This window comes from Mesoplodon bidens (genome assembly GCF_964165515.1).
Source record: "Mesoplodon bidens genome assembly, chromosome: X".
Lineage (NCBI taxonomy): Eukaryota > Metazoa > Chordata > Mammalia > Artiodactyla > Ziphiidae > Mesoplodon > Mesoplodon bidens.
Genome location: NC_138163.1, coordinates 108,608,034 through 109,761,466, shown reverse-complemented (window position 1 = coordinate 109,761,466; position 1,153,433 = coordinate 108,608,034). Strand labels below are relative to the sequence as shown.

Sequence of the window (1,153,433 nt, the reverse complement as noted above, 5' to 3'; positions counted from 1 at the left end):
TTGGGAAATTATGTCTCTGTGTTGTATTTAAAGTCATGTCACAGAATTATTTATCTATCACCAAGCATCTCAAAATGCAGCTGTAATATAAAAGAAGACAACTAAATTCAGAAGACTACATTGAAATAAAAAGCTAAAATTTACTAGCTGATTAACTTTGAAAATTAATTAGGCTTCAGTTTCTTCCACTGAAAATTATAGATGATAATTCCCTTTTACAGGATATTATAATAATAATTTGAGGTTGAATAATCATATAAAATTGCTGATATTGATCATTTTTATCTACAAAAATAATTGCATTTAGATCAACTTAATATTAATAGCTTCACATTTACTGAATCCTCTGTCTTATATGCTCTTTGCTATATTTTACATATTATAGTAGATTATAATGATGGCTTCAATTTTTTACCCTTCCCTGTATTTGTGCCCTTTGTAATATACATCTTTAGTGTCCTCCCATCACGAGTGGGCTGACCTTCCCTGTCTCTTGAGTCTGGGTCCAACAACTTTACTTATTTTGCCAGTGGGATGTCAGCATGGGTGAGCAAACAGAGGCTTGCAATTAACTTTAGCAACAGGGCTTCCCTCTTATGCCATGAGAACATGTCCAGGACAGACTCCTGGAGAATGAGACACATCTAGAACAGAGTCAAGGTCACCCAGTTATTCTAGTCTAGACTATCCTAGATCAACTGACATGCAGCCAACTCCCAGACTTGCTCAGGAGGCCAGGTATGATTAGTATAACCAAACTCTAGCCAACCTTCAGCTATAAACTTACACTTGTATACCACTGAGGATTTATATCAGTGCACATATTACTGTGGCAATAACTAACAGATACAAACGATGATCTCATTTCATTCACACAACACATCTATAGGCACTATTACCATCTCACTGAACAAAAGAAGACACTGTGACCCAGAGAAAAGTTCAGTAAACTGTCTTGGGTCATATTAACAGACAGTAAATGACAGAAGAAGGGTTTGAAATTAGGGAGCCTCACTCCAGAGGACATATTCCAACCAGTACACAGAACAGCTTTGTTCTTGTAAAGATGAAGTGAGATTATTTTTTGAAAGTGCTTTGTCAGTGTTAAAGCACACTAAAAATATAAGTCATTATTATGAAACTGCAAAAGATGCTGTAAAATTCCAGCTAAGTTTTTCTTTGTCTCATAAATAAAATTTAAAAACCCCAGGCAAGCACTAGCTGATTTAAAATGCACTGTTCTTTGATATGCCAGTTACATAGGAAAAACTGATAAATGGTGAAATTTAACATGCCACCTTTTTTCTGAATCAGTGATAGACCTCTGCTATTTGCTAGGCAACTACCAAGTAAACAGAAAAATAAAGCCACCGTTTTCATGGTAAGTGTCATTAATAATAGATTAAGTTTACAGTAAATGTAATCTGTAGCATAGATCACACAGACAAAAAAATCTGAAGGGGAAATGAAGGCATTAATAAGATATTTCTTAATTTTATGAAGCGTTATACACATCAGACCACTGAACCAAAAAACCTAGGGAAATAGCAATGAAACAGGGCATTTATTCCTCAGCTTCGAGGACGCATGCAAGTGTAAATGGTGCAAAACCAGAAGATGATTATGCCTAGAAATTGGAATAAACATAAAGAAGAAAAGTCTGGAGATGTTGATAGGCATTAAGTTCATGAGGTGTGACTTTATTTACGTGGAATATTTTCTATGGGCATGAATTTTAAAAATTCCATTAATTTTTCATTTTTACATATATTGAACCCCCCAAAGTTATTATTTTCTTCAAAAATAAAATAAAACTAGATGCTGCACTGGGTGAAATGAATAATGGGGAGAGGGCTTCCCTGGTGGCTCAGTGGTTGAGAGTTCGCCTGCTGATGCAGGGGACACGGGTTCGTGCCCCGGTCTGGGAAGATCCCACGTGCCACGGAGCGGCTGGGCCCGTGAGCCATGGCCGCTGAGCCTGTGCGTCCAGAGCCTGTGCTCCGCAACGGGAGAGGCCACAGCAGTGAGAGGCCCGCGTACCGCAAAAAAAAAAAAAAAAAAAAAAAAAAATTGGGGAGAATTGAAGGGAAACAGGACTCTGCATAGAAGTGTGCACCTAAGCTGAGTAAGGCATGACCCGAAGAGGGACTTCTTGATTTGGAAGGCTTTTGTCTGCAGTATTCCTCTTTTTATAAAACACAGAGATGACACTTTTTAAAAAAGAGAAAGAAAAAATGAACTTAATAGAAGAAAAGAGAAGAAAAATAAAAAGAAACCCCAAAGAAATGGATTAAACAGAATAGGAAAAGAGTTCTGCTTTGGAAAGCATAACTAAGACTTAAATGATTTATACAAAACCCATTGTTTCATAAATATCTCCCCCAAATCCTAGGTTTGATTTAACTGGCTCTTATTTTAATCATTTGCTTCTCCTTTGATGATTATCATCTAATTTTCTTGGTCCTTCTTTGAATAAAAAGGAAATTTAGAGGGAAAAGAGAAAGGACACTCAGAAGAGTTTTGCTCTTGAGTGTCTCTACTTTCTCTAGTATTCAGCTTTGAAAACAAACCATTGAGTCGTTCATTTATTCACTTATTCATTAACTAACAAACATCTAGGGAGAAAAATGATGACTCCTTGTTAGGACATACACAATTCTGCTAAGAGAAAACTGATTGCGCTTGATGTAGATTTGGAGAGCACTTATTTTTTCCTGACAACTACACCTTCATAAGATCCCACCATCTTTTTCATGTAAAATTCTGTAATACTTAGTCTCTTTATATTGTGCTTGCTCAGAAGATGTAGCTTTGTATAGTTCCTGCTCAATTTTACCTTATTGTCACTGCTTCATTGTCCTAGCCTGTCAATAGTTTTGAATCCTGACACCATAATCCTACAATGCTATTTGCAAATTTTTATGTATTCTTAGAAGTCATTGAAAAAGTTTTCTACAGGCCAGATGACTAAAAAAAAATCTGAAAAAAAAATTGGCACTCTGTTACATGGCAGCTGGGCATGGAAATTGATACCACTGCTTTGGAAAACTGCTTGGAAGTACTTATTAAGTTGAACATGTGAATTCCCTATAACCCATCAATTATGTTCCAAGTTATAAATACACAACAGAATTGTGTGCACAGTTTTATCAAGAGGCCTGTACAAGAATAATCATACCAAAATATTTGTAATAGTCCAAACTGAGAGCAAACTATATGTCCAGCTATATATCCATTTATGTATAATGGAAAAATAAATTGTGGCATCTTCATATAATGGAATATTATACAGCAATGAGTTGAATAAAGTACAGCTTTTTTTTTTTTTTTTTTTTTTTGCGGTATGCGGACCTCTCACTGTTGTGGCCTCTCCTGTTCTGGAGCACAGGCTCTGGACACGCAGGCCCAGCAGCCATGGCTCACAGGCCCAACCGCTCTGCCGCATGTGGGATCTTCCTGGACCGGGGCACGAACGCGTGTCCCCTGCATCGGCAGGCGGACTCTCAACCACTGCGCCACCAGGGAAGCCCCAAAGTACAGCTTTTATGCAACAATTTGAACAAATATCAAGAACACAGTGTTGAGCAAAATAAGACAGAAACAAAGCAAATACTGCATAAGTTCACTTTCCTGAGTTCAAAAATCAGACTAAATAAAACTATATAGGAATGAGTCATTAGGTGGTCAAGCTACTTTAAAAAAAAGGGCACAAGAAATGATTGTCTCTAGGGTGGAGGAACTCAGGGGACAGTGATGAGAGGAGCATGAAAGATCTCTGAAATGCTGGCAATTCTGTTTTTTGATCTTGGTTATGATTATATGGTTGTTCTCTCCGTGATAAATTACTGAGCTCTACATACGTATTTGTACATTTTTTGTGTGTGTTTTATTTGACAATAAAAAAGATTAAGCAAACAAACAAGCAATTATAATTAGAATGTCATGTTTGGAAGCACCCCTATAAGATCATCTTCTGGTTCATCTCCATTCCTTTAGCCTAAGTTGCCGTTAAGCATCATACTTTTTTTAATGGGTGCTTTTTTATAGAGCAAATCTTTCAAATAAACTGCTTAAAGTCTTCTCTAATATTTGTCACCATTATTATTTTGTAAATAAGTGACGTATTAGCCTGGAATTGCTAGGCTGGAAACATATTTCAGAAGATATATAGATATCTCCAAAAATTAAAGAAACTGAAAAATAATAACTGTAACATATGACAAGTAACTCTTCTTAAATCTCAGATATTTTAATCATAACTAAGAGCTAATTCTGAAGTGAAAGTCTTTTAATCACTTACAAATAAGTAATAACCATATTTCCTTAATCCTAAAACATATTTTTTCACACCTATGAAATCAAGTCCATCTTATAATCAACTGCATCCTCAATCTTTGTCAGCCTGGATCAAAGTTAAGGTCTTCCAGAGAGAATTTTCACTTACTTTTGCCAGCCAACTTCCGGCACTACCCACCTGAGACCATTTTAAATTAAATTCTCTGCCCAAAGTTTTTTGGACCACACTGGAATTGTGAATTCAGACCTCAAACTTGCATGAGTACCAACTAGTTGTTCAAATTCTCCACCCAGTGCCAAGATTGAGATGTTAAGCTTCCCTTGCTGTTCTTTTCTCTGTGGCCACTGTATTGAGTAGCCTAGTTTTAAGCTGAAACTAATATAGCCTTTAGTGACCCAGTTTTATTCAACGGACTCCTGTTAGACCATGCCTCCACCCAAACTTGGTTGTGTTTTTTCCTTTCTTATTAAAGTACATAAATTCTTACAATCCCTGGTATCTTAGATTATATAGGTAGAGATTTTCTTTTTTTCCAAAAGAAAATATAGTCTACAAGTGCACAGAAAAACCCAGACTGATTCTTCCATGTATCATTCTGTTTAACCACATTTTAATTTTGGTCAAAATCTTGCTACATACTCTATATTGTTAGTAAAATATTAGGTTGCAATTAAAATTAATGAACTTACTTTGAGAACTGTAAATCATATCACCATGTGAGGCAGAATTATTGTTTCTATGTGCACACTTGTGTTCCCTACTTGAATTATAAGACCCATGAAGTCTCAAATTATACCTTTAGTAATGTCCCATTGCCTTGTACGTTATTGGGCCCATATTAAAGATGCAATAAAACTTAGTTTGGAGGGCTGAAAAACAACATGAGGTTAGCAAGAAACAACAAAACTTCCATAAATAGGGTGTGTGTGTGTGTCTGTGTCCATGTGTCTGTGTGTGTATGTGTGTGTGTCTGTGTGCACCTGAATGCAAAGTAAAAGTAAACATCTGGGCACAGAATCAAAGAAAGCTTCTTTGTTGGTCTTCATTATGAAAATATTTCAGCTTTGTCAATATTAGATATTATGGAAGAGTGCTTGGGAGGGGATTGGGACTCCTATCTACAATACTTGCTCCAACAGATTCAATTCACAGCCTTAGCAGGTAATAAAAGAACTTTGCCTCTGGACCATGTAAGGGATTGCCCAGGCATAGCTAGGTGCACTGGCCATTTTATGTATTAATGCCAATCTCAGATAAATCACTTTTCTGGTCTGCTGTGGAAGGAAAGAGGATATTTCTGTCAGTAAGTGAATGGAGGATTACTGACTTGCCGACCTTTCCTGACTGTGATAAAAGATGACTTCTTTCCTTTTAGCAATACTTCAAAAATGGAAATTGCTCTTTTAAACGTACAATGTGAGAATGAAGTAGGGAGCCCGCTATTATTCCATAAATAGATCGTGGCAGAGGGCACCCCTAGGGAAAGGGAGAAATTCTCATTAGGGCTATTTTTCTGAGAGCTGTCAATATGCATGCGTTTGCATTTAAAGAATGGAGAAAGGAGGAAGCAAGTCCTGACCGGATGTATTTTTAAGACTCTATTCTTATTCCTGCAGCATTTAAATATAGTGTGTAAAATACAGCACTCCTAAATGCCTCATGCTATGTTTGTTCTGCGGATTCTTATGTCATTTTCCTGATGAAGGAGTCAGGAATGCAAAATTATTTTGCCTTGCATTGTTAGATCCAAATAAGAATGGAAATAACAAGGCATGCACTTTCCCTTGACCCAGGATATGTGACAGTTGCCTGGTATTTCAAAAACAAATGGCTTTTGCTGCTCAGGCCACAGGAAAAAAGAATGTGCTAAAGGACTGGACTTTTTGTTAAATGTGTTTAAGGGTCTTTAAAGGCCTGAGAAATTTAAACAAGTGAGAAAATAATGATGCAGAATATTTAGTGATATCAAATACTAAAACAACTCAAATGGCCCAGAAGTCACACCATATCTCTGGAGTGTTCTATCAATTAAGTCTTAAGTGACCTTTCTTTCAGTAGTACCAGTTGTCAGAACCACTCTTTTGTTTTATGTTCTGTGTGCATGTGGCTTCTCTGGACAATTTGAAGGTATTGTTCACAAAAAGCAAGGATCCTGTGTTATACCAGTGGATGCTTCTGGTGATGAATCAGTTTGTCTCAAGGGCTCGAGGCCACCTGCTGTCATACAGAATCACAGAAAAATGTGAAAGCTAAAATCCACATCAATCAATAGAACTTTGTTTTGAAATTAAATAGGAAAAAAAAAAAAAAAACTCTGAAAGTGGATGACTTAGCCCCTGGATGAAAGCTGTGGAGATGACAGATAATTTGACTGCCTATAACACTTTGCTCTAAGAACTAAAAAAAAATCATGCTAGCATATTATTTAAACACCTAAATATTTTGGTCTCATCACAAGAAAGAATAATCCTCTTTTTGAAGGTATTTATCTGTCACAGTGCATCTGATATTGAAATACATATTACATCAGTGAATTTTCATGAACAAGTAATGATCTTTTCTTAAAACACACATGCACACACACACGCACGCACACACACACATTTGCTTTTAGGAGGATACAATAGCAAGAAGCAGGAGGTAGGGTTTCTTCCCATCTCTTGTTTAATCCTAGGTTGAGTTGGAACACAAATGTGGAGGAGATTAAGTCCTTGACCTTGGGCTCAGTTGTCTGAGCTTGTGTATAACTGCTTTTTCATGTGTGGAGCCACCATCTTAGCCAAAGGATGATCCAAAAATAACTGGAACTGTTAGGTTGACTTGCTTAAGCAGCCATACAGATCAGGTCTCCAGAAGAGTTGGATGAGTAGACTCTTTTACCAAATACAATTAATGCGTACTCTCCAGCATGCTTGATTCTAATTGGTCCTGATTCACCTGAGCCAAAAAAGCACCAGAGTGGAGGCAATAGAAACCTTGGTTGATAGTATTGTGTGTGTGAGATATTACTCTGAAATGCTCAAGAGAAGCCGTAAGTGCAAAGAAACAGGCAAAATCAACAGGACCAGCATTCTTGGAGAATGCATGTGAATGGTGCTCTCTGGAGTTGTGCAGCACGACAGCTCTTATGGGCTAAGGTAGATTGCCAGTGCATTTGTGATGTAAGATGGGGGAGAAATTACCATGAGTGGCTTCAGAGATTCCAGGACAGTTTTCATGCCATCTGATAATTATTGATCTTTCCCCCTTAGCATATGACTTTGATCCTGGGAAAAATATACACACAGAAGGGAGTGTTTACACTAAAATATTTTCACTTTGTTATATTTTACTGTGAATGAGAGAACTGGGAGCAACTCTGATGGGGAAATAAGAGTGTTAGGCACGCTGGGGTGGGATAGGAAGTATGTCAAGAAATCTTCATGTACTTCCCAATTCTTTTTTGGAGATTTAGCACAACCTGAATATTGAATCCTCTAACAAAGGGTGCTTTGTCTAACAAAAGGTTCTATTGGCTCCAACTAAAACTAGTTTAATCAAAACAGGAAATTATTGGAAGGACACAGTATTTCAGGGAACACAAGGCAGCTTGACCTTACTAAGAACTGGGACCACCCACTGTTATTCTCTCTGCGTCTTACAGGGTCCCTCTTGACTGCTTCTCTCTGCATATCTATTTCATTCCTTTATTCTCTGCAGTTTTTCTTTGCCTCCCTGCACATACCCCAAAACTCCATAGTTTATGCATTTTATTACTAGCTACATGCAGAGACCAATTCCAAATCAATGGGCAAGAGAAACAGAGGGGACTAGCTTAAGGCAGGAACCATCTCTGCTGTATGTAATCACCTCTGACCAGGGGTGCAGGGTCATGTGGTGCAAATATGGCTGCCTGCCAAGTCCTCTATTGTTCTCAGAAAAATCATTATGGGTGAAGCCTAGACTCCAAAGCTAATCAATTACATCAACCTGTCAGGTTTCTACTCTCATAACTGCACAGTCTTATACCACATAGTTATGACTAAATGATAAAACTTGGAAGATCCAACTGTTAGATCTCCTTGTCCTGTATATATTTTTCTCCAATCTTTATGCTCACTTTAACTTTGTATTCCATAGATTGTAAATAATTCTAAAAATGCTCTGGTTCCAAAATAAAAAACATATATGCAAACCATTCTAAATATAAAAATGCACAAAATTTGTACTTATTTATACTCGTAAATCAATACGAGCCTAACTTTAGGAAAAGAGCATGTCACATGTATTTTCCCCATCCAGAGAGCACAATAGTCCAACAAGCCTAACTGAAGTCAAACAGTGCTTTTGATTTGAATGGGCATAAAAAGTCTTAATTGTTGCCTCAACTTTTAGAGCATTTGTGATTCAAACATGTCATGCAATCAGCAGCAGCAGGAGGAGGTTGCTGTGTTTAGGCTCATATTTGAACTTCATAAAGTTCAAATACCTGCCCAAATATGTCCTAATATTTATTGACTTTCTGATACAAATGGGGAAAAATAATTTTATCCATGCCTGAAAAGAATGCGGGAAAGAAACTCAGAGCATTCCATGTCTTTAAAGTTGTCTGGAAAGATGTGCTAAATATTGAGGTTTGCAAAGAAATATTCCAAGAATGGATTTTCCAGAATTCTGCTTCATTAAGAAGCATTTAAAAATATCAAGGTCTTCAGAAAATATAACTGGAAATTTTATATGAAACATTATGCCTCCATATGGATTTCTGTATTATATCAAATTTATGCCAAATTTGTTCCAACAGTGAACAGCACCCATAGCTTGGAGTTGAATGAGAAACATACTTTTCATTCCTACTGTATAGCACAGGGAACTACATTCAATATCCTGTGATAAACCATAATGGAAAAGAATATGAAAAAGAATGTATATATGTATAACTGAATCACTTTGCTGTACAGTAGAAATTAACACATTATAAATCAACTATACTTCAGTAAATTTTTTTAAAAACATACTTTTCATGATCATTAGTGTTAAATGTTTTTTTGCTTCTTTCAGACACACCATGGCTCAAATAAATGACACAACCATAATGGCTAGATAATGTTTAAGAAGAATAATCACCTAAAAGTTAAAAATGGTAAAACTTGTTCTTGATGTCAGGAATTGCCACATTACCACTGAGCAGTGAAATGGCCACAAAGAGGAACTTACTCTCCAAAAATGCTTTGATCCACAAGTTTCCCACAGAGAGGCTGCCAAGCATGATAGCATTATCTGTATTTTCAGTTAACACACAGTATCAGAGGCCAGCGAAGCAGTGTTTCTCCTCCATTTAACCCTTAATAATTTAATTCCTCATTCATAATCATCTTTTGTTGTTGTTGTTGTTGTTGTTGGGTTTTTTTTTAAACATCTTTATGGGAGTATAATTGCTTTACAATGGTGTGTTAGTTTCTGCTGTATAACAAAGTGAATCAGCTATACGTATACATATACCCCCATATCTCCTCCCTCTTGCGTCTCCCTCCCACCCTCCCTATCCCACCCCTCTAGGTAGACGCAAAGCACCGAGCTGATCTCCCTGTGCTATGCGGCTGCTTCCCACTACCTATCTGTTTTATGTTTGGTAGTGTATATATGTCCATGCCACTCTCTCACTTTGTCCCAGCTTATCCTTCCTTAATAATCTTAAGAGAAATGTCTTCTGTTCAGTTTTAAAACAATTTCTTTGAACTCTTCCTCGTGAACTACATTTTTATCAAAAAACTAAATAGGTTGTATGATATTAATTTCTTATTTTACCTTTCTGATGATAAATTCAAAGCAACCAAGGGGCCGTCTTCAGTACCATCATGTATATGCAGTGTTTGAAGTTCAAGTCTATGCCTGTCTCTCTTCTGTGTATAAGAAATGCTTTCTGGTCACACAGAACATCCTCACCCATGCCAAAATTAGTATATAAATTATGTATATAGTTTAGATACTATTTTCTTCATTAATCCACGTCACACGCAGAAATTGAAGTATTCAAGGTTTTTGCTGGTTTGATGACATGATTTTCCAGTATTTGTTCCAAGCTTCTTTTATAATCATTATTTCTATGAAGTCATTCAACTTGGAAATAATTGCTTGCCAAAACTGAGTTTCTCTGGTGAACCACTCAACACAGCGTTAGTTTTACAAAGAACACCATTCTTTGTATGCTGTTAATCTTGGCTTACAAACACCACATATTATCCTTCCCACTTGAACAGTTCAGCTCCTGTTCTCTTAGTTATACTTTGGAACCATTAGACTTACGGCTGGAATATAAATGCGTGAGTCACCTAGCTGGGGAGTCTTTGAAAACAGATTTTCCAAGTATGGATATATGGACCCTCTGCTCGTGGCAACATCTAGTAGTTGTTAAAAATGTGAGGACTTCCCAGTCTGCAAACCTGCCTTATATCAGAAAAATTGTTGGCATTTTATTTCATAGAGTTTTGTTACTTAGTCTGATTTTAACTTTGACATTAAGTATCTATGACATTGTGTTCCCAATACTTGACACAGAAGTTATTCAAGTTAAATTACTCAAATAAATTAGTGCTTCCTGTGAAAATACTAAGCGCTTAATTCTCATTTCTATTTGCTCCTTTAATCTTATCTCATTTAAGGTTGCACTTCTGAAAAGCTATTAACAGAAGGTCATAACATGAAAATTTGACCAATAAATTAAAAATCCAGGTATTCAGTGGATTATTCTACAGAATACAAAATAATTTCGCTATCAGTTAATTTTCTAACCAAAATGACTTAAAGACCACCAAAATGGAACATTGTGTTGACAAAGCATGGGCCTGACTTAATAAAACAAACCACAAACTGACTATATAGCCACTATGGCAAAGCAAATTAAAATTGTTTTCCTGTTTCCTGTTCACAATGAAATCTCTGAAGGCAATGGATTTTCCCTTGTCTAATCCTAGTGAAGTTATCTCTCCGTGTCTTCCAAATTCAGAGAAACTGGGTCATGGATAATTACCAGGCAGGACATGACTGTAAAGGTGTTTTGCCCATGAGAATTCTGTATGAAAATGAAAGTACCTTATACTGAAAATATAATACATCAAATGAATGATGCTGCTCCATCGAATTAGAATAAGGTCATTGAAAAGGAAAATTTCTACGATAGAAAATTTGTGAAAATGTTAGAATTCATAACTTAAATGTGCATACTTTTGAACATCGGATATTAAATACCTCATAGATTTATGAATGATTTACAATATTTTTTCAGCAGAAAAATATACTGTGAACCTGTCAAGATTTGAGCGTTCATGAGAAATGAAAGGCATGGCAAAAAATATATATTTTATATTCAAACTGATTTTATCAACACAAGAAAATTTGCTCAATTATATATGGCTCTATTTCTACCTTCCAGAAAATTTTCTGACAATCATACAAGTGAATTTTTTGCTCTAATACAAATTTCTTTCCAAGTATACTTAACATTTATCTAATACACAAAGGGTGATGGGAAATTTGGACTTTATGAATTTCTACACATACACATATGCACATTGAAAATTTAGTGTGTAATTAAAAAATAGAAATAATGCAGGAAAGCCTGCTTTAACATACCTTGCAACTACTGAAAACTAAACAAAAACCAAAATAGAGTATCAAACCCTTCACTACTCCTCTTTCTACTTGGGTGATTAGACAATAGGAAAAAGGAGAGCCTACACTATATCTCCTGTCTGTGCCTTTTAAGATAGAAAGTTAAAAAAGACACTTAATATTCTTTCTTTTATTGTTCATATAACTCAGCTGCAGAAGATAGAAAGGATTTGGGAGATGATTTGAAACAAAATATAGTTTAAAAATTTTTTACACAAAATGAACATGTCATATCAAGCTATGTTTTCTAAATAACATATACTTTATAGAAGAGAAAATGAACTGAAGACATTTAATTTAGAAACCTGTTAAAGAGTCCACACAGTAGAGAAGACACAAAGTCAAACCACATCAGTGAAGCCACTTTTATTTTTATTTTTTCCACATAGATAACTTCATGTCAGCTACAAAAATCATGAAATTAAGAACTGATTGTGAAACTGCAAACTCAAAACCACTGGAGTGAGAAACAGGTTCCTCCCAGAGGACTGTTAAAAAAAAAATAACCAGAATAGCATGAATTCATATTTAAGTATTAAACATGTCATATATTTTAAAATAATAAATATATAACAGCAGTAGAGAAACTAATAGCATAAACAGCGTGGAGTATATTTTATTTTTTAAGACAGATGAAATTTCTAGGCACAGTTTTAGGCATTAAAGAGGACACAGAGGCATAGGTTAGTGTGCGCTGCTCTGTACAAAAATACAGTCTGAATAAATTACATTGCTAGCCATACAATTAGACGTCACTTACCAGTCAGTTCATTGCATGTTTAATAATATACAGGTACATGCTAATCCATATATATCATTTATATTTCAAACACATAGGTCTCTCTATATTTATGTCTTTAAAATTTACATGTTGAACTTACAAAAAGCTAAATTGTTGTGCAAGAAATCCAAATAACTAGCCCTGCTGAGTACTTTATGCTATATGTATGTATGTATATCTCTCTCTCTCTCTAAGATAAACAATGGGATTGCAGTTAATAGTTTGGCTTGTAAGAAAACATTAAACAAACCTAAAGCTGCAAAGACATAATGTTATTGTGGGTGAAAAATTCACTTGTGTTGATTCTGATAGACAAAACAGTATTTTGGATGAGCAATGACAACTTTCATGTTATATTGAACTTGTTAGTAATGAAACACTTTCAAATATTAGTGATGGTAGAAATATAGCATAGGGCTCTTCACTGGGAGGGGGAAAACGTTATATAAGAAATCTACTTCTGGGCTTCCCTGGTGGCGCAGTGGTTGAGAGTCCGCCTGCCGATGCAGGGGACACGGGTTCGTGCCCCGGTCTGGGAAGATCCCACATGCCGCAGAGCGGCTAGGCCCGTGAGCCATGGCTGCTGAGCCTGCGCGTCCGGAGCCTGTGCTCTGCAAGGGGAGAGGCCACAACAGTGAGAGGCCCGCCTACCGCAAAAAAAAAAAAAAAAAAAAAAAAAAAGAAATCTACTTCTCAGTAAACTGCAAATATGTGTGCCTTAGCCTATACTATATTCTGTCACTTTCCAGCTTTTCATATTGACAGAGAATGAAAACTTTGTAAGACTCAAGATATGATATTGGTCTAACAGCACACTGCATCCTCTACTAGGACTAAGAAAAGTGCCTCATTGATGCCAGCACCAAAGTACTGTTCTTCCATTATTCAGGAATAAAGAGATTCTCTCCCAGTAAAGAGTGTTTAGTAGCTGAAATCCCTTTCCAACAAATACCGTTATTTCTCATACTGCTCTGATAATATGCAATTAACTGCAAGATAGTCTGGCCCAGATTTTACTATTTCTCAAGAAAATTGCTTCAAAAGATTCTATAATAGTAATATCTTTCTGGAAAATTTCCATTCATAGTTTCTTATGATTCTATACAGAATTATATACTTTTATAAAGGTTTCTCTCTAGGATGCATTTAATCATTTTTGTCTGTCATTGCTAAAATAAGAATAAGCCTGGTTCTTCAAATTTACTTTATGATTCCATAGAAAAGTCACAAGATAAGAGGGTTTTTTTTAAGCCTTTGAATAATAAAATAGTTTTGTTTTTTTCCTGTTGTTTTGGCAACAGTTCTTAAGACAAGCTGAAAGCAGAACTCTGCTTTGGGAGGTAAAGCAAATTATTAAATACTATTGATGTGGTCCTGCTCTTAACAGATTTTGCAATATAACAGAACACAGGTACATTTTAAATGATTCTCCAATGCTTCTTTCTGCAAGAGGGCCAAATAGTGTCTTTGTTAACAAAAATAATTATTTATAATTTTTATATTAGAACTGTATATTTGATATAAAAATATGTTTACAATTAAACTAACCAAATTTGTATATTAAACAGGATTAACACAAGTTTGCAGTGTAAGACTCGTTGCAAGCTTATTCCCTATTATTGATATTTCCTTCCATTTGACCAGTCAATAAATGATTCCCTTACCATAAATCCATCATAATTGTGTGCACAAATCAGTTAGCCCATTAGTTAACTTCAGAGGACCAGGTGATAACCAGATGAATTCTACTCCTCTACTGACATTTAGACATTTATATAAATCTATCACTATTCCTTTATTTTTTACTGAAGACATTTAAAATACTTGGAAAAAAAGCAGCCTTCTATTTTAATGAATTTTAAACAAAATGATCATCCTAATTGCTACTCTCTTTTGAACTACAGGGCTTACAGAAGAATCATTAATTTTCAGATTAACACCATTTCAGTTTTTCTTCTTATACAATTCTATTAACACTTTCCAGTGAAACAGTAGAGAACATAAAGCAAAAGCTTTAGGGTATATGCACTTTTGTATGGTAAATAAGTGTGAATACCGATCTAAGCCTCTTAAAAATGTGTACAAGGTTAGTGTTCAAATCACTTCACTAGAGCAAACATTTATTTTATGTGCAAAAGGCAAATGCATGTGTAGGGCTAGGGAACAACTTATTACCATTTAATACTAATGGTTCACCTTCTACAAAAATATTTAAGCTTGTTACATATGCACAACTGTTTGCTGTAATGTTTGGTAAGTGATTTAAAGGGTACTTAGGACAAAAGCAACTCATGCATATTTCTTTCTAGTTGCCCCAAGGAAAGTAGAAACTCAGTTTTTCCTCATTCTAGATATGGCTGAGGCAAAATTTCTAATCACATAATGAAAAGCACATGTCTCCAAGTCTTGACTTCCTTCCCAGGGAGATGCTGATTGTCAAAGCATAACCTCCCTTTAAAACAAGTATTCTTGAAGGTGGAATATGTATCATTAACCAGTTACATTCAGAACCCCCATTAGATGCTCAAGGGAAGTTCACTTTTCAAGAGTTCACTCAAGCAAATAACCAACGGCCAATGTAGTCACTGGGTGGGATAAGCAGGCGATAAGGAATCTAACAGTGGAATCCTTGTCAGCACAAAGGAGCTTCTAAACGTTGCTTATGCCAGCTGCTCCCCTGCAGGCAATAGGAGATTCAGGCATTTCTCATTCCAACTAGTTTCTCACAATGGTTGCTGTCATATAGACCCTTTGCTTGTCAAGAAAAGTGACATGAACATATTGGAAGTTTGCAGCATTTGCCTATGTCTAATCAGCTCTCTTAATTTGTGCAGGTCCCTAAAATGGATGTAAAAGCTGGTTATGATGTTGACAGCCAAAAGGCAAAAGATATTAAATCAACTGAGCAAACTGCTTGATGCTCCACAAGTGTTTTAGAAAATAGTGAGTTAGAAAAGATGCAGATGTAATCCTTTTGTTGGATGGTTGATTTTTTTTTTTAATTTGAGACTATTGGTTCTAGTAGTAGTCTTCGTAGTTCTTAGGGTTCAGGCAATAAAGGATGGCACCCCCAAACGAAAATATAGTTGCACCCCAGGCCAAGCCATAACCCCAATTGAACTCATGGTAAATTTTCAAGCTCACAGTTTCAATGAACTTGATTGGGTAAAGGACCAGGCTGCAAACCTGTAAAACAACTAAAAAAAAAAGCAAATCAAAATTAGGAAAATGTTATTTACAGGAAATAAAATGATATACAAATATACATATGTATGAGAATTACACTCTAATCAAATAAACAAAAAAGCCAAAAAATTTGAAGCATTGCTTATTCTAGATGGTACACTTTAAAATATTGACAACTTTTTCTGTTTAACACTATTTCACAGTACAGTAAGAATTACTCTATTAATAATTAGCAAATCACTATAATAGTATTTGATGAAATAATCAGTGTAATATAATTTATATGAGCATACAAAGTAATGGTTCTCACTTTACAAACACATATATAATTATCACTATTATGGCAAGTAGTACTAGTTTAGCTAAACTGTTTCACTATACAACACCTGTAAATAGCTTCCCAAGAATAGTGACCCCAAATAGCAGCTAAAAACCCTTGTTATTTATTTATACTCTTGAGAAATTGGGGACTTTGAATTCATCTGCACTGATGAAACTGGTGTACCTGTGATTCAAGATGTGCTTTTGTTGCTGTCACTTCTCAGTATCATCTAACTCAGCCCAATATTCCAAGTCCTATCTTGATGTCTTTACTCTGATCAAAAACTATTTTTATTCTTTTCTTTTCATCCAGTCCATACCTCTCATCTTTTAAAATAGGTTCAAAAGTCATCTTTGTCAAGAAGCCACACCAACTTACACCCTTATTAGATATAACAGATATAAATATATTATATATTTATTCCTCACCTACTTTCAAAAAAGAATTAAGTCTATGAAGGCATGGGAGATAATCGTACTAGAAAACCTAAGTTAATGATTTCTACCACAATAGGGCACAAAACTTAGCTCTCACTTCTTAGTTAAATCTTAGTTCTTAGGCAGGGCTAAAGGGGAAATGTGATGAGTGATACTTAATAAAATAAAAGAAACCAGTTAATCAGGAAAGGGGAGGTGCTTTTTAAAAAAATATCTAAAATGCAGTCGGTATTTATCCAGTGGATATTTTTATATGGGAGACACTGGATTATATATGAGGTGATGTCTTCCATTCAAAATCATAACTTTCTATTGGATCAACTATTATATAATTTATTTTTATTTTTTTTTGGCCACGCCGCACGTTTTGTGGGATCCCCAACCAGGGATTGAACCCATGCCCCCTGCAGTGGAAGCAGAGTCCTAACCACTGGACCACCAGGGAATTCCCTTCTATTTTACTTAAATCAATTTAATGAGAATTTATGAGATGCATCTGCCTTGTTCTCTACTATATGATGGCTTCCACCCTCAAGAGACAATCTTCACCCTGAAAAATCTGAGATATAGTAATATGTGACAGGGATTGGCAAACTACCAAATCTGGCCTGCTTTTTGTTTTTGAAAAAAAGTTATACTGGAACACAGCCAGGCTCATTCATTTATGTACGGTTCACACTACCATGGCACAGTTGAGTAGCTGCAACAGAAACCATGTGGCCCACAAAGCCAGAAGAATTTACTATCTGGCCTTTTATAAAAAAAAGTTTACCAACCCCTGATATATAATGTAAATTTTGGGTTTAAATAATTATTATTTAACTCATCTTAAAAATACCATAAATTCCAAAAGTGCAACAACAATAATGTGAATAATTAAGGTGTAGGAGACAAGAATAAACTTTGACACAGTAAAAATGATACAGCTTATTACATTTTTTGAAAACAGCAAGAGGATGGATAGTGTGTTTAATTAAACTGGAATTTCGTGCTTTAAAATCTACTCTCATCTATTCTCAGTACATGTAAAATATCATTAATACCAATATGACTAATCTTCCTAGAAAGTCTACATTAACAGTCATCTATCTCTGGCATAAGACTGATGAACTACAGAAAACTCATGAGGGGGCATGATTCCTCAAAATTATTTCTTTTGATAATGCTCAGACTAGGGGTGAAATGACCTTTCTGGAAGCAGATATAAGAATTCCAAACATTTTTGCCATGTAGCTCAACACTGCTCTGGGCCAGCACTAGCCTACCATACTTCCACATTACTACTGACAGTGGATGGATAAGTAGGTCCATATAACAGGAAAATCTCTCAACATTCAAAACAGAAATCACACCTTGTTTATAGTTTAAAAATCTCAGAAAAAGTTTTAAGTCATTGTTAGAACAATTAACAGCATATTATATAATCCACACTTCTATTTCCAGCCAGTAAGTGCTAAATGTGTATTAATTTAAAAACTGGCTGGCTCTGTGCCTTTGTGATGGAAAGGGTGCTTTCATGTTTTAAATGTCTTAAAACTAACAAGAAGTCAATTACTATCAACCATGAAAAAAAAATTCCAAAGTTACTAAGTAAGTTAAAAAGAAAAAAAGACATTTTTCTCCTTTGGTTTCTATATTCTGGTCACTAGTCAAATCATGACTGATCCTGCCAGGATATGATTGAAGTATGAATGTGAATTAGAAACAGTAAAATTCATTTACTCATTCAACAAATACTTGAATGTTTCTAAAGTGACACAGTTTAAGGCACTGGTAACACAAGTTGCTACCCTCATGGCTAGGCGCACCATTATCAGTAAATAAATACAGAATCCGGCAGGTATTGCTGAGAGACGTGAAAATACAAGAAAGCAAGAAAACAAGACAGAGAGATGCAGGCTGCTCTTTTAGATGAGAGCTGAAGAAGGCCTCTCTGGGGAGGAGTCATTAAAGCACAGACCTAAATGAAGTGAGGGGTGCAGGTCAGTATAGTGGGAAGTGAGCAATCTTGGGTAGAGGGCACAGGCAGTGCAAAACTGATGCAGGAGCACACTGGGTACAGTGGAACATCAGTAAGGATGCTGTGGATGCAGTACAGCGGTACAGAGAGCAAGGAAGGGAATAGCATGAGATGAGATAGAAAAGACAGCCAGAGGCTCATTCAGGAATGGCCTTGTGAACCATGGTCAGGGGTCTGGATTTCATTCTAAATGTGATGAGCAACTGCAAGAGGAATGTGAGCAGAGAAGTAAAAACTGATCTGAATTATATTCTAAAAGGATTATACTGCTTCTTTTGTGAATCAGCCAGTTCCTGGAGTGAGGTGTTCACCTAGCCTGCTTTTAATATTCATTTCAATGTGTTTTATTTAGCAAATATTTGGTCTTCATGGTATAATATAATGATATAGTTTCCCTCTAGTGGGAAAAGTAGAAATACAACTCCATTAGGCTCCACTGGCTTTCTTCTCTCTCTTGAGCGGCTTTCTTAGAGATGGAACTTTATTGTGTTGTTTGCCAGATGAAAATGACCCTAAAACGCTTTATGCTTCTGAATTATTTTACTCTCTTTGGAATCACTGAGAAAAATGCATGTAATAGCAATATTGAGAAAAAAATCCTGCATTTGTAAATAATTTTCTTCATTTAATATAATATATAGATGCAGGTTAAAATGTCTCCTTGCCTTTCACAGATGCTGCAAAGGAAACTAACAAACACACCAAGAGTCCAGAACTCAAGAAAATAATACCATACTATGTTTCTACTTTACCACCAATCGATGAAACATAACAGGCATTGGCTGTGGTATTTTCTATGCTCTATCTCAGAGGCATAAGTAAAGTTGTATAGCGTTTTAGAATTTGAAGGGAATTTGAGGTTCATTTTATTCCCCCTCCCTACTTTTTGGAAAAGAGGCAACAAAACTACCAGCCATGAAATTGTGCAGACAGAAACATGACAAGAACTTAGAGGTTCTTGTGTTATTTCTAGTTTTCTTTAAGGGGATATTTTTCAATGTTTTCAATATTGAAATATTCAAAATATTCAATATTCAAATAGTCAATATTTTCTAACATGGGGATATTTCAATATTTCAACAAACATTTATTGGATGCCCACTGCATTCTAGGTGAAAGAGGTAAGACAGATAGGACACGGCCCTTGCCCTTTGATATTTCACACTCTATCGTGGAGACAGACACACAGATACAAACAAATGTGTTCAACAGTAGTAGTAGAGGCATGTTCACTTATAATCCATTCATCATGTTTATTGAACTCTAATGATATTCCAAGTACCACTTCTGCCTGCTGAAAGAAGGGAGGGCTTCAGAGATGAAGCACTGTTTGAACTGGTTCTTGAAGGATGGACAGTACTCAGTCAGAAGAGAAACATGAAAAGACTTCTAGGAAGAAGAAGCCGTTTCCATAAAGCTTAGAGATATAAGAGGCTGTGCCCATAGAAAATTCACATGGGTAGAATGAAGGGCACAGTCACATGGAGATGTTTGGTTTAGACTATAAAAGACTTATTAGCATGTCATAAAAATACAGACTGGTTTCTATAGGGAGACGTTTCAGAGGTTATTTGAGTTTTAGATGCTGTTGGTACCCTATCCATGTACTCTCATCCTCATAATTCCAGTATATGTCAGCCTGACTTTTGATTGTCAGCACCTGCACTTCTTTGCCTGACTTTTCCTCTGGTCACAAGAGCTACTTTGCCTGACTCCGAGGCAGGTACAGTGTTCTGGGAAATTACCATTGCTGTTTCCCCATCATCACCAACAGACCTTACCAATGACTATCAGCATTTGGTTTATAAATACTCCAATTCCCTAGTCCTTCCAGTGAGGTAACTCTGAGGGGTGTGCTCTGCACTGGTTTCCAAAATTTTTCCAGGAAGATTAAGCTCCAGGTGCTTACAGTGACTACTGGTTTGATAATGTGCTCTTTATTGGCTGCCTTCTCTTCCCTGTCTCACTTTCTTTCCATATCCCTTCTTTTACCTCCCAGATTAAGTACTTGCACTTGATTCCTTGCTTCAGATTCTGCCTCTGAGGAAACCAAAGGAACAAGTGACAAGATCAGATTTGTATTTCAGAACTACATCTCATGTGTTTGTATGCAAGACAGCCTAAAAGGGAGGAGACTGGAGGAGGACAGGCCCCTAGGAGGTTAGTCAGTGCATGGATACCTGTGCACAGTGATGACTAAGGTAACGTCAGTGGGAAAGGTCAGGGAAAGTAACGACTATAAAAGAAAAACTGAGTAACTGGATTCCAGGAAAGGGAAAGGAAGGAGTCACATAGACGGTTTAACTCAGACGTTACCACAGAAAAATAAATTAGGGGGCAGTTCAAATTTGGGAACTGAGATGTTCCACTTGAGGAAGAGTTATATCCTCAACTAACTCAGTAATGGTGGTGTATAAAAAGAAGCTACAGACTTAGAAGATAATTTAAAGACAGAATTGATAGGACTATCCAGCCAAGTCCCCTAAATATCAAATTCACATAAAGGAAACAATATTTGTAGAATAAACAGCATTTGCCCATGAAAGGTTAACATGAAGCTATCAATTTCTCTCTTTTTTAATTTAATCTATAACTACATAAAAGTAAGCAGTACATATGAAATGAATTCTTGATGGTGATACTGTAAACTGTTCTAACCAAAGGGTAGTTTGATATGGATAAAGATCTGTGAGTAGAACTTCTTTTTAGTTTGAAATATAAGCTGGACACTGATTTTTCTGTCAAAATCTAGACTTGAAATACCTCCAGCCATCTCCTTGTGCCTGACAGGATGGAGAGGAGGGCTGCAATACACAATCATCTAATCAGAGATGGAAAGCAGGTGCAGGACCCCCTCCCAAAATATCCCCATTCTGCATAAACAGTCATTTAGAGGAGGCTTTCTGCAGATATAACAGAAAGGAACATCCTCAATAATACAATTAGTGGGGATTCTGTCATTTAAAATCTGAATTATGAAAGACTCAGATTTTTCTGCAACTTGTCTTAAAGGCCATGGGGGAAAAAAAGGAAACAATCATCCTAAGTCCCAGTGGGGCATAAAAAGATCTGCAAAACCATACAATAAAAGAAAAGGACCCAGAAAAAGGCAACCCCTCTAATTTCACCAAGTCTTTAGTGAGAACTAGATGTCAGGTATCAGAATCTCCTCATGCATTATCTGTCATTGTCAGTTACACAATAAAAAACATGCTATAGTCAACTGTACTGGATATGTGCACAGTTTTCATGATGTGCTATGTTTCAGTCATGCTGTACTGATCAGTTTATGGTCTTTATGACACCTTGAGTTGCTGCCATCCTTCAGGTGTTGCTCCCAAGAGATGGAGTAACTGGAGTTACAGGATGGACTCCAACTGTAGTACACAGTTGGCAGCTGAATTAAAAATTCAAGGCTGGGGCTTCCCTGGTGGCGTAGTGGTTGGGAGTCCGCCTGCCGATGCAGGGGACACAGGTTCGTGCCCCGGTCCATGAGCCATGGCCGCTGAGCCTGCGCGTCCGGAGCCTGTGCTCCGCAATGGGAGAGGCCACAACAGTGAGAGGACCGCGTACCGCAAAAAAAAAAAAAAAAAAAAAAAAAAATTCAAGGCTGATTCGGCTTTTATTTTTCTATGTGTTATATGTACCCAAGTACAGATAACTGGTGAAACCTCACTTGGGCTCTCAAATTAGATAGCTGCCCTGAATTGAAACCCTGGCTCTGCAACTTACCAGTGGGACAACACCAGACAATTACTTAACCTTTCTGAGGCTGCTTCTTCACTGATAATATGAGGAAAATAAATACCTAATCTTAAGACTGTTATAGCAGAGATAGCAGTGTGCTACAGGTCTAGCAGTATGACACATGGTAGGTGCTCAGTTAATTATTATTATCATCAACAGTATCATTATAGATAACATCTTATTCTGAAGTCTAAATTTGTAGGACCGAAGGTAGAAGAGTTGTGGAACATAGGACAATGTTTTAGATGGGTTGCAGCGATGGCTAGCTCTTAGATCTTCTAGCAATTATTCAAGCAGGTAGCAAACCCACCCTAAATCAAGGACCTCAGAGAAAAAGAGAAGACAAGAAAACCTTTAAAATTTCTCTGGCTGTGTTTATAAGACTTAATCATCAGCTTTTAGTAAAAACCCTTTAAGAGTATACTATCTAACACCAAGATAGTGTAGTTGCATACTATACGCACCCAACATATATTTGTTAAATAAATGAATGAAAATATGGATATATGAAAAATAATCTTTACAACTGTTACTTTTTTGAGCTGTTTTGGTCTTAGATTTGTGGTCACAGGGAACTTGCTGCTTCATAAATTGCCAACAGAGAAATGGTTTAAGAAAAACCAAATTACAGTTAGCTAGTTGTTTTCATGCCTGTTTTTCCCTATCAGATTATAAGCCACATTCCTCAGTCTTCTTTCCATCATTCATTCAGCTATTTACTGAGTGCCCCAGAGTACCAGGCACTGCATATGGTACTGAATTAATGATGTAGTTCTGCGTAGAGATGTTTCCAAGTGGTAGTGCTATGTCTGTTTTGATTTTATGTACTGCAAGTTTCAGCAGAAGCAAAAAAAAAGAATATTTCTTAGTTGAGATAAGTATCATTCCCTACGTGTGTGAATACCAAGATAAAGCTTAATATTATTTGGAGAAGAAAATATTGTGAGAAAAGCGGAGAAATACAGACCATTTTCAAGCAGACCAGGATGAGTAAAAAGGGAAAATAGTCCCAAATACGCATTTACAAAGAATCACTAAACTGGTGAGACAAGCCAACCACTAGACTAAGTATGTTTCCTAAGAAGCAAGCAAGATAAACAACCATGATTTTTAGCTAGCATTGTTTCAAGTAGGCAGATTTTCCAACTTTGTTAACCGTACACCCAAATCATAAATGGATTATTATGTTTAATAAATATCTTTTCCAGAAGTCAGCTACAGGCAACTCTTTAATGGCTTTTGCAGATGGGAGAGAAACTTTTTCATGGCATGTTTCAAATAACCAGTAAGTTTTACCTTGCTTATATGCAAAGTGAACGCTAAACTAATGGTTATTTCAAAAAAAGCTTCCATAAGTAGTCTCAAAAGAGAATGAGTAAAATTAAATCTCAGCACATGTACAGTTTTAAAATGTAGCAGTATAATGCTCATTTTCGGTCTCGGCAGGTAGAATTATACCGTATGAATGTTGCTTTAGGGATTCGTCTCGTTATTTTATAATTTACTAATATTTGTGGCAGCGAGAGTTAAATCAAAATCTTTTTTTGACCAAATCCATTACCTTTAACTTATACTCATTTACAATATGTTTTCTGTTACAACCAGTGCTTATTTTCACATTTTCACAAATTTTGCCATACTTGGGAAAAACTATAGAACTTTTTAAGAAAAAACTGGAACTTCCAGTTATTTCTGTAAGAATGTTTATAATAGGTGCTTTAAACAACAGATTTCTTTATAGATCCTGCATATGCCATTATAGAGTAAGTTAAAGGCTAACTGGGATAGTAACTAGGTAGCACAATAATACTGGATATTTATAAGAGAATGTCTAGACTGTCTCTATATCTTCATAAATCAGAAATATGAGTATTCTAAAAATTATTCAAAACATAATTCCAGTTTTAAAGAACTGTAAATCATTTCAGAACAATTTATCAAGAAATTCTGACTCTAATCACTATGTTAATAAATCCTAGCTGCAAAGATAAACTTATACTATAATTAAAATATCTAAGTTATTTCATTGTAAAAATAGGAAAAGAGCCGTGGCAAGTCCATGAACTGAGAAATAAACTGGAGAATGATGGAATCTTTAGGAGAATTTTCATGTTATACTAAATGATTCACAATAGAGACCTTTATTACACGAGATCAACAATATAATGATATTGTGGTCACCGCCTAAGACTTCAAAATATTTTTTGTAATAGTGTTTTCTACTCTATTAGAAAGTATCTGTCATACTATTTAGCCAGTTTTATAGGTGTCTCAATACAATGTCCAGTCCATAATAGGTACCCAATAAAGAGTGAATGAATGAATGAGGGATTCAGTAGTGAATGAACCACCCGTTTAGGATTCAGTAGCCTCCCAGCCCCAGGTCCACCAGTAACTACTATGTGATCTTGAGCACATCACTTAAGAGATTTTAATTAGATCTATTTCTACATTCTTTAAGCCCTGTGGACCGTTGTTTTTATGACCCTTGCATTCTGACCAGTCTTCCTGGGTATAAGAAGATGAACACAAACAGCAGGGGGCAGCAGAACACTTCTGATTTTATATTTTTAGACCAAATGACCCTTCAAATCCTGAGAAATTTCATCTATTCCCATCTTTAAACAGCTTTAAAAAAATCCATCTAACAGGCTAGATGGTTCTGTCAGTGTCTCCATTGTTGACAGTCACAGGGGCTTATTTTGCAGTCTTCAAATCAGATATGACTGACAGGGTAAATTGAAGGCACCAACAAGAATATTTCAGTTTCCGTCATTTATAAGAATATTTAAGGAGATCCTTATAAATGAAATTTAAACTCATATCAAATAATGTACTGGGCTTTTAGTCTTATAAGCCCCTTTTCTAAATAGCTCCCTGACTTTTAGTAAAACTTCCATTTTACCTGGGTTGATATTTTAATCCAAGCTGTGCTTCATAGAAAGATGGGTTGCTAAATTAATGAATATGCCATTGAACTCATACAATTGAATTGTCTGACGGGTCATGTTCAACATTATGATTTTTCAGTATAACCATGTTTATTTCAAAACAGATTTATACCTTTAAGGGTACACATATTGGAATTTTTTTTCAGTTTTATGTCAGAAAAAAACAATTTTGCCTTAAGATCACCAAGGGGGCAGTAAAAGGAGGAAAAAAATACTGGATGTGAAGAAAGACTGTTGGTAAACACATCTGCTGCAATTCCTAAGGCAACAGCCCTTGTCAAGAGCCATCATTTATTCGTGTTTTAGTTCGAAGTTTAGAAATTGCCACTGTGCTCTGTGAAATGCTTAACACACTGAAAACTGATACTATGATAAACCTGTAGCCAATTTACCTTAAAATATAACAAATGCCTCTTGATCTGTAGATAATACAGCAACTACATTACTGTTTCTGCATGAGAAGGGAGGATGGTAGAAAGGTTCATGGAACTTTAATACTGGTTTGAAAGTAATGAATATATTTACCTGCTGCAAAAAGCATGACAGCAACAGGTCTGTAGAAGCGCCTTCGAGATCCCACGCAGATGGAAATCAAACCCACCAGGAATGCAATGAGAATGATGGCAGCACCGCCCAAGAGTAAAGCCAGAGTAGCAATCTGCCAATCTGGAAAGAAAAAAGAAAGGCGTTGCTTTTTTCAAGCAGTACACTATGCTCAGCAGAAGTCACCTTGCTGCAGCTAAATAGACGTGATTTTACTGCATACCAAGCATCCTTTGGGATTTGAGATGTTTTGCAACAAAAATTACTACAAATGTCCTTATTCAGAAAAGTCTCCTACATTAAGCTAAACACAGTTGGGTTTTTTTTTTTTAATCTTTTTTTTCCATGTACCCAAATCTCACTTATCCTTCCAGACCCACCTTGAAATCTTCGCTAAGCACAGTTTTTAGACCACAGGTTTGCCATGCTTTTCTTCCACGGACTCTATTAAGCATTCATGCTAAATTGGTGCCCCCTGCACAACCTATTGTCATTATTATTATTATTTAATTTTCTATTGAGCTATAAAGTTCACAAATCATAAGTATAGAAAGTAGAGAACTTGATGAATTTCATGTATATTTACACACCCATGTAACCACCACCCAGATTAAGATAGAGAACATTTCTATCACCCAGAAAGTTCCCTCGTGCCCCTCCCCAGTCAATAATCACCCTCCTACCCAGGCTACGAACCAACATTACTTATGTATTAGATTTGCCTTTTCTTAAACTTTATATAAATGGTATCAATTTTTTGATGTCTGGCTTTTAAGTCTGCATTTATTTTGTCTGGCTTTTATGTCTCTGATATTCAACCATGTTGTTGCATGTGGCTGTAGTACATACTTTGTCTTTTTTTATTGCTGTGCTTTCTTAGAAAGCCTTCCTTTGCACACGCACACACAAAAACCCCAACTTTTTTTTCTTTTTTTTTTTGCGGTACGCGGGCCTCTCACTGCTGTGGCCTCTCCCGTTGCGGAGCACAGGCTCCGGACGCGCAGGCCCAATGGCCATGGCTCACGGACCCAGCCGCTCCGCGGCGTGTGGAATCCTCTCGGACCGGGGCACGAACCCGTGTCCCCTGCATTGGCAGGCAGACTCTCAACCACTGAGCCACCAGGGAAGCCCCCAACTTTTTAATTGCCTTTCTCTCCCTCCCCCCCACCAACTAAAACAACTCCCCCAGCAAATTAGCATCAGGAAGATTTGTTGTTCGTTTTTTCCTCTTCTCTTTCCTTTCATTCTAATCTTACTGTTGTATTTACCACCATAGGGGTGGTTTCTGAAAGTAAGTATTCCCAGGGTGCCAGAATGGGCTCTAAGTGGCTCCTTGGCTCCTTTCTTCATTCACACGCATTAACAGTAAGCATATACTGACCACTTACTACGTGCAGGCCTCTGTACAGATACTTTGAGTCTCCCATGCCCTGAATGAAACTGAAACCTTGCTGAAATGTATTTGTTATTTCTTATAAAATAAAGATTTAGAAAGAGTATGACACAAAACTGGCCCATTTTCTATTTTATAAGAGTAGAATGTTCTCTAAGAAGTAAAGTAAATATATAAAAGCACTATCCAGCTTAGGAAGCATCACAGAAAATGATACTGTGGAGAACATTCTTTCGTGGGTTTTGTTTGGAAGTCCCAGGCTGCCTCTTCTGGTCCTCACTTTAATGTATGTGCAAGAAATAAAAATAGACTTTAACCCATGGTTAAATTGCAATGCAGTCTATCCAAAGTCAGGAACTCATGATATTTTGATGCTGTACTCTGAAATTATCCCTCCAGAAAGCTCCCAAAGTGCACTCTTTACCACTGCAGGATAAGGGACAAGTAGAGGAACCTACAATGCCCTAAGATTTTCTTCTTTTATTTACACTTGTATAACCCTGCCTCAAGCATCCTCTTCCACATCCTCTCCTCCTAATAAATTCCGGAAATACAGCTGGCACTGAACTAGAACTCGCACAGCATTCAAGAAACAAACAAACAAGGGAGAAAACAGAACAAATCCATACTCCTTAAAATATAAAGATGAATCACAAGAAAGTGGAGAGCATTTTTTTATGCCATCTATTTGTAACAAAGCAATATAACTTCAAACAAAAGTATATCTGGCTTTCAACTAGAGTTTAAAAGGATAGCCATGCTATGGGGTTTTTTGTTGTTGTTGTTCCATAAAAGCATGTAGCTTTGAATTAAAAAAACAAAAGAACAATCCTTACATTTGGAAGTCTCTAAATTTTTTTGAAAAAGTTTATGCATAGCACAATTTTATTGCACTTTAACATAATAAAAATCCTTCTGAAAAGTTATAAGTTGAAATTCCTGAATAATAAATCAAATTTTCATTATATCTAAATGCTTGAGGTACAAAAAAAATAATAATAAAATCAATTCAGCCAGACATCAATCAAATTCCTGGAGGCTTTAAGAGCCAATGCTGAACATTTTCTTGTTGGAGTATTACTTTCATAAAATGATTATTGCTTTTAGCAACTTACTCCAATTTATTTTAAATAAATAAGAATTTTGAAAGTATCAATTTTGTTTAAATCAAGATACAACTTATTCACTCACTTAAAAAATATCTTAAAAATAAAAGCACAATAGATTGCTTTTTTCCAATAAGCTCTTTCACATAGCCCAAAAGGCATAAAATGCCATACATTTGACTATTTCTACTTTTCAATCCAAAATAAAACAGGAATTTTGATCAATTTTCTCTACTTTAAATATCCTCAAAGAATAGCTAAAATATATGTATTTATTTGCATTTTGTAAAGAACAAGACTAAGAAAAAAATTGGCAAACTTTCCCTCTAAAGGGCCAGATATTAAATATTTCCGGCTTTGTGGGTCATGGTCTCTGTTGCAACTACTCAAGTCTGCCGTGTTGTGTGAAAACAGCCCTAGGCAGTATGTAAATAAAAGGAGCATGGTTGTGTCCCAATAAAACTTTATCTACAAAAACAAGCGGTAGGCTGTCAGGCAATAGTTTGCTAACCCCTGGTCTATACCTCATGTACTATCTATCTGTCTATCATCTGTCTATCTATTGATTGATTGATTGATAGAATGTGTTTTTTAAAAATTTATGTATTTATTTATCTTTGGCTGCATTGGGTCTTCGTTGCTGTGAGCGGGGGCTACTCTTCATTGCAGTGCGCAGGCTTCTCATTGCAGTGGCTTCTCTTGTTGCGGAGCATGGGCTCTAGGCACATGGGCTTCAGTAGTTGTGGCACACGGGCTCAGTAGTTGTGGCTCGCGGGCTCTAGAGCACAGGCTCAGTAGTTGTGGCACACGGGCTTAGTTGCTCCGCGGCATGTGGGATCTTCCCAGACCATGGATCAAACCCATGTCCCCTGCATTGGCAGGGGGATTCTTAACTACTGCGCCCTGCAAGGAAGTCCTCATGTACCATTTTAAAATGTTGAACTTTCTTTTAGGTAAAGGCCTCTCAGACAATAATAATTTCATAATGAAGTCAGTTTGATTAATGAGTAATACAGGAGTGCAAAGTGATGCATATCCAGCATAACAATAGGAAATTGCAAAAAAATCCTAATTTCACATGTTGAATTTCCTTAAAATAGTAATACTTTATTTCATACCAAAAGCCAATAAAATGCAATAGAAGCTACAGGAGAATAACAAGTATTAAAAGGGACTAGAACCTAATTAGGAGGGGAACCTCTTGTAGCAAAGGAAATAGTTCTAAAAAGCAGATGAATACAACCAGTTCTGATTTTCTTCTATATGTCCTATATTTAATTTTAAGTATTGAGGCTGTGGCTAATGAGAAAGTTACTTTAGACATAAAGTCAAAAAGGAGCACCAATCACCAGCATCTCCACAGTTATGATATTGCTACCCTTCCCTCTGGTCCACAACCATAGCTATGCCTGCTCAAACAGAAAAGCCATTTTATTTTCCAAGAGACTAGAATTGGGCCACATATGTCTGCCACTGTCCTGGCCAGAAGCTGGGGCTTAGACTGAAGTATTGAGGCTATATCTCTGGTGGACGGTGCCAAGTTTGGGGATTGCTGTCATTGTACCCATTTGGAATGATTCACTTGGGCAGGTTGCCCAGGACCAAAGCTTTAACTCGCTGACCAGTTGAACATCAATCAGTAAGCTGAAAAAGCAGTTTGAAATGGCTACCATAGTCAAGGAGGCTCAGGGTAGTTTTCAAGGTTCAGCACTAGGCATATTGGAGCTGAGAACAGTGCAACAGAATCCACTGTCCAAATATTAGGACCTGCCTCACAGATGAGTTAAAGTCAGGGACTATGCAGATAGGTCTGATACCATTTTCCTCTTTCTTACTGAACAAGACTAGGAGATGGGGAATAAAACAAGTCAAAAATACTTTTATAGATACCTACTAATGGCCATTAAAAGAATAGGCTGGGATTCATGTTTACAAAGACATGTATTTACTTATCTACCAAATGTAGATTTAACAAGAATATATACATATAAAATATTTTGTTATATACTACAGGATTCAGGCAATTTTACATTAATACTATAATAAATGACTGGAAAACTATACATGAATCGTTTTTTTCCATTAGAAGGTTTGCATGCCACAAATACTTGCTATCCCATATTCAGTGTTTGCAAAACAAAATGTCATAAAATTCTCAATTTTCAGCTCCATTTCTTCAAAAAAATCATCTATTTTAAGTTCTCATAATTGGTTAATTTCTATATCAATCTTAGTCCCCCAATTTTATAGCCCTCACAGTATTTAATCTGATGAAGTGTTAAGAGTCCTTAGAGATTTACTACTTGGCATTAGTTTTATAAATTTCTATAAATGATATACTGATACTGTAGTGGAGCAGTGAACGTAAACCAGCTCTGCAGAACATCAGTGGCCATGGTTCTGTTTTATACATTGCAGTGTTCTGCACAATTAAAATTGCTCATTGTTCAACGTTGGGCCACCTGATTTGAAATCTGAGTTTGGTTTCTAAGACCTGAGAGAACAAGTGATAATAGGTTTGGAGGAAATAATGTACAACCTTGGTCCATAAACTGGTTAGGTCTCAAATGGGCTGGGAGGGATGTTTTGGATCCGGAAATGAAACCTGAAATGAGGCTGGCATAGTATATGTCAGGTTCCACTTAAGAGTATTTTGACAAAACTGACACAGTGACAAACCAGATGTATTGGAACTGCACCTACAAAAGCCAAGGCTAAAGATAAGTATGTGCTTCCCTATGACAGCTTTCTCTAACAGAAAAAAGATAAAAGAAAAAAGGAAAAAAATAATTAAAATAAATAAATATATATAGATAAAAGACAAACACACAATGTTATACTTTCCCCCGCAGCTACAGAACAAAAATTGGGCAGTCCATACGTCAAAACATCAAGTCCAACATTAATGTGCAACTCAGGAACTAAATTCAAATCCTCTTTCTAAGTATTTTTATTAGCGGGTGCCAGAGTTTCCAATGTCTATAAATGCTTTAGTATTCTGCAGAATTGTGCTGACTTACTTTACAATCTAATACATAAGACTGGCCTGAAATTGCTACTGTATTATGAAAATTCTATGGGCCACATTATAACTGCCAAATTGGAGAATTCACGGTCAAAATTTACTTCCGATTTTCAGGAAAAGCAAAATCTAAATGATGATATATTTTCCACACTTTTGAGCCAAGGTCAGTGTACCACACCAGTGCCTAAAGCTTTCCTCCACCCGTCTCATTTCAAAACCTTTAACTCATCAGACACTGGCTAATTTATTTACCTCTGCAGGTTTTGTTTATACACTGAGATTAGTTCTACTGTATGTAAATCCTTGAGCACACAATTGTCACTTCTTCTAGGAAATTAGATATGATAAAAAAGCAATGAAGAAACATGTTTTTTTTTTTTTTTTCCCCGGTACGCGGGCCTCTCACTGTTGCAGCCTCTCCCGTTGCGGAGCACAGGCTCCGGACGCACAGGCTCAGCGGCCATGGCTCACGGGCCTAGCCGCTCCGCAGCATGTGGGATCCTCCCGGACTGGGGCACGAACCCGTGTCCCCTGAATCGGCAGGCGGACTCTCAACCACTGCGCCACCAGGGAAGCCCAAGAAACACATTTTTAACCTTATAAATTCAACTCCCACAGCAGGAGTGGGTGGTACTTCCCCGAGTGTATTCTAATATTTTAATGCACAATTCTCACTATTCCTATAATTCTCATCAGAAAGTAAAATATTGATTTTAATAACTTTTATAATCACACTGAAATGTGCCAGACAGGCACTTATATTTTTACCTTTGAATTCTCCAAAAGAATATTCACCAAAATGATATCCATAACTGCAATCAAAATCATTCACTACTCAACCTAGAAGAGTAATCTTTTCTGTCATCTTGACGCTATCTCACAAGCCATCCACAAGGTTCTCCTTAAAGTTACTCTGCATGTGGCAGATGAAGTGGAAAATCGGAAACATTTGTGAGTGAGTTTAAACTTTGTTTTCTTGGCTAAGTTGCATCCTGACCTAAATCCGTCAGCATTGCGTTAATTTTCCACTGTTCCATGGGATACAGACACAAACAAAGGCAGCCAAAAGAAGAATCCGGATTCTAACTTCAGTAATTAAAATGACCATCTCTTTTTTCAAACAACTAATATCAAAACTAACATTCACATGCGAACAAATATTTATGGCAAACAACTACGTCTTTCATAAAATGACAAACAGTATAGACACTGTGTGCACCGAGCTGCACAAAGTCAAGTGGAATGTCAGAGAAGCACCTACTTTAAAACCCATGTTAAGTTGGCAACAATATGATTTAAGTCTCACTCTTTAGGCCCATTTATGGATAAAAAATGTGTCAGAAATACAGCACCAACCCGATTTTAAGCACATAAATTACCCCAGGTAACCATCCAAATACATAATGCAACAATTTTAATGACCAAATTTTGGAAAATTCTGGTGGTCCAAGAGTGCCAAACAGGTTATTAATTTTCAATCCATGACAATTTCGTTCAAGACTTTTGAGTTGTTTTGTGTTGATGTTTGAAGAACACACATACTTTTTTCTTTACAAATAAAGGGGCACTTTAGCTGCTTCACAGAAATTTGGTGGAAATGTAATTTATCATCTAAACACCATAACATAGTGGGTTTTTTCCCAAATAAAACCATTGTATACACTGCTTAGCCAAAGCCCTGCTATTAAAGTATGTTTCAGTATTTAGACAAAAAAGAAAGACACCATCACTGCTAATGGCTGCTGTTTCTTACCAAGTATTATATTAAAGATTTCGTTAGCATTTGATGGTAACTAGTATTATCTAATGGGTACTGGTATTTCTTAATAGTAATTCCTAATCATAGTACATAAACTTGTGATGTGTTTGTTAAATCAAACATTGTTCCTTCTCCACTCTTTGGAAAAAACCTAAGAAGGTTACAATTTGGAAAACTTGGTTATTTGGAAAAACGAGAAGAAAACCCATGCCAAGACTAGGAGTGGGTGACCTGCCTCTAAGCAACTAAAAAGCTTTTGTGATGGGTTTAGCGTAGCTAATAATAATCAAAGAGCAGATGGAAGGCAGCCAGCCAGTCACCCACGATCAGTATTAAAACACCCCCCAGTAAATATGGAGGGATAAATTTGGCAAGCTAGTGCCCCTACCAGTTCCCTGTTAGCAAGCTTCTTTAGATGAGAGCCCTTCTTCTACCCCCCTGCAGAAGGTGAATTTATATTTATTTCCTCCTTTATAGTACTTCGTACATTTGTATTATTTCATTAATTTGTTTAAAAGAAACTTTCATTCATCACCTTGCTCTCACCACCAGAATGACTAGCTGACTTTGTACCTGGACAATGCTTACTCCCTGCTAGGAAATCAATGAATATGTTTCAGTGAAGTTAACTACTTGGATACATACGAGAAGATAGAAAAGGGCCTCCCGGGACATTTCTATCTCTCTTTAAGTCACCTACTAGTGCTAGGAAAAGACTCCAGGTTGCCTTCACAAAGCACTATGCATTATGATGAACATTTGGTTTCAGGACCATAAAACATGACAGAAATAAAACTCCTTCTGATGGAAATTTGAGTCCTTTTGTGGATGTGCCTTTTCATGCATAGAGAATATGTGACTCGGAGTCCCAACTTCTATTTTTTTAACATCTTTTTGCCTAATACGCATATATTTTGAAAAGAATATTTGTGACCTTATCTTGAAACATGGCTCATTAAAACTATCATTTTAAATCTCACAACAGTTAATAAGCTGGTAGAGATAAAAATGATCTAGATATATTTTTCCTGGTTTTCTGGAAACCATGGATGCTTCATTTTTGTAGGGGTTATTGTTTGTTTTGTTTTGTTTTGTTTTATTAATGGGAGTCTTTGGTGCCAAAGGCAAGACTACAATAGAACAGAAAATTGATGGTCTACTAATGTCTCCAAAATCAAACAAATATAGGAGCAAAAAAGGGTAAGGAAGGTGTCCTTGTCTAATTTTCAAGGGAGATGATCCAATACTTTGAAAAGACCGGTAAGATTTAACTGTCCATGCCTTTGACATGTGAGGATGAAATTCTGCTTAAGGAAAAATCTGTCTCATGATAAATAAGTGTATCTTTAAAAAAAAAAAAAAAAGCCAGAACGCAATAATAAGTTTTTTTTGTTTTTGTTTTAATCTTTATTTATTTTTTGGCTGTGTTGGGAATCCATTGCTGTGTGTGGGCTTTCTCTAGTTGCAGCGGGCGGGGGCTACTCTTCATTGCAGTGTGCGGGCTTCTCATTGTGGTGGCTTCTCTTGTTGTGGAGCACAGGCTCTAGGCGCGCAGGCTTCAGTAGTTGCAGCACACGGGCTCAGTAGTTGTGGCATGTGGGCTCTAGGGCGCATGGGCTTCAGTAGTTGTGGCACGCAGGCTCAGTAATTGTGGTGCACGGGCTTAGTTGCTCCTCAGCATGTGGGATCTTCCTGGACCAGGGAGCGAACCTGTGCCCCCCGCATAGGCAGGCGGATTCTTAACCACTGTGTCACCAGGGAAGTCCCCCAGAATGCAGTAATAAGTTGATAGGAAAAATCAGTCTCTTGATAAATAAATGTATCTTTAAAAAAAAAAAATAAAGCCAGAATGCAGTAATAAGTTGATCCAGTGAAATTTATATGCATATAATCAATTTAAGAAACTTACATGGCTGGCTTCCACAGACTTTTGGAAGTGTTTTTCAACTTAAAATCAAGCAGTTGTTTTAAAGAACCCTATCATAGAGAAACTTAAAGAAAAAGAAGTTTTTGTTGATTTTTAAGGACTAGCCATGGTAACAATGTACAATTTGATGATAATAAACATCTAAAACTTAATGGACTTATCAACATAAATGAGTCTATTTGAAGACTCTTTAAATTCTATGGGAAATCAAATCTTGGATGATAAATAATCTTCTAAAAAGTAGACAGCTGTTTCACATGTGGTCCTTAACTTCTTCATCCAAAGTTCCATACATGATAGTATTCAACAATCCTTCAAATACCAAGAGATAGTTATCTGCAATATTACTGGAAATTCTGAAAACCCACCCTGCAAAAATACTATGGCTAAGTACAATCTCTCTATTGAGTCTTTAATATTCTGTCTTGCCTTATTTTTCTTGTCCATGCAATAAATTTATCAGGCAGGATTATTTTTTAAAATCTTTTCTACTCCAAATGTGCTGTGATTCTGTGATTCAACATATAGGCAATTATCAAGAGAAGAATCATGTTACTAAAATAATGAAAAAACAAGCAAACAAAAAACATCCCTGCAATTCTCATACCTTTCTAGCACTACAAAACTTGGCTCCTGTATGGAATTGTTACATTTTAGTGTTCATGTACAAACCATCTCGTCAGACTCATACAAAACCTTCTAAGAAAGGCTAAAATTTTATCATGAAACATGAAGTAGCAAATTAAGAGTTCAGATTCTTAATCAGTTTGATCCTTGGTCATTTGAGACTATAATCCAAAAATGACCTAAGGTTGAATATATATGGAGAAAAATTTTCTCTATTTGTAGACAGGTTAAGTTTTTGAGCTCATTTGATTCCAAATCTAGAGTAACCCCATACAAGCGATTAATCATTAAAGCCATGTGTTGGTTGAGGGCAGTTTTCGCCCCAGCCAAATGTTATTTATACAATTGATTCAAAGTTCTTAAAGAAAGAAGCTATGTAGTTGTCTTGGTTCTTCAGAGGCAATGAAGAAAGAATGCAGATTTCTGGCTAGACTCCAGTGTCAGACTATACTTGCAAATGTGGTCCAAGAGCATTTCCTATCCTACATGCTCTTCTACAATGTGACCTTGCCACTGCTCCATCAAGAAGTAGAGCCCAGTTCTCCTCCCCTGGAATCTGGACTATACATATGGCTCCTCTGTGATTTCCCAGGCTGGTTCAGACAGAGACTGGTTATCTTTGAACCCTTGCTCTCAGCAAAACTACTCATCCTGCAAGAAAAGAAGTCCAACTATGCTGAGACCACCATGCTAGAAAGGCCAGTCCCAGCTGAGTCCAGCCTCCCAGCCATTTCCAACAATAAGTCAAACCTCGTGAAACCATTTGGAAGAAGATCCTGCAGTTCCAGATGTTCTACTTTCCAGCCATTCAAATCACCCTCAGCTCCAGCTCCAGACATCCTGGAGCAGAGACAAGCCATCCTCATTATGCCCTATCTGAATTCCTGACCCACAAAAGTCATGAGCATAAAAAAATAACTGTCATTTGACACCACTAACTTTGGGGGTGGTTTGTTTTCCAGCATTAATAACTGGAACACTCTTGGAAAAAACCTGTCCCTACCACTGATTGAGAACTTGGTAAACTTACAAAAATACCCGGTCTCCTCAATAATATATGGAGATAACATTAGCTAAACTGCAAGTTTATTCAGCACTGGGAATAATAGAAATGTCTGGCCTGGAATAGTACTGAATAAAAGGTAGCTATTAGACAATAATTTTGTGATCATGATTTACCAAGAGCACTGTTAAATGCTGGGAAGTACATATCAAAATTTAAATTTGAGACTAACAACACACTTCATCATTCAATGCAAAAAAAGTTTACCACTTAAGGAGGAAAAAGTCCTCAATTATTGAAAAAAATTATCACTTTGGGTTTGCTTCTCTGAATATATAAGGAAGAAATGCAACCCTAATGAGCAGGTATGTTTGCATATTTAATCTTCATGACAAATCATCTGATGACAGTAAGCTGTATGAGGTCATATGATTGGTAAGTGGTCAAGTTCAGGGCAGTTTGAATCCAAAGCCTCATATATTCTTCACAACACTACTCTGCCCTCCTAGAGGATTATGTTATAATTTATCAGAGTTCATAAAGAAGTTTACTGTGATATTTAGGTAATATAATCCAGGGACTAATTTTGGAGCACCTAAAATCCTTTTCACTAATATATCCAGTAGTACTTTTGCAGTCTCACTAAGTGGGCTTAGTATTAAACAGGAACCTGAAAGTGATTCTTCAAATTTATTCCTGACAGCGGGCAAAATCTATTGCTTGAGATATGCTTTTGTTTGTTTTGGTTTTGTTTTGAAAGGTTTTATGAAAGGCCAGGCTTCTCACATACTCATCAAATCCGTTAGCTGACAAAGATTGATCTAAATGGCTCCCTGGAGATTACAATCATTCTACAAATGTGAACAAAAGAGGAATTATATCTGCCCACAAATTAAAATGTCCTTTGTAAAAGTCAATCTGGGGAACTTCAGAGTCTTAGGAGACCTTAAAAGGAAATCATCATCAAGATCTTGAAATGTTATACTGGGTTTTCTCTGAATTATTAATCAAGAAAGTTTTGGTGCTAAGTGCTGCTCTTTGAATAATTTTGCACCAGTCTACGCTGTATAGGTTAAATAAAATTCCATTTGTTCTACTTCTGTTCTTTTTTAGGAAGCCAGAATAGAGTATAACTGTTGTGACCTCCAGGCTTGCTGAGCTATTTGTAAACATGCATCAATATCAACTCATTTCAAGCAACAAGCTGAACTTTCCCTGGAGTAAATCATATTGCAAAGTTTTCCAATGAAATTACATTTCCCAATTAAGATATGGATTCAAAATATGCACAGATGATACACATCTGAACTCAGAATCACTGTATCTAAGATTTTCTAAGATTTGCAGGTGTTTAGGCAGTTCCGTTTATCTTAAACTACCACCCAAGACAGGTTTTCTTATAATGTCTTTTAAAGTGGACTTTTATATCACAGTTTTTAAAAAATGAGCTACATACAAAGCACTCTTAAAAGAACCCCTTGTCAACTGAAAATAATAATATTCACCTGTTATTAGCCTACAGCGCACTGCCATTTCAAAACTGCCAGTGACTCGTTACAAATGCAGCTATTTTTAGGAGAGTGTGCTAATGTTAATATTCCTTGAAAAAGGAACCAACTATTTAATCAAGTATTTTGTGGGTGGAAAGATGGATAAATGCCACTTGTTATATCCCAAAATTACTCAGTAAATTGTGTTCATTTGGCCATCTGCACACCCTTACATTTTGCTTAGTCAGTAAATAACACAGACGTCAAAAAAGCAATCTGATTTATATGAAATAGCTACGTATTTATAAATTTTAAAGAAGAAGCATAAAATTACCCTAGAGGTTATACAGTACGTTTGAAGTCAAGTTTAGGGTGTCAGCTTTCTGTATACACTTGAGTAATCCTATTTGTACTAAGGATTCTCTTATAATTGCTATGGCTGTGAAACCCTATAATTATATTCTAGGAAAAAAGTTATAAAAACTAAATGCGACTAAGCAAAGGTCTAAAACATTACTATCATTTAAAAATAATATTTAAGATGTATTAAAAGGCTGCCAAAATCATCCTTAGAAATTCTGTGGCCAGCAGCCATGTGAGTACTACCTATTCTAAACTTCCTAACAAGCATACTTAATTTATTTATTTTTTTCCTGTTTCCACCGCGAATGACAGTCTATTAGCCATTTTCTCATTTGTCTTTTTGGGAAATTTACATTCATCATTAAAGATGAATGCCTGGATAGTCCCCCATACACTGAATTGGGACACCGGAGAAAAGCATTACAGTTGACTGACACCCGGATTACTGGTTCGTACTAGAAGTGCTGACGCAACCTACAATACACCAGGACACAAAAGGAATGGTTCTGCTTTTGCTTAAAACCATAAAACAGGTTATAAGCGGCAAACGATGCACATTTGGTACCAAAATTAAAATGCGGCTTTAAAAATAATGGCTGAGGGGAAAGTTTCCGTAGGAACTGGGCCTAAGTAGGACATATTGTCATCGGTAGAAACATTCCTGAAATTTCCCTTCTGTATTTACAAGCTTGCCTCTTCACGGCAGTTTCAATTCTAATTAAGACAAAGGTTTTTAATTAAACCCTGAAGATGCTGGTAAAGGGCCTTCAGTAAAACTGTCCTTGGTGGTTCCTCCTGAGGTAATTCATTTCGAGAGACAATGAAGTGGATCTCTTAAAATCTTCAGAGAAGACATTTCCCTCCCTGCTTTCTGCTATTCAACACAGCAAACAGACTGAGAAAAGCTGCCTGCCCTTTGGAACGGGCAAGGAAAACATTGCTCGTTTCACTTCAAGCTTCCCCCTTGTTTCAGAATACTGGTGCACAGAAGCTTCAAGTCACCGAACACTGTAAGAAAATAGACTTTGTAAAGTGGGGAGATGAGCGATTTTCCACATTTTGTTTCCTTTCCTCCTGCATCCTCCCCGTCCACCACCACCTTGGGGAGGAAAAACGAACTGCTACTACATAAAGAAAGTCAATAACTTGTTCCAGATAGCCTCCAACAAAACCATTTCCACCAGCCCAATTTGCTTCTGAAGTATACTTTTTCTAGGATGAAAACTATTTTATTTTCAGGAACGCAACAAGAAATAAATGCTGCAGTATGAGTTTCAGCAAGAGGGTAGAATAACGGGTTTAGAAGAAAAAATCAGAAGCTGTAGCCTCGAATTTTTACCTTGCAGAGTCCTATTACAACTATATTTGCATTAAGCTTGTGTCTCCCTATTTCCTTGCTTAGAGAGGAAAAAAGCAGAGATAAATGGGTATGGAGGCAATGAAGGAAAGATTAGCAAACGCTGCAGACGCGCCACAAACTCGAGCTGGCTTCTCCCCATTCCCCACATTCCTGGCCGAGAGAAAAGGATACGGGCCTGAAAAGAAAATGGGAGTTGAAGCTTGATTCTCCTACCTATCTAAAAAGTCTTTATGCAATCAGGGGGCTATTATTTCAGGAGACAGAGAGAAAGGGGCAAAAGATTCACGTTGCTAAGGAGACGTGCTGGAGCTGGCATTCCTACATAAATTTCCATTTCTATTGGAGAGGGGAAAGAAAGCATATTTTCTCCAAAGTTTATTTGGATCCCCTGGTTACTGAAGAAAGGCATTTTACCGATTTATTTTATCTTCAGTTGTAAACAACCAACCCTGAAAGAATTAAAAGACCTAAATGTTGACCTCCCGCTGCCAACCAGTCCCCTCCACAGTAAATTAAGCAACAAAGACGAAATCCTTCAATGGAAATTTTGAGGTAATATCAAAGAAAAAGCCTTTTGTAAACAGACAAATTTATGGAAGAAACTAAACCAAGTGCACTAATTTCTCTTATAACAAGAAACCAAAGACAAAAGCAAATCTGATTTTTGTGGCTCTTTGTCCTATTTCAACTTGCCTGGAACTTGACACGTTTCCAGTAAAGCTTTATAAATAGTCCCAGAGAAGACAGGAAACTGTCACGAAGGAATTTAATGAGTTTCTCAGGGGTGCGCGTGTACGTGTGTAAAATCACAGCCTGGTCCTCTGCCTTTTATTCCCCTTTCTCTGCACTGACACCAGCAGCTGAAGAATCAAGATTAGCGAGGAATAGGGGTTTGCAGCAAGAAATCGGAAGTTGTCAGATTTCTGCTAAGGGCGTAACATTGGGAGGGCAGGGGAAGGCAACCGGGGCTCAAGGAGAGAGTAAAGCGGTAAAGGCCCTCCGTGAGTACCTAATTCTCCGTCCTCCACCCCATCCCTTTGCTGCTTCCAGTGCTGGCTGAATAAGCCACAACTTTCCAGGCATCTGTGAGTACCTCATGCAGAAGAGCAAGAAAGATCTGGAGGACTGAAGAGGCATTTGGAGTGGGAAAGAAAGAAGAGCAACTCTCAACCAAGGACGGTGTCACCAAAAAAGGCAAGGAAATTAAAGCCTGTCCCTCTCCCAACTCTTCACATCCCTCAAAAATTTAAGGAACTAAAATCCAAACCGAAACTCACGGGAAAACCCAGGTAAAGTGGAGTAGGACAGGCAGAAACGGGGGCACTCAGAGGTAAACTCAGGGAAATTCCTCCTTGAGAGAGAATGGGGAAGGCAGAGAGAACCCACAGCATCCTGGTGGGAGTTGGGGCGCTTTTGCTTGTGTCTTTTTTAACGCGGGTGTGGAAGGCGTTGCATTTTCAACACAGCCACATGGTTCTCCCCTTAAATGATAACAATTACCAAAAAAATAGCATACGTGTTACTCCAGAGCCCGAGGAATGGCCACGGGAGGAGAGGGCGTGGGACATTGCACTGGGTTTGGCGACCGGGATTGGGGAGAGGTGAGGGGTGGAGATCAGGGAGTTGCCTGGAGCCCGAGGATCCGCGAAGGGCCAGGATGGAGGGGGCGGACTAGGGTGGGGGACACAGAAGGAGAGGCGGGTAGAGGCGGTAGCTGTCCAGGCAGCGGGGCGCGGGGTGGTCCGGGGCGGGAGGCAGGGGTCGCGGCGCGCCGGGCCCTCACCGCTGCTGAGTGTGGACTCGCAGTGCCAGATGTCCAAGCTGGCGGGTTTCCGGCAGGACTCCCACAGGGACAGGTAGTACTGGTGGTCGGCCGTGACCCAGGCCGGGCTCAGCACGGCCCCCAGGTCCAGACACAGTGCCAGGAAGATGCACACCAGCCCGACCAGCTTCAGCGGGGTCAGCACCGACACGCGCACCTCCTCCATGCCGCTGCCCGCCGAAGCCATGTCCCGGGCGCCGCAGCCGGCCCGCCCCGCCGGAGACAAGGACGCCAGGCGGGTCCGGAGAGCCGAGAGCCCGACCTCCCACGGAGGGAAGCAGCCGAGCCGCCGCGCGCTGGGACTCGCTCCCTCGGGGATCCGCGCGCTTTCCGCCGCGCCACGAAGGTGGATCTGAGGGGCGGCCGGCCGGGGATCGGGTCGTGGGCAGCCGCAGCGACGCCGTTCCCGCCGTGGACCTTAGCCGCCGGCCCCGCGCAGCGCTCTGCCCGCGCCCGCTCCGCCCCGGCACTGCCCCGCTCGCTCGCTCCGCCCCGGCCCCTCCCCGGCTGCGGGAGGCGGCGCCGAGCGGGGAGGGGCAGCGGTCAGCACCCGGGCCGACGTCAGGCTCCGGCTCCTGGCTCCAGGCTCCCGGCGCGAGAGGCTTGCGCCCGCCCCACCCCTGCCCGGTGCGCGCGGAATGGGTCCGCTCTCTCTCTGCCCCCCGTGCGCTGTGCGCGCGCAGCGAGTCCTCTACCCTAGTGTGCTGCGCGCACATAGCCCCATGCGAGCCCTCCGCCCCAGAACCGCTGCGCGGGGCAATTCCTCGAAGCTGCCCGGCCCCCGGCCCCGCCCCTGGCCGCGCTCGCTCCGGGGTCGCTTGGCTTCCCGCCCCCACCCCCTCCTGTCACGTGGATTTCCTTTTCTTAGCGAGCTGGGGTGGGTCCTTTTCTAGAAGGCGTCAGCTGTAGATTCCTAGGTTTCTTGGGCTGTGGCCATTGGAGCAAAGAGAGGTTCTCTCTCAGCGATGTAACACACCCCCTCCCGCCCCGCCAATTTCTCATCCCGGGGGGATTTGGAAGAAGGTGGAGAAAAGTGACAAAAGGCATTTTGTTCTCTTTTCAAACTCAGGATGGACCCAGTCTTGGATGCGATCTCTTCCCCCTCGCCCCCTCCCGCCAGTTTTCCCTATTTCCCAACTTTCCCCGCAGGGCCGCGTGAAAAGAGAACGCAGGAGCTAAAACGGGAATGAGAGCTCCCACAAAATGTGATGTAAACCTTACTTGCTTCCCCGCTGCTGTGTTCTTTGTACGTTGTTTAAAACCTTTATTCATTCGGCTTTACATTATGCCAAGTGGGATCTGAATCCCTCCATGGCATTAACCTTTTCCGGTGCCCCGAAAACCTAGCCCAGGGCCTGGCATAGGAAAAGCGGCATATCTTTAAGTAATGAATCTACGCATATTTACTGTGTGCTTGGGGCTAAGGATTCAGCCCAGTTCGACCTTGTCTCTGTTTTTAAGGAGACGCTCTTTTTTTCCCCCTGTACGTGAGGAATAAACTCCCATTGAAATTGAATTTGCAATTTGTAACTGACTATAGTTCAGCTTCTGATTGGTAGGGTTATCTGTCTCCTGTATCTCTTTGACTACTTGCCCATTTTCCTATAAAAGAAACAACTTATTGATAGTTCATAGGGGGAAGGGGTGTTCCCAGATCTTTCACTGTCTGAAAAAGTTGGAGAGAAACCCAAAAATAGTGGTTAAGATCTGAAGAATGGAAGAAATGCCTTCTCTTAATGAAACACCATCCTCAATGCTGCAGGAGTTCATACTTTTTGAGGATAATCGTTTCTTTTCTTCTGATCACATCTTTCCATAGGGCTGACTACATTTTGACCGAAGCAACATTTTGAATGCAAGAAACAGTTGAGTTAGTGTCAAATGACGAGAATAAGAACCAACTCAATGTGAAATAAAAACCCATGGTTTTCTTACATTTGTTCCCCTACCTCTCCATCGTGATATTTACCGCACTTAACAAAGAAAGCTAGAGCACTCTGAGCTCCGGAACCTCTAACTTCCAACAGGATTCTTGGCCTCCCAACCTTCCAAGGAGAAAGAAGCTTACGTGCTTATCCTTGAAAACAGTTCCTAATGGAACACTGCAAAGTTATAAACCAGGACGATTAATAGGGAGGACCAGGCTTGGGATATCTTTCTTTTACCTGGATATATGTTCGTGGATTTATAAGGTACATTTGAAAATAATTTTTAAGAATATTTCTTGACTATGCCCTCAAAGTTATCTTTTTTATTCTCCAAGTTCTATCACTTGCCCTTTAATAAGTTCCAGTCCCAGTCTGCCAGTATTTTCTTTATCTTCATTCCATCTAGTTTGGGCTTCCTTCCTCCTCCGGCCCCACCCTCCCCTTGCTTCGTTTTTCCGGCTTGTACTAAACTGCTTACTTGAACAACTCCATCCTTCATTGTACGACCTATAAAATTGTCTCTGTACTGTCTCAAAAATTGGAAAAATAAGGCATTTTTAACAACAAAAAAGCCAAATTCCCCTAAAATGCTCCATTCCTCTTTTAATATGTCTAGAATTTGCGCAGCATAATACAGATCACCAATCCTTAATCCTCATTTTAAAAATACAAAAAGCTCTTAAGACAGAAGGTTTTTTTGTTTGTTTGTTTTTCTTTTCATAAGTTTGTAGCAAACTCATTTGGTAAAAACAAACAAATAAAACAAAAAAACATTTACAAACTGATGTGAGGCTATTTATGGTTTTGGTGTATCCCACTTAGTGTGAATAAATATGGAGCCACAAACCCTGTTGGGTGTTATCTAATTTACAACATATGAACCATAGCATCATTCAGCAATCTGAAAAAGTTCCTCAATACAGCTGGCCCCAGAGGTTTCATATAAGGGATGGTGGACGTGCATTTACTCTAAAAAGGGAAATGGTGGAGCAGAGATTCTAACCATAGTTAACATTGAATGAAAACCTACCAAAAAACAAAAAAGGTATCTGGCTGGAAGTAGGATGGGAGGTGACAGCTAAGGGGTGTGTGTGTGTGTGTGTGTGTGTGTGTGTGTGTGTGTGTGTGTAGGAGGGGAGTAGAAACAAGAAGTGAAAAAGACCCATACCTGAGGGACTTCCCTGGTGGTGCAGTGGTTAAGACTCCGCACCTGAATGCAAGGGGCCCAGGTTGGTTCCCTGGTCAGGGAACTAGATTCCGCATGCCTCAACGAAGATCCCACACACGGCAATGAAGATCCTGCATGCCGCAACTAAGACCAGTGCAGCCAAATAAATTAAAAAAAAAAAAAGACCCATAACTGAGAAATGATATGGGCCTACATTGAACTGTGAAGAAAGAGTCCCTTGCTTAGGCGAATTTACTAGAGATCTCTTAGAAGTGATGACTTTTTGGCCCTTCATTATGGTGCCACACAAAGGCCAGACACCCCCTCTTTCACCTGAACCTAGTCTGGGCACCATATCACCATGGTCACCCCTCTCCCTAGACCTCAGGGAGGCAAAGGCTAAGGGCCCAAATTCTATCCCACGGTATAGGAGCTCCATGAGAATTGGAGTCATAGAACTCTGACGTGAAACTCTGCCTGAGTTGTGTAGCCAGGGAAAGGCAGGAAGGAGTCATTCCCAGACTCTGAAGTAAAGGAAGAGTTCCGCCTCAGGCTTGCATCAGTCGGGCCAGAAAAACAGGGCAGCAATGTGAGAGGTGAAGTCAGATGGAAGAGATTGGGAAGTTCATTCAGAAAAGTAGGGAAGTATCATGGTAGGAGGTAGAGGATATGGAAGAGATGGGGGGATGGGGAGGGAGCACGTTCCAGACTTTGAATGTGTCTTGAGAGAATAAAGAGGAGTAAATGTCACATTGTCTGCTCACAGCCTGTCAGCAAGGGCACCATCTCTACATTTGCTTAGCAGTTGAAAGGTACAACTACTAAGGTTCAGTCCTTTGGGATAACTCAGAAGGGATGTAATCAGTTAGGAAGGGAGAAATGATGTACTGTTTTCAGGAATGATCCCAGCAAATCTCATACACTGTTCAAGTCACCAAACTTGTCACTGTCACAGCAGCCTCTGGTCAATGTCAATCCTATGCCCCTTCTTTAGGTAGGCAGTGGGAAGGTGTCATCCAGTTTTTCTGAATCCAGGTCACCATCCATATAAAGTAAGCTTTATCCATCAGGGACAGGGCCATTTGGCTCTGCAATTTTAAGTCATGCTTCTCTTTCCAGCTGCTGGAAAGATCTTCCTACAGCAGGCACTCGTTTGCTATAGAGAGGAAGAAATAGAATGGAGGGGAAAATTATGAAGCAACCATTAAAAGATTAGAAATATCCACCAGCTGTTTGTCCAGTGTAACAGATAATAATGTTGGCAAAATACTTTAGAAATTAGAAACAAAGACTACTTCAGTGGTTTACTCTCTTTACTATAATTCCATTCTCGAGGTCCATGCTAGAAGGTTTCTGATGTGAGTGAAGCCACGATATAATAAGTCCTGCCTGCTATTTATGATAATTAATAAGGTCCAAGAGAGTTCCAGGTTATGGTGTGTTCTGTATTGCATTATTGAGATTTCTTCTGTTGTCACAAAATTCTTGGCTTAGAGTTATTACAAATAATTGTGACTAATAATTACAACTTCTGCTCTTTTAAAAAAAGAATATTGATGAAAATGAAGAATTCCACATCCAAGTAACTATATTCAATCATTTTCTAATGTCTTTTATGATTTAAAAATGTATAATATTGAATCTGTTAGATTTAAGTCAATAAGAGCACATTCATTGTTTCACATTATGTGTGAGTTTGACTTCGTTACTTCTTATTTCATAATAGCACCTATGACCATAATAATTTACTTACCCACAGAGAAAGGAAATAAATCATGAAAGGGAAAACACAGGAGGCCACTGGAGTTGAAGGATGATTAGTTTTAAAGTAAATATGTTTATTGTAATGAAAGAAGTGTGTCAGATGCCCGGGAATTAGAAATACAGGGAAAATCAGAATATTCCCAGTGGGATTAATTCTAAATGCCTCTTCCATCTCTTTTTCAAGCTTCTGTTTTCTTAACAAAATCAACTATGGCACAAGTTTTCCTCCATATTTATATTTTATTTGTATTCACTTAGAGCTTTGTGGAGAAATGACCAAGTATAAGCACTTCTAGTACTTCATGACTGCATTTTTTTTTTTTTTTTTTTGTGGTACACGGGCCTCTCACTGTTGTGGTCTCTCCCGTTGCGGAGCACAGGCTCCGGACGCGCAGGCTCAGCGGCCATGGCTCACGGGCCCAGCTGCTCCGTGGCATGTGGGATCTTCCTGGACCGGGGCACGAACCCATGTCCCCTGCATCAGCAGGCGACCTCTCAACCACTGCGCCACCAGGGAAGCCCCATGACTGCATTTTTAAAAAACATCTTATTGGAGTATATGACTGCATTTTTAAACTTCTGGTTTCTTTGTTTCTACAACTATAAATTGAAACTTTTGCTTACCCTGAAGCAAATGCATGCCTACCCACATATTCTCATCCTGGTGGCATTTCAGTTATCCTTGGCCATCATCATCAGGATACATCATTTCTACATCTCTCCTGGTGTGCCCCACGCTTGAGGACTAAGTCGAAACTGGAACAATGGAAGCCTCAAAAATAAAGGGGTAGGATGACCAGGTCTAGATTTTGCTTGGTGAAGCTCGAAGGGGACTAGTGTTGAATCATGACTTGGGTTTGACTTAAACACAAGTCAAGGGAAGTTAGAGTAGAGATGGATCAACATCGTTAGGAATCATCATGGGAAGTTGTTCACATTTTCCATTGCTCTCTTTGGAGCCCATTAGCTAAGCTTTCTCTGTGACTTTAGATTTCAGTCTAAAGCCATCTTGGTGCACTTCTTGCTGGGTTTTCAGAGACCTTTTATTCTTGGACATTTAAATGAAGACACCTGTGACTTGATAGAAAAATTCTAAGAAGTGCCTGCCTAGAACCTCCCCTCCCAAATTAGACTGCAACAGTGTCAGTTTTTCATCTCAAAAATAGTTTCATCCATGATGGTTGGCACTGTTTTATCCTCTCCTATGTGTTTATTTTTTGTAACATAGATGGTCTCAAAATTGTTGTAACTGGAAGCCCTTACAAGCGCTCTCCTGATAGGGACTCTGTAGTGTAAGAAAGTTCTCTTTCATTAGAAAGTGTGGATCCCTTCTCTGTTTTGTGGCCTGAAGCACTCACACTCACAATGGAAAAAAATTAACCCCAATTCATACATCTCAAGTATAGCAATGGCTCAAAGTTAATTGAAGGAAAGGCTGAAATTAAAAAAGGATTAAGTAGAAAGGAGGGTACCTGGAGCAACTTATATTCACACTTCCAAGTAGAAGAAAGCAGCTAAGCTATTTCTCTCTGGAATTTCCAAAAGGTGGTCTTAAATGTCAGCAATGCTGGGGGATTGAGGCTAGTGGAAAAAAGATCCTCTTAGGAATTGTATTCCAGTGTAACTCTCACCTCTAGATTTCACCTTTTAAAATTTGTCGGTAAAGTTAGTGAGTACTGCATGATTCATCAGTAGTCTGTCAAAATTCAAAATGTCAGTTCATTCAGGTCCAAACAGATATTAGTAGAAATATCAGAACAATATGAAGATCAGAGCTTTTTGTCATTCCCTGAATCATTTTTTTTCAACTTTTCCTTTACGTGTTTCACATTTTCCCCTCTTTCTTTTCAGGCTTTCTGGTCTTTGGTAAACAAGAATGGGGATTGTTTTGATTCAGCCAGACCAATGTTAAGGTAATCACTCTGGAACCTACTGAGTATATGGATTTGGGCTTGCCATTAACGTCAGATCTCTTCTTTATAAAATAGGGTGATACCTATGTCATCGAGTTGTGAGGATTGATGAGGTAATCTATATAATGTGTAATGTCTGGCATATGGTAAGCACTAATCATAATTATTCTATTATCATAAGCCAGGTGTCAGCTAAGGCCTTCTGGTCCCTAGGAGATTTAGGTAAACTTTGTTTAACTCTATCATTTCATGATCCTTCAGAATCCAAAATCCTTTCCCAAATCCTTGCTGCTTCTGTTCTTCTCTGTATCTGGTTCTGCATCTAGTGAAATGCTCAATTCTACCCCTAACCAACCTAGGTGCAAATGTCAGCCCTCACCAAATTTCCAGGAAAAACCCATCAAGTAGCACCGCATAGTTTTGAATTTATGAAACTTTTCTAATGACTTAAGGAGTCATGAGGAAAGGGTGCTACACTGTAAAGAAGAAAGCCTTCCATGTCTTGCTTGTCTCATCAGAACCCGCATCTGTCCTCTCGTCTCTCACTGTCAGTTCCATCCCTTCCTTCTCTCTCCATCTGCTCATTACTATGGCTCTAAATCCTTGCCACTCGAACTGTGGTCCACAGATGCCAGCAGTACTGGAGTCACCTGAGAATTTGCTAGAAATGCAGATTCCTGACCTCTCCCTGGACTAACTGAATCAGAATCTGTAGTTTAGTGGGATCCATAGAGATCAGTGTACAAATTACAGTTTGGGAAGCGCCTGATCTACATCATCTTCTCAGGTCTCTCAGGGCTCAACCTCTACTGCAGGTAGCTGCATGAAAGCAGCTGCTAAGAGAATTTTTAAAAATCACCATTTTCTTCCTTACTCTTCAATGCATTATGTGGTGACCAGGAGAATGGAGTTTCTTTCATGTCCATTTCTCAGCAGGCTTTAATTGTCACTGATTTTGATCCCACTGGCAATGATTACTCCATAAGGGTCATCAGGGTTTTCTTTTATTTATTTATTTATTTATTTATTTATTTACATCTTTATTGGAGTATAATTGCTTGACAATGGTGGGTTAGTTTCTGCTTTATAACAAAATGAACCAGTTATACATATACATATGTTCCCATGTCCCCTCCCTCTTGCATCTCCCTCCCACCCTCCCTATCCCACCCCTCCAGGCGGTCACAAAGCACCGAGCTGATCTCCCTGTGCTATGCAGCTGCTTCCCACTAGCTATCTACCTTACGTTTGGTAGTGTATATATGTCTATGCCTCTCTTTCACTTTGTCACAGCTTACCCTTCCCCCTCCCCATATCCTCAAGTCCATTCTCTAGTACGTCTGTGTCTTTATTCCTGTCTTACCCCTATGTTCTTCATGACATCTTTTTTCTTAAATTCCATATATATGTGTCAGCATACAGTATTTGTCTTTCTCTTTCTGACTTACTTCACTCTGTATGACAGACTCTAGGTCCATCCACCTCATTACAAATAGCTCAGTTTTGTTTCTTTTTATGGCTGAGTAATATTCCATTGTATATATGTGCCACATCTTCTTTATCCATTCATCCGATGATGGACACTTAGGTTGTTTCCATCTCCGGGCTATTGTAAATAGGGCTGCTATGAACATTTTGGTACATGACTCTTTTTGAATTATGGTTTTCTCAGGGTGTATGCCCAGTAGTGGGATTGCTGGGTCATATGGTAGTTCTATTTGTAGTTTTTTAAGGAACCTCCATACTGTTCTCCATAGTGGCTGTACGAATTCACATTCCCACCAGCAGTGCAACAGTGTTCCCTTTTTTCCACACCCTCTCCAGCATTTATTGTTTCTAGATTTTTTGATGATGGCCATTCTGACTGGTGTGAGATGATACCTCATTGTAGTTTTGATTTGCATTTCTCTAATGATAAAAGATGTTGAGCATCCTTTCATGTGTTTGTTGGCAATCTGTATATCTTCTTTGGAGAAATGTCCATTTAGGTCTTCTGCCCATTTTTGGATTGGGTTGTTTGTTTTTTTGCTATTGAGCTGCATGAGCTGCTTGTAAATTTTGGAGATTAATCCTTTGTCAGTTGCTTCACTTGCAAATATTTTCTCCCATTCTAAGGGTAGTCTTTTGGTCTTGTTTATGGTTTCCTTTGCTGTGCAAAAGCTTTGAAGTTTCATTAGGTCCCATGTGTTTATTTTTGTCTTTATTTCCATTTCACTAGGAGGTGGGTCAAAAAGGATCTTGCTGTGATTTATGTCATAGAGTGTTCTGCCTATGTTTTCTTCTAAGAGTTTGATAGTGTCTGGCCTTACATTTAGGTCTTTAATCTATTTTCAGCTTATTTTTGTGTATGGTGTTAGGGAGTGATCGAATCTCATACTTTTACATGTCCCTGTCCAGTTTTCCCAGCACCACTTATTGAAGAGGCTGTCCTTTCTCCACTGTACATTCCTGCCTCCTTTATCAAAGATAAGGTGACCATATGTGCGTGGGTTTATCTCTGGGCTTTCTATCCTGTTCCATTGATCTATCTTTCTGTTTTTGTGCCAGTACCATACTGTCTTGATTACTATAGCTTTGTAGTATAATCTGAAGTCAGGGAGCCTGATTCCTCCAGCTCCATTTTTCGCTCTCAAGGTTGCTTTGGCTATTCGGGGTCTTTTGTGTTTCCATACAAATTGTGAAATTTTTTGTTCTAGTTCTGTGAAAAATGCCAGTGGTAGTTTGATAGGGATTGCATTGAATCTGTAGATTGCTTTGGGTAGTAGAGTCATTTTCACAATGTTGATTCTTCCAATCCAGGAGCATGGTATATCTCTCCATCTGTTTGTATCATCTTTAATTTCTTTCATCAGTGTCTTATAATTTTCTGCATACAGGTCTTTTGTCTCCTTAGGTAGGTTTATTCCTAGGTATCTTATTCTTTTTGTTGCAATGGTAAATGGGAATGTTTTCTTGATTTCACTTTCAGATTTTTCATCATTAGTGTATAGGAATGCCAGAGATTTCTGTGCATTAATTTTGTATCCTGCCACTTTACCAAATTCATTGATTAGCTCTAGTAGCTTTCTGGTAGCATCTTTAGGATTCTCTATGTATAGTATCATGTCATCTGCAAATAGTGACAGCTTTACTTCTTCTTTTCTGATTTGGATTCCTTTTATTTCCTTTTCTTCCCTGATGGCTGTGGCTAAAACTTCCAAAACTAGGTTGAGTAAGAGTGGTGAGAGTGGGCAGCCTTGCCTTGTTCCTGATCTTAGTGGAAATGTTTTCAGTTTTTCACCATTGAGGATGATGTTGGCTGTGGGTTTGTCATATATGGCCTTTATTATGTTGAGGAAAGTTCCCTCTATGCCTACTTTCTGAAGGGTTTTTATCATAAATGGGTGTTGAATTTTGTCGAAAACTTTCTCTGCATCTATTGAGATGATCATATGGTTTTTCTCCTTCAACTTGTTAATATGGTGTATCACGTTGATTGATTTGCGTATATTGAAGAATCCTTGCATTCCTGGAATAAACCCCACTTGATCATGGTGTATGATCCTTTTAATGTGCTGTTGGATTTTGTTTGCTAGTATTTTGTTGAGGATTTTTGCATCTATGTTCATCAGTGATATTGGCCTGTAGTTTTCTTTCTTTGTGACATCCTTGCCTGGTTTTGGTATCAAGGTGATGGTGGCCTCCTAGAATGAGTTTGGGAGTGTTCCTCCCTCTGCTATATTTTGGAAGAGTTTGAGAAGGATAGGTGTTAGCTCTTCTCTAAATGTTTGATAGAATTCGCCTGTGAAGCCATCTGGTCCTGGGCTTTTGTTTGTTGGAAGATTTTTTATCACAGTTTCAATTTCAGTGCTTGTGATTGGTCTGTTCATATTTTCTATTTCTTCCTGGTTCAGTCTCAGAAGGTTGTGCATTTCTAAGAATTTGTCCATTTCTTCCAGGTTCTCCATTTTATTGGCATAGAGTTTCTTGTAGTAATCTCTCATGATCTTTTGTATTTCTGCAGTGTCAGTTGTTACTTCTCCTTTTTCATTTCTAATTCTATTGATTTGAGTCTTCTCCCTTTTTTTCTTGATGAATCTGGCTAATGGTTTATCAATTTTGTTTATCTTCTCAAAGAACCAGCTTTTAGTTTGATTGATCTTTGCTATCGTTTCCTTCATTTCTTTTTCATTTATTTCTGATCTGATTTTTATGATTTCTTTCCTTTTGCTAACTTTGGGATGTTTTTGTTCTTCTTTCTCTAATTGCTTTAGGTGCAAGGTTAGGTTGTTTATTCGAGATGTTTCCTGTTTCTTAAGGTAGGATTGTATTGCTATAAACTTCCCTCTTAGAACTGCTTTTGCTGCATCCCATAGGTTTTGGGTCGTCATGTCTCCACTGTCATTTGTTTCTAGGTATTTTTTAATTTCCTCTTTGATTTCTTTAGTGATCACTTCATTATTAAGTAGTGTATTGTTTAGCCTCCATGTGTTTGTATTTTTTACAGATCTTTTCCTGTAATTGATATCTAGTCTCATAGTGTTGTGGTTGTAAAAGATACTTGATACAATTTCAATTTTCTTAAATTTACCAAGGCTTGATTTGTGACCCAAGATATGATCTATCCTGGAGAATGTTCCATGAGCACTTGAGAAAAATGTATATTCTGTTGTTTTTGGATGGAATGTCCTATAAATATCAATTAAGTCCATCTTGTTTAATGTATCATTTAAAGCTTGTGTTTCCTTATTTATTTTCATTTTGGGTGATCTGTCCATTGGTGAAAGTGGGGTGTTAAAGTCCCCTACTATGAATGTGTTACTGTCAATTTCCCTTTTAATGGCTGTTAGTATTTGCCTTATGTATTGAGGTGCTCCTATGTTGGGTGCATAAATATTTACAATTGTTATATCTTCTTCTTGGATCGATCCCTTGATCATTATGTAGTGTCCTTCTTTGTCTCTTCTAGTAGTCTTTATTTTAAAGTCTATTTTGTCTGATATGAGAATTGCTACTCCAGCTTTCTTTTGGTTTCCATTTGCATGGAATATCTTTTTCCATCCCCTTACTTTCAGTCTGTATGTGTCTCTAGGTCTGAAGTGGGTCTCTTGTAGACAGCATATATATGGGTCTTGTTTTTATATCCATTCAGCCACTCTGTGTCTTTTGGTGGGAGCATTTAATCCATTTACATTTAAGGTAATTATCGATATGTATGTTCCTATTCCCATTTTCTTAATTGTTTTGGGTTCGTTGTTGTAGGTCTTTTCCTTCTGTTGTGTTTCTTGCCTAGAGAAGTTCCTTTAGCATTTTTTTTAAAGCTGGTTTGGTGGTGCTGAACTCTCTCAGCTTTTGCTTGTCTGTAAACGTTTTAATTTCTCCATCAGATCTGAATGAGATCCTTGCTGGGTAGAGTAATCTTGGTTGCAGGTTTTTCTCCTTCATCACTTTAAATATGTCCTGCCAGTCCCTTCTGGCTTGCAGAGTTTCTGCTGAAAGATCAGCTGTTAACCTGATGGGGATTCCCTTGTGTGTTATTTGTTGTTTTTCCCTTGCTGCTTTTAATATGTTTTCTTTGTATTTAATTTTTGACAGTTTGATTAATATGTGTCTTGGCATATTTCTCCTTGGATTTATCCTGTATGGGACTCTCTGTGCCTCCTGGACTTGACTGACTATTTCCTTTCCCATATCAGGGATGTTTTCAACTATAATCTCTTCAAATATTTTCTCAGTTCCTTTCTTTTTCTCTTCTTCTTCTGGAACCCCTATAATTCGAATGTTGCTGCATTTAATGTTGTCCCAAAGGTCTCTGAGACTGTCCTCAGTTATTTTCATTCTTTTTTCTTTCTTCTGCTCTGCATTAGTTATTTCCGCTATTTTATCCTCCACATCACTTTTCCGTTCTTCTGCCTCAGTTATTCTGCTATTGATCCCATCTAGAGTATTTTTCATTTCATTTATTGTGTTTTTAATCGATGCTTGATTCATCTTTAGTTCTTCTAGGTCCTTGTTAACTGTTTCTTGCATTTTGTCTATTCTATTTCCAAGATTTTGGATCATCTTTACTATCATTATTCTGAATTCTTTTTCAGGTAGACTGCCTATTTCCTCTTCATTTGTTAGGTCTGGTGGGTTTTTATCTTGCTCCTTCACCTGCTGTGTGTTTTTCTGTCTTCTCATTTTGCTTATCTTGCTGTGTTTGGGGTCTGCTTTTTGCAGGATGCAGGTTCATAGTTCCCATTGTTTTTGGTGTCTGTCTCCAGTGGCTAAGGTTGGTTCAGTGGGTTGTGTAGGCTTCCTGGTGGAGGGGACTAGTGCCTGTGTTCTGGTGGATGAGGCTGGATCTTGTCTTTCTGGTGGGCAGGTCCACGTCTGGTGGTGTGTTTTGGGGTGTCTGTGGACTTTTTATGATTTTAGGCAGCCTCTCTGCTAATGGGTGGCGTTGTGTTCCTGTTTTGCTAGTTGTTTGGCATAGGGTGTCCAGCACTGTAGCTTGCTGGTCGTTGAGTGAAGCTGGGTGCTGGTGTTGAGATGGAGTTCTCTGGAAGATTTTCGCCGTTTGATATTACATGGAGCTGGGAGGTCTCTTGTGGACCAGTGTCCTGAAGTTGGCTCTCCCACCTCAGAGGCACAGCTCTGACTCCTGGCTCCTCAATTTGGGATGATTCATTGTCTATTCATGTATTCCACAGATGCAGGGTACATCAAGTTGATTGTGGAGATTTAATCCACTGCTTCTGAGGCTGTTGGGAGAGATTTCCCTTTCTCTTCTTTGTTCTCACAGCTCCCAGCGCTCAGCTTTGGATTTGGCCCCGCCTCTCTGTGTAGGTCGCCGGAGGGCATCTGTTCTTCGCTCAGACAGGACAGGGTTAAAGGAGCAGCCGCTTCGGGTACTCTGGCTCACTCAGGCCGGGAGGGAGGGAAGGGCACGGAGTGCGGGGCGAGCCTGCGGCGGCAGAGGCCGGCGTGACGTTGCACCAGCCCGAGGCGCGCCGTTCGTTCTCCCAGGGAAGCCGTCCCTGGAACCCGGGACCCCGGCAGTGACGGGCTGCATAGGCTCCCCAGAAGGGGGGCGTGGACAGTGACCTGCTCTCGCACGTAAGCCTCTTGGCGGCGGCAGCAGCCCCAGGGTCCCACGCCCATCTCTGGGGTCCGCGCTTTCAGCCACGGCTCGCGGCCGTCTCTGGAGCTCCTTTAAGCAGTGCTCTTAATCCCCTCTCCTCGCGCACCAGGAAACAAAGAGGGAAGAAAAAGTCTCTTGCCTCTTTGGCAGGTCCAGACTTTTTCCTGGACTCCCTCCCGGCTAGCTGTGGCGCATTAGCCCCTTCAGGCTGTGTTCACGCCGCCAGCCCCAGTCCTCTCCCTGCGCTCCGGCTGAAGCCCGAGCCTCAGCTCCCAGCGCCGCCCGCCCTGGCGGGCGAGCAGACAAGCCTCTCGGGCTGGTGAGTGCCGGTTGGCACCCATCCTCTGTGCGGGAATCTCTCCGCTTTGCCCTACCCAGGTACGTGGGGAGTTTTTTGCCTTTTGAGAGGTCTGAGGTCTTCTGCTAGCGTTCAGTAGGTGTTCTGTAGGAGTTTTTCCACGTGTAGCTGTATTTCTGGTGTATCTGTGGGAAGGAAGGTAATCTCCGTGTCCATCAGGGTTTTCTTGATTCAATAGTTCTAAACCACCTTTTTTTGTTGTCTTTTCACCTGCTTGTGAGAGCTGTCATTCTCATTGTAGTCCCAAGAGTCTGAGGTTGTGTTAACTGACTGATGAAGACAAATGATGATGCTTCTTCAAGTGCACATTAAAAAGCAACTTTCAAGACTGAGGAACACTAAGAGTGACCCCTGGCTTTTTCTGAATTCACTTTGAGACATTTATTGCATCTTCACAGTACATAAATAAACTACTAAGGACCAAGAAGTAAAAGGCAAACGTTCAATTAGCCTAGTCGTCTGAAAGAGCATCGTAGAACAAAGTACAGCAGGACACTGATAAAGATCGTCAAATACAGAGAGTCACAGGCCTGGAAATGATATGTGTAGGTAAAGTAAGAGGATAAAGCTGTATTGTTGTGGTTTCAAACTCAGGCCACTTTGACATTTGATCTCCAGACTCTTTTTAAATTCCTTATCTTTAGCCAACACAGCTATTAGATTTGGGAAACTCACATATACTATTCTTAATTGATGAATTGACAAACAAAAAATGGTGTGCCAGTGAACAGTGTTGAGAACATAAGCTGCCTGTGGAGGCGAGAGTAAGCTAAAGATGTCATGTGGGAAAGTTTATCCAGGGGACATGATGTGATTCACTCACATGAGTGAATGGATACAGGATTTTTCAGTATGATGAAGAGAAAACTAAAGTGAAAGGCAAATGAAATTTACTTTAAAAATTTTAAAAGCTCAATTATATATGAATAGTTGGCAGGTCAGGAGAAAAATAGAAGATAAATAAAAATTATTGATTATTAGAGTTGACAATTAAGACTGAAGGACAGGCTAGTAACCCTTGTAGGGACCAATTTTTCATAGTTGGCATAGAATTGGGGTGATTGACGCCACCATTCTATGTTTTGACACCATCACCCTACAGTGAACTAAGTGAAGCTGTGATTTCTGATAACCCTTTATTATTTCTTGACAAGATATCACCAATTTTGATAAAGCAAGACAGATAAAGCAGATTCTTAAACACATTCAGAGAAGTACATTTTTCTAATATATTCTATTCAATATCTTTTGCAATTTTTCTCAACATGTTTTGAACCTTTTTACCAATTCACTGTCACTTTCATATCAATCTCTGGACATTTCTTTGGTCATACATTTTAATACTTCATGTGTGTCCAGGAGGGAGAGCACATGTTTTGTGTGTGTTTTTTGTGCTTTGGGTTTTTAAATCTTTTTTAACATATTTTTTCATTGACTGAATTAGTGTGTGCTGCTGTTTCTCAGGCCTTTCCTGGAGTACATTTCTCTCTTAGAAACAGGCTTCTTTTTAGGAGAAAACTCAAATCTGGTTTTCATTCTTTGCGCAAGTGTCTGAGTACAGGATCAAATAATGTAAGAAAAAGTAAATATATTAAAGTTGTTCTTTGGAGTCAGCAAAACTAAAATAGAAATTATTTTAAAGGGTGTGATTTTAAATATTGATAGACTTGCTGCAAAATCCCTTCAGTTATGCCATGCTTCTTAATTCTACTTTCATTTATCATATTCTTTTAAACTCATGGTGTTTTCCCAATGTTTTTTGGTGTTTACTCCCTTTCCCTAAGTCCAGTGAGAAAAACAGAGAGAGTGGTTAAAACAATCAAAAGGCATTTCTAAAGTATGTGTATATGATTTACCTTTTCCCATTTAAAAAATCTTATCTTTTTATTTCTTTTTCTGCTGTTGTCATATTTAGTCTCTCACATGATCCACATTCTGGCTTTTTTTTTTTTTTAATAAGCAAGCAGTAAATCAAATTGTCTGAAACACACACACACACACACACACACACACACCGCACAACACAGCACACACAGCCCATACTCAATTATTTGTATGACATCAAATACTGGTGAATATCCTTGTCTCTCCCCAGGAAATATGTAGAACCTTCTTTCCCTGAATTACAGTCAAATCTCACTTGGGTGTGAGCAATTTCCCTAAACTGAAAACTGTCTGCATATTTTGGGATAATATTCCTACTGCTGTTTTACTGAATATGGGGCTGGTTTTGCCATTACCAAGCCAGATCCATGCCAATCAACATGTCATCAAACCCAAATTTAGGACACAAGGTCTGACCAACTAAGTGTTCTAAAGGAACAACAAGGCAAAATATTAAAAATCAAGAGTGCCCTGCAAAATCCAGACATAGGATTGCTGAATCTGTAGTGCAAAATGTTCACTCTGTCTTTGATCCCTGCTCTCAGTCAGACTTCTTTACTATTGAAGCGGCTTTTTCACCACTCCATTTTCCCTTCACTCTTTCAAATGGTTTTCCAACTATGTCCAAGTTTCTCATCATATCCGCTAATGCTGCAATGTTTGGTCTTGTAAGGGGTTTCTTGCCTTCCCATCATCCCTTCTGGGTAGTATCAGAACAAATGTTAAGATAGTAAATTGTGTACATAAACAAGGATAGTGTGGGTGGTAATCATTCATGGTGCTTTAAATGGAAAGAGATCAGAAATAGAGAAATTTCTCTAGATTTAGTTAGAGTTGACTATACTTTCAATAATTTATTTGACGACGACTCCATAAGAAGAAAAAGTTTGGAAAAGCATTATATAGAAAAACCTGCAAAGCCTGTTTGGAAACAACCAAGGTATGTGATACTAAAGAGTGAAGAGTTAAAAATGATTCCACAATTTAAGTCTGTCTGAAAAAAATATGATTCAAAAGGCAACTTACAGAAAGTAGAATAGTGGTTGCCAGGGGCTGGGAGGAAGGGTGGCATGGGGAGTTACTGTTTAATGAATTTAGAGTTTCAATTTTACAAGAGTTCTGGAGATTGATAGTGGTGATGGTAGCACATCATTATGAATGAATTGAATTCCACTGAACCATACGCTTATAAATGGTTAAAATGGTAAATTTTATGTTATGTGTATTTTACCACTATAAAAACATTGGAAGGAATAAAAGGCAACAATTGTTTTCTTTCCTCCAACATCCCTTTAAACATTTTTAGTGCAGAGTAATCTTCCTCCACTCTTTGTTGAAAACTCTTACAGAGCTCATAGGTGTCTGTTCACTTTCATGTAATAGCAAGTCCCATGTCAATTTAGGTGCCAAATATAATCTTGATTCAGCGATTAGAATGTCCAGCTGTGGGACTTCCCCGGCAATCCAGTGGTTAAGACTCCCAGTGCACGGGGCATGGGTTTGATCCCTGGTTGGGGAACTAAGATCCTGCATGCAGCACAGTGCGGCCTAAAAAAAAGAATGTACAGCTGCAATATATTAATCAAAGCTCCAAACTTCATTTAGCATTAATTCTTTGTAGTTTGGACGTATAAAGCCACTCTTTTATAAAGGGGTGCTGCTTCTATTCTAGGTCTATTTTTATGCTGCTGGTCAGGCTGAGGGGTTCAAGAGATGGAACTGATCCTACTACTTTCTTTGTAAATTCAGTAATTGGAAGAGGGAGTCTCTGTCATCTTCACTCTGGCATGTCAATATCTTTTCTATTTGGTATCTCATCTAAATTTGAGGGAAGGAGAGTTCCATTATAAGACCCTGTTATGATGTGCTGTCAAGTTTGCCTGGAAGGTTGGGAAAGAGAGAAAATACTTTGGGCATCACTCAGATGACTGGTCAAGGACTGTCAGAAACTTAAAAGTTGTGACACATGAGTATTAATTACCTAGTGTGTGAGAAATTTAAGTAGCTCCAAATCAGATTTCATTGCACATCATTTTATTAATATTATTATTAATTATAATTTTTGAGCACCTATCAACTTCTAGCATTTTCTAGGTGTTTTACCCATGCTTTTTAAATTTCTTAAATGAATACAGCCACACAAAGAGGAAGGTGCCAGTGCCGCTTTTCAGGTGAGGTAACTGAGTTGCGTAAAGTTTGAGTTACTTACCTAAGGCCATGCAGTTAAGTAGTAAAGCTGAAATTTTTCTCTTCTGTCATCTGAAATTGATAGAACATCAAGATCGCTGCATTATTTCCAACTAACGTTTTTTTACAAGGAGGCCTAAAGCTATGTTATACTGAAGGAACAAGAGTTGACAAGCACTGCTAATTGCCTTTTGTTCTATTCCTGCTAGTAGTCTTTGACTCAGGACTGACACCCCCCCCCGCCCCACCCTTTTTCTTCCTCTGGAATTGCTAGTTGCCTTTTTCTCCACCTTGAAATTTAGCCTTTCAGACTAAGCAGTATTTATAAAAAACACACACCAAGGTCACTTTGTGCAAAGCATGATCTGAATACTAATACAGACCAAAAATTTGTAAGACTACTGTGTTAACCAGGGATGAGTGATGTCATCTTAAGTGAAAGATATTATATAGGGACACAGTATGTCCTAGTTCAGATATCTTTTGTACTGTCATACTTTATATGTCTTTTTTTTTTTTTTTTGGTCACACCCTGCACAGCTTGTGGGATCTTGTTCTCTGACCAGGGATCGAGCCCTGGCCCTCGGCTGTGAAAGCACTGAGTCCTAACCACTGGAACACCAGGGAATTTCCTGTATGTCATTTTAATGTATCATGATCTCATGTAAGAAACCTATTTCTATAAAACCAACTAACTAACCAAATTAACTAACACTCTCCACTGTCTGGGTAAAGCAGGCCAACTGATGCCCAGGGCATACTCAAGACTCAGGGCTAGTAGGCTAATCTATTATAGCCCCACTCACTGTGGAGATGAGTGTTTACTAGGAATTATTTATTTGTTATGATACCTGTTTATGGTGCTTGCCCATATTTTAGTAATTGTCAAATTAACTGTGGGAGAAGCAATGGTGAAAAGTTCTAAATAATTAGACAAAAATCTAGCTGCAGTCCAACTCTGGAATAAGTCCTAAGTGTCTAAGTTCTCTTTTTACTTAAAATAAAAACAAAAACAAAACCCAGATAAGCATTTATTTATGAAAGATGTTAGGAGACTTCTAATAAAGAGTCTTATTCAAAGGAAATGTCTTGGACCTATATCACTAGATTCATAAATAGGTGCACCTTTATGAGGAGATACCATTTTACTTGGAAGAACAAGGGCTGAGAATGTGAGTGCAACATTAAAAATGCATACACATGTGTACACACATACATACACACAGAATGATAAAGTTAGAACCCTAGACCAGGATACTCCTTTGTCCCACAAAGGATCCAAACCACCAAAGGCCTCACCTCAGCAGTGGACAAGGAACCATCAGACCTCAGAGAACCAAAGTCCAGCTGTGACTCCATATGACAACACCATGGTATTAGAACCAGACTCTCTAGCCCTCTGTGTGCATAGATTCTGGAAGAAGAATTGACCAAGTAAATTCTCTTTTCCTTGGTTAATGCAAGCTAAAGCACTCAAAGAGGAAAAATTGGACATACTGCTAGTAAGAACATGTGAGGTTTTAAGCAATCAATTTGAAAAATAAAAGAGATATGACCTTGTTTACATCCCAACCTATTGAAAAAGGTCATAAACATTAAACCCCATTTTAGGAAAAATTGTTAGATTGAATATAAAATGATCTAGTAGTCTTTTCAAGGCAAGAAATACATTTATTTAATATCCATTTATTTCCAAATGTAAAAAGCTACAGATTTAGAGAAATTCTGATATGTACAAAAAAGAATTATAATTTCCGCATTTAATTTAAAGTTATTTTCTTGCTTTTGGTTCATGCAATAATTTCTCTTAGAGGTACATATCCTAGAAAAATTCTTTATAGCTTTAGTATTAACTTTATTGTTTTGATATTGCAGTTGGACCAATATTTGCACTCAGCTTCATCCAGGTTAGTTGTTTTTTGCATCACAAAAATGATGTGAATATGCAGTTAAAAGAGCTAAGCTAAAGCCGGTACATATACCCCTTTCTCCCTCATGAAAGAGCAGGGCAGGTTCTGGCCCTGCGCTGGAGCATTACTTGTTCATGGGCCATGCAAGGAATGCAGATAAAGGATTAATATATGAACCTGCATCCTGGGGAGAAGCCAGGTAGACCACATAAACAGATTTTCAACCCTAAAAGTGCCAGACCAAGAAGTAAAATCCAGGGATGTGGCAGCCAGTGGAACTGAGGGAATAAGATGATATTTAGGAGGTTCACAATGGAGAGAGAAGAGGTGCAAGGCATCCAAGGCCTCTCACTGTTTAGGAGGGAGCTTTCACAGGCTCTCCCATGGCCTGAAGGCCGTGGGTTATTTCTCAGCTAAAAACCTATTTTTCAGTTTCCACTGGGTTTGTGAACACTGTTCTAACTTTGTGGAGACACTACTGAGCATGGGTGAGGCGGTGATGGGTATTGGAGCACAGTGTAGTTAGGTCCCTAGAAGGGGTTATATCCAAATGACCATAAATATTGTTAATGATTTCCTCTACTCTAGAGAAGCAAGTCTACATCTGACAGAGTCTACCTCTGAGCAAACCGCCAACCCTAAAGCTGTTTTTCTTCACAATCACATTTTTTATTATGAAATACAGCATATTTACAAAAGGGAGGTATATCAATTTAACCAATAACAAATTAATGAGTGCTTGTTAACCTTATTAGAATAGAATATTAGCAGCTCAGAGCTTCGTGTATGCACCTCACTGATCTCCCCGTCCTTTCTTCAACCTAGATGTGCACATGGTCTAAAAATTTCTATTATTTATTCTCTTGCTTTTACTTTATACTTTTACCACATAAGCAATTTAGTATTTAGCTTTATCACATTTAGTGCTATATGAATAAAATCCTATAGCATGTCTTTTTCTGTGACTTTTTTGAACTTCATAATAAACGCCAATGCATGCAGCTACTATACTTTCATTTTTTTCTCTTGCATAACGTTCCACTGCATATTCATACAATGAATGAATATTTGTTCTTCTGTGGAAGACCATTTGGACTGATTCATATGCCTTTAAGAACAGTGCTGCTCAGAATATTCTGGAAGCATTGCTTAAGGCCTATGTGCAAGTGTTACGTGCTAAGGAGTGGAATTGTGGGTCATCAAGTATGCACTTGTTTACCGTTATTGGATTTATACTTCCACCAGCAGTGCATTAATGTCTGCATTAAAAACCGGACATGATCACCAGTTGACCTGCAAGCTGGACCCGGTTAATGAAAGGCTCCTCACCCACCCCCCTGTCCTTGGAATTACACCCACCATTCCCACACTAGGAGCTGTTCCAAGGACGCAGCCTTGAGAGAGTAATGTGTTGTTGAGACCATCTGGATGGTATATGTGACTAAACCCTGTTAAGGCTTCTATATAGACTTTTAAGATTCTGGTGGTTGGGTGCAGAGATCTGCATCCACCCAAGACAAGCCACCTAACAATATGGAGTGGTCAACCCCTTTGGTTTCCCCTTGCCCTTCGTGTACAGGGGCCAGTTTGCAAACTGAAAATGAAATATATTTTCTGTTGCTCCATCTCTTCATGAACACTTGAAATTTCTGAAGAGATCTAGGAAAAATGTCTCAAAACTGTTCAGCTGTGGGAAGAAGGAGGGAAGCACTGATTGATACTTTTTTTTTTTTACCCTGTTGTCCAAGATGGGACATTGGGTGTTAACTACTCTGTATTTTTAGGTTTTGCATGCATAAGTGCAAGTGGGCTCATGCAGGTAACCCTGGCCAGCATGGGTTCCAGGAAGGGAGAGGTAGAGGATGCAGCCCCAGGAGAGGGAGCTCCTGAAAGTAACTTTTAAACAAAGTCATTAAAAGCAGCATGGAAGTGGTTGCTGCAGCAGGAGATAAAATAAGAGTTAACACACAAGAAGTTTTACAATTTTTGTCAATTTTCATTTTTGTAGATGTCCTTTATCAAGTTAATAGTTCCTTTTCTAGTTTTGTCAGCTTTTTGAAGTAAAATATACATAAAGTAAATTCACCAATTTTAAGTGTGCAATTTAATGATTTTTTAAATTCATTTTTTATTGAAGTAACATTGGTTTATAACATTACATGTTTCATGTGTACAACATTATATTTCTACTTCTGTATATACTACAGTGTGCTCACCACCAAAAATTTAGTTTCCATCCTTCACCATACAGTTGACCCCCTTTATCAATTTCACACTCTCTCTGTTCCCCTCTAACTACTACTCTATTCTCTGTATCTATGTGTTTGCTTTGTTCATTTATTTTATTTTTTGGTTTATTTGTTTTTATATTTCACATATAAGTGAAATCATACACTGTTTGTCTTTCTCCATCTGACATTTCACATAGCATAATACCCTCAAGGTCCATCCATGTTGTTGCAAATGGCAAGATTTCATCTTTTTTTATCCTTGAGAAGTATTCCACTGTGTATATATACTACATCTTCTTTATCCATTCATCTGTTGATGGGCAGTTAGGTTGTTTCCATACCTTGGCAATTGTAAATAATGCTGCAATGAACATAGGCATGCATATATCTCCAACTATCCCACTTCTGAGTATTTATCCAAAGAACATGAAAACCCTAATTTTATTTTTGACTAATGCATATGGTTGTGTAAACTCCTCCACCATCATGATATAAAACACTTCCATCACTCCAGTATGTCCCTTCATGTTCCTTTGCAGTTAATCTCTCCTCACCCCAACCCCACCCCAACCCCTGTCACTTAGGCCTTGGCAACTGCTGATCTGCCTTCCATAGTTAATGATAGAGGTTAATGATTTACTATTATTTCTAGTTCTCTAAAAATTCTTATTAGGAAAGGATGTTGAATTCTATCAAATGTGTTTTATTGATCTATTAATATGATCATGTGTTTTTTCTCTCCTATAGTCTCTTAATGTAGTAAATTTTACTAGTATTTTTAGTAATATTAAAATAATTCCTGGATAATACCAATTTGGTAATGATGGGTTTTTTTTCAACAAGACTATATTCAGGTTGTTTTTAGTTTTTTCATGAGTAGTGCATCTGTATTCATGATTTGTTCCTGTAAATTTTCATAGTATACTCTTTGGAAGGAAGTTATTATACAGAGTTCACAATTAAGGAGTGGAGACTTATGCTCTCTCTCCTTAAGGGAGGAGGATTTACATAAATTATTTGGAATTCTGCACAAGAGACTTGTTTCTTCTCCCTTTACTTTTTTTTTGGCCACACCACAAGGCTTGCAGGATATTAGTTCCCCAACCAGGGACTGAACCCGGGTCCATGGCACTGAAAGTGCTGAGTCCTAACCACTGGACCACCAGGGGATCCCCTAATTATTTGTTTATTTATTTATTTATTTATTTATTTATTTATTTATTTATTTATTAATATCACTATGGACTCACGGATACTTATTTTATATTTTGGGTTACAACTCAATGCTATGTTATTTATTTTGTTACTCAAATGTTGCCTCCTATGTTCCTTTGACATACCCAAACCATTGAAATATTTTGTTTTGTTTCGTTTTGTTCTTTTAAATGCTTTCTTTCTGGCACTAAAAGATGCTCCAGGCTTATTGTGTACATTTTCAGCCCCAGTCATTTCTCCAAGGATACCAGTTCTGTAACTTTTTAATACACTATTTTAAAAATTGCTATAAAGGTTATTATGTCATCACCAAATGAATTGGAGGAAATATTCCTTCTTTTTCTCTACTGGATAATTTGATTTATTGTTGGAATTCTTTGTTATTTCACATTTTCTGGAACTTCCCTGCAAAGCCATCTGATTCTAGTGTGTTTTCTGGTAGGATAACTTAAACTATTGATTTTGTATTTTAATGGCTTTCTATTTGTCTAATTGAATGAGTTTAGGTAGGTTGCATATTTCTAAAATTTTTTTCCCATTTCATCTAATATTTTTAATTTATTAACAAAATTATTCAGAACATGATTTTATCTTTTTAATCACTGTAGTATCTGTAGTTGTGTCATCTCTTTCACTCCTAATATTGTCCATTTTGCCTTCTCTATTTTGTTTTATTTGTTAATATGATCAGAGATTTGTGCAAGTTATTAGTCTTTTCAAATAATTGTTTTGTGGGGCTTTGGTGGCCTCTTCCGTTCCTATTTTATTTGTTTATGATCTTTATTATTTATTCCCCGCTATTTTGGGGAGGTTTATTATGTTGTTCTTTTTTTATTATTAGGTTGGATGCCTGGTTAATTATTTTTAAATGATTCTTCTTTTTGAATATATATACTGAAGGCTATAAAGTTCCTCTAAGTACCACTTTGGCTATATTCTACAGTTTTGATACGTGTGATTTTGGTCATTTAGGTTGAAATATTTTATAATTTTTTTTCTGACTCAAAGGTTATATGAAAAAGTTCTTTTAAATCTCCAAATTCCTTCGTTCTTTATTCATCCTACCAGTATTTGTCACAGAAATACTAGGAACTGCTCTAGTCATTAGTCACAGAATAAAAACTATGCACTCTAGGAATTTACATTCTAGTAAAGGGAGACAGATAAAAAAAATAAGTAATGTTTTAGATGGCATGAAATGATTTAGAGAAAAATAAAGTAGGGAAGAGGGAAAAAGAATGAGTTATGGATAGGGTGTTGGAGGCCTCAGTAAAAAAGTAATATTTGTAAAATAACCTAAAGGAGATGAAGGAGTGAGTGTTCAGATATCTGCAGGAAGGATCCTGACAGAAGAAACAACCAGTGTACACTTCAGAGGTTGAATCAGGCTTACTGTATTAATGGAACAGCCAGTGTACCTGGAGCACACTGAGGGAGAGGGGAGGAGATGAGACTGGAGAAACAAAGCCAGCTTGGAAGGGTAGGTGTGTAGGCCTTGTGGACTACTGTAATGACTATGGATTTCAGCTTTCACTTGTAGCATGATGTGAAGCCATTGGAGAAATTTGAACAGAGGTATGACTCATCCCAGTTAGGTTTTCCCAGGATCATTGGGGTAGAGTTGAGAATAGATTGGATAGGAACAAAAGGGAAGCAAGAAAACAAAAAAATGTGTTGCCATTCACTTCATAGATTAGAATATGGTCAATTTTCATAATGCTCCTCAAGTTCTTGCAGAAAACATGTATTTTTCAGTCATTGTATACAATGTTACATATACATTCTTTAGATCAAACTTATTTATTGTGATATACAAATCTTCTGTATTCTTGCTAAGTTGTTATCTCTTTAATCCATTAGTTACTACAGATGTGTTAAAGTCTCTCAATGTGATAGAGGTTTTGTAATTTCCCATTTAATTCTGTCAATTTGTGCTTTATATAGTTTGAGGCTATATTATTAAGCCCATGTGAGTTAAAAATCATTATTATTGGGACTTCCCTGGCGGTCCAGTGGTTAACACTTCGTCTTCCAATACAGGGGGTGCAGGTTGGATCCGTGGTCGGGGAGCTAAGATCCCACGTGCCTTGTGGCCAAAAAACTAAAACAAAACAGAAGCAATATTGTAACAAATTCGATCAAGACTTTAAAAATGGTCCACATCAAAAAAAAATCATTATTATCTTCTGGCAAATTGAAATTTTTGACCACTATGTAGGCCTCTCTTTATCTTCAATAATGCATTGGTCTTAAAATCTACTTGGTTTGCTTATAAATACATTGAGACCACCTTTGTTTTGATTAGTGTGTGCCTGGTGTATCTTTCCATCATTTGACTTTCAATCTTTCTGAATTTTGATAATTTAGGTAGGTCTCATGTAAACAATATATGGCTAGATTTTTCTTTATTTTGTTTAGAGTCTGGAAAATCATTATCTTTCAAATCTAGAGTTTAGTCCATTTACATTGTTATAGGATTATGGATATATTAGAATTAAATTCTGCTATCTCCAGGCATTCATTTTGTACTGTTTATCCCTTTCATTGCCATTGCTAGTTTTTCTTCTTTTTTATTATATTTTCCATTAAGTTATTTTAGATATTATTCTCTATTTCTTTTAGTATTTATTCTAGCTATTTATACATGCATACTTTATTTAGTCTCTCTCACATTTTCCAAATCTTTGTCTCTCTGAGCTGCTTTCAGGAGAGTTCTTATGGATCCATCTTTCATTTATTCTTCTCTCTTCAGCTGTCTAATTTGCTGTTTAACCCACCATCAAAATTTTCATTTTAATTATTTTGGTTTTAGTTTCTACAAATTCTTTTGATTCTATTTTAGATCTGCATTCTTATTTTTTATTGTTCATTATTTCTTGTTTAAATATTTAAACCTCTATTTCATGTTTTGAAATATATAACCATAGTTATTTTGCGTTCTGGTTCTGAGGATTGCAACATTGGAATTCTTTGCACATTGGGTTCTTCCTCTTAGTTGTGGTAACTGGTTTCTGTGGCTTTTGTATTTTTTTTCTGTGATCTCATGTCCCTTAGATTGTTATCTGTGGGAATTATTTGAGGGCTGGGTTGCAACTGTTTCCCCCAGAAGGGTTTGTTTGATTCTGCCAGTCATCTAGGGGTCCAGAGCACTTATCTTAAATGCTTCTCTTGAAGTTTCTGTTTATGTAAATTTGGGCTACAGACATACATGAGAACTGCTTTTGTTTAAATATTCTCAGGGCAGATTGTACTCCCCTTCCATATAAGGTGAATGTCAAGACAGGCAATTTCACTTGCTCTCCCCATGGTGTGCCAAGTTTATTTCTCATTACCATTACATGGAAGGTCTATCCCTTCTGGATCCTAGCTTTAACCTGAGAGTTGTATTAGACTCCAGCCTTGGGCAAGCCTTAGGCTCTGCTCCTGTCCCTGTGACTTTCAAAGCAGCAGAGAATGCTCTGCTCAAGGTCACCAATGCTCTGTTCAAGGTCACCAAGCAGATGCCCTGAGGATAAAGCCTACTTTTATTTCTCTTACATCTTGGGATTTCTATTTTCATTTTATTTTTTGTTATTCGCCTGTTCTTTATTTCTTGCCAGATCAGTGGTAACATTAAAAAAAGATGTTTATATTCTATGCAAATTTTTCTTATTTTCCTTAGAAGCAGTGTTCAAGGTCTCAAGTCTGCCATACTGCTTCAAATAAAAGCCACTTCACACATGCTCTTCTTCCTTACATGTAAATATATTATTTTCTCTTTTATGTATTTCATATGTAAATATGAAATATATTGTTTCATTTTGACTCTCTCCCAAAAGATTATATACTCTGAAGAAAGAGGTAACTGTGATAATAAGCTAAACCTGATAATTTGATAATTGTTGGTAAAAATTGGAGATAAACAATAATTTAGTATGTCACAGGAAAATATCCAATTATACTATCACCTACGTCTACTAGAAATCAGTAAAATGTAAACCATAGTTATTAGTATAAAATGTGGACAACCATTTTCCAAATTGATAGTCTGAAAACTAGCGGTAAAAACCGCTCAATTTAATCTCTATCTTAATGTTCTATTTCTTCTCACTATCTCCAAAAATACTAGGAAATTGGCAAGTGGTGTGACAGAGAGATGGATAAAACACTACCCTGAGCTTCTTTCTGATTTCTCCCTAGTCATTAATTTCCATTTTGACAACTGTGGAATATATACTTAAAAGCTTTTGGAATTTGATTATCAAAAATCAGAATCTTTTAAAATACGGACTATAGGCTCCTTGACAAGAGAAGCTTATTTTCTATTAAGAGTTTGGATTAAAGGAAAAGTGAGATATTATCTCTATATTCAAGGAATCACTGTGTGCTAGTTCAGCCTAACCAACAAAAACATGTTATATTGGTATAATGAATAGAGATTTATAAAAAGCATTAAGATATCACATAGGAAAGCTCTCTGATCTAATATCAGAGGGATGAGATGTTGAACCATGATGCACAGTGTAGAACAATTGGAGAATTGAGTAGGGAAGAAACAGTTGGTGCTCACCAATTATCCCATGTATAATTTACAATCTGCTTTGCAGTTAAGTTAGGCTATATGACAGGTTCTGGTCAATGGACAATGCATGAAAGTAGCATAAGTCACTTCTTAGCTAAGGCAGTTGAGAGTGGGGGTACCTCTTTCATCCTGCTTTGCCTGCTGACATGACCGTGTGTTCCAGATGGTATGGCAACAGTATGGAGAAGAACTGACCAGTCTTCATTAGACTTCACAAAAGTGAGAAAAAATATTAATTGTGTTTAGTTATGAGATGTCTGGCTATAGCTGCAGGTAATGCTAATTACCTAGATTAATACAGTAAGGTCTTAGTTTGGGATCCACCCAAAACAGACCCCAACACTGGCATTTGAGAATGAGTGGTTTATTTGGGAGGTGACACCAGGACACACCAGTGAGGAAGTAAGATGGCGAAGAGGTGATGGTGAATAAAACATTTGTTTTTAAGCAGTTGCTATGGGTAACTTGAGCTTCATCCTGCTGGGGAATTCTGAAGGACAGTATAGACTATACACTTCAGAGTTATTCCTAAGTGATTACTAAAGGATGATGGGAGTGCGAGTTTTTATGCACCAGCTTCTGTTAGCCATTGATTATAGGTTTCTCCTGGGAGGTGTTGATTCCCCAGCACTTTTGGCCTGATATACAAGTGACAAAATGGGCCTTGATGGCCAGAGAAAGCTCTCAAAGAAATGCAGGTGCGCACAGTGTGGTTTCACTTGTATGAAGGCACAAGACAACATGACATATCATAGGAAGTATAATGTGAGAGGCTGCATGGCATGAGATAGCACTGAAGAGATAATATGGCATCCAATCATGGAGGCTCTTCTTTGCCATATGAGGACCTTTTTTCTTTTTGTCTTGTCAGAGGCAGAAAGCTGTGGATGGATTATAAGTGTAGGAGTGATGTGGTCAGATTTGTACTCTAGATTGGTCACTCTAGAAGGTATTTGGAGAATGGATTGAAGTGGACCAAATCAGTGATTGTTACAGTTCTCCAGTGATGAGACCACAGGACTCGAAACTATGACAATGATAATAGAGACAATACTGATAAAAGCTAATATTGTTTAGCAGTCAGTATGTGCCAAATACATAATTTTAACATAATGAGTCATTTAATACAAAGCCATATCAATAGAAATTATTATTATATGTATTTTTAGGAAACTGTAGTGGAGAAAGTTTGAGTACTTTATTGAAGATCAGAGTTAAGAGGTGGATGAGCTTGGATGTAAACCCAGGATATGTTGTTCCAGAGTCTACACTCTTAACAAGCTCAACACTGGCTGTTGGTAAAAAAGAATAGATTTGTTTACGTTATTTGGTGAAATGAGCAAATCATGGTGATTTTTTTCTAAGGAAGAGGAAAATGTAAAGGATGACTCCAACATTTCTACCAATGGATAAAAGGTTAGATGCACATTTATAAGCAATATTTTTAAAACAAGAGAAAATTCTTCATTGCATAAAATGTTGCTAAGAGGCATTTATTTTAACAACAGCAAAAAAGCTTCTGAAGTTTATTTTATCCCTATGGTTGTAATAAAAGAAATGAGCCCTGAATTGCACTAATTTCTTCCAAGAAACTGGTACACTAATTTGGGGCCAAAGAGCTAAAGCATGAAATAGCTCAATGACAGGGAGTATAGTACTTTGTTTACTGGCAATTTGGCAGGTAGTGTCTTCTGACCTGGGAAAATGGTCCTGCAGGCAGGAGGGGCTTATTTTTGTCATGATGTGAAAAGCAAACCTAACATGGATAAGATTAGTAGCCTTACTTGTAGTGGCCACTTCATATAGATTTGAATTTTTAAATATTTTTTCTTAAAGACAAAGATGTGCCACACTTCAAATATTCTTTCTCTAAAGATGGCTGAAATTATATGGAAAATGAGCTTGAATATTAATTTTGGTGGTACTGACAGCCAAATAATCACCATGAGTGTTGTGGTTCTACTGTATAGACTGAAGGTGATTGTCATTCAGTCTTCATTTGAAAGTACATGTCCTCAGATCAGTGCTCTAAAAATATATTTCATAGGCTAGGTGAGTGCTGTAGGAGAAACTTATTAAATGTTGGTAGGAACTACAGTTGACCCTTGAACAACATGAGTTTGAACTGTGAGGGTCCACTTATACATGGAATTTTTTCACTAAGTGCATACTATAGCACTACACAATCCATGGTTGGTTGAATCCAAGGATGCAGAACCGTGGATACAGAGGGCCGACTGTAAAGTTATACATGGATTTTGAACTTCAGGGGTCAGCACACTTAATTCCTGTGTTGTTCAAGAAGATGAGCCAACCATCCATTGAATTCCACAAACACTCAACAAAGAAACACCTGCCAGAGAAGCACAGCAGGAAAATAGGCAGCAGGTGCCACACCCTTGGCATCTGCTCAGAGTAAAACAATCCCTGGTTCCATTGAGGCAGAAGGAGGGTGTTCTTTCTTGTAGCTGTTATTTTTCTGTTCTCTAGCAATGCAGAGTTATATTTATAGTTTATTTATAAATGGATTAAAAATATCTACACGTTTCTTAACTGACACATTTTGAATACCTATCAGTCTTTCAAATTTGCTAAAATTGTTGCTTATCTACTTACTGGCTGACTGATTGCTTGTGAAACTTTTTTTTTTCAGTCATTTAAGCTTTCAGTTTATTTTAGAAAAATCATAATAAAAAGAAGGTAATATTTACAGAACGATAGGATTCAAATTCAAAATGACCATTTCAAGCTATGACTCTTCTACCTGTAAGATCTTGAGTTATAGACTTAACCTCACAGTCTTGTTTCTTATCTGCAAAATAGGGTTGCTGTGATTATTAAATGCATATGGCCCAAGGTAGAATTCCTGAATATATATTAGGTGCTATTTTATGCTAAAAATGTCTTAGGAATACCATGATACAATAATTGAATTTGAAGTGTTCCTTAAGGATCACCTATCCCAATCCTACGTTAGCTGGTAAGGAAACTGAGTAAACTGTTGGTGATTACAAAATTATTAGTGGCAGAATTAAGGTTTGTATCTAGATTTCTTAATTGATGCTCTAATTTTCATGGACATTTCTTAATTATAGTTCTTAAAGATAATTTTTATTACTTAAAAAAGGAAAAGAAACAGTTAAAAGCAGTTTCTGACTACTCATGGCAATTTACAGTTATAATATCACTTTCATGAATAAAGAATCCAATAAATAAATATTGTAGCAACTCTGGATGTTAGATGTAGAATAGGATAAAATGACCAGATGGTTGATTTCAATGTAAAATACTTTTCTTGCCTATTTCAAGACTTTTCAAAATCTAAAAGAAAGCATTTTCTTCTCTGATTTAGAAGGAGAAAAACCAACACAGCAAAAGTGCAACTGTTGAGAGTGGGCAGGGTTGTGTTGGGGTAAGGTTGAAATTACAACCTCACAGAATTTTATCTTGTAACAAAGAGGGGATGAATCCATCCTGATTTTGTCATCGAAAAAGTAAATTCAAACAAAATAAAATGAGAGAAGGTATTTCAAATTATTTTGAAAAGTAATGATTTCTGTATTGGTATATAAAGTATATACTTGCTCATATTATTACAAATTCAAAGCACTGACATATATATATCCACACACATACATATGTATGTATGTCACTTTGCCTCACTTAGATCATAGACTGGTTGCTCCAGTACCATCCTTAAACTAGGTGTCATTCACATTACTGAGCATATTACACATGCTGAGTTCATTTACCTTTAGAGTTATCCAATGAGGTAAGTATCATCTTCACTTTTGGTTGAAGAAATTGAGGCTCAAAGTAGGTAAGATGTTTGTTGAAATTACAGAAACAAGGTTTAGTTCTAGTTCTCTTTTAAAAAATATTGGGTTATAATTCTGTGAGGTCAGTGTGCCCCGTTTAAGCCACAGGGTAGTCTAGCAGAAGTCTCACACTTACTCCCACAGGGAGGGCCATGGATTAGAGAAGAACGAGGGCTGATGTTCAGCCAGTAAGAACCGATTTAGCTAAAATGATTGTTAACATTTGGAAATAGTACTCTCCCACCTGCCTTGCACCAGCCTGCCTGACATCACCTTACCTGGAATCTAGGAAATTCCTAGATTTCTCCACAATCCAGTAGGGCAGAAAGCATAGCTGGCAAAGCAAAAGCTTCCTGTATCCTGCTCAGGGCTTTGCCCAGCAGCAAAAATGTGAGGGTGGGGAATTGGCTACCGCCTGCTTTCTCATTCCAAGCCCCGAGAACAAGGGAATATGGGATATGCAGCCTGTAGATGTCAGCCTTCTGGGGCACAGAACCAAGCAGGGGAGAGGTAAGAATGGGTATGGTGGGGGGCTTCCCTGGTGGCGCAGTGGTTGAGAGTCCACCTGCTGATGCAGGGGACACGGGTTCGTGCCCTGGTCCGGGAAGATCCCACATGCTGCGGAGCGGCTGGGCCCGTGAGCCATGGCCGCTGAGCCTGCGCGTCCGGAGCCTGTGCTCCGCAACGGGAGAGGCCACAACAGTGATGAGGCCCGCGTACGGCAAAAAAAAAAAAAAAAAGAATGGGTATAGTGGGGCAGATGGAGTATAACCAGCATGGCAGTGGAATGAAAGATCATTACAGGAATTAAAATGAGCCCTAAAGAAATACATAAATCTGCAATTCTAGCACAGCTGAGTTTATGACCCTACGTTCATGTCTGATATAGGAACCCTGAATTAAGAGAAGGAAAGCAGAGGATTTGGGTTTCAACTCTTTCAAGGGCTAGTAGGTTTATGTTGTAGTTGCTTCCTCTTCTTATCTAGAGGCCTCTGTAATAAGCCCCCTGGCGTCTATGTAGATGCAGGGCCCTGAATTTGTCATTCTTCAACTGTTGGAAAATGTCAATATTCACTTCACATTTACTAACAGTCAAGTTGTTGAAGTGGGAACATCTGCTGAAGAGGATTTGTGACAACAGTTCTTGGAGTTAGACTGTGGGGCTAATGGCTTTTGAGAACCCTGGGATGCTGAGTCATGTGTATTTTTTAGGGAGCCCTTCTTAGGCAGACCTTACTTCCTCTTACTGCATAAGTATCGTGAACATGCTCTCGTTCAGTTTTGTTCAAGAGGCAAAATATCTAGTATTTATAAACATCTTTTAAATGGAAACATATAGATCCTTATGTTAAGTCTTCTAGGAGGATATGTAAGTCTGATTATAAAAGAGCAGTAATATAAAAGCCAGAGTATAAAAAAGGAATTTGAATGTTTTTAAATTCTGACAGGAATTTACTTGCATGAGAGTATCACAGGAAGCTGTGTGTGATGGAGGAAGGTGGAATCCAGTGAAAAGCCACATAAATCTGTGATACCCCTAAATCAGCTCTGTGTTACCTGTGTTATCACTGTACTTCCATTAGGTTCTACATAGCTGTCTAATTAATTTGGAAACTATGTTATCTCTATGTATTAGTTTTCTAGGGCTGCTATAACAAAATTCCACAGACTGGGTGGCTGAAATGACAGAAATATATTTTCTCACAGTTCTCGGGGCTAGTTCAAGGTGTCAGTGGGTTTGTTCCTTCTGAGGTCTCTCTCCTTGGTTTGCAGATGGGCAGCTTCTTGCTGTGAACTCACATGGCTATCCCTCTGTCTGTGTTGTTTGTGTCCTAATCTCTTCTTATAAGGACACCAGTCATATTGGATCAGAACCTGCCCTAATGGCCCCACATAATTACCTTTTTAAAGACCCTATCTCCAAATACAATCACATTCTGAGTTACTGGAGGGTTAAGGCTTCAACATATAATTTTGGGGGCAGGGGGCACAGTTGAGTCCATAACACTCCATGAGGTCCATTATCACTTTTCTGTAACCCTCTTAATTAGCTGTATTCCAGTATGTACTGCACAGTTATATAGCATCAGTATGGCACATTTTAGTCTGTGTGATGTCTATTCAGTATCCATTTATCTCTTCCTTTTCTTTAGACTACCAAGATATTCCCTCAGGTATACACCTGTTTATGAGATCATTAGCACCAAGAGGTAAGCCTGGATTGGCTTAGCTCAGTCAGCATATACCTTTCTCTTTGGCTACAGCCACTGGTGCAGTGCTGGACATATGATCTATGCCAGCCCAGTTACTGTGAACCTGTAGACTTCTTTCTTTTACTGTGGCAGATATTTTTTCTTCTGAATATGGACAAGAAAGCATGTAACCTTTGGAGTTTTTGGCAGCCATCTTGTGACCATGGATGAGAGCCAGGTCTAAGATGATGCTGCAGAAGGAGAGAGATGAAAGGGATCAGAGTTCTTGAAGATCCTATTGATCTATTGAATCAAACCACCCTTGAAATTCATCCCACATCAGGACTTTCCAACTATGTAAACCAATACATTTCCTTTACAGTTTGAGCTGTATTTAGCTCTTCTTTTTTGCAGCTGAATGTATTCTGATACAAGGCAGTGATGCTTTGTGCTTTCTGATCTTACAGAGCTAACCTCCCATCAAGTCAACAAATGTTTTTTGTTCATCTGCTATGTATGCGCCAGTCACTTTATTAGGTGCAGGGGAGAAAATTTTGTGCAAATTAGATAATCCTAGCTTTCTTAGCTTATAGGCTAGTTTGGGACACAAACTTTCATTAAATAATTACACAAGTAAATGTATAATTGTAACTTTGAAAGCACAAAAAAAGAGATATACTCAAGGTTATAAAAGACTATAAAAGGAGGAGCTCACCTAGTACTTGTTCTAGTCAAATTTTCCACAAGCAAGGGCTATTTAACCTGGAATTTGGAAGAAGAGTACCAGTTAACTAGGTGACAGAAAGGAACAATGACAAAGTCTTGAATCAGGAAAGAAGAAGGCACAGCATTTAAGAAATTAAGTGAATGCCAGTGTGTGTGGCTCACATAGATTAAGTGGGAGAGGACATGGCATGGCGTTCTTTTAAAACAATACTTGATGCAGGATCTGAGGTCTGGAGCTTCCCGCATGGTATTTATTTATTTATTTAAATCCATTTATTTATTTATTTATTTATTTATTTATGGCTGAGTTGGGTCTTCGTTGCTGCTCGCGGGCTTTCTCTAGTTGCAGCGAGCGGGGGCTACTCTTTGTTGCGGCGCGTGGGGTTCTCACTGCGGTGGCTTCTATTGTTGCAGAGCATGGGCTCTAGGCACGCGGGCTTCAGTAGTTGTGGCTCGTGGGCTCTAGAGCACAGGCTCAGTAGTTGTGGCTCAATAGAAACTCCTAATTATAAATTTTATGCTGAAACCATCACGGACATTTCTTTCTCCATTTTACCTGGAAGATTTGGAATATTCAAGATATGTAAAGATTAGTGCAGGGTTTTAGTGTGTGCATGCACGTCTGTGTGTGTGTGTGTGTCTATGAATGTGTGTGTGTTTATGAATGTCTGTGTGTCTATATGTGCATACTTATGAATATGTGTGTGTTTGATATGTGTATATATTTATGAATGTTACCAAATTCTTCAAAGTTTATTGCAAACATCAGCATCAGCCCTTTCTGGCTCCTTCTCTCTAATTCCCAAAAGAACATTTTAGGCCTATTTTTCTGCCAAGAGTCGAGTTCCAAGAGCAGAGAGAAGTTATGGTTTGAACAAAGAACAAACTCTGAACTGACCCTTTGAGTACCAGACACTTAATTTTTAAATTTCTTCTTTCAAATAAATTGATTTATAGACTTAGTCTTCCTTATAGAAAATATCTGAAATATTTGCCCCCAGGTTCATTATGCACGAGGATGTCAGCAGCACAGTCTGATGGATATAGCAGAAGATTCAGCAAAAAGAATTATCTGAGAAGACAACACCTTTACAGATAGTTACAAGTCCCAAATTTAATAACACAGTGGGCATTTTTTTTTAAAGTTTTTACTTCCCTTCAATGATGATAATAGCTACTCTTTTTTTAAAAATTATTAATTAATTTATTTATTTTTGCTGTGTTGGGTCTTCGTTTCTGTGCGAGGGCTTTCCCTAGTTGTGGCAAGCGGGGGCCACTCTTCATCGCGGTGCGCGGGCCTCTCACTGTCGCAGCCTCTCTTGTTGAGGAGCACAGGCTCCAGACGCGCAGGCTCAGTAGTTGTGGCTCACGGGCCTAGTTGCTCTGCGGCATGTGGGATCTTCCCAGACCAGGGCTAGAACCCGTGTCCCCTGCATTAGCAGGCATATTCTCAACCACTGCGCCACCAGGGAAGCCCAGTGGGCATGTTTTGATAAAATATTTTCAGTTATTATATGCTGTGGTGTAGAAGGAAATATAAGAAGTCTTTCCCTTAAGTATGTTATATTTGTGAGTCATATAATACAACTATGTTTGGAGTTATGCAGCTACAAGGCAAGGAATGCCAAGAAATGCTGGCAACCACCGGAAGCCAAGAAGAGGTATGGAAGGAATCCTCCCCTGGAGACTTCAGAGAGAGCATGGCCCTGCTGACACCTTGATTTTGAACGTCAAGCATTAAGAGCTATGAGAGAAGACTTTTCTATTGTTTTAAGCCTCCCAATTTATCATACTTTGTTATGGCAGCTCTAGTAAACTAATACAAGCTCCTATTATGAAGTTCATGGAACATCAGGTTTAGAATTGATTCATTATACTGTCGACCAGTATCTCAAAAGTGTTCTTAAGTCTCCTTTGAGATGTTGGAAGATGTTCTGCAAAAAGGGATTCTGATGGACCAATAAATTTGGGAAGTATTTCATATCTTAGCTCTAACTTAAAAATTCACACTGAGTTTTGGGGATATCAAAGATTATGAGAAGTAGAGAAACTGACTTTGTTTACCCTGAATTTCTCAAGTGTATTTGATCAAAGATTCCTCTTTTCATCAGACACCATGTAACATGACCACAGACAAATGTGTTCTGAGGGACTTGGGTCAGACATACTAATGTAAGGAAGTACAGGCCCTTGAAGGAGCGCTATGACCAGAGTTATGTTGAGGAAAAGGATCCTGCAGCAGCAAGTAGGATAAAGGGGAGAGAAGAGGAGATAGAGGCAGGGAGGGCTGACCTGAGCAAGGAGGAGGGTGGTGAAGAGAGAAAGACGGAGGTTAAAGAGAAAACCAAGGGAGAAGGCATGAGGGCTGGAGACATTGGCTAGACAGCTCTCTCCTATTTACAACACAACAACTACAGAGTTCAAAACATCTTTTACATATGAAATGGTTTTTGTCAAATTTTGGATTAGTGTTCACTATAGTACTGTAGGAGTTTCCTTATTATTTTTTTAATTTTCTTTGGTTTGTTTATTTTACCCAAATATATATATATATATATATATATATATATATATATATATATATATATATATATATATATATATATATATATATAATTTCTTTTTACCTGACTGTGGTATTGCTGATTGCACATACTCAAGAATTTAACCAATAGTTTAGTTCCTAAAGAAAGCAGATGAAGGGCATGAAGGAGAAGAGGTACAATGAAAGTATTCTTAAATTCCTTAAACCTCATTTGTGACCAGTGGCTAAGGAGGAACCAACCTCTAAGGAATCCCCCCACCCCACCCAAGTGAGCCAGGTCTGCTTGACTCCTTACCCCCAGGAGAAGCCAGGGAGAAGTTTTCTCCTCAGCCAGTTTCTGGAAGGCTTATTATGTACCATGGATCTGCAATGGCAGAATTAAGATGAAATTTCCATGAAGAAGCCAGAGAGGAGAAAAATGCCACATATGGTTGGAAATTTCCCATATTCCAATGAAAGGTGACATTCATTTCTAAGTTAGGTTTAGTATCAGTAAATTAGTTGGAAAGGTTTGTGTAAAAATCTGTCATAAACTCCTGCCTACTACATCTCTCACTGAAAAATCTATCTAAAATTAGTAACAGAATATTCTAGGCTTGGATTCTAGGTAATGCTCTAGAACTTTTGTTACCACTGCACCTAACAATTCTATGCCTGGTGCTTACTCCGGGTTGAGTGCTGTAGATTTCTTCTATTCCTACTTGAGGGCAAAACTGAATAAGAAATGGAAGTTGCATTTTGAATTGAGGTAACATTTAGGAATGATTTAAGAAACTTGATTAATGAGAACACAGGCTTTTATGATTCAGTCATTAGGAGGCTTGTTTTTACCGTTTTCATATTTGAAACAGGTTCTAAATAATGTTCTATCAAACCGTTATAAAGCGTTTATAAATGGCATCGCATAGAATTATTTACATGTCTCTTGAACATGATAAAACTCTTCTATAATAAATTATTATGGAAAACGCACTGCTATTAATCATTCATTAAACGTTAATAACATTTATCAATGTTTATTTCCTTTAAAGTGAAAAGAAAAATAGTATTTCATATTGAAAAATATCAACTGAATTAAGGATTTTATTTTTTTCCAGATTTGACTCTAGACTGAAACAGATTTTTACCTTTTAAAAATTCAAGTTATTAATATTAATGTAGATAAAAAGAATATATTTGCATTTTTATAAGACACCCAGTCTCTACAGTAAAGAAGAGCTCTGTGAGAATATAAGGAAAAAAATTAAAATTGGATTGTGCACTATATAATTTTAAAATATTTTTTGTATTCCTCAACAAGGAAAGTGTCTCTAAATACTCAGGTTTTTTTTTTTTTTTTTTTTTTTTTGCGGTACGCGGGCCTCTCACCGCTGCGGCCTCTCCCGCTGCGGAGCACAGGCTCCGGACGCGCAGGCCCAGAGACCATGGCCCACGGGCCCAGCCGCTCCGCGGCATGTGGGATCCCCCCACACCAGGGCATGAACCCGCGTCCCCTGCATCGGCAGGCAGACGCTCAACCACTGCGCCACCCGGGAAGCCCACGTTTCATTCTTAAAACAATCCTGTTACCTATTATTATACCCAGTGCAGGTGTAGGTTACATAGGTCTGTCAGAATAAGGATCTATCGATTCTATAGATATGACCATAGATTTTTTTATGGTAATGAAAGTGATCAAAGAACACATATTTGACCAATGTCATGCAATTAGCAAATATCCTGGCCTATTAGTAGCTAGTTTTATTTTTTTAATCAGGAGGCATAATGGAATATTTTCATATTGTATTATGAATAAATCTTCCAGAAAATATGAATACTTTGTATTAAAAAAAGAACAATAACAAAATGAACATACTAAAACACCAAAGTAATCCCGTTTAATTTATCAGAATAATATTTCATAATGCCATGATTCATAGCAATCACTGTTCTCAGTTTACATTTGGAGGTATACCTTCTAAATATTAATATATAGAGAAACAAATATATATTGGTAGCTACATATAATATGTATAGATTTTAACTAGGACCACATTAGTTGTATAATATGATATGCTTTTAAAAACAATATAACTACAATAAAAAACATATAACTAAAACTTAAAAAAACTTAATATAAGTTTAACTTTTCTTTTATACTGAGAAATTGCTTGAAGCCACAACTTCTAATGGTCATTAATATTCCACCATATTAATTAAATGATCTATTTTTGAATATTTAATTTATTTTCTGATTTAAGAAACCTGAGTTTGTAAAGCCTGTGGTCATAATATCTAAAATTTCATGTCTATATGGTGCTATGTATAATGCTATATGTGTGTATGTTTTACCATGTAAAAGGTGATGATTCAATCATAATATCTATAATTATGTAAGATGGTATAATTGTATTTGAAATAGAAATGTGATCAACAGTTTACAACGTATGTCTTGTTGACTAATCTTTATGGCAAAATGACCATGGCTTTCAGGTTAAAGATTGTTCTTAGGATTTCAGTCTGTTAAGCTAAAGAAGAAGAGAAAAGTTAAGAAATTACCACCTACTGCAAACCAACTCAAACAACATATAATTCCTCCTTTGTCCTTTGATCCATAGTTAAACATACTTCTACTGATCCAGAATACTTTCTGAATGATGACAAACATATGTAGGTACTAGTAAGTCTGTTTTTACTATGAAGTTTCTTATTTTTGTATTGGGTTAGTCCTTCAGTATTTTGAGCACTATTGTTTTTGGCAGAGTAGATGTGTGAGACATAATAGAGAAGTCAGTATCAACCATCTGTTATATAGCAATAATTTTAATGTATTCAGTGATGCCTGATTTAATGGTTTTTAAATTTTGTTTCTTGTTTTAGGAAGAAGCTTCATTACTGACAGAGATATATTGTCATGAGAAAAGAATTGAAAAGGTGATATTCTGCTTGAGAATGCCTTCACATATACTTGATGTGTGCCAATGTCTACTGCACACCACTAAAACCAACTTTTAAAAGGACTGTTAAAGCCAGGTGAAGAAGTCAAACGTGACAGCTCATAGCCAATGGTATGTTGACTCCAGAACCTACTTTTCTGATTCTGTGAAATGCATCGAAAAGTGAGTAACAGTCAAAGCACAGATATGGTGTACATTGTGTGCTAGTAGCCAAAGCCAATTAATATAATAAATTACTTTTCAGAAGATTCCATGGTCAGTAATTAAAACTGAGATTAAACAATAATTTTACAGGCATTTTATTAGTAGTAGTTATAATGACTAAAGTAAAAAGCAGGATAATATGGTTTCAAGTGGAGAGAAATCAAATTGAGTAGTGACACTAAATTAAGAAAAGCCTTAAAAATTGGATGGAGAAATCTAGAAATGATGCAGCAAACAAAAGGAAGACGTTTAATTTCACAGAATGAAAGGGTTATTTTAGGAAGATTAATCAAGGATAATAATTTTACCTTTTACTTACTAGAAACTGATATTGAAATTATGTAATGGATTAACATTTTATATTGCCAAGTAGGTTCACTTAGTAAAGCACAGAAGCAACCTATGTGTCTTGTTCAATAATCAGTGATTAATAAAATGATGAGTTAAACCAGTCCTCAATCAAATAACAGCTGTGAGCACAAGATAATAAGAAAATCATAAAGTAATAAATCATTCAAAAGGGACAGATCACCAAAATTGTGTAAGTTGGTGTCCTAAAAATTAGGATTCTTGTCTAGATTCTACCACCATCTGGGGCAGCTTTTCTTAATTTGTTGAGCCTCATGGAGCTTGTGTGCACAGGCCACTCAAGATGGCTGCTCTCTTGCTCTCTGTACATACCCTGCCCGACCAGTGCCTGCTTCACCTATACTCTACCCAATTGACCGACCTTCCTACATACTTGCCCCAGGCCCCAGCTAGTGATTGTTCTTTTCAAAGGGGCTGTGAGGGGCGTGCCTCTCTACTGGTTTCCCTGGTAACTAATGAGCCCACCTGAAGTCAATTTCCCTACAACTGGCCATCTCTCCACCACCACCCCCAGCGCCCCAGGAGCAAAGACGGCTGCCATGTCCTGCCCGCCATCTGCCACACGTGGTTGTGGTGGGGTGTTGCTCCAGGACCTTACTTCAGAAGTAAGCTCCCCCATCCATTAAACCGTTGATGTCTCTGTCGCTGGGCTCTTTCTTTGGTCTTGAAGCTGGACAAGTACAGGCCTTATAGGTCTGCAGGGTGCTGCCCAACAGAGCTACTGTGAAAAATGAAGGAACGGAACATCATCATCTCTAAAGTTTCACCTTGCAATATATTACTGTATCATATCAATTCTAAGATGGGCATTTTTCACATTTAACTTCTCTGAAATCAGGATGTGTCTGTATTCTATGTTGTCCAGCTGGCAGTTACATCGTACTTGTCATTGCCTGCACGTATGCACTCTTGGTTGTAGCTTTTAATATCATTTCAGTTGGGTTATGTTACTAAACATGTTGAGTTTCATTGCATTACAAAATTATCGGTATCGGGCCTCCCTGGTGGCGCAGTGGTTGAGAGTCCGCCTGCCGATGCAGGGGATACGGGTTCGTGCCCCGGTCTGGGAGGATCCCATATGCCGCGGAGCGGCTGGGCCCGTGAGCCATGGCCGCTGGGCCTGCGCATCCGGAGCCTGTGCTCCGCAACGGGAGAGGCCACAACAGTGAGAGGCCCGCATACCGCAAAAAAAAAAAAAAAAAAAAAAAAAATTATCGGTATCATTTGGTTTGAAATATAGAATTATTTGGCCTCAAAAATACAGCAGTAGGGCACAAATTTGTTGCTATTAAAGCAAATATTTATCCTTGGAGGAGTGAATACAATTTCATGATTTTGTGCAAAGAAATACAAAAGAAGCTTCATGAGACCTTAGAGAGATTCCCATCATAGAGACTTTGCTGTTCTAGGTTTTATTACGTTCCTTTGAAATTGCCTAATATACTGCAAGCAGGAAAAAATTCCAAATCACTTGGAAACAGAAGAAAACTTCAAAGCAAAAAGAGGCCGGTGTGACCAGATCATGTGTCATGTAGGACTTTCATTAATGCAATACATCATAATTTAATTTGTGATATATTTCTTCCTTAATTGTTTCAGTGAGTCTTACAACTGATGCTCTCTTAGGTTTGAAGAAACATGGTATGTATGTGCTTCTAAGGAGCCAAAATTGATTTCCCAAATTTCAGGCATTATCTCGCATATTTTACTCACATATATGATTCCAGATCTCTTGTGTAGTTGGCTCTTAAGTTATATAAAGTCCTGAAAAATTGGTTTAGATGCACAACAGATTGAAAAAGCATCCATACATTTTTTTAATGGGGAAGAGTATAAGTTTTAGTTTCTACTTTACAATGTCTGCACAAAACTTGCTATAGCGTCAACGCTACATTGGATTTCATAGCTGTAATATCACAGTGAACTTGTAAGTAAACTCTAAACAAAGAGTCTGAAACACTGTAGATCATTACTTGAGCTGCACTGACAGGTGGGGATCATTAGAAATAAAGATTTTCTGCTATTAATTCAGTTGTGATTATCATACACAAAAAAGTTATGATCAGAAGCTAAATGTAATCTGTGCATCAACAATCTTGATAATTTTTATAACTTTCAATGAGTTTTCAGATTCCAAATGAGAAATCCTAGATTACTTTCAGATTATGAAGTGTCATTAAACACTATTATGCCAGAGTAAAGTAGGCATAGTCCTTACCTATATTAAAAATAAAGCTTAGGTGTTAAACTGTGAAAAACTACTTTCCAATGTATATATTTTTAAAATAGCTAACTCCGCAACATTTTCTCAAGAGTTGCTTTTCTGTGCTTTGTGCGTCAATTATTTTTCTTCATTGTGCAGCAATGTTTTGCAATTATTGGCCATCTTTTACTCCTGATTTCCCTTGTAGAAGATTGATTAGCACAGTCACTAGAAAGCAATTTTCATCACCAAAGGCAGCTTCTTTTTTCTCTTGATTAGCATCCCTGCTGCAAGTTATTCAGCAGAAATAGATAATCCGTAAGAACACTGCCAGACAAATATTCTGATAAGAAAAAGAGGGCTAAACCTGAATATTGCCGACAGTATTCCAGGTAGGCAAATGATCAGTGAAGCTGTGCTGCCTTGAGTTTCTGTGATATTCCTGTTTTATTTGGAGAACTGGGCCTTCTGTACTTTTTGTTTTTCTCGTTTCTGTATGAATCTTTGGGTCTTTGAGAAGAACACAAATTTGCCTGTGATATGTGTGAAGAGAGGGAGAATGCCTATTATGAATCAGTATCACAAACGAATGATTCTGTATTTCTATGTGTGTTCTGTCACCCCCACTAAAAGTCCTGTCTATCTGAAGAAATAAGTCAAATGAAATTCAATTGAACCAGATAATTGTTTGTTCCTTTAAATTATGTCCTATTATGTAATAAATATTAGCTCTCCAGTTTCCATTTAAAATAAATTTAGGGAGGAAATATTTATGTTGGCAGAAGAAGGATGAAAGGGGAAGCTCAAGAATTCTTTCCTCCTAAAGCTGCTGTACTTTGTCTGCTTAGAAAGAAGAATGCACAAGGAAGCAGCATGATAGAGGGAAAAAGTTAATAGATTTTGGGTTCATACATATCTTCAGTATTCATTAAAATCTTCAGTATGTCCATTTAATACCTGTGTGACTTTGAACAAGCCAGTTAACATTTCCAAACCTCAGTTCTCTCATCTGTAAAATGAGCACAATATATTAATTATCTTGTCAGGATTAGAGATATTGTATCAAAAAGCTGAACTCATAGTAGGTTCTCAGTAAATGATAGCTATTTTATTACCTACATCTGTATCTATCTACCTCCTATCTATTTATCTTCCTACCTATTTATTTATTTAGATATGTAGACTTTAGTCTCTAAAGAAATGGCTATGCGTGCTTATACTTTTTAACAGTCAACACAACTTAAACCTCTCTCTGTCCTTTTCTCTGTCAGGGTATCACAGGCTTGACAGCAGAATCAAAGTCTTTCCTCCCCCTCTACCCAAATGCTCCCAGACTCCCAAACCTAGTCTCCTCCAGCCCCTGTCTTCTCTTTCCCCAGATACAGTCCAATCCATTCTCTGTCTTCATCACTTGCTCGCTGCTGTTTCCAGTATACAGCAAATCCGTCCATCTCGTATCATCGTTTACCATGCTATTTCTCCAATTCTGCCCAACGAAAGGCCTCAGAACAAGCAGGCAAGGAATTGGATAGAGGAGCAGCTGTGACTTCTGTTTAGTTAACTATGTGCTTCTCCACCTCCCCTCCCCCATACTCTCCCCTCCGGCTATCAAATTCCGAGAGGCCAATTCTTTTGTTTTCTGTTAATCAGGACATTAGGAAAGAAGATTCAGAAAAGTCCTTGTGCTCTCCCTTGGGCTCTCTTAACCCCTTTTACTTATAATTTTCATCAGTGTGATAGCAGAGAGCAAAACCAAAATTTTGTATATTATAGAAAATTAAGAACTGATTTAGGATTCCCTCGGTGGCACCCTCTGAAAACAAATTCTGAAACTGTATGAAGCGTTTTTGAAATTGGGACCTGTTTTATTGATTTACAGGGAAAGTTCCACTCATGGATATCTGAATGGACTAAGAGCATGGTTAAGAATGGGTAATAATCAATGCCAGAATTTTTTATTTCATAGAAAGCAAAGTTGAAGATTTTTTTCTGGAAGATTAGGAATGAATGCTATGAAAACCTGTAGGGCCTCTGACCAATTGTGCTTTGTCTTCATCTCTTTTATGCTTGGGGGCATTTCTAGCTAACATTTTCAACCTCCAGAAAAGAAAAACACAATGCACCAGTCAATTTCCTGAAATACAAAATAAAGCCTACTTCGTGTGTCATTACATGTGAATAAGCCATTAAGAGCTGAGACTGGCTGCAGCATAACTTCCTCTGAATTACTGTGAAAATTCAAATTTAAAAGGCTCCACAATAGTTTTGCAAGGAAGGAAATATACTGGGGGAATAGAGCAACCTACACCAGATTTAAACTTGTACACTCCCAGCTGTTAGGAAAATGCAGATCTGTACCAAAAGGTAAGCAAGGGCTGTAGAAAATTTTCTGAATATTAGCATGAGGTTAATGTGGTGTATTTTTGCTGAAATGTGTAAAACCAATTTTAGCATATAGTGGTCTTCTGTCTTTGCCTCCTTATTATCACGTCTATGCAACCAATTCAATTATTTCTTAAAATGTGTAAACATGATTAAAAAGCACCTAATGAATCTATAATATAGTTAATCATATTCACCAAGTGATTGGCACTGACAGCCGATGGCGCTGCACGTATTGTCTGTCCACCATCCCAGGGACCCTTGTAAAAAAGATTTATGTAATTAATAAAGTGACTAGGACACATGTTAATGATAAGTGATGTGGGTAATATAGTTTCAAATTTAGGAGCCCTATTCTTCACTGCGGCAGTCGCACCATCAGCTGTGTGGAGATGTGTGAAGGCAAAGGCAGTATGAATTAGACCTGCAGTTTTTGGTTTTGCCCCCATGAAATTGTGTCTGAATGACCTTACAAGGCTTTGATCCATGGGAATATTAGAATCAGATGTTCCATTTGACGATCAAATGGGAAAAGGCATTTCAGGTAGTTGATATCTTTACTTACATGAGAAAGTTCATATATGTATTGTCTACTAGGAATTTTATTCTAGAATTCTAATGCTCCTAACAGGCACTTCTTCTGTCATTAGACAAATTGAATCTATTCCCTGACACCTAATTCTTCCAGAAAAGGTCTGTTATCTGACATCTAATTTGTGTAATGTATCTCCAATTTCATAACCTTTTCTAGGTTTATGAAAATAAATGTCATTCATTGTTGTTCTTGGATCTATTCTTCCTAAACTACAGAGTGATCTCCTTAAGATGTCAACTGGATCATGCCACCTCCTCCCCAAAACTTTTCAAGGATTTCCAAGAATTATACCAAAAATAATATCTCGCATCGTTTGGGAGCTGACCTCTATTTTCCTCTACAAACTCTTTGTCCTGCATTGCCCTGCTAACATCCTTCCTATGCTTCTCACTCCTGACCTTCTTTCATTCTCTCAAACACCCGAAGTTCTTACCTCAGGCCCTTTGTCCATCTTCCTCCTTGCCCTTTCCATGCCCGGCTTCTTCTTATACTTGAAGGCATGCTGTACATGATTCCATCTCAGAAGGGCCTTCCTTGAGTTTTCAATTGAACTTAGGTTCCCTGTACACTTTAGCAAAACTTACACTCTCTACAGGACTCATCACGGCTCTTGACTGTGCCTATTTATAGGATAATTTGTTTGTCCCCCCCAGACAAGGAAATATGTAAGTGCACGGGTTTTGTCTATTTCACTCAGTACAGTATTCTTAGAGCCAAGCACAGTGCCAATATTTCTCAACGTGGATGAATTAATGCTGTCTCAACTCTCTTTTAAAATGGACTGGACAAATTTAGTCAATGGATCTATAAAAAATAAATATAAATTTCTCCCCATCCCGGGATCTCCTTTCCATATGGCTTTTGTTTTGATACTTTTCTCATTCAGTGGTTATAAGTGGTGGTTATAGAAATAGATATTAATAAACCCTGAATTGTTTTCTATAATAGAGTAAGAAAATAGTGTCATTGGGAGAATATGGTTCAACTGATGAGTAGAAGGATTCAGGAAGTGTCAAGAGGCCAAAGTGCTATTTGAGGCAGTGGATTTGGGGAGAAATATCCTATACCCAGGTAATCAATGGATTTGAAGGCTAAGCATATCTAACATACAATTTAAATTTACTTTGATATATTAGGCTCATATACTATTCAGTAGAATTAAAAAATAATATCCTGTTTGCTTTTGGCTTCGGGTCTCCAGGAGTAGGGTATGTGTCTCATATTAGGTTTTCCCCTTAAGGTGGAGTGAAAGGAACAATCCTGAGACACAGAGTAGAGGATAAGAATTAATTGAAGGCAGACAGTCAGAGCTGGAGTTCCTCCCTCTACTTTAGCGCCTCTACCAGGAATTTGCAAAAATCTTTTTGGAACATTGAGCTATCTACAAGGTATTGAGACCAGTATTATCTAGATTTTTTTAAAGGCTCTAGACTACCTCCCTAACAGTTTCAAAGAGTTTCGTGTTGTTAAGCTTAAAGGCATCATAAAGTTGACCCAAGGTTACAAGTATAACGTAGAAATAACCTCCAGACATTGATGTTAGAAGTAGTCTAGGAATTATTTGATGATTCAGCTAACACTGTGGCATTTCTACCATCAAATATTCCATAATCCCATTCAGTCCACATGAAAACATGTATAAAAAGTCATTTTGGCTCTTTATCGCTTTATAGTTTTCTAGACTCCAGCAAGGCAGAGTTCCATATCTGTTATAAAGTTTTGCATTTGTAACTTAAAAAGTACTATATATAATGAGATAAGCAATAAAATGCTTTTGAACTTCACATACATACACACAGATACACACAACATCTAGAGAGACATACACGTCTATACATACATACATATACATTATATATATAAAATATATCTAGTGGAAATGCTATAAATGATTTCCCACCAAAACTTCTAAATGTATAGACAATCTAAACTATCATTAAATTAATCTAACCATTTAAAGTAAAATCTAAATCCTTAGCTCTCTAATGTTTGTTCTAAATCAACAGCTCCAAGCTTCTATTTTTATATTCTTAACATTACACATGTTGTATAATTGTGTCACAGAAAATTAGAAATACTGAGCACAGTTAAATACCTTCACAATCCCAACTCCTTTAATGCTAAACATTTAGCTTATTTCATTCCTGATTTTTCCTCTTAACCTTGGTGTTGCTGTTTTTTTTTTTTTGCAAGTTTGTGTGTGTGTGTGTGTGCATGTTTTAAATGTATTTTCAACTAGGTAATATATCATCTGTTTACAATATAGCTCTTGAAAAACAAAAGGACTATAGATATTATAAGACAAAACAAACTCCAGTCATGAGATACTACATACATCATGTGAAAGCAACAGCCTGATTTCTAGGTTATGAAAATTAGAATTAAAAAGTCACTACCAAGAAAATGTCCAACTTTCCTACTTGCAAAGCTTGGGTGCAATTCTATGAAGTATTTAATAAGCTGAATTTTTCCCATTGTGTAAACAAAACGAGATTAATCTAAATCCTAAATCCATAGCTACACAAAATACCAGACATTGTGCATTTCACTTGTTAATATACCATATTTTCTCAGGTAGTGGAAGGGAAGGCAAAGTGACTACAGAGAACAAAAATGTGGGAAGAAGAAATAGTGTACCTATGTTAGACCTATTAAATAATGGTGAAAAGAAAGGCTCAATTAATGCATCTCCGAAAGGTGTAAAGACTATACTTCAACTTTGGAAAATTAATTTAGAAAGATAGAGGGAGAGATTGAATAATTGCAATTTTTCATGAAAAACGTACATATGACAGAAAGGAGCACAATGGAGAATTCATAAAACATGTTATTTGGAAAAATCTGTTAGTTTTCTTTGGCCAGATTAAGAAAGAATAACTAAGTTTATCAATATCTGCCATCCTTCATACTGTTGATAACAAATTAATAATAGCATTCCTGGCTCTGCACTTACTAATTAGGACTTCCTAATAAATGCTGATTAGCCGAGTCAGGGAGGTCAGCAAATAAACCTAAATCCTTTTTTAGTCATGTCTAATTTTGTACACTCTATTCTCCTTTTTTAGCATTTGAATACAACAGGTTAAGTTGGCAGATATTGTTTATGGACCACTGAAGTTATTTTGACCAGTTAAATCTCAGTTTTATTGAATCCTTGATAACTGGAATAGAATTTGCAGGGAGACCAGGGATATTGGAGGGGTTTGTACTTGATGTTTTCTGAGAAGCCAAAAGAGAAGTCTCTTAGTTTCCAGTTGAGTTGTATTTTTTTTTTATATACAGTTGTTCCTTTACTTCTGTTTTGTCATGCCCACTCAAAACAAGACTGTTAGCATCTTCACTTGTTTTATTCTCTTACATTTTGGTTTTCTTGGGATGCTCTTCTTTATGAGGTGAGGATGTCCTCTGACTCCTACTATAGGATTAGGTAAATTTTTTGGCTACATTCCCTGAAGGTCTGTGTGGTTTGTTTACCAGACTTGTTGAAGAATGGACTCTAAAGGCTGTAGGCTTTGGTGGTGGAGAAATAGGAATAGGAATAGGAATGCTTACACTCCATGTACCCCTTGAACATTCACTGGAATTTACTTGTGGTACAGAAACTTCAGTAGCCTGTATGTTGGTCACACATATTGCTGTTATAACTGGAGCAGAACTGTTTCTGTCCCAAGAGCTGTCAGAACAGTTCAATGGACTAGTCTTCAAGTTAAGGCACAGGCCCGCAGTTATCACTGTTCATTGATCAGTAGAGGCTGTTGTCACTCAGAGATGTCACTCTGACACCTTCGGTTGAATGATTTTGCCTTTTTTCTAAAGCACATGCTTAGGTAGTAGTTAAGGTTGATTTGTCTTTAAATGCACTGTAGCACTTTTCATGTAAACTTCAAACATCTTGCTGCTTATTGCTTGCCTATAAACTGTGCCTGTGAAAGACTGAATATCATCGGGAGGATCAACATTGAGGTTATCAGAGTTTTTTGTTTTTTTAAACATTAAGTCAATCACCTGTATTATATGAAATTCTTCCTTATTCTTTCTCATCCTCCTCCTTTTAATTCTTATTCTGGGTCAGTTCTCTGTCTGCCCCTGGATGAAATCCTTGACATGCCCCCTAGTTTTTCCAGTCCCTCTTAACCAGTAAAAAATATTTAAATCTCTTTAAAGCACTGACAAGTTCATCATGTAATGACTTAACTCCAGTCTAGTCTAGTGTTATTTCAAATGCCAAACTTATTCAGAGTTACACTTTTCTCCTTCCTAAGCACAGACCTCCTCCAGTACTGGAAGCCTGCAGCAGGAAAAGGACAGGAACTAACTTCTTCTCTTAGTTGTTTGCTAATTACTATTTGGCTGACCCCAGGGCAATGGTGAAAATGGCACAAGTTTAAGTGGTTGGTTCATTTGGAATCAGGTGTTGGGGTACTCTGGTGATAGTATTTTTCCAATAATACCTCTTTCCTTCCCACAGGGTGCATTTATGGGGTCCTTAGCAATTTTCCAATTGGAGACCTCCCACTTCAACTCCTTGGTTAGGGGAATGCCTTTTCTCTGGCTGACTGTACACAACTTTACCTTTGGCATCTTGGCTTTCAACTGTTTATAATTGGGGTCCTAGGTATTCTAACCAGTCCTCTGGGTTGGAGTAAATGCTAAGAAGACCCAGATTGGATCCCTTTTTCAAGGTCATATTTGATCCCCAGGAAACCTGCCCCTCTTCCCTACTTTTTTGAAAAAGGAGCTGGCTCTGTGGTCAGCCCTCTCCACTCTGCCAAGAGCAAGGGGTGGTACCAGCCATAGGTCTTGCCTTTAAAATTCATAAGCACAAGTCAGATGCTTGTCCTTTTGTTCCTCAAGCTCTTGGAAACACACTTGAAGATTTTCTAATAGATACCAGAGCTCCTCTCATTTGAGTTGAGGGGAGGTAAAGCACAGTGCAATCAAATCTTTCTTGAAATAAATCCTCACTACTATGCACTTCTACATCACCTACAGAATAGCTAAAATGAAAAAGAAAATACTAAGTGTTAGTGAGGATGTGGAGCATCTGGAACTCTCATATGCTACAGGTGCAGGTGGGAGTATAAATTGATATAATAACTAGAAAATGCTTTGGCATTATATACTATAGTGAAACATATTATTCTCTTTGACCTAGCAATTCCACTCTTTAGGCATATATCTAACAGACATGCACGTATATGTTCAACAAATGTATGTTGGTAGAAGCCCTATTTGTAATAGCCCCAAATTGAAAATTGCCTAATTGACCATCAATAATAGAATGGAAAAATAAATAGTGGTATATTCACACAATGGAATGCTATACAGAATTGAGGATGGTCATTCTACACCTATACACACCAATATATCAAAAACGCAATACTGAACAGATGTGCCAGGCACAAGAGTATATACTTTATGACACCATTTATATAAAATTCTTAATATAGGCCAGGTTATTCCATGTTATGTTAGAGGTCAAAAATAGTGGGGTGATTGGCTGGAAGAAGCTTGAGGGAGGAGTCTGTAGAGTTGGTAATGTTCTGTTTCCTGATCTGGTTTCTAGTGTTATGGGTAGATTTAGTTTATAAGATTTTATTGAGCTGCACACTTATAATACATGCACATCTCTTTTTGCTACAGTAATTCAGTAAAAAATATAAAACAAAACAAAACCAAAACAAACCAACAAAAATGAAATTAAATATCTTGACTTTTTAATCTCACCCTCTTATCTGATCTGGAGGTGGGTGATCTGTTAATGCTGGAAGACCCAGCATTGGGCCACCATCCCCCCATTTGCAAATCCTACATAGATGAGCCAGCCCCTTGGCTTAGATCCTGCAGTTACCAGGCAACAATTGCTCTCTTCTCAGCCTTTGTGGCCTCTTTCTGAGCCTACAGGAAGAATTGCGTTTATCCTGTTACATAAATGATATGCTTGGTACAAAGCTATCAGAAGCTTGGGGACCCAAATGAGGACTCTGCACATGCTCAATGGCAAGTATTGTAGGTCACAAGGTGCCAAAAGCCTTAAAGAGTAAAACCTTACAAAATGGGACCAAAGTGACAATTGTTTCTACATTAGCTTTGAGAGCCACAATTCCAGACTCATTCTGCCCAGATCTTTTGGTAATATCTCTATTAATTCACATGGGGTATGATTGACACAGCAATGAAGCTGAATTGGGAGGGCTTTGTGGAAAATACATCAGAGAGGAAAAGAGACTTAAGCTACGTTAGCCTTTGTCAATTCTTTTATCACAATGCAGGCAGGCACTTTGAAATTAGCAAATATTTAACATTCTTTGAGTCAGATTATGCTTTCTCCTATCCACACATACCCTAAACCCCCAAAAGTTGTACCTACTGAAGCAGTGCCCAAGTAGCAGGATATTTGGATAGATTCTCTGAAAGAGAATTGCTAGGTACAGGCATGAAGATTTTTATGTTTGAAGATTCACACTGACAAATTATTTTCCATTTGGCAATGTCACCAGCACGATATGGTATTATCAAATTTCCCATATCTCCATCAACATTAGGTAATACTATTTACTTAAATATATACATATGTGTATATATACCTATATGTTATATAACTTTCATAGGTAGAAATGGCTCTTCCAACATTTTAAATTTAAATAAAGAGAAAGCGTATTGGCCATAATTTTATCTTCTACTTTGTAGGAAAAATCTTGTCAGCACAAAATTAATTTTTTTTTTTTTTTTTTTTTTGCTGTACGCGGGCCTCTCACTGTTGTGGCCTCTCCTGTTGCGGAGCACAGGCTCCGGACGCGCAGGCTCAGTGGTCATGGCTCACGGCCCAGCCGCTCTGCGGCACGTGGGATCTTCCCGGACTGGGGCACGAACCCATGTCCCCTGCATCAGCAGGCGGACTCTCAACCACTGCGCCACCAGGGAAGCCCCAAAATGACTCTTTTATTGAGTTGCTGTCGTTCTGACAAAATATAAACTGAGTGATCAATCTCTAGCAAAGAAACTCTATAAAGGAACATAAGGACAATGATCTCAGGTTCCTCAATTAGTTTAGAAATTGACAATTACATTCATCTCAGAACACCTTGGTAGATTCTATCTGAAATAGTATTCATTCTTTTGTTCAGTGCATTGCCTAATGCCAAGCTAATGCCAAAGTAAATTATTAGCAATTATTTTTCTCTCTTTCAATAACTGTAATATGGAGCAAATCCTGTATTTTTTCCTACATCCTGTATGTAGTTTATGTAATTACACATCTTTTAATTTCAGAGTAGATTCTCCTATAACTATCTGAAATTATTATTATCATGATTTATGAGACCATTTCTGAATCAGAAAATTTCTTTTTTTTTAAACATCTCTATTGGAGTATAATTGCTTTACAATGTTGTGTTAGTTTCTGCTTTATAACAAAGTGAATCAGCTATATGTATACATATATCCCCATGTCCCCTCCCTCTTGTGTCTCCCTCCCACCCTCCCTATCCCACCCCTCTAGGTGGTCACAAAGCACTGAGCTGATCTCCCTGTGCTATGCGGCTGCTTCCCACTAGCTATCTATTTTACATTTGGTAGTGTATATTTGTCAATGCTACTCTCTCATTTCATCCCAGCTTCCCCCTCCACGCCATGTCCTCAAGTCCGTTCTCTATGTCTGCGTCTTTATTCCTGTCCTGACCCTAGGTTTGTCAGAACCATTTTTTTTTTTTTAGATTCCATATATATGTGTTAGCATACGGTATTTGTTTTTCTCTTTCTGACTTACTTCACTCTGTATGGCAGACTATAGGTCCATCCACCTCACTGCAAATAACTCAATTTCGTTTCTTTTTATGGCTGAATAATATTCCATTGTATATATGTGCCACATCTTCTTTATTGAATGGGAAGATTTCTTAAGATACACCAAGGGAAATAATGGAGTGCTCAGAATTTTCTATTTTAGTATATTATGAAGCAGTAAGAGACTTGCTTTATAAAACTTAGAATCTTACAATGCTTTTTCAAGATGCTTCATACTTCAAGAGAAGTTAGATTATTACAATAGAGCTAATGATTATTCTATGTCAGTGCTAGTGTTCTTACCCATATTTTCATACTCTATCATACACCAATTTTTAACAGCTTTATTGAGGTATACAATTCACCCATTTTAAGTGTACAATTAAATTTTTTTGTAAATTATAGAGCTGTGCAACCATAATCACAATCTACAATGATCCCACTTGCTCTTTTAAGTTCACTCTACAGTGCTACCTCCAGTCCTTGGCAATGAGTAATCTGTTTTCTGTTTCTATAGATTTGTCTTTTCTGGACATTCCACATAAGTGAAATAATACAATATGTGGTCTTTTTTTATTGGCTTCTTTCACTTAACTATTTTTAAAAAGATTCATGTATGCTGTAGCATGTACCAGTAGTCCCTTCTTTTATATTGCTGAATTATATTCTGTTTTATGTGTATACCACCTTTTGTTTATCCATTCATCAATTGATGGACATTTCGGTTATTTTTAGTTTTTTGACTACTATATATAATGCTGCTATGAACACTTGTGTACAAGTCTGTGTGTGGACCTATGTGTTCACCTCTTTTGGGTAGATACTTAGGAGTGAAATTGCTGGGTTGTATGGTAAATTGCTTCATCCAGTGTCACAGCTGTGATGTTAGCCTTCCCTGATTGTTTGTCACCAAGATAGCTATTATTTTTGACAAAGTCCCTGCAAGTGGGTTACCAAATTAGATCAGCCTCAACTGGCAGTGAAGCTTCTGGTTTTTATGGCTTGTCCACCTTAGTAGAACTGCCATCCAAGATGAGCTTAGTGAGAGGCAGGGGAACACAGGGAGCAGGTACAGGTGAAAATGTCATAGGCTGACACTGCTTGTACCTGAAGCCTGAATTTCAGCAGTTTTCTGAGCGTAAACAAATGCTTCTCAGATTGTTGTATGCCTTTGGTTAATTTCTGAACAACAGTAAAATGAGTGTTTTGACAATTTGTTCAGTAGTACTATTGTGTGTCAGGTAGAGGATATGCCAATCTCTTTAACATTCTGGAAGTCTTGTTTCCTCCAAACACCAGTTTTTAAACTTAAAATAAACAAAGGTATCAAGGCATCTTTTTCAGGCACATATTTGTTTATATGAGCCTTAGGAAAAAAATTGTTATATGAGTAGAGATAGGTAGACAATATAATTTCATAGAAATATACTAGGTTGAGAATACAATAAAATATAAAGAACTTTCCATATGTCATGCTACATCCCTATAAAGGAATAAACATGACTCTTACGTTACACCAATGATGGGGCAACACTTAATGTTTTTACATAGTTTAGAACTCTTCCTTATCCTATTCCCAAGTTCTCTACGTGTATATGTATACACACACACATCTTTCTGTTAATAGTGACATTTAATCAATTATGTACATGATTTTCCCATGGCTAATTGTGAATTAGCTCACTAATGTCAGGGGGGTTTCATACTTCCATAGCACTGGCCTGTTGCTTCTAGGAAGAAAAAGTAAGAAGAGTTTGGGCTACACTGTCAAGCTCCCACAGCCATTTAAAAATACTTAACTAATGTTCACTTGGAAATTTCTCATTATAAGTCTCTCTCTCTCTCTTTCACACACACACACACACACACACACACACACAATCAGTTTGTCGGTTAATTGCCTGTGATGAAAGTTAATGTTCTAATAAACTAGGTATTAACTGATGTAATGAGTGGTATCGTGTAGGTTATTGCCATTATAAACCATACTTAACAGTTTAGAAAATCAATAACATATTAAACTAAGGTTAGTGCTTCTGAGAGAGTTCCTTGGCAAACAGTTGTTTTCTGACAGATTGTGACTGAGTCTGCTGCTTCTTGGAAGGTAGCACATGTTCTCCTGCCTTAGTAACTGTTAAGGGTTTGTGTCTATGGAAGAATCACATACACATAAAAACCCAGACACCAGTGAACCATGGAAGCACATCTCAAGTTCCATCAGTGGAGCTGCTCTTTTCTAGATCTGAAGATGGGAGAGGAAGGCGGGCGGCTAAAATCCAGGCCTCATGCTTGTCTACTGTGCTGTCTCCACACACAAACCCATTTACAGGCGTGGGGTAATTAAAGGGAAAGCAGGGAGTAGGGTGACACATTTGGCAGTGTTCTTTTTTTTTCTTCCTTTTGCGGTACGCGGGCCTCTCACTGTTGTGGCCTCTCCCGTTGCGGAGCACAGGCTCCGGACGCGCAGGCTCAGCGGCCACAGCTCACGGGCCCAGCTGCTCCACGGCAGGTGGGATCTCCCCAGACCGGGGCACGAACCTGTGTCCCCTGCATCGGCAGGCGGACTCCCAATCACTGCGCCATCAGTGAAGCCCATGTCAGTGTTCTTTAAATGTGAGTTTGCTGTCCCCAGCTGTCAGGGGTCATGCTACTCTGGTGAAAGAACTCTCCACAATGTGGCTATTTACTTAACATCGCTGCTTCTAAACATTGTCTGGAAGCTGCCAGATAAAGGGAGAAATGCAGATTCACGGGAGACTTAGTGGCAGTGGTTCCCAGGGCAAGATCGTCTGTGTTCTGTCAGAATATATTCCCCTACCTGAGCTTCTGGAGAGTCAGCTTAGAGAATAACTGGGAATTATTTGTGAGGACAATAAATAGATGGCATCATGCTGACTAATCATTCTGGAAAGAATGAGTTCATAGCCTATATATAAATGTGTGCTATTTTCATTGGAATCCCCATCGCCACACTCCAAGGCCCTTCATTAAGCATACCTCTATAGGTTTTATACTTTATGCATAAAATCTCATTTTATGTTTAGTTTTCCCTCTTCCCTGCTACATGTTCTACAGCAAAAAGTTACTGTTGGGTTGGCCAAAAAGTTCGTTTGGGTTTTCCATAACCTCTTACAGAATACCCAAACAAACTTTGGCCAATCCAATAACATGAATGCGTATCTTATTGATGCAGCACAGGGGCAAAGCTCCAGTACATTATTTGTAAAGGGTAAAAGAGTTACAGTGTAACGTAGAATGAAAAGCATTCAACTGGGTGGCAGGTAACCTGTGTTCCTCTTCTGAGCTTGTGTTAAACTACTGGGTGACCACGAGGAAATAACAATATCCCAGGATGTCAGGTTTCTCATATATACCAGGGAACTGGCCGAGATCTCATCTAGGTCCCTTCTAGTGCAACATTATTCCAGTGATTACTTCACAGTTTCTACGTGCTAGTCACTACTCGGCACATTTTCCCCTCCCTTTGATCTTCACAACACCCTTGCGAGGTAGGTGTCATCATCCCATTTCATGACTGGAGATCCAGAGCCTGGAGAGAATAAGCAAAGTGCCAGAGACACAGCCTGCAAGTGGCTTGGCCAGAACTCTGTGTTGTAATGACTACACTGCACTCTTCACATGGACCAAAATGCTATGAATGGACAAAGCTACTTTTTGTCATCAAAGCTCTTCCTCAAGGATCTTGGATTTAGGAGCTAATACCTGAGAGATGGGCAAATTATATCAATATATTGAGGTGTTTGAGTACTAGCTGTTTATCAGCCACTTCCCTGAGCTTCCAGACGTCCTCTTTGTCACTGCCCTAGACATCCCCCCTCACTACTATATGATCCATTCAGCAACTAAGGTGGCACACCTGGAACTGCCTTCCAGGACCCTCTTCAGCATTAGGACCTGTCTCCATTCTGCTTGGACACTACACTGTAATACCGGTTGTGAAGAACTTTAAAAAGTATCCCTGAAATTACTATCATAGCCATCCTCCCTTCCTTTTACCTGCAGGCCGAGACAGAATGAAGTGACTTCTGCCCCAAGACATTTTTCAAAGCTGCTAGTTGAGGGTGAATGTTGATTTAGAGTTAAGGTTAGCTTGGCTGAGTTGTTACATATCTGCTTCTCAAGTTCTTTGGCTGAGTTCTGTCCCCTATTACTAAGATCCTGTTTGGGGATCTGGTTCCAGATTACCCCTACCTACCTCTGAGCTCCTAATAGGAGACTGTCTTCAGTTTGTTCTCACTTATGTCTGGCCTTATCTTCAGTACATGCCTGATATTTCCTCCTCTTCTGATTACCAGGTTTCTAGATCTATTTCTTGCTTTTATTTGCCTTATGGCCTTACCTAACATATCCTCTGATCTTCAGTAGAATTCACTCCCTCTCTGGTGGATTTGGCTGGTTTGAGGTCCTCAACTTCTGTTCTACCTGTGGCTATAGGCCACTGGGGAGTTGTTACCCATAGAAGAATTTGTCCATGTGAGAGACTTTCCTTCTGCATGCAGTGTTTTCCCAGTCTTACTAATGTTATATCTACCCCTCCACCTTAAAAGGAAAGTATTTCTTTCTTTGCTGCTCTTTAAAAAAATACATCCAATCTCTATCACTCTCCATCATACCCTATATTTTACTTATTTATCTTGTTTATTTTATTTACTTTATTTTATTTTTATTATTTTATTTTATTTTTGGCCACGTGGCATGCAGGATCTTAGTTCCCCAACCAGGGATCGAACTCATGCCCCCTGCAGTGGAAGCCCAGAGTCTTAACCACTGGACTGCCAGGGAAGTCCCTATCTTGTTTATTTTCTATCTGCATAGAAGGTAAGCTCTATTACGGTAGGATTTTTTTTTTGGTTTTGTTCATTGATGTATCTCAAGCACTTGAAACAAGGTCTATCATAAGTAGGTCCTTGGAAAACATTTGTTAAATGAATGGCTGAATGAATGAATTCACCTGTGTCTTGTTGTCTTTAACAACTGAGTTACAAAAGTTATTTCCTCATAGTTTTTTTTTTTTTGCGGTACGTGGGCCTCATCACTGTTGTGGCCTCTCCCGTTGCGGAGCACAGGCTCCAGACGCGCAGGCTCAGCGGCCATGGCTCACGGGCCCAGCCGCTCTGTGGCATGTGGGATCTTCCCGGACTGGGGCACGAACCCGTGTCCCCTGCATCGGCAGGCAGACTCTCAACCACTGCACCACCAGGGAAGCCCTCCTCATAGTTTTAAAACGAACTAAGAAGAAATAAATCATTGTACCAAAGTAGACAATAATTTGGCAATGAAGTTATGCCCTAGAATAGACAGCACTGTGCTTGGTCAGAAGAGTGGTGGAGAACCGGTCTGTTTGGGTAGATAAATTGTGTGAGCTGAGTCAGAGCAGGGGCTAAAGGCCAGAGTAGCAATTGTCCTAATTACTCAGCCAGCAAACCTCACAGAATTGGCCTGTAAATAACATACTCATCAGCTCCACAGACCTCTCTGCACAGATGGTTTCATTTGAGTTTGAGCTCTCATGCCCCTTTCTAGGAGGTTTATGTGGATGTTTTTTGGCATGCCTGCCTGCTACGTGAAGCCCCTTTACCTTCAGGAAGATGTTCACCACACAGGCAATGGCAGACACAGTTCACATTAGTTCTGCCCACTGCCATGTCAGATGCTCATTGCTATGAAGACAGTTTCATAGAAAAAATTTTACTTTGTATTTCTAGAATTGGCTTTGAATTATTATCATTGTATTGATTATCTTAAACTACAACAGAAATTCTCAAAGTAAATAGGCTTAAGTAAAACGCAGGTGTATGCTACCAGCCAAACTCATCAAAACCAATAACAAGCATTTACCATGATTATTTCTGATATAAAGAAGCATTGGTACAATATTGTGAAAACCTGCATTTGTAAATACTTTCTTTCCAGGATGCTGATCAATACCAATCAGCCCTGCCTCTCCTTCAGGAAACTGCTTCCCTCATAGCCTTTGCTTCTTTGATAGGCAGGTTTTATAACCTAAACTCATGTCCAGGCCATGGTGAGGCTGTCAGGAGAGGGCATCTGACTGAAGACTCATTAATCCATGGACAGCCCTGTAGCTATGTGGTTTGATAGGACAGTTATGCCAACCTGATTTTCTTTCTCAAGAATTTGAACACAGAGAGTCAGAAAATAATTTATCAATCAGAACTGGAGGCAGAAACTGAAGGGGTGAAGTGAGAATGTATAAAGCTAACATTTACCGAGTCCCTACTACGTGCCTGAGACTATCTAGCACATTACATGGGCTATATTTGAAATCCCTGTAATAGCTCTATGATCCAGGCACTAGTCTTAATTTGCAGGCCCAGGGAAGGTAAATTACTTGATTGTGCAGTAACTCGTGGGGTCACAATTGAAGCTGAGGTTCATGTGATTACAGACCCTCTTCTCTTTTTTATTTTCTAAAATTTATTTTATTTATTTACTTTTTGGCTGCGTTGGGTCTTCGTTGCTGCGGGCTTTGTCTAGTTGCGGTGAGGGGGGGTTACTCTTCGTTGTGGTGCGCGGGCTTTTCATTGTGGTGGCTTCTCTTGTTGCGGAGCACAGACTTTAGGCACACGGGTTTCAGTAGTTGTGGCTTGTGGGCTCTAGAGCGCAGGCTCAGTACTTGTGGCGCACGGGCTTAGTTGCTCTGTGGCTTGTGGGATCTTCCCGGACCAGGGATCGAACCCGTGTCCCCTGCATTGGCAGGTGGATTCTTTTTTTTTTTAACATCTTTATTGGAGTATAATTGCTTTACAATGGTGTGTTAGTTTCTGCTTTATAACAAAGTGAATCAGCTATACATATACATATGTCCCCATATATCCTCCCTCTTGTGTCACCCTCCCACCCTCCTTAACCCACCCCTCTAGGTGGTCACAAAACACTGAGCTGATCTCCCTGTGCTATGCGGCTGCTTCCCACTAGCTATCTATTTTACATTTTGTAGTGTATATATGTCCATGCCACTCTCTCACTTTGCCACAGCTTACACTTCCCCCTTCCCGTGTCCTCAAGTCCATTCTCTACGTCTGGCAGGTGGATTCCTAACCACTGCACTGCCAGGGAAGTCTCCCAGAGCCTCTTCTCTTAATCACTGCCTGGCACTGACTACAGAAGAGAGTGAATTTTGTAAAGGTCATGTTAAATTTAAGAGGGAAGAAAACCCATGAGCAAATAGAGAATACCAGTTGTTTGAGAAGAGAAAATAGAAATGGAATGGTCCGAAGAGAACCAAGAGTAGCTTGTGGAAAAACACGTTTCCCAGGAGAAAAGAGAGAGAGAGCCTGGACTTAAGAATTACCTTGAGTTAGCACGGCATTCTGCTATATATTGCCTGCGAATTTCTCTGTCCTTTGCCAGAAAAAGAATGTCTTGAAAAGTTGTCTGTACTAATTAATACCATAAAAGTCTATTTTGGAGGGAGAACAAATGTAATCATAACAAGTGTGCTGCAAGAGTCCACTTTCCTCCTGTGTCTATGCTCAGTTGCCAGCCTGTCTCTCTCAGGAAGACTGGCATGGAGGTGGACCCCAGGGAGCCAGGGCCAAGAGACCTGAAGCTCATTTCTTGTTGGGATGTCTCCTCGCTGGATGCGTTCTTGACAATGAGCAATACTGTAGCCCCAATAAAGCCAGTTTATCTTTCCTTTTATGCCAGAGGACTTCCTTCAGTGCCTCATTCTGATGACCCAAGCACTTCCTAGAAAAACTAGTCTTTGAGATAATCCTGAGACTACAGAAAAGCACAGGTCTGCACATAAGGGGGCCTGTACTCCGGGACCTAGCAAGGGAAGTGAACCACTTATGCACATATGCCGTGCACTTGCCAGTGCTCCTGGGGGTCACGGTACTGAGGATGTGTGCTTCCTCACAGTATGGTACCCAGGCAGGTCTCCTTTGTAATGACTGCCGCTGGACCCCAGGATCTGAGGAACCCAGGAACTTCTTAGCTGAACTCCTGGCACCCATGAACATGAGACCCTTCTGTACTCATGGAATAAGATTCTCATCTCCCACACTGGAGTTGTCCCTAGGAATTTGTTTTCTTCATCTTTGGATCCCTTCACTTTGTTCTTTGCCTTCACTTTGTTCTTTTGACAAGCCTTGGTGAAGTTTTAAACCAATCATCTGGAGCACCTTAGAATCCTGTTCCTTTGAAAATTGTAAATGAAGAAATGTTCTATAAAGGAAAGACCAGATTGACCTGGTCAATCACTGAAAAGATCCTTTCCATTTTACAGGTCCCAGTAACCTCACATCAATTAAATGGCAATGCACTTAATTTTCAGGATGTGCTATGCTAAATTAGGTATCTAAATGTCAGATGAAACCTGGGCTTTCTGGAATTTCCTAAGATGCAACCTGGGCGTGTGTGTATCTGGGGAAGATATGCATGTCGGCTTTTTATAGAAAAGGACAAAACTGCAAAGTTTTCCTCCATTATTTAGTTTATAAATGGGTTGATCAACACAACTTCACTGTCCAATCCATCAGAAGGCATTATTTTTAAGGTAATGAATACTTATGAGACTACAGGACACAGTTCAATTTTAAAATATATATTATGTAAGTAAAATCTATTTTTGTGAGTTTAAAGAGTAGCAAATTTGTATGCTGTGTTCATTATCTATCATGAGTATATATTCCTTCTATTTCATTTTATTTATTTATTTATTTAAAATTTTTGGCTGCATTGGGTCTTCGTTGCTGCACGTGGGCTTTCTTTAGTTGCAACGAGCAGGAGCTACTCTTCATTGAGGTGCACAGGCTTCTCATTTCGGTGGCTTCTCTTGTGGAGCACGGGCTCTAGGCATGTGGGCTTCAGTAGTTGTTGCTCGTGGGCTCAGTAGTTGTGGCATGCGGGCTCAGTAGTTGTGGCTCACAGGCTCTAGAGCGCAGGATCAGTAGTTGTGGCGCATGGGCTTAGTTGCTCTGCAGCATGTGGGATCTTCCCGGACCAGGGCTCAAACCCTTGTCCCCTGCATTGGCAGGCGGATTCTTAACCACTGTGCCACCAGGGAAGTCCCATATTGTCAATTAATTTTTTTATTAAAGTCCCGCTTTCCAGATTTTTAAATTTCTCCAGACTGTGAGACAGCTATTTTTCCAGCATTTAACTGAAAAGCAGAGGACACTCAACTTCAAGCAGGAATGAAGCAGATGTCGCAGAGGAACCAAGAAGTGAGATGAACCCTCCTACTGACTTTCTCAGCCCTGGTTCAAGTCTGTAGTTTCCAATGGTTCCTGAGGTCCAGGGCACAATATTTTTCTTGTGATCTGTGAAACAATTAAAGAACAAAATTTCAAAGAGTTCCTAACTGCTAGAACCAGGAGTCTTCCTTTACTCTCCCACTAACTAGGTATGGGATCAGGTAAGATTCTTAAATTCTCTGGGCTCTGGTATTTTCTGGGCTTGGTAGATAAGAACACAGGATTTGGAATTACTTCAATCTGACTTTAGGGATTTCCCTGGTGGCCCAGTGGTTAAGAATCCACCTGCTAATGCAGGGCACATGGGTTTGATCCCTGGTCTGGGGAGATCCCACAGGCCAGGAGCAGCTAGCCCATGCGCCACAACTACTGAGCTTGCAGCACCACAACTACCGAAGCCTTCACATTCTAGGGCCCGCGTGACACAACTACTGAGCCTGAATGCTGCAACTACTGAAGCCCGTGCGCCTAGAGCCTGTGCTCTGCAGCAAGAGAAACCACCGCAATAAGAAGCCCGCACACCGCAACAAAGAGTAGCCCCCGCTCGCCACAACTAGAGAAAGCCGGCGCCCAGCAACAAAGACCCAACTCAGCTTAAAAAAAAAAACAACTGACTTCAGATGTAGATTTCACCAGTTTTCATTTCTGTGAGTTGAGGAAAGTTTAACTCTTGAGCTCAGTTTTCGCTACTGCAAAAGAGAGATAATAACAGAGTTTCCCTGAGACTTTCATGAGAAAATATTTATAAAGCAAGTAAGATCATTCCTATTGTACAGTAAGGATTCAATAAATGGTGACAATTGTTATTACTAATAGTTCTGTAATTTTCCCTCCCTCTTTTTCTTCCTTCCTTCCTTGCATATTTTGTTTTTCTATGTGCTACATCTGGTGTTACAGTTAAACACACATTCCTTCAAAGAACTGGAATTCTCACTGGGAAGACACATTCATAAACAGAATCATGGTGTCACTTTCCAGTGCAGTAACAGAGTTGTGTATGGGAGGGCACTTATCACAAGGCAAGCTGAGGAGAGATGCAGCCAGAGTCCAAATAGCCCTTTTCAGAGTTTTATTGTCAATGAAAAGAGCAGAGGTGGCACACAGCGGGTGTAGGCAGTAGCGTTTCCTGACTTGAAAGCCTGCAGGGCAAGCCCTTTAGGAAGTGCTTCTCCAGATCTGGTGATTTCAATTTAGACCCTGAGGTCAGATATATTCTAATGGTGTCAAGCTCCTGGGAAGGATTCGTCCAGGTGGGTGGCCGCTAAGGTCCCTGACCTAGCCCTTCTAAAAATGACAAAAGGTTACCATATGGTCAGCTGGCAAATGACCAAATGGTCTGGGATAGGCTTCCTCTAACAGCCTGTAAAATTCACTTGCTCTTTGTCGCTCCAAAGGCAAATGTTTCCCTAACTTATAACCTGTGGCCTTTATTCCAATAACTAGCGCCCGGGCCCGACTTGAGAGAGCTCATTGACACATACCAGCAACACAGGTTAAACGAAGACTGACTTCCCTAAAAGCCCACCTCTGAACTAAATTGGTCCACTTCCTTATTCGAGTCAGAATCAGTGTTGCAGTTTGGTGGCCTTTTAATAAAAGTAAATTGCTTTTTGAGGTCTTTTCTAAGTCAGAAGTATGTTGACAGCTTTCTTCCAAACATGCTGATATTGCTGCAGCTTTATGTAGCTGAAAACACACAGGCTGGCCTGCAGATTTATGTAGATGAAAACACACAGGCTTGTCCCACGGGTCGCGGTGAGCATCTGTCCAGTTGCTATAGCAGCTGAGCGTATGCGGTGCCCACCTTGGCCTGCAGGCAGGAACTGCAGCGCCTGCTTTCTCTCTAGGAGCTGCCTGGCAGAGCCCTCTCTGCAGAGTGGTGCCCGGTGTTTCGGGGGCAGGTACTTGAGGGAAAGGACTGTCTTCCACGTAAAAATCTGTTTCCTGAGAGCACCTTGCAGATGATTCTGCATCCACTCGCGCCCAGTGAACTGGCAGAATTTCCTCAGGGTAAATAGGGGATAAGGAGTCGGCTGCCTCTGCAGCCTGTATTTCGTCTTGAGGCTCTAGAGGGGGAACTGAACTTCATTGATTCTGGGGCTTCCTTCTCTACCGCACAGACTGTTTCTCTAAGTTGCTTCAGGGTCCTCAGCTCAGATGGAAAGCGATGCCTGAGTGCTGGGGACTGTACAGTGTTACTGGTTTGAGGGACCCGGGCATCCCTATCAGGCTGTGGAAGCCACACACTCTTCGTGAGGCACAGTTTCCAAGATCTCGCTGGCTGCTTTTGTGTGAAGTCCAGCTCAGGGGAAGATCCTCTGTTTTCTTTCTCTTAGAGCTGACTCCGCCAGTTCTGAGTCAAGTGATTCCCTGAAATATGATTTAGTAACTCCTCATTTTTCTGCGGGGGCCCTTTTACTGGAGGGCTGTCAAAATTCTGCTGGAAATGACGTAATCCATCCAACATTGGTAACTCAGGCAAGGCTGTAGCTATGCTCTGGAATTCAACAGTCAGAAAGACTCTGTCCCTGCGCGTTATATAGGCCCTCTCTGAGTCTTCTGAGACAACCTCATCCTCAGTCTGTTATACGAAGGAAACTTAAATACTACAGACTGTGGTCGCGATGTATAAATCAAGCTGAAAACAGACATTGAAGCCAACGTTCTGGTGAGACTCTAAGCCACTTTCAGTTTATTTACTTTTCATCAAGCCCCTTCATTCGAGCCCTATGAGGAAAGTTGAGAAGTATTAATGACAGGTGAAGACAGCAGCATCTTTTTCACATTTCCTTTCATGTCAAAACAGACACCATATCTCAGAGGTAAGGATTCTCATCTTTAATTGATGGTTCTCATTAATGGTGCTGTAGATCTATCACTTTCTACAAAGCATTCCAGTATGCATTATCTCACTTGATCTTCACAACAACATTAGGAGCAATAAAGTCTATGGGAATTTAATTTTCTACGGTGGGGTGGTTTCAGTTCCAGGGAAGTCTTCAAAAACAAGGTGGACTTTGAGTTGACCTTTGTGGGAGGAGGCATGAAATCTGCATGAGCGCTCTTCCATGGAAGATTGCATTTCTCTGCATCTAAGGGGTGTAGCCTGCAGGACAGTGCTGTTGACCCCGATCCAGGTGCACAGACCATGCCTCGCTCTTCCTGCCTTTTCATCCTTTCTCATTACGGATGTTCCATGGCTTTAACTCTTACTACTATAACCCCTGCCCCCTGGCCTCTTTCCACATGGGAATATGGTAGAGGGTCGTGTGGGGTAATGCCTAGACTGGGGCTCCAGAGGCAAATTCTAACCCTAAGTTAACAATAGCTCTATGATGTTTGACTAATTTCATGTGTTAAAAAACAAGGAAAGTGGTTGACACGATGAACTCTTAGGTGGCTTCTTTATCTGTAGGGCTATTTACAGAAGTGTGGACAGCGTCAGGGAGCCCATGGGGGCTGCTGGGGCACCCAGGGACCTGCAGCAACAGAAGCCTTTACCACACCTGAAGGGGAAAGGTGTTTGACAGCAGGAGCCTTTCAGCAGGGTCCCTGGGCAGGGGCTGTAGCTGTGGAGGAGTACTGTCACTGCCATAACTGCACAAGCCAGGAAGAGGTGAAAGAAATAAACTCTGTGATCTTGCTCTCTTTCTGCCCTCCAAGGTTCTGCTGACGCCTCCCACTGGCCAAACCCAACAGAAGCCAGAGTGCAGGGGAGCCCAGGTGATGCACACTGCAGGACACAGCCTCCTGGGGCACGGAGAAGAGCAGAGAACGGCTTTCAGTAGATCTAGGGGCAGACGGCACTTACCCCCCAGAGACCTCAAACCATGACTTGGTTGTTCTTTGTGCAGAGTGACAGGTTCTAGCTGCCATTTATATGTTTGATTGTTTATTCATTCAAACAGCTGTTATTTCTATCTCTACTTGCAAAATGCTCTCTGGTAAATCCACTGGTAGAGGAGTATCCATTTCGCAAATCAGCCAGTTTCTCTACAATAACTGAAAAACATTGATTTTTATTTGGTGACTGGTTGAAACTTACAAACACTGGTTTAGAAACTAGTACCATATTTTCTTGTAGAGAATAAAATTTTATCAGTGACATAGATTTGGTAGTCCTCTTAAAGTAGGTGATACCAGGGCTTCCCTGGTGGCACAGAGGTTGAGAGTCCGCCTGCCGATGCAGGGGACATGGGTTCGTGCCCCGGTCTGGGAAGATCCCACATGCCGCAGAGCGGCTGGACCCGTGAGCCATGGCCACTGAGCCTGCGCGTCCGGAGCCTGTGCTCTGCAACAGGAGAGGCCACAACAATGAGAGGCCCACGTACAGAAAAAAAAAAAAAAAAAAAAAGTAGGTGATACCAGACTAATTACAACTTGGGTAACACATGTTTAATGCTGATAAACTTATAACGGGGATACATTGAAGCATTTGGAACTTTATAACTAGCATTATTTTATACAAATGAAAGCATGAGTAGAAATCCCAGATTTCATTCTTTATAGGAATCAATATATTTTTATACACTGGTGCGTGTGTGTGTGTGTGTGTGTGTGTGTGTGAATCTGTCTCCTGACTAATGGCTCTTTTTTTCCTTCCAAACAATAGACAAAACATAATCAAATGCTTATGTTATACAATCTGATAGATTTTATTTGTTTGTATTGGGCCTAATGGAGCTACTTGAACAGTGCGCTGGAGGATTTTCTATATCTAATTTATGCCACCACTCACCCTGATTTTCTAATTTGTTACTACCCCAATAATCTGTTCCTATGCCCAGCTTTCTAAAATTCTAAGCAGGGTGCAGAAGGGTACAATGAGTCTGAAATGCCACATCAGATCTAACTTTAGGACTGATGTTAAATAAGCCTGAGAGTAAATATGAAGTGAGGAAAGTCTCTTACCTTCAAACTCCAGGTTTTAGGATCTGTGCCGTTTAATTTCATTCCATCAATTTCTGAAATACGCTCTAACACAGTGCATTTTAATCAAGCATCAAGATGCATTGTGTCTTTAGCTTGTGCTTTCAAATATTTAAGAAATAATATTAGGTGGCTCCTGAGGGATCTGCGTGGTCTAACAGGACGAGTGGTTCTATCTGTAGTGGGAGATGAGGACACAACTGACGATTAGATTTTCACATGGTTCCCCCCAAACAATGTCATGCTGTGAAAAGCGGCACAGCTGGCAAACTGAAGGGCGGGGGAATCAATACAAGCACACAGTCCATAAACGCGAATTTGGGGAAGCCAAGAAAAACAAAGGACACGTCGACGCAGACACAATCTCCCGTGAGGAGTGAGAACAGGAGACCTGAGGCTGATATATCCAGCCCCATTCTCCACCGTGTCTGCCTCGAGATGCTATGATTTCAGACCTTGTGCAAGAGGCACGTGGGGGAGTCCAGGGTGTTCATATCCCTGAATAATGAGTCAGTGAGAACAGGGGAGGGAAAAAGGCGGACACTCCCCACACAAGTCCTGAGTGCTCACGATGCAGTGGGCTGCTGAGATCTGATTTCATCCCACATGAGTCAGGGTCGTAAGCAGTGGCGTACGAGGTATCATCTGGGTGATTCTAGGTCACATACCCCCATTCCCAAATACCTTCAAACAGAAACTGCCCCCCACTCCCACCACTCATCACCCCTCCCCGCTACCTCTATGAAGTCCCATATTATCGCCTCCCTTAGGGAAGAGCACCTGAAGGTCCCTATTCACAGGGAAAGGTGTTAGCCACATGGGGTCACAGATTAGCAACCTTTCAAACCTGGGGCGTAAATGATTTCATTTATCGGCGGCTTGGAGGGAAGAGAACAGAAGGCAGGCATGCCGCAGTCGGATGGGGAAGCAGGATATTTCACCTCAGCCTCGGGGCAGCTGGGAGAATAAGGCACTCGACTCTCAGGGGAGGGTGGGATGTAGAGGTAAAGGGCTGAGAGGAGCTTTGACAGGATGAGTCCCCGAAACTCAACTGGGCGCAGCTCTCCCATGGGGGAGTAACCCCCAGGGAGACAGTCCAGCAACAGGGTGTCTCTGGAGTAGAGCCAGGGCGAGGCACACATGCCAGCTTCCACCTCATCTCGGAGTCAGTCACCTGTCAGGGGTCCTTAGCCCTGCGCTGCTTAATGTCCCTTGATTCCGCTTCACTCCTTCACTCGTGTGCTTTTGTGATGAGAGTCTTCCCTCTCCTTTCAGGAGATATTTGGCGATAAACAAACAGGAGGTCTGTGAGGGTCCCCCAAGCTCACGTGCTTCAGTGTCATTGTCTATGGCTTGTGTCGAACGACCACGTGGGGCTTGAGCAACCCGCCCCTGAACTGGCCTGTGTTTCTCTAGGATTCGACTGTGAGGCAAAGTCAGGAGGCAAAGCAGAAGCAGAGAGAATTGTCCTTACCTGGGATCGTGTGTGTGTGTGTGTGTGTGTGTGTGTGTGTGTGAATGGAAAAGGAAGATCTTTGAACTTCATATATATAACTAGACAGCCTCTTTTCAGGTTAAGATTTGCCATATAACCGTTTTGGGGATCCTTTTTTGGTAGCGCAAGAAAGTATTGTAATGTCAATACCGTTTTTGTTTTCGGGTTTTTTTTTTTTTTTTTTTTTGCGGTACGCGGGCCTCTCACTGTTGTGGCCTCTCTCGTTGCGGAGCACAGGCTCCGGACACGCAGGCTCAGCGGCCATGGCTCACGGGCCCAGCCGCTCCGCGGCATGTGGGATCTTTCCGGACCGGGGCACGAACCCGTGTCCCCTGCATCGGCAGGCGGACTCTCAACCACTGCGCCACCAGGGAAGCCCAATACCGTTTTTTAAAAAATTGTAACCTATTAAAATTAACAGATAAGAGCGAGGTAATTCTCTAGACAAATGTCAGGAGCACTTAGTCTTACTTCTTTAAGGGAAATACACTAGAATACTAAAAAGAGTAATAAACAGAAAATCCCATTTCAATTCTTGAAAAGTCTGAATTATTCAATTTTTTAATATGATTTTATTTCAAGTTCAGCAGAGTGAGTTCTTCAGTTACCTCTTTGTTGAATAATGATTTGCAATTGCATATCGGTTGTATATTAATAGATATTTCCAAAGGGCTTTAAGGTCTTTGAAACCAATTTCTTCTCTTAAATGCTTAGTTCTTGTGGATATAAGTGATTTTCCCTATCACTGAATAAAAGCTTTGGTAAACAGATGCTAAAAAAAAAAAAGAACGAGGTAATTATTTCACTGAAGTCACTAAGTGTTGGAATTTTTCTCTATACATCCCTGTCATGGTCTTATGAAATGCAGAGCTGTAGAATTCATTGAGTTGGTGTCGGTAATCTTTTTATTTACAACTTTGATTTCTAAATGTTAACCTTCTCCTGATTTTAATTGCAGTTTCTTTTTCTGCTTGTTTATATGTGTAATTCTTGAGGTAATTTATTATAAATCAAAAGGTACAAATTTCTAATTTAGTGTCTGGATTTACAGATCCCTGACTCTTCATTAACTTCTTGATTTATAAACAATGGACCAGAAGTTCCAGCTGATTGATGCAAAAACTTGTGAGGGATTTCACACTCTAAGAGCCCTGCTGTAAATCATTGTCACATTTACAAATATTCCCATTAGTTAGTGCTTTGGCTGTCTGATTTGAAACACCTTCTCTTTTTACTATTTAATTCTGATTTATCTTTTTAATATATGGCACATTCTGATAATTTGTTACTACCAAGTGCTGATTTATAAGGGCACAGTAATAAATTTTATAACATAAATTTTAAAGGCTTTGAATTAGGTATACCAGATTTTTGAAAGCTTTATGGCCCAAAAACATTTCTCAGAAACAAGACGTAAATTTATGTCCTATAAAACAAAACACGGAGTGCTGGCCATAGGAATGTTTGTCTTTCTTTCCATACTGTCTCCCCACCCCCTGCATCAAGACCTTCCTTTTTAAATAAGTGCCTACAGTTGTTGGCTGCACCTAAGAAGACTTGCATGGGCAGAGAAGTATTAGTGTTTGACCTGAACAGATTGATGTGATTATTGTGTACTAAGCCTCTTGTTGAATTGGGGGGGCCCTTAGTGGTTTTATTTTGGTTCTCTCTTTTGTCTGTGCTTTTCATCTACTGGGTACACACTAAGGCATATTTGGACTTAAATCCCTGATTGGGGAGCTCAGGTTTTTTTGCTGGGCAGCCTGTTAACTACATATCTGTTGAAGTTATTTATTGTTTCCCTGGATAAAGGCTGAGGGACTCATGTTTTATCAGTTTTATCCCCCATGCCTACTGGTGACTGAACGACAGCCCACTGTCAGAGAGACTTGCTCCTATAGGGGATTAGGGCAAGACATGAGGGCATCGAGTAAGAATTAACATTTTAGAATGATCATATTCTAGAAGGTGTTATTCACAATAAAGGAAATGGATAATTTTCCTCTCCATTCTATCAAATCTAGCAGATCTGTGTGGTTGACTTTGTTCCTTAGGTTCATGTGGTTTACCTTTGTACTCTTGCTAGAGGGGTGGGGAGTGATATATATTTTTGCATGGTATCTTTACTACAAAGGTTTTATCTTACCCAATGTGCAAGAACCGAAAGCTATCTAAAGTGGACAACTAAAGGCATAGATCTTCATTTGGATGAACTACCAAACAGGAGACAGAAATGGTTACCCTGTAGTTTCTACATAGCCCTGCAATTTATAGGAATCTGGGAGACTTTTGCAAGGAAAAATGGTGGGTGGACAATTTACAGTATAGTGGTTGGGTCTGACCATAAAGCATTTCTTTTTCATAAAGCAGTTTTTAACAATAAAATTTTTAGGATGAAATAGTCCATATGTTTTTCTTAAAGACCTCCTTTGGAGCTATCTCTGAACCTGGCATTTGGACTGGAATTGGGTATGTTGAGGAATAAAGACAATGTTCTAGAAGTTCAACCTATGGTCTGTGTCCTCAAGGGCAAGTCAAGGAAACGAGGCAAGATTCAAATCCAAAATAGTTAACAACACAAGATTTTTACTAGGAGCCCTGGGGTTTCAGCTAGGTGTGGACAAAGAACAAAGGATGTTGGGGCCATAAAGTCATCAATCACTGCAGCTGCCCCCTATGGTGCACCTGAGGGGAATTCAGGATGGAGAAAAACAGGATACTGGACCTAGATAGTTAAGATGCATATCAAAGAAATGATTTCAATAAGCCCAGACTCTTGCATCTTCCCATACATAGAAAAGCAGTAAAAACCATTAGTTTGAGATGTCTGTTTTTGTGATTAACAGTAATCTTTTTTAAAAAATCTATTTATTTAATTTATTTATTTTTGGCTGCATTGGGTCTTTGTTGCTGCGCGTGGGCTTCCTCTCACTGCGGCAAGTGTAGCAGTAATCTTTTTATGTTCAACTACATCTTGGGGTTTTTTTTGTTTTGTTTTGTTTTGTTTTAGCAAAAACTACTATATATCCTGGCTCCTCCCTTACCTCTTTGGAACAGTCCCTTAGAGCTATCTGAGAGGCTGTACCCTGGGCCATAGTCCTCAGTAAGTCCACCAAATAAAATATAATTCTCAACTTTTAGGCTGTGCATCTTTTTTTTTTTTTTTGAGTCAACATAGGTTTACCTGCTGAGTAGCTGTGTGAGTCTCTGCAAATCACATCATTCTTTCAGGATTTTAGTTCCTCCACCTTACACAGAGAAGACAATTAACAAATCTTCACTGAGCACCTATTTTTTTGCCAGGCACTATTAAAACTATTGGGGAAGGAGTGATTAAGCCATAGTCAGCTTTGTGGAATCAAAGTCCAGAAGAAAAGGGAGAAATTTCTATAATTAATAAGGTCACATATGTTAGAAAAGTTTAAGTACTGTAGAAGAGAAGAAAAACACATAAAGTCCATTTCAGCCCTGTAGTGCTAGTGATTTTATGATAGATGTTGATAAATCTATAAGTAATGAATATTATGCTTGTTACCGTTACCTGTTCCATTTACTCCACACACACAAAAATGACTTTTAGGTCATAGTTATTTCTCTCCTACTGCCACAATGTTTTTGATTAGGTAGTCATTGCATAGAATTGGTGATTTCAAACAAGAAAGAGAGGGAGAAATAAAACTGAGTCAAAGAAGAAAGTGAAATACAAAGGAAAATTTGTCTAGGAGGGATTATATTTGTTATTTATTTTTTGCATGCAAGAAAAATGGCAGTGGTGTGCCCCGCTGCTGACAATACTGATGTTACATCTTGAAATATGAATGAATTTGGTGAAATAACAAAGGGCTGGTTTTTCTATTTTGAACAGGACTTTAGGTGTGCTATAGGACCGTGCAGTGAAATCATCAAAGAGCAACAACTGGCCAAGAAGTGGTGCCCTCTTAAGCAGGTCCTGGCATTGAAGATTAGCCATGTAAGTACATCCGTGAGCTAAACAGACCTCTCTTATAGTGGTGCTTCCTCCTCTTTCACTGAAAGGTTTGGGATTGCCTTATCTTCCTGATATTGCCTAGTACAATATTCTTCAGGGCCTTGGGGATCCAGATGTAATGGACTTACCACCTCAAGCTTGAGTGTGTTACAAATTTGATCACTGCCTTTCTATGACCACCAGGGGGTTAACCTAATTGTAATATTTCAAAACATAACTTGGGTCCTCTCACTGTCACTAGAGCAGATTTCCCAATAACAGCTTAAAAGAGAAAAAAAGTCCCTTATTCACTTTGAAAATAGGAAATTTCTAGGTAAAAATGAAATGAAATGGTTTCATACCTAAAGTTCTTCAAGACTGGTCTTTAATTAAGACCAAAATTACACACGGGCATTTAAAGTACTCATTTCCCTCATATCCAATATTATCATTCTGCCTTTTTTTTCTGCATTCAATGCATTTACTAGACATGAGAGCTTTGAACATAATCATGCAAATGTAAGCATCAAAACATAATTACCAGGCTTTGTATACTTTACTGTACAGTACTGTATAGAGTACAACAGTACAGTATCCTTATTCCAAGCCCAGGATGTCTGGAAGCAAGCGTAAAAGCAGCAGTGATGTAGCTGGTACTGCTAAGAAGCGCCAAGCCATAATGATGGAAACAAAAGTGAAAATAATTGAGAAAGTGGAGTGAGGCGAAAAGATGGTACACGAAGGTTGCAGTAATCGTTCAGAATGCAATCCAGTGCTACTCTGTCATCTATGACAAGAAAAAAAGAGCTACTACCCAGACACCACTGGATCATTTTTTCAAGTGGGTAGATAGACTTGAATCCAGCAAGGAACCAGAACGTGTGCATCAACGTCAGGCATGAGCGAAACTGCAGCTTGCCCTCCGTCTCCTGTTGCTGACGATCCCTCAACTCCACCATCTCCCACCTCCTCTCCCTCCTCCAGTCAGTAACTCTTCTTGCCTGTTCACTTGATGCCAGCCCCTGGATGCCAGCTGTCATACTGTACTACTGTACTTTTCAAGGTACTGTGCTGTAAGATTAAAAATGTTTTCTTTATTTTGTCTGTTTGTTTTTTATGTATTATTTGTGTGAAAAGTATAATAAACCTATTACAGTACAGTACTATATAGCTGATTGTGTTAGTTGGGTACCTAGGCTAACTTTGTTGGACATAATGAACAAATTGGACTTATGAACGCAGTCTAGGAACAGAACTTGTTTGTATGTCTTTCCATAGGATTATCCTTAGTAGGGCTATACAAGTATTTTAACACACGTAGGAAAACAGTATTTGGACACTCTCATATACTGTTGGAAGAATATAAATTGATAGAGGCAACTCATACATATTCTTCAAATTTTTCAGTGCACATGTTTTTGATCAAGTAATTCTATTTCTATTAATTTTGTCTACAGAAATACTCAGACATGTGAACAAATATATATGTATAAAGGCTGTTTTTTCCCAGCATTTTTTGTAATAGTAAGACACTGAGAAATATCTAAAAGTTCATTCATAGGGAAATGGCTTAGAACTTTTAATAAATCATGGTAGATAAATACTATGGAATACTATGTAGTTGCTAAAAAGAATGAGGCATACTGACAGGGAAGAATGTCCATGAAAAAAGCATGTCACAAAATATATTAAAATTGGTACAATGTATGCAAAAATTAACTTTTATGAATGTGAAGAACGCACATACTGTGTGTCTGTGTGTTTGTGTACATACAGACATATGTATAAATGGAAGACAATTATCCATGGATCTCTTACATTTTGTGCATCTTGTGTCAGCTTTTGTTTTGGACTATCAAGGCTGTTTGTTCAACAAACAGCCTTGGAAGGTAGAAATAGTGTCTCCTTCTGGGACAGAAGGCAGAGGGCAGATTTTTTTTTTTACTGTCAGAATAAAAAGCATAATGCCTCCCTCAAGAGTAAAGGCTGGGCAGGTTCACTAGCAGCCCTCTTTAAAAGATTATGGGGCTTCCCTGGTGGCGCAGTGGTTGAGAGTCCGCCTGCTGGTGCAGGGGACACGGGTTCGTGCCCCGGTCCGGGAAGATCCCACATGCCGCGGAGCGGCTAGGCCCATGAGCCATGGCTGCTGAGCCTGCGCGTCCGGAGCTTGTGCTCCGCAACGGGAGAGGCCACAACAGTGAGAGGCCCGCGTACCACAAAAAACAAACAAACAAAAAGAACACATAATTACCAAAATGATAAAAAAGAAAAAAACAGTTCAGCAGGCAGATGACCTCTTTGAAAAAAAGGAACAATAGTAGCTAATAAAGCTGCCAAGTGAATATGAGAAATTCCCTGCTTTCTGCAAATCTAAGATGAGAAAGGGTATTTTTAATTATTCATTACACTGATGCTCAGGAAAGAATAAATTAAGGGCATCTAATTTTATGAGAATTTAATTCAATTTATATGCTGTCCTTCTCTACTACCTTTCCCATGAGGCCTGTTTAACTATAGATCTGTGTGAAAAATAGCAGCTTTCTCCCTTCCATTAGCGTTCCTTCCTGCCACAGACATCTCATATACCCCATGCGTGGGCTAGTGACATCAGACTCATTTCAATTCAGGGTCTCGACTCTTCTTATGAAAGACAGACATACACAGAATGATGTCCACCTTTGGACATGACGCTGGTGGCACAGACGTGCTTGAGTTTGGATGCATTCTGTACAACATTATAGAAAATGAATTGAATGAATTCATGGAAAAGATGCATATTTGTTAAATGTATGGACAATGCAGAAATGGGAGGGTCAGAGAATATAATAGATAACAGAATCAAGTGTCAAAAAGATCTTGAGAATTTGGAAATATAAGCTAAAATTAGCAACATGATGAATTTGTATCTAGCAAGGATATCTATGAAGTTCTTCACTCAGGATGAAAAAAATCAATTGCATATATAAACAGGTTGGGGAAACCTTGATAAGTGGTAGATTATGTTAAAGCAACAACAACAACAACAATAACCACAGCAGTAGCACAAAAGGAACCTGAAGTTCTAGTTGACTTGAAGTTCAAGTCCCTGGTTGCAAGTCCACTGCCATGAAACTCAATTTTGGAAAATGTTATGAAGCTATATAGCAAAGTTGCCTTTGGGGGATGAAATACATTCTAGAAATGCTTCAGTAGGAAGTTACTGCATTCCTTTTGATATATGACCTTTTGGACTGCACATACTCCTTATTTGTGTCAGGGGAAGCCAGAAGTACGGAATAAAAAAATATGAGAAATTAGCACTGGAAGTTCTGATTATATCTTTTCCACAGCTTCCTCATTTATTGAAATGCCTCACCTTGATCATTTAAAATTGGAAATAATAAAAGCCAGCTTCCAGGGTTTGAATAGAGATACATTTGATAAAGAGGACAAAATTACATTAAAACCAAAAGTACAGCAAGTCCCCTGCATACGAACCTTCAAGTTACGAACTTTCAAACGTGCATTCGTATGTCCAATCACGTAAGTTAGTTCACGTGTCTGGTGTACATTGTCACATGTGTGCATCCTCTACAAGTGGTTGTGAGAGGCCACAACAGTGAGAGACCCGCGTACCACAAAAAAATAAAAATATATAAATAAATAAATAAATAAATAAAAGATTATGGTTTCCTAAAGTCAGGGTTCCTTGTGCATTCAAATATTACCTTTTGCTGCCTCTTTGAGTATGTGTGTAAAGGGCCTGCTCAGAAGAACTTGATCTTTCTCTCCTTTTCCCACTCTCCCTCTCCACCCATAGGTTTGGCCTTATCTGGGTGGCTCTATCTTTTTTCTCTGTTCTAGTGTTCTTTCTTGTTCATAGAAGTGGGGATTAGGGCCAGGATTTAACATGAATATCGGGTGCAGCCTTTTGTCTAATTGAAATAGGAAACAAAACCTTTTGATTGTGGGGCTATGGAATCCAGAAGGCTGTTCAGCCTGCTTTGACTCTGGGCTCTAACTCTCTCTCCTCTGGACCAAAGGAGGATGGAGCCTGATAGGTGGTCTAGATCATCTTGTAGTTTTGCTCGACTTCGAGGTTTAGGGCCAAAGCCCCACTGAATAATAAAAGATCTCTTTATTTTCTGTGCCTCTTATGTACCTTCCTTGGGAAGGTGGTAGGGAAGATCTTGCTGGGCTGGCTAAGCAGGATTGAAGTAATTCTGGGTCCCAGGCCCAGCACCACTGTAACACCACTCCCTAATGGGACCCCAACCATTTCTGTTCCCAACAAGTATTGACAGGAATATTGATGACGAGTATCTTCTATTGGGCCAGAGAGGTGAGAGTAGAGGCCTTGTATGAAGTCTCTATAAAGTATTCCATTTATATAAGAATTTTTTGTATTATCTTCACAAATCACAGATACTGTATTAATGATATTAAGGTTGTAAAACGGAGGGAGGAATAAACATTTAAATGCTTATCTGTAAAAACATGCATCTTAAAATATATTTTGTTATGTCTCAATGTTTCACAAACCAAATTACAAATAAATTCTCTGTGTTGATGAAGTCTGAGAAGATAAATATCAGACAAATCTCAAATATGTTTCAAAATCATTCTGTCAAAAGGATGGCAGCCTAATATCCAGAGCAGTAAACAATACATTAATTCATCTCCCTTCTGTGATTTTCCATTCTTCCCTTTTCCCATGTAAGAAGCAGCCATAATGTCTGCATATTTCTTAGAATAATTTTAATGGCTTTTTCTAACCTTCACCATTGCTTCTTTATCTTCCTTTTGGGCCTGTTTCCATTTCATAGAGACATCATGCTATCAAAATCTCCATACAGGAAAGATGGGGGCTGGCCAGTTCTCCTCAAGCAATGCTAATAGAATTTCCATCCCTTTTGTTAACTCTTTGTAAATGCCAAGCAGTGATTTACAACTCCTCGCCCCTGCAGGGCCTTTGTAAAGAAATCACCCAGATGGTGTGAGACAGTCCTGAGCAGTGCAGTGCAGGATGCAGGGCTCTGGGCAGCAGGAATGTCTTGCAGGCTTGGTGCCCTCAGGACAAGGCATGAACCATCCATGAAGAAAGGGGTAAAGGGAAAAATAATGGAGCTCAAACTTGAAGCCTGTATCCTAGATTCCTTGAGGGTGAAACTGTGCAAAAGAATAGTATCCTGTATTTATGGAAAGTGATGTTTAATTGGAACTGAATAAATAACATATCAAATCGAAATAGTAAAGAAAAAAATAGGATCATAGATACACATATATGGACACATACATTACACATACTAAATATATGCACACATTCTTTATAAAGGCGGTTTTCAAAACATAACCTATTTTAGAGAAAGGATCAGCAAACTTTTTCTGAAAAGGGACAGATATATTTTAAGTTTTGCAGGTTACATCAAGTCTTCATCTCAACTACTCATCTCTACTGGTGTAGCTCAAAAGCAGCCATAGATAATATGTGAATAAATGTATGTGGCTGGGTTTGAATAACATTTTTATTTATCGACACTAACATTTGAATATTGCAATTTTCATGTCATTAGATATCATTCTTCTTTTCATTTCATTCATCCACTTAAAAATGTAAAAGCCATTCCTAGCTGGCAGACTGTACAAAAACAAGTGGTGAGCTGGATTTGGCCCACAGGTCATAGTTTGCTGATCCCTGCTTTAAGAGGGTCAAGGTCCATGAGATAAAATAAAATTTTATGATATCTAAAGTTTGAAAGTATTGCAGATTTGAGGAAATCTCCTAATACGTGACGCCATTCACTCATCTAATGGATGTGGCTATTTTAAAGTGCTAAAATAATTACAAGTTAGAAACATATCCTTTACGTTTCCTCTGTAACTTGTTACACAGCTTATTTATCATCTTCTGCCAAGTTACCAGCAATTTTGACTGTGTTTTTTTTAAATATTCTGAACAAGAGAGAAAGCACCTCTATTTGAAATTTAATAATATGTATTGAAAATGACTATACAATAAATGGCTGTCAGATCTAAATTACTATATAGAGCTAAAAACAAATCCAAATCATGTCCTTATGATATACATGTCATCACACTCGACCTTCCATTTGCTGAAGTATTCTATTTAACTATAGATCTTCAGCCGAAATTCTCTTCACCGTAACTATCTCGTTGCTAGAGTTTTAAAGTGAAAACAAATGTTGGGAGAATCTTATGGTATGTATATTAGATTAATATATATATATTAATCTAGTCCCCCAAATTCAAAGAAGAAAAGTGTTGGAAATAAATCTATGTCTAGAAGAAAAAGCAAGAAAATGTAAAAGAAAACTTAAAAATTGTCATACTGTCCTAACTCAAGGAATTTGTGTTTACTCTTCCTGTGCTTCTTTTTTTCTTTTTTCCCTAATGGCACTTGTATTAGCTATCTGTTTTTGCACAATAAATTATCATACATGTAATCACTTAAAACAACATACATTTATTATCTCATAGTCTTTGTGGGCTAGGAGTTCAGGCACAGCTTATCTGGGTTCTCTGCTCATAGTTGCAGAAGGTTGCAATCAAGTTGTCAGGTGGCCTGTGTTCTCATCTGGAGCTTGGCATCCTCTTCCAAACTCATGTGGTTGTTGGCAGAATTCAGTTCCTTGTGTTTGCTTGTGATTGTAGGACTGAGGTTTTTGCTTTCTTGTAGTCTGTTGGCTGGAGGTCACTCTCATTTCCTAGAGGCCCCCACAGTTCCTTGCTAAATGGCCCTCTTAAAACATAGCAGCTTACTTCTTTGAGGCCAGGAGACTCTCTTTTGCTCCAGTGCTAAGAGGGAATCTCATGATCAAGGGAATGACTATCCTTTCATCTTTGCTATATTCTATTTCATAAGAGCAAGTCACAGGTTCTGGCTGACCTCAAGGGAAGGGGATTATATAAAGGTATGACTCATTGAAAACCACCTATGGTATGTCCACTATAATACTACTAACACTGATCCAAAAGAAATTACCTCTGTGACTCAAATATTAGTCATATAAGAATATTATTGGGTTATGCTCTTAGTGGCTATACACTGGTTCTACAATCCAATCTGTAAATATTTCTCAAAAGTCTTCTAATTAGAACATAAAAACTCTAGATCAGGGTTTCTCAGTCCAGGTACTACTGATGTTTTGGTCAGAGAGTCCTTTGTTGTGGAATGTATCGTAGGATGTTTTGTAGTATGCCTGGCCTCAACCAAATACATGGCACTAGCACTCCCTTCCCTGGTTGTGACAATCCAAAACATCTCCAGACATTGTCTGGAATACAGGAAGAGGTGCGGGTCTTAGGGCTACATAGTGAAGAGGAAGGAAAATGACACCCTGAGTTTGAGTTTTTTATGGAATATCCCAGTGGATGTGTGCAACAAACAGTTGAATATGTAAATCTGAAGCTCTGGGGTAAGATTAGAACCAAGGGCCGTTGGTATTTAAACGGCACTTAAAATGAAGAAAAGGGTGGATGAAATCACTTAGGCACAGCATGTAAAATGAACAGAGTAATGGTCTACATAGAGCCCTTGGGATATGAAAGATAAGGCCAGAGACAGAGAAAGAAAAGTTAATTATAGACTTCAAAAAGGAACAGTCAGATTTAGGATGAGAAAGAGAAGAAAAAGAGAATGATACCATGAAATTGAAGGTAGTTGATAGTATAACCAATGAAATGTGATAATTGGTGCCCAACAGAGTATCAAAATCCAGCATGATATCTATTGGATTTGACAGTATGAAATCAGTTTCTTGGATTATTCAGTGTGAAGTCTGGAGGTGCATCATTCAAAGCCCACTTAACTCTCCTTACTCAATGATAACTTGTTTCAGTCAGGCCAGTTCATACCAATCTTCTCTTACGCATACTTCCTAAGGCCCTTGAATACAGTAATATCACAGAATTTTGCATTTCATCCCTATTTTATCGAATACCTTGGCTTTCGGCTCAAAGGAATCTCAAAAGAGATGCATAACCCTTTACTCAACTTTTGTCCTACATTTTATAGAGCCCCCATAAAGGGAATCTGGTTTAAACCTTGCTTAAGAGCACAGTTGTAAAGAGCAGAGAGTGAACTGAAGTTTAAGACAATTGACTTCTAAGGAACACCATTGATTTTCAATTCACTGTTCCTTATTCTTGGCCGTATGTCTATGTATATACTTTGTTAAGTATTTGTATTTTAATAGTCTATATAGGAGTTGCCAAGTGATTTATTTGGCTCTTTGTAAGGAACTAGTATGTGTTTCCAGAAACTTAGTATTTTGAATCTCAGTTTTAAAAAACCCAATGACTTAATTGAATAAAGTATATGTATCATAGCGATACTATCAGAGAATCTAAAATGAAATCAGTGGTCTCCCCCTCCACTGCACTCTAATTCCACCCCTGTAATGCAGCCATTGTTTGGAATCTGTTTTCCTTCACCCTTTTTCCTTTTTTATGTACATGTATAAAAAACAAACATACCCTTAGATGGTTAGGGATTTTAAAAAATAGATTTTATGAAATTAGTATGATAAAATACATATTATTGTGCATGTTTTTTTTTTTAAAACTCTATGTCGAGGACATCCTTTCAAGTAAATACATCTGGATCTGCCATATTCAATATAATCAAACTGGTATTTCAGAGTATTGATGTGAAGTTATTAATTCAGTCACTTATCCATTGATGTATATTCATGTAGTCTTCAATTTGTTATAAACAATGTTTTAAAAATGAACATTTATGGTTTATACAGGCACAGTCAGGTAACTGTTTTCTCTATTTAGCTTTGCTTTCTCCTTTCACTTTCTGGGACCTCCTCTACTTTTTTATTGGTTTCCGGGTACATTTTGAAATCCCTTACACCTGTCATCTACCAATCACAGCTGGCATTAAAGGTTGGGTTTTAGGATTTGACATTTTTTGGAATTATTTGTTGCTAAGTACTTTCAGTCATTTAACCTTTTCTCTGCGTTTTGGTATTTCCTGACTTGCCAGGTGCTTACAGTACCACTAGCTTGGGTTCTAGGAAACCAGGGTTTTTTTATCCATAGCAGCTAAATGTGGTTGGTGCCTCTAGCATTAATGTCAAACCCGGGCATAGATAGTCTTTAACTGAAACAACTAATTAAGCTAAAATATGCATTAATGTCAAACCTGGGCATAGATAGTCTTTAACTGAAACAACTAATTAAGCTAAAATAAAGTCCATTCCTTTCACTTGATCTTAGCTACTATCAGTTATGTCACACATTATGGAATGCTTTGAAAAATACAACTACTTTGCTAATGTTTTTATTCTGCTACAGTTTTCTTCAACCACTTTTTACCTTTTAAAAAATGTTTCTGGGCTTCCCTGGTGGCGCAGTGGTTGAGAGTCCGCCTGCCGATGCAGGGGACACGGGTTCGTGCCCCTATCCCGGAAGATCCCACATGCCGCGCAGCGGCTGGGCCCGCGAGCCATGGCCGCGGAGCCTGTGTGTCCGGAGCCTGTGCTCCGCAACGGGAGAGGCCACAGCAGTGAGAAGCCCGCGTACAGCAAAAAAAAAAAAAAAAAAAAAAATGTTTCTTTCTTATTCTCCACCAGATTTTAGGAAGTTGATGAGCTCAACTAAGATTGTGTAAGATGAGAATACTAGAAAAATAAGGACCCAGGAAATTGAGAAAATTACTTAAAGAAATCCTACTCAGAACAAATGTTTCCCATATCCCTCCCTGAATCCACTTTCACTATATTGAATTTCTTTATGTAGTCAAGTATATTCAAACCTAGAAAATCTATAGGAATTTCCAGTGAGACAAATGCCATTGATTCCCATTCATTCTAGTTCATGTCACATAATTCCTAACGTATATTTTGAACATCAGATTTTGTGTGCAACATAAGAACTGAATTACATAATATTTTTCTCTTCAATAATCGTGTTATGTAAAAAGATCAAAAGGCTCAGAATTGGGCTCTAGTCAGAGCTATTTACCAGCCATGTGATCTTGGTCAAACCATTTAACCTCTTCTGGGCCTTGGTTTCCTAATACATAAATTGAGGGGGAGGGGAATAGATTCTCTAAAGAATTTTCTAACTCTGAAATTGTATGACCCTTAAATTCTACTGCAGATAGAATCTCATTGAACTTGGACCAGTGGTGTCCCTTAAAATGAAAATGTCTTGGTATGATTGCCATTGTGATGTGCAAATGTTCTGAAATTAGATCAATAAAGTGAAATTCTTGTTGCTCTTTCATATGCATGGTTATATTGCATGATGTTAAACAGCTGCTGTATTCTATCATGGCTGTTGCACTTCAGTTCTGGTTGAAATGGCTCCTATGTGTATACTGAGAAATAAGGCTAATGCATGATTCAGCGCCTTTATAAATCAAAGATTCTATTACAGGCAGAAAATAGCCCAACAATGGCTATTCTATTACACTTCAATGGCATTAGAAAAGAAGAGAATACATCAAGTGGAGAACGTAGGTCCTCCCTTTTTATTCTGCAATACAATGAAAAGGCTATGTAGGTTTTAGCAGTTTCTTCTGTCCAGTCATTAGTGCATTGACGCCTATGTTGAATGACATTGTCCAAGATGAACCTCTATTTTTTTCAGAATATCAATTCTCTTCTGTGCTTTGGTGAAGAAACTGCCTCTACTATACAGAGTACATGGGATCATTTTTTCAATCTAGCTCAATTGAAATTTTACTTCCTAAAAGCTAACAGGGAACAACTGCATAAAATCTGAATTAGGAGAACAATATATGTCTTTTTGTATTTGTATACAAAATTAGTTGATTTGATAAAATAATTGTATTTAATATAAAATTTTATGTGTAAAATGATCCTAAAGGCATTATTGTTGTAAATTCTATCCCTACTCTTCCAGCTATACTCTAAGGCCCAGGTCTATGTTTTGTCATGTAGAGAAGAGTTAGACATTTATCCTTAATGTTTCCTATACCATTTTAAGATGATATGCTTAGAACTGTCATTAAAGCTGCTATTTAAAAATCAACAACAATTGTAGGCCCTATATATAGTATTGAGTAATTCATGTCACCCCAGTCCCATTTGGCCCAGAATTTCAAACTTATGAAATTTATTTGGTATAGGCAATCAATTAATTTTACAAGAGGCATGATATGAATAAATGATTTAATATATGAAACCTGTTCATCACAGATAAGAACATTACATACCAGACAGCAGCAACTATGGAAAATATGCGATAAAAATCCTACTTTATAAAATTTCAAAATTTATAAGATAAAAACAGAAAGGACAAAGCTAAACCCAATTTGTTGAGATTGTTAGGACACAGGAGGATTTGAGAATGAGGCAGTGAGTGATGGAGAAGGAGAGATGGGGGTAAAAATAGGTATTCCCAAAACCATAACTCCCAGCAGGCCATAAATCTGGCTGTTATCTTGATTGTCTCATTAAAATCATTCAATTTTGAGGTCTTCCCTGGTGGTGCAGTGGTTGCGAGTCCACCTGCCGATGCAGGGGACATGGGTTCGTGCCCCGGTCCGGGAAGATCCCACATGCCGCAGAGCGGCTGGGCCCGTGAGCCATGGCCGCTGAGCCTGTGCGTCCGGAGCCTGTGCGCTGCAATGGGATAGGCCACAACAGTGAGAGGCCCATGTTCCGCAAAAAAAAAAAAAAAAAAAAAAAAAAAGTCATTCAATTTTGAATGTAACCACCTCCATTCTATAAAATAACTTAATGAGAAAATAGTGTTTCCTTGAGAACTTGGTGGAATATATCTACTCTCTAAAGATATAAACTCATGTGCTACCATGTTTTGTTTTTTCTCTTTTACAGTTAGTATTCATGAATATAGAAACTATTTATTTTCCCTGAACAGCAACATGATCACCTTCTGTTCTTATTATGAGAAAGCTAAATAATGTTTTAATGTCAACTTAGAAAGTGGAATTTATAAACGTGCCCTATCATCATAAGGAGCATTTTTGTATAATAATTTATTAAAATCATGCATTTGGCTAATAGAAGCTACACTGTTAAAAGCTACATAAATTAATCTGACACATTAAAATAGTCCACAGGTATCTAATTCTAAACAATATTTCATAAAATAGATAGGCATGAAATAATTTAGTAATTTAAAACTAGAGTTGACTTTGCTGTTTTATTTCTATAGTGAAATAAATGTATTTCTGAAACCCAAAGAAATGACACATTAATACACCCTCAGTGAAGTAAAATCAATCCTACAGGTCATTGCTTGACTTTGTGGGTTAAAATTGCTTTCAAAACTTATTATTAGCCCTGTTGCATCGGAGGCTCTGCCTCCATTACCATAGAGGTGAGATTTCATTTTTTGTAACAACTTGTTGCCTTTCAAAATGCAAAGTTATAAGTACAGGCACTTTGAGTAGACTTGATTTTCCTAAATTGAAAGAGATTGAGCTTATTGTCAGCAACTTGTCTCAAAGGCAAGCTTTCAAAATTTACAAGTTATGGAAAAATGTTGGAAGAATTGATAGATAAATGAATCACAGGCCCATTTAAGAACAAAAATGCTTTTGAAATGGGTTGCTGTGTTTATGGTTGGTTCATTGTTTTATTTTTTAAAATTTATTTATTTATTTATTTATTTATTTATTTTTGTGGTACGCGGGCCTCTCACTGTTGTGGCCTCTCCCGTTGCGGAGCACAGGCTCCGGACGTGCAGGCTCAGTGACCATGGCTCACGGGCCCAGCCGCTCAGCGGCATGTGGGATCTTCCCAGACCGGGGCATGAACCCGCATCCCCTGCATCGGCAGGCGGGCTCCCAACCACTGCGCCACCAGGGAAGCCCCTAAATTTACTTTATTTTTGGTTGTGTAGGGCTTGTGGGCTTTCTCTACTTGCGGCGAGCAGGAGCTACTTTTCGTTGTGGTGCGCGGGCTTCTTATTGAGGTGGTTTCTCTTGTTGCAGAGCACGGGCTCTAGGCGTACGGGCTTCACTAGTTGTGGCTGGTGAGCTCAGTAGTTGTGGCGCACGGGCTTAGTTGCTCCACGGCATGGGGGATCTTCCCGGAAGAGGGCTCGAACCCGTGTCCCCTACATTCTTAACCACTGCGCCACCAGGGAAGCCCCTATGGTTGGTTCATTTTACCTTCTTACCATCTTCTTAATTTAGATCTCCCTCAAGCTGAAGAAGAATAGATGAGGGAATCCATTTCTGTCATTTTATTTTACTGCCAAATCCATGCTCTAATTTCGTTTCCACATGCTGTTTTCCAAATGTCTTGAGGTTAGAAGGCTGTTTGTTTCTATTCAATTTTAAGTGTTTCTGCATATGAGAAATGTACTGGATTATGTGTGTGTATACCCAGTGCATCTCCAAGGGAAACAATAGCAAAAATAGCTCGCCAATCAACAGTTTTAAAATCTAATAGAATTGTTTTCAATGTAGTGCAATCCTTTACTACAGGGTTGAGCAAACCATGTTTAATTTACCATTATTTCTTCATTCCCTTTCATTTTTGTATGAAAAATGTTTTGCTTTGATCTTTTATTTATGTGTGCATTAAATCAAGAAACTACATGATACAATTTATACATTCTGAACTGATAGAATACTGTTATCAACTCAAAACAGTGCTTATATATTGTCATAACTATGTATCAACAGAGTAATAAAGATTATATATTATTCTTGAAGTAGCATCTTTAACAGGGCTGGGTTTGTTTTTCATCCAAAATAATTTCCTCACTCCCTATCATTCTTTAACTGAATATGCTCCTTTGAATAGGAGAACTGAAGAAATTAGTTTGCTTAAATAGGACATTTTATTTCATTATGGAAATGAATTTCTGCTCCTTCTCAGAAATTTGCAACTGAACGTTGGGGAATAGTATATACAAAATTTAAAAAGAGAAAAAGGAGGATATGCCTGCCTTACATTTAATTTTCTTACTTTAATTGTATTTTTCCAATTTAAGAAATTCACATTTAAGCTGCACAGCATAAAGTTGAAAAATTAGTTGAAATTATCTAATGGATTTGAGTTTAAATAGACAATCTAAGAAAAAGTCAGATCTCAATGTTCCCTATTGGGAAGAGGTTATAGCTTATACGAAATTGTGATTCCCACACAGAAATCTGGGAAGTTAAGAAACTGAGATAAGGCATGAGGAAGAAGCTAGCAGAAACATTGGGAAAATATTGCATTAGAAGTTTTGGTGCCCACTCATCATGAAAAAAATTCTGGTGCCTGAAGTTCATAACAAATGTCAGCTAGGAATTTTGAAATCAGCTATTCCCACCACATTTTCTGTATCTGTATTTAATCAGTGATTCAGATTCAACTTCTCTTCTTTGAATTCCAAAGTTCTTCACAAACAACTGGTGTCTATCTAGGGCTACTACATATATTTGAAGACTGCTTACTGCAGAGTGACCAAATCCGTATACCCTGGTGCTGAGCTGCGTTCATTAGGATGCACACACAGGTGTGTGGGCCAGCAGCTTCCTGCCTCTACCTCAAGGATAATTGCTTCCTCTGGAACATGCCTTAACACTCCACACCCCACACCCCTTGCAACTTCTAAAAGATATCCCCATTCTAATCCCTGGAACCTGTAATGCTAACTTATATATATAAAAAAAAAGGTCTTTGCAGATGTGGTTAAGGTAGGGATTTTGAGATGAGACTATCCTGTTTATCTGGGTGAGCCCTAAATGCGATCACATGTAAACTTATGAGAGAGAGGTAGAGGACAACTGGACAGATACAAAAGAGGAGAAGGTGAGGTGACCATGGAGGCAGCAACTGGAGTTACGCAGACACGACAAGGAATGTTGGCAACCACCAGAAGCTGGAAGAGGCAAGGAACAGGTTCTCCATTAGAGACTCTGGAGGGAGCATGACTCTGGCAACACCTTGATTTCAGCCCTGGGAAACTGACATAAGACTTCAGGCTTCCAGTACAGTGAGAGAACAAATTTCAGGTTTTTTTTTTTTAATAAATTTTTATTTATTTATTTATTTATTTATTTATGGCTGCGTTGGGTCTTTGTTGCTGTGCGTGGGCTTTCTCTAGTTGTGGCGAGCGGGGTCCACTGTTCCTTGCGATGCACGGGCTTCTCACTGCGGTGGCTTCTCGTTGTGGAGCACGGGCTCTTGGCGCGCGGGCTTCAGCAGCTGTGGCCCACGGGTTTCAGTAGTTGCCGTGTGCGGGCCCTAGAGCGCAGGCTCAGTAGTTGTGGCGCATGGGCTTAGTTGCTCTGCAGCATGTGGGATCCTCCCTGACCAGGGCTCGAATCCGTGTCCCCTGCATTGGCAGGTGGATTCTTAACCACTGTGCCGCCAGGGGAGCCCCGAATTTCAGTTTTTTTAAACAAACCCAATTTATGGTAATTTGTTACAACAGCCACATGAAACTAAGATACTGTCAAAAGTGTCCCATTTTGGAAGACAAATGTTCACTCTATCTCCATCTCAGCTACTGCACAATTTCTTGACGGTCCTTATATCCCATTCTATCCATTTCCCTTCACTCTCAGCTGATGAATATAACATCTATTTTATCAATAAAGGGACATGCTCAGATAAGAAATTTCTCAATGTCTGGTCTCCAATTTATCCATAATCTGCATGAATATTAATCTTTACCTCCCTTTTGCTGCTCTTGGAAGAAGTTTTAGTTCCATACTTGTGCTCTTGACCCAATTTCCTCCTATATCCTCCTTGCTTTTTTTTTTTTTTTTTCTTCTTTTTGCGGTACGCGGGCCTCTCACTGTTGTGGCCTCTCCCGCTGCGGAGCACAGACTCCGGACGCGCAGGCCCAGAGGCCATGGCTCACGGGCCCAGCCGCTCCACGGCATATGGGATCCTCCCAGACCGGGGCACGAACCCGTATCCCCTGCATCGGCAGGCGGACTCTCAACCACTGCGCCACCAGGGAGGCCCCCTCCTTGCTTTTTGATAATATTTAATCATTCAAAAAATTTTCCCATCTCTCCAGCTTTCTATTTTCTCTTTTTAGTCTGTAAACATACCCACATATGCACACGAAAATACTCAAATAGCCTTTGACACTTAAATCCTTCCTATATATACTGACACAAAAGTGTTTTCACTCTTTTCTGTTCTAAGAACTTAATTTTTTTACTTATTTATTTTTTGCGGTACGTGGGCCTCTCACTGTTGTGGCCTCTCCCGTTGTGGAGCACAGGCTCTGGACGCGCAGGCTCAGCGGCCACGGCTCACAGGCCCAGCCGCTCCGCAGCATGTGGGATCTTCCCAGACTCTCAACCGCTGCGCCACCAGGGAAGCCCTAAGAACTTTATTTTTAATTAAATTACATGATATAGACAGAGAGAGAGAGAGAGAGAGAGAGAGGGAGGGAGAGAGAGAGATGTGTTAATATAGTGTGAAGCCCTGACAGTTTTTGTTTTCTTTTTTGTAATGCAAGTGCCTAACTCAAGCTTTACAGAGGCATCCACTTCAAAGAAACATTCCCTTCGATGATGACCGTCTCAGATAAACACATTGCCAGCCACATGACTAAAGAGCCAGGTTGCTTACCTGTACACCCCTCCCTGCTGGTCCACCTGTTTTTTCTCTTCCTGAGCTTTAAATTCCCACTCTTATGTTTTAAATTTACCAATAAGGAGTGAGCTGGTGAACCCCTGGGCTCCCACCCTCGACCCCAATAAAAGCAGAACCCCAGGTCCCTGCTCTCTCTCTCTCTCTCTACCTGCAACCTTGCTGTGTGGCCCCAGGTATGCCATGTAATTTCCAGGACCTGTAAGCAATAAACCTTTTTTTTGTTTGTTTCCTGATGGTTATTGCTGAAGGGTGTCTTGCAATCATAATAAGAACCACAAGGGCCGGTCCAGCCACAATACTGGCTATTGATAGTCTGAGACTGGCACTCAGAACAATATGTATACACACACACATACACACACACACATGCTAAAATATTCAAATAGTTCATTACGGCTTATTAAAATAATCCTCCTTTCCTACTCTTGCATTTCACTCTCAGAAGTGATCATTTTCAAGTCTTTTAGCTGTATTATTTTTATATAGAATATACTATGAAATAATATAAAAATATATATTGGTCTCTGCCCCCGTTTCCTGGCATAGAGTTCCTAAAACCCTTGGAGTTTCCTAAGTGACAAGAACCAGGCACATCTTTTGTACTAATATTTGGTCTTTGACCCCAGTTCCTAACATAGAGCTCTTGAATCCCTTGGAATTTCCTGGGTGATAGGAGTGTTCTGATTCTAATGAGGTAATTCTTGGTGGGCTCCTGGATAGCTTCAGGAGGGGGCTGGTAACCAGAAAGACCAAGCCATGATTAGAAGCTTGGAACTTTCAGTTGTAACCCCCATTGTCCTAGAAGAGGAGAGAGGCTGGAGGTTGAGTTAACGATTGATTGTACCTACATGATGAAGCCTCCATAAAAATTCCAAAAGTATGGGGCTTGGGGAGCTTCCAGGTTTGTGAACATCTACATAGTGGGAGGGTGGTACACCCCAACTCCACAGGGACAGAAGCCCCTATGCTCGAGACCCTTCCAGACCTTGCCCTAGGCATCTCTTCATCTGACTGTGCATTTGTATCATTTAAAATATCCTTTGTAATAAACTGGCAAAAGTAAGTAAAACTGTTTTCCTGGGTTCTGTGAGCCATTCCAGCAAATTATTAAACTCAAGAAGGGGGCCATGGGAATCTGATTTGTAGCGAAGTCAGAAATAAGTGTCAGTAACCTGGGGACCTACTACTTATAATTGGCATTTGAAGGTGGGGGGAGTCTTGTGGGACTGAGCCCTTAACCTGTGGGGTCTGTGCTAACTCCAGTTAGTACAAGAATTGAATTCAATTGCAGGACACTCAGCTGGTATTGGAGAGTTGTGTGGGAAAAATCTCACACATCTGGTGTCAGAAGTATTGTGTGTAAGTAAAGGTAAACAGTGTGTTTTTCCCTAGACATACACTTTTACAGCTATTTCTTGATTTATCAGTTTTAGGAAGTGCTCTCAACTTTCAGTTCAGAAATTGAGTACACTGATGAATCTCTATTTGCTCCTCTAGATCCAATCTCTGTCTCTCTCTGCTCTGTTCTGTGCCCTGGGAGGATGACTTCTATGGACTGGATCACAAGAGCCCCCTTTAGCTATGCTTAGCATTTACATTTTGCCAATTACAGGTATTGGCAGGAGATCTAAGGTCAGGAGCAGAGAAAAGTCAGGTGTCTATTCGCCCTCCCTGATGATCCTTCCCTGCCAGATTACACTTTAATAGTGCCTGTGTTCCCCTATTGATGGCCACAACCTCTATTGGGGGGGTCCCTTTCCCACAGTTATAGGTCTTGCCAGTTCCAGTAACCCTGCTCTCTCCCTTGCCTTCTTTTATAAGGCTTGGAATAGCTTCCTACTATTGTTAATCTCTGGGTGCATCACTGCTTCTATTGGGTTCCTTAATCCTTCCCTTAACTCTATGAATAGTCATTTCATTAAATTCTCTTCAACTACTTTTTGAATAAGCTGTTTTCTGCAGAAACCATGACTAAAGAATATTTAGCTCCTGTATTTCTTATTCACACACTTACCTCCCCCTCCCATTCTTTCAGCATAGTTAGCTACTAGTTAGGATATTACCAGAAAAAATAGGACTTAAGAAAACAGTACTTTAAAGAAGTATTTAAATAGGAGGATTTTAATTAAGGGAACTAGCTACTCAGTTGATGGATTTCTTGGGAACCCAAAATTGGGGGGAGGTGGGGCAACAGAGAAATTAGTATCAGCAAGAAGCAATTAGCAGCTCTAGGCTAGAGGGACAAAGCTAGGGTTGTCTTACTGGTGTCCAGGGCCCAAGATAACTTGGTAAGTGCTGGAACCATGGCAGGACTGTCTGCAAGTGCTACTGGAGCAAAGGAGATGCAGACATTGCCAGAGAAGCCAGATGAAGCATAGAGGGAGGAGAAGAAACCTGGATTCTCTCTACTTCCTGTCCTTCCTGTCCTTAAGTGCCTCCCACTGGCTGAATGTTCATGGAAGCCAGAGGACAAGAAAACTTGGAAATGTAATTTACAGGAGTTGTACCTCTGAGATACAGAAAAATTATCCCAGGTAAATTCTGGGTCATTTGAACTCTTTTATGTAGGCCACCATTCAATCTGGGCTTTAGCAAACTGTTAGATCCACTTCCAGCTGCTTCACCTTGTCCATTAAATGCCAAATCTCAGGTAAGTTTACCATCTTAATAAATTTTACCTGATTTAACCTTATGTTCTAGTCTCCTTGGTCCAGCAAGCTTAAAATCCATTCCCACAATACTTCCTGATTTCTTGCTTATACAAATTAGCAAGAACTTGCAATTACATTGGATACAGGTGCTACTTCATCCCCATATCTTGAAATTCTCCCCTGGGCCATGCTAGAACCTGAGCCTTCAAGGGCAATGTGGAGGCAATATGAATGGTGAGGTTTGTTCTTGAGGAGTTGCCTTTCTTTTGCAAGGGAACCGCCTCTGTGAAGTCATTAAAGATTCTTTTTTTTTTGCTTCAAATAAGCTTTATTTTTAATAGAACCTGGAAACAACCTAAATGTCCATCAACAACTGATGGATAGACGATTGTATAAAATCCACACACAGTGAAATACTACTCAGCAACAAAAAAGAATAACCTATTCATATTCTCAACAACAGTAAATAATCTCAAAACAATTATGCTTACTGACAGAAGGTAGGAAAAAAATAAACCCACACTGTATTACATTTATACAAAATTCTAGAAAATGCAAACTAATGTACTATGAAATAAAACAAAACAATACTCGCATGTGGATTAAGGAGGGACAAGAGGAAGAGATTATTAAGGGGTATGAGAAAACTTTGGGGGGTAATGATATGTTCATTACCTTAATTGTTATGATGGTATTATAGGTGCATACATACGTCAAGATTCAACAAACTGTACAATTTAAGTGAGTGCAGTGTACTGTATTCTGATTATACACCAATAAAGCTGTTAAGAGATAAAATGGTTCTACATAAAAATCTGGATCCCCCACTTCTTTTGGAAAATCAACCAATCTTATATCAACTCAACCATCTCCCATGTCCCATATCTTGGTAGGATCAGCTCTGCCTCAGTAGCAGCAAAAACAGGAGAACAATTAAGACCATGCCCACCTAAACACTGGCTTGGTCACAGGACCCATCCAAGACTACAGAGAATCTCTTCTCTCTGCCCTAGGGTTCCTGCCTGTGCAGTGATGGCCATAAGGTCAACAGCCCAGGGAGGTACAGGAATCCAGGAAACCTTTAGATTATTTGTTATGACACTGGCCTCGGTCACAGGAGATAAAGAGGTCTGTAGGTCCTGAGAATTTTTCTTTTTTTTTTTTTTTGCGGTATGCGGGCCCCTCACTGTTGTGGCCTCTCCCGTTGCGGAGCACAGGCTTCAGATGCGCAGGCTCAGCGGCCATGGCTCACGGGCCCAGCCGCTCCGCGGCATGTGGGATCTTCCTGGACCGGGGCACGAACCTGTGTCCCCTGCATTGGCAAGTGGACTCTCAACCACTGTGCCACCAGGGAAGCCCTATCCTGAGAATTTCTGTACACCTTTAACCCACAGAGCCACTGTCACATGAAATTTGTATATGCCCTCCAGAAGAGACACAGAACCTCTAGCTGGCCACAACCTCCAACACTCCCTACTACTCAATGTTTCTGTACACACTATTTCTATGTTTATTTTGATCTAAAAGGTATACTTTATTAATTTTTTTAAAGGTTAAGTCAAACCTACTTTACGATTTCTAAGTAAAACAATATTTACTGGAGTTAGCTTTACTAAGTGTTAAGGCTTAAAATCTGATAAGGTATAAAAACAGAATTTTTACCTTTAACCCTTAATACCTTTGATCAGGAAAGATAACATTCTATGCATTAGAACAAGAGATATATCAACTATGCTTCCCACTTAGACCTACCTATCAGATTTTAGACTTCACAGGGGCTATGACTTCTGGATAGGTCTTGGGAGACAGCTATCAACAGTGTTGAGGAATGTGAGACATCCTGTGGGAAAAAGGGACTTAACTCATGCTGTTCCTAGAAGCACTAGAAGTTGTCATACCAATTACCCCTTCATCAGGGTTAGCTTAGGGCTCATAAGAGATCCTGACATCTAGGTCATAAAATCAACCCCACAAGGCTGAACAGTTTTTCTTAGGAGGGATTAGCCACCATTGCCAATTAGGCCAAATTAGATTGACAGCTGTTCTCTGCCATCCTGCTATTTTCTCTGAGGCACATAAAGTTTGGGGCTCCCACAAAAGATGTTCCTGTCTTCATGCGAGCAAAGCCTATTTCTTTTTTTAAAAAGTTAGTAACATTCTATTTAACCCAATATACTCAAAATAGCTTTTAACATATAGTCAATGTAAAGGTTATAAGATGTTTTACACTCTTTTTTTTTTATACAATGTCTTGGAAATCCAGTGTGCATTTTATGATTATAGCATACCTTAGCTTATTTCAAGTGCTCAATAATCATATGTGGCTAGTGCCTACCGTGTTGCTTAGCTATTTAGCTCAGCCCACGGTCCTAGTTTTGTTCCTAACTGTGGAAAGCAATCAAAACCTTTGCAGGTGTGAAGGGAAGAAATGAGCTCAGTGAGCCCTGTTTCCTGAAAGCCCATTTCTTTTCTCAATCAACCCCACCAGGTAAACAGAACAAAGCCTTTTACAATAACGCTTTTTCACCGCACAAGTCAGATCACTGTGGTGCAGGCAGTTCCAAGGTTGGGTGGTTTGGCAGCTGGAGAAATCCATTTCAGTTAGCTCATGTAGAGTCAATACTGTCCATGGAAAACGAAAACCTTTGGAAAATTGCAGCAGATTCTAGTTCAGATCTTTTCAGCAGGAGCTGGGTTATGTCCACACTGAAACCACCAGGGGGTACGGAATGAGGATTCCCCAGTGGGTTCAGATCACTCATGATTCCCTCCAGGAAATAAGAGAGAGACAGGTGGTCTGCCTCACCTGAGTACATTGGGGTAAGAGACACACAGCGTGTGGCCCCTGACTGCTGATAGAAGTGGGACGATTTCTGCAACCGACACTGGCAATGATATACCTCAGGCCAAGGGAAGGTCCTGGGAAGGTTAGAAAATGTAAAGTAGCTCCTGAAAGCTTCCCACATACCTAGTCCTTGAAGTTATCTCCCCCGTGTGGATACTGGATGTATGAAGTTCAACTTCTGGTTGTTGGCTCCATTGCAAAGGCTACTTTCAGAGTTTTTCTCTTTTATGAGTCATACTATGTTGAGCAAGGAGAAAGCAAGTTCCCCGCTCTCTTAAGGCCTCTCTCCAGTGTGAAGGTTCTGGTGCTAAACAAACTTGATAAATGCAGGCAAAGGAACAACAAAACTGCTATACTCATGAGGCCTTTCTTCAGTGTGAACTTTCATGTGCCAAGCAAGGTGGGAGGGTCTTCTGTAGGCTCTCCCACATTTGCTGAATGCATAAGGCCTTGCTCCAGTGTGAAGTCTCTGGTGTAAAATGAGGCTGGATTCATCAGCGAATTTCCCACATTCACTTCATCCACAGGCTTTACTGAGGTGTGAACTTTCTTGTGTTGATTAAGGTGGGGGTTACTGATGTATGCTTTCTCACATTTACTGCACACATAAAGCCTTGTTCCACTGTGAATTCTCTTATGTATTTTAATGCAGGCACTGTGGCTAAACAATTTCCCACATTCATCACACTCAGAAGACTTCTCTCTAGTGTGGATTTTCTGGTGCTCAACAAGTATATTTTTACGGACATGGGCTCTCCCACAAGTGCTGCACATATAAGGCCTTTCTCCATGGTGAATTTTCTGGTGCTGAGTGTGTCTTTGCAGTTGAAGGCTTTCCCATATTCATTGCACTCATAAGGTTTTGCCCCAGTGTGAATTCTCTGGTGCTGAACGAAGTGGGATCTTCTGCCAAAGGATTTCCCATATTCAGCATACTCAAAAGGCCTTGATCCTGTGTGTACTATCTGGTGTATTTTGAGGCTGGAGCTGCAGCTAAAACCTTTCCCACAGTCATTGCACACATAAGGTGCTACTCTTCTGTGAGTTTTCTTGTGTGATAGAAAGTAGCAGCTGTGGCTAAAGAGTATCCCACATTCATTAGACTCATAGGCCTTTCCTCCCATGCAGATTTTCTGGTGCCCAACATATTCCTCTTTGTGGCTATAAGCTTGCCCACTTTCACTGAACTGGTAATCCCTTTGTCCAGTGTGGAAGGCTTCCTCACACTCAGCACTCCTGTATGCCTTCTCTCAAATGTGAGTGGCATGGTGCTGGCCAAGTCCAGAGCTGCCCAAGAAGTCTCCCTTGCCCCCTCTGCAAGTACAGTCCTTCTTTAACATGTGGTATCTGCAGCTCTTCACAGAGGAGGCCGGGCCCTTTTCTATTCTAGGGAATGTCTCTCCACTCTGCTGCCTCAGGATTCCATCAAGGTCACTGAACCAGAAGGCTCTCCCACATGACTTACATGGATATGGTTGCTGCCCAAGAGATGTTTCCTGCCGCCCAGCCAGATGCAAAATGCCTTTCAAGATTGGGTCACACATGTCAGATGTGTGGCTCTTTTGGATAGAAGGACCTGCCTGGAGACTTCACACATTTGATATTCTTTTTTTTTTTTTTTTTTTTTTTTTGCGGTATGCGGGCCTCTTACTGCTGTGGCCTCTCCCGTTGCGGAGCACAGGCTTCAGACGCGCAGGCTCAGCAGCCATGGCTCACGGGCCCAGCCGCTCCGCGGCATGTGGGATCCTCCCGGACCGGGGCACGAACCCGTGTCCCCTGCATTGGCAGGTGGACTCTCAACCACTGTGCTACCAGGGAAGCCCCTTGATATTCTTATAGGAACACCCTGCTCAGAATATGCATCTCTATCCTCCACACTATGGCTACAACTAGGGCCAGGGCGTTCCTGGATCACCTCTGCCTTGGCTGGAGCTATGACAACCCAGTCAAGAACCCTGAGCTCTCTCTCTGGCTCAGATTATATGGTATCTGGAAACTGCAAGTCCCAGTGAGATCACCAGCATAAAGTTCTCCAGCATCACTTCACAGTACAGGAGTTTCTGGTGCTCATCAAGCAGGTCCCACTCCTCTCTAGTAAAGCGGATGTATACATCCTCGAAGGTCACAGTGCTTCGGGGGACGTCCCTCTGTGCTGGGGCCTCGTCCCTCTGTGCTGGGGCCTCCGCCATCTTCACAATACCAAGGTCCCGAGAGAGCGCACGCTAGTGGGCGCCGGCAAACACAGGCCCTGTCGTCTGGGTCACAGTCAGGGGAACGGATTCTCACTTACGATAAGCTGGAACTGGGGCATCACGGCGCCTACAAAGCACAGAGGTAAGTTCCGACTGCGGAGGTAGGTCCCAGGCGCGAAAGTGTCCTCTGCTCGGTATGGTGCGGCAGAGCCGGCGGAGAAGATGGCTCTCCCACCGCTCCCGTCCACGTTTCCGGATCAACCGGAATCAAAAACGCAGGGCGCGCAAATGCCTCGAGGCCGGAAGTCCCGCCCCGCCGCTGGCGTAAAGATTTTTTTTCCTGATCCGGGAAAGGCTGGCTTCCTTGATAGGAGAGCGGGAAGAAGGCTTCTGCTGGCGAAGGTGACTTGAGGTAATTTTAAAATTCACAGTTCTCAGCTTCATTCAGATCCAGCCAAATGCCTCCATTTCAGATTTCAAAATTCAAAAATCTTGTATTTAGGCGCTTTTGAATTCTCTCTTTAGTTCAAATTGTTGGTCGGCTATCTTCGGTTGGTTATATAATGATTATCCTCTGCAAATAATACTTCATTTCATACTTTCGAACTTTTACATCCATTCTCCACTCCATTCTCGTTTTATTGCAGTGGCTAGAACCTTCAGGACAATGTTGATTAGTAGTGGTGGTAAGAGGTGACTTTTTAAATTTCTGAATTTAATGTACATTATTCTAGACTTTGCATATTATACTGTAGATATATTTGCTATAGGTATATAGTATATATATATATATATATATATATATATATATATTTTTTTTTTTTGCGGTACGCGGGCCTCTCACTGTTGTGGCCTCTCCCGTTGCGGAGCACAGGCTCCGGACGCACAGGCTCAATGGCCATGGCTCACGGGCCCAGCCACTCCACGGCATGTGGGATCTTCCCGGATCGGGGCATGAACCCGTGTCCCCTGCATCGGCAGGCGGACTCTCAACCACTGCACCACCAGGGAAGCCCCTATAGTAGATATATTTATGAAAGTTGTTTGCCAAAATTTTTTTAAATCATGAGTGATTGCTGGATGTCATTCAGTGGTATATTGATGTATATTAATTTAAACAGATTATTTTAGTGGATTAATTTTGTTGGTAAATTTTCTTTAATTGTGCTATCCTTGCAATTTTGAGATTAAACCGTTGGTAATGATGTCATTATTATAATGATGTGTTGATTGTGATTTGCCAATACTCTTTAGAATTTTTGCTTCTTTATGTATAAGTGTGATTAATATACAGTTTTACTTGCTTTTCTGTCTTGGGGGCCACAGTCAATGCTAAACTCAGAGAATTAGGAATTATCTACTTTTTGTTCTATATTTTGGAGCAAGCATTATACAATTGAAATTAGCTTTTTATAAAAAAAGTTTAGTAGGTCTGATATCTTTGTGGTTGAATAAATTTAATTACCCTTTCTTTGATTTTATGATTTTCTTCTTCATGGGCCACTTTGCTGGTTTATATTTCCCTAGAATATTTTTCGTGTTGTCTAGATTTTCATATTTATTCGCAGTGTTGATAAGTGTATATTACTTTTATCTTTATTTAAACTTTTCCAGCTTTGTTGAGGTATAATTGACAAATAAAATTGTATATGTTTAAAGTGTACAATGTAATGATTTGATATATATATATGTGAAATGATTACTACAATCAAGTTAATTAACACACTTATCGCCTTATATAGCTACCTTTATGTGTTTGTGTGTGTGCATGGTGAGAATGCTTAAGATCTTCTCTTAGCAAATTTCAAGTATATAATGCTGTATTATTAAGTCACTATGTAGTACATTAGATCCCAAGAGCTTATTCATCTTATAACTGACAGTTTGACCCTTTGGTCAACTTCTCCCTATTTCTCCCATTATCTAGCCCCAGCAACCACCATTCTACTGTCTGTTTCTATGAATTTAACTTTTTTTTTTTTTAAGATTCCTCATATAAGTGAGTATTTACAGTATTCAACTTTCTGTTTCTGGCTTGTTTCATTTAGTGTAAGGTCATCCAGTTTCATCCATATTCTCACAGGTGGCAGGATTTTATTCTTTTATATGGCTGAATAATATGCCATTATATATATATATGTATATGTATGTGTATATATATACAAAGGGTGGAAAGAAATATCCAGAATGAGGAAAAATTTGTGTAGCTTTTTCCTAAATATCGTCCTGTCTCTTTGCTGGTGCTGATTGCACTGTTTCTTTTTCACAATCTGCTCTGCCCTTCACTCCTTCCTGCCACAACCCACAAAATCAGGCACTTTGAAGAATAAAACAACTTTATGACATTTTTCAAGATGAAGGAGATTCACCACACTGAGCAGAAGTTGTAAAATGGAACTTTTAATATTTTAAAGCCATTTGGAATACAGTTCTCGTGCATGATTCTGTACGATGTCCAAATTGGCGCAGAGATGATGACCCTAGAGAATTTGCACTGACAGCTATGGGAGGAAGACATGCAGGAGTAACTTTTAATTGCATGTTTAATTGACCTTGTAGGAAAATGAATCTCATATTTTGTACTAAGTACAATTACATAAAGATTTGAAAATATTATGATCTAAAAAAGTTACTCAGACTACTTTGTGCTATTATTAAAATCATATAATGTCTATACTCTGTACTCTTTAGACAGTGCTAAGACAACCACCATCCTGCTTTGTAGCAGAAGCGGGGGGTGGGGGAAGTAGTTAAGAGATAAGATAAAGCATACTGCTACCAGTATTTTTAGTAATTTATGATAAATAACTTTATCAAGGACTCTCTAAAAGGTTTTCAGACATCACTTTGAAACTATCAAATTTATAGTTAATATAGGTAATATGTATAATTTTAAGGTGGCTTATTGCCTTTCTAGCCAATTGGGTATTAATGTAACTTACAACCAAATAAAATCAGTAATTTTTGTACCTATGTTTTCACTTCGGATAAGCTAAAGAAATTATTTTAAAGAATAAATATGTCTATTTTTTTCCAAGGACATTTGTCCTAAGAGCCTTTTAAAGACATCTTTTAGGGACTAAAAAGATAACATATATAGAAAAAAACATTGGCTCATATAAAAATAGAACCTAGTCAAGGTCCTGTATATAGGGGGAAATAGATAATTTTAGAAGTTATAAAGTAAGAAATGATCACTGTTCAGTGTGAGAAAAAGCAGAGGTATTTTCTTAGACCCAGGACATAAACCAGGCAGCCACTTGCCGTGATTGGCAGTGATTTGGGGTGAAAATAGAGACCTCTAAAGGCACATAGGAACTCTGACCTATTAGAACTGCAGCTCAGCTAATAAGAGTACCTTTCCGTTTAGAATTTTGACATGAGTTGCAGTAATGACTCAGAGTATAAACCACGAAACATCTGGCAATGCTTAATGCCATAGCCCATCCACTGCCATCTTAGGCTGCATTAAAAGAAATAGTGTCACAGGAGGGGGAGTCCCACTGTACTGATCAGAAGCTACTTTTCTGAATTCATTCAAGGTGTAGCCCAGGAGAAGTAACCCAGAGCAATGATGTAAAGAAAAGAAACAGTATTTTTTGATCTTTTAGCCAAGAGTAAAGATTTCAGGGGACATCAGTTGTATTCTTTCAAAAATCTTAGAGCTCTTATGGAGAAAATAATTTGATTTAGTTTGCTTTGTTTTACCAGATAGTAATAAAGATACTCACTTACTAGATGTATGGTCCACTGCCACAGTAAATCTTCATACCTATGTTACGAACTCTGAGATAGCACTGGAGACCTGATTTGCCTATGGACTTTTGGCTGAAATTTATGGGCAATCATTTCTAAACACTGGAAAGACAACGTTCCATAAAGCAGATGCATAAAGCCTGCCCTTTACATACCATGAAGAACAGTGGTCCCAATGATGTAGCGAAGAGTAGTGACATAAGTCTCTCTTCCCAACACAAAGACCACGGAGAAGACATTGTTTTTTAACACCAATGTTTAATTTACTAAAGTCAGAAATTAAAACACTTGATTCTTCCATAGGCTAGGATTTTTCCATAGTTTCCATTTTAACATACTATTTTACTATTTGGAATCTAGAAAATTTAGCAATCACTTTTAAAAAGCCTTTGGAAAATACTTGGTCCCATTAAACATACCCTGGAACAATTTTAAATTGCAGATATAAATGTAATATTCAGTTGCCATTTTACTTTATCTGAAGTAAAATCAAAGCCTCCCCAAATAATAAATATTCTTATGAATTCAACATATATACACACATATATCTATGTATGTACACACACACAGACACACACATATATTGTGACGCTAAGGACTGGGTGCAGTCGTGAAGTAGAAGGTTAAACAAATCAGCTGGATAGAAGTCCTAGCCAAATTCCTCATCTGTGGGAGTGTGGATTGCGGGACAGGGCTGACTGCTGGGGAAGAGGTCACTGAAGCTGGGATGGAAGCCGGCAGGTGCGAGTCTGGCCCCGCCCTGCCCCGCTCCCCTCCCCCCGACAGTGGGAGATGAGTGCTTATGCGTTTATATTTAGCTGACATGGAGTAGAGCCCACAGGTTCTGTGCGCCTGCACATCCCCCCCCCGAAACTGATGTTTACTGTTTACGTGTGTGAGTGGCAGTGGGGTTGCCACCTCGCCCCTACCCTGCTCGCGGCCCGCCCGCGCCGTGCGTGCTCCACACAGTTGTCCACAGCTTGTACCCTGGAAATGAGCAGTAGCTGTTTTCCTTTGTTCAGGACCCCATTCCCCACCCGCACCCTTCCGTCTTTTATTCACAAATTCATGTTCCTTCCTCCTCCAGCTTTTTTGACTTGGTATCAGTAACTTCTCTGTCTGGCTTCTCAGAGGTACCCCTTGTACATTTGTCCTCAGGCGGTCTTAACGGATGTCATTCAGAAAATGGTTATTTTATATGATTTTTCATGGAATTTGTTGTAATAAATCATTCTTCTATCACATGTTATTAAAAACAAACAAACCAACCAACCAAGCAGCAGTTTTGGGTTCAGGACTTGTTAAAAGGGCTCTTGGTGCCCCAGGACCTCCTCGCACACTTCCTTAACAGCAAAGGACTTAAGTATATTTCCGTAGGGTGAGGAGCATATTAAGGGATGAAGACCAATGGCATCTAGTCTGACTTCCTTAATTGTAACTCAGGCTCATGTTTTTTTTTTTTTTTTTTTTTTTTTGCGGTACGCGGGCCTCTCACTGCTGTGGCTAATCACGTTGCGGAGCACAGGCTCCAGACGCGCAGGCTCAGCGACCATGGCTCACAGGCCCAGCCACCCCGTGGCATGTGGGATCTTCCCGGACCGGGGCACGAACCCACGCCCCCTGCATCGGCAGGCGGACTCTCAACCACTGCGCCACCAGGGAAGCCCCAGGCTCATGTTTTTGATATTTGTTCTAGAATGTTCTGGCAGTTAAAGAGTTTTAAAAAGTGGATTAGACTGCTTAACAAAGTAATGAACTTATGTTGCTGAGAAGGTTCAAGAAGGTGCTGTATGAACACCACCTTTCAAGGTTGCTTTAGGGGGATTCCTCAATTGATTTTGCGGCTGGACTAGATAAAAAGGTAGTGCTTTTCAACATATGCTAATGGTTCTTCATATTATGAAAAAACCCACAGATTTAATAAAAGCAGAAAAAATTTAAGATCTTTGTGAAGCAGTGATTTATACTGTAGTTTTTCACAGCAGCCCAAGATTTTCTTTTTATGTGAAGGTTTACCAGGAAAAAGTGCTTTAAAAGTAGTACCTCTATTTGCTTCGTGAGTGTTTTCTGTCGTTAGGAAGAGCCATATCCTCTATAATAGATACGTGTCTAAGCACTGAAAGTTATTTCTAAATAGTAATAATTTCCCCTTTATTCCTCACTAGATATAGTAAACACTGTGTTGTGCAATATATAATTTTATCTATATTCTGGTAAATACCAGAAGGCAAATTTGTGGCTCTGATTCAGAAAATACAGCTCGTAATTAAATCAATAACCAGCTTTAACATATTCTTCCAAATAAACATATTTTCAAATAAGTCGTGTATATTTATCTTGCTTTAGAGAAAGTTCAAATTTCATTTCTAGTTTTAGTTAGCAGTTAACTTTTTTTTTTGTGGAGCTCTTTCATAAGAAATACACTCTTGATTTTTTTCCGCAGAGGTAAAAAAGGATTATTTTTCTGGCTTAGTTTTCATGTATATTATCTTTTAAAAGGAAGATATAGAGAAGAAATCACCTTTGCTCCACACGTTGGGGATTATTCATCAGTTTTGGGGAAGATTGTTGGTTTGGGGGGGAGAAAGTTTAAAGATGACAGCTGAGGAGATTGTACTCAGGTCTTTGGGGGGCTTAGTGCCTTGGGGCTTCAAAAGAGGCAATCAAGACCTGTAAGACTTAGAAATCAAAATCTACCGAAGGTCTTTTATTATGTATAGTTCACATATTTGAGACATTTAATTTACAGAAAGTTTAAACTGAAAATCGTTATTGGGTAGAATGAATGGGTGTAGACTAAGGACCACTAGAAGAGAAAATTCTGTAAATACTAAGCACTTCTGTGCCATTCAAAGCCACTGAAAATCTAATGCCCACCATGTTTTTGTGGCTAGATATACACTTATTAACGATCACTCTGTCTTCTGGGTTGCTATTTTTCACTAACTTACTTAGGCAGATTTTACAAACATTCTTTGTGTTGTAAAATTTATATTATTAAAAATAAAAGCGAACAAACAAAAATTATGGCCATACAGCTCCTTAACTGCAGCTTCAGCATTTCCTGACTCATTACCTTTTTTATAGGCAGAGCTGGTGGTTCAGGTGAGGCCTGGCAACTATGTATGGGTAAAAGGAGGATGCATGGTTTGTTGTCATCTGTGCATGGGTCAGTGGCTTGTCAAATAACTGCCATTTAGTGCCACATAGTGCTCAGTAATGAAGATAACTTTAGAGATAACTAAGGAAACTGTTTTTTCAGCTCTTTGATTACTTCTGCCTTCTTTATCTCCCAATAGTTCACATTTACTTCACAGCTAAGTGAATTTCAGCATCTTCCCTTTCTGGTAAGTGACATTAGAACTCTGCTCACTTAGTACTTCAGAAACACTCATTGCCTTTTCAGCATATTTCAAAGCTTTTTCTTTCCTAAAATTTGAGCCAACAATTACTCAGAACCTATTACTCCTTCACTGTGGGGCATAGAAAGATTAACTAAGTGTGATCCTTCTCCACAAAGAGCATAAATAACGAGAGTTCAAGTTGGTATCTCAAAGAAAAATGCGTGTGGAAATTGAGCAATAGAGCAATTGCCTCTAGCTGGTGAGATTAGAGAAGGCTTCTGGGCCTTTTAACTAAGCCTTAAAAATGCACAAAGCACCTGACAGGTGGATATGGTTACTACCTGCTCTCTTTACTTCTCCATCTTCTGCTCTCTTGGATGCATGGTGTCAGTCTTTAGTCCCTACCTATTGTCTAAATCTACTTGTTATAGCACCTTCACATTATCAAATCCAGTGGTCAACTCTCAGTCCTCACCTTAACTGAACTCTCAATGGCACTTGATTGAGCTCATCTGTCCTTCTTGAAACACTTTCTTTTCTTGGATTATGGGACACTGTCCTACTCTCCAGATTTTCCCATGCCTTGGTGGCCACTTTTTTCTAGCTTCCCTTGGTGTAATCTGCTTTTATAGATCTCTAAATTTTGACATGCCCCAGAGCTGAGTACTCAGACCTCTCTCCACACCATTCCAGTAGGTCAGTGGTTCTTAAACCTGGTTGCACCTTAGAGGAGATTTTAAAATTCACCATTATCCTGGCCCCCCTGCAGAGATTTGGATTCAATTGGTCTGAGGATGGGGAGGCATCAGTTTTTTACCTTAACTCTCCCCCAGTGAATTGAATGTGTGGGAGGGTTGCGAATCACTGAATGGAGTGATCTCATCGTGTTCACTGACTCCAAATGACACAAATAAAATCTGATGGTTCAAATGGAAGTCTCCAGCCTTGAGCCCTCCTTTGAACTCCAGACTCATAACTAAAGGATTACTAGACATTTCTACTTTGCAGTCTAATGACCATTTCAAAGTTAGCAGGTCCAAAACCTTTTGATTTCCCATCCAAATCTCCTCCAATGTTTCTTATCTCAGAAGATGGCACATGCCATAATGCACCCTGTTGCTTAGGGCCCAAACCTAGGAGTCGTCTAGGATTCCTCTCATTCTTTCATTTCTCATATCCAATCATCAGCAAATCTCTTTGTTTCTGTCTTCCAAATTAATCTTTAATTTACTCATTTCTTACCACCTCTACCCCAGTTTCCCCATCCTAAGCCACAATCATCTCTTACTTAGACTGGTCCCATAGCCTCCTAACTCATCTATGTTCATTTGTTCTACCACCCCCACAGTCTCTATAGGCCTGCAAAGTGACCTTTCTGAAAAATATATAAAACTGCATCATTCCTCTGCTCTCAATCCCCCGATACTTTTCCATCACACTGAGAATAAAACCCATACCTTTACCATGGTCCATAGCCTTGTGAGATTGACTTCTGGTTACTCTGACCTTGTTTCCTACCTTCTTTCTTGAAACCCCTCACTCAAGGTGCACCAGCCACGCTGGTTTCCTTGCTTTTTTCCTCTAGTACCTCAAATGTGCTCTTGTCAAGGGCCTTTGTACTTACTATTACATAGATCCCAATATAATGTGGCTAGCTCTGTCATATCATTCAGACTATTGTTCAAATGCCACTCCCCTCAGGGAAGAGTTCCCTGAGTGCTTGCTTGTAGGGAGTAACTTCTACCCCCTTATTTTTATTTTTCATACCTCATATTTTATTATATGTGCACTTACTTAAATTCTGTCTTATCACTAGAATATAGGCTCCATTAGTGTAGGGACATTGTTTTCTTCACCGTTACATTTCTGGAGTCTAAAACAGCATCTTGCATGTGGTAGGTAGGTAGTCGCTAAATGAATTGATGAATGTGTGCGTGAATATGAAGGGGGAGATTTCAGCCAAGGGAGCAGTATGATCAATGTCATAGAAATGAAAAATATTAGCTAATTAGGGAGAAAAACATATTTGGCTGAAGGTTGCTTAGAGAAGAGTGGCAGAGATGGTTCTAGAAAGGGAAGTACAAGCCAGGATGTGGAGAGCCCTAAATGACTGATGTGGATTTTAGGAAATGGGGAGCCATTGAAGGTTTTTTTTGGTGGGCTGCTCATTTGATTGAATTGAAGCTAAAATCAAATGATTTGATAACTGAATAAAAGTGGTTAAGGGAAAAAGAAGAGTTAAATACGATTCTCAAATGTTAGGCCTGGGTAATTGAAAGGATGTTAATGGCACCAACAAAGAGAAAGAAGACAGGGAATATTGTGATATTGTTGTTTGTTATTACTGCAGTTGGTAAATTTGAAAGTTAGAAAAATAATCCTTTTAATTCAGGGTATGTTAAATTTAAGATGCTTGGGAAAGTCACGTGGAGACATGAAAGAATCAATTGTACATGAGGATGTGGAACTTGAGAGAAGTCAGGGCTAAAGTTTAGGGTTTAAAGGTTCTGCCCCAAGGAATAAGATGATATAGGTGTGGATATGAATATGAACTAGGAAATTGTGAAGTAAGAAATGAGAGCCTACTATGGAATCTTAGAAAATGCCGCTTTAAAAGATGATGTGAACATCGGAAAGCCAAAGGTTGTTCAGAGAAATAGGTAGAAATCTCCATGGGCTACAATATCATGAAAGCCAGGGGAATAAAGAATTAGAAGAAAGAGAAGTTAATCATCAGTTTAAGTACTGCAGAGGGTTTGAGGAAGATGAAGAGGTAGAGCTTTTGATTAGAAAAGGGAAAATTGACTGTAACTGTGGTGATGTGGATTGGTAGCTTAGAAGAACTTAAAAGAATGTAGGAGGATATTATCGTTATAAGGTACCAGGGTTAAGAAAAGAATGTTTAAGGAGAGAAAAAAATTAACCATACTGTCAAATCAAGCAAAACTACTTTTAGAGGAAGAAACTAAAAAATCAAGAAGGGAGTGTGGGTCATCCACAGAATAGAGCCCTGTGCATCAAAGTGCAAAGTAGCTGTGTTAGCCCTAGAAAGAAATACAGATGTATCATCTTCTGACAGAGGAAGGAAAAATAAGAGAAAGGAAAAAAAAAAAAAGAAGAGGAGAGGAGAGAAGAGAGAGAGGTGGGTGGGATAGAGGTGAGAAACACATGTTAAGTAATTAAAATCCCAATAAGGCTGAAAATAAAATCATCTATTGAGATTTGGTACAGAGTGGGATGGGAGAGGAGTTGACTAACGTAAGTGAAAGGATTATGATCAACACTATGTTGACACCTTTTCCTCTTGACCTATGTTTTAATAAGTGATGTATGTAGACTTACATGTAAGTTTATAAAAATACATGAATAAAATAGTACATTTAAAGGTAGAGTCTATCACTATTGTAATTTATAAAGATGTTTTTTCTTTGCATGATAAAAGTATCAGTCTTGATATTTCTTATTTATTTATTTATTTATTTATGGCTGTGTCGGGTCTTAGTTGCAACACACGGGATTTTCGTTGCAGTGTGCGGGCTTCTCTCTAGTTGTGGTGTGCGGGCTCCAGAGCGTGTGGGCTCTGTAGTTTGTGGCAAGCAGGCTCTCTAGTTGAGGCGCACCGGCTCAGTAGTTGCGGCGCGTGGGCTTAGTTGATGCGCAGCATGTGGGATCTTAGTCCCCCGACCAGGGATCAAACCTGCGTCCCCTGCATTGGAAGGTGGATTATTTAACCACTGGACCACCAGGGAAGTCCCAGTCTTGATATTTCTTAAAAAACATTTTTCTGAATGAAGATGAACATTCATCAACTTTGATGATTTTAATGATGATACCAATGAGTCTTCAATTCCAGGTCCAGCTGTGAAATATTTGCTCATAAATAATTAAGGGTCTCCCTTTCTTGCAGAGCAGCATCACTATAGTTTTCCTAATTATATAGAAATTAGGTAAGAAATTCTAGAATTATTTCTCATAAATGAGTTGATTCATGTAAAGTGCTTAGAGCTTAGCACAGTGCCTGGCACATAGAAGGCAGTCAATGGATGTTAACTATAATTCATCATCATCATCGTTGTTGTTAGAAAGAGGCATATGAATTTGGATTACTAAATTGTGTAAAATGTTGATTTATCCCATATTTTTGATATTGTCATGGACTTGTTATCATTTGAAACATACTGCAAAGACTTTTTACTAACTTTTTGATATTTGATCATAAAAATTTCACCTGTTCATATTCAATGTCAAGGCACTGATCAATATTAATATATTTGATATCATGTCACTATCATATTTAATCTCATGAGAGTTCCACTGTAGCTTAGCATTTATTAAACATACTATTAAATTGAGTAGCTTAGCCTTCTGAAATGAATTAATATTCATCAAAATAACACCAATCATTATGGATACATTAGACATTACTATGAATGTCATATATGTATTTCTACAAAAATTTCATTGCAATCATTATTGCATTATTATAGTAAAGGCAGAAAATACATTCTTAATCTATCCAATGTATTTTTGTTCTTCAAAATTTTATCCTATTAGACAAAAAGATTTTTTTTATATTTCAGACTTGGAATTTTTTATATATTACAGATAAAAAATTTTTCCCATTTTTTTCAGTTTTATTGAGATATAATTGACATACAGCATTTTATAAGTTCAGGATGTACAACGCATTGATTTGATACACTTATGTGTTGCAAAATGATTACCACTATAGCATTAGCTAACACCTCCATCACCTCAGATAATTAACATTTCTTTTTTGTGGTGAGAACAATTAAATCTACTCTCTTAACAACTTTTAAGTATATATTACAGTATTATTAACTGTAATCACCATGTTGTACATTAGATCTTCAGAACTTATTCATCTTATTGCTGGAAGTTTCTACCCTTTAAACAACAATATTCTATTGGTCTAAGTGTGTATTTTTATGCCAGTTGTTGCTTTGATTCTATTTTTGTAGTATAGTTTGAAATGGGGAAGTGTTATAACTAAAGCTTTGTTTTTCTTTCTCAGGATTGCTTTGAATATTTCGGGGCCTTTTGTGGTTCCATATAAATTATAGGATTTTTTTCTATTAATGTGAAAAATGACATTAGAATTTTCATAGGGATTACATTGAACCTGGCTTTGGGTAACATTGACCTTTTAACAATATTAGTTTTTTCTGACCCATGAACAGAGGATATCTTTCTGTTTGTTTGTCTTTTTCATTTTTTTTCATCAAAATCTTCTAGTTTTCAGTGTACAAATCTTTCACCTCTTTGGTTAAATTTGTTTCAAAATAATTTATTGTTTTTGATGCTATTGTGAATGGGATTTAAGCACTTTTTTTTCAGACATCTTTTTGTTGGTGTATAGAAATGCAACTGATTTTTGTATGTTGATGTTGTATTCTGTAACTTTACTGAATTCATTGATTAGTTCCAAAAGTTTTTTGATGGAGTCTTTAGGATATTCTATATATAAAATCATATTATTTGTAACAGAGGGCAATTTTATTTCTTCCTTTCCATTCCAATTTGAATGCCACTTTTTGTTTGTTTGTTTTTGCCTGATTGCTCTGCCTGTAGCTAACTTTGGGCTTAGTTTGTTATTCTTTTTCTAGTTCCTTGAGGTGGAAAGTTAGGTTGTTTATTTGAGATTTTTCTTTTTTCTTAATGTAAGTGTTTATTACTATAAACTTCCCTCTTAGAACTGCTTTTGCAGCATTCCATGGGTTTTGATATGCCATGCTTCTATTTTCATTTGTTTCAAGATTTTTTAATTTCCATTTTGATTTCTTCTTTGACCCATTGGTTCAGAAATGTGTTGTTTAATTTCCACATTTTTGTGAATTTTCCACTTTTCTTCCTGTTATTGATTTCTAGTTTCATACCATTGTGGTCTGAAGATACTTTGTATGATTGCAAACTTTTAAAATTTGCTAAGACTTGTTTTGTGACCCATCATATGATCTATCATGTAGACTGTTCCATGTGTACTTGAGAAGAATGTGTATTCTGCTGCTGTTGGATGAAATGTTCTATATTTGTCTGTTAGGTCCATTTGCTCTAAAATACGGTCCAATGTTTCCTTGTTGATTTTCTGTCTGTATAATCTCTCCATTATTGAAAGTGGGATATTAAAGTCTCCTACTCTTACTGTATTGTTGTCTATTTCTACCTTCAGATCTGTTAGTATTTGCTTAATATATTCAGATGCTCAGATGTTGGGTGCCTACATATTTATGATTATTATATCCTCTGAGTGAATTGACCCTTTTATCATTATATAATGGCCTTCTTTGTCTCTTGTTACTGTTTTGGGGTTAAAGTCTATTTTGTCTGGTATAAGTATAGCTACCTTTGCTTTCTTGTAGTTTTCTCTTTCATGGACTATCTTTTTCCAACTCTTCACTTTGAGCCTATGTGTGCCCTTAAAGGTGTAGTGATTCTCTTGTAGGCAGCATATAGTTGGGTCTTCTTTTTTTTTTCCATTCATCCAGCCACTCTGTGTCTTTTGATTGGAGAATTCAATACATTTACATTTAGAGTAATTATTGATAGGTAAGAACTTAACTATTCCCATCTTATTCATGTTTTCTTGCTGTTTTATAGCTCTTTTGTTCCTTTCTTCTTCTCTTGTTGCCTTTCTTTGTGAATTGATGATTTTCCATAGTGGTATGCTTTGATATTTTTATATTTAATACATTATATAGGCTTACTTGGAATATATAATATGTATTATATTGTGAATTAAATATATATGACAGTATATTTTATGCTAAGAATTTAAATTTAATTGCGTACAAAATTCTGCCCTTTTAATCCTTCTGTTTTATGTTTATGATGTCACAATTTACATCTTTTTATGTTGTGTATCCATTAACAAATTGTTGTAGCTATAATTTTTTTTTTAATTAGTTTCTGCTTTATAACAAAGTGAATCAGTCATACATATACATCCCTTCCCACATCCCTTCCCTCAGGCATCTCCCTCCCTCCCACCCTCCCCATCCCACCCCTCCAGGCGGTCACAAAGCACCGAGCTGATCTCCCCGTGCTCTGCGGCTGCTTCCCACTATCTATCTACCTCACGTTTGGTAGTGTATACATGTCCATGCCTCTCTTTCGCTTTGTCACAGCTTACCCTTCCCCCTCCCCATATCCTCAAGTCCATTCTCAAGTAGGTCTGTGTCTTTATTCCCGTTTTACCCCTAGGTTCTTCATGACATTTTTTTTTAAAATTCCATATATATGTGTTAGCATACGGTATTTGTCTTTCTCTTTCTGACTTACTTCACTCTGTATGACAGACTCTAGGTCTATCCACCTCATTACAAATAGCTCAGTTTCGTTTCTTTTTATGGCTGAGTAATATTCCATTGTATATATGTGCCACATCTTCTTTATCCATTCATCTGATGATGGACATTTAGGTTGTTTCCAGCTCCGGGCTATTGTGAATAGAGCTGCAATGAACATTTTGGTACATGTCTCTTTTTGAATTATGGTTTTCTCAGGGTATATGCCTAGTAGTGGGATTGCTGGGTCATATGGTAGTTCTATTTTTAGGTTTTTTTTTTTTTTTTTTTTTTTTGCGGTATGCGGGCCTCTCACTGTTGTGGCCTCTCCTGTTGCGGAGCACAGGCTCCGGACGCGCAGGCTCAGCGGCCACGGCTCACGGGCCCAGCCGCTCCGCGGCATATGGGATCCTCCCAGACCAGGGCACGAACCCGTATCCCCTGCATCGGCAGGCGGACTCTCAACCACTGCGCCACCAGGGAGGCCCTATTTTTAGTTTTTTAAGGACCCTCCATACTGTTCTCCATAGTGGCTGTACCAATTCACATTCCCACCAGCAGTGCAAGAGTGTTCCCTTTTCTCCACACCCTCTCCAGCATTTATTGTTTCTAGATTTCTTGATGATGGCCATTCTGACTGGTGTGAGATGATATCTCATTGTAGTTTTGATTTGCATTTCTCTAATGATTAATGATGTTGAGCATTCTTTCATGTGTTTGTTGGCAGTCTGTATATCTTCTTTGGAGAAATGCCTATTTAAGTCTTCTGCCCATTTTTGGATTGGGTTGTTTGTTTTTTTGTTACTTAGCTGCATGAGCTGCTTGTATATTTTGGAGATTAATCCTTTGTCAGTTGCTTCATTTGCAAATATTTTCTCCCATTCTGAGGGTCCTCTTTTGGTCTTGTTTATGGTTTCCTTTGCTGTGCAAAAGCTTTGAAGTTTCATTAGGTCCCATTTGTTTATCTTTGTTTTTATTTCCATTTCTCTAGGAGGTGGGTCCAAAAGGATCTTGCTGTGATTTATGTCATAGAGTGTTCTGCCTATGTTTTCCTCTAAGAGTTTGATAGTTTCTGGCCTTCCATTTAGGTCTTTAATCCATTTTGAGATTATTTTTGTGTATGGTGTTAGGGAATGATCTAATCTCATACTGTTACATGTCCCTGTCCAGTTTTCCCAGCACCACTTATTGAAGAGGCTGTCCTTTCTCCACTGTACATTCCTGCCTCCTTTATCAAAGATAAGTTGGCCATATGTGCGTGGGTTTATCTCTGGGCTTTCTATCCTGTTCCATTGATCTATCTTTCTGTTTTTATGCCAGTACCACACTGTCTTGATTACTGTAGCTTTGTAGTAAAGTCTGAAGTCAGGGAGCCTGATTCCTCCAGCTCCGTTTTTCGTTCTCAAGATTGCTTTGGCTTTTCGGGGTCTTTTGTTTTTCCAAACAAATTTTGAAATGTTTTGTTCTAGTTCTGTGAAAAATGCCAATGGTAGTTTGGTAGGGATTGCATTGAATCTGTAGATTGCTTTGGGTAGTAGAGTCATTTTCACAATATTGATTCTTCCAGTCCAGGAGCATGGTATATCTCTCCATCTATTTGTATCATCTTTAATTTCTTTCATCAGTGTCTTATAATTTTCTGCATACAGGTCTTTTGTCTCCTTAGGTAGGTTTATTCCTAGATATTTTATTCTTTTTGTTGCAGTGGTAAATGGGATTGTTTTCTTGATTTCATTTTCAGATTTTTCATCATTAGTGTATAGGAATGCCAGAGATTTCTGTGCATTAATTTTGTATCCTGCTACTTTACCAAATTCATTGATTAGCTCTAGTAGTTTTCTGGTAGCATCTTTAGGATTCTCTATGTATAGTATCATGTCATCTGCAAACAGTGACAGCTTTACTTCTTCTTTTCTAATTTGGATTCCTTTTATTTCCTTTTCTTCTCTGATTGCTGTGGCTAGAACTTCCAAAACTAGGTTGAATAAGAGTGGTGAGAGTGGGCAGCCTTGTCTTGTTCCTGATCTTAGTGGAAATGGTTTCAGTTTTTCACCATTGAGGACAATGTTGGCTGTGGGTTTGTCATATATGGCCTTTATTATGTTGAGGAAAGTTCCCTCTATGCCTACTTTCTGCAGGGTTTTTATCATAAATGGGTGTTGAATTTTGTCGAAAGCTTTCTCTGCATCTATTGAGATGATCATATGGTTTTTCTCCTTCAACTTGTTAATATGGTGTATCACATTGATTGATTTGCATATATAGAAGAATCCTTGCATTCCTGGAATAAACCCCACTTGATCATGGTGTATGATCCTTTTAATGTGCTGTTGGATTCTGTTTGCTAGTATTTTGTTGAGGATTTTTGCATCTATGTTCATCAGTGATATTGGCCTGTAGTTTTCTTTCTTTGTGACATCCTTGCCTGGTTTTGGTATCAAGGTGATGGTGGCCTCGTAGAATGAGTTTGGGAGTGTTCCTTCCTCTGATATTGTTTGGAAGAGTTTGAGAAGGATGGGTGTTAGCTCTTCTCTAAATGTTTGATAGAATTCGCCTGTGAAGCCATCTGGTCCTGGGCTTTTGTTTGTTGGAAGATTTTTAATCACAGTTTCAATTTCAGTGCTTGTGATTGGTCTATTCATATTTTCTATTTCTTCCTGATTCAGTCTTGGCATGTTGTGCATTTCTAAGAATTTGTCCATTTCTTCCAGGTTGTCCATTTTATTGGCATAGAGTTGCTTGTAGTAATCTCTCATGATCTTTTGTATTTCTGCAGTGTCAGTTGTTACTTCTCCTTTTTCATTTCTAATTCTATTGATTTGAGTCTTCTCCCTTCTTTCCTTGATGAGTCTGGCTAATGGTTTGTCAATTTTGTTTATCTTCTCAAAGAACCAGCTTTTAGTTTGGTTGATCTTTGCTATCGTTTCCTTCATTTCTTTTTCATTTATTTCTGATCTGATCTTTATGATTTCTTTCCTTCTGCTAACTTTGGGGGTTTTTTGTTCTTCTTTCTCTAATAGCTTTAGGTGCAGGGTCAGGTTGTTTACTCGAGATGTTTCCTGTTTCTTAAGGTGGGATTGTATTGCTATAAACTTCCCCCTTAGAACTGCTTTTGCTGCATCCCATAGGTTTTGGGTTGTCGTGTCTCCATTGTCATTTGTTTCTAGGTATTTTTTAATTTCCTCTTTGATTTCTTCAGTGATCACTTCGTTATTGAGTAGTGTATTGTTTAGCCTCCATGTGTTTGTATTTTTTACAGATCTTTTCCTGTAATTGATGTCTAGTCTCGTAGCATTGTGGTCGGAAAAGATACTTGATACGATTGCAATTTTCTTAAATTTACCAAGGCTTGATTTGTGACCCAAGATATGATCTGTCCTGGAGAATGTTCCATGAGCACTTGAGAAAAATGTATATTCTGTTGTTTTTGGATGGAATGTCCTATAAATATCAACTAAGTCCATCTTGTTTAATGTATCATTTAAAGCTTGTGTTTCCTTATTCATTTTCATTTTGGATGATCTGTCCATTGGTGAAAGTGGGGTGTTAAAGTCCCCTACTATGATTGTGTTACTGTCGATTTCCCCTTTTATGGCTGTTAGTATTTGCCTTATGTATTGAGGTGCTCCTATGTTGGGTGCATAAATATTTACAATTGTTATATCTTCTTCTTGGATCGATCCCTTTATCGTTATGTAGTGTCCTTCTTTGTCTCTTCTAATAGTCTTTATTTTAAAGTCTATTTTGTCTGATATAAGAATTGCTACTCCAGCTTTCTTTTGATTTCCATTTGCATGGAATATCTTTTTCCATCCCCTTACTTTCAATCTGTATGTGTCTCTAGGTCTGAAGTGGGTCTCTTGTAGACAGCATATATATGGGTCTTGTTTTTGTATCCATTCAGCCACTCTGTGTCTTTTGGTGGGAGCATTTAGTCCATTTACATTTAAGGTAATTATTGATATGTATGTTCCTATTCCCATTTCCTTAATTGCTTTGGGTTCGTTATTGTAGGTCTTTTCCTTCTGTTGTGTTTCTTGCCTAGAGAAGTTCCTTTAGCATTTGTTGTAAAGCTGGTTTGGTGGTGCTGAACTCTCTCAGCTTTAGCTTGTCTGTAAAGGTTTTAATTTCTCCGTCTAATCTGAATGAGATCCTTGCTGGGTAGAGTAATCTTGGTTGCAGGTTTCTCTCCTTCATCACTTTAAGTATGTCCTGCCACTCCCTTCTGGCTTGTAGAGTTTCTGCTGAGAGATCAGCTGTTAACCTGATGGGGATTCCCTTGTGTGTTATTTGTTGTTTTTCCCTTGCTGCTTTTAATATGATTTCTTTGTGTTTAATTTTTGACAGTTTGATTAATATGTGTCTTGGCGTATTTCTCCTTGGATTTATTCTGTATGGGACTCTCTGTGCCTCCTGGACTTGATTAACTATTTCCTTTCCCATATTAGGGAAGTATTCAACTATAATCTCTTCAAATATTTTCTTAGTCCCTTTCTTTTTCTCTTCTTCTTCTGGAACCCCTATAATTCGAATGTTGGTGTGTTTAATGTTGTCCCAGAGGTCTCTGAGACTGTCCTCTGCTCTTTTCATTCTTTTTTCTTTATTTTGCTCTGCATCAGTTATTTCCACTATTTTATCTTCCACCTCACTTATCCGTTCTTCTGCCTCAGTTATTCTGCTATTGATCCCATCTAGAGTATTTTTCATTTCATTTATTGTGTTTTTAATCGATGCTTGATTCATCTTTAGTTCTTCTAGGTCCTTGTTAACTGTTTCTTGCATTTTGTCTATTCTATTTCCAAGATTTTGGATCTTGGAAATAGAATCTTGGATCAGCTTTACTATCATTATTCTGAATTCTTTTTCAGGTAGACTGCCTATTACCTCTTCATTTGTTAGGTCTGGTAGGTTTTTATCTTGCTCCTTCACCTGCTGTGTGTTTTTCTGTCTTCTCATTTTGCTTATGTTACTGTGTTTGGGGTCTCCTTTTTGCAGGCTGCAGATTCGTAGTTCCCGTTGTTTTTGGTGTCTCTCCCCCGTGGCTAAGGTTGTTTCAGTAGGTTGTGTAGGCTTCCTGGTGGGGGGGACTAATGCCTGTGTTCTGGTGGTTGAGGCTCGATCTTGTCTTTCTGGTGGACAGGTCCACGTCTGGTGGTGTGTTTTGGGGTGCCTGTGGCCTTATTATGTTTTTAGGTAGCCTCTCTGCTAATGGGTGGGGTTGTGTTCCTGCCTTGCTAGTTGCTTGGCATAGGGTGACCAGCACTGTAGCTTGCTGGTCGTTGACTGAAGCGGGGTGCTGGTGTTGAGATGGAGATCTCTGGGAGATTTTCGCTGCTTGATATTATGTGGAGCTGGGAGGTCTCTTGTGGACCCGTGTCCTGAAGTTGGCTCTCCCACTTCAGAGGCACAGCACTGACTCCTGGCTGCAGCACCAAGAGCCTTTCATCCACCTCACTCAGAATAACAGGGAGAAAAAGTAGAAAGAAAGAATTAGTAGAAGAAAGAAAGAGGGAAAGAAAGGAAGAAGGGAAGAAAGGAAGGAAGGAAGGAAGAAAGAAAGAAAGGAGGGAGGGAGGGAGGAAGGATGGAAAGAAAGAAAGAAAGAAAGAAAGGAGTGAGGAAGGGAGGAATGAAAGCAACAGGAAGAGTGAATGGAAGAAGGGAGGGAGGGAGGGAGGAAGGAAATAAAGAAAGAAAGACAGGAGGGAGGGAGGGAGGAAGGAAAGAAAAAGAAAGAAGGAAAGGAGGAGTGGAGGGAGGGAGGGAGGAAGGGAAGGTAGGAGAAAAAGAAAGAGCAGGTAAAGTAAAATAGAATAAAGTATGAGATATAGTAGCGTTATTGAAATTAAAAAGTAATTATTGGAAAAAAAACGGACAGATAGAACCCTGGGACATATGGTGGAAGCAAAGCTATACAGAGAGAATCTTACACAGAAGATTACACATACACATTCACAAAAAGAGAGCAGAGGGAAAAATCAAAAATCTTGCTCTGCAAGTCCACCTCCTCAATTTGGGATAATTCGTTGTAAAAAGAGGAAAAGGGCGAGAAGTCTGAAATCTTGCTCTCTAAGTCCACCTCCTTAATTTGGGATAATTTGTTGTAAAAAGAGGAAAAGGGGGGAAAGTCTTAAATCTTGTCCTCAAAGTCCACTTCCTCAATTTGGGATGATTCGCTGTCCATTTATGCACTCCACAGACGCAGGTGATGGGCCGTGGAGCTTTAATCCGCTGCCTCCGAGGCTGCACAGAGAGATTTCCCTGTCTCTGCTCTCACAGCTCCCGGGTCTCAGCCTTGGACCTGGCCCCGCCTCTGCGCGTAGGTCGCCGGAGGGCGTCAGTTCTTCGCTCAGGCAGGACGGGTTTAAAGGAGCCGCTGATTCGGGGGCTCTGGCTCACTCAGGCAGAGGGGAGGGAGGGGCGCGCAGTGTGGGGCGGGCCTGCGGCGGCAGAGGCCGGCGTGACGTTGCAGCAGCCCGAGGCGCTCCGTGCGCTTTCCCTGGAAAGCCGTCCCCGGGTTCCGGGACCCCGGCAGTGGCGGGGTGCACAGGCCCCCCGGAAGGCGGGGCGGACAGTGACCCGCGCTCGCACACAGGCCCCGCCGCGGCGGCGGCAGCAGCAGCCCCAGCGTCCCACGCCCGTCTCAGAGGTCCGCGCCTCTCTCCGGCGCTTCCCCAAGCAGCCCTCTTAATGCCCTCTCCTCGCGCACCAGGAAACAAAAGGGAAAAAAGTCTCTTGCCTCTTCGGCAGCTCCAGACCCTTTCCCCGGACTCCCTCCGGGCTAGCCGTGGTGCACTAACCCCTTCAGGCTCTCTTCCTGCCGCCAGCCCCAGTCCTCTTCCTGCGCTCCGACTGAAAGCCGATACCGGAGCCTCAGCTCCCAGCCCCGCCCGCCCCGGCGGCCAAGCAGACAAGCCTCTCGGGCTGGTGTGTGCCTGAGGGCACCGATCCTCTGTGCCGGAATCTCTCCGCTTTGCCCTCCACACCCCTGTTGCTGTGCTCTCCTCTGCTACTCCGAAGCTTTCCCCCTCCGCCACCTGCAGTCTCCGCCCGCGAAGGGGCTTGTAGTGTGTGGAAACCTTTCCTCCTTCACGGCTCCCTCCCACTGGTGCAGGTCCCGTCCCTATCCTATTGTCTCTGTTTATTCTTTTTTTCTTTTGCCCTACCCAGGTATGTGGGGAGTTTCTTGCCTTTTGGAGGGTCTGAGGTCTTCTGTCAGCGTTCAGTAGGTGTTCTGTAGGAGTTGTTCCACGTGTAGATGAATTTCTGATGTATATGTGGGGAGGAAGGTGATCTCCACGTCTTACTCTTCCGCCATCTTCCTCCGGGGTCTGTAGCTATAATTATTTTAATACTTTTGTCCTTTAGCCTTTGTACTAGAGTTAAGTGACTAACACAATACATTGCAATATTAGAGTATTCTGAATCTGATAATATGCATACCTTTACCAGTGTGTCCTTTTATTTCAGCTTGAAGAACTGTTTTCAGCATTTTTTGTAAGGCAAGTTTAGTGGTGATGAATTCCCTCAGCTTTTGTTTATTAGGGAAAGTCTTTATCTCACCTTTGTTTCTGAAGGACAACTGGGTAAAGTATTCTTGGTTGACAGTTTATTTCTTTCAGCCCTTTGAATAAATCATCTCATTTTCTCCTGGCCTTCAAAGTCCTTGCTGATAAATCCCCTGATAGACTTATGGGTGTTCTCTTGTGTGAGATAAAATTTTCCCTTCCTGCTTTTAAAATTCTATCTTTTTCTTTGATTTTAGACATTTTTATTATACTGTGTCCTGGTGAAGATCATTTTGGATTGAACTTTTGGGGTGACCTATTTAGCTTTATGAACTTGAATGTCCAAATCTCTCCCCAGGTTTGGGACATTCTCAGTCATTATTTCTTTAAATAAGCTTTCCACTTCTGTTACTCCTCTTCTTCTGGGATTCCAGAGATGCTGATATTATTTTTTTGATGTTATTCATAAGTCCTGTAGGCTTTCTGCATTCATTTCCATTCTACAGTTTTTTTCCTTCTCTTACAATTGATCTCTCTTCTAGGTCACTGATTCTTCTGCTTTGTTGAGTCTGCTGTTGAAGCTGTGTTTTGAATTCTTCAAGTTCAGTCGTTTTATTCTTCAGCTGCAAAATTTCTGTTTTGTTCTTTTTTATGTTTTCTCTTTGTTGAATTTCCCATTTTGTTTTTGTGTTGTTTTCCTGATGTTATTCATCGTTTATTGCTAATTATGTTCTCTTGTAGTTCTCTGAGTATCTTTAGAACAATTGTTTTGAATTATTTGTCAGGCACTTCCTGGATCTCCATTTCTTTGGGTCCAGTTACTGGAGGTTTACTGTATTCCTTTGGTGGAGTCATATTTTCCTGAGTCTTCATGTTCCCAGTAGCCTTGTGCAGGTGTTTGTGCATTTGAAGAAACAGTCACCTCTTTTAGACTTACAGACTGCCATCGTAAGGGAAAATTTTCATCTGTGGGAGGAAGGCACACTGGAGCATTCTGTGATTCTGGGTCTACTGGTGCAGGACACCTAGTACGGGTGTGGATGTGGTGGCATGTGGCAGCACTGGATCCTGGGAGGCATGATGTCTCTGGCTCAGGCTCCTTGGGGTTCACAGCATTGACAACTGGGTGGACTTTGGTGAACACTGTGCAGTGTCTTCGGTGGCTGCAAGCACTGTTGTGGTCTTCAGTGGTTCTTCCAGGATCAGCAGGTAGGGCAGGCATTGGTGATGGCCTGAGGTGTTGGTGTTCACACACTCATCTCTGGTGGCCAGCTGCAGGCGCCTGTGTGGAGTCAGGGCCAGTTGCAGATGCACACATCGTGGGGTCCAGGTCCAGCAGCAAAGACTAGGGCCAACTAAAACCTCGCTGGCAGTTGCCCATTCTACCCCTGTGCATTCACACTGAATTGGAGGCTTCTGATAGGGGCCTGTGTGGGATTGTGCAGGTGCACATCTGGAGGGGCTAGCTATAGGTGAGTATGATGGTACAGGCCAGTGATAGAAGACCAGGCCTGATCTGCACTCACAAGCAGCAGCAGAGACCTTGGGTTGGCTATTGGTATGCACTCTGGTGACTATACACTGTCTGCCCATGAGTGCACACTGCAGTGGAGTCTGGTGACGGGGGTTTGCCAAGGGCTGTGCCAGTGCACAGCTGGAGGGGCTAGCCCTGAGCACTCGCAGGGCAGTGGGGGTCAGCTGAGGGTGTGTAGGATAGTGTCTAGCACTCTTGCAGCTCCGAGGCCTAAGCTGGTTGCCAGTATTGTTCCAGGGTTCAGAGTGGGGTGGCAGGGGTGAGGAGTAGGGAAGGATGCAGGTAGCTGTCATCAGTGAATGTGAATATGTACCTGTGGGGTGAAAGCTTATGGAATTTGCAAGTGGTCTGCCTTGGCTGTGCTGGCTTTGGTTTCATCAATGGGGAAATCTGCCAGGTTTGTCTACAGAACAGGTCACTGTGAATTGCAATTGCTACTGCTGATTGGCTGCTAGTAGCAGCCCCTGCTTTTTTTTCTTGTTCCTAGCCATTTCCATATATCTCAGCTTTCTAGTCTGGGTGGGATTAAACCAAAGCAGGACCATTGTGTGGTTCCCTGAAAGGCTAAAGAAGCTGGTTGCTCACCCCACTCTTCCTTGTCTGGCAGGAGGAACTCTTTCTAGCTCGAAGTTCCCTCTTGGTGCTGAACAGTTCTGGCTTCGGGGATGGGATGGTACAGGCAAAATGAAGCTGTGTTCCTTTTCTTCTTGTGCGGTTATTCTCAGGCTTTTTGTTCCACTCTGTTACTAAAATTTCTTAATATGACTCCAGAGCACTCCCGGAGCTGTTTTTGTTTGTGGATAGCTGTCTAGTTGTTGATGCTCAGGTCTCCTACATCGCCATTTTGGTGATGTCACTCCTACAGGTGAGATTTGAGTGCTACTCAACTGTGAAGGGAAAAAGTAACAGAATCTATTTGTAAACAATATTAAAAATATATTCTAAAAAGTTCACTTACATGAATCTGATCTTTGACAGTGTGGTAATTTGCTTCATGCATAAAGTGGGAATGATGTCCTCGTTTATATAACTAGTAAATGATGCTGGCATCTAAATAAGTAAATGTCAACTCTTACAGTAAAATGTGAATCTGATCAGTAGGCTTCAAAACAGAATAGCTAAAGTACACACTTTAACATTGTTACTATAAAATTAAAAACATAATAAAGCAGCAATATTTATTCCAGCCCCCCAAATGTCTTACCATGCTAAATTGTAATAAATGGACAACACTTTAATGCAATTTAGTTTTTACTCACAATAATTTCTAAAGCCCATATGCTTTTCCTGCTGGGTCCATTACTGAATATTATTCTAAACACAGTGCTAGGTTAAACAGGAATATGAGACATGAAAAGGCAGTATATCCTTGTGGGGATACGGATGGAGAAGTGTGACCTTACTCATGTCTTGTAGTTTCTGTTAAGAGAGAAGAATGGAATACTAGTTGATATACTTAAGCTCTTTTTTTTTTAATAGCAGAATTAAGCCTATAGCCAGCCAGGTTTAATGGTAGAGCTAGCATACTTAAATAAATATCCAAATACAAGTAAACTATCTGAATATTAAATAGTTTATATTCACAATCTGATTTATATTTGGTTATCACAGAATAAAGACCTATGCCTTGGAAAAATCTTAAGCTCTAATTTTTAATATTTTCCTATGGTAGTAAATATCAATTACATGACTTTAAAAAACTACAGACACTATGGGTACTAGAGTTATCACATTTCATTACCTAGAGATGTAGTGAATAGAGTAACCCGTAATCATTTTTACCAACTGGCCCTTCTGTTAGCTTAGGGCAACCAAGCAGAGGCTTGAATTTTATGGTTGGTTACAAATCATTGGCCATTTTCTTCAATTTCAAGGCTACAAGGTGCCAAACCAAATTTGGAAAATAATAAAGTGATATGGATCTTCCATCCTTGAGAGGAAGTACTCTATGATATGCTTCATTTTGATTTAAAACTAGTGTGTTTTTATATAGTCTGAAGGCATTTTTAGTAAAAAAGGATTTATTCACCCACTAACCAAATCTTCTTTACCTCATAATTGCAAATGATGAGGGGCATGACATACGCGAAGCCCAGTATCCTAGTTCATGAGTTTAAAGGCAGGGTGTATACTTTTGATACCTATTCTCATTTTATAGTCCTCTATGCTAAGGAAGCACAAGTTCTTTTCTATCATAAACAAAACTAGAGTTTTCTGATAAACATAGACATCCAACCTGTGACCTGAAAAATGGAGTAGAAAGAACATAATCAAAATGTTTTTGAAATAATGCTTGATTTTATTAGCTGTGCATCCTGATTTCTAGGCTATAGAAGGCCCTAAATTCTCATGTAACTACATGGCTATATAGATGAGATTAAAGTCACACACATTTTTGTCCACAGAGTAAAAAATAAAACGAAAAATGAAATTTTACATAAATAAAATTTAACTAGAGTAATCAGCCAAATGTAATATATGTTTTAGCAATCTAGATTCTTATTTCCCTCTTTACCCAAACAGAATTCCATATAAAGCTAGCTTTTTATAAAATAGATACCTTGGTGGGTTAATTATTATCATTTTTAGACTGTTTAATGTTATCTAGAGCTTTTATTTTAAACTTAAAACCTTATTTTCTTCACATTGATACCAAAAATTTGGAACAATCACTAATTCAAGCTAATGTCTCTCAGTCATAAATATGAGCTTTCTAAATAGTTGTCTGTATGGGAGTTATTTGAAAATTTATCATAGTAAAATGGATGAATGACAGATTCTTGCCTCTTGCTTCCTTCCCTTTTGAGGTACTCTGAGTATGCCATTATGTTGAGATGTATGTAGTCCTCCAGCTAGTGTCCCTTTTTGTTTTTGTCACAAAGGATCAATGAAATATTTCACAATATATATGTGTGTCAAATGATCACACTGTACACTTTAAACCTACACAATGTTATGTCAATTATATTTCAATAAAGCTGGAAAAAAGTGAAAAAAAAAGCCTCAAGACAGCTAGGGAAAGGAAGGGTGCATTTAAAGAACTAATATTTTTTCAATTCCCTGGCTGTAGTTTACCATCAGCTCCTTTTCTTGATGCAGTGTTGCAAAAAATGTCTACTCTAGGTCTTTCAAAATATATTGTGGCAGCAAAGATATATATTTTTGGATTTTTCTTCTAGAGTTCTGATTTCAGTTGACCCCAGAGCATTAAAATGTACTCTCTGGGAGGCTTATAATACAACACAGAGAACAAAGTTTAAACTCTGGAGGAGCTAAGTTATACCAGGACACAGAGCAGTACTAAGGAAAGTATGCCATCATAATATATTTTCGAAACTGAAATGAGAAGGGGCTATCATTATTATTTGCAAACATTCAGTACTTATAATATGTAATGTACTGTAGTATGCTCATTGAGGCATACAGAATTGAGCAAGATGTGGTTCCTCCGCTCCAGGAGTTTGTAATCTCTTGGAGAAGATGTGTGTACTTATAAATAACTCTGATGCATAGGAGATAATGAGGTGCAGAAAGTGAATGGCTGAATGTGCACTCTGAATAAAGAAGAAGAGAGCTTCAAGCTTCCAAACTGAAACACTGCTGTTATGACATAAGAGATTAAGCAGAATGTGTTTAATGCTAGATATTTCTATCCAAAGTTTTCTGGAAGCTGTGCTGTACAGTATGGTAGTAACTAACCACATGTGACTATTTGGATTTAAACTAATTAAAATTAAAATTCAGTTTCTCAGTTGCACTAGTCACATTTCAAGTGCTCTTTGTGGCTAGTGACTATTATATGGGACAGAACAGATATGGAACATTTATATCATCACAGAAAGTTCTTTTGGACAGCACTGTTCTAGAGCCTGCTCTTTTATATATTAAAGATTAACTGAGTTTATTACTCTCTAAAGTAGTGGGGACATGTGATTATTTGAAATACTGAGACGTTGTGTCATTTTATAAATTGCAAGACTCACATTCTTAAAATTTGGGGGAAATATTTTTAGGATCTAAGAATGGTTTTACAAGAATAGGAAATGTTGTTTGTCTAAAAATGTATCTGTTTAAGTATAAACTATGGCTCTGTAGTTTAGAAAAAAAATGCAAGTATATATTATGGTCAGATATTATAAATATTAACGTTATTAAAAGGAGTTCTAATTTAATGGGAGTTAAGGCAGATTATCCTCAGCCAAATATAATTGAGTTTGAGACTAGACATAGCACTAATGTACTTGAGGTAATATTATACATGATTGTTTCCATGGGAACATTCCTGGAGTGGCTACTGCCTAAAAGGGATATTCAGGGCATTACACAGAGGATTTGGTGGTGTTGATGCAGCTGATTCAGATTCTAATCAAGAATGATTTTAATTTTATTTATTTATATATTTTGTTAACTAAAAGAAAAGTAAAATGTACCATATGCATTGCAATAAGCTAGAAAATATAGCATTAGAGTGTAGAAGTGGCTCAAGAAGGGCATAAGACCAAGAGTTAGAGCAGAAATCTGCCCTTGGCTGGCTGGATGACAGGAGGTAATCTACATTTTGCACAGTGTCTGGTGTCTGGATGGAGTGTATTGTTGTAGGAAACAAAGGATGGAGACGTGTAGGCCCTGTCATGGACACTTTACATGAGAAAGGGAAAAGACTTTGGTGTATACAGTAAGTAGAGGCCTCAACCAGGAAAGTAGCATTCCAGAAAAAAACTTCTGTGATTTAAGAGTGAAATGGGACTCATAGAAAAATGTCATCAGGACATAGAAAGAGGGAAATGTAGCTAGTAGTACAGAGAATGGTCTCTGTCCACGTGACTTAAGGGTTATTACCAAGTCTTAACAGAGGGAAACGTAGATGTTGATACTGGAACCTAACTTATGTGTCTTTTGTAGCTCTACACATTTTTATGAGTAGTTTGATATTTGTGTAACTCTCAAATCAGGTTATAGATTCAATCATTATTATAAATCCTTTTATCATCTTAAGGTCTTTATTTTAAGCAGAACCCCAGACACTGTCACTGATTCATACTCAGCTGGATTGACGCTGCCTGAGTTCTTCAGAAAAAAGCTGGTGAAGTCTGGCAAGCAGCACCGTGTACACAGTAGTACCTGTGTAAAACCTATTTCATTTAATCAGTTCAGCACCTCTATGGGGATATACTATTATTATTCAGAATTTGCAAATGTGTAAACGGAGGCCTAGGTGTATTAACATCTTGCCTGGAGTCACAGTAAGTGACAAAGCCAGAAATGAAGCAATCTTTTACCTGATTCTAAAGCAAACTGTAGGTAATAATTACTACAATCCACTCTCTTCCTTCTGTATAGCAATGTGAGAAAAATATTTGGTTGATAAAAAACAGTCTCGTAGGCCTGTTGTTGATGTTCTGATTCTCCTATAAAATTTGCTGCTACCTGAAAACATCTGCAAGGTTGAAAGATATTAAAATAGTTATTTTTATTCCCATGGTCATTTGGGGAAGGATTTGATTCTTTATGAAAGTCTGAAACCTTGTGTGAAAACTGTAATATTATAGTTAAATAAATTATTTTAGAATCCCCCCCCCACGTACACACAGTACATGGCCATAAATTTATATTCTAAATATCTACTTAGTAACATAGAAAATATTTATTAAAAATGTTATTTATACAGCATGAGTACATTCATATAAAGGAAATAATGTGTAAGGCAGAGAAAAAATATCTCCAAAAAGAAATACACCAAAGTATTTATAGTGGTGATCTCTGAGTAGTAGGATTAGAAGTGATGTTTAGTTTATTGATTGTGATTATCTTTTATTTTCCAGATTTAATTATGAAAAATTTCAACCATACTGTAAAGTTGAAAGAATTTTATAGTTCATTTTGCTTAACTTTTCATCAGTATTTTCTATGATATATTTTAAAAATAAGTACAAAAACATTATTTTAAAAAATGAGTTGGATCATCCTTTATTTTGCCTCTGTTTGCTTAATATTTTTTTCTCAAATATTTTTTACTCCATCTCATTTTTCCAAAAAGAGGCATAGATCCCTGGCAACTAATGATATTTATACATACATTTCAAGCTCATTCTTGCAGTCTTTTGGGGACAGTTTGAGGACTTTCCTGACAATGGATTTTCCCTGTTAGCCTTAGGTGGGAAGGTACGGCACTAATCTAATTGTTATACTGTGATGTCTGAGGATATTATCAGCCTACTCATGCCTGGTTCACAGTGGGTAGGCGGACATAATTGTGTACTCACTCTTTTGGATACACACAGTTAGAAAAAACATAACTATCTGCCGCCTCCACTCAAGTTGAAGGAAGGGCAGGGCCAGGCAGCCATACCTCTTTGACTTGTAACCTTAAAGAAAATCTATACTGGTTGGTACCTTTGCTTGGGGGAGAAGAGATATATGGCAAACATTTCTGAGTCCACAGACACATGTGTTCTCATTCTCCTTTACCTGGCAGTTTATGTCAAGAAAGTGAAGGACTTTGTTCCCTCTTTTTCCTTCACAGACTTTGTTCCCTCTTTTTCCTTCACTAATCGTCTCTGACACGCACCTGTCTACCCAATCTGGGTTGCTGTGTCTTCAGCACTCCGCAGCAAGCATACTGTCTGAGAGTCTGAAATCTACTTTTGTCCCCTGCTTGTTCTCCTTCTGATGTGTAGTTAGGTGAGGTCACTGTTATCTGTGCTTAACCTCCACTTGCTGTGGTCATTTCCTTTGCTTAAAGAGAATCAGATACATGAGACTGGGTAACTTAGACTTAAAATATTTTCACAGAAAGTAAATCATCCTTATGTTAAAGTTATGTGCTTTTTATTTTTATTTTTTTGGTACGCTTTTTGTTTTTTTTAACCTGTATAAATCAACATTCTATGAATTGTGTACTGTGAAATATTAGGATGATTTTTACTCAGAAAGGTAATTAGGTACTGTGGTCATGTATGATTGGAGAATGCTGGGTTATTTAAAGTTCAGCAGTTTGCTTTACCCAGAGCCTTTAATGTTTCTCTGTATATCAGGCTCTTCAAGAAGGTGACCATGTATTCATCATTTTCCAAACCAATTTCACTAGAGGAACTTTTGCTTTTGCCAGCCACCATTAAGCAGGAGTACTCTTTGGAGACATAACAGTTTGTAAAGCATTCCTTCCACACAAAGTGTGGTCTGAGGAACCAGCAGCATCAGCATTACCTGGGAGATTGTTTGAAATGCAGGATCTCAGACCCCCACCTTAGACTTGCTGAATCAGTATCGTATTAACAAGCTTCCCAAGTGGTTCGTATAGATGCTTTAATGACTTTTCAGTGCACACCTGTTGAACACCTACTGTAGTCAGACATTGCAAGGAATTTTCAAATATATCATTTTCTCCTCATTGTCAGACACAGACTTAAATATTCTTACACATCCTAGGGTTAATTTTACAGTAGGAAAGGAGTAATAAACTCCAAAGTTGTAGCCTATGAGTGAATAGACTCTTTGTCCACAGATGTCACTACTGATATTGAATTTTTTTAAAAATAGACGTTTTAAAAGATCAGTTTAGGTTCATAGCAAAATTGAAGGGAAAGTACAGAGTTCCCAGATACCTCCTGCCCCTTCCCACCACATGCACAGCCTCCCCAAGTATTAAAATCCTGTACCTACACTAACATGTCATTATCATCTACAAGCCATAGTTTACATTAGGGTTCGCTCTTGGTGTTGTACATTCTATGGGTTTTGATAAATGTATAATGACATGTATTCACCATTATAGTATCATATAGCATAGTTTCCCTGCCCTAAAAATCCTTTGTGCTCCATCTGTTCATCCCTCCCTTCCCTCTAACCTCTGGCAACTACTGATCTTTTTACTGTCTCCATAGCCTTTTCCAAAGTGTTATATAGTTGTAATCATATAATAGCTTTTTCATATTGACTTCTTTCACTTAGTAATCTGCATTTAAGGTTCCTCCATGTCTTTTCATGGCTTGATAGCTCATTTCCTTTTCGTACTAAATAATAGTCCATTGTCTGGTTGTACCACAGTTTACTTATCCATTCACCTACCAGTGGACATCTTGATTGCTTCCAAGTTTTGGTAGTTATGAATAATGCTGCTATAAATGTCCATGTGTAGGTTTTTGTGTGGGCATAAGTTTTCAGTTCATTTGTGTAAATACCATGGAGTGCAAATGCTGGATTGTATGGTAAGAGTATGTTTAGTTTTGTAAGAAACTGCCAAACTGTCTTCCAAAGTGACATTCCCAAAGTTGTACTCCCACCAGTAATGAATAAGAGTTCCTGAAAATGAGTTTTAATAAGAAGTTAGTAATCATTGCTTAAGGAACCCTGGAGGTTTACTTAATGTTCTAATTATTATTCTTTAAATGTAATTCAAGAAAGAAATCTTATTTGATGAGAAACAAATATTTGAATGATACTTCACGTTTCTGTTTGCCTGTTATCATAAGTATGTACCTAATAAAAGTTTATACCAGAAGATGAAATATCAAAATATCAAGTCATACAGCTACATTTGATAAAAGACATGCACAGTGCATAGATAGATAACTCCATTTGTAGTGTTGACCTTCTTAAAATTGGAACAAGATTATCTGTGTTATCAGTGGTTAGTTAAGTTCTTACACTTCTCAAATTACCTCAGATATCTCAAATTAGGTGTGTAATAGAAGCAACTGCAAGTAATTTTTTGTTTGATTGAGAATGTAAAAGGCTTTAAATTTTAGAAATTGGCTGGAAGACCATTATGAAAGTAAATAAAAGATAGGTAACAGTAGAGCTAACTAGGGTAACAGTTCTTTATAGTGAACAATAGCATGAAGAAAAAAAGGAATAAAGTAAACATTTGTTCTTCCCTTCCTGCCTGAACTTCATTTCATTTGATGAGGTAAAAGTCCTCCTTATGGAAGAATTTGAGTTAATAATTGTGCAGGAAATGATAAAATTAGACACTTACAACTTCGCAATCTCAAATAAAATAATTGATTCAGGAAACTGAATGATGAAAACACTGGATAATATATTAGGAATAAACTTTTACCAAAGGGATCAGGCTGTCCTTACCCTAACCATCAATATATTTTTATGACTCTTATTACTAAAGGTCATTCAAACAATATCATATCACCTGATATGATGAACATGACATTCAACCACCACCTGTGAAGTGTTCTTGCCAAAAGTATGAATTCTGAATTGAATCAAGCCTCTAGGTCTCACTTCCATCTTAGGGAAAAATGATAGAGGAACAGAACAAATAACACCACAAGGAAACAATCAGACAAATCCAGTTTCTGGGACATGATACAGGGCAACTTTCTCTGATTTGCATCAATGTCATGAAGAAAAAAAGAGTGGAGAGGGCACTGCTCTTGATGAAAAACGCTTAAGAAACATAACAGTAAAATGAGAAGTGGAGATCTTACTTGGATTCTGATTTAAATAAAACTATTGGGAGAAATGTTGTGACACTGGGAAATTTGATAATGAGAAGGGTATTAGATGATAGAAAGGAATTATTGTTTCAGTTTTCATAGTAATGATATTTTCATTGTGTTCACATAAAAATGGCTGTAATTTTTTAGAGATGCATACTGAAGTAAGTAGGGGCTGAATGATATTTAACTACTTGAGTATGTCCTTTCAGTTACTCTAAACACAGGCACCACTGACTTCTTACCTCTTTCTCTTGCTTTTCCCTGCCCCACCCCCTTCAGCCTCATTCCTGAGTTCACTATGACCACGCCTCCTCAATGGTGGGGGGATGCTACTCCCCTGTGAAGTTCTCTGTCTCCATCATTTGTGCTCTTATGAGTCTCACATAGCATCTGAGTCCATCTCAAACCTACTTTTTCTCTGCAATCACGAATGACCATCCTTGTGTTATCTTCTGAAGGCTTTACTATACATTTTTTGTATTACTATGTGTCAGGTGCTGTTTTAGGAGATGGCTATATAATGTTGAACAAAAATAGATCCCTGCCCTCTGGGATCTGACATTCAAATCATCGGAGAGAGGAGAATAAATATATAAAATGTAGTGGTAAATGGTGGAAAGTGGTGTGGCAATAATAGAGGAGAGTAAATGAAATGGGGTTGGAGGCATAAGAGTGCAATTTGAAATTTTAAACAATGGTCAAGATAGAGGTCCCTGAGAAGAACGTCACTGAGAATGCCTTATGTGAGCAAATGTGTGGAGGATATGAAAGACTTAGTAATGTGTTTATCTGAGAGCAGAAAGTTTCAGGCAGTGGGGTTTGCCAGTGCAAAGACCCTGAGGTGGGAGCTTTCCTGCAGGTTTTCCAAGGGTAGCAGGGAAGCCACTGAGCTCGGAGTAGACTGAGGGGAAGAGTGGTAAGAGAAAGGTCAGGGAGCTAGATAATAGGGATGATGAGGGAGGGGGCGGGGAGGCGCATGCCATAGGGAGCTATAGATGCTGCTAAGGATTTGTCATGTTATTTTGAGGGAAATTTGAAGTCAATTGAAGGACTTTGACAGAGGAGAGAGAATATCCAGTTTATATTTTGAGTTTTTTTTTTTTTGCGGTACACGGGCCTCTCACTGTTGTGGCCTCTCCCGTTGCGGAGCACAGGCTCCGGACGCGCAGGCTCAGCGGCCATGGCTCACGGGCCCAGCCGCTCCGCGGCATGTGGGACCTTCCCGGACCGGGGCACGAACCCGTGTCCCTTGCATCGGCAGGCGGACTCTCAACCACTGCGCCATCAGGGAAGCCCTAAGAGGTTTTATACAAGTATTTATGTGTGTATATATTTGTTATGTGTTCTCAGCTAGTGAAATCATTGAGAAGTGGATCTGTTTGATTTATTTTTTTGCATTGTCCTCATCACCTAGCCCTCTGCATTTCATAATATAGTTACTGAATAAATAGTAACTTATTATCAACTTGACAGTTGATTACTGATTTACTGATTTTAGAACTTAGAGTGTGGCTTTCTCTCACTTATAGAGAATGTATCCTGCCACATAAAACTTGGCTGTTCTTAAAAAGTACAGGGCCACCTATTCACTTTTAATCACCAGGGCCACCTATAGAGTTAGTGAATTTCGATATTTTCATAGACCTTAGAAGTGTCACTTTTTCCTTAACAGGTGTCATTTAAATAACATGCGGGCTTCCCTCGTGGCACAGTGGTTAAGAATCCGCCTGCCAATGCAGGGGACACAGGTTCAAGCCCTGGGCCGGGAAGATCCCACATGCCGCTGAGCGACTAAGCACGTGCCCCGCAACTACTGAGCCTGTGCTCTAGAGCCCATGAGCCACAACTACTGAGCCCGTGTGCCACAACTACTGAAGCCCATGTGCCTAGAGCCCATGCTTCGCAACAAGAGAAGCTACCGCAACAAAGACCCAATGCAGCCAAAAATAAATAAATAAATAATTTATAGTATTTAAAATTAATAAATAAATAACATGCATTTTCTGGACCTCAAAAACAATGGTGTATGTTCTGCACTGTTGTGCTAATTTGTGTTAAAATAATGTTGTATATTCTGAATTTCTGTGCAGTGAAAGTTAGGCTGCTGGGTGTCATAAAAGTCCCAGTAGTAATTCGTTTTTTTCCATGTTATAACAGTTGGAGCTTAATATGCTCCAACTAATGGAGCAAAATAAAATGGTTCTTGCTCCTGTATAGTGTGCTTAGAGCCCCATAAAGCCTGTCTTCATATGTGCATAGAGGAGCTAGCTGGCATTTACCTTCCTTACCTCATGTTCACTCATTCCACTGATGTCTGCTTAATTGCATGCAGACAAATACAAATTGGTGTGTGTTGCCATTTTGATATAGTTGATTGTGTTTAAATATATTGGCTGAAAATACCAATTTATGCTATTATGTGACGTAGATTATTTAATGTTATGACAGAGTATATTAGTGTTCAATGTGTATAACTTTAAAACTCCATGAAATTCTAGCTCTGCCTTCAGGCTTTAGCCTCATGTGAGAGATATGATGAGAAAGATTGGATGTTGTCCAGGGCATTTGAGCAGTGTGGATGCTCCCTGAATATGTCTACATGTTTTTGGTCCAGAAATGATGATCTAGTGTCCACATATTCAGAATTCACTGGGAAACTAAACTTTCCACTCTAAATTAGCTCCAAATTCACTTTCCCTTGTTTCTCTTTACTTTGCATCTTTGCAAGATTATTCTGTTTCTTTTGAACTTAGGCCTTCAAAGCAGCCCAGTTAATTGAGAATGACCTTAAAGTCAGGGAGTCCTGCATTCTATCTCCAGCCCTAACACTGAGGAGCTTAAACACTTCTCAGAAGTTCTTTGACCTCTTTGATCCTCAGATTTGTTGTCTGTAAACTGAAGATTAAGGACCACTCATCACGAACATATCATAATATAATTACATGTAATTTATGTAAATTATGATATAAATGATATGTACATATAAATATTATATACACATACATACATATATTATATAATGTAAATTATATATATGCTCTTAAGTGTCAGTTATATACTCTACCTTCATATCTATATATTTAAAAAATCTCTTCCATATAATAGGTGTTTGTTAAATGTTATTTCCACAAGTGTTTAACCTTGAACTTATAGTTATTATATGATTTCTGTTTGGAATATAGTGTGCTGCTTACAAATTTATGAAGATTTTGAGAGGTGAGTAGGTAAAAATTATCATGGTGGACAACATGTAAATTAATATGGTTTCTTGCAACTTCAACACGCACAGTATTTTCAAAATATTACCTTCTTTGTTACCGTGTTTATCTTTAATTCAATATTTTTGTCAAGTTTTGGAGAGAAGATTAAAGAGCTTACTTTTATTTTAATATAAATTGCTGCAGTATAGGCCATATTTATCTTTTCATATTAAAATTAGAGGTCAGATTTCCACTTTCAAGTCTAAATGAAAAATAAGCGAAGGTCTCAGAGAACCATACTCAAGTGCACTTTATAAATCAGGGTCTTTATGCTTGCCCACATTAAACCGTGACAGGATGCACTGCTGTATGAACAACACATAAATAATTTTTAAAAATTAATTAGTTAATTTATTTGGCTGTGTCGGGTCCCAGTTGCGGCATGCAGGATCTTTTGTTGCAGTGTGCGGGCTTCTCTCTAGTTGTGGTGCATGGGCTCCAGAGCGTGTGGGCTCAGTAGTTGTGGCACGTGGGCTTAGTTGCCCTGTAGCATGTGGGATCTTGGTTCCCCGACCAGGGATTGAACCTGTATCCCCTGCATTGGAAGGTGGATTCTTAACTACTGGACCACCAGAGAAGTCCCATAAATAATTTTAATCTTGGAAGATTAAAATCTTCAGGAAAAGTGGTAAGTCATTTCATGGGATCGGGGTTTGGGCTCCGGATTTAGAACAAATTGGTTTTGAATCCCAGTTCTTCTAGTTATCCTCTTTGTGGCAGGTTAAGCAAATTACTTAACCTTCCTGAACCTCACTTACTCCATCTGAAAATGAGATAAAGGCAGTAATTAGCCCTTGGTTTTGTTCTACTGAGTCATTATAGCCACAGTGTAAGCAATGAGCCTGGCCCTTGGTAGCACATGATTACTCTTAAAACTATTTAGAAAAATTTGGAAATCAAACTTTATAATCAAGTAGTTTATAACCAAGAGTTTTATAACCAAGCACCTGGTTTTGGGGTATCTCCTTCCTCCTGGAAATCATGTGTAGAAAAAAGGAGAAATGAAAACCAAAAAACTTTAAATTATATTTTCAGTGAAACTAGGAGATAGAGAAAACTCACAGACTCAGTTGCATATAGATTACATTGAAGGTGAAGCTGCACAGGAAGCTGGTGGCTGTGAGAGGACTGAGGGGGTGGAAGGGGGGACAGAGGGCTTCAGAGAGCTCTGGGATCTCAGCCGTCTCCAACCAATCGTTGCTTCCCAAATGAGGGCATCCTATCTGAGTGGGAAGTACCGGGAGTATAACTGGGACTGAGAACCTCAAGAGACCTGGGGAAGGAAGAGAGAGACAAGGTCCAGAAAGAGTTCGGGAGCCCAGAGGTGGCAGACAGCAGGACATGCCAGCAAGAAACAGCATCTAAGTGTGCGTGATGGTGGAAGAAAGGGCCGTGGAGGGAACTAGGAAATCCAGGGCCGGCAGGAGAAGTTCGCTGTTATCAGGCTGGACTCAGAGAGTCAGAGCAGGGCTGGCTACAGAGTTGACCATATTGTAAGGCACTCACTGTAGTGACAGAGGAGGGAGGTGTGAGCTGTGAAGCTGAGAATGATATCATGGCACATCCCTGTATTCCTCACACCAGCTCCCTACTAGAAGTCCAGGAAAATTAATCTCATTTAAATGAAAGCAACAGGAAAGGTGGAAGCTCTGCCCACACAGAAGGGTACTACAGAATAAAGCATGAATGAGAGGAACATTAATTCCTATAGATAATAGGAAAACTCACCTAAAAATAGTTTTGATGAAGCAGATAAAAATTATAATTTAACATTACAAAAAGAACTAAAAAAATCAAAAAAACTAACAGAAAAAAAATCCTTGAAAGAGCAATTATAGTTACTGAGGAACACTACAAAGCACAAATGGAAGAACTCAAACGGTGACCAGAAAACGGGAAATGATGGCCTAAAAATAGGATATGAAATGTCAATAACCTAACTCTTTAAACAGAAAAACAAACTTCTAAATGAAGACTAAATTATAAGTGCACATTGAAGAATAGCCAACACAGAAAGCACAGAAAGGGATAGAGAGGAAATAAATGAAAAAAACAGCTTATAGAAACAGCACCAAAAAAGGAGACTAAAAATATTAAAACCAGGGCTTCTGGTAGAAATGGCTAATTACATATTTGGGGATGAGAATGCAGATGGTGCCTAAAATATTTGGTCATACTAGAAAGAAAAGACATTATTAAATGATCCTGGAACCACAGTAGCAATGTAGCCAGCTAAAATACTTGCATCTTCAGGTTCCCTTGTAACAAGAGGTACCCAGTGGAAACAGTTCTGGTCGTTGAGATAGATATGAGTTGCGGTTTATCAGGAAAGCTTTGCTTTTCCAATATAGCTGTCACCCTTTTCTGCTTCAGTTCTTCTTCCTGTCTATCAAATGGACACAAGGCATAAATTAGCCATTGCATACTCTCCAGGCAAGCAGTGTGGATAAAGAAGCCAAAATACTAGGGGAGAGGGCAGCAAAACAAAAGGAAGGCTTGAGTTTTCTGTTATTTTCAGTTGACAGAGAGTGATTTACTGACAGACAATGTTGAAGTATTGTCAGAATTAGAGAATACAATGCATGTTAAAACCTTAGGGAGTCCTTGGCACTTACCAGATTACACCATTAATGTTAGTTCTTCTTTATAACCCTTCTCATCCTTTCATGGACAGCTGAGCATTAATAGTTACTTTCCTTTGTGTTTCATTCTTTCAAAATGAGGATTTTTTTGAAACTAAAAATAGTCACACATAGTGTCCCCTGAAGAAAGTTGTGAAATGAGGCGGTGTGACAAAGTATTGATAAAAAGAGTATAGAATTCTGCATCAGAAAACCTGGACTTTGAATCCCAGTTTAGACACTAAAGGCTGTGCGTTTGTTCAGAGCTTATTTAACATAATCCCTTTTAGAATCAGTTTCTTCAGTATGATTCATGTAAACTCCTTCACATCATGGTCTGGCAACAAGTGATACTCAGTAATAGCAATGATGACCAGTTTGACGTACTCTAGTAGTCTTAAAATTTACTGCCTTAATAACACTGGTACTTTTGGGGGAAAGTGCTTAAACTCTCTGTGCCTCAGGTTCCTTATTTGTAAAAGGGGGAGATTAATAGTAGTACTTTATGGACTTTATTGAGGAGTAAATAATATAGTCCATGCAAACAGAGCAAATGTCCAACAAATGCTAGTTCTTTTTTTTTAATTTTTATTGGGGTATAGTTGTTTTACAATGTTGTGTTAGTTTCTACTGTACAGCGAAGTGGAGTTCCCTGTGCTATACAGCAAGTTCTTATTAGTTATCTGTTTTATACATATTAGTGTACATACGTCAATCCCAATCTCCCAATTCATCCCACCACCTCCCCGCCACCGCCACTTTCCCCCCTTGGTGTCCATACATTTGTTCTCTACATCTGTGTCTTTATTTCTGCCTTGCAAACCAGTTCATCTGTACCATTTTTCTAGATTCCACATATGTGCATTAATATACGATATTTGTTTTTCTCTTTCTGACTTACTTCACTCTGTATGACAGTCTCTAGGTCCATCCACGTCTCTACAAATGACCCAATTTCATTGCTAGTTCTTATGATTATTTCTCCAAAGAACTGACCTGGCTTGTGTGTGTGTGTGTGAGTGTGTGTGTTTTGAGTCACTTAAGGGATCATAGAACGTACTCTCTAAAGAAAGGGGACTATACAGCATAAAAGGAGGCCCCAAACTTCCTGGCAAATGTGTGTGTCAGTTAGAGTAGAGCCTCCCAGTCCTGCTCCTGCATTAGCTTCACTACTAAAAGTTTGGAGGCCTCCTAATGGGCTCCTCTGCTGTGGTTCCTACAGGGCATGTACAGCTCTACACAGAGAAATGCAGTGAGACTACCATCTCCTCTTCCACTCAGGGATAACCATCAGTCATCAGATTAGAGTCATTTTGTGCCTCCCATGGCATTCTAAATGTCTGGACGCCCAAAACATAGCAATGTTAGGGCCATGCTTTGAATGGAAGCATGTTGTATTAATATTAAAGACATACAGACATGCAAAAATTCCAAGAGATTTAGAAAACCATAAGGAAAAGACCCAACAGCTGGGCTTCTGGATCAGTGCGAGGATTTAGAATTTCAAGTTTGTACAACTAACTTCAATATTATTATTTTTTTCTTTTTTGAGAACTTCTTGTGTATATGCTTGCTTTCTCTCTCTCTAACTCAGATTGTAAAATGGATAGGGAGTCTTAAACAGAAACAAGTTTCCAAGAGCTGAAGGCACTTGGATTTAAAGCTGTGCTTTTAAGCTGGATTTTTTGTTCATTAGCACACTAATACCTGAGGACTTACTGGGCTGGTTATGGCTAGATCAAGGAGGAGGCAGCAGTAAAATATCCATTTATCATAGGGATACGGTCTCCTTCCTGGTTCCCTTTCAAATGAGTTCAGAGATTGTCCCTGTGAACAGCACTCCATCCATCTATAGTCTCTGGAGCCTGATCCTTAATTTTGGCTAATCCCAGAAATGTAGGTATGGAAGGTGTAGGTCCAAAATTGTTTCTACCTCATACGGAGGCAATGAGTTTTCAAATTCAAGTTAATCACAGTCCTAAAATTCTTTTTGAAAAGCCAGTAGTGTCTGAAGCTACTCAAAGGATATAGAGCTTCTTTGGGACCAAACCCAGTCCCAGATTTCCCCATGCAGGGGTGTACATATGTTTGTTTTTGTTGGAAGAAGCATGGCAAGGACCTTCATGCATTTCGGCCAACTCCAGACCAATAAAAACTCTTTACTCTATATCCTGCCTGGCAGTAACAGTGGATCAGAAATGGTTTAATCATCTTGTGAGACATGATTAATAGATGTTGTTCTAAAGGAGTTTGCAGTCTCAATGCCTATTAGGAAAGTTTAATGCTGATGATAGGGGAGATAACAAATTCTTTGGAAAATGGGCTAGAAAGCTAGATGATCTTTATTTTGAGATTTATTGGGATATAGCTGAGTTTGAGGGAGTAGAAAGCCACCTTTCAATTTGAACAGCAGTAACTTTGGGAATGCATATTAATCAAGCACAACCCATTCTTTGCAGGTTCTACAGCAGTTTTGGAAAACAATTTGGAAGCCTTAGTAAGCACTGTCCCAAAACAATAAAACTTTAGCCAATGCCAAGAGGCAAAAGACAAGACAATAGATGTTGCTTTAAACCAATTTATCTCTTCTTTTGGTATGAAAATAAGGTAATGAATGGGAAGATTTTCATGAAATAGTGATGGACAGCTGTAGTCCCTTATGCATGCTATGAGGAATCCCCCAACTGAGCAGTTTGATATTTCCACAAGAGGACACACATTTCCATGCCCCATTTCAGGGAGGGAGGTGTTCATGTTGGATATTCCCCACTTGTCCTTCTAGATCCATTCCCCTCCCTTCTCCACCATGCTCTGTGTTCTGGAGGCTGATCACAATGGACAACATCAATTGGGCACCATAGCTCTCTGGCAAAGAGAGACAGCAACAGCAGATCAGTGAATTTATTCTCTCAGCCCCCTCCCTCCGTGGCCAAGAATTAGCAAGGGTTGCTTCCTCTCCCAGGGACTTCAGTTCCTGTTGGGTGTCCTTCCTCTATACCTATATGCTTTCTTCCTTTCTTTCTTTCTTTCTTTCCTTCTTATTTATTTTTTTATACAGCAGGTTCTTATTAGTTATCCATTTTATACATATTAGTGTGTATATGTCAATCCCAATCTCCCAATTCATCCCACCATCACCACTACCCCTTGCCGCTTTCCCCGCTTGGTGCCCATACATTTCTTCTCTACATCTGTGTCTCTATTTCTGCCCTGCAAACCGGTTCATCTGTACCATATTTCTAGGTTCCATCTATATGCATTAATATACGATATTTGTTTTTCTCTTTCTGACTTACTTCACTCTGTATGACAGTCTCTGGATCCATCCATGTCTTTACAAATGACCCAATTTCGTTCCTTTTTATGGTTGAGTAATATTCCATTGTATATATGTACCACATCTTCTTTATCCAGTTGTCTGTCGATGGGCATTTAGGTTGCTTCCATGACCTGGCTATTGTAAATAGTGCTGCAGTGAACATTGGGGTGCATGTGTCTTTGTGAATTATGGTTTTCTCTGGGTATATGCCCAGTAGTGGGATTGCTGGGTCATATGGTAATTCTATTTTTAGTTTTTTAAGAAACCTACATACTGTTCTCCATAGTGGCTGTATCAATTTACATTCCCACCAACAGTGCAAGAGCATTCCCTTTTCTCCACACCCTCTCCAGCATTTGTTCTTTGTAGATTTTCTGATGACGCCCATTCTAACTGGTGTGAGGTGATACCTTATTGTAGTTTTGATTTGCATTTCTCCAATGATTAGTGATGTTGAGCAGCTTTTCATGTGTTTCTTGGCCATCTGTATGTCTTCTTTGGAGAAATGTCTATTTAGGTCTTCTGCCCATTTTTTGATTGGGTTGTTTGTTTTCTTAATATTGAGCTGCATGAGCTGTTTATATATTTTGGAGATTAATCCTTTGTCAGTTGATTCGTTTACACATATTTTCTCCCTTTCTGAGGGTTGTCTTTTCGTCTTGTTTGTCATTTCCTTTGCTTTGCAAAAGGTTTTAAATTTCATTAAGTCCCATTTGTTTATTTTTCTTTTTATTTCCATTTCTCTAGGAGGTGGATCAAAAAAGATCTTGCTGTGATTTATGTCAAAGAGTGTTCTTCCTACATTTTCCTCTAAGAGTTTTATAGTGTCCAGTCTTACATTTAAGGTCTCTAATCCATTTTGAGTTTATTTTTTTTTTTTATTTTTTATTTTTTTTATTTTTTATTTTTTTTTTTTTGCTGTACGCGGGCCTCTCACTGCTGTGGCCTCTCCCGTTGCGGAGCACAGGCTCCGGACACACAGGCTCCACGGCCATGGCTCGCGGGCCCAGCCGCTGCGCGGCATGTGGGATCTTCCGGGATAGGGGCACGAACCCGTGTCCCCTGCATCGGCAGGCGGACTCTCAACCACTGCGCCACCAGGGAAGCCCTTTGAGTTTATTTTTGTGTCTGGTGTTAGGGAGTGTTCTAATTTCATTTTATACATGTAGCTGTCCAGTTTTCCTAGCACCACTTATTGAAGAGACTGTCTTTTTTCCATTGTATATCCTTGCCTCCTTTGTCATAGATTAGTTGACCATATGTGCATGGGTTTATCTCTGGGCTTTCTATCCTGTTCCATTGATCTATATTTCTGTTTTTGTGCCAGTACCATATTGTCTTGGATTACTGTAGCTTTGTAGTATAGTCTGAAGTCAGGGAGTCTGATTCCTCCAGCTCCATTTTTTCCCTCAAGATTGCTTTGGCTATTCAGGGTCTTTTATGTCTCCATACAAATTTTAAGATTTTTTGTTCTAATTCTGTAAAAAATGCCATTGGTAGCTTGATAGGGATTGCATTGAATCTGTAGATTGCTTTGGGTAGTATACTCATTTTCACAATATTGATTTTTCCAGTCCAAGAACATCGTATATGTCTCCATCTGTTTATGTCATCTTTGATTTCTTTCATCACTGTCTTATAGTTTTCTGCATACAGGTATTTTACCTCCTTAGGTAGGTTTATTCCTAGGTACTTTATTCTTTTTGTTGCAATGGTAAATAGGAGTGTTTCTTTAATTTCTGTTTCAGATTTTTCATCATTAAAGTATAGGAATGCAAGAGATTTCTGTGCATTAATTTTGTATCCTGCTACTTTACCAAATTCATTGATTAGCTCTAGTAGTTTTCTGGTGGCATTTTTAGGATTCTCTATGTATAGTATCATGTCATCTGCAAACGGTGAGAGTTTTACTTCTTCTTTTCCAATTTGGATTTCTTTTATTTCTTTTTCTTCTCTGATTGCCATGGCTAGGACTTTGAAAACTATGTTGAATAATAGTGGCAAGACATCCTTGTCTTGTTCCTGATCTTAGAGGAAATGCTTTCAGTTTTTCACCATTGAGAATGATGTTTGCTGTGGGTTTGTCATATATGGCCTTTATTATGTTGAGGTAGGTTCCCTCTGTGCCCACTTTCTGGAGAGTTTTTTATCATAAATGGGTGTTGAATTTTGTCAAAAGCTTTTTCTGCCTCTATTGAGATGATCATACAGTTTTTATTCTTCAATTTGTTAATATGGTATATCACATTGATTGATTTGCATATATTGAAGAATCCTTGCATCCCTGGGATAAATCCCACTTGATCATGGTGTATGATCCTTTTAATGTGTTGTTGGATTCTGTTTGCTAGTATTTTCTTGAGGATTCTTGCATCTATATTCATCAGTGATAGTGGTCTGTAATTTTCTTTTTTTGTAGTATCTTTGTCTGGTTTTGGTATCAGGGTGATGGTGGCCTCATAGAATGAGTTTGGGAGTGTTCCTTCCTCTGCAATTTTTTGGAAGAGTTTGAGAAGGATGGGTGTTAGCTCTTCTGTAAATGTTTGATAGAATTCACCTGTGAAGCCATCTGGACTTTTGTTTGTTGGAAGATTTTTAATCACAGTTTCAATTTCATTACTTGTGATTGGTCTGTTCATATTTTCTATTTCTTCCTGGTTCAGTCTTGGAAGGTTATACCTTTCTAAGAATTTGTCCGTTTCTTCCAGGTTGTCCATTTTGTTGGCATAGAGTTGCTTATAGTAGTCTCTTAGGATGCTTTATATTTCTGCGGTGTCGTAACTTCTCATTTCATTTCTAATTTTATTGATTTGAGTCCTCTCCCTCTTTTTCTTGATGAGTCTGGCTAATGATTTATCAATTTTGTTTATCTTCTCAAAGAACCAGCTTTTAGTTTTATTGATCTTTGCCACTGGTTCCTTCATTTCTTTTTCATTTATTTCTGATCTGATCTTTATGATTTCTTTCCTACTGCTAACTTTGCGGATTTTTTGTTCTTTCTCTAATTGCTTTAGGTGTAATGTTAGGTTGTTTATTTGAGTTGTTTCTTGTTTCCTGAGGTAGGATTGTATTGCTATAAACTTCCCTCTTAGAACTGATTTTGCTGCATCCCATAGGTTTTGGGTTGTCGTGTTTTCATTGTCATTTGTTTCTGGGTATTTTTTAATTTCCTCTTTGATTTCTTCAGTGATCTCTTTGTTTTTTAATAGTGTATTGTTTAGCCTCCATGTGTTTGTATTTTTTACAGTTTTTTCCTGTAACTGATATCTAGTCTCATAGTGTTGTGGTCAGAAAAGACACTTGATATGATTTCAGTTTTCTTAAATTTACTGAGGCTTGATTTGTGACGCCAGATGTGATCTGTCCTGGAGAATATTCCATGTGCAGTTGAGAAGAAAGTGTAGTCTGCTGTTTTTGGAGGGAATGTCCTATAAATATCAGTTAAATCTATCTGGTCTATTGTGTCATTTAAAGCTTGTGTTTCCTTATTAATTTTCTGTTTGGATGATCTGTCCATTGGTGTAAGTGAGGTGTTAAAGTCCCCCACTATTATTGTGTTACTGTCAATTTCCTCTTTTATAGCTGTTAGCAGTTGCCTTATGTATTGAGGTGCTCCTATGTTGGGTGCATATATATTTATAATTGTTATATCTTCTTCTTGGATTGATCCCCTGATCATTATGTAGTGTCCTTCCTTGTCTCTTGTAACATTCTTTATTTTAAAGTCTATTTTATCTGATATGAGTATTGCTACTCAAGCTTTCTTTTGATTTCCATTTGCATGGAATATCTTTTACATCTCCTCACTTTCAGTCTGTATGTGTCCCTAGGTCTGAAGTGGGTCTCTTGTAGACAGCATATATATGGGTCTTGTTTTTGTACCCATTCAGCAAGCCTGTGTCTTTTGGTTGGAGCATTTAATCCATTCACCTTTAAGGTAGTTATTGATATGTATGTTCCTATTAGCATTTTCTTAATTGTTATGGGTTTGTTTTTGTAGGTCCTTTTCTTCTCTTGTGTTTCCCACTTAGAGAAGTTCCTTTAGCATTTGTCGTAGAGCTGGTTTGGTGGTGCTGAATTCTCTTAGCTTTTGCTTGTCTGTAAAGCTTTTGATTTCTCCATCGAATCTGAATGAGATCCTTGCCAGGTAGAGTAATGGTTGTAAGTTCTTCCCTTTCATCACTTTAAATATATCATGCCACTCCCTTCTGGCTTGTAGAGTTTCTGCTGAGAAATCAGCTGTTAACCTTGTGGGCGTTCCCTTGTATGTTATTTGTCATTTTTCCCTTGTTGCTTTCAATAATTTTTCTTTGTCTTTAATTTTTGTCAGTTTGATTACTATGCGTCTCGGCGCGTTTTTCCTTGGGTTTATCCTGCCTGGGACTCGCTGTGCTTCCTGTACTTGGGTGGCTATTTCCTTTCCCATGTTAGGGAAGTTTTCGACTATAATCTCTTCAAATATTTTCTCTGGTCCTTTCTCTCTTCTCCTTCTGGGACCCCTATAATGCGAATGTTGTTGTGTTTAATGTTGTCCCAGAGGTCTCTTAGGCTGTCTTCATTTCTTTTCATTCTTTTTTCTTTATTCTGTTCCGCAACAGTGAATTCCACCATTCTGTCATCCAGGTCGCTTATCTGTTCTTCTGCCTCTGTTATTCTGTTATTGATTCCTTCTAGTATATTTTTTATTTCATTTATTGTATTGTTCATCTCTGTTTGTTTGTTCTTTAGTTCTTCTACGTGTTTGTTCTTTAATTCTTCTAAGTCTTTGTTAAACATTTCCTGCATCTTCTCGATCTTTCCCTCCATTCTTTTTCCGAGGTCCTGGATCATCTTCACTGTCATTATTCTGAATTCTTTTTCTGGAAGGTTTCCTATCTCTACTTCATTTAGTTGTTTTTCTGGGGTTTTATCTTGTTCCTTCATCTGGTACATAGCCCTCTGCCTTTACATCTTGTCTATCTTTCTGTGAATGTGGGTTTTGTTCCACAGGTTGCAGGATTGTAGTTCTTCTTGCTTCTGCTGTCTGCCCTCTGGTGGATGAGGCTATCTAAGAGGCTTGTGCAAGTTTCCTGATGAGTAGGACTGGTGGTGGGTAGAGCTGGGTGTTTCTCTGGTGGGCAGAGCTCAGTTAAACTTTAATCCGCTTGTCTGCTGATGTGTGGGCCTGGGTTCCCTCCCTGTTGGTTGTTTGGCCTGAGGAGACCCAACACTGGAGCCTACCCGGCTCTTTCTTGAAGCTATTGGCAGACTCTGGGAGGGCTCACGCCAAGGAGTACTTCCCAGAACTTCTGCTGCCAGTGTCCTTGTCCCCATGGTGAGCCACAGCCACCCCCGCCTCTGCAGGAGACCCTCCAGCACTAGCAGGTAGGCCTGGTTCAGTCTCTTATGGGGTCACTGTTTCTTCCCCTGGGTCCCGATGCACACACTACTTTGTGTGTGCCCTCCAAGAGTGGAGTCTCTGTTTCCCGCAGTTCTGTCAAAGTCCTGCAATCAAATCCTGCTAGCCTTCAAAGTCTGACTCTCTGGGAATTCCTCCTCCCGTTTCTGGACCCCCAGGTTGGGAAGCCTGACGTGGGACTCAGAACCTTCACTCCAGTGGGTGGATTTGTGTGGTATAAGTGTTTTCCAGTTTGTGAGTCACCCACCCAGCAATTATGGGATTTGATTTTATTGTGATTGTACCCCTCCTACCATCTCATTGTGACTTCTCCTCTGTCTTTGGATGTGGGGTATCTTTTTTGGTGAGTTCCAGTGTTTTCCTGTCGATGATTGTTCAGCAGTTAGTTGTGATTCCCATGCTCTCGCAAGAGGGAGTCCCTGTATGCTTTCTTGAGATTTGAGTGGCTGACTCCCCTTCCCTCTTCAGGCCTAGCTGCTATTTGTGCTCTCTTGTTACTAGCACCCCTTATTAGTTTCTCTTAACTCTCCCATATAGTCCCTTAATTAAATCTCTTCAATTACCTTTTGTAGGGGAGCAAAGTTTGCCACCCCAAAATGTGCCACTTTAGCATGTGGATTATTTTGAGCTGCAAACAATCAAGGCCCAAAAGACTTAGGAATAACCTTTGACTTTCTCCCTATCTGCCTAAAAGAATTTGGATAGAGGACCTGCTCCAGGAAGAGAGCTATCACCATAGATAACCATAGTATAATGTGAACTAGGTGTGGTAGGCAGGGAGGAACCCAGCAAAATCTGATTGATAAAATTCCTCTCTGTGTCCCATTGTTTCTATATGACCCGGCAAACATTTGTTTACCAAAGTTTGCTTTTCCATCTCCCTTTCAATTGCCTTCCTCCCCTTTGAAGTCCCAGACTCCTACTGTGTCTCCTTAGCTCAGAATAGTATATAAGCCTCATTTGCCTGACTGTCCTTTGGGTCTCATATTCTTATGGAGCCCCTGTATGTACGTAAATTTGGTTTTTCTCCTGCTCATCTTTGTCACGTTAATTTAACTATTAGGCCAGGCAGAAGAACCTAGAAGAGTAGAGGAAAAATTTTCCTTCCCAACACCTTCTATGCATGTAACATTCACTTGCTGCCAGGAAACCTACAGATAGCCTTCATTTCATGGCACAGTATATAGCCCATAATCAGTGCTTAATAAGTGCTTCTGTCTACTGTTGTTTTTACATGCACAACATGGTTACTATTTAAATCAGAATTTGTCCATTTTCAAGCCAGGGACATTTTCATCTTACAGTATTTCCAGCACTGGATACTTTCTAGTTGTTTGTCTTTACAAAACCTCAGTTTAAAGAATATGATTATGAAGACTTGAGGGGCTGATATATGGTTGTGTTTCTGAAAGTTCAAAGATTAGAGCTGAAAAATCCTAAAAATCCCATTCAAATCAATTCTAGTAAGTGTCAACATTTTTTCATTGTAGCAAAATATATCAAAATCACTTTTACTGAGAATGTATGTCCAGTTGGCCAAGGTCTGAAATTCTTTGTATTTTCATTTTATTTGTTTCAGTGACATATTTATTGCTATAAGGTCTAGCTTTGAGCTTCTAAGACCTCTGTCTATATGAGCCAGAAAAAGAGGCTTGGCCTTAACCATGGGCCAAAGTTGGCCTTTTATTCTATTATGTTCTGAAGGACAGTGATGAAAGAAATCTTAGTTTCACCAACTCAGAAAATTACTTGACTTAGTTACACTTGGGGAAGAAAACTAGAATTTCAAGAATTGTTGCATGTAATTAGTCCATGTTTATCAAAATGCTTTCCAGAGACAGCTGACACAACATCATTTGAAGAGTTTTTCAAAAATGTATATTATCTGGTTCTAACAGGACCTACTGAATCCAAATACTTGGGAGTATGGCCTTGGTAAACTAAATGTTAATTCTACTAGCTGCCCCAGGTTATATCCCTGTGTACCAAATTTGAGAACCATTGCAGTAATAAGCCATTTTAAAAGATCCTTTCTATGGGGGTGGGTCTTAAAATAGATTTATCTAAATATAATATAAGGGAAAGGCTAACATATAAAATGAAGTTAAAAAGTACAAAAGATTTTGGAATGACAATTTTGATATACCTTTTTATGAACTTAGCATAAGTTATCAAATTTTAAATTAGCAATTTTTAAAGTTTGGGTTGCTTACAATTCTGTAACAAATAAAATCACCACGGGGTGATTTCAAGAAATTTAAGGAATGACCCCTCCCTCTCCACTTACTCATCATGACATAGCACTTTCTACCTCCTGTTAATTATTTTTGCATGTGCCAAATCCTTACTGATAATTTGTGATCTCCTTGAAAGCAGGGATCATATCTTTTACATTTTATATGGTTTAGAGTTGTTAGCACCTGACCCATGGCAGGATGGTCATAAATATTTATTGAAATAATGAATGAGTGGAGAATATTGTATTTGGGGATAAGACTAAGAGTGTGTGTGTGTGTGTCTGTGTGTGTGTCTGTGTGTGAAATGTTTAGGCAAAAATAAGAGATTCAATAACAAAGTACTAAACTGTGTGGTACAGAGTTCTCAGGGAGAATGCTTCATGGGAACTAGAATAGTCATATAGACATTAAATGTCTAAGGAAATAAACAGTCAACCTTGGTGAACCTAAAACACCTCTAAAAAAAAAGTCTATTAAGAAAAAGTGAACATTGAGCTGCACCTTGCAGTTTGTAGGAGATCTGGCTAAGAAAAGAGGTCCAGGCAGGGATTGACATGCAATTGCCTGAAGATGGTGGTTCCAGGTGAGTCATATGTAATGAAAAACGTGTGGAGACAAATAGCAATGAATAAAAGATGTGGGACTGAAGAGGAGAGAGAGAGAGTCGAGTAAATGAACGTTGTTAGGGTTTGGAGAGTTCAAAGAGCCTGGGGAGTCTGGGCTTGGTCCCCTAAGTGACTGGCAACCATTGTAAGTGTGGGGGACAGGACGGCTGGGGTGTAGTTGTCTTGCCCCTTGATGGGAGGGCTGTAGGGCTGGGAGGCCAGAGAGGACATAATAAATTTAAGCTAATACAGGCTGCACGGTCTCTTTTTCCATCGAGTCCAAATGAATCAGAAAGAAGTTCTTCATGTCTGCCTTCTCATTATGGGCCCTGAGGCATAAACCAGGCTGTGGACCAGGTTTGGAGTCTAGAAACTCTGTGGGGAAGTGGAGACAGTTCGAACTAGCCTTTAGTCTCTACTACTTTGGAAACGCCTGTCTTCTTCTAAATCCCCACAATCCACAACTCTCTGTGGACAGAGACTTCTACAGAGAATGATTTTTTAACAAAAGAAAACCGTTCGGGGACTTCCCTGGTGGTCCAGTGGGTACGACTCTGTGCTCCCAGTGCAGGGAGCCTGGGTTCAATCCCTAGTCAAGGAACTAGATACCACATGCATGCCGCAACTAAGTCTGCACGCTGCAACTAAGGATCCCGAATGCCGCAACTAAAAGCCAGTGCAGGCAAAATAAATAAATAAATAAATACCAGTTACAATTGATAAAAAGAGAGAACTCTTTATTATTTTGAGAGAGGCACAGGGAGGTTGTCTTTTGCCCAAATACATATCTCTATTTTATTTTAATCAAATGCACGAAATGTGGTGAGATAGTTGCACAGAGGAAAGTGGCAGTGTTAAAATCATGTTTTTTTTTTTTCTCTCCATCAATCCCATCTTATGAGTAATGTGAGCCTGACTAAATGGCAAACACGTTCTCTTGCTCGAGAGGACCAAGAGCATCACACATTTTGAATAGGAGCACAAGTTGTAAAGCAAGATATGCCACAGTGAGGGTGGGTGACATTATGGAAATAGAAAGTAGCAGTTATCTGCGTGGGCTTGCCACCCTAGCAAGATGTGATTGCCCTTCTTTCTGTCCTGCCTACTCCCAGATTTTCACACAGTTTCCACTGCACTCGCCAAGCTCAACTCCTAAGTCAGGCCCAAGATGTTCTATTACTAAACTGTTTTCCGAACAACAGCATAACCACCTGCGTGCTACAATGCTGCCTGTGGGTCTGGCTGATGGTAGCCAATAAACACCCCACACACCTGTGTTTCCACAGTCGTGAGGCAGGAGAACGACAGTATTTCCTAGGGGAAGAGAATAAAGGCAGACGTGTCACCAATCCAGCTGTGAGTGAGGTTAAGTCCAGGAAAGGAGCCTTCTAGGGCCGCGCAGAGACTCATCTCTAAGGATCTCTGAGATCAGGAAGTCCCCTCATTCCAATTCGCAGTGATATCTGGTGACAGAAGTTTCTCGCGTTCAGGCAGTTGAGGGAACAGTCAGCCAGACGATATGGGAATGCTGGCAACGAGATGCCTGCTGCCGAGATAACACCCAGCTGTGATTTTTATTTCTCTCTGTTTGGATAACACGACTCGTTCTTACTGCCTTCACTGAGATAGACTGCCAAAGAAACGGCCAGTTTGGAAGAACACACACTGAAAAATCAACATTCCCGACTCATCTTGAGATCATGGCAGCAACAGGAACGTATTTCCAAAGAGCCAGAATAAAACAGCAGCAAGTCGAGGAGAGATGTGGTCTTGCCAGACTATGGCATCATCTCACACAAACACACAGAACTGAGAGGATGAGGGCGGGCATGAGACTTTCACACAATATTATGGATTTCTTGGAAATATCAAATGTGAAGCACAACACAGTCCCCACTGCAGCCACCGATCTTTCGGTAACTTCCATTTATTCCTATTTCCCTCCTCTGTTCATTTTCCACTTGCACAAAATAAAAAGATGCCAAATTGGTTTCATCTTTAAATCTTAATATTAGTCAATATATATGTCCCTCATGAAATGGGTTTGGCCCATAAATGCATAGCCTTGCTCATTTTTCCTCTTAATGTGGATGTGATTACTCAAAATGCAGTGTTCTTATTGTCATATATATGGCAGAGCTGTTAGTGATTATTACATAGCTGATTCCTGCAACATAGTTTGCTTCTTTTTTTAGCATGTTATTTCTGACATGCCAATGTTTTCGGGAGGGTGGATGATGTGCAGAAGTTAGGCAGAGACAAGGATGAAAAAAATTCAGGGTTTTCAATGATATTTCACCATTTGAATTTCGTCTATTTCTAAAGCATATCCAGTAGCATTAAGGTAGGAGATTCCTGCACCAAAGCCTGGCCACCTATATCTTATCTTTAATATGAGCAAAATGATGAAGGAACCTTACTTAGGATACTCATCATTCCTTCATGGCATGAACCCCTGCAACCCTTCTCCCCACTCACTGTTCATCTTTCAGCCATGGTTTTTGCAGATGAGGTATAACTTTTAAGTGCTCCACATATGGCAAGAATGTCATGCTTTTCCACCATGTAAAGGCTTTTTTCCCCGTGATCTTTTTCATGGAAAAAATAGGGAAAAGAAAACATAAAATGTGAATAATGAGCAGAAATATTTATGGTCTCTATACTGCTACTCAAATATTTTCTCACACATCCTCAACTAACTCTGTATTTCATGTTATTTGTCAGAAAGTTATAAATTTCCCACGTAAACAGAGAGAAAAGAAGCTTAACATTTCACTGAACTGAATTTGAAAACCTAGAATTTACATTTATGAATTGATATAATCTACGTACAAAGGAACAGGTTAACAGGTTCCTCAAAAGCAAAAGAATAACATGAAAAGGGAACACTAGTGTGGTTTATTTCTTACTCTTTTGAAGTATGACTAAAATATGACTCATATTTATGCTCATAAAATATGGCTCATAGCCTCTTACCTTGAGTTCCACAGAGCTGTTAACTCCTGGAGTTAACGTTCAGTAAGACTTTGAGGACAAGGGAAGAGGGTAAACACGTGACAGGTACAGGACTGTTTCTTCTCTTACAGCGTCACTAATCCCTGACAGGGCAGTTACATATCACAGTTGCCTCATTTGCACCCTTGTCATTTAAGCAGTGGGGACAGGCAGTTGACGAGGAGAAGGAAGGCTTCTATCGAAGGGATCTTGGATAAGCATAAGTTTGCTTGATTCTAACCTATCAATAGATTATTTTTTCTCTGTTAGTAACACCTAGAAAATTTAGCACAGTGACATTTTAAAATCAATGAATCTTTTTTTTTTTTTGCGGTACGCGGGCCTCTCACTGTTGTGGCCTCTGCCGTTGCAGAGCACAGGCTCTGGACGCGCAGGCTCAACGGCCATGGCTCATGGGCCCAGCCGCTCCGCGGCATATGGGATCTTCCCGGACCGGGGCACAAACCCATGTACCCTGCATCGACAGGCGGACTCTCAACCACTGCGCCACAGGGAAGCCCAATGAATCATTTTTTAAAACAACATGGATGTGCATTCAGTCACTGAAGATAGCAGTTTCCCCCATTAAAGAATATCATCCTGCCTCTCTTGTTACTTCATTTCTTGGATGCTTCAGCTGGTGCTTTCAGTCTCTGTCCACTATTCCAGTGAGGGGACACCAGGGCTGAAGACTCTGGTTTGTAATCCAAGACTCCATGCTCCAGCTGCTGGGGTAACCAAAGGAGGGTATAAGGATCAAAGAAACCTACTCATGCCTATTAGATGGGAATGAACAGCTGATTCCCAGAGTGAGAGCTGGGCCACCTGGAGCTGGAGGAATTCATCGAAAGAAAGAGCTGCTGTGTCAGCCAGGATAAGGGTAATTGTAAAGATAAAAGGAATTCTCATGGCCAAGCTGAACAGGAGAGCAGGTACCTCCTCAGAACTGGGCGGAACTCAAAGGACAGATTGCAAATAGAAGGGGCTGTAGCTCCACAATGAACAAGTGGGTCATTCCCCACTGGATGTTGCTGAAATAATCCTGGAGTAAAAGGTTCCCCCAAATAAAATAGGGCTGAAAGAGGACATTAAGAGAATTCCAGTTATTCCCTCTGCTTCCTTATTTCCTTTTTTTCTTTGAAACTATCATGAAGGTATAATTCTTTCTCTGCCTTTTTTCTGCTTTTTGGGGTTGTTGGCTTCAATTTCCCCAATAAGGAAGAGCAAAAACTAGTGAAAAGGAATTTGAAAGGCTTTTGCCTAGATAACTTTGGAATATTTTTGCCATCCATATATATTCTTCCATTTTACTCACTTTTGAAATTTATAGACAGTAGAAATCATACTTGTGCATTTCTAAGAATTTGACAAATGTATACAGTTGAATAACAATCACCAGAAATAAAAACAAGAGTTGTATCAACACCACAGTTTCCCTTGTGCTGTCCATTTAAAAATCAGTTCCCCTACAGCCCCTAGAAAACTCTGAATTTTTAAATGTTTTTCTACATTTACCTTTTCCATAATGTCATATCAATGGAATTATACAGTTTGGAGCTTTTTACAGTCTGGCATCTTTCACTTAGCACTTGAGATTCAGCATGTTGTTGTGCATATCAGAAGTTGTGTCTATCAAGAGATCATTCTTTTTGTGGATGGAGTAGTATTCCATGTTAAGGATGTATCACGGTTATTTTATTCATCTGTTAGTTGAAGGACATTTGGGCCTTTTCCAGTTTTTGGTGATTGTGAGTAAAGCCATTTTTTATTCCATTAAAATATTTTATGGTTTTCCTTGTGGCTTCCTTTCTGAATTATTTTTTAGGATTCGAAATATTTAGTCATTTTGTCGTATCTCTTTCTGTTACTCATTTGTGGTTAATTCCATTATGATCAGAGGACATACTTTGTTTTATGTCTATATTTTTATTTATTTTTTACCCTTACATAGTCTTCTTTATTCATGCATGCTTGCACTTCTCTAAAATAGAGCAGAGGTAGAATTTTCCTAGAAGTGGAAATTAAAAAAAATTATCTCCAAAATGGCTTTACTAAAAATATAGGAACTTGCCCATTTTTTCACCTTTACCAAAACTGGTTATTAATATTAAAATTTTTTCTCATTTTTTACTAAATCAAAATCTTATTTTAAAGTTGTCTTAGCCTGATTCCTAGTGAGGTTGAAACACGTCCTTGTATTTATTGGCTAATTATATTTCTTCTCATTTTTCCATTGCATTGTGTTTTTCTTTTTGATGTATTCTGATTATAAATATTTTGACTCTTCAATGTGTTGAAAATTGTTTTCCTAGTTTGTGCCTTGCTTTCTATCTTTGGCCATAATATCTTTTTTTTTTTTTTTTTTTGCGGTACGCGGGCCTCTCACTGTTGTGGCCTCTCCCATTGCGGAGCACAGGCTTCGGACGCGCAGGCTCAGCAGCCATGGCTCCTGGGCCCAGCCGCTCCACGGCATGCGGGATCCTCCCGGACCAGCGCACGAACCCGTGTCCCCTGCATCAGCAGGTGGACTCTCAACCACTGCGCCACCAGGGAAGCCCCCATAATATCTTTTAAAATACAGAAATATAAAAATTTGGCCAAATATATCAAATGTTTCCTTTATGAATTTTGGAGTTTGTTTGTCAGAAACTTCATTTTTATGTAACACATCTCTGTAACGTGGAAGAACAAATTATCTTAGTATTGTCTAAAAAACTTAGAAGAATAAAAGGGACAGAGTCTCAGCAAGAGTTAGCCCCATTAAGGACATTCAAAATAGGTGCTAATCTACAAATTCAATGCAATCCCTATCAAACTGCCAATGGCATTTTCCACAGGACTAGAACAAAAAATTTCACAATTTGTACGGAAACACAAAAGACCCTGAATAGCCAAAGCAATCTTGAGAAAGAAAAACAGAGCTGGAGGAATCAGGCTCCCTGACTTCAGACTATACTACAAAGCTACAGTAATCAAGATGGTATGGTACTGGCACAAAAACAGAAATATAGATCAATGGAACAGGATAGAAAGCCCAGAGATAAACCCACACACATATGGTCACCTTATCTTTGATAAAGGAGGCAAGAATATACAATGGAGAAAAGACAGCCTCTTCAATAAGTGGTGCTGGGAAAAATGGACAGCTACATGTAAAAGAATGAAATTAGAGCACTTGCTAACAACATACACACAAATAAGCTCAAAAGAGATTGAAGACCTAAATATAAGGTCATTCACTATAAAACTCTTAGAGGAAAACATAGGCAGAACACTCTGACATAAATCACAGCAAGATCCTTTTTTGACCCACCTCCTAGAGAAATGGAAATAAAAACAAAAATAAACAAATGGGACCTAATGAAACTTAAAAGCTTTTGCACAGCAAAGGCAACCATAAACAAGACGAAAAGACAACCCTCAGAATGGGAGAAAATATTTGCAAATGAAGCAACTGACAAAGGATTAATCTCCAAAATATACAAGCAGCTCATGCAGCTCAATATCAAAAAAACAAACAACCCAATCCAAAAATGGGCAGAAGACCTAAATAGACATTTCTCCAAAGAAGATATACAGATTGCCAACAAACACATGAAAGGATGCTCAACATCACTAATCATTAGAGAAATGCAAATCAAAAGTACAATGAGGTATCACCTCACACCAGTCAGAATGGCCATCATCAAAAAATCTACAAACAATAAATGCTGGAGAGGGTGTGGAGAAAAGGGAACCCTCTTGCACTGTTGGTGGGTATGTAAATTGATACAGCCACTATGGAGAACGATATGGAGGTTCCTTAAAAAACTAAAAATAGAGCTACCATACGACCCAGCCATCCCACTACTGGGCATATAGCTAGAGAAAACCATAATTCAAAAAGAGTCATGGACCACAATATTCATTGCAGCTCTATTTACAATAGCCAGGACATGGAAGCAACCTAAGTGTCCATCGACAGATGAATGGGTAAAGAAGATGTGACACATATATACAATGGAATATTACTCAGCCATAAAAAGAAAGGAAATTGAGTTGTTTGTAGTGAGGTGGATGGACCTAGAGTCTGTCATACAGGGTGAAGTAAGTCAGAAAGAGAAAAACAAATACCATATGCTAACACATATATATAGAATCTTAAAAAAAAAAAAGGTTCTGAAGAGCCTAGGGACAGGACAGGAATAAAGCCGCAGATGTAGAGAATGGACTTGAGGACACGGGGAGGCGGAAGGGTAAGCTGGGACGAAGTGAGAGAGTAAAATTGAAATATATCCACTACCAAATGTAAAATAGATAACTAGTGGGAAGCAGCTGTGTAGCACAGGGAGATCAACTTGATGTTTTGTGACCACCTAGAGGGGTCAGATAGAGAGGGTGGGAGGAAGATGCAAGAGGGTGGGGATATGGGGATATATGTATACGTATAGCTGATTCACTTTGTTATACAGCAGAAACTAACACACCATTGTAAAGCAATTATAACCTATAAAGATGTTAAAAAAGACATATACATAAAAGTTATATGTACAGAATACAAACATTGTACTTTAATACCTAAATGATGAGACAAGATAAAATAAGAATTATATTCCTGTTGAAAAAAAAAATAGGTGTTAAGAATCCTAATGGTATCTGTTCTTTTTCTCTTTTTTTTACTTTGTAGTTAATTCTGAATTATTCAGTTTTCCTTTTTTTAATAGTTGATTTACATTGTTGTGTTAGTTTCAGGTGTACAGCAAAGTTTTACATATACATATATGTATATCAGTTATACATATACATATATCCACTCTTTTTCAGAGGACATACTTTGGATGATTTCAATCCTTATAAAATAGTTAAGGTTTGTCTTATGACTTAAAAAAATATGATGTAGCTTGGTGTTGGTTCCATATGACTGTGAAAAGGATGCATATTCTTTTGACGCTGGATGGTTTATTCTATAAATGGCAGTTAGGTCAAGTTGGTCGATTGTATTTTTCATATTTTCTCTATCCTTATCTTTTCTTTATCCTATACTTACTATTAATTATTCTGTTGAATGGAGTGGAGTGTTCAAGTTTTCAACTTTAATTGTGATTTGTTTCTCTCTCCCTTCAGTCCTATCAATATTTTCTTGCTGTATTTTGAAGTTCACTTTTTAGGTTCATGCATATTTAGGATTGTTACATCTTTTTGGTGTATTGACCCCCTCATCCTTACTAATGAGAGATATATTCTGTATTTAAGTCACTTACCTTTAACAGAGAAGATAGTTATATAGATACCATAACCAATGATGACATATTTTAAAAAAACCCTCACATGTAACATTGTAGAAGTATAGAAAAGGACTATAAAAAAGGGGAAGCTGAGAATAAGTCACAGAAGTAATAGCATTTAGGCTGAGCCTTAAAAGAATAGGATTATAACACCTTCAAACAGCTTAGAAAGGAACTCTAAGTGGAAAATAAAAACAAAACAAAACAAAACAAAAACACCACATGAAGAAAGGAAGTGAGAACTCCCAGCATACGAATGTCTCTGTGTAAAACTATATGGAATGTTTTCCTGTCATTAAAATTATTTTACAACACTTTTTTTGTTGTTGTTGTTTTTGCTGTACGCGGGCCTCTCACTGTTGTGGCCTCTCCCGTTGTGGAGCACAGGCTCCGGACGTGCAGGCTCAGCGGCCATGGCTCACGGGGCCCAGCCGCTCTGCGGCATGTGGGATCTTCCCGGACCGGGGCACGAACCCGTGTCCCCTGCATCGGCAGGCGGACTCTCAACCACTGCACCACCAGGGAGGCCCTTTACAACACTTTTAAAACTATTTAATCATGTGGAGAACCCATCATTTATAGAAGGAGGCAGGAAAATAATTAGATGATTTTTGAAGTGACCACAAGAGGGTCGTTGTAGTAGGGAGGCAAAACTTGATTCAATTGTACACTTCAAAATAGTTAAAATGACAAAGTTTATGTTATACACATTTTACAACAATAAAAAAGAAGTATTTAGGAAATCAGATCCTCAGAACTTGGTGAGGTTTTAGTTGTGGGAAGTGTGAGACTAATTGAGAAGGGCACACAGATATGGGGTAGTGAGTAGTTTCCAGAGCCACCCTTTGAAATATGGGGAATCAGAGGAGAGGCAAAGTTCAAAGTTTGAAAAAATTGAATATTGAACTCTAATTTGCTTTATAATACTTCTTACTTTAATTATATTTACTTTAGTTCATAATTGAGGAGCTACTGGAGTAATTCTCTAAAACTTGAATAAATATTTAGAACGTCAAAGTTGTATCCCTGATCTTACTTCAAGACTGCTTTCATCATGTTGAGAATCATGGTGCCCTTTTTTTTTTTTTGGCCATAACAAAAACTATCAGTAAGACCAAGTGTATTTATGAATAATTAAATCAAATGTAAGGTTAGAAGTGAAGGTGAGTGAGACTTTCAGAATAACTCAGTTTTCACGGTAACAGAGAATACAGACTCAAAGACCCAATGCAGCCAAAAATAAATACATTAATTAATTAAAAAAAATGAATTGTAAAATATGCCAACATCGGAGATTAGATCATTATGGCAAGCTGATTATACACATGCACTTTTTAACCCATGTATTATTTCTTAAAATGATAGAAAATAGCAGACACCAAAGAATGCTGGTAAACAAGAATTGGTGGGATAGGTGGCTCATAACTTTAGAGAAATTTCTAGAAGTTGGAAAAAAGGAGGAAATTGATTAAAGAAGACACTACAGTATGTATTGAAAAAAATTCTGGGGAAATAAGAACAGATACTGAAAAATACCAAAGTCAAATTAAAAAATAAAACAATGCAGTAGATTCTCCAGGGCATTTACCAGGGTAATTAAAGAACTGCATTCTGAATAAAGAGTGAAACCTTCCTTTTTCATCTTATATTGTAGTTCAGTTAATAATCTGAACCTTGTTTCTCATTAGAAATACTAAGGTAGTTTTAAAAAATACTGATGCCTGGGCCCCTCTCCTAGAGATTCTGAGTTAGTTGTTCTGGATTGAAGTCTGGGCATTGGGATTTTCTTACAGTTTCCTAGGTGATTCCCATGCATATCCAGAGTTGAGGTCCACTGCACTAAAGGGAGTAAATCACTCTCTGGACTTTTATTCCCCAGAGAATGTAGAGTTTGAGAGAGAGGAGCAGAGCAAGAGGTAATTCAGAAACCCCAAAACACATGCAGAGGAGGACTGAATGGAGAGGCAGATCTTCTCAGGAGGTATATGCACTGAATACCTCATGTGTCAGAGTAAGATGCTCCTTCTTGTAGCAAGTGAGGCTCTTCATGAAGTTCCCTACCAGAACCTTTGTCTGACTATTGACACTTTCTGCCTCTGCACACCAGTGCAGAGTGAAGTTATCCCTGCAGGTGGGGAAGCAGACCTGTGTAGCTGCAGAAACCTATATTATTGTCTTTTACCACAACATAATCTTGAATTCATAAAAATTAATCAAAAATCAAGAATCATGGGATATGGAGCAAAACCAACAGCATTAAAAAGAAAGACCTTGAAAAAACATTAAAGAAAAGACCTTGACTCTAAAACAGAATTTAGATTTAGAATGGAAATTCTAAACTGCTTATTAATACTATGAGAGTGATTTTAAGATATTGAGTGGATACAGGAACAAACTGCAGTAAAATGAACAAAAATAAAAAAGATTTTCATAAAGTATATATGAGCAGGTATATGATAATAAGATTGAAAATACGATAAGTAGAATGAACATAGCTGGAAGAGAGTTAGGAATATGAAGGTAAAAATAAAAAAACTCACAACATGAGTAAAGAGGAAAAGGCATAAAAATAAGAAAAAAAAAACCCCAAAGTAAACAGACATGGAGAATCAGCCGTGGACTTTCAGAATATATTTAAAAGAAATTCCAGAAGGCAAAAACTAAACCAAGTCTAAACAAAACAAAATAAAGAAGAAATACTTTATTAATAAATAAGAGAAAAGCATTTACAAGAGCTGGAAAAAGGCAAAATCCAGGGTTTAAGAGTCAGTCAAATTAGGGTGAATGTAAAAAGACCCACTGCTAGTGACATAATCTAGCTAAATTTTAGAACTTCAAGAAACAAAGAGAAATTCTAAAAGCATGGGGAGGGGGTCAGGAAAAAGCTTACCTATAAAGTTGTGGAAACCCATTTGGTATCAGACTTCTCATCGTTAACAATAGAAGCTAGCAGACAATTATCCAGCATCTTCAAAGTTTGAGATAAAATGATTTGGCACCTCTTATTCTATACCAAACCAGTTAAGCAAAATAATAGCATTTTTCATCAGGTAAATATTCATAAATGTTAAAACCATACACCTCATCTGTAAGAATTGCCCAAAACATGTAAACATTCAACATAAGAACAAAAATATGGGGAACAAGAGACAGTAGTGAGATACACACTGGTAATTAAATGTTAATTAAACAATTACTGAAGCATGATGTTAAAAAATGACAATCATGGAACAAAAATCTTTTATGAAAAATAATGAAATTTGCTGGTGCGAAATTAAAGAGAGTGATAGTATACCATGACTATTGCAGTTTTCAGAAGGAAAAGATAGCTAATTATCTTGTCATGATTTTGATAGTACAAGTGGAAGATTAAATATTAGTTCAAAGTAATGACATAGGAAATGAAAACGATGTTAGTATTTGTTAAATCTAATTGGTGGATAAATGGTAATTTGTTGAATAATTTCATGTTTTTTTAATTTTTTGCATAGTTTAGAATGAAAATATGTTAATTTAAAAATAAGAAAAACTGAAGAACAGTCAAATAATAAGTAATTACTAGAAGAAAGTAAGATATAAGGATTTCAACATAAAGAGCTCAAAATGGAAAAAATTAAAATTGTTAAATATAAAAGAACCACAAAATATTTACTGTTGCTTGCAAAAGGAAAGTGGATAGTGCAATATTGATCTCAGAAAAGATAGAACTCATGGTAAATGCATTAAGTGGACATAATAGTTTATTTCATATTCATGAAAATTTCAGTCCAGGAAAGCACAGTGGTCTTGAATCTCTTTGTCCCTAATAATTTGTCTTCAAAATATTTAAGGCAAGATATGAACAATAATTTTAAGGAGAAATGAACAAATCTACCATCTTAGTGGGGCATCAGTGTGCATTAAAAAGATAAATTAAGTAGACCAAAAAGAATTAATGATATTGAAGATTTAAATAATGCTAGTAAGAAGGATGAGTACTGAGAATAAGAAATGTTCATACATGTTTGGAAAAATCAACTCTGCAGTAACTCAAAACAATCTCAAAAAACACTAGAAAAAAGGAAAAAAGAAAAGAAAAAGGGAAAACCTCTATAAGTAACAATCACTAAATGTAATGCAATAAAAATGGAAAATACAACAGGATAGCTGTAAATTCTGAACTGTACTTTATAAAGGTTAATAATTAATAATAATAGTGATAATACAAAATTAAATATTTAAATTATTTATGATGGAAATTATAAATAATATGAAAATGAGAAAAAATAAGAATACTTCATATGAAAACTTTAGAGTAAAACCAAAGAAAAATTCAGGGAAAAAATGTATAACTTAAAACATATATTTTTAAAAATTGTAGCTTCAAATGCATATTAAAATATATTTCAAGTATTTAAAATATATATAAACAGAATGAAAACAAAAAAACCAAAATATTAAGACAAATAAGTCAATTATTGGAAAAAGATGATAAGGGAGCCAAAAGTTGCTTCTTTGGAAAGATTAATAGAATAGTTTTGTTAGGTTAATTTTGAGAGCAGGGATGAACAGAGAAAGAGAATGAGAGGGGGTGAGAAGGAGAATGAGAGAAAGAAAGAACATGCACACAGAATGAGAAAGGACTCATAGTCAAATGAATTGAAGATACTATAACATAAAAAAAAAGTTCCTTCTGTTACATCATCAAGGCATGTGAAAATTTAGAGAAATTATTTTATTTTCTCAGAAAATATAAATCACTCAAATTAGGTCAAAGTGTTACAAAACCTGACTATGTAAGCCACCAGGCAATAAATGGGAAAAAGTTGGTAAAATATCTTCCCTATATAGACATTAAACACAGGCAGTGTTTAAAGATCGGTCCTACTAATCCTTTAATGAAGTTGATATATAAATTTTTTTCAGAGCATAGAAAAAGTGATTGACATTTGTCACACTTATTCTTTGAGGCTTGACTGTAATTAAGACATCAAATTGATAAGGACAGATCACACACAACACACACATAAACAAAAACACATGCACACTCAGACCTATACACCAGTCAGACAATGACAATAGAGGCAAAAAATTCCAAATTAAATACTAACACACTGCATCCTCTCTGTATTAAGATAAAAAAAATTTTATTCTTAGAATACAATATTGAATCAACATTGAGAAATCCATTAATGTGCATTATTACATTTTGAAACAAAAAGGGGAAAATAAATGTTGAAAAGCATTTTATTAAAAATCCCTTATCTCTGTTTTTTAAAAAAAGTTTGGACAAATTAGCAATAAAGGAAACTTCCTTAATTTGATCAATGAAATCTACCAAACTTGATCAAATGACACTATTTTTTCAATACTAAAGGATGCTTCCCCATAAAAATCAGGAACAAAACAAGGTTAGCTCCTCTTATTAAATATTACATAGGTAATCCATGGAAATAAAATATAATAAAGAAAGTAAAGAAGGAACATACAGGTTAGAAAGGAAGAGAGAAAACTATCGTCCTTTGTAGATTATATGATGTTCCATGTACAGTTTCCAAGAGAATTAAATGAGAAGATAGTTACAACTCTTAAAAAATTTATTAGATGCCTGTGTGCAAGATAAATTTACAGATCATCTTTTCCTGTATACTAGCACCAGTAATTATTTAAAAATGTAACATGGGATAAAAATAATAAATATGATGTACATAAGAATAAATTGACCAAAAGCTGTGGAAGACTTTTATAGATATATGGATAAAGCCCTATTTTGGGATGTAAAGGAAGAACTTAAAAGCAAAGAGAGAAAACATAGCTATCTATGGGAGTCTTGCTGTAAGTAGGCTTACCCCACTGTCAAAAAGCTTCTTGGCTTAAATGTGCTGCAGATATCATGATTCTTATTAAAATGGAATGGAAATGAAATAATTGAATCAGTATAAAATTAAATACAATTTTAATAAAAGAATATTGTACACAACTTGATAGGATTCTCAAATTATCTTAAAGAAAGATTATATAAACAGACACAAACTCATATATATACACATATACTTGTATATATGTATGTATAAATTTTTAAAAAACAATTTTGGCTGCATTGCACTGCATGTGGGATCTTAGTTCTCTGATCAGGGATCGAACCCACACCCCTTACAGTGGAAGCGCAGAGTCTTAACCACTGGACCACCAGGGAAATCCCTGTATGTATATATTTTAATAAACGGTTAAGATGTTACTTTATATCAGTGAGCAAAGGAGGGGATATTCAGTGGTGTTGTAAAAATTTGGCCATATATTTGGAAATAAAGTGTTAGCTATTTACCTCATCCCATATATGAGAATATATTTTAGGTAGATTCTAGGCCTAAATATTTTTTATTATTAGATAAACGTATTGGAGAATGTTTTTACAATTCTTGAATTTGATTTCTCAAGTGACATTCCAAATCTCAAAGACATTAGGAAAACCAAGAGTTAAACTTGATTCTATAAAAAGAATCTGTTTTTCATCAAAGTTAAAAATTATGTGTAAAATGGAAGAAAATATTTGCAACATATTCAGCAAAGAATATTCATAATATTGTTGATACATTATTGAATTACACTGGTGAAAACAGTACAATTAAATTTAATTTCATAAGGAAAAACAATAGACAGTTGGTTGAAGTATATGATCAGGAAAGAGATCAGCAGAAAGTTTCAAAGGGTCAGTATATCCCTGGGAAGATGTTTAACAACACAAGTAAGACCAGGAATGCATATTTATGTTTGCCTGTCACACAGTAAAGAGTTAACAGAAATAGAGTCACAAATGTAGAAAACAAACCTATGGTTACCAGAGGGGAAGGAGGGGCGTGAGGGATAAATTGGTAATGGGTCTGACATATACACACTACTGTATATAAAATAGATAACTAATAAGGACCTACTGTATAGCACAGGGAACTCAATACTCTGTAATGACCTATATGGGAAAAGAATGTAAAAAAAATGTGGATATATGTATATATATAACTGATTCACTTTGCTGTATACCTGAAACTAACACAACATTGTAAATCAACTATATTCCAATTAAAAAAAAAAAGATTGACAGTGTGGGCAAGGGGACGAGTATATGCTGATTCTCATACACTGTTGATTTGAGTGTATCCTGGTACAAACCCTGTGTGGGAGAGTGGCACAATTTCCTAAAGTTTTAAATGTGTGTACTTTGATCCAGCAATTCCAGTTCTGGATACCTACCTTAAAAAGTCATTAACAGTGTGTTTGGTGATGCATAGGTTGTTTTTAATGATGTTCATCATAAGATTGTTGCAGTAAACATTTTGACTGAAATGCTGAGTTGTTACTGTGAAGAAAGTGTGATTTTAGATTTTCACTCCATCCTTAATCTGTTCTGTTTTAACTTTTTAAAAGCCTTTTGAAACAATTTGACATCTCAAAATACATCTGAAAACCTCTTATTATCTTGAGAATTTGCTCAAGCTGGATAAGTGGAATACAGTGGATTTCACCGATTTTATTGCTTTTCTGTAATTTGTTGCTGGCACTAGGGAAATCAAAGTAAGTGAAAATATTATCTAGAGTGCTAGATATTGACATTTGTTAAAAGGATTATTTAAATGATACTATTTGTGGAGGAGTGTTGCAGTTTTTGGAAACGCCTTCTGAGCCAGAGAGAGCTTCCTCCTTTGTCAAGTATGAGATCTTTTACTTCTGTTAATGTCAGAGGCTGCACAACTAGAAGTCTTGCTACGGTATCACACACAGAATGACTTTTAGGATGGAAATTAGAATAGAACTGAAAATGGGAAATGGTATCTTTGACAAGTGAATATTTCCAATTTATGTACTGTATTCTGGAACTAAAAGAAAAGTAATGGAAATTTATTTCAAATTCAGATTGGTTTTTCAACCACTCATATAAAATTACTACCATCATAATCAGTGTTGAGAGGCAGAATAATTTTGTAGATAGAAAGCAGGTTTAAGCACTGTTTTTTTTTTTTTTTTTTTTGCGGTACGCGGGCCTCTCACCGCTGCGGCCCCTCCCGCCGCGGAGCACAGGCTCCGGACCCGCAGGCCCAGCGGCCACGGCCCACGGGCCCAGCCGCTCCGCGGCACGTGGGATCCTCCCGGACCGGGGCACGAACCCGTGTCCCCTGCATCAGCAGGCAGACTCCCAACCACCGCACCACCAGGGAAGCCCTAAGCACTTGTTTTAAGACCTAATTACATTCTATTCTGACTTGTGCATTGTTATTGTAAAGTATGTGTGTTCACAACATTTAATAGTATTTTATGTTTTGGCCACATTATAAATACAAGGTGATCATAAATAAATATCACCTGATTATAAATATCAGGTGATATGATTTTAACAGTAAAGTCTAAACAACTCTACTCCTCACATTCACAAGTATAAAATTGCTAAAGGAAAGAGACCTCAAGAGAAGGGTGAAAGTGCAAGACCAGAATACTACCTAATATTATCTTGTGTAGCAAACAAAACAAGAAATGTATTTATAAATCATTCTGATTGATATCTATATCTTAGAATTATGAAACTTGTATTCACTGCTTTATAAGAACCTAATATTTAATTTATGACTCAGAAGGGAGAAGCAGATCTTCCCTGAATTTGGGCTATAGATTTTATAGAACCACCATGTTACATTCCGACCAATAATGTATGGGAATTTCTCTGTTGCATTTTCCTGCCAACACTTGGTAATATCAGACACATTAAGTAGCAGATATAATCCATTAAGTAGTGGATCATATGGATATACAATGACATGAAAATTTTATTATAATTATTATTTTTTTCTGGTTAGTGGGGAAGTAGAGTATCTTTTTTATGTTGTGAGCCATTCAAGATTTTCCTTCTGTTAAACACACGCACACACATACAATAAATATTATCTACATATATATCTACATCTTTGTTTTGTATACTAATGCTGAGTCCATTAGAATTAGAATCACTCCAAGCATGTTTTCTCACACTGTGGCTCATATTTTAACTTTATTTATGGCCTCTTTCGGAGGAAGATTATAATTTGCTAAAGATAAATGCATAGTTGTTTTTCTTTCTCAGTTCCTCTTTTTGGGTCTTTTTTCTCTTCTCCTTTACTGCTCCAATGTCGTAACATATTTCCTATATTTTCTTTTAATATTTTTATGTTTTAATTTTTCTCATCAGGTTTCAGTTCATATTTGATTTGTGTAGTGTATGCAGTAAAAAAAAAGTTTTTCCATATGAATGCAAGATGTATCAGTGACTTTTATAAAATCAAATTGCACATTCTCTTCCTCATACATTCATAATATAATCTCTCTTATACCAAATTCTTGGTGTGTATGCATATGCATACATGCATGTTAACATACTTATAGACTCGATTTTTTGCTGTTGTTGTTTTGCTTATCCCTAAATTACTGTCAACATCACATTTAAAAAATGACGATATACTTTTAATAAGCCTTAATGTCAGAGAATCCCTCCTAGAGTTCTTCAAAATTATCTTACTATTATGGCCCCTTTAAATTTCCACATGCATTTTTGAATCAGTTACTCAATTCCTAAAAAATATTTGTTTGAAATCCATTGAACTCCTAGATTAATTAAGGAAAGGAAAGGTTGACATCTTTACAACATGTGATCCTCCTATCCATTGTAGATAATCTATGCATCTAAAAATGTTAGCTCTTCCTTTGTCTATAACAATAAACTTTTATTAAATTCTCCATTATTTCTGACATCTTGTATTAGATTTATTCCTGGGTGCCTCTCAAATATTATCAACTTTATTTTTTAAAAGAAAATAATAAGCCCAGTTGGTTGTGTACATTTTCTAATGCTATAAAATGGCAGTTGATTACTTACAAACTTGTAAATATGCTTTAAGCAAAGCAACATATGATTGTGCAGTACCTCTGGGCTAGAGTGGGGAGCTCATACTGCCACAGGCTTACAGGCTTCAAGGATATGAATACAGCTACTTGAGAGGAGCTGTGGATTCCCATAGAGGAAAGCAGGAGTCAGTGGGAGGGAGGTTAGGGGGGATGATCCAGGAAAATCAGTACTCTGCTTTCATACTTCTTTTGCTTTTCAGTTTCTTACTAGTATCTCTCATTGACTGTACTCAACTCAGAGCCTGAGGGCTAGGGAAGCTGTGGATTCAGTCTGTAAAGAATAGCCTCTTAGGGCACAGAGTAGAATGGGAAAGAATCTAGAGTAGATCTTGGGGGCAAACAGAAGATATACAACACTCTTCTAGCTATTTTTATTAGTTAGAGTTCTCCAGAGAAGCAGAGTCAATAGGGTATAAGTATTGGCTCATGCAACTGTGGAGACTGAGAAGTCCCATGATCTTCTGTCTGCAAGCTGGAAACCGAGGAAAGCTAGTAGTGTAGTTTGAAAGCGTGAGAGTCAGAGAGCTGATAGTGTAGTTCTAGTCTGGGTTGCAATGCCTAAGAACCAGGTCAAACAGTCAGGCAGAGAGCAAATTCAACCTTCTTCCACCTTTTCCTTCTATTCAGGCTTTCAATAGAATGGATGATGCCCATCTACATTGGGGAGGGCCATCTGTTTACTATGTCCACTAATTCAAATGCCAGTCTCTTCCAGAAACACCCTCCCAGACACACCCAGAAATAATGTTTAGCCAGCTATCTGGTCATCCCTTGTCCCAATCAAGTTGACATAAAATTAACCATCGTAGTAGTTTACACGTATTAACTCAATCTTTACAACACCCCTATGAGATAAATGCTTTTATATTCATTTTATAAATGAAGAAGTTGAGGAACAGACAGGTTTAGTAATTATACTGAAGTCTCACAGTCAGTAAGTGGTGGAGCTGGGCTTTTGACCCTAGCTGACTGATTGCCAAATCCGTACTCTTAAACATATTCCCCTTATGTTTTATCTGGTAATGGTGAAATAACATTGATAACATGAATAAATATGGTACTATTCTTTCATAGCATATGAAATTTTGATTGAAATTAAATTGAAACTATAAAATAATGTGGGGATAATTTACATATGTCTTCCAAATCAGTCTATCTATTCATGTAGGTTTTCTTTAATAATAAGCTTGGTAATTACCTCTAAAAAAACCTTGCACAACTTTTATTAGATTTATTCTTAGCTATATTTTTGTTGCTATTGTAATGTTTTTTTAAAAAAATAACTACATGATCTGTCTGTGTAGATTGGGTTCCTCTTAATTTTTGTATATTAATTTTTTCTAGCAAACTTGCTAAACTCTCATATTAATTATGTAAATTTAACTGTAGTTACTTTTTGGTTTCTATATAGACAAATATCTTCAGTGAATAATGACAATTTTGTGTATACCTTTCCAATCATTCTATTTTTAATTTGTTTTTTCTTACATGTCCTCCATTACAATGCTAAACAGAAGTGGTGATAATAGATATTCTTGTCTTATTCATTATCTTAAAAGAAATATTTCCTTCATTTCACCATTGAGTTTTATGTTTGCTTTTTTTTAGTTTGTTAAATTAATTAATTAATTTTTATTTATTTATTTTATTTTTGGCTGCGTTGAGTCTTGCTTGCTGCACATGGGCTTTCTCTAGTTGTGGCGAGCAGGGGCTACTCTTCGTTGCAGTGCAAGTGCTTCGCATTGGGGTGGCTTCTCTTGTTGCGGAGCACGGGCTCTAGGTGCACGGGCTTCAGTAGTTGTGGCACGCGGGCTCTAGAGCGCAGGCTCAGTAGTTGTGGCACACGGCCTTAGATGCTCCACGGCATGTGGGATCTTCCTGGACCAGGGCTCGAACCCGTGTCCCCTGCATTGGCAGGCGGATTCTTAACCACTGTGCCACCAGGGAAGTCCCGCAAGTGAATTTTTGAGAGAGTTGTCTACAGGAGGGAGGGGGACAGATTCAAACAAAGATGTAGTCTCAGGTACAGTTTGGTCTTGGAGTACCCCTCCAGAGATTTCCTGCTTTGAGGCAAATGGGCTAAGCTTTTGTAATTAATATCAGTTCATCAGTGGCTGCTCCCAGTAGGACAGCACATGTGTAGGGCATGCAGATGAGGTCAGTTCTCCAGAGAAGCGTTACAACAGCTGGAGGATGTGTATACCGACTGGTAAAAGGGATCTGATCAGGATACCAAAAACAATTTATACAATTTATTATTATTTTAGTTAGGATTGTTTGTAGCTAGATCAGGGGTCTGAGGGCCAAATCCAGACCACAGCCTGTTTCTGTAAATAAAGTTTTATTGAAACACAGCCATGCTGATTCATTTACATATTGCCTATGGTTGCTTTTGTGCTACAAGGGCATAGTTGAGTAGTTGCAATGGAGACTGTCTGGCCCACAAAGCTTAAGTTTTTGCCATCTGGCCCTTTACAGAAAAAGATTGCAAACCTTTATCTAGATTCATGTTGAGATTGGTCATTCTTTTAACACTTCCTTTTGTTTGTTGGTTTGTTTTATGGTATCAAGTTTATAATAATTTTGATTATTATAATCAAATGCACTGTTCTACATTTTTCTAGACATTGGAATATTTTGAGTAAGTTGGTAAAATTTTTCTTAGAGCTCACTGGTAAAACTTGCTAAGTGTGGAATCTTATTTGTGGGAAAGTTTTATCTGATACAAATTCTTTAACTATTTAGCTATTTTAAAAGGCTATTTATATTTCCCATATCCTTTTGTATCAATATTATTTAACAATATATATATTTTTAAATTTATTTAAATTTATTTTTGGCTGTGTTGGGTCTTCGTTTCTGTGCGAGGGCTTTCTCTAGTTGCGGCAAGCAGGGTCCACTCTTGATCGCGGTGTGTGGGCCTCTCACTGTCACGGCCTCTCTTGTTGCGGGGCACAGGCTCCAGACGCGCAGGCTCAGCAGTTGTGGCTCACAGGCCCAGTTGCTCTGCGGCATGTGGGATCTTCCCAGACCAGGGCTCGAACCCATGTCCCCTGCATTGGCAGGCAGATTCCCAAGCACTGTGCCACCAGGGAAGCCCTAACAATATTTTTATAAGTATGTTTACATGAGCTAAGTTTTATGTTTCTTGACGTGTAGTTGTTTATTTCATCTTCTCAACTTTTAATTTTCTGTGACATCTTTAATATCCCCCTTTTTTATTATGTTTTATTTTGACTTTCCGATCTTTTTGTCACTTTTATTAGTCTTTTCAAATAATCAATATTGCTGATTTTTCTGTTTTTTCACTGTTTTCTTATTTGTTTCTAATTTAGTAAGTTGTGCATGTACCTGTATTATGTCTTCATCTTACTTCCCTTAGATTCTATTGTTCATTTTCAAATCTTTTCTGTTATGTTTGGTTTATAAATTTCAATCTTTCTGTTTCTCAACATGAATGCTTATTTTAAGTATTTTTCTATGTATCTATCATCTATGTATCTTTCTAGCCTGGTTAAGTCATTTAACCATGAGTTGTTTGAAATGGGTTTTATAATTTATAAATATACAAGGCCTTTCTAATTATCATTTATTACTGATTTTAACTTAATTGCTTTGTATCAAGGAACATATTGTGTATGATTGCAATTTATTAACATTTTTGTTTGCTTTATGATAAAATGTGTAGCCATTAAAAAATGTTTCATGTATAACTGAATGACTTTAAGGTTTAGTATATTTCCACAATTCTGGTAAGTTCTCTGTTAGTAGATCTCTAATTGGATTTCCAGCAGGAGAGGATAGAGAAAATGGAAGGTTGTTTTTCAAAGATATTAGTCCTTCTTATTCTATCTCCCATTTCTCTCTTTTTTTAACTTTTAACAAGTTTAACATTTATCTTAATCTCTAATATACTTGCTACCATTTTTCCTCTATTATACATTCTGGATAATTTCTTTGTATCTATCAATTATTAATTTTTCCTCATTTCTATTGAATCTGTTGTTTAGCTGAACTTGTGTATTTAAGTTCTCAACACACACACACACACAAATGGTAAATATGTGAGGTAATTGATGTGTTAACTTGACTGTGGTAATCATTTTGCTGTATAGTCATATATCAAATCATCACATTGTATACCATAAATATATACAATTTTATTTGTTTGTTTTACCTCAGTAAAGCTGAAAAAATAAAGAAATAAAGAAACGTTAACTTGATTGATTAGATCTCAGCCTATATAACACATGAACTGATATTGCGTGTCACCCAATTTTTTAAAATAAAGATTCCATAATCTATTGTATATGTATGTTTAGAGGCAGAAAACATACCCTCAAGAGAGGTACAGTTCATAGTTTTAGATACTTTAGTAGTAAATCATGACTGTATGACTCTCTAGGTGACCTTAGCAAGGTGAATTAGAAGCATGTAGATATTTAGATATCAAGTCAGCCTCAGCCCTTTATTTAAAAAAAGGCTGTGTGGTACATTTTGAGTGTCAAGGATGAATACTTTACCATATGAACTACATCTGTTGGGAGAACACATTAGTGGTTGAATACTAATAAATCAGCTATTCTTTGGAATGTATTTTGTTCTGTGTTGCATTTATAGAAGAATAATGTCCACATTAGGGAACTGATGATTCCAGAATACTCAGTATTTGTCAGGCCATGTGTGGCATGTTGTGTTCAGTTCCAGATACCACATTTTAGAAGGCTCTTTGAAAGACTGGAATATGTTCAAAGGAAGCTGAGTGGGAAGGTGAAATGGTGACTTAGAAGGAATTAGTGAAAATTTGGGAAATGTTTAGCTTGGAGATCAGTACACATAGAAAGCATGTAAGAGCTGTCTTTAAGAATTGGAGGGAGGACTTCCCTGGTGGCTCAGTGGTTAAGGATCTGCCTGCCAACGCAGGGGACATGGGTTCAAGCCCTGGTCCGGGAAAATCCCACATGCCACGGAGCAACTAAGCCCGGGCACCACAACTACTGAGCCTGTGCTCTAGAGCCCGCGAGCCACAGCTACTGAGCCCGTGCGCCTAGACCCCATGCTCCGCAACAAGAGAAGCCACTGCAATGAGAAGCCCGCATACCACAACGAAGAGTAGCCCTGGCTCGCCACAGCTAGAGAAAGCCCGCGCACAGCAATGAAGACCCAAGGCAGCCATAAATAAATAAATAAATTTATTTATTTTTAAAAAAAGAATTGGAAGGGTTGTTAGTCATTCAGTTCACAGTCCTTGAGCAAATATCCCACATCAGATATTGAGTATGGGGCCCTAAAGGGAGCAATTATGAATAACAAGGGGGTAATCTTTTCCAGAAATACACAGGATAATTATAATCTGTATTATAATTATGTAAATTCAACCAAAAATATCACCCTGAAAAGTGATAGGACATCATATGAGGAAGGAATTATTGAACCATATTTTAGATTGCTTCACATTTTATAACTATGGACAATGGGTTAAAGGAATAAGACATATATTTTCAAGAACATTATAAGGAAAATCTTTCTGATGATTGTATTAGTTCGTTTTACAGAGATTTTTCACTGAGGTAAGCCTTATTAACTCATAGAATCATCACGGTCATTTTGGTTGATAGTATTATTATCATTTTCACAGATAAGGAGCCGAGGCACAGAATGTTTAAGCAACTTGCCCAAAGGTCACACAGCTAGCAAGTAGATTCACAGTTTGAATCCAGACACTCAAGCTCCAGAAACTATGCTCTTAACCACTAGGCTACACTGCCTCTCCAGATAGATTATTGGTCCTTATCTCTGGAAAGTTTCTTGCACAATCTCCATGAATATCTGTCAGAAGTAATACTGCCTAGATTGAGAGACTGTTCTAGTGATCTTTGAGAACTTTCTGTTTGTTATGAGTTTGTGATGCTGCTGAGATAAACTAAGAGCAGTCAGTAGTCATTAGTTCAGAAGCTAAGAGTAATACATTGGACCTTTATTTTAAGCAGGACCAGGAAATTCTATTTTTTGCTTTGTAGTTAAGATAGATAGCTGTATATCCCTACTGCTCGGCAGTTAGTCTTTTTATCTTCTAGATAGCACAACCTTTCTATGATCAGCAAAAACACTGTGTGTCTTAATATTCTACACCCTGAGAATATATTCCTCATGCCACACAACAATGCTGCACTCCTCATTGTTCACCAGTGTGCTTTCCTACAATTTTCCTTTTACTCCATGCGTTAACTGAAGTCTCTAAGAGCAGCTGGTCAGGTAGATTCCTGACGTTCATCTCCTAAAGGAATATGTTTGAAAGTCATTGAGCCTGGTTGCAACAAACTTTTTCTTGTATATTGATGGACGAGCACTCTTTTTATTTTTTTAAATATTACTGAGGGAAATTTTTAAAAAATTTATTTATCTATCTATCTATTTATTTATTTTTGGCTGCATTGGGTCTTTGTTGCTGTGTGCAGGCTTTCTCTAGTTGTGGTGAGCAGGGGCTACTCTTCGTTGCGGTGCGCGGGCTTCTCATTGCCGTGGCTTCTCTTGTTGTGGAGTGTGGGCTCTAGACTTGCAGGCTTCAGCAGTTGTGGCATGCAGGCTCAGTAGTAGTGGCTCACAGGCTCTAGAGCGCAGGCTCAGTAGTTGTGGTGCACGGGCTTAGTTGCTCCGCGGCATGTGGGATCTTCCCAGACCAGGGCTCGAACCCGTGTCCCCTGCATTGGCAGGCAGATTCTTAACCACTGCCTCACCAGGGAAGCCCAGCACTCTTCTAAGGACAAATCACTGAAAGATTTTAGTTTTAAAAGGGTGCTTTGTTTTAGCTGCTTGATGAAGTTTATAAAAATATTCCATGTGACAATTCACAGTGGCAGATCCATGTCTCATTTGCAGAAAGGATGCCGCATCACTGCACAGGAAGTTCACCAGTGTGTCCTGGAGCTTATATGATTTTGGTGCCCTGCTCAACTCCTCCTCCACAATGGTTGTCAGCTGAAGACCTTGTTTCCCATTTCAGTAAATGTGAAAGGTCACTTCCACAAAATCCCATCACCATTATTGGCATCTGTGCTCACATGCCCTGATTTCCTTTTGGTCACTATGAACTGACTGTTCGCCCAGCAGAGATTAACATTCAATGTGTGCACTAGATCTAACTTTCTTTCTGCTTATTCGAGGACTTTGATGCAGTCATCTCTCCCTGTTTCTGCAACTTAAATTTATTTATTAAGGTTGGAAAGTGTTAGGGAGGAGCAGTTATGGTAGAGGGTGAAATCAAGAGTTCCCTTTTGGTGGGAATTCCCTGGCGGTCCAGTGGTTAAGACTCCATGCTTCCACTGCAGGGGGCATGGGTTCCATCCCTGGTCAGGGAATTAAGATCCTGCAAGCCGTGCAGTGCGGAAAAAAAAAAAAAAAAAAAAAAAGTTCTCTTTTGGAATGTTCTGTGAATTGCATGCCCAGTGCAATATCCAAGTGGTTATATCAAATTGCTAGATGTATACATAAGTCTGGTATACCAACTAGGTAGGTCTCAATCACAGGCAGTAATTTTGGAAGTAGAAAGTACATAAATGGTATTAAAAGCTGGAAGATGTGACTGGGTGGATACAGAAAAGCAGAAGGTCACTGATTGTTTATTGGAGACCTCATACAGAAGCCAGCAAAGTAGAGTGAGTTGGAATGGCCCATGGGTCAGGAAGGAGTGCAGTGTAATGAAGGACAGAGAAGGAAAGTTTTAAGAAGGAAGAGGTGGACAACCATACTGACTACTGCTAAGAAATATACAAACAATAACAGATATAAATGTTGGATTTAGCCAACGAGGAAGTCATGTTCCTTTGACAAGTGAATTACCGAGGAGTATTAATGACACAAAGTCCAAATTTTTCCAAAACTTTTCTGTGAAGAGGGAAAGAGAAATTGGTTGCTACATAGAGGGGATATCTGTTGTCAAGGGAAGGCTAAGGAATGCATACGTTTGGAAAACACTACAGAACTTGCAAAGCAGTGAAGAAGTTACACATGATATTCAGATGGCAAACATAGATGACATTGTTAAAGGTAATACTGAAAGGGCTGGGATTTCCCTGGTGGTCCAGCGGTAAAGAATCTGCCTTCCAATGCAGGGGACGTGGGTTCAATCCCTGGTTGGGGAACTAAGATCCCACATGCTGTGGGGCAACTAAGCTCCGCGTGCCACAACTACTGAGCTCACGCACCTCAATGAGAGAGCCCTCTTGCTGCAAATTACAGAGCCCACGCACCCTGGAGTCCATGTGCCACAACTAGAGAGAAGCCTGTGGGCTGCAACGAAGAGCCCACACGCTGCACGGAAAAGATCCCACACGCCTCTACGAAGATGCCACGTGCTGCAACTAAGACCAAAAAAAAAAAAAAAAAGGGAAAAAATAAAGAATGAAAGGACTAAAAAGTAAAATAAAATATCACACCTAGATTAAGATAGCTTAATAACTCAATCTTTATAAAATTGACAGAATTTTTCAGAACTATGGACAGAGAAGTGATCTGAGTAATATTCCCTGAGACAGGTAGAGACAGACTGGTTTTCTACAAGGACATCAATATTACTGATGTCTCTAAAATCTATCTTAAGCACATCTGTTACTAAGGAATATTATGTCCTTTAATTTAACTTTGGGAAAGGATATATACCTTCTTAGATCAGACATTTATTTCCAAAATTTAAAAAAATGTACTGGGAGTTTAACATGAAAAATTCATAGAATGGATTCTTCCACCACTATTTTCTTTAATGGAATTCCAAATACTGATAATGAAATAAAACTCCCACTGGTTCATCTGTTGGACTTCAAAATTTGCAATGATCACTGCAAACAACTTAAGTCACTATTTTCTTTTTCACTATAACCTGCAATTATTTGCTGATGAAAATTTTCCCTACTTCATAGCTACAAGTTAAAGCCATATCAAACATCATGGGAAAAGTCAAGATTCAGTAGGTCCCAAGGTTAGATGATAAAACTTAATTTTATCCTAGTTTAGCTAATTATGAACTTTGATATAATAATCAGGAATTTATACTATTTATATTGTTAATTAACATTATTGAAACCCAACAATGATGGTGATTATTATTGTGTGAAGGACAGTTCTTTGTCCTACATAATAGATGAGCAATAAAGATCTATCTTTTATTTCAAAGGAAGTACTTAGAGTTCCTGGAAAGACATTTTATGTTCACTTATTAGGAAACACTTATTTGTTGCAAGTTAGGCCTCTCTAAATAGTGAACTATTTGGGCTAATGTAAATATTAGAAATTGTCTTGAATATACAAGAAGTAGGGTGAAACCTATTTTCTACTCATACTTGGGGAGCTGCCTGGGTTAAATTGAATAGTGAAGGATGGAAGTTGATTAGTGAGGTAGTTATAGAAATGGAACTAAAAGACTCTGTATTGATATTGAGCTGCATGAGCTGCTTGTAAATTTTGGAGATTAGTCCTTTGTCAGTTGCTTCATTTGCAAATATTTTCTCCCATTCGGAGGGTTGTCTTTTCGTCTTGTTTATGGTTGCCTTTGCTGTGCAAGAGCTTTTAAGTTTCATGAGGTCCCATTTGTTTATTTTTGTTTTTATTTCCATTTCTCTAGGAGCTGGGTCAAAAAGGATCTTGCTGTGATTTATGTCATAGAGTGTTCTGCCTATGTTTTTCTCTAAGAGTTTGATAGTGTCTGACCTAACATTTGGGTCTTTAATCCATTTTGAGTTTATTTTTGTATATGGTGTTAGGGAGTGTTCTAATGTCATTCTTTTACATGCAGCTGTCCAGTTTTCCCAGCACCACTTATTGAAGAGGTTGTCTTTTCTCCATTGTATATTCTTGCCTCCTTTATCAAAGATAAGGTGACCATAAGTGCATGGGTTTATCTCTGGGCTTTCTATCTTGTTCTGTTGATCTATCTTTCTGTTTTTCTGTCAGTACCATACTGTCTTGATTACTGTAGCTTTGTAGTATAGTCTGAAGTCCAGGAGCCTGATTCCTCCAGCTCTGTTTTTCTTTCTCAAGATTGCTTTGGCTATTCAGAGTCTTTTGTGTTTCCATACAAATTGTGAAATGTTTTGTTCTAGTTCTGTGAAAAATGCCATTGGTAGTTTGATAGGGATTGTATTGAATCTGTAGATTGCTTTGGGTAGTAGAGTCATTTTCACAATGTTGATTCTTCCAATCCAAGGACATGGTATATCTCTCCATCTATTTGTATCACCTTTAATTTCTTTCATCAGTGTCTTATAATTTTCTGCATACAGGTCTTTTATGCAGCTCAATATCAAAAAAACAAACAACCCAATCCAAAAATGGGCAGAACACTTAAATAGACATTTCTCCAAAGAAGGTATACAGATAGCCAAAAAACACATGAAAGAATGCTCAATATCATTAATCATTAGAGAAATGCAAATCAAAACTACAATGCAGTATCATCTCACACCAGTCAGAATGGCCATCATCAAAAAATCTACAAACAATAAATGCTGGAGAGGGTGTGGAGCAAAGGGAACCCTCATACACTGTTGGTGGGAATGTAAATTGATACAACCACTATGGAGAACAGTATGGAGGTTCCTTAAAAAACTAAAAATAGAACTACCATACGACCCAGCAATCCCACTACTGGGCATAGACCCTGAGAAAACCATAATTCAGAAAGAGTCATGGACCACAATTTTCATTGCAGCTCTATTTACAATAGCCAGGACATGGAAGCAACCTAAGTGTCCATTGACAGATGAATGGATAAAGAAGATGTGGCACATATATACAATGGAATATTACTCAGCCATAAAAAGAAACGAAATTGAGTTATTTTTAATGAGGTGGATGGACCTAGAGTCTGTCATACAGAGTGAAGTAAGTCAGAAAGAGAAAAACAAATACCGTATGCTAACACATATATATGGAATCTAAAAAAAAAAAATGGTCATGAAGAACCTAGGGGCAAGATGGGAATAAAGACGCAGACCTACTAGAGAATGGACCTGAGGACATGGGGAGGGGGAAGGGTAAGCTGGGTCGAAGTGAGAGAGTGACATGGACATATATACAGTACGAAATGTAAAATAGATAGCTTGTGGGAAGCAGTGGCATAGCACAGGGAGATCAGCTTGGTGCTTTGTGACCAGCTAGAAGGGTGGGATAGGGAGGGTGGGATAGGGAGGGTAGGAGGGAGGGAGACGCAAGAGGGAAGAGATATGGGGATGTATGTATATGTATAACTGATACACTTTGTTATAAAGCAGAACCTAACACACCATTGTAAAGCAATTATACTCTAATAAAAATGTTTTTTTTTTTAAAAAACAGACCCTGCATTGTACTAATCCTGATCTTCCTCTTACTATCCTCTATTTCTATTATCCATATAGTCACTGTACCTGGAAAACAGGGCTGGTGTGAGAGCCTCACCCTCCCCTCCAGTCTCCCTTTCCTCACCTTTGGAGTATTTATGAGGGTAAGGAACCCCTTTATCATACACAAATTACGCCAGAATTTCCAGGAATACTAGTTTAGAGCATCTGCTGGGCATCTGTGGGCTTAAAAGATGACTATCTGGGAGATGGTTCCAGTTTCTTCTGAACATGTTAATTTGGGGAGGCAGTTGTCCATCCTTTAAGGTAATATCAAGTATTACAGTCAGCTCTATTTGTTTATATTTCTTTCATAACAGTGATGTGAAAGCGAGTGAGTGTACTTGCAAGTACTTTCTAACATATAGATAGGAAGATATATGATTACATAATTACCTTAAATTCTGTTCCGTACATGTATGTTATTGGTATGTGTCCTGGTATGTGTCCAGTAGAACATCAGGATCTAGGAGGCGGGTGTTGCTTGCCCAGGGCAGGAAATGCTTAATTGCCTTAGTTGACACTTCACGGCATATCTCCAACTACTGAATTCAGATTCTCTCTAAACATCCATAGGCTGATTTCTTCATCACTTTACATTCCATCACTTAATTTGTGAACTTGGGACTCCAACCACTTCTTAGTTAAGTTGCCTCATCTATAACACTGGGATAATACTATAATACTTCATAGTCAAAAGGCAGGGATTTAAAATGCATGGCCATTGACAGTTCTTACAGCACTTCATCTCCATGGTGAAGGTGCATAATTAAATTAAATTGTCACTTGCTTGAGGTTTCCAGCTTTTCTGCATTCACTCTGGTCACTTTTATCCCTTTAGGAAGGGCTGCTTCCTCTCTTGGAATCCCTTCCTTCTCTACTACATTGGTCAAATTTCTTATTACTTGCAGCTTAGCAATAACTAAATAATGGTATTTGCACTAATATATAATTGATACCTATTTGTGGAAGGTGAGAAGAAAGATTTTTTCATCAGATAAAGTCAAATAGATGTTTTCCGTTAAGCTTCAATGTCATCCTCATTCCTAGCAGTGAAAAACCTTTCCTGACAAGATAACTCATCCAGTGAACTTGCACTCACATGTGGTGTCATGAATAAGTGCATGGCTGGTCACTGCTGCTTTTTCTTTTTCTGCACACCATATTCCTATTAACCTTTCCTTGGGACAAAAATGAAATATTCTCACTTACAAAGTGATGACTTATTGAAAACTGCATGAGTTACTTTTTCTAATACTTCTTTAGAATTGCATTCATTTATCCCCAGGAACTCCAAAGGCTCTGAAAGACATAAATGAGCCTCACATTACTGTCAGGATTTTTTCTAAAACATCTATTAATTATTCAAAGTATGGTAAGGGTGTGTTTCAGAGACACAGCAATGTATTTCAGTAGATACTTCCAGATATCTTATATGGTTGTTTAATATTATGATGCTTCTACAATGTGTTCTCACCTTTATAAAATGCAGTGACCCTAAATCTCTTTTACAGAACATCACTTGCCTCACAATAAATAAATGGATGTAAAAGCTAGGCTAACTAGCTTAAGTTCATCTTTCATAAGATTAACATCTTAAAGCAATTTGTAAAATAGAGAAAAATCTAAACCCATCTAGTGTTAATAAAAATAGGGCCTTATATTTTAATGCTTTATAAGTTATAAATCACCTTTTCACAAAGTAACTTGTTTGAGCCTTACAACAACTCCGAGACTTAGTTAAAACACGTATGTTATCTCCATTTCATAGATGGGGCAAATGAAGCTACGAGACATGTCATAACTTTCCCAAAGTACACATATTAAAAAGGAGAATGGGAATAACCAAAATGTACTGGCTCCCTTTAAAACAGTCTTTTGAAGTTTGCTTCCTTATGACCTACATAGTTCCAACCTCTTTTCTCCTGCTGAGTATTCAGAATATCCTCTCCTGGTCTGAGTCTCAGAAGAGATCCCCTCTACTGCTGACCACAGGACCAGTCTCCGGCCATCTTTCTGTGTGAAATGAAACCTGTGATTTTGGTGTGTTAAGGATTGGTGTGTGGTGGGTCCAAGCCTGTGGCTGGAACAATCGATCTCTTTTTCCTTCCTACAATGCAACTTCTTTTTTTTTTTAAGATGACAGTATAATCTATTATTTTAATAGCTTTATTGAAATATGATTGATATAGAAACTGCACATATTTAATGCATACAATTTGATGAGTTTGGATATATGCATACCACACTGTGAAACCGTCACCACAGTCAAGGTGATAGACATATCCATCACCTCCAAAAGTTTCCTGTGCCCTCCCTCCTTTTTTTTGGTGATAAGGATGCTTAACATGTGATCTGCCCTTTTTATATGCAATTTATTTTCTTAATAAACTTTTTATATTTTGGAGGCTTATTATTATGGTAGTAGTATGGTGTGTGGTAGGGAAGCTTTCTCTAATTCTGATTAAACCCTAGTTTTTGGAGTGTGCTATGGGCCTGTGCCTAGGGGATGTGGCTTTTACAAGAGTTTCTGTCCCTTCTCCAGAGGTAGAGCTTTTTCACCCCACGCCCTCTAATCCTTCACCCTTGCAGTGGTTGTCCTGCAGTGTCCCCAGTATATATAATTAAATTTCTCTTCCCTGTACATTTAATTTTTCATTTTTTTTCTTTAAGTGACACAGGGAGGCTGTGGTAAACCAGAGTTCCCTTCACCCAGCTTGAATGAGATTTCCCTGATGCCAACTGTCAGTGTCAGACCTCTTGGAGATTAAGCCTTTTGTTGCCTAAGAGAAGGGTCTGGGTGGATTTCACAATGGCTACTCTTCCCTTCCACCAGCTAGGGTCCTGTGGCTAGGGGAGGAGCTTTCTTAGGATTTTGGTTCTGTGAGAGCCTGGTGGGTTCCTGTAAGAAGAACCTTTAAAAATGTTGGCCCTTCCCCATGACTTCAGGTCCCAGGATCTTCTCAGTCTCACGATAGCCTATACCCAGCTTCTAGCAAGTCATCAAATTTTCAGTTTAATGTACCTTCCAGTTTATATGGCATCTGCCCAGCGGCTTCAGCTCCAGATAAGTAAATGACAGAGTTATCTCCCTGGAAAAGCTCACGTCTCTAGATTTTGGGATGGTAATTTGATGTGCAATCTCAGTTCTCTGATCTGTCCAAGAAAAGTTGTTGATAATCAGTCTGGCTATTTCTTATTGTAAGGATGGGAATGATGATTCCAAGCTCTTTATACGTCTAAGCTGAAACCAAAGTTCCCGTGATACCGTTTTAATAAATGATGTCATGTTATTTTAAAATTGTCAGTGGTTCCTTGTCTAATTCAGATTCTACTGTCCTCTAAGATTCAAACATTCATTATTCCAAACATCCACATTTGTTTATCAATGTTTGTATATACATCCACATTTGTATATAACATCCACAAAATATTTACCCAGTCATCAGATTAGTTATTATTAAGTTGAAAAGTGAAACAGATTTAGAGATTATTTCTCCCATCCCTTTCATGTTAGAGACTTTCAAATTGATTTAGGCTGTATGACCCACTAAAGGTCATTCAGAGTTCATGACATAGCTGAAAGTCTGACTTACTTCCTGGTCTACTAACTGTAGGGACGACTAAAAAACACATTACCTGCCATTTCCATTTATCCCCAGAAGTTGTCGTTTTAAACAAAATTATGTTTAGCTCCATTATCAGCCTTCTATTGTACATAGTAATTATTTTAATAATGATGTCTTACATTCATATAAAAACACTTTTATATATGCTGTATTTTTTTATCCTTTTATAATCCAGCCATAAAGAGTTATTATTTCCAATGAATTTTGAATTCTTCTTGGAATTCAAAAAAGGTAAATGATTTGTCCAAGCACATGAGGCTGAAACAGAGGAAAGCATTAGGACTAAAGCTCAGTTTTCAGAGTTAAACCTCATAAAGACTCAACACTCGAGAAACCAGCTGCCATTAACATGATGCTGACAATTTGATGTAACTGCCTGCGCTATTCTTAGTACAAAAGAATGCGCACCTGCTTCTCAGCTTTATAAGGTGTCCTTCCCAGGGCAGCCTCCTGCAGAAAGTGAGTGCTCAAAAATGTTGCCCATTGATCAACTGTGCCCTTCACATGCAGTTACTTTTAAAAGCTGCAGCTGCTAAAAACAACAGGAGCAAGGAAGAACATATTTTGTAATATTTAGTATCATTGGGCTTTTTAAGAGTAGTAGGCAAATATTTATTGGAATTAACTATGTGTACTAAGTTTTATGTTACCCAGTTTGGACATAATTACATTTCCTTTTTTGCTCACCTAACACATCATTTGTTCTTCTACTACAAATTTGTCATCTCTGTTTTGAATTGTGGTTAATTGTGGACATAGACAGTTACTTTCCAGGACTGGAGACACTTTAAGGAAAGGTATCATGTCATATTCATAGGGATTAATAAAGTGACTTACTCAGCATGGTTATTCACTAGTGCTGTGGCTTTGGGGAAAATGTGTTAATTTGTATTATATTTAATAGATGCTATTAGGTTTTAATTTTCAAAAAGCTGCTTCTGACAGTGTAAGACCCTTTCAGCATTAAATGCTTGAGTTAATTTCTGCCCAGGTAAATTCTGGTAGAGTAGGGAAAAAAAAGTACATAAATCTTGAAAGTTTCGTTTCCTGCATATTTAGCCCAAAGACTTAAGGGAGTTAGGGTAAACTCACCAATGCACATATTCAAAGAACTCTGGGTTTTCTCCATTCTGTTTCAGATTTTTTTTTTCTACAGCTCACACTATCACTTCCCTTATCAGCTGTCATCTGATAAAACCCTGCAACTAAATAGTCTTATTAATCTTATTCCTCCCCTTTTTCCCCAGAAAATATGTGACCACTTTAACTTCATGCTTCACCTATAGCCCTGGCATGGAGTGGGATATTGTAGAACTGAGGTTTTCATATTAATTCAGTGGGGAAGAGCACCTGGAAATCACAACGCTATCTGCAGAACACCATGGAATGTTCTTCTTCCATTAGAGGAATTTAAATAGTTTCACTTTCTTAAAATATTACTTTGCACACATAGAACATATAAGAAGTGTTATTATATATATTTAAGAAATATTTTTTCAAGGTTTGCCATTAATATGCATTCATTACTTGTTTATTCAGTTTTTTTCACCCACCTTTATACTATGATTCATATCCAGACCAAACTATATAAGGGAGCATAAGTACCTGGATTGCCCCTTCTAATAGTCATCCAAGTCTACTCATTTTAGGAATCTTTATGTAGGAATACTTACAACAGTTTTTTAACTCAATATTTATTTATTTAGCCCTTGAGGGTAATTTTTCATACACACACACACAACTATACAACTTTACATGAATATGAATGGTATATATTATTATATGGATTTTAGTGCATTCTTTTTTCTTTTGATTTTTTGTTTGCTACTCATTTTCTTCTCTTATTTTTCTTACCCCCATTCTATTCTCCCAGGAAAGTAACCCCTGTTAACAACTTTGAGTCCTTTATTTTTCTCCATGTTAACCTTAGTATATATTAGGGTATATATACTGCTATAGGAATTCTGTTTCATTGCTTTAGAAAATTAGGATCATACTGTGTGCAAAGTTTTCTGCATCTTGCATTTCTCACTCACTATCATTTACTTTGTAGAGCACCCTCCATGCCAACTAGTCCAACTATAATTCATTATTTTAAAATATTTTTATCTGTGCATGTAGTGCATGGTGTGGATATACCACAATTCCTCAATTCATGTCATTCAGTTTGTTTTCAACATTAAAATAAACATTAAACATTATATTGAGTTAGCCAAAAGTTAATTTGGGTTTTTCCATAACATCTTATGGAAAAACCCAAACGAACTTTTTGGCCAGCCCAATATATGTATATATACAATCTTTTATATCCTAAAAATAGGGCTTTTATTTTTATGGGAGAGATTTCCAGAAGTGGGATTGCTGGGCCAAAGTTCATGTGAATTTTAACTTTTAATATATTGTTATGGGTTGAATTGTGTCCCCTAAAAAAATATGTTGAAGTCATAACCTGTCTTTGCAGATATAATCAAAATAAGATGAGGTCATACTTGAATTAGGGCAGGCCCTATTTCAATGACTGCTGTTCTTATAGGAAGAGGGATATATGAACACAGACACAGAGAGGAGAAGGCCTTGTGAAGGTTAAGGCGGAAATTGGACTGATCCATCTACAAGTCAAAGAACATCAAGGATTGCCAGCAGCCACCAGAAGCAAGGAGGTCCTGTGAGAGAGCACGGCCCTGCCAGTACCTTGATTTCAGACTCATCCCCTCCAGAACTGTGAGAAAATACATTTCTGTTGTTTTAAGTCTGTTTATATCGTTTGTGAGACTTTGTTTTAGGAGACCTAGGAAACTAACACACAGATGTTGTAAGAGTAGTTTCCCTAAAGACAGATGCTCTTGTCTTATTTCCTAATTTATAGTGGCAGTTGTTTCAGTGACTAGCATTTAGTATATATTTGTTTTGGTTTTTGGTAAGAAGTCTACCATAAGTAGTTTCCTTTTATTCCTGTTTTATGTGGTACTTTTATTAATAAGGCTCTGAGTTGTATCAAATGGTTATTTAGCATTTATGGATATTATCATGAGGCTTTCCTACTTTACTTTTTTTTTTTTTTTTTTTTTTTTTTTGCGTTATGCGGGCCTCTCACTGTTGTGGCCTCTCCCCTTGCGGAGCGCAGGCTCCGGACGCACAGGCTCAGCGGCCATGGCTCACGGGCCTAGCCGCTCCGCGGCATGTGGGATCTTCCCAGACCGGGGCACGAACCCGTGTCCCCTGCATCGGCAGGCGGACTCTCAACCACTGCGCCACCAGGGAAGCCCCCTACTTTACTTTTTAATAGGATGGATTGTGTTGATATATTTTACAATAATTGACCCATCCTTGCATTCCTAGAATAAACCCTACCTGGACATAATGTGCTATTCTTCTGACTTTATTTCCTAATATTTTATTTTGAATGTTTCATCTCTGTCCATAAGTGATGTTGGGCTATACTTTTAATGGTTATTATCAGGTTTAACATTAGAGCTTTGTTGGCTTTATAAAATACATTAGAGAGCTTTTCATCTTTTTTCTATTCACCTGGCATACTTTAGATTAAATTGATATTAACTTTTCCCCTCTTAATGTCATATAGAACTCACATATAAGCCACTCTAGTTCTTTTTCTTTTTGATTTTTTAAATTGAAGTGTAGTTGATTTACAATGTTGTGTTAATTACTGCTGTACAGCAAAGTGATTCAGTTATATATATATATATATATATTCTTTTTTTAATATTCTTTTCCATTATAGTTTATTATAGGATATTGAATATAGGTGTCTGTGCTATACAGTAGGACCTTGTTGTTTATTCATCTTATATATAAAAGCTTACATCTGCTAACCCCAACCTCCCACTCCATCCCTCCCCCAACCCCTCCCCCTTGGCAACCACCGCTCTGTTCTCTATGTCTGTGAGTCTGTTTCCATTTCATAGATAGGTTCATTGTGTCACATTTTAGATTCTACATAAAAGTGATATCATATGGCATTTGTCTTTCTCTTTCTGACTTATTTCACTTAGCATGATAATCTCTAGTTGCATCCATGTTGCTGCAAATGGCATTGTTTCATTCTTTTTTATGGCTGAGTAGTATTCCATTATATATATGTACCACATCTTCTTTATCCTTTCATCTGTTGATGGACATTTGGGTTGTTTCCATGTCTTGGCTACTGTGAATAGGGCTGCTATGAACATAGGGGTGCATGTATCTTTTTGAATTATAGTTTTGTCTGGATGTATGCCCAGGAGTTGGATTGCTGGGTCATATGGTAATTCTACTTTTAGTTTTTTGAGGAACCTCCATACTGTTTTCCACAGTGGCTGCACCAACTTACATTCCCACCAACAGTGTAGGAGGGTTCCCTTTTTGTTATTTGTAGACTTTTTTAAAATTTTATTTTATTTATTTGTTTATTTTTGGCTGCATTGGGTCTTTGTTGCTGCGCATGGGCTTTCTCTAGTTGTGATGAGCGGGGGCTACTCTTTGTTGTGGTGAGCAGCAATGTTGACTGTGAGCAGAGTGATGATGTAAGAAGCTCTACAGCTCTTAACATAGAGAGGATTTCTCCATCTGAGCAGAATAGTGGCATTTATTATGTAACAGCATTACATACCCACCAAAAAGCACTAGAATTGGGCATTTGTGTTTTGAAATTCAGTGCTCAGTTTGTTGTAGGCTACATTGGTGCAAGCCAGCAAACACATTTGATGCCAAAAGTTATGGGAAAAAAAATCACATGGAGTTAAAATATTGAGAAAATAGTGATTAACATTTTTTATAATTAGTCATGAACCTCCTCATTCCAGCTTATAGGAGCCTACATTGAAATCTGTGTGTGTGGGTGTGTAACATGGCTCTATGTGGGTAAGTGCAGACTGTTTGAAAAATATAAGCAGATATATTTTGTTCAATATATGTATATCAAGGAAGTAAATCAGTCAGTTATGTGGCTATTGTGGATACAGTAGTTGAAGATGGGTAAGGGAGCCCAAATTTGGTATGAGGGGAGTGGAGTATTTTTAGTAATTTGACTTTTTTTTCCCTAAACTGCCTACCTACCCAAAATATTCTCAACAGTAATTTACGGAAGTATCAGAAAAACCTGATAGCTTAACAAATTGACATCAACATGATTCTTTAACTCTGTTATTATTACTTTATTTAATTTTAAAATTTAAGCCCCTAACTCATCAACATTAAGCTATGTGGTCCAATTATTCTGTGGGCAGTGATCAGACGGTCTTTTGTCTATAGCATTTATTTGGACTGAAAGGAAAATTTACAATACACATGAAAGCATTTTGCCTACATCCTTTTGAAAGCTCATTATTAAAGTTTGGCTGTCTATTCCTCACCCTTGTCCTGGAATTTAATAGTTTAATTATGTCACCGATCAGTTAAATCCGTATTAATATCCTTTTCAAGAACCCCTAGAATCCTCAGCTATGCTAAAAGGACAAGCGAGACTGATAGGACAAAGATGTTGTATACTGACCCCAGGAAACACAGTATTTGCATTTTGTATTAAGCATTTCAAGGGGAAAAAAATAAAGCCAATGCCTTTAATTATCTAAACTAGATGGGTATAGATGATAAACCAAGTGGAGAATGGGATCTGTAATCCCTACCAAAACGTTGGATGATGTAAAAAAATGAGATTCTCAGGCTAAGCGTATTGTCAAAAGAACACACGTTTATTACCTCTTTGCAGCCAATTTAATAGAAGCATTCTGATTTAAAAAAAAAACACAGAGGGCTTCCCTGGTGGCGCAGTGGTTGAGAGTCCACCTGCCGATGCAGGGGACATGGATTCGTGCCCCGGTCCGGGAAGATCCCACATGCCGCGGAGCGGCTGGGCCCGTGAGCCATGGCCGCTGAGCCTGCGCGTCCAGAGCCTGTGCTTCGCAACGGGAGAAGCCACAACAGTGAAAGGCCCGCGTACCGCAAAAAAAACAAACAAACAAACAAACAAAAAAACCCACAGAAAATTTACAGTAATAATTGCGTATACAAATGCTGCTCCTAGAAGCTCCACAGGTCATGCAAATTCCAATGTAAGACAAACTGATAAACATCATGTCTGGCATTTGAGGCACAGTTAAATTTCTAAGAGGAAAAAAGAGTTGGATAAATTATTTCAAAACACTCCATTTGTCCCTAAAGCAGCAGTTTTATTTCATGAATAGTGTGGATGAGCCTTGGAGATACAACAGAGCTATCTTCATTGACAGATTTGCTTGAAATTTGATGTTTACAATCATGCTCCAATTTGGGCCCCTTCAAATAAAGGAGAAAGGAGTCAAGAGAAGGGAGCTGGAAGAAAGCTTTGGAGTGAAATACAGTGGATTTAGAGACTTGTGATTGGTAAATACAATTAATCTCAAGGCTAGGAAGTTCTTTCAGAGTATACTATGTATGGCATGTACCAAACTAGAAATTGGAGAATCAAATATAATGTCCTCTGTGTGCCCTGTCTGTTCTTTAAAACCAGAGCTATAAAACTATTGAACTGCTACATCAGGAGGAGAGCAGGAAGGTACAGCATGATTGAGAATCCTCCCAAGGGCAGTTCAAAATTGGCCTTCAGATTTTTCTCCAGGTACATATCTTCCTGTAGGATGTGGTCATATCTTTGTGTCTATGGTTTTTGATTTTTAATTTTATTTAACAGGATTTGAAATGGTTTTAATAATAATTCTGGTCCATGTTCTTCTAAAAAATCTGGATGGAACCTAGTAAGAGTGATGAAGGACATGTTATAATTGCAAGTCAGCAAATGTTTAGTAATCACTTGTTACGAAGAGGGAGGAGGTAAAAATCTAATATTTATGGTATGTCTAATTCATGCTGGGCTTATCCAAAGAAATTCTACAATATACCATATAAATTACTCCTCACAGCAACCCATGGAGACCTGTATACGGGTCTTCATTTTAACAGTTGAGAAAAATGAGGTTTAGAGTCACAGGCTGAGAAGCAGGAACCACTTCTAGTGTGATAATATAAGCACTTCCCCCAACCCTCCTCAATGAATGTGTAGACTGATTGGAGAGAAAAGACACATGTATTTGAAATAAGAAATTATCTATGTCAGAGGGGACATTTTACTACAGGGAGTGCTTGGCATATCATCTTGGCATATCATATAGTCATTATATTGTATTTGGGAGAAACGGGAGTTCACAAAGAACTCTTCTGGTGTTCAGGAAAGATACAATGGGCAAAGGTGGGATTCAGACTCAACAAAACATCCTTGAAAGCTTAGTAGAATTAACATTGTCAGTAGTGGAACGTTCATGTCCAAAGCTCCATAGGTGGATAATCAAAGGAGAGTCAGGCAGGAAATAGTTGACCGGTGTGATTGTGAGGGTTTAGTGGGAGGAAAAGCTAACAGTAAAGTTAAATTTAGTCTATAGATATTATATTTCAGCTTGTGTTACACTTTTGTTTGGTATCTGTATAGTGTTTTTAGAAGAATCAACTGAAGTATTCTATTAATCTGACGTGGAGAAACAGAGAGGAAGAAGGATCATGGACATGAGAGAGGAGACAGTGTGGGTGATGACAATAAAAATTTTGTAAACCAGATTTTTTTGGGGGGGATTTAAGATTTGGAAATTTTTGGAAATGGTTTTGTATTATACATCTAATTAAAACTACCCTATTGGGGCTTCTCCGGTGGTGCAGTGGTTGAGAGCCCACCTGCCAATGCAGGGGACATAGGTTCGAGCCCTGGTCTGGGAAGATCCCACATGCCACGGAGCAAGTAAGCTCGTGCGCCACAGCTGCTGAGCCTGTGAGCCACAACTACTGAACCCACAAGCCACAACTACTGAGCCCACACACCACAACTACTGAAGCCTGCACACCTAGAGCCCGTGCTCTGCAACAAGAGAAGCCACCGCAATGAGAAGCCCGCACACCACAACGAACAGTAGGCCCCACTCGCTGCAACTAGAGAAAGCCCACAAGCAGCAACGAAGAGCCAACACAGCCAAAAAAAATAATAAATAAAGTAAAGAAATTTATAAAAAAAAAAAACTATCCTATTTTACCTCCTGTATTAGTTTCATGTTACCACTCTCACAAATTACCGTAAACCTGGTGTCTTAAAACAACACAAATTTATAATCTTACATTTCTGAAGGTTAGAAGTTCAAAATGATTCTCATCAGGCTAAATTCAAGGTGTTGGCAGAGGTGTGTTCCTTCTGTGAGATCTAAGAGAGAATTCATTTCCTTGTCTTTTCCAGCTTCTAAAGGCTGCCTGTATTCCTTGGCTCATGGCCTCCTACCAGCAATCACACTCTGACCTCCACTTCCCTAATCACATTTTCTTTTCTGACTGACTCTCCTGCCTCACTAGTTCCCTTATTAGGGCCCTTGTGGTTACATTGGGCCCTCCCAGATAACCCAGGATGATCCCCCCATCTCAAGACCCTTAGTCACATCTGCAAATCCTTTTTGCCATGGAAGGCAACATATTCACAGGTTCCTGGGATTAGGACATCTTTGGGTGGCCATTATTGTTCCTACCATGCCAACACATGGCAAGAATACTTACTGCTGCTTTAGATCCATCCATCCATCCATTCTAAATTGGGAAATACAGCATGTACATTGATGTGATTTAACTGTGCAGTTGAGTGTCTTGACTGTATCACTTTCAGCATCCATTAAACCCTCTGACCTCAACACTATCATTTGAAAACTGAGGTATTTTACCCATCTCTAAGTTCTGTTGTAGAAATTAGTGAAATAATGTAGAGGAAAATATATAGAGCAGTACCTATTACAAGCTATTAACTAAAGTAGTAATATAATAATATTAACAGCATTCTGTGATAAGTGCTAAAAATTTTAATAAATACTAGTTGTACTGAAGTGCATAGTATAGACACAGAGCTAGATTGAACAATTGTTATTAACTTAAAGAGAATTACTTTGAAACACAATAAAACCATTGTTGAGAATAATAGGGTTTCTTTCTTTATTCAGGTTTCTTATCAGTTGTGTCTCAACTTCATGTGAAGGTTCTAACTTTCTTTTTAGTATTTTCATGACAGAGAGTGAGTTAGGTGGACCCAGATATTTCCAGAGTTACATTAAATCGTGGAAAATTTTATATTGATTCTGGCATTTGTATGCTCAATGTCAATCTTCTAAGGGTGCCTTCTGGGTGAGTACAGTTTGCTTTTAGCTTGGGCTGATCCTCTTAAAATTATACCATATCAGTGGGGAAGATGTTTGGTAGCTTAGACATATCCTAAGGTTTACCTTCAGTGACAGCCATAAGACTCTTACAGCATGATTCATACTCATAAATACTTTTTTCTTTTTAATTAACTTTTATTGTGGTATAATTGATTGTTAGAAGTGGCAGAACACAGCCTTTGATGTGGAGGGCTGGTGAAGTGACTGCAGGAATAAATGATGACTTTCATTTTCATGGCTGTGGTACCATTACCAGGTTGAGGAACACAAAATAGGAAAAGGATTTTCTGAAAAACAGTGAGCTCTCTTTGAGATGGTAAATTTGAGGCTTCTCTAGGATACCTAGGTAGGAATGTTCATTAGGCAGCTTATGTACTAGGATGGAGCTCGAGAGAGCTCTGAGCTAATAATAAGCATTTGAGAGTCACCGTGAGCATGGATGAGATTGGATAGGGAACGTGTGCATAGTGACAAATAAAGCCAAGAACAGCACAATTTGTCTAATGACACTTTAGTAGACTGAGCTAGTGAGACCTGCAAAGGGAACTGGAAAAATATGATCAGAGAGGTAGAAAGAAAATCAGGAGATACAGTTTTTTAGGAGGTTTCAAGTGGTGGGTTGACTTGAGGGTTATTACAGTTTTAGGTGTGGCAAGGTCCACTTTGAGGCTATAATAGACTAGTGGTTGAGTACCCAGGAAATCAAGAAGCTTGGCAGATAGGAAATTGGATAGGAGATCCATATGGATATAGAAGCCCTCTAGGCTGATGCTGGAGCTTGGCATAGAAAACAGAACTATTACTTAGGTTCTGAAGTCCATACCAGGTCAGAGAGAATGATAGAGGCCTATTTAGATGTATCAGAAGACATTTTTGTGCATTAAAGTGGTGCATATTTCCCTTGGGGTTGTTACAAACCTGTCAGTATTTATTTCACATTGGAGATAATGAAAACTAATTTTCTTTTGCGGAGAACTATTGATATAAACACAAGAGAAGCAAGATTATCTAGCCATTGGACAATATCCTTGTAGTTCTCCAAACTTATCATATAGTTTCACACCTTTGTACCTCCAGACATACTGTTCCTTCTCTATTCCTACTATTATTCCTTGTCCAGGTTTATTTATTGACTAATTTTTTGTTTATAGCTTTTATTAAATTTTAAGATAAAATTTACATATAATGATGTTCAAAAATATTAAACATACACTTGTTGAGTTTTTGACAAATGTATGCATCTATGTAACCCAAATCCCTATCAAGATATAGAATATTATCATCACTGCATAAAGTACCCTCATACTCCTTCCCAGTCAAACCCTACACATACACCCCAGAGGAAACCACTATTCTGATCTTTTTACTGCCGTAGATTAGTTTTGCCTGTTCTGAAAATTAATACCATGAATAAATCCATTATTTTATGAATAGACACTGGGGCAGTTTCTAGTTTGGGGTTCTTACAAATAAAGCTGCTATGAACATTCATGTAAAAGTGTTTTGGTGGATATTTGTTTTCACTTAACTCAGGTAAATAGCTAGGAGCGGAACTGCTGGGTCAGAGAGTAGGTGAGTGTTTAGTTTCATAAGCAACTGCCAGAGCCTTTACCAAAGTAGTTGTACCATTTTGCGCTGTCATCAACAGTGAGAGTTGTTAGCTCCTCCACATCCTTGCCAATACTTGGTGTTGTCAGTCTTATTAATTGTAAACATTATGGTGGGTAACTCCTTGGGGTTTTAATTTGCATTTTTGGAGGACTAATGATGTTGAGCATCTTTTTATGTGTTTACTGGCCATTCATTGGGTTGTCTTTCTGCTATTGGGTTGGAGGAGTTCTTTTTATACCCTGGTTACCAGTTCTTACCTGATACATGTTTTGGGAATACTATCTCCCAGCCTGTGGCTTACCTATTTTAAAATTTTAAAAATACTTTTATTTAATGAAATTTTTATTTTAAAATGTATAAAATATGTTTATTTAAAAAATTGTATTGTAAGAACACAACATGAGATCTACCTTCTTAACAAATTTTTAAGGTGCAATACATTATTTGTTGGCTGTAGGTACAATGTGGTGCAGCACTAGTGCTCATTCATTTTGCTTCACTGAAACTATGCCCATTGATTTGCTAGTTCTTGAAAATCAAATTGAAGTGTCAACTCCACAGAGAAGACCTCATGCCCTTGTTCAAGAAGTCTTTCTTTCTATCATTGCTTCTTTGTTGTAGTACTTATCACATGTTATTGTAATTGTTGATTCCTTGAGTATTTCCACTATTAGATGGAAAAATTGTTGAAAACAGGAGCATGTCTTATTCTAATCTGTATTTCTTATATCAGGCATGGAGTTGGACTCATAGTCGACAATCAAAAATTTGAATAATAGAATTTGTGTTCTCTAATTTCTTGTTTTGTCTTTATGGTATACCAGTGTACACAAAATGTAAATCTAGAATATCATTTCTAATGTAAAAATCAAGATACTCTTACATACATAGCCAAGTGTGTACCATCCTCTTCAAAACTCATTCTCTTAAAAGACTATTTCCTATTCCTCTGGTGAAAATATTCTTCAGGGTTCTCTTTGGTTTTGCAGAACTGTCTTCAAATTGAAGCAGTCAACTGTTGTTTATTCTTTTTCTTTTTGAGGTATAATTAATAAACAGTTGTTTATTCTAAGCAACATGTAATTGGACCTTTGTTTTTCATCCAGTCTGAGACTCTTATTTGGAGAAAAATGGTGATGCCAGAGCATCAGATAGGCAGCAGAATTTGTTTTAGGAATAGAATTTCAATTTTCCGAAGACCACATCACCCCTCTTTCTCCAACCCCTTCTTCAAGTAGAACATCTTAGCTTTGATCTGTGTGTTTTACATACCAGGCTTCTGACTACCTTTCATTTAAAGAAAAGCAACCCCAGCAAAAGAAACTGTATAACAGGATACATGTGTTTCTGTCCTCCCTTCTCTTCCTTGGCCTGGTTTTGCATCTAAGAAGACACTCTGAGGCTTTTAGGCATTGAGGGTGCTGGGATGGGGAAGATGAAGTGTCTTGACTCTTTTCAGCAAGGGAGATTGGTTTTGTGTATCTCTGTGTCCTGTGCCAGGATCAGACATGGACATAATGCAGAGCCTTTTCAGATCTTTATAGCCATTTTTAATGCTGTTGATCTGGAGGTAGAAGTTTCAAATCCCTGGGTGCTCCTTCTCAATCCAACTCACAGTTAGTGGATATTCCTTCCAGGTTTAGACTATCTTTTTCTCATCCTTCATTTCCATTGCTATTTCAAAAGTTAGCCTTTCATATTGCTTCACTTTAATGATGTTTTTATATGTTTTACTGAAAAAAAAGTGCTCATTGCAGAAAAAGAGAAAATAACTAAAAGAAGAAAATAATAAAAATTACATATCATCCTACCACAACTCAGAGGAACATTTGGGCTGTTATTATTTTAAATTTTTAATTACTTTAAATTCTTAATGTGAGTGTGTGTGTGTGTGTATATATATATATATATATATATATATATATATATATATATATATATAAATCAACTATATATGAATATCCAATAGCTATTGATGTATAATAAACTATCCCAAATGTTGTGACTTAAAACAACAACCATGTATTTAGATCATGTATTAGTCAGCTCCAGCTGCTATTACAATACCACAGATTCAGTGGCTTAAAAAACTAAACTTATTTTCTCACAGTTCTGGAGGCTAAAAGTGTGAAATCAAGATACCAGCATGGGAGGTTTCCGGTGAGAGCTATCTTCTTGGCTTGTAGGTGGCTGCCTTCTACCTGTTTACTCTAGTGGCCCTTTCTTGATGTATGTGTGTGCGTGTGCACGCATGTGCGCACACACACACGCACGCACACACACACACAGAGTGTCAGAGAGAGATCTTTCACTGGTGTCTCTTCTTATAAGCTCTCTGATGCCTTTCTATTCGAAAGCCTTATAACCTCATGTAAACTTAATTACTTTGGTAAAGGCCTGATCTCTAAGTACAGCCACATTGGGGGTTAGGACTTCAACATAAGAATTTCAGGGGGATACAAACATTTGGTCCATAACAGATAATGATTTTGCAGGTTGGATATTTGAATTCGGTTCAGCTGTGTGGTTCTTTTGGGCTGAGCCAGGCTTGGCTGATTCCGTGTGTCTGTGGTCAACTGGCGGTGACTTGTGCTGGCTAGTATATTATGGCCTCATCTTGCAAGGCTGGGATGACATAAGCCTCTCCCTATGTCTCTCATCATCTAGCATGCTAGCTCAGGCTGATTTACATGATTTTTGGAGAGCCCTAAGAGCAACAAGAGGGCAAGTTTCAATACACAAGAACTTGTCAAGTCTCCACTTGAGTCATATTTGCTTCTGTTCCATTGGCCAAAGTAAGGCCACAGTCAGTATAGGAGAACACTATCAAAGGTCTAGGATATAGGGAGGTGTGAACTGCAAATCATTCCACCACATATATGCAATATGCATATATAATTTCTCCCCAAAACAGGGACAAACTTTACATACTGCATGTTCATACATTGCAGATGATTAACATGAAGTGATTGTGTGCATAGGTCAGAACCAGGAGGAATAGAATATGAGATGAAGCACAGGCCATAGAAGTCATTCTCGCTTGTATGTATTTCTGTATTTCTCATACCTACATTTGATCTGTCAGCAATATACCCTCAGAGTAGCTCAGCTTAGGCATGTTGGGATATCCTTGTCATCCTTACAACTTTTCCTAATACCACTGCTTCTGTAATGCCACTGATCCTCTCTGTTGAGCTACCTTCATTGTCTCACTGCCTGCCTATCACCAAGCCATACATACTGGTTCCAAGGGCACTGTTACCAAATTGTACCCATTCTGCCCGTGGCCCTTTAACAACAGATTCTTGTGCCTAACCTGCACACCATAGTGAACACAGGAAAGCTCTCCTCAGTGAGCTCCATGTTGACAACGACCCCCATGAAAAACAAAAGCTATTTCTCAGCTCTCATCTTATTTAGCAGTAAAATTTGCCACCGTTGGTCACAGTTTCCTTCTTGTCACAGTTTCTTCTCTTGGATTCCAGGGCAGTGTACTTTCATGAATTTCTTTCTACTTTTCTAACTACTGCTTTTTGGTTTCTTTTACGGGTTCTTTCCTTATCCCCAAGACATCTAAGTGTTAAAATGCCCTAGGGCCTTGTCCTTGACTCTCTTTTCTTTTCTATCTATGTTTAATTTTTAGGTGATTACATGAAATTTCATGACCTATGACTACTAAATTTATGCCACTAGCTTGTATTTCTCCCCGGAACTCCAAACTGGTGTATCCAATTGCTTAACGTGTCCAAACTTAGTATGTGTCGAACTGAACTTCTGATAGTTCTCCTAGTAAACAGAGACTGCTGTAGTCTCCTCACCATAGTTAATAGCAATGCCTTTCTTCTAATTGCTCAGACTACAACCTTGCTGACTCTTCTATTTTGTTCATGTTCCACAACTGATCTGTCAGAAAATTCTGCCAGCTCTTCTAGTTTGGGGACGTTAAAAATGTTCCACTGAATGAACTTGTTCATGTTGTACCTTATTATAAATTCCTAAAAAGAATAACACGAACAAAGGCTCTAAGTTTATTTTATTGCTTTTGACAACTGCCTAATTGCATTTCATACGTTCATTCATTCACTCAATAAATATTTGCTGAGAGCATGTGATGTCCAAGAAGCTCTTAATTGGCAGCAATAGAGTTGAGGCCTGAGCCTTTGTGATACTTACCTGCTTGTGTGGAAGACAGAAAGTCAACTAAATAATGACAAACTCTGGTAAAGGTTATAAAGTAGACTAACAGAGACTGATAGAAAATATAACTAGGAGAACATTAATATTATAGAGTCATATTAAACACCTCATTATCCTGAAACCTGTCCACCTTGAGTATTAAAACTGTCTTTTGTTTATTCTTTGTGTTTTTTTTTTATTCTTTGTTATTTTTAAATACCTGGTTTGAGAGATGAAAGCAAAAAAAATAATACCCCACAAATGTGGATACTTTGACATTCTTCACTCTCAGTTTTGGTAATCTAAGATTTAGCCCTAAATTCTAAAGTTTGAAAACTGATTAAATACAAAACAATACATATAACCTTATAAATATTGAGGCAACTATGAATGATTGAAGAAGAAACAGTGCTGCTATTCTTGGGACCATAAAATAAATGTTTTCAAAAGATATAAATAAATATGAGAGGGAGACAGTTGAACTACAGGTGACATGTAAAAAACTACAGGTGACATGTAAAAATAAGTACTGAAATTGCTCATGCTTTAGTGAAAAGGCAGGATTCTCCAGCCACCATTGAACCTGTGAGTCTCAGCAGCAACCTCAGATCTTCATTATCTACAACTGCTCTGTATCTGATTTTAGAATGTGGAGGGAATTTATCACAGTCGAGCTAGGAAATGGAAATTTCTAAGGAGAAGACAGATCTAATTGGGTCTTCTCATGGGACATATGCTTTCACTGAGATGACAACAACTACATCCCAAGGAATGAAAGCTAGTTGTGTTTTCTATTTCTTCTAACAGTGCAGGATTGAATTAGACTATCAATCCACAAATTACACATTATGAATAAATCAATTTTTAAACAGAGTCTTTTCTGGTTCTTAAAATTACATAAACAACTTTGCCTTTGCTATGGAAGGGATATCAGTTGGCTGAAAACATCCATTTTGTCAGATGTGAAACCTATACTTGACAGTGACTCAGGGAAACCTGGCTGACCCTGGATGCCCTTGCTACTCTTTCTCCCTTAGCTCAGTTTCAAGGGTGAATTCACAAGTGGGGATGGCTTTGGTATAGTCAAAAGTCACTTGGACCAGATGGTTACAAGCAGGCCAAGTGTCCTGTGCCTGTTCTGCTCTTCATTTGGGTCTGGAATAAAAGGCCTGCTGGCTCAGTGCAAAACAAAACTTAATGAAAGGGAGGTCAAACACTCAGCCATGCCACCTGGCACCATTAAAAGAATCAGCTTGAGCAGACCATGTTCAGATGAATATTTTGAGTGTAAAATCAACAGAACTAAAAAAGAAAGAGAGAGAGGAAAAAATCCATGTCATGAAAGAGACAGTTAAAATAACCTCAGTAGAGGTTGACAGTGTTGTCCACCTGGGATTATAAGTGCCAAAAGGGTGACTCCTTCTCTTTACGTTCCTTTGGAGCAGGGCAAGACAGGGCAGAGGTAGATAAGGTCTTAGTAAATAACTAGAAAAACCCAAGGGTGAATGAGGAAAACTAATATTCTTGGGGGTGTGCAAGTCCTTCAGGGCCTGGTGTGGCAGCCACGGTTCTGGATCCAAGTTGGAGTTTTAGCTGGTAGGGAAAATGCAGCACCAAATGATTGGAATTTTCTTTTTATAACTTTCAGGCTATTAATAGATCACCATTCCTTTCCAAAGGCTATGTAGTTGCCTACATACCAAGTTGTAATAATCTGTGACTCCCCACTTGTCTCCTTAAGTTCATCAAACATTCAGTGGACTGCTTCCTTCTAGGGCAGAAAGAAGTATGTTTTGTGTCTAATTATGGGTAAGCAAAACTAGAATTTATATTATTTTAAACATTTTCTGTGATTCAAGTTTGAGAGTGGGGAGAAGAATCCAGGAAGCTAGATTCACTGGGATGCTTTTGGGCTGAATAAATGGGGTCAACTCAGAGAATGTGGATTAATACAAAAAGATGCCCTCACTGATAACCTAAAGGCCAGATTGGAGACAGAACTCTCCAGTGGTTAAGGACATGATTAGGACATGACAATTTCTAGTAAGAGTTGGGGGAAAGTTTCTTCTGCTTTGTCTACAGAGGCATCATCTTCCTTTTCAAACTTTCTGAGAACCAGTGCATAATCTTCTCCCCCCAAATGATGGGTATCTCAGGTACAACTATTTTCTGTTAATTTTAATTCCATATATTATATTTTTTATAATTATTTCTATTTAGGGCTTTTGTTTCATGCCTAGAAAATGAAAGGCTTTACCTTTGTTAAGGATTAATAGATTTCTGTGGTCCATTAAAAAAAGTTCATTTTGAAGCTCAGAGCAACCTCACTGGATGGAAGGGATTGAAAGGGAAAGTAAATGGCCTGGGTGGCTTGGAGGTGGTAAGAGGGCATTAGATGGAATAATTGGGAATCTACCATTTATGTCAAATTTTACATCTTTGTTTCTCTAGACCCCATTTTCTCATTCTGTTTTCCCTAGCAATAGACCATATTTAGCACAGAAAGTAGGTGTCATATGCATCTAGTCTTTTGTTATGTGTGAAATTGAGGAGGTGAAGGATTATTTTCATACAGATAAATAGTACATGGAGAAAGGAAAATTAAAATAAAGAAAATGAAACAACTAACATTTAAAGCAGGGAAGAATTAAAGAAGGAAGATTGGCAGAACTTTCCCAAATACTTGATTGCAAATTTTGGAATCATAGTTGTTATGCAGTAGTTGCTTTTACCTGTCAGAGTAGGGGATAGAATACATGGAAGAAAGTTTGTGTCTCTTCAAGGAGAAGAATGAGTGCTCCCATTTTCATGTTTATTATGACAGCTATTTCTGGTAATTCTAAAGCTATTAAATGCTGTGAAACATAAACTAGTTCTAATACACTCACTTTACGCAACAGCTGGGAAAGAAAATCAAAGCCACTCCGCTGGACCAGCTGAATCGTGAGAAAGGCATTTCATACCCCTCCAGCTGACGCAGCACACAGATCAAACTGCCAGCTGTATTTTAGGGAAAATATGTCACAACAGACAAATGTAAGAAAAGGACAAATCCACAAAAAATATTTTCTGCATATGAATCACACTAGTAGGAAAACTTCAGAGTGAGTAAGTAAAAAGTTAGGCATCATCCCCTCAATATTTAGAAAGCCCCTCATACCCACTGCAACCACCATGAGATAAAATACGTTTTTAGAATTATTTCTCATAGAAACAAAAATCATGAGCCAGAATCTCCTAAATATATTCACCATTGGTCTCTTTGTGCTGGTTTTAGATGTAAAATTCTCACAGAACTGTCAATAATGGAGTCCACATAAAAGCCAGAAACATAAAAGATAAGGGAAAAACCCATCAGGTATATATTTTTTGCATATAGCTAGTCAGGGATTACTACAACTTCACACTTTAGAAATGTGCTCAATATAAACTGTTGTCAAAATGATCTTAGCATATTTGCCAAGTGATGCATTGTATTGAGCCTGTCATGTGGCAAGCATTGTTACCTGTGAACCAAGTACCTTTATTCCATTCACATTGAGGAAGGATGGTCACAGAGAGCATAAGTAGCTTTCCCAAAGTCACACAGTAAGTGGCAAAGCTTGACGTTTGAACCCAGATCTTTGAGATTCGAAAGGGTGGATTCTTTGCTTCATTTTACTCTGCCTGGTGGTTGCCTAGTTTTACTTGAAATTTCCTGTGATGGAGAGATTGCTGGAGAGTTCCTGGTTCTCTAAGGCAGAGTGTTCAGTCTTGAGCAGTTCAAAATATCATCCTGTCTCCTCCACTCATTGTTCATGGCAAGAAGTTTTGGAGCCATAGGGATCCAATCTATTCCCTCCTTTGGATGACACTCATTCATACAACCTGATTCCATTTTGAATCTTCCCTTCTTGTTACTGAATCCTCCAACTGTTACTCACACGACATGTATTGGGTCTCGTCAACTTTCTGGCTATTGGGAATGTTACATATTCTGTCTCTACAACTGTAAAATGGGGACCATAATATGTCTTACCACTCAGCTTTGTTGAAAAAATTTAATACTGAGTTAATATATGTAAAGCTCTTAGTACCTGGCACATAGGAAGTACTCAAAAATGTTTGTCATTAATATTATTATTTCTGGTATTATCATTGCCCTTAGGGCTATTGTGGTGATTAAAGTGTGATCACATAGGTAAAGCCTCTAGTACAGAGCATGGGGCAGATTAATCACTCAATATATGTCAAGTTCCTCACCCTTTCTGTAAGCATCTAAGGTATGGGTAGCCTTCATGACTCCTTTCATCCTTGTGAGAGTTTATTTTCTAATTTCTCACATTTGATGGTTTGTTGCTACAATAGACCAGTCAGAATTCCATCTCTGTATTAGCAATAGATTTTTGTTATGTATCTTCCTTTCTTAGACAAGTATGACCTCTGACTTTAGAATGACTGTCATTCCATTCTGTTACACGTTAACTGCAAAAAAAAAAAAATCAACAATCTGCTGCAATGCCTTGATAAATGTGTCTTTCCATGGGGCCAGTCACAATGATTCTGGGGTGTCTGAAGAATGTTCTTGAAGACAGTGGTAGACATTCTCCACACTCACTAGTGGGCTGGCACCAGGGTCTTGGCAATGAATGTCTGTCAGGGTACAGATACTCTGGATTTTCATTTGGTTCCACAGCTGCAGCATTTCAAGGGATTCTTTCTCAGGATAAACATAATGATGTGAGCCTCCATGCTGAACAGTAACACATTTTACTGAGAATTTTCCTAATGCAGTTCTCTAGGCTACTTTTTCTTTTGCTTCCTTTATTGATTTGATTAACTGAATAATGCCTGAAACTATGTCATATATATATGCACAGACCTAATCAGTGTGGGAAAAGCAACAGCAAAAAAGCACAGGGCGTCTGCCTTGTCTATTCAATAATTTCCATTAAGCATGTGCATGATAGGAAGGTAGGAAGAGCCAAGTGTAGAGTAAGTGGTCTGGTAGTACCAGGTATAAGGAGGCCTACATCATGGCTACTGTTAAGCATATGAATGCATTATAAATGGTCTTCATTCAAGTAGGTCATGGAAACTACGGCCATGTTTCCATGTTGGGAGAAGGGAGATTTCTATCATCCATTCTCAAAATAAAAATCCTCTTTATTTTACTGTTGCTCTTTCTGTAAAAAAAAAAAAAAGGAATTCAGTCACCATTTCTTAATCATAAATGTATTTCTTTTTTTTTTTTTTTTTTTTTTTTTTTTTTTTTTTTGCATTATGCGGGCCTCTCACTGTTGTGGCCTCTCCCGTTGCGGAGCACAGGCTCCAGATGCTCAGGCTCAGCGGCCATGGCTCATGGGCCCAGCTGCTCCGCAGCATGTGGGATCTTCCCGGACCAGGGCACGAACCCGTGTCCCCTGCATTGGCAGGCGGACTCTCAACCACTGCGCCACCAGGGAAGCCCTAAATGTATTTCTAAAGAGTAGGCAAAATGTATTTTAAAATATTGAGCACACTGAGAGCATTTTAACAATGTTAATTAATATTGATTTTTGGTTCCTAAAGTATATATGACTATAAAACTTTAATTCCTTAACATGGTTCATTATTTTCATAACTATATAAAAATTATTCAATCCTGGGTTTCATCTAATCTTTCAAAGCACAAGTACTTTCAACTACCACCATCAGGATTTTCTGACCACAGATGTTTTCACCCATGCTGTGAAAAACCTTGCTACATGATTTCTGAAGAATGAATGAAATGAAAATGATAAATACAGTCTGGCCTATGTGGATAAACCATCTCATTCCTTGAAATTTATTTGGAGGTTGACACTTAGCTTTATCTTTAAAATGCTTCTAAGTTATTGTCTTTCATACGCTGGACATAACATGAGATCTAGTTCTCTTGAATTCATTTCATGGCCTTTTCCTTCCTTTACTTATAGAGAATTCATAACTCATTTAGCTGTACATTGTAGATGCTTACTGCCTTGGTCATGCACCCTCATGCCCCCCACCAACCCCAAATTATCTCAGAGCCCTTAGTTGAAAGCAAATAATGGTTTGGTAGAGTTATGTACTAAGGGTAGCCAGGATTTGTTTTAATGAGGACTGGTAAGACACTCAAAGGCCTTGAGACACAGACATGACTGTTATGAAGGAAAAAGTTTGTTCCACTCACAGGTCCCTAGAAACACAAGGCAAAGGATGCCATGCCAGGCCACGTGGGGGAGCACCAGGGTCAGTCAGGAGGTAGACAGAGCAAGAGGAAAACATGGTCACAAGTTTATATTGTGGTTTCTATGGGAAGGAACTGGTGAGTCAGGGTCAGCGGGTTTAGGATTAGGTAGTTTGAATAATTTCAGTGGGCTCTGTGGCATAGCAGCTGTCCCTAGTTGTCTGGTACCTGGCTCTGGAGTAATTAGGGCAAGGGGGATAGTGGCCCGGAGTGCAAGACCCCAGTAAAAGAGGTGGCTGGAGAAACGGGCTCTGGATTGGTTGGTTTGCATATGAAAGGCACATTTTCCGGGTGAATTGTTTGCTGTCTCTAGGAATTGGCTAACCCCGGGAGGGTCAGTTTCTCCAGGGTCAGCAAGGCCACAAGATGTCGAAGCATGAGAATATAAAAAATAAAAGTCATGATTAATATAGGTTGTTACCCATGGTGAGAGAGATACCTCGCCTGTATGACTGATTTATCTGTCATTACATGCCCAGTCAGACCTCAGAGCCTGGCCCATAGGAACTGATAATAGATATATGGTGTATTCTAGGGCCTAGGCTGCACTACTTAGTAAGTTTTTTTTTTTGTTTTTTTTTGTTTTTTTTTTTGCGGTACGTGGGCCTCTCACTGTTGTGGCCTCTCCCGTTGCGGAGCACAGGCTCCGGACGCGCAGGCTCAGCGGCCATGGCTCACGGGCCCAACCGCTCCGCGGCACGTGGGATCTTCCCGGACCGGGGCACGAACCCGTGTCCCCTGCATCGGCAGGCGGGCCCTTAACCACTGCACCACCAGGGAAGCCCTACTTCGTAAGTTTTGCTTGCCTTTTGAAATTTATAAAAATACTTGGGAGGAAAATAAAAGATCAAGATAGAACCCTATTTTATTTATCTAATAATAACAGTAATCTGTAATACTTATTTTGAGTGTAGCTCAGCTTCACTAATACCCTACATATGTTTCCAATAATTGATGGACATGAATTTCAAATGGCACATAGAACTCAAGTTTCTCAGCCCTTTGATGAGCCCTAACCTCCTCCCCTGCCCTGCCTTGCTTTCTAAATCCATGAACTATTCCCTTTCAGCATCTGTGTATCTGTTTGTGCTCACTACTGTAGTGCTGAGGAGATCAAACACATCTGTCAGTCAGTCCAGCAGCAACCATTTATTGAGCACCCGGGGTATTTATACAACCCACAGTGTGTATCTGAGTAGATAACAAAAACTAAGCTAAATTACTGTTATTGAAATGAGTGGAAGCAACAGGCTCCTCTTTAAGGATGAGCAAATTCACATTGTCCTTATTTTTTAAAGGCTATTTTGGGAATCATAAAATCAAAAGATGTTTTTCAAGCATTCTTCCTTAACTTTTTTTTTTTTTTTGCGTTACACGGGCCTCTCACCGCCACGGCCTCTCCCGCTGCGGAGCACAGGCTCCGGACGCGCAGGCTCAGCAGCCATGGCTCACGGGCCCAGCCGCTCCGCGGCATGCGGGATCCTCCCGGACCAGGGCACGAACCCGCACCCCCTGCACCGGCAAGCGGACCCCCAACCACTGCGCCACCAGGGAGGCCCTTTCCTTAACTTTTTAAAATTAAGAGTATCTTGAAAGGAAATTCTGTGCATTCAATTTAAATTTATTTCAGATTATACCATTATGTTACAGGTTTATAAAAACTTTTACATTCTGTAAAACCCTTTGAAATTTTTTAATACAAAGTTTTCTTTTTTAAAAGAGGAAAAAATTACTGGAAGTTAATGCCAACATTTGAACCTTGATAATTATTTAATACACTTCTTTTATATGTTAAGGTCCAAGCAACCCTTGTCTTTATCAAGAAGGACACTAAAGTTTGAGGTTTGCTTTGAGAAGTTTTGTTTGTTTTCTGATTACAGTGCTTAAACTCAGCTGGCTGGCATAAAAGTATATTTTCTACATCAAATTTACTGGCACAGTAACTATTGTAACAAGTCCTGGGTCCCACATTTTTTTTTATTGAAGCACAGTTGATTTATAATGTGTTAATTTCTGCTGTGCAGCAAAGTTATTCAGTTATACATATATATATACATTCTTTTTTAATATTCTTTTACATTATGGTTTATCATAGGATATTGAATATATTTCCCTGCACTATACAGTAGGACCTTGTTGTTTATTCATTCTATATATAATAGCTTATATCTGCTAACCCCAACCTCCCACTCTACCCCTCCCCCAACCCCCTCCCCCTTGGCAACCACCAGTCTGTTCCCTATGTCTGTGAGTCTGTTTCTGTTTTGTAGATAGGTTCATTTGTGTCATATTTAGATTCCATATATAAGTAATATCATATGGTGTTTGTCTTTTTCTTTCTGACTTACTTCACTTAGTATGATAATCTCTAGTTGCTGCAAATGGCATTATTTCTTTCTTTTTACAGCTGAGTAGTATTCCATTGTATATATATACCACATCTTCTTTATCCATTCCTTTGTTGATGGACATTTAGGTTGCTTCCATGTCTTGGCTATTGTGAATAGTACTGCTATGAATATAGGGGTACATGTATCTTTTTGGATTAGAGTTTTGTCTAGATGTATGCTGGGTCCCACATTTTTAATCTCCATTGTTTGAGGGTGGCCTTTGAACTTACATTTTAGGACTGGGAAAAGCTGTATGGGATGGTCATAAACTTTGAAACTAAATCAGGAAACCAGCATGTATAGCTCTGCTTGCTCTGTCCTAACCCACAGTGTGGTCTGGGGCTGATCACTGAACCCCTTGGCATCTCTGAATGGAAGTGAGATCAATACATTACATGTAAGAAGCATCTTTTTTTGTAGTTTATTGATTTCATGTAGTTCGGAAACCAGTCTTATCTAAATCATGAAATATTTAACCTCAGTGAAGTCTTTCAGTCCATGCATACCCTTAATATCTCATCTTATACCTATGTTAATGTTCTTACTTATAATCATTATTTTAAAACAAGAAGCGGCTATAGAGGTAATTGAGTCCGGATCACTTCCCTCCTAGAATATAAGCTCAAGAAGTCATGATTAATGCCTGGCTTTTTGAAGGGATATATCCTAGTGGCTTAGCACAGCATCTGCTATGTGATATGTGCTCAGCAAATGTGCTGCAATATATTAGTGGCTGTTTTAAAATCTCATCTAGGTATTTAGAACTTATGACCACTACCTAATGATTTGTGAGGTAAAGCTAAAGAAGGGAAAATTTTAAGTCCTTATTATTACTCTCTAGTCCTCTATAGTGGGGGGATGTAGACATAGAGAAAAACAGGATTGATGAGTGTGTGTGTGTGTGTGTGTGTATTTTGGAGGAGGGGCAGGAAAGAGATTTAGGTAGACGACACAGATACCTGTGACATTGACAAATGACTGACACAGAGAAAATATAATTATTTGCTATTTTTAAGAGCATATAACTAAATTTAGTGAGTTATACACACAAATAAAAGGCCAATTTACTAATGGCTGAAGAAAACAGACTCTAAATCTCAAGGAAGGAAAGATAATTACCTTATTTTTATTTACATTTTATTTGCTGTTTACTCTTGTATGCTGTCTTTTGAGATACTTATTTTCTTTAGTCAACAAGTAAGGTTTCTACTGTGATATCAAAATGAAGCATTTTTTAAGAACTTTGTGTGAAAAATGGTTTATCTCTGGGATGTTTCTCCCACCAGAAGTCTGATTGGTCACACTTACTTAATAGCAGCTGTTGGCTTCAGGAAATGTCAAGGAGACTAGAATACGGGGGCTGCTGATGTTGGGTAAGGGAGCAGGAGAGTGTGAGAAGGAAGGAATTGACTCTTTCCAATTTACTCTCAGAACAGGCTGAATCGAAGATGCAGTCATAGCCAGTTGTGTATGGATGTACACTGCACATCAGCCCGTCCATGCTTAATGATTATGAGTCGCCTGTTTGTATCGTCCAAACTCAATACTCAGACTCCAAGTGTCTGCACAGTGCCAAAACACTGTGCACAAAGAGAAAAATTGATTTCATCAAAGCTGTCTCCTTTTCTATCTCAGTGATTCCCCAATATCTTTCCAGAACTGGGTGCATCAGAACTATGTGAGATGGTTATCAAAAATAAAGAATTTGAGCCTTGTGACAAACCTCTTGAATCAGAGTCACCAGGTATGTGGCCTAGGAATATGCATTTTATTAATCTCCATAGGCAATGCTCATTTGAACTAACAGCTCTCATCAACATATTACTGAGTGATATAATTGATTTTCTAATAATTTTTGGATCATTTATTGTTTTCAAGTCACATATAAAAAGTCAGAAACCCTATTTTCCAGAAATTTATAAACCAGGAGATTGACATCCTAAAAATACAATGTAGTGACATGAAAAGAGAACAGGATCTGGTTTAGTAGACTTCAGTTCTAGTGGGGTCTTTGCTTCGTTACTAACACTGTGACTTTTGGCCAGAATAGACTGAATATGAAACTACTGATATTTGCATTTTTTTGACCCACAAAAATGGTGATTTTATATGCTTCAGCCCAATGATTTAACTCTGAGCATTGTTTCCTGTGTTTTAAATGGTATCATATTATTATCAGAAGACTATTTTTAGGATTAAATGAGCTTTTATAAGTAATCCCACTCTAAAATTATAATGTGAGCTGTTCTTTCATCTCCTTTAGAGACCATACTACTAGTAAATGCTAGTCGTTATGTTTGGGCATTGTACACCATTGGATTATGCTCTGCAGTACTTTTTGTTGTGTATACACATAAAATCTGCTCCACACTTTGGGAAATTTAATGATGACTGTTAAGTCCATGCCATCATATGAGAGTTCTCACAAAGAGCTGCGGCTTCTTGTATACCTTGGCTAGAATGGCTTCTTGTAGTTGTTGCCTTTCTATATGTCCTTGTGCCATTCCTTCAGCCCTGGTTCCCTCCATTTTCTTGACTGAGAAGGCCACAGAGCAACTGCTTAGTTATGTTGCTATCACTCATTGTTAGCTTCATCCAAGGAAGAGATGTTCAATTCCAGGAAGAGCTCTCCAATATTAGCATGCTGGCCAAACTCCAGGACCTCAGGATGGTGATTCCAACCAGCTACTTAAACTAAAAGGAGGATTCATTGCCACAACTAACCGAATTGCTGCCAGTAATCATTGAGCAATTATTGATACGAAAGTGGTGTTATTTGAAAGAAGTGAAAAATGTTCTGATCTTCAAAAATGTGAAGGTTATAGGGACTTCCCTGGCGGTCCAGTGGTTATGACTCCACGCTTCCACTGCAGGGGGCACGGGTTCGATCACTGGTGGGGGAACTAAGATCCCACATTCCACGTGGTGAGGCCAAAAAAACCCTGTGAATATTATAACTTTCCAAGAAAAGATTGGTGGACGAGTTTTCAATACCCAGAAAACCTTAGGAAATGATCTTGGCAGAGATGAATTGTGGATACTGTGACAGGGAATTGGTGCTTTGGGGGGAGCCAAAATTAGTTCGCCAAGAACAAGTTGAAGGATTTATCAATTGAACTTTCTTTTTCTAGGTAACTTTGAGTTGTAACTTAAAACATTTAATTATGTCTCTCATAATGTCCTTCTGAAAAAGCTGGGAAAATAAGTGTTTGTGATTGAACAGGTGGAATCATAGCCAACTGAGAATTGTGCTAAATGAGAGTGTTGTTCAGAAGAGATCCTAAGTGGTCTCTGTGCAGTGATGTGCTGGAGCCATGCCAGCTCTTGAGAGCTTATTGTACACATCTCTTCCTAATGCCTCATTTGGTGATATTACATCAGTAGGTTGAAATCCGCCATGGTGGGTCTATTCATACCAAGGAAATTGGTCAACAGTACAATCTGGGTTTTATTTTTCTCTAGAGAAAAGGATGTCACTTGCCCTATGCTGAGGTAGCTTCTTGTCTAGTATGAGAGAAAGACATTTGGCATGCAAAGCCCTACATATCATACTCCCTTGATTTCTCCTTTGCTTTCTTCTTTGCTCTCACCTTGTACCAGTTTCTCTGATCAAATGCTATGTTCTTAGCCTCACAGGTATTTTCGCTATTCCTTAAACACCCCAAGCTCATTCTTGCCTCAAGCTTTTGCACCTGCTATTCCATCAGGACTTTCCATCCTCCAGAACTTTGCATCCCTCCTCTATACAGGTTCAAATCCCACTTCTTCAGAAAAGCCTTCTCCGACTACCTCCAGACTAAAGTAAACAACTCACTCTGCCTCTCAGTCACTCTTTTTTCACAAAATCCAGGTTTTTACTTTAAATAAACTGTTACACTTATAATAGTTTTGATTTACAGAAAATTTCCAAAGATAGTTCAAAGTTTCTATTATATCCCCTGTCCAGTTTTCCCTATTATTAACATCTTGTGTTACTATGATACATTTCTTAACAACAGAAAAGCCAACATTAGTATTTTACTATTAACTCAATTCCACATTGTATTTGGATTTCACTTTTTTTTTTTTTTAGCTAATGTCCTTTTCTGTTCCATGATCACACCAGGTTACTGCATTATGTTTAATCAACATGTTTCCTTAGCCCCCTCTAGTCTTTGATAATTTCTCAAATTTTCCTTATTTTCGATGACCTTGACAGTTTTGAGAAGTACTGGTTGAGACATTTTGTAGAATGTCCTGCAACTGAAGTTTTTATGAAGTTTTTCTTATGGTTAGAACTGAGGTTATGGGTTTCGGAGAGGAAGACCACAGAAGTGAAGTGTCATTCTCATTAGATTATATCAAGGGTATGTGCTATCAACATGAGTTATCACTGATGATACTAACCTTGGTCAGCTGGCTGAGCTGACAGTGTTTATCAGGTGTCTCCACTCTCTTACTCTTCCCTGCCCCACCCTTTCCATCAGAATTCTCTTTGGAAGAAAGGCATTAAACGCAGTCCACACTTGGGGGGCAGGTGGGGAGTTAACCTCCATTTCCACGAGGGGAGAGTATCTACATAAATTATTCTCTGTACCAGAGATTTGTCCACTCTCCCCCATTTATTTATTTATTCAATTATTTATTTATATTGAGCACTTACTAGCACACCACCGTGTCTGTGTTTTTATATGGACTCATGGATATTTACTTAATATTTTGAGTTATAATCCATCACTTTTTATTGTTGTTGTTGCTCAAATTTTTCCAGCTTTGGCCAATGGTAACTCTTTCAGATTGGCTCTTAAGTCCCTTTGATATAACTTCATCTTTTTTGTTTTTTGAATACTTCCTTACTTTCTGGTACTATAAGATGCTCCAGGCTCATCTTGCATATTCTCTGCCCCAATGTTTCTCCAAGAAACCCCAGTTCCTTTAATTGGAGAATGGTATTAGAAATCATTATCTGGGCACTGAATGGGCTTGTTGCTATAGAGGTATGCTTACTTATAAACCCTCTCAGTGAACAGGGGTAGAAAATATATGTATGCATATTAAGCCATGTACACACGCTTATCTAATTTTTTTATCTATCCATCTGCATTATAATAAGCTGAAGATGAGTTTACACTGATGTCTCCAACTCTAATCCAGTATCAAAGGGTTTATTCTACCTCCTTGTTTATCTATAACCTCCTACTCCAACAGTGAGAAACCTGACTCCCACCATCTGCTATCCACTTACTTGTTTGTTCAGTCCCAGTGTACATGTGTAGCAACTACAGAATTGTTAACCTGTACTCCCATGAGAAAAAATTTACCAAAACTAGATTACAGTGTACATATTCAGTTTCTCTCGGCTTTAGTCTTATAGTTCCCAGTCAAAAGACCATTTTCTAAAATCAAAGCACAGTTTTAAAGCATCATAATATTCATCATCGTGGTTTTCCCACATATATATATGTATATATATATATATATACATATATATATATATATATATATATATATATATATAATAAGCTCCAGAAGAGCAGAAGAACTTGGTCTGTCCATCTTGCAAAACATTCTTAACCTCAGCCAGCACATCAAAAATAATGCCAAGTGGGGCTTCCCTGGTGGTGCAGTGGTTGGGAGTCCGCCTGCTGATGCAGGGGACACGGGTTTGTGCCCCGGTCCGGGAGATTCCCGCGTGCCGTGGAGCGGCTGGGCCCGTGGGCCATGACCGCTGGGTCTGCGCGTCTAGAGCCTGTGCTCCACAGCGGGAGAGGCCACAACAGTGGGAGGCCTGCGTACTGCAAAAATAAAAAATAAAAATAAAAAAATAAATAAAAACACGCATGTGTAAATAAACCACAAAAGAAAAAAAAATAATGCCAAGCATAGTTATTATTTATTACATGCAAGGATGAAGTCATTCACAGCACAGCATATTTTTATCACTTGATTCTATTCACTTGGCCAAATGTAATTAGGTACTAGGTGAACGATACATTCCTTGAAAACATGGAAAAATGTTTGAGAAATAAAATACCAATGAATTAATTTGCACTGAGAAATAAGGCTGCTAACAGACATGAGTACTCATACCAAAAGATCTGTTTCTTTTTTCTCTGTAGGAATACGACCTGAACCATACTTATTGAGCAAAATCTAATGAAGGTAATGCTAATCACCAAGGGACTGAGCTGTGGGGCAGAACCCTGGGGCCTTGGTCACCCAATCCTCTATAAATTACGGTTAATTCAAACAGGTTATTGAAGGGAGCCTGCCCCTTCACGTAGATATGCCCCATCCTCATTCAGCTCTCCTCAGAGAGTGAGGATCCCTTTATTCCAGATGGATCCATATTATGGTTTCACAAAATAAGGTTAAATCAATACCCTTACATTGTTACTGATAAGACCTATGACTCTGGACTAATGATGAACACTTAATAACTACATTCTAGACAATTACTAGAAAAAACAGTCTTATCCTCACCACCAGTCATAATTTGTTACCAGGTCAATTAATAAAAAATAATACTTCATGAGTGTTGTTGTTTGAACATGTGGTACATATTCTTTTCCAGATTTTTTTTTTTTTTTTTTTTGTGGTACGCGGGCCTCTCACTGTTGTGGCCTCTCCCGTTGTGGAGCACAGGCTCCGGACGCGCAGGCCCAGCGGCCATGGCTCACGGGCCCAGCTGCTCCGCGGCATGTGGGATCTTCCTGGACCGGGGCACGAACCCGTGTCCCCTGCATCGGCAGGCAGACTCTCAACCACTGCGCCACCAGGGAGGCCCTTTTCCAGATATTTTTGATGAATTATTAGATTGTCATAACAGAAAATGTGATAACTAGATCACATTATATTGCCTCCCTCCCTTCTACTCACACATACAGAAATGTTTTACCATCAGCCTTATTTAAGGACAGTCTGAGAAACAACCTTGCTAATCTGTGTGGTACTGTTGCAGTAATAAACAAATTTATGAAGTTTAATAGAATCAAAAATTTCTTGTTTGATGAAATTGACATTTCAAATTGGGTGGCAGGGATGGGGCAAAAATAAAGGGGTATTTTTTATCTTTTAAAGTATATATCTTCGTGTTATTTGCTTATTTTTAGTAAAAAATTTTGCTTATTTAATTTAAGCTGTAAGACAGTAAGAGAAAAACAGAAGGAAGAAGAAATCTTCCAGAACTTGCCTGTGCAGTAATTGAAAAGATGTTGTTCATTTACAACACACGATAACCTCTTCTTATGACCCTGCCCTCAGAGAAACATAGTTCTATTTCATATTTTATGACAGAAATAAGTGTACTCCTGAGCAATTGTTCTGTTTAATGTTATGAACTCTGTGAATTATGTAATTGTCTAAATTTCACATTTTATTTTGGATCATAAGATAGAGTCCAATTTGTGCCACTTTTAAAATATATGCTGCCTTTTCCAAAGGATATATCCTTTAAAGCTTCCTCAAATATTTTCTGAACCAATATGAGGTATAAGTATTTAACTTAAATAAAAATGATTACGTGGTTAGTTCCATCAAATGAGTGTACAGGGATATCCCCTATCTCCAACACAAGAGTATACCTGGCAAACTGTTTAGAATACTCATGGCAGATATTCAAGTCACACTTTCTCTTAGACAATGCTGTTTACAAACACAACAGTTCTTAACTCTTTAGCTCCACATTTCATAGATTATATACAAATCACTTCAATTCATATTAAAGAGATAATTACACGAAGCATGTCATTGTTACTTGCAATCACACGTTGTCTTACATGCATTGCATTTCAGCATCTCTGATGGAGACCCGAGAATTGTCTAAATCCCTGGAGAACTTGAGGGTAGTATGCTGACCTCCAATTGTTTCAGTTTTCTATTACTGTGTAAAAAACTTCCATACTTAATGAAGTAAAACTACACTAGTCATTTATTATTCTCATGTCTTCACTGTGTTGACTGTATTCAGCTCAGCAATTCTTTTTTATAGTCTTTCATGCAGTTGCACAGTGACAGAAACTGGAATCATTTCTGAGAATTCCACTCACACACGGCTGGCAGGTGACTCTGGCGGCATGCTGGGACTTCAGAAAAGGCTGTTGATGGGGACATCTACTCGGAGCCTCTTCATGTGAGCCGGGTTCTGTTGGTAAACATCATGAGAAAGAGAGAGCCAGAAGGAAACCTTATTGCTTTTTCAAACCTAGCATTAGAAGTCATGCAGCATCATTCTAGCCACATTCTATTAATTGAAAGCTAGTCACTAAGTCCAGCCTATATTTAAGAAGGGAATTAGACTTCACTTTTTAATAGGAAAAGTATCTAAGAATTTTTTGGACATTCTTTCAAAACATTCCACATATCTTACCTTTTCAAAAATTTTAATTTTTTTTTACAAGCAGGTTCTTATTAGTTATCTATTTTATACATATTAGTGTATATATGTCAATCACAGACTCCCAATTCATCCCACCACCAATGCCCCGCTTTCCCTCCGTTTGTTCTCTACATCTGTGTCTCTGTTTCTGCCTTGCAAACCAGTTCATCTGTACCATGTTGCTAGATTCCACATATATGTGTTAATATACGATATTTGTTTTTCTCCTTCTGACTTACTTCCCCCTGTATGACAGTGTCTAGGTCCATCCACGTCTCTACAAATGACCCAATTTCGTTCCTTTTCATGGCTGAGTAATATTCCATTGCATATATATACCACATCTTCTTTATCCATCCGTCTGTCGATGGGCATTTAGGTTGCTTCCATGACCTGGCTATTGGAAATAGTGCTTCAATGAACATTAGGGTGCATGTGTCTTTTTGAATTATGGTTTTCTCTGGGTATATGCCCCGTAGAGGGATTGCTGGGTCATACGGTAATTCTATTTTTAGTTTTTTAAGGAACCTCCATACTGTTCTCCATAGTGGTTGTATCAATTTACATTCCCACCAACAGTGCAAGAGGGTTCCCTTTTCTCCACACCCTCTCCAGCATTTGTTGTTTGTACATTTTCTGATGACGCCCATTCTGATTGGTGTGAGATGACACCTCATTGTAGTTTTGATGTGCATTTCTCTAATAATTAGTGATGTTGAGCAGCTCTTCATGTGCCTCTTGGCCATCTGTATGTCGTCTTTGAAGAAATGTCCATTTAGGTCTTCTGTCCATTTTTTGATTGGGTTGTTTGTGTTTTTAATATTGAGCTGCATGACCTGTTTATATATTTTGGAGATTAATCCTTGTCAGTTGATTTGTTTGCAAATATTTTCTTCCATTCTGGGGGTTGTCTTTTCATCTTGTTTACAGTTTCCTTTGCTGTGCAGAAAGCTTTTAAGATTCATTAGGTCCCATTTGTTTGTTTTTGTTTTCATTTCCATTACTCTAGGAAGTGGGTCAAAAAAGATCTTGCTGTGATTTATGTCAACGAGTGTTCTGCCTATGTTTTCCTCTAAGACTTTTACAGTGTCCAGTCTTACATTTAGGTCTTTAATCCATTTTGAGTTTATTTTTGTGTATGGTGTTAGGGAGTGTTCTAATTTCATTATTTTACATGTAGCTGTCCAGTTTTCCTAGCACCACTTATTGAAGAAACTGTCTTTTCTCCACTGTGTATCCTTGCCTCCTTTGTCATAGATTAGTTGACCATAGGTGCATGGGTTTATCTCTGGGCTTTCTATCCTGTTCCATTGATCTATATTTCTGTTTTTGTGCCAGTACCATATTGTCTTGATTACTGTAGCTTTGTAGTATAGTCTGAAGTCAGGGAGTCTGATTCTTCCAGCTCCATTTTTTCCCTCAAGCGTGCTTTGGCTATTTGGGGTCTTTTGTGTCTCCATACAAATTTTAAGATTTTTGTTCTAGTTCTGTAAAAAATGCCATTGGTAATTTGATAGGGATTGTATTGAATCTGTAGATTGCTTTGGGTAGTATAGTCATTTTCACAATATTGATTCTTCCAATCCAAGAACATGGTATATCACTCCATCTGTTTGTGTCATCTTTGACTTCTTTCATCAGTGTCTTACAGTTTTCTGGGTACAGGTATTTTACCTCCTTAGGTAGGTTTATTCCTAGGTATTTTATTCTTTTTGTTGCAGTGGTGAATGGGATTGTTTCCTTAATTTCTCTTTCTGATCTTTTGTTGTTAGGGTATAAGAATGCAAGAGATTTCAGTGCATTAATTTGTATCCTGCAACTTTACCAAATTCATTGATTAGCTCTAGTAGTTTTCTGGTGGCATCTTTAGGATTCTCTATGTATAGTATCATGTCATCTGCAAACAGTGACAGTTTTACTTCTTCTTTTCCAATTTGTATTCCTTTTATCTGTTTTTCTTCTCTGCTTGGCATTGCTAGGACTTCCAAAACTATGTTGAATACTAGTGGTGAGAGTGGACATCCTTGTCTTGTTCCTGATCTTAGAGGAAATGCTTTCAGCTTTTCACCATTGAGAATGATGTTTGCTGTGGGTTTGTCATATATGGCCTTTATTATGTTGAGGTAGGTTCCCTCTGTGCCCACTTTCTGGAGAGTTTTTATCATAAATTGGTGTTGAATTTTGTCAAAAGCTTTTTCTGCATCTATTGAGATGATCATATGGTTTTTATTCTTTAATTTGTTAATATGGTGTATCACATTGATTGATTTGCATATATTGAAGAATCCTTTCATCCCTGGAATAAATCCCACTTGATCGTGGTGTATGATCCTTTTAATGTGTTGTTGGATTATGTTTGCTAGTATTTTGTTGAGGATTTTTGAATCTATGTTCGTCAGCGATATTGGTCTGTAATTTTCCTTTTTTTGTAGTATCTTTGTCTGGTTTTGGTATCAGGATGATGGTGACCTCATAGAATGAGTTTGGGAGTGTTCCTTCCTCTGCAATTTTTTGGAAGAGTTTGAGAAGGATGGGTGTTAGCTCTTCTGTAAATGTTTGATAGAATTCACCTGTGAAGCCATCTGGTCCTGGAGTTCTGTTTATTGGAAGATATTTATTCAGTTTCAATTTCATTACTTGTTATTGGTCTGTTCATATTTTCTATTTCTTCCAGGTTCAGTCTTGGAAGGTTATATCTTTCGAAGAATTTGTCCATTTCTTCCACGTTGTCCATTTTATTGTCATAGATTTGCTTGTAGTAGTCTCTTAGGATGCTTTGTATTTCTGCGGTGTCTATTGTAACTTCTCCTTTTTCATTTCTCATTTCATTGATTTGAGTCCTCTCCCTCTTTTTCTTGATGAGTCTGGCTAAAAGTTTATCAATTTTGTTTATCTTCTCAAAGAACCAGCTTTTCATTTTATTGATCTTTGCTATTGTTTTATTTGTTTTTATTTCATTTATTTCCCCTCTGATCTTTGGAGAGAGAGAGAAAGGACTCGAGAAAATATTTGAAGAGATTATATTTGAAAACTCCCCTAACATGGCAAAGGAAATAGCCACCCTAGTACAGAAAGCACAGCGAGTCCCAGGAAGGATAAACCCAAGGAGAAACATGCCGAGACTCATAGTAATCAAACTGACAAAAATTAAAGACAAAGAAAAATTATTGAAAGCAACAAGGGAAAAGTGATAAATAACATACAAGGGAACTCCCACAAGGTTAACAGCTGATTTGTCAGCAGAAACTCTACAAGCCAGAAGGGAGTGGCATGATATATTTAAAGTGATGAAAGGGAAGAACTTACAACCATTACTCTACCTGGCAAGGATCTCATTCAGATTCGATGGAGAAATCAAAAGCTTTACAGACAAGCAAAAGCTAAGAGAATTCAGCACCACCAAACCAGCTCTACGACAAATGCTAAAGGAACTTCTCTAACTGGGAAACACAAGAGAAGAAAAGGACCTACAAAAACAAACCCATAACAATTAAGAAAATGGTAATAGGAACATACATATTGATACTTACCTTAAATGTAAATGTATTAAATGCTCCCACCAAAAGACACAGGCTCGCTGAATGGGTACAAAAACAAGACCCATATATATGCTGTCTACAAGAGACCCACTTCAGATCTAGGGACACATACAGACTGAAAGTGAGGGGATGGAAAAAGATATTCCATGCAAATGGAAATCAAAAGAAAGCTTGAGTAGCAATACTCATATCAGATAAAATAGACTTTAAAATAAAGAATGTTAAAGAGACAAGGAAGGACACTACATAATGATCAAGGGATTAATCCAAGAAGAAGATATGACAATTGTAAATATATATGCACCCAATGTAGGAGCGCCTCAATACATAAGGCAAATGCTAACAGCTATAAAAGAGGAAATCGACAGTAACACAATAATAGTAGGGGACTTTAACACCTCACTTACACCAATGGACAGATCATCCAGACAGAAAATTAATAAGGAAACACAAGCTTTAAATGACACAATAGACCAGATAGGTTTAATTGATATTTTTAGGACATTCCATCTGATAACAGCAGACTTTCTTCTCAAGTGCACATGGAACATTCTGCAGGATAGATCACATCCTGGGTCACAAATCAAGTGTCGGTAAATGTAAGAAAACTGAAATCATATCAAGCATCTTTTCCGACCACAACGCTATGAGATTAGAAATAAATTACAGGGAAAAAAGCGTAAAAAGCACAAATTCTTGGCAGCTAAACAATACGTTACTAAATAACCAAGAGATCACTGAAGAAATCAAAGAGGAAATCAAAAAATACCTAGAGACAAATGACAATGAAAACACAACGATCCAAAACCTATGGGATGCAGCAAAAGCAGTTCTAAGGGGGAAGTTTATAGCAATACAGTTGTACCTCAAGAAACAAGAAAAATCTCAAATAAACAATCTAACTTTACACCTAAAGGAAGTAGAGAAAGAAGAACAAACAAAACCCAAAGTTAGTAGAAGGAAAGAAACCACATATCTGGCTTTTTGATGTTGGTTCTTATTTGTTTCAGATGACTGTATGTCCCTCTCTAGGACCCCCATACTCTAGCGGGATACTCTCCACTGTGCCTTTATCTACCGACAGGTTGACATCACCACATAGCATGCAACCTAATCTCCTGGAACTGCATGTCTACTTGTCATTGCATTCTGTCTCTAAAGTAATGCATCATTGCTGAATTCTGCCTTTATTTCTTTTTTCTTTTAAAGATTTTTGTTTTGATATGGTCCGTTTTTTAAAGTCTTTATTGAATTTGTTACAGTATTGCTTCTTTTTATGTTTTGTTTTTTTGGCTGCAAGGCATGTGGGATCTTAGCTCCCCAACCAGGGATCGAACCCACACCCCCTGCATTGGAAGGCCAAGTCTTAACCACTGGGCCGCCAGGGAAGTCCCTGCCTTTATTTCTTTGTGCTTAAGGGGACAATGTATGATGCTCAGATTAATTAATAACAACTTGCACTCTTTGTTGCTGGTTATAGTCTAAAATTTTAAGGCTTCTCTGGATCTAACAGGTACTTTGAGTAGGGCTTATGGACATTTGTAATCATCCTAGTTCCCTTAGTTAACTCAGCAAAGTGGAACACAGTCTCCAGTGTGTCTTATTGCCTTTATGCATCAGTCAATAGCAGCACCTCATAGACCATTTCATGTTTTATTCAGTTGGTGACCTATCTGGTTGAGTAGAGTTAAATCAAAAGACCAATTTATTCATGACATGGTTCCAAATATTGAAAGGTTTGTTTTTTCTGTAGGCACATGAGAATCAAAGGATTGGCTTTTATGAGTCTTGCTCCTATATATCATGCTTCCTAGAAATTACTGCCTGGAACAGTACTCCCTGCCCTTTGAAATGGAAAACCTTGAAAACATTCCATAGTACAATCTTGCCATTAGTCAAGGCAAGACTCAGTATATTTCTACAGTTAGAGAAGTAATGAGAATTATGGAAATTATAATACTTACAGTATTTTTATTAAGTGGTATCTATGATAGAATATAGTGAATATTTTGCAGGGTTTTTGCGTATGCATGTAAATAGGTTTAATGAAAGTGGAGCACATTTGCTAAATCAGTACTACTCTATGGCATGTGTGTATAAATCAGTCATTTCCAAATGCATGTAACTTGATCCCTTAACTGATATTAAGATGATTATTCTATTTGTTACTCTACAATTTAATGTCTTATTTGAAACAAGAGTGATTTTTAACCTTTGAGCTACAAAATTTTAAATCCGGTTGGCGTCCTACAGTATGGAATTTAATTTACTTTAGCTAAATTAATACGTCCAATTTGAAAGACAACTCAATGTTTTTTGCTCAGCACAGCTGTATTAAATTTCCAACAGAGAAGGAACTTCCCACTGTGTTTAAACTTTGAATGTATTTACAGAGGATTAAAAATACCAGCACTTTACAGTCACATGCTGGAGAAAATTGCCTTTGAAATAATTCATGAAGTAGGAAAAATGGAATTTTAGTAATGTAGAATATAAACCAGTTTTGGTTAAGATTTAAGTATTTGTATGATATTAAGGGATATTTAGTGTGTAAATATGTTGAATAGTATATTTTGTGTTTAAATAGACTTACTAAAATCTTCACTTCGGGCTTTCCTGGTGGTGCAGTGGTTGAGAGTCCGCCTGCTGATGCAGGGGACATGGGTTCGTGCCCTGGTCGGGGAAGATCCCACGTGCTGCGGAGTGGCTGGGCCCGTGAGCCATGGCTGCTGAGCCTGCGCGTCTGGAGCCTGTGCTCCGCAACGGGAGAGGCCGCAACAGTGAGAGGCCCGCGTACCGAAAAAAAAAAATCTTCACTTCTCTGCTCTGGTTAGGGAAATGCTTACCTCTTATGCTTGGCCTTTTCATCGTAGTTCTAAAATAGTCACAATAGAGAATTATAGAGTAAGCAAATCAGATAGTAGATTGGAAAAATGGAATCATTCATTGAGATGACTATAGGCAAAGTTTCTTAAAATAAATCTAAAATACACATATAAAACATATATTACCACCATCTGTTGTGCTTATTGACATTAAAAGAGAGAGTAAATCTCTTGGAATGTAAAAGTTTTGTATAGTGCTGTCTCTTTCAGAGTTATCCATCAAGTGTTCCTCCAGCAACAGAAAAAATCAGAGGACCCCAGCTCACCCTGAACACTCAAACCCATATGACATGTCAAGATGCATAATGTCAGAAACCCTAGAGCTCTTCTGGTTGCTGTTTTGCTATCACAGATTTACAGCATCATTACAATTTCTTTATAAATCAGTCCTCCTGAACTAACAGATTGGTTTATTTTTTTACTTCCTCTGTAAACTACAATTGACTTAGTTTTCCCTAGGCATCCATCTTCCTGAGAGGTAACCGTGACTGGTTACCAAAGACCTAGGTAATAGGTATTCTAAATTAGATTATGACACTAAGGGGCAGCCTTGCAAGTCCAGCATTGTCTTTAGCAAGTATTTTCTAAATCTTAGGCTATGAAGCATCAACCTAATGAAGCCAGTTTGTAGTTATTCCTTACCCCACCCATGTAAGACTTTAGGCTCTTAAACTTACTTCCCAGTGGTACAAGGAAAGTAGAGCATAGGGGAGCTCTAGAGAAATAGTGCCCATTTCTGGCTAGGAAATGATGGAAGGGGGAGGAAAAGGAGGGAGAGAGGGAAAGAAGGAAGCAGTCGCCAATTTCTCAGCTTGTGGCTACAGATATAGGAAGGACGTACTTTTGATAAATAAGGGTAACATTAATGGCTGAGATGGAGGCGGTTGCTTTTACTGTCCACTGAGAGAGCTAGGGAAAGCTCACTTCTCCCTTCACTTCACTCTCCCACCAACCCTGAACAAGACTTGAGGAAGTTGGCCTATAATGGGATCTGACAGAAGGAAGACCTACAGTTTTTGTTTCCTGAACCAACCCCAGTTCCCATATGGCACAGGCATTGGGTTGAGAACTGGCTGGCCTGATGAGGGGCTCACTGTAGCTGTTGAGCCAGCAGATGTGATGGGGCGATCAGTTGCAATCAGTAACCTGCTGCCAGTGGAGAGCAAGTTGAGGTCCAATTGTTCTGATCAAGTTAAAAGAGACCAGATCACTCATTGAACCAATCATGAATTTCAGCCATACTGTTAGCAAGGCTAACCACACTGATGTTTACAACGAATCTTGTTACAGAGGCCAGAGGAATAGAGAGCATCACACTTGAGGACCTTTTTCATGTCAGGAAGATCCTTAAAACCCTTCTGTCCATATTCCCTGATACCACCTTAGGGAGAGAAGCAGGGAAGGCCTTAGGGAGGCTCTCTGAAAAATTAAATATTTTACTCTAAATCTGATAACCTGCATTTTAAAAGATGCTCCTCAATATTATTTCATCAGAATAAGTTTAAACTATTATAGATTGGATATTTAATATTTATTCTCCATTGATGAGTTGGTGGTTGAGGGTAGTATCTGGATGACAAAATAAATGAATTTCATTTAATTTATTTTACTTTGTAAGAGAGGAGAGAAGGTGATCCCTTCAGCTTCCCTCTTTGGCCAGGGAAACCCCATCTCTTCCCTACCATGTCAGTGGAGAAAGAAAGGAAATACTACAGTGTCCTTTTGTTTCTAACATACTCTCTGAATCTGAATTTATGTGCAAAGTCTACTCATCTTGAGATCAAAGAACTTGCTCTAAGCTCCATGTTTAAAATAAACATTAGTCTTCAATCAGTAGAGTCTACTGAGTGCAAGGAACTGTGCTTGGAGCTATAAGTAGTAAGTGCTCAATACAAACTCTCATCATCATAGCGAATCTGTCCTCTCTTTATGTTCCCTGACCATAGTCTCTCACAGTCTAAACCAATTCTTCACCATTGTTGTGAGTTCTATCCACATCTTTTAATCTATCAGCTGCTTTCTGGTTTCACTTGTGCCCTCACAGCTTGTACTTATGATTAATTGTGCTAATGAGGAAGGTGCTAACTTTTGTATCCTATGTTAATACCCTCCAGCAAGGCACCACTAGGAATACCTATAGTCAACAAAGTTAAATTTATTTTTGCAGCCAAGGAGACTAAACCATGAAGAACAGTGGGACATTCCAATAAGAAGGAGTTGGGGAATGTTCTCGGGTTTGGGTTTATGCTAATCAATTTTAAGGAGGTTCCAAGGAAGTGAATGTCTGTTTTGGAGTACATGTTGCAGAAAGTGAGAGCAGTTTTTTCAAGGTGACAGAAGGAACTGAGCAGGGCTAGAATAGTCACTGGGCAGTAGGTAGTGATCACTCAAGTCAGCAGAGAAGGGGGAATTATTGGTCATTTTTGTGGTTGCCCAGGGACTTTGTTTTTTTTGTTGCTGTTTAAATTTCTGTTGCAGCATGATCAGAGTAGTCTTGCTTTTATCACTGTCACCGAGAAAATCCTTGTCGGATGTTGATGTTCTGTGAGATTATGTTCAGCAAGAATCTACTATAGCCTATCTGATAGCAACAAGGGCGACTACCAGTTGTCAGTGCTCAGGCCTCTTATTTTCTTTCTCACATAGAAACTTCACTCTGAACCACCGGGTCGGCCTTGCCAGTTACCAAGCTTTTGCTGTCAAGAGTTGATCTGAAGAAAATTATGATCATTTGCTTTGAAAATCCACTACAAATTAATGTTTTCTAATCCCAAGTGCTCCTTCACTGCTCCTCAACAATAAAAAAATATACTTCTTGTTGAATTTCTATTATAATGACCATAGAAGCCATTTCAAACTCTTCATGCACTCCTCAAGGGCATAATTTAATCACAGCATCTCTTACTCTTGATAAATGACTATATCTACAAAATAGCTGAAAGACTGAGTCCATATAATTAGAAAATCCACTTTCTAATCACCTCCCCTCCTCACTACCTCTAAGAGCCTCTGTGAATGTCAGCCCTTCCCCTCCTTGCAGAGAAGGATTCCCACTTTCCTGTCAAAGCTACTAGTATTTCTGATTCCATGAACTCTAACCACGTCTATGATATTGTCCAGTTAGTCTCTTCCTCTCTGTCTACCATCTTTCATCTTTTTATCTTCATGTACTCAGTGATGACTTCCCCTTATTTACATATATTCTAATATTTTTCCAAATTAGGAATAAGCTAACCTATTCCTCCTTGAGCTCTCATTTCTTAACACACTCATTTACTGTTTTTGCCTTCGTTTATTTTCTCTTTTTATCTCGAAAAATGAAAAAAATAATAAAATTACAGAGACAACACCGTGATTTTACCACCAAGAATTAACAACTATTCATGTTCTTTATGTTAAAAGTTGTTTAATAACCAAATTACTACTGGAATTGCCACTTTGTTGTCTTGTAGACAGAATTGCCCTTGTTAAAAGTCAGTATGTCATATAAAAGCAACCAAGTTATTTTCTGTAATTTCTGTTTCTCTTTTAAATTAATTTGATCTCCAAGTCAGCATTTTCTGAAATTCTGTTGTTCTCACTTTTGTTTTTATCTTCCCAAGACCAGTTCATTAAGTCCTAATGAATTTTTCCTTCTCACAGATTTCACAGTGGCATTATTTTTTCTTTGCCATTGTCACCATCAAAGCCCAAACCTTATCATTTCATGCAGAAGGTATTTCAATATTTTTCTCATTGGCCTCCAGAGTCTCCTATTTCCAACTCATCTTTTATACTTCCATTTATCTTCTGGAATACCTCAATGAAAGTGTCCATTAGTTGTTTTTTAAAAATCAAATATACATAAAATGTGCCCATATTCTTTCACTTGACCATCAAAGTTCTCGAAAATAGAATTCCTTCCTGCTACTCTGGTGCAAGAGTCCTTTGATCCAGCTATACTCAAATATTTACCATTCTGTGATGACACATTGTTCTTACTGAACTTATTTCTGTTACCATGTTATTTACCTTGCATAGAATTCATTCTTCATCATTCCTCTATTAAAATCTACCCATCCTTCAGGCTAGTTGGCCTCCTCCACTTTGATGTTCCTGATCACTCCAGATCTTGTTAATATATGACTTTGTGCCGTTTTATGGGTCCTGTCATATACTGTCACATAGAAACAATTCTATTTCTTTCTGATCTAAATGTTGGAGGAGACTGATTTTTGTGGTAAAAATTACCTTAAAGTCTTCATTCTCCCAGGTTTTCCAGTTAACACTCATAATTCCTTGGCTCAAAATAATGGCTTTCATTTTCTCATCTAAACTTGCCATTGATATCACACTCACTCAAGTGACTCAATATTTTGGATATTTTGGTTCCTAATTATGTAAAAAATGAGGTATATATGATTTTGCTTCTTGCACAACTAGAAAAAATCATTGTTTCAACCATTTAGAATTTTGTCTCAAAACATTTTTGATGTTGGAAGATAATACAAGAGAGTCAGGGAATCTTCAATTGTAGAGTGGATCCCATCTCTCTCAGTGTATGGATGGTGCTAAGGACCAATAAATTAAAAATGTCTTCTTGCTGGTCAGTCATCATAAGTTAGCAGCCAACATTGGAAACTTTGCAGAACTGTCTCTCTAGCATAGCCTAGAGCTCATATAGCTACAATAAAAATAAAAGCAGTGCATGTTTAAATATCTAAGCAATACATTCATCAAGAAAGCTTGGTAAGTTCCTTCTAAGAAAGGTACTGCTTAGCCACAAATCTCTGCTAAGTGGTGATCTTCTTTGATGTTGATATTTCATTTTGTATTTGAATGTACAGTCCCAAGAATATGAGTTCCCATACAGCGTTAGATCCTCAACACAAAGAATTGTTGCTATTTCTGCTGGCTGTATCCCAGCTCCTTTAGTAATTTTCTCCACAGAACCATAATGAATAATAAAGTGTGTTCTCTGTGCTACTTGGCTCCTACATATCTCCAGCCACCTATCTTCTGTTCCAACCCCCCCAAAAAAAACCCCCCCAAACAAAAAACCCTACATACATTTAAAAATATCTTATGGTAGGGCTTCCCTGGTGGTGCAGTAGTTGAGAGTCTGCCTGCCGATGCAGGGGACACGGGTTCGTGCCCCGGTCCGGGAAGATCCCGCATGCCGCGGAGCGGCTGGGCCCGTGAGCCATGGCCGCTGAGCCTGCGCATCTGGAGCCTGTGCTCCGCAGCGGGAGAGGCCACAACAATGAGAGGCCGGCGTACCGCAAAAAAAAAAAAAAAAAAAAGTCTTATGGTAGATTTTATTTAGACTTCCAGGGCTTCTCTGGTGGCTCAGTCGTTGAGAGTCCGCCTGCCGATGCAGGGGACACGGGTTCGTGCCCCGGTCCGCGAGGATCCCACATGCCACGGAGCAGCTGGGCCCGTGAGCCATGGCCGCTGAGCCTGCGCGTCCGGAGCCTGTTCTCCGCAACGGGAGAGGCCACAACAGTGAGAGACCCGCGTACCGCAAAAAAAAAAAAAAAAAAAAAAAAAAAAAAAATTCCATACCAGGATGTTAACATTTTTATTATTTGTCAGTAATATGCGTCATTGCCAAAATTGGCCTTTCTCCTAAAACTAGTCAGAAAATCACTTTCCCTTTGTAAATTAATTTGACATCACTCTAAATATTACTTATCACTTGAGATAAAATTATTCAAACATTGTGGATTTGTATTGTTGCAGTTATCCTCATTTTGAGTACCTTAGTATTCAAAAAGAAAACAGTGTACTCTCTCTGACAAGTCAGTGTATAAAATGGGAAGCTATTTACCATGAGTCAGGTAGTTTGAGTCACCTATGTGTGCAGAAAATAGATAATACTCAGTAGTTCAAAGATTGGAGCCACCTGTCAAGGTCAGCATTGAGAGAGAAGCATTAGGATCACTAGGTCTTCACAGAATAGAGTGAAGTGTGGAGAAAGAAATTAGCGCTATTTCCCTAAATAGCATTTAGGAACAGTAGAGAACTTACAGGGCCAGAAACTATGAAAAACATCTTGGGGTAACCCTTGCAGAGATAGAAAGCTTCCAGTTCATAGGATAATAATATTAGAAAAGGTTTCAAAAGAAACAGATTCCTAAATAAGCATTGCTCATTTGTCATCTAAGGTGTGGTACCCTACCCAATTACTTATCTTTTGTTCCCTTACCAATAATAATTTTAACTCTGTTGTATTAAATTGACTGATGAGAGGGTGAAACTCATGGCAAACATTTATAATACATTCCCTTGCTAAAGTTAAGCAAATCTCTGACTCCCAAGGACAAATTAGGACCCAAATCAGTCCAGTTAGTCAGATTTTCTTTATACTCATAGCTGTTTGACAGAGAACAGATTGTAATGTATGTGTTTGTGGGAATGAGTTCATCTTTACGTTGTGGATGGCATAAGCCTTGTCTCCTGGGAATCTGACACTACTGCATTTGTTGGCGTGGGGGAAACACACACAGCAGGGTAAGCAAACTTTCTTGTGGATGCCTTCATTTTCAACTATGATACCATGCCAATTCAGTTCAACCACTAGTCTTAGAGATTGGCAGGAAACCACGTTCCTTTGCATAGGTTCATTCATAGTTTCTAATTATCTAAGCTTCAAAAGGCAGTGTTACTCACATAAGAGATATGGAAGGTAGAATCATGGAAATCACTCAATCAAAACAGCAAAAAGAAAAACAAATTTAAAAATGAGAATAGCTTAAGAAATCTCTGGGGTAACATCAAGCTACTAACATTTGCATTATAGGGGTCCCAGAAGTAGAATAGAGAGAAAAGGGGGTAGGAAATGTATCTGATGGAAGTATGGCTGAAAACATATCAATCCTGAAGGAGGAAACAGATACCCAATACAAGAAGCACAGAGTCTCGAACAAGATGAACCCATAGAGACCCACACCAAGTCATATCATAATTAATATAGCAAAAGTTAAAGAGAGAATTCTAAAGGCAGCAAGAGACCAACAAAAAGTCACATACAAGGGAACCCCTCCCTAAGGCTATCAGCTGAATTTTCAGCAGAAATGTTGCAGGCCAGAAGGGAGTGGCATGATATATTTAAAGTGCTGAAAGAAAACCCCTACATCTTAGGATCCTCAACTGAGCGAGGTTATCTTTCAGAATTGAAGGAGAGATAAAGAGCTTCTCCAAAAAGCAAAAACTAAGAGTTCATCAATTCTAAACCGACCTTACAGGAAGTGTTAAAGGATCTTCCTTAAGTGAAAAAGAAAAGGCTACAACAAGAAATAGGAAATTATAAGAAGGGAAAAATCCCACTGGTAAATGCAAATATATAGTAAAGGCTGTGAATCAATCACTTAAATAAGCTAGTATGAAGGTTAAAAGACAGAAATTGTAAAATCAACTATAACTACAATAAAGAGTTAAGGGATAGACATGAAGATGTAAAATATGACATCAAAAACACAGAATGTTGGGAGGGGGAGTAAAAAATGTAGACCTTTTAGAATTTGTTTGAACTTAAATGATTATCAGCTTGAAACAAGGAGATACAGTTATAGGTCAACATATATGAACTACATGGTAACCACAAGTCAAAAACTTGAGGTTTTTTTTCCCCTTCCTTAAGCAAAGTAAACCATCAACAAAATGAAAAGACAACCTTCTGAATGGGAGAAGATATTTGCAAATATCTTCTGATATGTCTATTAAGGGATTAATATCCAAAATATATAAATAGCTCATACAACTGAATATCAAAAAAATCAAAGAAGACAATTAAAAATGGGCAGAAGACCTGAGTAGACATTTTTCCAAAGAGGACCTTCAGATGGCCAACAGGCATGTGAAAAGATGCTCAACATCACTAAGCATCAAGGTAATGCTAATCAAAACCACAATGAGAACCTCACACCTGTCAGGATGACTGACCTCAGAAAGAGAAGAAATAATGTTGGCAACGATGCGGAGAAAAGGGAACCCTAGTTCACTGTTGGTGGGAATGTAAATTGGTGCAGCCACTATGGGAAACCATATGGAGGTTCCTCAAAAAATTAAAAATAGGACTACCACATGACCCAGCAATTTCACCCTTGGGTATATATCCAAAGCAAATTAAAGCACTAATTCAAAAAGATACATGCACCCCTATGTTCATAGCAGTACTATTCACAATAGTCAAGACATGGAAACAACCTAAATGTCCATCAAGAGGTGAATGGATAAAGAAGACGTGGTACATGTGTACAATGGAATACTACTCAGCCATAAAAGAGAATGAAATAATGCCATTTGTAGCAACATGGGTGGACCTAGAGATGATCATACTAAGTGAAGTAAGTCAGACAGAAAGACAAATAATGTATGTTTTCACTTATATGTGGAATCTAAAAAATAAAACAAACAAATGACTATGACAAAACAGAAACAAACTCAGAGGTGCAAAGAGCAGACTAGTGGTTACTAGTGGGGAGAGGTGGTAGGAGGAGCAAGAATAGGGTAAGTGGACTAAAAGGTACAAACTGCGGTATAAAATAAATAAGATACAAGGATGTAATGTATAGCACAAGGAAAATAACCAATATATTATAATTTTAAGTGGAATGTAATCTCTAAAAATACCGAATCACTATTATGTATACCTGAAACTAATATATCATTGTAAATCAACTATATTTCAGTTAAAAAAAGGCAGTGTTACTTTAATATGTTTTTACCAACCCAAGTTCATATTGGTAATTTTCCAGTTTAACTTTACAGATGTTCTCAGTCCTTAACCTAGATACAAAGTACAGAATATTAACACAACTTCAAATTTCTAAGGCAATTTCATTAACTCTACACCAGAAACATTAAAGAATTAATACCTACATAGGAACTAGAAATCTGACACTCTCTCTTTCAGAATTATTAATAGCCCAAGGCTTATATACCCATGGATGAATAAATATTCAATTGAAATAGCACTAAGCACCACTGTTATTGTAACCCAGGGTCATTATGCGGACATACATTGTGAACGTGTTTATTGTCTTGGTTTCAGTGACTTGCCATACACATCTATCCCAAAAGGGTCCCTTCCAAGATTGTCCTCAAATTAACATGATTGAAATTCTTGAAAATGCTGAAAATTACAAAATCAATAATCATTTATTCAGTTGATCAATAAATGTGGGTGTTTTGTGACAAGAATGGGTCATCTGGGCAGTGTGGATTGGGAGAGGGAGAAAAAAAGCTTATAATCAGCAAATAAAGAAAACATGTAAGTTCAAGGTTTTAGTTACTTTAATGGATATAGTCATAATTTATTTTCTCCTCTCAAACATTTTGTGCTTCATTATGTAAACGGAAATTAATACAATTATATAAGAGAATACCAATCTCATCCTTCCTAACCTGGGTCAGATGCACAAGTTCTCAATCCCTTAGATGGTAATGCTCTGAAGGTTTTTTCAGGTTTAAAAAATCCAGAAACTGGTAGAGAAAGTGAAAATGATTTAGATTAGATGAATCTTTTATTGCCTCTGTGGGAGGGAAACACAAATGACTCAACTATTTTAATAAGATTTAAAATTCATTTAAAGAATCTTCATGATTCATCCACATTTATTTTTTCTATCACAAAACCCCTTATAATACTGTTCCCCAAAGAAGAGACAGAAATGATAATGAGGATACCAGCATATAAATATAATGACTGGGAAGATTATTTTTAAAAAAGTTAACCAAGGCATAGATTTCAGACGGTAAATACTAGTCTTGGATTGTTATATATATTTTCATAAAGATTTTCATTTTATGGCAATTGCATATGTTGCTTAGCTGGAATTAAATTCATTTCTCAACTTTCAAGATGGTAAGTTACCTCTAAAATAACCCACAGCCTCTTAAAAATAGAACCATTGTAAAATATTTTTAAAGTTGAGAGTGAAAGTATTTTTTTCTCTAGTTCAGTAAGTTGATGAAAACTATACTCTTTTTTTCCATTTGTTTTCTTTTTCTTTTTTTTTTGGTTATGTTATTGGACCAGAAGCACTGATTCATTAGCCATTGATGATTGTAGTGCCTGCAAAGTGCCTCACTTAAACAGTTTGTCTCAATATATTTATTTACAAGTGGGAAATATGATATGTAAGTGAGATGCTCTGTCACTGTTGCTTATGAGAGATCTTGACGGACAAGGTCAGTTCCTCCTGAATGCAAAAATCCAACAGTGGAAACTCCTGTTCAGGGACACTTCTTGTTTACCCAGCATCATCTTTGCTCTTTCAAAACACACTGCTGAAAATGACTGACCCCTACACACTCCTCAAAATTTCCGTTTTAACTACACAAACAGACAAAAATGGTGAGGAGTTTTTGACAGAGAAAACACTGGAAATTGTTTTACTTCCAGCAAACTTACAAGATAACTATAGTTGTGAGTAGGCTGGACTTTTTGTTTTTTTGTTTTTTTTGCGGTACGCGGGCCTCTCACTGTTGTGGCCTCTCCCGTTGCGGAGCACAGGCTCCGGACGCGCAGGCTCAGCGGCCATGGCTCACGGGCCCAGCCGCTCCGCGGCATGTGGGATCTTCCTGGACCGGGGCACGAACCCATGTCCCCTGCATCGGCAGGCAGACTCTCAAGCACTGCACCACCAGGGAAGCCCTGGACTTTTTTATAATTCTATTTTTCCGACTTATGCAGTACCTTTACTATCAGTTTGGACATTTCTCAAAAGAAATTTTCCCAAATGTGTCATAGCAACAGTGAGTGTGTAAGTAAGCAGGAAAGAAGAGAATTGGTATCTTTTGCCCAGGCTGGACCTGTATCTCCCACCTCTTCAAGTTCTTTTAATATCCATCAAAACAAAAAATTACAAAGGAGCACAGCAAAACTGGCATTTGGAAATGTCTGTCCAATGAAATATGGACCAGAAATGCCAGGTTATATTGGTTTTGTCTACATTCTTCCTCCAGTTATTCTGTCTTGCTCTTCTGACCCATTCTTATCTTCTGCCTACTATGTCTCACACCTGTAATCAGGCTCCTTTTGAAATCCTCCTGTCCCTTCACCGCCTCTTCTCAATTTTATTATTTCTCATATTCTGCCCAGTTCCTAACCCAGATTCTTGCTCCTCATCTCTTTGCCTGGACAACACAGAGATGAGTGATTGCGCTCTAGTTGTTGTTCTGTTTTCAATTTTCTAGTTCAAAGAATTCACAATTCTGATCCAACCCCTGAGACAGGGAGCCTGCTTGGAGTCTTGTGGTCTGAGGACCAGCAGCTTTGACATCTCTTGGGAGATTTTTAGGGATGCAGAATCTCCGTCCTCACTGCAGACCTACTGAATCAGAATCTGTTTATCTGCATTTCAGGAGAATCCCCATGGTAATTTTGTATGTACATTAAAGCATGGGAAGCACTGGGCTAGATCACTGGTCCCAAACTAATTTTTAACAGCAAATGCTTCTCAGTAAAATAAGCGCTTGGCACATTTACCCCAAAATACTGTAGTCTCCCCCTTATTTGCAGTTTCACTTTCTGCACTTTCAATTACCTGTGGTCAACGTCTGTCAGAAAATATTAAATGGAAAATTCCAGAAATAAACAATTCATAAAGTTTATTTTTTTATTGGGGTATAGTTGTTTTATAACATTGTGTTAGTTTCTACTGTACAGTGAAATGGATTTCCCTGTGCTATACAGCAGGTTCTTATTAGTTATCTATTTTATAAATATTAGTGTATATATGTCAATCCCAATCTCCCAATTCATCCCACCACCTCCACCCCCCACCCCCCGCTTTCCCCCCTTGGTGTCTATACGTTTGTTCTCTATATCTGTGTCTCTATTTCTGCCTTGCAAACCGGTTCATCTGTACCATTTTTCTAGATTCCACATAAAGTTTAAATTGTGTGACACTCTGAGTAGTTTGATGAAATCTCTTACCATCCCGCTCCATCCCCCTCAGGATGTGAATCATCCGTTTGTCCAGAGAATCCTGCCTGTTAGTCATTTAATAGCCTTCTCAGTTACCAGATTGACTGTCCCGGGATCACAGTGCTTGTGTTCAGGTCACCCTTATTTTCCTTAATAATGGCCCCAAAGCACAAGAGAAGTGATGCTGGTAATTCAGATATATCAAAGAGTAGCCATGAAGTACTTCCTTTAAGTGAAAAGGTGAAAGTTCTCGACTTAATAAGGAAAGAAGAAAAATTGTGTGCTGAAGTTGCTAAGATCTAGGTATATCTTCTATCCATGAAATTGTGAAGAAGGAAAAAGAAATTTGTGCTGGTTCTGCTGCCACACCTCAAACTGCAAAAGTTAGGGCCATAGTGCGTGATAAGTAATTAGTTAAGATGGAAAAGACATTAGATTTGTACAATAAGATACTTCGAGAGAGACAACATTCACATAACTTTTATTACAGTGTATTGTTAAAATTGTTCTATTATTAGTTATTGTTGTTATCTCTTACTGTGCCTAATTTATATATTAGACTTTGTCATAGGTATGTATTATGTTTAGGAAAAAAAACAATATATATATATAGGATTCAGTACTATCCACGGTTTCAGGCATCCACTGGAGGTCTTGGAATGTGTCTCCCGAGGATAAGGGGGGACTACTGTGTGACTATAGCTGACTGTCATGGTGAGAGTTTTGACTGAGGCACCAGGATACAATAGATATATTCCAAAGTGTGGTTGCTGTACTAAATTCGAATTTTCAAAAAAAAGTTGTTAATTTTTTCAAATCTTAAAATCCTTTAGGAGTTGAGCAGATTTTGAAGAATGGATTTGTGAGGAGATTTCTTTGAAGGAAGCTGTTACCTTTCTGTGGTCTCACCCATTACCCCATACCAATCCCAAGGTGGGGATGGCTGGATTCCACCTCAAGCTTAAAGAGAAGTGTTTTAAGGGAGCAAAGACTCTCATATATGCTCCTTGAGGTTGTCAAGTGACAGTGGACTGGAATATCACTACTGACTAGGAAGCCGTGGAGGCAGGTCAGGCAGGAAAGTGAGCTCTTTCTTTGGTGGCAAAACAAAGGAAAAGTGACTATATTGGAATCTGCCTGCACTCTAAGAGTTTGACAAGGGGAAAGAATGTGTGAGTGTTTTCCACAGTTTACAAGCAAGAGAGAGCTGGAGCCATCCTGACTCTTGCCTAAGAAACCCAACTGGGAGAGTAAGGGGACTACCACATGTGGATTCTGAGAGTCCAGCAGAAACATCTGTTGATTACTCAAAGCTTGCTTTATCAGACTCACTGCAGTAAGAGAGAACACCTGCAGATCAAGCAAAGCTAACTTGATTAGACTCATTTTAGAATTTGACAGAGTCTTAGTTGTGTCTCAGAACAGGAGAAGTCAGGAGAGAATATTTATAGGCGTTTAGAGTCTGGGATGGTGATTTTAAGGCTGATCTTGTGAAGTGGGGAACTGTTTAAGTTTGGGCATAGTTTATGGTATAAAGGCTTTGGATTATCTTAGTTGATTTAGTCTTATATTCCAGAAGAAACCATTTTCTGGAGCAAGTTGGTATGTTATTTTTGCTTATTCTCAGTATGTGGTCCTTTATGACCACATTGTCAAGGGCTGGGAGTAGGTGGGAACAGGAAGTTACTGATAATATATATGGGATTCCTTCTGGGGTGATGTAAATGTTCTGAAATTAGATTGTGGTGATGGTTGGATGACTGTGAATGTAGTAAAAACCACCGAATTATACACTTTAACAGGGTGAATTTTATATGTGAATTGTATTTCAATAAAGCTGTTGCTGTATATATATTTGACAGATTAAATGTGAGGAATGTGTCTATGTCTTTAAATATCTGTAAGGTAGAGACTATTGAGTCACTGGTCATCTCTGAAAATTAACACCTCTCTTTTGTTTAAAAAAAGAAAACATAGTAGCTTTAATTTCAACTATGCGTTTTTGCGCTTTACTAGGAGTTAACCAGTGAACCTCTGTGAGGGAATAAAAGATTTCTGTGAAAGACATTGAAATTCCACTGAAACTCTTCCTTTGGGAGATCTTTAAATAATTTAGAAAATCAAAGTCTAGTTTTCAAGGTGACTAGATCTCAGAGTTTTTATACATGACACATCTTTTTCAGTAACAAAACTTCCCAGATATGGGAACAAAATCCCTCAGATTTTTTTGTATTATACTCTCTACAAAGCATTAGTTATTTTCAACAGTAACTATTGTCTTGTTCTTTATAAAAACCCACTTAATATTAAAGTGACCGATTATATGTGTGTGTGTGTCTTTAAATGCCTGCGAGGTAGCAACTACTGACAGTCATTGGTCATCCCTGAAAAGGTCAGCAAATTAATCATTTTGTAAAAGAAAAAGTTGATATCTCTAATTTCAGCTACTTTTTTGGTGCTTTGCAAGGAGCTAGCCAGTGAATCTCCATGGAGAACAAAAGATATTTTGCTTATACCCCATTCCAATAAACAAGGTTGTGAAGATTCTATTATTTAAGATGGTAAAATCACATGTCTGAGTACATTTAAGCCACCATACGTTGCAATATGTCGAAAGCAAAGGAACTAGTAAAGTCACAGCTGTGGACAAACTTCAGGTTTTCCTCAGGATGCAGTGTGACACTTGAACATCTGGCAGACAAACCAAGTGTGAAAGTCATATATCAATCATTAGCAAACCTCATTGTTTTCCATTTTTAGATAGAACACTATTGCTGGAAGGTCTAATACTTTCCTCCAGCACACCATAGGGTCACCTGGAATACCTCCAAAAGATATGTTCTGAACTTTGGTGACAAGGGACCCAAAGCAAGCCTAGGTAAGAGGAAGAGAAATTAAGGAGGCCAACGCCATGAGCCTGCCAGATCCCTGGTGCCAGGCCTCTACCTTTACCCAGTTTTCATATTCCCAAGAACTGCCTTGATCAATGTCTACTGTGCATCTCACTATAGAGCCCTGGCTCTGAACAGTTAGTGGACCCCGTTTCCATACAAGGAATCTCATCAACGTCCAAGGCTGGCTGATGCGTCTATACTGCAACATTGGTTTTCCTCAGCAGAACTTCAACAACTCCTAACAGACTAAACATGATCACATGAAATGAAAACAAAGAGCACAACCAAGAGAACTTCTCTGAAGGTTTCACAGTTGTGCATTTTACACATTGTAAATTAATCCCGCAAGTGATTAAAATCGGGGATTGATCTCTGTGGAGTGCCTAATTCAATGCCACCAGCACGAGGGTGCTTACTAAGTGGTTACTCGGTTTTGACACTTTAACACTAATGAGAACCAAAAAGTAAACAGTGAGATGTTACTGGACTACTTTTACAATGCCACTCAGCAATGTTTAATGCATTCGCTAAGAAAATGAACTATGCATGCCAGGGCTCCTTACACATTTATGCCAACTTGCACACCTTGAGATCACTCTGTTATTGTATTATCCTGGTCATTCAGCTTTTCATAATGGAGTGAGTTTCCAGAGGAAATATTTAACTACCTTATCCCACTTTACAAGTGATATTTTGCCTCTTCAAGAAATGCATATGTGTGTGTGTGTGTGTGTGTGTGTATCCCTAAACTGATACACTGTAGTGCAGAATTTCTCGACCTCAGTGGATTATTGACATCTAGTGCCAGATAATTCTTTGTTTTTGGTAGGGAGGTCTATTCTGTGCACTGTAGGATGTTTCCCTGATAACAGTATATCTGGCCTCTACCCTCTAGATGCCACTTACACACACCCTCCCAAGTTGTGACAACCAAAATACCAAATGTCCCCAGGGAAGTAAAATTGCCCTCAGTTGAGAACTACTGATACAGAGCTGTAGAGCTGTAGAGCATGCCCACACAACTAATCACCAAAACAAAGAAAAAAATGAATGCTGCATAAATTAGCAATAATAATTATTACTTATTTTTGCTATATAAGTACTTCCTTGACAGATTTGAAATTTACCCTGGTTGTGAGTATATTTCGGAGTTGACTTGCAAGGCTATATGGAGCACTTTGTCAGTTATTCACTGGTGATTGGCTTCTTCTCTCTCCCCTCTTCACTTCCAAGGTCTTTATAACGGGACTGATTGGTTGCACCGTGTACTTGACACAGAACAATTGCCAAGGGAACAGAACCTCCTAGAGCAGTGAGTCTCAAACTTTAACGTGCATAAATATCACCTGGAAAATCTTGTTAAAAGGCAGGTTTTGATTCGCAATGTTTGCGATGAGGTCCAAGATTCTTCATTTCTAACAAGTCCCAAGTGATGGTCCCAGAACCACATTGACAGTTGCAGGGTCTGAGCATGCTAGCAGTAGAACTGGGCATGCCTTTATAATCATTGATATGCCACCAAGAAAGCAGTTTTCTTTGTTGTTTTTGAAAGAGAAATTCCTCACTTGCTTCCATTCTATGCATCAAAGAAAATGCAGTGATACAGAGAGGGCTGAAAGGGACAGTGATTTCCACTCTTGGCTGCACATTAAAATCTCCTGGGGACTTCTAAAATTCCCAGTGTCCAGACCACTTCCCAGAGCAATTAAAACAGAATCTCAGGGGGTGGGACCCAGACATCTATTTATTTTAAAGCCCTGAAGGTGATTCTAATGAGCACTCAAGTTTGAGGATCACTGTGCAGTTCCTTGCTACACAAATCATGGTTCAGGGATCAGCTGCAGAGGCATCACCTGTTTCTCAGAAGTGAAAAATATCAAGCCGCAGTCCAGACCCACTGAATCAAAATCTGCATTTTAGGAAGATCCCAAGTGATCCTACGTACAGTATAGCATAAAAGAGCATTGTTAGACTCTTAAAATGAGTTTTTAAGTCTCTAGTCTAGATGACTTTCACTTTAGAAAGTTCTTGCAGAAGAACACCTTAGCCATGTTTAACATGTCATGGGAATGAGAGAGATGTCAGAACACTAGTTCCTAAAGGGAAATGGTAGAATTTGGCTTCTAACGATAAGTAACTTTGGTTTCTATGTATGAATCATCTCCAGAATAGATTATCAGGCCTATGGTTTGTGAACACAAGAACAATAAAAAGCATCAGTGGTCACCAGGAACCTTTAGACTTTATTAAGAAAAAAGTCACACCACCAAACTGACTTCATTCCTTTTGTTCACAAGAGTCCAAAAAAGTAGGTTAGGAAAATGTAGCCACAGATCTCTATGGTTTTAAGTTGCAGCTAAATCTTTTCCAAGGCCAATCCAGAAAATTTAGAAAAATGTAGCATAAGAGAAAATATATTTTCTGTTGAATCACTATTTCCAAGAAGTATTAACAGGTAAATAGGCAGCCACAGTGTGGGGGGGGGGCGGGGGAGAGAAAAAGAGAAAGAGAATTGGTTAAAGACAAAGGGCATGTGTGAGTTTTTTATATGCAGACCACTAGAGCTTAGGGCATAACTAATAGTTTGGATGATAACTTTTAGCATTTACATTCAAAAGATCTATTGTATGATAAGGAAGAATTACCTTCAAATTCATGTGCAAAACCCCCAACCAAACCAACCAACCGACAAAATAAACAAACCCCCAGTTCAGTTGCCTAAGAGCTCAATATAAATCAAGCATAATTTGGCAACTGAGAAGCTCTTAGACTGCTGTAATAGTAATATAGAAGATAAATTAGGTAAACTTTGTTGAGTCTGTCCTGGCATTAGAATTAGGATAGTGATTCGCTAGCAAACCATTGAAAGGAGTTTTATTTCTATTGCCCAAAATGTGTTTCTTTTTTTTTCTCAGTGTACAGGAGTTCATAGTTTATATATTTCTGCCATTATTGAGTCAAAAGACATCATTACATATAATTTGATGTCCATAAAAATATAATTAAAATATTATTAAAATATTGTGCAGATTTTTTTCAGAAAAGGCACAATACAGATCCTGAAATGTGAGCCTAAGTGTATATTTTCTTACTCATCTTGAACTCAATACCTTATTCATGCTTAAAAATATATGTAAAAAATATTCATTTCCTTATTTTCTGGTGAGTGAAAGAAAACTGTTACTCTCATTAGAAAAAATAATTCCATTTACAGAAGAAAATAACCATTAAACCAAGGAAATCAATTGTATTTTAGAAACGATATGAAGTTGGAGGAAATGATTCAGCAGATGATAACACCATGAAACCCTGGACATCCTATTATGGGAACGAGCAAACAGCTATAGCTGCCACTCTTAACTATGTAAATTTGTGAGGAATTGTTGCATATCTATTTTTGATGGTAGATAAATGTGTTTTTATTATTTTGTTGAGCTGGTTTCCTAATTTCCTAACCACAGGGTGATGATCACCAATGAGTAGTAGATGATATATACAAAAATGGAAACAACAGAAATCAGATACGAAAAGGATGCAGGATAGGAAAATTGGAGGGTGAGAGTCCTAAACTAATAATAATATTATTATTAAAAATAATAGCTTTATTTGTTTTGAGCAACTATTATTTGCAGACACAAAGCTGAGTGTGCTGCTTTCCTTTTGTATTTCGATAAGCATGATTTTAAATGTTGCCTATACTATTGCCCAAAAGCAAGTATTCTGTGTCTACAAGAGTATAAATTATCCTGGATGCTTTTACAGACAAAAAGAAGTCCAAAGCCTTCTTTTAGAACCTGTATTACAGACAGGTCTTTCTAATGTGGATAAAATGAAAAGAAAATAACCAACTACCCAGTGAAATGTCTAAAAGTTAAATTTGCAAATCATTTTTATAAATGATTATAAGAACTGATTATAAAATTTACATTTGATTAAAATTAACTATAAATCACAGGGCTTGGGAGAAATTATCTGTATATATGTACCCGATGAAGAACAGAAAAAGACGTTCCCATCCATGTGACTTTGTTGTGTTCACTAATGTGCAGCGTGAGGCAGCCTAGTAAGGTACAAGGATCACTGAACTAAAAGTCAATATTCCTTGCTCTCTACTGGATGTTTGAATTTGGGGAAGTTATTTTTCCTCTTTGAACCTTAGTTTAGTCATTCATAAAATAAAAGAGTTCAAATAAATGATGTTTGAGGTCTCTTTTAGCTCCAAATGCTACAACTTAATAACTAAATGTATTTTTATTCTACGCATTGCATTCAGATGTTACACATTTATTTTGAAATATTAATTTATTTATTATAGAATTTTGGCCTACCCCAAGATGAGGGGAATTTTTTTGACTTTTTTTTCTCTTTAAAAATTTTTTATTTTATATTGGAGTATAGTTGATTAACAATGTTGTGATAGTTTCAGGTGTACAGCAAAGTGATTCACTTATACATATATGTGTGTCTATTCTTTTTCAAATTATTTTCCCCTTGAGGCTATTACAGAGTATTGAGCAGAGTTCCCTGTGCTATACAGTAGGTCCTTGTTGGTTAGCTATTTTAAATATAGCGGTGTGTACATGTCAAACCCAAACTCTCAATTTATCCCTCCCCCCCATCCCCCCTGGTAACCATAAATTCATTCTCTAAGTCTGTGAGTCTGTTTCTGTTTTGTAAATAAGTTCATTTTTATCATTTTTTTAAAAATTAGATTCCACATATGAGTGATATCATGATATTTGTCTTTCTCTGACTTATTTCACTTAGTATAATAATCTTTAGGTCCATCCATGTTGCTGCAAATGGCATTATTTCATTCTTTTTAATGGCTGAGTAATATTCCATTGTATATATGTACCACATCTTCTTTATCCATTCATCTGTCAGTGGACACTTAGGTTGCTTCCACGCCTTGGCTATTGTAAACAGCGCTGCAAAGAACATTGGGGTGCATGTATCCTTTCGAACCATGCTTTTTCTGCCCAGGAGTGGGATTGCTGGATCATATGGTAGCTCTAATTTTAGTTTCTTAAGGAACCTCCATACTGTTTTCCATAGTGGCTGTACCAATTTACATTTCCACCAACAGTGTAGGAGGGTTCCCTTTTCTCCACACCCTCTCCAGCATTTATTGTTTGTAGACTTTTTGGATGATGGCCATTCTGACTGGTATGAGGGGATGTCTCATTGTAGCTTTGATTTGCATTTCTCTAATAATTAGCGATGTCGAGCATCTTTTCATGTGCCTCTTGGCCATCTGTATGTCTTCTTTGGTGGAGTAGAAGAAGGGGAATTTAATTAATCAATACTTTAAATTATTAACTTAATGATTAATAAAGGGAATGGATTCAGTGCTTTTAGACTTGCTTTTCATGCAGTCCTGAAACTAGCAACAATAGGTACTCCTGAAACAGATGGGAAGGGTCTACCTCTCTCATGATTTCCCTCCCTCTCTCTCTCTCTCTCTCCCTCTCTAACACACACACACACACACACACACACACACACCTCTACCCTTATTCTCATCATCATCTTGATTATTTTCAGCAACCAGAAACCAGTCTCAGCATATATACCAGTCACGACCTCATATTACTTTCTATTTGTATGCCATTATGCTGCCCAGGAGTCAAAACAATAAAACAGGTCAGCAAGAATGTACTAAGTGCCTGCTGTGAGCCCAACCTGTTTCAGATGATATGAAAGATAAATATTTCAACAATACTTCCTCTTCAGGAGATTATATATAACCTATGAGTTCTACAGATCTGAGCCCAAGGCTCTCCTTTATCTGTGACCCCACTACAACTCTTTTTAAGCATCTCGTGAACACAAGGGTGTCGATGTCTCTAAGGACTATGGTAGACCTTGTTCACAGGGATTAAGTAATGTTCTTAGCTCCATATGCCTCCTGCAGAGGCATCCAGTCACCATAAGCACCTTGTAGCCACATTGTATTTGATTACTGGCTTGAGGTAGGGGGGCAGATCAATATCTTATCACCTGAAGCTGAAAACTGAACAGACTTAGCTTTCACCAGATGCAACAGTAGCTCGTGATTCAGCGTTCTAAATCAAAGGTCTATCACTCCTTGGAACATGTTCATACGTAATAAAATCACCAGTTAGTGGTGTGTTTTCACTGATAAATGGAATAATACTCCTGCCTGACCTGGCAAGAGTATAGGTAGAAATGACTATTAGCATTCAGTAACTGGATTATTGGAGGTGGAGTGAGAGTAACAGAGTGATTCTGTATATTGGGAACAAACTTAAAGGCATGGTTTTTCCAATTTCCCTGGTAGACGATTTTTATATAAGCCGATGAGGAAATTAGTGGATCACTCACATAACATGTCCATCTAACCTTAAATGAAATAGATTTCTTCCATCAGCATAGTAGAAAATGACAATTGTGGTTAATGAATTGTGAGTCCACTTTGGAAATATTAATTTCACCTACCTTCCAGCCACTAATTTAAATGTTTATCAATTAGTTATTATGTACCTTTAATTTTAGTCAGTGTGATTTACTCCACATATTCAAATTCAAAACAACCAATAAGTATTATTTGAGAATTATTTTAGTAATGTTTTAGGAAAAGTAATGGTTATTCTAGACATAATATATCACTTATAATTTTGGTTTTTCAATTTATAATTGCATCTGGACAGGCACATAAAATATCTGACAGTAAAAATGAAACTTGTTAATGCAGTGTCATCAATAATTTTTGTGAAAATAGCATTAGAGAGCAACGAAACTAGACAGTAAGGTATTTTGCACTGTCACTTAATCCATTGAAACTGGATTTTGTTTCTATAACCTTGAGGAAATCTAAAAACTTAAGCATTTATCAAATAATGCCTTCACTGCAGCCTTATTAAAGTCTCGTATATCAAAATATATGACAATCAAGATTATGAGTACCATTTTTGGTCATATTTTCAGGATTTTCCTAATTTTACTTAATTCATGCAAACATTCATGCACCATTAGAGATAAGTCCACTATCCTACATGCTTCTATTAAACATTACTTACCATAATGTTATCACTTAAAAAGATGTTATTCAACCCCAAATATTTTAACAACATAACTAGCTCTATTTTTGTTTCCTTAATAAGTTCTTTTTTCAAGAGAACTTTCTTTTATGTCCCTTAAATCACAAGCCATATAGCTCACAAAAAATCCAAACCTCAAGAAACAGTGATGTGGAAAGATGAATTTAACAGCAAATCATCCAAAACCTGCAGCACTGGATCAATGTACAGGGGATGATATCACTTGACCGCCTTCCAGTTTCCTTTTCATCATGACAGGAGCTTGGTAATTCTCTGCTAAAGTGTGCTGAGCCATGTTGGCAAATATTATCATTGATGTTTCCATCTGGTTTATTGTGTAACATAAAGTTTCTTTCAAACTAAACGCAAGACCCTCTTGGCTGCAGCTCTGGAATTAATGTTTTTCATCACAGAAGTATGTGGTCTGGCTTACGCTTCACACATTTACCAAAACTCTGTTACTTCTCAGGCTTGTGTAGGGCAAGGTTCATCATTTGGTTCATAGAATTTAAAGAGCTGGAAAGACCAAACGATCATTTGGTTCAATATTTCATCCCAAGCAGAAATCTATTATACAGTGAGAGCAGGAGGAAGATATAGGGGGAAGATATTTATTGCTGTTGTTGCTGTTGCATGAATTGAGTACCTGTAAGAGATGTTATATGGGGTGCTAGATGTGTGAGACAGATCCAGTTTCAAATCCCAGCTCTAGAATTTACTATCTCCATGATTTGTGTTGATTTTGTAGCTTTTCTAAGAAAAGACTCAGTCTAAACGTAGTAACTCCTTCCTTTCAGGGTTATGAGGGATTAGCTGAGAACGAGTGTAACAGCACTGGGTACAGTTATTGGCCATGGTTATTGTTCAATAATTATTATCTGTGATGATAAGTATGGTGATGGTGGTGCTGAAGACTGGTGTTGATTGTGTATTCAAGGAGCTTTAGAAACTTTCTTCATTCCTGAAATACTATGGCAGGTTGCCGTTAGCAGGTAAGAAAAGGGTGTTGTCAAGTAAAAGTATAAGGAGCCTCTCTCTAGTACAAATTATTGGGGTTCAGATAGTTTTTGTTGTGGTTACTAGAGAAGTTTTTTTTGGGAAAAGCTGTATTCTAGTTTAAATTGAGACCGTTTGAGTCTGCGCTTTGAGGAATTTGTCCCAGTGATCCATGGGTCATGTTTGTCTCCATGACTAGGTGTATCAAAATTGATGTGTTGGAATCATGGCTAGAAGAGAAGGTGAAAGCACTCAAGAGGCTCCCTGCTTAGATTATTGGGGACACTGGGAGTTTTCTGCTGAGCAGTATGATAAAGGAGAAGGGGACCTAGATGATTCTTCAAAAGACTGGGCTGGAATCAAATCATCACAATGTACCCTTTAAATATCTTATTATTTTATTTGTCGATTATACCACAATAAACCTGAAAAAAACACATGTTGAAGAAACGCTGTTAAAAAAGACTGGGCTGAGCTCAAGCTTCATGATAAACCAACTGTGACAGCTTGATTAGTATTCTTAACATCCCTGAGCCTTAGTGTCTTTCATCTGCCAGGAGATATTCCCAATCTCCCTGTCTATTTAAATAAAATGACATATAAAGATGTGCTTAGGGACTTCCCTGGTGGTCCAGTGGTAAAGAATCTGCCTTACAATGCAGGGGGCGTGGGTTCAATCCCTGGTCAGGGAACTAAGATCTCACAGGCCGCGGGGCAACTAAGACCGCATGCCACAACTACTGAGCTCGTGCACCTCAACTAGAGAGCCTGTGTGCCACAAACTACAGAGCCCACATGCTCTGGAACCCATGCACCACAACTACAGAGCCCACGTGCCCTGGAGCCTGTGCGCCACAACTAGAGAAGAGAAAACCCACACACCACAACTAGAGAGAATCCCACATGCTGCAACGAAGAGCCTGCTTGCCTCAACGAAGATCCTGCGTGCCGCAACTGAGACCCGATGCAGCCAAAAATAAATAAAATAAATAAATAAAAAATAAATCTTTAAAAAAAAAGAGATGCGCTTATAATCCACAAAACTCTAAGCAAACACAAAGTGGGGCTAACATTTGTGCTAGTGTTACTATATAAAGAGAGGTAAATCAGGACACAATACAAGGAGAAAAGAGCTAAAGGATATGAGGGGAATCAGAAAAAATTTGTGATGCAGGAAAAGCTATGCCTCAAAGAAGAAAACAAACACTTCATGGGAGTTGCACGGTATTTAACGTAAAGTGATTCCTTACTCTGATCCTGAGTCGACTCGGTTGGCTTATACCTACAGACTTGGAGCATAACCCAGGTCCTGAAGATGGACTTGCTCTAATCGTTGGCAATTTAAGATGCAACACTAGGTGGCCCCACATGAAGTTATATAATCACAGCTCTGTTAAATAAATAGTGTTCAATGTAAACACGAAGCAAGATTAATGCAATGACAATTGATTAGTGCATAATCAGCCACTAGATGGAACCAGAGGGAAACTTAGGAGCAACAACACTCCCCTAAGGGCTGCCAAGTCCATAGGATCTATAGCTACTTACCAGGATAACTGGCCCAGGTTAACTCTGATTCATTCACTAATACTCTTTGGATCTGGCAGTTCAACCAGCTGTAAATCTACCTAATTATTTTTAGTCCATGTTTCTCCACTTTCTCCATAATGATTCTGAAAGTTACATTTAATGACTCTTATTGAAATCAAGAAACACTACCAACAACATTCACTTAGAATACTAACATACAAATACTCACTAAGAAGGATATGAAATACTTTTAGTCTTACTTGTTTGCAGTGAACCCACATTGTCTCCTTATGGTCACTACATTCATTCCATACAAGATTTGGCCAATTTCAAAATCTCTTATTTTAGATTGTTTCCAGGGATTTTCCCATTTCTTAAAACTTATAATAATAAATTTTTTCATTAGAATTCTAGAGATTATCATTTTTATTATGAGTATATTTGAATCTTCCTTTGAATTTTTTCTGTAATATCAATTAATTTGGGCAGGAAATGTACAAGAAATTACCATAATAAATATTTTAAATCATCCCCTATCTTTCCTACTCTCATATTAAAATCAATTAAAATATTCTATTATTGAATTTAGGCTTAGAATATAGACGTGTTTGCTGGCCCTAGAAATTGTGAATGAGCATAGCATTATGAAATTTCATGAGTTTTATGAATGATCATTACTATTGTACCTCATGTAGACTCAACCACAAGTTCTTCTGAGCCTAATGGTAAGAAGGTACACTGGGGATGTAATAGTAGGTAGAGGAGAGTGAACAGGAAATGTGTGGTGTGCTTGCAGAAAATAATGTCCAAAAGATCATAGCATGCCCCAGCAGTGTTTAGTCTGATACAGTTCATGGATATAACAAGAGTCTATGGGAAGAGGGCACATTTGTGGTCAGATATTTTTATTTGAACTAGGAACAGCAGCTGAGAACACAAAGATGGAGGTCCACATTCTGGGGTAGAAGATGATAGGAGTTTGGTTGTTTTGCAGAAGTCAAGGCTCAAGTAAGGTTTTCTCATACTGCAGAAATTGGAATGTTCTCTGTATACTAAGGCAGAAGACCTTTAGGAGAATGGATATAAGCATAAGGGATTAGGTGACAGTGTGTTAGTCATAAAGGTGCCAAAGCATACTAATATTCAGTGTTTAGACTTTCAAGTGACCCTTTCCTCCTCCCATATCCCCATCTTGGGATACCTCCATCCCAGATCCCTGAACCCATCTTCTTGGACACAATGGCCTATAGACACATGTTGACCCATGCTAGGTGTACACACCTGTGCTGAGAGGCTAGCCCCACAACTATGCACAAACCCACATCTAACTCTCACCAGATGCCTACAGATAAACTGGCCATATATAGGCCATTATACAAACAGTATGTACATAAATATGTATACCTACAGTCATGCCACACAGGCATGTTCATGCAAATACATACATATTTACAGTCACCACACATATCTACATCATACATTAATCATTTTGGCTTATAGCAGAAAACCTATTGGTGCTGGTGTGCATGAGGTTCCCATGTTCTGTTAGCCTTGCTTAGCTTTGGCTCAGCCATGAGCAACATGTCTCTGAAAGAAAAACGATTTGCTCTACCTATAGGTGGGTGAGTCATTGTGAAACGTGATGATTTGAGGTAAATGCTGCCATTCCCTACATGTGAATAATCCCTATACTCTTGAAAAAGCTTTGGTTTATATTCTCTTATTATCCATTCTGTTTTCTAGAAACACACTAGTTAAATAATTATGTAATAAATTCAAGCAAAATGAAAACTTTCTTCACCCTAGAAATAGATTTATTTTGTGCTATTTTTAGGAAAATAGCTTGTTCGGTTGGGAATTGTAATGCCATCAGTGAAAATACGGTGGCTGGGGAGTTCCATTTTCAGTTATGGTAGCATAACTTACATCAGAATAGCCCTTTCACTGAGAACAAGTATAAAAGCTGGATAAAATACAAAGAACAGTTGTTTAAAGGCATTAGAAGGCAATAAAAGAAGTCAGGACTTGTGAGCCAAAGTCCTGAGGGTAATAAAATACATTGAGATGGACCTGACCTTTTCTGTTTCTCCCCCCTTAAATCAAATTGTTATGAATGTATAACCGAACCTTGCTGGGATTCTGATTGGTATTGAATAACATCATTAATAAACTTGACCTAATTGATATATGCAGAATACTGAACCCCAGTACTATAAAATATACTCTTCTCAAGTGTACTTGGAAAGTTACCAGTGTTAGCCAATGGACCATGAAACAAGTTTCAATAAATTTCAAAGGAGATTATATTCTCTGAAGAAAGTAGAATTAAGCTAGAAATCTGCAACAAAAAGATAAACAGAAAAAGAACTCCCTTAATATTTGTTATTAATCTATATAGTTATAAATAAACCACTGATCAAAGAATCACAATGTAAAGTAGAAAATACTTGGAAATGAATGATAACATATTTGGTATATCAAAATATGCAGAATGCAACTAAAGCCATGCATAGACAAAAAACTTAGACTCACATGCATGTATTAAAAAAGAATGCTGGAAATCAACACTATATATATCTATCTGAAGCAGCTATAAGAACAGCAAATGAAATCCAAAGAAAGTAGAAGAAAAAATAGTAATGATATATACAGAAGTCCAATAAATAGAAGACAAACATAAAATTAATCAACAAAACTAAAAGTCAATTCTTGAAAATATCACAAAATTGATAAACCCCTGGATCAAGGAAAAAATAGAGAAGGCAAAAATAATATCAGAAATTTAAAAAGGGATGTTACTATAGATACTATACATGTTGAAAAATTATAGGAAGATATTACAAACAATGTTATGTCAGTAATTTCAAAATTTAAATGAAATAAATACCTTGAAAACATCGTTTAACAAAACTGAGTAAGAGTAAATGGAAAATCAGAATTATACTATATCTAATAAAGAATTTGAGTCTGTAATTCAAAACCTACTCTCATAGCAAACTCCAAGTCCACTGAATTCTTCTAAATACTTAAGGAACAAATAAAATGACACTAATATTATACTCTCTTCCATAAAAAAAAAAAAATTCCAAGGTTCTTCTACAAAGCTAACATAACCTACTGTCAGAATCTGACAAGGGCACTACAAAATGATACTTACTGCCCAAATTCATCCATTAGCAAGATGCATAAAAAATAAACAATATATTATCAAATTCAGTGATATATGAAAAGTCAGAACCAATTGTGCCAGGAATGCAGATGTGGATTAACATTAAAAATTCAATTAATTTAATTCACCAAATTAACAGATTAAAGAAAAAGCATATGGTCAAACTAAAAGGTGAAAAAGTATAATTTGATACATTTAAAAACCAGTTAAATGTGCTTGAAAAAAGGAAATTAAAGAAAATGAAAAATTCTTAGAAAGCAAGGAATAGAAGGGGATAGATGGGAATACTCTTAATCTGATAAAGAACATCTATAAAAACAAAACAAAACATGGAAAATCATATTTAATTATGATCCTTTTAAAGCTTTCCTTCCATCTTCAGAAAAAATAAGGCTACTTATAATTACCACTTTTATTTAACATTGTATTGGATGTCCTAGAAGGGCAATAAGGTGAGAAAAATATATTAAAAATACATGGACTAGAAGAAACAAATAAACTTATAATTACTCCCAGTTAGAGCAGGTTGTACACACAGAAAATGCAAGAAATCTATTAATGGCCTATTAGAAAAAATTACTGGATGCAATTCAATATACAATAACCAATTGATTTCTATTTAGCAGCAACAAATAGTAAATTAAAATTTAAAAGTATTCATAATAGTTTAAAAATGCATCAACTACCTGATAATATTCTAACAAGACACATAAAATGTCTACTTTACAAACTACACAGTATTCCTAAAGAAATTTGAACAGTCTTAAAATATACTCATAGTTTGAAAGACTCAAGAATGAGCAAATTGAATCAAAATTGCAGCAATCAGTGGTGGGGGACCATATCTTAGTCTGTTTGGGCTGCTCTAACAGAATACCATAGACTGGTGGTTTATAAACAACAGACATTTATTTCTCACAGTTCTGGAGGCTGAGAAATCCAAGATCAAGGTGCCTCCTTCCTGATTCATAGACTGCCTTCTCCCTCTGTCCTCACAAGGCAGAAGGGACAAGGGAGCTCTCTGAGGTCTCTTTCATAATGACATTAATTCTTCATTACCTAGTCACTTCTGAAGGTCCTACTTCCAAATACCATCACATTAGGTATTAGGCTTCAACATATAAATTTGCCCTGGGGGGCTGGGGGCAGACACAAACATTCATTCCACAGCAAAGAGGCAGTGCAACAAGCTCATTCTAAAATTTATGTGGAAATGCAAAGGATCAAGAGTAAGTGAGACAATCTTGACAAAGAATAACAGAGTTGGGAGATTTAACTGCTTTTTAAAAGTAGCGTAATTAGCACAGTGGGATAGACAAATAGAGGACTGGAACAGAATATAGTTCAGAAATACCCTCATACATGTACAGTCACCTGATTTGTGATAGAGATTACATTGCATTGGATCATCCTGTTAATAAATTGTGTTGGGATAGATGGATATTGATGTGAATAAAATGAAAAAAAGAGAATCGTGACCTCTACCACATATCATTTGGACAATCTATTATAGATGGATTGTTTGTAGCCCTAAATATGAGAGGTACAATAATAAAACTTCCTAAAGATAACATCATATAATAAATTCATAAATTTGGCAGTAGGCAAAAATTTCTTAAACAGTATACAAAGAGCACTAATCATAAGGAAAAGATTGATAAAATAGACTTAATTAAAATTAAAGCTTCTATTCATCAAAAGACATGTTTAAGAGAGTGAAAAGTCAAGTAAAAACTGGGAGAAAGTATTTTCCATATGCTGGTGGGAGTGTAAATTGGTACCACAACTGCCTTGGAAATTATTTGGCATAATCTGTAAAGTTGGACTTTTATAACCCCATGTTACAACAGGTTTACCTCTAAATACTTACCCAGAAGAAATATGTATATGTCTTCAAACTGAATTCACAACAACATCCACAGCAGTGTTATTAATAAAAGCATCAAATGAAGAAACCCAAATGCTCATAAATAGAAGATAAATACATTGGGTATATTCATATGAATGGAGTAATACACAACTACGAAGATGGATGGATCACTGCTTCTTGCAACATGAATGAGGGAATGAAGCCAGACTCAAAAGAGTACATGCTGCATGGATAAAATTATATAAATTACAAAAACATGCAAAACTAATTCATGATGAGAGAAGTCCAAACAGTGTTAACCTATGGAAAATTAAGACTGTGAAGAGGTTCATGGGACACTTCTGTGGTGCTGGTAAGGTTCTATATCTCTATCTGGGTGGTTGTTTCTAGGTGTGCTTACTTGAAAAAAAATTGAGCTATATATTTACAATATTATATCATCGTAATTTAATATAAAGTTTACTTAAACAACCAACAGCAATACAACCCCCAAAGATGGCATTATCAGTATAAAATATATTAGAAAAATATGGGCTTCCCTGGTGGCGCAGTGGTTGAGAGTCCGCCTGCCGATGCAGGGGACGCGGGTTCGTGCCCCCGGTCCGGGAGGATCCCACATGCCGCGGAGCGGCTGGGCCCGTGAGCCGCGGCCGCTGAGCCTGCGCGTCCGGAGCCTGCGCATCCGGAGCCTGTGCTCCGCAATGGGAGAGGCCACAACAGTGAGAGGCCCGCGTACCGCAAAAAAAAAAAAAAAAAAGAAAAAGAAAAAGAAAAATAAGTTTCCTAGTAACATTGCTCTCTTATATTAACTCTGAAAATCAAATGCTTCTCATTGGTTAAAACAGAGAGGGACTCCCACCTCTATGAAATACTATAATGGGATGATTATTTCAACAAAATTACACCTGAATAATATTATTCTCATATTTGCTTTATGAAGAAAATTATTTTACTTTCCTCTATTGTAGGAAGGTCAGGTCTAGGGCACCAAAACTAGTATGGCTATCCCCCAGCAAGACCTTGTCATGAAAGTCAATGAATTCTGAAAAAGACATAAGTCTAATTGTGCCTTGGACACAATCTGATACAGGTCTTGCCCTATATACCATCCACCTTCACCACTAGCCTATTGCAAATGCAACCTGGATGTCAAATCTAATGACCTTTTCTTTTTTTCATCTTTTTTCCCTAAATACAATATAATGTGAATTTGTGTAAATTTTAACATTATTAAAATATGTAACATAGGTAGTGAAATTCCCTGGTGACCTCATGTCCAGATCATTAAGAATGGCTTGGTAATAAAGTCCCCAAGCTTTTTCTATACATATATTGATATACAGAAGTACTATACATATGGTAGTCACATCAGAATGTTCTGCAATTTTTTTCATACAATATATCTCTGTCATTTTTCTATCAGCACATACAGATCAACCTTATTCATTTTAATGTCTTTATGTTATCCCAGTATCTGGATTTGAAAATTATTTATCTGTTCTTCTATTGATGAATGTTTTGGTTGCCTGCAATTTTGAACTATGAAAAACAACGCTATGATGAACATTCTTGTATGTGTCATTTTGTGAGTGTGAGAGAACATATCTTCAGATTAAGTTACTTGAGGTAGAAATACTGCATAAACTAGAATTAATCTTTTAAAAATTATTATTTTAGTATTTCTTCCCTAGGTTTTATGACTTTCACCTCTGATCTTTAACTTTCTTTCTGACTGTGGCTTTGTCAAACTGTGTACAAGACATTTTAACATCTTGTTAACATTTCCCAATTATATCCTTAATTATAACCTTCACATAAGTAAGTTTCACAAACTTGCCAGATCTCAAGCTGTGTTCTCACAGAGTTGCTGATGAAAATACTTTAAACATCAGTCACAGAATTATTTTCAAAGTCAGGAAGACTTTTCCCCCCAGCACTTATATACATGCTGGATGTGGGAATCAATTTCGCTGGATATGGCATAAAATATGAATCATTCTGTTCCAGATTATTGGGTAGGATATTGAATGTTAAATCATTAACCCCCTAATTCATTTATTAAAGAATCCCCTGGGCTTCCCTGGTGGCGCAGTGGTTGAGAATCTGCCTGCCAATGCAGGGGACACGGGTTCGAGCCCTGGTCTGGGAGGATCCCACGTGCCGCGGAGCAAGTAGGCCCGTGAGCCACGACTACTGAGCCTGCGCGTCTGGAGCCTGTGCTCCGCGACGAGAGAGGCCGCGATGGTGAGAGGCCCGCGCACCATGATGAAGAGTGGCCCCCGCTTGCCACAACTGGAGAAAGCCCTCACACAGAAACGAAGACCCAACACAGCCCTAAATAAATAAATAAATAAATAAATTTAAAAAAAGAATTCCCTTAGTGCACTTTTTTTTTTTTTTTGGTGTGAGAGCATTATTTCTAGTAATGATCTAAGCTACAGTTCCAGGAGTCTCTATCAGAAGAAGGAGACAATAAAATCTAAAAGAAATCAATTTAGGTAATTTAATATGGGGATTTTATGTTCCATGAGAATTATAATCACCTTATTTAAATATTAAATTTAATTAAATAAAAATGTTTGATTACAATACCAAAATGATGTGGCTTTGTTTCTCTTGTTCTTACCCTCAATTTAATGGGAAAGTCGTGATATTCTCCATGGGTTCATTGGGGCTAAGATTCTGCAATCAAATTTCTGTGCATAATTTAACAGACAGATAATGTATAATATTGACCTTGTTTTTGTATCCGTGGTGTCCCAATCTACCTCTCAGTGACTTTCCAGTCTAAAAATATATTGTCACTGGTGTCCTTTGAACACAGACTCCCGCTCATGTTTGTGCCTATGCCTGGTCTTTTATATTTCTTACCCATGATGTTCAGCGTCCCACCTAGAGGTACCCTTCCTTCCCTAACTCTGTCCTGAAAATAGTTCCACTCTTTCCCCTCAGAGCTGCCAGTGCTTTACCTTTCCATTTTGATCTCTGCTCAACAGTACTGGTCTGGGGAGGGATCTTCGCTGGCTGGACTGATGAAAACAGGGGTGATAAAGTGAGCAAAAGTGAGAGTGGTCCTATAGAGAAGGTCTTTCCTCTGATCTCCACCACGTTCTTTATTTTATTTTATCTTATTTTTAATTGAAATCTGTTTGACATAAAACATTGTATAAATTTAAGGTATACAACATGTTGATTTGATACATTTATATGTTATGATACAATTGCCATTGTAGCAGTAATTAGCACCTGTATCACACTACATAATTATAATTTCTTTTTAGTAGTTGGAACAATCAAGTTCTAGTCTCTTAGCAAGTTTGATGATTATAATACAATACTGTTGTCTATATTCTCTATATTGCCCATTAGATATCCAGGGCTTATCCGCTACTAATTGTGAGTTTATACCCTTAAACAACATCCATCCTATTCCTCAACCCCAGCCCCTGGTAACCACCATTCTACTCTGTTTTCACAAGCTTGCCTTTTATAGGTTCTACATATAAGTGATGTCATATAGTACTCGTCTTTTTCTGTTTGACTTATTTCACTTAGCCTAATGTGCTCAAAGTTCATCCATGTTGTCACAAATGACAGAATGTATTTTTTTCTCATGGCTGAATAATATTCCATTGTATATATATACCACATCTTCTTTATCTATTCTACCACTTTCGTTTTGCTGAGCCCCATTTCCCACATGCCAAGCACAGCCATTTTTGCCCAGCCCATTCTTTTAAATTGTAAATAAATCTCAATTCAGTGTTAGCTACACCCAAACACCCATTTATTTCACATGTTTTCCCCACTTAAATAGTCTCTTAGAAAAAAAATTTAGGGGAAAATATAGGAGGATATGTCTTTCTTATCAAAGACGAAAAGACACCGACTCCATAGATTTTCTGCACAATTAACTATGCTTCATTTATTATGGTGCTAATAGTGAAGAACCTCAAAACTCTAGTGTGCTGGTTCCAACACTGGCAGAAAGGTAGCTTGAAGGTCTAAGGTTTTTAGAGGGCCAGGGAAACAGAAACCCAAATACAAAAGAACAAACCTTCATCTTGGTGATTTTTAATAACTTTGCCTATCACATGTGGCAAAATACTTTCTCACTTTTTTATCTTTTATCATTGTCTTTTTATTTAGTTTTCTACTTTTCAGAAGTTTTAAATTTATGTATAGCAAAATTAGCCTATTTTTATCATGAAATCCATCACATATATACAGAAAACTGCAGGGAATACAAATGAATAACTCAATAATTTATCACAAACGAATCACCGATTTATAATGATAGCACTAAGAAGTTCTCTCATGCCCCATCCCAGTCATTACTCTCTCTTTCCCTTCACTGCAAAGGAAAACCCCCATCCTGATTTTGTTAGTAATAGCTCCTTATTTTTATTTATGGTTTTGGTGATTGAACTTGCATTGCCAACATTAATTATGCTTGTTTTTAAACATTTTGTATTGATTCAGACAGTATTTTGTTTTTTGGTTTTTTTTTACATCTTTATTGGAGTATAATTGCTTTACAATGGTGTGTTAGTTTCTGCTTTATAATAAAGTGAATCAGTTATACATATACATATGTTCCCATATCTCTTCCCTCTTGCGTCTCCCTCCCTCCCACCCTCCCTATCCTACCCCTCTAGGTGGTCACAAAGCACCAAGCTGATCTCCCTGTGCTATGCGGCTGCTTCCCACTAGCTATCTATTTTACGTTTGGTAGTGTATATATGTCCATGCCACTCTCTCACTTTGTCACAGCTTACCCTTCCCCCTCCCCATATCCTCAAGTCCATTCTCTAGTAGGTCTGTGTCTTTATTCCTGTCTTACCCCTAGGTTCTTCATGACATTTTTTTTCTTAAATTCCATATATATGTGTTAGCATACGATATTTGTCTTTCTCTTTCTGACTTACTTCACTCTGTATGACAGATTCTAGGTCCATCCACCTCACTACAAATAACTCAATTTCATTTCTTTTTATGACTGCGTAATATTCCATTGTATATATGTGCCACATCTTCTGTATATTCTGTTGTTTTTGGATGGAATGTCCTATAAATATCAATTAAGTCCATCTTGTTTAATGTATCATTTAAAGCTTGTGTTTCCTTATTTATTTTCATTTTGGATGATCTGTCCATTGGTGAAAGTGGGGTGTTAAAGTCCCCTACTATGAATGTGTTACTGTCGATTTCCCCTTTTATGGCTGTTAGTATTTGCCTTATGTATTGAGGTGCTCCTATGTTGGGTGCATAAATATTTACAATTGTTATATCTTCTTCTTAGATCGATCCCTTGATCATTATGTAATGTCCTTCTTTGTCTCTTCTAATAGTCTTTATTTTAAAGTCTATTTTGTCTGATATGAGAATTGCTACTCCAGCTTTCTTTTGATTTCCATTTGCATGGAATATCTTTTTCCATCCCCTCACTTTCAGTCTGTATGTGTCTCTAGGTCTGAAGTGGGTCTCTTGTAGACAGCATATATATGGGTCTTGTTTCTGTATCCACTCAGCCACTCTGTGTCTTTTGGTGGGAGCATTTAGTCCATTTACATTTAAGGTAATTATCGATATGTATGTTCCTATTCCCATTTTCTTAATTGTTTTGGGTTCGTTATTGTAGGTCTTTTCCTTCTGTTGTGTTTCTTGCCTAGAGAAGATCCTTTAGCATTTTTTTTAAAGCTGGTTTGGTGGTGCTGAACCCTCTCAGCTTTTGCTTGTCTGTTAAGGTTTTAATTTCTCCATCAAATCTGAATGAGTTCCTTGCTGGGTAGAGTAATCTTGGTTGTAGGTTTTTCTCCTTCATCACTTTAAATATGTCCTGCCAGTCCCTTCTGGCTTGCAGAGTTTCTGCTGAAAGATCAGCTGTTAACCTTATGGGGATTACCTTGTATGTTATTTGTTGTTTTTCCCTTGCTGCTTTTAATATGTTTTCTTTGTATTTAATTTTTGACAGTTTGATTAATATGTGTCTAGGCGTGTTTCTCCTTGGATTTATCCTGTATGGGACTCTCTGTGCTTCCTGGACTTGATTAACTATTTCCTTTCCCATATTAGGGAAGTTTTCAACTATAATCTCTTCAAATATTTTCTCAGTCCCTTTCTTTTTCTCTTCTTCTTCTGGAACCCCTATAATTCGAATGTTGGTGCATTTAATGTTGTCCCAAAGGTCTCTGAGACTGTCCTCAGTTCTTTTCATCCTTTTTTCTTTATTCTGCTCTGCAGTAGTTATTTCCACTATTTTATCTTCCAGGTCACTTATCCGTTCTTCTGCCTCAGTTATTCTGCTATTGATCCCTTCTAGAGTATTTCTAATTTCATTTATTGTGTTGTTCATCGTTGCTTGTTTCATGTTTAGTTCTTCTAGGTCCTTGTTAAATGTTTCTTGCATTTTCTCTATTCTATTTCCAAGATTTTGTATCATCTTTACGATCATTATTCTGAATTCTTTTTCAGGTAGACTGCCTATTTCCTCTTCATTTGTTTGGTCTGGTGGGTTTTTATCTTGCTCCTTCATCTGCTGGGTGTTTTTCTGTCTTCTCATTTTGCTTATCTTACTGTGTTTGGGGTCTCCTTTTTGCAGGCTGCTGGTTCGTAGTTCCCATTGTTTTTGGTGTCTGTCCCCAGTGGCTAAAGTTGTTTCAGTGGGTTGTGTAGGCTTCCTGGTGGAGGGGACTAGTGCCTGTGTTCTGGTGGATGAGGCTGGATCTTGTCTTTCTGGTGGGCAGGTCCACATCTGGTGGTGTGTTTTGGGGTGTCTGTGGCCTTATTATGATTTTAGGCAGCCTCTCTGATAATGGGTGGGGTTGTGTTCCTGTCTTGCTAGTTGTTTGGCATAGGGTGTCCAGCCTTGTAGCTTGCTGGTTGTTGAGTGAAGCTGGGTGTTGGTGTTGAGATGGAGATCTCTGGGAGATTTTCGCCATTTGATATTATGTGCAGCTGGGAGGTCTCCTGTGGACCAGTGTCCTGAAGTTGGCTCTCCCACCTCAGAGGCACAGCACTGACTCCTGGCTGCAGCACCAAGAGCCTTTCATCCACACGGCTGAGACTAAAAGGGAGAAAAAGTAGAAAGAAAGAAAGAGGATAAAAGAAAATAAAATAAAGTAAGGTAAAATAAAATAAAGTTATTAAAATAAAAAAAATAATTATTAAGAAAAAAAATGTTTTAAGTAAAAAAAAAACGGATGGATAGAACTCTAGGACAAATGGTGAAAGCAAAGCTATACAGGCAAAATCTCACACAGATGCATACACTTACACAGTCACAAAAAGAGGGAAAGGGTAAAAAATAATAAATCTTGCTCTCAAAGTCCACCTCCTGAATTTGGGATGATTCGTTGTCTGTTCAGGTATTCCACAGATGCAGGGTACATCAGGTTGATTGTGGAGATTTAATCCGCTGCTCCTGAGGCTGCTGGGAGAGATTTTCCTTTCTCTTCTTTGTTCGCACAGCCCCCGGGGTTCAGCTTTGGATTTGGCCCCGCCTCTGCATGTAGGTCGTCAGAGGGCGTCTGTTCTTCGCTCAGACAGGACGGGGTTAAAGGAGCCGCTGACTCGCGGGCTCTGGCTCAGTCAGGCCGGGGGAGGGAGGGGTACGGAGGCGGGGCGAGCCTGTGGCGGCAGAGGCCGGTGTGACATTGCACCAGCCTGAGGCGCACCGTGTGTTCTCCCGGGTAAGTTGTCCCTGTAATACGGGACCCTGGCAGTGGCGGGCTGCACAGGCTCCCGGGAGGGGAGGTGTGGAGAGTGACCTCTGCTCTCACACAGGCTTCTTGGTGGCTGCAGCAGCAGCCTTAGCGTCTCATGCCCGTCTCTGGGGTCCGCGCTGTTAGCCGCGGCTTGCGCCCGTCTCTGGAGCTCCTTTAAGCAGTGCTCTTAATCCCCTCTCCTCGCGCACCAGGAAACAAAGAGGGAAGAAAAAGTCTCTTGACTCTTCGGCAGGTCCAGACTTTTTTCCCGGACTCCCTCCCGGGTAGCCGTGGTGCACTAACCCCTTCAGAGTGTGTTCACGCCGCCAGTCCTCTCCCTGCGCTCCGACCGAAGCCCGAGCCTCAGCTCCCAGCCCCGCCCATCCCGGCGGGCGAGCAGACAAGCCTCTCGGGCCGGTGAGTGCCGGTCGGCACCTGCCCTCTGCGCGGGAATGTCTCCGCTTTGCCCTCCGCACCCCTGTTGCTGTGCTCTCCTCCGTGGCCCCGAAGCTTCCCCCCTCTGCCACCTGCAGTCTCCTCCTGCAAAGGGGCTTCTATTGTGTGGAAACCTTTCCTCCTTCACAGCTCCCTCCCACTGGTGCAGGTCCCGTCCCTATTCTTTTGTCTCTTTATTCTTTTTTCTTTTGCCCTACCCAGGTATGTGGGGAGTTTCTTGCCTTTTGGGAGGTCTGAGGTCTTCTGCCAGCATTCAGTAGGTGTTCTGTAGGAGTTGTTCCACGTGTAGATGTATTTCTGATGTATCTGTGGGGAGGAAGGTGATCTCCGCGTCTTACTCTTCTGCCATCTTCCCCCTCTCTCAGACAGTATTTTGTGTCTGACATATTTTGCTTAACTGTGAGTCATCCAGGTTGATTAATGGAGTTTATTCACATTCATTGTTATATACTGTTGAATTGTATGACAAAACCACATTTGATTTATCCATTTGGTTATGTCCATTGATTTGTCATTAAATCATCAGCGCTGTGAACGTTCATGCATATGTCCATTGTATATGTGCAATGTCTTGATTTTTTTTCCCCTTTGCATTTCCATATAAATCTTAGAACATATTGTCAGGTTCCATTACAAAATGTACATGTTTTGATTGGGATCACATTATATCAGTAGATAATTTGGGGAGAATTAACATCTTCAGAATATTGAGTCTTTGTACCCATTAACAGGGTATATCCCTCTACTTATATAGATCTTAAATTATTTCTATAATGTATAATATTATATCATTTCCTCCATAGCGTTTTCAAAGACCTTTTGTTAAAATTATTCTTAAATGTTTTCATATTTGCAATGCTATTACTAATGACATTTTTTTATTGAAAATTTTATTTCCTAGTTGTGTTGCTTATTTATAGAAATGCAATTCTTATGTAGTATTAATATTATAGCATATAAGTATTAATATGATAATATGACTATTAATGCTTATAAAGAAATCTTGACAAATTCACAATGATTTTAATAATTTATCTATGGGTTATTTTGGACTTTCTATATAATAATCATGTTGTTAACAGTGATATTTTATTTCTTCCTTTGAAATCCTTGCAACATCTATTTTTCTTGTCTTAATGTTAAGACTTCATGTACAATGTTGAATGAAAGTGGTGACAGTGAATATCCTATTATTTTCCTGATCTCAGAGGGAAAGCTTTCAACATTTCACCATTAAGTATGTTTGTATAGATTTTTTGGTAGCACTGTTTTTCTGATAATCAAAGTTTTCTTCTGTTTTTAGCTGGTAAACCTTTTTTAAAAATCATAATTGGATATTAAAATTTATCACATGCTTTTCCTGTATTAATTGAGATGATCATATACTTTTTCTCCTTTTTTTCTGTTAATGTAAGAATTTTATTGATGGGTTTTCTCTCAAACCAATATTAAACCAATGTTCCATGTTCTTTAATGGTGCTCAGAAAATATACCCCAACTCCAAGATGACACTTCTAGAAAACCCTCCAATTTTTTTTAGTGCTTGAATTGTCTCTTTCATCTTTTTCTCCCTTTTTTTTGTATAAATGTCTTATTCTTCTGGAATGTGTTTTGATGTAAGGAAAGAGGAAGGAATTTGGCCTGTTATCTCACCCCATTTATTAATATGTCTTTTCTCCACTGATTTGACATGAAATTTTTATGATACAGTAAGTGCCTATATACACACAACTCTATTATTACACTATATTCTGGATAGCTCTTTAATATGTGGTTGGGCTAGTCTACCTTCATTATTTCTTTTTTTTTTTTTTTTTTTTTTTTTTTGTGGTATGTGGGCCTCTCACTGTTGTGGCCTCTCCCGTTGCGGAGCACAGTCTCCGGACACACAGGCCCAGCGGCCATGGCTCACGGGCCCAGCCGCTCCGCGGCATGTGGGATACTCCCAGACCGGGGCACGAACCCGTTTCCCCTGCATCGGCAGGCGGACTCTCAACCACTGCGCCACCAGGGAAGCCCTACCTTCATTATTTCTTTTTCACGTTTTCCTGGACATTCTCACTCATTTACTTTTCCACATCAACATTATAGAGAAACATAATGCTATTCCTATGGCTGATTTTCTTTGCTTAATAAATCATTCCTTGTAACTCATATCCATGATGTAGCAAATATTTTGTACCATGTGAGATAATTTTGGCTATAAACAATAATAAGTGGATCTATATTGTACCATATAACAAAACCTTGCATAGTAGGTGGTTTCAAGGTTAAGTCAGTGACTCAATTGTGTTAATAAGGATCCATCTTTCTTCTCTACCATAGTCACCATATTGCTGCATCATAACAACATCAGTATCATATTCAGGTTAAATGTGAGAAGGAATTTCCCTGTCTTGTTTCCCTTTTTAAAGTAGATTAAAAATTTCCCACAAATCTCTATGCATGTAGCCTTCATGTCTTATTGGCCAGAATTGCATCACATTACTGAACAATTAACAAGCAAAAGAATACTATCACAATCAACTTAGAAACCAATCAGGAAACACCCTTTGGATCTGGGTAGGGATCCAATCTTTACCAAACATCATGGACATTTAAAATTGGGCAAAGAAAATCAAAATGCTTTCAGCAAAGAAGTGGCGAAATACCTATTGTGTGGGCAGTCTCCACCTATACAACTTCATTTTAGAGAAACATACATAATTGGATTTAAATCCAATTGTCCTTCAGTGCAAACATCATTAATAATCTTCAGTAAGTGCTTAATAAAGTGCTTCTTGTGGTGACTGGTTAATTAATTTTCTTACATGCAGAAATTCTAAATTCCTGAATATTCATTTTATTGATTATACTGTAATCTATCTTTTTTTGGAGGTCAAAACAAAACAAAATGTGAATTACCATTCAAAACTACTATTATGGAGTAGGAATATCTTTAATACACAAAGCCAGCTGTTACTATAACGTTTAAAAGTTTGCTGCATTCTTTATCCCAATTTTTACCTACAAGAAAAGACCTTTTATTTCATATGCTATACCATCTTTCCCTCAAGTAGGAAATCAAAATATTTAGACCTATCGTTTTCAAGATTTTCAAAATTAAATCATTTTCTACATAAAATCTTCTAGCATCATGACATATAAAACATATGAAGCTATTCTGGTTTTTGAAAAGGTGGTGGGCCTTATAGCTCTACTTTGTTGCCTTCTTTCTCCTCTTCCCTTCCTCCCAACACTTAATCTCATTCCTCTGTGGTGGACTCTAAGACACTTCTGCAGAACTTGTGAAAATGCTTGATATGGGCCATAGAATAAAGGAAGTATTTTGGGGTAATAAACTTTGGTAGGTAGCCTCCTATCATTTACCTTCTTCCTTTGAAAGTAAAATAAATCATAGACTATAGGTAATAAGGAAATAGTAATCTAGACTCATCACTGGGTGTGACTCCCTTTCATGGTTTATTAAATGAATTTAGTTTAATTTCTTAAATACAGTATCCTGGTCTGTTGCCAATTTTAGTGTATTGAAGAAAGGGGGAAAAATCTGCAAAATGATTCCTTAAACATTTTAGTTATCTTACTGAGCTAATAAGATTTTACTTAGGAAATGAATATTTCAGCAGAGTGATAATATCATAGGGAACATTTCCTCTTTTGGACTGATTTTGTTTAATGCAGCTCAGTGTGTTTATGGATTGAACACTGTTATCACTGAAATGTTGCTTAAGAATCCGTGTGAAATTAATTGACAGTGTTGATCTAGGTGTTAACATGGCAAGCCTGTGTTATCAAAGCTAACATTATTAGAGCTAGTCCCCTATATCATTTTGTACAGAGTGCAAAGGTTAATTTAACTGACTTGTTGATAGATGGTGCTCTGGCTGATACTGCTGGGTGAGTCATTTCACTAGAACAGGGTTGACCCTTACCATGAAAACCAAGTGAAAGGAAGAAAATTAAAGGTCTTTGTGGATCTTTGTGTAATATTAGTTTGAAATTATATTATGCAATTTTAATTGACATATTTACTAAAATCAAATCATATTATGTCCCTCAGTACTGTGACTTTCAATTTATGGACAAAGATGAAAACCCTAAAAATATTAGCATCTCTTCTGGTTAGTTGCATCGTATGACTATTTCTTTTCAACAAAACGTAATCTAAGCACATATGGGTAATTCTTTGAACATTGTAAACAATTTTAAAGAAACAGTACGATATGGAAAATACCAACATCAACAACACTAATAATACATGTATATTTCTTCCATAGAGATCAAAAAATTTTATGTAAATTATATCCAGTTGTTCATCTTAACTCAGGAAGAGTGTCAGGAGTAGGTCATTTTCTGTAACTGGCTGAAGGGAATAATCATTCCTTGGTACCTCCAACCTTTACAGCTGAAAGATCTCCATTATTTTGCTCCCTCAAAATCAACAAAACCTTTCCACTTATGTATAGGAATTGAGTTGCATCCACTGAGGTATCAGAATTGACTCTTGTGCAGGCAGTATTTCTACCTCCAGTATGCCCACCTTTAAAAACTTTAAAGTGGGACTTCCCTGGAGGTCCAGTGGTTAAGACTTTGCCTTCCAATGCGGGGGGTGCAGGTTCAATACCTCGTTGGGGAGCGAAGATCCCACATGCCTTGAGGCCAAAAAACCAAAACATGGAAAAAACAGAAACAATATTGTAACAAAAACATTCAATAAAGGCTTTAAAAATGGTCCACATCAAAAAAAAAACCTTTAAAGTAATCTAAACATATAAATATATGGAAAGAATTTTAAAAGCATAAACATTTGTAAAATTAAAAGTGAAGTCTTGGGCTTCCCTGGTGGTGCAGTGGTTGGGAGTCCGCCTGCTGATGCAGGGGACACGGGTTCTTGCCCCGGTCCGGGAAGATCCTACATGCCGCGGAGCGGCTGAGCCCGTGAGCCATGGCCACTGAACCTGCGCGTCCGGAGCCTGTGCTCCGCAACGGGAGAGGCCACAGCAGTGAGAGGCGAACTCTTAAGTATCCATTGAGAAATGAATGGATGAAGAAAATGTGGTGTATGTATACAGTAGAATATCATTTAACCATAAAAAGAAGGAAATCCTGATTTTTGCAACAACTTGGATGACCTTGAGGGTATTATGCTAAGTGAAAGATGTTGGGCAAGGAAAGACAAATACTATATGATCCCACTTATAAGTGGAATCTAAAAACAGAAAAACTGGGACTTCCTGGTGGCGCAGTGGTTAAGAATCCGCCTGCCAGTGCAGGGGACACAGGTTCAAGCCCCGGTCTGGGAAGATCCCACATGCCGCGACTGAGCCTGCGCTCTAGAACCCGTGAGCCACAGCTACTGAAGCCCGCGTCCCTAGAGCCCGGGCTCCGCAACAAGAGAAGCCACCGCAATGAGAAGCCCATGCACCGCAATGAAGAGTAGCCCCCGCTCACCACAGTTAGAGAAAGCCTGCGCGCAGCAACGAAGACCCAACGCAGCAAAAATAAATAAATAAATAAATTCATTTAAAAAAAGACAAACTTATAGAAATAGAGTAAAATGGTGGTTGCCAGGAGCTGGGGGTATGGGGGAAATGGGGAGTTCAGCTTTCATAATGTAAACGTGTCCTTTTTGCAGTATATTTAATGCCTCATTTTCCACATGTTTGTGCTTTTTGATGATTTTGTTGTTTAAAATGGGCCCTAAAGTAGCGTTGAAGTGCTGTCTAGCGTTCCTAAGTGCAAAAAGGCCATGATGTGTCTGGAGAAAACACATGTGTTAGAGAAGCTTTGTTCAGGTGTGGGTTATAGTGTTGTTGACTGAATTCAATGTTAATGAATCAAAAATATACATTAAATAAGGTGTCTTTAAAGAAACACACATAAAACAACTTTGTGTATTTATTGGTTAACAAAAATGGGACCAGAGGCTCACAGAAATCCAATGCTGTATTTGTCCTAGGAGCAATGGTTTAGTATTCACTAATTCAGTGTTTTTGGTGACTTTATTAAAACTAACTACCAAGGATAATGAGAATTGACTGTGTGTGTGTGTGTGTGTGTGTGTAATTCCAGGAAAAAAATCTGAAAATCTTTTCAATTTATTTTATAAGGCTAGCATAACTAGAAAAAAGCAGCATGAAACCTGACAAAGATAACACTAAAATGAGCCTTACCAAACAATCTCACTTATGATTATTTTGGTAGATTAAATTGAATAGCTATTTACATCCCCCTTCCGTGTAAGAAGATCATATATCCCTGTCCATTGCCATGTGATGTTCAGTATCTTCCTGTGGGAGAAATATGATTCCTCAACTTATTAATAACAGGCTTGGCCACATAACTGGTTTGATCAATGAAATGTGAGTATGATCCTGTATAACAGTTCCAAGCAAAAGGTTTAGAGCTATTGCTGAATTTCACCAGCTGTTTTGCCCTTTTCCCTTTAATAATATAACATAAGGGCTCCTCTCTCATCTTGGATCCCAGGATGATGGAGACATCGGAGTGGAGGCACAGAACTGCAGTCTACGTGTAATTTGCTGGGGAGTGAGAAAAAAAAAAACATTCTTGTATACCACAGACATATTGGAGTGGTTTGTTACCTCAGCTTTATCTAGTAATGGCTGACTCATAAAAAGATGGATGCAAAGATCCTCTAAAAATACCAATAACTTTAATAAAACATTTGTTTAATTCAATAAATTAAATATAAAATATTTATGTAATCTATGATTTGGAGATAAAGGGTGGAGATGCAAGGACCAAATTGCAACTGTAAGGAGATCTAGAGAGTGGAATCTGTGATCAAGGACATCTTGAGGGACAGAATGGGTCAGGGACTGAAGGCTGTTGCACAAGGCCTGGACCACTGTATTACAACTTCTAGCTTCATGAGAGAAAAATCATCTTCAACCTTGTTAAAATGATAATTAAGGTAGTTAAAAGACTATAAAACTAATATTCACCATGATTATAATCATGTTAGAATATATTTTAAAAATTAATGTACAAAAGGGAAATTAGTAATGTCTTTCTAGTTAAAATAAAAATGACTAAAAAATTAAAATAAATTAGTCTATGATTTTATTAAGCCATAATAAAAAATGACTTATGGGGCTTCCCTGGTGGCACAGTGGTTGAGAGTCTGCCTGCCGATGCAGGGGACACGGTTCGTGCCCCAGTCCGGGAAGATCCCACGTGCCACGGATTAGCTGGGCCCGTGAGCCATGGCCGCTGAGCCTGCGCGTCCAGAGCCTGTGCTCCACAATGGGAGAGGCCACAACAGTGAGAGGCCCGTGCACTGCAAAAAAAAAAAAAAAAAGACTTAATGTAGATTTTGCTCCAGAATTTAACACTTAACAATATGAAAATTATTAACATAGTAAAGCAATAGTTACAATAAACAAAAAATCTTATCATCATGTAAATTGGCTATAAAGATCCATTTGACTAAATCCAAAAACATTTCAAAATAAAAATGCTTAACAAGCCCAGATTGAAATATACATCATTAATGTGATAAAAATTATTTCAGTAGTGAATTTTTAGAGGTTTAATGTTAAGGAACAATTTAAGAATTCTGTGGGACTTCCCTGGTGGTCCAGCGGTTAAGACTCTGCGCTCCCAATGCAGGGGGCCTGGGTTCGATCCCTGGTCAGTGAACTAGATCCCTCATGCCGCAACTAAGAGCCTGCACGCTGCCCGCATGCTGCAACGAAGATCCTGCAGGTGGCAACAAGGATCCCCGCATGCTGCAACTAAGACCCTGTGCAGCCAAATAAATAAATAAATAAATAGACAAACAAACATTAAAAAAAAAGAATGCCTGTTCTCACTGCTCTTTTGAACATTGGTCTGGAAACTCTAGCCAATACCTTAAGGCAAAAAAGTGTAATAATAGTGTTAACTTTTGAAAAGTAGGGGGCCAAATTATATAACACATTTAGGGAACTGCCTGGAACATAATTGGAATGAACAATAATAAAAATATTATTATGGCCAAGAGATAGAAAATGAATCTATAGTAATCAGTTCCATTTATATATAACAGCAATAACTTATTAGTTCATTCAATGAAACAAAAGATACCATTTATAATAATAGCAAAAATATAAATTGTATAGGTCTAAATATATAGATGAACACTAAAAAATTACATACATGCATTTCTAAAAATTGTGACTAGAATATTTTAGAATCTAAAATGGCATTAAAATCCAGTTTAGAAATTAAGTACTATGGACATACAGGTGTGGTATTCTCACAAACAATGTTCTTCTTTCTAAAGAATAAATTATTTTTATATTGAGCTATGGCCCTGCTTAATTCATCCTTCTTCCACAAATCAATACCTCCTTTTTTAGAACTGCAGTTGCTCTTATTCCTCCTATAGTCACTTAATCATTGGCATAGTTGCATCCTTAAAAACAAGGTTTTTTTGCTGGGCTAAGGAAGTGAGCTAACCTTAAACAACCATCCTGTGCCAGGGTATTTACGTAATCTCATTTAATCCTCACCATATCCTAGTAAAGTAAGCAATACTATCCCCATTTAACTCTTGGAGATGTATAAAGCTCTCTTTCCTAGAAATGTTTTATGTTCCTAAAATATGCTGTGTCTTCCAGAGAAGTTAGCACAAGTACAATGTTTATGTATACTGCAACTTTGTGCAAGACTAAGAGAAATTTAGTTATATTTCTTAATTCTACCAGTGGGTAAAATTTTTTATTTATACATTACTAAATATTTATCATTTAGTTAGTATTACTCAAGTTAATTTATTTCAAAACTATGTACTTATAATTCAAAAAACATGTTTAAGTTTATCCCTAAATATTGACATTTCTTTCCTATAAGGGCTTTCATAGTTCATTTGTGCGGGGGCAGGGGCAGTTGAGAACCTCATCAACTGTGGTACACTGCTATCCCTCTCTCTAACCATATACGTATCTGTATCTCTCTATACATATGTATAAATGCCTATATATCCATATTTATGTATCTGTGTATTTATCTATCTCTAGATTACTTGAGTGAGAATAATTTCATTCTGTGAAACTACATCTATATAGACTTACTAATAAAATTAAGCATGCACATTCACACAATAGATGTCTACACTGTATTTCTGGTCATGATCTATACTACATCTAAATGGGCAATTAATAAAATACTAGTTAGAAGTGTCTGATTTCTACCCTGGTCTTCATCTACCCTCATTGCCCTAGTATTTTTATCTTCTGTGGTCCTCTTCTGGGTCTCATACTTTTAAAAAATGGCTATGTTATTCAAGTTGATTAACTCCTTCTATCAGGAATAAAATATAATTGGCAAAAATGTGTGATCTCTTGCATAGGCTCAAAATAAAATTTTACTGTACACAATATTAAAAACTGGACTCATGCAGGTCTTGCTGTGTATCCCCACTTGTTATTGCATGGAGACTCAAGTATAGAACCTAACAAAGTTCTGTTTCCCCTGATGTGTTTGGGCTCTAAAAATTGCCTGCTGCTGTTGCCTGTTAATAGATTAGTTTTTTTCATTTTCTCTGCTTTGGCTTTTAACTAATGACAAAACCTTCCAGGCTGTGACCTACCTCAAAAAGTTGTCCTCAAGCTTCCCACTTCAGTATTCTAATGTTAATTTCTATGTCAGTGTTACATATCCCATTAAGAGTACTCCACTGGGGGGCTGTGGTGTTTACTTGCAGTAAGTCATCCTCTGACTATGCTTTATATTTACATATCTGTCTTTCTCATTAGACCATTAGCTTCTCAAGGGTAATGGTTATTTCCTGTTTATCTCTGTGTCTCAGTACTTAATATGATACAGAGAAGATGCCAAGTTGGTTGAGAGAATTAACGTAAAGGAAAATGCTAATAGCCAGGAGGAAAGAACCCAAGTTCTCAAGCCTGCCACCAAATTCTATAACTTAGAGCAAGTCAGCTTTAGGCTCTATGCTCCATTCCCTCAAGTATGAAAAGGAGGTGGAGCCATCAGATAGTACCAATATCCTTTTCTTTTAAATATCTCCTACAATATTGGGCTCTGCAGGCATTCAATGAACACTTCTTGATGGATGTATTATTACCTTGGCTTTCACATTTCTCCTGGTCAGGCAAAACCATTGCCTAGAAATTATCCTTGATTGACACTATATTTACAGTGTTACCCATGAGCCGAATGTCATCCATGAACAGAATGGAATACTATTTTCTGACATTTTTTTTGTGGGAATGGATATGTATTGATAGAACTATTTTTTGTGTGTGTCCTCATGTACTTTAGCATTTTGCTCTGAGAAACGTTGCTGTCCCAGAAATATTTTCCTATGGAAAAAAATTAATTATCCCAGGGACTTAGCCTTTAGTTCACGATACCTGAAGAGCAGAAATAAGATACTTAGCATTTTTGTGGTACAGGGGCAATGAGTGAGCTGCGTGAAAGGAGGTCACTTTACACATGCAAAAGATTAGGTCTGTAGCTGAGGCAAATCAAGGGATGTGCATTAAATGTGCAATGTTCAGTGTTATGTAGAACACAGGTGATTTCAACCACAAATAGCAGGAGGAAACATGCTGCCAGAGTTTCTTTTCTTTTTTCTTTTATTTATGTATGTATGTGTGTATGTATGTATTTATGGCTGCATTGGTTCTTCGTTGCTGCACGTGGGCTTTTCTCTAGTTGCGGTGAGCAGGGGCTACTCTTCGTTGTGGTGTGTGGGCTTCTCATTGCGGTGGCTTTTCTTGTTGCAGAGAATGGGCTCTAGGCGCATGGGCTTCAGTAGTTGCGGCACACGGGCTCAGTAGTTGTAGCTCACGGGCTCCAGAGTGCAGGCTCAGTAGTTGTGGTGCACGGGCTTAGTTGCTCCGCGGCATGTGGGATCTTCCCAGACTAGGGCTCGAACCTGTGTCCCCTGCATTGGCAGGCAGATTCTTAACCACTGCCTCACCAGGGAAGCCCAGCACTCTTATAAGGACAAATCACTGAAAGATTTTAGTCTTGAAAGGGTGCTTTGTTTTAGCTGCTTGGTGAGGTTTATAAAAATATTCCATGTGATAATTCACAGTGGCAGATCCATGTCTCATTTGCAGAAAGGATGCCGCATCACTGCACAGGAAGTTCACCAGTTTGTCCTGGAGCTTATATGATTTTGGTGCCCTGCTCAACTCCTCCTCCACAATGGTTGTCAGCTGAAGACCTTGTTTCCCATTTCAGTAAATGTGAAAGGTCACTTCCACAAAATCCCATCACCATTATTGGCATCTGTGCTCACATGCCCTGATTTCCTTTTGGTCACTATGAACTGACTGTTCGCCCAGCAGAGATTAACATTCAATGTGTGCACTAGATCTAACTTTCTTTCTGCTTATTCGAGGACTTTGATGCAGTCATCTCTCCATTTTTCTGCAACTTAAATTTATTTATTAAGGTTGGAAAGTGTTAGGGAGGAGCAGTTATGGTAGAGGGTGAAATCAAGAGTTCCCTTTTGGTGGGAATTCCCTGGCGGTCCAGTGGTTAAGACTCCATGCTTCCACTGCAGGGGACACGGGTTCCATCCCTGGTCAGGGAATTGAGATCCTGCAAGCTGTGCGGTGCGGCAAAAAAATAAATAAATAAATAAATAAATAAATAAATAAATAAATAAAAATAACAGTGTCCCCTGCATTGACAGGCAGGTTCTTAACCATTGTGCCACCAGGAAAGCCCTCTTTTCTTTTTTCTTTTTTTTTTTTTTTTTTTTTGGTATGCGGGCCTCTCACTGTTGTGGCCTCTCCCCTTGCGGAGCACAGGCTCCGGACGCGCAGGCTCAGCGGCCATGGCTCACGGGCCCAGCCGCTCCGCGGCATGTGGGATCCTCCTGGACCGGGGCACGAACCTGCATCCCCTGCATCGGCAGGCGGACTCTCAACCACTGCGTCACCAGGGAAGCCCCCTCTTTTTTTAAAAAAAGATTTTTTTTCAATTTATTTAAACAAACAAACAAAAAAAGTTCACCCATTTTTCCCACGCCCCACCCTGCAACCTTTTGGAACCACCAATCTGTTCTTTGTATATATGAGCTTGGGTTTTGGGGGATTTTATTTTATTTTTTAGATTTCACATAGAAGAGAGAGCATATACACGGTATTTGTCTTTCTCTGTCTGACTTATTTCACTTAGTATAATGCCCTTGAGATCCATCCATGTTGTTGCAAATCGCAGTATTTTCTTCCTTTTTATGGCTGGATAATATTCCATTGTATATACCACAATTTCTTTATCCATTCACCCATTGATGGACACTTAGGTTGGTTTATTTTCTGACTTCTTGAAATGACAACTGATGTTTAAATTGTTTAGTTGGTAGAGACAAGGAGAGTAAGCCAATCCTGCTTTCATAACGTGTATTTGTAGCCATGGCAGATGTAAAATTGAGTTCAGAAATCCTAAGAGAAAAGAGCTTACACAGAATTGCATATGATGCACTAAGTATTAAAAAGGAGCTTCACATAAAATATCTAGGTAAGAAGAATAATTGCTCCCATTTCTTACTTTGCCCGGGTGATGTTCACATAACATTCTTATCATCAATTGACAAACTCACTAGAGGTAACAAAATTGCCCAATTAACCAAAAGTATTTGCACCAAACAATAGATATTCCAAATAAGCTACCCTAAGAAGGTCATTTTCCCTGTCTAATTCTTTGAACATTATGCTTGAAATATTGAAATGTAACACATTTCTGTCTTAGGATTATGGGTACTTTAGCAAAAAGGGCCAACAATTCTTTTCAACTGTACCCATGATTATTTTGACAGAATATCATGGAGAAAACATCTTGCTTGATGAAGTAGACACTCTTCTCTAGAGATGTTCCTACATCATTTGTAGTTTTGTAAAGTTTAATTACACTTTCCTTCCAAACCTTATATATTAAACTTAGTGTCAGATATTTTTCAATAACTCCATATTTTAGGATTTATAGATTCAGCTTGAGAAGTAGGTTGGGAATATTTAACTCAATATATCTCAGTATGTTTATCTCAACTTAACATGTAGATGCTTTTATTACATGTAAAAAATAGCAAAGAATGCAAAAAAAGAATAATTTATAAATCCTTGTGAGCAAGCAGTGAGCAGAATTTGTTTTTGTGGATGATAGGCAGGTGATATGAAATCTTAGAATTGTTTTAATATCCACAGTACTTGTCAGAGTATACAATTCCATGTTAGGTATTCCTGTCATTTTCTATACCCTATGCTTAGTCTCACCATAGCACATGGCATAGTATATTGATATGAGTCAGCTAATGCTGCAATAATTCTGCATAGCAAATCACTCCAAACTTAGTGGCTTAAAACAATAAGTACATTGATCTCACTTATTTTTCTTTGTGCCAACTGTGGTTTGACTTATATCAGCTGGACTTGCTAGACTCTGCTTCAAGCTGCAGGTGGGCTGAGCTTAACTGCAAGTAGTGGGTTAGATTGAGGTTGGCTCCACTTGACTTTTTTTTTTTTTTGGCGGTACGCGGGCCTCTCACTTTTTGTGGCCTCTCCCGTTGCAGAGCACAGGCTCCGGATGCGCAGGCCCTGTGGCCATAGCTCACGGGCCCAGCCACTCCGCGGCACGTGGGATCTTCCCGGACCGGGGCACGAACCCGCGTCCCCTGCATCGGCAGGCGGACTCCTAACCGCTGCGCCACCAGGGAAGCCCTCCACTTGACTTTTAACCTCTGTCAATAACTATGAAGGGTCTGGGATTTTATCCCACTTTTAAACTAATGCGTTACTTGCCACAGTTCCATAGATGCTGGCAGAAGACTGAAGACCCCTTGGTCAGTGACAGGACTTTATTATTCATTATTACTGCTACTATTATATTACTGTATATTTTAACTTGTTCATACCATAGCAGACAGAATGAGATTCATATTTTCCTTCATTTTTCTTGCTCCCTAAACTCCGTGGGGGTGATGTGGAGGCAGGTCCAGCTGTTTGCTATGCACTTAGTCAGTCTGTATCACAGTTGAGGAACTCTGAGTTTAGGAAACCCAATATTTTAAAAGGAGGCTCCTAGAAAACTTGGCCCCAGAAGGAGACATTATTGTTTTGGTCAGGAATCTTCCCTCTGTTTCAGAGGGAGACACAATCTCAAACTTCCATGAAAAATTGTTTCCAAATATCCTCCTTGGACCAATGGCTATCCAGGGTACATTCTTCTCATGTTGAATGGCATGAGCATATCTGCTAACATTCCACTGGGTAAAGTAAGTCATACCACTGAGCCCAAAGTCAGTGTGACAGGGAAGTATATACCACCCGATGTGAGAGAGAAGAACGGATATTTGCTGAACAGTAATCCAATCTGTTACTCATAGAATACTGAAATGACTTAATTTCTCCTTCAAGCTAATGCTCATTGTGGATAAAGACTGTTTTATTCACCGCTGCATTTTCCATGCACTGCCAAATTATTTCAGTAGGTGATCAGTGTGTTTTGTTTTTGCTTAGTGAATGAATGTCCAAATCAGAACGTTTGATACAAGTAATGTAGCTTTAGGGGTTATATACTTTTTAAAGGTTAATCTGCATTTTATTAGGGCCATTTATGTCTGTATCTTTCACCAGTTAATTAGTTAGTACCTAAGATGGTAAACGTCTGTCCCATCAAGTAAGAAGTTCACAATCTTTTTTTGTTCTTTTTTATTTCCCTCTTGAGTCAGATCATGGAGGTGAGTGTTTAGATGTCTATGCATGCTTGACTCTAGCAGAGCATGTGCTTTGGCTGAGCCTGGGGGATAAGAGTTTCAATACTGTGCCGTCGTCTGGCACCTAATACCCTCTACATTGGTACTGGAACAAAGTCACATTACCTACTTCATCAGAACATGCCCATGTATATATCACCTTGTACTTTTTTGGTCTGCTAAGCTGAGGTTGTCATCTATGCAGGTGTGCAAGAAAATTGGCATAGCTATGGAAGTTATTTTAAAACACCTTTGCTTTTTGTTTTAAAAGTTATTCATATATATGATGAGATTTATATATATCATATATATATGGTGAGATCACTTATAATGTCAATCCAGAAATAACCACAGTTAACATTTTAGAGTTTATTCTTCTTGACTTTTGTTTGTGTGTTTATATACAAATAGGCATGTATATATGGATATAGATACATATATGTGTACATACATAGATGTGGATGTAGATCAATATAGATTCTAATACATTTTATTCAATATATGTAGTACTATATCATGGGATTCTTTCTATGTCATCTTTGAAATGGCTGCTTAGTGTTCTCTTGATGAGTGTAGCATAATTTATTTAACTAATTTATTTATAAATCTATCGGCTATGAAACCAAACATACAAATTTCAGTGATTTAACTCAATAAAACTTTATTTTTTCTTTGTGTTTCTGGCTAATGAGAAGCTTTTTACTTGATGACCCAGGCCCCTACTATCTTGTGACTCCGCTCTTCTTTAGGGTCTTTCAGTCAGTTGAAGGTTAGGAAAAGAGCATGAGAGATCGCCCTTGGGAGATTTTTACCACTCAGGCCTAGAAATAGCATTCATCACTCCTTTTTATAGCTAAAACCTTTTCATAATGGAAGAGAGAGATCAAGTCTGTGGCAGACAGCTAGCCATCTCTATCACAAAGCTATATTTTTTTCACTAAAATAAACACCACCATGAAGAAAATCTTTAGTCTTCTGTGTTATTTTGAATTGTCCTTTTATTTATAACACACTTTGCTTAATATATTGCTATCTTGTAAAATTTGACCATTATGTATTATTTGACCATTGTATTTATACTTTTTATCAATAGGAACAATCCCATTTGATTTTTTTCTACTCGAATTTAACTTTTTCTGATACTAATTTTCACATATTTCCTTTGTATTTTTGCCATTTGATTTACTTTAAAATTTTCAATTACAACAAATGTGTTCATGGTAATTCAAACAACAAAGTTGTATATATTACAAATTAGCTTATCTCTCTCTTTGATTCTTTGTCATTCATGTATCAAAGATAGTCAGTATTCATAATTTACCCTATTTTCTAGTATAATTGTCCTATGATAAGCATACATGTATAAATTCTTTGGGTTTTTTAAATTAAAATTATGATATTATATCCTATTTTGTAGTAATATGCAGGTTCTTTTCTTTGCTTAATAATGAAATGAATAGCATCCCTACCCAAAATTTCTAGGTCTAATTCATTCTTTTAAATAGTGACCACCAAAAGTTTATGATGTTTTTTGCCTCATCAAATCATCAAGAACATTTTGGAGGAGGCCCCTGTTGATTACTGTGAAATAGTAACTCTTTGTTTTTGCCTCCTTGCTTATTTGGGAGATTAAGTCATTGCGGGGGCCTTATTTAATTTCCCTCTCCTGTTCATGTCCTCTGACCACTTTTTTGTTGCTAATTTATAGGTATTCTCTATATATTTTGGATTATATTTTGTGCTGTATATGTTTTGCACATAACTCTTTCCATCTGTTATATGTCTTTAACATTGTAGGCTTTTGGTCATATAGATGTTGTACATTTTGATGCAGTTGAATTTACGAAAGCTACTTTTATGGCCTTTGCTTCTTCATTCTTCTGAAAGGTTTTGATATTAATATAGTTACATTTATCAATCTTTATGAGTTGTGAGTATTTCATGTTTCATAAAGATATCCCGTCTCAATCCTAAAGTCATGAAGTGATTTCACTTTTTTATAATAGTTTTTATTTTTTTCACATTTAGTTCTTTAATCTGTCTGAATTTTATGGAAAGCCAGTTGTCCTAGCGGATTGATTGAATAATCCATTCATCTCCCTTAATATATTTTCTGATACACATAAAGTTCCCAGACATACTTGGGACTCTTTCTGAACATCTTATTGTGTTTCATTGATTTATTTGCTTCTCTTTGCCAATGATACCTGTTTTGATTAATATTTGATATTTAGTAAGGTAATGTCTGCCTCCTTGTTCTTCTTTAGCATTGCCTTCTCTCCTTTAGAGTCCTCTACTTTCCATATTAATTTTTGAGTCAATTTTATTGTTCCACAAAAGTAACCTACTGGGATTTTTATTGGAGTCATATTGAATTTATAGATTAATGTTAAGGAGAATTGACACTTTAAAAGATCGTGTCCTTTCTTTGTTTTCTAATCCTGCTAAATACTTCTATTTGATGTAGCTTTGTTTTTACTCTGGAATTTAGGGAAAGATGGAGTAGAGAGACAAATATTTCTCTTGAAACTAGACTTCTAAAATTACAGAACCCACTGTCCTTCAGTCACATAGTTTTTTGTCACAGGATAACGTATTCTATAAAAACACTGTGTTATTGTTTGTGGGTGTAAGTTTGACTCATGAACAACTATATTTCAATTATGTTCTATACTGCCGATTCCAAATACGATTGGCCTCAGTGAAGTCTGATAGCACATAGGCAGCTCGAAAATTCTAAAGATGTACCTATGACTCATGTCTTTCCAGACCATATCTTAGAATCCTGCCATTTAAACAGAGAGATCTAATACCTGAGATTTCACAATTCTTCATTTTGGGGCAAACTAGTATAGTTTCAGGATCTCCTTTTTATATGGGAAATACACTTCCAGGGTAATTAACCATTGATGCTTTTTCAAAATAATTGTATATAACAATTAGATGGGATTGTTGCCTAGGATACCAGGCAAATGAAGAAAAGAGACAAAATGGGAGAAGCCGTATTTAGGGAAGAGGAAGAGAGATTATGATGTTTCAACTTAGAAAAGACTGTCTTGGATGGAGTAAATGTGGGATGGGGGGAGGAGGGGATGCCCTGCTTGGAGGAACAGCACTACACAGGATTCATTGTCCTGGTGAGGGGCGGGTGCGTGACTGATGTGCACAGAGTGATTTGGAAAGGAAAGATTGAATAGCGGCAAAAGCAAGCCACACCCCTTTCCTTATGTGTATATTAACCGTTTCCTAGTCTGCTACAGGAGGTGAAGCTCCAGGCAGCCAGGGGATGTCTAACACATCTGTGGCTTTGGCAGGCACAGTGAGTGCCAAATGTGGGAGAAGTGGATGTGGGAGAAGTCACTTGCAAGCTTGGGCGGAAAGAAGGTGGAAAACATGTGCTCAGTACACTCCTTTCACTCAGAATTTTAGAAAGATACCTTTCTGCATCTATTAAAAGCTGACATGCCATTTACTTAGTATGGAACCTCTGGAAGTATTTATAATTACGAATGGGGCATTTAGGTAGATGGAGCACCAACTCCACAACATGAGTTGAGTGTGACACTGGCCTTAACTCTTCTACTCTTGGAAACATCTGGTGGGAATTTAAATCTCCACAGATCATCAGAATTGATCGCTAACGTTGGCACAAAATCCATTTCTGACTTAGGTGAGCGTGAAGAAAATAGAGCAGTTATTTTGTCCTTTCATTAGTGACTGAACTTGATCCCCCTGATGCGCTCACCGTGGCGCTTGCTGGGCTCCCCCCGTCAGAATCAGTGGCTGAGAGGAGGAACTCCACGCCTGGGCAGTGGTTCCTCAGGTCTGTCAGCAGGCGGTGCGACCTGCTCCCGAAACTGCATCTGTGACGGGGCATCGTGTGACATGCTGCCATTTCAGTCCCTGCCTTCCTGCTGGGGGTTAACCCTTCATAAACGTTTAATGATATTGCAGAAGCGTGTTTATATAAACTATGGTAGAGTTATTGTAAAAGACACATCCATTTAAAACTTAGTTTAAAATTATTATTTCTAAAAGAGACAAGTGGAGGACACAGCTCCACTAGGAAGATTTAATTTCATCTCTTCGTATGGGCAACAGTGAAGAAACTGTGTTCCCCTGGCTCACAGGTTCCTCTCCATTTTCACTGACAGCCTAGAGCTGGGAGAGGTAAGAGCCGCGGGGAATGCTGGTAGAATGAAGAAGACGCCTGTGGTCCCACCACGCGGGTCTCCCTCTGCTTTGTTTCTGCTCCTCTCCAGGCAGCGGCCCTGGAACACTTGTCTCTCCTCCCGTCTCAACCCCGCACAGGTTCCTGACCCTTTGTTGTCATCTCGCTTCTTAGGAAAGGAGACCAGCTGGCTGCTGCGGGTCTGACTGTAAGACCTGCACTAGGAAAGCAGGAGACATACCAAGGATGAGGCGGGAGCGGCTGCACGGCCGCCAACCCTGGGGCGCAAGTTTCCCAGGTTCTTTGTCTTTACCGTGAATTAGCTTGTCACGTGCTGTGCCTCAGGCGCTTGGCGTGTCCTAGACATCACATCATTTGAAATTTTCGTCTTCCACGGTACTTTCACATGGTTTTAGAGACGTGAGTTAACTCAGATGAGCTGAACGTTATGCAAAGGGGAGAACAGTGTCACAAACAAGGACACTGGTTTTCCTGCCTAGGCATCACGCTGAGCATAGCTCGTGCATTAGACGATTTCACCTCACACAGTCCTGCCAGGAGGAGATTTATGACGACCATGCCCGAAGGACACGTGTACAGACTGAAGGTCACAGATGTCATGAAACTCACCCAAGGTCACACAGCTGGAGAGTTTGGGGCCAGACTCTGAATCCAAGGGGTATGACTCCGGATGCTGCTCCTAACCTCCCATGTGCAATGACCAGGTGCATTCTTCTTACAGACTGTCCCAGAACCTGTCACAGGTTTCTAATACAGGGGGAACTGAAGTAGATAGGAAGTGAATTCATCCTTTCTGTCAACAGACATTTATTTTGCTTACTCTGTTCCAGGCGCTGCTCTGGGCACAGCAGTTACAGCCACGAAGAAGACAGAAGTCTCAGAGATCATATTCTTGTGGATGGATGAAAAAGTGGTGAGTCCCCCAGTTCACCTGGTATATTTGCTGGTACGTTAGTGAATTGCTTTCATAAATCAATGAGTGATGTGAATACTGCAAATTCAAGCTGCAAGAATCAGTGCTTTAATCATCAATTTTCATCGTCGTTGTGACCAGAACCGTGTCTTATTCCTGTGAGCGTCCCCCTCACTGAGCACAGGACCTTGACATCTGCCTCTGGTGACTCCTCAAAAATTGTTTGTTGAATAAGAGATTGTTATGGACATAAAATCTTAAGTACATTACTTTCCATTTTTTAAAGAAAACATGGCAATTTGTTCTTGTGAGTAATATAAACCAAGTCTGATTCTTAATAACTGGCCGTTTGTTTTTTGAGTAATTTTGCAGCCAGTCTTGATTAGGAATGTGGAATTTGAAAAAAGTGCAATATTTAAACAAATGCTGGATTAACAGAAGTGTCTAAATGCTTTTCCTTAACTAAAAAATACTCTAGATTTATTTTTTTCAGTGACAAAAATAATAGCAGCCTTCTTGCCCTGCTTTTCTGTTTGTTTGTTTGTTTGTTTGTTTTACTATTTGTAAGTAGGGGCTTTGTAGTCCGGAATCTCATTCTGCATGTCTCTGGAACACTTACTGACAGTTATTACTCTTCTCTTTAATGAGCACTGAACACTCCCTTCCACCAGAGGGAAATAAATTTTCCATTGTTTATTTCAATTTTAGATGTTTTAAAACGTAATTGTACTTTTATCTGTTGTCATGGAATTTAAAGAAAGATGGAGTCAAACACTTGACAAATTGCCTGCCAGCCAGTGTCAGTGGGGGACATGATGTCAAAACTCGGTTGTCAAGGAAGGCCGGGAGGAAGACACGTGCCCGAGAAAGCAGGCCTGCCCGCGTTCAGATCAGTGGTGGGCAGTAAAGTGGACACAAGAACACAGCCTCCGTTTTTAGGGATGTAGACTTTTAGAGCTGAAAGAATCCCGGAGACAGGTATTCCCCTAGTTCCACAGAGTAATTATCAAGATGATTAACCACTAAGGAGTGTGGTTTTCCTTGCCTTCTTATAAATATGGAGCTTGGAGTGAAGGCAGGACTAGAATCCAGACAGCGTGAAGCTTGTCGGTTGTTCTTTCAGTTGATTCATTCATTCTTCTACTTTATGCACTAAGCTGAGCTGGGTGTAAGCAGCTATGAAGTGATGAGGATGGAGCAACTAATGACCTGGGATGGTCAGGAGGGTGGGTCTGGAGAGGAGAGGGCACTGGAGCACAGTGCACAGTAGACAAGATCCTAACAACCAGACCCAGCAAGCTCTGTATTTTGTTCTGATTCCTCACCAAAAAAACAACAAACAAAAAACACAATTTATTTTACTCAGAAGTAAATGAATGTTACAGTAATCACCAGGAATCAATGTGATCAGGACTATGCAGAAAAAAAAAAAGCCTGCAGTCATAGGATCACAGCTGCAGAGTTTCTTGGAACCCTTGGAACATAATGCCCAGAAAAATAAAATATCTTTTATTAATAAAACTCAGAGAAATTTAACAAAAACATTTCTTCCTTTCAGGAAATCTTGCATTTCTGTCAAAGCATCGAACCTAAAATGATAATGGCATGAGGCTCAGATACAAGGGCCTAAAACCTACAATAGCAAATCAGAAGCCATTCCTGGCTTCTCCTAGGACTTTCTGTCATCTCTAAGGTCACATCTACATTGAGTTCATCCCTCCAATGTTCGATGCAATTCCAGTAGAATTCTCCAGATGGGCTTGGGTCCTATCAGGCTACTACAGTTCTCAAAGACAATGTGTTAGCTATTGATAATCATTTAGCTTAACTAGATTCCCCCTCCTCCTTTAAGCTTATAATATATTAGACGTTATTTAAAATGCCACTGATTTACTATTTAAAAGCATATAATTGTTTCCAGGCCATCTTCTGGGCAAAGAAATTTTTGTCTTTTCTAAAATTTAATATCATTAGAGAATTTATAAAACTGGATCAAGGTGCCTAAATAAATACATATTTAAACTACTGTTTACACCTGGCCTCTTAGCAGACCACTGGAAATTTATTTTTAAATGCCATTTAACTAATATAAATTTATCTCTGTTTAATAACATACGCCCTGCTGTAATTTAAACTACAGACCTCTGTTTCCTCATGTTGAAACGATTAGTAGAAAAAGAAAATCTCATAGAGAAATACACCAGAATGCAGTGATATCGGGAATCATTTAGGCCCTAACCTTCAGATCTTAACCTTCAGATCACAAGCACTGATGAAGTGGAGTCTGTGAAAGACATTGGGGAGGCTCTGGGATGAACATGGAGAAATCACTCCCCTCTTCCAAGCCCATGTTCCCATGTCCATCCCTATGATAATCTCCTTTATGCCAAATTCCTCCTAAAAATCAGTCACTTTTTATTTGATTCCTGATTGGAGCATTTATTTTTCCTCAGCAGAATCCACGGTACAAATGAACTATTATTGTTTTAAGCCACTGAGGTTTTGAGATTGTTTTTTCCTGGAGCACAAGCTAGCCTAGATGAATCCAGTCACTTTCCAGGTGCAAAAGATATATTAATGAAACTAGCGTTCAAGATAAGGGAGGCTGTATTGGAAATCTAATTGAGGCCATGGATTTCTTGAGTTGATTCCTTCCTATTTTCTCGCTTATTCATTTCCCTGTCTTAAAGTATAATAGGTTTTAATTATCATACACATTAATTTGGCCAATCTTTAATAAGATGTGGAAAGATTCTGATCTTCCCTCTCTAGGTCACTGCCTTGGATACAAACAGACTGCACATCTCTGTGATGACACCCATAGTGTCATTTCTCCAACGGATTGTCAATAGTCTATGAGAACCTAATCACTGGGCTCATTCCAGGCATCCATGTCACAAAATTTCTTGACAAAACTGACAATGATTGGCAGACTTGTTTGCAGCTGGAAATAGGGGCCAGAACTAGAAGCACCGGAGTTTAATGATTCTGCTTGATACTGGCCTTTGTGAGTAGAAAGAGGTGACAGATGCACTCACCTACTTTAAAAGGAAAGGACTCCTGCCCTACTACTTTTCCCATCTGAAATTCTTCGTCCAACTGAAAGTATACTCATCAGGAGTGGAAAGTTGTTATCTTTAAGGAAATATCAGAGCCCTTGTTACAGTCGCTTTCTGGAAACCCAGCACAGCAAGGTGCATGGGTTTGTAGGTAGGACCACCTTACCCCAAAGCCCTAAAGTGGATTCATGCTCAGCAGTCACATCTATATCTTGCTTGTCAATATCTGGTCTAAATTGGTTTCTGATCCTGTGTGATTAGTATTAGTTGTGGATATTATCTTCTCAGTGGCTACATTATCACTTTTTCTCTAAGCTTATACTGGTATCCCCAAATAGAGCAGCTGCCTGCCCAGTAGTTTAGCTTAATGATTCTTTATGCTGTATATGGGGTAATTGTAGTCAAGTATGTTAGAACATGCATGAAACATAGTCTGTTCAAAAAACATGTGCTGTTTTTTCTGCCTGGGGTACTGAAGAAACATTTGTCTCAGTATGATTAAGTCATTATATTTCCCTTAAATCAAGCCCTCCTTTTACATTCCCTGACTTCGTTAGTGAAGCTTTATTCCCTTCCAGTTAAAGGCTGGACTATAAACTATAGCCAAGTTTGAATTATTTTGCTCCCTTGCATACACAGCACAAAGACCCCTTCATTGAAACTCTATAGTCTCTTTCAGGATCATTCTTCTTTCACCATTCCTAGTGTCACTTTCTTCAAGTCTTCATTTATGGCAGTTAATGGATCCCTTTTCTATTTTTATACTGTCCTTGTATTGTACTGACCACATTGTATTTTAAAGGTCAGTCTCCCCTGCTGGACTGTGAGATTTTAAAGACTTATGTGCCTCAGTGTCTCTAGATCCCAGGACAGGATCTGTGAACTAATAAGTTCTCCATAAATGGCTGTTGAATGAAGAGTTTCTGAGTTCATCTGCCACCACTAGTCTCCCCTCCTAGGCATCTTCACAAACCATGATGTTAAACTCTTAAAGTAGACCTCCATTCATAAAACTCTACTGGTCAAAAATGCTCACTGGCACTAGATTTATTAACAAATAAGATGCAGGCTCCACAGCCTAATATTCAAAAGCCTTCTCAATCTGCATGACTTCCCAAATCTTTCCCAAATCATTGTTTCAGAAAACTTAACAACAGTTCAGATGCACTCCTTGCTTTATTCCTTATATCAATGTCTCACCTGTGCTTTGCTCATGATATTTCCTCTTCCTCAAATAGTTTCCCCTTTTTCTTCATCTTCATGTTCCAACTTTTTTTCTATTATTTTTTTAAATTGAAGTATGTTGATTTACAATGTTAGTTTCTGGTGTACATCAAAATGATTCAGTTATACATATATATTCTTTTTCATATTCTCTTCCATTATGGTTTATTACAGGATATTGAATATAGTTCCCTGTGCGATACAGTAGGACCTTGTTGTTCATCTGTTTTATACATTAGTAGTCTGTATCTGCCAATCCCAACTCCTAATTTATGCCTCCTTCACCCCCTTTCCCCTTTGGTAATGTTTGTTTTCTATGTCTGTGAGACTATTTTCTGTTTTGTAAATAAGTTCATTTGTATCATATTTTAAATTCTACATATAAGTGATATTATATGGTATTTGTCTTTGTCTCGCTTACTTCACTTAGTATGACAATCTCTAGGTCCATCCATGTCACTGCAGATGGTATTATTTCATTCTTTTTTATGGCTGAGTAGTATTCCATTGTGTGTACATACCACATCTTTATCCATTCATCTATCGATGGACATTTAGGTTGCTTCCATATCTTGGCTATTATGAATAGTGCTGCTATGAACATTGGGGTGCATGTACCTTTTCGAATTATAGTTTTCTCTGGATATATGCCCAGGAGTGGGATTGCTGTATCACATGGTAACTCTCTTTTTAGTTTTTTAAGGGACCTCCATACTGTTTTCCATAGTGGCTGCACCAATTTACATTCCCACCAGCAGTGTAGGAGGGTTCTCTTTTCTCCACACCCTCTCCAGCATTTATTATTTGTAGACTTTCTGATGACAGTCATTCCGACCCGTGTGAGGTGATACCTCATTGTAGTTTTGATTTGCACTTCTCTAGTAATTAGCGATGTTGAGCATCTTTTCTTGTGCCTATTGTCCATCTGTATGTCTTCTTTAGAGAAATGTCTATTTAGGTCTTCTGCCCATTTTTTGATTGGGTTGTTTGTTTTTTTGTTATTGAATTGTACGAGCTGTTTGTAAATTTTGGAGACTAACCCCTTGTCGGTCACATTGTTTGCAAATATTTTCTCCCATTCTGTAGGTCGCCTTTTCATTTTGTTTATGGTTTCCTTTGCTGTGCAAAAGCTTGAAAGTTTGATTAGGTCCCATTTGTTTATTTTTGCTTTTATTTCTATTTCCTTGGGAGAGAGACCTTAGAAAACATTGCTATGATTTATATCAGAGAATGTTTTGCCTATGTTCTCTTCTAAAAATTTTATGGTGTCATGTCTTATATTTAAGTCTTTAAGCCATTTTGAGCTTATTTTTGTATATTATATGAGGGTGTGTTGTAACTTCATTGATTTATGTGCGGCTGTCCAGCTTTCCAAACACCACTTGCTAAAGAGACTATCTTTTCTCCATTGTTTATTCTTGCCTCTTTTGTTGAATATTAATTGACCATAGGTGTGTGGGTTTATTTCTGGGCTCTCTGTTCTGTTCCATTGATCCATATGTCTGCTTTTGTGCCAATACCACATTGTTTTATTACTGTAGCTTTGTAGTATTGTCTGAAGTCTGAGTGTTTTATGCCTCCAGCTTTGTTCTTATTCCTCAGGATTGCTTTGGCAATTCTGGGTCTTTTATGATTCCATATAAATTTTAGGATTATTATGTTCCATATTTATGTATTCTACAACATAGTAATTGTACTTCTCTGGTCCTCAGTCATTCAGCAGGCCTTTAGGGCATTCCTAGCATGTCCCAGACATTGTGTGTAGCAGAGGACATACAGAAATGGAAGATGCCATTGTGCCCTAAAGGAACTCAATTTTGGGGGGTGGGCAGATGTGCAAACTCTTAAAATGCAGTGAAATGTGTGCACATGGTACTCTGGGAGCTCAAGGGATATGTACCTACCCCAGGTGAGGGAGAACAGTGTTGGGAAATGCACCATGGGGAGGCTGTAATATCTGGGTTGAGTTTCAAAACTTAGATATAAGTTAGCTACAAAAATGCATGTAGTAAGAATATTATAAATGGAAAGAGCAAGAGGTGGCAAGATTCGGGGATTCTAGTATGGGTGGCACAATTGAAGCAGTCTCTGTAATTCTCACAGTTTGCCTGCCTTGAAACCAAAGAATCGTGTCTATACCTCTCATGTACATACTAATTGTTGCCCTATATTATAGTTTTAACATGATAATCTGATCTTCATTATTGGACAAGAAAATGAGAACTATGCCTGATTTGTCTTCTTATCCTTAACATATCCTAAAAAATATGTTCTATTTACATAGTACATGATTGATACACATTTGTTGACTATATGAATAATTTTAGTTTGCACAGTCCTGAATTTTCACTTCAGTAATACTGAGCATTTGGACTCTGAGTATTTGGTTCATTACTTTGAAAGAGGGGTTAGTACTATCTTACTTTTATTGTATCTACAAGAGAAATGCTGGGAAGCTGTTTAAATTTAAGGAAAAATCATTAAGGCTCTGATAATCATCATGACATATTCTTCTGACATTGTGATATTATATTCAATATGTTATTGGTGTATGCTAGCAAAGCAAGTGCAAATTCCCTATCTGATAATGCAACCATTGCTCAGGCCACCTGTAATATTTGTGAGGCTTGTAACAAGAGAACCAATAAAGGCCCACATGTCATAAATCTGTGTATTTAAAATTTATAAATAACACTAAAAAACTAAGTAAAATATGCTCTAGGCTCCTACCTTGATAAGGTACCTTCCTAATCACCAGGAAGTGCAGGTTCACATTCCAAACTCTCAGACTCTGTGGACGTTGGGACTTAAAGATAGAAGCACAGGAGAAAAAAATCATATCCCTCAGGAGAAGCTAGTGGTCCTCTCCCCTACTCTTCCTTGCCCCTTGCATCCTCCCACACTAGGAAGGCCTGGTACTCAGGTGGACAACCCCATATACAGGTTAAAACTTTCTTATGGGCGGGGGGGATGAAATAGGTGAAGGAGATTAAGAGGTACAAACTACAGTTATAAAATAAATCATGGGGATGTAATGTACTGCATAGGGAATATAGTCACTAATATTGTACGAATTTTGTATGATGACAGGTGGTAAGTAATAGTGGTAACTATTTCAAAATGTATGTAAATATTGAATCACTATGATGTATACCTGAAACCAATATGATACTGTATGTCAATTATACTTCAATAATAAAAAAACTTTATTCATACCTCCCCATTAATATCTGCCACTTAGTTACCCCTCGGGCCCAGGGCTGTACACACCTGAGGCAGGTCTACTCTCAGCATGCTGGGCCCAGGAAGAAGCCCACACAGCCCTGGAAGGGGACTCAGGGCCATTAGAAGAGGGAATCCCTGGGACATGAGTACCCAGGGAGTGTGCTAGAAGTGGATTGCTAGTGGTCCAACCAGGAGCCCGGTCAGAGGCTTGGAAGGGACCTGTGTTGTCTGGGCCTTAAAGCAGTATTTCTGCTTCCTAACATCTCCCTCAACACACTCTGTCACTCCCATGAAGATACAGTCACCATCATAGGCATTTAATAGCTTCAGATATATTTTAAGGGAAATTAATGTTTCTTCCTCTGAGAAAGATATAGTTAATGAAGAAAATATAATGAACATGTATAAAGGATCTCAGATCCTTCAAATATACAGCAGAATATTTTGTGAGTAGCTCATGGGTACAAATAATCAATATAGTGACTGTAATCATGTGTGAAACTGATTTTATCTTAATGAATTAACCAGGAAATAATGAAACAAAGGACTCTGGATAAATTGTTAAAGAAAACAATGAGAGTATCTATGAAAAATTAAAACCAAAAAAATCTGGCTGCAGAAAAGTCATCACCAGGATAGCTGATAACTAGAATCAGTCTGTCAAGACCATCTACAGTTTCCTGATGCATGTGAGAGCAAGGGGGTCTCCATCTGATAAGGTAAAATCCTTTGGCAGAAAGACTTATTCAAACTTTTTAAATTTAGTTCAAAAATAACTATAAAATGGAATTTGGGAGACTTCCACTTAAATTATCAATAGAGCTGTGAGTTTGACATAAGCCTATACTAATTTCTGATGGCAGAAAATTGGTCATCTTTCTGAATGATAACTATGAAACTATGATCTAGGTTTAAAAATACTAATGAATTTAATGAGAATTTTTTTTTAGGAATAATATTGCTTTGGAAAAGTTAAGATTTGATGTCTGTAGATGTCAGCTGGCAACAGTGGAAAAAACACTGGATTCAGAACGTGACTCCAGTTGGAATGGCAGCAGTCAGTTGTATGACTTTGAGTGAGATATTCAAACCAATTATTCAAACCAATTAACTGTTTTGAAAAAACAGTTTCCCAACATACAATAGGGACAATGGTGTCTAATATAATTGTTGTGAAGATTAAATTGGGCCACATGTGAAAGTGCTTGTAAATGGCATTGTGTTGTTCAATTGTTACATACTAATATTAATATTATGTGCCCTAACTCTCTCACTGTGATTTCTGATATATTCCTACGTAAAGAATATATCCCCTACTAGCTGATTTACTTCTTTTCAGCTCAGTAGCAGTTAATTCCTCAAATTTGAATCACTGCAGTGCTCTGATTCGGTCATTAAGATGACTAATCTGAATCAAGGTGTCATCTTGCTAGTTCTTGCTTTCATCTTAAGAAGCAATTAGGATCAGTTATGTATTCATCTATTTGATTGTTTGACAACTGAGACTTCCTGTAACTAAGTGACTATAATACCCAAAGCAATCTACAGATTCAATGCAATCCCTATCAAACTACCAATGGCATTTTTCACAGAACTAGAACAGAAAATTTCACAATTTGTATGGAAACACAAAAGACCCCGAATAGCCAAAGCAATCTTGAGAAAGAAAAACGGAGCTGGAGGAATCAGGCTCCCGGACTTCACACTATACTACAAAGCTACAGTAATCAAGACAGTATGGTACTGGCACAAAAACAGAAATATAGATCAATGGAACAGGAAAGAAAGCCCAGAGATAAACCCACACACATATGGTCACCTTATCTTTGATAAAGGAGGCAAGAATATACAATGGAGAAAAGACAGTCTCTTCAATACGTGGTGCTGGGAAAACTGGACAGCTGCGTGTAAAAGAATGACATTAGAACACTCCCTAACACCATACACAAAAATAAACTCAAGATGGATTAAAGACCTAAATGTGAGACTGGACACTATAAAAGTCTTAGAGGAAAACATAGGCAGAACACTCTATGACATAAATCACAGCAAGATCCTTTTTGACCCACCTTCCAGAGTAATGGAAATAAAAACAAAAATAAACAAATGGGACCTAATGAAACTCAAAAGCTTTTGCATAGCAAAGGAAACCATAAACAAAATGAAAAGACAACTCACAGGTTGGGAGAAAATATTTGCAAATGATGTGACCAACAAGGGATTAGTCTCCAAAATTTACAAACAGCTCATGTGGCTTAATATTATCAAAACAAACAACCCAGTCAAAAAATGGGCAGAAGACCCAAATAGTCATTTTTCCAAAGAAGAAATACAGATGGCCAAGAGGCACATGAAAAGATGTTCAACATCGCTAATTATTAGAGAAATGCAAATCAAAACTACAATGAGATATCACCTCACACCAGTCAAAATGGCTATCATCAAAAAATCCATAAACAATAAATGCTGGAGAGGGTGTGGAGAAAAGGGAACCCTCCTACACTGTTGGTGGGAATGTAAATTGGTGCAACCACTTGTGGAGAACATTATGGAGGTTCCTTAAAAAACTAAAAATAAAGCTACCATACGATCCCACAATCCCACTCCTGGGCATATATCCAGAGAAAAACATGTTCTGAAAGGATACATGCACCCCAGTGTTCATTGCAGCACTGTTTACAATAGCCAAGACATGGCAGCAACCTAAATGTCCATCAACAGAGGAATGGATATAGGAGAAGTGGTACATATATACAATGGAATATTACTCAGCCATTAAAAAGAATGAAATAATGCCATTTGCAGCAAGATGGATGGACCTAGAGATTGTCATACTGATGAAGTAAGTCAGACAGAAAGGGAAATATCATATATTGCTTATATGAGGAATCTAAAAAGAAATGATACAAATGAACTTATTTACAAAACAGAAACAGACTCACAGACTTAGGGAACAAACTTATAATTACCAGGGGGGAAGGGTGGGGAGAAGGGATAGTTAGGGAGTTTGGGTTTGACATGTACACACTGCTATGTTTAAAATAGATAACCAACAAGGACCTACTGTATAGCACAGGGAACTCTGCTCAGTATTATGTAACAACCTAAATGGGAAAAGAATTTGAAAAAGAATAGATACATGTACATGTTTAACTGAATCACTTTGCTGTACACCTGAAACTACCACAACATTTTTAATCAACTATACTCCAATATAAAATAAAAAGTTAAAAAAAATCGCAATTTTATTTTTGTACTTAAAATAGTTTATTTATGTCATCAAATACCCAGTTAGTGTTAAAAATTGCAACCAGTTTGTACATCATAATTTTTTAATATTGTATTTAATGAAGATATAAATAATACCTGTATATTATAATGATTGATATGCATTTCATGCCCATTTAATCTATATATTTCCCCTTCATCTTTTCCCCTACCATTCAATCATAAAATAGTTGAGTACTTACTAAGTGCCGAGTTCTGTGGAAAATGAATCCTTCTAATGTGGCTCCTGTGGCTTCCAATCATTACAAAGGCACTGCAAGTTGGGCATTGATTTCCTCATTTTCTCTTGCCCATTACTGTGTTTCAGACATAGGAGCATCTGACTACAAATTTGTATTCTTTCCATGATACCATGAACCCTCTGATTTCACCTCACAGGCACACAAATGTACCAACACTGATCAATGCTGTTGCCATGCAATTTTCTCTCATACTCATACCTTTCATCATACAAAGGAGGAAGCTAATGTGTTTCTTAAGATAAACTAATTTCTGTCAAGAACTTTAATGAGAACTTAGGTATGGAGTGGTACCTACCAAGCACCATTATGGATTAATTAATAACAAGTCAATTCAAACTCACCTCATTTCATAATTTTGACAGGGTTCATTCTTCACTAGCACAGTGGATGAGGATAAGAGCACAGAAAGATAGTGTATAAACCTTATTAAGAGATTTTATTAAACCTTTCACAATATTCTTTGGTAGTGATAGAGAGTCAGGGGTTATATGTTAGTAAAATTATTTAAATTCAAAGAGCCAAGACCAATTAAAACAAAAATGTTTGAGAGACTAATACTGAATGTAAATACAGTGCTAAATATTCAGCCAGATTTGAGAAACTGAAATAGCAAAAGATAGGGCATGTCAACGTTTGAACAAAGAGAGTTCGGATAATAAGAGACCCAGACCAAAATATCCCATCCATTGTGGTGTGGCTGCTGCCTGTCTTCTAATTGTATTCTCTACATGTACCATTCTTAAGGACTCCTTACTGGTAATACAGTAGATTAACTGTTCATAGCTTCCTTAGCTTGATGGGGGAGCCACTGTGAGGTAGAGATTTGTTTAAATGACAAGGGACTGCCATTTTGTATATGAGATAAAATAATAACTTGAGATATCAGCATATCATATAACAGCATAAAATATAATATGTAAGTAATAACTTATGGAGGCTGTATGGTATAGTGGTAATGGATCAGGATTGTGATTATATTACCTGGGTATATGTCCCAGCTCTGCCACTTACTAGCTGTGTAACTTTAGGAAAAGTACTTAACCTCTCTGCTGCCTTAATATGCTAATCTATGCAATACTAGTGCCTAATTCACACAGTGGTAGGGAGGCTCCAATGAGTTAATATAGGTAAAATTGTTTAACATAATGCTAGTACACAGTAAGCACTGCTTATGCGTAGGTAGTGTTTACTATCTATAAGAAATGGAATATATGGATATTTCTGTTGGGAGATATTCTCCATGGGTCTTTGATGTTTCTCTATACATCTTGTAAGCAGAGGCACTTGTTCAGAATTATCTTTTCTAAGATGTTTTCAGAGTGAACAACCTTAGGAGATAGAGAAAATGTGTCTTGAAATAATATGTGAACCTTAAGCTTTAAATTGAAGTAGAATTATTTATTTATTTATTTATTTATTAGCCATGCCACACGGCTTGCAGGATCTCAGTTTCCCCACCAGGGATCAAACCTGGGCCAAGGCAGTGAAAGCCCGGAATCCTAACCACTAGGCCACCAGGGAATTCCCAGAACTATTATTTTTATATGTTGATATTCTATCAGTTGAGGTATACAGGTGTATTTATCACTGTAAGAATAAAATACTGCAACAAAATTATACAAATAGTTATATAATAGCTAAGTAATAAGGAAAATTATTTGAAAGTTAATGCAAATATTCTCAATGTACATTAAGTAGACAATTTACAACGGACATTATAACCCTTTTAAGACATCAAATATATATAACAATTTACATAATAATAAAACACAGTAATGGTGACTAGATTATAAAATAATCCTTTTAGGTTTTTTTTTTGTTATACTAGCACTCATAACATAAAATCAAATTTAAGAACTGTATTTAGCACTGTTATTTCATTTCATTAGGCCATGAATCATTCAAGAGAAGAGGTCCTATTTGTGACATCTTCAAATCTTGACAGGATGACTTAATCACAGCATGTTAAGTTTACTACTACAAAATTACATTAGGATGAATAAATCTAAGGTCATATGCAATAATATTCATGAAATTTATTAAATCCAGAAATAAAAATGAACATAGACTTAAAGAGAAGGTGAGACTTAAAGAGGAAGTATTAGAGGAAAATGGTGTGTCTCACATACTTTAAATTCCCAAGAGCAATATATGAGAGATCTAGTTTCTCTGCATCCTCACCATCATTTGATAGTCAATGTTTTCTATTTTAGCTGTTCTGATACGTGTGTAGTGGTATCTCATCTTGGTCTTAATTTTCATTTCTCTAACAGCTTACAATGTTGAACACCTTTTTACATGTTTGTCATCTATAAAATCTCTTTGCTGCCATGTCTCTTAATGTCTTTTGGCCATTTTTAATTGAATGTTTTAAAATGTTGACTTTTGAGAGTTCTTTATATATTCTAGATATGAGTCCTTTTGTCAGATATATGGTTTGCAAATATTTTCTCCAAACCTTTAGTTTTCCTTTTCCTGCACTTACTGGGGTTCTTCACACAGCAAAAGTTGTTAATTTTGATGAAGTCCAATTTTTTCATTTCCATTATGGATTGTGACTTTGATGTCATGTCTAAAAATTCTTCACCAATTATTAGGTACTGGAGATTTCCTTCTATGTTATCATCTAACTGTTTTATAATTTCACATTTTACATTTAGCCTGTGATAAATTTTGAGTTAATTTTTGAGATGAGTTGTAAGATGCAGGTCTACCTTCTTTTTTTTTGGGGGGGGGTCTGTGGATATCCAGTTGTTCCAGCACCATTTGTTGAAAAGACTATCCTTCCTTCTTTGAATTGCTTTGGCACCTTTGTAAAAAATCAGTTGTCTGTACTTGTTCAGATCTGTTTCTGTGTTCCCTACTGTATCATTGGTCTATGTGTCTGAACATCAATACCACGCAGTCTTAATTACTGTAGCTACAAAATAAGTCTTGAAACTTGGTAGATGGCTTCCTCCCATTTTATATTATTTTTTCAAAATTGTTTTAGCTATTCTAGATTCTTTGCCTTTTCATACAAATTCTAGAATTAACTCATCTATACTTACAGAGTATCTTGCTGGTATTTTGATAGGAATTGTGTTAAACTTGAATATCAATTTGGAGAGAATTGTCATTGTTTCTATGTTGAGTCTTCCAATCTTCCTTGATTTCTTCCACCAAGATTTTATAGTTTTTAAGAGTATAAGTCTTGTAACATGTTTTGATGTATTTACAGCTGAGTATTTAATTTTTGAATGGTTGTTAAGGTATTATATTTAAAAAATTTTTCCATATGTTCATTGCTAATATATAAAAATACAATTAATTTTTGTATGTCAACCTTTTATGCTGTGATCTTGCCAAATCCACTTCTTAGTTCCAGGAGATTTTTTTGTAGATTTCTTAGATTTTCTATGTAGATCATCATATCATCTTCAAATAGGGACAGTTTAATTTATTCCTTTTTGATCTATTTAACTTTATTTCTTTTCCTTGCTTTATTGTACTAGCGAGAACTTCCAGTAGCATGTTGAATAGCAGTGGTGTGGGTAAAATCCTTGCCTTATTCCCAGTCTTGGCAGAAAGCATTCAGCCTTTCACAGTTAAGTGTGATTTTAGCTGTAATTTTCTAATATATGATCTTTATGAACTTAAGGAACTTTCTATTACTAATTTTCTGAGAGTTTTTATCATAAATGGGTATTGAATTTTGTGAAATGATTTTTCTGCATCAGTTGATGATTGTATGATTTTCTTCTTAGGCCTGTTAATGTGGTATGTTACAATGATTGATTTTCAAACATCAAACCAGCCTGGCATCATTGAAATAAACCCAACTTGGTCATGTTGTATAATTATTTTTATATATTGTTGAATTTTATTTGCTAATAATTTGTTACTAATTTTTGAATCTAATATCATGAGAGATATTCATCAATGGTTTACTTTTTTGTACTGTTTTTGTCTGGCTTGGGTATCAGGGTAATACTGGCTTCATAAAATGGATTGGAAATGTCTCTTCTCTCCTATTTTCCAGAAAAGACTGTATAGAATTGGTATTATATCTTCTTAAACGTTTTGTAGAATTCTCCAGTCATGCCGTCTAGGGGATTTCTTTTTCAGGAGATTTTTAATTACAAATTATATTTCCTTAATAGTTATAGAACTATTCAAGTTATTTATTTCTTATAGTGAGTTTAGCTAGTTTATACTTTTTGAGGAACTGGTCCATATCATCTAAATTGTAAATTTATAAGTATGTATAGAGTTATTTGTAATATTACGTTATATCCTTTAATATCTGCAAGGTGTGTAGTGATATCCCCTGTTACATTCCTGATATTAGTAATTTGAATTTTCTCTGTTTTTAAAAATCAATATTGCTTAAAGTTTGGCAATTTTATTGAACATTTCAAAGATCAACTCTTTGTGTCATTGGTATTTATTATTTTTCTGTTTTCAATTTCATTGCTTTCTGCTTTTATTTTTACCACTACCTTCTTTCTGCTTGGATTGGGTTTAGTTTGCTCTTCATTTTCTATGTTCTTGAGGCAAAAGCTTAGACTATTCCATTGTATGTGTATACCACATATTCTTTATCCAGTCATCTGTCAATGAACATTTGAGTTGTTTCTGTATCTTGGCCATTCTGAATAATGCTGCAGTGAACATGGGGATGCAGATATCTCTTTCAGATCCTGATTTCACTTCTTTTGCATATATACTCAAGTGGGATTGCTGAATGATGTGCTAGTTCAATTTTTAATTTTTTAAGGAAACCTCCATAGTGTTTTTCATAGTGTCTGCATTATTCTAAATTCCTACCAATAGTGTATAAGGGTTTCAATTTCTCCACATCCTCATCAATACTTGTTATATTTTGTGTGTTTGTTTTTTAAAACCATTCTGAAAGGTGTTACATGATATCTCATTGTGGTTTTAGTTTGCATTTCCTTGATGATTAGTGATGTTGAGCACCTTTTCATATACCTGTTGGCCATGTGTATGCATTCTTTGGAGAAATATCTATTCAACACCTTTGCTTATTTTAAAAATTGAGTTGTTGTTGTTGCTATTGAGCTGTAGGATATTCTTACATATATTACATATTCTATATCCAAAATATATTTTGGATATTAACCCTTGATGATATAGATGATTTGCGAATGTATTCTCTCATTCCATAGGTTGCCTTTTTACTCTGTTGATTGTTTTGCAGTGCAGAAGCTTTTTTGATGTAGTCCCACTTTTTTATATTTTTGGTTTTATTGCCTGTGCTTTTGGTGTCAACTCCAAGAAATCATTTTCAAGCCCAATGTCAAGAAGCTTCACCCCTGTTTTCTTCAAGGAGTTGTATGGTTTAAGGTCATATGTTTAAGTCTTTCATCCATTTTGAGTTGGTTTTTGTGTATTGTGTAAGATAATTGATCAATTTATGTCTTTTGCATGTGAATATCTAGCTTTTCCAACACCATTTGTTGAAGACTCATTTTCCCATTATGTGTTCTTGGCACACTTGTTGAAGGTCAACTGACTGTATATGCATGGGTTTATTTCTGGCTCTCTATTCTGTCCCATTGGGCTATATGTCTGTTTTTATGCCAGTACCATATTGGTTTTGGTTTTGGTTTCAGTTTTATTGAGATATAATTGATATATAACATTGTATTAGTTTAAGGTATACAAAATAATGATTTGATATATGTGCGGGCATACCTTGATTTATTGTGTTTCACTTTATTGCTCTTTGAAGATATGTTTTTTTACAAATTGAAGGTTTGTGGCAACTCTGTGTTGAGCAAGTCTATTGGTGCCATTTTTCTAACAGCATTTGCTCACTTTATGTCTCTGTGTCACATTTTGATAATTCTTGCAATATTTCAAAGTTTTTTATTATTACTGATTTTGTTATGGTGATTTGTGATCAGGGATCTTTGATGTTACTATTGTAATTGTTTTGGGGCACCATGCAATGCACCCATATGAAACAGTGTACTTAGTCAATAAATGTTTTATATGTTCTGACTGCTCCACAGACCAACCATTCCCCCATCTCTCTCCCTTTCCTTGGGCCTCCCTATTCTCTGAGACACAGTAGTATTGAAATTAGGCCAATTAATAACCCTACAGTGGCCTCTAAGTGTTCAAGTAAAAGGAAGAGTTGCATGTCTCTCACTTTAAATTAAAATCTAGAAATGATTAAGCTTAGTGAGGAAGGCATGTTGATAGCTGAGATAGCCTGAAAGCTAAGCCTCTTGCACCAAACAGTTAGCCAAGTTGTGAATGCAAAGGAAAAAAGTTCTTTTTTGGGGGGGGCCGCACAGCATGTGGGATCTCAGTTCCCTGACCAGGGATCGAACCCGTGCCCCCTGCAATGGAGGCACGGAGTCTTAACCACTGGACCACTGGGGAAGTCCCAGAAAAGTTCTTGAAGGAAATTAAAAGTGCTACTCCAGTGAACACATGAATGATAAAGTGAAACAGCTTTAGTGATCTAGATAGACAATCAAACCAGCCACAACATTCCCTTCAACCAGAGTCTAATCCAGAGCAAGGCCCTAACTCTCTTCAATTCTATGAAGGCTGAGAAAGGTGAGGAGCTTCAGAAGAAAACTGTGAAACTAACAGAGGTTGGTTCATGAGGTTTAAGGAAAGAAGCCATCTCTTGCAAGGTGAAGCAGCAAGTGCCAATGTAGAAGATGCAGCAAATTAGTCAGGAGATCTAGCCAAGATGATTACTGAAGGTGGCTACACTAAACAACAGATTTTCAGTGTAGACCAAACAACCTTCTAGTGGAAGAAGACGCCATCTAGGACTTTCATAGCTAGAGAGGAGAAGTCAATGTCTGGCTTCAAAGCTTCAAAGGACAGACTGACTCTCTTGTTAGGGGCTAGTGCAATTGGTGACTTTAAGTTGAAGCCAATGCTCATTTACCATTCCAAAAATCCTAGGGCCCTTAAGAATTATGCTAAATCTACTCTGCATGTGCTCTATAAATGAAACAAGAAAGCCTGGATGGCAGCATATCTGTTAACAATGTGGTTTATTGAATATTTGAAGCCCACTCTTGAGACCTACTGCTCAGAAAAAAAGATTCTATTCAAAATATTACTGCTCACTGACAATGCACCTGGTCACTCAAGAGCTCTGATGGAGATGTACAATGAATGAGATTCATATTTTCATGCCACTTAACATCCATTCTGCAGCCCATGGGTCAATGAGTAATTTCGACTTTAAAGTCTTATTATTTAATAAATATATTTTGCAAGGCTATAGCTGCCATCGATAGTGATTCCTCTGACAGATCTGGGCAAAGTAAATTGAAAAGCTTTTGCAAAAGATTCACCATTTTAGATGCCATTAAGAACATTCGGGGCTTCCCTGGTGGCGCAGTGGTTGAGAGTCCGCCTGCCGATGCAGGGGATGCAGGTTCGTGCCCCGGTCCGGGAGGATCCCGCATGCCGCGGAGCAGCTGGGCCCGTGAGCCATGGACTGAGCCCGCGCGTCCGGAGCCTGTGCTCCACAACGGGAGAGGCCACAACAGTGAGAGGCCCTCGTACCGCAAAAAAAAAAAAAAAGAACATTCGTAATTCATGGGAAGAGGTCAAAATATTAACATTAACAAGAGTTTGGAAGAAGTTGATTACAGCCCTCATGGATGACTTTGAGGGGCTCAAGACTTCAGTGAAGGAAGTAACTGCGGACACGGTAGAAGTAGCAAGAGAACTAGAATTACAGATGGAGCCTGAAGATGTCACTGAATTTCTGAAATCTCATGATAAAACTTTAACAGATGAGGAGTTGCTTCTTATGAATGAGCAAGGAAAGTGGTTTCTTGAGATGGAATCTACTCCTGGTGAAGATTGTTGAAATGACAAGAAAGGATTTATAATATTACATAAACTTAGTTGATAAAGCAGCAACAGGGTTTAAGAGAAATAACTCCAATTTTGAAAGAAGTTCTGCTGTAGGTAAAATGCTATCAAGCAGCATTGCATACTACAGAGAAATCATTAGCAAAAGGAAGAGTCAATCAATGTGGCAAATTTCATTGTTGTCTTATTTTAAGAAATCACCACTGCCACCCCAATCTTCAGCAACCACCACCCTGATTATTCAGCAGCCATCAACACTGAGGCAAGACGCTCCACGAGCAAAAGATTTCAACTTGCTGAAGGCTCAGGTGATGGTTTGCATATTTCAGCAAAAATGTATATTTTTAAGGCATGCACACTGTTTTTCAGACATAATGCTATCGCACACTTAATAGACTACAGTATGTGTAAGCATAACTTTTATATGTGCTAGGAAACCAAAAAAGTCATGTGACTCACTTTATTGCAGTATTCGCTTCATTGCAGTGGTCTGGCACTGAACCTGCAATGTCTCTGAAATATGCCTGTATGTATTGTGAGATGATTACCACAGTAAGTTTAGTTAACATCTTGCTGACATCACTCTTCTCATTTTAACACTTAAATCAGTAGATCAAGAAAAGCAGATTCTCTTCCCTACCGTGGGAACAAATGCTGACCCTTTCCTGAATAAGAGGTAATTCCTCTTAACCTGGCTGCCTTTGAGTTGGGATATCAGTTTTTCCTCCTGCCTTTGAACTCAAACTCAAACATCAGCTCTTCCTGGGTCTTGAGCTTGCTGGCTTTCTCACTGAAACTATACCATCAGCTCTCCTGGTTCTCAGACCTTTGAATTTGGACTGGAACTATACCACTGGCTCTCCTGGGTCCTCAGCTTACTGACTGCAGATCTTGGGATTTGTCAGCCTACGTAATCGCATGAGCCAATTCCTTATAATAAATCTCTTTGTGTATGTATGTGTATATATATGACTCCCTTCTAAAACTCTCTATATATACTTTGAGCCAGTAATTTAGTTTCAGCAAAGAATATAGATATTTTTGAGAAGTGACTGGAATGTTATTTTCATATTAATTTATTTGAACTCTATTTTTTAACTTAATCTTTTCAGCCTTGAAGAAGTTATTTCTAAAATTATAACCATGTGAGGTGCGTGACCTTAGGAAAAACTGGAATGAAGACAAAGGCACTGGAGCAAAAACAGTGATGGAAAACATGGTGTATAGTGGGGAGAGTCAAACTATTCCTTGTCTATTAGTCCATGTGTAATATCTAGGCCGTTATTAGAGGCATCTTTTTTCTTTAATTAATTAATTTATTTATTTATTTTTGGCTGTGTTGGGTCTTCGTTTCTGTGCGAGGGCTTTCTCTAGTTGTGGCAAGTGGGGGCCACTCTTCATCGCGGTGCGCGGGCCTCTCTGCTATCGCGGCCTCTCTTGTTGCGGAGCACAGGCTCCAGACGTGCAGGCTCAGTAGTTGTGGCTCACGGGCCTAGTTGCTCTGCGGCATGTGGGATCTTCCCAGACCAGGGCTCAAACCCGTGTCCCCTGCATTGGCAAACAGACTCTCAACCACTGCGCCACCAGGGAAGCCCTAGGCCATTATTGTAATATAAATTGACAACTACCGAATAGATTGAGGCAGTGGAATAACATGTCTCAATATGAACTTCAAAATTTTCACCCTGGAAAAATTACTGGAAGAGGGGTTGAATGGAAGAAAAGTGCCGAGGGAGAGATTAATAATATGCATTCAATATTTTAATAAATAGTTTAATTTCAGAGAAAAATATAAATGATTAAATTATGCTCCTATTGATGCTTTTTGTTATACACATCTAGGGAAATCTTAGTTTATTGATTCATTCATCTATAACCTGAGGCATAATTTCCACTTAGCTCCTCGATGTGCAGACATAATCTCTGGAAGCAAATAAGCCATTTCTGAAGTGCTGACCTCACAAACCCAGACCTACACAGTGATGGAAAATATCACACAGAGTGTTAATAAATGTACAAAAGATCCAAATCAAATATCACTCAGAGAAGATGAAAAGATGCATGCTTTATCCTATTATATTTATAGAGAGCATAGGGAAGGAAGTTCTCTCAAAAATTCCCTTTATTATATTTTCCAGGGGATCTCAGATTAAGGAAACAAATAAAAAAGGAAGAAAATTATAGCTTTAAGAACTGCCAGACTAAATAGCTCTTTCTGAAAAGACTAGTGGTTTCTTTTGGATATAGTTAAGTGCCAAAGCTATAATTTCCCATTTACTTTCCTTTGTCACTGTACATGTAGGGTATTTACCCCAATTTGATGCCATTTGCTCTTTGTCAGAGGAAGTTGTCCTGCAGATTCATATTAACCACACTTCTTCTCCTAAAGCATGTTATAAAAACTATCTCTGTCACTCTTCTTTTGACATTGACCATTTCCTCATACAGAACTCAGTCATCAAATGATTGAAGGCCTGTGTAATTCAGCTCTAATGGATTGTGTTTTAAACTGCTCTAGTTTAAAATACCATAGGCCACGTATCTTAAAGTGCACACATTTCATATAGAAAAGATCAAATTCCACTGTCATTATTGCTGGAATAGCTAGCTGTGTGACAGCTTTTGATTTATAGGGGGTTTTGCGGGGAGGGGGTGCTTAATTTGAGCAAAGACACGTAAGTCATAGGTAAGCTGGAGGGCCTGGATGCGAGTTATTGGAAGTTGGGTAGTTTGAACAGCAGCGTAAGTTACACATCTTTTTGTTCTTGGACCAGATCAGTTTTTATCTACTCCACATCAATTTCTGTTAATACAGTTTTAAAAAAATAAACCTATTGCTTAAAGATTGCAGCTTTTCACAGAGATATGACTATACCTTGACTATAATCCTAATTGGAAGTAGATTTATTTTAATGCATAGTGTATTGTCTATTTTTCCCCAAAGGGCCAAATTATCTTATTACAGTAATAGATACCACCTGAATAAACAAGTAAAACACTCTCTACTACCATTTTATCCCTTGTCCAAAATGCTGAATATGTACATTCTATGCATTCAACAATTTTTGCGTGTTTTGTTCACTGATGTGTTCCCAGTATCTTGAACAGTAACTGGCATATGGTAATAATTCACTACATAAATGCAAGAATAAATAAATGAGTTAGTGAAGTGTCTGAATACACATGCTAGATTCTACCCCTAGATCTGATTCATTTTGCTCTAAATAAGGGTCTGAGCGTGTGTTTCTCTCTCTCTCCCCCCACCATCTTTCCTTCTCCTTCCCTCCCTCCTTCCCATCCCACCTCCCCTCACTCTTTCTTATCATTTTCTTGGTGATTTTGATGTGCACTCTCGGTTAAGAACCAAGGAGGCCTCCAGGTGGAGGAAGAAATTGATCCATACTGGCAAATAGAGTCCAATGGTGAGAAGCATTAAGAAGACTGATTTGACCTGAAGAAAAACTTTCTAACAATTTATGGCAATTAAAAAGTGGAGTTGCCTACTTCTGGAAGCAATGACTTTCCTATCACTTACAAATGTTTGAGAAGAAATCCAAGTACCACCACGAGTGGATTCAGGCTAGAGAAAAAACTGCAAGAAGGGCTTATACTGTGAACACTTAAAAGCAATTTAAATATGACTGGAAAAGGTAGAGAAAACAATAGGCGAAAAGGTTTCATTGTGCTTTGTTTGATTTAAAGGCACTCATCATACACATCTTCATCCCAAAGCAATTTCTAGTTGCTTTTACATATGAACTAGTGACTCTTAAAAATCAGCACAATCAAGGAAACACATACGATGGTGTCAGTTTTAAACGTATATACATATATGTGTATATGTAATGATAATAATTTAAAAATTTAAGCAATAGTAAGTTTCTAATTAGTTAAGTGCTTGACATATGGTTCAATTATATAATGGTACTATATAACTAATTTCATGAATACTAAAAAGAGTAGTCAATTCATACATTCACAGTAAGAAATGATAGAGCATTTTGTTTTTGTATCTCCTCTATTGGGATTGTCTTCAGTTAGTCTTATCAATTTGTGGCCATGCTCTTTTGGACAAAACTAACAATAGTGAAAACAACAGCAAACAGTATAATTTGGAGAACTCAGTCACTTTTTCACTGGATGTAACTCAAAATACTATGTTGTTTTTTTTTTTTTTTGCGGTACGCGGGCCTCTCACTGTTGTGGCCTCTCCCATTGTGGAGCACAGGCTCTGGACGTGCAGGCTCAGCGGCCATGGCTCACGGGCCCAGCCACTCTGCGGCATGTGGGATCTTCCTGGACCGGGGCACGAACCCGTGTCCCCTGCATCGGCAGGCGGACTCTCAACCACTGCGCCACCAGGGAAGCCCTATGTTTTTATTTCTAAGTACAAAATTCCTTCTCTGCCAAAATGTTGACAGTATTTCATCATTCAGAAAACTCTGATGAGGGAGTATAAACACAAACACAAGCCCAAAAGATTTCTTAAATATTTTGAATACTGTTAAATGTTTATCATCACACAATGATTCCTTGGATGGAAAACATTCATTTCCATGTGAAATGTTATATATGCCTATAGAAACTAGTTAGTCATTCATATATTTTATAACCAAATACGGTGCATGTGGGGGAGACATTATTTAATTATTGTAGTGATTTTTGATTCCCCAAAACTTAACAGTGAGAATATGTTCTTAATCTATTGTTACATGAGACAATTTCTAAGCAGATATTTTAGTCAATGTGGTAGGCAGAATAATGCCCAACCCAAAGATGTTCATGTCCTAATGCCTGAAACTTGTGAATATTTTAGGTGACATGCCAAAAAGGAATTAAGGTTGTAGGTGGAACTAAGATTGTTAATCAACAGATCTTGAGATGGGAAGATTCTCCTGGATTAACCAGTTGGCCCCAGTATAATCATGTGGGTCATTATAAGTGAAAGGTCAAGGTAGAAGAGAGAGAACCAAAGATAAGGCAGTATGAGAAGGACTTGACCAAATGTTGCTGGCTTTGAAGATGAAGGAAGGGGACCATGAGTGAAGGAATTGAAATGGTTCAACAAATGATTATGATTTTTTCTAATATCTTCACTGACATTATGTACACACAATTATAGTTTATTAAACTACTTAAAATGTCTTTAAAGAGACCTATATATCAGACTATAAGTGTTTAAAACTTTTTCTCAAGAAAACTCTTTTTTTAAGTATGAAAAAAGTATCCAGTGGACACACGTCTCCCAGCTTTGTATGTTCATTGTTTAATTGCCTACCTAACCTGAAACTTAAAAAAAAAAAATAGCATCCATATCAGTTCTGAATATAAGATGAGGGATGATGTGCAGTGTCCCTCAATACACTGAACATTTCTAATTAAGATAAATTCTACCCAGAGCTGTAATTATGAAAAAATGCTATGGTGGAAACATCCTTTTATTTCAGTAATTAGTTAGTCATGAGTATATCTTGCTTAATAGCTGGATCTAACCTCCAAAAGTTTAATTTATACTTTTCTCTAATTAGTACATCAAATAGTAAATAGTTTGTATAATCACCAGAGACTTCTCACAAAATTAATATTGAACTCCACCTTCTCTTCCTGCCTCATCACTGAAGCCACCTTAGCCAGCAACACTGCAGGTGCCCAGGCCCTAGGACCCAGGACAGCAACCATGCACACACCCACAGCCAGTCCTGGCCCTTAAGGCCATGCACATGCACATCACCAGCCTGCCGCCTGTAGCTGTACACATGTACACAGCTGGCCCCTGATGCCATGCATGCACCCACATGTAGCCCCAGTAGCCATGAACATGAACAGTGTCAGCTCCAGTCCTCAAATCTGCAAGTGCACCTACAATCAGCCCTGGCCCCTGCTGCTGGCCTCCACTCTTGCCAACATGTGTACTTGCAGCTAGCCTCTAAAGCCAGATGCATGCATACCATTTGCTCTGGCCCCCAACACTGCCTGCCCCGGTCTCCACTGCTGGACCTGGAGGTGCCACTGAGGATTCCAGCAGCCCTTGTAGCTACCATGGACCCCATAAAGTTCTTGCTTCCAAGGACTACAGAGTTACTAACATTGTGAACCCCAGAAAACTGAGCTGATGATACACCATATACCCCCTGGACCCAGAAACATCACATGCCCCCACACACATCACCCTGGCCACTAGACCTGGTACCACAGTATGCTCCAGTGTACCCTCCACCAGGTGACAGTCCTTACTTCCCAAAGCCAGTCCATAAAGCCTAGAAGAGCTGACTGCTTCTTCAAATGCAAACACACTTACACAAGGCTACAGAATTGATGAAGAATCAGGGAAACATGACATGACTAAAGAACACAATAAATTTCTGTTAACCAACAGCTAAGAAATGGAGATCTATAAACTCCTGACATTAAAAATAATTAAAATAATTGCACTAAAAAAACCTCAGTGACCTACAAAAGGAAACATTAGAAATTTAACAAAATCAGGAGGACAATACAAGCACAAAATGAGAAGTTCAACAAAGAGGTAGATAACATTAAAAAGAAGCAAGGAAATTTTTGGAGCTGAAGAATACAATGACTGCAATAAAAAATGCAATAGAGAGTTTCAGTAGCAAACTTGATCAGGCAGAAGGAAGAATCAGTGAACTTGAAGATGTCATTTAAAATTATCCAGTCAGAGGAGAAAAAAGAGAAAAGAATGAAAAGGAATGCAGAAAGCCTACAGGAGTCATGAGACATCATCAGGAGAGCTAATATTTGTATTTTGAGAGTTCTGGAAGGAGAAGAGAGAAAGCGGCAGAAAGATTATTTAAAGAAACAATAGCTGAAAATTTCCCATATCTGAGGAGAGAGATGTACATCTAGGTACATGACTCAAAGGTTCCCAATCAGATTCAATCCAAAGAAGACTTCACTGAGACAAATTATAGTCAAACTGTCAAAAATCAAAGACAGAGCTTTGAAAGCAGCAAGGGAAAGAAGTTCATCATATACAAGGAAATCCCCACAAGGCTACAAGCAGATTTATCAGCAGAAACTGCAAGCCAGGAAAGAGTGTGATGATGCTATATTCAAAGTGCTGAAACAGAAAGACTGCCGACCAAGAATACTTTACCTGGCAAAGTTGTTCTTCAAAATGAAAGTAAGATAAACACTTTCTCTGATGAACAAAAACTAAAGAACTTCTTTGCCACTAGGCCTGCCTTACAAGAAATGCTGAAAGGAGTTTTTCAAGCTGGAATGAAAGAATGCTAATTAGTAACATGAAAACATATGAAAGTATAAAACTCACTGGTAAAGGTAAATATATATTCAAATTCAAAATACTCTAATATTGTATTATGTATAAGTCACTTATAATTCTAGTATAAAGGTTAAAAAACAAAGTATTAAGAGTAAGTATAGCTACAATAATTTGCAAATGAATACACAATATAAAAAATGTGGATTGTGACATCAAAACATAAAATGTGTGGGAAGGAGTAAAAGTTTAGAGCTTTTCTGTATGTAATCAAAGTCAAGTTGTTATCAGTTTAAAATAGACTCTTAACTATAAGAGGTTTTATGTAAGCCTCATGGTAACCACAAAACAAAACCTATAGAAGACAAAGAGAGAAATAATTAAAGCTTACTACTAAGCAAGTTTATCAAAGCACAAAGAAAACAGCAAGAGGAGAAGAAAGGAACAAAGGATCTAAAAAACAGACAGAAAACAGTTAACAAGATGGCAATAATACATCCTCATCTAGCAATAGTTCCTTTAAATGGAAATGGATTAAATTCTCCAATCAAAAGAGATAGAGTGGTTGAATACATTAAAAAATAAAACAAGACTCAACTATATTTTGCCTACAACACTCTCAACAAAGATAGATTATCCAGACAGAAAACTAATAAGAGAACGCTGGACTTGAACTACACTTTAGAACAAATGGACCTAACAGACATGTAGAAAACATGCATCCAACAGCAGCAGAATACACATTCTTCTCAAGCACACACAAAACATTATTGAGGATAATCATATGTTAGGGTACAAAACAAGTCTTAACAAATTTAGGAAGATTTAAATAATATCAAACATCTTTTCTGATAACAATGGTATGAAACCAGAAATCAATAACAGGAAGAATATGGGAAAATCACAAATATATGGAGATTAAACAATACACTCCTGAACAACTAATGAGTCAAAGAATAAATCAATAGAGAAATCAAATGGAAACACAATATACCAAAATTTATGGAATGCAGCAAAAGCTGTTCTAAGAGGAAAGATTATAGCAATGAATGCATGCGTTAAGAAATTAGATCTCAAATAAAAACCTAATGTTACACCTCAAGGAACTAGAAAACTAAGTCCAAGCTTAGCACAAAGGAGATACTCAAGATAAGAGCAGAAATAAATGAAATAGAAACTAGAAAGACAATAGAGAAGATCAATGAAACTAAGAGTTGTTTTTTTCAAAAGATAAGCGAAATGGACAAACTTTTAGCTAGACTAAAAGTCTAGCTAGTCTATCTGGATAGACTTTTTTTTTAAGAAGACATAGAAATGGCCTACAAGTACACGAAAAGGTGCTCACATCACTTATCATCCCGGAAATGCAAGTCAAAACCACAATGAGATATCACTTCACACCTGTACAAGTGCTGTTATGGATATGGAGAAAAGGGAACCATTTTTCATTGTTAGTGGGAATGTAAATTGGTATAGCCACGATGGAAAACAGTATGTATGCTCCCCAGAAAACTAAATATGGAACTACCATATGATCCAGCAATCCTACTCTAGGTATATATCCGAAGGAAATGAAATTATTCTCTTGAAGAGATGTCTGCACCCCCATGTTCATTGCAGCATTATTCACAGTAGCCAAGACACAGAAACAACCTAAGTTTCTGTGGATGAATGAATGGATAATGTTATACACATACTGTTAGTGTAGGCCTTTTACTTATATTCCTACCAGAGTATCTGAAAAATTTTGCTTTACTTTGCTAGAGTGAAAAATGTCCTGACCAATTGTTTGAATATCTTCTTCAAGTAGGGATTTAACAAGAAGCAAAGTACATCTTTGCCAAAAATTTCAACAAATAAATACTAGATAGGGATGTTTGTAAAGTCTGTGTTGTATGTTTGCATCTTCCCCTGCCCTACTATAGTTCCCATTTCATGCATCCATAACTCTCTATCTTCTGGGAGAAGAAAATTGATAGAAAATAATAGGTTAGGCATATGTGTAGTGTTTAAAATCTTATAATAATTACACATATTATGCAGACAATAGAGCTATGGAAATTTTGCATAAAGTTAGTTCAGGCTTCCAAATTTTTTATGCTCTCATTTCTTAAAACTTTTTTCCTAATCAATGAGAGTATGCCTGCAGAGCCAACATTGGTTGCTCACAACTCATTAGCCAAAAAAGCATGTTTCCCCTACAGCTGTAGGAAATCTTTACCTTGTTCGGTGACAATTGAAGCAATGCACTCCATTGTCCTGTCATCTTGGGTGTCTGTTGCAAAGTTCCTTAAGCTTATTCTGGTCAATTGCTGGGGGAAAAATGTGTTACTGAGGCATTTTGGCCTGGAACTGGAGACATAACCCCAGGCAGAAACATGTTTGAAATATTGTTTTCTTTGTTCAGAAAAAAAATTAAATGCCAGTTCTAGAAACAAACTAAACTAAACCAGAAGAAAATTAAACAATGCTGCTCAGAAAGCAACTTGCAGTGTTTTGTGCCAGTGATCATTTGATTTGGCATTGTTTTCTGATTCCAACAGGGTCAGTCCTTTTGTGCTGCAGCTATCAAAGGACACAGAAAACCCTTTATTTTCTTGTTTTTTAAGTGTAGCCTACTGACAGCTGTGACATGGAGTAGGGATATTTAAGCCACAATTTTGCACGGAGGTTTGGTTCCCTGCTCAGTTTCTTCCTACCTTCATGCAGTGACTGGTTTACTACAGTTTCCTTTTATTATTTTAAAAACCTCATGCTTTCTTTTGTTTATTAGCAACAGATCCCAATTTATATTGTGTACCCCACAGGCCAGCAGTGCAGTGCAAACCGGTACAAAGGCCTGTAACTCTTTCCACCTGTTACAGTGCTCATGTCCTGCATGGCCGTGTCTAGAGTCCTTTAGCAAAAACACAACTCATCTACACTGTCCACTAACACAAGCCGACCAGCCTTTTCTCTCTGCTGCCATATTAGCCCCAAGGGCAGGTGAATTCTAATTAAATTGAAGACTCCTTCCCAGCATGAGCCTCTGAATCCTCAAGTCAATAAATTTGGGGCATGAAATAGATATTGTTGACCAAAAATCTGACCTGGAAGTCGTGGCAAATATATTGATCCCAAGTACTTGAGTAAGCAATTCTCACTGGTGTGTGGCTGTAAGACAGAATAAGTGTTAACTGTGAATTGTTTGCTAAAGTTTTCTATTGAAACAATAACATTGGAATTGGGGGGGCAGTGTCAGCTTACTGTGCTATTCATTGATCTGCATAATGAATAACTATCAAATATAGGTACTTTAAATGGCTTTTGGGTAGTTTAGTTCAATAGTTTGCCAAGTCGGCTTTCTTGAGGGATAGTACAGTGTTCTTATTTCGTCTTGAAATTATTCTTCTGGCTGTTTATGTTGATTAAATCAGGTATTACCTTTCCCTATTGTTATCTCTTGCCCAATCCTAGATATACTTGAACTATTTCTCATCCCCTCGGCTCAAAGTGACCCACTGTTACATTTCAGGTGCAAATAGTTTTATATGATAAGCGTTTTGAATTGAACTTTAAATGGCTCTACCCTCTGCCCCTGTGAAGAGCTGCAAGGCAGTGACAAACAAATTGTCTCTGAACATCAAGAGTCCTGAACACAGAAAGCAGTCTGTGCAATTCTTGGTAAATGCAGAGTTAGAAAGCCCAAACTGCTTGACCTTAGAGCACATTCTGTGGCCTTGTGCCTCCAGCTAAATAGACAGTCCCTATTTCTAAAGCACAATCTAACAGTACCACCTAGAGTTACCTTTTCAATCACTCAAGCATTGGACACTGATGTGTGGGCCAAATTCTGTTCTCCTTTAGTAGGTGTCAGCACTAAAGAGACATTTGACACCCTTCCCCAGACCCCTGCAATCACAGCAGAGAATTTGGTTGTTGTCTCCATATTTAAGTAGAAAACCCATGGAGACCTATAAATCAGGGGTAGAAAAATGCATAGAGTGGAGCCTTCCTTCCTGCATTTTTACCTGAGTCAGGACACTGGAAGTGATTCAGGCAAAGAGCACACAGAGACAAAAACCTCAGGCAGGCTAATCCTCATTCAGAATATTCCCTGGATTTCATAGTTTCACTGTTTACTATTAGTCCAGCGGTATGGCTTAACTCAAACCTTATTCTATTTAAAAACATGAAGTTTTAACAATTATGAATCAAACTAAGAGTCATTAACTTAAAATGGACCCAAAGAGATTGATAAGTAAACTATATAAAAATGGATTTATGGCCTCAAGTTCTTATGGTTGTAGCTCTTTAGAGATTTCTCTTCAATTCAGTTAGTAGCACCAAAGCCCTTTTTTGAGTACAAGCCAGACGCCATCCTTGTCACTTCCTTATTAGTTGACAAGTTCCCTTTAACCATAATGTCTGTACTTGTGACATTTCCCAATGATTTCCCATTAAAGCTGCCTGATGCCTGACACCTGTGTGTTTGCTTTGAGATTTAACTATTGGGTGTCTTTAGAACTGTGCTGCATTTGCTCTCAGCCTGGTTGATGGCCCACTTATAATGCAAAGCAAGGTCCCTGGCTGTCTACAAACCAAGAATATAAAGGTGGAGGAGGTGACTTGAAGAAGCTAAGAAGAGAGAGATGAAGTAGCTTTCAGGAAAAGAAAAGCTGGGATCCTGCTTCCCAGAAGTCCTGTGGCAATTAATGCTGGCCCTGAGTTTCTGGAAGCCAATTTACAGCATATAATCAAGTGTGATTTCTCCCGATTACCTCAGAAGTAATTAGGGAGTACCTCCCCACCCAAGACCTCTACCTAATTATAGAAGTATCTGGTAAGGAGGTATTTGCATATGTTCAAGTCATATTATGTCACGAGGACATTTGAGCTGATGAAAACTGACATTTACTATAAAGTAAAAATGCATTGCATTGAAACCAGGAGTCATGAGAAACCCAGAACTGCGAGTTTGGGAACCTATTGTAATTGATGAGACACAGCGGCTGTGCCTCGTGAAGCAAAAGGGTGCATGAAGCAGGAGGAAAGTAAATATGCAGAGGTCAGACCATCACCGCGAAGGCAGAGCTGCAGACACCACGTTTGGTGCACATCCCCTGACTGCTGTCTCCAGCTTTTCTCTTCTCTCTTCCCTCAGGATTTATGAAGTAGGATTTAGGGGAGAAGCTTCTATCACTTGCTCTCTCTCACTCTTGCTTTTTGCTCCCTTTTACCTTTGCTGTGCCGTTTCTATTTATTAGAGAATTACCACCAAGTGCTCCTAGTGACAGTGATTTTTGGACAGCAGAGAGGCCCAGAGACAGAAGGCGTTTTGTAGTTGATTCCTGGGAACATACCATCATTTCATGTAACTGGGTTTGCCTTCCAATAACTACAAAGAGTAGCTGTTACAATTACAGCAATAACTGCTGCTCACTATATGCCAAGCATTGTCCTGTGTCCTTCACATGAATTCATTCATCTGATCCTTACAGAAGTCCTCTGAAGTAGGTGCTCTTTTTATCTCCATATTAATGGTTAGGAAACAGGGCCTAAGAGTGATGGAATAACTTGTTCTAAATCAGCCAGTTTGTAAATTGAATTCAAGATTCAAACATGGCCGACCTGACTCTAATAGAGTCTAAGCTCTACTAAGCACCTGCATTTTTGCTGCTCTTTCCTCAGAGTTCGAGTGTTCACATTCACACACACACACACACCACAGAGGAGAGGATTCTAAAGCGGTCATGGAGGGCTTTCAATGATACCCAAGTACATTTTTCAGTTACTCCCACCATATGTCAGAAAGAAATCCCACTTTATATCAATGGCCTAGGTTTCCTGAAATTCATGTTTCACTGTTTGACAGAAAGAAAAAAGGGTAAATAGATGGTTACTACATGTATTTGACATTTGTTCCTTTTTTCCAGCTTTATTGATGTATAACTGATATATAACATTGTGTAAGGTTAAGGCACAAAAATGTGATGATTTGATACACATGTATATTGCAAAATAATTACCACGATAAGATTAGTTAACACATCCATCAACTCACATAATTTCCATTTTTGCTGTTGTTTCACAGCAATTAAGACCTACACTCTTATCAACCTTCAACTATGCAATACAGTATTATTAACTATAGTCACCATGCTGTACATTACATTCCCAGGATTTGTTCATTTTATAACTGTAAATTTGTACCCTTTGATATCATTTCCCACACACCCCAGCCACCAGCCACTCTACTCTCTGTTACTGTGAGTTTGGCTTTTTAAAATTCCACGTATAAGTGGGTCATACACTATTTTTCATTCTCTGATTTATTTCACTTAGAATAATGCCTTCAAGCTTCATCCATGTTGTCACAAATGGCAGAATTTCCTTCTTTTCTATGACTGAATAATATTCCATTTTATATTTATATACATACAGCTGACCCTTGAACAGCATGGGTTTGAACTGTGCAGGTCCACTTATACTCGGAGTTTTTTCACTATATACATACTATAAGACTATACAATCCATGGTTGGTTGAATCTGCAGAAGCAGAATCGAGTATATGGAGGGCCAACTGTAAACTTATACTTGGATTATCAACTGTGTGAGGGGTCAGCACCCCTAACCCTGTGTTGTTCAAGAATCACCCCCTCTATAGATACATGTATAGATAGATAGATATAGATATAGTGTATATACACACAATTTATAATATATATCAGATTTTCTTTATCCATTTATCTGTTGGTGGATACTTTTTATGTCTTGGCTTTGGGAATAATGCAATGAACATGGGGTTACAGATATCCTTTCAAGATAGTGATCTTACTTCTTTCAGTTATATGTCCAGAAGTGGGATTGCTGGATCATATGCTAGTGCTATCTTTAATATTTCAAAGAACCTTCATACTGTTTCCATATTTGTTATACCAACTTATATTCCTACCAACAGTGCACAAGGGTTCCCTTTTCTCCACATCTTCACCAACACTTATCTCTTGTCTTTTTTATAATAGCCATTCTAACAGGTATAAGGTGACATCTCACTGTGGTTTTGATTTGAATTTCTCTGATGATTAGCAATATTGAGCACCTTTTCATGTACCTACTGGCCATCTGAATGTTTTCTTAGGAAAAATGTCTAGTGAGCCTCTCTGCCCATTTTTTAAATCAGATTATTATTATTTTCTTTGCTATTAATTGTATGAGCTCCTTAAATATTTTGGACATTAACCCGTTATTGGATATATGATTTGCACATATTTTCTCCCATTCTATAGGTTACCTTTTCATTTTGTTGATATTTTCTTTTGCTGTGCAAAAGCTTTTCAGTTTGATATAGCCCCACTTGCTAATTTTTGCTTTTGTTACTTGTGCTTTTGGTGTCAAATCCAAAAAATCATTGCCAAGTCCAATGTTAAAGAGCTTTTCCCTTATGCTTTCTTCAGGAACTTTATGTTTTAAGTCTAAGTTCTTAATTCAGTTCAATTTTTGTGAGTGGAGCAAGATAGAGGTCCAATTTCATTCATTTGCATGTGGATATCTCATTTTCTCAGCATCATTTATTGAATATACTGTCTTTTCCTCAATGAGCATTCTTGGTTCCCTTGTCAAATATTAGTTGATCATATGTACGTCAGTTTATTTCTGTGCTCTTGATTCTGGTACATTAGTCTATGAGTCTGTTTTTATGTCAGTACCATTTTGCTTTGATTACTATAGATTTGTAATATAGTTTGAAATTGGGATGTATGATTCCTCCAGCTTTGTTCTTTCTAAAGAAACCTTTGGCTATTTGGGGTCTTTTGTGGATCCACACCAATTTGGGGATTGCTTTTTCTATTTCTGTGAAAAATGCCATTGGAATTTTGGTAGGGATTGCATTGAATCTGTAGATGGCTTAGAATAGAATGGATAACTAATCCAATCCATGAACCTGGGATGTATTTCCGTTTATTTGTGTCTTCTTCAACTTCTTTCATTAATATTTTACAGTTTTCAGTATATGTGTGTGTGTGTGTGTGTGTGTGTGTATGTGTGTGTATACACATATACATTTTTTTAATCTCCTTGGTTAAATTTATTTCTAAGTATTTTATTGTGTTTGATGCTATTGTGAATGGGATTATTTCTTTGTTCCTTTTCAGATATTTCATTGTTAGTGTATAGAAATGCAACAGATTTTTGTATGTTGATTTTGGATCCTGAGATAAACTATATTTGTTTATTAATTCTAACAGTTTTTTCATGGAGTCTTTAGGATTTCCTATGTGTAATATCATGTCATCTGCAAACAGACAGTTTTACTTCTTTATTTCCACTTTACATGCTTTGTATTATTATTTTTTTTTACATAATTGTTCTGGCTAGGACTTCCAGTACTATGTTGAATAGGAATGATGACAGTGGGCACACTTATCTTTTTCCTGATCTTAGAGGAAAGACTTTCAGTCTTTCACTGCTGAGTATGATTTGGCTGTAGGTTTGTCACACATGGATGGCCTTTATTGTGTTGTGGTATCTTCCTTCTATATCCAAGTTGTTGGGGAATTTTTTTATCATGAAAGGATGTTATATTTTTTTCAAATGCTTTTTCTGCCTGTTGAGATGATCATATGATTTTATCTTTCATTCTGTTAATGTGGTATGCCACATTTATTGATCTGTGTGTTTTGAACCATCCAGGCATCCCAGGGATAAATCCTACTTTATCATGGTGTATGATCCTTTTATATTCTGTTGAATTCAGTTTGCCAATATTTTGTTGAGAATTTTTACATCTATATTTATTAAGGATATTTGTCAGTAGTTTTCTTGTACTGCCTTTATCTGACTTTGGTATCGAGGTAAAGCTGGCCTTGTATAATGTGTTTGGCATTGTTCCGTCCTCTTACTTTTTTTTTTTTTTCCTGAAGAGTTTGAGAAGAATTGGCATTAATTCTTCTTTAAAAATTTGGTAGAATTCACTCATGAAGCCATCTGGTTCTTGGATTTTCTTTGTTGGGGGGTTGTTTACTACTGATTCAGTCTCTTTACTCATTATTGATCTGTTCATATTTTCGATTTCTTAATCATTCAGCCTTGATAGGTTGTACATTTCTACAAATGTTTCCATTTCTTCTGAATTATCAAATTTATTGGCATATAATTGTTCATGGAAATCTTTTATGATCCTTTGTATTTCTGTGATATCAGTTGTAATGTCTACTCTTTTATTTCTAATTTTATTTATTTTGAGTCCTCGTTTTTTCTTGGTAAGTCTAGCTAAAATGTTGTCATTTTGTTTATCTTTTTAAAAACCCAAATTTTAATTTTGTTGAAATTTTCTGGTTGTTTCTTATTTCATATTTCATTTATTTCTGTTCTTATTATTATCTCCTTCCCTCTGCTAACTTTGAGCTTACTTTGTTATTCTTTTTCTGGTTCCTTCAGGTATAAACTTAGGTTGTTAATTCAATTTTTCTTTTTTTTAATGTATACTATAAGCTTATCACTATAACTTCTTTCCTAGAACTGCTTTTGCTGTAGCCTATAAGTCTAGGTGTTTTGTATTTCTGTTTTCATTTGTTTCAAAATATTTTTTTATTTCCCTTTTGATTTCTTCTTTGACCCATTGGTTGTTCAGGGGTATGTTTTTTAATTCCCACATATTTGTGAAATTTTCCAGTTTTCTTCCGGTTATTGGTTTCTAGTTTCATACCATTGTGGTCAGAAAAGATACTTGGTATGATTTCAATCTTTTATTTTATTTTATTACTTTTTAAAATTTCTTTATTTTATTTCTTTATTTTTGGCTGCATTGGGTCTTCGTTGCTGTGTGAGGGCTTTCTCTAGTTGCGGCAAGTGGGGCTACTCTTCACTGAGGTGAGTGGGCTTCCCATTGTGGTGGCTTCTCTTGTTGCAGAGCACGGGCTCTAGGTGCCTGTGCAGGTTTCAGTACTTGTGGCACATGGGCTCAGTAGTTGTGGCTCGTGGGCTCTAGAGCGCAGGATCAGTAGTTGTGGTGCATGGGCTTAGTTGCTCCACGGCATGTGGGATCTTCCCAGACCAGGGCCCGAACCCACGTCCTGTGCATTGGCAGGCAGATTCTTAATCACTGTGCCACCAGGGAAGCCCTGATTTCAATCTTTTAAAAGATTAAATTAAATTTCTTAAGACTTGTTTTGTGGCCTAAAATATGATCTATTCTGATGACTGTTGCAGTGACTGTTCCATGTACACCTGAGAAGAATATGTATTCTGCTGCCGTTAGATGGAATGTTCTATATACGTCTGTTATGTCCCTTTGGTCTAAAATATAGTTCAAGTCTGATGTTTCCTTATTGTTTTTCTATCTAGATGATCTATCCTTTGTTGAAAGTGGAGTACTGAAGTACCCTATTATTGTATTGTTGTCTATTTCTCCCTTCAGATCTGTTGTATTTACTTCATATATTTAGGAGCTCCGATGTTGGGTACACATATATTTACGATTGTTATATCCTCTTCATATGTCTCCTTTATCATTAGATCATGACCTTTATCTCCTGTTGTTTTTGACTTAAATTCTGTTTCTTCTGATATAAGTATAGCTATTCTTGTTCTCTTTTGGTTTCCACATGTGTGGAATATCTTTTTCCATGCCTTCACTTTTAGCTTATGTATGTCTTAAGGCTAAAGTGAGTCTCTGTAGGCAGCATATAGTTGGGTCTTGTTTTTTTTATCCATTCAGGCACTCTGTGTTTTTTGATTGAAGAATTTAATCTGTTTACATATAAAATACTCATTGATAAGTAAGGATTTTCTAATGGAATTTTATTAATCTTTTTTCTGTCTGTCTCGTAGATCCTTTGTTCTTTTCATCCTCTTTTGCTGTCTTCCTTTGTGAATTGATGATTTTACATAGTGGTATGCTTTGATTCTCTTTTCTTGTAGCTCTCTGAACACCTTTAAAACAATTATTTTTAGTTCTCTGTCAGGCAATTTGTGGATCTCCATTTCTTTGTGGTCAATTTACTGGAAGTTTTTGTATTCCTTTGGTGGTGTCATACTTCCCTGATTCTTTATGATCCCTGTAGCCTTACATAGGTGTCTGTGCATTTGAAGAAGCAGTGAACTCTTCTAGACTTTACAGACTGACTTCTATAAGGAAAGACCTTCCCCTGCATGTTGGGCATGCTGGAGGATTCTGTGGCCCTGAATCCAGTGGTATGGAGCTCCAAGTGCGGGGGCCTATGGCAGTTCCAGGCCCTGGAAGACGTGTTGTATTGTCCTTGAGGCCTCTTGGCTCCATGTTACTGACAACTACATGATCCTTAGAGCTGCAGGAGACTTGCAGTGGCTGAAAATTCTGTTGGGGTCCTCAGTGATACCTCCAGGTCCAGTGGCTAGGGACTAGGGCAAGTGGCCCTTGTAGCTAGAGCCAGTGGTATGTATTGGGTTGGCCAAAAAGTTCGTTCGGGTCTTCTATAACATCTTACAGAAAAACCTGAATGACCTTTTTGGCCAACCCAATATATGTTAGCCACACGGGCTGGCTGCTGGTACCTGTGTAGTAGCAGGGGCCAGATGTAGACACATGAGTGGCAAGCACCAAGGGCCAATGCCAACCGAGGGCACATGAGCAGCTTCAGGGGCCCTGGCTATTGGCATGCATTCTTGTGGCTACAGAGGTTAGGCATGGGTGTGTAGCAGTGCAGGCCAGTGACAGGAGTAAGGGCCAGATATGGGCCCACAAGCAGCTATGCGGGCCTTGGCTGCTGGAGTGTACAGGTGCAGCTATAGGGGCAGCCACAGGTACACACACAGTGATGGTGATTGGCCACAGGGGCTTAAGCACCTGTACAGCCACAGAGGCTGGGGCTGTCTGCTGATGTGTATCTGGGGCTCTTGCAGGGCAGTACGGAGGGAATAGGGGAAGAACACAGGTGGTGGGCATCTTTGAATGTGAAAATATGTGGAGAGAAAATCTCAGTGGTGACTTCTGCAGGGGGTCTGAAGCAACTTTGCTGGCCATTGGTTTCCTCGGTGATGAAAGCTGGAGGAGTCTGCAGTATCCTCAGGGGCTTCTAAGGTCCTCTGCAGAACAGGGAACTATGGTCCCTCCTGCTGTGTGGCTGATACTGGTGGTCCTACACTTCTTCTTCCTTGCTCCTAGCCACATCTAGATTTCTCAGCTCATTTGTCTCTAGTTGGAGTGAAACCAAAGTGGGCTCTTCATGCAGTGCCCTGAAAGGCTGGGGAAGTTGGTTGTTCACTCCACTGTCCTTTTCCCAGTGAGAGGAACTCTCAGGCTAGGAAGTTCCGTCTTGGTAATGAAAAATACCATCCTGGTGGATGGGATGATGCAGGCAAAGTGAAACTACAGTTGACCCTTGAACAACACAGGTTTGAACTGCATGAGCTCACTTATACGTGGATTTTTTTTTCAATAGTAAATACTACAGTACTACATGATCCATCTGCAGTTGTTGAATCTGCAGATATGGTGGAACTGCAGATTGGAGGAACCATGGATATGAAGGGCTAACTATAAGCTGAAGCCTTGCTCCTCCTGGGAAGAAAGTCCTCCAGCTGGGAGCCGGGGTGAGAGGGAGCCCTGCAGCGGTCTGGAGTGGAATCTGTACCTCACTGAACTCAGAGGGTCTAGGAAAGGAGAAGACTTGGTTCAAATATTTCAATCTTACCTTTCTTATGGGAAGTTTTAGTGATTTTCTTGAATAGATGTTTCTTCATTTGCTGTTTGCCCTTAGAACCATTTCACCATTTGGGTATTTTTTTATTATAGTTGTCACCAGTTTCATTGGGGAGTGAATCTGTGGAAGTGCCTCATGCTGGAAGTCAATCTTATCCCACTCTTTCTTAAACTTTTATAACACTATGTTCTTTTCCATCATTGCACTTATGACACTATTTACTGTTGTTTGAGTGGTAAACAACATTTGATGAATGTTGTTGTGGAAACAAGACAACAGATTTAATTTTTAAGAAAGAATTGTGGTTTGGTAAAAACTGCATACAATTTAGTGATTACCACCCATTATTTGGGTTACCTTCATACCTTGGTTTCTTAATGCATCAAAATTTCAGATTGTCTTTTATACATGATACAACCCAAGACACTCTCCAAGAATTGCCTGTTGGTCAGAGGGGAGGAGGAACCTGTGGATAGTCAGGGAGAAGGGAGGAGAGTTGTGCTATTTTTCAGGGAAGGGCAAGGTAGATCATTGAATCTTACAGTCAATCTTACAGGTGGTCCTTGGCTATAAAAGCCATTGTGGGAGTGTGCTTTCAGCTCTTGGGGGGAATCTTGTGGAAAATAAGACTGTGTACTCATGATATAAAATTAGGTATGATTTACAAGGAATTGCATTGCAACACGGGGGCGGGGGAGGTGCTCAGAAGCCAGTGTCTGGGTGGCCACAACACACCAAATTTTTAATGTATCCAATTATAGTAAATTACTGTAAAACCAAAGAGCCCATCTGTCTTGTACATTTGGGCTGCTGTAACATAACATCACAGACTGGGTGGCTTATAAGCAACAGACGTTTATTTCTCAGAGTTCTGGTGGCTGGGAAGTCCAGGATCATGGTGCTGGCAGATTTGGTGTTTGGTGAGGGCATCCTGCTTCAGAGATGGCGCCTTTTCACTGTGTCCTCATGTGGTGCAAGGGGCAAGGGATCTCCCCGGGCCTCTTTTATAAGGCCACTGATCCCATCCATGAGGGCTCTGCCCTCATGACCTAATCACCTCCTAAAGGCCCTACCTCCTAATACCATCACCTTGGGCTGAGGAATATTCAGACCATAGCACCATCCAAGAATTGCCTTGTGGTCAGCAGTGAAGTGCAGGAATCAGGTCCTCAGGTAGCACAGGGAATCCCTCAGGGAGACCCAGCAGGGCAGTGATACATCAGCAGGTCGAAGCTGGTAGCGTACCGAACAGAGTGACAGCATCTGCTCAGTACAACCCTGAGTATCTTGGCTTCCATTGAGGCGTGCTTTTTTCCCATAGCTCCTGGAAGAAAGCACAGTCTTTCAGGGAGGGGCTATTTTCTTCAGCAGTGTTTGTTAAGAAGCCTGGCTGTGCCTCTCCTGGACAGCCCCTGTGGCCACTTCTCAGGGATGCTGTGGCTTAGGGATTCTGAGACAGAGGAACTGTTAACATTCAAATAATCATGGATTCCAAGACGGGACTAAACTAATGCCAGCCAGTTAACAAAGTACCCCAGGAGATAGGGATGGGGGCTCATGGTCTCAGAAATTGAAGGGGGTTCCTGAGGGACGTTATTAGAGATATTTAACAAAAACTATGGCACAAGTACTGACCAATCGGTAGAGCTGGAGAAGGTGCTTACGACCCCGGCCTTGTGAGGCACTGACTCGGCTTTCACTGGATCCTGGGCCAGACGCAAGGGTGGCCAGGACAGCAGAGGGCAGAGAACACGTAGGCCACCCAGAACAGTCTCGGTTTATTAACCAGTATGGGCCAGGACAAGGCACACTAGCCGTCCTGCATCAGGAGGTCCCCGGGCTGCCGCAAACTCCAGCTCACCAGCAACTCACGCAGCATCTGCATGTATTAACAGAAAACATCTTCTGCTCTCAGGCTGGGTGAGCAGACTGCTGGCTTCGCTGTGAGGGCGAAAGGCTCCCAGCAGGAAGAGATTTTAAGAAGCAAAAGGGTCCCCCTGGGGAGATTTTAAGGAACAAAAGGGTCTCCTCTGGGTGATGAAGTAGACAAAGGTAGCTCCTCAGAGTGAAAAAAGGTGCTCTCTCTAGGAGAATGAACTGGAAGAGCTCCCACCATGCTGCATGAACAACACTTCCCCTTGTGAGAAGAGGACTCAGAAAGCAGTGCCCCCTCTGGCAGATGCAGCCGGGGGACGGGGGTGCATCTGGAGGGGAGAATCCAGGCTAGATTTCAGCGCCCGCACCCACCCCCAAGATCGAGCACTTTGTGCAGTGCACGAACTGCACAACTGTTCCAGGTGGCCCTGCCGAACCCGGCTGACAGTCCTTAAGGTTAACCCACTCCATCCCCCAAACTTATTCTCCTTTCCTCCTTGAGCGCCACCCCCCAGGTAAATATGTTTAAAAGTTTAGAGTTTCCAGTTGCCGCAATTGATTTGGCTTGTCTTTTTTCAAATTATTTTAACTTTGGCACATTTAATGTAGCACAGCCGTGTGGTGAGACAGACAGCTGGCCAAAGAGAGGGCTCCATGGTGAACACCGTGCTTCTTCCCAATGTCAGGTCCACAACCTTGAACTCAAGGCAGCCCCTCCATTCCCAGAGCAGAAGGAGAAGCAGCCAGGAATGGTGAACCTTTCTGCATGTCATTTTGCTAATGTCCTGCAGCTCAGCCTGCAGGGATCGCTTCCAGGTGTAAGAGGATAATTCAGTGTTCACAGCCCGTTGATTTCCTGGCCACAGAAATGTCAATAAGGTGCCGACCGTAGCAGGGGTTGCTGTGTGATCCATTCTCTTTTCTGCTGCAACTCAATTTGTCAGGGCTGCCAGATAGTCCAGGACGATGTTTTGTCACTGGCCTGGGCTGGATTTGGGTCATCGACTTGGTTCCCACATTAGTTACCTAATGTTCTAGAGTGTAACCATAGTGCATATTTATATCAGGGTATGTATCTTGGACAATTACGATGTTTGGAGATTTCAGGCCTCTGCTTTCAGAGTGTTCAATGATATGTATTACAAGATGCATGACAGGCTCTGAGCAGGACGGCAGGAGAACTGGTTTTCCAGGAACTATCTCAGTGGTGTCTGTCAGGTCCCATCACACGCTGGGAAGCAGATCGTCCATTGCGGATGAAATGCTTTATGACACTGTGACTGCAAATCACACCATCTCGAAGGCAAACGTGCAATTCCCCAGGGGGCCCTGCAGAGCAGCGCTACAGCCCTTACTCGGGAGGGGACTGCACTGCCTGCATCAGTGTCATCCCGGCTCCCACGGCAGGGGTCCAGGGGCAGGACCCGGGCTAGTCAGAGCGGGTAGGTAGGCGCCTCCCAGGGACTCCACCGAGTGCATGGGGCGGGGCTCCTGCTGGCTGCCTGTTTCCATATCCCGCCCAGTCTCCCCGTTGTACTAACGTTGAGGGGCTCCTATTTGCCTCGGAAGTGTCCCCTGTTAGACCCCAGGAGCGATGCTTCAGGGCTCCTCCTCTTTGCACTGTCGCACCCCCTCCCAAGTTACACATGGCCCTGGGGGTCCGCGCTGCTCCTATTCGCCTCGTTCACACCTTCAGTGGTTGCGCAGCTTCTACCTCCCGGGACAGGTCCACCATGGTCCTGAGGGGTCGCCCTCATCCTCTGGGACCTGGTCGCACCGGGTCTGGACCCATCACTGCAGTGAGTCTGGCTGTGCTCATCCTCGGCCCGGTCTCCCCTCTGGCCAAGCGCAGTGCCTGGGGGAAGCTCTTCCGCTTTGCTCTGCTCGCACTCCCTGTTCACTCGCGCAGGCGCACTGAGGACAAGCGGCTGCCCCTACTGGCAGCTCTCCTTTCCCTTTGCGTCAGCTTCTCCTCTAACCTGTTCACAGCCCGACCAGTTACGGAGTTACGGAGTGCAGCGACTCTCCTTCCGCTTTCACACGCCCCGCCTGTGCGCTCCAAGGTGACGCCCCCGCGAGGACCGCCCTTTGCTGCTCAGCACCCGCCGTGCACTTACCCCGCTGCACCGACCATGCCTTCCTCTACCCGGTTCACATCACCTGCCCAGGGACCACGCTGCAGGCTGCTGCGCACACACTGGTTCCGCCCCGCTCGCATCCTGTACAGCGTAACCACCGTGCTGGTGCTGCGGGGTTCCTCCTCGTGGCCCCGTTCACATAACCCCGCCACGTTACATGGTTTGCCCTGTTCACGGAGCCTGTCACCTTCCACCTCGGCACGAAGGGTGTGAGGATTCTCCTGTTTCGTCTGTTCACGTCCCCATGGAGGGAGGGAGGAACTCCCCCTCTTTGCCCTTCTCACCTCCCATGTCTGTCCCATCTGTGCACGGACAGACCAGGGATCACCCTCTTTCCCCATTCGCTTTTCTAGTCCAGTTGTCCCACTGCACCGAGCGTGTGGGGCTCTTTCTATTTGCCTTGTTCACATCCCTGCCCACAGACATCATGGTACTCATGGGTGGTATCTCATCCTCTTTTGTTGTGTTCACATCCTCTGGCCACTGATGCTATTACAGTTATGGTGCAGGGCTACTATTCTTTGCACAGATCACATCCTCTGGTCGGTTACACCAGTGATATGAGCACATGGATGGGGCAGGGCTCCATCTCTTTGCCCCATCTGAATACTCTGCTCAGTGACACCACACGGATGGTGCGGGAGTGCATCACATCCTCTCTTCACATCCCCTGTCCAGTTACCCCACTGCACTGAGGATGGGGGCTCTGCCTCTTTGACAGATTTCTATGCCTTCTCTCCTTCCCCCAGGACTGACTGTTCAGGACTCCTCTTCGTGACATCCACAAACCAACCCAGGGCCATCAGAGCACCGAGGACACAGGGATGTGCCTCGTTATCACTTTTCCATCCTCTGCCCAGTTGCTCTACTGCGATGGGTGGACATCTCCTCTTTGCCCGTTAGCATCCCGACTGGTGGTACCCCGGACTGATTGCTCGAGCCTCCTAATCTTGGCCCTACTCTCAAAACCAGCCCAGAGCCCTCACTGCACGGAAAGTGCCGGGTTGCACCGCGATGACACTTAGGCCTCCTCTGCCGGGTTTCTCCGCCACAGGGATGAGGCGGGGCCCCTCCTCTCACTGCGTTCACACGCCCTGTCCACCTATACCCCTGCACTGACAGTGTGCGGCTGCTCCTCCATGCGCTGTTCACATCCCTTCCCCCCACACACCAGTCCACTTTGCTTGGGAGATGCTCCTTCTCCCGTGTTTCACTTCATCCACCCGGTCCTTCAGCTGTGCTGACGATGCTGTACGCCCCCTCTTTGTCCATTCACACCACTGCACTGATGGTGCGGGGTCCTCTTTCCCTGTCCACATTCCCAGCCCGGGAGCACCGGTTCATCGACATCGTAAGTTCCTCCTCTTCTCCTCCTCTGCCCTGTTACACAACGGCGCTACGCATCGGGATGTGGTCTTTGCCCCACTCACATTCCGCGCCCAGATACCTCACTGCACGATGGATAGGACTGCCCTTTTGGTCTTTCCTCTTCTGTCCAGTCGCTCCACTGCACAGGCATTTTGGTGCTTCTTTTCTTTGTCCCGTTCACATCCTTTGTCCCCTTACCTCCTCGCTGATGGAGTATGGCTCATGCTGTAATCTGTGATCACATCCTCTGGCCAGTTCCACCACCGCATGAATGTGTGGGGTTCCTCCCTTCCCCATCCACAAGCCCTGGCTGCTTATACCACTGCCACAATAAGCGGGGCTCTTCATCCTTGTTCTCTTCATATCACCTACCCAGCTACACCAGTGCACTGGTGAATGAGAGTTTTGCCCACATTTTGCTCTTCTTTGCTCCCTTCATGTCCTTTGTCCAGTCACACTAGGACACTGATGGTGCAGGGCTCCTCTTTTCATGTAATTTAATTGCCTGTCTAGTTGTACCACATCACCACTGATGTGGGACTCCTCATTTGCCCTGTTCACAGTGGGAAGGTAGGGCTGGGATGGTTGAACTTTAAAAAACTTATACTTTTATATCTGTTATAATGTAAAAAACACGTAGTGTTGGTATAATTATAATATAATCTGGGGGAAAGTTCTTCCCTGGTAGAAATCCACATTAGTGATAAATTCCACTATTTGTCTAGCGGTGTTTCTCCATGCAAGGGCAGAAATGTTATAGAATCTACATCAGGGGCAGTAGCAGATTTTTATCCTTCTTGATAAAGATCATAGGGGTTTTTTTTTTCAATTAAAATACTTTCCTTTTTTCACAATACTTAGTTCATATTTTACTCTTCTTCATTTCCAACTAATTTCTTTCCAAATTGTACTTTTTTATAACAATTATTTCTTCATCTTCTCTTTGGGCATCTCAGACATACATATCACAAATTCATTGTCAGGCTCTTCCATCAATTACTTTCATTGGAAATTGCATCATATTCTGAGTTTTTAATTTATATTTAGCATTTAGATTTTATTGTATAACTTTGAATTTTGCTTTTCAGACGTATTTTTGAATGGAATTTTTTTTGTTAGTTTGTCTTGTTTTCTATCTTGTTGTTTTCTTCCTCTTGCCCTGTGGTAGGCAGAATTTCTATGAATGGCCCTTATAGTGAGTGGGCTTTATGGTGACTCCAAAATATATATGCTCATATCCTAATTCCTGAAACCTGTGAATGTTACGTTATGTGGCAAAAGGTACAATTAAGTTAAGGATATTGAAAAGAGGAGCTTATCCTGGATTATCTGCATGAGTCCTAAATACATTCACGTGCAATCTTATTTGTAAGGAAAAGGCACATGGATTTTGGACAGACACACACAATAGAGAAAGCAATGTAAAGCTGAGGAGACAGAGAGGTACCCAGAATGCCAAGGAATCCCAGTAGCCTCCAAAAGCTAGAAGAGGCACGGAATATTTTCTGTTTGAGCCTCCAGAGAGAGTGTCCTGCTGACACCCTGACTTTAGACTTCTGGCCTCCAGAACTGGGAGACAGTAAATTTTTATTGTTTTAAACCACTCAGCTTGTGGGAATTTGTTATAGCAGCTACAGGAAACTAATACAGCTCCAGAATTTCCGACCATATATCCTGGAACCTGTGCATGTGATGAGATAGCACTTCTGTGTTTGTGTTATGTTATTTGGCACAGTTGACCTTTAAAAGGGAGATTTTCCAGGTCGGCCTAATCTAATCACCCGAGCCCTGTCTCTAGCGGGTGACTGAAGAGAAAGGCAAGAGAATAATTCAGAGCAATTTGAAGCATGAGAAGGATCTGACACACTATTCCTAGATTTAACAAGGGAAGGTGCTGTGAGTCAAGTAATGCAGGTGGCTTCTGGAATCTGAAAATAACCCCCAGCTAACAAATAGGTATTGTTTTACACTGCTAAGTTTATGGTAATTTGTTAGGCAACAGTAGAAAATAAACATGACCCCTCTCTGTGTAGCTTCCTGTTCTATTTAGAGATTTTACAGTTGCTTCTGCCTGGTCCACAGAGCTCTAGGGAACCCTTCCTTCTACCACCCTTTCCAGAACAAGATTGGACATGATCATTTTCAGTTTCCAGCCCCACTGTAATCTTGGTATCGCAAACCCATCTCTCAGCCAGGTAGAAACTTCATGTAGTTCATCAGCACAGCAATAACTCCCCAACAATGCTTTTGGTCTCCTTTTACAAGTGGAGGGAACACTCCTCAGCCTCTGAATTCAAGCATGGGATTTGAAAAATACTCCCATTCCCCAAAATACTTGTGTGATTTACCACCTAGAAACTGAATTGTTCTGCTCTTCCCCTTATGGTCCTTTTTTTTTTCCCCCTGCCCCCATGGGATTTCCTTCTAGTTGTGGGTGAGGTTATGCAAGGAGACAAAGGGTAAATAAACAGGTAAATAGATAATGATGCATATGATTAAAATAAAATAGGGCTATGTGCTGGAGCAAGCCTGGGGGCTTCTCAGAGGAGGTGACATTTGGAGCCAAGATGGAAATGTTGAGAAAAGGCCAACCAGGCAGAAGGTGAGGGGAAAAGCATACCTGGCACTCGCGGGAGAGGAAAGCACATGTGTAAAGGCCCTGAGGCAAGAACTGGTTTGATATATTTGAGTCACAGGCCTGTGTTTCAGAAGCCAATGTGGAAAATAGTGTGAGATGGGTGTGGTCTTCCCTTTATGGTCCTTGATGATTTTTATCTTGTTACTTTTGGCCTGACTATACCACTGTTTTCTATTTTAAGCATTATCATTTACTATCTCCTTGGAGTGGAGACATAATGTCAAAGTGTGAACTCACTGTACCATCTTGATGAGAAATCAAGGACTTTTATAAAGGATAAGAAACTCATGTATACCCTCATGGCCAGGTCCAAAGTGTATTATCTGTTTCTTGAGGAATTAAACACAGAATTTGGGCTTGAAACGGGGTCTCTCTAAGGCTATATATAATAGCATATAACATATATAAAATTTTGGGAACATGCAGACACAGGTATGTATATATGTGTGTGTTTACACAAATGTATATCATTTGAAATGACTGCAATAATAGTATGAACTCGAATGGAGTGGTCCTGATCTGTGAATAACTCATGGCATCCAAGGCAAGTACAATAGTCCTTGTAAAAGTTCTGGAAAAGGAGTGTCTTGCTATGGGTATTGCTAGTTAGTATCCTATACAAACATCTTTAGAATGAAGAGGAACAAAATATTTTCAAGAGAGAAGTTCATTTATATTCCAGCTATTATCAGTTCATTTCCCAAGACATCTTAATAACAACATTCATCACCATAATAACAATTTCATTTAATATATGCCCTTGAGTTTTCTATGTTGCAGCATATAATAATGATAACTAAGGGGCCCTGTTCACTAAGAAATAACAGAAACCAAAACATGGCACAAAATCAAGTAGAATTGATGATCGTTTCTTCATAGACAAATGAAGTTTAAAAGCTTTTTTGTTTGTTTAATATCATATTTAAGTTGTATTTCTATCTATTTACTATTTTTTAACATTGGTAAAAGAAGACTATGCACAGATCAGGGAGACTGAGGATCTAGGGATGACTGAATGGTCTCTTGAAGGGAGGAAGTTTGTAGGGAGCTCTTTGGCATCCTATTAGCTCAATGCCATGGCTGATGAAATTCATGGTTAAAACAGTAGGGAAAACCAGGACTTCTGAGACCAGTCAGGATGCCTCTTACTGTGAAGCAACGTCTGGGCCTTGGAGGCATGGGTTCTGTACCCACTTACCTCTTATCCAGGTGCCCTGATGTAGAGCACAGCCTTCACACTGACAGGCAGCATCCCTCCCAAAAAGAAGAGGGTGAAATCAGTCACACACATATCTGGAGGAAGAGCATTTCAGATAAAAGGAACAGTCAGTGCCAAATCTCTGATGCAGGAACTCACCTGGGGTGTCTGAAGAGGACACCAAAGTAAGCAGAGAGGAGATAGTGGGAAATTGAGAAATGAGGTTATAAAGGGACCAGATTATATAGGGCCTTGTTAAACATTTTAAATGTTTGAGCTTTTACTCTCAGAGAAATGTGGAAGCATTGGCAGATTTTATGCAGAGAAGTGACATGCTCCAGTGGTCTTTAAGAGGATCATTCTGGCTGTTGTGTTAAGACCAGACTGTAGGGCAGCAAGAGTGGAATCAGTGGGGAAACTGGGGGAGGCTACCATAGTAATCTGGGAGAGCAACAACGGTGACCGAATGGTAATTGTGTTGGAAGTATGTTTGTGACATAAGTTGTGGTGATGGTTTCACAAGTGTATATTTATTTACCCAAATTCATTAACTTGTTTACATTAAATATGCACAACTTTTGTATGTCAGTTTTACCTCAATGAAGTGTTTTTTTAAAAAAGAATTAATCAGATTCTGCATATATTTTGAAAGTAGAACTACTGGATTTCCTGACAGATTGGGAATAGTTGTAAGAGAAAGAGAGGATTGGAGAGTAACATCAAGGAATTTGGTCTGAGCAACTGGAAGGATAGAGTTGGCATTGAGACTGGAAAGAGCAGGTGTATGGGAAAGATTAGGAGTTCAATTTCAGACACGTCATTTTAAAAATGTCTGTTAGGGCTTCCCTGGTGGCGCAGTGGTTGAGAGTCCGCCTGCCAATGCAGGGGACACGGGTTCGTGCCCCGGTCCGGGAGGATCCCACGTGCCGCAGAGCGGCTAGGCCCGTGAGCCATGGCCATTGAGCCTGCACGTCCGGAGCCTGTGCTCCGCGGCAGGAGAGGCCACAGCAGTGAGAAGCCCGCATACCGCAAAACAAAACAAAATGAAACGAAACAAACAAACAAAAAAAAATGGTAAAAAAATGTCTGTTAGACATCCACACAGGAATCATCAAGTAGGCAGTTGAACATTGTGAGTCTGAAGTTCAGGGGAAATGCCCATACTGGAGATATGATTAGGGATTCATTATAATGTAGATGGTGTTCAGAACTCCAACTTGAAATTATATCAGCAAGGGGAGGAATGAAGAGATGAGAAGAGGTATGAGGACTGATCCTTAGGGTACTCCAATGTTAAAGAGGTAAGGGAGAAGAGGAGCAAGCAGCAAGGGGGATTGAGAAGCGATGGCCTGGGAGAATGAAAACCTCAGGACTGTGATGTCCCAAAAGCAAATGCAGAAGGTATTTTCGTGAGACAGAAGAGATCAGCTGTAATCAAAATATGCTGACATTTCAAATAAGGTTAAGACTAACTGGGACTTCCCTGGTGGTGCAGTGGTTGGGAATCTGCCTGCCAATGCAGGGGACACGGGTTCGAGCCCTGGTCCAGGGGGATCCCACATGCCGCGGAGCCACTAAGCCCGTGTGCCACAACTACCGAGCATGTGCTCTAGGGCCCGTGAGCCACAACTACTGAGCCCATGAGCCACAACTACTGAGCCCATGTGCCACAACTGCTGAGGCCCATGCTCCTAGAGCCTGTGCTCCGCAACAGGAGAGGCCACCGCAATGAGAAGCCTGCACACTACAATGAAGAGGAAGAGTGGCCCCCACTCACCACAACTAGAGAAAGACCGCACACAGCGACAAAGACCTAACACAGCCATAAATAAATGAATGAATGAATGAATGAAACTTTCAAAAAAAAAAGAATAACTGTTAGCCGTTGGATATGGCAATATGGCAAGCAATAGTGACTGGTGGGGTTGTTTTGATTTGTTAGTTTGTTGATTGGATCATTTACATAGACTAGAAAAATCATGCACGAATGACGATGAGACAGTGGGTGTTTGGGCTTAGCTGCAACTACGCATGTTTGGAAGTTGGCTGTGTTTTTAGAAAATCCTGACATTCAACAATGTACTCTGAAGGTGACAGTATGTTCAGTAGTCCCATTTTCTATCTCATGTGTTAAATAAAATTCATGAAAGTAAACTCAGCCATGACAAATTAAGCATTATATTGGGCTGGCCAGAAAGTTCGTTCGGGTTTTCATACCATCTTTTGGAAAACCCGAACGAACTTTTTGGCCAGCCCAGTATTACTAGAAGACTGACAAAAGAGCCACTTAAGAGTATTTTAATTTAAATTTTGTTGAAGTCTTTCCTTTTTTGCTTTATCAATAAAAAGTTGGAAGCAACCCACATTCATGAACAGATGAATGAATACACAGAATGTGTTGTGTGTATATATATATATACAGTCAAGTATTATTCAGTCATAAAAAGAATGAAGTTCTGACACATGCTACAGCATGGATGAACCTTGAAAACATTAAGCTAAGTGAAATAATCCAGACACAAAATGACAAATATTGAATGATTTTACTTACATGAAATATCCAGAATAGGCAAATTCAAAGAGACAAAGTAGGGTAGAGGTTACAAGGGCTGGGGAGAAGGGGGAGTAGGCAGTTATTGCTTAATGGTTACAGAGTTTCTGTTTGGGGTGATGAAATAGATTTGGAAATAGATAGTTACAGCAGTGGTAGTTGCACAAGATTATGAATGTACTTAATGCCACTGAATTGTACACTTAAAATTATCTATTAAAGTCCAGAAGTGCATTAGTCGTTTCTTGAAAAAGTGGCTCAAAACACATTCTAACAGGTGATCAAGTTTAAGAATCAATCAACTTTCATACGTGAAAAGCTCCACTTAGCAAATATCCCTCAAAATCACCTTCCATCAGGGTGAAAGGACTTCCCAGGATGTGAGCCAGAGATGTGAATCAGCTTCCTAAAGCTTATCCAAGGACTGCCCAGGACTCTTCAGTTCATCTTCCAACTTAAAGTGCACAGTTTCATCATAGGGGTCACCTTGGCATTTGAAGTCCTTACATTCATCCTTGATGCTTTATGTAAAGTGATTCGGTGAAGGAATGTGATATATTCTGGGAACTACCTATCTTGTAGTTTTTCATATCACTATCTCGTCTTTTTCTTAAAAATATGCTGGCTATTGTGGATAAACAGGGTTTTCTTTTTAATAGCCTAGAGGAAATAACAGTAGAAGTGTCAACCCATGATAAACTCAATGTTATTAAAAGCCCACCAGGAAAAGTGATTTCCTGGTTGTATAAAAGAGTATTCTATCTCTCATAATTGATAACTTTTAACACTGAATCTATTTATGTAGAAGCACCACAAACTTCACTGTGTATCACTCTTATTGCGGATATCATTAATCATGTAATGAGACAACTTGGAGTTCAACCTGTAGAACAATTTGGCCCTGAGGCTGAGGACCAAGTCAGTCTTCCATTTGATGCAAGATTAAATGCCAGTTTGAATGGTTCCATGATATAATACATTTTCCCTTAAAAAACCTTGCTTCATAAAGAATCAACCTTTTAAATTCAACAATGTCCAGTCTTTTCACAATTTATTTTTTTCAGACATATGTAATTTATGGGTTTCAGTCCAAATAGTTATTCCAAAATCAGTGTGTCAGGAAAAAAAAAAGCACTAGCATAAAAACAAATGCTTCATGTATTTGTTTCATCCTGAATAATATCATTGATAATAATGGGCATAACAACTTTATGAGCCATTTTGTGGCCTTACAATTGGGAAATTAAATGAAAAGCAAATGTGCATTCCTTGGGACTCAGTTTATCTGATGCATCTAATTACACTTTCAGAGTGTACTATTCACTACATAAAGGTTGAATACGATGTATGTAATTTTCATAACTGGCTGTTGGAAATAATTTGCTAGAAATTAATCATGTAGAAAACTAAATGTGTAATTCTTACTTGAGGGAACAGAAGTATCTAAATAGTTTTAAGATACTATGGACCATGACATAGACCATGAAATATATTATTGGTAAAATGAGCAATGATCATAATGAGAAGGGTTGGATTCTTGATCCCTTTTTAAAGAAACTATGAGAACTAAAGTAGCAACCTCCATAAAAGTACCTCCTGCTGGTTCCTTATGTGTTGTGGGATAAGAAGTGTATTACTCACTTGGGCCAAGTCTAACTCCAAGTTAGGAAAAAATAAATTGAGTGAGTAGATGCATGTGAGAGTGGGCATAATCAAGTCTTTTACTTTTGCTGGTTCTAATCAGGAAAAAAACCTCAAATTATGAGATAATTCTTCTTATAATATCTACCTCTTTCCCAAATGCAAGGCTGCATCAGATAATATTGCCCTGGTGCTTCTCCATTTGCATTAGAAAATTGGAGAGGTGGAATGACACAGAGGATCTTCTTATTTCTTTTCTGAAGAGACTGCACAAACAGTGCAATTTAGAACTAGAATGTGTGTGACTGCAATTTGGCTTGTTTGTTTAAAATATTACCCCCTTACCCTATAAGCCTTCATTTGGGTTTTGAAATAACAACTGGGAAAAGACTTACAGGAAGTAGAAACGCTTAAGATAGATCTATCATCCTTTCATTTTTGGTGAAGACTTCCTTGTGTATAAAACTCAAAATGTGTCTAGGTTTTTCATGGCCACATAATATCACAACAAAGGACTCCTCAATACCATAAAAGAATAATATTTGAAGCCTTTATTGTTCTTCTTTCATTTGTTTTATTGGGTTTATTTTCTTTTTAGGTAGGGGATTGGCATCACTAAGTATATCTAGATTTTCCAGGGTAAATAAGTATTTATTATGAATTTACAGGGAAACAAATTTCACTTCTTCTAAACAGTTACTATATCTACTGGGGAATTTCCCTGAATGTTGCTGTAAGAGAAGGCTTTTAGCAAGAAGACATTTGTCTTTGAGGAAAATATTAGGGAAAATATTCTGTACTGCTGTCTCTACTATATGCAAGTTTAAAGGTTGATCATAAGTATGAGATAAAATTTTCTTCAACTTCAGTAATATATAGTCTTCCTATTCATTATCCCAGATTATAAGTCATTATAATGCCAGATTTTAGTCCCCACACTAATAATGATGATAACAGTATTTAATATATGTCAGGCATTTTGCTAAACATTTTACATGTGTTCTACCAATTAGTACTTCCAGCCCCATTTCACATGTAAGTACCTTGGATCTTAAAAGGCTATGTACTTGGCCAAAATCACACTGGTAAGAAATGGCAGAGCAGATCCTTGCTCTTAACTATGGAGTTACGTACTAGTCTGCAGGTCACTTAATTTCTGTGGGTCTCCATTTCTTCATCTGTAAAATAGACTGGACTGCCTTTTATTCTAAAATGTCGCAATTCTGGGATTTTGGGAAGCCCTCCAAAATTATGCAGAATCAACAACATAGTTTGATTTACAGATGACTCTGATAAGAGAGTTGTCAGTTTGATTTACTGATAACTCTGGATTTTTGTCAGTATTTTTTGCAATACCTTTTATTCTAAGCGTCTCAAAGCCCTGTTACTTTTTTTGTTAAATTCCCATTAGAAAGTTTTGGTAAAGAATTCTGCTCTCCTGACTTTTCTTTATTTTCATTTTTTCTATCTTTAATGAATTGTCCCGGCCCAGTGAGGAAACAGGCTGCCTCAGCCAGCAGAGATTAATTAATTTATAAAGGAAGCTCAGGCTGAAGAAGTGGACTTTCTAGCTGCGTTCAGACGCCAAGCTTTCTCCTTTCAGCAGGTGCTCTACCTCCCAATTAAGAACTGAAATTCCCCAGCCCATCCACAGCTCCTACATCTGATCTAAATATTCTTAACTCTGGTGGTGTGAGGAAATGGATTCAGACCTCACTTGATTAATTACTATAAAAAGGGTTAATAAGGGTCACCAAAAACAAATGTAAACTCAAAGCAATAATCAGGAATAAGTAAGGATCAGAGGTTAGGATTAAGCACAGCTGATATTTTGTAATAACCTATAAGGGAAAAGAATCTGAAAAAGAATATATATATATAAAACTGAATCACTTTGCTGTACACCTGAAACTAACACAACATTGTAAATCAACTATACTTCAATAGAAAGCAAAACAAAACAATAAAAAATAAATAAAAATTAAAAAATAAATTAAAAAGAATTAAGCAAGCCTGGGCAGCTAAGCTTTGTTTAAACTCCCTTGTTGCAAAACAATTTTAAGATGTCAATTATGAATAAATTGAGCATTTCATACAGCATTTTCTAACATTGCTTTGCTATATGTCTCTGCTTGCACGGATCCTGTCTCACTACCTGGAGTATAAACAGTTTAAGCAAAGGCAAAAGAGATCAGCCATTATTGTTTATTGAGCTACTATGTGTTATATACTTTTCCACTTATTCTAATTTAATTTTCCACACAATGTACAGTAGTAGTGGACCCATTTGCCAGGTGAGAAAACTATGGCTCACAGAAGTCACAGAAAAGCAGAACTTAGATTTGAACGTGGTCTTTTTACTACAAAGTCTATTATCTTTTCCACTGGGTCATGATATCTATTCCTATAACCCTTCTTGGTGTTTAGAAAGATCCTGAGCCTATAGCAAATTTGTAATTGCAACATTAATGTTCAAAGTATCTTAAACATTATCTAGTCCAATACCTTCCTTTACAAATAGGGATTCTGAAGCACGAATCTAAGTAACTTACTCAAAATGGATATTTAACAAACACTTGTAGGATGACAGGAAAACAGAAAGCAAAAACAGAATTTACTTTATCTACACTGAGACCAGAATTCATGAAACATGGCAATTTAGGTGTAAGCCTGTTGGGGGCAACTTAGATGAAAAACAATCCTTGCAAGTTACTGAATACAAGGATCATTTCATTTCAAGCTGTGAAATAAATGCATTTTTAAGTTTTATTCACATTCACTTTAACCACAGGTCAGACAGCCTTCATTAAAGCAGAAATGTTACACAAATGAAATCAAATATAAGTGAAAATTTTCTGTCTACTGCTAGAGAGCAAGGACAGTATTAAACACAGCAGTTTACAGGGCATTTTCAGAGATCTCTGAGGCATAAAACAAAATAAGTAATAATAGTAAATAGTAATAATAAAAAAAATAGACCTTGTAGACCTCATTTAATATTTCTCTCTCATCCAAAAAATAGATAAATAAAATACCATATTATCATTCTTTGCTTCACACTCTATGCTAAAGAAGACATATCTTCCAGGTGAGGCTGGTTTGTTTGTGTGCTTGTTTTTTGTTTTTGTTTTTAAGTTGCAGACACTGGAAATTTCATAGTTCACCTATAATTTTCAATCCAGCTGTTTCCACGAGTGGACAACACAGGATAAAGCCAGGCAGTTAAGATTGCTGCCAGCGTCCGTGTGCTGTCTTCCAGAGTGGCTGTTCATTACCAAACCTCAAAGCTAGACCAGGAAGGAGTGAAATTTGAGGTCTTGAAATTTCATTTTTATTGGAAGGCACTTAAAGCACACTGGCACAAGTTTGTGTGAAATTTTCTCTTATTAAAATTCATAAGCAGAACTGTAGCTAGTTTGTGTAAAATATTAGTTGAGAAAAGGTAAATGTAATGAGACACCTAGGCACAGATCTATGGATTGCACAGATCTGGGAATGCTTGTGTTTTTCTACTTGAAGTAAAATGCTTCTCCTATTATTACTATTGTGAGAAGAATGGACTAAGGATGTCCCTGAATTAGCAAGAGGGCGTGACTGGAACCACAGGACTGTAGCGTAACGGACCTGCTTTGCCTTGGAGTTTTTAGCCTTCTTTTTTGGAAGTGTGCTAATAAAATAAAAACATCCTGCACTGAATCTAAAATAAATAAAGACGTATTTAGAATGGAACAGTCTTCCTGACTTCCTTTCCAACTTTCCTGTCTGTCTAAAAGAGAAATATTTTTCTTTGTCGGTGGCATACAACCATGATTAATTGCTCCTAACCAAGAAAATGGAACAGCAACTCTATGGCTCTCAGACTTTGCAAAACTGGTCTTGCTCAAAAAGTCAGAGGAAGCTCAGAAAATGTCTCAGTATAACCCGTGGTCCTGGCAGCAACAATTTTCCATGATAAATCTCAGTAGGAAATATGGCTTTCTGTCCTGTTTCTTTCACTACTCATGTAGCTTGTTGCCAGGACTAGCAGAATTCTCCTGTGCAGTCACCCCAGCATGGCCATGAAAGTAGTGTTTCTACTTCCCAATTTTGTATGTATGAGAATGTAAAACAAGGTAACTGATGCTACCAATTCCCACCTTGACTCATATTCCACCTGTTTTTGTTCCCTGTTTTCTTGACCATAGCAAGGATGGTGGACAAAAACTGGGAAGATGATGAATGTCCAGCATTAGGAATTAGATTGTCTCAACTAAATTATCATGTGATATAAGCACAGGGCAGCTTGGGGCCCAGCTTAGATAAATGAGTGAGTCTTTTCCATCTATAGTTGGTCTGTCAATATGAATTTTTAGCAGTAAAGAACCTCAGTCTTGGGACAGATGTAATTCACAGATTCCACTTGTAATGCAGCGTGTGTAATGGGGTTCAGAAGCCAAATTCTCCTGTCAAATTCTCTCAGCTGCCAGTGCAGGTGGTGTTTACCCCAAATCCATTTCCCCCCAGGATCACCATAATTAATACTTAGAAAGAAACCTTGCTACTTGGCTCAGATTAACACTTCCAACTTAGAGGTCTGTTCTGTGCAGGATTTATATTTCTTCCTAGTATATTCCTGGCATTTTGGATGAAGTAAAGAGTTCCCCCATGAAGAGCAAGCCTTTCTCTAATGCCAGCTCTGAGCCAGTTTTAACCTCTAATTCAGTCCACTGAGACCCCGGTCTGATTTGAGAATTTGCATGTGAGCCTCTTCTGTGAGCCCAACAGCTTCTCATTGCTGACTTCTTTGCCCTCCTGTACTTGGTGCTGCTTCATTTATCAATTCATGGAGTTTCTCATTCAATCATTACATACCCATATTATAGGCAGGGAAATTGTTTTAACTTATTTGTTAGTGAAAATGACACAATTAGGACTTGTCTAGTGCTCTATTTTTATTGAAAGGGACTGAGCTGCTAAAATAAAGTTGTTTAAAATCTGTCTTTTTTTTTTTTTTTTTTTTTGCGGTATGCAGGCCTCTCACTGTTGTGGCCTCTCCCGTTGCGGAGCACACGCTCCGGACGCGCAGGCTCAGTGGCCATGGCCCACGGGCCCAGCCGCTCCGCGGCATGCGGGATCCTCCCAGACCGGGGCACGAACCCGCATCCCCTGCATCGGCAGGTGGACTCTCAACCAGTGTGCCACCACGGAAGCACTAAAATCTGTCTTTTTAAAAGTAAATGAAAAGCTTTCTTAAAACGTTTTGCTTTACTGTAAGAACCTCAACCCTCCAATGATTTGTTCAGATTAAGTTAACTCTTCTTTTGTGCCTGAGTCGTCCAAGTGGGGCTTTCAAGTGTTTTCATTGTGCAAACCCTCGTAATGATATTTCACAATAAGTGGTTGTGTCTGCTGGAGTTAGGAGTGAAGAATAGGTCAGTAGGATATCTTGAGAAAGTTACGGAGAGTAAAGAATTTTCTGATTTGTCTGGCTGGGGATGGAGGTTATATTAATTTAAGGAGCAGAGCCTCTGCTCTGTATTTTCATCTTCCCAGGTTTTAAAGTAGGCTGGGCTCCCCAAAGAGAACCATGAGTTCTAATACATACAGACTTTCAAATGTTTTTCTCCTTTTGGAAGCTGGAGCTGAGTCTCTGGCTTCAGATCGCCTGGTGTGAATCCTAGTTTTGCCTTTTCCTAGCTATATGCCCATGGTCAAGTTACTTAACCTCTCTTAGCCTCAGTCGCCCCATTCCTGAAACTGGGATGATTATAGTCTCTAACTCATAGGGTTGTATTGAGAATTAATGAGAAATTAGATGAGATCATCTTCATCACTGCACCATAAGCAAGTTCTCAATAAACATTTCTTGACATAGGAAGTTGTGAATTTCCCTACTAGGGTCACTGAGTAAGGTTGAGAAGCACTATCTTGGAGCCATCAGTAGTTAAAGAGAAACAAATGACCCATGAATTATAAGAAACAACCCATAAAAAAAGATTTTAGAGCAATCTAATAACAGGGAATTTTATAAGCTTTTCTGTGGCCTCCCAGAGTGAATGTAAGTTAAAATTTCCCTCATAATCAGCAATGAACAATATATTCATAAGCTCTGATTTATTTTCTATGGCTTCTCCATTTAAGTTTGACCTGGTAGACCAACATTAATTATTTTAAGAAATAAAATAAGCTAATCAAATTTAATTTTTTTCTTAATACCCTTATGGGGGAAATTAATCAAAGGTCCACAGTTCAAATCTGCTTGCTAGGATTTGGCTAACTAGAGCAGGAAAATGCCTTAGGCTCTTTCTTTACTAGCGGCAGACTTGCTGTTAAGTCCCCTCAATATACATACATACATAACAGTATACATATATACATATATATATATATATATATATATATATATATATATATATATATATGACGTGAATTTATGATGTGAAAATTAATCCCAGAGTTAATCCTGGGGTAGAGATAGTTTTTCCAGTAAGATGTGAATTAGAAGCATTCTTCAAGCAAGTGAAGTTGTCTGCAATGAAAAGGGAGAAAAATCAAAATAAAAAAGTAACAACAGGTGGCTTTGCCCCCGTTTCTCGCACTTCAACTAGGCCCGCACTTTTTGCGAGTCGCCTCACGGAGCGCTCACCTAGTGAAGAAGCTCAGGGTAAAGACACGACCTCCAAAGCAGGAGTGAGAATGACTTGACGCCGGGAGGGAGACTCCAAAGAGGTCGCAGCCGCAGGAGGCTGGAGTCCTGGCCGCTGTCAGCCTTCCCCGAGGGCTTCGACCAGGCCCCTCAGGCTGTGCACCGGCTGAGCACTGCACACCTCATGGACCCTGTCCTGCCTTGCCAACCCAGTCGCCTTCTTGCCAGACTGAGCTGAAGTCTGAAAATTGCTCAGCAGGACAAGGCATAGCATGGACCTCTTCTCTTGTGGTTTCATTTGCCAGTGACCACTATCTTGATAATTCTGAGCTCTTCTCACAAGTGTCCATCCAGTGGCATCTACCCCAGAAGGGGAAACTAAGGCTGAGGCTGGTAAAGCAATATGATGAAGAACTGGTACTTACACTGTGTCTTCCTGAGCTTATTAAAATGTGGATTATTATTGCACCCTACTGTAGTCTGAGTCTGGTCATGTAAGCAATCCCAAGACATGGGCACCAGCATTACCGTTTTATAGATGGGAGAATGGGAGCTCAGAGAATCAAAGCTTGTACCCAGGTCTGCCTGATGACTTCCTGTTCACTGAATTCCCTCATGTGGCTGCCTCTTGAAAGAGCCGTGTGGTTGACAGGGTCTTGGTGTTCTGGCTGGGTGTCAGGCCTGTGCCTCTGAGGTGGGAGAGCTGAGTTCAGGACATTGGACCACCAGAGACCTACCAGTTCCACGTAATATCAGATGACAAAAGCTCTCCCAGAGATCTCTATCTCAATACTAAGACCCAGTTCCACTCAATGACCAGCAAGTTACAGTGCTGGACACCCTATGCCAAACAACTAGCAAGACAGGAACACAACCCCACCCATTAGCAGAGAGGCTGCCTAAAATCATAATAAGGTCACAGACACCCCAAAACACACCACCGGATGTGGTCCTGCCCACCAGAAAGACAAGATCCAGCCTCAACCACTAGAACACAGGCACCAGTCCCCTCCACCAGGAAGCCTACATAGCCCACTGAACCAACCTTAGCCACTGGGGGCAGACACCAAAAACAATGGGAACTATGAACCTGCAGTCTGCGAAAAGGAGACCCCAAACACAATAAGTTAAGCAAGATGGGAAGACAGAGAAACACACAGTAGATGAAGGAGCAAGGTAAAAACCCATCAGACCAAACAAATGAAGAGGACATAGGCAGTCTACCTGAAAAAGAATTCAGAGTAATGATAGTAAAGATGATCCAAAACCTTGGAAATGGAAAGGAGAAAATGCAAGAAACGTTTAACAAGGACCTAGAAGAACTAAAGAGCAAACAGACAATAATAAACAACACAATAAATGAAATTAAAAATTCTCTAGAAGGAATAAATAGCAGAATAACTGAAGCAGAAGAACGGATAAGTGACCTGGAAGATAAAATAGTGGAAATAACTACCTCAGAACAGAATAAAGAAAAAAGAATGAAAACAATTGAGGACAGTCTCAGAGACCTCTGGGACAACATAAAACACACCAACATTCAAATTATAGGGGTCCCAGAAGAAGAAGAGAAAAAGAAAGGGACTGAGAAAATATTTGAAGAGATTATAGTTGAAAACTTCCCTAATATGGGAAAGGAAATAGTCAATCAAGTCCAGGAAGCACAGAGGTCCCATACAGGATAAATCCAAGGAGAAACATGCCAAGACACATATTAATCAAACTACCAAAAATTAACTACAAAGAAAAAATATTAAAAGCAGCAAGGGAAAAACAACAAATAACATACAAGGGAATCCCCATAAGGTAAACAGCTGATCTTTCAGCAGAAACTCTGTAAGCCAGAAGAGAGTGGCAGGACATATTTAAAGTGATGAAAGGGAAAAACCCTACAACCAAGATTACTGTACCCAGCAAGGATCTCATTCAAATTTGATGGAGAAATTAAAACTTCTACAGACAAGCAAAAGCTAAGAAAATTCAGCACCAACAAACCAGCTCTACAACAAATGCTAAAGGAATTTCTCTAGGCAGGAAACACAAGAGAAGGAAAAGACCTACAATAACAAACCCAAAACAATTAAGAAAATGGTAATAAGAACATACATATCGATAACTACCTTAAATGTAAGTGGATTAAATGCTCCCACCAAAAGACAGAGACTGGCTGAATGGATACAAAAACAAGACCCATATATATGCTGTCTACAAGAGACCCAATTCAGACCTACGGACACATACAGACTGAAAGTGAGGGGATGGAAAAAGATACTCCATGCAAATGGAAATCAAAAGAAAGCTGGAGTAGCAATTCTCATATCAGACAAAATAGACTTTAAAACAAAGACTATTACAAGAGACAAAGAAGGACACTACATAATGATCAAGGGACCCATCCAAGAAGAAGATATAACAACTGTAAATATTTATGTACCCAACATAGGAGCACCTCAATACATGAGGCATATGCTAACAGCCATAACAGGGGAAATCAACAGTAACACAATCATAGTAGGGGACTTTAACACCCCACTTTCAGCAATGGACAGATCATCCAAAATGAAAATAAATAACGAAACACAAGCTTTAAATGATACATTAAACAAGATGGACTTCATTGATATTTATAGGATATGCCATCCAAAAACAACAGAATACACTTTCTTCTCAAGTGCCCATGGAACATTCTCCAGGATAGATCATATCTTGGGTCACAAATCAAGCCTTGGTAAATTTAAGAAAACTGAAATTGTATCAAGTATCTTTTCTGACCAAAACATTATGAGACTAGATATCAATTATGGGAAAAAGTCTGTAAAAAATACAAACACATGGAGGCTAAACAATACACTACTAAATAACCAAGAGATTACTGAAGAAATCAAAGAGGAAATCAAAAAATACCTAGAAACAAATGACAATAAAAACACGATGACCAAAAACCTATGGGATGCAGCAAAAGCAATTCTAAGAGGGAAGTTTATAGCAATACAATCCTACTTCAAGAAATAAGAAACATCTCTAATAAGCAACCCAATTGTACACCTAAAGCAATTAGAGAAAGAAGAACAAAAAAACCCCAAAGTTACCAGAAGGAAAGAACTCATAAAGAACAGATCAGAAATAAATGAGAAAGAAATGAAGGAAACAATAGCAAAGACCAATAAAACTAAAAGCTGGTTCTTTGAGAAGATAAACAAACTTGAAAAACCACTAGCCAGACCCATCAAGAAAAAAAAGGGAGAAGACTCAAATCAATAGAATTAGAAATGAAAAAGGGGAAGTAACAACTGACACTGCAGAAATACAAGGATCATGAGAGATTACTACAAGCAACGATATGCCAATAAAATGGACAACCTGGAAGAAATGGACATATTCTTAAAAAAGGACAACCTTCTGACACTGAACCAGGAAGAAATAGAAAATATAAACAGACCAATCACAAGCACTGAAATTGAGACTGTGAATAAAAATCTTCCAACAAACAAAAGCCCAGGACCAGATGGCTTCACAGGCGAATTCTATCAAACATTTAGAGAAGAGCTAACACCTATCCTTCTCAAACTCTTGCAAAATATAGCAGAGGGAGGAACACTCCCTAACTCATTCTATGAGGCCACCATCACCCTGATACCAAAACCAGACAAAGATGTCACAAAGAAAGAAAACTACAGGCCAATATCACTGATAAACACAGATGCAAAAATCTTCAACAAAATACTAGCAAACAGAATCCAACAGCACATTAAAAGGATCATACACCATGATCATGTGGGGTTTATCCCAGGAATGCAAGGATTCTTCAGTATACACAAATCATCAATGTAATAAACCATATTAACAAATTGAACGAGAAAAACCATATGATCATCTCAATAGATGTAGAAAAAGCTTTTGACAAAATTCAACACCCATTTATGATAAAAACCATCCAGAAAGTAGGCATAGAGGGAACTTACCTCAACATAATAAAGGCCCTATATGACAAACCCACAGCCAACATCGTTCTCAATGGTGAAAAACTGAAACCATTTCCTCTAAGATCAAGAACAAGACAAGGTTGTCCACTCTCACCACTGTTATTCAACATAATGTTGGAACTTTTAGCCACAGCAATCAGAGAAGAAAAAGAAATAAAAGGAATCCAAATCAGAAAAGAAGAAGTAAAGCTGTCACCATTTGCAGATATCATGATACTATACATAGAGAATCCTAAAGATGCTACCAGGAAACTACTAGAGCTAATTAATGAATTTGGTAAAGTAGGAGGATCCAAAATTAATGCACAGAAATCTCTTGCATTCATATACACTAATGATGAAAAATCTGAAAGAGCTATTAAGGAAACACTCCCATTTACCACTGCAACAAAAAGAATAAAATACCTAGGAATAAACCTACCTAAGGAGACAAAAGATCTGTATGCAGAAAACGATAAGACACTGATGAAAGAAATTAAAGATGATACAAAGAGATGGAGAGATACACCATGTTCTTGGATTGGAAGAAACAACATTGTGAAAATGACTCTACTACCCAAAGCAATCTACAGATTTAATGCAATCCCTATCAAACTACCACTGGCATTTTTCACAGAACTAGAACAAAAAATTTCAAAATTTGTATGGAAACACAAAAGACCCCGAATAGCCAAAGCAATCTTGAGAACGAAAAATGGAGCTGGGGGAATCAGGCTCCCTGACTTTATACTACAAAGCTACAGTAATCAAGACAGTATGGTACTGGCACATAAACAGAAATATAGATCAATGCATCAGGATAGAAAGCCCAGAGATAAACCCACACACATGTGGTCACCTTATCTTTGATAAAGGAGGCAAGTATATACAGTGGAGAAAAGACAGCCTCTTCAATAAGTGGTTCTGGGAAAACTGGACAGGTAGATGTAAAAGTATGAAATTACAACACTCCCTAACACCATACACAAAAATAAACTCAAAATGGATTAAAGTCCTAAATATAAGGCCAGACACTCTCAAACTCTTAGAGGAAAACATAGGCAGAACACTCTATGACATAAATCACAGCAAGATCCTTTTTGACCCACCTCCTAGAGAAATGGAAATAACAACAAAAATAAACAAATGGGACCTAATGAAACTTCAAAGCTTTTGCACAGCAAAGGAGATCATAAACAAGACGAAAAGACAACCCTCAGAATGGGAGAAAATATTTGTAAATGAAGCAACTGGCAAAGGATTAATCTCCAAAATTTACAAGCAGCTCATGCAGCTCAATATCAAAAAAAGAAACAACTCAATCCAAAAATGGGCAGAAGACCTAAATAGACATTTTTCAAAAGAAGATATACAGATTGCCAACAAACACATGAAAGAATGCTCAACATCATTAATCATTAGAGAAATGCAAATCTAAACTACAATGATATGTCATCTCACAGCAGTCAGAATGGCCATCATCAAAAAATATAGAAACAATAAATGCTGGAGAGGGTGTGGAGAAAAGGGAACACTCTTGCAGTTGGTGGGAACGTAAATTGATACAGCCACTATGGAGAACAGTATGGAGGTTCCTTAAAAAACTACAAATAGGGCTTCCCTGGTGGCGCAGTGGTTGAGAATCTGCCTGCCGATGCAGGGGACACGGGTTCGTGCCCTGGTCTGGGAAGATCCCACATGCCGCAGAGCGGCTAGGCCCATGAGCCATGGCCGCTGAGCCTGTGCATCCGGAGCCTGTGCTCCACAACAGGAGAGGCCACAACAGTGAGAGGCCCGCGTACTGCCAAAAAAAAAAAAAAAAAAAAAACACTACAAATAGAACTACCATACGACCCAGCAATCCCAGTACTGGGCATATACCATGAGAAAACCATAATTCAAAAAGAGTCATGGACCAAAATGATCGTTGCAGCTCTATTTACAATAGCCAGGACATGGAAGCAACCTAAGTGTCCATCAACAGATCAATGGATAAAGAAGATGTGGCACATATATACAATGGAATATTACTCAGCCATAGAAAGAAACGAAACTGAGTTATTTGTACGGAGGTGGATGGACCTAGTCTGTCATACAGAGTGAAGTAAGTCAGAAAGAGAAAAAGAAATACTGTATGCTAACACATATATATGGAATCTAAGAAAAAAAATAAAAGGTCATGAAGAACCTAGGGGCAAGACGGGAATAAAGACACAGATCTACTAGAGAATGGACTTGAGGATATGGGGAGGGGGAAAGGTAAGCTGTGACAAAGTGAGAGAGTGGCATGGACATATATACACTACCAAACGTAAAATAGATAGCTAGTGGGAAGCAGCCGCATAGCACAGGGAGATCAGCTCGGTGCTTTGTGACCACCTATAGGGGTGGGATAGGGAGGGTAGGAGGGTGGGAGATGCAAGAGGGAAGAGATATGGGAACATATGTATATGTATAACTGATTCACTTTGTTATAAAGCAGAAACTAACGCAGCATTGTAAAGCAGTTATACTCCAATAAAGATGTTAAAAAAAAAAAAGACAGCATGGTACTGGTACAAAAACAGAAATACAGATCAATGGAACAGGATTGAAAGCCCAGAGATAAACCCACGCACATATGGTCACCTTATTTTTGATAAAGGAGGCAAGAATATGCAATGGAGATAAGACAGCCTCTTCAATAAGTGGTGCTGGGAAAATTGGACAGCTACATGTAAAAAAATGAAATTAGAACACTTCCAAACACCATACACAAAAATAAACTCAAAATGGATTAAAGACCTAAATGTAAGGCCAGACACTTTAAAACTCTTAGAGCAAAACATAGGCAGAACACTCTATGATATAAATCACAGCAAGATCCTTTTTGACCCACCTCCTAGAGTGATGGAAATAAAAACAAAAATAAACAACTGTGACCTAATGAAACTTAAAAGCTCTTGCACAGCAAAGGAAACCATAAACACGATGAAAAGACAACCCTCAGAATGGGAGAAAATATTTGTAAATGAAGCAACTGACAAAGGATTAATCTCCAAAATTTATAAACAGCTCATGCAGCTCAATAGCAGAAAAACAAACAACCCAATCCAAAAATGGGCAGAAGACTTAAATAGGCATTTCTCCAAAGATATACAGACTGCCAACAAACACATGAAAGAATGCTCAACATCATTAATCATTAGAGAAATGCAAATCAAAACTACAATGAGATATCATCTCACACCACTCAGAATGGCCATCATCAAGAAATCTAGAAACAATAAATGCTGGAGAGGGTGTGGAGAAAAGGGAACACTCTTGCACTGCTCGTGGGAATGTGAATTGGTACAGCCACTATGGAGAACAGTATGGAGGTTCCTTAAAAAACTAAAAATAGAACTACCATATGACCCAGCAATCCCACTACTAGGCATATTCCCTGAGAAAACCATAATTCAAAAAGAGACATGTACCAAAATGTTCATTGCAGCTCTATTCACAATAGCCCGGAGCTGGAAACAACCTAAGTGTCCATCATCGGATGAATGGATAAAGAAGATGTGGCACATATATACAATGGAATATTACTCAGCCATAAAAAGAAACGAAACTGAGCTATTTGTAATGAGGTGGATAGACCTAGAGTCTGTCATACAGAGTGAAGTAAGTCAGAAAGAGAAAGACAAATACCGTATGCTAACACATATATATGGAATTTAAAAAAAATGTCATGAAGAACCTAGGGGTAAAACGGGAATAAAGACACAGACCTACTTGAGAATGGACTTGAGGATATGGGGAGGGGGAAGGGTAAGCTGTGACAAAGCGAAAGAGAGGCATGGACATATATACACTACCAAACGTAAGGTAGATAGATAGTGGGAAGCAGCCGCAGAGCACAGGGAGATCAGCTCGGTGCTTTGTGACCGCCTGGAGGGGTGGGATGGGGAGGGTGGGAGGGAGGGAGATGCATGAGGGAAGGGATGTGGGAACAGATGTATATGTATGACTGATTCACTTTGTTATAAAGCAGAAATTAATAAAAAAATGTTAAAAAAAAACTACAATGAGATATCATCTCACACCTGTCAGAATGGCCATCATCAAAAAATCTACAAAGAATAAATGCTAGGGAGGGTGTAGAGAAAAGGGTACCCTCTTGTACTGTTGATGGGAATGTAAATTGATACAGGCACTATGGAGAACAGTATGGAGGTTCCTTAAAAAGCTAAAAATAGAACTACCATACAACCCAGCAATCCCACTACTGGGCATATACCCTGAGAAAACCATAATTCAAAAAGAGTCATGTACCACAATGTTCACTGCAGCTCTATTTACAATAGCCAGGACATGGAAGCAACCTAAGTGTCCATCAACAGATGAATGGATAAAGAAGATGTGGCACATATATACAATGGAATATTACTCAGCCATAGAAAGAAACAAAACTGAGTTAGTTGTAGAGACATGGATGGACCTAGAGACTGTCATACAGAGTGAAGTAAGTCAGAAAGAGAAAAATAAATATCGTATGCTAACATATATATATATATGGAATCCTAAAAAAAAAATGCTTCTGAAGAACCTAGGGGCAGGACAGGAATAAAGACGCAGTCGTAGAGAATGGACTTGAGGACATGGGGAGCGGGAAGGTTAAGCTATGATGAAGTGAGAGAGTGGCATGGACGTATAATACACTACCAAATGTAAAATAGATAGATAGATAGTGGAAAGCAGCCACATAGCACAGGGAGATCAGCTCGGTTCTTTGTGACCACCTAGAGGGGTGGGATAAGGAGGGTGGGAGGGAGACGCAAGAGGGAGGAGATATGGGGATATATGTATATGTATACCTGATTCACTTTGTTATAAAGCAGAAACTAACACACCATTGTAAAGCAATTATACTCCAATAAAGATGTTAAAAAAAAAGTAACAACAGTAAAACCCAACAAGCTGAATCCCACTAAAGCTATATAAAAATAGCTTTAGTGGTTTCATTTATTCAACGGTCTTTTCCTGAATACCCACTATGTGTCAGGCATTATGCTAGAGTTTGGGAATAAAAATGAAAAGGATTTATTCACAATCATCTGTGTAAGAGTTTTCCCAAGTAACCTGCCCAAGGCTATGCCTGATGAGCAAGGCTAGAACTTGAACATGTAGTTCTCTGTCTCTAAAGTCTAATGTTTTCCCCATAATACCAAGTTGCAGGCACTGTTGGTATCCAGTCATGATCCTCTCAGATCCCTTTTCCTAACTCTGTGTTCTCATCTCCTAGCTTCTGCATGTTATGCCAGTAAATGCTCGTACCTTTGACCTTGAAAGGATTGCTCTTGGACACTGGTGCTTCCTTACCTGAACAAAGTCAGAAATGTCTTGGAGTCCCCATGCCTCACTCCCCCACCACCCCACAATCCTTGAGTGACACAGAGCCAATGACTGACTGGTGTGGAAGTTGAAAAGCTCAGTTACTTTGCCACAAGATAAGGCAAACTGTGAGGTTTAGGCTATGCTCCAGAGCTCTCCATAGGGTCAGGTTGAGACCTCACCTAAATTGTATCTTTGCTTGGCTTCTTCTTTTCTATCATGCTGTCTCCACTTTCTTACTGATTTTACCCTGGGCATAGCTCTTTAATAAATCACTACCACACACATATTTTCTTTTAGGGTCTGCTTCTTGGAGGCCCTGACTTTGAGACATCTGTATTATGATATAAATTATATACATTTTTTACTGTAAGTTCATCTAGATTTTAACCATAAGATCGTGGGAATATGTTTTTAATGAATTTTTAAGATTACATTAGAAATATGGAATTAAAAATCAATCATTTGAGATGATTATTTCATCAGCCAAATGTGTGTAATGTATTTAGTAACCTTGGCTAAGTCATTTCACCTATAGGCATACCTCATTTTATTGTGCTTTACTTTCTTGCACTTCACAGATACTGTGTTTTTTTACAAATTGAACCGTTTTTTACAACCCTGCGTCAAGCAAGTCTATCTAGCCCATTTTTCTAACAGCACTTGCTCACTTTGTGTCTCTGTGTGACACTTCGATAAGTCTTGCAGTATTTCAACTTCATTATTATTGTATTTGTTATGGTAATCTGTGATCAGTGAACTTTGATGTTACTATTGTAATTGTTTTGGCATTCTTTAGCAATAAAGTATTTTTAATTAAGGTATGCAACACTGTTTTCTTAGTCATAATGCTATTGCACAGTTAATAGACTACAGTATAGTGTAAACATAACTTATATGCACTGGGAAACCCCAAAATTCTTGTGATTCGCTTATTGCAATATTCGTTTTATTACGGTGGTCTGGAACTGAACCCACAGTATATCCGAGGTATGCTTGTATTTGGATCACAGCTTTTTCCTTTGAAAGATGAGTGTTATTTATCCAGGTGGCATGTGCATATTAAATATAGTATGTACCAGGCCATTTTATGACACAAAACAATCATAGACTGTTTAAACAACAGGCTATATGAATAGTATCCATGTTTTGACATTTTTTCTTAATCTGAGTAACTAAGAGAAAGTAATTTTATGCTTTAATTTACTTTTCTCAATAGAGCAGATTTCCAATAACAATTGTCAAATCTTATAGAACAAGTGAACACATTAAAACAACTGTGATTAGAAGTCCACTTGTTGGGACTTGCCTGGTGGTCCAGTGGTTACGATCCTGTATTTCCACTGCAGGAGGCATGGGTTCAATCCCTGGTTGGGGAACTAAGATCCCGCCTGCCATGCAGCACGGCCAAAAAAAAAAAGAAATCCACTTGTTACATTTAAAGAAAAAATATTTATATTTATATTTCAGCTTTTTCACAATGTATAGCATGGCCATTGTCAATTTTAAGTATTTAATATGCTATTAAAACATCATATTAAACAGTATAATTCAGAATTTTACCCATTTTAAAGTACCTTTATTTTTTATTTTTATTTTTTGCGGTACGCGGGCCTCTCACTGCTGTGGCCTCTCCCGCTGCGGAGCACAGGCTCCGGACACGCAGGCCCAGCGGCCATGGCTCACGGGCTCAGCAGTTCTGTGGCACGTGGGATCCTCCCGGACCGGGGCACGAACCCTTGTCCCCTGCATCAGCAGGCAGACTCTCAACCACTGCACTACCAGGGAAGCCCAGTACCTTTGCTTTAAAATGAGACATGGCATAGATTCAAATACTAAATAAAAAGAAGCTCCGGGATAACTATTAGACAGAGGCTCCCTCTGACTTCGTCCTCTCGCGAGTCTGACCCGGGTGAGGGTCTTGGTGTATGGGGTACAACCTCAACTCCGCGGAGGGAGGAATCCTTGATCCTGCAGTGATTCTGGGTGAAGACACCGAGTGCGTTAAGTACCCCAGAATACAAGGAGCCCCACGGAACCTCATTCCTGCTGTCGTTCCCGCGACAACCAGGCACCACTTGGTGTGGGGGGAGGAGGCGAGGGGGAGCGGAGCGGAAGGGACGCCCCTTGACTTCCGGGAGGATGATTGGCGAAGGCAGATATCGAAAGCTGAGGGCTCTATTCGCGGAAGGAGGAGCCCTGCGAGTGGTCAGGTGGCAAGGTGAAGACACTGAACGAGGGAACTAACCACCCCAGAAGGGAGGGGCGGCCCGCTGAGTAAAGACCCGTCCCTTTTGTCATCCCGGGGAGCCCCTGGAGTAACTAACTAGGGCCTCAGGAATCTGAGGGCAGCGCGCGCCGCTCGGGGCGTGGCCATGAGTCAGCAGAGGGAGGAGGCCCTGGCACGGGGGCGTTTCAGGGTTAGGTGGGCAAGGGGAATGAGGTGACCAGCTCTGCAGAATAGAGGGGACGCTGCAGGTAAAAGTGCAGCTCCCCGTCTCCAGCCCTCGGCGCCGTGAGAATAACTGTCAGACTGAGTTGCCCCCTGACTTCCACCTTGGGTTTGCAGAAAAGTGAGGCCTGTTCTGAGGACTGCTGCCTTGGGTGAGCGGAGGGAGGAGTCTGAGACCCTGCCGGGAGTCAAGGTAAGATGTTGAGTGGGACTGAGGAGACTTCTTCCCCAGAATGGAGAAGGGTCTTCAGAATTCTCTTGTGAGTCCCAGGAGGAGGAGGGGCTGGCCAGGAGTGACTTCCTCTGACTTTTGGGATATGAGGATGATGATGATATTGTTCTGAGAGGTGTGGCCCCAAGTAATCAGGCCCTGCCAGGAATCAAGTTAAGATGCTGAGCAGGGACTGGGGGAATCACACCCTGGAGAACAGTGGGCGCCCCATAGAACCCTGTCCCTGTTGTCAGACTGGGTAGGCCCTGGAATAGTCAGACTTCGGTGCTTTCTGATTTTGGTTTTGGGAATCTGAGGGCTGTTGTCTCAAGTTAACAGAGAGAGGTGCCTCAGTCTCTGTCAAGGTCAAAAGTCATGATCTTTAGTGAGGATTGTGGGGACCGCACACATCAGAACAACAGAGCCCCAACAGACAGCCGTGCTCCTTTGTCACTTCTGGGAGGCCCGGGCAGGTATGGCCCCATGAGCAGCCCCTCACTTCTCTCCCCTGTCCGTCTCCTCTGTGACTTCCTGGCTGAGAGGCTCTGAAAAAAGCTGTCAGTGTGCGGCACCTCCTTTCCTCTTTGTAAGTCAAGTGTCTCAAGAAGATTTAAGCCTCTTTTTGAGGTGACAATCCTTGGGTCAGTAGAGGAAGGAGTCCCAGATACTCCCTGGGATCACAGTGAGGACTCTGAACAAAGATAGAGGGGACCACCCACCGCAGAACAGAAGGGATCCCACAGAGCTTGACCCCACCTGCCCTGTTATCAGCTTTAGGAAGCCTTGGACTAGGTTGGCTGGCTGCACCCTGAAGAGCCTTCTCGCTCCCTCCTTTGCTTCCTACAGTTCAGGACAGGAGACCTGTGAGGCTCGAGTACTGCTCTAAGGAAAAGATGGATGGAAGGCACTCTTTTCAGAGCTGCCACAGTTGAGTTAACAGATGAGGCCACTCACATCCTCCCTTTCTCCCTAGGTGGTGGTCCTCTTTTACCCACTCGCCTGCCCACATTCCTGTCTGCTGCCGCAGACCAGAGTGAACATGTCTCAGGGTCAAGAGATTCCACATTGCACACAGGAACAGCACCATGCCCTCAGTGAAGCCCAGGGCCTGGAGGCTGCACAGGTCTCCAGGGCGCTGGAGGAGACCTCTCCCTCCTCCTTCCATCCTCTAATGCCTGGCAATTTGGAGGAGGCTCTGGCTTCTGGGGCACCCAGTACTCCCCACAGTCCTCAGAGTGCCTACTTATCTTACATTGTCACTACAGCCGTCTCATCACGCACATCAGATGAGTGCTCCAGCAACCAGGAAAAGGAGACTGGGTCAGCTTCTTCAAAGTCTCTGTCAGAAACTGAGAACTTGCCCACAGACCCTCTAGATGAGAAGGTGATTTTGTTGGTGCAGTTCCTGCTGCAAAAGTATCAAATGAGAGATCTGATCACAAAGGCAGATATGATTGGTGATGTTATCAAAGAGTACAAGGATGACTTCCTTGAGATCCTCAGGAGAGCCTCTGAGTGCATAGGGCTGGTCTTTGGCATTGATGTGAAGGAAGTGGATCCCACCAGCCACAGCTATGCCCTCGTCAACAAACAAGGCCTCACCTATGATCCGAGGCTCAGTGGTGACAAGGGCATGCCCAAGACAGGCCTCCTGATAATTATCCTGGGTGTGATTTTCATGAAGGGCAATCGTGCCACTGAGGAGGAGATCTGGAAAGTGTTGAATATGATGGACTTATATTCTGGGAGGAAGCATTTTATCTTTGGGGAGCCCAGGAAGCTTATCACCAAAGATTTAGTGGAAGAAAAGTACCTGGAGTACTGCCAGGTACCCAGTAGCAATCCTCCACGCTATGAATTCCTGTGGGGTCCAAGAGCCCATGCTGAAGCCAGCAAAATGAAATTGCTAGAGTTTTTGACCAAGATCCATGAATCTGACCCTACTTGCTTCCCATCCCAGTATGAGGAGGCTTTGAGAGATGAAGCAGAGAGAGCCTGAGCTAGAGTTGCAACCAGGGCTGGCAATGCTGCCATGGCCAGGGCACGTTCCAGTGCCATATCCAGTAGCTCCTCCCACCCCTAGTGAGGTCTGAGGCCGATTCTTCACTTTGTCATTGAAGAGAGCAGTCAACTTCCTAAGTAGTTGAGAGCTGGAGTGTGGCTGTTGGGAAACGGTATACTTTCTGTTCCTCTTCTATATAGTTAACATGGAGGTTTATTTTCTTTTTGGAGTGAGTGAGTTTTCAAATGTTCCTTTTAATATAACATTTCATTAGCTTCAGAATCTGTTTATGAGTGAAATTGGTCATACATTTATTGCTATTTATGGAATTTAAGAATACAAGTTTTGTTTGTTTGTAAAACAAATTGTAAAACTGACCATCTTCTTTTGTGATCTGGAAAAGATAACATGACATTAGAATAGGCATTTCCTTGGCACTGTCAAAGAACTCAGCAGTAAAATAGTTGGGATTAAGAAAAAAAAAAACTAAAAGATGGTCAATTCTTGGCTTCCCTTATCCTGTTTAATCTTCTGTTCTGTAAAATTAGGGGACATATATATGCCTTTGCTTATCTTGTTTAAGAATGTAAGAGAAATCTTAATAAATTAGATCCTGTGTACAATGGCTCATTTATTCTCCAAACATTAAATCAGCATGTGCTCTTTGGAAAGCACTGTGTTAGTACTGGGCATGCCCAGATAAACAAGACTTACTACCCACCCATAGAATTTTAGAGTCTAGGAGCAGGAATCATGTAAAGACAATGGTGGATATCCTTTAATACCAAAAGAAAAAAAGGAATCAGGAGTTGGGGAGTCCATACGAGGGCTGTCAAATATAAATGTCCTGAGACAAGGCAGGCTGAGGCCTTGGGAAACTGCAAGTCCTCCATTGGGAGTTAATTTAATTTAATTTTTTATTTTTATTGGAGTATAGTTGATTTGCAATGTTGTGTTAGTTTCAGATGTGCAGCAAAGTGAATCAGTTTTATATATATATCTCCATTCTTTTTCAGGTTCTTTTCCCATATAGGTCATTACAGAATATTGAGTAGAGTTCCCTGTGCTATACAGTAGGTCCTTGTTATCTATTTTATATACAGTAGTGTGTATATGTTAATTGAGCTCTATGATACACTAGATGAGGCTGGGGAAGTGGTGAGCCAGGGGTGTGCCTCAGAGTTGAGAGACTTGGAATGGAATGGAAAACTGTTCTTACCAGTTACTTTGGGATCATGGGTAAACCAGATCCCTCCTGGGATAAGAATGGAAGATATCCTGCATTATTGCCCAAATGCAGTTGAACATAGTACACAAATTAGGCATTTTATGATTATCATCTTCAAGGAGTTTGTGAGAAATAAAGGTGATACTTTCTTGAGCTGAGATACCTAGAAGCCACTGGGCTGGCACTCTTTGCCTTGGGCTGGGGGGTCCAGCGTCCACACCATTCAAGGGACATTTTAAATAGGTTATGTTCAGTAAAATTTGGCAAAATCTAAGCAAGGCCTGTATTTTTGGAGGAGGCAAATGAATGAGAATAGGGACTGACTGTTGGAAGGGCAACTGGGAGTTGGTCCTTGACACAAGTTCTAGGATCCAGTTGGGAAATACTCCCCCAAACCCAAATTAAATAATGCATCCCCTAATAAAGAAGATTTAGTAAGGCTTTCTTGGTAAGCAGCAATTTTGGCTGATTTGGTGTGCCATGTCTCAGAGCAGGGCATATTCTCTGACATCTGCTGGATAAATAAATCCCAGAGGGGAAAGTGCTAGTTTCTGGGGTTAAAGTAATCATAATAATAACTGCCATCATTAAAAACCCATTGCATACCATGCACTGTACCAGGGGCTTTACATACAATACATACATTCTAACAGTCCTACATACAAAACCCTTTCACAGATGAACACAAGGCTTAGAGAGCTTGGGAATGTACCCAAGTTCACAGGCCTAATATGTGACAGAGTTGGAACTAGACCTCTGGTTTGAATTCTTCTAGAGCCCATGCTATTCCACTCCTCTTAGCCTGAGGTCACCATTCTGTCTGTTAACTCATTTCTTACTACTCCATAATGCCTCTCGGGGGATAAAAAGTACCTTGTAGCCAAAGTACTAAAAGTGGGTATAAAGAAGGGATGTGAAAATGAGAGTCAAACACGATTTGGAGATTGTTTGTTGGATTCATTTACCCAGGGTGCTGTTACCTCAACACCAAGGTTCCTTGAGAGCTGCCTCTGATCAGTAGCTGGCACGTGTGTTAAGTCCCAACACTTTCCCACATTACAGCTCCCTTCCCCTGGGTCTTCCCCAGTGTGCCTTCCTGGCTAACTCTGTAACCTGATCTGCTGACCAGCTCTTCACTGCATCCTCCTCTGAACATTGCATCCTGATCCCAGTAGAACAGACAGCCCAGAACCACCTTCCTTCTCCCTGACAGAGTATTCCAACTTCCTGCAGGCATTCTTGGCTGACATTTACTATGGGATCCCTCTGATAGCAATAGCCCCTTCTATGTAAAGTTCTCTTTGAACAGTGAAGTTTAGGTACATGGTCAATCTCCTATGGGCTTCTTGGCACAGAACATACTAGTTCCTGGGATATAAACCTGAAGTAAGAGAAGTTTTTGAAACCATGTAACCATCTTGACGTTTGCAGTAGGATTTTTTTTTTTTTTTTGCGGTACGTGGGCCTCTCACCGCTGCGGCCTCTTCCATTGTGGAGCACAGGCTCTGGACACGTAGGCCCAGCCGCTCTGCGGCATGTGGGATCCTCCCGTACTGAGGCACGAACCCGTGTCCCCTGCATTGGCAGGCAGACTCTCAACCACTGCGCCACCAGGGAAGCCCTGCAGTAGGATTTTAATGGGGTGCCATATTTGAGACTAGCCACTGAAAAGCGACAGCAATGAGTGAGCATACGTTGGTGGTCAAAAACCAAGGCCTCCCCCTTAAGAGGCAAATGGGGCAAGGTCATGGAGATCACTGTGTAAGCAAACAGCCAATGTAACTGGGCTGGGAACTATCTTTATGTCTCCTGGAGACAGCTATTTCTTACCTTGTATGCAGTGTACCTCCTCTACTGAGGATGGGGCTTTGTAAATGGATGGGGTTAGTGAATGACGGCAGACAGTTGAGACAGACCATGAGTACCATGCGTAGTAGAAATGGATATACAATTTCAAGGAGGGGGAAATTGGAGGGGGTATGCCTTAGTGGCTAGTTAGCTCAGTGACTGTAAGAGACTAGGTATGGACATGTCTTAAAAAACAATCAGGTGGTATCTTTAAACCCAGACTGCCTTCTATGCTTCCTGAATTTTTGGCATACCAGAGGTAAGTGTCCTGGGGCTGTGTTTGCTGGCCTGTGTTGCAACTAGATAGGGGATTGGGAAAGGGTCAGATAGGGGATTGGGAAAGGGTCAGATAGGGGATTGGGAAAGGGTCAGACATTTGCAGAGTGTGTGGTGCACTTATAGAGATGGCACACTTCCTTATTAAACTGACAGGAGATTATGGAGATATGTGAGGTCCAAAGAGGGAAGCATTATGTACCATCCTGTTGGCAGCATCCCCACCTCCAAGATGAGGGTGTTAGGGCTTGGAAAGGAGACACCCATGGGAATTCTCAAGTTAGGTAAGGAGTTGTAACACTTTGTGTTTCCTCCGTGGAGGCAGAGACCCTACCAGGATTATTTTGAATCAGTCAATGTTACCTCTGGTACTCTGAGTCATTCATTCACCTGGAAAGCACTTACTGAACATATGCTGAAGGCAAACACTAAGTAAACAAAACAAAAGGAGATGGCAAGGCACTTGATTCAGGCTGTAGATGTGAGGATGGTGAGGAGGAGACAGATTTGAGTTTTAGGAGTTGGGGACTATGTGAAAGGGTGGGAGAGAGTCTGTAATGACCCTGAGTTCTGAAGGTTAACTGACTAGGTAGAAGCTCTTCCTCTTAGCTGAGACTGAGGATAAAGGAGGAGGAAGAGTTGGTGGCAATGTGAGTTGGAGGTAGAGACGAAGGAGGGTGTGGTGGATGAGTCAGTGTGGGCCATGTATGGTGAGGTTCTGCAGGCTGTCCAGGTGGAGACGTCCAGTGGGCAGTAGAAAACATAGGCCTGGCTATCGGGAGAGGGTCCCCAGCTGCATCTGGAGAGGTCATGTGAGGCCATGGGTGGAGGTAAAATCAAGTATTGTGCATATAGTGGCCTATATTCTGTCTCATCCCCTGCAAACACTGTTGGAAACCACAATTACACAAAACTTAATAAGTCCAGGGAAGAGTTTAAAGGGAGAAAGTACTTACCCAGAAAACCATCAGTAAGAGAAAGTTTTCCTGTTTCCTATAGCTCTCTTTTTTAAGGATGTACTTGTGCCTTTGCCTATAAATTGCCCATGCCTGTGTATTTGTGGCTTATAGTATATAAAAAGTTATATAGCATGAATTTTCAATCTCAGATCCGCCCTCTCAGGTGTCTCCTAGGATTCTACTCTTGATAGCCTTTGTTCAAGGCTAAGCTTACACCCACAATACACAGAGAGTTATCTGCTCTAACTAATGTGTCTGTTCTAGGCAGCTGGCAACTCTGCAGTAGCTCAAGTTTCTCATGACATAGAGAGCAAAGGACTGGAGGCAGTCTTGGGCCCATGTCCCTGGAAGTTGGAATTTCATGACATATCTTTTATCTAACTGGGAGACTGTGATTGTCAAAATTTTAGATATGAGCCCACTCATTCCAGCTGAAGCTTTCCCCAGAAATCCAATCCATGAACATAAGGAAGGCCGAGCAGTCTGGGTAAATTGGGGACTGCAAGCCCGCAGCCTTTTCTTCCCCCTGGGGACAGTGGGCCTTGACACCTACAGAACTCTTGGCTGCTGCCTGAACACTGCTGGGAAAGCTTGGTGCTAGAAGACCCTGCCTCAGGCATGGACTTCATCTAGAGTTGCCAGCCGTCCTGAATACACAGGACACATCCTCGATGTGATTTTGTCCTGCATTCTATATTGGCTTTGTCAGGACACCCTAAATGTCCTGTATTCAGCTTTTTTCAATAAGTTACAAAAATTCAGCAGTTAGAGCTGTTTTTCAACCACAGTAATTGGCAATTAAATCACTTAAGGCAATACTAGCTGAAAAGCATACCTCCACAAATAAAGATCTGGTCTCTCCTGCAGGTCTGGCTGAGGGAAGAGCCAAAGGGGCGCCAGGGGTGGGGGGGGGGCTGTATTTAGAATTAAAGGAAATTTTCACGAAAGAAAAAGCTTTTTTTGGCCATAGTCCCAAGTTGTGAACAGGTAACCACCATTAATTACATGTAGGATCAGTAGAATCAGCTGTCAGTGACTGCCTCTCTTGCAGTACCTAAGCTTCTGAAAGACAGCAAATCAATGACTGCACCAGGCTTCTGAAAATCAGCCAATCAGTGATATCCGCAGGAACCCCATCCTGTGTGTCAGCCAATCAGTGATACCCCCACCCACACAGTCCTGAACATCAGCCAATCAGCAATAGTCTCACATTTCCAGACAGCGTCCAATCAGCAAGTTCCTCTGTCGGGTAAGCCGCGCTTCTGGAAGTCAGCGGGTGCATAGCAGCCGTACCCTAGTGACTACAGGGTCGCCACTGAAAGTTTGTCAGTCCCTAAACACTCCCGCTTCTAAGTGTTCGGCAATGCTTGAATCCCCAAGCTAACCAAAACCTTGCATAGGATAGGCTCTGGCTTTGTTCTGGAAGATTGCGCCTGGTAAGTACTGCTCCCCCTATAAGGAAACGGGAGAGTTTTTTTTTTTTTTTTTTTTTTTGCGGTACGCGGGCCTCTCACTGTTGTGGCCTCTCCCGTTGCGGAGCACAGGCTCCAGACGCGCAGGCTCAGTGGCCATGGCTCACGGGCCTAGCCGCTCCACGGCACGTGGGATCTTCCTGGACCGGGGCACGAACCCGTGTCCCCTGCATCGGCAGGCGGACTCTCAACCACTGCGCCACTAGGGAAGCCCGGGAGGGGTATTTTTGCATCAAATATCAAGTTTATAGTTTATTCATAGTTCCTGAGTTCACAGCCCTTTCAACCATTCAATTCCTGTTACTAACTTGTTCGGACTTGTGGGTGACAAACACGCTGACTGTGACCCTGAGATCTTCAAATTCAGTCTTTTTTCATCTGTTTTCATTTGTGTACATTTGAACCTCGAAATGCCCAAACGCAAGTGTAAATGTCATGACGAACTTTATGAACAGTGCACCTTTATTAAATGAGAAACAAGTCCTTTCAAAGATTTTTGTGCAGTATGCAGCTGTTCATTCAATATAGAAAATAGTGGAAAATCAGTTATAAACCAGTAAATATACTACAGCTGAGCATGCTAGCTGTTTGATTCCCTCAACTAGTAACAGTGACATTAAAAAAAGATAATGTATTCTTTTTGTTTAAGAGACATTTAGATTACAAAGGTAAAATCACAGCAGAAGGCTTCCCTGGTGGCGCAGTGGTTGGGAGTCCGTCTGCCGATGCAGGGGACACGGGTTCGTGCCCCAGTCCGGGAGGATCCCAAATGCCGCGGAGCGCCTGGGCCCGTGAGCCATGGCCGCTGAGCCTGCGCGTCCAGAGCCTGTGCTCCACAATGGGAGAGGCCACGGCAGTGAGAGGCTCGCGTACCTCAAAAAAAAAAAAAAAAAAATCACAGCAGAAATTGAAACGGCCTTCTACATTGTATATAATCATCAATCTTTCACTTAAAGTTGGAAGCAAATTTTCAAGTGCCACGATTAGATCTACTACGATAATGAAAATAGCTTAATTTACATTACAGAGATTATCAAAGATCTAAATGCCTCACCTTTTTACGTCGTGGCCACAGATGCATGTAATAACAATACCTTTTTCCTTCGCTTGTGAAATAGTTTTCTGTTGTGAAAAAAGGCTTTCTTATAAAGTTATTGTGAATAAAGTCCTTTGCAAATGTGACTTCAGAAACAGTAGCAAATTTTTGCAGAGTTCCTTTTTTTTTTTTTTTTTTAGTTAGGAGTTAATGAATTAAAGGGGCTAAAGTTGACATAAAGCATGCATGAGTCTATGTTGGCTGTACTGCCCATATTCTGCATAATGCAATTCAAACAGCACCTGATGTCCTTTTTATTGAACTTGAAGTAAGAATCATAAAATGATTCTTACTTCAGCATTTATATTCTTTGAATTGACTTACTAAAGGATTTTGGTGATTTTGTTAGCATTCAGAATTCTTCAGTTTGCATTCAAATATCCACTGGCTCTCAAACAAATGCAGGTGAAAGAATCTTCAGTTTATTTGAAGCAGTGATACTTTAATTCTGAAGAAAGGGCGCCCCCCCTATTCTTGTTGACTTCTTAAATAAGCCACAGAGCAAAGTCTACTTATTTCTTGTTCATAGTTATCAATATTTATCTAGCATTAGGATTATGTGCATTGAAAGAAGATAAAGCAGTTATTAAAGTACTCCATTGATTAAAGGAACTTGTTGAATATGTTAGAGAAAGAATTGATGAAAAATGTTTCCCTTTGTGTGACAAGGCTGTTCTTAAGATTATCACCATTACTTATGAACATGAAAAGAAATTCTGATTTGAAATGGGTAATTATTATGGAATTTGTCAAGACTATCATTTGGAATGGATCTCATCACTTGAAGAATTTGATTTAGTACCATGGATGTTACTGAATAGTCTGCCAGCATAGGAACAAGAAGAGGATAACGATTGATGATTATGATCTTTTTTGTCAATGGATGACATTAAAAAAAGAAAAAAAGTTGAGATGCAACACAATCCTGAAAAATGGAAAAGTGAGCTATGCTGTAAAGATGGTATTACGTGATTCGACAGAGCAAATTTGAAGAGCAGTTCTCAGAATTGTTAACTACGCCAGTACCTGTTTAGTATACCAGCTCATAATGCTAATGTTGAGCATATGTCCTCATTAATTAATTTTCAAAGGACAAAATAATGAAGTAAGTTGAAAGTGACCACTGTAAAAGCTATGAAAGCTATGCTACAATGTAAATGGAAGACACACTGAAACTGCAAGGAATTTTATAAGCAAATTTTGTAAAACAAACTCTTAAAGAGAGGTAGATCATCAGATCAGGGGAATATAACTAAAGAAAGAGGCATATAACTTAGGTGTTTGTAATTTAATTCCGATAAACAATAAATAATGTTTTAGTATAAGTATATTCTATGAAATGTTTTTTTCTTTTTATTTCAATGTGTATATGCATAGAAAATGTTACAGGTGGAATTGTGTTTTCTCAAAATTCGTATGTTGAAGTCCTAACCCCCAGTACCTCAGAATGTGATTGTATTTGGTGATAGTTTTTAAAAAGAGGTGATTAAGTTAAAATAAGATCATTAGAGTGGGCCCTAATTCAATATAACTGTTATTCTTGTAAGAAGAAGAAATTAGGACACCTATACTCAGAGGGAAGACAATTTGAAGACACAGGGAGAAGATGGCCATCTACAAGCCAAAGAGAAAGGCCTAACAAGAAACCAGCCCTTGCTACCACCTTGATCTTGGACTTCTAGGCTCTGAAATTATAAGAAAATAAATTTATGTTGTTTAAGACACCCAGTCTGTGGTACTTTGTTATGGTAGCCCTAGCAAATTACTACAGACAATTAAAATAATTCAAATTTAACTAGGTGCCCTGAGTTTTAATTCGCTAAATCTGGCAGCCCTAGGTAAGGGAGAACAAGAGGTAAAGCTGCCTCAACACTTACCCACCCTCAGGAACTGCAAGGAACACTGCTTGGATGATGAGCAAAAGATGGCTTGTAGTGCTCTCAAATGGTGAAGAATAAATGACTAATCTCAAGGCACTTTTCCCAACTCAGTTTCATGCTACCAGACTTCTGATGCAGAAACCTAAGGAGAAAAGTGCAAGAAGGCCAACATATAGATTGATCTCATTCGTGAACATAGATGCAAAACTCTTAGATGTAATAATAGTTTATTTCATCTGCAACATATAAAAAGAATAAAACACTTGAAGCAAGCTAATTTATCATTAGAAAGTCAGGTGATGTAAATTATTGCTTTATTGTAAGAAGATTCATAAAATCATTTTAATGAAAGAAAGCATTTGATCAATTTGAACATATATTCAAGATAAAAAAAAGGCTCCTTTTAGCAGCCTAGTAATAGAAGGAAGTTTTTCAGCCTGCTAAAGATGATCAGTCATTGGTGAAATTTTGAGAGATTTTCATTTGAGATAATGATGTTCTATGTGACTATTCAACATTGTATGGCAGATCCTCACCTCCATAATAAAGCTAAGATAGTATGAACAAAGTATATTGAAATTGTACAGGATGAAACAAAATTGTCATTATTCACAAATAAAATGATTTTGTATGTGAATAATCCAAACTTAATCTAAGGAAAAATGTATCAGAAATAAGGAAAAATGTATGAGAAATAATAAGAGTTTTCTGGATATTAATTCCTTATAACAAAATCAACTGTATTTCTATGTATCAGGGAAAAAGCTGAAATATAAAATTAGAAACACCATCTGCAACAGGACTAAAACTTCCAAGTACCTTGGAATACATCCAAGACAATGTGTATATGATCTTTACAAAGAAATTTTGTAGCCTTAATGAGGAAAATTTTTAAAGATTTAAATAATTGGGAAGATATGCTTTTTCATGAATTGAAAAGCAAAAAACAAAACAAAAACCAAAACCCAAAATGAACATTGTTATATGGTCTCCATTTTGTATTTATTTTATATTTTAATTCCTACAGCATCATGTGAGGTAGGTGTTACTGCCTCGAGTTCAAAGATAAAGAAACTGTGAGTCTATAAATTCATGCAGTAAGTAGCATGGCTGGAACCTGAATATATATTTCTGTCTAAAGTCCCTGATTTTTCCACAGTACCACTGGAGTAGACACTGTTAATGCCCTACCCAGATACTCTCAGATACTTCTTACCAGCTTTGTGCATTCCTTTCCAGGCTTCTGCATGCCTTGCCACTGAGGTGTCATATATTTGACCTTCAGAGGATTACCCTTGGGCATTGGAGTCTCCTTTTTCACACAGAGTCAGGAACGTCTAGCAATTTTATATCCCTCCCATCCCCTGCAAAATTCCCAGACAATCCATGGCCTCCTTCCCAGTACAGAGAACTGGAAGTGCCTAACAATTTCACATTCCCACATCCAATCTCCAAATGGTCCCTAGCCAACGACAGAACAGCTCCTTTGATTCAAAGCTGAAATACCTTTGAGGTGTATTTTATGCTCCAGGGCCCCCATAGAACTAGGGTGAGTCTAAGACCTCAACAAAAATTATACTCTTTCTGGGCCTCTTCTCCTTTTCTGTCCTGCCTCCTTCACTCCCTGAATAGTTTCTCCTGGGAGTAAATCCTTAGAAACACTTGGATCTGAAACCTTAGTTTATTTGGGAGAATATCATCTGCTAAACCTACATTATGAGAGAGATTTATTTCAAATTCACAGTCTAGATAGTAGCCCCCAAATTAAGTAAATATGCTTTTTACATGAGCTTTATAAAATATGAGTATAGAATTGGTTGTAATAATGTTAAATGATCATTCAGTTAGAATACTGTTCATATAATTCAGTTATCTTTGCCAAGTGGTTTTATCTACCTGGCTTTCAGTTTTCTCCTTTGATAAATGAGTGTATTGGATCAGATATTCTCTAAGGCAGTGGATCTCAAAAGCAGGCAGTTTCATCCCCCAGAACACATTTGGTAAAATCTGGAGACATTTGAGGTAGTCACAACTGAGGAGGAGTGCTGCTGGTACTTCTAGTGGGCAGAAGCCAGGGATACTGCTAAATAACCTGAAATGCCCTGGACAGCCCCTACAGCAACAAATCATCCAGCGCAAAATATCGCGAGTGCTGAGACTGAGAAACCTTGATCTAAGGTCTTACTGTCTCTAAAATTCAGTGAACTATTAATTCTATCTTAGTTTACAGTATGTCAGTTCATCATTTTTGTAATCAATGCATTTTCTATGAGAAACCAGTCAACTCAGTCAGCTTGATACTAACCAGTTAGTTACTGGTCTGTTTATAAGCAATTGATGGTCAGTTAAGATAGACTACTTCTGCATGGGCACATAGCCTTTGTAACCCAACATTCAGTGACCTACTTGCTGCTCTAGAGAATACTTTTTTAAAAATGTGGAACCGGGGATAGAGATTACCTAGTGAAAGCAAATACAATGGTAATTTCTTTACATAAAGTGGCATGGGCAAATTAAATAAAGTATGTAACATGCCATTTTATGACACAGTAATCATAGACAGTTTAATTAAAGAGCTATATGAGTAGTATGCACTTTTGACTTTTTATATTAATCTCAGTAACTAAGAGAAACTAATACCCCTGATTTGCTGTTATTAATAGAGCAGGTTTCCAATGACATTTGCCATGTTATAGTTTTCTAGAACAGTGAACACATTAAAAGTAGCTATGGTTAGAAGTTCATTGGTTATATTTACAAAAAAAGTACCTATTCCAATTTTTTTACTTGACGTATATCATGGTCATTGTGAATTGCTTGTGTTTAATGTGCCATTAAAACACCCTAAATTAAATGACATAATGCTACACTATCTACTTCTGTATTTTATCCATTTTAAAGCTTAATTGCTTTATAATGAAGCATAATGTAGAGGCAAATACGGGAGCAAATGAAGAAGAAAGTATTAAAATTCCATGATGTAATTAATTCCACATACTTTATAAAAGATCTCTTTCTATGAAATCATCGTTGTGTAAGAAATAAAGAAACATGTAGAAGGACAAAGTATTTTGGATTAATAACCATGAAGTACATGAGGTGGATGAAGAAAAATGAAATAAAAACATAAAATCTGGACTCCAAAAGTTAGAGACTTGGTTCTGCTGGCTGGCTTTACTCTTGTTTCTAGGTTCAGAAAAGGAATGTAAATACAATAAAATAAGCCTAGAGGACTGTAAAATAATTCCACGGTGAGATGGATTAGGTTAAACTGCTTCACCCAAATACAGCACAGCAGTGATATAACAAGCTCCCAAGGGACAAATGGAAAATCCCTCACTGGTGCTGTGTTCAATAGCGGAGCACTTAAGCCTTTGGAAATCAAAACTATGGTATCATGTTTTGTGTGTCTTTCTCAAACTGCTACTTGATATTTTATTATCATATTTCTTTATGATTAGGATTTTGTGGACTGTGCCTTTAAGATCAATAATTGGAGATGCAGAGATAAGTTTATATAAGACAGAAAGATATAACATAGCAGTGCTGTGATCTGTTTCTGTTCCCCCAAAATTCATATGTTGAAATGCTAATGCCAGATGTGCTGGTATTAGGAGGCAGGGCCTTTGAGAGGTAATTAGGCCATGAAGGTGGAGCCTAATTAATTGTATTAATCTTGTAGTGCCTCACAAAAGAGACTCCACAGAGGTCTCTGACTCATTCCACCATGTAAGGATACAACCAGGAGATACATCCAGGAAGAGGGCCCTCCCCCACCCACCCATGCTGGCACCCTGATCTTGGACTTTCCAGCCTCCAGAACTATGGGAAATAAATTTCTGTTGTTTATAAGCTACCCAGTCTATGGTATTTTGTTATAGCAGTTCCAACTGACTAAGATAAGCACTATTCAAACTATTTTTTTTCTCATTTTTCTCATGACCCATGGGAAAAATAGCCTACCAATTCCCATGAATAATACATAGCACATTAGTTATGTATCCACATACCTTTACAACTCAAGATAACTTTTTTTTTTTTTTGCGGTATGCAGGCCTCTCACTGTTATGGCCTCTCCCGTTGCGGAGCACAGGCTCCGGATGCGCAGGCTCAGGGGCATGGCTCACGGGCCTAGCCGCTCCGCGGCATGTGGGATCTTCCCAGACAGGGGCATGAACCTGCGTCCCCTGCATCAGCAGGCGGACTCTCAACCACTGCGCCACCAGGGAAGCCCTCAAGATAATTTTTGAATGAAAGTACTTGTGAATGTTTTAATTAAATGGTTAGCTATCTATTTTAATATAAGAAAAACGGTAGGTCTATAGAGTATACGTAAAGCCTGGAGATGTGGAAAAATATGTAGAATATAATCAAGGACATCTTCACTCTGTAAAATAATAATGCTGTCTGTGTTTCCAGACTTCATGAATACTGATATGGAACAATCTCCAAGATGTGTTATTAATCGGGGGGAAAGCAAATTGCAAAACAATATGTACTACTATATTATTACATTTATATAACAGTCAAATGCACATTTATATCCATATGGGATGAACTCATAATAAAATTGTATGGTGGTAGGGATGAGAGAGGGAATTGAAGGGAATTCAAGAGAGAATTTTATTTTGACAGTATGTTTGAAATTTTTACAGTGTGAAAATGGTTATGGAGCACCAACCACTGCAGTATTTTAACCCTGATCAGCAACAGATCACTTTCAAGACTTCATATCTGACCCTGATGCTTCAGTCACTGTGAGTATGAGGGTGGACTCATTTCACGTGAAGGGTCCTGGGCGAATTGTTGGAGATTTAGGTTATAATCCTCCCTCTGGTACAAACCACCTGAGTGATTTTGAGCTAATCACCATTTCCCTAAGCTCCAGTCTCCCCATCCATAAATAATGATTTCTAAGGTCTTGTCTTGCTTTACTGTTTTAGCTGATCAGAAGTCAGGTAAAAGTATGCACCAATCCAGTGGACCTATGCTGGCTGGCTCTTAAAACTCCTCACTTCATGGTTGTGTCACACTGTCCTTTTGAGAAAGTGAAAATTAGCACTGCTAGTAAAAGAGTGCCTCCAATGGGACATGGACAAAGTCAAGTAAACAGTGTTTATACACACAAGGACCCACCACAACTAAAAATAGGACTAATGACCCCTCTTTGTAAGTGATTTTTGCTTTCTTATCAGTGATGTCCCCAGGCCAGCATTACTACCCTACCTCATAAAAAAAAGATTACTGAGAATCTAATTGCTAAACTGCTCCTTCTTCTCGACAAGACCCTATCCAAGACAGGAGTCCATGATCTCCCTTGGGAATATCAAGCACAAGTCCACACCTATAAACAGCCCCTCTTAAATCACCATTATGAGGTGCCCCAAGGTTTCATGTGGGGTATGTCCTCATTTGCTACAGCCTACTAAATAAATCTGACTTTGACTGCAGATGTGTGCCTGGCTCTTTGACTACTGGGATTTGACACTTCCTTTTGACCATCAAAAATATCAGTCATGTAACATAAACCGCATCTTTTGTCAAAAGATACTTCTTTTACTGAAAGAACACCCTTATTTTGAAATGCTATTGAAATAAAACATACAAACAATAGGGGTTAATCTATATCCTTGAAGACAGTTTTATTTATATTCTCAAATTATCATCCCGTTCCTCATACCTACATCACTTCATTAATTATCTAGGCCTTTCTTTCACTGGTAACTTGAACATATCCACAAATTGTAGTCAGTTACATTCTGAAACATGATGAACATCCTTTAAGAGATTTGTATTAGTTATATATTGCTGTATAACAAATTACCCCAAAATTTACTGACTTAAAGCAACAAACATTTATTATCTCACAGTGTCTGTGGGCTAAGAATTTGAGTGGCTTAGCTGGATAGTCCTGGCTGGTTCAAGGTCTGTCATGAGATCCTGAATCTTTGCTGCAACCTCACGGAGACTAAATAGGTGGTTTGAGGTAAATTAATTTCTGAGCAATCTATTTCCTTATTAACATGTGTGCCATTGAATAATTGTAATCCAGTCACAGACATTTTGGTATGTATTTTCCACACATACGTGTCATGTGAAGGCCTCATAATAACTCTGTGGATCCAGTTTTCAAATGAAGAAACTGAGGCTTGGAGAATTTAAGTATCTTACCCTATATCGTAAAGCTATGGGGAGATAGAATCAGGATACGAAAAAAAATTTTGTTTAACGCCCAAACAGTACTTTTTGTACAAGATCAGATCTTCTAGAGAAAATAATTTTTTAAAAATAAAGAAGGAGAGAAAGAAGTAGGAATATTTGTTAATTGGGTCCTTACTTGATAACATAAATGTTTACATACATCATCACGCTTAATCAAGTCCATTCTCTTGTTTAATCAAGTCTGTTTACAATTGCTATTCCAGAAATCTCTCCCTTTTGGTAAAAATGCCCTTCAAAATATTTTCCAAATAAGCAATAAACTCATATCACCAGGAATGCCAAAATTCTCTCATCCATATGTGAGCACTGGGGTCTTTTAAAGAGGAAGTCATTATATTTTGTCTCGATATCTTTTGCATCACTTTTCTATGTTCTGTTCCTCCTGAATACTTTTCTATCTCATTTTTCTTCCTTCTGCGGAATAGAGAAAGATCAAATACGTTATTTATACCTTTCAATAAAATGACTACAGTGAGAAGAAGTTTCTGTCAAATATTTTATTTCTTCTCTGCTTTGACATTTTGAGGCAGTTATTTCTAACTGGCTGTTCAGAAGAGAGCAAGAAGGAAAGAATTCAGAGAAAGGTACATTGAGTAGGACCTAAGTCTTTCAATATTTAATGTGAAAAAGAAGATTAAACTGCACTTAATTTCAGATAGTAGTTTTCAGTACTGAAAGGTATAGATATCAGAGAAAGAGGAAACATCAGAAATACAGTTTATTTAAAACTGTACTAAACAGGGTTACTTGTGGGCTCTCATATGCAGTTTGAAATATCTATCAAGTGAAGCTATGCATTTTCTTTGATCACAACATTAAACATTAAGCTAACAGTGCAGTGGAAATAATTCAAGATTTGGAGTCAGCAAGAAATGATTTCAGGTTCTAGTTTTACCATTACTGGTTATATAACCTTGGACAACCTGTTTGTAACAGTTTGTGTATCTGTAAAATGGGAGTAATAGTGTCTATTTTTCCTGGTTGTGGTAAAGGTTAGAACTAACGTAGATAATTTGCCTAATACAGAGTAAAAGCTCAGGAAGTGGGGCTTTAATGAGTCTTAGTTTACATTTATTTATTTGCTTATGGAAAAAATGTGCTAATTTAGGAGAGCTAGAAAGAGAAATGTTTCTTCACCCCTTCCTAGCTACTCGGTTCTTAGATCTCCAGTACTTGGACCGCCACCTGTTCTTAGATCAATTTACCCTCGCCCAGTAAGTGCTTCTTCTGAAGCCGGAAGCTGCTTTGAAAAGCATACCTCCTTTTAAGAAATAACTTCCTTTGTGCAAAGTTTCCAGATGTCAGGTAGGCTTACCTCACCTATGTTTCTGGTTAGTAGACTGCAGATTTTAGATTATTATTTTCTTAAATGTAAGCAAGACTTTCAAAATGAGTTCCCAATCAAAAATACTAAGGTATTCACATTAGCTAGCTTGATAAAATGGATATGTGTGCCTGTGCTTCCAATCCTCGTTGAATATGAAGTTGACAGACAAGAAAAATCCTTTTAAACTTTACAGATATAAGCTTTTATTTGCTTAAAGCCAGAAAAATACCCCATAAGAATATGTAACTATTTCTTAATCAGTTTTTGAAATTCTTCTGTATAAACGGTTGCCAAAAATAAATGATATATTGATAGATCTTTATAGACTAATATTTAAATTACTTACATGTGCTCAATCATGAACTGTGAGGAAATGACAACTTATAAAAGACTGATTATTTCAAGTCAATACAGACTAGTTTGTTTTAGCAGTAGGAAAGTATAAAATCTGGCCTGTTTGAGGATACAAAATTTGAGAAACTAAAGGAATTTGCCCTCTCCCAGTTGTTAGTAGGAATTCACCAACCTATGGGGACTCAGCTCAGTTCCACACAGGCTTATGTTTTAAATGCCTTGTTTATTTGGTATAGAAAGAACCTTTTTACAAAGAGTGATTTTTGGTTTTCCCCAAATCCCACCTCTGTGGATTTCCCCTGCAGTTTTGGAGCTTGAAAAGTACATTATAGTCATCCACCTCTCTTTCTTCCAGTGTTCACAGTACACTGTACCAGGGGGTTCACCCTGAAACATTCACACTCCTAAACCTTCATTACCCAGGATTCAAACTAGGCTGAACACTGTCATACTCCTGACAGCTCTGCACAGTGTTGCTGTGAACATGCTCCTCATATTCTCTTGCATTCTCTGTGGTTATAATGTGTCCTCTGTATATTTCTGTGGGGATAGCACAATTTAAGCTAATCATTGAATCAGGAATGTGAATCTTCGCCTGAGTCTTGCACCCAGGAGCAGGGGGTGATGTTGGAATTACCTATAGCAAATCAATTATGAAAAATAAAATGGAGAAATGGAAATATAAATGAGATCTAAATAAAAAGTAATATAAATTGATGAGCTGGACTTCATTAAAATTAACAACCTCTGCTCTGTGAAAGAAGATATCAAGAGAATTAGAAGAGAAGCCACAGACTAGGAGAACATATTTGCAAAAGATACATCTGATTATAAAGACTGTTATCCAAAATTACAAAGAACTCTTAAAACTCAACAGTAAGAAAACAAACAACCTGATTAAAAAATGGGCCAAAGACCTTAACAGATACCTCACCAAAGATATACAGGTGGCAAATAAGCATATGAAAAGCTGTTCCATATCATATGTCATCAGGGAAATGCAAATTAAAACAACAGTGAGATACCACTACATGCCTGTTAGAATGGCCGAAATCCAGAACCCTGACAACAGCAATTGCTGGTGAGAATGTTCTGCACAATGTACCCTCCTCTCAATTTTATTGTAAACCTAAAACTTCTCTAAAAAATGAAGTCTTTTAAAAAGTAATATGAAAGAATTGAAGTTCTTGCTAGACCTTAATGTTTGTTACATTTGTTGGAATGGAATTTTCTGAGGGTCTTATTCATAAATGTACCATCTGTATCCCAATACTGTGGCTGGCATAAAATAGGGACTGAAGTGAATTGAAATTCTTTATCCAAAATGAATTCCTTTTCTAGAAAGGAAAAACTGACTAAATTTATGGAAATCTATGTTCAAATCTAACTTCTAATTTCGTACCAGAGCTGGTCAGGTGTTTAGACTGAGCTTCTTGCCAAAAACTACCAAAACTGCCAAATGAAATATTAGAAGTACCTTCTTGAAAACACTGCCTAGCTGATAAAACAGAAAGAATGATCTGGCCAAACTTAAGTGAAGGCTGGAACCAGATAATTAGCCTGAGCATAGAAGCCAGTTTTGCCCTAAGGGTATTTGCTGAATTTGACTTTAAATTTTCACAATCTTGGTTTAGGATACAAAGGGCGAAATGCAGGCCTCCCAGAGGCTGGAGACAAGTAGGAATCTTCCCTTTGTAAATCTGATACCACAAGGGCAGGGTAACCGAAAACTAAGGTTAAAGCTGCCTACTCTGTATACACCCTCAGGAACTGCAAGGAATACCACTGCCTGGATGATGAGCAAAAGATGGCTTCATACGAAGTGCTCTGAAATGTTCAAGAACAAATGACTCTAATCTCATACACACTTTTCCAAAGGACAGGACAAGGGAAGACTTCCCAGTTCAGTTTCATGTTACCAGATCCCTGATACAGAAACCTGAGGAGAAAAGTACAAGAAGGCCAACCTCACTCATGTACATAGATGCAAAAATCCTAGACACAATAATAACATAAGTGGAATGTTCAATGTATAAAAAGATGAATATACTGGAGCAAGTTAATTTACCATTGAAAGTCAATTAATGTAAGTTACTGCAGTATTGTAAGATGGAAAATACATATAATTAATGAAAGAAAGCACTATAAAATTTAACATACATGCAGAATTTAAAAAAGGAAAAAATATTGTACACTTATAATTTTGTTCAGGGCTAGATATCATGTTAAGTGTTTTTTCCACAATAAAATTTTTAAAAAGGGAAAAAGAAAACTTGTTAACAGCCTAGGAGTAGAGCAGAGATTCTTCAATCTGCTAAAGAGTGACACTTTGAAAGATTTCCATTTGAGATAAGGATGCTGTACACAGTTATTCAACATTGTATGGCTGGTCCTCACTTCCACAGTAAAGCCTTAAGGTAATTTAAGAAAACCCACAAATGGAGAGACATACATTTTCCTGAATAGAAAAACTCAATATTGTCAATATATCAATTCTACTCAAGTTGTTTTATAGAGTCAGTGGAATCCCAGTCAAAATCTTGAAAGTACTTTTGTGAAATATGAAAAGATGGAAAGTTGATTCTAAAATTTATATAAAAGAGAAAAGTGGTAAGGAAAGTCAGGACTCTTCTAGAGAAGAATAAGGTGCAGAAATTTTCTGACTAGATTTTGTAGCTTATTATAAAGCTGCGGTAATCAGGAATGTGTGGAATTGGTGCTTGGATAGAAAATAGACCAAATAGAATAGAAAGAGAACACAGAAACAGAGCAACTCATATATGGGCACTTCATATATGAAAAAAAGGACAAGGAATATTTGCTGATCAGCAGGGAAGAATAGACTACTGAAGAATATTTCTGGCTTAATTTGGAATCCATGGATAAAAAATAAAAATTAGAAACAAGACAGGGATATCCTTTTTCACTACTCCTATTCAACATTGTTCTGTAAATCACAGCTCATTCAATAAGGCAAGAAAAAGAAGTAAAAGTATACAGTTTGGAAAGAAAGAAATAAGAATATGTCTATTTGCAGATGGTGTAATTGTCTATATAGAAAACATGAAAGGGTCTTAAAAACAAAACAACTCCTGGAACTGTAAGCAAATTTAGCAAGGTCTCAGAAACAACATCAATGTACAGTAGTCAACTGCTTTTCTGTATACCACCAATAAATAATTTGAATTTTAAATTAAGAAATCTGTACTTTTAAAAACAGCACCAAAGAATTGAAGTGCTTGGGTATAAATCTAACAAAATATGTGCAGGGTCTATGTGTGAAAACTGCAAAACACTGAAGAAAGAAACCAAAGAAGATACAAATAATTAGACAATCTGTGTTCATGGATTGGAAAACTTAATACAGTTAAAATGTCAGCTCTTCCTAATGTGATCTAAAGATTTAATGCAATTTCAATGAAAGTCTCAGTAAGCTTCTTTTATAAAAAAGATATCTATAAACTGATTCTGAAATTTACACAAAAAGGCAAAATTACTAGAATAGCCAAAACAATTCTGAAAAGGAAGAACAAAGCTAGGGAACTCACATTGCCCAGTTTTATGATCTACTATAAGGCCACAGTAATCAAGGCAGTGTGGTATTGGCAAACGCATAGACATAAAAATCATTTCCAGGTAAGTTTAGTTAATACATAAACTAAATATGTTATACAATGGAATATTACTCAGCCATAAAAAGAAACAAAATTGAGTTATTTGTAGTGAGGTGGATGGACCTAGAGTCTGTCATACAGAGTGAAGTAAGTCAGAAAGAGAAAAACAAATACCGTATGCCAACACATATATATGGAATCTAAAAAAAAAAAAAAAAAGGTCACAAAGAACCTAGGGCCAAGACGGGAATAAAGATGCAGACCTACTAGAGAATGGACTTGAGGACTCGGGGAGGGGGAAGTGTAAGCTGTGGCAAAGTGAGAGAGTGGCATGGACATATATACACTACCAAATGTAGAATAGATAGCTAGTGGGAAGCAGCCACATAGCACAGGGAGATCAGCTTGGTGCTTTGTGACCACCTAGAGGGGTGGGATAGGGAGGGTGGGAGGGAGGGAGACGCAAGAGGGAAGGGATATGGGGATATATGTATATGTATAGCTGATTCACTTTGTTATAAAGCAGAAACTAACACCATTGTAAAGCAATTATACTACAATAAAGATGTTAAAATAAATAAATATGTATTAGTTTTTGATTTCTGCATAACAGGTTACCACAAACTTAGCAGCTTAAAATGACATCCATTTATTAGCTCACTTTCTGTAGTTCAGAAGTCCAGACACAGCATGGCTGGGTTCTCTGCTCAGAGTCTCACACACATACATCAGGCTAAAATCAAGATGTCAGTCAGGCTATGTTCTTATCTGGAGCTCCATCATCTTCTAAGCTTATGAGGTTGTGGTGAAATTCAGTTTCTTGCAGTTTAGGCCTGGGTCCCTGTTTCCTTGCTGGCTCTCAGCAGATGGCAATTCTCAGCTCCTAAAGCCTGCCTACATTACTTGCTGTGTGTACCCTCCATCTTCAGAGCCAGCAATAGGTAAGCTCCTTTGTATCAAATCCCTCTCACTTTTTGAATCTCTTACCAGGAAGAGTGCCATCCTGAGGCAGGAGATAGATGGGCTCCAGGCTAGACATTTACAACTGGCCTCCTATTTCCTATTTACATTTCTTCGGGCTAGATAAAGATGGGCTTCAGGCTGGACACTTACAACTAGACTCCTGTTTGCATTTCCTGAGACAGGGGATAGGTAGGCTTCAGGTTAGATATTTACAACAAGCCTCCTGTTTGCTCTCCGAAATGGAAGTAACAACAGAAATGGTAAATAGCCAGGCTTTGTCTTCTGTGGACACCTTAAGATAACAGTCATGGCAGGGACAGAGAGGGGCTAGATCCTGTTTGAGTACAAAGGATGAAGAGGTCATATATTTCCCATCCCTGGGGCAAGGGAGACACTGCACATGTGCAGAAAGGCTCCTTGGGGGTCAGAAGTCCGGGGACAATGCCAGGCCATAATGAGTCTTGCTTCTCCCAGATGCCTTTGCATTGAGATCCATCTTGGCTGTAAGGTGCATGCACACGTAGGGGGAGGGTCCTAAAACAAATTAGCCAGGGGGGACAAAACAAGACGATTGGCCAGAAGGTAAACAAAGCCCCAGAAGAACTGGCCTATATAAATGACTTGACCGCCTCTTTACTGCGCTCCTCCTCATTAGGGAGGACGCCCACACCCTTTCTCTACAGGTGTGCATCTCTGCCTTGCTTCTGTCTTAACAAACTTTCTCTGTGTGCTCTTCCACTTGTGCTGTCTCTAATAATAAACTTTGTACCTGTTTTTTACAGTTTTTGCCTCCATGAGAAATGCATTTTTTACTGGGGGCAAGAGCCAGGGGGTCTGGTGGCTAGGATTCCTGGTTTTCATTCAAGCTACCCAGGTTCAGTTCCTGGGTAGGGAATTAAGATCTTGCTTCAAGCAACTGCTCACTCCTGCCTCTCCAAGATAATCCCTTTCAAGGGTTCAACCAATTAAGTCACACCCACAGGTATGAACTGACTTGTGTCATCCCAAAATTCATATGGTGAAGCCCTAACTCTCAGTGTGGCTGTATTTGAAGATAGGGCCTTTAAGGAGATAACTAAGGTTAAATGATTTATAAGGGTGGAGTCTTAATCCAATATGCCTGATGTCCTTATAAAAGGAAGAGATGCTGGAAAAGCATGTGCTCAGAGGAAAGGGCCATGTGAGAACACAGCTAGATGGCAACCATCTGCAAGCCAGGAAGGGAGGCCCCAACAGAAACCAACCCTGGTGGCACACTGATCTTAGATTTCCAGCCTCCAGAACTGTGAGAAAATAAATTTCTGTTGTTTAACCCACCAAGTCAGTGGTATTCTGTTATGGCAGCCTGAGCAGACTAATATATCTGCTAAGAATAATCTCCTTTTCTTTACTAAATTGTGCCATATAAGATAAACTAATCATAGAGTTGATATCTCATTGTATTCATAAGTCTCTCCCACACATGTGTGGATTATACAAGAGTGTGGATCATTAGGCGTCGTTTTTTAGTCTATTACAGCAGCTTCATTTGTTATAGCAAAAAAAAAATATGGAAGCAATTCAAATGTCCATCAATAGGAGGATGAATAAACAAAGTATGGTACATCCATACAACAAGTTACTACTCAGCAATAAAATGGAAGAACTGTTGATGCACACAACAGGTTGGATAAGTGCTGAGTGAAAGAAGCCAGTCTCAAAGGTTATATATTGTATGATTATATATACATGCAATATGTAATTATATATGTATGTATAGTATGCATATATGATATATAATCGCATATAACCGTATATATATATATATATATATATATATATATGTATGTGACATGGCATTCAGAAAAAGACAAAACTAAGGATGGAGAATAGACCAATGATTGTCAGGGGTTTGGGTGGGAAACTATTTGACTACAGATAGGCTGTTTGAAAAAGTTTTCTGGGGGCATGGGACTGTTTTCAACCCTGATTATGATGGTAGTTACGCAAATCTAAACGTGTTAAAACTCATAGACCTGTACAACAAAAAGTCAATTTTACTGCATGATAATTTAAAAATAAGAAAAATAATTTACCTCTAAGGATATCTTATAAATTCCATGAAGTGACAAAATGAAACATTTTGTAACTTTTAAATTTATTGATAATAAAATAAAAATGTATAGCCACAATCTTGACACTCGAATTATTAAAATTCAGAAAATATTTAGAGATGTAGAGCCACTGGATTAATAATTTAATTTTTTTTACAACCAAAATGCTAAATTTTCAGATGAATTCCTCAGGAGATTGTGGCCATTCCAAGCTACATTAAAATGTAGTCAACTTTACCACTCTCGACTTGTATCACATTTTACCGAATCACACCTGGAACTCCTTGTTGCCATGTGTTAATCCACCAAAGCAGTCAAACTATTGTCTATTACTCTGTGTTTCACCATCACATCTTTACTCCACACAGAGATACATTTTATTTCAATTCCTATGTCAAATTGATAACTGGAAGTGATAAGTCACTCTAAAATGAGGAAAGCTGTCCACAAGCAGTTGCTCGAGAAGCTAAAAATACATTTTCACAGCTGACATGTTAATGGGGAAATTAACTCTGCCAGCAACATGAAATGAGATACTCAAGGCATTTTGAGCATTTGAGAGGCAGCTGATCTCCATTTCACTGGTATTTACCCTTGCTGCGCTGGGACCTCTGGCTGGGGACCAGCCTGCTACCTCTACTGTGACTGTAAGGCCCCCAGTCCATCTCTGTACTGAGGGCAGAGGACTGGAGGAACCAGCAGGGCTTTGAAGATACATCTTTCCTCCTACCTACCACGGAGAGAGAAAACAGTGCTTTTCTGTGAGGGGAAAACCTGCTACTCTGTATATGAATGAGCTAGATGTTGTCAATAAAGCCTTCGGAAAGAAGGAAGCCTAAAAATAATAACCAAATCACTTGGAAGATTTCCCAAGATATTAAAGCAGCATCCTCAGTTTCAAGGCCACCGTCTCCACCGATTTCTCCTGAAGTTCCCTAGGTCAGGGAACCCTAGTGCCCGGAGGAGCCGGTCAGGGAGGAGGAGTGTGGGGAGAGAGTGAGGAAATGGCTACAGGACTCGGAGATATGAGGATACACGGGAGAAGAGGCTCAGCCTTGCCTTCAAGTTACTACAGCCTTTCTTCTTGGTCCTGAGTTATCCTTTTTGTCTATTTTCATTGATTGAATAATGGCATTCTTGCAAAAATTCACTCCACCCGTTGCTCTGTGATCACAGAAGGGCAGATGTACCGTAACTGGATCTTCATTCCTCTCTGAGGTGGAGCACACCACCGCTTTCAGAGTAAATGAAGAGGATATATTGAATTCAGAGCGAGAGTCTCCTATAAATGAGCACACCATCATCCGGAGCGTTGCCTAAGTGTAGATTGAGTGTAAATGGCCTTCGGTGGAGTATGTAAATAATTCATTAGGCAGGAAATGAGAATTGGCCATTTTACTATTAGAAACATAGTGAGATTCTTTTTTTCTTTATAAGAAAGCTTTTCATGACAGACGGGAATCAATCATCTGATCAAATGCCTTTTCGGCCTTTTGAAACAGCAGTGCTAATGCATTTTCCCTTCTTCCTCTTCATAAATGTTAATTCTTATTACACACAGTCTATTGTTGGTAAAGAGAAACTATCACTCTGGCTTCAGAGTGAGCAGGACACTCTTGGAGTTTCATTAGAAGTATAGCAGATTATTATATATATTATATACACTAATTATATGTATAGTAGATCATATATAGTATATATGGTATGGCATATATAGTATATACTCTGACCTTATGTGCAACAACTTAACCCCTTCTCTCAATATTTTTTTTTTTTTTTTTTTTTTTTTTTTTTTTTTTTTTGCGGTAGGCGGGCCTCTCACTGTTGTGGCCTCTCCCCCTGCAGAGCACAGGCTCCGGATGCGCAGGCTCAGCAGCCATGGCTCACGGGCCTAGCCGCTCTGCGGCATGTGGGATCTTCCCAGACCGGGGCACGAACCCGTGTCCCCTGCATCGGCAGGCGGACTCTCAACCACTGCGCCACCAGGGAAGCCCCCTCAATATTTTTAAAAAGAATTTTAAAGTCCAATACTTCAAGAGTAGGATTCTAATTCATTACAATGAAGGATTTTTTTTCAGAGTATCTGAACTGGCAAATCTGTACTTGAGCAGCATCAACCTTCTGAACTCTTTCTCTAATTTCTCCAACCAAAAAACAGAAGTTTCCCTAAAATTCCCTGAGGTTAATTAGCATATAGGCGCACACACACACACACACACACACACACACACCACCCCTACACACCTGTATTTGCTGTGTTGTATTAACACTTTTTGAATTTAAATCATTCCCAGAAGGGAAGGTTCAGTTACTTAATAATCAGTTATTATTCCTTTAACCTTGATTGGGAGGAAAAGGGGAGAAAGTAAGACAGAGACAGAGGAATTAGGAAAAGTTGGTTCGAAAAAAAAGAAATTTGAGAGAGGGGCAGCAGGAAGAATTTCCCTCTTTGGCCTACAGCGTTTACCACAAGTGTTGCTGATAAAGTCTTAGATGAGAGATTTCTGGGGATTTGGGGCTGGGAAAGTCATGAGGTGTGAGCACTTAGCTCAGGTGTCTGTGATTCACAGGAACCTCCTAGAATTATATTACAAGAAAAATGTAATGGTGTCTGTCTTGAATTTTGTGATTTTTACCATTTTCTTTGTGTTGTTCTATACATTCCACAATGTAGAAATTATTCAAATATTAAATACTGTTAAAATGATCATTCACACAATTTTAGGTGTTATCATAGATTCAACTCTGGCTCCAAGCAGGGCTCACCATTTAATGAGTTACTCCTCAGAATTGTTAGCACCTTAAAAAGTAGCACATTGGGGCTTCCCTGGTGGCGCAGTGGTTGAGAGTCCGCCTGCCGATGCAGGGGATACGGGTTCGTGCCCCGGTCCGGGAAGATCCCACATGCCGCGGAGCGACTGGGCCCGTGAGCCATGGCCGCTGAGCCTGCGCGTCCGGAGCCTGTGCTCCGCAACGGGAGAGGCCACAACAGTGAGAGGCCCGCATACCGCAAAAAAAAAAAAAAAAAAAGTAGCACATTGATTTTTCATGATTATATAAACAATATTATTAGGGAACTTAGATAAGCTAGAGGAGTAAAAACAAATTTAAAGGATGTACCTATAACTTTATTGTTCCAATATCCACAGTTAACCAACATTAATACTTTATATATTTTCATATTTTTATTATAGAACTAATGATAATAATAATAATAATAATGGTTAAGTGTTTTCTTTGTGCCAGACCAGTCTTAAGTATTACATGTATTAACCAATTTACTGTTTACCCAACCCTACTTGTATGTATATCATTACCTCCATTTTACAAGTGGGGAATCAGAAGCCTTGCACAATTGGGTAACTTGGCTAAGGTCCTGTAGTTAGAGATACAGCCAGGATTTGGGCCCAGGGGGCATGGCTTCAGAGTCTCACTGTTTAACCACTCTAAGCTGCCTTAAATGCGTGCGTGTGTGTGTGTGTGTGTGTATATCTTGGGTGACTCATGGATTTAACCAATATACAACTTAAGGCTTGTAGCCCAAAGCTGCTTGAAAACCTGTCAAAAGGGTAAGTTGGGTAATCTTCCCTTGTCACCATATGGACATTTTGACAGATTCTATGACTTATTTGCATCTTCTCACCAAGAAAACCTCTCAATAGCCCCAACACTTACCATCTGCTGGGTTAAAAATGTTCTCCTGTCTATACATCCCTAACCAAACCTGGATTTTATGTACCCATCTAAAAAGAGAAATTTGTATTTCAATTTTGTATTTCTTTCACTGTATTTAATTTTGAGCATCTTGCCATGTGATTGCATTTTTTGTGTGTGATTAGTGTGACTGAGGAACTGAATTTTTAATTTTATTTATATTTTTTCCAGCTTTATTGAGATATGCTTGACGTATAACATTGTATAGGTTTAAGGTGTACAGTGTGTTGACTTTATACAATTATATATTGTAAAATGATTATACAGCATAGCATTAGCTTACTCGTCCATCACATCACATAATTACCATTTCTTTTTTTGTGATGAGAACATGTAAAATCTCTCTTAGCAACCTTCAAGCATATAATACAGTATTATTAACTATAATCACTATGGTGTACATTAGATCCCCAGAACTTACTCATCTTATAACTGGAAGTTTGTACTCTTTGACCAACATCTGTCCATTTCCTCCACCCCTCAGCAACTGGTAACCACCATTCTAGTCTCTATTTCTATTAATTGGGTTATTTTATCATATAGTATTTATCTTTTTCTGTCTGATTTACCTCACTTAGCATACTGTCCTCAAGGTCTCTCCATGCTAGATACCGTACACCTTAAACCATACACAAAAATCAACTCAAAATGGTTTAAACACTTGAACTTAAGACCTGAAACAATAAAACCCAAAAAAATAAACATAGGAGAAAAGCTCCTTGACACTGGTCTTGGCAGTGATTTTTTGGATCGTCAAAAGGCAACAAAAGCAAAAATAAGTGGGACTACATCAAACTAAAAACCTCCTTCTCAGCAAAGAGAACCAACAACAAAATCAAAATTCCATTCCTATGGAATGGGAGAAAATATTTGCAAATTATATATCTGATAAGGGGTTGGTTAATATCCAGAACATATACTTGTACCACCTGATAGCCAAAAATTATAAACAATCTAATCAAAAAATGAGCAGAGGTACACAATAGACATTTTTCCACAGAAGATGTACAAATGGCCAAGAGCTACATGAAAAGGTGCTCTACATCATTAATCATCATGGAAATACAAATCAAAATCAGAATGAGATATAACCTCACATTTGTTGAAATGACTATCTTCAAAAAGACAGGAGTTAACAAGTATTGGTGAGGATGTGGAAAAAGGGAACCCTAGTGCACTATTGATGAGAATGTATATCAGGCAGCCACTATGGAAAATACTATGGAGGTTCCTCAAAAAATTAAAAATAGAACTAACTACATGATCCAGCAATCTCTCTTCTGGGTACATATCCAAAGGAAATGAAACTAAGATCTCAGAGATAACTGAACTCCCAAGTTCATTACAGCGTTTTTCATAAGAAAAGCATTTTTCCAAGATACGGGGAAAAAACCCTAAGTTTCTATCAACAATGAATGGATAAAGAAGACATGATTTTATTTATATGTATATATATAATTTATATATTTCATTTATATACTTTTTAATTATATATTTTATTTATAATTATATATATATATAATATGTGTGTATATATATATATATATATATATATATAAATAATAATATCAGCAAGTGTGATGCCTCCAGCTTTGTTCGTCTTTCTCAAGATTGCTTTAGCTATGCAGGATCTTTTGTGGTTCCATAAGAATTTTAGAATTGCTTTTTCTATGTGAAAAATGCCATTGGAATTTTTTCATGGGAGTATAATTGCTTTACAATGTTGTGTTAGTTTCTGCTGTACAGTGAAGTGAATCAGCTATATGTATACATCCCCTCCCTCTTGGACCTCCCTCACCACCCCCATCTCACCCATCTAGGTCATCACAGAGCACCAAGCTGAGCTCCCTGTGCTATACAGCAGGTTCCCACTAGCTACCTATTTTACACATGGTAGTGTATTGATGTCAAACCTAATTTCCCAGTTCAGCCCACCCTCCCCTTCCCTGCCGTGTCCACACGTCCATTCTCTATGTCTGCCTTTCTATTCCTGCCCTGCAAATAGATTCATCTGTACCATTTTTCTAGATTCCATATCTATGTGTTAGCATACGGTATTTGTTTTTCTCTTTCTGACTTCACTCCGTATGACAGACTCTAGGTCCATCCACATCGGATAAAGAAGATGTGGTACATATATATAATGGAATATTACCCATAAGCAGAAATGAAATTGGGCCATTGGAATTTTTATAAGGATTGCATTGAATCTGTAGATGACTTTGCATATTATGGGCATTTTAACAATATTAATTCTTCCAATCCATGAGTGTGAAGTGTCTTTCCATTTATTTGTGCCTTCTTCAGTTTCTTTCATCAATATCTTATGGTTTTCAGTGTACAGGTCTTTCACCTCTTCAGTTAAATTTATTCCTAAGTATTTTATTCTTTTTGATACTATTGTAAATGGATTTGTTGACTTAATTTCTCTTTCTGATAGATCACTGTTAGCATACAGAAACACAGCTGAGAAAGAGCGGCATGGACATATATACACTACCAAACGTAAGGTAGATAGCTAGTGGGAAGCAGCCGCATAGCACAGTGAGATCAGCTCGGTGCTTTGTGACCGCCTGGAGGGGTGGGATAGGGAGGGTGGGAGGGAGACGCAAAAGGGAGGGGATATGGAAACATATGTATATGTATAACTGATTAAATTTGTTATAAAGCAAAAAATTAAAAAAAATAAAAAATAATTCTTAAAAAAAAAAAAAAAAAAAAAGAAACACAGCTGATTTATTTCCTTCCCGTCACCAGATCCTTCCTTATGTCACCAGGGTTTTGGCAATAGCTGTGTCCCTCTAAGGCCATGCCTCATTTCTAATAGCCGCTAGTGTGCATGACTAGTTCTTACCAGACTCTCCTAACACCCTTTCTTCTCTGTGCCACCTCAGGCATAAGAAGTAATTCCTCTCAGCTGACATTAGTCTTTGGGGACTTCATAATTGCTTGTTTGTTCTTTAAACCTGCCCAAACCTATGAAAATTGTCCATTCATTATGTTAAATTTGACCATTTGATGGAGGCTTTTCTCTACTTCTGGAAGCCTATCTGATACTCTCATTTATCCAAAGGTTCTTATAAAGAAATGTACGGTATAAGCTATGCAAATAGAGTTATCATTAGTAGAATGTAGGCTTTAAAATATTCACTAATAACTGTCACAGAGAGAATACAGTAAATGCACTTAGTAAGAATTTTTTCAAGGGGAGTAGACCCAGAATCTTCTATCTATACATTCCCTACCCTCTGTTTTCAAGGGATCACCTACAGCCAGACATTCTAAATTCTGAAGCCCTGAGATCAGCTTTACATTTAATTTATTTTCACCCACATGAACAGCCAGTTGCCAAGTCTAGCCATATTTTCTGTGGCAGTGCTAGATTTCATGCAAAGATCCTTGTCCAAGTCTTGACTCTGGCTTTCTCTAAACCACGACATAATTTAAAATTATTTTCCATTTGCCATTTTAGATATTTTGCATTGTCACTCACAGAAATTCAGGAGCACCCCAGGGTTGGATATAAACTTGTAACCTTCAACATTTCTGCCTACCAAGTGTCAATAACATTTGTCCTTATCTCTCTTTATCTTTTTACCTTGAAAATTCTGTTTTTGTTAATCCCTTGAAATGAGGTCCCCCTTTTAAACCTAACAACCTTTGAATAAATCATTCCAAATTTATGGGTACAATCCTCAATTCTTTTTTTTTTTTTTGGCTGTATTGGGTCTTCGTTGCTGTATAAGGGCTTTCTCTAGTTGCGGCGAGCGGGGGCTACTCTTCATTGTGGTGCGCGGGCTTCTCATTGCGGTGGCTCCTCTTGTTGCAGAGCATGGGTTCTAGGTGTGCGGGCTTCAGTAGTTGTGGCACGTGGGCTCAGTAGTTGTGGCTCATGGGCTCTAGAGCACAGGCTCAGTAGTTGTGGTGCACAGGCTTAGTTGCTCCGCGGCATGTGAGATCTTCCCAGACCAGGGCTCGAACCCGTGTCCCCTGCATTGGCAGGAGGATTCTTAAATACTGCACCACCAGGGAACTCCCCAATCCTCAATTCTTGACCAGAAATCATCTTCATCAATTCCTACATAGCATACATTTCTATAGAATCATAGACTCTAGAATACTTTGGAAAAATTAGTGGTAGTTTAGTCTAACCATTAACTTTTTACTGTTTTCCCATTTAGCTTTCCTCAATCAGTGTCAATTTTACCAACCAGAAGAATTGTTTCTCTATGTACAGCTTGCTGACCAGGGATACCTGTGAAGGACACTGCCTTTGAGGATAGGAATAAGAGGAGGAAGTAGCCAAGACCTGCTGCATGCTAAATGGGGTGTCACTATTTATAGTTTTCATTCCAGAGCGCTGTACCCCCAAAAATGAGCCAAAATTGGGGAATCAGGAGAATAGTGTAGAAGTCTGGGCATAAAATTCAAGAATGTATCTATGAAGACGCAGACCTACTTGAGAATGGACTTGAGGATATGGGGAGGGGGAAGGGTGGACTGTGACAAGGCGAAAGAGAGGCATGGACGTGTATACACTACCAAACGTAAGGTAGATAGATAGTGGGAAGCAGCCGCAGAGCACAGGGAGATCAGCTCGGTGCTTTGTGACTGCCTGGAGGGGTGGGATGGGGAGGGTGGGAGGGAGGGAGATGCATGAGGGAAGGGATGTGGGAACAGATGTATATGTATGACTGATTCACTTTGTTATAAAGCAGAAACTAATTAAAAAAATAAATAAATAAACTTTAAAAAAAAAAAAAAAAAAAGAAGTTAAGCACAGGCAGGAAAAAAGAAGCAGCAAAAAGGGAAATGAAATATAGTGAGTGTGATGGATAAAATCCTTTATCCTGTATATTGCCCTGGTGTGCCTCACTGGACAGTGGGTGGGACTGTAAAGGGGCCGTCTTTTCATTTAGCTGTCCTGTGAGGTGCTTCTGTGTCAGTGCTTCTTCAGAAGCGGGAGGGGTTTATAGGCTGTCACCCCATGGGATATTGGCAGAAGACCTCAGGAGTCCAGAATGGCCTGAACATCCCTTCCTGTGTCTTGGCATCCCTTCACTAATGACTGGGGTAGGCAGGTTGCTAAGAGAAGCAGAGAGCTGAACAGCTATCTGTGAAAGATCTGAGTTAAAGTCCGTCAGGGTTTAACTGAAAAGAGGCAAACTAGCCTTATGAAAGAGAGAGGTAGAGGGAGAAGGAGAGGGGAAGACAGGGAGGGAGGAAGGAAGGAAAGAAGGAAGGAAGGGAGGAAGGAAAAGGAGGGAGGGAGGGAGAGAAAGAAAACTAGAGTACAAAATAGGCAACCAGAGCAGAAGCCACTCTGTGTCTGGGAAACTCAAATGTAGGGAGCCTGCAGCTTCAGGCACCCTTGGTACATCAGATATGAGGATTAAAGAGGCAATATATGTTGCCAGATCTGGATATGAAGCTAATAGGTTACCAGCTGTGGTCAAAATCTAGTCAAGATCAGAAACTAGATGTGGCTGAGCATACAATTTGAGCAATCTCAGTGTATGCAGCTGAGTAAAACTCTGATAAGAGAGGGATGAACACTCCCTATTAAGTTGAGGAGCACACAGTGAATAGAATGATTATTGGTCAATATTCATTGGTAACCCAAAAGAGTACTAGCAATTTAATCACAGTGCGAATTCTCATTAATTTTTGGTGACTTACTTACAAAAAAACACCCTTAAGGGAACTTTTCATTCTTCCTATTTTCTGCTTGCATTTCACAGTTTGTCTTTGGGCATATCAAGGTTGGGAATCCCCAAATGTTTCTCTTTGGAAAGAATTTGAGTGGCTCTGGACAGATGGAAAATGGACCATCTGGTGTTATCACTGCATGCGTTGTTAAGTCTAGATAACATAAGGGTGATTGGCCAACTGCCCAGATAACACCACCAATTCTCTGGATTTACTGATTTTTTTTTTTCCCAAGAACTGCTCTTCATCATGGGAATTTATTTTCAAGCAGAGCATTGTTCTGATTTGCTCAGAAGAAGAAAAACAAATTTAAAAGAATGAAAGAGCAAGATTTTAAAATGCAGTATTTATTTTTTACTGCATGTCTCTGACTAACCTTTTAGTTTCCTCGAATTGTTAAAGTCAGCAACAGTGGGACCTTAACAGGATCAAACCTTATAGAATGATCCAAATACTATACACTACACTTGAGTGAATGTGGTATGTCTTTTTTTTTTCTATTTGGTATATATTTTTGCAAACAAGGAGATTCCTTTTGCAAGGCTGTCATAGTGGAATTCTCACTAGATGCTGTAACATACTAGAAAAAATTTTTTGCTTTACTCTTTTTTTAAAAATTTATTTATTTTATTCATTTATTTTTGGCTGCGTTGGGTCTTTGTTGCTGCGCGCAGGCTTTCTCTAGTTGTGGTGAGTGGAGGCTACTCTTCCTTGCGGTTTGTGGGCTTCTTGTTGCGGTGTCTTCTCTTGTTGTGGAGCACAGGCTGTAGAGCACAGGCTCCATGGTTGAGGTGCATGGGCTTAGTTGCTCCGCGGCATGTGGGATCTTCCCGGACTAGGGCTCGAACCCATGTCTCCTGCATTGGCAGGCAGATTCTTAACCACTGCACCACCAGGGAAGCCCTTCCTTTACTTTCTTACCTGCTGAGTCCTCAAGAGGTATAAAAAATAAATAGCTACAACTACAGCAAAAAAGAAGTCTAATGATTCCAGAAAGGGTATCACTAATTGGACTACTGTTGTCAAGTCACCTTTAAAGAAATGTTTGCACAGTGACCTACAGGCACTTTGTGCCTTGAAAGAAACAGGTCTTCTGACCCTAATACATTGCTGAACTTAATACATTGCTGACATTTGCTGACATTTAAGAGATGACCTAAGTAGAATCCCAAATAAAAGACTCACCCAAGGACTTGTGGACAGAGACCATAACTTTCTTGTCCATTAACTTTTCTGAATACTTAATATAGAGCTTGATATAGAGTAATAATTCCAAGAACAAAAGAATAAACTATTTTCCTATCTGACCCTACCTCTCTCCTAGCTTTATTTTTTCTTTTACTTCTCTTGTTTAACAAACTTTTTTTTTTCATTTTATCATCATTTCTTTATCTTACTGTTTCTCCTGATATATATGGTCCCAAATTTCCTACGTTTGACACCAACTTTTCTCTAGGTATGCTTCATCTGCGCATTTATGTTTGATGCATTTTTAGCACCCATAGGTAGCATATCCCTGGGCATGACAAGGTCCCAAACATACTCTTTTCTTCACATGTTCCTTGTAGCTTACTCCCCCCAACAATCAAAAATTCATGTGCCAGGAACCACCTTATCTAGATTCATGGTTCCTAAAGAAGATTTAGTTCTTGTGATATAATTGATTGAAGAAGATAAATTAAGGCTTATTTTCTGAAAATTGTCTTTTTTATGACATAACTTCTCAGCTGAGGCTGGACAAATATGATTGAGGCCAACTTTGATTTCCAATGCCATTTATTGGAATTGACTCCTAGAGCAGAACATGAAATGAGAAGTTAGCAACTCTTAATGGCCAACAATCTATGTTAGGGCATCTCCTATAGACTAAATGTTTGTGTCCATTCCATCCACGATTCATATATTAAATCCTAAAGCCCAGTGTGATGGTATTTGGAGGTGGGGCCTTTGGGAGGTGAGTAGGTCATGAGGGCTGAGCCCTCATGAACGGGGTTAGTACCCTTATAAAAGAGAACCCAGAAATCTCCTTTGCTCTTTAGGACATATGAGGCTACAGTGAGAAGACTGCTGTCTATGAACTGGGAAGTGGGCTCCCACCAGACACTGAATCTGCCAGCACCTTGATCTTGGACTTCCTAGCCTTCAGAACAGTGAGAAATAAATTTCTGTTATTTATAAGCCACCCAATCTATGATATTTGTTATTGTAGCCTTAGAAGACTAAGACAGCATCCTTAATAATTTTTCTAATATTTCAGCCTAAATCATGTGTGTGTTAGGGGTGTGTGGTTTATGTTGATATGATGAGTTGCAGCAATCACAAACCAAACTATTTCCTTTTGACAGTTTCCTTAATCTCAACAGAGGTAAGTAAATTCAAATGCTTTTCCAAAAATGGTTGTATCTGGTGATGTGTTGCAAATAACGTAAAGGAGGGGTTGTAATAACAGATGCTTGATATAGAACTACCTGTTCCCTGAGTCATTTTGAGAAGGGGAAATCTTATTCCCTTAAGATTGAATTGCAAATTCAGGCTTCTTAGTCATGTATGTATGGGTAGCTTAGTGTGGGCTTCACTCTTTTCTAATTTTTTCATTATCTACTAATCCCAGAAGATCAGTAGCAGTCTTACATCCATTTCTTTTTCCATACAGAAGGCTTTAGTATATACTGCGTGTAATATAGCTAAGAAAATGACAGCTGCCCTCTTTCAAGTGAGTGAGCTTTCCCCATAATTTTTTTCATTTTTAGAAAGATTATTCATGTCTTTGATCTTGAACAGTTTGAATCCATACAGTGTTTTCTCCACTTTTTGCATTCTGTACACACGTAAGATTCCAAGCAATTTATTTTGTAATGTAATCAAATGAAGGTGGGTCACAAATGTCTTCAAATTGTCAACATGCTCAGTAGCTGATTCCACTCACTGGAAGCAGTACTTTCAAAATTGTGGACAAAACCAAAGTCATAATTACTCTAGCAAAATATTCTGATTTCCATGCATTGAACAAGTATTTCTTGAATGCCTGTTCTACACAGGAGCCTATGCTAAGTGATAATCCCTTTATTATGTCTGTGTGTATGATGACAGATTAATTATTGGCTTTTTATTTCTTACAAAAGAGTACCAAGAGAGATTTGTCATCATTATTAGCTACAAAAGCATAGGTAGTGAGGTAGTTGTGGAACCTATTGCTCCTGTTAAAATTGCAAGTGAGTCTCTGTCCTTTTGCATTTATATTCATCATATAGATAATACTTGTTTTGAGCAGTAGGCAGTTTACTTTATTATCCTCTGTCATTTTCTGACTGAACTCCATACCTTTAAGTAAACATCAGTGATAAAAAATGGTGGACTATGTTGATAATGTAGTGTTGGGGGGTGAACCGAGGTTTCTCTGCCTCTCTTAGACACATTGGATTTAGAGATTAGAGTGAAGCAATCTGGGCATGATGCCCTTCATTAAAAGTTAATACAAGAAAACTTATAACATCCCCAGATCAGGGAAAGGGGAAAAACTCTCTTAATATAAGAAGATGCTGTTTAGTTAGAAATCAGGTCAAAGTCAAAGTAGATAAGGAAGAGGAATTTCTTTTGTGACCCAGGTGGGAATATTTGAAAGGAAATTGTCTCCTGCAAGTTGAGATATGAATAATTTCAGGCATATTTTAAAGAAAAAGAAATAGAGTGGAAGCCTTTCAGTATTTCAAACCCCATTCTTGGGACCAAAGGAAACCCCTCACCATTAACCCTCTGGGCAGAACCAGCAGTAACTGGGCAGTTCAAATGCCATTCACATTCATTGTAATGAAAGTGACACATTTGCAAGTCTTAAGGGGCCAAATTGATTTCCGTAGGCTGAGATGATAGCCTGGAAGATTGGGGCAATTGAAAGCACAGAAAGCCAATTGCTGAATGAGAGAAGATGAGGGAAAGGAGTTGGAATGAGCAAGTTAGGAGCATTGAGAAAGATCATGTACCTGCTTGAGGAGGCCTCTGGAGTGTCCCAGGAGGACCCTCCATTCCCATCCTCCACCCACGGCTTACGGCTCACGGCTCACAGTGACCCAGGCAGCATGGCGTGTCTCTGTGTGCAGTACAGCAGTGGTGCTAGACCCTTCCCCATCCACACCCCATCCCAAACTATTTGGTTTTGGAACAATTGTCTGATTCAGTTGTGACTCTCTTATGGCCTCATTAGAGTCAGTATATATTTTGATTCTAGGAAAAGCAGGCCAGACAGTACTGGAAATAGGTAGGAAGGGTCTCTCTACCCTTCTAAGCCATCTTCCTCTGTAGTCAGCTGAGCACCCAGATGGTGAATTCCAGAAAGTAGACCAAGCACTTCTTGCTATCCCAAACCATTTATTTTAAATGACGAGCCTACTCATTGTTCAAGCTGACAATCAATTCCACTTTTATACCAATAAATAGTCTAAAGAGATGACCACCTGTCACCAACATTTTCTGAAATAGTCTACGCTCATTTTAAGTTTCCAGAAAAGTATCAAGTTAAGTATAAACAAAGCAAAATACTCTAAATGACTAGCTCCTTCTCAAATTCTGGTGGTACACACACCCCTCCCCTAAACACACACAGACACACGCATGCACACATGCACTATCAGTACTAGATGCTGGGTAAGCATATCAAGCATGTGAATATGAGTGAGGGAACCAGGGCACAAACAAATATAATCAGTGACTAATGTGATGGAAGAATACCTTCTCTAGACTTGAACTAGAGCACATACTCTACACCAGTAGTGTTCAACCTTGACTGCCCATTAGAATCACTTGGAAAATAGTTAAAAATCCGGATGCTAAGGCCACAACCCAAACCATTAAATCAGAATCCCTGGGGGTTGGGTCCAATAGACAAGAGTTTTATAAACTCTGCAGGTGATTCCAATGTGCAGCCAAGTTTGAGAATCACTGCTTTATAGGATCATTTACAGCCTTATTGAGGACTATCTCTTCAATATCTTTTATTATATAGTTTATGCCTCTATAACACACATAGATCTGACATAACACAGACCTCCAAAGATGCAAACTCACTTTGATAAGATATAAATTTGTGGCAGGTATGATTCTTTCCTAAGTCAGATGTTTTAATAGGGGCTATGGTTCTAGGAGCACATGTCCTTTACCCACAACTGCTCTCACAGAGTTAGGGGTTCTGATATGATGCATCCTTCCCGTGGTGCATATTAGCACATACAGTAAAAGTCCACAGAGGCAGGCGTCATTAGCAGTATGCTAGTGGAGTTGGGAGAAAAAAATCAATGTGGCTCACTCACTGCCAGCATTGGGAATATTTGATATTTAATATTTGCAGGAGTGCAATGCTGAAATACCATTTTCTATTGATTTGGATTCCATGGAAAGGTCCAGGGAGGCACAGCTGTCTTTTAAGAGCCCTCATAAACCTGTCAATGTGGTTTTCATGCCATTGTGGTACTTAGCGTTGTAACTGGTCTTAGTCATTTTATATTCCCAGATTCTGATGGGGGCAACGTATGCCAGTTGTTACTGGAATAGAAGATAAGAGTTTAGCTCTATTCTTCAAGAACCTGTGCACTTCTGTAAAATCTTTATTTCCCAAATCCATACACTTCTGAAATAAGAATAACTCTGGCTGAGACACTGAATTCTCCCAGGTGCTCACTTTGCCAGTCATTTCCTATTGCTCTTAGCTCTTCCTCTCCCTTTTTTCTTTACTTCTTACTCCTTTAAGTTAGTGTTAGGAAGTAGAGAAAGGGAAAGGGAAGGTATAACAGTATAGTTCTTACTAACAGCTTTCTTGAACAGTCACCATATTAAAGTCTGTTTAGTACATAAAACACTGATAAATTAGAAATTAAACAGTGCCGCAAGCCTCTAGAATTTATATATTAAAAGTACTCAAAGGGCTTCCCTGGTGGCGCAGTGGTTGAGAGTCCGCCTGCCGATGCAGGGGACACGGGTTCGTGCCCCGGTCTGGGAAGATCCCACATGCCGCGGAGCGGCTAGGCCCGTGAGCCATGGCCGCTGAGCCTGTGCGTCCGGAGCCTGTGCTCCGCAAGGGGAGAGGCCACAACAGTGAGAGGCCCACGTAACAAAAAAAAAAAAAAAAAAAAAAAAATTTCCTGGGCCTCCCTGGTGGCGCAGTGGTTGAGAGTCCGCCTGCCGGTGCAGGGGATGCGGGTTCGTGCCCCGGTCTGGGGGGATCCCATATGCCGCGGAGCGGCTGGGCCCGTGGGCCATGGCCGCTGGGCCTGCGCGTCCGGAGCCTGTGCTCCGCAACGGGAGGGGCCACAGCGGTGGGAGGCCCGCGTACCACAAAAAAAAAAAAAAAAAAAAAAAAAAGTACTCAAATCCTTACACTAGTTAGTTTTAAGGAGTTCAACTTTTATTTTGGACCTACTTCTCATGACATGATTCAGAGTCTTAATAGATTATTGTATTAATTCAGTGTGGGAAACCATCTTCTCATAAAAAAATGTATAAAACCGAGTCCATTCTCAAAATGAAAATGATGACAAAGCTATATTTGTGGAAACATTTACTCTTTGACTTGTAAAAGGCTAACGATGTTAAAATTGGGTTAGAACTTCAAAGTGTAAATGATCTTTGATCAGTGCAGGTGAAAATTAAGTCAAAACACAGAAGATGTTTCTCAAGTCCATGTTCCTGGGCCCATAGAAGTTCTTGGAAGTTATGAAAGGTGGATTGATTCAATTACTTATTCAGAATTACTCATTGAATGCCTGCTGTTTTCTAAAAATTGACCTGGGCATGAGGATTCAATATGTTTCCTGGACATTTCAAATAGAGAGAGGAAGAGAAATGTTTAAACAAGTACACTCAGTTGGGACTGCAATGGCTATGTGTATGAGGATGCTATGGGACCATAGAAAAGGCTATGCCAAAGCTTTTGTGGGATACTCAACAATATCTTCTTTAGGAAAATTAGATTTGAATTGATTTTTGAAATGTAAAGAAGTTCATAGAAAGGAAAGGGATGAAGGAATTACAGGGAGAGGATAAAGCATATGCAACTACAAACAATGGAAGGAGCCTGACAAGGACTTGACTCTCAGAGTGAAACTTGGGTATTGCAGGTCTAAGGGGCGGCCAGCACCTCAGGAATTAGGCTCAGGAGTCTGAACTTCGTTCATTTGGGAAATCACTGCAAGTTAAGGCATGGTCAGTTCTTCCATTTTTATTTTATTTTTATTTTTTTGCGGTACACGGGCCTCTCACTGTTGTGGCCTCTCCCATGGCGGAGCACAGGCTCTGGACGTGCAGGCTCAGTGGCCATGGCTCACGGGCCCAGCCGCTCCGCGGCATGTGGGATCTTCCCGGACCGGGGCACGAACCCGTGTCCCCTGCATCGGCAGGCGGACTCTCAACCACTGCACCACCAGGGAAGCCCTGTTCTTCCATTTTTAAAGATAAATCTGACAGCCGCAGAGAGCTGGAGTAACCCAAAGGGGGACAGACAGTTTAGGAGGCCAAGGCGACAGTCAAAGTGAGGACTTGAACAAGGCAGTGGCCCTTGGTGTAATGAGGACATGACAGACCTAACAAATTTAGTAGACTGAGCACCTGCCTTGGAGCCAAGTTGCTGGTTTCTGATTCTGACTCTGCTGCTGACTGACCAGTTTTGAGTAAGTAACTCTCCCTCTCTGAGCCTCAGATCTGTGCTCTGTAAAATAAGGAACTTCTTTCAGCCCAGGTGATCTCCATGGTCCCATCAAATTTGCAAACACCTGGGTTTCTATGACCAGGCTGCAGAATAATGACCCATCGTGACTTGGGGGCACATGCCCACTCAGAGTGGCAGAAGAAGGAGGGTTAAAAGCATGTCAGGGAGTTGTAGATCTCATCCCTGGTTCTCCTTGAATTGCAACAATCAGGGCTTCTGATACATGCAAGACTGCCAAGGTTCACTTCTCCTCAGCTTTGCCCTACTCCATTCACCCCAGTGTCAAACAGTGGGCCAATGCATCTTAATTCATTCCTTCTCCATGAAGCCCTTTCCTGGCTACTCCATCTTTCTTTATTCATCTTTGTCCACTGGACTCCAACAAACTTCAAAATGCTCACATTGTAGCAAACATTTGTCATTTTTTGACTTCCCAGCACCCAATTATCCTCTTTAGTTTGGAGGAACTGTCCCTAACTGGAATCTTTGTGAAGGACAGGACCCAAACTCCCACTGAAAAGACCAAATAAGGAGAATCTCCTTTTTTCTGCAACTTAACTGGTTAGAGAACGTGAATTTTGAGAGTGTCACAAATGTGAAGGAAAGGAACAATTAGATGTACAGCTGTGGAAGCATCTGGCACAAGGGGCTGAGTTCAGCAGCAGTGAAAAAAGCTTGTATCATTTTGTTCTTATACAAACCTCCCAGTGCTTTCATTTTCTGAGCTTGGTTCTCCAGACATCCTGTCAGTTCTGTAAGCTGACAGATATCTTTGCCATACATTCATTTTCTGCTTAAGTAAGCCAAAGTCAGTTTCAGTTTGCAACACAAAACCCTGACAGATACATATCAGTTTTTAACTATGCAATCAGCCCTCTGTATCCATGGGTTCCACATCTGCAGATTCAACCAATTGCAGATGGAAAATATTTGAAAAAAAAATCCAGAAAGTTCCAGAAGGCAAAACTTGAATTTGCTATACCCTGGCAACTGTTTACATAGTATTTACATTGTATTTACAACTATTTACATAGCACTTATATTATATTAGGTTTTATAAGTAGTCTACAGATGACTTAAAGTGTATGGGAGGATGTGTGTAGGTTGTATGCAAATACTACACCATTTTATATAAGGGACTTAAACATCCACAGATTTTGGTATCTGCAGCGGTCCTGAAACCAATCCCCCATGGATAGCAAGGGATGGCTGTACTCTTTTCAGGTTCTTCGGGTCTTGAGTAACTATGTAATAAGGAATATAAGGGACAGAGACTATATGTTATATTTAAGGTGAGTTTCATCATAATGCCCAGAACAGTATAGAATATGCAGGGATTTATCAATTCATATTTGTCAGTATATAGTTTTATTAATTAATTTTGTCAATTATTGATGTATGAAGTGAGGAATTTCCATTTGCATATATCTGCAAGAACAACAATTGCAGATTAGATTTCATTTCTTTTAAATATTAGTCTTATTTGGTCTTATGACTCAAGAAAGAAAAAATGAAAACCATTATTTTATTTCTGTAATTAATGGACTGAATTATTAATGATAGTTATAGCACATTCTCCTCTAAAAATGAAGCAGCATTTTTATTTTTAACTAAATTTGATTACAATGCTTTGTTTTTGTCTAGAAATGGGTATTTTATAAGCCACAAGTTAAAATGCAACTGCTATACAGGATGGTTTCCAATTTTCCTATGACCTCAATATAGAAAAGCATTGTCAGGGAGACAATGAGGCCTAAAAATAGTTTCAAATATCTGAATGCACTCAGGGTAGCCTTTAAATGCTAGCTGTGGCTAAATTTCTCATCCTGATGTAAAATCCCCAGGTGGAAAAATCTCCCTTTATGTAAAAGGTTACTTCCTTATTTTTGTTACCTTTGTGTTATTCAGAATGTTTCAAAATAATCTATGCCAGTAAGTTGTATCCATATGTTAACATAACCCTTGTTCTGTCAAACAATCAAATGGATTTTCTGTACTTGATAAATCTCCTTTCAAATAAACGGAAAAAAATGAGTACAAAAATACCTCTCTTGGCCCAACTTGGGACATTTCTGAAGGGTTTTTCCCAGTGCCCAAGCTCCCAGTGGGAATGGTTGGGGTCTCCAAGACGGCACTGAAGCTTGACTTTTCCCTCTACCTAATCCCTCTTCATTCCCCTTCCTTCCCCAGCTGTTGATCCCCAGGGGACTCCTTACTAAACATCCTGTTTGCCAGACTCCATGTTAGATTCTGCAGCCTGGGGAACCTAGTCCACTACCCTTGTCCAAAATCAATGAGAGAGTAAATGGCAGAGCTAGAATTTTAAATTCATATCTGTTGATAACAAAGTCCATTTGGAAAATCTTTATACCAAATTATGACCAATTTGAGATAATGCTTCAACCAAAATTATTCAAGCTAATTCCCTGGTCCGAGAACTACCCGAAAGGCTTGTTTCTAGGAAACAGTCCAATAGATGTCTGCAGTTGATGCTTAACGATTGGCTGGGATGATGAAAATATTGCTATACAGTCAGTTATAGGACTGACAAGGCTTTCCCAGATCTCAGAACAAGTGGCTTGAATCATCCGTGGAGCAGCATAATGGATAGTTGTGCAACTGGATTCCCTTTTCAGCCTAGCAGGCTCCCTTATCCATCAATGGCTGCTCCTTTAAGTCCCACTCTCCTCCCCCATGCTTCACCCTCTCGGCACCCCTGATCCCAAACGATGCTTTATGTTACTTCTTAGCGTTTAACATTTATTTATTTATTTTGTTAATTTTCCTTCTCCCCAACTGGACTGTTTGTGCTCTTCCCTGCTGTGTTCCCAGCACCTAGAATAATGCCTGATGTGTATTAGACCCTAACTAACATTTGTTGAATAAGTGATTGAATGAATGGTCACATCTTCTTTGCAAGCAGTTCTACAGGCAGATTTGTTTCCCCCTATAAATTCCAAAGTATTTAGTGTAGAACTTAATTATAAGATCTGCCTCTTTATAACATAATCACATGTTTACTTAAATATCTCCCCATGAACTCATCTCCAGTCTTTTCAATAGAGCTTTAAACTTCCAATCAAGTGTTCAAATGCATCAAATATCCTATCAGTTTCACCATTTTCTTGGATTTGTCTCTCCTTAAACATTCCATCCTTCTTCTCCAATCTGGACTAATTATTCTCTTGGCTTGCTTACAGCTGTCTTTCTGGAATTTCCCTTCAACATCAGCCTCAGAGTTTCATCCACCACTCAACTGTGTTGTACCCCTATCTCCTACATTCCATTTCTTCCTCTTTCATCATTTACTTCCTAACTTTTGGTGCAACAGATCCTCTATTAATATTCCTTATCTATTAGAGAGTGACCATTGACATTCTAAAATACCTTTATTCTATCCTCATATTTGATAATACGACTGGGTACAATATTTTAGGTTGGAAACAATTTGTCCTTAAAAATGTTAGGTGTTTCTTCATTATCCTCTCTTTAGTTCCAGTGTTGCCAGTGAGGTATACAATGCCATTCTGATCCATGATCTTTGTTCTCATACCCGCCCCATTATATTTTAAGATTTTTCTCTTTATTACTGGTGTTTTATAATTGTGCGTGTGTTTGTTTCCTTTTAATTTTCTGGTCACTGAGTGGGCCCCTTCAATTCAAGCAATTGATGTCCTTTACTTCTGGAAAGTTTTCTGGATCAATTTTCTTTTATAATTCCCTGACATCTTTTTTTTTTCCTCCATTTCTTTCTTTCCTCAACTCTTGTTATTCAGATTTAGTCATCCCAGATTTATCCCCTAATTTAAAATTTTTTCTTCATCCTATTTCACAACTCTTTTTCTTCTATTTTGTGAAATACTTTCTTGATAATATCTTCTAAACTTTTTTATTGACATTTTTATTCCATTTCTTGGTCTCTCAACTTTTTTTTAATTTGATGGCATTTATTACTTCTTCAATAGATTTAATATTTCCTTATTTTTCTAAAAATATTATTATTATTTTCTTTTCCCTGAATTGTTTTTAATAAATTTCTTCTTTATCTCTCCTTCCCTCCTTCTTCCCTCCCTCCATCTCTGCCCCACCCCCCCACACACTTTTCTTGTTAGAGGTTTTCCCAAGTGTCAGAATCCTTGTTTGTCCATTTATATTTAGGAGTGAGATAAAAGTATGCTGATTGCATATATTTTATGCATGGATGGGCCTTAAAAAATATCATTCTTCACAAATTGGTGGATTAGGATTGCAGTCATCTCATCAGGGGCTCTACAAATGGCAGTACTTGTAGGCCTTTGCTCCTGGGCTAGTTAGGACCTATTTTATAGTTTCTCAGAGTAAATGCAGAAGGGAGCTTGTGGGGAGCAGTGGGTTCTCACCATTCTATTAACAGGTCTCACTTAATTCCCATGTTTTCACTATAACATCTCACTCCTGTTCTCAGTTGTGCCTGGTATCCTCAAATGCGTATCCTCTCTGGCTTAACTCTGGAGAGAATAAATCTCTAGAACTAGCGTGCAGGGGTGGAGTAGTATCCACACTCTTCTGTTGGCTAGGGCATTGGATTTGACAGTGCTGAATTAGAGCTGATTTCTGTGTTCCTGAAAAACAGTAAAGGATAAGGGAATCCTCCCTACCATTTTGTTATGGACAAGGTTTTACTGCAAAGAACCACCCTTCTCTATACGATTTAGGTAAGACGCAAGAATGCTCCCCTTGTTTACCTATGACAAGGGCAGGCACACACTCTCCAAATTCTCAAATTCTCATTCTTTGTCTCATAAATGATTAGCAGAACTGCTTATTCCTCCCCTTTGTCAATCAGAACAAAATGCTTGTTAACCAAACTGTTGGTTGGTCCCTGGACTTTGACCCACCCTCAGTCTGAGCTAGATACAGCCCCTCCTTAACAACATCTCCTGAGAATAGGCTGGACTCAGAATAAAGCATTCCCTGATCTGTTTGACTGCCACTTTTTCTTCCCTCTTCCCCATTCCCAATTTGTTTACTCCTCTCTGTAGAAGAAAAGCTCCTTTTGCCAAGTTCTCAAGGTGCTTACAGACTTTATGGTCAGAACATTCTATTTGCAACAATCTCTTTGCAATAGTCCTTTTGAATAAAGTGTTTCCTTACCAAGTCTGGGTTTATTTGGATTTGTTTTCTATTTGACAGGTATAAGGTAAAATTGTCCCTTTTACAAACATACAACCGATTATTTTATTTTTTCTAATTAATTTTTTTATTGGAGTATAGTTGATTTACAATATTGTGTTAGTTTCTGCTGTACAGCAAAGTGAGTCAGTTATACATATACACATGTCCACTCTTTTTTAGATTCTCTTCCCATATAGGTTATTACAGAGTATTGAATAGTGTTCCCTGTGTTATACAGTAGGTCCTTGTTGGTTATCTATTTTATATATAGTAGTGTGTATATGTCAATCCCAATCTCCCAATTTATCCCTCCCCCCCTTTCCCCCTTGGTAACCATAAGTTTGTTTTCTACATCTGTGACTCAATTTATATTTTGTAAATAAGGTTCATTTGTAACATTTTTTTAGATTCCACATATAAGCGATATCATATGATATTTGTCTTTCTCTGTCTGACTTACTTCACTTAGTATGACAATCTCTAGGTCCATCCATGTTGCTGTAAATGACACAATTTTGTTCCTTTCTATGGCTGAGCAATATTTCATTGTATATATGTACCACATCTTCTTTATGCATTCCTCTGTGGATGGACATTTAGGTTGCTTCCATGTCCTGGCTATTGTAAATAGTGCTGCCCAATTATATTATTTTAAATTTACCTGGTGAGCAATGCTTTCAAAGACTTGTCTCCTTTTATTGAAGCTTTCCAGAGTTCTGTTCTTCCAATCATTCTGTTTCATGTTAGCTTCCCTCTTGCAGGTTTAGCATTTAGTTTTCTCTTGTATATTTAGTCCATTACTTCCATGTGTAGAAGTATATGACATATTCATGATTGCTCATTATTCTAATTAATAATAGTTTTACTATATTTAGGGAAATTCCTTCATTGTGAAGTTTATATATCTCACAGACATAGAAAGCAGAATGTCATGTTCCAAACCTCCCTTTCAGCTAGGAACATACATGTGACCAGGAGCGCTATGGGTGAATTTGATGCAAAGGTGAGCAGTGTGAGAAAACAGGACCAGTGTGGAGCTTCCATTCTATCTGGCTTTCGTGGCAGAAGAGGCATCTAGTTTTCAGAAAAGGGATGACTTGCTATCACAGAAATGGCACTGGTGCTGGAAAGTGGCTGTAAAGTCAAGTTCTTAGTCATTATTGCTGGTGGTGTTTGCTCTCATAGCTGCAGCAGCACTTTCCCGAATAAGACATCCTGTTTCTCAGTTTAGAGCGCTAGCCTCTACACTTTCTCTCAGCCTTACAAGAGCTACCCAATATTCTCTAATAAACTACTTTTACTTAAGTTAGCCAAAGTGAATTCTTTGTGCAGAGGTCATTATTTCTGTCACATCCTCTTCATCATGCCTTGTTTTGACCAAGCATAAGGTAAACATTTTTGTGAAGAATGACAGTGAATAATAGTAAATCTGCTTACTGTTAGAGACCTGCTTTCTTTGCTTAAGCAAACAAAACACAGGCTTGATGTGCAGCTTGTGATCTAGCAACCATTTTGTCCCTGTTTTAAAAGGGAGAGGACAGAAGAATAGCAGGCTGTCACTTGGCATGGATAGCAGTGCTACTTCATCAGTTCACTTCAGATCTGTGTCAACTCTCATTCACTAAGTTAGTCCACAGGGACCTTAATTATCTTAAAATTTTTATGGGACATTCAATTAATATGCTATATTAATAATTCATGCTTATAAGGCCTAATAAGAAGGATATAGTAGGTACCATAGATGCTTTTTGGAAACACTTGTTTCCAAAAACTTTGGTTTTCGAGGTAAGTGACTAGGAGAGTATGATATATGACTTGACTGTTAAACATATTCACCATGTTTCCTTGTACTTTGTTTCCTCTCCCAATGGAAAAATACACTTATCTGTACTGTGGAATTAAGCTTGGCCATATGATTTGTAAGTAGAAGTGAACTGGGTCACTTCTGAGAAGAGTTTTTGGCGAGAATGTACTGTACCATTCATATCTTTTTTATCTGCTGAAAGACTAGAAGTATCTTAGGCAGGGCTCCTGGAATAAAGTCACATCAGACCCATAATAGATACGTAAACTGAGTGAAAAATAAATCTTTGTTATAGTAAACCACTGAGATTTTTCTGTTGAAAGTTGCTCTAGCAAAATTTAGCCTAAGCTGACTTATAAAACGTATTTTGTAACTTTGCTTTTATGATCAAGCAATTAGTTTTCATATGTTAACAGTCTGTAGGTCTTTAAAGTGACAAATCCATATAAAACTACAATATAGATAAAAGAATCTTTTGTTAAATTTGTATTTGTGTTGAGTTTTCTAGATAACCTTACTCAGTTGTGCTATAGGAAAATACTAATAAGGATTCTTTTGGTCTAGACGTCTTTCTTCAGACTGCTTTAATGAACACGTTTATGATTCTTATCTTCTTGATAGTAAATTTATGGATCTTCTTGAGTATACAAGGGCTCACATAACCAGTCCAATATAGACAGTATCCAAAGCAAACATGGAACTACCTTACCCTAATAACTTTAAAACATGGAAAATAAGATAATTTTCTGAGAATTTAAGCATAAAACCAGTGAATGAAAAGTTATTTGAAGATATAAAAAAAAAACTTAAGGAGAGAGAAATGTCTCCATTTGGGTAAGACTTTAAATCTATCTGAGTAAATGTGCATCTGAAAAATGGTGTTTATGAGAATGGAATTTATTCAGCTGATAAAGTATAGGAAAAGGAGAATGATTTTTAAAAAGCCATTAGCACTACCCATCCAAGTATTTTGTAGGGAAAAGATGGTTCTATTGCCAAACATACTCCTACTTCAGACACAGAAGTTGTTAGCAAACTAAACTTGACATTATTATTTACTTGTATTTTTCGATTTCCTGCCAACAAGCAGACTGCTGATTATAAGTTTGCTTCCTGAATACAGAGAGAGGATGCCCTAGTCATTTCAATTGCAAGTGCACGTGCAAATTACTTCTGATTGTGAAGCCAGAAATTGGTATTCTGGTGTACACATCAGTTTCTACAAAAATGATGTGGTGGATAATCTCCAGTTGCTCCTCCAGACATACTCCTTTCATTTTAAACCTTTTTCTTTGTTCTAGAAGACTAATTTTGTGGACTGCATTACCTGAAACCCTTGCTGTTTGTCTTTTGCTTGCATATTTGACCAATGTGTGGTACCAGCAGGAGATTAAAAAGCAAGAGGAAGGGTGGGGACTCTGGAATGATAGAGGAAGGATGACCAAAAAGCTGTAAAAACAAAAAGAACACTGGCCAAAATTGTCAAAATCAACCTTTTCAGAACCTTGACAATTGAAGTCCTACTGTAACCAGAGGAGCGTTTACTCAGGAGAAACAGTTGAATCTGGGAAAGAAAAAAAAGAAAGCTCTGACATAATTGTGAGTATCTAGAGACCACATGCATGTGCAGGGCTGTGCACGTGCCCAGGAAAACCCTGAGAAGGTCCTATAATCTCTTACTCAAGACAACTTCGTTGAGCCAGATTCAATAAGCATATTTATGGTTTTCATCTCTTTAAAATAGCAGATTTTTGGATCCCCTTGAATAACCAAGGTGAACTTCCCAAGGATGTATTAATGGATGTTTATACTATTCTCTAACCACTACATGTGTTTATAGCAAACAACCTTTATTTTTCTCACCACATTTCTTTGTGAGGGCCATCCTCACCAGGACAAGGTATTATGGAAAGAATAGTGTGGTGGTTTGTGGAAAAAAGTCATCTGGGCTGAGTTGACTTTTCCAGGAGCAGCAGGAGCAAAGCATCAGAAGAAGGAGCCTGACACCCAAAGGAAAGGCAAAGGTCAAGGAGGGCCTAAGTGTGCTCTAAGTGCTCCTAAGAAGATATTGGATTCCAACTACTTCTAGCTAGGGATTCCTAATGGTAAAAGCTAGGGAGGAAAAAAATGACTGTCTTGAAGAAAAAGAGAAAATGGGGAAAAGGCTTTTTTACTCTTCTTTAAGAATGATGAAAAAAATAGTTTTTTCTGACAGGATAGAACCCGGCTATGGAAAATTTTATTTACTCTTAGGGCCAGTCTTTTGAACAGATTGTTTTTCTTCATTTTCATGTCATATGGGAGAGAAAACTAGAATTCTTAAGGTAGAAAAAGTAAGAGAGCAGCAGGGAAAATCCTAGTCAAGCTGGGCTTCCAGAAATTTGAAATGAATATACTGATTTCATTCATTGTTTATCAGTATGGCTTGTGGCTCTAAGGTTGAGAACCACTGTTCCAGTGAGGCCTTGTTACTAATGACCAAGTGTCTATATCACTAGTGGGTGCTGAGTGAAAAGGCAACGACTGAGAATCCCTACTCCAATCACCTCTAACAGAATAAAATAAGATAAATAGCCTGACTGTGGAAGAATTACAGAGACACTGACAGCAGCTCAGAGAAACATTTCAGAGATATTTGAACACGAAATGAATTTCAAAACTGGAGGGAATAATAGCAATAGCAAACACTGAACATTTTTATTATTTCCAGGAACTGTTCTACGTGTAAATGTCATGTAGGTATTAGCTCACGAAATTCCTACAGCAATCCTACAAGATAGATACAATTCCATTTTATAAAGAAGCTATCTGAGGTAATGAGAACCTAAGTGACTTTTCCAGTTACTTAGTATGGGAGTCTGTTCCCAGGACCCATACTCCCAACCTTAGATCCTGATTACATAGAAGGTTTTACATTTAATAAAATGGTTATAAATCCTTAGTTTCATAAATATCTGAGTGTAAGCTCCAAGTTAGATTAAGTGATAGTTGATAATAAAATATTTTTAAAAGTTTTATAACTTACTATAAAAATATTCCCCATGAGACATACCTCTGTTACTAAGTAGTATTATGTAATTATGTTCATATGTATAATAAGGTTTGGAAAAGTCTTTGACAAATATAGACCATGGGTATCCTGTACTATGCAAACAAGTCTGCCTTAGTATAGTATTATCTATTTGGATAAATGGTATCAGAGAGAAGAACATTACCCTAAAGTCCTCTAAGTGTTCAAAGTTCAGTTATAAGCAAATGACAAGTGTCTTATACATAGATATAGCAGAGCCAGGAATAATGGTACACAAAGCTGATGACCATGGCAAGGATTAATCAAAATAATTTTCTTTTTAAAAATAAAATAAATTTATTTATTTATTTTTGGCTGTGTTGGGTCTTCGTTGCTGTGGGTGGGCTTTCTCTCTAGTTGCGGCGAGCGGGGGCTACTCTTTGTTGCAGTGCGCGGCCTTCTCATTTTCGTGGCTTCTCTTGTTGTGGAGCACGGCCTCTAGGTGCACAGACTTCAGTAGTTTTGTCACGTGGGCTCAGTAGTTGTGGCTTGCGGGCTCTAGAGCTCAGGCTCAGTAGTTGTAGCGCACAGGCTTAGTTGCTCCGTGGCATGTGGAATCTTCCCGGGCCAGGGCACGAACCTGTGTCCCTTGCATTGGCAGGCAGATTCTTAACCACTGCGCCACCAGGGAAGCCCAAAATAATTTTCTTGAAGCAGAAATATATAAAGGTGAACAAATTAAAACACTCAATTCTAGTGTACCACCAAAGTAAAGCTATTAACATTAAGTGTATTTCCTTCCTATGTCTGCAGAGGTTTTTGTTTTACATAAGTATGCTTACATAGCATATACACAATTTTGTATCCTGATTTTATTCTTTACTTAGCATTATAACAGAAATCTTTTCCATATTTTAAACATTCTTTAGAAATATCATTTAAATGACTTTATAATATTTAATCAACCAAGGTGTACCTGATTTTATTACCAATACTATTTTTAACTTTTTAGGTTTTTCAGTTTTTTGCTATTACACATCAGATTTCACCTAACTTCATGCATGTACATTTTAATATTTAATTATATTTTATATAGAAACATTTCTAAAAATATAGTTATTAAATTAAGTATAATAATATTTTTATGATACTTGGTATGTATTGTCAGACTGCTTTCCAAATGGATTATCCTACATTGCATTACCATCCTGATTCTACTAAAACTACTATATCAAGTAAAACATATGCCATCCCTTATTTACGGAAGTGCCATTTATGTTACACTCATATATATATAAGATGTCCTAATTTTAATATTTGTTAATTTGACTTATGAAAGCTGTTGTATTTCTCCCTTTTTCTTTCTCTCCCTTACTCACTCACTGGAAAATCTGGATATTTCAGTAATATTAACACATACTTAGGAGTCAAATAAGCTTGAATTGGTGTCTTTATTTTGCCACCAAGAAGCCATGTGACCTTAGGCAAATTATTTATCCCTGTTGAGCCTCAGATTCCTCCTATACAAAACAGGGTTAATAATATATATCTTATAGAGTTGTAATAAGAAATATAGCAAGGTTTGAATAAATTTGAGTAAGTAATAGATACAGTAATAGTAATAGTTGCAGCAGTATTTAGAAAAAAATCAATATCAACAAATAAAATGGAATCATTTGGGTAAATATCTTTGGATATTTAGAACCACATAACGACGATATTCAAAATGTGTAACAACTGATATGTCCTCAACTCTGACCAATTAAAATAAATGCTTGCACCACTAAAAAAAAGTTTAAAAAAAAAAGGGAGTGTAACAGATATGCTAAGGAAGGAAAGAAAATGGAATCGTATAAAATGCTCAATTAAAATCATGAAAGCAGAAAACGAGTGTAAGACAAAAATAGGAACAAAGAACAAGGTTAACAAATACAAAACAGCAACAAATACGGTAAATATTAATCCAACTATATCAATAATCACATTAAACTTCAGTAGTCTAAATATACCAATTAAAAGATTAACAGAGAGGATCAAAAATAAGACCAACTAGATGTTGTCTACAAGAAACCCACTTTAAATATAGTCACATATAAATTAAAAGTAAATGGATAGAAAAAAGTACACCATGCTAATACTAATCAAAAGAAAGCAGAAGTCGCTATGTTAATTTCAGACTGAGTAGACTCCAAGGCAAGGAGAGTCATCAGGGATAAAGAAGAGCATTACATAATAGTAAAAGAGTCAATTCTCCAAGGAGACATAACAATCTTTAACGTGTATGTGCCTAACAACAGTGCATCAAACTATGTGAGTCAAAAACAAATAGAATTGCAAAGAGAAATAGATGAATCCACTATCAGATTTCAGTACCTCTCAGAAATGGACAGATCCACAGTATGGTGACAGATGGAAGCTAAACTTTTGGTGGTGAGCACACTGTAGTGTATACAGAAGACAAAATATAATATTGAATACATGAAACTTATGTTATAAACCAATAACAAATTTTAAATAAATAGGACAGATTCAGCAGGCAGAAAATCAGTAAGGACATAGCTAAACTCAAAACCACAATCAATCCACTGGGTATAATGACATCTCTAGACTGATTCATCCAACAGCAACAGAATAGTATACATTCTTCTCAAGCTCACATGGACTTGGTGAATACTAACATAGACCACTTTCTGGATCATAAAACACACCTTAAAAGTTTAAAAGAATAGAAAGCATACAATGTCTGTTCTCAGACCACAATAAAATTAAACTCGAAATAAATAACAGAAAGATATTTGGAAAATCCCAAAATATGTGGAGAGTAAACAATGCACTTGTAAATAACACATGGATCAAAGAAGAAATATGAAGAGAAATTTTAAAATATTTTGAACAAAATGAAAATGAAAACACAACTTACCAAGATTTGTAGGATATAGTGAAAGCAGTGCTTAGAGGGAAGTTATAGCATTGAATGTATATTAAAAAGGAAGAAAAGTCTAAAATCAATAATCTAAGCATCTACCTCAGGTTTCTGACTACTGTATGAATGCTAGAGTGCTTTGCTTGTGGATCTAGCACTCCTGGGCTCAATACTTTCAATAGATAGTCACATTTTGTTTAATGATTTTTATTTTATATTTTAAAAGAAAATTTCTTCTTTTTATTATAGCTGCGAATTCTACATGATAGAAAAAACTGGAATTTAGAGATTCTTTTTTTTTCAGGCTAAGTTACTTTATTTTTTTAAAGTATAGTTGCTGTACAATATTATATAAGTTACAGGTGTACAATATAGTGTTTCCCAATTTTTAAAGGTTATACTCCATTTATAGTTATTATAAAATTTTGGCTATATTTCCCATGTTGTACAATATATACTTGTAGCTTATTTTATACCTAATAGTTTGTACCTCTTACTCCCCTACCTCTATATTGCCCTTCCTCTCTTCCCTCTCCTTGTTGTTAACCACTCGTTTGTTCTCTATCTCTGTGAGTTTTCTTCTTTTTGTTATATTCACCAGTTTGTTATAATTTTTAGATTCCACATATAAGTGATATCACACAGTATTTGTCTTTATCTCTCTGACTTACTTCACTTAGCATAATGCCCTCTAAGTCCATTCATTTTGCTGCAGATGGCAAAATTTTGTTCTTTCTTATGGCTGAATAGTATTCCATCGTATATATATACCACTTCGTCTTTATTCGTTCATCTGTTGATGGACACTTAGGTTGCTTTCATACTTTGGCTATTGTAAATAATGCTGCTATGAACATTGGGGTACATGTATCTTTTAGAATTAGTGTTTTCTTTTGGATATATACTGAGGAGTAGAATTACAGGGTCATATGGTAGGTCTATTTTTAGTTTTTTGAGAAACCTCCAAACTGTTTTCCACAGTGGCTGTGCCAATTTACATTCTCACCAACAGGGTACTAGGGTTCCCTTTTCTTCATATCCTTGCCAACATTCCTTATTTGTGTTCTTTGTGATGATAGCCATTCTGAGAGGTGTGAGGTGATATCTCATTGTGTGTTTTTTTTTAAGATTTTTTTTTGATGTGGACCATTTTTTTTAAAGTCTTTATTGAGTTTGTTACAATATTGCTTCTGTTTTTTTTTTTTTATTTATTTATTTATTTATTTTTAGCTGTGTTGGGTCTTCGTTTCTGTGCGAGGGCTTTCTCTAGTTGTGGCAAGTGGGGACCACTCTTCATCGCGGTGCACAGGCCTCTCACTGTCGCGGCCTCTCTTGCTGCGGAGCACAGGCTCCAGACGTGCAGGCTCAGCAGTTGTGGCCCACGGGCCCAGCTGTTCCACGGCATGTGGGATCTTCCCAGACCAGCGCTCGAACCCGTGTCCCCTGCATTGGCAGGCAGATTCTCAACCACTGCGCCACCAGGGAAGCCCTTGCTTCTGTTTTATGTTTTGGTTTTTTTGGCCGTGAGGCATGTGAGATCTTAGCTCCCCAACCAGGGATTGAACCTGCACCCCCTGCATTGGAAGGTGAAGTCTTAACCACTGGACCTCCAGAGAAGTCCTTCGTTGTGGTTTTGATTTGCATTTCCTGGATGATTAGTGATGTTGAACATCTTTTCATGTGCCTGTTGGTAATCTGCATGTCCTCCTTGGAAAAATGTCTTTTCAGTTCTTCTACCCATTTTTAAATCACATCGTTTGTTTTTAGGATGTTGAGTTGTATGAGTTGTTTATGTATGTTGGATATTAATACCTTATTGGTCATATCATTTGCAAATATTTTCTCCCATTCAGTAGGTTGTCTTTGTTTTATTGATGGTTTCCTTTGCTGTGGAAAAGCTTTTAAGTTTAATTAGGTCCCATTTGTTTATTTTTGCTTTTATTTCCTTTACTTAAGGAGGTGGATCCAAAAACTATTGCTGTGATTTGTGTTAGAGTATTCTGCCCATGTTTTTCACTGGAATTTTATAGTATCTGGTCTTACACTTAGGTCTTTAATCCATTGTGAGTTTACTTTTGTATATGGTGTAAGAGAGTGTCCTAACGATTTTTAAAAATAGAACTTCTGTAATGACACTTTATTTTAGAAAATTTAGCTATCTTTAAAAGGAACCAAGATTAAGTTTTAAAGGATAAAATTATCATTCTTCATGATGTCATCATAGAGATACTGAAAGTTATGATATAGAATTTTAAATTTTAGCTTCATGTTTGAAAGGATCTAAAAGTTTAAACCTCCAAAAAGACCTCAGGTAATTAAATATTCATCAAAATCAGATATGAGTTATGAATATAAGAAGTTTTCAAATTATATTGTCTCGTCATCCTCAAAGAAACTAATGTAAAAAAATAATTCTTGGCTCTCTGTTTCACTTTGTAAGCATTGCTATTATGTCACGTATGCATTATTCTGTATATATAGTATGGTTACTTATACTTTAGATAATCCGTTTGTCAGAAGATAAAAAGTAAGATGCTTTGTGCTCGTAATTTCTCTTTTTATTAAATTGTTCATTGAAATAAAGTTTTGAGTAAAAATATTAGTAAATATTTTAGCCACATTTGATTTGAAGCAGCATATTTCATATATGCCTTCCTATTTTTTCTATAAGTTAGTGAATGTGTGGTCTTAGAACACTTTAAATAATTCCTGATTATAAGTCCGGAAAGCAGTTGTTTCAATTAAACACAGCGATTTAGCAATTTTGTCAAGAACTTGATATCTACAACTATAGTTCAACTATGGGAGCTTGCTGTTTTCCAATTAGACAGAGACTAGTGGGACCAAATTTTGAAGTGAAAAATGACTTCAGCAGCATAGTTCAAGAAGTTTTGTTAGTGCTAAAGGATCTTGGTAAGAAAGAGCTTATTAATCTTGTCACAGAATTTTGTCACCCAAGAGAGGTAAAAGACAACAAGGCCAATATCAAGGTCAATGAATGCTATTGTCAGGATAAAAATCAAGCAAGATTTAAAAAAAAAAAAAAAACTTTGTTAGAACCAAAGTCAGCACAGCGTCTGGGAGTTATACTGGAATTCTATAGCCAGTGAACATAAGGAATATTCCTGGATTATCATCATTAGGAAGGATCAAAGTGTTCTAAGAGCACATCCTAAAAAGACTGGATCTCGGTATAAGGGAGAAGGAAACAACAGGTTTAATTTCTGCCCTGAAACAAGCCAGCTATAGACAGGAAAGCCATGCACCATGGGGTTGGCCTGGGAGTCTCAGTTTTCACACCTGCCCAGTTCAGTCTCCCTCAGTATAGGAAATGATTGTGGTAGTACAGGTGCCAGAGATGGGATCCTGACACTAATTCACAGATCTGTATCTGGTTTTCCAACAGTAGGATGCTTATGTCTTGAAGTGGATCAACATTGGTGTTGTTTAGAGAGCCAGAAAAAATAACCAAAACTACATTATTTCTTTCAAATGGCCTTTTCTCGTGTCTAGGAAGGTAGCATAGAGGTAAGCAGTGAGGTATTTTTGTGACATTCTGGTGCCTGAAGCAAAAGTAACCATTTAAAATGATAGTTCTGGTAAGCAGAATTATTCAAAATTGATCACTGAGAGTTGGAGGGAGAAAGTAAGAACACGTGAGTGAGCAGAGACATAATTGTCTTAAGAGGGAAACTTTTCCTCAGTGGTAGAATTGTCAGCTTTGAAATAAGTTCTCTGATACAGTTTTTACAGGTAACTGAGAGTAATAAAAAGATATCAAATCTGGAAATAGTTGTGGTCTTGAGCAATTCCTTTATTATTTCTGGGTCTCAGTTTCCTCAGATGGAAAAACCCAATAGTCTTTAAAATGTATCAAGCATTAACATTCTGAGACTCCTTTTTCTTACTGCTCTCCCTGCTTTCCTGTTTTGTGCTCAAACTCACTTTTGTATTCTTTCCATTCCATACTGAGTACATCTCCCTGCTGTTTCTTGTCATCCCTGCCAAGAAGGAGACATCCCTAGAGACTGTTAGTCAGACATACTACACAATTATCATCAATACCAGACAACCGGTCTTCATCAGGGAAGAGAGGATCATTGAACAAGCATGAAAACAACAGTCATTGGACTGAAATGAAGGAACATGAAGTATGCATCATCAAGGCAAAAAACACTGGATCACTTTTGTTTTTCTTTATTTTCCTCATCCAGGAAATTTCCAGGAATGTTTTGCCCAAACTAGATAGGAATTGTGGATCATAACACCTTCTTGATTCCTCCTCCTCCTCACCTCCTAGCTTGGGAGATCCTAATTAATTCCCAACAAATTGATTAGCTGGCTACACAGTGTGCCAGCCACCTCCACTCTGTGCTGCCTCTAGTGCTTTCTCCTTGTGGTGCTTACATACGTTGTAAAATATGTGTGTGTCTGGAGACACAGACATATGTACATTTTTTTTCTGTTTTAGTTTTAAGGAGAAGTCAAACCTTTTCCTGCCTGTGCTAAAAAAAAAGTCAAATGATGGATGATTTTGACATTTAATGATATTTAAAGATAGAAATTACCTATACTGGAGAGATCTAAATATAGCCAGTTGTAAATTTAGTGTGGATATTTTTATTCTTCTTCTATAAAAGAAAAAATCCTCAGTATGCTCTGTTGTCATTGAAATGAGATCTAAACCCCAACAGTGGTCATTTTTAGGGGGTTACCAGATCAGTCATTCCATTTAATGCCATATACTCACTGCAGATTATAGACAGATGAAGAGAGAAAACAATGTAGCCAGTTGCTTGGTGGAAAGGGATTTAAATTTGCAAAGGGCAGCCAGTGAGTCACACATCAGAAAAAGGGGGAGATGATAAAACATGAATTTATTGACCAGAAGATTGCCACCATACCCTACTGTTAGGCACAAAAATAGAAGATGGTGCTATGAATTGTTAGTTCCATGCCCTAAAAGCCTGGCAGTGCTTTTAAGGAATATTCGGTAAGCTATAGTGGTATTCTGAAAATGACAGTTTCTCCAAGAGGCAAGGGTAACATAAATAGGCAGTTATTAGGGCAAGTTAGTGTACTGGGCAACCCAGTAGAGCACATGTTCAGGATCTCAGTGGTGCTAGATCTACAGTACCCTAACTACTTTCATCCTATCCAGTACACACTCTGTTGAACATGAGGTATCAGGGCTCATTTGTCTTGTTGAAGGGCCTTTAATGAAATGGAACTTAAACATGAAATAAGGGAAAATTAAGGAAAACATTGCTTAACTCCATGGACTTGTCTGCTACTTGTATCTGTATAGAAAAATACATATTTTCAAATTACTGCTTTCGGACACCTTGTAGTGCTTTACCTTTTTAAAGTTGTTTGTGACAAAAGCTAGAGCTATGTTCCCCAGACTCCACCACTACCAATATAGCTACTATTTTTAATGGGGAAAAAAAAACTGTATTTGTGGTGGCACAGTCTAGGCAGTTAACATTATTTTTTGTCACACACACACACAAATCTGAGGGATTTAACATAATAATGGTTTAATTCTCATGCATACAAAGCCTGATCAGGTGGCTCTCCTCCACGGGTGATGGTTGTCCCCAAACTCCTTTCATGCTGAGTAACCACGTCCTGAACAAATGATTTCATGATTGCCATTATAACATCCAATCAGCAGAAGGAGTGGGTGTGAAGAGTGAACATGAGTCACACCCAGTTTTAAATGCCTTCATTCAGAAGTAGCATACTACTGCCACCTGCTTTCCATTGGCAAGAACTAGTCATATGGTCCCACACAGATTCAAGGAGGCTGGGGAGTTTAGTTTAGCAAGTAGATATAGTTCCAGTTGCCTCAGCAGAAGGAGTGGGTTTGGTGAGTATCTAGTCAGTTTCTACAAGAGTCTACCCTTCTGGTGATCACGTGTATCTTTCCCTCCATCCCTAGAAAACATATTCCACTTTTCCAGGGAGAGACCTCAAGGTTCCACCAGTTGCTCTATCCAGTTCAAAGTTTAGGATCTCTGGGTGATGCAGAGTCCTGTACATGCAACACTGATGAGAATCCTTGTCTTATGACAACTCATGAGCTCAAAAGAGAAGTAGACTGCTCTCCACACCACATCTTAAAAAAATGTTGAAACAGGGACACAATCACAATAATAACCATTCCTAATTATAAAGGAACAAATGGAAACGTACAGCAGTGCTTTGTGCATTCAATTATAAAATTCCAATGAATAGACATCGTGAAAGTCCAGATCCTCATCTGCGGGAAGAACTTCATAGTCCACTGTTCCTCCTAGCCCCTGGATTTACTTCTCTGAGATTCTTCTCCATCCATGATTCTTCTTGGTGACATCAAAATTAAGTTTTGGAGAGTATGCCTTCCTAGAGTGCTGTGCAACTGTTGTAGTTTCCTTCCTCTGCCATGATTATTTTAAGACTCTCTGGAAAGGTGCTTTTCTTTTGCAAATGAAAATTTTGGTTGATTTGGTGACAGAATTCCCTAAAAAACCTGGTAAGTTTCTGATCTGCATTTTTCCAGTCAGTTCCATATGTCAGTGACCTCTTTCACAATTCTTTCCTAGTCATTGTTTTCATATCTGCTTTATTTCTGTGCTCATTCACCCCTTGTATCTTTCTCTCAATGTAATGGAAGATACCTTGAGACTATCATGTTTGAGTGGGGGAGGACATACCATTAACCTGACCTTTGGTTATAAGGTAGAGTCACTCTGTTCAACTGAGAAATCTCATTAGATCTTTGTTGATCAAAGCCCTTTTTACTCTCATATACATTTGGAACCCAGAAGCTTTTGTTTTTTTCCAAAACTCTAAGACTATGAATTGGGGGGCATTCTTTACTACTTCATTTACATGTAAAATAGACATTATTTCCAGAGCTCAGCCCTATCACATTTTTTTAAACCAAATAAACCTACTAACAAACAATCTGCACTATTAAAGTTTCGCTTTTCAACTTCTTTCCCTCAAGCTATAAGCTCAGTGGTCTCTGGTCTGCCTCCTATTTTTTCAATCACCAATTTTACCAACTGTTTCTTAATATACAGTGTCCCATCTTTCTTGTCTCTGATGTTAGGTTCCTTGCCACCTCATTCCTACTCTCAACATCCAAAGTTTAGTTTTGTTACAGAAACATTCCACTTCAGGCTTCTAATTTCTGCTTTATTCATATTAGATTGGGCTTAAATATCAGGGGAAAATTGTTCCTCACTCATATCAGAGTTCAATAAGGTAAGCAATGGAAAGCTCCACTCTATTAAGTAACTCAGAGACTTAGGATTCTTCCATGTAGGGACTTCACCTTTGCTTTGATCCTTCTTTAGAGATGAGATAGACCCTCACTCAGAATTTGGTTTAGAAGTCAAGACTATTGAAAACACACACGCACACACATACACACACAAACACAAACACCCCCCAAAGGATTTTCACTCACATATTGAGGCTTTATTGGGAAAGCTGGAAAGGCTCCTAAAGCAGGTTCAAAAGGACTGAGCAGAGAATGGTGACTGACACAGGATTTTTAGGCAGTTAGAAAGTTAGGCTGGGTGAACATTTCCTCATGTGGGCTGAGCCAGTCATAGTTTGAATTTACCACTTGAATTAAAAGAGGGAGAACCCAGGTTTTCTTATGAGCTTGCCCCCAGTGTGGGTCAGAAGGAAAAAAAGGAGGGGTGGAGTTTGAAAGCATTTAGCAGTCACACATGAAAAATTGAGTCAGACTCTTTATTACAGCTCTTCTCTACATGTGAACTCCAAGGTTGCTGTGAAAGGGGAAAAGACAAGAGATCCTTATATTAAATATGGTACATAATTTACGGTGCAGGTCTAGAACTCCTGTTCATAACTTCAACCTCGAGTCTGCTGACCATGACTAGTCATATATCCCGCCCCTCTCTTCCAGCTTCCCCCAGATAAAAGGGGTAACATGTAATCATCCCATGGGCCCAGGGGAAATTTGAGGTGGCTTCATGTACTTTGGCACAACCCCAATATGCTTAGTTTTGTGATTTAATTATGTAGTATATGAAATGGAATATGTAACCAGGGGTGTTATATTCAGAGGGTTTCATTGAACTTGTATGACTGAGAACTGTGCAATTTCATGGATACAAAGCAAATAAAATCCCTTCATAACTCTCAATTCCATTAATGTTAAGCCTTTAGCATATGCTACTGGGGCAGGGGAAAAGGGTATGAAGGTGAGGATGTAATCATATTTAGCACTTTAAAATCCCTAAATATACTGTCCTACACAATAAGTATCTAAGTTGGGTTTTCTATGTGAGAGATTAATCATGAAGAATAATAAGCAAAATTGCATCTTCTAAATGAGAAAATATTAAAACATGTTCAAAACATGGTAGATCTTCTCTTCTTGGCCTAACATGGTTTTCTCAGAGCCTAGTACATTATTAATCGTAAAATAGTATTTGTTAAATAAATGAATGAATAGATGAATGAATGGTTAGGAGGATGTGTGGGGGGATGTTATTGGCAAATATCTACCCAGTATAAAATGTGACTTTTATTTTCCTTCTGTTGGAGCATAGACGTACACTCTTGATGAGCTAGAGTTAGTAAGAAGGAAGAAACACAGCATTTGGTATCAAAACGACCTAAAGTCATGACAGTGCTTCTAAACTACTTCACTGTGTGATATTGAACAAGGTAGTGAACAGATATGTACCTCATTTTTCTCACGCATAACAGTTGAATTGGGGTGTTATATGAATTAAATAATGAAGTGGTATAAAATGTCTGGAATATAATACATGATAATGTGTATCAGTTTTTTATAATTACTTTTACCACAATCTTGTTTTATACCTTATTTTAAAATCAGATTGTTTACTTTTTTTGTTGTTGGGTTTTATGAGTTCTTTATATATTTTGGATATTAACCCCTTATCTGTTACAGAGTTTGCGAATATTTTCTTCCATTCCATAGGCTGTCTTTCCATTTTGTTGATTGTTTCCTTTGCTGTACAGAAGCTTTTTATTTAGATGTAGTCCCACTTATTTATTTTTACTTTTGTTATTTGTGCTTTGGGTGTCTTATGCAAAATATCTTTGCCAAGACTAATGTCAAGGAGCTGTTTCCCTACGTTTTCTTCTAGGAGTTTTATGGTTTCAGGTCTTATTTTTAATTAATTCATTTTGATCCAATTTCATTCTTCGGCATGTGGTTATCCAGTTTTCCCAACACCATTTACTGAAGAGACTATTCTTTCCTCACTGAGCATTCTTGACTCCCTTGTCAAATATTAGTTGCCCATATATGTGAGGGTTTATTTCTGGGCTCTTGATTCTGTTACATTGGTCTATGTGTATATTTTTATGCCAGTACCATATTGTTATGGTTACTATAGCTTTATAGTGTAGTTTGAAATCAGCAAGTATGATGCCTTCATCTTTGTTTTTCCTTCTCAGAATTGTTTTGGATATTAGGGGTTTTGTGGCTCCATAAAAATTCCAAGGTAGTTTTTTTCTGTTTCTGTGAATAATGCCATTGAAATTTTGATAGGGATTGCATTGAGTCTGTAGATAACTTTGGGAAATATGTACATTTTAAAAGTATTAATTTTTTCAACCCTTGACCATGGGTTAGCTTTCCATTTATTTGTGTCTTCTTCAGCTTCTTTCATTAATGTCTTATAGTTTTCTGTGTACAGATCTTTCACCTCTTTGGTCAGATTGATTCCTAAGTATTTTTTGATGCTATTGTAAATGTAATTGTTTTCTTTATTTCTGAATGGGCAGTTTTCCAAGGATATGCAAATGGCCAACAGGTACATAAAATGATGCTTTACATCACTAATCATCAAGAAAATGCAAATCAAAACCACAATGAGATCATCTCATACTAGTTAGAACAGCTATCACCAAAAAGACAAGAAATAACAAGCATTGGCAGGGGTGTAGAGAAAAGACAGCACTTGTGCTCTGGTGGTGGGAATGTGAATTGGTACAGACACTATAGAAGACAGTATAGTGATTCCTCAAAAAATTACAAATAGAACTACCATATGATCCAACAATCCCACTTCTCGATATATATACATACACACACACACACATATATATATCTCCATCCAAAGGAAATGAAATCACTATCTTGAAGAGATCTCTTTATTCCCATGTTCATTGCAGCGTTATTCATAATAGCCAAGGTATGGAAACAACCTAAGTGTCTGTCAATAAATGGATAAAGGAGATGTGATACACACACACACACACACACACACACACGGGAGTATTATTCAGCCATGAGAAAGAAGGAATTCTGCCATTTGTGACAACATAGATGAACCTTGAGTTCCTTATGCAAGGGGAAATTAGTCAGGCAGAGAATGACAAATACTGTATGGCCAGTTATACGTGGAGTCTGAGAAAGCCTAACTCATAGAAACAGAACAGAATGGTGGTTACCAGGATCTTGGGGGTAGGAGAAATGAGGAGATGTTAGTCAAAGCGTAAAAACTTCCAGTTATAAGATGAATAAGTTCTGGGGATCTAATTTACCCCATGTTGTTATTGTAGTTAACAACATTGTATTACACACTTGATAGTTGCTAAGAGAGTAGATATAAATGTTCTCATCACAAAAATAAATGGTAATTATGTGACATGATTGAGGTTTTAGCTAACTGTACGATGATAATGATTTTGCGATATATAAGTATCAACATGCTGTACATCTTAAATTTACACAATGTTATATGTCAAATATATCTCAATAAAGTAGGACAAACCTTTTTTTCTGTCCTAGGCATGATTGTCACTCCCCTCTGCCACACACACACACAAAGGAAACCAGTACAGACACTAGGTAGAAGGCTTAAAATACATAAGACCACCCTGATTATGAGTCTTTGAAACTAACAAAAAAATTTTAACAAATCATTCCATAGGATGATTTAGAATTATTTATAAGAAATTTCTTCTCCATATTAATTTGTTCAAATCACTTTCTATAATTTTCTGGGTGAAATTAATCTTCCTTCTCTGGGCTCATAAATTCTCCCTACTCTCCCAAATCCTTTATATCTTTTCCGGAGACGGGTACTTTTTGACTCTTTTACTTTTCTGTTAAGTACCTTTTAAATTTATGGACCCCTCCCCAATCCAGCCTTTCTTCTGCTTTGAAACAGGACTTTTGACTGCAGTAGCCAAGAGTTTTGGGTTTGGGCTCCCTGGCAGCGCATTGGTTGAGAATCCACCTGCCAATGCAGGGGACACGGGTTCAAGCCCTGGTCTGGGAAGATCCCACATGTCACAGAGCAAATAAGCCCGTGTGCCACAACTACTGAGCCTGCGCTCTAGAGCCCACGAGCCACAACTATGAAAGCCCGCGCACCTAGGGCCCGTGCTCCGCAACAAGAGAAGCCACTGCAATGAGAAGACCGTGTACCACAACGAAGAGTAGCCCCCACTTACCGCAACTAGAGAAAGCCCATGCACAGCAACGAAGACCCAATGCAGGCAAAAATAAATAAATAAAAAAAATAAATTTATTTAAAAAAAAAGTTTTGGGTTCTGTGCAAATTGTCATTTGAGAAAAATGGAATATCCATTGTTTAGATACTAAAGGCCTTTATAATTGAGTTAACTGTCATTAATTGTGGTTTCATGCATTTCTGTTTGTGCTTTTTCTGAAGGCCTTCAGGAGTTGGCAAAACTAGGGAAAGATACAGCAACAATAGAGATAAAATCTGCATGAAATAAACAAAGATCATAGAAAAGTAACAGAGAGACAAAACATTACTGCAAATTAGAACAAAACAAGAGTATGTTCAGGCAAAAAGGAGTCATTCTGTTCTTTTATTTTCAGTTATTCCAATTTCAGTAAAAAGGAAAAAAGAAGAAAAGAATTTCTTCGACTGCATGCATTAGGGAAACAAACAATGCATTTCAGCGTTGAGAGGACTTCAAGATTTTGTTCACAAGTCAGGGGAGATCAGAAGGCTCAGGATCTCTCTGATGAAGGCTATTTTTCTATCATTTTTTGGCCTGTTCTATTTTGTTATTTACCTATGATGAGCCCTTGATATGCAACTGAGTTTTAGCTTCTGTGTATATATCTAAGAATTACAGAAAGGTAAACAACTCCCAATTAAAATTTTGCACAATATTCTCTATAACAAAGTGAAATTTAAATATACTTGAGATCAATTGTGTGGGGAATTGATGTGGAAATTTTTTGCCAAAGGAATGCTCCCAAGTGAAAGATGAGACAAATATTTCTTTAGACCCTAATTTCATGTTCATTGTATTTTGTTTCTCAGTCTCTTCTTCTTAATGATTTCTTTATTATTCCCAAACTTTCCATTAAAAAAAATCAACTTTGTCATTTTGCCCTTTATTGCTCCTCTCCTTTTCTTCTTTCCATTATCTTCTTTTTTCCCTTGATATTAATCTTGTATTTGAGCTAGAAATATCCCCATTACTTACAGATTTCTCAGGAAAGAGTCTAGATTTTGTGGAACATAAAGCTTATATAATTTGGGATGAGGGGACTCTTTAAGAAAAATTCTGTAAATTTATCATAACCAGACAGAGCTTTGGAAGGGACCTGTGCAAGTGAAGGGCCCTGAAGTTTGAGTCATGGTAAATCTTCTCATTATTATTAATCCATTCCAGACTGTTCTTCCTTTCCATTGATTTATCATTATAAATTTACTGGAGGACAAAATGTAACAGGGCTTTGGCTATTGTTATTCAGTACCCTATTTTCACCAACTGTGAGGCAGCTAGTTGTGTAAAGAAGCATCTGTGGACTTGGTAGACACTCTCAGAGATGAAATTCTTATCAATGTACATCTGTCTCTGAACAAAATTGGCACTAGATGAGATTCTGAGCCAGGGAGGCCATTGTTTAGCAATGCAATTTTCACTTTGAAAGAGAAGAAGCTGAAGATAGGCATGGATAGAGAGTTGACATACAGGAAACCAGTTTTCTATTTCTTATGGTGAAAAATAATATAAAAATGCAAAAGAAAATTTGGAAGCAGTTTTCAATAGTGAGTTAAAAGATATATCAACTTATTTACAATAATTAGTCCATCTTTAACACTCCTGTGCTTACTGCTGGAGAAGCAGTATGAAGTAATGGAAAAACTGCAGGCTTTGAAATTAAATCGACTTCAATGAAAACCTTGAGTCTGACACTTAATATCTGTGAGATTCTAACAACTCTAAGGCTCTCTTGCATCGAATATGAAGAGGAGAGTGACCAGGATGTTGCTGTTGATAAAACATTTGTATAGGGGACTTACCTGGTGGTCTAGTAGTAAAGGATTCGCCTTCCAATTCAGGGGATGCGGGGGTCCAGTCCCTGGTCTGGGAACTAAGATCCCACATGCTGTGAGGCAACTAAGCCCATGTACCACAACTACTGAGCTCGTGCGCCTCAACTAGAGAACCCGTGTGTTGCAAACTACAGAGCCCATGTGCCCTGGAGCCCAAGCATCACAACTAGAGAGAGAGGAAAAAAAAAAAAAAAACCCTGCATGCCACAATGAAGAGCCCATGCACCACAGCGAAGAAAAAGATCCCACATGCCTCAATGAAGATCCTGCGTGCCACAACTAAAACCCGATGCAGCTAAAAAATAAATTTAAAAAAAGAAAGAAAAACATTAGTATATCTATGTGTACTCTGATGCTTTTGCAAATATGTTCCTATAAAGGGGTTTCATCTTCAAGGAATTCATGGAAAAGACTGACAAGTACAGGTTTCTGGTAACTGACTATACTGCTGAACTGAATGAATAAGCATTTTCAGAACTCTAATGGAATACTGATGAACTCATAAAAATGCTAACAAAAGATCAAGATGAAAAAAAAATTAATTACATGGGACTGAGTGAACTGATGAGGATGATTATAATTTTTGTGACTTTCTGTTTGAATAAAAAAAAAGAAAAACAGTATATCTATGTGTGTACATAGAAATACTAGGTAAATCATAGTCATCATTTTCATTATTAAATATATCTAATAGGTGTACAATATATACATATAATGGATACAATTGGCATGTAAATAGGAATTAGAGACTAATTGTGTATAAAGATTCATATTAAAGATAGAACAATAAGCATATTATTAAAGCTTTTAACTGTAATCTTTTATGCCCTAAGTATTTTTCCAAAAGGATTTTGCATTTATTATAACTTTGGTAATAATTGTGCATAGTCACGGATTAACAGATACATCTTTCTTTCACTTCTTGCACTCCACACCTTGAACTAGAGAACCACACTCCATCACTTTTCCCTCCAAAAGTTGCATATTAACACCTGTTAATTATCCCTATTTGAGATTTAGATTTACACAAAAAAAAAGCATTATCAAAGTAACAGTTTTTTCCATCTCCTTAGGTATTTTTCTGTTGAAAGTCATGAGCTAGCTGGAGCAGAAACTTAGTTGGGCTAGATGACATCAAAAAGGAATTTATTGGAAATCTTATTGAAAAGCTAGTCTGGAAGAAAGGACAGTTAGTATAGTACCTCAGTCACAAGACATGCAGAAATAAGAGAGATCTATAGAGAATTGTTCCTCAGAAGAGAAGCCAAAATCATGATCTTGCCCTGAGACGGTTTCCAAAATTTACTTTATTCTACTACAAATAAATAAATTATGTAATATTAATTGTTTAAGTTGTGTAATTTGCATGCAGAACATTCAACCTTTTAAAACTATACAGTTTGATGAGCTTTGATAAATATATACACCCATTTAAACCACCATCCAAATTAAGATAATGAACATTTTTGTCATTCCAGAAATTCCCCCCCTTTAGTATTTTAAGAAATCTCTCAATCCAGACAGAGGCAAACTCTGTTATTTGTCATCATCACTTATTTTTCATACCTAGAAATTCATGTGAAAGGCAGCATATAGTCTATACTCGTTTGTATCTGATTTATTTTCATCAACATTGTGTTTTGGAGACTCCTGTACATTGTTGTGAACATCAGAGGTTCAAGTCTTACACCTTTTTAGTAGTGCATTTGAATAAATGTGGTACAATATTGATAAACATGTGGATTGTTCCCAAATTCTGCTAAAGTGATTACAACTGTTATGAATGTCCCGTCATATGTATTCTTGTTGCTATATGTTTTTATTTCTCTTGGTTCTCTAAGAATACCATTGCCCAGTTATTACACTTCCAAACTGATATTAACATTTTTGTTTTGTTTTGTAACTAAGAAACTTTCAGTTATTTTCAAAGGAAAGGCAAACCAGTGGGTCAACGATGTCTCTCACACAGTTACTGAGAGTTTAAAATGGGATAAGTGATATGGAGGTAAACTGGGAAACCTCTAACCAAATTACATATTTTTTTCCATATTATTTTATATTTGTGAATGTACAATTTTAGATTCCTAAAATGTGATTAGCTTGAAGGGAAAAATGTTTATGAAGAAATTGGGATACTTATCTTACCTTAAATCAAGCCTTGCTCTAAATATTTACTTATTAAAATTATGTAATATTGGTACAGATATATAGACCTAAAGAATAAAGATCACAAAACTGACCTGTATGGGTCAGTTGATTTATGACAAAGATTACTCTGTATTCATGGGAACAAAGATGTCTGTTCAAGAAATGGTGTTGAGATAATAAGAAATTCATGAGACAAAAGTAAATGCAATCCCTGTCTCATACCATACACACAAAAAATCAATTCCATGTGTACTAAAGACTGAAATGCAAAAAGAACAGTTTAACATATTTGGAAGATAAATTTGAAAATGTCATTTAGGACATCATGGTATATAAGACATAAAAAGCATAAATCATAATGGAAGGACTAATAAATATAACTAGTTTACCTTAAGAAGTTCTGTTCATCATCCAGAAATGAAAATACAATTCAGAAACTGAGTTTGGATAGTTGCAAAGTATATAACCAACAAAACATTAGTATCTAGATTATATATTTTTAAAATCTTAAGAATCAGTGAAAACAAAAACTATTCATTAGAAAAAAGTAGTCAAAAGTCAAGAACAATTATAGATAGAAATATCCTATTTACGTATGAAGGGATACTTAATTTCATTAATAATAAAGACATCAAAATTAAAGCCCTAATTCAGGATTATTTTAGATTCATCAAATACTCAAAATTGGAGAAAATATCATAAGTGTTGACAAGAATGAAGACCAATGAGAATGCTTATAAAGTGCTGCTGAGAATGCATGTTAGTTGCCATTTGGTTCTGCTGAGAGTGTCAGAAAACTGAAACTATCAGTGACTTAACCTAATTAGTGGTTTATTTCTCTCTCACATTAACATTAGAAGTCCATCACTAATATAGAGTTCTATTATCATCTGGGACTCCAGCTACTTCTATTTTTTTTAAATTTTGTTCCCATCATCCTCAAGGGATAGTTATTTCCTAATGATCTAAGATTCTTCCCCCTCCAGCCATCTTTTCTTCATTACATCCAGAAGAAAATAAGAATGGGAAGGAGAAGACTGCATTTTTTCTCTTTTGAAATTGCATACCACCTCGGCTTGCATTTTATTTATTGGTCTTAACTCAGCCAGTAGCTGAAAGTGAAACTGGGAAATAGATACTGGATATGCTTATAAGTCTCTCCTAGAGGCAGGTAAATTTTATTGTGCTTTTAGAAAACAATTTTATATGACCTGACAAATGGAAGAATCATAAACCTTACAAACCAAAAATTACAATTCTAAGTGTATACTCCAAAGACACATGTTTACAAAGAGACATGGACAAGAATGTTCAAAGCAGCATTTCTAGGAAAAGAAAAAGAAAAAATAGCCAACATATCCATAAGTGTTCATTAATTGAAGGATGGATAACCTGTTGCATATTTAGTGGAATACTGTAAAGGGCACAGGAAATTTAGAGGCATAATATTGAGCAAAAATAAATGGTATAGAAGAACGCAATCTTCCAGTGGTTATTCCACAATTGCTATACTATGCACAATGTATCTGTAGTTGTAATATGATACCTCTCAGTTGGGTTCACATAGACCTCAGGATTTGGCTAAAAACTGCTATTTGGTTTCAGCTTTGGTCTTGGAATTTGGAAGGCCGAAGAGCTAAACGTGTCTGTCTACTTCATTGTTGTCTCTGGCATTCTTGAATTGTATTTGATCATGTGATTACCTACTTCATTCTCATCAGTGTAATAATCAGTAATACACACAAGACATATCATACAGATTTATTTTTAACATTTAAATAGTAATTACTTTCAATGATAGGTTCTCATAATAAGTATAACTTGAAGCAAAAATCTTATGTTTTATGTTTTGAAATTTTGTCATTCAGTGATGTATATGTTTATATACACTTTTGCAAGAGTAAATTTAATGATATGAATGACACAAAAACAGTTAAGAATTTTCAAACAGTTAAAAAGCAGATAGATTACCAATATGAACATTTGCTAGAAAACTTTATGGAGGACACTACATCCTATTTGAGGCAATAAATTGTATTTAAATTTAAATATCAATTCCAGTTGTAATAGTAGAGACTATTATGTTATTTTGCATTCTTGCTTTCATAAAGAAATAAGCTTTATGAACATCTTTAGTTTTATTTATTTAATTCCAATCAGGCCATGGGTCGTTCATGTAAAAGTGCCATTTCAAAATTCTTCGTATCTTATGAAGATGAAGAAAAAGCAGAATGTTAAACTTGCCACCCCATTTTTTTTCCTAAGAAAAACTCCAAAATTATGTACTATACATAATAAAGAATAAAAAGAGGGTTAAAGAGAAGAAAGTGTGAGATATTCCTCCAGAAATGCTAGTTGAACATGAATATGTTAGCATCACAAATTAAGCAATAGAGTGATTACTGGAGCAGCCCTGAAGTTCGCTATGCTTAAAAATGACTACCAAATTTTAATTATAATTTTATAATAAGTAACAGTTTTAAAACAACACTTCCAATTTATTCTTGTATCCCAGAGGTTCATTTTGTGGTGTTGGCCAAATCTTGTTTTTAACTTTTGCTCATTTAGTGAAACTGTGTACTCGTGCTTTCTATTTTATCATTAAGGCCCACTGCCTTAAAGGGCAATTAAAAATGAAAGCATTGGGCTTCCCTGGTGGCGCGGTGGTTGAGAGTCCGCCTGCCGATGCAGGGGACACGGGTTCGTGACCCGGTCCGGGAAGATCCCACATGCCGCAGAGCGGCTGGGCCTGTGAGCCATGGCCGCTGAGCCTGCGTGTCTGGAGCCTGTGCTCCGCAACGGGAGAGGCCACAACAGTGAGAGGCCCGTGTACTGAAAAAAAAAAAATGAAAGCATTTTCTTCTTTCTTTTATATCTGCCTCACCTGGTTCTAAGTTCTTAAAGTAAATCTTTCTTTATCAGCTTAATCTGTCCTTATTCCTTTATTTTTCTTTTATTTTTCTACTGCTCATATGCAGATAGTAAGTCTGAAGTATAGATGTCAAACTATCCTGGATCTTCCTTGATTTCTTGAATAAATTTGATTCTCTAAGACAGTATTGGAGGAACAGATATTTTTATCCTCTAAACTTTTGGTACTTCAGTTTCATTCAGGTGTTTCTTTACCTTAACAACAAAAAGTAGCATGTTGTCCTTATTTTAAATATCTATTTCTTTCTAGTTTTTCATTAACAAAATCTGCCCTCCTTTTCTATGTGAAAAGACAGTCTGGGTCTATGAGCACTAAAACCTTGGACCAAATGTATTAATCAATCACGGTTCCAGTTGAGAGGACATGGTAATGTCTTAGACTTGAGCATATGGAAAGGCCACTTAACTCCAAAAGATTGGACTATCCAGTTTTTTTTCCCCTTAGCCCTCAATATAGTTCAAAATGATATTAAGAGGAACTGAACTTGAGGCTTCCGAACTAGCATCACTTACTTATGCCTGACACAAAATATACACACTGTTCGCCTCTCTCCAGTGTGACTCTTTCTGCTATTGCAAGTTTAAAAATTCAATATTTCCTTCTTTCTCATGCCTGAGTATTATATGTGTGTGTGTGTGTGTGTGTGTGTGTGTGTGTGTGTGTATCACATCTTCTTTATCCATTCATCAGTTGACAGACACTTAGGTTATCTCCATATCTTGGCTATTGTAAATAATACTGCAGTAAACATGGTATAGATATCTTTTTGACATCCTGTTTTCATTTTCTTTGGATAGATACCCAGAAGTGGGATTATCATATCACTTATAAGTAGAATCTTAAAAAGCTGAACTTGTAGAAACAGAAAGTAGAATGGTAGTTACCAGGGGCTGGGGGGTGGGGTGGGGTGGGATGTGAGAAATTGGTAGATGTTGGTCTAACACACTTTCAGTTAAAGGATAAATAAGTTCTGGGATCTAATGCACAGCATTGTGATTATATATATATATATTTTTTTTTTTGCGGTAGGCGGGCCTCTCACTGTTGTGGCCTCTCCCCTTGCAGAGCACAGGCTCCGGACGCGCAGGCTCAGCAGCCATGGCTCACGGGCCTAGCCGCTCTGTGGCATGTGGGATCTTCCCAGACCGGGGCACGAACCCGTGTCCCCTGCATCGGCAGGCGGACTCTCAACCACTGCGCCACCAGGGAAGCCCTGTGATTATATTTAACAAGACGGTATTATATATGTGAAATTTTCTAAGAGACTAGATCTTAAATGTTCTCACCACAAAAAAGAAAGGATAATCATGTGACAGGATGGATGTGTTAGCTAACATTATGGTGGTAATCATATTGCAATGTATGTGTATCTAATTAACACATAGTGCACCTTAAATTTACACAATGTTATGTCAATTATATCTCAAAAAAATCAACATGTATATTTGCCTGAGAAAACAGCAAAAGTTTTATTTTTTTCCCATTTTACCCCCCACACAAATACTTGGAAAGCTCAAACACTTGAAAGCTCAGTTTGTTTTGATATAGGCCTTTAGGACTAACAGTCCTTCTCCTTTGATCATTTAATCCTTGTGTCAGCAGACCCTGCTTGGTTAAAAGCTAAGTCAGTGTGGGTCAGGACAAGGGCAGCCAGAATTCCCCGTTTTTTATGCTTACTGAGGCCTGTCCTGCCTGATCCAGTTTAAAACCTACTGCAAAATAAACTGCTGCAACCCACTAAGGTCAAAGCCTCACATGACATACATGCATTGGAACCTGATGCCTCTCACCCAGGCTGTACCAGAAGCCTGATTTTTTTTCTTCCCCAAATATCAGGTCAAGATTTCTAATCAAAGACCCAAGATGTTGAGAAACTAGGTGGCTGATGAATAGCATTCTTGTTCCCTGCACCCAAATTAGAAACTAGTTAAGAGACAGGCAAAAAAATCAAAAGGAGATTAATCAAAGTATAGTTTTATTACTGATAAGGTTGAATTGGTGACATCTACAGAGGGATTCCTAAAACTCTTTGTAATTTAGATGAACTTAACCTTAAAGGGTCATAAAGAAGCTCAGATATGGTAGAGCCAAGCATACACACAATCCTGATGGAATTGAAATTGTAAAACTCCTAGAAGAAAATATAGGAGGAAAGCTCCTTGACATTGGTCATGGAATGGTTTTGGGGATCTGACACCAAAAGCACAGGCAACAAATGCAACAATAAACAAGTGGGACTGTGTCATAACTAAAAAAATTCTGCTCAGCAAAGGATGCAATAAACAAAATGAAAAGGCAGCCTACAGATTGGGAGAGAATATTTGCAAATCATATATCTGACAAGGGGTTGATATCTAAAATGTATAAGGAACACTTACAACTCAACAGCAAAAAAAAACCAAAACAAAACCCCAAATAACCCAATTAAAACATGGGCAAAGGACCTGAATAAACATTTTTCCAAAAACATACAAATGACCAACAAGTATATTAAAAGGTGCTCAACTTCATTAATCATCAGGGAGATGCAAATCAAAACCACAATGAGATATCAACTTGTATCTTTAGAATAATTATCACTAAAAAGGATAAGAGATAACAAGTGTTAGTGAGGATATGGAGAAAAGGGAACCCTTGTGCACTGGTGGTGGGAATATAAATTGGTGCAGTCACTGTGGAAAACAGTATGGTGGTTCCTCAAAAAACTAAAATAGAACTACTATATGATCCAGCAATCCCACTTCTGAGTATATATCCAAAGGAAATAAAATCATTATCTTGAAGAGATATCTACATTCCCTTGGTCCCTGTGGCATTATTCACAATAGCCAAGATATGGGAACAGCTTAAATGTCCATCAACAGATGAATGGATAAAGAAAATGTGTTGTATGTATACAACAGAATATTATTCAGCCATAAAAAAGAAGGAAATCCTGCCATTTGTGACAACATGGATAAACCTGGGGGACATTATGCAAAGTGCAATAAGCCAGACAGAGAAAGATGACAAATACTGTATGATATCACTTATACGTGGAATCTTTTTTTTAAAAAAGCTGAACTCGTAACAGCAGAGAGTAGAGTGGTGATTACCAGAGGCTGAGGCTGGGGCTTGAGGGGAAAAGGGGAGATGAAAAGAAAAATATAAAGTACAATGGTGGTTGCCAGGGACTGGGAGGAAGAGTTATGGGAAGTTACTGTTTAATGGGTACAGGGTTTCAGTTTTGCAAGATTACAAGACTTTTGGAGATGGATGGTGGTGATATTAATTCTTTATTTCTGAAATTCTCTCCCCCTCCATTTCATCTGATTTGCTCCCATGTTAGGACATTAATAAAGTGGACTTTACGCACTCATTTCTGTGGCACTGTGATTGGCTTGCTCCGTCCACTAATAAGTAAAATGCCACCCATTCCATCCCCAAAAGAATCAGTTAATTTGTTTCATCTCCATTGGCACAGGCTGTGCCATTTACCCCAATCAGCCATTCTACAGTCAACATCACTGATCACAGGAGGACTGGACCAAAGAAGGTGAAACAGAACAGGAGAGGAAAAAATCTCTCAAAGCATCATGCATTTGTCATCAGTGAAGAGTTGGTATTATCATTCACAGGACAGAGCTCCCTTTCATCAACTCCCAGTGTAAATTGTGTCAGTCAGTCCAAAGTATCTCAATAGTATTCTAGAAAAATGCTTCTAGAGGTAAAAATTTGCAATTCTGTTTTGAAGTTTCTTTCATATTTATATCAAAACTCAGACAGTAAATTGACAGAAATGATTCAGACTTGGAGGTTGAGGTTACAGTAATTTACACAGTAGGAAAACCAAGAATCATTCTGTGAAGTTTCTAGTTCGACAGTAGCAATGTTGGAATTCCTTTCCCATCTCCCCACAAAGAGGGCAGATAGGATTCCAAGTCATCTTCAGTCCCACAGAGCGAGTCATGCAAAACATCATCTGAAGTGTCCAGGGAAAGTACCTGCTGGGTCATTTTCCCTCTCTGAACCACCTACAGATTAAAAAAAAATTTTAATTGAATGAAAGATTCTTTAAATCTTATAATGCTTTACAATTTTCAAAAGTTTCACATACATGATTTCATATAATCCCATAATAACCCTTTCTTCCCTCCTACCCCTATATTGTCCCTCCCCCCTTCCCTCTCCCCACTGGTAACTACTAGTTTGTTCTCTATAAGTCTGCTTCTATTTTGTTTTATTCACTAGTTTGTTTTGTTTTCTAGATTTCACATATAAGTGATATCACACAGTATTTGTCTTTATCACTCTAACTTATTTCACTTAGCATAACACCCTCCAAGTCCATTCATGTTGTTGCAAATGGTAAAATTGCATTCTTTTTTATGGCTGAATAGTATTCCATTGTATATATATACCACTTTTTCTTTATCCATCTTTTGATGGGCACTTGGGTTGCTTCCATATCTTGGCTATTGTAAATAGTGATGCTATCTATGAATATTGGGGTGCATGTATCTTTTCGAATTAGTGTTTTTGTTTCTTTTGGATATACACCCAGGAGTGGAATTGCTGGGTCATATGGTAGTTCTGTTTTTAGTTTTTTGAGAAACCTCCACACTGTTTTCCATAGTGGCTGCACAAGTTTACATTCTCACCAACAGTGTACTAGGGTTCCCTTTTCTCCATATCCTCGCCAACATTCCTTATTTGTGTTCTTTGTGATGATAGCCATTCTGAGAGGTGTGAGGTGATACCTCATTGTGGTTTTGATTTGCATTTCCTTGATGATTAGTAATGTTGAGCATCTTGTGCCTGTTGGCCATCTGCGTGTCCTCTCTGGAAGAATTTCTATTCAGTTCTTCTGCCCATTCTTTAATTGGGCTGTTTGTTTTTTGAAGTTGAGTTGTATAAGCTGTTTATGTATGTTGGATATTAACCCCTTATCAGTCATATCATTTGCAAATATCTTCTCCCATTCAGTAGGTTGTGTTCATTTTTGTCAATGGTTTCCTTTGCTGTGCAGAAGCTTTTTTTAAAAATATTTATTTATTTATTTGGTTGCTCCGGGTCTTAGTTGCGGCAGGTGGGCTCCTTAGTTGTGGCTTGCCAGCTCCTTAGTTGCAGCATGCAGGCTCCTTAGTTGTGGCATGTGAAACTCTTAGTTGCAGCATGCATGTGGGATCTAGTTCCCTGACCAGGGATTGAACCCAGGCCCCCTGGATTGGGAGCATGGAGTCTTATCCACTGGCCACCAAGGAAGTCCCCTGTGCAAAAGCTTTTTAGGCATATATGACAGACCCACAGCTCACATCATACTGGAATGCTGAAAGCATTTCCTCTAAGATCAGGAACACAACAAGGATGTCCAATCTTGCCACGTTTATTCAACATAGTTTTGGAAGTCCTAGCCACAGCAATCAGAGAATAAAAAGAAATAAAAAGAATCCAAATTGGAAAAGAAGAAGTAATACTGTCACTATTTGCAGGTGACATCATACTATACATAGAAAATCCTAAAGATGCCACTAGAAAACTAGAGCTCATCAAAGAATTTGGTAAAGTTGCAGGATACAAAATTAATGTACAAAGATCTGTTGCATTTCTGTACACTAGCAATGAACTATCAGAAAGAGAAATTAAGGAAACAATCCCATTGACTATCACATCAAAAACAAAAACAAAAACAAAAACAAAATGTAGGAATAAGCCTACCAAAGTAGGCAAAAGACCTGTATTTGAAAAATTATGAGCTGATGAAAGAAACTGAAGGTGACACAAACAGATGGAAAGATATACCATGTTCTTGGATTGGAAGAATTAATAGGGTTAAGATGACCATACTACCCAAGGCAATCTACAGATTCAGTGCAATCCCTATCAAAATATCCATGGCATTTTTCATAGAACTAGAACAAATAATTTTAAAATTTGTATGGAAACACAAAAGACCCCGAATAGCCAAAACAATATTGGGAAAGAAGAATGGAGCTGGAGGGATCATGCTCCCTGACTTCAGACTATACTAGAAAGCTACAGTAATCAAAACCGTATGGTACTTGCACAAAAACAGATACATAGATCAGTGGAACAGGATAGAGAGCCCAGAAATAAATGCATACACTCATGGTCAATTAATCTATGACAAAGGAGGCAAGAATATACAATGAAGAAAAAACAGTGTCTTCAATAAGTGGTGCTGGAAAAACTGGATAGTTACATGTAAAAAAAATGAAATTAGAATATTCTCTAACACAATATAAAAAAATAAACTCTAAATGGATTAAAGACCTAAATGTAAGACCGGATACTATAAAACTCCTAGAGGAAAACAAAGACAGAACACTCTTTGACATAAATCACAGCAATAGTTTTGGATCCGTCTCCTAAAGCAAAGGAAATAAAAGCAAAAATAAACAAGTGGGACCTAATTAAACTTAAAAGCTTTCACACACAGATTTTATTCATAAATCCAGTGACCAAATCCACCTGGTTGTCATTTTTAGGGAGATTTTAAAGTGGACAAGAGCCTCAGATGAACCCTCAGAGTAACTTGACTTGTATTTGAGAAGTACATCAGAATTGAATATTATCCAAACCACTTCATTCTCAGTCTTCCAGTTACTCTTGGAAGATCTTCAAGTTTCTCCTGGGAAATACATAGCTTGGGCTGCTTCTTATCATTAATAACACTGTAGGCTTATAGCAGTCATTTTTTCTCAATTTATGGTCCCAAAATTAGTACTGTTAAATGTGTGCCTTATTCTCCTTAAAATTATATAATACTTGTTAAATTAGTTAAATGCAGTGGAATGGAAGCACTGCAAACAAAGGAAAATAGAAAACGACAGAAAAGAAAAACAAAAGCCCTATGTTTAATGTTAGTAGCAGCTTTTATGTCTTTTCCTCTCAGACAGAATAGCTCCTGCATTAACCATTTCCAAGATGCTTCGCCAGTTGGCTGTATGCCTGTTCAGCTCCCCTGCACTTGCAAGATTCATTAGTGTCACCTAAAATTTCCCCCATAGTAGCCAGTGACAGATTGGGCAGGTAGTGTACATTGATGCTATAATCTTCGGAAGGAATACGTGAAATGAGTCCTGTGCTAAAATGGATGTTCCAAGACATATTTTTCTATTCAAATTGCAGCAATAAGAGGAAACTAGACAATTATTTGGTTAGTTTATAAAAGATGCAGTTAGTTTTAGTATGCATTAAAGGAACACCCCTCACAGACAAATAGGCATTACAGTATAATAAATCATTTATGTCACTTAGTCCAGGACAGAGAGTGGTAGCAAGTTAGCCTCTAAGGCAGTTTTCTTTTACTGTTGATAGTGGGATGTTTAGAGCAAATTATCTTGCAGTTCTCAAAAATTATATATCAATGAACAGATTATATACCTGCTGTAACAACACAAAGCCATGATGCTTTTCAATGGAATGAGATATACATACATGCAAGCAAACTATTAGATTCTCACTCATATAAACACTCATATTTACATTTTAAAGTCTCTGGGTAGTATTTGCAATTCTAATAAGTAATTAGAGGAATAATGAAGCCTTACATCCAGAGTTTAAGAATAGCACCCATCAAGGTTAAGCAAGCCAGGAGACAGCCCTGAGGCTGTGTGTTATTAAAAGTCTGGTTCTGTGTGACTAGAGTAGATACATGCAGTCATATTACCTGTTATCCTCATAAAATGACAGCAGAGCTTAGGGATTTGGGTTTATGACAAAGAAAAATGCATCTCTAAAAAGTAAAAGTCTATTATGATTTTTCTTCGAATTTGTTAACTTTCATATAGCACAGAAAGCAAAATCATCTCTATTTTGCCCCTTTGAAAATCCCTCATCACATCTCCATGAGCACTGCACTTCTAAAGAAGCTCTCCTAAAAAAAATGTTCAAGTTCCTTCAATATTATAGCATCTGCCAAAAAGCAAAAAGTTCCATCTAAAATGAATCCATGGTTCATGCCACTTCTTATTCACAACAGAATTCATGTACTTGGAAGGGACTGAATATAGAAGAGTATGTGTTGAACTTTGTCTCTTTCAATTAGCATTTGAGATTTGAGGGATTAAAAAAAATAAATACATTCTTTTATGCATCTCTCTCCTCAAGGAAAATGTATAAAAAGAAATCAAACTTATAATCTTCCCTTTCAAACAAGGTTCTTCATCTCTATTTCTATAAAGCATGGAGCTATAATTCTCTCAATTTTACAAGCTCAAAAGCTCAAAGCCATCTTTCATTTTTCACATTGGTCATGCACTAGGATCTGGGGATATAAAGTATCAAACAAAACCACACTTTGGTAGCCAGTCACCAAGATGTCCCCCAACCATTCTCTCCTCCTGGTATCTGTACCCATATATACTCCCCTCTCATTTTGATTTATGGCTAACCTATGTGACTAATAGGATGTTGTAAAAGTGGCAGTGTGAGACTTCTGAAGCTAGATATAAAAGATGTTACAGCTTCTGCCTTAGACTCCAGTTACTCACTCTGGGGAATGCCAGTCACCACGATGTGAAGACATACAAGCTGGCTTATGCAGAAGCCTTTGTGTGGAGCAACTGAATCCTCCTGCCAACAGCCAGCACTACCTTGTTACCCATATGAATGAGCCACCTTGGGAGTGGATGGTCCAGCCCTGGTTGAACCTTCAGATAACTGCAGCCTTTGCCAACATCTGCCCATAACCTCTGAGATACCCCAAGCCAGAACCCTTCCCCGTAGCTAAATCACTCTCAAATTCCTGATCCATAGGAATTGTAAGAGATAATATATATTTTTGTTTTATGCCACTAAGTTTTTGGAGTAATTTGTTACACACAACCCTTACCACCATCTAATCAGCTGCCAAATATTAGAAATTCTACCTCCGTGTCTCACATGATCCCTTCTTTGCCATTCCCTTCATTAGAACCTGGGTTCAGAACTTTATAATTTCTCCCTTATTGTATCACTCTTGTGCTCCCCAAGTGTTAATGATGAGGCTAGCCTTTCATTTCTTCACAATACTGTTGAGTTAATGTGCTGAAATTACAGCTCTGATTGTTTCATTCCTCTGATCAAAAGCTATGAATAGTTGCCTACTTACTTCCAAAATTGAGTCCCAGTTCTTTATTTCTGTACATAAAGGCCTTATATTGTACACAGTCTTTTTTGCAGCTTAGCTTCCATGTTATCATGTATTTGCCCAATGCCAGAACCAAACTGACTGTAAGTCTTGCTTGTGTGTCTTTTGTTATGCTCTTCTCTCCCCAAACAGGTCCTCCTTATCCATTGTTGGTTACCAAATTGATAACAAATTCAATGTAATCTGTTCAAAATTCAACAGATTCAATGTAATCTCTGTCAAAATCCCAACTGCCTTTTTTTTAAATAGAAAAGCTGATCCTAAAATTCAAATGAAATTTTAGAGACTACAAACAGACTACAAACAGAAAAAAAAACAAAACAAAGACCAAAAGACTCACACTTCCCCACTTCCTGTCTTCAAACTTACTATCAAGCTACAATAATCAAAGAAGTATAGTACTGACTTAAGGATACACATACAGATCAGTGGAATAGAACTGAGAGTTCAGAAGTAAACCCATATATCTATGATAAATTGATTTTTAGCAAGACCATTCAATGCAGAAAGAACAGTCTCTTCAGTGAATAGTGGTGGGGCAGGTGGATATCCACATGTGAAAGAATGAAGTTGGACCACTACCTCATATCATATGTAAAAATTAAATCAAAATGGATCAAATACTTAAATATAAGAGCTTAGAAGAAACCAAATCTGCCAACTTACTCCTTGGTTTTGGACTTTTAGCTTCCAGAACTATAAGAAATGAAATTTTTGTTGTTTAAGCCACCCAGTCTATGGTACTTCTTTATGGCAGCTCTAATGAACTGCCATATTTTTATATGACATGTTTTTATAATAAAATAGAAATTAAACTTCAATATGATTACCTAAGTTTAATTTTCAAAAGTGAGAGAAGCAGCCTTCCCATACCCTAATAACAAAATCTCTTTCCTTTCGGGTAAGTGCCTAAAATACTCTTTAATGTTTTTACATAAAAAGGTTTATGAGCCACAGTTTTAAAACACCTCAAAAGTAGTACATCACTTTCAAACAACAATTAAGTTTCAAATTCATTAGAAGATTAATTGGCTCACTTAGATTCTAACAATGCCCGTATACTGCACTGAATTACTGTTTAAAATTTGCAAAGATGGAGAGTTGAATCCTTTTATATTTTTATTTTTTTAATAGCTGTGTTTCTGCTTTTCAGTATTTTTAAATGTTTCTATTTTTATTGTAAATACTGAATATTATGATCAGAAGTTTTTTGTGTCCTCTGCATACTACTGTTGGTTAAGCAACAAGAAAAAATGTGACAGTTAACAAATATTTATTGAGCTATCACCAACAAACAAGCCAAGGAAGAATCTATATATTGTTGACACATACTTAATGCAGGCATTTATATATATGCGACAAATTGCAAGTTAATGCAAGTCTAACTTGGTTGTGGCTGGAGTGGCAACTAACCACCACTTCTTTCTGGGATGTGGAGAGGACTAAGGTATTGTCTTCAGGATTTTCTCCTTGAATTGCCCTGATACTGGATTGCCGTGTCTGACAGGAGGTATCAAATTCTTCATCCAATCCAGCTCCATGCAAGGTTGTTCTCTTACAGCTATCAGAAGCAACATGCTGATTATAGAATTCTAAATCCATAGAATCCATGTATTCTGTCTCCATCCTACAAAATTCAGCTACTGTATTTCACTTCTCTTTTTCTACATCAATTTGAATTGCTGTTGTTCAAACCTGTGCCATGCATAATTCCACTAAGTAACATCATGCCCTCAAATTCCAAGAACTGCCTTCTCTGTGCATCTTGCTCGCACATACTTCTACAGTTTGCACATACTTTTATAGTTTTAGAAAGAAAAGTACCATCTCTTGTGATAAGCTCTATCATTCAATTGCCCTTTCATTTGTAGCAATGTACATTTTTTCAATATAAAGGAAGTGAAGTAAGAGCCGGAAACAAGGGAAAAGAAGAGAGTTCCAAGGTTCAGTGAACTCTCTTCAGGTTTCAAAAGTGATATCCGGATCTAACATATCATAATTGAAGACATGAGTTCCTAGTCATACTAGTAATACTCGCATAATTCTATAAATATGATCCTGTGATCTTCACTGTTCTTTGAATTTAGTCCTGCAACTTTTCACATTTATTTTAAAGAGTATTTTACTTTTCCTATGATCATTATTAGCATCCTTCTGTGAACCTATCGCTAGAGCAAGATGAGCATTCCAGGAGCTGAAGTGGGCAGCCAGGGAGCCCAGTGGTGCCTTTTTCTTAGATAAATCTAATTGGATTGGGTGAGAGGAGATGGAAAGTTTATCCATATACATAGTCATTAACTTACTAGAGCTTCCTCTTAAGACTACTTAACACTGAAATTTTATTTTATGTATATGTACATATGTGTGTGTGTGTTTCCTCAGAAAGTGTGTGATATTAAATTTGCTGACACAAGTTTTATGGCTTCCAGTATATAAAGAATGGAAATTTTGGAGCTTCTTTGGAGAGAAGAGGAACATTGTTTATTTTTCTGTAAATGAAATCAAGGCTGCCTTTACCACATGCAGCGGCAGTCCAAGGCTGTGATTCACAGAGTGAAATTACCACGTGACCATTGGAGATTCGAAGTGCATCAACAAACAGCAAAATCTCTCTTTGTTGTGTGCCCAGAGAGGCTCTCCTAATTACCCAGTTCCCTCACCCCGAACACAAACACACACAAGAACCAAGAACTCCCAGGGTCCGTCCACCAACCTTGGCATTGTTATAAAAATCAAGATAGTAGAGAATGCAGTGCCTACTCTTGAAATAAATAAAATGATTCCCTTTGCATGCAAAGGGAATTACTAAAAAAAAATTCAGTCAGTAGAAGAACAGATTGAAGTGTTGTATATGGTTTTATTTCTATTTTCTTTATTTGACATGAGAGATCAGTCAGACCATTAGTGAAATAGATTAAAAACCTTGGCTCTGCAATTTTTTCTGAAAAGTAAATATATCATTCAATATATTAGAACTAATATAGTCATCTCAGGCTCTAATTTATACAACCTAAGACCCCTGTTATGTATTATTTTGCCCAGGTTTCTTATAAAACCTAAAGTTCTCCTTTTCTCCACTTTAATTTACAAGAGCTTGTAAGAAATACACACCATCACTATACGTTGAGACCAGAAATACTACTGTGTAACCGTAGTATTCATCATGAAACTACTAACTAGATTATTTTGTAATAATAGCTTAGCAATTAACTTTGGGGTTTTTTGTAGTATAACTATCCTAAGTATTTTATTAAATTCTCAGAGAATAGGAAAGCAGACAGAGCAGCTGCTGTTGTTTTATAATCACATGCTATTATTCTGTTGCCAGTAACTATGGGATACATTTTCAATGTGGTCAGTTAGGTTCAGATGGTTTATTATGTTATAGTGATTATTGCCAGTAGAATATTTGAATGCCAAGTTCTTATTTAAAAGCGTAAAACTTCTGGTTTGAATGTGTTAGTGTAAATCAATGTGAAATCTCCTCCAGTACAGCATTCTGAGAATTAGAATGTAGACAACTACCTACTTGGGGTGATCTAATCTTGATCTGGTCTATGGACACAAAGATGGGCAGAGCCCAAATCAACTATTTAAACAGAATTAAGTTGTCAAGGAAAGCAGCTTTTTTGACCTTTATTTTCATGAAATTATCTTCATCAGTTCTTTGTTTCATATAATGAAAGGTATTTTCATGAAAGACCATTATGGGAAGTGTTTTAAAGATCTGAAGTGCATATAGATTCCCTTTTAGACCTTAATACAACAAAATAAAAGCTAATATTTATTAAATACTCCATATGTTATGTATATTTTAGCCTTTGTATTTAATTACACCATTAAACTGAGTGTAAAATTTTTCTCTCTCTTTTCAGCTAGGTTAAGTAACTTGCCCAAAATTACACAGTAGCAGGTAGCGTATTAACTGTCTAAATGAAGATCCTCAGTGTCTTAAAATGCCAAGACTGGTGCTAAGTAATTCTAAAACAAATGAATGAGTCAGGCAAATCAATGAAGCACTTAACTTTCTGCTTGTCATTAAGTAGTTTCTAATTTTTAAAATAGGCTTTATTAGGGATGGACTGGGAGTTTGGGGTTAGTAGATGCAAACTGTTACATATAGAATAGATAAACAACAAGGTCTTACTGTATAGCACAGGGAACTATATTCAATATCCTGGGATAAATCATAATGGAAAAGAATATAAAAAGAATATATATATATATATATATATATATGAGAGTCACTTTGCTGTACAGCAGAAATTAACACAGCATTGTAAATCAAATATACTTGAATAAAAAATTGTTTTAGAAATAAATAAAATAGACTTTATTTTTAGAATAGTTTTTAGTTTAAAGCAAAATTGTGAGGAAAGTAGAGAGAGTTCCCATATATCTCCTGTCTCCACACTTGTACAACCTTCCCAGCTATCAATACCTGCACCACAGTGGTACATTTATTACAATCCATGAATTTGCATTGATGCATTATTATCATCCAAAGTCTATACTATACATCAGGGTTCACTCTTGGCTTTATACATCCCATGGGTTTGGATAAATGTATAATGACAGGTTATACACCATTGTAGTATCATACAGAATAATTTTTACTGTCCTAAAAATCCCCTGTGCTCCATTTATCCCTCCTCCCTAACCCCTGTTAACCACTGATCTTTTTATTGTCTCCATAGTTTTGCCTTTTCCAGAATATTATATAATTGGAATTATACACTATATAGCCTTTTTGTATTGGCTTCTTTCATTTAGTAACATGTATTTAAGGTTCTTCCATGTCTTTTCATGGCTTCATAGCTTATTTCTTTTTAGAACTGAATAATATTCCATTGTTTGCATGCACCACAGTTTATTTAACTGTTCATATATTTTCTATTTTTAAACATATAAAATAGGCAGTGAATAAGTAACTCTAGAGTTACATCATTGGCTCAAGTATACAGCATTCATGCAACTCTTCATGGCTAGTCCTGCATGGGTTTGCTTCGGATCTCTAGAAACTCTTTGCCCATTATTTGAGTTCATGAATATAAATATACAAATATAGACTTACTTGGACCAAAATCCACCCAACAAAGAATTCTAACAGCAGTTCCAAAGGAAATTTTGTGAAATAATATATCTGTGCTTCAAGGTACCAACTGTAAAATATTAAGCCATGGTTGTACAAACCCTGGTTTTTCCTCAGTAATGTAATAATCAAGCACATAAAAAGAAAAATCCCTTGAAGTATATGCAAAGACAAAGCAGTCCTTCATTAATCAGTCATATTATCAGGATTGTTCTTGGTTTATTGAGCACCAAAGGAAACTTATATCTGGCAGTTGTCACATCACTTTGTTGATGGAAGGGGAACAGAGTAGATAATTCAAGGCTTAAAATAGATTTTAATAATTGATGTCCTTCTGCATTTTCTTTTGCTTTGGATGACCAATGATATTCTTTCAGAAAATAAATCTAAAAACACCAACATAAATATAGCAAAGCAGAAGTACATTCCTTTGTGTTAATTTTATTTCAGATGTTTTAGCCTATTAGTACACATTTATTAATGGAATTGACATAGTGCCAAGTGAGTGGTTGCAGTCCACCGTATAAATAATGAGACTAATTTGCTGTGGTTCTGGTTCTTTTATCTTCCAAATAAGAAGATTACATTTACTTTTTTATTATTGTGATGAAATACACATAACATAAAATTTACCAGTTTAACCATTTTAAATGTACAGATCAGTAGCACTAAGTACATTCATGTTATTGTACAATCTTCACCACCATCCATCTCCAGAATTTCATCATCTTCTTGAACTGAAACTCTGAACCCATTAAGTAATAACTCCCAGTTATCCCTTTCCCCCAGACCCTGGCAACCACCATTCTACTTCCTGTCTCTATGAATTTAACTACTGTAGATACCTCATATAGGTAGAATCATAGAGTATTTGTCCCTTTTTTGACTGGCTTATTTAACTTAGCATAATGTCTTCAATGTTTATCCATGTTGTAGGATGGGCCAGAATTTCTTTCCTTTTTAAGACTGAATAATAATCTACTGTATAAGTATACCACATTTTGTTTATTCATTTATCCATTATTAGACACTTGGGTTGCTTCCACCTTTTGGCTATTGTGAATAATGCAGTTAGTGACATTTGGTCCTGTCCAAAATGTCTGTGAGACATGTGGTCCATGCCAATAGGTCCTTGAGATTTGGTCCTATCCAAAACATCCATGAACATATTTGGTCCATGCCAAATGGTTTCAGACAGGACCAAATATCTGAGACCTTTTGGTATGGACCAAATGTCTTATGGACGTTTTGGCCAGGACCAAATAAAAAGGACCTGTTGGAGTGGACCAAATGTCTTATGGATGTTTTGGAGTAGGACCAAATGTCCTTCAAGGAATAATGCTGCTATGAACATAGGTGGGAAAATATCTGTTTGAGTCTCTGTTTTAAATTCTTTTGGGTATATATCCAGAATTGGAATTGCTGGATCATATGGTGATTCTGTGTTTAATAAGGAATGTCATACTGTTTTCCACAGTGGCTGCACCATTATTACATTCCCACCAACAATGTACAAGAGTTCTAATTTCTTTATGTCTGTGCCAATGCTTTCTATTTTTTAAATTTTTATAATAACTCTCTTAATGGGCCTGGGGTCATATCTCATTGTGGTATTGATTTGCATTTCCCTAATGATTACTGATATTGAACATGTTTTCAGGTACCTACTGACCATTTGTATATTTTCTTTTTTTTTTTTTTACAATTGACAAGGAAATTTAGTTATTTCTGAGATATACATTTTATTTATTTATTTATTTATTTATTTATTTATTTATTTTTGGGGTGTGTGGGCCTCTCACTGCTGTGGCCTCTCCTGTTGTGGAGCACAGGCTCCGGATGCGCAGGCTCAGTGGCCATGGCTCACGGGCCCAGCTGCTCCACAGCATGTGGGATCCTCCCAGAGCGGGGCACGAACTCGTGTCCCCTGCATCGGCAGGCGGACTCTCAACCACTGCGCCACCAGGGAAGCCCCATTTTAAAGTAATAACTAGAATTATGACTTATAACATTATACCAGAACATATAAGATTTTTAGAAATTTCATGTAATGTCTGAAACATTTATATTAACATATTTCCATACAAATAACACAAAGTTTAGTATTAGTTGTTTTTTGTTTGTTTGTTTGTTTGTTTATACTGCAGGTTCTTATTAGTCATCAATTTTATACACATCAGTGTATACATGTCAATCCCAATCGTCCAATTCAGCACACCACCATCCCCACCCCACCATGGTTTTCCCCCTTTGCTGTCCATACGTTTGTTCTCTACATCTGTGTCTCAACTTCTGCCCTGCAAACTGGTCCATCTTTACCATTTTTCTAGGTTTCACATACATGCATTAATAAATGATATTTGTTTTTCTCTTTCTGACTTACTTCACTCTATATGACAGTCTCTAGATCCATCCATGTCTCAACAAATGACTCAAATTCATTCCTTTTTATGGCTGAGTAATATTCCATTGTATATATGTACCACAACTTCTTTATCCATTCATCTGTCGATGGACATTTAGGTTGCTTCCATGACCTGGCTATTGTAAACAGTGCTGCAGTGAACGTTGGGGTTCATGTGTCTTTTTGAATTATGGTTTTCTCTGGGTATAAGCCCAGTAGTGGGATTGCTGGATCATATGGTAATTCTATTTTTAGTTTTTTAAGGAACCTCCATACCGTTCTCCCTAGTGGCTGTATCAATTTACATTCTCACCAACAGTGCAAGAGGGTTCCCTTTTCTCCACACCCTCTCCAGCATTTGTTGTTTGTAGATATTCTGATGATGCCCATTCTAACTGGTGTGAGGTGATACCTCATTGTAGTTTTGATTTGCATTTCTCTAATGATTAGTGATGTTGAGCAGCTTTTCATGTGCTTCTTGGCCATCTGTATGTCTTCTTTGGAGAAATGTATGTTTAGGTCTTCTGCCCATTTTTGGATTGGGTTGTTTGTTTCCTTAATATTGAGCTGCATGTGCTGTTTATATATTTTGGAGATTAATCCTTTATCCATTGATTCGTTTGCAAATATTTTCTCCCATTCTGAGGGTTGTCTTTTCGTGTTGTTCATGGTTTCCTTTGCGGTACAAAAGCTTTGAAGTTTCATTAGGTCCCATTTGTTCATTTTTGTTTTTATTTCCATTACTCTAGGAGGTGGATCAAAAAAGATCTTGCTGTGATTTATGTCCAAGTGTTCTTCCTATGTTTTCCTCTAAGAGTTTTATAGTGTCCGGTCTTACATTTAGGTCTCTAATCCATTGAGTTTATTTTTGTGTATGGTGTTAGGAAGTGTTCTAATTTCATTCTTTTACATGTAGCTGTCCAGTTCTCCCAGCAGCATGTATTGAACAGACTGTCTTTTCTCCATTGTATATGTTTGCCTCCTTTGTCACAGATTAGTTGACCATAGGTGCGTGGGTTTATCTCTGGGCTTTCTATCTTGTTCCATTGATCTATGTTTCTGTTTTTGTGCCATTACCATATTGTCTTGATTACTGTAGCTCTGTAGTATAATCTGAAGTCAGGGAGTCTGATTCCTCCAGCTCCGTTTTTTTCCCTCAAGACTGCTTTGGCTATTTGGGGTCTTTTGTGTCTCCATACAAATTTTAAGATGATTTGTTCTAGTTCCATAAAAAATGCCATTGGTAATTTGATAGGGATTGCATTGAATCTGTAGATTGCTTTGGGTAGTATAGTCATTTTCACAATATTGATTCTTCCAGTCCAAGAACGTGGTATATCTCTCCATCTCTTGGTATAATCTTTAATTTCTTTAATCAGTGTCTTATAGTTTTCTGCATACAGGTCTTTTGTCTCCCTAGGTAAGTTTATTCCTAGGTATTTTATTCTTTTTGTTGCAATGGTAAATGGGAGTGTTTCTATAATTTCTCTTTCAGATTTTTCATCATTAGTGTATAGGAATGCAAGAGATTTCTGTGCATTAATTTTGTATCCTGCAACTTTACCCAATTTATTGATTAGCTCTACTAGTTTTCTCGTGGCATTTTTAGGATTCTCTATGTATAGTATCATGTCATCTGCAAACAGTGACAGTTTTACTTTTTCTTTTCCAATTTGTATTCCTTTTATTTCTTTTTCTTCTCTGCTTGGTGTGGCTAGGACTTCCAAAACTATGTTGAATAATAGTGGTGAGAGTGGACATCCTTGTCTCGTTCCTGATCGTAGAGGAAATGGTTTCAGTTTTTCACTATTGAGAATGATGTTTGCTGTGAGTTTGTCATATATGGCCTTTATTATGTTGAGGTAGGTTCCCTCTATGCCCACTTTTTGGAGAGTTTTTATCATAAATTGGTGTTGAATTTTGTCAGAAGCTTTTTCTGCATCTATGGAGACGATCATATGGTTTTTATTCTTCAATTTGTAAATATGGTGTATCACATTGATTGATTTGCATATATTGAAGAATCCTTGCATCCCTGGGATAAATCCCTCTTGGTCATGGTGTATGATCCTTTTAATGTGTTGTTGGATTCTGTTTGCTAGTATTTTGTTGAGGAGTTTTGCATCTATATTCGTCAGTGATATTGGTCTGTAATTTTCTCTTTTTATAGTATCTTTGTCTGGTTTTGGTATCAGGGTGATGGTAGCCTCATAGAATGAGTTTGGGAGTGTTCCTTCCTCTGCAATTTTTGGAAGAGTTTGAGAAGGATGGGTGTTAGCTCTTCCCTAAATGTTTGATAGAATTCACCTGTGAAGCCATCTGGTGCTGGACTTTTGTTTGTTGGAAGATTTTCAATCACAGTTTCAATTTCATTACTTGTGATTGGTCTGTTCATATTTTCTATTTCTTCCTGGTTCAGTCTTGGAAGGTTATACCTTTCTAAGAATTTGTCCATTTCTTCCAGGTTGTCCATTTTATTGGCATAGAGTTACTTGTAGTAGTCTCTTAGGATGCTTTGTATTTCTGTGGTGTCTGTTGTAACTTCTCCTTTTTCATTTCTAATTTTATTGATTTGAGTCCTCTCCCTCTTTTTCTTGATGAGTCTGGCTAATGGTTTATCAATTTTGTTTATCTTCTCAGAAAACCAGCTTTCAGTTTTATTGATCTTTGCTGTTGTTTTCTTTGTTTCTATTTCATTTATTTCTGCTCTGATCTTTATGATTTCTTTTCTTATGCTAACTTTGGGATTTGTTTGTTCTTCTTTCTCTAGTTCCTTTAGGTGTAAGGTTAGATTGTTTACTTGAGATTTTTCTTGTTTCTTGAGGTAGGCTTGTATAGCTATAAACGTCCCTCTTAGAACTGCTTTTGCTGCATCCCATAGGTTTTGGATCATCTTGTTTTCATTTACATTTGTCTCTAGGTATTTTTTGATTTCCTCTTTGATTTTTTCAGTGATCTCTTTGTTATTTAGTAACGTATTGTTTAGCCACCATGTGTTTGTGTTTTTTATGTTTTTTTCCCTGTAATTCATTTCTAATCCCATAGCGTTGTGGTCAGAAAATATGCTTGATATGATTTCAATTTTCTTAACTTTACTGAGGCTTGATTTGTGACCTAAGATGTGATCTATCCTGGAGAATGTTCCGTGTGCACTGGAGAAGAAAGTGTAATCTGCTGTTTTTTGGATGGAGTGTCCTATAAATATCAATTAAATCTATCTGGTCTATTGTGTCATTTAAAGCATCTGTTTCCTTACTTATTTTCATTTTGGATGATCTGTCCACTGGTGTAAGTGAGGTGTTAAAGTCCTCCACTATTATTGTGTTACTGTTGATTTCCTCTTTTATAGCTGTTAGCAGTTGCCTTATGTATTGAGGTGCTCCTATGTTAGGTGCATATATATTTATAGTTGTTATATCTTCTTCTTGGATTGATCCCTTGATCATTATGTAGTGTCCTTCCTTGTCTCCTGTAACATTCTTTATTTTAAAGTCTGTTTTATCTGATATGAGTATAGCTACTCCAGCTTTCTTTTGATTTCCATTTGCATGGAATATCTTTTTCCATCCCCTCACTTTCAGTCTGTATGTGTCCCTAGATCTGAAGTGGGTCTCTTATAGACAGTATATATATGGGTCTTGTTTTTGTATCCATTCAACAAGCCTGTGTCTTTTGGTTGGAGCATTTAATCCATTCACGTTTAAGGTAATTATCGATATGTATGTTCCTATGACCATTTTCTTAATTGTTTTGGGTTTGTTTTTGTAGGTCCTTTTCTTCTCTTGTGTTTCCCAGTTAGAGAAGTTCCTTTAGCATTTGTTGTAGAGCTGGTTTGGTGGTGCTTAATTCACTTACCTTTTGCTTGTCTGTAAACCTTTTGATTTCTCCATCGAATCTGAATGAGATCCTTGCCGAGTAGAGTAATCTTGGTTGTAGGTTCTTTCCTTTCATCACTTTAAGTGTATCATGCCACTCCCTTCTGGCTTATAGAGTTTCTGCTGAGAAATCGGCTGTTAACCTTATGGGAGTTCCCTTGTATGTTATTTGTCGGTTTTCCCTTGCTGCTTTCAGTAATTTTTCTTTGTCTTTAATTTTTCCCAATCTGATTACTACGTGTCTTGGAGTGTTTCTCCTTGTGTTTATACTGTATGGGACTCGCTGCACTTCATGGACTTGGGTGGCTCTTTCCTTTCCCGTGTTAGGGGAGTTTTCGACTATAATCTCTTCAAATATTTTCTCTGTCCTCTCTCTCCTCCTTCTGGGTCCCCTATAATGCGAATATTGTTGCCTTTAACATTGTCCCAGAGGTCTCTTAGGCTGTCTTCATTTCTTTTCATTCTTTTTTCTTTAGTCTGTTCCGCAGCAGTGAATTCCACCATTCTGTCTTCCAGGTCACTTATCCATTCTTCTGCCTCAGTTATTCTGCTATTGATTCCTTCCAGTGTAGTTTTCATTTCAGTTATTGTATTGTTCATCTCTGTTTGTTTGTTCTCTAATTCTTTTAGATCTTTGTTAAACATTTCTTGCATCTTCTTGATCTTTTCCTCCATTCTTTTTCCGAGGTCCTGGATCATCTTCCCTATCGTTATTCTGAATTCTTTTTCTGGAAGGTTGCCTATCTCCATTTCACTTAGTTGTTTTTCTGGAGTTTTATCTTGTTCCTTCATCTGGTACATAGCCTCTCCCTTTTCATCATGTCTGTCTTTCTGTGAATGTGGTTTTTGTTCCATAGGCTGCAGCATTGTAGTTCTTCTTGCTTCTGCTGTCTGCCCTCTGGTCATCTGTATATTTTCTTTTGAGAAATGTTTATTCATTTTTGAATTGGGTTGTTTGTTTTTTTTATTCTTGAGTTTTAGAAATTCTTTATACTGGATATTAATCCCTTACCGGACGTATGATTTGCAAATGTTTACTCCCACTCCATGGGTTACCTTTTCACTCTGTTGATAGTTCCCTTTGACATAGAAAAGGTTTTAATTTTGATGAAGTTCAAGTTATCAATTTTTTTTCTTTTGTTGTCTCTGCTTTTGGCATCACATCCTAGAAATTATTACTAAATCCAGTGCTATAAACATTTTTCCTTATGTTTTCTTTTAAGAGTTTTATATTTTTTAGCTTTTACAAGTTAGTTCTTTGATCCATTTTTAGTTAATTTTTGTGCATGAAGTAAAAGAAGGGTCCAGCTTCATTCTTTTGCCTGTGAAAATCCTGTTTCCCAACATCATTTGTCAAAAAGAATGCTCTTTTCCCACTAAATGGTCTTGGTACCTTTGTCAAAAATATTTGACCATATATGTGAGGATTTATTTCTGGGCTCTTTATTTTATTCCATTGATCTGTCTTTATACAGTTTTGTTTACACACTGTTTTGATTACTGCAGCTTTATAGTTTTATTTATTTTTAACTTTTTATTTTATACTGGAGTTTAGTTGATTAACAATGTTGTGATAGTTTCAGGTGTACAGCAAAGTGATTCTGTTAACATTTTCCCATTTAGGTTGTTACACAATATTGAGCGAAGTTTCCTGTGCTATACAGTAGGTTATTGTTGGCTATCCATTTTAAGTATAGCAGTGGACATGTCATAAGCTTTAAAATCAGGGAGTTTGAGACCTCCAATTTTGTTCTTTTTTTCTTTTCGTTATTCACGGTGCCTTGATATCTCATTTGAATTTTAGGTTGGATTTTTCTGTTTCTGGCAAAATTGCTGCTGGGATTTTGATAGAGATTGCATTGAATTCATAGATCACTTTGGGCACAATTGATATCTTAACAATATTAAATCTTCCAATCATGAACATAGGATGTCTTCCCTATTTATTTGCATTTCTTTAATTTCTTTCAGCAAAATATTTTAGTTTTCAGTGTACAGGTCTTTCACCTCTTTGGTTAAGTTTATTTGTAAATATTATATTCTTTTGATGCTCTTAGAAATTGAATTGTTTCTTTTGGGATTGCTCATTGTTAGTCTATGGACATGTGACTGATTTTATGTTTTGATTTAGATGAACTCACTTATTAGTTCTAACAATGTTTCTGTGGAATATTTAGGGTTTTCTACATATGAGATCATGTCGCCTGCAAACAGATAATTTTAATTATTTCCTTCCAATTTGGATGACTTCTCTTTCTTTCTTGCCTTATTGCTCTGGCCTTTAATTATTTTTTCATCTAATTAATAACAGTCACTAAACTCACCCTTATTCTCTCAGAAGACTTGTTTTCTTAACAGAATTTTAAGTTAAATATTCAGTGAAAAATATATGTGCCATATATAGGCTTTCATAAATGAATTAAACATAAACCTTGAACTCAAGAAGTTCATAATGTCTTATAAAGCTTTGTTCTAGTACCAAACATTTATAATTCAAGACAGGCACCTTAAAAATCAGGAAGAAGGTGATATGTTAGTGTGCCCATTGTTACGGTAACCTGAAGGAGCAGATGGACCCTCACAGAAAATTTGGTTCAGATTCTGAGAATGTGGATACCACATACACACACCAAGAGGGTATAGAAAGCATTATTACTTAGCTGAGGCTTCCAGGGAGAGCAGGGCAAGCCTTTCAAGCTGTTCTGAAATGACTTGAGAGCAAGGAAAGAAGAGTGACCTGGATTTTTATTTTGTCTAGGGGGTGGGGCGGGAATGAGAATTTCCATGGAGGAGGGGTTTGCATGGTTTGGATCTCCTGCCTGTTCCAAAGGAGGGAGCATCCAGGTTTTATTAGCTTTCCCAGATGTGGGGCACTGGGAGAAGGAGAGGTGATTCATAAAAGCTGTTGGTAGTCAAACACCAAAAAATTATGTCAGACTCCCTGTGACATGCTTCTATCTATTGGTGAGCATTTGAGTTGCTTCTAGTGTTCTACTTCTAACAATAAAACTGTTGTGAATATTCTTGTACATGTCTTTTGGTAAACACATGCATATGTTTCTGCTGAGTACATACCTAGAAGTGGAACAGCTGGGTCATAGGTATGCTTATGTGCCATTTTAGTAGATACTGCTAAGAAGTTGTCCCAAGAGGCTGTACAAATTTGCACTCATATCCACAGTCAAATCAAATCCTGGCTGTTCTGTATCCTTACCAATGCTTGGTATTGTTCTTTCTTTTCAAATTTTAGTCATTATATTGTTGTTTATAGAATTAGAGAAGATAATGCATATTAATATCTACTAAGGTGCTTATCATATATTTATAGCTCTAAAACATTTATTATTATTACTGTCAGAATCATTTTAAAGACACATTTTGAAAGAGATCTCATTATATTGCAAATATCAAGGCACTATGCCTTATTATAAATAGAAAATTGACAAATAACCCATCACAGAACTGGAGTTACTATTTTCTGTGCTGCTCCTAGTTTTCTTGTCAAACTTCTCAAATATGCACACTCATAATCAGGTTCTAATAGGTACATTACTTTGAATTTTTCCTCCTTGGGTCTATTTAAATGCAAATGTCATTATCTGTAATTTGAGCCAATCTCAATGCTCTGAAGTCAGACTGGACCCATCTGGCTATTCAAAGGCAGCCCAAGCACATGCATATGCCAAAGGGCAGGTTTGCATATGGGCTTTTGTGCCTCCAGTGCCATCTTCAGCCTCTACCAGTTGCTTTCAGGACACAGGCTTGTAGTGTGGAAGTTCTTCTTGCGTATCAGCTTCTTTTTTGATTCCAGTTAAGCGAATCTGTTCTTTTTTTAGACTAACATTTCATCCATTCTTCCATGAGCCTGTCAGTCTGTTCTTGACCAACAAGATAATACTGCAAAGGACAAGATCTAAATGGAGCCAAAGCAATCAAGCTCTAAAATCTGTGAATAGATTTGTTAAATATAAGCAGTTTCAGAAATGTAACATTTAGCCACTGTTAATAATCCGAAACATGAACTTACTTGACACCAGGGCAAAGAAGAGCCCTTCTGGATGAAGTCCAATAACCCTGTTTCAAGATGCTAAACATCTGGTTGGTCACATTGGAATTCAGCCTTATTTTTGCCACCTTCTTTATGATCTGTCTTCCCTTTGTGACATGGGCACCTGCACTATCTAAACATCCATTACCGTGCGACTGATGGAAGGCCCAAATGCTCAGTGTTTTTATCGGAGTGCTTTAACAGTTCCTCTAAGGATAAAGCCGAGAAGACAGAGATTTAAGCTAGAAATTTTGGAGTGTTTCCTAAGCCTGTCAACTGTTACAAATGCTGTTAAATCTTAACCGTGTAATGTACATGAATAAAAGTTCTTAAATATTCTGTCTTCATTATGTGGTATTTACGAAACTCTTGGGAGACTCTTTTTTTAAGTATAAAATATCACAGTGCCCTTATGTAAATGTTGACTGCAGCTTAAAAGCATGTTCTACTTTTAGCAGGACAAAAGAGAAGGGAATGGTATTTAGGCTCTTTTCAAGAAAAAAATAGCGCCAATGATTCTGAAGGAAAGAAGTGATACTGTCTACTGACCAAGACTGTCTTATCATTCCCTTCAGCTTGACTAAACTTTAGATATTTTTCTTCCTAACGTTGGGACTCTGACCTCCCTTTCTTAGAGTATTTACTTTAGAGAACTAGTAATTGTAAATTCCTTCTCTACTCCTTTGAACTGCATGTAAATCTTCTCCCAGCCTCATGCCCAGTTTTACAACCCAGGAAATATCTTGCTCACAGGACCTGGGAAGCATCTCTTTAAAATGTAAGCATCAAATATGATAGGATGATTGCTCCCCTATCTCCCAGTCTCTGTGGGAAGGTAGGAGCCTAACTTTGATGGGTGTCAATTAGCAAACACAGATGCCTTAAACACAGTGAAGATGGTTTGCAAGGTCAGGAATAACTCAGTGTGTTCCACACATCCCATTGACTTACTTCCTCCCTAACATCCTCCAATACTTTTCCATTAGCTCACTCCAGTGCTTAAATACTCTCCCACCTTTTGTTTCAGCAGGTTGAGTTCAGTCTCTCTCTCTTACTGCAATAGCTGGTGTAAAGTCTTCCATGCCTGTTGAATTTTGGTGCAATTTTCGCTTCAATGCGACATAATGATGGTGATGCTAGCTTAATTCTAAAATTGTCAGCTAAGTATTTACTGAAGAGAAGCAGAAGGAAATAACCTTTCTTTGACACGTATAATATGCCAGACAGTGTGCTACTCACATTATTTTGTTAACTCCTACAAATGGGGGTGGCTGACTGCCCCCGTTTGCTCAGGACTGAGGCTTTCCCAGGACATGAGGCTCTCAATGCTAAAGGCAGGAAAGTCCTAGACAAACCGAGACAGTTGGTTACCTTACTCCCCTGCGGCATCGCATTATGCATCAGCACCAGATTTGCGGGGTTTAGGAACATTAGGTAGCCTAGTGATACAGTCCAGTTTCATAATCTGAATCTTAGGCTCCCCAGGTCCGGTCCTAAATTTGAGCACTTAATATGTTAAAAGCATTGTTGGTAATGACATTGGAGTTACAAAGACATAAGTAACACATCCTGCTATCAAGGAGCTTACATTATGAAATGGCAAGTGCTATAAGATCCCACTTAATACAAGTTGAAATAAGGATGTAGTCACTTCCCTGTAAAATAACAGGAACTACTTCAGAAAGGACATGGTATTTAGACTTGATCTGAATGAATGGTGTAATAAGGAATCCTTCCCCAAATTTCAAATAAATCCTAAAACCTGTCGGCAATACTATGTGTGGAAATAAGTGAAGACAACCCCATTGAGAATAAACAGAGGCTATTTATTCAGAACTTGCTATAGCTAGGGAGTCAGCCAGCATCACTTGGATTTGGCAGAGCCTCAAAGGCAAGGGGGGGAGTTGAAAAGCTTTGTGGTTTACAAAAAGAAAGGCTTCAAGTATGTTCTGATCTGAAGTTGTTGGCATGGAGAAGCCGAAGGCAGGCTAACTAGAAGCACGGTATCTTGTGTGTTTTGGGGAACGTGTTTAGCTTTCTCTGGTTGTTCCTGAGTTGGAAGCAGGTGAAAAATATAGGGAAGCATCCAGTGATTGACCAAGTTATGACCAGTCTGGACTAATTGTCATAGATATTAAGGTTTGGCTTCCCACTGAGGTTGCTGCGAAGATTGTGGCTCAGAGTCCTGTTGGCATGGTTGGACTAACCAATGCCCCTTTTCCTTCTCTTGGGAACATGTTCTTTATCCTTAGAAAAGTAGAAAAATCATAGAGCAGTTTCCTGTCCTGTTGTTTCACATGTAAGACAATTTGAAGTCACCATTAGTCCATCATTTCTGCCCCACACAAAGTAATAAAGTGAGTACCCCTCTCTCCCACCATGTCTTTGTAGAAACAGTACCTGCTGTAAGAAAGGGTATGCCTATGCCTTGTCATTGATATCTGACTGTACCATGACAGATCAAGGACCCAGGAATGATCTGAATAATAAAATATGTCCTTCTGGAGATAAAAGTTAGCACCTCATGTGGGAAATACCTAGGTGTTTTTAGGCACTGAAACTAAGAAGGGAGTAAAGGACACTGATAAATCCTTTTTTTCAGTCTTTGTCCCTTATTTTCCTAAAGAATATATATCTTTATGATTTTAAAAATCATAGTGTGCTCTGGATCAGAATATGGAGACTGCAGAAACTAAATTAAGTTGATGTTGATATAATCATCCGGTTTGAAGCACATGGTGGTGTAAGTGGTATAGTGATATCACTATAGTGATAGTTGGAGACAAGAATCTAACGCTAGAAAGAAATCATTCTGTATGTGTATGGATATTGAAAGATACCCCTATCAGGACAGCATCAGTGCAGTTTCAAACTCATGAAAGCAAAAGGCATAGATAAATGCAGGGCAGCATCAGAATCTAAGGAGTCTGTGTAGAAGGCATTGTATGGTATGAGGAATTTCAGGGGGTGGAGTTTTCGGTGTCACGTGAATAATATTATGTCATGAGGGAAAGAAGCAAAGCATGACTCGTGAGCAAACTCCGTGTACAAGAGAGCATGACAAATAAAAGATGAGACCAAGTTCAGTAAAACAATAGCAGCAAATATGTAATTGCATGCAAAGTGCAGTTAAACATTTAAAGGACCACATTATTTCACAAAATGTGTTATGCCGAGGTTAACCCATTCTTCCATGTATATACAAGAAACATATAGAACATTTCATACAGAAGCATTCATGCTGTTATGTGTTAAGTTCTCCTTTGACACTAGAGTTGTAGGAAATTGTAATAACTTGAAAATCAGGGAATTGGGAGTGGGTATGGATGAGACTTGAAAGCACGACAGAGGAAATCAGCACGTAGACAAAAGTATACTCAGTCATTTGTAAGAAGTTCCTCTGGGGAATTGTTGTTTTGGTTTTGGGTTAGCTAGAAGCATAATGTGCTCATCATGTTTGTTTCCAAATTAGTTTGTTTTATTTTCCAAATTTTTTTGTTTTATTTTTGAGTTGAGTGACTCTTCCTTCCACTCTACAGACACATGATGCCTGTTTAGCATTTCTGCCTGCATCATGAGCTTTAGGTACCGACATAGAAGGATGGACTATTAACAAAAGCTTGGTCACTCTACCTATATGTTACTTGGACTATTGCAGAGTTCCTTAAATATCTTTCTTGAATGAAGTTAAGGAAAAATTGATGATAAACTTGGGTTAGGACTTGGAATGAAAAGAACGAAAATAGTTTAGAATAATAATAAAATATATTGACTGTGTGCTGATGAGGGACAAAATGTCGTGCTGTAAGGCCAGCAGCAGCTTGGGTCAGCACAAAGATACATAGGGCAGGAAGGAGAGATCCTCCTGGAAGCTACAATAGTCATGAAAAAAGTGAATCCACAGATAACAGAAGATGGGCATGGGTACTTCAGGTGAAAATCAAAACAGCATAATAACTTGAAATATTAAAAAAATAATTAGAGGTCTTATTCCAGGATAGTTTAAGATGGTTATGTGCTTGTGTGAATAGAGGAGCTCTTTCAAATAACTGACTCTTAAGTGTAAGGTATTTGATGGCCTGGCCAGTGACTCATCAGTATTTGCTTATCATATGTGCCCAGCACAGTGTCATATATAATGTGTTCAATAAGTTTTTATTGAAATGCCATCCATATGGAAATTAAACAGTTAACTTGCTCAGCCCTACAATAATTTATACTCAAATCCTACAAGAAATAACTTAGGCTAAAAAATGTGAGTCAGTACATTAATCTCTACTGTTCTTCTTGTAGCAATCTGAAAGCATATTAAGCCATTCTGTAGCATATTTTCCATAAAACATATTAATAGACAGTTAATTTCAAAATAATAATAGCCTCCATAAAATGAGCACGAAAATGTGCCAGGTATTTATTGCACTAAGTTTTCAATATACCTTACCCCTTTTACTGTTCACAAGAATTCTTTAAAATAGGTACTGTTTTTATAACAAGTGAAAAAAATGTAGAACTGAGGGTAAGAGATATTCATTAATTTCCTGAGGAACTAAGATTTATACTCAGCCACTCATCAGGACTTTCACTTCTTAATTAAAATTCTAAACCGATTTAGGACACACTTCCATAGTATTTACGTAGATATCCCAGCTAAATTTTAATAAACTTCAGCAATGTGCTCAAATCACTCAGCTAGTAGTGTCAGAAATCAACTTAGATTTTGACATAATATGTGGAATATTATAACTAAAAAGACCTGGTAAAAGGATTAACAGTGTGGGGAGAGTGAAACCAAATAGAGCCCAGTGATCTCACTGAGTTGATAAGACAGATAGCAATGTACATAAAGATTGAGGTAGCTAGAATTTGAAGAGCAGAATATGGAAAAGGAGGGAACTATATAGAGACAGGGCTACAAAGGTCTGGGGCAAGAACTACCATAAACAGTTATCTAAAAGTTCTAGAGCTCATACAGGGATGAGAATAGTTTGTGTTTTCTTCAGCCAAAGGGGAGAGACCTCGGAAGGATGTCACTATTTTAGTGAGATTTAATTAACCTCAAAATAATGACTATTCAGGACCTTCCTTACCAAAGTTTAAAATTAATTTCTGAAAGGATTATACTCATTACAAGTAATTTAACACTATGCCAGAAGAAAGTCAAATACTCTCAAAAGAAATGTAACAGAATCCATTATGCAATAAAATAAAATTCACAATTCCAGGCATCCAATCAAAAATTGCCTGGCATGGGGCTTCCCTGGTGGTGCAGTGGTTGAGAGTACGCCTGCCGATGCAGGGGACACGGGTTCATGCCCCGGTCCGGGAGGATCCCACATGACGCGGAGCGGCTGGGCCCGTGAGCCATGGCCGCTGAGCCTGCGCGTCCAGAGCCTGTGCTCCGCAACGGGAGAGGCCACAACAGCGAGAGGCCCGCATACCCCAAAAAAAAAAAAAATTGCCTGGCATGTAAAGCAGGAAATAAATATGACCCATTAATCAAAAGATGAGCCCAGATTTTAGTGAGATGATATAAAAAATATAAAAATGGAACTTATACAGACTAAAATATAATATCTAAAATATGTGGATGTATATCAATAGTAGAGATAAAATAGAATCCCCTTTTAAAAAAAAGACTACTTATAGTCTGTCTATGAAAACCAACATTAGATATGAAGAAACAGATAAGTTATAAGTAAAGAGATAGAAATACTATGCAAATGCTAATCAAAAGAAAGGAGGAGTGGCTATGTTATTATTATACAAATTATTCTTCAGAACAAGGAAAACTATAATAGATAAAAAGAAATATTTCATAGTGAAAAAAGTTCAAATTATCAAGAAGATATAATTTTAAATGTGGTTGCACACAACTAGAGTTTAAAAAACATGAAGCAAAATAAGATTAAAATTAAAAAAGAAGGGGATGGGGGATATATGTATACATATAGCTGATTCACTTTGTTGTACAGCAGAAACTAACACAACATTGTAAAGCAATTATACTCCAATAAAGATGTAGAAAAAAAATTTAAAAAGAAATAGGTAATTCTACAGTTACAGTTGGAGACATCAATATTCATCTTGAGATGAATAATTGATAGAACATATGGACAGAAAATCAGTAAGATTTGAACAATACTATATACCAGTTTTGATCTAACTGAAATTTGTAGAGCAGTCCACTCAAACACAGCAAAATACACATTATTTTCAAATGCACTTGGAACATTTACCAAAATAGAACATATGCTGGGCTATGAAATATCTCTTAACAGACTTTAAAAGATCGTACAAAGTATGTAACAGCCCTGCCTGACCAGTGCCTGCTTCACCTACAACCTACTCACATGACTGACCTTCCCTCTTAATCACAGAGACATACTGGCCCCAGCTAGTGTTTGTTCTAATCTCTAGTTTAGAACATCTCCACCATGATAGTTTATCAAAGGGGCAGTGAGGGCAGTGCTCCTCTACTGGTTTCCCTGTCCCTGGTAACCAATGAGCCAACCTGACGTCAGTGTCAATTCCCCCATAACTGGTAACCTCCCGCCCTCCACCATGTCATGCCTGCCTGCCGCACACAGTGGGGTGTCACTCTAGGACCTTGCTTCAGACATTTAAGAGCCCCCTATCCATTAAACCATTGATGTCTTTGTTGATGACTCCAGGCTCTTTCTTCGGTCTTGAGGCCAGGCAAGTACAGGGCTTGTACGCCTGTGGGGTGCGGCCCAACAGTATTCTAACCACAATGAAATTAAATTAGAAATCATTGATGGAAAGATATCTGTATGATCTCCAACTATTTAGAAATTAAATGACAAACTTTAAGTTGTACATGGATGACAAATAAAATACAAGTTCAATGAGAAAATATTTTGTAAATGAAAATAAAAGCACAATATGTCAAAATTTGTAAGATTCAGCTAAAGTAGTCCTAGAGAGAAATGTATAGCTATAAATGATTGTTATAAAAGAAGAAAAATCTAATACTAATGATCTAAGTTTCCACCTTAGGAACTCAGGAAAAGAAGAGCAATTTAATCTCAAAGGAAGCAGAATGAAAGAAATAGTAAAGTTAAGGAAAAAAATCAATAAAATAGAAAATTGACAAAAATGGAGGAAAATTAGTGAGACCAATAGTTGGTTCACTGAAAAGATTAATAAAATTGACATACCGTAAGTCGAGTAAGAAAATGCTGGAAAATGAAAATTACCAATATCAAGAATGAAAGAGCTTATATCACTACAGATCCTACAGATATTAGAAAAGATTATAAATAAATATTATAAACAACTTAGGCCAATAAATTTGACAACTTAGATAAAATGGAAAAATGTAATAAAATGGATGAATAGTAAATGATGCAATTTACCACATCTCACAAGAAAAAAAATAACCATTATAGCACTATATCTATTAAAGGGCAGTATTGATACTAAAATCTTTTCAGACAAAGAAAACTACAGGCCTACATTAGTTCCCTACTACTGCTGAAAAAGATTACTACAACACACATTTATTTATTTATTTTTTATTGAAGTATAGTTGATTTACAATATTGTATTAATTTCTGCCATACAGCAAAGTGATTCCGTTATACACATAGAAACATTCTTTTTATATATATTCTTTTCCATTATGGTTTATCACAGGATATTGAGTATAGTTCCCTGTGCTATACAGTAGGACCTTGTTTATCCATTCTGTATATAATAGTTTGCATCTGCTAACCCCAAACTCCCACTCCATCCCTCCCCCATACCCCCTCCCCTTTGGCAACCACAAGTCTGTTCTCTATGTCTGTGAGTCTGTTTCTGTTTTGTCCATGAGTTCATTTGCATCATATTTTAGATTCCATATATAAGTGATGTCATACGGTATTTGTCTTTCTCTTTCTGATATACTTCACTAAGTATGATAATCTCTAGTTCCATCCATGTTGCTGCAAATGGCATTATTTTGTTCTTTTTTATGGCTGAGTACTATTCCATTGTATATATGTACCACATCTTCTTTATCCATTCATCTGTTGATGGACATTTAGGTTGTTTCCATGTTTTGGCTATTGTGAATTGTGCTGCTGTGAATATAGGAGTGCATGTATCTTTTTGAATTACAGTTTTGTCTGGATATGTGCCCAAAACAACACACAATTTATGATCTTATAGTTCTGGAGGTGAGAAATCTGGAATGGGTTTCATTGGTCTGAAACCAAGGTGTTGGCAGGGATGTGTTCCCTTCAGAGGTTCTAGGGGAGAATCTGTTTCCTTGTCTTTTTCAGCTTTTAGAGCTGCATTCCTTTGTTCATGGCCCCTTCCTCCATCTTCAAAGCTATCAGGGTAACATCTTTAAATCTCTCTCTCCCTTCTTCCCTCTGCTCTGCCATCATGTGTGTATTCTAATCTAACTTCTGCCTCCCTCTTATAAGGACACTTGTGATAACATTTACTATCCACTTGTATAATTCTGAATGACTTCTGCATCTCAAGATCCTTACTCACTTCTGCTAAGTACCTTTTATCATATAAGGTAACATTCACAGGTTCCTGAGATTTGAATCTGGATATCTTTGGGGGTCACTAGCTACCACAAGACCCAAATGGCTTCACTGGTGAATGCTACCAGATATTTAATAAAAATTAATATTTATTCTGTACATATTCTTTCAGAAAATAGAGGTGGATCAAATACTTTCAACTCAACATATGAAGATGTCATTACCCTGATACCAAAACCGGACAAAAACAGTAAAAAAAAAAAAAAAATGTAAACAGATTTTCCTCAAGAATATAAATGGAGAAATACTAAACCAAGTGTTAGAAAGAGAATATAGCAAGATATACACGTGATAATATTTTATGACTAAATGAGGTTTGTAATAAGAATGAAAGGTTGGTTTGACACTCAAAATTAAAGTAATTAATATTATTAAAAGAAACATTATCAGTTGATGCAGAAAAAGTGTTTGCCAAAATTAAATACTCATTCATCATAAAAATTCTCCTAAAACTAAGAGAAGAGACATTTTCTCAAACTGATAAAGAAAATCTGTATAAAAGCTTTAGCTCATTATACTTAATGATAACTAATTGAGTGCTTTCTTCCTAACATCATGATCAAGGCAAGAATGTCCATTCTCACCACTTCTATTCAACATTTTCTGAAAGTTCTAAGTGATGCAATAAGGCAAGAAGAAAAATATTAAAGGCATACTGATTGAAAGGAAAGGAGTAAAACTGTGTTTAATCATAGTCAACATGATGGCCTATGCAGACATTTCTAAAGAATCTAGAGAATACTGCTAGAATTAATAATGATTTTATCAGCATCACTGGTCAAGGTCAATATACAATAAAAAGTAGCATTTCTATGTATTAGAATACAACCACTCGAAGCAAGATTTTTTTAAATGCCATTTATACCTGCATTCAAAATATATTTATGGATAAATTTAAGAAAACATATGCAAGAACTGCACACTGAAAGCTACAAAACATGGCAAAAGGAAATTTAAAAAGGCCTAAAAATAGATATATACCATGTTAATGTATTAGAATATTTAATAGTTATGATGTCAATTCTCTACATGTCAATCTACATATTCAGTGTGATCCCAGTCAAAATTATACCAGAATTTCTTTCAGTAGACATTGACAAGCAAACTATAAAATTTATATGGAAATACAATGGACCTGACTGAACAATTCAAATTCTTTCTAAAAGAAGAACAAAGTTGGTGAACTGTCTGCTTTCAAGATTTATTATAAAGCTATAATAATCAAGACTGTATTATTGGCATTTAGAAGAATTGGACAGAATACAAGACCCAGAAAGTGACCTCATTTATATGATGAATTTATTTTTGACAAACACGCCCATTAATTCAGTGGAAAAAGTATAATCTCTTCAACAAATTGTCCTGTAATTATTAGATATTGCATGGAAAAAATATACACTGCCACTCTTACCTCTCCCCATACACAAACAAACTTGAAATGGATCGTACATCTACGTGTAAAAGTGAAAACTATGAAACTCCTAGGAGGAAACATTTGTGACCTGGGTCAGGCAGCAATTTCTTAAGAAGACAGAAACAAAAAAACCATAAAAGAAAAAAACTAAAAGTTTTGCTTTTCAAAAAAATATTGTTAGCATTGGTAAGAAAAGAAAAAGGAAAGAAAAGAAAAAGTCTATTTTCTCCATAGACTGTGAGAAGATATCTGAAAAGATAAATGTCATAAAGGATTTGTGTATCTAGAATGTGTAGAAGAACCTTTATAGCTCATTAATAAGAAGACAGTTAAACCAATTAAAATGGACAAAAGATTTGAACAAACATTGCAACAAAGAAGCTATGCGGAATTCCAATAAGCCCATGAAAATATACTCAAATTCATTAGGCATTCTGAAAGCACAAAACCATGAGAGGCCACTGTCACCCATTATTTATCAATCACTTCTAGGTATTTACCCAAGAGAACTGAAAACCCACGTCTGTTTAAAAAAAAAAAAACTTATACGTGAATATTCATAGTACTTTTATTCACAGTAGCCAAAACCTTGTAACAATTCAAGTGTCACTGTAGTGAAAGAAATCAAATAAGCAGTTGCCAAGGAACAAAATGTCAGGTAAGGAGACTGACTACGAAGGAGTACAAAGGACCTTTTTAGGATGATGGAAATGTTCTATATCTTCATTGTGCTGGGGTTACATAACTGTATTATATTTGTCAAAACACACTTATTTGTGCAGTTAAATTTGGTGAAATTGTATGTAAATTGTGATGATTAGGCTGATTTAAAGAAATCATATCTTCTTGCCCTCCAAAAATAAGATTTTAAGTAAAAAAGGTTTGGAGCCCAACTCTCTGGGTTTCCATCCTGGGTTTCCCAGTAACTATTTGTGTGACCTTGGAGAGGTTACATACCCTTTGAAATCTGCCTCATAGGGTTACTGTCATTTAACTATGCAAAGTACATAGGACAGTATCCAGCACAAAGTAAGTGCTCAGTGAATGCTTGCTGTTCTCAGTTGTTGGTCCTGACTTTGCCACCTAATTATGACATTGATCAGATAATTTAAATTTTATATGAATTTTTCCAACCTTAAAAATGTTGTGATGATATGGATCCCTATGGTATTTCAGGCTTCTGACACCCTAAAGTCTATAAAGACATGGAATGATTTTTTTTACACTCTCTTAGGAGACATGCTTTGCAATATTGTTTCATAAAAGGTTTCTAAAAGAAGAATCTGCACCCTGAAATTATAGGTTTGTCTAATAGAGGAATTTTTTTTCTCATTTGACAAAAGTGTTAAGATGGTTTGCACTTTTTCACCTTAAATAAACCAAGTTTCACCAAAGAGGTAGACTAAAAAAACTTCTAATTTGATCAAAATCTATTGTTTTGACAGTTTGCCAGCAGCACACTTTTTTTTTGGTACAGTTTTGCTTTCATGACTGGTAAATCATGTAAAGTTGTTTTTCAAGATTGATAATAGCCTCCTGATTTGTTTAATGTAGTGCAATTTATTAGGTTTACAAGTTTCCCTTGATGCATACTATTAAGGGCATCAAACTCAGGAGCTTTTATCAGATCAGCACTTTTGCCCTAGGTACCTCATCTCCCCCTTTATTTAATGATGCTGTCCTTGATAATGTAGTGGTGCTCAGCAAGCTGGAGGCTGTAGGTGTCAGGTAGTAGAGTACTGACAGATATTTGGCAGAATTATTTGTTTTTCCTATTAAATATGTCTACCTCAATGTGATTTATAGTGCAACAAATTAGAATCTAATAGTGAAATGCCTGAGCACTTAAGAGTTACAGCAATCAGTTACTGTATAGAATTGTGGTGGAAGGTCCATTCTACTTGAAAATTCTATCAAAGGATCTTTCACTTCCTACAATAAGCAAGAGACCTACTTCAAGAGTTCAGCCAACTTGAAGTTCATACATAGAAATTATACAGTTTTCTGCAATAACAAAAGACAATCACTACTTTCACATCTCTTAGAAAGATGCATCAAGATTCATCTCTAATGGAATTTCCTGGCATATTTCTGGATTCTCCCTATGAAAATTCCTGATGATTGATTACATGTTTAATAAACAATATACATTACAGCTGTCATGTTCTTGCTAAAACTTGATTTCCCCTTGGTCATTGTGTGAGTGTGATTACGCTCCTTGTCCGTATTTCCTTGAAAGGCGTTTTACGCAGACAGCCAAGCTCTTGAGCCTAATTCATTCACGGGCCTGCAGCCAATATGAGCGCTTGGTGTACTGCTGGATGCCATTGCTCGCTTTCCTCCCTGAAGATGAAAACTCCACATGGTTGCTCACCCTCAGGACTCCAGGAGGCTCTCTGAGTCTGAAATCAAGGCTCTCTGACTACTAGGATTTTGTATTTATCTTCTTTGAGATGTTCATAACTTTCCTGTGTTCTGAGGAAATATCCTTCACCTTGGGACAGTGTTCCTTTAGTAGTGGAGTCATGCAGAAGAGTAGAGACTTCCCTTCCCTCCTGAGGCTTCCATTATTTATCTCGTCAAAGGGAGAGCGTAGAGGTATTTCTACTGTTTGACTGTGTGACAGTAAAACTGCAATTCAAACTCAGCTCTCTCATCTTCAGAAAATAGAGAATCGATCTTAATTAGTAAATCATTCAGAAACTACTTACTGAGTACCCACTGTATACATTTGATTTTTCTAGAAGTTAAACCTTCCAGTGAAATTTCAGTCCAGGAGGGGATATAACTAAAAGCACATGGAAGCAGTTATATGTGTGTGTGTGTGCTCATGTATGTGTGTATAATATGGTTTAAACTTATTTGATATAAATAATTTATAAAGTACTTTTATATACTTTCATTTGATGAAATTTGGTCTTTCAGCTCCTCCTGCCCTCCTGCCCCTGACTCTTCTCTTTAATACTGAATTTTGGCAAAGCAGAGAATCTAGGTCCTTGTGGCTAATGCCTGCTCTCTCCTTTGATACCAGGGGCAATGCCCTCTACCCACCTGGCTGCAGCTTACCTGCTGTAGCCAGTGTGGCTCTCTTGCCTTGGTCAGGTCTTGTTGGTTCTCCCTGGCTGAACTGACCTCATCAGAGCTGGGGCTTACCATATACCCATAAGGGTTAAGCTGTGATATCCATACAGTCCCTGTCCTGACTTTGGAGATCAGTACCGGCCTCTGCTTAAGGGATCACCTCTCACTGCCTTCATGAACCACACACGAGACCAACCGGCCCTCAAGAAAATGCCCCAACCATACAAGGACTGAAAGTGGCTTGGGGAGATAAACTTGAGAACCTCATTCTGGTGAAAATTGATGCACAATACCTCTGCCCATTAAAATACCCATGAAATATATCTAGAGCCCCAAATTGACGACAGCATCTTAAGACAAAGATCAGAGAAGACCTTGAAATAAGATCAAAGTACAGTTTCACTAACTGCATCTCCAAGGGGAATGAATTGAGAAACACATTAAAAAAATATAGAACAAGAGAGATGACCCTAAGATGGTATTAACCTAATTCCAGAATTCCACGCTGCAGTGGCCAGAGTAATATGCCTGTTTCTCTACCACAAGGAAACTAAATCCTGAAGCAATCATAGCCCTCTCCTCTCCCTCCTTCTTTCATCTGTCACCTATTCTGAATTTAATCAAAATGGTACAATAGAAGAAGGTCAGTTAAGGTGATGTCAGCAAGATGGAGGCCCCAGTACTTTTCTCCTCCACAAAAGCAACAAAAACAATGAATAAACAAGCACAAACTAACGAAAATAGCTGTGGGAAAGGCTCTGGACTACAATGAAGAAACAGCAGAAATACTGCAGGGCTAAAAACCAAGGATAACCACATAGAAAAGCGTAGGACACATTTTGCCTCTGTCACCCCATCCCCCAGTCTCGAGCAGCTCAATGCCAAGAGGGATCCCTTTGGAGGGATTTCATTCTACAGGGAAAAGAAGAGTAGGAGAAGCCCAGAAAGCCTCACCACTGTGGAAATTTGCAGCCTTTGCTACCAAGGACCACTCTCATAGTCTTCACCAGTGCTGATTCCAGCTGATGGAGCTGCTCAGGGTGTGGCTTCTACATCTCCTCCCCAAGGTGGGAGTGATACCTGTGGTGATCCTGTCCCTAGGGGGCTCCAGTTGCTTCTGTGCCCCTGCTCCCTGGGATTGGGATGCCACAGCACCTCACCATTTAAGGGACCAAAGTTGCCACTGCTCTGTGCACCACCGCTAAGTTCCAAGTCGTATATTTGACCTCTGCCATTACTAGGTCTGTGCTGCTGCTGCTCTGCACACCCCTGGGTCCTAAGCCAGGACTTTGACTTCTCATCCCAGGGGCTGCACTGTTGCTGTTCTGCACCCTGCCCTTAGGTGCTAAGGCAAGATTTTACCCGCCATCACTGTCCACTCTGCTGCTGCTCTGCACACTACCCCACCCCAGGGTCTAAACTGTGGCTATGTCCCAACAGCCCTGTAACTGAACCTTTTTTTTTTTCTCCTGCGGTACGCGGGCTTCTCACTGCCGTGGCCTCTCCCGCCGCAGAGCACAGGCTCCAGACGCGCAGGCCCAGTGGCCATGGCTCACAGGCCCAGCCCCTCCGCAGCATGCGAGATCCTCCTGGACCGGGGCACGAACCCGCATCCCCTGCATCGGCAGGCGGACTCTCAACCACTGCACCACCAGGGAAGCCCTGTAACTGAACCTTTGCTGTTCTACGAATGCCCCCTGAGGCTAGAGTCAGGACTTAAACTCACCATCCCCAGAGTGTGCTGCTACTACAACCAGCACGCTAACAGACATATACGGAACATTCCATCTACAGCAGCAGAACACACATTCTTTTCAAGTGCACTTGGAACGTTCTGCAGGGTAGATCATATGTTAGATTATAAAACAAGTCTCAATAAATTTTTAAAAATTAAAATCACAGAAGATGTCTTTTCTGGCCACAATGGAATGTCACTAGCAATCAGTAACAAAAGAAAAACTGGAAAATTCATAAATGTGTGGAAATTAAGCAATACATTTAAGCAATCAAAGGATCAAACACCTTACAAGTGAAACTAGAAAATACTTTGAGATAAATAAAAATAAAAATACAGCATCCCAAAACATATGGGATAGAGTGAAAGCAGTGCTGGGAGGGAAATTCATAGCTGCAAACACCTACATTAAAAAAGAAAAAAGACCTAAAATCAGTAACCCAAGTTTACTTTGTAAGGACCTATTCTCTCTTTATTCAGAAATTACACATCCTAACATGCAATTCAGAAAAAAGTGTAGAGTAACTAGAAATGATCTTTTTCATATAAATATGTTTGGTTGCCTAAGAAGCAGCATTGTAAGCAAGGAAAGACATAGGGAAAGTTTGGGAGTAGTATAAGATACAGAGTGTAATATTTTAAATACTTCATTTTTTTCAAAAATGAATTGCAAATTGCATCTGAATCATGTGTTGATGTGTGGAACTTGAAAATCAAAGTAGGAGAAGATCCAGCTTCTCTGAAGCATACTCTCACTAAGTGTCTGACTTCCTCACTAAATATCCCACTTCTGGACATTTCACATTGACCCAGGTAGCATGTATATCATCCTGATCTTCAGGTTTGGGTCTTAGAAACTGAAATTGCCCAAGTGTGAAATCAGTGAGCCAAAGCTTTTCATCTCAGTTGAGAAAATCAGGGAATGAATGGTTCTCTACTGATTCAAGGTTAAGAAAACTAAACAAAGCAAAACAAATATGAAACCAACACAGTGAATCCAATACAAAAGATACTGCAGCTTAAGAAATAAGAAACAATGCATAGAAAAATTTGGAAAATAGTGTACCTCTGAAGATGTTTTTCTATAAGAAACAAAAAGTAAGGATTCTGACTTTGTGTTCTGAAATATATGCAGGAGGATGTATCTTCTATGAAATAGAATGGGCAGGTGCCTTAATGAAGAAAAAATAGTACAAAAAGCTGGACCTACAATGCTACATAATGTATTTTTCCATTTACATGACATGCTAGAAAAGAAAAAGCTAAGGGAACTGAAAAAAGACAGGTAGTTGCCCATTTTGTGTGGTGGGAAGAGGGTTTGAGTACAAATGAGCATAACAAGTGAAATTTTGAGGTGATGGAACTGTTCTGCATTGTGAACACACAACTCTAATCATTTGTCCAAACTCATGTAACTATATACCACAAAGGATGAATTTTCATATGTAAATTAAAAAGAATTAGGATATTATGGGAAACCAAAATGGAGTAGACTATGACAAATGAATCTCTATGTATTGTAAATGAGTGCTCTGACCACAGTGAATGAAACGGTGAAGAAATAAGCTGTAACACATAACTTTAAAAAACATTATTTTAACTGCTTACTGTAAGACTAAAGACCAAAAAATTGGTACACAAACTTTGTACCCTAATTTACAAATTTAAGTATGTAGGTTAGCAATTCTGAAATGACCCTACGTGTATACCAGGTTTGAACAAATAAGTAAATATGTTCCAGCCAATTAGAGTCAATTTCTCAGTCAAAAAGAGGGGAGATGAAGCTAGAATGAACCATGTGTTACTGAATTAGAGGTAAAGGTATCATTCTGAACTCACATATACATAGAGAGATAGATAAGTAGATAGATAGATGGAAATGAATAGAGATATGTGTGTATATATGGGTTTCTGTGCAAACAAGTATGGCCCAGCTTTATCCATTGAGAGAACATAGAAGCAGTGACAACTTGGTAGCAATGAGCATACCTAGTTCCCAGGTCTTTGCTTCTAAATGCCATTCTTTTTTATTTTTTAATTGAAGTACAGTTGATTTATAATGCTGTGTTAGTTTCAAGTGTACGGCAAAGTAATTCAGTTGTGTGTATATATATATATATATATATATATATATATAATATTTACAGGTACATATTATATATATATTCTTTTCAGATTCTTTTCCATTATAGGTTATTACATGATATTGAGTAGAGTTCCCTGTGCTATACTATAGGTCTTTGTTTTTTACCTATTTTATATATAGTAGTGTATACATGTTAATCCCAAACTCCTAAATGCCATTCTTTAATAACAGGAATGAGGGCTCCTTGGATCCCTGATCTAGGGCTGGTCTAGGGCTGGGAATGGAAAACGCAAGTCAAGCATAGAGCTTCTGGGGATATTAGAGGGATGGGAAGTGCTAAACAACTAGATTGGGAGCATGGCAAAAAGGACAAGAGGAATCAAATAAAAAGAGTTCCCAGTGGCCAAATCTAGAACAGTTCGTCACAAAATAAATAATGAGTGTTAGACTCTTAACTCTGTGATGGTTAGTTTTATGTGTCAAAGTCATAAAAGACAAGGAAAGACTGAGGAACTATCTATCATCACAGATCGGAAGAGACTTGGGAAACAGAACTAAATGTAATCAGTGTGATATTCAACATTAGATCCTGAAACAGAAAAAAGGACATTAGTGGAAAGAGTGGTGAATATGCATAAGATGTAGTTTATTTAGATGCAATTTAATGTCTTTTGTTAATTTCTTACTTTTGACAATCATGTTATGGTTGTGTGGGATGTTATCATTGGGGGAAAGTGGGTGAAGGGTGTATGAGAGTTCTCTGTACTATTTTTGTAACTTCTCTGTAAGCCTAAAATTATTGCAGATAAAAACCTGAAAAAGTAACATGTGCAATCTATGAGTATTTCAAAACATCTCTTGAAAAATTCTATTCAAATGAAGCCAAATCTGAGAATTCTGATTTCAGCCTCTCTTCTTCAGGGTAAATCATTTCATTTCTTTAAACTTTCTTCACTTTATACATATCATTCATCTTTGTTTTTGTGGTCTGCATTCTCTTCAGATACTCATCTCTCTTAAGCTTTGGTGAAGCAGTATCCTGATTGACATAGGCCAAAGCATGCCATATTAGCATCAATATTCACTTTACTTTGACCCAGGCTGGGGCTGTGTGAGCCTGTCTTGAAATACTAATGAGAAGGATGTTGAAGGAAAAACCCTCAGAGTTCTAAAGTTCACATAAATGTAAACTACACTAGGAAGATTATAAGAAAAATAAAATTTAAGCCTGAACAGACTAGACTAAACTGTTAAAAGTATGAATTATAATTAAAATTGTTGTTTATGAATTATTTTTTAAAATTTATTTTTTAATTAGTAAAGTTGAATTTAAAGTCAAAAGTAAACTTTCTAAACATTTAAAATTTTACATCTAATCCCCAATTACTTACAAAAACTATCAGTAAATATATTACTCATTTAAAAATATATTACTCATTTAAAATTGAATTTACACAATAGATACTGAAGGGATGACTTTACCTTGATGCAAAATCTGAAACTAAGAAAATTTTATATTTTAATATACTGTAAGTAGAAAGAGTTCTGCCTTCTAGTTGGGTGCTGTGGTTAGCTGTATACATGCCTTTAGCTAAGTCACTTCAGCCTCTCCAAGACAGCTCCATGATGGTCACATAGGGACCTGCCACCTGTCATTGTACAATTCCAGCAAAGGCTGTTCACAAATTCACTTCAGAGTCTGTGGAATAGCACCCTTGGATTTGTACAGAAGAGTTCCTGGAGTGCAATTATTTGTCCTTTTAGATGGATAAATCAAGTTTCTGGGAGCTTCAGAAATGAATGGAAAAATGAGAAGGTGGCAGCTTGGATTCTGGAATTTGATAGGAAGGAGAATTTCTGGACAGGGATCACAGTTCTGATTAGGGAAGACCATTCCTGGCCTGCCATGGATCTGCTGATTATCTTGATGTCTTTCTTATGGCTATTTTTTAATTGGGGTAGAATATATATACAGCAAAATGCCCTAATGTGAAATATACAGCTCAACATACTGTCTTTGAGATTCACCCTTATTGTTGCATATAGCAATGTTTTTATGTTGCTGAATAGAATTTCAGTAAAGAAATATGCCACTCTGTTTATTCATTCCACCCCGATGAGCTTTTAACTGAATTGTTTAAAGAAGCAGTTGTAACTGAACTAAGGCAATTTGGTGATACCCAAATATTAGGCTGTCGTGGTAGATCTGGGTAGTCTCCAGCAGTTAGAGACAAGAAAATGTCTCTAGGTCTCTGCTCTCAGTATCTCACTGTCAGTGATCTACGTCATACTATATTTATGAGAAAGTAGTCATCGCTTTGTCTTTTTAGGCATTTCAGCAAACATTTTGCTTCAAATTTTTATGCAAGGCAGATATGGCACTATTCAGAATTCTCCAAAGTGGCTCCACACAAGATTCAGACATAACCAGAGACCTGGGGCTCCACTTGTAAAGGTTGTGGCCTCTCTAGACCTCTTATCCCAATTCATGCAAAGGCAGAAATAGAGACAATATTTCTAGCCAATCCACATATGTTGAAACCACTCAGGTCAACAATTAAGATCAGTCCTTACATTATACTAATTAACAAACCATCTGGTGCTGATCAGAGATAAAGATAGTTGAAGGGCACTGGCAGAGCCTGAAATTTCTGAATACAAACTGTGAAATCCTAAGTAACAAGGTCCAGTAGCGAATGCTCTTGATTTAGGGGCTTCAAATGCTCACTGATGATTTCCAGGGTACAGATTGAAAGGCAACACACACACACACACACACACACACACACACACACACACATATATATATTACATAACATAATATTTAATATTAACATATTACATAATATAATATATATTATATATATTACATTATATATATATATATTACACAAACCACATTTAAAACATTTTAAAGAAAATTGCAGACAATATTAGAAATTTTCTTATGAACACCCTAGTCTAACTTGTCAAACAGATCTAATCTCTACATGAAGGAGTTTGCTCAGGGAGGCTCCTCTTCTTGAGAGATTGGTAAATGTCTCTGGCTGTTCAGTTGGTTGACTCTGTCCTAGCTTCTCAGCCTCAGGCCATCTCTGAGGTTTGACTCTCTTTAAAAATTAAAGGGTGGAAGCTAGTGAGCAACTCGTAGACTGTTATTATAGCATATTGTTGAATTAGACATTTAACTCTGAAAATAATGGGAGCATCTGCTGTATTCATTAGCTCTACCACAACACTCAGTGGCTTTAACAGAAATTTTTATTTTACTAGATCTGCAGTTGGATTGGATGAGTCAAATAACTGAGAGTCACACAGTCTAGGCTGGGCTGACTCAGCTCTACTCATGTCTCATTCGGGGCCCAGGCTGAAGGTGCAGCACCTGGCGAAAGCTCTTCTCATGCTGATGCTTGAGGTGCAAGAGGGCAAGAAGAAACACAAGAGGCCATGTAGGGTCACCTCCACCTACATAGCATAAGCCAGAGCACGCCTGTGGACCAAGCAGAAAGTCAAGGGTCAGGGAAGCACATTCTGCCCATGATGAGGCCACTGTAAGACAGTAGGTACAAGGAGGGCTGCAACATGCAAGTCTGTCCTTCAGCTATCATAGTCTCCCCATGAAACAAAACACACCCCTACCCATCACTGAGTTAAATATTTCCCTTTTCATTTTACCTATTAAAATATTATTGACAAAGAAGGAAGAGGTTTTGTTTTATATATATACTTTTTGTGTACAAGCCTCCTACAAATATCAGTAACTGATGTTGATCCATTTTATAAAAATGTATCCATTCATTTGATAATCAAATAGTGAGCACCTACTATATACAGATCATTGAGTGAAGCAATATGAGAAATACAAAGATGGTTCAGATGTAGATTCTTTCTCAATGATCTTGGGGGTTTGGGGCTTCAGGAAGGAAGCTTGGGGTTGGAGTAGCATCAAGTACTAAAATAGAATAGGGTGGTTAAAACAATTAGTTTTGGACTCAGGCGGACCTAGATTTGAGTCTCGGCCTCAACATTTCAGGCAAGCTATTTTCCTTTTCTTTTAGTTCTACCCATTGACAAATAGACAAAACAAGATCACATACATTATAGGTGGAGGATTGAAAATATATAATTTATGCCTGGCATCTATAAATATTCAATTAATAGCTAGCATAGGTATCAGGTTACTTTGATCAGATTGGACACCACCTCCCTGCCAGGGAGCTCTAAATGCATCTCCTCCTCCATTCTGTCGTCTCAACACTCCTGTGCTAATTTCTGTTTAACAGCTGGCTTTGGGGACAATTTTGTAATAACGGGGTATAAAACCCAAACCATGGGAAGTTAAATCTTTCCATGGATTCGTTCTGTACTGAAACCAGTTATAAACTATTCTCAATCACTTTCCCTACAGCGATGATAAGGTAAATCCTGACTGGAACAGAACCAGGAAACCTGGATAGAATACTTATGTCACCAAACTGACCCTGTGTCATGTGATTCACAGCACAGTCCAGTTGGTTGTAAGACCATAGAGTTGATTTTCTGACAAGCAGTTGATTTTCTAGAATTTCACTGACTCAGAAAACACATTCTCAGTATCAATCAACTAGGAGACATGATAGCTCCAAGATGAAACAAAGCAAATAAGCAAGCAGCTCATGTGATTTTAGGCTGAGTTTGTGTAAGCATTACTCCCTCTCTACACTGGAGTTCGGCCCCTAGTGAACCCTCTGGGGGCAGTGGTCTGTCCCTGCTTGCCCCACCCTGTGAAGGGAGTAGGAGGTGGGAGCAATGAAGCAGTTACTTACAAGGACATTAGCATCATCAAGGGTGATGGAGGAGTTGGGATGGAAAAAAAGAAAAATAGCCGGGTCGAAAAGTCTTGGTAATTGGGCAGGATGAGCAGGAGAGTGAATGATGAGAGTGGTAGATAATGTAATAGATGATCGAGATGAGGTTCAAAGAAGCAAAGGTGTTGTTGTTTATTCAAATCTTCTCCAAGGATTGATATCCGAATCATTTTAAAAAATTGTGACTGAGAAACAGTTTAACAACTTGACTTGTCCTGGAGATCTAATATACAGCAATGGTGATGATAGTTAACAATACTGTTATGTATACTCGTAATTTGCTAAAAGGATAGCTCCTAAATTAAATCTTCTTAACACACACAAACACACAAATGGTAACTATATGAGTTGATAAATGTCACTAGCTTGATTGTGGTGATCGTTTCACAATGTATACGTATATCAAAACAACAAGCATATACCTTAAATAAATATAATTTTTATATGTCAATGATATCTCAACAAAACTGGTAAAAAAAAATATGGCCTGTAGGAAAATGGCTTTCAGAGGAAACGTCAGTGAATCTGGAAAGGTGGGCTGGAGACTGGAGGACTTTGTGTAACGTGTTCAAAGATGTGTATGATCACAAATACATACATGTGGTCAAAACAAAAAATGGAGGGGGTGAAAAATGGCAATGTTCTGAGTTAGGATTTCCTGCTCTAGAAAGGAGTGAAGCCTGCTTCTGAAACTAAGGGTAGCTGATCCGAGAGAAATTATTCTCAAAATGTTTGTGTACATATCTATAAGAAATTAATAAATTTTTTATAGCAAGGGATTTATAGTTTTCTTTGGGACATATAAAATGAAAATATCTGTATTATCAGATAACATTTACTTATATAAGTGACCCCTATTTAGCATTAGGGACTCAAAAGGTTTAGCAAGGGACACACCTTCTGTCAAAGATTCAGGAACAGAGCTACTTCCTGGCATAGTGGAAAGTTCCATGGAAGTTAGTCTCCTACCCTGGCCCAAATATGGATCAAAGTGAACGGGAAAAGGGCTTTCACTACTGTGTAGGAACATGGCATTTCTCTTTTAATTTTTTTAAATGGACAAAAAAGAGCATCCTTGTGATTTCTACTCAGTAAATCTTTTGGTTGTTACTGTTAAATTGGATGGCAAATACTCATGAAAGAAGCTGAGGACTGGAAAACATTCATGAAGAGGATTCACTCTGTGCAGGGTGGGCTTTATGAGGAGCAAGCAACTCTTGGCCATACCTTTGTACTCTTTTATTGGTCCCCCCAAAGCCACAGAGTCTCCCTGAATGCTACATTTGTAGACTTCTTAGGAGCTGGCCTGGACATATTCCATCAGACATAAGCTTTTTACTTCTGCATTACTCAGGTCCTTTCCAAAGTTAAAGAAGGGATGTCCCTTTCCTTGATAAAGATGATTTCTACTGAGAGAGTCACTAACTATTTGTTTTTAAACTTAGTATATTGCATCAATTGATTAGTTGAACCAATGGGTTGGAATTATCAAAGACAATGGCATTTCAGGAAAAGTAACTGACTGTGATAGAACTAGTCTTAGACACAACTGGAAAGTGTAAATTTAGAAAGTGTAAATTCAGTCCTTTCTTCATTTTCTTTCTTGCTTTCTCTTCTCAAATCTCAAGTCCCAAGACCTGAGTCTCCCACTGGCCTTCCAGAAAAACTCTATGCTCTCAACTCATTATTTTTCCCTTCACCCTCCTCACCCATCCAAATTCTCAATGCATTTGTGCCTGTTTCTCACTGACTTTTGTAGAGAAAACCTTCCTGATGTACTAAATGACAGTGTGTTTATTATGTATCAAAAAAAGTCTTTCAAATTAAGGTTAAACTGTGGGATAAGAGGTTGGGGGTAGGACTTCATGAGATTGTTTCCTACAAGTCAGAATTTCTCAAACAATAGCATGCATCAGTATCACCTGTAGGACTGGCTTACAACACAGATTCCTGGGCTCCACCTCCAGATTTTCTGATTCATTAAGTCTCAGGTAGGGACTGAGATTCTGCATTGCTAAAAAGCTCCCAGGTGATGCCGTTGCTGCTGATGATCCAGAAACCTTGAGACCCACTGCTTTAAACAATCTGAGTGACTGCCTAATTTTTCTAGACATCCAAATGCCATCATGAGCAGGACGCTGGCACATTCTACCCAAACATCTTGCCCAAAATTTGGGATTTTATATCTCTATTCATTCAATAGTAGAGAGTCATAAGCTACTCTTAGGAGAAAAATATAGAATTTGGAATAAGATTCGTATGTTGTCTGCTCTGCCACTGGCTGGAAATTTCTTTAAAATCTCCGAGCCTCCCTTTCATACTATAAAAAGTAGAACAGTAATAGATATCTAATGAGAACCTACTATATAGCACAGAGAACTCTACTTAATGCTCTGTGGTGACCTAAATGGGAAGGAAATCCAAAAAAGAGGGGACATATGTATACGTATAGCTGATTCACTTTGCTGTACAGTAGAAAGTAACACAGCATTGTAAAGCAACTATACTCCAATAAAAATTAATTTAAGAAAAAGTAGAACAATAAATCCAGTCTTTCAAGTTCATTGTGGGGCTCAAAACACAAAAATATGTGAAGATGCTTGGTAAGTTGTCAGGTGCTCTATGAATGGTACAATTGTTCTAAAGAAAGTGGCTTCTCTGAGGTAGCTATTAAAAATGAAATGATATAGGACCAAACCCTGTTTTCTGAACACTAGAGCTACCTGTGTTCCCTGTGTCACTAACAAAGCTAGTTTCCTCAAAACCTTTATGTCATAGGTAAAAAGAAACACTGTACTAAGTTTTGACATAAGGCTTTTTATGCTCTGGAGAGTCTCACACACAGTGCAGATCTTTTTAGAACAAAGGGAAACTCTCTGGCATCCTACACGTTCCAGGAGGGGCCCTAGACCCCGTCATGGAAGATCCATAAGAAAAACACCTGTACAATCTTTCTTAGAGTCGATATATTCAGAAAGCATCAGGATAGAGCTGCATGGACATGATTCATTGAATGTATCCCATTCCATTTTTTACTCCTCATCTTTCACATGGCACTTAATAATTAGGGGGAACATATCTCCTGTGAATACAGCACACTCTGCCAAGCATTCCATTTGTTAGACTCAAATCTCATTTTTAAAATCTCTATGCTGCCCCCTCCCCTAGTGCCTGAAAATATGCAGCTCTCAAAAGATACAGTCCCAGATCCTGGAACAGCTGGGAGGAGCCATTATTGTGTCCCCGTAACAATTCTCACACCCAGAGCTAAGACAGGAACAGACAGTGTCTGCAGGGGACCATTCTAACCCCTTGAAGTCATTCCTTGCTGGCAGCAACCCTTGAAGAAGGCATAAGAGCTGCATATCAGGGGCTGGCCTTTTTTTTTTTTTTCCTCAGCTGGTGAGGTCCCTAACACTCAAAATTTTTCTTTCCCTAACATAGGAGCAAGTGAACACTCAGGTGCTGAATAAAGAGATACGGGATTCCGTACAGAGCTGCAAAGAACTGAGGTGGGATAGTGAACTCAACTCATGTGATGCCATGGCTTCACCCACCTGTTGACACACCAAATGAGATTGTATGTCCCAACACGCATAGGGAAAGCTCAGAAAATAAGGGAGGAAGTGGGAGAGGAGAAAGCTACAATTTTGCTTCTTGTGTATTTCCTCATCAAAACCTCACCTTGCCCTCTGGGATTCTCTCTTTCAGAGGGGGCAACCCAAAGCATCCAGGGTCAAACAGTGATGGGTGTCCAAGATTACAGTCACCCTAGATAGCTCTGTGAGGTCAGCAGAGTTTGGGGGAGAGGTGGGATGGGGTCCACTGTTCCTCCCAGCTTTTCTTTATTGACACTTTTCTTTCCCTCCTGAAGTTCTAAAGTGATTTAGATTTTTCCTCTCTACTCCTGCCACCACCCTCCTGTTCTCTGTTCTCTGCAAATTCATCTGTGAATATTTTCTGATTATAACATGGCCTTAGAAGGTATGTTGAGAATGCAAGAGTAAGAGAGATGATTTCTTTCCACCTTTAGTTCATTCATTAAGGCAACAAATAGTTTGTGTGCATCTACTATGTAAAAGCCATTCTTCCAGATACTAGGCATGTATCACTGAACAAAACAGAAAAAAAAATTACTCCTGTCCTCTCAGAGTTTCTATTCTAGTGGACTTATAATCTGAAATTAAATCCAGTCCTCAAATCCTTCTTTTACTCCGAAGTATAAGAGTGAAATGTGTTTATTTTCAAGAGGAATAAATCCTAAGAAGGCCAGTATTTCTCAAAGTGCCTTTTAAGGATCACCTCCATCAGACTCTCTTAACATAATTGTCCAAACAAACATTAATGGGCTCCACATCAGGCCCACTCAGTTAAACTCTAGAGGGTGGGGTGCAGTAACTTGAACATTCTTATCATGAATGCCCCCTAACCTTTGAGAGGATCTATCAAACTAAAGGGATTCCGTTCAAATAGTGCAGGAGATTCAGTTCTTTTGTTCAAGTTAAAGTTTGAGATCTGTGCAAAAGAGATAAGATCAAATGGTGGAGTTTCAGGCACCACCAGCTACAGCAATGTTTCCTAAACTTCCTGATAAAATCATCCAGAGGCACCTGTTAATATTGGAGTTTCCCAGACTCACTTCACACAGATTCAGATCTAGTGGATGTGGGTAGGGCCACAGGTGATTCTTGGGTTAACAGTAAAGTTTAGGAAATACAGAGCTTCAGGATAAGATTGCAAATCAGGGACATCAGACCGATTCCATGCTCAGGGAAAAATACCCGAGAGTGATATATTAGTCACTTTTATTTTTTCCTCCATTTAGTGACTGCTCTTCTAACATGGATTTGCCCCTTTTGCTTTTCCATTTTCTTTCTCTGCTGGATATGTCTTTAAAGCTCAGCTATGTGAGCCCTGAGCTTGAAGGAACAAGCTTTTATCACAAGACTTGTCAATGTTTATACCTATTACCCTGGCCAGTCCCTGGCTAGATCATTAGATCTTCAAGGGTGGGGACTAATCTTGTCAACCCAATACCCATCTAGGGTGTCTCCTCAGTAGGTACTCAATAAATATTTACTCAGTAATAGTAAATATTGGTTAATAGTATTCTGAAGGATTAGAATGTATTTGGATCTAATTTTTTTTTTTTTTTTTTTTTTTTGCGGTGCGCGGGCCTCTCACTGCTGTGGCCTCTCCCGTTGCGGAGCACAGGCTCCGGACGCGCAGGCTCAGCGGCCATGGCTCACGGGCCCAGCCGCTCCGTGGCATGTGGGATCTTCCCGGACCAGGGCACGAACCCGTGTCCCCTGCATCGGCAGGCGGACTCTCAACCACTGCGCCACCAGGGAAGCCCTGGATCTAATTTAGACCACATTTTGCAATCCTCCTGTGGTCTTGCAGTCAGTTTTTCACCCTTCAGTAAGTGAAGCACCAAGCATCAGTTTCTTTGCAGATCACCCTGATGTCTCCTCTCCTCCCTCCTCTCCAAGGACGACAGCAGAATAGAGCAATGTGGACTGATGAACAGAGATCAGAGCTGCACTTGAAAGAGATTACACCTTTTGATTTCTTTTTTGGCTGCTGACGTCAAGCTGGGTAACTTCACCGTTGCTGTAGCATTTTGGCATTAAATAAAAGTACACTATTTAAAGCAAATACATTTATTTTGAATATTTCGACATTTGAATAAAATCTAATTACCATCTTTTTTTCATTTTTATCAGTATGGCCCATTGAGGTTTAAAACTAAAAAAGAAATCATTTGTGGAAAAGATATATGATTAAAGATGGATTAAAATACGTTAAGTAGGTTTAAAGAAAGGAAATACCAAAGAAATGTGGTCTGAATGTATCCTCTTTGAAAATCGCTCTGTATGTCTTTTCTGAGCAGAAACTGTGGCTGAGCATAGTGAGCTGAGAGGCAGCTCAGATAAGAAGATAAGAGCAAAGACAGTTTGGAAGATGAGGAAAGTGGAAAGAGAACAGGCTTTAGAGGCAACTAAACCCAGGAAAGAATCCAGATTCTTACACAAAATGACCACATGATGCTGGGCAAGTCTCCAACCTCTTGAACAATAGCAAAATGTCCCTAAAGGGATTTTAAAAAAGATTCATTGGAATAAATATGAACAAGACTTGGCAACCCAAGTTTCCTCCCTCTTCACTGATGTGATGTCAGATATCATGAGTTGTAAACTTGTCAACTGGCACAGAAAATACAGCTAATATGGGCCATTAACACTGAATTCAGCTAAGCAAGGTAAACAAATCCCTATCTCAGTTGAAACTAGTTCATTTATTAAAGTTATTATACATGTTAAAACAAAAAGCAGAACAGAAGAAACAAGGAAAAAAATTATATCACAGGAGATTTTAAAATAGGTTCTTTGCCATTTCATTTTGAATTGAAGTTTAATTTGCATTTATCGCACTATTATGTCATTTGGAAACTAGGTCGACATTTCAATAAATTTTGCATAGCTGTAAAGTAGGATTTCTTACATAGACTTTGACGAGTCTATTAATCACTACTCTGTGCCTTTGGGGTAAAAACTTCCCTACCTTTTTTCACACAGAAAAATCATTAATATTACCAACTACACAGTTTATTTAGATCTAGTGATGGCAACAAAATATTGCTAAATCCCAGACTTCTGCCCCAAATCCAGTTTGATGCTTAGTTTATGTTAGTAGATGGGGGCAATAAATAGTCAAGAAGTTGTTCAAAATCACACAGGAAATCTGTTTCAGTCCAATCATGTATTCCTGAATTTGTTATTTGGCAAAAAAAAAAAAAGAAGAGAACATAATTCTACCCAGTTTTCCCCATTTCTGTCTTCCCCAGTACAGTGATAACACGTAGCATGGACAGAGGTGAGTACTGATTTGCAAAGATGAATGCTGAGGTGCTATGGGGTGTGGACTTTGAAGAATTCACATGAATGCAGGGTGTTCCTAATATAAATTCAATGAATGTTCAGCTCTAGTCTCTCTTTGGTAACAGATATATATTTCATCTTCACATGTAAAACAGATTTTAAACAAGATTAACTGATTTATTATGAAGATCATTCATCTTCTGAAAAGAGATCTCATCCTTCTGAAGGCAGCATGTACAAATATGAAGTCAAGGCATGCATCAGTTAAGAAAAAATATGTTAAAACATCCTACGGGGCTTCCCTGGTGGCGCAGTGGTTGGGAGTCCGCCTGCCGATGCAGGGGACACGGGTTCGTGCCCCTGTCCCGGAGGATCCCACATGCCGCACAGCGGCTGGGCCCGCGAGCCATGGCCGCGGAGCCTGTGTGTCCGGAGCCTGTGCTCCGCGACGGGAGAGGCCACGGCAGTGAGAGGCCCGCGTACAGCAAAAAAAAAAAAACATCCTACGTTGCCACTGAAAAGTAAAAGCTTCCAGAAATTGGCCACATTAGAAATTACCTAGTTTGTATATGAAACATAAGAGCTAATTTAGATGAAAGACTGACATCAACAGATGCAAAAGTATCTCTATATTCAGAATGTGATTTCTAACTTGATAATGAAGCAGTGTACCTGCTCTTTATGCTACAAGGAAATTTGAAGCATGTCCTTGCTGAGGAAAGTGACAAAGGAAAGAAGGTAGAGACCTTTCAGCTAAATCTTTGCTTGATGTTATACTCTTTTAAAAAGTAAAAATAAAGTATTTTCTTATTTGTTAATACTTTATAATGATAAGCACAGAGTTGTTAAGAACTAAAAATACTATCAGGGACCAAGTGGGCTTTTTTTGGGCTGCTTTCTTGTATGTGAATCTTCTATAATTAAGTAGGAGAGTGAGAGGGTCTTAAGCGTGCCAGTTGCCCCATAGGCAGGGGGCAAATAATTAAGAATTCTAACCCTTGAGCCAGAAATCAGAAAATAGATTAGAGACTGTTTAATAAACAACTATTTTAAGGATGGTACACCTATTTCTTACTCTGAATTTCCTCCAACTCTGAATTTATTGTATGTCTTACCAAGGCAGATCTAGCTGTTGTTGATGGTGGTGGGCCAGGTTCTCTGGCTCTTTGGGGTGGCTCTGTGCTCATTATGTTGCTGCCTCTACTACCTCCTTACACAGATGATGAACCTGTATAAAGCTCTAACTGGGTAAACCCTAAATTCAATCCAGTAAAAAATGACAGTGGCTAACTTGGTGGTTATCTGACCTCGTGGTCTCTGACCCTGTCACCCCAGATCCCTCAGGCAGAGAAATGGGTTAATTTCCCTCCCCCCTCCAGAAAGTGGCTGATGTGTGACTCCATGTGGCACACCCCAGCTTTGCCTTGGAAGCCAGAAAAAATCCTGGGAGGAAATTCATAAAACCACGGACAATAAAATAATGATATCATAACATTCTTCCTCTTTTCTTGTCCTATCAGTGCAGAATGAGGAATTTGTAGAAGTGACGGGCCTGGGCATTTGGAGTGTTACAGCATGTGAGGTAGCATGCAGGATTTACGGTTTATTGATTTTACATGGGTGCTCCTGAAGGCAGGTGCCAGCTGTCACATCCCATCCTCTGGCCCAGCAAAGTAGAAAAGGTGCCCAATTAGAGGGAAAGTTCACTTGGAGCAATCTGGGCACATTCATGAGTGACCGATGCCACAGCCACCTGTTGGGAAGCAGTTTTCCATGGACCACTCACGTTTCTGCCTGTCTTTTGAGCAGAGGCACTGAGAGTTTTGCCCTGAACTCTCTTTTCAAGGATGTTTGTATAAGCAAATGGCCTTGGATGACAGAGAAAGTGTCTCATACCTTGGTCAGAAGGCAGATTTGTTAGCTCTCCAGGACCATAAAGATAATGTCTTCCTTGGGGCAAAGCTTAGGCAGATTTGTTGGCAGTCCTCTGTAAAGGATTCTAGTTCCTCAGCTATGACACAGACCTACTGTGCATGCACCATCCTCTGGGTCCCTCCATATCAATCCAGTGGGACTTGGGGAACAAGGGGAACCAGTGCAACTATGAAGTTCATGCTGCCTGCTGTGCAGTGGGTAATAAAGTCCTTTGTCTCTGACCCAGAAGTAGTTTATCTTCTGCCAACATCCATGAAAATACGGCAGACTAACTTGTCAGCCTGTAAGTAGGGTAAAATCTCACCACTGTGCCCCCCCACAAATATCTTCCCTATGGGTTGCTCTTGAAATATTCTGCAATCTGTCTTTTAAAAACCAGTTCAAGGATATTCACCCCAAATGCAGCACGGTGAACATTTCTTAATCCTCATCCAGATTGAGATAGGTTCACTAATTTTGAGTTTTTGCTGCTCAGTTAGCCTTTAGATAAACTGGACGTGCTGTTCATCCTGCCAGCATCTTTTCCACATTTCCGTTTGCATGGAATATCTTTTTCCATCCCCTTACTTTCAGTCTGTATGTGTCTCTAGGTCTGAAGTGGGTCTCTTGTAGACAGCATATATATGGGTCTTGTTTTTGTATCCATTCAGCCAGTCTGTGTCTTTTGGTGGGAGCATTTAATCCATTTACATTTAAGGTAATTATCAATATGTATGTTCCTATTCCCATTTTCTTAATTGTTTTGGGTTTTTTATTGTAGGTCTTTTCCTTCTGTTGTGTTTCCTGCCTAGAGAAGTTCCTTTAGCATTTGTTGTAAAGCTGGTTTGGTGGTACTGAACTCTCTCAGCTTTTGCTTGTCTGTAAAGGTTTTAATTTCTCCATCAAATCTGAATGAGATCCTTGCTGGGTAGAGTAATCTTGGTTGTAGGTTTTTCTCCTTCATCACTTTAAATATGTCCTGCCAGTCCCTTCTGGCTTGCAGAGTTTCTGCTGAAAGATCAGCTGTTAACCTTATGGGGATTCCCTGTGTGTTTTTTGTTTTTTTTTCCCTTGCTGCTTTTAATATGTTTTCTTTGTATTTAATTTTTGACAGTTTGATTAATATGTGTCTTGGCGTGTTTCTCCTTGGATTTATCCTGTATGGGACTCTCTGTGCTTCCTGGACTTGATTGACTATTTCCTTTCCCATATTAGGGAAGTTTTCAACTATAATCTCTTCAAATATTTTCTCAGTCCCTTTCTTTTTCTCTTCTTCTGAGACCCGTATAATTTGAATGTTGGTGCATTTAATGTTGTCCCAGAGGTCTCTGAGACTGTCCTCAGTTCTTTTCATTCTTTTTTCTTTATTCTGCTCTGTGGTAGCTATTTCCACTATTTTATCTTGCAGGTCACTTATCCGTTCTTCTGCCTCAATTATTCTGGTATTGATCCCTTCTAGAGTATTTTTAATTTCATTTATTGTGTTGTTCATCGTTGCTTGTTTCCTCTTTAGTTCTTCTAGGTCCTTGTTAAATGTTTCTTGCATTTTCTCTATTCTATTTAACCTTTAAAAAGAAGGAAATCCTGTCATGCTATAACATGGATGGAACTTGAGGACATTATGCTAAATGAGATAATCCAACCACAGGTGGATAACTACTGCATGATTTCACTTATATGAGGTATCTAAAGTAGTCAAACTCTTAAAAGCAGAGAGTAGAATGTGGTTGTCAGGGACTGAGAGGAGGGGAACAAATGGGGAGTTGCTGTTCAGTGGGTATGGAGTTTTAGTCATACAAGATGGAAAAGTTCTAGAGGTTTGATCTACAACAATGTGCATATAGTTAACAATACTGTCCTGTACACTTAAAAATTTAACAAGGTAGACTTCATGTTATTCTTTTAACCACAAAACAAAATAAAACTAATAGAAGAAAATGTGAATATCTGGTTCCCTAGCAACCTTTTACCCAATGGCTGTACTCCATTTGTGGCTGAAGCAATTATTACTATGATCATGGTAAAATAATAACTTTCCAAATTTATCATCCTTTCTAGATTTATTAATTGGAATTCTTCTGTGAAGCAGAGCTCTTTCTCCTCTCTTTTCTTATATTATTTTAGTATCAGTATAGAATCAGTTTAATGGGCTGTAGTTTATAATTAGTATTGTTTGTGTTAATGTTCCAGTTTTCCCATATTTGGTCTGTGGAATCACATTCAAAGTGGCTTCCATCCTTTTTTTAACATAACCCCATATGTTTTCTAAAGCACTTCCTTTCTTTATGGTGCAAAAAGGTATATCAGTATTTTCCCTGTCCAGCCCTGGAGTCAGCATTGATTCCAGATCCCTGAGTCTTTTCAGTGGGGGAAGGGTGGTAATTACATCAATTTTAATAGACCTACCATGACAGGCCTCAGCTCTCTTTCCTTACTCCTCCTCCTCCTTTGCTTCATTTCAGTCTCACTGACTTTCTGACTGTTTACAAAACACTCAAACCTTATTCTCTACAATGGTCTTCCTCAAATATTGACACAGCCTTTCCAACCTCCTTCTGGTCTCTGTTCAGAAGAAACCCCTGGTGGAGATTTCTACGGATACATCATGTAAAAAACATATTCTCATGTTTGTCATTCTTTAGCCCCCTTCTCTGCTTGATATTTCTTTACAGCATTCATCATTACATGATGCCACATTATATATTCATCCCATATTTGTGAGAGCCTCGTGATTCATGAGATCCTTCTGCCAGGCATCTAAAAAGTACCTGGCACCACATAGGGATTAAATAAATGTGTGTTAAATAAATAAATCTCAAATATTTAATAATGTATAGGATTCTTTTTCATAAACATCAAAATTTAAAGCATAAATAACTATCTCAAAAGAATTGCCCAAACTATCTATACTATATTAGAAGTATAAGAATTCTGTGTCTTCTATTCAAAGAAAATAAAATCACTATCTTGAAGAGATATGTGTAATCCCATCTTCATTACAGCGTTATTCACAGTAGCCAAGAAAATGTGATACACACACACAAACAGAAGTATTATTCATTTTTTAAAAGTAGGAAATCCTGCCACTTGCATCAACGTGGATGAACCTGGAGGACATTTTGCTAAGTGAAATAAGCCAGACACAGAAAGACAAATACTGCATGATCTCACTTATATGTGGAATCTTAAAAAAGAAAAAAAAATTAACCAAACTCTTAGTAAGAGAGAGTAGAATGGTGGTTACTGGAGACTGGCGCATGGGGGAAAAAGGGAGATATTTATCAAAGTACACAAACTTTCAGTTATAAAATTAGCAAGTTCTTTAGACCTAATGTACAGCATGGTGACTATAGTTAATAATAATTGAAAAAAGAAAGAAATCTGTGTCCTTATTTGTTATTACAAGCACAGGATTGTTTTATCACAAAGAAAGAAAGAAACGGATGTCTGAACTTTCCTGGGAACTTACATAATAGTGCATGTATAATGTGGAAGAGTGAAATTGGCTTAAAAGAAAAGAACACAGCTGATGACTTCCTTTTTTTGTCTTTCCTTTCTTTCCTTCCTCCTTCTCTCCTTTACTTTCTTCCTTTCTTCTTTCCTTCTTTTATTTCTATTAAAGAGTAGTGACAAGCTACAAAATTCATAACCAATGCACAGTTAAAAGAAAACATCATTTTAAAATCTGTATCCAAAATTGGTTAATCTGTCAGCTCAAGATACTGATCTGTCAGTTTCCACTAGGTTACAAATTTAATTATAATACATTTGAATGGTTGTGTTTTACGATTTAAAAATAGTTTAATATTACATTAAACTTTAAAATTGAATAAAACATTTTTAGAATCCCTAAAAAGTTCTAGAACTCAAATGGAGAATTGTTGATATTACTCTTTCTCTTTCTTTCTCATATGTTTCACGGACAAGGTAGTTCCTTCCTAAAAAAATACCTAGCAGCTTAGAGGGTGACATATGGATATGGAAAATTACAAATATATTTTTTCCAAATCAGATTTTAACTTGATTTGAATAACATTTATAAATCAGAGTTTATTGCTTGAATTTTTACAGGGAATCTGATTTTTTTAAGGATATGTTTCATCACAAGCAAATTAATTCTGTAGCTGAAATGTAGGGATAAATGGATTATAGTTCTTTTTAAAAGAAAGTCTCTGGCAAAAATCATAATGTATAAATTTAAAAAAGGATATGGGTTTTTTGAGAAATACTTAAAGGTGAAGAAGAGACTCTGTGATAACTTTAGGGAAAGAAAGAAAATGACTAATTGCTTTTTTTATTTCATAAAACATTATGTGGTGGGAAAATGTTATCTCAACAAAGAGTTAGGAAATTTGAATTCTAGTCCCATTTAATAACGGGCCTACAAGATTATCTTGATGAGATCATTAATCTTTGCACGTTAGTTTCTACTTTCACACATTCAAAACTGGAATGAAACCAATATTAGCAAGGACCTACAGAGGATCAAGGATCCAAACTGAGAATTCAATTCAAACTGACATACGTAGACAGCAATGAAGAGAAATGAACATTACTATGTACCAGCTGCAAAGGTGGATCTCACTACATAATTTTGAGAGAAATAAACCAGGCACATAATGATGCTTACAACCTTACTGAAGTGATATAAAGGTTAAAAACAACATTATATATGCTTATATAAATGATAATAGTGTTCATGTTCGGGTTGAAGGGAATAGGGATTGGGAGAGGAGCAAAGTGGGGCTTCTAGGATGCTGGCAGTGTTCTATTCCTTGATCTCTGTAGTGATTTTAAAAACAATTGAGCTCTTAAATTATGCTTTATTTACTTGTTTCTGGAAATTTTTATTTCAATAAAGAGTAATTTAAAAAGTAAAATAGGTACTTCTGGGAAGCATCAGCATAACTATAAGACTCCCAGCACATCCTCTAAAACACTAAAGAAAAACTAGAACAACAAGTAAAATCACACACACCTTTTGCACTTGACATAACTAAAAGGTGTAGAATGGTGAAACTTTAAATTACCTGTAAAAAGAAAACTAAACAACAAATCCTAGTGAGCTAACTGCCTTACATTTCCTGTAAGCCTTGTCAGAGAACAAGGGCAATTTGGGAAAACTGTGAAAAAATAAGGAGGGAAGTAAAACAACCTCCAGAAAGAGAAAGTTTGCTCTAATGTGAAAAAAGAAAAAAGAAAAGAAAAGCACATGCTGGGTCAGAACACTAACTACAGGGTAGAGATTTAAAAGTGTATGATTCAAGCAGGCAATCCTGGAAAGGTAAGGTTTTAATAGGGGAAGAAGAGAAGACGGTTAAAAGGGAGAGTTGCCCTATGAAAATTGCATAGTAAAAGGGGAAAGCAAAGTGAGAAATGTATGATCTCTAAAGACCGGGGCGGGGGGGAATAAAAAAGGAAATTAAGGACACTCAAATCCTGTGTTCACCTCTCTCACTCTTAAAAGAGAAAGAAAACATGACTCAGTAAGGAAACCATCCTTTGCTACACTATGGAAAAGTGTGTGCTTGAACTAGGAATATTATAAAACACATTAAATCACCAGCATGGTTCATGGAAATATGGACTGACATTCTTCCCCTGGTCAAAACTACTGTAAAAGTCAAACAGAACGTAGATGATTCAGCTGAAAACAATTTCCTCAAATATCTGAAGCAGAACTCATAATGTAGTATTCCAAAATGAAGTAAACATTCTCAAGTGAGTCTTTGAATATATACATATGTATGTATACACAAACATATATATGTATACAAACTTTGAAGCAGAAATTTAAAAACTAAAAGCAGAAATATACAAAAATAAGAGACAGTAAATAAACTTGATGAACACTGAATACTTAGAGAAGAAAAGACAAAATCATATCAGTAATGAAGACTAAATTACAAGCTGAACAAGAAATAGATTTGAATGAAACATAAAAGGACAATTGAAAAGGATAAAAATGTAACCAAAGAATGAAAATGAGAGAGAAGAATGGTCAGAGAGAAAGTGACTAAAATGGGAAATAGGCAAAGGTGTTAGAAGTCGTGTATAATTGTAGTCTCTGAAGATGATAAGCTAATAGAATGAACTTAACACTTACAATTTAATCTAAGAAAAGCTTCCAGGTAAAAAAATCAAATACTTGAATTTATACCTTAAAAGAGGTCATCAGATACCAGGAAAAAATTACCTCAGTGGTAAACTTCAATGTAATATTTAAACTGTTAGACTTTTTTATTGAAGTACAGTTGATTTACAATATTGTGTTATTTTCAGGTGTACAGCAAAGTGATTCAGTTATTTCCAGACTATTTTCCATTATAGGTTATTACAAGATACTGAATATAGTTCCCTTTAAATCCTTGTTGCTTATCTCTTTTATGTATAGTAGTTTGCATCTGTTAATCCCATACTCCTAATTTATCCATCCCTCCCCCATTTCCCCTTTGGTAACCATAAGTTTGTTTTCTATGTCTGTGAGTCTGTTTCTGTTGTGTATATAAATTCATTTGTATAATTTTCTAGATTCCACATATAAGTGATATCATATAATATTTGTTTTTCTCTGACTTCTAAGAAGAATATTCTTTGAATAATATAATATTCTTACTAAGTATAATATTCTCTAAGTCCATTCTTCTTGCTGCAGGTGGCAATATACCATTTTTATGGCTGAATAATATTCCATTGTATATATATACAATATCTTCTTAAGCCAGTCATCTGTTGATGGGCACTTGGGTTGCTTCTATGTCTTGGCTGTTGTAAATAGTGCTGCTATGAACATTGGGGTGCATGTATCTTTTCAAATTACAGTTTTCATTTTTTTTCCAGATATACACCCAGGAGTGGGATTGCTGGATCATATGGTAGCTCTATTTTTAGTTTTTTAAGGAACATCCATACTGTTTTCCATTAAACTATTAGACTTTTAAGACAAACGAGAAGATCCTCAGAATATACAGGCAAACAGATCAAATAACTTTCCAAAGCAAGAGAGTTAGAATGGAATCACACTTCTCAGGAAAGACATACAAAGTGACAATAGAGCAGCACTTTCAAAATACTTAAGGATAAAAAACATGAAAAAAGGATTTTCTATCCAGCCAAGATCTCCTGTTAATATCAGAGCTACAGAAAAACATTTTTAAACATTGAAGAGCTCAGAGAATTCTGTATTTATCATCTTTGCATGAAGAGTCTACTACAAGATGACCTTGATCCAAACAAGAGATAATTAGGGCCACATACTTAATGTAGAACATTTCATAATATACTTGATGATATAAAAATAAAGCAGAGATGAGGACAATGGTAGAATAATATTTTGCATACTTTACATATTGTGTGTTGTGTGATCTGGCAAAGTAAAAAGAATGCAAATAAAATGGGAGATTTCAGAGAGGGAATGAAAGAATAGAATAAGTTCATTGCTTATTTAATAGTTTTAACTGGAAGATTAAGGGATATGATTTAAAAGTAACAAATGAGACAGTAAGGATTGAATAAGGAACAAGTGAATAAAAGTATTAAAAAGGTATAAATGCAAAAGTAACCACCAAACATTTAAATACCAGAAGAAATTTAAAAACTAAAGGGACAAAGAAACACAAAATGTAGAGTAAGAACCACAGCAAATGTTACATAATACACATAATAATTATAACATAAATAGCATAACAGAGTTGAGACCAAATAGAGCAGTCTTATCAATAGGCATAAATGTACTTCACTTTACCTATTAAATGAAAATGATTTTTAATTTGGCTTACAAAGCAAGAAAAATCTCTATGCTGTATAAAGGGACACACAAAAAATAAAATGACTTAGAAAGACTAAAAATAAAAGGATAGGTAAAGAAAATATTCCAGGAAAATAGAAAATAAAGTGGGAGAGTAGTGATACTGATAACAGACAAACTAGAATTCAAAGCAAACATCATTAAATGTGAAAGATAAGTCTAATTTTATTGCTCAAAGGCAAAAATCATAAATAAGATGAGATAATCATAAAATCTTTCACCAGTTAGTAGAGAAACAAAATATTAAGCAAATTAAGCACAGTAAGCAAAAAATGTAAAAGATGCAAGGAAACAGAAAAAGAAACATAACAATAGAGTCTTTAACATACCATTATCAGGACAGGATACATCAGGTGGATGAAAGTAAATAAGAACAGGCCAAGGACATCACCAAGATGGCCACATAGGAGACCCTGGCCTTCATTTCTCCCCAACTCCCCTGAAAAGATCAACAGTTAGACAGCTATCCACAAATGAAAACAGCTCTGGAGTCCACTTAAGAAACTTCAGCAACACAGTGGTACAAAAAATCCTGAGAATAACAGCACAAGGAGAGAAGGAAGCTTCATTTTGCCTGCATCATCCCATCCCCCAAGATGGCATTGCTAAGCCTGAAAAGGAAACTTCCCAGCTAGAAACAGGCTCCCTCACCAAGAAAGGAAGAGTGGGGTGAGCAACCAGCTTCCCCAGTCTTTGGGACACTGAATGAAGGTCCCAGTTTGGCTTTACTCCACCCAGATTGGCAAAACCGAGACATATAGAGATGGCTAAAAACAGGGAAGAAAAACAGAGTCTACAAAGAGCAGCCACACAGCAGGAGTGATTGTGGTTCATGGTGACCTGCTCTGCAGACAAACCAAGCAGACTTTGCCAGTGAAGAAGCTAACAGCCAGCACAGCTATCACAGACCCCTTACCAATTTCACCAGCTTTTCCCCCATCAAGTATTCATCTTTGATGATGCCAGCCACCTGAGTTCCTCCCCCACTCCACTACCGCCCCCCCCGCCCAGAAAGGAACAGCACTGGCAGCCAGCCCAGGCCTCTGCAGCTGCATGAGTGAAAAATGCCAGCCTAGACCTCTGCATCTGATCCCTACTGTCATGCACACACTCAGGGCTAGCTCCTCCAGTTGTGCAATTGCACACCACCAGCTTGACACCTGCCACCAGTGTGCATGCCCAAGGGGAGACTGTGCAGTCACAGGAGAGCATGCTGACAGCCAGGATACCTGTAGTTGGCCTCAGCCCTTGCCACTGCCCAGGCACCTGCTGCTGGCCCCCACAGCCTGAGACAAAGAGACACCAGTCTGCCCCCCCCCAAGACCTGGTGCTGCCACACAACCCTGAACTTTGTGCCCTGTACCACTAGAACCAGGGTCACAGCATGCTCTGGCATGGCCCCACCCAAAGGTGAAATTCTTACTTTACTGAAGTCAGTCCACAAAGTCTAGAAGAGGTGATTGCTTCTTCAAATATGCAGACACCTATGCAAGGCTACAGAGAACCTGAAGAATCAGGGGGAACATGAATCCACCAAGTGCGTACAGGAAACCTTCAGTAACTGACCCCAAAGAAATGCAGATTAGAAATTGCCTGACAAGAATTCAAAATAATTATTTTAAGATGCTCAGAGGGCTAAAAGAGAACAAAGGTAGACAAGTTAACAACATTAGAAAAACAGTAAAAGAAGAAAAGGAGAAGTTCAACAATGTGATAGAAAACATAAGAAAGAACCAATAAGAAATTTGGAGTTGAACAATATAATGGCTCAAATGAAGAATTTAATAGACACCTTCAATATCAGATTTGATCAAACGGTAGAGAATCAGTGAGTTAGAAGATAGAACTGTTGAAATTATCCAATCAGAGGACCAAAATAAATAAATAAATAAATGAAAAGAAATAAAGAAAGCCTACAGGAATTGTGAGACACCATTAAGGAAACCAACAGACGTATCATTGGAGGCCCAGAAGGAGAAGGGAGGAAGAAAGCAGCAGGAAGTTTATTTAAAGAAATAAAGGCTGAGAACTTCTCAAACCTGGGAAGACATCTAGACATTCAAGAATGTTCATGAAGCTTAATAGGTCATCTAAAAATTTCAATTCAAAATTAATGTTTTCCAAGACATTATAATAAAACTGTCTAAAATCAAAGAAAAAGAATTTTAAAAGCAACAAGAAAAAAACCCTCTCATACAAGGAAACCCCCATAAAACTATCAGAAGATTTCTCAGCAGACACTTTGCAGGCCAGGAGAGAATGGCACAGTATATTGAAAATCCTGAAAGAAGGAAAGCACCAACCAAGAATACTTTACCCAGCAGTTTGTTCTTCAGAAGTGGAGGTGAGATAAAAACTTGCCCAGGCAAACAAAAGCTGACAGAGTTCATCACCACTAGCCCTGTCTTTCAAGAAATGCTGAAGGAGTTCTTCAAGCTGAAATGAAAGGATGCTAATTAATAACATAAAAACATGAAAATATACAACACACTGGTAAAGGTAAGCATATAGTCTGATTTAGAATATGCTAATACTGTAATATAGTAGTGTGTTAAGTACTTAACTCTAGTATGAAGGTTAAAGGACAAAAAGTATTAAAAATAGTTATAGCCACAATAATTTCTTAATGGAGAAATAATATAAAAAGATGTAAATTGTGACATCAAAAACATAAAAAGGAGGAGTAAAATGACAGAGTTTTGTACAACATTGAAGTTAAATTGTTATCAGCATAAAATAGACTGTTATAAGATGTTTCACATAAGGCTCATGGTAACCAAAAGCAAAAACCTACAGTATATTCACATAAGAAAAAGAGAAGGGAATCAAAACATACACTAAAGAAAACCATCAATTCATAAAGGAAGGCAGCAAGAGAGGAAGAAAGAAACAAAGGAACTACTAAACAGAAAACAATTAATAAGATGGCATTAGTAAGCCCTTACTTATCAATAATTATTCTAAAAGTAAATGGCTTGAATTCTCCAATGAAAAAACACAGAGTGGCTGGATGGATTAAAAAAATACAAGACCCAACTATATGCTGCCTATAAGAGATTAACTTCAAGATTAAGGACACACATAGGCTCAAAGTAAAGGGATGGAAAATGATATTCCATGCAAATGGAAACCAAAAGAGAGCAGGGTAGCTATACTCATATCAGACAAAATAGACTTTAAGGCAAAAATGGTAACAAGAAACAAAGGAGGTCACTATAATGATAAAAGGGTCAATTCATTAAGAAGATATAATAATCATAAATATATATGCACCTAAATATATGAAGCAAATACTAACAGGTCTGAACTGAGAACAATATGCAAATATCATAATAGTAGAGGACTTCAGTACTCCACTTTCTATAATGGACAGATTATCTAGACAGAAAATCAACAAGGAAATGTTGGATTTGAATCATATTTTAGACCACATGAGCCAAGGAGGCATACACAGAACATTCTATTCAACAGCAACAAAATATATACATTCTTCTCAAGTGCCCATGGAACATTCTCCAGAATAGATTATATGATAGGTAACAAAACAGTCTTTGCAAATTTAAGAACACTGAAATCATACCAACTATCCAGCTAGAGCGATTATGCAAGAAAAGAAAACAAAAGACACCCAAATTGGAAAGGAAAAGTAAAACTAGCTATATTCAAAGATGACATGATCTTATTTAGAAAGAATCCTAAAGAATCCACAAAAAACTAGTAGAATTTATGAATGAACTCAGAAAAGTGGAGGATACAAGATCAACACATAAAAATCAGTTATACTTCTTTACACTTGCAATGAACAATCTGAAAATGAAATTAAGAAAACTTTTATTTATAACAGTATGAAAAGAATTAAATATTTAGGAATAAATTTAACAAAAAAGTATGAAACTTGTACACTGACAGCTATAGAACATCTTTGAAAGAAATTAAAGATTACCTAAATAAGTTTGAAGACATCGTATGTTTTAGAAAACTTAATATTCTTAAAATGGCAATACCCCAAATTGATCTACAGATTCACCACAATCACTATCAAAATCCCAGCTGGCTTTTTTGTAGAAATTCATAAGCTTATCCTAAAATTAATATGGAAATGCAAAAGGCCCAATTTAAAAATTTAATTTAAAGATACAATAATCAAGACACTCTGGTACTAGTGTAAGGATAGACATATAGATCAATGGAATAGAATTGAGTCTAGAAATAAGCCCATACATATATAGTCAACTGATTTTTGACAGAGGTTTCAAGATAATACAAAGGAGAAAGAATAGGCTTTTCAACAAATGGTGCTGAGAGAACTTGACATCCACATACAAAAGAATGAAGTTGGACTCCTAGCTCACACCATATACAAAAATTAACTCAAATTGTATAAAAAACCTAAATGTGAGAGCTAAAACTATACAACTGATAGAAGAACTATAGAATTCTTTGTGACTTGGATTCGGCAACAGTTTCTTAGATATGACACATGACTACCAAAACTAGAAATTTTTGTGCTTTAAAGGGCACTATCAAGAAACTGAAAAAACAACCCACATAATGGGAGAAAATATTTGCAAATATTATATTTGATCAGGATCTACTATCCCAAATATATAACTCTTACTCAATAAGAACTCAATGATAAAAAGACAGACCAATTTAAAAATGGACAAATTACTTAATAGACATTTTACCAAATAAGATATACAAATGTCCAATAAGCACATGAAGAGATGATCAATATCATTAGTCAATAGGGAAATGCAAATAAGAACTACAATGAGACAACACTTCACTCACACTAAGATGGCTATAATAATAATTAAATGAAGTTAAAAAAACCACATTAGTGAGGATGTACAGAAACGAGATCCCTCAAACATTTCTGGTGGGACTGTAAAGTGGTTCATCCACTGTGGAAAACAGTTTGATATTTCCTCATATAGTTAAACACAGAGTTACTATACGACTCAGCCCTGGCATTCCCAGGTATATTCTAAAGAGAATTAAAAATCAAATGTTCACAGAAACTTGTGTACACAAATGTTCATAAGAGCATTATTCACAATAGCCAAAAAGTAGGAACAGCTCAAATCCCATCAACTGATGAACTGATAAAATGTGGTATAGTCTCAAAATGGAATGTTATTCAGCCATAGAAAGGAATAAAATTCTGATATATGATACAGCATGAATGGACCTTGAAAATATTATGCTATGTGAAAAAAGCCAGTCATAAAAGACCACATAATGTATGATTCTGTTTATATGAAATGTCTACAATAGGCAAATCTATAGAGACAGAATGTTGATCAGATCGCACAGGGCAGGAGGAGAGTTGAATAGGAAGTATTGCTAATTTGGAGGGATAAAAATATTCTGGAATTAAATAATGGTAATGGTTGTACAACTTTAAGAATACACAAAAAACACTGAATTGTGCACTTTAAAATATTGAATTTTACAGTATGTGAATGATATCTCAATTTTAAAAATAAATAATTATGTTTGAGTAGAAATCCCTCTGAATCTTAAGATGTAGACTTTGCTCCCTATAGAGTTTAGATTTCTAATTCTCCCCAAGGACTTTCTCTAACTAACTAACTTTGAATTGGAAATAGGTGTGATTCACGGAGGCAACAGTGTAAAATAGTAAAAAAAAAGTGATGAGAAGATTTTTGTGGCTTTTTGTTCAGACAATTTACTAGTCTGAGTCTCTAATAATGATGAAATTAGAGGCAGTAAAGAAAACTGACATGTAGACCAAAAAAAGGTAGATATTTACTTCCCTCTACCTACTGATGTACCAGAGCCCCTGATTTCAGCACTAAGGCTCTATGATTATAGAGCAGGAAAAGGAATAAGGAGGCCATTTGTGCCAGTGAAAGATGTCAGGAGATTGCCGTGAATCAACCTTTTAGACTGACATGCACAGTTCCTTTAAAGTTATAGACAGTAGTGGGTTTCTTCTACTTGGAGCCTTCAGTAAGACAGCATCTTATAGTCCATATGGGTTTTAGTGAAATAAATCTAATAGAGCAGTCCATGTTGAGATGATATATCTTGTAATATAACAAGAACTTTTCTATGGGTTGTATAAAGCCTTGCTTTGTGAGTTAAGTCTGGCTATAAAGGAAATTTAACAGTGGACTTTCTTCTGAAGTGAAACACACTCCCCCTATGTGTGTCTCTCTCAGGGATGTTTGGTTTATGCTGTATTCTAGTATGGAGGCTAGTAGGTAAGGTCACACCTCTGTGAGAATAGGGCAGGCAGGGTCTTCCTAGAGGGGTCAGACATCCTATCCTAGATGGGTGCTCAGATAGAAAATGGGAACTTAGAAGGTGTGCCTTAGACAGATAACAGGAGAAAGTTGTTCTCTCCATCTCTGTCTCATCCTCATGTGTTTGGTATTGAGAAATCTAAATAAACATGCATGAAGACACTTCTTGGAACAATTATAATAATGACACCTGCTGTTTATTGTGTAAGTAAATTGTTCTAGTGACTGTGTTGAATGACTTTTATTTATATTAGACCATTTCGTTCATCCAGTAACTGTATAAGATAGATACTGAATTGTCCACACTTTGCAAATGAATGTACTAAAATGTATGCCATAAACACTCAGACATTGAAAGTCTCACTTTCAACCCTATTTTCTGTTATCTTCTTCAAGCCATTCGGTCACCTAGGATTCTCCCTCAGCTTGTCTTTCCCACTGGGAAATAGTTATTCTGAAATTGTGATGCCTCAGGAAGTCTGTAATATCTGTGATATTCATTCTTCAAAATTGCTTTTATATTAAGAAGTAACTTGAAGTGCAAATTTCTTTGTGAGAACTCAGTTTTAGTAAGGTGGTTAGGTTAGCCATGAGATGGACCTTAGTTTTCTTTTTAAAGTATAATTAAGATTCTGTATATTTGTCGAATCCTAAGTCTGCTATTTATTAGCTGTGCAACTTTGGGCTAGTTACCTAACTAAATTTCTTCTTTCTACAAAAGAGACCATGACTTGTGATGATAACAGCAAACTGGGACTTCAAAGAACTGTTTTGAGGATAAAATGTGTAAATTCAGGTGAAACTTCTAGAATAGTGTTTAGTAAAGAGGTAGTCCTTAAGATATGTGCATTTTATTATTACCACTTGAGTAAGAAAAACTTCTGATGGTTATGGGGCTGAGGGGGGTGGGGAGTGAATAGCAAAGCAAAGGGGCAGGGAAATTGTTAGAGCCTGAACTGGTGCCCACTGAGGAGAGATCTGGATGAGGTATCATCGTACAACTCTTGGGAAGGCATGAGGAGCCATATAGGAGCCATATGGATGCTGGATAACTGAAAAAAATGAGAAGCCCAGAATTAGAGATCAATAGGGAACATTAACAAGTAGCCTGCACCCCAATCTTGCCCAGCCCTGGCCCTTTCCACCTCACTAGCAAAATAATTTCCAGTCATTTCTGTCTCTTCTTAACACCAAGCAGAGGTCTCAGATTTGGACCCAGATAGAAACAAATAGGTAATGGGAAATCCTTTTTAAAAAATCACCCTAAACCAGTTTGGAATTATTCCTTACACCACAGTTCAGCTTAACACCAACTGGCCAGCAGCTACTAACGCTGTTTGTTCTTTGAAATTCAGGTCTCTTTATTTGACCTTAACAGCTGTCCTCTTTTTCTGAAGTGTCTTTGACTTTTCAATCCAAATTTCTCTTATTTGAGGAAAAGGACAAATAAGCAAAATAGAAGATATAAAGACATGGACAGGCCTTTCACAGAAGAGGAAACATATGTAGGGGAAAAATATGTGAAATGGTATTCAGCCACACTGGTGACCAAGGAAATGCAAATCAATGTCAGGATGAGATGTCATTTTTTCCCCATTTTATTGGTGAAAGGAAGAAATCTGATCATACCAAGTTGGTAATACCAAGTGATGGAGAAGATCTGAATTTCTGTGATTTCTTAGATTGTGGGAGGAAGTATAAATTAGTACAGCCACTTTGAAAAACAGTTGGCAATATCTTGTGAAGATGACAATTCACATACCTGGCAATTTCCCTACCAGCCATATTCCCAGAAGAAACTCTCGCACAGGGAGAAATACATAGGAATTTTCATTATAGCTCTTTTGTAACAGTAAAAATCTAAAAACAACCATTAAAAGAATAAATAAATAAAAACAACATTTTCATACAATTCATACATATTATACAGTGGTTGAAATGCCTGGACAGCAGCTACATGGAAGAATATTGATGAATCTTAGCAGAGCAATTGGAATGAAAAAAGTAATGCATGAGATCACATAGACTTTATATCTTTTCTATTAAGATAAAACTAAAGCTGATAGTATACATATTGGAGGGGTACTATATTTGCTTATGATAGAGTGATGAAAAAAAAGCAAGGGTATTATAAGACAAAAGATTGTTAATGTTTCAAGTTGAAAGGGTATTGAAGTTATAAATTCCTTTGGTACTAATGCAAGAGAAAATCAAAATATAACTCTAAAAGGTGAAAAGAGAAGGTCAAACTTGTTTGGGACTCCAGAAATGGAGGAAAAACAAAAACAGAACTGCTGGGAATTTTATGACCCTCCCACCCAACAGAAAAAGGCTACTGAGGCCTAGTATATCCTGAGTCCCTAACTTAAGCTAGTAACTGAAGGCATCCCAGGTTAACACAATGCCCATTCCCACACACCCTTCAGTGAACAGAAGTCCCACCAAAAACACCATGTGAAAATGGCAGCCCTGGCAAGGGGAGTAGTGGAGGGCCCCACTAACAACAAGTGGCTACCAGTAGTCTTCATTATTTGACCTATGATTGCTGTCTTCCACCCTGAGATACTGCATAGTAAAGATGTACTAGCAAAGGGATATAACAGGTAACATGGCTCAGGAAACCTTCCCATTCCCTTGGGCCTAAAACTCCTCTCCACCACCCAGAAACATCAAGAGGGAGGCCAGGGGGGCACAAGGGCTTATTCATGATCATCCACCTCTTGGCTTCCCATTGTCCAAGCCATAGGGTTAATCCCTTTAGAACAGCAACAATTGTCAGTGCAGAGTTAACAACCGGGGCTTATGAGTGATCACCAGCCAAAGTACTCTGAGTTCAGCCCACAGGCTACTGCGGTTCCTTCCTGTTTCTATCTAGATAGTGTCGCTGTTGTGCTGAAGAGTGACTGCCGTCCATGTGGATGGATTGCCCCAACTAGATCCGTCTGTATACCCAGGCATCAGCGGAAATTCCCCTAGCTCCCTTCTCTGCCTTGAGCCTTCCCCACAGCCAGTACCCTTTACTGAGATTTATCAGTTTCCCCCCTCCATATCAGCAAGGATTGCCCAACATCATCAATATCTTGTCCCGTGACTGGGCTCAGCATGGATATCAGTGCCCCATACCAGGTGCTGTGGGGCAGACTGGAGTATCTTGGCTTTCATTCCTGCAGTGAATGTGGCCCAGTTGGGGCCTTCAAAGACAGAGGTGTAGATGGCCTGTCTCAATCCAAACTCCCTAAGAATTTGTTGTACCTCTTCTATAGATTTCCAGGGTCCCACACACCCAGGGAGAGCCCCCTCATTGGGCCACACCTCCCTGTAGGCTGGAATAATCTAATCTATAAGGGAGTGAGTCCCTTGAACCCTCCCGAGCACCATGCAGGTGCAGCTCGAGGGCAGGATGTGCGGTGATGTTGCTCATTTTCTCTCCCTCCTACCCAGTCAGAGAAATGCCACCCCTTCCCCCCAACATTAACCACACCTGGATACTTTCCCTGGCCTTGTGCTGGAACTTGGCAACTATATCAGTAAGCTCAGTGGAAGGATATTGTCTCATGATGAAAATTTCCTTAACTGGGGGCTACCTTGCTGGCTGGGGAGTTGTTGCTATGTTTTTGCTTTCCTTTATAATAGGGGTCAGATGGCATGGGGCATTTCATCCATTTCACTGTCAGTCACAACTGCTTCCTCTTCACTCTCCTCACTCTCCCAGGATTCCTCCTCTCAGCGTCCCAATCAGGCTTTGTTACAAGTGCTTGAACCTTAATCCCTGGCAGTAGTTGTGTCCTCCTAGCTTTGCAAAATGGCACATTAAGTTCTCCAACTTAAGTTGTTGCTCTTCTACCTTGCCTACTAGCCCTGAAGCTAGCAGGATAGTGGACATCTGCATGTTCTTCTCTAATCTCAGCTCTTTTTTTTTTTTTTTTTTTTTTTTTTGCGGTACGCGGGCCTCTCACTGCTGTGGCCTCTCCAGTTGCGGAGCACAGGCTCCAGTCACGCAGGCCTAACGGCCATGGCTCACGGGCCCAGCCACTCCGCGGCACATGGGATCCTCCCGGATCGGGGCACAAACCCGTGCCCCCTGCATTGGCAGGCAGACTCCCAACCACTGCGCCAACAGGGAAGCCCTAATCTCAGCTCTTATTCTAATTTTCTAACTCAGATTTCAGCCTCTAGTCAGGTGTCAGTGTTCAGGCAAACTGCCCACAGGAGGGGCCAGACCACTGCAGCAGCAACCATTCATTTCCCTTCAGTGCTACAGTGTGCTATGTGTAGCTCTTCAAACAAGCACATCAAACCAGCTGGCGTTTTCAGAGTGTCCTATACTCATGTGGTAGTCTGCAAGCATCTGACATTCAGACCACCCCTCCCCACATAGAGATAGATGGGCAACTCGGGATTTTCCTTGCAGATACCTCTTTCCCAAGACCCATTTATTCAGATTCTGGGCTGGCTTGCCAATTGTTGATTCGCAAACTTGCCCCCATGCACGGAGGGCAAAGAGAGACTGAAGAAAGAGGCAAGAGAACGTAACTTATGATGCTTATCTTGGGTAGCCACAAGATGAGCAGGTCTCCGCCCCTGACCACCAGAATCTTAAAAGTCTATATAGAGGCCTTAATGGGGTTCAGTCACATGTACTATCCAGATGGTTGCAGCAATACATTAGTATCTCAAGGCAGTGTCCTTGGGGCAGCTTCTAGTGCAGGGAAGGCAAGAAGAAGGCACATTCTGAGGACAAAGAAGAGGGTGAGGAGCCTCTGATTGCCCGGGTCCAAGTCATGGGTCAACCAGTGGTCACATCCTCTCAATGGTCTCCTCTAGCAGTATATCATCTTTCAAGAAAATAACTGTCAACACTAAATTTTAGAGCAGGTGAAACTCTCTTTTAAGAATGAAGGGGAAAGAAAGACTTTCTCAGACTAAGAAAAACTAAAAGAATGTGTTGCTATCAGACCTATTGTTAAAGAATGTCTAAAGGAAAAATTTTTTTTTTTCATGATCAAGTGGGGTTTATTCCAGGAATGCAAGGATTCTTCAATATACACAAATCAATCAACGTGATACACCACACCAACAAATTGAAGGAGAAAAACCACATGATCATCCCAATAGATGCAGAGAAAGCTTTCGACAAAATTCAACACCCACCCATGACAAAAATCCTGCAGAAAGTAGGCATAGAGGGAACCCTCCCCAACATAACAAAGGCCACACATGACAAACCCACAGCCAACATCGTCCTCAGTGGTGAAAAACTGAAACCATTTCCACCAAGATCAGGAAAAAAACAAGGCTGCCCACTCTCACCACTCCTACCCAACACAGTCTTGGAAGTTTCAGCGACAGCAATCAGAGAAGAAAAGGAAACAAAAGGAATCCAAATCAGAAAAGAAGAAGCAAAGCCGCCACTGTTTGCAGATGACATGACACTACACATAGAGAATCCCAAAGATGCCACCAGAAAACCACCAGAGCCAATCAATGAATTTGGCAAAGCAGCAGGACACAAAACTAATGCACAGAAATCTCTGGCATTCCTATACACCAACGATGAAAAATCCGAAAGCGAAACCAAGAAAACACTCCCATTTACCATTGCAACAAAAAGAACAAAATATCTAGGAATAAACCCACCTAGTACTTCCTGAGCCCCTTCCCCATTCTTCCCTAAGGGTGAGGATGGGAGGAGACGTGCTTCCCCCTGCCCTCTGGTGGCTGAAGCATAGCCTGCAGCCTAAGCATAGCTAAAACGATACTCCCTCCAGGGGCTCGGACTCTGAAGGGATGGCACAGCAGACACTGTCTGGGCTGCTGTGACAAGGGCGGTGCCTGCAGCAGAATCTGGGAATCACGGCCCCACAGCAACTTCTCATTAATTCTGTGACCTACACACTCATCCAATAAGTGAATTTTCTCCTTATGTAAACAGTTCCTGTTGTTTGTAAACAAGAACCCTAAACTAGTACACTTTGGTAAAACTAATAAAAGTAAATATCAGTGCCATGAAATTATTTTAATATCTTTTTCTCCATGACTGAATATACAAAGATAATGGAAGTAAAGTATTCTTCTGCTGTAAAGATGGGTGGAATATATCAAAATTCACTTGTTGAATTTTCTTTAAATAGTCCTCCAGAGCAACTGTTTGAAGGAAAGCAGGAAATGCTTTCACAGGAACACTTCTGTGGAAGGACCTAGCATGCTTTAGATGCAAGTGTGCCTGGCTGGCCATGTCATATACCACATCTCTCACATTTTTATCTTGGCTCTTCCGTAGAAAATCCTCTTGTGAAACACCATGCTTCCATAGTTCAATGGCCACAGGCTGACGTGGTGGACTGTCACAGTATATATCATCCACAGTTTTTTTCCAAAACTGCATTCTCATCAGTCCAATTGTTTTCTCAGAGACAGAGTCCTTAACCTGAGCCAGTTCCACATTGAAAGCTCTCAATGCAAAAGCAGAGCTTCTGGATTCTGCAGGGAGTAGCAGGGAGCATAAATAGCCTTCATAATCTCGTTTCCGTAGCAGCTCCAAGCAGTAGCGATCAGTGCCCGAGGCGCCAGGTCCGCTGACCGCGGCCGCTCCGCCCGGACCCCGCGGGCTCCGGGAGCCGCCATGCGTGCGCCCACAGGCCCCTGGGCGGCCGGCAGCGGCACAGCCCGGGGACGCCGGGCCGTAGCGGGCCCCACGCCGACACCAGCGTGGAGGCCGCCATTAAAGGAGAAATTTTTAACAAAAACAATAAAATAAGGAACCTTGGAGCATCTGGCAGGATTAAAAAAAAAACAATGAAAAGAGAAGAAATATGACTATTTCCAATTGATTACCCTTCTCAGGGGATTTATAAATCATATTTGATGACTGAAAGAGAATTGTAATAACTTCTGATACTCAAAACAATGATATTTAAAAGTAAAGAAGGCAAGAAGATCCAAATGGAAGTAAGGTTTGCACACTTCACACAAAATGGTAAAATGTTGATACTAATAGACTGTTATAAGTCATAGATATTGTAATAACCAGAACAACAACTATGAAAAATATACAAAGAAACACACTCAAAGCCACTATAAATCATCAAGATGAAATCCTAAAAAATATGCAAGTAATCTACCAGAATGCAAAACATAACAATCCTAAATGTGTATTTGCCAGAGAGCCTCCCAAAAGTAAAAATGATAGCTCTAAAAGAAGAAGAAAACAAATCTACATTTATAGTTAAGAATTCAACACCTGCCTCTTGGCAACTGATAGAACTAGACAGAAAATCAGCAAATCCCATAACCACTAAAGAATTTGAATTTGTAATTTAAAGGCTCCTGAAAAAGTAATTTCCATGTCCGGAAGGCTTCACTGAAGAATTATTCCAAACATTTAAAGAATAATTAACACAAACTTTACATTATCTTTTCCAGATAATAGAAGAGTGAGAGATGCTTCTCAACACGGAACAGTATCACTCTCATACCAACACCTGAAAAATACAAAAAAAGAAAACTACAGACTAATATCTCTCATGATCTTAGATGCTAAAAACCTCAACAAAAGTATTATTAAGGTGAACCAAAAATGTATAAAAATAATTATATACCATGGCCCAATGGGGCTTATTTCAGGTATGCAAGTTTAGTTCATCATTTGAACATCAACAGGCTAAAAAAAAAATTATGTGATCTTATCAGTTGATGTAGAAAAAGCATTTGACAGTAAAAAAAAATGAGTGAATAAATTAAAAAAGCATTTTTATTTGTGATTCTAAAAGCTCTTAGGACGTTAAAATAGAAATTATGTCAACTTAAGAAAACATGTAGGACTTCTGGTTTGGTGAAAAGGTGGAAGTCCTGGGAGAGTGGCATGCCTGGAGAGTTCATGGAATGTGATCACCCTTTTCCCAGACCTTGCCCTATATGTCGCTTCCATCTGGCTATTCCTGAGTTATATATATCATTTCATAATATACTGGTGATCTAGTAAGTTAAAAAAAAACATTTACAAGAAACCTATAACTAACTTTTTACATTTGTGACAACACAGATGGACCCTGAAGTTATTATTCTAAGTGATATAAGTCAGATGGAGAAAGACATATACAGTGTTATTTCACTCATATGTAGAATCAGAAAAAAAAATGAACAAACAAAATAAAACAGAGAACAGATTAGTGGTTACCAGAGGGGAAGGGGTAGGTGAAATGGATGAAGGGAGTCAAACATATGGTGATGAATGATAATTAGACTTGTGGTGTTGATCACCTTGAGTGTATACAGATGTAGAATTATAATGCTCTATACCTGAAACTTATATAATAATAATAAAAACATTTGTGCTGAAATGGATGATACTGAACAAATTGGGGTTTTTTGTCTCCCTTTATAATTTATTCAGTGGGTGGAAAATTCTTCAGGCCCCTAAAATAAACATTGGAAATGACTTTGGATTGCTCTCTTAATAAAAGATTATATGGTCATTAAAACAAAAAGAAAAGGAAAGAAATGAAGAATCTCAGTCCCTATCCCAGATTTACTGAATCTGAATCTGCATTTTAACAAGATTCTCAAGTAAGTTCTATACATATTAAAGTTTGGGAAGCACTAGTATAGAAGTAGGGCCTAATCCACTTAAACCTGCTTCCCCTCTCTTCTAAATGGCTTCCTAAATACCTGGTTTCTTTTATTTTGTCAACCATTTCCAGTGAATGATCTGCTTTTCCATGTCCCTCAGCCACCAGTAGTTGCAGATTACCAAAGTTTTTCTTCTCCTTGGGCCTCTAGAAATAGAATATTATCTTATAAGTGTTCTCCCTTCTTTTTATCCCTAAAGAAATCATTTAGCACTTGGGAGTTTTTCTAAAAGTTTATACTATTAGCTATGATGGAACAATATAATAAAGAAGCCACTTTAACTACCCTTTTCCTCCTTCTCACTTTTTGTCTTCCATTCCCTTTCTCCTTCCTCTCTTTCTCTTTCTCTCCTCTTTGCCTCCCTCTCTTCCTCCTCCAAAAGTTAAATTTGAAGAGGACAGTGTAAAAACTTGGATGTTATTGGTGGAATTCTGTGAATGAAGATACTGAAATGCGATTTACCTACATTTAGAAAAACAGCTGGATTAATTAGTTCCTGCCATTTAATTATAAAAATAAGGGCACAGAAAACATTTGGAGAAGAGTATTTGGGGGAAGAAATGGGAGTGGGAAGTAAGGAGATACCACTGAGTCTGTTGGCAGTCTCTACACCTGAAAAATATCAATAGAACAGCCCATTTTTCTCATCGCTTCTATTTCCCTTCACCATTACCAGACATCACCCTGTAGCCATCACTCTGGGCTAATCCTGGGGTATAATAAAAAGCTGGACCTGTGAGAAAGAAGATGGGATCCTCCTCAAGGACAGCAGAATGAAAACTGATACCAGCTATGTATGAAAGGAAAAGAAGTCCCTATGAAGAGAGACTGGGTTATCCATCTGATTATCTGTTTCTGTGTGGTCATTTATTCAAAGCCCATCAGCTGATCAAAGATGGGCTATTCATTAACATGAACAATGAGCCTTCCCTGGCATATTCATTTTGAAGACAGTGCCTTGCAGTGGGCCACTCAGAGACCAGAAGTCATTTTCCAGCAAGGATCCTAAAACAGCAGTAGTTGCTACATGAGTGAACTTAAATCTACTACAGATTTGCACCATTTAGTTTGGAAAATATTTTGTTTGTACATTTAAATAAGTATAGACAAAATATAGGTTCAAATCTAGTTTAAACAGGGTGAACTAAATGGTTGGCCTTTGGTTTTTTAATTTGCAGGTTTAGTCCACAGTTCAAAAAACTTTCCAGAGTTCAGCAAATTATTGTGGTCCATTCCAGTTTTTGACTCGTTTCAGTACAATTACAGTTCCTGTTTAATACCCAGGGGTGGTATATTGTAGAGGATGGTTTATTTTTGTTATCTTGGTTTGGAGTACATTCTAATCCATAACATATGAGACCTTTTTTTTTCCTTCTCACTAGCCTCCCGGTTAATCCAAAGAATCTAAACAGAAATACAAAGTTCCTTGTGTTGCCAAAACAGGTTCTAATCTTACATTTGTCAGATGTAAATACCATTAGCAAATACCATTCACATAAATTCACCTGGATCCACTTTATTGGCTTGTTATCAATATCTGGTTGCCTTTCTTCCTTTTAAACTTCTGGCAGCTCTAATTTTATTTTATAGACTCTAGTTTTTGCTTTCCACCTGCTTGGACCTAATTTCTGCTGGACTTGGTTTAATGTCTTACATCAATCAGTCCTTCCCAAAGGAGTGCCTTTACTATGCACATTGCAGTATGTGTGAGGTTATGTCATTCTTGAGCTTTTTTACCCTTCCCCAACTTCACATCCACTACTTAGGTCTCTGATAGTGCCCTCTCCACCAATCAGGTCTTTACACGATGTCAACTCCTCAGAGAAACTTTTGCTAACTCTCTCACCTGGCTTGGGTACTTTGCTTTGTGCTTCCTTTTCACATTGAAATAGTCATACTGAGTCTCTTATAACGCAGGGTTATCATCACAGGTGCTATGATTGCACGTGAAAGATTTTTGAATAATGAGACTCTTATCATTTACCATCCTATCCCCAGACCATGGTATCAATACAGTGGCTTTCAAAGTGTGGTCCCCAGATCAATAAACAATAGCATCACCTGAAGAGATGGATTATTGTTAGAAGATTAATACAGTTTAGTTGAATGAATAAAGGAATGAGGTTCAGTATTAGAATATTAAACCCCTGTTTACTCCTGTAAATAATTGGGCAATGATACCTGTAGCCAGTATTTGGGGAGAAGCAGAGAGAGTACTCCTTGAACATGAGAGAAATAATAATGGTCCTTTGAATGTTATTCAAAGACACAATAAAGAGAATATGTGTTATTTAGAGGTGGAGCAGGTCAACAGTGGATGTGTAAAAGCAAGGAGAGAGAAACTTTGGCAATGATTATCAAAGCTGTAATCAGGAAAGGCACCATTTTGGCCCATGAACTTGAGCCATTAAAGTCCCATCGGCAAGTCTATTACTTTTGTACACTATCTCAAACTGATGCATGCCATCAACTATTCATAGTATATAACTGCCTTTTGGGGTTCTGATAATTTTCTGTTCTGCTAATTTTTTATTTATTTTCTCATGCATGTCTAGGTACTGGGGGAACCATCTCTCAGATGTCAGCTTCCTTTGCCTAGACTGGGCAAATGGAAGTTTGTTCTCACTATTCTTTTGAGTTGTACTCTTAGGAGCCTTTTTGTCATGTTTATCTTCATAACAATCTTATGAGATAAGTATTGCTATTAGCTGTGTATATGAGGAAACTGAGAATCAAAGAGGTTAAGTAATATAACCAAGCTACACAGCAAAAAAGTGGGAGACCCTGGACTTGAATATGGGCCAAGGAAGGAATGGGACTCTTAAGTGAAGCAGAAATATAATGGGCAAGAAGGAATACTAGGTTAGAAATGTCAGTGGATTTAGGAAGGTGTGATAGGAACTCAAGACAAGTAAAGACAACATGAAAGCAAGAGGAACCTGCATATTGAAGAGTCGCTATATTTAAAGTGGACCATAGCAAGTTGAAATATTTTCTTGTTCAGTTTTTAAACCTAATTTGCCTTTGAGTTGACCACAGTTTTCATTTGAAACAAAGGGGAAGGCTATATCAGTGATTTCCAATGGCAGTGATATCACCTCGCAGAGGTGCCTGGGACATGTTGAATGACAATTTTGTTGCCAGAATGATCAGAAGGCACAGTTGGCAGTTAGTGGGAGGAATCATCAATGTTGTACACTGGGCAGCCTCACACAACAAAACCTTCCCGCATTCTCTACACAAATTTCAATGATCTTACTGGATATTCTTGCAGGTAAAAATCTAATCTTTGACTACCTGAACCTAGAACCTAATGTAACCTTCTTCAAAGAAAGAATGTGGGGCTTCCCTGGTGGTGCAGTGGTTGAGAGTCCGCCTGCCGATGCAGGGGACGTGGGTTTGTGCCCTGGTCCGGGAAGATCCCGCAGGCCGCGGAGCGGCTAGGCCCATGAGCCATGGCTGCTGAGCCTGTGCGTCTGGAGCCTGTGCTCAGCAATGGGAGAGGCCACAACAGTGAGAGGCCTGCGTACCACACACACACAAAAAAGAATGTGTGCAGTGGTTCACCATTTTTGTTTTGAATATACTGTCCATGAATATACCAATCATAATTAACTCACCCAACCACACAGCTGTTTCAGACAGTTGTATACACAGTGATTCTCAGTCCAAGAATAAGCATCTGACTACAACCATTAGGTCTTCCAGTCTGGTTGTGCTGAGGAAAAAAAAAATTGCTATGAATTTATTTTTTTTTACATTACATTATGGTATTAACACACATATACAAGTATGTTGCAGTTAGATTGTATTACCTAAGAATTTTATTTTAAAGTGATAAAATATGTGTTTTAAATTGAGGAATTAGTTCTGATGGGATTGAAAACCTCTCTCTGAGATACTCTAGTAAAAATCATTATATCCAGCAAATGTCTACATAATTGTGATTGTTCAATCATAATTTTAAGCAAATAATATTTAAAAGGAAAAAGGCAACTCTGCAAGAGAAAAAAGACATTTCTATATAATGATATAAAGTTAGACAATCTAATATTTCTTGGTCAAAAATTCACTTTAGAATTGAAGTTTGTATTTATGAGGATTAGAATTATTTTTCCTATATTTCAAACTTAGTCCATGGATATTTTGTTTATAATCGAAGAAAATTTTAATCTGGCAGCCCACCAGTACCTCAGACTAAGAGCTTTACATGAAACATATCCACTTATATTCTCAGAATTACCATGTGCATGCTTCCAAAACGCAGAGGTTTCAATTTTTCTGCAGTCCTCAATTTAGCAAAGTGAAATCAAAGTAATCTTTGTATGGTAAAAGACAAATTATAATGTGTGTAGGAGAACTCCACTCTTCAGATCTTTAAATCCTCAAACTGTGGCTCAGGTATAATTCTCTGATGGACCTTGTCAGGATAGCCTGTTCCCCAGCATCAGAAGCAAAAGGAGGATTTACTTAATGTTTTCAAGTCCTGATGGAAATGACTTAGTTTCCTTCTTCGTGCATATTTATTACCCTTCAGATCAGTGCTTTGTAGTGCCAACACATGACTCCACCACAGGATGGAGCACAGGAAATTCTTGTTCTGAAACAGATGATTAGGAAAAATCCAACAGCATTTGAAACAAGAACATGAAGATGAACAAGACCTTCTGAAATGACGTATCACAGAAAGTAGAGTAAAACAACACCAGTACTGCTGATTACTGAGAGGGGAATTATGTCAGGTGAGAAAGTAAGAGCGTGAAATGCAGCAAAATGTTTCTGAGAGGTTCAAACCTGGTGTACCGTAGAGTCACTTGGGGACATGTGAAAACTACCAATACCTGGTCCCCAATCTCAGATAGGGCCCAGGTGTCAGTATTAGCTCCTTGGGTGGCCCTAAAATTCAGCCAGCTTTAAGAACCACTGACCAGCCAGTTCATCAGTATCCCTATGGTTCTGACAGAAAGCACCTGTGGGAGATTAGTACTAATTTGAGCATTGACCTTGATCCAGCTATAGTTTTGCTGCATAACTTGGGGCTATGTGACCATTTTTTCCAATAGTAATAGTATTCTTTCTCTCCCTTCCTTCCTTTCTTTTTTTTTTCTTTCAACTAATATTTATTAAGTGTTTTGCTGCTGTTGTTACAATGCCAGTCACTGTGCTTGCTAGGCCTGGGGAAATAAAATCTAAACAAGCCCTACTTGTTGTCCCTGAGGTGCTCACAATCTAAAGTTCTCAGAAATGAGCAGAGATGAACAAGGCTATATTGTTCAAAATTATATCTTAAGTCACTACAAATATTGAAGCACTCCATCAAAACTAACAAATCTCCTAATCACATTTTGTCAGGAAAACTTAAGTTTTTGTACCCTGTCTCTTATTTGTAATATATCTTGATTGGCATTCTCTTATTTTTAACCTGAATTCATGTTAATTCTTGACAAAGAAGGAAATGTCTCATATATAACAGAAGGAAAACTTGGTGTCTGTATCTGTGATGGTAGGAAATAATTTAATGATATCTCAACATTTTCATGAGTAGACGTAGACTCCCAGTTAATTGGAAATTGTACATTTATCGTGTTCTGTTAAAAAGAAATTAGCCTTGGATCTTTACTGAGGCTATATTCCATATATTATTTAAATGTTGAGATTATTTAGGAATAGTTATTTCAATTCATAAATGGATAACTGTGCTTCTTTCCTCAATCAGTGCTTTCTAATTTTATTACTTATTAATTTTTTCCCTCTCTTCTCTCAATTTGAGTACTTTCCTCAAATACAGAACTTCTTTGAAATTAAAAGACATTTCTATTACCTTGATTGTGGTGATGGTACCACGGGTGTTTGCATATGTCCAAACCCATCAAATTGTACACATTAAATATGATTAGTTCTTTGTATATTAGTGTTAAAAAAAAGAAACCAACAAAATAGAAGACCATAAAAATGATACATAAAGGCAGTGATGCCAATAGAACTATTAGAAAAAATGAATCTCAGGTAGGGCAGAAACAGAGGTGTAACATGGATGAGATGTTGGAAATAGATCTCTACAGAACCACATTAAGAGCAATAAGGAAAGCTGAGTGCTATCAGACCTTGAAGCTACACTTGTATTTGCTGCAAGGATTAGGACAAATGCTTTACCTAGGACCACTGTTCTGATATGTTCTCATGTGCTGGAGCAGAGCTAAGGTTATTAGGCAGGGGAATTGGAATTGCTGACCTAACTGCACCCAGCAATCTCCTAAATAAAATTTGACAGTAATAAGAAGAATCGAAGTACACTGCTAACTGCCCTGAAAACGTTAAAAATTATTTGTCTCATCAGATAAAAACTTTTGAACATTCCCCTTAATATATTCTAGTTATATATACATTTACACACACACACACATAAAAGTATAAAAGGCATAAAAATTCATATAGAACTGTAAAATAATGAGATAAAAGCTAATATAAATAGAGTTTTATTATTTTCCTTCTGCACTCCAATAGATGTTCTTTTGCAGTCTCTACTTTGGATACCATTGCTGTAAGTTGGTCTGTTTCTGAGAATACAGTGGTTAGGCTCAGATGGAAAGAGCTGAACAAGGCTAACTCCTTCCTTTCTAGACAAAAATAAATTTATAAATTTTAAGGAAACTTTCATCAATATTCCAAGGACATCAAAAATACATATAAGACAAACTTTTTACTACCAACACTTAGGATGGCCTAGTCCTGTTTTACCTCTGCACTTCCATTTTTAACTGCTTTGTATTATTCTTTTTTTAAAATTTTTGTAAACATCTTTATTAGAGTATAATTGCTTTACAATGGGGTGTTAGTTTCTGCTTTATAACAAAGTGAATCAGCTATACATATACATATATCCTCATATCCCCTCCCTCTTGTGCCTCCCTCCCACCTTCCCTATCCCACCCCTCTAGGTGGTCACGAAGCACCGAACTGATCTCCCTGTGCAATGCGGCTGCTTTCCACTAGCTATCTGTTTTACATCTGGAAGTGTATATATGTCCATGCCACTCTCTCACTTCGTCCCAGCTTACCCTTCCCCCTCCCCGTGTCCTCAAGTGCATTCTCTATGCCTGCATCTTTATTCCTGTCCTGCCCCTAGGTTCTTCAGAACCATTTTTTTCTCTTTTTTTTTTAGATTCCATATGTATGTGTTAGCATATGGTATTTGTTTTTCTCTTTCTGACTTACTTCACTCTGTATGACAGACTCTAGGTCCATCCACCTCACTACAAATAACTCAATTTCATTTCTTTTTATGGCTGAGTAATATTCCATTGTATATATGTGCCACATCTTCTTTATCCATTCATCTGTCGATGAACACTTAGGTTGCTTTCATGTCCTGGCTATTGAAAATAGAGCTTCAATGAACATTGTGGTACGTGACTCTTTTTGAATTATCGTTTTCTCAGGGTATATGCCCAGTAGTGGGATTGCTGGGCTGTATGGTAGTTCTACTTTTAGTTTTTTAAGGAACCTCCATACTGTACTTCAAAGTGGCTGTATCAATTTACATTCCCACCAACAGTGCAAGAGGGTTCCCTTTTATGCACACTGTCTCCAGCATTTATTGTTTGTACACTTTTTGATGATGGCCATTCTGGCTGGTGTGAGGTGATACCTCACTGTAGTTTTGATTTGCATTTCTCTAATGATCAGTGATGTTGAGCATCCTTTCATGTGTTTGTTGGCAATCTGTATATCTTCTTTGGAGAAATGTCTATTTAGGTCTTCTGCCCATTTTTGGATTGGTTTTTTTGTTTTTATGATATTGAGCTGCATGAGCTGCTTGTAAATTTTGGAGATTAATCCTTTGTCAATTGCTTCATTTGCAAATATTTTCTCCCATTCTGAGGGTTACCTTTTCATCATGTTTATGGTTTCCTTTGTTGTACAAGAGCTTTTAAGTTTCATTAGGTCCCATTTGTTTATTTTTGCTTTTATTTCCATTTCTCTAGGAGGTGGGTCAAAAAGGATCTGGCTGTGATTTATGTCATAGAGTGTTCTGCCTATCTTTTCCTCTAAGAGTTTTAGAGTGTCTGTCCTTACATTTAGGTCTTTAATCCATTTTGACTTTATTTTTGTGTATGGCGTTAGGGAGTGTTCTAATTTCATTCTTTTACATGTCGCTGTCCAGTTTTCCCAGCACCACTTATTGAAGAGGATGTCTTTTCTCCATTGTATACTCTTGCCTCCTTTATCAAAGATAAGGTGACCATATGTGCGTGGGTTTATCTCTGGGCTTTCTATCCTATTCCATTGATCTATATTTTTGTTTTTGTGCCAGTACCACACTGTCTTGATTACTGTAGCTTTGTAGTATAGTCTGAAGTCAGGGACCCTGATTCCTGCAGCTCCATTTTTCTTTCACAAGATTGCTTTGGCTATTCGGGGTCTTTTGTGCTTCCATACAAATTGTGAAATTTTTTGTTCTAGTTCCTTGAAAAATGCCGGTGGTATTTTGATAGGCATTGCATTGAATCTGTAGACTGCTTTGGGTAGTATAGTCATTTTCACAGTGTTGATTCTTCCAATCCAAGAACGTGGTATATCTCTCCATCTGTTTGTATCATCTTTAATTTCTTTCATCAGTGTCTTATAGTTTTCTGCATACAGGTCTTTTTTGTCTCTTGAGGTAGGTTTACTCCTAGGTATTTTATTCTTTTTGTTGCAGTGGTAAATGGGAGTGTTTCCTTAATTTCTCTTTCAGATTTTTCATCATTAGTGTATAGGAATGCAAGAGATTTCTGTGCATTAATTTTGTATCCTACTGCTTTACCAAATTCATTGATTAGCTCTGGTAGTTTTCTGGTAGCACGTTAAGGGTTCTCTGTGTATAGTGTCATGTCATCTGCAAACAGTGACAGCTTTACCTCTTCTTTTCTGATTTGGATTCCTTTTGTTTCTTTTTCTTCTCTGATTGCTGTGGCTAAATCTTCCAAAACTATGTTGAATAATAATGGTGAGAGTGGGCAACCTTGTCTTGTTCCTGATCTTAGTGGAAATGGTTTTAGTTTTTCACTATTGAGAATGATGTTGGCTGTGGGTTTGTCATATATGGCCTTTATTATGTTGAGGTAAGTTCCCTCTATGCCTACTTTCTGAAGGGTTTTTATCATAAATGGGTGTTGAATTTTGTCAAAAGCTTTTTCTGCATCTACTGAGATGATTATATGGTTTTTCTCCTTCAGTTTGTTAATATGGTGTATCACATTGATTGATTTGCATATATTGAAGAATCCTTGCGTTCCTGGGATAAACCCAACTTGATCATGGTGTATGATCCTTTTAATGTGCTGTTGCATTCTGTTTGCTAGTATTTTGTTGAGGATTTTTGCACCTATGTTCATCAGTGATACTGTAGTTTTCTTTCTTTGTGACATCTTTGTCTGGTTTTGGTATCAGGGTGATGGTGGCCTTGTAGAATAAGTTTGGCAGTGTTCCTCCCTCTGCTATATTTTGCAAGAGTTTGAGAAGGATAGGTGTTAGCTCTTCTCTAAGTGTTTGATAGAATTCGTCTGTGAGACCCTATGATCCTGGGCTTTTGTTTGTTGGAAGATTTTTATTCACAGTCTCAATTTCAGTGCTAGTGATAGGTCTGTTTATGTTTTCTATTTCTTCCTGGTTCAGTCTTGGAAGGTTGTGCTTTTCTAAGAATTTGTCCATTTCTTCCAGGTTATCCATTTTATTGGCATAGAGTTGCTTGTAGTAATCTCTCATGATCCTTTGTATGTCTGCAGTGTCAGTTGTTACTTCTCCTTTTTCAGTTCTAATTCTGTTGATTTGATTCTTCTCCCTTTTTCTCTTAACGAGTCTGGCTAATGACTTATCAATTTTGTTTACCTGCTCAACGAGCCAGCTTTTAGCTTTATTGATCTTTGCTAATGTTTTCTTCATTTCTTTTTCATTTATTTCTGATCTGATCTTTATGATTTCTCTCCTTCTGCTACCTTTGGGTTTTTTTTTTATACAAGAATATCCATACCAACTTTATTTAACATCCAGAACCTGTCAGCAAATGTCCATCAGCAAGAGAATGGACAAACTGTGGTATGTTCATATAATGTAATACTACTCAGCAATAAAAATGAACACAGTACTGATATGTCCAACAACATAGACAAAACTATTGTGATAGAAATCAGAGCAGTGGTTTTCTGCAGTAGATTAGGATTTTTTTTATTAGTTTCTGCTTTATAACAAAGTGAATCAGTTATACATATACATCTGTTCCCATATCCCTTCCCTCTTGCATCTCCCTCCCTCCCACCCTCCCTATCTCACCCCTCCAGGCGGTCACAAAGCACCGAGCTGATCTCCCTGTGCTATGCGGCTGCTTCCCACTATCTATCTACCTTACATTTGGTAGTGTATATATGTCCATGCCTCTCTCTCGTTTTGTCACAGCTTACCCTTCCCCCTCCCCATATCCTCAAGTCCATTCTCAAGTAGGTCTGTGTCTTTATTCCTGTTTTACCCCTAGGTTCTTTATGACATTTTTTTTCTTAAATTCCATATATATGTGTTAGCATACGGTATTTGTCTTTCTCTTTCTGACTTACTTCACTCTGTATGACAGACTCTAGGTCTATCCACCTCATTACAAATAGCTCAATTTCTTTTCTTTTTATGGCTGAGTAATATTCCATTGTATATATGTGCCACATCTTCTTTATCCATTCATCCGATGATGGACACTTAGGTTGTTTCCATCTCTGGGCTATTGTGAATAGAGCTTCAATGAACATTTTGGTACATGTCTCTTTTTTTTTTTTTTTTTTTGCGGTACGCGGGCCTCTCCCGCCGCGGAGCACAGGCTCCGGATGAGCAGGCTCAGCGGCCATGGCCCACGGGCCCAGCCCTTCGCAGCATGTGGGATCTTCCCAGACCGGGGCATGAACCCGCGTCCCCTGCATCGGCAGGTGGACTCTCAACCACTGCGCCACAAGGGAAGCCCATGTCTCTTTTTGAATTATGGTTTTCTCAGGGTATATGCCTAGTAGTGGGATTGCTGGGTCATATGGTAGTTCTATTTGTAGTTTTTTAAGGAACCTCCATACTGTTCTCCATAGTGGCTGTACCAATTCACATTCCCACCAGCAGTGCAAGAGTGTTCCCTTTCTCCACACCCTCTCCAGCATTTATTGTTTCTAGATTTTTTGATGATGGCCATTCTGACTGGTATGAGATGATATCTCATTGTAGTTTTGATTTGCATTTCTCTAATGATTAATGATGTTGAGCATTCTTTCATGTGCTTGTTGGCAGTCTGTATATCTTCTTTGGAGAAATGTCTGTTTAGGTCTTCTGCCCATTTTTGGATTGGGTTGTTTGTTTTTTTGCTGTTGAGCTGCATGAGCTGCTTGTAAATTTTGGAGATTAATCCTTTGTCAATTGCTTCATTTGCAAATATTTTCTCCCGTTCTGAGGGTTGTCTTTTGGTCTTGTTTATGGTTTCCTTTGCTGTGCAAAAGCTTTGAGGTTTCATTAGGTCCCATTTGTTTATTTTTGTTTTTATTTCCATTTCTCTAGGAGGTGGGTCCTTTGGGGGTTTTTTTGTTCTTCTTTCTCTTATTGCTTTTGATGTAGGGTTAGGTTGTTTATTTGAGATGTTTCTTGTTTCTTGAGGTAGGATTGTATTGCTATAAACTTCCCTCTTAGAACTGCTTTTGCTGCTTCCCATAGGTTTTGGGTCATTGTGTTTTCATTGTCATTTGGTTCTAGATATTTTTTGGTTTCCTTAATGATTTCTTCAGTGATCTCTTGGTTATTAAGTAGTGTATTGTTTAGCCTCAATGTATTTTTATTTTTTACACATTTTTTCCTGTAATTGATATCTAGTCTCATAGTGTTGTGGTCGGGAAAGATACTTGATATGATTTCAGTTTTCTTAAATTTACCAAGGCTTGATTTGTGACACAAGATATGATCTATCCTGGAGAATGTTCCATGAGCACTTGAGATGAAAGTGTATTCTGTTGTTTTTAGGTGTAATGTCCTATAAATATCAGCTAAGTCCATCTTGTTTAATGTATCACTTAAAGCTTGTGTTTCCTTATTTATTTTCATTTTGGATGATCTTTCCATTGTTGGAAGTGGGGTGCTAAAGTCCCCTACTATGATTGTGTTACTGTCGATTTCGCCTCTTATGGCTGTTAGTATTTGCCTTATGTATTGAGGTGCTCCTATGTTGGATCCATAAATATTTAAAATTGTTATATCTTCTTCTTGGATGGATCCCTTGATCATTATGTAGTGTCCTTCTTTGTCTCTTGTAATAGTCTTTATTTTAAAGTCTATTTTGTCTGATATGAGAATTGCTATTCCAGCTTTCTTTTGATTTCCATTTGCATGGAATATCTTTTTCCATCCCCTCACTTTCAGTCTGTATGTGTCCATAGGTCTGACGTGGGTCTCTTGTAGACAGTATATATGCGGGTCTTGTTTTTGTATCCATTCAGCCAGTCTATGTTTTCTTGTTGGAGCATTTAATCCATTTACATTTAAGGTAATTATCGATATGTATGTTCCTATTCCTATTTTCTTAGTTGTTTCAGGTTTGTTATTGTAGGTCTTTTCCTTCTGTTGTGTTTCTTGCCTAGAGAAGTTCCTTTAGCATTTGTTGTAAAGCTGTTTTGGTGGTGCTGAATTCTCTTAGCTTTTGCTTTTCTGTAAAGGTTTTAATTTCTCCGTCAAATCTGTATGAGGTCCTTGCTGGGTAGAATAATCTTTGATGTAGGTTTTTCCCCTTCATTACTTTAAATATGTCCTGCCACTCCCTTCTTGTTTGCAGAGTTTCTTCTGAAAGGTCAGCTGTTAACCTTATGGGGATTCCCTTGTATGTTATTTGTTGTTTTTCTCTTGCTGCTTTTAATATGTTTTCTTTGTATTTAATTTTTGGTAGTTTGATTAATATGTGTCTTGGCATGTTTCTCCTTGGATTTATCCTCTATGGGACTCTCTGTGCTTCCTGGACTTGATTAACTATTTCCTTTCCCATATTAGGGAAGTTTTCAACTCTAATCTCTTCAAATATTTTCTCAGACCCTTTCTTTTTTCTTCTTCTTCTGGGACTCCTATAATTCGAATGTTGGTGTGTTTAATGTTGTCCCAGAGGACTCTGAGACTGTTCTCTATTCTTTTCATTCTGCTTTCTTTATTCTGCTCTGCAGTAGTTATTTCTACTATTTTATCTTGCAGGTCACTTATCCATTTTTCTGTGTCAGTGATTCTGCTACTGATCCCTTCTAGAGCATTTTAAGTTTCATTTATTGTGTTATTCAACATTGTTTGTTTGGTCTTTAGTTCTTCTAGGTCCTTGTTGAATCTTTCTTATATTTTCTCCATTCCATTTGCAAGATTTTGTATCATCTTTTCTGTTATTACTCTGAATTCTTTTTCAGGTAGACTGACTATTTCCTCTTCATTTGTTTAGTGGGTTTTTACCTTGCTTTTTCATCTGCTGTGTGTTTCTCTGTCTTCTCATTTTGCTTAACTTACTGTGTTTGTGGTCTCCTTTTCATAGGCTGCAGGTTCGTAGTTCCCATTGTTTTTGCTGTCTGCCCCCCAGTGGCTAAGGTTGGTTCAGTGGGTTGTGTAGGCTTCCTGGTGGAGGGGACTAGTGCCTGTGTTCTGGTGGATGAGGCCGGATCTTGTCTTTCTGGTGGGCAGATCCGCTTCTGGTGGTGTGTTTTGGGGTGTCTGTGACCTTATTATGATTTTAGGCAGCCTCTCTGCTAATGGGTGGGGTTGTGTTCCTGTCTTGCTAGTTGTTTGGCATAGGGTGTCCAGCACTATAGGTTGCTGGTCGTTGAGTGGAGATGGGTCTTAGCGTTGAGATGGAGATCTCTGGGAGCATTTTCAGTGTTTGATATTGCGTGGAGCCAGGAGGTCTGTGGTGGACCAGTGTCCTGAACTCGGCTCTGCCACCTCAGAGGCACAGGCCTGACACCCGGCCAGAGCACCAAGGCCCTGTCAGGCGCACAGCTCAGAAGAAAAGGGAGAAAAAAGAAAGAACGAAAGGAATAAAATGAAATAAAATAAAGTTATTAAAATAAAAAAATGATTATTAAAAATAAAAAAATTAAAAAGCAGTATAAGAAAAAGAAAGAAGAGAGCAACCAAACCAAAATACAAATCTACCAATAATAACAAGTGCTAAAATCTATACTAAAAGAAAAAGAATAAAACAACAACAACAACAAAAGAAACCGACAGACAGACCCCTAGGACAAATGATAAAAGCAAAGCTATACAGACAAAATCACACAAAGAAGAATACACATAGATACTCACAAAAAGAGAAAAAGGAAAAAATCATATATATTGTTGCTCCTAAAGTCGACCACCTCAATTTTGAAATGATTCGTTGTCTATTTAGGTATTCCACAAATGCAGGATACATGAAGTTGATTGTGGAGATTTAATCCGCTGCTCCTGAGGCTGCTGGGAGAGATTTCCTTTTTCTTCTTTGTTCACACAGCTCCTGGGGTTCAGCTTTGGATTTGGCCCTGCCTCTGCGTGTAGGTCGCCTGAGGGTGTCTGTTCTTCATTCAGACAGGATGGGGTTAAAGGAGCGGCTGATTAGGGTTCTCTTGCTCACTCAGGCTGGGGTACAGGATGTGGGGCGAGCCTGCGGCGGCAGAGGCTGGCGTGACGTTGCAACAGTCCGAGGTATGCTGTGTGTTCTCCCAGGGAAGTTGTCCCTTGATCATGGGACCCTGGCAGTGGCGGACTGCACAGGCTCCTGGGTGGGTGTGAATAGTGACCTGTGCTTGCACACAGCATTCTTGGTGGCTGCAGCTGCAGCATTAGAGTTTCATGCCCATCTCTGTTGTCTGAGCTGATAGCCACAGCTCGTGTCCATCTCTGGAGCATGTTTAAGTGGTGCTGTGCCTTCTGTGGGCAGACAGGGAAGGAATCCCCTCTCCTCGCGCACCCTGAAACAGTGGTCTCTTGCCTCTTAGGCAGGTCCAGACTTTTTCCTTGACTCCCTCTCGGCTAGCTTTGGCGCACTAGCCCCCTTCAGGCTGTGTTCATGCAGCCAACCCCAGTCCACTCCCTGGGGTCTGAACTCTGAAGCCCAACCCTCAGCTCCCAGCCCCCACCCGCCCCAGTTGGTGAGCAGACAAGCCTCTCGGGCTGGTGAGTGCTGGTCGGCACCAGTCCTCTGTGTGGAAATCTCTCCACTTTGCCCTCTGCATCCCTGTTGCTGTGCTCTCCTCCGTGGCTCCGAAGCTCCCCCCACCACCCCCCAACCCTCCATCAGTCTCCGCTAGTGAAGGGGCTCCCTAGTGTGTGGAAACTTTTCCTCCTTCACAACTCCCTCCCAGAGGTGCAGGTCCCATCCCTATTCTTTTGTCTCTGTGTTTTCTTTTTTCTTTTGCCCTACCCAGGTACATGGGGGAGTTTCTTGCCTTTTGGGAGGTCTGAGGTCTTCTGCCAGCGTTCAGTAGGTGTTCTGTAGGAGTTGTTCCACATGTAGATGTATTTCTGATGTACTTGTGGGGAGAAAGGTGATCTCCACATCTTACTCTTCTGTATTATTCTTAATTAATATTTAATACTCTTAGTATGAAAAGAAAATGACATTTGTTTGATTCTGGTAAAGAGAGAGATTTTTTATTGATAGATAAGAAGAGAGTTTTGAGAATAATATCATGTATAGTAGAAGTTCTTGAATAGAACCTTATCATCAGCTTGTGGGAAAAATGAGAGGGCTGAGTGAGGTTTTTCAGGCATGGGTGAATCACTATTTAACTAATCTTCAAGTCATAAATATTTACCTGTAAATGTTTAAGCACTTCACTTATGAGACATTTTCATAGATAGAATCATAACAATTTTTACACCGGACTCTTGTCTTCTAACATTCTCTTACATTTGCTAACAAGGAAAGTTATATCCATATTATTCAATACAGCAAAAACTTGACTTCTTTGTTTTTTTTTTCACAACTTCAGTTGCAGAAAGTAGTTTAACTAATACATTTAAGTTATGGCATGCTACACTATCATTTGTCCACTTCAGCAGCATTTTCCTTGTTTCCCTATCTCGAACCCCAAAATCTCTTTCCTGTTTTCCTCCATTAAACAAATATTCACTGTACTTTGACATCTTGAATATGCTTATAAAATGCATAGTGGTGATTTATGCTTGTATGACTTTTATTTTATACATTTTGTAGAGTCTAGCTTTATTTCTCCCTAAAGACTGAACCAATTCAACCCAAACTAAGCAGACCATCACTAAGCCAGACCAAGATCTTTGGTCTTAGCAAGCATTTATACTTTTTGATTGAGGCAACTAAAAATTATTTGTCCATGTGGGTTATAGCAGTATACTTTAAAACTGAAAATAATTATTTATTTATAAATTAATTTAGAAATGTTTCTGACTTTTCAGACCTCCCAAAGAAGTATCAGAGGCCCCCATGTTTTGGGGGACCAACCTTAAGAATCACTGAGGGCTTTCCTGGTGGTGCAGTGGTTAAGAATCTGCCTGCCAATGCAGGGGACCAGGGTTCGAGCCCTGGTCTGGGAAGATCCCACATGCTGTGGAACAGCTAAGCCTGTGTGCCACAGCTACTGAGCCTGCGCTCTACAGCCCGCAAGCCACAACTACTGAGCCTATGTGCCACAACTCCTGAAACCCACGCGCCTAGAGCCCGTGCTCCACAATAAGAGAAGCCAACACAGTGAGAAGCCCGCACACCACAACGAAGAGTAGCTCCCACTCGCTGTGACTAGAGAAAGCCCGTGCACGGCAATGAAGACCCAATGCAGCCAAAAAGAAATAAAGATAAATTTTTTAAAAAATCACTGAACTAAGTAATCAATTCTATCTCCAGTTACCATATCTTACATTTTGACACACAGGTCTGGTTATAAGCTCTCCTTTCTATTCCATTGATCTATTTATTTCTCGACCTTTGGTTGCATAGATGAGATGAGACAAACTATGTATTATGTAAAAGTTACAACATACCAAAATTGAACCCTATGTTTCAGAATTGTTATGTGACCACTGTTATTTACCTTTCACCTCTGGGCATCAGTTCACTAACCTGTAAATTAGGAGACAAAGGAGATGTTTGTTAAATACTTCCCTGTTCTCTCATTCTAATCAACATCATAACTCACTGAACACTGAGCAAATTATTTATCTTGGCTTCAACTCACCAGTTGCCATTTCCTTTTGAATATTAATTTATTTTCAACATTAATGTTAATTTGCATAAATAGGTGTTCTGAGGATTAAATATATTAAGACATAAAACACTTAGAACAGTAGCTGGCAAAATAAGCCAGACACAGGAAGACAAAGACTATATGATCTCCCTTTAGATTCCACAATCTAAAAAAGTTGAAATCATAGAATCAGAGAGTAGAATGGTGGTTGACAGGGGCTGGAGGGTGGGGGAAGTGGGGAAATGTTGGTCAAATGGTGTAAGCTTTCTTTTATAAGATGCGTAAATTCTGGGCGTCTAATGAACAGCATGGTGATTATAGTTAGTAGTTCTGTGTAGACTTCAAGTAAAATGCACAATGTAAGAGTTATAGGTTTAAGTTTTATTCAGGGTCTTACTGAGGACTATAGCCTGAGAGACGGCCTCTCAGTAGCTCTGAGGGCACTGCTCCAAAGAGGTAGGAGAGAAAACATCTTACTTGTGAGTTTTGGCTAGGGAATCCATGCAGTCAAACATGCATCTTGGTAAAAGTTTACTGGTATTCACAAAGAACAGATATCTCAATTTAATGACTTTAGTGCTTTTCTATGTATGAGAAGATATAAGAATCTGGGTTCATTAAAATTCTTCCTGAGATATGCATTGAACTATCTATGGGGCCTGTTTTTCATCTTGAATTCCTCTCAGAGTGCACTGTCTGTGGGCAACTGCAGTGGATTATGACTTAGTCCTTGTAGAACTAGGTCGTGAGCAAAGCTCTTTGTTTTTCTTTGCTTACAACAGTATTATATATTTTGAAATTTGCTAAGAGAGCAAATCTTAAGTGTTTTCACCACACACACACACACACACAAGTAATAACTGTGTGAGGTGACGGATATGTTTAATTATGAAGTAGAAAAACACACCACTATCACCAATTGAATATTAGGAAATACTCCAGTTCTTCCCTCCTATGTGTCTTTCTCCTTTAATTTACACTACTACCACACTCACACAGAACACTTCAATTCTGACACTTCTGGTCACTAAATGTGGAGTGTTTTCCAGGCAATTCTCACAGGCAGGTTGTGTGCCCTACAATTTACAGTAAGTCCCTTACATACAAACAAGTTCCGTTCCGAGAGTGCATTCGTAAGTCCAATTTGTTTGTAAGTCCAACAAAGTTAGCCTAGGTACCCAACTAACACAATCGACTATATAGTACTGTAGTAGGTTTATAATACTTTTCACACAAATAATACATAAAAAACAAACACACGAAATAAACATTTTAAATCTTACAGTACATCACCTTGAAAAGTACAGTAGTACAGTACAACAGCTGGCATACAAGGGCTGGCATCGAGTGAACAGGCAAGAAGAGTTACTGACTGGAGGAGGGAGAGGAGGTGGGAGATGGTAGAGCTGAAGGATCGTCAGCAATAGGAGACGGAGGGCAAACTGCAATTTCACTCACACTTGACGTTGATGGAACGCACGTTCACATCTTTGAAAGTTCGCAACTTGAAGGTTCGTATGTAGGGGACTTACTGTAGCTCAATTCTGACACTATCTACCTAGAGTGGCTCACAGAATTCAGGAAAACTGTTGACTTTACTGTTTACTACTTTATTTAAAAAGGATTTGATAAAGGATACAGATGAACATCCATATGGAAAAGATTCTTAAGGCCAGCCATGTGTGGAGGGGTGTGGAGCTTCCATTGCCCTCTCTGAGCACACCACTGTCCCCAAACCTCCACTTGTTCACCAGTCTGGAAGCTCTCCTAAACCTGTTCTTTTGGGCTTTTTGGAGGCTTTGTTACATGGGCATGATTGATTAAATCATTAGCCATTGACAGTTGATTCTACCTCCAGCCTTCTCCCTTCCCTGAAGGTCATGGAAGGTGGGACTGAAAGTTCCAATCCTCTAATTTTGGTTGGTTTCCTGGCAACCAACCCCCATTCCCTAGGTTACTCAAGGGCTTTCCAAAAGTCACTTCATTAACATAACAAAAGACTCCTTGATTGCTCTTATCACAGAAAATTCCAAGGGTTTTAGGAGCCTTGTGCCAGGAAAGGGGTTGAAGACCCAATACATGTTTCTTTTTACCAATCATAGTATCATAATTAACTTGATTGTGATAATTATTTCACAGTGTACATGTATATTAAATCATCACATTGTACATGTTAAAAAATCACATTATACAACCTAGAAATATACAATTTTTATTTGTCAATCATATCTCAGTGAAGTTGGAAAAAAATAAAATAAGAACTATAATTGGCATATACTATGTTCTCAGGAGTGTAGGGGAGGGAAATTTTCTACCCCAGAATGTCTCTTTGGCATGTGAATTATTTCTAGCTAAAAACAATCAAGGCCCAAGAGACTCAGGAAGAAAATTTGACTTTTCCCCTAACTGCCTAAAGAATGTAGATAGAGGACCCGTTCCAGCAAGGGAACTGGTACCATAGATAACTATAGTATGAACTAAGTTTGTAGACAGGGAGGATCCTAGGAAAGTCTGTTATAATTCCTCTCTGTGTCCCATTGTTTCTGCATGGCACAGCAAACATTTGTTTACCAAACATTTGCTTTTCCATCTCTATGTCTGTTGCCTTCCTCCCCTTTGAGGTCCCAAACCACTCCCCCCAACACCCTCTTTTGTCTTTAGCTGAAGATGGTATTTAACATGAAGTTTTCAGCCACTGTGATGAGTTACTTAGTTCTCCAGGGTCTCTCCCATGTATATGTGCTACTAAATTTTTGTTTGATTTTCTCCTGTTAACTGTCTAATGTCAATTTAATTTTTAGACCAGTCAGAAGAACCTAGAAGGGTACAGAAAAATTTCTTCTGATATCAGATATTATTTTTGTTGTTCCCAATGATGTTATTATAATCACACAACTTGGAAACATCTGTCCAGGAGGGTGAAGTTAGAAGGTCTCACTCATGAACCTCACCATTTTTTAATGCATTATATAAATCAATGATATTACATATTGTCAATTTCACAACTCAGTAGAGTCATATCCCCATGGTACTTGTATGTGTAATTAAATTAAACCTAATTTATCTCTCACTGAAACTAAAACTATGTATTTCCATCATGAAACAAAGGTCTTTTCCTTTAAATATTACTAAAGTCGATTTGAAATAACATTTTCTATAATTATGAACATTCTAGGAAATAATTTCTCAACATGCAGTGAGATTTAGTGAAAAAAAAGTGAAATGTATAGCTTAGTTAATAGTGATACACCAATGTTAACTTACTTGTTTTTTTATGCTTTATTTTTTTTAAATATTTATTTATTTATTTAGGCTGCTCTGGGTCTTAGTTGCAGCATGCGGTCTCTTAGTTGTGGCATGCGGTCTCTTAGTTGTGGCATGCGGTCTCTTAGTTGTGGCATGCGAACTCTTAGTTGCATCCCTTAACTTACTAGTTTTTGATAAATGTACCATAGTTATATAAGGTACTTACATTTGGGAAAACTGGGTGAAAGGTAGACAGGGAACACTGGACTATTTTTACAACTTTTCTGTAAATCTAAAGTTATTTTTTAAAAAACAATCCTTATTTGTCTCCAGCCTCTGTGCCTGATATAGGTACTTAATAAAGATTTGAGGAATAAGCAGAAGTACACCTGGTCCTATTTCTTTATGTATACTCTTCTCTTTCCTCCCTTTTTAGGAGGTTCTTCCCTTCTATGCCTTTAGTTTTTAGACGCAAACAGAGAGGCAGTCATGGGCACTCCCAGTGGCACTCAAACTAAGGATGACTCACCATGATACCCTCCTCCACCAAAGCTTGGTATATGAGAAATAGCATAGCTTTAGAACCACACATACATGGGTCCATGTTTCAGATTAGCCTTTTTTTTTGTGATCATAAGAAGGCATTTAACTTCTCTGAGTCTCAGTTGCATTACCTTTTAAGACAGGAATTATATTTGTTTTGCAGAGCTGATGTGAAAATCAAATAAGATACATAATGATTGGCACATAGTAGGTATGTAATGTTAGTTGCCTTTCCTTTGGGTTTTATGTTGAGTCCAGGGAGATGGCTTTATTCTTGGGGAGGAATGACTGTTGTTCATTATGAGGCTAGAACAATGACAATGTGGATCTTTGGGAAACAGTGGATTCCCTGCCCGAGTATAGGAGATGGAATGTCAGCCTCCCAGCATACCCAAGCTAGATTAGCCAAATGAGGCAAAATGAGAAGGGGCTGCAGTGTTCCTGCATTGTGCTGTCCTAGTTCTATTAGTCCATTCATTACTTCATTCATGAATCAAGCGCTCCATATACTTGGGTGCCTACTGTGTCCAGGCCAGGGGATAGGTGCTGAGAGTTAGTGGTAAACAGACTTGGCCACTGCCCTCACAGAACTTTCAGTGTAGTTTATGGATGGAGGTGGAGGGATAGACTGGCACAGATCACAGTAGCCCTAATTGTGATAAGGGCTGTGAATAAAAAGTGTGGGCTGTGAGAAGGAATAACGGGGATCTAGCATGTCCTGGGGGATGGGAGGGTTTCGCTAAGGAAGTGACATTGAAACTGATTAATAAAAGACAAACGGGAGTTGGCCAGATGTTAATGGATGAATTCTAGACATAGAGAAGATAATTTTATCCATTAAATACAATGGATGTCTTAGGACTATAAGGCTGAATTCTTTCATGAAACGCTGGTTGGGAAAGGCTGCTATAATGCAAAATAAATGGCATAATAATGATTTACCATGGATTAACCAAACAGTAGTTACTGGCCAGCATTTTGATCTCAACTTTACTATTAACCAGCCATGTATCATTAGACAACTCACCTAACCACTTTTAACCTATTTCCTCAACTGAAATATCAGTGAAATTAACAAATGACCATTAATAAATTTTCTAACTATGATCATTTATAAATGGGGGAAATAATGGTACTTGTCTCACAGTGGTATAAATTCCAAGTGAAATAATGTATAATAGTGTTTAACAAGGAGCCAGTCACATAGTAAGACTCAAATAATTGTTAACGTTTTCTTGTTGTTTGTTATTTATATATCTGCAAAAGATATTCGATATCTCAAATATACCCAGGAGTGATTATTACATACTAAAACCAGAAAATTCTCCGAAGAAGAAGCAGTAACTAAGATTTTTTTCAAGATAGGTATACCTGTATGTTCTTGTTTCCATACTTGCTGTCAGTCAAGCCCAGAAATTAAAGATTCCAAGGCAGTAATAAACTTCCTTATCAAGTTCAAAATTCTCGAAATGGGTTAAAATTACTCTTTTTTCACTTATGTATTACAGCACTCAGAGGGCTTTGTTCTTCAGAATAAGCACATTCATTTTTGATGTTTTGCATCTTCTTTTTTTCCTTTCATGGTAGAACACATATTTTTACCCCCAAGTGAGGCCTGTTTTTAGTAAAAGAAAAGAACTCAAAAGAAAGAAAAGATGTTTTGTCCTTGATGTTTGCCTGTGATCTCACAGCTGCATAGAAGACAGCTTAATTCAGAGCACATCATCAGAGCTTTGAAAATTAAGTAGAAAATATTAAGTAAATTTAATCTTCCTTCTTTTTTGTTTGTTCACTCTGTTTTGAATCTTTGGATGGTGTATTAGTAAGGGTTCTCCAGGGAAACAGTCTGAAGTCTGCTGAAGAATTCTCTCTTGCTCAGGGAGGCCAATCAATCTTTTTCCACTATTCAGGCCTTCTGCTGAATGGATGACACTTATCCACATTTCGGAGGGTAATCTGCTTGCTCAAAGTTTAATCTCATCCAAAACCACCCTCCAAATTGACACACAAAATTAACCATCACAGGTAGTATGTAATAGGAAATACAGTTTGCAACATTTATTTCAAAGGAATATGCAGCACAGAATTTTGTAATGTAAAGCTTGATATTTCTTAATTCTTATTCCATTCTTGACTTGCTGAATGATGAAGATGCAGTCATATGCATCTTGGAGGATCCTCAGATATAGATGAGCATTTAAAGTTAGATTAAATGAGATTGCCAAGAGAGTAAACATAGATAGAGAAAAGAACAGATCTGAGACCTGAGCTCCAAAGCTTTTTTCAACATAATTTAGAGATCAAGGAATTCCAACCAAGTTAACAGAAGCAGCAACAAATGAGGTAGTAGGATAAAATAAGGCTGTGTTGTGACCTGGTTGCCAAATAGTTTCAAGAAGGAGTGAACAATAGTGTGAAATGCTACAAGAGGAAAGATGGGAACTGAGTAATGGTCATTGGATTTAAAAATGAAGATATAACAACACATAACCTTACAAGTGCAATTTCTATGAGTGGTAGAAATGAGAGAACTGTGGAGTCATCCAATTCTGGGACAGTTGGTATCCCTATCCTTATTTGGTTTTCTCAATTTTATTTTTTGACCACCTGGCATATAAGAAGCTCCTTGACAGAGGGGTTAATCTCTCAAGATATGTTTAGAAACCCTGCATACTGCATCTCTCCTTGGAGAGTCATGAAGCAAATGAGCATATTTAAATGACCTAAGAAATCAAAAAATAAACCCATTTACCTCCATGCCATCTAGAAAACTTATTTCCCATAAAGCTTGTGTGTGTGTGTGTGTGTGTGTGTGTGTATTAGATCCGTGATTTTTGACCTATGAATGTGAGCTGACAGTCAAAAAACATAGTTATCTTTGGAGTAAAATATCAATATTAGACCCAAAGAATGTATGAATTCATGCCATAAGAAAATAATGTAGGTGCATGCTTTATAAAATAATATCAAATACAATGTTTATCTTATGTGTTTTTCTACATATATAGACTATAATTTTTGGAGAAGATTTAGCTTCACAGCAAAATTGAGGAGAAAGTATAGAGAATTCCCACATATTCCCTCCCCTTCCCCCCAACACCACCTCCTGTACCATCAACATCCTACACCAGAGTGGTACATTTGTTACAATGAATGAACTAACACTGATTCATCATTATCACCCAAAGACCATAGTTTGCATTAGGGTTCACACTTAGTATTGGACACTGTGGGTTTGGACAAATTCTATGGGTTTGGACAAATGTATAATGACATGATTCTACCAGTATGGTATCATACAGAATAGCTTCACTGCCCTAAACACCCCCTGTGCCCCACCTAGTCATCCCTCCCCCCCCTTAAAAATTCTGACACTTATCTTTTTACTGTTTCCATAGTTATGCTTTTTCCAGAATGTCATTGTTGGAATCATACAGTATGTAGCCTTTTAAAATTGGCTTCTGTCACTTAGTAATATTCATTATTACTTCCTCCATGTGTTTCTATGGCTTGATAGCTAATTTCTTTTAGCACTGGATGTACCACAGTTTATTTAAGCATTCATCTACTGAAGGATATCTTGGTTGCTTCCAACTTTTGGTAATTATGAATAAAGCTGCTGTAAACATCTGTGTGCAAGTTTTTGTGTGGACATATTTTAACTCATTTGGGTAAATACCAAGAAGTGTGATTGTTTGGTCTTGTGGTAATATTATGTTTAGTTTTGTAAGAAACTGTCAAGCTGTCTTCCAAAGTGGCTCTACCATTTTGCATTCCCACCAGCAATGAGTGAGAGTTCCTGTCGCTTCACATCCTCATCAGCATTTGGTATTGTCAGTGTTTTGGACTTTAGCCATTCTAATAGGCATGTGATGGTATCTCACTGTTTTAATTTGCAGTTTCCTAATGAAGTACAATGTTGAGCATCTTTTCGTGTGCTTATTTGCCATCTGTATATTATCTTTGGTAAGGTATTATCTCCTGTATTTTAAAAATGAAAACTAAAAGTAACAGAAAAACATTGAAAAAATAATTTTGAAGACAAAGGTGTTTCCTCATAAAGACTTAAAATCAATAAACAATTACCAAATGTTTATTTCTTATGACACACATTTAGTGTTATGGGAGATAGCAGCATAATAAAACAGCTGCCGTGAATCCCCTGGAAATGGTGGTTAATGGAGTATTCATTACTTTATAAATTAACCAAAGTAGAGCTCTACAGAGCCTCCAGTAAGAAAAGACTGGGTCATAGGTAAACCAGTGCTGATCAATTTATTGAAACCATCCTATCTTAGGCTATTAACTTCATTCAAGTGAGTCAGTCAAAATTTTAAAAACTTTTAAAAAATCCTTTCACTTTTAAAAAAAAATTATTGGAGTATAGTTGATTTACAATGTTCTGTTAGTTTGAGGTGTACAGCAAAGTGAATCAACTATACATATACATATATCCACTCTTTTTTTTTTTTTAGATTCTTTTCCCATATAGGCCTTAAACTGTCTCTCTAGCTTCTATGAGACATTTTCCACTCAAATGTGATGAATTGACTCCACATTACAGTGAGATTCAACAGATACAGTAAGGATGTCTAATTTACTAAACAAGGACTAAGAGAGAAGTTTTACAGGCATCTGTGATGACTTTGGAAATAGTTAAAATAACTTAGTCTCACTTAGTGTACATGTGGCTCTGGGAGTGGTAGTGAAAAGGATGAGACTGGAAGGGGAGTAATGAGGGCCTCTAATTCAATAAATAAATAAATAAATAAATAAATAAATAAATAAATAAATAAATAAAATAAGCAAGCAAGCATAACATAAAATAAAATGAAATGGGGACCTACTTACATAGAAAATATGAATCAGAAAAGTTGTGTCACTGAGGAATTAGAACATGGGATGATAGAATGTCATCCCTTTGTTTTCTCCTTATTCTCATCATGTTTGCTATTGTGATCACATAACCTTCAGATACTCTCCACACTTAAATCATCTCCTTTAATTGGTGGTTCCTGGTGGGCAGAGTTTGTAAATAGTTGATGAAAGTTCTATATGACTAGTGATTTCGTTCAGAGAAGCTTCAGGAGTCTTAGGGATGAGTCAGACAGAAGGTGAGATTATGAGTGGTTATGGGAAAGCCTGTGTATGGAATGAGCCTCCACTTAATATCAGGGCACTGCTTTAGAAGAAATAATCTGACATCAACACTTTCTTCAAAGGAAGAAGTTATGGAGATACCATACTAAAGTCTAAAAAAATGTGAAACAGCTTTGAGAAATGTTTTCACCAACAATATGCTGTATGGGGTAATTATGCTGTACAGAGTAATTATGCATTTTAATGCTGTGAACTGAATTTCATATCTGAAGGTAGTTATTGATTGAAGAGTGAAAGGACATTTGTATGGTTCCTTTTGTCACTGTTCTGTATTGTTCTTCCCTATCTCTCAGGCTACAGCACATTTTTGTCATCCTTTGAAGATGTGGCAGCTTCATGAAAGCAATCTATTGAACTGTCTGAATCACATGTTGTCTTTCCTAGAGAATATTAGAAAAGTAACAGATACCTAAGTGCCATTTGGAAGACATAGTCACTATTTAAATTAAGTTTGATAAAGTAATGAGCAGCTTGAAGGAAGAGTAACACATTTGTCAGCCCCCTTGGTGCCCCAGAATGGCAATGGTATCCAGAATTGGTACTGAGCAGGAACATGAGGGGAGTGGGTGGGGGAAGAAAGAGATGGTTACTCCCTGAAGCCCTTGGGGTAGACAAGGGGTCTTTAGCTTGGCAAGACATCCCCTCAATTAATTCTTAATGTTATTCTAGGAGATCACCTTCAAGGCTGTATTTTCTTAGGTTATACTAGAAATCACTTATCATTCATTTTTGGGTGTTTTGAGAGTCAAGAATTTTAAGCATAGAGGCTAGATCAAAAACCTTCAGACAATGGCTATTGACAGCTTGTTTCCCCAGTTAGTTTCTGAGTAGTTGAGCGGTGTTGTGGGAAGATCTTGGACTTTGGAGCAGGAGATGTGGTCCAAGAACTTGGTCCCCTATGTACTAGACCTGGTTAACTGGGACAAAATACCAGCCTTTGCTGAGACTCAGCCTTCTCGTCTATAAAGTGAGAGTGTTTCCCATATCTATCTCACAGAATTATAGAGAAATGCATGAGACAGTGTGAGAGAAAGCCATTTGTACAAGGTAAAACACCACACGAGTACTCATTAAAATTTGTTTTAAAAACTGCTATAAAGCAGGACAAAGATTTGACCAGTATACAGACCTGATCTGCCCAGAAAAAATGAGAAAATTGAATTTAGACAGTTAAGGTGCTTGTTTTGTAATTTTTGTTTCATCTCCTCTTTTCAAGGGCAAACTGATGACTTTCTTTGCATACTATACTCATTCTCTTCGCTAATCTTTAATTCACATTCTCCCAGGGACCCTAACTTCTGTAACTCACTGTCTAGACATCTGAATGACTTTCTTTCATCCTTGGTCTTCTAATACTATCAGTAAAATGTAATTGCTACCAAGATCTCAAGGAACAGTCTACTAATCGATGATAAGTGATACCAATATTCACTGTCATTGTGTATGAACAAGGTGATGCTTTGCCAAAATGCCTTAAAAGTGGAAGGAAATTCAATGTTAGAAGGCGCTTCAAGGATTCTTCCTGCTACTGCTTTGGCCTTCAGTCAAGAAAATATTTAAATCAGTCTTAAATACAGATGGTAATTTCATTTTGATGGACCCAAAAGAAAACAGATTACACACACACATGATTACACACACACACACACACACACATATGCTCATAAACTTTTCAGTAATTAACAATTCTACAGATAAAAAATTACAATGTTTATGCCTAAATGATATGAAAATTATGAGGCCATGTATATCACTATACCTAAGAAATTATGTTAATTTTTAACAGACTTTACTTTTTAGAGCAGTTTTAGGTTCACAGCAAAATTGAGTGGAAGGTACAGAGATTTTCCATATAACCCCTGCCACCATATGTGCATAGTCTCCTCCCATTATCAACATCTACATGGTATTTTTATGAACATATCAAAAGCAGAAAAATAGAAGGGATGATTTTAAGAAGGGATAAGAGATCATAGAGGGACAATTTGGGGGGCAAAAATGATTGAAGGGAAATAAAAGGGGAGAAACGTTTGATAAATTATCAGAGTGATAATTGAGCAGGGGTGAGGACAGGCAGAACTTTCTGTTTTATCTCCTTTTACACATGCGGTCTTGTGTTTTAATGGTTCTTATCTGAGGATGCATGTCCTCCCTGAGAATGTGACAGATATAAGATTCTAAATATACTAGCCAGTGCTCATTTCGTCCAAGCCCAGCTCACTGGTGCTGGTGACATTGCTTCTACCTACATCATAGAACTTAGTTACATTTGTTGTATATTTATGTGCTCATATTTATGTATTCTTGGCCAAGCTCTGAAGTTGTGGAGGCTCAGTGGTGTGTCTTATTCTTTTTATATTCCCCATTACACTAACTCAGCCTTCTGAATGAAGGATGCACCTAGAAATTTCCTGGGGAAATGGTCACGAGACTAGATAGACCTATAAGATATAGGAACTTGGAGGTCATCTTAGCAGAAGGAGAAGTGAAGGAGCCCAGAGTGCACAGGGAAGGATGCAGAGAGAGCCACCAGGATGTCCAAGGGGATGCTGGCCCTTCTCAGTGCATCCAAGCATGAGGAGGTACAGGAAGACGGTATGTCTCATGTTAACCTAGATCCATTAGTTCAGGTGGTATCTGTCAGGTCCCATTACTGTGAAGGTACCATTTCCTCCTTTTTGTTAATATGTATCTTGTGTAGAGAAACTTTAAAACTAGGCAAATATCCTGTTTCTTGTCATACTTTGTCCTATTAATTTTAGCATCCAATAATGATTTTCTGGGGCTTACCTAATGGATATTATCTATTTCCATCATTTCTTAGCCAACTATTAATTAGAATTCTACTGTCAAGAAGAGATATCTCTTCTTCACTCTTTATTTTATGGTTTGGTTTCAAAGAAGGTAAGACATTAGAATTCATTAAACATGTTAGGAAGACCAATTTATAAAAATACTATATCAAACGCTTTCTGATAACTCACTTTCCTTGATTTCCACATGTGTGTGTGTTGCGGGGAGCAGCTGTGGCATATACATGTTCCTTGGACATAAAGGACCATTTGTTCTCATGGTCATGACTGACAAAGAAGAAATTAATGCTACAGGTTTGACATACCCAAGGGGAAGTACAGCACAGCAATGCAGACCTCCTATTGGGTGACATCACATAACACAGTGAGAGACACAAGCCCAGCATGTTATATCCCAACACAGTCATCAGGCAAAATTTAAAAAACAACAACAACAAAAATAACAGTTCTTTGGGTAAAAATAGAATAAAGTTAACTTTGGGGCTTCAGAAAACTGTTCTTTGAGTTCATTTATTATTTCATCTCTAAAGTAATGAATGACATTTAATCTAGGCCTTTCTTTCAAAAGTATCCATATTCTGAAAGTATGAATTCATTTCACAGAATCACATTTTAGTTGTCTTGGACAGAGAGTATTAAATGACCTTCAAATTTCAAATGAACTATCTTTGCTTCATTGAAAAGTGTGGCATTATGGGACTTGGTCTACACCTTCAGTTAGTTAAGAAACAAAAATACACACTTTGTTATGGTACAAACTGCCTTAGTTTAAAACCTGACAGAAATTGGGCATTGAGCCAGAAGATTTTCTCACATTTCTGCCTCACAAGAACAGCACAATACTATGAGAATCTTTTCCTGGCCATGATCACACAGCCCATTCTAAAGATTTTGCTGTTGTGTAATTTTCCCAAATGCACTAGTCCTTCTCAAGCTATTTCCTCAGGTGCCAAAACAACTAATAGATTTAGTTCTTTCAGCTAAACCTACTATCAGTTATGAAAATAATCAAGTATGATTAATTGTTTCAGTTCATTCGAAGTGCTTTGAACTTGCTCTAACAGGTAAACACACAGCTGCAGATACTGTGGACTGGCTACTCAAAAGCTGTTTATTTACAACCCCTTCTCCCTTGCTTCCTTCTACTAAAGAGACTGGAAAGCTAAATTAGTCACTGGTTCAGCCTCTCTTCTAGCCAGGGTGGCCAGATGAGAGGTAGTTTTGTTGGTTTGTGAGATGTATGCAGTATGCAGTAATCTTTCAAAAAAGAAGAGGAAGAGGAATAAGGAGGACGAGAAGAGGAAGAGGAGGAAGGAGAAGGAGGAGGAGAAGGAGGAGAAGAAGAAAAGTTTTAGGAGGAGTGTTTTGACCCCTCCTCTTCTTCCAGTCTGACACATGAGAGTAGGATAGTGGAGTAGGAAGATGGAAGGAGCCATGATTCCCTGATGGCTTCCTATTGCACAGGCTACCTCCTGACAGGTTAGCTGATAAAAATACACCCTGTGTATGTAAGCCACTGTTTGGGGTTTTCTTTCCTTTTCTTATCTTTTTTAAGACAATCACATTCTTACAGATATGTACATACTATGAACTCTCCTGAAATATGATAACTAATAAATACATTCCACCAGAAATTCAACAGTTGCAATAATGCTCATAAGCTTCAGGTTATAGAGATGTAATGCAGATGCTTTTTAGATCTGTTTTAGTTTCTACAGTTGGAAGAAAAACTAAGCTGAATCTCTTTAAATGAATATTATGGAAAATATCATTTTCTTTCTTCTGTATCCACTAGAGAATAATATTCACTCTCAAGTAACTTAATGACTAGTAAAACTTTCTTTTTCTTCTATTTTAGTTCTTTCATCTTGGGGAGACTTGAATGGATGGATGGGAAATAATTAAGTTACTTGGAAGCGCACACAACTGTAATCTAAGGCAGGGAAAGATGTAAAAACTCTAGAAATCCACCTTCTAATGTTTCCAAAATTGTCCAATATTTATTTATTTAGTTATTTGTTTAATTTTCCGATTTAAAGATTGAAGCTTGGCAGTTTTAATTGCTTTCACAATATATATCGATACATGGTGATTTATTAAACAAGTGGACAAGCTAGAGTGACACTACAATAAAAGATTCAAAATACTTCCCTTTCAACATGAAGTACGAGCTCTGATGATTAGCATCCGAGTTTTAATCTATATTTTATCATCTCTAATGCATTTTATTTATAATATTTTGATAGTCAGTATCTGCTCATAAGCATTTTGCTTTGTAATTATAAGTCAGAAATTAAATAAATTCCTGTTTACTATTGATTTCAGTCAAGATTTTTGGTTGAAAGCAGCAAAACACAATTTTGGCTCGCTTAGGCAGAAAAATACGTTTTTAGAAGAGAAGCAGAGACTCAGCTGGAAGGATAGAGAACTAGGCTCAGAAATGGGCAGGAACTGGCCAAGTACAGTCAAGATCAGATGACATGCTCTTACTGGTTCTATTGACACTAGATACCCAGTTTTACCTCCTTTGGCACTACCAGGTACTCAAAAGTGGGTTTCATCACCTTTGGGCACTCCGATTTATGTTGGAACAAAAATTAGTGTTTTACTTAGCAATTTAAACAATTTTCAAAGTTCACCAAAATACAAAATTTGAATTTAGACTGCAGAGGGCAGTACATATCACAATTTTTTTCTGTATAGATTTACATTACAGAAAAGCATTACATTACAGAAAACTCACCAGATGGTTTGTTTAATTTTCTGATTTAAAGATTGAAGCTTGGAAGTTTTAATTGCTTTCACAGTATATATTGATACATGGTGATTTATTAAACAAGGAGACAAGCTAAAGTGACACTACAATACAAGATTCAAAGTACTTCCCTTTCAACATGAAGTATGAACTCATGTTGAAGTACGAGCTCATGTTGACTTCTACCAAACATTTAAGGGAGAATTAAAAGCAATTTTTCTAGAACTATTCCAAAAAATTGAAGAGGAGGGAACATTTCCAAATTCATTTTATGAAACCAGCATTACCCTGATACTGAAGCCAGATGAAAACACCCCAAGAAAAGAAAACTGCAGGCCAACATCCTTGATAAATGGAGTTGCAAAAATCATCACCAAAATACTAGCAAATTGAATTCAACAGCACAATAAAAGGATCATACACCACAACCAAGTGGGATTTATCCCTGGGATGCAAGGATATGCCAATATACAAAAATCAATTAATGTGATACACTACCTCAACAAGATAAGGGATAAAAATCACATGATCATCTTAATAGATGCAGAGAAAAGCATTTGACAAAATTCAACACACTTTCAGGATAAAAACTCTCAACAAACGAAGAATAGAAAGAAAATAGCTCTACATGATGAAGGCCGTCTATGAAAAGCCCATGGCTAACATCACACTCAATGGTGAAAAACTGACTTCCTTGAAGATCAGGAACAAGACAACGATGCCCACTCTTGCTATTTCTTTTCAACATGGTACTGGAAGTCATAGCTAGAGCAATTGGACAAGGGGAAAAAAGCATCCAAATCAGAAAGGAAGAAATAAGATTATCCCTGTTTGCAGATGACATGATCATATACATAGAAAACCCCAAAAATTCCATTAAAAAAACGGTAGAATTAATAAAAGAATTCAGTAACAATGAAGGATACAAAATCAACATTCAAAAATCAGTTGCTCTAAACATTAAAAATGAACTGTCTGAAAAGGAAATTAGGAAAACAATTCCATTTGCAATAGCATCAAAAAGAATAAAATGCTTATGAATAAACTTAATTAAGGAGGTAAAAGATGTATATGCTGAAGACAATAAAGCTTTAATGAAAGAACTTACACAAGACACAATTAAGTGGAGGAGACACATCCCATGTTCATGGATTGGAAGACAATATTGTTAAGATAACAGTACTATCCCAAATAACCTACAGACTCAATGCAACCCCTATCAAAATACCAAAGATATTTTTTACGGAAAAAAAATAATGATGTCAGATTTCTTACCAGAAACCACTGAGGCTAGAAAGAAGTGACACACCATTTTTCAAGTGCTGAAAGAGAACTGTCAACCCTAAATCCTATGTCCAGTGAAAACACAGAAATGAAAGAAAATTAGGACAGTTTTAGATTAAGGAAAATGAATAGAATTTTTTAAAGCAGAGTACCCTAAAATACTGGCTAAGGAAGTTCTCTAAACACAAAGGAAATTAAAAGATGAAAACTTGAAACATCAAGACAGAAGAATAATAGAAAGATACAAATTATAGGTAAAAACAATAGATTTTTCTTCTCTTTCTGAGTTTTTAAAATTATGATTGATGGTTCAAGCAAAATTATAATAATGTCTTAACTGGCTATGAATGAAACTAGAGTGAATATTTAAGACAATTATACATGAGAAAAGGTAAAAGGAAGTAAAGGGAGGTGAGATGATGTTTATACAGTTCACTTTAGCTGGTAAAATGTTGACACCAATAGATTGTGATATTATGTCTATAAAATGTAATATCTACCAGAAACTAGTAAAAAGTCTATATTATGAGACACACTAAAAAATACTATATATAAATCTAATTAACTTCATAAATTGTTCAAATATCCCAGAGTGAGGCAAGAAAAAGTAAACAGAAAAAGAAAAGAAAAATGGATAAACAAAACTCACACACAAGCACAAATAAAATGGCAGCCTTAAGCCTTAACATATTAATACTTACATTAAGTAATTGGTCCAAATGTATCAAATGTGGAAAGTCTAAATGCAGCAAATAATACAGTAGTTGGCAGAGTGATTAAAAACATGAACCATCTATATACTATGTATGTAAGACACTCACTAAAGATATAACAATATAGGAAGGTTAAAGGTGAAATGGTGTAAAAAATATGCTAGGCACATGTTAATCAAATAAAGCAGGAGTTCCTAGTTCCTATATTAGAATTAGAAAAGTTAGAATTACAGCAAAGAGAGAACATTACATAATAATAAAATAGTAAATTCACCAAGAAGAAAGATCAATCCTAAATGTGTATATACCAAAACAACAAAAAGAAAACAAAAGCTGCAAACTAGGTAAATCAAAAACTGATAGAAATGGGATAAATAGACAAATCCACAATTTTGTTGGAGATGTCAATGTCCTTATTTTAACAATTGTTTGAATAACTAGACAGAAAATCAGCAAGCTTATAGAATAATTAAACAACATATTAACTCAACAATATATGAACTAATAAGATCAAATTGACATTTATAGAAAACCTCACTCAGTAACAGTAAAATACACATTTTTTCAAGCACCCATGGTATACATACCAAGTTGGACCATATCCTGGAATAGATATGTAGATCAATAGATGAGCAAAATAGAGAACCCAGAAATAGCCCGCACATTTGTAACCAGCTAATTTTTGACAAAGGTGCAAAAGCAAGTCAATCAAAAAAATACAGTATTTTCAACAAATAGTGCTTGAGCAACTGGATATACATAGGTAAAAAAACAAAATATAAAGAACCTTGATCTAAATCTCACATTTTATTCAACTATTGACTCAAATGGAGCACAAATTTAAATGTAAAACACAAAACTGTAACATTTTTAGAAAAAATATCATAGGAGGAAATCTTCAAGGTCTATGACTAGGAAAACAATTCTTAGACCTGACACCAAAATCATCATCTCTAAAAGATAAAATTGATAAATTGGACTACATACAAATGAAAAACTTTTGCTTTGTTAAAAATCTGGTCAAAAAGATGAAAAAACAAGCTACATGTTGAAAGAAAATATTTGCAAACCATATATCTGACAAAAGACACATCTAGGGTGTGTAAAAGAGTCTCAAAACTCAACATTAAAAACAAAGCAAAAATTTAGTCATAGGGCTTCCCTGGTGGCGCAGTGGTTGAGAGTCCGCCTGCCGATGCAGGGGACACAGGTTCGTGCCCCGGTCCGGGAAGATCCCACATGCCGCAGAGCGGCTGGGCCCGTGAGCCATGGCCGTTGAGCCTGCGCGTCCTGAGCCTGTGCTCCGCAATGGGAGAGGCCACAGCAGTGAGAGGCCCACATACCACAAAAAAAAAAAAAAAATTTAGTCATAAAATGGACAAAAAACATGAAGATTCTTTTCACTGAAAAATATATACATATAGTTGATAGCACATGAAAAGATATTCAACATCACTACATCTCAGGGAAATGCAAATTAAATCCATGATGAGATGTTATAACACATAGAACAACTAAAATAAAATTTAGTGACAATACTAAATGCTAGCAAGAATGTAGAGAAACAGGATGTCTCATATATTGCTGGTGGAGATGTAAAATGTCGTAGCCACTCTGAAAATTTTTTTGGCAGTGTCTTTAAAAAATCTAAACATACAACTCATAGAACCAGCAATTATACTCTTGGGCATCTATCACAGATAAATAAAACATATGGTCTACATAAAAACCTGTATATGTTGTTCCTAGCAGATTTATTTGTATTACTCAAAAACTCAAAGGAGACAAAATATCTCTCAGTAGGTGAATGGTTAAGCAAACTGGTATATCCACACCATGAAATACTGCTCAACAATGAAAAGAAGTAGACCTTTGATATACACAACAGCTTGGATGGATCTCAAGGGTGTTATTCTGAATGAAAAAAGCAAGTCTCAAAGGTCATATACAGTAAGATTCCATTTATTAACATTCTCAAAATGGCAAAATTGATAACAGAGATTATAGAAATGGCAGGTGCAACTGTAAAGGGGTATCATGAGGAATGTCTTTGCCATGATGAAATGCTTCTGTATCTTGATTGTGGTGTGGTTATACGATTCTACACATGTCATAAAATGATGTAGAATTACACACAAATATTTTACCAATGTCAATTTCCTGTTTTTGATATTGTACTCTAATTTTGCAATATTTAACAATTTGGAAAAACTGAATAAAATGTATGTAATTATTTCAAAAATGTTAAAAAATAGAAAAAATATAAATGGTCTAAATACCTAAGTTAAAAAAACAAAAATTGTCAGTTTGGATAAAAAGGTAAGATGCAAGTACATGCTGCCTACCAGAAATGTACTTAATTCTAAAGATACAAATGGATTAAAAGTAAAAGATGAAAAAAGTTATATGATGGTAGCACTAGTCAAAAGGAAATAGGAGTGGTGATATTAATACCAGAGAGAGGGCTTCCCTGGTGGCACAGTGGTTAAGAACCCGCCTTCCAATGCAGGGGACACAGGTTCGAGCCCTGGTCTGGGAAGATCCCACATGCCGCAGAGCGACTAAGCCCGTGCACCACAACTACTGAGCCTGTGCTCTAGAGCCCATGAGCCACAACAACTGAGGCCACGTGCCACAACTATTGAAGCCTTCATGCCCTAGAGCCCGTGCTCCGCAACAAGAGAAGCCACCGCAGTAAGAAGCCTGCGCGCCGCAACAAAGAGTAGCCCCTGCTCACTGCAACTAGAGAAAGCCTGCACGCAGCAACAAAGACCCAACGCAGCCAGAAATAAATAAATTTATATATTAAAAAAAATACCAGAGAGAATATCAGAGCAAAGACTGTTACCAGGGATAGAGATGGTGCTTTCACAATAATAAAGCAGTCAATTTATCAAGGTGATGTAACAGTCTTATATGTTCATACATCTAGTAACAGAACTTCAAAATACATGATACAAGAACTGATACAACTATAAGGAGAATTAGATAATCCAAAAATGATAGAGCTTTCACTTCCACCTTTTCAGTAATTGAAAGAGCAAGTTTGACAGAAAATCAGTAAAGATATAGAAAATACAGCACTGTCAACAAATTTGACTTCACTGTCATTTATAGAACACCCCACTCAACAACAGTAGACTACACATTCTTTTCAAGTGTATAATGGGTATTTACCCTGGTAGACCACATTCTGGGCCGTAAAACAAATCTTGGTATATTCACAAATATTCGGGTAACAGAAAGTATACTCTCTGACCACACTAGCTGAATTCAAGACTGACATATAGTACAGTAATCAACATAGAGTGGGATTGGCATAAAATTTGACAGATCAATGGAAGTGAATGGAGATTCCAAAACTATGCTCAGATATATTCCGAAAAATGATTTATCATAGAGGTATAAAGCTAATGTAGTGGAGAAAAAAAAATCTGTACAATATAGGGTGTTGGCACAAATGGATATGCATGTGCCAAAAAAATGGAATTTGATCAACACTTTGTGCTGTACATACACAAAAACAACTCAAAATGCATCATAGGCCTGAATGTAAAACCGAAAACTACAAAACTTCTACATGAAAACCATTGTGATCTTGGGTTAGGCAAAGATTTCTTAGACATTGCACCAGAGGTATGATTCACAAAAGAACGAATTGACAAACTGAATTTCATCCAAATGAAAAATTTGTGCTCTGTGAAATATTTCATTAAGAGATGAAAATGCAAGCTACAGACTGGGAGAAATTATCTGCAAATTGCACATCTGACAAAGGGCTTGTGTCGCAATGTATAAATAAGTCTTAAAAGTAATTGGTAATAAATTAAAAAATCCAATAAAAAATGGGCACAGATTTGCATAGACACCTGACTAAAGAAGATATACAGAGGACAAACAAGCACAGGAAAGATGTATATCTTCATAGTCATTCTAGAAATGCAAAATAAAGCCACAACAATGTAACATTACACATCTATCATAATAGCTAAAATATTTATTTAAAAATTGGTAAAACCAAATGTTAGTATATGCAAGAACTTCAACTCTAAAGTATACTGGCGGAGGTGTAAAAGAATGACAATCACTTTGGAAAACAGTTTGGCAGTTAAAAGTTAAACAGCTATCATATCTGTTCCACTCCCAGTTATTTATCCAAAAGGAATAAAAGTATAAATCCATATAAACACTTGTACATGAGTGTTTATAGCAGCTTTATTGATAATAGCCCCCAAAGTGAAACAATTGCAGGGTCCATCAATAGGTGGAGGAATAACCAAATTGTCATGTATGTATACAATGGAATACTACTCATCAATAAAATGAATAGATTTTTTTAAATAATAGTTTTAGATTTATTTTTAAAAGATAGTTCTCATATATCCCACACCCAGTCTCATCTGCTGTTTTTTAACAGCTTTATTGACCTATAATTGACATTTTAAAAAACTGGACATACTTAATGTATATAATTAGATGAATTTGGCTATATTCAGACACCCATGAAACCATCACCACAATAAAAAAGAATATATCCATCACCTCCATCAATAGATAAAAGAATAAACAAATTGTCATATATCTATACAATGGAATACTACTTGACAATAAAATGAATGGATTATTGGTACATGTCACAACATGGATGAATCTCAAAATAATAATGATGAGTGAAGGAAACCAGAAAAAAAAATGGCCCACTGTATGACTCCATTTATTATAATATGGTAGGAATTACAAGCTAATATACACTGATAGGGCAGTGGTTACTTGGCAATAGGAATGGGGTAAGGAGAGGAATGAGGGAGGGATTGCAGAAGGGAAAGAGGAAACTTTTAGGGGTGATGGCTGCGTTCTTTATGTTGATTGTGGTGATGTTTTCACACATACATGTCAAAACTTAGCAAATTGTACAGTTTAAATATATGCGGTCTGTGGTATGTCAGCTATACTTTAATAAAGCTGCTTAAAAAATAACATTAAAGAATTAAACCAATACCACAATTTGGAGGAGGTTGGCTAGCAAAAATTGGCAATGCATAGACTTCTGAAAATGCAAGTGATTCAACAAAAACTATGTGTCTAGGAGCTGACTCTAATTTTCTGCCGCCAGGAAATAGAAATGATAATTAGCCCAATTAGTCTTATCAGGTAATTAGACATATGGGCTCCTCATTGCCAATTAATTCATTTAAGAAGTGAACTACAAAGACACTGTTATGATTTGAAACTTGCTGTATATAAGATATTCATTTACTGCAAACATGGATTTTAGCAGGAGCAAAGTAATGCTTGTATTTGGAATAATGATAGAATCTAAGAAGATGAGACCATGCAGAAAAAAGAAACAACTGCATATTAAAATTGTCATATTCAATAATGAAATAGTGTTTCCTAAATGGAAATTCTCTGGGAAGAACAGTGTGAAATGAGAAAAAGTAGGCTTTTGCTTAAGTGTAAGGATCTGGAGGAAGAAAAGAAGAGAAAGAACAAAATATATGCATAAGTTAGAATTTTAGATTTTTTTAAATACTAGAGTTACCCAGAAGAAATATGTATTTTGGTGTTTGAGTTATTGACAAAGATAAATGTACTTGTACCATACTAAAAGTTTGTATAACCTAGAAACAGTCAATTAGAAAGTTTTCTAATGCATAACCAATTATATCAAGTCCTAAAGATACATTAACCCAATAGAAAAAACTAGCTAAAGTTTCAAATTGCTTCATGGGATTGATTAAATGTACTTATGCTGTTTCAATGTTACTAGTATGAAAAAGCTTACACTAAATATACTTTCTTTACATATTCAAATACTTGCTCAAAATGGACACTTCTACCATAAGGAGTTAATATGATATACTTGTCTCTCAATTATGATCACAGAGCAATTGTTCCAATTAACTGAACTGACCACAAATAGATCCCCCCAAATTAATTTAGACACAAACAAGAATTTGTCTATAAGTTTTCCAGGAGTTTTATATGAATTCTTACAGCATATAATCTATAATTGATACGGAAGACAGAATTGAAAGATAAGTGTGCAAAATTGCCATAAATTAGAGATAAAAGTTGTATTCCTTTTCCTTTTTTACAAGTGAGAAGCTCTTAAAGTATTTGAGTTGTGCTCCCCTTTGCTTATAAACTCTATCCCTGTTCAAACTGAATTAATCAGTATTCCCTCTTCATGTAAAGAAAGACCAGCAAAGCACAGGAAGAACAGAACAATGCAGAGACATGAAACTCAGTGAGGGCTCTAAGCAAGTGTTGACAACAATATTTATTGTTTTATCCAAATGAAAGAATTCACCTACGTATCCCTTAAAAGGGGCATATTGCTTGTATATATTGTAAACATCTGCTTTCTCTGAGGCATATGAATACTTCTCAGATATCCTTTATATATTTCCCTTCTAGAAAATGAGTCACTAGTATTTAGAAAGAGGAGAGATTTGTAAGGGGTTTCAGGGCCACTAAAGTGGCTGAGAGTGTCTTCTTGGCAGGTGGAGGAATCAAGCTAAAAGGAATTTAAATGACAGCCTTGAAGGATGAAAGATGTCACTCAGTTGTGGAGTGAAAGTGATCCTTGGGATGGGGAGCAGTGTTGCCTGGGGAAAACAGAAGAGGAAGGGGAAGTTTGAAAGCCAACAGGTGGCTGCTTAGGAAAAGGATCCCTGGCCACCTGACTATCATCCTGTCTCACCTGCCCTCAGGTGAGGCCCCTGCAGAGGCTGGGGTGAGCACTGCTGCTGCCTGATTCCTGCCTCCACTGCTTGGTATTTTTGCACTTCTTCTGGGCACTGTGGCTGTGATCAGTGCCCGCGATGCTTCTGCTGGTTATCACTGCTGATGTTTTATAACCCCTGAGGTGCCAAATCTCTACTCTGTGAAGAATGTAGGGATCATTCCTCTTCCCTTCTCTGTCATACATGGGTTAGTGGGGTAGGAGGAGTGCAAGTTGGGGAGTGTAAAGGCCCACTGCGTTTTGCTTTCATTTCATAAAGAGGTTTTAGTGAAATTAGCTCTTTGAGTGTGTATTCACATTTTTTCCCCCTCAAGCTCAGACATGATTTCATAAAGGGCTGCTCATTAGACACATCTGAATATCATCCTACACTGGAATTAGAATTATTCCTCTGTCAACAGATGAAGGTTTAGCTGCCTGCTTGATTAAGGCTTCCTTTAAAAAGATGATCTCCAAGAAATTTCCCAAGTCCTTGTAATCAGGGCTCTGGTGGCCCATGTGGCTAGTTGGTTAGACAGTGTGGACAGGCAGAAATGCACAAAACATAGGATTAGGCCTCCCCTGCCATGCCCAAAATTCATTCATTAAACCTGAAATAATGAAATAGTCTGGACCATACCTACAAGCCTCTTCTCCCACTGTTCCTCCATCAAACATCCCCAGTCTCCCAGCATCCTCTGCTCAGGATTGAAAATACAAACATGAACATGTTACAGTCTTTGAGAGCAAAGACCTTACAAATACAAGAGGGACCAAAACCAATTATAATAAAGCATAAAATCCTAGGTGCACACTTGGTAGAGCATTAGCACTAAAGAGGGAATAATCAACTGTCTGGAGAGGGGCATGAGTGGATAGGAAAAGCAAATGTACTATTTAACCAAAGTCTTGAAGGATGAGTCAGAGATAATCAGGACATAGGTGGTGGGTATGGGTAGGGCCAGGGAGGAAGGAGGGATTGTCAGCGACCTGAGAGACAAAAGGGAAGGTCCAGAGGTGCATGGTGGATGCTCAGTAAATATTGCATGGGTAAGGAATGTGTGAATGGCTAATAATAAACTATATTTTAATACCATTTTAGTGCTTCTAAAATGTATTTGCATAATTACTCCATTTACTCTTCACAATACTCGTGTATCAATAAAAAGGCAGGGCTTGTAGGTCATATTATACAGAGCATGAATTTGAGGTGCTAAGAGGTGGAAATGACCTCTTCATTGTTACAGGAGTGATGCAACTAAAATGTAACCCAGGCCCCATAACCATGCCATTGCCACTTCAGTGATGGCAGAACATCAGTAATGATGTCTGTCAGAAGCTGCAATGGGAAAGAAGTGGTCCCCTAACTCCTCGGTCCCTGTACTAGTGCTTCTACTTCCACTTCAGCTCTTAGTTAAGATACAAAATTGTGAATGCTTTGTTTGGAATGCCCTTCATTGTTAAGATTCCTGACATCACACCCAGCTACCTGAGAGGTCCAAGTAATTTGTTTAGACATTTTAACTTTGCGAGACTCCCCTTGGCCCCATCTGTGTGCCGAATTGCTGCCACGAAGCCAACAAGCTGTAATCTTAAACCAGATTCCAATACTGAAATCTGATGTGATGAAATAGGTTACTACCTTTTCACAAACCAATAAATCACAACATGCATACTCTACTGGCAGAGGTTAACATCAGTGTTTGCCTTTTGGGTGAGAACAATCCTCTTTGTTCTCTAATAGGTACCACTTTCTTTCCACTGGATAGTGGCACTGCTGCCCATTGTTGAACTTAAATCTCGCAGACATCTCCAGTGATTATGGTATTAACATCAGCAATAGCTGGCAACAAAGCCAACATCTGGGAGTTTGTTTGCAGAAAGGGAGCAGCCCACCTCAGGAAAGGAAGGCAGAGTAATTCATTGTACAGGTCAAAATTCGCATCAAAGAAGGATGTCATATTATAAGAAATGAATGAAACCTGGGGCGACATCATTAATCAGAGGAGTTATCGGATTGCCTCCCAAATCCTCACGATCAGCTCTGCCAGAAAAATGCACATATCATACAGGAAACACTGATAAAAATGCTGCATGACCCTTGTCTCAATGTGTTTGGGATATAACATGAAGCCAGAAAATGTGAAAGTTAACCCAGAAGTCATTGCAAGTGAAGTGGGAGAAGACTCCGCTTAGGCTAATAAGTAGAATGGCAAAATGATCCATGTGACAATGACACAGAAAGGACTAACTTTATAGGGGAGGATGGATGATAGGATTACTTTGAAATATCTCTACTTCTCTTATACAAATCAATGCTTGCAGCTTCATAAAGTGTTTTACTTAACCTGAATGTATGATTCAAAAATCATACTTTTCTTTTTAGTTTTTCTGATCTGTTATAATAATGGCATTTATGCCATACCAATTCCATGCCCCATTGAATCTATGGAATATGGAACTTCTCTGCAGAGGCGTGCTCATCAAAAAGAACAGGTCACTAGCCTTCTAGGACTGAAAGCATTTCCAGACCCATACAAAGGAATTTTAAAGGAAATATCACCTTTTAAATTGGCTAATGTAGAATCAAGGAGTTATTTTTGATGGAAAGGGCTTTCACAATGCTCCGCAAATTTCACTACGTCAGCAACCACAATCATTTATCTGCAGAAGACTGGATCTAATTAATTTGAAGCTGATGATGATGACAGTAATATTGGCAATGAAGTAATGAGTCTTGGCCTTGTCTTTGAAATGAGAAAAGTTAAGACAATGACAATTTATTCACTCATTTATCAAACATTTACCTTTTTTGGGTCTGAGGTCAAAAAGAAATAAAGTATGTCCCACTCTAGCAAGAGCAGAGCAGGCTTGAGAAAAATGGGCACCGTGTAGACTTCAAATATTAACATCATTTCATTAGAAATGGGTCAAGCCAAGTTTTTGGCTACAAGCTTTTATTCTCATATTTATTTAAAATTTTTAAAATGAGAGATTTAATACTGCATGCACACATTTTTTTTTAATTTGGAATTATCTCTTATTCCTGACACTTACAACTGGATGGCATTAGTTATTTTTGCCAAGGATAAAATCATCTTACGTGGAGATAGTTGCAAAGTCTTGAACAAAGTATGCTTAAAACTTTTTTTTCCTTATTTTCCATTTGGCAATATATTTCTAAGTTTTACATAGGTTTTCTGATATCTAATTCTCCATTTTTATTTCTATTTTTCAGTTTTCTGAACTAGACACCTTAAAAACACATTAAAATACTTCGAATAAGGTAAAATAAATCATTCATTTCCCCCCCCCAAAAAAAAGAATTTTAATTTCGCATTACTTGATTTCAGAATTTCAGTGGCTGCAGCTATTGACTGCACTCAACTAGTAGCTAACTAATATCAGGGCTGGTAAAATGTCATGAAGCTACACCATGAAGTCACATGTGAATGACACTAAATATAAGAATTACAAACTGACAAAGGTTTCTCTTCCCTCTCTCCCTCCCTTCCTTCTTTTTTCCTTCCTTCCTTCCTTTCTTCCTTTTCTCTCTCCCTACCATTCTCCCACCTCCCTCCTTACTTTTTTCACTTCTTTCTTTCCTCTTTTCATTTGTAATTTCCACTCTGGACTGCAGTACACTGTTTATATCCCAGCATTTGTGCAGGTAGTTTTGGGCAAGCCTGAATTAAGTAGCAAGCCAATTCTATTTTTTACAGTAGTATTTTATCATGCCCTCATACCTTGGCACTCTCCAGAAGTATGTTTGGATGGACCATTCCTTGATCAAATTCTGAGCAGTGAGAAGCTATATAAATAAAAGACTAACCATAGTGCAGCATGTGAGTGCTCTGAGGGAGCTGTGTGCAACATGCTATGAGATGATAGGAAAGAAGACAATTGATCCTGAGGGAATTTGGGAAACTTCCTGTAAGAGGTAACATTTGATCTTGCATGGAACAGTAAATAGGAATTTGCCAAACAAGATGGGAGGCAGGGTTTTCCATACAGAAGGGAGTAGGGAGAACTGTGGTTAATCCAGTCAGCATCAGCAAAACAAATTAGTTGATTATTTTTGTGAAACCTTATTCTTAATAATGTATAGCTATAGCCAGAGTCTAATCTTAGTCCCTGATGGGGTTAAGTGAGACATACAAAAGTTCATGTTGAGACCACATTCAAAGAATGCTATACTTAGTCTCAAGACAAGAAAGTGCTGTTGACCATCTCATAACGGTGTTCACATGGTGCTGTCAATGCCAGGGTAGCCTGGATTGCCCTCCAGGTGAACGAAGGAGATCCTGGAAACGCCATTGGGTCATGATGGCAAGATACTGGGGAAACATTCTGAAAATTGGCATTCATAGATGTATGTATTCTGTGAGATTTCTCAGAAATTGAAACTGCTTTATCTCTCTCATAATATCAAATGGTTTGTGCTAGGTATTATTTGAGACACTTATTCAAATCTTTTGTTACACTTCCAATAATATTGATGGAAACCCACAACTATATGTGTATTTTCTTTTAGGAGCAAGGGAGGGTATTCTTCATATCTATATCAGATGCTTTCTTTCACCCAGACTATTGGTATTTATGTCTAAATATTTTACATACCTCCCAGGTTGCATTCATTATGAGTTAATTTTTTGTATAAACACATTTTATATACTATTGGTCACCTACTTTTTATGTCTTTGTAAATATAGACTGTAATTCTATTCACAGAACAGGTGTGTAGATACATAAAATTGAGGGGAAAAAAAGTGTTATTTATTGCTGTGTTTCCTTTACACTATTGACATGGAAATTGAAAATCATTAACTCAGGAGTAAAGTGATCTAAAACCATCTGAATGAAATGAGATCCAAATGTTTTAAAGTTGTACAATTTTATAGCTGAATGTCATCTTAGAGATGCTTTACTTCAGTCTCCTAATATTGCATATAGGAAAGTGAAGTTAAATGATGCTATAACTTCCTCAGCTTCCTCAGTTATTGTAAAAATCTTGTGATTAGAATATCAGTTTCCAGACTCACAGCCTCATATTTCTTCCCCGGGTCTATTGTCAGGACCCCTATATAAGTTTCTTTTTTAAATATAATCATAAAATAGAAGTTCAGAAGGGCCCTCAAAAATCACTTAGTACTCCTGTTCTTCCAATGGATAGAACTCATTTTCTGCATAGACTTTAAGCTATTAACTTCTAAAGACATAAATTAGAGTATAATTCAAATGTCGTCCTCAAATTGTCATCTTTCTCCTTAAATAAATGAAAGAGTTACATTCTTAAATGGAATATTATTACATCTTGACATAAACATTACTCTGATATTATATTAAAATTCAATTAAAATGGGACATTCAATTAAAATGGGATATAATGTACAGAAATGATATAGGGAAGTTTGTCAGCAACATAGTGATTCTAAAGTAAAGGAACCTCATTACTAACCTGGAAAGAGCAGTATCATTAAAGGGTGCTTATAAATCATCTCAATCACCAAGGATTCATGTAATCCAAACAAGTCATATGTGGTATGTTTTTTCCTTGGGAATTTTGCTGTGGAAAATCAGCCTAGATATAGCCCTGCAAAAAAAGAAGCAAATTACTCAAAGATGTGGTGCCATCAGTTCCCTACAGTTCGTAAGTCAACTCACAAAAGCACTGGGAACAATTTCATCTATAAAATCAGACATTCAGCAGATAATCCAGAAGTCTGCTAGAGCTGAATTTGGCTGAATGCACATAGGCGGCATTGCTATGTTATTTAACAAGTATCTACTGAGACCATACTCTGTGGGGAGCACTGTACAATGCATGCACTTTTGCAAGCTGGGTTTCCGTCTCCATTGGGCTTCATGGTGTCTTGGGCCACCCTCTGCTACATCTCAGAGGAAGGACTTCGGAGGCAGGGTGTCTGGGTTCCAATCCCTGCTCTGGCACGTGCTAGCCAAGCAACTCCTCTCTAATCCTCAGTGTCCTTACCTATAAAAGGGAATGAAGAATACCTATCTCATAAGGTTTAGGGAAGATGAAATAAGATAATACTCTATATACCTAGAATATAATGTGGAATTAGACATATTTAAGCACCAAACATTGTGATTCACTTTGGCTAAAATAAAACCATAAACTAGATATTTTAATAATACTTAATGAGAAACCTTTAGGAGGGATAACTGTTTTTGACACAAGTGCTTTTGAGTATCCAGGATACAGGGCTCTTCACTAATCTTTATTGAAAAGATAATAGAGAAGGTTGAAAAATATTTACAGATCAATTACCATAAAAGTGCAAGGTATAAAGAGCATTAGCCATGTACTGATTTAACTAAATCTATACATATTCTTTATCCTGCCATTGTAAAATTGATTTGGGGGCAAGTTTGTTACAAATGGAAGAAATTCTCTAGTAACATTCTGTTTGCATTCTCAGAGTTTTATTTTTATCTTCGGTGCAATGTAATCCTTAACCTCAAGACTATAATTACTTAGGGCTTGTTGTACATGCTTTTTTATAGAAAATCTTATCTGTTAGAGTGTTTATTATAGGAAACTGAATTTACTCACCAACATTTAAAGTACACACTAGCCTTCTGATGTTTAGTTCAGTGTCTATGCCCATCCTTGCTAAATGTTGTAATGCACCCACTATATTGTGGAATCGATTTACTTGTCCATCAGAAAGCTTTTTTAAAAAAATATTTTTATTTATTTATTTATTGGGCTGCATTGGGTCTTCATTGCTGCACAGGCTCTCTCTAGCTGCGGTGAGCGGGGGCCACTCCTCATTGCAGTGCACGGGCTTCTCATTGCAGTGGCCTCTCGTTGTGGAGCACAGGCTCCAGGTGCGTGGGCTTCAGTAGTTGCAGCACACGGGCTCCAGAGCACAGGCTCAGTAGCTGTGGCACATGAGCCCAGTTGCTCTGCGGCATGTGGGATCTTCCCAAACCAGGGCTCAAACCCGTGTCCCCTGCATTGGCAGGCGGACTCTTAACTACTGCGCCACCAGGGAATCCCCAGAAAGCTTTTTAATCTAATTTTTTTTCCTTTTGAAACTCTTTGTGAAAATAAATTTGTGACTCTTAACACATTCGTCTCTAAACAAATACAGAGATTATTTCTTCTACAATGAACGATAAGTACAAAGCCAATGTTGATTCTGGCTAGTAAGATTAGTACTTTCATTACTTCTCTCTTCCACCTTTTGACAACTGCTCCAAGGCTGAAAGAATAATGAAAGTAGATTCATTTTGCTTTCTCCTAGGGGAAAACAAAGTTTAACACACCAGGGCTCAGAATTGAGTTAACTGTCCTGCTGCCGCCTGGGCTTTTGTCTTAATCCTTGTTCCAACCTTCCCATAATAATTGCCTACAAATATTGAGGGCCCCCCTTAGGATTTGGGGCCATATGTACTCTTGCTATTTCCTTTACTAAGTACTGGTGTCCTGACCAGAAACCCAAGTTTATGGCTGGTGTCTGGCACCTGCTGAGAGTTCTCCCCAAGTCCCAATGTCTGCTGGTCTGTCTACATCTCTGAACAAGATCTTCTACAAGATTCCCTGGGCACTTGTCTGTAAAAGAATGACAACCAAACACCAGTTTTTGTTATATTGTACCTCAATCACATCCCACAGTGAATAAAAGTAAACATACAATTCTGCAGTTCGAATCATGGATCTGGTGTTGCTTTTCCCTTTGAGTGTAAGGATCATCCTAGGTAATGGCATCAGGACTGAGGCTGTCAGTTTAGTAGTTAGTTAGCCTTGGGAACAGAAAGGTAAAGAGAATCTCAATTGGTGAATTTGCTATTTCCTTTTATCCTCACTATCAGAAACCAGCCAGGGTTTAACTGGGACATGAATAAACTATAACTAAAGAGCAAACACAGCCTAACTATTAACAGCAAGACTATGACTTCAGTGTCGCATTTCAGCAAATGAAGGCTAAATGTTCAGAAATGTTCAGGCTAAGTGTTCAGAAAATGGTTTACTACAAAGAAACATCCTTCCGCATATGACTTAGATAAGACTCACAGATGCTTCCTTTATTTACCTAAGACAAAGTCAGACACAGGCCTTCCAAATTCCTACTTTTTATCTTGTAAATGGTTAGCTGAACAGCTTCTTCCAACTGATCAGTAGGAATCAAATGCTTGCTAATTAAACTTAGGTGAAGCATCTTTCCTTTTCCCAGGCTCCTGACATTTGACCCACCCCAGCCTGAGCTAGCCCACAGCCCTCCTGAGAACAGAGTGGCCTCAAGGTAAAACTTTTCTGATGTAATATTTGTTATTTGTTCACACCACCATTTCAGCCCACTTCCCTAAAAGACCCCAACTCCTAATACCATCACCTTGGGGATTCGTTTTCAACATATGAATTTTGAAGGGACACAAACATTCAAGACCACAGCACCCCAGAGCTGCCAAATCAAAATCTGCAGTTTTACAAGATTGTCAGAGGATTCATGTGCCCATTCAAGTCTGATAAGCAATGTTATAGGATTATCATATTAATATTACCTTCTCTATGATTGAACCATGTATAAAAGTTCAACATTTCATTGAAGTGGGGAAACTGAAAGATAGTGGTTTGCATTTACTCAGGGTTAGCATATGAATTTAGGACCATGATGTTCCTTTATCATCTCTTTAGTCATTACAGGCCATTGGCATCTTCTTGTATTGCCACAGTAGAGTATTGTGTCTGGGAGTGAAGAAAGGATTCTGGCCCAATCCATGGTGAAACCGGAAAGATGTTATACTACCCGCTGCCTCCTTTGTAGAAGAGGCTGACTCCCTGGCCAAGAATGTCTCCTGTCTAGTCAGGAGGAGCCAGAGAACACCAGAGGAAAGAAACCTTGGACCAAGCTGATTAGTCACATTTCAAAAAAGGCCACAAGTATACCCAAAGGACAGTTTTAGAAATGCCCAAGGCAGCCACATAGCACAGGGAGATCAGCTCGGTGCTTTGTGACCACCTACAGGGGTGGGATAGGGAGGGTGGGAGGGAGGGAGACGCAAGAGGGAAGAGATATGGGAACATATGTATATGTATAACTGATTCACTTTGTTATAAAGCAGAAACTAACACACCATTATAAAGCAATTATACTCTAATAAAGATGTAAAAAAAAAAAAGACCCCCCCAAAAAATGCCCAAGGACTCCTGGAGTCTACAGTTGTATAATTTTAAAATTAGTCTTATCAGTTCATTCTCACTTCCAGGGCAGAATCCTATCTGAACAGACGATTTTCTATCAACACCATAATTGCATTCTATTCTTTTTTTAAAAAAAGAAACTGTATTTTCATTGTAGAGACTAACATTGAGGGTGCAATTACTACGCCCCAGATGCTATAGACATAGTATCCTATTGGATCTTCACAGTAAATGAGGTATTGATGAAGCATTATTATTCCTTTTTACAGATGAGGAAATTGAGACTCAGAAAAGTTAATTTGCAGGCTTCCCTGGTGGTTCAGTGGTTAAGAATCCACCTGCCAATGCAGGGGACACAGGTTTGAGCCCTGGCCCGGGAAGGTCCCACATGCCACGGAGCAACTAAGCCCGTATGCCACAACCACTGAGCGTGAGCTCCAGAGCCCATGAGCCACAGCTACTGAGTCCACGTGCCACAACTACTGAAGCCCGCGCGCCTAGGGCCTGTGCTTGGCAACAAGAGAATCCACCGCAATGAGAAGCCCATGCACCGCAATGAAGAGTAGCCCCCGCTCACTGCAACTAGAGAAAGCCCGTGCGCAGCAACGAAGACCCAACACAGCCAAAAATAAATAAGTTAAATTTAAAAAAAGAAAAGTTAATTTGCAAGACATTCTAGAGCTAGCAGGCAGTGGAGCAGGAGCATAAATTATTACAATTTATTATATCTGACTCAAAAAATCCTACTGTGTCCATTATACCACGATTCTTTTTTCCACATACCTAAATATGTCCTCATCTCCGGTTTACACAAAACATTTAATTTCCATTTTTTCTTCTCCATATACACATAAATAATACTAGTTTAAAGTCATGTTACTTAACCATTTTATAAAGCAGATTCACATATTTTGTTTCATTAGTACTTCTCAACACACAAATGGAACAGGCACAATTGGTACTATTTACTCCATTTTAAAGATGAGCTATTTGAAATTCAGATAGGTTAAAGAATTTTCGTAAATTGAGACAGCTACGAAAATGGTAATGCCCAGATCTGAACCTAAAAGTTCAGGTTCCAAATCCATGACCCTCAAAAATATATCACACTGACTCAATCAATTCCGTCTCTTTGGATATTGTGGTGTCTAAGGAAAGCATCATAATTTAGTAAAGAAATATTTCATTGTTACAAAATACATACTGGGGAGGGAGACAACAGAAAAATATGTATGTTATATTCAGCCAACAATGGGGTGAGAGTTAAACTAGCATATCCAAAAAATATTTGATATAAAATCTAAGGTTATTATTTTTTAACCTTCTCTGATTTTATTACTATATTACTATATTGCATATAGAAAACAGGAAACATACATGTACACTGTAATAAATGATCAAAATGTAAACATCTGGTCAAGAACTAGAAAGTGCCAGAACATTAAGACTACATGTACACCTCTCCAGAACAAAAAGAAAAAAGATTCCAGATGGAAGGTCCAAGGTGAAAGAAGGGAGTAAGAGCAAAAAATAGTAAGTAAATAGGTAGATGCACACTGACTGTGTTAAAATATTAATAATGTCTAGTGGATTTATATATAGAATTAAATACATGGCAATAATAATTTATAAGTTGGGAAAGGGATAAATTAAAGTTCATTAAACTCCTTGTATCACTTGGGAAGAAAGTGAAAGTATTGTCCTTATTTTTAAATCAACTTGATTGTGAAATGTAATGCAGTTATAGAAAAATCCATAAACAAATGCATAGTTTAATAGAAAATTGAAAAGTGAATACTTGTATAACCGTCCCATTTCCCTACCAATCACAACCAACAGTGTAAAGCTTATTCTGTGTAGTGTAAGCACCTGACAATGAGCTTTCTTGATTGTAATATATGTGCCTGACATTAAGCTTTCGATTGTTGAGCCATCCACTTCAAAGACATCCATCCCGAATAAACACATTGCCAGCTACACAACTAGGTGAAGAGCCAGGCTGCCCCAGTTCCCCTTTTTATTTATTTATCTTTTATAAATTTATTTATTTATTTTTGGGTGTTGGGTCTTCGTTGCTGCGCGGGCTTTCTCTAATTGCGGTGTGCGGGCTTCTCATTGCAGTGGCTTCTCGTTGCGGAGAACAGGCTCTAGGCACGCAGGCGCAGTAGCTGTGGCTCGTGGGCTCTAGAGCGCAGGCTCCGTAGCTCTGGCGCACGGCCTTAGTTGCTCCGCGGCGTGTGGGACCTTCCTGGAGGGGCCGAACCCGTGTCCCCTGCATTGGTAGGCAGATTCTTAACCACTGCCAGCAGGGAAGTCCCAGAGTAACCCTTTTTAGAAAGCTCTGGTTGACTGACCGATTTTTTTTTTTTTTTTTTTGCGGTACGCGGGCCTCTCACTGTTGTGGCTTCTCCCGTTGCGGAGCACAGGCTCCGGATGCGCAGGCTCAGCGGCCATGGCTCACGGGCCAAGCCGCTCCGCGGCATGTGGGATCTTCCCGGACCCAGGCACGAGCCCGCGTCCCCTGTATTGGCAGGCGGACTCTCAACCACTGCGCCACCAGGGAAGCCCCCCACTCTTAGATTTTAAATTTACCAATAAAGAGTGAACCTGTGAAACCCTGAGCACCCCACACTAGATCCCAATAAAGGCAGAACCCAGGACTGTGCGTGCTCACTTGCTTGTGCATGCTCACTCTGTCTCTCTACCCGCAGACAGGATGTTTTGTATCAGTCTCAGCCTGTCCATAGTGATGTTATCGGCTAGAAATGCCTGTAACAATTAAGTACATCAACTTTACAGTCGATATTTGTAAATATTCTATGTGTTAATGAAAATAATGTGTATTGTGCTGTTGTTGGGTGAAGTGATTTACACACATACATACACACACACATAACTATCAGGCTGTGTTTGTTAATAGTGTTCAAATCTTTTATATCCTGATTGATTTTTTCTGTGATTGTTACCAAAGTAGGAGTATGCTAAAATCTCCCACACCTATGGGGTTTATCCATTTCTCCATTTCTCATTGTAATTTTGTATATTTTGCCTCTGTGTGTGTGTGTGTGTGTGTGTGTGTTGAGCTTATGCTGTTGTTTTATATTCCTGATGAAATGAGTCATTCAGCTTTTTGAATTCTCTATCTCTTGTAATGCATTTTTGCCTTAGTAAATCTACGTTAGGGCTATTTACGGCATATGTTAATTGATTTTTTTTTTCTCTCTCTTCTCTCTGTTCATTGCTAAGATAACTTTCCTGTATCCTCTGGGGATAAGTTAGTTCTGGTTTTCTCTAGTACTAAGGATGTAGCTCTTTTTGATCACAGACTCCCCTCCTTGGGCAGACCATGAGTCTTGCCTTCTCTATTCCCTGCCTCCTTCCTTCTTTCCCTCATCCGTACTCAAGCCCGAGAATCTAACTTCCAAAATGAAGGAAGCAGAAAGCCTCTCAAGGTTGAGGGGGCAGTGACGTGAGACCAATTGCTTTGCTCTCTGCTAAGCTTCCTGGGTTCTCACTTTATAGTACAACCTTGGCCTGGGATTTTTCCATGATCTTACCTGCTCCTTGGTGTATTTAAAGTGATGTTTCATAAATTTTATCCAACGTTTTAAGTTATTTTTAGTGCAAGATCTAAATAATTTAGCCCACCTTAACCAGAAATTAAAATTCAACAAATGTAGCATTTTAGCACAAAACAAAAAAGTTAACTCCATTTCCAAAGAATTTTAGAACTGTAACAATATTCTTGATATCCAAAGTTTTTTGAGTGTAAGAGTTGAGCTGCTTGAGGAAAGAAAATGTTTATTGACTTCCAGAAGCTCTGCTTTGAACACCGAGAGGTGAGACCCAAAGTGCTGAACAATACTTTTGAAAGGACCCATAACTATGAAAGAGTTGGTCTTTTCTACCCCTGGAATGCAGCTCAGTGGGAGAGAAGGGAGAACTGGGAGAGGAGAGAAAGAGAGTCATTGAAATACATTCTGCAGAAAGGGATGCTGCTAGGTAGAGCCAATTTATGATGAAATAAGATCAGACATGATTTATTGACCACTTCCCATTTGGAACTCCAAGAGTGCAACCTCACAGTAAAAATGGCCACAGGAAAGGTGTGATTATAAAACAATTCTGTTTTGTTTTGTTTTTTTAACATCTTTATTGGAGTATAATTCCTTTACAGTGGTGTGTTAGTTTCTGCTTTATAACAAAGTGAATCAGCTATACATATACATATATCCCCATATCTCCTCCCTGTCCCAAGTTGCTTGCATTGCCAAATTTCTTACAGTATAGTTGGCTCTCTGAGAATGAGACAGATTTTGAATATCCAGAGATTCCTAGTGTCCCTGAGAGGAGACAGTTTGAGGAAGTCTCAGTGGATTTGAAGGGACTCAGTGTTTAGATAAGGAGGATGACATATCTTGCATAGATCTGGCATCAGAGAGCAGTCAACAAGGTGGGATTGATGAGAAAGTTAGAGGCATCTCAGCAGGGGCCATAGAAAGCAGAAAGTGGCTATGGACCAAACACAAACCCTAATGTGACAATGTAAAATACTCCACCAACCACAGTATATGTAGCCCAGAGAAAAACAGATGGCAAAGATGAAAATCCAGAATTTCCTTCCTAAATAATGAGAAAAATCCAGAAATTGCTGAGTTTACCATAAATGTTCAATTTACGTATCATTTGCTCTGCAAGTTGGAAAATAGTAAAACTTGGTACTTTACCTGGTAGCACAAGTTATATCTCTGCACACCAAATGTTATGATTGCGCTAATGTCGTAATCTAAGTGGGGGGCTGGTCTGAGAATCCAAAGATTTTTCATTTTTATAGAGGTGAGATTTATATGACATAAAATTAATCATGTTAAGCTGAACGGTATTAAGTGATATTTAATATATTCACAAAATTGTGCAACCAACATCTCCATTTAGTTCCAAAACATTTCAATCACCCCCAAAGGAAACTCTGTAGCCATTCAGCAGTTGCTTAGCATTCCTCTCTTTCGCCAGCCCCTGGCAAACACCAATCTTCTATCTGTCTCTTTGGATATACCTATTCTGAATTTTTCATGTAAATAGAATCATACAATATGTGACCTTTTGTGTCTGGCTTCTTTCATTTAGCATAATGCTTTTGAGGTTCATCTGTATTGTAGCATGTGTCAGTACTTCATTCCTTTTTATGGCTGAATAATATTCCATTGTGTGTACATATGTTAATCTATTTATCCCTTGATATATATTTGGGCTGTTTCCACATTTGGTTATTGTGAGTGCTGCTATGGACATGTAAATACATGCATTTGTTTGAGTGTTTGCTTTCAATTCTCTTGGGTATATACATATCTAGGAGTGGAATTGTTGGGTATATGGTGGTTCTGTGTTTTACTTTTTTTTTTTTAATGTTTTTGAAGAACTGTTTTCCATAATGGCTGAACCATTTTATGTTCTAACTAGCAATGCACAAGGATTCCAATTTCTCTTCATAGAGGCCAACATTTGTTATTTTCTGTCTTATTGATTACAGCCATTCTAGTGGGTGTGAAGTCACACCTCAGAGTTGTTTGATTTGCATTTCTGTACTGACTAAAAATGTTGAGCATCTTTTCATGTGCTTGTCCATTTGTATATCTTCTCTGGAGAAATGTCTATTCAAGTCTTTCAGCCATTTTAAAAATTAGGTTATTTGACTTTTTGTTGTAAGAATTCTTTATATATTTTGAATACTAGATTCTTATCAGATACATAGTTTGCAAATATTCTCTTCCATTCTGTAGGTTGTCTTTCACTTTCTTGATAAGGTAAGTTTTTAATTTTGATGAAGTCTGACTTATCTATTTATTTTGCTGGTCATACATTAGGTATCTTATCCAAGAATACATCAGCAAATCCTAGGTCATGAAATTTATTCCTATATTTCCTTGTAGCGACTTTATAATTTTAGCTTTTGCATTTAATTTTTTGTCTCTTTTGAGTTAATTTTTGTATATGAGGTGAAGTAAGGGTCTAATTTCAATTTCATATATTGTTATTCAATTATGCCAGCAGCATTTGTTGAAAAGAATAACCTTTCTACTTTGGATAGTGTTACGGAGTGAATTGTATTCCCCCACAACCCATGTGTTTAAGCCCTAACCCCCACTCCCCTGTGATTGTATTTGGAGATAGGACTTTAAAGAGAGGTGAGGTTAAATGAGGTCGTAGGTGTGAAGCTCTGATCCAATATGTCTGGTATCTACAAAGAAAAGGCTATGTGAGGACACAGCAAGAAGGCAGCTATCTCCAAGCCAAGGATAATGGCCAATCCTGACGGAACCTTGATCTTGGACATCCATCTTCCAGAACTATGAGAAACAAATTTCTGTTTTTAAGCCACTCAGTCTGTGATATTTTGTTATGGCAACCCTAGCAGACTAAGACAGATGGTCTTGGCATCATTATCAAAAATCAGTTGACTTTAAATATATAGGTTTATTTCTGGACTCTCTATTCTATTCCTTTGGTATTTATGCCAATAGCACACTGTTAGAATTACTATAGTTTTTCAGCTAGTTTTGAAATCAGGAAGTTTGAGTCCTCTTTGTTATTTTTCTCAAAATTGTTTCAGCTATTTGGAGCCCCATGCAATTCCATATGAGTTTGAGGACTGGCTTTTCCATTTCTGCAAAAAAAAAAAAAAAAAAAAGAATGGAATTTTTATAGTAAGGACATTGAATTTGTAGATTACTTGGGGTAGCTTTGGTATTAAGTCTTCCAAACCATGAACATAGGATATCTTTCCATTTCTTTAGGTCTTTATTAATTTCTTTGGCTCTAATTGATGAATTGATCCATTTGTCACAATATAAAATCTTCTTTGTCCCCTATAATAGTATTTTGTCTAATATTAGTATAGCCACTCCAACTCCATTTTGGTTACTATTTATGTGTAACATCTTTTTCCATCCTTTCAATTTCAAGCTATTTGTGTCTTTGGATCCAAAGTGATTCTCTTATAGAGAACATATAGTTGGATTATAGGTTTTTAAAAAATCTATTGTGCAAATCTGTTTATTGCTTTTAGAGTTTAACCCACATACATGTAATTATTGATGAGGAACGATATACCTGTGCCATTTTGCTATTTTTTTCTGGATTTCTTATTCCCTTTTTCCCTCATTTCCTTCATCTCTGCCTTCTTTTATGTTTAATTTTTGAAGTGTACTGCTTTGGTTCTTTTCTCATTTCCTTTTGTGTATATTTATAAAATATTTTCTTAGTGGTTACCATAGGAGTTTCAATTAACATGCTAAATTTAAAACCGTCTAGTTTGAATTAATACCAACTTAGCTTCAATAGCATGCACAAACTCTGCTCCTACACAGCTCCTCCCACCTTTGTTATTGTTGTCACAAATTATATCTCTATGCATTGTGTGCACATTAATATAGATGTATAATTATTGTTTTATACATTTGCCTTTAAAATTATGTAGGAAAGAAAAAAGAGGAGTTACAAACAAAAAGTTCACTTATACTGTATGAGCTGTTTTGCATAAAATAGTCACTGTTTGGGGGTACTATATTCTGGACAGAAACTTAATTAACATATTCATCAGAATAGAAATATATGATAATAAATAAATAATTTTTCTTTAATCAGGAAAGCAAAATTGTCCTAGGTAGAGTGTAGTCACCAGTCACAAAAGGGCTAATATGTCTTTATCTTTTCGCCTGAACTAAAATTAGATTTTGAGCTTCCATTTCAGCTCAGTAGTGAAAACTGTATTCTTTTAAATTGAAGGTAAATTCTGGATTGAAACTCAACTTCTTTTAGGGTAGCACTCTCCTAGTTCAGGAAATTCCTGTTTCTCCTTTCCTTCTCTTTGCCCTGGAGGTGATCTATGTTCCAAGGGGATTTATAAATAAGGTGGCGCTTGGGGAATATATGTCATTTATTATGTATAACTTAGCAGTGGAATCAACTAAACACTGACTTCGGCTGAAATGAATAAACTTAAGTGGTATTATTGGTTGACATCTATCAACTGCCTCTGTAACTCAAATGTCCATGCCCCTCTGCTCTGTGGTGCCCAGTTTATTACAGCTCAATATGTGTGTTCATTTTTCTTCATTTTGAGGTCTAACCAAGTTGCCAGTGTACTTTCAGCCGTGTTTATGTCCCTCTGAAAGGTGTAAGCCACTTTTTGGATGCTCCTCCAATCACCACATCGAGAACATATACTCATAACTTAACTACTCTAAATTGAAGTGCCAAAGTAGCCATGGGACTTCTCCAGGGACCTTTCCCTAACCCCTCTTATGTTTGGGTCCCACTAACCCTAAGCCCTAGGAAACAGGCTGGGGACATTTAATCCACAGTTTAACTTCCTTGATCAAGTCTGTCAATTATTTTTCTTTCCCTAAAGCAAATACATGGATTGTTTATCAGGACAGGCTAGGAAACTGTTCTCACATCCTTATACAACCCTTTGAATAGAATACATATAGCATAAACTCTAGTTCTGCTTCCTTCAAGGCTGTTTACTGGAGTGCCAGGTTTTCATAACTCATATATTCTACCAGTTTAAAATATCTGCTCAGAAACTCAATTTATTTATTCTCAGGTGGATAAGCCTTCCTCTGACTCATGTAATGCCAGTGACCCAATGGATGAAGGATCTCAGATTATCAAGAAAATGGGAGAAAGAAAAGCCTTGGTTATCAAAATATTATCCCCTGCCACACCTGCAAACAAAACTTTGTGGCTAATTAGATGACTGGAATTGGAATAACATTTTATCAGGGTATCTCTATTAGTGTATTTTCTTGTGAGAAAACTGAAGTTCTGATATGTTAAATGACTTGCCTGAGAACCCAGTGATAATTAATAGCAACTCTGGGTACAAAAAATGCAATATTTTTCTATTGCTGGAAGCTTCTAGAACTGGAGCAGGAGAAATAGAAAGGGACTTTTGGCTAGCTCAATACCAGTGATTCACAAACATGCATTAGAATTGATCACAGAGGTTTTGAAAAATATATCTGACTCTCCCACAGCAAGCATGCAGATTCAGCATGTCGGGGTTATGTTCCATAACCCTGTATTTAAAAATAATCTCCTCAGATACTTTCTGTGCTTTATAAAATAAACAAGCTCAAGAGCATGTGTAATGCACCTTCAATCTGCCTCAAATGTTGCCTTCCCTGGGCGTCCTTCCAGCAGTTCTTTCTGGGTCTCTTCCAGCTCCCGGAGACCAAATGGGAGGCAGCTAAGGCAAGAATTGTCTCTGATGTATGCACAGCTTGAGGCAGTGGTTTTAACACTGTTGTGTGCTTCAGGATCATCTAAGATGCTTGTTAAAAATGCACTTATTAGGTGCCACTCCCAAGTTGCCTGAACTGCTTTATGGACACTTGATAATAGGTAATTAATAAATGGGTATATGCTAGAGTTTGATTCAAAGCTGGCTTTTAGTATGACCTGGAAGTGAGGCTTTGGGGCTTCTTCAGCCATTACCCACATCAGAACTGTGGCTGCTCTTTTTGTGTATCTACCAAAAGCAAATTAATAGCTGTGCATGAACAAATCAGTTTAGGTTGTAGGGTTTATTTATTCAATCATCTGTCTCTAATAGTTGAACCTTCCTTCCTTTGGAGGCTGCAAACAGTCTGTCTCCCAGTCTTGGCTTTGGAACATAGTCTGGCAGTGAGTAGGAAGTGAGCATTACTTGTCTCTTGGGGGATTTGGCAGGATGCATGTAAAAACATTTCCCAGAGTATTTCTGAGCCTGCTCCTGGAAGCATGAACTGTCTTCCAAGCCTGCAAAATGAGCTGTGATGTTTGCTCAGTGGAGAGTTTGAAATCACTGAATTTGCTGATTGATAGATGCCTGTTTGGAGAATGGAGAATGCCTTCCAAGCATAATCTGTCTCACAATAATTCTCAGAAAACACAGATGGCAATAAAGTTTGGGCCTCAAAAGCCCTGGCATCCCAGGGGTTTGTATAGAGTTTAATTACTTTGCAGGTAAATAAAACAGGGAACAGATGTATATCACCAGGTCCAGCAATAGGGTGAATCTTGGTATCAGCCCAAACCATCTCTTCTTGGCTCCTTTTATGGATCCCTGTGAATACAGAGACAGGAAGCCAAAAATCTGTGTGGTGAGCTCCATAGCCTCTACTGCCAGATGAGGCAGGTGAGAACCATTAGGAGAAATGTCCAAGTCAGGATAACTATTGGGGCAGCCTCCTGAGGCCCAGCAATCTGTGTATCTCTGTGTATATATTATGTGTATATTTTGTGTGTGTAAGTGTGTGTGTGTGTTCAGGAGTCTTAAGAACTATTTTTATTTAAGTTTGAAAGAATTTTTTAAATAAAATTTATTTTGGAATAATTTTACGTTGATTACAGAATGGTTCTGTATCCCCCATTTCCTAGATTCTCCTATTATTAACATCTTAAAAACTGTGATACACCTTCCAAAACTTAAAAAAACAACAGTGGCACATTATCGATAACTAAATTATGGACTTCATTTGGATTTCATTAGTTTTGCACAAATGGACTTTTTCTTTTTTTTCTGTTCCGGGATCTAATCCAGAATACCACATTACATTTGTCATGTCTCCTTGGTCTTCTCTGGATGGTGACAATTACTCAGACTTTCCTTGCCTTCTGTTGAAGTGCCAAAGTAGCCATGGGACTACTTGACAGTTTTTTGGAGTACTGGTCAAGTACCTTGTTGAATGTCCTTCCTTTTGAGTTTTTCTGATGTTTCCTCATGATTAGACTGGGTTATGGGATTTTGTAAAGAATACCACATAGGTGAAATGTCATTCTAATGACATTATATAAATGTGTGCATGCTATCAACATGACTTATCATTGGCGATTTTAACCTTGATCCCTGGACCCAATTTGCTCTTCTAGGTTTCTCCATTTTAAAGTTACTCTACCTCGCATCCATACCCTTCTCTTTGGAATCAGGTCACTAAGTCCAGCCTACACTCAAGGGAAGTTAAGAGAATTTAGATGCACTTTCTGGGTCATATTGACATAAATTACTTGGAATTATTCTGTAAGGAAGATTTGTCTTCCTCCAATGAATTAATTAAATTAATTATTTATTATATCAGTATAGACTCTGGTACACTTAATATATATATTATAATATATATATGATTCTTTTTGAGTTAAATTTTGGATTTCTTTCATCAGCAGTTTTTCTTGAGAAATGAAAGATTTCTTTCATTTGTAGTTTTTCACATATAGATCCTGCATGTATTTTATTAGATTTGTACCCAAGTACTTCATTTTTGGGGTACAATTATAAATGGCATTATCATTTTTTAATTTTAAATTCCAATTATTTTTTGCTGGTATATAGAAATACAATTTACTTATGTGTACTGACATTGCATCATGTGACCTTGCTAAACTCACTTATTAGTTCTAGTTTTGTAGTAGATTCTTTGGGATTTTCTACATAGACAATCATGTTATCTGAGAATAAAGTTTTATTTCTTCCTTCCCAATCTGTATATCTGGTATTTCTTTTTCTTGCTTTACTAATCTAGGTAGTACTTTTAATAAGATATCAAATAGCAGTGGTCAGAGAAGGCTTCCTTGCGTTATCTTAAGGTGAAGGCATTCAATCTCCTACATTCTGGTATAATGTTAGCTGTAGGGTGTTTTGTGGATACCTTCAATTAGACTAAGGAAACTCCCCTCTGCTACTAGTTTTTGAGTGTTTTTATCATGGATGAATGTGAAATTGTGTCAAATGATTTTCTGCACCTATTCATAGAATCATACTTTAAAATTTAGTGTTTTAATATGCTGAATTATATTAATTTTTTGTATGTTGAATTGGCCTTGAGTTCCTGTGATGAACCCCACTTAGTTGTGATGTATTTTCATACGTTGCTGGATTCCATTTGCTAATATTTTTTTACGGAATTTTGCATCTTTGTTAATTAGAGATATTTGTATATAGCTATATTTAATTTTAATGCCTTTGGTTTGGGTATTAAGGTACTGATGGATTTATAAAATGAGTTTGGAAGTGTTATCTTGGTTTTGGAAGAGGTTGTGTGGAAGTGATCTTACTTCTTCCTTAAACTTTGGTGATGATTCTATAGTGAAACCACTCGGACTGCAGGGTTTTTTTGGGGGGAAGGGGAGGAGGGATTTTAAACTACACATTCGATTTCTGTAATAGATTTGGGACTATTCAGGTTACCCATTTCTCCTTGAGTGATTTTTGGTAGTTCATGTCTTTCAGAGAATTGGTCTATTTCATCTAAGTTACTGACTTTAAGGGCATAGAGTTGTTAATACTTTTATGCCAGTGGAATCAGTAGTGTTTGCTTTTTCATTGCTGATATTGTTGATTTGTATCATCTCTTTTATTCTTGATTATTCTGGCTAAATGGTTATTAATTTTGTTGATATTTTCAAAGAACCAGCTTTTGTTTTCATTGATTTTCTCTATTTTCTATTGATTTCTGCACTAACTGCATAATTTTCTTTCCTCTTATTACTTTAGATTTACTTTACTCTTCTTCACTAGTTGCCTAAGGTAGAGCTTGCATTCTGTATTGAAATGAACCCTCTGATGCATGCTAAAATTTTAGAATGGTTGGATTGTGTGATCAAATCCCTGTTTTCCTGCTGGGCTGTCCTCCGAAGACTAATCTTCCTCCCAAATTTTATTCCACACCAATGTTTTTTAAGTACTCATAGATGATAGGACCTCCTTCTACTTGTACGGGATACCCACATGCCCTCAATCTCATATGCACAGGATATTCCAGTGAAAAATGAATCAAACCATTACTGAATTACTTAATTGTTTTATAGACTCTGGTTTTCTAAAAAAATATCATCTGGATGCTTTCTTCTTCCTTAATTCTCCCCCTTTCTACCTCTACTTTTTTTTTTTTTTTGCGCTACGCGGGCCTCTCACTGTTGTGGCCTCTCCCGTTGCGGAGCACAGGCTCTGGACATGCAGGCTCAGCGGCCATGGCTCACGGGCCTAGCCGCTCCGTGGCATGTGGGGTCTTCCCGGACCGGGGCACGAACCCGTGTCCCCTGCATTGGCAGGCGGACTCTCAACCACTGCGCCACCAGGGAAGCCCTCTACCTCTACTTTTGAGATCTCTTTCCCTTCACATTTTTTTCCATCTACAGTCCTCATTCTTTGCTCCCTTACCATAGATACCTCACTCTTGTAACAGAAGGGAGTCTCAGTGCCCATTTCCTCCATCCCTGCAAGTCATGCCATGAGTCTTGAAAAGGATATGACCTCAGACAGCTGCTGAATTTCAGTGATACTCTTCTTGGTATTGTTGCTCCTGGCTTTGAGGAGACAAGGGCTTCACACTTCTCTGTCTTAGTGTCTGTGACTCCTTGAGTGGAGGATGTTATTTGTTTAGCCACTCCCTTTTTGATGGACATCTCGATTCTCTATTCTTTTTCTTTTTTTGCCATTACAAATAATGCAGTAGTGAGCATCCTAGTACTTATATTTTTGTATATATGTGTATTTATGTATTTATTTTTATTTATGGCTGCGTTGGGTCTTTGTTGCTGCACACAGGCTTTCTCTGGTTGCGGTGAGAGGGGGCTACTCTTCATCGAGGTGCATGGGTTTCTCATTGCGATGGCTTCTCTTGTTGTGGGGCATGGGCTCTAGGCTCATGGGCTTCAGTAGTTGCAGAACACGGGCTCAGCAGTTGTGGCTCACGGGCTCTAGAGCGCTGGCTTAGTAGTTTTGGCGCATGGGCTTAGGTGCTTCGCAGAATGTGGGATCTTCCCGGACCAGGGATCAAACCTGTGTCCCCTGCATTGGCAGGCGGATTCTTAACCACTGCACCACCAGGGTAGTCCCGTGTGAGTATTTTTAGAAGGATAATTGCTGGGCCAAAACATATGTGTGTTTAACATTTCAGTAGGTATTGCAAAAATTGCCTGTTAAAATTTTCCTGTTACACTCTCACAAGAGTATATGGGAGTGCCCTTTTCCTTACAGCTTCACCAATAATTGATGACAACAAACTATTACACTGTTGTAAATCTTATAGGTGAATAAAACTCTTGTTTCATTTTGAATTTCCCTGATAACCAATGAGGTTGAATATATTTCATATGGCAATCTATCATTTATATTTGCTTTTTGTGAATTTCATGTTTATAGTCTTGGTCATTTTTCTATTGAATTGTATGGCTTTTCCATTTAGTTTGTGAGTATTTACATATTGCTCATTCTGGTTATCCATCCCTGTCTGCTGAATATGATAAAAAATACCATCTTACAGTCTTTTATCTTCAAACTTTATGAATTACTTTAGAATACAAAAGTCTTTTAATAAGACTTGTTCTGTCAATCTTTTTCTTTATGGCTTTTAGATATTGTGTTTTGCTTTAAAAATAAATATGTGCTTAATACATACATTCACATAAAGGTCCAATAAATAAAATAGAAGGTTACACATCAATTTGTTAATGGTGGTTACATCTAAGGAGAGAAATATAGGGGGAAGCATGAAGAGAGACTTTTAAGTTTGCTTTGTGTCTGATTGTGATGCAATGCATAGAGATTTTATAAAATACTGTATCTATGGATTAGTCGTATAACAAAAACCTTTAAAAGCTGGCTGAAAAAAATCAATTTTTCCTTTCCCATTTTCTTAATTACAGTGGGAATACACTGTAATTATTTTTCCCTCATGACTCCACTGTAATTGGTCTTGCCTGTATTATTAATGATCTCCTAATTCTCAGTGCAGTGGACACAGTTGTCATATTTCCTGACCTGTTCTCCACTTGACATCAGAATCCATTCCCTTCTTGAATGTTACTGACCTTGATTTCTTAGGGTACCACTTTATCCCAGTTCTTTTCCAGCCCCTCTAACCACTTTTGATTTTTTTACTGCTTATATCTGAAGAGTTGATTTCCCTCAGAATTCCTCAGACAACCCTGCACTAATTGTTACTCTGCAAACTCTCATTCAGTGACTATGTCTACAATAATGTTATTAATAGCCACTTACACCTGGATGACTCTTAAATCTAAATCTCTATCACAGATATGGCTCCTGGGTCCTTGATATCCATAAATCCCACTGCCAAGCAGATAGGGCCCACCCTTAGATATAAGTGCGTTGAACTCAGCATGTCCAAACCTGAGTTGATTAGTTCCATCATAAATCCATTATAAAACAATATACCTATTCTCCTTGAGGATATCATCATCCAAGGAAGCTTTACTTCATTCTGCTCACCCTTTCTATTTTTGTTTTCTTTTTTTCACCCTTTCTATTTTATATCAGGTTCTAAATTCAATTTTCTTCTTTTTCATCCTTCACATCCATACTGTTCCCTCATTTGTGCTGATCTTTCCCTAATTGAAGCCCTGATCGTTTCTCCCTTGGCCTCTTTACTTTCTAACTGCATCCACCTTATTTCACTTCAATTCTTTTCCATACTACTTCATCCTCCATAATATCTTGCTAAGATAAAAATCTAATCATATTACTTCCTTACTTAATATTTTCACATATCCATCATTGCCTGCAAGAGAACTCAAAGGGTGGCAAAATAGGCCATTTATGAATAGATTTTTGCCTCATTTCTTACTCTATACCTCCTTTTTAAAAAAATTAATTAATTAATTAATTAATTTTGGGCTGTGTTGGGTCATCGTTGCTGCGCGTGGGCCTTCTCCGGTTGTGACGAGCTGGGGCTACTCCTCGTGGTGCGCGGGCCTCTCATCGTGGTGGCCTCTCTTTGTTGCGGAGCATGGGCTCCAGGCGCTTGGGCCTCAGCAGCTGTGACACACGGGCTCAGCAGCTGTGGTCCATTGGCTCCAGAGTGCAGACTCAGTAGTTGTGGCGCCCGGGCCCAGTTGCTCTGCGGCATGTGGGATCTTTCCGGACCAGCGATCGAACCTGTGTCCCCTGCATTGGCAGGTGGATTCTCAACCACTGCACCACCAGGGAAGCCCTACCTCCTTTTGAATCCAAGAATCTAGCTTCTACTGACCTACTTAAAGTTCTACATGTTCCTCTCTTCCATATTTTGAACATTTTCTTTCTCAGAGGATCACCATTCCTTAGTTCTTCCATGGGTGAGATCTTACTCCTATTCCTGATCCAAATCAATAATTCTCTTATCTACAGTGTTCATACCCTACTGCCTCCAAACCTCAGACACAGTTGAATTCTCTTCTTTCTAAGCAATGACTGTACTTAGAATACAACACTTTATTGTAATGACTTTTTTTTTTTTTTTTTTTTTGCGGTACGCGGGCCTCTCACTGTTGTGGCCTCTCCCGTTGCGGAACACAGGCTCCGGATGCGCAGGCTCAGTGGCCATGGCTCACGGGCCTAGCCGCTCCGCGGCATGTGGGATCTTCCCGGACCGGGGCACGAACCCATGTCCCCTGCATCGGCAGGCGGACTCTCAACCACCGCGCCACCAGGGAAGCCCTATTGTAATGATTTTATCAGTTATGCTACACTCTGAAAACTTGAGTGGAAGTATGTTGTCACATTTATCGTGTTATTCTCAGCACAAAGCATGCCACTTGGCATATAGTGCTTAATAAATGCTTGCTGAACAGATGAAGACATTGAATGTATCTTGTTTCTGTTTCAGTGGATATGTTGAGTGAAGCAGAAAATAATATATGAGTTTTATGTGTTGTTATGAGTTGAATTGTGCCCTGCTGAAATTATTGTGTTGAACCCCTAACCCCCCATACTATATGTGACTGTATTTGGTGATAGGCCCTTTAAAGAGGTGACTACATTGAAATAAGGCCCTTAAGGTGGGCCCTAATTCAGTCTGGCTGGTATTCTTACAAGAAGAGGAAATTTGGACACAGACACTAGGGATTCACACACACAGAGGAGTGATCATGTGAGGACACAGCAAGAAGGTGGCCATTTGCAAGCCAAGGAGATGGGCCTCAGAAGGAACCAAATCTGTTGACACCTTGATATTGGACTTCTAACCTCCAGAACTGTGAGAAAATAAATTTTTGTTGTTTAAGCCACCCAGTATATGATATTTTGTTATGGCAGCCCCAGCAAACTAATCGTAATAACAATAACAACAACAGCAACACCTTTTTACCCCTTGTTGTATTCACTTCCTATGGCTACTGTAACAAATTGTCACACACTATGTAGTTTAAAACAATAGAAATTTATTTTCTCACAGTTCTAGAGGCCAAAAGTTTAAAATCAGTATCCCTGGGCCAAAATCTAGGTGTCCACAGAGCCATGATCTCTCCAAAGGGTCTAGAAGAAAAAACATTTCTTGTTTCTTCTAGCTTCTGGTAGCTGTTGGAACTATTTGGTCAATACTCCAGTCTCTGCTTCTGTGGTCACACTTGCCTACTTCTCTTCTGTTTGTAAAATCCCCTTCTGCCTTTCTCTACAAGGACTTTTAGGCCTGCCTAGATAATCCAGGATAATATACCTTTCTCAAGATTCTAAATTTAATCACATCTGCAAAGTCCATTTTGCCATATGAAGTAACATGTGCAGGTTCCAGGATGTGATCTTTGTATTTTGCGGGGCCATTATTCAGCCAACTATGCTTGTCTTATTTCTCCTTTTCTTTCTTCCTCCCTCCATTATTTTATTATTTCCTTCCCTTCCCTTCCCTTTATATGTTCCCTCCCTCTATCCTTTTCCTCCCTTCATTTCTTTTTGAGCTTCCTTACCAACCTCCTTCCCTTCTGCCTTCTTTCCCTTCTTCTGAAAATGACAAGGCAGAAGAAGCTGGAAGGGACTAAATGATATTTTTTACATTCCTCCACTAAGGTGATGACAGAGCTGTGACAAGGAGACCACCCAAGCCAGGTCTCTTTTTCAATACATTACATACACTCTCTCTAGTGTATGTAAAATCAAGGAGAGCCAAGCTGTCATCATGATATGAATGAAACTGCTGTTACTCTCTATGCATTGCTCTGAAATGATTACATCTTAAGAAATTAGTTGCATTTCACACCCTGCTGTATCTGAAGCATAGGAAATGCTTGACCATGATGGTCATTAAAAGGACATATAGGAGTGATAGGAAACAGGTTTTGTTAATAAATGCGTAGCCAAAAGTATATGTGTGGATGATCAACATAATGAGTGTTTTTCAAAATTGGCTGCTCTGAATTTCAATTGCTAACTTAGTGTTTGTCACATTTCAGCTGTGTCCTCACAGCACCCAAATCAAAATGAAAATATTAAAAAAATCAGTTCATATGTTTGACAATACAGTGCCATAAATGTGCATATGCTTTTTCCCTAGCTGAATCAATCTGCTGTTTTGATGTAATGTAGACATGTCCATAGTTAAAATTTTATTTTTGTGTTGCCAAGTGAATATTTTGGGAGGTAGAAAACCTGAATACTCTTATGTTCTGACAGCCTCTCTGTAACCTGGAGATGAGTTACTTAGCCATAGTCCTACCTGCTAATATTAAGGCTAAAATTAGATTCCCATATAATATTTCACAGGGTATTATGAAGGGAAGTTAAATGGTACTCAATAAATAGAAAATATTTTCCAAGAAGCAGTGAAAAGCATTTATTCACTTTATTTTTAAGAGAAGTGGGTGAAATGGTAACATCTGCTAAAGGAGTGGGAAGCAATGCAAGCAGTTAACCAACTTGATCTTCCCTCATGTATATTCTTGCTTTTCTTCTAAATTAATAAGGTCTGCCTCTGTTCAGAAACAATGAATAATCACATCTCAAGTTCTACTCAATTTTTGCTATAATGTTGATTTTTTGAAAATATTATCCATATAAATTTACTTGCTTGTATATGGTGGGATTATTAGAAACTGCTTTAGGGAACATGTTTAACTTTTTTTCTTTACCTTTAATAATGATTTTCACGTTATACAATTTAATTTGGAACATTGGAAGAGGAGGGGCTGCCAGCAAGGAGGGTAACTGGGGGGCTACTAGCTTGTGCTTAAGTTCTTTTTGAGTGGTAATAAAAAAAGTGGTAAATTATAAACAAGAAACATAGTGCTAATTTTTAAAATTCTGATCCAGAATCATCTATTATACTTCTCATGATTTTTCTAATGCATGAGAAATGAGTTGAATATTTTCTAACTCTGGGAACTTTAGATGCGGTATTTGGAACAAAAGTTATATCTAATGAAAATATAGGGCCAGTGCCCATCAACCTTCTCCATTTTATAGGAAGAGATAAAATTCTAACAACAACAAAAAGAGATAGCAAAATGAATAATAAAGAAAAAGGAGGGCTTCCCTGGTGATGCAGTGGTTGAGAGTCCGCCTGCCAATGCAGGGGACGCGGGTTCGTGCCCCGGTCCAGGAAGATCCCACGTGCCGCGGAGCGGCTGGGCCCGTGAGCCATGGCCGCTGAGCCTGCGCGTCCGGAGCCTGTGCCCCGCAATGGGAGAGGCCACAACAGTGAGAGGCCCGCGTACTGAAAAAAAAAGAAAAAGGAGGTAGTTGAAGAGAATTTGCCAACATAATCTGCCATAGAAATTGCTCTCATGATTTGCAATAATTAGAGAATATAGCAAAGTGGAGTCTTGGAAGAGAGAAAACTCCTCAAGTCATTGGGGACCACTCAGAAGTTGAATGAGCTATGAGGAGGTGGATAAACCACTTACAGTGTGTCACTGGGTTTTGTAGGGTCCAACATGAAGTTATCCTGGGAGAAGCTAATATGCCTTAACTCTCTACATCTAATTGGGTTTGGAAAATTATCCCCAAGCATATATGGAAGTCTCCAATGGCCAAACAGACACAGGGCTTGTTAATAATGCTTTAATCAAGGCTTCTCTAATGGGCATCTAGGATTACTGCAGGAGACAGAACTATGATCCCATGCAGAAATTACTAGAAATCCATTTCTTTTTTAATATTATACCTACCAGATTTAATTCACCTTTAAGTTAAATACCTCTCCTCTTCAATAAGTGGTGCTGGGAAAACTGTACAGCTACATGTAAAAGAATGAAATTAGAACACTCCCTAACACCATACACAAAAATAAACTCAAAATGGACTAAAGACCTAAATGTAAGACCAGACACTGTAAAACTCTTAGAGGAAAACATAGGAAGAACACTCTTGGACATAAATCACAGCAAGATCATTTTGACCCATCTACTAGAGTAATGGAAATAAAAACAAAAATAAACAAATGGGACCTAATGAAACTTATAAGCTTTTGCACAGCAAAGGAAACCATAAACAAGACAAAAAGACAACCCTCAGAATGGGAGAAAATATTTGCAAACGAATCAACAGACAAAGGATTAATCTCCAAAATTTACAAGCAGCTCATGCAGTTCAATATCAAAAAAACAAACAACCCAATTCAAAAATGGGCGGAAGACCTAAATAGGCATTTCTCCAAAGAAGACATACAGATGGCCAACAATCCCATGAAAAGATGTTCAGCATCACTAATTATTAGAGAAATGCAAATCAAAACTAGAATAAGGTATCACCTCACACCAGTTAGAATGGGCATCATCAGAAAATGTACAAACAACAAATGCTGGAGAGGGTGTGGAGAAAAGGCAACCCTCTTGAACTGTTGGTAGGAATGTAAATTGATACAGCCGCTATGGAGAACAGTATGGAGGTTCCTTAAAAAATGAAAAATAGAATTAACATATGACCCAGCAATCCCACTCCTGGGCATATACCCAAAGAAAACCATAATTCAAAAAGACATATGCACCCCAGTGTTCATTGCAGCACTATTTACAATAGCCAGGTCATGGAAGCAACCTAAATATCCATCAACAGACGAATGGATAAAGAAGATGTGGTACATATATACAATGGAATATTACTCAGCCATAACAAGGAACAAAATTGTGTCATTTGTAGAGACATGGATGCACCTAGAGACTGTCATACAGAGTGAAGTAAGTCAGAAAGAGAAAAACAAATATCATATATTAACACATATTTGTGGAATCTAGAAAAATGGTACAGATGAACCAGTTTGTAAGTCAGAAATAGAGACACAGATGTAGAGGACAAACATATGGACACCACAGGGGGAAAGGGGGGATGGGATGAATTGGGAGATTGAGATTGACATACATACACTAATATGTATAAAATAGACAACGAATGAAAACCTGCTGTATAGCACAGGGAGCTCCACTGTACAGTAGAAACTAACACAACATTGTAAAACAACTGCACCCCAATAAAAATAAACAAATAGATAGATAGATAGATAGATAGATAAATACCTCTCCTTATCTATAGTCTAGGAACTTCTGAAAATGATGTTTTGTGTGTATTGTCATATTGTGTTATTTAATGTTTTATTATTTGTGACTTTTTAATTTCCTAAGGTATTAAGCAATAAAATTCATGTTACCTCACTTAACTAAATCATCTTCTGGTTTTTATTTTGCTTTTTTTGTTTGTTTTTTGGCTTTTATCTAATCCTACAGTTTCTAATATTAAAGACTTTGAAGCATTTTGTTAAACCCATGGGCTGTGGACTTTACCTTCTGGTAACCCATTTCCACCATTGACTAGAAAGGCACCCTTAGGACACTTTGTTAAAGTCTCTCTTTCAGTTTTCTTATTTGCTAAATTGGGGCAGGGAATTGCTGTTTGGAATCCTTATTGATAGGGTTGTGAAAATGTCATTATATACCTTGTGTTGGGCTCATGGCAAGCATTCAAAAAAGGTTAGCTATTATTATAGTCAGAATATAACACTTATTTCTCTTCTCCCAGTGACTTGATTCTTATCATAAAACAGGGAGTGTCCACATCGTGACACAAGTTTCCTATCTGGATTTGTTTTATCTTTTTGCCTATTGCCTCTTCTGCCTCTTTGAAGCCTGTCTCAAAGACTTCCCTTATCTTCTATGAAAATTTGCTGAAAGACTAAAGAATATAAGTCTTACCTTCCTTTGTAAAGTCGAATGTCTCATATTCATTTAGAAGTAATTGTTTTATTCAGATTATTAGTGTATTTAGCATATCACTTTACCATGAATATTCATTCAAGAAAGAAGATGTGTAGGGGTCAGTATTCTAGGCTACTTTTCATTTTATTTTACTTTTTATGTTTTTGAGGTTCTACTCCATGCCAAACTCTGTATTAGGAGCAGTAGATTAAAACAAGACAAAACAATACTAAAGGAAAAACAAATACAGTTGGTAATTTTATCTTAAAGATCCTAGTCAGGGACTGTCCTAGAAACTCAACTTGAATAAATTGAGGCACAAAGGGACTCGATCTGCTGCAGTAACCAAGGGAAGGTGGGCAGTGGTGTGGCCAGGCCTCTGAGACAGTGGGAACAGTGGTGCTCTCTCTGCTAGGCTCTGTTTCTCTGCGGTGGGCTCCTTTATCTTCTGTAAGCCAGCGTCTTCCTCAAGTTCTTCAGCCTGGCTCTCACAGCTCTTGTCCTCACAGCTTCACCATCATAGAGGGGCTGAGCAGAGCCCAAATCCCAGAGAAGCGCTCTGACTCCCTGGCACAGTCTGTACCCGTCATTGTGTCTAGGAAGATGCACGCCTGTGATTGGCATCCTCCCCTAGGATCCTTTGTTGCAGTGAAAGAAGAAAGATGATTGTACCAGGAGATTAGAGGTGCTGCTTCCAGATGATAGCAATAGGGATGGGGACTGCTGGGGAAAAATGAACAATATATATACAGAGGTAGCTTTGGTGTCTGCCTGCCTGAATTTATGTTCTGAATTTCTAGTTTCCAGTCCACGTGACCATGGAGAAGTGATGTGTCTTCCCTAAGCCTCAGTCTTCTGATATGAAAAATGGGATATATATTATCAAGTGCCTCATGCATGGTGCCTGGCACACACTCATCTCACAATGAATGAAACCTCTTATTGCAATTACCATGTCCTCTACATTCGCTAAATGATCCCAGTCTCTATTCAGTGAAGCTAATATAACATTTCATTCTGAAAATAGAGGGCTGAATCAAATTCCCTTTGGGGTTCCTGCTACAAGCTTTATAACAGGAGTTGAAATAATGGCCATGATAATATGACTGAGTTTGTTGGTAGATGAGGGATAGTCTTGTTTGGTGGGAGTTAAGTTACCTCCCAAGGGAGGCAACATTTCTGGATTCCTGTCAGAAATTGAGACTATATAGACACTGTTGAATTCAGATCGGCAAAAACTTGTGGCCTTACCAGTTTTTACCATGAACCCTTAGACCAGGTGCTAGGGTAGAGTCTGGGGACATCAGAGAGCTCTTAGCCATTCTCATGTTGACCTTTTCCTGATGACTCTCTTGGAAGTCTGCTAGGGCAAGAGCTTGAGAGGAATTTAAGCCTTCTCCAAAGAAGTTACCTGAGCTTGCTAGGAGTGGGGAGCCAGTGGGCTGGGAAGAAGACAGTAGGATTTCGTCGTTGCACACTTCCCATGTGAGATAACCAAAAATATATATTTTCAAAGCCCTCAGAAATTTAAATTGCTCCTAGAATGTCTGCTGAGAAGAGCTTTAGATATTTCCAGACTTGCAAAGGCTGGCAGGTTCATTCATGTTTGGCTGAATGCATCCTGTGCAGCCATACACAGCTTTTCTAATGCCTGGGATACTCAGAAGCTTGGGATCCTCACTCTATTGATAAAGGCAGCGTGCCTTCACTGCTTGCATCAGCTGAAGGGAAAGGGTGTTTTCCTTATTCTAATCACAAAAGACTGCTGCTTATGCTTTGAATGTTAATAGCAAGTATTTTGTGAGATAAAAATAAATTGGGAGGCAAGTCCCCCAAATCCACTGGGCCTATGTTTAGTTGAGGCAGAAAGGTGTGGATGGATTCTAATATCCCATGAAGCATTTCTCAAAATCATTTTTCACCCTGATATTATTCCACTTCAAGGAGAAAGTTTGAAACAGCCTTGTTTGGAGTTAAATACATAGTTTTCTATCTGGGCATGGTCATTTTTCTTTGAAAGATCATTCACCTGGAAGTCCTTGGTTTAAAATGACTGTTTGGGCCCTGCAGTTTTCTCCCCCTCCTAGCTTCCATCCAATACACAGCTGAATCTTGCTTGTGATGTTTTCTATTTAAGGCATCTATTCAGGCCAGTTTGGTTAACTTATTCCCCACAGGCAGGATAAAACCATTTTATAGAATGGTGTGTGTTGCATTCATTCTCATTTCCATTTATATGATGGATTACAGATTTTTCTCTTCTTATGTAACATCAGTTTAGTGCTAAAATGAAATGTGAAGATTTACAGATCTCTTTCCAAAAGAAATATTATCCATGAACTCTAAAGCAATAAAAGAAAAAAATTCACTGGAGAATGTAGCAGAATGAGGGAGTAATCTTGATGGTGGGATGAAAAAAATCCCAGAAATAGCATTTTGGTTTGTTTGACCAAAGGGGGATAATTCAAAATGCTGAGCAGCACAGTGTGCTGAGGTATTTGCATGACGATAGGGCACACAAAAAGGTGAAGCTCCGTATGATGGGTGTTTGAACAGGTCATAAAGGGCCAACTTGGATGCCATAGATTGATTTCTGCATCATAGAAACATCCTCAAGGAGCTTGTGCTGAGGAAACGTGCCATATAGGCTGAATCTGCAAATGCTTCACAGCTTTCAGTTCTCCCCTAAGTATAATCTCTTGCAGCCAATGAATCCCTGTTTTCTCCCTGGTAATCACAAGTGGTTTTAACAGTGAGGTTCTGTTACTTTATTCTTGATTTGCTACAGATGGTTGTGAAAAGATGAATCATTTGTGAGTGCAGTGAGGAGATAAAAGTCAAGACTTCAGTGCCTGGTTTACTGATGACTGCACACCAAGTATAGCAGCCTCTTATGGCAGTAAATGTCCGTGGGTCCTTGACAGGGAAGCAGAGAAAGCCTACTTCCTTCTCGATCTAGTAGATGTGAAGCTATCATCAGATACCAACTAACAGGCTCCTGGTGTCTGGTTAGGGTGGGAATTGCTTGTTCATAAGAAGCAATTGATGAATAATAAGTCATAAGAACATCCCTGCAAATACCTACCAATAGGTATGACCAGCAGATAAGGCTTCCTGTTGCTCTCCTTACAAAGAAATTTAATACTCTATTCTTGGGGAATAAAACTGGATCTAGGCCTATCAATTCTGGAAACTTATGCTTTTACTTGTGTCATCAAGCCTTTTTTTCTGAAAAGGGTGTAGAAATTTAGTGGACTATCCAAAGCAAGTTTATTCGTTCCCTGTTGACTTCTTCCTTCTTGTGGACTTTCTGTTCCTTCATTCCAAGAGGACTCTGATGGTTTTCCTAAACCTTCACCCATAGCCTCTCATTCCTGAGCATCACCGGCTCATGCACTCATTTCATACATATTAAAGGCCAGGCACCGAGCAGCCCTTTCAAGATGCTCAGCATAGAGAGAGGACATGTGGAAGAACATCAGTCATTGTCATACTGTACGATGAGATGAAAAGGAAGCATCTCCTGAGTCAGCCTGAGGACTGTGAAGATGCTTATGGGGACCCGTTAGCATCAAGTGAGGCGATTCTTGAGGGACAAGTAAGGATTAGCCAGAAAGATCAGCATACAGGCAGAAGAGGGGGAAAAGAAATTCCAGCAGATGTAACAGCATGGCCAAAGATTTGGAGGTTTAAGGGACCTTAGTACATTGAAAGAATTGAAGATAGACTAGAGGGTCTGAAGCAAGTTATGTGTGTGTGTACGGGTATGTGTGCACACTTGCATACATGCAGCAGTGATGATATAATGGAAGATAGGTCTGTGACCTTGTAGGTCACCTGGCTCAATACGATGTTCACATGTTTTCAGGGCATAGGGGATAATCCCACTGCAGACAAGGCACATGAAACATTTCTATTCCCCCATGAATAAGGATATCAAACAGGAAAAAAAAAGAACAAAGCATATAGGCGTAAATCCAGAGAGAGATGGAAGAAGTTGAGGACTGAGGTAGAGGGGCAGTTTCTAAGCCCATCTTGTGCTAGATCTTTGCAGTGTGACTTCCTTATTATTTTTTGAAGTATTGCATGTTTATACTGCTCTCAGTGTCAACCCCAGTGTTCAACTATAAATCCCAATTTAGACTGACTCCAGCTTATAAATACATTATGTCCCCAAACCCATTTCTAAGTTAGCTATTCTGACTCACAAGGTGTTCACCCATAGAAGCAGTGTTACAGAAGGCAGCAATGGCATCCCAAACCCATGCCCTAAGCCCATGCGCCCATTGTGTGCTTGAGGAACAGTGTTTCTGGGTCCCCACTGCCATGTATGTCTGGTTGACACTAAGTCAGCTTACCTCCCACATGTTCCAAAGGCACTTTAGCCAACACGTATACAACAAAGTCCCCATCTTCCCTTATGTTCCTGATCTCACACCCGCTCTTCCCTCCCTGCTTCTACCCTGACTCGCTGCATCTCCATCACCCAGACACCTGAGTTAGAACACTTGTAGCCATTCCTCTTTCATATTCCATGTTCCAACAGTCACTGAGTCCTATTTACGGGCCACTCTAATCCATTCCTTGCTCAGTATCCCCACTGCCCTAACCCAGGCCCTCTTTTTCCTCCCCTGTTAGTGACCACAATAGCCAGGCTTTCTCGCATTAGACCCAGGGTGATCTCACTAAGATGTGCTAACTTCATATCTTAAATCATTCCAATGTCTCTGTATTACCTTCCAGATGGAGGCCAATCTCATTAATACCATGCACAATGTACCTCTGTGCACATCAACTTGTGCCCTGCATTCCAGTCCCATGGAACAGCTAGCTGCCCCCTGGATGCACTGGCTACACCACACCTCCTCTATGCCTTTGAAAGTTCCTCTCACATTACCTCCTATCATCTCCTTGTCCTCTTTCAGAAATCAGCCAAGACATCACATCTGAGCGGCTTCTTTTTCTATTTAGTCATCATTAAAGGGTGATGTATTAAACACGTGATGCCAGGCACTGTGTGAGAATCCAGAGGTACAATGATGACCAAGAAAATAATCTCCACCCTCAAGAGTTTTGATGGGATATAATTGAGCAAATAGACACTTGAACATAGGTAATTAGATCAGGGAAGGAGAGACTGTATCAGAGCATGTGGCAGTATTTAATCCAACTGGAGAGAAAGATTCTGAGAGGAAGTGACTTCTAAGCCAAGACCATGAATAAATAGGAGTGGCCACCAGGTGAATGGGGAAGGGAGAATGAGGGAATGTGGTACTGTAGGCAGGGAAGACAGCCTATGCCAAGGTCTAAAGATGGGTGCAGCAACATAATTTTCAGGACCCAGTGCAAAATGATAATGTGAGACCTCTAGGTCAAAAAAAAGCAGGAAAAAAGTTCTCTTAATGTTATTAAAATATAAAATTTCCTTCCATGGTCTCTTTCTCAACCTGTCATGGTGTTTTTTGTTTGTTTGTTTTTCATTTTCTGTTAGTTCATGTCACCTTTCCTCCTGTAAGGGAACATGGACAGGGCAAGTGCAAACCTGCAGGCATTCATAGGCACTGGGGAGCCTGGTCAGAGGTTGGGAGCACATGTGGCCTATTGGCTTTCTGTTCCATCTCCCACCAGCATCCAAAGCAATGAGTCTTTTGAAAGTGGGGAAATTGAGCCAGGCATCTAGCTTCCCATGGGTCACAGATGAGCAGCCCCAAAGGGATTTCAACCTCCATGCTGGGACACACTTGGTTATTGCTTGAATCAAGCATGGCTGAAGGTCTTGGCCCCTTCAGATTGACTCTAAATGGGCTGTGGCACTGTTAGCCTGGGTCATGGATAGCCACTGCCATGCCCTGTCCCCGAATGCCATGGAGCACAGTCACCTGACTCCAACCCTCTCTGTGCCTCTGTCCAGATCTGTGCCCCATGGGGTAGAAGGCAGCAGTGGTTGCCACATGGGTAGGAGGAAGGAGAGGCTTTGTGGAGCCCAGAGCACAGGGGATGGGGATTAGGCTCTACCAGACAGGCCAGGAGGTGATAAGAGGTGGGGCAATATGAGTGGAGGCTTCAACCACTGTCACTTCCTCCACTGACCCATGGGGCTCCACTTAAAAACACAAATTCAAAGATAAGCTTATTAAGAATTTCAAAATGACTTCTGGAATGATGACATGAGGAGATGAGTAGCTTTGTGGATCCTTTCTCCAGTGAAACAAGCAGAACTGGTGAAAACTATATATTGTCTTAAAGCAACCATTTAACATCTCTGAAAATTGTTCTAAGGACATGTATCAAATTAAAAAGAAATTCAAGAATAACTACCAAATATCAATAAGGACAGTAAGAGTCTGTGGCATTTGAACCACAACCTCCTCCTCCCTATATCCTCGTCCCAACTCAGAGTGATGGGAGCTCCACTTATGACAGAATACAGACAAGAGCACAGGGCTTTCTGTTCCTCCAGGTCCCAGTTCAGGACAGTGGTATCTCCCCCAGAGGGACAGGCCACCAGCATTTCTCAATCTCAGCATCTTGGAGTTGCAGAGGCTCTATTCCAGGAAAGACTAGGCTGAGAGATCTGGGAGATCTCTTCTTCTACCCAGCTCCCACTTCTTGGACAGAGCGTTACTCCAGCTTTGGCAGGCCAACAATACTGGGGCTCCAGTCACCATCACCCCAGCTCACTCACTGGGTGAAGGTTCTGGGCTGGAAGAAGCAAAACAAGAAGACCAGAGGATGGTACCTCAGCCCAGCACCCTGCTCATGAAGCAGAGGTGTCCCTGAGAGAATCAGGCCACATTTCATGCCCCCAACTCTGGATCAGCATGGTTTTGCTCAGGAGAAGAGGCAGGCTGTAAGAACAGAGAGCTCTAAAGCTCTTTCCAAGGGAAATTACTTCATTTGGAACAAAACATCGGTAGTTCAAGGTTAAGGGTGCTCCCCAAACCAATGGAGGTTTTTAGTGGTACAATTACAAAAAAGCTGGTTGCTCAGTGAGAACAGTAAGTCAAACTCTAAACCAACTAGATATATATCATAGAGAATCAGGGAAGGAGATAGCTAAGAAGAGTCCTCCTAAGGTAGGAACAGACCTCAAAGACTGGCCTCAAAGATTATCTCTACAAAGAGATGACTGTTAGTGGGATCAGACTGTGGGGAAATTTATGCCTCAGGGCAGTAATGAAATCAATAGCAACATCAGTCTAACAGCTGCATGTGAATCCAGCTGTACCAGAGAGCCTAGAGAGATTTGGGAAAGAAACAAATAGAGCAAGCTGAAGCCATTATTACCCCAGGGCAAATGTGTGCATGTCCAGGGCTATGCCCTCTGAAGAGCTACATCACAGGGTATATCCTGCTAGGAAAATAGACTTCACTAAAACAGTTCAGCCAAGCCACTAAACCAATAAGCAAGCAAACAATACCAATGAACCCAAGAGGGGGTGTTAGTATCCAGAGCTACTACAATACGTTACCTAAAATGTTAAGTATCCAAGAAATGAAACAAAATGGGACCCATACATTAAATGTCCACGTTAAACACTGTAATTAGTGTTAAATGACTGCATGTCTTCTCGTTAAGATCAGAAACAAGACAAGGACGTTCACTCTCACCACTTCTACTTAACATTGTATTGCCTCTGCCTAGGGCAATTAGTTAAGAAAATTAAAAAAAAAAGAAATCCAGACCAGAAAGGAAGAAGTAAAACTATATTTCTTTGCAGATAACATGATCTTGTACATAGAAACTTATAAAGAATCCACTAAAAAAAAAACCAAAAAATCAAAACTACTAGAATTCACAAATGACTGATATCATCCAGGTAGCAAGATCAATACACAAAATCTATTTTATTTCTATAGACTAGCAATAAAAAATTTGAAAATTAAGAAAAAATTTCATTTATAATAGAATGTTGAAAAATGTAATACTTAGAATAGACTTAAAAAAAGAAGTATAAAACTGATAGTCTGAAAACTCCAAATACTGTCTTTAAAAGAAATTAAAGAAGACCTGAATGAATGGAAGGACATCCCATGTTCATGGAGCAAAAGATTTAGTATTGTTAAGATGTCAGTTTTCGAAGGGGGACCTACAAGATGGCAGAGGAGTAAGAGGTGGAGATCACTTTCCTTCCCACAAATACATTAAAAATACATCTACATGTGGAACAACTCCTGCAGAACACTACTGAACGCTGGCAGAAGACCTCAGACCTCCCAAAAGGCAAGAAACTCCCCATGCGCCTCGGTAGGGCAAAAGAAAAAAAGAAAAAACAGAGACAAAAGAATAGGGATGGGACCTGCACCTCTGGGAGGGAGCTGTGAAGAAGGAGAAGTTTCCACACACTAGGAAGCTCCTTCTCTGGCAGAGACGGCAGGTGGGCAGGAGGGGAAGCTTCGGAGCCACGAAAGAGAGTGCAGCAACTGGGGTGCAGAGAGCAAAGCGGAGAGATTCCCGCACAGAGAATCAGTGCTGACCAGCACTCAACAGCCTGAGAAGCTTGTCGGCTCACATGCTGGGGAGGGTGGGGGCTATGAGCTGAGGCTCAGGCTTCGGAGGTCAGATCCCAGGGAGAGGACTGGGGTTCGCTGCGTGAACACAGCCTGAAGGAGGCTAGTGTGCCACAGCTAGCCAGGAGGGAGTGCAGGAAAAAGTCCGGAACTGCTGAAGAGTCAAGAGACCATTGTTTCGGGGTGTGCGAGGAGAGGGGATTCCTTCTCTGTCTGCCCACAGAAGGCAGAGCACCATCTAAACCAGCTCCAGAGATGGTCGCAAGCTGTGGCTATCAGCTCGGACACCAGAGACAGGCATGAAACTCTAACGCTGCTGCTGCAGCCACCAAGAATCCTGGGTGCAACCACAGGTCACTATCCATAACCCCCCCAGTAGCCTGTGCAGCCCACCACTGCCACGGTCCCATGATCCAGGGACAACTTTCCCAGGAGAACACATGGCGTGCCTCAGGCTGTTGCAACGTCATGCTGGCCTCTGCCACCGGAGGCTCACCCCACATTCCAATTATAACTACCAAACCCCTCCCTCCCCCCACCGGGGGGAGATTTAATATTGTTAAGATGTCAGTTTTCAAAGGGGGACCTACAAGATGGCAGAGGAGTAAGACGTGGTGATCACTTTCCATCCCACAAATACATCTCCATGTGGAACAACTCCTGCAGAACACTACTGAACGCTGGCAGAAGACCTCAGACCTCCAAAAGGCAAGAAACTCCCCATGTGCCTTGGTAGGGCAAAAGAAAAAAAGAAAAAACAGAGACAAAAGAATAGGGATGGGACCTGCACCTCTGGGAGGGACCTGTGAAGAAGGAGAAGTTTCCACATACTAAGAAGCTCCTTCTCTGGCAGAGACGGCATGAGTGAGCCAGAGCCCCCCAATCAGCCTCTACTTTAACTCAGTCCAGTCTGGGTGGAACAGAGGCCTGAGGGCGACCTACATGCAGAGGTGGGGCCAAAACCAAAGGTGAACCCCAGGAGCTGTGCGAACAAAGAAGAGAAAGGGAAATTTCTCCTTGCAGCCTCAGGAGCAGTGGATTAAATCCCCGCAATCAACATGAGGTATGCTGCATCTGTGGAATACCTGAATAGACAACGAATCAACCCAAAATTGAGGCAGTGGACTTTGGGAGCAAGTGTAGGCTTGGGGTTTGCTGTCTGTGACTGACTTGTTTCTGATTTTTACGTTTATCTTAGTTTAGTATTTAGAGCGTGTTATCATTGGTGGATTTGTTTATTGGTTTGGTTTTTCAGTATATGCAAATCAATCAATGTTATACACCACATTAACAAACTGAAGAATAAAAACCATATGATTATCTCAATAGATGCAGAGAAAACTTTTGACAAAATTCAACACCCATTTATGATAAAAACCCTGCAGAAAGTAGGCATAGAGGGAACTTACCTCAACATAATAAAGGCCATATATGGCAAACCCACAGCCAACATCGTTCTCAATGGTGAAAAACTGAAACCATTTCCACTAAGATCAGGAACAAGACAAGGTTGCCCACTCTCACCACTATTATTCAATATAGTTTTGGAAGTTTTAGCCACAGCAATCAGAGAAGAAAATGAAATAACAGGAAACCAAAGGTGACATTCTCAATGAATATAAAACCGGTGTTAATATTTATGCACCTAATAACTCAGCAGAACCAAATTCATAGAAAAAAAACCTGAAAATATAAAGAGAAATAGAGGGAAACTGAGTATCACCAGGAGATTTACTTTTCACAAAAACAGATCAAGTAAACCAAAAAATGTTATGTATGTCTGTAGGAGAATTTCACAACATAATAAATCAGGTAGATCTTATTGATATAAATATCAAATTCTGAGAATCAAGAATTCATGTTATTTCCAATTGCACATGGAAAATTGATGAAAATTGACTGTGATTTACTTAGGCCACACACACACACAATCTCATTTATATAATTACAAACAGTATACAAATAGCATTCCCAATCCACAATATGATAAAACCAGAACATTTTCACCAGCATGCTTACCTTGAGTGCCTAAAATAAGTTTGCTAAAAAGAAAAAAAAAATGATAAAAGGAGAAACCTTGGAGCATCAGGAAGGTTGAAAATGCATGATAAGCAAAAATATGAGTAAATACAATAAACCTTCCTTCTCCTCTTGAGTTTTCTAAATTATGTATGACAGTGCTATCAAAAGCTATAATACTATTTGATGTGGTTCTGAATGCATGTAGAGGAAATATTTGATAATCATGTTATAAATGGGGGAGGGTAAAAGATGTAAAGGGAGGTAAGATTTCTTTACTCAAACTGGTTAAACAGTAACACCAGAAGACTGTGATAAGATATACATACGTAATATGATACTAAGAGGAATTATTAAAGAAACTATACAAAGACAAACTCAAAACCATCATTAAAAATTAAGCAAGGAGGGGCTTCCCTGGTGGCGGTGCAGTGGTTGAGGGTCTGCCTGCCGATGCGGGGGACACGGGTTTGTGCCCCAGTCCACGAGGATCCTGCATGCCACGGAGCGGCTGGGCCCTTGAGCCATGGCCGCTGGGCCTGCGTGTCTGGAGCCTGTGCTCCGCAGCGGGAGGGGCCGCAACAGTGAGAGGCCTGTGTACCGCAAAAAAAAAAAAATTAAGGAAGGGGGACACTCCCAAACTCATTCTATGAGGCTACCATTATCCTGATACCAAAACTAGTCAAAGACACTACAAAAGAAAAGAAAATTACAGGCCAGTATCTCAAATATAGATGCAAAAATCCTCCACAAAATATTAGCAAGCCAAATTTGACAACACATAGAAAGGATCATACAGCATGGTTAAGTGGAAGTTATTCCAGGGATGCAAGGATTGTTCAGTATCCACAAATCAATCAATATGATGCTAACAAAAGGAAGGATAAAAATCACTTGATCCTCTTAATAGACACAGAGAAAGCATTTGGCAAAATTCAACATCCACTCATGATAAAAACTCTCAACAAAGTTGGTATATAGAGAAAATATCTCAACATAATAAAGGCCATTTATGAAAAACTCAGCTAACATCATAATCAGTGGTGAAAAGCTGACAGCTTTTCCTCTAAGATCAGGAACAAGACAAGAATGCCCACTCTTGCCATTTCTATTTAACATAGTATTGGAAGTCCTTGCCACTGCAGTCAGACAAGAAAAAGAAATAAAAAGGCATCCAAAATGGGAGGAAAGAAGTAAAACTGTCACTGTTTGTAGATGATGTGATACTATAAATAGAAAACTCTAAAGTCTCCACCAAATAAACTATTAAAACTAGTAAATGAATTCAATAAAGTTGCACGATACAAGACTAATGTACAGAAATATGTTGCTTTTCTCTACACTAATAATGAGCTATCAGAAAAAGAAAGCAAGAAAAAAATCCCATTTACAATCACATCAAAAAGAATAAAATACCTAGGAATAACTTTAAACAAGGAGATGATAGACCTATATGCTGAAAACTGTAAGACATTTAAGAAGGAAATTGAAGATGATACAAATAAATGGAAAGATATCCCATGTTCATAGATTGGAAGAATCAATAATTAAATGATCATGCTACCCAAAGCAATCTCCATATTTAATGCAATCCCTATCAAAATACCAGTGGCATTTTTCACAGAACTAGAGCAAATAATCCTCGAAAATTTATGGAACCACAAGAGACCCTGAATAGCCATAGCAATCTTGGGGGAAAAAAAAGAACAAAGTCAGGGGTATCATGCTCCTTGACTTCAGACTATACTACAAAGCTACATTAATCAAAACAGTATGGTACTGGCATATAAACAGACATATAGATCAGTGGAACAGAATAGAGAGCCCAGAAAAGAACCCATACATATATAGTCAATTAATCTAGGACAGAGGAGGCAAGAATATACAGTGGGGGAAAAGACAGTCTCTTCAATAAGTGGTGCTGGGAAAACTGGACAGCTACACGTAAAAGAATAAAATTGGAACATTTTCTCAAACCACATACAAAAATAAACTCATAATGGATTAAAGACATAAATGTACCACCGGAAACCATAAAACTCCTAGAAGAAAACATATGCAGTACACTCTGACATAGACTTAGCAATTTTCTTTTCATCTGTCTCCTCAGGCAAGGGGAAAAAAAGCAAAAATAAATAAATGGCACTTAATCAAACTTAAAATCTTTTGCACAGTGAAGGAAACCATCAACAGAACAGAAGGCAGCCTACTGAATGGGAGAAGATATTTGCAAATTATGTCCGATAAGGGGTTAATATCCAAAATATAAAACGAACTCATACAACTCAATATCAAAAATACAAACAACCTGATTAAAAAATGGTCAGAGGACCTGAATAGACATTTTTCTGAAGACATACAGATGACCAACAGGCACACAAAAATGCTCAACATCACTAATCATCAGGGAAATGTGAATCAAAACCACAATGAGATATCACCTCATACCTGTCAGAATGGCTCTTGTCAAAAAGACACCAATTAACAAGTGTTGGTGAGGATGTGGAGAAAAGGGAACCCTCCTACACTGTCGGTGGGAATGTCAGTTGGTACAGCCACTATGGAAAACAGTATGGAGGTTCCTCAAAAAATTAAATATATAACTACTATACAATTCAGTAATTCCACTTCTGGGTATTTATTTGAAGAAAACAAAAACACAAATTCGAAAAGATATATGCACCCCAATGTTCACAGCAGCATTATTTACAATAGCCAAGTTATGCAAGCAATCTAAGTGTGCATCAACAGATGAATGGATAAAGAAGAATTGGTATTTATGTACAATGGAATATTACTCAGCCATGAGAAAGAACATGAATTTGCCATTTGCAACAACATAGATGGACTTGGAGGTTATGATGTGTAGTGAAATGTCAGACAGAGAAGAACAAATACTATATGCTTTCACTTATATGTGGAATCTAAAAAATAAAACGAATGAATATATTGGGTAGGCCAAAAAGTTCATTTGGGTTTTTCATAAGATGTAACAGAAAAACCCAAAGGAACTTTTTGGCCAACCCAATAACATCTCCAAACACCTGGAAACTAAATAGCATGCTCCTAAACAACCAATGTGTCAGGGAGAAAATTCCAAGCAAAATTTTTAAAAATAATGAACTAAAAATGAATGAAAATACAGCATATCAAAGTGTGTGAGACACAGCTAAAGCATGGATAAGACAGAAGGTGATAGCACAAAATGCATACATTTGGGAAAAGGGAAAGTTTCAGATCAATAATCTAAGCTCCCACTTAAAGAATGTAAGAAAGAAAGAACAAAATAAACCCAAAGTAAGCAGAGGAAGGAAATAATTGAAAAGAAATCAATGAAATTGAAAACAGAAAAATGATAGAGAACATCAATGAAATAAAGTGCTGCTTCTTTGAAAAGATTAATACAATGGATAAACCTCTAGTAAGAATGACCAAAAAAGAGACACAAATTACCCATATCAGGAGTAAACGGGCTATTACTAAAGACCCTGCAGGAATCTAAAAGATAATAAGAGGATATGTGAACAACTTTGCACACTTAATTTTGACCACTTAAATGCAAATGACCAATTTCTCAATATGGGGGTTTGTCCTCTGGAGACTGTATGACCTTGGAGGATTACAGGAACATATGTTACGAGATGTGCACATAAACTGCATTAGCATCAATGTTAATCTCCATTTACCTAACTGGCTTACTGAAAATCATCTCTAATACCTACATCTCTCTATCTTATCTTCTTTTCGAGGGATTTTATAGTCCAGTTATGATGGCATATTTAATTCAAAAGAAAAGTACATAGATTTAAGATACTATAGCCTTAAATGGGAAAAAAAGAAAGAAAAAGAAAAATGCAGGAATGCATTATGAATGCATCCTTAAATAATAAAATGCAACACATAGTCTCAGAAAGCAAAGAATGGCACTCTATCAGAATTATAGAGTCTCCTGATTGGCACCATGACATGCATTGCCTACAGCCTTCTGTGATTCGCATTAAGTCAGCATGCTCTATGGTACCAGCACAAACAAATGTCTGTACTATTCTTTAAATCATTTATTCATTTGTTTGGCTTTCAAAGCTTGTACTCAGTTCTTTTTTTTTTTTAACCTTCATATTATCTTCCTGATCTTACCCAGACTGGTATGCCATTTAGACAAAACATACATATCATTTGTTTTCAACAAATACCACAAATCTGAGCTGTCTCTGAGGACACTTAAAACTACCATTATCCCCATGCCTCTATTTCAATTTTCTTTTTTTCATAACGTCATCTTCCCAAACCATATTTGCTTCACTTAGAAACCATACCAGGGGTATTGATTTTTCTTGATAATTCGACACTGGTGCCTCTTGATTTTTATACTCTCTAAGAGTTCATCTACAGGTCGTTTGCTAAAGAACACCATAGTGAAAAATTAAACACTCAAGTGCTTCCATCATTTAAAGGGAAGTTACATCTTCTTACTTCCTTTTTAGAAGGACACTTTTTGTTCTTCTTTGGTGTGTCAAAAAAAAAAATAGGACAGATATATCCCTAAGTGGATGACTTATCAAAGTCCTCTTCAGAGAAGAGCAATTGTGTCCCTGCCTCAGCACGCATGCCACAGCCTGTGGCCAACTTAGCAGTGTCCTTTCCTGCCCTCTTTTTATACTGCTATCTCATGGAGTCTCTGGAAAAGTTAAAAGGGTAAAAAGGTTCTTAGAATTCTTGGCACACTCTGTGCTACTCTCTCCAGATCTTCCTTCTCTTAAATGGCCTTTAAATTTTAAATTCCACAGCATGAAACCCATTGGGATTCCATAGTGACAGTACTGGCCAGCCAGCCAGTGTAGTTACAGCAGGGTTTGATGCTGGCCTTTGTGATGTGTCTTGTTCAAGGCTGTTAAGCCTGAGCTCATTCTTTTCATCCATGCCCATGCTGGACACACTGCAAGGTTAGAAAGTAAATCTTCACTTGTCAGGTTCTATAGAGACATATTTCTCAGGTATCTAGTTTCAGATACAAAGTTTCTTAAGTATCTAGTTGAAGTTTTTTGAAGCTGTGAAATTCAGTCTTAGTCATAAACACATCTTATTTCACTAGAAACTTGGCAGAAATTCCAGCTATAAATGAGCAAATGAAAGCCATAAAGACAAGAGCGCTTTTAGTGGAAAGGGGTGCCTGTATGTTTATGCTGAAACTAAAAAAGTTGTCTTATTTTTTATGAATATTTAAATTTTAATAGCTTGTTAAATTTCTTCTTAGGTTACTGATAATGATAAAAAAGAAAATACCTCCAACAAGGAAAAATGAGGAATATTTCTTACATATCTTCTTTTCACTTCTGTGATTTAGAAAATTGAAGGCATGATGGGATGCAAGCTGAGTTATTTACCACCTCAACTCAGTGGACAATTGCCATTGTTTCACTATAGTTTGAGTTATAAAGATTTAGCATAAGGTAGAATATGTTTCGCCAACCCTCTAATGAAAATGGACTTGTCTTTACGTTCAACTGTTTTGGTTTGAGCTCCCTTGCAGAACTCATATCTTTTTTAAAAGTATAGCTATCAGCAGCCTATGTATCATTTTTTAAATTCATCTTTCCTGGCCCTTGATTCACTGATCTTTGACCACAGATTACATCGTTTTTAGGGTCTCTTCATCTAATCCCTAAACTCGAAGAATGTGACAGGAGAGTACAGAAAGAAATCAAACAAAAAAAAAAATCAACCAGCCAACCAACAAACCCCAAAACCTCAAGCCGAAGAATCACCCCCCTTCATCCATTTTCCCCATCTTGCTTGCCGATGTGCCTCCATCATTTTTGATAGTATGTGACCTGTTCCATATTTCTACCTCTGAAATCTGGTGCCACTTTTAAAAAGCATCATCCTTTACCCTGCCCATTTATCAATAGTCAGGTTAACCAGTTTGTTCCCTAAGTCTTAGAAATCACAGTCCTTCATTGTCTGATATTCAATACCTTAAGAATTTTGCTTCATGTATTTTGACCAGTGTTTTCAGTTCGTTCATGTAGGAGGGTAAATTCAGCCCATTAATAGATCTTGAATAGAGGTGGAAGTCTGTTGCCATTTTTGATTGTCATCCTTTAACCATCTAATCAAGAGTAAGATTGACCTCACCAGTCCTTTTTAAATGTTCTTTGGATATCACCCTTCTTTCTGCATCTCTTTAGCTCTGTCTTGGATTTGCCAGAAGAGTAACTAGATTTCTTTGACCTGTTCTCACATCTTTCTCTTTACACTGTCATTTCAGGGGTTTGACACTATCTCTCCCAGTGGAGAAAATAGAAAATGTTAATAAATAAGAGCTTGCTCTTTACAAAGTTCATTGTTTCATAAGTTTCCCATTTGACAGTGAGGTCCAGGACTACACTGTTACTAGCTTTACAATATATTTGAATTTTCAACTTTGCCTCAACTCACATTGTCCATAAAATTAGGTAATTTGGCTTTGCTTTTAAAGATGCTGCCTGCAGAATATTAACTCTTGGATGGTTGAGCTCAGAGATCAATTCCAGAAGAGCCTTGGGCAATATCCCCATTTTCCTAAAACATATTATAGTAAGAAACTCAAATATATAGGTCCTATATTCCCCAAATTTAAAAACTATACTAGACCTAAAAGAAGGATGGTAGTGGAGAAAGTAATACTTTGGTTCTATACAGTTTCTCTACCAGGACTACAAATTCTCATCTGATAGCCCTAAGACTATCATGTTTCTACTTCCTGATATTTATCAGGTATACAAACCTGCAGCCTATGAAAAGGAGAACCCAAACACAGTAAGTTAAACAAAATGAGAAGACAGAGAAATATGCAGCAGATGAAGGAGCAACAAAAAAACCCACCAGACCAAACAGCTGAAGAGGAAATAGGCAGTCTACCTGAAAAAGAATTCAGAGTAATGATAGTAAAGATAATCCAAAAACTTGGAAATAGAATGGAGAAAATACAAGAAACATTTAACAAGGACCTAGAAGAACTAAAGAGCAAAGAAACAACGATAAACAACACAATAAATGAAATTAAAAATTCTCTAGAAGGAATCAATAGCAGAATAACGGAGGCAGAAAAATGGATAAGTGACCTGGAAGATAAAATAGTGGGAATAACTACCACAGAGCAGAATAAAGAAAAAAGAATGAAAAGAATTCAGGACAGTCTCAGAGACCTCTGGGACAACATTAAATGCACCAACATTCGAATTATAGGAGTCCCAGAAGAAGAAGAGAAAAAGAAAGGGACTGAGAAAATATTTGAAGAGATTACAGTTGAAAACTTCCCTAATATGGGAAAGGAAATAGTCAGTCATGTCCAGGAAGTGCAGAGAGTCCGATACAAGATAAATCCAAGGAGAAACACACCAAGAAACATATTAATCAAACTATGAAAAATTAACTACAAGAAAAAATATTAAAAGCAGCAAGGGAAAAACAACAAACAACATACAAGGGAATCCCCATAAGGTTAACAGCTGATCCTTCAGCAGAAACTCTGCAAGCCAGAAGGGAGTGGCAGGACATATTTAAAGTGATGAAAGGGAAAAACCTACAACCAAGATTACTCTACCCAGCAAGGATCTCATTCAGATTCGATGGAGTAATTAAAACCTTTACACAGAAGCAAAAGCTAAGGGAATTCAGCACCACCAAACCAGCTTTACAAGAAATGCTAAAGGAACTTCTCTAGGAAGCAAACACAAAAGAAGTTAAAGACCTACAATAACAAACCCAAAACAATTAAGAAAATGGTAATAGGAACATACATATTGATAATTACCTTAAATGTAAATGGATTAACTGCTCCAACCAAAAGACATAGACTGGCTGAATGGATACAAAAACAAGACCTGTATATATGCTGCCTACAGCAGACCCACTTCAGACCTATGGATACATACAGACTGAAAGAGGGGGGATGGAAAAGATATTCCATACAAATGGCAATCAGAAGAAAGCTGCAATAGCAATTATCATATCATGCAAAATAGACTTTAAAATAAAGACTATTACAAGAGACAAAGAAGGACACTACATAATGATCAAGGGATCAAACCAAGAAGAAGATATAACAATTGTAAATAGTTATGCACCCAACATAGGAGCACCTCAATATATAAGGCATATGCTAACAATCATAACAGGAGAGATCAAAAGTAACACATTCATAGTAGGGGACTTTAACACTCCACTTTCACCAATAGACAGATCATCCAAAATGAAAATAAATAAGGAAACACAAGCTTTAAATGATACATTAAACAAGATGGACTTAATTGATACTTATAGGACATTCCATCCAAAAACAACAGAATACACTTTCTTCTCATGTGCTCATGGAACATTCTCTAGGATAGATCATATCTTGGGTCACAAATCAAGTCTTCGTATATTTAAGAAAATTGAAACCATATCAAGTATCTTTTCTGACCACAATGCTGTGAGACTAGATATCAATTACAGGAAAACATCCATAAAAAATACAAACACATGGAGGTTAAACAATACACTAATTAATAACCAAGAGATCACTGAAGAAATCAAAGAGGAAATCAAAAAATACCTAGAAACAAATGACAATGAAAACACGACAACCCAAAACCTATGGGATGCAGCAAAGGCAGTTCTAAGAGGGAAGTTTTTATAGCAATACAGTCCTACCTCAAGAAACAAGAAACTTCTCAAATAAACAAACTAACCTTACAGCTAAAGCAATTAGAGAAAGAAGAACAAAAAAATCCCCGAAGTTAGCAGGAGGAAAGAAATCATAAAGATCAGATCAGAAATAAATGAAAAAGAAATGAAGGAAACAACAGCAAAGATCAATGAAACTAAAAGCTGGTTCTTTGAGAAGATAAACAAAATTGATAAACCATTAGCCAGACTCATCAAGAAAAGAAGGGAGAAGACTCAAATATATAGAATTAGAAATGAAAAAGGAGAAGTAACAAGTGACACTGCAGAAATACAAAGGATCATGAGAGATTACCACAAGCAACTATATACAAATAAAATGGACAACCTGGAAGAAATGGACAATTTCTTCAAAAAGCACAATCTTCCAAGACTGAACCAGGAAGAAATAGAAAATATAAACAGACCAATCATAAGCACTGAAATTGAGACTGTGATTAAAATCTTCCATCAAGCAAAAGCCCAGGAGCAGACTGCTTCACAGGCGAATTATATCACAGATTTAGAGAAGAGCTAACACCTATCCTTCTCAAACTCTTCCAAAACATAGCAGAGGGAGGAACACTCCCAAACTCATTCTATGAGGCCACCATCACCCTGATACCAAAACCATACAAAGATGTCACAAAGAAAGAAAACTACAGGCCAATATCACTGATGAACATAGATGCAAAAATCTTCAACAAAATACTAGCAAACAGAATCCAACAGCACATTAAAAGGATCATACACCATGATCAAGTGGGGTTCATCCCAGGAATGCAAGGATTCTTCAATATATGCAAATCAATCAGTGTGATACACCATATTAACAAATTGAAGGAGAAAAACCATATGATCATCTCAATAGATGTAGAAAAAGCTTTTGACAAAATTCAACACCCATTTATGATAAAAACCCTTCAGAAAGTAGGCATAGAGGGAACTTACCTCAACATAATAAAGGCCATATATGACAAACCCACAGCCAACATCGTTCTCAATGGTGAAAAACTGAAACCATTTCCACTAAGATCAAAACAAGACAAGGTTGCCCACTCTCACCACTATAATTCAACTTGGTTTTGGAAGTTTTAGAGAAGAAAAAGAAATAAAAGGAATCCAAATTGGAAAGAAGAAGCAAAGCTGTCACTGTTTGCAGATGACATGATACTATACAAGGAGAATCCTAAAGATGCTACCAGAATACTACTCAAGCTAATCAATGAATTTGGTAAAGTAGCAGGATACAAAATTAATGCACAGAAATCTCTTTCATTCCTATACACTAATGATGAAAAATCTGAAAGAGGAATTAAGGAAACACTCCCATTTACCACTGCAACAAAAAGAATAAAATACCTAGGAATAAACCTACCTAAGGAGACAAAAGACCTGTATGCACAAAACTATAAGACACTGATGAAAGAAATTAAGGACGATAAAAACAGATGGAGAGATATACCATGTTCTTGGATTGGAAGAATCAACATTGTGAAAATGAATATACCACCCAAAGCAATCTACAGATTCAATGTAATCCCTGTCAAACTACTAATGGCATTTTTCAGAGAACTAGAACAAAAAATTTCACAATTTGTATGGAAACACAAAAGACCCCGAATAGCCAAAGAAATCTTGAGAAAGAAAAACGGATCTGAAGGAATCAGGCTCCTGGACTTCAGACTATAGCACAAAGCTACAGTAATGAAGACAGTATGGTACTGGCACAAAAACTAAAATATAGATCAATGGAACAGGATAGAAAGCCCAGAGATAAGCCCACGCACATATGGTCACCTTATTTTTGATAAAGAAGGCAAGAATATACAATGGAGAAAAGACAGAGTCTTCAATAAGTGGTGCTGGGAAAACTGGACAGCTACTTGTAAAAGAATGAAATTAGAACACTCCCTAACACCATACTCTAAAATAAACTCAAAATGGATTAAAGACCTAAATGTAAGGCCAGACACTATAAAACTCTTAGAGGAAAACATAGGCAGAACACTCTATGATATAAATCACAGCAAGGTCCTTTTTGACCCACCCTCTAGAGAAATGTAAATAAAAACAAAAATGAGACCTAATGAAACTTAAAAGCTTTTGCACAGCAAAGGAAACCATAAACAAGACCAAAAGATAATCCTCAGAATGGGAGAAAATATTTGCCGATGAAGCAAGTGACAAAGGATTGATCTCCAAAATTTACAAGCAGCTCATGCAGCTCAGTATCAAAAAAACAAAAACAAACAACCCAATCCAAAAATGGGCAGAAGACCTAAATAGACATTTCTCCAAAGAAGATATACAGATTACCAACAAACACATGAAAGGATGCTCAACATCACTAATCCTTTGAGAAATGCAAATCAAAACTACAATGAGGTATCACCTCACACCAGTCAGAACGGCCATCATCAAAAAATCTACAAACAATAAATGCTGGAGAGGGTGTGCATAAAAGGGAACCCTCTTGCACTGTTGGTGGGAATGTAAATTGATAGAGCCACTATGGAGAACAGTATGGAGGTTCCTTAAAAAACTAAAAATAGAAGTACCCTACGACCCAGCAATCCCACTACAGGGCATATACCCAGAGAAGACTGTAACTCCAAGAGTCATGTACCACAGTGTTCATTGCAGCTCTATTTACGATAGCCAGGACATGGAAGCAACCTAAGTGTACATTGACAGATGAATGGATAAAGAAGATGTGGCACATATATACAATGGAATATTCCTTAGCCATAAAAAGAAATGAAATTGAGTTATTTGTAGTGAGGTGGATGGACCTAGAGTCTGTCATACAGAGTGAAGTAAGTCAGAAAGACAAAAACAAATACCGTATGCTAACACATATATATGGAATCTAAAGAAAAAAAAAGGTTCTGAAGAACCTAGGGACAGGATAGGAATATGGACGCTGATGTAGAGAATGGACTTGAGGACATGGGGAGGGGGAAGGGTAAGCTGGGACGAAGTGAGAGAGGCATGGACATATATACACTACCAAATGTAGAATATAGCTAGTGGGAAGCAGCCACATAGCACAGGGAGAACAGCTCGGTGCTTTGTGACCACCTAGAGGAGTGGGATAGAGAGGGTGAGAAGGAGACGCAAGAGGGAGGAGATATGGGGATATATGTATATGTATAGCTGATTCATTTTGTTATAAAGCAGAAACTAACACCCCATTGTAAAGCAATTATACTGCAATAAAGATGTTAAAGAAAGGAAGTGCTAATATTCAAATGTTGTGAAAATCACCGGGTGGGAGCACAACAGAGGACTCTGGTTTGCAGGGTAGCCCTCATCCTGGGGACACAGGGTGAAATAAGGACGCTGGAGCAGAAGGTGATGTGATGTAATTGTGAAAATTCTCCCCGCAGCAGGATACAGATTCCTCCTCTCACTTAGTCTGATGCCGTAAACAGGGTTCATTTCACCCAAACCGGAGGTCTCCTCATTATCCCTTCACACCCGGCAGACACAGCCTCTGAAGCAGTTTTCTGCGGTGCTTGCCGGTCCAGACGGGCATGATTTGCTCGGATGCTGAGAGGTGAAGGGGCGGAGCCCGCGAGGCTCCCTCGTGAAGTTCGCAGGCAGGTCTCTTTAATTCAGTCACTTGCTGGACCTGCCAACTGAAATGGGCGTGTGAGAGAGAAAGTCAGCTGTCCAGCAAAGGGGCTGCAGTGCTGGCTTCATCTCGGCCTTTATCAAGTGCGACTGTGTTTTAATGCGGTGGCAGTAATTCCAGAGGGAAAGATGGAGCTGTGGCAACTTGTTTGGATCTAACATGAGGCTTCAAGACGTGCCTGGAGAGACTCGCGCTGGGAGGAGCATGCGTCTCTGGCCACGGCCTGTGGAGACGCTGCGTTGGCTGCTGTCTGTGCATTTGCACATTCTCAGCTGTGCTTGTCAGCTTGTCATCCTCAGCTGTAATTGCCTCTTTTCTAGCTTATTCTCTGATCGGCATCACCTGCACTGCAAATCGGCTTCCCACTGCACATGCTCCGTCGGCCTTTTGGTGATTTCAACACCCCAGGCGCCTTGATAAACACAGTCAGAGCACCAGCGTCCAGTTTCAACGCTGGAGAAATGGGTTCTCCTCCTCGCCTTTCCCTCCCTTCCTTCCTTCTCATTTTGATGGGCTTTGTCCATACAAATACGGTCTATTTAAGGCTAAAACTACATTCCACAGCACACCTTCTGGCCCCTTCGGTATCAAAAGTGAATTATCTTTGCCTTAATTTTCCCCCTTTGGTAAGGGGTAGGAGGATTAGTATAGGGAAGCCAGGCAGGACAAAAAACCAAATTCTTCCACACTCCACATTTTCCTAAATGGATTACTAAATGCATATTACCAATCACACCATTTTGTTTAGGCAAAACAGAGGGAGAGAAAAGGAGAGAGAGAATATCAAGCTGTTGTTATCCACTACTAATTATGGATGATAGAGGATTAAATTGGAAAGAATGTCACTGCAGGAAAATGGCAAAGGAAAAAAATAAAGAAGCCTAACATTGTTATTATTCAAAAGAGACAACAAACAAAAAAACAGTTTAATTCTTCCTTCAAAGGAATTATAGAGCCAATTTGATGGATTTTTACAGTCCAATTTGGTTTTTTAATCAAAAGTTCAAATTCCACCATGAGTACATTTTTAAACAGAAAAACTTATGGAAGGGCAGAATCTCCCCAGCATGGACAGGAGAGAAAAGGATCTTAATAATTTCATAGTAATGGGTTCTTTACTATGAAATCCCTGATTTCTGTTCCGTTGTGGCTACCTTCTGCCTAGCATCCTCTATTCCCTTCTAATATCATAAGCTTTACACAAGCCATCTAAACAGGCATACTTCCCAGTATGATTTTGAAACTTTATTGGTCAGGCTAAATGAATCTTAGCCTACAATGTAGAATACATGTTCTCATGCCTCAGAAATGCATTTGTTCATTTTCAGGTGTTTCAAGGAATAAATTAGTTTGCTGCTTGATGCAGCATAACAGTTCCGTGCCTCACTGTTCTCTTCATGCTGATTGAACTTGTCTGCTAAGAGAGGTTTTGAAAGTTAGCAGCCTCAGACCTCCCAACGCAGTGAATTCATATTATCTATCCCACAAACATGTGTGACCTGTGGAACTGACGAGGAAAAAACTTGGGCCATTTGCCAGGTTTTCAATAGCCTTTCGATTTCTGTAAGCCTCCATCATTAAGGAATAAAATGACCCCTTTTAATTGAACTAACAATTTTATAGCGGGATAGTAGAAAGTAAAATTTTCTTACATTTTTTGAAATTACATTGGCACACACACCTTGTGATTTACTTGATTCATGTCCTATAATGTATAATGTAGCTAGACTGTCGAAAATGTCCATTATCCATCAATGAATTTGTAAATACAACTAATTATGAATATTGACAAAAATGGAAGTGTTATTTCTTTAGAGAAGTTATGATGAGTTGAGTTTTGTGGGAAAATAAGCAGAGCAAGCTAAACGCTAATGTGATGTTATTTTGTCTGCTAATACAGATCAGTCTGCCCCTAATAAAAGCCAGAGGTTTACTGCAAAAAGCAGTTGCAGAGGAAAGTTAATTATGATGTAAATGATATGATTTTAGCTCAGAGGGGAAGCATGGGTAATAGAAATCTTTAGATCATTTTCACACTTTAATTTTAGATATTTATCTCTACCTTTCCCAAAATAACTATTGCACCATATCTATAGTGTTGTAACTTTTCCATGTAAATCTAACGGCAAAAGAGCCACTTGGATTAATTTTTTAGAGTTGGAGATTCATTGGGTCATTTATTTCAATTTAATTATTGAGCATCTACTGCACACCATGAGTGCTAGGGGCGTTACAACTGTGATGGGACATTCACAACCTGAGCCCCAACAGAGATCACCGCTTAGCGGTTTTGAGTTTGCACTATTTCTCCTTCTTCCAAGGCCGACAGTCATCCCAACCTCCTTGGACTCATAGCTGTCTCCATACTAGAGCTGTGATCTGTGGCTGTGGCACAGATTTTTCTCTTTGAGAAGAAGAGATCTTATTGGGGGTGAACGGCCCAGGCTGCCAGCATCTCTACCCTAGAAACAAATAACACAGCAGATCCACCTGGGCAACTTAGAACACCAAAGTTTGGGCTTCAATTTCTCCTGAAGTTGGTTTGCAGGTCAGGAGGAGGTGCTGATATTCTAAGGAAAACCAAAATGCGTGTGCATCTTCCTCTTCACTCCATCTCCTTTCCTCCCAGCTAGGCTGTGACGTCTTCCCCCAGTGTTCTGCTGCAAGGCTTGCTGAGTAAGAACCTAGGTTTCAGAGGTGAGACGGTAGAAGTACTGTTCTGCTTGTGCTGTCCTGGACACATTATGTAGCATTCTGTTTATTTTTTTCCGCAGCTTTAATGAAGTGTAATTGACACAAAATAAACTGCATGTGTTTAAAACACAGTTTGATAAGTTTGGGTACCTGAGTATATCCATAAAGCCATTATCACAGTCCAGATAATGCACAAGTCAATGACCTCAAAAATGTTTCCTCACCTCCATTTGGTAATTAGCATTCTAAGCCCCAGATTCTTCATCTGCAAAACCAGTATGAACATAGCATCCTCATAATGTCGTGGCAAAAATTTACAAAATGCAGGTAAAGAGCACACTATGTAGCAGGAGAGGGGGTCTGTGTTAGATCCTTAACTTCACTTTGCATTTAGTGAATATTCATGATCGTCAAGTTCTGACTGGATCCACCATTTAATGTTTCTTTTCCTTTTCCTCCAGTGAGTCAAATCTCCTCTCAGCATTAGAAGCCAGAAATAAAAGACCATGATCTGTGTCCAACATAAGTTCGCTGAACTTGTTGGGGGAGAGGAAACAGCTGGGCATTTTGAACTGTCCAGGGAGGCAATGATAACTACAGACACAAGCCCTAGTGCTGGCTGACAGCTGAGCATGTGTGTGTGTGTGTGTGTGTGTGTGTGTGTGTGAGTGTGTGTGAGAGAGAGAGAGAGAGAGAGAGAGAGAGAGAGAGAGGAAGGGAGGGGACACATCAAGGGCATTGATGTCACTACCTGAAGAGAGTCTGATCTTTCATCAATAGCTGGCATCAGGTATGGGGATTCACAAAATTCTGTCATCAAAGAAACCAAAACCTGATGGAACACAAAGTGTAGTGAAACCTTTAATGCCCAGAAGGAAGCTACATTTACTTGAGTCCAGGGTCAACTTATAGAAAAGCAGTTTATAAATGTTGCTTTCTTGTGAAGCATCTCTTTTGATTATAAAGAAAAGGCATGTGAGTATGTCCAGTGGCAATCATGCTCATTCACAGCTGTTTGACTCTTGCATTACTTTTTAAAGCTCCTGAAAAGATACCTTCTCATGTTTCGTTTTTCTATACTTTTAAAATATATTATTTTTGTTCTTTATTTCTATCTCTTTTGAGTGATACGTCCTACTTACGGTATTATTCTAAGATGGGAGTTGCCCAGGGAGCTTGTTAAATGAAGATTCCTGGGCCCTGTCCCAGACATACGGAGAGTGGGAACAGGGAATCACAAGTTTTAATGAACTTACTGAGTAAATAGTACACACAGACATTTTTAGGCCATGTAACATTCTTTTAAAATATTTTCCTAAGTTAAAGTTTATAGCAATTCTATGTATTACATTTAAAACTGATATTAAAAAGGAGGAACTACAATTCAGCAAGACTGAGGAACTTACCAAAGTACAGACTTATCCCCAAATTTGTGATTTATCCACTATGTTTCAATGCATCTGAATTTTGTAAAAGGTTAAGCCCTTGGTATGCCTACTAGTTTTTATCCTTCTGGAAGCTATTACACATCCGTCTAGGTCAAATAGCAGTAGCTCTTCTGTATTTATTGAGGCTGAGAAACATACTGGCTATCTGATAAGAACGGCCATATCCTGGGCAAAACAGATGTGGTTCGTAATCCTATGTGTGGGGTAAAAGGACGGTAGAAAGAAGTCATATAAAAGAACATAAAGAGAGCCATTTGAACAATCTTTTCTTCATTTTGGTACTTTTTAGGCATCCACTGATGGCAGGAAGACTGTAGGTCCTCTGTTTATGATGGCTGAAGTAACCTGAATGTGGGTTTAATGACATATGATTGAATGGACTCATTTTATACGGAAGACATGAAACACATTTTCTTCTGTAAGTCAGAGAGCCATGATATGGCCTTGTGCCATTGAATCCCTCCTTTCTTCACATGCCAGGGCACTACTAACCCCATCATCAATTCACCTGGGAAACATCATGCCAGGGCTCCCCCAGTGATGCCAGCTGTTGCTCTGAGAACTAGAAGCTTTCCACTTCAACTGCTGAGTTGGAAAATCCTTGTGGTCCTTCTAGAATTGCACCTCCAGTGAGGGGTCATTTTTCCCCCTTAGGATCTTGAATACCATCATGGGAGAGAGCTCTTATTTAAGACGTATGTCCTCATTGATGACACTCAGTTGCTACAGGGGAAAAACTCCCAAGATACAGCATTCTAAGAAATAAGCAGCACATCAGACAAAATTGGACTCGGCACTGATGAAAACCCTCAGGGAAAATGTATATCTGCTGTGAAGTAGTCCCCTCAGATATCATTAAGTTGTACAACACAAGTCTCATTTTATGAGTTTGGCAATGGAAAATATGCTCTGACATTGCATTAGATTAAGATATTTCCTGAATGCTGAATACAGCTCAGAACAACCAGGATATAGGACTTTAATGTAGAGAGAGGAGAAAGTAGGGTCCTCAAGAGAAAAATAGGTATCAGAGATAAAGTTTTGAATTTTGAAAGTTTAAAATATTGTTACTATACTGAGGTCCACACCTCCATTTTGTAGCTATGATACAATTTCATCTCACTTGTTTTGCTGCAGACTTTGAGCAGTGATTTGCAGATCACAAATGCTGTCTTCTAGTCAAACACCAAGTATTGGTTTTACCAATTGTTCAGCTTCAGCAAGTCATTCAACCTCTTTGAACCTTAGCTTCTGTGGCATATTGTATTTGCAAAAGATGCCTGCAGCAATATCCCCATATCCCTCATGCCATTCTAGAACATTACCGCTCCTATTTAATCTGGATGGGTTTGTGACTCGCTTGTAACAAATAGAATGGGATGGAAGTGATGCTGCTTGATTTTTAAGGCTCAGCCATAGAAAGCAAAGCTCCTTCTGCCTTTTTTCACTAGAACACGAGCTCTTGGATCCTTGAGCCACCATGTAAGAAGTCAAATTACCCTGAAACTGTCATGCTGTAAGGGTGCCAAGTGACGAGGGAGACCATGTATAGATGTTTTTTCTGTTGGCAGCCTTAGTCTTCAAGTCCTGCCAGCCCAGATGAATGAGCGTCTCCTAATAACAGCCCCTGCCATCAGTTCATCCTCAGCCTTTAAGTTTCCCAGACACTATGGAAAAGAAACAAGTATTCCCTATTGTGCCTTTTCCAAAGTTCTGACCCACAGAATCTATGTGCATAATAAAATGGTTCTTTTACAGCACTAAACTTTAGTATTTGTTGTGCATATCTGTAACTAAATGTAATTGTAACTAGGCCAGCCTTCATACAATGTTAAGGAAGTCAGATATGTTTCTGTATGGGAAAACTTCCTAAATTGTAATGTGCTTCTCTAATATGTAAAGATAGTTCTCTTTTTCCTGCCTTATAACTCAAGGCCTGCAGGTATTATAGCTACCTGCTTTGAAACAATTTCCCATTCCAAAAACCATTTTTTACTTAGTCCTATAGAAACCTTAGCTCCTTGGAAGAGCTTGTCATCAGTTTAAAACAGTAATTTCTGCATAATTATCAATATATATATGTATATCTACACAATGCCTATATACACGTATGTATATTTAATACACACACACATATATACACACACAGACATTCACATGCACATAATACATTTTCATGTTTAGCACTGACAAATGAATCTGATTAGGAAAGATATTTACTAGAGAAACATTTTTGCAAGCATAGGTAGTCAGTAATACCCAATCTAGTATATACAGAGATTGAACATGAAAAAACACTCATGCATTTTTTTTGTTTTGTTTTGTTTTTGTTCTTTTTGTTTTTGCGGTACGCGGGCCTCTCACTGTGTGGCCTCTCCCGTTGCGGAGCACAGGCTCCGGACGCGCAGGCTCAATGGCCATGGCTCACGGGCCCAGCCGCTATGTGGCATGTGGGATCCTCCCGGACCGGGGCACGAACCCGCGTCCCCTGCATCAGCAGGCGGACTCCCAGCCACTGCGCCACCAGGGAAGCCCCTCATGCATTTTTTTTTTTTTTTTTTTTTTTTTTTGCGGTAGGCGGGCCTCTCACTGTTGTGGCCTCTCCCCCTGCAGAGCACAGGCTCCGGACGCGCAGGCTCAGCAGCCATGGCTCACGGGCCCAGCCGCTCCGCGGCATGTGGGATCTTCCCAGACCGGGGCACGAACCCGCGTCCCCTGCATCGGCAGGCGGACTCTCAACCACTGCGCCACCAGGGAAGCCCCTCATGCATTTTTGTATTGGATAATTTTTTTTCAAGAGAAAGAACTTAGGTTAATTTCAGCTCTGCTAACGTTTTTTCACTAAAACCACCAAACATTTTATAATTTTATGTAAAATTACATCTCTCCCAAGATACATCCTAAATGAATAGTCTTCCCTTGTTTCTTTGCTTCTCTGTCTGTGTCAGAGGTGCTAGGGCATATAAGGCCTCAGAAATGACTCACTGCATTGTAGTTCTTGAAAAGCTCAGGATCCCTCTTCAATTTTTGTCCATAATATAATTTTCTTTCTGAGTTGGCCTCATTCTTTCCTCTCTCTAAAATGAACCCTTTCCACATACAGAAACCTGAATCAGAAGTATACCCAAGAAGTTCATCTTACGGCATTAGTCACTAGTTGTCCATATATTCTGGGGAAATCTGTGATGGTGATGGTGGATGGTTGAGCAAGCTTAATTTGGGCCCAAGATACACAATATTTAAATGGCTTGGGAGAAGGGGAAACAGTTTATAACAACACAAGCCAGGACTTGACATCTTACATGATGAAAACTAGTCTTCCTCTTTGCATTAATTTTTAAATCTGAATATTTTTTCTTATTTTAATGCATCTTTACTTATAGTATCACATAAGATAATGGAGAGCATTAGAAAATATCTAAGGGATTCAGGATTTGTTTTTTTATAATGGCTATCCCTCAAAGGACCTACTGTAATAATTTATTCTTAATCTACACAAAGGGAGGTCTTTTTCTGACTGTCTATCATTTGATGAGATATTTGAACAGTCAGGCAGTCATTTTCTGTCATTTCAAGTGCCTGATTTAGTTCAAGCTCTGAGGAGGTTAAAAATAATAGTTATAATGAAAAAAAAGAACAAATATTTTCCAAATGTAGAATTATAATTTTTAAAAATTCCTTTAAAAAATTATTGAAATAGAGTTGAGGTACAATATTATGTTGAATTACCATTTTTAAAAAGGTACCCATATCACTCCTTGCATTTTAGTTTAATCAGGTTCAGAATGATATGGACATGTTACCTATCATAGAAACTACACAAAGATAATTGGAAAATACACGTCATTTTGTTGATAAACCTCTACAGGCACACTATTAGCCATGGTCTTCCGGTATCCTTTGAGTTTATTTTTCACTATTATTGAGCTCTGCCAATTCTGCCAGTGGGCTCTGGTCCATGTGCATTTTTAACTGCATCCTATCTTAGTGCTGATCTATATGATACCATGCCTCTTCTGTAAAACCTACTCACAACCTTGGCCTCATTATTAGTGCCTAGATCAGGATCCTCCTGTGCTTTTCGTTTAAGTTAGAATGCCAGGCATTTAACATATAAGAACAAAGGAAGCTCAACTAGTTGTAGGGTGTCTTTCCTGTAGGTAGCTAAAGTATAGCATTTCTAATGACATTTGCATGTTAGGTCTGCCCTGACAATAGAAGAACAGTTACTCTTCTGGGCCCACAGCAAAATTCGTCCCAATTTTCACTTAATTTTTTAATGATATCCAATAAAAGTGTGGTTTAACTAGTGAAATTCTCGGGAAGGGTGAGCGATACGATCCGAAAGAAGAAAAGGAGGCAGAGCTAAATATTATCTTTAGCTCTGTGGGTAAGACATTACTCAGATTCTTACCTTGAGTCTTTGCATCCAAATTTGCAAGAACAGCTGATTGCCCAAAGCAATCATTTTGGATAGACACTTCAAGATTTAAAATAGAAGCATCCTAAAGAGGGCCCCTTTTTTCCACTTATTCCATTGCTTGATGTCATTATTCTGTATTGATTACAACCATTTCACAAATGGTATGAAAACCTAATATTGGTGTACTTCCACTTCTCCCCTTTGCATGTATTTTATTCTTACACACATAACAAAGCCTACAATGTATTGTTGTTATTCTTGTTTAGAAAGTGAGATTCTATACTCAAGCTTGGTGGAAACATAGGACAGCCATTTACTTCAAGACTTAATCTTTGTCCCACTAATGCACCACCCTGTGGATATTCTAAGTTTTCATAGGAAGTGTTCTCCGATTCTGAATATGGTTGCAGAGGAGAAAGAGAACTACTGGATGCAAAGACTTGTGCTCATGCATTCAAGAGTTAGACGGGTGGGGAGGCCACATGGGTATGTTCAGATTGTGAAATTCTTTGCACAGTGCATTTATAATTTATGAAATTTTTTGGTATGTATTTCATAGTCCAATAGAAAGTTTCAAATTTTAAAAAGCTATATTTGGAAAAAGTTCAGAGAGATGAAAGAGAGAAGACATTTTTATTTTTATCAACTGAGGTGTCAGACTTAGCAATTTATGATGATGTATCTTAACAACTAGTAAATTAACTCGTTGCATGGATTTTATTTAATGGCAAACTCATTTTATTTTTTTGACATCTTTATTGGAGTATAATTTCTTTACAATAGGGTGTTAGTTTCTGCTTTATAACAAAGTGAATCAGCTATACGTATACATACATCCCATATCTCCTCCCTTTTGCGTCTCCCTCCCACCGTCCCTATCCCACCTTCCCTATCCCACCCCTCTAGGTGGTCACAAAGCACCAAGTTTAAAGGCAAACTCATTTTACCAAAAAAAAGTTCCATATCAGATCACAGAACAAAATTGGTTATAGGTGTTCAAACTCTGACTGAATAAAGGGTCACATGATAAAGCAAATGGGAATTTGGGGATCAGATACCAAGATAACCTAAATAAATTGTTTGGTACAGTGAGAAACCTTGAAAATACAATGCAGTGAGACCCAAAGTCAAGGAGACTTAGTAGAAGGAAAGTAAAAATAAAATAGGAGATAACCTCTTTCAATATAAAATTCAAGGCCCTCCGCACCCTTTATAGTTGTCATATGTAGGAAAGTAAAAGACATTAGTGGTGAGAAACATACTCTCTGACTTATATGGCAGAATGCAATCTGGATGAGTTGCAGAGAGAAGATATTTGCATTTTAATCACTGGTTTAGCAGACTTGGTAGCAATATGAGTAGATAATCCATGTCACAATACCTGTAACTTATTGAGCTTATATACCAAATGTGGGGCTAAGCATCATCTCATTTAATCTTGCCAATGCTTCTGCAACATAAGAGATGTTATTTCCATATTTTAGATGAAGAACAGTGTGCACAGATGGACCAAAGGCAGCCCAGTGGAGAAAGCACAGGTCAACTGATCCTAGCATTGGAATAAGAAAAAGGAGAGGAAGGAGTAGAAGCCAACCACAGGGTAGGAACTGAGAGTCAAGGACTGAGAAACAGGAAAAAGACATGTCCATGGCAGACCACAGTTGGTCCTGGCCAAATAACTCTCTGGGCCATGTTAGTGCATGCACATTCCCCACAGCCCTTTCTCTGCGACAAGATGAGGGAGGAAAAAGACATCACATACAGAAAGAAGCATTGCAACAATCACAGGACAAAACCATGGTGTGAAACACACTTCCTCCTTCTACCCTCTTACTTCACTTCTAAAAGGATTCTAAGGCTCAGGGGACTCACACAAGTAAACGGCCTCTGACTCGAAAGTATTTTTAGCATCATCAGTTACCATAACAAGTGCTGAGTGTGCATCTTTAAACTACTGTTAAAAATATTACATCAAAATAGTCCCAGAGTCAGTTGACTATGTTATCAGTACTTCCTACTATTTAAATCAAAAAAGCACTGCCAATTGGTTTAAAGAAGATAATTTGAAAAATGAGTTCCCTTAAAGCTCTTAAATGTCTTTTTCATTTAATAGGATTTCATTTCTGCAAGAGGATGGTTATGACAATGTTTTGTATTATTATGGGACATTGAAAAATATAATGAAGACATATATTTAAAACAATAAATTATACATCATTTTTTTAGCTCTCACTTTTGGATGTTTCAAACTAAATGAGCATTTCCAAGTTAAATTCTGCATTGGTCAATTAAAAAGTAAAACATTTCTATACTTTTCTTTAAGCCCTTGTCAAGGCCCTGGGCATCCTTTATAGTTGTCACATGCGAGAAAGTGAAAGACATTAGTGGTGAGAAACACATGTCTATACTCGCTAATAAGAAAGGCAGAATGCGATTTGGATGAGTTGAGAGAGAAGATAAGGCAAGGCCACGGACATATGTTAGCTCTCTCTGTTGCACCCTTGGTAGTCTTACTCTGATTTGATGGTTTTGCAATTCGTAAGCTAAACATTTTAAAACCTCTGCCAGACAAAATAATGTTATAGATAAAAATAAAGTTAATGGGTTTTCAATCCTCTGAGAGATATTTCAAAGAGATTATTGATTTTTCATTCAACAGAAGTTAAACCCTAAAATCCCAATAATGCTTTACATGTGGCTCTATGTATTTTTTCAAAATAGCATTACATAAATTATCCTGTTTGATTTTTCCAGCATCTGTGTAATGTAGGCATTGGTCAGCCTGGTTTCACAGAGGAGGGAATTCAAGTTCTAAAACGTATTGTGATTTACCAGCATCCCCATGGTTAATCACCACAGAACTAGAACTAGAACTGAGGGCTGCATCCTGCAGGATTTTGTGCTGTTTTCTGTACCATTTTGCCTGCCTTGAAACAATGTTGGAGGCATCAAAACAATCTGCATTGAGAAAAATCTGGTAATTGTTTTAAATCTAGAATTGCTATAATGTAAATGGTCATTGTGAGAGCTTATTGCGGACCAGCCTCTGGCAGAGTACTCTGCATGCTTTGCTTCATATTCTCTTCACTGTATCTCTAGAAAGGACTCTGGTTATCATCTCTAATTTACAGATGAGGGGGATGTTTTAGGCAAATGAATAATGGACCAGCTGTGACAAAAATGTCTCTGGCTTCAGTCATCTCTGAGGAAACTGAACATGACATATCAATCACAGGTAGATAAATTCATCATTTTACAGGCTTACTTGTCCACAGACAAATCTTGGAGCTTCTCATTTGAGGGCATGTGAACTAAATCCACTGTCATCCCTCATGGCAAAAAGGAAATGCCAAGGTGCTATTTTAAAATGTCGAGATTGCGACCCATCATAGTGAAGGTGGGTACCTATGCGTGGCCAGTTAGGAGCCCCTCTTTAGCTTTAAGGGAAATAGAGTCTGATATTTGCATACTCACAAATCCCTGCACACCCCTGGGTTAAGGCTCCTGAGGAAGTAGGTAGGTAGAAAGTTAACAGAGGTTAACTGACAAGGAAAACTCTGAAAGTCTGAACAAATCTCTTAGTCTCAGGAAAGCATCCCACGCAAGTTGAAAACAACACTAATTTACTGTTGTCTTACTGCACAGAAGAAGTAGGTGGCTCTTGAGCATCAATTAGAAGAAAGTGCTTTAGTTTTACTTACTCAAAGTGGTTTTATCCGATTAACCATGGAGCTTATGGAATGAGCATTCCATTTATGTGGAGTTCACTGTTATTAGAAAAGCTCCTAGTTCATCAACTCTTGTATGAGCTGGAAGCTCAGATAGAATCTTTATGTGTGGTGGATTTTAGAACCCCAAATGGCAACAGGATTAGTTTAGCCTGTAGTGTTATATGAAACCATTACTCTGCAGGGGAGACATTTCCAAAATGGATACTTGACTGGTAACAAGTTGATATCTTAAGTTAACACCTCAAGCAGAATTGATAACCCCACTGGCAACGACTCCCCTTTGTTGTACACTCGACGCAAATTTTAGTTGAAGAAAATGCCATTTGAAAGTTTCAGATCTCTTGTTTGCTTTGAAATGCCATGACCTTCTTTGACTTTAAAAACGTTCATTTTATTTTCTTCCTCTGAATGTCATTGATCACCGTCGTCACATATATCAGTTCAAAACATGGCATCAGGGGTTGACAAATCCAGTGTGAAATACAGTAATGCCTATTAGTGAGACATAAAAATGAAAAATGATTTTTAAAAGTTTACCTCCTGGGCCTCCCTGGTGGCGCAGTGGTTGAGAGTCCGCCTGCCGATGCAGGGGATACGGGTTCGTGCCCCGGTCTGGGAGGATCCCATATGCCGCGGAGCGGCTGGGCCCGTGAGCCATGGCCACTGGGCCTGCGCATCCGGAGCCTGTGCTCCGCAACGGGAGAGGCCACAACAGTGAGAGGCCCGCATACCGCAAAAAGAAAAAAAAAAAAAAAAAAAAAAAAAAAAAAAAAAAAAGTTTACCTCCTGAATAGTTATTTTCCCAACCTGCCTGAATTTTTCAACTGATATCCTTTGGGTTAAAGTACTATTTTCTAGAAGGCTTTGTAAGAATGAATATATATACATAGAGGGAATAACATGGAGCTTGGCATACAGCAGGGACCTAATAAACAGTTGCTGAATGAAATGTTCATTAAATGGCATGACTCTTAAGCACATTAGTTTGGGTTAAGTCCTGAGTTCAAGATCATAAAAAAAATTTCCAATGGGGATGGGACCCAAGGCAGAGGGATGTCAGTAAACTGAGGCAGGATATGGAACAGAAAGCATATGAGCACTGAGGGCTGTGAACGCCTACAAAAATTAAGCTCCAAAAATGGAAGAAACTTGGCTTAACATCTCCCTAAAGTGCCAGAAACAGTGTGTGGCAATCTACAAGGTGTTTAATATATATTTTTGGTATAACAGAAGATAAAATTCCTTCACATCAAAATTTGCATCCGTGTGTGTGGTGGTCCTGATGGTGGATTACATGTAACAATTGCAGAGACAGAGAACTAGAAAATGGGCCAAAGACTCAGCAGGAAATAAAGTTATTTCTGTAAAGAAAACCTAGCAAAGATTGAAATGGGCCAAACAGTCTGTAAGTGAAAAATAAAAGAAATGGTGAATAGTGAGAGAAGGCAAGCAAGATTTTCCCCTACTCTCTCCTGAAGGCTCAGATGTTCATCCTGTGTGTAGGCAGTATTTTCCAGCTATTGGGTGAAGAACTTTCATGCATTATCACAATCCTGGCAACACTTATGAACTTAAACCTATTATCTGCATTTTAGAGATAAGAAAACCAAGGCATTGAAGTCACACAGCTAATACGGGACAGAGCTGGGATGCTACTTTCAGAGGTTTGAGGATGTTGAACACAGAACAGAGGACGAGAGAGACTTGTGTGTCTAAATAAGTTCTGAAGATGGTGACTGTGAGTGCAGTGCAGGTATGCAAGACAGACCCTTGAGCTTCAGGTGATATTTTGGCTCTGAGGCATAGGCAGACCCTATGTACTTAGCACCAACAATGCAGAGAGGCAAAGGGCTTTGAAAACATTGTCATTTAAAGAAGTCAAGTTTACAAGGAGAGTTTTAGCTTTCACATATCAGAACTGTCTTCCTATTGGTTATATATTATTTTCCAGTAATTAAACATTTCAAATATACCTCTAAAAGTGCTCATTGCGGGGTGGTGGTGTCTGTAGCGTGGCAGGTTAGGGAATAATATGAAGAAAAAGAAGGGAATCTGAAGAGAGACACAAACATTCCTAGGAAGCCCCTAGCACCAGACCTTTGCATACTTTATTTCATTTAATCCTCAAAGATAAAAACTAAAAAGAGGGCTTCTCTGGTGGCGCAGTGGTTGAGAGTCCGCCTGCCGATGCAGGGGACATGGGTTTGTGCCCCGGTCCGGGAGGATCCCACATGCCACGGAGTGGCTGGGCCCGTGGGCCATGGCTGCTGAGCCTGCGCATCTGGAGCCTGTGCTCCATAACAGGAGAGGCCACAGCGGTGAGAGGCCCGTGTACCGCAAAAAAAAAAACAAAAACAAACACTAAAAAGAAAGATAAAACTTAAAATTAATAAAATAATGATTATTAGCATCATTGAGAGTTGAAATTTACTTTGTTTTACAAAGGTTAGGACATTTCTCCAAGGTCAAATGACTCGTAGATGGCAGAACCAGAATTGCCTTCTGAAAAAAAAATATGAGAAAAAATAACAATGAGTTTATGTTGGGTCAGGTGATTGTGAATTTTCTTTTTGTTTTCTTTTCTAAATTTTCTATAATGTGGTTAACTAACTTTAAAAGTAAAAGGAGAAAAGAAAATATTAGATGTAGGTCTAAAGAGAACCATCAACACTGGCAACAGCCGCATCATAACAAGTTACCAGATTTGTTCCCAGTTCAAAGTATGGAGAAGGGATTATCACTCCACAGGAAATGAGTTTGTGAGCAGCTGCTCTCCGTTACCGTGGCAACCCGCAGGTCCTGACTTCCCTGAGATGCGGCACCAAATACAATCTACCAAATCCATGCTGGAAAAATGTCTTCAATCCCTCAAATGCCCTTGTAACAGAATCACAGTTGATAGGTCTGCTCTCCCTGGGTGACACATGCCTCACCCCTCTGATTAAGCTGAGGACGATGAGAAGAGTGAGATGGGATACACTTTTGGTTTAGTGAGTTGGGCAACGGTGGCGCTCTGAACCCTTGAACGTTATCTAGGCCCAGCACTGACCAGCTGTGGGACCTAGGACAACTTATCTGACTTCTCTGAACCTTGGTTTCTTCACCTGTTACCTGGGGCTCAGTTGTCACAAGGACTCAGGAACACATTAGCATGCAAAGTGCTTAGCACTGTGCCAGACCCTGGACCAGTGCTTAATGAATGCGGCTGTTTCCACTCTGGACTTTTATCATTTCTTCCGTTCCTTTGACAATCGTGTACTTATTGCCAACTCTGTGTGGGGCACCATTCTGAACACTGGGAATACAGCAGAAAACAAAACATAAAAATCATGGCGCTTATATGCTGATGGGGATACATACAAACAAGATTTTTAAATGTCAATAAAATAAGTATATTAGGTAGTGATGTGTTAAAGAGAAAAAAAATCAAAGAGGGAGCTGTGACATGTCAGTGTGGAGAGTTGACTTTCAAGTTTGGGTGGCCAGGTAAGTCGAACTAGAGAGATGGGATTTTGCAGTAGAGACATGAGGGAAGGGATCAAGAAGCCGGGCAGGCATCTGGCAGAAGAGCATTTCAGGTAAAGCAAAAGCCAAGGTCCTAAGTTGGGAGCTTGCCTGGAATGTTTGAAGAACAGTGAGGAAGCTGCCTTGTTGAGATCAGATGGAAGGGGGTGTGGAAGAGGTGAGGGACTCTGTTCAGGGACAAGAACTCGGGAGTTCAGACCAGAGGTGAGCTCAGACCAGGTTGGTGACGGGGGAGATGCTGAGCAGTGGTCAGATGCTGGGTGTCTTGTGAAGGCAGAGCTGACAGGACATCCTCATGGAACAGCATGAGCGTGAGATAAAGGCCAAGGCTCTGTGCTCGTCTGAATCCACTACAAGCCTGGAAATAATGACCTACTCATGGTAGGCACTTCAGAAATATTGAATATTATCAGAATTGGAAGATTCCTTAAAGCCTGCTAGTTAAGCCATGTTGTTAGTTCTTGATTTTTCTCATCATCAACCACTAGCTGGCTTTAACCCAATAATACTTCAACAAATGCCAGAGAAAAGCACTGCCTCTCAGAGTAATCGATTCTACCCTTAAAATAGTTCTTAGTGTGTGTAACCTGTCTCTCTGTAGCATTAAAAAATAAATACGAATAGGACTATATTTAGGTCCATTTCACCTTTCCAACTTTCAAGGTTTTTTAAATTTTTATTTCTATTCTGATATTTAATATAGTGTATATCACACCAATTACTGTGATCTACACATAGAAGAAACCTATAAGGCTTCATCAAAAGAACTGATACAAATAAAAAGGGAAGTGATCTCCCCAAGAGGGAGGAGATATGGGGATATATGTATAACTGAGTCACTTTGTTATAAAGCAGAAACTAACACACCACTGTAAAGCAATTATACTCCAATAAAGATGTTAAAAAAAAAGGGAAGTGATGAGGACAGAGATCTATGGAAATGGCCCCATGATAGATTCCTATCACAGCAATGCTGACTCATTTTGTTAGCATCAATTTAGTCACGCTAAATCAACCTGTTACAAAATCACCTAAATTTAGCCAATGGTTTTTCTATTCTCTTTTTTCCCCTAAGAGAATAATAGGACTTTCTAATAGTTTCCAGAAAACCAGATATATTATGTATTCTTCATTTTGTTCATTAGTCAATTTATTTAGTGAACACACACTGGGTCCTAGTGATTAGGGCTCAAGTTTTATTTTAATGAAATATTCTTGCATTAGAGTAATAGGAAATCAACTTTTTCCAACTTTTACAAAAATATAACATATATACTTACATAAAGTCAAATTTACCTTTTTTAGTACATAGTTCCATAAGTTTTGATAAATGTACACAGTTGTGTTACTAAAACCAGAGTAAGGTATAGAGCAGTTCCATCAATCCCAAAATTCTCTCAAACTCTTTCGTATTCAACCTTACCCACACACCCTGTCTTCTTTTGGATTAATCAAGTATTTTTTAATTCTTCCATTTTACCTTGATTATTGGCTCCTTGGTATGATTTCTGTCTTCTTGAATTTGCTAAGACTTGTTCTGGGGCCTATCATGTGATCTATCCTGGAGAATGTTCTGTGTGCACTTAAGAGGAACTTGTATTCTGCTGCCATTAAAGGGAGTGTTCTAGAAATGTCTGTTAGGTCCATTTGGTCTAATGTATGGTTTGAGTACAACATTATTGTGTTGATTTTCTGTCTGGATAATCTATCCATCGATGAAAGGGGTATTGGAGTCCCCTACTATTATTGCATTGTTGTCTATTTCTCCCTTCAGGTCAGTTAGTATTTGCTTAACGTATTTAGGTGCTCCAATGTTGGGTGCATGTATATTCAATCCCCTTGAGTGTGGGTAAGACCTGTGAATATAATGGGATATTACTCCTGTAGGTTACGTTATATGGAAAGAGCGAAGGTATTTGTAGATGTAGTCAAGTCCCTAATAAATTGATTTTAAATTAATAATTAATAAATAATGAGATTACCCTAGGTTGACCTGACTTAATCAGGTGAACCCTTTTAAATAGGGTCCATAGATCAGATATAGGAGGAATGAGAGAGATTACAAGTAGCATACATGCTGTCCTATTAGCCTTGAAGAAGCAAACTGCCATGTTACAGAAAGAGGCACATGGCAGGGAATGGTGGCTAACCACTAAGAGCTGAGAATCTCATCCAACAACAACACAGGACTGATTTTGCCAACAACCAGCGAGCTTGGAAGAGGACTCAAAGCCTCAGATGAGATCATAGTTCTGGGTGGTACATTGATTTCAGCCTGGTTAGACCCTGATTAGAGAACCCAGTTAAACTGATCCATGGAAAACTGATGTAACATATTTATGTTGTTTGTAGACTCTGAGTTTGTGGTAATTCATTATGCAGCAATATAAAACCAACGCACACTCCCAGGCTGATTTAATTAGTATGGAATGGTGCATGGGAATCATGTTTATTAAAAGTTCCCATGTTGTTGTAATATGCAGCCAAGGTCAAGATCACTGGCCTAGACTTTTTTTTACATGCTTCCTTTTGAATCATGGAGGAGAAGAGTTGTTTTTCTTTATGCAGCTTGAATTTTAAAGTAAACTCTACCTTATGATACAGTTGCTATCACTGTAGTTAATCATCCCAAACAACAACTTTTCAATGTCTGTTAGATTTCTGACAGATAGTCAGGGTGATACCTTAGGTTATCAGAGTCATTTTAAGAAAAAATCTTCATGCCCATAGAGTAGGAAAAAATTCATAGGACTACACAGAATGGCAACATCAATGCTAGCTGCTTATGAAACACCTTTTAAAAAATTTCTTTCCAACATTCAAATGAACTAAGTGGGAATATATTTTTTGCATTAAAATGTAAAACTCTATAGGACATGATTGACCATAAATTTCAAATACATTCTGCTGACAGTCCCCATGGAGAATGTCCTACTATTCTATGACCATCATAGTTAAAATTACATCTCTGACTAGGCTATAACATCATTCCTCCAAATAACATGGAACAGTGATTCTTAAAGTTTGTTCTTGGGATCAGCAACGTCAGCATCACCTAGGAACCTGTTAGAAAGGCAAAATCTGTAGCTCTAGCCTAGACCTACCAAATCAGAAACTCTGGGGAGGGAGAGACCACAGTGTGTTATAACAAGCCTCCAGGTGATTCTGATGCATGTAAAACCTTGAGAAAAAATAACACAAAGACAAAGAAATTGAATTATATATTTACACTCTTACCCCCAGAGAAATTTTTGCCTTGATTAGGCTATAAATAAAGTTTTGAAAATTAGTCTATCTATTGTTGTCCCTAAATCAGGATTCAAACAGACTTGTAAAGAAAACCCCTAAAATGGCCAGAACCACAACACCACAGCATGATGCATTTAATATTCTTTGAGTTCCATTATTTTCTTTGCTTCTTGCTCATTTTACAAATAAATAGCCAAGGTCACACACCATGTTTTTTCTTTATCTCAACTTATAATAACGTTGGCCTTGATATGAGTATCTTCATGGAATTCTAAAGAAGTCTACAAAGGTAAGAAAGAAGACAGTTTCCCGACAGCCTGCTCTCTTCTGGGAGTTCATTTGTTCTCTTTCTGTCAACAACAACACGCTTAATTTAATATCCCAAATTTGTTACCCTTCCTTGTCCCTGAAAGAAAATTCAAGGGACGCTTAATGCTTAAATCTGGTGAGCAATTTTCCATCTCCATGCTACTCATATTTCTGTTTTTTTTCTTCTTCTGTTTCATGCATGTCACATCGCTTCATTTCTCTTTGTGATTTTCTTTACAATTGACCTCCTGGTTACTTTTCATGACAAGAAGTCTCCCTCATCTTCCCAGGATTCCCTCTTATAGACAGTCCATTGAATGCATATGCAGAATCATTAAACATTCCTATCTCAGCCCAAGTTCCTTAGAAAACAGAGCCGATAGCAAAGATTAATACTAACATTTTACTGGTGGGGGGTTGGAAGAGCATGTGAAATTCCAGGGAGGAATAATTCATAAAAGGGAACTGAGGCAAGAAAAAAGAAAATACAATATATAAAATTATTAGATTGGCCATAGCTTTATAAGAAAACATAGTTATTTGATCAGTCACATGGACCAGTCCCTGAGAGACAATATGGAGCCATTGCACCTCAGAAAATACATGGGAAGAAGAAAAGGATGGGATTTATCTAACAAAATCTTCTTGTTTACCGTACACTGGCTCAAGCTTGCCACATAGAGCATTAACTCCCTAACCCTCCAGGTTGTGTTACTGAGCTTCTCCAGGAAACTACTGGGACAGTCAAATTCCCCTATTCATGATTGCAAGAGATCATCTAAACCCAGAGGGATGGAAGTAGCAATAACTTCTATGGGTTGTAGAACAGGGTTGAATGAGCTGTGGTGGCTCCTGCTCTGATACATGTAGAAGCTTTTTATCACACTGGGAGGCTGAGACAGATGGCAGAATGAGGAGATGTGTCCATGACAGTGATGGATGAGCTTCTCCACTAGTAGGTGATTAAGTCTTTAGGTGGTGGGGGTGAGAGGGTGGCATATAGTGCCAAGAGAATCTGAGGAGGTTCATAAACTTGGTAAACCAATCAAATCCCCCAGTATGCACCCTGAAAGTAGAGGTAAAGATCCAATCTTTGTCAGTTGTAATCTCCTAAAAAGTTACAAAGACTTTTAGGACTGTTGCTGTACCTGGTCCTGAGGCTATAATAGACATTCATCTTCACCACCATTGTAGATTACTATCACCCTCTGCGAGCATTTAGTCTCATTTGGGTTGCTTGCCTGGTAGGGTGAACCAGAAATTCATCCCCAATGGCTAAACCCTTGCTGGTCTGGTGTTGCTAAAATTCCTGACCTATACTAATCTGGAAACATTAAAAGATGCCCCAGGGAAATTTCTAGGTGTGAGATATACTTCTCTCTGTTCCCATTGTGCAGTAGCATCCTTACTTTTCATTGTTAACTTCATAGAGTGTTTCCCGTCTGGAAATCATGGCCACTAACCAATCAGAGGCTAAAATTGTGGATCAGAAATCATAAATTGCACAACTGGATCAGTGTGAGAGGTGATGAGATGGGCCTATATCCCACTTCTATTTCCAAACCAGTGTTTTCTAGCTATTAAGGATACACCACCATATAATCACATGTATGTTCAGGGCATATACTGCCATTCATGGAACCACTATCCATCTATCTGGTAACACAGAAGCCTGCCAGTTTTGAGTGGCACCCAGTGCAAGGGAAGGCTCTGACTAGGTGCAGAGTGAGATACAAGCTATCCTGCCATTTTGGAAATATGACTTAGCATGTTCATTTGTGCTGGAGGTTCCAGCATGCCAAGGATACTTTGTAGAGTCTCTGGCAGGCCTTGACAGGAGAGTCACAGAGGGGACCCCTAATTCTGGGGAAAAGCTACACTCTACACCTGTTCTATCTAATGTGGTAACCACAAGTCACCTGTGGCTACTTACATTTAAATAAATTAGAATTAAATAAAATTAAAAATTCAATTCCTCAGTCTCATTACCCACATTTCAAATACTTGATAGCCACATAAGACCAGTGGCTACCATATTAAGTGGTGCAGATGTAGAATATTTCCATCATTATAGAAAGTTCTATTGACCAGCCCTGCTTTACACAATAAAAAAACTATTCTCCTTTAAGAATGATCCTAGTGGTATGCTACTGGATCCTAATAAAGGCTGAACAACTGATCATGGACATCAAGTTACCTTGTGATTAGAGCTGTTCATCATGAACTGGGTGTTATCAAATCCACTGAATTGTAAATTGGCGCTGGGTAAAAACAGTGGGAAGCTTATAAAATAGGTCCAGAAAAAAAATCATGTAAGAAACAAAAAGCTTACTGATAGGGCTTCCCTGGTGGCGCAGTGGTTGAGAGTCCGCCTGCCGATGCAGGGGACACGGGTTCGTGCCCCGGTCTGGGAAGATCCCACATGCCGCGGAGCGGCTGGGCCCGTGAGCCATGGCCGCTGAGCCTGCGCGTCCGGAGCCCGTGCTCTGCAATGGGAGAGGCCACAGCAGTGAGAGGCTCGCGTACCGGAAAAAAAAAAAAAAAAAAAAAAAAGCTTACTGATGGGAAAATATGGAATATTAGTAATAGAATCTTTGAGAACTCATTGGCTAATTTTATAGGTAACTCGCGGAGCTCTTCAAAATCTACAAAAATTACGAGGGAAAGAAAATCCCTGCTGTCCCAAAGTTAGCTAATATTTGAATGAGACTAACTCAGTGTCATCCCCTAATCCTCTTTCCATTAAGGTATCTGGCTGCATTTAAAGAGTCTAGAAAGCTCCATGTCACAAAACTGGCTACTGAGAGAAGGACAGTATTCACAATCCCATTTAACATACCCTCCAGTCCCTCCAAGAATGCTACCAAGGAAGTTTCTAATGAGGTTATAAAGCATACAATTCATATCAAAATGTTTTCAAATTTATTTTCATGGAGCTGTGCAAAATAGTCTCTTATTATTTTTACTTTCTCTGTATCAATAGTTATTTCTAATTCACATATAGTATGTGCTTTCTTCCTCTTTTCTTGATTAAATTAATGGGGTGTTTTTCTGTACCACTGAATTTTTACACAGAACCACTTCTGATTTATTCATTTCATCTCCTATTTCTCTGTCCTTATTAATCTTTGCTTTTATATTAGTTCCTTACTTGTGCTTTCTTGTGATTTATTTTTTATACCTTATCTAGCCTTTTAATTGGGAGATTTAATTAATTTTTATTCTTTTATTTTTACTGATGTAAGTGTTTAGGGCTTTGAAATTTTCTCTGATCACTGCTTTAAATTTGCCCCATATTTTTTTAAAGATTTTTTTGATGTGGACCATTTTTAAAGTCTTTATTGAATTTGTTACAATATTGCTTTTTCTTTTTTTTTTTATGTTTTGGTTTTTTGGCTGAGAGGCACATGGGATCTTAGCTCCCTGACCAGGGATCAAACCCACATGCCCTGCATTGGAAGGCAAAGTCCTAACCACTGGACCACCAGGGATGTCCCCTGCCCCATATTTTTAATTGAGATATAATCAAGATATAATGTTGTGTAAGTTTAAGGTTCTTTAGCTAACACTTCCATCACCTCACATAATTAACATTTCTTCATTGTAGTGAGAATATTTAAGATCTACTTTCTTAGCATCTTTCAAGTATATAATATTGTTAACTATAATCACCATGCTATACATTAGATCCCCTGAATTTATTCATCTTAAACTGTAAGTTTGCACCCTTTTACTAACATCTTCCCATTTCTCCCACTCCCCCCAGCCCTGTAACCACCATTCTACTCTCTGTTTCTTCAAACAGCTTTTTTTTTAAGATTCTATATATAAGTGATATACAGTGTCCATCTTTCTCTATATGACTTATTTCATTTAGCATAATGCCCTCAAGGTCTTACCATGTTGTCACAAACAGCAAGATTTCCTCCTTTCTCATAGCTAAATAATATTCCACTGTGTGTGTATCACCTTTTCTTTATTCATTCATGCGTTAATGGAAACGTAAGTTGTTTACATGTCTCGGCTATTCTGAACAGTGCTGCAATGAAAACAGGAGTGCAGATATTTCTTCAAGATAGTGATTTCAATTCCTTCAGATATATAGCCTTAAGTGGGATTGCTTGATCATGTGATAGTTTTATTATTTATTTTTTTAGGAGCTTCCTACTGTTTTCCATAGTGGCTGTACTAATTTGCATTGCCACCAAAGGTGCACAGGGGTTCCCTTTTCTCTTTTCTCCGTATATTCCTCAACACTTGTTATTTCTCATCTTTTTGACGACAGCCATTCTGACAGGCGTGAGGTGAGAGCTCATTGTGGTTTTGATTTGCATTTTCCTGATGATTAGCGATGTTGAGCATCTTTTCAAGGGCCTGTCTACCATCTCCACCGCACGTTACTTCATAAAAGAAACAGACTGTACATATTCTATAAAGAAATACAGCCAGGGCTTCCCTGGTGGCGCAGTGGTTGAGAGTCCGCCTGCTGATGCGGGGGACACGGGTTCGTGCCCCGGTCTGGGAAGATCCCACATGCCGCGGAGCGGCTGGGCCCGTGAGCCATGGCCGCTGACCTGCGCGTCCGGAGCCTGTGCTCCGCAACGGGAGAGGCCACAGCAGTGAGAGGCCCGTGTACCGCAAAAAAAAAAAAAAAAAAAAAAAAGAGGCACAACCTATTATATATAAAATAAGCTACAGGGATATATTGTAAAACACATGGAATATAGCCAATAGTCTATAACAACTATAAATGGAGCATAACCTTTAAAACCTGTGAATCACTACATTGTACACCTGCAACTTAGGTAATATTGTATATCAACTATATTTCAATTAAAACAGGAAAAAAAAGTAGCATGTGGTAGGCAGAATAATGTGCCCCCAAAGATATTTACACCCTAATCCCTGGAATTTGTGAGTATATTACTTTACATGACAAAAGGGAATTTGTCTGTGTGATGAAATTAAGAGCTTTGAAATGGGGAGATTGTCATGGATTACGTGGGTGGGCAAAATCTATGCACATGGGTTCGTAAAAGAGGAGAGCTTTTCCCAGTTAATAGTCAGAGGAAGATGTAACTGTGGAAGAATAGTGATAGAGATGGGCATTGCTGACTTTGAAGACTGAGGAAGACGGATACAAGCCAAGGAATGTTGGAAGCCTCTAGAAGCTGGAAAAGGCAAAGAAACAGATTTTACCCTGGCGCTTCCGGAAGGAATTAAGTCCCGAACCCACCTTAATTTTAGCCCAGTGAGACCTGTGTTAGACTTCGGAGCTACAGAACTATAAGAGAAATGTGTGTGGGATTTTTTGTTTTTTTCCCATGGCACGTGTTTCTTGATTTGATTTGATTTGATTTGATTTGATTTACAATGTTGTGTTAGTTTCAGGTGTACAGCAAAGTGAATCAGTTGCACATACATCCTTTTCTTTTTAAAGATTCTTTTCCTGTATAGGTCATTACATGGTATTGAATAGAGTTCCCTGTGCTATACAGTAGACCCTTAGTAGTTATCTGTTCTATATATAGTAGTGTGTATAGGTCAATGCCAGTCTCTCAATTTATCCCTCCCTGCTGGTAACCATAGGTTTGTTTTCTACATCTGTGACTCTGTTTCTCTTTTGTAAATAAGTTATTTGTACCATTTTTTTTAGGTTCCACATATAAGCGGTATCATACGATATTTGTCTTTCTCTGTCTGACTGACTTCTCTCAGTATGACAGCCTCTAGGTCCATCCATGTTGCTGCAAATGGCATTATTTCATTCTATTTTATGGCTGAGTAATATTCCATCGTACACGTGTACCACATCTTCTTTATCCATTCCTCTGTCGATGGACATTTAGCTTTCTTCCATGTCTTGGCTATTGTAAATAATGCTACAGTCAACATCGGGATGCATATATCTTTTCCAATTATGGTTTTCTCTGGATGTATGCCCAGCGTGGGATTGCTGGATCCTATGGTAGTTCTCTATTTCGTTTCTTAAGGAACCTCCATACTGTTCTCCATAATGGTTGTACCAATTTACATTCCCACCAACAGTGTAGGAGGGTCCTCTTTTCTCCATACCCTCTCGAGCATTTATTGTCTGTACACTTTTTGATGATGGCCATTCTGACTGGTGTGAGGTGATACCTCTTTGTAGTTTTGATTTGCATTTCTCTAATAATTAGTGATGTTGAGCATCTTTTCATGTGCTTTTTGGCCATCTGTATGTTTCTTTGAAGAAATGTCTAGGTCTTCTGCCCATTTTTCTATTAGGTTGTTTGTTTTTTTTGACATTGAGCTGCATGGGCTGTTTATAAATTTTGGAGATTAATCCCATGTCGGTTACTTCATTTTCAAATCTTTTCTCCCTATCTGTGAGTTGTCTTTTCGTTTTGTTTATGGCCTTTTATGTTACCCTTGATTTCAATACTGTACTTCTGACTTATAGATGACATTTCTGTATATGGAGGTGGTTTTCCATCCTTTTTCAGTGGGAAAGATCAATAGCTCATTGTCAAGGTAAAGAAGAGATTTGGATTGCCTTTCCTTGTTGGACTGAAACTAGTTTTAGGGAAAGGTGTTTGACCCCCTTCTCCCAACCTAGTTTCCCTTGGTCGATTGAACGAATAGCCATTACTCTTTCTATATGCTTATTTCCAACGAGAGTGTACTTTTGTGAGGGCTGCACAGCATTTTATTCCCCCCTCCCCTCTCAACAGTTTGGAACACATAGTAGGTCTCAAATAATTGTTTAGTAGATAAACTACTAGTTACTTGGATTAACTAAACCAACACCTCAAATGTGGCCCACAATTGCCCACTGACATTTTTTCTATTATTATTATTTTTTAATTGAAGTACAGTTGATTTACAATGTTGTGTTAAGGACAAGTATTGCAAATTACAGGTAAGAATTTTTTTTTTCTATTGATGCTGGAGTGAGTCAAGGGAATAAAGAAATCAGCTCGGTTTCCCTCTTGAGCCAAAAACCAGTTGAGACATAAGACACAAGAATCAAATAGATAAGAGAGAAAAATATCAGCTTTGTCACTCTAAGATTGAATTGTACAATGAAATGGAACATATGGCCATAATGAGTCCCCCAGAACCTCCCTTCCTGACAGCATGTCTGAGAACGCAGCCTCCCACTTGCAGGGGGAAATCATTCCTGGGGAACTTATCACAGGGAGTTTGTGAGAGAGGTTGAATCTTTGGGGTGGCGGGGGACAGAGAGAGACAGACAGACAGACAGACAGACAGACGGACAGAAGGGGTAAAACTAAAGAGCCCCACTGTGTTAGTTGGGTCTTCTGAGAGGCAGACTCTGAGACACAGGAGTGCAAAAATTTTATTGAGACATAAAGTTTTGAAAGATAGAAGAAGGAGAAAGCACAATTGGGCAGGAGAGCCTGAGATCTCAATGCACATTTGACAAAACGTCTGCCAACCCATTGGGGAGCTCCACAGCAAGCACTGTCTATTAAAGGGGTACCACTTTGGGCTGAAATGCCAGGCCTCGGCACTCCTGCTATGTTCAGTCATTGGTTGGGGCTGCCCAAGAAGAAGAACATGGCTTTCAAACTCTGGAGGCTGTCAACTAACTTCACTTGTTGCAACTCACTGTCAAGTTCTTTCTGGAAGGGGGATCCGAGTGGCACCCCTCCAGGGCTGCCACACAGACCTACTGTGTTCCATTTCCTACTGTCTCTGATTAGAAAAGTTACTCTTTCATCCCTGAAGAGGAATGGACAAGGGAGCAGAGAGGAGCTAGCTGTGTTGCTCCCATGTGTTTCTTTCTCCAGGAATGAAGTGGAAACACAGAAAGAAATACCAGTTAAGGAAAGGTCCTTTACACAAGCGTGAGACATAAGAAATCATTCCCTCTGCTTCTTGCAACCAATACCATGTAATCCCGGTTGCCTTCTCAAAAGGTCCTGTTAACTGGAGAGCTTTTTATATTTCCGAGCCAGAGATCTGGGGGCGGGGGGACGCTGCGTAGCAAGATGGAAGAGAAAATAAGTAGGGGTGAGGATGACAAGAATGGAGCCAATGACGCTGGGCACTGTATGGAGGAAGGACAGAGAGAAAATCATTGTATCAAAGAAGGCTAAGAAGGGATTTGGGAGAAGATAAATGTCAGAGATATTAAAGTTGATTACTTTGGGTAGCATGTTATAAATTCCTTCTTGATCTCCACTGTGGAATCTTAAGAAAGTCTGCATTGCCCTCAGATGCTCCTGTGAGTGTGGATTCTTCACAGGATGCTCAATGAGGTATTGACATGTATGCGTGGAGGAATATACCACGCAACAGAACTTAGTAGCTGAGACACAGTCTACCTTAGGTGTACGTGATGCCAAAACCTATGCTGTCAAGTGCTCAGCTTATACTGCTGTTGGTTGGCTTCCAAGGAGGGTGGCAGTGGTTCACAAAGTCAGTGGAACAGCTTAAAAATGATTTTGCCCTGAATATGCCAGAATTGTGGAGTTCCTTCTTGAATGGGCTTGTGTTCCAAAACCCGGGGTGTGGACCCAGAGAGTGGAGACACACTCTTTGTTTTCCGTAGTTGCTCCAGAGTAACTCTGCCTGGTTAGTCAACCCCCAAGGGTTCCCGTGACTTGACAAAGAAGATAGCCGTGATCCTCCCTATCGTCGCATTCAGCCGTTACCATGGAGTTTATCCTGGGTCCCCCTGGAATAGGTGACAGGTGATCAGAAGCAGTCCCTCTGGGCGGAACTACAAGCCCAGACAGCCAAACCAAAAGAAAGAAAATGCAGTCTCTGGTGAAGAGCAACGGAGAGAAGCTAAAAGCACAGGCCCTGGATATATAAAATGAATGCCCTCAAATCCTCCCATCACCGCCGTCATTGTTATTACTAAGAACAAGTCAGTTGTAGGAGTCAGAAAAGGTCGGTCTCTGTCCCTTCCTTTTCCCCGAGGCTGCAGTGATGACTGCTCACCCACCTTCTGTCCAAACCCCACTGCTTCTGGTTCTCTCCGGTCTTCATCTCCTGGCCTCGGGGCCCACTTTTCTCCTTCCGCTGCAGGTCCACCTTCTCCTCTTCCAGAGGCCAGCCTTTGGTCTCCTCTTATAATAACCATGGCAGCACAGAGCACGTAGTGTACTGAACTGCCACAGGCAGAGACCAAACAAGAAAGGGACAAGTATTGACCTCCCCTCTGGTTAGCAAGCCCCATGTTTCCTTTTTATTTTATATATATATATATATTTTAATTGAAGTGTAGTTGATTTACAGTGCTGTGTTAATTTCTGCTGTACAGCCAAGTGAATCAGCTATACATATATATATATATATATTATTTTTTTTACATTCTTTTCCATTATGGCTTATTATAGGATATTGAATATAGGTCTCTGTGCTATGCAGTAGGACCTTGTTGTTTATCCATCCTATATATAAAAGCTTACATCTGCTAACCCCAGCCTCCCACTCTATCCCTTCCCCACCCCCTCTCCCTTGGCAACCACCAGTCTGTTTCCTACATCCGTGATTCTCTTTCTGTTTCATAGATAGGTTCATTTGTGTCCTACTTTAGATTCCACATATAAGTGATATCATATGGTATTTGTCTTTCTCTTCCTGACTTACTTCACTTAGTATGACATTCTCTAGTTGCATCCATGATGCTGCAAATGGCATTATTTCATTCTTTTTAATGGCAGAGTAATATTCCAGACATCCTTCTAAAAATGCCTTTTCTGTTTTGATTAGCCAGCATCCCATTTTGTGATTTGCCACCAAGAACCCTGACAAATACAGAGATTATGGCAATTGTTAGATCGTAGAAGATTACAGCCTGAAAAAGAGGGTGGGGTGTCAGGTAAGAGAAGAGCTAATGGAGAGGAAAGAGATGTTCAGACTGAGTAAGACCAGACGTCTAGGGTCAACTCTGAAATGTTTTACTTGTGAGACTCCCAGAAGGTGTGTCAAATCTAGGGGGAGTTTAGTGAAGGGGCAGTGACTTCATCTGGGGACTTGTGGAATCTAAGTTTTCTGGCGACATCCAGAAGGAGATGTTTCACAGATGGCTGTGCAAATGCCATAGTCAAGGGAAGCGCCTGGGAGTGGGGGCAGAGAGAGAGAGAGAATATGACTGGCCCATGGATGTGGCTGAATTGGAGGGGAAATATATATTGAACAAGGGTTGAAGAGGCCAACAGCAGAATGCAGGAGGATGGTTAGCTTTACATAGTTCTCTCTAGATAAACCTTAGGTAAACCACGAAAGGACAAGGAAGGTAAGAAAAGAAGGGCACTGTTAAGAACTACGGAATGATCAAGCAGAGCAAGTGCTGAAAAGAGACTAATGGTAACGTGAATTAGTAAGCCAGTGATTCCTTTTGAGAGAGGAGTTTTGGTAGAGTTCCTTAAAGGGGAAAAATCTCTCCCTCCTCCTGTGTCGCGTAAATCCACCGCCTCCCCCCTGTCTCCTCTGGGTCTTCTTTCACTAAGTGTATCCCAGTCCACTCCTGAATTTGTAACCTTTCCCACTCTATTGGCTCCTCTACAGTAAATGAACATAGCTAAAATACCCTTTCCACTATTCTCCACTTGTAGAACTCCAGTGCCTCTTTGAAGACTCAGTGTCACCTCCACAGCGGATGTTGCCTAGGACCCAGGTAAGATTTAGACCCCTTTCCTCTCCTGCACTCACAGGGCACCTTGTAAGCCTCCTCTTTTAGCTCTTCCTCAGATAGATTGGTGCTATCTCTCTGTGTGTCCATCTTTTCCACCACGCTTGTGAGCAGGAACTGTGCCCGAGTCATATTATATTCCTAGTGCCAAGCATAGCGCAGAAAACTTCAAAGAATCCAGGATAATTTGTTGAAAGCATTTGGCTAAAAATTCTTGGCTCTTTTAATTGGGCCATTTGGCTAAAAATTTCCAAAGCTGCATGAATGCTCCCTCCTAGAATGTTTTATTTTAGGTTTATTTCTTGGATTACGGTTCTAAAAAATATTTTAAGGTGGAACTTTTACTTCTCCATCAACTTTATAGAAAAATTAAACTTTGGGGAGAAAGAAAATCGTGCCCAGGGAATTAGCGCACAGAAAAAAAAGAGAATAGATCTCCTTGTTGCATGTGGCCTAGTGAATATCAGATATAACATGTTGTAAACCAAAAGTAATGTTACCAAAAAATAAACGTTAAAATACAGATTAAAGGGAAGGAGTCTATTCCTCCTCAGGCAAGGCAGTCGCTTTGCATATTAATGAAACTTAAATGACTCACAGTAAGAAAAATGATTGGAATAGATTGCAGTAACTTAAAAATGAGTACACTTTAAACACCTTGTGTGATGACTATGTGATTATGGAGAATCAAAATGGCTAGTCCCACTCTGATGCTCCCAGAAGAGAGATGACTGCTGGCCCTTAATTAACAAAGCCACACGTGGAGCCCAGGAAGCTGTAGACACAAAGAAAGTTGACAGGTTGACTTTGTGAAATACGCAAAGATGTCAGTCTGGAAGGTGACAACTACAATTCTGGGGCGTGTGAGGGTTAGGGATGTGTATAAAATCTTATAAACATCCAAGCCATTCTAGAATATTCACTGAAAGTGACAAGAAAATGGAAGGAAACGGGAAAAGACAAAGAGCTGCATAAAGACAGGTGAAAAGTTTAAAATATTTGATGGCTTGAGATGACTTCGGGGCTTGTGGCAAATTACTGTAAAACGTGGCTTGGCAAAGATTTCCTGAAATGTTTTAGGCTTTGCCGGCCCCAGGGTCTTTGTTGCAATGACTGACTCTGCAGTTGTAGTGCTAGTGCGTATGCAGCCACAGACAATAGGTAATTGATTGGGTGCGGCAGTGTTCCAGTAAAACTTTGTTTATCAAAACCCTTGGGGACCAGATTTGGCTTGCAGACTGTAGTTTGCCAACCCGTACTCTAAAAACACCAGTTTGTGACAAAACAGCACATTGCGCAAAAGCTCGTATGTAAATATGTGTGTGTGATCGATAATTGTTGGTTCAATCATTGTTGTTCGGGTTTTTATTGTGCTTGGTATGTTTTTATTGTGCTTGGTCCGGTACTCACATGAGGGTATGGCTGAGTGAGTTGGTTAAATCGAGGCATCAGTGTTATTTTCCAGCGTCCCAGGCGATTCCAAGGTGCAGCCACCACGTTTAACAAATAGGATGCTGAAGAATGCTACGCAAAATTCAATGTGCCTATTATTCATCACCTGGGGTCCTGTTAAAATGCAGGTTCTGATTCAGTAGGTCTGAGGTAGAGCTTGGGATTTTGCATTTCTAACAAAGTGTCAGATGACAGTGACCTGCGGGTCCAGGGACCACATTTTGAGTAGCAAGGTGCTTGCACTGGCTTTCAGTACCTGGGATGTCTTGGTCCTGCCCCTGAGACTGATGTAATTGGTCCTGGAGGTGGCCTGGGCATCGAGAGCTCTACAGACTCCCAGGTGGCTCTAAGGTGCGGCAAAGCTTGAGAACCTCTGTGCTCAATCCAGTGCGTGGTGACCTAAATTTTCGTTATTATGTTATCAGTAGCCCTGTTGGCCATTCTCCCCTTCCAAGCCACCCATTCCTCTCCTTTTCAGGTCCAAACCTCCAGAAGATGGGTGGGATCAGGATTAGCTTTTCATCCTTTCAGTCTTTGCCACCTCTGAGGAGTGGACTGTAGTTCAGGATGGAAAGAGGAGGGAGGCTCAGGCCACCTGGGTCGAGGAAGAATAAGCAGAACAGTTGTTCTAGGGGCCGAGTTAAAGGGGAGGCTGGTTGAGACAAATGGGGAATTACCACAGAGGGCTGTCACGGCAAAACTCACCTCCAGGCTTGGGCCTGAGCTTGGGGCACTGGAAACAGCCATCTACCCTCCTGAAGCCTGGCAGCAACTGGCAGCCAAGCAGCTGGGAAGGATTTCTCCTTCTTGATATGCAGAGTGACACAGTTGGTCGAAAGGCAAGAGAGACCCCTAGTGGCAAAGTATAAAGGTGAAATCCTTTCATCAACAAGTCATAAACACCACAAATGAACTTAGCACTAAGTGAATGATAATGATGGTAAGGATGATAAATGGTGGCTTACAAATAATATATGTCCTGTATGTGCCAGGCACTGTTGTAAGTATTGAGAAAACATTAACTCATTTAATCTCAGCAACCCAATGGGTTTGATGGTTTTTAAAAAATTTAGTTGATTGACAGTATGTTTCTGGTGTACAGCAGAGTGATTCAGTTATACATATGTATTCTTTTTCATATTCTTTTTTCTTATTGCTTATTACAAGATATGGAATATAGTTCCCTGTGCTGTACAGGAGGTCGTTGTTGTTTATCTGTTTTGTGTAGAGTAGCTTGTATCTGCGAATCCCAAACTCCTAATTTATACCGCCTCCCCCCTTCACCTTTGGTAACCATAAGTTTGTTTTCTATGTCTGTGAGTCTGTTTTTGTTTTGTAAATAAGTTCATTTGTATCATATTTTAGGTTCCACATATAAGTGATATCATATGACATTTGTCTTTCTCTGTCTGACTTAACTTCACTTAGTATGATAATCGCTAGGTCCATCCGTGTTGCTGCAAATGGCATTCTTTCATTCTTTTTTATGGCTGAGTCATAGTCCATTGTATACATATACCACATCTTCTTTATCCACTCATCTGTCGATGGCCACTTAGGTTGCTTCCATGTCTTGGCTGTTGTAAATAGTGCCGCTATGAACACTTGGGGTGCATGTATCTTTACGAATTATAGTTTTCTACAGATACATGCCCAGGAGTGGGGTTGCTGGATCATGCTGTAGCTCTATTTTTCGATTTTTAAGAAACCTACAGACTGTTCTCCACAGGGGCTGCATCAATTTACATTCCCACCAACAGTGTAGGAGTGTTCCCTTTTCTCCAAACTCTCTCCAGCATTTGTTGTTTGTAGATTTTCTGATGATGCCCATTCTAACTGGTGGGAGGTGATACCTCATTGTACTTTTGATTTGCATTTCTCTAAGAATTAGTGATGTTGACCATCTTTTCCTGTGCTTCTTGGCCATCTGTATGTCTTCTTTGGAGAAATGTCTTCTGCCCATTTTTTGATAGGGTTGTTTTTTTTGTTGTTGTTGTTATTGACTTGTATGAGCTGTTTGTATATTTTGAATATTAAGCCCTTGTCAGTCGCATCATTTGCAAATATTGTCTCCAACGGGGTTGACACTTTTATTATCCGTGTTTTACATATGAGGAAACTGAGGTGCAGAGAAGTGAAATAACATGCCCAAGTTCCCCCAATTTAGGAAGTGGCTCAACTGGGATTTGAATCCAGTCAACCTGTGGTGAAGGATCCAAGACAGTGAACTGCTTCTCCAAAACAGGAGAGTAAGAAGGATCTTCAGTCAATTTATAGTTGTAAACACTCACAAACAGCTGCTCAGCCAGTGCTTCCTGATATCTAGAGGAGAACAGTGTATATATATGTATGTATATATATATATATATATACGTATATATATATATATATACACGTATATATATATATACGTATATATATATATATATATATATATATATATAGTGAGACTGTATCAGAGAGAGAGCAGGGACTTCAAAGCAGACAGAGAAAGAGTGAAAAAAAACAAATTTGACTAAAAAGAGTAAAGGGAGAAATACCATTCAACACCATTTTCTGGAAACTAAACTCAAAGGACCATAATCCTCCTTTTTAAGAAAGTATTGAAGCACAGTTATAGGGAAATGTAGAAAAAAATGACTCCTTAGCTAAACTTGTTCATATTTCAGTAAATGTTAAAAGCAATCTAGTAACTCTAAAATGACTCAAGCTACTCATGTGTCTTTGAATATAGGATACGAAGTCTGAAAATTTCTAACTCTGACCTTTGTAAACTATACACGACACAGAAGAAACAATATGTTTTGAGTATTTTTTCTCGGACCTAGACAACCTTAGGGTTTACATGGGAACAGATTTCATCAGCTCAAATAGAGAGTGGACTGAGAGAGGGGAAGAGTTTCCAAAGGGGAACAGAAAAGACAAAACCAAACCAAACATAGGAAAGCAGGTCTGTCGTTTCCTTGGGAAATCCTTTTACTGGGAAATAATTGTCTTTCTGCCTATAGTCAAGAAGACAAGGTAATAGGCTCACGCCTCTCCACATCGAGAAGGGAGAAAGCAGAGACCACACTGAGAGTAAGAACAGGCTGATTTTGAGAGAAACTCTGAGCAGACACAGGTGGCCACGGTCTGGAATGAGGCAGTGGTCTGAGTGGGACCAGCAGCTCTCTAGGTGTTCCAGTGTCTCATCCCATCCTCTGAGTGTTGGCTGCTCTGGGTTTGGGGCCGCCTGTGCCATAATCTCTCTACTTCCTTTCTGGTGAGCTTATCTACTCCATGACCTCAACCCATCTATGTATATTGTATAGGCTAATATGTCCCACATGTATTTTTCCAAACCTGACATCCCCCTGAGGTCCAGATTCGTTTTTCTGGCTACCTGCATGACAGTTCCTCTTGGGTATCTAATAGGCATCTCAGATTTTACATGACACGCCTTCCCAGCCCCTCGAGTCCCCCTGCAGACACCCCCAGATTAATAAATAGCACGACCATCAGCCAGGGTGTTCAAATCCAAACTTGAGCCTAGATTATTTTCGTCATTTCCCATTCCTCACCTCTGGTCCATAAAGCAGATCCTGTAGACTCATCCAGTTCATCTGAAATTTGTCCGCATCTCTTCATTTCCTGTACCAGCACCGCAGTTGAAGACCCCATTGTCTCTCTGGGCTGCTACAGTGATCTCTTAACTGGTCTTTCAGCTTCAACTGTCCTCATCCTCTACATTCTTCAAAGCAGCCAGAGTCAGAATAACTTGGCTTCACCTTCAGAGAGCTATATTCTACTTGATATTCAATATCACAAATTGACCTTCAGCCTGGACCTTATATTTTTCAGTCCTTCTATTGAGGTAATTTGGGGTTTGGGGTACCATGTTACCTTAATGGAAGAAAGAGTACAGTAAAAACACCTACATTTGCACATGTTGTAAGGGCAGTCTGCATGTCCATCATGGTGACTAGGGAGTCACCCCTATGTTTGTGTGCAGGCCAGCCTGAGGCTCAGTTACCATTATCACTGTTGCTCAGGGTGAGCTTGTGAAAGAGGGACCCTGCCAAGCTGGCTTCTGGGGTCTCCATCTTGCTTCCCAGAATCAACAAACACTAACATTTACATATTTTAGTGAACTCAGAGTTTTCAGGTAAAGTTAAAAGACCCTTTATTTTAATCCCTGTCCCATCCCATTCCTCCAGAAGCAACGCTACTGTGATTTTTATACCGTGTTTTTATACTCCTGCTATTCGCAGGGACCCGCATTCAGCAGGGCCTCACCTCACCACCCCCCATATACCCACATTGTTTATAAGGGGAAGATGGATTTTGCACTTTCCAGGGCCCCATGGAATGCCTTCTCCCTCCCTCTGTGGAGATCCTGAGCTGCATGTGGGTGGGGCATGGGTGGGTGGAGAGCCTCCTGGATACCTGTTTTACAAAGTGAGCGATTTGCACACAGGAACCAAGGAGAGACCTTTATTTCTTTAGGAACCAAATAACTTTATTGGAAGAAACAGAAAAAGTGGAAGAAAAAAACTTAAGTGATAACGTAAAGTCCAGGAAAACAGAGTCCTGCACTTGTTGCAAAAAAAAAAAAAAAAAAAAAAAACCAAAAACTTAAGCGAACTTCTGCAAAGGCAGTATTGCCGTCTGCATGGCAGGCACGGTGACCAGGGCTCTGGTCACCCCGTGGCTCTGGGGAAGTCCAGTCCAGGCTCAGTTCTTGTCGCTGTCGTCCAGGGTGAGCTTGTCAAAGAGGGACCCTGCCAGGTCAACATCCGGGGCCTCCATCATGCTCAGGGTGGTGACATGACTCTCCAGCTCTCTGATGAACGCCACCTGCTGTCTGAGGTAGTGAGTTGCCAGGAAGTGGCACAGGTGGTGGTCGCGCTTGTCGGTGGCCAGCTGGTACAGGTGGAGCAGGTTCTGGTACACGCACTTCTCCAGGAACAAGGCGCACTTCATGGCCTTGAGGCTGCTCTTCCAGTTGTCACTGACTGGGTTCCCGATGTCGTGAAAATCGAGGCGGCCCCTGCGGTTGTTCTGCAGGCATATCAGGTTCCAGACCCGCGAGCTGTGCTCGCTGGAGTGGTACACGAAGAACCAGGTTAAGTACCTGACGGCCACGTCGCCATCGTGGCGGAGGTAAAAGGCCACGTCCAGGCAGAACATGGAGGCGTGGAACTCCAGGGTGACGTGGCTGTTGACGGCGGCCTCGCAGTCGGGGTGGTAGTTCTGGCGCACCTGCGAGGGCCGCGCTTGCTTCATGGTGGACGGCTCCGGCATCGTGGCGGGCGTGAAGGCCAAGGTGAAGGCGAAGCCGCGGGGCCTGCGGTCGCTGCCTCGGAGCTCTCCCGTGTGGTCGAAGAGGGCGGCCGCTCTGGGACAGACCGGAAATGGGGTCCATTACGGGAGGTAGGCGGTGGGCTTGCGGTTCTGTTACCGGAAGTGGTCGCGTGGGGTGGGCGGGGCACGCACGCTGCTCCCACGTTCCCTCACAGCCTGCGTGAGGCAGGGTGACTTTGACCTGCGCACCTGGTATCTATTAAGTTTTTAACTTTGCAAAAATATTTCAGTTTCCAATGACTTTCTCTTGTTCTCTAATTGCGCCCTCTTATAGCACCGTGTTCTCATTTTATAAACCCATTGTCTTCCTTAAAATTCTGAGAATATGAATTTGTAATTTTGGGTACTGTTCTCTTCCGTTTCCTGTATTATAGTTGTTTTTTTCTCCAGAAATAGTTCTGTTTGTTCATCATGATCTTCTCTTTGACTTTCCTCAAATATCTGGCAAACATTTGTCCATTCGTATCTGGGAGTAAAGGAGTCATGTGATCAGCCAAGGTAACTAGCATGGATCTGATCTACAGTTGGGACGCCCGTTTCACTAAGAGTCTTCTCCTCTGAATGGAGGGTCTCAGTGTGTCAGTTAGGGAGTCTTTTCTATTCGGGGTACATGGTGTGGAGCTTGTAGGTGAGATAGGGAGCATCCCAAGTGCCAATAAGCTTGGCATTTTCTGACATTAGAAGACTTTCGTATATCTCTTCTGTAATAGATTGTGTCGTTCTGTTTTGTTTGTTCCTCTTCTGCTGAGCGGGTCTGCGGTTATCTGAAACCTGCTCTCGTATGGGTTCCCTTCCTGAGCCTTTGAATGACATAAGGAGACTATCACCCCATCGCCTGCACCACCCCTGTGCACTGGATCTTGGTCAGAACAAAAAATAAAAATGTACTGTCTTAGGCCAGCAAGACTTGGGATATTTGTGACCGCAGTTAGCCTACCCTGACTAGTTCCCCAAAGGAAGTTCTGGATGACTACAGGTTCTAAGCCGTTGTAAGCTTATAGCATTTCCTTTGGTGCAAATGCAGATCCCAAAGTTAAACAGTCTAGATAGAGCCGAATCATCATGCTCTTATTTCTTTTGCTAAATTCACCAATAATATATATCAGTCCTGCTCCCTTTTTCCCTCCTGGAGAGTGGAAGGAAAAATCCCTCAAAGACCCATGAAGCACAAGGAGTAAGTTTTTCCATTTCCCTCAGTGCTGGGGAACAAACCCAGGCTGGTCCTCAGGTGCCCGGCCTTAAGCCGACAACAGGAGGCATAAGGGGTGGGACTGGGACTGGCTGACCCCTGAACCAGTCAGCTGTGGTGAGGGAGATGTGGGTCACGTAGGAACGGGGGCACCCCCGGAACCACATAACTGGAGGATGTGTTTGTGTGGGGCAGCTTCCCCGAAGAGGAGGATACTGGTCCAGAGCTGGCAGCGGAGCTAGGGTGATGGTCCAGGGATTGTCCCAGTTAGCCTTCCGTGTTGGAGTGTGAGGGATGTAGACTGGAGGGAGTCCCAGACCTGTGTGTGTCTCCTCCACCACACAGCAGGCTGGGCGTTTAGCACCTCATTTGCTGCGCAGTTCCTCGCCTTTGGAAAAGAGGAGAGAGAGAGAAAGGAGCAACAACAGTGGGCTCAGAAAGGCCTGGAACAACCAGTTTGAGACATCTGTGGGGGTGGAAAATGGCTTCAGCTCCCAAACGCGGCCTCTGGAGTCCCTGGGGCAGGGTTGCCTGGCAGTGCTCTCCATGAAGGCCAGGGTTCGGGAGCCTGGCCGCAGTGAGCACCGGTTAACCAAGGGGACCAGGGCGCCAGTCCCAGTGAAAGATTTGATGAGTCCTCACCAGACCCGGTGATTCCCTGCCTTCTCATTAATCCTCGCCATTCCGTGAGGGAGGATTGTTTTTATCATCTCCCACACGAGGAAACTGAAGTCTGCGATATAAACTTCTTGTGCAAGACGATGTGGAAACTGGAGTAGTCAGATCTGACTCTCAGCTACACCCCTAGTGACCTCAGTCAATAAAATGGGGTATACACAGGACACTGTGTCATGTGGTTTCTTGAGGCCTCTCCCAGGTTTACATAATGAGAGAACAAAGAGGTGCAGACAGACAGCTGTTCTGATTCTGTAGCAGCTCAGTTACCCCCCTGCCCCCCTTCTCGGCACAGTCCTGACCTTCGGCGAGGCCAGCTTTCCCGTACCCAGCCATACAGGACAGTCTCTTCTTGCTCAGCTTCTACTAGGAAAGAAGCTTAAGTAAATTTTTAAAAATTTATGAAGAACCACAGTTTGAGAGGGAACAAAACTTTTCCTCAGCAGGCCGCCAAGCCCCTGAGCACGGCCGGGACGAGGGCGTTGAAGCTGGGCATCACTCCTGTCCTGTGCCTCCTGGCCAACCCCTCCAGCTGGGTTGTTCGTGATTTACATTCTGCTGGTCTTATGGATAGGTGACATTTCCTCTTCAGTTTGTGATCTCTCATCCTCTTTCAATGGGGGTCATCAATATTTCATCCTAGGGTTAGAACAGACCTGGGTTGCCTTTCCACGTAGACTACAATCAGTTTTCTAGAGAATTATTGAGCACCTCTCTCCTAAACTCCTGCCCCTTGGTCGATTCTCCACATAACCATTGACACGTGTGTATGCTTTTTTCCAACCAGAGTGTACTTTGTGAGGTCTTATGAAGATCACCACCCATCTCCCTCTCTCCACAGTGTGATGCACGTAAATCCGCCAAAATTGCTCACTGGTTCTGTGTACCTCTTTGGTGTAACTAAACCACACTTCTCCAATGTGGACCCTAATTCTCCACACCTGATTTTTTAATCGGGGGGGGGGGCGGCGGGGAGGGGTAGGGCTGAGAGGTCAGAAAACCACCCATGTTCTGCATTTAGTGGCCAGCAGTGGACTCAGACCCATTTCTTATAGAAACGAGCACAAAGAGCAGTGGGGATCATCACTGGTCCTCAGTGCTTTCCTAACAGTTACTTTGTGATTGAGCACGTGTTGTTCAAAAATCCAATACCTCAGTTGTACTTCTTAATCCCGAAGGAGTTCTAATGATTCCTCTGTTCCATGAGGCCAGAGACTGTGACTCCCTTGTGGAGCCTTCTAAGTCTAGCTGTGGTCCTGTGATTACTGACTGCTTCTCAGATGCTCCGTTTGACCCAAGGAGGGGTGAGGAAGAACCGCTACAGGAGGAAGGTAAACAACACAAGTCTTGGGGGTGGGCTCAGCCTCTCAGTAGTGACGCTATTGTCCAGAAATGCCTGGGGCCCTCACCTGGGCCATACTGCTTGAGGCAGCCCTCACAGACATTTCCCCTTTGGGAGCCAGTATTGTGATTGGACCCGCCCCCCCCCACCACCACCTTGCTGTTCCTATTATGATTGCAAGATGCAGTTCAGTGACAACCACCAGGGAAGTTTGAAAAAAAAACATGGTTTATGAGTCACAGGTCCTGGAGGACACATGGCACGCGTGGAGCCACACAGCGAGGTCATGGGTAAGACGAGAGTACGTGTGCAGGCCTGGGGTCCTTTATTGGGGTCTAGCATGGGATGCCTGGGGTTTCCCAGGTTCGGTCTTTATTGGTGAATTTAAAACATGAGCGGGAATGAAAATGCCAGAAGGGAAAAACAAGTGGTCAGATGGTCAGTTCCCTAAGTGGACCAGAGATCTCCGAAACAAAGGAAGCTTCTGGGGCGGGGCCGCCTGGCTCTTCCTCTAGTCCTGTAGCTGGCAGTGTGTTTATTCAAGATAGCTGTCTTTGATGTGGGTGCCTAGGCAATCCGAAGCTTAAGCTCAGGCACTTGCATTACAAGAAAAAAAAAAAATCCTAAGTCAGCTGCTTACAGGACAATCCCCCCTGTGATGCTGAAGCATCTGAGTTAGTGGTGAGGACGTTAACAGCCTTCAGTCATTTGTAGGCGGGGAGCTGTCTGGTTTGGAGCGCACACCGTGGCCTGATTCCGTGGGGAAATATGATACAGTGCTGTCCTGCTGTCGGCAGGGGACAAACTCACAGTCTGACGAGCCTCTTGGTATAGGGTAGGGTCAGCCAGCAAGGACTTAGCAAGTTCTGCAAAATCATATCATAGTAGGTTGTTCCCCGATGCCATCGGGGCAATGCGTTTATTCCACTGTTTCTGGAAAGACTGAATCTGCATGGCAGCGTTCCGCAATATAAACTGGGAAGTCGGGCCACCTGGGTGAGCAGCTAGGTCTCCAGCTGGTGACGTGGCCCAGGGGTGTCATCTCTGGTATAGGACGCATAGGCATCTCCAGTGGTGAACTCTTGGGCTGGGGCGGTATTGTCTGGAATGGTATCCTCTCCAGCAGTGAGTCTGTCTCACTCAGAGGTGAGGTCCTCTGGAGTGGTGGCCACCCAGGGGCGGGTGCATGCTCCCACGTGGCTATGCAGTTGGGGTATTGATCATGGGCTGGGCATAGGCTAGCCTGATATAACTTAGAGGCTTCCCCGAGGACCGAGCTGCACATCTGACGCCTGCTGCTAGTGGAACAAAATGTTAAGAGCTCTCTGGGGTCATCAGGGGCACATTTAGCAACAGAGTAGGTTGCTGTCCTTTCCTTCCCGGAGGAGGAGCTCATCCAAGCACATAAAGATTCTGGGCACACTTATATCCCAGGCTACGGGAGATCTTATGGATGCTACTTAGGCATTCCTGGGCTCAGCCCGTGAGGGCAATCAGTGGACAAATCCTGGAAGCACAGTCCCTGTACCCAGGTGGGTTTTATGTACGAGCCATCATAGGGCCAGTTAGCATGTAGCACTGTTTGATGTTGAAATTGGGCAAGTGTCATTTAGACACTGCTTCCAGGGGCCCCTTGCCTATAAAGGGATGCGATCCCTTTGCTGCTCAGACTCAGTGGCACACTAGTCTGAGCCCTTCCAACAGGGCTCGCCAGCATTCCCTGCTTTTCCACCCTGTGGCGCTACTGTGGGCTGGAGCAGTGTTTTTACAGCAGTATATCTGGGTGAGGGTTAGGCCCAAGGGCTCTACCAGCAACCCTATCACCCAGACGGTACAAAGCAATAAGAACAGCCATCACCAGATGGAGCGCTGACGTTTGAAGGAGCTTGGGTCAGGTTCCTTCTGGATGAGCTATCTGTGTATTGCTTAATGGCTGAGCGCGGTTGCTTGGTGGGGGAAAGTACAGGGTTGCCTTGTCTGGCGTGGGGTCAGGCCACGACTCGTAGCTTGCTCGGCATGTTCTCATCGCCCAATGTGGCCTGTGCCCACCAAGCAGAGTTCCTTTCCCTCTTTCAGACCCCCAAAGTGCGCCACTGGTTGGTCCCGGGGCGATGGCTGGTACTTCCTCTAAGTTAGGTGGGGCATTCAGTTTCATTAGGCAGCTCTTGTAGCCACTGTATTTGGTGAGAGCGGCCGGTGTGGAGGTGGCTGCTTTTGGAGAGTCGTCACCGTTGGCAGGATCTCCAAAGAGATGATCTCGCACTGACTTGGTGGGCTTGTGGCCTGTGGGGCATTCAGTGGTGAGGGGACCATATTGGACTCTCTGCCCTCGGTCGGGCTATATCAGAGGGAAGCCGATGGTCAGATGATTAAAAAGAAAATCATAGCAGCACAGGGAAGTGGAGTCAGAGGTCAAAATTTAAAGGGCATCGTGCTAGAGTGTGAAAGCTCGAGACCTGCCAGAAATGACCCGAAGTGGCATTTTGGAGGTTGTGTGATAATTGTGTACTAATTGGTATGAGGGGTGTAAAGGCTCAGGGGGTGAGAATTAAGCAAGATGAGGGCCTGCGGCAAGAGTTCCCTCCATTTCGAGAACCACTTGCTTGAAAATCATTTAAGTAGTGTCTCTTTAAGAAGGTCATTAAGATGCTTGATGAGGCCAGCCACCTGGGGGCGGGAACCTAGATGGAAGTTTGGAAGAATGCTGGGTGAGAGAGCCCACTGTTGAATCTCCTGAGAGGTAAAGTGGGCGCCCTGGTCAGAGTCAGCAATGGTTGGCGATCTGAAGGGAACAGCAGTGAGGGTAGTAAGGAAAGAGATTACCTGTTTTGGGGAGGAATTGTGGGTGGAGTTCACCAAGAGAAGCCTCGTGTCAAGTATCCGTGACGGTGATGGGTTATCCGGAAGCCCCAGCAGAGCGGGAGTACGGTCGGTCTCCCCGGGGGAGTGGGTCCCCGTTGCTTGGCTTGGGTGCAGAGAACGCGCTCATCTATCACCACCTTGGCTGCCGCCGAGGAGGGGGGCGTCCCCTCGCACGAGCACGAGTTGTTAAGGCACGAATTCCCCGATGACCCGAGGTTGTGCGGGTCCCTTTCACAGCTGGGGAGAAGGGTCGGTACCCTGAGGCATCTACGGGGCCGAGAGTGGAGGGCTGAGTGAGGGGGTCTGACCGCAGTAGTCCTAAAAGTGGCCTCAGGTGTGGAGCGGTTAGCGTGAGCAGAAACGTGAGAATTGATGAGAGGGGGTGGGGATTCTCCTAGTTCCTTGCGTACCTTGGAGCCCCAGATGGCCTTGCCTCGTATGAGAAAAGTGTCCCTTAGCCATTGGCCAGAGCAAACTGCAAGGCTGTTAGCAACAGCCCAGGAGTCTGTGAAAGGCCCTTTTTTGTGGCCTCCTTAAGGGCTGAACAGCTACAGGTTCTGCCAGTTGGGCTGAGCCAGGAGTGTCCCCCTCGAGCAGAAAGGTGCCCGAGGCCGGGTGGATGACGCAGCCCTCCAGCGAGCTGCGTGGCATGCAGTGACGGCAGCGCCCTTGGAGAAGAGCGCTAACTCCCTGTCCATTTCAGACCGTTGGTCCCAAGGGGCTCCCCAAGTAGCCACAGGAGGAGAAAGCGGGGTGGGGTGGGGGTGGGGGCTGTCCCTTCTCGAGGCTCTCCGGCAAGGGGCTGAGCATGGGGGAAAGCACATCCTCCTGTCATGTGGAAAGGCCTTTGACCTCAGGTTTAGCCCTCCCCTGAAGGTACCGTTTCCCTGTGACCAAGGAGGCATCAGTGGCCGTGCTGAGCTTTTCTCTTAAGAGGCATCTCTAACCCAGGGCACTTGCGGAACTTGTGTTCAGAGTGATAGCAGGTGCGGGCTGGCTGGGGCTCAGTTCCTAAAAGAGCCCAAGAGGCTGCCGAAAGCTGGTGCCCAGGGGGAGGATACGGGCCTGCCGCTGGGGTAGGTGCTTAGTCCACAACCCCATAGGAAGCCAGGTAGACTCCTGTTTGGTCCCGAGACTCCAGGAGGCCACTTGACATGGAATGTGGAGCCAGTGGGGACTAAAGGTAAGACTTGCTGGACTGCGTGCTGGCCGCCTTGCAAAGCACACCTGTTGGGCGTTGCCCCAGCGGAAGGTGGGTGACTTGTGTGTGATTGCATATACGATAGGGCGAGATGAGGGGTGTGTTGCCTCCAGAACATGAAACGGCCTAATAGGTGTTGTGCTTGTCTGAGTGTAGTGGGTGGTTTAATGGTGAGTCATTGATGTTTGCCTGTTGGGGAAATTTCTCAGCCCTTAGAGGACTAGATGATGCCCAGAAACAAGATAGATGAGGCCGGGCCTTGGCTCTTGAGGTCCAGGTGGTGTGCGAAGGGATGCAAATCTGCCCGTACTGCTTTCTCAGAGGAACCCTGAGCATAATGTCCTCAGTATAATGCCCAAAACGGCCCCTTTCCAACTGTAAGGTGCTTAAGTCCTGGTGGCAGAGGTTATGTGTGGTTGCAGGGCCGTTTCAGTATCCCACTGGGAAGCACGTAAATGTATAATCTGCCCCCTTCAAAAGTGAAAGCAAACGGAGCCTGGGATTCCTCCAAGATGGGAACAGAACAGAACATGTTAGTAGGTCAGTGAACACAGAGGACGCTCCTTGGGCCGACTGTACATCCTCAGTCAGTTCTATATTATTAGGAATTGGAGCCTTACTGGGGAACCTGAGCCACTGAGGTTTTGATGGTCAACGGTGAGGTGCCTTTGGTTGCTGGCTGGCTTAAGTACTGGCCAGATGGGGCTACTGAACGGGGAGATGGTGGCTTCATGACTCCAGTCTCAAGCATATCTTTATTGACAGGGCGTAGGCCTTCAGTGGCCTGTTTAAGTCGCTGCTGGGGAATGTTTACCATCTTGACCAGGGGAGGAAGAGTCCCTGGCGTCCATTTGGAGAGTCCCACCAGGAAGGCCAAGAACTTGGGCTTATTCCATGTGGCACGGTGTTGTGTCAGTACCTCCATGCCTATAATAGGAAAGAACGAGCTGGGGGGCCACCACCAGAGGAAGCCACTTGAGGTGAAGGGTCCCAGTCGTGATATGCGAATAGGTTTGTGAAGCTTTGATTGTTTTACCAGCAATGCCCTGTAGGCAAAAGGGGATACAGAGGGATTGCCTAGAATGACAGTGACTTGGGTCCCCATGTCTAGTAGGGCCAAAAAGGACTGTGCATTTTTATTGTCCTAATGGGCCACCAGAGTGGTACAGGGGTAATTGTTCCCAGGTGGTGGGACAAGCCCCTGGGAGCGGCTGATTTCCTAGGGTAGGAGCTTAAGTGGCTGCCAGTCCTGGAGGTTAGGGAAGGGGGCAGAGGGGGTAGCGGGGACGGGCTTGGGGCTAGAGGATGGATGGCGGAAGAGGGCCGTAGCTGGGAGAATGTGAGTTTCGGGGCCTGGAGTTTAGAGAGTGGCTGTCCTGAGGTTAAGTAGCCAGGAACCCCAGGTTTTCCTAACTCCCAGTAGAGGTTTTGCCTGTGTATTCCCATAAGGGACACAATTAAACCAGAGGTTTATTAGGAAGGGAGTGGGGAACCCTTTCCATTGAGGGAAATTTGTTCGAGGGAGACCTTTCTGGAGCAGTGGTGATGGAGGGCCTTGAGTATGACGTATTGGGGCATCTGGGCAGCAATCTCCTCTGTGTCTGGCAGCCATGTCAGTGCCCTCCAGTTGCCTGATGGATGGTTTCAGGAATCCCCTCGAAATGTAGTAGGGCTGCCCTGTAATTAGGGGGGGCGCCTTGTAGAAAGAATTCTCTGGACTTAGGGTCAGATGGGGCCTATTCAGGGTTGGAAATTCAGGGAGTCATTTGGGTCACTGTGGTGATGGAAATGACAAAGCCATTGGATCATGCCACTTTTGCACAGCAGGAGGCACGGAGGACCCTCGTGTACATTAATGGTCAATGAAGGCCTTTTTAATTAGTGGTCTGACTGTCTCATTAGACCGTATGGCCTTGATCACGGCTGCTCTGGGGAGCTCATTGAATTATTATGGCAGCAGTGACATTTTGGCATGGATACCGCAGGCAACACACGACAGAGGCAATACGCAAAAGCACGTAGCAGCATGGCAGACCTGCAGCAAGCGGTGTTCCGTTCCCAGGTGGTGTTCCCCACCTGTGTTGGTCAGCGCGTAAGCCAGTCGCAGCTAACGGGTATTCCTCTTGATTAACTGCACAGGCAATCATGCAATCCTGCCAACAAGGCCAATTGTTTTGTGCTGGTCTCAACCTACCAATAGTGATCTATTGGCTAGAAAAGCCTAGGGGCACTCACCTGGGCCTGAGGTGGGCCCTCACAGGCATTTCCCCTTTCAGAGCCAGTGTTGTGATTGGACCCGCCCTTGTGGTTCTTATGATGGCAACAACCATCAGGGAACTTGGGACAAACAAAAAAGAAAACCAAGGGTTATTACTCACAAATCCTGAAGGCTACACGGTACACCTGGGGCCACCCAGCGAGGTTGCGGCAGAAAGGTAGTGGGCCTGGGGTTCTGTCTTTAGTGGAGTCGAGGATGGGGTGCCTAGGGTTTCACAGGCTCACTCTTTGTTGGCGAATTTAAAACATAAGGGTGGGAATTAAAACTCAGGAAGGGAAAAACAAGTGGTCAAATGGTGAGTTATCTAAGTCGAAACAAAGGAAGCTTCTGGGGCGGGGCCGCCTGGCTCTTCCTCTAGTCCTGTAGCAGGCAGTGTGTTTATTCGCTGTCTTTGAAGTGGGTGCCTAGGCAATCCGAAGCTTAAGGGTTCCCTTTCGTCCACACCCTCTCCAGCATTTGTCATTTCCGTGCTTTTTGACGACAGCCATTCTGACAGGCGTGAGGTGAGAGCTCATTGTGGTTTTGATTTGCATTTTCCTGATGATTAGCGATGTTGAGCATCTTTTCAAGGGCCTGTTGGAATATCTTCTTTGAAAAAATATCTATTCAGTTCCTCTGCCCATTTTTAAATTGGTCTGATTATTTGTTTTAGCTATTGAGTTATATGAGTTTTTTATATATTTTGGATATTAACCCCTTATCAAATATGTGATTGGTAAATATTTCCTCCCATTCTATAGGTTGCCTTTTAATTTTGTTGAGTGTTTCTTTTGCTATGCATAAGATTTTTAGTATGATTTTTTGTATATGACACTAAGTGCACAAGCAACAGAAGCAAAAATTAATAAGTAAGACTACTCCATATTTTTTATATGAAACTATCTTTACTGAGATTTTTATCTTTTATAAAAGAAGTTCTGTAGTTTCTGTTTGTATTTTTCCTGTAATCCAGGAGATGTTTAATAGTTCTTTTTTTCTTCCCAAGGGAGGTAATTTTTTCTTGTTTTCTTTTATGTTTCATGTAATTATGCTTTATGGTTTCCATTTTGATTTCTGTTTGTTGGCATTATAATTAGAGAATGTTGTTTTAATAGTTTTACTTTATGGAATTGACCGATGCTTTTTAATACTCTAATAGGCATTCCATTTTTGTGAATGTACCATGTGTACTTGAGAAAGTATAATGTCGATTATTAGGGTAGGGAGTTCAATATATAACCAAAATATCTACCTTATTAGTTATGTTGTTTGTATCTTTATATGCTTACTTTTTCTCCCACTTGATCTTTCTTGTATGAAGAGTAGTATATTAAAATCTTCTGTATTAATTTGTATTTCTATGCATTTCCTTGCATCTCCTATACCTCTGTTTTATATGTGCTTACTGTGTTATTTAATGCATAGATTTCCATAACTGTTATATCTTTGTTGTGAAATAAAACTTTTAGCATAAAAAAGTGTCTCTAGTTCATTTAATGATCTTTTTCCTGAAATCTGTTGTGTCTGTTACCAAAGTAACAACTTCTGCTTTTATATCATCTCCATTTACCTAGTAAATTTTGGCCCATCTCTTTAATTTTAACTTTTTTGGATCACTACATTTTAGATGTGTGTCTTACTTTGTCTCTTGGATTTTTCTTTAGAAACTAATTAAAAAAAATTTTTAGGCAGTTTAAGTTCATTGATATTTATTGATATAATGGATATGGTTGGTCTCAATTCTGTCATATTGTTTGCTTTAATTACTGTGTGTTTTATGTTATATACTGTTTCTCTCTCTATTTGGTGCTTCTTCTTGGCTCATTTCAAACAACATTGCTTTTGGTTTTTAAAAATATTTCTATTCATTTTTGTATTAAGGAAAAATTTTTATTAATAAAAAGTAGATACCACTATATTAATGCATTTTAAAGGGCCCTTAATCCATCTTTTCTTTCTTATAAAATGTTTACTAACCAATATTTCAGTTTTGAATCTTTTGACTCCTGCCTTTAACCTATATAACAGTCAATGGTCTTTCTCTGTTTTCCTTTTCTCCTATGTTTCACTTGAGTTTTTTCTCTAAAAACACATAGTTTAAATATTATCCTTCTATCCAAGTACTAACCTTTGTCTTAGTCTTAGATATATAATTAAATATATGGAATTCTCACCATATGTCCTTTTTCAAAAGTTTTCTCAGTCATCTCTTAGTTGGATGAATCTTAGCCTCTAGTAGATTATGCAAGAAGGGGTTCTGAGTACAAAATTCCAGCATAATCAAAATTATTTTTTACAGGCTTTTCACATAACAGAAAGTTTGACTCTATGTAAAATTCATGATTTGTACTTTCTTAAGTTTTTGAAAGTGCCATTTCACTATTGCCTTCATTTGTATGTTGTTTTTGAGAATTCTGACAAGTTAATTGTCTTTTCTTCGAAATTTACTTCTTTTCTTTTGTTGTCTTTTTTTTTTTTTTTTTTGGCCTGGAGGACCAAGGGATATGTTTTTTCTTCATGTTTAAACCTGAATTGTTGTATTAGGATATTTCTCTGCCTTGATCATTCCAGTTCAGTTTTACCCACTACATTTTAACATTGTATTCAGGGTTTTTTTATTTGTTTGTTTATTTGTTTGTTTTGAAGGGGGAGGGAGAGATTGGGATTGTTATCTTAAATACTAGTTCCATTGCACTGTATTGAATTTCTTCTACAGGGACCCAGTTATAATATTTTGGAGCTCTGCTTTCTGTATTCCATTTCTATCACTTTCTCTCTGACACTCTTTACTTCTTTCTTCCTTCTAATTTATTTTATTGGATTTTTTCCAGGTTTATTTCAATACTTTTATTAAATTTTCATTTAAATTTATTATTCCTTAGGTAACTTGTAATTTAATCTTCCTATCTAACATAAATTTATCTTTTACTTCTATTTCTTTCCTTAGTTTAAACAACTCTTGTTTTATGCTTCTTTTATTTTATTCTTGTGTAACTGATTTTGTATTTCTGATTCAAGATCTCCTAATGTTTGCATGAGGATATTTAATTCAATTTAGAGGGCTGCACTACAGTTTTCTTCAATTTCATGAGTTTCAATTTTGGGGGGCAGGGGTTGTTGTTAGTGGAAAAGTCTTGCTTTGAATCTTCTGTTTCTTGCTATATTTTTTGCTGTGTGATTTTTTTCTATTTCTATTCATTTCATGAGCAAGATTAATACTTTTAGACTGTCCCTTTAAATTTTTTCTTCTTTTTTTATTGAAGTATAGTTGATATACAATCTTATATAAGTTACAAGTATACAGTATTAGTGAGTCACATTTTTTAAAGGTTATACTCCATTTATAGTTATTATAAAATATTAGCTATATTCCCTGTATTGTACAATATATCCCTGTAGCTTATTTTATATCTAATAGTTTGAACCTCTTAATTACCTACCCCTATGTTGCCCCCTGCCTTCCCTCTCCCTAATGGTAACCACTAGTTTGTTCTCTATATCTGTGAGTCTGCTTTTTTTGTTATATTCACTAGTTTGTTGTATTTTTTAGACTCCACATATAAGTGATATCATACAGTATTTGGATTTCTCTGCCTGACTTATTTCACTTAGCATGATGCCCTCCAAGTCCATCCATGTTGCTGCAAATGGCAACATTTCATTCTTTTTTCTGGCTGAGTAATATTCTGTTGTATATATATATATACCACTTCTTTATCCATTCATCTGTTGATGGACACTTAGGTTGCTTCCATATCTTGGCAATTGTAAATAATCTGCTATGAACATTGTGGTGCATGTATCTTTTCAAATTAGTGTTTTTGTTTTTTCTGGATATATGCCCAGTAGTGGTTGCTGAGTCATATGGTAGTTCTGTTTTTAGTTTTTTGAGAAACCTCCATTCTGTTTTCCATAGTGGCTGCACCAATTTACATTCCTACCAACAGCATACAAGGGTTCCATTTTCTCCACATCATCACCAATACGTCATTTTTGGACTTTTTGATAATTGCCATTCTGACAGGTGTGAGGTGCCATCTCACTGTGGTTTTGATTTGCATTCCCTCATGATTAGCAATGTTGAATATCTTTTCATGTGCCTGTTGGCCATCTGTGTATCCTCTTTGGAAAAATGTCTATTCTGTTCTTCTGCCCAGTTTTTAAATAGCTTTTTTTTTTGATGTGGAGTTGTATGAGCTGTGTATATATGTTGGATATTAACCCCTTATTGGTCATATCATCTGGAAGTATTTTCTCTCATTCAGTAGGTTGTCTTTTTTGGTTTGCTTTGTTTTTCTTTTAATTTTTAAAAATTGAAGTAGGGCTTCCCTGGTGGCGCAGTGGTTGAGAGTCCACCTGCCGATGCAGGGGACACAGGTTCGTGCCCCGGTCTGGGAAGATCCCACATGCCGTGGAGCGGCTGGGCCTGTGAGCCATGGCCACTGGGCCTGTGCGTCTGGAGACTGTGCTCCGCAACAGGAGAGGCCACAACAGTGAGAGGCCCACATACCACAAAAAAAAAAAAAAAAAAAAAATTGAAGTATAATTAATTTACAATATCATGTTAGTTTCAGATGTACAACACAGTGATTTAGTTGTACATAGTATATTGAGTATAGTTCTTTGTGCTAGACAGTAGGTCCTTGTTGGTTATCTATTTTATATAAAGTAGTGTGTGTATGTCAGTCTCAATCTCCTAATTTATCCCTGCTCCCTCCCTGTTTGGTAACCATAAGTTTGTTTTCTACATCTGTGAGTCTGTTTCTGTTCTGTAAATAAGTTCATTTGTATCATTTTTTTAGATTCCACATGTAAGTGATATCATATGATATTTGTCTTTCTCTGTCTGGCTTATTTCACTTAGTATGACAACCTCTAGGTCCATCCATGTCACTGCAAATGGCATTATTTCATTCTTTTTTATGGCTGAGTAATATTCCATTGTATATATATATATACCACATCTTCCTTACCCATTCAGCTGTCAATAGACATTTAGGTTGCTTCTATATCTTGGATACTGTAAAGAGTACTGCAGTGAACATTGGGGTGCATGTATCTTTTCGAATTAGAGTTTTCTCTGGATATATGCCCAGTAGTGGGATTGCTGGGTCATATGGTAATTCTATTTTTAGTTTTTTAAGGGACCTCCATACAATTCTCCATAGTGGCTGCACCAATTTACATTGCCACCAACAGTGTAGGAGGGTTCCTTTTTCTCCACACCCTCTACAGCATTTATTATTTGTAAATTTTTTAATGATGGCCGTTCTGACTGGTGTGAGGTGACACCTCATTGTAATTTTGATTTGCATTTCTCTAATAATTAGTGATGTTGAGCATCTTTTCATGTGCCTTTTGGTCATCTGTATGGAGATGTGTCTATTTGGAGAAGTGTCTATGTAGATCTTCTGCCCATTTTTTGATGGGTTTTTTTTTTTTTTGATATTGAGCTGTATGAGCTGTTTGCATCTTTTGGAGATTAATCCCTTGTTGGTGGCATCATTTGCAAATATTTTCTCCCATTCTGTATGTTGCTTTTTTGTTTTGTTTATGGTTTCCTTTGCTGTGCAAAAGCTTTTAAGATTAATTAGGGCCCGTTTGTTTATTTTTGTTTTTATTTCCATTTCTCTAGGAGCGGGGTCAAAAAAGATCTTGCTGTGATTTATATCATAGAGTATTCTGCCTATGTTTTCCTCTAAGAGTTTTTTAGTGTCTGGCCTTACATTTAGGTATTCAATCGATTTTGAGTTTATTTTTGTGTATGGTGTTAGGGAGTGTTCTAGTTTCATTCTTTTACATGTAGCTGTCCAGTTTTCCCAGTACCACTTATTGAAGAGGCTTTTTTTTTTCCACTGTATATTCTTGCCTCCTTTGTCGTGGATTGACCATAATTGCATGGGTTTATTCCTGGGCTCTCTATTCTGTTCCATTGATGTATGTGTCTGTTTTTGTGCCAGTACTGTACCGTTTTTATTACTGTAACTTTGCAGTATAATCTGAAGTCAGGGAGCATAATTCCTCCAGCTCTGTTCTTCTGTCTCAAGATTGTTTTGGCTATTCAGGGTCTTTTGTATTTCCATACAAATTTTAAAATTATTTGTTCTACTTCTGTGAAAAAGTGCCATTGGTAATTTGATAGGGATTGCATTGAATCTGTATATTGCCTTGGGTAGTATGGTCATTTTAACAATATTAATTCTTCCAGTCCAAGAACACAGTGTATCTTTCCATCTGTTTGTGTCACCTTCAGTTTTTTTCATTGGTGTCATAGTTTTCTGAGTACAGGTTTTTTATTTCCTTAGCAATAAAAGGAAATAGGTAGGAATAAACCTATGGTAAATGGAATTATTTCCTTAATTTCTCTTTCTGATGATTTGTTGTTAGTGCATAGAAAGGCAACAGATTTCTATATATTAGTTTTGTATCCTGCAACTTTGCCGAATTCATTGATGAGTTCTAGTAGTTTTCCGGTGGTGTCTTTAGGATTTTCTATGTATAGTATCATGTCCTCTGCAAACAGTGACAGTTTTTCTTATTCCTTTCCAATTTTGATCCTTTTATTTCTTTTTTTTTCTCTGATGGCTGAGGCTAGGACTTCCAGTACTTCATTGAGTAAAAGTGGCTAGAGTGGGCATCCTTGTCTTGTTCCTGATCTTAGAGGAAATGCTTTCAACTTTTCACCATTGAGTATGATGTTTGCTGTGGGTTTGTCATATATGGCCTTTATTATGTTGAGGTAGGTTCCCTCGATGCCCACTTTCTGGAGAGTTTTCATCATAAATGGATGTTGAATTTTGTCAAAAGCTTTTTCAGCATCTATTGAGATAATCATATGTTTTTTATTCTTCAGTTTGTTAATGTGATGTATAACATTGATTGATTTGCATATACTGAAAAACCTTTGCATTCCTGGGATAAATCCCACTTGATCATGGTATATGATCCACTTAATGTATTGTTGGATTCTGTTTGCATTTCCTCTTTGATTTCTTTTTTTTTTTATTTTATTTATTTTTGCGGTACGCGGGCCTCTCACTGTTGTGGCCTCTCCCGTTGCGGAGCACAGGCTCCGGACGCGCAGGCTCAGCGGCCATGGCTCACGGGCCCAGCCGCTCCGCGGCATGTGGGATCTTCCCAGACTGGGGCACGAACCCGTGTCCCCTGCATCGGCAGGCGGACTCTCAACCACTGCGCCACCAGGGAAGCCCAAGATTTTTTTTTTTTTTTTTTTTTTTTTTGGCGGTACGCGGGCCCCTCACTGCTGTGGCCTCTCCCTTGCGGAGCAGCACAGGCTCAGCGGCCATGGCTCACGGGCCCATCCGCTCCGCGGCACGTGGGATCTTCCCAGACCGGGGCACGAACCCGTGTCCCCTGCATCGGCAGGCGGACTCTCAACCTCTGCGCCACCAGGGAAGCCCTCCTCTTTGATTTCTTTAGTGATCCATTGGTTAAGTAGCATACTGTTTAGCCTCCAAGTGTTTGTGTTTTTTGTAGTTTTTTGCTTGTAGTTGATTTCTAGTCTCATAGTGTTGTGATCAGAAACGATGCTTGATATGATTTTGATTTTCTTAAATTTACAGAGGCTTGTTTTGTGGCCTAATATGAGTTATGTAAAATAGTCAAATTCATAAAATCAGAGACAAGCATGGTGGTTACCAGAGGTTGGGGAGAGGAGGAAATGGGGAGGTATTAATCAAAAGCCTAAAGTTTAAATTAAGTAAGATGAATTAGCTTGAGATCTGCTGTACAACATTGTACCTGTAGTCAACAATAATGTATTGTACCCTTACAATTTGTTCAGAGGATAGCTCTCATGTTAAATGTTCCTACCACAATAAAAGAAAAAAGAAAAACAGAGAGAAGATGCATACTACTAAAATCAAGAATGAAAAAGAAGGTACACTGTAGATCCTGCAAACACCAAAAAGATAATAGTAGAATTCTTTGAACAATTCTACAAAAATAAATTTGATAATTTGCATGAAAGAGACCAATTACTCAAAATGTATAAACTAGCATACCACACTGAATCTGAAATAGATAATTTTAATAGCTGTATAACTATTAAGGGAAATCAATTTTTAATTTTAAAAAACTCCCTCAAAAAAAAATCTCCAGATCCAGATAGTTTCACTGGAGAACCTGACCAAATGTTTAAAGAAGATTTAACAACAATTATACCCTATCTCTGCCAGAAAAAAAAGGTAACACTTTAAACTCAGTTTTTGAGCTAGTATTACCTTAATAGCAAAAACAGATAAAGTACAAAAAAGGAAAAATATAGACCAGTATCCATCATGAATATAGATGGAAAAAATTATTAACAAAATATTAGAAAATAGAATTTGGCAGTATATAAAAAAGAATTTTACAGGATGACAAATTTGTGTTTATTCCAGGGATATGAGGCTTTGTAGGTATTCAAAAAAACAATATAATACTCCATATTAATAGGAAAAACAAGAAAAATCCCATGATTTATGTAATACAGAGAGAAATGTGATAAAATTCAACATCCATTCAGATTAAAAACTTAGAAAACTAGGAATAGAGGGGAGTTTCATCAACTTGATAAAGAGTATCTACAAAATAAATTACAGCTAACATACCTATTGATTTCACTTAGGTCAGTAAGTAAACAGGATAATTCATGAACAGGTTGAAAATGTATGCCCTAGAACTGTGGTTCTAGAAAGTATGGAATTTTTTATGGGAAAGGGACTATTGTGAGATTATTAAATCTGATTTATTTTCATGGGCTATACTGATGGATACAATTCAAAAATTTCAAAATTAATATAATCAACAAAATCATCTCCATTGTCACTTCCCAATCCCTTAAAAGTGTTTTCCAGGATCACCTTCCGTAAGATTTACAGGCGATGAGTCACTACACTTGTCATTACACATTTAACTGTTTTCTGTTTATAAAACAATGCTAGAATAAAATTCATATTTTAGTAGCCAAAATATTAGTGAACCTGGTATAAAAATGTGTGTGAATTTTTAAGAGTCTTCAAATTGCAGAGAAATTACATTTACACATTTATTGGATACCTAATTTTTATCAGTAAGAACAGTGTTTTCTATGAGCTGAACTTTCTAATAGATTTCTTTCTTGGGAAAAAAGTTGAAAGCTATTTTCCCCAAAGGTGTAAGTAACCCTGATGGAAAATCAACTTACAAAGACAATAACAATAACGTTGGGAAATTTTCTCATCTGGCAGAGACAGTGGGGGAGAAAACCATCCTTCTGGCTATTGGCAGATGGGGTTAAGCAGTGGACCATGGTACAGAATAATCACCTTTTACTGTGTACTAAGATTGTGGCTCAGGAATTGGCACACACTGGAAATTCACAGTGAGTCTATGAGATGTCAGGGGAAAACTTTACAAGCAGCAAATTCCCTAAACAGGTATGTGTCTGTAGTACACTCTACAAATGGCAATACATTTTGCACAGGGTTGTAACTGGCCTTCGTCTCCCTTCTGTGTCATATTTGACAATTGGAAACACAACTGGCACATTTAATGACCTCGCAGAAGACAAGCTTTCAAACATTTCATAGCATTTGGATTGTTCTGGGTGGGAAATGGAAGTTTTTGTGCTCTCAACTCATCTTTGGTTTGGGCCCTTTAGTTGATGCTGTTGGTGTCCTATTTCTCTACTGTTAGCATCCACCTCAACGTGAGAAAAGCTGCTTACTGCAAACATTTGCTACTCTTAATGAGGGCTTTCTTTGAAGCTAGCTGAGTCTCTGTAGTGGACAGACCAAAGTGCTCAAGAGAGTTAGTACACCCAACAAGCAGCTCTCAACCAATGATGAGAAGGCCAGAGGTCCACCACGTCTATGGCCTGAGCTTTCATTGCTTATGCACAGTAGTTACTACCATATTAACAGACTAATGATTTCTTCCCTTCCTTATCTCACCTCCCTAGGCTCTATGATATTTCCTCAGATCAACTTCCAAATAAAATACTTGTCTCAAGTTCTGCTCCCTTGGTGAATCCAAAGCAACACAGGATTCCATTGGGTATTTTTTTAAACCCCATAAATGAGAAAGAACATATCTCTAGACTATCAGGTCCAGAGTAAATCATATATGCACTATTTATAGAGACATTTGAAAGGGAGACATCCCCTCTTCCAGGCTGCAGACTGTTGACTTCTTGATGTACCTTCACATAGAAAGAAGGCAAGAGAGCTCTCTGTGTTCCTCTTTATAAGGGCACTAATCCCATTCATAAGCATTCCATCTTCATGACCTAATTAACGTCCAAAGGCCCCACCTTCTAATACCATCACATTGGGAGTTAGGATTTCAACATATGAATTTTGGGGGAACACACACATTTAGTCCATTCCACCTTCCATTCCTAGTACTCTGTAAGTTTTCATCAGGAATAGATGTTGAATTTTTTCAAATGTTTTTTCCTCATCTATTGAAATATTTATTTTTATTTTTAGTCTGTGAATATGATCAACTATATTAACTAATTCTTAAATTTTGAATCTGTCTTGAAGTCCTGGGATGAACACCAAATTGTTGTAATGTATTATCATTTTTAGATATTGGTGAAACTGATTTTTTTTTAAATTTTGAGGGATATTGGCTTATAGTTTTCTTTATCTGTAATGTATTTGTCTGGTTTGATATGAGTAATGCTGGCCTCATAGAATGACTTGTTATGTATTCACTTATCTTCTATTTTCTGGAAGAATTCATGTAGACTTAATATAGTTTCTCCCTGAAACATTTGCTGAAATTTACCATTGAAGCCATCTGCTCCTGCAATTCAATTTGCAGAAGTAATTTTAACTACAAATTCTATTTATTTAGTAGAGTAAAAATCAGGTTCTGTATTTCTTGAGTTGCCTTTGATAGTTTGTGTCTTTCAGGGAATTTGCCCATCATCAACTAAGTTGCCAAATTTATTGGCATAAAGTTCTTAATATTTGTTTATTATCATTTTTAATGACTGTTAATGTACAGTGATGTTAACTATCAATTCCTGACATTAGTAATGTATGCCTTCAATTTTATTTCTGATCACACTGGTTAAAAACATTAATTTTATTCATCTTCTCAAAGAATCAGCTTTTACTTTCATTGATTTTCTCTCTATATTTTCTTTTATATGTTTCATTTATTTTTACTGTACTCTGAGTGATTTCCTTTCTTCTAATTACTTTGAGTTTATTTGCTCTTTATCTTGTAGTTTTTAAGTTGGAAGGTGAGATTGATTTGAGACCTTTATTCTTTCAAAAGTTAGTCATTTAATATTATAAACTTTCCTCTAAGTTCTGCTTTAGCTTCTTGGATGTGTGAGTTTATAATTTTCATCAAATTTACAAAAATGAAACTTCTTAAAGATGTTCCACTGCTCACTGATGATTTATTAAATTTTTTCCAGTCTTTCTTTTTTCCTTTGTATTCCATTTTATACTTTCCATTGTTATGTCATCAAGTTCACTAGTAGTTTCTTCTGCAATGTCTAATATGCTGTTATTCCCATATAGTGTATTTTTCATCTTATATGTAGTCACTTTATATCTAGACATTCATTTTGAGTCTCTTATACTTTTCCATGTCTCTAATTAAGATGTTCCATCTTTCCTCTGGCTTCTTGGATATATAGAATGAGATTACAATAATTGTTCTAATGTCCCTGTCTCCTAATTCTATCGTCTGTGTCAATTCTGGGTGTGTTTCAATTTTAAATGATTAAACAGTTATTCTTCTCAATAAGGGTTGTATTTTCCACCTTCTTTGCATACCTGTTCATTTTTTATTGCATGCCAACATTGCAATTTTTACCTGGTTAGGTATTAGATGTATTTGTATATTTGTATTCCTTAACTATTTTTGATCTTGTATCCTGAATACAATTAAGTTACTTGAAAACCAATCTTCTTAGGCATTAATTTTCAGATTTGTGGAGAAGGACCAGATGAGTGTTTAGTCTATGGCTAATTTTTAACCACAACTGGGGCAAGACACTTTTGAATACTCTGTGCCCCAATAATTATGAGGTTTTCTACTCTGGCCAGTGGGAATGGGAATCCTTCCTAGTCCTGTGTGAGCCCCGGGGATTGTTGACTCTAATAACTTTAGGCAATTCTCTCTCTGGTCTTAAGGAGTTACTTCACATGTGTTTGCTGATCAGTATTTACCTGGGACTCTGCAGATCTCCAGAATTCTCTCTCTAGCACTCTATCCTATGAACTCCAGCTGTTTTGGCCTCCTTGGTCTTCCAGCTCTGTCTCTTTAACTCAATGTTATGATGGCATCCACATTGCTTACTGAGTGTTCCTTTACCAGGAATTGTAGCATGATCTATTTGCTTAGTTGGTTATATTATTGCCCCAAGGGTTTGCAGTCCTACTGTTCCTTCTCTCTAATGTTGGTTTAGTGAACAGATTTCATGGGAAACCAACTACATAACATGACCAAACAATAGTGACCCAATATCATTGCCTAATGGCAAGAGCAAGACTGGAAAGTCTGGGGCCATTGCCACTCTTTGATTTACTTTTTCACTAATATCCATCCAAAGCTGGAAAGTGGTATAATCTTATGCTGTGCATTTCTAGAGTTGAAAGAAATGATGTTCCTTGGTAGTTTGGGCTCTCTGGCTAAGAGCACATAAAACCAAAGTTATATCAAAGCCATATGGTTAATGGACATTAGGAACCTGTTGGGATTTCCTATTCAGTAAGTGGGATTTACTCAACATCCTTCATCAATGCACTAGCTGCTGAGGTTCACAAGAACCCTGTGGAGAACATTCTGTCAAAGCTCACACTTTGAAGAGTATGACTTCAAACAGATGGGAGTAGTGCTGGACTCATATGTTGGTTATTACATTTCCTAGTTTTAACTGTATCACTGAACACATTAGGTGAATAGTATAAAGCTGTACAGAGCCTAGAGAAAACAAACAGAAAAATACTTTCACAAGTTCCTGGCAATATATGTAACTAAGAATTGGGATTTTAAGAGGATCTTCAAGCCAGTTTCTATTTTCAGGTGTGCAAGTTTAGGCAACTGGTGTTATATTCATCACTGCTGACAAGAACAAGATACCCTTACTGCATTTGATCTCATTTCATGTGACACAGTGTTTGCAGGCATGACAGGAGCGCTGCCCAGAGAGAGGCCAGTGGTTAACAGTCCAGTCCAAGTCCTGACACAGAAACTCATATTAGGAGAAAAAACACTTAGAACTAAACAGTGTGGTGAGAACATGGTGGACAGAACCTTGTTTACATTTGTTTTAGCAAAATTCTGAATGATACAAATGAACAAATTATAAAAGATTCATAATGTTATTTTTAAACATGTATCCTTAAGTAGAATGGGATGTTTAGCTAAGTGAGATGATCCATCAGATTAACTCTTCTCAACTTACCAAAAAAAATGAACTGAACTTGGCTTATCTGTTCATTTCATGTAATGCTGCTTTGATATTTTTGGAGACAGTTCCTTTAGGAACTAGCATAATATTTTAGCATATTATTCTAGAGTAAAAAAAAAACTCTGTTTTAATTTTGGTTCTATCATTTATGAACAGTGTGACTTTGGGTCTCAGTTCCTTTATCTACAATATGGCGGTAAAAATAGTACCTCCCTCATAAGCTTTCTGAGCATTAAATGGTGGCTATAAACTGATATTTTAACTCTGATTGATATATTCATCACTTCCCCTCATTGAACTGCACTGCATACAGAATACTCAACACAAAATATTCAAATTATTCTACTTTTCCTGACTTTAGCCTTTGATTTACTAGTGAATTCTGTGTATTCATCACACATTACATAATTTCTATATCATAAGTATTTGTATCATGATTTTTTTCAGTTTTCCAATCAGATACATTTGACATTCAGTGACAGAGATTAGTTTAATCAATGGAAATTCTTTAAAAACATATCTATTAAATATTGAGAACAGTTCTAGGCACTGGAGATAAGGATGGACAAGTAAGATGTTAATGTCTCAGCCCAAGAATCCTAGAACATACTGAGAAAGATGGGACTATATGAGGGAGACAGAAGCACAGAGGAGGGAGGCTAACCCCTTGGGGGAAGAACATTTAGATAACTTTTCTCAGAGAAGGTGAGGTTTGAGCTAAGTGTAGCAGTCCCAGATTATTAGGAAGACAAGGACAGAAGATATTTCTGCCAGAGGGAATAGCATTTACAAAATCATGGTATTGTATGACGGCATGGAGGTTTGAAAGAACTATAAGTAGAATGGAGCTTACAGAGCAAAAGATACACGAGGGCGTGTGAGGGACCTGAGACAAGAGAAGAAGGGACAAATCACAATATCTTGAATACATATTAAAAACATTCACCTTTGTCAGTCATCATCAGTATGAACAATAATTATCCATGACAGTAAGCTGAGATTTCAGTGGCAGAAACCTGAAAGTACATGAAAAAGAGGACCAACGTATTTGAAGTGCCCAGTATGTGCTAATCTCAAGGCTAAGGAGTTTAAACATATAATCATCTTAAATTCACCTAACAGAATATTTAGCACATTCCATTCTCATCCACAGTGCCCACTGCCGTGGGTCAAGTCCCACACAAAGGTTCTGGGAGAAACACTGGAAATGCAGAGCTCTGCCTGTTGGCTGCTGTTGCTGCTTCTGCTGAGGGAGTTGTTTAAGCATATGAGTTCTGGTGTATTAGAGCCAGCACCAGGTGAAGATACCAGAGTTTATGTCCCTGTGATTTTTGGCAGTGAGTAAGTCATTTAACCTTTCTGTGTATGTTTCCACTGCAAAATATGAAGAAATGAACCAGGTGACGTCTGGTATTGCTTCTTGCAAAAAAAAAAGAAATCTTATTATCCAAACATACAAGTTGTGCTAAAACTGCCGAGAAACTCAAAGGATGGACTCGTTTATTTTTTGAGCAAAATGAATAATACTTAGTCCGTACTTCTATGGGGATTGGAATCACAAGCACATAAAAGGAATGAATAGCCCTGCTGGAGAGATAGATTAAAAATAGATTGCTCTACACCCACTCATCGGGACAATGGCAAAGAGTAAGGCAAAGCCCTTAGAGGGGCCCCAAGTCATAACTAAGTGTACAGATAATCAGTGACAACTTCTGAGAAGAAGCTATATCTAAGTTCAGAGCAAAACACGTGTTCTAAGTTCCTAGGTAAGAAAGCAAGAAGACATTCATTCATCTGTCTCCCTGGGTAAACTGTTCATGCCTTCTATGTCCCTGTGTTTCCAGTCCCCTTCGGGGTCTAGACCAAGGATCATTCCTTTTGCTCACATAATAAATGAGTCTGTTCTTTGAGTTTCTCTGTGGTTTTAGGCATCCAAGCAGGGGCAGCAGCAAGTGCAAACATGGATGGTTAGAGAATCTGGAGTGTGCAGGGAAACTTAAGGTGCTGAGTAGGGCTGGAGCAGAGGGAACAATGGGATTCTGGGACATAAAAAATGAGTCTGAGGTTAGCAGGGGACAACTCATGAAAGACCATATTAAGTGATACTCAAGAGATGAATTTATTCCAAAGGTCATCGGGGCCATGGAAGGATTTTTTTAAGCATGAAGTCACATGACCAGATTTGCACTTTAGAAGGCTCTCTCTTGAACAGTGAAGGGAATGGATAATGAAGGGATGAGGAATGAGTGTCAGCATGTGTAGAAATTGAGATCAAAATTGATGAGAGCCAGTACCAAGAAAATAACAGAGAAGACAAAAAAGGAAAATAAAAGAAACACATTTCATTTCAAGTCTAAGAGCAATTACATGGTAGTCTAGATGTAGTCTAGAGTAGTCTAGATGTGGTGTCTGCTTGGATGCAGGAAAAAGAAGACCAAAGAGGAGATAGGTTCCACTCCCTGATTTCTGGTTTTGGCACTGGGGAAATGATGAGGCCATTTGCTGAGATAATGAACCTAGTTCAGTTTTTCCCTCCAGGGCGTGAACCTTATATCCTGCCCAAGATTAGTCCCGCACCAGTGATTTCGATTCACTTCTCTTGTCTCTTCAAGTATCTCAGATCATTACTTTTCTATACCCTCAATCAGGTTGCTATTTATCTTTTACACAGTAAAAAGCAAAACAAAAACAAATGCAATGAGCTTCTTCAGCCTCATGTTCTATGCAATTATTTCCCTGTGTTTTTTAAAAAATATTTCCATCACTTCATACTCAAATTTCTTGCATGAACGATCTGTCCTCTTTCTTACCATCTTCTGTTTGAGACCTTGCCATACTTCCCTTAATCTGATGCTTAATATCAACTAATCAGCCCTAATTCCTGGCATCCTTCCTCCTCTGTGACTCAGATTCACTCCTAGATCTTCTTTCTCCTCTGGTTTAATTCACCATATTCTCCAGATACAGAATCCGCCTCAGCCCAGACATTTATGAGACCATTTTCAACCCACTGCATTGTTTCATGCATACTGCATGCATTTTCTACACTAGCCCCTCATTTCCTACTTTCATCTGAAAGCTGATGACTCCCCAGTGTTCTCTCTAAAATCACCTTTCTGAGTTAAAAGCCTGTATATCTACTTGTTTAGTGTTACCTCCATCCAAGTGCATGCACAGGAACTTCATATTCCTCATGTGTAAAATTAAATTTATAAGCATGTGAATGCACACACACATGCCACAGTATATTTTGTAATGACTTACACATATGTAAAGACATATGTCAAACACATTAGCAGAGATGTTACAGAATAGAAGATAATGGGATTGAAAATAGGGGAAAAGGGAAGATTACAATTAAACTCCACTGATGGGGGAGGTTAATGTATTTTAAGCTGAGGAGTTTAATGAACTACTCAACTCTCCATACCTGAGATTTTGGCTAGTGAAGATAGAGCCTGCAAATAAACTTAGTGAAATGGTCAACTGTCTGACGTTGCTTAAGATGACATACCAATGGAGCTACATTATGGGTCCATAACTAACACAGAAGCTAAACTTGTGACTTTATAAGTGATATAAGAAAGAGTCTTGGCCTTTGACTAAGAAACTCCTAAGGGCTCACACATAATCTCTTAGTCCCTGTGCAATCAAACCCGAGGCAAACATATATATATATATGCTATATTTCATAGAAATTATTGACACTGACATAATTTTGTAACTATGATGTAAGTTAAAATAAGAAAACCATCAGCAATTACCAAGTCTGAGTAATTCATGGTAAATTTAATACTGATGTGGGTGCAGGAGCTGGGAGCTGTATGTTCACTGTTTGGTGAACATAGTGTACATGGTGTGTGCCTTCTGCCAGCTCTGAAGGTGCCTAAACAACTCTTACACTTTCAGGAATCTTTGCCGCTCTTATCCTTATCCATTCTCAGTTTTGTTGGGGAAACTGAAAGAGCTTATTTGACCCTATTAGACTACTTAAAGGTTTTCTGAATATTAAAAGATATACTTTCTTTTCTGTTGCAAATCATTGTTACTTTGTCTTTTCCTTAGCCTTTTTTTTTCATAGTTCAAAATACAAATGGAAATGTCTGAAATATATGTAGGATGAAAAATGGGTATTATTTTGCTCAGTGAGTTTTCATGTTTATTAAGGTTTTCTGTCTTGGTTTCTGCTTTCCTGACAAACAACTATAATCCCTTTGTTCTGTGCAGAAAAAATACTATGAATAAAATATAGTTGGTATAAATAGACTTTTAAAGGAATTTGATGACTCACTGTTTACAGGTTATGCATTTTTAAGTTCAGCAAATCAATCATGCAAACTTTCGTCAGTTGATATATTCTATTTGAAATCAAATGTGTCTATTATGCCCCTAACACATTGAGAAAATTGTAGGACCTTCTTTTAAACAATGGGTAAAAGACCTAATAATAAAGGCTATTTTTACATGATAAAAGAGCTGTCATCTAAAGCAGTTTCAGAAGATGGTGGAGTAGAAGGACGTGTGCTCACTCCCTCTTGCGAGAGCACCAGAATCACAACTAACTGCTGAACCATCATTGACAGGAAGACACTGGAACTCACCAAAAAAGATACCCCACGTCCAAAGACAAAGGAGAAGCCACAGTGAGATGGTAGGAAGTGTGCAATCACAATAAAATCAAATCCCATAACCACTGAGTGGGTGACTCACAAACTGGAGAACACTTATACCACGGAAGTCCATCCACTGGAGTGAAGGTTCTGAGCCCCACGTCAGGCATCCCAACCTGGGGGTCTGGCAACAGGAGGAAGAATTCCCAGAGAATCAGACTTTGAAGACTAGTGGGATTTGATTGCAGGACTTTGACAGGACTGGGGGAAACAGAGACTCCACTCTTGGAGGGCACACACAAAGTAGTGTGTGCATCAGGACCCAGGGGGAAGGACCAGTGATCCCATAAGAGACTGAACCAGACCTACCTGCTAGTGTTGGAGGGTCTCCTGCAGAGGCGGGGGACGGCTGTGGCTCACCGCAGGGACACTGGCAGCAGAAGTTCTTGGAAGTACTCCTTGGCATGAGCCCTCCCAGAATCTAAAATTACCCCCAGCAAAGAGCCTGTAAGCTCCAGTGTTGGGGCACCTCAGACCAAACAACCAACAGGGAGGGAACTCAGCTCACGGATCAGCAGACAAGCAGATTAAAGTTTTACTAAGCTCTGCCCACCAGAGCAACAGCCAGCTCTACCCACCACCAGTCCCTCCCATCAGGAAGCTTGCACAAGCCTCTTAGATAGCCTCATCCACCAGAGGGCAGACAACAGAGGCAAGGAGAACTACAATCCTGCAGCCTGTGGAACAAAAACCACATTCACAGTAAGACAGACAAAATGAAAAGGCAGAGGACTATGTACCAAAGGAAGGAGAAAACCAATACTGTATGCTAACACATATATATATGGAATCTAAAAAAAAAATGGTTCTGAAGAATCTAGGAGCAGGACAGGAATAAAGATGCAGATGTAGAGAATGGACTTGAGGACACAAGGAGGGGGAAGGGTAAGCTGAGATGAAGTGAGAGAGTGGCATGGACATATATACACTACCAAATGTAAAACAGATAGCTAGTGGGAAGCAGCCGCATAGTATAGGGAGATCAGCTCGGTGCTTTGTGACCACCTAGAGGGGTGGGAGAGGGAGGGAGGGAGGGAGACACAAGAGGGAGAAGATATGGGGATATATGTATATGTATAGCTGATTCACTTTGTTATACAGCAGAAACTAACACCCCATTGTAAAGCAATTATACTCCAATAAAGATGTTAAAAAAGTAAAACTGTCACTGTTTGCACATGACATGATACTATACATAGAGAATCCTAAAGATGCCACCAGAAAACTACTAGAGCTAATCAATGAATTTGGTAAAGTTGCAGGATACAAAATTAATGCACAGAAATCTCTTGCATTCCTATACACTAATGATGAAAAATCTGAAAGAGAAATTAAGGAAACACTCCCCATCTACCATTGCAACAAAAAGAATAAAATACCTAGGAATCAACCTACCTAAGGAGGTAAAATACCTGTATGTAGAAAACTATAAGACACTGATGAAAAAAATCAAAGATGACATAAACAGATGGAGAGATATACCATGTTCTTGGATTGGAAGAATCAATATTGTGAAAATGACTATACTACCCAAAGCAATCTACAGATTCGATGCAATCCCTATCAAATTACCAATGGCATTTTTTACAGAACTAGAACAAAAATCTTAAAATTTGTATGGAGAGGGCTTCCCTGGTGGCGCAGTGGTTGAGAGTCCGCCTGCCAATGCAGGGGACGCGTGTTCGTGCCCCAGTCCGGGAAGATCCCACATGCTGCGGAGCGGCTGGGCCCATGAGCCATGGCCACTGAGCCTGCACGTCCGGAGCCTGTGCTCCGCAACGGGAGAGACCACAACAGTGGGAGGCCCGCGTACCGTAAAAAAAAAAAAAAAAAATTTGTATGGAGACACAAAAGACCCCAAATAGCCAAAGCAGTCTTGAGGGGAAAAAAAAACAAAAAACTGGAGGAATCAGACTCCCTGACTTCAGACTATACTACAAAGCTACTGTAATCAAGACAATATGGTACTAGCACAAAAACAGAAATATAGATCAATGGAACAGGATGGAAAGCCCAGAGATAAACACACACACCTATGGTCAACTAATCTATGACAAAGGAGGCAAGGATACACAATGGAGAAAAGACAGTCTCTTCAATAAGTGGTGCTGGGAAAACTGGACAGCTACATGTAAAAAAATGAAATTAGAACACTCCCTAACACCATACACAAAAGTAAACTCAAAATGGATTAGAGACCTAAATGTAAGACCAGACACTATAAAACTCTTAGAGGAAAACATAGGAAGAACACTCTTTGACATAAATCACAGCAAGATCTTTTTTGACCCACCTCCTAGAGAAATGGAAATAAAAACAAAAATAAACAAATGGGACCTAATGAAACTTAAAAGCTTTTGCACAGCAAGGGAAACTATAAACAAGACGAAAAGACAACCTCAGAATGAGACAAAATATTTGCAAACGAATCAACGGGCAATGGTTTACTCTCCAAAATATATAAACAGCACATGCATCTCAGTATTAAAAAATCAAACAACCGTATCAAAAAATGGGCCGAAGACCTAAATAGACATTTCTCCGAAGAAGACATACAGATGGCCAAGAGGCATATGAAAAGCTGCTCAACATCACTAGTTATTAGAGGAATGCAAATCAAAACTACAATGAGGTATCACCTCACACTGATTAGAATGGGCATCATTAGTGAATCTACAAACAACAAATGCTGGAGGGGGTGTGGAGTAAAGGGAATCCTCTTGAACTGTTGGTGAGAATGTAAATTGATACAGCCACTATGGAGAACAGTATGGAGGTTCCTTAAAAAACTAAAAATAGAACTACCATACCACCCAGCAATCCCACTACTGGGCATATACCCAGAGAAAACCATAACTCAAAAAGACACATGCACCCCAATGTTCACTGCAGCACTATTTACAATAGCCAGGTCATGGAAGCAATCTAAATGCCCATTGTCAGACGAATGGATAAAGAAGATGTTGTATATATACACAGTGGAATATTACTCAGCCATAAAAAGGAATGAAACTGGGTCATTTGTAGAGATGTGGATGGACCTAGAGAGTGTCATACAGAGTGAAATAAGTCAGAAAGAGAAAAAACAAGCATCGTATATTAACATATATACATGGAATCTAGAAAAATGGTACAGATGAACCAGTCTGCAGGGCAGAAACAGATACATAGATGTAGAGAACAAATGTATGGACACCAAGGGGGGAAAGGAGGGTGGGTGTTTGGTATGAATTGAGAGATTGGGATTGACATATATACACTAATATGTATAAAATAGGTAACTAATAAGGACCTGCTGTAAAAAAAATCACTAAATAAAAATAAATAAGTAAATAAAGCAGTTTCAGCAGTCTATGGCCAAATCCAGCACACTCTATTTTTTTTTTTTCTGGCTGCGTTGGGTCTTCGTTGTTGTGCACAGGCTTTCTCTAGTTGCGGAGAGCAGGAGATACTCTTTGTTGTGGTGTACGGGCTTCTCATTGCGGTGGCTTCTCTTGTTGCAGAGCACAGGCTCTAGGAGCACAGGCTTCAGTAGTTGTGGTTCATGGGCTCTAGAGTGCAGGCTCAGTAGTTGTGGCGCATGGGCTTATTTGCTCAGCAGCATGTGGGATCTTCCCGGACCAGGGCTTGAACCTGTGTCTCCTTCATTGGCAGGAGGATTCTTAACCACTGTGCCACCAGGAAGTCCCCACTGTCTACTTTTGTCAGTAAAGTTTTATTGGCACACACCTATGCCCATTTGTTTGCATATTGTCTATGGCTGTTTGCACACTACTAAAGTAGGGATGAGTACTTGCAAGAGAGACCATATGGCCCACAAAGCTTAAAATATGACTATTTTTATCATTGTTATATTCTTGTATCTATCCTATGTATAGAATTATACTTAAGGAAAATCATATAGTATATATGCATCTAGTATCCTCAACTATAATTGATAATATGATTCCATTTTAGTATTCCAGAATAATATTCCATTTTATGGATCCACCATGACTTTAAATGTTTCATTTTTTCCCAATTCTTTTGTTATTGAAAGTGATATGAGGTGAATATTCTTGAACATAAATATTTGTTCTTTTCTTCAATTACATTCTTTAGCATTCTTTAAATACAGCAACATTCTTTAAGTTAACTTTATTGAGGTATAATTTACATAGAATAAAATGCACCCATTAAAATTTTACAGTTCAATCAGTTCAGTGAGTTTTGACTCATCTTTACTGAGGTATAATTGACATAAAATGCACCCATTTTAAGTGTACAGTTTGATGAGTTCTGTCAAATATTTGTACTTATATAGCCATGATTCCAATCAAGATATTGAGCATTTCTGTCACTCCAGAAAATTATCTTTTGTCCCGTTTGCTATCAGTACTCCGTGAGCAACTACTCATCTAATTTCTAACTTTATAAATTATTTTTATCCATTCTAAAACTAAATATAGAATATAGTCTATTGTGTCTTGCTTCTTTCACTCAACATAATAGATTTGAGATTTATCTATTTTGTTCCTTTATTAGTAGTTTATTCTTTTTGTGGCTGTATAGTATTCCATTGGATAAATATACCAGAGGTTGTTCAGTCACTGCCATGTTGATGAATATTTGGATTGTCTCCTCTCATTAGCTTTTATGAATACAAATACCAAGAATAGTAATGGACAAGTATTTTTTTGGACATATATGGTCATTTATCTTGGGTAAATACCTATAAGCGAAATTGCTTGTTCATATGATAGATATAAATTTAACTTGATAAGAAACTTCTAAAGTGATTATTATGGTGACTATATCAATTTGCCCTAAAACCAGCAGTGCATGAAAGTTCCAGTTGCCCCACTTTCTGGATAAAACTTGGTATTGTTAGGTTTTGTTTGTTTGTTTGCTTGCTTTAATTTCAGCAGTTCTAGAGGGCAGAAGTTCATTTTGATTTTATTTTGTATTTCTCTGACAACTCATGATGTCAAGGACATTTTAATGTGCTTTCTGTCCATTCTGTTTTGAGTTTTTTTTCAAATCTTTTGTTGCCCATTTTTTGTTAAATTTTTTGTTCTCCTACTATTGAGTTGTAAGATTTTTACTATATTCCAAAGATCAATTATTTGTCAAATATATGTATCACATATATGGTCTCCCAGTCTGTAGTTTGCCTAATAATTTAATTTTGTTAAAGACTGATTTACAATTTTTTTTGAAGTTTATGCTTTCTGTATTCTCTAAAAAATATTTTCCTACCCCAAAATCATGAGTACTTTTTTTCTCTTTTCTCATACAGGTTTTAAAAATTTGGCTTTTACCTTTTTGTGTTTGTTTATAAGCCTCTATTCATTGATTTTTGTGTAAGGTGTGAAGCTAGGCCTAAGGTTCATTGTTTTTCCCATGGAGATAACCAGTTATTCTAGTACCATTTATATAAAGGACTTTTTCCCCTATTGAACTACATTGGCAACACTGGAAAATCAATTGATCATCTATGTGTGGGTTTATCTCTAGGTGTTCAATCATATTCAGTTTATCTATATATCTATCAATATCTTTATACCAGTAACAAACTGTCTTGAATATTGTAGCTTTATAGTAAATTTTGAATCAAGTAATATAAGTACTCCAACTTTGTTCTCTTTTTCAAAATATCTTAGCTATTCTATGGGTCCTTTACAAATTTCATATAAATTTTAAAATCAGCTTGTCAATTTCTATCCCCATAAAAGTCTCCTTCCTGGAGATTTTGATTGGTATTATATTGAGTCAATAGATCAGATTGGGAAAAATAGACTTATTCAATTTATTGAATCTTCCACTCATGAAAATATTATAACTCTCCATTTGTTTTGATTTCTTAAATTTTTTTCAACAATGTTTTGTAGTATTCCCTATAGAGTTGGCTTACCATTAAGGCAATCAGAAGAATTTTTACAAGTCAAGTTAGGGGTTTGAGAAGTGAAGTTAGAAGTCTTGGATAACCAATGGAATGGACATGATATTGCAAGAACCGTCAGTGAACATATTTTTAAAAAAATGAGTAGCAATAATGGTCTAGTTGAGGTTAGAGAGCATGCCTTTGATTTGGAACTAATTCCCTTTTGTCACTTTTTTCATGAATGAATGGTGGCTTGAAGCAATAGTAGATAAAATAGATTATGGAGGTGAGCTAGAATTAGAAAATTATCAGCAGAAATTCTAGACAATGAGGAATTCTTGGGTGGTGATCATTTTCAAAGGGATGAAATGAATGTCTATGATTAATATTGTGGTCTGACACCAGAAGATTTAAAAAACAAAATGAGGAGAATAATTTTACAGATGTAAAAAGTGGGGTAAAGTTGGGTAGATTAAGAGAGCAGAAAGGAGAGATGAGAAAGGAAATAGGCAAAATGAGAAAAGAGGAAGTTGTGTTTGTTGTATTTCATTTATATATGTCAAAGATGCAATCTAGGTTAAACAAATAACTCAGTGAATATTTAACACTGGGCTCTTCATCAGGCTTTCACACCGATGCTATTTGTCCTGTAAGAATTCTCTTTGACTGCAGGGATGGTATTCTTTGTTCCTTTTACACATCAGCCACAGTTCCTCTTTTACAGCAATGATAAGAATTTTTAATGTTGTTAAGTATGACTGTCTCCAAGATTAAATGACAGTATTCTTCCTTTGAAAATAATGTTTGCAGACGGCTTGTTGAGTGTGACCATTTCATTAGTATTCAAAGAGCTAGTACAGCTTTTAATCCAAAAAAGGGGTACAGCTTGTTGCCTGCCTTAGGAAGGAAAAGGAGTCTCCATCTGTGGTTATGGGCTTGCCAAAAAGCACCTGAAGGGTAATTCAATTCCATGCATTGTAGAATTATCATTTAGATTTTGCTCTTCAAATATAGATGCAGCTACATTGGCAATACTGTTTTCCTTCAGGCCATCCACTGATGCAGTATGCTGTAGGCAATTTGAGACTAACATTCTCAATTAATGTTTCTGGCATGGTCTTTACATTGTTTACAAATGGCCTTAGGCAGGGATAGAATGTACCCTTAAATGTGGCAATATATTTCTTGTGAGTTTCTTGCTTCTCTCATTTGAAAGACTACTCCAAAATAGCAGTGAGGAAGACAAAAGCCTATACATTTGGTAAACATCCATTTGGTTTCCACTCTATCAGTTTTTCCACTAATTTAATATTTCAAGTTCAAACAATTCTCAACACGAAATCAGTGATATTGAAATGCTTTTATTTTCATCAGTTTAATTATCACAAACCTTTTTAGATACCCAGGCTCAGAGATTGGTGAAGAATGTGTAGTGGAATCTTCACTGTGCCATTAAAATAGCACAATGCTAATTTTTTAAGTGAAGGAATAAATCTTTAGATAAATCGGGGCTTTGAGCATATAAATAACAATTCTACTTGAGACTATTATCTTATGAATTGATTTATAAGGAACTTGAGTACTGCTAAAATAAAATCAGAAGTTTTATTGGCAGTTGCAGTGATGATCCAAACAATAAGACAGCAATGTCTAAAGTTAAAAAAAAAGCTTCAAGATTTAAATTAGGATAAAATAGAAAATATGGATTTATTAAACCTCTTCTAAAAATGCCAGTTTTCAGTCTATGTACTGATTTTTCTTTTTGACAGATTCAACAGCAAACTAGGAGGCAGATTAATTATGAAAGTTCAAAATGAGTTTACCAAAAAGTGCCAGTGTGGGCTGAGCGTGAGACATATAACTAACAGGATAGAAGCATGCACTCTGAAACCAAAATGCCTGAGTGTGAATCTGACTCCACCAGATTGTAACTGTGTGATCTTTGACAAGTGACTTAACCACTGTAATTTAGTTTCTCTGTCTGTAAAATGAGAGTGACTTAGTACCTACCTCGCTCAAGGTGTCATGAGGATTAAATTAGTCATTGTGCGTAAAGAATTTACAGCAGTTTAAGCGCCATGGAGTTGTTTGATATTACTATTCTTAAAATTATTTTGGCAATACCAATATTGTAGTCATGGAAATTTGTCTACTTTTACAGTTGTTGAGCTATAATGCTGTACACTTGAAACTTATATAATAAAAAAAATCTATTTTGAGACATGTTTCAAATTTTCTATTTTGAGACAAGTTTCTGGCCTTCAATATGAGAAATCCAGAAGATGGTATGTGATCCAGCCATTTGGATTCGCATAGAATGATTTGCCTGTACGATTGTAAAGGGGATTTTTGTCTGCCAATTTCCTGGGGAACCAGTGAGGTGTGAATGGGAAAGAAGATGCAAATATTTTTTTTCACAGCTTTTCATATTTGATGGAGACAGAGCTTTATATAAATATGAGAAATATAGATTTGGGCTTCCCTGGTGGCGTAGTGGTTGAGAATCCACCTGCCAGTTCAGGGGACACGGGTTCAAGCCCTGGTCCGGGAAGATCCCACATGCCACGGAGCAACTAAGCCCGTGCACCACAACTACTAAGCCTGCACTCTAGAGCCCACGAGCCACAACTACTGAAGCCCGCTCGCCTAGAGCCCGTGCTCCACAGCAAGAGAAGCCACCGCAGTGAGAAGCCCACGCACCACAATGAAGAGTAGCCCCCGCTCACCACAACTAGGGAAAAGCCTGCGTGCAGCAATAAAGACCCAATGCATCCATAAATAAATAAATAAATAAATAAATAAAAATAATGATAATAATAATATAGGTTTGAGGAGACCCAAGTATGAGAAAAAGGTTTTTGCTGCCTGACTCTCATTTACTTTAAATAAGTCATCAATTCTCAGTTTTTCTATTGATTATTTACTCCCACATCTGAATGTGCAACTTGCTAACAGCAAAGACAAATGCCCAGAATCCAACATAGCACCATTTTGCGGGAGAAGACAATGACCTACCTGGTGGCAAGTTGATTATAATTAGTTCCTTACATCATTTAGGGAGCAGTGATTTGTCCTTCTACCATTACCACCATCAATGGATGTACAGAATCCCTCATTCATCAACATGGTAGCCACGCACACATTGTAAAATCTATTTCACAGCAAAGGAAGTAAAGGAATTTTGTCCTGTTCATTCACTGATTTTACCATGTTTCACAACACACAGAAATAAGCTAAACTGTGAAGAGCCTATGAAGGCTCAGTATGGTGCCCTTGGATGACAACACATTGTGAGTTGGGTGTCTGCACTTAAAGGCTCAGTATGTACTCTGAACAAATGACCAGTATAGGATGCCAATTGTTTCACATCCAGAATTCCCAAGGTGATGTACCAAGAGGTAGAAATGGAAGTGCCCTCTCTCACTATTACCAGTGATAAGACATGAATAAAAATGTGGCTTCCTGCCACAGTAACTTTGTACTTCCCTGGTTTAGAGTGTTAGTTCCCCCTCCTAAAAGGAATACTTCCACTAGGGTCACAAGAATTCTTCCAGTAAAGTGAAAGCTGAAATTGCCACTGTCCTATTTAGGATTCAGCATTCCAGTTAATGGAAAGACAGAAAGATTTCTCTGTTGGTTCTGTTAGTTGATCCTGATTATTAAGAGGAAACAGTGTGGCTGCTACACAGTTGGATCAAGGTGGATATGTATTAAGTGTGGAATTCAAATGATTCTTCTTTGCAATTCTGAATCTGAATCTAAAAGTTAATGGAAGATATAGCAACCCAATGCAGGCAGAACTCTAAGGATTCTAACCCTTTAGGAATAAAGGTTCTTAGTCACACCTCCAGTTAAACAAATACGACCAGTGTGAGAGCAAAGGAAATATTGACTAAGGAAGAATAACGTTATAAATGCCAACTATGACACTGTGACCAGTTACAGTAATCAAGACTTTAGAATGTAAGCAAGTGTTATTCTGCTTGCTTTTTAAATATATATACCAATTTATGTTTCTTATCTTCTCTTTGCCTACTATTTTCTATAATTCATTGTAGGTAAACATCATTTTAGCTTAAAATTTTAAAATATCAAAGGGAGTTTGTGACTGAGGTAGAAGAGGAAAAAATATCGCCCAGTAATGGACAAACTTTATTGGGAGTTAGTGTTTCATTTTGGGGATAGAAGGGGAAAGCATTTTCTTTACATCAGATATAGTCACATCATGTTATGGGAAAGCAGGGTCTGTTGCTATTTTTGTCATTTGAAAGTTAAATATGGGCAGTAGGGGTGTGTGCATATTGAATTGTCAAAGGAGTAGACTGTATCAGATTATCTGTGTCAGATCAGCATAAGCCATACCCTGATTTATGCTTGATTCTACATCACAGGGGGAAACTTCAAAACTATATTTCTGAGACTTCACTGACAACATAGTTCAGGGTTAAATTTTGCCAGTAAGAAGAATCCACATGCTATTTGAAAGGCAGAAGTGAAGTAGAAGCCATTATTGCCCAGCACATTAAAAAGAGACTCTTGGGAAATTGTAAACATGAGTTTGCATTAGACTTAGAGTGAGGTCCTGTTAGTCCCTTGCTTTAGTCCTACTGGCAGCTTAGATTATCATCAGTGGCTTCCACTTGATTCTTATATTTCCAGACTTCCTGAAAGCCAGGAGTGTTATTTCTTTGAATTTTACTTCTCCAGCACTTTCGATGATTATTGCTCTAATTCTCTATATTAAACCACTTTCCACTTGAGATGGGTAAGGGGGCATCTCTTCTGTTGACTGATTTCTGATGGATATAGTCACGGATCTATATATTATGCTGAGGAGGAAGGATTTGGAGAGTTAGGAAGGAAAGTCATTGTTTTAAGTCAAAATGATGCTTGAAAAATCCTTCATAAGGTAACACATTAGGAGCCAAAGTATTACCTAAAAGTTCAACATATGATTTTTCCAAAACATGGAAGCAGGTTGCTGCTTCTTTAGTTCAGCACCAGATAAAGTGCATGGCTTGCTTTCAAAAGACATATTATATGAAAAATATATATCTTTAAACACTAGAATCACACTCAATACAGATAGCTATTCACTTTATGGGAGGCATGCCATAACTGGGACCAGCCAAAGTAACAGCAAGAGCCAATTCAGGTTTCTCACTTTATATTTTCTGTAGGCTGTATGTTCACTGACTGGAATGGTGGACTGAATTGCCCACATTATTTGAACTTTTATTCTCTCCCTGTCTCTTATTCTCTCTATCTTTCCCCCTCTCAACTCATCCTCACTATCTATCTTACTATTAATCCTTTCCTCTCTCTCCTAAAAAGATAAAATTGAATTTATCTAAGTTAAATGTATAAGTACTTTATGTTCATTGACTTTCCTTTTGTTAATTGCCCTTCTATCTATGCCCTTGAATCATTCATTCCTAGATATCAATATAAACATATTATAGCCTGGACATAGAATAATTTAACTTTTCTCAGGAAATGTGTCACTCAAATTATACCTTATCTTTTATTTTCAGTTTAACAATTTGAATGAGTTAACAGTTCAACACTGTCATATGTAAATATTTAATAGAATAACATGTAAGACATAGATTTTGAGCTCTTGGTTAGCAATAAAAATTACTTGGAACCACAGGGGGAATACCCTAAAGTGAAAGTGATTTAGAATCACAAATATGCTTATATTTGAGCTTTGGACTGTAATTCCCATTGCAGCTGTGTCAATAACTGCAAAGGATCTCAGATTTACATTGTTTATAAGCTAATAAGCTAGCCTATTTTTATTTCATAGATACTGGCATAAAGCATAAGATTCCTGGGTGAGGGATAAATAACTTTATTACTCACAGCACTATAAACAGCATAATCATCACCATATTTATGTCAGTTTTCCTTGCCTAAAGTTCCACAAGGGCAGCACGGATTAGTCCCGACTGTAAGTTTAGTGAACCTGAATCTTTTTATAATAGGCAGTAAGCATGCCCTCCCTTTGGTCTAGATAAAGACCTTGTCATTATTATAGTGGAAAGTAAACCTCTCCTTTGATCCAATGGAAGACACTACATCTTTCTTGCAAGGCTGGTCACTACACAAGCATCCTTGAAGAAATGCAGTCCCTTTGCTCACAAGATATCCAGACACATGAGAGTCCCAGGGAAAATTGTCTCTCAACAGGCTGACTTTGCAGTGTAAGGCTAATCTCTTCATTGTGACTTGCTGCCCTCTGCCTGGGAAATGAATTATCAATGTACTGTCTCCTGAAATATTTTTGACTTGAAGTCTTTAATCAAAGGACTAGAAGAAAACATGCCCCATAATTTTAAATACTGTGAACTCACAGAAATAAAGTCAACAAAAGACCAATAGCTCTGACCTTTACTTCCTGAATACACACACACACACACACACACACACACACACACACACACAAATGGAAGAAACAAAAGAGCTTAGCCAAAATTCACTTTATCCTGAGAGAAAAAAATCCTATTCAAAAATAACCAGATACACAAATTGCCCTTCTCCTGGAACCAGGGTTATTTTTTCTTCCAAAAAACAAGTTATATAATGCACACCAGTCTGACCTCAGGGCAAACCTCTGTTTCTTGGTCAAAAAAAGATGGGTTCGGAAAAAAAAAAAAAAAAAGATGGGTTCGGAAGAGAGACTACCCTACTCCTATTTTTTTTGGAAATTAAGTAAAAGAGGTAGATTCTTATTTTGTCCTGGAACTGAGAAAGAGAGAAACAGAGACAGACAGACACAGAGAAACAGAGACAGAGAGAGACAAAAAGAGAGCAAAGAGAGACAACAGTGTGGAACCTTGGAAGAACATGCCAGAGCTGTATACAAAGATATACCTGGGTTTCACTCATAGTTCTGCTCCTTACTAGCCATATGCCTTTTATAAACTGAGGTTCTGTGAGCCTCAGTTTTTTTAATTTTTAAATACAGTGCATTCAATAAGTTAGAAATACTTAAATGAAAAACCTAGCCCACACTTGGTATTCAATCAGCATTAGCTGCTAATTACAGGGAGTTGGTAATATATTACTGGAGAAGTCTGGTTAAAGAACTGAGATTCATCCCCATGAGGTGTTAGATAAGTTGTGGAAGTGGATGAGCCCTCCAAAGAAGAGAATATAGATGAGTCAGCATTGCCAGTCCCCAGAGATTAAACAAGGACATTGACGTAGTCTGTGATGTTGGTTGTCCCCAATGAATTCACACCCTTGGTTGTCTTCTCCCTTTGAATCAGGGCTGGGTCAGTTTCTTGTTTCAATCAATAGAATGTGGCAGAAGTGATGCTATTCCAGTTCTGGGCATAAGACTTGAAAGCTACTAGAAGCTTCTGCTTTTGTGCTCATGGAACCCTGGGAAGGAGTCCTGTGGGAGGTTCCCTATGGAAATAATGTGTAGAAAAGCCATGTGGAGAGGTAGAGGCTCTGTGACTGCAGAGAGAGGGAAAGAGAGAGACCCAGTCATCCTGGTATCTCAGCAGACCCCAGCCTTCCAGGAGCTGGACCTGAGAGGGAAACATCATGGATGTCCCAAGCCACAATCTGGCTGAAGCAGCACAAGAGGTTTCAAGTGAGACCAGCAAAAGAATTGTCGTTTCTCTAGGAGGTGGGTCAAAAAGGATCTTGCTGTGATTTATGTCATAGAGTGTTCTGCCTATGTTTTCCTCTAAGAGTTTGATAGTTTCTGGCCTTACATTTAGGTCTTTAATCCATTTTGAGCTTATTTTTGTGTATGGTGTTAGGGAGTGTTCTAATCTCATACTTTTACACGTACCTGTCCAGTTTTCCCAGCACCACTTATTGAAGAGGCTGTCTTTTCTCCACTGTATATTCGTGCGTCCTTTATCAAAGATAAGGTGACCATATGTGCGTGGGTTTATCTCTGGGCTTTCTATCCTGTTCCATTGATCTATATTTCTGTTTTTGTGCCAGTACCATACTGTCTTGATTACTGTAGCTTTGTAGTATAGTCTGAAGTCAGGAAGCCTGATTCCTCCAGCTCCGTTTTTCATTCTCAAGATTGCTTTGGCTATTTGGGGTCTTTTGTGTTTCCATACAAGTTGTGAAATGTTTTGTTCTAGTTCTGTGAAAAATGCCAGTGGTAGTTTGATAGGGATTGCATTGAATCTGTAGATTGCTTTGGGTAGTAGAGTCATTTTCACAATGTTGATTCTTCCAATCCAAGCACATGGTATATCTCTCCATCTCTTTGTATCATCTTTAATTTCTTTTATCAGTGTCTTATAATTTTCTGCATACAGGTCTTTTGTCTCCTTAGGTAGGTTTATTCCTAGATATTTTATTCTTTTTGTTGCAATGGTAAATGGAGTGTTTTCTTGGTTTCACTTTCAGATTTTTCATCATTAGTGTATAGGAATGCCAGAGATTTCTGTGCATTAATTTTGTATCCTGCTACTTTACCAAATTCATTGATTAGCTCTAGTAGTTTTCTGGTAGCATCTTTAGGATTCTCTATGTATAGTATCATGTCATCTGCAAACAGTGACAGCTTTACTTCTTGTTTTCTGATTTGGATTCCTAATGAAACTTAAAAGATTTTGCACAGCAAAGGAAGCCATAAACAAGACCAAAAGACAACCCTCAGAATGGGAGAAAATATTTGCAAATGAAGCAAGTGACAAAGGATTAATCTCCAAAATTTACAAGCAGCTCATGCAGCTCAATAACAAAAAAACAAACAACCCAATCCAAAAATGGGCAGAAGACCTAAATAGACATTTCTCCAAAGAAAATATACAGATTGCCAAAAAACACATGAAAGAATGCTCAACATCATTAATCATTAGAGAAATGCCAATCAAAACTACAATGAGATATCATCTCACACCGGTCAGAATGGCCATCATCAAAAAATCTACAAACAATAAATGCTGGAGAGGGTGTGAAGAAAAGGGAACACTCTTGCACTGTTGGTGGGAATGTAAATTGATACAGCCACTATGGAGAACAGTATGGAGGTTCCTTAAAAAACTACAAATAGAACTACCATACGACCCAGCAATCCCACTACTGGGCATATACCCTGAGCGAACCATAATTCAAAAAGAGTCATGGGGCTTCCCTGGTGGCGCAGTGGTTGAGAGTCCGCCTGCCGATGCAGGGGACACGGGTTCGTGCCCCTATCCCGGAAGATCCCACATGCCGCGCAGCGGCTGGGCCCGCGAGCCATGGCCGCGGAGCCTGTGTGTCCGGAGCCTGTGCTCCGCAACGGGAGAGGCCACAGCAGTGAGAGGCCCGCGTACAGAAAAAAAAAAAAAAAAAAAAAAAAAAGAGTCATGTACCAATATGTTCATTGCAGTTCTATTTACAATAGCCAGGATATGGAAGCAACCTAAGTGTCCATCATCGGATGAATGGATAAAGAAGATGTGGCCCATATATACAATGGAATATTACTCAGCCATAAAAAGAAACAAAATTGAGTTATTTGTAGTGAGGTGGATGGACCTAGAGTCTGTCATACAGAGTGAAGTAAGTCAGAAAGAGAAAAACAAATACTGTATGCTAACACATATATATGGAATCTAAGGGGAAAAAAAAGGTCATGAAGAACCTAGGGGTAAGAGGGGAATAAAGACACAGACCTACTAGAGAATGGACTTGAGGATATGGGGAGGGGGAAGGGTAAGCTGTGACAAAGTGAGAGAGTGGCATGGACATATATACACTACCAAACGTAAAATAGATAGCTATTGAGAAGCAGCCGCATAGCACAGGGAGATCAGCTCGGTGCTTTGTGACCACCTAGAGGGGTGGGATAGGGAGGGTGGGAGGGAGGGAGACGCAAGAGGGAAGATATATGGGAACATATGTATATGTATAACTGATTCACTTTGTTATAAAGCAGAAACTAACACACCATTGTAAAGCAATTATACTCCAATAAAGATGTTAAAATATATATATATACAAGATATTTACCCATTTTAACAAATTTTTCAATTAACCGACCAACTTTTGGAGGCATTCATATTGAATAAAAGGGTTCTATTGTGTGGGTGAATTGCAATAAATATGGAAAACTTAAAAAAAAAAAAAGAATTGTCCGGCTGAGTCCCAGTCATCCACAAAACAGTGAGAAATAGTTAAACATTGTTTTATAAGCCACTAAGTTGGACCAGTTGGTTACACAGCAACAGATAACCAAAACAGACAAGAAAATGCTACATTAAATTTGTCTGTAGTCCATCTGGCCCCAGTGGTTTTCTGCAGGGGACAAATTTTAGGAGCATCATAGTCCTGTCCATAATATTATTCTCAAAAATAAATGATATGTTAGCATCCTCAATTTCCCCATTATATATGTGATTTGCAGTGTATCTAAACCATTCCTGAATCTACGTGTATCTTTCGTATGCATAACTTCAGGGCATAAATGTTACATATATTTAGAAACTATCATAGTGATTGTCCATCCTATAAATTGTTTTCAAAGAAATTATTTTAAATGCTAAGCAATAATTACATTTTGCCTTTTAAGCCAACATTCTCCAAAGAAAAAGCAAGGGAGAGAAATGGAAAGAAAATTAGATAATATATCTGTAACATTTCACTAAACTATTCAATATCTCGTGATTCATACACCTGAATTCAGCTCAATTTCTTATTGATCTTCTAGAATTCAAATAATATCCATGATGAAAGGCAGTTTGCCTACTTTTGCGGAACTTCTCAATTTGTTTATTTAGCATATTATTAGTGGTAAGTTCCATCTAAGATAATTTTAAGGTATATACATTTAATCAGTTCTTAATCCTCTTGCCCTAACTTCAGGGAAGGGAAGCCTCTCCCCATTTACAGGAGTCCATGCTATTGCAGAGATGTAGGTTTTTATTCTATGATTTCTTTGACTCTTTTTTAAACCTTTACGTACAAATATGTGGCTGGAGATGGGGAGGACCAGGGTAGAATGAGAAAGAAAAGGGTTAGAAAAGATGAGGATACTAAGAGCAGTTGATTTTGTCCTGAGATTTATTTACTGAGAATGGCCTGGGCTGAGAAGTTAGGATGTGACTCAGTGCAGGGTAGTTAGGAAGGAAAGCTAGAATTTCTGTGGTCCAGATACACATGTGAACCAAAGAGAGGATGAAAGAAGCCAGAAGTCTGGTGGACAGTTAGGTAGTAGGTGTGCATGTGGTGTCAAAGAACAAGGCCAACAGTGAGTCAAAGACCAAACCCATTCACTCTGGTGTCAAAAGGCAAACGTACCAACGAATAAAGAAGGGCTGATGGTCACTGATGGAGAGAGTCAAGAGATTAGTAGAAACCCAAGTAATAAATAAAATGGACTAAAATTAACTAGGGAAGATGAAGCAAGAGAAGAGACGGCTCTCCTGCTGAACTTTCTGACTCTCACTCTACTCTCTCATTAGTTCTGGGCCCCACGCACAGTTTCCACTTTTTTTTTTTTTTTTTTTTTTGCAGTATGCGGACCTCCCACTGTTGTGGCCTCTCCCGTTGCAGAGCACAGGCTCCGGACGTGCAGGCCCAGCGGCCATGCCTCACGGGCCCAGCCGCTCTGCGGCATGTGGGATCTTCCCAGACCGGGGCACGAACCCGTGTCCCCTGCATCAGCAGGCAGACTCTCAACCACTGCGCCACCAGGGAAGCCCCCAGTTTCCACTTTTGACTGACTGGCTTTATAAAGGGAGTATGGTATGACTCAGTCTCTCAAGTGTTTTGTTCAGCTTTCATGGTAATAAACTCTGAGGCTTGGAATGCCCTGTCAAATGCTTATTTTTAAGGGCAATAGAGCGCACTGCTGGTGGACAAAGCAGTGTCATAGAAGCACTTGCTCGCCCTGCTCAGCCTCAGCACAAGAAATCATCCTTTGTTCCTTCCAAAACGAGGATGAATGGTGTTTTGAATTGGAATGAATTTAAAAAAATCATACTTTATATTCCATCCAAAGATGAAATTAAATCACAACGGAAAGGTATCACACCATCAGCCAGAGGTGCAATCTAAAATCAGGTCTCAAGACTTGCTCCTTTTAATAAGTGAGAAAAACTACATTTTCCCCAGCAGTTACAGTCTCAGACCCAAGCATGACAAATCTGGGAGGGGAGGTCATTTCTTAGTCTTTAGCACACGGCTTGACCCAAAGTCTAGACACCTCCAAGGAGCTACACATGGGGAGGAAGAAACTATACATATCATGTGTCATGTGTTTAAGTGTGCTTGGAGAGAATTTAGATGGTCACCATGACAACTGCTAGCCGAGGAGAATTTTTGGTAGTGGGGGTACAGAAATCATTAAACACCACATGCATGGGGTCATGTTAGTCATATGGCCAAGTGGACCTAAAACAACTTGACTCCATTTATTCCCATTGTAAAGCCGTTTTATCTCAGTCTTACAATAAATGTCAACAGCAAAGAGCTCAATGGCAGTTACTACACAAATATCTTTGCAGATAATCTTGCTTCGTTCTTTTCCCAGCTTCAGACAAACATTTCAAGTGTGGCTTTGCTTAACTCAGCATAATTAAGAAAAAACACAACTTATTAGTGAAAGCCATTTTTGCATCTCTCCCTTCAAAAGTGTTTTTGCTTAACACTTTGTCACTTCCTTCTTGTTAAGGAAGGCTATGAATATCACGTTTCAAAGTTGTTGCCTGGTTTAACAAAAGATAAACTGTAGGAGAATTTATTCACTTGCTGATCCAGCTGAGGAGAGAGGCAGAGAGAGAGAGAGAACGTAATGTTGAAATTCCTAATGACTTCATTAAAAGCCCTTTTGTCCCATCTTCAAAAGTAAAACTCCATATACAAAATACACGTGGTAGGAATTAATCCTGAATGCTGTATATCAAATTCCAAAGCAGTGGTGAATCATTCTCATTTTCCTCTCATTTCCTTCCTTTCCTACTCATATTGGACTCCCAAATCTCTGAATGCCATTCTATAATAAGTTACATACATACTACATGCACTTTTGTAATTTTTCAATAGAGTATACTTCACAACCTCTTCTGAGTTACTTTTGGTTAACACCCAGTCTCAGCTGCGTGGAACAGTATGCTGTTTGATGGATGAATTCCATATAAGCTGCAGCAACCTCCATCTCCCCTTCCTCGTGTACCAGCCTCTCTCCCCTTCACTATGGAATGCACTATGGAGTTACATATTCTGGGATATACATGTCAACCCTATTTACTGTCTTATGTTTATGTCAGAGAAGAAGCTTTGTATTAGAAGTATTGAAGGAGGGATAGCAATCAAGCTGATGTCCTAAATGAGATGCTGGGACTCTCTGGATGGGAGACTGGATGGAAGGCTAGAGTTGAGGCTTAGAATAGGAGATGACAGAGAACTGGAATAGGGGCCAAGATGGGTTCTTATGGAATCTATAACCAGTGGATTAGAGGTGGAGTAATGAGGTTAGTCAGAGGGATATTTGAGCACAGAGACAGAAGTCAACTGGGGACTCACACACCCAGGCCAGAGAAGAGGGTAGTTCAGAGGTCTACAGGTTGAGTTTAGTATACAGAATCCTTTTAAGCAAAAGCCAGAATCAAATGCTTGCATCCCACAAAAAGGACCTTTATTTTCCAGTGGCTACAAAGGCTGAAGAACGTCACTGTACTGAACTGGCTGGTAATTATCAAGACAAGACGATTATTGTTAAAGGACTAGATTACTGGCTGGGTGCTACCCCTTCAGATGAAAGAGCCTGGAAACACAGGGTATTCTCTTAAATTAGTTATCTGAATAATATGAGACAGCTACAGTTATTTACCCATTCCGTGAATTGCAAAATTCCTAGTGTTCATTGCTGTTATGAATATACATTTTAAGCAGTTCTCTGTGGTGAACTTCAGTGGAAATTACAAGGAGTGAGATCCAGGGCTTCCCTGGTGGCGCAGTGGTTGAGAGTCCGCCTGCCGATGCGGGGGACACGGGTTCGTGCCCCGGTCCAGGAAGATCCCACATGCCGCGGAGTGGCTGGGCCCGTGAGCCATGGCCGCTGGGCGTGCGCGTCTGGAGCCTGTGCTCCGCAACAGGAGAGGCCACAGCGGTGAGAGGTCCGCGTACCGCAAAAAAAAAAAAAAAGGAGTGAGATCCAGTGACACGTGGTTGATTATGAAATCACCAGGCCCTTTGTTGCTTAAGTATTATCTATATTATGTCATGATCCCAGTGAACGGACAACACCCATGGCACTCACTGGCCAGGCCATGATTCATCTTTCTGATTACCCATTGTTGCCCATGGTGTTATCCTTTCCTGGACTCGAAATATCACAGTGACTTTATATGTTTCCATCTATAGTATCTAACTGCACATTATATCTAAATAAAACCTTTTAGTCTGAACTCCCAGGCCCTTCATGGTGTGACATCAGCCTCCCCTCCCCTCCCCATTACTATGACAATGACATAGTAATTGTCATTATCATCATCATCATTATCATCATCATTTCTAACAGTTATTCAGCATTTATTATGCACCAGACTCCTTTACATAATGTCCTTATTCATTATAACAGTGCTATAAAGTGGGCTATATTATTGTTCTTAGTTTACCAATAGGGGCTTAGTGACATTAAAAACCTTCCCCCAAACAGCACAGTGTATAGTGGAGCTGGGATCTATACCATGTCAGTCAGCTTTGAAACCTAGAGGTCTCATTGGAAATGCATTGAAAACACAAGGATGATCTTTATAATACATTTATATATTTAGCCAATTTTCTATTTTATTTTATTTATTTGGCTGAATTGGGTGTTAGTTGTGGCACACACACGGGCTCTTTGTTGCGGCATGTGGGCTTCTCTCTAGTTGTGATGTGCAGGCTCCAGAGCGCGTGAGCTCCCTAATTGTGGCGTGAGGGCTCCAGAGCACATGGGCTCAGTAGTTGCAGCCTGCAGGCTCTCTAGTTGTGGCACACGGGCTTTAGCGCACGCGGGCTCAGTAGTTGTGGCACACGGGCTTAGTTGCCCCACAGCAAGTGGGATCTTAGTTCCCCAACCAGGGATCGAACCCACATCCCCTGCACTGGAAGGCAGATTCTTAACCACTGGACCACCAGGGAAGTCCCCCTCTAGCCAATTTTTAAAGCAACAGGAACTAAGGAGTGTCATAGAAAATTAATGTTAAAAATTATAAACAAAGATGTATAAATCAGGATATTCTGATATAGAATAATCTTGCACAAAGATTGAAGGAATATGGACAAAGAAAGAACTTATTGTCAGGCACTATGGTACCAAAAAGTTGTTTTGTGGTGTATGCAGTTCCAGTTAAAATTCTAGGAATCCCATTGGTTTCTGACCAGCAAACTAGCTTTTGAAATAAGAAATTTATTGGGGTGCATGTATCTTTTCAAATTAGTGTTTTTGTTTTTTTCGGATATGTACCCAGGAGTGGAATTGCTGGATCATATGGTAGTTCTACTTCTAGTTTTTTGAGAAACCTCCATACCGTTTTCCACAGTGGCTACACCAATTTACATTCCCACCAATAGTATACGAGGGTTCCCTTTTCTCCACATTCTCACCAACATTCCTCATTTGCATTTTTTTTGTGTGATAGCCATTCTAACAGGTGTGAGGTCATATCTCATTGTGGTTTTGATTTGCATTTCCCTGATGATTAGTGATGTTGAGCATCTTTTCATGTGCCCGTTGGCCACCCACATTTCCTCTTTGGAAAAATCTCTATTCAGTTCTTCTGCCCATTTTTAAATCAGGTTGTTTGGTTTTCTGATGATGAGTTGTATGAGCTATTTATATATGTTGTATATTAACCCATTATAAGTCATATCATTAGCAAATATTTTCTCCCATTCTGTAGGTTGTCTTTTGGTATTGCTGATGGTTTCCTTTGCTGTGCAAAAGCTTTTGAGTTTAATTAGTTCCCATTTGTTTATTTTAGCTTTTATCGTATTTCCTTTAGGTGTCAGATGCAAAAAATATTGCTATAATTTATGTCAGAGAGTGTTCTGCCTATGTTTTCCTCTAGGAGTTTTATGGTTTCTGGTCTTACATTTACATCTTTAATCCATTTCAAGTGTATTTTTGTATATCATGTTAGAGAATGTTCTAATTTCATTCATTTACATGTAGCTGTCCAGTTTTCCCAGCACCACTTATTGAAGAGACTGTCTTTTCCCCCATTGTATATTCTTGCCTTCTTTATTGTAGATTAATTGGCCATAAGTGCATGGGTTTATATCTGGGCTCTCTATTCTGTTCCATTGATCTGTTTTTGTGCCAGTACCATACTGTTTTGATTAATGTAGCTTTGTAATATAGTCTTAAGTCAGGGAGCATAATTCCTCCAGCTCTGTTCTTCTTTCTCAAGATTGTTTGGCTATTCAGGGTCTTTTGTGTTTCCATATAAATTTTTAAATTATTTGTTCTAGTTCTGTGAGAAATGCCATTGGTATTTTGATAGGGATTGCACTGAATCTGTAGATTGCCTTGGGTAGTATGGTCATAGCAGCATTATTTACAATTGCCAAGATATGGAAGCAACCTAAGTGTACATCAACAGATGAAAGGATAATGAAGACGTGGTATATAGAGACAATGGAATACTACTCAGCCATAAAAAAGAATGAAATGTTGCCATTTGCAGCAACATGGATGGACTTGGAGGGCTTTATGCTAAGTGAAATAAGTCAGACAGAGAAAGACAAATACTGTATGATATCCCTTATATGTGGAATCTAAAAACTACAACTAGTGAGCATAACAAAAGAGAAGCAAATTCACAGAGAACAAACTAGTGGATACCAGTGCAGTGAGGGAAGGGAGGAGGGGCAATATAGGGGTAGGGGATTAAGAGGTACAAACTATTAGATATAAACTAAGCTACAAGGATATGTTATACAACATGGGGAATATAGCCAATATTTTATAATAACTATAAATGGAGTATAACCTTTAAAATTTGTGAATCACTATATTGTAAGTCTGTAACATATAATATTGTATATCAACTATGCTTAAAAAAACAAGAAATTTATTTTGGACCTCATTTCTCTATATATCATTTGGACAAATTCTTTTCATTAATTGATAACAGATAAAGAGAGCTCCTACCCTCATATTCTCTCTTTTTTCCCACCATTTCCTTTTAGAAACCCAACCTAGATCTTTCACTTGACCTTCTCTTGGGGCTGGTTCCCTGAGTGCCAACATACAGGATACTCCTTAGGAATGCTTACTTCTTAGGAATCCAGGTTAGGATCCCATTCAATTGGCCTTTTCTTAAACTTTCTCCCAAAGAACACACATGCAGACATCTTCCTACCCCTAAATCTTAGGAATCCTGCATCAGATGCCCTTTCACCATGCCTTTTCTCATCTGTGATTCCTTGAGTGCACATAAGGTGGCCACTTCCTGTATGCTCTTCTTAGGGGTCCAGTGTAGGATTCCCTTTCATGTGGTCTTCTCTGGGGACTAATTCCTCGAGTGCACACATGCTGGCCTATTCAATCGCTTTTCTCTTATAAATCCTGCATAGGATTCCCTTTCACTTGGCCCTCACTTGGGGCTGATTCAACTGCTGAGCTGCATCTCCGTGGCATGGAGAACAGAGAATTTGGAATACAGTTAGTGCTTTTCTGTTTTACAGTCAACTAGAATTGTTTACATAGTAAATCTTGATGGCTTTTTGCATAGGGAGGAGCCCCAAACGTCCTGGTGTTTTTGCATTCCCAGGAAGCAATCCTCTTATTTTATGCAGCACCCACTGACATCTCATTCTGAAAATTTGAGATCTGGATCTCTCTTGCTTGGTTAAGAACCCATCTAGTTCTTCTCTCTGCCTTAGGAATACTTTCAAAATTCAATTCAGGATGCCTAGAACTCAAATTCTAGAGCCCAATTTCTAGTTGTACGTGATCTACAATGTCTACTCATGTCAACAAGTCTCAGAGGACAGAGACAAGGAGGTTCATTATAATAAATCAGGGCAGTCTTTGAGCATCCATTGAGTTGTGAGTAGTTTGGTGAGTTATGAGAGGCTGGTTCTACAGAAATAGAGATCCTTATCCTGTAATTGCTATGGAAAAATACAACTCTGAAATACTGGGGAAAGGGTAAGCAGAATATACAAATAAAAACTGACCTCAGCCAGATTTATTCTAGGAGATCCGTTGGCTCATCTTCCTTCTACCACATGGCCTTGGCAGCCTTTGAAACAATCAAAGGTAGAGGACTGGCATGAGACAGTACCTCTAACATGCAGGGTACAAACTATGCTATTTGTGAACTCAGGCCTTCTTGATTCAGGGCTTTTTTTTAAAACTTTTTTCCCCTCTTCTTCAAAAGACATTTTTGAAGCAAATGGATAGCTCGTTTCAACAAGAAATGGGATCATTACTTTGCCAGCTGATGACAGTGTTCAAGGTCAGTTTCTCACTAGTAAAAGAAAGCCAGCCCCTGCAGACATCAATGTATCACTTCAGAGGACTCAGAAGTTACGAGGGAATCACAACCCTGCCAAGCAAACATGCAAACTGTGGAAGTACACAGCTACATCATTCTGGAGATAAAATTGGAGCATATGTGTGATGATCCATTTCCTTCTCCATGTAACAGGAAGCAGTAATTTTTTCTAGTTGTAACTGTACCAGAAACAGCCCTCTTCACATGCTAGGGGTACAAATAAGGTCATAGTGGTTTTTTTGTTCATATCAGCACTGCAAGGTTATCCATCCCTCCCCCTGTGGGCTCATCACCAGCAGCATCCCACTTCTAGCGTATGGACCAGAGACCACATACTGGAATATTGTATTCTGTGGGAACTACCTCATGTTTGGAGTTGAAACCCAAATATAAATTGAGGAATTCTGCATCCACTACTGGAAGCAGATGCTAGTCAGCTCACAGCAAAGCCAGAGACTAATGCCCATGCACGGAAATCTGGGGAGACCATTCCCAAACCTCTATTGTCATGCCAAAGTGACTCACTATAAGCAGAACACAGAGGACCAGATTTGACTCCAGACTATCTCCACCTCAGAGTGTCACTGTTAAAAATCAGGTGGTTTGAACAGTCCCATGTCACTCCTGTTTACTGATACAGTAATACTTTTGCTGGTTTGTTTTTTCTTTGAGTTCCTGTTGTTAGTTGGAGGTGAGGAGGGTATGAGAGTGTGGAAATAAAATGCTCCCTCTCCTCCCACTGTCACGATCAGCTGTGACTACCACATATAAACTACGTTATAACCTACGTTATAACCTGTTATTTTACTATTAATACGCAGCCATTAATCTCAGAGCCATCCCATGTGGTGTTTGAGTTATTTAGTCATAGGAAATGTTTAGATTCAACCTATTTTGCTTGGAACTCCATGCATCAGAGATACTGGCTGGTTGTTTACCAAACCCATTTCCATTTCTTCACAGTCACCTTTTCTGACTTCCCTTGCAACAGGTGAGGCCATGTGGATGAAAGTGATGAACACCAACCACTTTCAGGTCCAACACAACAAAATATCTCTTGATCCTCCACTTTCCTATGGCAGACAGGAGAAGAAAAAAAAAAAAAAAAAACAGCAGGAGAACCTGAAGTCCTCTGTGGCAGCAGTGCTATAAGAAGGAGGAACCTGGATTTGGAATAATTCCATCAAAGGCCACCTATCAAACACCCATGTTAAACTATTGCATAAGCCAGCACTCGATCGGTATTATATTAAGCCACTGAGATTTGGGAGCTGGTCATTGGTCATTACAGTCGTAACCTTCCTGGTCTAATACCTCCTGGTAATTTAAGGCCAGATTCAGCCTTAGTTACCACTCCAAATTCCTTTCTACTGCTCTCTGCCCAGTTCATTTATAAAAAGATTTCTAAGAATGTGGGATCCCAAATGAGGAGTCATATCTTTTATAGGATGGATAGATAGATAGATAGATGGATGTAGATATACCAAACAAACTTTTTGGCCAACCCAGTATATGTTTTCTCTGAAGAATATTTGGCTCCTTTACTAATTTGTCTATGTCTTTCCTGAAAACTGCTTCTTCCTCCAAAAAGTATAGGAACCACAATTTCTGTGGCTGAATACTTCATCAGTTACTTAGCTGAAGTAAATCTAATTCTCTCTGGAAGATTGTACTTTGAAGTCCAAAAATTACTCCAGTTAAATTTGTGTGACATATAAGATCACAGTAATACACACACACACACACACAAAGTACCATAAATGAATGTTGATAAAAACATTAAACTTCAGTATCAGATCCACAAATATTGCAGATATTGGAATTATCAGACTCATGTTTAATATGATTAAAGAAATAAATTATCATGATTATGACTATGACAAATTCTATATTGTTCGGCAAATATATATCTCCCACCCCTATATGTGAATGTATATGAGGATGTTTGTTGTCTCTGGGCTAGGCTACTGAAACATGACTGAGAATTTTTACTGGTTCCTCCTTGAAAAGAGAGTACTTCCGTATCTCCATCCCACTGAGGCTGGACTTGGTCACATGGCTTGCTTTGGCCAAAAGAAATATGTGGAAGTAACAAGTTGCCAGTTCCAGACCTAGGTCTTAAGAGGCATTGTGCGTTTCCACCCAAACTTTGGGAAAATTTAGATTTCTTCCATGAGAAGAATATGAACTAGGTAGCCATTGCCCCTTCAACCTGTGTCCAAAACAAAAATGATACACAGGGCAAGACCTCAGTTTGACACACAGCCTGAAGCAGAGCTTTTTCTAATCACACAAAGGCATTGTATTGGATAGCAATTGTATTGTTCACATCATTATTCTTTGAATATGTTTGGCGATTTTATATATAATGTGTGATAGTAACAGTGATGATGATGATGATAATGATGATGATAAAAGCAGACATCTTATATATTTCAATAGCTATTGAGTCCATATTCTTTCATCAGTGCGTAGAATTTGAGGAATTTTAGGATAAGTGGAGAAATCAGTCAATCTGTGTCAACAGCTATTTTATCAAAAGGAGTAGAGAGGAATACTCTGTGTATTAGTCCCCACCAAGGAAAGGATGAAAGTGACTGATTATGTCAGCACAGCTCTCAGTTTAGCAGGGAAAATCATCTATCCATTTGGTGAGACTGTTTTAGATAGTTGTGGTTTTAGAGTGTACATTTCCAAGAGAATTTACATAAAGGTATCTGTGGTACTCCTGGGTCAGTGTTCCAAGAATGAAAAAATAAGTATATTTCCAATGCTTACTTAAAATAAATAGAATGGATGTGTTCCTATGTGTATGTGAATACATATGTGGACCTTTATTTTCTCTGAGCTAGGCTACTGGAATATGGCTGACAGTGTTTACTGGTTCTCCCTTAAACAGTTTCAGCTGTCTTTTAGAAACTGACAGATCAGGGTTACAGTCTGAAAATAAATATTCTTCTGGAACACTGTCAGGAAATGAAGGAAATTTGATGACCCGAGTTTTGCCCACACAGCATTGCTGGGTAGTGACTTTCCCCTGAAAGTGCAAGTCTGTCAAACCCTAATTGCACTGCACAGTTCACACTGGAGGCCTTTGGATGGCTATTCCTCATTTCTTCTCATACCAGTGCTCTGACTCCAAATTAGAAAAGTTTGTCTTTCTCTACTTAAAAACTGATTTTCTTAACTTGATATAGAGACAGTCATGGTTTTAAGACTGATTTTGAAAATCTAGGAGACAAGTGACAAACTGCATTTATTCTACAGTATCTGACCATACGGTGCATAATGCCATGTATTTACCTCTACCCTTGGCATCAACATGCTTCCTTACCATCATCTGTCTTCTGACTGTACACAGAAGTTAGCTTTGTGACTGTCAGTGGGTTTGTATAATCAGAGGTACAAACTGCAAAGTGAAATGTAAGTCTTCAAGAACAAAACAATGAGAATTGTGTGATTAAAATTAGTTTGTAGGATAATCTTGAAATCAGCAGGAAAGGTTATAATTGATGCATACATAGTATGACCTTGGACCTAGATAACTTGTGAATTTTTAAAAATTAAGCATCAATTTGAATATAATTCAGTTTTTATATTTTTTATTATAAATATATCTAACAAAACTTACCATTTTCACCATTTTATATATATATGTTTTTTTAAAGGAAGAGAGCAACCAAATCAATAAACAAATCTACCAATGATAATAAAGTCTACACACTAAACTAAGATAAACATAAAACTAGAAACAAATTAGATGCAGAAAGCAAACCCCCAAGTCTACAGTTGCTCCCAAAGTCCACCGCCTCAATTTTGGGATGATTTGTTGTCTATTCAGGTATTCCTCAGATGCAGGGTACATCAAGTTGACTGTGGAGATTCAATCAGCTGCTCCTGAGGCTGCTGGGAGAGATGCCCTTTCTCTTCTTTGTTCGCACAGCTCCCGGGGTTCAGCTTTGCATTTGGACCCGCCTCTGCATGTAGGTCGCCTGAGGGCATCTGTTCTTCACTCAGACAGGACGGGGTTAAATTAGCAGCTGATTAGGGGGCTCTGGCTCACTCAGGCCAGGAGGAGGGAGGGGTACGGAATGCGGGGCGAGCCTGCGGTGGCAGAGGCCAGCATGATGTCGCACCAGCCTGAGGCGCACCATGTGTTCTCCCAGGGAAGTTTTCCCTGGATCACGGGACACTGGCCTTGGCGGGCTGCCACCCGCAGTCTCTGCCCGTGAAGGGGCTTCCTAGTGTGTGGAAATGTTTCCTCCTTCACGGCTCCCTCCCACTGGTGCAGGTCCCTTCCCTATCCTTTTATCTCTGTTTATTCTTTTTTCTTTTGCTCTACCTGGGAACATGGGGAGTTTCTTGCCTTTTGTGAGGTCTGACGTCTTATGCCAGCGTTCAGTAGGTGTTCTGTAGGAGTTGTTCCACATGCAGATGTATTTCTGATGTATCTGTGGGGAGGAAGGTGATCTCCGTGCCTTACTCTTCCACGATCTTGAAGGTCTCCTCAATATTGCCTGTTTCTGATGAGTTGTATACTTGCCCCTCATGTAGTGAATTTATTTATTCCTAATAATGCTTTTTACCTTATGATTTATTTTGATATTAACATTAATGAAGGGGCTTTCTTTTGGTTAGAAAATATCTGCTATGTATTTCCCACTTTTTTAACTTTAATACTTTTGTTTCTTTATATGCATGTTTACTCTTTTTAAAAATTTTTAAATTTTATGTTATTTATTTTTTGTACAGCAGGCTCTTATTAGTCATCAATTTTACACACATCAGAGTATACATGTCAGTCCCAATCTCCCAATTCATCACACCACCACCTCCATCCCCCTGCTGGTTTCCCCCCCTTGGTGTCTGTACGTTTGTTCTCTACATCTGTGTCTCAGTTTCTGCCCTGAAAACCGGTACATCTGTACCATTTTTCTAGGTACCACATACATGCATTAATAAACGATATTTATTTTTCTCTTTCTGACTTACTTCACTCTGTATGACAGTCTCTAGATCCATCCATGTCTCAACAAATGACCCAATTTTGTTCCTTTTTATGGCTGAGTAATATTCCATTGTATATATGTACCACATCTTCTTTATCCATTCGTCTGACGATGGGCATTTAGGTTGCTTCCATGACCTGGCCATTGTAAATAGTGCTGCAATGAACATTGGGGTGCATGTGTCTTTTTGAATTATGATTTTCTCTGGGTATATGCCCACTAGTGGGATTGCTGGATCATATGGTAATTTTACTTTTAGTTTTTTAAGGAACCTTCATACTGTTCTCCATAGTGGCTGTATCAATTTACATTCCCACCAACAGTACAAGAGGGTTCCCTTTTCTCCACACCCTGTCCAGCGTCTGTTGTTTGTAGATTTTCTGATGAGGCCCATTCTAACTGGTGTGAGGTGATACCTCATTGTAGTTTTGATTTGCAGTTCTCTAATAATTAGTGATGTTGAGCAGTTTTTCATGTGCTTCTTGGCTATCTGTATGTCTTCTTAGGAGAAATGTCTATTTAGATCTTCTGCCCATTTTTGGATTGGGTTGTTTGGTTTTTTTAATATTGAGCTGCATGAGCTGTTTATATATTTTGGAGATTAATCCTTTGTCTGTTGATCGGTTTGCAAATATTTTCTTCCATTCTGCGGGTTGTCTTTTCATCTTGTTTATGGTTTCCTTTGCTGTGCAAAAGCTTTGAGGTTTCATTAGGTCCCATTTGTTTATTTTTGTTTTTATTTCCATTACTCTAGGAAGTGGATCAAAAAAGATCTTGCTGTGATTTATGTCAAAGAGTGTTCTTCCTATGTTTTCCTCTAAGAGTTTTATAGTGTCTGGTCTTACATTTAGGTCTCTAATCCATTTTGAGTTTATTTTTGTGTATGGTGTTAGGGAGCATTCTAATTTCATTCGTTTACATGTAGCTGTCCAGTTTTCCCAGCACCACTTATTGAAGAGACTGTCTTTTCTCCATTGTATATCCTTGCCTCTTTGTCATAGATTAATTGACCATAGGTGCGTGGGTTTATCTCTGGGCTTTCTATCTTGTCCCATTGATCTATGTTTCTGTTTTTGTGCCAGCACCATATTGTCTTGATTACTGTAGCTTTGTAGTATAGTCTGAACTCAGGGAGTCTGATTCCTCCACCTCCATTTTTTTCCCTCAAGACTGCTTTGGCTATTTGGGGTCTTTTGTGTCTCCATACAAATTTTAAGATTTCTAGTTCTGTAAAAAATGCCATTGGTAATTTGATAGGGATTGCATTGAATCTGTAGATTGCTTTGGGTAGTATAGTCATTTTCACAATATTGATTCTTCCAAACCCAGAGCATGGTATATCTCTCCATCTGTTGGTATCATCTTTAATTTCTTTCATCAGTGTCTTACAGTTTTCTGCATACAGGTCTTTTGTCTCCCTAGGTAAGTTTATTCCTAGGTATTTTATTCTTTTTGTTGCAGTGGTAAATGGGAGTGTTTCCTTAATTTCTCTTTCAGATTTGTCATCATTAGTGTATAGGAATGCAAGAGATTTCTGTGCATTAATTTTGTATCATGCAACTTTACCCAATTCATTGATTAGCTCTAGTAGTTTTCTGGTGGCATCTTTAGGATTCTCTATGTATAGTATCATGTCATCTGCAAACAGTGACAGTTTTACTTCTTCTCTTCCAATTTGTATTCCTTTTATTTCTTTTTCATCTCTGATTGTCGTGGCTAGGACTTCCAAAACTATGTTGAATACTAGTGGTGAGAGTGGACATCCTTGTCTTGTCCCTGATCTTAGAGGAAATGCTTTCAGTTCTTCACCACTGAGAATGATGTTTGCTGTGGTTTTGTCATATATTGCCTTTATTATGTTGAGGTAGGTTCCCTCTATGCCCACTTTCTGGAGAGTTTTTATCATAAATGGGTGTTGCATTTTGTCAAAAACTTTTTCTGCCTCTGTTGAGATGATCATATGGTTTTTGTTCTTCAGTTTATTAATACGATGTATCACATTGATTGATTTGCATATATTGAAGAATCCTTGCATCCCTGGGATAAATCCCTCTTGGTCATGGTGTATGATCCTTTTAATGTGTTGTTGGATTCTGTTTGCTAGTATTTTGTTGAGGATTTTTGCATTTATAGTCATCAGTGATATTGGTCTGTAATTTTCTTTTTTTGTAGTACCTTTGTCTGGTTTTGGTATCAGGGTGATGGTGGCCTCATAGAATGAGTTTGGGAGTGTTCCTTCCTCTGCAATTTTTTGGAAGAGTTTGAGAAGGATGGGTGTTAGCTCTTCTCTAAATGTTTTATAGAATTCACCTGTGAAGCCATCTGGTTCTGGAGTTTTGTTTGTTGGAAGATTTTTAATCACAGTTTCAATTTCATTACTTGTGATTGGTCTGTTCATATTTTCTATTTCTTCCTGGTTCAGTCTTGGAAGGTTATACATTTCTAAGAATTTGTCCATTTCTTCCAGGTTTTTCATTTATTGGCATAGAGTTGCTTGTAGTAGTCTCTTAGGATGCTTTGTATTTCTGCGGTGTCTTTTGTAACTTCTCCTTTTTCATTTCTAATTTTATTGATTTGAGTCCTCTCCCTCTTTTTCTTGATGAGTCTGGCTAATGGTTTATCAATTTTATTTAAGTTCTCAAGGAATCAGGTTTTTGTTTTATTGACCTTAGCTACTGTTTTCTTTGTTTGTATTTCATTTATTTCTACTCTGATCTTTATGATTTCTTTCCTTCTGCTAACTTGGGTTTTGCTTGTTCTTCTTTCTCTAGTTCCTTTAGGTGTAAGGCTAGATTGTTTATTTGAGATTTTTCTTGTCTCTTGAGGTAGGCTTGTATAGCTATAAACTTCCCTTTAGAACTGCTTTTGCTGCATCCCATAGGTTTTGGATCATTGTGTTTTTGTTGTAATTTGTCTCTAGGTATTTTTTGATCTCCTCTTTTATTTCCTCAGTGATCTCTTGGTTATTTAGTAACCAATTGTTTAGCCTCCATGTGTTTGTGTTCTTTGCATTTTTTTCCCTGTAATTCATTTCTAATCTCATAGCGTTGTGGTCAGAAAAGATGCTTGATATGATTTCAATTTTCTTAAATTTACTGAGGCTTGATTTGTGGCCCAAGATGTGATCTTTCCTGGAGAATGTTCCGTGCACAGTTGAGAAGAAAGTGTAATCTGCTGTTTTTTGGATGGAATGTCCTATAAATATCAATTAAATCTATTTGGTCTATTGTGTCATTTAAAGCTTGTGTTTCCTTATTAATTTTCTGTCTGGATGATCTGTCCATTGCTGTAAGTGAGGTGTTAAAGTTCCCCACTATTATTGTGTTATGGTCGATTTCGTCTTTTATAGCTTTTACCAGTTTCCTTATGTATTGAGATGCTCCTGTGTTGGGTGCATATTTATTTATAATTGTTATATATTCTTCTTGGATTGATTCCTTGATCATTATGTAGTGTCCTTCCTTGTCTCTTGTAACATTCTTTTATTTAAAGTCTATTTAATTTAGATCACTTGTGATTTTTAAAAAATTAAGCATCAATTTGAATAGAATTCAGTTTTTATCATTTATTTTTTTATTATAAAATATACCTAACAAAATTTACCATTTTCACCATTTTAAATGTACGGTTCAAAGGCATTAAAGTACACTCATTGCTGTACAAGGATTACCACTCTCTCTAGAACTTTTTCATCTTTCCAAACTGTAACTCTGTATCTTTAAACAATAACTTCCCATTCACTCTTCATCACAGGCTTTGGCCACCACAATTCTACTTTCTGTCTCTATGAAGTTCATTGCTCTAGGTATCTCATATAAGTGGAATTGTACAAGATTCACCCTTTTTTCTTTTTAATTTTTATTTATTTATTTATTTATAGCTGTGTTGGGTCTTCATTTCTGTGTGAGGGCTTTCTCTAGTTGTGGTGAGCGGGGGCCGCTCTTCATCGCGGTGCGCGGGCCTCTCACTATCACGGCCTCTCTTGTTGCAGAGCACAGGCTCCAGACACTCAGGCTCAGTAACTGTGGCTCACGAGTCCAGTTGCTCCGCGGCATGTGGGATCTTCCCAGACCAGGGCTCGAACCCATGTCCCCTGCCTTGGCAGGCAGATTCTCAACCACTGCACCACCAAGGAAGCCCAAGATTCACCCTTTTGTGACTAGCTTATTCACTTAGCATAATGTCTCCATGGTTCGTTCATTCATCTATGCTGTAGCATGTGTCAGAATTTCTTTTTGAGGTTGAGTAATATTCCATTGTATGTATATATTTACATTTTGTTTATTCATCCGCTGATGCACATTTGGACTCTCCACCTTTTGCCTTTTGTGAGTAATGGTTATATGAACATAGGTGTACAAATGTCTGTTTGAGTCCCTGCTTTCAATTTTTTTGCATAAATACCCAGAAGTGGAACTACTAGATCATATGATAATCATAAGCTGAATTTTTTGAGGACTACCGTGCTGTTTTCCACAGTGACTACACAATTTTGCACACCCACCAGCAATGCATAAGGATTCCAATTTCTCTACATCCTTACCAATAGTTGTTTTTTTTCTTTCTTTCTTTCTCATGTTCTTTCTTTCTTTCCTTTTTTTCTTATAATGCAATCTTTCTCTTTTTCATATGCAATCTTAATGGATGGTAACTGGCACCTCATTGTGGAGTTGATTTGCATTTCCCTAATGATTAGTGATGTTGGGCATCTTTTCATGTACTTATTGGCCATGAATATCTGTATATCTTTTTTGTAGACATGGCTTTTCAAACCCTTTGTCTATTTTTAATTGGTTTTGTTGTTGTTGTTATTGTTGAGTTGTAAGAGTGATATATTTTATATGTTAATCCATTATCAGATATATGGTTTGTAAATATTTTCTCCCATTCTGTGGATTCTCTTTTCACTCTGTCGATAATGTCCTTTGATGCATACATTTTAAAAATTTTTGATGAAGTCCAATTTATCATTTTTTTTCTTTTGTGGCTTGTGCTTTTGGTGTCAAATCAAAGAAATCATCGCCAAATCCACTGTCCTAAGGATTTTTCCATTTTTCTTATAAAAGTATTATATTTTTAGCTCTTATGTTTAAGCCTTTTATCCATTTTGAGTTAATTTTTGTTTATGATGTGAGATAAAGTTCCAAACCTCAGTGTTTTGCATGTGAATGTCCAGTTTTCCCAACACTATTTGTTGAAGACTCTCCTTTTCCTGTTGAATGGTCTAGGACCCTTGAAGAAAATAATTTGAGCATACATGTAAGGGTTTATTTCTAGATTCTCTATTCTACCCTATTGGTCTATATGTTTGTCTTTATGGCAGTACCACACTGTTTTCACTAGTATAGCTTTGTATAAGCTTTGAAAACAGTGAGTCTGAGTGCTCCATCTTTGTTCTTTTTAAAAATTATTTTGGCTATTCTTTGTCTTTTGAGATTCCATATGAATTTTAGAATGGATTTTTCTGTTTCTTCAAAATACATCATTACAATTTTGATAGGGATTATATTGAATCTATAGATCACTTTAGTGGTATTAATATCTTAACAATATAAAGTCTTCTAATTTATGAATACAGGGTATATTTCCATACATTTGTGTCTTATTTCTCTTATCAATGTTTTTTAGTTTTCAGTGTGTAGCTCTTTTGCCTCTTTGGTTAAGTTATTCCTAGGCATTTTCTTCTTTTTGATGCTATTATAAATGGAATTTTTCCCCTTAATTTCCTTTTCGGGTTGTTTATTATTTGTGTAGAGAAACAAAACTAATTTTTTGGTTGATTTTGTGTCCTAAAACCTTGCTGAATTAATTTAATAGTTCTAAAAGTTTGCATGTGTGTGTGTGATCATTATGGTTTTCAACATATAAGATCATGTCATCTATGAACAACGATAATTTTACTTCCTCCTACCCAATTTCAGTGTCTTTTATTTCTTTTTCTTCCCTCATTGCTCTGGCTAGAACTCCAAATGTTATTTTAAATAGAAGTAGCAAAAACAGACTATAATGCAATTTTTAACATCGACCAATATCTATTTTCACTGAAGATCAAATGTACAGTCCCAGTTTACATTAACGCTAATTGATTCATGAAAAAGAAAATAACTCGGGAACATTTACCTTCCTTCCACTAATTACAAGTTGGGAGAACAACAGAAATTAAGTAGGATGGATGGGATGGAGAAAGGGTCTAAAAATAAATAGTAGAATTTGCAGCAAAAGCTAAGAGGTCAGTAGGAATGGCAGCTCTGGATTTTGTAGGATCTGAAGTTTATACAATTTTGCGGTACTCCTTTAAGGAAAAAAATACAAAATTATGAATACAAAGTTAAGCAGGAAATTTGAATATTTATTTAAAATGAGAAAATAAGTAACAAATGTTTGTAGTCTTAGAAATTCAGGTTCTTTTCTCAGAAAATTTAGGAAATCCATCAGCAATGATTTTTTAAACAGGTTTCCTGATTGCAGTCTGGTTTCCTCTCCCCATCGACAATACTCTACAACTCCCAGAAACTCTCAGCGTTATCAGAAATGCATAGAATTGAGGGGCCCTGATGATGCTGAAGCATCATTTGCTTACTGGGGAGTCCACCAGCTGATAGTAGAATGCCTGATTATATATTATTTCCTCACATGTTGGCCCTGATGAGTAAGACTGGGAATAGTTACACTGTATCATTTTGTACAGTTGCTCTAGGACTAAAACTTGAAATACCTGTATCGCATCTGTATTTGATTTTTGCTTGAAAGGAAGGAACATAATCTATAGCCTTATTATAATGCCAGGGAATAAAAGGCATGATTTATTAAACCAATTTATCGTGAAAATTCTTGCCAAGGAAGCTTGATTATTGGAAATTCCAGAAGTATTTGCTGACCACTCAGACTCATCCATAGTGTAATCTCCAGAATTATACACCTCAATATTGTCTGTAAAACATTTTCAGTGTCTTTAAAAGCTGCGTGTATGTATGTGAATGTGTGTGTGTGTATATGTAACCCCTACCAAGGACTCTGATTTTTAGTTCCTTAAAAATATCAGAGGGGGACTTCCCTGGTGGCGCAGTGGTTGAGAGTCCACCTGCCGATGCAGGGGACATGGGTTCGTGCCCCTGTCTGGGAAGATCCCACATGCCGCGGAGCGGCTGCGCCCGTGAGCCATGGCCCCTGAGCCTGCGCGTCTGGAGCCTGTGCTCCGCAACGGGAGAGGCCACAACAGTGAGAGGCCCGCGTACCGCAAAAAGAAAAAAAAACAAATATCAGAGGGCTTCCCTGGTGGCGCACTGGTTAAGAATTCGCCTGCCAATGCAGGGGACACAGGTTCAAGCCCTGGTCCAGGAAGATCCCACATGCCATGGAGCAGCTAAGCCCATGTGCCACAGCTACTGAGCCCACGTACCATAACTACTGAAGCCTGCATGCCTAGAGCCCGTGCTCTGCAACAAGAGAAGCCACAACAATGAGAAGCCCGCACACCGCAGCGAAGAGTAGCCTCCACTGACTGCAACTAGAGAAAGCCCGCGCACAGCAACAAAGACCCAACACAGCCATAAATCAATCAATCAATCAGAAATTCTGCATTAGTGTTTTCACAAACTCAGTAATGTGATATATTCAATAAGAAGAAGAACAGAAAACATTGATATTGTGGTAATCATGTGTCAAGCCATATTCTTGTATTTACTTACTTGATTCTCACAGCAACCCTATGGGGAAAATTCTGTTATTCCCATTTCCCATAAGAGAAAGCTGAGGCACAAAGAGGATTATTATCTTTCCCACGATAACAAATGTAATAAGGTGTGTGCTGGCTCCAGAGACTATGAGCCCAACTGCAACATTTTACTACTTCACCAGGCTGCACCAACTACTAATGAGTATGTTGTATTTATTTGTGATGTGAGGGTCCTCAATTATAAACAGTTATTCTTTCACTGCCCCAGTAGAAGACCAATTATTTTACATCCTATGCTGTTAGTCACAGAACATGTGGCTGACGTGTATTTGCTTTTTGAACTCTTGCTCATCTATTTTCTAGGAAATCTTCCTTAGCTTGTGTACTAAGACTCAACTCTGTCTTCTTTAGTCTCATTTTGCTTTCCCAATTAAAGTTTGTGCTTCATGAGGTCAAGAACCATATTTTCTATTTCCTCTGAATCTCTCAGAATTAGGGCATGGTACGAGATTCATAGAAAGGTAATGATAAACACTGACTTATTTACTGATACTTTTCTAACAACAAGCCAGTGGTAAAACTCAGTTATCTGTAATTTGCATTAAAAAATTATGTGAACCACACATTCCTTCAAACAAGGTTTATGGAGGGCCCATATGTGATAAGGATGCAACAAGAATGAAATACAGTTCTGCTGCCATTGAGGGCCTTATGGTATAATAGGAAGATAAAATGTAAACAAATAGTTTAGTGATGTGTTACAGAGACATTGTTAAGATTCAGTAAACATGATGAGTAAATAAAGTAGCTTTAGTGGGGATGGAGTGGTGTAATTCTAATCTTGGTAAGAGATACCTGACCCATACTCTATTAGAATTGAAGTAAAGTTTTAGGGATTATTTTTGTCTAATCCTTCATCTTATAGGTAAGAAACTGGAGTAGTAAGATATTGAATGGGATTTTTCCTGTTAGTCCAGGCTTGGCTATTAGGAAAAACATCCGGTAACAAAAGACCCAACGAATCCACTTCATCTGAAGAGGGCCTTTCTATGAACACCATCTTCTTGAAGGAATTTAGAGGCAACAGAATTAGCTCTACTACTACTGTGCACCCTCCTATCCCAGAATTAGCAGAGACTTAGAGATGGGAGGAAAGAGAGTCACGGTGGACAGTTTTGGGAGCATGCAGGTGCCCAAAGAAAGCCTCTTTCCTTCCTTTTACAAGTTTTTCCTCCTAAAGCAAAATGTTGACAGTGATGGGTTTGTATTAAGAGAATAAATCACACATTTTGGCTGAGTCTGCGAGAAGGAGAGAGTGAGATCTCTTTTCCTACTTTCTCATCTGGATGTCCTGGTACCATACCCTAAGGGGAGTCAGTAACAAATTTTGGGAATAGTTTGATAAGTGTTCTTTGGAGGTTGGTGGCATATGGAAGAGAAAGATTGATGCCACTTTCTGATCTAGAGATTTCTGAAGATGAGAGTCCCATCGCAGGGGTCAAGGCCAGCAAGACTTCAAGAGATCATGGTGTAGGAGGGCTTGGAAAAAGTCTGGAGGCATCTTCACCTCACCGCAGTTTCCACAGTCCTTGGAGAAGGAGATAACACAGTTCCTGTGGTTCCAAGAGGAGCTCCAGGGTTTCTCAAGCCACTGACAGGCCAAGCATTGGGATATTCAGCCCAGAGAAGGGATTGGGAGTATGGAGTATGGCAGGAGGCCAGGGGGAGATAAGGGACTACTGCTCTCTAGGGGTCCTCAGTGATGGAGTGATCCTGGGTAAGGATCACGGATAACCTGAGTATCACCATTCCACCTACATACCAGTAACCACAGAAAGAATTAGACCAAATCAAGGTGAGAAATGGGGCTCCAAAAGGCAGCAGTTACATACAAACATCACTACATTCCTGACTCTCCTCCCTGTTTCCAAACCTGGAGGAGCTATATGCTTAGGAGGGAAGTAGAGAGAATATCCCACCAACATATACACAACACACACACACACACACACACACACACACACACGGTGTCACATTGAGGGAAAGAAGTACGAGAAGGCGAACAGATCACAACCCCTACAACTCCAGTCCTTTTTAGATACAAACCCAGCATTAACTATAATATCTTTAAAATAACAACTGTGATATTAGAGTTTGAAAGAGGACTAGAGAAAAATTTTACTATTCAAAAATAAAGGATTTGCCCAATATTATAAAGGAGAATTTGAGATTTCATGGTTGAGAGTAGTTAAAATAAAGACCATTTCACATTTACAATTTAAACAGTTCATATCAGAATATCAAGGTGGGGAGTGGGCGATAGGGGTGCAGTCTGCCTAGACAGAGCAAGCGATTTTATTACTGATGTTGTTTAAAATTACTGGGCCCAGGCTGATAATAAAAAGCATACCTAGTTTTCATTGACTTAGTTATTGTTTTTTTTTCTCCTCCAGGGACAATGCACTCCTTGACTGCTTGGTCTTGGAGCAGTCCCTACCACACCTCCCTTGATACAGGACAGCCAGTTGAGACTCCCCGAAAATTCATTTGCACTGTGACCTGCCCAAAGAAATAAAACTTCTTTTCCTAGCAAAAGAAAATTTATTAAAGGTGGAGAATTTTGTAGACATTTTATAATTTCTGGCTTTGATTTAAAATCATTTGTATTTTTCTTTAAATTAGTTACAGGTTGAGGCAGATACAGTGGATCATTGGGGTTCTTTGGGAAGCAACCATGGAGACAGAGTTGTGAGCACAGATGATTACTGTGAATAATGCCTGAGAAAGATAAGGAGGGGGCAGGACTGGGCAGAGAGAGCCTTAGTTTACAATGCAGATCTGACAAAGTCTCAGCCAGCCCAGTAGGGAGCTGGGAACAAGGATTACTTGTTAGTCCCCTGCATTGGGCAGAAATGGCCAGGTTCTAGTAATACTACTGCCCAGCCGTTGACTGGGGGCTACCCAGGAAGACCATGGCATTTTCTGGAAAGCTGAGGCGGATCCTGAAGGCAGTGCAGCTAGAGGCTGTCAGCCAAATGCACCGCTTGCAGCTGAATAGCATTTCTCTCTTGAAAGGAGATCTAAGTAGTGCATATCCCTGGCTGCCACACCTGATCTCAAGTTAAATATCTGCATCCCCAGCTTTTCTGTTAATTTTACAAGTGTAATAAGTGCTTTGTGATGCCTCATTAGATATGCATCCACCACTTCTATACAGCCAAGTACCATTTGGACACCCAGCATGTTCAACTGTTAAGAAGAGTCAATTTAGTAAACATGGAACTGGAGGCACTGTGTGACTTGGCTCGATTCTGTGTCACATTTCAGCTTCTTTTTGATCAAATAAAGTGCAGATTCTCTGACAACAAAGGAGTATCTTTTATTAATATTTATATCTTCTCACCCCCTACACAAAAAAATACAGGGCCTGACCGGGCATCTGTTGCCCAGGAGGATGACAGTAAATGTTGTATGTAATAGAATGACTGATTACAGAATGTTTTCCCTCCTTTCCTTTACTCCATGTCCATATAAACAGTCTTTGTGTGACTTGATATTGCTGGTGGTTCTGAATCTGGTTTTGAAATCAATATATTTTGTCTGTCTTCTTTATGAAAGAAGGAATAAAAATCCCCAATGGTAAGAGATAATTCAAATAAAACCATGCTAAGAAGAAGAAATGCTGTATATAAAAAAGACTGAAGAGCCATTTTCCGGGACCTGCCACTCCAGTGACCTCTCCAGCAAGGTAACCTTCCTCCCACCACACTGGAGAGCAAGGCTGGGAGCAAGATATGTTACAGATTGAGGGAGCCAAGCACTCATATGTCAACACAAATTCAGAAAAGAAGCAAGGGAAGAGAAGGAAGAAAAGGAGGACGGTTATAGAAAATAATTATTTACAAAAATATGAAGGTTGGAAGGCTCCTTTGTGTAAATTTAATAACAACTTTCACTTTATCAGTGGACTGAGGATAGTTTTATGATTGGGGGAAGCTTACTTCCATGATGAGGACATATGACCACAACAGGGAGGTCCAGGTGGTAGCTAGGATGAAACATGAATGTCAGGACCTTTAGTAGCCGCCAAGGAAGAACCTGTCCTTTTCAAGTCTGGCGAGTTACGAGGCTGCCATTAAACCTAAATAAGTGAACAGAAACAGCTGTTTCAGAGGATGTGGCTTCATCTGCAAAGGTGTCCACTGATGGATGCCCTTCTGTGCTAGGAGACAGCCATTGATTCCTGACTTCCTGAGGGGAGCCGTGGAGAGCTGCAAATGGGGAAGCTGAAACAGAGCCACATGGGGGCTTCCTGGAAGGCTCTTTGATGCAACTGATTATGATGTTCTGCGGGATAATTTACTTGTTTCAAGTGCATGATGAATGGGATTATTATTCATAATTAGGAAATGCCCAGAGAGAAAAGAACACAAGCAATGTCCTGACTAGCTATCAGTAATTATCAGGCACACACGAATGATGCCCAGGAAATGAAAAGGCTCCAGCATTTTCCTTTAATTTTGTTTAGGAATGTGATTTCCTAACAGCAGTCGAGTGCTGTGGGCAGTGTATGTCCTGCCAATTATGTCACCTCAAAGCACCATTCCTCATGGCATCCCTTGCAGTGTACACAGAGGAGGCCCGTCAGATAGTATTCCTTAATTAATTATGGTCTTTCTTGTAGGTGTCTTTGTAAACAGTATCTCCCTCTTCTCTTCTCCTTCCTCATCTCTTCCTAAAATTGCATGTGCTGCCTGTCCCTTTAGGAGACGCACTATATCGGAGAAACTGAATTCTGTTAGCTACCAGCTTAGCCTGTAATGAGAAAGCTTTATTAGGCCAATCAACTTGGTTTGTATGAAATGTCCTCTCTTCTGGTAGTGAGGGGGGAAAAGTCTTAGCAGCTTTCTTTCTATAGGAACTGCTCCAGTTTTTCTTTTCTTTTTCGTTTTGTTTTGTTTTCTTTGGTACAACTAAAAGTACTGTCATGCTCACCACTGCAAATTACTGCAAACTGCAATGAGCTGTAGAAAGACCCCGGTCAGAGTGAAGGACCATTTGTGGAGGCAGTTGCCAACTTCTCCACTGGCATATCTTTGGGACTATAGCGATCAGAAAAGCCTTGGCTCCCCTGTGCAAATGTCCAAAGAAAATAAACAGCGATGAGAGGGAGGAGATAACGGGACTCAAACACATTTCACAACTTGCTTCTCATTTTGAGTGTGTTCTGCTGGATTTTCAGAAGAATGTATGGCTGCTGTGCTGGGTGCAGCTGTTTGAGTTCTTACAGTTCTAGGAGCAAGACAGGGAGGAGGCAGAGTGCATTAGCATGGACCAATTCAAAGCAAGCTAAGTGCAAAAAGCTAAATGTGGCCAAACTCTCTGCAAAGTTCACACACGCACACAAAAGATTATATTTGGTTCTGCCTGAGAGCACCTAAAGCTATAGTTGAACTGCACAATTTTATCCCCAAATGGGTCACTTTTGCCCATGCCAAGCTGAAACAGAAAATGGAACGGGAGAAGGGTTAAGGTAGCTGGTTCCTACCAGGGCTTTGGGCACAATATTTGTCCCTTCAGCGTATCTAGCGGCTCGCTACTCAAACTATGGTGCATGGTCCAGCATCACCTGGGAGCTTGGAAGAAACACAGAATCTTGGACCCACCACAGACCCACTGAATTAGAATCTGCATGTTAACAAGATACCCAGGGGATTTCTATGCATGTGGCACTTTGGAAAGCCCTGGCCTAGGGCACTTGCTCAAGTTACCTCTGCAGTTTAGAAGGGAGGAAGGTCCATACTGAACTTCATGAAAAGTCAGAATAAATCTGTTCAATATCTTATTTCACTTTATTTCTATAGGAACTTGATTTCCTTTTAAAAACAACTTGATTCCCAAATTTTTAAAAACATAAGTTAAGATGTACCGTGGCGATGACAAGCATTAGATTTTCCATAACTGGGGAAAAGTTTTAGTGAACAATGGGCTATTTTTAGAGCAAATTTTATATTGTTAGCCCCAGAATTACATGAAGTATTGTAAATTGTGGGATTCCTCTTCTATGCAGTTGTGGCAGCAGACAAGTTCATGGGTACTGCATATTTTATCTCCCAGGGTGCTGAAAATTCTTTTGATAACATTAAGAATAAATGGCCAGCACTCTGTTCTCTTTACCTCACTTGAATTTTTACTATTTTCCATAATATTTATCACCATAAATTTATTCTATTTAGTGTTTGTTTTATGTCAACCATACCTCCCACTGCTCGAAGAATGTTAACTCCAAATAAGTAGATATCTTGCCTGTGACAGCACTTGGCATATCACAGATGCTCAATCAACTTGTGTTGAATGAGTGAGACTGTTGTAGGATAGAGACATTTCTTGGGTCCTTCCAATTATTAGGCATAAATCCCCCTAAACTGTTTTACTCACATTGTTCTAGGTTTATCCTCACAAAGCAAATTCATGTATACTTTGTCTTCCAGGATGTCTGGAGAGTGAAAAAGGAATCTGTGGATTGGACAGTGTTGTTGTGTGTGTGTGTTTTTTTTTCCTTTGGCTGTGCCACACGGCATGTGGGATCTTAGTTCCCAGGCCAGGGATTGAACCCGTGCCACCTGCAGTGGAAGCACAGAGTCTTAACCACTGGACCACCAGGGAAGTCCTGAATCCATGGATTGTTGTTGAATACATCCCTCTGGCTTTATTAGACATGATGGTCTCTGGGGAAACTATTGCCCATTAACATTAACAAATTGGCTTCTCTTTCACATAATAGTTTTGTGTGATTTAGTGTGAATCCATTGCAGTGGCTAGTCTTTGGGTATATTAACTGCATTCATTCCTACACCCGAAAAGCTGAGACCAGATGCCAGCACAACATGACTTACACAAGGTGATAATCCTGAGAGGGCGACCAGTTTGCAGATTTATATGACATCCACCTCTGCTCCTCACCTCTCCCTGGCCCCCACAGGCATGGCAGACACTGTATGCAAAGGGACTTAACATTTCTTATTCTGCAGTGTAACCAAATGTTGGGAGTTTAAGCATCCCATATTGTAATTAACGGCACAGACCCACAGAGCATGCTGACACACTGAACAGGTTTAGAAAGTACCATGCAACCACGACGGGCTTCATGCTATATAGTCCTTTTCTGTTTCTTTCTCTTCTTTCTGCCCCTTAGCCTTGGAGTGCCCCAGGGTTCGGTCCTTGGTCCCAACTTTATATTCAATATTACACTCAACTCCTTCCCTGTCCCTGCTCCTGGTGAACTTAACTCCCATGGCTTTAAATAGTATCTAACTGCTGACTACACTGAAATGTATATCCTAGCTTTGAACTCCATCCTGGACTTCATAGTTATATATACAAGTTGTACATCCAACAATTATAATTGTTTAACATACATTTCAAATTGAGTGTGTTCTTTTTTAATTTTAATTTTGTTATTGAGTTATGATTAACATACAATATTATATTAGTTTCAAGTGTGCCACACAGTGATTCAGTATTTTTTATACATTATGAAATGATCACTGCAACAAGACCAGTTACCATCTCTCATTCCTTGTTAAAAATTTCACTCCCCAAACATACTTTACTCACAATCTCAGTTGAGGGCAATTCTGTTATTTCACTTGTTCAAGCCAAAAACCTTAGAGTTGCTCTTGGCTCTTCTTTTTCCTTCCCAAGCCTCATCAAAACTGCCAAGAAATTCTGTAAACCCTAACATCAAAATACATCTGCTATATGCCCACTTTTCTCCAGCTTTTCTGCTATCCTGGTTGGAGCCACGGTTATTATCTCTTGCCTGGATTATAGTAACAACCTCCTAATTGGCCTCTCTGCTTCCAATCTCAGGCCCCAATAGATGATTTTCAACAAAACAGCTGGAGATAGCCTTTAAAAATTACAGATTACATCACTCTGCTCAACCCCTCCAATGCCTCCCTAGTCCATTCTGAGTCAAAACCAAAGTTCTTACAGGGTCTGGCCCTCTGTGACTGCTCCAACTTCATTTCCTTCTCCTCATCCTCTCTTACTCCACTCCTGTTGCCCTGGCTTCTGCGTTGTTCTTGGAACACACCAAGCACACTCCTGCCTTGGGATTTCGCTCAGTGGTTTCTTCTGCTTGGAACATTCCTCATCCCAGACATCCATACGACTTGCTTACTCACCTCCTTCATATCTCTGTACAAAGGTTACCTTTACATTGACCACCCCTTTTTGAGTTGCAACTCACTTTTCCCATGTGGTACTCCCATTGATTCTCTCTGCCCTCATTTTTAAAAATTATTTTTTACTGAGGTAACATTGGTTTATAACATCATATAAGTTTCCCGTGTACAACATTATATTTCTCCTGTTTATACTACAGCATGCTCACTACCAAAAATTTAGTTTCCATTCATCACCATACAGTTGACTCCCCTTTACCCATTTCACTTACCCCCTGCCCCTTCCCTTCTGGTAATCACTATTCTGTTCTCTGTACCTATGTGTTTGTTTTTGTTTGTTGTTTTCATTTATTTTGTTTTGTTGTTTGTTATATTCCACATGTGAGTGAAATCATAATTTGTCTTTCTCCATCTGACTTATTTAGCATAATACCCTCAAGGTCCATCTATCATGTTGCAAATGGCAGGATTTCATCTTTTTTTATGGTTGAATAGTATTTCATTGTATATATATATACATCATTCATTGATGGGCACTTAGGTTGTTTCCATATCTTGGCTATTGTAAATAATGCTGCAATGAACAGAAGTGTGCATATACTTTTTCAAATTAGTGTTTTTGTATCTTTGTATAAGTACCCAGAAGTGGGATAGCTTGATCATATGGTAGTTCTGTTTGTAATTTTTGAGGTATCTGCATAATGCTTTCCATAGTGGCTGCATCAATTTACATTCCCACCAACAGTGTATGATGGTTCCCTTTTCTCCATATCCTTGCCAACACTTGTCATTTATTACATTTTTTTTTTTTTTTTTTTTTTTTTTTTTTTTTGCGGTATGCGGGCCTCTCACTGTTGTGGCCTCTCCCGTTGCGGAGCACAGGCTCCGGACGCGCAGGCTCAGCGGCCATGGCTCACGGGCCCAGCCGCTCCGCGGCATATGGGATCCTCCCGGACCGGGGCACGAACCCGCATCCCCTGCATCGGCAGGCGGACCCTCAACCACTGCGCCACCAGGGAGGCCCTATTACATTTTTGATAACAGCCATTCTAATGGGTGTGAGGTGATATCTCATTGTGGTTTTAATTTGCATTTCCCTAATAATTAGTAATGTTGAACACCTTTTCATGTGCCTGTTGGCCATCTATATGTCTTCTTGGGAAAAATGCCTATTCAGCTCCTCTGCCCATTTTTTAATCAGGTTGTTTGTTTTTCTGTGGCTGAGTTATATGCATTCTTCATTCTCTGCATTCCTTTTATCATTGTTTAATTGTACTTAGCACTCCCTAGCATGCTACATAGTTTAGTTATTATCTTTATCGTTTATTGTTCGTGTCTCGAAACCCAGAATGAAGCCTCGTGAAATGCAGATTTTGTCTATTTGGTTCACTAATAAATGACAAGCATCTATAATGGGCTGGGTTACTTAGCAGGTGCTTAATAAATTTGTTGAAGGTGTTAATAATTACTAAGTTCCACTTTTACACTGATTGAGAATTTGCCTCCCTGCTCTCCTGAAAGACTGACTCCTATTTTGCCCTCTAAAAGAACACAGGGAAAGCTTGCTCTAAGTTTCTCAGGATAACCCCTGGCCAGAGAGTATATGTGGCTTTTCCCACATACAAATCAGATGCATTTTGCCTGGAACTTTTCATTTATTCCAATGGTGTCTGTAATTTTATGCCAGGCCTACCCTGCCATACTTAAGGTAAGCAGTGATGCTTTCCTAACTTTATGATCAGTACAGAGGCTTGTGTTCATGAATATGATTATGATTTTTGATCCATTAATTTCTGGTCATTATCACCAAAGCCAGGAAGGACTGAACTATTTGAATAGTTTTGCCCAATTGTTGAGGCCATCAGAGACAAGTAGGCCCCAAATAACATTAAATCCACGGGCATTTGCAAAAACCTTGTGAGTCAATATTTTACAGCTCATATTTCCTTCTTCTCCTTCTGTAACTGATTTATGTAGTCAAGTTCCCTGTGAGTTGAAAGCTTACACCTAGCTGAAAATGACCCACTTGTAGAATCTTGGGCTTTGTCCAGAATATCTCAAGAGAACTTAGAGGTTGAGTTGAAATACCAGAAACAATTTAACTCATTATCAACTCAACCAGTAACAGGCATGTCTGGGAAGGAAGCCGCCTAAACTGCATGTGGCCTGTACCAGGCCATTAAAGGCTTTCATGCCCAGAATGTGTTTGCATCCCAAATATTTCAAAAGTCCCTTTGAGGAAGTTAACTATTTGAAATATTATTTATATGCCACACATCCCAGTGTCTTAATTTGGGAATACAGAATAGAATTCTGGAGGAGAGAAGTAACTGAAAGCTCTTGCTAGAGAAAATGATGATGCTAACTAACTCTATTGCATCAAATATATATTTACAAATATTTGCAAATTATAAACCTCAAAGTAGCATGGATAGTCATACTATCTGTGAAGAAATAATTGCTTAAAATAGACTGAAGAGTGTTCTATCATATTATATCAGACTCATAGAAACAGCAATGCCATTTCCACCTCCGAGCATTGTGAACTTATTTCCAGAATATTCTTATAACAAAAATCATTTAAGTTTTAGAGGTCTTTTACTTTTCAGTTCACACAGTATTTCCAAATGTATAGTTTCAGTAGTCGCATGGAGATGATTTCATCTTTGTTTTGCAGCTGAAGATAATGAAAGTTACAAAGTGAAATAACTTGCCTAAGACCAAATACCCAGTCTGTAGCACACACAGTCTTGTTGTTCTTGGTCCAGTATGCCTTCCTCCATACCCAGGTGCCTTCATTTGCAAGTCTACAGTAGAGTTCTGGAGGGAAGAGGTTTCCAGAAGTTCATGGTAAAGGAGGTGAAGATGATAAACTCTACTACAGCAAATAATACTTATTTCCATATCTGCCTTTCCTATTAGGTGGTAATTCTTCTTAAAGACAATACATTAAATCTGCATTCCCCCATACCTTGCACAGTATCTAGAATGTAGTCAGTACTAGAAAGATTGAATTTAGAAAGGCTTAATGAGTACAAATGTCATACTCTCTCAGGTACACTGTGTCCTGTCACTAGGAGCAGAGACCTGTCTCCAGACCTGGGAAAATGTTACAAGGTACATGGGAACTGAGTTCATTCATTTAAAAAGAAAGTACTTACTGAGCATCTACTATGTGCCAGGCACTGTGTTAGGCAAAAGGCATAGTACTGCAGAAGACAGACATGGTGCCTTTACTCATAAGAGCATCCAGAGACTTGGAGCTGAGCCTTTAACTCGTTATAAAGTATGGACCAGTGATTCTCAAACTTGAATGTATGTACGAATTGCCCAGGGATCTGGCATTCTGATTCAGTAGGTCTGGGGTGGGCCCAAGAGTCTACATTGCTCACAAACTTCCAGTTGATGCTGATTATGCTGGTCCCAGGCTCACCTCTTGAGTAGCAAGGACCAATGTTATAAAATTTTATTCTCTTGAAATACTGTCCTGTATTACTTACCCTGCAGGATTTCCCCAGTATTACTTGTTAATGTGTGTGTGTTTAGTTCTATGCAATTTTGTCACATATGTAGGTTTGTAGATTCACCATCACAGTAAACATACAGAACAGTCTTATCACTGCCAACATCCCATCCCACAACATTGCTCACCTCTGGCAACCACTAATCTGTCATCTATCTCTACAATTTTGTCATTTCGAAAATGTTATATAAATAGAATCATACAGCACATAACCTTCTGAGATTGGTGCTTTCACTCTGTGTACTTTTCTTTTTGCCTGTATCAATAGATCATTCCTTTCTATTTGAGAGAAGTGTTCCATGGGACGAAAGTACCACAGTTAGTTTAACCCGTCACCAGTTGAAGGATATCTGGGTTGTGTCCATTTTCAATTATTACAAATAAGACTGCTCTGAACCTTTTTGTACAGATTTTTGTGTGAACATAAGTTTTCATTTCTTTGGGATGAATAACCAAGATTGCAATTGCAGGGCAATATGGCAGTTTCATGTTTAGATTTATAAGAAAGTGCCAAATTGCTGCCCAGAGGGGCTGTAAAATTTTATATTCCCACTAGCAAAGCTTGAGTGTTCCAGTTTCGTTTCATCGTTGTCAGCATTTGGTGCTGTCACTATTTTTTTGTAATATTAATGCACACTTCTTTTTATTATATTAAAATCAGGCAATGGTCTGAAAAATGAAAAGGCTGCTTATGGAATACTGTTGTGTTAAACTTTACTTACAGGACGTTAAATCCTTAGAACTAAGGTTTTCCCCAGAAAAAGATTAATGGTAACATCAGCTGCTTTTCAGACTTGATGGTTGCTGCTTCAAAAGGTGGTTTTACACAAACACTAAAAAAAAAAAAGAAAAAACGTTAGAATACAATGAATTGCTTTTATTTTGGTATGCATCCACACCTCAGCATTTAGTGGTCCTGAAAAGAAAAGTGGAAAAACGCAGCAATTTGCCAGGAAGTCAAGCCCAGCAATTTTGGGGATCCACTTGGGGTACAAACAAGTTCTTTCTTATCCCTGCTGAGGACTGTGGGAAGCAGCAGCACTGAAACCAAAGTATGCACTGAATCTAAGGTTCTTTTTGTTCTAGTTGTCAGATTCCAAACTAGACCCAAATGGATTGCAAGGATGACCCAATGAGAGCCCTGTTTAAAACTTCTTCAAATTTTAAAAGCAAAAGCAATTACAGGAAAAGAAAACAATTCATTCAGAGGGATTATGTGTGCCTACAAGTGTCTTCTGTGGCCATTCTCCAAGTTTAACCACCAAGGACTTTGAGAGCTGGCAGGTCTCAGTAACCCTGGTGACTGTTCTTTTCACCTTATCAAAACCTGAGCTAAAAAAATGCATCAGCTGATGATGACAGCAGAGGGTGGCAGGGCTGAGCACCCAACATTCATTTCCCAGGCTGGTGGAGAGTAAAAAGTGTGGTTCCAAAACTAAATGAGGGAGGTCAGAGATGCTTTCCAACCTTACCTGATGGCTTCTGGCTAAAGCAAGGAAGTGTCATGGAAAGTGCTGGGTGGTGATGGTGCAAAAAGGGACTTGAGGAGGAGGAAGGACAAAGCAGCACGCTCAAATACGGTGGAGGGAGAAGATATGGGGAAAGCCCTGAATTCCTCACCAAAGGCCAATTTCAGAGGGGAGCTGAGGGGGTTACAATCTATGCTTCGCCAAGGGCGGTAGTGGAGAGTGGGAAGAGGATGGTGGCTTGGAAGGGGGGCAGCATTTAAGACTTAAAGAAAGAAACCAGGCGTGCAGACGAAGCACCCCCGCACACCCAGCAGGAGTCCCACTGGCTGTGACCTGAAACCCTCACATCTACTCTAAGAAGCCACCCCCAGCTGGAGGGCTGTTGCAGGGAGGGAGGGGAAGGGGAGAAGGCAGAGACCCCAGGCCATGTAATCAGCAGCAAGGTGATTGCGTGATGTGTCTTTTCACAGTTGAGTTAGATGTGCCCCACCGGTTATGACGGCAATCGATTTAAATACACTTTCTTGATCCCAGAAGTTCATATGTGGACAGTAGTTACACTTGACAGGATGATTTGTTATGGCACAACTTATATATTTCAAATGGACAAAAAGATTAGTATCACATTTACAGTATCTTAAGATAAACTGCCTTTGAATGGGAGTTTCCTTTCCAGTACTTTGAGGTCTACAAGACGTATCTAGAAAATTTACTACTGTGGAAAATGAAGACTGTTTAAATCAAATGGGGGGTAAGGGAGGGCTGGTGGTTTTTCTTTTTGATTCACTGCTGTAACACTGTCCTTCAGGCGGCTGAGGGAGTTTCATATTATCTTTAGACATCATTAGGCGCTGAAGCTCTTGCAGGGCAACTGATGCTATATGAGTTCTGCCATTCTGCTAGCACTGATTTGTCTCTTGGGTCCACCACTCCATTAGAACTATTAACTCCATTCATATTAATTTTTGTTACAAATCTTACAAAGGGGGGTGCTTCTAGGTATTTAGCTCCACATTCTATTTCAAGGCTGGATATTTGGTTTTCATAAATTGTTCTTGGGGGCTTAATTATCATCCCTGTCCATCTTGTAAGTGTCATGTCTTCATCATCTTCTAGACCCCAGATAATTGTACTATCTCCTGCTCCTTTCTGGCCTTCGTTGAGTTCTTCCAACAGTTGGAAATTGCGAGGGACTTTTAGTCGCGAGCCTGCGGTGGCTGCCACCTTGTGTTACTGTTGCATCTTCACTATCTTTTTTTTTTAATTTTAGGAATTCTAATAGACATGTAGTGATATCTCAGAGTGGTTTTAATTTGCATTTCCCTAATGGCTAATGTCAAACATCTTTCTTATGCTTCTTTGTCATCTGAATATTATCTTTGGTTGAGTGTCTGTTTATGTTTTATCCCAGTTTCTAATTGGATTTTTCCTTTGTTGTTTCCGTTGAGTTTTAAGAGTTCTTCATATGTTCTGGATACTACTACTTTGTCATATTCTTCTTTAGAAATATTTTCTCCAAGTCTTAAGCTTGTATTTCATCTTCTTCACAGGGTCTTTTGCAGAGCAAAAGTTTATATTTTTAGTGAGGTCCAATTTATCATTTTTTCCTTTTATGGATTATGCTTTGGGTATCAAGTTTAACAACTGTTCACCTAGACCTGATCCCAAAGATTTTCTCCTAGTATTTCTTTTCTCATAAAGGTTTTATAGTTTTAAGTTTTACATTTAAATGCATGAACATTTTGAATTTTTTTTTTTTTTGGTATAAGGTGTGAGATTTAGATCGGAGTTTATTACACCTGTTGAGGTGTAGAATGAGGTCCAGGTGGGGGTTATGTTCAGTTTCCCACTGGACCCGACCAGCATCACCCTTACAAAAGAGGAACAGAGCACTTACACCTCACTGCAGACAGTTGAGGTGGAAGTTCAGCCAGCCCTTCCCTCTGCTGACATCTTCCCAGCAAATGTGTGACACTGACTTTCACTGCCTTGTTGATGCTGAGTGAATGTGGAAGCTCAGCTCCCTGCTGGACCCCACTGACACTACATGAGGAGAGGGAAATAGAGTGTCTGATGGCTCCACCTCTCATCACCTCACCTACCTCATTGCTGGTGGTGGGGGGAGTTGAGAATCTATTCCCCATTGTGTTCCACAGACACAGGGAAAGGGCTGCAAAGCCTAGTGGGGCCTAGCTCTGCCTCATACCACCTCATTTAGTCTTATTTCTTCCAGGAAGATGTGGAGAGTCTGTTCACTGCTGGATCCCACTGACATCATCCTTGGGGGGCGGGAGAATGGTAATAACGCCTGCTTCTGGCCGGTGGGGGAATGGAAGATCAGATCTCCACTCAGCTTCGCCAGTACTCTTCCTGTAGGAGAATTGGTGCACAGCCTGCCTATGCTGGGCAGAGGATAGATGACTAGCAACCCCCTCAGCCTTGCCAACTCCACTGGGCAGGGGAATCAGAGGGCTGCCACCTCTCTGTGGTGCAGGGGGGAGTGACAGAGTGAAAGATCTGCTTGTGCTTGGCTTCAGTGGAACTTTGGGGAAGGGGTACAGTTTTTCCAATGTTCCATTTATTTTGCGCTGGCTTCAGTGGAACTTTGGGGAAGGGGTACAGTTTTTCCAATGTTCCATTTATTTTGTGCTGGAGTAGGGTAGCTATTACCAAAAAGGATTCTGTTGTTAAGGTACCCATTTTCCGGGCCTTTAGCTAGGGAAAGCAGGTTTTTGTTTTGTTTTGATTTGTTTTAATCTGTGCTTGTTGGCAGTTCTGGTTGGAAGCTTTTGTAGCATCCTGTCACAAAGATGTATGGAAGTGATTTAAAAAAAACCCAGGAAACTCACTACCATGTTGTTCCTCAAGCCCCCTGCAATCTAAACCTACAAATAATAGACCGCTCTGGGAAGGAATTGCCTTCCTCTGGATTGTTACTGAGGACTGACCCCTTTTCTCAGCCCTGGATATTACGTTCTCTGAACCCTGAGGGCCCAGTCACATGACACTTTCTTGGTTTCCCATTAAACTGCTCTTTAATAATGACTGAAAGGAGCAAGGCTTCAATTCTGAGAGCGACCCTGGTGGCTTCAAGTCTCGAGAAATGCTATCGGCATCTGGGGGGTTACATGGGATGACAGCAAAGGAAGCTCTGACCTTCCTCCTTGTAGCTTGATCACATCTGGAAAAAAAAAAAAAGGCCTCCTGGCTTCTTTCTCTGCTTCTGAATGTGGTCTTTGCTTATACCCTTCCAAGTCTAACATGCCTCATGTTCCTAATTACTTAGCTTATATTTTCAAATGCTCAGCTCCAGAAAGGTCCTGGCAATTGATGGTGGGACTTCATAGAATTTATTCCTAACCTCTGCCCCTCAGTTCATGTCCTCTCTGCCCACCCTAAGGATAACTCAGAGTGCCCCAAGTTTCATGACACTGTGCATTTTTAACATCTTTTTATGAAATATAGGAATGTGGCAGACTTGCAGAAATATCTGACAAGCTTTGGTGTTTAAAACACCTTTAAAAACACTTTTAAGATTCATACTAAGACTTTATTAATAAATAGTTATAACTCAGCGCTTACATGTAAATTTCTGAAATGTATTTTAGTTATAGACAGTATAAGTTCTCACTCTGTATCAAATATAATGCAGCATCATTAAAAACACAAGTAAATCAACCCAAGTCATCTAGACTTAATAGTAAAATCCAAACACCAATGCCCTTTATAATGGGAAATCTGAAATATTTTCTGTTTATGAAATGATATTATATTTTCTAGCTGCACTTGGAGATGAGGGCCCAAAAGGTCACACAATCCAGACTTCATTTGGAGATGAGGAAGCAGGCTCAGAGAAGGTAAGTGGCTTGTCTAAGATCACAAACCCAATTAATTCTGAATTACAATTCATATCTCTTAATTCTTGGACCAATATTATTTTCATTACATCAGTGGTTCTTACATTTTAGGGTTCATTAGAATCACCTAGAGGGCATGTTTAAAAACAGACTGCTGGGTCCCACCCTCAGAGTTTCTGATTGAGTTTTCAGGGTGGGACCTGAAGATGTGCATTTCATACCAGATCCCACAAAGCTGCTCATGCTGCTGGTCTCAGGGACCACTTTTGAGAACCACTGAATTGCAGCATTTTCCTCTATTTCTATTCTATTTTACTTTAATGAACATCTTTAACTTTATATTCTGGATAATTTTGAAAATACACAAAAGTGGACCCAAGACTATGTATAAGGAACTCATAAATCCATCGAACACAACCATCCAACAATAGCCAATCTAAAGAACTTCTTAACATACCACTTTATTTTTTATGCATTTTTCTCTTGGGGACAGGTATTCTTAGATGTCCAAAATGTCTAATGAGAACAAGGTCTTGTATTGTTACTCTAGTATTTTTCATTTTGTGGTTTTATTTAATGTAGATTATCTTTACAACTTTACAAAAAGGTAGAGACAGTTGTTTACCAGCTTCTTTATTACAGTGAAGGAAAAGGAGGCTCACATGGTTCTTGAGTGATTCACCCAGAATTTGCCTTGTTGATCATCATCATTCAGTTGCATTAATTAAAGCCCAACTCATCTGATTTAAGGCAAAAGCACTCTCTTAGTCCATTCAGGCTGCTGTAACAGAATGCCATATGCTGGGTGGTTTAAACAACATTTATTCTCACAGTTCTGGAGACTGGAAAGTCCCAGATCGAGGCTCTGGCAGATTCGTTGTCTTGTGAGAGCCTATTTCTTGGCTCATAGACAGCCATTTTGCTGTCTCAAATGGTAGAAGGATGAGGGATCCCTCTAGAATCTCTTTTATAAGGGTACTAATCCCATTCATGAGGGTTCTACCCTCATGACCTAATCACCTCCCAAAGGCCCTACTTCCAAATACCATCATACTGGGGATTAGGATTTCAACCTACGAATTTTGGGAGGATGCAAACATTCAGTCTTTAGCAAGCACAAAACTGGCTGCACTTATTTCTATATATGTAGCCAGTAACAGTGATGCAATGTTAGTACTTGTGGGCAAATGTTAAGTGGTTAGTGGCTCAGTAAGATTCAGACCTTCTGGTGGAGTGGAGGTGGCTGTATTTTCAGTCAAACTTCCAGTGACATTAATTGCCATAAGGATTTCAACATCACCACCTGATTCAATGTTCCTGCTAGAGTATGGAGTTCTTCCTTCATTTATGACCTAAGTCTCACTGAGACTGTCTCTTGCTTTCAGAAATGTGGATAGTCTTTGCCATTTATGTGCCTCCAACAAACTGTGAAGTTTAATGAACTATCAAGAGCTTTTTAGATGAATATTCATATATAGTACCATGTGTCTCTAAATAGTTCTCTATATTATACATTTATGAGTAATTCATGTGCAGTTATGATCCAGTACTCAGAAATATAAAAGTATAAAATACCCACATGTGTCAAATAAAATGCCACTTAACATTGGTATCTTATGAAATTTTATCCTAAACTCCAAACCCTTACACTGCTCTAACAGTTATCACCTTTTGAGATATGACTGATGTACGTAGTGTGATAATGTACCTCTCTGATTATTTGTGACAGACATTATACCCTGGACTTTCTCTGATTAGCACAGAATAAAAAACAAAAAGAGAAAAGCTACCTGAGATGAAACTTGGCAGTTACAGTACTTTCTTATCGCTGACATGTGGCTTTTTAAAATGTGATTCTGGTTTCTTTTCTTCAAGTTTATTAATTTGGGATAATAATGAATAGTTTTAGGAAATTTTGTGAGTTGACAGCTGTTTTTATCTAAGATCTAGAAGAAAAATAAAAACATCTACTTTATGGTACTTTTTATATTAAAAGATTTGCATCCAACACAGATTGATTAGCATATGAAAAGTTGCTCAATATTATTAGTCATCAGAATTGCAACTGCAAACCTCAATGAGATATCACCAGAATAGTTAAAATTAAAAGGACTGACCATGCCAAGTGTTGACAAGGATGTAGAGTAACTGGAATTCTTTCACACTGCTGGTTGGAAATAAATGGGTAAAACCACTTTGGAAAAATGTTTAACAGCAATTGGCAAGGCTAAAATACAAATACCCTAGGATCCAGTAATTCCACTCTTGGCCACATACACAAACATAAATGTGTACACATGTACCAAAATGCATGGACAAAAAATGATATTCCCAGACAAAACCCGAGAACAACACAAATGTGCAACCATGGATGAATGGATAAATACATATGATATATTCATACAATGGGATATAACTCAGCAATAAAAAGAATACACTACCGATATATGCAAATACATGGATGAAACTCACGTACATAGTACTGAGCAAAAGAAAGTCAAACACAAAAGGGGACAAACTATATAATTCCTTTCATATCAAGTTCAAAAACAGCCAAAACTTTTGGGAGTATTAGCTAGGAGAGGGCACAAGGGAGCTTCCTGGAGTGCTGGATATGTTCTATATCTTGATGTCAGGTGCTGGTTTCAGGGGGTAAAAATCCATCAAGCTTTACCCTTAAGATCTATTTGCTTACTAAATTATTTTTTTAAAATAGAAATAAAAAGATTATGCAAAATTGTCAAAATGCCCTGTTGAATTAACACTTCCAGACAGGCTCATTTCAAAGTGTGTAAACTTGGTCCCAGAGAATGAAAGCTTTTCTGAATCATCAGGTCATATTTCTGGAGCTTCTACATGGCCAATATATTTTCAGTGCTGTGCTCAGGAACAAGTGATGCTTAAAGGTAGATTTAGTATCATCTCTTTTTATTGTACAGTGCCACATGGAAGCAGCAACATTTCATGACCCACATTTTGAGTTGAATACTCAGTCATATAACTCATAATTTTCTACTCATAAATACACAAGTTAACAACTTAAAAACAATCAATAGCCATCACAACTTACACAACTCCTTAAAAGCAACCATTTAAATAACTATTAGATTTATCCAATGCTGGGAACATTTTGCTGAACAAAATAGCCATCATTTTTTCCTGAGATTTAGGAAAAAATGTCTTATATATACCTTATTTCATAATTTTTTCCAGACAAGGTCTTTTTTTTTTTTTCCTACACATATTCTATCATTGTATGCAGACCCAGAAAAAAAGGCATGGCCTCCATTTCCAAGCCATACTCTGAATGGGAGTATTAGCTAGGAGAGGGCACAAGGGAGCTTCCTGGAGTGCTGGATATGTTCTATATCTTGATGTCAGGTGCTGGTTTCATGGATATAAAAATTCAAGCTTACTATTATCTACCTGGAAAGGAGTATCCTACAAAGGTACACAAGATAGTATGGTGCTCTTGACCTGAAGAGATTCCGGCTATGAAGACATCTGCTGAGGTGTTGCATTTTCCTTTTGCTAAAGTACTGCACCATCCTCTGTTGCCCCAGATACAAAATGACACAGGGAATTAATTCCCAGGAATGAAGCTTAAGTCATGGCTTTTGTTTGTCTTTGGAATTCTTTTTCAGCACTGCCTTTCTGATCTTTGAAATGGAGCAAACCCTTGTTTCCTGGAATTAATTTTTACACCAGAGGACATTCTTGAATATCATTTTTCTTTTGAGAGGGGTCTGTCCTTCATATTGTGGTCATGACATCTTACTAAATGTATCATCTCTCCCAGTTAGAACAGACTGTTACAAGCCAGGTGGTACTCTTAGGATAGAGAGAGTAGCTGAATGGCTGAAGCAAGGTAGAATATAAAAGATGTTTCATGTCCATGGAAGTGGTAGAGGCAGAAAATGAATTGGATTCCTTTAAGATGAATTTTTTATGGATCAGCAGATTTATTTGGAGTTACTTAAAAAGGAGTTATTTCATTAGCAACTAACTCTGATCTATGTGATCAATAAGGCATCCTTAGGCCATTTATTTCAGTATAAGAAGTCACTGCAGAAGAAATGTGATTATTGACTATCTAAGATGGAAATAAATATTGAGGCAAAACTAAGACTTTTTTTTACAGAATTATGGATATTACACTTGATTTTAAGCTTCATTTAATCAAAGCATTTGGCTATTGTACTTTGGTGAGTAAGTTTATGATCAGGAAAGATGAAATAATTATTTTTTAAAGAACACTAAAGCTAACACATTTTTTGCAAAGTTTTTAGCAATGATTTAAGTACAATGCTTAGAGCTATTATATAAAGAGTATGGGAAATGCTGGTTGCTCAACTGATTTTTGACAAAGATGCAAAAGCAATTAAATGGAGAAAAAGTTACCTTTTCAGCAAATGATGCTGGAGCAATTGGACATCTACAGGCAAATATATAAAATGAACTTCAGCCTAAATCTCATACCATATACAAAAATTAACTCAAAATGGATTACAAATTTAAATACAAAATTTAAAACTATAAAACTTTAAGAAAAAGCAAAGGAGAAAGCCTTTGGGATCTAAGGCTGAGCAAAGAGTTCCTAGACTTGACATGCTCAAGGACAATCCATTAAAGAAATTCATTAAAGAAAATACTAATAACAGATTTCATCAAATTTAGAAACTTTTTTTTTTATAAAAACACTATGTTAAGTGGATGAAAACACAAGCTACAGACTAAAAAAAAATAGTTGTAACCAAACCACATATCTGCCCACAGGATTACTATCTACCATATACTAAAACTCTCAAAACTCAACAGTAGGGCTTCCCTTGGTGGCCCAGTGGTTAAGAATCCACCTGCCAATGCAGGGGACACGGGTTCGAGCCCTGGTCTGGGAAGATCCCACATGCCTCAGAGCAGCTAAGCCCATGCGCCACAACTACTGAGCCTAAGCTCTAGAGCCCATGAGCCACAACTACTGAGCCCGCCTGCCACAACCACTGAAGCCCGTATGCCTAGAGCCCGTGCTCTGCAACAAGAGAAGCCACCACAGTGGGAAGCACGTGCACCGCAATGAAGAGTAGCCCCCGCTCACCACAACTAGAGAAAGCCCGCGTGCAGCAACGAAGACCCAACGCAGCCAAAAGTAAATAAATAAATTTATATTAAAAAAAAAACTCGGGCTTCCCTGGTGGCGCAGTGGTGAGAGTCCGCCTGCCGATGCAGGGGACACGGGTTCGTGCCCCGGTCCGGGAAGATCCCATATGCTGCGGAGCGGCTGGGCCCATGAGCCATGGCCGCTGAACCTGCGCGTCCGGAGCCTGTGCTCCACAACGGGAGAGGCTGCAACAGTGAGAGGCCCGTGTACCGCAAAAAAAAAAAAAAAACAACTCAACAGTAAAACAACAACCAGAAAAAAAAAAAATCTGACTAGAAAATGTTAAAAAGATATGAAGAGGCACTTCATGAAGAGGATATATAGAGGGTAAACAAGCATATGAAAAGATGTTCATAATGAGATGTTACAACAATGCAAATTAAAACCACAATGAGATACCACCATGCCTCGATCAGAATAGTTACAATTAAAAATATTGGCAACGATATTTCTAGAGAGGCTGTGGAGAAACCTGCTCATACAGATGTTGCTGGAGGAAATGTAAAACGGCACAGCCTTTCTGGAATCAATTTGGCAGTTTCCTATAAAACTAAACATACAACTGCCATACAGCTCAGCATTTGCACTGTTGGCTATTCATCCTAGAGAAATGAAAATTTTTGTGCACACAAAAACCTATACATGAAAGTTCATAGTAGCTTTATTTGTAAGTCAAAACTGGAAACAACTCAGATGTTCTTCAACAGGAGAATGGTTACACAAACTATGGCACATCCCTACCATGGACTGCTACTCAACAATAAAAAGGAACAAACTGTTGATACAGTAGCCTGGATGAATCTCCAGAGAATTGTTCTGAGTGAAAAAAGCCAATACCCAAAGGTCACATACTGTATGATTCCATTTATATAATATTCTTGAAAAGATGTAATTGTAGAAATAAATGGAGAATAGAATAGTGGTTGTCGAGTTTGAAAGAGATGGTAAGAATGAGAATGAGGTAAGCTTGGCCATTGAAGAGCAGCATGAGACATCTTTGTAGTGATGGGATTAGTCTGTATCAATGTCAATATCCTGGTTATGATATCATACTATAATTTTGTAAGATGTTACTGTTGCGGAAACTAAGCAAAATGTATATGTAATCTCTTCATTTTTACCACTGCATGCAAATCTACCATTTCCTTAAAATCTTTTTTAAAGTTTATTTTAAAAAATCATATTCACAATGCATTTGTAAATGGTGTCAGAAATTGCATTCAGAAATATTATGAATGAGTAATACTGAGATTCTCTTGGACGAAGATACCATAAATCTCCACTAAAAAGCATTTCTCTCAGATATAGAAAAAGAACATGACATACGTATTTGTTCTCTCTATGTCTGGTTATATACTTCACCACCTCATCCCAGATTGTCTGACCCTGGTGTGGTAAAAGTGGAGGCCATGGGACTTCCCTGTGGCGCAGTGGTTGAGAGTCCGCCTGCCGATGCAGGGGACACGGGTTCGTGCCCCGGTCCGGGAAGATCCCACATGCCGCGGAGCGGCTGGGCCCGTGAGCCATGGCCGCTGAGCCTGCGCGTCCGGAGCCTGTGCTCCACAACGGGAGAGGCCACAACAGTGAGAGGCCCGCGTACTGCAAAAACAAACAAACAAACAAACAAAAAAAGTGGAGGCCATGAACCTTCTGTATCCCTTATCCATATCCTAGTACTCTTGTGCTTCTTCTTTAAACAGATTCAGATGGAAATCCATCTGGTAAGCTCATTCAGAGTAAAGAATTAGTGCCTGAATTTTAAATGTAAAGAAGAAATCTGTCAGAAGGATCCAGGTATAATACATTAAACCCAAAGATAAGCAATACAGACAGACATCCCCAGTGATATGAACAAGCCACTGGAATGGTATTAGTAAGCAACACACATCATAGCAGCTGCAATTTGTCTCTCTCTGTACAGTTACCTTATTTCTCTGTCTGAAGTTGGGCCTTCTTGATGGTTTTCATCATTTATTGATGCATACATTGCCGTCTCACAACTCCCAAATTTACCTAACTAAATATTTGGTACCAAAATAGATTCTCCCATCACAATGCCAAATTCCTACGAAAGAATCTGATGGTTTTTTCCAAGGTCAGTTCCCTGCCCTTTATCCAGTTAACTATGGGGTCATGCAGGAGGATGAACATGGATATTGAGGACTTAGATCTAGAGTCCAGTGACATTTAGCTTTTGAAAGCTATGATGCACTACACAAACAAATTGGTAAGAAGAGAATCACAGGCATGAATGAGGCACATAACTATAGATGAACCCTTTCTTGGAGTCTGAAAAATACCACTTCCTGGATAGCTTATACATGGAGTGGGGATGCCCTCATCTATGTGTTGTATAGATGGCATAAGTTTCTGTATCAGTAGTAGGGGATGAAAGTCATTCATCAGCCTCTGTTAGTATCTCCCCTGTACTCCCTCAACAGTCAATGTCAAGCACCTGACAACCATGCCTCACTGCGAACTTCTGCCTAAAGGCTTTCTTTCACACAAGTGTAAGTTAATGCCCCTAGAAAGATAATGCTACTAGGGAACAGCCCTAAGCCATGACAAATGAGAAGCGGAGGATAAATACCAGACCTAACTCAAGGGAGGGGGGTAACTCTGAGATGTGTTCTATTCTGGCTTCCAGACACACCCCCTACCCCCAGCAAAAGTGAGCCACAGTTGTACATATTACTAACGTCTAATAGCATATATTTCCTTTGGCTTCCTCCCCTTCCTGTCTCCTGTCTCATTCCCCCAGTGGCGCTTCCTGTCATCAATTACCAAATAAACTACCTGCCCTCAAATCCCTAAGGGTTTTCTTCTTTGGTATGCAATGTAAGACAGGGGCATAGGACATAAATTGCCAAATGCCTATCTTCAGGGCTGGCATGATGGAGGGAAACAGGAGAGGCCAGTAGTTGGCAAAGGTAAGAGAGAGAAGCAGGAGCCGTGAGAAAGCTTCAGGTCTAACATGGACCTGGCTGAGTTGAGTCAGGGTGCAGAGTGTGAATACAGCTTGAACACTGGAGGAAGATCTGATCTTTGCACAGAAGGAAAAAAGAAGCATTGGAGAAGAGGGGGTAACGTCCTCAGCCAGATCATGGCGCAAGATCAGTAACAGACAAGCTAAGTAAGACTCATCCCCTTGAAATCTTAGCAGATGGAAACACAAAGGGAGCAGGGCCTTGTTGGCTTCCTGGAGACATTGGATTCATGTGGTCAGTGACCTGAGGTCAGGGGAACCTTTGAGGTCCAGGGGTGTGAATTAATCCATCAATCATACAGTCATCCCTCCCCTCAGTATCCATAGGGGATTGGTTCTAGGACCTATTCCAGACACGAAAATCCAGGGATGCTTAAGTCCCAGAGATGGCCCTCCGGCCAGCCCTCCATATCTGCAGGTTCTGCATCCACAGATTGAACCAGCCATGAGTCATAAACGTAGTAGAACCCATGGGTGCAGAATGCCCAGAGGGCCAACTGTAGTCTTAGTTCATTTGACTAACTGCTAACCTCTCTAAGCATTAAAATGCAGCCTTACCCACAGCCACATTAGATTACTGGCTAATGTTTTGCTTTAGATTAATGAAGAGCTTTTTATAATAGAGAAGAACTGTCTCCCTGTAGATATAATTTTAAATAAGGCCCTCAGTTTAAAAGCTCTATAAAACACAATATTTTAAGTCTTCACAACAGAGTTTTACTCGGGAACATGTTAATTTATAAGCAAAGATATAAAGATCCAACAATTTGATATTCAGTGAGGATATGCTAACCCTGGCAGAAAAGGGCATAGCAAATTACTTAGCTAATCCTAAAATGTGGAGACCAAGTCTCTTCTTAGTGATAGTTGATGAGGAGGAACCAGTTCCAATATCCTTAACTAGTTGATTGAATTGGAAAATTTTACATAGCTCTTTAAATGTTAAGCATCTCCTAAAACAGAGCAAAAATAATTTTAGTAACTGATTATCATCTATATGTGTAAAATTCTGGAAACTCCATAGCCATTTTCACTTGAAAGTGGTTGGATTTCCTTCATCAATTAATTTGGCAAAACTCCAATAGAATGTGTAGTTTAAAATTATCCCAGAAACACCCGGAAAAATGGCACACATTCTGTCATTGATGTATCCCCTTTTACTCTACAAACTTGTCAATGAAAGATAAATTATAAAAATAAAAAAAGAATCAAAGAACCTTAGATAAGATAAATATCCTCGTAGACCAGAGACAAAACAGAAAGCTGGAATTATAAAGTAAGTCTGAAGATCCATATTCCAAAGCAGGCAGTGGGAGGTATAAATTCACCTCTTTTGGGAAAAGAAGGACTAGAGGTCTTCCATGTGAAATGGAAAAACAGAGTCAGCTTCACTGCATAAATCCAGGGGCTATAAGTCATAAAAGTAAGGTGAAAAAAATACTGACAACTGCTGCCTGGGGCTACAACTTACATGGAGCTGCCAGGTAATGTAACCCTGAGGATATGGACATAGCCTCAGGACAGTGCTGCCTGTGGCTCACTAACCATTTCTGTATATTCTTCATACCCCTACCAGGGAGGAGGCCCAAGCCTTCATTATGAGATCTGTTTCTCAACTAATGGCCCCAGGACATTCATGAAAGTAGCCTCAAAACTTCTTGTCAGAGAGGAAGGAACCTAGAGAGAAAGAGAAAAAAATGCAAAGCAAAAAAAAAAAGAAAGTTTCCCTTAGATAAGCCTGTGATCTGGAACTCTAAAATGCATGAAGAAATCTTATGTTAAGGAAGAGCCAAAAAAAAATAAACCTTAGAACAGGAGTTATTTTCTAATGATGTAAATGTTATAAAATAGACAAATGTTTTAAAATAAGCATGGTTGGGATACTCAAAGGTGTGAGGACCTAACATCCATAAGAAGAACAAGAAAATATTACACAAAAAGTTACATACATAAAAGAGGGTGGGTGTAAAAAAGAATTAAATTGAAATATGGGAAACAAAAATATAATAAAAATAAAATTAATAGACAGGATAAACTCTAAACAGAACACCACTGAAAAGATTAATCCTGACTGATAGCACTGAACACTTCACCTAGCACATAGTAAAAAGATAAAAGAGATACACACAAGAGCAGTCAATATTCCCACAAGACCTATTGAGTTATTTTACACTTAAACTTCACTAATCTCTTTGAAAACATGTCCTAGCATACAGACAATACAGACAATGGCATGAAAAGAATATTTGACATTAGCTGAGAATTTTCTGACATTGAAGAGAGACAAAAGTGTTCAAATCAATAATGCACTTTGAGTACCAAGCAGAAGAGTAACAATAAAATAATAACAGGGACTTCCCTGGTGGCGCAGTGGTTAAGAATCCGCCTGCCAATGCAGGGGACACGGGTTTGAGCCCTGGTCCGGGAATAACCCACATGCCGCAGAGCAACTAAGCCTGTATGCCACAACTACTGAGCCTCTGTGCTCTAGAGCCCGCAAGCCACAACTACTGAACCCATGTGCCACAACTACTGAAGCCCGTGCGCCTAGAGCCCATGCTCTGCAACAAGAGAAGCCACCGCAACGAGAAGCCCAGGCACCACAACGAAGAGTAGCCCCTGCTCTCCGCAACTAGAGAAAGCCCATGTGCAGCAATGAAGACCCAACTCAGCCAAAAATAAATTAATTAAAAATAAATAAATGAATGTTTAAAAAATAATAATAGATCCACAGGTAGATACGTAATAGAGAAATTTCAAGAAATCAAGGATAAAAGAAAAAAATTTTAAAGCTAGAATAAAGAAAAATCAGTTCATTTAAATGGTAATGGCAATTTGACAAACAGTGTATTTCTCATTATCAACAAGAAAGGACAGAGAAAATGGAATAATAGCCTCAAAGTTCTGAGAGGAAAAACAATTACTATATGAACCCAGAGTTCTATACCCAGCAAATTGTAATTCAAAAGTAAGGGCAAAATGAAGACCTTTTTAGAAATAAAAAGACTAAATGATGTTGCCACAAACAAACCTTATAATATTGACTTTGGTTAGAAGGAAGACCCTAAATAAAGGCCATTTTTTTCTTACTGCAAGTAAATTTCAGTAAGATATTTACAGGGAGATTAGATAGGTCTCAAAACTTTCCCCAGACTCTTTATAATCCCCTCTTAACTTTTTCCTTCCCGGGGTGGGGGGAGGTTTGGGGAGGAATACTCCATGTTGTCCAGTCTGTTCAGGATCTATGCCTTGCTGTGGTTGGATTAGTGGGGACAGGACCCCTGACTGATGTACCCTCACCCCAGAAGCAGAATCTAGATATTTCTCATTCTAACCAGTTTCTTCTCAGTTTACACCACTGCCTCTTTTTTCTGTCTGTTCACTGCTCTTTAAATGTCTGTTTTTCAGGGTTGTATTTGTGCTCTATTTTTCTTATTGAATATTTTGTCCCAACATGTGAATTTTCGAATCACCTGGAGAACTTGTTAAAATATAGATTCTTTAATCTAGCCCCACATAAACTGAATCACAATGAAAGAGAGTGAACCTTATACCTGCATTTTTAGCAATCAACTCAGATAATTCTAATGCATACTAGAGCTTAAGAACCACCACTTTTATAAACTTTCTGTAAGTATTATCATGTATAGCTTTGCTTTTGACTCATAACAATTCACCAGTAAGTCACAAAATTTATGTCAGAATCAAAGCCATGTTCTAAGTTCCACCTGCTAACTGGCCATTTCAATATAAATGTCCTATATTTACCCATCTTCTAACCCCTTTATTTCCTGAACTAAGAATTTGAATTACCTTAAGCTCCTCTGTTCCCACCTACATTTGTTCCCATGTTTTCTGTCAATCCCCAACCCATTTATCCTGAGCTCCCACCATTGCTTTACTGGTTCCCGGACATGCCAGTCTGAGAGTTCACAATCCCTTCTACACATGCAAGACTTCACATCCAGGAATATTCTTTTCGAAAGTAATCTTTTCCTTGAAGTCTTTTCTCATTCCCCAGGCAAGCCCCCACCTCCATGTTTCCACACCAAGGTCTCAACCACAGCACTTTCCATATGATCTGGAAACTACCTGCTTACACCTGTTTTCCCCACCAGTCAGGGAGCACTTGCAGGAAAGGTTTGATCAGGGCTCACTTGTTTTTATATCTCAAGGTTGAGTACAGAAACTAGCTTGTAGTAGTACTTAACACCTGTTTTTTTTTTAAGTAAGGGTATAAACACATGAGCAAATTGATAGATACCTGACCAAGGTTAATTGAATCTACAAATTCCAAATCAGCATATGTATTTTCTTAAAGGATAGTGTACGTTTCATGTGGATAAGATTCCCAGAAAACTGGTATCTTCCATTCTGCAGGAAATTCACATAGTAATGAGCAAATTAGTGACCCTCAAATAAGAAACTCGAAGTAAAACCTTTTATTGCTTCTTCAGATTCCTTTTTCAATATGAAGCAACAAACATCAACACAATATAGTGTTCTCCTTGTCCTCATGAGATAAGAAGTTTGTGGACATGGGTAGACCTCTTCCTGGTTACCCCTCCTACTCCCCGTATAACTGCTCTAGTCTCCGAATTGATGCCCTTTGATTTTAAGAGCCACTGATATTCACAAGTGTTGGACAAAGAAATAGCGACAATATACAATGCAAAGCTTTCCTCTCCCTGAATCATTTCCCAACACCGCTGGATTCTTAAAATAAAGTAAAACAAGGACTGGTCGTGCTTGAAGACTCTTTAAAGTTTTACTGATCTCATGTTGCTCCATAGGTTATCATAAGAAATAGGACCATAGCTATATAAAGACAGACATTCTGAACAACATTTCTATAGGAAATTGAAAAAAGTAAAACTGCCAAAGGAACATTTTAAACTCCTGATCTAATTTCAAATCCCTTACAATATTAAAATAATCCACAAATGATGGGTGAGCAGAGAGCATTTGATACTATGACCTTGCCTCTTATGTCTTTGTGACATTTTTGGTGCCTTGTGACATAGATCCATAAGTCTTGAGGATTCAGATATTTCTTGCTGTCTGGCTACACTGGGGACCATTTCAGATATTCAGATAAATATCAAATTTATAAACTAGGCAAAATATGAAGCCCAAATATCATAAAACAAGTAAAGATTGAGAGTTATTTGCTATATGGTTCTGACAGTGAATAGGACTTTGGGAGATCACTTGACAATAAATATTAACTAGAATAGCTGGTACTTTAGATGCCTGCCAGTGGAGAGAGGAATCCAGAATCATCCTCCAAGTCCAAGAGAAGTTCCCACATTTTAAAAATTATGTTGCACTATTGGTGGGAATGTAAATTGATACAGCCACTATGGAGAACAGTATGGAGGTTCCTTAAAAAACTAAAAATAGAACTACCATATGACCCAGCAATCCCACTACTGGGCATATACCCTAAGAAAACCATAATTCAAAAAGAGTCATGTACCAAAATGTTCATTGCAGCTCTATTTACAATAGCCAGAACATGGAAGCAACCTAAGTGTCCATCATCAGATGAATGGATAAAGAAGATGTGGCACATACATACAATGGAATATTACTCAGGCATAAAAAGAAACAAAATTGAGTTATTTGTAGTGAGGTGGATGGACCTAGAGTCTGTCATACAGAGTGAAGTAAGTCAGAAAGAGAAAAACAAATACTGTATGCTAACACATATATATGGAATCTAAGCAAAAAAAAAAAAAGGTCATGAAGAACCTAGGGGTAAAACGGGAATAAAGACACAGACCTACTCGAGAATGGACTTGAGGATATGGGGAGGGGGAAGGGTAAGCTGTGACAAAGTGAGAGAGTGGCATGGACATATATACACTACCAAACGTAAAATAGATAGCTAGTGGGAAGCAGCCGCACAGCACAAGGAGATCAGCTCGGTGCTTTGTGACCGCCTGGAGGGGTGGGATAGGGAGGGTGGGGGGGAGGGAGACGCAAGAGGGAAGAGATATGGGAACATATGTATATGTATAACTGATTCACTTTATTATAAAGCAGAAGCTAACACACCATTGTAAAGCAATTATACTCCAATAAAGATGTTAAAAAAATACAATAAAAATAAAATAAAAATAAAAATTATGGTATTGATTTACTTCTCTCCCTTACTGCTAGATGCTATTTACATTGACATAGGCCAAATCTCCCCACCCCAGTCATCTCAATGGACTGTTCTGGGATTCAAGAACAACTCTTGCATGTTACCTTTTAGAAAACAGCAAAGAAGTAAAAAATATATATATATATATATATATATATATATATATATGTATATATATATATATATATACACACACATACACACACACACATATATAGTATATTGAATATGTAGCAACAGTGTGTGATTGTTTATTCATCTTCTTGATGAATACCTTGAAAATCCCACGTACACATGTACCAAAATCAGTTTTACAAGATATACATCACAACCAATTAAACTACCCTAACATCCTATGTTCTTCTCAATGCAACATGACTAAAAATTGATTGATCATCTCATGTCTATATAATAATCACTCCCTAGTGTATACATAGAAGGGTTCATTAGTGTCAGATCAAAATTCAAAGACCACCAGTGCTGATAAAAACAAGCAGAATTAACTGCCCTCCAGGCCAGTGCTTGAGACCCAGGAATATCACTGAAGAGACAGGTTCACAGGGTCTCACCAAGTTAAAAGCAAGGCTGGATGCAGCGTAAAAAGAGAAAGATTTTCACAAACTAAGGTTCTGAAGGTCATGATTTGAATGAATAAGGAGAGGATGGCAAAGTCTCTTTGGGTTTGGTCATGGCACTGGTTTACATCACAAAAGTGTGGGGCCAGAGAACATTTACATTAGCAGAGATAATCATTTTCCACTTGCATGGCAGACTACAAGTTCATGGGCCAGGACTTTGTTTCAATTGGTTTTGCACACCAACACCATACCCCTTGTGTCATGCTGGGCGCATAATGACTGTAAAAAATAATTTTTGAGTAAATGAATGCATGCACATAGGTTATGCAGATGCCACGACTTTGTATCATCCTCAGAAATATTTGCCTCCATGAATGATTATTTCAAAGTTGAGCACAGTGCTATGCTTTTCCATGTCAACGCTTTATCTCCAGGAGATTTTCTACTTTGTTATGGGTATTTGCATGGTTTATAACTGATTCTTTGTCTTCACTTTATTTTCACACTGTGTTCTCTCTGGACCCATATATAAATACAGTACAAAAAAGGCCTTTTAAATGAAAATGATGTCAAACACTGAGAGAGTGTCCCCCAAGGCCGTACCTTCTAGTCCACTGGATTAAGGCTAGAATTTCACTCTGTTTTTATCTCTTTGTCTCAATTCCCATCTTGTTTCTATTTTTAGTCAAGGATGTTAAGGCTTCTTCATCTTTCTGTCACGTGTTCGTATAGCAAACTAAATTAAATACCCACTGTTAATCCTTTTCCCTCAGCAGTTTGTCTATCGAAGAGCTGCTTAAGCAATCCAATAAATACTTTAAGGGTGCAGGGCTAAGTATAGGTCTGATTGATGCTCTTTGGCTTAATAAGAACTTCTAATACATCAATAATTCTTATCTAGGTCTCTAATAATCATATCATCCCTGCATATGATAAGAAGTTAAGATTCCTCCCTGGTTTTTTTTTGTTTGTTTTTTTGGTTTTTTTGCAGTACGCGGGCCTCTCACTGTTGTGGCCTCTCCCGTTGCGGAGCACAGGCTCTGGACGCGCAGGCTCAGCGGCCATGGCTCACGGGCCCAGCCGCTCCGCGGCATGTGGGATCTTCCCGGACCGGGGCACGAACCCGTGTCCCCTGCATCGGCAGGCGGACTCTCAACCACTGCGCCACCAGGGAAGACCCTCCCTGTTTTTAATGTGTCATCTCTCCTCCTAAAGAAGCATGGGTGTGTGGGGAGTAAACCACAGTGTGGCATAAAGGAACAGTGAAAACTGGGGGATGATGTCAGAAGGAGAAATAAAATCAAGAGCCAGGTGGAATATCAAGGTGTCAGTTGGAAGAGGCTATTCAGAGGGCAGAACAGGTGAGGACTGACAGCAACAAAAGCATCAGAGAATCCAGACAAGAGCTGCTACTTGAATTCCTTGCACGGGTGAGCGTGGGAGCGGCTGGGAGTTGGATAAAAGCGGTCATTCTCAGAGAACTGCCTGAACCCCTGAGGCAGAGCTGTGGACTCATCTCATATTGTGATTGTAGCCCAACCAAGGAAAAGTGAGGGTGGACAAAGAACCAAACTATGGAGGGCATTGTCCCGAGCTGTATTACGTAGTGGTGCTTTTGATAAACATTTAAATCCATGGTAATGTCTTGGAAACTGCTTTTACTGGTCCCAAATGTATGGTAGGTAGAAAAAGCCCTGAACTACTAATAGGGAGAGATTCCAGGACTGCTTCTCCTACTTACTTAGGGCTTTAGATGCAAATGTTAAATTCACTTCAAATAACAAGACAATTAATGATCGCTATGCATAAGGAATATCAGTAGGTAATGTGGTGGATACAAAGATGATTAAGTTCCTATCTTCTAAGGGCTCAGAAATAAAGTGAGGGAAACATTTACCCCCAAGTGATAATGAGGCACAGTGTGACAAGAACTGCAATGGTATAAAGCACAGAGAGAAAGAACTCGGATAGAAAACAAGTTAATTCAGATGGAAAACATCTGACATCTAAAAAACTTCCTGCTGGAAGAAGAACTTGAGCAGAGTTTTGAAAGACAGAACGTATGTTGCTGGGCAGGTATGAGACAGAAGTGTACTTTAAGCAAAAGAAACTGCACAAGCTAAGTTACTGGGCAAGAGATTCACTGTGACCTAAGCTCTGGCTTTGAGGCAGAAGAGGGCACAACACTGTGGAGATAAGACAGTGCATGGAATGGGGGAAGACTGATGAATGATTTGGATTTCAAGCTGAGGAAGATGATCTACGCTGTAAGTGATGAGAAAACCTTCACAAGTTTGTGAATATGACGGATATTAAAAACAAAAACTGTGAATGCATTGGAAAGTGACAAGCTATAGCAATTCAGACACGCCATGGTGTCTGACCAAGGCAGGTGCAATGAGCCTAGGAAGAAAGGGATGGTTCGTTACTCATGATGCTAAAAAGGATGAATCAACAGGATCTGGAAAAGAAAAAAAAATCAGAAAAGAGAAAAAGGAACTTGTTGGACCAGTTATTAAGTCTGTGGCTTTTATTTTATTTATTTATTTTTTTTTGCGGTACACGGGCCTCTCACTGTTGTGGCCTCTCCCGTTGCAGAGCACAGGCTCCGGACGCGCAGGCTCAGCGGCCACGGCTCTCAGGGCCTAGCCGCTCCATGGTATGTGGGATCTTCCCAGACCGGGGCACGAACCCACATCCCCTGCATCGGCAGGCGGACTCTCAACCACTGCGCCACCAGGGAAGCCAAAGTCTGTGGCTTTTAAGTCACCTGTGCAGGGCTAGGTTCCATCTCTAATCTCATGAATCAGGTTGGCTTGAAGAAGAGGCTGAGGGGCGGGCTTCCTGCTGGAGTGCAGAATGCAGTCAGCAGGTAGTGGGTCCCTTTAATGCTCCCAGATATTGTTATCTGCCTCTTTCCAGATCTCACCCTCCCCTGAGCCATGGAGGTCCCACCTCAATACCCTGGGTGCTGAAGGAGTGAAATGGGTTTCTCCAGCAGCATGGCACACAGCTGGGGAAGCAGGGCACCCTCTCACCCCCTCACCAACTTCCCTTTCCTCCCCCCCAGCAGAAGTCAGGGTGGGCAAGTTCAATCACGCTGTGCCACCTTGGGTGAGGGGCGGCGCTGTCAAAATTCTACTTACCTTGTCTAATGCATCCAAACTCGTTACTTTTTTTTTTTCCTTTTTTTTGCTGCAACGAAGTGCTGGAATCTCTCTTCAGGAAACCAGGACTTCTACAAGGCTCTCTTGTCGTCCATAAGTCAGTGCCCTCCAGGTATTCCGGGACCACGGCCAAGAGGGGCTGAAGCGGGTTCACAGGCTCCTGCTGGTTCCACGGCCCCTGTCAAGGTCTGTCTGCCTGTTACCCGATTCCCCCCCCACCGCCCCCGCCTAGTCTATGGCCGTATGGTCTGCATCTCACAGCTCCCACAGAGGCACTTTTGTTCATAGATGGATGTCGTTTTAGTTGCTAAAAGGGAGAAGGGGGGCAAAAAGCTGGACGTTTCACACCACCATCGCTGCTGACGTCACTCCATAGTTCCTGTTTTAAATTTTTTATTGGGGCTTGACCTTTCTTTGAACTCAAGTATTGTGAAAAGATTTCGATCTAAAATGGACGGGGCTTCCCTGGTGGCGCAGTGGTTGAGAGTCCGCCTGCCGATGCAGGGGACACGGGTTTGTGCCCCAGTCCGGGAAGATCCCACATGCCACGGAGTGGCTGGGCCCGTGAGCCATGGCCGCTGAGCCTGCACGTCTGGAGCCTGTGCTCCGCAATGGGAGAGGCCACAGCAGTGAGAGGCCCGTGTACCGCAAAAAAAAAAAAAAAAAAAAAAAAAAAAAAAATATATATATATATATATATAAAATGGAGGGAACCGGAGAAGCTCACGCAGGCGCCCTCCAAAGAATGGAACTTAAATGAGACTGGCTTCCTGCAAATGACTGATTTACCCAAGACCGAGACTTATCTCCTGACCAATGAACATCCGCCGTGAATCTATCCCCATCCTCAAGCCAATGAACTTACAGCTTACTGGCTGGACTTGCTGCTCTTTGCGCTCCTTCGCGATAAATACAGCTCCTCCTGAGCTCTTCACGGGCTGGTCTGTAACTTGCAACATTGTTCCTTCTGGAGTTGCAGTTCCTGTGCTATTCCCGAGTAAACTCAAGTTCAGGTAATCGGAGCTTGCTTCAGTTTACCTCTTTATTTAGGTTGACAGTACCTTATATTCCCTTAAGGTAATTTTTAAGTAATGGTCATGTGACAAAAGTAAAAACCTCCGGATTTTTGTAGGAAAGGCTAGGAAAAAAGGAATGTTCCTTTTCGGCATTAATCATGATTTTATTTTCTGTATTTTATGATGTTTCTATATCTTAAAAATGTTGCTGGCTGGAGAGTGACTCCCCCTCCCAGGGTTAGCCCTTTGTTGGAGATAGCAAAGCGCCCTAGCCAGGACAATATCTTTTTTTTTTTTTTTTTTTCCGGGACGCGGGCCTCTCACTGTTGGTGGCCTCTCCCGTTGTGGAGCACAGGCTCCGGACGCGTAGGCTCAGTGGCCATGACTCACGGGCCCAGCCGCTCCGTGGCATGCGGGATTCTCCCGGACCAGGGCACAAACCCGTGTCCCCTGCATCGGCAGGCGGCCTCTCAACCACTGCGCCACCAGGGAAGCCCGAGAATATCTTTTATATACAAACCAACCAGCCCTGAGTCTGTAGCCCGAAACACCTCCTTATCTGACTCCCACTGAAAAGCTGGTATTTCCTCTGCCTCATCCTAGGGCCAGGTACAGATAGCTAGAGACCACCCTATAGCCCAGATGCTGCCATAATTATTCAAACTAGCTAATTCTAAACAACTTTCTCTGCTTTCTCTCATTTTTCCTTCAGAAACCCCATTAAAGGCTCTTGCCTAGAGTTTCCTCTTGCTTCTGTCTTTGCCACCCGACCAAAACCTGGAGCTTCCTCTTTGGCCCTGCACAGCATGCAGTGACTCCCCTCTGGAATCTGTGAGTATTATAAACTTTTTCCTTTCAAGCCTGGTTCTCATTTCCTCCTGTGGCCACACTCACTTTTCCGTGCCATATCCAACATTTACATTCTTAGAACGCTTTACCCATCTACTTGAAGCTGAAAGGATGGAACAGGTGTACTAAAATGCCCCATGAAGGAAGAAACTGGAACTGCTAGGCAATCGAGTGTAATCTTGAAATGGAGCTTACACGGAGCAAGAGATGAAAAGAGATTCTGTCTTAATGACTTTGTTTTTATTCTAAATCTAACCATGGTTGAAGCTGCTTCTTGAGTTTTCAGTAATGTGAGCTAAAAGTTCACTTTGTTATTTAATCCAGTCTGAGTTGGGTCTGTTGCCAATTGCACCACAAACAAACCCACCTGAGGGAGTGCTGAATGTGATGGATCCTACATTATTCAATTAGCTAAGCAGAAGTTAGGTGGAAGCCATTAGGAACTGATATTTTGCTTTGGTATTTGGTACTTTTTTAAAATAATAGACAGTAGATTAACATGTTACCTGTTTTATTTAGCACTAAAACCATGCCAGTGAGGCTGCAGCATCTGGGGTTTGGAAGTAAAAATTCAGGATACACCTTGGAAATTGTTGCTTAGGTTTTGTTTTTTTTTTTAAGCAGTTTCACGTGGAATGTACGGCGAACATTCAAGCTATAAATATATACATACATATATATCTCAATGTAAAACTTTAGTTCTCACTTGTTGTTTGAGCCCAAGCCTGCCAGATATATTCTCCTGGATATATCTCTCCAAAAATGATGTGAAGAAACTCTAGATGAACAGAAACAAAATCATTATCTACTTCTCTGTTTCCAGTCTTTATTAATGGTACCAGCACTTTACAACTAACCTGGCTCAGAAATGTAGAGACAGGTTTGACTGATGCCTCATTATGTTGCCTCTAATGACCTATAAGATGAAATCTCTATCTTTATTTGGTGTCTTTTTCTTACATTGATAATATCCTCATGTCGTAGCCATATTAAAATTCCCTAATGCACAATTGCTTTAATTGCTCTCCTGTTCAAACATCTTTTAATATCTCCCCACAGCCAATAACACCAAAAAATCAAACATGTACATTGTAGTCTGCCAGTTGAGCTTTTGCATAATATGACCGTATTTGAACTGAATTGTCTCCTACTACTCTTCCGTGCATACACCCGAAGAGAACTATTCACGGTTTGACAAAATCACCCCAGACTTTTCCTGCTTCTGTGTACACTGTTCCTTCTGCCTCAAATGTGTCCCCTTTCATCAGTCTTTTATCCTTCAATGTCTAATTCATGTTTTATCTCCACTAGGGACCCTGTTCCATTTCTATCTCAACTTTTTTTTTTTCTTAAAGAATCTGAGAGGGGAACAGCATTGATTTATTTTTCTTTTTAATTTATTTATTTATTTATTTATTTTTTGGCTGCATTGCGTCTTCGTTGCTGTGCACGGGCTTTCTCTAGTTGAGGCGAGCAGGGGCTACTCTTCCTTGTGGTGCTTCTCATTGCAGTGGCTTCTGTTTGTTGTGGAGCACAGGCTCTAGGCATGCAGGCTCAGTAGTTGTGACTTGTGGGCTATAGAGCGCAGGCTCAGTAGTTGTGGCGCACGGGCTTAGTTGCTCCGCGGCATGTGGGAACTTCCAGGACCAGGGCTCGAACCCATGTCCACTGCATTGGCAGGCGGATTCTTAACCACTGTGCCACCGGGGAAGTCCCTCTGTCTCAACTATTAATGGCAATTTGTACCTCTCCCAATGTTGGTTGTCACATTCTGATTTGTAATTAATGTTATTTTTTATTTTACTCTGCAAACTATAAATACCTATAGGATAAGAACTATAGGAGCTATGTCTTTAAATATGCTTCCCAACTCCAAGTTAATGCTTTAGAATTTTAATGAGTTGTTTCCATAATATTTTATAGGCATATTTAAATAATGTAGGCTCTTGACAATTTCAAAAATAATTTAGGACTATAACGTACTCAGTTTAATGTGTGAGTATGTGTGTGTTTATATGCGTATGTGTGTCATAAACTGATTCTGAATGTCAGTTCAAAAAGTGAGGCTACATGTAGTGTCTTGAACAACTGAAATATTACTGTATGTATTATTTCTGAGCGTATAGCAAATGCAATGTCAAAGAAGATAAAATGATTTGCAGCAAAGCTTCAAAATTAGAGTACTCAAACAAGGCTTCATTGCTGAGGTGAGCCTTGAAAAATCAGTAGGCTTTGGATAGGTAGAGCAGAAATTGCAGGAAAAAAAGTCAGGGGAAAAAGGAAAGGTATGAGCAAAAGTACAGAAATGAAAATAAATGACGATGGTGATTTTGAAAAGGAATAGGAGGAGCCTTGTCTGCTGACAACAGAGACTAAATGTGAAGGAGGAGGCGTGGTAAATAATGCTGGATGAATAGCATGAGGTCACGTTTTAGAGGGCTTTGAAAAATGGTAGAGAGATTTGGACTTGATGTGATAATAATTGGTTATGCTTGTAAAATGACTTATAGTTTACAATGCACAATAGATTTTTTTCATTTAAACTTTAATTTGTGACAGGCATGTTGTATTATAGATGAGGAACTAGAACCAGAGCAGTTAAGAATCTGCTGAAAATCATGCAGCTAATAAAATGCAGGACACCTGACTTACTACTCAGTGTTATTTTTGTGTATGCACCATGTTATCTTCTGCATATTTAGGCAACAGATAGAAATAACTGGTATTTTAGGAAGTGTGTTCTCTCTATATTGGAGGTAACTCTATTGGAAATATCCAGTTTACAGTATAGAGGCTAAAGATATTTTCTATGTCTAAAGCAAAATAGAGGTTAATGGGGCAGGAGAGTGACCACAAAGATGGTAGAAGTTGATGAATGAGATTTTTGTGGGGGGTATCATTTGGAAACAAGAAACAATTTCTTGTGGTGGCTACTTCAGTGGTGATAGCAAAGCAACATTTCTCTGCATATCACAGTCAGAATGTGTAACTACGTTTCTTTTCTAGAATAGTGATTAATATCAAAAAGATAAACCCTATCCTGTTAAGAAAGCAGATATCAGCACTTAGGAGAGGAAGAAGGCATTCCATAAAATCTGTAAGTCAGATATCAGTGTGGCTTTGGTGTAGCATTGATAGAAAAAATAAAATATTCCTGAAAGGTGTTTAATGTCCTTTGAATATGATAGGAGTCACAGGTCCACCTAAAGATTATTTAGAAGAATGAACTTTGACTCACTGTTTACTGTTGATTAAGGTTCCCAGACATGATGATGATCCATGTTAAATTACAGATTTTCATTACATCACAGGTTAATTGTATCAGACAGTTAGAGAAGAGCTAACACCTATCCTTCTCAAACTCTTCCAAAATATAGCAGAGGGAGGAATACTCCCAAACTCATTCTACGAGGCCACCATCACCCTGATACCAAAACCAGACAACGATGTCACAAAGAAAGAAAACTACAGGCTAGTATCACTGATGAACATAGATGCAAAAATAATCAATAAAATACTAGCAAACAGAATCCAACAGCACATTGAAAGGATTATACACCATGGTCAAGTGGGGTTTATCCCAGGAATGCAAGGATTCTTCAATATACGCAAATCAATCAATGTGATACACTGTATTAACAAATTGAACGATAAAAACCAAAACCATATGGTAATCTCAGTGGATGCAGAAAGAGCTTTTGACAAAATTTAACACTCATTTATGATAAAAACTCTACAGAAAGTAGGCATAGAGGGAACCTACCTCAACATAATACAGGCCATATATAACAAACCCACAGCCAACATCGTTCTCAATGGTGAAAAACTGAAACCATTTCCACTAAGATCAGGAACAAGACAAGGTTGCCCACTCCCCACTATTATTCAACATAGTTTTGGAAGTTTTAGCCATAGCAATCAGAGAAGAAAAAGAAATAATAGGAATCCAAATCAGAAAAGAAGGAAAACTGTTACTTTTTGCAGATGACAGGATACTATATAGAGAGGATCCTAAAGATGCTATCAGAAAACTACTAGAGCTAAACAATGAATTTGCTAAAGTAACAGGATACAAAATTAATGCACAGAAATCTCTTACATTTCTATGCACTAATGATGAATAATCTGAAAGAGAAATTAAGGAAACATGCCCATTTACCATTGCCACAAAAAAGAATAAAATACCTAGGAATAAACCTACCTAAGGAGACAAAAGACCTATATGCAGAAAACTATAAGACATTGATGAAAGAAATTAAAGATGATACAGATGGAGAGATATACTATGATCTTGGATTGAAAGAATCAACATTGTGAAAATCACTCTACTACCCAAAGCAATCTACAGATTCAGTGCAATCCCTATCAAACTACCAATGACATTTTTCACAGAATTAGAACAAAAAATTTCACAATTTGTATGGAAACACAAAAGACCCCGAATAGCCAAAGCAATCTTGAGAACGAAAAACGGAGCTTGAAAAAGAAAAATCAGGATCCCTGACTTCAGACTATACTACAAAGCTACAGTAATCAAGACAGTCTGGTACTGGCAGAAAAACAGAAATACAGATCAATGGAACAGGATAGAAAGCCCAGAGATAAACCGATGCACAGATGGTCACCTTATTTTTGATAAAGAGGCAAGAATATACAATGGCGAAAAGACAGCCTCTTCAATAAGTGGTGCTGGGAAAACTGGACAACTGCATGTAAAAGAATTAAATTAGAACACTCCCTAACACCATACACAAAAACAAACTCAAAATGGGTTAAAGACCTAAATGTAAGGCCAGACACTATCAAACTCTTAGAGGAAAATGTAGGCAGAACACTCTATGACATAAATCACAGCAAGATCCTTTTTGACCCACCTCCTAGAGAAATGGAAATAAAAACAAAAATAAACAAATGGGACCTAATGAAACTTAACAGCTTTTGCACAGCAAAGGAAACCATAAACAAGACCAAAAGACAACCCTCAGAATGGGAGAAAATATTTGCAAATGAAGCAACTGACAAAGGATTAATCTCCAAAATTTGCAAGCAGCTCATGCAGCTCAATATCAAAAAAACAAACAACCCAATCCAAAAATGGGCAGAAGACCTAAATAGACATTTCTCCAAAGAAGATATGCAGATTGCCAGCAAACACATGAAAAGATGCTCAACATCACTAATCATTAGAGTAAAACAAATCAAAAGTACAATGAGGTATCACCTCACACCGGTTAGAATGGCCATCATCAAAAAATCTAGAAACAAGAAATGCTGGAGAGGATATGGAGAAAAGGGAACACTCTTGCACTGTTGGTGGGAATGTAAATTGATACAGCCACTATGGAGAACAGTATGGAGGTTCCTTAAAAAATTAAAAATTGAACGATCATATAACCCAGCAATCCCACTACTGGGCATATACCATGAGAAAACCATAATTCAAATAGTGTCATGTACCGCAGTGTTCATTGCAGCACTATTTACAACAGCCAGGACATGGAAACAACCTCAGTGTCCATCAACAGATGAATGGATAAACAAGATGTGGAACATATATACAATGGAACATTACTCAGCCATAAAAAGAAACAAAATTGAGTTATTTGTAGTGAGGTGGATGGACCTAGACTCTGTCATACAGAGTGAAGTAAGTCAGAAAGAGAAAAACAAATACCGTATGCTAACACATATATATGGAATTTAAGAAATAAAAGTCATGAAGAACATAGGGGTAAGACAGGAATAAAGACACAGACCTACTAAAGAATGGACTTGAGGATATGGGGAGGGGGAATGGTAAGCTGGGACAAAGTGAGAGAGTGGCATGGACATATATACACTACCAAATGTAAAATAGATAGCTAGTGGGAAGCCGCATAGCACAGGGAGTTCAGCTTGGTGCTTTGTGACCACCTAGAGGGGTGGGATAGGGAGGGTGGGAGGGAGGCGCAAGAGAGAGGGGATATGGGGATATATGTATATGTATAGCTGATTCACTTTGTTATGTAGCAGAAACTAACACAACATTGTAAACAATTATACTCCAGTAAAGATGTTAAAAAAAAAAACAATTTCTAAACCCAGGGTTAATTTGGCAGTATGATTCATTGAAAGCATTGAGATGAAAGAAAAATCTGGCCCTCTGGTTGATTCATAATTTTAGCAATTATTTGGAAATGCTGAGCAAACATTTGCTGGAGTGTATTTCTTTTGTTATGTATTGAGAAATACTACCCTGTTAGAGTTATGAAAGTAATTGGCTTTATCGAGGAATCATAGCCCTTAAAATCTCTCGGGTATTAGTTTTCTATTGCTGTGTAACAAATTACCACAATTTTACCAGCTTAAAACCAAATACATATATTGTCTCATAGCTTATGTAGGTTAGACATCCAAGCATATTTTAATTGGGTCCTCTGCTCAGGGTTTCACAAGACTGAAATTAAGCTGTTGTCCGGAATGCAGTATTATCTGGAAATGTGACTAGTGAGGAATCCATTTCCAAACTTATTCTGGCTGTTGGCAAGATCACTGCCATGTGGTTGGAGAACTGAATCCCCATTTTATTGCTGATCGTTGTCTGGGTACCACTCTCAGCTGCTATAGATTGCCTTCAGGTCTTTGCAGTCTGGCATCTCCACAGTCTGCTCACAACATGGTATTTGCTTATTTAGAAGCAGCAGAAGAATCTCTCTTATTTTGAATCTTTCTTGCTCTGAATTCCTCTCTTGAAGGAAGACCTAGATCCTCTTTTAAAGGGCTCCAGGATTGAACAGTATGGAGTTTCCTTAAAAAAATAAAAATAGAACTACCATATGACCAGCAATTCCACTACTGGGCATATACCCTAAGAAAACCATAATTCAAAGAGAGTCATGTACCACAGTGTTCATTGCAGCTCTGTTTACAATAGCCAGGTCATGGAAGCAACCTAAGTGTCCATTGACAGATGAATGGATAAAGAAGATGTGGCACATATATACAGTGGAGTATTACTCAGCCATAAAAAGAAACGAAATTGAGCTATTTGTAATGAGGTGGATAGACCCAGAGTCTGTCATACAGAGTGAAGTAAGTCAGGAAGAGAAAGACAAATACCGTATGCTAACACATATATATGGAATCTAAAAAAAAAAAAATGGTTCTGACGAACCTAGGGGCAGGACAGGAATAAAGATGCAGACGTAGAGCATGGACTTGAGGCCACGGGGAGGGGGAAGGGTAAGCTGGGACAAAGTGAAAGAGTAGCATTGACATATATACACTACCAAATGTAAAATAGATAGCTAGTGGGAAGCAGCCGCATAGCACAGGGAGATCAGCTGGGTGCTTTGTGACCACCTAGAGGAGTGGGATAGGGAGGGTGGGAGGGAGATGCAAGAGGGAGGAGATATGGGGATATATGTATATGTATAGCTGATTCACTTTGTTATAAAGCAGAAACTAACACACCATTGTAAAGCAATTATACTCCAATAAAGGTGTTAAAAAAAAAAAGCAAACAAACGAACAAAAAGGACTCCTGGATTAAGTCAAGCTCAGCCAGGAAAACCTCACTTTTGATTAACTGAAATACAATTTATTAGGAGCCTTGATTACATCTGCAGAATCGCTTCACCTTTGTGATACCAGGTAACCTAATCAAGGAGAGACATCTCATTATATTTATAAGTCCTGCACACACATTCAAGTGGAAGGGATTATAGAGGGTCTGTGTACATAGTGCAGGAGGGGGAATTTCAGAGTCCATATTAGAATTCTGCCTACCACAAATTGGTTTTGTGTTTGGAAACGCCACATTTTCACATAAATTAAATAACTACACATATCTACTTGTCTCAACCCAGGCTTTAGAGCTTTGCAAGGTGCTTGACATACATTTTATCTGGTGTGTGTGTGTGTGTGTGTGTGTGTGTGTGTGTGTGAATTATCCAAAATTAGAAGAAAAAAGGAAAAATGTGTGTGTGTGTGTCTTGGCAGGTGTTTAATGTCCTTTGAATATCACAGGAGTCACAGGTCCACCTAAAGATTATTTAGAAGAATGAACTTTGACTCACTGTTTACTGTTGATTAAGGTTCCCAGACATGATGATGATCCATGTTAAATTATAGATTTTCTTTTAGTATAGGTTCAAATAATTGGTAGAAAAGACTACCCAGAAGTTATAGTTTATAACCGTTTGAGTCAATAACCAATTGTGTATGTAATCTAGCAATTTTTATATTCCTTTATTAAATTATTTCTATATAGTTCCTCAATTTCTCTTTTAAATGAGTCTCAAAATTGTATTGGTCCCCTCATTCATAAACTACTTAAATAAAGGTTTGACCTCTTATATTTACATGAAGGTTATCACAATTAAAAGAACTATTTATATAATCCAGCTATTCACCTGAGACTTGGATATTTTTTACACTCTCGCTGCCAAAGTCAACCTGAGTTTGAACAACATCAGTAATGGGGATGTATTTCCCCAAGCTTCCTTTTAATTTTAAGTTGACAGAAAGTCCTTCCTAGAATGAGGGATGATTTCAAAATAAGACGGATTGATGGATAGATGAGTGTGATAAGCAGTGGTAAATGTTAATTATAGATTAAGTGATAGGTATATATATATTCCCTGTATAATTATTTCAATTTTTCTACTTCCTTGAAAATATAATGCAGAAAAAATTTTAATACGGACCCAAAATCAAATTTCTTATAATATGTAAGTTTCTCTATAAAAATAACACCTATTCCTTACTAAAATTACTTTAGTGGAATAGTCTTATGACACATCAGAAATGTGCAGGGTAAAAAGCAATATTTTCGGGCTTCCCTGGTGGCTCAGTGGTTAAGAATCCGCCTGCCAATGCAGGGGTCACGGGTTCGAGCCCTGGTCTGGGATGATCCCACATGCCTGAGAGCAACAAAGCCCATGTGCCACAACTACTGAGCTTGCGCTCTAGAGCCCATGAGCCACAACTACTGAAGCCCATGAGCCTGGAGCCCATGCTCTGCAGCAAGAGAAGCCACTGCAATGAGAAGCCCATGCACTGCAACGAAAAGTAGCCCCTGCTCTCCACAACTAGACAAAGCCCGTGTGCAGCAACGAAGACCCAATACAGCTAAAATTTAAAATAAATAAATAAATTTATTTTAAAAAAAAGAATTGCTATGATTCTCAAAATTTCTGTATATCTTAGCACTACTAATATCAAGCCAAAAGCATCTTCATTTTGCATTAGATGCTTAGGTAGTCAACACCTCATATTTGAATTAATAGCTCATGATTTTCAGCCTTCATTTTTTTTTTGAATGGCAAGATAGCAAAAGAGGAAGAACAGCGCAAATCAGCTGAGTTAATGTTCAGCCACAACAGTTCAAGGAGATAAAAATTAGCAAACTAAGGATGGAATCAGGCCACTTTTTAACCACTGAGTTAATGGGGACCAGAGTTGCATTTGATCAAAACTTAGTATAGCTCAGTAATGCATGTTAAAAAAAATTATTCTTCTCTAAATCGTTACTTAGCCACTTTACTATGAATAATAAATATGAAGGCAAAAGTAGTTCAAGTACACTTGGAAAAGTATGCTTAATAGCATTGTCAGACCAAAGCTTATAAATAACCAATAAGCAAAAAATCTAAAAGAGACTGTACAGATCCTACTGTAGGCCCAGAACTATGCAGTTGTAAGGCATGCAAAAAATCTTTAAGTAAAAGACTCTGCCTTCCTGAATTTTGTCACCTGATTGAGAAAAATTGGAAGTGATAACATAAGACACTTGGATGTTGGTACAACCACAATAGAATTTGTATGATTTATTTAAAATAGCCCCCTAATTAAGTGGGCTCTTAAACACACTGAGCATGATACAGATAATAAAGTTTCTGTTTTTTTAGTTACTTTAAAATTTTTATGTTTTCTTTTATTTAAATAGAGCTATAATATTTCCTGTTAAGGTCAATTCTCTGATTTAGTAATTCACCAGACTAAACAGATGTTAGAATAAGAAAGCAAGGAGAGCTCTGAAACAACCTTTGAAAATACACATCCATGTAACTTGCATGGTGTTTGTGAAGCAATAACACTAGTTGGGTCTACCAGACGCTCTAACACTTGATCTTAGATTGATGAATACCCTGTATATTGTAATAAACTCTGACCTAACAGTCACATAAGCCTCAGTTAAAATTCCTGCTCTGCCACTCACAAGCTATGTGATCATAGAAAAACTACTTTATGTCTTTGAGTTGGCTCTTTCCCTCAGGGTAAATCCCATCTATTATAAATAAGAAAATATGTCTGTCATAGAACAATTCAAGTACTTATTAAATGGTAGTTCTTTTCCTTATGCCTGCTTCATCAGAATTAGGTTTAAAACACATATAATTTATTCCATCAATATGGCAGAGTAGATGCCCTGGAAAAAGAAAGAAAATAAAAATTATTAGCTAAGCATCTATCAATACTTGGTTGAAAAAATGTAACAAGTGCAGAGATGAACACGTTAAATAAAGAGATAAAAGAATCTCATAGGAAATGTCAGAAATAAACATAAAAATGAAGATTAGAAAAAACAGAGATAAGGTAGGGCAGATGCTAAGTCTGTGTTGGGGGCTTTTTGCTGATCTTAGTAACCAGATTTTAACAGCTGTGTCAATAGAGAAGCAAGTCTCCACATGGCAGGGAGTCAAAGATAAGCCTCTAATTTAAAGCCAAGGGCCTTGGAGGGCTCTACCCTCAGTGAAAGGGTAGACTAGATACAGTCTATATGCCAGAAAAGTATGATTAAGAAAATTGAGAATTTATAACCACATGCAAATCTTCATGTTGTACTGTTGCTTGAATGTACAATATCACTAGGGTTTGAGAAGTGCCCAAACTAAGATAGTGCCATAGATTTGACTCAGGTTAACAATGTTAAAAGCAAATTCTTTGTAATGGGACACATCTTCAACCAAGGTCATGCAGTATTCCCACAGAGTCCCACTAAATTCCAGATCACAAACAAAAATAAACCATGAAAAAATAAGCCATAAGCACAAAAGTTAGAAAAATTTTAAACAGCAGAAATAAAATTTCAAGAACTACAATTAGTTGAATGTAGCTAGATTTTAAGATATGGCATAGAAGTCACCCAGCTGAAAGCTGGTGATGTGGAATTATGTTTATTTTTATTATAAACAAGGCATGAGCAAAGCTCAGAGAAGATAAATAGGATGTTCAGTTTTGCTGAAAATAAAAGGTATAATGTGTGTCAGTTATCATTACTGATATCACCCTGATAGTGTTCTATAAGATAGTAAGTATTGGGACTCAGTGTGAAATCCTGGCTGTGTCAAACACTAACTCTATGGCCTTGGGAAAGCTACATTTACTCTCTGTGTCATTGTTTCCTCACTTGTAAAATGAAGATAATAGAATATCTGAGATTAGTGTTTTTATGAAGAATGAAAGAGATTATGAAAGCACACAGTTAGTTGTTCAATACATATCAGTAAATATTCAACAGGGATATTTCAGTGTATTCATATTATTCAAGTGTGCATTCAAAACATTTTACTATGTGATAAAGTGTTAAGCATTGGTGAACAAAGCTGGTTAAGAAAAAATAAATGGTCAGGTGGGAAAAATAGGCATATAAACTAGCAGTTACAATGCAGTGATTTTTTTTGCATTATTATAGATGCATATAAATTGAAACTAAAATATGGAAGAGTGAAAAGAAAAGACTTTGTCATGATATAGTCAGCTTCACATGGAAGGAAATAAGCTGACTCAAAAATGGTAAATAAGATGCAAACTATTATATATAGAATAAATAAACAACAAGGTCCTACTGTATAGCACAGGGAACTATATTCAATACCCTGTGAAAAACCATAATGGAAAAGAATATAAAAAAGCATATATATATATATGTATAACTGAATCACTTTGCTGTATAGCAGAAATTAACACAACATTGTAAATCAGCTATACTTCAATTTAAAAAATGGTTAATAAGAATTTCTTGACAGAAAGGGAAAGGAATGGAGACAACACTGTGAGCAAAGTAAAAAAAAAAAAAAATGGGGGGGCATACAAGATTGTACTCCAAAAATGGCAAGTGGTGCCTTGTGGGTCAAGTTTATTATATTAAAGGGAATATGGAAGAAAATAAAGAAAGTAGACTAAAACTAGATTCATATGGCTTTGTATGTGAAACTTAGGAGACTAGAACCAATATTAAGCATTAGGGGATTTTAATTCATTTTTTAAGTTATTTTTTCATTTTTGGGGGATTTTTGAATTTTATTTTATTAATTTTTTATACAGCAGGTTCTTATTAGTTATCCATTTTATACATATTAGTATATATATGTCAATCCCAGTCTCCAAATTCATCACACCACCCCCCCCACCCCCGCCGCTTTCTCCCCTTGGTGTCCATACATTGGTTCTCTACATCTGTGTCTCAGTTTCTGCCCTGCAAACCAGTTCATCGATACCATTTTTCTAGGTTCCACATATGTGCATTAATATACGATATTTGTTTTTCTCTTTCTGACTTACTTCGCTCTGTATGACAGACTCTACAAATGACCCAATTTCGTTCCTTTTTATGGCTGAGTAATAGTCCATTGTATATATGTACCACATCTTGTTTATCCATTCATCTGTCGATGGGCATTTAGGTTGCTTCCATGACCTAGCTATTGTAAATAGTGCTGCAATGAACATTGGGGTGCATGTGTCCTTTTGAATTATGGTTTTCTCTGGGTATATGCCCACTAGTGGGATTGCTGGATCATATGGTAATTCTATATCTAGTTTTTTAAGGACCCTCCATACTGTTCTCCATAGTGGCTGTATCAATTTACATTCCCACCAACAGTGCAAGAGTGTTCCCTTTTCTCCACACCCTCTCCAGCATTTCTTGTTTGTAGATATTCTGATGATGCCCATTCTAACTGGTGTGAGGTGATACCTCATTGTAGTTTTGATTTGCAGTTCTCTAATAATTAGTGATGTTGAGCAGCTTTTCATGTGCTTCTTGGCTATCTGTGTGTCTTCTTTGGAGAAATGTGTATTTAGGTTTTCTGCCCATTTTTGGATTGGGTTGTTTGTTTCCTTAATATTGAGCTGCATGAGCTGTTTATATATTTTGGAGATTAATCCTTTGTCTGTTGATTCGTTTGCAAATATTTTCTCCCATTCTGAGGGTGGTCTTTTCATCTTGTTTGTAGTTTCCTTTGCTTTGCAGAAGCTTTCAAGTTTAATTAGGTCCCATTTGTTTATTTTTGTTTTTATTTCCATTACTCTAAGAGGTGGATCAAAAAAGATCTTGCTGTGATTTATGTCAAAGAGTGTTCTTCCCAGGTTTTCCTCTAAGAGTTCTATAGTGTCCAGTCTTACATTTAGGTCTCAAATCCATTTTGAGTTTATTTTTGTGTATGGTGTTAGGGAGTGTACTAATTTCATTCTTTTACACGTAGCTGTCCAGTTTTCCCAGCACCACTTACTGAAGAGACTGTCTTTTCTCCATTCTATATTCTTGCCTCCTTTTTCATAGATTAGTTGACCATAGGTGCGTTGGTTTATCTCTGGACTTCCTATCAACCACTGAGCTATATTTCTGTTTTTGTGCCAGTACCATACTGTCTTGATTACTGTAGCTTTGTAGTATAGTCTGAAGTCAGGGAATCTGATTCCTCCAGCTCCATTTTTTTCCCTCAAGACTACTTTGGCTATTCGGGGTATTTTATGTCTCCATACAAATTTTAAGATTTTTTGTTCTAGTTCTGTGAAAAATGCCATTGGTAATTTGATAGGGATTGCAATGAATCTGTAGATTGCTTTGGGTAGTAGAGTCATTTTCACAGTATTGATGCTTCCAGTCCAAGAACATGTTATATCTCTCCATCTGTTTGTATCATCTTTAATTTCTTTCATCAGTGTCTTATAGTTTTCTGCATACAGGTCTTTTATCTCTCTACATAGGTTTATTTCTAGATATTTTATTCTTTTTGTTGCAATGGTAAATGGGAGTGTTTCCTAGTTTCTCTTTCAGATTTTTCATCATTAGTGTATAGGAATGCAAGAGATTTCTGTGCATTAATTTTGTACCCTGCAACTTTACCAAATTCATTGCTTAGCTCTAGTAGTTTTCTGGTGGCATCTTTAGGATTCTCTATGTATAGTATCATGTCATCTGCAAACAGTGACGGTTTTACTTCTTCTTTTCCAATTTGTATTCCTTTTATTTCTTTTTCTTCTCTGATTGCCATGGCTAGGACTTCCTAAACTATGTTGAATAGTAGTAGTGAGAGTCGACATCCTTGTCTTTTTCCTGATCTTAGAGGAAATGCTTTCAGTTTTTCACCATTGAGAATGATGTTTGCTGTGGGTTTGTCATATATGGTCTTTATGATGTTGAGGTAAGTTCCCTCTATGCCTACTTTCTGAAGGGTTTTTTATCATGAATTGGTGTTGAATTTTGTCAAAAAGTTTTTTTCTGCATCTATTGAGATGATCATATGGTTTTTAATTCTTCAGTTTGTTAATATGGTGTATCACATTGATTGATTTGTGTATATTGAAGAATCCTTGCATTCCTGGGATAAACCCCACTTGATCATGGTGTGTTACCCCTTTAATGTGCTGTTGGATTCTCTTTGCTAGTATTTTGTTGAGGATTTTTGCATCTATGTTCATCAGTGATATTGGCCTGTAGTTTTCTTTCTTTGTGACATCTTTGTATGAATTTGGTATCAGGGTGATGGTGGCCTCATAGAATGAGTTTGGGAGTGTTCCTTCCTCTGCAATTTTTGGAAGAGTTTAAGAAGGATGGGTATTACTTGTTCTCTAAATGATTGACAGAATTCACCTGTGAAGACATCTGGTCCTGGACTTTTTTTTGTTGGAAGATGTTTAATCACAGTTTTAATTTCATTCCCTGTGATTGGTCTGTTCATATTTTCTATTTCTTCCTGGTTCAGTCTTGGAAGATTATACCTTCCTAAGAATTTTCCCATTTCTTCCAGGCTGTCCATTTTATTGGCAAAGAGTTGCTTGTAGTAGTCTCTTAGGATGCTTTGTATTTCTGTGGTGTCCTTTGTAACTTTTCATTTTTCATTTCTAATTTTATTGATCTGAGTCCTCTCCCTCTTATTCTTGATGAGTCTGGCTAATGATTTATCCATTTTGTTTATCTTCTCAAAGAACCAGCTTTTAGTTTTACTGATCTTTGCTCTTGTTTTCTTTGTTTCTATTTCATTTATTTCTGCTCCGATCTTATGATTTCTTTCCTTCTGCTAATTATGGGTTTTGTTTGTTCTTTTCTCTCTAGTTCCTTTAGGTGTATGGTTAGATTGTTTGAGATTTTTCTTGTTTCTTGAGGTAGGCTTGTACTGCTATAAACTTCCTTCTTAGAACTGTTTTTACTGCATCCCATAGGTTTTGGACCATCGTGTTTTCATTGTCATTTGTCTCTAGGTTTTTTTTTTATTTCCTCTTTGATTCCTCCAGTGATATCTTGGTTATTTAGTAACATATTGTTTAGCCTCCATGTGTTTGTGTCTTTTACGTTTTTTTCCTTGTAATTGATTTCTAATCTCATAGCCTTGTGGTCAAAAAAGATGCTTGATATGATTTCAATTTTCTTAAATTTACTGAGGCTTGATTTGTGACCCAAGATGTGATCTATCCTGGAGAATGTTCCATGCAAACTTGAGAAGAAAGTGTAATCTGCTGTTTTTGGATGGAATGTCCTATCAATATCAATTAAATTTATCTGGTCTATTGTGTCATTTAAAGCTTGTGTTTTCTTATTAATTTTCTGTCTGGATGATCTGTCCATTGCTGTAAGTGAGGTGTTAAAGTTCCCCACTATTATTTTGTTACAGTCGATTTCCTCTTTTATAGCTGTTAGCAGTTGCCTTATGTATTGAGATGCTTCTACGTTGGGTGCATATATATTTATAATTTTTATATCTTCTTGGATTGATTCCTTGATCATTATGTAGTGTCCTTCCTTGTCTCTTATAACATTGTTTATTTTAAAGTCTATTTAATCTTATATGAATATTGGTACTCCAGCTTTCTTTTGATTTCTATTAGCATGGAATATCTTTTTCCATCCCCTCACTTTCAGTCTGTATGTGTCCCTATATCTGAAGTGGGTCTCTTGTAGACAGCATATATATGGGTCTTGGTTTTGTATCCATTCAGCAAGCCTGTGTTTTTTGGTTGGAGGATTTCAGCCATTCACGTTTAAGGTAATTATGTATATGGATGTTCCTATTGCCATTTTCTTAATTATTTCGGGTTTGTTTTTGTAGGTCCTTTTCTCCTCTTGTGTTTCCCAGTTAGAGAAGTTCCTTTAGCATTTGTTGTAGAGCTGGTTTGGTGGTGCTTAATTCTCTTAGCTTTTGCTTGTCTGTAAAGCTTTTGATTTCTCCATTGAATCTGAATGAGATCCTTCCCGGGTAGAGTAATCTTGGTTATAGGTTCTTTCCTTTTATCACTTTAAATATACTTTCCACTTCCTTTTGGCTTGTAGGGTTTCTGCTGAGAAATCAGCTGTTAACCTTATGGGAGTTCCCTTGTATATTATTTGTCGTTTTTCCCTTGCTGCTTTCAGTAATTTTTCTTTGTCTTTAAATTTTGCCAATTTGATTACTGTGTGTCTTGGTGTGTTTCTCCTTGGGTTTATCCTGTATGGGTCTCTCTGCACTTCCTGGACTTGGGTGGCTATTTCCTTTCCCATGTTAGGGAAGTTTTCGACTATAATCTCTTCAAATATTTTCTTGGTTCCTTTCTCTCTCTCTTCTCCTTCTGGGACCCCTATAATGCAAATGTTGTTGTGTTTAATGTTGTCCCAGAGGTCTCTTAGGCTGTCTTCATTACTTTTCATTCTTTTTTCTTTATTCTGTTATACAGCAGTGAATTCCACCATTCTGTCTTCCTAGGTCACTTATTCGTTCTTCTGCCTCAGTTATTCTGCTATTGATTCGTTCTAGTGTAGTTTTCATTTCAGTTATTGTATTGTTCATCTCTGTTTGTTTGCTCTCTAATTCTTCTAGGTCTTTGTTAAACATTTCTTGCATCTTCTTGATCTTTGCCTCCATTCTTTTTCCGAGGTCCTGGATCATCTTCACTGTCATTATTCTGAATTCTTTTTCTGGAAGGTTGCCTATCTCCACTTCATGTAGTTGTTTTTCTGGGGTTTTGTCTTGTTCCTTCATCTGGTACATAGCCCTCTGCCTTTTCATCTTGATTGTCTTTCTCTGAATATGGTTTTTGTTCCACAGGCTGCAGGATTGTAGTTCTTCTTGCTTCTGCTGTCTGCCCTCTGGTGGATGAAGCTATCTTTGAGGCTTGTATAAGTTTCCTGGTGGGATGGCCTGGTGGTGGGTAGAGCTTGTTGTTGCTCTGGTGGGCGGAGCTCAGTAAAACTTTAATTCACTTGTCTGCTGATGGGTGGGGCTGGGTTCCCTCCCAGTTGGTTGTTTGGCCTGAGCCGACCCAACTCTGAAGCCTACTGGCCTCTTTGGTGGGGCTAATGGCATACTCTGGGAGCACTCATGCCAACGAATACTTCCCAGAACTTCTGCTGCCAGTGTCCGTGTCCTCTCGGTGAGACACAGCCACCCCACACCTCTGCAGGAGACTCTCCAACACTTAACAGGTAGGTGTTGTTCAGTCTCCTGTGGGGTCACTGCTCCTTCCTTTGGGTCATGATGCACGCACTACTTTGTGTGTGTCCTCCAAGAGTGGAGTCTCTGTTTCCCCCAGTCCTGTTGAAGTCTTGCAATCAAATCCTGCTAGCCTTCAAATTCTGATTCTCTAGGTATTCCTCCTCCCGTTGCTGGATCCCCAGGTTGGGAAGCCTGACGTGGGGCTCAGAACCTTCACTCCAGTGGGTGGACTTCTGTGGTATAATTGTTCTCCAGTTTGTGAGTCGCCCACCCACCAGTTATGGGATTTGATTATGGCCCTCCTACCATCTCATTGTGGCTTCTCCTACCATCTCATTGTGGCTTCTCCTTTGTCTTTCCATGTGGGGTATCTTTTTTTTTTTTTTTTGCGGTATGTGGGCCTCTCACTGTTGTGGAGCACAGGCTCCAGACGCGCAGGCTCAGCGGTCACGGCTCACGGGCCCGGCTGCTCCACGGCATGTGGGATCATCTGGGACCGGGGCACGAACCCGTGTCCCCTACATCAGCAGGCGGACTCTCAACCACTGCACCACCAGGGAAGCCCCATGTGGGGTATCTTTTTTTGGTGAGTTCCAGTGTCTTCCTGTTGATGATTGTTCAGCAGTTAGTTGTGATTCCAGTGCTCTCGCAAGAGGGAATGAGAGCATGTCCTTCTACTCTGCCATATTGAACTAAAATCTCTCTTACTTTTCATATAGACTTTAGTTTTTAGAATTCAGAGCAAAGTTGAATGGAAGATATAGAAACTTCCCATATATCCCCTGCCCACTACACATGCATGGCCTCCCCACCATCAACATTCTGTATCGAGGTGGTACCTTTGTTACAATCAGTGAATCAACATTGACACATCATTGTCACCCAAAGTCCATAGTTTATACATTAGCATTCACTCTTAGTGTTATACATCCTGTGGGCGTGGGAAAAAATATAATGACATGTATCCACCGTTATAGTATCAAACAGGATAGTTTCACTGCCCTAAAAATCTCTGTGCTTTACCTAGTCATTCCTCCCTCCTTTCCTAACCCCTGGAAAATGCTGACCTTTTTACTATCTCTTTATTTTTGCTTGTTTTCCGAATGCCATACAGATGGAACCAATTATTTCAGATTGGCTTCTTTTACTTAGTATTAGGCATTAAAGTTCCCTGCATGTTTTTTCTTGGCTTGATAGCTCATTTCTTTTTAGTGCTTAATAATCCATTCTTGGACTTCCCTGGTGGCGCAGTTGTTAAGAATCCGCCTGCCAGTGCAGGGGGACACGGGTTCAATCCCTGGTCTGAGAAGATCCCACATGCCGTGGAGCAGCTAAACCCATGCGCCACAACTACTGGACCAGTGCTCTAGAGCCTGCAAGCCACAACTACTGAGCCCATGTGCCATGACTACTGAATCCCGTGTACCTAGAGCCTGTGCTCTGCAACAAGAAAAGCCACTACAATGAGAAGCCCGCGTACCACAACGAAGAATAGCCCCCACTCACTGCAACTAGAGAAAGCCCTGTGCCGCAACAAAGACCCAAAGCAGCCAAAAATAAATTAATTTTTTTAAAAAGAGTATACACAATTATTTTTTAAAAATTATCCTTTCTCTTGATGTACCATGGTTTATTTATCCGTTCACCTACTGAAAGACAGCTTCGTTGCTTCTAAGCTTTGGTAATTATGAATAAAGCTACTTTAAACATCCATGTGCAGGTTTTGTATGTGGATGTAAGTTTTCACCTCCTTTGGGTAAATACCAAGGAGCACAATTGGTGGATCATATGGTAAGAGTATGTTTAGTTTTGTGAGAAACTGCCAACTGTATTCCAAAGTGGCCGTACCATTTTGCATTCCCACCAGCAATGAATGAGAGTTCTCTTTGCCCCACATTCCTGGCCAGCATTTGGTGTTGTCAGTGTTCTGAATTTTGGCCATTCTAATTGGTGTATACTAATATCTCATTGTTGCTTTATTTTTCCCCAGCTTTATTGAGATATAATAGAACTATAACATGTATAAGTTTAAAATGTGCAACATGATGATTTGATACCTATATATGTATACATATATATATATATATATATATATATATATATATATACACTTAGTGAAACAATTACCACAGTAAGATTAGTAAACACCTCTATAAACTCAAATAATTATCTTTTTTGTTATTTGAGGGAGTGAGAACATTTAAGATCTATTCCCTTAGCAAATTTCAAGTATATAATACAGTATTATTAACTATAGTCATCCATGCTGTACATTAGATCCCTAGAATGTATTCATCTTATAAGTGGAAGTTTGTACCCTTTGATCAGCATGTCCCCATTAACCATACCCCTTAGCCTCTGACAACCACCATACTGCTCTCTATTTCAATGAGTTGGCTTTTATAGATTCCTCATTATAGGTGAGATCATACCCTATTTGTCTTTCTTTGTCTAATGTATTTTACTTAGCATTAATATACTCAAGGTCCATTCATGTTGTCACAAATGGCAAAATCTTTTTTATGGCTGAATAAAATGGGAGTGCAGGTATCTGTCCAAGATAGTGATTTCAATTCCTTTAGATATATATGCAAAAGTGGGATTGCTGGATCATATATTAGTTCTATTTTTAATTTTTTGAGGAACCTCCATACAGTTTTCCATAATAGCTGTACCAATTTGTATTATCACCAACAGTATACAAAGGTTCTCTTTTCTCAACCTTCACCAGCACTTGTTATCTCTTCTCTTTTTGATAATAGCTATCCTAAGATATCCTAAGGTGATATCTTACTGTGATTTTGACTTGAAATTCCCTCGTTATTAGTGATGTTGAGCATCTTCTCATGTACCTGTTGGTCATTTGAATATCTTCCTTGGAAAAATCCCCATTTAAGTCCTTGGCCCACTTTCTAAATTGGCTTATTATTCTTTGTTGTTGTTGCTGCTGCTGCGTTGTGTGTGAATGCACCTTATGTATTTTGGATATTAACTTCTTATCAGACATATGGTTTGCAAACAATTTCTCCAATTCTGTAGGTTGCCTTTTCATTTTGTTGATTGTTTCTTTTGCCATGCAGAAGCATTTTAGTTTCATGTAGTCCCACTTGTGGATTTTTGTTTTTGTTACTTGTGCTTTGGGTGTCATATCCAAAAAAAATCATTACCAAGATCAGTGTCAAGGTGTTTTTCCCTGTAATTTCTTTTAGGGGTTTTGTGGTTTCAGGTCTTAAGTTTAAGTCTTTGATCTATTCAGAGTTAATTTTTGTGAGTTGTGTAAGATAGGGGTCCAACATCATTCTTTTGCATGTGATTATCCAGTTTTCCCAGCACCATTTATTGAAGAGATTATCCTTTCCCCATTGAGTATTCTTTGCTCCTTTGTCATATGTTAGGTGACTGAATATGCTTGGGTTATTTTGTGGTTCTCAATTCTGTCCCATTGGTCTATGTGTCTGCTAATTCTTTTGTCTGAAGTTTCATATTTGCTGTTGAATGCCTGTGGTGAAATTTTCATTTTAGTTACTGTATTTTCAACTCCAGAATTTCTGTTTGCTTCTTATAATGTTCACCCCTTTATTAATTTTCTCCATTTGATAAAACATGGTTATCATACCATTCTTTACTTCTTTAATGATGGTTTTCCTTAGTTCTTTGAATGTATAATGGCTACTTTAAAGTCTTTGTTAAATCTAACATCTGGTTGCTCTCACCGGTAGTTTCTGTTGCATGCTTCATCTTTCCCCAGTAGATGAGTTATACTTTCCAGTTTCTTTGTTTTGGGGGGTCAAGGCAGGGCCACCCCAAAATATGCCAAAGAAGCATGTTGATTATTTTGAATTAAATTTGCTTAAGAAACAACCAGTACAAGAGGAATACTCTGACCCTCTTCTCTGTCTCCCTGAAAGCAGGAGCTAAATCTCTTATGTAAAAGGTGCTCTCCCTGTATCGGGAGGTAGAAGGATACCCGTATCGCCAAAGACAGGGAATTCAGGGCCAAGAAGCCTCTATAAACAAACTTTGTTACTTCTTTACTGGTGACTGCCCAAGCCCAAACTTTGCTTAAATTTTTTACTAATTAAGTACCCAAACCTAAATTTCTTTCTCCTGTTAGTTCTTCTCAAATTTATTGTTTCTTTGCCAAAAATGTATAAAAGCTGCCTCTCCTAGGACTAGGAAGTACTGGGGCGTGAGGAAGCTTTGTTTTCTTCCTTATTCCAGTCTAAAGTGGAGTGTCCATCTCATTGACCTTGATGAGGGGAGGGAAGACATGGATGTTGGTTCAGATACCAAAGACTCTCATAATTTTTACCATGCTGTAGTAGATTTTCTTAAATAAGTGTTCTTTATTTGTAGTTCGCCCTTAGGGCCATTTTCTGAGATATTAAATGGTTGTCTTTTTTTTTTTTTTTTTTGGCGGTACGCGGGCCTCTCACTGTTGTGGCCTCTCCCGTTGCGGGGCACAGGCTCCGGACGCGCAGGCTCAGCGGCCATGGCTCACGGGCCCAGCCGCTCCGCGGCATGTGGGATCTTCCTGGACCGGGGCACGAACCCGCGTCCCCTGCATCGGCAGGCGGACTCTCAACCACTGCGCCACCAGGGAAGCCCTAAATGGTTGTCTTTTTAAGTAATTTTTTCCAGTTTCAATGGCAGGTGGGTCTGTGGAGCTCCTCACACTGCCATGCCAGATGTGGAACCTCAGTTCTTTTTTTATCATGACCTAATTTAATAATGTATTTTATGTCATACTCCAGTAAACACACACACACACACACACACATACACATACACACACAAAGTTGGATTTTACAGAACAATACTTTTCCTTACCAAGTGTGATTCTTGTCAATATTTTTCTATTCTATTTTGCTTAATTAAAAACTGTACTAGTTGGCAATATCTAGATTGATTTTCCACCCACTAACAGATTGAAAAACACTGTTCAAGTTGATTTGCAGTCTTTGTTTATTTGTCCACTCATTTATTCTTTTAATTCAATCTATAATAATTTAGAACAATAGTTCAATTTTTATTTTTGGAAGTACCACTATGAATGAAATACAATTATTTATTCAGAGGAGCTTAAAATCTACTTGGGGAGCATGTTAAGTGTGAAAATGCTATTGACAAGAGACGTACTGTTGGAAGTTTTTGTAACAGGAAAGAGCTAAATCAGACTCCACGTTGGATGTGTTTCTTTGACTTTAACCTTTGCTTTACATTGCTTTTGTTATTCTAATCATACATAATGGCCTGCCTCAGGGAACCCTGGCCCTCTGCTATTCAGCTCACAGGAAGATAATCTGACCCTGCCCATCTGTGGATGGCTGCAAGAAAGAAGAAACTAACACATCCCCTCACCGAGGCTGGCCATTCCAGGGGATAGGATATTTGCAAGAATGGTGGCCCTTTTTATTTTACTTCCTCACCGCCTCTCCCTCTCTGAGTCTGTAAAATAAACTGGCATCCAAACCCCAATAAGATGGTTTTTCAGAGACACTAGTCTGCCATCTTCTTAGTCTGCCAGCTTTCCGAATAAAGTCGTGTTCCTTGCCTCAACACCTCATCTCCAGTTTATTGGCCTGTCATGCAGCAAGCAGAGCGAGCTTGGATTCTGTAACATTTTTAACCAGAGGAGTAACGTAATCATGGCTACGTTTCAGTAAGTTAAATCTGGTGGTGGTGTAGAGGTTGGATGGGGACGGGTGATGGGGAGAAACCACAATCTGGTATATTGGTTTGGAGGCTTTTGCATTAAGTCGGTAAACATGGTGTGAGGACTTCCTTGACGGTCCAGTGGTTAAGATGCCATACTTCCACTGCAGGAGGCATGGGTTCGATCCCTGGATGGGGAGCTAGGATCCTGCATGCCCTGTGGTGTGGCCAAAAAAGAAAAAAAAAAAGGTAAACATTGTGTGCACCCAAATTTAAATATTATGGTAGAATCAGATAAGAGAAAGTTGAGGGATGGGAATATAAGAGATATGTAGCAGATAGAGCCAATTAAATGCAGTCATAGGTGGACTTTAGAATAAAGAAGTTTCTTGTACAGTGGAGGGTGCATGTGCCATTATTAACTTGAGGTGGGAATAGGAGGAAGGAGGAATATGTTTTGAGGAAGTGGAGAAGAAAGTTTCCTTTTCTGCTGATAATTTCTTCATAATTGAGAAAATATGAACTGTTGTTACCAAGTCCAAGCTCACTCTGCTTGCAGCACAACAGGCCAATGAATCGGAGATGAGGTGTTGAGGCAAGGAACGTGACTTTATTCGGAAAGCCTGCAGACCGAGAAGATGGCAGATTAGTGTCTCTGAAAAACCATACTATCGGGGTTTGGATGCCAGTTTCTTTTATAGTACAGACAGGGAGAGGAGATGAGAAAGTAAAGTAAAAAGGCCATAAGTTTTGCAAATATCCCCTGGAATGGCCAGCCTCGGTGAGGGGATGTGTTAGTTTCTTCTTTCTTGCAGCCATCCACAGGTGGAGAGGATCAGATTATCTCCCTATGAGCTGAGCAGTAGAGGGCCAGGGTTCCCTGAGGCAGGACATAATGTATGATTAGAATAACAAAAGCAGCGAAAATCAAAGGTTAAAGTCAAAGAAACAGATCCAGTGTGGAGTCTGATTTAGCTCTCGCCTATTACACTGTGAGGAAAACATTAACTAAAAAGTCCAGTAGAGGGCTTCCCTGGTGGCGCAGTGGTTGAGAGTCCGCCTGCCGATGCAGGGGACACGGGTTCGTGCCCCGGTCTGGGAAGATCCCACATGCCGCAGAGCGGCTAGGCCCGTGAGCCATGGCTGCTGAGCCTGCGCGTCCGGAGCCTGTGCTCTGCAAGGGGAGAGGCCACAACAGTGAGAGGCCCGCCTACCGCAAAAAAAAAAAAAAAAAAAAAGTCCAGTAGAAATTGTAGGAACTTAACAGAAAGTGATCCACCACTGAGTGAAAATAAAAATTATTCAGTAACCCTGATATTTATGAAATTAAAGAATTTTAACTTAATATGTATTATGTAAATGTTTGGTATTATTATTTTCGTGTCTTTTAGTATAATGCATATTGTAACTTTCATTTTAGTGAAGAATAGTAATTTATTTAAAAAGGAAGCATTAATTTAAAGAGTTAAGGTAAATTATCTAAAGTACAATGATTACATTTGAAATCATTTATGAACTAAAAAAATAATTTGCAAGAAAAGACCATGATATCAATGCATTATGACTTTAGAATAATAATAGTGAACTATTTTAAAATAAAGTAAGTGACTAAGTTTAGACATTTACTACAGTGCTCTTGATGATTCTGGGTCCATTAAAAGCAGCAAAAAATAATACTCATTTGTACTTGTTTACTGTAACTAAAATAACATCTGCTTTTTTTTAACATTTTTATTGAAGTATAATTGCTTTACAATGGTGTGTTAGTTTCTGCTTTATAACAAAGTGAATCAGTTATACATATACATATATCCCCATATCTCTTCCCTCTTGCGTCTCCCTCCCTCCCACCCTTCTAGCTGGTCACAAAGCACCGAGCTGATCTCCCTGTGCTATGTGACTGCTTCCCACTAGCTATTTTACATTTGGTATTGTATATATGTCCATATATACACTACCACTCTCTCACTTTGTCCCAGCTTACCCTTCCCCCTCCCCATGTCCTCAAGTGCATTCTCTATGCCTGCACCTTTATTCCTGTCCTGCCCCTAGGTTCTTCAGAACCATTTTTTCTTTTTTTTAGATTCCATATGTATGTGTTAGCATATGGTATTTCTTTTTCTCTTTCTGAATTACTTCACTCTGTATGACAGACTCTAGGTCCATCCAACTCACTACAAAAAAGTCAATTTCGTTTCTTTTTATGACTGAGTAATATTCCATTGTATATATGTGCCACATCTTCTTTATCCATTCATCTGTTGATGGACACTTAGGTTGCTTCCATGTTCTGGCTATTGTAAATAGAGCTGCAATGAACATTGTGGTCCATGACTCTTTTTGAATTATGGTTTTCTTAGGGTATATGCCCAGTAGTGGGACTGCTGGGTCGTATGGTAGTTCTATTTTTAGTTTTTTAAGGAACCTCCATACTGTTCTCCATAGTGGCTGTATCAATTTACATTCCCACCAACAGTATATGAGGGTTCCCTTTTCTCCACACCCTCTCCAGCAATTATTGTTTGTAGATTTTTTGATGATGGCCATTCTGACCAGTGTGAGATGATATCACATTGTAGTTTTGATTTGCATTTCTCTAATGATTAATGATTTTGAGCATTCTTTCATGTGTTTGTTGGCAATCTGTATATCTTCTTTGGAGAAATGTCTATTTAGGTCTTCTGCCCATTTTTGGATTGGGTTGTTTGTTTTTTTAACATCTGCTCATGATCACATAGTTAAGAACCAGTTTCAGATTCCCACACAGTCACTTACTACATGAAAATGAAAAGTAATTTTTTCTTTAAACTTTGTTTCTTCATCTAAAAGAGAACAGTAATACTAGCTCCCTCCTAGAGTTGTTGTGAGGCTTTAATGCAGGAGCTAAGTAAAGGGATCAGCACCCACACCTGGCATTAATGGGTACAAATGAATGAGATACAGAGAAAGACCTGCGCCCACACCACAAAGTTAGTACAAGTGAGTGACCTGCTGCATCTGACCACACACAGGACTTCTGGAAGCAATGCAAGACAAGCAGTATTCCTCCAGTTTAATAGCTATGTTATCATGGTGCCAAGTGACTAATGTCTTTGATGTGAATAATAATATTGCTCAAGTCATGTCATTTTTAGTTAACAGTAATGGCTATAATGCACAAAATTTGAGGATGAAGATAACTACATTAGAAACTACTTCCCAGTTGAATGTTTAACCATTAAAGTGGTTTATACATTCCTATATTTTCAGTAATTCTAAGCATTCCAAATAGGTCATATCCTTAGGAACTGCTTCATAATTAGCAGTTACTAAAAAGGGTCAATTTTTGTTAAATGATTACATGTGGTGGTACTAATATGTACAGAACGAATTCTCAAATGCAAATTTCTATTAAATTAATTGTGTGTAAGTTAAAAGTGAGAGCAAAAGCAAGAAGAACTTGCTTTTTAATTCTGCAGCCTGTGGAAGGAAAACCACATTCACAGAAAGATAGACAAAATGAGAAGGCAGAGGACTTTGTACCAGATGAAGGAACAAGATAAAACCCCCATAAAAAACAACTAAATGAAGTGGAGATAGGCAATGTTCCAGAAAAAGAATTCAGAAAAATGATAGTGAAGATGAAGATGATCCAAGACCTCGGAAAAAGAATGGAGGCAAAGATCGAGAAGATGCAAGAAATGTTTAACAAAGACCTAGAAGAATTAAAGAACGAGCAAACAGAGACAAACAATACAGTAACTGAAATGAAAAATACACTAGAAGGAATCAGTAGCAGGATAACTGAGGCAGAAGAATGGATAAGTGACCTAGGAAGACAGAATGGTGGAATTCACTGCTGTATAACAGAATAAAGAAAAAAGAATGAAAAGAAATGAAGACAGCCTAAGAGACCTATGGGACAAATTAAACGCAACAACATTCGCATTATAGGGGTCCCAGAGGAGAAGAGAGAGAAAAAGCACGAGAAAATATTTGAAGAGATTATAGTCAGAAACTTCCCTAACATGGGAAAGGAAATAGCCACTCAAGTCCAGGAAGTGCAGAGAGTCTCAGGCAGGCTAAACCCAAGTAGAAACACGCTGAGACACATAGTAATCAAATTGACAAAAATTGAAGACAAAGAAAAATTATTGAAAGCAACATGGGAAAAACGACAGATAACATACAAGGGAACTCCCATAAGGTTAACAGCTGATTTCTCCGCAGAAACTCTACAAGCCAGATGGGAGTGGCAGGACATATTGAAAGTGATGAAAGGGAAGATCCTACAACCAAGATTACTCTACCTGGCAAGGATCTCATTCAGATTCAGTGAATAAATCAAAAGCTTTACAGACAAGCAAAAGCTAAGAGAATTCAGCACCACCAAACCAGCTCTACAATAAATGCTAAAGGAACTTCTCTAAGTGGGAAACACAAGAGGAGAAAAGGACATACAAAAACAAACCCATAACAGTTAAGACAATGGTAATAGGAACATACATATCGATAATTACTTTAAATGTGAATGGATTAAATGCTCCAACCAAAAGACACAGGCTTGCTGAATGGATACAAAACCAAGACCCATATATATGCTGTCTACAAGAGACCCACTTAGGACCTAGGGACACATACAGACTGGAAGTGAGAGGATGGAAAAAGATATTCCATGCAAACGGAAATCAGAAGAAAGCTGGAGTACCAATACTCATACCAGATTAAATAGACTTTAAAATAAAGAATGGTACAAGAGACAAGGAAGGACAAAATGATCAAGGGATCAGTCCAAGAAGAAGATATAAGTATTATAAATATATATGTACCCAACATAGGAGCACCTCAATACATAAGGCATCGGCTAACAGCTAAAAAAGAGGAAATTGACCTTAACACAATAATAATGGGGAACGGTAACACCTCACAGCAATGGACAGGTCATCCAAACAGAAAATTAATAAGGAAACACAAGCCTTAAATGACACAATAGACCAGATAAATTTAATTGATATTTATAGGACACTCCATCCAAAAACAGCAGATTACGCTTTTTTCTCAAAAAAGCGTGGAACATTCTCCAGGATAGATCTCATCTTGGGTCACAAACCAAGCCTCGGTAAAGTTAAGAAAATTGGTATCATATCCAGCATCTTTTCTGGCCACAATGCTATGAGATTAGAAATGAATTACAGGGAAAAATCCGTAAAAAACACAAACACATGGAGGCTAAACAATACGTTACTAACTAACCAAGAGATCACTGAAGAAATAAAAGAGGAGATCAAAAAATACCTAGAGACAAATTACAACAAAAACACAATGATCCAAAACCTGTGGCATGCAGCAAAAGCAGTTCTACGAGGGAAGTTTATAGCAATACAAGCCTACCTCAAGAAACAAGAAAAATCTCAAATAAACAATAACTTTACACCTAAAGGAACTAGAGAAAGAAGAACAAATAAAACCCAATGTTAATAGAAAGAAAGAAATCATAAAGATCAGAGCAGAAATAAATGAAATAGAGAACAATAGCAAAGATCAATAAAACTAAAAGCTGGTTCTTTGAGAAGATAAACAAAATTGATAAATCATTAGCCAGACTCATCAAGAAAAAGAGGGAGAGGACTCAAATCAATAAAATTAGAAATGAAAAATGAAAAGTTACAAAGGACACCACAGAAATACAAAGCATCCTAAGAGACTACTACAAGCAACTCTTTGCCAATAAAATGGACAGCCTGGAAGAAATGGGAAAAGTCTTAGGAAGGTATAATCTTCCAAGACTGAACCAGGAAGAAATAGAAAATATGAAGAGATCAGTCACAAGGAATGAAATTAAAACTGTGATTGAAAATCTTCCAAGAAACAAAAGTCTAGGGCCAGATGGCTTCACAGGTGAATTCCATCAAACATTTAGAGAAGAGCTAACACCTATCCTTCTCAAAGTCATCCAAATAATTACAGAGGAAGGAACTCTCCCGAACTCATTCTATGAGACCACCATCACCCTGATACCAAAACTAGACAAAGATACTACAAAAAAAGAAAATTACAGACCAATATCATTGATGAATATAGATGCAAAAATTCTCAACAAAATACTAGCAAACATAATCCAACAACACATTAAAAGAATCATACACCATGACCAAGTGGGATTTATCCCAGGGATGTGACGAGTTTTCAATATATGCGATACACCATATTAACGCATTGAAGAATAAAAACCATATGATCATCTCAATAGATGCAGAAAAAGCTTTTAACAAAACTCAGCACCCATTTATGATAAAAACTCTCCAGAAAGGGGGTATAGAGGTAACCTACCTCAACATAATAAAGGCCATATATGACAATCTCACAGCAAACATCATTCTCAATGGTGAAAAACTGAAATAATTTCCTCTAAGATCAGGAAAAAGACAAGGACGTACACCTTTGCCACTATTATACAACATAGTTTTGGAAGTCCTAGCCATGGCAATCAGAGATGAAAAAGAACTAAAAGGAATAGAAATTGGAAAAGAAGAAGTAAAACTGTCACTGTTTGTAGATGACATGATACTATACATAGAGAATCCTAACGATGCCACCAGAAAACTACTAGAGGTAATCAATGAATTTGGTAAAGTTGCAGGGTACAAAATTAATGCACAGAAATCTCTTGCATTCCTATACACTAATGATGAAAAATATGAAAGAGAAATTAAGGAAGCACTCCCCATTTACCATTGCAACAAAAAGAATAAAATACCTAGGAATAAACCTACCTAGAAAGACAAAAGACCCGAATGCAGAAAAGTATAAGACACTGATGAAAGAAATCAAAGGTGACACAAACAGATGGAGAGATACACCATGTTCTTGGATTGGAAGAATCACTACTGTGAAAATGACTATCCTACCCAAAGCAATCTACAGATTCAATGCAATCCCTATCAAATTAATGGTGGCATTTTTCACAGAACTGGAACAGAAGATCTTAAAATTTGTATGGAGACACAAAAGACCGCAAATATCCAAAGGGGTGGATGATCTGGTGAACTTCTTAAGTGGCCCGAACTGTTGTGCTGGTAAGTCATTTGAAGTCTAGATTGTCTTGTAGCTGCCCTTTGCCTGAAGGCCTACAAACTGAAGCTACATGACTTGATATAAACTTCAAATGACTCAGTAAGGATCTGGGAAGTTAGATTTCAGTTCTTAGTGACACCAAGTCCGGAGAGTGGGAGGGAAAATTAGAATCAATTAATTACTGACAAAATGTTGCTGAACACAAGTTCATGGGCTCTATGCACAGTGAGGCCAAACAAACAGAAATGTCGGAGTTTGGAGCAGAGAAAGGTTTATTGCAGGCCAAGCAAGGAGAACGGATGGTTCGTGCTCAAAAGACCTGAGCTACCAGATGGTTTTCAGGGAGAAGTTTTTATAGGCAAAATTTGGGGTGAGGGCTGCAGGGTGTGTGACTTTCTTCCGATTGGTTGGTGGTAAGGTAACAGGGTGGTGCTCCAGGAATCTCATGCTCAGCCTGAAGTTACCATCCTCCACCTGGGTGGGGTCCTTAGTTCCTGCAGAAGAACTCAAAGATATTATGTGTATCCCTTGAGGAGGAACCAGGACCCTGCCCCATCTCTGCACTATTGTTTCTTCTCTGCTCCTCCTTTGTTTCTGTGTCCCCTCCCTTCCCTAATTAGCAACTGTTTGAATCTGCATAGGGAAGGTCTAGGAGGCTGAAGCCTTTTTCCTGCAAACCAAAAAAATGGGGACACAGAAAGGCTTTTGTACCTAGGAGGGCCCCACAGGGTCTTGCTTAGTTTCAAAACTGCACAAGACAGCAAGATTAAAATGAAAGATTGTGGTGATCATTTTGTAATGTATTGAAATATTGAATCACTATGTTGTGCACCAGGAACTAACATAGTGTTATAGGTCAATTATACTTCAAAAACAAATAGACTCATAGAAAAAGAGATAAGGTTTGTGGTTACCAGAGGCAGGGTGGAGGAGGGGGAATTGGAAGAAGGTGATCAAAAGGTATAAACTTCCAGTTATAAGATAAATAATGCCAGGGATGTCATGTACAACATGATACATATAATTAACACCGCTGTATGTTACGTATGGAAATAGTTAAGGATAAATACTAAAAGTTCTTATCACAATGAAATTTTTTTTCCTTTATTATGTATCTATATGAGATCATGGATGTTCACTAAACTTATTGTGGGGAGGAAGGTGATCTCCATGTCTTACTCTTCCGCCATCTTCTCAAATCTCTCCTCAATAAACTTACTGTGATAATCATTTCATGATGTATCTACAACAAATCATTATGCTGTACACCCTAAAATTATACAGTGCTGTATGTCAATTATAACTCAATAAAATTAGAAGAAAAATAAGGATTATAATATATACAGTAATATTCATTAGATAGTGATTTCGTTGTTTTTTGTTTTGGTTTTTTTTTTTGCGGTATGCGGGCCTCTCACTGCTGTGGCCTCTCCCGTTGTAGAGCACAGGCTCCGGAAGCGCAGGCTAAGTGGCCATGGCTCACGGGCCCAGCCGCTCCGCGGCATGCGGGAGCTTCCCGGACTGGGCACGAACCAGTCTCCCCTGCATCGGCAGGCGGACTCTCAACCACTGTGCCACCAGGGGAGCCCAGTGATTTAGTTTTTTAATGTGTGTTCTTATTTGTCTTCGAGATGGCATGGAATTATTGTTAAGGGCAGGCTTTAGGGTCAAATAGACAAACTTTGAACCCTGATTTTTATGATTCTTGGTTTTGATATACATAATAACTTGAATGAATCTCAAGGGTGTTATGTTTAGTTGTAAAAAGCTAATCTTAAAAGGTTACGTAGTATATGATTCCATTTATATGACCTTCTCAAAAAGACAAGAGTATAGAGATAGAGAATAGATTAATGGTTTCTAGGGATAGGTAGGCAGTTACTGGCTTGGATTGGACTGTAAAGAGTTAGCACGAGAGAATTCCTCTGTGGTAATAAACTAGTTAAGTTACTGAACTAAAAACTTGGGTCTGCTTGCCCTCATGCAGTAAAGCTAATCTGCTGACACCGGGTTGTGGTGAAGGAAAGTGCAGTGTTTATTGTAAGGCATCATACAAGGAGTCCAGGACAGCTAATGCTCAAAAAGCCCAAACTCCCCAATGAGTTTTAGGGAGGCCTTTTTAAAGGCGAGGTGATGGAGGGAAGTCACTAGTACGCAATCACCTCATACACAATTCTCTGATTGGTTGATGGTAAGGTAACAGGGTGGTGTCACGGGTTTGGGGGCTAGGTCCTCATGGTCATCAAGTAGTTAACTTCTTCCATTTTGTGGGGGTTTTAGCATCTGTAAAACAACTCAGGAAATGTGCATCAGATACTATTATCTAGGTACTTCAGAGAGGAACTAAAGCAGAGGACATGGAGGGGCGGGAAGGTCCCATAGGGTCCTTCTCTGTTACAGTTCTATATCTCTGTTGTGGTTGTCATTAAACAGATCCATATGTGAGTTCAAATTGACTAGAAACACACGTATACACTCACAAACAAATGCATGTAAAAAATGATGAAAATGGGATGAAGTCTGTAGTCCAGTTAATGGTATTTTACCAATGTAAATTTCCTTGTTTTGGTCTTGTACTACAGTTATACAACATGTCACCATTGGGGACAACATTAGGGTAAGAGTTCACAGGACTCTACTATTTTTGCAACTTCCTATGAGTCTATACTTACTCTAAACTGAAGCTTAAAAGATGTGAGAATTATAAAACAATTGAAAATTTGAACACTAAATGTGTATTTTATGTGTTAATATTAAGTAATTATTGTTAATTTTTAGATGTGATATTGGTTATGGTTGTGATATTTGACTTTTAGAGATTAGGAAATATTTGCAGGTGATAGGATGTCTGGGATATTCTTCAAAATAATATGGAAGGTAGGGAAGGGAGTGGGTATCTGAAGCAGGATTGGCCATGAGTTCATAAGTATTCATACTGGATGATTAGTGTTTGGAGATTAATTATTTCTGCACATATTTGGTTTTCCATAAAAAAATAGAATCAACAAAATAGTAATTCCTTAAGCATGTTTCAGTCTCAATTTTCCCCACATAAGCTTTTTTCAAATTGTTCAACTTCAGACTAACTGCAAACATCATGTTCTCAATCAATACCATATACCAACTTATTGTCTCCCAGGAAACTTTCAGTTCTGCTGCCGGTGATTTAATTGTCATATCAATACAGGGAAGCCAGGAACATATTAATAAATCCTCATAAGTAGTTAATTTTAGAAATGTCCATTGTGTGTTAGATAAAATAAACATCATTTTAGTTTGCAAATCTATCTTTAAGAGATTATTTAAGCTCCTTAGAAGGAAAGTATATCCTCTTTTCTTAACCAGCAAGTACAACATGATCACTTTAAATCAAGTATCAGTGCAGGCAAAGGGCTATTTGCAACAAGGCTCCAGAAGTTTTATATTTTTATTACCTGATTTGTAAGAACTCTTAGAAAGATGAAAAACAGCAATAGTTTTCTCAAGCTATATTCAGTATTTTTCTTTTCTCTGTTCATGAAAACAGGAACAACATATTTTTCTGCCCATGACACTGCCTAATTAGTGTCTAACAATTTGTTAATCACTTTGGCACCAAGAGTTATATCTTGAAACATGTCTTTTGTGCCTATGCTACTGAAAGTAGACACAGGCAATAGGCATCTTTTCAGAATTAATTTGAAAGTTATCTTTAACCTAAAAGTTCTTAATAGAATATATGTGGGAAATTTTATACAGAAATTTTGCCCACTTGTGGAATCTGCAAAAATGTATTTTCCTTTGCTATTAATGAAATGATAGTTTTTAGACTTTCATATTAATGGCTCATTTTATACTTATTATTTCAATTCAAAAAAATTTAATCTTGTATTTAATTTTCCTCAACATTTCAGACTCAATTTTTTGCTTACGATACCCTATGCCTTAAAAAAAGATTCCAAAATCTATATCTCAAATCACCTATACTTAATAAAGTCCTTGAAAACATATGTTATAGAAAGATAATATTTTAATATTAAACCTTTCCCCCCTACTTTGTTTAATGCTTTTAGTGACATCAAACATCCTTGACTATTGCCTTTATAGAAGTCCCCTGTATTACTAATGTACTAATGTTGCTTTGTATTTTCTATTGTACATTCAAGGTTTAAAACCCACATTGATGAGAGTTCCTTCAGTGTCAAATGGAAGAAGTTCTCCAACCTGAGGCTTTACCAAAACTCCAGATCGCTACCAGGTAGGAAGTTTGTGGTGAATTGCTCAGCAAATCTAGAAAAAAGTGTAAATATTGACCTGTTAGATTTGATCATTACCCCATTCTCTTTGTGAGACCTTGATGACTGGAGACTGTATCCTGCTGCAATAGCACTTAGCAGCTGTGAGCCTGATACTTATTACTGACGCGAAAATTCAGCCTCTGTGCATCAGTGCCAAGTTGAATATCCGATACAGAGTTTTGGGTGAAGTAGAAAAGAATAGCTGTATTGCTTTGCCAGGCAAAGGGGACCCCAGCAGGCTTGTGCCCTCAAAACTGTGTGTCACAACCCAGGGGAATTTGGTGAGGAGTTTTATAGCAGTGGTTCAAGGGCGGGGTTACTGATAAAGATCAGGGTGTGTGCAGGGCCTGCATTCCTTTAATCTGGCCTCAGGTGGTCTCCTGATGAGCTTCTGTGGTTCTCGAGGTTATCCAACTGTGACCTTCTCTCTAGAATGAACAATGCTTCATCAAGGAGTTAACATCTTCCATTTGTTGGGGGTTATAGTTCTGCAGAAGAGCTCAAAGTTACTGTTATTGTATCCCTTGAGGTGGAACCAGGATCCTGCCCCAAGGCTGCACTATAGTTTCTTGACTGTTCCTCCCTTGTCTCTGCATCCCCTCCTTTCCCTGATTAGCAACTGTTCAAACATGCCCTTTGGAACTCAGGGAAGGTCATGGAGGCTGGAGTCTATTCCCTACACACAAGAAATAGGGGACAAAGAAAGGCTTCCATGCCCAGGAGCCCCACAGGGTCCTGCTTGGTTTCATTACTTTATGGGATACTTACAGAATAACAGTCAAGAGGCATTTTTTAAATTACTGAAAGGTGTTATTCTTCCCAGAGTAACAAAATGGAATCCTAAAGATTTTTTCACGTACTTATAGCGTACAGAGAAAAAATGTCCCTGTAAAAGTGGGAAGAACTCAATGTCCTATATGAAAATTCAGTCATTTGTGAATTCATATATAAAATGACTGACCACAACAGCTATTGTAGTGTTGCCAAACACAAGTTCCTGTGCCCGATGCACGGTGAGGCCAAACAAACGGAAGCATTCAAATTTGGAGCAGAGAAAGATTTATGGCAGGGCTGAACAAGGAGAATAGGTGGCTCGTGCTCCAAAATCCTGATCTCCAGGATGGTTTTGAGGGAGAAGTTTTTTTAGTCACAATCTGGGGAGAGGACTGCAGGGTGTGTGACTTTCTTCTGATTTGTGGGTGGTGAGGTAACAGGGCGGTGCTCTAGGACTCTTGTGCTCAGCCTGAAGTTACCATCTTCCACCTGGGTGGGGACCTTAGTTCCTGTAGAAGAACTCAAAGATATATCTGTCATATATATTCCTTGAGGAGGAACCAGGATCCTGCTTTAATGGCTGCACTATTGTTTCTTGACTGCTCCTCCTTTGTTTCTGCATTCCCCCCTTCCCTGATTAGCAACTGTTTGAATCTGCCCTTTGGAATTCAGGGAAGGTCAAGGAGACTGGATGAAGCCTGTTTCCTACAAATAAGAAATGGGACCGTGGAAAGGATTGGTACCCAGGAAGGCCCCGCAGGGTCCTGCTCAGTTTCAATAAGGGTTTTGTTTTTGCTACTATTCCATTGTGATATTTACTCACTTCCCTTTAGCTTTCCATTTGCTAACTGAGATGGAAGCACTTTACAGGCTACTTGAGAATTCTTGGGCCTGAAGATGGGTTAAAATGATCTGAAGTGAAGTGAGTGACATTTAAGACTCAAGTGACCATCTTCATGCCAAGGTTAATTACATTTGGGATGAAGACTGTGAAAGAAGTTGAGGAACTTCTTTGTCAAATAAAGCAGGGGAGGAGCATACTGTGTGGGAGGTTGTACACAAAGGAACTTAAAATTCAAACTAATGGGAGATGTAGGTAGAAGGTAAAGTGCAGCCTTTAAGAATGGGTACCACAGTGAAACATAGAAAAAGAGACAGGGGACATTTATGTTGGGACTCTCTGATCCATTGAGCAAATGTGTGTTGAGTATTATGGCCGAGGTTTTGATAGTGGACTGTGGATATGGATGGCCTGGATTGGAACCCTAGTTCTATCCAGAGGCATGACTTCAGGTCATTTACTTAATGTGTACCTCAGTTTTCTCATCTGTTAAATGAACTTAACAGCCCATGTAAAGCCATCACATTAGTGCTTGACGTGAAAAGTATCGAGAGTTAACCAATATTACTATGGTCATTATTGTTATTATTGTTTTAACATTTCATTACCAGTGCTAGGCAATGATGCATGATCTAATAAATGAGAGATGAATAAGACAGAGTGTCCATTCTCAAGAAGCTCAATCTAGTGCAGTATTTTAAATCATTGATTTAAAAGCAAATGACCAAAAAATTTCTTACATACATTTCTAAAATGTAAAAGATAAATGTAAGGTATGTAAAGTATAAGTGAATTGTTGCCATTAAAGTTGTAATAGGGATCCAATCAGGAGATGTTGTTGTAATGTTTATTTGTTTTCTAGTTATCTAGTCATTAAGAATAGAGTTTGTAGCTTGGGGTAACCCAGTGCTTCCTAGTATTTTGCTGAGATGTTTTCATGATCAGGGTGTAAGAAGTTTCCTGTCTCTGAACTAATTTCATTATGTGTGATTTCCAATCTTTTACAGTCCAACAGAAAAATATGCAAAATATCCAAGAAACTTAAACAAATAAAATCTTAACTACAGAAAGTTAGGAACTGAAAAGTCCCATAGATCTAGTACATAAGTATTAGTGACATAAGAATTACTGATATCAGAACTATATTCAGATACCCATGGCTCTATAGTGCATCTCTATAATAGGTTCATGAATAATAAGGCTTCTTTATTAACAGTTTTAAAAATTAACATGTTAACGTGCAGGAGGAAAAGTAATTTTCCCTCTACCCTTCTAGGTTATTGGCTGAGACACCCTGTAATAAAAGATTAAAAAGAGAAAAAACAGAAGTTTAATAACATGTATACCTCCTGTATACATGGGAGAGCCCTAGGAAAACTGGGTAACTCTGAAATGGCCCAGGCCACCACCTTAAATACCATCTTTAGCTAAAGACAAAGAAGATGGTGGCAGGGGGTGGGGAGTGGGGGGTGGGGAGCCAGTTTGGGGAGGTAACCAGGAAAAGCACAGTAAACAAGGGTAAGAGTCACCCTTTTCTTCCTGGTACAGAGGGGGAGACACCCTTACAAATGGACATTTCCCTTATAAATGTAAATGTCTCTTACAAAATAGGAACTTGTACTCAGTTTTCAGATCTTATCCTGTATCTGCTATTTTTTTTTAAAAGTAATCAAATTATCTAAAGTAATCCTCATGCCAAAAAGGCATATTTTGGAGTGATATATTTTCTTCCCCTTCATTAATAAGGAAGCTTTGTGTTATTTATAGCAGAAACTTAAAATTCGGTATAATTCTAAGGGCTTCCCTGGTGGCGCAGTGGTTGAGAGTCTGCCTGCCAATGCAGGGGACACGGGTTCGTGCCCCGGTCCGGGAAGATCCCACATGCCACAGAGCGGCTAGGCCCGTGAGCCATGGCCACTGAGACTGCGCGTCTGGAGCCTGTGCTCCGCAATGGGAGAGGCCACAACAGTGAGAAGCCCACGTACCGCAAAAACAAACAAACAAACAAACAAACAAACAAAATTCGGTATAATTCTAAAAAGCAACTGTTTTTAGAAAACTATGACCCATTCTTCTGTATTTCTTAAAGTTGAGGCACAGAAACCAAGTCCGGGATCTTCAGGAAAAAAATATTTATGGTGTTAAAAAACAAAATTCAACTGAGTAAATCTGAAGATCTAATTTGCTTTATTCAACAATATGTGAATCAGGAAGCATTACATCTAGCAAGTAGATAGGTGCTCCAAGGAGCTGTACAAAATCAAGAGTTTTAGAGGCAGAAAGGGAATGGGGCAAGAAAGTAAAAACAAAAGAAAGGACTATTTCAGGCAAGGTCGCCTTCCTTTGGGGGAAGGGTGGGAGTCTGTCATGCAGATTACCTCACTAGTGTTGATTAGGAAATTCCAGACTAATTGGTTTAAAATTTCACTTGTGTAAAGACTAAAACTGCAATTATGTTAGGTATTAAGTTGTGGTTTGCTGACATGGGGCTTAGCACAAGTGACTCCATTTGGCCCCTGTGGTTTGTTTTTTTAAACAATGGACATCAGTGAGCTATGCAGTTTGTTCTTCTTTAATACATTCTGCTATTTTGTTTTTTAAACAAAATCCAAGCAGAACATTAAGGCTATGCCTGGAACTGAGAAAAAAACATCATTGATGAATGGCTCTATGCATGGATAATAAAAGTAATAGCCATCATTTATTAAACTTCTGTCACATCAGATTTCAATCATATCTCTTAAATGAACTTGGAAGAAAGCTTTAACCAGAAATGGGGATGATTTAGACTGGCTTTCAGGAGGGAGAAGGGCAGACAGAAGCCTGGGGTCTAGAACTGTATTTCCTAGGGGAATAGAAGAAACTACAAGTATACTTTCTTGATAATGAGTGAGATGGGCTGATGGATTGGGAGATTTAGTCCCAGGCCAGATGTGGTTGTCTGCCCTTGACACACAATAGCACCTGCTGGTTGTGAATGCAGTCATCACCACTTGGGGAGAAGTCATTACCTAACAGTGGTAGCACAGTGTTCCATTACTCTCTCCATTATTGAACTGAGGTTCAGCTGCTTACTGCTGGAAAGCCAATACTCAAGAGACAAGTGTTGCTTGGAAAAGAATGTTTGCTTTGTTTAGTAGGTCAGCAACCAGGGAGAAGGTGGACTCATGTCCAAAACCCAACTCTGAAGATTCTGCTTGACCATGGAAGTTTTTAAAAGAGAGAAAGGGGAAGTTAATTGCAGTTAATCATTTGGGGAGGGGGTCAGAATCTTTGTTATCTTACAGTGTGTGCAGACTTTCTTCTGATTGGTTAGTGGTGAGGTAACAGGGCAGTGCTCTAGGGATCTTGTGCTCAGCCTGAAGTTACCTTCCTCCACCTGGGTAGGGGCCTTAGTTGCTGCAGAAGAGCTCAAAGATACTGTTATGTATATTCCTTGAGGAGGAACCAGGATCCTGCTTTAATTATTGCACTATTGTTTCTTGACTGCTGTTCCCTTGTTTCTGCTTTCCCTCCCTTCCTTGATTAGCAACTGTTTGAATCTGCCCTTTGGAACTCAGGGAAGGTCAAGGAGGCTGAATGAAGCCTATTTCCTACAAACAAGAAACAGGGGACATGGAAAGGATTTGTACATGGGAGGGCCCCACAGGGTCATGCTTGGTTTCATCTCCTCTGTGGTTATGCATGTATGCAAGCTTCTCCGGGCTCCACTGGAATCCTTGGCCCCTGTCAAATGAGAAAGTCTGAGCAGGGGTTGCATTGGCCTTGAGGAAGGCAGAAATATGAACAGACAGAGGACTCTTCAGGAAGCTCACAGGGCCTCAGAGCCATGTCCATCCCCCAAAGGCAGCTTGGGAAGGGGAAGAGGATGGCAAATATGGGAGACCTCAAAAATCCCTTCCCTTTTAGAGCTAGAGAGAAGAAACAGAAGGAGCCCAGACTCACGAAAATAGATGTGTTATAAATATATATCCAGCCTATAATCTTAAATTCAGGTTTTACACAGATCCCTGTCACACAGACAGCTACCAGCATATTAGTTATTATTATAGTTTTGCTATTATGATGTTCAGACCTAATTGCTTAATGATAGAATTATCTAGATTTCCTTTGTGAGACAAATCTTTTTAAATACCTGCTTTTAAACTGACTTCCCAATTTATACACGTTTGTTCCCTAGTACTGACAGATATGGTTTGTGTAGTCTCAGGGATTCATGAGCAGCACTAACATTGTACTAGCAGAGTGATTTGAATAGAAACAAACATTTGAATTATACAGACTGAGAGAAAAGTAACAAGTCACTGAGCCTGTCCTATCCTTGAGCAACCCTAGCAAAATAATGTTCTGTCTTAGTCGTCCCATATGCAATAATAAATCAAGGTTTTATTTTGAAAGTACGTCAAAAATTAAAGATGTCAGCTATTGCCGATGACGGGAGAGGATAAAAATCGAAGCAATTAGTCAAATTTGACTTTTAGAAGAAATACAGAAATGCTGGTTGCATTAGATAATACAGTGTTGAAGCAGTAGCTTCAACTTGTTATGTATGATGTGAATGGGCCTCCTGCAGTTATAGTGAGGAAACAAAAAATTAGGGGGTTTTCTGAAATGACTTTGATGGATGCTCTGGTCTATGCAAAATATGCTCATCCAATTGAAAAAAAACAAAGCATTAAAGAAAATTGGAGAGTCATTTTAATTGAAGTTCGGGAAATGTATAACTTTTCAAGAGAAGTACAATTCCAGAGACACTTAGCAGGTATTCCTCTATCATCATTACTTCCACTTCATTACAATCAGCTAAGTTCATCTTTAACCTCACTAGAGTTATAATATGCTATAAGATTGGGTATGAAAGTGGGAAAATTCGTTTCAATCGATTTACAGAAATTGTATCCTATATTTATAGAAGCATTGAGAGTTTTCAGAGATTGATTTTTTTGTTGTTTTGCTTACATGTTACCATAATTTATGGGGGAAATGATATGCTGGAGTTATGGTCACAATATTGGAAATGCAAGAACTTAAGACATCCCCATCTAGAATATTAAGGGCATGTACTACCTCTAGTTATTTCATTTATTGCCAAATATACTGAGTCCCTACATTTGTTACATATCCCTAATGGGGGATAGTAACAAATAGAAGTGTAACAAATTGTTCCTGTATTCAAGTAGCTTGGATTCTACTTGGGAAAATGAGCCATGTAGACAAATACCTGTAAAAAAAGAACCAATTAAAATTTGAAAAGATACCATATATCAACAACTAAATAAATGCTATAGAAAATAAGGATTTTAGGAACTCACAGGAGAAAGAAATCTATGAGGTGGACTGGTCAAAGAAATAGTAGAAACTTATACTTTAAAAGAATCACTCTGGCTATTCCAAGAATAGACTAGGTAGAAAAAGAACAGTGAAGAAACTGCAGTAATACAGGCTGAAGATGTTGGTTATTAGATCAAGATGGCAGTAGTAGTAGTGGTGAAAAGTAGTTGGGTTTCGTTTCTATTTTGTAGCTTACATCGACAAATTTGCTAATGGATCAGATGGGGAGTATCAAAGTGTGCTCAAAGTTTCTTAGAATGCAATAATAAAATTGCCATTTACTGAGATGGGAGGACTTTTAAAAAAAATCACTTTGGGGAAAAATTCAAGAATCTGTTTTTGGGCATGTTATTGATAAAGATGAATATTAGCATACAAATAGTGATGTTGAATAGGTAATTGGTTATATGAGCCTGAAGTTCAGGGAAGAGGCCTAGACTGCAAGCAGGATTTTTGGTTTCTCCAGAGTACAGATGGTAAAGTCATTAGACTGGTGAAATCACCTAGAGAGCGAATGTGGATAAAACAAAAGTCTGAAGTTAAGCCGTGGGTCATTACAATGTTACAAAATTAGGGAAACAAGAAAGGATAACTGATGGATTTTGAGAAAGAGTGGCAGTAACAGAGGAGGAAATCCAAGAAAGTGTGATGCTTTGAGGGTGATATGAGCACAGTGGTTCAAGAAAGAAGGAGTGGTGAACGCGGTACCAGATGATGGACACAAGTTAAGTGAGATGAGGAGTAAGAATTGATCTTTTATTGAAAGCGTGGAGAGAGTACAACAGCCCAAGAGGCAATGGTACTTAGATGCCTCATCTCAGGGGATGTTGAAGTCATGGAGAACCATGCCAGGGATGGTTCAGGGGAGTGACATTGAACTAGGTGCTAAGAGGGAGTTATTACAGTGTCTTTAAAATGACAGTATCAAGAAAGAGTAGAGGTGGGAGACAATGTAGAGTGAAGTTACCTGCCCAACACCAGGCCCAGTGATCTTGGAGTCATGGGGATGGGAGGTTTAATACTCCTCCTCCGAGGCTTTAAATGTCTGTAATACCCAACCAAACACTCCCCCGTGAATTTTTAAGTACCCTCTAAGAGGGATATTATGACCCCTGGTTGAAAACCACGGGATCTAGTTCCAAAGCTCATTTGCTCGCTTTTTGTTGGCGCTGCCTCAGCTCTGTGACCTTTTCAAACTTGTAAAGTTCTGTGCACATTCTACACCAAGATTATTTTTACATAGCAGCAACAGTCTGTTTTAATTGGGGTTGGCATGGTTTCCGGGAGATTCTCCTTTTTTCACCTGGTGTTTTGCAAGACTTCTGTTTTATTGATTTACATTTTTAGCCATGGACTCCTTTGTTCAAACAAGTTATATAGAAGACTAATGAATAAAACAAATGAAATAGAGCTTTTATTTTTAAATACTAATGGTTTGTGTGTGTTTTGGTGGGGGGGGTTGGTTGGGGGAGAGAATAGGGTAGCAGTTTTTTAAAATAACAACCTTAATACAAAAGATTACACTCCGAAAGAAGAACTGCAGACCCAGTATGTGATGACAGATATTTATAGAAATTATCCCTTCCTCTGTGTGATATTCCTTAAATTATACTGCTCAGCAGGATACCTATTCTGCCAACATCTGCCAAAGCTAATGCTGGAGATACCTCTGATGGAACAGGGATGCTAAATAGCTTTCTCTGTGATTTTGGTATTGAAAAGATAGCTGGCAGATCTCCTGTGTTCTTTAGTCTACTACAGATCAGAATGGTCTGAATCTGAAATTCACAGAACACTAAGCTAGAGTAGGGATGTGAATAGGGGTGTTTCTATTGAAATGGAGCTGGAGGGAGGTGACAAAGACAATCCTTGACCAAACTTTAAACAGGTTCCTCTGTGCCCTCTTCTCAGCTAGGACTTTACCTTGGGCTTCCACATCCATCCTTGCTGAGTCCAATCCTAGAAAGAATCCTGCTAAGTTGGTTTAGAGAGAATCTTCCACCCTTGCTATCTCATCACCCTGGCCTGCCTTCAGTAAGAATCCTGTTAAGTCAATTTAGCAAAAATCCCCCTACCCTTGATGTCTCCTCTTAGTTAATTCTTCATCCACTGACCCTGTCACCTTGCTCTTTGTCTATAAATTCCCACTTGTATTTGTAATTGAGTTCATTTCTATACCGAATTATCTTTTTCCCTATTGCAATAGTTTCTGAATAAAATTGGTCTTTACCACTTTAACTAGTATCTAGCTCTGGTTCTCTTTAACAATTTCTTGGTGTTGTGACTCGGATCTGGATTGGAACCACCATCGGATCCTCAGACATGACAACCAGACCTCTCAGCATGCACCAAGGCCTTTTGTCTCCAGTCTGCTTGATTATTTTGGTATCCAGTGGTGAATCTGATTCCAATTCCCAGTGCTCCAGATAAATATCCGTCCAAGCATGGTGAGAACAGATTGATTTTAAGAATCAAGTATACTCCAGAAGTTGCATTAGAGTCTCAGGCAAATAAAAGCTAGTCCTAGGCCTCTCTGTCCATAAGCATAAAGATATCATCAGTCAAGAACATGGAATATTCTTAAATTATTAAAAACCACCCCCCCCCTTCTCAAACTCTATGCTTGACCACTACACTCTAATACTATCCACTTTCTTTCTCCCTGGCAAAGTTTACTAGACACTCATTTGAGCTGCAGTGGCCCCTATGGGGTTTCTGGGATATCTCCAAATTAATCCACCTGAAAGGAGCCCTAGAGTAAAAGGTACAAAAATCTTGGACACAAAGTGGTCTGCTTATTTCTCTTGGTATGAAGAAGCTGAAAAATGGCTAAATAATTCAAGCTTCCCTCAAACTATTGAAATTTCTACAGAAAAAGTTTTTCTGACCCAGTAAGCTGTCTAGACTCCCTTCCCCTTGGCACCCAAATATTTCCCTCCTAGTTCTCCTCTGAATCCTTCTTTTCCCCAGAATATCCTCCATCATTCACACCCCAGCCCTTCAACTCCCTGTAACCATGAAGTTCGTAAGGCCCCCATCTTTTGCACATGAAGCCTAGGGACCTTGGTTTTGCTTTGAATTACATGCCATTACCAAGGGCTTCTCTGACTTCCGAAAGGAAAGGGAAAGATTTACTGAACCATTTAGAATTGTTCTAGGAACATGTTCTCCTGGATTCCCCAATTTATATCAACTTATACACCTATTGGTTGGACCTGGAGATGCCTCCCTTTGGTTTAAAAAGCCAAAAGGCCCACCTTTAAAGACCTTCAGAGGTCTCAGACTACTCGATTCCCATTGGAAACTGAGGGAAGTAAAAGAAAAATTACTAGGGGGCATTCCACAACAAAGAGATAAAACTATGGCTATCACCATTGATTGAAGAGAACATGGAAAGGCATTCAGAGCTAGAAATGACTTCCCAAACAGCCTCTGACCACAAACTTCATAACTGGTGTCAGACCAGAGCTCCATGACACATTATAGGAAAATATTAACTGGCAAAATGCAAACACATCTGAGGTCCAGACATTAGCCCAGCATTATGAAAACAGTGTTTCTGAAAACAGAGAATAAATACACAATGCAACCTTATGGCCTTGCAATTAAAACAGTCAGAAAAACCTGAAAAATTTAATCTATGGCAAGCTGCAAAATCACAGTTTCTCACTGATCAAGACACTTTCCAAAATTTTAAGGAAAAAAGACACTGGGTCTGGGATTGTCTAGACCTCAAGAGGAGGGGGAAGCTGGAGTCTTTTTCTCATCAGAGCATGATTGACTCTCCTCGGAGGAAGTAAGTGCCCACTGCCCTCAACTATCACTAAACTTGCAAGAGAAAAATAACCCTGCAAGTTGAAGGGCACCCCGCCAAGTTTCTCATTGATATAGGAGCAGCGTGTTCCACTTTTAATATCACTTCATTTCCTGCCCCCCTTCCTCAGAGTCCAAAACTTTAACAGTGATGGGTTTGATAATTTACCTCATGATTTCTTCTGTTGCAACCTCTTAATATTTCTACAGGACCTTTTAAAGCTCAAAACAACTTCCTTCTCAGTTCTACCACCCAAGTAAATCTGTTAGGGAGGGGTCGTCTCATGAATTATGGTATCAAAATTCATTGTGCCTGTAAAAGACTCCTTCCTACAGGTCCTCAACTCCTCCCCTTCATGTGTATGTCCCCTAAGGGCTTTGTCCAACTTGCCTGAGTTTCTTTGCCCTCTTCAACCTAACACTTATTTGAGCGGAGATTTAAATCAACTGTTAGATAAAACTCCTTCTTATTTATGGGCAACAAATTCCACTAATATTGGACACATGCAGGATGCAGAATCCCTCAAGGTGGAAATATATTCTTTCACACTCTTCCCCAGGATTCCTCAATATCATCTAAAACCAGAAGGACTTGAGAGGCTTTGCCCAATATTCCAGACTTTATTAGACAAAAAACTTTGTCTTCACTTTTGGTCCATGCAATACTTCCATTTTGGCTATTAAGAAAACTAATGGGAAAGGATATCAGTTAGTTCAAGGTCTAACATCTGTCAATAAAATTGTCAAATTTAGATTTTCCTTGTTGCCTAATCCTAACACTATCCTTTCTGCTATCCCTTATAGCACCCAATATTTCACAGTCATTGATTATGTTCAGCATTTTTTGTATTCCCTTTCACAAGGAATCCTAACACTTGCTTGCCTTCACTGGGGAAACCAACAATATACCTGGCCTGTTATGCCTCAAGAATTTACCGAGGCCTCTACCTTCTCTTGTATACCCTAAATGTCAATTTGAAACACTTTAAAAAAATCCCAGGAGACTCCACAGTAATCCAGTACATAAATGACTCCCTTATATGTTCTGACAGTTATGACAGGTCCCTTCTGGACACTGAATACCTTCTTAAGACATTAGCAAGAATGGGTCACAAGATGTCTAGAGACAAAATTCAGTTATGCTCTCTGTATGTCTGATATCTTGGTCATGACATCTCAGCCACAGGAAAAACTATCTCCGCAGACCAAGAATTTACCATCCAACATCTTTTTTCTCTCTGAAACAAAATGACATCTGAGAGATTTTTGGGGGTCTTGTGGGATATTATAAGGTGTAGATACCTAATTTTCCTATGATTGCTTCACCTCTCTATGCTGTGACTAGGGAGTCATCCCCAGACCCAATAATCTCTAATCTCCTCTCCGAAGATGCTTGTGAGAACCTTATGGGATCTCTGCTTTCACCTCCCACCCTTGGACTTCCCAATTGCTCTCTGCCTTTTCCCTTGTTTGTTGATGAATGAGAGGGTCATGCCATTGTACTATTATCCCAGAGGCCTAATGGATACCAGAGACCCATGGGGTATTGTAGCTTGGCCTTAGACCCAGTAGCTGAGGCAGCCCTCTTGCCTGTGAGCTGTGGCCACAACTGCCAAAATTGTCCATGCTACCTCTGATTTAGTATTAGGTCATCTGCTTGACGTAAGTGTTCCTCATGGTATATAAACCCAATTTCTTAATGAATATACACAGTACTATTCCACATCTTGACTTACTATTTCTTTGTCTCACTCATCACCATACATTCCTGTTAGAAACTTAACCTTGCCACCCTGTTTGCTTTACCCACTGACAGAACCTCCATGATTGCTTCACTAATACCAGATAATTATCTTATTGTAGGCTAGATTTATCAGAAAACTTCCCCCAAGTTGATCTCATTATTTATGTTCATATTCCAGAAGGAATATGGGACCTTCCAGGTTGGGTATGCCCTCAATGATCAACACAAATCTCTTGAATATAAAGCCCTGCTAAATGTTAAATCAGCTCGGATGGCTGAATTAATTGATATCACTCAGACTTGCATAAAAGCAGAGGGAAAGAAGGTTAACATTTATACTGACAGCTGCTATGCCTTTAGGGTAGTTTATGATTTTGATATGTTATGGAAACAAAGGATTCATGACAACAGCTGGTATCCCAGTCAAAAATAGACCCAAAGTAATAGAACTTTTAGAAGCCTTGTTATTACCCCAGCATATTGCTATGGTTAAAACTGAGGGGGGGGCTTCCCTGGTGGCGCAGTGGTTGAGAGTCCGCCTGCTGATGCAGGGGACACGGGTTCGTGCCCCAGTCCGGGAAGATCCCACATGCCGCAGAGGGGCTAGGCCCGTGAGCCATGGCTGCTGAGCCTGTGTGTCTGGAGCCTGTGCCCCAACGGGAGAGGCCACAACAGTGAGAGGCCCGCATACCGCAAAAAAAAAAAAAAAAAAAAAAAAAAAAAACAGAAGAAACAAAAACAAAAAAACAAAAAAACCTGAGGGGCATAGTATAAAAAACTTAGACAAGGCCCAGGAAAACAAATTGTCTGATAAATATGCTAAACTAGCAGCCTCTTCCCATACCGCCTAAGATATTCAAGTGGCTTCCGACTTGGGACTATGCCCCTGGAGTCTGTTTCAAGGCCCTGCCTGGTGGAATTATTCACCTTTCCTTGAGGGAAACAAATTCTTTAGAATGACTCCCAAGGAAATAATAACAGATATCTGCATGACTCATATAACAGCTTCAGCCTCAAAAAGAACTGGATGGGGAAAAGTGGGATGTTCAGTCTACTTGGATAGGCTTTGGAAACACCAAGATGGCCACTGGATGGGTCTTAAGTCTACTGCTCAAGTCATTGTGTATAGCTTACATGATATGACTCACCACGGAAAGGACAAAATGCTGGATATATTAGACAAACAATAGTTTTGGCCATTTAGCTTTTATTTGAACCAAGTAGTTGCCACTTGCTTCATATGACAGAAGCATAATCCTGGAAAAACTGTGTGTCCTTTGTGGAGCAAGGAAGGGAAGTAGATCTTCACCCACCAGACCTTCCTTCATTTGCAAATAGATTACATCAAATTACAAAAAGCACAAGGCTACCCATGTATACTACTCTAATCTGCATGTTTTCTAAATAGTTAGAGGCTGTCCCCTGCCACAATACTTCAGCAACATCAGTTGCCAAAGTTTTTGTAGAATGAATCTTCCCCTCTACTATATCTAGTGACAGAAGATTACATTTCATTGCCAGAATTATACAGGAAATTGAAAAGGCAACATGCATTAGTCAAAGTCTCCACTGCTCTTACCATTCTCAGTAATCAGGCACCACAGAAAGAGCCAACAGTACCTCGAGACCAAGCTAGCTAAAATATCTGAAGAATGGAACTTACTATGGCCATGAGAACTTCCTCTTGCTCTTATGACTCTCAGAATTTCACTCCTATCTATGCATAAACTGTCTCCTTTCGAAATTATCATGGGAAGGCCCATGAGGATACCTTATTCATTTTGGCCTGCAGAAGATTCTATCTTGACACAGTCTGTCATCCTTAGATACTCTCAAGGGTTAATAAAATATACTCAATCCTATATCAGCAAATGAAGGCTGCCTTCCCCTTAGAATTTCCTGATTATCCTTTACATGACTTACAAATAGGTGATCTGGTATTCTTGAAATGCCACCACTAGAAAACCCACCTTGAGCCCAGATGGAAGGGATCTTATTCCAGTTTACTCTGCTAAAACTCCTGACAAATTATCAATTGTTCAACCTTGCATTCATGTTTCACAGTTAAAGAAATACAAGAAGAGCTATTCAGACTGGAGAAGTATTCTAACCAGAGACCTGAAACTGAGGCTATATCAGGAGTTCCAGAAGCAGACAACAGCCAGAAGCAGACAGTCATCCCAAGAACCTTTGAATAAGTAGACTGATATCATAAGGTAGTCAGCTTCTGCCCGAGGTCACAGAACAAGACTCACCTGGATTCCCCTTCCTTATCCCCTGCTTCTTTTTCCTTGTCATTTGCCTCGAGACTCTCCTGCTCTTTCCAACTCTTTTATCAAGATGTGTTTCTACCCACAATAACTTTCTACCTTCAACATGACCTTTCCTCACCTTAAACTTCATTTTTCTGCCCCTAAATTTAAGATTTTCTGCTCCTCCCTCTACTTCTTCCCCCTTTCCTACCTCTCAGTAAGACTTTTTCATCCACAGAACCTTTGGCAACCCTGGGCCAAACTTCACTAAAGTGAGCATACTCCATTGTAGCAGGCCTGCATATCCTTAACTCTTTTCTTATTGGAAGGTGGGCCCTATGTTCCTTCTCGTCATTGTAACTAATAGAATGTGGCTGAAGTGATGCTGCCTAACGTCTGTGTCTAGGTCAGACAATGTCCTGTGTCTTCTACCTGGTTCTCTTGGGATATATACTCTATGGGAAACCAGTCATCATGTAAAATGCATCTACCTGAAGGATGAATGCATATTAGACTATATGTAGGCATTTTTGTTGACAGTCCCAGCTGAGCTGGCAGCCAACGACCAGCATAAACTGCCATTCATGAGAGTTAGCCAGTCAAACCTTAACATAACTGTGGACATGACCAACAAGGGATTGCAACCCTAATTATGAAAGAACCTCAATAATGAAAATGCACAAAAAATGCACCCCAAGCCTACACATTGAATGTAGTTAATGAGGAAAATCCCATTTGCTACTGAATATTTTTTAGTCTACCAGTATCAGTATGTATAAGGTTTGCATTATTACATTCTCAGAGCCAAAGTTATACAAAATTAAAGTGTTTATAAAATATTCTGCTGGCACTCTGGATTACTTGGTAATTCTAAGTAATTCACTCAGTATAAAAGGATTATCAAAGTTCAGGGCAGAAGAAACAATTTTCTTTCATATTTTGAATTCCTTTGACATATGATTTGATACCATAGAATTCCTGATAAATGCATTCTTTCCCTAGGAAAATGTTTATTGAAAATTAATGAAGTAGGTCTATTTCATATTTCTTTGGAGAGTGTTTTTAAAATGAGCACTTGCATAAATACCCTAGAATAGGGCTTCCCTCGTGGCGCAGTGGTTGAGAGTCCGCCTGCCGATGCAGGGGACACGGGTTCGTGCCCCGCTCCGGGAAGATCCCACATGCCGTGGAGCGGCTGGGCCCGTGAGCCACGTCCGCTGAGCCTGCGCGTCCGGAGCCTGTGCTCCACAACAGGAGAGGCCACAACAGTGAGAGGCCCGCGTACCACACACACAAAAAAAAAACCAAAAAAAAAAAAAATACCCCAGAATAAAAGATAAAAGTTGCTTCTAATTTGAAACAAACACCTCACAGTATATTAGGGATATTAATTAAAAATGAACTCAGCCATTAAGTATGAAACAAAATTATTGCTTTCTTTTTGTTTCTTCCATACAAATATTTTGTCATACTTGCTTCTTTTATTCTCTTAAAAAGATACCAAGGGCATAAGGAAGCAGACGTTATTACATCAGAAACTGAATCTTGTGTCATATATTTTCCAGTGGTACCCATAACTAAGCTACCACAAGGACATTAAAAACATGAAGATATTCAGTGAAAATATAAAATTAAACCAAATGCCAATTTGAAGAAATGAATTTGTAATTGTCTTAGTGTTCTCTTAAAGGCTTAGGGAATGTAGAAAGGTAATCCGAAAGTCAACTTAGAATTGGATTGAGAAGAAATGAATAAATGTAGGAGAATAAAGAAAGCAAAAGTTGAGCTAATTTATTACTCTGAAAAAACTGATCAAGACATGGATTCAAAATTATCACTTTTATCATAGAAAATATGTTCAGCATATCTGTAAAATATTAACATCAGTATTATTACTACTACAGTAGAGTCTATCAAAATTAGGATGATACCCCCCCAAATTGAAAGCAAGTCTTACTGGAATCTGAATTAAATTATATATTCAGTAGGATGTGATATGCCCCCGTTCTTCCTCATCTTCTTTCTGAACCTAAATATGGGCCTGTGTTCTATGTCTCCAGTTAACTAACTCCAGGCAGAGTTCCCAGTCACATTTAAAGGCAGATTAGACTAATGAATTCTTTTCAACTTAAAAATAATCACGATAGCATTCTTGCAGAAAAAAACATTTCATTTCAAATCTTTATTGAGAGTTTTCCTTTGTGTCAACCAGAATTTTGAGACTTGTGTTGATTGTAATCTCTTATCACTGATGATTGAGTTACTTAGTTTTATCTGTCAGAAGCAATCACAAGGAGGCAATAGAGGATGGAACTTGTGTTATTTTAATAGAAATTATTTGGTTGCTCTGTTTTCATCAAATTACATGCAGTATACTATTACAGGATGATTAATTAACAAGGACACAATATAATAGCTCAGTTACTCTGAACTCTATGGATTATTTTCTACAACCAGGAAAGAATAAAGAAAATTTTACTTGTTAAAGACCCATAAAAGTTATGAAATCAGTTTATTTTATTATATTTTAGGTGGAATACATCTGGTATATGTTTAGTTAATTTTCACCTACACTAGAAACTTGTGATATAGAACATCTAAAATACACTCCTACTAGCAAACGCTCTGAACAAAATCCCAAGTGTTATGTAGGCCAGATGAACATACAGAACTGAATGAAGGAAAATCGATTTTTTACTCAAGAGGCAAATTTCTCAGAGTAAACAAGTATAGTACAATCTACTGACTGCCAAATAAGTAGAAATTCATTTTTGCACTCCTGATTGCAAAGGGAATATTTTCAACCTGAACAAACTGGGAAAGTTATGCAGAACATTTCATCAATTAGTGAAGGTGCAGAGCTCTCATTCATGCCCATAGCTGTGTTTCGTTGGAGCTGATTAACCCATTAAAAAATCCTGTTGTTTATGATAAACAATATACTTTGAAAAGACTTCATATATATAGATGTACTGGCTTTATCCAGTAAATAAGGATAAGGGGTTGCCACAACATAAAACAAAACAAACATACAACTGCTTTTTAAAAAATACTTGAAGTTTTTCAAAATCTCTGATTAGAAAAAGTCACTAATTATATATGTCAGTAAATTCCCAGAAACCCAAGAAATATACCAAGGCTCTCTTTTTTTCCCAAGAGTACTTCAAGGCAGATTTATATTCAAGGCAGATTTATATCTAACAACAATTAGCATCACCAACTTGTTTGTTAACTTATTGTGGAAACCAAAGTGCTTGGGGATTTTCCTTCTTTCTAGGTATACTTATTAAGCATCTCTTACATGCTTCGCACTGTGTTGGTTGTTGGGGATACAGTGGTTGAACCAGGGTGACCATGGATCCTACCCTCATCGAACCCAAGTGCATGATGATAGCAGACATTGCACAAGTAAGGACAACAGCATGGATCATTATGAAAGAGAATGATGGTGTGGTGGTGTTATAGGAACATACTTCTAGCTCTCCAGTATGCTTCCAGAAAGAAGCAACATTTAGGTTGAGACCTGAGAAATGAGTAGAAATCAGTAGGTGCCGGGGACACTGATGTTCTGCCCGGGTCACCTTTCATGAATGAAGGACTTACTCCCCCAGCTGGTGAGAATGTAGCACAAAGCTGTCAGGCCTCTCCAGGAAGTGCCCTCATCTGAAGAGAGCTACTTTATCCAAAGACACCCCTCCTTCCTTGGGAGACTACCTGCTAGTGACTAGCCAAGGGAGAAAGAGAAAAACGAGGCCTTCTTACTCCAAACTGGGATAAATTAGAAGAGTTAAGAGCTTGGATGAATCTTTGTTGGGTTTGCATCACAGAGCAATTTCTCCCTCTGCTAAATCCTGCATTTTTTTCTTTCTCCAATGTGTGTTGATTCCCGAGAACACTATTTGCATCTTTGCACCATCTGGCTCTGACTGGCCTCTCCAGCAACTTGCTGCCTTTGACATTTCCTTAGCTTCGTTCTCTCAGTCACACTGGCCTTCAGTGGCCCCATGTCCGTGTCCTGCTCTCTCCCCACCAAAGGACCTTTGCCCATGTGGCTTTTTCTGCCTGCAGTCTTCTCCTCTTCCTTCACCTTCTTACCTCTCTACAACCCTCAAATCTCTTTTCCTGGTAGAGTTTACACGGAGGAACCAAATTTCCTTATTATATGTATTCAGAGCACCGTTCACTTCTTGTCTTAATTATCACAGTTAAACTTTCACATTTTTTGTATGATATGTAGTTAATACATTGATTGACTAAATTAATGAATGACAAAATAATTAATGGCTCACACAGGACAATTTTTAAAATTTTTTTCTTCTGCCGAACCTGGGCAAGATGATTTTAAATCTCCTTATTCTGCTTTTGACGTGTTTCTAGATGCCTTAGAACTTTTCAGTGACCTTCTTACCATGCACAATTCAGAATGAATCAATTATTGATATGTCTCTGAGCAGCAGTGTTGAAGCTACATGCTTCAAAATATCCAGATTTTTCTTCCTTATTGTTACGGCCATTTTTTCCAAATACTTGTGATTTCTACATAATTAAGTTCTTCCTTATGGGATAGAACTAACGGCAGAGGGTAGTAACCATTCTGAGTATAAACCCATCAGCGAGACAGTTAATTTAAGCAATATGGATAATAGTTGTTACTGCTCTGTCTTGCTTCCTGCCATTTTTTATTATCAGCACAAGGAAGTTACCTCCCATGACTTATGACCTGCCAAGTGACCTATAATGTAATTGCTTTTCTCATTTCTTAGCCCAAACAAGTTGAGACCTGTTACCACACACAAAAAGTTATGCCTTATTATCTATTCATATATATTTGCCTGTTCTAAATATTACCCATTATTTTTGAGAAAAACCTTATGGTTTGAGGTTCTGATTGTCACATGTGGTATAAATTGATCCAAAGTATTTTTTTGAAAAAAATTAACATAATTCCTACTATAATCTAAATTAATATTTATATCCTGTTCTTTAATAATGACAAAGACTAATAACTTTAAATACTTCTCAAATAGATGAATGATTTTTTAACCTAAGAAATGACATTCTTCCACCATGGTCTCCTTTTTCTCGGGTAACCACAATGATTCAGACTTGATTATACTTTTGGGGGGAATATTAAGGTTCCACACAGCTGTCAAATGTCTACCAGCAAATTACATCTCACCAGTGAAATTGCCTCATTTTTGTTGCTCTCCTCTAAAAGCACACAGAAAGTTGATCACATGTTCATTTTGCTGTGAAGATTTTCAAGGTGCAGAGAAATCTTACCCACTTACAGCATTCTTGCAGTTCCAAATAGCCATTTTTAATTTACAATTTATAAAATAGTTTTTAAAAAATCAACAAGTACCCAGATATATACTGAATCTATAAAGCAGAAAGAATTGAAATATATGAAAAAGTTATAAACTGTGTATAAATATAGGATATATGTATGTTTTCTTCCTTTTGTGATTTTTAAATACCTGATTAGGTTGATCCTCAAGAATGATCTCTTCATTCTAATTTCATAATTTTATTTGTGAACTGACTAATCAATATTTCCCAAATCTTAATAAGAGTCATTTATTCTACTGGGTGTTAGGTCTTGTGCTCTAGGAACTCATATTCTTGTCAGTGAAAGAAATAAATATGATAACAGGTAATATTTGCTGTAGCTGTAACAAAGATCTTATGGGTACAGAGGACTAGAACAGGAGTGTGCATAATAGTTCTTTATTGAATAAATGAATGAAGAATATTGCCAAAATCAGTTGCCTTCTTACCAGGCCTGAAAAGTGAGCTAATCATAGACTCTGGGGGCCCATATACTCATGTTGTTAAGGACTTCTCAATGAAAACTTATCCAGGCTCATCTGCTCCCAGTTTCATTGTGGTAAATAAATTCCAATAATTAGAACTCTTTGTGGTTCTTCAAATAGAACATATTGTTTCATGTATCTTATGTCATATGTACACACTGTTCTCTCATCCTGAAATTCCTTCATCATCCTCCTATATATGCCTTGCGAACAACTATTTAATCTTCAAACCTGAGCTTTAAATGTCTGTTGACTGAAAGAATATATTGAGAAAGTAGGTGGTGAGTTTGCAAATATGAACAATATATAAACCCAGTGGAGCTCACATTCTGTGGAGTTGTAGCAGACTATTTTTGCCAAAGCTGACTGTAATAATCTTTCAACATGCTCTTGCACAGTACGATTTGGGCACCTCATCCTTTGAGAAGAAGAGTCTAAGACTACATCCCTTGAATCTGGGCAACCTTGTGACTATTTTGACAAATAAAGTATGGTAAAATGATGCTATGTGATTTCTGAGGCTGAGTAGTAAAAGGAAATTAAATCCTGAGATATTCATAGAACTCTGATACACTATGTAAGAAGTCTGGCTACCTGAAGGCTTCCATGCTTTGAAGAAGCCTGGGTCACATGGGGAGGCCACAGGTGATGATGTGGTAGATGCTAAAATCCCAGCTGACAGCTAGAATCAGCCAGCAGATATGTGAGTAAACAAACATCCAGATGACTTCAGCCCCAATCATCAAGTCACTGCCAGCCTTTCAGTCTTCCCAGTTGAAACCCCAGACATGGTGGATGGGAGATGAGCCATCTGCACTCTCTGTTCAAACTCCTGACAGAATAAATAAACATAATAGAACAATTCTCTTCAAGGCACAAAGTTTTTAGCCGTCTGTTATACAACAATAGTGATAACACAAAGAGTAATACATATAATTATTATTCTTCCTTCTTGTTGTCTGATTTTCACAAAGCTTCATCTTCTTTGTATTTGTCTTTACTAACTAGCATAGTACCTCAACTAAATTAACATCTATTGATGACCCACTATAAGTCAATAACTTACAGACATTTTTTAAAACATAAAAAATTGCATAGTTCTTTAAATTGTTGGCCATATCATAGTTTTGATTTTGGTTTATTTTCTGATATTAAAGGAGAGTGACATCTTGTGTTTCTTATACATAAATATAGCAAATTTTTCTAATATTAAAATTATATCCTATTTGACTAAGTAGAACTTTTACCTTGGAATTTTGTTGAATAAATCAAAGAATGAATTATTTCTAAATTATTTTTCATGTATTGATTTCAAATACTAGATCTAAGATTACAAAAGATAGTGATTAAATTACAAAGAGAAATTGTATCTATTGCCTAAGGAATGTTTCTAACTGGCTGAGGATATAAGTCATAGTCATTAAAAGAAAAGAAAGTTTTCATTTCAGTTATAATGAAATAAGTAGATTCAAACCTGTACTCCAACTGAATGCAACTAAAAACCCTGAGTTCATTAAGAAGTTACTGAAATAATCTGAAAAGTAATCATAGCAGGTAAATTGGGGTAGGAAACCCAAACTCAGAGTAATAGAGTTTGCTATTTGTTTTTTGACTCCGTTAAGCTTAACCCTGGAGCCAAAGGCAACCAAAAACCCAGAATTAAGCAGCACTTCTGAACAGAAATAGCTCCAAGGAATCCTCTCTTTTTCTTGTCCAAGAAATGAGCAAGAGTGCCACTGAGGGTTAGAAAAAGTGGAGAAGATGTGAAGTTTTATTTTAGTTTTTTTACCACTCTTTTCTATCACCCATACAATCCCAGGGCAGCAAAGGAGGTGGCAACGGTGAAATCATTGGCACAAGACAGGCCTTACAACTCAGAAGGAAGGGAACCTTTCTCTGTGACCAGAGGAAATGTGATACCAAGACTATGGGGAAAATCCCCATTGTTTTTCCCTCACTCTCCCCTCCCAGTCCTTGGAAACAGAGGTAGACACAACAATAGAAGTGTATGAAAGAGCCCAAGTTTCTAACTAGACAGCCACAGGAGGTGGCCACTTCGAGCTGGGAAATGATAGTGAGGAAGGAGTTCAACAAAGCAGTGACACAAAGTTTGGTATAAACTCAAGGACTCACTACAGAAATGCTATCATTTCAGTATGATTATAAACAGTATATCAAAGGCTTTTAGATTATACTATGGGATAGATGACCAGCCAGGTCCAGACTGTCCATTGGGTGGTATATAGAACTGAAGATCACTGCAGACACTTTGAAAAATGAACTGACCTAAGACTATCAGTCCATATACAGTTTGGAAGTTGCAGTCTATACTGAAATAAAAGATCCTACTAAAATGGCAACAATAACAACAAACAATTTCTATAGAAATTAAACTAGACCTATAGACTGATAACATAGTATTCAAAATGTCCAGGATAAAAACTAAAATGACTTAACATAAAAGAAACAGGAAAATTTCAAAAACTTTCAAGGGAAAAGACAATTAACAGAAACCAATACTGACATGAAACAAATGTTGAAATTAATAAAGAGTTTAAAGCAACCATTATAACTGTACTATAAGTAAGAAAAGATACTTTTGAAATGAATTTAAAGGCAAGACATCTCAACATGCAAGTAGGTGTAAAGCAAGAGAACAGTAACAAAAATTCACTCAAAGTCCTCAAGAACAGGATGGAAATGACAGAGTAAAGAACCAGTGAACTTGAAGATACATCAATAATAATTGTCCAGTCTGAATAACAAGGAGAAATAAATTGACAAACAAAAACCAGAGCTTCCAAAACATGCAGGGCAACACAAAGACATCTAACATTTGTGTCATTGAAGTCCTAGGAGGAAAGGAAAAAGAGTTTGCTTCATAAAACATTTGAAGAAGTAATGCCTGAAAATTTTACAAATTGGGAGGAATACAAAAACTTACAGGCTCCAAAACTCAACAAATCTTAAGCAGAATTAACCCACAGAAACCTATGCCCAGGAAAATTTATAATCAAACAGCTGAAAACTAAATGAAAATAAAAAGTCTTAAATGTAGCCATAGAAAACTGATGCATTGCATGTAGGGGAATAACAATTTGAAAGCCTGTAAACCTTTCATCAGAAACCATGGAGGTCAAAAGGCAGTGCAGATATATTTATGAAGTGCTGAGTGAAAATAAATGTTAACTCATAATTCTGTATCCATAAAATATAAATGCCAGGAATTAAGCTCAATTAAAGACATTCTCAGATGAAGGAAACTAAGGGAATGCTATAAGAAATTTTTCAAAAGAAGGAAAAAGATACAGGAGAGAAAATTGGAACATTATGAATGAAGGAAAAGTGACAGAAATGGTATATATCTGGGTAAATGTAATAGAGAATTCTTCTCCTTCTGAGTTCTTTAAAACATGTATTATTGTTAAAAGCAGAAGTTACCACTGTGCTTGCTGTAGTGTTAAATGTCTGTAGATGTAATTTATATGCAGCTACAATATAAAGGGGAAGAGTGAAGGGATGTATATTGTGGTAAGGGATCTGTATTTCAGTTGAAGTGATAAACTATTCTATGGAGATTATGAAAAGTAAAATGCATAAAGTAATCTCTAGAGAAACTAGTAGTGTTTTCTTCAAAAATATGTAGTGAAAAGGATTATATATTTTTATATATAATATAAAAGGATATAGTAAAATATTCAACTAATCTAAAAGAAGGCAAGAAATGGGAAACACAGAAGAAAAGAAGAAAGAAGAGGAGTAGAAGGAGGAGGGGGAGGGGAAGGGAAGGAGAAGACGACCACCACTTCCATGATCACCACAACCAGTAGCACCTGAGGGATCAAACAAAATAAATATTAAAATGCTAGACCTAAGTTCAAATACTGTGATTATATAAGTGTAAAATATCTAAACAGACCAATTAAAAGACAGAAATTGTTGGAATTAATTCTAAAACATGTTATCTATAAGGAATCCACTTTAAACATAATGCTATATGTAGGATCAGAGTAAAACGATAGAAGGAGAATGTACCATGCAAAAGGTAAAAACTAATTAAATTAAACTTGGTTGGAATAGCTATATTAAAATCAGACAAAGTAGCCAAAGGCATTGCATAACAAAAAAGGGTTAATTCACCAAGGACATAATAATATAAAATGTGTATACATCTAAAAACAGAGCTTCAAAATACATGAAACAAAAATTGATAAAATGGAAAGGAGACTTGGACAAATTCACATTATATTTGGAGACTACATCAGCGCCCTCTCAGTAATCAATATAGTAAACAGAAAATCAACAAGGATATATTTGAACTAAAAAAGATTATCAAACACTAACAATGAATCATCCTAAAAGGAAATGAAAAAAAATTCCTTAACAATAGCATCAAAAATAATAAAATACTAACAACAAATTTAGCAAGGAGGTAAAAGACTTGTACATTGAAAACTACAAAACATCCGTGAAAGAATTTTAAAAGACATAGTAAAATGGAAACATATCCTGTTATCAACAAACTCCAACTAGAAAAACCACAAAGAGATCTACACCTAGACCTATCACAATCAAATTGTGAGAAGACAAAACAGAATCTTGAAAGCAGCAAGAGAGAATTGACTCATCAGATACAAGGGTTTTAACATAAGATGAATAGCTAATGTTTCACCAGAAATAGTAGAGGCCAAAATACAATGGGATGATGTGTTCAAAGTGATAAAAGAAACAAAAGATTGTAAACCATGAATTCTATTTCCAGAAAATCTACCCTGCAAAAATGAAGAATTTAAGATATCCCCAGATATACAAAAACAGAGACCCGTCACTAGCAGGCATGTCCTATAAGAAATACTAATGGCCTGGGGGGTGGGGGTGGGGTTCCATGCAGGCTGAAATGAAAGGACATTGAACAGTACCTTGAATCCACGTGAAGAAATAAAGAACACTGGTAAACGTACATACACAGTCAAATATAAGATGCTGTATAAATGTATTTTGTATTTTAATTTTTTCTCCTATCTCATTTAAAAGACACCACATAAAGCAATTATAAATCTTTGCTAATGGGCACACAATCTATAAATTTTTATTACAATAACAGCAGAAAGGAGGGGAAATGGAGGTACACAGAAGCAATTTTTTGGTACAGTATTGAAATTAAATTGGTATTAATCCAAACTACATTGATAAAGATTAAGATGTTGATAATAACCCCTAGGGCAACCACTAAGAAAATAGCTCAAAAATACATAGTAGGAGAAACAACAACATTTAAATGGTACACTAGAAAATATCTATTTAACACAGAACAGTATGGAAGAATGGAGTGTAAAGAGATATTAATCATACAAGAAACAAATAGCAAAATGACATATAAACTCTAACTTATCAGTAATTAAATTAAAAGGATTTAAACACACCGATTAAAAGGCAGATAGAATTGATTTTAAAAAGGATGATCCAGTGGAGCAGAATAGAAAGCCCTGAAATAAATACACTCACTTGCAGTCAACTGATCTTCAACGATGGTGCTAAGAACACACAACTGGGAAAGAAATAGTCTCTTTAGCAAGTGGTACTGAGAAAACTAGATATCCACAGGTAAAAGAATGAAGTTGGACCCTTTATCTATTACAGCCATTTAATTTCTAGTAATAAAAACATCCTTCCCCACCCCCAGAATACTTAAGGCTAGATAGTTTCACTAGTGAACTTGTCAGACTCGAAGAAGAAATAACACAGATTCTACAAAATCTCTTCCAGAAAAAAAGAGGAGGGAAAACTTTCCCACTCATTTTATAAGGCCATAATTATCCTGATACTAAAACCAAAGACAGTATAAGAAAAGTAAAATAAATACCAATATCTTTCATGAACGTTGACACAAAAATCATCAAAAATATATTACCAGTGAAAATATATGAATGGCAAATAATCACATCAAATGAAGTTCACTGTCATTAATAATTAGGGAAGATACAAAGTAAAACCACAAGGAATAACCCCTACATACCTATTAGACTGCCTAAAATCACCACCACCATCATCATCTAAATAACTGACAATACCAAGTAATGGGAATGATGTGGAGCAACTGGAATTCCCACACTTAATGGTGAGAATGCAAAATGATAAAGCCACTCTGGATAACAGTTTTTTAATAAAATTAAACGTAAACTTACCCAGAAATAGGGTCAAAACTAGAGTGAAACAAGTGAGGCATTCATCTGAAGAACAAAATTTAAGGGCATGTCAAAAAACGCAGTAATTGCAATAAATATTATTTTAATATAATATTTTAAAATATCAAAATTAATGCCAAAATACATAAAGAACAAAACATGAAAATTTGAACTAGAGAAAGGATCAGTGTTACTGATTATCCCTTAGGCCTCTGGCTCCTGTGTGTCTCAGCATAGCCCTGCCCAGCAGTCTCACACCCAGGTAATGATCCCAGAAAAATGAAAATATGTTTACACATAAACCTGTATACAAATGTTTATAGCAACTCTAGTCATAATTGCCAAAACCTGGAGACATACAGAAGTCCTTTAAAGAGTGAATGGATAAATAAACCATGGTAAATCCACGTACTGGTATACTACTCACAAAAAGAAGCAAGCCATTAATACACGTGACAATTTAGATGAATCTTAAAGGCATTATGATGAGTGAAAGAAGACATTCTGAAAAGACTACATGCTATATAATTTCATTTATATGACCTAAGCAAAGCAAAACTATAGGGATTGAGAACAGATTAGTGGCTACCAGATATTAAGGATAGCAAGAGTGTTTACAAATGTGCAACAGGAAGGAGTTTTTAGCAGTGATGGGATTTTTCTGTATCTTTATTCTGGTGGCAGTTACAGGAATATATACCTTTGTGAAACTCAGAACAAAGCAACCAATAGTAAATAAGTGAGCTATTCAGTAAGTAACTACATACATACATACATACATAAAACAAGTTAACACTATATTGGCATCATAAAGTGAAGTGTGAAACTTGAAAAATAGAATTTAAGTATCAATAGATGGAAAGAAGGTAAGAAGGGAATTTTAGGAGCCTAAAGAAATGAAGGCAGCTGAGAGGTAGTGATGCATGAAAGAGGCTCTGGAAATAGTGACCCTTTGCATAGATTGAAGCAGAGGATCTGTCTTAAACATTGGAGAGGAAACCTGGAAAGTCCAAGTAGCCTGGTACTATAGACAACATTTATAAGTGGAACACTACTCTGCGTAAGTGACAGGGAAACTTTGAATGATTTTGATAAGGGAAGTGACATGTTATAACAATGTACCTATAAGGGAGATTAGTTTAATGACACTCTGTAAGGTGGGTTAGAGGTGAAAGAGACTAATTGTATTAGCCCAAACATGAAGAGAAAAGCATCCAAGCTAAAATGATATTATTGTGATTGAATTTTTTTTAAATTAGAGTGACAAATAGTTTCAACATCGGATATAATTTTTAAAATATAATTTCTTGTGACCTGTTTCAACTGTTCTTTGTTAATATTGATATTGCAAAATGTTTCTAACATTTGTTCTGAGGATCACAATGATTATTGGTAAAACCAGTTGAAAATATTTCCCTAAGCCTGAAAAACTCTTTTGAAGGTAGTAAATATATTTGGATTAAAAAAACTAATAATTTGCAGTATTTGTAGCTAATTGAAAGAAAATGGTTTAATGACAATACTGTAACATATTCAAAATGGCTAACTGAGAGCCTTTGCTATCAAAGATGAGAACTCCAGTTATAATATTGATAGGCGATCGGACATTTCACTGCTCGTTATTTTTGACCTAAGTCCATAGAATGCATTCATACCTACCCAGTGCCTTTGTAAAGTTCATTTCTATGGTAGATAGAGACCATCCTGAGATACCACAAAGCACAGACAGGCAAGTCATGCCAAAACCATTCTTCTGGCAATTGTAAAATGAAGAAAATCAATAAATTAGGTATTACCCTCCCAAATTCATACATCTCCCACCTTGTCTGGCACCAATGAGGGAAGTATTCAATATGACTTGGGGACATGAACCTCTTACTTCTCCACCCACTAAAGTTTAGCAGTCTGTGTTGAGTGGACACAATTAAACCTCATTAGGGAAAAATCTGCCTTATTCAAACAAAATACCATTTCTCTAGCATGTGGCAAAGAAACTTAAAATAATTAATACCAGTTCCTAGTCAGTATTTCAAATATAAAATAACAGGGAGCATTTATAGTCAACCAAAGTGTACTCAAAATATACTGTACATGTGCATGTGAGACAGGCTGAAATGTTGTCATGTAGCATATGATATTACAAGTACAATAAGGACAGTTATAGTAAAACAGGAAAATAAGATAGAAAATGGAATTAACGTGTCACCCAATCATCTCCACTTAGTTAAAGCATTTCATAAGATAGCACTTTTAAATCTTACTGGAAAAAAACCCACATATGTTAAAAAGTAAAATGCATTGGGTTGCCCACTGAAAACCAATAGAAAAATTTTCCTAAAGAATCAATATCTAGTTATTTCCTTTTGCCTCCAACTTTCTTCGGTATTTACTTTGCGGACACTATGTTTTAACAAATATACTAGATGTATAAAGTTTGAGCATAGAAGCCATGCTGCTCTGGCTTAAGCAGAAAAAGAAGACATAATAGGATTTTCCATCTTAAATTTTGTTTCACAGTTGAGTGTAAATTGCATTAGCAAAAATGAGCCACATACTTTTTCTTGATATATTACCTTCTCTGACTTGTCAGCCTAGAGCCAGTAATAGATTACTTAAAGAAGCCGAGCCTTTCAGTGTCAATGACACCATCCACTTCAAGTTCAGTGATGACCAACATTATGGGAAACTTCCAGATCCTATCGTGCACTCTATTATCAGTGTGACTTGAGACACTGAATAAGAGATGTGTAAAAAATGCTTGTGAGGAAAACAAAGAAAACCATAGCATGTTAAATCAATATCCACGGTGAAAATGTAAACCTTGAGATTTTGGCAAAGCCATTGTGGGTTTTCTTTAAAAAGTGCAGGTGGCTATAAACTTGATTTCAGAAATAATTTTTATGCTACAGTTTAAATTGTTATGTTCCCTTCAGGGTAATCATTTTGTAGGGCATCTTATCTAGGCTCCGTTTGTTTACTAAGAGCTGGTAGCTTGTATCTAATGGGTGCCACAAATATAACCAGCAGAAACTTTTATAAAGAATACAAGGAAAGATTTGGAAAATAAACCCAAGTATTTGGATAATAGGCAGGATACATGAGGGTTTTTTGTTTAAAATGGCTAATTGTAAAATAGTCATTTTAACTCTTTCATCTCTTCACATAGAAAATGCATATTTTCTGTGAATACTTGCAAAGCCTCGTGACATTACCTAAGAAAGATTTCTATTTTTTAAATTAAATTACAACGACTGATGACCACAGACACGTACCAGCATAACACCCTATTGTTAATATCACTTCAATGTGTTAAGGGAACTGAGAGTAGAGCCCACCGTACAGTAGGGCAAAACATTGTTTAAATTTGGCGGTTATGGAAAAGGGAGAAGAAGAAATCTGTTTGTTGACTGTTACCAGCTATTGAACTGATGGCTCTCTGCAACATCTTTTTAGGGACGATGTTCTTTTCCTAAGTTCACATTCCTTTGTGGACTTTCATACACATACTACTGAGGCACAGATCCTCAAACATGGACCGTAATCTGTGATGTCAAAGCCTAAGGGCATGAGGGGAAGCTGCAAACAACATGTTTGGCCTCAGATGCAAACAGTACTTTCCCTACTGATCTGTCTGCCGTGGAAAGTTGCCCCAAGAACTCTCATCAGTTTGGCAGGTTGGGTTTTGTGTAAAGTAAGTGCTTCAAGTGCTGGCTTAGCCTAGCCAGGTATTTAAGGTTTGCCAAGATCTCCCATCACATCTTTTAAGCCACACTTAAAAGAGAATCCCTTTTATAGTGACATTTTGTGATCGTCCTTGTAACTTCTCTGTGTCTTCTGTGGGTGAACTGCTAGCCATGTCAAGGTTGGGAGGAACTAGAACTTGAAATTAGACAAAGATGGATTCTATAGTTTTGTGACCTACTGTATGCACCCTTAGAAAAGTTACATAATTCCATGCAGTCTCTGTTTACTCATATTTATATCAGAGATTTGTATGCAATTAAGTGGTATATGTAACACACACACAATGTTTGGCATATCATAAATTCTCTAGATATGTTAGCTTTCTCCTCTTTCTCGTATCTTTTCTAGTGACAAAAAACAAAATACATCAAATTGTAAGTAAATGTGAAAATTAATTTCTGAATATGTAAATGAGTACCATCTGTGTATCTGTGAATCAAATTATGAATTTGACCTCAATCCCAGGTTATTGACATTCCTGATATAATTAAAATGGCTTTGGCAAATGGATGCCTTCCTTAGCTACCTTTCACTTTCTTTCTTTCTTCTTTACTTTTAAAAACTGAGGTACATTTTGCATCCACTGAAATAAGTTTCTTCATGCCCCTTCCCAGTCAATCACTCCATCCACAGGCAACCTCTCTTCTGATTTCAATTATCATGAGTTAGTTTTGCCTGTTTTACAGCCTCATATGAATGGAACCATACTCTTCTATTTTTTTCACACAGCATGAAATGTTTGAGATTCATCCATGTTGATCTACATAACACTAAGTTATTGGTTTTTATTGGAGAGTGGTATTCAATTGCATAAATATATCAGAATTATTTATCCATTCCCCTCCATTTTTGCACTTATTTCTTTGTTAGTGTTTCAGTTCGGAAAATACAGTTGATCATTTGAGCAGGTAAAAAGTTACAGGGATTGTTAAGATAACTAGTATTTCAGAATATATTCCAAGACAGATGATATGTATGGGTCAAATCTGGCACACCACCTGTTTTTATAAATAAAGTTTTATTGGAACACAACTATGCTTATTCGCGTATATATTATTTATACCTGCTTCCATGCTACCATGGAAGCATCCACAAAGTCTAAAGTATTTCTGTTTGACTCTTTACAGAAAAAGTTTGCTGATCCCTGTTCTAGAATGATTATCAGACTGATTAATGCTATATGCATCTGCACCTAATCAAAATGTTTTCACTGACTTAAGTTATAATATTACATCTTTGATTTTTATTTAAAATCAATATAAAATGACCAAAGGCCATGGAAATAATATTCCTCCATCTTTAATTAACAAACATAATTTTAGGTCATTGACCATTATTATGTAGTACAATGTATCTTAAAATACTCAAACTAAAAGTTACCTAGAATTTATCAAAGAGATACATTGTTCTGAAGCAATGGTACATTTTCCTTTACCAAACCATGAAAATATGTAATGCATAGTATTTTCTACCTTGCCATTCAAGAAGAGTTAAATTTAATACTTTATGCTGAGGTTTTATTATAATTATTTATTCTGATTCTTTCATAATTTTGAACTATTGCTTTTATATTTACTGGTGTTATTTATGTGTATCTCTTCCAGTGAAGCAAATCAAATACATTTGCAACAAGGAATGACAGAAATCAATTAATATGTAAATATATGCATAAAATAGAATTGTTAAAATACATCAAACCATCACACAACACTCATAGAAAATTATGAATCTCATGCACACAAGTTGTCCTAACTTGGTTTCCAAATTCTTACCAAGAAGCTGTAAATCCAAAAAAATTTGACTGAGTATAAATATGGGCATTGACTCTGCCCATATTTACCAATATTATCTCCTCCTCTTCTAGTATTTGCTGGTGTTTTTTCATATCACTAAATTAACACAGTTTTTAAAAGTGTGAACAAATACTAAAAGTTAAGCACAGAAAACTATGAAAATCAAAGATAAAATGGGGGTAATATTTCAGGTGTAGAGCAAAGTGATTCAGTTTTTTGTTTTTTGTTTTTACATCTTTATTGGAGTATAATTGCTTTACAGTGGTGTGTTAGTTTCTGCTTTATAACAAAGTGAATCAGCTCTACATACATATATCCCCATATTTCCTCCCTCATGCGTCTCCCTCTCACCCTCCCTATCCCACACAACATTGTAAATCAACTGTACCCCAATTTAAAAAAATATATCTCGGGGCTTCCCTGGTGGCGCAGTGGTTGAGAGTCCACCTGCCAATGAAGGGGACACGGGTTCATGCCCCGGTCCAGGAAGATCCCAAATGCCATGGAGCGGCTCGGCCCATGAGCCATGGCCACTGAGCCTGCACGTCTGGAGCCTGTGCTCCGCAACGGGAGACGCCACAACAGTGAGAGGCCCACGTACTGCAAAAATAATAATAATAATAATAATAATAATATAATAATAATAATAATAATAATATTTCAAACTTAAAAATAATTAAATAAAAATAAAAATTTTTAAATGGGGGTAATATTGATATTTATAACTTAAGTTCTTTGTGTGTGTGTGCATTTGAATTACCTATTTTCTGAATGAGTGTGATTCACAGAGTGTTAGAACAGAAAGGCATGTTAGAAATTCTGCAATTAATCCCCTCATCCTATTAGATGAAGAAGACAAAGCCCGACAGATGTTCCCTGGTGCACCAAAGTCAATGGGAACACCAGGGGCAGAATTAGAGCCAGTTTGTACTGTAATAGTTTATTATCACACCTTGTTGCCTTACCCTTCCTTCCTTCCTCCCTCCTTCCCTCTCTTCCTTCCTTCTTGAAGTGTAGTTCAGTTACAGTGTTTCAGATGTACAGCAAAGTGATTGTTATACATATATATATATATATATATATATATATATATATATATATATATATATATGTGTAGCATTCTTTTTCAGATTCTTTTCCATTACAGGGTATTTACAAGATATTGAATATAGTTCTCTATGCTATACAGTAGGTCCTTGTTGGTTATCTATATTATATATAGTAGTGTATATGTGTTACTTCCAAATTCCCAATTTGTCCCTCCTCTGTCTTTTCCCCTTTGTTAACTACAAGTTGGTTTTCTATGTCTGTGAGTCTATTTTTGTCTTGTAAATAAGTTCATTTGTATCATTTTTTTAGATACACATATAAGTGATATCATATGATATTTGTCTTTTTCTGTCTGACTGACTTCACTTAGTATGATAATCTCTAGGTTCATCCATGTTGCTGCAAATGGCATTATTTCATTCTTTTTTATGGCTGAATAATAGTCCATTGTGTGTATATGTGTGTGTATATATATATATATATATATATATACCACATCTTCTTTATCCATTCATCTGTGGATGGACACTTAGGTTGCTTCCATGTCTTGGCTATTGTAAATAGTGCTGCTATGAACATTGGGGTACATGTATCTTTTCAAATTGGAATTTTAATCTTTTCCAGAAATATGTCCAGGAGTGGGATTGCTGGCTCATATGGTAACTCTATTTTTAGTTTTTTAATGAACCTCCATACTGTTTTCCATAGTGGCTGCACCAGCTTACATTCCCACCAACAGTGTAGGAGGGTTCCCTTTTCTCCACACCCTCTCTAGCATTTATTATTTGTAGACTTTTTAATGATGGCCATTCTGATTGGTGTGAGGTGATACCTCATTGTGTGTGTTTTTTTTAAATATTTACTTATTTATTTATTTCACTGTGTTGGGTCTTAGTTGTGGCATGCAGTATCTTTAGTTGTGGCATGCAAACTTTTAGTTGGAGCATGTGGGATCTAGTTCCCTGACCAGGGATTGAACCCAGGCCCCCTGCATTGGGAGTGCAGGTCCAGTGGCAGTGGGAATCTCAGCCACTGGACCACCGGGTAAGTCCCCTCATTGTGGTTTTTGATGTGCATTTCTCTAATTATTAGCGATGTTGAATATCTTTTCATGTGCCTGTTGGCCATCTGTATGTCCTCTTTGGAGTAATGTATGTGTAGGTCCTCTGTCCATTTTTTGATTGGGTTGTTTGTTTTTTTGATATTGAGCTGTAGAAGTTGTTTATATATTTTGGAAATTAATCCCTTGTTAGTTGCATCCTTTGCAAATATTTTCTTCCAGTCCATAGGTTGTCTTTTCATTTTGTTTATGGTTTCCTTTGCCATAAAAAGCTTTTAAGTTTAGCCCCATTTGTTTATTTTTGCTTTTGTTTTCATATAACTTATGTTCTCTTGAAACTTGATTTTATTGCTGCTTTCTAAATATTATTCTGGTATCATTTAGCAATTAGGCATATATATTCAAGGCCATTTTAAGTACATTCATGACCACATTAATAGATACTTTATAGTTATAATTGAAAAACACAATAGATACTTTTTTTTTTTTTTTTTTGCGGTACGCGGGCCTCTCACTGTTGTGGCCTCTCCCATTGCGGAGCACAGGCTCTGGACGCGCAGGCCCAGCGGCCATGGCTCATGGGCCCAGCTGCTCCGCGGCATGTGGGATCTTCCCGGACCAGGGCACGAACCCATGTCCCCTGCATCGGCAGGCAGACTCTCAACCACTGCGCCACCAGGGAAGCCCCACAATAGATACTTTTGATGTTTTAGGGGATAGGAAAGTTCTTGCCCACCAATCCTACCACTTACTTTTCAGGAAAGATAAAATACTACATCACAAAATATATGAGGGCATTATGCTTAGTGAGATAAGTCAGACAGAGAGAGACAAATACTGCATGGTTTCACTCATATGGGGAATCTAAAAAATGAAGCAAATAAACAAATATAACAAAACAGAAACAGATCACAAATAAAGAGAACAAACTAGGGGTTACCAGAGGAGAGAGGGGTAGGGGTAGGGGTAGAGACAAAATAAGTGAATGGGATTAGCAGGTACAAACTACTAGTTATAAAATAGCTGAGTTATAAGAATATAATATACAACACAGAGAATATAGTTAATATTTTATAATAACTTTGTATAATGTATAATCTATAAAAATATCAAATTATTTTGTACACCTGAAACTAATTTTATATTGTAAGTCAACTATACTTAAATTAGAGAAAAAAAAAGTACAGGTGAGAATGAGTTCCCTCCATTGAACAGGTCAGGACAGGTCACATATTCCTGAGCCTGGGGGACAAAGCTACCAGAAAGTCTTCTGCTCTTGGAGGAGGAGGGTTCTGAGAAGAAAGGACTTAGACATAAATGATAATTTTGCACCCAAAGAAGGCCAGATGCATCCATGGATCTTTTCATGACACCTAAAGTGATAGAATGGCTCAGTAATGGAGGGCAGCTTGCCATATCCTGTGACACTCTGTAGGAAAGGCAAAGGAAATCACACAAGTATCTTCCTTAACAGTCCCATATTCATGTTGTCTGTGGTGATTAAGTGTTCACAGTGTATCATTGGCCATATTAAATTAGCGTTCTTAATTTGAATGTTTTGGTTTGGTTGTTTTCTTTTTATTGAATTCATAAACTGATTATTTTTATAGCCACATAAAAGCTGTAAGCTAAAAGATATGCTTTTTAATATATTTGTTTGAACAAATTTAGTAATTGGCTAGTAATTGAAGCCCACAGAGGGAGACGAAAATAACTTTTTTCTTTTCCTTAAATTGTCTGAACAGCGACCAAGTTTGAGAAGCATGGCTTTCAAAAAGTAACAAATGCTATTAAGATGGTCCCCTTGATAACAGAATAATAAAAAATTGTCCTCCTAAAACAAGCTTGAAAATACAAATGAAAACAACACTGAGACATTTTCCCTCACCTATCAGATTGGCAAAAAAAAAAAATCAAAGTTTGACTATTCACCTTTCTGTGACATTATGAAGTACTAGGCACTGTTGTACATTGCTAGTGTCAGTGCAAAGTGGTACATCCCTATGGAAGAAAATCTGTCAGTATTTATCAAAACTACCATTTGATCCAGCAATCCTACTTCTAAAAATCTACCCTACAGATACACCTGCATATGCACCAGTTGACAGGCTTTTAGCTAGATCAATTATTCTGAAAGGAGGGGGAGGTGATTTTTGCCTTCCCCCAGGGGATATTTGGTGAAGAGTGGAGACTTTTTTGGCTGCTACAAATAGAGGAGGGTGTGCTATTCGTATCTAGTGGGCAGAGGCCAGGGCTGCTGCTAAACATCGTACAATGCATAAGCTAGTCCCCGAACAAAGAATTATCTGTCCCAAATATCAGTAGTGCCAAAGTTGAGAAATCCTGATATAGATCAATTCTTTTATTTATATGATAAACTATGCTACTTTCTATAATTCATATCTTCTGTTTTGCTTTCAGATTTTAGGGACAGCTTTTACGGTTCTAGTCAGCACTTATGGTTTAGGTTTGTTTTGCTTTGATTCCTCTGTGATAACAATGAACTTAGATTAGAAATATCTAGTAAGGGACTTCCCTGGTGGTCCAGTGGTTAAGATTTCACCTTCCAATGCAGGGATGCAGGTCCAATCCCTGCTCAGGGAGCTAAGATCCCACATGCCTCAGGGCCAAAAAAACCAAAACATAAAGCAGAAGAAATATCTAGTAAGTTAAAATATTTTAATAATTACAGCATCTCAAGGGGGAGAAAAGTCTACGTGCCAAAACAAAAGCAATTGTAAGCATTTACTTGCTGCCTCTTACTTAGCTTTTTGTATCCCTGCACTGAAAATCTAATTTAGAGCTTTGAAATCAGCAAAATACAATTAGATTTTCATCAGATACACAGTCTAAAGGGTACTGTGTTACTATATCAGAGTTTCCTTTCTGTGAATATTTTAAAATTTCTGGAGGGTTCCTTGATACAAATGCTGCCTAAACAAAGTGACAGCAGCTTGAGGCAAAGAGGTCATGTACCTTCACTGATAATTGTGAGCTGTATGATTTGCACATGTGATCACTGTACTTGGAGCCCAAAATCTTTTCAAATGTTTATGAAAAACAGCTAACCCATAAAACATTAGAAAAATATAAACAGTTTTATGAAAGTACTGTGCTATGATAACTAACGCATAAAGTTTACATCTCTGCTTCTCAAAGAATGTGTATATATTTTATACTTGAAAAAATTTTAAGATCCTTCATCTTTGTTTCTCCAAAAATGGATTGTACAAAATCCTGTTTTTAGGAGATAACTTTCTCACTCTCTATAGAAAAATATTTTGAAATTGAGAAAACCTCCACAGAAAAATCAACCACTCCCTCATTTTCTTTCTCTCTCTTACTTCTGGATCTTTCCATTTCCCTTCAGCCTAATATTTCTATTGGATATACTAATCTACTTCCAGAGACATAAGTACTGTATATAGTTGATATCTGCATGTATTTCTGTTTAATTATTGAAGCCTTTATGCACAGTGTCAAAATGAAGCTAAGAAATGGAAGCTAATTTTAGTTTCAGAAGTATTGAACCTCCTATGGGGATCTGTCTCTATGGCTGTAATAATTCTGATTATAAGAATATCCAGTGGCAAAAGTAGAGATGTGATTGTCAGCTGTGGGCAGAGGGTGAGGCAAGTAATAACCAAGTGAGTATATTTTCATGATACATACATCCCCCTTGTCTATAACTCAAATATATTGGATATAAGCCCCTAAGGAACAAGGACAGCATCACAATTGACAAAAATTATGATAAACTGACATTGCACATTATGTTTTAAAATTGATCATTAGAGTTTCAGTATTTTATTTGAAAAGTCATATTCTTAATTAAGAATTATGCCAGTCACTGTATTTCTAATTTGGCAGAATCTATATAGTGTGTGGATTGGGTTGATAACAGCTGTCATTGAATTATCATCTGGTTGTTAGATAAAATCAATCTTTTATGATAAACATAGCTGACAACTTTAAGAGAATAAATGTAGGTTTCTAAAATAGTACTTTTAAGATTCAGTTACAAGTCAACAGTCCTTGGTACTACTGTTAACAAACCTTTTAATATTGGAGAAAATTTCTGCCCATCTTTAGCAAATCCTCAGAAAGACACTTCGTGAAATATGTTCTCAGAATAAGTATATATTTAACCTCAGTTGTGTTTGAACAGGGGTGTAAATATTTAATAACTTCTTTGTTTTTCTATCTTACAATACAGAATGATAAGCACTGGCTTCTCTCCTCAAAGCACCTCCCATTGTCAGTTGTCTCCCATTCTCTGAAGAGCTTCAGGAACCACTGACTAAGACCTGTAGATTCCACCACAGTTAAGCTTTCTTATTGTAGCTAAATTCATAAATATGGGATAGATAATTTTGTGTCTACAGCCAATATCTAAACATACTTTAAAAACATATTTCTTACGATTTATATTTCCATTCCTTTATTCATTCAGCAAATAGTAATTGAGAGCTTTCATTGAAATGAGAAGTATCGTTCTTGCCCTCATGGAGCTTATGATCACTAGAAAAGAAGTGACAATAAACTGCCAGTAACACAACTTGTTTTAGAATGATTACTGTGGAAATAAATAAATAAATAAATAAATAAATAAATAAATAAATAAATAAATAAATAAGATTACTGTGATAACTGTTACCATGGACAAGTCAAGGAAGCTATGAGAGCATAGGTTCTGGGACGCTGACTACTAAAGATCCACCATGAGAAGACCAATACACCAAACCTGAAGGGTGAGTCAGAGTTAGCTGGACATAGAGACAGAAAAAATTGCCTTCTAAGCATCAGAGAAGCACGTGGGAATTTTTCATGGTGGAAACCACCTTGGCCCGTTTGAGCAAGAACTTATGTGGGTGGAGCAGAGGGAATAGAAAGAACTTGTCAAGAGAAAAAGTAGGCAGGGACTTCCCTGGTGGTGCAGTGGTTAAGAATCCGCCTGTGGGGCTTCCCTGGTGGCGCAGTGGTTGGGAGTCCGCCTGCCATTGCAGGGGGCATGGGTTCATGCCCCGGTCCGGGAAGATCCCACATGCCGCAGAGCGGCTGGGCCCGTGAGCCATGGCCGCTGAGCCTGTGCCTCCGGGGCCTGTGCTCTGCAACGGGAGAGGCCACAACAGTGAGAAGCCCGCGTAACGCACACACACACACACAAAAAAAAGAATCCGCCTGCCAGTGCAGCAGACATGGGTTCAAGCCCTGTCTGGGAAGATCCCACATGCCGCGGAGCAACTAAGCCTGTGTGCCACAACTACTGAGCCTGTGCACCACAACTACTGAAGCCCATGCGCCTAGAGCCCATGCTCCACAACAAAGAGAAGCCACCGCAATGAGAAGCCCGCGCACCGCAATGAAGAGTAGCCCTCGCTCGCCGCAACTAGAGAGAAAGCCTGCGCACAGCAACGAAGACCCAATGCAGCCATAAATAAATAAATTAATTTTTTTAAAAAAGAGAGAGATGAAGTAGGCAAAGTTGGCAAGACCATGCAGGGTATGGTGAAGATTTGGGACGTCTAATAATAGTGGGGGCCACAGAATGTTTTAAATATGAAAATAATAGGTTCTTTTAATGGTAAATTGAGTAAAGGAGATTCAAGGAGAAAAGTTAATGAGGTTTCCACAATAGTTCAAGCCAGGTAGTGGCTTGCACAAGGGTGAGAGGAACATGTTAATTAAGATCAAGTAATGCCCTGCTATGTATGAAGCAGGTGCTACGTGAGCAGTCATGACCAGTAACTAGAATCATCAGTCATCATGAACTTATCACTTCAGTACTGAATTCACACCCTTTATATATATATATATTTTTTTAATCAAACAGGTTTCAGAGAATTGCAGAGTTATGTATCTACCTATCTATCTAACAAAATAGTGTCATAAAACAATAATGGTAATAATCATTTGGATGTGCCAGCAAACTCATTATACTGCACAAAAGGGGTAAGTCTCCCATCCAGATATTATCCCTGCATAATTAGTATTCAACCTAATGTGTATATCATAATGCCAACATATCATGCAGCAGGAGCTATATTGGCCGAGAGTGCCTGTTATTTGGGTGAATCAGGAAGTGTGATTGAGTTTTAATCAATACAGTAAAATATTAGTAATTTTAAAAAACAGAGTACTTGGTTAAACATGATAAATAATTTTGTTAACTTTTATTTATTTATTTTAAATTTATTTTTGGATGCTTTGGGTCTTCATTGCTGCGCACAGGCTTTCTCTAGTTGTGGCGAGTGGGGGCTGCTCTTCGTTATGGTACACGGGCTTCTCATTGCTGTGGCTTCTCTTGTTGTGGAGCGTGGGCTTCAGTAGTTGTGGCACTTGGGCTCAGTAGTTGTGGTGCACAGGCTTCGTTGCTCCGCAGCATGTGGGATCTTCCCAGACGAGGGATCAAACCCGTGTCTGCTGCATTGGCAGGCGGATTCTTAACCACTGCACCACCAGGGAAGTCCCTGTGATAAATAATTTAAAATTCTACTGAATTATAAAAAAATTATTTAAAAAATCACTAAACATTTTAATCTGTAAGAAATATTTTTTATGGCAAACAAAAATATCTCAATGGTGGAGAAATAAATGTCAAGGTGTAATGGAAATTGTTATCCTTGTAATTTCCCTGAATTTCTGTTGTTTTCTATGCTGTAATATAAAGCATATACATTTGTTTAACAGGAGAACTTAATAGGCATATAAGAAAAGAATGGAATCACTGAAGGCACATTTGAAATAAGATAAAGATTACAAGGTATTCAGAGAAAATAGAGGATGATGGATGAACTACAAGAAGTTATTTTCTTTGAATATATAATTAAGTAATGCCACCTATATACTCTTATTATCTTTACAAAGTTGTGTATCTTTTTCAAGAGGTATTTCATTTACATGTTTTTACTTCACTTTCATAAGGTCATTTGAAAGACCAGACATTTTGATTAACTTAAAATAACTACATTTTCCTCTGCGATGGCTGCAAGAACAGTAAACAACAAAATAAAAATGGAGAGAGAAAGTTGCTACACATCTAATGCTCTTCTTACATGTTTTCTTCTAAAAAATGATACTAGAAATGAAAGATACAGGGACTTCTGAAACATAAATATTTTATCTGAGCTTTTAGCAATTAGCATACAATTTCAGACTCTATCCATGACTTAGGTTTCATGTTTTGTACTTTATTTTCATAGAGTATCCTTTTGTGTAATTCTGAGAAAACTTACCAAAATTTGAAGGTGGGCACTCTAGTACATCACTATCACAGAATACCAAACTAGAGCTTAAATGATAATAATGGTAATATGTAACACTTATGGAACACTCACTGGGAACCAGGACTTTCTAAGGATTCCATATGCATTTGCACCTTGAATATCCAAAAATAATCTTTGTAACAGATTCTATCATCATCTCCCCATTACAGTTGAAGAAACTGAGTTTATAGTGAAGAAATTTTCTCAAGGTCCTACAGAGACCAAATGGAAGAACCCAAGGCATCTGACTTCAGATGTCACAACCTAGGATACCAGGCCTTTCATATGGCACAACTGCTAAGAAGATGCCATCAGCATCATCATTAAATGTGCAGGATGTAACCTGTAACCTGTGCAATGGAGTATGGTGGCCCTCAGGGTCAGAGATCAGAGGAAGAGTTCAGAGATCAGAGGAAGAGGAATAGAAATGGAGAAGGGACAGCCAGGGTGATAATTAATAAAGCTAGTCATGAAAGCCAAGAACAGAAAGAACTTAAGATGGTCAAACAGTAAATACTGCTGATGGGTTGAGTGAGCTCAGAACACAAATCTGACCAATGGATTAGCGGCATAATAGACAAAGTTGGCAGTCTTGTCAAGGGCAGTCCTACTAAAATGAGGAGGACAGGAGCCTTAACAAAGTGAATTGATGAGAAGAAACAACGTGAGGGGGAGTGGAGCAAGGGGTCACAGTCTGGATGCCAATGTGGGGTCATGGGAGGACCAATGACAGGTTTCTCAGGAGCTGTTTGTGATTACAGACCAAACCCGATGTTGGAGATTACATTCAGCTTGCAAACAAAGCACAAGAAGATGACTGGCCTTGAGTGAAATGAGACCAGCATGACTCATAAATCAGCAAATCAGACGCAAAAAAAGACAACAAATTAGTCAAAGAACAGTGTCCTCGAGCTACAGAACACCTGGGAAATGAAAGAAGAGTCATGAATCTGACATATAGTTAATCAGTAAAACCACTCGCACAGAGAACATCCCACAGAGAAAAGTAACTGAACTAATCCCCAGGGAGGCACAAAGAACACCTGGACCAAGAGTTACTTAGGAAGAAGAAATACAAGTATAGGGGAAATTTTGCCTGCAGAGAATGATTTGTAATCTTAAAGAAGTGACATGGCGAAACAAAGTCTAAATGTCTACTGAGAATAATATCCTGGCAAGGAAATACCAACTGATTTAAATAGAATGGACGCATAAATAAAACATGTTGGAAAGATGTTCATCAAACCTCTTGACAACAGAGTCTGTGTTTTGTTTATTTTAGCATCTGAGACTGAGCATAGTCTGGCAGCAAAGATGCACACTCAACTGTTGTTGAATGATAACAGTGTTAAAATGATCTATCCTGGTTAGTGTGAGCACGTGTGTGAGGAGTGGGGATGGAGAGAGAGAAGAGGGGTCCTGGCATTTTCATTAAATGAGGCTTGATAGTTTTACTGGACAGATGGACCAAAGATGATGAAGATAAAGTGAGGCTGATGGAAAAGGAGTGGTGAGGATTCTTATCTCCTACTTACCACGTTTACATATAAGAGCCTGTTCGTTCAGGAGGGGGAGAAGTATAGGAGAAAAAAAAATCCCAGCTTCAACCTGCCTCCTCCCTCACGATTCCCCATGGGAGAAAAAGCTACATATCAGTTCAGTGAATTTGGGTGAAGGAATGAAACATGAGCAGATGATCGGAGCCTTCTATTTCTTTCCCAGTAACTTGAATCCAGGAATCCATCTTTTCTCCTCCTCCTCCTCCTTCATGTGCAGGTTTTGTTTTTGTTTTTGTTTTTCCTGCAAGAAGTCTACAACTGGCCAGTTTGGTGTGAATACTTTCAATTTTGGTGGAAAGTATTAAGAAGCCAGTTGTGTCCAAAGTGCCAAACCACCATCCAATTAATCTTTATAAATAATTAGTTAACATTTTAATCTTCCTCTGCCTTATTTCTACATCTACTTCTCAGTTGGTTTTACACTCAGATGAGGTAAGGGTGTCATTAGTTAGTCGTAACACCTAATCACAGTCCAAGCCACAGAGTGAAATATTTTAATTTCTACCATAAGGCATTTAAGAGACTATAAAAAGTACAAAATTGCATAGACAACATTACCCTTTTGGACACTATTTAATGTGCTGAGTAAACTGTAATTAAGTTATACTCAAGGGGGATTATAGCTGGTTTGCCTCTGCATATACTAAAGAATAAAATCATATTTAGAGTTGTGACCAAACTTGTCCCTTCATACAAAAAAATAGGTATTTTAGTTTCCACATCTAAGCAAAAATATACAGTATTTGTCTTTCTCTGTCTGACTTATTTCACTTAGCATAATACCCTCCAGGTCCATCCATGTTGTTGCAAATGGCAAAATTTCATTCTTTTATGGTGCATGGGTTTATTCCATTGTGTATATATATGTGTGTGTATATATATATATATATATATATATATATATATATATATACACCATATCTCCTTTGATCCATTCATCTCTTGATGCACACTGAGATTGCTTTTATATCTTAGCTATAGTAAATAATGCCACTATGAACATTGGAGTGCATACATCTTTTCTAATTAGTGTTTATGGGTTTTGGGGGTTTTTTTTGATATATACCCAGGTATGGAATTGCTGGGTCCTATGATAGTTCTATTTTTAGTTTTTTGAGGAACCTCCATAGTGTTTTCCACAGTGGCTGCACCAATTTACATTCCCACCAATAGTGTAGGAGAGTTCTCTTTTCTCCACATCCTTGCAGTGTTTGTTATTTGTGTTCTTTTTGGCAGTAGCCATTATGACAGGTGTGAGGTCATATCTCACTGTGGTTTTGATTTGCATTTCCCTGATGATTAGTGATATTGAGCATCTTTTCATGTGCCTGTTGGCCATCTGCATTTCCTCTTTGGAAAAATGTTTATTCAGTTCTTCTATCCATTTTTAAATCAGGTTGTTTGTTTTTTTGATGTTGAGTTGTATGAGCTATTTATATATTTTGGGTGTGAACCCCTTATCAGTCATATCATCTACCAGTATTTTCTCCCATTCTGTAGGTTGTCTTTTCATTTTGTTGATGGTTTCCTTTGCTGTGCAAAAGCTTTTAAGTTTAATTAGGTCCCATTTGTTTATTTTTGCTTTTATTTGCATTACTCCAAAAAAATATTGCTGCGATTTATGTCAAAGAATGTTCTGCCTGTGTTTTCCTCTATGAGTTTTATAGTGTCTGGTCTTACATTTAGGTCTTTAATCCATTTTGAATTTATTTTTGTGTATGGTGTTGAGTGTCCTAATTTCATTCTTTTACATGTAACTGTCCAGTTTTTCCAGCACCACTTGTGGAAGAGACTGTCTTTTCTCCATTGTATATTCTTGCCTCCTTTGTTGTAGATTAATTGACCATAAGTGTGTGGGTTTATTTCTAGGCTCTATCCTGTTCCGTTGATCTATGTCTCTGTTTTTGTGCCAGTACCATACTGTTCTGATTACTGTAGCTTTGTAGAATAGTCTGAAGTCAGGGAGCGTGATTCCTCCAGCTCTGTTCTTCCTTCTCAAGATTGTTTTGGCTATTCGGGGTCTTTTGTGTTTCCATACAAATTTTTAAATTATTTTTTCTAGTTCTGTGAAAAATATGATTGATATTTTGATAGGCATTTCCCTGACAACATGAATGGACCTGGAGGGTATTATACTTAGTAACATAAGGCAGACAGAGAAAGATAAATACTGTATGGATCCACTTATATGTGGAATCTAAAAAACAAAAAATTTGACAAAATAGAAACAGACTCACAGATACAGAGAACAAAAGAGTTGTTACCAGAGGGGAGAGCAGTGGGGGGAAGGGAAAAATAGGTGAAGGGGATTATTAAGAGGTACAGACTACGAGTTACAAAATAAATAATTTACAAGGTGTAATGCACAGCACAGGGAATAAGGTCAGAATTTTTTTTTTGCAGTACGCGGGCCTCTCACTGCTGTAGCCTCTCCCGTTGCGGAGCACAGGCTCCGGATGCGCAGGCTCAGCGGCCATGGCTCACGGGCCCAGCTGCTCCGTGGCATGTGGGATCTTCCCAGACCGGGGCACGAACCCGTGTCCCCTGTATTGGCAGGCGGACTCTCAACCACTGCGCCACCAGGGAAGCCCAATGGTCAGTATTTTATAATAACTATGTATGGAGTGTAATCCATGAAAATATCAAATTACTCTGTTGTACACCTGAAACTAATATAACATTGTAGGTCAACTATACTTTAATTTAAAGAAAAAATAGGGTTTCCCTGGTGGCGCAGTGGTTAAGAATCCGCCTGCTAATGCAGGGGTACACGGGTTCAAGCCCTAGGCCGGGAAGATCCCTCATACCGCAGAGCAACTAAGCCTGTGCACCACAACTACTGAGCCTCTGCTCTAGAGCCCAGGAGCCACAGCTACTGAAGCCCGCATGCCTAGAGCCCATGCTCCACAACAAGAGAAGCCACCACAATGAGAAGCCCGTGCACCACAACAAAGAGTAGCCCCCACTCGAGAAAGCCCACGCGCAGCAATGAAGACCCAATGCAGCCAAAAGTAAATAAATAAATAAATTTATTTTTTAAAAAAGAAAGAAAAAGTAAACCATTTGGTGGGGGGTGGGGATCATAAGGGAAGGGTAGCAGGGGGACTTACTAAGGGTGCAGGCAAGTTGATCACACCCTTAGAATAAGGGTAGGGAAAGGAATCACATTATTGCCTAGTGCCTTTATGGAACCCAGACGAGGCAGAGGTCAGCTGATTTATCAAATATGCAGGTACCATAAGGACAGAGAAAAATAATAAAGTCAGGTGGGGACTGATCAAATCTACTTCCATATGGCAAGACATAATTCAGGAGAACAAAAACATTCACAAATTAAAGTGTCTTTAGCCATAAAATAATGAGCTTGTTGAATTTGGTAACACCAAGCAGAGAAAGAAGTATTTCAGAGAGAATTATGGGTGAAGATATGCCTGTACTCTCTCCATATAGTTATTTTTAGCATTTAGTATTATTTTTCATTATGAAAAGCAATGAAGCAGTAAAATTAGGACCATATCAAAACATGTATTTTCAAGAGCTATTTGAGAGAGATTATTTTTCTGTTTTGCCTTTCAAATTTTCAAAAATGATATTGGAATTTTCCTTATAGATCCTGGTATCTAGGAGAAAGTACAGTGTTTTTTAGGTAGTAACATAAAAATTTTTTTTTAAGTTTTATTGAGATTGCTGGGGAGGGGAAATTTTCCCCATTTCCCCTCTTGAGTTCTTGTGTTTGCACTAATAATAAAATTGACACAAGATAGATAACAGGAGAAAAAGAAACAAATTTTAACACATGCGCATGGAGTTCGATAAAAATTGGACCAAAGAAGTGACCAAAGCAGATAGCTTTTATACTTTTTAGACAAAAGAGTTTGTGATGAATTGACCAGACAAAGAAACTTAGGTTTTGGGTGCTTAGTTAGTGAAGAATCTAAACAGAGTTTGGGTTTGGGGTAGTCAATTAAAGAAGTAACAAGGTTTGTATATATAGGCTTCTCAACCCGAATTCCCCATCTCTGGTGATAAGGATGTTCTTTTACCTGCAGATGCAGGGAATGCATCTTTCACATGAGAGATTTTGTTTCCTGCTTTCAGGGAGACAGAAGTGTCAGTGTCCCTCTTGCGTTGGCCGTTTCTTCAGTAACTGTAATTCAAAATAGTAAATATGCCATTGAGGTACCTTCGGGGGTGCCCTACCATGGACCCCAACAGAATATAATTGACATACAGTACTGTGTAAGTTTAAGGTGCACAGCATAATGACTTGAGTTAAATATATTTGCAAAATGATTACCACAGTAAGTTTAGTTAACATCTATCATCTTATATAGTTAATTTTTTTTCCTTTTGATGAGAACTTTCAGGATCCTACTACTCTCTTACCAACTTTCAAATATTTTAGGTAGTAACTTTTAATCAATTTATCAGATTTAATATTTCTTTAGTTTACAACCTGAAAGCGTACAAGGCAGTAGTGAGTTACAATGGTTCCTACATACAAACATTCATTCTACCTTCCTTTATATATAGAACTGTTTTCCTTCATCAGGATAGGTTTCCAATAGAAATAAAGCCTTGAACACTTAACCCCAGTTAAGTTTCTACAATGAAATTTAATCAACCATTAAACTTCACTTAGGTATAGCAGGATGACACAAAACAATCTTTTCACAGCTGAATGAGACTGGTCATTCCTGGGGTGCTATAAATGTCGTTTGTCTGCTTGTTAAAATTTGTTCCATTTTAATCATGAAATACTTAAATTTGTTTTAGCCTGTAAAATTGGCAGTCAAATGTTATACATTTGAGCTCGGAGGCAATACACTCTAATATCTGCTTCCCTGATTCGCCTATTAATCCGTTTTTGCTTTTAGTTGAAGAAAGGAAGGCTTACAGGGTTCCATTTATTAAATATTGTATTTCTAAAATTTCTCTAATTATTTTACTAAAGCCAGTTCTGGATCCAGGTTATAATATTTCCAAGATAGGAGGGATTGGTTTCTATCTGTCCAATTTTAATTTGAGGAAATAATTCCATACATTAAAGAGTAAGTGAGAAAGTTGGCAATAGAATAGTCTGTACTTTCCATCTGGATATAGTCCAATTTTATTTATAAATTTAAGCCCTATGTGATTAATTTGGCCCTATTTACTCAAACAGATTAAAAGAAATAACAACTATTAAAATTTAATTGTACAACCTAACAATACTGTTTCCTTTTGCAAAATGTGTATTACTATTATCTAGTTGGTAAATAAAAAGAATGTAATGTGTGAGTTATCAAACTTTTTGTGAAATTTCTAAGAACCTATGGGTTATAATTGGGTGCATATAATAGGAGATTTTCATTTCATAATTCTTTCTCCACTTTTAAAAAAAATAATTATCTGTTTCAGTAAAGATGGGAGGAGAATTATTCTGACAACGTTTTTCATTTATTTACTTAACAAAATTTAATAGTTCCTAAACTCTACCATGTGTATTGTCAAGAGTATAGTTTGCAAGAGACAGCACCCACTGAAAGTTCTGTGTCCTGGGAAATGTTTTAGTCACGAGGAAACTGGGATTACTAGTCACCCTATTCCTATTCCAGTACACTGGAGCTTAGAAGAGATTTCTCATCTCAGTAGGGGATTTGACATACTGACCAGAAACTGACTGGGGCTCTATCCTAAAGAGTGGGGACACCAACTTTGATGGTTGGAACGAGGTGGGAGTTTGTAGAGGCAAAAGCTTCCCTCACCATCATGTCACCAGGCACAGAAAAATACTTCATGTATAATAGCTTCTTAATAAGTACTTTTGGATAGATATATAGATTTTATAAATCCATAGTAAATAAAGTATGACAGATTCTGCTAAATGTTTCCCCAATATTTATTTCCTTCCTTCCTTCCCCTTTTTAAATATAGAGGGTCCCTCAATTCTGTGAGGGCATGCCAAGAGACAACATTTCCCAGCCTCAGTTGCAGCTAGGAGCATCCATATGACTGAGTTCAGACCAATGGGATGCAGGTAGAAATGATGTATGCTTCTTCAGGTCATAGTTTAAAGGGAACCAGCTTGCTCTTCACTGCAGATGTGACTGTACAATTGATCATGTGGATGAGGACAACTTAGTAGGTGGTGGAGCAATAAGAGAAAATGAACTAGGATCCCTGAAAATCTCAAGGGGCATAGGCACTACATTCCCTAACCCATGCACAAGTTCAGGCTTTCGTGTGAAAAAGAAATAAGCCTGTCTTATTTGTCACTGGTTTTTGGTCACTTAAAATAGCTGAAGTACATTCCTAACCAACATGTACCATGACTTATTTGTTTTCTGTTTAAAAAATGTTCCTCCCTCTCAAGTATTCATGGAAGCATGGAAGATCATGTGCCTAATTGTTTATGGTATAGCATTATCTGAGTTGGACTGGATTGAGTTGTGGGAGGAGGAAGCTATCCATATTACTTCAGCAACTTCTTGAATTGTTAAAAATGAAAATTTTAGTAAAGTAATAGAAATAGCCATTATTATAAAATATTAAAACTACTATCTCTCATAACTCCTTCAGTTATGTCTCATTTATTTTCTTTTATCATTGAAATACTTAGAGACAGTGTTAATAAAACTAAGGTCAAAGTAAAACAAAATAGATATAAGTGAAGCAAAGTAGGGAAGATATTTGTGTTCTTGCAAGGAATTGTATGTTCAATTTTATGGTCAGCTTGCTTTTTACATAATGTATAACCATAGATTTTTTTCCCCTTGAATTTAATGAAATACTGCTATAGGAATATCCCTTTTGATGTGGATTAGGCTCATTCCAATGTAGTTCATCTGGAAATCAATTGAAAAATAAAGTTTGCATCATTGGGATTTGATTTTGCCAGTGTTTACATTAACTTTTTGAGAAATCTTAAGACTAAATGTCAGAGGGATTATGGGGACCAAGTTCACTGTCTGAAATTCAAATCAAGATGGTTTTGTCTTTCTGTACTCGTGTGTGGTTTCTGTCGTTACTACATTCACTTTTAGTCAAGTTTGGCCAAAAAACCTGAATCCTAAAGCTGAATTTGTTTAAAACAGACCTTTAACTAATTAGTAGCTTCTATCTGTAGCTTAAAAACAAATGCTGCTTGCTGAGCACTATACAGACCTCAGAAGAATGATCACTTTAGATACCAGACAGAGAAAGTGATTGCCTTCCTGGTATCATAGCACTTTGACTTTTATTTACCTTTTTACTGGTATTATACTAAACACAAACATTATGGTATTAAGCTTGACTTCCTAGGAGGCATCAGGCACATCTAGCAATAATGACTTCCACAAACATAAATCACTCCACTACTGCCAGGGTCAAAACAATTCATTACCAAAATGCTTACCTGAAAAGATGAAGCACCCCAAATCAATATCTTGATATATATTCAAAAGTACAGAACTTATAAGAGCAATCAATAGCTTGTTCAAAATGCTGTGTCTTCCATGTGGTTGGTGGTATATTTTTTTATTTCAAGTGAAAAATCTCATATTTGGAAAATTAGGTAAAGTATTTTAAATTATTTAGAGTCAAAATTAGATATCAACTTTATGAGTAAAAAGCTGTAATTTAAATGTAATGTATGCCTTATACTTAATTATAAAAAATGTTTGGGCATTATATCTAATTTGTGTCCATTTTTCTATTTCGTTAAATAAGAGGCATTTCATCCAAGCTTGTATTTCTAAAATTAAGGCTGTGACATATGGCCTCAATCATGTTCCTTAAAATCAAAAGGAAATCACAAAGAGAAAGGAAGAAATTAAAGTAGGCTGGAAGTAGAAATTGCAGTTATTAGATTTTCCTCTTTTCACTGCTGACAGAATCACAGTCTGTGTCTTATAAACCTGTTAATAATTTTAATTGCTGTCATTTGGGGGTGTGACCATGAAGTGAAGACAGCAAATGTAAGAACTGAGCACTCATTAAGCACTACTCAAATGATGTATTATATAAAAAAAGGAAATGGACAGCACTCTGCAACTCAAGCAAACTCTGTTTTTAATGGCTTAAAAGAAGATTCATGATTGTGATTCTCTTACCCTTGACATCTTCATTACAATTATCTGAACTCCTTTAAAAAACACTGCACAATCTGTCAGTTCTGAGATAAAATTGTCCAAAAAAAAATTCACCAGTGTGACTTCTACAGTATTCTCCACCAGATTCCTAGAGAGAAATTTTTCCAGTTAATTTGACTCTTAGTTTATATGATCATACTTGAGATATCAGAAAATAAACTATGTCATGAAATATAAAACTTCCTTGGTATGTGTTATCTGGTCATTTCCTGTGGTATTTATACATAAATACACAAATAACTATTATACAAGTATAATAGTGGGCCAAACGGTTCGTTCAGTGTTTTCTGTAAGATGGCTCCAGTAGTAGTACTTAGTTGTCTTTAACTTCAGTCAAAACAATTTTGTTAGACTGTGTGTGACAGCTGTCATATCAAAAGGCATTTAAAAAAAGACTTATCAAAATTGGTGAATCTTTGTGTAGCCATTTTAATATTGAAGTTGGAAGAAAAAAAGCAACATTTTTGGCATATTATGCTTTATTATTTCAAGAAAGGTGAAAATGCAACCGAAATGCAAAAAAAAAGATTTGTGTAGTGTATGGAGAAGGTGCTGTGACTGATTGAACCTGTCAAAAGTGGTTTGCAAAGTTTCGTGCTGGAGATTTCTTGCTGTATGATGCTCCACGGTGGGGTAGACCAGTTGAAGTTGATAGCAATCAAATCAAGACATTAATTGACAACAATCAACATTATACCACGCGGGAGATAGCTGACATACTCAGAATATCCAAATCAAGTGCTGAAAAATCATTTGCACCAGCTTGGTTATGTCAATCGCTTTGTTGTTTGGGTTCCACGTAAGTTAAGCGAAAAAAACCTTCGTATTTTCGCACGCGATTCTCTACTTAAACGTAATGAAAGCGTTCCGTTTTTAAAACAAATTGTGACGGGCGATGAAAAGTGGATACAGTACAACCATGTGGAATGGAAGAGATGGTGGAGCGAGCGAAATGAACCACCGCCAACCACACCAAAGGCCCGTCTTCATCCAAAGAAGGTGATGTGTATATGATGGGATTGGAAGGGAGTCCTCTATTATGAGCTCCTTCCAGAAAACCAGACGATTAAATCCAACAAGCACTGCTCCCAATTAGACCAACTGAAAGCAGCACTCGACAAAAAGCATCCAGAATTAATCCGCAGAAAACGCATAATCTTCCATCAGGATGACGCAAGACCGCATGTTTCTTTGATGACCAGGCAAAAACTGTTACAGCTTGGCTGTGAAGTTCTGATTCATCTGCCGTATTCATCAGATATTGCACCTTCAGATTTCCATTTATTTTGGTCTTAACAAAATTCTCTTAATGGAAAAAATTTCAATTCCCTGGAAGACTGTTTAGCACCTGGAACAGTTCTTTGCTCAAAAAGATAAAAGGTTTTGGGAAGATAGAATTATGACGTTGCCTGAAAAATGGCAGAAGGTAGTAGAACAAAAGGATGAATGTGTTGTTCAATAAAGTTCTTGGTGAAAATGAAAAATGTCTTTTATTTTTACTTAAAAACCGAAGGCACTTTTTGGACCACCCAATATATATATATAAATATAAATTTATATATAAATATATGAACAGACACACACATTCTGCCTGCAAAAAAAGGGATAACTGGTAACTGGTAAAGAATATACAGGATTATGGAGATGCATACTAAATAATATATAAAAAAGATGCTACTACAAAAAGTATGTATGAAAGATATGGACTAGATTAAAGACCAGATTAGTACGTAGGAAATCTGCTCCAAAAATATGATTATATGACTAATTCAACTGGTCACTGTGAACATATGAATTTTTTCATTGTGACGGTAATAACCTCTATTTTTATAATAACTTTGCATTACTTAGTGTGACACTATAACAAATGTGCTTTATGTTTTTATGCTTTAAATTTTTTTCTTATTCAAATAATTCCTTATTCAAACTACTTATTTAAATGTACCTTATTAATGTTTATTTAAACTAATTTTGTAAAATATTTTAAATTTTTATTTTTTGAATTGCTCTTCCATTTATAAAATTAACAGACTATTATGTTTTTAATTGTGAAGAAACAAATATAGTTATAATTAATTATCTCAAAAATAAGCTTACATACAAGATTACATTTTCTGTTTTTTGATTTGTCTTGTTTTTTGGCTGTACCTTGCAGCATGCGGGATCTTCCCTGACCAGGGATTGAACCCATACCCCCTGCAGTGGAGGCGCGGAGTGTTAACCACTGGACCGCCAGGGAGATCCACAAGATTACATTTTTATGGAATGCATATATATATTTCTATGTAGATGGAGGAGAAATTGTCAGTGATCTTGTGAGAAATAAAAACATAATTTATCTGGACAGACAGTAATTACGCAAAGACATGGTATTAATATTTTCCTTGTGCCTTAGCTCTCAAGTATTCTGGAGCCATGTTAGAGTTCAAATAAATACGAATATGGTTCCTCACCAATATGTCAGGTATTATACTTTTATTAAGTCAGATGCACAGAAAATATAAATTCATTCTGTGGGAAAAGGGGAATTATAATACAGATAAGAGATTTTGAATTTATTATACTATGTTTTGTGGCATAAATAATCATATATCCATCTAAACTGCAAAATTGCTAAGTGTGCTCAAATTTATGTGTATTTGCAATATGTAGCACATTTGTAATATAATATCTAAAATTTATATTCTAAAATTTACAGGTTGATATAGAACACTCTAGACCTAGATTAAATATGTGAAATAAACAATAAAGATACAGTTAGATGTAATTTGGGAGGATTGGAATGGCTGAGAATATGTATAACCTTTTCTGATTATAATTAGCTTCACTGGCTTAAAGCATTAAATTGAAAATTAGTGTGATGAAAGTTACAGTTAGTATCATGTCACTGATCTTTTCCTGTAAGTCCTTAAGAAATTAGTGCCCTGACAATGAAAGCATCCACTCAGTCATAATGAATTCATGTTTCATTGTATTTCCACTGTGACAGGGAATAAGTCCTTTTCCAATAATCTCTCCCAGTGGGCAGAAGATAAGAATGCACAAAGAGAAAAGGTGGCTCACAAAACAAAACGAAATAAAACCAAAAAAGGACCTTGGACCCCATGTTTGCAGATAACATACGTGATAGATACATAGAAATAAATAAATAAATAAGAGTAAAATATCAACAGATGATCCAGTTGAAAAGGAAAAGTACACAGCTAATCTCCAATGATCTACTAAGTAAATACTGGGGACTGGGCTCTACAGAATGTCTATGATACATATCTGTACAATTGCATCAATGTGCTTAAGGACATTTGTAGATTAAAAATTACTAATATATCTTTCAGTCCTTTGATAAAATGATTTAATATCTAGTACACAATCTATTTCACAACACTGCCATTAATGCTTGTTTTTGCTACTATAATCCAGCATAACCTTGATAAAGACCTCACCTTTAATTTTATAATCACATAATTACCAAGCCAAGTGAGTAAAGGGAACATGTCTACATTACCTATAACTTTCTGGACCTTGTGCTGAAACTTTCATGTAAAATGATGTGCAAGAAATGTATACTTTTGTGTTCTCATTGACCTTGTTTTAGATGGAAATTTTCTCTTTTCATTTTTAATATGGGAAAAACAGTGTCTGCAGAAGATAAAAGCAACATTACTGTTAAAATTCCAGTAGAGCAATAGCTAGGGTCTATTATATCACTTTGATTAGATGACTCAGTATCATAAATTTAAAACTTCTTCTCTGTGGAAACTATATAGTTAGTTATCTTCTAGAGGGGAAAAAAACATTTTGACCTGTTTCTGAAACATCTTGAAAATAATCTAGTAGTTATGAAATATTTATATATGCTATATGTTTTTTAGCCCAAAAATAAGAGTACTACAAGTAAAAAAAAGTGATATTATTGTCAAAAGTACTGCTAGAAATGTGGATTTTCACTCCCTTTGTTAAAATTAAAACTATATAAGCAATGGTTTTGGCTTCCATCCACGCTGGCTTTTAGAGAAGTTGAAAGGAGTGCTGCTTCTACCCTTACAGTAAAAAAGAGCCAGAACAACTTCAAATTACATGGCATTTCTTTTTTTTTTTTTTTTTTTTTTTTTTTTGCGGTATGCGGGCCTCTCACTGTTGTGGCCCCTCCCGTTGCGGAGCACAGGCTCTGGATGCACAGGCTCAGCGGCCATGGCTCACGGGCCCAGCCGCTCCGCGGCATGTGGGATCATCCTGGACCGGGGCACGAACCCGTGTCCCCTGCATCGGCAGGCGGACTCTCAACCACTGTGCCACCAGGGAAGCCCAACATGGCATTTCTTGAGCTACCAGAAAGCTGATGTCACTGGTCGCCAATCCAAGGAAAGACCATGACTGCAGGGAAAGATAAGAGATGAACATGCACTCACCTGGGGTAGACATAATCAAGTCCCAAAAAGAAGAGTTCAGCTACAAGCAAGGACAATTGGTGAAGACCAAGTGTGGCCTGTTGAGACAGTGTGAAACCCCTGAGAGCATCGGAAATTGGAGGAGTCCATGTCCCCTTGCATGTCCTTTCTCAACAAACCCCAACAGGTGCTTGCAGAAAAGATTGGAAAGAGCCCTGAGGAATATCCACTGCAGTGCAGGCCCTAGAAGGAAGCAACAGTCATAAGGGAGGGGCAAGAAACTCTACCAGTATTCTTTTCCTGGAGCTCCTATACAGAACAACAGCCTGCCTCTATGAGGAGAAGGGCAACAAGCACTGTTGATCTTAAAGAACTGGCGGACAGTCATGACATGTGGAATAATCGAATAGGTGTAAAAACCCTACTCATGGAGAAGAGGAATGATTACACATTCAACTTATGGCTGCAATTTGGAGACAGGCAGGATAACCAAGAAACCACATCCCTGGCAGTCGAGTAAATTGTACATGCCTCTGACCCTTAGTCACAACAGCACCACCCCCACTGCCACGGTAAGACATTTTAAGTAACAAGTGACAGCGGACTACAGCTGGAATAGGACAGGAGAGGAATAAGTGTGCAAAGAAACTTTCTCTGAGTCACAAAGTGACACAGTATCCCCTAGTCATGGCAGTGTTTCATTAGGATTTCCATCACTTGGTGAATGCCAGCATCAGAAGTCTTATACTTTTCCCAGACATACCTGTTTGAGGTTGTTCTCTGGATACTGATTATTTATTGTCTTAGTAGACACTAATATCCCAATTTAAAAGGAATCTTCTTGCATGTCTCTGACTATGATTTATTGGGAATGACACTGACAGTTGAACTTGTTCATCACTTCAAACTTAAAATCAGCAATGGAATATACTATACTCAAAATAACATATTTTCCCCTTCTGAGAATATAAATCTCATCATTTAAGACATCATGAAATAAATTCATCACCACAAAATCATGAATTTTATATTGTATATGCATACCATGTAAAAGAAACTAATTAGATCAGTGTTAGTTAAAATAATTTCACCTTGATATTCTTATTTAAATGTTTTCTCTCTATATCCAGTTCATCACAATCGTAAATTTACCATTTGCACTCATCATCTGAATAACTACCAGTGTTTTGTATAATTTCATAAAGTTGGAGCTAAATAATACCAGAGTATCTGTATTCTTGGAGATAGTACATTTAAATCTGTAAAGCATTAAAAATTAATTTTAGGGGCTTCCCTGGTGGCGCAGTGGTTGAGAGTCCGCCTGCCAATGCAGGGGACACGGGTTCGTGCCCTGGTCTGGGAGGATCCCACATGCCACGGAGCGGCTGGGCCTGTGAGCCATGGCCGCTGAGCCTGCGCGTCCAGAGCCTGTGCTCCGCAACGGGAGGGGCCACAACAGTGAGAGGCCCGCATACCGCAAAAAAAAAAAAATAATAATAATAATTTTAATGTGATAAATATTTGCGGAATACAAATCTAGCAGCAGTAGTAAGTAATCTGTTTCCTTTAGAGATTATCAGTGTATCAAAATCACTTTTAGATTCATCTGGATATTTATCCAAAATAATAGAAATCAGGATCTTGAAGAGATATTAGCACAACTATGTTCATTGCGGCACTATTCACTGTAGCCAAGCTATAGAAACAATCTAAATGTCCATTGATGGATGACTGGATAGAGAAATTGGGCTATATACAACAATGGAATAATATTCAGCCTTAAAAAAGTAGGAAATTATGCCATGTGCACCAACATGGAGGAACGTTGAGGACATTATGCTAAGTAAAATGAGACAGTCACAGAAAGACTGCACAATTCCACTTATATAAGGTATCTAAAATAGATTCATAGAACCAAAGTGTGAAATGGTTGCCAGGGGCTGGGAGAAGGGGGAAATAGGGAGTTACTAATCCATGGGCATAAAATTTCACTTAAGCAAGATGAATAAACTCTAGAGATTTTCCATACAATAATGCAACTATAGTCAACAATAATAATGTGTTGTGCACTTAAAAACTGGTTAAGAGGGTAGATCTCATATTAAGTATCCTTACCATAATAAAATAATATTTTTTAAGAAATTGGTTTTAAACAAAAATTACAGTATGATAAATTGCAGGTGTTCAGTTACCATTTTATCTCAAAAGATATCAATCAGCCCTATTAGAAAACAGTCAACCCTTATTTCTCTGGGAAATGTCATAAGGGACAGCTGGGGTTTCTGAGATAAGGAACCGTAAAACTCATGAGTCTATCTCGCTTCGCAGAAAGAGAAATTTCATCCAAATGCATTAGTTAAAGAAAAAACTTTCGTTTCTGGTGTATGTATTTCCACTCTAAAACAGGTCTGGGTCTCCATTTGAAGCCTCAAAATTGCTTCCAGTAATCACTGTTCATTTCCTTGACTGATCCAAGATGGAGATCAAAGGTTATTTGTAAAAGAAAGAAGAAAATTCTCACTCTTGTGAAAGCCAGAAGGCAGAATGATTGATAGCAGTTTCTTATGTCCTACTAGATTAAGGTTTCTTAAACTTTACTATGTATAAAAATCACCTATGGAGCTTGCTAAAAAGAAAGCCTGATGAGTCCCACCTCCTGAGATTCTGATTCATTCAATCTGGCTGGTGTCCAGGAAGCTGCCATTTAAAAAAAAAAAATTATTTACTTATTTGTTTTTGGCTGTATTGGGTCTTGTTTCGCTGCGCGCGGGCTTTCTCTAGTTGCGGAGAGCAGGAGCTACTCTTCGCTGTGGTGTGTGGGCTTCTCATTGCGGTGGCTTCTCTTGTTGTGGAGCACCGGCTCTAGGCGTGCAGGTTTCAGTACTTGTGGCACACGGGCTCAGTAGTTGTGGCTTGTGGGCTCTGGAGCGCAGGCTTAGTAGTTGTGGCGCACGGACTTAGTAGCTCCGTGGCATGTGGGATCTTCCCGGACCAGGGCTCTAACCTGTGTCCCCTGCATTGGCAGGCAGATTCTTAACCACTGCACCACCTGGGAAGTCCCAAAGCTGCCATTTTAAGGCGCAGCTTTAATTACACGCTAAGAGATTCAGAATCAAATGATCATGGGGGCGTACTTTGAAAAACAACATGTTTGTGACAGGTATTTAGAGGTTGCAGAAGTTAGGAGATTTTTTACCGTCAGTAACAGTGGGAAATTAAAAAAGAATGACATCTTCCTTCATGATACTAAAGTACTGTTGGCTGTATTCTTCTTTTATTCTTTCTAATAAGACATACGGTATTCAGAGACATTTCACCAAAGGTGATACTTTTTACTAAACCATTAATAAAGTCAAAAAAAGAAAGAAATTTTCCCCAACTTAACATTCTTATAATTCCCCTAAATGTTAACTTTATTCCTTAATAAATGCAAATTTATCAAGTTCACTATTACTAAATATACCACAGATAGTAATTAACAGTAACTAATTATTAAGTCCTTAATATGTGCTGGTCTCTGTTCTAGGTATTTTGGCTTATATCATCTCATTTAATCATCAAAAAACTTCGTATGAGTTAAGTGCTATAATTATTCCCATTTTATAAATAGGAAATTGAGATAGTAAGATTAAAACATTTGCATAATGTCACAAATCTCGTAAGATACAGTAATTATATATTTTTTCAGAGATATCAATAAAAGAGTATGAGGTTAACTAGCATATCTATATAAGGCTTTTTATCTTCTAATTTGTCTTTATAAGCTCTATATTTTTCATGAATCATTGTTTTGTGAGATACCATACAGTTAATAAAAAGGGAACATTTTTTCTGAAAAATAAACATAGTATAAAATATTATGTTTGTCATTAAATTATACATGCACTAAAATCTTGGTATAGATCTGTAAGACCCATTTGACTCTTAAACCTTTTTTTTTCATTTTAATCAACATTTTACTTATGATTCTTGATCATGCATAGCAAAATAAGAAAGACCTTTTGTTAATAATTTAAAGTCTATAAATTTCCTTGCAGAGTTATGAAAGAATAATGTAGTTGACTTCATATTTCAAAGGTCACAAGTACAAATCTGATGAAATATATAGTTTGTAAAAAAAATCCGCCTCTTCTTTTTTCATTATACTACAATAATAGATCGGTTCTTTTTAAAATATTTTTGGAACACAAAACAGCAAGAGCTGATTCAAGTAAACCATGCATCTCAAAATAATCAAGTTTAGAAAATATCATTTAAACTGACAAGAGCTATTTTTCACTAAAAACATACTTTGACATTTATGTAATCTAAGGAGACAAAGCATAGATAAGAAGGTTATCCATTCTTTATACCATGCTTGCTTGTAATATTTTAATTAAAAGGCAGGATATGATGATGTCAAGACAAATAAGCTCATTTAAGTAAAAATCCAGTAACATGTTTGTGCCTATATCTATTTGTCACATCTAAAAGGAGAATCATAGTTTTCCCCTGAATTTACCATAAGACTTCTTTAGTTTTAATTATACTCTTAAAGGGTAAGAGTCAGTGTTCTTGCTAACCTGTGAAACTGTAGTTCAATGTTCACAACTTCTGAGAAATAATAAAGTCTTAAAATTGAAGATAACTTTGAGATTTTATCAAATTCATTTAATATCTCACTAATAAATATTCCATAACATCTGTGTATTTTCTGTTCTTCTTGGCAACATTCTGAACAGGAAAGTGGAGATGGGGATAATTTTGATGTAATATAAATGGAAGAAGTCAGGAGGCATGTATGTGTTCTAACAGTGAATAAAAAAAGCAACAGGACAACATGGAGATCCTGAAATGCTATTTGAAAGACATTGAAAATTGTAAATCAAAGAGATTGCAAACTAAAAAAGAGTTGAAAGAATTAATCTGAGACGTGTTATGATTTTTTTTCAAAGTAAAATATGCTTTTTCAAGGGAAAGCATGTCTTCTTAGCTGTTTTAAAGTCTTTCAGTTCAGAGCATGGCACATAGTATGCCCTGAAAGAATAAATGTATGAATGTATTCATGAGAGCTCTGCCTATGTGAGATCAACCTGATACTGGCAGAGTTTGGAGAAAGAAATTGGAATAGTATTTGGAAATTTCAGAATGCTTTTGAGATCTTTCATTATCTCATCTTCATCATTATGAACATAATTTAGATTGTACTCCTAAGAAGACAGATGCATAAACACTAATTAAGACCTGGTAAAATAGCAAATAAACTTCCTAAATTATAAATATATATATGTATTCATGTAATGTGGGAATGGAGGATGTAGATCACCACACAGTAATTACACAGGCAAAATTCTCATAATAAGTGACGTTTACATTCTACCTGGCTTGAAAGTCACACTAAAATAAATAACCTCACTGTTAAGCATGGTTATTATCTCCAGAAAACCAGGGTCACAATGAGAATTACAGGAGTGAATGAAGATCCTGAAAAGTGTCTCTTCCTCTAACTTTTACTTTAAATATGAATGTATTTAAGTTGTTTCACCTTAAGAATCTCAATAAACTGGAAGGAAAAAAAAGAATCCTTGGGTGGAGAAGACAGCAACCAGAAGTAAGGGAGGCTCACCTACATTTTGGATAATGAACATTAATCTACCTACAGTAATACTGTATGCCTGGCTTTATAATTCCAGGCTTGGGAAGGAGACTTCAGGGAATTGAGGAAGTACTATTGGATAGGAAAGTAGTCTGCATGCTGCATGCAAACTGTGGAAATCGGAATGAAGAAATTAAATGGAAAGAGATGACATGAACAAATCAAAATGAAGATTTTCAGATGGGATTTAAAAAAACACAACCTATATACTGTTTACAAGAGATACATCTAACATATATGGATACAGAAAAGTTGAAAGTCAATGTATAGGTTAAAAAATTCTCTGTAAATATGAATCAAAAAGAGTTTGTAAAGTTAAATTTATAGAAAACAAAGTAGACTTTAAGGAAAAATGATTACTGGAAATAAATGGGACTATTTTATAGTTATTAAAGATTAAATTGATGAAGATATAATTCTAATTTATTAAAAAATCAATATCTATAAAAAACTTAACAAAACCATCAGGATACATAGATACATACATAATGAGGTTGGAATATATTAACAAAACTCTCTCAGCGGGCTTCCCTGGTGACGCAGTGGATAAGAATCTGCCTGCCAATGCAGGAGACACGGGTTCAAGTCCTGGTCCAGGAAGATCCCACGTGCCATGGAGCAACTAAGCCTGTGGGCCACAACTACTGAGCCTACGCTCTGGAGCCCGCAAGTCACAACTACTGAGCCCGTGTGCCACAACTACTGAAACCCGTGCACCTAGAGCCCATGCTCCACAACAAGAGAAGCCACAGCAATAAGCCCGTGCACCACAACAAAGAGTAGCGCCCTCTCACCACAACTAGAGAAAAGTCCACGTGCAGCATCGAAGACCCAATGCAGCCAAAAATAAATAAATAAATAAATAAATTTATAAAATAAAAAAAAAACCCTCTCAGTAGCACATACAACTAGCAAGTTAAAAATTACTAAGGGTTGGGACTTCCCTGATGGCACAGTGGTTAAGAATCTGCCTTCCAATGCAGGGGACATGGGTTTGATCCCTGGTCAGGGAACTAGATCCCACATGCATGCCGCAACTAAGAGTTTGCATGCCACAGCTAAGGAGCCCATGAGCCACAACTAAGGAGCCCACCTGCTGCAACTAAGACCACCGGCGCAACCAAAATAAATACTAAAATAAAAATTTTTTTTAATTACTAAGTGTTTAGAAGATATAAACAGTGGTATTAAGAAATATAACCTAATATATCTGTATGGAGTACCATACCCAACAATTCCTGAATTCATGCTTTATAAGCACATAGTAGTATTAACAAAAATTTGTCATATATGTTTCCATATAGCAAGTCTCAAACAATTTCAAGAGATAAAACTCAGAGTAATTTTCTGATTGCAGTGCAATTGCAGTAAGAATCAATAACAAAAATAGAGGCAAAAATCTCCAAATGGTGATTATCAGGGGCTAGAGGGGGAGCGAAAAGAGGAATTGTTTTTAGTTGAATGTAGAGTTTCAGATTTGCCAGATGAAAAAGTTCTGAGGATCTGTTTCATAACACTGTGAATATACTTAATGTTAAAGAACTTAAAAATGGTTAAGATGATAACTTTTATATTGTATTTTTTACCACAATAAAAAAATTTGTGGGATAAAACTAAATCATAAATTAAAGACTATTAATTTTATGTGAGAAAAGGAAGGCTGGATATTTTTTTTTTTTTTTTTTTTTTTTTTTTTTTTTTTTTTTTTTTTTTGCTGTACGCGGGCCTCTCACTGCTGTGGCCTCTCCCGTTGCGGAGCACAGGCTCCGGACACACAGGCTCCACGGCCATGGCTCGCGGGCCCAGCCGCTGCACGGCATGTGGGATCTTCCGGGATAGGGGCACGAACCCGTGTCCCCTGCATCGGCAGGCGGACTCTCAACCACTGCGCCACCAGGGAAGCCCAAGGCTGGATATTTTTTAAAAAATCTGTTGCCACAGGACAGGAATAAAGATGCAGACAGAGAAAATGGACTTGAGGACACAGGGAGGGGAAAGGGTAAGCTGGGATGAAGTGAGAGAGTGGCATGGACATATATACACTACCAAATGTAAAATAGATAGCTAGTGGGAAGCACCTGCGCAGTACAGGGAGATCAGCTCGGTGCTTTGCAACCACCTAGAGGGGTGGGATAGGGAGGGTAGGAGGGAGATGCAAGAGGGAGGAGATATGGGGATATATGTATATGTATAGCTGATTCACTTTGTTATACAGCAGAAACTAACACAACATTGTAAAGCAATTATACTCCAATAAAGATGTTTTTAAAAAATCTATTGCCAAATCTAAGGTCTTGAAAATTTACCCCTGTATTTTCTTATAAGACATTTGCAGCTTTAGCTAGTTCATTTGGGTCTTTGATCCATTTTGAATTAATGTTTGTACATAGTGTGAGCTAGAGGTCCCACTTTATTCTTTTTCACGTGGATATCCTGTTGTTCCGGTGCCATTTGTTGAAGAGACTATTTTTCCCCCATTGAATGGTCTTGGCAGTATTGTCAAAAATCATTGTATGTATGGATTTATTTCTGGACTCAATTCTATTCTGTTGGTGAATAGGTCTATCCTTATGACAGTATGAAGCTGTTTTTGTTACTGTAGCTTTGTAGTAAGTTTAGAAGTCGGGGAGAGTGAGCCCTCCACATTTTTTTTCTTTTTCAAGACAGTTTTGGATATTTAGGATTCCTTATGAATTCCATATGAATTTTAGGATCAAGTTTTCCGTTTCTGAAAAAAGATCATTAGGATTTTATGGGAATTGCAAAGAATCTGAAGATAATTGTGAAGAGTATTGCTATCTTAACAATATTAAGTTTTCAGTCCGTGAACCCAGGGTATCTTTCAGTTTATTTAGGTCTTCTTTAATTTCTTTCCCAATTTTTTGTAGTTTTCAGTGTATAAGTCTTACATCTACTTGGCTAAGTTTATTTCTAAGTACTGTATTTTTTTTGGATGCTGTTATAAATAGAACTGTTTTGTTACCTTCCTTTTCAGATAGTTCATTGACAGTATACAGAAATGCACCTGAGTTTTTACGTGCTACTCTTATATCCTGCAACTTCACTGAATTTACTTATTAGCTCTAACTGGTTTTTTTGTGTGTGTGCATTCTTTAGGATTTTCTATATATACGGTCATATCATCTGTGAATAGAAATAGTTTTCCTGGGGCTTCCCTGGTGGCGCAGTGGTTGAGAATCTGCCTGCCGATGCAGGGGACAGGGGTTCGAGCCCTGGTCTGGGAGGATCCCACGTGCCGCGGAGCAACTAGCCCCGTGAGCCACAAATACTGAGCCTGCGCGTCTGGAGCCTGTGCTCCACAGCGAGAGGCCGCGATAGTGAGAGGCCCGTGCACCGCGATGAGGAGTGGCCCCCACTTGCCGCAACTAGAGAAAGCCCTCACACAGAAACGAAGAGCCAACACAGCCATAAATAAATAAACAAACAAACAAATAAATAAATAGTTTTCCTACTTCCTTTCCAACTTGGATGCCTTTGACTACTTTTTCTTTCCTAATTGCTCTGTCTTGAACTTCCAGTATAATACTGAATAGAAGTGATGAGGTGAAGTTCCTCATCTTGATCTTAGAGGAAAAGGTTTCACCATTAAGTATGATGTTAGCTGTATGTTTTTCATAAATGCACTTTATCATTTTGAGGAAGTTCCCTTCTATTCCTAGTTTGTGGACTGCTTTTATCAAGAAAGTGTTGCAGTTAGTCAAATACGCTTTCTGCATCAATCTAGAACATCATGGGTTATTTTTTCCCCTTCATTTCACTAATGTAGCTCCAGAGTAACAGAGATGATCATCTGTGAAGTAAGATAAGTATGATTTAATAATTGAATTTGCCAACATGGGAATCATAGTGACCTTAACAATAGTTGGTTTGATGAAATGTAACAAATCTTGACTGAATGCAGGCTCAACAGGAAATGAGAGGTAAGAAATTAGAGCTCTCAGCTCTTGAGGTCTCTTCAACTCTTTTGAGGAACTTTGCTATAAATGAGGGGTTAGGAAATGAGGAGGTATCTTGAAGGAGATGCAGTGGGTATGAGTTCTTTTTAAAGATTGGGGAAATTATAGCATTTTATATGCAAATAAGAATGATTTAAAGTGAAAGAGCGGCATGGACATATATACACTACCAAACGTAAGGTAGATAGCTAGTGGGAAGCAGCCGCATAGCACAGGGAGATCAGCTCGGTGCTTTGTGACCGCCTGGAGGGGTGGGATAGGGAGAGTGGGAGGGAGACGCAAAAGGGAGGGGATATGGAAACATATGTATATGTATAACTGATTAAATTTGTTATAAAGCAAAAAATTAAAAAAAAAAAAAAAAAGAATGATTTAGAAGGGGGGGAAATTGATGAAGCTAGTGTTAAAGGAGAATCACTGGAGCCAGTAAGGATGGTATCTAGTGGACAGGTCAAGAGAGTGACCTAAACAGAAGTTCTGAAAGTTTCTCCACTATAAACAGAGAAAGACCATATGGTCACAGGTACATGTGTCTGAGTTACTGAGATTGTGAGTGTTTTTAGATGTTCTCATTTGATTGCCTCTGTATTCTCAGTAAGTTAAAACTATCAACTGTTGAGACTGAGGATGGGGGAAGAGGTTTTAGCTGTATGAGGAGAGAGGAAAAGGTGTGAAGTGGTCAGAGGGAGAAAGCTCAGGAAATGTGATATGATTGTAAGGTGTCATTTGGGACCTGACATATATTATATAATATATACAAATATATATTATATACTTTATAGAATTCTATGTATTATGTATATAAAAGTCTATATAAAATTATGTATATACATGTAGAGAAATATGTGTATATATAATTATATATTATGTAATTATTAATGGTTCTATATTATATATATATATATATATATGTATGTGGAGGGTTTGCTAATGTACCCAGGAATTGAGTGCTTGGTACAAGATGAATGTCTCACCATTTGCCCTTTTCCTCCTATCAGTTTTCCTTATGATAGAATTTGTGGTAAATATCAGCACATCATTTACATGTGGTAAAAAGATAAATATAACTCAGTGATTACTCTGTCTACTTCTAACAAGGAGGCAGGGGTCCCAGTACCTGCCTGATTTCTATAGGAAAGGACACCTATTCTAGCTACCATAATTAAGGAAGAATAAACAGGAACAAAAAGTCATGAGTCGTTGTGCCCATAGGAGGGAAATCTGAGAATAGATGTTTTTAAAATAAAATGTATTCACTATTTCCCTTATATGAGATGGCTAAAAAAATGTGAAACTAATCCATTCTGTAAGATTAAATTGACTTGCTCACAGAGCTGGTGATGGTAGAATTTTTAATTTGTGTGAATTCTTAGATACGACACAAAAAGCCAAACCTCTATTATCTAAACCCCAGCTAACCCACACTTATGGGTTAGTGTAAAGTCTTGTCGTTCTAAATCACAGTTTTAAGGTGTTTTTAAAATTTTTTGTAGCACATTTGTAGCAATAACTGATGGAGCCACTGGGAGGACATGATCTTACTATTGAGATACCTACAGTATTCCAAACACAGTGCTTTTCTGTAGAGGCCTGATGACTAAATGAATGAACAATTAAAAAATTAAAACTTAGCTTCCACATTTAACTAACACCAATTGTGATTCCAGGAATCACATCTCTAATATAAATAATGCCCTTGAATTGTACCCCAGCTACAATGTTCCTTAATTAAATACTATTCATGTCCATTATATAAGTATCTGAGTTAGAAAATGTTACCCTTTTTTATCTGATAATTTTGTACATATATTATTGGCTAACTTTATTTTTTGTTTTATTAAACATTTATATTGAGCTTATATGTTAGATACTCTTCTAAGTAGCCATAAAAATATTGATTTCCTCCTCATAGAATTGTCTGTGTTAGGTGTTGTTATCATTTTTATTCTAAAGATAATTAAACTGAGGCTCATAAATTTAAGCAGTTTGTCTAAAATAATCAGATATTAAGTATTGAAGCTGGGTTTCAATACAGGCAGTCTGGCTTCAGGATCTGGGCTCTTACCCAATAAACAATACTGTTATAAATAAAATATAACAGTAAAAGTGGGTAAATAATTAATAAAATAAAAATGTAAAACATTAGTCTGTATATCATGCAGAATTATCTTAATTAACAGTGTTCCATGTCAGGGAGCATGCACTGAAAAGGAGATTAGTTTCCAAGAAGTTTATTAAGGAGTGCTTTCAGGAGCAGCACCTGTAGGGGAAGAGAATGAAACAGGATTAAGCAGAAGGTGGGCTGTGATTCAGTCACACGCAAAAAAGTTAGCTGACCTCACGTGAAGAAGCTCTGAACGTACAAAGACTCTTCAAAGTAGTCCTGAATTGAGGTGTTGGAATCAAGATTTTATATCCCTGCCTCAACCAGTCCTTGGATACAGTCTGCCAGCGGAAAGAAGTCCTAACCTTGTGCAAGGCTGCTCTCTTCAGTCAAGGGCAATTCTCCAAAAGGGCTGACAGCTGCAAGTTCTCTCTCAACAGATAGTACTTCCCACTAGCTGGGTTTCCATTTTGAAGAGTTTGCTGGGTGGTACATAATAGCCTCCACTACAACTTCCACAGGTATAGGAAACACATTTTGGGTAGCATTGGCCTAAGCCATGATCTTTTAGAACACTATATCACACCAGGCCAAGAGTAATCTGTATTTTGTTAACTACCCTTTTTTACACGGGGGTAGTGAGTTTGAGGGATTTCGAGGCTGATGGAAAAGGATCTAATCAATAGGTGGCAGTAGCACGCAAGGAGCTGTATTCAGGCAGCATTTGGATAGGTTGGATTCAAGGGGAAGTCCCTTACTGCAGGCCACCTTCCAGAGGCAGCAGTGCCAGGGCTGCCCCCAGAAGGGGAAAAGGACTTGGGAACTCCTGGGGGAGATGGGGAATCAGGAGGTTTATGTGTGTAGGTGATACTGATTGCTCAGCAGCAAGGTGGGGAGTCTTTCACTCAGAGAACTCTGAAGGGCAGCAGTGACTAGGATCTTCTAGAGCTACAGAGCTTATCTAGATATAACAGATGGTGGGTGCAGTTTTGTGGAGGTGTGCAAAACAGGAAAGCTCTCAATGGCTAACAATCTGCTTTATTTGTGGTAGTTTTAAAATAATCAGATGTATAAAAATTTAAGTTTGGTGCCGATAGGCTTTTGGCTACAATTTTGGCTAGCAAGCAATGTAGAACTAAGGCGCATAAGCCATCTTTTTTTTTTTTTTTTTTTTTTGTGGTACGTGGGCCTCTCACTGCTGTGGCCTCTCCCGTTGCGGAGCACAGGCTCCAGATGCGCAGGCTCAGCGGCCATGGCTCACGGGCCTAGCCGCTCCGCGCGGCATGTGGGATCTTCCCAGAGCGGGGCATGAACCCGTGTCCCGTGCATTGGCAGGCGGACTCTCAACCACTGTGCCACCAGGGAAGCCCCGTAAGCCATCTTTTGACTCATTTATATAATACCTGCCATGGCCTTTATCCAGGTACTAAAGCCTATATAACAAGACCACCATATGTACGACATTCAACTTAGTGGAATACAATTCCTGTATTTTTAAATTTAATATGAAAATACAACCAATGTAATGACATCAGAATATTTTTTAAATGCCACACATGAATATTCCATGTGGCTTAAGTTGTATTCTTTATTATAAAGTGTAAATTTTGCTATATATCCATATGATCTACATTATTGATTTGGTGTTTCATGTACTAGAGCCTTATTGAAGTATTAAAGTATCATAATATTAGTGTGTTTTTATCTTTTATTTTCTCCTCGTATCCCCTGTGGTTGCTCTGTTTTTAGTGCATAGTTATTCTTAACTATTATATATACAATCTGATTGTGACTTTAGTATTAAAAAGTGCCATTCTTTCCCATGGAATAATGCTTTTGGCTCAAATTATACTTTATTTGATATCAGGTATTAAATATTTGATTGCTTATTGTTTCCTTTTGCCTAGTACATCTTGGCATATTCCTTTATTCTAGCCTTTATGAATCACTTTGTTTAGTACAGAATATACTTGTATCTTAGATTGTAAGTCAGATTGGATATTATATTTAATACATGTGTTAAGCCCATAGTGTTTCTGACAGAGTTGAATTTGAACATTTTTTGACTCCTAGTCACGTGCTCCTTGTAACTCTTATCAGTGGCTTCCAACCCTGGATCCTTAGAACCCTGGATGTCTAGGGGTACTTGAAGGAAGAAATATGGGCATTGTTTTAAAAGCTCAAGTAGAAATTAGTTATCCATTTCCCCATAAAAAGGCCATGTGGGTAAATGAAAAGGTGAAGTGTGGCAGCTGGAATTACAGGAACTCAGTGAGGAACATAGCTATTCCCTTACTCTTGAGATAAACTCTATTGAATGATTTCATATTTTAATAAGAATAGGTAAATGAGGATTAATCAGTAAACACAACTTGTTTGAAAGCCAGCATCTTTCAGAACACCAGGAAAAATCAAAATAAAGGTCATCTTGGTTGAAAAAGAGTTGTGAACTGTTACACTGAAATATGCAGACCATTTTATACATTTTATTTTTACTGTCATGAAATATATATATAACATGAAATTTGCCATTTTATCCATTTTTAATGTACAGTTCAGTGGCATTAATTACATTCACAGTGTTGCATATTTATTATCACTCTTTTTACCTCAAACATAAATTATGTAACCATTAATCAATAATTCTGATTCCCCCTCCACCCAGCTCCTGGTAACCTCTAATCTACATTCTGATTATATGATTTTTTTTCTTTTCCAGATATTTCATATAAATGAATCATATAATATTTATACCTTTGTGTTTGGCTTCACTTAGCATAATATTTTCAGTATTTGTCAATGTTACAGCATGTATCAGAACTTCATTTTTTTATTATTTAGGGCTGAATAATATTCCATTGTATGTACATCCCACATTTGTTTATCCTTTCATCTGTGGATGAACATTTAGGGTTTTTCTACCTTTGCCTATTATGAATGATGGTACAGTGAACAGTGGCACACAGTGTATGAGTGTTTTTAGTGATTTTGTGTATACAACTAAAAGTGGAATTTACGGGTAGTATAATAATACTATGTTTTAAGTATTCAAGTCCTTTGCACCTTTTTTTAGTTGAGTTGTTTGTCTTTTTGTTGAATTGTAATATGGTTTGTGTATATATATTATAAAGCTCTCTATATATACACACACACAAACATATATGTTCTAGATATTAAAACTTTATCCAATACATGATTTATAAGAATTTTCTCTCATTTTGTGGGTATTTTCACTTCCTTAATAATGTCTTTTGAGGGACGAAAGCTTTTAATGAAGTCCAGTTACCACTTGTTTCATCTTGTGCCTCATGCAGATTTCAAAAATAGTTCAGCAGATTCAATGACAGAACTTTAGTTAGCAATATTGTTGGAATTCTGAAGTTGCACAGGACTAATAATGCTATCTTATGCTTTTAATTGATGTTCAAATTATGACTTTTCCAGTACCAGATTATTTCTGTGGGCCCTAAGGGCCTATGTCGCTGTGAATCAGCATGCTTGGCATGCCATAATTAAGCACAAAATATGACAAATAACTGTCATTCATTTTTACCAAAATATTTTTCTGCATACTGCTGACTTTATAAATGGGGATACAATGAAAAACCCAGGAAGGCAATTACAGAGAAACATAAAGTGATAAAGTTGTGATGGAAGTATTAGCTAGTTTCAAAGTAATATCTTGTACTCTGATTGGCACCCTGTACATTACGTCTGTTAAAAATCAGACTGGCAGTTAGAATTTAAGAAAATAGGTTTGACAGCATAGCCAAATGCTCACCAGTTACACAGATGACTCAATGTGTAACTTCCTGGCATTTTGATAATTGCTGAGATTAATAAAGCACATCAGTGGTTACCATAAATAATATAAGAATGTATTTTGAGCATTTATAGCTAGCTAGATTATCAAAAATTATTATACAGCTATTATAAACAAAGTTCTATGCTGTCTACCTAGCCTATTTTCGGGCCTGTAAGTAGGCACACCCTTATAACTTGATGTATACACACAAACGCACATGCACACACACACACCCCGCGCTAAGAACATACTTGAATAACGTAAGATAAAATGAGGTTTATGCACTTAAATGATTACACCTAGTGGTCATCCAAGAGCAAGAAGCTTTGCGTGCATTCTGTCATGCTTCAGCACCACAACCAGCTTGGAAGCGAAATTCCCCAAATGGATAGTCCAGAAGATAAATATTTGGTTATGGCTTATTGATGCGTCCTTGAATCTCCATCCAGGCACCCCGTCCCATTCATGTTTTGTAGTTGGTAGGCATTAAGACATGTGTGGACCCCTGAAACATAATCTTTTTTATACATTGCCTTGCATAATGCTCAACTGAAATTTCTTTCAAGAGCTTGCTATGTTTCTTTTGCTTTAGTTTGTACATGTCCTTGCCTGGAGTCTTCTGTTCCTAAAGTGAATAAGACAGGAAAAATCCAAAAGAATTTGAGAGCTGCAGTCCACTCCTATTGGTTTATCATGTCATGGGTAGGATATTTCCGCAGCAATCAAAAGTTTTGAAATAAACTGTGTTGCTTCTTGGCTCATATATGCATTTACTTATGCTTCATCTGTTACAGAAACTTTTAAAGGTATCACAAAGATACAAAACACAAGAAAAAATGAATTACAAGTGATTTTTTAGGAAGTTGAAACAAGATTAGAGACATCAGGTGCAGTCAGGGATGAGATATAGTATGGTCATGTCACTTGCTCTGGAGAAGCCAAAATGTTTTTCTAGCAGCCAATGTATGGAGGAAAAATGAAGAGTGGCACAATCATGCTCCATGGGATAAAAACCAACTAATTGCTTCAAAGAGTCAACTACTCTTCCTGACACTAACATCTGAAAGCCATTTCTCCCTAAGTTTTCCTTGAAAAGACTGGAAAGCCTTTGATAACATCCTTACCTAAACATCAAGATGAATCCCTTAGAATATTTCTGTGTCATCTGAAGTTGTGGGTAGATGACATCCCAACACAGTATTCACTGAATGAAATCTTAGTGTGGTTGGGAGAAGACATAGTAGATTTTAGGTACAGGGCTTTTGGCTCAGTTGATTTAATCATTGAGTAGATTTTAGAGCACCTAGAGGAACAGATAGATTGCAAGACTTTCCTCTAATCATTTACTAGTATTACTTTTTCAGTAGAGATTTTAGGTTTTGTTTATACCTAGGTGAGCAGTTAGTGAGATAGTGTTCTGTCTGTTTACTGAGAGACCATGTGCAAAGTGATTCAGAGACCCAGCTTTGCAGTCCTGGGTTTTTATGCCAGCAACATCACTTAATACCTCTGTGATCTTGAGCAAGTTGTTAAGCCTCGCTATGCCTCAGTTTTCTTATCTGTAAAAACAGAGATATTGCCTATTTGAAAGGGTTCGTGCCCTGGGTAGGCTGAGCAGGCTTTGACATCCTGAGAAAGCTCCTGGGAAATGAGTTGTGGTTCTTGGCAATTGGAAGATGGCTCCGATAACTTCCATGCAGGAAACCAAAAATGTCCTGGGATAAAAATGAAGGGCTCTGTAGAGTGCCTGTCATAATTCCCATCTTAAATATCAGCTATTGTATATCACCTAAATTATAGCCGTTCAGTTACACGTAAACAATATATACCGTAACTAACAGTTGAGTTAGAGGTTGAGTTCACATCCTCCTGTGGAAGTTGAGGAGCATAATAAGGATTTATGCTAAGTGTAAGGCAACCCACCCCACTAAGGAAGTTCTTGTGAATGGGGTCAAAATTCTCCTTAGGACATAATTGTGAGTCTGCTTTAATGCACAGACCAGTGTGTGACCAAGGTCTCCAATTTCTGCTCCAGAAGCATAGCCAGGAAAATTTTTAACTTGGGATCTTTTTTTTTAATTGTGGTGAAATTGACATGACATAAAATTAACAATTTTTAAAGTGTACATCTGGTTGGTATTTAGCACATTCACAATGTAGTACAGCCACCATCTCTATCTAACTCCAAAACTGTCACTTCTACAAAAGGAGATCTTGTACCCATTAAGCAGTTACTCCCTAAGGTCCTCTCCTCCAGCTTCTGGCAAGCACCAATATGCTTTCTGTACTATGGATTTACCTCTGCTGGACATTTCATATAAATGGAATCATACAGTATCTGATGTTTTATATCTGGCTTCCTTCACTTAATGTTTTCAAGGCACGTTTATGTTGTAGCATTTATCAGTACTTCTTTTCCTTCTATGGCTGCAAAGTAATGCCACACTTTATTTATCCATTGATGGGCATTTGGGCTGTTTCCACCTTTTGACTATTGTGAATAGTGCTATGTGTATCAAGTATTTGATTGTGTATCCCTTTTCAATTGTTTTGTATTTAAACCTGGAAGTGGAATTCTTGGGTCATATGGCATTCTATGTTTAGGTTTATAAGAGCAGCTAAACTGTTTTCCAGAGTGGCTGCTCCATTTTACATTTCCACCATCTATTTACAAGGGTTCCAATCTCTCCACATCCTCACTAATACTTGTTATATTCTATTCTTTTTAAATTGCATGAAGTGGCATATCACTGTGTTTTTGATTTGCACTTCCCTAATGGCAGTCGACATAAATCATCTTTTCATGTGCTTGTTGACCATTTGTATATCTTATCACATATATGATTTGCAGATATTTTCTTCTATTCTTTAGGTTGCCTTTTCACCTTCTTGATAATATCTTGTGATACACAATTTTTTAAAATTTTTGTTAAGGTCCAATTTATCTACTTTTTTTGCTCATGTTTTAAGGTCTTATCTAATAATCCATCACTAGGATTTCTAATATTTCTATATTTTAACTCTAATACTTAGGTTACTGGTCCATTTTGAGTTATTTTTTTGTATATACAGTACTGTAAGGTAGAGTTCCAAATTCATTCTATTGCATGTGGATATCCTTTTTTCTCAGCACCATTTGTTGAAAAGACTGCCTCTTCCCCATTGAATGGTAAATTCTCTCTTTCGCTCTCTCTTTTCCCCAAATGACCTGTGCATCTTTCTCATATACCTACTTATGCTCTTCTTCTGCCTTCAGTTCTCTTCCCCACATTTTCATCTGCCTAACTTTAGTCACCCTGTCTTCAGGTACCATCCTGTCTTCAGGTACCATCCTGTCTTAAGGTACATGACATCTCTCTCCAGATCTTCTGTGCATCTGCTAAGCCTGGAATGATTAGTTCCCTTATTGGAATCATGTGGCAGCTGATACACACCTTTATTGCAATATTTGTCACTGTTATTATAGTTAATGTTTGTCTTTCCCACCATATTGTGAGAACTTTTGAAGGCAGGGTTTGTGTATTAGGCACTTATAGCAAATGGGAGAGAGCAGTCCTTCAGTACTTCTCTGCTGGATGACTGGACCATGAATAAAGTATTATAAATATCTAGAACTTAGAGTTAACAAAATAGAAATAAAGTGAAAAAGATTACTTGATTTTTCAAAGGGCAGTATTTCTGGGACAGGTGATAAAAGTGGAAATAGCCAAGATGTCAGGAGGAAAAAAGATGTTAGAGAAATAAGGAATCTAAAAATTTGATAATGACTTTGCAGCTCCAGAAATTGTTTTCTTGGAAAAATAGTGGGGTGTGTGTGTGTGTGTGTGTGTGTGTGTGTGTGTGTGTAGAAGGGGGGCAGCCAGGCAAGATGCAGGATCTGAAATACTGTGAGATCACTCACATCCACAAATTTCTCATTTGCTGATATATCATGAACCTTACTATCAACCTGCCACTAACAGAGATTCTGTGATTTCTGTACCATCTAAAGGCACATTCATATTGTCTGTTGAAAGACAGCAAGAGAGAACATAGTCCTCTCTTGAAATAATGTTAAGACGTTTACAAGTATTTCAATGAGAAGTGATTAATTTAGTAGCTTTTGTAATGAGTACATTTGGCATATATGTTAAACATGTTTATTCTTCCTGGCATCATGTTTCCCTATAGCCCTTTGACAATGCAGGCCACAGTATGAGGCTTTGTCACCAAGGAATATGAATACAACAAGATATGTAGTTGGTGCCTAAAGAAAAAACAAAAGACAGAAAGTAAGTTATTAGAGAGAGGGAGATATCATTACCAAGAAAAGGTAAGGAAGATCCTTTTCATATAGAAGAGAGAGAGAAGGTATCGGAGGTTGGTGTCTTTCTTTGCTCCCATTCCTTATAGTGAATTTCAGAGGGGGAAGGCAAATGAGAAGATTAGAAAAACAAGATAACTGTTGCAGAAAAACAGACCTCAGAGGCAATTTTGTGCCACATTGAGTTTGTGAATCTAGGTGAGGAGCACCTCACGGTGAGCACCCTGTGAACACATGGTACCCACATCAGACTGAAAGTAAAGTGTGAAAAGGAGAATTTCAGGCAGAAGGAAGATGAAGTAGAACCGAATGGTCTCCTGTGGCAGCTGTGTGCAATTGATCCATGAGTTCCTTATTGCCATATTGAGGTCATATAAAATAGCTGATGGTGTAGGCTAGAGGTGCAAGGAGATCAACAGAGTGCATCAAAGAGCCCATCTGTTTGAAAGGCACTGGGCCAGTTCATGCCTGTTCAGTGGTTCCGATGGGCGTTATAGTCAACCTCATGGGATTTCTCATGCTGAGGTAAAGCCTGCTCAGCCCTTGGAGCTTGTCTATGACAAGGGAATAACTCAGACCTTTCACCAGCCTTGGATTGAAAGAGAGAAGACCACCAAGGACCACAAGAATAGTAAGAGGATTCAGCTATGAATCTAGAGCTACCTTTCCCATCACCAGAAAAACACTCCAGCAGTACACTGTTCATTCCTACCCACACCACTATATGAAGAAAAAGGGAGGAGAAACTCTTGAGAGTCTGAGCATTTACCCTAGAGATAGTGAGTTTACTGGAAAGAAACTTTTGAACTTGAAAAACATTGGTATTCTTTTGATTGGCAAGTTTACTGATTTTTCTAGCTATGAAGTAGAAAGCAGTTTAAACCAATTGTGAGAAATTAAAAAGACAAACTATTTCCCAATTTATTTTTAATGTTAACATACTGATCCAACTGTATTTTCATAAATTTCGTATCCATATAATGCTTTATTAAGTATTTGATCTCTTTGTTAAAAGTTTCCCCACAAAACATCTAAAACATTTAAGATAGTAAATCATATTTGGTTACTATCAGATAGTTTAAATTATTTGTGTATATGATGCTAAGTGTGCATTTATAAACTAACATGTATAAGTGAGATGTCCACCATCAAGAGAATAAGGAAGGAGCTGGCACACTAGGGCCCAGGGGTCAAATCCAGCCCACTGCTGGTCTTTGTAAATAAAGTTTTATTGGAATGTAGCCATGATCATCTGTTTAAATATTGTCTATGTCTGCTTTTGCACTAAAACAGCAAGAGTAGTTGAAACAGAGACCATGTGGGCTGCAAAACCAAAAATATTTACTATCTGTCCCTTTACAGGTAAAGTTTGTTGAGCCCTGGCATGAGGAATCAGTCATTGCAGATATTTGACATATTTTTATTTTATTGCAATACCAACAGTCTGTCTCTGCAGCTTCTATTTGTTAAGGAGCCTTAACTCACAAATATGTTAAGATATTTTTAGAAGCACACTGAGTATCTGCATAATTATGTAAAGGCTTAGGTATAATTAGATAACAAATGGTTGCTTACTTTTTTGGTATTTTATGAAAGAAATCCTGTATGACAGAAATCACGTAACTTGAAACCATCACGATGACAAGCTACAAAAAGAAGAAAGTCATGTTTTCTTATTTCCCCAAGTGTCCAGGTATAATGGAGTTTTTCTGTGCTTCTCTGCTAAGACACATTCTGCAATTGAACACAATAAGCAGTGGAACACTAATATCCACTAATGCCCTAGCCATTGCTTAAAATTATCCATTTGGGTGTAGAGAAGAAAATTAAAAAGTAGCCCGGTGAGCATGTGCATTTTTAAAAAAAACAAGTAACATTTTTAGCCCATCTTAATTGCAGTCTTCTAAAGGAGAGGCAGTAAAATCTTTAAAGCTTCAATTCCATTGTTTCTAAAAGCTAAAACAAGTAGAGGCAGAGAGAGCAAATCTGACTTACACATTGAGCAGAGCTCCAGGATGTCAAAACGTGCTGAAAATCAACAGAGCTTTGCATAGACACAGGCTGTGAGGACCATAGACTCAAGCTGGGTTATCAAAACACTTTGATTGTATATCTTCTTCCCTCATTTTTTCTATTCTGACCTTTAGGTGAAGAGAGTCAATCAAGTAAGAATCAAATAAATAATGCCAACTCTTTGAAAATTAAAAATGGAACAACTGAAGACCAAGAAAGAAAATATCAGAATATAGTGTTTTAGACCAAAGAGAGCCCCCAATTCCCACATTTGTTGTTTATTACTGTTCCTTTTATCCTGTTATGCAGTAATGCAGTCTCATTTAGAGACTCTGGTAGCATAATGGGAGTTCATGATATTTGCACTTGTGATATCTTAACCAAATTAATTTCAACATTCAAAATCTACACAAAACAACTCTAGCCTAAAGATTTTGCAATGCAGACATCTTTACATGAATCCAAGCCAGAAACAAATGAAGCGAATAGTAATCCATAGCTATTTTCCCTAGTTCAGGCAAGAGGCATGATCAGAAATAGTTAAAGCTTATCCTATAACCACTGCCATTTGTTGATTTTACATTAGTCAGTGATTCAAATGTATGTGTCAGTTCAGATACATTTAATCAGTGAAATCAAGAGAAGAAATACAATCTGAATGAGGTTTTTTTTTCATAATGGCTAAAAGTTATTTCAGACTCTTAGATCTAGAAAAATAAACCCTGAAATTTTATTTTAAAAAGCTCCATTAGATGTCTGCACTTACATGATATATACTATATTTTCAAAAGTTCATTCAATTAACACTTTGCAATGAACTGCTTTTTGTTTGAAAAAAATGCCAACTAAATGAATTAAATAAAAGAAGAAGACCAGAATGATTCAGGGATGAAAAGGGCAGGACAGATTGCAAAGGTTAGAGCAATACATTGAAAAGGTTGAAGGAGTTTGGATCCAGCAGCTGAAAGGATGAGTTATTGATTCAAGTCCAGCTTCAGATGAATTGTTGGAGATTTGTTACAACTCATGAGAAGATACTCAGAATAAAATCAAGTACCAGTACTCAACTGGTCCACAAAAGATTTGAGTTGATTATTTACTTCTTTGATTTCTTTTGTGTTTGGTAGAGAATTTCAGCTTCCAGACTAGGATCTCCCAATGCTATTAATATTCAGAACTGATAATCACCCTGCTGATCTATTTGTATAAAAAAGTAATCTCTTCTATATTTTCCCTTCTGTATGAGGATTACTGTTTTATTTTTTGGACAATCAAGAATATTTCTAAAATATTTGGTTGAGGTCATGTATAAATCAGTTATCTGTTAGTCTCAAAACAATTCTTCTAAAACATAATTACATTTGGAAAAGGTAACATTTCAATTACCCACAAGCTGTGCACTGATTTTAGGACTCCTGTATTATATTTGATGGCACTGCCTCTCAGATGGCAGAATTATTAGAGTTCTTTGGTGTTCTCCAAGATACAAAGTGCATTCCTCCATTGACTTTCTTCCCCATCAAGATTTAAAGAAAAAAATGAATAATAATGCCTTTAAGTACTGTCTACATTTTTCATTGGCAGTAAGAGAGTTACAATCGCTTGGCAAACTGTAGGTACCTGTGAAAAGTAGTTGTGAAGACAAACTTAAGTCAGATATCCTGGGTTCAGGTCTTGGCTCAGCCTCTTACTTGCTGCCTGATCTTAATTTCTCTGTGTCTCAGTTTCCTGATCCATAAAATGGGGTTGAAAACAATACTTCCAGTATAGGATTATAGTGAGAATGCACTGAGAAAATTCTTAGGCTGGTATGTAGCACCTTTAGAGATGCTCAAAAACTGATTAACTATTGTTGTTTTTAAAAATTATTATTCAAGCATACTGTGCAGATGAAATGGAGTGAAAAATAACACGTATGCAGAATCACACTCTCTACATTTTTATATTTATGTTCATAAAAAGTTGAATAGTAAAACCCAAGCCAGAAAATTAACATAAATGCCAGCAATTTTGCATTTACATTATAATGCCTATCTTTTAAATCTGAGTATAGATTCTGGTTGATTCAAGCAATCTAGTGATACAAATATTTATTGATTTTAAAATTTAATTAATTGACTTGGTCTGAGAATACATTATCATATCTTAGCATAGTGGAAGTTGATCGGAGCCTGATGAATAACCTTCCTGAGTACAGAAGGATGAAACTGAACAGATACCTCTACCGTGAAGTGAAGAGGTATGAGCAACTGTGCAAATATGGAGAGAAGCAAAAGAGAACAAAAATCAATACTTTTGTTTGAGTCAGCATCTTTGTGTACTAGGTATAGGCAAGGTTGATGTTCATGTGATTAATGTCTTGCCTTGCACACATTCTTCATTCTCAGCAGGCCTGCTCAGGATATTGGTAAAGCAGCCCTTGGTAAACAGTGTTTAGTGGTGTTCGAAGCACACTGACCACCCAGAATTACTGGATATATAAAAGGAAGTCAGGATTAATTTTTTAAGTGGATTCAGAGGCCCCAATAGAAATGTACCTTTTATTTTGAAGCCCATAGTGCACAGCTGGTTCTTCATATCCATGGGTTCTATGTCTGTGGATTCAATCAACAGTGGGTTGAAACTATTAAGAAAAAAAAATTCCAGAAAGTTCCAAAAAAACAAAACTTGAGTTTACAGCCATTTATATAGCATTTACATTGTATTCACAGCTATTTACATAGCATTTACATTTTATTAGGTATTCTAAGTTATCTAGAGATGATTTAAAGTATACAGAAAGAAAAGCATAGGCTATATGCAAATGCTACAGCATATTATATAAGGGACTTGAGTATCTACAGATTTTGGTATCCTTGGGGGTCCTGGAACCAATCCCCTGTGGATACCAAGGGATGACTGCATCATTCATCCAATGGTACATATCAAAGCACTGGGAACCAAAGGCTTGATGAAGTCAAAAGATTCTAAGCATAGATATGACTTTCTTTTTTACTATGCAATGAAGTTTTCCTTATTTTCCTATCACATACACATTCAGGGTGCAAATGTGATCAGCTGGAATAAATTGAGACTATATGGTGATAAATTAAGTTACCACTTTAGAAGTTGTGAAAGAAGCCAGCAACTCCATCACAACATAATGAGAACGAGAGTATCTTCTGTCATCAAAATGCTACAGTGGGCATAATATAATATTTAATATGAACATTTACAGAATGAGTGATACATGTTTGAAAAGTAAGCCAATTATTTTTCACTAATGTGTTTTGTCAGATAACGTTTCAAAAAATAAAATTACAATTTAGCAGTATAATTCAATCTTTGTAAAATATAGCACTTGATACTCAAGAAACTTTGATAATTATCATGAAATACAAAGAAAACTAAAATTTTTATTTATAGCAGTGTCATTACGTATATGAGTGGTTTATCTACAGCAAGTATTTTTACCTCATGCTGGCCTCCCTCTGACACCTCAAATATTACAGGGTTATCAGTTAGTATACACTTCAGGAATATAAATTAATTTTCATATCAGTCTTAGCCAAAAAAAGTAAATAAGAAAATAATTGCACTCCATGTATTCTTGCAGCTTAGCTAATATGAAAAAGAAAGTTGTGTGTGTAGGTGTCTTTCTCTGTCTCTATCTCTGTTTCTTTGTTTTTCTGTCCATATCTATCTATATTTACTTATAGGGAGCCATCTATTTCATTGCAAAGAAGATAAATTACTACATGAACCTGTATTTTATTCTAGTTCTGCTACTTGTCAACCATGCAGTTTAAGTACTTTACCCTCTATGGCCTCAAGTGCCTCCTCTATAACTGTATTGAGAGGCCTATGGTGTAGATTAACTGAAGTAGTGTATTCAGTAGTTCAATCAAAATCCTTTATTTTTGCTAAAAATTCATTGAAATTCACTGAAAATATATCTTCCATGGTTTCAAGGAAAGAAAGATAAATACCATTGGCAGCAAACTACTGGATTATTGAAATGGGCTATATTTAAGATGCTAAATGTAGGAAATTTTCAAACCTTTAAAAATATTTTATTAAAAGTAAGCATCAAGAAGTGACATCAAAAGATGGTAGAGTAAGAAGACCTAGGCCCTCCTTCCTCTCACAAACATACCAATTCATGGGCAGTTCCCTTTGGAACTTTCTCCCTTCCGGAAAAATCCAGAAACTAATTGAAAGGATCCTGCATCCCAAGTGAATGCAAAACAGTCTTCAAAGCCAGTAGAGAGATTCAGGACACCCCCTCACTGGAGTCCTTTCCCCTGGCATAGTACCATACAATCAGGAAGAGACTCCCTATCTCCCAGATTCACCAGGGGAGGAGGGGCGTTCGTTCACATGTCCAGTACCCCAACTTTTCCCAGAGGGCTCCCTAGAGGACTGGCTTATGTTTTGCCAGTCTTGGAGCTCTGATGAGTGCAGCACAGTCTAGCCACTCAGGGTAGAATATAGGTGGTGGCTGGGGCTGGTAGATGTCATAGATCACCCCTTTCTCTGCTTAGCAAAGAAAGAAAAGATGAAAACTCCCATCTCTCAGCTTTTCCCTTGGGAGGGAAAGGGTTGATCTAGATGTCCTGTGTCCCAATTTCTCCAGAGCTGCCCAAAGAATTGTCTGCTGGCTTGCATCTGAACTGGCATCTTGGAACTCTGATAAATATGGCAAAATCTAGACACCTGGGGAGAACATATATGATGGTTTGGACAGGTAGATGCCATAGGTCCCCAACCACTGGATCAGCACAGAGTGAATAGACATGACCACAGCTACCTGCTTCCTCCTGGAGAGGGAAGGAGTTTGGAGGGTGTGGGCAGAATCTCTGGCTGGGCTGATTGGTGAAGATCTTGTCCTGTATGAGGCCAGGATGGCTGGGAGAGGTGCCTGTTTTGTCTTATTTGCAGACATCAATACAGAAAGTCAACGAAATTGAAGAATCAGGCAAAAATGTTCCAAACAAAGGAACAAGATAAATCTCCAGAAACCAATCCAATGAAAGTTATGATGTAGCTGGCAGAGAATTCAAAATAACTGTCATAAAGATGCTCACTGAGGCCAAGAGAACAATGCATGAACATTGTAAAAATGTCAGCAAAGATATAGAAAATATCCAAAGGTACCAAACAGAAATCATGGAGCTGAACACAATAATTGAACTGAAAAACTTACTAGAGGGGTTGAGCAGCAGACTAGATCAATGGACCTACCTTAAATGAAATGCTAAAGGTTCTTCAGGTTGAAAAGGAAAGGGCGCTAAACAGCAACATGATAGCATAAATGAGTATAAAACTCACTGATAAAAGTAAGTATATAGACAGATACATAATACTGTACTACTGTAATTGTAATCAGTAAATGAGTTTTAATTCAAATTTAAAGTTAAAACACAAAAGTATTAAACATTACTATAACTAAAAAAATATATTAAAAGATAATATGAATAGTGTAAATGGTGCCAACAATAAGATAAAATATAGATGGGGAGAAGTTAAATGCAGAATTTGTATACAAGATTGAACTTGAACTTGTTTTTTTCAACTTAAAGTAGATTGTTATAACTGTAAAGTATTTTATGTAAGCTCCGAGGTGACCACACACACACACACACACACACACACACACACACACACACTCACACTCACTCATTCACTCAGTCTTATACATCTGGTAAATGAGAAAATACCCACATCACCACATCAAAATGGAGAAAAAAGCCTAAGACACTCACCATAAAACTCTTTCTCAGCATAGTGCCATACAATTGACAGAAGACTCCCAACTCCAGGTGTCTCCCCAAGGAGTGAAGAATTTTGGGCACCACATCTAGAGAGGCTCAATTTTTAAAACTCCCATCTTAGGGACAGGACCCCAAAACACTTAGCTCTGAAAGTCCATAGGGCTTGTGTCCATGAGGCCCACAAGGCTATAGCAAACAAAGAAACAGTTCTTAGAAGGGCTCATGAGGACTTGCTGGGGCTCTAACCTCAAGGCTTGGAGCAGTCTCCCTGAAAGAGGCCTACTTACGTGCATTAAAAGCTACTGCCTGAGGCTTAGACTTCTAATTTAATATGCATCTAGGGACTAAGTGTGATTCTCCCAAGAAACCGGGGAAGACAGCGAACTCCACCTCTGCCTTCTCCCTTGAACCTGCCCCAAGTCTCCAATATCTTTCTGGAAGGAGCTTGCACACATCTGGCAGCCCAGCTTTTGTACCTGCTGCCCAAAGAATGGACCCCTAGATCACCTGGCTCTGATAGCCAATGGGGCTTGCATTCACCGGTCCCATAGGACTATGGCAAACAAAGAGTTCTTAATCAGCTATCCTTACAGGGCTCGGGAGAGGGAACAGTCTTTCCCTGAAAGAGGCCTATTTGCACACCTTAAACAAGCTTCACTCCTAAGGCGGGACTCAACCCAGCCAAAACTCAGTTTGGGGCTGGGACTTGAACCCACCTGCACCTCAGATTGGGACTTGAACCCAGGATCCTGACTTAGGAGGGGACTCAAACCCACTGTCTTTTTTGTTTTTTTTTTTAATGTTTATTTACTTATGGCTGCATTGGGTCTTTGTTGCTGCTCCTGGGCTTTCTCTAGTTGTGATGAGCGGGGCCTACTCTGTTGCGGTGCTCAGGCTTCTCAGTGTGGTGGCTTCTCTTGTTGTGGAGCACGGTCTCTAGGCGCACGGACTTCAGTAGTTGTGGCTCGAGGGCTCTAGAGCACAGGCTCAGTAGTTGTGGCGCATGGGCTTAGTTGCTCTGCGGCATGTGAAACCCACTGTCTTTTAATGGAAACTGCTCATCTGGTGTCAGGGCTCACTGAAGCTCAGGTACTTTTTGTCTAATTGCAGAAAGGATTCAGCATGAGGCAAAGTGGCAGGCAAAGAGTGAGTTTATTAGCATAGGACACTAGTGAGAGGTACAAACGGACAGCTCTGTGCTGAAGACTGAGAGGACTTTATTTTTTGTATCTTTTTTTTAGATTCCACATATAAGCGATATCATATATTTGTCTTTCTCTGACTTACTTTGCTTAGTATGATAATCTCCAGGTTCATCCATGTTGCTGCAAATGGCATTATTTCATTCTTTTTTTTTAACTTTTTATTTTATACTGGAGTATAGCTGCTTAACAATGTTATGATGGTTTCAGGTGCACAGCAAGCGACTCAGCCGTACATATACATGTATCCATTCTCCCCCAAATTCCCCTCCCATCCAGGCTGCCACATAACAATGAGCAGAGTTCCCTGTGCTATACAGTAGTAGGTCCTTGTTGGTTATCCATTTTAAATATAGCAATGTGTACATGTCAGTCCCAAACTCCCTAACTATCCCTTCCCCCCACCCTTCCCCTCTGGTAACCATAAGTTCATTGTCAAGTCTGTGAGTCTGTTTCTGTTTTGTAAATAAGTTCATTTCTTAATTTGTATCATTTCTTTTTAGTTTCCACATAAAAGGATATCATGATACTTGTCTTTCATTGTCTGACTTACTTCACTTAATATGATAATCTCCAGTTTCATCCATGTCACTGCAAATGGCATTATTTCACTCTTTTTAATGACTAATATTCCATTGTATATATGTATCACATCTTTTTTATCCATTCCTCTGTCAATGGACATTTAGGTTGCTTCCATATCTTAGCTATTGTAAACAGCACTGCAATGAACATTGAGGTGCATGTATCCTTTTGAACCATGTTTTTCTCTGGATATATGCCCAGGAGTAGGATTGCTGGATCATATGGTAGCTGTATTTTTAGTTTCTTAAGGAGCCTCCATACTGTTCTTCATAGTGGCTGTACCAATTTACATTTCCACCAACAGTGTAGGAGGGTTTCCATTTCTCTACACCCTCTCCAACATTTATTGTTTGTAGATTTTTTTGATGATGGCCATTCTGATGGGCATGAGGTGATATCTCATTGTAGTTTTGATTTGCATTTCTCTAATAATTAGCAGTGTTGAGCATCTTTTCATGTGCTTCTTAGCCATCTGTATGTCTTCTTTGGAGAAATGTCTATTTAGGTCCTCTGCCCATTTTTTGATTGCATTGCTTGTTTTTTTTTATATTGAGCTGCATGAACTATTTGTAAATTTTGGAGACTAAATCCCTTGTCGGTGGCATTGTTTGCAAATATTTTCTCCCATTCTGTGGGTTGTCTTTTCACTTTGTCTATGGTTTCCTTTGCTGTGCAAAGGCTTTTGAGTTTCATTAGGTCCCATTTGTTTATTTTTGTTTTTATTTCCATTGCTCTAGGAGGCGGCTTGAAAAAGATATTGCTGCAATTTATGTCAAAGTGTTCTTCCTATATTTTCCTCTAAGAGTTTTATAGTGTCTGGTCTTACATTTAGGTCTTTAATCCATTTTGAGTTTATTTTTGTGTATGGTGTTAACGAGTGTTCTAATTTTATTTTTTTACATGTAGCTGACCAGTTTTCCCAGCACCATTTATTGAAGACTGTCTTTCCTCCATTGTGTAGAGAGAGGACTTCATAAACAAAAGAAAAATGGGGAGGGGGAGAAGACCACCTTCTTCCTTGTTCTTGGGTAAATGTCAAGGCTTACATCATTAGTTCCTCCTTTGACCCTATATGGTTTAGCCAGGACTGTCTTGTCACTATTTAAATCATATGTATATTAGCAGAAGGGTGGTAACATATACTAAAATATGGTAATTCATCTCAGGATTTGGTATAATGTCCCCTTTCACCTAATTTTTTTCTCCTTTCACCTATATTTTTGTCTTGGCTACATGCAGAAATGCTACTCTTCAAGGGCTATTAACTCCCTGACTTCATGTAACAAGAATCAGACCCCATATCTATTGTCTTGTGTTTTAACTGTCAGGGTTTGTGGCTTGAATGTGTCTGGCACTTGGATGCACCTGGTCTTCCTTCAAGGTAGTATAGATTGTTGCTAGGTTACTGGATTTTTTTCTTGAGTGGTCATTAGCTTACTACAGTCTCCCAAACTCCCTTAAAATTCCCTTTCTGTCTTTAATCCCCTAGTGTGATTTCTACACTGACTATTTAATTATCCTACTCTATCCCTATCAAAACTGCTACCTGAGGGTTTGGCTTCTAATTTAGCATACATCTACTGGCTCACTGTGATACTCCCCAGAGACTGGGGAAGCCTATGCACACCTCCCCTGCCCTCTCTATCTAGCCTGGTCCAAGTCACCAGTTTCTCCCTGAAAGGAGCTTATACATGCCTCTGGTGCCCCAGCTTTTGTGGTATATACCCAGAAGTGGAATTGCTGAATTATTATGCTAAACGAAATAAGCCAGTGACAGAAAGACAAATACTGCCTGACTCCATTTATATGAGTTATCTAAAATAGTCAAATTCATAGATGCAGAGAGTAGAATGGTGGTTGCCAGGGGCTGAGGGAAAGGGAAAATGGGAAGTTGTTGTTCAAAGTGTATACAGTTTCAGTTATTCAAGATGAGTAAATTCTAGAAATCTGCCGTAGCACATTGTGCCTATAGTTAACAATAGTGTATTGTACCCTTAAAAATGTGTTAAGAGGGTAGACATTATTTTAAGTGTTATCACCACAATAAAAAAAAAAGAAAGTAAAAAGTCACTTGCTCAGGGAAGACTGATTGTCTTATCGGCTAATAAATAAAGAAAAATCCTTTATTCACATTTCTTCGAGAAACATGATTAAAGAAATGAAAGCAACATTTTAAGCCATTTTTCCTTTTCATGTTTTTATTGATCCTGAAAGTAGCAACTGGAAGACTAAAGTTCAGTGGAACTTTCAGCTAAGTCATAAGTCTGTGGCATAGGGGAAGGCATGATTTCAGGGTCAATCATGGAGGATGAGTCCTAGAAGAGACTTCAGACTTTCCACTGGAACCATGAAATAATCCCCTCTGAGATTAACAGTATAAACTTCAAAGCATCTCAGTTCCTGATTGGATTTATGTGATTTGGACTGCTGGCTCACCTCTCTTAGCTGATTGCTCTGTTGCATTATTATTTTTTTTAATGGCATGAAAAGAAACTATTCTCCAAGGTCACAAGTTACTTCTGGTATTGTGGTTGGTTGTGGTATTTCAGGAGTCAATCCCAGTAAATATCTCAACCCTAAACCTTTATCAGGCTGAAAACAAAACTAGAGGAGATACATGTATATAATCTTCTCATTACATGTAGTTTTCATAATAATTTTGATATAAAAGTACAAAATTGTTAGAATTATATGGTTTAAGGTGCACTGTTGGTAAATGCACTGTGACACGGTGCTCATTGTGATGTTTTTTGTTTGTTTGTTTGTTTGTTTTTTGTGGTACGCGGGCCTCTCACTGTTGTGGCCTCTCCCGTTGCGGAGCACAGGCTCCGGACGCGCAGGCTCAGCGGCCATGGCTCACGGGCCCAGCCACTCCGCGGCATGTGGGATCCTCCCGGACCGGGGCACGAACCCATATCCCCTGCATTGGCAGGCGGACTCTCAACCACTGCGCCACCAGGGAAGCCCTGTGATGTATTTTTTAACATTTATTTTATGGTGAGGAGATTACTTCATCATTTCTTATTTAAGAAAAATAGTGAACTTGGCATTAACACTTGTTAAACTTAAGGAATTTTAATGTATTGTCTGAACTAACACAGGAAATGTAATTAAATCAAAATTGGTTTCTTGAATTGAATGCATGTATATGCATTTATGTGAATGTTATCAAGTGACATATATTTCTGGAAGGCTCCGTTTCTAATCAACATGTGTTCAGCTCTAGTGGAGAGAGCCTATGACACACTAAAATCTTAACTGTGCTGGTATCCCAGCTCTATCACTATTTATTTGTACAAATTTGGACAAGTAAATTAAGATCTACAAGCCTCAGTTCCATCATCTATAAAATGGGATGATGCATTCATACCTCTTATGAGTGCTGTGGGAATTTTCTGTGTGTGTATGTGTAAAATATGTGCCACAATGAAGATAACAGAGTAGACAGTCGATAAGTATTAGGTAAAACTGTATCTTAATGTAGGCTGATAAAGAAAATACAAGATTTGGTCTTTGCTCACAAAGTTCATACAATCACATTGGGGAGATGCAGTTGAAAGCCGCCCCCTCCCCAAATGATATATCTGTGTCAAATTCCTGGAACCTGTGAATGTTACCTTATTTGGAAAAAGAATATTTACAGATGTAATTAATTTAAGGTCTTAAGATAAGGAGATCTTCTTGAATTATTCCTCTAGGCCTTTAATACTATAAGAGTCCTTATTAGAGAAAGGCAGAGGGATATTTGAGATAGGAGGGAAAACAGAGAGAAAAGAGGTTGAGGCAGTGTGACCATGAGACAGATTGGAGTGCTGGAGATGCAAGCCAAGAAATGCCTGCAGCCAACAGAAGCCAGAAGCAGTAGACTCTCCCTTAGTGCCTTCTGAGGGAGTGTGACCCTGCTGACACCTTGATTTCAGACTGTTGGCCTCCAGAACTGGGAGAAAATAATTTTTTTAATTAAAATTTTTATTTTGAGATAATTGTTGATTTCCATGCAGTTGTAAGAAATAATACAGAAAGATCCTATATACCCTTCACCCAATCTCCCCCAATGGTAACATGTTGCAAAACTTTAGTATAATATCACAACCAGGAAACTGACACTGATACAGTCAAAATATAGACCATTTCATCATTCCACATTCCATCACCATGAGGACCCCTCATTGGGAGACAATAAATTTCAGTTCTTTTGAGCCACCCAGTTTGTGGCAGCTCTAGGAAACTAATATGGGAGATGAGACAAGGCTATATTTCTAGTGGCAATTTATCAAAGAGTGCCCATTATAATAAGTTATATCCTTGGTTTTTTTTTTTTTGCTTCAAATTACAACATAGTTTTAGCCTTTAAAACTTGGCAAATTAAGTCATTTATTCGTTCATTTAAGTGGTAATTACTTGGTTCTGATAATATGACAGATCAGTGCTAGGGGAATAGATATGAATTATTATTATTCTGAAAGAGCTTATAAACTAACAAAGGGTGTTTTCGTGGAATAAAATTAAATTCAGTGTACAAATCATACCTGAGTCACTTGTGGACTTTAAAATAGCAGTAAATAATTTAGAGATTAATTTTGAAACACATATCATAAAGTTGATTTTATTAAAGTAATTGAATTACTCACGTGTATATACACACACACACACATATATATGTGTGTGTGTGTCTTTTCACAAGTAAATTTTTCACAAATTAAATGCTAAAAGATCACCTGCTAACATTTTTTATTTAATTTTTTTCTTGCTCTCTAAATGGGCACTGTCTGATTACTGGAGAATTAAAGTGGAAATTAATTTTCATTAAGGGAATTGAATAGTCTCATCCTTCTCATATAATAATTTTCATTTGGTTCTATTTTTTGTTCTCAGAAAGTGAAATGGAAAAAAGGGGGGGGGGCATAAATAGAAATTTAGGCATTATTTAATTCAGTATTCCATAAGGCTATTATTAGGCAGAAATCATTTTAATTTTAAGAAAGACCAGTTGTACATAAATAACATTTTAACCTAAGAAATAAAGAAGAGTGGCATTTTGGATATAAATCAGAAGTGGTAATGGATATAATTTAGAACAAAGAGATACTTTGACATTTATCAAATAACATTACAGAGGTAACAAGACAACTTTGATAATAAGGTGGTGACAGAAGATATATCCACAAAGCACATCTTCAAAATGACCATTACAGCTTGGTCCATAGGTATTTCAGAAGGCCCAACTCCCAGAAAATATGCTTGGTTACCTCTGCAAATATATAAGTGGGCGAATAATACGTTTTAGGAGATTAGAGACAAAATTTAGGGCAGTGAATAACATCTGGCGAGGAAAGATGGAAATCAAGAATATAGACAAGTTTACAATTCAACTTGAGCAATTATAATTTATTATAAATAAGTTTTAACTGTAAAAACAATGGAAAAGTGCTTTCTACAATAGTTATAGGTGATGTTAGAATCATGGGTTCATAAGATAAAAGGGCACTCAAAGAACTACAGTAAAATATTCAATGCTTATAATTATAAAGAAGCAAAAATAAAACTATAAAAGGCAAAACACTGGACAATGACTAATTTCCTCGTCAACGTGGAATATTTTATAAAACTGGTATAGGATTAGGCCTCCAAGGAATATTTCAATGGTCAAGCAAATCAACAACTAAAGCAAAGGAATATGCCAGAATAACAAACACCATCAACCATATATTGCCCTAGAAACTTTGCCTAGGGTTTAAGAGAGAAAATGAGAAAATTAAAATGATATATTTGTGCCCAGGCATTTGTTCTGGTCTAATATTCAGATATTTATTAGAGAAAAGCAGTGTCAGTTCAAGAGAATGCTACAGTTTCTTCACGGAAGTGAAAATGCCAATGATTTTCAAAATGTTTTCACCCCAAAAGTATCACAAAATAATTCCTACCCTTACCACATGTGATGTTCTCTGATATTTTCTATTCTCTTTTAGTGTAGTCTATTTCTTCAAAAATAATGCTCCTTCTGATTCACTCATGGATTGACACCTGCATATTGTAAAATCCTCGTCAAAAGAGGAATAAAATACTGGAATATAGAATTGACTTAGGTCTTATCATCACTTTTATAAGCCTTGAACACAAAATAAAACCACTAAAACTTACTCTTTTCTCTGTGAGCTGCAACCTATTTAATAGGAGCATGCCCTCATGTTACAAAGGTGTTATAACATTCTATGGTTGGCTGAATCTTAAGAGTAGGAAATGGGGATAGCAGCTGTGGGGCACTTATGTCACAGCTGTTCCTTGGCATCCTTGCCACATCCATGGCGAACATCACTAACTGATCACTCTAATCAGTAGGTCTGGTTACCCCTTCAAAATCCTTCACACAGCAGCCCTTCAGATAGCCAGTGTTGATTGATTAGAGCTGCCAGCACAGCAATCTCTTGGGAATCCCTGGAATCTAATTCTCTAGGGTTTCTAAATAAGAAAGAGACTCACTAGAAAGAAAATTTTTCATTATCATTAAAAGTTTAAGCTTCTAATTACAGTGACGTCAGCATTTGGTAGAACAGGAAGCTCTCTCCCCAAGGAAACAACAATTTAACAACAATGCTAATCACCTTTAGGAGAAATCCAGTAACCTGTTAAGAAGTTCCTGCACCTCAGGTGACACATAGACAAGAAGAACGATATTGAGTCCAGTAGGAAAAGTTGTGGCATTTACTCTCTCTAGTGCCTCACCACAGGACAGCACTACATGATTGGGAAGAAATTCCCAATTCCCAGCTTCTCACTGGAGAGGGAAAGAGAAGAGTGGAACATATATCCAACATTCAACATTCTTACTTTTTGAGTGCCTGCCTAAGGGACTAGTTTCAGTCTTGCCTGAACCTAAGTGCTGACAGGAACATGCAACAGGTTGGGGGCTTCTGAGGAATAAGATCATTGCACCTTAGACTAGCACCAGAGAGCCTGCAGTACCACAGACACACACTAGCCAAAACAAGTTTGAAAAAGATGATAGTCGGAGCCCTCACACTTCCTGTTTTGGAAACATACTACAAAAGAACAGTAATCAAGATGGTGTGCTACTGGCACAGATAGGCCAATGGAACAAAACAGTTCAGAAATAAACCCTTGTGCCATGTGGTTAAATGATCTTCAACAGGGGTGCTGTACAATGGGGAAGGACAAATGGTGTTAGGAAAAATGGATATCCACATGCAAAAGAATGAAGATAGACCCTTATCTTACACCATATACAAAAATTAACTCAAAATTTTACATCATATGCAAAAATTAACTCAAAGTGAATTAAAAATCTAAACATAAGACCCCAAACTGTTAAATTCGTAGAAAAAAAGCATAAGGAAGAAGCTTCACAATATTGGATTTGGCAAGGATTTCTTGGCTATGACATCAAAAGCATACGCAACCAAAGTAAAAATAGACAAATAAGACTACATTGAACTTAAAAACGAATTGCATCAAAGGAACAATTGATAAAATGAAAAGGCTCCCTGTGGAATGGGAGAACATATTTGCAAATCATAATCTGATAAGGGGTTAATAACCAGAGTATGTAAGGAACTCCTACAACTCAACAGAAATTTAAATAACCCAATTAAAAAATTGACAAATGACTTTAATAGACATTTCTCCAAAGATGATATGTAAATGACTAAAGAGCATATAAAAAGATGCTCAACATGACTAATCGTATGAGAAAAGCAAATCAAAACTGCAGTGAATATCACCTCATACCCATTAGGATAGCCACTATCAAAGGAAGAGACAATAACAAGTATTGGCAAGGATGTGGAGAAATTGGAACCCGTGTGCACTGTTCCTGGGAATGTAAAATGGTGCAGCCATTATGGAAGAAATTAAGGAGTTTCCTCAAAAAATTAAAACTAGAATTACCATATGATCCAGCAATCCTACTTCTGGGTACATATCCAAAAGAATTTGTAGGAGGATGTCGAAAAGATATTTACACACCCATGTTTTCTGCAGCATTATTCACAACGGCCAAGAGGTGAAAGTAACCCAAATGTCCATCAAGGAACAAATGGATAAAGAAAATGTGGTATAAACATACAATGAAATATTATGCAGCATTTTAAAAAGATGAAAATAATGTTACATGCTACGACATGAGTGAACCATGAGGACATTATGCTAAGTGAAGTAATAAGCCAGTCATGAAAGGACATAGACTATATGATTCCACTCATGTGACGTATCTAAAAGTCAAAATCATAGAAACAGAAAGTAGATAGGTGGGTGGGTGCCAAGGGCTGGGAGAAAAGGAGAATTAGTGTTTAATGGGTATAGAGCTTCAGTTTTATAAGATGAAAAATTCTAGAGATCTGTTGCACAACAGTGTGAATATACTTAACACTACTGAACTGTACACTTGAAAATGTTTAAGATGGTTGTTGTGATTTTGTCAAATTAGCACTTATTATGTGGAGCATAGGGTACCAGATGGTGAGCTGTAGTTCAGTAATAGACCACAGGAGGAATTGAAATAGAGAAATTCACTATTCACAATACCTGGCAACCTCTAGGGCCTACACAGGGAAGTCAAGACAGAGTGCAGACAGAGAGAGGCAGGACCTGGAGCATATGCTTTTATTAAGGTCCATGGGTGGAGTGCTCTGAGGTTTCTTGGCTAAGGCTGGACTAGTCAATTCAAACCAAAAGAGCAGGGTTTTGGTAAAACCCACAGGGCTCTTATCTTAGGGATGCATAAGGCATATAGGTGCCAGAAGGCTGGGGAGACTGTCAATCACAGTGGTTGTTGGGGAAGTCATATCAGAAACTTATATTTACTTGTGACTCTTCTAGCTGCTACATAGGGCATGTCCTTGCATGAGGGGCTAGTGCCAGCTTAAGGCCATTGTAGGCCGCTTGACCAAACAAAATGGATGCTGAAGCAGCAATACCATGGCGTAGCTTAGCTAAACTCTTGACAATGGTAAATATGTAATGTGTTTTCTACAATTAGAAAAAAAAGTTTATACCTTCTAATTAACCCTAATGAATCTCTATGCGGCTAAAAAAAAAAGTCAAACTTAACTATAATATTATAAAAATAATTTCTAAATTTAATTATGGTTTGAATATTATTTTCTTCCAAGTTTGAATATATAAACGTATCTAAATCACACTTTTAAACTATGTTATTATACTAATAACTTTTATAATAAATATCCATCTGCCAAAACGTTTTCACATCAAAACTAATTTAGGCAATGTTAGTTTCCTAACCAACAATATTTTTAATTCTAAAAAAATAGACCCTTTAGTTTAATGTACTTGTTAGACCCAGTAAGTAAATGAGAATGACATTTTGTTATCCATCATTTTATGAGATGGCCAAAATACATATAAATTCATTCTTGGAACGTCTCCCTTATGTTAACTATATCATTCCAGAAATGCAGAAGCATCTTGAGCAAACACCATGAAAAATAAAATTTATAAAGAAAATTCCATATGCAAAAACAGTTTATCTTGTTGTCTAAGGTATCCTGCCCCCATCCCACTTAAGAGAAATGGGTCTCACACGGGAAATACACTAAGTACAGTCTTTTGAATTTCTGTGAAAAGTTTAATATGTTTGAATATTTGGCTAGTATCTTGGCTCACTTTGATGAGTGGGCTTTTATTCTTCCATTTGATGAGTGGCCTTTTATTGTTAACTTATGTTTATGACTGTTAGACCAATTTTTTTAATACAAGTAAAATAATAATGACTGTACGTGGTGACTTAAGAAAGTGTATTTCATCTTCATATGGACTCTTTTAGGTTCAATGATAGAGAATGTTGGGGCTCAGGGTGGGCTGCCCCAAAATATGCTGCAATGACATATTGATTATTTTGAATTAAAGTTACTTAAGAAACGGCCAGTGCAGAAGGGGCATGCTGATTCTCCTTTGTCTCCCTGAAAGCAGGAAAAAAATCTCCCATGTGAAAGGTGCACTCCCTGCATCTGGAGGTAGAAGGACACCCTTATTGCCAGAGACAGGGAATTCAGGCCAAGAATCCTGTATATAAACAAACCTTGCTACTTCTTTAATTGACTACCCCAAGCTCACACTCTGTTTAGATTCTTCACTAATTGAACACCCAAAACCTAAGTTTCTTTGTCCTGTCAATTCCTCATAAAATTTTTGTTTCTTTGTTTGATAAGTATAAAAGCTGTCTACTTTGGCCGCTTCTTAGGTCCTATTTCTATGAGACAAGTTTGAATTAAAACTTGTTTCTTTTTCTCCTGTTAATCTGTCTTGTATCAATTTTATTATCAGTCCAGCTACGAGAACTCAAGGGGTCAGAGGGGGAAATTTCCTGCCCCTCATCATGAACATTCCTTTATAAAGCATTTTTCTCTTACATGTACTTAAAGAGTAGATTAACCAGCATAATGACTTAACTTTCTATGTGAAAGAATTTCTGCTTGTTCAAAGAAATTGCCTCCATTTCTCATAATCTTTAATTAAAGGACTATACCATGTATATTCAATCTTGTGGCATAGAAGGGCAGATTTTAAAACAAGGACATTCAAAAGATGTTGAAATTTAGAAAATTGAAAAAAAAATCAAGTAATCAGAAAAGATTGGGATACTATTTTAAAATATGAACAGACATGTATCAAACTTTGCAAGTTATAAACCTTTTCAGTAGAAATTTTAATACCTTATACATTTTTAAATAGATGTAAGGTATTTGCAGCAATTAAACTAGTATAATTTTTGTTATTATTTTCTTAAAGACAAGAAACATTTGAGAGGTAGTAGACTCTAGACACATATTGAATTAAATTACCCAGCTACAGTTCCAGGGAACACAGTTAAGGAAATCCTGTGCTAGGATTTTTTTTTTTAAGTTGAATTCATTTTAATAGAAATGAATGTGACTTCTTGATCATGCAGGTTTTTTGTACAACAGCCAGATTAAAACCCAGATTCCTATATTCCCAGGCCAGGGATCTTCCTGCTACTCCACATTGTTTAAAAGTTTTAACAAAGAATTCTAAGCTGTTAGAAGAGCAGATTGGAATTTTCATCTGTGGCAAAACTGCCTTTGGTATTTCACATTTATTTTCTGCCATTTTATCACTTTGCTAATTACATGTAATTGCTCTTTGATGCATGATGATAAATATTGTTACATAACCATGGTTATGTGGACATATAAATTATAATTGTGTTATTTTAAATATATTATCATATTTCATTTATTCATTTGTTTAGTCAGTAAATATTTATTGAATTCTGCTCTGTGCAAGGTGTTGTGATAGACACTCAGAATAGAGCAATTCAACTGGACAGTAATGACCCTGTGTTAGTGGCACTTACGTACTAGCAAGGGAAACATTAAATATAATGATTAGTTTAATTATAATTGGAATTATTTAACTAGAGCAGTGATAAATTACAAAGAAAAAGTGCAGGCTGGTATGAGGGCACACAACAGGGGATGCTGAATAAGCTGGAGAGTTAGGAACGGCCTCTTTGAGGAACCGACCTCTAAAGGATGAATAATAGACAAAAACAGTAGTAGGGAGCAGGGAAAATTAGAGCAGAGTTAAGAAGAACATTCGTTTCTAGGAAAAGCTCCATAAAGGTGCTGTGGCTAGAGTTGGAGACAAGGGGGAATGATCACAAGATTTTATGTTGGTGAGATGGGCAGGGGCTTTTAGCATATATTAAAGAGTTTGATGTTTATCCCAAGAACAATGCAAAGTCATTGCAATGTCTTAAGGAGGAGACCCTCATCATTAGATGGATTATTTTGAAGCAATATAATGAATGCTACATGGAAGGTGAGTTGGAAGGAGGCAAGACTGATTTGATTGGATGTAGATGGTCAGGACTAGGGTCCAATTCAAAATATTTAATGATCAGTCCATGGGTGCTACCAATCAGAACAGATATCACCAATAAACAATAATCATGGCAGCATAAGTGTGAACCTCCTGGATATAGGACCAGGGTGGTGAACTTCAGTGCATAGCTGTATCTCTTGCCGAGATGGGAATAGTGGGAGTAATTTTGAGGAAACAGGTAAAGGCTTAGAATAATGACTATTTTAAAAGCAAGTTAAAGAGACAAAGTAAAGGTATAACTGATTTCCCTTTATTCATTCTGCTATGAAAATTCCAATCAAGGAGGACACTGAAAGGCTGAATAAACCATATTCCATAATAATCTTGTTTTTAAAAGGAGAAGGTTCTTCTGAAAATTTCTGCTTGCTTAATATTCACTTCAACTAATTAAGCCTCTTGAGAGGGGATCTTTTTCCTAAAAAAGAACTTAATCATTTTTGCACTAAAAATATTATGTCTATTATTGTTATAAAATTAAACAAAGCTATATGAAGCCATATTAACACTGAGTTTAACAATGACTTTAGAGGTCACTGGAGAAGTCATTTCTAATTAAAAATTACAAGTTTAAAAATTACAGCATAGGATCCAAAGAAAAGTTAAAGTAAATTTTCAAAATACTTTGCTTTAAAAAATTAATATCCCAATATTATATCACTTATAGTTCCATGAAGTTTTCTCTCCCTTTCTAAACATTTGTTTTCCTTAAAAATTCTATTGTATGCTCAGATAAATTCATGTTATCCCTAAAATAGCCAATTTGATACTCTATAAACATTTGATAGACAAATAAATGAAGCAAATGTGTTTTTTACACTATTTTTTTCTCCCTCTAATAAAAACAACATAGAACTCAAAGCATAGAAATCACAGTCAGAAAGCCTGGGTAACAGTAGTTGCACAGTATATGTGAACCACAGTTTCCTAATTTGAACACAATACCTACCTTTAAGGGATATTAAGCTGTACATATCTTTACAGAATATTAATTTTTGTTATTATCCCTCCAGATGATTGAAAGGAATTATATTTACTGGTGTTAGTAGTAAGCTCTCAAAGAACCATTGTTCCCACTCCAAATTGTTACCCAGAAACTTGTATAGCCTTCAAAAAAGGTAGTTACATGTTCAAGTTGGAACAGTAGAAAAATCACTTTGATTTTTTGCATGTGGACGTTGGTAGAGAAACTAGAGCCAATAAACTGTGACTCCTCAAAAAATAAACAAACACACACATTCAGGGATTGTTTTACCTTTTTTAAATTGTTGGTAAAGATCATAAATTCTGAGGATGTGCTATCCAATACTATAGCCATATGCTCTGTTAAAATTGAGACAACAGGCCCAAAATGGAGTCACTTATGCTAAGCCCCATAAAACCAAACCCAGACAACTTAATTACAATTTCAGCTTTCCCAGAAATGGAATCTTAAACCAGTCAATCAGGAATAGCCTGATCAGCACTAGTTAGGTAATCTGCCTCATAGACACCTGCCATCCCCTAAAGGAAAGTAACCTTGCAATAACTGACCTGCTTTTTTTCCTCGTGTAGCTTCCCTATTTTTGCTCCCTTCTGTCTATAAAAGTTTTTCATTTTGTATAGCTCCTCTGAGCTCCTTTCTGCTGTACTAGCTGCTGCCCAATTTGGATTGAATTTTGCTTAAATAAACTCTTAAAATTTTTAATATGCCTCAGTTTATCTTTTAATTCTTAGCATTTGAAACATGACTAAATTGAGATGTATCATACGTCCAAATACACACTGAATTTCAAAGACTTAGTATGAAATAGGAATGTAAACCATCTGCTGAATAATTTTAATGTAATCAACATCATATTGGATTATATTATTAATATATATTAATATTATAGTGAAATTATAGCAGTGTTATATTGAAATTATAATATTTTGGTTATGTTGGGGTAAAGTGTTTTTTGAAATTAATTTCACTTGTTAATTTTTACTTTTTAATTGTAGCTACTAGAAAATTTAAAATTACATATTAAGGGCTTCCCTGGTGGTGCAGTGGTTGAGAGTCCGCCTGCCGATGCAGGGGACACGGGTTCATGCCCCAGTCCAGGAAGATCCCACATGCCGCGGAGAGGCTGGGCCCGTGAGCCATGGCCGCTGGGCCTGCGCGTCCGGAGCATGTGCTCCGCAACGGGAGAGGCCACAACAGTGAGAGGCCCACGTACCGCAAAAAAAAAAAAAAAAATTACATATTAAATTATATTTTTATTGGGTAATACTGTTCTAGAAGGCACAAAGGATAAAAAAAGAGGCCCCTACTTTTCTTCAAGCTGTGCCTTATACACCATCATGCCCAATTGTTGGTTTACACTAATGCTCTTACAATGTTTATATACATACATGAAGCATAATAAATGCATCTACATGAATTATGTTAATACCTAGAGATATTTTTCATGAAAATGTCCTCTTCAAATTATGTATATTTTAATTCTGATAATAATCCCAAGAGTTTACCATTTTATCTTCAAATATCTCCTTGATTCGAGGTGAGAAGAATATGTGTGCAAACAGAATAAAATGCATATTTTAGTTAATAAATTGTTCGCACAGATATTTTAATTAGGAAACTTTGTCATAGCTTTTCCAATGCTGAAGACTTTGTGTACTTTTCATTCTGACTGTTGGGTAAATACTCTAACAAAGAATGTGATAGTAGAAATTCTCTCTCGTAACATAGCTGTCTCTATGTTGCTGTGATGGTGGAGAAGACAGTCTGATCCTGACATCAGAACTCCTTTGACAGATGTATGATCTTACCACATATTAATAAAATGACCTTGGTCAACTCATCTCACCATCTGATACATGTGGATACATTAAGCTTGGTAACTTCTCTACCTCTGAGTATATATGGCCCACTCCTATGCAGAAGTAAGGGAGTTTTTCATGCAGGTAGTAATGTTATCTGGGGATCTCAATTTTCATAATAGAATGTCAACCCTACACCTGGCATAAAATTCTTCAATAGAAGCTCCCATCAAGAAGTACAATCTCGGGGCTTCCCTGGTGGCGCAGTGGTTGAGGGTCCGCCTGCCGATGCAGGGGGCGCAGGTTCGTGCCCCGGTCTGGGAGGATCCCACATGCCGTGGAGCGGCTGGGCCTGTGAGCCATGGCCGCTGGGCCTGCGCATCCGGAGCCTGTGCTCCGCAACGGGAGAGGTCACAGCAGTGAGAGGCCCATGTACCGCAAAAAAAAAAAAGAAGTACAATCTCAAATTCTCTGCTGTTCAGGCCCCATCAAAAGTTTGATACAGGAAAGTAAAACTTAGACAACTTTATATAAAGCACTAGTCCTCAACTGCATATATTTTATGAAAAAAGTATAGGAATTATTATCACTAATTGATAATAGCGTACACCAATACTGCTGATAATAATATTTATTGCTAGAGTTGTTAAACATAAAATAATTTTGTTGCCAAGGAAGTTTTTTTAAGAAAATCCATAGCCTGTCGCTCTGTTTTACTCAATCTACTACCAAAGGCTATTGCTAATACACCATGATGTGCTATGATAGGGTATGTATGAGAATTGTTTGAGTTAGTAAATGTGTGAATAATTTGTACATAAGATCAAACTGTAGTAATGACAAGTATAAAAATAGTTTGTCATGGGAATTCTTGTTTTTTTGTTTGAATTCTAAGGATTTTTGCTTCAGACCAGTGCTTTTAATGTCATTCAGGTGATCCATGAGTATATAATGAGACAAGAGAGAGGGACTTGGTGAGCTGAACAGAGACAGAGGGAATTATGTCATAGTAAAATTTCTAGTTCTATTAAAATATAATCAGTTGAACCTACACAGTAACATTTTATGTTTCTGTTTCCATCTGTTTCTTAGAAGTATCTCGGAATTAATACAACAGTACCTAAACCTGTATTTCATTTCCAGTTAGAATTTGATAAAGAGTGAATTGAATGATCTCCAAGATTTCTTTAATGACTATGATTCTAAGCTTTTTCTCTAAAGATTTGATTCTCCATTCCCATTGCTACCCAATGCATAAAGTGTCTCCAGAGAATTCTTGCTGATGGCCCTTCCTCTATATTTCTCCTTCCCCTTCTATTGTCCAATTTTTGACATATAATGTAGTGAGGACTTTACCTTGATGTCATTTTGAGCTTTTCACTTAAAATTACTCCAGGTATTCCTGTTGCCAGAAACTCTTCCCTTAACCAAAGGGCCTCTTATTCTACTTGATTTGGGACCATCCAGCTCTTACTGTATTTGGCAGTACTGAAAGCCAACCCCCGTATAAACTTTCCTCTCTTTGGCCTCTATATCACTGAATATGCCACTTAATTTGCCTAGAATGTCGTCCCCATTTTGCAGTGTCAAATCATCTGCCTCACTCATTAAAAACTTTCTCAAGGCCAATGATCCTAATTATACAATGAAACCTCTTTATCCAGCCTTTTCACCAGTCTAAACACTTAAGCACTTAATGGGGACATCTATAATTGGCTCTATAAATGTTTTCTACATATGCATAATTTTCTTTGGTTCTTGTATCTCTCTCATTAAGCCAAACAACTGACTTCAGGAAACTTATCTTTTATTTCCCTTGAAACTCTTCACTGCATCCAGCAAAGCGTTCAGTATTCAGAAGATGTCTAACAAATATGTTGCCTCAGAAAATCAGCACTAGACCTTGATAAACTATGGCTCTCTGTGCTTCAGTTTTTTTGCAGTTTACAAAAAAGAATACTGTGAAGGTAATTTACCATTAGAAAAGTGTTTTGAAATCCTTGAAAAGAGAGTACTCTTCAGCAATTGCATGAAATACTGCTGCAATTACAATGATTTCTGGATGCCACTCTGCTACAAATCTGCCACCTCAGAACAAAAGAAAATGCCGCTCGAAGAAAACTGGTTAACAAAGTGCTGTGCAAGGCCAAATGCCACCTCCTCCACCCTACATCAAAAGTAGACTTGGCTTTAGTTTCCTGATACTAGGAAAAAATAATTTTAAGAAAATTTTAGCTAAGGAAAAACTCTTTGAAAAAAACAAAAGGATTCTCTACAAAGAACAGCTTGGTTCCAGCCTGGAATGCCTATTTTCTTTTTTTCTAGGTAATCTGATAGAATTTAAAAATTTCTAACAGATGGACTCTGTACTGTAAATCAGTTTAAATAAGTGGTCACTTAACACTATAAAAGTCTGTAAAATTTTTTGAATGAGTAGCTAGGAAGACATTCTACTAATCTAATGACAAGGAAATAATTAGAAGAGAAGATTTCAAGGGCTTCCCTGGTGGTGCAGTGGTTAAGAATCCACCTGCCAATGCAGGAGACATGGGTTTGAGCCCTGGTCTGGGAAGACCCACATGCTGCGGAGCAACTAGGCCCGTGCGCCACAGCTACTGAGCCTGCGCTGTAGAGCCCATGAGCCACAACTACTGCACCCACATGCTGCATCTACTGAAGCCCGCCTGCTGTAGAGCCCATGTCTGCAACAAGAGAAGCCACTGCAATGAGAAGCCCGCGCACCACAATGAGGAGTAGCCCCCGCTCGCGTCAACTAGAGAAAGCCTGCGCGCAGCAACAAAGACCCAACACAGACTAAAATAATAAATAAATAAAAATAAATATTAAAAAAAGATTTCAATATTAAATGCTAACTCAAAATTGAGCAAATGATGCAATCAATTCATTACAATAAAAAGGCCTGATTCTTGATTTTATTAAGAATACTTTAATTAATATGATGGTTTAATAATAAAAAAATATTGACAAATTCTTGAAAAAACTATTGATTTCCATTATTTAAAACAATTCTAATGCCCTGTAATGCAAAATATTTGGATAATACCTCTGAATTGCTCTTATTATCAAATTGCTTTTTTTTCTTTCTGGAAGGTTCCATATGTTTCACTCTGCCCCAGATTAACTCCTTCTCATCTTTCTGATCTCAACCTGTTGTCACTTTCTCAAATTGGCATTTTTCTTAGCCCCCAAATATAACCATTTTTTCCTGATATCCTCTTCCATTGCATCTTTGTATATTCTTTCAAAACACGTATTGCAATTTATGATTCTATATTTATGTATTTATTTCCTTATTGAATTTCTCTCCAACTAAACCTTAACTTCCATGAAGGTAAGGTATCTGTCTCGTTTTTTTGTTTTTTTTGTTTTTTCTGACGTTCCAGACCGGCATCTAGCACAATGCTTGGCTATGTGATCAGGAAATACTTGTTGAATGAACTGAAGAATCAAAAAGTGATAATCCGGGCTTCCCTGGTGGCAGAGTGGTTGAGAGTCCGCCTGCCGATGCAGGGGACACGGGTTCTTGCCCCGGTCCGGGAAGATCCCACATGCTGCGGAGCGGCTGGGCCCGTGAGCCATGGCCGCTGAGCCTGCGCATCCAGAGCCTGTGCTCCACGACGGGAGAGGCCACAACAGTGAGAGACCTGCGTACCGCAAAAAAAAAAAAAAAAAAAAAAAGTGATAATCCCTCATCATGTTATCTGATATTTCCAAAACACTAATTCATTTTGAGAGAGAAAAATGTAAATAAAAAAGAGCACTATCAGGGCTTCCCTGGTGGCACAGTGGTTGAGAGTCCGCCTGCCGATGCAGGGGACACGGGTTCGTGCCCTGGTCCAGGAAGATCCCACATGCCGCGGAGAGGCTGGGCCCGTGAGCCATGGCCGCTGAGCCTGCGCGTCCGGAGCCTGTGCTCCGCAACGGGAGAGGCCACAACAGTGAGAGGCCCGCGTACCAAAAAAAAAAAAAAAAGGAGCACTATCATATGATCCAGCAATTCCACCTCTGGGAGTATATCCAAAAGAAACAAAAACACTAACTGGAAAAGATATCTGTACCTCCATGTTCACAGCAGCATTATTTACAATAGCCAAGATCGTGGGCGCCAGTGGGCGGGGTCTGGGGCAAGGCCCTGAGGGCCGCTGGAACTGGCGGCTTCAGTGCTCCAGGAGTGGGAGCGCAGGCGGAGGGTGGGGGCCAGACAGCGGGGTGTGAGCTGCGGCGCAGATGTCATGTGGCCTGTGCTTTGGACCGTGGTGCGTACCTATGCTCCCTATGTCACCTTTCCCGTGGCCTTCGTGGTTGGGGCTGTGGGCTACCACCTGGAATGGTTTATCCCAGGGAAGGATCCCCAGCCTGTGGAGGAGAAGAGCATCTCGGAGAGCCGGGAGGACCGCAAGCTGGATGAGCTGCTAGGCAAGGACCACACCCAGGTCGTGAGCCTTAAGGACAAGCTGGAATTTGCCCCTAAAGCTGTCCTGAACAGAAACCGCCCGGAGAAGAATTAATGGAGGACACAGGGCCCTATGGGTCCTTCTGGGGGCCAAGACTGGCCCTGCCGCCATGTCGACCCGGCAACCAGAACCCACATCTGATTTGCTTTATTGCTTCTTCTGGCCCCTCCCGCCCCACACAGCCACACCCATACTGGCTGCTCTGCTATGGCCAGGCAGACACACTAGTAGCTGAGGGGCCAGTGAAGAGGAAGGCTCATGAGGGTTCTGGCCTGAAGGCTGCCTCTGCTGGATGGTGGCCACAGCTGCTCAGGCTTCTGCGCTGCTAGGTGCGCCACTGGGAGGAGAGTGATGAAGTGAACATTGGCCGTCAGTCCCTGTGGGGAGGCAGTTTGGCCTCAGGTGGGAGTGGCTGGGATTGGGGTGATGCCTTTAGGAGGGGTACCTACATGCCTAGTTCTAGTTTGCACTGGGAAGAGTTCAGAAATCTCCCTGGCTCCCTTAACTAGCTTGCTTTGTCCTTTGTGCTCATTCTCCCTGAAATCCTGTCCTGTCAGCTCAGGAAGGAGATTCCCCTGGGAAGGAAAGCAGTTTTCTGTTCTTGGGAGCCCAGGCTGTTCACCTTGGGGCAGGTGAATTTGCTTGAAAACAATCACCGTCTTTCACCCCCACCCCGTTACTGTGTAGTGCAAAACTTGATTAAAGTGGCGTCTGAGAACCATTTTGATCTAATCCTATCTTCCAGGTGGTGCTGCGCTCTCCTAGGAATTATGCAAAGCAGTCATCTCCGGATAGGATAAAATTGGCCTTTAACTAAGGACTTTGGGGCCCTGGAAGCTTTGTTTTACTAGCGTGGCTGCACTGGATCCTGGAGGCGGTGAGTCCTGGAGGCACGGGTTCCCAAGGGCCTTTTTATCACGATAACATGAGGCTTATATACTTTCAAAGTCTACATTAAGAGTAGACCAGGGAGCTTAACAATTGCTATCAAAATTTCCAACTTCATACACACGTGATACACACGTGTACACATACTTTTCCCTATAAAAGTAGTATATGTACGTTAAATTTGGTAGGGGTTTAAAAAAGGTTACCCACACTCTGAGGGCTCTAGTACAGATAAAATGTTAAAATTTTGGTATCTTTCAGTAATTCTTGGACTAGTTTTTTTAGATATTTATTACTGTACATTTAATTTTATATTCTTTTTTTTACATAGTGTTTCATATCATAATCACTTTCCTATCTTATCACATGGTCTTCATAATCCTAATTGTTTTCATTAGCTGTATAATTGCCCAGCAAGTGGGAATATAGCATAGTTTGTTTTTAACAGTTTCCCTATTGCTGGACATTTGGGTTGTTTCTGGTTGTTCACTAGGAGAAATATTGCAAAGAGTATCTTATATAAGGATTTTCCTGCATTTTTGGACTAAATGGTAGGAACAGTAAATGGCATTATGGACGAAATGGGATGAACGGTTTTAAGGGCCTCAATGCATAATACTAAATGTCTTTCCTGAAGGGCAGTAGGAGCTTATACTAAATGCTGCCACTAAAGATGTTGTCGGTGAGGTTGGAAGGGGTGAGAGCAGAGAGCAGACCTGTTGCCTCACGTAGTCAACTTACCTTTAACCTGAGTGAGCAAAGGCAAGTAATGAGTATTTGATGAAGAATGAACCTGCCTTAAAAGGGGGAGGCTGTTTGCCCTGCCTCTTACCTCAGGATCTGAGGCCCAGTGGTGTTAACAGGTGGGTGAAGGTAGAATTCCTGAACAGGTAGAGATGCCGGCTGTGGAGTGGGAGGAGTGGGGGGGACGTGGAAAGTGGTAGCCAGAGAAGGAGGGGGCAAGTCGAGTCGGTGGCTTCCCCTCAGTCACCGAGGCCTGCTGGAAATGTTGAGATGAGCTGCTGTTGCTTCTCAGGGCATAAATCCGACGGGGAGCGTGGGGAAGCAGGGTCTGCTGCTGAAGTGAGGATGAGGTTTCTGGTTCTGATAGGATGTGCTAATAAGCTTAGCTTGGTTACAGGCTCAGGCTGACTCAGGCCTCATGGGCAGACCAGTGCTGCCCTCCTGTGGCAGTCCTGAGGACGACCAAGCCTGGGATCCCTTCACTGGGCTAAACCACCAGTAGCAAACTCTCTTGCCTACAGGGGCCAGTCAGGTGGCTTAAATGAGCGGCCAGGCCAGGTACTAGAAAGCACAGGCCTGCCTAAAGGGGGCAGTGGCTCTGCAGCTTCTTCCAATTTGTGCTGCTTGCCCAGAGATACCAGATTGAACTTCTGATTTTTAAATGTTGACAATTTATTTTTTAAAAAATTCTAAGCATGCTAACATACCCATAGGGTTAATTTGACCCAGTGGCGGCCAATATGCCACCTATCAAGCTGCCCCTTGCCTTCTAATGAAATCTGAGAGATATGCTTTGTTTTTAAGCAATCTAACAACTGTGGCAAACATTAGATCCCAGGATTGGTTTCCCTCGAAACACTTTCGGGCATCCTGCACATATGTAATTTAATATCGGCCTAAGCAAAACATTACAGGACAGAAAACCTACAGAAATAACACACAAAAAGTTTTCCCACAGACTAAGACATTTTTGGGTTTTCAGATATTTTAGAATAACCCCACCACCGCTGATGTACGTCCTCCCAATGCCTGATGGAAGAAGCACTATCTTTCAAAGTCCAAGGTGCTCCCTTTTTCTAGTCTCACTTTGTGCCCCTTTTAAATAATTTTATTTCCTCGGGCTTGCCCTCACTGAATTTTTGCCTCCAGCAAGTCTATTAGTATTCTCAGCTGGCTCTTTCTTTCCCAGGGCTGGCTGAGCTCTGCTGCTACCGTGGGGCTATGAGATAGAGCATGCTTTCTTGCCTCTGCTCAGGTGTCATCAGGCAGCAGGGTTTCTGTGGATGGGGCAAAGGTGGGCCAGGCTTGCTGGGACCAACCAAGGCATGGACTGGTTTTCTTCCACTCTTGCTGATTCACCTTGGAGGCGCGTGACCCTCTTTTGGGTTGGCCCAGCAGTCACGATTCACTGAAACACAGTAGTAAGTAGATGTGCTTGGGGCTTTTACCCACCCCTCCCGGCCCCCACCCCGGGTCTTTTCCCAGCCTGGTGAAAGTAGTGGCTTTAGAGCTGCGTTATCCCGTCTGAGCATGACAGGGATCACTTCTCTGCCCTCAGCAGCCCAGGGTCTGGTGCTTTTCCACTCTCTCTCGAGCCTTTCCTGTGCCTGTTGCTGTGTTAGCTCAAGTCAGCTGGGCAGCTGCCAGGACAAGCCTGCCAGGGGGCCCTTTGACTCCTGTCAGCTTCCCAGGGCCCCGGGCTGGTGAGGCCGTCGGCCGAGTGAAACACCATGGGATCCGCGTCCCCAGAGTCACTTGGGAGCCAGGCAGTGAAAATGAAAAGGCTCGTGCCTTGCCTCACTTTTCCTTTTCCACTCTGGGGTGGGTCTCTAGGCATTGGTAGAGTGGTGAGCCAGGGCGGTGTGGTACAGTGAAAATAAAGTGTATTCTTGAGTCTGACAGACTTATGAGTACTGCCTCAACCACTAGCTGAATGACCTTGGGCAAGTCACATAGCCTTTCTGAGCCTCAGGTATCTGTTATCCTCATCTGTAAAACAGGGATAAGAGTACCTATTTTTGCTGGGTTGTTGCAAAGTTAAGGTAACATATGTAGAGTTCTTAGCAGAGTCCATGGCAACAAGTAGGTGCTCAATAAATGTTGGCTGCTGTAGTTTTATTGCAGGAAAAGCAGTTCCATGTAGCCTTGTGATCCTAGTGAGCTAGAGATCCGGAGGGGAGAGCAGCCTTGGTTGGGAGGGTGATCACAGGGACCCACCCTCACAGGGACCCTCTCAGGCCTGGTGGTTGAGGGCTTCTTAGGAGTATTTTATAGGAAGGGCTGCCTTGTCCAAGAACCAGGCTGGCCACAGGGGTGCAGGCTTCAACCTGTGTTGCTAAGTAGTAGCCGCATCAGTGCCGTCTCAAGGTCAGAGACAAGACGAGGTGTGGGGGAACGCCTGAGAGTAGCATGCGTCAGGATGGGTGGAGGTGAGAGCCTTGAACTTGGAGGCAAGAGACTGGGGTGGCCTGGGACATGCCCCTTCACCTCTTCTGGACTTGGAAGAATAGGGGTATTGAAGTCCTTCCTGCTGTAGTGTAAAAAGAGCGAGAAGCCAGCTTAGAGCTTCAAAAACATGCAAGTGCTGTTCTATCCCAGTAAAATCTCCCTTTTATCGAATCAGGATGGCAGCCAGTCTGAATAATGCAATAGACCTAAATGCTCCTTTATTCTTTTTCTGAGCAGTCTCTTAAAGTATTTGCTAAGTAGAAGTCTTTGGGGAATCAGCTTGAAGAGTAAAGAGGAGTAATTAGTAATTAGTGTGTATCATTTTGCATCCTGTTCCCGTGGTACCGTGATGTACTTAAAAACAGTCTATTCTTTTTTAATTAAATTGGTTAACATTAGTTATCTGTTTATCAAATCCCTTTTACACAATGAAGAGATGAACCTTGGCTTTGTTTTTTTTGTTTAAAAATTCCAAATGGGTCCTCCAAATCTTTTTGAGATTTTTAAACATCTTTACTGGTGTCCCAGAAAGGGCAGTGCTTCTCTCTAGAAGAGTCCAAAGTCTCTTGTACCCTTATTCCCCTCTCTACTGCCCCTTTTCCTTCACTTCCAACCCCAGGTCCACTGTCCATTTCTGTTTGCTTCTGGGCCTGAACTGCCCAGTGCAGCTAGAGAATTTTGCATAACCGTGTGGCCTGACACTCTCCATATATGGGTTCAGATGCAACCTTCAAGGTGATTTCTTATTTATTTGTCTTTTTTGGCCATGCCGCATGGCATGCGGGATCTTAATTCCCCGACCAGGGATCAAACCCGTGCCTCCTGCATTGGGAGTGTGGAGTCTTAACCACTGGACTGCCAGGGAAGTCCCTGATTTCTTTTTTCAACCAAGGTTGTCAAGCCCTCAGCCCCATCCCTGCATTTCTCTTAGCCCTTGCTGCTTGCTCTCTGCTTCCACCACTAAAGTGGTGAAGCCAGTTTGGCTAAAAGCCTTTGTGATTGCAAATGTGGTATCCATTCCCAGTCATACTAATGCTTTGCAGTGTCTGGCACTCTTCACTGAATTCTGTCTTTACTTCACCACCACCTCTGTTTCCTTTTCCAGCTGTCTCCTCTGCCACTGGCTCCTCCTGTTCTCCTAACTGTGAGTGTTCTTCCAGTTTCATCCTTGGCTTTTTTCTTGCTGCACAGTTTTAGCCTCACCTGTGGCTTCAACCACCTGCTGATCTACCTTGAGGACTACCAGATGTCTTATCTGTAGTCGTGAGTTTCCCCCCAAGCTCCAGATCATTCTCCGAAACAGCTCACTATATATCTTTGTCTAGATTTGTATGACAGTTAAAGGTGTTGACCTGGGTTTGAAGCTTAACTCTGTAATCTAGTTGTGTGACCAGAAAAGTCACTTAACTTCTCTAAGCGTCATCTGTACAATGGGGACGATTCTTGTGAAGATGGGGAGTGTTTGTAAAACACCCGGCCTGGTGTTTGGCATGGATTCCGTCTCCTCTCTCCTGTTGCTCAACTTGGTTCTGACTCCCCCTTCCCCCAACCTGTGGTGACCCGCTTCTTCTTCATCTGGAATTCATCCTCTGTCCTCCATCTCACTTCCCTGCCCTCATAATCTTTTGCCTAAACTTTTGGTCTCTTCCTGAAAATTCTTCCTGTTTCTGGCAGCATTTTCTCTCTAAAACACATCTTTAATGAGGTCACTCCTTAAAGACCTCCATGGCTTCTCTCACCAAAGCCCCTTGTGTGCCATGCAGATTCTTTCATCATCTTGCCCTAGCCTCCCTCCCATCACCCCCAGGACAGAACCTACTTTGTATTGGTACCATTTCCTGAACACATTATGCTCGTTCAGATCCTGATGCCTCCGGGTGCACTATGCATCGGGCCTCTTTGGCTGCCTGATGAACTCCATTACACCACAAGACAGCCTACGTAGCTAAGCAGAGACTGCCATTCCCTCTGCCTCTCTAACCCTGTGTCTGCTCTCCTACTGCAGCATTTACACAAGGCACTGTGATGGTCATGTGTCTGTTTCCCTAGACTGTGAGTTCCTTGAGGGCAGGGACCAAGCCTTGCACAGAGTCATTTCCAATAAATGTTGAATGAATTAAGAGAAAAAAAACCCAACAAAACAATAGCCAAGGTGTGCAAAAAACCTAAGTGTCTATAGATGTGTCCATAGATGCATAAATCCTTCAAGAAATTGATATCGATATATATAATTCAGCCATAAAAAATTGAGAAAATTGTACCATTTGTGACAACATGGATGGACCTTTAAGGTATTGTGCTAAGTGAAATAAGTCAGACAGAGAAAGACAAATATTGTATGATCTCACTAATATGTGGAATCTAAAAAAAAAACCAAACAAACTCATAGAAAAAAGACCAGACTTGTGGTTACTAGAGGTGGATGGTGGGGGGAAGGGGAAATGGAGAAAGATGATCAAAAGATACAAACTTCCAGTTGTAAGATAAATAAGTACTAGGGATGCAATGTACAATATGATGACTATAGCTACCACTGCTATACAATATATAGGAAAGTTGTTGAGAATAAATCTTGAGTTCTCAACACAAGGGGAATTTTTTTTCCCTTTTTTCCCTTCTTTTTTTTTTTATTGTATCTATGTGAGAAAATGAATGTTAGCTGCACCTATTGTGGTAATCATTTCACAATGTGTAGATCAAGCTATCATTCCTTAAACTTATAGAGAGAGGTGTGCCAATTATTTTTCAATAACACTGGGAAAAAATGTATAATTTGAACTCTGTTTCTGATTTGGGAAGGATTATTCGGGCCCTAAGATACTCTCCAGTGAATGGTACCAATTAGATGGGCAACCTGTTTCATTTTCCCTTCTCATTCTTTTCAAGCCTGTTATAAATTGCATCATAAATTGGTTTATAGGATGACAATTTTAGCTATGCATTTTTTTATATAAACCTTCAGAAGCTGGATTTTATTTATCACAAAAATTTTCCTCGGGCCTCCCTGGTGGCGCAGTGGTTGAGAGTCCGCCTGCGGATGCAGGGGATACGGGTTCGTGCCCCGGTCTGGGAGGATCCCATATGCAGCGGAGCGGCTGGGCCCGTGAGCCATGGCCGCTGGGCCTGCGCGTCCGGAGCCTGTGCTCCGCAACGGGAGAGGCCACAACAGTGAGAGGCCCGCATACCGCAAAAAGAAAAAAAAAAAAAAAAAAAAAAAAAATTTTCCTCTGGGAACAGGTAATGCAGTATTCTTACTGACAATTTCCTACCCTCCTCCTGGGTACTCCTGCAAAAATAGGCAAAATGGATTTCAAGGTTGAGTGAAGCCACTATAGTACTATCTAGGCATTGCATCTCGTGCTTTGCACTTTTGTAATTGGCACTATAGCAGTTGCTATGTAGATTCCAGAGTTAAGTAATCGGTGATATTCTGGGAAGCTTCAATATTATGCAACTCAGTTCTCTCAATCTAGTATATACCAGTTCAGTCCAACCTTTCAAGTTTAGCCTATTTTTTTTTCTCCTCTAATACCTGGCTCATCTAACTAGGAAGAAAAAACAAGAGGGGAAATAAACATATATTTTCTAATTTCCTACCGTCTCCTCACTTTTGCTGTTTATTTTGATAACATTTTTATTTAGAAGCCTGTGGGATCAGAACATTTGCAAAAATGGCTAGGATTTACCGTATATAAATACACACATTGACATTTAGCATGTAGAAGATAGTTTTTTAAAAAAATCATCAGGATTATAACATATATATATAGAGAGAGAGAGAGAAGAAGGAGATATTATTTGATATTATGTTATGTTGGGTAATGGGAAGCCCTTTCACTTAATATAGTTGGTAATCATCAACAATGTTTTCTAGATTCCTAACAAAAATTCTATACACCATGAAGATTAGGAAATATAATTTAAGTTTTAAAACATAATTTTAGTTGACAGAGATCCCCATGATTAATACAACAAATGATTGAAAAGTAATATAAGAAGTAATGAATGCTATCTTTTCAAAATAAAGGAGTACCAAAACTAGACATTTATAGTACTTAACCTTAAGACAGTTTCAATTAATGAAACATATAGTTTGATATCTGTAAGGATTTCACTCAGTTATTTACAAACACACGTTAGTTCTAACTTGCTCACTTTTTTTTCTTAAAATTAATCAGTACATTTATAAGACAAAATTCTAGTCTCCCTATATGTACTATAGAGCTGTGCTGTCTAATACTGGAGCCCCTAGCCACATATAACAATATACATTTAAATTAATATAAATAAGTAAAATTTAAAATTCAGTTATTCTGTTGCCTTAGCCACATTTCAGGTGCTCAATAGTGATAAGTAGCTAGGGCAACCATTTTGGTGATACTGTATTTTTGTTGTTGTTTTATATTTTTTATACAATTTTAAAGGTTACTTTCCATTTACAGCTATTACAAAATATTGGCTATATTCCCCATGTTGTATAATACATCCTTGTAGCCCATCTTACACCCAAGAGTTTGTGCCTCCCACTCCCCCACCCTATCTTCCACCTCCCTCCCCTCACCACTGATAACTACTAGTTTGTTCTCTATATCTATGAGTCTGCTTGTTTTTTGTTATATTCACTAGTTTGTTGTACTTTTTAGATTCCACATATAAGTGAGATGACACAGTATTTGTCTTTCTCTGTCTGACTTATTTCACTTAGCATAATGCCCTCCGAGTCCATCCATGGTGCTGCAGATGGCAAAATTTTGTTCTTTTTTTTTTTTTTTTTTACGGTACACAGGCCTCTCACTGTTGTGGCCTCTCCCACTGTGGAGCACAGGCTCCGGACACGCAGGCTCAGTGGCCATGGCTTATGGGCCTAGCTGCTCCGCGGCACGTGGGATCTTCCCGGACCGGGGCACAAACCTGTGTCCCCTGCATTGGCAGGCGGACTCTCAACTACTGCGCCACCAGGGAAGCCCAAATTTTGTTCTTTTTTATGACTGAGTAATATTCCATTGTGTATATATACCACTTCTTTATCCATTCATCTGTCAATGTACACTTAGGTCACTTCCATATCTTGGCAATTGTAAATAATGCTGCTATGAACATTGTGGTGCATGTATCTTTTCAAATCAGTGTTTTTGGTTTTTTTCGGATGTATGCCCAGGAGTGGAATTGCTGGGTCATATAACAGTTCTATTTTTAGTTTTTTGAGAAACCTCCATACAGTTTTCCACTGGCTGTACCAGTTTATATTCCCACCAACAGTATACAAGGGGTTCCCTTTCGTCCACACCCTCTCCAGCATTTGTCATTTCCGTGCTTTTTGACGACAGCCATTCTGACAGGCGTGAGGTGAGAGCTCGTTGTGGTTTTGATTTGCATTTTCCTGATGATTAGCGATGTTGAGCATCTTTTCAAGGGCCTGTCTACCATCTCCACCGCACGTTACTTCATAAAAGAAACAGACTGTACATATTCTATAAAGAAATACAGCCAGGGCTTCCCTGGTGGCGCAGTGGTTGAGAGTCCGCCTGCCGATGCGGGGGACACGGGTTCGTGCCCCGGTCCGGGAAGATCCCACATGCCGCGGAGCGGCTGGGCCCGTGAGCCATGGCCGCTGAGCCTGCGCGTCTGTTGCCTGTGCTCCGCAACGGGAGAGGCCACAGCAGTGAGAGGCCCGTGTACCGCAAAAAAAAAAAAAAAAAAAAAAAAAGAGGCACAACCTATTATATATAAAATAAGCTACAGGGATATATTGTAAAACACATGGAATATAGCCAATAGTCTATAACAACTATAAATGGAGCATAACCTTTAAAACCTGTGAATCACTACATTGTACACCTGCAACTTAGGTAATATTGTGTATCAACTATATTTCAATTAAAACAGGAAAAAAAAGTAGCATGTGGTAGGCAGAATAATGTGCCCCCAAAGATATTTACACCCTAATCCCTGGAATTTGTGAGTATATTACTTTACATGACAAAAGGGAATTTGTCTGTGTGATGAAATTAAGAGCTTTGAAATGGGGAGATTGTCATGGATTACGTGGGTGGGCAAAATCTATGCACATGGGTTCGTAAAAGAGGAGAGCTTTTCCCAGTTAATAGTCAGAGGAAGATGTAACTGTGGAAGAATAGTGATAGAGATGGGCATTGCTGACTTTGAAGACTGAGGAAGACGGATACAAGCCAAGGAATGTTGGAAGCCTCTAGAAGCTGGAAAAGGCAAAGAAACAGATTTTACCCTGGCGCTTCCGGAAGGAATTAAGTCCCGAACCCACCTTAATTTTAGCCCAGTGAGACCTGTGTTAGACTTCGGAGCTACAGAACTATAAGAGAAATGTGTGTGGGATTTTTTGTTTTTTTCCCATGGCACGTGTTCCTTGATTTGATTTGATTTGATTTGATTTGATTTACAATGTTGTGTTAGTTTCAGGTGTACAGCAAAGTGAATCAGTTGCACATACATCCTTTTCTTTTTAAAGATTCTTTTCCTGTATAGGTCATTACACAGTATTGAATAGAGTTCCCTGTGCTATACAGTAGACCCTTAGTAGTTATCTGTTCTATATACAGTAGTGTGTATAGGTCAATGCCAGTCTCTCAATTTATCCCTCCCTGCTGGTAACCATAGGTTTGTTTTCTACATCTGTGACTCTGTTTCTCTTTTGTAAATAAGTTATTTGTACCATTTTTTTTAGGTTCCACATATAAGCGGTATCATACGATATTTGTCTTTCTCTGTCTGACTGACTTCTCTCAGTATGACAGCCTCTAGGTCCATCCATGTTGCTGCAAATGGCATTATTTCATTCTATTTTATGGCTGAGTAATATTCCATCGTACACGTGTACCACATCTTCTTTATGCATTCCTCTGTCGATGGACATTTAGCTTTCTTCCATGTCTTGGCTATTGTAAATAATGCTACAGTCAACATCGGGATGCATATATCTTTTCCAATTATGGTTTTCTCTGGATGTATGCCCAGCGTGGGATTGCTGGATCCTATGGTAGTTCTCTATTTCGTTTCTTAAGGAACCTCCATACTGTTCTCCATAATGGTTGTACCAATTTACATTCCCACCAACAGTGTAGGAGGGTCCTCTTTTCTCCATACCCTCTCGAGCATTTATTGTCTGTACACTTTTTGATGATGGCCATTCTGACTGGTGTGAGGTGATACCTCTTTGTAGTTTTGATTTGCATTTCTCTAATAATTAGTGATGTTGAGCATCTTTTCATGTGCTTTTTGGCCATCTGTATGTTTCTTTGAAGAAATGTCTAGGTCTTCTGCCCATTTTTCTATTAGGTTGTTTGTTTTTTTTGACATTGAGCTGCATGGGCTGTTTATAAATTTTGGAGATTAATCCCATGTCGGTTACTTCATTTTCAAATCTTTTCTCCCTATCTGTGAGTTGTCTTTTCGTTTTGTTTATGGCCTTTTATGTTACCCTTGATTTCAATACTGTACTTCTGACTTATAGATGACATTTCTGTATATGGAGGTGGTTTTCCATCCTTTTTCAGTGGGAAAGATCAATAGCTCATTGTCAAGGTAAAGAAGAGATTTGGATTGCCTTTCCTTGTTGGACTGAAACTAGTTTTAGGGAAAGGTGTTTGACCCCCTTCTCCCAACCTAGTTTCCCTTGGTCGATTGAACGAATAGCCATTACTCTTTCTATATGCTTATTTCCAACGAGAGTGTACTTTTGTGAGGGCTGCACAGCATTTTATTCCCCCCTCCCCTCTCAACAGTTTGGAACACATAGTAGGTCTCAAATAATTGTTTAGTAGATAAACTACTAGTTACTTGGATTAACTAAACCAACACCTCAAATGTGGCCCACAATTGCCCACTGACATTTTTTCTATTATTATTATTTTTTAATTGAAGTACAGTTGATTTACAATGTTGTGTTAAGGACAAGTATTGCAAATTACAGGTAAGAATTTTTTTTTCTATTGATGCTGGAGTGAGTCAAGGGAATAAAGAAATCAGCTCGGTTTCCCTCTTGAGCCAAAAACCAGTTGAGACATAAGACACAAGAATCAAATAGATAAGAGAGAAAAATATCAGCTTTGTCACTCTAAGATTGAATTGTACAATGAAATGGAACATATGGCCATAATGAGTCCCCCAGAACCTCCCTTCCTGACAGCATGTCTGAGAACGCAGCCTCCCACTTGCAGGGGGAAATCATTCCTGGGGAACTTATCACAGGGAGTTTGTGAGAGAGGTTGAATCTTTGGGGTGGCGGGGGACAGAGAGAGACAGACAGACAGACAGACAGACGGACAGAAGGGGTAAAACTAAAGAGCCCCACTGTGTTAGTTGGGTCTTCTGAGAGGCAGACTCTGAGACACAGGAGTGCAAAAATTTTATTGAGACATAAAGTTTTGAAAGATAGAAGAAGGAGAAAGCACAATTGGGCAGGAGAGCCTGAGATCTCAATGCACATTTGACAAAACGTCTGCCAACCCATTGGGGAGCTCCACAGCAAGCACTGTCTATTAAAGGGGTACCACTTTGGGCTGAAATGCCAGGCCTCGGCACTCCTGCTATGTTCAGTCATTGGTTGGGGCTGCCCAAGAAGAAGAACGTGGCTTTCAAACTCTGGAGGCTGTCAACTAACTTCACTTGTTGCAACTCACTGTCAAGTTCTTTCTGGAAGGGGGATCCGAGTGGCACCCCTCCAGGGCTGCCACACAGACCTACTGTGTTCCTTTTCCTACTGTCTCTGATTAGAAAAGTTATTCTTTCATCCCTGAAGAGGAATGGACAAGGGAGCAGAGAGGAGCTAGCTGTGTTGCTCCCATGTGTTTCTTTCTCCAGGAATGAAGTGGAAACACAGAAAGAAATACCAGTTAAGGAAAGGTCCTTTACACAAACGTGAGACATAAGAAATCATTCCCTCTGCTTCTTGCAACCAATACCATGTAATCCCGGTTGCCTTCTCAAAAGGTCCTGTTAACTGGAGAGCTTTTTATATTTCCGAGCCAGAGATCTGGGGGGGGACGCTGCGTAGCAAGATGGAAGAGAAAATAAGTAGGGGTGAGGATGACAAGAATGGAGCCAATGACGCTGGGCACTGTATGGAGGAAGGACAGAGAGAAAATCATTGTATCAAAGAAGGCTAAGAAGGGATTTGGGAGAAGATAAATGTCAGAGATATTAAAGTTGATTACTTTGGGTAGCATGTTATAAATTCCTTCTTGATCTCCACTGTGGAATCTTAAGAAAGTCTGCATTGCCCTCAGATGCTCCTGTGAGTGTGGATTCTTCACAGGATGCTCAATGAGGTATTGACATGTATGCGTGGAGGAATATACCACGCAACAGAACTTAGTAGCTGAGACACAGTCTACCTTAGGTGTGCGTGATGCCAAAACCTATGCTGTCAAGTGCTCAGCTTATACTGCTGTTGGTTGGCTTCCAAGGAGGGTGGCAGTGGTTCACAAAGTCAGTGGAACAGCTTAAAAATGATTTTGCCCTGAATATGCCAGAATTGTGGAGTTCCTTCTTGAATGGGCTTGTGTTCCAAAACCCGGGGTGTGGACCCAGAGAGTGGAGACACACTCTTTGTTTTCCGTAGTTGCTCCAGAGTAACTCTGCCTGGTTAGTCAACCCCCAAGGGTTCCCGTGACTTGACAAAGAAGATAGCCGTGATCCTCCCTATCGTCGCATTCAGCCGTTACCATGGAGTTTATCCTGGGTCCCCCTGGAATAGGTGACAGGTGATCAGAAGCAGTCCCTCTGGGCGGAACTACAAGCCCAGACAGCCAAACCAAAAGAAAGAAAATGCAGTCTCTGGTGAAGAGCAACGGAGAGAAGCTAAAAGCACAGGCCCTGGATATATAAAATGAATGCCCTCAAATCCTCCCATCACCGCCGTCATTGTTATTACTAAGAACAAGTCAGTTGTAGGAGTCAGAAAAGGTCGGTCTCTGTCCCTTCCTTTTCCCCGAGGCTGCAATGATGACTGCTCACCCACCTTCTGTCCAAACCCCGCTGCTTCTGGTTCTCTCCGGTCTTCATCTCCTGGCCTCGGTGCCCACTTTTCTCCTTCCGCTGCTAGTCCACTTTCTCCTCTTCCAGAGGCCAGCCTTTGGTCTCCTCTTATAATAACCATGGCAGCACAGAGCACGTAGTGTACTGAACTGCCACAGGCAGAGGCCAAACAAGAAAGGGACAAGTATTGACCTCCCCTCTGGTTAGCAAGCCCCATGTTTCCTTTTTATTATATATATATATATATATATATATATATATATTTTAATTGAAGTGTAGTTGATTTACAGTGCTGTGTTAATTTCTGCTGTACAGCCAAGTGAATCAGCTATACATATATATATATATATATATGTTTTTTTTTTACATTCTTTTCCATTATGGCTTATTATAGGATATTGAATATAGGTCTCTGTGCTATGCAGTAGGACCTTGTTGTTTATCCATCCTATATATAAAAGCTTACATCTGCTAACCCCAGCCTCCCACTCTATCCCTTCCCCACCCCCTCTCCCTTGGCAACCACCAGTCTGTTTCCTACATCCGTGATTCTCTTTCTGTTTCATAGATAGGTTCATTTGTGTCCTACTTTAGATTCCACATATAAGTGATATCATATGGTATTTGTCTTTCTCTTCCTGACTTACTTCACTTAGTATGACATTCTCTAGTTGCATCCATGATGCTGCAAATGGCATTATTTCATTCTTTTTAATGGCAGAGTAATATTCCAGACATCCTTCTAAAAATGCCTTTTCTGTTTTGATTAGCCAGCATCCCATTTTGTGATTTGCCACCAAGAACCCTGACAAATACAGAGATTATGGCAATTGTTAGATCGTAGAAGATTAGAGCCTGAAAAAGAGGGTGGGGTGTCAGGTAAGAGAAGAGCTAATGGAGAGGAAAGAGATGTTCAGACTGAGTAAGACCAGACGTCTAGGGTCAACTCTGAAATGTTTTACTTGTGAGACTCCCAGAAGGTGTGTCAAATCTAGGGGGAGTTTAGTGAAGGGGCAGTGACTTCATCTGGGGACTTGTGGAATCTGAGTCTTCTGGCGACATCCAGAAGGAGATGTTTCACAGATGGCTGTGCAAATGTCATAGTCAAGGGAAGCGCCTGGGAGTGGGGGCAGAGAGAGAGAGAGAGAGAGAGAATATGACTGGCCCGTGGATGTGGCTGAATTGGAGGGGAAATATATATTGAACAAGGGTTGAAGAGGCCAACAGCAGAATGCAGGAGGATGGTTAGCTTTACATAGTTCTCTCTAGATAAACCTTAGGTAAACCACAAAAGGACAAGGAAGGTAAGAAAAGAAGGGCACTGTTAAGAACTACGGAATGATCAAGCAGAGCAAGTGCTGAAAAGAGACTAATGGTAACGTGAATTAGTAAGCCAGTGATTCCTTTTGAGAGAGGAGTTTTGGTAGAGTTCCTTAAAGGGGAAAAATCTGTCCCTCCTCCTGTGTCGCCTAAATCCACCGCCTCTCCCCTGTCTCCTCTGGGTCTTCTTTCACTAAGTGTATCCCAGTCCACTCCTGAATTTGTAACCTTTCCCACTCTGTTGGCTCCTCTGCAGTAAATGAACATAGCTAAAATACCCTTTCCACTATTCTCCACTTGTAGAACTCCAGTGCCTCTTTGAAGACTCAGTGTCACCTCCACAGCGGATGTTGCCTAGGACCCAGGTAAGATTTAGACCCCTTTCCTCTCCTGCACTCACAGGGCACCTTGTAAGCCTCCTCTTTTAGCTCTTCCTCAGATAGATTGGTGCTATCTCTCTGTGTGTCCATCTTTTCCACCACGCTTGTGAGCAGGAACTGTGCCCGAGTCATATTATATTCCTAGTGCCAAGCATAGCGCAGAAAACTTCAAAGAATCCAGGATAATTTGTTGAAAGCATTTGGCTAAAAATTCTTGGCTCTTTTAATTGGGCCATTTGGCTAAAAATTTCCAAAGCTGCATGAATGCTCCCTCCTAGAATGTTTTATTTTAGGTTTATTTCTTGGATTACGGTTCTAAAAAATATTTTAAGGTGGAACTTTTACTTCTCCATCAACTTTATAGAAAAATTAAACTTTGGGGAGAAAGAAAATCGTGCCCAGGGAATTAGCGCACAGAAAAAAAAGAGAATAGATCTCCTTGTTGCATGTGGCCTAGTGAATATCAGATATAACATGTTGTAAACCAAAAGTAATGTTACCAAAAAATAAACGTTAAAATACAGATTAAAGGGAAGGAGTCTATTCCTCCTCAGGCAAGGCAGTCGCTTTGCATATTAATGAAACTTAAATGACTCACAGTAAGAAAAATGATTGGAATAGATTGCAGTAACTTAAAAATGAGTACACTTTAAACAGCTTGTGTGATGACTATGTGATTATGGAGAATCAAAATGGCTAGTCCCACTCTGATGCTCCCAGAAGAGAGATGACTGCTGGCCCTTAATTAACAAAGCCACACGTGGAGCCCAGGAAGCTGTAGACACAAAGAAAGTTGACAGGTTGACTTTGTGAAATACGCAAAGATGTCCGTCTGGAAGGTGACAACTACAATTCTGGGGCGTGTGAGGGTTAGGGATGTGTATAAAATCTTATAAACATCCAAGCCATTCTAGAATATTCACTGAAAGTGACAAGAAAATGGAAGGAAACGGGAAAAGACAAAGAGCTGCATAAAGACAGGTGAAAAGTTTAAAATATTTGATGGCTTGAGATGACTTCGGGGCTTGTGGCAAATTACTGTAAAACATGGCTTGGCAAAGATTTCCTGAAACGTTTTAGGCTTTGCCGGCCCCAGGGTCTTTGTTGCAATGACTGACTCTGCAGTTGTAGTGCTAGTGCGTATGCAGCCACAGACAATAGGTAATTGATTGGGTGCGGCAGTGTTCCAGTAAAACTTTGTTTATCAAAACCCTTGGGGACCAGATTTGGCTTGCAGACTGTAGTTTGCCAACCCGTACTCTAAAAACACCAGTTTGTGACAAAACAGCGCATTGCGCAAAAGCTCGTATGTAAATATGTGTGTGTGATCGATAATTGTTGGTTCAATCATTGTTGTTCCGGTTTTTATTGTGCTTGGTATGTTTTTATTGTGCTTGGTCCGGTACTCACATGAGGGTATGGCTGAGTGAGTTGGTTAAATCGAGGCATCAGTGTTATTTTCCAGCGTCCCAGGCGATTCCAAGGTGCAGCCACCACGTTTAACAAAGAGGATGCTGAAGAATGCTACGCAAAATTCAATGTGCCTATTATTCATCACCTGGGGTCCTGTTAAAATGCAGGTTCTGATTCAGTAGGTCTGAGGTAGAGCTTGGGATTTTGCATTTCTAACAAAGTGTCAGATGACAGTGACCTGCGGGTCCAGGGACCACATTTTGAGTAGCAAGGTGCTTGCACTGGCTTTCAATACCTGGGATGTCTTGGTCCTGCCCCTGAGACTGATGTAATTGGTCCTGGAGGTGGCCTGGGCATCGAGAGCTCTACAGACTCCCAGGTGGCTCTAAGGTGCGGCAAAGCTTGAGAACCTCTGTGCTCAATCCAGTGCGTGGTGACCTAAATTTTCGTTATTATGTTATCAGTAGCCCTGTTGGCCATTCTCCCCTTCCAAGCCACCCATTCCTCTCCTCTTCAGGTCCAAACCTCCAGAAGATGGGTGGGATCAGGATTAGCTTTTCATCCTTTCAGTCTTTGCCACCTCTGAGGAGTGGACTGTAGTTCAGGATGGAAAGAGGAGGGAGGCTCAGGCCACCTGGGTCGGGGAAGAATAAGCAGAACAGTTGTTCTAGGGGCCGAGTTAAAGGGGAGGCTGGTTGAGACAAATGGGGAATTACCGCAGAGGGCTGTCACGGCAAAACTCACCTCCAGGCTTGGGCCTGAGCTTGGCGCACTGGAAACAGCCATCTACCCTCCTGAAGCCTGGCAGCAACTGGCAGCCAAGCAGCTGGGAAGGATTTCTCCTTCTTGATATGCAGAGTGACACAGTTGGTCGAAAGGCAAGAGAGACCCCTAGTGGCAAAGTATAAAGGTGAAATCCTTTCATCAACAAGTCATAAACACCACAAATGAACTTAGCACTAAGTGAATGATAATGATGGTAAGGATGATAAATGGTGGCTTACAAATAATATATGTCCTATATGTGCCAGGCACTGTTGTAAGTATTTAGAAAACATTAACTCATTTAATCTCAGCAACCCAATGGGTTTGATGGTTTTTAAAAAATTTAGTTGATTGACAATATGTTTCTGGTGTACAGCAGAGTGATTCAGTTATACATACGTATTCTTTTTCATATTCTTTTTTCTTATTGCTTATTACAAGATATGGAATATAGTTCCCTGTGCTGTACAGGAGGTCATTGTTGTTTATCTGTTTTGTGTAGAGTAGCTTGTATCTGCGAATCCCAAACTCCTAATTTATACCGCCTCCCCCCTTCACCTTTGGTAACCATAAGTTTGTTTTCTATGTCTGTGAGTCTGTTTTTGTTTTGTAAATAAGTTCATTTGTATCATATTTTAGGTTCCACATATAAGTGATATCATATGACATTTGTCTTTCTCTGTCTGACTTAACTTCACTTAGTATGATAATCGCTAGGTCCATCCGTGTTGCTGCAAATGGCATTCTTTCATTCTTTTTTATGTCTGAGTCATATTCCATTGTATACATATACCACATCTTCTTTATCCACTCATCTGTCGATGGCCACTTAGGTTGCTTCCATGTCTTGGCTGTTGTAAATAGTGCCGCTATGAACACTGGGGTGCATGTATCTTTACGAATTATAGTTTTCTACAGATATATGCCCAGGAGTGGGGTTGCTGGATCATGCTGTAGCTCTATTTTTCGATTTTTAAGAAACCTACAGACTGTTCTCCACAGGGGCTGCATCAATTTACATTCCCACCAACGGTGCAGGAGGGTTCCCTTTTCTCCAAACTCTCTCCAGCATTTGTTGTTTGTAGATTTTCTGATGATGCCCATTCTAACTGGTGGGAGGTGATACCTCATTGTACTTTTGATTTGCATTTCTCTAAGAATTAGTGATGTTGACCATCTTTTCCTGTGCTTCTTGGCCATCTGTATGTCTTCTTTGGAGAAATGTCTTCTGCCCATTTTTTGATAGGGTTGGTTTTTTTGTTGTTGTTGTTATTGACTTGTATGAGCTGTTTGTATATTTTGAATATTAAGCCCTTGTCAGTCGCATCATTTGCAAATATTTTCTCCAGTGGGATTGACACTTTTATTATCCCTGTTTTACATATGAGGAAACTGAGGTGCAGAGAAGTGAAATAACATGCCCAAGTTCCCCCAATTTAGGAAGTGGCTCAACTGGGATTTGAATCCAGTCAACCTGTGGTGAAGGATCCAAGACAGCGAACTGCTTCTCCAAAACAGGAGAGTAAGAAGGATCTTCAGTCAATTTATAGTTGTAAACACTCACAAACAGCTGCTCAGCCAGTGCTTCCTGATATCTAGAGGAGAACAGTATATATATATGTATGTGTGTATATATATATACACATACATATACACACACATAGAGATAGAGAGAGAGATAGACTGTATCAGAGAGAGAGCAGGGACTTTAAAGCAGACAGAGAAAGAGTGAAAAAAAACAAATTTGACTAAAAAGAGTAAAGGGAGAAATACCATTCAACACCATTTTCTGGAAACTAAACTCAAAGGACCATAATCCTCCTTTTTAAGAAAGTATTGAAGCACAGTTATAGGGAAATGTAGAAAAAAATGACTCCTTAGCTAAACTTGTTCATATTTCAGTAAATGTTAAAAGCAATCTAGTAACTCTAAAATGACTCAAGCTACTCATGTGTCTTTGAATATAGGATACGAAGTCTGAAAATTTCTAACTCTGACCTTTGTAAACTATACACGACACAGAAGAAACAATATGTTTTGAGTATTTTTTCTCGGACCTAGACAACCTTAGGGTTTACATGGGAACAGATTTCATCAGCTCAAATAGAGGGTGGACTGAGAGAGGGGAAGAGTTTCCAAAGGGGAACAGAAAAGACAAAACCAAACCAAACATAGGAAAGCAGGTCTGTCGTTTCCTTGGGAAATCCTTTTACTGGGAAATAATTGTCTTTCTGCCTATAGTCAAGAAGACAAGGTAATAGGCTCACGCCTCTCCACATCGAGAAGGGAGAAAGCAGAGACCACACTGAGAGTAAGAACAGGCTGATTTTGAGAGAAACTCTGAGCAGACACAGGTGGCCACGGTCTGGAATGAGGCAGTGGTCTGAGTGGGACCAGCAGCTCTCTAGGTGTTCCAGTGTCTCATCCCATCCTCTGAGTGTTGGCTGCTCTGGGTTTGGGGCCGCCTGTGCCATAATCTCTCTACTTCCTTTCTGGTGAGCTTATCTACTCCATGACCTCAACCCATCTATGTATATTGTATAGGCTAATATGTCCCACATGTATTTTTCCAAACCTGACATCCCCCTGAGGTCCAGATTCGTTTTTCTGGCTACCTGCATGACAGTTCCTCTTGGGTATCTAATAGGCATCTCAGATTTTACATGACACGCCTTCCCAGCCCCTCGAGTCCCCCTGCAGACACCCCCAGATTAATAAATAGCACGACCATCAGCCAGGGTGTTCAAATCCAAACTTGAGCCTAGATTATTTTCGTCATTTCCCATTCCTCACCTCTGGTCCATAAAGCAGATCCTGTAGACTCATCCAGTTCATCTGAAATTTGTCCGCATCTCTTCATTTCCTGTACCAGCACCGCAGTTCAAGACCCCATTGTCTCTCTGGGCTGCTACAGTGATCTCTTAACTGGTCTTTCAGCTTCAACTGTCCTCATCCTCTACATTCTTCAAAGCAGCCAGAGTCAGAATAACTTGGCTTCACCTTCAGAGAGCTATGTTCTACTTGATATTCAATATCACAAATTGACCTTCAGCCTGGACCTTATATTTTTCAGTCCTTCTATTGAGGTAATTTGGGGTTTGGGGTACCATGTTACCTTAATGGAAGAAAGAGTACAGTAAAAACACCTACATTTGCACATGTTGTAAGGGCAGTCTGCATGTCCATCATGGTGACTAGGGAGTCACCCCTATGTTTGTGTGCAGGCCAGCCTGAGGCTCAGTTACCATTATCACTGTTGCTCAGGGTGAGCTTGTGAAAGAGGGACCCTGCCAAGCTGGCTTCTGGGGTCTCCATCTTGCTTCCCAGAATCAACAAACACTAACATTTACATATTTTAGTGAACTCAGAGTTTTCAGGTAAAGTTAAAAGACCCTTTATTTTAATCCCTGTCCCATCCCATTCCTCCAGAAGCAACGCTACTGTGATTTTTATACCGTGTTTTTATACTCCTGCTATTCGCAGGGACCCGCATTCAGCAGGGCCTCACCTCACCACCCCCCATATACCCACATTGTTTATAAGGGGAAGATGGATTTTGCACTTTCCAGGGCCCCATGGAATGCCTTCTCCCTCCCTCTGTGGAGATCCTGAGCTGCATGTGGGTGGGGCATGGGTGGGTGGAGAGCCTCCTGGATACCTGTTTTACAAAGTGAGCGATTTGCACACAGGAACCAAGGAGAGACCTTTATTTCTTTAGGAACCAAATAACTTTATTGGAAGAAACAGAAAAAGTGGAAGAAAAAAACTTAAGTGATAACGTAAAGTCCAGGAAAACAGAGTCCTGCACTTGTTGCAAAAAAAAAAAAAAAAAAAAACCAAAAACTTAAGCGAACTTCTGCAAAGGCAGTATTGCCGTCTGCATGGCAGGCACGGTGACCAGGGCTCTGGTCACCCCGTGGCTCTGGGGAAGTCCAGTCCAGGCTCAGTTCTTGTCGCTGTCGTCCAGGGTGAGCTTGTCAAAGAGGGACCCTGCCAGGTCAACATCCGGGGCCTCCATCATGCTCAGGGTGGTGACATGACCCTCCAGCTCTCTGATGAACGCCACCTGCTGTCTGAGGTAGTGAGTTGCCAGGAAGTGGCGCAGGTGGTGGTCGCTCTTGTCGGTGGCCAGCTGGTACAGGTGGAGCAGGTTCTGGTACACGCACTTCTCCAGGAACAAGGCGCACTTCATGGCCTTGAGGCTGCTCTTCCAGTTGTCACTGACTGGGTTCCCGATGTCGTGAAAATCGAGGCGGCCCCTGCGGTTGTTCTGCAGGCATATCAGGTTCCAGACCCGCGAGCTGTGCTCGCTGGAGTGGTACACGAAGAACCAGGTTAAGTACCTGACGGCCACGTCGCCATCGTGGCGGAGGTAAAAGGCCACGTCCAGGCAGAACATGGAGGCGTGGAACTCCAGGGTGACGTGGCTGTTGACGGCGGCCTCGCAGTCGGGGTGGTAGTTCTGGCGCACCTGCGAGGGCCGCGCTTGCTTCATGGTGGACGGCTCGGGCATCGTGGCGGGCGTGAAGGCCAAGGTGAAGGCGAAGCCGCGGGGCCTGCGGTCGCTGCCTCAGAGCTCTCCCGTGTGGTCGAAGAGGGCGGCCGCTCTGGGACAGACCGGAAATGGGGTCCATTACGGGAGGTAGGCGGTGGGCTTGCGGTTCTGTTACCGGAAGTGGTCGCGTGGGGTGGGCGGGGCACGCACGCTGCTCCCACGTTCCCTCACAGCCTGCGTGAGGCAGGGTGACTTTGACCTGCGCACCTGGTATCTATTAAGTTTTTAACTTTGCAAAAATATTTCAGTTTCCAATGACTTTCTCTTGTTCTCTAATTGCGCCCTCTTATAGCACCGTGTTCTCATTTTATAAACCCATTGTCTTCCTTAAAATTCTGAGAATATGAATTTGTAATTTTGGGTACTGTTCTCTTCCGTTTCCTGTATTATAGTTGTTTTTTTCTCCAGAAATAGTTCTGTTTGTTCATCATGATCTTCTCTTTGACTTTCCTCAAATATCTGGCAAACATTTGTCCATTCGTATCTGGGAGTAAAGGAGTCATGTGATCAGCCAAGGTAACTAGCATGGATCTGATCTACAGTTGGGACGCCCGTTTCACTAAGAGTCTTCTCCTCTGAATGGAGGGTCTCAGTGTGTCAGTTAGGGAGTCTTTTCTATTCGGGGTACATGGTGTGGAGCTTGTAGGTGAGATAGGGAGCATCCCAAGTGCCAATAAGCTTGGCATTTTCTGACATTAGAAGACTTTCGTATATCTCTTCTGTAATAGATTGTGTCGTTCTGTTTTGTTTGTTCCTCTTCTGCTGAGCGGGTCTGCGGTTATCTGAAACCTGCTCTCGTATGGGTTCCCTTCCTGAGCCTTTGAATGACATAAGGAGACTATCACCCCATCGCCTGCACCACCCCTGTGCACTGGATCTTGGTCAGAACAAAAAATAAAAATGTACTGTCTTAGGCCAGCAAGACTTGGGATATTTGTGACTGCAGTTAGCCTACCCTGACTAGTTCCCCAAAGGAAGTTCTGGATGACTACAGGTTCTAAGCCGTTGTAAGCTTATAGCATTTCCTTTGGTGCAAATGCAGATCCCAAAGTTAAACAGTCTAGATAGAGCCGAATCATCATGCTCTTATTTCTTTTGCTAAATTCACCAATAATATATATCAGTCCTGCTCCCTTTTTCCCTCCTGGAGAGTGGAAGGAAAAATCCCTCAAAGACCCATGAAGCACAAGGAGTAAGTTTTTCCATTTCCCTCAGTGCTGGGGAACAAACCCAGGCTGGTCCTCAGGTGCCCGGCCTTAAGCCGACAACAGGAGGCATAAGGGGTGGGACTGGGACTGGCTGACCCCTGAACCAGTCAGCTGTGGTGAGGGAGATGTGGGTCACGTAGGAACGGGGGCACCCCCGGAACCACATAACTGGAGGATGTGTTTGTGTGGGGCAGCTCCCCCGAAGAGGAGGATACTGGTCCAGAGCTGGCAGCGGAGCTAGGGTGATGGTCCAGGGATTGTCCCAGTTAGCCTTCCGTGTTGGAGTGTGAGGGATGTAGACTGGAGGGAGTCCCAGACCTGTGTGTGTCTCCTCCACCACACAGCAGGCTGGGCGCTTAGCACCTCATTTGCTGCGCAGTTCCTCGCCTTTGGAAAAGAGGAGAGAGAGAGAAAGGAGCAACAACAGTGGGCTCAGAAAGGCCTGGAACAACCAGTTTGAGACATCTGTGGGGGTGGAAAATGGCTTCAGCTCCCAAACGCGGCCTCTGGAGTCCCTGGGGCAGGGTTGCCTGGCAGTGCTCTCCATGAAGGCCAGGGTTCGGGAGCCTGGCCGCAGTGAGCACCGGTTAACCAAGGGGACCAGGGCGCCAGTCCCAGTGAAAGATTTGATGAGTCCTCACCAGACCCGGTGATTCCCTGCCTTCTCACTAACCCTCGCCATTCCGTGAGGGAGGATTGTTTTTATCATCTCCCACACGAGGAAACTGAAGTCTGCGATATAAACTTCTTGTGCAAGACGATGTGGAAACTGGAGTAGTCAGATCTGACTCTCAGCTACACCCCTAGTGACCTCAGTCAATAAAATGGGGTATACACAGGACACTGTGTCATGTGGTTTCTTGAGGCCTCTCCCAGGTTTACATAATGAGAGAACAAAGAGGTGCAGACAGACAGCTGTTCTGATTCTGTAGCAGCTCAGTTACCCCCCTGCCCCCCTTCTCGGCACAGTCCTGACCTTCGGCGAGGCCAGCTTTCCCGTACCCAGCCATACAGGACAGTCTCTTCTTGCTCAGCTTCTACTAGGAAAGAAGCTTAAGTAAATTTTTAAAAATTTATGAAGAACCACAGTTTGAGAGGGAACAAAACTTTTCCTCAGCAGGCCGCCAAGCCCCTGAGCACGGCCGGGACGAGGGCGTTGAAGCTGGGCATCACTCCTGTCCTGTGCCTCCTGGCCAACCCCTCCAGCTGGGTTGTTCGTGATTTACATTCTGCTGGTCTTATGGATAGGTGACATTTCCTCTTCAGTTTGTGATCTCTCATCCTCTTTCAATGGGGGTCATCAATATTTCATCCTAGGGTTAGAACAGAGACCTGGGTTGCCTTTCCACGTAGACTGCAATCAGTTTTCTAGAGAATTATTGAGCACCTCTCTCCTAAACTCCTGCCCCTTGGTCGATTCTCCACATAACCATTGACACGTGTGTATGCTTTTTTCCAACCAGAGTGTACTTTGTGAGGTCTTATGAAGATCACCACCCATCTCCCTCTCTCCACAGTGTGATGCACGTAAATCCGCCAAAATTGCTCACTGGTTCTGTGTACCTCTTTGGTGTAACTAAACCACACTTCTCCAATGTGGACCCTAATTCTCCACACCTGATTTTTTAATCGGGGGGGGGCGGCGGGGAGGGGTAGGGCTGAGAGGTCAGAAAACCACCCATGTTCTGCATTTAGTGGCCAGCAGTGGACTCAGACCCATTTCTTATAGAAACGAGCACAAAGAGCAGTGGGGATCATCACTGGTCCTCAGTGCTTTCCTGACAGTTACTTTGTGATTGAGCACGTGTTGTTCAAAAATCCAATACCTCAGTTGTACTTCTTAATCCCGAAGGAGATCTAATGATTCCTCTGTTCCATGAGGCCAGAGACTGTGACTCCCTTGTGGAGCCTTCTAGTCTAGCTGTGGTCCTGTGATTACTGACTGCTTCTCAGATGCTCCGTTTGACCCAAGGAGGGGTGAGGAAGAACCGCTACAGGAGGAAGGTAAACAACACAAGTCTTGGGGGTGGGCTCAGCCTCTCAGTAGTGACGCTATTGTCCAGAAATGCCTGGGCCCCTCACCTGGGCCATACTGCTTGAGGCAGCCCTCACAGACATTTCCCCTTTGGGAGCCAGTATTGTGATTGGACCCGCCCCCCCCACCACCACCTTGCGGTTCCTATTATGATTGCAAGATGCAGTTCAGTGACAACCACCAGGGAAGTTTGAAAAAAAAACATGGTTTATGAGTCACAGGTCCTGGAGGACACATGGCACGTGTGGAGCCACACAGCGAGGTCATGGGTAAGACGAGAGTACGTGTGCAGGCCTGGGGTCCTTTATTGGGGTCTAGCATGGGATGCCTGGGGTTTCCCAGGTTCGGTCTTTATTGGTGAATTTAAAACATGAGCGGGAATGAAAATGCCAGAAGGGAAAAACAAGTGGTCAGATGGTCAGTTCCCTAAGTGGACCAGAGATCTCCGAAACAAAGGAAGCTTCTGGGGCGGGACCGCCTGGCTCTTCCTCTAGTCCTGTAGCTGGCAGTGTGTTTATTCAAGATAGCTGTCTTTGATGTGGGTGCCTAGGCAATCCGAAGCTTAAGCTCAGGCACTTGCATTACAAGAAAAAAAAAAAATCCTAAGTCAGCTGCTTACAGGACAATCCCCCCTGTGATGCTGAAGCATCTGAGTTAGTGGTGAGGACGTTAACAGCCTTCAGTCATTTGTAGGCGGGGAGCTGTCTGGTTTGGAGCGCACACCGTGGCCTGATTCCGTGGGGAAATATGATACAGTGCTGTCCTGCTGTCGGCAGGGGACAAACTCACAGTCTGACGAGCCTCTTGGTATAGGGTAGGGTCAGCCAGCAAGGACTTAGCAAGTTCTGCAAAGTCATATCATAGTAGGTTGTTCCCCGATGCCATCGGGGCAATGCGTTTATTCCACTGTTTCTGGAAAGACTGAATCTGCATGGCAGCGTTCCGCAATATAAACTGGGAAGTCGGGCCACCTGGGTGAGCAGCTAGGTCTCCAGCTGGTGACGTGGCCCAGGGGTGTCATCTCTGGTATAGGACGCATAGGCATCTCCAGTGGTGAACTCTTGGGCTGGGGCGGTATTGTCTGGAATGGTATCCTCTCCAGCAGTGAGTCTGTCTCACTCAGAGGTGAGGTCCTCTGGAGTGGTGGCCACCCAGGGGCGGGTGCATGCTCCCACGTGGCTATGCAGTTGGGGTATTGATCATGGGCTGGGCATAGGCTAGCCTGATATAACTTAGAGGCTTCCCCGAGGACCGAGCTGCACATCTGACGCCTGCTGCTAGTGGAACAAAATGTTAAGAGCTCTCTGGGGTCATCAGGGGCACATTTAGCAACAGAGTAGGTTGCTGTCCTTTCCTTCCCGGAGGAGGAGCTCATCCAAGCACATAAAGATTCTGGGCACACTTATATCCCAGGCTACGGGAGATCTTATGGATGCTACTTAGGCATTCCTGGGCTCAGCCCGTGAGGGCAATCAGTGGACAAATCCTGGAAGCACAGTCCCTGTACCCAGGTGGGTTTTATGTACGAGCCATCATAGGGCCAGTTAGCATGTAGCACTGTTTGATGTTGAAATTGGGCAAGTGTCATTTAGACACTGCTTCCAGGGGCCCCTTGCCTATAAAGGGATGCGATCCCTTTGCCGCTCAGACTCAGTGGCATACTAGTCTGAGCCCTTCCAACAGGGCTCGCCAGCATTCCCTGCTTTTCCACCCTGTGGTGCTACTGTGGGCCGGAGCAGTGTTTTTACAGCAGTATATCTGGGTGCGGGTTAGGCCCAAGGGCTCTACCAGCAACCCTATCACCCAGACGGTACAAAGCAATAAGAACAGCCATCACCAGATGGAGCGCTGACGTTTGAAGGAGCTTGGGTCAGGTTCCTTCTGGATGAGCTATCTGTGTATTGCTTAATGGCTGAGCGCGGTTGCTTGGTGGGGGAAAGTACAGGGTTGCCTTGTCTGGCGTGGGGTCAGGCCACGACTCGTAGCTTGCTCGGCATGTTCTCATCGCCCAATGTGGCCTGTGCCCACCAAGCAGAGTTCCTTTCCCTCTTTCAGACCCCCAAAGTGCGCCACTGGTTGGTCCCGGGGCGATGGCTGGTACTTCCTCTAAGTTAGGTGGGGCATTCAGTTTCATTAGGCAGCTCTTGTAGCCACTGTATTTGGTGAGAGCGGCCAGTGTGGAGGTGGCTGCTTTTGGAGAGTCGTCACCGTTGGCAGGATCTCCAAAGAGATGATCTCGCACTGACTTGGTGGGCTTGTGGCCTGTCGGGGCATTCAGTGGTGAGGGGACCATATTGGACTCTCTGCCCTCGGTCGGGCTATATCAGAGGGAAGCCGATGGTCAGATGATTAAAAAGAAAATCATAGCAGCACAGGGAAGTGGAGTCAGAGGTCAAAATTTAAAGGGCATCGTGCTAGAGTGTGAAAGCTCGAGACCTGCCAGAAATGACCCGAAGTGGCATTTTGGAGGTTGTGTGATAATTGTGTACTAATTGGTATGAGGGGTGTAAAGGCTCAGGGGGTGAGAATTAAGCAAGATGAGGGCCTGCGGCAAGAGTTCCCTCCATTTCGAGAACCACTTGCTTGAAAATCATTTAAGTAGTGTCTCTTTAAGAAGGTCATTAAGATGCTTGATGAGGCCAGCCACCTGGGGGCGGGAACCTAGATGGAAGTTTGGAAGAATGCTGGGTGAGAGAGCCCACTGTTGAATCTCCTGAGAGGTAAAGTGGGCGCCCTGGTCAGAGTCAGCAATGGTTGGCGATCTGAAGGGAACAGCAGTGAGGGTAGTAAGGAAAGAGATTACCTGTTTTGGGGAGGAATTGTGGGTGGAGTTCACCAAGAGAAGCCTCGTGTCAAGTATCCGTGACGGTGATGGGTTATCCGGAAGCCCCAGCAGAGCGGGAGTACGGTCGGTCTCCCCGGGGGAGTGGGTCCCCGTTGCTTGGCTTGGGTGCAGAGAACGCGCTCATCTATCACCACCTTGGCTGCCGCCGAGGAGGGGGGCGTCCCCTCGCACGAGCACGAGTTGTTAAGGCACGAATTCCCCGATGACCCGAGGTTGTGCGGGTCCCTTTCACAGCTGGGGAGAAGGGTCGGTACCCTGAGGCATCTACGGGGCCGAGAGTGGAGGGCTGAGTGAGGGGGTCTGACCGCAGTAGTCCTAAAAGTGGCCTCAGGTGTGGAGCGGTTAGCGTGAGCAGAAACGTGAGAATTGATGAGAGGGGGTGGGGATTCTCCTAGTTCCTTGCGTACCTTGGAGCCCCAGATGGCCTTGCCTCGTATGAGAAAAGTGTCCCTTAGCCATTGGCCAGAGCAAACTGCAAGGCTGTTAGCAACAGCCCAGGAGTCTGTGAAAGGCCCTTTTTTGTGGCCTCCTTAAGGGCTGAACAGCTACAGGTTCTGCCAGTTGGGCTGAGCCAGGAGTGTCCCCCTCGAGCAGAAAGGTGCCCGAGGCCGGGTGGATGACGCAGCCCTCCAGCGAGCTGCGTGGCATGCAGTGACGGCAGCGCCCTTGGAGAAGAGCGCTAACTCCCTGTCCATTTCAGACCGTTGGTCCCCAAGGGGCTCCCCAAGTAGCCACAGGAGGAGAAAGCGGGGTGGGGTGGGGGTGGGGGCTGTCCCTTCTCGAGGCTCTCCGGCAAGGGGCTGAGCATGGGGGAAAGCACATCCTCCTGTCATGTGGAAAGGCCTTTGACCTCAGGTTTAGCCCTCCCCTGAAGGTACCGTTTCCCTGTGACCAAGGAGGCATCAGTGGCCGTGCTGAGCTTTTCTCTTAAGAGGCATCTCTAACCCAGGGCACTTGCGGAACTTGTGTTCAGAGTGATAGCAGGTGCGGGCTGGCTGGGGCTCAGTTCCTAAAAGAGCCCAAGAGGCTGCCGAAAGCTGGTGCCCAGGGGGAGGATACGGGCCTGCCGCTGGGGTAGGTGCTTAGTCCACAACCCCATAGGAAGCCAGGTAGACTCCTGTTTGGTCCCGAGACTCCAGGAGGCCACTTGACATGGAATGTGGAGCCAGTGGGGACTAAAGGTAAGACTTGCTGGACTGCGTGCTGGCCGCCTTGCAAAGCACACCTGTTGGGCGTTGCCCCAGCGGAAGGTGGGTGACTTGTGTGTGATTGCATATACGATAGGGCGAGATGAGGGGTGTGTTGCCTCCAGAACATGAAACGGCCTAATAGGTGTTGTGCTTGTCTGAGTGTAGTGGGTGGTTTAATGGTGAGTCATTGATGTTTGCCTGTTGGGGAAATTTCTCAGCCCTCAGAGGACTAGATGATGCCCAGAAACAAGATAGATGAGGCCGGGCCTTGGCTCTTGAGGTCCAGGTGGTGTGCGAAGGGATGCAAATCTGCCCGTACTGCTTTCTCAGAGGAACCCTGAGCATAATGTCCTCAGTATAATGCCCAAAACGGCCCCTTTCCAACTGTAAGGTGCTTAAGTCCTGGTGGCAGAGGTTATGTGTGGTTGCAGGGCCGTTTCAGTATCCCACTGGGAAGCACGTAAATGTATAATCTGCCCCCTTCAAAAGTGAAAGCAAACGGAGCCTGGGATTCCTCCAAGATGGGAACAGGGCCTCCCTGGTGGCGCAGTGGTTGAGAGTCCGCCTGCCGATGCAGGGGATACGGGTTCGTGCCCCGGTCTGGGAGGATCCCATATGCCGCGGAGCGGCTGGGCCCGTGAGCCATGGCCTCTGGGCCTGCGCGTCTGGAGCCTGTGCTCCGCAACGGGAGAGGCCACAACAGTGAGAGGCCCGCATACCGCAAAAAGAAAAAAAAAAAAAAAAAAAAAAGATGGGAACAGAACAGAACATGTTAGTAGGTCAGTGAACACAGAGGACGCTCCTTGGGCCGACTGTACATCCTCAGTCAGTTCTATATTATTAGGAATTGGAGCCTTACTGGGGAACCTGAGCCACTGAGGTTTTGATGGTCAACGGTGAGGTGCCTTTGGTTGCTGGCTGGCTTAAGTACTGGCCAGATGGGGCTACTGAACGGGGAGATGGTGGCTTCATGACTCCAGTCTCAAGCATATCTTTATTGACAGGGCGTAGGCCTTCAGTGGCCTGTTTAAGTCGCTGCTGGGGAATGTTTACCATCTTGACCAGGGGAGGAAGAGTCCCTGGCGTCCATTTGGAGAGTCCCACCAGGAAGGCCAAGAACTTGGGCTTATTCCATGTGGCATGGTGTTGTGTCAGTACCTCCATGCCTATAATAGGAAAGAACGAGCTGGGGGGCCACCACCAGAGGAAGCCACTTGAGGTGAAGGGTCCCAGTCGTGATATGCGAATAGGTTTGTGAAGCTTTGATTGTTTTACCAGCAATGCCCTGTAGGCAAAAGGGGATACAGAGGGATTGCCTAGAATGACAGTGACTTGGGTCCCCATGTCTAGTAGGGCCAAAAAGGACTGTGCATTTTTATTGTCCTAATGGGCCACCAGAGTGGTACAGGGGTAATTGTTCCCAGGTGGTGGGACAAGCCCCTGGGAGCGGCTGATTTCCTAGGGTAGGAGCTTAAGTGGCTGCCAGTCCTGGAGGTTAGGGAAGGGGGCAGAGGGGGTAGCGGGGACGGGCTTGGGGCTAGAGGATGGATGGCGGAAGAGGGCCGTAGCTGGGAGAATGTGAGTTTCGGGGCCTGGAGTTTAGAGAGTGGCTGTCCTGAGGTTAAGTAGCCAGGAACCCCAGGTTTTCCTAACTCCCAGTAGAGGTTTTGCCTGTGTATTCCCATAAGGGACACAATTAAACCAGAGGTTTATTAGGAAGGGAGTGGGGAACCCTTTCCATTGAGGGAAATTTGTTCGAGGGAGACCTTTCTGGAGCAGTGGTGATGGAGGGCCTTGAGTGTGACGTATTGGGGCATCTGGGCAGCAATCTCCTCTGTGTCTGGCAGCCATGTCAGTGCCCTCCAGTTGCCTGATGGATGGTTTCAGGAATCCCCTCGAAATGTAGTAGGGCTGCCCTGTAATTAGGGGGGCGCCTTGTAGAAAGAATTCTCTGGACTTAGGGTCAGATGGGGCCTATTCAGGGTTGGAAATTCAGGGAGTCATTTGGGTCACTGTGGTGATGGAAATGACAAAGCCATTGGATCATGCCAGTTTTGCACAGCAGGAGGCACGGAGGACCCTCGTGTACATTAATGGTCAATGAAGGCCTTTTTAATTAGTGGTCTGACTGTCTCATTAGACCGTATGGCCTTGATCACGGCTGCTCTGGGGAGCTCATTGAATTATTATGGCAGCAGTGACATTTTGGCATGGATACCGCAGGCAACACACGACAGAGGCAATACGCAAAAGCACGTAGCAGCATGGCAGACCTGCAGCAAGCGGTGTTCCGTTCCCAGGTGGTGTTCCCCACCTGTGTTGGTCAGCGCGTAAGCCAGTCGCAGCTAACGGGTATTCCTCTTGATTAACTGCACAGGCAATCATGCAATCCTGCCAACAAGGCCAATTGTTTTGTGCTGGTCTCAACCTACCAATAGTGATCTATTGGCTAGAAAAGCCTAGGGGCACTCACCTGGGCCTGAGGTGGGCCCTCACAGGCATTTCCCCTTTCAGAGCCAGTGTTGTGATTGGACCCGCCCTTGTGGTTCTTATGATGGCAACAACCATCAGGGAACTTGGGACAAACAAAAAAGAAAACCAAGGGTTATTACTCACAAATCCTGAAGGCTACACGGTACACCTGGGGCCACCCAGCGAGGTTGCGGCAGAAAGGTAGTGGGCCTGGGGTTCTGTCTTTAGTGGAGTCGAGGATGGGGTGCCTAGGGTTTCACAGGCTCACTCTTTGTTGGCGAATTTAAAACATAAGGGTGGGAATTAAAACTCAGGAAGGGAAAAACAAGTGGTCAAATGGTGAGTTATCTAAGTCGAAACAAAGGAAGCTTCTGGGGCGGGGCCGCCTGGCTCTTCCTCTAGTCCTGTAGCAGGCAGTGTGTTTATTCGCCGTCTTTGAAGTGGGTGCCTAGGCAATCCGAAGCTTAAGGGTTCCCTTTCGTCCACACCCTCTCCAGCATTTGTCATTTCCGTGCTTTTTGACGACAGCCATTCTGACAGGCGTGAGGTGAGAGCTCATTGTGGTTTTGATTTGCATTTTCCTGATGATTAGTGATGTTGAGTATCTTTTCATGTGCCTGTTGGCCATCTGCATTTCCTCTTTGGAAAAATGTCTATTCCGTTCTTCTGCCCATTTTTTAATCAGGTTGTTTGGTTTTTTGATGTTGAGTCGTATGAGCTGTTTATATATTTTTGGATATTAATCCCTTATCTGTCATATTATTTGCAAATATTTCCTCCCATTCTGTGGGTTGTCTTTTCATTTTGACAGTGGTTTCTTTCCTGTGCAGAAGCTTTTAAGTTTAAGTCCCATTTGTTTATTTTTGCTTTCATTTCCTTTACTTTAAGAGATGGATCCAAAAAGTTATTGCTGTGATTTATATCAGAGAGCATTCTGCGTATGTTTTCCTCTAGCAGTTTTATAGTATTTGGTCTTACATTTAGGTCTTTAATCCATTTTGAGTTTGTTTTTGTATATGGTGTTAAAGAATGTTGTAATTTCATTCTTTTACATGTAGCTGTCCAGTTTTCCCAGCACCACTTAACAAAGAGACTGTCTTTTCTCCATTGTATATTTTTGCCTCCTTTGTCAAAGATAAGGTGACCATATGTGCGTGGGCTTATATCTGGGCTCTCTGTCCTGTTCCATTGACCTGTGTGTCTGTTTTTGTGCCAGTACCATACTGTTTTGATGACTATAGTTTTATAGTATAGTCTGACATCAGCGAGCGTGATTCCTCCAGCTCTGTTCTTCTTTCTCAAGATCGTTTTGGTTATTCAGGGTCTTTTGTGTTTCCATATAAATTTTAAAATTATTTCTTCCAGTTCTTTGAAAAATGCCATTGGTATTTTGATAGGAATTGCATTGAATCTGTTGATTGTCTTAGATAGTATGGTGATTTTAACAGTATTGATTCCTCCAATCCAAGAACACCATATATCTTTCCATCTGTTTGTGTCATCTTCGGTTTCTTTCATCAGCATCTTATACTTTTTGGAGTACAGGTCTTTTGCCTCTGTAGGTGGGTTTATTCCTAGGTATTTTATTCTTTTTGATGTGAAGGTAAATGGAATTATTTCCTTAATTTCTCCTTATAATACTTTGTTGTTGGTGATAGAAATGCAACAGATTTCTGTATATTAATTTTGTATCCTGCGACTGTACCGAATTCATTAAAGAGCCCTAGTAGTTCGCCGGTAGCATCCTTAGGTGATACAATGTTTTATGTGAACATTTTCATCATCACAGAAACTTCTGTTAGAAAGTGATGCTTTAGAGTTGATTTAGTGATAGTCTAGGCATATGAACAATACATTTTAATGCCTGTTTATAGCTATCAATAACAATGTAAGATTTTTCTGATGTATTGCTGTTTGGATCAGTACTCAATTCCGACGTGTGGGGGGGGTGCCCTCACATCACCAAACAACTCAATCCTGACACTATTTACCCAGAGATAGCATCAGATTCCGCAGGTTAAGTGCTCAGTCCCAGCAGACTGCCCCCCCCACGCATTTGCGTGCATACACACACATACACACACACACACACACACACTTCAGACACCACTTGCAAATCCAGGTTGTTATCTATACTTCTGACTGGCTATAAAGCTGAGGTTCCGGGCCTCCCTGGTGGCGCAGTGGTTGAGAGTCCGCCTGCCGATGCAGGGGATACGGGTTCGTGCCCCGGTCTGGGAGGATCCCATGTGCCGCGGAGCGGCTGGGCCCGTGAGCCGTGGCCGCTGGGCCTGCGCGTCCGGAGCCTGTGCTCCGCAGCGGGAGAGGCCACAACAGTGAGAGGCCCGCATACCACAAAAAGAAAAAAAAAAAAAAAAAAAAAAGCTGAGGTTCCCACAGCCCCCTCCTTGGGTTTGATTAATTTGCTAGAGTGGCTCACAGAACTCAGAGAAACCTTTTACTCACTAAATCACTGATTTATTATGGTTTATTATAAAAAGATATAACTCAGAAACAGCCAGGGTGAAGAGAGGGGTATAGCAAGGTAAGGGAAAGAGCACGAAGCTTCCATGCTCTCTCTGAGTGCCACTCTCCTCAAATCTCCACGTGTTCACTAACTGGAAGCTCTGGGCTGTCCTTTTGGGTTTTTGTGGAGGCTTCATTATATAGGCATGAATGATTAAATCATTGGCTATTGGTAATTGATTCAACCTCCTGTCCCTCTCCCCTCCCCAGAAATCAGGGGGTGGGACTGAAAGTTCCACCCCTCTATTTGTGGTTGGTTCCCCTGGCAACCAGCCTCCATCCATCCTTAGGTGCTTTCCAAAAGTCATTTTGCTAACATAAACCCAGTTGTGGTAGAAAGGGACTTGTTATGAATGATAACACACCTATTTCACTTTTATGGCTCTGAAGGGATTTTAGGAACTGAGGGCAAAAGACCAAATATTATAACAAAAGATATTCCATTGCTATTTTCTCAGGAAATTCCAAGGATTTTGAGAGCTGTGAGGCAGGAACTGTGGATGAAGACCAAATATATATGAGAAATAGAATTTGGTCATCCGAATGACCAAATATATATTTCTTATAAGTCACAATATTACAGTTGCAGAGTATAAAATACACAAATTTCCATTACTTGGGAACGTAATTTAATTTTACAGGTAAAGTTTTATACAAGCTCTTAATTGGACATCAGATTTTATTATAAATAATACGAGAGTCTTGACAAAATATATTCACTCTTATAAATACATTGATTCTTTCCTCCAAAGGAAGTTTAAGAAACTAGTTGTGATCCATCAAAAAAAAAAAAAAAAGGTATTATATCCATTTTTAGGTCCTGTGTCTACCTACCAAGGACAACATCTCAAGTAACCAGAACCTTCAAGATACTAGTAAATCTCAAACTTGGAAGTTTGCCAACAGTCCAAAGCTTTCAGCTATAAGTAACATAGTGTCAAACATTAATTTGGATGATTTTACACAATTGTAGGCATAAAACCATAGCGATAAATATAGTGGTGGTGTACTTATGAATTAGTAATATAGATCTGAAAAACAAAAGCATACTTAAAAGTAGAATAAATATCTATTCTGGAAACCTGAAAGTAAAACAGTTGAAAAGCTTTCTTTGCCCATGAAGAAAGGTAGATGTCCAGTTTCCAAAGTGCCTCATGATATATCTTTATCTTGGTGAATTAACTACAGTATTACCTATGCCCCTTGGTTTTACAACATATAAATATTTAAACTCACTATAGAAATGTTTAAAATCACAGAGACTAAATTTGCTAGGTCAACTCACAAGACTCTGATGGCAATGAAGGGGAACAGAATTTTTCCACTCCAAAATATGCCACATCCCACATCGGCGTGAGATTTGTTAACACAAGTTCGTGTGCCCGATGCACAATGAGGCCAAACAAACTGAAACGCTGGAGTTTGGAGCAGAGAAAGGTTTATTTCAGGGCCATGCAAGATGGATGGCTCATGCCCTGAAAAGCCTCAAGCTCCCCTAAGCGTTTCAGCAAAACATTTTTAAAGGCCAGGGGAAGGTGGTGTGGGGGGGGGGGGGTCGCAGGGTATGTGATCAGCTTGTGCACTATTCTCTGATTGGCTGATGGTGAGGTAACAGGGTGGTGTCACAGGGGTTAACATGACCAGTCCTTAGGCTCCAGGAGGCCTGGGGCTATGTGCTCATGGTTGTCAAGTAGTTAACATCTTCCATTTGGTGGTGGGGTTTTCACATCTGCAAGACAACTCAGGAAATGTGCATCAAATACTATTATCTAGGTACTTCAGAGAGGAGCTAAAGCAGAGGATATGGCGGAAGGCCTGTCCCGGGAAGGCCCCATAGGGTCCTGCTCAGTTACAGATTATTTTGAGCTAAAGACAATGAAAACCCAGCAGATTCAGGAAAAATCCTTTACCTCCCCATCCTCAACTGCCAAAATCTGCATTGGAAAGGGGGCCTATACCAGGAAGAGAATTATTAGAAATACCTTTTTACTTAAAAAACTTATCTGCATAACAGGGGCAACCTTTGTTTTCCAGACACCTCCTCTGCCTTCCTGTGAATGGCCTTCTTTTCTTTGTATCCCCAGACCCCACTCCTTTCCTTATTAGCTCAGGATGTTATATAAGCTTCAATCACCTGGCTACCTTTTGGGTCTCTTTTTTTTTTTTTTAATGGGAATCCCATGTGTATGAAATTACATTTTTTTCCTGTTAATAACATTTTAATTGTTTGACCTTCCACAGAACCTGGAAAGGTAAAAAGAAAAATTTTCCTCCCCAGCAACATATTATGAGGAAAAGAAAACTGTCCAGTGAAACAGAGATTTGCACTGAATGATAAGATTAGCACATCCCCTTTCTTTAGGTGGAAGGCAAATTGTCTGAAGGTTGCTTGATCAATACAAGATCAGGTTCAAGAGGAGATAGTGGCTTGATACAGGCATTTGATGACATCAGTCTCTGATAGATTAATATGCACATCTTTAGCCAGGCCAGTTGGGATTCTGTATCCACTTGCTGGAGGGGGCGGGGGAGAGGGGCATCACCTTGTGCTTTGATAGACACTGTGACCATCTGATTCTTGTCAGAATTCTTGTCAGAATTCTCTGCCTTTTGAATGGAATAGTCTTTCTCTGTGCAAGCAACTTCGTTATTTTGGTTTTCACCACAAACACATTTTCTTTCTTTCGTAGGACTTTTTCTATCTCTAATTTGTTTTATGTTGCCTTTATGCTACCTCTCAGAACAAATGTGTGGTTGCTTATAAAACTCCTCCACTTCTGCTCTGCATACGCATATATCCAAATAACTTCTCCAGTGGAAAGTATAATAAAAGTGTCAATGCTGCCCAAAAGAGGGATGTATTTATAAAATCAGTATCAAATTATAAAATAGGCACTTCTGAAAAATTTCCTTGAGATCTGGTATTTCAACTAAGATCAACAGTCTGTGTTTCTTAATAAGTCAAATATAAAACTACTTTACTGATGTTTATTCCATCAACACCATAATTAATTAACATTTGTGAATATTTTATATGTGCATGTATTTTTTGAAACACACACTTCCTTTCACCAAGGAGTTTATGTTTGAAGATAAACATGTCATGATAATGAGAGATGTTTACTGGACAGAGCACTGGATTGGAAGCAAGGGCTTTTGTTTCATTAGATGTAAAATGAGGAAGCTGGGCTTTATTATTCTTGTCACAGCTTCTAACATTATGGTGTTATAACCTTAATAAGAAAATGAGACAATCACAAGACACAGGGTTAGAAAATCAAAGTCAAATCAATAAAATGAGTGTTATTGTACCATCACATAATTCTGTTCCATCTTGAGGATTTTAGTCTTTGTAGTATCTTCTAAGTAAATCCTAATGAGTAAATAATCAGACTCCCTTGTGAGCTAAGGTGTTCTGTTCAGTGTGTTAATCTTCTTTCAGAACTCTAGGAAATCATTTATTCAGGAAAATAATGTTCTAGGAGGGTAAATGGTATTCTAGTGGCCTTAATTTGTACAATCAAATTTCTTTAAGTGTGGAGAAATGTCATTGAGGCTTATGAAAACAGTCAGCAAGAACATTTAAGGAGGAAAGCAATTTTTTTTCTTAAAATAATGTATAGAAAAACTGTTGATAAAACAATAAAAAAATAGCTGGATAATTTATTTTAGAAAATCTAAGCCTTTTAATAAGAACTTTTGCAAATAAGAACACTGACATGTGAAGGGAAACAGAATACACCACCCCCAAAATGTGCCACTTTGGCATGGGGATTATTTTGAGCTGAAAGCAGTCAAGACACTGCAGGTTCAGGAAGAGGTTTTTAGCTCTCCTTTAACATCCTAAAAGCATTTAAATAGGTGGCCTGCACCAGAAAGAGAACTATTACCAGAGATTTTTTTTTTTTTTTTTTTTAGAAATACTTACTTGCATGGCATGGCAAACATTTGTATACCAAACATTTACTCCTCTCATCTTCTTGTGAATTCTCTTCCTCTCCTTTGAAGTTCTAAAACCCTATGCCCCTTCTCCATAGCTCAGGATGGTATGTAGGCTTCAATTACCAGACTGCCTGGGGGTCTTATATCTTTGTGGGGCTCCCATAGGTACATAATTAAATTTATTTTTCTCCTGTTAACCTTTCTTATGTCAATTTCGTTATTAGACCAGCCAGTGAACCTAGAAGGGAAGAAGGGAAAATATTTCCTCCCAACACATGTTATAAAATCCACAAAAGCATTTTGGGGCAAGGGGAGTTAGTCTGGAAAATAACTCCTTTCAGTTTGACAGTTCTCCTAGCTCAGCTCTAGAAACAACTGCAAAATTCTTCTCTCTCTGACTGGCTCTACCAAATCCTTACACTGGTGGAAATTTTGACTAACCTATGAAGGCCTAATATTTACACATGATTTGAATGGGCAAATGACTATTCAATCTGCTGTCTTTCCCTTCTTTGTCATTCATTTTTCAGATGAAGAACACTCCAAAACCTGGTAGTAGTTCTTATCCATTCTCTTTGTTGTTACAAAAGCCTTTCTTGGTCACAGTGTTTCCTCATCAAAGGGCTGTGACATGGACTTAAAAAGTCTTAAAAGGCACATGGAGGCATCTAGAAGCAACTGGTACCTAAATAACTTAATCACTTCTGTGGAATTAGGACTCAAGAGCATCCCTGAAAAGTGTACTTTAAAACCCTCCTCTTCAACTTTTCCTTACAAAGGACTGCTTATTGTGGAATGTGGGTTGTCATGGTGACTGAATGAGGTAGGATTTAAAGATTTTCAAGGCACTGTTAATAGCTAAGAGCACTGACTTCTGACTTCAGAGCCAGGTTCCCTGAGTTTGAATCCAGGCTTAGCCATTTACTAGTTGTGTGACACTGATCAAATCACTTAATTTCCCTGTGCCCCAGTTTTCTCATCTGTAAAATGAGGATAACGGTATTACCTCAAAGGGTTACTGTAAGAATTAAATGAGTTACTATTTGTAAAACATTTAGAATAGTGTTTGGCATATAGTTAGTGCTGTATAAATACATATTAAATATTGATAAAAAACTAAAAATTGGAAAAAATATACAAAATAAATTGGAAAAAATATACCAAACTAAAAATTGGAAAAAATATACAAAGTTATATTCCTTCTCTGAATATAACTTGAAATGGGTCAGAGCTTGATTTCATGGTCCTGGAGAGCATTGAGAGCAATAAAGCATCCTAAAATTCAGTTTGCCTAATGTCTGTTGTTTTTTTATTGGATATCATAGAACATTAAATGATGATGGCAAGGTGGGGATTGAGGAAATGATTTGGTCTTATTAAAAATTTATATCTTAGATTAGATAATAATATTTTTACAGAGAACATAAATTTCACTCCTACATTTACAAGTTATCACAAAGCATAAATTAATGGAGTCCAAATTAATGAAGTTTAGCTGAAATATTTTAAGCTAGCAAGATCTGACACATTAAATTGAAATTATACATAAAATTAAAGCACGCAGAACTCCTTTGGGAAATGATTCATTCATTTTTTTGTGTTGCCAAGGTTCTATTTAGCACATCAAAGAAGACTTTGCCAATTATTAGACTTTGGGAGAATTACTCAGATTATCTAAAGTCTTTTCTTCATCAGTAAAATGGAGTTGACAACTCCAGAGCTTGTCCCTCAATCCCCACCACATCCTACATCTCTCAGAGGGCAATTAGGAGCATAAAACAGTTTTGTATACAGTAGAACTATATGCATTAAATTGAGTGTGTATCTTAGTTTGGATCTTCCTAACAGCAGAGCATGCAGCAATTTGAGGGAATAGGATATTTATTTGGCAGGTTATCCATGGAAGGATAAAGGAGAGAGCAGGGAATGTAATGTCAGACTGAAAACCAATAAGGAGCCGGTTTTCCCCATGAACAAATATGCTGTCTCCCTGTGTACCTTATGAGGAATTATATAGAATTCCCTATGGAATTGGCTTCCTGCATAGGAGAGGAGGCTCGAGCATTTCACTACAGACTCCCATCCTACACTGGTTGATGCGTTTCCTTGAGAGCACTAAAACCCTGATTGGACTTATCATCAGTCAGGAGGAAACCTTGAGGCAGAAAAGCAGAGAGACAATGGTGCCCTTAAATTGGCATCCTGGGAGTTTGTAAAGTGTAGTCCACTATAGCTTTAGATGAGGTGAGAGGTGAGCAGAGGAGATGTGGTCCAGACAGTAACAGTATCTGCCACAGTGTGTATTACTATGCCCTTGTGAGTAGAATTAAATTTGAGGTATGGCATAGGGGGTAATAATTCACTCTGGTCCATCAGTGCCTTTTTGTTTGCTGGGTTGTATTGCAACAAAGTGCTTACCCACTCTGTTCTTCAGAGCAAGGCCAGGCTTCTCTCATCAGTTCTATGATCCTTTAATTCTTCTAACTTCTCAAGACAGATTCTTCCACCCTAACATGCAGGACACCGAATTTAACAAGTCCACGTCCACTAGCATTTGCCTTGCCCTGGCCACCATTATTAAAACTGGGATTTGGCATTATGTATTTACCTAGCTTTCCTCTGTTTTCATGATATTTATCATATTCTGTTGTAGAAAGATATTTGAATTTCTACTTTTTCTTTCCCAACCTCGATCCATATTAGACTGTGAACTATTAGAAAGCAGTATCAATTAATTTTAAATGCAAACAACTAAATTTTCTACAATCTTCAGAATATTTTAAAAATCTATGTGGTGGTTAATTTTAGCTGTCAACTTAACTGAGCCACAAGGTGCCCAGATAGTAGATTAAACATTATTTCCGTGTGTGTCTGTGAGGGAGTTTCTGGATGGGATTAACATTTAAATCAGTAGGCTGAGCAAAGCAGATTGCCCTCCCCAATGTGGGTGGGACCCATCCAATCAGTTTGAGGCCTGAATAGAATAAAAGGCTAAGTAAGGAAGAATTCTCTCCCTCTGCCTGACTGTTTCTGAGCTGTAATATCAATCTTCTCTTGCCTTGGGACTCAGTCTTGAGCTCAGCTTGGAATTTGCACTATCAGCTCTCCTGGGTCTGGACTTCTCTGCTTCTATAATCAAGTTAGCCAATTGCTTTAAAAAAAAAAATTATAGGGCTTCCCTGGTGGCGCAGTGGTTGAGAGTCCGCCTGCCGATGCAGGGGACACGGGTTCGTGCCCCGGTCTGGGAGGATCCCACATGCCGCGGAGCGGTTGGGCCCGTGAGCCATGGCCGTTGGGCCTGCGCGTCCGGAGCCTGTGCTCCGCAACGGGAGAGGCCACAACAGTGAGAGGCCCGCATACAGCAAAAAAAAAAAAAAAAAAAAAAAAAAAAAAAAAAAAAAAAAAATTATACACCCACACACATTCTATAGGTACTGTTCCTCTGGAGAACCCTGACACATGCAGTCTACTTTAATTTCCAATAAGATTGAATAAGTTCCTCACTGACCTATACTCTTCTATGGTCCTAGTTTTATTTTGTGAAAAATACCTATGGGACTCTAAGTAATTCTGCTTTATACCAAAAGAAAATATATCTATATCTCCTAAATACTCTTTGATTTTATGTTCTTTTTTACCCTCAAAATAGCCCATTCAAAATAAATGGAGTGTTAGAGCTGCTCTTACATATTGGCTAAAATTCCCAGCCAACAACTTCATTTCTTTAAATAAACAAATACCTCTGGGACCTTTAGCAGGAAGATGGAGAATATTTTTCTTCTTTTAATATTTTTATAGCACAATATTCTGTTAAAAAGGCATGATAAATATTCAAACAAATATTCTGAAGTTATAAAACTCATGATGTAAGTGTAGAAAGAATTAAAATTTGGAAAATTACTAAATAAAATACAGTCATTAGTTGAAATTATTAGTGGATATCTACATAAAAGCAGGGTTGCTATTTCGTGTTTCATAAAAAACAAGAGGTGTCTGGCTGGTGACTAAATAAATTGAAGGTGAGTTATAGATGACCAGTGTCCTCTTTGTCTAATTTCAATATTCATGTTGTATATTTCAAAGTATTACAGGGAAGTGAAACACTTTGGGATCAAAATTGTAAATACTTACCTGGAAATCAATATTAATTTAAAAAAAATAACAAATGTCATATTTTAAAAGTATCTTCAAGACATATGGTAATGATTAAGATCACAATGTTAGCTGCATCCAGTCAATAATTTTTCCTTTGACAGATTACCAAATATTTCATCATTAAAATATATTTAAAGGTAGAGCATCTATCTTTTTGTATGCTATATTACCCTCCAACAGTTATGCAAAGTTTATAAACACTATGAAGTTTAGATTTATTACTCTTATCTTACCATAAACTCTGATAATTTTAAGCATATAAACATGAGTGAAAAGATGGATTACAAAACCATTCAAATACTATTATCCTGGATGGTGTGGCAAGTGGAGTAATATTCCCCCAAAGATGCCTATGACTTAATCTCCCAAACCTGTGAATATGTTCCTTTATGTGGCATATTTTTCAGATATGATTAAGTAGAGGATTTTGAGATGGGAAGATTATCCTGAATTATCTGACTGGACCCAATGTGATCACAAGTTTCCTTATAAGAGAGAAGCAGAAGAATCAGAGTTAGGGAAGGAGATGTGATGATGGAAGTAGAGATTGAAATGATGCTGCCCAGGCCAAGGAATGCAGGCAGCCTCTTGAAACTGGGGGAGGCAAGGGATGGATTCTCCAGAAGGGATGCAGCCCTGCTGACACCTTAATCTTAGTGCTATGAGACCTGTTCTGATTTCTGACCTCCTGAATTGTAAGATAATAAATTTCTGTCATTTTAAGTAACAAAATTTGTGATAATTTGTTACAGCAGCAATAGCAAACTACTATAGATAGAGGAATTAAACCTTCCATATTACCATAGCAGTTTTTTATATTTCTAAAGATATCTTGCTTAGGTTGATTCAGACCCTGTACAGATATGAAATATATAATTGTTAGAATTCTAGTTAGCAATCACATGGTTATAAAAAACACTCAAACTACTTAAAATAAATAGGGAATTTATTTTATTCTCTAGTAGGAGGAGAATCTTACAGGGCCCAATATTTGGAAGTGTAGCTGAATTTTACAGAAACTAAAAAACCATCAAGCATATAGTCTTACACTTACTCTTTCACTCTCTGGCTCTTTTTCTTGCTCACACTCCCTTATCATCTTCCCTCTCTCTCATCCACAGTGTGCCATACCTTTGTTTTTATTCTGCAAGCCTACCCCAGCCTCCTTTCTGAACACGGACTTGCCCTGAAAATACTTAGGATTTGCTACCCCATTACTTTGGTTTGTATAGAGCTTTAAACTTCTATACTGCCGAATCTAGTCTTGATTCATTATGGCAGGTCTGATATCTGCAGACACAGCCTAAAATGTTCTTATTCCAAATTCCCCAGAGAAGTATTCCAGTTATCAAGTGTCCACTTTTAATCCAATCAGCTGTAGTCACAGAGATAGAATCATTTACCCCAAATATGGCTAAGACAGAATCTTTTATAAGAAGGGATGACAGTTGAGCCAATGGTATAAGTTTGACCTACAGATATTTTATAAGCGTATTTACATGGTGAGTATATTTTTATAGGTACAATGTGTATTGTGTTACTCAGCTACAGCTAATTCATTGAACCTTAATTACGTGAATTGATGCTAAGCTATTGTGAATAGCACCAAGCACTGGCCTGCCAAGAACAGGACAGTAGTACATACCATAAATCTTTCAGTATAGAAGCTAGGCATCAAAACAATGGTGCAACTTTAATTGCTTATCATGTTACAAGTTATTCTAGTTAGATGATCCTCTCACAATGTCTTCTTCACTGGTAACTTACATAAATCTATTTTCCAGGACAAAGTTAAAAGAATTATTTGGTAGCCTACAGTAAGCAAACCTTTGCTTCTGCCTGTAAAGTAGGGACATCCCCTGCAGATACAGAGTAATAATAAAATGACTCACTAATTCCATGATGGAAAGAATCTTTGATAATAGTAACACCCAGAACGTATTACATCAGTGCCTATCATGGGTCACAACCAAGCAATGGAATCATTTATAAAATCTCTTTTAACATTCTCAACCATTCTTTAAGATAGCTATTTTTTAGTTCACATTTTTTTTTTTTTTTTTTGCGGTACACGGGCCTCTCACTGTTGTGGCCTCTCCCGTTGCGTAGCACAGGCTCTGGACACGCAGGCTCAGCGGCCGTGGCTCACGGGCCCAGCCGCTCCACGGCATGTGGGATCTTCCCGGACCGGGGCACAAACCCGTGTCCCCTGCATCGGCAGGCGGACTCTCAACCACTGCGCCACCAGGGAAACCTAGTTCACATTTTATAGAGGATAAAACAAAGGCTTGGGAATAAAACAACTTGCTCAAAGCAAAATGAGTAAGAGGTATAACCCAGTTCTGAACAAGATCTGCCTGATTCAAAGCTAATATTCTATCCCGTATATTAAACTACTCAATGTTTGTCACTGTACTGATGAGAACATAATAGATTCTCCTTGTTGGTTATAAAAAATAACATATGCAGCTTAAAATGTACAGATTGTCATTCAATGCTATTATAAACGTATTACAAAATGGACTAAAAGAAAAAGTAAAATCAAGATCAACTTTTTTACAAGATTTACTATGGTATATTTACACTACTCTCAAGTCACTTACTTAAATTATAGACTTAACTACACCATCTCTCTTTGCTTTCAGCCTTGTTCCATCCTTGTCCCAGCAGTGGCAATGAAATGGCTACGAGATGAAAAGCACAGTATGTATCTGGAAAATTGGCAGTTCTGTTTAGGAGCTTAACTATGCAGCGGATGTTATAACAAAGGTAAGTAAGGCTGTTCTCACACTTGTAATCAGGTGCACTCGGGGAGAAATTCAGGTTTTGTGGTGCTTGAAACTTGTATGATTTGCACAGCTTCTTTAAGAGAAGAGAATATAAAATTGAAACTAAAAAATTAGGTATTAAAAGGACTATGAAAATGGGAAAAGAAATCACAACGAATTATAAATTTTGAAAGGTGATAAATACTGCAAGCACCACAAAGTTCAGAAAAATAATATAACTTGATCAACTACTTGAGATACCTGTGAAATGCTTTTATATTTGTTATTTCTTATCTATGTACTTTTTGATTCCCATGGCAATGGTTTTGTGGTATCATTTTCTAAACATATTCCACTTGTGCTGGTTAATTTTGTATGTCAACTTGAATGGACTAAGAGTTGCCCAGATAGCTGTGTCTGTGAGGGTGTTTCTAGAAGAGATTAGCATTTGAATTGGTAGCCTGAGTGAAAGAGATTGCTTTCACCTTTCTATGTGGGCATCATCCAATCCACTGAGGGCCTGAATAGAACTAAAATTTGGAGGAAGGGTGACTTTGGTCTCTGCTTGAGCTGGAACGCCCATCTTTCCTGCCCTCAGAAATTGGTGCTCCTTGTTCTCTGGCATTCCTGGAACTGAGGCATACACCACTGGCTCCTCTGGTTCTCAGGTCTTCGGGTTTGGACTGGAACTACACTGCCAGCCTTCCTGAGTCTCCATTTTGCAGATGGCAGATTGTGGGACTTCTCAGCCTTCATAACTGCATGAGCCAATCCCTCATAATAAATTTCTTTCTGTATATCTATCTACCTATCTATCTCCCTATCTATCTATCTATCTATCTATATCCTATTTGTTCTGTTTCTCTAGAGGATCCTGTCTAATACACCAGTCACTCCACTAGCATGACTAACTTGTCAAATATGTTTTAGTCAGGTATATTTCATGAGTATTGAATACAATTGTGCTCATTTGTTTGGAGCCCCACTGCACTGTGGTGATGGCTTCCTAAGCTTCCATGTAAAGTTTTAAAGTTTCAAGATTGTTGAAGAATCTTCGAACCCTACTGATTCCAATAGGCTATGTTTAATTTCTCACGTATTAGGAAAGCATTTTTGAAGAGTGCTTTGAATTTGAAAGACTATCTAAAAAAAGGATGATGTATGAATAAAATAGTTTATAATAAACCCCTATATCTGAGATTCTTAAGTAAATGCTTTACATCAGAAAAGTTTATCAAATCACATTTTCATTTAACTGTAAATAACTGGTCACAACATGTTAAAATTCTTTTTTTTCAGTTAGTTTTCTTTTATAGGTTATTACAAGATATTGAATATAGTTCCTTGGGCTACACAGTAAATCGTTGATGCTTATCTATTTTATGTACAGTAGTTTGTATCTGTTAATCCCATACTCCTAATTTTTCCTCCCCCCTTCCTCCTTGATAACCGTAAGTTTGTTTTCTATGTCTGTGAGTCTGTTTCTGTTTTGTATAGAGATTCATTTGTATTATTTATTAGATTCCACACATAACTGCTTTCATATAATATTTGTCTTTCTCTGACTTCCTTCACTTAGTATAATATAATCTAAATCTAGCCATATTGCTGCAAATGATAATATTTCATATTTTTATGGCTGAATAATATTCCGTTGTGTGCATATTTTTTTTTTTCTTTTTCTCCGCAAACCAATCACCTGTTGATCAGTACTAGGGTTGTTTTCATGTCTTGGCTATTGTAAACAGTGCTGCTATGAACACTGGGGGTGCATGTATCTTTTCAAATTAGAGGTTTTGTTTTTTCTGGGTACATACCCAGGAGTGGGATTGCTGGATCATATGGTATCCCTATTTTTAGTTTTTTAAGGAACCTCCATACTGTTTTACATAGTGGCTGCACCAATTTACACTGCTACCAACAGTGTAGAAATGTAACATAGGGTTTCCTTTTCTCCACACCCTCTCCAGCATTTATTATTTGTAAAGTTTCTGATGATGGCCATTCTGACCAGTGTGAGGTGATACTTCATTGCAGTTTTGATTTGCATTTCTCTAACAATTAGCGATATTGAGCATCTTTTCATGAGCCTGTTGGCCATCTGTATGCCTTATTTAGAGAAATGTCTGTTTAGGTCTTCTGCCCAATTTTTGATTGGGTTGTTTGCTTTTTTGATATTGAGTTGTATGAGCTGATTATATATTTTGGAAATTAACACCTAGTTGGTTGTATCGTTTGCAGATATTTTCTCCCGGTACGTAGGCTGTCTTTCTGTTTTGTTGATGGTTTCCTTTGCTCTGCAAAAGCTTGTAAGTTTAATTAGGTCCTATTTGTTTATTTTTTGCTTTTATTTCCATTGCCTTGGGAGACTGACCTAAGAAAACATTGCTATGATTTATGTCAGAAAATGTTTGGCCTATTTTCTCTTCTAGGAGTTTTATGGCATATTGTTTTATATTTAAGCTTTTAAACCATTTTGAGTTTATTTTTGTATACGGTATGAGGGAGTGTTCTAACTTCATTTGTTTCTATGAGGCTGTCCAGCTTTCCTAACACCACTTGCTGAAGAGACTGCCTTTTCTCCATTGTATATTCTTGCCTCCATTGTCATAGATTGATTGACTGTAGGTGTATGGGTTTACTTCTGGGCTCTCTATTCTGTTCCATTGATCTGTATGTCTGCTTTTGTGCCAATGTCATGCTGGGTTTTTTTGTTTGTTTTTTTAATTTTATTTTAACATCTTTATTGGAGTATAATTGCTTTACAATGGTGTGTTAGTTTCTGCTTTATAACAAAGTGAATCAGCTATACATATACATATATCCCCATATCTCCTCCCTCTTGCATCTCCCTCCCACCCCCCCATCCCACCCCTCTAGGTGGTCACAAAGCACGGAGCTGATCTCCCTGTGCTGTGCGGCTGCTTCCCAATAGCTATCTATTTTACATTTGGTAGTGTATACACATCCATGCCACTCTCTCACTTCGTCCCAGCTTATACTTCCCCCTCCCCGTGTCCTCAAGTCCATTCTCTACGTCTGTGTCTTTATTCCTGTCCTGCCCATAGGTTCTTCAGAACCTTTTTTTTTTTAGATTCCATATATATGTGTTAGCATACAGTATTTGTTTTTCTCTTTCTGACTTACTTCACTCTATACGTCATGCTGTTTTGATTACTGTAGCTTTGTAGCATCGTCTGAAGTCTGAGAGGGTTATGTCTCCACCTTTGTTCTTTTTCCTCGAGATTGCTTTAGCAATTCTGTGTCTTTTGTGGTTCCATATAAATTTTAGGGGTTTTTTTTTTTTTTTTTTTTTTTTGCGGTACGCGGGCCTCTCACTGTTGTGGCCTCTCCCGTTGCGGAGCACAGGCTCCGGACGCGCAGGCTCAGCGGCCATGGCTCATGGGCCCAGCCGCTCCGCGGAATGTAGGATCTTCCCGGACCGGGGAACGAACCCGTGTTCCCTGCATTGGCAGGCGGACTCTCAACCACTGCGCCACCAGGGAAGCCCTAAATTTTAGTATTATTTGTTTTAGTTCTGTGAAGAATGTCATGGGTGTTTTGATAGGCATTGTATTAAATTTGTAGATTGCTTTAGGTAGTATGGTCATTTTAACAATATTAATTCTTCTGATACAAGGACATGGGATATCTTTTCATTTCTTTGAATCACCTTCAGTTTCCTTTATCAATGTTTTATAGTTTTCAGTGTATAGGTCTTTATCTCCTTGGTTAAATTTATTCCTAGGTATTTTAATTTTTTTGACATGATTTTAAGCGGGATTTTTTTTATTTTCTCTTTTTGATATTTCATTGTTAGTTTAAGAAATGAAACAGATTTTTGTATATTAATCTTGTATACTGCTACATTGCTGAATTCATTTATTAGTTCTAATAGCTTTTCTGTGGAATTTTTTGGGTCTTCTTATAGAGTATCATGCCATCTGCAAATAGTGACAATTTTACCTTTTATCTTCCATTTTGGATACCTTTTATTTCTTTTTCTTGTCTGATTGATGTTGCTAAACTTCCAATACTATGTTGAATAGAAGTGATGAGAGTGGGCATCCCTATCTTTTTCCAGAGTTTAGCAGGAAGGCTTATAGCTTTTCACCATTGAGTATTATGTTGGCTGTGGATTTATCATAAATGGCTTTATTATGTTGAGATGTGTTCCCTCTATACTCACTTTGATGAGAGTTTTTATCATGAATGGATGTTGACTTTTATCAAATGCTTTTTCTGCATCTATTGAGACGATCATGTGGTTTTTGTCTTTTCTTTTATTAATGCGGTGTATCACATTGATTAATTTGCGTATGTTGAACCATGCTTGCAACCCTGGGATGAGTCCAACTTGATCATGGTGTATGATTCTTTTTACATATTGTTGGATTTTGTTTGCTGATATTTTGTGGAGGATTTTCACATCTACATTCATCAAAGATATTGGCTTGTAATTTTCTGTTTTAGTAGTGTCTTTGTCTGGTTTTGGTACCAGGGTGATGTTGGCTTCGTAGAATGACTTTGGGCATGTTCCCTACTCTTCAGTCTTTTGGAAGAGTTTGAGAAGGATAGGTATAAGTTCTTTGTGTGTTTGGTAGAATTGCCCAGTGAAGCTATCCAGTCTTGGACTTTTGTTTGCAGGGAGGTTTTTTTTGGTTTTTTGGGTTTTTTTCAATTACAGATTCTGTTTCACTTCTAGTGACCTGTCTGTTCAAATTATCTATTTCATCTTAACTCAATTTTGACAGGCTGTTTTTAGAAACTCGTTCATTTTCTGTAGGTTGTCCATTTTGATGGCGTATAACTGTTCATAGTATTCTCTTATGATTTTTTGTATTTCTGTGGTATCAGTTATTATTTCTCCTCTTTCATTTCTTATTTCGTTTATTTGGGCCCTCTCTCTTTTCTTCTTGGTGAGCCTGGCTAGAAGTTTGTAGATTTTGTTTATCTTTCAAAAAAACAGCACTTGGTTTTATTGATCTTTAGTATTGTTTTCTTGATCTCTATTTTATTTATATCCTCTCTGATATGTATTATTTCCTTCCTTCTGCTGATTTGGGTTTTATTTGTTCTTCTTTTTCTAATTCTTTTAGGTGGTAGGTTAGGTTGTTTAGTTTAGATTTTTCTCATTTTTTTGAGGAAGGCCTGTATCGCTATGAACTTCCCTCTTAGAACTGCTTTTGCTGCATCCCATAGATTTTGTAAGGTTGTGTTTTCATTGTTGTTTGTCTCAAGATATTTTCTCATTTCCTCTTTGATTTCATTGTTGACCCATTGATTTTTTAGTAGCATGTTGTTAGTCTCCATGTGTTCATTTTTTTTCCCATTTTTATTTGTGGTTGATTTCTAGTTTCATACCATTGTGGTCAGAAAAGATGCTTGAAATAAGTCACAAATTTTTTTTTGGATTGGCTGTGCAGGACACACACACATACACATATACACACACGTATGCATGCACACATACACAAACAGTTTTATCTACTCAATATAATTGCAAAACATATACTGGCAGTTCAACATTCAGATATAAAGACTTTAAGCAGAATGTCCAGGACTGAGTCATCAGCCACTAGAACCTTCTTCCTAAAGCAACCTGAATTTATATTCAACAGAGCATCTACAGCCTGCCTTGCACTCCCAAGAAGAACTATGTCCCTAACACATGATCAAGAATTACAGATTAATAGTGTGCCAGTTAAATGTGGGTTTCACAGTAAACACTAGAATTGCAGGACTGTCTTTCACTTCAGCTGGACAGAGTAGATGCAGTTGTCAAATTATGCTTTTCTCCAAGTTTACAAATCTTCCTTGATCGTGTTCTTGTATTTTATTGCCCTCCCATTACTGCACTACTGAATACATCTTTTAATATTTAGAAACAATTTTATTTTTGAACTGTATTTTTTCTTTCACTTAATATTGACTGGATACCTGCTGCTGTATGCCAGGTGTTGGTCTAGAGGCCAATGCTGGACTAGCAGATAAAGGACAGATCATCTTATATAAAAACAGAAACTGCAGGATACATCGTCACTCACTGATTCATTAACATGAATGAATTTATCTCTAGCTGGTCATCTGAGTTGAAGTTGGGTTACAGTTGGTATACATCTTGATTTGATGGACAAGGGCAGGAGGAAGAGTTCTAGTGCTCACAAGCTCTGGAGGATAGCACCATCATGAAGGTGGCTAGAGCTATTATAAGACATCAGAGCCACCTGAGAAAGCAGAGATGGTAAAAGCAAAAAGGAGGGTCCAGAGGACCATGGCAGGATCCAAGCATACCTATTCTACTCTCTCTGAAGTTCTTCAAAGCCCTGCTTTTGCAAACCATTCTTGTCCTCTAAAAAAGCATGAAATAGTTTGTACCAACTGATACTTCAAAGAGTAGTGGCGCCTGATTGGTTTTTATGCTCCTACATCTATGTGACAGACCACACTGGTAATAGGGACAATACAGCAAAATACAAATTGGATTTCAGCCAAATCTTGACATTATGCTTCCTGGCTTTCTTATTGAGACAAGCTAGGAGAGGGTGGAAGACAAACGGAGTCTAAAATCTACCATATACTTATATCATGTTAGAGAGTTTTCATAAAAGGGATGTATAGCCATCTGGCCATACCTTTTAGGTGTTTGTTTGCCAAACTAAGAAAAGAATAGTGAGGAGAAGAAGGTAGAAAAAGCAGAAGTTTACATTAGATAATACCTTATCATTTTCTGTGGTCTGTGGTCACTAGCTTTCTTTCAACATTAAAGAGAGACAATATGGCACATAGATGCAGAGCAAAGACTGTGGAGACAAACTGCCATGGTTCAAATCTTATTTCTGCCACTGATGAGTTACGTGAATGTCAACAACTCACTTAAGCTCTTTTGTGCCTCAGTTTCATCCTCTTTAAAACAGTGGAAATAATCTTACCTATATCAAATATTTGTGGGGATTAGTAAGGTAGATAAGATACAGATATAGTGTCAGTAATTACTGTTAATAAAGGAGCCATGTGTTGTTCAAATAGTTAGTTATTAGAACACACGAAAAAGTGAAACTGATCATCATAAGCAGATTTCTCATGAGCTTCAAATGATACACAGAGTTTTTTTCAGCGGTACAAGTAAGTGGTAGATTTACATTTGTACCATGCATCTTCTAAGCCAGTTTCCAAATAGATTTTCTCTAGGGCTTACTTTATTTAAAAATTAAAGAGTAAATTTCAGTTAACCCAGTGTTAGCATGCAAAGGATGCCCCCTACATGATTTTTTTTTCCATGTTGAAAAAGACTGTGTTACCAAATGTGAGGGCCAGAGATGGGGTGGAGATGGGAGTTAGCATGTTAAATAAGAGTGATAAACATTAATTGAGCCCTAGTAGTTGTGTGCATTTCACTTATTCTCATTTACTGCCCATACCCATCCTGAAAGGTTAAATATTATCTGTATTTGACAAATAAGAAACCTGACATTTAGTGAGGTTAATTAGTAACCCAAGGTCACACAACCAGAGAATGACATAATTGGGAACTGAAGTCATGTTTATTTGATGGTGTAAAAAAATGAGGAGACCTAGCATTTACTTAGTACTTCTGCATGTCCTGTGTTAGGGGCTTCATAGCACTATCATCCATTGATGGTATAACAGCTTATGACTTAGGGAGTATTTATGTTATCATTTATGTTATCAGGTCCCAGAGACAGGAAGTAGTAGGTAGGAGATTCAGAGTCTGTTCTTCACGTAACATGGAATTATAAAAAGTGATCATATTTTGATGATGGCTTTTGATTTTTCAAAAGCTACATCTTTGAGACAATATTACATATTCTTATGATACATAAAACAAACTAAAACTAGATTTTATGTAAAGTGATTCTTTGTTGTTACAATATTGTTGGAAACCTTGAAATAGCTGTATGTCAATTTAAATGACAGAAATCAAAGGATGGCTTGCTCAAGATATAAAAATTAGTGTGTCTTATATTCAAGAGAGAAATCTCTCATTAAAAAGAAAGTTTACTGATTTATTGATATTTTAGAAAATAATATTTAAAATATATTTTATAAAAGTAAAAATGGAATAAGCCTATTATATATGCTTTATTTTTTTTAAAAAAAAGCCTTTCTCAGGACAACTATTTTGGTTATGGAATATTGTCTTAAGAAAAAGAATAAGGCTAAAAATCGATTGAAATATATAACCTTGGCTTTACCTTGAAATGTTTTCAAAGGGATATTTTAAGGCATTGAAAATGAATTATTTGATTTCTGAATAAGTTCTTTTTGCAATAACAGTTAAATAGGAAATTGTGAAATACAAGATGTGCAATTTTCCTGTTACAATGTGGTGGATAGAATAAATATTCCTTCCCAAAGTTAAATGAAAATGCAAAATTAAATGGTAATACTTTTGTTGGCATTGCTTTCTAAAAAGGTACAGGGCAAGTAGTACTTCATATCACACATAATACTAGAAATCAAATTTTGAACTGAATTTGTCATTTTAAAGATGGCAACTGGTAATAAATGTGTTTCTGGAAAGTGTATTATTTCAGAGAGTGGCAGAATGTTGACTATAAAAACTATTTCTATCTTGCTTTAATATAGGCCTAACATAAGAACAACTTTTTTGTGCTCACATTAAACATTTTATTTAGACATTAAACAGAAGTTTTCTGATGTCGAGCCTTTACCAAATCTGAATAAAAGCTTGTTTGCAGTTGTTTGGATGAGGCTTTCTTGTGCTTTTGTCGTAAAAGATTTCTTTCCAGTGTGCTAATTTCTGAATTGCAAATTTTTAGAAATGTGTCTTAGCTATAATTCACACTTGTAAGAAGTAAATGAATACAATCACTTTCCAGCAAGTAAAAAAGCACTTATAGCTGCTACTGAGCAGAAATACAGGGTACTTGTTGATGATGTTAAACATCATTGTTACTTATTTTCTGGAGCTACAAGCTTAATTGACTATTTGTTACTATCAAAGGTCATGAATAATAGGATTGAACTTCAGACTAGTATATTAAGAATGCTCAGGGTAGAGATTAAATTTACTAATACGACTAGAAACCACCTTAATTGTAAATTCTCAGTATTTAGTTTTCTAATGAGGAGTAAACAGTTAAAGCACCTTGGTGACTGCATTGAACTATGTCCATGTAATGTTCTATAACATCTAAAGATTTGCCCCTGTAAGTAAATGCTATATAAAAATATTCTTGTTGTTCAATGTTTGGAAATTATTTTAGGCCACCAGCCAATATCAACATATTAAATTCTTAGAGTCTGTTCTTTTCTAAAATAATCTACAGATTCAGTATAATCCCAATCAAACCTAGCAAGTTATTTTTTGTATATCGACGAACTGATTCTAAAATTTGTATGGAGAGGCAAAAATCCATACTTCCTTCTCATACTTCCTTCTCATGCTTTACTCAACCCCCGCCTCAGTTTCAAGCCATCTTGTTCACCACTAACAGGGTTATAAAGCTAAACCACTGCTCGGATCATACTAGCATGCTATCAGAAAAGTATCAAAGGCTGGAAAATGTCTATGGATTGAAGTCTAAGCTTCTTGTTCTCGAATTTACATTCCTTCACCATCTGGCCTCACTTACATCAAATAAATGCCTTCAGGGGAAGGATTTCATCAAAGTGGACTGTGCAGAAGAACCACTGGACTGACTTGCCAACACCAAACTCACCACACATGTGGCTCTGGCAGAGGGCAATAGAGCAGGGTGTGCCATGGGTTTCTCACCTAGCAGCCATGGTCCCCCAGAGGTTCCCATGTATAAAATTCAGGGGATGGGGAGGATGAAGAACTGGATGGAAAAAAATGACTTTTATATTTTCATGAATGCCTTACTGAAATGTGTCATTCCCTTCAAGTATGCGTATGGGCAACCAACCTAATAGGTAAGAAGTACCTATGACCAGGTCACCATTAAACATCCCAGGTATTTTTAAACCATGCAACAGTCATATCACACATATTGAGATTATGAAAATTATGAAATCACCCACTATATCTTGTTGCTCAGTGCATTAAGGAGCATATATGCTCCTACATCACAGATGCATTTCATAGTTATTTTGACAGCACTATTTTAAAATTACTGGTTTCCTTTGCTATCTTTTTTTAAATTTTTATTTTATATTGGAGTATAGTTGATTTACAAAGTTGTGTTAGTTTCAGGTGTACAGCAAAGTGAATCAGTTATACATATATATATATTAATTCTTTTTCAGATTCTTTTCCCATATAGGTTATTACAGAGTACTGAGTAGAGTTCTCTGTGCTATACAGTAGTCCTTATTGATCATCTACCTTATATATAGTAGTGTGTATATATTAATCCCAGCCTCCTAATTTACCCCTCCCCTACCACCTTTCCCCTTTGATAACCATGTTTGTTTTTTAAGTCTGTGAGTCTGTTCTTGTTTTGTAAATAAGTTCACTTGTATCATTTTTTTAGATTCAACATACAAGTGATATCATATGATATTTGTCTTTCTCTGACTTACTTCACTTAGTATGATAATCTCTAGATCAATCCATATTGCTGCAAATGGCATTATTTCATTCATTTTTATGACTGAGTAATATTCCATTGTATATATGTACCATATCTTCTTTATCCATTCATCCACTGATGGACATTTAGGTTGTTTCCATGTCTTGGATATTGGTAAATAGTGCTACAGTGAACATTGGGGTGCATGTATTTTTTTTTTATAAATTTATTTATTTTTATTTATTTATTTTTGGCTGCATTGGGTCTTCGTTGCTGCATACAGCCTTTCTCTAGCTGCGGCAAGTGGGGCTACTCTTCGTTGTGGTGCACGGGCTTTCTCATTGTGGTGGCTTCTCTTGTTGTGGAGCGTGGGCTCTAGGCGTGCAGGCTTCAGTAGTTGTAGCACACGGGCTCTGTAGTTGTGGCTCACGGGCTCTAGAGCGCAGGCTCAGTAGTTGTGGCACACGGGCTTAGCTGGCCATGGCATGTGGGATCTCCCCGGACCAGGGCTCAAACCCATGTCCCCCACATTGGCAGGTGGATTCTTAACCATTGTGCCACCAGGGAAGGCCACATGTATCTTTCTGAAGTATGGTTTTCTCTGGATATATGCCCAGGAGTGGGATTGCTGGATCATATGATAGCTCTATTTTTAGGGTTTTTTTTTTTTTTGCTATCTGATATATTATTATTTATATACAAACAGCATTCTGAGTATATTTTTTTAGACTGCCAAAGGTGTCTGTGTCAGAAAATAGGTTCAAAACTGCTACACTCTCTACGGCATGGTCCAGAAGTAGGTAACTGATAACACACAAGGGTGGTTCTATAAATTTAAACCCATTAAATTTATCTGATTGTTGTTATTAAAATTTTATTTTTAAGGATGTATTATGGCCCTGATATTCACAAGCTGCAGGGCCTTGAGCAGATTGGAGTGACATCCTCCTAAGAAATTTAGAACCGTCATGCCAGAGATACACCTCAGACATATGGCTTTTATATAGATTATTAAAGAGCAACTGGAAAAAATTATTAGAAAAATGTTGTGCAAGTTATACCACATTATACAACCTTTAATTGGTACAAGTTAATTTTCATAATACTGCATTAGGAGTGAGTTGTCTCTATCTTATGAACATGCATGTTTTATAGCTATCTCTAAATTTTATTTATGGATCGTATTATTGCAATCAAAATAAATTTAAGAATTGCTGTTACTAAAGTATAAGTTAACCACTTAGGACAAATTATCTTCATCTAAATTTCAGTCTTGTGCAAAACAAACTTCTTCCTGAAGAAAAGTAGAAATGTACTTGCATATTTCACTACTTCATCTAAACAACTGGCCACAGCATTGCATTTCTACAGTTTGTTACACATCAATCCTGTAATGATGGTAAAATGAGCTTTTCAAATTATAATTTTTATCCAGACCAGAGAGCTATCTGTGTGGTTATGCAGGAAAGAATCTTAACTTTCATCATGTCTCAAAGCATGATAGGGCTTCCCTGGTGGCGCAGTGGTTGAGAGTCCGCCTGCCGATGCAGGGGACACGGGTTCGTGCCCCGGTCTGGGAGGATCCCACATGCCGCGGAGCGGCTGGGCCCGTGAGCCATGGCCGCTGAGCGGGCGCGTCCGGAGCCTGTGCTCCGCAGCGGGAGAGGTCACAACAGTGAGAGGCCCGCATACCACAAAAAAAAAAAAAAAAAAAAAAAGCATGATATCATTAACATTATTTCTATCATGATGTTAAGAAAAATAGACTTCACACATAGTGTATTTGCTTGCTTGCTTTTGCTTCTTTTTCTCATTGAGATAATGTTAGGTTTATAAAATTAGTTTCCATATTCTCATGTCTAGATCAACTTACTTAATTTTTTTTCTGAAATGTGTTGGCAAAAAAAGGTAATTTTGATCTCAGCATTTAACTGGGTTTTTAACCCCTTTTTCCCTCTTTATATTGTGTCACCTTCCTTAGGGTTTCTCAATATCATTATCATATTTACCTCTTTTTTCTTCCTCATCTCCCTATATCCAGTTATCACCAAATGTACCTGTGGTGGATACTGTCAGCCATCAACCAGGAATTATCTCCTCAGCTGGTGGGGTCCTGTGGAAAGATAGCTTTTGGCTGTCAGTCTTCTCTCAGGGTTTCCTTAGGTGAAGAAAACTGCTTCACCCAAAATCATGCTTCCTTCCAAAGCTAACCAACTTCCAGTGACCAAACAACAGAGGGGTATAAAGACCTGACCCCCTTGCTCCAGCTCAGGATAATTCTGAAGGGTCAGCTCAGCTATAGCATTCCCCATGAGGTTGGCTGAGCCCTTTGTTGGGGCTGCATCACAGCTCAACATTTACTTTCTCCAGTTCTATGTTACACCCTCTTCCCCCAACACACCTACTTGTTGATACCAGTAGCACTTCCTAATAAACAACATCCTGAGTGCTAAATTCCCATGGAACCCAACCTGTGACAGAACCATTTTACCTTTTTATTTCTCTTGAAATTCTCTTCCTTTTTCTCACTGATCTAGTTCAATCTACCATTAACTTTCATTTTGAATGGTCACTCTTTAATTTTATTCCTTGCCAAGTGGGCTTTAAAATAAATATTGCTCCCACAGACACATGGATTTTGACTGGAGCTCACTGAAGGCATACATTTCAACTTCACCCTGTTCTTAAAACATTTCCCTACTCACCTATATGGCATCACACCCACTGAAGCATATACAGTTGTCTCTCTCTATCCATGGGTTCTACATCTGTGGGTTCTGCATCTCCGGATTCAACCGACCGTAAATCAAAAAAAAATTTTTTTTAATCCAGAAAGTTCCCGAAACCAAAACTTTTTGCCACAGGCCACAACTATTTACATAGCATTTACATTGTATTAGGTATTATAAGTAATCTGGAGGTGATTTAAAGTATATGGGAAGATGTGCGTAGGTTAGATGCAAGTACTATGTATGCCATTTTATATAAGGCACTTGAGCATCCAAGGATTTTGATTTCCATGGGGGTCCTGGAACCAATCCCTTGCAGATACCGAGGGGCAACTGTACTGTTCTTAGCCCATATATCCTCCATAATGGTTCCCATACACACTCATGTCTTCCTGCATCTCTGCTTGAAGATGAGGCATGGATATAGTGAATACATACCCAGCTTCCTCACCCTACGATGTGACAGTTCTACATAGGGATATTCTACATAGTCTCTAACAAGGTCCTCAGTGAGGTACCCCAGGTTTCAGTAGCAATCTGTTTGTAATTCTGTCCTTTATTGTCTTTCACTCTTCACTGTCTTAATTCCCCACTTCAGAGGGTTTCCTAAGATCACCTTCCAGATAAACAGATCCTTGTTTCAGACTTTGCTTTCTGGGGAAACCAAAATAAGTTACTTATGTTGATAAATGATGACCTAGGACAGGAGTCAACAGGCCTATGTGCCAAATCTGATCTGCTACCTACTTTTGTAAGTATTGGAACACAGCCACTCACGTTCATTTAGGTACTCTCTGTGGCTGCTTTCACACTATGACAGCAGAGTTCAGTAGTTGCATTAGAGACCAGATGACCCACAAGCATAAAATATTTACTATCTGGGCCTTTACAGAAAAAAAAAAATTGTTACCTGATCTGAATTATTGCCAAAGGCCCCTAAATGATCACCCAGATCTAGCTGCCTTACTTCTCCCAGCCCATTTGTTTTATATATTACCTATAGATTTCTCTTTCAGAAACTATTGACTCATGCCTTTTGCCTCCTCCAAAATCTTCAATGGTTCCCAGTGCAATAAGAAGTAAAACAAAACTGCCCTACAAATTCTGCCTGTATTCCTAACTATGTCACTCTGCATTCGCTACCACACACACACTCCAGACGCACCCTTCTAGTCATTATTTACAGAAATTGTCTTCTCTGTAATTGTAATAGAAATTGTCTTATTCTACAATAAGGTTATTTCATCTGCTAAAATGCCCTCCTCCACCCATATTGGCTCATCATTCAAGGTCCAGATAAAACCCACTATCTCCTAAGAAGCCCCCTCAGACCCCCACTGTTGTGATTAATCTCTTTCCACCGTGCTCCACAGCATCATGTTGAAATTTTCAGTCTATCGGAGTATACTTTGTATTCAGAAGATTTATGGATGTCTGTTTCCACCACCAGATATGAATTCCTAGGAGGCAGGAGCCATATCATATCTATCTTTGTATCCATTGCTAATATTTGAAATAATTAACAAACATAGATTAGAGTTCGTACCAATCTGAAAGGATGCCTGATCAAAGTCCTGAGACTCCCTGATATACTATGTGTTAACTCCTTAGCTGTCACTGAATTATTGGGAGATGCAGGGGGCTCTGGGGGAGGGGACAAAGTAGTTAGAGGGCCAAGGGTTATACTGTAGTAGAAGCCTCTGTTACGATATTTTAACAAGCAGAGCATAATGCTTGAATGCCAGCCTTGTTTATAACTGCTATGCTTATCAAGGATTTCCTAATTATAGGCTCTCAGTAAATAACTGTTGTATACTTAAGAACAGAACTGAAAATGAGCACTTTTTTTTAAAGACTGCTCACACACACACACACACACACACACACACACACACACACAAGCTGATGCATATCTTTGACCAGCATGAAAAGGGAAAATTTCACATATGTGTGAAAAATTTATAGTGTAATTTTCCTTATATTATTTCAGGTTAGTTAACAGCTGTTCAAAAACAATTACACTTACGGTGTTTAAAAACATGTACAAGTCTTCCAATAGTAACATCAATAAAAATGGAATTAGCCCTTCCTTGACTAGCTCTCTTTATCCAGAGCATAATGGCAACATTAATTCAACTCTGAGGGAAAACTCTGGGCACAGCTATCATAAACATGTTTTGCAAATGTTTTTCAAAATGATGAAGCCTGTAAAACCTCTTAGGTAACCACCAGCATTTACCCTAATCCACCCTCACTTTGCGTTGGGCCCTGATTCGCCTTTAGTTCCCTAAATTCCTTCTAAAATCTTTCATACAATTATGTTAAAAGAGCACATATTTGCTTACTGTAAATATATCTTGAAATGTATAGCCTCACAATTGCTGGTAAGACCAATACAAACAAGGTTATACAAAGGAAGAGCATATCAAATCCACTTATTTAATTCCTCTATTTATTTCAATAACTCCTAGCCCAGGAGTTTCTTTCAAGGTTGTCATAAACATTCCTAATTCAATAATGTTCCACAGTTCATGATGCCTCTTATGTTTCTTCTCCTAAGTAGCAGAACTTGCTGCCTTATATACAGTAGGATACTGAAGTTCATTCACTATGTTTTGTCTAAAAATAATCATGCCAATTCTGAGGGACATGTTGTTCATTACAAAAGAATAGTTAAATTGCACAGCTGTCATTTGATGATCAAGATTAAAATTGAAATATAGGTTAATTTTTTTGTTTCTTCTAATAAAATATTCCTTCATTTTATTTTATTTTATTTTTAATTAAAACATTGGATAAAATATTTCTTTGTAATTAAAAAAATACATTGTACTATTTACTAAGTGAAAAATCTTCTGAGGCAGAAAACCAAGTGAAAGAGAGAGCAGTTTCCCTGGAGTCACTTGACGAATGCTGAGTTTTGAGTTTTGCTTTTAAAAATTTTTTTTTTATTGAAGTATAGTTGATTTACAATATTGTGTTAGTTTCAGGTGTACAGCACAGCAATTCAGTTTTATATATATATTGTTTTTAATTTTTATTTATTTATTTTGGCCACACCTTGCGGCATGTGGGATCTTAGTTCCCCAACCAGGGATTGAACCCATGTCACCTGCATTGGAAGCACAGAGTCTTAACAACTGGACTGCCAGGGAAGTCCCCTATATTGTTTTTTAGATTCTTTTCCATTATAGGTTATTACCAGATATTGTAATAATTGCATCTATATTCATCAAAGATATTGGCCTGTAATTTTCTCTTTTGGTAGTGTCTTTGTCTGATTTTGGTATCAGGGTGATGGTGGCTTCATGGAATGACTTTGGGAGTGTTCCCTACTCTTCAGTCTTTTGGAAGAGTTTGACAAGGATAGGTATAAGTTCTTCTTTGTATGTTTGGTAGGAGTCTACAGTGAAGCCATCTAGTCCTGGACTTTTGTTTGCAGGGAGGTTTTTTTTCCCCCCACAGATTTGATTTTCACTTCTAGTGACCTATCTGTTCAAATTATCTGTTTCTTCTTGACTAAGCTTTGGCAGGTTGTATGTTCCTAGAAACTCGTTCATTTCCTGTAGGTGGTCCATTTTGTTGGCATATAATTGTTCATAGTATTCTCTTATGATTTTTTGTATTTCTGTGGTATCAGTTGTTCTTTCTCCTTTTTTCATTTCTTATTTTGTTTATTTGGGTCCTCTCTTCTTTTTGGTGAGCCTGGCCAGAGGTGTGTTGATTTTGTTTTTTCTTTCAAAAAACCAGCTCTTAGTTTTATTGATTTTTTTTCTATTTTTTAATCTCTATTTTATTTATATCCTCTTTGATCTTTATTATTTCCTTCCTTCTGCTGATTTTAGGTTTAGTTTGTTCTTCTTTTTCTAATTCTTTTAGGTGGTAGATTAGGTTGATTACTTGAGATTTTTCTTGTTTTTTGAGGAAGGCCTGTATTGCTATGAACTTCCACGTTAGGACTGCTTATGCTGCATCCCATAGATTTTGTTTTGTTGTGTTTTCATTATCATTTGTCTTGAGGTGTTTTTTGATTTCCTCTTTGACCAATTGGTTTTTTTTGGTAGCATGTTGTTTAGTCTCCATGTAGTTGTTTTCTTCTTGTTTCTCCTTCTGTGGTCAATTTCTAGTTTACTACTGCTGTGGTCAGAAAAGTTGCCTGAAATAATTTCTGTCCTCTTAAATTTGTTGAGGCTTGTTTTGTGTCCTGGTATGTGGTGTCTCCCAGAGAATGCTCCATATGCACTTGAAAAGAATGTGTATTCTGTTTTTGGGGTGATATAGTGTCCTGTAGATATCAATTAAGTCTACCTGTTCTGTTATGTCGTTTAGGATCTCTGTTGCCTCATTGATTTTCTGTCTTGAAGGTCTGTCCATTGATGTCACTGGGATCTTAAAGTCTCCTACTATTGCTGTATTCCCATAAATTTCTCCCTCTATGTCTGTTAGTATTTGTTTTATATATTTAGGTGCTCCTATATTGGATGCATATATGTTAATCAGTGTAATAGCCTCTGCTTGTATTGATACTTTTGTCATTATATAGTGTCCTTCTTTGTCTTTCTTGATGGCCTTTATTTTGAAGTCTGTTTTGTCAGATATTAGTATTGCTACCCCTGCTTTCTTGTCATTTCCACTTGCATTAAATATCTTTCTTCATCCTCTCACTTTCAATCTATGTGTGTCTTTCACAGTAAAGTGGATCTTTTGTAGGCAGCCTATTGTAGGTTCTTGTTTTATTATCCAATCTGCCACTCTGTGTCTTTTGATTGGAGCATTTAGTCCACTGACATTTAAAGTAATCATTGATAAGTATGTATTTACTGCCATTTTAAACTTTGTTTTCCAGTTGATTTTGTGTTTCTTCTTTGTTCCTTTCTTCTTTTTGTTTTTCCTTTTGTGGTTTGATGGTTTTCTTTTGTACTATTCTTGAATTCCTTTCTTTTTGATTTTTGCCTCTTTGTTGTATGTTTTTGATTTGAGGTTACCCTGGTTTTCAAGTATGTTGACCCATTACTATGTGTACTTGTTTTAGACTGGTAGTTATATAACCTCAAGCACATTCTAAAAGGTCTACATTTTCTTACTCTCCTCCCCTGCATTTTGTGATTTTGATGTCCTATTTTACATCTTCATGTTTATCTTTTTGCTGTTCATTGTAGGTATAATCACTTTCACCGAATTGTTTTTATTGTTTTCTTAATATATGTGCTGGCTAATTTAAGTGATCTTCAATCCTTTTATATATTTGCCTTTCCTGTTGTGATTTTCCCTTTCCTATAGATTCTTGCTTCTTTTCCATTTACAGAAGACCTTTCAATATTCTTTTAGGATAGGTTTAGTATTGCTGTATTCTTTTAGTTTTTGCTTATCTGAGAAATTCTTAGTTTCTCCTTCTATTCTAAATGATAATCTTGCTGGGTAGAATATTCTGGGTTGCAGTTTTTTGTCTTTCAGGAATTTGAATATGTCCTGCCACTCCCTTCCGGCCTGCAGGGTTTCTGTAGAGAAATCAGCTGATAGCCGTAAGGGGTTCCCTCGTAACTGACTCTTTGTTTTTCTCTTGCCATCTTCAGAATCCTCTCTTTATCTTTAACTTTTGCCGTTTTAATTATGATATGTCTTGGTGTGGGTCTGTTTGGATTCATATTGTTTGGGACCCTCTATGCTTCTCATACCTGGATATCTGTTTCCTTTTTAGGTTTGGGAAGTTTCAGCCATAATTTCTTCCCAAGTATGTTTTTGATCCCCTTTTCTCTTTCTACTCCTTCTGGGATCCCTATTATGTGTAGATTGGCATACTTAATATTATTCCATAGGTGTTGTATATTGCTTTCTTTTGTTTGTTTGTTTTTTTTTAAGTCTTTCTGTCTGCTCTTCTAATTGGGTGATTTTCATTATTCTGTCTTCCAGATGAGTTATCCATTCTTCTTCATTATTTAGTTTGCTATTCATTGCCTTTAGCTAGGATTTATCTCAGCAATTGAGTTGTCTAATTTTGATTGGCTCCTCTTTATAGCTTCTAGTTCCTTGTTCCAGTGATCTGCATTTCCATTGATAATCTTTTCTAATTCCTTAGCATTTTTTTTTTTTAGAGCTTCAAATGCTTAGCTTTTTTATTTATTCATTTATTTGTTTATTTAATTTTGGCTGTGTTGGGTCTTCGCCTCCGTGCGAGGGCTCTCCCCAGCTGTGGCCAGCGGGGGCCACTCTTCATCGCGGTGCGCGGGCCTCTCACCATCGCGGCCTCTCCTGCCGCGGAGCACAGGCTCCAGACGCGCAGGCTCAGTAGCCGTGGCTCACGGGCCCAGCCGCTCTGCGCGGCATGCGGGATCCTCCCAGACCAGGGCCCGAACCCGCGTCCCCTGCACCAGCAGGCAGACTCCCAACCACTGCGCCACCAGGGAAGCCCTCCTTAGCATTTTTATTACCTCTGTTTTGAACTCAGCATGTGGTAGACTGGAGAGGTCTATTTGATTGTTTGTTCTTTCAGGGTATTTCTCTTAGTCTTTTAATTGGGAATAGTTACTCTGCTTTTTAATTTAACTTATATTTCTTTGACTCTGTGAATTGAGGAGAAACATTTATCTACTGTGGTCTTTTTTTTTTTTTGGCCTCACCACACGCAGCTTACAGGATCTCCGTTCCCCCACCAGGGATTGAACCCAGGCCACAGCAGTGAAAGTGTTGAATCCTAACCACTAGACCACCAGGGAACTCCCTACTGTGGTCTTGAAGGGCTGTTTTTATGTGGGAACATCCCTATGTAGACTGTGTGAGTCTGAAATATTTGGTGTGAGGACTGTTTTTGGTATGGATGCCTCCCATGTCTTTCCTTATCATGTGCTGGCCATTGTCCCCTTGATAGGGGGTGTGTTTATTGTTGTGGTTATCAGAACCTGTACTGGATATTTGGTGGAGCCTCCTCTTTGCTCTGTGGTTGTCACAGCCCTGTTGGGGACAGGATCTGCTCCCCAGTTCTTGAAGTAGAAGCCCCAGATCCAGTTCTAAGCTACAGTTGAGGTAAGCAGGACTGGAGCACTCCCACTGAGAAAGGAGCTGCTGCATATTCCTCCGTAGGAGCTGTCTACAGGGACGTGTGACTCTGTGACATCACCTGCCACCTGGTGTGTGCACCCACAAAGTCCACTGTTGCTGTGGGAGTGCTGGTAATTGGCTCAGGTATGTGTACACTCCCAAAGTCTGCTGGTGGGAAAACCCACTGAAACCAGCCCCTGAACCCACCAGGGGAGCTCTGGTAGTCGGCTCATATTTCAGCTCCACTTCCACACGTACACTCCCAAAACCTGCTGCTGTCAGAGCCATGCCCTGATGTGAGAATGCTGACAGTGAGACTGCAGTGGTGGATCCATGCCCCTCCCTTCACGTGTTGATAATTGGGCTTCTGTGACAGACCCATGCTGTGTCCTCTTGTACCCTCAGTTTCAGCCCAGACCACACTCCCAGCCCTTCAGTCTGTCTCCATGCAGCCAAACTGAGTCCTCTCCCCAGGTTTGTCCAATGAGGACTGAGTTTCAGCACCCAGGCATGTGTTTTGGTCTGGGAAGTGTGGCAATGTGGCAAGGACTGTCTGTACTGGCCTCTTTGTACACTGCCTGGCCAGAAGCCACCTCTCACACTGTCCTCTTAAGCCTCTGAAGCTCCCTATCTATCCCTGCAGACCTCCCAACCAGTGAAGGAGGTTCCCAGGGTGAGGGGACCTTTCCTCTTTCACAGCTCCTTCCCAGGGGCACAGGTCCCATCCCAATTCTTTTTTTCTTTTGTCCTACCCAGTTACATGGGGATCTTTCTTGCAGCTTTGGTTGTATGAAATCCTCTGCCAGCATTCAGTAAGTATTCTGTAAGAATTGTTCAACATATAGATATATTTTTGATGTGTTTGTGGGAGGAGGTGAGATTCATGCCCTTCTACTTCACCATCTTGATCTCCTCCCAAAACGTGGGTTAATTAATTTTATATCCCAGATTATATGCAAAATGGTGAAATATACTACTTCATTGAAATATTTGGAATAGGTTTACTATAATCTATGATGAATTCTTAATGGACTTTGTAAGGCAAAATTCTTAAAAGTGATGGGAAGATTTCAGAAGATGCTAATGACTATTGTGGTGACGTTTCACGTCAAGCACACTAGAAGCTGAGGAATGAGCCAGTGGACTCTTCCATCACAGTATGTTTTGTTGCAGTGGCAGTGAATCATGGAGTCAGGCAGAGCTCCAACTTTATGCCAAGTTTATGCCTTTTAAGAATTTCCTTTCTACTTGCTAATAGTATTTAGATTCAGCCTGCTATCTTTGCACTTCTTTCTTTGCTCCGGTTCTCTACACCTTTTATACCAGGTGTGGACTCTGCCCTCAAACAATCTTTGGTTCTCCCATTCTTACCTAGTTCAGTTCCTCAGTTCTCTGGTATCTTCCTGCTCATCCTGCTCAATACGCCATGTAACTTTGTTCCGAGTCACCCATATCTTCCCACTTAAGCTTGAACTGCTATTTCATCAAACATTTCCTCAGTCCTCTCCAAAATTTAATCTGTTTTCTACCCTTCCAGACTCAAAAGAAGGCAAACAGGATATGGATGGACCTTCACAGATAATTTCATACCATTATTCTTCCACTGTCATTCATCAAAGACTTTAGAAATTCGTAACCTGAGATTATCCCTTTCTTTATCATGTGTTTACTTCTCTACCACTCTTTTTTTTTTTTAAAACACAAAATCCAAGCCCAGAATCAAGGTTTTCCTTGACTTGTCTCTTGCCATCATCCTTGGAAATTCAAGATAATGTAGTAGTAAAAATTTCTGACAGTCGCCTTGATAATTAACATGGATCTCATGGCCAGCTATTCTAAAACTGCCCTTAAATCTCCTACTTATTTGATCTGTTTCATTGATGCCATGGAACTTATCTAGTCTAGGCTGACCTTACCCTCCCATTGATTTTTTCATAATTCCTACAAAATGGTAAGGAAGTCACAAATAGGGGTTAGCCCTAAAATTTGGGGTGCTCTAACTGCCCTTTTTACTCCTGCTTAGCCGTATTTTATCAATCTCATATTGCCCTAACATGGCATTTTCCAAAGGGCTCTTCACATCTTTCCCTAAGCCCTTTAGTTCCCAAGTCTCATGTCTTCTCATCATGTTGAAGAAATGGTTTTGCTACCTATTTTCTGTAGTAATTCCAGATATGCAAGATTTTGTACGTGAATGTTTACCTGGCCTCAACTCTGGACAGTTGGTTTAAAGAATAATAAGTTCCCTTCATACACACACACGTTTCCACAGACTAGACCTGATTTCTCTCAGCATGGGTTGCATTAACCCCCAAGCTGGTGGACCTCTGAGAAACTCTGAAAACCTTGAGGAAATACTTATACTCATATTTGTATCCTCAATCCAGTTTATGTCCTTTGAATTATTTAACTTATGTGAAAGTAAAACAAACTTGGTTTAAGTAATCATTTTGAGAGTCTTTATAACTGGATTAGTGTTTGTAGGCTGGCCTGGCATTACAAGTCCTACCAAATATACTTCGATTTATTTATTTATTTATTTATTTGCCTCTGCCCCTATTTGTCCATATCTATCCTCACCACTCTTGTCCATGACTTTGTGACTTCATGGCTAGACTACTGAAAACATCTACCACATTGATTCCATAAACTCAAAATAGTTTCTCTCTAATGTTAGACTGCTATATTAACTTTTGGAAAACTATTTTTATGTTATACTTCCACATAAAAATTTCCCATGACTCCTCACTACTCGTTGAATGATGCAAAGAATCACTGACACAGGCCTACTTTCACAGCCCCAACTCCCCAAGTTTCCCAAAGGCTCAGTGTCCTGGTTAATTTGGCAAACTCCATATTCTGAGAATTTGCTTTGTCGTCCACCTTCCCTGAATTTATAACCACATCCAAGTTTACGTATAAATGTACTACTCATTCTCTAAGTCTCAGTTACGATGGTAGCTTTTTTAGATAGTCTTTCCCTAATAGTCTAACTAAAAGAGATTCATCATCTTACGGATTCTTAACATTTATCACTTCTATGGCACTTGCCTTTCTCTAGGGAGCTTCAACAGAACAGTACTCTAAAGGACTCTTGGCCACTTATTCTGGTGCATAAAAAAAATATTTGGACTTTAACAAATATTCAGGCAAGTGGGGATGAAGAGACAGCACTCACCCAGAATTGCTGCTAGATGTGTGTTTCTCACATTACAAGTTTGCCTCTATTAACTTTGACCAGCCTTTAATCTCAGTCCCTAAGGCTCTTTCAAGATTATATGTTTGTTTATTTCATTACTCACCTAACCAACTTGCTTTCCTCTGAAGCCATCAGTGCTTTAATCCAAAGGAAACATGGACATTTTAAGATCTCTTGAAGCTTGTTGGGGAAGTAGATTTATACAAAGATGTTTTGGTAACACTGATATACCTACTTAAGACCAGCTGTAATATTGGCTGGCCGGAAGAAACTCAGTAGTTTGGCACTTGAACTCTCTATTTAGAAATATAGTAATATAGTTTACTGGAGCATGAGCATCCCTGAGAAGCATTTGTTATATTTCTTTAGTTAGCATAAGATTTAAAAAATTGCATTACTATTGGAATATTCTAAGTCAGCTCAACCATTGATGCCTAGGGGAAAAGTAACCTGTGAAACTGAGGCTGAGAGGGGGGCAAGTAAATTGTTCCAAATTATATAACTAGTATTTGACTCCAAGGTCAGTGCTTTGAAATCTTTGTGATAAATCAAATACAGCATAGTATCCTTTCTTATATGCTTAGGTGTTTTCTTTTTACTCTGATGAATTAGTAATAATAACAGCAGCAACAACAATAATAACATTGAATTAGCATTTATCATGGTCCAGACACTGGCTTAAGTGCATTAAGTATATCATCACATGTTCTTCATTGAACAATCCCTGTCCCCATATGAGAAGACTGACTTGTCCCGGGGATAGTAAGTGCTGGTGCTCGGGTTTGAACCTTTTCCTGCTTCTGTTCTGCTTTACTGTCTGCCAAGCAAAAGGAAACATCCTGCTGTTAGCTTTTATGAAGTTAATATTCTCCTTGTTTGCTCTCTCATTACATTATAAACTTGACCCAAATTTAAAAGGAGAACAGTTACATTACTAATATTTCAACTTTATTAGGTTTCACATATTAGGTTTAACTATCTTCGAAATAACTTGCTTTGTCCTCTCATAAGGTCAAGATTAATGACCTGTTAATTTGAAAATTATTATTTTATCTGCTTTTGTTGAGCAAGATGTTATACATACTGTGGAATGTTATTTTAAGTATGTCATTTTTTGCACATAATTACTCTTAATTAAACAATTTACCTTTAACCAAAATTCATGAATATATTTGCCTGTATGCAGTTTCATCCAATTAGAGTAGTACAGGAAACACTGAACATGAGCACCATACTCAAATTTTGCTTCAGTGTGTGCGTTTCATTTTAAAGAAAAAATTTACAGTGTTATGAAATTTACCATGCGATGATATTGCCCTGTGTTTAAAATTAAGCATATAGTTAAATGTAGTCAGATAAGATAAAGAAAATATGTTTCTCTCGAAGAGGAAGAATAGAAAATGTTATTAAATAGGTACACTAAAAGGGGTTTTTGAAAACTCCAAACAACGTTTCCTTCCTCACCAAATATGATCTTTTTTCATAGTCACACTCTTGAGTTTCTTTGTATTCTTCTTCCTAATTGCAGGATGCACATCACTCAGTTTGCCATCTTCACTTCTTAGTTCCTTCTTTCCCTAGAGAGAATATGGAGAATTATTGCCTACCTTCATTGCCCCTGGATTAACCTATCATAATTATATAGTTTAGTTTCTTGAAAGTGCTTAAAGTTCAATATGTCTGACATTTTTTTTAATCTCCCATCTGTGCAGCAAAATCTTGGCAATTGCTGTTTTCTCAGACACAATTTCTGACTCCCACCATTTGTCCTCATTGTACCTTTTGGCATGTCTAGTGCCAAACACAGACTCCGGCACATATAAGGACTCACCAACATTAATTGAATGAAAGAATAAATAATAAATGAATGAATGAATAGTTGATTTTCAGCATTTTAGCACTGCATTCAGAAATTTCTGCCCCCTGGTCTGATCTTTGTTATACAATTTTCTAGTTGGACTGTGGCCCCAAAGGATCCTCCAGCACCTATAAGATAAACCCTTTCTACAATTTCCCAGTGACTTTGGCATTGATCTCCCCCACCCCGCCACTGTCCTACTTTATCTTCACCATAATGTCTTAGGAGATTTTACTTTTCCTCCACTCCAGATTCGTGTTTTCCCTCTTATATCTATGCAAACTATACTTTTGAGGATAGCACATAAATAATTTAAAACGCTGGTTTAATCCAACTGAGAGCAGGAGACAAGAACAATTTAATGATCTATTTTTATTAAAGTGTGCTATTATTTTTTTAAGGAGAAACTCTGTCTTCAAGTCTCACTTCTAGACCACTCACAGGATATCCAGTCTCTGCAGACATGAGTGTATGTATTCTTTCCTGCAAATATGTCTTAACTAATACATAATTTATATCCAGTATGTATCCAGAGATACTCAAATGAAGTTCTTCCTCCTTGATAGTTTTTTATATTTTGTATTATCTAATTCCATACTAAGCAAGGAAACTGTTAAAGAATTTATGGCAAGAAGCCAGTAAGCCTCCTCCATTTAAGTAACTGTTATTCACCATCCTGAAGCACTCAGAAACATGCATATTTGTTAAGCCCAGCTAAGCTGCTGAGCTGAAATATGTTAAATCTTGGATAATAGAGAATGAAGCATATAAATTTGGTCATAAAAAGTGCTTTGTTCACTTTCCAGTTTTCTTCAAGTCTAAGTCTACAACGGACTATCTGAATATCTCAGATTACTGAATAATGATCCCTTTCCTTTAACGAACATGGAATTTGCCAGAGGGAGCGGAGCATGTTGCTAAAAAGGGTAGAAGGTGTAACAGCTGGACAACATAACTATAAAAAATTATCTTGCTCTACTGAAGACTTTTTTGTTACCCTGCTGTTTATCCATGGAGAGCTTTCCTGTTTCTTTAAGGCCCTGGAGCTGGTTAGGCAGGCTATCCTTTGTTTCACTTATCTATGCTGGTCTTTTCCTTTCAAGCAGTGTCACTTTTCTCTGAAGGTTTCCATTTTTCTAATCTTAATGAAATCAGAGCATAGTTACAAAAACCTTCTCAACCCTAAGGTAGGATACAGTATAAAAGCATAATACAGATTTCACTATTGCACTTATCTTTCCATTTATTGCCAATATACGTAAGTAATCAATACACAACAACAAATAAGAGAAAAGTATCCTAAGGCTTAATTCCATGTAAGGAAATTCTCCAGAAAACTAGAAAAAAAAGTCAGGCATATCAACCAGACAAGTATCATGACAATGAAACTAAATGGATATGATTTTAATTCACTACTGTGAGAAGCATTTAACAAATCAAATTTTAAAGATGGCAACTTTGTTTTCAAATGCACTGAAGTCTATGTGTCAAGAAAATCAGTCACTCCTGCAAGAATATTAAGTATGTTAAATCCTTCGTAAGACAAATTGAGGGTTTGTGTGTGTTTATGTTTTATATATGTACTATATTTTATCACACATTAATTACATTATACACATTAATTATACATTATATAGCACATGTTATATATGATGTGCTGCTATATACATATTCCATATTATAATTTTATATTATATACTAAAACACATTGGCAGTGGATCATAGTTGAAATTCATACTGTCTAATCAAAACCCCAAGACTCTCAGCTGGCTATGGGGCAAAGAAAGAGTTACTCTCAAAGATTGTCAGAATATTGCTATTTTTATTCCATCCTACTCAAGTAGAAATATAATTTTAGAATATAATTTTCTCTTGGAAAAAAGGGCTCCAGGTACATTTTGTCATCTTTGTTCACTGATTACTTTCATTCTCAGAGAAGTATTTGGGTTGTGGCAACCTCATTAGAGCAAATCAGGAGAAAGAATTATTTGATCAAAATGTGTTGTTTTTATTAGTAGAAATCTAGGGAAAAAATGCCTGATTTTTCTCGTGCTTGAACAGATTGAAGCAAAAACCTTTAGAATAGGAAATTTAAGTAAAATGAAATGTTTAGAATAGGAAATTTAAACAACTCAACAGTAATTATTAATGTTATCAAAGACAAAGAATCACTAGCTTTTTCATAGTATACAAAAATAGAAATGTACAAGTTCAAGTATAAAGTTTCTGTCAAAAGCGTTATGTTATACACTATTTCCTTTTCCCTGAAAATATTCATTTCCTAATGATATGGAATCTGAAAGTGAAAGCCAACGACCTTCTTAAGTGTACATTTTCCAACTCATGAAATGTTCGTGAGCAAAGACCCAAAGGAATGCACAGTGTCAGCCCCCTCCCTTACAAGTCCATAAAGAAATCCATCATAATAGTGGAATTCATGGAAAAGATGGTTCTATCTTTGAAGATGTATTGATAAAACAATATTTCTTTTCCTAAAATCCAAAATAATTTGATTCATATAAAAAACATAAATAGGAAGATTTTCATATGTTATAAATCAGAAGGCACTTCTGGGTTAAGAGATTCATCAGCCAGTATCCATATCCCCTCAGATGTAAAATAGCAAAGGTAGAAACTATTTTGACCCTTAGAAGCTTGGAAATTTTTCCTGGCCACATTGTGCCACCATACCATCATCTCTTTTAGGGACATGTTTTCTCAAAATTCTTTCCAATTCTGATCTGTAGCAGATGTCATCCATGCCCTGCCATGTCCCTTCACATTTAAATCTTCCCTGTAGGTCAGTGGCTTCATGAAAAACTGCTCCTTTCTCCTTGAGGGCTTTCTCTGTTCTCAGGAGGGTGATCAGTCCTCACAGGCCTCAGGCCAGAAGTTGCAGTTAAAGCCCGATGGAGCAGTCCTCAACCAATGATGGATGGAAATTGGTGGAAAAATAACCCATCTTCCTTGCCCTTTGGTTGGAATAACTCTGAGGTGAATTATTCCAGAGGTCCACAATGGGAATAAGCCCCAACTGCCCACGGTGGTAACCGGCTCATTAACACCCATTGAATTAGTCTCTTCTCTTCACTCTTAGTACAGAATGTCTACCAGTTCACATGGTGGAATACACTTTTATTGTATTAAGCTCTTTATATTTCAAATTTTGTCTGTTATATCATTTAGCAGTCACTTTTTCTGGCTAAAACACAGCTACTCTTTCTGGTGTTAGGCTTATTTAATATTTTAATTACTAAGGTAACTGTAAATACATTCTTGTTGCAAGAAATTCTAACAGTTGTCTCCCTTTGCAACTCAAAAATTCTGTTCCTTCCTCAAAGGTAAACACATTTAACATCTGAAATATATTAATGTAAAGCTCATTCTAGTTATTTGGTTTTTCATACATAGATATACCATAAAAATATGTTGTGCTGTTTTTCACATACATGGGTTCACTGATCCTTTTTATTGTTTCAGTATCCAAACCAATGTATACTTTTATCTCAGACACAGTAGCTTTACCTCTTCACATTCATTCTGAATCTTCTCGTATCTTCTATGTCTCCAATCCACTTAATTTTTATGTTGTTTAGTGGACATGTGAAATATAGTTACGATAACTGTTTCAATGTCCTTGTCTATGCATTTTATCACGTGTATCATTTCCAGGTCAGTTTTGATTGCTTAATTTTTTCCTAATTATTGGTTATACATTCCTGCTTCTTTGCATGCCTGGCGATACGTGATTGGATGCCAGACCTTGTGAAATTGTGATTTTGCCTTGTTTACACTTGTCCAGAACAAATGCACAGTTTTTTTTTAATTTCAATACATCAATATTCTTAAGCTCTGTTTTGTAATGAATATTAAGTTACTTAGAAACAAAATAATCTTGTCAGTTCTTGCTTTCCAGCTTTGTTAGTTGGGACTAGAACAGCATGAACCATGGCTTACCTCACCTCACTTCTGAGTACTCTCCCTGATGCCCCATGAATGATAAGGGCTTATCACTTTGACAGGGAGTACTCCCTGCCCTGTGTGGGCTCCACAGTGCTTTCTCTGTGCAGCTGTCTCCTCTCTGGTACTCTTTCTTAGGACCCCTAGCTGCATCGTCCTCTCACCACTCTCATCTTCATCTTATCAACTCAGAGATACCACAGGCTCCACCTGAGCTCCAGGCAGCAAGCTGGGGTAATTACAGGCTCAGATCCATTCTTTCCCATGTCTCAGGGATCACTGTTTTCATGGTCTGTTGTCCAGTATATTGAATAATGTTGTCGTGTATTTTATCTATTTTTTAAAATTGTTTCAGACAAGTGGGAAAATCCAGTCCCAGTTACTCCATCTTCAGCATACTAGAAGTTGTAAAAGTCATAAGAAAGATCTAAATTATTGCAGCACACAAATGTCACGAAAGAGCAAACCAGCATTCCAAACACATTAAAATTAAAATTGGAATATGAAAGACTGTGGCAAACACACGAACACAAACACCTATATAATTTTATCCTTTGGAGAATTTTATGTAAATGAAATTATAGAGTAGATAAGGTTGACCTTTAAGATTGGCTTTTTTCATTCAGCATTATTTCTGAAGATTGATTCCCATTGGAATATGTATGCTTGTCCCCTTCTTTTTTATTGCAGTATAATATGAATCACAGTCTTATCAATTCCTCATCATAGGTTGTTTGGCTTGCTTCCGCTTTTTGGCTATTACAAACAGAGCTTCTATAAAAATTCAGATGCTGTTTTTTTTGTGTGAGTGTAAGTTTTCATTTCTCCATGAAAATATCCAGAAGGGGCCTTTTCAAACTTAAGTAATAAGTTAGTTTTATCAGAAACATCCAAATGGTTTTCCAAAGAGCCTAGCTCATTTTGCATTCCCAAATCAATGTATGAGAGATCTGATAGCTCCACAACCTCACCAGGACTTGGTATTTTTAGTATAGTCTTCTTTAGCCATTCTAATAGATATGTAGTGGCATCTCATAGCAGTTTAAATTTACATTTTCTTTAAGTGTAATGACGTTTAATGTATTCTCATCTCCTTATTTGGCAGCCATAAATCCTCTTTGGCAAGCATGTATTCAAGTTTTATGCCAATTTTCTAACCGAACTCTGTCTATTACTGTTGAGTTTAGAGAGTTCTTTCTATTTAGGGAACAAGCCCTTTTTCAGATATGTGATTTGCAAATATTTCTCGCAGTCTTTGTATGGTAATTTCTTTTTCTTATCATTGCCGTTCACAGAGCAAAAATGTTTTAAATTTGATTAAGTCTAATATAGTGGGATGAATTGGGAGATTGGGATTGACATATATACACTAATATATATAAAATAGATAACTAGGGCTTCCCTGGTGGCGCAGTGGTTGGGAGTCTGCCTGCCGATGAACGGGACACGGGTTCGTGCCCCGGTCCGGGAGGATCCCACATGCCGCGGAGCGGCTGGGTCTGTGAGCCATGGCCGCTGAGCCTGCGCATCCGGAGCCTGTGCTCCGCAACAGGAGAGGCCCCAGCAGTGAGAGGCCCGCGTACCGCAAAAAATAAAAATAAAAATAAAATAAAATAGATAACTAATAAGAACCTGCTGTATAAAAAAATAAATAAAATAAAATTCAAAAGTTCAAAAAAAATAAGTCTAATATAGATAGGTTTGATTTTATGGATTAAAGTCAGGTGTGAGGACTTTTCACAATGGATGGACTGGGCATGCTATGCAATTGTGGTGAGTCTGTAATCTACAATAGAAGAGAGAAGACAAGATAGATTAGAGGGAACATTTTAAAGTTCCCCCTTAGTTATTCCAAGTGTGACTTGGTTCAGTGGATTTCTGTTGCTTCACTGCAGGAATCTGAGGTGGCACCTGAAACCACAGCTGCCATCAACCATCAGTAAGGTCATTTCGGTAAAGCATAAAAGTTTGAGTTGCTTGAGGCGGTATGACTCCGGTGTGTACAATAACCACCTAAAGCCTCTTTAATGGGTGAAAACTGGCCATTATTTTTATTTTAATAAAATGTAAAGAATAGACTAGGAATAGAATTGAGGATATCAGAGTAAATCGCACACAATAAGGCTAGGTTTTCTTTTATGAAACTCAGATAATATATGTATACATACACACACACACAAACTCTTGTTAGACATTGCTTAATAGTTTATATATATTCTCATTATGAAGAATGGTAGAAAAAAAAAGTCACTACACTAGACAATGCAATGTAAGATAATGCCCAAAATTTAGGGGCTCACAAAATCCTGACTATCAGATTCTTCCGTATAGTAAGTACATCATTAAAAATTGAAGGTCCTCGAGAGGCTAATTCTACAGGGTAAATGGAAGGAATAGATCAGCCTGTTTTTTTTTCTCTGACAGCCCATCCTCCACTCTAAGGCTCCTACCTTGTGCTGCAGCTCCTCCATTGTGCTTAGATCCTGATCCATTTTGTGTAAGAGTTGGGCAAAAGTCTCAGAGCAGGCAGGAAGGTAATATTATCAACAGAATAAACTAATTAAGGAGCTGGAATTCCAAATACAGATATAGACCACCATGAGAAAGATCTGAAAGGACCACGTGCTCCAGAACTTGGGTAGCAGGGAGCAGAGATCTGTTCCTGCTTTCAGTCTGGAGAGGCTGTAGGCTGCTCCAGAGGCTGTAGGCTTCCTGGATATAGCTGAGGTGAGATGTAGAGTTTGGCGGGGGGAGCGGGTTTCAGACTACCACTGTAGCTGAAGAAGAGTCCCACTCTTCTGGTTCTTATCTTTTCAAGGGTATTCCCCAGACTTACCTGTTTTGGGGACACCTGTGATTCTCCAGGGCCCTCCGAGAGCCCCCACGCACCATCACTACTGCTGTAGCTGTATCATGCACAAGAAGCAATAAAGGAGCTAACAGAGTCAAGAAAAGGAAAATTCTAGCACCTCATAGGCCCTGCCTGACAATAAGTGCTTGTGTGCAGACCCTGTATCTAACAAGGTGACTTTTTTAGTGTCGTTTCTGTTGCTCATTAATAAAATGAAAGCGCCCATCACAAAGACACATATGCTAACGAATGTCAACAACAGGACCACTTCCCTGAAATCAGGATAGCTTCTGAGTAGATGGAACTGGGTTTTATCACTGATTTGAAGAAAGTTGTCTCCATGGAGCGCTTCCATGCCCTTATTAGCAAAATGGACCTCACCTTTGATAGGAAACTGAGTAATGACAAGGACGTGCCCAAGGCCAGCCACTAGATTACTAAGGACAACTGAGTCACTGAGGAGGAAATCTGGGAAGAGATTAATGTAATGAGGGTATGTGTTGAGAGGAATCACTTCTCTACTAAGAGCCCATGAATCTCATCTGATTCATGGATGGAAGAAAATACCTGATGCGCTGGAAGATTCTCAACAGTGATCTGCATGCTGTTGAATACGTGTGGATTCCAACAGTCCATGCCGAAACCAACACAATGAAAGTCTTGGTATTTTCCACCAGGGCCCATGTTATAGTCCCCACTGCACTCCCTTCCTGATATGAAGAGGCTCTAAGAGATGAGGAGGGGAAATCCCAAGGCAAAATTGCAGCCAGGGTTGGCTCTACTGCCATAGTCAGTGTACATTACAGGGCCAAGTTCAACAGCTTCTCCTGAGGCAGACTTTTCACTTAGTGTTTAAATACTAAGGTCAATATTCTAAGTAGCTGAGGTCCAGTATAGGGCTGGAGGGAAAATTTTATATCATTTTTGTATTCCTGATTTATGTGGTAACTTGGCGTTTTTCCTTCCTTCCTTTCTTTTCACACTTCCTCCCTTTCTTCCTTTTCTCCTCTCTCTCTCCATCCCTACTTCCCATATAGCCTTGCTTTCTTCTTTCATTTATTTTTCAAGTGCTGTTCTTTTTATACATGTTTAAATAGCTTTAGAACCTATGTTTATGTATAATTTTGGTTGAATATTTACTGCTTTGTATCAAGATTGAGTAGGAGTTTTGTGACTGTAAAACAGTGTTTGCAATCCAGAACAGGGTAACCTGGTATTGCAGTCCATGTTTCTTAGGAAATCTGAAAGAACTCAGTAGTAAAATCATTTACCCCAAGAAATTGATGCAAATATATTAAATGTTGGTCAATTCTTGTCTTTCCTAATGCTTTTTACTGTCATTTTGTAAAACCAAAGGTATCTATTTGTATTTAGTTATAAAGAATATTGGAGAAATTAAATCTTAATAATTAGATACCAAGCTCATTCGTTCATTTATCTCCAAAACATTGAACATCTGCTCTTTGGGAGACACTGTACCATTGCTTGAGTTGCTCAGAATTTTGTGTGTAGAAGTTGGAAGAAGTGAGGTAGCACGGTAAACCAGAGGGACAACTTTTAAAAAGGAGTTAGGAGGCATGAGTTCAAGTTAGAATAGTCATCTATAAATGTCCCATTGCATGGCCTTTCGCACATTCAGTAAGCTGCATGTCCTTCGTGAGAGTGAAGTTTAAATTTAGCTTTGGAGTGGGCAAATCAAAGGTGTTGGATTGTTCAACAGATAACAGGTCCCTCAGATGGTATCTCACAGTTGAGAGACTAAAGCCTGGAATGCAAAATGGGTCTCAGCAATTAGTCTTGAATCCTGGATACACTGGAGAGGTAGGAGTTTGGCCCCTGTCTCAATACATTTGAGGACAGTTTGCAAAGTAATTGCATTAGATAATCAGTTATAAACACATATTCCCTTCCATAACAAATGAAGGATGACTTCAAGGAGAAACCTAGAACCCAGAGAGTGGCATTTGGAAATTTATCTGAAGGCCTTAAAATCTAATCAAGGAATTCACAATATATGCCCAACAGGCTTTCACAATGCTATGGGCCAGGGAATGTTTATACCTTCCACTTTTCCTGTTTTGAATAAGAATGTCTATAGTTGCTGTCCTTTCCCTGTCCCACTATTATATATAGGGTGTGTTGGGGCCTGATAATTTGTTTCTTTTATTTCACAGGTCCACAGAGAGAGAAGTATTATGCCCCAGTTGGTATACTTAACTGTATGTTCCCCAAGAGCCTCATCTGCATAGGAGCCTATTTTAGGTGATGAGATTTGGATTTCAAATTGCTGTTGTAGTAGATTCAGATTTGGGGGGATCTTGGGAGAATATTAATGTATTTTGGGTGAGGAAGAGACTTGGTTCATGGAGTTCAGAGATAAATTGTGGTAGAGAGAGTCTAAAGTAGTTACCATGATCTTGACCTTTTGGTATTCATGCTTCTGTATACTTCTCCTCTTGAGTATGGGCAAGGCCTGGGACTTGATTGTAACCAACAGAATATGGAAAACTGATATGTCACACCCATGATTACATTACATTTGATGCCAAAAAAGATGGGACATCATTCATTTGATTACAGATACCATATATGACTGTGTTTTGCTAAAGACTTGCTCTCACTTTCCTGCTGGCATTGAAAAAGAAATCTGCTATGTTGAAAACTTCTATGGAGAGGGTCACTGGCCTGGAACTACAGGCTACTTCTTTTAACCATTTAAGCTGATTTTGCAAGAGTTTTTTTTTTTTTTTTTTAATTAAGCTCTTAGTTCTTCAGACAAGAGGAAATGAATTCTGCCAACAAACTGAGTGAGCTTGATACTGGATTTTTCTCTAGTCAAGCCTTCAGATTAGAGCAGAGCTCAGTAAATACGTTAATGTCAACTAGGAGAAACCCTGAATCAGAGAAGGCAGTTGAGCTATTCTTGGACTCCTGATACACAAAAACCATGAGAGAATTAAATTGTGTGTGTTTTTTTAACTGGTATGTTTGTGGTAATTTGTTACACAGCAAAACAGAACCAATGCATGAAGAATAGTGTATGATATTCTTCTGGATATAAACTCTTCTTTTTTCTCTTTCTTCATTCCTATATTTCGTGTTTCAAACCTAAAGTGGTTATCTCGTGATGAGCAGAAATAGATTCATATAATGTTTGAGTAAGTAGGACTGTTCCTTGATCTCAAGGGTGAAGGGAGCTGGAATGAAGTGTGTGGAGTAAAGATGGGTGTGTGCCTTGCTCTGGGCTAGTAATTATCATGATTGACGATGATCTAGATGGTGTCCCTCCTCTTCAAGTTCCCCTCAGCTTAGGACTCTGTGGAATTATTTCTTGGAGTCTCCTTTGACATTTCAGCATTGACTGTCAGACTAAACTCTCGAACCAAGAACCCAGAATACCATTTAGATGGTGGAAGTTTCTCATTTAGGCACTCTCAGGACCTGGCCTGTCAGGAGTGGTGATAATTTACTTTATGGATGAAGAGTCCCTCCCTCTGGGTTCACTAAGAGCTGCCTGCCCATTTTGGAATTAGCTCAGGGTTCCTGAGTCCTGCCCTCTCTTAAATCAGACTCTCCTTAACGTCAGCAAGTAGAGAGACCTGTGCCTTTCTCATTAAAATACTCCATAGCCCAGTCAGGGGCCTCTATAAGGGGGTCTCTGTGCTAAACAGCAGAATCTGCAGGACACTTTCACTTGGAAAATAAAGGAGAGAGGCCCAGTCCCCCAAATTCCTAACTTCCAGAAGGAACACTCATCCTGGTGGAACAACAGGTGGGATTCTATTCCCATCATATCTGGACACCCTGGCGTGGCACTGCATCTAGGTCAGTAATGACCTCTTGGTTCTCAGTATGTCTGTAATCAACAGGCTATTCCCTGGTGTCTCTTCTTTGGAACAGTACAGTACAGAGCATATAATTCTTGGAGGTGCAGAGCAACACAAGTCAGCATGGGGGATGATGTAGGGGGCGGTGAAATGAACATGTCATTGGCTCAGATAGCATTCTCCCAATGCAGCATTCTCCCAAGTCCCAGTTGTCACATTTTGAAAGTAAAGGCCCAAGAAGAAAAACTACGTGTGGAACATGAGGAAGAAGAGCTGGCATATCTTCTTCTGTCCAACTCATGTCATCTCACGTGCTTATGTTACTGACCTGATAGATGTCCCCAGACTTTTCATTCTTTCTCCTCCAGATTTATTGATGTGCTCGATGACCAATGTTGCCGGCTCTTTACTTGATAGAACATGTGAAGATTTTGTATGTTGTTTCTTCTGTTATGTAAGATCTATATGACCAATAATTTATAAGTATTACCAATTACAAAAGAAACAGAAATAAGTAATAATAGTTAAAAATAGTGTATGAAATATAGGTGCAGAGAGTTAAGTATTTTAAGAGAACACTAACAGTATTTTAAAACAATACCTCAGCAAAAAGTGGCAACAAGGAAAGGTTTCTGCCTATAGAAAACTTCTGTTAATAATTTCAAAATATGGTAGAATGAGAATATTACCATGCTAGCCCATAGTGGAGAATGGAGAATGGTCATAATTCTCAGAGTGTGAAGATCACAAAAAAGGAAGACACGTAGACATTATGTATCTCCTAATGGAAGTATAAAGTATCACCTGTGGAGTGCTCTTGCCAAAAAAACCAAACACATTGACCAAAAAAAATACTGATATGATCAGACTTCTGCTTATAACTATTGATGATGGTTATGATGAGTGTCAGGGAAACAGGGTTCAAAGTACTGTTTTGTGTACTACACTAAATATCAGAGAATTTCTATGCAAAATTATTTATTATAAATATCATGCCTTTAACTTTGAATACCCAAGAGAAATGAAGAGAAATGCTGTTTTTCAGCAAAACATATACTGCAAAGGAGGCCCATTAATAGCAGAAAATTGAAGTCAGCAATCACAAACTGAAACAGTAGGCCAAAGCCACACAGATCACATCAGGCTTAGAGGCTACTTGCACCATATAATCAGGGAAAACTAATCAGCATGTTCTGTAAACTTTTCCAAATCACACAAAAATATTTGAAATTACTCCACACATTTTAACAAGCAGGCTTCCCTTGATACAAAAACCAAAAAGATGAGGAGACTCAAGAAAAGAATATTTAAGCCACTGTTTTAAACTGGACTAGAAAACAAAGCCACAGAGATAAGAATAGAAAAATAAACCAGAAGTATAAAAATGCAAATAGGTAACATCCATCATCTGCATATGATTACTGCATGTTACAGGTGTGAAACAACCTCATAAAACAGGGGCTTTCAAAATCATTCGTCTCAGTTCCTCCACGTACAAAGTAAACTTTTTAGTGGATAACCTATGAAAGTGGCTAAGTCTGCCTGGTGAAAGCAGGAATAGATGGCTATGACTTCTCTCTGACAGCCCACCCCCCTGTCCTGCCCCCTTCCTGCCTTGTGCTCCAACTTCCCCATTTTTCATTGAGGCTGGAACATGACCCATTCTAAGCGCTGCAAGGATTGCAGTAAGTGAACTCATCAAGGCTTTGCTGGGATCAGGCATTTCCCTGAAAGCCTGAAGTCATGAAAAAGGAGCCCAAAAGAGAACCCCATAAATGAGGACAGAGGAGAACAACAGCAAAGAATAAAGGGGTGGGGGTGGGGGTGGGGGTCACACGAAGACGGGCTAGCGGCTGCTTTTCACCTTAAAGGCCAAGCAGGTCTGTCTGGTTGAGATACGCCCTCAGTTACTCTTCAGGGTTCTCAGTGGCAAGAGGACCTTGGCATGAGGGTCAAGACCTCAGCTCAACAGAGGGAGGCAGCTAGAGCGTGGCAGCCAGAGTGAGGGCTGGGAGCCGGGCCAGCAGGCACCACCCCTCTGAAACTGAGTGCTGCGTGCGCAGCGCGCCACCCCTAATGGTGACCCCGGGAGGCCCCAGGCAGGCCTCACCGGATGTCACGCCCCCTGACTTCCGCCTCCAGAGCGCAGGGCTGCGAGGGCTTCAATCTGAGGCACAGATTCCAGTCAGCAGCGGGAGGAGCCCCAGGTGCCGCTTGTTGTCAGGTGAGACTCTAAATGAGGACTGAGTGGACCGCCGGCCCCAGAAAGGAGGACGCCCAGCTGATCAGAGCCCCACCCCAACCCCGGGAGGCGCAGGCAGGTTCAGGCTGACCTACCACACACTTCCTGTTGGGCCATCTGACTGAGGTGGTGGCCTTTGTGCGTGGGGCTGTGTCCCCGACCTACGAGTCTTCAAGCAAAGGCCCCTGAGTGAGACCTGAGGGGACCGTCCCCCACAATAGTAGCGACTCACTGAGCCTCGGCTGGGAGGTCGGCCGTGGGAGGCCCTGGGCAGGAGCGGCCGGAAGTGGTGCTAATGACCTCGGCCACTGGAGTCTGAGGGAGGGGAGGCCTTAGTCTGGGACAGGTGGTGTCATGTCACCAAAGGAAGCCATCTCAGGCCCTGCAGGAGTCCTGGTGAGGACCCCGAGTGAAGCCTTAGGGATCCTCAGACCCCAGGACGGAGGGTGTGCACAGCGTTCATCCCTGTTGTCAGCTGTGGATGTCCTGTCATGAGGTTCTCCTGACTTCCATTTTGGGGGTCTCACGGAGATGCGGCCTTGATTGGAGGGGGGCCTCAGGCAATAGATGGCGGCGGGCACCTTACCAACCAGGATCTAGTTTGAGAAGTGTATGTGAGGATTGTGGGGCTAACTAACCCATGGCAGAGGGGGCTCCACAGCCCTGAGAGGTCCAGGGAGTGAAGCTGGCAGAGGCCACCCCTCCCATCCTCCTCTGGGTCTCAGGAAGAGCCGCCACAGTTCAGTTTACCAGCTGAAGCCACTCACATATGCCTTATTTATCTTAGGTGGTGAATCTCATTGCCCACCCTCCTGTCCACGTACTGCTACCCACAAGAGTCATCATGCCTCAGCGTCAGAAGCGTCCTCAACACTCATATGATCAATGCGATCAGACCTTCAATAAGCCCCAGGGCCTGGAGGTTGCACAGGTCTCCAAGCCTCTGGAGGAGACCCATCTCTCCTGCCATCCTCTAATGCCTGGCGATTTGAGGGAGACTCCTGGGGCTCGTATATCCAGCACTCCTGAGGGTCCTCAGAGTTTCTGCTCCTCTTCCATTGCTATCAAAGCCACCTCACTCACCAAATCGGATGAGGGGTCCAATAGCCAAGAAAGAGAGTATAGTCTGAGCACCTCACAGGCCGTGCTAGACCCCCAGAATGTGCCCATAGATACTCTAGATAAGAAAGTAGCTATGTTGGTAAATTTCTTGCTATTCAAGTATCAAATGAAAGAGCCAATAACAAAGGCAGATATGTTGAAGTTTGTCATGAAAGAGTACGAAGTCCACTTTCCTGAGATCTTCCTGAGAGCCTCTGAGCACATGGAGATGGTCTTTGGCCTTGATTTGGTGGAAATGGATCAGACCAATCACCACTATGGCCTCTTCATCAAATTGGGCCTCACCTATGATGGGATGCTGCATGTTGAAAGAGGCATGCCCAAGACCGGCATCCTGATACTTACCCTGAGTGTGATCTTCATGAAGGGCAACCGTGCTACCGAAGACGAAATCTGGGAAGTTGTGAATGTGACCGGGGCATATTCTGGGATGAAGCACTTCATCTTTGGGGATCCCAGGGAGCTCATCACCAAAGAATTCGTGAAGGAAAAATACCTGGAGTACCGGCAGGTGGCCAACACTGATCCTGCGCAATTTGAGTTCCTGTGGGGCCCCAGAGCCCACGCTGAAACCACCAAGATGAAGGTCCTGGAGTTTCTGGCCAAGATTCATGGGACTCACCCAAGTTCTTACCCATCTCAGTATGAGGATGCTCTGCAAGATGAAGAAGAGAGAGCCCGAGCCAGAATTTCAGGCAGGGCTCTCTCTCCTTCTGTAGTCACTGCAAGTTCTAGTGCCAAGGCTAGCAGCTTCTCCCACACCTAGGGGAGTCAGGGATACTTTCTTCATGCATTGTTGGAAGAGGCAGTTAATGCTGGTAGAATTTAGTTCTGAGGCGGGGGCAGAAAGGAAGACAACATATTTGCCTGTGTGTTCCTGTTTTGTATGTATAACTTGAAAGTTTATTCTCTTTTTTGATGTATGTATTACTCATATTTTTTTTAATGTGAATTTAACTGGTTTCAAAATGTCAAGGTTTATGAATGATACTGATCATACATTTACTACTCTCATGATGTTTAAAGCAAGAACTTTGTTGTTTTGTGAAACAAATTGTGAAACTATCCATCTTACTTTATCTTCTGGAATAAGAAGATGGCATTGCTATAGGCATTTATTTCCTTGCACATGTGAAAGGTCAGCTTTAAGACAGCTGGGATCAATAGAAAAAATAGAGAAGAATCTCTAAAAGGTATTCAAAATTTGCCTTTCGTATCCCTTTTAGTTCTTGTTCTGTAAAATTAAATGATATATGCATGGATTTGCTTAAGCTCTTTAAAGAATGTATAACAAATGTTAATAAATTAGACCTCATGTTCACTGGATCATTTATTCCACAAACATTTATTGAACAGCTGCTCTTTGAAAAGAACTGTAGATAGTATTGGGAATGCTAGGATTAATGACTCAGGGCCTGCTCATAATGTTTTAACATATAGGAGAAAGAATCCTTCATGGACAATAATGAGATCTTCTAATTCCTAAGGGACAAGTAAAATGAAGAAGTGAGTAGGTAGAGGTGGACAGTCCTATGAGACTGTCAGCGTGGTAATGCAGTTAGGCGTGGCCATTTGGGGCTTTGGGAAACTTTAAGTCTTTCAGTGGGAGTTAATTTTACATGAAACTGGCTGGTGAGCAACATGAGGCTGAGGGCATTATGAGAGGGACCAGACCCTCTAATGGTCTGTCTGAGTTGAAACCCAAATGTCTGGAGTGGTAAACTGCTGTTAGTTGTTACTTTTGGATCACAGTAAACCAGAAGGAAATTCTCACCTGGAACAGGAATGGAAGGTTACCTGAATCTTATTCCTGTGCAGCTGAACGCATGCACAAAGTTTTTTGTATATGTCACCTCTAAGGAGTTTCTGAGAAATATAAATACTTCTTTGAGATCAGACACCCAGAAGCTACCGGGCTGACAGTTGGCCATCGCCTAGGAGAGCCAGCGCTTCCTTCATTCAAAGGAAAATTTAGTTAAGCTGTCTTCAGTCTAATTTGGAAAAAAATAAGCTAATGCTTAATTTTTGGTGGGGATGAAATGAATGAAAAAGTGGGGCAGGGTTGCAAGCAAGGTGTAAGGGAGGAAAAGTAATTTTTCCTCTATCCTTGTTCTTGGCTGAGACCCTCTTGTAATAAAAAGAGTAACGGGAAAAACAAATTTAGTTTTCTATGTCTGTATGGGAGCCCCACAAATATATGAGACTCAAAGAAGTACCAGAGCAGGAAGCTTTTATACCTTTTAGACAAAGAAACAATGAATTGAAAAGAACTGACAAAGGGGTTTAAACCAGGGCAAGTCAAGAGTGAAACAGTAAGAGGGTTTGTTTATATAGCCCTATTGGCCCTAAATTCTGTTTCTGGTGGTAAGAATGCCTTCTACCCTCCTGGTGCAGGGAGGGTACCTTTCACATGGGAGATTTATCTCCTGCTTTCAGGGGAACAAAGGAGGGTCAAAGTGTCCTCCTTTCACTAACTGTTTCTCAAGTACCTTTAACTCAAAGCAACCTGTATGCCAAAGTGGCATATTTGAGGGTGACATACAGTAGCCCTTCCTTACCCCAGTTTTGCTGTCCAAAGTTTTGCTTACTGCAGTCTACCATGGTTTGAAAATATTAAATGGAAAATTCCAGAAATAACAGTTCACACATTTTAAATTTTATGCTGTTCTAAGTGCTGCGATTAAGTCTCATGTGGTCCTGCTCCATCCAGCCTGAGATGTGAATCATCCCTTTGTCCAGCGTATCCCATCTGTTAGTCACTTAGTAGCTTTCTCTTTTATGAGATTGACTATCAAGGTTTTTCAGCACTTGTGCTCAAGTAACCCTTATTTTATTTAATAACAGCCCCAAAGTACAAGAGAAGTGATGCTGGCAATTTGGATAGTCTCTTACTGTGCCTAATTTATAAATTAAACTTGATCATAGGTATGAATGTATAGGAAGAAACATAGTATATATAGGGTTCAGTTCTATCCACAGTTTCAGTCATCCACTGAGGTCTTGGAACATATCCCACACTGAGAAGGGGGGACTGCTGTATTATGAACCCCTACAAACAACAGCTGGGAGGAAGGCAAGGAGTTTGTCCTTGACACGGTATCTAGGACATTTGAATTACATCCAGATGGGGAAGACATTCCAACACCCAAAATCAAGAGCATAAACTCTGAGGGTAAATTTTTACACATTTTTTTTTTTTTTTTTTTTGCTGAGAAACATTTTTGTCTGATTTGATATACCATAGCACTTTGTGTCTTCTGAGAAAGTCTAGATTTAGAGAAACACTCATACACACACATACACAGGTGAGGGGGTAGGATTTGGAATCAACAGTCACAGCAATAACTCTCATTCATTAAAGCCCTGTGATATGCCAGACACTGTGCCATGTGTTTTGTATACTTAACACACATTGCAGTAGTCCCAGAAGACAGGACTTATCAAACCAAATTCACATAAAAGAAGATCCTCAGGCTCAAAGACCTTGTGATCGTACCTGATTTCACATGACTAGACTGTGACAGAGCTGCCACTAGACCTCTTCTCTGAATTCACCTGGAACTCACTAGGTTCCACTCTTCCCAGCCTGAGTCAGATCTTCTGACCCTTTATCTGTCTTCTCACTACTCCTTAATACCTCTCAGGATACAGAAAGAATGTAGTACCCAGGAACTTAAAGCAGGTATAAAGAAGGAAATTTGAAATAAGAAACACAATTTGGGGATTGTCTCTGAACTTCATTTACCAGTGTCTTGAGAGCTGACTCTGCCTGGGGGCTGGCATTTCTATCAGCTTCTGCTCTCTCTGCAACATATTGCCTTTCCCCTGGGTATTCTCCAGTGAGCCTTCTTGTTCACACTGGAACCTGACCTGCTGGCTAGCTCTGCAGTCCTCCTCTGAAAGCTGTACCTGCCCCCATTGGAACAAATAGGGCAAAATTCACCTGCCTCCCCCTGACTTGGAGCATTCTAGCTCCCTGCTGGTCCTCTCCCTCACCTCTACCCCTGTGACAGCAAAATCCTGTTCCACATAAAAGGTAACCTGGTGTTGAAAGTCAGACCTGGCCACCCAATGATCATCTCTGCCTCATTCTCAAAATGTTTTCCCAAAGAGGTGGTAAATATGGTCTGATTTAGCATAGAATCTGCTAATTTGAGGGATAAAACCCTGAAGTTGGAGAGAGGATTTTGAAATCACCTTGATATTTGCAATATAATTTTGATTTTTTTTTTTTAGATTGCCCACTGAACACATACACTTATGAGCTTACCTATGTGGTTAATAACAAAAATTTCCCTCATAAGTGATAGTTGAGGAGAGGTGAAAGACCTTGGAAATAACTGCACAGCAAACATCTACTGAGGATTAATTTCCTAAATTCCCTGGAGTCCTTCCAGGAGGTGAAAAATTGTTTATTGACAGACACACTATCTTTGGTTAGGAGAAATAAAAATGTTTCAGTGCAGTTTTACTGCCTCTTGTCTCACTCTGTGACCCAAAAGAAAATTCTGGTTTTTCTTTGTGCCTAATAATACCTGTAAAAGTGTTCAGTCATGTTCAGTAATCTTGAAGGTGGCAGAAATTCATAGATTTTTTGACCAGAAACCAACAGAAAGAAGAAAATTCTCATCCCATTAAGATTCTAGGAGTTATGGTTTAGGTCAGTGCAGAAAAGTACTACTGAGGGAAGAAGACAGAACTCTTCTTGCTGCTTTTTATGGGGTCCTTTAGAAAATCTGATGTGAGCCTGTGTTTGGGAGCAATGGTCACATAGTAGGACCTCAGGAAAGTGGGAGAATTTCAAGGAAATCTGGCCTCCTCAGAAACTCTAACAGGAAATAGAGAGGATGATTGTCATAAAAATTCTACTAGTCATGGTGTATTGAGCACTAACTTTGTAACAGTTTATGGGGAAAACTGCAAGTGTTCATCCACATCTTGTCTTCCTCTCCTTCCTGGGCTCATGGGGAGACTGTGTTCCCAAGCGCACTTGTAGTTAGAGCATTTGACTAGCCCTTGCCATTGATCTGTGAGGAGAAGCAATATTGGTCATTTCCAGACCAAAGCATTTGCTGTCTGGTTTACCACCGTCCATGTTTTTCCTTGCACTCATCAGTAAACATGGAAATTGTGTGTTTGTTCATGGACCCACAAGAAGGAAGCAGACTGAACCCCTTTGTTACCTGTTAGCACAGGATGTCTACCAATTCACAGGGAGAAATAAACTTTTATTATATTAAGCTTTCATATTTCAGGTTTGGTCTGTTACATAATTTATCAGTCACTTTTTGTGGCTAAAGCACAGCTACTCTTTCTGGCATTAGACTTATTCAAATATTTTAATTACTACAATAACTGCATATGTGTTATTGCAAGAAATTCTAACAGTACTGAGAAATCACAGTTGTCCCTCTATATAACTCAGAAATTCTGCCCCTTCCTCAAAGGTGAACACACTTAACATCTATATATGTTATTTTAAAGCTGATTCTAGTTTTTATCATACATAGATATACTGTAAAAATATGTTGTGATATTTTTTCACATACATGGATTCACTGATCTTTTTTATTCTTTCAGTATTCCAATCCAATGCATATTTTTATCTCAGACATTGTAGTTTTCACCTCTTGAGGTTCATTTAGAGTCTTTTTATGTCTTCTGTGTCTCTAACCAGTTAATCCTTCTTCTTCTTTTTTGAACATGTGAAATGTAGTTATAATAACTGTTTTGATGTCCTTATTTACTCATTCTGTCAGCTGTGTTATTTCCAGGTCAGTTTTGATTGGTTAATTTTCTCCTAATTTTTAGTTATATATTTCTTCTTCTTTCCATGTCTAGTAATTTTGATCGGGTGCCCAATATTGTGAAATTTTGATTTTACATTTTCACACTTGTCCAGAAAAAATACGCATTTAATTTTTTTTTTACTTGAAATATAGTTGACGTACAATAGTATGTTAGTTTCAGGTGAACTATATAGTGATTCAACGTTTATATACATTACAAAATAATCACCACAATAAGTCTAGTAACCATCCATCCCCATAGAAAGCTATTACAATATTGTTGAACATGTTCCTTATGCTATATATCACATCCCCACGGCTTATTTATTTTATAATTGGAAGTTTGTACCTCTTAATCCCCTTCACCTGTTTCACCCAACCCCTTACCCCTCGACCTTGGGAACCACTAGTTATCTGTATCTGTGAGTCTGTTTTCATTTTGTTTTGTTTGTTTTGGTTTTGGATTCCACATATAAGTGATATCATATGGTATTTGTCTTTCTCTGACTTATTTCACTTAGCGTGATACCCTTTGGCTCCATCCATGTTTTTGCAAATGGCAAGAGATCATTTTTTTAATGACTGAGTATTATTCCATTGTACATATTACCACATCTTCTTTATCCCTCCATGGGCACTTAGGTTGCTTCCATATCTTGCCCATTGTAAATAATGCTGCAGTGAACATTGGAGTGCGTATACCCTTCTGAGTTTGTGTTTTGGTTTTCTTTGAGTAATACCCAGAAGAGAAATTCCTGGATCATATGGTAGTTCTAGTTTTAATTTTTTGAGGAACTTCCATTCAGTTTTCTATAATGGCCATGCTAATTTACAATCCCACCAACAGTGTGCAAGAGTGCCCTTTTCCCCGCATCTTCGGCAACACTTGTTACAACTTGTCTTTTTTTTTTTTTTTTTTTTTTTTTTTTTTTTTTTTTTGTGGTATGTGGGCCTCACGCTGTTGTGGCCTCTCCCGTTGCAGAGCACAGGCTCTGGACGCGCAGGCTCAACGGCCATGGCTCACGGGCCCAGCCGCTCCGCGGCATGTGGGATCCTCCCGGACTGGGGCACGAACCCGTGTCCCCTGCATCGGCAGGCGGGCTCCCAACCACTGCGCCACCAGGGAAGCCCCAACTTGTCTTTTTGATGATAGCCATTCTGACGGGTGTCAGTCAGTGTATCATTGTAGGTTTGCATTGCATTTCCCTGATGAATAGTGATATTGAGCATCTTTTCTTGTGTCCGTTTGCCATCTGTATGTCTTCTTAAGAAAAATGTCTATTCAGGTCCTCTGCCCATCTTTGAATTGTTTTTTTTTTTTTAATGTATGAGTTCTTTGTGTATTTTGGATATTAACCCCTTATCAAATAGATTATGGGCAAATGTCTCCTCCCATTCAGTAGGCTGCCTTTTCATTTTGTTGGTAGTTTTCCTTCACTGTGAAAAAGCTTTTTAGTTTGATGTAGTCCTTTTTCTTTATTTTTGCTTTTGTTTCCTTTGCTTGAGGAGACAGATCAAAAAATACATATTGCTAAGACCAATGTCAAAGAGTGTACTACCTGTGTTTTCTTCTGGGAGTTTTATGGTTTAAGGTCTTACATGTATGTCTTTGATCCATTTTGAGCTTATATTTGTCTATAGTGTGAGAAAGTGGTCCAGTTTCATCCTTTTGCATGTAGCTATCCAGTTTTCCCAACACCATTTATTGAAGATGCTGTCTTTCTCCCACTGTATATTCTTGCCTCCTTTGTTGTAGATTAATTGACCATATGTGCATGGGTTCATTTCTGGGCTTTCTGTCCTGTTGCATTGATCTATATTTCTGTTTTTGTGCAGTGCCATACTGTTTTGATTACTGTAGCTTTGTGGTATAGTTTGAAATCGGGGCACATGATACCTCCAACTTTGTTCTTCTTTCTCAAGATTGCTTTGGCTATTCTGGAAAACCCACATTTTTTAAAATTTTCAGTACATCAAGATCTCAAGCTCTCTTCTGTAGTGTTATGAAGTTACTTAGAAACAAAATAATCCTTTCCATTCTTGCTTTCAAGCTTTGTTAGTTAGGACCAGAGCAGCATGAACTATGGCTTACATCAGCTCACTATTGAGACAAAGCACTTCTGAGTACTCTCCTTGATGCTCCATGAATCATATGGTTTATCACTCTGACAGGAAGTACTCCCTGCCCTGTGTGGGCTCCTTTTCTGTACAATTCTCTCCTCTCCAGTACTTTCTCTTAGGAACTCTCTCTGACTTGTCCTTACCAGACTCTCAGCTTCATCTCATCAATTAACAGAAACCCCAGGCTTCACCTGGGCTCCAGGCAGCAAGCTGGAAAAATTATAGGTTCATATCCTTTGTTACCCATCTCCCATCACTGTCTCATATGGTCTGATGTCCAATATATTGAATACTGTTGTTGTATAATTTATCTGTTTTTTAACTGTTTCAGGCAAGTGGATGAATCTGGTCCCAGTTACTCCATCTTCACCAGAGTTAGAAGTTGTAGAAATAAGTAAAATCTAGGTAATTGCAGCATGCTAATGTCTCAAAAGAACAAATCAACTTTTCAAGCACATAATAATTAAAAATTAAGATTGAAAGATACTGGCAAACACACTAACATATATAACTCTATAATTTTTCCTTTTAATAATTTTGTATAAATGGAATTATAGAGTAGATAAGGTTGAACTTTAACATTGGCTCTTTTTCACTCAGCATTATGACCTTGAGATTGATCTGGGTTGTCACATGTACATGTTCTTTTTTTATTGCACTGTAATATTCCATCATATGGATCACGGTCTTTTAGCCATTCCTCACTGAAAGACATATGGTTTGCTTCTAGTTTTTGGCTATTACAAACAAAGCTTCTATATACATTCAGATGCAGTTTTTTGTGTGTGAGATAAGTTTTTGTTTCTCTATGAAAATATGCAGCAGGGACCTGTTCAAACATAATTGTAAGTTAACTGCGTTAGAAACTGCTGAATGGTTTTCCAGGGAGCTTGGCTCATTTTCCATTCCCACAGTCAATGTAGGAGAAATCCAGTTGCTTCACATCCTTACCAGGGCATGGTATTTTTACTATTTTTTTAACCATTCTAATAGATGTTTAGTTGTGTCTCGTAGGGTTTAAATTTACATTTCCTTAAAGGATAATGATGTTTAGTGTATTTTCATCTGCTTTTCTGGTGTCTGTATGTCCTCTCTGGTAAAGATTGTGTTCAAACTGAAAAGGTTCTGCAAAGCAAATGAAACAGTCAGCAAAATGAAAAGGCAATCTATGGAATGGGAGAAAGTATTTCCAAAACATACATCTGTAATGGGTCAGTATCTACAATATTTAAGGAATTCATATAATCAATAGCAAAAAACAATTTGATTTTAAAATGCACAGAGGTCTTAGAAGATGTTTTTCCAAAGACATACCTATGGCCAAGAAGTATAGGAAAAGGTGCTTAATGTCCCTAATCATCAGGGAAATACAAATAAAAACCACAATGAGATATTACCTTACCCCTGTTAGAATAGCTATTATCATAAAGACAATAGGTAGCAAATATTGGTGAGGATGTGGAGAAAAGGCAACCCTTGTGCAATGTTCGTAAGAACGTAAATTAGTATAGTCACTATGGAAAAAAGTATGCAAGTTCCTCAAAAATTAAAAATAGGACTACTGTATGATTGAGCAAGCCCACTTCTCGGTATATACCTGAAGGAAATGAAAACACTTATCTCGAAGAGAAATATCTGTACCCCAATGTTTATTGCAGCATTATTTACAAGAGTCAAAATGTGAGAACTACCTAAGTGTCCATCAGTGCATGAGTGGATAAAGATGTGGTGTGTATACACACATACATATATACACACACAATGGAATATTATTCAGCCTCAAGAAAGAAGGAAATCCTGCCTTTTGCGACAACATGGATGGACCTTGAATATACTATGCTAAGTGAAGTAAAGAGTAGAATAGTGGTTGCCAGGAGCTGGGGGTGTGGAGGAAATGGGGAGATGTTGGTCCAAGGGTACAAACTCCCGGCTATAAGATGAATAAGATCTGGGGCTCTAATGCACAGCATGGTCACTATAGTTAATGGTGCTGTGTTATTTACTTGAATGTTGTTAAGAGGGTAGATCTTAAATGTTATCACCACACACACAAGAAAACTGGCAATTATGTGATGGGATGGAAGTGTTAGCCAATTATTTTAGTAATCATTTTGCAATATATACATGTAACTAATCATCACATTGTACACCTTTAACTTACATATGTTATCAATATCTCAATAATCTGGAAAAAATAAAGAATATAAAAGGAGGCAGGATCGGTCAGAAATAGAAGTTGGGATGAGGCATGGGAATGATTGAGCTTTTCAATCAGTGGTATCTCAGTGTCACCCTCATCTCTGTTGTTAGCTGTCTTAAATATAACTGAACCAAGTAGGGACAATCAAGGCTACTGACTTTTTGACTCTTGTGAGTCCTGGAAACAGAAATGCAGACGTATTGTCTGAATTATGGCTTTCATCTGCGGGGTTCCAGAGCAACTTCTGTTTGAGGATACTGTTGGTCACAAGGTATAATCCCACACTTCCTAAGACTTCCTGCTGACTTCAGGTCACCTGTACTGATTACTCCACTAAGGTGGCAGCCCATGCTGAAAGTACAGACCACAATTCTGTTCTCAACTCTTTGTTGCTCTCACCACAGGGGCACATGTGGATGTCAAAGGGAAGAAAGTGGAGCTCCAGTCTTGAAGTCCCTTTCACTCCCAGGTAATGAGTATGTATGGAATAGATGAACTCTCTGATCAAATTGGACTTAACTTCTGGACAAAACATGAAGCAGAGCTTGTCTGAATATCATTTCGTAAGTACTGTTTAAATAAAGCAGCTGTTTCAATTAGTGATGAACATTTGGGGATCAATAAAATTGCTCAAAGCATTAGCACACAAGATTAAAAGATGATACGTACATTTGTTAACGGAAGTATCGGTGACCCCAGCTCAACCTTTAAAAAAAGGCATAATGGCTACCCTCTATTAAAGAATTTCATTACAAAGAGAGCTTGACTGTGGTTAAAAATTAGCCAGTTAAATACATAGCAAAGGAGTCACCAATGAATCTTCAATTTTGTTATGTACTATAATAGTTCATAGTACAAGATATAATGGAAAATTTGAACTGGAAATAAAGGACTGTTCTACATCTTAGTATATACATACACATCTTTGGAGTGGTTTGAAAATATATCCACAATTTCTTTAATACTGCCTTGAATGTGGTGATATGCTGGGCCAGCTTTAGTGACAAATAGTATGCTAGAATGCAGCAGAAGTGAAGCAATGTGATTTCTGATACTAGGTCAGGAAATTTTACAAAATTTCTGCCTAGTCTTCTATCTTTTTGGCTTAATTGACTTTAGAACCAAATTGCCATCCTGTGAAATAGCCCGGGCTACATGGAGAGGCCACCTGTAAGTATCCAGGCAAACAATCCCTGCTTGAAATAATTTGCTAAGTAGCTATAGGAGACTGATAAAATCTCCAAACCTCAGTTTGTTCAACACTTGCAATCTCCATTACTTCAATCTTTTTTATCATAATGAGTAGAAAAACAGACTAACTTAAGTTTTATCTCCATTACTTTTCTTTACCTATTTTGTTGGCAAGCAGCTAATGAAAGTGGTTTTTCGAATAAATCAAAAAATTGCTTCATTCCCAAAGGAGCCTCTCAAACCCAGGAAACAGAATTAAGCAAAAACAGGTTAGAAAATCTTTGAAAACCTAAGAATTTGTATTTACCTGTTTACAAAGCTAATTATTACCATTAGTGTTACTTAAGAGATGCCAGAATAAAATCTGATGAAATATTTTGTTTTGGGAAAATTCTGTTTTTACTTGATTAATGTTCCTGGGTCTAGAATGTCAGTAATGAACATATCTTGTTTATAAAAACAGTATCATATGTACCCTGAAGATGGAACAGAAAACACCTTCATGAATAGTGATATGAGATGAAGTTTTAGATTCATCCCATCTTCTATGTGTCCAAGAGTTCAAAAAAGAGACAAGTAGCCATCTAGAGGACAGTAAAAATGGATGTTTGCTGCATTTTGTACTGCTTTACCTCTAGGAAATTGAGGAGTATCTTAAGCAAGGATCCCTAACCTGTAGTCTAAGAACAAAGTGGATATGTGAAATTCCAACTTTATTTTTACTGACTTTTAATTGCATTATAGCATTCCCAAACCACAGTATTATTAGTTGTACCTATAACTTGGCCACCAAAGAATCACAGATGTTTATATCACATTTCTGTTGTTTGAAATATTGTTTATATTTGTCACTACTTTGAAAGTATGACAGTCATTAGATCCACCATTAGATCTTATGCATTGTGTTAATGAAGAAGTCTACATTTTATATAATATTTTTTTACTTTTTGATAGTCTATTGGAATATTAGCTTCTTCCATAATTCTTACATCTTATTTTATGTATTTTAAACACCCTATGCTGTGAAGAAGCATAGGCTTCATCAAACTACCAAAGAGGCTGATGGCATAAAAAATAAGTAACTCTGATCTGGAGTGAGAGGATCAAGGCAGCTTACCACTTAGTGTATACACTTGCCTGTGGTTTGCTCTCGTTAACTTAAGAGACTTGCCTAATTCAAATTGCTAACTCAGTGCAATAGAATGAAATATTTTAAAATTGTGTCTCTCCAGAATCCAGCTTTTGGTGAGCTTTTAGTGAGGATCAGGACCCACAAAAATATCTCCATGAGGGCCTTTTTTCACTTGGCTGAGTATTCTGGATCAACCTACTCTGGGATACAAGCCTGAATGATGAAGCCCCTAAGTTCATGTACCATACTGTCTGCCATAAAATGCAGGCCTGCAAGAAATAATTACAATGCAGAATGATAAATACTTTAATATCTTTTCAACCTTCATTCACACTCTCCTATGTTGACCCTGTGGTCCATATGCACACACATATGGCTCGTGCTTCCCTTTGGCTACCCCCAATGCTTCTGTCATCCCCTCTTTCCATGTTCCCTTTTCTTGTATGGAACTTATTCCCCTTCTCTAGACTCTGACCATCAAGAGCTTATTCATTTTTTGGAGCCCGATTTGTATATGATAAATAAAAGCAACAGAGTACAGTGTATATGTGAGAAAAGGGCTTAGTACCTCTTAATTCTCCTTAAGTGTCCTCTCCTCTTCCATGAAGTTCTCTATCAGATCTAAATAGTGATATTCTTCTCATATCAACTCATAGAGCATTTTTTTTCATGTAACGTATGATACCAAATGCATCCTGCCTTGTACAAATGCAAACATTGTGTAATTGTTTTTCTACTTGATGGTGGGCTACTTGAGGACCAGATCTGACTTATTCATCACACTATATGTTTCCAGTACTAAAAAGAGTGCTTGGGGTGCCATCTAGTATGTATCTGTTGAATGAGTACATAACTCAATATTGCTGGTAAGAACAGCAAATCGTATCAGTGTAGGAAATAATTTTCAAAGGATTCATTTCTGAGAACAGCTCATCCATCGATCAATTTTTAATTGTGGCTAAAACCAGTCTTTTATACTGACCCTTGCCAGCCAATTCTTTTGGGATTAATTAGGATAAGAATTTCCTAACTGTTCTTGCTTATGCTAATGCTTCATATTCTCATAAAGTAAAATGTGTGATGACTATAAAGTTTACCCCACCATTTAATAAAGAACAGTTTACAGATAGAGACTTTAAAATTTTTCTTAATAATGGCTTCTATTATATTTTTAACAGCATCTGAAAGATAATTTCAATACCATAAGGCTCATTTGGGAAGAGAAAATTTATTCTTTTGTGACACATTATGTTGCAGTAACAAACAACATCCCAAATCAGTGGATTTGCATAATAGTTGATTTCTTCCTCATACTACGTGTCCATTATTGATGGAGAAGGTACAATCAGAGACCTATGCTGAGGGAGACTCAATTTCTGCATGTGCTTCAAAACTCACTACAGCTGGGGAAAGGAATCTGAAAAATTGCCCAGTGGCACTTAAATGTGGAAAATAATGTACAGCACTTCTCACATGTTTTTGGCCAAATAAATTTTATTTTCACACATAACTTGAGCATTGGTGAGGAAATGCAATATTACCATGTGCCTAAAAAGAGAAGAACATGAATATTTTTTAAAAGCACCAGAAGCAATCCAGTCAGTTTGTGGGGAATTTTTTTTTAACCTTTTCTTGTCTCCCAGCATAACCCTGCTGGTTAAACCTAGAGACCAGACCTGGGGTTATTAATGAGACAATGTCATGTTATTACATTTTAGATTACATAAGAAAGTTAACTATAGAGGTACTATGCAGGACTTCCATTCTAATTATGATTTTAAATGTGTGTTTTTATATTTTATTTGTGCCTGGAATTCTCTTCAAAAATAATAATGAGAGCTTTGAGAAAAAATGTGATCTTGTAACATTACTGTTATTTTATTAAGAAATATTTAAATATCAGAAGGTCTCATTATGCCTACATAACCAGATACCTCACTAACCATTTTACCTTTCCTCCTCACTGACAAAACTTTGACTTTATTTAGGCATGTGAGCATAGGTTCAGTCATCTGATTAAGATTTAGCCCATGGGCTACAAGCAGAAGTGCTGTGTTGTGTTTCTGGAGAGAAGGCACACTCTTTTCACTGCCCTTCCTATTTTTCTGCTGTCTAAAAGGTGAGTATTATTGTTGGAGTTCTGGAAATTTTCACTGAGCCTTGAGTAGGTGCATCGGATTTTTCCTGTTACATGACCCAGAGCCTGGAGGTGCCATAAAAAAATAGTTAGGATCCCGGAAAAAAGAAGAGACTCTTTAGCCAGCCTTTTTAGTGAACTTGTGACTACTCTATCTTAATTCATCATATAGATTTCGGGCTCAGCAATCTATGCCAGTTGCCAAATGACAAATCAAGGATTTGTATAAATTGACCAACGCCTTTTCCTTGAGAAATCCTCCTGTGGCTTTTGCCTTTGTAAGTCCCACCCTTGTCTTTGATCTGGGGGACAGTCTTCACAAAGGTATATGGAATAAATCCTCAATCCTTTAAAATAATGGCTCTGACTTATTCCTTGGGGCTTATTCTGCAGAATAGTGACTCCCCTGTGTTGGATCATGTTCTTTCTGACTTCTGTTAGATCATGACTCCCTCAGTCAATGTTTCAGCAACTTTATGTTTCTTTTGTCACAGGGAGGGTTGAGAGCAGAATTGAGATATTCAGTATTATCACTGTAAATGGAAGAGACTATATGAGAAAGAATAATCAATAAATCTTGAGACCATAGTAGACGCACTTCTTAACCTGTATTCTAAACTGAGTTTGTAATTATTTTAGATAAATACTTCTAAGGTTTCCTTTCCTGCCAAAATTACATTATAAATGTTTTTATACTCCATTTTGGTTTTGACTTGGCACATATGCCATAAAAAGAAACATACCTCTACCTGTAACTTTACTGTCTATGGTTTCAATAACTTTGGACTTTGGATCTAGTCAAACACATTCCAGAACATTATATAAAGAAAAAAAAATGTTACAGTCTGTGAGACAGAATTCTTATATTGCATTACAAATTTTGAAAGTAGACTCAATTTTGCTGTTCATTAAACTGAGTCAATTTTTTTGTTACTTGTGCTCACAGATACCTACAGTGTTGCTTTGAAGTTCACCTCTAGTTTAATAAGTGATATCATAAATTATTCAAAATAAAAAGTAAAGAAAATCTTTTGAGACAATTCAGGCAAAATCTACATGACAAAGCAAGTGTTTAATCAAGAAGATGCAAGGGACTAAAAAGTTAGATTTCTAGAAGAACTGTTTACTAGTGTTTGGCAATAATAATATTTGATATCTACAAATAAGTTAACATAAGATGCCTAGAATTGCCTGGTATGATATGGTATGTTATAGTATGGTGTGTTATGGTATGGTATTATAGGGGCAGAAGGCAGGCTGCCCCACATGTTGCCTCAGTGGCATATTAATCATTTTGAATTAAAGTTACTTAAGAAATGGCCAATGTGAGAGGGACACTTTGACCCTCCTCTTTTTTTTGTGTGTGTGGTACGCGGGCCTCTCACTGCCGTGGCCTCTCCCATTGCGGAGCACAGGCTCTGGACGCGCAGGCTCAGCGGCCATGGCTCACGGGCCCAGCCGCTCCTCAGCATGTGGGATCCTCCTGGACCGGGGCACGAACCCGTGTCCCCTGCATCGGCAGGCGGACTCTCAACCACTGCACCACCAGGGAAGCCCGACCCTCCTCTTTGTCTCCCTGAAAGCAGGAGATGAATCTATCATGTGAAAGGTGCTCTCCCTGCATTTGGAGGTAGAAGGACACCCTTATCACCAGAGACAGGGAATTCAGGCCAAGAATCCTGTATAAACAAACCTTGTTACTTTAATTGACTACTCAAAGCCCAAACTCTATTTAGATCCTACACTAATTAAGCACCCAAAGCCTAAGTTTCTTTGTCCTTTGGGTTTCTTTGTCCTGCAAATTCCTCACAGCTTTATCGTTGCTTTGTCTAAAAAGTATAAAATTTGCCTACTTTGGCCACTTCATAGGTCCTGTTTCTATGAGACCTCCTTGTGCACAAATGAAAATTTGTTTCTTTTTTCTCCTGTTAATCTGTCTTGTGTTAATTTTATTATTAGTTAGTCCAGTCACAAGGGCTCAAGAGGGGTAGAGGGGGAAATTTCCTCCTCCCCAGCAATGTGGTATAGTATTAAAGGTCAGCTCATCAATTCATGTCGTACTGATTATTAAAGCCGAGTGAGAAAACAAGGCTTTGAATGCCCAAGTTAAGCATAACATGACCATTAATAAAACAAATACAGTGAGACCAAATGGCATCTTCTTTCACAACTTTTCTCACAGAACAACCAATAAGGAAATCAAACATAATATATATAATTTTTATACTTTCTTAAAAATATTAGCTTGAGTACACTTCACTTTCGGAAATTAAAATACATTTATTTCAATCTTAGCAAGATTGGCCCAAGCATTGTAATGATTTCAGATAACTTTCACAACCCATGTTGTCAAAATTGCCCCAATTTTTACCTGCTGAGCCTTTTTTACACCTGAAAGGATCACACAGACAGAAGCAAACAAAAGTGTAATGTAAACTAACAGTATAGCAGTAAAGGTTAATATATAAATCCATTTCATTAATATAAATCTGCATTATTTTCTTTTCCCTGACATTCCTTAACTGTCATAGCACTACTTTTTATTGCTTTACTGTCAATAGATTTCTGTAGTTTAAAAGATATTGGAATTATAAAGCAATCTAAGTTTTAAAAACTTTGCTTCTATATCCTGAATTCAGACCCTTTAAAAAAATCTATAAACACTGACTTCACAAATTAGATGGAAGAAATTTAAATATTAATGCTGTCAAGTGCATATTTATTCAATTACCGTGCACATGAACCTAGTAACACATAAAGAGGTATATTTGAATAAAAATGTGAATAATATAAATTAACCATTTTGAATAAATTAAAACCAATATGCAAATTTATAGTAAATTTATTCAGTGCAAATTATAGTGAATTCCCTCTGATAATTAAGAATTTATAAAATACAAATATTTACAGTGGTTCATGTGGTTAACTAATTGGCCAGGTTTAGTTAATTGTTATAGTAAAGATAGAAATGTTGAGGATTCCACCAAAATGACACCAAAATAAATGAAACAAGAATTATTTAGACGCAAGAGGGAAGAGATATGGGAACATATGTATATGTATAACTGATTCACTTTGTTATAAAGCAGAAACTGACACACCATTGTAAAGCAATTATACTGCAATAAAGATGTTAAAATTTTTTTAATTAAAAAAAAGAATTATTTAGAATTCTGCTTCACAGAAATCCACATAACCACAAAAAAATTCTTCCCTTTTTTTCCACCATTCATGAAAATTAATTATAGTCAGAATAAATTACAGTTTAAGGAGTCTAAGTCTTCTCATTCTACCACTCAAAACTTATGTTAGAAGAAGAGAAAGCACAGATTCCCGGCCCCCTCTTCTGGGAAGTCTGATTCAATTGGTGGAGAACGGGACCTAGAAATTTTTTAAAAAATAGACATCAGGACTTCCCTGGCGGCGCAGTGGTTAAGAATCCTCCTGCCAATGCAGGGGACATGGGTTTGAGCCCTGGTCTGGGAAGATCCCACATGCCGCCCAGCAACTAAGCCCGTGCACCACAACCACTGAGCCTGCACTCCAGAGCCTGTGAGCCACAGCTACTGAGCCCGCGTGCCACAACTACTGAAGCCCGTGTGCTTAGAGCCCGTGTTCCGCAACAAGCGAAGTCACCACAATGAGAAGCCCGCGCACAGCAATGAAGACCCTATGCAGCCCAAAATTAATTAATTAATTATTTGTTTAAAAAGCCATATCAGCTTCTTAAAAAAAAAAAGAAGTAAAAAAAAAGATATATCATAAAATAGCCTTATCAGAGAAAGTTAAGAAAAAACGAGCTAGCCTCAAGAGGAGGTTCTGAGAAAACCCATAATCTACCTGACCCAGGATTCCAAAAGACAAGCTCCCCCTGTGCTTAGGATGCCAAAAGCCACCTCTGTGCCTCAGATAATCACTCCTCGCCTTGTTCACTCCTGCCAGAAGAAAGATCTAAGGGTAAGTGGAGAAAGTTGCTTTTTCCAGCCAAGTTTCTCATAGTCATTTCACTATTCCTCAAGCCAGTATTCAAAGAAAAAGAAAAAGAAAATGGGGAAGGAGAAGCAGTAACATATATACACGATGCTATGCTATACCAAGACACTTAAATGTTGAATTACTCATATCACCAGTTTATATTGTATATTCTTTAATAGCTGTACTAGCAAACATTTAGAATAAGTAATATGATGACTTCTGAATGTAGAAAAATTGAATCAAAAACCAAGCCAGTAATAAGATTAAAGATTTTTTTACCCTTCTTAACACACACGTGCATGCACACCCACACCTGCGCAACTGCAATATTTTTGTATATCCTGACACTTGAAAACTAACATCAGATTCTCTCCTTTTGTTTTAACTTGATATTTCTAATGCTTTCCTATTTGACTTGTAAGATGTACCAATAGTGTATACCAGAAAATGTCCAATATATAAAATTAATCATAGTAAAAGGCAGTCTATGAATGATGCAAGACACATGACAGAATTTCAGAGGTACCTATATCACTGTAAAGTTACAGTTAGGCAAATATATAAGGAAGTGATCCTCTCCAGAGAGTAATTTAAATTTAAAACCAGGCACTGAATTCTCATTTAAATTTCATAAAATTATGAGGCAAAAAAAGTCTCCAGTGCTTCTCTTGATTTAAAAAAAAAAACTACTTGATGACTGCAATTTCTAAGGCAGTAGTTCTCACATTTCAATGTACATAATAATCACCTGGGCTGCTTGTTTAAAGTTCAGATTCCCAAGGTTTTACCTGACAGGATTCTGATCAGATAAATGTGACATGGGTCCCAGGACCCTGCATTTAAAACAAGCTCTCTAGGTGCTTTTTTTTTTTTTCTTTTTTAACATCTTTATTGGAGTATAATTGCTTCACAATGATGTGTTAGTTTCTGCTTTATAACAAAGTAAATCAGCTATATGTATATATATATCCCCATATCTGCTCCCTCTTGTGTCTCCCTCCCACCCTCTATGGCACCCCTCTAGGTGGTCACAAAGCACCGAGTTGATCTCCCTGTGCTATGCGGCTGCTTCCCACTAGCTGTCTGTTTTACGTTTGGTAGTGTATATATGTCAGTGCTACTCTTTCACCTCGTCCCAGCTTACCCTTCCCCCTCCCCGTGTCGTCAAGTCCATTTTCTATGTCTGCGTCTCTATTCCTGTCCTGCCCCTAGGTTCATCAGAACCTTTTTTTTTTTTTAGATTCCATATATATGTGTTAGCATATGGTATTTGTTTTTCTCTTTCTGACTTACTCCACTCTGTATGACAGACTCTAGGTCCATCCACCTCACTACAAATAACTCAATTTCGTTTCTTTTTATGGCCGAGTAATATTGCATTGTATATATGTGCCACATCTTCTTTATCCATTCATCTGTGGATGGACACTTAGGTTGCTTCCATGTCCTGGCTATTGTAAATAGTGCTGCAATGAACATTGTGGTCCATGTCTCTTTTTGAATTATGGTTTTCTCAGGTTAAATGCCCAGTAGTGGGATTGCTGGGTCATATGGTAGTTCTATTTTTAGTTTTTTAAGGAACCTCTATACTGTCCTCCATAGTGGCTGTATCTATTTACATTCCTGCCAGCAGTGCAAGAGGGTTCCCTTTTCTCCACACCCTCTCTAGCTTTTATTGTTTGTAGATTTTTTGATGATGGCCATTCTTACTGGTGTGAGGTGATACCTCACTGTAGTTTTGATTTGCATTTCTCTAATAATTAGTGATGTTGAGCATCCTTTCATGTGTTTGTTGGCAGTCTGTATATCTTCTTTGGAGAAATGTCTGTTTAGGTCTTCTGCCCATTTTTGGATTGGGTTGTTTGTTTTTTTGATATTGAGTTGCATGAGCTGCTTATAAATTTTGGAGATTAATCCTTTGTTAGTTGCTTCATTTGCAAATATTTTCTCCCATTCTGAGGGTTGTCTTTTCGTGTTGTTTATGGTTTCCTTTGCTGTGCAAAAGCTTTTAAGTTTCATTAGGTCCCATTTGTTGATTTTTGTTTTTATTTCCATTTCTCTAGGAGGTGGGTCAAAAAGGATCTTGCTGTGATGTATGGCATAGAGTGTTCTGCCTATGTTTTCCTCTAAGAGTTTGATAGTGTCTGGCCTTGCATTTAGGTCTTTAATCCATTTTGAGTTTATTTTTGTGTATGGTGTTAGGAAGTGTTCTAATTTCATTCTTTTACATGTAGCTGTCCAGTTTTCCCAGCACCACTTATTGAAGAGGCTCTCTTTTCTCCATTGTATAGTCTTGCCTCCTTTATCAAAGATAAGGTGACCATATGTGTGTGGGTTTATCTCTGGGCTTTGTATCCTGTTCCATTAATCTATATTTCTGTTTTTGTGCCAGTACTCTTCAGGTGTTTTTGATGTTACTTGTCCACAGATTCACCCCTGATAAATCCTGCCCTTGACCTGCCCCTCCTCTAACTTAATTCTGCATAAAAATCCCCTGGGGATGTTGTTAATGTGCAAGTTCTGATTCAGTAGTTCTTGGGGGAAGCGTCTGAGGATTCTAACATGTTCCCAGGTGAGATCAATGCTTATGGTCTATGAACCACACTTTGAGAAGCAAGGTTTTAAAACCTAAACCTTTGTTAAACATAAACCAAGACTCTCAGAGATATGCGATATGACAGCTATAATACTTACCAGTAAGTAAATTAACAAAGTACTGGTGGTGGTGGTTGAGGTGATTTGGAGGTTTTTAGCTAGAAAGGGGGTTCCTTAGTGATTATGCTAATTAAGGATTGAAAACTAACACTTTAGAGAGGACTTGAATTGTACATAGGTCTGTATGTATTTGGGGTAAAAAATAAATCCTGCTATTTGTCGGACAGAAAAGCCCCTTCAGTTAGGTCCAGTAAGAGTCATTAAAAGATGATGGTATTTTTTCAGCTTCAGCTGGTTAGAACATTTTGATGAAGCACAACGTTCAGTTTTTATACCACCTAGACAAATGCTGCTACAGGTAGGGATTTTTCCTTTTAACACTACTAGTGGAGAACTTGCCCAGCAAAACAGGGCAGATAGATGATTATGAAGTCATAAAAGTTTGGTTAGCAGATTTATTTTCTCAAGTGCCTTTTTTCCAACATTATTAATTCTGTTTTCATCTTACATTAAGTAATAGATTCAACAGTTGCTAGAATTCAGTGTCAGTCCCTGGATTCAAACAACAAACAGACTTAATGCTGAGTATTATGTGTACGGTAGAGAAGGAACTCTCAGCTTACCGTTTATTTGCTTAAGTTGCACCAAGCAGACATGTTTAAAAGACACTTAAGTCTTTTAAACATGTTCAGTTGCCAGGGTGTGTGAAATCCATGGTTCTTTTGGAAATCCATGAAATACAGATGCTAAGTTTAACCAAGTACATAATTTTTTGCAATACCAAGGACTTTAGCAAATGTTAGTAAACATAAGTTTTGTTGTGTAGTGATAATTTTTCAGCAAAGTGTTCTGCTGACTCTCTTAGCCAATATCAATCCTGGAAAAACTGTAAAGAGTAGAAACATGTATTTCAGGAACTTAACCATCACAATAAACCTGGAGAGAGGGAAGGTTGTTTGGGACTGTTTGGGGATGGAGGGTCAGGTGAGAGGCTGTAGGTGGGAAGGAGGAGGCCTAGAGAAGAAAAGTTGGAAAAGCATATTAAGTTGTGTTCTTTGTCTGTCCCCTGAGTTGTCTAGGCACAAATGCTCCTGGTGAATGTAAGGTTCTTGTCCCATCGCAGAAAGCATTCAGAAACGAGACAGGGAGGTCAAGAAAGTAAAGTGAGGATTTATTTAAGCAAGAATACGCTGTCAGAAGGAGAGTGGGCAGACAGGTGAGTAGCTGCCCTGGGTTTCTTTGGCAAGCCGGGTATGTGGGGCATACAAATGAAGGGATGGAAAATGTCAAATACTAAGTGTTAGATATATGTGTAACTTCCAGGTATCATCAAAAGTATTGATCTGAGGATCTGATTTCTGAAGCTGAGTGAAATAGAGTTCATAGTATTGACATTTGCTATTTTTTACTTATAATCTAGCTTCTCCCTCAGCATGTAAAACGTACGAATTTTGACAAATTCATTAAGAACAGATAAGTTATTTTTTACATTGTGTCCATAAATAATATTCAAGCATTTTATTGTTTTTTCATCTCAAATCTATTTTTTTTGTTGTTGTTGTTAATCTCAAGACAGGTACATGTACATTGAATGTGCCATACTAATTAATCATGATGCCCTAAGTAAAAGTTCATTTCCTGTTTAAATCAATATTTCAGTTTTCATGTTTAACAGATGAAGTAAAATTAGAAGAAAAAAGGCTATTAGTTATAAAATTTTAAATATTGACAGAACGCTGAATCTCAATTAGCAGAAAGACACGATTTATAAATCTGAAGTAGTCTGCTTTTTACAGATCAAACAACATTTCAAGGAAAATTGATTTGCCATGATTATTTATTCACTTTTATCTGATGATGCTTATAAGTTTATAGAGCTATAAATACATATAATTTCTTTTCAAAGAGATGAAGAAAATTACATATTTCTCTTAAGAGTGAAGAATGCTAATTTCAGTGAGTTTATACCAAGACAGCTTAAGTCCTCAGCAGTTTGGAAGAGGTTTTGACATTCACAGTGATTTCTTTCCATTGTGGTGTTTTGCATTTTATAACTTCCCAAATAACAAATGATTTCTCCCAAATTGATGTCCTTTAAAACTGATTTTGTTAATGAATGAACATGATTTTGAATTTGTAATTAATCAAGCATCTATATCTATATCTATATATCCCTAATATGTATGACATAAGAAAGAAGCTGAGGGCTTCCCTGGTGGCGCAGTGATTGAGAGTCTGCCTTCCGATGCAGGGGTCACGGGTTCGTGCCCTGGTCCGGGAAGATCCCACATGCCGCGGAGCGGCTAGGCCCATAAGCCATGGCCGCTGAGCCTGCGCGTCCGGAGCCTGTGCTCCGCAACGGGAGAGGCCACAACAGTGAGAGGCCCGCGTACCACAAAAAAAAAAAAAAAAAAAAGAGAAGCTGATGTGTGTGTGCATGTGTATGAATACCTCTGTGTGTGAGTGTGGCATGCCCGTGCTTATAATGTGGCTACATTGGCATATTTGTACTGTAATAAAAGCACAGATATAAAATTAAAACTTTAGATTACCCAAATGACTTCCATGGAGGGAAACCTTTGAGGAATTCTGTATTTTTAGACTGATCATGTCTAAAATCTTCAGGTGTCATCTTCAGGTGTCAGTTTTTCTGCCCCAGAACCATGTTAATGACAGGCTAAAATCAGCTATGTCTCTTAGCCACATGTTGCAAAGCAACGTCTTGTTTCAGAGAATTTCTTAGAGAGGGTTGAGAAGTATAAGTGTTCATTATTCAGGAGGAAATCAGAAGATCACAGCACATATCTCAGTAACAATCAAATGCCCACTTCCGGTTCTGTCATTATCTAATCAGACAGTCTGCTCACATGAGCATTTTGACACTTTGCTCACACATCTGGCCACTACTCAACCCTCCCAGTGTCATCCTCTCTGTTTCCCATTCTTGCACCTACCTACCTAAAACTCTTTATAAATCTATATGAGAATCCAGTAACATAATGAATTTACTTGTTTTTTACCATACACATCCGTGGTAGAAAATAATATTTAGACAAGATAATGGCCTCAAAAGTCAATCATGATAATGTCACAGTAATTTTTATTAAGATTTTAAAATCCACCCCTCCTTGAGCTATAAACACTTAGAACTCTGCCTGGAACATCATCACTTCTGACTAAATGCCAGCATTAGCATTATCTTTATAATGGATTTGCTCTACAGGACACTCAGGATAAATTGATGAACGCTCCTGTCAAAGAAGAGAAAAGTCTTCTTTTCTGCGTAAACCTCCAACTCTTAATCCAAACAAAAACACAGACAGGCTCAGGGACTGCTTTAACTTAAATCACAAGTCTCCATGACAAAAGGAAATATAAGTTGCTCTGTGTATAGTGAAAGACTCCTTCATGAAAAGCACAAATGTAATCCTAAAAAGCTGACTGTAAAATAACACTCAATGCAAGTTCTTTTTTTTTTAAATATTTATTTATTTATTTATTTGGCTGCACCAGGTCTTAGTTGTGGCATGTGGACTCTCTTAGCTGCGGCACACGGGATCTAGTTCCCTGACCAGGGATCGAACCCAGGCCCCCTGCATTGGGAGCACAGAGTCTTAACCACTGGACCACAAGGGAAGTCCCTCAGTGCAAGTTCTTTCAACTTCTTTTATAAAACTGGAGACTTATTTCCACAGGAAGAGTAGCAGAGTAAGAATACCAGAGACACAAAAGCCAAGAATTGTGCACATGTAGGTATGTGCTCATCTATGTGTCTGTACACACACACACACACACACATACACATATCATGTCTTTATCCATTCATCTGCAGATAGACACTTAGGTCACTTCCATATTTGCCTGTTGTGAATAATGATGTGATGAACAAGGGAATGCAGACATCTCTTCAAGATAGTGATTCCATTTCTTTACATATGTGCCCAGAAGTTGAATTGCTGGATCATATGTTAGTTCAATTGTTATTTTTTTCTCAGGAATCTTCATACTGTTTTCCATAGTGGCTGCACAAAAGTATATTTCCACCAACAGTACACAAGGGTTCCTTTTTCTCCACATCTTTGCCAACACTTGTTATGCCTTGTCTTTTTGATGTTAGCCATTGTAACAGGTGTGAGGTGATACCTGATTGTGACTTTGATTTGTATTTCCCTGATAATTAGTGATGTTCAGCATCTTTTCATGTACCTGTTGGCCATGTGTATGTCTTCAGGCCTATTCAGGTCCTCTGCCCGTTTTTTAATTGGAGTGTTTGTTCATTTGCTATTGAGTTGTATGAGGTGATTTGTTGTTAAGCTGGGTGGTGGAGAAGATACAGCTATGAGAGAGGTGAGCAGGAGCCACATTCTCAGGTGCTGTAACTCAGCCTTCAGAGATAAAAACCTGGAGGGAGAATTTCTAGCCGTTACTTTGAGATCATGAATAAAGGCAAGAGTGGAAGGTGTCCTGTGCTTTTGTCTCAGCACAGCTGAACACATGGCAACCTAAATGTTTTATGCACGTTATCTCCAAGGAATGTTTGAGAAATAAGTATGATAGTCCCTTGAGATGATATGTACAGAACACACTGGGCTGGCACTGTATATGTAGGGCTTGGAGGGCCAGAGTCCACTACATTCATAGAACATTTTAATCAGGTTATCTTGAATGTATGTTGGTAAATCTAATCTGGGGCTAGATTTTTGGTAAGGGTGAAATGAATGAAAACGGTGGTTTGCATGGCATGCAGGGAGGGAGTTAGTCCTTGACACAAATTCTAGGATCATTGAATTTCATCCAGTTGGGATGACACCTCCACACCTAAATTATATAATAGACTATTTGAGGGGAAATTTTTATTTGATTTTTACTTGCCAAGTAACAATTTTTATCTGATTTGATATGTCCTACAGCGATTCGTGTACTCTGATACATCCTTGATTAATTTTTTAATTAAAAAAATAGGTAAAGGTGGTTCCGTTTGTGGTCAAAATAACCAGAGTAATAATTCCCATTCATAAAGATTTAAGATATACCAAGCACTGTGCCAGGCGTTTTACATACATTACATGCATTCCAACAGACTTTTGACATAGTGTTTATTAGACTAACTGCAGAGATGAAGAAACTGAGCTTCATAGAGCTTGGGATGTGCCTGAATTAACAGAATAGTCTGTGACTATACTGGGACTAAACCCCTGATCTGAACTGGTCTAGAGCCCACACTGTTCCACTCCTGCCAGCCAGAGGTAAGCCTTCTGTCTTTTATCAATAATTCATTTCTCTTCCCACTATTCCATAATGTGTCCCAGATGATAAAAAGAAGGACTCTGTCACCAAAGTACTTTATGCAGGCTTAAAGTAGGAAGATGAAAATGAGAATAAAGTATAATTTAATGGTTATGTGTAGTTTTTGTCCCCATCACGTGTCATTGGACTAGCCCTTGCTGCTGACATATGAGAAAAAGCAGTTTGCCACTTTCAGGCCAAAGAATATGAGAGTCAGTATGCCACCTCTGTGCTTTCTCTTTCATTCAGCAACATCCCAGAGTTTGTGTTGTGATGGTAGAACTAGAAGGTGGAACAGCCTGGATCCATGGGTCACCTGATAGTAGTTTGGCCAGGACAATGTACATCAGATTTCATCTTCACAAAAATAAATATCTTTGTGTTAAGCCATTCAAAATTCAGGTTTTGTGTGTTGTATCATGCAGCAATCATTCTATCTTATTAACACACTCTATCTTATTAGCTACTTTGGCCTATTTTAATATCTTAATAAGAAAGCTACTGATGCATATATTTTTGTGGCAAAAGAGTTTTAACAATATACATAAATCAAAGTTCTCTGCTTTACAGTATTTCTCCAAAATTCATGCCCTTACTGAGAGGTTACCACAGATGAGAGTCTAGTGTGTATCATTTAAAAGATGACTCTAGGATTTCCAATATAGAGATGTAGTATAAAAATACATTCTATTTTTAATTTAATGGATAAAAGTAACATGTTTTTCTACTTGCCCTTGCCACTTAATAAAATGAATGTGGATCTTTCCATGATAACACATATAGATAACCTCACTTATGTAACTATATCCAAAGCAAGTATGTGTCATAATGAGTTTAACCATTCTCCTACTAATTAGAAATTAAGTTGTTTCCCATTTGTTAATATGATTTATAGAACTGAAGTCAACATTTTGGAAATGCATTATAGGGCCCATGTGCATGCTTTCTCAAAGGAAAGATAATGCCAAATGTAAATTGGGTTAAAGTGGAGAAGATTGTATATTTTTATAAATATAGCCCAAATTTATTTCCAAAATTTTTCTTCTAGTTCTGTCTCACAAATTAATGTATTTTAATACCCTACACACTTACGGAGACTTTAATTTACCAATCCTTTAAATTACAGTCAAACTTAAGAGTGAGAAAACATTGTCTCACTAATATTTTGTATTTCCCTGTTTTCTAATGAAGTCTAGCCGAAAATTATATTACAACCTCACTCATATTAAGCTGAATTTATACAGTGATTTCCTGAGTAACAGGATATTTCTTGGAATGCTTTAAAATTCTGCTGTGTCAACATGGTATTTCTCCTTCATGTGAGAAGCAAGGATTCAATCAGAATGACCAAGTGTCAAGGAATAGGTCCAGACAGGAAAATATTAGCTAGTGAGGATCCAAGAGGACAGCATTATCCAGGGTCCATGAGAGTCACATACAAAGCACGTCCAGGGACCCCAGTGTAGGATAGCTGTCAGGATTCTGAATCCAGAGCTCAGCATTATGTGGAGAAAGCACAGGAAGTAGAGAAGATGGGGAATTTGGGAGCAGGGAGGTGGGGAGGGTCCAGGACAAATTACATAAATAGGTTTGGGAAATATCACCATTGCCAGCTGAGCAGTAGGGACATCTCAGTGTGGTGAGTCTACTGGATAAAGGAATAGAGACATGAAAGACAGCCACCTTACCTTAGAATACCCCCTACATACTGGGAGTCCAGTGCACCCCTCTTGGTGTTCCAGGGCTTGTGGCTGTCGTGTGTGTAAGTATAATAGCACTTAATGTGAAATCTACTGTCTTAAAACATTTTAAAGTGTACTTTTTTTTTTTTTTTGGGGGGTTATGCAGGCCTCTCACTGTTGGGGCATCTCCCGTTGAGGAGCACAGGCTCCGGACGCACAGGCTCAGCGGCCATGGCTCACGGGCCCAGCCGCTTCGCGGCACACGGGATCTTCCGGGACCAGGGCACGAGCCCACGTCCCCTGCATCGGCAGGCGGACTCTCAATCACTGCGCCACCAGGGAAGCCCCTGAAGTGTACATTATTTTTTGATTATAGGTACAATGTTGTACAGCAGATCCTAGATCTTATCATCTTGCTTAACTGAAACTTTATGTCTGTTGATTGGTAACTCCTCATTTCCCCTTCCCCTCAGCCCCTGGCAACCACCATTCCAGTCTTTAATTATGTGAATTTGACTATTTAAAATAACTCATACAAGTGGAATCATCCAATATTTCTTTCTGTAACTGGTTTACTTCACTTAGCATAATATCCATGATGCTCATCCATATTTTGCATTCGGCAGAATTTTCTTCTTTTTTTAAGGTTGAATAGTATTCTATTGTATGTCTATACCACATATGTTACTGACCCTTTAGAGTCGGGCCCCAACAAGGGTCCTTCTGCCTAGTGTCCTTCAAGCCAATAGGAGGCGGAGTTCGGTTCAGAAGCAAAGGAAAGCTTTATTCTTTGATCAAAGAGTGGAGAGGTGTGTGCTTGTGCTCTAGAGCACCTGCTCTCCCTCACCGGCCAGGCCAGGGGCGGGGCTGCTTTATTGGGATCAGCGGGGAGGGGGCGGAGTTTGCACGAGGGGCACAGGCGTGTTGCTCATGCTCCAGATCTCAGCGTGGGCGCGGCGTCTCTGCACACAGCACGCCGAGCTGAGGTGTCTGGTGTCGCCATCTTGCACTAAGAATCTGGTCTGAAGTGCCAGGTACAAGACCTCTGCACGTAGCACCATATGAGCAAGAGAAAGAAGACGAAGCACAGAGGAAAAGAAAAGAAAAAAAAAGGTTAGACTTTATTGTATTACCCAGATTCTGTTTTTATTTCCCAGGAATTGTTAATAGCTTTGCTGGTGACATTCCCTCCTCTGCCTTTTGGCCGGCTTCTCATTCTCGAGGGGCGCTGAGGGGCGATGGTCTGTCTTCAGTGACTGTTTCCTGCTGATTTGGAGGGTCGTCATAACCCCAGGGAGAGGAGCCGAGCTTCCCACAGCTGCCTTTAGTTAGTTTTGATTTTCCCCAGGCGTTAGCCCTAATTGTTTGCATTCCTGAGCGACCACCCTTGGACATTTTATAGATTCTAACCTTTTGGAGACAAAAGACGCAAGACAATTTGATACATGGCCCAAGTGTCAGCAAGAGAACAATGGTTATTAAGAGGGCCTGGAAAAGTAAAAACTGGCGACCCAGGGGAGGCTTTGTTTTACCTGGCTCCACATTTGTTCGGCCGGATGAGGCTGGCTGCCTTCTGTTTGGCAAGTTGCTGTTTCCGGTAGCCTGTCTGCACTTTCTTCAGTCAGGTCACTTGCACTGAAGTAAAAGCAACATGACGTATTGGCCAGCACACAGACCCTACCCTGGTCAGCTAAGAGATCTTCAAATCTCTACTGCTCAGCAAGGCATATAGGGTTACTTATCGTTTGCCGTTTTTCGGAAAAGGAGTTTTAGGTTGGAGAAAGGTTCAGAAGAGGAGTCAGAAGGGTCCATTGTCTTGGGTTGTTTACTCTCAAGTGATGTACCCACGGAGTAATCCCCTGCAACAGAGTTGCGAGTCTCCATGGGCTGTTAGTCCAGATTCCCTTGCCGACCAGTTGACATTGGAGGGCAATAGCCAGTAAATGGGCTTGCGTCCAGGCCTTTTTACCCTGACTTTTTCTCCTCTGTATCTCAGTTTTTAAACAGCCAGTGGGCAACCTTAACGAGGCAAGAGGTAGCGGTATCTGGTTCTATTTCCAGTTTCTGAAGTTTATGCTTGCTAGGGACACTTTGGGAAATGAAATACGACCTCAGGATTACATCCCCTTTCAATGACTCAGGGTCAGTGGTAGTATAGATTCCAAGGTATTCCCTAAGGCTTTAGGAATGCTAAAGCGTTTTCTTTTGGCTCATGATTGAATTCCTTTATCTATTCCAGTTGACAGGTTTCTTTCCTATTACCTGGATTCCCTTTAGAATCATATTTTTATAATGAGTCGGTCTCTGTCTTCCACCTTCTTTTCCATTGTCTCCGTGGTCCCAGGTGGGTTCATTATGTGGGACCACTTAATTCCCTGGTCTGAAAATAACACAAACTACATTGTTTCTGTTCTCTTTGTTTGCTTCCTCTCTGGCTTTTAAAAAGACCTTGGCCTTTTCTTCCCCCATTAAGAGTACATTGAGGGGGCTCTACAGGTCAGCACAGGTGGGGTCATGGGTCTGAAAGATTCCCCTAATCAGATTCAGGAACTCCTCTGGATCTTCCATCAACCCCTTACTGTGACTTTTCCAGTTACACAGATCAAAAGTGGTAAATGGGACATATACCTGGATGAGTTCTTCTTCTCCACTGGGGACCTGGCTCAAAGAGAGTACTTTTCTTGGTGGTTGTTGGTGTTACCTTGGCTGGTAATTAGTAGACCCATAGACAGGCCAACTTTACCCATCTCTCAGCCGGTATTGGAGGCAGGCTGTATTACGTAGGAAGATTAAATGTTTTCAGTTAGGGGGTGATACCTGAAAAACTTCCAGTTCTGCAGGATACACCCTAATGGGCTACCCTTCGATATGGCAGATGTTTGGTTCCCCATACCTTAGGTGTTCTGTTTTGGATTTGTTACCAGTTACTGAGGGGGCGGTTGGAGTGATTTGTTGGCACGCAAATGCCCCAAGATTTGACCCAAATAAGATTTCTGGTTTGGGAAATTTGGAACCAGCAACCAAACCACTAATGGATTCCTTAAGAGACCCAAATAGGCATGGGATCTGATACAGTTGGGGATTCCCTTTGAATTCATAATGGCCTGTGCTTGAAATACTTAGCCCTTCCTCAGTCAGAATGTCCCACAGGAGGTTGGACAGGAGTGCCTCCAGGCCAGAACAGCTTAGCCATGTTAGTTCCTGACCACCTTAGTCCCTTAGGGAGTGGCACAGCTGTCTGAGACGGGGCTCTTCTCTTTCCTCCTTTTGGCTGAAAAGGAGGAGTTTTCAGGCTTCTTGCCAGGTGAGAGCTAAAAGCATGAGGGATTCCCACAGGGTACTCACCAGATCACTGGAGTAGCTGGTGTTCTGTGCTGATACCGGGAGGAGAGCCCGTGGAGCCTCAGTTGGTAAAGAATCACCCAAGGTTCGCCTCCCAAGCAGAGTGGGGAGGAGAGGTCGGGTAGTGGGTGTTTCCTGTTCTTGCCAGCAGCTCACAGGGCTTCCCAGTAATGATCTTGTGAGTGGCTCACAGGGCTCCCCAGCCCAGTTCAGACAAACTAGCACTGACCAGAAGAGGTCAAGACCCTGGTCGCATACCTACCTTGGGACCCGTTTGCATTTGGGCGTCTTCGGTGCCTTTTCCTGAACTCAGATCGAGCGTCCTCATTCTGTTTTGTCAGGTGGTCCTTATTACCTGGGCCTTGTTCTGGTCTCACCTCTTGGCTCACGGGGCTGCCCACTTTCCTTTACCACACTGAATGTGACTATGGAGAATGCTACTGTTGACCCCTGGAGGTTGGGGAGGAGGGCAGAAAGCCCTGGTGTTACTGCTACTGCCTTGTACAGGGGTCAAGAGGTCAGCACTACTGGTGAGACAGCGGGCAAGACTGCCGTGGTTCCCTCTAGTCCACAGATCCTCACCGTCCCCAGGCGTCCAGTACCGAGGGAAGGCCAGCCAGAGGCAGCGGGCAGATACTCATTATTGAGTTTCAGTCTCTGATCCCCAAGGATGCCAGAGTATGATCCCCTCAAGGGGTCACAGTCCGGATTACTGTGGGAGCTACGCTGTGTGCACACCATGCCCGGCTATTGGGTTGCTGGGCAGAATTGTTCTGAATTCGGCCAAAGACTACCACCATTTTACCCCATCAGAGTGTAGTCAAAGATCACACAGTCAGTCCTCCTCACGTGGACCTCCCAAAGCCTCTGCCTTCCTCCCACTGGAGCTGGGATGAGCCCAGAGCTTAGTGGATAGGTGGAGGCAAAAAGGCCATGGTCCATCCCGTCTGGGTCACCAGAATTTGTTACTGACCCTTTTGAGTCAGGCCCGAATAAGGGTCCTCCTGCCTGATGTCACTTGCTCCAATAGAAGGAGAACAAGTTTGATTCAGAAGCAAAGGAGAGCTTTATTCTTTGATTAAAGAATGGAGAGGTGCACTCTCACTCCAGATTACACACTCTCCCCAAAAGGCCATCAGTAGGGCTGCTTTACAGGGTTCTCATCTGTCGGGGGAGGGGCAGAGTCCTTGAGGGTCAGGTGCAGCCGTTCTCCTCATGGCACTTCAGACTGAAGCACTGGGTGCAGCATCTCTGCACACGGTATGCTATTGCCATCTTGAATTGACGTGTCCTGCTCAGTACTTTTGCACACAGCATGCCAATTGGGCTATCAGGCATGGAGGTTCTGTAGTAGGAGCTCTAATCTGACATGTTAGGAGCAAGGCCTCTGCACATGGCCCTCTACTGGCAAGTGAAACTAGACTAAGCACAAAAGAAGTTAAACTTTATCTTATCACCTAGATTCCATCTTATTTTTCTCAGGGACCCCAGTGGGCATTGCTGGTGACACATATTTATCCATTCATCCACCCATGGATGTTTCAGTTGTTGCTGGGGATTGTCTTATTGCCTGCTGGAGATGGGTATTTCTTCTCATGTGGACAGTGGCCCTCCTCCCCTGATGCTGGGGCTACGTAATAGTTGATATTGGTGAATGATGACAGGGAAGACAGGCCAGGAGTCCCATGAGTAGTGGAAATGGGTGTGCAGGTTCAAGTATGTCTTGTTTTTCCACTTGGAAATTAGAAGGGGGGATACATGGGTGCTAATTACCTCAGTAACTCAACAGATGAAAGGCTGGATGTGGAAGACATGTCTTCTGAATCAATCCAGATGGTGTCTTCAGCTCAGACTCCTTTCCATGGTTTCTGAGAGCTTGGCACACTACAGAGTAGGTGTTCTGTGGCTTTGATCGCTGGCCTACATTGGCACCAGTTACTGCCTGGAGTAGGAAGTTGGCTCAAGGTATAGACTTTGCAGGTTGGATGCAGAACCCATGAAGATGGCACATGTTCTTCTTAAATTGACTGGGGTAACAAGGATGTGTGTAGTGAAATGCAGAAAGCATAGTATATCATCCTGTTGTGCACACTCCCACCTCTAAGATGAAGAGTTTAGGGCCTGGGAATGAGATGTCCATTATGACATTAGAGTGATAGTTTCACATGGGAATTCTCAGGTTAGATGAGCAGCTGCGTTGCAGGAGAGGGAAATGTCACATCCTGGGACCCGCGGGAGTCCTTAGGACAGACTGCCAAGTGAGGCTCCTTGGCTTCGTGCAGGAAAGAATTCAAGAGCAAGCCAGAGAAAAGCAAAAGCAAGTTTATTTGATAAAATAGAGGGGTACACACTCCATAGGCAGAATGCAGACCTTCTTAGAAGGTGAGAGCAGCCCCAGGGCGTGCGGGTCATCTCAGAAAGTGAGAGCGGCCCTGGGGTATGGGATCATTGTTTTTTATGGGCTGAGTAATTTCATACGCTAATGAGTGGGAGGAATAGTCTTGCTATTTCAGGGAAGGGTGGGGATTTCCCAGGAATTGGGCCACTGCCAACTTTTTGGCCTTTTATGGTTCGTTTCGGAACTGTCATGGCATAAGGGGGAGTAATTTTGAATATTACAATGAAGGTATAATGAGCTAAATCTCAATGGCGGGACTCTTCTCAAAGCCACCCTGGTTTCAGTTGGTTCCAGCCAGTTGGTTCCAGGTTTTTATCGCATCCCAACAGCTGCGCCCCTTCTTCATTTACCTAACATTTGTGTCCTGCTGCCTTCCCTCCTATCTCAGCGGTAGCACTTTGAGTTTTTTCAGTGGAGGCAGAGGTAAGGCTCTACATTTTGAATCAGGGAATGTGACCCTTTAGTACTTTGATTGACTGATTGATTGATTCATTCAGCAAACACTGATTATATGCTGAGAGTGAAACATAGACAATGTGATCAACAGGTGTAGAAAAAGGAACTTAACTACTTTCACAGTTTCAGTTTCACCTTTTTTTGTTCAGAAAAAAAAGTGTGTTATCAAAATTTCTACCTTCATTTTCTTGAGGATTTGGGCATCTTAGGCTGCTCACTTGTACATATCAGCTACCCCAGCAGGTTTTTTTCCTTTCAGTTAACTAATTATTTTTCTCTGGTGTTCATTAAGAGACCAGGTAATTTTAAGCCTCAGACATTTATTTGCAACATTATTTAGGTTGCTAATTTCTATTTTCAGGAAGTTTTGGTAACCATACTAAACCCAACATGAGCTACTGCTGTTTGATAGTCCATAACCACTCCTAAGACCTTAGGGAAGCCACTCTGTCTGATTGTGTCTGTGACACAAAGGTATTGTGCTCACCTCTCTTCAAACTGTTCTGTCAGTTTTAATAGCTATTACCTGAGGTTTCTTTTTAATCTGTTTAAGGAGTTTGAAAGTGTTGGTAAGAAGGACATTCTGTGATTTAGGCACTACCATCTCATGATATTGGTTCACAGAGGTAAACTGTGCCAAAGAATCTCAGCAATTCCATATTAGTGATTTTTGTAAGCGGAATTTTTTTTTTTAATCTTTATTTTATTTATTTATTTTTGGCTGCGCCGGGTCTCCGTTGCTGCATGTGGGCTCTCTCCAGTGGCAGCAAAGGGAGGCTACTCTTCATTGTAGTGCACAGGACCCCCACTGCAGTGGCCTCTCGTTGCGGAGCCCGGGCTCTAGGCAACCGGGCCTCAGTGGTTGTGGCTCGCAGGCCTAGTCGCTCTGCGGCATGTGGGATCCTCCCTAACCAGGGCTTGAACCTGTGTCCCCTGCATTGGCAGGCGGATTCCCAACCACTGCGCCACCAGGGAAGTCCCCTCGTAAGCGGAATTTAATAACAAGCTTAATAACAGAGTAATTCATATTTTCTATTGCATTTATTTCTAATTTCCTTCCTTTAAAGAATCTTACCTTACATTTGTGAAAATTATTGTCTCTATAATCTTGTCTATATTCTTTAGGTCTAAACATTATTTCTAGTAAAGGGCTAAATAAATTAAGAAAGCATGTTTCCAGTCAAATATGCTTTAATTTGATTTTTACATCATAATTAAAATTTGTGTTTAAATATTAGCTAGCATAAATTCTTGTGCTTATGAAACTTATCTTGAAGTCAAAAGTCACTGCAATGGGGGCTTCCCTGGTGGCGCAGTGGTTGAGGGTCCGCCTGCCGATGCAGGGGACGCGGGTTCGTGTCCTGGTCCGGGAGGATCCCGCATGCCGCGGAGCGGCTGGGCCCGTGCGCCAGGGCCGCTGGGCCTGCGTGTCCGGAGCCTGTGCTACGCAACGGGAGAGGCCACAACAGTGAGAGGCCCGAGTACTGCAAAAACAAACAAACAAACAAAAAGTCACTGCAATGTAATTACAGCTCTAAGCCTGTTAGCATCCTCAGTCCTTGAATGTCATTGCAGTTAGGGAATTATCTTAGTAAATACTGCTGAAGAAATTTTCATGTAACCTTTATATCTCTTCTGAGAAAAACAGAAAAATAAAATCAAGTACAAGAGAACACATCTCAATATTTCTTAGCAGAAAATGGGGAGGGAGATGCTTGTCTTTCTCTAATCTGAGCCCTTTACCCTTTGAGACAAGAATTTAGTTTTTTTCCAATTTATAACTGAATCCTTATCAAACATTACTCAAACCCTCTTGCAGCCTACACAGTTTTTTTTTTCCTCAAGGAGATTGCAGTTACAACTTAAAGTTTACCAGAACATACTTCTAAAGACCAGTATGAACAAGTTTTCAACATAAAAATAAAATTATTTTATCCTAATAAAAATGTGAATAAGAGTACATAGAACAGCCTGAAGAAATTAAGATGAATCAGGTTAAAGTGGCAAAATATTTATTATACAAAATAAGATTATATCATCCCATAATGTGCTGAGAAAAAAAATCTGGTTGAAGATTTTATAAAAACTAGTAGGAGGGATAGTCTTAGATAAATATAAGCAATTTAAAATCATGTGCTAGAAAATATTTCTTAAGTCCTAATATGGAGCAAATAATTTGGAAAAAAATGAGTTCAGTGTACCCTGACAAGTTATTTTCCCATCGAAGATGATACTTGGAAGACTTGACATAATTATTTAGAAATGTTATCAGCACACCAGGCTTAGAAATTTCATTTTCAGTTTCTTCTGCAAGTTGATAAATAGTTACACTTTTAGTAGTTCCAGCATATACAAAAACCTTTAGTGGAAATCAGATGGTCCTGGTCAGGAGAATTGTTCTTATTACATCCCTTTTTATGTCCTCATTTGAAAAACAAATTCATCTAGAGTGTAAATGTCTAAAGAAAAGCTGAACACTCTCATATCACTAGATTCCCCTTAGAGTGTCAGTCCTTTCAAACATGAAATAGATCTCAAGAAGCCTGGAGGCATTGGACCTTCAAAAGTACTTAACTCTCATTTCCCGTGTCACCAAACTCCATTAATTTCATGAATTACAAAGGACTATGATTCATTGTTAGTGGTTATTATAATTAAATGTAAATGTTTCTTTTATAAATCCTGCGTCTAGAAGAAGCATATTTGCTAATTCATTCAATTTTAATAAAACTTATCATATTAATAATTGTTAATTTGGGCATATGAAGGAACAATCTAAAACCCAATTTAAGTGCTTGAGTCACATGTATTTTGGTCCCAAAGATACTCATGCCTGTCTCATCACAGTGTCATGTAGAGTACAATGAAAGAATGTCACCTTCAGGAGATGTATTAGTAATAATTCACACATGTAGACAGAAAGCATGAGCATTGGGATTGGATTTGGGTCACAAATGTCAGTGCCCCACTTTCATAAAAGAAAAATATAAATTTAGAGGATATACAGATTAATTTAAATGTATAAAAATGAGTTAAAACATAGTACAGCAATCACTTTTTTTAAGTTACTAATAGTCAACAGTGCTGACCTGTAGAAATAGCAAAAAGGTTGGAACTTTCAGTCCTACTCCCTGAGGGGAGATGGGTTGAAGGCTGAATCCATCATCAATGGCCATTAATTTAATCATTCATGCCCATGTAATGAAGCTCCACAAAAACCCAAAGGGAGGGAGTTCAGAGAGCTTCCGCATTGGGGAACCAGAATGCCTCCGTGTGCCACCATGCCAGGTCTCACACTCCATGAGGACTGAAGCTCCTTTGTTCAGGACTTTAACCTATGTATCTCTTCATCTGGCTGTTGATTCCTATCCTTTAATATCCTTTGTACTAAATCAGTAATCCAGTGAGTAAACAGGTTTCCTGAGTTCTGTGAGCCACTCTAGCAAATTAATCAAACTCAAGGAGGAGGTCATGGGAACCTCCAGTCCGTAGCTGGTGGGTCAGAAGCACAGGTAACAACTTGGCTTTGCAATTGGCATCTGAGGTGGAGGGCAGTCTTGTGGGACTGAGCCCTTAACCTGTGGGATCTAATGCTGCCTCTGGGTAGATAGTGTCAGAAATTAGTTAAATTCTAAGATACCCAGCTACTATCAGAGAATTGTTGGTATTTCCCCACACATTGGAAACTGAGTGACCAGAACCCTTACATGTATATTAACTTCACAAACGAGGATTGCTTTACCCCTGAAATTTGAAGACTTAGTTTTCTCTAGAACCCCAAATGTCTTGGAGGCTTCCAGAAACAGTACTGGTTACTTTTTCATCTGAGGTGCCACACCCTTGAGAATTTTTATAACATATCATTTCAAAATCAGTCTACTCAAATAGAAGTTAAAATAGGTAACCAACAGGACCTACACAATAGGGAACTCTGCTCAATATTCTGTAATAACCTAAATGGGAAAAGAATTTGAAAAAGAATAGATACATATATATGTATAACTGAATCACTTTGCTGTACACCTGAAACTAACACAACATTGGTAATCAGCTATAACCCAATATAAAGTAAAAATTTTAAAAAAACACTAGAAGTCTTCAGCTAATATACAAAATTAGTTGAAATTCTATACCTTCTGTGTTTATAATTTTTTCCTGCTAGAAACCTATTAATATTTTTATGTCTAAGATATAATGCATCTCAAAGGAAATGATTTTAACATTCTTATTTCTATTTGGCCTAGTATCTATGAACTACATGTTTCTTTTAATGTGTAATCAATATCCATGGCTTTCAATAACAATTGAGAGTTTCACTGTGTAGCCAACATTCATTTTCTGTGTACTGAAAACAAAAATGCCTTTTGATTTGAAAAGAGCAATTTACTAGCTTTTTAAGGCCTTTACATATGACACTGTTTTTCAGGAAGGTGATAGTGAATGTTAGCAGTAGGTATAGACTGTGTCCTCAAAATATACCATCCCTGCTTGCTGTCATCATTGTGTGAACCTAAATAATATTGAACCCGGTTCTGTTAAGATGAAATGTAGGTTTGTAGGTATTAACCAATTTATCCTCTCTCTTCTCACCCTCTCTCTGTTACCTGTATCTTTCAATCGCTTTTGAAAAAGTATTTTATAGTCCCATGTATTTGTACATACCTCAGAGTTTATTGGGATATATATATATATGTGTGTGTGTGTGTGTATGTGTGTGTATGTATATGTGTGTATGTGTGTATGTGTGTGTAAATGTATGTGTGTATGTGTGTATATGTGTGTAAATGTGTGTATGTGTGTGAATGTATATATGTGTGTGTGTGTGTATATATATATTTGCCTCCACTATTCTCATCGCAGAGGAATATTGGAAACTTTACTATAAATCAATGAAGCTAATTTTCAGTTGTGGTTATATGATTATTATTGTTTTGAAGTCACATATAGTGTGTTAATGATTTTTTTTTCAGCCTGAGGAGCTCAAAATTCAAAGATATCATACAGTAACTTAACCATTCTTGTAAGAACCAAATCCTATCCTTTTTGTAAACAGTTTTTCCAAGCACTTTTGCATCACTTCACTGTCTGTCATGATGGCCTCCTTAAGAATCCTAATTTTATCTGAAAACAAACATTTTTTGAGTGCTTGCTATGTATCGGACACTCTTTGAGGCGCTAGAATTATAGATAAGAATCTCTGTCATCAGGTTGCAGATAGACTAGTGAGGAAGGCAGGTAAGCAAAGAGTTACACTAGTTGTGTGTAAATTCTAAATGACTGACTACATACAAAGTCCTGTGGGAGCAGAGTGGCACCATGCCTAATCTTACCTTGATCTTATCTGTGTTAGTTATTTATAGCTGTGTAACAAGTTAACACAAATTTAGCATTTTAAAACAATGCACTTTATTATCTCACAGTTTCCTTGGTTTAAGAGTCCAGACAAGACTTGGCTGAGTCATCTGCTTAAGATCTCACTCATTTTCAATCAAAGCATCAGCCCGACTTACCTAGTATATAGAGGATCATTTATACATGAAAAATAATACAGAATATTAGATATGTAAAATAAACTTTAATTTTATACATAAAATTACACATATGATGATGTTGTATGGTAATAGTAAACCTTGTTTATCTTCTCCTTTAAAGTAACATGACTTAACTGAATTCTCCTATATAAAACTTTGTGGAAAAAATAAACTACAATGTGATCAGTGGTTTAATCAGACGCTTCTGAATCCCCTTGTTGTGTTTATTCATAATATAGCCTTAGAAAAATGCTAATAGCTTAGCTAATGCTCAGTGGCATAGTAATGAAGTCAATTTTATTCTTTCAGTTAGACAATTGGAATATTAATATTTTACTCCCTAACTTTATATCAGTCAAAATATAATTACACTTATTTTGGCATCTAAATGTATTAAAACATGTCTTGATCACATATACTTTGTCTTGGTAGAAAAAATATTAGGAAAAAGTGACAATCATAAAATTATATTACTGTCAAATAAATACTGCTCTCAATCTAATGGATTATATTGAATTACAAATACTTACGTGGGAAATGTATCTACTAATTTATGTACTCAATTATATTGGTAAGCTTATCGAAAAATGCAATAATACACTTAAATATATAATCAAATCAACATCTAAGTCCACCTACTTGGCTCTTATTCTAATTAAATGTGCAATAACTTCTTTGCTATTAAGAACCACATGTTGAAACCTGTAAAGTAATTAGGCCTCTTTTTGATGACTTTACGTATGTATAGCAAACATTTCTACTTTACACTGCTCTAAGGAAAGGCCATTTGTTTCATTTTAGCTCTTTTATTTGAACTTTCAAATAATATTGAAATAATTTATTTAAAAGCTCTTTGAAAATAGAAATGGTTCTACAGAACTCCCACTGAGATTCATAGAAATTCTAAAATTAAGGGAAAACCTACAAAAGCCCTGAAAATTCATGCTCTCAAATGCTACAAATCGAAACAAATTTCTGCTCATGCATAGATAGAGGCAGATTGAATGGAGGAACCTGGAGCAGAATCATGACCCAGTCCCTGAGGAAATGCACTTTCTGGGAGGAGGTATTGACAGACCCCCACACAGAGCACACAAACACTGCACAGCACAAAGCCGTGTACTGACAGAACCCTGGGACTCTGTCCTCACTTTTAGTGCCCATGAGAGCATCTGCTCTGTGTAGTCCTGGGTTCCAAAGTTGGAAACCACCCACATTGCTGGGCTTATCTCTGTGGGGAAGGTAGAGGGATCAAGTATGGGCATCAATTATTATCTGTATGTGGGGGAGGCAAGGGATCCTTGAGTTTGGGCTGGGTTAAGATAGGATTCCAGTTTGAGCCATTTGCTGTGGCCTAACCAGCCCTTTCCCACCAAATCTTGGGCCTATCTTTGAGGTATAACTAGACTCGCCTTTCCCCCTAGTAGATTTCTCTTCCATGCCTTTTCTATCTACAAATGGTTGTCAGAAACAATTCCATTATGTTCTTTGCTTCCATGAATTTGACTATTTTAGATACTTCATATAAGTGGAACCATACAATATTTGTCTTTTTGTGACTGGCTTCTTTCACTTATCATAATGCCCTCAAGGTTTATCCATGTTGTCTCATATTCCAGCATTTCCATGTTGTCTCCGATTCTAGCATTTCCTTCTTTTTTAAGGTTTAATTCTTATTTTTAAGGTTTCCTTCTTATTTAAGCAATAATATTCCATTGTATGAATATACATTTTCTTTATCCATTTATCCATCAATGGACATTAAGCTTGCTTTCACATCTTGGCCATTGTGAATAATGCTCCAGTAAGCATAGGAGTGTAGATATCTCTTTGAGATCTTGATTTCAATTCTTTTAGATATATACCCAGAAGTGGGATTGTAGGATCAATGGTAGTTCTATTTTTAATTTTTTAAGGAACCTCCATACTGCTTTCTATAACGGCAGTACCTCAAATACCTTATACTAGATTAAAGAACATTAGTTCCTATTTTCCCACATTGATGTTAATTTTATGGACCCATGTACTCTTGAAGGAAACCATAGAATATGGGGAAAGACTGTTGCAAATTTATAAGTTTGCCATTTCAAATTGAATTCTCAATAAATTTATTACTGTGTTCACTCCTCCCAACAAAATTTAATTAATTAAGTAGGGAATGTTAATGAATGAGAAAGAGCATGAACCCTGCACTTAAGTTTGTCACAATCAAGTGAAGAGGGCAAACTTATATAGTGCTTCCCCATGGAGTAGGTGCCTCCTCCAGGTGGATGAGAAAAGCTTGCTGAGCATATATCAAATTTGCAAGAATAAGAATGCATCTCTTGTTTCGGTGGTTGGAGCCTTGTGCTGGGACAACCTTGCCCTCAACAAGATGCCCCTTGTTAGGCATAATCTTTACTAGTGTACATGGCATCCCAGAACATGGTTACTAATTTCTGTAATACAGTCAACCAGACAGACTGACAATATCTGGAATAGAGAGAAGAATGCATTTCTGTATGATGGTAGAGATGGGGATGGTTGATTAACAGAGGAGTTTGATCAAGGAAGATGAGTAGAAATTTGCCAATAAAATAATGAGATGGCAAGGGGCAGATGTGCTTGGGAGAAGACTGTAAAAAGAGCAGCTAAGCATGAAGTTCCATGGACACTTGAGTGGATAATTCTGAGAATGGTTTCAATAAATTGGTTGCATGGGTAGGACAAAATGGAATTGAGGAGACCAGTAACTTTTAAATTGAATAACAGGTTTTGTTTTACTGAAAGCAGGAACTCAGTGGAAGGTATTGATCACAGGCAAAATCTGTGTTTTAGAAAGGGTCTCTGGAGCCCATGTTGAGAGTACATTAAAAGTTTGGAGAAAGAAATCAGAGTCAGGCATACTGGCTAAGAAACTCAGGCATTCTATTTCTACTGCCCTTTGGTTTTCCTTCTGTGATTCTGGCAAGGGCCACAATTTGATTACCAGCAGTAAAAACAAAGAAGGATGTGAGGAGCAATAGTGAAAAAAGCAGTGACAAGTATTGCACTTGGAGAAAGGAATAGGAAGAAGGACAGAGGAACTAGGGACAACTGTAAAGATGAATCTGGATATAAAGATTAATATTCCACAAGACCCAGCAATCCCACTCCTGGGCATATACCCAGAGAGAACAATAATTCAAAAAGATACGTGCACCCCAGTGTTCATTGCAGCACTATTTACAATAGCCAGGACATGGAAGCAACCTAAATACCCATTGACAGACAAATGGATAAAGAAGATGTGGTACATATATACAATGGAATATTACTCAGCCATAAAAAGGAATGAAACTGGGTTATTTCTAGAGACATGGATGAATATAGAGACTGTCATACAGAGTGAAGTAAGGCAGAAAGAGAAAAACAAATATCGTATGTTAACACATATATATGGAATCAAGAAAAATGGCATAGATGAACTTATGTGCAAAGCAGAAGTAGAGACACAGATGCAGGGAACAAATGTATGGATACCAAGGGGGAAAGGGAGGGTGGGATGAATTGGGAGATTGGGATTGACATATATACACTATTGATATTATGTATAAAATAGATAACTAATGAGAACCGACTGTATAGAACAGGGAACTCTACTCAATGCTCTGTGGTAATCTAAATGGGAAGGAAATCCAAAAAAGAGGGGATAGCTGGGACAAAGTGAGAGAGTGGCATGGACTTATATATACTACCAAATGTAAAATAGATAGCTAGTGGGAAGCAGCCACATAGCACAGGGAGATTAGCTTGGTGCTTTGTGTCCACCTAGAGGGCTGGGATAGGGAGGGTGGGAGGGAGGGAGATGCAAGAGGGAGGGGATATGGGGATATATGTATACGTATAGCTGGTTCACTTTGTTATAAAGCAGAAACTAACACACCATTGTAAAACAATTATACTCCAATAAAGATGTTAAAAAAAACGGGGATATATGTATACGTATGGCTGATTCACTTTGCTGTACAGTAGAAACTACCACAACATTGTAAAGCAGCTATACTCCAATAAAAATTAATTTTTAAAAGATTAATCTTAATATCGGTTTGGTTGATATTCACAGTTGAAAGAAAGCAAATTTTAATTTACTTGCAGAGCAAATTGGTGGCATTTTTAAAAATAGAAACTCTTTTTTTTCCAAGAAATGTGGCAACAGTGGGGAGGAAAAGTATTAATTTTCTCACCACAATGACTTCGGCAGTCTAGACACAGTTTCCTGGTATTTGCTGAGATAATGTCATACAGCACACTACATTTTTATTAGGAAACCCATTTGTATGTTTTTCCATTTAAGTATACATTACCTTCTCAAAATGTCTGTGGAATCATCTCTGACGCATGCAATTAAGTTGGGTTAAGATTGTTCAAATGACTGAATTTTTCACTGCAGGCTTACAAACTTTTTTATGAATCTTTCACCTGCACTGAGTTTTCCAACACATTCCCCTGAGTTAATTATTATTAATAATTCAATTAAAATTATTCTTTTCAAAATAACAGCAATTATTCTGCCCTGGTCATGTTATGTATAATTTTTTAAAGTCAAGTAGTCATCTTGAATGATTAATGGCCTTTTTCTAGAGTACGTAATTTAAAATTTTATAATTTCAGTTTAGCTGTCATTTGCCTATCTAGCCTTCAAACTCATGTAATTTGCCCACAGGATCTAGGCTCAAGGTAAGAGAATAAGTAGGATTTAAGATCTGTAAGACAATATGGATATCTGTCTAGGACAGTATCTTTTTATAAGATTGAGGTTATTTGTATCTAGAGGGCATTCACAACATGTCCAAGGTTACCTAGATAATTAGTTACAGAGCTAGGATTAGACCTTTTCTGCCCATTAAATTTTGTGTCCTTCCTTTCTGGGTCATTAATAGTTGGTCTTCTTGCAAAGTTGCATGCAGCTGTGCTATTTGAGGAATGCAATTACCTAGATACACAGAATGAACAAAATATTTTCTGAGTGTTTCTTAGTTTCTCCCAGGATAATATAATTACAATTATCAAGTACAATAAAAATATGAAATTAAGAGCAGGAAGGAATTTGTACAGGTGACTCTAAGGACAGCTCACAATGGCAAGTGTCTGCTATATTTAAGAGAATTTCATTTCTCTGGCCATGATCTCTAGACTTATAAATTAAGGAACTTTTTTCCCAGCATTACTGAGATATAATTGACATGCAACATTGAGTATGTTTAAGGTTTACAGTGTGGTGATATGATAAATTTATATATTGCAAAATAATTGTTATGGTAAGATTAGTTTACACATCTATCACCTCACATAGTTACAGTGTGTGTGTGTTGAAAACTTTTAACATTTACTGTTAGCAACTTTCAAATATACAATACAGTATTTAAAAAAATTTTATTGAACTATATTTGATTTACAATATTGTGTTAGTTTCAGGTGTACAGCTTCAGATTATTTTCTGTTATAAGTTATTGCAAAATATTGAGTGTAGTTGTCTGTGCTATACAGTAAATCTTTGTTGTTTATTTTATATATAGTGGTGTATACCTGTTAATCCCAAACTCCTAATTTATGTTTCCCTCTCCTCTTCCCCCTTTGGTAACCATAAGTTTGCTCTATGTCTGTGAGTCTGTTTCTGTTTTGTAAATAAATTAATTTGTATTAGTTTTTTAGATTCTGCATGTAAGTGATATCATATTATATTTGTCTTCCTCTGTCTGACTTCACTTAGTATGATAATCTCTACATCCATCTGTGCTGCTGCAAATGGCATTATTTCATTCTTTTTCAGCTGAGTAATATTCCATGGTATACCACACCTTCTTAATCCATTCATCTGTTGATGGACACTTAGGTTGCTTCCATGTCTTGACTGTTGTGAATAGTGCTGCTATGAACATTGGCTGCATGTATCTTTTCAAATTAGTTTTTGTTTTTTCCAGATATATGCCCAGGAGTGGGATGATTGCTGGCTCATATGGTAGCTCTGTTGTTAGTTTTTTAAGGAACCTCCATACTGTTCTCCATAGTAGCTGTACCAATTTACCTTCACACCAACAGTGTAGGAGAGTTTCCTTTTCTCCACACCCTCTCCAGCATTTATTATTTGTAGACTTTTTGATGATGACCATTCTGACTGGTGTGAGGTGATATCTCATTGTAGTTTTGATTTTCATTCTTCTAATAATTAGCAGTGTTGAGCATCTTTTCATGTGCCTGTTGACCATCTGTATGTCTTCTTTGGAGAAATGTCTGTTTTGGTCTTCTGCCCATTTTTTGATACAATACAGTATTTTAAACTATAGCCACCATACTGTACATTACATCCCCAGAACTTTTTTTTTAATCAATTAATTTATTTTATTTTTGGCTGCATTGGGTCTTTGCTGCTGCGCACGGGCTTTCTCTAGTTGCAGCGAGCGGGGGCTACTCTTTGTTGCAGTGCGCAGGCTTCTCATTGCAGTGGCTTCTCTTGTTGCAGAGCACGGGCTCTAGGCGCACGGGCTTCAGTAGTTGCGGCACACAGGCTCAGTAGTTGTGGCTCGCGGGCTCTAGAGTGCAGGCTCAGTAGTTGTGGTGCACGGGCTTAGTTGCTCTGCGGCATGTGGGATCTTCCCAGACCAGGGCTTGAACCCGTGTCCCCTGCATTGGCAGGTGGATTCTTAACCACTGCACCACCAGGGAAGTCCTACATCCCCAGAACTTATTAATCTCATAACTTCCAACTGTCCTTTATTATATTTGCATTCCCTTCTTAGTCTGATCTTATTTCAAGAATAGTAGAGAAAAATAATTACGTCAGACTACAGACTAAAGTTGCCTGAATAACTTCTCTAACATAAGCAAAACAAGAATTATTTTCATTTATCTTAAGTGTTGTTATATAATAAGGAGAACATATTCAAAATGAACAAGTTAGGTAAAATAATTTTTAGAGAAGTGGTAATATACCATCTGTGTAAGAAATGGAATTGAATGGAGACTAATTTATTGATATCTTCATAAAAACTGGCTAATCAATGGCTGGGAAACAGTTTATCATTTGTATTAGATTTTGGAAATAACAGTTTACTCCTTTTATATAGACAGTCATGGTTTGATACTCATTTGCATGAGGTAGACAAACTTCAGGTTTCATTCAGCCACACACAGAAACACTGAAAATTAGGATAATATTTTAATCACTGAGTCTAATTGCTTATGAATAGTATATTTTGGAGAAAAACAACTGAATTTTAAATTAGAATAGGGATACCATGACAATTCAAATAAAAGTAAAAGAACTATTTCTTGTTTTCTCAAGCCTCTCTGCTTTGTTGAGCTGATACTTCTGTCCTCTATTCTAATTACTATTGAAAATTTTCCATCATTAGCATTGATCAGTCAGCTATATTTGTACTTTAAAAAAATGTTTTCTGCACCCTGCGAAATACATGGCTGCTTAGGAAATATTCTATATTCAAATTATATAAAAATACTATGTATTTCCTGGAGTAGCTGAACTGAAGACAAATTGTGTATCTTAATTAATGAAATTCTAGGAAACTTTATCCTATGTAAGTAGACCACTAAATGCATTATAATATCAACAAGTATCAGTTTGGGAAGAAGGTAAGGAAGCTAGGAATGTGACCTTACAAACAAATTATTTATTTCTACATTGTCTTCCTATTTAATTTTCAGTTTCCAGTGTTTTACTTCTTATCTAAGATATTTATACTATTTTGGAATATTTAAAAATAGATTGCTTACTTAAAGATATCCATGGAATACTCTCTCAGGCATGCAGTTAATAGTGTTTTAAGATTGCCTCAGGGCACTTCAAATGAGTTAAAAGCCCTCCTCAGAGTTGGATTTGATACTCTTGGTTCCCTCGTATAATAGTTATTTGTATGCCTGTCACAAGCCCATGTAATTGCAAGATTCTACACTGTAGGCCCAAACCTAAATTTTCCAACCTTTATTTTCATTGATCCTTTCTAGTCTTGGTCCTTCTAGGCCTTTCGTGTCAGAATCTGCATTTCACAAGATCCCCAAGTGATGTGTATGCTCATGAAAGTTTATGAAGCCCTGCTCTCAAAGAATGGTCCCAGTCTATTTAAATGGATCCCTAAATACCTCATACGTGCCTAGAAAAGGGTTAAATTTCTAGTATGTGTTACTTCATGTAGTCCTTACCACATCCTTACTATCATTCTACTTCTTAAGATTTAAGGATTTTTTAAGTTAATTATTGAAAATATAAAATATATATAATTGTAGAGATGAAATAACAACAAACCTCTGTTGTATCCTCTACCCAGATTCCATTGCATGGCCACACATTTTTCATGTTTATTTTGAAGCAAATCCTAACCATCACACCATTTTATCCTTAAATAGTACTGTGTTTCTAAAACAGTCTCTATTTTTGACACAGCCATGCTGCCATTACTACTAAAAATATTTCTTCTTTATTCCTTAGTATCCTCAAACATCCAGGCAGTGTTCATACCTCCCTAATTGTTTCATAATTGTGTTTGTCTTGTTGCTGATGCTTCTTTTTAAGTAACTGTTTCAGTTAGCATTTAAATAAAGTTCATCTATTGTGATTGTATGTTTTTTCTTTTGACTGTCTCTGTCTCTCTCTGCAATATGGTGACTTATAAGAAATATACATTTCGTCATTCATGTTAGCAGAACAGAGTCTGAGGACCCCTCCTGCCAGGGCCTCTGTTCTTGGTAAGGACTCAAAGAACAATCTGAGGTCTTACCCGTTGCAAGAGAGTTTATTGAAGATAAGGAGAGAACAGAGAGAACACCTCAAGAGAGAGGTGGGCCAGGCCAAGGAAGGCAATGGCCCTGGAGGCTGGGATGTAGAGTTTTTAAGGCAAGATCTTTGATTGACAGTCTTGACTGACAGCTGCAGGTTATATAACAAGAGGCTCTGCTGTGCATGTCCTTCCCATAATTGTCTGTTATAATCAGATGTATGTATTCATAGAATATTTATGAACATTTAATGAGCCTAAAGGCCACCAAAGGTTATCTATGGACATGATAGCGTGAGGTGTGTGCATGTGCCAGAGTGGGGAAAGTCCCTCCAGTCGGCCATTGGGGAATTTTTCTGGTCCCCTGACCATGTTGGAGTACTGATGGGGGTGTGTTTGGGGCAGGATTGGCAAATAGCTTGGCAGGATTTAGGCGGCTACTGGACGTTCAGCCGATGGGGCCGTGTCTTGTTGCTCATGGCTAACTTCCTGCCTAACGTTCAGATGATCAAAATCTGTTTCTCATATATATTTGGTCTTCATCCACAGTTCCTTCAGAGCTCCCAAAACCCTTGGAATTTCCTGAATGATAAGAGGAATGGGAACATCTTTTGTTAAAGTATTTGGTCTCTTGTTCCTCAAAATGCTTCAGAGTCATAAGGATGAAATGGCTATCTTATTACTCGTAATGTAGGGGAGGAAAACTTTTCCCTTTTTCCCTTCTAGGTTCTTTGGCTGGTCTCATAATTAAATTGACATAAGACAGGTTAACAGGAAAAACCAAGTTTAATTTTGTATGTACAGGAGCTCATAGAAATAGGAGCTCAAAGGAGTGACTAAAGCAGGCAGCTTTTATACCTTTTAATCAAAGAAACAATTTTTTTTGTGAAGAATTGACAAAGGCATTTGGACTAGGGGTAGTAAATGGCCAAGAATTAACAAGGTTTGTTTATACAGTCTTCTTGACTCTAAATTCCCTGCCTCTGTTGATATGGATGTCTTCTACCCTCCTGGTACAGGGAGGGTACCTTTCACATTGGAGATTTATTTCCTGCTTTCAGGGAGACAAAGGAGGGTCAGAGTGCCCTTCTTGCACTGGCTGTTTCTTGAGTAACTTTAATTCAAAATAATCAATACGCCAAAGTGGTGTATTTGGGGATGTCCTGTCCTGAACCGGATCAATAACAAGCCCATTTCACCAGAGCCAGGTTTATGTTAATGAGGTGACTTTTGGAAAGCACCTAAGGATGGGGGCTGGTTCCCAGGAGAACCAATCATGAATAGAGGGGTGAAACTTTCAGTCTCATCCCCTGACCTCCTGGGTGGGGAGAGAGGCTGCAGGCTGAATCAGTTGCCAGTGGCCATGACTTAATTAGTCATGCCTATGTAATGAAGCCTCCATAAAACCCCCAAAGGACAGAGTTTGGAGAGCTTCTGGGTTGGTGAACACATGGAGATGTGGGGACAGGGGAGCACCTGGAGAGAGCTTGGAAGCTCCAAGCAATTTCCTTATACTTTGCCCTAGGCATCTCTTTCATCTGGCTGTTCCTGAGTTGTATCTTTTTATAATAAACTGGTAATCTAGTAAGTAAAATGTTTCTCTGGGTTCTTTGAGCCACTCTAAATTAATCAAACCCTAGGAGGCGGTTGTTGGAACCCCCCCATCTATGGTTACCCAGGGCAGGTGACAAACTGGGCTTTCCACTGGTGTCTGCAGTATGGTTGTGTTTGGGGGTGGGGACAGTCTTGTAGGATTGAGCCCTTAACCTGTGGAATCTGATGCTATCTCCCAGTAGATAGTGTCAGAATTGAGTTAAATTTTAGGATACCCAGCTGGGGTCCCAAGTATTTGCTTGGTGGTATGGGGAAAACACCCCCTCCATACATTAGAATTGGGCATGTAGAATCTAAATACTCTCCCTAAATCTCATTTAATCTCTGGGTTACTACAAAGGAAGGCATTTTTTATTCCAATTTACAGAGGACAAAACTGGAACTCAAATTAAGTACATTGCCTGAGATTAAGTAGCTAGTAAATGGCAGTGCCAGAATTGAAACCAGGCCTGTCTGCTTCCATTAATTCTTCTCTACATCATGTTACTGCCCTTACATTGTCCCAGTTTTATTTCTTCACTCTCATGTAGCTCACTGACTTCTTGCCTTTTCATTCTTAAAGATTTTTTTGTATCCACACATGTCCATTTAGGAAGTCCACAGGTTAAAGTCTAGTTTCCTAGAAATCAGACACACCCTGAAATGATGTCACTACCCTCCAACAATAAGTTACAGAATGAGGAAAAAGGGCTGTGTGTGTGTGTGTGTGTGTGTGTGTGTGTATGTATGTATGTGTATGTTTTGGTTGCTTTCTTGATCATTAATTTTAAGCTTGCGTTCTTTCAAAGATTATATGTATCTGTAAAGATTCAATTATTGTTGGTTCCATCCTGGGACCTTTTAAATCCACCCACCATGTTCTGGTTGCATGCAAAATTTCCTCCACACTATTGTAGGGCTATACTTATGCCTGACCTTTTCTCCACCCATTTAGGACCTATATTGCATAATGTATGGATCTTACTGTTGCATGCTGACTCATTCTCAGGAACTGTTTAGTTCTGCCTTTAATATGGAAACATAGTTTTGTTTTATGATTTATCATAATTTTTCTGAACTTTAAAAAATATTGTCAAGTTGTTATATATTGCAGAATTAATATACATTGTGCAAGGAACAAGTATGATCCCTCTGCCTTCCACCTTCCTTCCAAGAAATTTTTAAAGTTTACTTCACTACATCAGTATTCCAGCATACCTTAGAGTACATATACATTATATTTATTTATAATGCTGAAGGATGGGACTGGTGTTCATATAGTCACCTAACCATCTTCATAGCAAAATTTTCCAGTATGTGATTGGATTTTTGAAGGCATCCTTTTAACTTTATTATACCAGCATGCATATAATAGAGCAACATTTTACCAATTTTAAAAAGTATTAATTATGGTGCTCTTGTAAAACTTTAATTTTTGATCTTAAGATTGATATCAAAATTTGGTATGTAAATTATTTACTCAGCAAAACTTACCGTTTCTCAAATGATTAGGAAACCACTATGTTCTCAAAATCCGTGTATTATGGTATGGTCTAGTATTCTATCCCATCTTTTATTTGCTTGATTATTAACCACTAAAGAATTAAATATTAAATGGTAAAGTTGTGACCAAATGTTCACTGTTGCCCATTACGTACCCTCTACCTTACCTTAACCAACTTTTTGTCAGGGTTTTCTCCACCCTACAGGCCCCTGAACTTTGGCTTGCCCTAGAGTTTAATCATTAAAATGCAGAACATCCCCCCTTAACATCTCATCCTGAGAACTAGCTGACCGCATTGAAAAAGACAGCCCTGATCATGCTGTCTGGTCACTCCCACTCATTCCCCCATTTTCCTTTCAAAAATTCCTGCTAGCCCTGCTTACCCCTCTCTATAAGAGAAACGCATGTTTAAGTTTCATTTTGAGACATGTTCAGATCCTAAGGTTGGAGCATCCTCCCTATTGCAAAACTGTTTTTGAGTAAAGTCTCTACTTATCCAAGTCCAGATTTGTTTTTATTTGACATTTGTTAGCATCTCCAACTTGTTATACTATATTTCTTTACATTTATTTCTACTCTCCGTGCCTTCTAGTGCCAAATAAAAAGCATAATAGTCACTAAATTTTTTGAGCACGTTGATGATGTTTCTTTGAGAGAACTGTTTGACTAGAACACATATTTGATATTGTTAATAAAATGCCTCTTCTCTAATTCTTCTTGAATCACTAAGTTAGAACTACTAGAAATGGGTTATCCATTTATATTACCCTGTTTAATGAAGTTCATGACGGCACTTTTATGTTTCATATCTCCCAAGTCCATCCTGGATAACAATGACAAGGACATAAATATTCACTCCAGTCACCAATGTTTTTGCTTCCCCTAGTGTTTAATAAGGAAGACCTAGTTCTGTATTTGGAATGAGAGCTCCTTCAAATACTGGATGTGGAGCTCAAATTGCTGCTAATTAAGCCAAGGGAAAGACTTTGGCTTTTGAAACATAGCACTAGATGTCACACATGAAGTCTGAGCAAAGGTTGATGACAGGTACTGTGGAGAGCAGTAGTATCCAAATGGTCATTGCCCTTCTGAGGCTGACCAAGGTCATGATGGGACTGGAAAATAAGTGATGCACTTAAATTACTCACTCATGAAAAATGTGTACACAACTGTCACCACTTAATCAGTACCAATATTTTGTTTGTTTGTTTGTTTGTTTGTTTTATGGAACGTGGGCCTCTCACCACCGTGGCCTCTCCCGTTGCGGAGCACAGGCTCCGGACGCGCAGGCCTAGTGGCCATGGCTCACGGTCCCAGCCGCTCCGCGGCATGTGGGATCCTCCCGGACCGGGGCACGAACCCGCATCCCCTGCATCGGCAGGCGGACTCTCAACCACTGCACCACCAGGGAAGCCCCAGTACCAATATTTTTGATAGAAAACGTGGGGTTTACACTGAGGACTTTTTTCCCCCAGAAAGCTCAGTTATTTATTTTTTTAAACCTCACTAATAATATATTTGAAACAAATTGTTCTGCTAGGTAATTTTAGGCATTACAGTATGGTTGATATTTCACAGTAGTTCTCAATTCTGGCTCTACATTGGGATGCCCTAGAGAACTGATCCCAGTGCTCAGGCCCCACCAGAACAATTCAGTATCAATCTCTGGAAGGGGGTGAGTGGGGACATATTCTAAAAGTTGTCCAGGATATTCTGTTGTTCATCCAGAGGGGATCATTTCTGAGGTCAGATTACCAGGCTGAGAATCCAGACTCTAACACTGTCCAGCTGTGTGACTGTGAGCTGGTAACTTAAAACTCCTCCAGCCTTGATTTTTACATTTGTAATAAGGAGATAATGGTCATTAATGAAAACTAAGTGAGATAATTATATTAAATGCTTAGCGTAGTACCTAGTATATAATTAGTGCTCTCTAGATGTGTGGCATTGTTGCTGTTGTTACTGTAGACGCTATTATTACAGCTTGAACTCTATCTTATAATTGAAATAAGGTACAGTCGAGTCGCCACAGAGCCACGAAAGTGATTCTTCTAAAATGGAAACCTGCGCACTTTGCTCCTTTGCTCCCCTGGCTTTTCTAGTTTGTGTCAGAATGAAAACCAGCATCTTTACGGTGGTCTTCATGACCCTCCGGGTCAGGCCCATCCCCTTCCCTGACCTCAGCATCTCCACTGGAGTCCATTCACTCCTGTCCCTCCCTGTGCACAGGCCTCCTTGCTGTTCTTCCAGCACCCGAAGAAGGCCTGCTCCCTGTGGCCTGTGCACGTCTGTCCTTTGTTGCTTTTCCCTGGACGTGAGAGGCTGCGTCCCTCAGTTACTTCAGGTCTACTGGAATGCTACCCCTGAGGTTCTGCTTTACCAACTTGCATTTTTATTTTTTCATTTAATTTTTATTTTATATTGGAGTATAGTTGATTTACAATGTTGTGTTACTTTTCAGGTATACAGCAAAGTGGTTCAGTTATACATATACATATATCCCCTCTTTTTTAAGATTCTTTTCCCATATAGGCCATTACAGAGTGTTGAGTAGAGTTCCCTGTGCTATACAGTAGGTCCTTATTAGTTATCTATTTTATATATAGTAGTGTTTATATGTCAATCCCAGTCTCCCAATTTATCCCTCCCCCCCTTATCCCCCTGGTAACCATAAGTTTGTTTTCTACATCTATGACTCTAGTTCTGTTTTATAAATAAGTTCATTTGTACCCTCTTTTTAGATTCCACATGTAAGTGATATCATATGATATTTGTCTTTGTCTGGCTTACTTCACTCAGTATGACAATCTCTAGGTCCATCCATGTTGCTGCAAATGGCATTATTTCATTCTTTTTTGTAGCTGAGTAATATTCCATTGCATATATGTACCACATCCTCTTCATCCATTCCTCTGTTGATGGGCACTTAGGTTTTTTCCATGTCTTGGTTCTTGTAAATAGTGCTGTAATGAACATTGGGGTGCATGTATCTTTTTGAATTACGGTTTTCTCCGGATATATGCCCAGGAGTGGGAGTGCTAGATCATATAGGAGTCCTTTTTTTAGTTTTGGGTTTTTTTTAATTAATTTATTTACTTATTTATTTATTTATTTTTGGCTGCATTGGGTCTTCGTTGCTGTGCACTGGCTTTCTCTAGTTGTGGCGAGCGGGGACTGCTCTTCATTGTGGTGTGTGGGCTTCTCGCTGCGGTGGGTTCTCTTATTGCAGAGCATGGGCTCTAGGCATGTGGGCTTCAGTAGTTGTGGCTCGTGGGCTGTAGAGCGCAGGCTCAATAGTTGTGGCACACGGGCTTAGTTGCTCCGTGGCATGTGGGATCTTTGCAGCCCAGGGCTCAAACCTGTGTCCCCAGCATTGGCAGGCAGATTCTTAACCACTGTGCCACCAGGGAAGCTCTTTTTTTAGTTTTTTAAGGAAGCTCCATACTGTTCTCCATAGTGGTTGTACCAATTTACATTCCCACCAACAAGGTAGGAGTGTTCCCTTTTCTCCACACCCTCTCCAGCACTTATTGTTTGTAGACATTTTGATGACCACTCTGCCTGGTGTGAGGTGATACCTAATTGTAGTTTTGATTTGTATTTCTCTAATAATTCATGATGTTGAGTATCTTTTCATGGGCTTTTTAGCCATCTGTATGTTTTTGGAGAAATGTTTATTTAGATCTTCTGCCCATTTTTTGATTGGGTTGTTTCTTTTTGATATTGAGCTACATCAGCTGTTTGTGTATTTTGGAGATTAATCCCTTGTCAGTCACATCATTTGCAAATATTTTCTCCCATTCTGTGGGTTGTCTTTTCGTTTTGTTTATGGTTTCCTTTGCTGTGCAAAAGCTTGTACTTTAATTAGGTCCCATTTGTTTATTTTTGTTTTTATTTTCATTACTCTAGGAGATGGATCCAAAAAGATATTGCTGCGATTTATATCAAAGTGTTCTGTTTATGTTTGTTGTAGATTAACTGACCATAGGAGCATGCGTTTATTTCTGGGCTTTCTATCCTATTCCATTGATCTGTTTTACTGTTTCTGTGCCAGCACCATACTGTTTTGATGACTTTAGCTTTGTAGTATAGTCCGAAGACAGGAAGCCTGATTCCTCTAGCTCTGTTTTTCTTTCTCAGTATTGCTTTGGCTATTCAGGGTCTTTTGTGTATCCATACAAATTTAAAAATTTTTTGTTCCAGTTCTGTGAAAAATACCATTGGTAATTTAATAGGGATTGCATTGAATCTGTAGATTGCCTTGGGTAGTATGGTCATTTTAACAATACTGATTCTTCCAGTCCAAGAACACAGTATACCTTCCAGCTGTTTGTGGTGTCTTTGCTTTCTCTCGTCACAGTGTCTTATAGTTTTTGGAGTACAGGTCTTTTGCCTGCTTAGGTGGGTTTATTCCTAGGTATTTTGTTCTTTTCAATGCGATGATAAATAGGATTGTTTCTTTAATTTCTCTTTCTGATCTTTCGTTGTTAGTAAATAGAAATGCAAGATATTTCTGTGTATTAATTTTGTATCCTGCAACTTTACCAAATTCATTGATGAGCTCTAGCAGTTTTCTGGTAGCATCTTTAGGATTTTCTATGTATAGTATCATGTCATCTGCAAATGGTGACAGTTTTACTTCTTCTTTTCCAATTTGGATTTTTTATTTCTTTTTCTTCTCTGATTTCCATGGCTAGGACTTCAAAACTATATTGAATAAAAGTGGTGAGAGTGGACATCCTTGTCTTGTTCTTGATCTTAGGGGAAATGCTTTCAGCTTTTCACCATTGAGTATGATGTTAGCTGTAGGTTAGTCATACATGGCCTTTATTATGTTGAGGTAGGTTCCCTCTATGCCCACTTTCTGGAGAGTTTTTATCATAAATGGTTGTTGGATTTTGTCAAAAGCTTTTTCTGTATCTGTTGAGATGATCATATGGTTTTTATTCTTCAGTTTGTTAATGTGGTGTATCACACTGATTGATTTGCAGATACTGAAGAGTCTTTGCATCCCTGGGGTAAATCCCACTTGATCATGGTATATGATCCTTTTAATGTGTTGTTGGATTCAGTTTGCTAGTATTTTGTTGAGTATTTTTGCGTCTATGTTCATCAGTGATGTTGGCCTATAATTTTCTTTTTTTGTGTGGTATCTTTGGTTTCGGTATCAGGGTGATGGTGGCCTCATAGAATGAGTTTGGGAGTGTTCCTCCCTCTGCTATTTTTTTGAATATTTGCAGAAGGATAGGCATTAGCTCTTCTCTAAATGTTTGATAGAATTCACCTGTGAAGCCATCTGGTCCTGGAATTTGTTTGTTGGGAGTTTTTAAATCACATTTCAATTTCAGTACCAACTTACATTTCTTCAAAAATCCCTACTTCTACCAGCCACTCCCCAAACCCTAAACTTCTTTCAGTTTTCTCTATAGTTAGCATTTACCATCTGAGAGTAGTATATTTATGTGTTTACTCTTTATCTCCAGCAAGGGAATTTGTGAGAAGATATTTGTTTAGTTAATTCTCATATCACTAGTGCCTAGAAACGTGTGCACTGTGCCAAAGGTAGTCACTAAATCTTTGTTCACTGAAGAAATAAATAGTAATTTAAAAAATCCTACTAGTTTAACATTAGCCTTAATCTACATAGGTTACAACAAAACCCTTGGCATTGTAGGCATAGTTTCTTTTGTATTTGTGAGAATGCCAGAATCAGTACAGGGGGAAAAAAGTTTACCAACTATTAATGGTGGCTTTTTAAGAATGTCCCAAAACATCAAGGCCTCAGGTTCTGATGCCCTCTTGATTGATCCATCCATTCTGTACTTCTAAGAAGCTGATGGCTCTCTTCAGCTCATATGTAAAAGCCTACTTCTACTATAGAATAGTGCATTTGGGAAGGTTTATATTCAACTTTCAGTGCACTATTACAGTAAAAATGTTCAGTGAGTGGCCATTTTAAACTTTAAGCCTATCTTAGAGTGCTTTCTCACTGTCCTTTTAAATTCATTTTCTTCATTCTTATCTCTTTTCAAGAGATTTTATTGAAATGGAAAATGGTTGACAGAGATGATTTTGTACAAGGACCAACTTTCTGTGATGAATGTACTTACACTCTGAATTTTCTCACTCTGTCTTTGGCTCTCTCCCTGGAACCCCGTACACTTATTGTGTTAATTACTGTGTCATTGCATCGAGCAAATTACGTTTTCTATTGATTTACTTTTACATTTACCTGTGCTGCCCACCAGGTTGTGAATTCCTAGAAATCTAAAGAGCTTTTCTTACGTATTTTTTAGTCTCTCTCTCAATGTTTTGTGCATGATATGTGCTCTGTCATTGTTTAATTGAATTGAACATATGCCTGAACAAAAAATGGCTCTTTTAACCTACTTGACTCATACTCTTTGGGCTGGATTTATCTGCAGTGTCGGAACTGTTTTGAACTAGATTATGTCTAAAGGAGCATGCATGGGGGCATTATGTGGATGGAAGTAAAAATGGTGGATGGAATGGTGGACAGAAGTAAAAATGTCTAACCTAGATAAGAAGAATTTTGGACAGCTATGGAGGGGTAGGAACTAGTTGCTTTTACATATTTATAAAATTGTCATTAGTAAAAGAGGGGGACTCACTGTGTACTGCTGATAAGAATATGTCTGTTGGGTAGATGTTAAGGAGCACAAGTTTCACCTCAAGCAAGAAAGCACTTTCACAGTACCATTCATCAGTAGAATGGTTTCCTCCCAAGTCAATGAATTCCTCAACACTGAAAACATTAGAGCAGGATCATTAAGCACCTCTTGATGAAGTGTGACTCCATTAGTTCTGTGAAATGTGTTGGTGTTATGTTCCAATAATTAAATAAAATTTTGGCTAAAGAAATTAACCAGTTCAACCTCTTGATGGATCTTTTCTCCAAATATGAAGTCTAAATACATAATGCTCTTTTTTGTTTTGTAAGTAAAAGTTAAGAGAATTCCATTCTGATTTTACTCTGTTTATTTGCAGTCCTTTATTGTCTTTAATATCTCAAAGTTGAGGAAGCCTAAGTTCATTTTATACATGATAAAACTGAGCCTTCTAGGATATTTCAGTATCCCCAAGAAAATCTACATCCCTCAGATTCTGGAAATTCAAGCTACCTTGGCTTAATACCAAGGAGTTAAACTTCAAAGAAAACAGGTTATTAGTAACATACATAATGCAGTATCTAGTACTGTCCCTAGTACTGCAAAGTACAAAAAAGGAGAGATTATCTTCACTAACAGGAGTTCGTAATATAATTGAGGAGAGATTCAGCTACCTGAATGCCAATTAATTATTTATTTATTTATTTATTTTGCGGTACGCGGGCCTCTCACCGCTGCGGCCTCTCCCGTTGCGGAGCACAGGCTCTGGACACGCAGGCTCAGCGGCCATGGCTCATGGGCCCAGCCGCTCCGCGGCATGTGGGATCTTCCCGGACCGGGGCACGAACCTGTGTCCCCTGCATCGGCAGGTGGACTCTCAACCTCTGCGCCACCAGGGAAGCCCTGAATGCCAATTATTGAGTGATATTTTACATTATAAATAAGCAACACATTACATCACAGTAACCTAAATTATATACTAAATTTGAGTGCTAAATACTGGTATTAAAATTTAAAGATTTGTCTTTCTTAGAGAATAGTTATCTGATAAAGACCATGAGTACATTTTAAGAGAAGTGAGTTCTTGATCTGACAGTGAACTTGGTTACAGAGGTTGCGCTGGGGTTCAGACTTAGGCTGGCTCTAAAGGATAGGAGGGATGTTGATGGCAAGAGTATATCAGAGGAGAGTGATGAATTACTTTTGAGTAATTTATCTTTGATCTGGACTAGAGCTTTTATTTATTGATTACTTACTTATGGTCTCCTGGTACCCCTTTATTCTGTTTTTTTGTAATCTAGAAGGAATAAGCCAGATTTAATATAAATGTTGATATATTATTAAATACAAGTGATAATACATAAACAATGTGGCCAAATATTTTTAACAATTCAAAATTCCCTTTCTTTTTTCTTACACTTCCTTCCAGACTGCTGCATAATAACAGAAACATAATTTATTCTCTTGGGCTACTCCTAGACTGTACAGTATATCCAGTGCTATGGATTCTAAGTCATGTTTTCACTAAATTTGGTCTTGTTAAATTTTCATTTGTTATTCTAGGATGATTTATGTTAAATATAATATAGTTTCTAAGTCTGAAAGAGTGAAGGCTACAGATTATAAATTACAGGGTATTCTGTTCACTTGAACTTCCCAGAGAAGTGGGATCCTAGATTCAAATGCTAAGTGGCCAAGTAGATAACAAAGATGTTAATATTAGGTCTAGTATAAGCAATAGGGGTGATGTAGCCTAGGGCAAATGGCAAATTGGAAAGTAGATGCCCTGACTGAATGTTTAAATTAAAAGAAAAACTAAAAGCTTGGGCCAGCCAAACAATGATGGGGTCATATTTAGCTCACCAGCTGCCAGTTGGGTATCCCTCATCAGTTGGTTTTTGTTTGTTTGGTTTGGTTTTATTTTTGTTTTTAAACTTGAAAAATGTAAAAATGCAGTTGTCCTACCAGACTTTGTCTGACTTCTGCTACAGGCCTCAAATAGACTAGACTCAAGAATTAGGGAATGCATCCAGAAATATCTACTTTACTAGGATAACAGGGATTCCTAGATATAGAGATAAAATTTGTGGAAAGTGTCCTAGTAAATAATTTACTCTAATTGTAGATAACATTGGTGTGAACATGTTGAATGTCTCCAGGTGGCCTTCAGTGCCTCCTTAAAAATGAAGTCATCAATATAAAATAACTAGGGAAAAGGTATAGTTTGGGAAATTACATTATGTCTGTAATGACAGGTGCTTTGGATAAGTGATGAACATTTAAACTGGAGCTGAATAATAAGAATGTCCAGGTGTTCAATTCAGCACAGCCTAAAGTCAAGAGCAGCTTTAAACATTGAATGCAAGTTTCCAATTCAGTCACCCAAATCTCTTTACTGTAACACTATTCTCAATTATTAATCTGAAATTGTGGATAAATATGAGTCATTTATTCATTCAACAAATATTTATGGTGTATTGTGTGCCAGACTGTGTTTTAAGCACTCAGATTACATCAGAGACCAAAACAAAAATCCCTGCCCTGTAGAGCTTAGAGTCTAGCAAAGGGTTACAGACAATAAACAGTACACATAATAAAAGATAAATTTTCTTGTATGTGGGAAGTGATAAACACCAGAAGAAAAAAGAAAAGGAGCAGGGTAAGGTAATGGGGAGTGCCAGGGAGTGGGTGTAGTTGGCAGTATGATGTACAGTGGTAAGGCAGGATCCCTTAAGAGGATGAGAACTGAGGGATGTGAAGAAAAGGAGTAAGTTAGACAGATATCTGGTGGAAGGGTCTTCCAAAAAGAGGGAACAGTTGTTATGAGATCATCAAGGGGGATGTTATAAGGAGGCCGGTGTGGCATAAGTGGAATGAGCAAAGAGAGAGTAAAGTAGGAGAAAAGGTTAGAAAGATAACTGAGCATTGGACCCTGTAGGGACTTTGAGGCTGGCTCTCTTAAGGATTTTTTTACCATGAATGAAATGAGGAGCTATTGCATGGTTCTGAGCTTGAGAAAGAATGAGGCGGCCACCAATTTATATCTATATCTATATCTATATCTATAACTATATCTATATCTATATCTATATAAGTGATTACTTTAAAAAATTAACTGCTTTAACTTAAACTGTTGTCTGCTGATTTATTGAGGGGTAAGTTGTTTAAAAATGATTGTATGATTCAATAATTACAAAAACACAATTTACACTTAAAAAGTAAAAACTAGAATCCTAAACACATGCCAGACATACAGAAGGTCCAGTAGATCAGGGTAGGACAGGCAGGTGCCAGGTGCAGAACACTCTCAGGCACAGAACTGATGGCACCCGCATCACTCAGTGCCAAGTCATGGTAAGTGCACATGCTATACAGTGTTGCCAAGAATATGTCAACCAGTTGGAGAGCAGAGAAAATCCTAAGAAAATACAAATTTAAGAAAATGACACCCCACTGTCCTCACACTTGCTCAGAGGTCCTGAGGCCACAGATAACAAGCTGTGTCTGCTGGCCACAGTAAATTACCAACTTTTAATGAGATATGGTAAAAATCTGATTACTAAACATGTAATACATGGAGGGATGATATTAATACATGTGCAGAATATCACTGCTGACCAAGGGCTGTGGGGCAATATAGCAGAGTATGTTAGATGATTCCACATGATCAGTGCTGGGTTACCAATCATGGCATCTTCATTCATGGCCGGGGACCAGGGAGCAGTGTGGGTAGTGAAATGTCCCGTCATCTGCTTCATGGCTCCCTTAGGCTCTGGCCACCTTCTAGCCCCAGGAGTCCTCTAAGACCCCTGGGATATTCATTGGCTAAGAATGAGTATTTTTATGACAGAAATCAGAAGCTGTGGGAGTGACTGAGAAGCAGAGAATGCAGCCAGACTTCCCAATAGCAAGTAGTAGTGAAACTTCCTGATTGTGATGAAGGATGGACAAATACATGCAAGGGACCCAGAAGAGTGGGCTGGGAGGTAGGGATGACTATAAAGCCCACTATTGGTGGGCCTCTACCCATGACTAAAGAATTGTTAGAAAGACTTCTGCAGCTTAATATGCAATAGCTAAGTGAATAAAAATACCACAAACTAACCTCTATTTTTCTCTGTCTTCAAAATTCTAGTGTTCATGAGAACAGTAAACACTTTCTTATTCTCCTAAGACTTCAGGAAAATAGCTTCAGAAAATAGGAAAAATTATATTGTCTGAGGCATTATCCAGAGAGGCCACACTGTATATAAAAAAGTTTCCTTCAAATGAGACATGGAATCATCCATAGGCATAGTTGAGCACAAGCCCTAATAGGTATCTCAGTTTGTTCTGAATAGGAGGTAGACTGAACGGTGGCCTTTCAAGGGCAAACGTAACAGTGTTGCCTCGTAGCTATGCAGAAGAATGGATCTTGTCTACCATATTGAACAATATGACCTAAAACTGATCATTACAATAATATAATAAATATTTTCTTCCTTTTCATATTTACAAATCAATTCTACATTTCCTTAAACAATAAAGGTTCAGCATCAGCCTTGGCACTGACCTGACCATGAGGGGCCATAGATCAAGGAGCTTCAGGTGTCACAGGACAACTGCTGCAGGCCTTCTAGTGGGAGCTGGCTCTTCTAGGGAAGGGTGGACCTCAGTGGGCTGCTGGGGTTGGAGTTGAGTGTTTGTTGGAATATGAATGAAGCTCTTTGTCAAATTCCTGGTCAGGATTAGACAGGCTTCTCAGAGGTGTGGCCACTTCCATCTCTGATCCATTCAATGAGAACCTTGAAAGGTACATCTTTTTTTTTCCTGGACTGAGCCTACTGAGAAAGATTGGCTAGAGCAGGACCTAGCCTTTCCTCCAGTGAGGGAAGCAAAACATTCAGAATGAGAGCCATGAGGACTTGTATTCCATCTCCAGGCTGCGTGTGAGTCATATAATTGAAATTGGCTAAGTTGATATAGTTTTGGAGCTCATTCTGGGTTTCTAGGCATTGCTCACCCACGTTGTAATCTCTCTTGCTCTGGAACTTTTGCAAGTGTCTGACACCCTTAACATCTCCAGAGGACTTGTTGTTAAAGTAGATTAAGCATGGAAGCTCACAGTTGAGGAGGTTTGATGGTACATTAAGAGTTTAGTGGTCTTATCCTTCTCAGACCAGTTATTTGGACCCATTCCATAGTATTAACATCATCATTAAGGTGTATTGATATCACACTCACTGTATACTGTGACATGGGGAGAGCAGTAACTATAAGTAACTATAGTTTGAGGGCCATATTAGCTCCTGCATGCTTGACCTTTGATGTGAGTCTACGTGCAATCCCATATGGCTGAAGCAAAACAGGTATTCCTCATTATTGAGCTCCACAGAACAAATGTCATCAAAAGATTACAGTGAGAGGAACATAACTGAGGGGCTGCTGGAATTTACCAGGCTTAGAGATTGCCCATCTTCATGGATACTCAACAGAGAGAACCCAGAAGAGTAGCCAACACAGAGCTTTTCCTTGAACATTGTCATGCACTGTACAGTTCCTGGAGCCACAGTTTCATTGAATTGTCTGTGAGAAGCTTTAGTTCTATGGATTTCATAGCAAAAGATCAGGCATTTCACTGCTACAAGCAGACAGGTTGAAGAACTCTTCCTACGTGTTGAACTTAGGATGACTAGGCAGCCCTTTATTTCTGGAAGCTTGATGTCAAAGCTCCCTTCCACTGCCTCAAAGGAAGAGTATGGATAAAATGGAGCATGGTCCTGATAAATGGAATATTTATAAATGGAATATTTCCTGTCATATCAATAAACAAAGGATGTCACAGTCACCAATGATTGCAGCCCTCCAACGTGAGCTGGTGAGCCCTGAGGAAACTCAGGGTGTGAAAATACAGGCCCTAGATAGCTGAGGTGCGTATCAGAGGAATGATTTCAGTGAGTCCAGGCTCTTGCATCTTCCCATACATAGAAAAGCGCTAAATTCCTTAACTTGAGATATCTGGTTTTCTTTATTTAACAATAATCGTTTGACCTTCCCAATTACGTGCTTTTTATTGCAAAACTCCTATATATCCTGGCCCCTCCCCTTGCCTCCTGGGCTGCAGCCCTCATTTTGCCCCCAATAAAACTTAACTCACAGCTCTCACGTTGTGCATTTTTTTTAAGTCAACAGTCCTAGCAACAAAGCTATTCCAATAACAGAAAAGGGTTGTAGTTTTCTTTTTAGGGAGAGAAAGTTCAGTATGGTACACTTCCTTACAAACAGTAGCTTGAATGATCACATCACAGGTAATCTCTATTATGTACACACTTAGCTTTAAACTGACTGCAATCTTAGATGATTGTCCATAACAGGTGTCAGAATTGCTTCAATAAGAGATAGTATCCTGACAGAAGTGGTGGCAGCGCCGGCGAAGCAGGTGGAGGCGGTGACTGCGACGTCTGAGATGAAAACCTCGCACCGAAGGGTGGGGGCTTGCAGGCAGGCATCCGTCTTAGAGGACCTACATGAGGTGCCGGAGTGGTTGGGTCTCCCTTCTCCAGCTTAGCGAGCACCCAGAGTGATGGCAGTGGTGATGGCGGCAGTTACTCGGACAGCCCCAGTTAAACTGCGCTCTAAGAGATATATCCAGAAAGTGTCCAGAAGAAACATTCTACCGGAAAAACTGAAAGAGCAGTATTTATAACACTGGAATTTGTGGACAGTTTGTTAAAATGGCAGAAAATAGTGAAAATAATAGTAAAAATGCAGATGTAAGGCCCAAAACTAGTCGGAGTCGAAGTGCTGACAGAAAGGATGGTTATGTATGGAGTGGAAAGAAGTTATCTTGGTCAAAAAAGAGTGAAAGTTGTTCAGATACTGAAACAGTGAGTGCTATAGAGAAAACTGAAGTTCCTTTAAGGAGCCAAGAAAGGAAGCACAGCTGTTCATCTCTTGAGTTGGATTTAGATCATTCCTGTGGGCATAGATTTTTAGGCCGATCTCTTAAACAGAAACTGCAAGATGCTGTGGGGCAGTGTTTTCCAATAAAGAATTGTAGTAGTCGGCACTCTTCAGGGCTTCCGTCTAAAAGAAAAATTCATATCAGTGAACTCATGTTAGATAAGTGTCCTTTCCCACCTCGATCAGATTTAGCCTTTAGGTGGCATTTTATTAAACGACACACTGCTCCTATAAGTCCCAAATCAGATGAATGGGTAAGCAAAGACTTGTCTCAGACTGAATTGAGGGATGGTCAACTAAAACAACAAAGATACATGGAAGAGGTCAACTGCTTCTCACATACCAGTGTTCAGCCCTGTGTCATAACCAATAACGATTCTTCGGGTAGAGGTGGTCCTGGGACTGGCTCTATAATGAACCTGGCTTCAAATAACAGTATAGAAGATAGTGATATGGATTCAGATGATGAAATTATAACACTTTGCACAAGTTCCAGGAAAAGAAACAAACCCAAATGGGAAATTGATGAAGAAACCCTGCAACTGGAAACACCTCCTAAGTACCATACCCAGATTGATTATGTCCACTGTCTTGTACCAGACCTCCTTCAGATCAATAGTAATCCATGTTACTGGGGCGTTATGGATAAATATGCAGCTGAAGCTCTACTAGAAGAAAAACCAGAGGGTACCTTTTTACTGCGAGATTCAGCACAGGAAGACTATTTATTCTCCGTTAGTTTTAGACGCTATAGTCGTTCTCTTCATGCTAGAATTGAACAGTGGAATCACAACTTTAGCTTTGATGCACATGATCCTCGTGTCTTCCATTCTCCTGACATTACTGGGCTCCTAGAGCATTATAAGGACCCGAGTGCCTGTATGTTCTTTGAACCACTTTTATCCACTCCTTTAATTCGGACTTTTCCGTTTCCCCTGCAGCATATATGCAGAACAGTTATTTGTAACTGTACAACTTATGATGGCATTGATGCCCTTCCAATTCCTTCTTCCACGAAATTATATCTGAAAGAATATCACTATAACTCAAAAGTTAGAGTACTCAGGATTGATGCACCAGAACAACAATGCTAAGAAAAGGGTAGGAACACGGGAGTGATTATATACATATTTTCATTTAATATTTTATTTTTCTGATTATGCCACTTAGAATTTTTCTACAGGAGCAGTTGAAGTCCAAAATAAACTTATGCCCTAAATTAAAAAAAAAAAAAGAGACAGTATCCTGTCATAGGCTTCTAGTGGAATATGCACAACATGTTTTTTCAGCCTGTTTTTTTTTGTTTTTTTGTTTTTTTTAAATATTTATTTATTTATTTGGCTCCTCCGAGTCTTAGTTGTGGCAGGAGGGATCTTCGTTGCAGCGCACAGGATCTTTTTTTTTTTTTTGCGGTACGCGGGCCTCTCACTGTTGTGGCCTCTCCCATTGCGGAGCACAGGCTCTGGATGCGCAGGCTCAGCAGCCATGGCTCACGGGCCCAGCCGCTCCGCGGCATGTGGGATCTTCCCGGACCGGGGCACGAACCCGTGTCCCATGCATCGGCAGGCGGACTCTCAACCACTGCGCCACCAGGGAAGCCCCAGCCTGTTTTTATGTAGGATAGACTGGAGTCCTTCTAGAAACCTAGCCAACTTCCTCTTTTCTTTCTCATTTTCTGTTAGAATTAGTAAAGAACTAGTCTTTAAGTTGTACTTAAGAGAGAAGCTGTCACCCTGAATATACAAGGAATATCAGCTCGGATCACGTGTAACAGCTAAAGCGAGGATAAAGCTCATCAAAAAATCCTCACCTCTAAGATACAAGATTGGCTCACAATAACTCCAGGCTGGGTGGGTTTTCCTTCAGGCAAATCATACAAAAAGAGTAGACAGTTATATACCAATACATAAATCGTTGTCATCCGTTCTCCACACTGGTATGTTTTGCACCTTAAGGTAAACTTTGTAGGGTGTTCCTAGGCCTTTCTGCACATCCACTTTAAGAGGCCTCTGGGACTGCCTAGAGGTTGTACAGACCGTGGGAGCACTGTCTTTGTGGGATACACACCTCCAAGCAATAGCCTTGTTAAATTAGTCCAACCATGAGTGAGGTGCAGTGGCTACAGCAAGTAGGACTGGAAAAAACTTGATGCTAAATCAATAACCTTTTGGCTTTGGTTCAACCAATAAAACGGCCTGTGTGGTGACAGTGGCACAGCAGCTGGCCTTTGCTGCAGCCAAGACATGTCTTCTTGCTGTTCTGGGCTTATGGGCATGAAAATTGATAGGGACACTTCTGGGTTTGGAGTTTGTGTTTCTTACTAGCTCAGCTAGTTCTAAGTTTCAAATCAGTGTGGGAGATGCAGTGTTGAAATAGTTAAAAATAGAAACACAAAAATCTAGAATTTTGAGCTCTGTGTTTATTCTAAATTTATCTCTTGTTTTATTCAGAATTTCCATATCATCTAATAATTCTCTCCTTGTTGCTTCAAAATCCTTTAGTTTGCTTCCAGAAGAGAGGTTTGTATTTAAACGTTTCTCAGTTAATTTTGAACAAGTTCCTTGGCCTGGTTGCTTACCTCAAAAGCAGACTGAAAGCCCTGCAGACATGCTCAGCTTCTTACTATGATGGCCTTTCCAAAGTGGATCCAGCATTCATGATGCCAGACTAGACCTTTCTGGTTTCAAACTCTTTGGTCATTTTAGAAACGAGCTTCAAAATACTGCTGGACATCTTTCTCATTGCTGATCCAATTCATGGTTTCTGCAATCTAAGCTTCCCAGCAGGCCGCCTACTCTTAGCTGCCAAATCCATAACCTCAACTTCATATTGTGTATTTTGAGCTCTTAGGTTATCCACAACAGGTCAAAGCCTTTCATTTTTACCAGTAATTTCTTGTTTTCTTCGCACCTCATTGCACTTTCTTTTTCAAAAATACATCTTTCACCGTGTCTTCTGCCTCCTCCATTTCATTATGACATTCTTGTTTTTACTTTTGTTATTTCTCTTTTAATATAATTTTTTTTTTCTGCAGGATAAGCTGATGGCTCTCTGAATCACACACCTTGGTTTTTTGTGTTTTTTGCTTGTTTGCTTTTTGTGGGGTTGTTTTTTTTTTTTTTTTTTTTTTTGGCTTCTAAGACATGGAACATTTCATGTCCAACACATTCTTTTATATAAAACAAGACTTTCTCCTCAAGTTCAGATTTTATTTCAGAAATCTCTTGCTGGTATTCTGAAGTGGAACCTGGAATTTAACCTCCTTGGCTCATTATGGGGACCTCAAGCTCACTTTCTGTTTGTTTAGAGAGGTTCTCTCTGCTTTCATGAGGCTGTGTTCCTGTGAAGCCTCAGCAGAAGTATCCTCAAGCTGAGCTTCCAGGTCTTTCCTGAACATCTTGGATTCAGAGATTTCCTGTTCCATGGAGTTACTTTTCGACATGGCCACTTCCATCTCTTCCTCTTTGTCATTAAGCTTTCAGGAAATCTTCTGCTTCTGTAAGCCATGCATGCTTCTATCTCTGAGAATTCCTGCAGGGTCAGCTTTTATTGCTGATGGGTATCTTTGTGGTTTTTTGGCCTGGGGTTTTGGACTGTCTGAAGGTTCAACCAATTGCTTCTGAAAAATCTTATTTTTCCTGCCTCATGATGTGGTACTGGTTTTCTAGGCCTTTCAGTCTAGGTGTGGATCTTCATGTTCTTGGCAAAGTGTTACTATATTCTCAAGTTGTTGCTTGAGCCTAGTTGAATCAGCTATTTATCCTTTAAATATATACTTTATTCATTTAATTTTTTAATTTCTTTTTTCTTGGTTTGAATTTCTATGGCATGAAGTGAACAATGTAGAGTCTGTGCATTCTTGTAACTTCCTATTCAGTTCCAGTTTCTCTTAGTCTAGTTTTCATACTCTTCTTTCATCCTTCTATCTTTAATTCTTGACTGCTATAGACCTGGCTGTTTTATTTGGCACTGAAGTCAGGGCAATAAACGAGAGGAGCCCCCGCCCTCATGGAGTTTCTGTTCCAGTGGCTATAACAGAGAAAACAACAACAAATAAATAGGTAAATAATATAATATCACAGTCTAAAAAGGAAAATAAATGAGTTCAAGGAGAAAGAGAGTAAGGGATAGCTCTGTGTGGCAGACAGATAAGGCTTCCTGAGGATATATTTGAGCAATTAGCTATTGTGAAATTTAATGAGAATTCCTTTCAAAGTGCTATTAACAGTCCCTGGCTAGTTGTAATAACTGAGTCAATGTTCTAATATTGTCATTAGTAATAGAATTAGTATTTCAGCTTTCCAGAATGATCTCAATGGCTACTACAGAGATATGGGCTTTTTACTATTGAGAGTATTATTGGGTCCACCCTGGATTGTAAGAGACACTGTCATAGACACAGAGAGTTTGGGCAGGAAGGGAAGAGGGGCAGAGGCAGGAATGCAATTCATGGGGAGTGAGGAGTGCTTTGGATAACCTCCAAGTCATTTACATTGTGTTTCAGAATTTGTTTGTTTTTATGTTGGACAAATGTATCTGATTTGGGAATGCACCAAGATCACATGGTTTAACAGATGCCAGAGTGTTGAAATCCCCGATTTTGCACTGTGGTTTCCACTAAAGACGAGGGAAGGAAACATTATATCCTGAAGGAGCATGTAATAATCAGAATGAAGTCTTTCTGCCTCCTCCTATTTTATAATAAGTTCACTGCCTGACTGGTACTTTGGTTAGACCTTACAAAGGACTCAAGTAATATCTCTGGGTGATTATTTTTACCAGAATTCTAAAAATTCCAAAGAAAGCATAATATTTTCTGATAATTAACCCCAAACCTAGGGTGTTTTCAAAATTTTGAAAAGTCAAGAGTTGATTTCAGCTGTGTGTTTCAGGTACCATGAGGGTAACCTGAATTAGGAGTGCCTCCATGTTAAAATGCAAACACAAATCAAGTGTTCATAATTAGCAGAGGGGAGGTAAGAACACGAAGGTTTACAACTCATTATATTCTTCATCCCACAGATTTTTAAGATATATTCATTATATTGAAAACAACTTACATAATCCCTACATTTTAGTACCCAGGTTTCGAGTGAGTAAATGTAGACCAAAAGAAAAATTTGAGGTGTTTTTTAAGAGAACTAAATAAGTTATTGGAAAATAAAATTTAAAGTAAATGATAGAATTCTAGATTATTTGACTAGCTAATATAAAACATATATATGGGATGGTTGTTCAGATAATAACTGTTTTCCCATTCTAGAGAAATGGTCTCAACTTTGGCTTGGCTGGGCATTGGAATCACCTGGGGAATTCTAAAACTACAAATGTCTTCTTGGTACCCCAAAATGCTGATATTAATGATCTGAAGGGTGACCGAGAGTGCTGAAAGTTTTAACTGCTTCCCAGATTTTTCTAATGGCAAGCCAAAGTTGAGAACCCTTGCTCTAGAACACTGATTCTCAAACTTTATCATGCATATGACTTACCTGGAGGGCTTGTTAAAACAGCTTCTGAGTCCCACCTCATTAACTCCTGGTTTAGCAAGTCTTTGGTGGGACCTGTAAATTTGCCTGCTGAGGTCACTAGTTTTTTTTGTGTGTGTGTGCGGTACATGGGCCTCTCACTGTTGTGGCCTCTCCCGTTGCGGAGCACAGGCTCCGGACGCGCAGGCCCAGCGGCCATGGCTCACGGGCCCAGCCGCTCCGCGGCATGTGGGATCCTCCCAGACCGGGGCACGAACCCGTGTCCCCTGCACCGGCAGGCGGACTCTCAACCACTGCGCCACCAGGGAAGCCCTGAGGTCACTAGTTTGAGGACAGACTTTGAGCTTGTTTGAAAGAGAATTTCAGGTCCTACTCCAGATCTAAGGAATCAACAGCATCTGTATTTTAAAAATATCCCTGGGTGATTCAGGTTCTCAGTAAAGTTAGTGAAGCTTGGGGACCTAGAAAGACTGGATAAGGGAAAATGCCATCAGGAGGGATTAGATTAAACATTTTGGCAGAAAATGACATTAATACTAGAAATGATGTTGCTGTGGGACTCTTTAGGCTTGATACATATCTTTATAACATTAGAGTAGATTTTGTTTCTGCTACTCATAATTCTGCCTTTGTATATAAACTAATGAAATACAAAAGCAAGTATTACTGAACTTTACCCTTCAAATAACTCCATGTTGTACAACATATAGTCCCCAAATTACAGAGAAAACAGAAACATTATTAGGCTATTTATCTTTTATACTTTCAACCAGCTCTTAGATGAGAGAAGCTAGATTTGAAATCACGTTATTATATCTAGTACAACATTTTGCCTCCTTCTAACTTTTTTATCTTAATAAAATTTTATAATAGCTTTAGATGTGCAGAAAAGTTTTAGAAATAGTACAGAGAGTTCCTATACCCCTCACACCTAGTTTCCTCTATTGTTAGCATATTACATTAGTATGGCACATTTGTCATGACTAATAAACGTATATGGATACATTATTGCTAACTAAAGTTTCTACTTTTTCCAGATTTCCTCAGATTTTTCCCTAATGTTATTTTACTCTTTGAGGATCCTCACTGGGATCCCACATTACATTTAGTTATCATGTCTCTTTAGACTCCACTTGGTTATGACAGTTTCTCAGATTTACCTTGTTTTAGATGAGATGACCTTGACAGTTTTGAGAAGTACTTGTCAGCTCTTTTGTACGGTATTCCTCAATTTGGTTTTGTCTAATGCATTTCTCATGACTAAACTTGAGTTATAGATTTTGGTGTAGAAGACCACTGAGGTAAAATACCATTATCATCCCATCATATCAAGGGAACATGCTATCAGCAGGACTCAATGTTAACATTGATCACTTACCTGAGATATTGTTTATCAGGTTTCTCCACCAGAGTTACTTTTCCTCCCTTTCTATACTGTACTCTTTGGAATGAAGTCATTACACTCTGCTTCCAGTTAAGGAGTGGGATTTAAGTGCTACCTCTCTGAGAGCCCTGAGTATTCACATAAGTTATTTGAAATTGTTCTGCAAAGGAGATTTGTCTGTTTTCTTTAGTTTACTTATTTATTTGACCGTTGACTATGATCTTTTTTTATTTATTTGACCATAGTCCATTGACTATGGACTCTTGGATATTTATTTTATACATTGGATTATAATTTTATACTACTTTCTGTATTTTCTTGCTCAAATTGTTCCAGCTTTGTCTATTGAGAACTCTTTTTTTTTTTATCCCTTTGTCCCTTTGACACATCCTTATCTTTGTGTTTGTTTCTGAGAATTTCTGTAATTTCTATCACTGCATTATGGTCCACAGTCACTGTGTATATTTCTTGTCCCAAGCCTAGAGTTGGCCATTTCTCCAAGGAGTCCTGGTTCCTTTTGTTTGAGAATGTTTTTGTTTTTTGGAGAATGGATGCCAGGTGTGCTTATTGCAACTGATGTGTCAATGCTTCTAGGCCCACTCAGATGACAGAGCAAGGAAATATATGTGTGTATACGAACCCCTACACGTATACATCCCTATAAATACTTGTGTATGTATCCATCCATATCTGTATTAAGCTAAAACATGAGTTCTTTCTGGTATCTTCAATTCTAGTCCAATACCACGAGTCATTCTAACCTTTCCCCATTGCTTTTCTATAACCTCCCAGTCCAACAATGAGAGACCTGTATCTATCATTTTCCATCTGTTTATTTAATTGTTAAATTTGGCTTACATGTATAGTACTTTCAGTGTTGGTAACCTGCACCACTATGAGAACCAACTTTATCAACCAGATTTTTTACTGCTTTTACATGACCAGTTTACTAAGAAACTTGTATAGAATTATTTTTGAGTTGTGAAAATCCATTACTTATATAGTAAGGCTTCAGTGTTTTAGTGGATTATGTTCTAAATGAGGGACCAATTAGAGATGCACAGTAAGCATCATATAGGCAATGTTTGGTAGATGACAGTGAACTAAACTCAGGGATGGTTTTCAACTGACACAAAATGGTATATATTTGCCAGTGGATAAAATCTTGACATACTTCTTTGTTAGTCGGTAACTAGCCTCTGTCCTTAGTGCCCACACCATATGCCTGGGCTGTCTACCCACTCCCTCTGGACTTCATACCTACTCAAGACCTAGTAACCAAAGGGTTAATACCTGGCATAGTCAGGATTCTTTGGGGTCCTATGCTGTTTATCTATTTTTCTATGGTTCCCTTTTACATTGGAGGATTTATTAGCATTAGAAACTAACTATTCTGAATATCACCCTTTTCCATATGAAACATGATCGTGTTTCCAAAGACATAGTAGTTATATTTCTTTTTTTTTTCCTTTCTGCGGTACGCAGGCCTCTGACTGTTGTGGCCTCTCCCGTTGCGGAGCATAGGCTCCGGACGCGCAGGCTCAGTGGCCATGGCTCACAGGCCCAGCCGCTCCACATGTGGAATCTTCCCGGACCAGGGCACGAACCCGTGTCCCCTGCATCGGCAGGCGGACTCTCAACCACTGCGCCACCAGGGAAGCCCTAGTAGTTATATTTCTAATGCCATCAGGAGCAGTGGCCCTGCACATTTGCAGTTGGCTGGTGTGCAGTAGCTTCAGTGTCATTAACAGCAAAGCTGTCACTGAAATGTCTCCTCTATGAATTTCTTGACACACAACTCTTGGGTTGTTCCTAATTTAGTTACCCACTCTAAACTAATTTCATTAGTGCTTTCCCTAGTCATGGGTGAGATATATTTTAGCAGAATTCTTGGACTTTTTCTTAAAAAAAAATATGACACAATCTTGTTCATTTTGGAGTTGCTGGTGTTAAGGTACTGGATTATATAAATTTTTTCTGACTTTAAAACACATGTAAATGGAACTTTGCACATATATTTTAATATGTTAGTTAATAGGGAGTTTAAATGATAAATAATTAAATTATAATTTAGACTTCATTTATTGATATGATAATTAAGTATTCTGTTCTGGTTTTAAAGTTAAAGCAGTGCTTAAAAGTCTATCGTAAAAGTGTAGAATATTATGTTGATGAGAAGTATATTTTAAAATATGTAAATCTGATGTTAAAACTGAGAATGTAAAGCTCTTAATTATATTTACTGCTTTCTTATATGGCAGACATTTTTTCAACCTTTTTATAGAATCATAAAACTTCTGGATGCATAATAAACCTTCTTATGCTTGTCTCATTAATATGATAAGGCATTGCCACTCAAATGGAAATTATGCTATTAAAAAAAAATGTCAGGGCTTCCCTGGTGGCGCAGTGGTTCAGAGTCTGCCTGCCGATGCAGGGGACACGGGTTCGTGCCCCGGTCCGGGAGGATTCCGCGTGCCACTGAGCGGCTGGGCCCGTGAGCCATGGCCGCTGAGCCTGTGCATCCGGAGCCTGTGCTCCGCAACGGGAGAGGCCACAGCAGTGAGAGGCCTGCGTACCGCAAAACAAAAACAAAAACAAAAAAAATGTCAGTGCATACCATGGTATTTGTGAAGGGTGCATATGGGTATATCGGGTTGGATTCTAGTATTTATTAAAGTATTTTAAGCATTCCTCTTCTAGATACTTTACTGTTTTTGAAAGAGGAGGAGCCTGCATCACATAGAGCAGACCAGCAGAAAATGAATCAGACTCAGATTTAAACCACTTGGAATGCACTCAGGTTGGCAACAGCATAGTGACTGTAATGTAGGTAAAGTAATATCTAGTTCCTGGGGAGGAGGTCAAGATGGCAGAGTATAAGGAGGTGGAGCTCACCTCCCCCCACAAACACATCAAAAATACGTCTACATGTGGAACAATTCTCACAGAATACCAACTGAAAGCTGGCAGAAGATCTCTTATACAACCAAAGCTACAAGAAAGATGCCCACATAACTGGGTAGGACAAAAGGAAGAAGAAAAAAAAAAGGTATCAGGATGGGACCTGTGCCCCTGGAGGGAGCTCCAAAAGAGGAAAGGTTCCATCGCCCTGGGACCCCCTTTGCTGGCTAGGAGGTCTGCTGGAACAGATAGGGAAATGGAGTGGCCTGGACTTTGCTTGAGAGGAATGTGTGGGTGCTAGCTTACTGGCAGGTGGGATAGAGAGGGATCAGCACTGATGGCTGCCACATCGTTGTCACTCTTCCCAGGCCAAGACATGTGCCTGCTGGTGCACACAGCAGCTGGGTGCTGAACCTCAGGCTTCAGAGAACAGATCTGTGGAGAGGACTCGGTTTGGCTGCATGGAGACAACCTGAATGGCCTAGTGTGTGGTCTGGGCCACCATTGCTGGTGCACACCAGATAGAGTGCGCGTCTGCCACAGAAGTGCCATTCTCAGTATGCTCCTAATGAGGTGCAGCTCTGGCAGTGGTGGGCTTTGGGTGCCCATATACACTGGAAGTGGAACTGACAGCCAAGCCAATTATCAGGGCTCCCACAGTGTGGGCAGGTCCAGGGGTGGTGCCAGCAGCAGCAGACCTTGTGGACATACACACTGGATGGTGGATGGTATCACAGAATCACATGTCCCCAGTGGACAGCTCCTGGGAAGGAATACACAGTGGCTCCTTTCCCAACAGGAGCACTCTGGTCCTGCCTACCTCACACCACAGCTTAGAAATGGATCTGGGGGCTTCTACTTCAAAAACTGGGGAGCAGACTCTGCCCCCAATAAGGCTCTGACAGCCACAGACCAAAGAGGATGCCCTGCCCAACATCCAGTGCAGATACCACAAAAGCCAAATACACCCCCTATCAAGGGGACAATGGCCAGCACACTCTGAGGAAAGACATGGCAGGCATCCATACCAAAAACAGCCCTCTCACTAAAAATATTGGACTCATACAGTCTACACAGGGATGCTCCCACATAAAAACAGCCCTTCAAGACCATAGTAGATAATTGTTTCTCCTCAATGCATAGAGTCAGAGAAAGTTCAATAAAATGAAAAAGCAGAGGAACTACTCCCAATTAAAAGAACAAGAGAAGTACCTTGAAAGAACAAACAATGAAACAGACCTCTCCAGTATACCATACCCTGAGTTCAAAAAGAGGTAATAAAAATGCTAAAGGGATTAAGAAAAACTCTTGATAGCAATGCAGATCAAGGAATTCCCTGGCGGTCCGGTGGTTGGGACTTGTACTCAGTGCTCTCACTGCCGGGGCCCATGTTAAATCCCTGGTCGGGAACTAAGATCCCACAAGCCATGCAACATGGGAAAAAAAAAAAAAAAGAAAGAAAGAAATGCAGATCACTGGAACAAGGAACTAGAAACTATAAAGAGGAACCAATCAAAATTAGTCAAGTCAATTGCAGAGATTAAAAACCAAGCTAAAGGCAATGAATAGGAAATTCAGTAATGAAGAAGAATGAATAACTCATCTGGAAGATAGAATAATGGAAATCACCCAATCAGAACAGACAGAAAGACAAATTTTTAAAAAATGAAAGCAACATATGAGATCTATGGGATAGTATTAAGCGTGCCAACCTATGCATAATAGGGATCCCAGAAGAACGAGAAAGAGAAAGGGGAATTGAAAATGTACTTGAAGAAATTATGGCAGAAACCTTCCTAAACCTAAGGAAGGAAACAGATATCCAGGTACAGAAAGCACAGAGGGTCCCAAACAAAGTGAACTCAAACACACCCACACCAAGACATATCAAAATTAAAATGGCAAAAGTTAAAGAGGATTCTGAAGATGGCAAGAGAAGAGTCAGTTACAAGGGAACCCCCATAAGGCTATCAGCTGGTTTCTCTATGGAAACTTTGTAGGCCAGAAAGGAGTGGCATGATATATTCAGTCTTGAAAGAGAAGAAACTGCCACGTAGGATACTCTACCAAGAAATATGATCATTAAGAATAGTAAGAGAGTATACAAATTTCTCAGATAAGCAAAAACAAAAGGATACAGCAATACTAAACGTATCCTAAAAGAAATATTGAAAGGTCTTCTCTAAATAGTAAGGAAGCAAAAATCTATAGGAAAGGGAAAGACACAATAGTAAAGGCAAATATATAAAAAATTGAAGATCACTTTAATAAGCCAGTGCGTGGATTAAAAAAAAATCAAAAATTTTTTGTAAAAGCAATTATAACTGCAATGAACAGCAAAAGGATAAACATAACGATGTGAAATAGGACAGCAACATCACAAAATGTCGAGGGGAGTGTAAAAAATGTAGATGTTTTAGAATGTGTTGGAACTTATATGATTACCAGATTAAAGCAAGTAGATATAGTTATGGGTTAACATACTTGAAAACCAGGGTAATCACAAATCAAAAACATAAAATAGATTCACAAAAACCAAAAAGAGGAATACAAGCATAATATTGATACAAAAGAAAACCATCAAACCACAAAAGAAAAAACGAAGAAAGGAACAAACTCTTTGGGCATGAAGGCAGTACTATTTAGTACTGTCTTAAAGTATTCTATATAGCTTTCCAAATACTTAAAGTTTAGATTTTGCCTGTGTATCTCTTTGTAATGATAGTTATTTACAGACAAAGAAAAAATTTGTAAATTTAGAGTGTACACATACACCTACATAAAATACATACACATACATATGGGGTTTCGCCCAAACATAAATATGTTTAGGGATTGGCAATTTCTCCTTTTTGTCACATTTCATTCCTAGAAACCACATTTTGAACTTTGTTAACAATAGATTATAGTATTTTTATCCAGGAACACTTTCTTGAAAAGAAAATATATATTGGTAGGTATTAATCAAAGGTAATGTTTTAAAATACTAAAAATAGGCTCTAAGATATCCAGGTTTCTCAAATGTTTTATAGAAATTGCAGTTTATGCTTATTTTACCAGATTATTGGGTATCCAGCAACTGAGATGATTCATGTGAAAATAACATAAATTTAAGTTATTGATAAATGGATATATATTTCTATACTTGATGAATATCTACAGATCTCTTATGTGATCTAAAAAAATAATTCTCTGCCATTATTCTGCTGTGATACAAATCAATGGAAGACTTTCACATATGCAACATACTTCAGTGGATTTAGGAAGTTTTAGATTAAACCAAAAATCTATATTGAGGCACTAAATTAGTTAATGTATATTAGCTAGAATTAGTAATTTTCATAAATAACAGTGACTTTATGGCCTGCAGATAACATATATTCTGATTTATTGCAGTACCTAAAAGAGTAGCTTTTTGTTTTGTTTTGTTTTGTTTGTTTGCTTTCCCCTCATAGGAAAGATAGTGACTTCTTTCCTACAATCTGGCAATGAGGAGAAATGGAAAATAGAATTAAGACAGTATTGTGTGCCTGGGCCTGGGGAGAGGGATTTGATATTTATGTGTGCATCAAGTCTGTGTGTGTGTGCATTATATTGGGGAGACAAATGTATTAGATGAATCAAATTAAATTACCATTTACATAGTTGGCAATTTCATATGGTTCAACCCAATATTTAAACATTCATTTGATCCAAACAGCCTTAGCACTGATGTAATAAGTACCACTGCAGCTTCAGGGATATTTCACAATTGTAGTATCCAGAAGTATCATTTTTTAATAAGAGGAAATAGAAGCCAAAAATAATATCATGAGGGTATTAAAATACAAGCGAATGAGAGTTGCAGTATTATCAGGAAACTTTTGAGTCTGCTTCAATTCAATAAAAATAAATACATACTTCAAAAACTCTGATACTTTATTACTGACTAAAAAAATGAATTGTGGTACCATCAAGATTTTGAGATGTGTTTGAGTATTGCAACAATCAAAAACTATTAATACTTACCTAGGATTAAACTGATAAACTGATTGAAAGAAAATATTAGTATCTCTATATATTAGTTTTGGTTAAAAATTACACAGACATTAGAACAATATATTAAATAACTGAAATCTTTACAAATAAAATGGAAGTAAATACATTTTCACTTTCATAGTAGTATTTTTAAATGATTTACTAATTTATATAGCTCTTAAATTTCATTCAGAAACTATGCTAATAAAGTGTTCTAATCTGAAACAGATCTGAATTATCATTCTTTAATTACCTCCTTTATTTATATAAAAGAAACAACAAAACACCCTCAGGCATGGGAATTATAAAGGCAGTGTCTCATAATCCTAATTTTCTGTGTTTAATAGGAGATTGAAAGCATCCATGCTATGAAAATGTAGTCATTAGAAGTGTATATTTTTAGAATCATGATATTGGAACTATCATCCCAACTGTAAATCAATGACATCTATTGAGTACTGATTTATACCGTGATTTTTGTCATAGAATCTTTAGCAGAAGTAGCCACATGATTTTGTTGGATAACTAACTTAAATCCTATAAAATGGGAACTGACAAAAGATTAATACAACGTTTTTAGAAATGAAGTTATATAAAAAGGATGCATATTAAAAATATTAACATAAGAATAATTGATTTATAGTGAATAAGATGAGTTATCTTCATAATTCTTAGTTCATGTGGTTCTGAAAGACTGCTATTCTTAATCCCTTGGAGGAGTGTAAAGGAGGTGATTTCCTATAGTTCTCCACCAGAGGACTATGTGCATGGCCTGAAGTATGTAGAAAAAGGCAATAATTTCTGACTGTGTTACTTGAAAGCAGATATACTGGTTCTGTAAATTTGTATTTATAGGACATAGAGCCAATTTACACACTCACTTCCTCATACTGCTATAAAAAGCATCTGTTTTCTTTTCCGTCTTCTGATGCTGTTGTCCTGCGCTGCACTTTTCAGTTTGGGGATCTGACTCAGTAGTTTTTAGCCCTGAGAACCACTGACCTAGCTGCTTGGAGGAGCCTTTCCAAAGGGTTTTATACAACCCAAACACTGAGTGTATACTTTATATGCAGACTATTAAGGAAAAGGTTGATAAGGAGATGAATGTTCACACAGTCTCAAAGTTTCATGTAGAGGTTAGTTATTAACTACTGAGGGAGAAAGCTAGCTTTAACATGAAGATATCTGGTGGACACCACCATAACCAGATGACCAAACTTAGCATCCCAAATAACTTGGCACTCTGACCTGCTGTGCTTCTGGGACACACTGAGAACTATACCACAGTACATATACAGTTTTCTTGCAGAAAAGTTTAAACTCCTCTAGTTATGAAGGGACAACCAGAGATTTCAGATAACTGACCTCAAGTCTTAAAAAATGTCAGTGCCATGAAGGACCCAAACAAGGTTGGGGGACTGTCCTGGATTAAAGGAGCCTAAATTCAGTGGGTAATCCTGACATTATTGGGACTCTTGAACATGGACTGTAATTTAGATAATGTTGTTATGTAATTGTTAAATGTGTTGGTTGTAATGATGGAATTGCTGTTATATAGGAGACTTTTTTTTCTTAGAAGATGCATGCTGAATATTTAAGGGTGTGTGTGACTGTGTGTGTGTGCACGTGTGCACATGCACACATGAAAATGCCTTAAGAAAATAAATCACAAATGAAAGAAGACAAGAGAAAGGAAGGGAGAAAGTAGATATGGCAAAATGTCAACTGGTGAACTAATGGAGGATTATATGTGTTTCCTGTTCTAGTCTTCAACTCTTACATAAATTTGGAATATTTTAAAGTACAGAGTTGGGGTGGGAAGAAGAAATCATTAATAAGTATTGGATGGGTCTGAACATGAAAAGGATAAAAACTAAACAGTGCATTCTGGATATGTCTTCCTATGTATTATGGTATTTATCATTTGATTTATTACACTGAACTGTCAAGAGTTTGTACGTGAGAATCATGTGAATCAGCATTAGACAGAAATTGGCCAGAATACCTTCTCATAGTCACATTTTTTTTTAATTTTTATTTTTGGCTGCATTAGGTCTTTGTTGATGCATGCTGGCTTTCTCTAGTTGCGGCGAGCGGGGGCTACTCTGTCGTGGTGTGTGGGCTTCTCATTGCGGTGGCTTCTCGTTGCAGAGCATGGGCTCTAGGCACGTGGGCTTCAGTAGTTGTGGCACGTGGGCTCAGTAATTGTGGCTCATGGGCTCAGTAGTTGTGGCTTGCGGGCTCTAGAGCACAGGCTCAGTAGTTGTGGCCCACGAGCTTAGTTGCTCCATGGCATGTGGGATCTTCCCAGACCAAGGCTCGAACCCGTGTCCCCTTCATTGGCAGGTGGATTCTTAACCACTGTGCCACCAGGGAAGTCCCTCATAGTCACATTTTATAGATTTTCTTAGTACCTCGAGAACTAGAGTACCTTTTTTTCTTCGAACTTTCTATCTTTGTAAGAATTTATCATGTGCTCCATAGAAGTATTTGGTCAAGTCGATTTTGTAAGTATTGGTTATTCTTTCCTCTGGGGAGCATTTAAATCAAATGTGTTTTCTTCCTGGGAAACGGGAATATTTATAGCTTCCAAAAAATGCTACTGTTTAAACTACTTTTTACTATGAACATGTACAGTTGCATATTTTTAGAACAGCTAGAAATTATTAAAATGCATGTTAGTTAATGATAAAGTTGAGAAAATAAGTTAGTGCAAAAAGGTTTTAAGTGTTGACATTCATCATTGTCTATATGGTTTTATTCAGACCTCCTAAATTTGAGCATCTGTGCAGCCACAGGTCTGGGAACTAACCATTTTCATGCAGTGACTAAGAACATAGCTTTGTTTCAGGCAGGTTGAACTTGAACCTAGCCCCACGATTTTCTGCTTGTGGGACTTTAAACAATTAATGACTTTTCAGGGCCTTGTTATCATAAAAAAAAGTCCGAGGAAGATATTACCATATGCTCTCTGAGACTGTTAAGAGGATTTATAGAAACGAGATAGTGCACATTATGTATTCAAAACAGTAGCTGACACAAATAGTACAAACCCATTACCACCACTTTTATCTACATCCACACCAGATCATCCTCCTTGTCATCAGGAATGTCCATCCTGATTTATGCCGAGTAGAAACACTAAATCATTTATGCCAGAAGTGTGTTATTTAAATCCCAGAATGGAGTTGAAAACCATGGTGTCATGTGCCTTTTCATTTTACTGTCACTCTAATATTGAGTATTTTTAGAATAAATTCCTTACCACTAATTGTTCCTTTCTGTACAGATTGGCATAGGAAATCCATAAATGTTACCATTGTTTCCTGATGAGGTACCATAAATTATCCTATATTCCAGGAAATATTTTTATTAAAATAAAATATTTTACTTAACTTTAAGTTTTTTTAATTTAACAATATTTATTATAATTTATAATGATATACTATTATGGCATAATATGTAAAATAAATATAAATTTATTTTTATTTAATATAAATTAAATTATAATTCATTTTAAATTAAAATATAATATTAAAACATAGAGTATTAGTATTACCATCTGCGTGTCCCTTTTCTTTCTTAACATATTTTTAATAATGATACCAATGTATAAAGTGCCCATGTAGCCATGCAGTATAACTTGTTAAATTTCTGTATCATGTGCTTCATGGAAGAATGTGGTCAAGTCAATTATGTATGTGTTGGTTATGAAACTGAGCAGGACCCTGTGGAGCTCCTGGGCATGGAAGCCTCTCCATGTCCCCCATTTCCAGCCAGCCTCCATGACCTTCCCTGAATTCCAAAAGGCAGATTCGAACAATTGCTAATCAGGGAAGGGAGGGATGCAGAGACGGGGAGGAGACCACCTGAGGCCAGATTAAAGGCATGCAGGTTCTGCACACACCCTGATCCTTACCAGCAGCCCCGCCCTTGAACCATTACTATTAAACTCCTCACCAAATCCCTCCAGGTTGGGACACACAGTTTTTCAGGGCACAAGCCCTCTGTGTCACCCTTTGCCTGGCAAAGCAATAAAACTATTCTTTTTTACTTCACCCAAAACTCTGTCTCCAAGATTCAGTTTGGCACCAGTGCACAGAGGCTGAGTTTTTGGCATCAGTTATTCTTACTCTGAGGAGCATCTGGAATCAAATGCTATCTTAATAAACTGATTTTGTGAAATTTTATTCTCACAATAAAATTTTCAACTTTTTCCTTAGTCCTTTACCATTTTACATCCATTCAATAGTGCTTCGTCCATTCATTCATTTGATAATTGTCATGGGTAGCTGCTTGTGAATTGTTCCTAAGTGTTGGAGGATTCATGGGTATGTGGTTTGTTAAGGAAATGATCCCAGGGAAAAAAGAAGTAATGGAGTAGGGGAAACAGGACAGAGAATCAGTCACCCTAAATAAGAGTGACATTTCAGTCAAAGCTCAAGCCTCACCCTCATACTTGGGGTTCTCAAGAACTGAAATTGCACCACTGAGTTTTTGGACTATTTGAGGCAATGGAGCTGGACTTTTAAACTCCCATACTACATGGGCATTGGCTTGGACTTGCTACAGGGCACATAAACGCTCAGGCACTTCAGGCTTTGAACAGCTACAGTAGCCCAAGGGAAGTTCTCTGAAGAAGGTTAGAGGTACCCACTTAGGACTGTCGGCAAAAAATTAATCAGTCAATCTAAGAAAGAAATGAAAATTTTATTCAAGCCATATTAAGGATTATAACCCAAGAACAGCCTCTCAGAAAACTCCGAGAACTGTTCCACCATTTAAAAGTCAAAGCACATTTATATAAGTTTTTGAGACAGAGGGCTGTACATTAAATGACTTACTATTGACAGTTTACACAATCTAGGGAGTAGTGGGTCATGGATCATCATGGCCCCTTTCAAGATTCAGAAGGAATGTTGTTTTTTTATGGTTGAGCAGGTATTCCTGCCAATTGGGGAGGTTTGGTCGATGCATAATGCAGATACACAGTGTACAGTAGAGGAGAAAGAGGAGGCCAAAGGGCAGAGAAAATTTTTTATGTTTAAATTTTATTTCTTCTTCTGCCATAAAATATTAATTTTATTTCATAGGGCTAAGCTTGTGGAAGCTGGAGGATAGGAGCATATCACAGGTGATCTGGGCTGAATATTGATAGCATTTGCTAGAGTGCTCTTTTTTTTTCCTGAAATTGGTAAAACAAAATTTGTTGATTCTATGATAGCAATGATGATGATGCCATGAATAAAATATTTTATTTGATCTAGATAGTTATGGTTAAAAACAGATGCTCAGGTAGTAGAATGTTTAATCATTAGGTTTAGCATAAATATACAGTAAGCAAAAGTAGTAATTCCTGATGTCAAGGAATTTTAAGCTTTATTTGTAAAGAGAACAGCACATGAAATAATTACACATATTTGTTAGTTTCCTATTGCTGCCATACCAAATAAGCATAAACTCAATGGCTTAAAACAGTGCCCACTTACTATCTCACAGTTCTATATGTCAAAAGTCCAATAGAGCATGGCTGGGTTCTCTGCTCAGGTCCCACAAGCTGAAATCAAGGGATTAGCTAAAACTACAATGCTTATCTGAGGCTTGGGTAGGTCCTTTACTAAACACAGTGGCTGTTGCTAGAATTTGTTTTCTTGTGTTTGTAGGACTGAGGCCCCATTTTCTTGCTGGCTCTCAGGTAGAGGTGGCTCTCATCTCTTAAAGGTCTCATACTCACAAGTCATCCCACAACATGGTACTTTATTCTTCCTTTAAGCCAGCAGGAGCACATCTCTCTCTGACTTCTGCACATCCAGAGAAAGTCTCCTGTTTAGCTTCTCACCTGATTGAGTTGGGCCCACCCAGATAATCTCCATATCTTAAGATAAACTGACTTGAAACTTTAATTACTTCTGTAAAATCTTCACCAGGAGGACATAAATTAGTGTTTGACTGAACAACCAGTGGACTGGAATCTTGGGGGACCATCTTTAGAATTCTCCCTGTCACAGTATACAAATGCAAATTAACACAACAAGGAAGTTTGATGTGTGTGCTTAGGATGCAGAGAATAGAATGAATGGTTTTGCTAAAGGGTTTTTTAAAAAAATTGAGTGTTGTGGATTTTGCACAAAATTTTGAAGAATTTTAAATATTAAAGATAAATGGATAGGGACTTCCCTGGTGGCACAGTGGATAAGAATCTGCCTGCCAATGCAGGGGACACAGGTTCGATCCCTGTTCTGGGAAGATCCCACATGCCGCGGGGAAACTAAGACCGTGCACCACAACTACCGAGCCTGCGCTCTAGAGCCTGCATTGCCACAACTACTGAGCGCACACACCTAGAGCCCGTGCTCTGCAACAAGAGAAGCCCCCGCTTGACTAGAGAAAGCCCGTGCACAGCAACGAAGGCCCAATGCAGCCAAAAATAAATAAAATTAAATCTTTAAAAAAAATAAAATAAAAAAGAGTACATCCTTTAAAAAAAAAAGATAAATGGATAATGCACTTTGTATGGAAGAAATAGCATATGTAGGACCATGAAAGAAATAGCAATTTAGTTATATGAAGCAGATGTATAGGTTGAATATCCCTGAGAACTCCTTATATTTGAGCTAAGATTTTTTTTTTTGGTTCTGTGATGGGTGACTTTACGTAGTGGTAGGAAGTTGGTGAGATTAGTTTTTAAATTAATTGATAAAATAAGTTTACATCACTTTCCTTCTGCAGTATGTGTACTGACTTCCTCTTTTCTTTCCCACACATACCAATCATATGTGCATGTGCACACAAATGTGGACACTTGCATACATCTGTACACACATACACATTCACTAACTGTAACACAAAAGAAGTTTCTTAGTCCATTGATTACACATCTATCACAAGGCATCCAGTTGGAAAGTCATTCAGTGAACTATTTCAATAAATAGATTGTTTCTCTGCTCAGTTACAAAATTTGTCAACCAGTGGATGGCATAATCCAGAACTGAAAAAATAGGTTGTTCTCATGTAAGGAAAGAGAGGAATGATAGGAATCAAAGGAAAGTTCTAGAGGAGCAACATAAACAATTTGAAATTTTTCATCATGGCAGCAACAACATTGTAAATATTTGAAAGTTGAATGATGTTTCTGAAGGGTATCAGAATATGCCACCACAAAATATGCCTCTTTGGCATAAGGATTATTTTGAGCTGATTGCTTTGAGAAATTGCAGACACAGGAGAAGCTCTGAAAACAGAGTAGAATTTACCCTTTTGTAAGGGGAATCTACATTTATAAAGGAAATTTGCATTAAAAGGGGGGAATGACTGGAAAGAGTTATTATCAGAGATAAGTTTTTTACCTGAGAGACTTACCTGCAGGGCAGGGCAACCTTTGTTTACCACACATTTTCTCCTTTCACCTTTCCATGAATTGCCTATCCCCAACCCCCAACAACATATTTCTTTTGTCTTTAGCTGAAGATGGAATTTAAGGTGGTGACTTGGGCAATTTGAGGTAGTTACTCTGTTTTCCTGGATATCTCCTATGTATGCAGGAGGTATACATGTTAATAAACTTTGTTTTTCTCTTGTTAATCCATCTTTATTACAGGGAATCTTAGCCAAGAATTCAGAAGGGTAGGGGGAAAATTATTCAGCAAATACTTCATTCAGCAAAGAATTTTTTATCATCCAATGAGTATGAGGACTGGAATAAAATCTGGCTCAAAATTAAGGACAAGATAATGGCAGGGGAAGCAACCATCAGTTAATTGGAGCAGGGCAATGAAATTACTAAAATGTCAGTGAATTGTTTCAATCTGGCTAATGTATCTTATGTCTTAATATAAATTAGTTTATAGACCAATTACTGTAAAATTCAGTGGACTGATTGGAAGATATTGGAAGACAATGGTGAATCAATAATTGTTTTCGAGTCCAAGTCCCTGTGCCAGACACACAGTGAGGTCAAATAGACCTAAATGTTGATGCCAAAAGCTCAGCTTCTCTGTACACCAGTGCCAAATCAAATCTCAGAGACAGAGTTCTGGATGAAGTAAAAAGGATAGCTTTATTACTTTGCCAAGCAAAGGGGGACACAGTGGGCTCCTGCCTCGAAAAACTGTGTCCCAACTTGGAGAGGATAGTCAGAAGTTTTATAGTAATGGTTCAAAGAGGGGCGTAATCAGTTCATGGACATTCTTCTGATGGGTTGGTGGTGAGGTAAGTAGGAGTCAGCATCATCAACCTTCTGGTTCCAACTGGTCTGGCATCTATGTGCTTCTGGGCAGCACATTAACTTCCCCCATCTGGAAGGGGTTTCATTATCTGCAAAACAGTTCAAAGATATTGTTGTGTGTATTCTTTGATGGGGAACCAGAATCTTGCCCCAAGGCTGCACTATTGTTTCTCTTGACTGTTTGTTTCTCCCTTGTCTTGCATCCCCTCCCTTCCCTAATTAACATCTGCTTGAACCTGCCCATTGGAACTCAGGGACGGTGATGGAGGCTGAATGAAGCCTATTTCCTGCAAAGGAATGGGGAATACAGAAAGGCTTTTTGCCCAGGAGCCCCACAGGGCCCTGCTCAGTATCAATGTCTGAGTTTGGAGCAGAAAAGGTTTATTGCATGGGCCAAGTAAGGAGAATGGGCAGCTTGTTCTCAAAAGACCCAAATTCCCTGATGGTTTTCAGGGAAGAGTTTTTAAAGTCAACATTTAGAGTTGTTACCAAATGCAAGTTTGTGTGCCCCATGCACAGTGAAGCCAAACAAACCAAACCCTCAGAGTTTGGAGCAGAGAAAGGTTCATTGCAGGGCCATGCAAGGAGAACGGGTGGCTCATGCCCCCACCCAAGCCCCAAACACCCCCAAGGGTTTCAGCAAAGCATTTTTTTTTTTTTTTTTTTTGCAGTACGCGGGCCTCTCACTGTTGTGGCCTCTCCCGTTGCGGAGCACAGGCTCCAGATGCGCAGGCTCAGTGGCCATGGCTCACGGGCCTAGCCGTTCCGCGGCATGAGGGATCTTCCCGGACCGGGGTATGAACCCGTGTCCCCTGCGTTGGCAGGCGGACTCTCAACCACTGTGCCACCAGGGAAGCCCTCAGCAAAGCATTTTTAAAGGCAAGATGAGAGATGAGAGCAGCATTTTTAAAGGCAAGATGAGAGATGAGAGAGCGGCATCCCAGGGTATGTGATCAATTCATGCACAATTCTCTGATTGGTTGATGGTGAGGTAACAGGGCTGTGTCACAAGGGTTAACATTATCAATCCTTAGGCATCAGAAGGTCTGGGGGCTATGTGCTCATGGTCATCACGTAGTTAATTTCTTCCATTTGATGGTGATTTTTAGCATCTGAAAAACTCAGGAAATATGCAGAAGATACTATCATCTGGGTACTTCAGAGAGGAGCTTACAGCAGAAGATATGGGGAGAGGTCTGTCCAGGGAAGGCCTTATAGGGTCCTGCTCGGTTACAGGGTGACTGCTGCAGGGTGTTATGACTTTCTTCTGATTGGTTGATGGTGAGGTAACAGGGTGGCATTCCAGGAATCTCAGTCTTCTGGTTCTGGGGTCTCAGCATGTAGTTAACATTCTCCACCTGGGTGGGGGCCTTAGTTCCTGCAGAACTCAAAGATATACATCAGATTGTTATGTATATCCTTTGAGAAGGAACTAAGACTGTTTTTATCACGGAACTATTGTTTCTCAATTGCTTTTCCTTTGTTTCTGCATTTCCTCACTTCCCTAATTAGTAACTGCTTGAATCTGCTCTTTGGAGCTCAGGGAAAGTCTAGGAGACTAAAGCCTTTTTCTACAAACAACAAATGGGGGACACAGAAAGGCTTTTGTACCCAGAAGAGCCTCACAAGGTCCTACTGTTAGAAGTCAATAAAGCCATAGAATAGACTTAGAATTGGGTTGTTAAAAGAGGAGGCCCTAGAAAAGAAATGACTGATTTTATCTGTTGTGATAAGTCTCTGTTTCCGTGATCCATCATATTAATTACATTTTTCTAACCAAATCATTTTATTTCATGAAGTATAAAGTTCTCATACATTATAGCTTCCTTAAGAAATCTGAAATAAAGGTAAAGCCAGGGCAAATAAATTTAGTTGACTAAAAACAAAAAAAAATAGATGTCAAACATAAAAAAGCAAATAGAGGGCTTCCCTGGTGGCGCAGTGGTTGAGAGTCCACCTGCCGATGCAGGGGACACGCGTTCGTGGCCCGGTCCAGGAAGATCCCACATGCCGCGGAGCGGCTGGGCCCGTGAGCCATGGCTGCTGGGCCTGCGTGTCCAGGGCCTGTGCTCCGCAACGGGAGAGGCCACAACAGTGAGAGGTCCGCATATCGCAAAAAAAAAAAAAAAAAAAAAAAAAAGCAAATAGACACTGTGTGAAGCAATTGCATCCAGAGGTTATGACAGCAAAGGTCAGGAATAACACGTTTTCAATATCCGGGCTAATTCTGTAATAAGTAATGTTGACAAGCGCTCAATATCCTGAAGATTATTAAAACACCAAGACTGAGTTTAAATGAGTAGCTTTCAATGATTAGACTGTCCCCATATCCATCCCAATGATCATTAAGAAAGAAAAATGTTTTTATAAAGTACATGAGTTGACTGGTCATGTTTATTAGCTGATGGATGACTTGGAATATTTAAATCATCAGGGTCTTTGGAAACTGGAAGTATGCAAAGAAAAATCAATTAGGTTAACCAAAAGATGCAGATAATTTATCAATTATTTTATAATTATAAATACAAAATATAATCCATTCCTTGTATAATTTAAAAGCTCATATAGATGTTTTCCACTTGGGTGGCATTTATCATATATCTCTACATGGCTAATGTTTGTTATGTTCATGGCTTCCCTTTATTACAAGCCCCCATTGCATGTCCCCAGCTCATGGCTTCATTCTCAGCTCTGAATAACTTTCCCTCTACATCCATGACACATTTGGTGGGAGTCAGTCTGTTAGGTTCACGTAAGCAATCTATTCTCAGAAAACAGCTCTGCAAAGAATATGAGTAAGTATTGTTTGCATAAATTACTTGTCAGGGACCATGGACCTTTAGCACTTCCTACAGATAGTCAAATCAAGTTTGTTAATTAATGCCAAGGCTTTTGTGATATATTCGTGTGTGTGTCTGTAAATGTGTGTATTTATATGGTAGTTACATGTCTACTGTATGGCAAGCAGGCTAATAAGAGTGCCAGCCTGAATCTCTACTCCAGCACTTAGTAACTTAAGAGCTATGTGATACCAGGCAATTTTTTAAATGTTTCTGTGCTTCAGTTTTCTTTTAAACATGTGGATGCAAATATGCTTATAATGAAGGTTAAATATGCAAATGTACATAAAGTCCATATTCTTAATGTTCAGTAGGCAGTAAATGTTAAATAATAGATATTGTGTATATATAACATGTTTGTCATGTGTATATATGCATATACGTATGTGTAATAAACACAAATGTACGTATAAAAGGACCAGAAAGAAATTAACCAACGTGTTAGTACAACTATGTTTATCTGATGGGAGTTTTCATTCTTCTTTATACTTTGCTGCAAATTTCAAATTTTCAACAGTGTGCATTTATCACATTTATAAACAGAGAAAAATGATCAATATTTATTCACTTGGGAAAAAATGGTCTGACACATCAGAAAGCTGGTGTGGTTATCAAGAATAATTTCTTCATAACGAGACCTTTTTAAATACTGGGATAGACTAGTAGGTTTATGGAGTTTTGCTTTTTGGAAACCATAACACTCTTCTCCTTTTTAATCCTAATTGAAGGAGGAAGAGTACATCTCAGGTTTGCAAAGCCTTGACAGCATGACAAATAGTTCTGTGGTTACAAACAAGTTAACTTCTATTACAAAAGGTATGTTTTGGGACTTCCCTGGTGGTCCAGTGGTTAAGACTCCACTCTTCCACTGCAGGGGGCATGGGTTCGATCCCTGGTCCGGGAGCCAAGATCCCGCATGCCACATGGTGTGGCCAAAAAAAAAAAAAAGTTATGTTTTATCAACCAACACATAAGGAAGCAGAACTACTAAAGTACCTGGGAAATTGATGTTCTTTTTCTTTTTTCCAAGGAGTTTTCTTCAGAATTGATTGATAATAAGGAAGCAGGTGAACATTTTTTTCCCCTCATATTTAACTCAGAATGGATATACTTCCAACCATGAATATTCAGATTTGATGATATATATACCCTTTAGCAGGGAGCATTTACTGAAGAAAACAACCACAGTTTAAAGACACAAACCAAGAAGATCATTTCAATTGGATCCTGGGTATTTCAAATATAATTTAAGCTTGACCCAATCCAATAATTTCTGCATTTGATCTACTATAAGTAATAAAGATTACAGTTTAGAAATAAATACAGCCTAATATATAAAGACCAAAGAGACAACTAGGAAAAGTACTTTTTTTTCCCATTCTGTCTTTTTGAACTGGTAAAAATAATTGAATGCAAAAAATTCTAAAAATTATAACTGGTTAAAGATCATAAGTGCTTATGAAATTTGTCAACTCTTCTGGTACTGACACTGCTTGTATTATTTAAGAAGAGTATTTGTCATGTTTAACATCCATTGGTACATCATTTGGGATTTATTGATCCTGGAAGCAATATATATTTTGCTCATATTTATGTAAATATGACTATTCTCTGGGATTCTTATGCATACTTTATTTTTTAATTTATTTGATTTTTATTAGTTTAATTGTATACATTTTACATTTTTATGAATTTGCTCTTTTGTTGCAACTTATGAAATATTTAAGACACAAATACATATACAGTATAATATAATAAGCACCTGTGTAACCAACACTAAAATTAAGAAATAAAACATTGCCGATATTATTTAAGCACCCGCTGTACCTCTCCCCAATAATACCCTGTCCCCTGGCCACCTTGTCAAAGGAAGGTATTTTCTTGGATTTTGTGTTAAATATTCCCATTGTATTTTTATACTTTTACTATATGTGAAAATGTCCATAAATTATACATAGTATTTGAACGTTTCTATACTCTATTTTTCTGGGGTTTGACTTCTCCATTGATACTATGTTACAGCCATCATCCATGTTGACTATGGGTGCTCCAATTAATTAATTTTCTCTGTATTTAATATCCCATTATATATTTGTAGCACATTCTCCATATAAAGCATGCTTACTTTGTTTCCAAGTTTTTTAGTATCACAAAGAGTGCTGCTAGGAACATTCTGATACATTCTTTCTCTATGTGCACATATGCCATAATTGGTATACATACCCCAAAGTGAACTTAATATGTCATAGGAATTTGTATATTCAAATGAACATGTTATTGGCAAATGTTTGTATCAGTTTACTCACCATCAACAATATTCTTTACTAATACCTATTATTATCAGACTTGCCATTCGGGTTTCTTCTTTGGTAACTGACTGTTCATGTCTTTAGCCTATTTTTTGCTATGGGATTGTTTATCTTTTTCTGAATTGATTTTTAGATCTTTGTATACTTTGGACATCAAGCCATTTTTAGTTATATTCATTAAAAATAGTTTTTCTTGGACTATGACTTATCTTTTCACATTATTCATAGCTTTTTTTTTAATTCATTAAAAAATAGACTCAAGAGGTGTTGCAAAAACAGTAGAGTATTACAATCACTAAGCTTAATCCATCTCTCAGCTTCTCTCAGTAGTATACAATCACCCAGTTTCCCCAATAGTGACATCTTATGTAACTATAGTACGTTATCCAAACCAGGAAATTGATATTAGTATAATGAAATCAACTACACTAGAAATGATACACACAGTTTGCCAGTTTTTGCTTGCAACTCTTGTTTTGGGGATGTCTTTTTGTATAATTCTACAATGTAGGTCTAGGTTCGTGTGTATATCTATATATGTGTTAATTCATATAACTCCCACCACATTCGAAATACAGAGCTGATCCACTGGTACAAAGAAGCTCCCTCATATTATCACTTTATAGTCACACACTCCTTCCTACTTTACTAACTCATGGCAACAACTGGTCTGTTACCCATCTCTGTATTTTGTCATCTCAAGCATGTTATATAAATAGAATCATACTGAATGTAACCATGTATTTTGAAATAATTACATATTATTGCAAAAGAAATTGCAAAGATTGTACAGAGTTCTCAGGTAAATTTTACCCAGTTTCCCCCAATGGTGTTATCTTACATAACTATAGTACTTCAGTATAATGTATTGGTTTAGACCTATGTCCTTTTATCACGCGTATACATCTATGTGACTATTACTGCAGTCAAAATTCAGTACGGTTACCTAGTGTTACCCCTTAATAGTGGTGCCAACCCCCTTTGCCCAACCGTGCCTAATACATAGCAACAACTAATTTGTTCTCCATTGCTATCATTTTATCATTTGGAGAATGCTATGAAAATGGATCATATAGTATGTGACCTTTTGAAACTGATTTTTTTTTTTCACTCAGCAAGTATGGCCTTTAGATCCATCCAAATTGTTGCATGTATCAATAGGGTTTTTTCCCCCTTTTCATTCCATTGCATAAATGTCCCAGTTTTTTTTAAACGTTCACCTACTACAGGACATTTTGGTTGTTTCACGTTTTCAGCTATTACAAACAAAGCTGCTATGAACAATTGTGTGCAGGTTTCTTTGTGGACATAAGATTTCATTTTCTAGGATAAACATCCAGTTGTGCCATTTCTAGTTCATATGGTGAGTGTATGTTTAGTTTTTTTTTTTTTAACTTTCCAACTGTTTTTTAGAGTCACTGTGCCATTTTACATTTTGTTGACAGAAATAATCAATAAACCAATATATAGTAGGAATAGAAAAGAGTTTTATTTGAGCCAAACTGAGGCCTATAGCCCAGGAGACGTGATTCAAGAAGCACTTAAATTGTGTTCCACTGGACTACAAATGGGGGAGGCTTATAAAGGCAAAAACCCCACAAAATTACATAAGTTGTTTGTCATGAATTATAATTGGAGCTGGCAAGAAGTAACGGTGCTTGTTAAGCAAGGATTGGGGTCTGAAATGGTTGCATAGTTACCCGGGGAGGCCCTGAGACCACAAAGTTGCAGCTGGCAGCTGCCAGCAGATATAGTTTTGAGAATGGCTGGTGGTATCCTTGAGTCTGATACAGTCCAGAAAATTCAAGTTCTCAGTGATGCAGGAACGTGTCTGAAACCACATCCACAGTGGCCACTCAGCTGCATTTTGGATACCTGAACCACAGTTGCTCCATTTTGATTTTTAAATGCGTTCTTTTCTTTAGTGGTTAAAAAGGATGTACATTGTATATTTGATAGGCCACAAAGCAGGCTGTTCTAAGTATCGTAAGTTTAAGTTAAAACATGTATAAACCTGAACAACTTCCTCATACCTCAACATGTGAATATTTCTTCCATCAATTTCCACCAGCAATGTATGAATGATCCAGTTTCTCTGCATCATTGCCAACATTTGATACTTTACTTTTTTTTAAGCTGTTCTGATAAGTATGTAGTGATATCTCATCGTCATCCTTAATTCACATTTCCCTGAAATCTAGTGAAGTTGAACTTCTTTTAATGTGCTTATTTGCTATCTGTATGTCCTTTTCAGTGAAATCTTTCTTCATGTCTCTATAAGAAAAAACTCAGTTTTCTACCTTGTGTGAGAAAAAACCCTGTTTGTCCCTATTGTGTGTTTCTTTCCTATGTGTCTCCTTTACTACTCACATAGAACACTCATACTTCTGACATTTCTGGTCACCAAATGTTTGGAAGTTTTTTCCCCCTCAAAAAGCAATTCTCTGTGACACCAGCTGGGTATCCTACAGTTTAACTAGGACACACTATCTACCTGGAGAGAGCATCAGATCCCACAGGTTAAGGGCTCAGTCCCACAAGAGTGCCCATCCCCCCAACTCCAGATGCCAGTTGCAAGCCCAGGCTATCACTTGTGCTTCTGACTAACCGGCTATAGATCAGAGGTTCTGAAGACCCCTTCCTTGGATTTGATTAATTTACTAGAATGACTCACAGAACTCAAGGAACCACTTACTTACACTTACTGGTATATTAAAGGATTTGATAAAAGATCTAGATGAACAGCCAGATGAAAAAATATCAGTACATAGGGCAAGGCCTGGGAGGGTCCTGAGCATAAGCACTTCTGTCCCCATGGAGTTGGGGTGCATCACCCTCCCAGTGCAGATGTGTTCTCCAGCCTGGAAGCTCCCCAAACCCTGTACTACTGGGATTTTATGAAGTCTTCCTCATGTAAGCAGGATCAATTATTAACTCCATTTACAGTCCCTCTCCCCTCTCTGGAGGATGAGGGATGGGGCTGAAACTTCCAAGCTTCTAATCATGGCTTGGTCTTTCCGGTGACCAGCCTCCATCCAGGAGCCCCCCAGACTCACCTCAGTAGCACAAACCATGCTTCTAGTGCTCTTATTACTTAGGAATTCACAAGAGTTTTAGGAGTCCTGTGTCAGGGATGGAGTCAAAGACAAATATTAGAACAGGAGATGTTCCTGGTGTTCTTACCACTTAGGAAATTATAAGGGTTTTAGGAACTCTGTGCCAGGAACTGGGGGCAGAGACCAATATATACATACATACATACATACATACATACATACATATATATATATATATATATATATAATTTATTTATTTATTACTTCATAATATCTTTTGTCCATTTTCTAATTAATTGTTTCCTTTTTTTTTTTTTTTTTGAAGTACACGGGCCTCTCACTGTTGTGGCTTCTCCCATTGCAGAGCACAGGCTCCGGACGTGCAGGCTCAGTGGCCATGGCTCACGGGCCCAGCTGCTCCCCGGCATGTGGGATCTTCCCAGACCGGGGCACAAACCCGTGTCCCCTGCATCGGCAGGCGGACTCTCAACCACTGCGCCACCAGGTAAGCCCTGTTTCCTTTTTTAAATGTTGTTTTCAGATGTCTTTAGATATTCTACATATGAATGCTTTGTACATATTTGGTTTGGCAAATATTTTCCTTGGCTTGTATTTTCATACTCTTGAAAAGATTTTTCATGAATAATTTTTTTTATTTTGATGAAGTCTAATTTATCAATCTTTTCTTTTATGGATTATGTTCTTGGTATAATGTCTAAAATCTTCAGTAGATCCCCAAAGCTTGCTCCTACATTTTCTTCTAAAAGTTTTATAGCTTTACATTTTATATTTAACTCATATGTAACATGGAATTTATTTTTGTATAAGATCTGAGATTTAGGTCAAAATGCATTTTTTCCCAGTGGATGTTCAATTGCTCCAGCACCAGTTTTTGTAAAGTCTATCCTTCCTCCATTTAATTGCTTTTGCAACTTTGTAGAAAATCAATTTCTGTACTTATATGGGGGTATTTCTATAGTCTCTTTTCTGATCTATTCGTCTATATGTCCACCCAGCCACCAATATCACAGTCTCGATTACTACAGCTAATCAATGTCTTGAAATCTGATAAAGAGATTCCTCCCATTTTTACTCTTCTTTTTAAAACATTGTTTTAGCCATTCTAGTTCCTTTGCCTTTCCATTTAAACTTTTAGATGAGATTAACTAGACATGGAAAAAAATCTTGCTGAAATTTTTATAGGTATTATGTTAAACCTGTTTTATCAATTTGACAAAAATTGAGATTATTACTATATTGAGTCTTTTAATCCATGAACATATTATATCTCTCCATTTATTTAGATATTCTTTTATCTCATTCATTAGTGTTTTGTACTTTTCTGCATACAATGCCTGTACATATTTTTTTAGATTTATACTTAGGTATTTCAGAGTTGTGTTGTTTTTTGAGTGAGTGTCAATGATATTGCATTTATAGTTTCCATGTGTTCATTACTACTATATAGAAATACAACTGAGTTTTGCATATTGATCTTAAAGTCTGCAACCTTGCTGTGTTCACTTACTAGATCTAGGAGTTGTTTTGTAGATTTCTTGGGTTTTTAAATATACACAGTCATGACTTCTTCAAAGAGGGAGAGTATTATCTATTCATATATGATTCTTAAGACTTTTATTTCTTTTATTACCTTATTGTGCTGGCTAGATATTCTAGTACTATGTTAAATATCAGTGGTGAGAGTGAACATTCTTGCCTTGTTCCTGATCTTATGGAAAAGTCATTCAGTCTTTCACCATTAAGTATAATGTCAAATTTAGGTATTTTTAGATGTTTATTATCAAGTTGAGGGAATTCGCCTCTATTATATCCTAAGAGTTTTGTTATACATAGGTGCTGAATTTTGTCAGTAATAATAATTATCATCATCATTATTTTCTGTCTGTACGACATTCTGCTATTCATTTAAGACTTTGGTAACTTCTGTCTTCTTTTTTTCTCTGTCAGTCTTACTAGAGGTGTGTCAATTTTATTGGTCCTTCCAAAAAAAAAAAAAACCCCACAAAAATAAACACAAGCTTTTAGTTTCATTGATTATCTCCATTTTTTGTTTGTTTTTTTGTTTACAATTTCATTAAGTTCTGCTCTTTATCATTTTCTTTCTTTTCTTGCTTTTGGTTTATTTTGCTCTTCTTTATCTAGGTTCTTGTGGTGTGAGTTTAAATTACTAATCTGAGACTTTTCTGCTTATTTAATTTACTATCTTAGTGCTATAAAATTCAGTCTCAGCACTGCTTTAGCTGTGCCCCACAAATTTTGAAATATTGTATTTTCATTTTAATTCAGTTCAGCATATTTTTAAATTTCTTTTGAGACTTCTCTGACCCACAGATGATTTAAAAGTCTTTCTTAGTTTCCAAATATTTAGAGTTTCCCTGTTGTCCTTCTGTTATTGATTTCAATATTGGCTCCATGATCATTAGAGAGTACACTCTATATGATTGTAATTATTTTCAATTTGTTACGGTTTGTTTCATTAACTAGGATATGGTCTGTCTTGGTGTATGTTGCATGATGTCTTGAAAAGAATGTGCATTCTCCTTTTTTTGTGTAGAATGTTCTATAAATGTTTCTTAGATTCTGTTGGTTGATGGTTCTTCTATATCCTTGCTGATTTTGTACCTGGTTGTTGTATCATTTGTTGAGAGAGAAGAGTGTTCAACACTCCTGGTGTGTCTTTGTTAAATTAACATATGTTAAAAGGAGCACAAGTTAAGGGTGCTGAATGGTGAGCGGTGGTCCGACAACAGACCACAAGAGAAATTGAAATAGAGAAGTTCGTTACTCACAAGTCCTGGGGGAAGTACATCCAAGCCTCCAGGGGCCACATGGGGAGATCAAGGCAGAGTGCAGACAGAGGCAGAACCTGGGACACATGCCTTTATTAGGGTCTGTGGGTGGAGTGCTTTGGGATTCCCAGGCTAAGGCCGGATTGGTCAATTCAAAACAAAAGAATAGAGTTTTGGTAAGTTACATGGGATCTCATCTAAGGGACATATAAAGGGTTGGCCCTGGGAGGCAGAGGAGACTGTTGATCACAAGGTCTATTGCAGAAGTCATATCAGGAACTTAATTTGCTTGTGACTCTATGGAATGCTATCTAGAGCATGCACGTGCATGGGGGGCTAGTGTTAGTTTAAGGTCTCTGCAGGCTGCTTGGCCAAACAAAATGGATGCCAAGGCAATAATACCATGGAATAGCTTAGCTAATCTTTAATAAACATAATTATAGATTTATCTATTTTTCTTTTCAGTTCTATCCGGTTTTGTTTCACATATTTTTCAGCTCTATAGTTGCGTGAATCCACAGTGAACGCTGCAGTATCTTTTCGGTAGATTGACCCTAAAACTTGCAGAAAGTAATGTAGTCCTGTCAACACATTGATTTTTGCCTCAGAAGACTTATGTCAGACTTTGGAACTACAGAACCATAAAATAATAATTTGTGTTGTTTTAAACTGCTAAATCAGTGGTGTTTGATAAAGCAGGAAAGGAAAACTAATATGCTAGTATAAGCAATTATTGCTATAAATTCTTCTAATCACTGCCTTACTTGCATCCCATAGATTTTGATATATTGCATTTTAATTTTCATTGATTCATTTGAACATATTTTTTAAATTTACCTTGAGAAATCTTCTTTGACCCATATATTCTTTAGGGGTATGTTAGTTAATTTCCGATAATTTAAAGAGTTCCCTGTTGAGTTTCTGTTATTGATTTCTAGTTTCAGTCCATTACATTCAGAGTCCAGTCACATTCTGTGTGATTTCATTCTTTTACCTTTGTTAAGGTTTTTTTATTACACAGGTTCTAGCTTGTGAATATTCTATGTGTACTTGAAAACAATATGTGTTCTGTTGTGTTGGGTCGTGTTCTATAAACACTAATTGTATCCTGTTAGATTATGATGCTGTTCAGTTCTATACCCTTTTTGCTATATTTATATCCTCTAAATCCTTGATGAGTTCTTTTCTGCTGTTACTGTTGATCCCTTAGGGAAAGGTGTTTAAATCACTGACTATAAGTGTGGATTTGTCTACAAGTCTGTCGGTTCAGTTCCCTCAGTTTTTGTTTTTTTTTTTTTTTGTGGTACGCAGGCCTCTCACTGTTGTGGCCTCTCCCGTTGCAGAGCACAAGCTCCGGACGCACAGGCTCAGCGGCCATGGCTCACAGGGCTAGCCGCTCCGCGGCATGTGGGATCTTCCCAGACCGGGGCACAAACCCGTGTCCCCTGCATTGGCAGGCGGACTCTCAACCACTGCGCCACCAGGCATTTTAACAAGCATTCTCAAGTGATTCTATGCCTGAAGTCTGTGGTGCATATTTTGAGTTAAAATCACTTTAGATTTCTGGCCTTGCACTAATTCCCACATCAGCACCTCCTAAGTCCTAGAGGCATAGTTCAATAATAGAAACCATTCCATTTACATGAAGATATATCATAGGTTTAATTTTTTAACCTGGACTCCACTGAATATTTGATGAATTTATTAAAAATCTCTCCATTTGTGTGCTCTAAATCACCTTCAGTAATTTTACTCTAAAATGAGCAAGAGGTACAGCTAGTGTTGGCCACAAACCTGATTTGGGGCTTTTTACTTTATGTCATTGGAACTATATTTGGTTTTTGGCCATGGAGAAATGTTCAGAAAGAACCAATTTTAATATCATTCCATAACATTTTAAAATGTCCACTGAACAAGAATTCTGAGCTACCTAATCATTTTATTTTGTAATGCAGTCCATGGTACCTCCACTGGCATCTAGCCAACACACCTGGGCTCTTTAATCAGTACATAGTTAAATATATTTTAATGACATGTCTATTGAAACTGTTATTATAAAATGTAACTGCAACAGTTCTGGCTGTGAACCAATTTTACCTAATATATACTACACGGCCTATGTCAAAATAAAGTATTTGACAAGGGAGAGGAAAAAAGAGAGAGATTGACTGATATTTGTTCTGACTCTAAAGAAAAGGTCAGAGTTATTTGATCTTGATCTCCAGATGGGAAACTACAGATTTATCTCTTATTACATGTACTTATTTTTCTGCAAAATCTGTGATGAATGAATTTTTGTGAGGACAGTCACATTTTAAGTTCACAAGAATGCTATCAATGGCTTCAGTAAAGATAATAATTATCCTAATTTTATATCTGTTAACCCCTTTATATATAAATCCACATTTTAACTGTCAACTTTTTTTTTTTTACAGCTAAACTTGTTTGTAATATTATTCTTTATTTCCTGCCATTTGTAGATATTCTCAACAAAGATAAACCATAATTTCACCATGGCAATGCCACCTTCCAAATTTGCCTTTCTGCACATAAGACGTCAAATTTTACTCCATTACCTTCTCATCAAAGATACTGTGCTGGTGCAATACCTTGCCAAATAATATTGACTTGTTTAATGTTTGTTATCCTCATAGTATTTTTTTAAAGGAAGGACACCCAGGAGATGTAAAATTGTTCTTTGACATTTTTGATAATTTATTTTAACTGAGCTAAAATTTACCTCACCTACAATTCACTATTTTAACAATTTTAAAGTGCACAATTCAGTGGCTTTTAGTACATTCAAGATGTTGTGTAATCATCATCACCATCCAATTCAAGAATATTTTCATCACCCCAGAAAGACAACCCATACATTAAACAGTCACTCACTATTCCTCTCCTCCCCTCAGCTACTTGTGACCACTAATCTGTATTCTACATCTGTGAATTTGCCCCTTATGGACATTTCATATAAACAGAATCATAAATTATGTGTCCTTTGGTCTTCTGGATTCTTTCACTTAGCACAGTATTTCTAGGATTGATCCATGTTGTAGCATGTATCAGTACTTCATTCCTTGTTATGGTTGAATAATATTCCACTGTGGGAATATACCACATTTTGTTTATTCATTTATCAGTTGAGTTATTTCTACTTTTTGGTTATTATTCATAATGCTGCTATGAACATTTTTGTTTGAGCTCCTGTTTTGGGGTATATACCTAGAAGTAGAGTTTTGAGTCATACGGTAATCCTCTGGTTAACCTTTTGAGGAAATTCCAAAATGTGCAGAGCACTTCACCATTTTACATTCCCACCAGCAATGCATTAGTGTTCCAATTCCTCTACATCCTCACCAGCACCTGTTATGTTCCTTTTGTGTTTTTAATTATTGTAGCCACCCTAATGGGTGTGGAGCGGGATCTCATTGTGGTTTTGATTACTTGCTTTTCCTCAGTGGCAAATATTGTTGAGCATCTTTTTATGTGTTTTTGGGCAATTTGTGTATCTTCTTTGGAGAAATGTTTATTTAAGTCCTTTGCCCATGTTTAATTAGCATTTTTGTCTCTTTTTTTTGAAATTTTTATTGGAGTATAGTTGATTTACAATGTTGTGTTAGTTTCTGGTGTACAGCAAAGTGAATCAGTTATACATATACACATATCCACTCCTTTTTAGATTCTTTTCCCATATAGGTCATTACAGAGTATTGAGAAAAGTTCCCTGTGCTATACAGTAGGTCCTTATTAGTTATCTATTTTATATATAGTAGTGTGTACATGTCCATCCCAGTCTCCCAATTGTCCCTCCCCCCACCCCCTGCTTTCCCCCTGGTAACCATAAGTTTGTTTTCTACATCTGTGACTCTATTTGTTTGTCTTTTTTTTTTTAATAAAATTTAATCGGCATTTTTGTCATTTTAAAAATTGAGGTATAACTAAAACTGCACATATTTAATGTATACAATTTTATGAGTTTGGATGTATACATACACCTGTGAAACTATCACCACAGTCAAGGTAATAGACATATATATCACCTCCAAAAGTTTCCTTGTGTCCCTTCGAATTTTTTTATCATAAGAATAGTTAACATGAAATCTACCCTCTTAAAGTTTTAAGTGCACAGTACAGTACTGTTGACTACTGCACTATGCCATAGAGCAGATTTCGAGAACAAATTTATCTTGCATAAGTGAAATTTCATACAAATTGAAAAAACAACTCCCCATTTCCCCCTCATCCCCCCGTCCCTGGTAATCATGGTTCTAATCTCTACTTTTGTGAATTTGACAATTTTACGTACCTCATATAAGTGGAACCAAGCAATATTTGTCTTTCTGTGACTGGCTTTTGTTGTTGAATTGGAAGAACTTTTAATATATTCTGGATACTAGATCATTATCAAATATATGATTTGCAAATATTTTCTCACATTCCATGGATTGGTTTTTCACTCTCTTGATAGTAGTATCCCTTAATGTACAAAAATGTATTATTTTGATTAAATCAGCAGATCCATTTTTACCTAGTTTTCTTTAGTCACTTGTGCTTTTAGTGTCATATCTAAGAATCCATTGTCACATCCATTGTCTTGAATGTTGACTCCTATTTTTTCTAAGAGTTTTATAGTTTTAGCTATTACCTTTATCTATCTTGAGTTAATTTTTGTATATGGTATGAGGTAAGGGTCCAACTTCATTGTATATGGTATGAGGTAAGGGTCCAACTTCATTCTTTTCCATGTGAATATTGGTTGTCTCAACAACATTTCATTAAAAGGACTATTCTTTCCCCATTAAATTGTCTTGTCACTCTTGTGGAAAATCAATCAACCATAGATGTATGGCTTTATTTGTGGACTCCCAATTCTTTTGATCTATATGTTTACCTTATGCCAGTACCACACTGTTTTGATTATTGTAGCTTTGTAATAAGTTTTAAAATTGAGAAGTATATGTCATCTAACAGCATTCTTCTTTTAAAAATTATTTTAGTTATTTGGGGTCCCTGGTAATTCCACATAAATTTTAAGATCAGCTTGTCCATTTCTGACAAAAAGTCAGTTGGATTTTTGGTACAGATTGTATAGAAGCTACAGATCAGTTTTGGAGTGTATTACCATTTTAACAATATTAATCAATGAATGTGGAATGTCTTTCTGTTCATTTAGTTCTTTCATTTATTTCAACAGTGTTTGGTAGTTTTCAGTGTACCAGTCGTGCACATTCATTGTAAATGTATTCCTAAGTATTCCTTGGTGTTATTGTAAATGAAATAGTTTTCATTTCATTTCAGGTTGTTAACTAGTGTAGAAATAAAACTTACTTTTGTATGTTGATCTTATGTACTGCAACTATGCTGAATTTATCTATTATCTCTGACAGTTTCTTAGTAGACTTTAGGATTTCCTCTATATGATATCATGTCACTTGCATATAGAAATTGTTTCACTTTTTATGTTCCAATTTGCTAATGACTTTCTTTTGATTGCTTCATTTACCTGCCTACAACTTCCAGTGCAATGTTGAATAGAAATAACAAAATGGACATCCTTATTTTGATCCTGATACTAGGGAGGGAACTTTCCATCTTTCTCAATTTAATATGTTGTTAGCTGTGGGTTTTTCAGAGATGCCTTTTACTGATTAAGGATGTTGCCTTCTATTCCTATTTTATTGAGTGTTTTCTTTTCAATAAAGGGTGTTACACTTTGTCAAATGTTTCTTCTGCAGCAATTGAAATGATCTTTTTTCTTTCACTTTATTAATATTGTGTATTAAATTTATTTTCATACGTTGACTCACCCTTGTATTCCAGGGATAAATCCTGCTTGGTCATGGTGTATAATCCTTTCAGTATGCTGCTGGATTCAGTTTGCCAGTATTATGTTGAGGATTTTTGCATCATATTCTTAGGGGACATTGGTTTGTAGTTTTTGGTTTGTTTTTAATGATGTCTTTGTCTAGCTTTTGTACCAGAGTAGTACTAGTCTCATAAAATGAGTTAGAAGTAATCACTCCACTATTTTTAGGGAGAATTTGAGAAGGATTGATGTTAGTTCTTCTTTAAATGTTTGACTAGAAAAGCCATCTCTCTGGTCCTGGGTTTTTCTTTGTTTGAAATTATTTGAATGCTGAGTTAATCTCTTTGCTTATTATAGGTTTGCTTATGTTCAGTTAATTCAGATCTGTTTTGTGTACAGGCAACTGATGGGGTTCAGGGCAGGCTGCCCTAGAATGTGCCACTTTGGCATGTGGATTATTTTGAGCTGAAGGCAATCAAGGCAAACAGACTTAAGAAGAGCTTTTTACCTCTCCCTTAACTGCCTAAGTAGACTTTAGAAAAGGAGCTTATACCAGAAAGAGAGCTATTACCAGAGGTAACTTTTTACTTTAGAAAGATTTAACCTCATGACAGGGCAAACATTTGCTGTTCCCATCTTCCTGTGGATTGCTTTCCTCCCTTTGAAGTTCCAGATCCTTGCCTGCCCTCTTCTCCTTAGCTTAGGGTGGCATATAAGCCTCAAGTGCCTGACTGTCAGGGAACTTTATATTTTGGGTGCTCCCGTACATACGAAATTTAATTTGTTTTTCTCCTTTTAATGTGTTTTATGTCAATTCAACTATCAGGCCAGCCAAAGAGCCTAGAAGGGAAGAAGGGAAAAGTTTTCCTCCCATACACAAAGAAAAAAGATGATAATTTCAATCTTTGCATTGTCAAAAAAAATCTCTACCTTTACTTAGACTATTTAAGTAGTTGCCTTGATTTTACAGTATTATCTTGAATAGTCTTATTCTGGCCAGAAGGAAATGATTAATTGCCAGTTTGTGACCTTTCTTTTAGACTTGGGAATGCCTGAGGGCTTGGCATTTAGTTGGAATCTCTTTACACCTTTAACTCCAGGAACTTATAGGAGTATGCCAGATCTAAGTTGAGAACCCAGTTGAGGATTGTGTACTGGGCCAAGCAACCATACCTCATTTTCAAGATTGTTTATTGAGTAATGGATAATTACTCATTACCCCAAGGGTGTTGCTTGACGATGTAAAAATAAAAACTGAAAGGATGTCAGACTTGAAGGCATTCCTGAGTTGAAATGATCCATGCCCCCATCTCTTGTGATCATTTGTGACTTGAGAGTGGAGTGAATAAGACACTGAAAGCTATGCCTTGAGTCAGACACACTCCACTTTTCAATTGTTGTGCATTCTGTGTGGTTACCAAATTGTATAACCATAGGTCACTTAATATGCATTCAACAACCACAAAGATTGTCAATTTTGGTAATTAAAACAAGATTCAATATAATTTTAAATATTAGGGAAAAGCATTATTATAAAAATAGTGATAATAATAATAATGGCTTCATCAGTGGGAGGAATGATACTGTTAGAGTCTCAAAACAGAACATATTTTTTTACCTAGGTGGTGGATACATTGAGCTTGTAGATCACTCTACATGGTCAATGTTTATGTTTCTGTACTCTATTTCTACTAAGCATGAGAAAATACTCTCTCACAATTATGGGTTAACAAAATTGGTGGTTCTGGAAGATATTCAAATGAAAAATGAAGTGAAGCATTCTGTGGAGGTTTCTCATGGAAATCTACTATCCAGATTCCATCAGATGCTGAGCTGTGATGACAAGCTCAATAGCAGAAGGTAAAATAGAGCGGGATAGATAAAATAGGGATAGAGTGGTAAAGATAATAATTTTCAGTGTTATTCAAAGTTTCTTCAGATTCTGTTACCAGAACTTTATTAACCTGTACAAAACCCTTATATATATATTTTTTAAATGTGCCTCAGTCCTCTCAGAATTGACATAATCCTGTATTTACAGTTGACTGACCCTTGAACAACACAAGTTTGAACTGATGCGTCCATTTGTATGTGGATTTTTTTCAATGAATACATACTGCAGTACTGCAGGATCCACAGTTGATTGAATCTGCAGATGTGGGGCCATAGATATAAGGGGCTGACTGTAAAGTAACATGCAGATTTTCTATTGTGCAGAGAGTCAGTGTTGCTCAGGGGTCTATTGTACCTGGTTTTACCTGATGGTATCTTTGTGCAAAGAAAGATTCATCTGTTCCTCTAGTCAGGCACAGCTTTAAATATGTTTATTGACTTAGCAAGTAGTATGTAGGCTAGATATCAACATTTATAACCTCAGTTGTGAATGAATGACATACCGATAAATAACAGTTATGTCCATTAAGTATTTGGAATTTGTAACCTATATCTTCAAAGAGCAAATGAAAATATGTAACTCAGTATTCTCAATTTCACCATTTCATTAACACCAAGTAGAGAAAACTAACTGCCAACATTTTCCTGTGAATAAGGTTTCAATTGCAACCTCCCTTATTCACATAAACACTCTCTTCCTTTCTAGCCTCATGGTTCATGCTCTATCATACTTATCCCGAAGTCTCTTCTCTGTATCGTGCGTTCATTTTTAACTTCGTGACAGAAATGACTGGTATCATATGTGAGTAGTTGTTCTTCCACATTGTATGTCAGTAGTATTGTGGAACATCTTACAGAGACATTTAAGAAAATGCTTTCACCAATTTCCTCTTCTCCAGAATTATATTTTGGAATTGATATTGCAATATGAGGCCCATGTGTTATTTTTTTTTTTTTTTTTTTTTTTTTTTTTTTGCGTTACATGGGCCTCTCACTGTTGTGGCCTCTCCCGCTGCGGAGCACAGGCTCCGGACGCACAGGCTCAACAGCCATGGCTCACAGGCCCAGCCGCTCCGCGGCACGTGGGATCCTCCCAGACCGGGGCACGAACCCGCGTCCCCTGCATCGGCAGGCGGACTCCCAACCACTGCGCCACCAGGGAAGCCCCCATGTGTTATTTTTATTTTATTTTGCTTCATTTCATTTTTGCTGCATTTTTATAAACCTCAATATGCCTCTGTAGTTTTGTTACTAAGTCCAAGCTCGCTCTGCTTGCCTCACAACAGGCTAATGAATCGAAGACAAGGTGTTGTTGATGCAGGGAATGCGACTTTATTCGGAAAGCCGGCAGACAGAGAAGATGGCAGACTAGTGTCTCTGAGAAACCATCTTATCAGGGTCTGGATGCTAGTTTCTTTTATAGCACAGAGATGGAGAGGAGATGAGGAAGTAAAGTAAAAAGGCCATAAGTTTTGCAACTATCCCCTGGAATGGCCAGCCTTGGTGAGGGGATGTGTTAGTTTCTTCTTTCTTGCAGCCATCCACAGATGGGCGGGGTCAGATTATCTCCCTGTGAGCTGAGCAGTAGAGGGGCAGGGTTCCCTGAGGCAGGCCATTATGTATGATTAGAATAACAAAAGCAACGTAAAGCAAAGGTTAAAGTCAAAGAAACACATCCAAAGTGGGGTCCGATTTAGCTCTTCCCTGTTAGAGTTTTTGTCTCATCTTCCTATGTTCAGCAACAAAATGCATCCATTTAATTTTATAAAGCATAATTTAATACTGGTTCTGAGGAAATTTCATTGATTTACCAGAAGGCTCCCTATTCTTTGTTTGAAAATATCTGACTTTATGATGGAATTGTGCCACTATTTGACAAAACTTTGTAAAAGACAATACGTGGAAGAAATTAGTCAACAGTCTAATTAAATCTGCCTTTCAGATATTTATTGCTATATTCCCTATCACATTTTTCTTTTCTAGCTCCTGTAAAGTCATCATAGGCACAGATGCTCTTCTCTAATTACATGCAGATTTATCCTTTGTATTCATGTGGTAGCTCTATTTACATTTACATTCTGAATTCATGTGCTTCTATTATCCTTTTTTCATCTCACTTGTGCTTCATGAACAATTTTTCATTTATCAATGTGTTTTTTGATGAATTCTGGAATATAATGCAAGACAATGGCTGTAATTGAACAAGCAAAAATAACCAAATGACACAAAATCAAATTGGGTGAGACAAGCTATATCCTGTTATCTAAACTATTAGTCAAGGAGAACTGCAAAGACAGCCCTGGAAGGCATGCATGATCACTAGGAAAGAGACAGAACTTAAAAGGATTTGTGTCAAAATCACAACATTCCATGTCTTTTTCTTAGAATCACTTATTGAAGTGTGATATGCAAAAACTTGGACTTTTTTTTTTTTTTTTGCTGTACGCAGGCCTCTCACTGCTGTGGCCTCTCCCATTGCGGAGCACAGGCTCCGGACACGCAGGCTCATTGGCCATGGCTCACTGGCCCAGCCGCTCCGCGGCATGTGGGATCTTCCTGGACTGGGGCATGAACCCGTGTCCCCTGCATCGGCAGGCGGACTCTCAATCACTGTGCCACCAGGGAAGCCCCAAACTTGGACATTTGATGTATACAACTTGATCCATGTAATCGTCATCACAGTCTATGCCATAAACATATCCAACACCTCTAAAAGTTTTCTCATGCCCTTTTTATTTGTAATTATTTTTGTGTGTGATAAGAAAACATAAGTTCTACCCTCTAGCAAATTGTTAAGTGTACAATACAATATTGTTAACTACAGGCACTATGTTGTACACAGAATAAGTTCCATAGGACTTACTCATCTTATGTAGCAAACTTTGTACTCTTTGACTAATACCTCCCCATTTTTCCCTCTCCCAGGCCCTGGCAACCACCATTCTACTCTCTGCTTCCATGAGTTTGACTATTTTAGATCCCTCATATAAGTTCCTCATGTAGTATTTTTTTGTCCTTGTGTATCTGGCTTATTTTGCTTAGTATAAGGTCTTCAGGATTCATCCATGTTGTCACAAATGTCAGGATATCCTTTTTTATGACTGAATAATATTCATGTTTGTGTGTGTATATATATCACATTTTCTTTACCCATTTGTCTGTTGATGGACACTTAGGTTGTTTCTGTGTCTTGGCTATTGTAAATAATGCTGCAATGAACATGGGGTACAGATATCTTTTCAAATTAGTGATTTCATTTCCTTTGGATAAATACCCATAAGTGAGATTGCTGATCATATGGTAGTTCAATTTTTAGTTTTTTGAGGAACCAACATACTGTTTTCCATAGTGGCTGTACCACTTCACATTCCTACCAGCAGTGCCTAAGAGTTCCTTTTTCTCCGTATCCTCACCAACACTTATTATCTCTTGTCTTTTTGATAATACCCATTCTAACAGGTGTGAGGTGACCTCTCATGGTTCTAATTGAGCATTTTATATGATTTACTTTTTTTCTTTTCTTAGCATATCAACTGTACTTCTTTTATTTTTTAACTTTTTTAGTGTTTGTCTTGAGTTTGCAATACATATTTATAATTAATCCAAGTCCACTTTCAAATAACACTATACCACTTTACAGGTAGTGCAGGTAAATTATAATAATAAAATGTTTCTAATTCTTCCCTCTCATCCCCTGTATTAGGTAAATAAATAAATAAATAAATAAATAAAGTGATTTTTTTAAAAGAGACTCTAAGTCACAACTGTTGGGTAATGAATTCTGAATGCCCAATGAATGATTTCCCCCAAAATGGAAGTACATTATTAAAAGCTACTTAAAATATGTAAAAATTTCAATAAATCAAACAGAAAATTGAAGTTAGAATTAATTCCTGGGGAAAAAATTCCCAGATTAAGGTGATTTTATTATCAAGTCTTTAAATTTTCAAGATATTTGCTGGTTAAATTTCCCACTATATGGGCTTCCCTGGTGGCGCAGTGGTTGAGAGTCCGCCTGCCGATGCAGGGGACACGGGTTCGTGCCCCGGTCCGGGAGGATCCCACATGCTGCGGAGCAGCTGGGCCCGTGAGCCATGGCCGCTGGGCCTGTGCGTCCGGAGCCTGTGCTCCGCAATGGGAGAGAGGCCGCAAAAATGAGAAGCCCGCGTACCACAAAAAAAAAAAAAAAAAAACTTCCCACTATATAGAAACTTGAAATATTAGTTCATTAAGTCCATGGAGCTGGGTTTGTCTTATTATTCAAAAATGGAAAAGAATAATATATAAGAAACATATAGAACTAGCTCAGTTTAGCTTGCTCTTGAATATAGATACAGAAATTCTAAATATAGCCATTCTATTTATAGTGATCAAGACTCACATCTACTGTGTCAGCAGATTACCTTGGTGGTTAAAATTATGGTAGAGAATCTCTGACAACCCACCACACCTGCCATCTTGTAGCTATCAATGGGACCCAAATTCCTATTTAAATTAACAACAAATATACATGGCTTGATGTAACCAATACAATGTAATTATTTTTGACATGCTAAGTAATAAAACAACACAATTAATTAATTAATTGAGGTAAATATATTGTCAAAAAGAAGATAATATCAAAAAAAGTGACTGCTCCCTGTTCATTAATACTATTATGTGTCTACTTGACTATATGCTAGATTTAAGGTGGATATTTTATTTCTATAGAAATGTGCAGCTTTTAAATTTTGCATGTTTAAATGGACTCTTCTTAGTTCTAGTTCAACTTTCTCATTTTACAAGTGAGGAAACTGAAACTCAATTTTTCATTGCTTGCCTAAGTCAGAAGATGTTTAGAAAAAATGAAAAGTATGTGGATATTAAACAATTTATATTTGCAAATTTTTGGTCTTCTTAACAACTCCCTCATAATTTATAGTTTAGCACAGAATAAATATAGAATAGAATAATAAAAAGAAAAGAAAACAATATATGTTTAAGATGATTCCAAAGGATACACTATATTTTATTATATGACACAAAGCAAGAGATTTGGAGAAAGGTGTAATAGTCACCTTCTTATTGGCTCTGGAATAGAAAGGGAATGGAGTCTTTGGGGCCAGCTTAAGTGACTAAATCAGGACTGAGCTGCATCTACACGATTCTGAAAGAAATTATATGCCTTTTTTTGTCTTTTTTCTCCACCTCTTCCATAGATCTGTTACCTTCTTTCTTTGATGATTTATTTTCCTCCAAATTCAAATTTTCATTTACTATATCAACAACTAAGTACTCATAAGTATTGGTCAAATAAGGTTCCTTGAATATTATAAAATATTTTGTTATTACTACTTGTATGTGACAAATAGATCCCATTATACTTATTCTATGTTCTTTAAGAAGAAATTCTAAGTCAGTTAGCTGTATCTTAAAAGGAATATATCTCTTTTTAAAGATCTAACAGAAATGTCCAGAAAACAGGTTAATTTTAACAAACAAAACCATTTAAGTTTTTTTATCATCATAATAGTATATAGAAACATCCCCTCCAAAATATTCTTTTACATTCAACTACTTTCAAAGCATCTTGAAACTTCCTAGCATTCTTAATTAGCCTGAATAAGACTTTAGCTGCAGACATGACAGAGGCAAAAGCAGCTTCAGATTCAAAGTAAGTTTATATCCAAATAAAATAGTTGAAACAGAGCATTTTCTGAGTTAACAATATTTTCTAGACCAAAGTGTGATTTAATCACAATGTACATGCACACACACACACGTATGTCCATCTCTTCACAAGACAAGCAATCTCCTATGTAGCTAACTCATAGTAACTATAAGCATAAGCTTCTCAACCTCTCTAGGATGTAGTTTCTTAGTCTGTAAAGTGGGATCAATAGGGTCATCTAATTCAGAGCTCTTGGGAGGGCTAAGTGAACCAATAAATGTAAGGCACATAGCAGAGCACCTCATACCAGGAAAACACTAAATATATATTAGTGATTATTATTACATGTATTTCTAAAGTTATTTTAAAATATTTAAGAATCATGATGTCCATCTTTAGAAGTGTTTCTCCAAATGGATGCATTATTTTTAACCCTTAGACTTCTTTCCCAATAATCAAAGAAAAACAAAGATTTTATTCATATAAGAATATTATTTATTGTAGTGCAATTCCTCATTTGTTTTTGTGGAAGCATCTTATGAAAAAATGTAACAGTAAAAAAGCAATAATAATAACAGTTATAGCAGCAATAATAATAAAATTATAGTAATAACACCTTCCAACTTTTTACAGTCTATGAGTCCTCACAAAAGCCTTCAAATAAATAAAACAAACATTATAAATATCCTGTTACCCTACCTACCAATGTGCACATTTTGTTTTAATAACAGATGATAAATTTGAGGCTCTAAGGGATAAAGATAAAATTATACGGCAGATTGGTGAGGTGAGCACACAAAATAGAATTTCCATCCAGATTCTGTAACTCTTCATCTATTGCTCTTATCACTGTTATCTGAAATCTTCCTTCTAGTATATTAGAATACAACTTTAGGATTAGTCAGAAAATCCTTTTTATTTTGACAATGTTTGTAAAATTGTGATAGGAATAGATATATGGATATAAAAGTCCCCTCCTGCCAGCAGGATTATTCAATAAATTACTTTAAAATCAATGTCCTGTCATTCAGAACACACTATTCCACATAAAATCCACTCACTTATGGAACTGCATTGCTAAGATATTCCTTCCTGGTAGTCCATAATTCAGACTATCCATTCTATAGCATTGATTGAATACATTTTATATGCTGGGCATGGTGCTAAGCGCTATGGATACAAGGGTGAAAAGGGGAGATACGGTTCCTGCTGTCACTGAACTTACAGATATCATTATTTAGAATGGATATGGATAATAGGACGGTTAAGTCACAATGTGGTTAAGGGCCATGACAGGAGAATTGCAGAGCTATGAGGGTGCACCAGGGAAACATAAGACCCCTACGTGCAGAGGTATGGTTCCCCTGCATATGTATAGGTTGTGGTATGGGAAAATGCCCCAGTTATAAGAAAGACCATCAGCAAAAATATAGATGCTGGAAGAACTCAGTGAAGTATAATGTGGCTTCGACATAGAGGAAGGTAACCAGAAGTGAGAATGAATTCATTGGCTGGGGCCATGCCATTAGGGCCTTGTAGACGTCATCCTATTAGCAGTGAGCTTCTGTGGACAGATTTTAGGCCTGGTAATGACAAGACTGGATTTCAATTTAGAAAGACCACCGTGTCCAGAGTGTGAAGGATGGTGTGGGAAATGTGGGGAACATTGTAGATGGCAGAAGAACAGTTTGGAGACCTTTACAGTGATCCTGGCCTGCCTGAATGTGGGGAGTTGCAGTGGAGAGGGAGAGAAGTGAATGCATTTGATAGATATTTAGGAGACAAAAGGGATGGGAATTGTGGACTGGAAGTGGAGCGGGAGAGAGAAGCCATTGTTTAGGATGGCACTCAGCTTTCTGGATTGGATACCAGGAGGGATAGTAGGTATGAACACAGGGTTGGGGTGTTTGGAAGAAGATGGTTTCGGAAAGAGGAATTCGTTTTGTGCCATGTTGTTGAAATGCCTATGGGAATCCAAGGAAAGATATCCAGAAGGCAGTTGACTACAGATTCCTGAATCTCTAGATTGGGATCTAGGTTGGAGATATAGCCCAGGAATTATAACTGAGATCATGGAAGGGAGAAGAGAAAAGCAGCTAGGAGAGAATTCACATTGACATAAAGAATTTAAAAGGGCAGGTAGAGAAAGTGGATCCCATGAGGGATGCTCAGAGGAATAGTCAGAGAGATGAGAGGAACCCCAAGGCGGTATGATACGTGGAAGCCCAGAGAGATTTTGAAGAAAGAATAGTCACAGTATCAAATGCTGCTCAGAAGTCAAGTTATAATGGAGGGATGTGTTATCCTTACCTCTAACATTTCCTTCCAGTTAAAGGGGAGCTAAAGTATGTACTCTAACAGTCTCGCTCCTCTGCTAGCTTCCTCTTTCTTCCTGGGAAATACAGTGATTTATTTGATTGTTAAATTTGAGAAGAGTAAATTGGGCATGTATGGCCTAAATCAGCCCCCTTTCCTGTCTGGGAATGAGCCTATCCACTGAGAGAAAAAAGTCACTTCTGTCCTTCCTGCTGCTATATCTGGACACTCTCCCAAAGAAGCCTAGATGGAAGCAGAAGTTGAAAGTTAAGAGTAAGCAATGATTTGAAATGAGGCCTTTGGGTAAAGGGATTCATTCCATTAGGGGAAGGAATGGCCTAAGGCAACAGACAGTTCAGTTCCCTGCTTTGTGACAAGAGCCAAAGGACAGATCATAGGTTTCGATTAGTATTTGGTAGTTGAAAATTCAGAGTATTCCTGCCTAGTGGTCTTTATTTCTTCTAAAATGTAGAGAAAAGGGCATCCCCTGAGCTTGAGGAAGAAGGATGAAAGAAATTTCATATGAGTGGTAAAGAGTTGAAGAAAGTATGGACAATCAGAGAAAACTGGATAAGAATACAGACACCTTCCAATCAACACTGAACATTAAGGCCTTGACAATCTACATTCTCAGCAGCTGGGAGAAGGTCTAAATTTTCAAAGATCCATGGGTGGAGTTTTACCAGACAACTATGAGTAAAAACTGTGAAGAAAGGGGACTCATGTACTGTAAAGAGAGACAGTAAAGTGATAGGCAATGGAATCTAACTTGGCAAGAAATGGTGTTAGAAGCAAGGGATTCATAGGTAAGAGAACTGGAAAAATGGGAATTGCCCAATGAGAGTGAGAGGACAAGGGTTTGGAGTCATAAGTATGAAGGTATAAAGTATGAATGTAGTCTGTCATACAGAGTGAAGTAAGTCAGAAAGAGAAAACAAATACCGTATGCTAACACATATATATGGAATCTTAAAAAAAAAAAAAGGTTATGAAGAACCTAGGGGCAGGACAGGAATAAAGATGTAGACGTAGAGAATGGACTTGAGGACACGGGGAGGAGGAAGGGTAAGCTGGGACGAAGTGAGAGAGTGACATGGACATACATATACTACCAAATGTAAAATAGATAGCTAGTGGGAAGCAGCCGCATAGCACAGGGAGATCAGCTTGGTGCTTTGTGACCACCTAGAGGGGTGGGATAGGGAGGGTAGGAGGGAGGGAGAAGCAAGAGGGAGGAGATATGGGGATATATGTATATCTATAGCTGATTCACTTTATTATAAAGCAGAAACTAACACACCATTGTAAAGCAATTATACTCCAATAAAGATGTTAAAAAAATAAAGTATGAATGTATGATGTCAGAAGTAGAGCAGTTCTGGGGAGAGGTGTGATACAGCCATGGAATTGGTGGTGAAGTAGAACATTGACAGTTAATAAATTGAGGAACTGTGTTTGAGTCCTAAAAGTTGCTCTCATCTGGAGTGTGGCAGGAATCAGCATAAAGACACAAAGAGCAAATGTGCAGCTAGTCATTCAGTGAATGGAGTGAAGAGACTGAGTTGGTTGAATCCAGGAATGAGATTTGTAGAGGGCAGTAGAGTCAGAGGGCTTGAGACAAAATGCAACAGGAGAATTTAGATAACATTAGAGGTGAGTTTGTGTGGAAGTAGCAATGGAGTTTAAAGGGGGAGCTGATCCCACTTCGTGACATAAGATATCTGAAGTTTGGGAAACAAAATGCTCACTTCATGAAAAGATGGCATGTGACTTTGTAGAGGAGCTGGGGGAGGGGGGTGGAAGGAGCTTTCCATAAAAATTGAGGACCGAGTTGGTTCACACACACATGTATATTTTAAAATTCAAAAGCTTTGTGTGCCCATAGGCACTGTATATGTAGATAACTATATACAGATAGGCAGAGATAATCCAAAATACTAAAATATTAGCAGTGGGTATCTTAGAAAGGTGGTGTTATGGTGAACTTTTCCTCTATACTTTTCTATAACTTCCAGATTGTTTACAATGAATATATACTACTTTTACAACCAGAAACGTAATGCCAGGGTTTTTTTTTTCAGTTTATATTTATGAGTTTCCATAGCAATATCATGAACAAGATCGGTTGCTTTAAATTTGCTCTAACTAAATCAAAAGTACTTGATTTGGGAAAAAAAAAAAGTACTTGATTTGGATGTGGTTTACAAGAGGGTGTATGATAAATGCCATCCAAACAGTACAAATCTATACATACTTGTAAATTACTCAGGGAATATATTACATTTAGTATTTATAATTACAAAATAAATCATTTGCAGTTTTTGGTTAACCTATTCTTTCTCTTTGCATACTTCTGGTCTCCAAAGCCCTTAATGACTTAAGTTTGCTAAGCCATCCTTCAGACATAAACATGACCAGTACGCTTCAGGTGCTTTATAAAAATATTTTTCACTTTTTATGATCACTAGGATGAAGATGGGGATGCTCTCTAATTAATGAAAACCATTCATTTAAACTCAATCTAGATGTTGTAATTGTTTCTGTAGAGTATTGAGTGCTAATGAACATAGCTTATTACAAAATTAACCCAGAAATTGAAAACCTGTTATTCCTGACCTTTGCTATTATAGCATCTGGATCCTAGCATTTTGCTATTATATCACCAAATTTCCTATTCTCTTTTTCACGTATGACATCTATTTTTTCTTTTTCTGTCAATTGAATTAAATCACCCTGGCTTTACCTTTCTTAAGAAAGAAAAAAATGCATGAGAATTTAAATTTATATTTTATGGTAATAATATGCCTTGGTTAGAAAAATAAAATTAAACAGATGGTTCACAGAAATAGGACTTACCACAGCAGATCAAAGTAGTCAATTATTTTGTAGGGCCTCCCCTTCCTTTAACAACCAAATTCTTAATTCCAACAGTTCATCTTGTATCCCTGATTCAATATTGTCTTCAAATCCCCTCCAATTACTACTAGTCCATTGAATTTTACAAGAATTGTTTTATTAACTAGTTTACATTAAGACATAGGCTTACACATTAGCCAGATTTCACACCATCATAATTATTTGAAAGAAGCAGTTCACACTGAGCTTTTAGTGATTTCATTGCTCTCCTTTATTTCCCTGCCATTTGCTTGTCCTCAATTTGGAGACAGGTTCTATTCCATTCCTCACACTCCTTTGGATCATAGCTAGTAAGTTCCTCTTTGTTGAATAAAGAATCATTCAACTTCCAAATATTTTAAGAGATATTGATGCTGTCATGATGAAAAATGTCAAATTCTGTTCACACTGTCCCTCTAGAGCATGCCTTTGATACCTCTATTTCCTCTTTCTCCTTATGTGAGCAACGTCTGTTTTGCCAGTACTGGAGTATATCGGGTACTAGTTGATGGATTTTGTAACTGCACATAGAAATAATGTATTTATTAAAATGGTTCACTGAGTGATTCTGCAACTGGATGTCTTACTGTAGTTGTATAATTGGTGGGCTAAGAAACTTCCTTTGTGTTCCAGTTAGTGTAGGTGTATGTGTGTGCATGTGCATGCACGTGTACACATCTATCCACATATATGTGTACATACACAACTGGTGTATGTCTGTGAGAAGGAGAGGAGAGAGATTAGTACACATAATACAGAAGGAAAGTGATTTAAGCTTATTCTATCTAATAATTTAAAAACTAAATCAATCTAATTTCCTAGCACTATATTAAGCCCACCTATCACAGAACCAAGAAAAATATCTTAGCTCAAATATAAATAGTTCTCAAGGATATTAAAACTATGCATGTATTCCATATAACTGAATTGTTATTTCCCCCTTGGTTTGACAAATATTTCTTCCTTGTAGAATACATTATTCAGTTATTTTTAACATTTAAAACTCTTCAGAAATCTTTGCAAAATCCACATACTTAAAGTTTTCCTTTTAAACCATTTATCCAAACCAATCATTCTATTCACTGCAGCCTAAGCACATACATCAGATTTCGTTGTTAAGTGCTAATTTGCATTTGCATACTGTAATAGGCAGAATTCTAAAGATGGTCCCCCAAGATTCTAGCCCCCTGGCTATTCAATCAGTGATGTATATCCTGCTGGAAAGACATTTTATAGATATAATTAAAGTCCCAAATCAGTTTAGCTTAAAATATGGAGATTATCTGGGTGGGCCTGACTCAATCAGGTGAGAGGCTAAACAGTAGAGTTTCTCTGGATGTACAGAAGTCAGAGAGAGATGTGCTCCTGCTGACCTAAAGGAAGAAGGAGTAAAATGCCATGTTGTAAGATGGCTTGTGAGTAGGAGGCCTTTAATAGCTGACAGCCACCACAGCTTGACAGCCAACAAGAAAATGGGGCCTCAGTTCTACCAACACAAAGAAAAAATTCTGGCAACACCCACAGTGTTTGGAAAAAGATCCAAGACAGATGAGCACTGTAGCCTGGTTGATAACTTGACTTCAGCCTGTGGAACCTGAGCAGAGAATGCAGCCATGCCACACTGGACTTCTGACCTGCAGAACTGTGAGATAATAAGTGGGCATTGCTTTAAGCCATTGAATTTGTGCTAATTTGGTATGAAAGGAAAAGAAAAATAATACATATGCATAATTATTTTGTGTGTTCTCCTATTTAAAAATGAAACTTGAAATTCCTCGATAGCAGGAATTATTGCTTAAACAAGTTGTGTGTTTATGCTAAACACTGATAGATCAAAAATTCTATTAACTGACCAACTGTGTTTAACCAATAATTACCTCGATTATATACAGTTTCTTATTCACAGACATCATCATCGATATCATAGACTCAAAAGTGTTATTTTGGTTTTAACAGTGATTCCAGAAAAAGGGAGGGAAAACAAGAAGGACAATTTTAGTAAATGCTTTGGATACTCTGCTCTTATACGCTTATCCCCTGGCATCCAGTTTACTTGTGCTGTTCTTTTATTGGGGAGAAAGAATTTTCCTCTACCGTTCAAAGGTTCTTTTGGCAGGTCTAATAATCAAACCAACATGAGACAGATAAACAGAAGAAAAACAAATTTAATTTTATATGTACAGGAATCCCACATGCATGAGAGGGTCAGAGACCGAAGGGTAAAATGAGATATATATGTCATCCCAAGCTAAGGAATGGGACAGGGGCCTGGGGCTTCAATGGTTCCACTGTGCAGGTACTGAGTAACTCTCCAAAATGGCCCACATCATCAACTTAAATACATTTGTCCCCCAGTACCTGCAGGAGTTTGTTTTCAGGACCCCCTTGGATATCAATCCTTGAATGCTCAAGTCCCTTATATAAAATAGCATAGTATTTGCATATAACATATGCACATCCTCCTGTATACTTTAAATCATCTCTAGATTACTATATAAATAGTTAGCAGAACAAGGCAAATTCAAGTTTTGCTTTTTGGAATTTTCTGGAATTTTTTTTTTTTTAATATTTTTGATCCATGGTTGATTGAATTCACAGATGCAGAACCTACACATACGGAGGGTCACCTGTACCATTTCCACCTAAAGACTGGGGGAAGTGAGGAGGCCAGTTATGGAGGTTATCAGGAAAAACACAGTAAACAAGGGTATGTTTGTTCTGCAGATTTAAATCATTGCCTTCTCCATTGATAAGAATATCTAGAGATTTAGAGTCATCCTCCTCTCCCTGGTACAGAGAAGGAAACACCCTTACAACTGGGGATTTCCTTTGCAACTGTCTCTCACAAAAGATCAACTTCTACTCTTGTTTTCAGAGCTTCTCCTGTGCCTGCTGTTGATTAAAAATAATCAGCCTAAAATAATTCTTATGCCAAAGAGGCATATTTTGGGGTGAGAAATTCTGCTCCCCTTTAGTGGGTTACCTATAACTTTCTTCAGAGAACTATCATTGCACTGCTGAGGTTGCTCAAAACCAGAAGTAGCTGGTAGTTGATGTCTCCTGGGGCAGGCCCAGAGCCAAAGGCTATGTGGGGTGGGAGTTTGAAAGCCCAGCTCCCTTGCCTCTAACAGAAAAGAAAAAAAAAAAAAAAAGCCACTGGTGTCATTTCAGCTCCAGAGAACACCATGGAGTCAGGCTAGGGCTGATACATTGCCTTAAATCCCACATTTCTTTGGAATATCTGATTTGCTTTTCTGTTTCCATCCCCACTTACTTGTTTTTCCTGGAATCATTTCCTTAATAAATCACATATCATTGAATCCTCATCTAAAGATCAGCTTGAGGACAATCCTGTCCAAGAAAAATACAAAATAAGCAAACAAAAGAAGCATTGGAAATTCAATCATTTATAAAAAGGTAAGGGATTAATGAAAATAATGGTGAAAATAAGAATTTATTGTGAGTATCAAATGGGGAGTAATATACTAATATGTTGTTTTGGTTTTTGTAGAAAACTGCTTTCTTGAAGATGATTGCATTTGATTTCAGATGCCCCCTCAGAGTAAAAAATAATTGACATAAACAAAATTGACTTGGCCCTACTCTTCCATGTAGCACATGATACAGAAATTGAACAAGTTATACAGCATGGCTATATGGCCACTTTATACATTGGTGTCATTAGTATTAATAGTATATTAAAACAGAAAAGTGACCTGTAGTTGGTAATACTAATATTCTATATTTAAATTTAAAAATTTCCTGGAAAATATATGATACCTCATTCAGGAAACAGTGATAATATTAATGGATTCCCTTTGCCTTTCCAAACAGATAGGAACACTAGCAGTATGGTCTTTACTGTAAAAATACTCAATTTAGAGTGACAGTGAAATAAGAGGATACTCTGACACTGTGGGTTTCAATACCATTCTGGAATTTAAGTATCAACTTTCAGCCATTAATGATTTAGAATGGTTCCACTGTGCATAAATCAAGTTGGACATTTTGGGTGACAAGAGGGTTGATGATTTGACAAGATGTTAATGAAAGTGATGGAAATGCGCTTGTATGATTCATGCCAGGTACTGTGCTGAGCACTGAACATGTATTAGTTCATTTCCATAAATCCTCTCAACAGTCTTAGAAATTATGTATTATTATATTTCTCAGCCTTTAGTTATGATACCAAGGTCCTGAAAAAGTCAGTCACACAGTAGAAAGGAAGGAAGGGAGGAAGGGAGGAAAGAAAAAGCCACACAATCAGAAAATAAAGGAGCCAGGTTCAATATCAGCCTGTTTGAAATAAGTTTATATTCTTAACTACTACATGGGAATGGTAAAAGCTACCAGATCTGTCTTGTGCATCTGCTCAAATTTAGGAAGTCTGTACAAAGCCATATAGATGATGAATTTAAGCACTTAAAACTTTTCACTAACTTATCAATTTGTCATTAAACAAAATACATTTTAATAATTTATCCCTGTTCTAATAATGTACAATCTTATTTGTTCATATTAGAAAGTAGTTTAAATTAAAGCTTCATTTTTGGAAGCTATAGATAATGTTCTAGGTGCTCAGGAAGAAACATATTTGATTTCAGATGCTCCCCATAGTAAACAGTAAGTGGCAAATACAAAACCTACTTGGCCAAATATTTATATGGAGCACATGATAAATTCTTACAGAGGTGGAATGTTTGTAGTTTTATACAGAAAAAGAGGTACTCCATAACCATACAGAACATTGTTAAATAAATACAGAGGAAATCATGGCCAATTCCCATGTCACACTGCTTCAGATACAATTCTCATGAGCCAGTTACTGATACTTCAGCGTAAAATTCAAAGAACAAATACTGTAAAAAATAGACATATATCAAGTGCACTATTTATTTTTTTATCCTTTACCATTTAAGCATACGCAACACTTGTTATTAATATTCCCCCATCCCAACTATGTAGTTTAAATTACTCCAAACTTAAAGAAAACTTGAAAGAGTAGTATAATAAACACATATATTCTTCACTAGTACACCAATTAACATTTTGCCACATCTGTTCTCTCTCTTCTCTCTGTCTCTTTTATTTGCAGTTTATTTTCTTAATGTTTATGCATGTGTGCACATGCACGCACACAGATTCACACCCAAATATTCAGCATGTATCTACTAAGAATGAGAACATTTTCCTATATAATAATAATCGCATCATCACAACCAAGAAATTTAACAATGATATGACAACATTGTCTAATTTATAGTCCATATTCAAGAGACCCAATTATGTCAGGGTCCAAATTAGAATCATCTTATAAATTTAGTCTCTCTCTTTTTTTTTTTAGCTATGTATAATATACTTTCTTTTTTTCTTTCAATTTTATTGAGATATTATTGACATACATCACTGAACAAGTTTAAACTGTACAGCATAATGATTTGACTTACATACATCATGAAGTGATTGCCACAGTAGTTTAGTGGTTATCTATAATCTCTTACAGACACAATAAAAGAAAGAAAATTATTTTTTCTTGTGTTGAGAACTCAGGATTTACTCTATTAACAAATTTCATATGCGATATACAGCAGTGTTAATTATATTAATCATGTTGTATGTTACATCCCTAGTACTTTTTTCTCTTATAACTGTAAGTTTGACCACCTTCATCACCATACAAAGATATTACATTTTTTTTAATTTATTTAAAATTTTTTTAATTAAAAAATTTTTAATTTTTTATACCTTTTTTTTTTTTTTTTTTTTTTTTTTTTTTGCGATACGCGGACCTCTCACTGTTGTGGCCTCTCCCGTGGTGGAGCACAGGCTCCGGATGTGCAGGCTCAGCAGCCATGGCTCACGGGCCTAGCCGCTCTGCGGCATGTGGGATCTTCCCAGACCGGGGCACGAACCCGTGTCCCCTGCCTCGGCAGGCAGACTCGCAACCACTGCACCACCAGGGAAGCCCAAATTGTAAAATTTTTTGATCTAATTCTGTAGAGAATGCCATTGGTAATTTGATAGGGATTGCATTGAATCTGTAGATTGCTTTGGGTAGTATAGTCATTTTCACATTATTGATTCTTCCAATCCAAGAACATGGTATATTTCTCCATCTCTTTGTATCATCTTTGATTTCTTTCATCAGTGTTTTATAGTTTTCTGAGTACAGGTCTTTGGCCTCCTTAGGTAGGTTTATTCCTAGGTATTTTATTCTTTTGTGTGTGTGTGTGATGGTAAGTGAGATTGTTTCCTAAATTTCTCTTTCTGATCTTTTGTTGTTAATGTATAGGAATGCAAGAGATTTCTGTGTATTAATTTTGTTTCATGCAACTTTACCACATTCATTGATTAGCTCTAGTAGTTTTCTCGTGGCATCTTTAGCATTTTCAATGGATAGTATCATGTCATCTGCAAACAGTGACAGTTTCCTCCTTCTTTTCCTATTTGGATTCCTTTTATTTCTTTTTCTTCTCTGATTGCCGTGGCTAGGACTTCCAGAACTATGTTGAATAAGACTGGTTAGAGTGGACATCCTTGTCTTGTTCCTGATCTTAGAGGAAATGCTTTCAGTTTTTCACCATTGAGAATGATGTTTGCTGTGGGTTTGTCGTATATGGCTTTTATTATGTTGAGGTAGGTTCCCTGTATACCCAGTTTCTGGAGAGTTTTTATCATAAATGGGTGTTGAATTTTGTTGAAAGCTTTTTCTGCATCTATTGAGATGATCATATGGTTTTTATTCTTCAGCTTGTTAATAGGGTGTATCACATTGATTGATTTGTGTATATTGAAGTCCTTGCATCTCTGTAATAAATCCCACTTGATCATGGTATATGATCCTTTTCATGTGTTGTTGCATTCTGTTTGCTAGTATTTTGTTGAGGACTTTGCATCTATGTTCATCAGTGATATTCATCTGTAATTTTCTTTTTTTTGTGATATCTTTGTCTGGTTTTGGTGTCAGGGTGATGGTGGCTTCGTAGAATGAGTTTGGGAGTGTTCCTCCCTCTGCAATTTTTTGGAAGAGTTTGAGAAAGATAGGTGTTAGCTCTTCTCTAAATGTTTGATAGAATTCGCCTGTGCAGCCATCTGGTCCTGGGCTTTTGTTTGTTGGAAGATATTTTATTACAGTTTCAATTTCATTACGTGTGATTGGTCTGTTGACATTTTCTAATTCTTCCTAGTTATTTGTTTCTTCCAGGTTGTCCATTTTATGGGCATATAGTTGCTTGAAGCATGTCCATTAGACATGTTTCTGTTATAAATTTTTCCATTATATTGATTTAAAATCTTCACACTTTGGTGTCCAGACTAGAGACAGAGACTCACAGTGGCATAGGACAGAAAAATCCATACATTAGTGGACTTTCATTCAACTTTTCCTTCATTATTCTTTTAATGCCCTTTAGTGAAAAGAGCTAACATTTGAGTGTGGGCAAAATTGGGTTTGAATCCCCAGCAATGATACATAAAAGCTATATGTTCTATAGGCATATAGATATATATGCCTATATATATCTATATGTAAGCATATAGGCATATAGGCACACGGGCTTCAGTATTTGTGGCACGCGGGTGCAGTAGTTGTGGCTCATGGGCTCTAGAGCGCAGGCTCAATAGTTGTGGCACATGGGCTTAGTTGCTCCGCGGCATGTGGGATTTTCTGGGACCAGGGATTGAACCTGTGTCCTCTGCATTGGCAGGCGGATTCTTAACCACTACACCACCAGGGAAGTCCCAGAAATGGAATCTTAAACCAGGCAATCATGAATCACTTGATCAGTACTAGTTAGGTAATCTGCCTGATGGACCCCTTCTATCCCCTAAATGAAAATAACCTTGCAATAATCAATTTGCTTTTTGCCTAGTATAACTTCCTTGTTCCTGCTCCCTTCTACCTATAAAAGTCTTTCATTCTGTACAACTCCTTGGAGCTCCTTTTTATCTGCTGGATTAGATGCTGCTCAATTCATGAATCATTGAATAAAGCCAATTAGAGCATAGAGAAGACACCACAGCAGCTCACGTATAGACAACCTTCATGCCCATTGCTGTGTGGGCCACTCAGAATGTTCACTGGAACACTGGATGACATCACCAGAGGCATTCAGACTGGGTTTATACTTTGCTCCAAACCTTAATCTTTGTTTTTCTTTTGTTTCCATAGAAATATCTCTTATTAAATACCTCACTGCTAGCACCATATAGGCCTAACTTTGGGAGCCCACCTGTAATACTGCCTTCTGAAATGAGACACAACTGTTTAACTGAACTGACCTATTTTCTCAAGACTAAGAGAATGGTTTAATGAAAATATGGAGTGATTTACCAACTCAGCTTCTGTATTGTGAAACTTCTTGGGAGTTTCAGAGGTGGAAATGAGAGGGAACAGAATATGCCACCCTTAAATGTGCCTCTTTGGCGTGAGGATTTTGGGGGGCTGATTATTTTTAAGAAATAGCAGACACTGGAGAAGCTCTGAGAACATAGTAAAAGTTACCCTTTTGTGAGGGACATTTACATTTATAGGGGAAATCTCCGTTTGTAAGGGTGTCTCCCTCTCTGTGCCAGGAAGAGGAAGATGATTAAATCTCTAGAAATCCTTATCAGTGGAAAAGACAGGGACTTAAATCTGCATAACAACCATGTTTACTGTGCTTTGCCTGGAAACCTCCTATAACTGGACTCCCCTTCTTCCTCCATCTTCTTTAGTCTTTAGCTGGAGATGCTATTTATGGTGGTGGCTTAGGCCATCTCAGGGAGTTACTCAGTTTTACTGGATCTCTGCCATGTATATGGTGTGTATACATGTTATTAAGTTTCTGTTTTCTCCTGTTAATCTGTCTTTTTATTACAGGCAGGTCTCAGACAAGAACCTAGAAGGATAGAGGGAAAATTATTTTTTCTCTCCTATGTATAAAACATTACAGAAATCTCATAAAGTCTCTCTATTCATCACTTCACTCATTACCAGAGGAATACTAACTCTCTAATCTCAAATCTCCCATCCTTTCTTCATGATTAGTGAAGATAAGAGACTTTGTCTTTGCAAATTATTTTAGGGATGGAATTTTGAAGTTTTATATTGAATTTCTATGATAAATGGCACTTACGATATTATATGAAGTCCTGTGATGTACTGCCCACAATATGCCAAGTACCATAAGATTGTTTTGGTATGTTTATCTTTCTGATCTTACCTAAGTTTATTCTCCTACATATACTGTTAGAAAACAGATCTTGTGTTCAAAAAATAGTTCTACTGAAAATGGTTTTAATTCATAAAAACAGAGGAAGAGAAAGGAACAGCGTTTCATGGTGCAGCTTCTAGAAACACGTCTCTCTGGTCTTAATATGATTACCTGTATAAACCTTTTTCCTCAAGGCTGCTAAATCAAAAATTACATGTTGGCAGAATTGACCGTGGCTGTGAAGGATTAATGAAAGAGTTTACTGCTAACACTGCTTTGGATTAATAATTTACAACTCTATTTATAGAATTGAAAAAAGTGAAAAATAGGAAAATAGAAAAAATGCTGGGTCAGCCCTTTGAAATTGCTATTCGCTGTGAAACCCACTGCTACCAACAAAACCATCTAAAAAACAAGTTGCTTTTTACCATCCATGTAGTTTTAAGTAAAGACTTACAATCAATGGAATGATTCTGAATGGCTGTACTTACTTAAGGGAGTGTAATTACATAAAACAAACTTCTTTTAGCAAGATTTCTAAAGCTTCTTTTATATCTATACCTATCCAAATTTCTTACTTTAATAACTGGTGACAATATTATTTGCATCTAACTTTATTTACATAAAAGAGCTCATGTTTCTTTAAATATTTAATGTAGCTAGTATATTTTTGTTGGTTAGGTCAGTCTATGGGACAAATGAATTTTAATGCTGGTGATGTACTTTTTGTAACTGTACAGCTCATCCACGATGTTGTAACATGCAAGAGTGTACCTATCATGTGTAAGGACATCAAAACTTGTTTTTTTAGTCAGTGATAAGCTTTCAGAGTTTCAGTGCGTTTATTTCTTTTTAATGCATTAAAGACACTCATAAGATTCCCTGTCATAATGTAACTGTTACTCATTTGTGTTTCAGTATCCTTGCATGAGGGAGATAAGAGTAGAGTTACAGCTACTCTTCTAGGCATTACAATAACCCAGACTATATGTTATGTGGAGCCCAAAAGATCACTGTTGTTTATGAACATGAACATTTCTTGACTAAGTGTTAATGTACTAAATTAGTGCCCTAAAATTGTTTTTAAGTTTGATCTAAGTGTGTCTTAAGTCCCTGCAAGTGAAAATCATCCAATGACTTCATCTAAGTCCCTGAAAGTGAAAATCTTCCAATGACTTCATTACAGCAGAAAAAGACCTTAGAACATGTCTTTAAACCATCTACAAGTTCCATAAATATTCACCATGTATAGTAATATATGTCCATTTATCAAAACTATAAATTATTTTCACACAAATCATCTCTTGATAAGTAAGAAAAAACTACAATTTATATAAAACGTTTGAGAAATTGTAAAATCTCTGTCAGGGCCTACGTTCACTCTTTTTTTAAAAAAAAATATTTATTTATTTATTTATTTGGCTGCGTTGGGTCTTCGTTGCTGCGCACGGGCTTTCTCTAGTTGCAGCAAGCGGGGGCTACTTTTCATTGCAGTGCGTGGGCTTCTCATTGCGGTGGCTTCTCTTGTTGCAGAGCACCAGCTCTAGGTGCGCAGGCTTCAGTAGTTGCAGCATGTGGGCTCAGTAGTTGTGGCTCGGAGACTCTAGAGCACAGGCTCAGTAGCTGTGGCGCACAGGCTTTTAGTTGCTTCGTGGCATGTGGGATCTTCCCGGACCAGGGATCGAACCTATGTCCCCTGCATTGGCAGGCAGATTCTTAACCACTGCACCACTAGGACGTCCCTACTTTCACTGTTCTAAATTATTACCTTTGATTAACATCTATCAGTGCATATTTTCTTTCCAAGAGAGTATACCTATGGGAAAAATTTGTAATCTATTGTTAACACAGTTTAAAATAGTTTCTAGGAATGAGTTGTGGCAAAACTGAAAAATTACCATTTCTTAAGCATACTTAAGTTTGGGCCAAATCCTGAACATGTGTGTATGTATATGTATGTACTTGTATGTATACTCTAAATTTATAAACTTTTTGGCTTACTGTAATAGATATATATATAAATAAATATGATTACAAAAATATGTAAGGGCAAAACATATTCAGAAAGACATACAGATTACTGCAAAACAGTAAATATCATTGCCTTAGCTCTCAAAGAGTAGAACTTCTATATATGGTAGAGTGCTCTCGTAATGCAGTCAACCTTATAACATCCAATAAAGCTGAGTCGAAAAGTTATTTGTAAACCATATGAACCATTAGCTATTCTGCTGTTTACATCTTTAATGGTTAATTCCAAAGAATTCTGAGCAGAGGCAACAGCCTTTAAATATATTATGTGAATCAACATCCTCACCCTGCTGATAACAAAAAACTGAAACTTCCACTGTGATGGCATGAACACACATAAACAGAGCAAGCTCATTTTCATTAAGCTATCTTTAGAAATATGTAATGTACTTTAATTTTAGAAGACAGCCATGAACTAGCTAAAACATAGACTAGGTACTTTTCATAGGTTATTTTCATCTTACCTCTTAGGTTTCAGGATGTCTTCAGTAAGCACAGAAGAAGGGATAGTTGTGTTTTGAAATACCTGGAATCAATCTATTCTAAGGCAGAGATTTTTAGAAACAGGTAGTAACACAGACTAATGTCAGAGCTGGACTTAAAGGAGACCAGCAACCAGGTGTTAAGATGGGAGTTCCCTCTGATGGAATCACTTGTTAAAATGTATTTCCTTAATCATCTGGACAAATATCTGATATATCACCATAAGATGTGTGTTCTCATTCATTAGAGCAATGCTAAAGATGAATTTTTAGTTGACTGTAAATTACTAGCTTGGAGGTTAAAATGTGAATGCCTAAGCAAGGGAACAACTGGGCCATGATGAAATGAGCACAGGGACTTGGGAAACCAGAAGACTATCTGGCATCACTTTCATAAGGAGTATGGTTGCAAAGGATGAGGGCAGCTGGGGACCCCTCATAATAGAGGAGTGGCTCCCAAGGAAAGGGAAAAAGTAAATTAAGCACGAACTATGACGTACCAAGACATTGGCATAAGACACAAGCTTAAGACATTCTTAGCTTACTTATCAATAATATTTCAAGTTACATGATCTCTTTCAGAATACTCCCATTGTATGTAAGTCCAATGTTAGGAAACTAGACAAATTCATTTGTATTGCATTGTTTTGTACACTTCAAATAAGGTGTCAATGAAATCCATCCAAAATATCTCTACTCAATATCAATAACAGACTTGTAATGGTAAAATTACCAACAGGTTTCCATCATCTATGAATATGGAGCCCTAACTCTAGGCTGCAGACAAATGAGGGGCAATAGAAATATAACCAGTTGAGGCTCTGTATGTCCTTAGTTAGGCACAACAAATAGTCAAAAAAATAATTTATCAAATACATGTTTTTAAACGTGATGTTACAAAATGTCAGTGTCTGCTCTAATAGTTAATAAAATGAAAATTTTAAGTGCTGATGAATTTAGAGTAACTTTTGGCCTATGGTTTTTCAAACAACAGAGTAAAATGGAAGCATGCTAATGTAGAGGGTCCAGTAAATGATTTGAGGCTAAAAGTGCTTATAGAACTTGAAAAACATGGAACCACTGCTCTTCAGTGTGAATCTAGTCTAAAATAAAGCACTATAGGGCTTCCCTGGTGGCGCAGTGGTTGAGAGTCCGCCTGCCGATGCAGGGGACACGGGTTCGTGCCCTGGTCCGGGAAAATCCCACATGCTGCGGAGCGGCTGGGCCCGTGAGCCATGGCCGCTGAGCTTGCGCGTCTGGAGCCTGTGCTCCGCAACGGGAGAGGCCACAGCAGTGAGAGGCCTGTGGATCGCAAAATAAATAAATAAAATAAATAAATAAATAAATAAAATAAAATAAAGCACTATAGGATCCCACTAGTTTATGGAAATCTGAGATAAAGATCATTTAGAATAGAATGAAGATAAGTGTCATCACAAGCATTAACATGGAATTCTGAACTACCTTTTGTATTTTAGTAGGGGAGAGATGAATTCAACTTCTTTCCATTGAGGTTTCTTTCTGACATATCTAGTAGTAACAGGAAAGCAGTACTACGTCTAGCTAGTTATTGAGAAAAGTCAGATTCCAATATCTACAAACAATTATGTGCTGGCTACAAAATGCAGTTGGAGACTGATACCCACAGTTACAGGGGATATGTTTTTTCTTTTTTTTTTTTTGGCGGTACGTGGGCCTCTCACTGTTGTGGCCTCTCCCGTTGCGGAGCACAGGCTCCGGACACGCAGGCTCAGCGGCCGTGGTTCACGGGCCCAGCCGCTCTGCGGCATGTGGGATCTTCCCGGACCAGGGCACGAACCCGTGTCCCCTGCATCGGCAGGCGGACTCTCAACCACTGCGCCACCAGGGAAGCCCTAGGGGATATGTTTTTTAACATCAGGGAGCTAACTTTTGCTGAACTTGGATACTGGAGAATAAAACCCTTAAAATATGATAAACTCTGAGGTTAACTACCATCACTGTAGTTCTATCCCTCTTTCCAGCATCAGTCTGGTTTATTTGCTATCAATCTTGTTTATTTATTTACAGATATCTCTACTACTGCCCTTTGTCCTATCTTAGTCAACTTGCACATAAATATCTCTTCCGTCTGGCTGAAAGCTCCTTAAAGTGAAAGACCAGCACAAGATAAAGATATTTGCAAAATGTATCAAAGGTGGATAGATGGGTGGATGGATGGATGGTTGGAGTCTGACATCCTTATTCAAGATAAATTTGAACTAGTAGAAAAGACTGCTTTGTAACCATTATTAGGCAACCCCAAAAGTATAACATCTAATCCCTAATTGTCACAAATTGAGTTTACTGCAAGCAGAGAGAGTTTGAGGTGTAAGAGGTTTATTAGGTATCAATTTCTGTGTAAGGAATAGAGAGGAAGCAGATTTGGGCAGATTAAGAAAACAGCTACACAGACCCCATGAGGGCTTGGCCAACATGACAGGGAGCTCTGGATTGCCCTTCACAATATTTGGCACCAGTCTGAACTGTATGAATTTCTAAACCCTGACAATCAGGCAGAGGATGCAGGCTTTTTTTTTTTTTTGTGAGTTTCCATCTTTTTTTAATAAAGCAAATGATATAACTTCATTGTGAGCCAATGCGTAGAGTCCAAGTTATTCAAACCCAAGGATTTTTTTTTCAGTTTAGATCTCATTATATATGTTGGAGATATTAGCTATTAGACTTTATGGTATTTCAGGTTCCTGGTTTTTTTTTTTCTTTTCTTTTCTTTTCTTTTTTTTTTTTTTAGTTTCTGCTTTATAACAAAGTGAATCAGTCATACATATACATCTGTTCCCACATCCCTTCCCTCATGCATCTCCCTCCCTCCCACCCTCCCCATCCCACCCCTCCAGGCGGTCACAAAGCACCGAGCTGATCTCCCTGTGCTCTGCTGCTGCTTCCCACTATCTATCTACCTTACGTTTGGTAGTGTATATATGTCCATGCCTCTCTTTCGCTTTGTCACAGCTTACCCTTCCCCCTCCCCATATCCTCAAGTCCATTCTCAAGTAGGTCTGTGTCTTTATTCCCGTTTTACCCCTAGGTTCTTCATGACATTTTTTTTTTAATTCCGTATATATGTGTTAGCATACGGTATTTGTCTTTCTCTTTCTGACTTACTTCACTCTGTATGACAGACTCTAGGTCTATCCACCTCATTACAAATAGCTCAGTTTCGTTTCTTTTTATGGCTGAGTAATATTCCATTGTATATATGTGCCACATCTTCTTTATCCATTCATCCGATGATGGACACTTAGGTTGTTTCCAGCTCCGGGCTATTGTGAATAGAGCTGCAATGAACATTTTGGTACATGTCTCTTTTTGAATTATGGTTTCAAAGGATGCAGGCTTGCATGGTGGGGTGTAACCTAGGGCCAGGTGGCTGAGACACCCACTGTTGACAAATGGAGGCAGTCATCTGATCACACCCCACATGGCAGCATGTCCTACCTTGAAGGAGCTCTAGAAGGTACACCTCCATGTCTTCCATACTAATAAACCCATTTTTGTCTTGATTTCCAAATCAGAAAAATCTAACCCATGAGATGATCATCTACTATATTATTTTTCCTCCCCCACGTAAGTCAGCCCCACTGTATATGTCACATATCACTCAGCTACTACAGTAAGTATTATTTGGATACTTAATAACTGAAGTGGTCCAGTATGGTATTTTAAACTGACGGTTTTATTAAGTGGGAAAAAACTTATGCAAATAGAGAATACTTTTATTCTGAAAGGAAGGGCATGAATTGAATAAGTCCTCCTAGGTTCTTTAAATTGACATTCATCTTTGAGTAAAATCCAAGGATTTAAATAATGAATTTTAAGTAGTCTGCTGAAATTCTGAAACTCTTTTATTAAAGCATTTTTTGTATTGATTTCTATTCAGTTGGAATGCTGAAACTGTTCAGGCTATAGGTGAAGGTCAAACAAAATTAAACACTCTTATTAAATAAAATTAAAGGTTTTAAAATAAGATAGTTCAATATCCTTAATAAAAGTAATTAATAAAAAGTGAAAGAAATACATTGTTTTATATTGAATAGATACTTATAAATAGAGCCAAATATTTCTTTCAGTTGTATCATATTCTATCTTTATTTTTAACCTGAGAGAAGTAAAAAAAAAAAATTGATTTCCTATAACACTCTTTTTTTAAAAATCAAAGTATAGTTGATTTACAATATTGTGTTAGTTTCAGGTGTACAGCAAAGTGCTTCAGTTATACATGCATATATATTTTTTCAGATTATTTTCCATTATAGGTTATTGTAAAATATTGAATATAGTTTCCTGTGCTATACAGTAGGTCCTTGTTGGTTATCTATTTTATATAGAGTGGTGTGTATATGTTAATCCCAACCTCCCAATTTATCCCCCCTCTTTCACCCTTTGGTAACCATAAGTTTGTTTTCTATGTCTGTGAGTCTGTTTCTGTTTTGTAAATAAACCCATTTGTGTTATTTTTTAGATTCCACATATAAGTGATATCATATATTTATCTTTCTCTGTCTTATTTCACCCAGTATGGTAATCTGTAGGTCCATCCATGTTGCTGCAAATGGTAGCACTTCATTTTCTTTATGGCCGAGTGATGTTCTATTTTGTGTGTGTGTGTGTGTGTGTATACACACACACACACACATATGTCACATCTTCTTTATCCATTCATCTGTTGATGGACACTTAGGTTGCTTCCATGTCTTGGCTTTTGTAAGTAGTGCTGCTATGACAATTGGGGTGTATATATCTTTGAATTAGAGTTTTTGTATTTTCTGAATATATGCCCAGGAGTGGGAGTGCTGGATCATATGGTAGCTCTATTTTTAGTTTTTGAAGGAACCTCCATATTCCTTTCCATAGTAGCTGCTCCAATTTACATTCCCATTAACAGTGCAGGAAGATTCCCTTTTATATATACCCACTCCAGCATTTATTACTTGTAGACTTTTTGATGATGGCCATTCTGACTGGTGTGAGGTGATACCTCATTGTAGTTTTCATTTGCATTTCTCTAATAATTAGCAATGTTGAGCATATTTTCATGTGCCTGTTGGCCATCTATATCTCTTCTCTGGAGAAATGTCTATTTAGCTCTTCTGCCTATTTTTCTGATTGGGTTGTTTTGTTTTTTGATATTGAGTTGTATGAGCTGTTTGTGTATTTTGGAAATTAACCCCTTGTTGGTTGCATTATTTGCAAATATTTTCTCCCAGTCCATAGGTTGTCTTTTTTTTTTTTTTTTTTTTTTTTTTGCGGTAGGCGGGCCTCTCACTGTTGTGGCCTCTCCCCTTGCAGAGCACAGGCTCCGGATGCGCAGGCTCAGCAGCCATGGCTCACGGGCCTAGCCGCTCTGCAGCATGTGGGATCTTCCCAGACCGGGGCACGAACCCGTGTCCCCTGCATCGGCAGGCGGACTCTCAACCACTGCGCCACCAGGGAAGCCCAATAGGTTGTCTTTTTGTTTTGTTTGTGGTTTCCTTTGCCTTGCAAAAGCTTATAAGTTTGATTAGGCCATGTTTGTTTATTTTTGCTTTTATTTCTTTTGCCTTGGGAGGCTGATCTAAGAAAATATTTCTGTGATATAAGTCCAAGAATGTTTTGCCTGTGCTCTCTTCTAGGAGTTTTATGATGTTATGTCTTATATTTAAGTCTTTAAACCATTTTGAGTTTATTTTTGGATAGGGTGTGAGGGAGTATTCCCTATAACACTCTTAATAAACATAAAACTTTAGGGGGGGGGAATAATTTTTCCTTTACCCTTCTAGGTTCTTGGCTGAGACTCCTTTGTAATAAAAGATAGATTAATAGGAGAAAAACAAACAGAATTTTAATAACACATATACCTCCTGTGTTCATGGGAAATACCCAGAAAAACTGAGTAACTCCCTGAATGGCCCAAGTCACCACCTTAAATATCATCTCTGGCTAAAGACAAAGGAAAATGAGGGGGAGACAGGGAGACCAGTTATGGAAGGTTACCAAACAATGCACAGTAAATTAGGGTAAGGTTGTTGCACAGATCTAAGTTGGTACTTCCTCCATTGATAAGACTTTCTAGAGATTTAGAGTTATCCTCTTCCTGGTATAGAGAGGGAGTCACCCTTACAAGTGGAAATTTCCCTCATAAATATAAATGTCCCTTACAAAAGGGTGGCTTCTACTTTGTTTTCAGAGCTACTCCTGTATATGCTGTTTCTCAAAATAATCAGCTCAAAATAATCCTATGCCAAAGAGGCATATTTTAGGGTGGCATAATCTATCATCCTTCACATTTTAGAAGACCAATAATGGAAATATGACAGGTTCAAAGAGCATATGCAGGAGATGGTGTTCCAAATATCACTTCAAAAGTAAGCCTAACTATGAAGAATAACGAATAAGTTGTTATACCACTCCTCTATATATAAAAAATAGTCTGAAAATGGCATTTAATATGCTTATTCTGGTATGGGCTATAAACTTTTAAAGGATTGAGGAAGATGCTTTAAATAAAAGATACATACCAGTATGGACTTCATCAAAAAAGAGGAAAAAAACTCTCCTAGATGCTTTTTCCCAGCTACTTCCTGCTGCTGTTTTGCTCTGGTTTGCTTAAAGTAGCTAGCTGTCAATGCTGTCACTGTCTGAGGTTTATTACAGGGGAAATTCTTTATCTTTATGTAGTAGGATTTCTCAGCTTGAGAATTTTCTAAGCTATATGCACCCTAGGTGTTTGGCTTGTGAAACATTGGGGCTATTTACAAGAGAACTAACAAGCTCTGAGAACAAGCTTTCCAAGGGTTGTGAAAGTGTAGCCACACAAATGTGATTCAAGAACAATAGCTCAGAAATGGAAGAGGCTGGAGATTTGGATACAGCTCAAGGTGGGTCATATAGGGGTTCATAAGAAGCCTCCCCAAAATGTGCCGCTTTTACATGAGGATTATTTTGAGCTAAAGGCAATTGAGACCTTGTGGGTTCAAGAGAAACTACTGCCCCTCCCTTAGCTACCTAGAATTTAAATTGGGAATATTTTCCAGAAAAGAGTTATTACCAGAGATAAATTTTATCTAAGTGCCCCAGCTATATGACAGGGCAAATATCTAATTACTAAACATATGCTCTTATTCTTATCATCCTGTGAGTGACACTGCTGTCCTTGGAAGCTCCAGTCCCCTATCCCTTTCCTTAGCTAAGGTTGCTCTATATACCTCATTTTAGCTTTTTGTCTCTGAACCTCTTGTATACATGGGATTCCCATACTACAAAATTAACTTTGATTTTCTCTTACTACACTGTCTCATGTCAACTTAATTCTTAGACCAGCCAGAAGAACCCAGAAGGGTAGAGGAAAGTTTTTTCCTTCCCGACAGTCACATATATATCCCCGTCCCAGCATTCTGGCCCCCGTGGGAATCCAATGAAGGGGCAAGAAAGAAGGAGTGAAAAATAAAACCTACCACAGTTAAACTCCTGAAAGCCCTGAGAGTATAAGGCAGCCCTGCTTGGTGGCCAGTCTAACAGTCTAGTCAAGGTGGAGATAAAGTGTATCTGGCCCCCTTAAGGATAATATTAATGGCAAAGGTTGCATCTACATAGCAAAGGTTGTGTCTGCAAGGCAAAGGACATGGAACATTTCCATTTCAGGGGACATCAAGGCCTTGATCATGGCATGGGACAGGAGGTTCACATCACAGCCAGATTAGGAGAGAGATAATGGCAAAACAGAAGCGTAATCACTCATCAATACGTGCCAGAGGGAAATGGCAGATGATATGTGATAGCTCAAAGAACAAGGGTAAGACTCCACCACGTGTAAGTGGAAGGAATTTTTAAGTCATTTAGAGACCCACAGTTCTCAGTCACAAGGGGAAGGGAGAAAATACACAAGCTTTTTCCTGTGCTATTTATGACACTATTTTTACTCCCAGGCTCTTGTGACCTGGGAGTGAAAAGGCAAAGTTATATTCATAATATTATTGGAGTCATGGTTTGAACACAAGTGGGATGTCATGTAAAGGGGCTGGAGAGGGATAGGATTTAGGGGAACTGGAAAACTGAATTTTAATTTTAAAAAGTAAAATGGTGCTGTTGAAGGTTGTTAAGTAGAGAATTGGTCTAGTCTAAGAGCTTTGGTTCTATTTCCCAAAACAAACAATTGGAAAAATTTTGATTCATCTGAGGTGTGCAAATGCACAGAAATATTTCTGGTTTCTATGCTTTTTAGAAGGGAATGACTGCTGCAGTTTGTAACATGAAAGATAAGGATGCATTTTTCAAAATCCTAAAGTGAGTTATAATTACATGTTAAATAAACAATTAATGTTCAGGTTGTTCATCTATGGCAATAGTACAGAGTTTGGTGAGAAGGGGCAACACCCAGGTCACTCCATCCTGAATCTAGGGTGTATCCTTGCCTTGCCATCACCATGGTAACCAAGGTAGTTTATTATGACTGCTTCCTCCAGTGCCCCTGCCATCCTGTTCTCTGCCCTATTTCTCCAACACTTCAACTACCACACTACTTTTCTGAAAGCGTACCATGAATCTTTCAGTCTCTTGCTCAAGAACTTGAAATGGCTCCTAAGTGCTTACTAATCAATTATGGCAAATAAATGGCTTGATAATTCCTAATAAAATGTATTTCCCATTTCCTAGCCCCTTATATTCATTTCCACCAAGTCCATTGCAAAGTTGCTTCCACCTATTCCACTTTTAGGACTGTTTAAAAACTTGCCCAATCTTTTCCCTCCACCTTCTAAATCTTGTCTAAGCCCCCCCTCTTTCAGTAGGTCATCTCTGATAAGCTGGGCTCTTTATACTGTAGGGGAGCAAAATTTGCTACCTCAAAATGTGTCTCTTTGGCCTGCAGATTATTTTGAGCTGAAAAAAAATCAAGGCCCAAAAGAAGCAGGAAGAAACTTTGACCATCCCCCTAACTGCCTAAAAGAATTTCCCAGAATAGACCTATCACCAGAGAAATATGCAAAGTACATGGGCTAGGTATGGTGGAGAAAACTCAGCAGGGCCTAGAGATGAGAGTCCACCCTGTGTCCCATTGTCTCTGCATGGCCCAGCAAACATTTGTTTACCAAACATTTGCTTTTCATCTCCATATGAATTGCCTTTCTCCCCTTTGAATCCCAGACCACTAACCCCAACATCCTCTTAGGTGAAGATGGTATTAAACGTGAGGATTTCAGCCATTTTGGTGAGTTAGTCAGTTCTCCTGGGTCTCTCGCATGTATATAAGTTATTAAACCTTTGTTTGATTTTCTCCTGTTAGTCTGTCTCATGTCAACTTAATTCTTAGACCAGCCAGAAGAACTTAGAAGGGTAGAGGAAAATTTCTTCCTCCCTGACACTTCCCTGTACTTCCTCTGTGGTTATGAGGAAATACCACACACAATAACAAGTAAGTAGTATGAGTGTTTCAAGTTTACTTGGTTACGTACGCACCAGTTTCTGTAAAAACAATTGGAGGACTAGGACAAAGACTGTATCTTACACGATGTCACAATCTGTATGAAACCCAACACAGTGCAAGATCCACTGTATTGAAGGGGAGCAGAATATGTCACCACCAAATATGCCTTTGGGCCATAAGGATTATCTTGAGCTCTTTATTTTTGAGAAATAGCAGACACGGGAAATGCTGGAAACTGAGTAGAAGTTGCCATTCTGAAGGAGACATTCACATTTAGAAGGGAAATCTCCATTTGTAAGGAAGAGGAGGATGACTAAATCTCTGGAAAAGCTTTATCAATGGAGAAGGCAAGGGATTTAAATCTGCATAACAACCATACCTTTGTTTACTGTGGTTTTCCTGGTCACCTCCCATAACTGGCCTTCCCTTCTCCCAACATCTACCCTTGTCAGTTAGCTAGAGAAGATACTTTAGGTTGAGTCTCTCCCATGTATACAGCAGATATACATGTTATTCACCTTGTTTGTTTTTCTTCTGTTAATCCGTCTTTTATTACAAGGGGGTCTCAGCCAAGAACCTAGAAGGGTAGAGGGATAATTATTTTTTCCTCCAGTATAAGATACACATAGGAAATAATCATTTTTCTGGGCTTTCATTCCTTACAGTCCTGGCACTTGACTTTTTAGCTTCTTCCCTTTTAGTGGTGTTATGTCTCCAACTTATAGCTTCCTCATAATTAAAATGGACATAAGACCTATTCTCATCTGAGGATATAATGTGACACTGTATGCCTGACAAATAATGAGTGGTCAATAAATGTGCTCTTAGTAGCCTATAAAGACACAATTGAAAGCATTGTTTTTCAAAGCCTGGTCCAGTTGCAGGTGAAAAGAGACTTTTACCACAATCCCAGCAGGTAATACATACTTACTGCTTTGCTCTGGGGACAGAATCTGACAGGTGTGAGAAGAATGGAGGTGGTTATATGGATATATGTAATCTGCTATCAGTAAACCCTCTCCACTGAAAAATTATGATTCTCATAAGCAACTCCAGCCTGCCCTCCATATTGGGGGAAATATTTAGAAGGCATTTATTTGCCACAGTCCTGGTCAAAGTTGTCAAGAACTGAAACACAGGAGATAACATTAGGAGTAGACATAAGGAATGGAACCAAGAAAGTCAACAAAGGAAGAAAGGACAGGACTTGCTGTTCCAGAAGTACTGCTTAGCACAGCTAAGAGATTAGCACTAAGCTAAGGGAAATATTTCTTCTCTTGATTAGAAAATTGGAGAAGTTTCCCAGAGTATTATGACATGCAAGTCTTGAACTATATTCTAGAAATAAAGGACAGTGTTTACAGCAGTCACATAATAGTAATAAAATTATATTTCATTGCTGAGTTATCACTCTGTTCCAGAGCTGTGCAATGTCTCTGAATCCTCACAACACCTCTAAGATGCAGTCACTACTATTACTCCCTATTACAAATGAAGAAACAAAGCCTGGGCTTCCCTGGTGGCGCAGTGGTTGAGAATCTGCCTGCTAATGCAGGGGACACGGGTTCGAGCCCTGGTCTGGGAAGGTCCCACATGCCACAGAGTGACTGGGCCCGTGAGCCACAGCTACTGAGCCTGCGCGTCTGGAGCCTGTGCTCCGCAACGAGAGAGGCCGCGATAGTGAAAGGCCCGCGCACCGCGATGAAGAGTGGCCCCCACTTGCCACAACTAGAGAAAGCCCTCGCACAGAAACGAAGACCCAACACAGCAAAAATAAATAAATAAATTTAAAAGAAAAGAAGAAAAGCCAAATTCTAAAAACTCTTTAAAAAAAAAAAAAAAAAGAAACAAAGCCTGGTTTACAGAGGTTTAGTAATTTTCCTGAAGTGACATAGCTGGTAAATATTAGAGGCAGGACTTGATGCTGGGTCAGTCCTACTCCAAAGCCTGTGCATTAAACTGCAGTTATTACACTTGCCAAGTTATTTCAGATGATTGACTCAAATGGAAATTGTGATGCCCCACCGCTCATGGTTTCTTCATTTTTCTCATCTTTATCTATATGTGACTTTAAAGGCTTTACGTTTATGCAAGTTTTTCAAGCAGCAATAACAATAACAAACATTTATTGAGACTTACAGTGTGCCAGAGATGATAATGTTACTGAACCAAACTTGGATCCACTCAACCGCACAAAGTAAAACCAATCTACTGACACCAGGTTGTGGTGAAGGAAAGTGCAGCATTTATTGTAAGGTACCATATAAGGAGTCCAGGAGACCTAGTGCTCAAAAAGCCCGAACTCCCTTATGTGTTTCAGCAAAGCATATCTAAAGGCAAGGTGAGAGAGGCGGGGTGCAGGGTATGTGACCAGCTTGTGCACAGTTTTCTGATGGGTTGATGGTGAGGTAACAGGGTGGTGTCACAGAGGTTAACGTCATCAATCCTTAGGCTCCAGTAAGCCTGGGGGCTATGTGCTCATGGTCGTGAAGTAGTTAACATCTTCCATTTTGTGGGGTATTAACATCTGTTAAACAACTTAGGAAATGTGCATCAGATATTATGATCTAGGTACTTCAGAGAGAAGCTAAGCAGAGGATATGGGGGAGGCGTCTGTCCTGGGAAGGCCGCATAGAGTTCTGCTCTGTTACAATTACAGGTACTTTTTCTGTGTTCTTTTGTTTAATCTTCACAGTGAACCTTCAGTGTAGGCATCACCATGCATCATTGTTATCACCATCATTCACACTCAACAGATGAAGAAACTGATGCACAAAGAGATGTGTCATTGCTAAGGACTCATTGTCAGATAGTGTTAGCACCAGTATTCAAACCCTGTCAGACGGATCACTAAACCTGTACTCTAACACACAAGACAAAAAATTATCTTGTCAGGATTTTGTCTTTTTTTTTTTAAATTCAATTTCGCCTTGTTAGTTTCAGTCCATTATTCCAGTCCATCAAGAAGATTTGAATCTTGATTCTCTCATCCATCTATTTTATTAGGTAGCCTGCCAAGTTCTCCAGCATCTGCAACTTTGAGATTTAAGTTGCACTTTTTTTCCTTAGCTTTCTTGAGATATAATTGACGATTAAAATGTGTATATATTTAAGGTGTACAGCATGATAATTTAAAATATATATACTGTATTGTGAAGTAACTACCACAGTCAGGTTATTTAACACGTCCATCACCTTACATAGTTAACATTTGTGTCTGTGTGCGCATTTAGTAAGAATACCTAAGATTTACTCTCTTGGGACTTCCCTGGTGGCACAGTGGTTAAGAATCTGCCTGCCAATGCAGGGGACATGGGTTCGATCCTTGGTCTGGGAAGATCCCACATGCCATGGAGCAACTAAGCTCGTGTAGCACAACTACTGAGCCTGTGCTCTAGAGCCCGCGAGCCACAACTACTGAGCCCGCATGCCACAACTACTGAAGCCCTTGCACCTAGAGCCTGTGCTCCACAACAAGAGAAGCCACTGCAATGAAAAGCCTGCGTGCAGCAGTGAAGACCCAATGTAGCCAAAAATAAAAAATAAATAAACAAATAAATAAATTTATATATATAAAAAAAAGATTTACTCTCAACAGATTTCAGGTATACAATACAGTATTGTTAGCTATAGTCATCGTAGATCCCCAGAACTTATTCATTTTATTACTGAAAGTTTGTACCCTTTGCCCAACATCTCCCCGTTTCCCCCACCCCCCAGTCGCTGACTACCACCATTCTAGTCTCCAGTTCTCTGAGTTTGACTTCTTTAGATTTTACATATAAGTGAAATCATGCAATATTTGTCCTTCTGTGTCTGGCTTATTTCACTTACCATAATGTCCTCCAGATTCATCCATATTGTCACAATGGCAGTATTTCCTTCTTTTTTATGGCTGAATAATATTCCATTATATATCACATTTCTATATTAATTCACTCATTGATAGACACTTAGCTTGAATTGCATTTACTCTGCCTAGCAATAGAATTGAATTATGAACATTAATAAAGCCAAAATAAAATTCTCTCTCTCTCCTTCTCTCTCTCTACACATACACACAGACCCCATACTTAGACACTCATACACATGCACACAACAAACTAAACAAATCACTGGACACTATATGGTGTAAGTGACTAAGATCTTGGATAATTTATCATTCACAATAATCACAAATTAATTTTATTCTATGTTTATATCTGACAAAATTCTGTATTAGAATCTAACAAATTGAGTTGCTAATAGGTTCCAAAATTATTCATGTATAAAGCTACCATGACATCTCACTTCCTAAGGCTGAGAACGTATATTTTATATTTGACTTTTCGGACTTAAAGTATCTTCATTGCATCTCTATATATATCATTAGGTTATTTGTAATATCTCTGTGATTTGGGCATTTGTCAGAGTATCTTAGGATAGATGATAGTGTTTAGTTTTGAACATATAATGATGTTCAAGTGACAATTGCTATGGCCTGAATACATGAACAAGCAATATGCTTTTATTTTTTTAATTTTTATTTGGAAATAATTATAGACACACAAGAAATCGCAAGAATAATACAGAGGTCTGTGTACCCTTCCTCCAGATTCCCACAGTGACTGTATCTCACATGATTATAATGCAATATCAAAACCACAAAATTGACATTGGTACCATGCAATTAAGGACACTACAGGTTTATTCAGATTTCACCTATTTTTACATACATAGATTTGTGGTATGTGTGTGTATGTATGTATGCAGTTCTATGCATTTTTTCAAATGTGTAGATTCATATAACTACAATAACAATCAAGATTCAGAAAATCCCATCATGACAAAGAAATTCCCTTTTACTACCCCATTATAGTCATATTCTTGCCTACATCCCTAACCCCTGGCAACCATTAATCAGTTCTTCATCTGTAAAATTTTGTCATTTCAAGAATGTTATGTAACTGTAATCACACAGTATTTAACTTTGTGTCTGTACCTGTTGGCTTTTCTGGGCTGTGAACTTCTCTAGCACCCTGTCTGGGGCACACAGGAGGCAAAATGAAAACGAAAACCCAGGGAGCTCCCTGCCGTGCTGTTCTTCAAGTCCCAAGGACCCTAGCAAATTTGCCTCAGTCTCCCCAACATTTTGGAAGGTCTTTTTATGTTTGTTTTATGTATTATATATAGGGGTTTTAGCTGTAGGAAGAACAGAGAGAAATAAGTCCATTTTACCTTTTCCAGAACTGGAAGTCCAAACTTGCTTTTAGAAACAAAATTATATTTGCCCTTTGATGACAGCTCACACACACACAGACGCACGTAAGGAGAGCTGTTAACAGTGGTTGTGTTAGAGTGGCAAGATTATTCTCTTTTACCAATATTTTACCATGGCATTTACATTACTTCAAAGAAGACAAAATTAAATTTCTTTTTTTAAAAACCACTTTATTGAGTATAATTGATATATAGAAAACTGCACATATTTTAGTGTATATAGTTTGATGAGTTTGGACATATTTATAATGTGCTTCCAAAGTGTGTTTTATGGTTTTTATTCATCTAAATACTCTTTAGCTAGACTCAGCTTTGCTTACTTCCCTACCACCGTTGCCAACTTCTCTATTTAGCAGCTCACAGCTGATATTTCTTTTGAGAACGTTGATATATTTAAAGAGGTAAAATACTCCATCTTTTTTCTGGTGTGTCAGTCAAGGTCCAACCAGAGAGGCAGGACCAATAGGAATTAATGTTAAGAGATTTATTGCAAGGAATTGGCTTACACAGTTGTGGGAGTTGGCTAGGCAAGTTCAAAATCAAAAGGGCTGACCATTAAGAAAGGCAGCCTGAAACTCTGGAACACGACCTGGAGCTGCTGTATGCAGGCAGATTTTATTCTTCTTCAAGGAAGGCCAAGCTCTGCTTTTAAGGCCTTTCAGCTGATTAAATCAGGCCCATCCCAATTATCTTTGCTAATCTACATTATTTAAAAATCATCTGTTTATGGACTTAAATCACGTCTACAAACTACCTTTATAACAACATCTAGATTAATGTTTAGATAAATGGGGACATTAGCGTAGCCAAGTTGACACATCCAAAAGACAACACACTGAATAATCTAATACAAAATTTGCTGCTAATAAATATTTTATTTCAAATATTTCAAAGCCAAGTATCAAAATTGTATCAGAGAATAGATCATGTTGAAAATGTTACTTGAAAATGAAGAATGTTATTTAATCATTGTGTGTGTACAAGATGGGGCAGAAATTGAATTCTGGGATAACATATCTTATGGTTTTGAGATTTTTTAAAAACAGGAAAATGATATCGTGAAAAATGCCTACAAAATTTTCTTTGTAATCAATAATATTGTCTTAGTTATCTTTTTATCAAAATTAGTGTCTTATGTAATCTATGAAATTCAGTATTTTTAAAAAATTAATTTTAAACAATTACATTTAGGAAATATTTTAAATAACAACATGATTTTCAGTTAAAAATATAAGATGCAAAATTTTATACATATGTTATAAACTCAGTGCTAATAGTAATGTTAATTATTGCTAAAAATCCATAATCAACACTTTATATTAGGCCTCCTAATATGTGCCAAGTACTCTAATAAGTGTTTTATATAAAATATATCTAATCCTCATAACAGCCCTATTAGGTATTATCATCTCCCTATTGAAGAGGAGAAAATTGAAACTCCAAGAGTTTCAGTAGCTTGATGGGATTAAATCTAATCCTTTCCATGTTATATGTTCTGGTGTTGATTATCAGTTTATTACCTCTCAGTTCCAGATGCACCATTTTAGACTGCTCTGGGAAAATGAATGTGGGTAATTTTTCTTTCGCCGGCTGACACAGAATCTTTCTCAACAGAGGGCGGTAGAGATACACTGCAGGAGGGACCGTTTTGCTTCCGGGTTCCAGTGTGCTGGGTCCTCTGGCTCCTGTAACTACAGCACAGGCTGTTTCTCCAGTGCCCAGCTCTTGCAGTATGTGGTGGGCAGCAGAAGGCAGCAGTAAGTAGTTCCCCGCAACCTCCCTCAAGCAGTTGTGTAGCAGAGTGTCTGAAGAGACACTAAGCCATGAACTACTTTTCTCCTCACCCTAGAGGCAAGATTTCCAGCAAGCGTTTCTGCCAGTGTCCTACAACAGCAGATTCTCTGTCATTTAGTGACCCATGCCTGCACTCTCTCCAAGAAGGTCTGGATCTCAGCCCTGGGGGAGAGGCAACTTCCTGGTGTGCTCTATCTTAGCCTTAGCATAGTGGCTGATTTTTTTTAGCATAGTGGCTGAAATTTATATATAAATTGTTTTATATTTTTTAGTTATCTTTCCTCTTTACTAGCTAATCCATCATCACACCAATCCCATTATAGTTAATGATTCTTTATATAAATCTTTCCCTGTTCAAATTACTGTCTTATTTCCTTATCTTAGTTGAATCCAGACTCATACATACTTGGTACTTGGTAGTGATCCCAGGAGATAGATCCTCAAAGATAGGATTTTGGTTTGGTCATGCCTTTGGTCTTGGGCACAGTGCTGAGTTCTTTGCCGGTGGGAAACAGGATGCTAGTAAAACAGCATGCAGTGGCTTCACAATTAATCCAGCTTTCGCTTGTGGTTGATTGTGATGAAATGCCAAATGAAACTTGTGCTTTGGGAGCCCAAGTGGTTGCTGCACTTGATTATTATGGCAGTAATGACTATTGAAGGGACTATGATATGGGATAGATTCTTTTGAGTTCACTTGCCTGCTCAACAAAGAGAAAATGAGAGTTTCCTTTTCATTCCTAAAAGAAGCTTTTACTTCTGTGGTCACAGGGCTGATGCTGCTGAAAATCAAATGCAAAATTTCATTGTGTGGGTTACTGAATCACACTGACAGTTAGTCAGAGGCTTACTAAGTTTGTCATGTGAAAGTCTGGGCACTGATTGACAAAGAATGGGATCCTGAAACTTGGAGTGAAAACAATAGGCTGGATCCATATGAAACTGACCATCTCAAACTCCAGCCTTGGGCTTTCTAAAGCATCCATCACAAAACCTGTGGGCAAGAGCCAACAAGCCAGGCTTAGAGGTGCATGTGATGAAAGGGACCATAGGCTACAGACTTTACCTGTAGTGCTCTTTCAACATTTTCAGAGGTGGAAGGTATCACCTTATAGGATCAGTTCCAGAAACTTGTCAGTGGATAAGAAAACTCTGAGAGAGTGCATCTCTCGTGAAGAGCAAAGAGACCTGTCCTCTGTAGGATAAGTGGAGGGAGAACCCTGAGGAGGGCAGAGAAATAAGATGAAATAGGAGAAAGGGGTCTTGTGGAAGACAAGGTAGGAGGGTGTTTACAAATCATAGAAGGGGTCAATGGTATCAAATACCGCAGTAAATTCCATTAGCGAAAAGACTGAAAAGTATCCCCTGGATTTGCCCTTGGTGAGTTTTGCAAGAGTAGTTTGAGGAGAGTGGAGTAGAGGGTGGAATGAGAGATGAGGAGATAGGGATCCAGACTATAGTAAATTAACCCAGCTGTGATAAATACTCCCTTTGAATTTGCCACATGTTTCTTCAACTGACAGTAATTCTGAAACACTATAAGCATTTCCCTTCAGGAAGGAACAAGGTCAGGATGCCTAACATTAACACAAGGATTCAACATAATTCTAGATATTCTAACCATAAGGACGAAGCAGGAGAGAAGAAGGGGAAGAAGAGGCAGAATAAGGAGGAGGAGAAGAAGAAACATTAGTCAGTTACCATTTTGAGACTGATAAACTGTTTACTTAGAAAACCTTGAAGAATAACTGAAAATATGCCAGAACTAATCAGAGAAGTTCAGTAAGAGAATCAGATGCACGATGAAATGGAAATAAATAAATTAAGCTGTCTTTTGGACTAGGACTAACTAATTAGAATAATGGAAAAATATTCTCTCAATACTTATGCATATAAAGATAAACTTAAATGGAAAAACATGCTTTCTTGAATGGGAAAACTCAGTATTTTAAATATATCAGTTTTCCCAAACTTATACATACATAAGGTCATTCCAATTCAATATCATAAAGAGCCTTTTTTCTTGAAACAGGAAAAAAAAAATTCTATTGTTTATCTCTTTCATCTAGACAAGTAAATGGGTGAGAAGAGTCAAGAAATCTGTGTAATGGATGTCTTTGAGGTAAGAATTTTTGTACCAAGTAGCGAAGAAGAGTCTAAAATTGCTGTAATTCAAAACGAAAAATTGAAATGCCAGCATTTCAATGGACTGATAGATCAAAAGATATAATTAATTCAGATTCTATAAACAGACCTAAGTACATAAAAGAATTTAGTGTATCAGAAAGGAGTCATTTTAAATCACTGTAGACACTGAATGTTATTGGATAAATAGTGCTGGAATATCAGAAAATTTAAGGAACAAATATTGTTAGATCCCCACCCCACAGCCTCCATAAGAATAGATTTCAATATTTCTATTATAAATGTGTATGTGTATGAGTTTCCTCTAAGTTCTAAGAAATTAGTCATAAGAAAAACATATAGAGAATTATGAAAACAAACATCAATAAAAAGCTACTGATCGTGGTTCTAGTATAACACTAAATAGATGGAGACAGCCTAAATGTCCAAAGAGAGAATTGGTAAAATATATTAGGGTATATCTATAAAACTGAATAATATAGACCCATCAAAATGATTATTTAGATATGTATGTATATACATTTTTATTAAAATGTATATATTAAAGTATGTTTAGAAAAAATTCGAATGCTGATAGTGATTACAATTCAGAATGCTGATAGTGCTATAATGCCTGTGATATTTGTGCAATTTCTCCCTTATATTTTTTGACATAACTTTTCATTTATATGAAGTAACAAATTTATTTTATAAATGACAGTAATACATTATATAGAAACCATTTTTGTCCATTAACAAAAGCTGCATTTCAGATTATCTGTAAAGAAAATATTTGTATTAGTTAGATATCGCTGCATAACAAATTATCCCAAAATAATCAATTACTATCTATCATAGTTACTATGGATCAGAAATTCGGGAGTGGCGTAGATGGTCACTTCTGCATTTGGGTCTCCTATGTTGTCTCAGTCAGGACTCAGATTGCAGAGCTTCAGTCACGTGAAGGCTTGACCTGGACTGAAAGACCAGATTCCAAGGTGACTCACTCACATGGCTGGGAAGAGGGTGCCAGCTGCTGGAAAAAGACCTTAGTTCCTTTCCTCATGGGATTTTCCACAGGGCTGCTTATGTGTCCTCAGTATATACCTGCCAGCTTCTCCCACAGTGAGCAATCCAAGAGCACAAGGAAGAAGCTGCAGCGCCTTTTATGACCTAGCTTGGAAGTCACAGTGTTGTATCCAAAGTACCCCCTGGGTCACATGTTTGCCCTAGTCAATACTGGAGGGGACTACATAAAGGCATAAATGTTGAGAGGTGAGGATCATTGGGAGCCATCTTGGAAGCTGACTAACATAATTATATAAAGAAAAATAAAAATTAAAGAAATTTCTAAAAATTGTAAGATATAGAATATTTATGTTGTACCAGCATAGCAAACTGATGAACCTTATGCATCAACTGAAATTATTAAAGTGATAATTATAGAGAAAATATTTTAAAATTAATATTAGGTAAATAAACATACATATAAATAAATATTAATATATAGGCTATTACCTACTATTTCAAGTGATCAGCAGACAAAGATTGAGGTAAAATGAAGAAATTCAAATGATTATATTTGAGGGTAGGATTATGGGTAGATAAAAATTTTTCTTTTCTACTTTTTTTTAATGTTGCATTACTATTTTTCAGTAAGACGTATTTAAAACAAAGAAAATTAGTAAGTATTATAATAGAGTTTAAGTCATTAAATATTAATTCTGTTACTCTATAGTTGAAGTAATGGATTAGTAATTCAAAAATATATTAAAAATATTTTAAAATACAAAATACTAAAAATCAATGGCATCTAATTTACAAGAAAATCTTACAAACATCAAAGAGCAAACATAACCCAGTGATACATATGAAAACACCAATATTGAGTATGCTTCTACAAAATTTAAGGATTCATCTCTAATAGCTCTTTAAAATATGCGTTGGTCTCAATCCCCAAATTCTGACCGGAAATTCCCTCCCTCACTCCAAGCTCCTTAGAGAAGAATTAATAATTGAGGAATTAGGCAGTCAGAGTAACAAAAGCCTATTAGTCTGCCTTGACACTGGGGGAAAGATGGAGGTGAATATTCTTTCTCTTTCTCTGTGTAAGGACTAGAGAGGAATTCTATCCCAAAATCTCAGCTGTGGAAAGTTAATACCATTTACCAGACCCACTATTCTAGTGACTGACTTAATTTTCTTATGCATGTGCTAGCTTTATTTAAACCTAACACATTTAGGTTATGTTAAAATTAAATTTAAAAAAATCAACTCTGTAAGTCTTTCTTCATGGTTTCTTGGTCAGAGTCTAAAAGTAGGAGGAGGAAAATGAGAAAGAATGACACATATTTCAAGAGTGGGAAAAGGAAGAATAATAATACAGCTGACACACCTAAGCCTTCAAGATCATAATAAGCTTTGATGGGTTCAGAGATACATATAACTAGTGTTGTGCTATACTCATAAATTCCATGCTAACATCCTGAAAATTTTTTTAATAAAATGAAGAGCTAAATAGTATAAAGGGAATACTTTCAGCTCCAGTCAAGCGTATTGCCTACTGGGCAAAACAGTTGAGTTTTCATTTTTGTTTTTATTTAACATAAACTGGTCAATTCCTTCTCTTGTCATAGAATTTTTTGGAAATAGTTTGTTCTCATAACAGAGTTATAGAAACATAAAATATCAGAGCACTTATTGCTAGTTATATAGTTCTTAAAATATGGCTATTGCAATGGAGGAACTACATTTTTTATTTCATGTAATTGTACTTAATCTAAGCTTTCATTTAAATCGTCACACATGGCCAGTGGCTACCATGTAAGGACGCACAACTCTATACACTGACCCAGGAGACATGCGAGTGGCCCACAAGGAAAGGAGGGGCTTGAGTAACTTAGAGTAAACAAGCCAGTCCAGCCACAATACCAAATATAACTGCAGTTGTCCACCAGTCCTTTTGATTGTACCCAAACCTGATGCAGCGTAGGAAACGAAAGGTTACAATGAGAAATAAATTAAGTCCTTTATTGCTGATGTGTCATTTTCCTGCTACACAGGTCAACCAAGAGAGCACCCACTGGCTATTTACATTTCCACAAGAAAACAACAGACAACTTATAGCTAGCTATAAATATAGTGAAGGACATCTGAAATGACTAGAAACCAGATAATCAATTTGCCTCACTGGCACAAATTTAGTGAGCAAATTCTCACAGGGTGTGCTGTCTCTGCAGGATTTTATATGTTCTTCTCACTGTCTGGCTGAATTACACTCTTATACATGAAGTAAATCTCCCTCTAAATGCAAAACAAAAAATGGAATGATTTAGAATTTTGAGTAAAAGTGTGACACTCGCCATACAAAGTATTGTAAACAAACACATTGAGTTTCTTTATTTTGTTTTTAGATCTCATGTACACTTTATCCAGATATCCCAATGGTAACATTTTGGGGTGGGGTAGGGAATTCCATAAAACTTTTACTTATTTACATTTATTTAAAATTCTATTTTGTTTAAATTTTCTTTAAAATTTAAATTTTGTGTTAAGAGATTTGTAGAGTCACATGCAATTGTAAGAAATAATACAGAGATGTCTGTGTTATATTTTCCTAGTTTTCCTCAATGGTAACATTTTGCAAAACTATAATATCATAACCAGCATGTTGACATTGATATAAGGCATTGATATTATTCAGATTGCCAGTTTTACCCATATTCATTTGTGTGTGTGTATGTGTATGTGTGTATTCAATTCTATATAATTCTATCACCTGTGTAGGTTCACGTATCTACCGCTACAGTCAAGATATTGAACGGTTCCAACACCACAAGGATCCCTCCTCTTGCCCTTCTAGAACCACACCCAGCTCTCTTCTGCCTTATCCCATACCTAACCACTGATATGCCCTCTATTTCTGTTATCACTTTAAACATGTTATATAAAGGTTACATATACTATGTAACCTTTTGGAATGGATTTATTTCACTTACCATAATCCTCTGAAGATTTTTCCCAAGTTGTTGTGTGTATCAATAGTTTCTTTTCACTGTTGAGAGGTATTCCACAGTATGGATATATCAGAGTTTATTTGCCTGTTGAAGGCATCTGGACTGTTTCTAACTATTATGAATAATGCTAGTATGAACATTCAGTTATTATGTGAGCCTAAGTTTGCATTTCTCAGGATGAATGCCTATGAATGCAATTTGTTGGTCATATGGTAGTTACATGTTTAGTTTAAAAAGAAAATGCCAAACTGTTCTCCAGAGTGGCTGAACTATTTTATATTCCCACCAGAAATTTATGAATGATTCAGTTGCTCTATTCTCACCAGTTTGTGTTGTCATTATTTTTTATTTTAGAAGGTGATGATTTAGTAATCTCATCAACCAGCTCACTAGCACATACATATGCCATTTTCCTGATATAGTTATATTGTAATTTTGTTTGGATCAGTATTCTTCTTTTATATTATTATATCTCAATAAATAATAATCACTTTTAAGTAATATTTTAATTTTCATTTTCATACTTAGCTTTTCTTTTTTCCAAGTAATTAATGTTATTTTTATGTTTTTATTTTGCTTCTATGCGTTTTTCACTAATGTATTCCTCCCAAACCTCCCCTAGTTGTTTAAATAATTCCTCAACACATTAAAACTCATCAAGCATTCTATTCATTCACTCTTCTTGGAGACATCTGTTCTGTTGCCCTCTGACCTTCAATCTTCACTGGATGCTTACTAGGTTTGTTGCATATCTGTTATCTCCCTGAGGTTTTCTATCACCACTCTCTTAAGTTGGACGCCTTATTTCCTGAATACTATTTTTGTTTTCCTTGGCCTCGTTTGAGTAGAACATAATCTCTTAGTTGGTTTCCTGGGAAAAGGGCCTGTGAGGTAAAGTTAAGGCCTTGATTGACAGAAAATACTATGAGTTTACCCACACATTTAATCAGTAGTTTAATTTCATATATAATTATCTCAAACCTTGAAGCCGTTGCTGCAGCATTTTCTAGTATTCGGTATTCTGCTGAAGAAGACCAAAGCCATTTTGATTTCTTGTTCTTTGCATGTGTACTTTCCCCCCCACCACCCACTTTGGAAACTCTTGGGATTTTCTCTTTACTTCTTTTCTTTGAAATTTCCACATTTTTACCTAGTCATAGATGTGTTTGGATCCATGGTGTTGAGAAATAATGAGACCTTTCAATCAGGAAAATCATATCCCTAAATTCCATAAGATTGTCTTGAATATGCCTTTGATTATGGCCTTTTTTGTTTTGTTTTTCCCTTCTTGGAACACCTACTATGTGGCCATTGGACATATGGATATCTTCTAATCTTATTGTGTTTTTCTGCCATTTTTTTCCATCCCTTAGGCTTTTGAAAGTATCTTCTAGGTTAAAGATTAGCAAACTGCGGTCCATGGGTTTGCCACCCATTTTTCTAAGTAAAGTTCTATGGGAACCCAGCCACATCCATTCTGTTATAACTGCAGAGTTGAGCTGCAACAGATACAATATGCCTTGCAGGCCTAAAATATGTAATATCTGGTCATTTAATACAAAGTTTATTGACATCTCTTCTAAGAGATTTTTTTTTCAATTTTGTCTTCCAGATTTTCTATCGAATTTCTCATATCTATGTTCATATTTTCAACTTCCATTAATTCTATTTATAGCATCCTGTTCTTAAGTCATGGCTATAATATTCTCTATTATCTTTCTGAAGATACAAATAATCTTTTCTCTGTTCTTAAGATTTTATCATCCAGTATGGTCTCTCTTTAAGTTGTTTATGCCTTATGTCTTTGGTCTCTGTAATGTTAGCACTTTTAAAATGATTATAGGAGAGCCTTGACTACTTGCTCATATTTAAGAGTGAGGCACTAAAATGCTGAAATTTCTGTACACATAGATGAATTTTGTAAATTGTGGGCTTTCCAGAATCGCAGTCTAGTAAGAGTGTTTTCTTAGGGAAATGTTGTACTCAAAGGCAATGCCCAGTGGCAGTGTTTCCCCTTGGAGTACTCAGATTCCTTCCAGCTTTTATAAGCTTGCTGCCATGATATCCAAATGAGGTAACAGGACTGAGAGCTTTTAACACTCTTTTTAGTACAGTACTCTGCCCTCAACAATGCCTGGTGCCCCTCAGTTGGGAAGTCTCTGTTTTATACTCCTCTGGAAATAAATATTCAATCTTATGCCTGAATACGGGTCAGGGTCAGGAGATCTAAATCTTGTAAATCCCTAGATTTAGACAAATCAATAGATCATATTTTGTTGGCCTGTTTTATTTTACCAAAGTTTTGGTTAAATATTTTTTCTCCAATATTAACATTTTTCAAAGTATTTTATCCAGGTTTTAAACTTATAGTATGTTAAACCTGAATGGTGCTACCACTACCCTTCTAAACCAGGACACATTCAATTCCAAGTATCAGAAAATTCAATGCAAGCAAAATTAAACAAAGGGCATCACTGACCAGCTATAATATAGACCTTTTTTTTTTTTTTTTTTTTTTTTTTTGCGGTATGCGGGCCTCTCACCGCTGTGGCCTCTCCCATTGCAGAGCACAGGCTCCGGACGCGCAGGCTCAGCGGCCATGGCTCACGGGCCCAGCCGCTCTGCGGCATGTGGGATCTTCCCGGACCGGGGCACGAACCCGTGTCCCCTGCATCAGCAGGCGGACTCTCAACCACTGTGCCACCAGGTAAGCCCTAGACCTATTTTTTTAATTTGATTCAGTAGATCAAAGATTACAATAAATATGTGTAACTTACTTCAGCCCCAGCTTCATGATGTCAATTGCATCTTTAGAATGCCTTTCTTCTTGGTGACAAAATGTCTAGAGCAGTTCCAGTCATCACATCCACCCACCACAGCATCCAAAAGGGAAGAGCAATGATCCCTTCAGGTAATTCTTTCAAATAGCATAGACATTGTATTCCAAGAGGCCCTCAGCAAACCACTAGTTGAAACTTAATGACCCAAACAGAGTGCTGAACCAATCCTGTCAACTAGGAGAATATCACAGATTAATTGACTTTCCTTGGGATATCTGAATCAGTCACTTTGGCAAGGAAGCAGAATAATCCTGATTGGCTTTCACCAATCACTGTCTGCTCTTAGAGCCTTGGATAGGTTCAATCCCTTCCAAACCTTGTGATTTTTATACCATGGCACAGTGGGGTAGAGGGAAATGTATTTTTGGGAGTAATGACAATTTTCACTTTACTCCCCATCTTTCTCCAAATCAACAATTATAGGTGAACATTTTAATACCTCTTGGCCAATAATTGATAGACCATGTAGGCAGAAAATTGGTAAGGATATAGAAGCCCTGAGGAGTGCTATCAGCCAACTTGTGCTAATTGACATTTATAGAACAATCTACCCAACAGCAGATTGCTCATTTTTCTTTATGTGCACATGAAATATTTACCAAGATAGGCCATATTATGGGTCATAAAACAAGTTTTATTCAATTTAAAGGATTCCATTCATACAAAGTATGTCCTCTGACTGCCATAAAATTAAGTTAGAAATCAAAAACAAAAAGTCTTGAAAATCTCCAAATATTTGAAAACTAAGTAATATACATAATCCATGTATCAAAGAAGAAATCAAAAGAGAAATTAGAAAGTATTTTGACCTTTATGAAAATGAAAAAAGAATATATTATACTTGTGTGATGCAGCTAAAGCCATATTTAGTGGGAAACTTATTAAATTCCTATATTAGAAAAGAAAAAAACAATGTCTCAAATCAATGTCTTCAGCTTCCACTTTAAGAAACTAGAAAAATAAAAGCTAATGAATCATAAAGTAAGCAGAAGAAAGTAAATAATATCAAAACAGAAATCAATGAAATTTAAAACAGAAAAAAAATAGAGAAAACCAGTAAAACTAAAAGCTGGTTATTTGAGATGCTTAACAAAAATGATAAATTTGTATCCAGGCTGATCAGAAAAATAGAAAAGACACAAATTTCCAGTGTCAAGAATGAGAAAGGTGGCATCACTATAAACTCTATAGATATTAAAATGATAAGGAGTTATTATAAACAACTTTATGCTAATAAACTCAATAATTTAC

General features: G+C 38.5%; 7 protein-coding genes, 2 long non-coding RNA genes and 1 pseudogene across 12 annotated transcripts; 5 read left to right on the top strand and 5 right to left on the bottom strand.

Moving 5' to 3' along the window:
• Positions 1 to 12,298: 12,298 nt before the first annotated feature.
• Positions 12,299 to 42,111, bottom strand: TMEM47 (transmembrane protein 47). The gene is made up of 4 exons (XM_081222360.1): positions 41,771 to 42,111; positions 25,917 to 26,057; positions 13,431 to 15,925; positions 12,299 to 13,198 (listed from the first exon to the last, which is right to left on the bottom strand). Exons 1-3 carry the CDS (start codon positions 41,994 to 41,996, stop codon positions 15,747 to 15,749), a joined length of 546 nt encoding a protein of 181 aa, XP_081078486.1. The 5' UTR covers positions 41,997 to 42,111; the 3' UTR covers positions 12,299 to 13,198; positions 13,431 to 15,746.
• LOC308608966 lies at positions 35,018 to 40,393 on the bottom strand. Its single transcript, XR_014014257.1, has 3 exons — positions 40,159 to 40,393; positions 35,127 to 35,194; positions 35,018 to 35,040 (listed from the first exon to the last, which is right to left on the bottom strand). It is a non-coding gene; the product is annotated as an uncharacterized lncRNA (long non-coding RNA).
• Positions 40,449 to 219,651, top strand: LOC308608965. Of its 3 annotated transcripts, none has more exons than XR_014014254.1 (4): positions 40,449 to 41,276; positions 82,174 to 82,361; positions 115,323 to 115,427; positions 219,567 to 219,651. It is a non-coding gene; the product is annotated as an uncharacterized lncRNA (long non-coding RNA). The 3 variants fall into 3 exon arrangements; XR_014014255.1 differs by lacking the exon at positions 219,567 to 219,651 and adding an exon at positions 116,037 to 116,477 and having other exon boundaries at positions 40,450 to 41,276; XR_014014256.1 differs by lacking the exon at positions 219,567 to 219,651 and adding an exon at positions 116,032 to 116,477 and having other exon boundaries at positions 40,450 to 41,276.
• Positions 219,652 to 389,337: 169,686 nt separating this feature from the next.
• Positions 389,338 to 998,863, top strand: LOC308609441 (melanoma-associated antigen B16-like; the record flags this gene model as incomplete). Its single annotated transcript, XM_081223109.1, has 13 exons — positions 389,338 to 389,394; positions 389,743 to 389,818; positions 405,253 to 405,354; positions 426,633 to 426,743; positions 665,752 to 665,813; positions 754,209 to 754,285; positions 772,365 to 772,511; positions 774,054 to 774,172; positions 808,716 to 808,807; positions 913,835 to 913,966; positions 928,804 to 928,865; positions 958,632 to 958,755; positions 997,763 to 998,863. Exon 13 carries the CDS (start codon positions 997,820 to 997,822, stop codon positions 998,861 to 998,863), a length of 1,044 nt encoding a protein of 347 aa, XP_081079235.1. The 5' UTR covers positions 389,338 to 389,394; positions 389,743 to 389,818; positions 405,253 to 405,354; positions 426,633 to 426,743; positions 665,752 to 665,813; positions 754,209 to 754,285; positions 772,365 to 772,511; positions 774,054 to 774,172; positions 808,716 to 808,807; positions 913,835 to 913,966; positions 928,804 to 928,865; positions 958,632 to 958,755; positions 997,763 to 997,819.
• On the top strand, positions 390,876 to 391,835 carry LOC308608687 (melanoma-associated antigen B16-like; the record flags this gene model as incomplete). Its single annotated transcript, XM_081221974.1, has 1 exon — positions 390,876 to 391,835. One exon carries the CDS (start codon positions 390,876 to 390,878, stop codon positions 391,833 to 391,835), a length of 960 nt encoding a protein of 319 aa, XP_081078100.1.
• Positions 538,497 to 539,466, bottom strand: LOC308609028 (NADH dehydrogenase (ubiquinone) complex I, assembly factor 6-like; annotated as a pseudogene). The gene has a single exon. The product of its transcript is annotated as an NADH dehydrogenase (ubiquinone) complex I, assembly factor 6-like (transcript).
• LOC308609443 (ferritin heavy chain-like) lies at positions 671,994 to 672,545 on the bottom strand (the record flags this gene model as incomplete). The annotated part of the gene is made up of 1 exon (XM_081223111.1): positions 671,994 to 672,545. One exon carries the CDS (start codon positions 672,543 to 672,545, stop codon positions 671,994 to 671,996), a length of 552 nt encoding a protein of 183 aa, XP_081079237.1.
• Positions 912,835 to 913,332, top strand: LOC308608964 (small integral membrane protein 12-like). The gene has a single exon (XM_081222361.1). The coding sequence runs from the start codon at positions 912,868 to 912,870 to the stop codon at positions 913,141 to 913,143; it is 276 nt and encodes a 91-aa protein (XP_081078487.1). The 5' UTR covers positions 912,835 to 912,867; the 3' UTR covers positions 913,144 to 913,332.
• On the bottom strand, positions 935,002 to 935,553 carry LOC308609442 (ferritin heavy chain-like; the record flags this gene model as incomplete). Its single annotated transcript, XM_081223110.1, has 1 exon — positions 935,002 to 935,553. The coding sequence occupies one exon, from the start codon at positions 935,551 to 935,553 to the stop codon at positions 935,002 to 935,004; it is 552 nt and encodes a 183-aa protein (XP_081079236.1).
• Positions 998,864 to 1,062,948: 64,085 nt separating the features above from the next.
• Positions 1,062,949 to 1,064,569, top strand: LOC308608944 (suppressor of cytokine signaling 4-like). The gene has a single exon (XM_081222316.1). The coding sequence runs from the start codon at positions 1,063,182 to 1,063,184 to the stop codon at positions 1,064,502 to 1,064,504; it is 1,323 nt and encodes a 440-aa protein (XP_081078442.1). The 5' UTR covers positions 1,062,949 to 1,063,181; the 3' UTR covers positions 1,064,505 to 1,064,569.
• The last annotated feature ends 88,864 nt before the right edge of the window (positions 1,064,570 to 1,153,433 follow it).

Excerpts from the sequence above, each read along its gene's own strand:
- TMEM47 (XM_081222360.1), bottom strand. The coding sequence starts at position 41,996 with ATGGCTTCGGCGGGCAGCGGCATGGAGGAGGTGCGCGTGTCGGTGCTG. Across the intron at positions 26,058-41,770 it reads CGAGTCCACACTCAGCAGCG|ATTGGCAGATTGCTACTCTG; the intron begins GTGAGGGCCCGG and ends TTTTCTTTCCAG. Across the intron at positions 15,926-25,916 it reads TGTCATGCTTTTTGCAGCAG|TTGTTTTACAGGTTTGCAGC; the intron begins GTAAATATATTC and ends TTTTTTTTTTAG.
- LOC308608944 (XM_081222316.1), top strand. The coding sequence starts at position 1,063,182 with ATGGCAGAAAATAGTGAAAATAATAGTAAAAATGCAGATGTAAGGCCC.
- LOC308608964 (XM_081222361.1), top strand. The coding sequence starts at position 912,868 with ATGTGGCCTGTGCTTTGGACCGTGGTGCGTACCTATGCTCCCTATGTC.